Source organism: Anabrus simplex, chromosome 1 (assembly GCF_040414725.1).
Source record: "Anabrus simplex isolate iqAnaSimp1 chromosome 1, ASM4041472v1, whole genome shotgun sequence".
Lineage (NCBI taxonomy): Eukaryota > Metazoa > Arthropoda > Insecta > Orthoptera > Tettigoniidae > Anabrus > Anabrus simplex.
Window position 1 is genome coordinate 1,404,749,403 of NC_090265.1, and position 981,325 is coordinate 1,405,730,727.

At 38.8% G+C, this 981,325-nt stretch overlaps 4 protein-coding genes across 11 annotated transcripts; 2 read left to right on the top strand and 2 right to left on the bottom strand.

Annotated features, from left to right (window-relative positions):
• Positions 1 to 85,080: 85,080 nt before the first annotated feature.
• Positions 85,081 to 125,357, bottom strand: LOC136858368 (stress-associated endoplasmic reticulum protein 2). Its single transcript, XM_067137855.2, has 3 exons — positions 125,157 to 125,357; positions 116,420 to 116,492; positions 85,081 to 85,712 (listed from the first exon to the last, which is right to left on the bottom strand). Exons 1-3 carry the CDS (start codon positions 125,238 to 125,240, stop codon positions 85,675 to 85,677), a joined length of 195 nt encoding a protein of 64 aa, XP_066993956.1. The 5' UTR covers positions 125,241 to 125,357; the 3' UTR covers positions 85,081 to 85,674.
• A 77,458-nt stretch (positions 125,358 to 202,815) lies between these two features.
• LOC136858369 (motile sperm domain-containing protein 1) lies at positions 202,816 to 342,597 on the top strand. Of its 2 annotated transcripts, none has more exons than XM_067137857.2 (6): positions 202,816 to 202,953; positions 220,773 to 220,943; positions 241,718 to 241,881; positions 264,095 to 264,236; positions 324,425 to 324,583; positions 342,210 to 342,597. In XM_067137857.2, exons 2-6 carry the CDS (start codon positions 220,811 to 220,813, stop codon positions 342,242 to 342,244), a joined length of 633 nt encoding a protein of 210 aa, XP_066993958.1. In that variant the 5' UTR covers positions 202,816 to 202,953; positions 220,773 to 220,810; the 3' UTR covers positions 342,245 to 342,597. The 2 variants fall into 2 exon arrangements, with proteins under 2 accessions (XP_066993958.1, XP_066993957.1); XM_067137856.2 differs by having other exon boundaries at positions 202,872 to 203,108.
• Positions 342,598 to 374,426: 31,829 nt separating this feature from the next.
• Positions 374,427 to 523,969, bottom strand: eIF4EHP (eukaryotic translation initiation factor 4E homologous protein). Its single transcript, XM_067137858.2, has 6 exons — positions 523,803 to 523,969; positions 486,630 to 486,705; positions 443,809 to 444,051; positions 422,890 to 423,042; positions 401,069 to 401,205; positions 374,427 to 374,940 (listed from the first exon to the last, which is right to left on the bottom strand). The coding sequence occupies exons 1-6, from the start codon at positions 523,820 to 523,822 to the stop codon at positions 374,910 to 374,912; spliced, it is 660 nt and encodes a 219-aa protein (XP_066993959.1). The 5' UTR covers positions 523,823 to 523,969; the 3' UTR covers positions 374,427 to 374,909.
• A 320-nt stretch (positions 523,970 to 524,289) lies between these two features.
• Positions 524,290 to 917,418, top strand: LOC136858371 (zinc finger protein 594). Of its 7 annotated transcripts, none has more exons than XM_068225531.1 (14): positions 524,290 to 524,516; positions 524,647 to 525,240; positions 583,571 to 584,458; positions 605,660 to 605,733; positions 648,713 to 648,919; positions 657,139 to 657,265; positions 703,239 to 703,499; positions 720,881 to 722,253; positions 731,916 to 732,019; positions 751,758 to 751,884; positions 763,174 to 763,308; positions 776,033 to 776,196; positions 836,192 to 836,340; positions 880,743 to 881,531. In XM_068225531.1, exons 2-14 carry the CDS (start codon positions 524,704 to 524,706, stop codon positions 881,010 to 881,012), a joined length of 4,416 nt encoding a protein of 1,471 aa, XP_068081632.1. In that variant the 5' UTR covers positions 524,290 to 524,516; positions 524,647 to 524,703; the 3' UTR covers positions 881,013 to 881,531. The 7 variants fall into 7 exon arrangements, with proteins under 7 accessions (XP_068081632.1, XP_066993962.2, XP_066993964.2 ...); XM_067137861.2 differs by having other exon boundaries at positions 524,290 to 524,499; XM_067137863.2 differs by lacking the exon at positions 880,743 to 881,531 and adding an exon at positions 917,195 to 917,418 and having other exon boundaries at positions 524,290 to 525,240.
• The last annotated feature ends 63,907 nt before the right edge of the window (positions 917,419 to 981,325 follow it).

The window sequence follows — 981,325 nt, forward strand, 5'->3', positions numbered from 1 at the left end:
TTTCTGAAAGAGGAAGAATTGGGCTATTTTTGTATGAATAAAAAGAAAAACCAAGTTTTTTGCTCAACATACAAAAAATTCAGCCATACCTCCCCTTAAGAATGCATAATTTTGTGGCATACATATATACAATTTACAGCAATGTTTACAGAAACAGTTTTTCACTCATATTGTGTTACCGATCGCTAATTGCATGTATTCAGCACCTAAGTTAATATTTGTCGGCCGTTATTATACACTCATTTTTATTGCTATCCCGGAGATTTACTGACCTCGGAATGACGTGTCAGTGTTCCCAATGTCCTTATGCTTTGAGTGAACATGTCCCTATACTTTTAATTATTCCAAAGCGCCATTAATAGAGATTTAAAATTGATTATATTATCATTGTTTCCCGATAAGGAGAGCTCTAGGATGGGTACACCAACATGGCGGAGCGCGCGCTCAACTTGGCGTACTTTCTCCTACAGCAGAGAGCTGCCATCAGCGATCCATGTATAGAGATCAGTGCTCTAAGTGGATTTTTAACTTTACTCTGCAAGTTTAGCAGTTACAGGAAGTCTGCTTCTGTAGCATAACAGTTAGCATTATTAGCTCCCATCCCTGGTACTGCCAGAGATTTAAGAATGGCAGGAGGGCTGATACATGGTTAAAATGGTACATGCACCTCACGTGCACTGTGAGGGTGTTCCTGAAAAGAGCTGCATGACCTAGGGGCAGGGACATGAGTTTACTTTTTTTAGTTACAGGAACAAATAGGCATTTTAGGAAATATCCTCAACTTCTTCATAAGAAGGAACATGGGTTAGAAATTGTGCACACATATAAAAAAAGAAAGGAAGAATTTACCCAGTGAATACTGCAGAGATGCTCAAACTGTGCAAGGTATTAAAAGCATTTAACCGAGCTCGATAGCTGCAGTCGGTTAAGTGCGGCCAGTATCCAGTATTCGGGAGATAGTAGGTTCGAACCCCACTGTCGGCAGCCCTGAAAATGGTTTTCCGTGGTTTCCCATTTTCACACCAGGCAAATGCTGGGGCTGTGCCTTAATTAAGGCCATGGCCGCTTCCTTCCCACTCCTAGCCATTTCCTGTCCCATCGTCGCCATAAGACCTATCCGTGTCGGTGCGACGTAAAGCAACTAGCAAAAAAAAAAAAAAAAAAAACATTTAGTCCAGTCAAATAAGGATTAAACCTCAGAATGAAAGGTAGAAATCAAATTTTTTGCACAGACCTTTGTTTTGATGTTCTAAAAATGGGCTCAAAAGCCTTAAATGATATAGTGTGTGCAAGTCAAGGTGTCAAAGGTCTTGAAAAATAGTCTTTTGCAAATATTTTGCTTCCCATGTGTTGCACATTATAAAACTTATAGCTCATGAAAATCTCTACAAGTTTTTTAATATACTGTACCCTTTTCGTGGTATCAGTACATCAATAGATCAGAATAATACCGCAACATGACATTGAAATGGAACACCTTGGATGAGACCTCCGACAAAGCCCGGCGTCGAAGACTCATCTTCCCTACTTGGCATAATATGGCGCTAGCTAAGTCGATAGAACATACGAGTCATAGTCTGTCCTTACTGGGCAGTAATCTAATAATCTACAGTAGGGGAATCTTAATAATGAGATAAATACTATCAAACTAAGCAATGAGAAGAATGAATTGATTTTTTTTTCCCCAATGACAATTTAATTACTAATAAAGCACATGTTTAAATCATTTACACAGATATGCCATCACCTCAACACATAAATAACAAAAATTAATATTTCTTGATGTTAGGATGTCTATATAGTCTCATTTCTGTAATCTCATCTGTTCAGAAATATGCAAAAACTTGAGAAGGCGTCCCTTCTCGGACCAATTGATTATTTAAACACTTATCACTTGACACGTATTCCTATATACACAAATAATTTTACAGAGGCATATCATGTGTGTTTCGCATAGCTCAACATATTCATTTACAAAGTAACAAATCGCATCGTTACGCTGTCAAGTTAAATGAGGTTTTGGTCAAGTTATTTGTAAGTACATCCTAAAGTATACAATGGTCGCTTTGTCTCATTTATTTTTAAAACCCTTCCAACTATCCCATGAATGAACAAGTATTTACATGACGCAAATTCCATCGGGATGTTATTTAACACTACTGTACAATTGACATCCAAACGACGTTGTTCCTTGCAACGATGCATTTTAATAAACCAAGGACCCTTATATTACAAGATGAATGTCACTCTTGAAAAATAATCAACAAGCAAATAAAACACTTTACATTCATATAACAGTTGATGGCCAAGGTACTCTATCCACAGTAGGCAGCAATGGATATGACTTTCACTGCTACTGCCTGGCAGCGATCCAGGCCCCTCTGACAGTGTGGGTGTGAACATCTCAGCTGAAAACCCTGAATGGTAAGATTTATGCAAAGAGTGGTGGGAATTCTCTCATCTACAAGTTATTACAAGTTATTACAAGTAAAGCTGTCTCGGAGAAAGCATGCGAACTTGAAAAAAATCTTTAAAACGCAGCAGCGGTATTTCCTTTCTTTCTCTCAGGCTTTCAGCCTTGTTCATGAATGGCCTTGCAAGTTAATGACCTGTCTACCAGAATACAAACTCTCTCTGTCAAGTAATGGGACTTTCCTGGCCTGTCTGCGATCAATATTTCCGCTGCACCATTTATTTCCAATGTGCCACTAACATCATTGACGCAAATCAGCTATCCCTGCTTATCTCTCCAGCAATTTTCGTCACCTTGGTTCTTTAAATCTCCATGATACTCGCTCAGTGTCCCTCCTAGAAATACCTGTCCACTGAACAACCACATACCATCGATCATTTACTATCACCACTTCGGGATGGTGGAACGCTCTTCCCAAGGACATCAAGGATGCTGCATCAAAAAGCATATTTAAATCCAGCAAGGTACGTGTATGAATGGAACGAGTGATTGTGTGTGAAAATGATATGAGATTATTGTACAATAAAATATTCAGTTAATATGATCATTTAAATTAAAATAAAAGCATCCATACTGTATTTACGAAGTAGAAGTAGCCTAAACATAGCTAGTAGTAACTACAGTATTTAACTTAGACTAGTATTGCAAGGATACAAATAGTTAGATTTCATTTAATATTTTTATTAAGCTTACTAGTATTTTTATGTTAGTATTTCTTTCGTTGTGTGTTGAAATGAGTATTTTTTTTCAAATCTGTTTTATCTAGGCAGTTCCTTTTTCTTTCTTTCTTCTTTGCTTGTATATATTCATATTCTTGTCTTAAAAATTAGTGTTATTTGTAGTTCTTAGTATTTTAAGTTAATCAGTGTCCTCATTAACAAATAATAATATGTGTGTGGTTAAGTGTAGGAAAGGGCCAAGAGCCCTAACTTCGCCACAGAAAATAAAGGCTTTTATCTATAATCTAGCCCTTTTATATTCATCACGCGGAATAACCGTCGCGTGTATTATTCAAATCATGGGCAGAATGTTCACACTTTCTTAAGTCGCAGGCTCATCACAGTCATATACTCAAAGCTTTGCCTCCTTCTCTCTCAACTCAGCCATACATGTAAATTACAGAAGAAGCTGTTCTATCGACTGGGGACAAAATATATATTGACACTCGCGATCTTAAGTATAACTCATTTATAATCACACCCACTGCCATATTGTCTTCCTGATACTCATATTATTAACCTTAATTTACATAGGTGGGTATCTCACTGATGTGAAGGGGAAAATAGAAATTTCAGAATGTTTCTGAAGACTCATACTGACTATAATTGATGATAAACTGGAGTGAGTTTACATGAATCCTGAATCCCATTTACACAATTACCCTGCTTCACATTTAATTTAACTAAGGAGTCTTAAACATAACATGCAACCGATCCCATAAAAAATGAAATAAAATACGGCCATACAACCGTGAAGAAAATCTGTTTACTCCTAATAGGTAACTATTTCATCCTTTTGAAATTGCAAATCCTAATCTACAATCTACATCAGCCCTGTCCAACACGTCGCCCGAGGTGCCCTTTTATGGCGTCCTTCGCAATTAATTTCCAAATTAAATTTTACTTAATATTTGAAAACAATACTTTTGCATTTCAATAAATATTCTTACTTTTCTCTTAAAAATACTGTCCTAAAAGTCAGGAAATTTGTTATATCCGTACCTCCAAATACACAAAGAGCTTTGAGTAAGCCATAAATGTGATCTAGGCCTAGCTGACTCGTGTCCGCAATGAATGAAGAGATAGAAGAAAGGTTCAGAAAGAGAGCTATTCGACATGTAAGTAGTTACGACAAAGGGAAATCCTCCACAAACCTCTCACTGTGGGGGGGCTAGCACCAGGTATAAGGCCCTCTCTACTCACGGAGCCAAATATAGCCGCATATTTATTCTGCCAAACAGAACCGCTTCCATGTGATTCACTTGATTGCAATGACATAAACTGCCTACCATGACAGAGTTTCACCAGGACGACAATGGGACACCCAATTTGCCCACAAAGTAACTTTAATCCCAACAAAGCTGTGCCGTAAGCAATGAACAAACGATTTATGAAAGTCTTGCAATTGGAATGTTCCCAGTTCCTAGCTTTCAGGCGAACATTCAGTATTACTTGTGAGCTTATGCAGGGCTTATGGAATACGTTTTGAGTGCCTTGTGTTGTGATAAGTTGTACATTCAACATGTTTCGTGTGCTTTTTTTCATTACTATTTAAACTTTAAATTATTCAGTTTATAATCAGTTATATTTCATTTAAACATAACTCTTCTTAACATGGCTAAAAGGCAAAGAAATTATAACTTTAACAGTGAATGGGAGGACCAGTATTGCTTAATTGAAAACAAAGGAAACTCTGTGTGTTTATTGTGTAATGCTAGTGTGTCTGTTCCTAAAAGAAGTAATGTACAGCAACATTTTTTGACTAATCACAAAAAAATTGACAGTGAATTTCCTGTTAATTCTGAACTAAGAAAACACAAAGTTAAAGACCTAATCTAAATTAGCATTGCAACAGTGTGCATTTAAGAAGCCAGTTCAGCAAACGTGTAACGTGACAATAGCTTCTTACAAAGTTTGTTACGTCCTAGCTAAAAGGAAAAAACCTTTCAGTGAAGGGGAAGTAGTGAAAAAAGCTATGCTAAATGCCGTTGAATCTCACAAAGATAAATCTGAATTGATATCTTCATTCAAAGGACTTCAGTTGTCTCACCAAACTGTTGCTTGGCAGGTTGAACAGATTTCTAATAATATGGAATCTCAATTACATCAGGATTTGAAATCGTGCGAACATTTTTCACTCCAGTTTGATGAAAGTGCTGATATGTCTGACACCGCTGAGTTGTATGTATTTGCTAGAATGGCTTTTAATGATTTTACAGTAAAGGAAGAATTTGTCAAGCTATTGCTACTAGGGGAGAAGACATATTTAATGCTTTCGTTAAATTCACCAAAGAGAGTGAAATTACCACTGCCAAAGCTTGTTGCTATAACAATAGATGGGGCACCGTCTATGACTGGTAGAAATAATGGATTTCTTTCTCTTTGCGCTAAGGATGAATCATTTCCAAAATTTCTTTCTTATCATTGTATTATTCACCAAGAAGCTTTATGCGCAAAGGTTTTAAAGTTCGATCATGTCATGAGAATTGTAACTCATGTCATGAATTATATAAGATCGTCATCTACTCGTCATCGATTGTTCAGAAATATTTTAAGTATGTCAGATTTGGAGTAGGGTGACATCATCCTTCATGCAGACGTAAGGTGGTTTAGTAGGGGAAAAACACTCGAGCGGTTTTGCTGCCTGTTGCATGAGATACGAGACTTTATGAAATCATCTCCTGGGAAATGTTATCACAAACTTGATGATATATCTTGGCTAATCGAATTAGCATTCTTGGCAGACTTCACCTCAAAATTAAATTAGTTAAATCTCAAATTGCAAGGGAAAGATCATAATATTTCAGGTATGGTAAGTATTGTCAATGCATTTGAAAAGAAACTTAAGGTATGGATTGCCCATTTAAATAGAAATTCCCTTTCACATTTTCCAAATTAGAAATCTATGGCAGATACAGTAAATGGCGGCAAGCGTGAATTTTCATCTCTTGCTAAACATCTTGAAACTCTTGGGTCAGAATTTGGTAGCAGATTTAGCCAGTTTTCAATGCTTGAACCAGTGATCATGTTTGTCAATAATCCCTTCGCTTCTGTTGACGTTTCTGAGCTTGGAGGGAGGGTGTGTGAAATATTCTAAAATTATAATCCTGAAGAATTAGAAATGGAAATTTTAAGCCTTCAGTCAGACCTTTCTTTGAAATCCTCCTACGCAACATGTGGCAATTTCTGGACTCTGGTGGACGGTAAATAATATCCCATTACCCACAGTGTTGCTCTGAAGATGCAATCTTGTTTTGGTTCAACCTATCTTTGTGAAGTCACGTTTTCGACTATGAACATAATAAAAAACAAATACCGATCCTGCCTGACAGACTCACACCTGGGTGGCACGTTAAGAGCAGCCTGTTCCAGAAACACACCAGACTTTCCTCAACATGCAGCGAGTATGCAGTGCCAGATTTCACATTAATTATGTGAGTAAATATATTTTCATATAATTTTTAATTCTAGAATTATTATTATTATTATTATTATTATTATTATTATTATTATTATTATTATTATTATTATTATTATTATTATTATTATTATTATTATTATTATTATTATTATTTATCCGGGGTTACCCGTGGAACGCAGAGGTGAAAGAAGGGGGGAGGGGTGAATGGGTCTAACTACAATGTCAAGAAAGAATTTAAAACTGAAATTGAAGGTTATATTTTTGAAAAGCAACAAGTTAACAAATTCTCACTTAGTGACATAACAATGACAAAAATAGAAAAATCCAAAATTTCAGAACTTTAACTCTCTTGGGTTTCAAGCCCCTAGTCTTACAATTCCTCAAGCTCCTAGCTTAAATTTACCAAAACAAAATTTACACAAGGGCAGAAATCGCTCCATACATGGAGCGCTTGCTCCCAACTCACAATAACAAGCCTCCCAGAGGCACTTTTACAACACTAGAAAAGAGCTGTCGTGCTCTCTGTTTTCCAAGCCTATTCAAGGCGATATCAGAAAATAACAATCACTTGCCATCAAGGCACAACTTACAAATTTGAAACAGAGGTATCTAGTACCCAACCTATTGGGCCGTTGCGGAAAAGAACAGTTTAAGTAAATGACCCGAAACACAAATTGAATGGAGGCAAGTACTTGCACTCCAAGATATGCATTCTTAAAATCAAAGGGGCACTAGGCTGATGAAACAGGGGCTATTCCCAAACTATGAAGGTGACTCATATAAGAAAGTAATTTACCACATTACAGAATGGAAAACAGCAATAAACGAGAGGATACATCACTCTATACCCGATTTACAGTAAAAGATTTATGAAATTTTTACATGAGCCGAAAAGAGATTTACATTTTAGAGAAGTTGGTTACATAGTTAAAGTTTCGAACCTTTCCCTCGGGTTAAACTGCGGAGCTAGCAAAAAAGTAAGATGTTAGATGGCCATTATCTTGCTGAAGAACTGCTGCCTGATGAAAGAGGCGCCGCTCGCCTCCTGCTTGACACACACACTTAGTTAGATGACGATCAAATGGCTAAGAGACAAGAAAATCCGCAGTTTATAAACCCTCGGGGAAAGTTCGAGACCTTTATGAATAAACCAGCCACACCCTCTCACTTTATTGGTCATTTTGAAAGGTTACACTCCAAATCGAAGAAGAAGGTTGTGATAGGTTGAAAATTAATTACAGAAATTCGTGATCGGCTAAATTCAAAACTGGCAGAAAGAAAAAATAAATATTTTCAACCCAAAAATAAAGGAACATCAATTAGTAAAAAAAAAATCTTATGAATACAAAACTTCTTCAAATCAAAAGTTCTTCCACTTCGCACCAGGGTGCATGATCGTAGTTTTTAGCAGTGACATCTATGGCAGACTGTTTAACTTCTTGATGAATGGCAAACAAAACAACTAGAAATACACACAGTACAGGAAACTTCACAATAACAAAATTATATCAGATTTTAATGGTGACATCTTCAGAGTAAAGTTCTAACTTGTTGTATTATTGGTTTCACCTTTGGTAGATAGAGTTCTTTTATGCGCTCATTTTGAATGCGCGGTGTAGAGGTGTACCTCCCGGTACAATTATTATTATACATACATACATACATACATACATACATTATCATTATAGACTGTTGTGCCTTTCAGCGTTCAGTCTGCAAGCCTCTGTGAATTTACTAAACGTCGCCACAATCCTCGATTTGCAACTAGTGTTGTGGCCTCATTTAGTTCTATACCTCTTATCTTTAAATCATTAGAAACCGAGTCTAACCATCGTCGTCTTGGTCTACCTCTACTTCTCTTACCCTCCATAGCAGAGTCCATTATTCTCCTAGGTAACCTATCCTCCTCCATTCGCCTCACATGACCCCACCACCGAAGCCGGTTTATGCGTACAGCTTCATCCATCGAGTTCATTCCTAAATTAGCCTTTATCTCCTCATTCCGAGTACCATCCTGCCATTATTCCCACCTGTTTGTACCAGCAATCATTCTTGCTACTTTCATGTCTGTTACTTCTAACTTATGAATAAGATATCCTGAGTCCACCCAGCTTTCGTTGGTCTGAAAACAGACCGATGTAAAGATAGTTTCGTCTGGGAGCTGTCTTCCTTCTTACAGAATACTGTTGATCGCAACTGCGAGCTCACTGCATTAGCTTTACGACACCTTGATTCAATCTCACTTACTATATTACCATCCTGGAAGAACACACAACCTAAATACTTGAAATTATCGACCTGTTCTAGCTTTGTATCACCAATCTGACATTCAATTCTGTTGAATTTCTTACCTATTGTCATCAATTTAGTCTTTGAAAGGCTAATTTTCATAACATACTCATTGCACCTATTTTCAAGTTCCAAGATATTAGACTGCAGGCTTTCGGCACAATCTGCCATTAAGACCAAGTCGTCAGCATAGGCCAGACTGCTTATTACATTTCCACCTAACTGAATCCCACCCTGCCATTTTATACCTTTCAGCAGATGATCCACGTAAACTACCAACAGCAAAGGTGAAAGATTACAGCCTTGTCTAACTCCAGTAAGTACCCTGAACCAAGAACTCATTCTACCATCAATTCTCACTGAAGCCCAATTGTCAACATAAATACCTTTAATTGATTTTAATAATCTACCTTTAATTCCATAGTCCCCCAGTATGGCGAACATCCTTTTCCTCGGTACCCTGTCATATGCTTTCTCTAGATCTACGAAACATAAACACAACTGCCTATTCCTCTCGTAGCATTTTTCAATTATCTGGCGCATACTGAAAATCTGATCCTGACAGCCTCTCTTTGGTCTGAAACCTCACTGGGTTTCATCCAATTTCCTCTCAACGACTGATCACACCCTCCCTTCCAAGATGCCAGTGGATACTTTGCCTGGTATACTAATCAGTGAGATACCTCAATAGTTGTTGCAATCCTTCCTGTTCCCTTGCTTATAGATAGGTGCAATTACTGCTTTTGTCCAATCTGAAGGTACCTTACCAACACTCCATGCTAATTTTACTACTCTATGAAGCCATTTCATCCCTGCCTTCCCACTATACTTCACCATTTCAGGTCTAATTTCATCTATTCCTGCTGCTTTATGACAATGGAGTTTATTTACCATCCTTTCCACTTCCTCAAGCATAATTTCACCAACATCATTTTCCTCCTCCCCATGAGCTTGGCTGTTTGCACCACCACCAGGGTGATTTCCTTTTACATTGAGAAGATGTTCAAAATATTCCCTCCACCTCTCCAGTGATTCCCTGGGATCTATTATGAGTTCACCTGAATTACTCAAAACACTGTTCTTTTCCTTTTTCCCTCCCTTCCTAAGATTTTTTATTACTGTCCAGAAAGGTTTCCCTGCTGCTTGACATAGCCTTTCCAGGTTGTTACCAAAATCTTCCCAAGACATCTTTTTGGATTCAACAACTATTTGTTTTGCTCTGTTTCTTTCATCTACGTACAAATCCCTGTCTGCCTCGGCCCTTGTTTGGAGCCATTTCTGATAAGCCTTCTTTTTACGTTTACAAGCTGCTCTCACTTCATCATTCCACCAAGATGATCGCCTTTTCCCATCTTTACACACAGTTGTTCCTAGGCATTCCTTTGCTGTTTCTACTACAACATCCCTATATGCCACCCACTCACTTTCTATATCCTGAACCTCCTTACTGTCCACTGTTTGAAACTTCTCACTAATCATATCCATGTACTTCTGTCTAATTTCCTCGTCCTGGAGATTTTCTACTCTTATTCATTTGCAGACAGATTTCACTTTCTCTACCCTAGGCCTAGAGATACTTAGTTCACTACAGATCAGATAGTGGTCTGTATCATCAAAAAATCCACGAAAAACTCGTACATTCCTAACAGATTTCCTGAATTCAAAGTCTGTTAAGATATAGTCTATTATGGATCTGGTACCCCTAGCCTCCCATGTGTAGCGGTGAATAGCCTTATGCTTGAAGAATGTATTCTTAACAGCTAAACCCATACTAGCACAGAAGTCCAGCAAACGCTTCCCATTCCCATTAGCTTCCATATCTTCCCCACATTTACCAATCACCTTTTCGTATCCTTCAGTTCTATTCCCAACTCTCGCATTGAAATCACCCATTAGCACTATTCTATCCTTGCTGTTGACCCTGACCACAATGTCACTCAATGCTTCATAAAACTTGTCAACTTCATCCTCATCTGTACCCTCACATGGTGAATACACGGACACAATTCTTGTCCTAATTCCTCCAACTGACAAATCTACCCACATCATTCACTCATTTACATGCCTAACAAAAACTATGTTGCGTGCAATGGTATTCCTGATAAAGAGCCCTACCCCAGACTCTGCTCTTCCCTTTCTAACACCCGTCAAGTACACTTTATAATCTCCTATCTCTTCCTCGTTATCTCCCCTTACCCGAATATCACTTACTCCTAGCACATCCAAATGCATCCTCTTTGCTGACTCAGCCAGTTCTACTTTCTTTCTTCCATAAGCCCCATTAATATTGATAGCTCCCCATCGAATTCCATTTTGTTCGCCAAATTGTTTCCAAGGAGTCCCTCGCCTGTCAAGTGGGAGTGGGACTTCATTACTCCCATAGGTCCGAGGCTTGCTTAAAATGTTCTGAGCTCGGTAAATTCATGAAGCAGGATGCTACCCTACTTGCACATAGTCCAAGTGAGGATCTCTCCTCTAACGGGTTATAGACCACTGGTGAATTGTATAGTCCTAGCCGCCTGAGCACAAGGAGGGCCATGACTCAGAATATGTCCGAGATGCCCACTCCCATTCCATAGCAACTGGTATTCCGACTCTCAGGACCACTTACTAAGCCACTCAGCCGTTGCCCATAGTTCACGAACTAGGACGTGACTACAGTCACCCACAAACATGAACCATATTATTATTATTATTATTGTTATTGTTATTAGTATCATTATTATTATATCGTCCTTGTAGTACTGATAACAGTAGTTGAATTAGTGGAATCGTACCTGGCGCCCGCATACCCTTAGTTATCATGTGAATGTGCTCACGTAGAAACGAACGTTGGACAGCCCTGAACTACATCATTTGCATGCAATTTATATATTTACATTTAAATGAAACTGCGACTCTCTAATACTTCAGAATGGTACTCAACACTTGTCTGGTTCACTCCAACATCTCTCCTCCAGCGGGCACTGCATAGATCCTTAGTGGGACATCACGGCAGCGTCAACAACATGGAGTCTTTAGTTTGATTGTAGATGGGTTGCTCCCATGATGACTTGGATCACGTTCATGCTGAGATGGTCTCGAAGTTCCACGATGCGCCGAATAGATGCACACTCGTACACGTCTTTATGTTCCCAGGGATGACAACGTTGCTGGTACACAACACAAATGAGGGGATTTTACTCAGTACAACCGTGTTAATTTGTGACGCATTATACTACTATACGATGAGAGAAAACTCATGGACTCAAGTTCCCTGATCAAACGATGGTATTGTTCATGCGGCCCATCGCTCTCCCCCATTCATCTCTCGAATCCACTATCAGCAATTAGGCCCTAAGTCACAGACGATCTGAATTTCACTTCACTAGTTACTTAGCAATATCATGACAAGTGCCATTTCAACTCGGCCTATTTCACACTAGTTTCTATGGGATACAGAGTTAGCTACTGCACTACGTGTCTCTCAATTTATCATTTAATATTATACAGCTAACAAAGCTCCTCCACGATTTTACTGACATTGTTAAACACGTATACTGAGTTCTACTGAGGCATCGCCTACTAGCGTTTAAGTCTCGCATGAATCGCTCCCATTTAGTTTATTCTATGGTTTCACACGTCACATCAATATTCACTGTCACATCCTCAGAAAGTACGAATACCTCCACACATTTATGTACAATTATATCAATATTATTATTATTATTATTATTATTATTATTATTATTATTATTATTATTATTATTATTATTATTATTATTTAGCATTTGTCCCGCCTGCTGGCAGGGTCCGCTGTGTGGATTCGTTCTCTCCATTTAATTCGGTCACGAGCCATGTCAGGATGTAGTCTTACAGCTTCCAGGTTGTTGTGCACTGTATCGATCCATCGCTGTCTTGGTCGTCCCTTGGGCCTCTTTTCAGCGACTTCCAATGTATACGCTATTATTATTATTATTATTATTATTATTATTATTATTATTATTATTATTATTATTATTAAACTTGTAGACACCAATGAATAGTTACTGAATTTATTATACTTTATAACAAAGACTTGTTGAAGAGTCACTCACAACATATACGTCACACTGCAGTTGGAAGTATCGAAGTACCGTGTCTTGTCCTGAATCGGTCCCCTTAAGTAGGGAAACCATATTAGACCTGGGGGAGAGGGCAAACTCCACCCCCTTATGAAAATTCACTCTGCTAATCGGCACTTTCCACCGTTAATTGAGATATCAAATTGAAGCTCCCTTCACTCCAGTTTCCACTGATCGATTCTCATTATTGTTGCGTCGTGCATTTTGACATGATCTCCATAGCGTCCTTTGGCTAAATTGGGAGTGGCTGGAACTTGGGAAGCTTGCGAATTTGCTCCCGCCATCCATCAAGCTTGTTAAGCTAGTGCTGCTGGAACAGTCTGACATACTTAACACGCACCGTACGAGTAAAACATGATCATTTCTTTGAATAAATATTTCAACAGAGATAGTAATACCCACTTGACCGTCTTCAGGAACCAATCGATTACCGTAATAACATAACAAAGCATTAACATCAACTAGCTTTGGCACCTCAACATTTTATCATTATCAACGTTCCCTACAAGGAGTTCCATCCTCTTTTCTATGACTTTCTGATATATCAACTGTATATATATTTTAACACACTTGATAGTCACACTTCTGTTTTAAATATATTTGACATTGGTCTTACTATCTTGAACCCATGTTATGGGCGAGGAACAAATATTCCCCTTGGATGAATGTGCTTTCACACTCAAGGCTGTCATAGTCCTAATGGTGTATCAGAAGAGGATCCATTTTGGTTTTAAAAATTCACATATTCGAGATTAACCACATTATAGTATTCCAAACTGTTAATTTTCAGTATCTTAACAAACTTTCTATGCATTGTCCTTATTTTTAGATGTTCTTGTGTAATATCTTATGAGATCATTATTCAACGTTTTATTCTATAGTTTTAAGATTACAAAGGTCCCATATACAATAACAGTATGCACAAGCCATCGTCCTGGTGGGTGTACTATATACCAACTGATGAGCCCAACTTAGCACAGTGGGTTGAATGCTGGCAACCAGGAATAAGTTAGCTGGAAAATTTATAATGTCCAATAACGGACCATTTATATTGGTATTATAAATTTACTCATTCAGAACAAATACATCAGGTTCACTATGGGAATCAATATCTATATCATCTGATGGCCAGGCAGGCATCAATTTTTGGTAATGAGACAAATTCTCTCATAGTGCATTGGCACTGCTCGTCGCTCCAAGTAGCCTACGCAGTGGCCTCCACGGTATGCACTAGCCATGTGTCTTGGTGGGTCTGCTATTTACCAACTGATGAGCCCAATTTAGCACACTGGGACAAAATATTGGCAACCAGCAATGAGTTAGCTGGAAAATATATAATGTCAAAAAACAGACCATTTATATTGGTATTACATTCCACTTAGCCGAGCAGCTCGTCTCCTTTCTCCCAAGTCTTCCCAGTCCAAACTTTGCAACATTTTTGTAACGCTACTCTTTTGTCGGAAATCACCCAGGACAAATCGAGCTGCTTGTCTTTGATTTTTTCCAGTTCTTGAATCAAGTAATCCTGATGAGGGTCCCATACACTGGAACCATACTCTAGTAGGTGTCTTACCAGAGATTCATATGCCCTCTCCTTTACATCGTTACTACGACCCCTAAACACCCTCATAACCACATGCAGAGATCTGTACCCTTTATTTACAATCATATTTATATGATTACCCCAGTGAAGATCTTTCCTTGTATTAACACCTAGGTACTTACATTGATCCCCAAAAGGTACTTTCACCCCATCAGTGCAGTAATTAAAAGTGAGTGGACTTTTCCTATTTGTGAAACTAACAACCTGACTTTTAACCCCATTTATCATCATACCATTATCTACTGTCCATCTCACAACATTATCAAGTTCATTTTGCAGTTCCTCACAATCTTGTAACTTATTTATTACTCTGTACATATTAACACCTCCTCTGCGAACCATGTGACCTTGCCGCGGTGGGGAGGCTTGCGTGTCCCAATGATGCAGATAGCCGAGCCGCAGGTGCAACCATATCGGATGGGTATCTGTTGAGAGACCAGACTAACGAATGGTTCATCGAAAGGGGGGTAGCAGCCATTCGGTAGTTGCAAGGGCGGCAGTCTAGATGATTGAGTGATACGGCCTTGTAATAATACTCAACAAGGCTTAGCTGTGTTGATACTGCTACACGGCTGAAAGCAACGGGAAACTCCAGCCGTAACTACCTCCCGAGGACATGCAGCTCCCTCTGTATGAATGATGTACTGATGATGGCTTCCTCCCGGGTAAAATATTCCGGAGGTAAACTAGTCCCCAATTCGGTCTCCGGGTGGGGACTACACGAGAGGGGGCGATCATCAGGAAGATGGATACTGACATTCTGCGAGTCGGAGCGTGGAATGTTAGAAGTTTGAATTGTTGTGGTAGGTTAGAGAATCTGAAAAGGGAGATGGATAGGCTAAAGTTAGATGTAGTTGGTATAAGTGAAGTACGTTGGCAGGAAGAACAAGATTTTTGGTCAGGCGACTATCGAATTATCAACACAAAATCAAACAGGGGAAATGCAGGAGTTGCTTTAATAATGAATAAGAAAATAGGGCAGCAGGTGAGCTACTACGGCCAGCATAGTGAAAGAATTATTGTCGTCAAGATAGACACCAAACCAATGCCCACCACAGTCATGCAGGTCTATATGCCTACTAGTTCAGCGGATGATGATGAAATCGAAAGAATATATGAGGAGATAGAAGATTTAATACAATATGTAAAAGGTGACGAGAATCTAATTGTGATGGGAGACTGGAATGCAGTGGTAGGCCAAGGAAGAGAAGGTAGTACAGTAGGAGAATTTGGATTGGGACAAAGGAACAAAAGAGGAAGTCGGCTGGTTGAATTCTGCACTGATCATAATTTAGTCCTTGCCAATACTTGGTTCAAACACCACAAACGACGGCTGTATACGTGGACGAGACCTGGAGACACTGGAAGGTATCAAATAGACTTCATTATGATTAGGTAGAGATTCAGAAACCAGGTGTTGGACTGCAAACCTTCCCAGGAGCAGATGTGGACTCAACCACAACTTGTTGGTCATGAAATGCCATCTGAAGTTGAAGAAATTGAAGAAAGGAAAGAATGCAAAAAGATGGGATCTAGACAAGTTGAAAGAAAAGAGTGTGAGGGATTGTTTCAAGGAACATGTTGCACAAGGACTAAATGAAAAGGCTGAAGGAAACACTTTAGAGGAAGAGTGGAGAGTCGTGAAAAATAAAGTCAGCAGGGCTGCTGAAGAAATGTTAGGAAGGAAGAAAAGATCAACTAAGAATCAGTGGATAACTCAGGAGATACTAGACCTGATTGATGAACGACGAAAATACAAGAATGCTAGAAACGAAGAGGACAGAAAAGAATACAGGCGATTAAAGAATCAAGTGGATAGAAAGTGCAAGGTAGCTAAGGAAGAATGTCTGAAGGAGACGTGCAAGGATGTCGAAGGTTGTATGGTCCTGGGAAATGTAGATGCTGCATACAGGAAAATCAAGGAAACCTTTGGAGAAAGGAAATCTAGATGTATGAATATTAAGAGCTCAGATGGAAAGCCACTTCTAGGGAAAGAAGAAAAAGCAGAAAGATGGCAGGAGCATATCCAACAGTTGTATAAAGGTAAAGATGTAGATAATTTGGCTCTAGAACATGAAGAGGCTGTTGATGCTGAAGAAATGGGAGACCCAGTTTTGAGGTCAGAGTTTGACAGAGCTGTGAGTGACCTAAATAGGAACAAGGCACCTGGAATTGATGACATTCCCTCTGAATTACTGACTGCCTTAGGAGAAACCAGCATGGCAAGGTTATTTCATTTAGTGTGCAAGATGTATGAGACAGGAGAAGTCCCATCCGATATTCGGCACAATGTTGTTATACCTATTCCTAAGAAAGCCGGTGCTGACAGGTGTGAAAACTACCGCACCATTAGTTTAGTATCTCATGCCTGCAAAATTTTAACACGTATTATTTACAGAAGAATGGAAAAACAAGTTGAAGCTGAGTTGGGAGAAGATCAATTTGGCTTCAGAAGAAATGTAGGAACACATGAAGCAATCCTGACTTTACGTCTGATCTTAGAGGATCGAATCAAGAAGGACAAGCCCACGTACATGGCATTCATAGATCTAGAAAAGGCATTCGATAATGTTGATTGGACCAAGCTATTTATGATTCTGAAGATGATAGAGATCAGATACCGAGAACGAAGAATTATCTACAATCTGTATAAAAATCAGTCTGCAGTGATAAGAATCGAGGGCTTTGAAAAAGAAGCAGCAATCCAGAAAGGAGTGAGGCAAGGCTGCAGTTTGTCCCCTCTCCTTTTCAATGTTTACATAGAACAGGCAGTAAAGGAAATCAAGGAGAAATTTGGAAAGCGAATCACAGTCCAAGGAGAGGAAATCAAAACCTTGAGATTTGCTGATGATATTGTTATTTTATCTGAGACTGCAGAAGATCTCGAGAAGTTGCTGAATGGTATGGATGAAGTCTTGGGTAAGGAGTACAAGATGAAAATAAACAAGTCCAAATCAAAAGTAATGGAGTGCAGTCGAACGAAGGCAGGTGATGCATGAAATATTAAATTAGGAAATGAAGTCTTAAAGGAAGTAAATGAATATTGTTACTTGGGTAGTAAAATAACTAACGATGGCAGAAGTAAGGAGGACATAAAATGCAGACTAGCACAAGCAAGGAAGAGCTTTCTTAAGAAAAGAAATTTGCTCACTTCAAACATTGATATTGGAATTAGAAAGATGTTTTTGAAGACTTTCATGTGGAGCGTGGCATTGTATGCAAGTGAAACATGGACGATAACTAGCTCAGAAAGAAAGAGAATAGAAGCTTTTGAAATGTTGTGTTACAGAAGAATGCTGAAGGTGAGATGGATAGATCGAATCACGAATGAAGAGATACTGAATCGAATTGGTGAGAGGAGATCGATTTGGCTAACTTTGACGAGAAGAAGAGATAGAATGATAGGTCACATCTTAAGACACCCCGGACTTGTTCAGTTGGTTTTTGAAGGAAGTGTAGGTGGTAAGAACGGTAGGGGTAGACCAAGGTATGAATATGACAAGTAGATTAGAGCAGATGTAGGATGCAATAGTTACGTAGAAATGAAAAGGTTAGCACAGGATAGGGTGGCATGGACGGCTGCATCAAACCAGTCTATGGACTGATGACTCAAACAACAACACATATTAACAACATCGGCATAAATCCTTATCTCTGATTCCACCTCTTTACACATATCATTGATATATATATAAGAAAACATAAACGTCCAATAATACTGCATTGAGGAATTCCCCTCTTAATTATTACAGGGACAGATAAAGCTTTGCTTACTCTAATTCTCTGAGTTCTATTTTCTAGAAACATAGCCACCCATTCATTCACGCTTTTGTCAATACCAATTGCACTCATTTTTGCCAGTAATCTCCCATGATCTACCCTATCAAATGCCTTAGATAGGTCAATCGTGATGCAGACCATTTGACCTCCGGAATCCAGGATATCTGCTATATCTTGCTGGAATCCTACAAGTTGAGCTTCAGTGGAATAACCTTTCCTAAACCCAAATTGCCTTCTATCAAACCATTTATTAATTTAGCAAACATGTCTAGTATAATCAGAAAGAATGCTTTCCCAAAGCTTACATGTAACGCATGTCAAAGTGACTGGCCTATAATTTTCAGCTTTATCCTATCACCTTTTCCTTTATACACGGGGGCTACTATAGCAACTCTCCATTCATTTGGTATAGGTCCTTCATGCAAACAATAATCAAATTTTAATTCTTCTTTAGTGTTAGTCACCTCCCCTATCTGGACATTATCCTTGTAACCAACAATCCTTACATACTGCTGACTTAATACTTCTGCCTTTTGAAGATCCTCACATACACACTCCCCTTGTTTATTAATGATTCCTGGAATGTCCTTCTTGGAACTTGTTTCTGCCTTAAAGTACCTATACATATTCTTCCATTTTTCACTAAAATTTGTATGACCGCCAATTATGCTTGCCATCATGTTATCCTTAGCTTCTTTGTAGATCAATTTTCCTAGTAAGTTCCTTCAATTTCCCATTACTTTCATAGGCATTGCCATTTCTAACTCTAATTCTTTCCAACCTGCACCTCCTTCTTAGTCTCTTTACTTCTCTGTTATAATATAGTGGATCTTTAGCATTCTTTACCACCTTTAAAGGTACAAACCTATTTTCACATTCCTCAACTATTGCTTTAAACCCATCCCACAGTTTGTTTACATTTTTATTTACAGTTTTTCCCCGATCATAGTTACTTTTTAAAAACTCCCTCATGCCTTTTTTACCAGTGATATGGTACTGACTAGTAGTCCTACTTTTAAGACCTTCCTTCCTTTCACATTTATTTTTAACTACCACAAAAACAGCTTGGTGATCACTAATACCATCTAATACTTCGGTTTCTCTATAGAGCTCATCTGGTTTTACCAGCCCCATATCCAGAATATTGTTCCATCACTTTCTGAATCATATTCCCTTCCCATATTTGCCATTTGTTGGTCATGCTTACTGTTGTTTGCATTACCTTCCCAATTGACATTTGGTAAATTGAGATCACAAGTGATAAATATCATTATGGATCCATATTGGAGATACTATACTGTAGGATGCTAATTAGTTTATTAAATGAATAGGTGATGTTATTAATAAACTAATTAGCATCCTACAAATTGAGATCACCCGCTACAATCACGTTCCTTTCCGTATCGTTTTCCACATAGCTGATTATCTTATCAAATAATTCTGAATTAGCTTCTGTACTAACCTTTCCCGGTCTGTATACTCCAAAGCCATCAAGTTGCCTATTATCTCTAGAGATGAGCCTTACACCTAGAATTTCATGTATGTCATCTTTAACTTTTTCGTACCTTACAAATTCTTCTTCCACCAGAAAGAATACTCCCCCTCCTACCATTCCTATCTTAATTCTATGATACACAATCCAGTTCTGTGGGAATCTTTCTGCATCCATTATATCATTTCTCAGCCATGATTCAACTCCTATTACAATATCTGGTAAGTATATGTCTGTTAAATTATTTAATGCTTTTCCTTTCTTTAGCCGGCCCCGTGGTATAGGGGTAGCATGCCTGCCTCTTACCCGGAGGCCCCGGGTTCGATTCCTGATCAGGTTAGGGATTTTTACCTGGACCTGAGGGCTGGTTCAAGGTCCACTCAGCCTACGTGATTAGAATTGAGGAGCTATCTGATGGTGAGATGGTGGCCCCGGTCTAGAAAGCGAAGAATAACGGCCAAGAGGATCCGTCGTGCTGACCACATGACACCTCGTAATCTGCAGGTTTTCGGGCTGAGCAGCGGTCGCTTGGTAGGCCAAGGCCTTTCAAGGGCTGTAGTGCCATGGGGTTTGTTTGTTTTATTCCTTTCTTTACAATACTTCTACAGTTCAGCACTCACATTTTTATGTCAATCCTACTTGACTTCCATTTCCCTGTTTCCTTTTCACCAGTCTCTAGGCCACCCCCATTTCCCTGAATGTACCTTCCTATAACCCTTCTAAACAAATTTCCTAACTTACATGTACCACTGCAGTTTAAGTGAAGGCCATCTGAGGGCAGATCCCTATTTCCTACCCACCCATTAGAATCTAGAAATCTCACTCCCAGTTTCCCACATACCCAGTCCATAGTCCCATTTAAATCTCTAATCACCTTCCAGTCAGTATCCTTCCTACACAGTATTCCACTGATAACAATCTCTGCTTCCTTAAATTTCACCCATGCTGCATTAATCAGGACCCACACATCCCCAAGTATGTTCGTACTTATATCTGCTTGTCTTCTTTTTTTAGTACCAATGTGAAACACTACCACCTTCTTCTTTCCCTCCTCCTCCTCTTCTACTTTCCTCACCATCTGTCTTAACCTAATTTCTGGATAACACTCTACCCTGGTTCCCTTTCCTCCACACACTTTCCTCACATGTTTAACAATGGAATCCCCCATGGCCAGAGCCTCAACTCTACCCACCTCATTTGATCCCCTCCCCCCTCCTGGTCAGTCCTATCTTCCCTGACAGCTGCAGAAGCTACTTCCTCCTCTCTTTTCTCCATCACATGACCCTGTTCCACCTGTGTTTTCCTATCCACTACTCCACATTTCCATTTCCCACCTTTCCCCTTCTTCCTACTTCCACACTTCTCGGCAACAGTTCCCTATTCCTCATCTTCCCTCGGTTGTTCTACCTGCAGTGACTCGTACCAATTTCTCACAGACACCTGTCCTGAGTTCTGGTCCTGAATGGAACCCTTAGCCTGCAATCTCCTTCCCCTTAAAACCTGTCTTCTACAATTCCCCCTTTTCTTCCCATCCCTCTTTTACACCTAGTGTATCCTGTACATTGTTTGAGGGAGGCCTACTTTCCTTCCTGTCCTCTGAGAGAATCCTAATTATCTCCCTCAAACTCTCCAACTCCTCCGTCATACTCCTTAATGCCTGGCCACACCCACAGTTCCTACACTTGCACTCCTGAGCCACTCTTTACTGAATAATGAAAGGAAAAGGAAAAATAAGATAAATTATTCTGTGCAAAATAAAAATGAAAGGATTCAAATATTGTCTAGGATAGTTCACAAAGATCACACGACAATAAGGTAATTAATATAGGCTACTAATACACTACAATACTTCTTAGTTGTATGATTTCTTTCCTACAACAGCATAACAGGATGAAAATTGCTGTTGATTACTGAAAAGAGAAAATAATACACAAGAATTACACAATTCTAAACTGCAGTTAAGTCTACCCTAAATACTACAACAGAATTTTAGTAAGAGAGTTAGGTACTACAGATACCACAGATACAACACTACACAAATATTTCACAGTAATAGAATAAAGACACTAATTTCTAATAAGATACTATAATACACTACAATAATTTTAAGCTATGTTCAGATATACAATACACTACAACAATTTTAAACTACGTTGTGACATATCCTAATTAAAACAGGTTATTACTAACCACAAACAGAAGTGGAAATTACAATTAAAGTTTGAAATTCACAAGACTACTCAAAATAATAGAAAGCACTCTAATTTCTAATAAGTTACTACAATACACTACAATAATTTTTAAACTACGTTCAGACTATCCTAATTACAATAGGTTATTACTTGTGATGGGCTAGCGATGGAATTGAGTAGAATCAAGTAATGTGCTCTTAGAATCGGTATACTCGACTCCAGACTCGAGTTCAAGCATACTAGTGTTGCTATCTGTAGACATATCTTAGAAATATAATCTACTGTACTGGAGTGCATGGCATTCAGGGTCACCCATAGAATATTTTTGTGGTGTGGATTGCAGTTTGTATGTTTGCTGCTGATGATTGGTATTGTTGAGTCATCGGCCGTCAATAATTTGATTGTTACGATAATTATTATCATCATAGGCACTGAAATTTATGACTTACTAACAAACTGTCAACTTGAAAGATAGACAAGTAGGACCTAAGATTAATGTGGGATGGGGAGTTTCCCCAGTGTGCCCCCCACCTTTTCTGATGCCGATAACAGCAGCATTCATTATTATTATTATTATTATTATTATTATTATTATTATTATTATTATTATTATTATTATTATTATTATTATTATTATTATTATTATTATTATTATTATTATTATTATTATTATTCAGCCTGGACTGGAAGTAGCCACCAGGGAATTGTTGATAGTTATGAAATACTATTCCAGTGACATCCTTGTAGGAAAACGTGTAATAATATTGTGCGAAATAATTGCAATATTACTGCCAGAGAAATTTATTGCAAAGATACATGTGTAAAGCATTCAGAAGCATGTACTGTATATGTGCTGTAGTATCACTTTTTGGTATTGTATTCACGCAGTCTGCATAAATAACATGCAAATCTCACCTGATTCCTATTTGATTAAATCACATTAACATTCACTGCCCAGTGGCTAAGTGGGGTGCTCCCTTTAATACCTGTAATTGTATATTTCATCACACAATTAACACACAAAGGATTGGGGTCATATCAACCTTTAAATGACAACATTAGGTTTGTAGGTGTCGAGCATTGTTGCTCTACGTCATGTTTCCTGTGTGAGAGAGAATTGCTGTATTTACAGAACCCTGTTACAACTGTGGGCACTTCGATCACCCTTGACCAGCAACGGAATTGCAGTACATATTTTGTTGCTTTAGGAAGAAAAATATTGATAATCATTCACCTAGAGAAAAGCAGAGCACAAAATATTTATTTTAAGTAGGCTAATAGATTGTTTTATGCTAGTTGCTTTACGTCGCACCGACACAGATAGGTCTTATGGCGACGATAGGATAGGAAAGGCCTAGGAGTTGGAAGGAAGCGGCCGTGGCCTTAATTAAGGTACAGCCCCGGCATTTGCCTGGTGTGAAAATGGGAAACCACGGAAAACCATTTTCAGGGCTGCCGACAGTGGGGTTCGAACCTACTATCTCCCGAATACGGGATACTGGCCGCACTTAAGCGACTGCAGCTATCGAGCTCGGTGATTGTTTTATGTAAGTAATACATTACAAAATTGATTTTTTGTTATTAAATTGCATTTACATTGTTTACATAACTAGGCCTATGTTATGGTATTTACTTGGGTATGTACTATGATCCTCGTCAATCCCACGATGGTAATGTAATTGCTCTTCAGGCATTTTCACACTGATTTCATGTACTGCATTCAGATGTTTTATCATGGTGTTAGTACTTCTGTTGTAACTTGAAGTATTATTACATATGTTGCATACAGCTTTATTGGGAACAGATATCAAAGAAGCCCCATGCAGCCGATCTCTTCCTACTTGACCAAATTGTTGATGTTTACAGTACAGCTTAAATCCCGCAACTATTCTTCAACCTTCGCTCAACTTCTAAAGACTGCAATACACTTAGTTTTGTTCCTTTGCACAGTCATGTGTTGCAATGATAAACGTCAAAACGGAGTGTGTATCTTGTTCATTGCATTCCATCAGCTGTTTAGCTAGAACAGAATGACATTCTGTCTGATGATTTGTTGCATGTACATACATCACATTCTGGACACCTAATCTTAACATCCTACATTATATCTGCCGAAAGTATGATGTAATATAAACTATTCACCTGTTCTCCTGGTCGAGTGTAGGCTTTGGCGCGGTTAGCCATAGGCTAAGGTTACAATAAGTCTGTCATACTACCGATGGTGTTAGCATATCTATGATATAATGGCTAGCTGAGATCTAACTTTCCAGTAGCGAAGCAATTCAATGTGTGCAGAAAGACCGTGTATAAAAATAACATGTGTTTAAAATACACTAAACAATAATTATAATAATTATGTTATGAGTTTTATGACCAATTACGTACATTTTTATGGTTTTTTGAGATGCTGAGTTCTTTTACGTGCCAGTAATTCTACCGACACGAGGCTGACGTATCTGAGCACCTTCAAATACCGCCGGAGTAAACCAGTATCGAACCTGCCAAGTTGGGTTCAGAAGGCCAGATAAGCTATGTTATCAATATTAGAATAAATAGCATATTCAGTGGAGTGGGTGAGAAACGCCGTGAACAGATATTTTCATATTTTATTATGCGTATATAGTTGTAGTATTACCGTTCTCAAGTCATCATCAAATTTATTTTATTCCTTTTGCTCATTCATTATGATTTTTTATATCGTACCACACTATCGCAATCCCTTAAAACCTCAGCGACCACTTGTACGCATGCTTTATCCATCCAAGAGCAGGCGAAAGAGTGAACGCGTGACGTTATGCTGTCATCGAGCCTTCGCAAGCGAAACGAATCTGAGCCTGGACTCGAAAGTGTCAAGTACCGCGATTCCAGGCATCATTCGTGCATATCATTAGTTATTACTAAGCACAAATAGAAATCAAAATTCCAATTAGGCCTAGAGTTAGAAATTCGCAAGAACTACTCAAGGATTACCAACAAAGTTAAACGCGTATATCAAAGGATATATCAAATACCAAAGGTTTCTCGTGAGAACCGTGATTCGGGTTTATGGCACATTAGCGTAGGTTAATACAGTTGGTGGTGGTGGTGATTATTGTTTTAAGAGGAAGTACAACTAGACAACGATCCTCTATATAACACTAATCAGAGGGAAAAATGGAAGGGATCCGACACTTCGAAAAATGAAGATATCGGTCAAAGAAAGACAAGGGCCATGAAGGGTGTGAAAATGAAAGACTCCCTAGCCCTCGCAAACCTAATAGTGTCGGGGTCAGAAAAGAACAAGAGTTGACCAAGAGAGGTCAGATAGGATAGATGAATGTGAGGAGCCTGGCACAAGTAAGTGGAAGCAATGCCAGGACTCAGCTAAGGGCCCCGAGGTTACCAACCCACGCTCCAAAGTTCAGAGACCTTGGGGCCTCTTTTTAGTCGCCTCTTACGACAGACAGAGAATACCGTGGATGTTATTCTACCACCCCCACCCACAGGGGGAGGTTAATACAGACAAAATATAGAATCTGTCATACAAGGATGAGACAAAGAGTTCATTTTAAGCCTCACCACATGAACAACAAAATTCTGTAAGTCCCTATGGGACACCAAAACCATGTTTTAAGATCTAAAACCAACTGTTTGAGAAAATGATACCACTCTTCCCCACTGTAAGAATTGGATCAAGAAATTACCGGCCATAACCATGGCAACGTCAACTCAAGGTTTCTAGAACACAGGCCTAGTGTTTGAAGAACAAAACTTTTTATTTTTATTTTTATTTTGAGAAAAAGTATTTTGCTGTGTTTTGGCACATGGTTTATCCTTGGTCTCTTTCCCATAAACACTACTTGACAGACCATGTTCAAATTTGGCAAGCACATACAACTGCAACCTTTGGCTAACATATAGGTCAATTACCATTACAGTGTATCTTTAGGAGGCTCTGCAGGGAAATAAAATGTGAAACAAATTATAGGAAAATGTATGCTGGGGAGCCTTAAAAGTGAATACCCGGCCTAAACCGTTAGTCTTATTAAATAATGGAATCAGCAAGTGTACTTAAAATTCCATTTCCTAGAAAAAAGTTTGTTGTTGGCATTTCTTTCGTATATTCTAACAGAATTCCAGAGAAAGATGCTTTTGTGTGTTTTACTATCACACTATCTTTTAAGTGGGCCATGTAGCAAACATTAATGTGAAGCAATTCAAGGAAAACGTACACCTGGGACCCTTAAAAGTGAGTAAGCTGCCTGAATGGTTAGTCCTATTCTGGAGCAGAACAGGTGTACTTAAAATATGATTTACCAGAAAAAATGTTCATGTGAATTTTCTTTGTAACTCTTATAATCTATACAGTATATCTATCTATAATTCTATATCTATACTAATATATTAAGAGAGACTATGAGTTTGTTTATATATACGAGGGCTTATCAAAAAGTAAGTTTCACTTCCAAGTTATGGCCATTTATGAAACCAGCTACACATAGGCAACACAGCTATGACAACATACAATGTAAGTTCACTTTGCCAGATATTCCTCAAGAGACTGTAAACATTTCTCGGAACGGTCAACCAACTTGTCGATTCTGGATGCAGAGAAATCACCTCCAGCACTATGTAACCACCTGGAGGTAGCTGCTTTCATCTTCTAAGTCTGGACTGTATGGAGGATGTTGCCATACCTCCCACTTGAATTGCTGCAGCAGTTCAGACGTTTGTTGGGCCAAGTGACGTGTTGGTTATCGTGCAACAAAATCGCACCAGTACTCAATTTTCCTATCTGCTTTTTTTAATTGCCTTACGCAACCGATTCAACGTTTGACAATAGGAAGCTGAGTTGATTATCGTGCCTTTCAGCATGAATTCCACATGCACCACACCCCCCATATCAAAGAACACTGTTGCCATTATCTTTCCGGCTGAGGGTTGTACCTTGGCCTCCTTTCGTAGTGGTGATGTGGTGTGCACCCATTCCATTGATGTTCTCTTTGTTTTGGAGGTGAAGTGGTAGACCCACATTTCATCCTCTGTGATGATTTGCCACAGAAACTCGTTGCCCTCCACAGAATACTGTTGCAATAATGCCAGTGACGAATGGAAACGTTGTCCCTTGTGATTGGTGAGCAGACATGGGACCCATCTATGACACAGTTTATGAAATCCAAGGTGCTGGTGAACAATGGAGAACACACTGCCATACAAAATGTTCAGCAAGCTGGCAGTTTCCTGCAGTGTTATGGACCGATCCTCCCTAATGAACCCATCCACACGGTCAACATTTGCAACGGTACTGGATGTTGCGGGCCAGCCTTCGCAATATTTTTCTGTGAGATCCGTGCGTCCAGCGTCAAATTGCTTACACCACTTTACAATACCTAGGCGAGAAATTGCATGCTCACCATCTACAGCAGTAATTTAACTATGAATGTCTATGCAATTGAGCCGTTTAACCTATAGAAATCTGATCATTGCACCCACCTTCAATTTGGAGTGAACATCCAGTTGTAGCACCACTGAGCCTAGCCCACTCTGCACACACAACATGACAGGATACCACACCAGCCTTCCTATTGGATGTATCAGCAGTTACTGTAGCTTGCTCTGCATTGGCCACAGTCACGACACACAGCATGCTGTCGCGGCGAGCTAGTGTAACTTACCTTTTTATTTGCCTTCATATATAGTGGGTAATCCCGGAATCTGCCAGACCGATTTTGACAATTCTTTCACAATTCGGAAGATAATATCATTCCAGGTAACACAGGCTATGTATCATTCCAGAATATCAAAGGGTTACCACGAGAACAGTTATTTAAAGACAAAATGACAAATGTGTCTTTTCATGTAAAAACGACTTGACTGATGGAGCTCAAATTTGGCAAACTTATAGCTGATACCTTTGGTTAAAAAAAGCACACACATTATAATGCATGTTTTTTAAGTGGGTTATGTACCGAAAGACAATGTGAAGTAAGTCAGAGGAAAATGGACACTTGGGACCCTTATAATTGAATACGCTGCCTGAACGGTTAGTCCTATTGAATAATGGAGCACACCAAGTGTACCTGAAATTCAATTTCCCAGAAAGAAGTATACATGAATGTTCTTTGTATCCCTAATAGTTTTCCAGAAAAAGAAATGTTTTTCTGTGTTTTGACACATGCTTTATTCCTGGACTCTTTATCCTGGTTTTGTGACTGGCAGTAGGCAATGGGTCTGTCATTATAATGAAAATGAATACACCCAAACTCAGTTATGACTGGCAGCAGGCAATGAAAACTCCCCAACTCGATTTTGAGTGGCAGTAGGCAAGGGGACCAGCCAATGTTATTAAAATTCCCCAACTCGGACTTCACATATACAATGTAGAATTCCGCAGCAAAGCACAGGTACGTCAGATAGTTTAATATAAATTAGCACATCTTTCAATCCTTGTTTGGATCACCTTCAGCTAACATTATCATCAAGAATACAAGTTACAATTAACTAAGTACAAAGAAATTTAAATATATGATACAGAGACACATTAATCTTGCTGATTTTGCATCTAAAATGATGATAAAATTCTGACTCTTAATGGTGTTCTCTGAAAAGGTAGTGAATTCAATGACGAAGATTAAAATAAAGGTTAGAATGTTCTCTTAATATACTCCTGAGCACGTAAGCCCATACACTAAGGGTGCAACCTTACTATTTCTCCTCTGTTAATGTTGTAGATAGTGATTTATAGTTACTTTTCTAACTGTTGAGTTCGATTCAGCACCACTAACCGTACAGTTTAGGGACCCTACTTGCTGATATGACATATTACAGTTACTGTTAATCTGGCACGATGGCACTATACAGTCATGATTTATTTTGTGAATTGCCATAATTACGTATTGCCACTGCAGTATTGTTAAAGTCAATAGTCTTACATTTGCGAGTATAATTAAAGCATATTTTCTTTTTCTGTGGGATTGCAAATCTGTTTGGCTAATACCAGGTAAGTAGAATTGTGGCATGTTTGAATAATGCATTTAATAACGTAGTTTGTGTGAAATGATGAGCGCAGAATTTTATTAAGTTTGGTCTTATTTTGCCCAATACTTATATATAGAATTAATTAGGATGTCTAAGAAACAAGAAAAATCATTAAGAACTCCTCCAAAAAGGAAAACGTTATCTTGTTTACAAAAATAAATTCAGTCATTGCTACGAGGTATTGAAAAAGGAAGACGATGATGAACTTATCACTCATAGTGATATGGACCTTATGACAAAAGTTTCACAATTAATTGGGGTAAGTGTTAATTATAATCTTGTTTCTGTGATAAATTTCTGACAGTGAGAATCAGTTGAAATGGAAAAATATTTCGTTATGATCCTAACCTAACCATGTCTTGTCTCGACTTTGATACGGTTTGCAGACCTAGCCTTTGTGTAATCTTACTGACTTACGGCATATGTGTTTGTAATATATTTGCTCATGTGTATTATTACAGCATGATTTCATTTCAGATATCTATTGTTTCTTAAGCACAACAAAACATTGACCATAAGTAACAGTGAGGTCCACAGTTATAATACAAGAATTAGGAACGATTACCATGTGAGTTTCCATCGCACTAAAAAGATTTGACCGTAGCCCATATGAAAAGATTAGGTAACATCTGCCACCTGGGCGACTGTCCTAAATGCAGACCAGTGGTGACTGATTGAAATCGATTGGCACAATGTAGGAAGTGACATTTTAACTTACCGCTTCACTGGGTTCTATCAGTGGTTCTTGACTTTGACTACTCCACTGTTAAGGGGTCTGTTAGTTATTAAAAAGACCTGTAGGTAGTTATTCATTTTAGGCCAATGATTAACTTTAGAAATGCACTTCAATTAAAACTTCTCCAGTGCATTTTCATGTAATATTACTGGATATTGGTATCAGCAAATTACTTGTACTGTAGGGCTATTTATTAGGTTTGTTCTTTATTGAAGTCTCCACCTGAATCAGTCTTTAGCTGACTGTTGGACACCTTCTAAGCTTCTTATTTCTTAGTGTTTGATATAGGTTCGGTGTTCGAAGCAGTTACATTTGTTCTAAGGTATTAAAATTAGTGTTTATAGTTACCGGTATATCATTAATTCAAGTGATCCTGGACTTCTAGTCTAAATATACTAATGGAAGTACATTCATGACAAATTTTAGCATAGAGTAGTATAAGTAGTAATTCATTGAATTCATCATCAGGTGACTGCTGCATTGTAGGCTGGTTACGTGAACAAATTGTATCCATGAAATTTTGCTGTAATTTTTGTCCTAAATGGAGGATAATAATTGCTTTCACACAAATCAACAGTAAAATTTGTGGCAAATTAATAAATACCATTATTACTAGAGAAATATGGATAAGTAACTACGGCGACTATTTTGCTGTAGCCACGACTCTTTTCTGTGGCATTCCGCTTCATCATGCCATTGTTTGTATCCTTCTCGAGGTCCAGGGCTAGCACGGACAAATGGAAGTGCTATGTCTGTGAATTCTCAATATCTTTGTCTATCATGACTAATGCGGGCAGTTCAAACAGAAAAATGGAGGTGAAACATATATCATAACACAAAAGTTTTGTTGAAAGAAAAATAGCATGATCCCTGGATCTATAATTATATTAATTAATGAGTTATGGGCACAAGTCAACTGATGTTGTAGAATTCATAGTCGTAATGTAGCAAAGTATGTATATATATACAGTATATATGTGTGTGTGAGGTGTCTAGTATCAAAACCGGACAAGTCACTGAAGGCATATTTTTCAATATGGATGAAAAACCTGTAGAGACAAAGCAGTGATAGTCACAAAAGATTCCTTTTCATTTTTATATCCTTAATTGTTTAATATTTAAGTTCCGCTGTTTTAAGAAACCTGAATCTTAATAAACCCATCTTTGTTGGTAATATAAATTTTGACTTGGCTGTTTTTGTTGCAGTTTTGTGTGATTTTAGGCTTTTTTCTAAAACTGTATTCAATTTAAATTCCAAACCCTTGTGAAAAAAGGCAATTTAATGAAAATAAATTGACATTGTAATACAGTAACTTTTCTTTATGGCAATTACAAAAAGAAGCATTTCAGCATACATGAGATAATAATGTATGAAGAAGAACATCAGAAAGCTGAGGAGAATATAAAATAGGATTTCTCTCACTAAAAGTTTGTAGTTCACTTAGATCTTGAACACAGTAAAAGAAAATGATCAGCAATAATAGTCACTTATATTAATAGAATCATTATTGAGGTAGGCACTGTTCACACATACTAAATAATATTGTGGTTTTAAGTCTTCAATTTGCTCTTTTTTAATAATTCAATTTTGGGCATTTTATGTGGACTATTGATGCAGACTTTTCAGAGACTGTGTTGAAACTCTCATGAGCAGTGAAAGATGTTTCACTTTCTAATTTTAGTTTTATAAAACTGCAGTGGTGGATGATCCTGCCATGTTGAGCCAAAGTGCTTCTGCAGGAGATTTTTTTAATGTCTTCTGTTTTAGAGACAGGACCACTGTGTGAGGTGTCATTTAAACCAGCGAAATACCTCATCGTTTACATGAACAGAATTTTGTGCAAGAAACTTGGATAATCTGTAGTAAAATAGAATGAAATATTATTCTTACAACTCTTGCTTTCATTGTGATTTCCACTATGATTGATCTCTTGTTTATTTCTTGCACTTGATCTGGGGGTTTCATTTATTGATGTTTTCATGTAGGACAAGGTATGAAAATAAATTTTTCAGTTCACCACTTGGAAAAATATACCAGTTGTACTACACATTAATGACAATGTAGGATCACACAGGAAATCTTTCGAGCAAATGTTGGTAAGAAGCCTGCGAATACGTAAATCATTGTTGCAAAACAAACAAAATACAAAATATGTTATGACTTCAAAGAATGTACAATATAAGGAACGATTTTGCCTACTGATGTTATCACATTGTTGCATAATGTAACAACATAAGATTCCAGACAATAATGCTGCAACATGACATGGCCGGTTATGAATTCACTGCCTGCATGACTTAGCCCATTCTGTTGTACGACCAAGAATTCAGTGCTCTGTAACATGAAAACATGGACGATTTTAAAGCATATTCTTGTTTCACCTGATAGTGCTGTACTTCTACTTCAGATTGATAACCTTAACTCATTTTCGTGACTTGGCCGGTTTTGATACTAGACACCTCATATATATATTTGTCTAGTAATATTGGTATTTATTAATTTACTGCTAATTTTAATCTTGATTTGCATAAAATCAATTATTATCTTCCATTTACGACATAAATTATAATGAAATTTCATGGATACAATTCGTTCGCATACCTGAATGGGGTGTCTCCACCAGAAATGCAACAAAATATGAGCTTCAGAGGTTGTATCATATGAATTGAAGTCACTTGAAAAGGTATAGTAGCATTTAAACAAGTTTAGGTAATGTTGTTTACTTTTATGTATGCATAACAACATTTTTTTTAAGCCAGATATATTGTTGATGAGATGCTACGCAATGAGGGCCGTACTGTCCTACGACTTCCTCCATATCACTCATTTTTCAATGCTATCGAGTTAGTATGGCCTGTGGCAAAGCAGTATTATAACAAAACAGTGGCTTCAAGGCCTGGTCATGGATTGGACCAAGTAGAGATGTATAAAAAGAATCTCTTAAACAGGCAGGCAAAGTGGAAATGTTATTTATTGGATATAGGCAAGTGGAGTTTATCATATACTTGTCAGGTTGTGATACTTAGATATATCCTACCAGTGACAACAGAGATATATAGAGAAATTAAATGAAACATGCTGAGGAGAAGATTGTTGAGTTCTATAGTATAATAATGAGATGCGAGATGTTCCTGAAATGGAAGAACTAGTCATTCATCATGAGAGCACTGAATCGAAGGAGGAAGAAGAGGAAGAACAGAAGAAGCTGAGAAGTTAGCTGTACCACTGGAAGGGCCATTCCATTAGATAAGGGGTTTTCCAACTTTGCCAGGAAATAATACTTTTTTAACTGCCCTGTCTTTTTGGATATAACAATCTTGCATTTGAAAATTGTAGGAAAAAGCTACCTTTTTTCTAAACATAGCTATTTTATGCTAGTACTGCACTCTAGGTGTACTAAGTCTGGTTCTTATCTAGTGTTATGGTACTTTTAGGAGATTTCCACCTTTACAGTACAAATTGACTTCATTCCTTTCAGGATAACATTAAAGCATGGTACATGTTTTGTCCTCATTGGAGAACACCTTCAGCCATCAAAGTTCAAAGAAACAAAAAGATAATGAGGATATATACAGTATTTAAACTTTGGAAGACACTGGATATTCTTGGTATCTGGTCCTGCCTATATGCTCTGATCAAAATTTATCACTTGAAATACAGTTCAAAAAAATTAGGGGAACATGTTTTTTAACATATGCCATGCTCCACAAAACAATACCTCACATCCAGGTATATTACCAACAAAACCTTTATTCTTTACTGTTGAAGTATACAAAAGAACATCGATGGATTCACATTCATTTTCAGAACACAAACAGAAATGTCCAAATAGGAGTGAAAATAAAGTGATAACAGTCCTCCAGGGTGGATTTTTATCAGAGTTGGAAAGCTTCAGTGCGGTGATTGTCCACCACGAGCATTTACTACAGCTTGGCACCTCAGTATAAGTCGACGGAGGTCACGTTGTGGTATCATGTCCCATTCTACAATGAGAGCCTGTTCAACATCTTGGCGAGTCTGTGGTGGAACAGGACGCCCAGGAACACTTCTGTCAAGCCTATTCCACACATGCTCAGTGGGATTAAGGTCAGGATTACTGCTGGCCATTCCATCTCTTGAATGTTCAGTTCTCACAAGACAGCTCTGGTGATGTACACTACATGAGCCCTGGCATTGTCTTGCATGAGTACGAATTCAGGGTCACCACCGTATGCTGCAGCAACCAACACATGTTGTACCAGTATCTGCTCGATGGACTGAGCTGGAAGAAACACATAGACCATAAGGTGGATAAGGCTCGCAAGATTATGTGGGCCTGTCGCAGGGCCGTTGGAAAGACTTGGGGCCTAGGACCTAAGGTGGTCCAGTGGCTCTATATTTCTATTGTACGGCCCACGATCACCTATGCATCTTTAGTCTGGTGGCCAGGCTCGGAGAGTAAAACTGTGACCACCAAGTTAAACAGTGTCCAAAGACTTGCGTGTCTAGGAATAACAGGGGCACTGGATACTACACCATTATGTGCAATGGAGGCCATCCTAGGTCTTCCCCCCTTACATCTATATGTTAAGGAAATAGCGGGAATGAGTGCCTACCGCCTTTGGTCACTCGGAGGATGGTCCTTCAAGAATCCGAATAGAGGTCATGCCTCTATTCTCACAAGGCTTCACCAGACTTGCCCTATGACAATGATGATTGGGGACCTGATGAAGCCTAGCTTTAATTTGAACTATAAATTCACAGTGGTGATACCCACAAGGGAGGAGTGGGCCGCAGATGCTGGGGCCCGTCTTAGGTCTGGGGGCTGTACATGGTACACAGATGGCTCGCGGACAGAGACGGGCACAGGCGCCGGGGTCTGGGGGCCTAAGACAAGGCTCTCCCTACCTATGGGTAAATACGCTACTGTTTTCCAGGCCGAAGTATATGCAATACTGGCCTGTGCTGTATATATACGGAAAATGCCTGGACACAGAAGATGTATCACTATTTGCAGCGATAGCCAGGCAGCGTTAAAAGCACTATGTGCAGTTAAAACAACATCAAAAATGGTATGGGAATGCCAAAGGATGTTAGATCAGCTGTGTGAATTTAGCTCAGTTACCCTATTATGGGTCCCTGGGCACACAGGTATCAGTGGAAATGAAGAAGCTGACAAACTAGCGAAACAAGGCTCAAAAGGTCCTTTTATAGGACCAGAGCCCTTCCTGGGAGTGTCACTCCGAAGCGTGAAACTGGTAATATCCCAGTGGACAAACCAGTCTCACTTAGACATTTGGAAGAGGTTAACTATAGCAAGGCAGGCACGTGAACTTATCAAAGGGCCTAGCCAAAGTTATAAAAAGGTCCTGATAAATTTGAATAGGACCAGAATGCGAATGGTAGTTGGACTGTTGACAGGCCACAATACCTTACAGAGACACCTATACATCATGAAAATCAGTCAGGATCCGATGTGTAGAAGATGCGGTAGGGAGGAGGAGACCTCCGCGCATGTGTTATGTCAGTGTGAGGCTCTTGCAAGCACTAGACATCGATACCTTGGCTCACATTTCGTGAGCCTGGAAGACATCAGGAATGCCAACATCCGGACACTGGTATCCTTCATAGGAGCACTAGGTCTGGACTAGGCAAACCCGTTTAAGGGACACAAAGGGTCTTCACAGACCTACGTGTGGAGCCCTGCGAAAGCAGGGTTCACCCATTCTTTATCTATCTATCTATCTGCTCGATGTACCCTGCAGCGGTAAGATTATCGCGGACGATGACAAAATCCGTACGGCCATCAATACTGATGCCACCCCACACCATCACAGAACCTTATCCGAATCGGTCGAGTTCCTGGACAACATTTGGCATGTACTCCTCAGCACTGTGTCTCCATACACGTTGACGTCCATCACGCTGTGTCAGGGAAATTCTGGGCTCGTCTGTGAACAACACAGATCTCCATTGTCGAAGTTGCCATTTGACATGGGTACGAGCAAGGCAAACAGAAGACGAGCTGCTCGATGTTGATGCGTTAAACGGGGCACTCGAACAGGACGTCTGGGTCATAAGAACACTTCTCTTAACCTGTTCCTTACTGTCTGGTCAGACTTCGTGATTCCAGTGACCCTCCTGAGGTCTTGTTGCAGTTCTCTGGCAGTTGCTGAACGACGCCGCAACCCACAGATGGTCAGATATCGGTCATCCTGTGGAGTTGTCACGACCTTGTCCAACCCTCCTTATGAACTGGCCTGTCTCATTGTAGCGATTCCACTAGCGTTGAATAACTGATGGAGAGACATTGAGATCCACAGCAACATGACGAAAAATCCATCCTTCCTGGATCAAAGTGATGGCCCTTGTAACTTGAACCTCGTTAAGATGTCTCATGGGATGTGCTGGTTTACGTACATGTTCATATGACCGCAGTAGTCTATATACCTCACAACGACACACGGACACACCGCTATTCACTTTGTTTTGAGGGGTCACCTGACTGTTTAATGCATGGCTACGCCTACAGATGGAGTATAACTTCGATTTGGCATACCCTGAGTAGCTAAGGTCTCAGGGTATGCTGTATGACCATTGGAACCCCATCTACCAAATTAACGTTCACATACCCGATGTTACAAAACATGTTCCCCTAATTTTTTTGAACTGTGTATTATCACATTATTACGCATGCATCTAGTTTTTTTTTTTGGTTGTTGTTGTTGTTGTACAAGTTGTTTTACGTTGCACCGACACAGATAGGTCTTATGGGACAGGAAAGGGCTAAGAGTGGGAAGGAAGTGGTCATGCCTTAATTAAGGTACAGCCCTAGCATTTGCTTGGTATGAAAATGGGAAACCACAGAAGGCCAACATCAGGGCTGCCAACAGTGGGGTTCGAACCCACTATCTTGCAAATACTGGATACTGGCCGCACTTAAGCGACTGCAGCTATCGACCTCGGTGCATCTAGAATTTAAAACAATAGAGTCTAGTCAAAAAACACCATTATAAAAATATACAATGTCCATATCACACATTTTACATCTATGAAAATACATTGTGGTTTTAAATTGAGATCTGTCGTTAATGGACTATATTTGAAAAATCTTAATGTTTTATGTACTAACAAATAAAATATAGGTTAGTGTTTGTTAAAATCTTAACGTGTTTTTATACAATTATCTGAAAAAAAAGTCTTTAATAAATGCATTCATGACTTTTGCTGAAGGCTGTGGATCCTATTAGATTGGACTATTTTCGAGGGGGAACTTATCTTAAAAGTTTTGCAAGGTGAATGCCAGGCTTCATTTCATAAAAACGTTAAAAATGAAGAAGTATACTCACTGGTCTTGCATCAGCCTGGTCAGCCTGTGTGCCACCTTGAGTTGAACTGAATGTTGAAAGAAATGTACCATGTGCATGTACCATGATTTAATGTTATGGTATTCTGAAAGGAATAAATTTAATTTGTATTGTAAAGGTAAGCGACTGCAGCTATCGACCTCGGTGCATCTAGAATTTAAAACAATAGAGTCTAGTCAAAAAACACCATTATAAAAATATACAATGTCCATATCACACATTTTACATCTATGAAAATACATTGTGGTTTTAAATTGAGATTAAATTAAATTGTTTTGAACGTAAATCACTCACTTGATTAAATACCATTTATTACACTTACGACACTCATGACACATTATAAATACAGAATATTAGCTACTGGTGGGCAGATGTCCTTGATAAGTCAGTCACATCCTCTCGCTAAAGGCACCCAAGCATAACAGTCGGTCATCCCCTTTCATCCACAAAAAATGGATACACTCTGAAGAGTGCTGCTATCTGTCCTAAAGTGGTAGCGAGCAACTAGGTGGACTAGCCATGACTAGGCCGGAACATGCTTCCCACCATTGAATCACCGTGATTCAATTGAATTAAATTGCCTGATTTGCCCTCATGATAGTTCTGTTCAATTCAAGCACCACACAGGCACTGATGCACAGAGTTCAGGTTCAGTAACCAAAATGAGTTGATCATTAAAAGAATATACATATAAACATAAGCAACACAGAAATACAAGCAACAAAAATATTTACAACACTGTGAACAGAAGGTACTAAATAGTTTGTGTCCTCATCCATATCATGCAATATGAAATTAAGAAAAAATTAACTATTCACACACAATGTAGAGTTCTCAGTTCAAGTCACAAACACAACACCATAATTATACACTCTGAAATTAACAAAAGAAATAAATATTCACATGATACACACACATTGCAGTGTTAGCCACAACGATCCTGTTTAGTGTTCAACAGGTAATGGAATTAACTTCTAAACAGGTTGTTTTAAAAACACCACTCTTCGTTCTGAAGGTAGCCACTTGTGCGAGTCCATCCTTCCCAGGGTGAACAGTCTCCACCACAGCCAACTTCCAGCAAAGAACAACTGTTCCAGTACCTAGGTTCTTCTTGGGACATTTCTGTTTCTTCTCTGCTGAAGTGAATTCAGGTAATGGGCAGGCCACCTCTTCCACAACTGCTGCTGCATTGCCTGGATACGCTGCCATCGAGCAGGGGCAGGTAAGTAATGTCAGGCTTAGGAATGGTTGTAAGGGGGGAACCAATTAGGAAGTGAACAGGTGGTAAATAATTAAGGTCATTAGGGTCATTGGATAATGCAGATAAGGGGTAAGAATTAAAAACACATGCTTCTGGCTATGCAGTAAGGGTACATAGCTCCTCAAATGTCAGTAGCGCATTACCCGCAACTCTTCTCAAGTGGTATTTCATGGACTCGACAGCTGCTTCCCAAAGTCCGCCAAAGTGTGGAGAGCTGGGAGGTTTAAAGTGCCATGTAATGCCTTCCGTCACTAATGAAGTCCTATATAGCTTTTTAAACAACTATGTAGCTTTTTTAAACAGACCACTTATTAAATGGCAACAGTGTATTGAACACAATCAAATTATTTTAGAATTTCATCTTTGAGATCCTTATCTCTTCACAAATACTGGTTGAAAGGAATAGTTTTTGCAGATGCTGCATTCTTCTGTTGGCTCCAATAAAGTTAGTGCCATTATTACTATAGATGATGGAGCATTTCCCACGTCTAGCTATGAATCTCCTCAGGGCTGCCATGAAGGCATCAGTACAGAGGTCACTCACCACCTCCAGGTGAAGAGCCTTGATAGCCAGACAGGTGAACAATGCAGTGTAACTTTTCGTTATCTATTTGCTTCTTATGTTGCCCCTCTTGATGAAGAAAGGACCAGCATACTCAGCTCCTACATTAAGAAATGGGCGAATTTCTTGCACTCTGGTCACAGGGAGCTGTCCCATCAGCTGTTGACACCTTTAATCTAAAACAGGTTAGACATTTGTGGATGACTCTTCGAACAACTGCCCTGGCCGTGGGAATCCAGAATCTTTCTCTTAATGAAGCAAATTACTAATTGAGCACCTGCATGCTAAAGCCTAATGTGTTCTGCCATCACAACAAGGTTTGTGAGAGCAACCTTGGCAGGAAGGATAAACTGGTGCTTAGTATCATAATGTAGATTTGAATTTACATCTTCCTTGAGATGCAGCATTTAGAGTTGATTTTGGCTATCACTTGAGCATAACTTGTGCAATTTTGATACTTGAGTGCAAGGCCATCTGCGGCTCTTGTGCACTTAATATCCCTAACCTCTTGTCTTGAGAATTGACACTATTGTGAATGAATCGTCAACAATATGCAGTAACTCGAGTCAGACGGGACAGTGACGAATACTTCAGCATAAATTCATCCCAATTGATACCTATCAACATGACTACGGGAAGTGTACTTCGTGACTCAGGTAATTCCTCTTCTGCGTGGGACGAGATTGTGTCTGGCCATGATTCATTGGGCTCAGTTAACCAAGATGGCCTGTGCCACCATAGGTTCATACCTCGTAGTTGTCCTGGAGCAAAACCTCTGGATATTAAATCTGCTGGATTGCAACTGGTAGGACCATGTCTCCATTCTGTCTTATGAGAGTATTCTTGAAATGAAGAGACTCAGTTGGCCACAAATGTTTTCCAGCATATAGCAGGAGATGCGATCCAGACTAAGACAATGGAGGAGTCCGTCCACACGTACAGCTTGCTGACTGGGAGAGACAAAACTGAAAGGGTCTTGTGGAGTAGTCGGGCAAGTAGGAAAGCTCCACACAGTTCAAGTCTTGGTAGTGTCAGTTTCTTCACCAGTGCTAATCTGGATTTAGAACATTATACTCTTACACAAGTCAGTCCCCTTTTGTCGACAGACCATACATAAACACAAGCTCCATAAGCTAATTCTGAATATCAGAAAAACCATGAATTAGTACATCAACAGGGGGTTCCTCACATGATACTAACTACTCAATATAAAATTCTCTTACTGCCTGCGGCTGAAAGTGAAGTTCTTCCCATTCTCCGAATAGTTGAGATGGGAGTCTGTCATCTCAGTACAGATTGACTGGCCAAAGTTTCTGCATAAAATTTTTGTAAGATTTGAAAATGAACTGACTAACTCAAGTGGATCAAGTATTGATGCAATGACAGATAAGACCTTTCGTTTAGTTACATGAATATCAGCATGATAGGGACTGTCTGAATACAGATTGCCACAAATGAGAAAATTATCAGACACTGAATGCCATAATAGGCCTAAAGATTTCACGCTAGTGCCTTCATCAAGACTTAAAAGGGAGCTGGGTTTCCCTGTCCTCTTCTGACATTGCTTCCAATAATGCTGGGTGGTTTGTACACCATTTCCTGAGGTGAAATCCTCCACTCTCTAGTAAATTAATACTTTCAGACTACAACTGAAGAGCATCCTGTGTACTGTCACAACTCCTTACTAGGTCATCAATATAAAAATCTCTGCAATCTACTTGTGCTGCTCTGAGGATCCTCAATTCTTCATCTTCAGCAAGTTGTTGCAGGCATCTGGTAGCTAGGAAGGGTGCTGCTGCTGTTGGCCTACCACATGTTACTGTGTAGAGATGAGAAGAATGCAAGAATGAGGAATGTGGCCTGCAAGAACGAACTTCCTGTTCTGCCCAGACAGATTGGCTCTTATCTGTTCTTATCTGCTGCACGAAAACATTGACTCACACTTTGAAGTTTGCTGGATTACAACTGACAAGAGCGAAGAGCTGCCAGTAGAAGATACTATAAACTCGCCTGGGTAGTAGCGGAGTTGCTATGGTAACCATTGCGTCACTGGCTCTGCTGGTGAAAATCCCTTCGCCCCGTGCCTCACCTGGCATGTGCGTTCTTTTGATCTCCCAACAACCGGGCGAGTTGGCCGTGCGCGTAGAGGCGCGCGGCTGTGAGCTTGCATCCGGGAGATAGTAGGTTCGAATCCCACTATCGGCAGCCCTGAAGATGGTTTTCCGTGGTTTCCCATTTTCATACCAGGCAAATGCTGGGGCTGTACCTTAATTAAGGCCACGGCCGCTTCCTTCCAACTCCTAGGCCTTTCCTATCCCATCGTCGCCATAAGACATATCTGTGTCGGTGCGACGTAAAGCCCCTAGCAAAAAAAAAAAAAAAAAGATCTCCCAACAATACACTTGTCAGTTCCTTGTGACATGGTGGGTCCCTACGTGATTCCCTCCAGATAATTCGCTGAACTTTCCTATGATCTGCATGAACTGACTTGCCGATACATTTTAGCAATGTCTGCAGTGAAGGCAAAGGTATGCATTCTAAATCTTAGAATAGAGTAAAGATTCTCTTGTCTTGTCGTTCCAACCATTAATATATCATTCATGAAATATTGTTAAGAAGTTTTAGCAGATGCATCAAATACAACCCTCGTTTTGGTAGTTGAGCTTAGTGGTGGGCAGTCTGAGACTAGGTTTCGAGATTTCTCGGGATTTCTCGAGACTAGCGCAGGCACTATTTCTCGCGAGAAATTTCGAGAGATCTCGAGATCGTTTTTCCCGCATTGTGCGGCGAGCAGCGTGTCGTAGGCCTACAGGTAGTTGGAGCTGAATGTTGTTTATGCCGAGTATGCGAGTAGCCAACCACAAGCCTTCTCCATTTCGTAAATATGTGTCAACAAGCGAATAGGGCGTTCATTTTTACCGACATTTTTAGTGAGGTCTATTTTGACGCAGTATAACATAATTATAAAGGTCACGCATTCTGGCATTGTAGCACTGGGAGGTACACGAATGAGTGGTTTAAGTACAGAACCTGACGGCTACTGTAGGTAGTGATGGCCAACGCTCTCGCTCGAGACTCTCGATACTGACGTCGCAGATCTCGAGACTCTTGCGAGAATCTCGAGACCGATGGTCCTGTAGCGCAAGCTGTGCGACGTACCAGTAACTACGACTGTAAACTTGATAGTATATCACTGGCAGTTATTGCGTGAAATAACGTTCTCATATGAAAACGTGTGAGCCTATACATTTTGTCAAAGCCTGGAAAATTACTGCATGTTCAACTATGAACCATTAACTAAAGTGGAAACAGAATGTTAGTATCTTAAACTGTTCACGACTTATTTGGGGTGGACATCTTAGGTGAATAACAATGCATAGTTTGTGAATAACTGTAGATAGGATGTACACCTACTTGGATACTAGAGGCGTGCATTATTCGAACCTGAGACGGGTAAGATATGCTTTGCTACATACGCAACCCCCATTACACATGAGTGGAACGTGTAATCTAAAATGACCGACTTTGCTCCATTTCTTTCAACAGGAGTGACAGGCAACGCTCTCGAGACCGATTCTCGTGTGCTGCGAGCTGTGCGACGTCCCAGTAACTACGTGTGTAAGTTTGATATTTATCATCAGCAGTTCTCACATAGAAACGTGTGTGACGATAAATTTTGTCAAAATTCTAGGAAAGCACTGTATGTTGAACTAAGAGCTCCTTACTATTAACGAAAGTGAATACAGAATACCAGTATCTTAAACTGTTCACGAGTTATGTCAGGTGGACTTCTTAGCTGAATAACCCGTATAATTTGTTAATAATTGTTATTAGGATGTAAACCTACCTGGATGCCTCACAATCGTTGTCGGCAGGGCAGTTTCTTGTGATTCAGACCGGGCCGGAGGTGTTCTGTGACGATTCCTCTTCATTGATATTATGCGTTTGTAAGTGCCGGATCATCCCAAAAGTATTTCTGCCGATGTATTTTACTTATTTTGAATAAGCAACACAGTGGGCTGTGCTATGTGGCATCTCTTAAAAATAACCGACATCCACGACTTACGTTGCATTTCGGACATCGTCTTCAAGTTGTCGCGTACAATTAGACACAGTTCACATTGCACCGTCATATATCGAAGTACCTACCTCATTATGACGCGAATACTCTATAGCATTGTAAGTAATTATTTCCTTCGCCACCAAAAATATCGGTAAACATAAGTAATGGTCATATGTTCTTGAATGTAGGGTCTGATAGCAATGTACACCTGCCTGTCGAAAGAATTGGAGCAGACTGAAGCAGTTTAGAGTACACATTCCACTCATGCGTAATGGTGGTTGCATATGCAGCAAGGCGCATCTTGCCTCGTCTCGAGTTCGAATAATGCACGCCTCTAGTATCCAGTTACGTGTACCTACAGTAGCCGTCGGGCTCGGTACTTAAACCACTCATTCGTGTACCTACCAGTGCATACAATGCCCGAATGCGTATCCTTTATAATTATGTTATACTACGTCAAAATAGACCTCGGTATAAATGAACGCCCTAGTCGCTTGTTGACACGTATTTACGAAAATGAGAAGTCTCGTGGTTGGCTATTCGCATATTCGGAACAAACAACATTCAGCTCCGACTACCTGTAGGCCTACGACACGCTGCTCGCCGCACAATGTGGGGACAACGCTCTCGAGATTTCTCGAAATTTCTCGCGAGAAATTGCGCTAGTCTCGAGAAATCTCGAGACCTCGTCTCAGACTGCCCATCACTAACTGTAGGTACACGTACCTGGATACAAGATGCGTACATTATTCCAACTCGAGACGAGGCAAGATGCGCCTTGCTGCATATGCAACCACCATTATGCATTAGTGGAATGTGTAATGTAAAATGCCTCAGTTTGCTCCAATTCCTTCGACAGATAGATGCACATCGTTATCAGACCTCACATTCAATATCATATTATGACCACTGCTTGTATTTATCGATAGGAAATAATTCCTACTCTGTTCGCGTCATATGTAAAGTTAGCATAATTACCTAACATAAACAACAAGAGTACAAGCAATTCCATGGAAAGGAAATATTACAAGAAGTACTACTAATTTAACATTCTAAATCCAGCATCATCATAAACAAGTTCAGTATTTCCAGTGCTTAACACTACCGCTTACAATACTATAGGTTGAGCTTTCTACTAGCTTAACATTACAACCGATAATAAAGTGAAGTTAAACCATCATAACCCTACAACTATAACGACAACAACAACAACGAACGAAAATATGACAAGAAATACTATTTTAACTTTCTAAATCCAGCATCATTATACACAGATTCACACACAACTTAAGTATTTCCATTACATAACACTATGGCTTACAATACTATAGGTTGAACTTACTACTAGCTTAACACTACAAGTGATATTAAAGTTAAAACATAACTACCCAACAACTACAAGAACAAGAATATAACAAACAATTCCATGGAGAGAAAATATTATACGAAATACTACTAGTTTATCATTCTAAATCCAGCAGAAAATCACAAATTCAGTGTCCGTCGTTTACAGCTTTTACTTTTCACTTTACACTAGAACTAATCATCATCTTAAACGATTTGATACCGGAAGAGAATCTATCAAAGACTGCTGCAGGCAATTTATTCCAATCCCTTATGGTCCTGTTGACAGGGTGCGAAATCGGAAAGAAATGGTGGGGGCAGAAGGAACATAGGGCTTAAATACTGGTGTTTATTTCAGGTAGCATCCGGCGGGGAGGGGGTATAATATTCTCCTGTAAATAAAATACCCCCTCCCTGAGAAAAATGTAAATTGTAGATCTTTTTGTTTGAATTTTGTTGTAATAACAATAATGATAAACATTAGAAAATTATTCCAACCAGCTGAGAATTTTATGATAGATTGTCCCTTTCTTACGAAAGGCCAGACGAGGCGCGATTTGTCCTGACTTATTGCTTTATTAGCGGAACCTTCGTCTACCAGTTCTAAGTGCTGACGGAACAATTTTTTTCGTTTGTAGACACTCTAAGTGAATATTGTTCTATTGATACCTATCGGAAACACGCCCTCTCCAAGAAGTACAGGAGTGGTGTAAGCTCGAGCTACTTGCAGCAATGACCATGGAGGAGAGCTTCAAGAAATTTACATTTTTGCCCGCATTTCATGGACTTGCCATAATGAAACGTGAACAATGGGCTGCAGGTGCGGATTGCCATTGCTGCGTTGTTTTTTGCTGACGTTTCTATGAAAATATGCACAGTAAAAATCATTAATTTCAGTAATAAACTATACATGTTGTACATTTTCCTCATTATTTTATAATGAAAGAATCCCCCCGGGCAATTTTATTGGGGAGGAACCTTTGAGATAAAATCGTTGGTGGGGAGAAATCCCTCCCCCCTCCCCCGAGATTTCGCACCCTGCTTGTTGACGAAGGAAAACTTGCCCACATCAGTATGCTGGTTATTATTACACTACTGTAAGTGACCATTGCCAACGGGATATTTCCCATTTGCGATGTATTTGTTACTAATAATAATAATTAGGTACTTCGGTATATGACAGTGCAATGTGTAATTGTGTCTAGTTGTACGCGACAACTTGAAGACGATGTCCGAAATGCAACGTAGGTCGTGGATGTCGGTTATTGTGAAGAGTTGCCACATAGCACAGTTCGCTGTGTTGTTTATTCAAAAGAAGTAAAATACATCGGCAGAAATACTTCTGGGATGATCCGACACTTAAAAACACATAATATAAATGGAGAGGAATAGTCACAGAACACCTCCGGCCCGGTCTGAATGACAAGAAGCTACCCTGCCGACAACGATTGTGAGGCATCCAGGTAGGTTTACATCCTAATAACAGTTATTAAAAAATTATACTGGTTGTTCAGCTAAGAAAACCTGACATAACTCGTGAGCAGTTTAAGATACTGGCATTCTGTCTTCGCTTTCGTTAATGGTATTAAGGAGCTCATAGTTCAGCATGCAGTGCTTTCCTAGGCTTTTAACAAAATTTATCGTCACACACGTTTCTATATGAGAACTGCTGATGCCAACTATCAAGCTTACACTCGTAGTTACTGGGACGTCGTGTCGCACAGCTCGCAACACACGAGAATCGTTCTCGAGAGCGTTGCCCATCACCCCTGCTGAAAGAATTGGAACAAAGTCGGGCAGTTTAGATTACACGTTCCACTCGCGTGTAATGAGGGTTACATATAAAGCAAAGTACATCTTCCCCGTCTCAAGTTCGAATAATGCACACCTCTAGTAGCCATGTAGGTGTACATCCTATCTACAGTTATTCACAAATTATGCAGGGTTGTTCAGCTAAGATGTCCATCTCAAATGAGCCGTGAACAGTTTAAGATACTGACATTCGGTTTTCAATTTCGTTAATGGTATTAGGGGTTCAGAGTTGAACATGCAGTACTTTTCCAGGCTTTTGACAAAATGTATTGGTTCACACGTTTTCATATGAGAATTTTATTTCACGAAATAACTGCCAATGATATACTATCAAGTTTACAGCCGTAGTTACTCGTACGCCGCACAGCTTGCACTATAAGAGGATCGGTCTCGGGATCTGCGACGTCAGTCTCGAAAGTCACAAGCGAGAGCGTTGCCCATCACTAGTTGAGCTACTAAGCTTAAAAACTGGATGATGGGGTAGATAATAGATTCCACCTTCATTTCCTGACCTTAACAATATGTCCCATGGCCTCATACTCGTGAAGAAAGTTACAGTAGGCCTACTCGTGCTTAAGTGAGGGATGCCTACTGAAACGCCGTTCTAGTTGAGTTAGTCTTGACATGGCACGATTGAAGGAGTTTCCCAGAACCTCAGGTTTCTGCCTGAGGGGTAAGCGAACTATAAATCTACCTGTAGCATCCCTAGTTGTATTATCTATCAAGTGCCTTTCTGTGGGTCTCACTTCTCTTGTCATGACTGGGGTCGTAAGCCCTTCTATTTCCCAGAACCGTTGTAGCTGGGTGTCTAACCTGTCATCTGACTTCAAGAAACATGCGATTAGAGTAAGACATTTCTCTTACCTCTGATGGTAGTGCCCAGCGATAATCCATCCTAGTTCAGTGTCTTGAAGAATAGGATAATCTGGTGATCGAGTTCTGCAACCAAGTTTCAAAAATGACATGTTCTGCGCCTATTAACAATTCATTGTCACCAGGCTGGAAGAGCTTGGGGTCAGTGAGCAAGTTCCAATGCTCGTGCTGAATGTAACCACTCTACCCCACCAAGTGCCAACATTATGAATAGTGGAAGCATTTACCTTCCACCCTTCCAATGGCGTTCGTGCCTTGTACGGAGATGACTAGTAATCATGTTTACTATGTTTATTCAATCAAATCAATCACTCTGATCTGCATTTAGGGCTATCACCCACGTGGCAGATTCCCTTCCTGTTGTTTTCCTAGCCTTTTCTTAAATGATTTCAAAGAAATTAGAAATGTACTGAACATCTCCCTTGGTAAGTTATTCCAATCCCTTACTCCGCTTCCTATAAACGAATATTTGCCTCAATTTGTATTCTTGAATTAGAACTTTATCTTCATATTGTGATCTTTCCTAATTTTAAAGACACCACTCAAACAGATTCGACTACTAATGTCGTTCCATGCCATCTCTCCACTGATAGCTCGGAATATTCCGCTTAATACCAATATAAATGGTCCGTTATTGGACATTATAAATTTTCCAGCTACTGTAACTCATTCCTGGTTGCCAGCGTTTCTCCCCAGTGTGCTAAGTTCGGCTCATCAGTTGGTAAATATCACACCCACCAAGACGTATGGCTAGTGCATACCGTGAAGTAGTGATGGGCAACGCTCTCACTCGAGACTTTTGAGAATGACGTCGAAGATTTCGAGACTCTCGCGAGAATCTCGAGACCGATCCTCTTGTAATGCAAGCTGTGCGACGTTCCATAACTACGACTGTAAATTTGATAGTATATAACTGTCAGTTATAGCGCGAAATAACGTTCTCATATGCAAACGTGTGAGCCAATACATTTTGTCAAAAGCCTGGAAAAGTGCTGCATGTTCAACTATGCCCTTAATACCATTAACGAAAGTGAAAACAGAATATCAGTATTTTTAATTGTTCACGTCTTATTTGGGGTGGATATCTTAGCTGAATAATCCTGCATAATTTGTGAATAACTGTAGGTAGGGTGTACACCTACTTGGATACTAGAGGCGTGCATTATTCTAACTTGAGACGGGGAAGACGTACTTTGCTACATATGCAACCACCATTGCACATGAGTGGAAGGTGTAATCTAAACTGCCCGACTTTGCTCCAATTCATTCAGCAGAGGTGATGGGCAATGCTCTCGAAACCGATTCTCGTGTGCTGCGAGCTGTACGATGTCCCAGTTACTACGAGTGTAAGCTTGATAGTTATCATCAGCAGTTCTCTGACGATAAATTTTGTCAAAAGCCTAGGAAAGCAGTGCATTTTGAAAAATGATCTCCTCAATGGCATTAATGAAAGTGAAGACAGAATGCCAGTATCTTAAACTGTTCACGAGTTATTTCAGGTGGACTTCTTAGCTGAATAACCCGTGTAATTTGTTAATAACTCTTATTAGGATATAAACCTACCTGGATGCCCCGCAATCGTTGTCAACAGGGTAGCTTCCTGTGATGCAGGCCGGGCCGGAGGTGTTCTGTGACTATTCCTCTTCATTTATATCATGTGTTTTTAAATGCCAGATCATCCCAGAAGTATTTCCGCCGACGTATTTTACTTCTTTTAAACAAGCAACACAGCGGGCTGTGCTATGTGACATCTCTTCAAAATAACCGACATCCGCGACTTACGTTGCGTTTCGGACATCGTCTTCAAGTTGTCACATACAACTAGGCACAATTTGACATTGCACCGTCATATATCGAAGTACATAATTTTGAGACGAATATTCTGTAACATTGTAAGGAATTATTTCCTTCGTCACCAAAATATCGGTAAACATAAGCAGTGGTCACATATTATTGAATGTGGGGTCTGATAACGATGCACGACCTATCGATAGAATTGGAGCAAACTCAAGCATTTTAGACTACACATTCCACTTATACGTAATGGTGGTTGCATATGCAGCAGGGCGCATTTTGCCTCGTCTCGAGTTCGAATAATGCACACCTCTAGTATTCAGGTACGTGTACCTACAGTAGCTGTCAGGTTCTGTACTTAAACCACTTATTCCTGTATCTACCAGTGCATACAATGCCAAAATACTGCGTCAAAATAGGCCTCGGTAGAAATGAACGCCTTAGTCGCTTGTTGATAAGTATTTACGAAATGGAGAAGGTCCGTGGTTGGCTATTCGAATACTCTGCACAAACGACATTCAGCTCCGACTACCTGTAGGCCTACGACACGCTCCTCGCCGCACAAGGCGGGGACAACGCTCTCGAGATCTCTCGAAATTTCTCGCGAGAAATAGTGCCTGCGCTAGTCCAGAGAAATCTCGAGACCTCGTCTCAGACTACCCATCACTACCGTGGAGACTGTCTGTCTGTCTGTCTGTCTGTCTGTCTGTCTGTCTGTCTGTCTGTCTGTCTGTCTGTCTGTCTGTCTGTCTGTCTGTCTGTCTGTCTGTCTGTCTGTCTGTCTGTCTGTCTGTCTGTCTGTCTGTCTGAGAAAGTTTTCATTCCCCACCCTGAAGCGGGTGGGGTGAGCCACCTAGAAGGTTACGCCTTCTCTCTGGCCAGGAGATTGGGCGGGGTTGAGCAGAAGTGTTAGAAGAAGGAGATGGGTAAGTGGCGATGTGAAAAATGAGAGGAGATGGGTAAGGAATTGCCTCTTGGCTAAGGGGGTGTAGGTTATAAAGTGCTGTATGATTAGCTATCTTTAAGCGAGGGTGTGAGGGGAAATGTGGAGTGCAAGGATGTGAAATAAGGATGATATATTCATTAGCGAAATGAGGAGGAGACCGAGGATGTCAAAGTTAGATGGCTGGGATGAAAAGTAACCGGGTGGGGGTGGATAAAGACGGGTATGTAGACGAGGTGTTTGGGGAGGAGGGGCAGGCTGGGGACGTCGTCAATGTGTGGTAGAGCGATTCAAAGATTGAGGAGGAGAGCGGGATGGTATCCATCCATCCATTAACGTTTTCATTCCTCTCGCTGAAGGGGAGGTGCGGGCCACCTAGAGGGTATCGCCCTCTCTCTGGCCAGGAGAGATGGGGGTTAAGGGAGTTGCAAGGGAGGAAGAAGGTGGGTAAAATGGGATTGTGGAATTTGAGGTGGATATGGGAGGGGGCGGCATCTTTGCTAAGGTTGCTTTATTAGGGGATTTAATTATTTTGTTTATTATATTTGATTTCATCAATTTTAGTGGGTCTGAAGGGTGAGCGCTTGTACATAAATTATGCATATATTCTGGTGTAAAAAATACTTAACATGATTTAAAGAAGTGAGTAATACAGAGTAGTTAGAAGATTATGGATGATCCTTCTGGAGAGCGAAGTTTGATTTCAGATTGCCGACGATTTGATGTGGCTTTCTTCCCCCATCAAAGTGCCGTTTGTTGACTGGATGCTTCAATGTAAACTAAAGAGGAAAATCAGTGGTAAGGGCGAGGGATGAGCGACAGGGTTTAGACAAGAGTTTCTAACGGGGTGAAATGGAAATGAGTATTTAGGCCAGAATGTGAAGTCTGAAAGTGGACATTGAGGGTTTGGTTTGCAGCAGCTTGTAGGTGTGTTAGAACTGTGGTAGGGGTGAACATTGTATAGGGCTAGAGTGATGAATTGGATTAAATCCTCGACGGTAGGAGAAGGGAAAAGAAAGTGGCTAGGACTAGTAGGTGAATCAACTATGCGGAGAGGTGCAACGAGTTCGGGATTATCAGGAGGAGGTGCGGGACGAGCTTTACTTCTGCGGGCATAAGTCGGGTGTTCTTCTCTACAGGAGTTACATACAGGGGGTTGGGCAGTGTTAGGGCACTTGTAGGTTAGATATTCTTGTAGACAGTGCCCGCACTTTCGATTCGGAGCTTGACACTGGTTGGTACTGTAAGAGTTGTATATCAAACATCTTTCGCAGCGAGTAGATTGCGGCGGGGGTGCACAGGAAGATTCAACTTTGTAATGGTGGCGGTAGATGGACACACCCGAAGCTAGTACTCTGTCGAGATCTGCGGTGGTAGGCAGTAGAATTCGCACCATGTAAGTCTGGCCCGCTGCTTTGCGTATTCGGAAGGCTTAACGAGCTGGGATACTTTCGGAGTGTAATTCAGTGATGACTTCCTCCTCGGTGATGGCTGGATCTATACCATGTACCACACAGCTGTAAAGACTATGCCTAGGGGGCGGCGACGGAATCTTGAGCACTGGTTGAGAGAGAAGCTTGAATGGAGCGGGGGAACCCAGTCGGGCTGCTCCGATGGACATAGTGAGGCGGCGAGGTCTCCATTCAACTTGATGACAACACCGTTTTTGGTTTGCCGTATGTCTGCTATTTCTTCTTGGCGCATATTGAACTGGAGGAGGGTGCAAAAGATGTTGCGAGGGGAGCTGAATTGCTGAGCTGGATTCTCAAGGAGATAGACGTGGGTACCAGTTGGTAGGGTCTGGAGATAGAGTGAATTGTTGAGAGGACGGGGGGGCTCCTGAGACTGGAAATGATTCACTGGGAGGAGGAAGAGGTCGTTCAGGTGCAGTTCCATGCAGAGGGTTGGAGACTGATCAAGATTAACCTGATGAGTATCTGTTGGACTGACCGCTACGCGCCGGATTTGTTGTGCATCTTCAGGAGGGGTGTTCGGGGCGGACCGTTTATACTGACGGCCGTTGGAGTCCCACGTAGGAGAAGAAACTCGTGGTAGAAATCTTGCCTGGTTGTTGGGATCTGCGAAGGAGGACATGATGGCAGCATGGTAGGCTACGGTGGCGGATGCATAAGAAGTTGTTGATGTAGAGGTGGTGGGGGTGTCGCTGGTGGTGGTGACTGCGCAGTTATACATGACGATCCACGTAGATTAATTAGCTGCTCTACACTATCCGATGGACACCTCTGGTCAATCCTCTCGGTGAGCTGCGAGAAGAAGATACAGTAGTACGATGCTGAACTTGTAGGATGAGTCCTGAGGTGAAACCTCAATTCGAGCACCACTCAGTCCACCTGTCCAGACACGTTTTCAAGCGACTATCAATCGCCGTGTTAGAGTTTGGTGTGCGGATGTCGAGGACCTTGAAAACTGATGCAGTGGTATAAACAGTCGTTAGGTTCACTGCAGTCGACGAAAGATCTCCCGTGGAGGCCACTGCGTAGGCTAATTGGAGCCACCGACAGTGGCAATGCACTGTGAGAGACTTTGTCTCATTACCAAAAATTGATGCGTTCCTGGCCATCAGATGATATAGATATTGATTCCCATAGGGAACCAGAAATATTTGCCCCGAATGAGTAAATTTATAATACCAATATAAATGGTCCGTTATTGCACATTATCAGTTTTCCAGCTAACTCATTCCTGGTTGCCAGCATTTCGCCCCAGTGTGCTAAATCAAACACAGTAGAGACAATATGTGACACTCTGCGAGATATCGAGGGACAGCGATTAAATCCCTGTCTAGCAGAGTGGCCTGGAATTACTGATTCTGTCATAATAGCACGTGTATTTGTTTATGAAATTTTTTTTGCTACTTGTTTTACGTCGCACCGACACAGATAGGTCTGACGGCGACGATGGGACAGGAAAGAGCTAGTAGTGGGAAGGAAGCGGCCGTGGCCTTAATTAAGGTACAACCCCAGCATTTTCCTAGTGTGAAAATGGGAAACCACGGAAAACAATTTTCATGGCTGCCGACAGTGGGGTTCGAACCTACTATCTCCCTAATACTGGATACTGGCCGCACTTAAGCGACTGCAGCTATCGAGCTCGGTATATGAAATTTTTGGCGTTATTTATGCGTTTGCATTAAGTTGACATAAGTAAATAGTAGAGTGTGTCATTCCTTTATCTCTCCTGTCAATATGAATGGAAAGATATGTGCTGCGTTTGGCTACAATAACAATGAAGTGCAGAAGGATTCGCGGTCTTTCTTGTTTCCCATGTTAAAAGAAAAATGTAAGTAAATACTGTGCTTGCATATATACTGTATATTCTTCCAGTTACAAAGAGATTTTCGTAGTACTTCTTAAACCTCTGAAATGCATATGTGCGTGGCTGGTTGTGTTCCAAAGTTACCCCATTTGGAATGCCGTAATGCGTTGTCGAGCACTGAAGAATATATGGGTGATTTAAGAAATGTACATAATTTGTTGAAACGATATGATGATGCAATGCTTTACCCTAATGTAATGGCAAGTATTGCTTATAGGGAAATGTTGACAGTTTTTGCAGCTAAATTTATAGATTTTCTTTCTGTTAGAAGGCTTCTAGTTAAAAGGAAAATTGTCCAGCTCTTAAATGTAAATTCATTGAATCATGTCTGTAAGGAATGTCCCGATATTTTTATTGACAACTGTTCTCATGTGATGATACAATGCTTTTAAGTGAGTAAAAAAAAAGACAAATCTAGCCGTGAAAGTTCAGGCAGGTATGCTAAAGCTAAAAAAGTATTGCATAAATGAAAGATCAAGCCCTTTCACAGCAATGTTATTCAAATTCCCCAACTCAGACTTCACATATACAATGTAGAATTCCGCAGCAAAGCACAGGCACGTCAGCTAGTTTAATATAAATTAGCACATCTTTCAATCCTTGTTTGGATCATCGCCATCGCCACCACCAACAGCACAAGCCAATATGTTCAGCTGCGTCGTCCGTGGAGTCGACCCCGCGTTCCCGAAGAAAAAGTTGTCCGAGGACTCCGCTTGGAGGGCTTCCCCGTCCGAAGAGCATTCCGGATATACATCGCCCACGGACCAACTTACCTCGTGCGCCTGCATCTTCCCCATCCAGAAGACATCCAACATCTCATCGCCCACGGAGCTCACTTCTATGGCCGTCGCTATAAAGTAGAATCTTCTCGCTCCTCTCCCCAACCCATGAACCGACATCCTTCCTACACAACCCGTCGCAGCCCCCGGCCATCCACCTCCATTCCAACCTAACCATCACGTCACTTTTCATCCTCCCCACCAATTTTCTTCCCTCCACCGCCAACACCCGATCTTCTCCAACTCCTCCTAACTTCCATTGCTCATTACGCTTCTACATTTCACATCCTAGCTCTTCATCTTACCCATAACACTCCTGTCTAAATCTCCAACTCCTTCCAATCTCACTAGCAAAGAGACCCATTGCTTCTCCTTTCTTCTGCACTACCTATTCCCCTCTCCTTCATCTTACACATCTTCTGATTTCATACATCGCTCGGCCCGAGAGATCACCTAACGATCTAGGGATCCCGCCCCGCCCATCAGGCGGGGAATGAAAACATCTCCGCCACCGCCGCCTCCACGGCATCTCATCGCACAACACTCGATCCACACATCGCTTCTCGATCTCAACGAGGACAACAACACCGTTAAGACCTCAATCTTATTTTTTTGCCTGGCCGGGTGACGCCTCATCTATATTACGCACCTAGCCGGCCACAACAAAGCATATCGGCCAGACACCAAGAAGGAAATCGGCCTCCCAAACTATGCTCACCTGCATCATTCCCGATATTGAACCTACCATCTCAGAAGACGATGTTTGTCGTGCACTCCGTTCAATCAACTTCGGAGCCCACGATGTTTACCGGCTGTTGGATGGCTCCAGCTTAACACTGTCATCACAGATTTTCCTATACTTACCAACGTGGGATGACTGGAAGCGCCTCCTCGTCACCAGAGTCAGCATACATTACCACTTCTACCTCGTGGAGCCTACTCCTCCACCCATCTTGGCCCAACTCGCTGCAGATCCAACTACTCTGCCCGTTGTAACCTCTACTCAACTTCATACGCCGTCACAAACTTCATCGCCTTCCGTTTCCATTTACCTCACTACTACAACCGCCACCGCCACTACCACCACTGCCACTATGACCTTCCTATATTCTCGTCACTACGATCACGCCTTGCCACCCTTCACCTATAATGTCCTCAGCCCTCCCTCTTTCCTCGACTCCCGCACAACCTAGTCTCCAACAACTCCCCGCCGCCGCATTGGATTCAACCACAGCAGCACTGCCATCGACTCTACCCACGAGACAACGCCGCAGCAGCTGCCGCCACAACGTTGACATCACCGCCGCCACCTATATCTCACCACGGTATGCCTAGCTGCGTGCTCCGTGGCATAGACGCCAGCATCTCTGACCAGGATATACTTCGTGCACTTCGAACAACAGGAATCCCCGCCCGACGTGCGTTCCGGATACAGAACACCTCTGGCCCTACCTACATGGTTCGCCTCCACTTTCCAACGGCAGCAGACGTCCAACACCTGATCGACAACGGCGCCCATATTTACCGCCATAATTACCGAGTGGAACCTTCTCGTTCCCCACCCCGACCTCTTCGCTATCCTTCCACCACTGCCTACTGTCGTCCTCGGCCAGCTCCTCCTACATTTCAACCTCGTCAACCCGTCTGTCCACCCCTTCTCCCAACTATTTTCCCCCCAAATCTTTCCAATGCCAGATCTCTTTCGACTCCTCACCACTTCCCTTTGTAATCTCAGCGCCACCCTCCACCTTCTAACCTTGCATCTCTGCCCTGGAACCCTCAACTAACATTCCCGCTTAGCACACATCTCCTATCATTTCTCACTTCGTTTACCCACATGCCTTCTCCATCACATCTTCTTGACCCGCCTGCACCTCTTGGCCAGAGAGAGGGCGTAACGCTCTAGGTGGCCCGCCCAACCACTTTAGGGGGGAATGAAAACTTTGGATAATAAGGCTCCACGGTATGCACTAGCCATATGTCTTGGTGAGTGTGCTATTTACCAACTGATGAGCCCAACTTGTAACACTGGGGCCAAACGCTGGCAACCAGGAATGAGTTAGCTGGAAAATTTATAATGTCCAATATCGGACCATTTATATTGGCATTATAAATTTACTCATTCGGGACAAATATTTCAGGTTTCCTATGGGAATCAATATATCACATACCGCTTAGTCGAGCAGCTCCTCTCCTTTCTCCTAAGTCCTCCCAGCACAAACTTTGTAACATTTCTGTAATGCTACTCTTTTGTCGGAAATCACTCACATAAAATCGAGCTGCTTTTCTTGGGAATTTTTCCAGTTCTCGAATCAAGTAATCCAGGTGAGGGTCCCATACACTGGAACCGTAATCTATTTGGGTTCTTACCAAAGACGTATATGCCCTCTCCTTTACATCCTTACTACAACCCCTAAACATCCATATTCATACCTCCTGCTTTATAATTCTGTGATCATGGAATGGCTCTTGATGTTGTAAATTATATTTATTTCTTTACTGCATAATTTTTTGTCGTTATTACTACATATCCCTTAAAATGTAAATGAACTAATAAATTATGCTTACGGTATCTCTTAGGATTCATTTATTTCATTCCATATTGTTATTGCATTGTTGGATGCGCTTGTGAACTGTCGGCTGTTGAGAGAACTCTTGCATTATTGTAGTGATAAAGTAGTTAAAACCTATTGTTATTGTTTAAATTTTAGTGTGTGTTCCATTTAGTGCTATTTTTATGTTGGTGTTTAGTGCTTGTTGGTAGAAACTGGTAGTGATATTTCTTTGAATTTTATAACAAGTACCGGTTCGTAATTCAGTTGGTGTCAGTACATTACGTTTCCTAGGTTAAGTAGGCTAGCTAGGTGTCTACCTTGTTTCGAATTTAGGTTTAGGAAATACTTTGGGTAATAATATTAACTTTTAAAACAATATTTTTAAATATCTGTAGGGTCGTTGGTATACTACTTACAAAGGCAGATTATCATAAGGGGTTGTAACTCAAAGTAACTTCCACCGCAACTTTCCCGATATCTCGTACAGATATCCGTTCAAAATATCACGAAGGTAATAATTTATTAAATTAAATAATACAATACGTCTGTAAACTTCGATTTAAAAAGAAGTTAAAGAGAATACACGGTAATTTCACTGGATAATTACGGTACTTAACAGGTTTAATATTGTTGATGATTCTATTAGAATTCTATTAGAATTTTTGACGATTGTTGCTACATGCACATGGTAGTTGTGTAAATAAATACAAAATCAGCTGATTACTTTATTCCGATAATTTGTAGTCTTAGTTCCCTGCATACTTTGTACTTTCCACCTTCGTTTATTCATCGACTAAAAGTTAATAATCAAATTCCTATATCCCAATAATATTGCAGTTCAAGCCCCTGGAGTACTTTTGACAGAAATTATTGTAGACAACCTTTTATTTTTCAGCATTTAAGGACACTTTTATTAATCGTCCCGCGTAGTAGGAAAAACAATAGTAATCCACCAGCTGTGAAAATTCATATAACCACATTTCAGCTGAGATTTGTACTGTAGATACAGTATATTTAGATAATAGGCTACCATATCTTGACTGCTATATTCATGTGTATCTATTAGAGCATTGTACTAATAATAACATGTGAAGCATTTAGCTTTGTTGGTAATCTTTGAGTACAGATACAGTAGTACACGAGTAATATATTACTAGAATTTAACGTGCTTATTTCATTATTGTAAAATATTTGTATAGTACCGGTATAGTAGAGGTATCCATACAAACTCTCACTAAAATTCTGTTGTAATTAGGATAGGCTTAATTGCAGTTTAGAATTGTGTAATACATTCCATATTGTTATTGCATTGTTGGATGCGCTTGTGAACTGTCGGCTGTTGAGAGAGCTCTTGCATTATTGTAGTGATAAAGTACTTAAAACCTATTGTTATTGTTTAAATTTGTGTGTGTGTTCCATTTAGTGCTATTTTTATATTGGTGTTTAGTGCTTCTTGGTAGAAACAGGTAGTGATATTTCTTTGAATTTTATAACAAGTACATAATTCAGTTGGTGTCAGTACATTACGTTGCGGTATTCAGTAATTAATAGCAGTTTTTATCCAGTTAGGGTGTTGTAGGATAAAAGTAGAGTTCGACTAAGTAGCATTGTAGTGTAGTCGTATATTAATTACCTTATTGTCGTGCGATCTTTGAGTACTATCCCAGACAATATATACCTACGTTCATTGTTTTTGCATGTAAGTTATTTTACTTTTATTTTTATTTTCATTTTCTCCATAAAGAATGGCAAAGAAGTGCAAGTGTAGGAACAGTGGGTGTGGCGAGACAGTGAGGGGTATGAGGGAGATAAATAGGATTCTCACAGAAGACAGGAAGGAAGATAGGCCTCCTTCAAACAAAGTACAGGTTCCAGTAGTTGTACAAGAGGAAGATGAAGGAAAGGGGGTGAGTTGTAGAAGACAGGTTGTCTAATGTTCTAAGGGGACGGAGATTGCAGGCTAAGGGATCAGGATCAGAATTCAGGACAGGTGTCTGTGCGAAATCGGTACGAATCACTCCAGATAGAACAACAGAGGGAAGTGAGAAACAGGGAACTGTTGCTGAGATGTGTGGAAGTAGGAGGAAGGGAAAAGGTAGGAAAGGGAAATGTAGAGTAGAGGATAGGAAAAGACAGGTGGAACAGGGTCATGGGAAGGAGAAAAGGGAGGAGGAAGTAGCTTCTGCAGCTATCAGGAAAGATAGGGCTGACCAGGAGGGGAGGGGATCAAATAAGGTGGGCAGGGTTGAGGCTCTGGTCATGGGGGATTCCATCGTTTGACATGTGGGGAAAGTGTGTGGAGGAAACGGAACCAGGGTAAAGTATTATCCAGGAATTAGGTTGAGGTAGATGTTGAGGAAAGTAGAAGAGAGGGAGGAGGGGAAGGAGAAGGTGGTAGTGTTTCACGTTCTTACCAACAAGCTGATATAAGTACCAACATAGATGGGGATATGTGGGATCTGATAAATGCAGCACGGGTGAAGTTTAAGGAAGCGGAGTTTGTTATCAGTGGAATACTGTGCAGGAGAGATTCTGACTGAAGGGTGAGTGGGGATTTAAATGAGACTATGGATTGGGTATGTGGGAAACTGGGAGTGAATTTTCTAGAAGGTGTTCTTTAATCCACCTATTCAATACTTTATTTCCACTTATAGTGGTTACATAAACACAATAACACATATTTGGGACATGTTTCACCCTTTATTATTTTTGAACTGGAGAGTGTATCGTAGAGATAGGATAGGAATGGTGGAAGGGAGAGTATTCATTCTGCTGAAAGAAGAATTTGTAAGCTATGAAAAAGTTAAAGATGAGGAACCTGAAATTCTTGGTGTAAGGCTCATTTCTAAAGATAATATACAACTTGATGTCTTTGGAGTGTACAGACCGGGAAAGGGTAGCACTGACATGGATTCAGAATTATTTGATTCAGCTATGCGGGAAATGACATGGAAAGAAATGTGATTGTAGCGGGAAATCTGAATTTACCAAATGTCATTTGGGAAGGAAATGCGAACGACAGGAACCATGACCAACAAATGGCAAATAAGCTATTATGGGAAGGACAGATGATTCCGAAAGTTATGAAACCAACTAGAGGGAAAAAATATCCTAGATGTGGTGCTGTAAAACCAGATGAGCTCTATAAAGAAACCAAAGTAATAGATGGCATTAGTGATCATGAAGCTGTTTTTGTCGTAGTTAAAAATAAATGTAATAGAAAGGAAGGTTTCAAAAGTAAGACTGTTAGGCAGCACCATATGGCTGATAAAGCAGGCATGAGGCAGTTTCTAAAAAGTAACTATGATCGGTGGAAAACGGTAAATAAAAATGTAAAGAGACTCTGAGATAAGTTTAAAGCAATTGTTGAGGAACGTGAAAGCAGGTTTGTGCCTTTAAAGGTGGTAAGGATTGGTAAAAACACACCTTATTATAATAGAGAAATAAAGAGACTAAGAAGGAGGTGCATATTGGAAAGAAATAGAGTTAGAAATGGTTGTGGAAGTAAGGAGGAATTGAAGGACCTTACTAGGAAATTGAATCTAGCAAAGAAGGCAGCTAAGGAAAACATGATGGCAAGCATAATTGGCAGTCATACAAATATTAGTGAAAAATGGAAGAGAATGTATACTGTAGGTATTGTAAGGCAGAAACAGGTTCCAAGAACGACATTCGTATTTCTTTCTAGTCGCTTTACGTCGCACCGACACAGATAGGTCTTATGGCGACGATGGGATGGGAAAGGTTTAGGAGTGGGAAGGAAGCGGCCGTGGCTTTAATTAAGGTACAGCCCCAGTATTTTCCTGGTATGAAAAATGAGAAACCACGGAAAACCATCTTCAGGGAAGCCGACAGTGGGTTTCGAACCTACTGTCTCCCGAATACTGGATACTGGCCGCACTGAAGCGACTGCAGCTATCGAGCTCGGTAAGATAATTAATGAACAAGGGGAGTGTGTATGTGAGGATCTTCAAAAGACAGAAGTATTCAGTCAGCAGTATGTAAGGATTGTTGGTAACAAGGATAAGGTCCAGAGAGAGGAGGACACTAATGCTAAATAAGTATTAACATTTACATATGATAACAATGACATTTACATTACGATACAAAAGTTGAAAACTTGAAAAGCTGCTGGATTTGATAAGATTTCTGGGGATATACTAAAGACAATGGGTTGGGATATAGTACCTTATCTGAAGTATTTATTTGATTATTGTTTGGATGAAGGAGCTATACCAAATGAATGGAGGGTTGCTATAGTAGACCCTGTGTATAAAGGAAAGGAGATAGACATAAAGCCGAAAATTACAGGCCAGTAAGTTTGACATGCGTTGCATGTAAGCTTTGGGAAGGCATTATTTCCGATTATATTAGACATGTTTGTGAAATTAATAACTGGTTCGATAGTAGGCAGTTTGGTTTTAGGAAAGGTTATTCCACTGAAGCTCAACTTGTAGGATTCCAGCAAGATATAGCAGATATCTTGGATTCAGGAGGTCAATAGGTCTGCATCGTGATTGACCTGTCTAAAGCATTTGATAGGGTGGATCATGGGAGACTACTGGCAAAAATGAGTGCAATTGGACTAGACAACGCCTCTGTGGTGTAGTGGTTAGCGTGATTAGCTGCCACCCCCGGAGGTCCGGGTTCGATTCCCGGCTCTGCCACGAAATTTGAAAAGTGGTACGAGGGCTGGAACGGGGTCCACTCAGCCTCGGGAGGTCAACTGAGTAGAGGTGGGTTCGATTCCCACCTCAGCCATCCTGGAAGTGGTTTTCCGTGGTTTCCCACTTCTCCTCCAGGCGAATGCCGGGATGGTACCTCACTTAAGGCCACGGCTGCTTCCTTCCCTCTTCCTTGCCTATCCCTTCCAATCTTTCCATCCCTCCACAAGACCCTGTTCAGCATAGCAGGTGAGGCCGCCTGGGCTAGGTACTGGTCATACTCCCCAGTTGTATCCCCCGACCAAGAGTCTGAAGCTCCAGGACACTGCCCTTGAGGCGGTAGAGGTGGGATCCCTCGCTAAGTCCGAGGGAAAAACCGAACCTGGAGGGTAAACAGATGATGATGATGATGATGGACTAGACAAAAGAGTGACTGAATGGGTTGCTATATTTCTAGAAAATTAATCTCAGTGAATTAGAGTAGGTGGAGCTTTATCTGACCCTGTACTAATTAAGAGGGGAATTCCTCAAGGCAGTATTATTGGAAGTTTATGTTTTCTTATATATATACAGGTTGAAGCGTAATTCGCGCACTCGGGCGTCGCAGCGCAACTCCTCACATGCCAGCAATAAAAAAATGTCTGTTACAAAATTTTATCTTGCGAGTATATCCGGCAGAAAAACGACGTTGAAGATTAGCAATCTGGCAACACTGTAACCATATGTAGGGTAACTACCTCTGTCAGCAGAAGTTAGCTGTATTGTACAGTTGGTGCAATGGATAGAAGTTTGGGTTAGCATGCAGGAGTTCCAGTGGTCGATCCTGGGTTGAGGCGTATGTTTTTTATTTCGTAAATGTAGTCCGGGTGGTATGGTATCTGGCATCTTAATCGTCAAGAGCGACTGCAGCGGGTCCTCTAGAAACCATTTGCACTTACATACTACGATCCTAGAAATGGACGAACAATCGTTTTCATTGGTCAGCTTTGAAAGGCGTCGTGGGCGTGAATTTATTCGCACCACTTCATTTACTAGATGTGAAACCTGTTTTCTTTGTACCATCCTCCAATGGTCCCATAGATTAGTCATCATCATCATCATCATCATCTGTTTACCCTCCAGGTTCGGCTTTTCCCTCGGACTCAGTGAGGGGTCCCACCTCTACCGCCTCAAGGGCAGTGTCCTGGAGCTTCAGACTCTTGGTCGGGGGATACAACTGGGGAGAATGACCAGTGCCTCGCCCAGGCGGCCTCATCTGCTATGCTTGAACAGGGGCCTTGTGGAGGGATGGGAAGATTGGAAGGGATAGATAAGGAAGAGGGAAGGAAGCGGCCGTGGCCTTAAGTTAGGTACCATCCCGGCATTCGCCTGGAGGAGAAGTGGGAAACCACGGAAAACCACTTCCAGGATGGCTGAGGTGGGAATCGAACCCACCTCTACTCAGTTGACCTCCCGAGGCTGAGTGGACCCCGTTCCAGCCCTCGTACCACTTTTCAAATTTTCGTGGCAGAGCCGGGAATCGAACCCGGACCTCCGGGGATGGCAGCTAATCACACTAACCACTACACCACAGAGGCGGCCCATAGATTAGTACCAACTATTATTCTTGCCTCGATCAGGTCCATTACATTTCGTTAGGGCCTTACGTTATCGGTAGGCCTAGCAACGTGCTCTGCGAATAATGTCCAAACTCGGTTACAATTTGTAGGCCTAGCACCGTGCTCTGCGAATAATGTCCAAACTCGGTTACAATTTGTATGTGTTATCACCATGGTCCCAATAATTCTGCCTTTCAACATTGCGTGTTGTGTCTGGTAACCGCATGCTGTTTAGTACGTATCTCAATGTATTATTATTATTATTATTATTATTATTATTATTATTATTATTATTATTATTATTATTTTGTTGTAAATGTAGGATACATGTGACCTCAGAAACGGTGTCTTACTGTATTACAGTAGGTAATGTCAAATGGAAATTAGCAAATAAAAAATGCGCCTCAACCCAGGATCGAACCATCGACCTCCTGCATGCCAACCAAAAATTCTGCCTACTGCACCAACTTTACAGCACGACGTGGGCGGGCTGACAGCGGTAGTTACCCTACATATGGTTACAGTGTTGCCAGATTGCTACACTTTAACGTCCGTTTTCTACCGGATATACTCGCAAGACGGAATTTTGTAAGAGACATTTTTTTTATTGCTGGCATGTGAGGAGTCGCGCTGCGACGCCCGAGTTCGCGAATTACGCTTCATTCTGTATATATATAAATGATATAAGTAAACAAGTGGAATCAGAGGTAAGTCTTTTTGCAGACGATGTTATTCTGTACAGAGTAATAAATAAGTTACAAGATTGTGAGCAACTGCAACGTGACCTCGATAATATTGTGTGATGGACAGCAGGCAATGGTATGTTGATAAACGTGTTTAAAATTCAGGTTGTGAGTTTCACAAATAGGAAAAGTCATCTCAGTTTTAATTATTGTGTTGATGGGGTGAAAATTCCTTTTGGGGATCATTGTAAGTACCTACGTCTTAATATAAGGAAAGATCTTCATTGGGGTAATCACATAAATGGGATTGTAAATAAAGTGTAAGATCTCTGCACATGATTATGAGGGTGTTTAGGGGTTTAGTAAGGATGTACAGGAGAGGGTATATACGTCTCTGGTAAGACCCCAACTAGAGTATGGTTCCAGTGTATGGGACCCTCACGGGAATTACTTAATTCAAGAACTGGAAAAATCCAAACAAAAGCAGCTCGATTTGTTCTGGGTGATTTCCGGGGGGAAAATCAGTTTGGGCTGAGAAGAACTGAGAGAAAGAAAGAAGGCGAGCTGCTTGACTAAGTGGTATGTTCTGAGCTGTCAGCGGAGAGATGGCGTGGAATGACATTAGTAGACGAATAAGTTTGAGTGGCGTCTTTAAAAGTGGGAAAGATCACAATATGAAGATAAAAGTTGGAATTCAAGAGGACAAAATGGGGCAAATATTTATTTATAGGAAGGGGAGTTAGGGATTGGAAAAACTTACCGAGGGAGATGTTCAATAAATTTCCAATTTCCTTGAAATCATTTAAGAAAAGGCTAGGAAAACAACAGATAGGGAATCTGCCACCTGGGTGACTGCCCTAAATGCAGATCGGTATTGATTGATTAATATGATTTCTTTATGATGTAAATATAAAAGTATTTCTTCCCAAATAGATTTGTTATACCTGCACCAATCAGACAATGGATTAAGGAAATATATTTTATTAAGGTACATAGTTTTCTTACTTATATGTATTATTGAAATACTGAAGATCCATACAGGTAAGTGGGTCGCCCTATGGTAGAAGTCCAAACTGTGTAATTTGGGAGAGAGTTACCCCATGTGGTATTACACGTCACAAGAAACTGGTGAATTGTCTGTGCAGTTTGATGACATTGCTGTGAGTTTGCTTTCGGAAGATGGTGGATTCGAACCCCACAGTTGGCAGATCTGAAGTTTTTTTCCCTCTTCGTGGTTCCCTCATTTTTACTGCACGCTAATGCTGTGGCTGTACCTTTATTAAGACAACAATCGCTTCCTTTCATTTAAGTCCTAGTCTTCTTTCCTATCCCATCCTTGCGATGCAACCTGTCTTCAATCAGTGTGATTTAAGCCAATATATATATATATGTGGTAATGTTGTTTGACTCATTAGTGGTACCCCTGTGCATTTACTGGGTTTCTCTAATGTGGTAAGCTTGAGATACACCAACTTGCACGCTGAAAATAAGTTTAAAATGTCCCCCTTCCCTGCTGCTTACAGAACAAAGAAAACAACATCCAAGCAAAAAGGACAGATAGGCCTTATGTGGTAAGTCCTTGAACTTAATGGAAATTGCAATACATTATACAATCTAGATCTCTTTCTCTCTCTCTCCCCCTCCCGTTAAGAATACGGTTATAGTAATGCATACATCAAAATAAAGGCAGGAAAGTTTTTAAATTACCTAATTTAAGCGAATGAAGGTGAAAATGTGTGATTAGCTCATATGGTAGTGAGCCGTATCATGCCGGCCCAAAAGAGATATTCAGATTATTATTTGACATAATATATAAATTTTATTCATATAAATATCAGTCATATATGGCAGAGTAATGAAACCCAAGATAGCTGAGACCGGAAATCTATGGAGCCATCAAGTCGCTGGATATTGCCCAACACTTCCTCGAGACCGTGAGAATAGCTTAGCGTTACCAAGCGTTGGCACAGATCGGCACGTGTACAAGGTGCTGACCAAGCTAAATATTCAGCCAATGAGAACGTGAGGATATGGCAAACATGGAGTCTACATCGCGGGAATTTATAATCCCAGGTTGACCAACGTGTACAGTTGCTTGAGTTAAATTCTGTCATTTGTCGGATTTCCACAGGTCTATAAGTGAAATATAATCAGGAATACGATATAAAAATTATAGGAAGAGATTTGATATGATTTGAACTGTGTTTTATTAATGTGTTATAATTAATATTGTGTCATTATCAACGGCAAGCATTCTGTTTGGTGGTTTGTCTAGACAAGCGGGAATCCCATAGTTGAAACGGCGTTACCTAAGCGTCCTGAGCACCCCAAGCTCTGGAGAGCATTCATTCTGATCGCGGTAGCCGAGGTGATGTGAAGTTGTTCGGTGTGCTCTGAAAATTATACTTAAAAGTTGCCACGAATATATATCAGTAACAGTATATGGTTTTAAACAGTGTTTCAGTCGTGCAGTTGGATAAAGTAACTGATGCAGAGTTAATTGCAGATCATATTATCGCAAAGTTCACTACCAATATACAGCAGAGACGGTGAAAATTAGCCGCAGTGTAGAAAGTACAGGAGAGACGTGCCATTGTCTCATATTTTCGTGTCGGTCGCGTTTCGCGAGGAACTCTCGATCCGTACCGAGTGCCGTTCTCAATAACTGTGTACATAAACCCTTAAGTGTAAAATGTGTAGTGTATTTATTTTATGTCAGTGTGTTGGCTGAGTGTATAGCCAAGCAAGGGTGGTTCGGCACGTGCAGAATTGAGCAGTGAAGAGATATTCATCCAAAGCCTTCTGGGTTGCAGTGTTAAATAACTTTCCGCAAGAAGATGGCTTCGCCTATGGAAGAAGGAAGTGTATTTCTACGTGTTGAAGCAGTGATCGACATGGAGTAGAAACCCAATAAGGCAGAGATGTGAGCTGCTGCCATGTATCCAGAGAGTCGTCCAAGTTAAGACGCATGTGTTAATTATGGAATGTTATATGGGTTATGTTAAAATACTAGTGCAGTTTAGAATAGGGATTTTATTTGACGTAAAGTAAGCCTGACGGCATGTGTTTATTTCACTTTGATCTTGTATATACGGATAAGAGATAAATGCATGTTCTCTATATTTTTATTTTTATTTATGACTAGATAATTGGGATAATGAGGGATTTGTTAGGATTAATTGTTGTTCATTTATGCATGATAATTTAGTGTAGATTATTCCGATTTTTCCTTGTATATTAGTGCTAGGAGGATTAGATTGACAAGTTCATCCAAGTTCAAAGTTAAATACTTGCTACGTTATTTTATTTTGGTCATTTAGAGAGACAGTAATAGTTAATTGCATGACGCATAGTATTTCAGAAGCTGTACGTAAGGAGCTACATAACGACGTTGAAAGAATAGGATCTTCGAATTTAAGTTGGAATCTGTTTTTGCTCAATGATTTGCACAGGAAACGAACCGGGTCTCATAATGTAAAAGGCTGATGTGATTTGTGAGAGATATGAGAAGTTATGATGCAAGCGGTGTTATAAAGTGATTATGCAGGCCGATTGCATGCCTGATATGTGAAAGAATAATGTGCAGTGGATATGTACATGCTATTGTCTTTTGAGAGAATATTATTATCAGAATTGACGGAATTGATTCCAGACCTATGAGTCTGATGTGTGTTAAATTGTCAAAGCATGCTAGGAAGGAATACGATTATACGTGAGTTTCCGTGTAGCCGACGAAAGATGATGTAATTTCCGTGTTACAATCTTGGGAGACAGAATTCAAGCCTTAGTACAGTGTTGAGTTCAACATTTCCTTTCAGCTCACAGCCCACCAGGAAATACTTGACGGATGACCGCGCTGTTGAGCGCTCAAATGCAGCAGAAGAAGGCAATGTTGCACATTGCTTTCTACATGATATTGATGGAGAATTATATGTTTTCCCTTACAGGATGATGTTTTTTGTTGTTTGAATATCTTGTCTCGTTGTTAATGGGGAACAGCCCGAGTGCTGAGTTATATTGATGGTCAATCGAGTTCTCACTAGATCCTTTGTGGTGAACCGCGGTTCATGTAGAATCGGTGTAGTATGTAAGACACTTTCTCTTTATCCGATGTAAATAGATGTGTTATTTTGCTCATTTTGTTCATTGTAAATATAGCGTACCGGTAGGTGAATGCTACTAGTATTTTTCATAATTCATATCATGTTCCATTGCGTCTTAGTTTTTTTCTTTTCATCGTAACTTTTCTTTATATGGTAATTTTTCCTTTTAACGTTTAATTTTGAGACGGCTCTCACTCTAAATTAAATTCGTATCCCGTATCGTTGTGATGATTTCAAGGGTGACTCCATTCGAAATAACTACGCATCAGTGTATGCGTACATATGTTACAGTAGCGTGCATTGTGGGTATGCAGGCTAAGCCGGGCTTACCCGTTGGACTTGAGAAGCAAATAAGCAGTAATGCAACTGTAAAGTGCAACAATTAGTTTTATCTTATCAGTTGGCAATACTTCTTTTTAAATGACAACAGTTGCTGCAGTATGATGTTCTGCAGTATGCAGTAAGTGTATTCTGCAGTACGAATTTCTGCATTAGCGAGGGTACGCGACACACCTACCGCTTGGTTCGCCCAGCGTTGAGCTCAAGGTGACGCATGCGTAGTAACCGCGCCAGTAAGTGAGCTTGGTAAGGCGACAACTCAACCCTGTCCGGCTTGATCGCATGGTGTAGCAGTGTGAAGCAACTTTGTGCGGGTTTATGATACGTTTATTTATTGTGATTTGGCTTATTGCTGAAACAGCTCTTCCGAATGATAACTGACAGCAGTAAAAAACGTTTTAAAAGTACGGATATCCGGTTCATTTTAGAATTGAAAATTAGCTTTTTCTTAAATGTAACGCTGTGAGAAAAACGTGTCTACTAGTAGCTACCAGCGTTGTTGTGGACCACGAGGCGTGTTTGTAGGAGCGTACGTTCTGATGATTTTCATAATAATAACATGCAACGTGGACAGTGCTGTGTCGTGAGTGCGTAATTGTGTATTTACGTAGAAGTATTTAGTGAAATATACGGTAATTTCTTATTAGTTTCAACTATCGTAATATTTGCGATGTCTGACTCTATTTGTGTGATTGAACAACTGTTGGACAAACCGTTTCGTTTTAGGAGCTTATGTGAGAAACTAGAAATTGTTCAGTCTGGAAAACCTTCTCCAGATATGCCCAACCTTAAAGGGACGCATAAAAACAAAAGTCAAGAGTACGTTCGTCATTTCCAAACTTCACACTACAGTAAAACAGAATGGATTGCTGGAAGTTCCAAATTTAATAAACTGTTTTGCTGGCCATGTTTACTCTTTGCAAGAGACCGAACTGTTTGGTCTGACACTGGTTATGATAATCTGAGTAACTTGCACAATGCCATTCAAAAGCATGAGAAATCGCAGTCACACATTTCTGCACTATTACAGCTGAGAACGTTTGAAAAATCTAGAATTGATATTCAGCTTGATGCTCAATTGCTTGCAAGCCCTGTACAATATAATGAGACCGTTTGGAAAAACAGAGAGGTGCTCAAGCGATTGATTGATGTTATGTGTTTTAGCTACTCACGAATTACCATTCCGAGGACATTCTGAGGGTGATGATTCTTTGAACAGGGGTGCTTATTTGGATGCTTTGAACTTACTCGCCACTTAGGATGCGAAGTTAAGTACACACCTAGAAACATCGACCGTGTTTCGCGGAACTTCAAACAGGATACAAAATGACTTAATAAGGGCTGTCAGTGATGTAGTTTTGGAAAAAAGTGAAGTCAGAAACACAACACGCTAATTTTGTTGCCCTTCTTCTTGACGAGACTTTAGACATTATGAATTTATCTCAGCTATCAACCACTCTGAGGTACGTTGATTCTGAAAGTGGTAAAGTTCACGAAAGGTTCATTTTTTTCACTGATGTTAGCGCAGATCGAACAGCCAGTGGTTTACTTGCACATGTGAAAAACATCGTTACTGAGTTTGACTTAAACTACAGGTTGGTTGCACCTTAGCCTACAAGTAATACAAAGCCTGCTCACTCGCAGTATTCTCTTCAGAAACAGTGTCCGCCTGGCAGTGCGCGTCTTGACCGCTGCAGCGCTAGTATACCACCTCACATCAGCACTCAGTAGCATTGGTAACGGGAGTTAAAACCAGCATAAATTGACCTCTACACTATACTTCCTGTATATTATATACGTACTGAGCAGAATGAAGTAGAAAATAATTAATGTTCACCTTTTACCCCTAAGAGTTCAATTCAGCTGTGGATTTTCATTTCAGATAACACAGATAACTGTCGAAATTTATGTCTGGCATTTAAAGGATGTAAGGTCTGCACTAGATATTTTACTACCGCACCATAGATTTTCAGTGAAAAGGAACGACTTTAACTATTTTCCTTGATGTTTTCTTCTCATAAATAGTTTTTCTTTTCGAGAAGTATTCTCAGCGATACTCATCTGTCATGCCATTAGCGTAGTTAGTGACAGAGAGGTGCAGAAACTTCTGCAGTATTATTCTGCTTTGTTCCTCAGGATGATCACTTTTCCCACACTGTAGAATAGGATTTTTAGCAACACGTGGCAACAGTATTTCGGTTAATGTTTGTGCTGTTTTTGGACTGCCCAGCGTTACCGATAACATTTCGTCCGTTATTTGTCCCAGTTTCATCAGCAGCGAAACAAAACTTGGCTTTGGATACCTGAGACCACTTCTGTCTTTGATTTTTATTAATGACGTTAGTGGAGATGGACTCTGGATACTACTAATTTTATCAACACACTCTTGACATGGCATGCGGTCTTCGACAACTCTTACCAAATACCCTCCAATATATGCCATTGCAGCACTCGACGGAGCGGTCACTAAGGTTCCATAACTTATTCTTGGTACCACCTACACAACAGAATAAGGAAATTATTATCATCAGAATAGGAGCAATAATAATAAGTAACCTAATTTTTGCCTCTCATGGTCTGCGTATTTACTGTACCATACCTGGTCTGTTTATTGCTTTAATCCATAATTCCCTAGTTGGCTCTTAGCAAGGGAATTCATGGAAACTAGTTCCAGGAACTTTATTTCTAGAGCCTTGTTTACAAAACGGAACGCAGCAGTACACCAGCGTAATATGATTGACGTATTTTAACCATATCCTTTTCCCATTTGGCCAGTGTGTGAATTAAGCAGAAGGTGTCAGGTTCCAATTCATCCTCAATTTACAAGAGTTTACCCGTTTCACATAGGATGGTAAAATTATATTCTGCGATGTTTGCAGCAAGAGGTGAGTGAAACTTGTTTTATATTTCTCCATAATGAATTATCACTTTAACAAAATCAACATGGTGTTTTAAATAATGCATATTAAGATACGTAAAACTGCAGCTGCCTAAAAATACTGTAGAGCCTGTTTGAGAGTCTGTTTTAGGCAGTTAAAATAACATTCTAGCACCTAAAAATCCGAGGTCTAGTAATCACTATATCAACAAACACGAACACCAGTCCCTGAGCCAGAAGAATTAATTAGACGTGATTATAATCACCCATCCGGCCGGCAATCGAATCTGGGACCTTCTGAACCGAAGGCCTCAACGCTGATCATTCAGCCAAGGATTCGGACAAAACAAGATCATTATTGAGTTTCATTATTTCTATCGGTATTAACATTCAACTTTCGACACCAGTAAGCATACAGTGTGTAGAAATACCGCCAACCGACGTGTTCATGTGAGGTTGAATTGCAGCGCCTCTAGCGGCAAATACAGCATCCACAGGGAGGACAGCTATGAGTGCCTATTGGGCAGGCTTTGTATTCCTTGTAGGCTAAGGCTCCTTTCACACTACACGGTTTCGACCGTACGGCGACATTCCATTAGTGGCGTGAAGAAGAGCATTAGACCTTTCACATTACACGGCACCGCAGCCGTGCCGTTGCCGTGCCGTGTAGCAGCCGTGTCTTGCCACTGGAATGGACGGCTGCCGTTGACTCAGTGGCGCACACAGCTAAATGCATGCTTTCACACTGCACGGTTTTTTAATCGTACGGCAGCTCTCGAGCAGCTGTAGAGGAGATAACGCGAGGGTATCTAGACACAAGTTATACGTATTGGTATCGTAGTGTTTTATTGTTTTACTGCCTCTGTGGATCCGTGGTAGAGTGTCGGCATCCGGATCCCAAGATAGCGGGTTCAAAGCCGGCAGAGGTAGTCGGATTTTTGAAGGGGGGAAAAAGTCCATTCGATACTCCATGTCGTACGATGTCGGCATGTAAAAGATCTCTGGTGACACATTTGGTGTTTACCCGACAATATTCATTAAATCTCAGCCATAGAAGCACAAGAGAGATCCGGTTTACTCTGTCTGCCATCTAGTGGGCCTAGAGTGAAACAATACTGTGTAGAAGGGATACTGACTGGAGGGTGATTGGGGATTTAAATGAGACTATGGAGTGGGTGTGTGGGAAACTGGGAGTGAAATTTCTAGATCCTAATGGGTGGGTAGGAGATAGGGATCTGCGCTCAGATGGCCTTCATTTAAACCGCAGTGGTACGTATAAGTTAGGAAATTTGTTTGGAAGGGTAATAGGGAGGTACATTCAGGGAAACGGGATGGCCTAGAGAGCGGTGATAAGGGAACAGGGAACTGGAAATCAAGTAGGGATGACATAAAATTGTTAGTGTTGAACTGTAGAAGTATTGTAAGGATAGGAATAGAATTAAGTAATTTAATAGATATATATTTACCAGATATTGTAATAGGAGTTGAATCATGGCTGAGAAATGATATAATGGATGCAGAAATTTTCTCACGGCACTATAGTGTGCATCGTAGAGATAGGATTGGAATTGTGTGAGGGGGAGTGTTCATTCTGGTGAAAGAAGAATTTGTAAGCTACGAAAAAGTTAAAGATGAGACACATGAAATTCTAGGTGTAAGGCTCATTTCTAAAGATAATAGGCAACTTGATATATTTGGAGTGTACAGATCGCGAAAGGGTAGCACTGATGCGGATTCGGAATTATTTGATAGGATAGTCAGCTATGTGGGAAACGACATGGAAAGAAATGTGATTGTAGCGGGAGATCTGAATTTGCCAGATGTAAATTGGGAAGGAAATGCGAACGACAGGAAGCATGACCAACAAATGACAAATAAGTTAATATGGGAAGGACAGCTGATTCAGAAAGTGATGGAACCAACCAGAGGGAAAAATATCCTGGATGTGGTGCTGATAAAACCAGATGAGCTCTATAGGGAAACTGAAGTAATAGATGGTATTAGTGATCATGAAGCTGTTTTTGTGGTAGTTAAAAATAAATGCGATAGAAAGGAAGGTCTTAAAAGTAGGACTGTTAGGCTGTACCATATGGCTGATAAAGCAGGTATGAGGCAGTTTCTAAAAAGTAACTATGATCGGTGGAAAACGGTAAATAAAAATGTAAACAGACTCTGGGATGGGTTTAAAGAAATCGTTGAGGAATGCGAAAACAGGTTTGTACCTTTAAGGGTGGTAAGGAATGGTAAAGACCCACCTTATTATAATAGAGAAATAAAGAGACTAAGAAGGAGGTGCTGACAGGAAAGAAATAGAGTTAGAAATGGCTGTGGAAGTAAGGAGAAATTGAAGGAACTTACTAGAAAATTGAACCTAGCAAAGAAGGCAGCTAAGGATAACATGATGGCAAGCATAATTGGCAGTCATACAAATTTTAGTGAAAAATGGAAGGGTATGTATAGGTATTTTAAGGCAGAAACAGGTTCCAAGAAGGACATTCCAGGAATAATTAATGAACAAGAGGAGTGTGTATGTCAGGATCTTCAAAAGGCAGAAGTATTCAGTCAGCAGTATGTAAAGATTGTTGGTTACAAGGATAATGTCGAGATAGAGGAAGAGACTAAGGCCAAAGGAGTAATAAAATTTACATATGATAACAATGACATTTACAATAAGATACAAAAGTTGAAAACTAGAAAAGCGGCTGGAATTGATCAGATTTCTGGGGATATACTAAAGACAATGGGTTGGAATATAGTACCATATCTGAAGTACTTATTTGATTATTGTTTGGTCGAAGGAGCTATACCAGATGAATGGAGAGTTGCTGCCCCTGTGTATAAAGGAAAGTGTGATAGACATAAAGCTGAAAATTACAGGCCAGTAAGTTTGACATGAATTGTATGTAAGCTTTGGGAAGGCATTCTTTCTGATTATATTAGACATGTTTGTGAAATTAATAACTGGTTCGATAGAAGGCAATTCGGTTTTAGGAAAGGTTATTCCACTGAAGCTCAACTTGTAGGATTCCAGCAAGGTATAGCAGATATCTTGGATTCTGGAGGTCAAATGGACTGTATCGCGATTGACATGTCTAAAGCATTTGATAGGGTGGATCATGGGAGACTACTGGCAAAAATGAGTGCAATTGGACTAGACAAAAGAGTGACTGTATGGGTTGCTATATTTCTAGAAAATAGATCTCAAAGAGTTAGAGTAGGTGAAGCTTTGTTTGACCCTGTAATAGTTGAGAGGGGAGTTCCTCAGGGCAGTGTTATCGGACCTTTATGTTTTCTTATATATATAAATGATATGAGTAAAGGAGTGGAATCGGATGTAAGGCTTTTTGCGGATGATGTTATTCTCTATAGAGTGATAAATAAGTTACAAGATTGTGAGCAACTGCAACGTGACCTCGAAAATGTTGTGAGATGGACAGCAGGCATAAACGGGGCTAAAAGTCAGGTTGTGAGTTTCACAAATAGGAAAAGTCCTCTCAGTTTTAATTACTGCGTTGATGGGGTGAAAGTTCCTTTTGGGGATCATTGTAAGTATCTAGGTGTTAATATAAGGAAAGATCTTCACTGGGGTAATCACATAAATGGGATTGTAAATAAAGGGCACCGATCTCTGCACATGGTTATGAGGGTGTTTAGGGGTTGTAGTAAGGATGTAAAGGAGAGTGCATATAAGTCTCTGGTAAGACCCCAACTAGAGTATGGTTCCAGTGTATGGGACCCTCACCAGGATTACCTGGTTCAAGAACTGGAAAAATCCAAAGAAAAGCAGCTCGATTTGTTCTGGGTGATTTCCGACAAAAGAGTAGCGTTACAAAAATGTTGCAATGTTTGGGTTGGGAAGAATTGAGAGAAAGAAGAAGAGCTGCTCGACTAAGTGGTATGTTCCGAGCTGTCAGCGGAGAGATGGCTTGGAATGACATTAGTAGACGAATAGGTTTGAATGGCGTTTATAAAGGTAGGAAAGATCACGATATGAAGACAAAGTTGGAACTCAAGAGGACAAACTGGGGCAAATATTCATTTACAGGAAGGGGAGTTAGGGATTGGAATAACTTACCAAGTGAGATGTTCAATAAACTTCCAATTTCTTTGAAATCATTTCGGAAAAGGCTAGGAAAGCAACAGATAGGGAATCTGCCACCTGGGCGACTGCCCTAAATGCAGATCAGTATTGATTGATTGATTGATTCCCGCTAATAATTTTATTGATAATTAAAGAAAATAAAAGAAAGATTTATCTGATAAGACAACAGGGCTTGTACAAATTGCTTTTATAAATAATTAAATTAAGTCATATGGACTATGGAATTAAAGATAGATTATTAAAATCAATCAAAGGCATTTATGTTGACAATTGGGCTTCAGTTATTATTATTATTATTATTATTAGCGTATGGTAACGTACACAAAACAATACAAAGATTAAATATAAATGAACAGTAAGCACAAACCATTATATACATAATTATAAGATATACACATAACATTGAAAACAATCATGCAAGCAAAAGGGTCCAAAGATTTAGATCCAAATTCTCTAGCCATTGTATGGTCTCAGCAGAAGCCACCACAAAGTCCTGGCTAGATCCAGCGAATGCCCTTCCAATGCATTCGGTGACGATATGGTCGATAGTCTGTTTAACTGCCCCACAGTCACAGGCTGGGGAAGATCTCATACCCCATTTAAACATCATTGAACCACATCTCCCGTGCTTAGTACGGACTCTGTTGAGGGCTACCCATGTCTTGCGGGGTAAATCAAAGCCAGCTGGAAGATTCTTATAATTGAACAATGCCCGCCATTGAGTCGGAGCTACGCTGTTCCACTCTTGTTGCCAATCTGCTTTTGGATTGAAATCCCTTCTAACAAGTTCCTGTGCTGTTTGAATAGGAGGAGATCTTGATTTGAGGCGGCTGAATCTGACGTTAGCATCTTCATGGATGGGGAGATCAGGATTGGTTAATATCTTGCTGTATTCTCTAAACAAGTTGTTCAATCTTCTAATTCTAGGAGGTTCTATGTGGCTGAGCACTGGCAACCAGAAAAGAGGAGTAGATTTTACTGTGCCACTTACGACACGCATTGTTTCATTCAGGACCGTGTCCACCTTTTTAGCATGAGAGCTGTTGATCCATACGGAAGAACAGTACTCAGCTGTGGAAAGCACCAGCGCCATAGCTGAAGTACGCAAAGTACATGCAGAGGCTCCCCATGTGGAGCCAGCAAGTTTGTGAATGATGATGTTGCGTGACCTTAATTTGGCTGCTAGGTTGGTTAGATGTTTCCTGTATGATAGCGTTCGGTCGAGAGTAACTCCAAGATATTTGGGGTTGGCAATGTGAGGGAGAAGACTTCCATTAAGTGACACTTTCAAGGTGATATTCGCTTGCCGGTTATTTAAATGGAGGAAGCAGGTTTCCGTTTTACTAGGGCTTGGTTTCAAGCACCACGTTTTGAAGTATGTGCACAAAACATCCAGATCTGCATTTAAAGTTCTCTCTATCACATTAGCATCCACATGCTAATTATTGCCAGATCGTCGGCATAAGCAAACTGACGAGAGCTCGTGACAGGTATGTCTGCAATATAAAAGTTAAACAGTAATGGAGAGAGAACAGATCCTTGAGGTAAACCATTGTTAAGTACCTTTATTTTGCTGTGATTTGTATGCATGACTACCTGGATAATTCTGTTTGAGAGCATATTGTTAATCAGACGCGACATTTGACTACACTTTGTCAGTTTAAAGAACTTATACACAATACCTTCTCTCCACACTGTATCATATGCAGCTGTTAGATCAATAAACACTGCACCACTCTTTAATTGCTTTTCAAAACCTGTCTCAATATGTGTTGTCAGTGCAAGCACCTGATCTTCACAACTACGTTGAGGTCTAAAAACAGCCTGTTCGATTGGAATGATTTTAAAAATTAGAGGACTTATTCTATTGTAGATAAGCCGTTCCAAGAGCTTAAAGCAGACACTCATTAAGGCAATTGGTCTATAGCTTTCGACAGAATCCGTAGGTTTACCAGGTTTTAAGATAGCTAGTATCTTAGTTCGTTTAAACTCTGAAGGGAGTTGACTTGTTCGGAGTATGTTTGAAAAAAACTGCACTAGCCAGTTCCTTACATTTTTTCCACAGTGCTTCAAAAATTCTGGGTATATACCATCAAAACCCGGGGATTTTCCATTTTTCAATTCATTTAAGGCAAGCAAAAGCTCTTGCTCAGTAAAAGGAGCAGAAATGTTGGAAGAAGTAGTGTACTCCTTTTTCAAACGGAACAGTTCGTTTTTTATAAACCTTTTGTGTAATTTGTCTGGCTTGGATTTGGACAAACTGGCAATGCGACTAGCAATATGATTAGGTGAAACCTCTGGTTTCAGCTGGGGACTGTAAGGTATTCTTCCCAGCTTCTTTAGAAGACTCCAAGCTTTTCTACTTGAGTGTCTGAAGTCCAGTGTATCTATGGTTTCCTTCCATCTGCTTCGTCTAGCTTCATCTAGTTTATGAAGGAGCTCGTCAGCTACATCTTTTTCACCACTCTCCTGGAAATCCTCATAAAGTACTTCACAAGCCTCATCCCACCCTGGAATAAAGTCCTTTTGTCACTCCGCGGGGAATATGTCTTTTAGCGCATGTTAGAGTAGCTTTCACAAACCTAGAGTAGTTACTAACCTCAGGAGGAATCCATCGTATGGTACTGTCAAGATCAGCTGAATAGCTCTCCCAACTAGCTTTACTAAAGTTCCAACGAGGGAGTGGAGAAGATCTTATAATAGGAATCTGCATTCCAGTTTCCAGAAGGACAGGTCGATGTTGACTATGTGGAAAGTTCATAAGAACTTTACGAAACACAGGTAAGCTGGATCCCTGACAATCACATGAAGCAAAGCACAAGTCAGGATTGGTCTCTGAGTCCCATCTTCCTGACTTGAATGTACGTTTGTCTTTTGGATTGAAAATCAGTTGCATGTTACAAAGCTCTGCCCACTCTATAAGTTTTTCTCCACACTGGTCACTATATCTATAACCCCACAGAGTATGATGACTATTGAAATCACCCACATAGATGGATGGGTGAGAGATTGTTTGAAGAACACTGTTAGGCCACTGAATTCCTGGAGGTTTATAAATATTTATGACTGATACATCATTGACTTTTGTAGTGATGTTGAAAATGCCTGCATCAGAATTAGCTGAGACTAAATAAGAGCTGGCGATGGAATTTCGAACAAAGGTTGCTTCAGTGAGAATTGATGGTAGAATGAGTTCTTGGTTCAGGGTACTTACTGGAGTTAGACAAGGCTGTAATCTTTCACCTTTGCTGTTCGTAGTTTACATGGATCATCTGCTGAAAGGTATAAAATGGCAGGGAGGGATTCAGTTTGGTGGAAATGTAGTAAGCAGTTTGGCCTATGCTGACGACTTGGTCTTAATGGCAGACTGTGCCGAAAGCCTGCAGTCTAATATCTTGGAACTTGAAAATAGGTGCAATGAGTATGGTATGAGAATTAGCCTCTTGAAGACTAAATTGATGTCAGTAGGTAAGAAATTCAACAGAATTGAGTGTCAGATTGGTGATACAAAGCTAGAACAGGTCAATAATTTCAAGTATTTAGGTTGTGTGTTCTCTCAGGATGGTAATATAGTAAGTGAGATCGAATCAATGTGTAGTAAAGCTAATGCAGTGAGCTCACAGTTGCGATCAGCAGTATTCTGTACGAAGGAAGTCAGCTCCCAGACGAAACTACCTTTACATCGGTCTGTTTTCAGACCAACTTTGCTTTACGGGAGCGAAAGCTGGGTGGACTCAGGATATCTTATTCATAAGTTAGAAGTAACAGACATGAAAGTAGCAAGAATGATTGCTGGTACAAACAGGTGGGAACAATGACAGGAGGGTACTCGGAATGAGGAGATAAAGTCTAATTTAGGAATGAATTCGATGGATGAAGCTGTACGCATAAACCGGCTTCGGTGGTGGGGTATTGTGAGGCGAATGGATGAGGATAGGTTACCTAGGAGAATAATGGACTCTGTTATGGAGGGTAAGAGAAGTAGAGGGAGACCAAGACGACGATGGTTAGACTCGGTTTCTAACGATTTAAAGATAAGAGGTATAGAACTAAATAAGGCCACAACACTAGTTGCAAATCGAGGATTGTGGCGACGTTTAGTAAATTCTCAGAGGCTTGCAGACTGAACGCTGAAAGGCATAACAGTCTATAATGATAATGTATGTAAATTAAGTCCTAGTTTCAGCCACCTAAAATGGAATAATAATGTAATGTTTTCTCCACTAAGGGGCTGCCTGGCCGAGGCGGTAAAGGCGTGCTCAGTCCGCCCGGAAGGACGTGGGTTCGAATCCCCGTCAGGAAGTCGTAAAATTTAAGAAACGAGATTTTCACTTCCGGAGGTGCATATGGCCCTGAGGTTCACTCAGCCTACTCCAAAAATGAGTACCAGGTTAATTCCTGGGGGCAAAGGCGGCCGGGCATAGAGCTAACCACTCTACCCCATCACGTGCCATGGTTAACAATGGTGGAAGCCTTTACCTTCCACTCCTCCAAAGGCCTTCAAGGCCTGTACGGAGGTGTCTTTGTCTTTTTCCTCCACAAAGTGGGGCAGGGGCGATCGCACCCCCTCGCCCCCTAATCGCTGCTGCTGCATTTATTCAAGATCGGAATGCGACAAGAAAAGCCTGGAGTGAAGTTTACTTAGAAATAAAACCAGATTTTGATCTAATTTAAGACAAAGAAAAAAGTGTGTTTGGTAACTTAAGTGTATTTTCAGTATATATATAGTGTATATTATTACATAACACAGATTCACAAATATATACTTATGATACAATTTCACAGTTTAATATTCAACTACAAACTACTAATATTAAGAAATCATCCTATTATTAAAATGACTCTCTTGCATGACTAGCATCAAGACATGTACTGAGCTTCCCACAGCAAAAAAAAACATTGCAGTGTGAAAGCAACATCCACGGCAAAAGAGCCGTACGGTTTTTTTGCCGTACGGTCGAAACAGTGTAGTGTGAAAGGAGCCTAAGGTTGCACAAACATTCGACGGAGCAGCTGTGATGGCCGGCAACACAAGTGGACTAAGAACCAAAGTACACGAACTCTTTCCGAAGGCCATATTTATCCATGGCTTTAGTCACAAGCTTAATCTGATTTTGTCACAGTCAGTTTCCTGTATCAAGGAATGTAGAATATTTTTTCAGACCTTAACGGGATTAGGATCATTTTATCACAAGTCCTCTTAAACGATCTCATGGACTGAAAGAATTTACCGCTAAAAGGATGCCTAAATGCTCCAACACGGTGGAATTTTTCATCTCGTCTTGTTCACACAGTGAAAGAACATCGCACTTCATTCCTTGAATTCTTTCAAAATGTTTTAGATGAAAGCTCAAACTGGGACAGTGAAACAGTAGTAGCAGCACAAGGTTTCATGAAATTTCTAACCTGCACCGAAACTTCCTTTTTGTTACTGATTTTTAGCAACACTTTTACCTTCACTGATATCCTTTTCAGTATCCTCCAATCCAAGCATTTAGACGTCCTATATTGCTCCCAGAAAGTTCAGGAAATCAAAAGAGATATTAAACCTCAGGAATAAGTGCGACATAATTTGGGCCGAGACTCTGGTGTATCATGGTGTCGGAGACTCTCTACCAACTAAACGACAATGTCGGGAAGAAGATACAATAATATCAAGGAAATGCCTTTACCACTCTATTTTTGACAACATTATTGTACAATTAGACGAACGATTAGGGTCATTAAACCAATTACAGTTTACTTCCTTGTTGGATCCTCTGAAGTATGAAACGTACAATGCTACTTTTCCTCATTCCGCTTTTGAAATTCTTAAACTGTCCTATAAAGACGTTTGATTTTATCCGATTGAAGAATGAACTTACCGTGCTGTATTCGTTTGATGAATTTTATGGTGAACACCCTCATCAGTTAGTGTGTTCCCTGAAAAGCAAACGATTAGATACAGCCCTGTCCGAAGTGTAAAATTGGGTCTACTTATAGGAACTGTTCCAAGCACTACAGCATCAGTTGAAAGATCATTTTCAGCTCTTAGGAGGATTAAGACTTATCAGAGGTCTACAGAGTCAAGAGCGGCTTTCAGGCTTGGCAGTTCTGTCCATAGAAAAGGAAGTTCTACACCAACTGAAAAGCACACACATTTTATGATAATGTCATCACAACATTCACAAAACAAGAGAGACGACTAGATATCACCTTCGAGTAGACTCAAAGCAACCAAAAATCTTGTGGAGGGACTTAATACATAGTTTTGTCAGTAGTAGAGCATGCAGTGGACAACAGAAGAACTTCTCACAAAAACATAGCAAATAAGTTACTATAATTTTTGATAGGCCTATGTGTACAATGTAATATGTGTGATACTGTTGCAATAGTGTCAGAGGTATTTCAAGTTGGCTTCTATGCTGAAGGGTGAAAAGTGTAACAGGACAGAGATTTTTCTGATACATACATAAGAGATCAAAGAGTTTTCTAACTGAATAGAGACAGGTGATACATGAAATAGACGTGATTTCTACCAATCTATGCACTTTGATGTAGGAAACTGATTAAAATAATTTTTAGACAAAACGCAACAATGTTCGTCTTCCTTTTTTTTTTAATGGATTATGCACTGTCATTGGGAATAAATAAACTATTTCTATACATCTCAATAAGTTAATTGCAGCTTTAAAAATTATATCGATTTTTTAAATCTATAGATGTGATGTCACTAGTTATTTATTGTTTCCTGAAAAGCCAAGGATTTGACATGATACCGTATGCTCTGGTTAGAAGTCCTTCAATTTTCATGAGATTACACATAGGTAATTCTACATGGTTACAGCTTGGTTACATTCCTTTATATAATGATGTACGTTAAATTATACTTCTTACGTCCGATAATTAGTACGTCCTACTTTGGACAGCATACCTTCTTTTCAAAACCACCGCATGCCACTGATATGTTACCATATATCATGAACAATGGACAAATAGAAGAAGATTATTTCTGAAAGCATGCAAGTATTCAATGTTGTGCTTGATACTTCATTCCACTTTTGTTTCTTTGAATAATTAACGTTGTTAATGTCCAGTTATTTCTTTAATTTTGAGATTTTTGTAATGACATTTTATTATTTGATTTATTTGATCTTCGAGTAGTATGATTCAGGGATATTTATGAAAAAACTCATCCTACCCCGTATTATTGTTTCTCATTTGAGTTATACCTCCATTTTCCTGTCATTTACTTATATTTAAGTGTAGAACTTCGACTTTTAGCCTTACCCAATTGACGACCAACCCACTCTCTGCCCAACCCTGAGTTAGTCGGATGTTCATACAGGAATGGAGGCATCATCCTAGAGAGTATTTATCCCTGTGTACGGTACAGTAGAGCTCAGGTTGGTGGATTCGAGCCCAGTGGTATTTGAAGGTACTCAAATACACCAGTCTCATGTCTGCAGATCTAAGATCTCTTTCTCCTTCCCTCCCTCCCACCTCCCTTTAAGAATACGGTTATTGTAATGCATACGTAAAAATAAAGGCAGGAAATGTTTAAAATTAATTTAAGCGAATGAAGGGGAAAATGTGCGACTAGCTCAGATGATAGAGCTCAGGTTGGTGGGTTCAAGTCCGGTGGTATTTGAAGGAGCTCAAATACGCCAATCTCATGTCTGTAGATCTACCGGTACATAAAAGAACTCTTGCGGGGCAAAATTTTGGCACCTCGGCGTCTATGAAAACCATAGAAGAAGTTGGTAGAATTAATAGCATTATTATTCTCAATTCCGCAGAGAGCTTGAAAGCTGGCCTAATTTCTGTTCATGTAGCTGGGCACATTACTGCTCCTATAGGTTTCCTGGATAAGCTTGAAGATATAACTAGCCTACAAGCTGAAAATATGCCCAATAATCTCTCTCCTTCACTGGTTATTGAAAAGAGAAGAAAACGTTTGCGCAAAACAAAGGAAATTAACTTCTGGAACTTTTGAAAATCACACTGCAAAGACATACTAAATAAATGGCATCGTTCAAGACACACCCATCCCCCCCTTTTCAAGAGTATGGTTATAGTACTGTAATGCGTGTATCAAAATAATTTGAGCAAGAGCAAGTGTGTTTATTTCCTTTCCTCGTTGAGCGTGGAAACTGTCTTAGGCTAGAGGAAACTGTACTGGCGATGCTGGCTTTGATCGCTTTGCCGGTTAAGCCGAGTGCTTCTGTACGGACTACTTAGACACTGGTTTGTCAGTAACAAACATCTGCTCTCGTAAACATGTTACTGAAGCGCGTGATGCAAGCGCTCTGCCTGAATAAGACTCTTCCCTAATGCTGACTTACTGAAACATTTCTTCTTCATCCTATTAAAATATAATAGGAAATTAACATACAAGTACACTGGCATTACAAGATATCCCATATTACTAATTAATATTCTTACACTAGCTTATTTCCCTTTGATACCCTGAGATCAACTCCCGGCTGCTGTTTATCTGACAGTCCGCCGGTTCGAGCCTTGGGGAGGTCGGTACACGACAAACTGTCGTACAGAATATTGTTTGCTACATCTTCAACATGGAACATTAATGTGAAAAAAGTTATTTAAAATACCCATTACATTTTTGACAATAATCTGAAAAGATAAGAAAGAAAGAAAGAAAAATAAGGAACAGAAATGTAAGAAGAAACTATAGTACTGAATCAAGTTTCCGCTGTAGAAAATTGTAATATGGAACAATAATGAAATTAATTTGTTGTAATACTTTATTACTTTACACTGAGATTGTTTGTGATGTGGGAAACAATATAGTAGTGTCCGTATGTGAAGCGTTTCTATTATGAAAACCTAATAAGCATTTCAGTAATATTATGAAAGCAAAGATGAGGATAGTTTATTTTTAACTTAGCCTTCATCCACTCATTGCGAGTGCTCCCCTGACAAATTCCCTAACTTTTTGTACATGCATGCACAGAAACGGTGTCCCACCATAAGCAATCAACACTGCCCCACTCCAGTACCGAAAAGGAGGGGAAGGGAGTGAAGGGTAGTGCTGAAGGCACAGAGTGTGTGTGTGTGTGTATACATTCGCTACGGTGCCCACGTGAATCACAGCAAAACTTATAGCAGACTGTCTACCTGCAGCAATGCATGAAGCGAGGAGGTGGGGGATGCCATGCTTTGTTTATATTAGGACACTATCTCTGTGCATGCGTATATCAGCAATCATTCTTGATACTATGATACCTTTTATTTCTGGTTTATGAATAAGCTATTCTGAGTCTACCCACCTTTCTCTCCCATACAGCAAAGTCTTTCAGGAATCTCTAACTTTAAGAAGAAAGTTGTTATTTATGAAGTCACTCCCTTCAAGTAGTATTCTCTTTATCTTTGAAGCTCCCCACAACAATTAAGGAACTTCCATTACAAACATCTACTGGGATGTTTGTAGTGTCTCACCAAACCCGCTGCTTCTTTTAACTTGAAAAATGAAGCTCAGCATATGAACTGGTTTCACCACCATTGTCACTATTATTAATATTATTCATGTGCCCTGGAATCACACAAGTGGAAGGTGGCAACAGTAATACAACTACAAGTCCAATAAATATATATAAGGTAATAGAAAGCATAATTAGCTTAATTTACACCTGAACCTTCTAATCAAGCAGACCAAGCAGTAGAGCACTGGCCTTCTGAGCTAAAGTTGGCACGTTTGATCATGGCTCAGTCCGGTGGTATTTAAAGGTGCTCAAATACACCAATCTTGTGTTGGTAGATTTACTGGCACATTAATAAAGAACCCCTGTGAGACAAAAATTTGGCAGCTCGGCGTCTTTGCAAATCTTAAAAAGTATTTAGTGGGATGTAAAACCAATAACATCAACAAATGAATGGATGAATTAATAAACCTTCAAAATTGTACAGATCAACGAGTTCGTCTCAACATTTGTGGTTCTGATTCTGTACCAACCGTAGGGAAATCAACATACAAACTCGCCTGTTTAAAACCCAAGCTTCTATTGATCATTAAGTTATTTAACATTTCCTCCCATTAAGGATAGATACATACATACATCCACCCATACATTATAGACTGTTATGCCTTTCAATGTTCAGTCTGCAATGTAAATCAAATTCTGTTAGCGCTGGACTTTAGTCTTGAGGGTTTATTCAAAACACTTACTGAACATAAAAATTGTGTTCTAGACTATTACCAAATATATTAGAATAAAAATTATTTCTATAGTAAAACAACTTTATTTTCAATACATACTGATTTTGTAAAAGCCGTCATAATCTGCTCAATAGGATAGTTACAATGGAATGGTAGTTTCTTAGCAGGAATCTGCATATATTATACTCTGGTTGACTATACAAATTCTAGATAACAGATAAATTCATATTTACAGTATTTATAAATACATCCATTAACATTATTACATTTCATGCATTCTCAGTACAAAGGAATTTTTAAATGTACCCTCAAATATTATTAGAAAACAATTCCTTTGATAAATTAAGAAACAAAAAGCACATGGAAAGTCTGAAGTTCTAGATTAAATGCTTTTTCTACAGGAAACATTATCCATCACTCGTTGGATCATGATGACAACCAATACTCCAATTTGAATAAACCAATTGCATAAGAACATTTCATTATAAAACTTCAAAATCTACAGATTCAAACTGCAGTACTGGCTGGCTCAGTTTTTAGTCATACAAGGACCTATATAATTATATGAATCAGAGAGTTTGTGCTTTTCATCTTTGTACACCCAGAATATATATGATCCCAGCCTTTGAAGAACTGTAGAAACGATAACATTATTTAAGCAGCTCTGATGCTTTGGATAATCTGGAAGACAGCTAGAAAAGAAAGAAATAAAGTAAAAATTTAGTTTCACATAAAAAGGGGACATATAAGTAATTAAAAACAATTATTAACGAGATCACTGGCTACATTAATTTATTGTAGTAAAATAACCTTGAAGAAATGAAGACCATTCTAAATGGATAGTAACAGCTGCTTAATGCTACGCCCATTGATACTTTCATTAAGTTTTTCTAAAAAAAAACTTGAGTCCTAATTGCAACCAATAATGAAAGGAACAGTCATTTCAAACTAGCAAGCTATCCTTCACAAGAATATTTTACAATACAAAGGGTCTTCAGCAATCTTCACTAACATTCAGATATTCCTCATATCCAGCAACCATATAACTAGCAATTCCAGAACAAGTTATATAAAACATCTCGCACACTGAGATTCATCTAGTGTCTTCAAACCTGTTTAGTGATGTACTTTGAGCATCTCCTTTAAGGTCAAGGACGTTTTTAGTTTTATCAGAAACAGAATTATTTGAGTATGGGTAGTCATGATCTCTTTAAAGACTTTGTGAATCCCTCTGTTTACTATGTAAAAATTACCCTTTGTCTAATATCTACATTAATCCTATAGCATTCCTGTAGAAAATCAGTACCTATTATAATATTATGAATCAAATGATGGTGGTGTAAACTTATTATTCTGGTTACATTTTATATTATAAAGATCAGTTGCACTAGCATGAGAGTTTTGACATGCCAGAAGTCAGTGAAGGTGCACTTCTTCAGACTTTAACAAATTCTGGAAAACTTTACCCATCAGAGGTATAATAATTAGTATTGCACATATGTTTATTACATTGTAATACTTCTTCGACTTAGAGGCTGCCGAAAAGACAAAGTATACTTTGTGCCACCTAAAAGTAATTGGAAAAATAAATTTTATTTATTACTAGCTGATGTACCCGTGCTTCGCTACGGGATTCTCAGAAAGACTGACTTGGTGGTTTTCCTAACTGAATTCAACATAGATCATCACAAAAAAGTCAGTAGGAATGTAGCGATTGAAAGCAATGTTATCATATAAAATACTCGATCAAATGAAAAACCGCACACTTTTTCACTTTCAACGAACAGTACTACGGTGCCGATCTAAGAGTCCAAAGTTCCAGAGATGGATTAACCAGGTCGCAGACTGCTGTGAACACTCCTCTGTCATTATTCCGTTAAATATGCACACTACTCATTCCAATCAGTGCGTCAGTGTAGGGATTGAAGAGCTCGAATACTATGATGAACCAGTGTGTTACGTACCAGATATATCAGGAAATGTATGAACCAGAGGAATGGCATTCTAAAGAAGAAATGTATCTTAATCCCCAGCTACTTCCCGCCAATATACAGGCAGGCTGTTACAGTCGGTACAACCAGGCGAGTTGCCTGTGTGGTTAGGGGCGCGCAGCTGTGAGCTTGCATCCGGGAGATAGTGGATTCGAACCGCACTGCCGGCAACCCTGAAGATGGTATTCCGTGGTTTCCCATTTTCACACCAGTCACACGAGGTTGTACCTTAAAGCCAAGGCCGCTTCCTTCACACCACTATTCATTTGCTATTCCATCGTCGCCATAAGACCTACCTGTGTCGGTGCGAGGTCAAACAAATTAAAAAAACCTTGGTACGCTGCAGTAATCCTATCTATCGGGGATAAGAAGAAACAGAAGACAAAAAGCACATCACAACAAACAATGGTCAATGGAATGTTATTGTTGATAAAGTTTATGAGCTTTCTATATTGCAGGCCTTCACATTAGTTTTCTTTCGACTCTGTGATATTAGGGTGTCCTACAAAATTATTTATATCGTAGACTGCAGTTCCTTATTCTCAGACTTTACATACCGATTTTCACTAAATTCTGTTCACCCATTTTCTCGTGACTCGGCGCTGATATGGACTTAGTAACAAAAAACCAAATTCATGAATATCTCTGATTATATGCGGTACGGTAACAATGTATAAGACATAAGTGATCGGAAATTTAATAACTTCTTACATAACTACTACTAACTTACGACATAACTAAAGTTATGTTAGTTATGTAGTATTTATCGATACGATCACTAATAACAAATAACTTATTTGAGAATTACATTTCAGGCCTTCCCCTAAACTACCATTTCACTCAACGTGAATAAAATAATGTGTAGCCTAGATTGCAGTGGTTCATCACCCGACATTACATACCGATTTTCATTAAATTCTCTTCAGCCGTTTTCTATTGATGCGTGTACATACATACCTACAGACAGACAGACAGACAGAAATTACGGAAAAGTAAAAAAAAATGCATTTCCTTGTTACTGTGGACATGGCAGATACAGAAACATCATTAATTTCAAATTCTGAGCAATGCACAGGCAAAACACATTTTATATATAGATTACATTTCATGCCTTCCCCTAAACTACCATTTCACTCATTGCGAATAACATTATTGATAGCCTAGATTATAGCGACCTATTCCCCGACTTTGCATACCAATTTTCGTGAAGATACGACCACTAATAAAATAAATATTTGACAATTAAATTTTAGGCCTTCCCCTAAACTACCATTTCACTCAGCGTGATTAAAATAATTTATAGCCTAGATTGTAGCGGTTCATTACCCGACTTTACATTCCAATTTTCATTAAATTCTCTTCAGCTGTTTTCTCGTGATGCATGTACATACATACAGACAGACAGACAGACAGACAGACAGACAGACAGACAGACATTACGGAAAAGTAAAAAATGCATTTTCTTGTTACTGTGGACATGACCGATACAGAAATACCATTCTTTTCAAATTCTGAGCAATGTACAGACAAAACTCTTATTTTATATATATAGATAATATGTTTTACGTCGCAATGACACATACAGATCTTACAGAGACAATGGAAATAGGAGCTAGATGTGTGAAGGAAGCAGCTGTGGCATGGAAATCCATCTTCAGGACTACTGACAGTGATGTTCGAACCCACGATCTCCCGAATGCAAGGTGCCAGCTACATGATCCAAATCACACAGCCATTTGCTTAAAAAACAAAGAGAGAGAGAGAGAGAAGATGATATACTGTATACGATATTGTAAAAAGTAACGGCAAAAAGCATTGCACTATTAAGAAAATCCCTGCAGATGGTTTCTTAATATATGCATTGATGATCTGAAGGCAGAGAGTGCAAGGTCATTCATCAAAGATTTTGATATGCAAAAAGGTTTGAAAAACTCAACAAATTTCTGTCTTGTGCCCCTACTCTCAATCAGCAAGCCTATGAATTCTGTTTTTATTTAGGTTTTATGCTGGCTTGTAGAAAGGAACTGTGGGTTTGTGTGTTCCCTTCTTCTCATGATCAATATCATCCGGTTGACTTGCAGAGGATTCGAAGTGGACGGTTGGATCAATTATACATCCTACATTGTTATCTTTGTAGGCAATCATATTGATCCTTAAGTGCTTGCATTCTCTGCCAAACCATACATCTCTTCATGAACAGTGAATCCAATTCTTCTGAGGGCCTGCAAGATGGAGATTCTTATTTGATGATGCCTAGCAATGTGCAGGGTCTCGCCGTGCGGGTAGGGACAAAGGACATATGCAAGTGTTTCAATCTTGTTGAGGCAGGGCCTACAATGTTGTCTATGGTATTGCCAGACACAGCAACAACTGCTGCTGCTACATTCCCACTCATCTTGAGGCCATCTCTCCACTCGCTGTGTGATAATCCATCATGTTGGCCAACAAATCTATTGGAAGCTGGATGTTCTCCTTTATCTTTGTGAGGGTCACACCACTTTTTAAATTCCAGATCTCTTAGTACCCAACCCCTGATCTTCCGAGAGTCTAAAAATCTATCCTTAGGATTCTCAAGGTTGTCAGCAGGTAAGATAGTCCTGTCAAACAATTCCTTGAAGTTTCTTGTACTGAAGATGCAAGGATTATGATATTTTTTTTCTTTCAGAACCTGCAGACTGTTTATCTGTTGTAAGAATACTTCCTATTGTGCAAAATATATTCCAAGAGCCTTAAATTTCCCGTGACTGAATATCACATCATCTGATACGATCAGCTGATAGCATGAGGATTTCCTTCAAGTTTGATTTTATCAATGTGTGTGTAATGATGACGTATTCCACAAGAATTAAATTTATAGGCTGTAAAGGGTAGATGAGGGCAGGACAGGGATGATAATGCAAAATTTCTGATAAGCATGCAACAGAGGGGGAAGGAGTGAGTAATTCAGTGTTACTATGCAAGTTCAGCATCGTGTTTTGAGGATTAGAGGCGATTACATTCTGAGAGATGACACTCCTGAGATATTTTGTATAATATATATCATATATACTAACAAGAAGAATTTCCTTTTCTTTATTGAATTTATGCCTTAAGTTGAGACTTCATAATTTTTCAATTTCAGACTGTCAAAAGTGTACTTTTCTTTATATATTATAAACAACAATTCAGTTAATTTTGACAATTATTTAGAGATTACTACTGAAATGGAGTATTTTAGATGGAAACCAGCTGAAATATTGGATCATGGGCCCATATAATTGGCACTCAGGGACACAATTTGGATTCAACTGTCATATAAAATATATATATTTAAAAAGAAATAGAGGTGCTGCCTACACAGAGCCATGTATAGGCCGAAATTGATAGTAAGAAGGGTGGGGAGGGCATTATAATAATATACATGGACTATGTACATTATAAAATGTAAATTTTAAAAAATCAAAACAGTGTGATGGCACTCTGTCAGTTTTCTAGAAATAAAAAACCAGCTCCTTGTACCTGCCAAAAACTCACCAACCGGAGCAATACTTGTCTCTCCAAACTTATTCAAACCCACGTACACTCGTCAGATGTCTAGCCTACTGGTTTGCGCTGACATTGTACTTGCGAGCTCACGACGAAGGTAGGATAAGTCTCACATCCAAAACTAGGAGAGCACGCAGAAGGGTCGGCAAGTATACTTGTGGACACGCTGGTGTACATAAACAAGCTCCGACTGATGATCTTTATCATTGAGATTTGGAAATACAGTGTTAGCCTTTGAATGTTTTTACGTTGAAAGTACTCTAAGAATATTAGCTTTAGGTGCAGTTGTATTCTGTAGCTTATCATACACTGTATATCTCACCAGTAACGTCAAAGAAGGCTTTTGTATAACAGTAGTCAGTATACTTGATTACATTCAGGAATGTTTAGGTTTTATTGTTGTTAAGTCCTATAAGGTATTCATTACCAATGTTCAGGCCTACAAATACAGACCAAAGATGATAAATATACGCAAGTAATTAATGTTACCCACTTCATAAAACTGTTTGGCGTCTAGAATGCGATGAGATCTGGGACTGTCAAGGTACTTAGTGTAAAAATGCACTATCATTAAATAATTTCTGAACTCAAAGATGTCAAAGACAAAGACAAGAATTTATACAAGTGCAGGTAAGCATCTCCACTAGAGCTCCGTTATGCCAGTTTATAAAATTCATACAAAATTATCTTTGGGATTGCATGTATAAATGGGGGTGAGGGATGGGGAATCTTTCTTCTGCAGATTATAATAATAAAGACGATGATGCTTGTTGTTCAAAGGGGCCTAACATCTGGGTCATCAGCCCCTAATGGTACGAAATGAGACGAAATGTAATGACAAATTAAAAGTTCAAAATCCTTCACTGACCAGAATTCAAAACGTGAGGATGAAGGAGGAATGGATGGATATGAATTTTAAAAAAATCAGTGGATCCAACCCGCAATGCCTCACATTCACAGAAACTGACGTAAAACAATAGTATTAGTGACTAAGGGACTGCTTCTATAGCATAATACTGAATCGATGATGCTTTCAGTCTACAGGAGTCCAAAATCCAAGTCATTGGCCCCTCATAATGGTACTTATCGCTAGGAAAGTAGAACCATGATATTTGTCATGTTGCAGTACGGTACTAATCAAAAGTAGCGTAGACTCACGGTATTCCACACATTATGTTACTACCCACAGGTAATAAAATTTGCACATGTAATACAAACCTATGGGGTTTCACACATTGCGGCACCATTTACAGGCAACGCAAACCTATGGTGTTCATCACATACGTGTACTAACCACAGGGACTCGCACTATTCTATGGTGTTCCGCATATAGTGGGTACTAACCATACCAAGCCAGAACCATGGTGTCGCTCCTAAAGTGGTACTATTCACAGGTACTGTAAAAGCCGGCAACGCACCCTGTTGCTACTAATCACAAACCTATTTTGTACCTAACATAGTGGTACTAGGCGCAAGTAAAAGCGACTCATGGTGTTCCCCCTGTGGTAGTACTAATCACAAGTAGTTTCATGGTTTAAATCCAAACATCCCTTGGTCACAACTTTTAGTTGCCTCTTACGACAGGCAGGGGATACCGTGGGTGTATTCTTCGTCTGCATCCTCACCCACAGGGGGTTAATAATAAAGAAACGGAATCTTTATTCATTACCAAAAAAAAATAGAGAAGAGAACTGTTTGGGCTACCTTAGGAAGGATTAGCTCTTTAGTTCTCACGTCCTGCTGATGCCAAAAGGAATCCTTGTTGTGGGCGTTCTGGTTTGTGTTTGGAGAGAGTGGGAAATTTTCTACTCTCATCTAAAAAGATGCAAGCGCTGCTCTACCAAATTCCACATGTGACTGGTCGTTAGCTTCCCTTGTTCTTGAATGGGTGCAGTATAGTTTATTCCATCCCCCCCCCCCCCCCAAGCAAATTGTTTCATCATGTTTCATATTACCTCACCCACTGCTTCATCCTTTTATTTTAGGGGCAGGGATGTAGGGATGTTAACACATTACTTGTAAAATAACTCATGTCACTTTGTTTGCTTGTCTCCAGTAGAATGGGACTAGCCCACTGCAATAATGGAATCTTCAATTCAAAAAAAAAAAGGTTTTTAATAACAAGGCCATGTCTTTAGAATCCCTCTGATCTCCGTTAGCTTACTTGTGTTTTCTAATTTGCTACCATCTGGCCTTTGCTTCTGAAATTTTAAATTACTGTGATCTCACTTAAACCTGACTGAGTTTATTTGGTGCACGCAACATCACTTGCGGTCTGAGGGACTACCAACACTAGCGTGCCTGCAAGCATGGCTGTCAATTTGGTCGGCTTCAATTGTTTTTCAGGGTGGAATCATAATGTAATATTCATTGTTTTATAGTCCTACATCTCACGGGTCACCACATTTGTTATGAAGGCTACAATTTAGATTAATAATATAGCTTAAATGATACCTTCAAATCATTTTGCGAGTGTCAAAAAGCACTCTGTAAATGTCTATTATAGTTAAGGTGTGTGTGTGTGTTCTAATATCAATTTTGAAGGTTAAAGTTATTTTCTAAATGAATTTAAAAAGATGTTTAATAAACAGTATTCTAACGAATCTGATAGTCTTATTTGAGAGTTCAAGCTTTACCAAGTTATGTTCTTGGCAGGGTCGTCTAGCACCTTACACATCCTGTTCTCCGTCTGTTCCTATTAACTTTAGTTGTCCTTGAAATGGTGTCTCACCTATGCACTAGCCACCAGTTTTAGAAAGGTGGGGCAAAATCCACCTGATGAACCCACTGCCACACTGGGATAGAACACTGGTAATTTCATGATTGAAAAAGCCAAAAAAGCTTGAATAAATCATTAAAATGGGTTCAATTCAATCTTGCAAAGTTCGTATGCTTCCACCTGAAGCATGGATTATGGCATCAAAGGTTTTCCACATGTCACCTTTTCTCGTTTAGTCCATATTCATAACTGAATATACAGTACATTATTGTGCAATTTGCATGTCGAACCATCCATGGTCTCAGCATTATCCCCACCATGATTGTCTCGCATATTATTACATTGTAAATGTTACACAAGGTTCTGTAATACCTTCTGTACTAAGTCACAACTGAAAGCACGGCCATACTAATGCATACTGGGCACGCCTATCTAGTACAGCAAGAGTAAGGAATACAAGCTCCATCTGCCTCAGACTTGCATACTTGTAGAACTACAGTGTAAACTCATGGCTTCAATGCTCCATTAGACTTACAAGAGATAGATAGATAGATAGATAGATAGATAATGCCTTTATTGGTGGCGAAGTTAGGGCTCAAGGCCCTCTCTTACACTTAACCACTAGATGAGTATACATATACATAACTTATAATTTCGAATACAAATAAAACAAATAATACTAATAATAATAATAATAATAATAATAATGAAAGAATCCTTAATTTTAAAATACACAAAATAACGTACACTTAAATTATTTAACTGCAGTAATCCATTCATTCATCCCATTCATTCCTTCATTCACTCAACAATTATCCAACAAGTCAGCGGGATCTACCCAGCAAATGCTCCCGGCAAGCCACTTTAAACTTGCGATCAGAAGGATTTTCTCTAATGTTCGCAGGTAGCGAATTCCATGACCTAGACACAGAGATTATGAAGGAGCGGTTGTACACAGCAGTACGGTTTATAGGTATGGCAAGAGAGGAACCAGATCTTGTATTGTGTTCATGATAGGACGAGAGGTAAGAAAAAGATGAAGACAGATAGTCGGGAGTATTAGTGGAAAGAACTTTGTGCAGAAGCGATAGCATGTGAAGTTCACGGCGCTGGTGCACTCGAAGCCACGACAGCTCCTTATAATAAGGTGATATATGAGCATCATATCGCAGATTAAAGATATATCTTATGCAGCTGTTCAGGCTCCGGTCCAGTTTCTTGTTACTGTCCCAGGTTATTCCAGTCAACACAGTGTCACAGTAGTCAAATATAGGTAGTATAAGAGAGCGAATTATTTGTACTTTAAGTCGAACAGAGAATATATTAGCGAACCGTTTCAGGGGATATAAGCTTTTATGTACTTTATTGCATGTGCTTATCACCTGTTGAGTCCAATTTAGAGTCTCAGTCATGATAATTCCTAAGTTGGTCACTGAAGTAGAGTAGGGTATGATTTTATTGTTTAAAATTATTGGGGGGATGTTCTGTTGCTTGAGGGAATAAAGGTTTTTACTGGTACCGATAATAATAACTTGAGTCTTATTTGGATTCATTACTAAACTGTTTTTATTTACATAGTCACTAAGATGTTGAAGGTCAGAATTTATTTTATTAATTGCAGTATCAATATCACTCGGTTTTGAATGATAGTAAATCTGTATATCATCCGCGTACACTTGCAATTTGCAGAATTTAAGAGCTGTTGATATATCATTAATTTGGATGATAAATAGCAGTGGTCCAAGAACCGACCCCTGAGGGAAGCCGAGGGCCTTCCTTTGCCATCCTGAAGTCAAATTTCCAACTGTTACACGTTGCCGGCGATTTTCAAGATAAGATAAAAAGAAACGAAGTGATACACTGTTAAAATTTAGCTCTCGAAGTTTCTGCAGTAGTAACTGAGGATTAACAGTGTCGAAGGCACTACTGAGATCTAATAATGTCAATACAGTCACGTCCCGTTGGTCCATTGCACGTCTGATATCATTTATATTATATAGTTCCTCCATGCAAACAGTAATCAGATACGTACTTTGGATATGGTACTATATCCCAACCCATTTATTTTAGTATATCCTCCAGAAATCTTATCAATTTCAGCTGCTTCTCTAGTTTTTTATTTTTATATCTTATCGTAAATATATTTGTTACTGAAGGTAAATTTCAATACTTTTTTGGAATTAGTTACCTTCCCCACCTAGACATCACCCATGGAACCAACAATACATACTGCTCACTGCCTTCTGTAAATCCTGACATACATACTCCCCTTGTTCATTAATGAGTGATGGAAAGTCCTTTTTGGAACCTGTTTCTGATGTTAAAGAACCTATACATAACCCTCCACTTCTCGCTAAAATTTATACGGCTTGCTATTATGTTCTCCTTAGCTGTTTTGCTAGATTCAAATTCCTAGTATGTTTCTTCAATTTCTTATTAATTTCACATCCTTCTCTCATTATTTTTTTCCAACCTGCACCTTCTCCTTAATTTCTTTACTTGTATCTTATAATGTAACAGGTCTTTACCACTCCCTACCTCCTTTATGGGTATGTAACTGCTCTCATATTCCTAATGAATGTTAATGCTGCTTCTTTAATTATCCACATTTTGTAATTATGAAAAGTTTGAGATATAGTTTTTACCGCAAATTACACAAATTCGTGAACTTTAGTTTTGACTTAATAAATTTGTGCTTCCTGCTATTACCACCCGCCCCAAAAATAACTTTCAAACTTGTCTTAAAATCTATTGATGGACACATCCAAAGTATTGAGATAGACTAGATATAAAGGATTCAAACAACAGGAAAGAACCCAGATACAGCAATTGTATGGAGGGAAACTTCTGAGTCAATATGGTGATACAGAAAGCCATGCTGACGCTTGTCACTCTTCTCTTATCTTCATATATCAGTTATTGTCTTTAGCCTCAACAAAACAAAACCTAATCTTTTATGCTTTACTTTGTTCACCATATTAATTACAAAATGTCTTGCTGTTACTGTGCAAGTTCCCTATTATTATGTATAGTTAAAATATCCCTATGTCGGCAATACTCTTCTATGTTAAATGTAACAGTGATAGATTTTTTTTACTTTTTTTACAAGTTGCTTTACGTCGCACCAACAAAAGGTAGGTCTTATGGCGATGACGAGATAGGAAAGGGCTAGGAATGGGAAGGAAGCAGCCGTGGACTTAAGATACAGCCCCAGCATTTGCCTGGTGTGAAAATGGGAAACCACTAAAAAACATCTTCAGGGCTGCTGACAGTGGGGTTCGAACCTACTATCTCCGAAATTCAAGCTCACAGCTGCTCGCCCCTAACAACACGGCCACCTCACTCAGTGCAATTGAAATGTCATCTTGGATTTTATATTTAAGAAGGTATGGTGAAAAGGATGGAAGAGTTAGTCATGAGCATTAAAACAAGACTACTCTCCTAGGTCTCTGTTAAAGTATGTTTTGTATATATTTACCCTTCATCACAAACACTGACTGGTAACGTGTTCTCAGGTGGCCTTCGTTTGAGCTGTAGTGGTACCTATCAGTTATGAGGTTTATTAGAAGGGTACTTATGTAAATATCGTATGGCTTTTACTTGTAGTGCCTGGAAAGTCTAAGGACATGTTTGGCTCACCTAGTGCAGTTCTTTCCATTTGATGCCCTTAGATGACTGCACGTCTGGTTGTACGATGATGATGAGGTACGGAGAGAGTGAAATCCGGTGTTTATTGCAATGATTGAAGCAGATGAGGTTAAAATACGGATAAAAATATATATACGGAAGACGGAGTTGATCATGAAAGAATAGATATTGATCTGCAGGTTGAATTTATTGAAAGATGGGATGAATTATGTGTCAATAAGAGTTTTCTTTTTTTTTTTTTGCTAGGGGCTTTACGTCGCACCGACACAGATAGGTCTTATGGCGACGATGGGATAGGAAAGGCCTAGGAGTTGGAAGGAAGCGGCCATGGCCTTAATTAAGGTACAGCCCCAGCATTTGCCTGGTGTGAAAATGGGAAACTCGTCGCCATAAGACCTATCTGTGTCGGTGCGACGTAAAGCCCCTAGCAAAAAAAAAAAAAAAAAAGGGAAACCACGGAAAACCATCTTCAGGGCTGCCGACAACAAGAGTTAAATAAGATGAATATTTAAATGTGTTTCGTCAGATATATGAAGTGAAATAAGTGAATAGAAATATGCGATGATATTATATGGTGATATGAAGGAAAGGTTGAATAAATAATGATAATGCTGCGATGATATACATAAAATGACGGAAATGGTGATAAAGGAGAATTTATTGATGCAGACACGGACCTATAATATGTTACGGAGGGAACAACGATATTTATGTGGTGAATTATCCATATTATGATAAATGGCAGCATAAATACGATACTTGAGGAACACTGACAGGGCATCTTTCATAACCATCTTCACAATTTTCCTTGTTGATATGGACTTATGACCATGCGGTTTTACACCTTAAAGAATCATGACTAAAACCATTGCCAGATAATGCAATTGAACAATATTTCAATGTTAGCAATGCTCTGCTTTGATATGGATTAAGGGACAATCTAAATTCATGAATTCTATTACCATAGTTAGTGTGTTAAAACTGTAAGACGTATTCTCTATAACTTTTGTTATGTAGTTTTCGATAGGACCAATAACATATTTAGGTATTTACATTTTTGGTGCCTTCCCCCAAACTACAATTTCATCCACCGTGAACAAAATGATTTATAGCCTAGACTGCAGTGTCTTATTCCCTAAATTTATATACCAATTTTCATTAAATCCTGTTTACCTGTTTTGTCGTGGTTCAGTGCTGATATGGACTTAGCAACAAAACTCGAAATTTATTAATACCTCGTATCACAGCCGGTACAGTAAAAATGCAATAGACAAATGATCGGAAATTTAATTCTATGATGGGGTTGAGTGAAGTTAAATGAGAAAGGAAAGAAAAGAAGAGAGGAAAGGACATATAGGGTGCCCGAAACGTCCGAGGTAATAATTGACACATGACTGGCAAGACACAGGTTTTTCTTGACACCAAAATAAATTGCCTCTCAACCTCCAATATTCTGTGAAGTATTGCCTCGTGAAATGTTAACAGACTTTTGGGTCACTCTGTACATTACACTGGAGTGGTGGCAGAGCGACGAAAAATGGAGTGGGCCTGATAATACCAAAACAACTGGAAGAGTACGTGGAATGGTAGGGTACATCAGCAACACTATTATGAAAATTATCCTGAGAAGAGGAACAAAGTGAAGGACTCCATACAAGTGTATGCACCACAGAGAGGGAGCAAAGACGTTATTGAAGAATTCCTAGAGAAACTAGAAAAGGAGATAACTGATTTGGAAGTGATTATCATGGGAGACTTAAATGCACAAGTGGGAAACGAAGGACAAGGAAAGGAAGAAGTAATCGGACCATATGGATATGGGAAAAAGGGATGAAAAAGAGAAACTAGTTGAATTTTGTGAGAGGAATGGAACGATTGTAGGCAACACATGGTTTTGGAATAAAATCAGCGGGATAATTACAAGATATGGCAGGGGTGACAAAAGAATAAAATCAGCAATTAGTGTCCTCTTCTTGAGGTGGTGCAGCTCTTTTCAGGCAAAACCCTCAATGGAGGTGAACTGCATGTGCCATTTATGGAAGTACCAGGAATCGAACCCAGGCCCTTGAGGACAGCAGCTAATACCATTAACCATTACGCTACAAAGGAGGACAAATAAGTAATTGATTACTTTCTGGTGAGAAGGATAGATCCCAGACAGTTGATGGATGTAAAAGCTTTATCAGAAGATGCATTCCATGGAGATCATAGAGTTGTGATAGCAAAATGAGGGAGAAAATGGAAAAATTGAAGGGGATAGTAAAATAAATTTGTGGAAATTTAAAAAAAAAAGAACATACAGAAAGAATTTCTGGAGAGATTGAATCAACTAATTCCAGTTACTGAAGTAGGAAATGTAAAAGATGAATGGTCAAACTTCAAAATAAGTGGGGCAGAATGTGCCTGTGGTAGACGCTACAGCCCCTGTAGGGCCTTGGCCTCCTGGACAATCTCCATCCACTCTTCTCCGTTGACTGTTCTGGTTCTCCATCTTCTAACTCCCATCAGTCTCAAATCCTCCTCCACGCTGTCCAACCATCTGATCCTCGGTCTTCCCCTCATACGACGTCCTTCTGGTGTCCCATCAAAGACTTTCTTTACTGTCCTATTCTCTGTCATTCTCTATATGTCCCAACCATCACAGTCTACTACTATTTATTTCTGCTACTATATCTGGTTTATTATATCCATTACATCCGTCAGGTTTCCTTTGTCCTTTGGTTCCGTAACGAGTCTTTTTTCCAGGGTAGGGTTGTTGACCCCATGCCCAACCCCCAACCTGAAGGACCATCTGACCCATCGCCTTAGACTTGTCCAGCTTGGTGGCAGAATATCAACGAGAATGAAATAAAAGGAGACACCGTGGTGGAATGAGAAAGTGGGAGAAGCAGTGAAAGAAAAGAAGAAACCATGGCAAAAATGGAATAGAGATTTAAAAAAAGAAAGTAAAAGACAGCATCTTAATAATAAAGAGATATGATAAATAGGTAAGAGAGAAAAAGTTTAAAAGAATTTACACAAAAGATGGAAACAGATAGAGCTGACAGTAAAAGAATGCTGTATGGAATTACAAAGTAATAGGAAAGAATGAGTTTATATACGCCTGATGAAAGAGGAAGGCCGAGAGTTGACAACACATCCAGAAGAAATAAAGAGAAGATGGAAGGAGTATTTTGACAAACTGGTGAATGTGAGAAATTGTGCAGAGGACATGGCAGTAATACAGTGTGATGACTCAATAGTAGATGATGATATAACCATATCAGATGTGGAATTGGTAGTCCATAAAATAAAAAGTGGAGAAGTTACCAGGAATGGATGTAATTAGTGTGGAAATGTTAAAGGCTGCTGGACCTATTGGACAACAATGGATGTTCAAATTGTTTTTAAAAAAGTGCATATGGAGACAGAAACGAGTGCCAGAAGACTGGGAAAAGGGAATAATAATAATAGCATTCTTTACGGAGGGGGCAAAAAAGTGTGTGATAACTATAGAGGAATCAAACTCTTATCACAAGTAGCAAAAATACTGGAAAGAATATTAGAGCGGAGACTGAGATGAAGGGTAAGGAGATTTGTAAGAAGTGGAAGATCTACAGTGGATCCAAAGTACTGCATGAGGGAATTCATGATCGTATTCCCAGGGAAGTGTGGGAAACCATGGTTAAAAAGAGACTGGGTACACAATCTGTACAAATGGTGCAAGCAATGTACAACAACTGTGTCAGGAATGTACAGACTCCAGTTGGAAAGACGGAATGGTTTAGAAATGAAACTGGACTAAGACAAGGGAGTGTGTTGTCATCTCTTTTGTTTATAATGGTTATAGATGAAATAGGGATGAAATATGGAAATAGGAAGATGAAGTTATTACTATTTGCAAACGATATTGTGGCCTGTAGAACGAACAGCAAAGATGTGCAAGAACAACTTGATGCACTGAATGAGAAAATTGAAAAGTATGGTTTGAAAATCAGTGCAGAGAGAAGCAAGACCATGGTGATATCAAAAGGAGAAAATAAGGAAAAGGCATTGTCAAAATTGGTCAGAACCTTGAAACTATGGATAGTTTCAAATACCTAGGGAGTGAATTAATGCAGAATACAAGGCTGGACATGAAGATTAGCAAAAAGATGCAACAGGGCAATGCATTCTACCACATTGTATGAAACCTTGTCTGCAATAAGGAAGTAACAAGAAGTGTAGAGAGATAATGTACAAAGAGTATTATGCACCCATATTGACTTATGCAACAGAGACCAGGACAAGGATAAGTAGGGAGGAGAGTAGAATTCAAGCCAGAGAAATGCAATAAAAAGTACGATAGGAAAGACAAGAAAAGACAGATTGAGAAACAATCTGAGAAAGGAGGTAGGAATGGAAAACCTAAATGAGAGAATCTACGAGAGTAAACTAAGATGATAGGGACATATAAAGAGGATGGAGGAGGACAGAATACCAAAACAGATGGAGACGAAGTTCCAGGGAAAGGTCGAGACCAAGAACAAGGTGGATCAATTGAATAAAGAGGAGTGCAGGAAGATGAATCCTGGACAGTAACAAAATGAATGAAAAAGAATGGTGGAAGGAGAGAGAAAGGTGGAGGAGTGCTATAAATGCCCTAATCTGGCAACAGCTGAATAAGGAGAAAGATTATGTTAATTTCCTCAAAATTCACAAATGCTCTGTAATTTAATTTGTAAGAGATTGTATATTGATCCATGAAGGAGCTTGCTAGGAGTGCAGTAGAAATGTGTCCAAATCCGACAATGTTTTGGGTAATATTAAAAAAATAAAACAAAGCCTTAACAACCACATAAACACGTTCATGTGAACAGCATAACACATACCGATACATCAAAACTTAAACTAGTACAAAAGTACACAATAACTTTTACTATCAAAAAGTGTTTGAAAATTATTGTATTTTAAGTATAACACATGAACTACTAAATGAACCACATGCCAAGATTGCTTATAGAAAACTGTTGGTCCAAATTCCTTCATAAGATACAAATGCTATATGAAGGATGCAAAAGCTGGGTGCAAGTGAGTACTAAAAGATCTGATTGGTTCAGGACAGAAAAGTACAACAGGGTATTTCACTTTCCCATTACTTTTTATCACACTTATGGCTGTGAACACAAGAGTAGGAAATGGGGATCTCAATGCTGTGGTATTTGCCGACAATGTAGCTATATGGTGAGACACAGAGATAGAATTACAGAGAAGATTAGGTGAATGGAACTCCAAGTTTAAAGAGTACCAGCTGACAGTAAGAAAAGCGAAGTGTCTGAGGATATGTTTGGCTCACCAGGAACAGGTCTTTTCTGATTTTATGCCCATAGGCGACCTGCGCGTCAGGATGAGGATGAAATGATGATGAAGACAACACAAACACAGCCCCCATGCCAGCGGAATTAACCAATAGCCAGCCATACACGGAAAGGTATTCTGACAGGTGAGGTCTTTTGTAACGCATACCGACAGGCTAGGGCTGCTCGTTAGTGAGCAAGGTCAGTTTGAGGCGTTATCCGCTACAGACCAGATCTGTTGTCAGCACCTCAACGGAAAGACCTCGCTTCACAGATCAAGCCTTTTTTAAGGAAAGCATGGAGTGGACAAAGGCACTGCTAGAAAAATTTATCGAAATGTACAGAGAGCGGCCGTGTCTCTGGCAATTAAAACATGAGGCGTACATGAATAAAAATTTAAGAAGTAGGGCATATAATGATCTAGTTGAATGCGTGCGGGAAACCTTTCCTGACGCAGATCATAGTTTTGTGAAGAAGAAAATTCAGAATTTAAGAAGAAGCTTCCGAAAAGAAACTAAGAAAATCGAATCCTCTGAGAGAAGTGGAGCAGATGACGTCTATGAACCAACATTATGGTGAGTAAAAATTACTGACTGCTACTGTCAAGTACACATGAAACTAAGTATATAGTTCTATAGAAAATAAGAGGCTATGATTTATCGGTTAATAATTAATAATCATTGCACCACGTAGGTATTATGGTCTTCTACTTTTCAAAGATCAAGATCGTCCTCCGAGTAGCCTAAGCAACTTATCTGCTGTCAACGAAAGTCAGGATGCAACGCTCGGGGATCGAACACAAGACGTAGAGGAGCAGGAAGATGAGAGGGAACGAGAACAAGAAAACGACCTGGTGAGTTAACCCTTAACCCTCGAATTAAAGTTCTCTGTGTTGTCTCTAGTACTCGTATTTAAATGTGAATTTTTATCTCATATGACCTGTATTCATCTTTCACGATTTTGGAGATAGCATTTGCTTTTAAATGATGTATTTAGGCTATACACGTTTTAAGCAAGCTATACTATAGCAAATAAAAGCAATATGTGCAACTTAAGACAAATTATTTTTCATTTTTATTATTATTACTATCGTTATCGCATACCGATTGGTTTCGTTAATAGTTTCACTGAACAAATTATTGGTAAAAAGCAATTGAAAAACTCTATTGAGTCTCTGGTTTCATACCTCACGGTAGTTTTTAGGCTAAACGGTGATTTATTGATACCGGGATCAGTTGATTTATAATTGTGCCAGCCGTCAGTATCAGGCACATGTTGGGATACGGTGCATAAGCCGAACATCGCCAGTTCAATTTTAGGGTATAAGGAAGATGAAGAGGTGCGAAAATACTGTGGTTTTGTGTGTTACCCGACATATACAACATTGAACAGTAAACTATATACGACTAGAAGAGCACATGGCGAGCATGTTTGTTTACTACCACTTGACCTTTCACGTGCGTGAGTGGACAGCTGACGGCACACTGCCCACTAAATAATAGATTATTGACTGTCTAATAATATCTGGATTCTACAAAGTTTCACGCTGAACCAAAAGATGGCAGTACAGTATAGCATCGTTTATTTCGTCAGCTAAGAAACGGCAGATGAGCGATGGGCGATACAATGTCATGCCGGGTCTCGCCCGACATGCGACCGGAACGGGAATATCGTAATGTCGGGCCTCACCCGACAGATGAGTGGTAAGGGTTAAAATGTGTTATTTATTCGTTTTCGTGTCGTGTATAAATAAAACACCACCATGAACATTGTAACCATGACGTTAACATATTATATATCGCTTACATATTTTTTATTATCATATACATATTCAAAATTTAAGATAGATTCATGAAAATTAAAATATAACTAAAGACAAAATAGAAATAAACATAAACTTAACTCACTTTACACCACATGTGAGTGACAAGGACCTCACCTTAAAACATGAATGTTACAAAACAAGGAATTTAAGTTAACATTAGCTTACATTTATATCTACATTCCATTTACAAAGAATTGAATGAAGTTTACGTATTGAAATAACCTAAAAATAAACAAAGTAGCAAGATAAAAAGGGAAATTCCTTCCTGGTTGAAAAACAATTCATGAAACATTCTTTTTAACACAGAACTACAGCAGGACAAGCTTTATGGATAATTAAAGATTAAAGTTAAAAATGATTTAAAAGAAAGCTTGCCTCAAGATCAAGTTGAGAGGGGAATAATTTTGAAACAATCCTATTTAAAATTCTTACAGCCTTCTAGGTTAAATAAAATATATTAAATTGTTTAACCTATTAACATAAAATTTCGAGTATACTCAGGAATGTCGCTTTCTGATCGGTACATATTTTAAAAGCCCGTTTCTTGTTGTTTCTTAATATATCCGCTAGATGTTTGTGAAATCACTCTTTTAGGTTCTTGTTTTTGCCAACAGACGTGTGTTAAGACCTTAAGATTGTCCTAAATCTTGTGCCTCTGTCCTACAGCAGTGTGCTTACATTAGGCCTTCCCAGTTATCACTTCATCCTGCCACGAAACTCTCCCTCTATTGTTAAAAAGGTGAAGGTACTCTTCCCTATTTTGTTTTGCCTCTAAAGGTGTGTTCCGGGTGGAGGTGTGCTGTAAAGGAACCATATTAACATTCAAGCTCTCATTTCTCCATAATCCTAATTCTGTTTCATGTGTTACCAGATTTTCTCTATCAATGTTGGAAGGAGTGAAGTAGTTGGAACTTCTGCGCATTAAGAAATTATGAAGTACACACACCGCCAATATAACCTTATTAATCTTTTGTGGCTGCATATTAATAGTTGTGTGTAAAACCCTGAATCTTGAACACATTAAGCCGAATGTATTTTCAACTACATTTCGCGCTCGTGATAGTCTATAGTTAAAGACTCGTTTTTCATATGTTAATTTCTGTTGTGGCTTTAAAATGCGTTTGTGTAATGCAAACGCCTCATCTGCAACGAATATGAAGTTCAGTCCTTCGTCCGTTTCTTTGTTACCTGGTAAACACAATTCTCCATTCTGCAAGCATGTGTGAAACGTTGAACTCTCAATAACGCCCCCATCGGACATTCTACCTTGTTTCCCAATGTCAACATATAGAAATTCATGTCCAGAATTTACAATAGCTAGCAAAACGACACTGTAGAATTTCTTGTAGTTAGAGGGCTCCAGATCCTGGTGGTTTAGTGATTCTAATGTGCTTGCCGTCGATGCTTCCACCACAGTTAATAATTTGCCAATGGTTCTTGAATCCTATTGCCACTTCTTTCCACTCTTCTTCAGTATTTGGCATCTACAACAAGAAAAAGTGCACGGTTGTAGTTGTGTTGAATGATACGTCATACTACAAGGGCTCGGATGTTTAGGACCTAAAAATCATCCAAATATGCATGCAAATATGATCTTGGAATTAACAAAATGTCACTCAAGAATAACAAAATATGGCCTGGTCCATTTAAAATAAAAATTACAACTGCAGAATTTGTGCTAAATTCTTGCATTATTATTATTATTATTATTATTATTATTATTATTTTGCTAATGGCTTTACGTCGCACTGACAACGATGGGATAGGAAAGGGCTAGGAGTTGGAAGGAAGCGGCCATGGCCTTAATTAAAGTACAGCCCCAGCATTTGCCTGGTGTGAAAATGAGAAACCACGGAAAACCATCTTTAGGGCTGCCGACAGTGGGATATGTACCTACTAACTCACGGATGCAAGCTCATAGCTGCGCGCTCCTAACCGCACGGCCAACTCGCCCGGTTTATTATTATTATTATCATTATTAGTATTATTATATCAGACTTCCGATATTTATTTATTTTAGTATGTATTTATTTGAATACTGTTGTGTACATTTACCATCTTTTCTATTGGTCTTAAATCCTCTCTTAGAATTATGTTGTGTTGGTCATCATGTCATGAAAGGTAGACTATTACTTTTTCGGACCTGGACGTATAATTAAATAACGTTGTACAGCGACTATATATGTGGGTTTTTTGGTGTTTTAGTGTTTTACGTCGCACCGACACAGATATGTCTTATGGCGACGATGGAATAGGAAAGGCCTAGGAATTAAGGTAAAGCCCCGGCATTTGCCTGGTGTGAAAATGGGAAACCACGGAGAACCATCTTCAGGGCTGCCGACAGTGGGGCTCGAACCCACTATTTCCCGATTACTGAATACTGGCCGCACTTACGCGACTGCAGCTATCGAGCTCGGTACTATTTATGTTAAAGTAAACGAGCTAGTGACAGGGATCTTCTCTTGTTCTACATACAGCTACCATTAAATATGAATAAAATATGAAGATATTAACAACAACAAAAAAATTCCTAATGGTAAAATAAATAGAAACCACTTATTAGTGATGAGAATGACTGAATTTGCATTAAATATCCTTTAGAAGTGCAAAAGAATGTTGGGAATAAAATATGACTTTCCATATAGGCCTACATCCGAGCCCTGGCCATCACTTAAGAATAGAACTCGTAAATGTAAAATTAAAATCTTACAATAGCCAAATGTTTTTTTTTTTTTTTTTTTTTTTGCAAATTTATGTATTTATTAATGTACTTATTTATTTATTTTATGCCTTACACTTATTACCGAATTTAATCCATAGCTTGTAATTCTTTTTCAATTTTCAACGATATAGAATATTTTATGGCTCATGTAAAACCAGGTTTTAGTTAAATGCGACATTTTCATTCTTAATCCATAATATACTACAGTATAAGATATGGACATCAATTAAAGTAGTCCGCATCATGTGTGGTATTTTTTTCAGTTTTTCAGGGAACCTCCATCTGTACCAAAAAAAAAAAAAAAAAAAAAAATTGAAAACATCTAAGAGGCTGGAGGTTGACATGGCAAGTTTTATTCAATCTTGCAGTGCCGTGCTAAATGAGAAGCCCAAGGAGAGTGATGTCTGTGATGCCCTAGGAAAGTAAGTTTCCCAGAAACTGAGGAAAATGAATGGCACTCAGCAAATTTATGCCGAAGCTCTCATCCAGAAAATAATAACGAAAGGGCTACTGGAGAAACTAAATGAAAATACAGACGTCGTAGATTTACGACCGCAACCTTATTTTCATTCAACCCCAAACAATTCACAACAGGCTACAGATACCTTTATACCAGAGCAGTCTATGTCGTCGCCAAACTCCAGTACATCATCTACAGCTTCAGAATCCCACCCCACTATGTAGAAAAATAAGTGTAGCAACAATGGCATTATATTTTTTGTAAAATATTTCCTGGTGGATTGTGTAATATTTTTTTTCATATTTTAAATATAGTAATTTTGCAATTTCAGTGTTGTCATTCATATTTATTTATTTAAACTTACCTTCATATATTCATCCTTCAGAAGCTCGTATGTGACTTCACACGTTTCCGGTATTATACGCCCCAATGTTTGAGCTGCAATACCTGCGGTAAATTTCAAATCTTCGAAAGACCGCCCGGTAGCTAAAAATCTCAGTGTCGCAATCAAGCGTTCTTCAGGTGATATGCTTTGTCGCATTACAGTGTCCTCCTTCTTCAGCTTAGAAGCTACAATACCTGCAATAAATACAGTGAATATGTTATCAACTAGACTGTTCACCAGTAATAGCTACGAAACGTAAGTCATTATGCATATGTATTACAAATCAAACTTAACGTAATAACAAGAAAAATCCATACATGCTTACCTAACAGCATATCATAATCGCTGTGGTCCATTCGCAAATAATTTTCGTAATCATCCGGTTCATTTTCTCTCAAGTGTTGTATGAGACGCATGTGACTAGAGCTGTCTTGCTGTCTTATCCATGATTTCATCCATTTCGATCGATTTTTCTTTTTGCAAGATTTAACATATAACAAAATGCACATTGCAGCAGCCGCAACAGCAAATTTTCTTTTTCTCTGGACACTGTCTGCTTCGATGTCCATCGCACAGCTCTAAGTACGGCAGATCCGACCGGCAAGGATTTCAAACTAGTTTGAAAGGCCAGCGGATGAGACTTGGCCTGCCGAGAGCTCACAAACCATTCCATTAACGGGAGGGTCTGAAATGTTGACAGATCATGTTGCACAACACGACAGGCCTGGTGTCACAGTTGGTGGCGAGCAGCAGGCCGGGTCTCTGAAGGTCACGCCTGGCAGGTGGTCTGTCGGATCTGGCCCCAAAGGCAAGGCCAGCGAAAAAACCTGTCCGCGTATGGCCAGCTAATGACTGTTAAAATTCCTGACCCTGCCGGGAATTGAACCCGGGACCCCTGTGACCAAATGCCAGCACGTTAACCATTTAGCCATGGAGCCGGACTGACAATAAGAGTATGAGCAGGACACGTACCAAGTGCAACCTTATACTACAGGGAGAAAAAAATTGAATATGTGCAGGCTTTCAATTAACTGGGAAGTACAATATCAATTGATGGAATTACCGAACTACAAGCTCAGAGTAGAGTAAGAAAGGGAACCAAAATTATTTCAGTGTAGGAGAATGAAGTTCCCCTGAAGAGCCAAACGGACCATGTTTAAAACATATCTCCTGTCTATCATGACATACAGCCTGGAGTGCCAAATTAAAACATGTGAATTGAAGTTTCTGCAGTCAGCCATGCAGAATACCAGAGAGGAATTTCGGAATGAGAAAGTTAGAGAAAAGATGCAGGTAGGTCTGTCAGTGGCAGAATGATAGTGATGTATGACTCAAGTGGTTTGGACATGTGAAGAAAATAAGAGAGAGACAAACACCAAGACAATACTTGGACAGGAATGTACAGAGGAAAAGACCAATACGATGACCCACGCGGAGGTGGCTGGATCAGATCAAAGATATAACGATGAGTGAAAACACTGACTGCTCAAGTCCATCTCCCTTAACCAAGTCCAGTGAGGTCCCATGTCCATAATACCAATCATGTGGTCAATGCTTTAATACTGGGTTATGTTTGTTAGGTTTCATGTGTCTACAGATAAACTTAATCGTATTCTACGGTGATATGTGCAAATTGCCCAGTTTGTAATTAGTGATCATAAAAACAGTGTTCTCCACAGGACCTTTTTAATGGGCGCACCGCGATTCCATTTCTACAGACCACCCATCTAACATAACCTAGTGCTAGTTACATAATATTAATACATATGAGTCATCAGATTTCCCAATTAAAATGTTAATACTGTAAAACTGCTTATTTACAGTATATGATAAATATTCATTATTGTCAGTATAACTGCCTTGATTATATCAGAGATTATATGTTTAGCTTGACTATCGCAGAGTGTCATGCGTGAGGGTGTCTGGATTACGGTACCAGGGAATCGCATGCAAGCTCAAGTCTGCATGACTAGAGTTTGAGGTTTTTAGCATTTGAGATAAATATGTTGAAACTTTGTCAGTTTATGTGCCTTCATCTTAAATGACCCCTATGAGTGGTTTTTAGCAATTTCGAATTAGTGATAAAATGGTAAATTGGTTCAAAATGCAAAATTATACAACTGATTTGAAATTCTTGGTTTTATGCAAAATAAATATATTTAAAAACGACGCATTTTTCGTAAAAATAAGATATATATCTAATTTATTTCAGGGGAAAGAATTATTATGGCACCTTAAATCTTTCAATGTGTGGAATATCTTTCAACGGCCAAAGAGCAGTGCAAAGAACAACCAATCAAACAGCTTACTATACTTTCAAGCACACGCGTTCATTTGCTTTGTGTTGACCTTTGATCATAGTCTGTTATTCTTGACATATGTGTTGAGTAGTAATTCTGTTTTAAAGTTGCAACCGCTCCGGGTTAAACATTCTTTGCCCGATACCTCCATTTTCTAACTCGTCGTTGGGCAGCCTAGTTTGACGAAATGGAGTCGCTCAGCGGATACCTCAGGGTTTACTTATGGCAAGTAGGACATGTAATCCTACTGTAGAATTCGCTTTACGTGAATCCAAGAGAATTCCAACTCACGGGTGATACCTATCGTTACTCATGACATAATGATAATCATCTCCGACAACCTAATTAGAATATTGATCTCGAGAGAACTTACCTTGGTTAAATGAACACTTAATTATACGGTACCTTACTTAGCTAGTAGTTAACTTACAATCTAGACAGTAATTAAAGAACTCATGACACCAGCAATTAGAAAAATAACAAAATATTTATTAATAAAATATTAAATAACTAACTTCATATTATGCAACGCATTATTCAAAATAACTGAAAATACGTAATGAAAATGAGTCAGCGCTGGCTCGTATAATAAAATGAAATAATATTCAGTATTTAAATTATTTAAAATGATCAGTTCCTTTGCGAAGTTGAAGTTCAATATTTGCTCATTTACAACAGATCACTGGACACATCTGAGGTCCACCTCGCATTTGAATTATAAGTATAACATCGACACAATTAACTCATTCCGAAAGTTCACTTTCTTTAGTTGTATTTAAACAATCTCACTTGGATACAATATCCAGCCGCAATGCATCACAAACAGATTAATAAATTAAGTGTGAATTAATTGGAATTACGTTTAATTAGATCTGAGTGAATTATAGGAAACCTAAAATAGAACTGAATATATTAAGTTAGGTTTTAATGAAATCCGAAGACATGATTTTGTTGCAACGATCTCGTTGTGCATTGAAACTCCTTACGAACTAAGGCGTTCTTTCCTAATGCCAGATAAATACGGCTCCTACCCTACCCTTTCCCTAGCTGAAGTTCGTTAAAGAAATGTTCGTTCAAACGGAGAAAATTAACCAATCTAGCTATCTATCTATCTAACTTCAGCGTAATCTTTGGTTGTCTCACACATGCCTTAATAGGTTCAATGTCCCTTTTATTAGTTATCTTTCAATAACATTCAACCACAATGCAAGCTACTTTACTCTCTTGCAATTAACATGGAAGCGCTAAGCTGCGAGGTTTGGAAAACACAATCTCACATATATTGGTGTAGTAATGCTTCTGGTTAACTACAGCTATACAAAGTCGTAGTATTCTAATGTTCATAATAAGTCATCTACACAGAAATACAATTACGTCACGAGCATACATCTATACTAATAAATCCAGTTCGTACCTTGGCTTATGTAGCTCCCGCGGTGTGGGCACTCTTACGTAAATAAATCATAAAATTAACTTGTAGTGTGGCATAACTTAACTTGCAGGTACACGATGGTCCTGCATCGCGTAAAACCTTCTCAAATCACAATACATAACTCGAAACTTTCATCTAATTACCATATTCATATTCTCATAACAACATCAATCTTATATAAACACCGTAGCCTCCATAAAAATATATCGCGGTTCCCAACTTGACGACTACGATAAAATACCACACTGATTCTTAATAATAATTACCAGTCGCAGATTCTCATAACCTACAGACGAAGTTCAATGCCCTTTCTATGAACCAAACTAATGCGTAATTCCATGTTTCTTTCTACACCGCGCACAACCATACGTGACGTCAACTTCATGCATTACTTCAATGTCTATAATCTCCCAGTATGTCATTTCAATCAGCTGTTTCATATTTCTCTTCAAACCTCACGCTTCCTAGAAGTAATCTGGTCGATATAGCATAAACTATTGCCATATTACAAAATCGTAACTTCGAACTTAATTATTTCACACTTCGTTGGTAATCATCACTTGCATTGCTATATTATCGGTCTACAATTGCCATCAGCACATACCTAAGGTACATGTGTAAACAAACAAAAAATTATGCAATAAAATGTTATGAATGACTTAGCTCGTTCATGGTTGTCCCTGGTCCAGCTGTTCCGTTCCCATTGGATGTAGATGGGTCTTCGGTTCGGTCACGGGTTAGACATCTGGAACGTCATCCGCTCCTTCGTTCTGGTAGTACTATCTGGTTACCCGTCGCCTTCCTACGTCATGGCTCGGTCGGATGGTTACCCGTCGCCTTCCTCGTCATCTCCTGGTCGTATGGTAAGATGAATTGTTCCCAGGTCGGTCCATCATATGAATTTAGCACATCATCTTGATCATCTTCTTGACAATCTCATTGTTGAAGATAATGTTGCAATATACTGCCATTTTAATATTCTTCTCTGACGTCGTTTATCCTTAATTTAATTTATTTTTATTTTTCTTCGTAGCTCTTCGTCGTATCCGCAATTTTTTACGTAAGGACTTCAGTACGTTTATTTTCGTCTCAACTGATTTTGAATTCTGGCGAAGACTTATATTTTATTCTAATTCAATCGTTGTATTCTTTCTTTTCTCATACGCAATCCTTTGCGTCTTCAAAAGAAATATTCCGATGACGGTAATTGCGTCCGCTCTCGATGACATGAAAATTCAAGATGAAGATTATTTAATAATAATGTTTTTTCTATTTTTTTTTTTTTTTTTTTTGAGAACAATACTGTAGACCGTCCACTGTCCGTTTTATTCGAATACATGACCATACCATGAAGTATATGGCCCTCTGAGACATCATAGCAGGTGACTATTCCTTGCTTATTTTAGATTACAAGGCCCATACCTTCGGTCGGTGCCATTTTGTAATCTGTCGTGGACGTGCGAACGGGCACAAAGTACAGTAGCGATTTATTGTCTGGTAGCTATGGGTAGAAGCAAAGTGACAAACAGTGTGTTGGGAGTTACAAATCGGATCATTTTTTGTGTAAGCAATACAGATTTACTGATGTGCCGACTTTGCAATCAAAGACTAGAATGGAAGAAGAAAGATGTTTTGGATAAACACTGCAAGAGCAGAAACCATGTGCTACTAAAGGAGCGATTACTTCCCAACCAGCATGTGAACAGCATCGCGTCAAGCGGCAAACCACAATAGCAGAGATGGATAGAAAGGCAAAAAGAGCAAAAAGTGAGAAACAAGCGTTCATTGAGAATACTATGAAGATGTGCCTGCAGACTAATATCCCCATCCACAAGTTGAACCATCCTGTTTTCCGAGACTACCTTGACAAGTAAGTGCTGAATTCAGATATATTTTTGAGCGTCATTTATATTTGTGTTTAAAATGAATTTACGCCATCTTGAGAGGTATAGCCTACCTTACTGCAAAAGAACCACGTGGATGGTTGTTCTGAATTATTACAATTGCTATACGGCCTTATTGAATTTTAGGTTAGGTATCTTAAACTTTCAACCATAAACCACATGGATGCACATTTCCTAACATGACTTCGTGGAATTTTAGGTTAGGTTATTCAAATTTTTGACCAAAAAAAGCAAATAAACATGGATGGACATTATTTTAAAACGTTACAATTTAATAGACAATCTTTCTTGCTTTTCATGTTCATAAATGGAAGTTTATAGGGAAAAGCTTCAAAACTCGTTTAGTGATTTGCTAGGCCAGCACTACAAATGTTTTAAGTATTTGTCATTACCTCTATACATATTTATAATTATTAGCATGTTTAACAAAATTTTATTTGTCCCAGGATCAGGAGATCTACCTCAAGGTAGAACCCTTAGCAGATATTACGTTCCACATTGCGGAGTTTCGGCAAAGGCAGAGGTGAATGCTGCATTGGACGGGAAGCCCATTTCAGTAATCGCAGGCGAGGTGTCGGACAACCGAGGCAGATATATCTTTGCTGTTCTATTCAGGACGATCACGCCAACTGCAAAACAAGTTTACTTGGCAAGCTGTCCAGTTTTGGATGCTGCCAACGGGACAACATGCAGCCGAGGCATCACTGATGCTCTCAAAGACTATAATATTGATTATGAAAATGTGCTGGGTTTAGTGTCAGACTCTGCCAGATACACGGGTACACGTTTCCTGGTACAGACGATAATTGGAGACCATCTTCACTTCCAGTGCTTTGCAGATAAGTTGCATCTTGTGGGGGATGTTATTCTCAAGAAACAGTCACAGCTATACAATTTAGTTTCAAAATTTAAGATGGCTTTTCTCCACTGCAGGAAGTTGAAGAACTCCTATCTGAATTTTTTGCAAGATAATTTCTCTGATTTGAATGCACTGTTGTTCCCAGCTCCTGTCATCACCCAACAGAACTCTTGGTTTCCCTCAGTCCAGTATCTTGACAAGTACTTTACAACTCTGGTAGAATTCTTTAGCTCTCTTGATGGGAATTCCCTAAATAGCAGTGGCCATTCAATGTTGGATATGTTTAGAGATCAGGTTCAGATAATGTTTCACGGATATCTGTGAAAATTTATGCAGCACTCACAGTACTGGAGGGATCGGCCTACCCGTATGCTCACAAGTTGTGGGATGATACTTCCACTATTTGTGGAGAATTGAAGAGGTGTGCTGATGGATGGTTTCCATTGGAAACAAGTGACCTGCTGGAGAGTTGCAGAAACAATACGAAGAAAGAGGAAATTAAGGTGCAAGTTAAGCAGTGTATGCTTAAATGCATGACTGAGCTCTCAAAGCACATGAGCGAGTGATACTAACGTATTTTTCAACGACGTGTGCAATTTATTTAATCCTGCAGTTGCAGGGCAAAACAGTGCTTTGGAACCCAAATCACTTGTTTCTTTGAAGCATAAGCTGCAATTTTTAAGACGCGTCACTGTTGATCAGTTTGTCGAGGGCTGCGAGGCATATCACCAACAGATGTTGCAGAACATTAAAACGGAAAGAAACACTGACGCTGTTCAAATGTTGATGGCACTTAGGTCAAATTTGGTCTTGGCAGCACTGCAGTGCATTTGGGCCCCTATGAACAGCGTCGATGTAGAGAGGTTTCTATAGCAAGTATAATATGACTGATAGGCGGTCTCGAATGAAGGACACCATTCAAACAATTGGCATGTTGTACTTCAATTAACATTGAAATTCCTCTTCCTTGTAGGTCTGTTGTACTGTGATAAATGAATACATTCAGAATGTTGAAAGGGAGAGAAAATGTCGAGTGAATGAACTACTGTATAAGTGTAAATAAGTGAATAATAATATATTAACTTAGTAGGTATGTGAAGCAACTAATGTACGTAGGGCTTGCCCTTTTTCGCTAGACCATTCATAAAATGTATGATTTGTGGTAAAAATAAATAAATAAATAAATAAATAAATAAATAAATAAATAAATAAATAAATAAATAAATAAATAATAATAATAATAATAATAATAATAATCCCCACAATTAGAACTGAGGCCTCATCTACACAACCACATGATGTACACAAGGAGAAATGTGATATATATGAACCTACAATCCTATATTTCCTGAGAAATACAATCTTGACTCCATAGATGTATTAGGATTGATGATAGGAGCAAGAGGCAACATTACTCACATATTTCACAACTTTTGTAAGAAATTTAATTTGGATAACCAATTTACTAAGGACATTGAGTTTGCAGCCCTGAAAGACTCTTTAACAATAGTGAGAAATCATTATTTTATACTCTTAGTTATATCTTTGTCTTATAAGGAGTTCCTCATGGATCGCAAAGTTAATTACAGTATTGATGAGATTTTTACTGAGTAATAGGTATAATATGGCATGCCAATCATTTATAGTCATATATTACACAACCTTTGTAGTTGTCAATCCACTTTTTATGTAAGCTCTGTCTTTTTGGCAGCCTCCAAATGAGGGAAGCAGAAATAATATGTTTCACTCTCTCAAGACAAGAGAGAAGGAGGAGGCAAATCATTCATAAACATACAACCCAGCTCGCTGGAAGGATACAAAGTTGATTAAAACTTGTCCACTACTCAAGTTCAAGGAGTAAACAAAAGAATCAAATAAATAAATAATATTGGCATTAATAATAAATGTACCAGTAATATAGCAAAATATATTATGGAATTACCCATCCTGTTCCCACTTTCCTCAAATTTTGTTAATACACAAACATCCTCCCAACACATTTTAAAATTATATCTTAAAATGAGATCATATTTGCATATAATATGTAGTATTTAATAAAGGAATACTGGGCAGCTATACACAACATAGTAACAAAGTCACCTCTAACAACCTCTGAACATAACTAAAAAAGTTCATAAAAGTTTACGAGCTGCCAGCAAATCATTACTTCATTCTTATCGCTGAAATAAAGCAAAAAGATTACACTTTTGTCCTTGACATCAAACTAAAACGTGATTGGAGATAAGACGATAAAAAACCAAGTTTAATAGACAATATACTGCAGGACATGAAAAAGCAATGTAGAAATATTCACCTGAGCCACACACCACAAAGATGAACAGAGCTAAGAGTCCGGGGCCAACAGGATACTTCTCATCCAAGGGTTTCTGTAAATTTAAAATTACATATATAAGTTACAAAAATTTCCTCAAAATGTAAACAAAGTAGTTTTATGCAACTGTTGATATTATGAACATAGCTATTGGACCTTCAGTTTTATTCAGAATCTGAAAGTTTCATTTTTTTAAAAATCCTATGAGCATTGTCCAGAATCTGAACCGCAGCAGCCTTAGCAAGAAGCCAGTGGTTACATTATTCTATTATCGCATCTCTCTCTCTCCATAAAATGCCCTTCCTCTTTCCTCAATAAAATCTTAAAAACTTGCCTTTCCTATTCAACCAAGGACGAAAGACTTACCTTAACACAGCAGGCCTACCCTAAGAGACAAAATTCATTTTGACTGATAACATTTCCTGTACCTGGCCAGTTCTAGAATGAAATAAATATCCATAATAATCAGTGAAATGGAGAGAGCAATATAACAAAGTTTCAGCAACTATTCAAATAAAATACATGCTAAACATTAAAGAAATGGAAAGAAAAAATCCCAAAAAAAGAACCAGCTATCCTGTGAAGATTTTGAATATCAGTCTTTTCCAACCAACAATAGAGGTATATTTGTCAGGGTGTTTCAGATTTAAACTATCACTACTCTAATTACAGTTTTAAGACAAGAAGACTAAAACCCTGATTCAATTTAAGAAACATTCAAAATTTTAACAAATATTAACAAGGGAAAGGAGTTGTTTAGCTGAGGCAGTAAAGGAGAACTCCGTTTACCCAGGAGGATCTTTAGACTTTCCTTTCTTATTCAACCAAAACATTTATAAGAAAGAGTATAATGAGCTTTCAAATTAAGTGAAGTTTACATGGTTATACGGACACTAAAGTCGGTCCATCAGCTAATAATTCCATACAAAAACTTCTGTCCAGTTTATTTTTAATTTTAGAAAAACAGGAATATCAGCAGTTGGAAAAACCGGAAGAAAAGTAGATTTAAGTATCAGGAAAAACCTAGTAATGTGTTGCATAAGGGTAGAAGTACTATTAATTAGAAACATGGAACAAATTTTAAAAAGTTGGGTTGGTACAGCAAACATTATAACAGGGAAAAAAAGTAAAGTAAATATTAATTTAATATTAAAATATTAAATTAATATTAAATTTTTAAAAAATAACTCTACCAAGCTCTGAAGACAAGAAACAGTTATATATCAATTATGTCCCAGGAGAAGAATGATGGCATCACAGAGAGATTGATGGGGAAAAAAAAAAAAAAAAAAATTGGTAAGTTGTTCAACACCAAATATTTGAGTCAAAATAACATTTCTAGTAACCCCTCAAATGAAGAATAAGAGACCTCTCTGGTGTGTAAATAATACAGTCAATTCACTATTCACAGATGTGATCAAAAAAGTAGGAATCCAAAACAGACGTTGCTCCAAGAAGTGAATTGTTTTTAGGAGCATTACAAAATTATACACTTCTGACACATCGGTTGGAAATTATGGAAAGAGATATGAGAAAGTATCATTATTGAAACATAATATGAGGAAGAACGTGGTTTCAGAAACAGAAGAACAGGTATGATTTTTGGTAATAAGTACATTATAGAAAAATATTTGGAGAAGAAACAAGCTACCATATTTGTCCTTTTTAAATACAGATAAAAATTATGACAATGTAGGCCTGAAGTATCATATCTGTGAGAATGCATTGCATGAAGAAAAAAGTTCTTACATCCCCCACAAACAAGATTAAAATTAATTACAAGTACTTCTATCTTAACAGATAAGGAATAAAACAAGGAAGCATGCAATTTAATTAAATATAAATAAATGCCTACTCTCCTCACACTTGGGCATTAAATGAATTCTTATTGTATGTATGTTCAGTCCCCAGCCCTAAGACTGGTTGGATCCTCAACAGCTCTGCCATCAGCTGTCATAGATGGCCTAGGTATCACTGAAGAGGCATACGAGGAAAGTGAGGAGTGATGTACTTTCCCGTAGCTTTCCTCACCGAGCCAGAAGTTACTATTACATATCAGTCTGCCAAGCCCACCGACCATATGAAAAACATTTTTACACTATTCATAGCAGGGACTGGCTGCATAAGGAATGGCATTACTTTTTTTTTTTTTTTTTGCTAGGGGCTTTACGTCGCACCGACACAAAGCCCCTAGCAAAAAAAAAAAAAAAAAAGCCAAGATAGACAGCTCAATGAAATTAACAAAATTGCTCTAGCCTATACCACAAGACATAGTGCGCTGTATACACTAGGTCCTACCACAAAGGCATGAATTCTTATTATAATTACATATAATAAATGTAAAATAAATTTATTTCACGCCTACATCTGTGACAAAGTTAAGGCTTATGGCCCTCTCTTACACTTAACCACGTAATATCTAAAATAAACATCAGAAAACAGAATAACAAAATAAAAATCCTAACCTCATTCATTCTTCCATTAATACTGACATTCACACAAGCTGGTTGCTGGTTATATATTTAATAGGTAATCTCAGCAAAACCACTTGAAAGAAGCTAAAGGGGTGCAATTCCTAACACTAACTGGAAGGTAATTCCATAGCCTTGTACTAGGCACTTGAAAGGAGCAGTTATATGATGATGAGCGATGCACAGAAATTGAGTGTGTAGTAGTTGATTGCGTGTTATGTTCATGAGAGGAGGAGAGTAAATTAAATTTCGATGATAAATACTGGGGTTTATATTCATTCAGACAAAATATGAGAGTTGCTATGTGAAGATATCTAGTCTATCAATTTTTAACTAGGAGAGTATTTTATAATAGGAGGAGAGATGAATAGTTCTTTTCTTCATGGGGCCTCTAAATATTAGTTCCTAATTAGCGTCGACCTCTAAGATCCTTTGCTACCATGTTTTTCCTTCATTCCCACCTAGATAAACCTGCTCCCTTCACAAAGCTGCAGGTTGCTCTTATTGGGTCGTCTTGGATTTTTTCTCTCTTCACTTGGTATTCCTAGAGTGGAGAGTCTGATTCTACCCAGCACCTCACATTCAAAAAGTATGTGTTCAGCTAATTCCTCTGCTTCATTGAATTTCCTACATATGTTGTCTCTTATTACTCCAATTCTATGTAGGTGTTTTTTCAGATGGCAGTGTCCTGTCAACAGTCCTACTACCCATCTTATATTTTCTCTACTGAGTTTCATCAGTTCTTTAGTATGCTTCTTGTTTGGTCTTTTTATCAGTTCCTTTGCAAGCCTGCATCCTGGTGTATTTTTCCAGTTTTCCATTTGTTTCTTTTGTTCCCATTTACCTATGTAGTGTTGGGCTTGTCCATAGGAAATCCCGCATACAGGTTCTGGGCCTACAAAATGTGTTTCTGCCCCATTCCTGGCCAGTTTATCTGCCTTTACATTTCCTTCTATACCTGCATGCCCTGGTACCCATATTATTTTGACAATGTTGTACTTTGAGAGCTTCAGGAGAAGACAGTTCCTTAATGGCCGCTTGGCTGTCCGTAAAAATGAAAACGTTCTTATTCCTATAGTTCATTTTCAGATTTTCTTCACGACATGTTGTGATAGCTATCATTTCAGCTTGAAAGACTGTAGTGTGTCTGCCCAGGCACATCTGGATTGATCTCGCAGGTCTTCCCCCATTGATCCCTCCTCCTGTGCCATCCACAGTCTTTGAGCCATCAGTCCACCACACTATATCTTCTATTTCAGTATTCAATTTGTTGATATCCCAGTCTTCTTTTTTTATTATCTCGGTCTCGAACGGTTTTTCAAAGTTGTACTTTGGTATCATATGATCAGAAGGCATGTGTAGAACTTCCTCTGCTAATTTTACAGTGTCCTAGATTAGGTCTTGTGCAGTCCAGCACTCTGATTGTGCCTATCTATATGAACTCATTCTAGCCTGTCCTTTTATGATACTGCATAGTGATGGGAGGTCTAGTAAAGTATTCAAGGCTTCTGTCGGTGTAGTTCTCATAGCCCCAGTTATGGCTATGCATGCCATTCTCTGTAGGCTATCTAGCACCGACTTTTCCTTGACTTACTTTCTGCCACCAAATGATTGCAGCATAGGCCATCAACGGTCTAATGATCATTGTGTATATCCACATTACCACGGATGGTCTTAGGCCCCATGTCTTCGCAACGGCTCTTTCACATGCATACAGCAAGTTCTTGGCCCGGGTTATGTTCCTTTCTATATGTGGATTCCAGGTTAGATGTTTATCTAACACTACACCTAGGTGCAGTGTCTGTTCTTCCATGTATATATCTTGCTCAAAGAGCTTCAGTGATCTCTTTCCCTCTAATTTTCTCCTTCTTGTAAAAGGGACCAGAGTTATCTTGTTTGGGTTGACTGATAGTCGTTCTTCCCGACACCAGTTCTCCACAAGGTTGAGTGATCTTTGCATAAGGTCCTGGAAAACACTCATCACCTAACCTCGTACCACAATCACTAGGTCATCCGCGTATCCTCATATAGAAACCCTGTTCGTTGAGCATAGCTATGATTTTGTTCCCCACGAGGTTCCACAGCAGAGGTGAAAGAACTCCCTGAGCACAGCCTCGGGTGGCCCTAACAGTCAGCGTTTCTTCAAAGAGGGTTATCTTCCTTCCGTCTAACATGGATTTAATCCATTTGACGACGGATTTACTCACTTTGTTCTTTTCCAATGCTTTGATCAAAGAGTTATAGGTTGTATTCCTGAAGGCTCCTTCTATATCTAGAAATGCCGCCAGTGCAATTTCTTTATATTCGAGGCTTTTCTCTAGTTTACAAACCAATGGTGGAGTGCTACTTCAGTGCATCTGCCAGGTCTATATGCAAACTGATTTTCATGTAATGTTGAGCTCAAATGCACCGTTCTTCTGATATACTTATCCAGAATTTTCTCCATTGCTTTCAGCATGGAGGAGGTTAAACATAATAGTCTGTATGCTTTGGCTTGGGCATAGTTTGCCCTTCCAGGAAGATATGAGTTAAAAATGTAACTGAAAATATAAACATAATGCAGGATTTCATTGCCTTCTGTAATTTCAATGTTTGTTCCATGGTGGCATTTATCATAACAATATTACAATAATTAAATATTGGAAATATGAGGGTCTAGATAAGTTGAATTTTCAAGCTTAGTGAAAGATGTGATTGGCAAGTTTTGAGAGGGTGAAGTGACGAGTGAATTTTCCTACAGATGCTTGTTATGTGCTCACCCCAGTCTAGTGTGTCACTTATGATAATGCAAAGATTTTTTACAAACTTCTGAAATGGTAGGCTATAACTAACACACCAAGCAAAACTGAAGGCAGTAACTTATTATTTAGGATATTTAGCAGTCTCTGTTGCCATATTATAATAGCTTTTCAGGATTAATTAATAAACAGTTTTCATTACAAAAGGAGCTAATCAGGTTTAAAATAGAATTCATCTGATGAATTCCAAACTCAATATCAACAGCTTTATAGTGATAACATTTGTAGATCATATAAATGATACCTACAGTTGCTGAACTGAGAAGACATATCATTGATATATAGAGTAAACAGAAGAGGTCCTAGCACGGATCCCTGTGGGACACCTGTTTGCTTAGTCTTCCAGTCCGTGGTCATACTGTTTATAACAACACGTTGTCGCCGACTGGTGAGGTATGAAGCAAAGAGCTGAACAGCAGATGGACTCAGATTAAATCTTTATAGTTTTGCTAGTAATATGTCAATATTTACTGTGTCAAAAGCACTACTGAGGTCAAGTAAAATAAGTAGTCACTTTCCACTCAACTATAGCTTTTTTAATGTTGTCTGTAATTCTTAGTAGTGCCGCCCCTGTGCTACGTCCTTTTTTGAAACCAGCACTAAATGGATCACACACTCACTAAATTGAACGATTTCAATAGGTTTTTAATTACTTTATAACTACATTAATGCAAAAGCACTCTCAACAGCCGACCATTCACACGCGCATCCAACAATGGAACAGGTACAGCCCCAACATTTGCTTAGTGTGACAATGGGAAATCAAGGAAAACCATCTACAGGGCTGCCGACAGTGGGGTTCGTACCCACTGTCTCCCGATTGCAAAGCCTAACAGTCCTACTTTTACAACCTTCCTTTCTATTATATCTAATTTTAAGTACAACCAACACTACTTCGTGATCACGTATACCATTTATCACCTCAGTTTCTCAACAGACCTCATATGATTTTATGCTTTTTGCAATGGTAAACCACTGAAAGTCTAGAGAAGTAAATGATAAGTTAACGTGTATATGTGATCACTGCAGGTAGAAATTTTTTGGTAAAGTTGTGTTATACAGAAGTAGCCTATAAAGAATAGCGAGACCCCGAACAATATTGAACGCTCTACTCACCTCGACAGTTGTATCTATGTTAATGTACACATTAAATTAAATATCTCTCCTGATGCACTAGTGCAGCACTTTGTTGTCTCCTTAAAAGGGTTTTTGACAACCATGACCTCAGTATCCACAGTATCCAGAACACGCTATATGTTTACAACATAGAGACACCAACAAACACTTAACTTACAGACAAAAGACTTTGTATTCTCACAGAAGACACTCAAAATATTTGTAAAAATACCACCAGCAATGTCTTAGAATAATGAGTAAAATGGCAAGACCATGAAACATCAAATTTGGAAGAGAACTCTACCCCAAGCATAGAAGCAGCGATTATCAAATCGCTAATGATGGCTCAGCCAAGCCACTAGCATGCCATCTAGAGTAGACCTACAGTAAAAATGATAGGCCTACATGGACATTCTTAAAATCTAATATGAAAAGGCAATAAACTGACATTGGCAACTGAATGGATACAGCATCTGTCAGCTGAGGTGGCAACATATCATCCACTATGGCCTAGAACATTTTGAACAATGACGAACGCAGAAGTCTGATAAAAGAGATCGGGGAAAACAACTGGAAATTCACAAAGGGATGCCTTCTAGACTCTACTACAAAAAGAAGCGTTGGTAGATTTGATGAGTCACCATTGCAGCAAGGCTTATAGTTCAAGAAACTGGTCTCGTGTGCCATCAGCAACATTGATGTACTAAGAAAACAATCAGTACATTTGTCAGCAATTTAATGCTTATGATAATGTGACATCATTTCTATCTCATGGCAGTCAGGCAGGTTTCCAGTTGAAAGATTACAACACGATCATCATGAAATGAAAATCCACAGCCTGTTTCCAGTCATTCGACCGGGTCATGAATGAAGCCCCTATCTAGCCGCAAGGATAGGAACTGTGCCGGCTGCCGAAGCCTGCCGTACTCCTCTGCGGCAATGATTAATGAATGACAGATGAAATGAAATGATATTGGAGTGTTGCTGGAATGATATATGACAAGGAAAACTGGAGTACCCGGAGAAAAACCTGTCCCACCTCCGCTTTGGCCAGCACAAATCTCACATGGAGTGACCGGGATTTGAACCATGGAACCCAGCGGTGAGAGGCCGGCGCGCTGCCGTCTGAGCGACGGAGGCTCTACAACAGGATCATCACAAATAATATTCTCATTATTTTTTGCGCAAACTGTGTTCTTAATAAATACTCTTATGGGGCAGTAAAATCTTTAATTTTAATAAAGGACTGTGAACATTTTGCTCATTAGTGATTAGAGTAGAGTTATGCCCTTGCATGTTCTGAAACAACAAATATTTATCTCTATCTGACGGCATAAGTTCAGCTTCTTTATCAGTGTCACCTCCAACCCAGCTTTCTCTCGCCTGATATGAAGTGTTTTTTTTTTTTTTTTTTTTTTTTTTTTACGTCGCACCGACACAGACGGGTCTTATGGCGACGACGGGATGGGAAAGGACTACGGGTAGGAAGCGGCCGTGGCCTTAATTATGGTACAGCCCCAACATTTGCCTGGTGTGAAAATGGAAAACCACGGAAAACCATCTACAGGGCTGTCGACAGTGGGGTTCGAACCCACTGTCTCCCGAATGCAAGCTCACAGCTGCGTCACCCTAACCGCACGGCCACTTGCTCGGTCTGATATGAAATTTAAAAGACCTTATATAGATCCCCAAATTAAAGACAGGCCGTGGATTGTGGTTTTTAAGGTAGGCCTATACAGCACCAAGATTTAATTCAATTTATTTCCGACGATAGCTTGCAGTAGGAAAACCTAGAAAGTATAGGCCTAGAGAAATAAATGTTAAGTTAACCTGTATATGTGATCACTGCAGGTAGATAAATTTTGGTAAAATTGATTTATAGAGAACTAGCCTATAACCTCTACTGAATCTTTAAAACGATATACAACCACAAAAGCTCCAAAATTTCGAACATGTTACACTGCATGGATGTCCGCCAATAGGTCTATGGACTTATGAATAAAACACGGCAGCTCGGTACTAATTCCACATTAAACAAGAACACTTGCTTTAAATTCCTTTTGATTTTTGTGGATTAATTAACCAAATATTCAATTTTCTCGCATCCTTGCAGAACCTTGTACAATGATAGAAATTCAAGATATATAGAGTGACAACTGAAGGGGTTATTTTACCACACAATAATATTTCTATAAGTTGATAAAGTAAGACAATTGATTCTACAAAATAACTAATTACATAAGATGATTTCTAGTTTTACTACATACCCAAGAATGAACATAAACACTTCACTGCATGCAAGTTGACAGCTGCTACTCTCACCACTATACTTACAGATGATTTCGGCACATTTCCTCGCATTGTCACGTTTTTACTGGCTTTCTCGTTTGCGATACGCATTCTCTGCTTCGGTGCCATGTTTTCCTGGTAAATTTCAGTCAGAATAAAATATAATACCGAGACACTAAAGATCTTTCTCTCCCACAGTCGAACGCAACTTGTCCACCTGAGCAATGTTGACGTAAAAAGAACACGCTGAAAAGGAAGGTGTTCGTTACCGGAAGTACGTTGGCATAAAAAGTAGGTCGCTATCCATTCGGTTAAATATCTTACGAGCATTTATGACCAGAATTGCTAATTCGCATTACATTAAAATTCATATATTCTTTTATGAAGCACAGTAGACACGAAATAGCTGGTTAATGGGCAATTATAATTGCCTTTGCCATATTAAACTGGAATGTTTATGTATTATAAAAACTCAAACAAGTGACGTATGCAGATGTAGAAGTATTCGAGTTCCACGCTAACATCTTGGACGACAACGTGTGCATCGTGCGTTGGGCCTGGATCAAAGACGAGAGAGGGTTCTTGGTCTAACATACAAGAACCATATTCTGGGTCAGTGGTTGTTGTGCATGAAGAGGTCGTCAAGTCCAATTGAAGTTTGTCGTATTCACAAACTAACCTGTGAAGTACTCGAACTGCCAACTCTTGCGATTTTTAATATGAAGTCAAGTTCCTTTAAATGGCATTCCACGAAAAGGTGACAGTCTCGTGGCTATGACCACTGTATCAATGGTTTCGTAAAACTGAAAGCTTGCACTCTTTGCTATTACATGATCTAGAATGGAATATTGTTTTGCTTTTAATCGTTAAACTTTCGTCTGTCAGACTACCAACAAGAAAAACACTTAATAAGCATAAACCTAATATTTTACACACAATACAGAATATTATACTTAAAACTATTACACGTATTGATGACAATACACACTGGTCAGTTTTTCTTCAATAAGCATATTCTGTGCACTGTTTCGCCTGATGATCAAGACACGTGGCTTCGACATCTGTTACAAAAGAATTGGGTCATTCCTCTTTGATGGACAAAACGCACAAATTTTTCTCTCTTCAGCAGTACCTGGTTGAGGCTCTTAAGGAATGCCATCTTTTCCAAGAATTTCAATGATGATCCTCTTCAGGCTGTGCCTCAAATTTGGTGTCTGAAGTCTCTCTTGCAGCTTTGGAGCAATTAGCATTTTGGATATATCCTTTGCAAACTCTCGCCTTGAAAGTGGCTTTTGGCCTTTTTGAACCATCATATGCACATAAATAGTGTATCCATTGACAAGTGATGTATTAATCATACTATAAATACACATTGGCCATCTCGTTTCTCTTGAAGAGGACATCACTGTTAAAATTTCATCAAAAGTGTCCACGGCACCAATAGTCCCATTGTAGTCTTCCGCCATATCTGGTTTCCCACTGGCTGCTGTTGTTCCTACTTCATGGCATGTAGAAATGAGGGTTACATTCTTGTTTGGTTTTCCTTTGTAGGATACCATTGTCGAATGTTTTAAGGGGAAGGAGATTGCAGGCTAAGGGCTCTATTCAGGATCAGAATTCAGGACAGGTGTCCGTGAGAAATCAGTACAAGTCACTACAGGTAGAACAACCGAGGGAAGATGAGGAACTGGGAACTGTTGCTGAGAAGTGTGGAAGTAGGAGGAAGGGAAAATGTTGGAAATGTGGAGTAGTGGATAAGAAAAGACAGGTGGAACAGGGTAATGGGAGGGAAAAAAGGGAGGAGGAATTAGCTTCTGCAGCTGTCAGGAAAGATAGGGCTGACCAGGAGGGGATGGGATCAAATGAGGTGGATAGGGTTGAGGCTTTGGTCATGGGGGATTCCATTGTTAAACGTGTGGGGAAAGTGTGTGGAGGAAAGAAACCAGGGTAGAGTGTTATCCAGGAATTAGCTTGAGGCAGATATTGAGAAAAGGAGAAGGTGGTAGAGTTTCATATTCATACTAACAATGTAAGACAAGCAGATATAAGTACTAACAGAGTTGGGGATGTGTGGGATCTGATAAATGCAGCAGGGGTGAAGTTTAAGGAAGCCAAGATTGTATGTACTTACCAGATATTGTAACAGGAGTTGAATCATTGCTGAGAAATGATATAATGGATGTAGAAATATTCTCATGGAACTTGAATGTGTTACATTGTATTGAAAAGGTGGAATAGAAAAATAAAAAATACATATTTGTATGAAAAAAGTCGAGAGTATCGTAGAGATAGGATAGGAATGGTATGAGGGGGAGTATTCATTCTGGTGAAAGAAGAATTTGTAAGCTACGAAAACATTAAAGATGACAAACATGGAATTCTAGGTGTAAGGCTCATCTAAAGATAATAGGCAACTTGATGTCTTTGGAGTGTATGGACCGGAAAAGGGTAGCGTTGGTACTGATTCAGAATTATTTGATAAGATAATCAGCTATGTGGGAAACGATATGGTAAGGAACGTAATACAGTAGTAGCAGGTGATCTCAATTTACCAAATGTCAATTGGGAAGGTAATGTGAACGACAGGAAGCATGACCAACAAGTGCCAAATAAGTTAATATGGGAAAAGCACCTGATTCAGAAAGTGATAGAACCAACTAGAGGGAAGAATATTCTGGATGTGGTGCTGATAAAACCAGATGAGCTCTATAGAGAAACCGAAGTAATAGATGGTATTAGTGATCACAAAGCTGTTTTTGTGGTAATTAAAAATAAATGTGAAACAAAGGAAGAGATTATATTTAGGAATGTTAGGCAGTACCATATGGTTGATAAAACAGGCATGAGGGAGTTTTTAATAACTATGTTCGGTGGAAAACTGTAAATAAAAATGTAAAGAGACTCTGGGGTGGGTTTAAAGCAATTGTTGAGGAATGTGAAAATAAGTTTGTATTTTTAAAGGTGGTAAGGAACGGTAAAGGTCCACTATATTATAACAGGGAAGTAAAGAGACTAAGAAGGAGGTGCAGTTTGTAAAGAAATAGTTAGAAATGGCTGTGGAAGTAAGGAGAAATTGAAGGAACTTACTAGGAAATTGAATCTAGCAAAGAAGTCAGCTACAGATAACATGATGGCAAGCATAATTTTAGTGAAAAATGAAAGAGTATGTATAGGTACTTTAAGGCAGAAACAGGTTCCAAGAAGGACATTACAGGAATGATTAATGAACAAGGGGAGTGTGTATGCGAGGATCTTCAAAATGCAGAAGTATTCAGTCAGCAGTATGTAATGATTGTTGATTACAAGAATAATGTCCAGATAGAGGAGGTGACTAATACTAAAGAAGTATTAAAATTTACCTATGACAGCAATGACATTTACAGTAAGATACAACAGTTGAAAACTAGAAAACCAGCTGGAATTGATAAGGTTTTGTGTGATATAGTACCATATTTCGAGTACTTGTTTGATTATTGTTTGCATGAAGGAACTTTACCAAATGAATGGAGAGTTGCTATAGTAACCCATGTGTATAAAGTAAAGGGTGATAGACATAAAGATGAAAATTACAGGCCAGTCAGTTTGACATGCATTGTATGTAAGCTTTGGGAAAGCATTCTTTCTGATTATATAAGACTTGTTTGCAAAATTAATAACTGGTTTGATAGAAGGCAGTTTGGGTTTAGGAAAGGTTATTCCACTGAAGCCCAACTTGTAGGATTCCAGCAAGATGTAGCAGATATCCTGGATTCAGGAGGTCAATTGGACTGTATTGTGATTGACCTGTTTAAGGCATTTGATAGGGTAGATCATGGGAGAATACTGGCAAAAATGAGTGCAGTTGGACTTGACAAAAGAGTGACTGAATGGGTGGCTCTATTTCTAGAAAATAGAACTCAGAGAATTAGAGTAAGTGAAGCTTTATCTGTCCCTGTAAAAATTAAGAGGGGAATCAATCAATCAATATCAATCAATACTGATCTGCATTTAGGGCAGTCGCCCAGGTGGCAGATTCCCTATCTGTTGCTTTCCTAGCCTTTTCCGAAATGATTCCTCAAGGCAGTATTATTGGACCTTTATGTTTTCTTATATATATCAATGATATGTGTAAAGAAGTGGAATCAGAGATAAGGCTTTTTGCAGATGTTATTCTGTACAGAGTAATAAATAAGTTAAAAGATTGTGAGCAACTGCAAAATGACCTCGATAATGTTGTGAGATGGACAGTAGGCAATGGTATGATGACAAACGGGGATAAAAGTCAGGTTGTGAGTTTCAAAAATAGGAAATGTCCTCTCAGTTTTAATTACTGCGTTGATGGAGTGAAAGTTCCCTTTGGGGATCATTGTAAATACCTAGGTATTAATTATAAGGAAAGATCTCATTGGGGTAACCACATAAATATGATTGTAAATAAAGGGTACAGATCTCTGCACATGGTTATGAGAGTATTTAGGGGTTGTAGTAAGGATGTAAAGGAGAGAGCATATTTGTCACTGGTGAGACCCCAACTAGAGTATGGTTCCAGTGTATGGGACCCTTACCAGGATTACTTGATTCAGGAACTGGAAAAAATCCAAAGAAAAGCAGCTCGATTTGTTCTGGGCGATTTCCGACAGAAGAGTAGCGTTACAAAAATGTTGCAATGTTTGGGCTGGGAAAACTTGGGAGAAAGGAGACGATCTGCTTGACTAAGTGGTATGTTGATATAGATGTTGATTCCAATAGGGAATCTGAAATATTTGTTCCGAACAAGTAAATTTATAATAGCAATATAAATGGTCTGTTATTGGACATTATAAATTTTCCAGCTAACTCATTCCTGGTTGCCAGCGTTTCGCCCCTGTGTGCTAGGCTGGGCTCATCAGTTGGTATCTAACACAACTACCAAGACGCATGGCTAGTGCATACCATGGAGGCCACTGCGTAGGCTAATTGTAGCCACCGGCAGTGCCAATGTACTGTGAGAGAGTTTGTCTCACTACCAAAAATTGATGCCTGCTTGGCCATCGGATGATATAGATGTTGATTCCAATAGGGAATCTGAAATATTTGTTCCGGATGAGTAAATTTATAATACCAATATAAATGGTCCGTTATTGGACATTAAAAATTTTCCAGCTAACTCATTCCTGGTTGCCAGCATTTCACCCCCTGGGGTAGGCTGGACTCATCAGTTGGTACCTAGCACACCTACCAAGACGCATGGCTGGTGCATACCATGGAGGCCACGGCGTAGGCTAATTGTAGCCACCTGCAGTGCCAATGCACTGTGAGAGACTTTGTCTCACTACCAAAAATTGATGCCTGCTTGGCGATCAGATGATATGGATGTTGATTCCAATAGGGAATCTGAAATATTTTTTCCGAAAGAGTAAATTTATAATACCAATATAAATTGTCGGTTATTGGACATTATAAATTTTCCAGCTAACGCATTCCTGGTTGCCAGCGTTTAGCCCCCGTGTGCTAGGCTGGGCTCATCAGTTGGTACCTAGCACACCTACCAAGCCGCATGGCTAGTGCATACAATGGAGGCATCATCATCGCATCAGTAAGTCATTTCATTCCCTCTCCTCATATGAGGAGGGGGCAGGCCATCAGCTAAACACGGAGCTCTTCAGCCATTGAAATGACAAGAAAGTAAAAAGTAATAAATGTGTGTGTGTGTATTGTACATACAAGTAAAGGAGAAAAGAATGGAGTGGCGTGAAGGCACCGCGACAACAAGCCGCACCCCAAGGAAAGACCCACAAAGCATCCTTCCCATGCAGAACCCAACGAACACCATAGGATAAGAGAATTATCGTATCTCGGGCGCACAATATTAAGAAAGAAATATGTTTACATTGATTGTGCAGGTACAGGTTGAGGGCCCAGGACAAGGGAAATGTTGCAAGATGAAATAGTAAAGGGTGGTTGTGATGTTGGTAATGGAAGTGGCAAGTAAGCGAAGAAGTTCTATTATGGTCAGAGGCAGTATTGTGAAGGGAGGTTGGGGAACAGGATGGTAGATGGCTTGCGGTGGTGGGGTGGGGACTAGCTGGTCGAGGCCTAGGAGGAGGGCGATGAGAAGGAGAGCGCACGGTACGGGGTGGGGAGCGAGAAGGCTCCACTCGGTAGGTTCGCCTGTGAAGTTGGACGCCGTTGGAGATCAATTGGTTGACGTCTTCATCGGAGGGAAGTTGGAGGCGAACCATAAACGTTGGACCATGGGCGTTGAATATTCGGTAGGCTCGCCATGCTGGAACACCTGCCGATTGGAGGTCGTTCAGGAGGTCTTGTTCAGTAATGGCAGGGTCAACGCCACGGATGACACAGCTCGGTGATGAGATCTGGTGACTAGCTGGCGTGGAGGAGTCTTCATTGCCATGGGAGTTTGGCGGAGCTGCGACGGTGGCATCCATGAGGTTGGCAGGGGCTGCTGGGGACTGGGTATAGTGGCAGAGAGGGAGGTAGCAGGTGAAGACATGATAGGAAAGGGGTGACAAGACGTAATAGTGAAGGTAGAAGTGGACGGGGAAGGATAGACAGAAGTGGTGATGGTGGTAGTAGTAGTAATAGTAGGTAAGGAATGATGGACGGTAGTAGTGATGGTAGTAGTAGTAGTAGTAGTAGTAGTAGTAGAAGCGATGAGGGGGGACGTGACAGTGATAGGGAAGTCAGGAAGGGAGGCTATTTGCTGTAAAAGATGTTCAGGAGTAGGGACCGCTTCACGGATGTCACCACAGAGTTATATGCCGTTCTTGATGAAGGATGCCAGTGCCTCAGGATAGCGAAAGAACCCCACAATGTCTGGAGAGGGTTGACCAGGGAAGCATCTTGGAGGCGGAGAACTGCGTGAATGGCGATTCCACGTTGGCAAAATTCCTGGTGAATGTCAGATGGGGAATAAGTGGTGTCCACATTCTTGATGAGGCAGGAGTAAGACGGCATGGTGAGGGGAGGCGACAGCCAACTAGGCATCTGCCCATTAGATTATTTTTGGGCCAACTGAGCTGCAGCAGAGAGGAGCGCCAACCAGCTGAAAAAATCGTGGACATGCAACTTATGATGAGGGATGCACACACAGTGGAGGCCACAGCGTAGACTAATTGTAGCCACCAGGAGTGCCAATGCACTGTGAGAGACTTTGTCTCACTACCAAAAATTGATGCCTGCTTGGCCATCAGACGATATAGATGTTGATTCCAATAGGAAATCTGAAATATTTGTTCCGAATGAGTAAATTTATAATACCAAAATAAATGGTCCGTTATTGGACATTATAAATTTTGCAGCTAACTCATTCCTGGTTGCCAGCATTTTGCCCCCGTGTGCTAGGATGGGCTCATCAGTTGGTACCTAGCACACCTACCAAGACACATGGCTAGTGCATACCATGGAGGCCACGGCGTAGGCTAATTGTAGCCACCGACAGTGCCAATGCACTGTGAGAGACTTTGTCTCACTACCAAAAATTGATGCCTGCTTGGCATTCAGATGATATAGATATTGATTCCAATAGGGAATCTGAAATATTTGTTCCGAATTAGTAAATATATAATACCAATGTAAATGGTCTGTTATTGGACATTATAAATTTTCCAGCTAACTCATTCCTGGTTGCCAGCGTTTTGCCCCCTGGGGTAGGCTGGGCTCATCAGTGGGTACCTAGCACACCTACCAAGACGCAAGGCTAGTGCATACCATGGAGGCCACTGCGTAGGCTAAATGTAGCCACCGGCAGTGCCAATGCACTGTGAGAGACTTTGTCTCACTTTGATGCCTGCTTGGCATTCAGATGATATAGATGTCGATTCCAATGGGGAATCTGAAATATTTGTTCCGAATGAGTAAATTTATAATACCAATATACATGGTCCGTTATTGGACATAAAAAATTTTCCAGCTAACTCAATCGTGGTTGCCAGTGTTTCGCCCCCGTGTGGTAGGCTGGGCTCATAATTTGGTACCTAGCACACCTACTAAAACGCATGGCTAGTGCATACCATGGAGGCCACTGTTGTAGACTAATTGTAGCCACCGGCAGGGCCAATGCACTGTGAGAGAGTTTGTCTCACTACCAAAAATTGATGCCCTCTTGGCCATCAGATGATATATATGTCAATTCCAATAGGGAATCCGAAATATTTGTTCCGAATGAGTAAATTTATAATACCAATATATATGGTCCGTTATTGGACATGATGAATTTTCCAGCCGACTCATTCCTGGTTGCCAGCGCTTTGCCCCCGTGTACTAGGATGGGCTCATCAGTTGGTACTTAGCACACCTACCAAGATGCATGGCTAGTGCATACCATGGAGGCCACTGTGTAGGCTAATTGTAGCCACCAGCAGTGCCATTGCACTGTGAGAGACTTTTTCACTCTACCGAAAATTGATGCCTGCTTGGCCATCAGATGATATAGATGTTGATTCCAATAGGGAATCTGAAATATTTGTTCCGAATGTGTAAATTTATAATACCAATATATATATATATATATATATATATATATATATGGTCCGTTATTGGACATTATAAATTTTCAGCTAACTCATTCCTGGTTGCCAGCGTTTTGCCCCCGTGTGGTAGGCTGTGTTCATCAGTTGGTACCTAGCAAACGTACCAAGACGCATGGCTAGTGCATACCATGGAGGCCACTGCGTAGGCTAATTGTAGCCACCGGCAGTGCTGATGCACTGTGAGAGACCTTGTCTTACTACCAACTATTGATGCCTTCTTGGCGATCAAATGATATAGATGTTGATTCGAATAGGGAATCTGAAATATTTGTTCCGAGTGAGTAAATTTATAATACCAATATAAATTTTCCGTTATTGGCCATTATAAATTTTCTAGTTGGGCCGATGACCTTCGATGTTAGGCCCCTTAAAACAATAAGCATCATCATCAGCATCAATTTTCCAGCTAATCATTCCTGGTTGCCAGTGTTTCGCCCCCGTGTGCTAGGCTGGGCTCATCAGTTGGTACCTAGCACACCTACCAAAACGCGGCTTGGTATTATATGTTGGTGAAAGCGATGGGGTACTGCACTTCAGACTTTCCATAATTTATCTTCTGGAACAGCCAGCGTGTGTTGCTCGCGTGAATGTATATTTAAACCAAGTATTAGAGTCAGTGAACACAGTATTATAAAGGTACAGTATCTGTGTGATATAGTAAGTGCCAATTATGAGAATATGTGAGTTGTGTTGATACACAGAGAGGGTGAAGTTTATTCATCCACATACGCTTTGTAATGAACTTTCAACTGACGAACTGCAAATGGTAGCTTGGTCCTCGTTTTTGGTTTCCCACTGTTTTTGTTGTAAAAATGGGGGTATTCCAGCAATATTTTGTGAGTGTATTTTATGTATATTTTGGTGTGTTGATAGATGCATGTGCACGGATATTGTTCAGAATATAGTTAATTATTTTAGAATCAGTTGAGTTATTGATGAACCTAGGTGCAGTTCCTACCTATTTAGTCGTTTTCAGAAGGTTAGGTAAGGCCTGAAGCAGATTTACCAGTACGCAGCTTGATGTACACACCCTGGGAGAGAAAGTATTATTATGCTCTATCAAAATTCGAGGGATCCTCTCTGGCGAACTCTGGTGCTCATACTACGGACATTTTGATTAATTATCCTATTAGTTTATTTTATTTCAATTATGTTATTATTTTTTCAGTTATTTATTCACATAAGTTAGTTTGAATTAGATTACAATTTACGCCCAAGTGTGGGGCAATTATTTTATTAATATTTGATTATTTTAATCGTATTGCAATGGTTAATTTTTATTATTATTTTTATTACAAAGATTATAAGCCATGTGTTACATGTTACCTAGTGAAGCCGGGTGTCATATAAAATTCGTTGGGTTGCATGATTAAATACCCACGGAGGGAGCTGGGAATGAATGTGTTAAAATCAGAGAAGAGATAAATATAGAACACTAGTACAGAAGATACAGAAAGCAAGGCTGAATAGGTTCGGACATTTTAAAAGAATGGGAAAGGAAAGGATAGCAAGAAGGGAATTGGAAAGAGAAGGAAAAGTGGAAGAACAGAAAGGAGTGGAGGAGGCTTGTTAATAACACCCGGACGACTGGAGTGGGACATCGATGATGATGATGATGATGATGATGTATGACTTATAAATCTCAATAGGAAATCCTTTTTTATAAGTTTGTAAAACATGAGTAGCATGCTAATATTGATGTCATTATATGCTCCTTTAACATCTGCAAATGTTGTGAGAACATGGTAATAAAATATCTACCAATAAGGTACTTTTGGCGTCTGCCATTCTATGTCCTTTTAAAAATGCAAATTAATATACTGGTAGTATTTCATGGTATTCAATGACCATATTAATCTACTTAATAAAATATTTTGGAAAATCTTCCTTATGTATTAGCTTACACAAATTCCTCGGTAGCTGTTTGGATCATTGAGAGGTTTTCCTTGCTTCTGAATAAGAACTATTGAAAAAAAAATACCTGTGTATTGTTATATTACCATTTTATATCATATGATTAAAACTTTGTAAACAATTTTTCTCCAAATGGTATTTGTTGAAGCATTTATACGAGATATATTCCATGCCTGGGGAAGTGTTTTTTACTGTTATTTACAATATTTTCTCGTTCAAACTGCTAATTTGCTGGATTAAGATTTGGAATAGTTTGTAATGCCTGTCAGAGGATATTTATCCTGTGGTATTACATAATCTGGTTAGGGTTTCATTATCCCATATGATGCTTTTCTTAATATTTAATCGGGCATTATATATTTTACGAACAGCTGAACAACTTTCTTTAAGGGGAGTTTATCTATTTAGTGATGCAGTGCATTTTTTCATCAAATACTGTAATGTGATTGCAGGGTATATAATGAATACAGAAACTGATGGCATTCTACTTCTAAGATTCGGGAGATAGTAGGTTCGAACCCCACTGTCAGCAGCCCTGAAAATGGTTTTCTGTGGTTTCCCATTTTCACACCAGACAAATGCTGGGGCTGTACCTTAATTAAGGCCACGGCCGCTTCCTTCCCACTCCTAGCCCTTCCCTGTCCCATCGTCGCCATAAGACCTATCTGTGTCGGTGCGACGTAAAGCAACTAGCAAAAAAAAAAAAAAAAAAAAACTACTTCTAAGATTTATTATCTAATTACTAAAACTACACATTAACATGCACAGGAACACCGAGATCACCACCTACACTCATAGATAGGATATGCAATTTATTACACAGTTCGTGCTCTCTCTCTTACTCACACTGTTCATTCACACTACTTCACTCAGTCTTTCTTCACTAGCAATACAGTCTCACTCATTCACTCAGCTACGTAATTGCCGATGTCAAAGTCTATTGTTCACAGTCAGCATATATCACTCTCACACTTCTGGATGGTATCTGCTGTCCACAGTACGGTAGAACTCCGCTCACAGCCCCGTGCTGAAATCCGATGTTCTTTTCCAGCAGCTGGCCAAGAAACACACACACGATGACAGGCATAGAGAAAAAGTCCTCAGCTCCAACAGACGGACACTCCAACAGACTAGTGCATTCAGCTCAGGCTGTACTCGCACCCAACCCCTGACTGACAGAGCTCACATTGAGCTGACCCGCACTGAACCCATTGGCTGTAGCACCATTCGTTCTCCTGCTCACTGGCTGAGCTCCAACTGAACTGAAACAACCTCGCAGTTTTTTTATACAGGGGGCCCCCGTAGCCCGCTCCCCCGCCGTGACCATCGACTCAATCTACATGGCCTCCGACATGCTATTAATTTCTAAGAAGAAAGAGATAGGTGGGTAGAGTGGGAATTGATACAAAGGAGTATCTGCCTGTTTCCATGTCGTACACGTTACCAGGCGAGATTGTGTTGGTTGGATAGTATTAAGGTATGGTATTGAAGGGTCAGGGAAAAACCACATAGGCAGAAAGAAGAAAGAGCCTACATGTAAAACCTGACTTCTTTTGATAGCACATTCAAGGATGTGGGCTGGAGATAGACCAGAGGTTTTGTTAGTTAGGGATATGTGTCATGCAAACATAAGCATTTCCTTGCCATTTTCTGTTATTATGGGGATCAGTCCTTCTTGTCACTGCCTGGTTCGGCTCTTGTTTGCTAGCATCTGGGCTTTGGGTCACAGGTTCGTCCCATTGCCCAGCTGCCAGCAGTCCCTGGTGCCAAGTCTCCTTTTGGAGAGGGGGGAAATTAAAGCCAAGCCTTACATGATGCAAGGGGCTATCTTCTTCCGCCTGTCGATGTCCCTCTGTGCGGTGTTGTTGGAACACACTTGTCTCTGCAACAATTTGTACATATATATACATTTAAAACTTTAGAGTGCGGGCCGCTTTCTTCCGCTCTCATGTCCTGTAAAACAAGTACATCATATAATGAAAAGATATTGAATGGTATTATCAGGGGTGGGTTATCTGTCCACTCCCTTGTTGTTGGCAGGGGGCGGGGGTGGATTGGGTCGTCCCTTATTATGGCTGAGATGCCTTCGTCATGATGTACGGTATTTCATCTCTCAATCCTCCCTCGCTTGATTCCCTGTGGTGGCTATATCTGCAACATAACAACATAACAGCATAACAATAGTAATAGTACGGTTAACATAATCTAGGATAGAGGAAGACATATGTACATATATATACAGTGTTTGCAGTGTGGTTTGTGTGCGTAGTATTCAGTGGAGCGGTGTAGTGGGTTGGTGTCAGCTTAAGAGCGAGGGCGGTTTTGGGCTCCCGGCCTCCTAACCCTGTGGCTGAACAGAATGTGTTTCGGCATGGATATTTTGTGTATAGATCGACATCATAGCGTCCTATTCCACTGACAAGTAGGTTGACCTTACTACCCCATGACTTCGTGTAGATTCGGAGTGTTTGTTTTCGTATGTTGCCTTCTCGAGCTGACTTTCGCAATTGAGCGAAGTTGGCGTATTGGCGTGTCGTACGGGAGTCTAGCCGCTGCTCGCATGCATTTGTTTTGTATTAGTTCCAGCTTATCCAGGTTCGTCATAGCAGTGTAACCCCAGGCGGGGGCTGCGTACGTTATTATTGGCTTAATTAGGGCCTTGTACATGTTGATTGCTACTCTCTTGTTAATACTGGATCTTTTATTCAGTATGGGATGGATCTGTGACAGTCGTGCGTGTGTTTTCCGCTGGATCTCTTTAATGTGATATAGCGTGGTTAGTTTTCTATCTAGGACTACTCCTAGATATTTGACCTTGTCGTGCCATGCTATATCTCGATTGAATAGTTTGAGCGGTTTTATATTGGCTGGCCTGTGTGTGCGTCTGTTCTTCCTAGTAAACATCACAGCTTGGCATTTATCAACGTTGACCTTGATACGCCATTTGGTTAGCCAGGGCTCGAGGGTTCGCAGTGCTACTTGTAGTCTCTTTCGGGTGCATGCTAGCTGAGGGTGTTGTACTGTGATAGCAGTGTCATCCGCGTAGAGGTGCGTGGTAGTGAGTTCCGCTGTCGGCATGTCATTCGTAAATAGGATGAACAGGATCGGCCCTATTAGTGACCCTTGGGCTACGCCCGCCCTGATCGGTCGCGTGCTTGACAGTGTGTTATGAACATCTACTTGGAACTCTCGGCCTTCCACGTATGATTTAATTAATCTTATGTACCCTGGGTGGAATACGAGGTCTGTTAATTTCGCTAATAGGCCTTCGTGCCAGACTTTATCGAATGCCTTCTGGATATCAAGAAATACCGTGCCTGTGTCCCTCCGCTTGTTTAGTCCGATGGTCGCTTGTTCTAGGATCCGGGTAAGCAGTTGCGTTGCGGAGTGGCCGTTCCTGAAACCGAATTGTTCATTTCGAATGATTCCTCTTTCCTTGATATGTGCTATTAGCCTTTTCAGCAGTATTTTCTCGAATACTTTGCTGAGGGCGTCCAGGAGGCTGATGGGCCTGTAATTATTAGGGTTAGATTTGTCCTTGCCTGGTTTGCCAAATACAAGGATTCTCGCCTTTTTCCACTGTTCCGGATAATACTGCAATTGGAACATTGCATTGTATATTTTAGTGAGTAGTGCGAAGTTAGCTTTTTGAGTATTATGTTCTGAATCTCGTCAGGGCCGGGTGCCTTCTTCGGGTTAAGGTGATCTATTATCCACTTAATTTCGTGGATATTAGTCTTCTTAACCTCGAGCTTAGGTGGGTTTCCTAGGAATTCCCCTACCTTGGCCGCTGTTTGCCTAATGAAGGCGGGGTCGGACGGTTCGTCATTGGGCGTAAAGGCCTCTTCCAGTGAGTCGGCTATCACCTCGGCTTTATCTTGGTTTTCGTAAACTGGTCCGTTAGGTCCCTTAATTGTTGGGATCACGTGTGGTTCTCGCGTGAAATATCTCGCTAAGTTCCATACCGGTCTGGTGTTAGTGTCAAACGTACTCAGTTTGTTATTCCAGATCCGCGACCTATACTCCATTAGTTCGGTTTCGATTTCGACTCTGAGTTCATTTTTACGTATCCGGTCTTCATCGCGGTGGTATCGGGCCCATTTACGCATGTGTTGGTTGCGCTGGCGTATTAGATCTTTAATGTGGGTCGGTATTTCGATGTTAGTGTGTTGTTTAGGTTTGTGTACCGGGATACTCGCAGTTGTGGAGGCCTGGATCGCATTTATGAGTGTCTTTAAGGATTCATCCGTTTGGGCTGGGTTTACTATTTGTATGTCGTCAGTCCCTTGTAGTAGTGAATCGAGTTTTCTTTCGAATTTACCCCATTTGGCTGCTTTATAGTTGAGTCTACGCTTGGGGTTATTCTCATATTCCTCTGGGTTCGCGTCCAGTGTAAGTATCACTGGTTGATGTCTTGACCCTAGGTCGTTAATGACCTTTATGCTGTGTATATGAGGAATATGTCGCAGTAGGGCTATGTCAAGAATATGGTCAACCTGTTCGTTTGGCGCTAGGAACGTGGGTTCGCTGGGGGCTGTTACCACATAGTCCTGGGATAGCATGTGGTTGTACAGCCTTGTGCCGTCTGCGTTAGGTTTCAGGCATCTCCAGCTGGCGTGTTTCGAGTTTAGGTCTCCTCTTAGGATCGTGTTTCGATTTAGCCTTAGTACCGATTTGATGTCTTGTGTGTTAAGATGTTTAGGTCTGGAGTATGCCGATATGACATTGACGAGTGTTCCTCGCACTGGCATAGCAATTCCGCATGCTTCCAGCTCGACCAGTTCTGGTAAGTCTATTTCCATGCGTTTAATGTCCTTCCTTACCAGAACTGCCACTCCTCCGACTCTATTAGCCTTGTCGCTTCTGTGTAATTTGTAGCCACTTATGGTGAACTTCTTCCCCGGTGGGAGGGAGGTTTCTGTTAGGAGAGCTACGTGTATAGTGTTCGCGGCTAGGAAGGCTTCGAGTTCGTATTTTCTAGACCTGACGCCCTGGCAGTTCCATATTAGAATTCGAAGCTCCCGCGTGTTATTATTATTATTATTATTATTATTATTATTATTATTATTATAATTTTCATTATCGTCTTCGTTGGTTTGTTCAGTCATCTAGGGTCAGGAGTTCGGAGATCGCGTTCGCCAAGTCCCCTAGCCATGGGAGTGACAGGGTCGCGGCCAGCATTTTGGCTATCATAACTCCAGAGGTTATGATCGTGGTTAATTTCAAGTTCGGAAATACGTTTTTCAGAATTTCGTCTATCTTCTCCTTGAACACCCTCCCTGCCATGTTCCCTTCTGGCTGTTGCACCTGTGTTAGTGCTTCAGGTGTAGGTGGTGGGATGGTAGTGGCTGGTGTAGTGGTGGGGGCGGTAGTGCGGATGCTGGTTTTTTGTCGGCAGGTACCTTGTGTGGGGGGGTGGAGCTGGCCTGGGGCGGTCCCTCAGGTAGCTCGGTGGGATCTTCCGTGGGCTTAACCTGCCTTTCTTTCTTTACATGGGACTGGGCCTTTTAGTTGTTGTTGCCTGAGGTCTTAGCTTGGACGGTGGTGGGGGCTGGTTGGGCTGAGGGCCCTGGGTTTTGTGTACCCTCCGTCCGTGTGGGTTTGAAGTTTAATAGACCTCTACCTGATGGGCGATGGTTGCCTGGAGGGCCTTGTTTTGGCCCTTTGTGCCTGTCGGACCTGCGGGACCTGAGGGGCCTGTGTTCTTTTTGCGTGAAGCGCCTGAGCCTGAAGGGCCTGCTTGGGCTTTAGGGTTGCCACGCTTGTCACCCTTTGGCCCTTTGCCTTGATGTGCGGCTTCGAAGTCCCTGCGGCTGGGAACTCCTTAAAATTAGCCGTGTGTTTCCCCCCCGCAGTTGGCGCACTTAGAGTATGCGGGGTCGTTGCCGTGGGGGCAGTCGCGGGACAAGTGGGAGGCAGCGCATCTGGGCTCTGGTCGGCACGCTGCCCCTGGATGGCCATGCCTCTGGCACACTCCACATTGGGGGCCAGTGGCTGGGGGCGGTATGGCTCGACCGACACCAGCATCCGCATTTTCCTCAGGTTGTCCGCTCCTGGGGTATCCGCCACGGCAACTAGGAATAGGTTGCCCTTGGCTGGCCTATTCCCTGTACGCATCCGCACCACGGAGAATGCGGGGATATCCTGTGCTTTCAATGCAAGCTGGATTTCGTCCGCATTACTTCCGTTGATGGGGTCCTCACTACGAACCGCTTCATAGTGCTGTTGGACAATACTTTTACAAAATTAATATTTAGCCCTTTTAGCACTCCGATAGCAGTTTCGTAGCTCTCAAAGCTAGTCATGTGAAGCCGGATCGCTTCGTGCGCGTCAACTCTCGGCCTAGAGAAGTAGTATTTTCTCTGATCATGTGGTAGCTTTTTGAGGAGCCCCTCTTCAAGTGCTTTAGTGTCTTTGGTGTATACCGTGAGGGTTGGGCCCTTACGGGTGATTGGTTTTGTTGTTTGGGGTGACTGAGGTGGATTCTGAAGTGTCCGCCTCGTGTGTGTAGTTTGTGTTGTTGGTGGTGGCATAATCGTATTAATGGAAGTGTCTGTGGAGCTTTCGGCTCGGGTACTCGGTTTTGGCCCCCGCCTTGCTGAGCCTTACGGTTCAGAGGCTTGGTGTCTTTCCCTTTCTCCTCGCCTATTCTCTTTCTCCCCCTCTTGGCCTCACTGAAACCGTCATCCAGGTTTCCCGGCTGGGTGGCTGGGTCCAAGGTTTCGGTCACCCCGTGCTCGCACAGTTCCTCTCCGTCCGAACCTTCAGAATCGGCATCCGGGGATGTGCTTGATACATCGATCACCAGTTTTGCCTCATCCGGGTCATAGTCCGATTTGCCGGCTTGCTTGGAGGTGGGGGGGGGGGGGGTGAGTAGGACTTTACGTGGCGCCTTCCGCCACGTCCGTTTTTCCTTGCCCTCTTTCCTTCCCTTGGCGCCGCCTCCTCGCTCGGGTTGGCGGAACTGGGTCCCGTTTTCCCGGCGTCCGGCTGGTTTGCCACTAGGTTGGGTTTCGGTACAAGGTTTGTGTTGGGGGGAGGAATTGTCTCCTGTTTATGTATCTCCCCAGTCACTGGCTCAGTGGAATCATGTGGCTGCTCCTTCCCACGAGCGAGTTCCGGCACTTCGGGGGCTAGCTCCGGTTCCCGTTCACTCGCACATAACGTCACGCTCACTGTTTCGCTTCCCCTGTGCCGCGCGCTCCTCTCTAGAGGCTCGGCTAGATGGCCGGCTTGCCAAGTGTGCAGCGTCTGCACTGGTATATGCTTGCCAGTGGCTACTGACGGGGTGGTTATGGGAGTTGTCCTGATGGTGGTGGTGGTGGTGGTGGTGGTGGTGGTGGTTGTGTTAGTGGTGGTGGTGAGCTCAAAGTACTGCATGCCTCGCCACGTTACGTGAGCGTCCTGCGTCTGGTTTACTTGCAGAGAATCAGGGGTGAAGTCTGTTCTCTGTTCCTCTGACGCATTCCGCCCACTGCTCACGGGGGGCATGCTGTGGTGGGTCGCCACCGGTCCCCGCTCGGACGAGTCCTTGGCCGTAGCGCGGGCCGTTAGCGATGGGCTGCGCGCTTGTGGACACCCATCCACGCACTGACCAAGGCCTATGTTGCTTAACTGCGCCGATAGGACTAGTACCGCCGATCTCAGCTCATGGCCGTTGGTAGTTTGTGTAGGGTTCCCTGGGGACATGTTAAGGACTAAGCCCTTAAGGATGTCCTTGACTGGTGATATGGGGCTGATCAGCCCCATCCTACTGGGAGTGGTTGGCGGGGGGTTGCGCTGTGAGAACAGCGATGTACCCTCTGCTGATGGACTGACGGCCTAGAGTGGGCAGGGAGCCGTGACAACGGCATCTCCTCACTCTCCGTCAGCTCTTGAAATTCGTCGCATTTGTCTGTTGTGACCCCAGACTCGCTGACAAATTGCTCTTTCCTAAGCGTAGTTTTGCTGTTTTGGAGATTACGAGTCTGGCGCCGTGTGTTTCTGTGTGGGGACATTCTAAAACGAGCTAGTAGACGCGGGATGATTCGTGTTAAGCGGGTCCCTGGCCTACAGATTCCCTATCTAACCCTAGGAACCGAGAAGCGGTAACCGGCTGGGACAGGTAGTGTAATCTCTCGAAGGTCTCAGAAGGTATCGGTGAGAAGAGAGGAACGGCGGAGCGAGAAGCACATACGTGTTCTCGCTAGCACAGTCAAACTCGTCCTCGACCCCAACCTCGAAGGTCGCACCTAACGTATAAAAACCTGAGTCCACCCCATCTGGATGCTTCTAGAAGATACACGCCTCTGATTCTTCCCAAAGATGAAAACTCTCGGGCCGGGGTGAGTATTTGAAAGTGCGCAAATTTGTCAGTATCGTGTCGGTAGATTTACTGGCATGTAAAAGAACTCCTGCGGGACTAAATTCCGGCATCTCGGCGTCTCCAGAAACCGAAAAAGTAGTTAGTGTGACGTAAAGTCGATGCCTCCATCTCCTGGGATATCGTTAGAGTGCCCTTGAGGTTCTGCTTCCCGCCGAGCATCTTCCCTGGACGGATCTGAACACCGCTGTGCTTACTGCATGTGTCGCCCGCCTCGCGCTTCGTGTAATCTTGGGGCGGCATGTCCATAATCATGTTGCATACTCGCTCAGTCTCGGTCTCGAATGCCGTGGCGTTCTATGGGCACGCTTAGGCCTCTCCTGCAGCTGGACTCAGTAGGCAGCTATCGGTTGGTGGCCATTACAGCGCCCGTTGACTACTACCACAACCCTATCATAGGTCGTACATGGTTGAGGGCTGCATCATACTTCCACCTCCTGTCCACATAGTCCAGCGATCGGGTATTCAGCTCCCTTTTCTGATATCAATCCGGTCTCGAATTAGTTCATCCATGTTCCCCAGGAAGTAATTCCGTTGTACCATGGAGTTTCCACCTTCACGACACCGAAGCCGCCATCACTGCTAGTAGACTCCATTCGTTTCTCCAAGGCCGTTGTACTCTCACGCAGAGCACTCACTTCCTCCGCTGAGCATCGAACTCTGGACGTCACAACCATTATTTCTTGTACAGTTCGTTGCCAACCTGCACGATGACACAATTCAGATCGGTTTTGAGAGAGCGCACTTCGTTTCCTGACTTTAACTTTCCGTTTTGCAGTTCACGTAAGTCTGTTTTAAGTTCGCAATTACGTTCCTCCTGACTCGATACCAGTTCCCTACTGAGTCGGTCGCGGCAGGATTTAAGTTTGCCCGTGTTCTTACGTCCGAGTTTATCATAGCTGGATTTGATTTCACTTGTGATCTCCCTTTGACGTTGCCAGATAAAAGCCTGGAACTGTTCCACGTCCATTTTTTCACTCACTACAGATTTCTGTAAGTTCTGAAATACGCTACCAGCTCTAGAATTTCTGACACCAGTTTTAACGCACTAGCTATCACACTTGTTCATACCCCTGTGGTTGGTTGCGGTGGATTAACACCCATCGTATCCCCTGTATGTCGTAAGAGGCGACTAAAAGAGGCCCCAAGGCCTCTTAACTTTGGATTGTGTGCTGGTGACCACGGGTCCATTAGCTGAGTCCTGGCATTGCTTCCACTTACTACTGCCAGGCTCTTCAATTTCGTCTATCCTATCAGACATCCCTTGGTCAACTCTTGTTCTTTTCTGACCCCGACACTATTAGGTTTCCGAGGGCTAGGGAGTCTTTAATTTTCGCGTCCTTCGTGGCCCTTGTCTTTCTTTGGCCGATACCTTCATTTTTGAAGTGTCGGATCCCTTCCATTTTTTCTCTCTGATTAGTGTTATATAGAGGATGGTTTCCTAGTTGTACTTCCTCTTACAACAATAATCACCACCACCATCACCACCACCACTCTCACTTGTTCATCCCACTTCTGACGCCAGTTGTAATATGTTGGCAGGGTAAATAAATGAATACAGAAACTGGTACCATTCTGCTTCTAAGATTTATTATCTAATTACTAAAACTACTCATTAACATACACAGGCACACCGACATCACCACTCACACTTCTAGTATCGGACACACAATGACACAGTTCGCTCTCTGATTCTTATTGTTCATTCACACTAATTCACTTAGTCTTCCTTCACTAGCACTATTGTTTCACTCATTCACTCAGCTACTTCGTTGCCACTGTCACAGTCTACATTTCACAGTCTGCACACATCAGTCTCGCAGTTCAGTGTGGTATCTGTTGTCCACACATTACGGTAGAACTCCGCTCACAGCCCCATTCCGAAATCCGCTGTTCTCTCCCAGCAGCTGGTCCAAGACAGACACACACACACACACAAACACACACACACCATCAGAAAGCTGTGGGGAAATCTCAAGAAAAGTAAAATAAAAGGCTTATGGAATGTACCCATGATCATCTATGATGCAACTTTCTGGTCTGCATTGCTCATGACATTCAATAGTACAGTGGAACTTCGATTCTCTGTTTTTGGCGGGACCACGGAAAAAACGTAAAACACCGGAAAACGGAAAATCCGGGAATGAATGAACCATCAACAATTTGGCTAAACATCACCGAAATGAAATATGTATACTTATAATCTTACTAAGGCCCCTAAACCAAACCAAAAAATAGCCCCAATGGGCCTTCCGTCTACCAAGCGACTGCCCTCGGTCCGAAGGCCTGCAGATTACGAGGTGAGGCATGGTCAGCGTAACGAATCCTCTCGGCGGTTATTCCTGTCTCTCTAGACCGGGGTCGCCATATGACCATTAAATAGCTCCTCAATAAAAAGTACCGGTAATCGTAGAATGAGTGAAACTGGAACCAGCCTTCGTATCCAGGTAAAAGTGTCTGACCTGGCCGGTAATCGTACCCGGGGCCCTTCGGTTGACAGGCAGGCAAGTTAGACCGCGGGGTTGGCTTCAAACATTCATTACCGGTACGGGACTTAAAAATCTCGAAACTGTACATTCAGTTTTAATGGCGAAACTTCGTCAGTTTCCTCTGAAAACTTCTTTCAGTTCAGCAACTTTGATCAGCCAAACTCTTCAAAAATCTAATACCCGTAACGCCAAGCCAAACAACAATCGGCCACAATCTAATAAAATAAAGCACATTATATACGAAAGCGTCCAACATGATGGCGAAATATTTTTTTCTTTATCTTCCATCGTAATTTGTTCACCAGTATACTATTCGTAGTCAGTTTATGGAAATCTTTTTGCGCGTAAATTAGGTCTACATCGACTTTTAAAGGTTATGTTGAACTCGAGAATATGGTTTCGAATGTAAGTATCGATTCCCATGTTCTCGAATGCATTATATTCAATTCTGCCCGTCATTAATCACAATCAAATTGGAAAGAAAAAATATCATTAACATTTCCGAAATTACGATTATTCGCGAACTTGAGCTCAGCTGGAAAGCGCGCTCGCTGTACAAGTAGGTACGAGTGCGAAGTTGTACAAAGTTTTTAAATGTAATGTTCGCAAATAAAACGGCTGCGGTTTTTATAACATTTTAACACAAAAACGTGAAATTCCCAGTTTTATATTAGGACGAAAGCAGTAATAGGCAATCCCAAAACCTCCCATGGCTTTATGTATGTAAGGTGCAACATCACTTCTGGTCTCGATAACAAAATCGTATAATTACGATAATATTAACATATTAAATTTGTGTTACTTAAGATGGAGGGAAAAGCCGAAAACCTGTTCGGTGATAAACTCGAAAAAAGTAAATAAAAAAATAAACATCAAACCCTGGACATAATGTAGACGTTTTGCAAGTACGAACATTTGATGAAACTCGTTCCGTCTTCATATAGAGCTGTCGAAATGCGCTCTGTCTTCTTCCAGTTGTTGTGGACACTCTCTGATTTAGGATTTCCGATTATTCTCTAAGCAATATCATCCGAATGCGATGCTAGGATAGTCCCTTGTGCAAGATCACCGCCGATTGCTTTTCCAGTACAGTACTTTCTCATATTAGCGCAATGACTGGACGTTAATACCAAGATCCGTAAGTATGCCATAGCCGTCCTTTCGTGAGATACAGTTTCTTGAAAAACGCATGATCGAGGATTTAGGGTTGATGGGGCTGAAATTTCTGGACGTTTGATCGGGGAAATCGTTTCTTCGAGGAACGAATAAGGTGGGATTTTTACAACATGATTTAATTAGGATGCTCGCGGGACCACGTATTTTGAGCGAATAATACGGGAAAACATAGTTACCGCGAACATATAATCGAGTTTCTACTGTGTTCCAGTAATGTAATCCATGAGAGCAAAATACTGAATTTTTTCTTGAAGCACCTTTTGAACAGGCACTCCTCAATTTTATTCAGATAGAGAGCAATGATAAATTACTTGATTAAAACTTGCTCTAACCATTCCTTCTAGCAGAGTGCTTATCTGAAACATATTAAATGCAGCAGTTAAGATGTCTTATCATTACAGCCGTCCCCAGATAAAATCCTGGCTGTGCCACTGTTTTCATAGACCCCAGGTTAGGAACCCTTACTACAAAAATTATCTAACAAAAATACCGCGAAATCTCAATATGTTACTACACTGTCTAGTGAAAAATATTTTTTAGGAAGTTTTCGTTATATTGAAGATTTAGCTGTAATTCACTCTCATTTCAACAGGTGGATAGGTAAACAATTCAGCAGCATATGGTGAGAAACTTGATGTGGGAAAGCAATAAGAAAATGATGTAGCTAAATATGCAAATATGCATATAACAATTGTATTGTATTGTATTTCGTCCAACTGATCATACAGTGATATGGGACACGTCAATAATCATATTTACAGTAACAAAGGATAAAATAGTAATATACATGCCAATATAAATAAAGAGAAAAATACAATGTGGTAAAGAGGCATATATTTAAAAAAATGATACATAAGTTAATTTTCAAGAGCTAAGTTTTCTTCAATAGAACAAAAACAATGGTTAGAAACAAATTTGAATAATTCTTTCTTAAATTTTGAACATGGTTTTATCTGCTTAATGTAGTTTGGTAATTTATTAAATAAATGTACTCCTGCATAACTCAAACTTGATTCATATAGCTTAGTTTTGTGTGGATCTATGTGCAGACTGTTTCTATTTCTAGTATTATACCTATGTACATCAGAGTTTATGGTGTAGCTGTTTACATTCTCCTTCATATATACAAGTGTATGGAAGATATAAAGGCTAGGCAATGGTAAAATAAAATAAAGTTTAAAGTATTTCTTGCAGCTTGTCCTCCTGCCGACACCGGCCATTCCTCTAATTATTTTCTTTTGTAACTTAAAGATGACTTCGCTATATCGTGAATTCTCCCAGTAAATTATTCCATAGGTTAGTATGGGATGGACACATGCAAAATACATAATTTGGCAAGTCTTTAAATTAAAACGATTTTTCAAAGATATTATCATGAAATAAATTCTACTAAGCTTTTCCCCTATAAACTCTGTATGTTTTTCCCAGGTTAATGATTCAACCATCCACAAGCCAAGAAACTTTGTTGATGATGAGTACTCAGTTATGGTCTCTCCAAATGATATTGGACTAATTTCCATATTTAAATTAATCTTATGGTGAAATCTAATCACAGAAGTTTTCTGTTTACTTAAAATTAATTTATTATCTTCAAGCCAGCTCAGGATATTACTCACGATATTGCCTGCCTTCAATTCTAACCCTTCAGAATTTTCATCAGCTACAAAAACAGTAATATCATCTGCAAACAAAGTTAATTGCACTCCTTGAATATCATCGACAATTTGGACGATATCATTAATAAATACTAAAAATAATAATGGTCCTAAAACTGACCCCTATGGAACACCATGATCTATGTATCTGGCACAGGAATACACATTCTTAATTATATTTTTGCTCAAATCAGTACCGGTATATGATATTTCAACAATCTGTCTTCTCTCCCCTAAAATGATTTGAACCAGTCATAGGCCATTCCCCGAACTCCATACATGTATACCTTTTCTAAAAACAAGCTGTGGTCAGTTATATCAAAATCTTTTGTTAAGTCCAAGAAAATACCTAAACATGCACCCTTCCCATCTAGTGTGTCATATATCCGTTCAATAAAGTTAATGAATGCTGTGGTAGTTGATCTATTTTTACGAAAACCATTCTGGCAACCAGCTAATATATTATGCTTCTCTAAGAATGATAACAGTCTATCGTACATAATTCTTTCCAGTGTTTTGGAAATTAATTTTTAACTTCCACTATAACAAATAACAATAATGCGAACATGAACTGAAAACCTCTTTTGCTGGAAGTAACAACTAGTGAAGCAACACATACGTTTGAACATTTTCTTTGTCGCTTCAATTTACATGACTAAACGACTAACTGCCATCAACATCAGTGCACTCACTGGGTTGAGCCACGAACTTGCAGCTATCTTGAAGAGTTGAAACAATCATGGTGTGCAACATCTGGCAATCCTGAATATTATTAGAGAGAACACCGAACAAAACTTCAATGGTTAATTACTCAATTCCTGTGACAGGCACATGCAATTCAATTTTCACTGTAAAAAGAGAAGGTTAATAGTTTATTTACGAGGAAACAAACCTACATTGTGTTAGAACAGCTACATAGGGCTGAAATAATGCAATAGCTTTCTTTAACGTCAGTGGGATATGGAAGCAGAAGGCCTACCAGAAGGCCCGTATTAACACCACAAAACCAGGCACAGACATCTGGGCGCTTGACATTGCTAATTCAACCCTGTACTTAGCTGTTGGTTATGCATCTGTTACCTGCTGCATTGAATGAGGATGTGATTTGAGCCAGTGTGGCTTGTCCGTTACCTCGGACAATTCTAGCCAGACACCGCTAAATCAAAATCATTAATCATAATTCCAATATAAATGAAACTATAAGTTTTCCAGCTAACTCATTCTTGGTTGCAAGTGATCACCAAGCATTTCAGCTGACAAGCTTAAATACCTCGGCTTTCCCACCTATGTGGACGGTGCCACCCTTCCCGATGCCCATGCTCATGTCAACGTGGCCTGGCCAAGTGGAGGCAGGTCACTGGCGTCCTATGCAATCGCAGAATACCCACCCATCTAAATGCCAATTTCCACAAGAGTATCATGCACCCAGTTGCCCTTTATGGATCTGAAAGTTGGTTGGTAACTGTCAAACAAGGACAAGCTCTGCATGTCATGGAAATGGACATGTTCCAATGGTTGTTGAGCCTAACAAGACTATACCATATCAAGAATGAAGATGTCTGGGCCCTTCCTGGAGTGGCACCCATACAAGAGAATATGCTTTTTTTTTTTTTTTTTGCTAGTTGCTTTACGTCGCACCGACACAGATAGGTCTTATGGCGACGATGGGACGGGAAAGGGCTAGGAGTGGGAAGGAAGCGGCCGTGGCCTTAATAAGAGAATACGCAAGAGGCCCGTATCGTTGGTATGGTCATGCTGTACATAGTAATAAAGAGTCAGTGAACCGAAAGACGTTCTACCTCAGCCCAGAAAAAACACTGACCCAAGAAATGATGGCTTGATTGGGTAAAAGGGGACATGAAACTCGTCAGTGTTATCCCAATGATGACCTTGAATGACAGAAGGAGTGATTAGCATGTAAAACAGCGAACGCTGCGCTTAGGCGGGAGAAACGCTAGGAAGAAAAAATACTTGAAGTACAGCTGGATCCACCTTTCTGTTTTTACATTCGGTGCTGTCATAGAACACTTGATGCTGTTCAAGGTTTGTTAGCAGTTGCCTCTCCAGTTCTATTATAGATAGATTGGTAACACTTTTTACCCGTAGGTGTTCCATGCATAGTTTTTAATGTTTTTCAGCTTTGAGAAACTACAGTTCACAGAAGCACTACTTGTCGGAATTGTTGAAGCTAATTCACCCGGCTCCATGGCGAAAAGGTTAGCCTGCTGGCCTTTGAGCATAGGGGTCCAGGGTTCGATTTCTGGCAGGGTCGGGAATTTTAACCATCATTGGTAAAATTCTCTCGCACGGGGACTGGGTGTCTCCAACATCATTTCATCCTCATCACAACGCGTAGATCACCTAAGGGAGTCAAATCGAAAGACCTGCACCTAGCAAGCCGAAATACCCTCTGACACACCCGGCACTAAAACCCATACGCCATTTTATTTTTTCAGTGTACCTTCCATGTTTTGTTGGTGATTCTTGGATTTCACTCATTTTACTCTGTGGATCGCCAAATGTGTCTTTTTTTTCAAAACTGATTGAATATCTCTCCTCTTATGCTCATGTGTTCATCATACAAGGTGAGAATTATAATTCCTGCACATCCACATTTGAAATGAAATGAAATGGCATATGGCCTTTAGTGCCGGGATTATCTGAGGACAAGTTCACATCGCCAGATACAGTTTTTTGATTTGACACCCGTAGACGACCTGCGCGGCGTGATGAGGATGAAATAATGATGAAGACAACACATACACCCAGCCCCGTGCCAGCGGAATTAACCAATTATGGTTAAAATTCCAGACCATACCGGGAATCGAACCCGGGACCCCTGTGGCCAAGGCCAGCACACTAACCATTTAGCGATGGAGCCGGACTGCACATCCACAAAACATGGGACAGCCTCATTTTAATGTTCATCCAGAGCACGGGTTCTTTTTGCAGGTTTAATAACAAATGCAGCAATGCCATTAATAGTCAAGAAATAATTCTGGCATTCTTCTGTTTAAGATGCTGCCTGATAGAGAGATGCATTTAGTCTGTGAGCAAAACAGTATACAAAGAAATCCTGTGGAAATATTTGACTCTAGCTTGCAGACCATTCAATGACATTGCTGCAAATGAAGGTGAGGAACTAATTACGACCCCCAGAGGTAAGATTTCGAAACTACCTGACTCAAAAGTAATTGTAGTTAATGTGCCACCCAGGTATGACCTTATAGAAGACTCGTGTGTGAACAAAGCTGTACATGATGTAAATATAAAAAACAAGAGATTAAGTATGAGTTTTAGAAATGTCTATGTAGTAGATACTTTAGGTCTTGGCAGGCAAATGTTCACTAGGCATGGGTTACATCTGAATGCTAATGGAAAAGCAACTCTCTGTAGACAAATTGCTACAATTATCAACAGAGAATTGCAAACCAATATGCACTTAAGAAAACCCATACCACTAAATTGGCATATACAGGGAAACTTGTCAGAAAACCCACATCCTTAAATCAAGATCTATGTACAAAGATCTGGGTTCCAGGGACGTTCCCAACTCATGTGTCAAATGTTACCCAATTACAACAGTCAAGTTTTAGGTAGGAAGGGGGTCTGAGATTGCTCTTGGTAAACTGTCACAGTGTAGTAAATAAACAAATAAAATTCAGTACATTGATGGATCTTATGAGACTGATGTAGTGATAGGAGTAGAATCATGGTTGAGAAAAGGGGTGGGTAATAGAGAAGTATTTCCAGAAGGGTATACAGTCTATCGTAGAGACCGAGGGGATAAAAAGGGTGGGGGTGTTTATTCTGGTGAAGGAAACTTTTTGTTTACATGAATGGTTTACCGATGAAAGGGATGAAATATTAGGGATAAAATTAGTAAGTGATAATATGAAGGAGGTGGGAATTATAGGAACATATAGGCCTGGAAGAGAGGAAAGGGACATGGAAATCTTTGAGAAAATAATAGATTATACTCATAAAAACAATAATAATGATATAGTAATAATTGGGGGAGATCTAAACTTGCCTGAAGTTGCATGGAATGGAGCTGCAAGTGAAGCCCATGAACAGAAACTGGCAAATAAGTTAATTTGGGAGGGAGGATTTACACAAGTAGTACAAGAACCGACTCGTCTCAACAACTTGCTAGATGTATTCTTGGTTAAACCATGGGAAATTGTTGATAAAACTGAGGTAATTGAAGGAATAGGTAACCATAAGGCTGTAATAATGGATGTAGGACCTGTACCAAAAATGCTTAAGAAGACAAGAAATTATACAGAAAAACTAAAGTTGATGAATTCGGAACTTACCTTAAATCACAATTCAGTTGTTGGATAAGTGAAGGGAGTAATGTGGATACACTTTGGGCTAAATTTAAAGGAATCATTTGGGAAGGAGAGAAGAGATTTGTACCTGTTAAGAAGGGTAAAATGACCTCAGACCCTGTTTATTATACAAGGGAAATAAGGAAATTAAAAAGAAAATGTAGAATAGTAAACAGGAAAATCAAAGATGGTAGGGAGAATAGAGAAATTAGAAAACAGCTAATGAGGGAACTGATTGGAGTGAAAAAAAGGAAGCAAAAGAGAAATATATGAATGGCATACTTCAAGATAGTAATGACCACAAAGGGAAATGAAAAATGATGTATTCATATATTAGGAATCAAAAAGGAAAAGGAATCCAAATTCCTGCAATGGTGGGAGAAGGGGGTGAACACTATTCAACAGATACTGAGAAAGCAAATCTATATAGTAGGGAATTCAAAGATTCAGTAGAAAATTGTCAGGAGTTGGAAAAAGTAACAGAAGATAGAGAGGGAGAGACACATAGGGAAACAAGAAGCTTCTCATTCACAAATGAAGACATTTTCAGAGAAATCCAACTGCATCAGCTAGGAAAAGCAGCAGGGAGAGATCAAATTACTGGGGAGGTATTAAAGGCAATGGGGTGGTACATAGTGCCTTATTTAAAATTTCTCTTTGACTATGTCATAAATAATAGTGTAATACCAAAAGAATGGAATGAATCTATAATAATAACAATTTATAAAATTAGAAGGAATTTTAGCAAAAGCGATTGGGGTAAATTTTCATTCATTGGGAAGGGTGTGAAAGAGTGGAACAGTTTATCAGGGGTAGTGTTTGATCCTTTTCCAGAATGGGTAAAAGAATGAATAAGTAAATTAATGCAATATAAATTTTAATCTTATACCAGTTGCATATTATCATTTGAAGTAATTCCACATACTGTATATCAGTTGACTATATTTGTAAGTAGCACAGGAGATATTATAAGTAGAATTTTGTAAACAATATAAATGTATTAAGGATGAACTGTGTGTTTAATAGAAAAATGTTAGCATAAATTTTATAATATTGTATTTTAGGAAAATTTTCTTCTCTTGTTAATTTAATATCTAGTGCTTGACAATAATGTATTTTAGTGTACCATTTGCCACCGAGGTAGACACCTCATTTGCAAATTAAGAGATTTTGATTTTGATTTGATTTTTGATAACTTAACGCTAAGACGCCACACGCCAACTTACAATAGTACCGGAGGATGCAACTGTTATACTTTACAGAAATCAATAAATGTTACATACCTAGTGATAATCAGAGATTGTTAACTGAAATGGAATTTTCATGCATCAAATTTGATCATTAACCCTCAGAAGTTTATTTATATATTTAACAGAATTATAAATGTTATTTCAAAAAAAGCCTTAAAGTCTGTATATTTCGGCATAGTTCAATCGCAACTACAATATGGAATTAATACATGCCAGAACTACATGCTGAAAGACATGTACAAAAGCTGCTGATTTTTCCAACATACGAACGGTTCCAGCAAAGCATCGTACTTAACACACGGCAGCTATTTGTGCAGTCAGTGACCCTTTATGCCCACAAAAATTTAAGGATCTTATGCAAAGAATGCAAATCACAAATTTGCACTAGACTGCAAGACAGAACTGGAATAAATATTCCACGCCGGAACAATTTACCTGGACAAAGGATTCTAAGTTTTCTATGCTTGCGGATATAAAATACATTACCTGCGGACGTGATCAGTGACAATCAGAATACCGTGAAGGAAAGGCTATTCATACGGCTCTTTAACAATTACTACAAATTAAATCAACTTATAAATTTCCATTATATTGTTTAAATCAACCAGCACACTATTCCTCACTACCAAAAAAACTACCTTCTCCTTCCAGCTTCCTCCTTATACACCAAATGCAGGAAAACTTCATAAAACTAGTCCAATATCACGAAAATGCTAATAGAGTAAATGCTATTCTCTAGATGCCATGAAGCTCACAAGTTTACCTGATGTGGAATTCACACTGTATTTATTACTACCACTATATGTGTATTATTACAAGATATTACAATCATTCCGTTTTGACGGTTTTCACTTTACGACGGAAATTTAATTTGTCCACCTATTCAATAAATACGTATCGCATTCCTTAGATGGAGTAATATTAATCATGCATGTTTCATCTCGTTTGAGCCATCTTCAGTGAAAAAGGTTATTTTTTACATAATTGATGCTAAAAGAATATGTTAAAACATAATGAACACGAGAGTGAAAATGAATGAGACATGATGGAATTAAAACAATAAGTAATTATGGCGATGTTGTGGGACTTCTTAGTCTAGACGTGCAATGTGTTACAAATAAAAAACGAGGACGAATACACAGTCCTAAAATTTTAAATGACAGTCTGTCTTCATTGAGTTAAAATCACAGATAGTCATCAGGGCAGCGAAAAAACTGAAGAGAATGAAACAAATGCCAAAATGTATGCGACTCATTGTGGAAACCACCAATGTCAAATCTGTGAAGGGTGAAGCGGTGGGAGGTGCTGAGTTGGTGGGGAGAGGGGAATGGAAAAGTAGTGTTGAGTTGGAGAGATGGAGGCGGGGTTTGTTTTTATTATAGAAATGCTGACATATATATGGAATGCACATTTCAAGTTGAATGTTCTTTTTCCATTGATTTAATTTAAATTGATAGAGGGGTTTGCTAGGGTTCCTAAACTGATCTATATCGATGTGGATGCTCTCGAGAATGTTGAGCAAGGTGCCTTTATCTATTGTGTAAATTCGTGACTGGATTCTTTATAATGCTCACTCATAGATGAAAAACGATTATATTTGAGAGCGTTGTGATGTTCAGCGTACCTATGATAAAATTGCGGCCTGTTTGACCGATATAGCTGGAATTACAGGATTGGCATTCTAATTTGTAAACTCCGGAGTTCAAGTATCTATTATTATTATTATTATTATTATTATTATTATTATTATTATTATTATTATTATCGACAACGTGCGGATTAAAAATAAGTCTGGATTTGGAGTGCGAGGTTTTAAACGCTATTTTAATTTTGTGATTTTTAATGACATTAGAAATTTGGTAAATGCTACTACTATTGAATGTGAAAGTAGAAAACGTCTCTTTATCACTTTACTGCATGAATTATTTTTCGTTTTCATTTTCTGAAGAAAATTTCAAGCTTTAATATTCAACGTACGTTCAGTGTTTTAGATCTATCAGCAATTTTTAACTGGGGCTAGTAGCTTAACATTCGTATGTGATGTGAATTGCCATAAGGGGTATATATATATATACGATTTTCACGATTTTACGCTAAGATTATAACATTCAAAGACCAAACATTAACGTCTACTGGCCATGGCGCAAGTATACATGCATGACCGTAGGTCGTAATGTCTTTGAGGTTGAGCCAGAGGTACTCCTGAAGACTGTGATGGGGAGGGCCCACGTAAAATAAACGGCGGTTGGTACGCGTGGGTATTGATGGAGTGGAAGGAGTACCTTTGGTGGTAGGTAAGTTGTGTCACATGTTATGTTAAAAACAAGGCATCACTGGTATATGTGTTTAATTGACTGTACAGTTGAAGGTGTGCCGTTAAACTACCTCTGTCTACAGTCGGTATCCATCTGTACAGGTAGACATTTATATGTTTCCTGAGGGCAACAGTATAGAGTATAGGGTTATAAGCGGAATATTTTTCTAGGGTATTCTTGGGACTGCTCTTATATCTATTGATGATTCTGTTAACGAAGTTCCGATTGAAGCCGTTGTATTCTGCAGTATTGTAAAAAATACTTATTCCTTTTTTGTAATTCCTGCGAGATAAAGGAACGGTTAGTGCTCTGAATACCATAGAATTGTAAGCTGCTTTCTTATGTATGCCTAGGTGCAGAGAAGTTTGTTGGATGGTATTGATGGTGTGGGTGTGTTTTCTGTATATATTAAATGATAAAATGTTTTTGTAGTTGCGCATAATGGTGAATTTATATGTGAGTCAATGGAGTTGAAAAGTTCAAGTACCGGTACTGTGTTGCTGTTAGTAATACGATTGTCTAAAATAACAAATGTGTCATGCACATGGAGCGTCCAACGTTGAATGCCGTTAATCTTACCAATGGTGTGAGGATATTCTAACTGATCATTGTAAATATCCGCAAAGATCTCTGAAGCGCTGACCCCACGGTAAGGCCCGTCTATTGGTAAATGACGTTATGGAATGTGAAGAAATTATTAATCAATGTGAATTAAAAATCTGAATAAATTCTTCTATTTCACCTATACTTAATTTACTAGAAAGATTTTTCTTATATAATTGTACGGTTTTGTTAACGGGAACATTAGCATACATGTTAAAAATATCAAATTAATGTTAAAAATATCAAATTAATGAAGTGTGTGGTGTTTGGATTAATTAAAGTAAAATTAAAGAACGGTAAGCAGCTACCAGGACCCCAGGACCTGGTTAAATTCTGCAAAATAACTCCTGTTACACAATGAGATTCAACAGAAACCTGAGACACGTCAATGACTTCATATACCAAGTCAAAGGGTAGAAATACAGCACACCCTTCAGCCTGATTATTTCGGCAAAATATATGAGCTAGAATAAAGCTCAGTAAATTCCACCTCTCTCCTAACCAACCAATGTTCATTAATACAGAGTATACAAAAATTGTAATCCCTTAACGATGAATTTAGCACTAGATTTTTATTTCTTAAGCTACAGATATTAAGGCGAAAAATGTTTAAGCTTATAACTCTTTCACTGTGATTAAATATGTTTCAAATGTTCTACTGGATTCCTCACATATATTTTTGTTTAGATTATTATCGGTATTACTATTATTATTGTACTTAGTATCATAGCAGTTCCCTTATCACAACAGTCGATGTTACATTCTATACTGCTAACACTATAATTATTTGTGTTATAACTATTAGTAGTAGTAGTAGTAGTAGTAGTAGTAGTAGTAGTAGTAGTAGTAGTGGTGTAGGCCGCCCCTAGTGGACTTGACTGAAATAAAAACCGAAAATAAGCGACCTTTTCCGAGAGAGAAAGGCTGAGGAAAAGCAAAGATGGAGTGAACTGCTTTTGTTTATTTGTGAATAACGATAATATTGGTGCAAAATTAAAGTGTAGCTAAGTTTGATTCAGTGTGTTGTGTACTTCACTATGTAATTTGTGTATCTCTACATAATTGGTAACCCCGACGTGATTCAGAGACGGAAGTGCTTATTAAACATGGCGAAGTGCATAAAGTTTAGTGTAAGCGTGAAGAACAATGGATGGAAACAACGCAATGGGTACGCCGACAGCAAATGTATCTTATTCAGAACACATGATGGGTGATGCTAACAAGCTAAGCATCAATATCCTTCTTTTCTGGATGGAAAAAAACTGGAAATATTGTCCTTTCAAGTGGAAGCAAACTTTTCTATCTCACGAATTACCCAAGGGGACACTAAAATTAACTACCTCATGTCTCAGCTGAAATCTAAATATCTTGAAAACATTATTAAAAGTTCAGCGGCTAAGGAACAGTGCCGCACTAGTGTTTTCTATACTTATTTCACAGAATTGGCTTGTTAATATATTCCCTGATATAGAATTCACTTGTCTGCTATTTGATAATAACTTTTCTCTGACTCTTTCACGGTTAGACAGATGGCGCCTCATGTCGCTATGAGTTTCCAAAGTTTCGATCCTAATTTGTTTGATTTGCTTTCTGTAAAAAATGGAAGCATTAGTAAAGAAGGTGGACAGGCTATATTATGAAACGTGTTTCGTTTCATATAAGTGGTATAATAAGAAAGATTAACTATTTAGCATACGTGGCTCTCTGCCTTGAGCTAACGTACATGAGTGATTAATGCATACGGACCTTCTTCCAGGTATTTATTTTTCTACATGCTTTGGGTTGCCACAGCTATGCTAAGCTAGTGTTCATTGTGATCCCGGTTTTGTTCTTGTTCCTTGTTTTGATTGTGGAGAACTTAAATTCACTCTTCCCTTTTCATATTTTACCGGATATATATATTTACGTATCTGTACGGAAAGGTAGCACAAACCCGTTTAATTTACGAGTGTGTGGTGCTGTTTGATAACGATGTATTAGCATTTGAGACCATGTCTTTTTCTTTCCTCCTGCGACTTTTTATTTGAGCTCATATGACGACGTGTATTTAATACGCTACTTAGGAACAATTCATGTTCACTACCGTTTAGCGATATGAATCCATCCCATTGCGTATTTGTGGTTAGACTATTGCTATGATTGTGTGAGCTTTGCCTTGTATTGCGGCCGCCCTGATATTAGCATCTGGAATCTCAGATCGAACTCATGGACCATTGAGTCACTTATCTCGTGCTACTGCGATTTCGTCGCGGCGTGACTTGAATCTGTATTTATATTACCTTATGCATCTGGTCTCTAGGTGTGCTTGTATGAATGCGTTGTATGAATGTCGGGTTTGTGTTATTTTTTGGATACCTTATGTATGTTACTTTCTGTTTTTCTGATATGTTTGTCTATTTGATTGCTTTATCTCTAATCCTGGCTGGTTTAGCCGTTTTATTTTTATATTTTGGGATCTGATATTAATATTTTCCATGTCGTCTTTGACTATGTTTATTTTATGTGTTGTTATGTCAAACCCCTTGCCCTTTCTCCATGTTACCACTTTGGGGATTGTAATAAAAATTTTGGCTGATGTACTTCCTTTTTTCATCTTTAAAACTACCATGAGGGGTTACTCTGTGGGGTTTGTTGTTGGTGGTTATGATTTGAAAAGGACAATATGTCATCAGTGTGGTCTAAGAGGCGTGCACAGTTGCCCCAGATGCAACGGAAATCAAGGAAATTAGCTTAGCACCAACGTGGCGGCCCAATGTTGGCGTCTAGTTGTAACTCAAGTCGCAAAATTAGTGGACTCCCTTCATCTTCGCTTTTGGTCGAAGTTTCTTGTTGTTCGCGCATCATGTACGCCCTTTTAGCTACTGGACCAATTATATCTATGCCGTCCAGTCCCTTGTTGAGGGGATGGTGTTAAAAGACTTCCGTAATTATTTTTTCCTGAATATTATATATATATATGTCAATGGCCATCGTGTACTCCCGGTAACACGTATCAGAACTCGTTTAAAGATCTACAATTTCTCTTGGGAATGGAATTTTTATGTCGTTCCAGTTTTGACCATTCCACTCAACTTAGGCTCCGATTTCATTTTATATACTGGGTTGTCTATTGACTTCATTAGTCGATCCTTCTCTTTCCGTTTCAAATCTAATGAAAATTTACCTTTTGAATATCCTTTCAAAGAATATTGTGTGTCCTATCTGAGTGTAGCCCCCTTTTCAATCAATGTGATTTATCTGAAATTCAAGCTCTCATCCTGTATAACCTTGTTAAAGGATGCCCTGAGGTACTCAGTGCGAACCTAGCGTGCGCTAAAGAATTTTTTTATTGTAACTGAAAGATTGCACGCCAGTCACTCTATTCAGTTGTTATCCTCCCAAACTCACAGCCATGAGGAAGTGTGTTAACGAATTGTTAGAAAAGGGTGTGTTAAACCGATCTAAGCCTGCTTTTAGCAGCCCTGTTTTTCTAATTCCCAAGAAAGACGGTCAACCTCGTCTTGCGGTTGATTACAGATTTTTAAACCACCATATTGTACTTTGCAGCTTCCCTTTCCCTACCATGGTGTGCACCCTGCAGTCCTTGATGCTTGCTTGTTGTTTTAAGGGACCTAACATCGAAGGTCATCGGCCCCCCAACAGTCCTTTGGAAGGGCAAATTTTTATTCCGCTTTCGATTACAACTCTGCTTATTTTCAAATTCCTCTCGATCCTGGTTTCCGTGAATTCACGGCTTTTGCTACACTTTCTATCCTATATCATTTTAATAAGGTGCCCATGGGTATCTCTATTGGTGGTCAGGCACTAAGTCGCATCCTGTATTCAGTTTTTGGTGATCTTAGGTCCACCTGTCTATTTTCGTATCTAGACGATCTTGTTTTGTTGTCTAACACCTTCGAAGAACACGTAGTTCACCTTCGAGAGTTCCTCACTGGACTAAAGGAACACCGTGTTCACGGTCAACCCCGACAAAGTGTCCCTGAGTGCCAAGCGAATCAAATTCTTAGGGCATGTCATCTCCAGCTCTGGAATCTCAGTAAATCCAGAGAGAGTAAATAGTATCAATGAGTTTCAAAGACCTAAGAATCTCCGTGGTGTCCGCATGGTTGGGTTTTATAGCAGATTTATCCCCAATATCTCCGATATTTCTGCTCCGTTGAACGCCTTAAAGAAGAAAATTACTCGTTTCCATTGGAGATGAGAATCAAGGACAGGCCTTTTGCAAACTTAAAAATGCTCTTTGCCAAGCTCCCGTGCTACACAGTCCCGATTTCAATCGCGATTTCGTTCTTCAATGCGATGCCAGCGACATTGCTGTTTCAGCGGTGCTGAACCAGAGATTAGAGAATGACACGTTGGCTCCTATTGCATATTTTAGTAAGATGTCGCACGTGTATGAAATCAGTTATTCCACATATGAGAAGGAATGTCTAGCCGTTGTCATTGGCGTTGAGAAATTCCATTCTTACCTCGAACATCGTCATTTTTAGGTACACCCCGACAATCAGGCGCTATCCTGGATGAATACAAATATGAAGGTGTTAGGAAGAACTGCTCGTTGGGTTCTTCGGCTGTCTTCTTATAAATTTACTGTCGTACATGTAAGGAAGAAAGATAATGTGGTGGCTGACTGTCTGTCACGCATGTTTGAGGGTGTGGAGAGAACCGAACCTAGTCCTGAAGGTATTCTTCCTGTTAACATTCTTCAAAAATCTCCACTGAGTTTTCCCAATCTAACTGAATTTCATAACAACGACCATGAATGCGCGGAGATAATTGAAGGAGTTGCCAATAATGATAAGAATGGTTATACTTTGAGGTTAAAAAAGGGTCTTTTGTATCACAATATCCCCGGAACAAGTCTTCTAAGATATTTGTTCCCCATGATTTGAGGGCCATGATCTTACATTATTATCATGATTCCTGTCTGGGTGCACACCTTGGACAACTGAAAACTTTCCACAAGATTGCTCCCAACTTTTACTGGCCTAAACTTAAAAGGGATGTCTTCGAATACGTTAAGAGTTGTGACGTTTGCCAAAAATGCAAAACCGCTCAAAACACTCAAGTTTGTTTCTACTCCGCTGACATTGCAAACTTTCCTGGGGAGAAAATATTCATTGATTCCTTCGGTCGTCTTGTGAAATCTAAAGATGGGATTATCGACACTATCTGTCAATGATGGTTTTTCTAAGTTTGTCTGGTTGTTCCCTGTTCGAAAAATGAATTCTACTGTCACGGTTATATTACTATCTAGTCATATCTTTGCTAGTGTTGGCCCTCCAAAAGTCTTGGTGTCGGACAACTACTCTCTTTTTACCTGTGCCCATTTTCAGAACTTGTGTTTCTTGTGGAGCATAAAGCATGACCGCCTTAGCCAACACCACCCTCAGCCGTCTCATATCGAGAGATTTCACCTTAATCTTAAGAAGGGTCTAACAGCCTTTCACCACAACAACCAAACTCTTTGGACTCCTGTTTACATTTTTTAGCTTAAGATTCAAAACAGCCGTTCATGAATTGTGCTGTTTTATTCCCGCTGAACTACTTTGAGCACAATACCTAATGGTCCGCTCATGTTACAGTGGAATCTAGAACATTTCTCTACTCCTCGCCACATGACTGTCCAGGAAAAATGGAAAGTTGCTTCGGAACACCTCGTCAAGGCAAAAAACAAGGTAAAGAAGCCCGCCCCGTTCCGAGTTGGAGACCTTGTTCTGGTAAAATGATTCTTCATCAGTTCTGCTATTGACAACGTCAGCGAGAAACTTTCTCGAAAATTGTCAGGACCAAAGAAGATCGTCCAATATCTAGAACCAGTGACTGTCAGATTGGAAGATGTCACAAATCAGGTTTCACCTAAGGCTCATGCTTCCCTGTTAAAAGGATACTATCCAAGGAACCGGTGATGTTTAACTTCAGCCATTAGTTTTAAGTTAGTATCTTCTGTTATTCATATCCCAAGTGATAAATATCTTTAGAATAGACCAACGATTAATTGACCGTGCTCTCAAAATCTTTTGTTTTAGGTTTTTAAAAAATATGAGACTGGTTCTGAAGGGTATGCCAAAATCCGAAAATAAAGAAATGAGGATGAAGAGGGAAAGACTGAAACAAGTCTGGATATAATGTATACGTATTTCGTGATTTACAGCATAACCGTTATATATTTAAACCGAAGACACAACAATTCTCTAAAACTGTATGTGAACCTGTGTGAACGGACGCCTTAACCTACATATCATTTATTGCTCATGTGTATTAGTTTAATTACCTTGATTTATTCATTGTCTTGTTTAGGTTATCCTTTGTTAATAGGTTAGTAATAGTCACGCGCGCACCTTTAGCAGTAATTTATAACCCTTATGGAAAATGCGTTCTCCTTGTCTTATCACCGAGAATATAACTCGTTTTTCAAGGGGTGGCGGGAATACTTGTGCCGCACTTAGTGTTTTCTATTGCGCCATTCCTGAGTCCCGGTCAGGCCGCGAAGAAATGCGGACTACCTCATTTCTGATTAAATTTCTATCTTCATTGCTTCTTGAGGTCGTGGGTCTGGAGAGATAATCAATTAGCTGTGTCTGCCGGCTGAATTCCCTTCAACTAAGTCAATGGACGTCTGCATCTCGCCGATCAATTATTTTCGCATAGTAAAATTCGTAATGCTTAACCTAAAGTTGACTATAACTAACTACCTATCCTTCTATAACATAAAATGCCAATAAGTTTGACTATTATCATTTATTTTAATTGAAAATTTGAAAATAAGAAGAATGAAATATCATTGGAAATAAGCATCTCTGCATTTAAAATTCGTTAATAATTGAAGTAACTCATCAAAGATCTTTGATTAAAACAAAAATAAATTATTTACAATTACAGTATGTATCGAAAAGTAGAAAATCATTCTGAAGTAATTCCTCGAATTCTGTGCCTATAACTAAAAATCACATCTCTGGTTCAATTCTTTTTTGACTGAATGATATTACAATATCTACAGTACATTCGTTAATATATTAACATTTACAGATCTATGTGGAAAATCATTAAGCATCATCTGTTGCCTTGACTTATATATCCTAAGTTTATGTATTCATGTCTTCACATCCCCATAGTTAATTAATAATATTGAGGATATCAATAACACAGTTGCCTTATATGTGGATACGTCAGAAAAAGGTAAGCGATAAGTCATTTACTACGCAATTCTTTCTTCAAAATTACAATCTATCATCTTTACCAATAGCTCTTGTGGATATCACCCCTCTGATAAATTCTATGAATTAATTTAACTGCATAAATGTATCACATACAATATATCAATATGGCATTACTAACTTACAACACCTCATTCATCGCTATTTATGGAAATAAATATCGTATATCATTTATGAAGACTCTAACAACCAATATATTTAGCAACTAACAAATGTACCCGTGCTTCGCTACGTTATTCTACATTGTATTCGAATATCGAAGTAAATACTGTACATACAGTAAATAAGATTGTTCTAAAGGGGCATGTCTCTTAGCGTTATCCGAGAAAGAGCATAGGGAGGTTCCCAATATGGTGTTTCCAATGTAAAGTACTTGCTACGGATTTGTGAGATAACGGCGGCTCACTTGCCTTCATTATAATTGCAGGCCCCATCGCCTACTGCGCGGTCACAATCGATTTGGGAGTTTCCGTTACAATGGCAGGCCCCCTTTCCTACTTCCAGACAGATTACAGTTTTCATTAGAATGTTTGGCAACTTCCCTACTACCAGGTGTTGGAGAAGGACCCCATTCATACTGCCAGTCAAATTCGGTGTGGAGAATACTGATTACAATAACAGACACACCCTTTCTCGATCGCTACAAGACGACATCAGTGAATGTATATAGATCGACATACGAAAGTATATGCATGCTTAAAATATTGCAGACCTTCATTTACAGATTGACTGCTGCAAAACGGTACGTCATACCGACAAAGGATTTTACCATAAGACGTCAGATTTAGTGGCCTAAATGGCTGGTCGTATGATATCTGATCTATTCATGGGTCATATTGAGTTAGAAACGTTGAATAGGGTAAAATTTTTGTAAGATTATCTCACATTGCATTACCTTTCAGATAATTATGTGACACCTACATACATAGCATTTGGCTCATATATGGCTACTGGGTGGGCCAATTTTCGTGTAGGGTTTGATGATTCTGTCTTTCTTATAAGTGATTGAAGGTATGAATTATGCATGTGAAACGTCCAAATTTACTTAACATCGAGAAATAGACAAAAATTAAACGTGAAAGGGATACAGATACAACAAAAAGTAATAAGACCAAGGTTGTAGATCACTCCAAATTGAACGGAGATTGTGCCTTCCCTTATGTGATAGGACTTCGCAAAGATCTGCACCATCATTAAAATTGCCTCCTTATTTCGATATTCTTCGGGGAGAAAAGTGAAAAATTTAAAGTTCTTGGAAATGTCCTGTCCGTTACAGGCTAAAACGTATAATTTTGCCAAATTTCTGTTTTCTTGTTCGTCTGGCAGATTATGCCGCAATGGGGATTTTGGGTGAGGAGGGTTAAAATTAGGACTTTCAGGAAACTAAACCAAAAATTATGCAGATGGTTGTTATTATTACCTCTTAAACGCGTAGCTGTGCGAACATTTCGCCAAAATAGTCAATGTACAGGCACGCAGTCGTTAGGATTTTACTTATATAGATAAATAAGGAATCGGCTACACGTATAACACCTTTTGGTCTATGTCTGCTGGACTTACCCTGCAAAACGGACCATTCATGATAACCCCCTTATTAATATTTCTGTCAAAAAAATACACATGAACAAAAGTTTTAGAAATGGATTTCCAACAAATTTGGTCGATTTCCAGTCAGGTTGGTCATGTACTGTATATATTGTGGAAGAGTAAATTCACCATTTCGGTTCCCTATAAATCGCCAGTCCATTCCAGGAACAGGGAATATAATTGGCCTTTAAAATCTACCTTTGGAAATGTGGATGCTAAATATAAATTCTGGTTCAAATATCTTCAATAGTTTTCAAGTTGTAAGAAATACGCTCAACACGCGCCCGTTCTTAAGTTAAGTCCGGTTAATGATATCTCCCTTATAAATCCTTTTACCGAAATGATGCACATGAGAAAAAAGGTTTAAAAATTAATTTCATTAAGGCAGGTAGATTTCTATTAAGTTTGGTTGTGTATATTTTGTGGGAGTGCAAAATTATGGTTTCGGTTTCATATAAACCCCCCGTCATTTCATGGATTTAGAAACAATATTTGCCCTGAAACCTACCCAAGGACTGGTGGATTCTTAATATGATTTTTAGTGGAAATATATCCAGTAGTTTCCAAGTTATAGACAAACAGACAAACAGAAAAACAGACACCAAAGCTAAAAATATGCAGATGGTCATATTACTCCTGAAACGGATAACTGTACAGAAAAGTCGCCAAAATAGTCAATGTACAGACACACTCTAGATGTGCAGACCTTCGTTTCGAGAGTTACTGCTTTGAAACACTGAGACATATCGGCAAACGGACCTCACCATCAGACGCCTCTTTCAGTGTTCTACATGGTTGGTCCCATGACATCTTCTCGTATCTCCTATATTTATGGGTTAGATTGAGTTAAAATCATTGTGTGTGAAATTTTGTTCAGTTTTCGCATACTACTTTATATTTGTGATGCTCATGTGACAGATAGAATCATAAAATTTGGCTATCACATTGCCACTGGTCATGCGAATGTGCGTGCCGAACGTCATGATTCTATCTTTCCAATAAGTGTGCCAAATTAATGTTAACATATACGTTTGAAAGCAAAAAATTAACTTGAAATCGAGAAATACAGCTCTATTTAACGTATAAGGAATAGAAATACGGTAAAAAGTCATAGGAACAAAGTTGTAGATCTCTCCAAAATGAAAGGCGATTTTGCTTTATGATTTGTGATAAGACTTACAGATTATCCACCAATTATCCCGAAACGAAGGTGTACACCGTCGTTAAAATTGCATCCATATTTCGATATTTTCCGTGGCCGAAAGTTATACATTTGCATAGCTTAGAATATTTCCTCAAAGGAAAGAGTTTCAAGCTTTCGGGATTAGCACTCGCATACATATGATGTATTTAGGGAAGAAAATAATTCAGTAAAAAAAGTTGAAATTAATAGAAAATGGATTAAAATTGAGGACAGCCGGATGACGACAAATATGTAAATAACAAGTGAATGTATTGGAAAATCAAATGCCCCTCAATAAATTATGCTGGTGTGAGTTATGGATATAAGAAAGAGGTAACAGAGGAGAAATTTAGGCGCAGGCATTCTTAGGTCAGCAGATAAGATGACTAATGGTGTTATTACATAAGCTATTCGAGGACGGTTATAAACTCCAACGATATTCCGCCAATACCCCGCAGAATGGCCGATTGTCGACCTCTCTTGCCTTCTACCCACGGAACAACCATGAATTTAAAGGTATGATGAGGAAAATGGCAATACGTTACTTCCCTGCTGGGAAGCAGTCAGAGACGTTGCCATGGTAACCTGTAGGTTCGTTGTCGGTCTGTCGGTCACACACGCAGACCTTGATACCCGCAGAAAATAGTAAATTTCTCCGTAATTTGTATAGTAAGGTAAATTATGAACATAACGAAAGTTGTTTATAATGAAGAGAGACGTTTCACATACGGTCCACGGAGTTTACAGGAAATCAATAGTATAAGAGAAAATAGAGGAAAACCGTTCTGGTTTTCCTATAAACCCCCCGTCTAATCAAAAATTTTAAAACGAAATGCATATAGAAACCTTCCTCGGGGTAAGTATACTCCAAATATGAAGTTTGGTAGAAATCTATCCAGCCGTTTTGCCGTGATGGTGGAACAGACAAACAAACAAACAAACAAACAGAGACGAAAAGTAAAAACCACCGATTCGGTCTCGAGTTGACCTAAAACGGATAAATATCTGAAAAATTGGCAAACAAATGAAATTACAGACAGCGGACCCTCTACAACTTTATTTATAAGATTATGAGGACCGCGGAATTCTAACAGCTGCGGAATTCTGAACAAGTGAAAGTCGCTAACCTCTCACTGCTAGCTCCTTGACAGGGCCCAACCTCTTGCTGCTATTTTAACCACGTAGGGGCGAGGAACTTGATGCTGCTGCCATCATGACAGCGCCCAACCTCAATGCTGCAATCTTAACCATGTAGGGGGCGCGGAATTGGAAATAAGAAACAGCTGTTAAGATGACAGCTGCTGTCTTGACGAGTCCTAACCACGTGGGCGCGGAATTTGAGCAAGTGAACGTCGCTAACCACACTACTTGACAGGTCCTAAACACCTGCACTTGTTTATGGAACGGAATTTTGAACGGGGTTAACCTCAGTGCTGTCATCTTGACGGGACCTAGCAATGTGCAGGCGCGGAATTTTCAAACGAATCCTACTTGGTGAGTTGGCCGTGCTTTTTGTGTCGCGCGGCTCTGAGCTTGCATCCGGGAGATAGTGGGTTCGAATCCCAATGTCGGCAGCCCGGAAAATGTTTTTCCGCTGTTTCCCATTTTCACACCAGGCTAATGCTGGGGCTGTACCTTAATTAAGGTGACGGCCGTTTCGTTCCAACTCGTAATCCCTTCCTATCCCATCGTCGCCATAAGACCTATTGTGTCGGTGCGACGTAAAGAACATAGCAGCGAGTCCTCCAAGATGGTGTCGGGAAGGGTGTATGTCGAGAAGGGCAGCTGGCCTTAAAACTTAAATCCTATAAGTTTAGACCCCCTGAAATATTGTGTAGGGGAAGAGGGATGTCGCGAAGGGGACTTGTTGAAAATCTGCACCAAGCATGTGCACGTGGTTAGGAACTGTCAAGGTGGCAGCTGTCATCTTAACAGCTGTTACGTATTCAAATTCCGCGCCTACGTGGCTTAGATGTAAGCAGTGAGATTAGGACCTGTCAAGATGGCAGCAGTGAGGTTAGCCACGTTCACTTGTTCAACATACGTGACAAGCAAGTGCACGTGGTTAGGACCTGTCAAGATAGAAGCTGTCATCTTAACAGCTGTTTAAATTCCACTTCCTCTACGTAGTTAAGGTGTCAGCAGTGAGGTTAGCAGCGTTCAAAATTCGCGGCAAACAAGTGCACGTGGTTAGGACCTGTTAGGATGGTAGTTGTCATCTCACACCTGTTTCAATTCCATGCGCCCTACGTGGTTAAGACGGGAGCAGCGAGGTTAGGACCTGTCAAGATGGCAGCAGTGAGGTTAGCCACGTACAAATAGGGATGTATAAAACTAGCACCGATAGAGCGCACTGCTGTTTTACTGGGTAAGCGCAATCCGCTCTTCATTTGTCTCCTGTGTACCCATGTCGCTAAATATCCACGAATTTAAGTTGCTTAAATTGTTATTTTCGTACTATGTCGAGTTGTTGCAGTGTTCCTCTTTGAAAATATCAGGGAAGCCCATTTTCGTTTCACCAGTTTCCACAAAATAAAGAAATGAGGAAGAAATGGTCACAAGCTATTAGAAGGAAAAATTTCGGTGAGAAGAATCTGACCGAAAATATTAAAGGGTGTACCCATTATTTTCAACCCAGTGATTTCACGGAAAATTTGTTGGGTAAGTGCGATTTACGAAAAGAAATAGTTCCTATTTTCTACCTATAAACTGATTAGGCATTTTGATAACAACCTCCGAATTCATGCGTTTGTATTTAAAGGTGAGAGAGCAATATTAAAACAGGGCGCTGTTCCATCGCTTTTCCCGTCGACCGCGAACACAACAAAAACAAAGAAGAGGCCATACGCCAGAAATTTGATTGATTACCACGATAAGCCTACAGTATCGGAATATGCAGAAATAACCTCCCTTGAAGTACGGGAAGACATCGTGAATATACCCGAAGAAGTGAATGTTACATTTGTGACTCCCATTTTCAAAGACGTCGGCACTCAAAAATACTGCAGGTAATTTGGTTGTTGAGCAAACAATGCGTAATCGTGATGCCATATTGCTTTATACAGGGTTTGTAGACGTCCAACATTGTAATTTGGTATTTGCTGTTCTGGGAGAAAACAGAAACAATTTACAGGTATTCCCTCTTGAAACCAGACTGTGTTTCTTCTTGACTAAGGACAACAAATCTGACAAAGAACTAGGCCTTAAACTCGGAATCCATAAAACTACTGTTGGGAGAATATTTAATGTTTGGATTAATTTCATGTACTTCCAATTTAAACAGTTGAACATTTGGCCTGATAGAGAAAGTGTCCTTGAAAACAGCCCCCTTGCTTTTAGACAGAAATACCCCTCGACTAGACTTATAACTGGTGCAACTGAGATTATACATAGCAAAACTTTTTCCAAGGGCAAACATTCCACCTTCATAGGGCTAACTGGCCTCAAACGTTTAGTAGGGGGATGCAGAAAAGTTTATAAATTTTGGCTGCATGTTTCTGAACACTAAATAATACCAGTCTTGGGAAGTGGTCTAATGTGTACCTTACAGCAGCAATATGCTTACAACATGCCTTGGGGCCGGCTCCAGCAAAACGTTCACATTCCCCTCCTATAGTATCACCAGGTAATCCTAAAATATGCTTAAGATCATAGGTCTTATGTTTTGTGTACACGGATTTCACAGCACTGCATTTTAGAATTTCACCCGATTGAAATTAACCTTTTATAAACAAAACAAGTTTTTCACTGCAAAGTCTGTATCCAGCATAACACAATGATTTGTAGTTGGAAACAGGTGCTCCATCTATTTCAGATTTTCTAAATGCGAAATAATCCATCAGATGCAAATTTGTGATAGTGATCTTCACCTTATAGCTGATGGTCAAATATTCAAAGAAACCAGCACTGGGAAACTCAAGAATATTCACATGCCTTTGGTGGTGGACAGAGGCTATATCTGCAGTTTCATGTAAGCCATCAACCTTAAAAATTACATGAATCGAAGTGTATAAGCAAGGGGAGCAAGTGCGTGTTTAAATATTTATTTTACCGAGCTCGATAGCTGCAGTCGCTTAAGTGCGGCCAGTATCCAATATTCGGGAGATAGTAGGTTCGAACCCCACTGTCGGCAGCCCTGAAAATGGTTTTCCGTGGTCTCCCATTTTCACACCAGGCAAATGCTGGGGCTGTACCTTAATTAAGGCCGTGGCCGCTTCCTTCCCACTAATAGCCCTTTCCTGTCCCATCGTCGCCATAAGACCTATCTGTGTCAGTGCGACGTAAAACAACTAGAAAAATATTTATTTATGATTGTACCCGATACATTTACTGGACGTATTACAAAATGGCGCCTACGGAAGGTAGAGGCCAGCCAATGCAAAGAAATGTGTAGTAGGATATCGGTACTTATATATGTCAGAAGGCCATGACTAACTTAAACCTACCACTATGAAGGCGGTGTACAATGGTGTAGAATCGATAGAATTGTTTTAAAAAAATTAGAAGGGTCAATCGGATTATTATAAAAACTGACTAAAAAATTGACCTCGTAAGGATAAGACTTCCTGAACATCGCTCTAAAAAAATAAGCAAGATTTGCAGTATCTAACGTGAATTTTAAGCTCAGAGGTCGGTAATGTTGAAGAAAACGAAGAGATAAACGTTGAAATACAGTAAAGAAGAAATAAAATCCAGAAATTTCGAAAAGGTCGTCAAAATACTTAGACGCAAAATCGTTCGGAAACAAGAAGTTGATTGAGTCGCGAGAGCTTGAAATTGAGCTATATTAAGTGGAAATAATAGCAACGATAGCCTAAATAAAGAGGCAATCATTATAAAAAATATTTATATACTTCGCAGAACAATGATGAATTCACATTTTCCAGTATCGATGGATATGGTCTACTGTGTTCCTGAACAGATAATGGCTTGCTAAATCGGCATAGACCAACCTGGAGGGAGATGTCATCCTGGCAGTTGAAACCACCCGACCCGTGTGGAGGAGGTCACTCTAGCCGAGAGACCAGTGATGGAGAACCTGCCCAGTTCTCAATCCAAGGCCTGTGACCAGACCGAAGAGCAACTAAGGCCCGAGATATTGAATGGCGAGCTAAGTAATAGTATTAAGTAGTATAATTTCTTATGTAGAGTATTACCAGTATATGCAATAGATCTGAATAGCCTAAACGTGAGATAATTAAGTGTGCAGTGAATACAAGAAAGTGCAGTGTGAAATATTTAAGACGATATCTCGTGACAGATTGGTAACATATTTACTATATCATCTTATCCAAGGAAGTAAGCATACGATTTAAAAGTGTGACGTAGTGTAACATATGTTTCATAGAATCCCGGTTAGTTAGAATGATCCATGAATGATGTAATACCAGTCAAACCCAGTTTACGTCACAGAGGGACGCATGTTTGAATTGGTTAATTTAAATTACCATACTCTTTGCTGTGTTATTATATTGAAAAAAATAGATATTGAATTTGGGGTTATATGTTAAATTGTATGACAAAATGCTTTTTGAGGAACGAATTCTGCGCTATTGGAGTGATACGTATCATTGCGTTTAATTAATAGTGGAGGTTAAACGCGATAATTATAGATGTTAAATGAATTAAATATGGGTTGAAACGAAGGTTAGTAATGAAATAATGAATTACATATGATACTTTAAATGTATTATTGCGCAGATTAACTGGAAGTAAAACACATATATATATATAATGTGCGATATAGGAGCACAAGTAAAGCGACTAAGGAATATAAGTATGCCCCAGGGAGGAACTATAACAAGGTACGGACAATAAAGTTACGCATATTTTAATGAAGTGTGAAAGTGGTTTGACTGTTATAACAACCGGTGATGGGTATATGAATGCATGACTTTGTCGTATTCTGAATGAATGTTAATGGCGTGGAAGATCGAACTAGGATGTAACTAGTATGGTAATGTAGTGTTGAAATATCTAAATGTAGGCACTTGCACATCCATATATGAAAAATGCTTATTGGCTACGTGCATATTGAACTGGAATACGTTACATAAGAAATTATATAGCTAGAGTAGGGAAATTATTTGAGATTTACGTAGGATATCATCGATGCTTTGTTAATCTCAAATATTATTAGAGCGAATATTTAGCTAGGAGCCATACTTAAGTGGCAATTGGACCGAGAAGCTTAGTGCGTCATTCAATATTTCATTTTCTTCACTGTAGTCTGCACCAACGAACTCAGATAATTTTCAATGTAACTTAGGTCACTGATATTAGTATTCAGAACACTTTTATTCATATTCAGTTCATTTCCACGATAATTTGAACAATGTAATGATTGTATTTTTTATGAGGGTGTATAATTAACACCATGAGTGATGGAATAATTTACTGATATACCGAATTTTGACCGTGATCAGAAGACTATGATATATTGTATACTTAAATCACCAGATGTAAATTTTAATAGGAAGATGAAACAAAGCAACAATTCATTTCAGGAATACGCGACCCAGAATGTTAAGATATGAAAACTTAGTTTAGGAATAAGCCAGCGCTGACTTAGAATATTTGATTTAGGAATTAGAATATTTATTTATTAGGTTGACAATTGGAAGATCATGAGCAATATTTGACATTAACCATTTCTTTCGCAAGTCTTGATAATTTAATAAATGTGTTTCTTGATTGATTTTATAGAATGGAATGAGTTTTCATTTGTAATGGTAGTCGGTAGTTATACTTAGTGAGTAAGGTTCTCGTTTTGCAAATGTGTTTGTCGAAAGGTTGACTGATGTTTTCGTACGCGAAATCCACTACTGAGCGTTGAATTACGTAATGCTAGACCGCACATGGTGTCATTATTTTCTCTTTGAACGCACGTTAAACCAAAACATAGAAAAATTAACCATTTTTCTGGAGGCATGAATACCCTGAGATATGTAACTGACAAGTTGGGAAAAATACTGTGGTCACCCTGACCCGTAGGGTGCAAGATTTAAGTCTTGTGGAGGTACATTTATATATTTATCAATGTACAATACTCAAGTAATTGTAATCTTTAGGAAAAGGCATGCTGACTCCTATTCATTATTTGGATAATAAAGCGTGTTAGAATTTTCTAATTACCGCTGTACTAATTCTTCCTTCCTCCCGCGACTTTTAGCGTTTCTGGTCCGTAGCTCATTTTGCAGCTGTTTAAGGCTTAAACGCTGAAAATCGTCCATGATATACCAGGGGATATACCCATACAATTTATTAATATAGTCTTGGATTACAATTCAGAAGGTACAATCGGCTTTAGCTCAAAAAAGTCGGTCACATTCTATACATTACTCGCAGCAGACTGGGAGAAACATTTGATCGCCTTGCGCTTACCCAGTAGTACACGAGCGCTATCTGGCGCGGACTTTCTCTGCCTACATCCCTATTCCGCGGCAAAGCAGTGCGCGTGTTTAGGACCCGACAAGATGGCAGCTGTCATCTTGACAGCTGTTTAAATTCCGTGGGCTTACGTGGTTAGGATGGCAGCAGTGAGGTTAGGGTCTCTCAAGATGGCAGCAGTAAGTTTAGCGACGTTCTCTTGTGCAAGAAGTGAGGTTAGGGTCTGTACAGATGACTGCTGTCAAAAGAACGCGACTTTGTTTACAAACAATAGCACGTGGCCGGTCACGTTATCATGACGTCATGGGGTCAATGACTTTGGCCAGGGTCAATGACCTCGGGTGCTGACAAAGAAGAAGAATACTGACGCCAGTGATTTAGAACATACATTGCTCTCCTACTAGAGGCCTAATTAAAAAGAAGGTGTAAACAATATATTTTGTAGAATCGAGTGTTCTGAACAGGATTTCTATATAAATTTGATTACCGTATATTATGTTATGTAAAGCAATAAAACATGTGATTACACGTCTTTATGACGGTGAGTTTTAAAATTACACGACTAGAAAACACGTCCATTACCACCATTATACAGATGAAGACAAAAAGTTAACCGCAAAATATCACGGTGATCGCAGCTTCATACACCGCTTGGTACAGCCGTAAAATTTGCGTGGTGTGATCAAGGGAAACCACGGAAAACCACCTTCAGGGCTTCTGGCAGTATGATGCCAAGCCACCATGTCCATGTTCCGAATGCAAGTCCACAGCTGCGGGCCCTAACCGCAAGGGCAACTCACTTGGTCTAAATGTCTAAATATAAAAATACATGTGAACTTCCAGGAGTAAATGCAGGGGAATGTAAAATATTGAAACGTAGCAGCTAATTATTCGCTTTAGAGTATAACGTGTCGGTTTGGTTAGAGTTGTTTTTCAATCTTATGTTATGTCACGAATGTATACGTATATTTTGAAAATACATCGTTATATGCGCATTTGACGTTGGCTACTACACTTCGTTGTAATTGAGAATGAAACTTCATTTTACTAGGGTGGTTCTTTGTGTTTTTTATATAAATATATTTTACGCTGTTATGACAGATACTTTTAAACTTCGCGCTTTTCAACTTTGCTGGTTGTAGCGTTATGTGGGTGGGTTGATTATGTGTTCATTCCTTAAATATTATTTCGTGGATTTTTCCTTTGTAAACGCATTTAATGCTGTATACGGTAGTTTTCCGCTTCGAAATTTATCAGCGTTAATATTCTATCTAGAACCTACGCCTATAGCTGACATCCTGTTTCACAGTATTCGTCAAATTTATGTCAAAGAAAATAGTTCAAGACAACCGTCATGTTGATAATCTACATTTCTGTCTTTTTAGTCGGTCCTTCTTACTTACTTACTTACTTACTTACTTACTTACTTACTCCATGGCTCTACGGTCCTTTAAGGACCTTGGACTCCTTGACCACAGCTCTCCAGTCGTCCCGGTCTTCAGCACGCCTACGCCACCTTCTGACTCCAACGGTCCTCAGATCAGTCTCCGCATCATCCAGCCATCTCATCCGGGGCCGACCTCTCCTTCTCCTGCCCCCAGGGTGTCCTGCCAGTGCTTTCCTTGGAAGTTTTCCCTCATCCATCCGTTGTACATTCCCCAGCCATCCAATTCGTCTCATTTTGATTGATGTCACCAAGTCCGGCTCCTTATTAAATAATCTTATTTCTTCATTTGTTCTGATTCTCCATAAATCTCCCTCCTTCACCGGTCCAAATACCGTAATCAGTACTTTCCTTTCCCACACATTTAATCTCCTCTCTGTGGCCTCAGTCAATACCCATGCCTCACTCCCATACATAAGCACTGGTTTAATTATTGTTTTGTAGAGGGTCAGTTATAATTTCCTGCTTATTCGTTGGCCGTTTTCTAATTGCCTCTAGTCCTAAGTTCAAAGATTTTTAAGCATAGACGATCAATCCTGTTAATCAAGACCGACTCCAACCCTCAGACCGTAGTAGTATAAAACATAAAAAACATGGCGGCAAGAGTAGCCGGATTGCTGGTTTTGGTTAACGTGAAAATATCACGTACAAAGGCGGTAATTTAACATTACAAGTTTAACATCATAGGGAAAAACCAGTGTTGCACGTTCGAAAACACGTCGGCAAACATTGCCCATCACATATAATCATCTAGATATACATATATTCTACAACTATAAATGAACAACCCCAAAATAAAAAAGGAACAACAAGCTGATTATTTAGAAATTTCACTTAGTCAAATAACACTGTCTTTTCAATTTCACTCCACAGGATAATTGGAAAAGATTACAAAATTAGTCAAAAAATTTTATAACATCATTTTGAACATTTAAAAACATTATGGTGTAAATTCTCTCATTTTGTTCCTATGAGTGAGAGCTATAAAAGCATAACATTTGCTCTGAGGGAATCAAATATTTTAACATGAATATTAAAGAGCAGAGTGAATTGGTGAGGAGGTGGGGATGGAATATTCCTGGAATGAATCAAGCTAATGTTTGAAGGTGAGTGGAGATAATCATCCAGCAAGGGAAATGGGTGCAAATGCTACAGAACAATAGATGAATGTAAAATACGCTTTAGGCCTACCTTATTTACTGCAGAATTTTAACGCCTTACGTTTGTTCACTGTAATTCCAAGTTCCATCGTAAGATTCCTTTTATGTTCCTGGTTCTCAGGTTTCCTTGCCAGTTCCCTAGACACGTTTTTATCATGCAGCACTTTTGAATAGTTATTAACAAATGTGTTTGAAAACACTTTCACACATTTCTGAACAATTTTTATGAAAGGCACACCACAACTGCATTCATCACTTAAATTGCTAATATTGCTCTCTATAAACTGAAACCCTAATGTAATCACAGCATATCTCTGGATTTCCAACTTTAAAAATGCAGGTTCAAACCTGCTGCTAATGAGTACCAGAATAAGTCTATAAACGTCACAACAGAAACATATATAAAAAAGTTGAAGGACACTTCAATCCACCCCTGTTGAGTCCACTGAAGTAAGATAGAAGATTCTCCTTGTCACAATTGATGATGAAGTCAAATCAAATCAAATCAAATCAAATCAAATCAAATCAAATCAAATCAAATCAAATCAAATCAAATCAAATCAAATCAAATCAAATCAAATCAAATCAAATCAAATCAAATCAAATCAAATCAAATCAAATCAAATCAAATCAAATCAAATCAAATCAAATCAAATCAAATCAAATCAAATCAAATCAAATCAAATCAAATCCAATCCAATCCAATCCAATCCAATCCAATCCAATCCAATCCAATCCAATCCAATCCAATCCAATCCAATCCAATCCAATCCAATCCAATCCAATCCAATCCAATCCAATCCAATCAAATCAAATCAAATCAAATCAAATCAAATCAAATCAAATCAAATCAAATCAAATCAAATCAAATCAAATCAAATCAAATCAAATCAAATTAAATTAAATTAAATTAAATTAAATTAAATTAAATTAAATTAAATTAAATCAAATCAAATCAAAATCTCAATCTCCTTATTTGCAAATGAGGTGTCTAACTCGGTGGCAAATGTTACACTAAAATACATTATTGTGAAGCACAAAAATTCAAATTAACAAGAGAAGAAGAAAATGTTCCTAGAATACAATATTATACAATTTACGCTAACAATTTTTTCTATTAAACACACAGCTCATCCTTAATAAATTTATATTGTTTACAAAATTCTACTTATATCTCCTGTACTTACAAACATAGACAACACATATACGGTATGTGGAATTACTTCAAATAATACTATACAACTGGTATAAGATTAAAATTTGCATTGCATTTATTTACTTAAAATTGTTTACCCATTTTGGAACGTAAGTAGCATAACGGCCTGCTGCGTCTTAACCATAGCCCCTTTTGCTAACACTCTTCAGAGTTCCTGAAGAGCCTTGACAGCTACCGTAGCGGTCCCAGGGCCCTCGAAGTCCCCACTGTACTTCACCTCTACAGGCAATCCCCTACTTCGGCTGTCCAAACACCATCGACCAGGGGATGGAAATTTATTCACACACATTTTTTATTTATAATAACCTGCACTGGTCGAATGTTCTCTAATATTTCGTTTATTTTCTCTGTTGCTGCTTAATCTCTTCTTGAATATCTGTACAGATTTTGGAAAAGGATCAAACACTACCCCTGGTAAACTGTTCCACTCTTTCACGACCTTCCCAATGAATAAAAATTTACCCCAATAGCTTCTGCAAAAATTCCTTCTAATGTTATACTTGTGGTCAGTTCTGCCGATATAATTATTTTCCAACTGAAGCCTCTCAAGGATTTCTCTCCATGCTTCTTCTCCTGTATAGGCTCTATATAATCCTATAAGTCTATTTTTCTCCCTTCTCTTACTTAAAGTTTCCCACCCAAGTTCCTCTAACATTTCTGACACACTACTTTTTCTCCTGAAATCCCATGTTACAAATCTTGCTGCTTTCCTCTGCACACTATCTATTTCTTTTATTAGGTATTCTTGGTGAGGATCCCAAACACTGTTTGCATATTCCAATAATGGACGAACCAGACTTAAGCAACTTTTTCTTTTAATTCTTTGTTGCATCCTTTAAGTAGCCCCATTATGACATGTAACGATCTGTATGCTTTCCTAACAATGTCACCAACATGACCCTTCCAGTGAAAATTACTTTCAAATCTCACACCTAAGTATTTGCACTTGCAATCTTCTGGGATAACTACCTCATCCGAAGTATATTACAATTCAGTTTTAAACCTCCCCTTTGTAAATGTTGTAACAGTTGATTTGCCTCCATTAACCTTCATATTATTTTCTTCAACCCATTGTTGGATACTCTCAATGTCCCATTGTAATTCTGAACAATCCTCAATGTTTTTTTCCCTATAAACAATTATGTCATCTGCATACAGTCTTTTGATGTTATATTGTTCCCTAAATCATTTGTGTATATTGTGTATATTAAGAAAAGTAACGGACCGATTATACTTCCCTGTGCAATTCCCTCCCATACTTTATCTTCCTGTGATATATTATTTCCTACTTTGACTTTCTGAACCCTTGAATTTAGAAATGTTTTTATCCAACGTATAACCATTACGTCAAATCCTATTCCCTCCAATTTCTTGAATAATATTCCATGTTCCACTCTATCAAAGGCTTTGGAAAGATCTATGGTTATGAAATCTAACTGGCCTCCTGAATCCAACTGATCTGATATGTCCTGCTGAAATCCCACCTGTTGTGCCTCACAAAAAATTTCTTTCTAAATCCATACTGGCTCCCCATGAACCAATTTTTATCATCACAAATCCCTCTGATGTACTTTGCTATTAAACTCCCCAGTATTTTGCAAACTATACTGGTCCGGCTGATTGGTCTGTAGTTCTCTGGTTTCCTTTTATCACCTTTTTCTTTATAAATTGGTATTATTATAGATGCCTTCCTTTCCTTTGGTATTACACTCTTATTTATGACATAGTCAAAGAGAAATTTTAAATAAGGCACTATGTACCACCCCATTGTCTTTAATAACTCCCCAGTAATCTGATGACTTTCTGCAGCTTTTCCTTCATAATGTAATACTTGCTTACACTGTGTGCACTTTGGACTTTTCTTTAACTTTTTCGAAACCTTCATGTTCGTGTAACTTGCAATACATACAATTATTTTTAGCATCTCACGAGAAATCGACACTAAAGGTGTTTGATCCTAGGCAAACTGAAATATATCCAAGTTCTCAACTACTTTATCTGGCTGAAACTGTCAGATTCTTGAGAGTAAATTCCCAAACTTTGCAGAATGAAGTTTTAACAAACTTATCACCTTGAGTCTTCGTTCAGACCCTAGCACTTGTTCTACTGAGACATTATATGTCTTCTGTATGCTCCGAATCTGCCCTCTAGACTCTCTGTGTAGGTTACCTGTCAGAACGTAGGACCATTTATACATATTGAAAATATATCTGCATGACTGACCAACTGCAGTCAATGTGTCTGTAAAAGCTAAGCATTTTTCATTACTAAGTTTACCCTCATTGTTTGAGTTGCTGCTATGCCATATATCAACATATGTCTTGATAGTTTCTAGAAAGACAAGGGCCATTAATTGTATTTATCTTTCATTGGGTGCTGAACATTAGAAATTGTCCACCACTTGGAAACTAATTTAAAAACTGGACAGTCCCATCAGAAATAGCGACACCTTCACTTTTAAGCATATCGAGAGCCACTGTGTTGTTTATATCAAATATACTCATAGCAAGAGAAACATTCTGTCTCTCTATAGCGGTGGGATACATTGCCGTTCTTGATACGTTTGAAGCCTGTTTAATATCATTTTTTTCAGAATATAAAAGTTCAGTAATATCAGATAACTTTGACTCAACATCTGTGTACTGAAAACTAGATTGGTTTGCAGTAGGGTGTAGCATACTTTCTATTTTGGGAAATGCGTGCTCAGTATTAGGAATGACAAAAGTTTGACTGGGTTGATTTAATCAATTGCTTCTTATACATTTCAGCAAATGTACACTGTTGAACAGAATAGATAGTAACCTGAAGGGATTAGCTGGGTTTTCAATGCAGGAATTTAGAGTACCACCACCCAAGATCTCAAACGGCTTGAGAATCATGCTGTGGTTATATGATATCAACAGGCTACACCAAACTGAATCTCGTCCATGTAGGTTAAGACATCAATAGTTAGAATCAATAGAGATTTTGCATTCATGTTTCTCACAGGGAAAATACCTATTACATCTTTAGTGTCTGATGTAAAGAGGACAACATGAAAGCCTTAATGGTAGTGGCAGAGTCTCCTCCTAGGCTATTTTCAGCCATTCCTATTATTTTCCCTGTTGTATAAGTGTATTTGGAATTGACATAAATCTCATCCAGCAAAACAGTGACCACTTTTCATCATCATAAAGGAGCTTATTTTTTTCTCTTAAAATGATTTTTCAAATTGTTTGGACCTATTTCAGACAAGAATTGTCTCAGAGAAAAATGGTGATGTAGTGTCATAACGTTTGTTCTTTTCAAAGATTGAAAACCCTTGGATGTGAGTAAGAAATACTTGCATCCCATATTAAAAGATCTGCTGAATATATAATTTGACAAGAAAGTTCCAACTATTCTAATGCAAACTTTATCTTTCCAGCCCTCTCTACATCCATATCAGCATCGAGTAGCAAGCCCTCCTTTGTAACATTTAACAATGAAGTTACTCTTTCAGAGAAAAATACATTTTCCTCATTATAATTAGAAAGAGAACTCACCAGATTCTCCAGTTTGCTCCATCTATCATACTTGTTGGTTTTGTTTCCATTAGACTCCAAATCCAGGCAAACTTTTCCACAGGCAAGCACACCTTCTTGTAAAATACACTTACATCTAAATCGCTGGACACTTTAAAGCACACAGACACTGATGGAATATCTCGATGCCCATTATCATCTATTTTCATGAAACTAACTGTGTCTTTTTTCACAATCGTTGTGAATGGATTTACCTGGCTATTTTTAATTTCACGTAAAAAAGAATCAAAATTTGCAATAGTATCCTGCTCACACCAATCATTAAAATTCTCCTCATCTCTCTGCAACGTCTTCTGCACACGATCTTCGGTATCTTTTCTTCCTTTACTAAGCTTCACTGTTTAGATATGATGGTTGATTAGGGAAAATGGTGGGGTAAGCTTCATTACCTTGTTTTGGATATTTTCGAGGAACACGAACAGGTTCTCCATTTAGAACTGGAAAAATATCTTCTCTAACCACAAACTTATCCTGAAAATTGTGTATGCACACGACTGTTTTATCACTGACTTCAAAATTGTCAGAGTGTATACTCCTAATCCACTTTTCTCTTAAAGTTTTCTCCTTAGGAAACTTAAAAATAGTAGTACGAGAGGCATTGGTGTAGTTTGATTTACAACACGGCACACAGCATGAGCGACCCATACTAAAATAAACACTTTTTCGTATTACTGCACATAATTACACATCATGAATATCCAATGATTCATATACACACTCTACAAATAACCCAACTTTAATCCTCAACTTTAATAAAAAAACACCGAATGAACTTTGAATCGTGTGAGGCATACATGAAGAGGTGGAAGCATAATGTAGATATGAATAAACCGGAAGGTCTGACTGAGGTAATGGCCGTAGGTCCTTAAATAGTTTGGTAAGAGCGTGTGGACGATTACCTAACTCAAAAACACTGGGATGAATGGAATGTAAAACAGTAGAAGTACGCACCAAAACTTAATGTGATAAAATGACAAAAGACATTAGCAATGGAAAAAAGGGGAAGTTGAATCAGTAGTTAAGAAAAAACAGTCAGAAACAATGCGTGAAACATGAGGTATACCTACTGTGTAGTCTAGAATGTTAGAAGACAATGAACACGATCAAACAAGCCAAAACAAACCCACGTTTCCAACAAATACGGCTACTCGATTCGTCATCTTTGGACGATCGAAAATAGCATTAAGGTCTGAGGGTTGGAGTCGGTCTTGTGTTCTTCTTCTTCTTCTCTTGAAATTTGAATGGGCTTGTTATATCACCCATTTCCAATACTTGAAATAAATCACACTGTAACACTAATTTATCATAATGCACAACTCTGGGGATAATTGTAGATTAACATATCATTAATGTCAACAATTGTCTAAAGATGGATGAACAGATTGTAAGTTATCAACCATCATATTGTTGACGTGGAACACACGAGAGGAGTTTACTTTTGTAGCCTGTATCATCTAAAACTGTAATTGAGAACAACAAGTTATCACGTGTCCTGAATACAAATGTGTAGTATGTAATAAAGACTGAATTCTATGGTAGAAATTCCCTTTCAGTCGGGCAGATTCAGTCCAGAAGTGTTGTCACGTGTTTGTTTGTTACCTTTTTAACTCAGGAAAAAAGTCAGATGCTGGGGCGGCAAAAGTTAAGTGTGGTGTAGAGGAGAGGGAAGCCTCTTTGACCAATCTATCTGCTTTCTCATTTCCAGAATGGTTTTGTAGACTGGGACCCATATTAGCGTTATACGCACCTGATTGATTTAAGTCATATAAGAGGTGTTTAACGTTATGAACGTATCAATTTAGAGTAAAGTTTATGGATTTTGAGGATTGTAGGACGGATAATGTATCTGTAAAGAAATACGTGCTGTGTTTGTTCATAATAGAAAGCAACAACGACACTACAAGCATTCTTAGAATCGTCCGTATAAAAATTATGACCAACATTGGAGTATAAGATGCGACATTTCTTAGAATATGATGGAAAATTGGTAACTCGACAAGGGAGCATATCAAAATAAAAAGGTTTAAATATGATAGTAGGGGGAGAGTATTTTATGACGTCATACGAGACAGAGTAATGTGGTAGGACTTGGCTCCTTATGATATTAGATTTCAGTGGGGAGACGTGCTCATATGCCCAAATTAAGGCTAGGGTTCTGTTATTTTGCATGGAAGGGGAGTGGAACGTGGAAGTTAGGAGCTGAAGTTTGGGTACAAGATTATTGGATACTGTTAGAAGTCGTTTGAGAAGGTACATCGAAGTATAAAATATTGTCTGCGTATCTGCAGGGGAGGTTCTCCCGTTCCAAATTGTAGAGAATTCGTCGGCGTAGTTGACAAGGCACCAAAAGAAATACGGAGCGCTTAATGTTGGATTGTATTTAGCGAGTTAATGTCAATGATGTGGGCACAATAATCTAAACGAGCGCGCATTGTAGATCGATAAACGAACTTTGCTATAGTAGGGGCTGCTCCCCCAAGAACGGCGTGTGATATCTTTTAATAATTTGATGTACATGGTAGCAGTATGTCGTAGGCGGTTCACATGGAGGGGAAAATTTAATTTATCAAGCATAATGCCAAGGTATTTATTTAGTATTTATGATTTGATCGAATAGGAATTTCATACGAGGAGAATGTTAAAGGTTCGGAATTGGATATGCGTTTGCTAGAAAATATTAATGCAGAGCATTTGGAGGGAGATATTGATAAGCCATGGGTATCGAGCCAGTACTGCACTTTGATCATTGTTTGAGTGATGGAGTTACGAGCGATATCAATATCGTTATTGGATGTGTAGATGACAATGTCGTCTGCGTAGATCATGATTCTCGCAGATTGGATGACTGATTTTTCTATTTCTGATAGATATAAGGCGAAGAGTATACCACTAAATATATCACCCTGTAGAAGGCCAACCATAGATTGACGTGTAGCTTGTGTACGGAATGGGGGTTTAATAATGAGGGTGCGATAGCTAAGGAGATTGGGAAAGAGAGTGATAAACGACGTTGGGATACATGTTCGGAATAACAAGTCCCCTAAGAGATGGACGGAATCCAAAGCTCCTTTAATATAGAGGAAGACAGCAACAGTATGTTGTTTTCCTGCTCTAGCTAGTAAGATGTCGGTGATGAGGATATTAATTGCATCTTGAGAGCTTCGGCCTTTAAAATATGCGTATTTAATTTTTGTAACTATGGAATAATACACTAAAACCCAGACAAATTGTTGGAGCATGATTTTAAGAAAGGTTGTACGTATGCAAGAGGCAAGTACTTTCCCCCGAATGTTTTTGGGCGTTTGTCATCGGTAGACGAGATTTTGGGATAGGTACTAAAAAGATAGTATTCCAGTCATCGGGATGGGTGGAGGTACTTAATACAATATTAAAGAATCGAACATCTTCTTATGTGGCTTTAAGCGGTAGTGCTATTAATATATTGTAAGAAACGTAGCCTGGGCCAGAAGTAGATGCGTTACAGCTTTGAAGAGCGACTGTGAACTCACGGAGGGTTATAGAACTTTTGAGTACTGAAGATTGTGGTGCAGAAGAGTGGCAAACTGGAATGTAAGGTGGAGCCACATAATACGGTGTTAATGATAAAAGGAAGTGATCAAAAATGTTGGGCGCTATAGTAGGACGGGGGATTTGATTTGAAACCCTTGTAAGAGCACGTACCGCATTCTAAAGACTTGTTGCAGAAAGATGCTTATTAAATGAAGTGATGAAGAGTTTCCAGGCTTGTCGTCTTTTACGATGGAATGTTTGTCTTTCGTCAGCTATGTGACGTTTAAGACGGAAGTAATTAGCGGGAGTTAGGGATTTTCCGTGTATTTTGAAGAGCCTCTTTCGTTTTTGTAATAACTGATGGCATTCGGAATCCCACCATCGTAGACCAGTGTGCTAATATGTCGATGTGTTCGATAGTGTTTTGAAAGGGTGATACCGTTCATGATACTGGTATATCAAGTGTAAAACTGAAAAATAGCTAATCTCGTCCTCTCGACACATCTCTAATTGTTGTATCATGAATGACGTGAAACACGATGCATCAAAATTATGTAGGGAACGTGTATAACTATCTGCGTGGTGGGACGGAAAGTGGTGAGTTATCGGTTCGAATCTATATGTGATTAGGATGTGATAGGGATCGCTGTTATGAGTATCTCCTAATGTTCTCCATGTAGTTATCGAGGCGATATTATAGCTGCAGAGGGTGATATCTACTGCGCTAGGCGGAGAAGCGGGTTGTGTAAGCCGTGTAAGCCATAATTAAGAATTAATAAATTACGTTGATATATAGCGTTGAGGAACTGAGTTCGTCTTGCGGTATCAAGGAGAAATCCCCATTGAGTGTGATGAATGTTTAGATCGCCGAGAAGAATGGATTGGCTGTCAGGTAGGAATTGTTCCATTTGGCGTAGGTGTTGTAGAACTCCGGAGGACAATATAAATTAGTTGTGAGAACGAATACCCAGAACGAAGGTATTTGGTATTTGATACTGTGGGGTAAAGAGATTGTATAGAACGATTGATGTATCAAAAAGGCTACTCCTTAATATACAATTCCATCATGCCTTTCAATATGAAAATTGGTAAAAGAAAAATTAGATTCTGGTGTGATCCAATTTTCCTGAAGGGCTACTAGTGAGGGTGAAGTGTCCTTCACAAGAATTTGCAGTTCATGATATTTGTTGCGTTTGTTCTCATATTCCATTGAGTGATTCTCATTACCATCCTCAAACATTAGCTTTAGACGTTCACGTAATTGTCCAAGCCCGGGTAGTATATTGAGTTGATCCCGAAGTAACTGAGTGAGCTGAATTATTAGACTATTGAAACATTGTTGGACGTGATAGTTCTGTGTTGTGACTGTTGAATGGGGTGTTGTGCGGGTTGCAGTGATAAGTCTTGCCGAGGCGTAGAGTGTAGGGGCGTTTTTTAAAACCTACATGTTCCGGTCAATGGTTCGGTGTTTCATATTATGTGTAATAGCTTTACTAGTTGCTTCTTACGACCACGCCCTCCAAAGCTCCATGAAAATGTCGTTCCTCAGTTGCTCCTCCCACTTTCCCCTACTTCCCCTCTTCAATCCCAACCAACCTTGGACACTTGATTTTTGCCACAACATTGTTTGCTGTGCTTCATTGCGCTTCGTATGGACAGCGAACTTTTGAAGTGAGTCACGTAAAGCAATTACGTTATAAGACGCAATTTTATATTTGCGTCCTCGGTGAAGTGATTGTTTATTACATTCTTATTATTACAGGTCCGCATTGAACTGGAAATGTTGTTCTTAATAATATCTCAAATGACTTATTGCTCGTTTCCGCCTCTTTATGATTACTGCATTAAAGGGACACTAGTTTTTATTTAATTATTTCTACTACGATACTACGTCAAGTTTTAAGAAGTGCGATAAATTAAGCACATAGTGCTTCAAGACAATTCTATTTTAATTTTTGTTCTTTTAAAGCCACTTTGTATCATAAGTGAGCAAACCGGTTTGCATATGTTTTTATCAGTTTTTGGCGTGAGACTCGCAAGTCTTGGACTTGTAGAAAATATGAAATTGGAGACAGTATATGTTTAACACAGTTTCATGTGGTTATACGGTTTTAAATTGTTATCAATTTGACGTTGATAAATTTATATGTTTGTCAATTTTTCTACAAACTTCTATCAGCTGATGATGACGCAGAGGGGCGCCGAAACTAGTACTGATTGAAATATATGTTGTAATTAAATCAACGCAAGATATTTTATATACTGAATAGGGTGGACCCAAATTGTTATAAAATTTGCAATTTAAACATTGTGTGACGTTGGATGGACAGTCAGATGTGGCATGATTAAGTGCACAGTTACGACATCTAAATACGGAAGATTGGCAATTACGGAGTGTGTGACAGTATCGTTGACGTTTTGAGCAAATGATAGCGTAGAAAATACGGAGTGACTTCTAATAAAACCTGGTATATGGAGAGATATTTTTTGAGGGTTTTAAAACAGAAGACAAGCTTAACTGATCCAGTAGGCAAGTAGACTACTTGGCAATCTTGTATGGTCTTTCTACTTAATCTATGAACGGATTGCACTTTGATGTCACTTTGAGGAGTGTGAGTATATCAGCTTCTGTTAGCTCCTTATCGACACCTCTTATGATACCGATGCGAAATATATTCGAGTGTTGCATAAATGCTTGCAGCTTGTTGGAAGCAAGAAATGAGCTTTACAAAAAGGCATTAGCATGAGAGGCAGAGTGAAAAGTTACCTGAATCCTGTTTCGTTCTTTCGGCTGGATAGATTTGACGGAAACTTTTCTTTCATAAAGGAGTCGACGAAGGGCGATTGGATGTAAATTACCGATGTTGTTAGTACCTTGGGAGGAAATAAAAACAATATAGGGTCCTGGGTGATCTTGTGGATATGTATAGCAATCAACGTTAGTTGTAGTGTTAGTAGGAAGTGCAGAATTAGAGTTACATGGGGTGTATTATTCAGAGAGGAATTCTTCCCGACCCACATTGCTAGTATAGGTCGGATCGGTCTTCTCTTCTCCACCATTGTCAGTGTTCATAATGTCACAACACTTAGTACACGCAGAAGAATCTAGAACAAAGCAGTAATTTAAAGAACCAACACGAGTACGCTACACCTCGCACACCAACTGCATTACTGGAAGGAGTGAACCGACTGAACTGTTCTTGCGTTAATGCATGGCCCAAGGATCATGTAAGAGAAATAGATCCGTCACTCCTGTATAATAAAGTACGCTGAGAAAACAGGTCATCGAAGATATAATGGCCCCTGTTTCTCTGCCAACATGAGGAAATAAATACCTACCACGACAGCACCTCGTAATTAACTTCATGACCGTTGTTACTTTGTTAAAATTGTAATTGTGATACGAGATAATGATTGCATTTCGGTACGAAAGATGTATCACGAGCTTTTGTCGTGTATATTACTTGAAATGTATTTGGCAATTACCGTATTTGTATGTTGGCAATCCTTTTATTACGCTAGCATGTATCGTCGTTTCACCGTTCGCATTTTAATGTAAATTTGCAATTATTAAACAATAAATGCAACATTGATTACTTAAAATGTCAGTGCAATTCATAAAAAAACCTAAAACCACCATACTTACCTAAATCACGACATAACATAACCTCATTGTTTTGCTCGTTTGTTGAACCCTTCCCGCTACTTTTATGTATGGGAATGTAAAACAGGAGAAGGAAAGGAAGTAAAACACAGCATGATGCATACAGTTTATATTTTGATTTTATTTATTCCAAACAACACGTAAGAAGCACAAACACACACACAAGTTTACTCACAACTGCTAGGTAGTTCATTGTTAGGTAAGCTCATGATCATAATACTATTTCTTCCCACTAAAAACGCGTATAATTCAAATTCACTCCATACTGTCAAAAAACAAGTAAAACTTGAAAAAACTAAACCTGGAATGAAATAAATTCATCTTGCACAAGAAGGATACTCACATCGCATAAAATCACAAAAATAACTCAAAATATAACAGCACCAACTGCAAACGTTTGCGCTCTACGAACAAACTACGAGGCGCAACAAACGAGATCAATGAAATGATACTTCAAAACTGAAAATATACAGTGCCAGTATCTAACCTCCATCGAGTAGCCAAATATTGGAACACACGCTAAGACCTGAATTTTTCGGGGAATGTTATGTGGTGTTTTAAGTATTGTGCGGGAGTAGGTGAAAAGGGGGTTCAATTAATTCCTAAACATCATGTGAGCAAAGCAAAAATTCTGGAGTTTGCCCTGTATCAATAACCACACTCCCGGTGACACAAGACACAAGGTGATTAGAAGACTAATCAACGACATCTTCATACAGCAATCATACGATTACAATACTAATCCTCGAGGTATTATTTTCCTTCTCTTCAAGATTTTAAAATCTTTATAACATAGTGCTAATTATAATTTTACATTCCGCAGCCCAGTACTCACTATGTTCAGCAGCGCACGGAATAACTGCCGTTTGTGTACATGCTCAACCACAAAGCGGCCCTAGGCCCCTAGTTTTGTGTGGAAACACGATTGGTCTGGACTGGTTCTTGCCGGATGGTTAGGATAAGACCTGGACAAGACCGGTGCTTGCTGTGCGAACGGTTAGGATAGGATCTGGACAAGACCATTGGTCTGGACAGTTACAAGCCACATTGCTATTTTACATGGTGTTTTTTGTTTGTGGTTTTATACAGCCGGGGTGGGTAACGCAATGTATTTATCAGCACTGATGGCAATGACATCACATTCTGTTCACGTTGACCAATGAGAATACAAGAAGCTACTTTAGCCATGGCCGATGGCAGGTGTTGTTCTGTATTAGGTTATAAAAGTGGATGTACTTCTTGGGGCTAAATGGTGGGTTCCTAGACATCGCAATGAACACATCTCTCCTCTAAAATATATTCCAAGTAAGAATTGCATTATTTTCGCTTCCTTATAATGTTTTAAACTCTGAGCTGCGGAAGGTAAAACTAGTCTACACGAACTTACGTCTGGCAACGATTACAAGATTGATCCTCAAGCTATTTATCCTTCTCCTTTTCAAGATTTAAAAACCTTTAAAAAATAGTGCTAACATTCACATACTCCTCCCCACGAAGTTACGTCTGGTAACGATTCCCAGATTGCTTCCTGGAGATATTTATTCTTCTCTTCAAGACTATAGAAACTTTTATAACACAGTGTCACAGTCACATATGTTATACTGCTGCACACAAACTTACGTCTGGTGAATAAACTATATATTATTGGTTATTAATCTGTGCATTTTTTCTGTTTTTAAGTGATGGGCTGATTATGACCCAGAATTTGGGTCGAAACCAGTACCGTTTATGATCAACTAGTGATGTGACCTTACATTACTAAGCTTACATGTATTGAAAAGGTGGAACCATTACATAATCTTTATTCATTTTAATTCTGCAGCACTGGCCAGACCTTTCTCCGCTTCATCCGCCTCTTGACTTTATCATCTGTAATAGAAACCAAGGAATAAGAATGAATGTTCAGTGTACCAACCCAAAAGACAAGTGTTAAAAAAAAGACATACATTCATTTCGTAGTCATGAAGTGAGCCTAGAAATGTTAGTGCATGGATGATCCTTTGGTTATTCTGTTTAGAATTCGTTAATACACCACTATCTGACCTGTAGTGACCTAAGCATCTGCACACCTAGGACAGCAATATTATACAGAAAGTGACCTCTGGTCTGGAGACAAATAAGAGCACAGAATCTCCCCGTCAAAATCATTATACAGAACATGGATATAATTAAGGAAAGTTCCAAGCAATAGAGAGTAAGAAGTTTTAGGATCATTATACCCAGTAAGATTTTCACAGGCATTTTGGAAGGGAAGGTGCAATCAATGGCTGAGAGTAAGTTAGATAAACTGGCTTCGTTGGTGGGGTCATGTGAGGCGAACGGAGGATAGGTTACACAGGAGAATAATGGTTCAGTCATGGAGAGTAAGAGAACCATCTTTAGGGCTGCCAACAGTGGGATTCAAACCCACTGTCTCCCAGATGCAAGCTCACAGCTGTGCGTCTCTAACCCCACGGCCAACTCGCGCGATGCAGTCAATTTGTAATGATTTATAAGATGCATGGAAGTAAACGAGGCCACAAATAGAGGAATGTGGAGATGTTATAAATTAACTGAGGCTTGCAGAATGAGCACTGAAAGGCATAACAGTCTTCTTTTTATTTGCTAGTGGCTTTACATCACACCCGACACAGATAGGTCTTATGGCGATGATGGGATACGAAAGGCCTAGGGGTTGGAAGGAAGCGGCTTTAATTAAGGTACACCCCAGAATTTGCCTGATGTAAAATGGGAAACCACGGAAAACCATCTTCGAGGCTGCCGACAGTGGGATTTGAACCCACTATCTCCCGGATGCCTAAGTCTATTATAATGAAGATGAATGTAAGCATGAGTTACAGTATTTCTCTCATCGTTGGCCTCCTTCCTTCATGACAACTGTCCTTAAATCTTGGTTACGGTACACAAATCGAACATCGCCAGTTCACTTGTAGGCACTGTCAAATCCTATTAAGACATATTCATTAAGGTACATGGAGGGAGTAGATGGGCGTAAACACTGGGTTTATGTACTATACCTGACATATATATATGACTAGGAGAAAACATGGCAAGCATGTTTACTTAGTGATTGAGGGGTGATGACATCATAGGGGGTTAGAGACAGTGAATTAAAACTAAGTCCAAATTTTTGCTACTGCACATGCGCAAATAAATTATTTAACATTTCATTGTGGACAAGAAAAATGAGTGATGTCATACAGACAGCACGTGGTACACCTGCGAATATGTGATGTAAGCCAGGGCCGCAAATCCTTCCTTGCGGAAGGAAGGGGACGTAACCCCCTCAGTCCTTATGTGCTTGGGGTAATCTAAATATGCAAATATTCGTGGCTTGTAATGGATCATTGAAGAAAAATGCATAACCAAGGCGAATAAACATTGTGAAAATTTTAAGTAAAACTAATCAGGAAAAGGTAATCATATGATCTACTTTCTTTGTCAATAAACAGGTAAGTATTGGCATTAGGGGTTGAAGGGAATCGCCAAGTGGTAACATTCGTTAGGTTGGAACTTTTCGTGCGCATTTAAAAATCGATGTCCAATGCAGTTTCGCTTCCTTTTCCCCATAGCCAGTATTGGACAGCAATTAGCTGTAGGATATATATACAAAGTTTCACAACTTAATAGGATTTTTCTATTTCTAACATGAAATTCTTGCCTTTGCTGGCGGGACCTAGTGTTTACAGTGCACTATGTCTTCTGGTATGGCCTAGAGCAATCTTGTTACTTTCATTGATCTGTCTCAGCTTTATTCTTGGCTTTGAAAAAATGAAAGTGACTGAGGTATGAGTGATGCTAGTAATGCCATTCCTTCTGCAGCCAGTCCCTGCTATGAATGGTGTGAAAACATTGCTCATAGGGTCGGTTGGTGCATGCATTTCAGTGGGCTTGGCAGACTGATATGTAATAGCAACTTCTGGCTCAGCGAGGAAAGCAACGGGAAACTGCCTCACTCCTCATTTCCCTAGTACACCTCTTCAGTGATGCCTAGGCCATCTATGACAGCTGATGGCGGAGCTGTTGAGGATCCAACCAGCCTTCGGCTGAGGACTAAACAACAACATGAAATTCATGAATTAACCCAGATAATTTGCGTAATATGAATTCAAGAGTAGGGTATTGTAATAGCGACAGTGATGTCACGTTATCTTCCCACTGTACCGATTTCCACCCAGGGTGTTAACTGACAATGGTTCAGCATGGTTGGCAGTATAACCAAGTGCAAAATAGCACTAACCATGGTGTAGTCAAATATTACTGTTAAGTCACAATGTCTCCTAGGTGGCCGTAGGCCCCCTAATGCCCTCTCCCATGGTTACTGGTAATGACAGGTAAGATTCTGGTTCATCGGAAATCACTTAATGACAATGTTGGTTTAGGTCATGAGCAGTGTACCCTACTCATTGTCAGTATCAAAATTACTGATAGGGAGGGTTGGATTAATTAATGACAAAATTACCGAGAGTGGCAAGTGCCATTAAAGCACTACAGTCTGGAGCAACTAATGGGTCACATAGGGAGTATCATCACTTGTTGGCAGGACATATGTTCAGTTAATGTGGCCTTTAATTCAGCGCAGTGCCAAATTTTGAACTTGAGAACCGATCGTACAGCAGCGCATTCAATGCTGAACAGCGGTGAAAAGGTGAATTAATTTATCATGCCGGCTAGTGACAAAGCCATTGGTCTGGATTGGTTAGGTCTGACTGGCGACAAAACTACTGGTCTGGATTGGTTAGGTTACTACGTGGGTTGGTAATGGAATGTATTTGACTTGACTGAATGGAATGATGTCATATCCTGTTGTATCTCAGCCAACGAAAATGGTACTGTGTGCTTGAGCTATGGAGAATGGTACATTGTAAATTACATTAGGTATAAAAGTAAATGTACTTAAGGGGGTTGGCAGGGGGCGGATCCCTGGTTGTTGCAGTAAACACATCCCTTCTCTACAAGGTATTCCACATAAAATCAGCAGTACATATTTCAAATACATTATAATGCTATAAAACATAGGCCACACTTATTTTACCATCAGCAGCCCTGACAACACTGTGTGCCAAAGGATACAGCGTGTGATGTCAAGGTAGTTACTGCACCGGTTACCGAGAGCAGTTCCATAATTCTTCAAATAGCATCAAGAACATGACGGGTCAGTGAGCGTTCTATTCAAAAGAGCTCAAGAGGCATTATATGAAATAATGAAACATCTGAGTCATAAAGATGTTCTCTTACAAATAACAAGACTGTCTACTTGACTTTTAATACCTAGACCTGTGCCCTATCTTTAAATTGAGAACCTCTTCAGAGACAGGTTCGTAAACTGATGCAAATGAAAGGTAACCATTCATAATGCTGATTAATTACCTTGCAAATATCCTAATTCATGTATGAAAAACTTGCGAAACCAGTAACCACAGATTTGAAGAGATAGAGGGATATTATAATAATGTTATTGTTTTTACATCCCACTAAGTACTTTTTGGTTTTTGGAGACATTGAGGTGTCAGAATTTTGTCCCACAGGAGATTTTTTACATGCCAGTGACACAAGGCTAACATATTTTAACACCTTGAAATACCAGCAGACTGAGCCAGGATCGAACCTGCCAAGTTGGGCTCAGAAGGCCAGCACTCTACTGTCTGAGCCACTGAGCCCAGCAGGGATATTATATTTTTGCCCTGCAGGAAGGGCTATATAAGTTATACGATTGCCCATTAAGTATTTGAAACCCAGGATTCAATTTTCCTCTTCTGATACAAAATGTTACTCTTAAATACCCCAATGGACCACTGGATGCTGAATTCAATGTTTGACATTAATGCAAGGAACTGAGTGGATTTACTTCAGAGAAAAGCCTATTGCTGCCTCTCTAACAGTTCATTTGAATCAAAAAATACATTCAGGAATGAGAAAACTAATCGTGTTAAAACAAAACATCCAGAGCAGTAACATAAGCATCAATAACCCACTAGTCATCTCAACATTTTTAGACAAGACTACATTACATTCTGTCACCCTTAATAAAATGTTGTCCCTTGAAGTTAATACAGGAAATAGCAGTACGGATAACAATCTAATGACCATAGATCCTGCTCCTCCTGATGTACATTGAAACTTACTCTCAGTGGAAGATAGCTGGGAATCCTCTCCCTGTGTGAAACTGGCATCGAGGACAGCAAATCCAGTAAGATGTTAGGCAGATAGGTCTTATATAAAATAAAGATAACATCACATCAAACGAATTCAATACAAAAATAAAGAATCCAGATGTAATTACACTACTGAATCATACATACCCCGCAGACTTTTCTGCATTTCGGAGGGTCCTGGGGTCGATGAAACCACTTCATTGAATGATTTCTCCCTACATTCAGAAGAATGTTGAAGAAGACAATGTTGTCCTCTGCTTTCCACAGAGATATCTCATATCATAAAGCTTCTTCACAGGGCGCTGCAATAATTCCCTATTTCCACAATTTTGGACCCATGTGCGGCACCTAAGGAAAGTAGACTTCAAGATAGTACATATTGTCTTCAGACAACTTATCAGAATTATTTTCAATTCAATGTACGAAATAATTTGACCCCTGAATATTGTAATCGACTTCAAAATTCTTCTTAAATTGTATCTTAAATAAAACTCGCTTACCTAGCAGAGTCCTTCGGAAATCTAAAAAGCGCTGTAGTTTTTAACCTGTCAGCGTATTCCTGACATCTTGGAGCAACACATCGTTTATGATGTGGCATACTGGATCAAAAATCTCGTTCAATACGAAAGAATCTCAACAATTTCTCGTCTAACAAGCACTGTGAGCACTAATACTTGCCGTACAACCAAGTTCCCAAGGATCTTGTCTTGTCTTGTCTTGCGGATATTTATTTGGGAACCAATATATTCTTTCCCAGTCACGAGCCCAATGAAATATTTCACTTGTATCACAATAGCACACGTTTACATCATTAATAACCAGTTTTAGCACGATTACACTTAGATAGATAAACTGAAAAAAGCACTATGATATCGTGTATATGTAGGGGCATAAAAGTATTAAACTATCTGCACTGGTCGAATACACAGATAACCTATTAATCTTGAGCAATAGAAACGTGTTGCACTGTACAAGATGGGAGAGTAATAAAACTCTTGGTGCAAGATCCACTCACCCGGAACATATAGAAATGCCACTGCACCAACATGTCGGAAAAAACAACTGAAAATCTAGATCGTAATTACAATTTGATGTGAGTGTTATCAAGGTTTTCGTTTAAGATAGCAATGATCTTAGGCGAAGGTTGATACAACAAAGCTGAAAGTCGTGTAGGGAAAGGTACGTGGACATTAATTAATTTCTGCATTAAAATAGCCTGTTGGCGTGCATTTTGGGGGCAATGAAAAAACAAATGGTCACTATCGCCCTGAGGTTCTCCACAGGAACAAGTTGGATCTTTCGTAATTTGAAATCGAGATAAATATACCGGGGTTAAGGCATGATTAAAACGTAGTCTGATGATGTTAGTAATGTGACGTCGTGTATACGTACCATTTGCAAACCACGGAAGTGTGTGAATATTCGGTTTAATTTGATAGTAATAATGGCCTTTCGTACTAGCTGATAAACGCCATTTTGTGCACCATGTGTGTTTAGCTTCATTTTTGATATATGGAAAGAAGTCAGAAATCGGGATTTTGATTTGTAATAAGTTCGCGGTATCTGCACTGGCTTCTTTTGCTGCTATATCGGCCATATCGTTGCCTGCGTGTCGGTTATGCCCTTTAATCCATATTAACGTTATAACAAAACCGGATGTTTCGAGTTGTAAAATAAGGTGTTTAACTTAGTAGACATATGTATTTTGACTATGGGCGAAGGATTGGAGAGCTTGTAATACACTTTTAAGAATCGCTGAATATATTTATTTTTTGGATTGCAACTGTTGGACGTATAAGAGAGCTTGATATATGGCGTATAATTCTGCTGCAAAGATAGTTTCTGTTTGTGGATCATAAAATGCTGCTCCGACTCCAGTAGTCGATTTTGACCCATCAGTAAAAAGGTGATAATCTGGTGAGGTTATTGAACTTTTAAATTTCTTAAGAGCGTATAATTTGGGATGAGGTGAATACATTGATTGTTTTAATGAATCAGAAGGGGCAGTGATAATAGAAGGACGGAATGTTTGAATATCATAGTCATATGAATACAAATTTACGCGTGGTGTGCGGAGTATAGTTTCAGTAAGATGGTGGAGTTCAACATACGCCATATATATGGCGGGGTACTGATGATGAGGTGGAGGACGCTGTTGATAATATTCATATAATAATTTTAATTTGGTACGATAAGGGAGTTCGATCTGCTAATATGTTTAAGTAGGAATTTATTTGAAATTTTTATCCTGCGAATATACAGTGGTTCTTCGGTAGTTTCTACTAGTAAAGCGTTAGTTGGTGTTGTTCGGAGGGCACCCACACTGATACGTAGTGCTGAAAATTGAAGACGATCCAAAGCTAGTAAACTGTGTTTAGCGGTTAAATCAATAATATGGGCGCTATAATCAAGTATGGACCGAATGTTTGCACGATATAGTTGTAATGCTGACAAGGGGTCAGCACCCCATGCACGTTTCGTTACCGTTCGTAAGATAGTAATATAACGATCAGATTTCCGAATTAAATACTGTATTTGGGGTTGCCATGTAAGTCTTTGGTCGATATATATGCCTAAATATAAATGTTGTGGGACAAAGGGGATGCTATAGGTATCAAAGTTGATAGGGCTTTTATCAATGGTTCGTTTATTTGTAAAGATCATCGCTGCACATTTAGCGATTGAGTGAAAGTCCATGGGCTGTTAGCCATCGAAGGGCTAAACTTAAAACGCGAGATATTGTGGTTCTACAATGATCAATGTTGGAGTGAGAACAATAAATAACATAATCATCCACGTAAGCTAAAATTCGAGCGTGTGGAGTCACAATAGATTCGAGATATTTCATATAAAGGGTAAACAAAATTCCACTTAGTATCGAACCCTGTGGTAATCCTTTTGATGTATAGCGGCTTTCAATTGTGTGTTGAGTTGATTTAATGGTTAACCGGCGATTGGTAAATAGTTGATTTAAAATAGAAAGGAATTTGATGGGAAATCCAGAAATAAATAATTTCTCCCAGAGAATATGCAATAACACCGCATCATAGGCACCTTTAATATCCAAAAAGACTGCCACGGTAGATTGTTTCCGCCATTTTGCCAATAAGATGTCGTGTAGTAAAACAATGATAGGTTCTTGTGTACTATTACCACGTCTAAAAGCGAACTGATACTTAGGTAATAGTGAGTGATATTCCAATAATTTCGCCATTCGTTTCATGAGGATTTTACAGAAGACTTTCCGTATACATGATCCCAAAACTATGCCACGAAAATTTTCAGGTTCGGTAGGTCGTTTTGTTGGTTTCAATATAGGAGTTATGAAAAAATCGTTCCATATTGTTGGTACGTGTAATGTCTTAAGAATACTATTATAATGTTGTAGTAAATAAATTTCGGCGTGAGGGGGTAGGGCCCTGAGCATGAGATAAGTAATGGCATCAGTTCCTGGGGACGAGCTATTAACGGTACATAATACAGATTGTAGTTCGTTATATGTAATTGGCTTTAATAACGAAGTAAAAGAACGAGAATTGTCCCGTGAGGTGGGTAGAAATGGCGGGTTTACTGATACTGGGGCGAGGGTATATAAAAAGTCTTCTAAAACTTGTCGCGGATAGGAATAGTAAGTTTGGTATTGGAATGTTCGCGTTATCATGCGGATTACGTTCCAAAATTTCGCTGCTGGTAATTGAGGAGTTAATGTAGAAATAAAAGACTGCCAAGCTTTTCGTTTTTTTGCATTAAAGATAAGCTTTGTTTTTGCAATATGATTTCGCAATTGGAAATAACGCTGATGAGTCATTGATTGGCGGTATTGTTTAAATAATTGTTTTCGCTGTTGAATGAGATCGTAACATTCTTTATCCCACCATTTTATTTCGTATTTCTGTGGGTGGGTCGTCACGTTAAGCGGTCGACACGGATTAAACATATTTAAATATTGGGTTAAATAAGGGAGCAAGTTTGGAATGGTAATAGTTGACTCGTGTTCCTGCTGCAACATATGATTGAGATATAATTGATAGTTTGAAATATTGAAATTTTTATAAGATCGGACATTACGTATACATGAATGTGTCTTAAACTGGGAAATTATTGGGCGATTACCATATGTTATGATGATGGGGAAGTGGTCACTGGTGTAGGTATCAGATAATGTGTGCCAGGTGGTGACAGGGACCAGGGTTGGACGACATAATGTAAGATCAACGGCACTGGGTGGAGATCCAGGCGGAGTTAAACGGGTCGGGGAAACATCGTTTAAAATAAACATATTCTGATGATTTGAGGTAGCAAGTAAATTGGAGCCTTTTATTGTATCTATGATACACCCCCATTCAGTGTGATGGCAATTGAAATCAGCGAGAATGAAAAGGTGTTGGAATGTTGCAAATTGTTGAAAAATTGCGTCCATTGATTCTGAGTAATGTAAATGTGGGGGAGGGGGGAATAGATATTTATAAAACAAGTATTATGGTGTACTATCCCTACTGCATAAGTGTGTGGAATGAAATATTGCAAAGGGAATTGTGTAAAGGGTAATGAAGTTTGTACACATGTGGCGACTCCATCAAAACCGTTACCATCGTATCGGAATTCTTGATAACCTCTTCATCTGAAAATGAAATGTGGTTGAAACCACGTTTCTTGTAAGCAAATAATATTAGCTTGTGTTTCGTTTATTAATATTTGTAATTCATGCCATTTAGAGGTCGCACTTCGACAATTCCATTGGTGTATTGTAATCATGCAAGAATGTTCATGATAGAATCTCGTAGTTTATATAATACATGGTGAATCTGAGGCTCGTGGGTCATACTTTGAATTAACATTACCAGCAATTGCTGGATTTCTTGTTGAAGTCGTTCCTTGGTAGGAGGATAGCTTATGTATTGGGGGTCTGCGGAGGTTGCTGCCCATTAGATGGTGACGAACTTGATGGGTATAATAAGTGCAGAGTTTGTTGCATGGCACTCGTTGACGGGAACGAATTTACTGGAACCGAAGGTTCATTTCGCAGGATGGCCATGTATCCTTGTCGATCAAAGCTTGGCTCGGGTGTAGGAGGGGGAGATTGCATGATGACTTGAGTAAACTTACGTTTACGGGGATTTGGTGTCGGAGGAGATTAGGGATTCGATGGTAGTGGAGCGAACTGCTGTTCTTGTTGTTCGGAATGGTAAATTGGAAGGGCAATTCGAGCTTTAGCCTCGGGAAAAGACAGGTATTCAGTACTCATTAACCTTTTAATGTTAACTTGATACTTGTGTTCAGGACAAGTTGAGGAACCCGTAACATGATTTTTCTTACAGTAGGCGCATTGCGTGAATTGCTCAGTACAGGCCTGGGTTTCATGTTGCTGCGAACATTTGCCACAACGTGCGTTTTTGGCTTGACATTGCCGAATTGTATGTCCATAGCGCTGGCATTTACGACAGCGAATAGGTGAAAAGATGTAAGGTTCCACTGTCATATACACCTTATATAAGGCTACATGGGATGGTAGCGTTTGAGCCCTGAAAACTATTTTTATAGAACCTGTAGGAAGGTATTGGGTTTCTCCATCTTGAATTGCACGACGATTAAGACGTTGCACGCTTTTAACCGGTGCCTCAGATTCCAGATACTGTAAAATTTCATCATTCGATAGGCCTTTTTCAACTCCACGAACAATGCCTACGCGTAACACTTGTGAAGATGGAATATAAGCTTTAATGTTGAGGGTTTCAAGCATAGGGTTACTCAGAAAGGCATTTGCTTGAGAAGCCGTATGGAAAGTGACTTGTAGTCTATTGCGGTCCTTACGTTGGATAGATTTGACGTTGAGCTTAGTTTCATAGAATCGGCGACCAAGTGCCATAGGGTGTAAACTGCCTATGTTTTGATCGTTAATGGATTCAACGAATACAAAGAATGGTCCATGATGAAAGCGATTATAATATTCCGGGGGAGAAGTTGCTGGGGACACCTCGGATTGATTGTTAAGTTCTTCTGGATTAGAACGGTTTGCCACTTCCGTACTACGCCTCTGTACAGTAGTCTCAGATGACTGAGAACCGTGCTGTTGTGTCGTATTACTATGTGAATCAGTTATGGATTCCTCATCCATGGGGACGACAATCTCACGCTCCACTCGTAGATTATGCCCGGCCACTTTCAACGTTCCGCCACTATCGGTCTCCATTACTTCTCACACCTTCACCACACTTAAGCAAAACACAAGTGATTACCACTACCGCGCACCACTGACTCGCACAACTAAGGTAGTGTACCGTACAACGGTCACTGAGTGACTGGACTGAAGTTCCCAAGGATAACGGTGTTATGTTTTATGTTTTGAATTTCCTACCGCGCTCAACTGCATGTGTAGTGCCAATCACTGCCTTCTAAATTAACCCTCCAAAAGGGAATTTTACTTTTCAGTTGTTGGCGGAGATTCAGATGCCCGTCTCGGAACTGCTTTAGACGATCCCTATGAAGTGTCACTCCCCCTGTCATGGCCAGACTACAATGCTAATGATGTAAGATCTAAACACGGCAGACTGGATCCCTCGCTACGCGCCTTGAGCGACGTATCAAGTCACCCGCGATATAAGAAAAATGTGGTGGTAACAGCAAATACAGTTGAGTGTTCTAAATCCACCCCTCCGTCGTTCCACTGCCGTCTCCTGCTTATCCCTTATATGTTGGCCCGGTGTGTATCTTTTGTAGAAGTCGCTGAGATCGGCCACTCTAGCGTGAAGATTAGTATACCTTGTGTCCCTGTGCTTTTCCTATATCTCCTAGTCTTGTATACATATTTCCTCACTCTCAGTTGTCTAGGTGTTACGTCTTTTCATGAACTACTTCAAGTGCTTTGAAACCATTTTGTGTGTCCGCTGCATGGTCTACATCCCTCAATCTTCAAGTACTTCGTACTCAGAACAAATTGTGAACTGCATTGGTGTACTACTTTATTGGAATTGTGTCCGCGTGCAGAACTAGTACAAATATAATACAGTATTGTGACTGGGTGAAATAACGAGCCCAACTCAACTTCACGAACAGAACAGAACAGAACAGAACAGCTGGGTGTTCGTGTCATGACAGATAGTAATTTCAGTGACAACATGGTGAATGCGCAGTGAAGTTCAGTTGAAGGTAATTCGTTAGGATCAGCAGTAGCACATAGTGACTGCCTGTGTTGTTCTGAGAGTGTATTGCCGTTATCGAATTTTGTAAATTCAGGAATATATTAACATCTGATAAATTATATTTTGGTAGGTTATCTACCGAAAGTAAATGAGGATTAAAGCGTAAGTATTTATGTTGAAAATAATGCCTTAATATGAAATGCTTTCATGAGTTTTAAATAGTGGCATTGTTATTGAATGCTTTTATTCGTTACGGTACGTATAATAACTTCATGTAGATTTAACGCCTTTAGGGATTAAGTTAACAGGAATCTTAACGATGTATTATAGAACAGTGTTTCAAATAGTCGAGACGACAGAGGAAGCTTTTTTTCTAATGCAATTGGAACGTCGGTTTGTGTGTTTGTTGTCGTTTTGAGGGGCACAACAACTGTAATAATGGCAGTCATTGTTTAAGTGGACCGTTGTGGTTGCCCATTTTTTAATGCGAATTACTTGAGAAATCAAAAGTAACATTGTAATGGTGATTATTGTATTAATACAGGATCCAAGTTTATTCCAGGTAGTAAGTAAGTTTGTCGCTTAACCTTTCAATGTCTTGGATTTCAGTTATGAAGTTTGCCAGTGAGATTTTTCATCCTTGGATCACAGGTTATTATGATCTCTTCAACATAATTCTATTTACAAATGAAGGCGTAAGTAATGATACCAATCGTACACAGAATTCACTATGATCATATGAAAGAAATACTCCTTTGTAAAAGATTTGAAATATTTAAAGACCATTTAAAGTAAGTATGCCCAACAGCTGGAAGCTGCATATGATGATGATTATGATGATAGTATATAACTAGTGATACATCTCTGGGTAATGGGAGACAGGTGATATTAATAGCAGAGATATTCATTTAGGGGAGAGTTGTGAAAGTTACCAAACGTTGCCCCTCTTTTGGTGAGCCTACCAGATATTTCAGCATTATTTGTCAGCTCTTCATAGTGCTAGGTTCTGTAAGGGTACCGGTATCTGCAAGAACAGATTCCTACTTACTAGATTCACCATGAATTAGAAATAAACTGTTGAACTAAGAGGAAGCTAATGAATATATATTGATACATTTGAAATATTGTATGTGTTTTACCTGCTGTGGGGGCTTTGTGGTGAGAAATGCCTGGAAATATGTTGTTTGGGTCATCAAACATTTTTTTTTTGATGCAGCACTCCATGTCGCCCTGTGCTGTGTATGACTATTATGTTTTCCAGTCTGTCGAAACATGAAATATAGGCTATAGGCCTACCTGAAAAATTTGGGAATCTTGTCGAACGGTATGTGATAGTGTGTGTATATAGTCCTGTTGTATGTGATAAAAGGGCACTGTATACACACAAGTACCGGTAATTCAATTGCTTGTTTACAATACAGCAGATGTCGCTGCGTATGATCTGTGTCGAGTCTGGGGTTAATTATGTCATTTCAGGTGAAGACTGGTAGCATTATATACAGTGCAGTCCGAGCTTCAGCAAGTGTTTACATTGTGCAATGCTTTTTTCTCAGTTCGACCAAGGATAGTGGCAGTGATTCAGGGTGGACATACACCAGCTGCGGTATCACACATCGAAGGGTTTACCGAAGGTGCTAAGTCAGAAATGTGGAAAAGGTACTGAGAGATCAATAATGTGGATCATGGGAGACTACTGGCAAAAATGAGTGCAATTGGACTAGACAAAAGAGTGACTGAATGGGTTGCTATATTTCTAGAAAATAGATCTCAGAGAATTAGAGTAGGCAAAGCTTTATCTGACCCTGTAATAATTAAGAGGGGAATTCCTCAAGGCAGTATTATTGGACCTTTATGTTTTCTTATATATATAAATGATATGAGTAAAGGAGTGGAATCGGAGGTAAGGCTTTTTGCGGATGATGTTATTCTCTATAGAGTGATAAATAAGTTACAAGATTGTGAGCAACTGCAACGTGACCTCGAAAATGTTGTGAGATGGACAGCAGGCAATGGTATGATGATAAACGGGGTTAAAAGTCAGGTTGTGAGTTTCACAAATAGGAAAAGTCCTCTCAGTTTTAATTACTGCGTTGATGGGGTGAAAGTTCCTTTTGAGGATCATTGTAAGTATCTAGGTGTTAATATAAGGAAAGATCTTCATTGGGGTAATCACATAAATGAGATTGTAAATAAAGGGTACAGATCTCTGCACATGGTTATGAGGGTGTTTAGGGGTTGTAGTAAGGATGTAAAGGAGAGTGCATATAAGTCTCTGGTAAGACCCCAACTAGAGTATGGTTCTAGTGTATGGGACCCTCACCAGGATTACCTGATTCAAGAACTGGAAAAAATCCAAAGAAAAGCAGCTCGATTTGTTCTGGGTGATTTCCGACAAAAGAGTAGCGTTACAAAAATGTTGCAATGTTTGGGTTGGGAAGAATTGAGAGAAAGAAGAAGAGCTGCTCGACTAAGTGGTATGTAAACTGTATATAGGATAATATCTTTTGTTTATTTCCACCTATTCAATACATTACAAGAAGTTGGCATTTACTTTAAAACATTATTCAGATGAGACATGTTTCGCCTCTCACTGTGAGGCATCTTCAGTCATTATCAAAAACCTTATTATTTTACCAGGCATCTGGTTAAAGATATTCAAAAAAGTGTTTGATGATTATAAGAGAGGTAAGATTTACGTTAGTTATAAACATGTTCATGAAGTAACTAAAAATCTAATATATTGATAAAAACATATGTAGTTCTTTGTTGAATAGGACTTGTTTGATTGTACTATAGTAAAAGAAGGTGGCTTGAAGCCGTAGTCATTAATAGATGTCTAATACATAGTGGAAGGCATAAAATATCAGTTCTATGAGAATATACATTACATTCAAATGATACTAAAAACTAGTGGATTCAAAGGGAGTGACCATTAGTATCCTAATAGCGCCTCACACAGCTTGTTAAATGGGCCTACAACGCCATAGAACCATTCTATAACAACAATAATTCAACAGCTTCATCAAACTTCCATAATACTCTTCAATAGTATAAATTATTTACAATCAACGTTTTATAAAATATATTGTCATCGAAGAAGAACACAACAGCTCTCCAACCTTCATGACAGAAAACCATACCAATGTTGAGAATTTCCACCCATCATCATCTCTGCAACTTTCGTTTTACAAATTAGGCCAACTATAAACATCCGGTGAACTTCTTGTCAACGCAATCTTGCCGAATAAATCTAAAATAACCTACGAAATGTTGAACAATAAATATCACGGACAAACGCATGCCAACGTCAAGTAACTTTTGTCAAGCAATTGGAATGTTTTTCCTTCATATTTTTTTATACTAAGCTGTATATTTTGACTTATATCTTTTTACCATATATTTAGCAGTTATTTGACCTACATTTCAAACTTTGACTACGGCTTTAAGCCATCAACTGTCTTTTATAGTCACATGACGCCTTCATTTTTAAATGTACCTCTTATGAATCTACCAGTTTTTATGTATCAATTGTTTGTATTATATATTCTCATTGAACTGATTTCATATGCCTTCCACTATGTATTAGACATCTATTAATGTCTACGGCTTTAAGCCGTACAATCTTACGACGTCCTAATTAACAAAGAACTACATATGTGTTTATCATTTTATTAGATCTATAGTTATTTCATTGAACATTTTATATGTACTACCTCTGAATCCACTAGTTTTTAGTATCATTTGAATGTAATGTATATTCTCATAGAACTGATATTTTATGCCTTCCACTATGTATTAGACATCTATTAATGACTACGGCTTCAAGCCACCTTCTTTTACTATAGTACAATCAAACAAGTCCTATTCAACAAAGAACTACATATGTTTTTATCAATATATTAGATTTTTAGTTACTTCATGAACATGTTTATAACTAACGTAAATCTTACCTCTGTTATAATCATCAAACACTTTTTTGAATATCTTTAACCAGATGCCTGGTAAAATAATAAGGTTTTTGATAATGACTGAAGATGCCTCACAGTGAGAGGCGAAACATGTCTCATCTGAATAATGTTTTAAAGTAAATGCCAACTTCTTGTAATGTATTGAATAGGTGGAAATAAACAAAAGATATTATCCTATATACAGTTTATGAAACTTTCAATACGGACGAAAAATGATTTTCATCACTTGTAATAAGTGGTATGTTCCGAGCTGTCAGCGGAGAGATGGCGTGGAATGACATTAGTAGACGAATAAGTTTGAATGGCGTTTATAAAAGTAGGAAAGATTACAATATGAAGATAAAGTTGGAATTCAAGAGGACAAACTGGGGCAAATATTCATTTATAGGAAGGGGAGTTAGGGATTGGAATAACTTACCAAGGGAGATGTTCAATAAATTTCCAATTTCTTTGAAATCATTTAGGAAAAGGCTAGGAAAGCAACAGATAGGGAATCTGCCACCTGGGCGACTGCCCTAAATGCAGATCAGTATTGATTGATTGATTGATTGATTGATTGATTGATTGATTGATGTGACTGACTGAACGAGTGAAGGTCTACCGAGGACGACACCACGTCAAGAGCGGTATGTCTGCACAACAGCTCAGAGGAGACCAACTGCTACTGCCCAACAATTACAAGATGACTTCTTGAGGGTAACCGGTGTCCATGTATCTATACAAACTATGTGCATTCGGCTGCACAGTGCCCAATTAAGGTCGTTTGGACCGATCCAGAGAATTGTCATCATATTAAGAGAAGATGGGCTATCCAATATCTTAATTGCGGGTGGGTTGATTGTCACGTCAAGTCATGTTTGCATATGAAACACAGATATCACTTAGGCCAGATACACAATGACAAAGGGTTTGGAGATGTAACTGATGTAGTGGAAAGTACAAACATGTTCAAGAAGTGCATGCATTTGGAGGTGGTGGTGTAATGTTTTAGGCTGGGATTATGCATTGATACCAATTTGAAGGACGTTAATTGTCCTGCGGTATACCAATTTATACCATTTATATAGTACAAAATGGATTTATTTTGTCTGGCAAGAATAAGGTCAATAGGCCCTCTCATCCATCTAACCAGAAAATACTATATTTACTTGTGTAGTATTAAATTAAAATAAATGGTTGACACAATTGTCATAGCTGTAGTATTCATAAAATATTAACTTAGCTAATTTCTATTATCTTTGGTATTATCTGCGCACTTTTTATCGATAGATTTGTGTAAGGGTTTGAGGAGTAAGGAGGGAGCAATTCCGGTTCCGGTAGTACTGCCAACTGAATGGAAATGAAATCTGAATTGAATCGATAATATGATTGATATGAATTTTGCTAAACCTTTGTTATCTTAAGCCAACAACTGTGTCACACACACATTATATAACATTTCTCGATGCGAATCTTATTCCTAGAGTGAATTCTATAGTTTGGCTTTGCTGTGTAAATAACAACAGTACTAGTACGTAAAGTGTACGCCAGATGTCGCACAGTGATGCATAAGCGATTCATAGTTTGTGTTTCAAAAGGTTGCCAGTATGAATCTCGAAGATTGCCGAGTTTGACCAATTCAGCACTAGGGTGTAAATCTATCCAGAAAAGGTGCGCAGATAATAATACAGTTTGCCTATATATAGACTAGCTTGAAGAAAGGGCCAATATACAAGCAACAGTTTAGGACTTTCTCTATTAGTTAGTAGATATTGGGGGAAAAATTGCCAGAAACTAGCAGTTGAGGCCACTCAGGTAATGTAATCCAATGTCTTGCCAAAGAAATAACAAATGAGTTTTTTGTAGCTTGTGGTTCAGTGAGGTGATATCGATGAGTGTTACCAGATTTTGACTGTGTTCTGTGATTGTAATTGGGTGAGAGGTGGGGAAATTGAATGTATACAAGTAGGGAGATGAGCATGAGAATATTCAGTGAAGAAGGTGTAAAGCATGAAGATAATGGTGTTAATTGAGTTTTAGCTAATGAATTTCATCGTAGGCAAGTGTAACATGGTCATAGTAACATACTGTAGTTCACTTTTGTAGCGACATAGATATTTTGCTTGTGTTTTATGAGTTTATCCACTGAAGACTGTTTGTTGATAAATGGAGATTAGATATTTTTCAAAGTAGCATATCTATGTCAACTGAGTCAATATCCTTAGAGAAGTCAAAAAGAGTTATGATTGTAACTTGTCGTTTGTCGATCACATTGCTAATGTCATCTGTAAGCTTTAGTAATGTGGATATCTAAATTGCTTTTTGTCTTCTTTTCCTTTTTTCTGTTCACATTCTTATTTAAATTTCTCTCTTTCTATCAGCATAGAAAGAACCACAATTCTACTTACTAATGGTAATCAACACATCGAGCATTCCACATTGACATTTATTGGTAGAAGCACTCGGTCTACTTTTAAAAGTCCATCCACTGCAATGAACAAGAGAAGTTTCCCTAAACTAACATGCTAAACTTTATAATCAACTCAAGCTTTTGATTAACGAGAAAGACAAGTTCTATTTCTATTAACCACAATGTTGATTTCAACCAAACTGAAGCATGATGATAACTCTGACAGACAATGCATGATATGTTTTAAAGAACTCTTCATGTATACATATTTTTTATCATTTTACTATTATCCTTGTTCAACACATTTTATAGTAAGATGTAATTTCAATGCTTGTAATTGGGTGAAGGTGACCTAATAGGGTTGAAACGCGTATCAGATTTCTTTTTTATATGACTAAGTTTACCGGGCGAGTTGTCTGTGCGGTTAGGGGTGTGCGGCTGTGAGCTTGCATCCGGGAGATAGTGGGTTCAAATCCCACTGTCGACAGCCCTGAAGATGGTTTTCTGTGGTTTCCCATTTTGTACCTCAATTAAGGCCACGCCCGGTTCCTTCCAACTTCTAAGCCTTTCCTATCACGTCGTCGCCATTAGACCTATCTGTGTCGGTGCGACGTTAAGTTAATCACTTGATTTGAGTGTTAGTCTTTTATGTATTGATAGTTAGACCCATAAACAAGAATTAAAAACCAAGAGCTAGTGTTGTAGTTCCATTGAAAACCAGCCTGGTGTTCCTCAAGAATATTGTGTGTTTGCAAGTGGTTGGAAACTTGTCGGTGTACAATCTATTCTATGGCTCACTATATACTCACTGGTCGATAGTTAGTTTTGTTTTCAGCTGGTGAATTTTTAGGGAGCGGGATGACAATGGCAGCTTTCCATAAGAAGTATGTGCCAGTCATTAGTGAATGATTAAATATGAGAGTCATTGCAGGTAAATTTGTTAGTTATTCTCTTAATGAAATCTATTTCTATGTTGTTTATCTCTTTGAACTTTGATTTTATTCTAGAAATGGCTTATTGAACTTGTGAGAAAGCTGCACGAGGAAAGTGGAATTTTTCCTTGTCAAGTGCAGGGGAGTTGTAATTGCTGTGCACTGTTCCATGTTTCTTTCCTCCATCAGTTGTAAGTTATGTCCTGGAGTGGTAAAATATGTATTAACTCCTTGAGTGCCAACGTTGATTATATCAACGCTTGGAAATTATGCGAGAAGTGTCGGTGTTGATATAATCGCTTCGTTTAACTTGATATTTCCTTCTGTAATTGCTAGATGGCACTAACGTCATGTTTTCTCAAGGGCTTCCTCATTTGGCCACTTGGAAGAGTCTGTAGTTATTTTGCTTTGAAACATTAAATTTTCTTTGGAGTGAGTGACAGCTGACAGACATACAACAAGGGCGTCCAGCAGTAAATGTGCTTAATAGTCTCAGTACTGCAACAGACACAGCCAGGCATTAAAGCGTGAAAAAAAGGGATACATTCATCCACAAATGTTGCAGTAAAATCAATACACCAACAACTAAGCATCATTTATTTAGTGTCCCTTTTAAGTAGAGGTAGACCAAGACGATGATGGTTAGACTCGGTTTCTAACGACTTAAAGATAAGATTTATTGAACTAAATGAGGTCACAACATTAGGAACTAAATGAGGTCACAACACTAGTTGAAAATTGAGGATTGTGGCGACGTTTAGTAAATTCACAGAGGCTTGGAGACTGAACGCTGAAAGGCATAACAGTCTATAATGATGATGTATGTATGTTTGTTTTAACCATGCTTCAATAACAAACATATCAGTGTAAAAATAGGCTGACTCAAATCAAATGAAGATCGGTGAAAACTACTAGTATGACGTATCCAGTAAACCTTCAATGCACAGTCTTTTAAGAATGTTGTGGTTTCTCAACTAAAATGGAAATACAACGAAGGAGAAAAACATTGCAAGTTTAATCTTCTAACATCAATTTCAAATAGGACATTTAACTTAGAAAAAATAACTTAGCACTAAATAGTGTTAGAAAAACTGGGAACCTACAAAAGAAAAAATACTAATAATTTTTAGCCAAATCTTACAGTTGCTTAGAACTTTACTATGACTTGGACATCATTATTTTATGATCAATGTCTAGTCCATCACAGATATATTTTAATTGTTAATTCTTTTTAATTAGGTCTATGTTTTATGGATAAATATAAGAAAGTTCAATGTAAAGACTCAACCTTGGGATAATCATTTAAAAAGGCTGAAGATGCTTGATATAACGAGCGAAACATGTCCCTGTTAATGTATGTATTGTAATAAAATGTCCTTTTAGAGACAATAAACGTTTTTTTGGTATTGAATTTGGTGGAAAATAAAACAAGAATTGTAACTATTAGTAGTAAGTTCAATACGGGTAAAAAACATGAAAATAGTTTTATGCAAGGAATATTAATGCAAACGTCCTATTCATTTCATTTCTGATCTTGTCTCTTCTGGTTTTTGATTCATAGATCTGATGAATCTCATTGAATTAATTGAAATTTGCTCAGATTTTTGTTTTGTATTGCTTAAGATGGAACGACGTGGGATATGTATGTATGTATGTATGTGTGTATGTAGAGTGCATGTCATGAAACCATGGATGAGAGCTAGTACAAAATAGATGCGACAATGGTGCAGAATTATTTCAGTTTTCTGAGATACTTTGCTGCACCAGGATGGGTTTCTGACTTGATTGTAAAGTTTAAATGCTTTTTGGGTCCTGTTGAGTATTTCCTGTTTGACTGTTGTTTTTTTGAGATTGTACTTCAGAGGTACTTGAAGTGGGAAGCTGGTTTTAAATTGGTTCACTCCAACTAGATATTTCAATCTATTCCTCTTCTGTTCATAGGCATTTCTGTGGTCTTTGTTTTGCTCACTTCCAGTTAAAAAATAAAACCTGTTCCAAAGAGCCAGTTCTGCTACTGGTTTTTCCCACATCAACACTTCATGAGAAAATGTCTAGGTGTTTAGTTGTCTATTTCTGTGATAGATTTTACGTCCCAGTTGATTATGATGATGAACGAGAGTGATAAGGTACTTCCTTGCTGGACTCATCTCAAACCATTCAGATATTCCACTGCCTATCCAGACACAGTTGTGACAATAGTAGTAAAGTATATTTTATTTTATCAATCAAAAGACCTTCGAGATATTCACAGATCTTATTTCGAGGAACACTGTCGTAGTCCTTTTAAGTGTCCAAAAATACCATCACAAGGTTCTTTCCATGTTTCTGGTATTTTTCTGTCTGCATTCTCACTGCAGAAATGAGATCCATAGGGCTTCAATTGCATAGCTGTGATCTCTAATGGTTTCGTAAGAAAATATTTTCCACCTAATCGATACCTTTTTATTTTCCTTTTAGTTTCCAGATTTCCTTCTGTTTCCCCTTTTTAAACAGTGACCAATCTTTTGCGAAGAGAACAAGATGCCAAATGTGTGAGAGCACTTTCTATATTCAATTTAGGCCTGGTTGTTCAGCAGCTTTTAACATAACTGAGTTGAGCTCATCATAACCTGAAGACTTCCCATTTCACGAGCTCTTCTAGGCCATCTCCACTTCCAACCATGTTAAAGTGTGTTGGACTTCATGGTTTGCATCTATTCTGCAGTCTTTGGTAGTGTTATCAACCTTTGGCAGTAGTGGCTGGTCGTGTTATCAACCTTTGGCGGTAGTGGCTAATTTCTTTATGGAGCATTTTGAGGAGGAGGCTCTTACTTCAGTGCCCGTCAAACCTATGATTTGGAGGAGGTATGTTAATACACTTGTAGTCTGGACAGAAGGTCCTGAGAAACTTCAATTAAATTCACTATGGAGATAGAGTCGGACGGATGCCTCTCTTTCTTGGATGTTCTAGTAAGGAAGAAACCCACACGAATTGCTATCTTCATGCAGTTTCTCACCACCATCCGGCAGAAAAACAGGGCATTCTCACAACACTCACCAAGAGGGTGATACGAATTTGTGGGCTGTCATTTATCCATGAGGTGATGGCCACACACAAAGTCACGTTCAAAGGTAATGGTTACAGCGATGTACAGATTCATTGAGCCTTGCATCCCAGGGGACAACTAACCGAAGCTCACAGGAAGAAGTAAAGGGAACTGTCTACCTGCCTTACATTAACAATCGAATTGCCAAGGTCCTCCGCAAACACAATATTAAAACAATATTTGGCACCGTCACTAAAATTGCTTACAGTTCAGGTAAAACCAAGGACAAATTGTTCCCACTGTTACACCCTGGGATGTACAAAATTTGCTGTACTTGCAGCAAGGTATACATTGGCCAAACATGCTGGTCCATTGGTACTCGTATCAAGGAACATGAACGAAATATTCATCTCAACCAGCCATACCAATCAGCAATAGGTGAGCATGCCCTATCGTCAGGTCATGATGTTGTGTTCCAAGATGTTGGGGCGCTTACCCACACTAAATACTACAAGTCTAGGATTATACGAGAAGCTGTGGAAATACGTAGAAATGCTAACAATTTCAACAGGGACAGTGGCTATCAAAAGGATTTACGTAGGTGGTTCTCTTCCCTGTCCTTTCCATATTGTTATTTCATTTTGGTGTTTTCTAAATTTGTATGTTCATCACCAGATATTCTATTCCAGGCTTGTGTTAGTGTCATACTTTCAAACCTTCATTATTAGAAAAGTCTTCCTTGTGAACAGTCAAGATTTTCTTCTGAAGACTCGGAGCAAAGTTCTCTGCAAAACGTACAGAATTTCACCTTATTTTCTTGACACAGAAGCCTAAAAAGCCTATATCATGTCTACAACCTCTCCATTTAATAACATGCTGAAGTATTCCTTCTTTTCTTCTGTGATCCTTTCCTCTGTCCCTGCCAAACTGTCATTATTTGTTCCCAGTGAATGGATGTTTCCATATTCACTCTTTTTACCCCTTGCTGCTTTATATAGTGTCAGCTTCATGTTTGGTCGAGTTTTCCTCATCCCAACACTCACACCAGGCAAATGCTGGGGCTGTACCTTAATTAAGGATACGGCCGCTTCCTTCCCATTCCTAGGCCATTCCTGTCCCATCGTCGCCTTAAGACCTATCTGTGTCAGTGCGACGTAAAGCCAGTAGCATCCCAACCCTTTTCTTTTTCGTTCTGAATCAGTTGTTTTACAGCTAGCTTCTAGGTTTGGTGTTCCTGTGCCACATGTTCAATTTCAGCTTCATTTTGTATGTTGTCCACTTTGTGTTTCTCATGATTTAATTTCCTTCACAACAAATCCAAATTATTTCACTGCTGTCACCACCCTCTCTGTCCACCGTGATGTTTACTTCTCTCTGTGGATACTTGTCTTTTGACAGATTTTTTTTTTTTCAGCTCCTGATGTAAGGATTTCTTTGAATAGATTCCATTCCTCTTCTACACCTCTTTTCTCATTCTTGGTAATTTTGGGTATTATCCTTTCATGGTCCTTTTTCTTTTTCTGTGGCTCCTTCAACAGCCAGGTCTTGATCTTTGATATTTTCTTGTGCACGACTTTGGACATGGACATCCTTTTAGATCAGCGAATAATAGCCAATGGTCGCTATGTAGACTTCTACTTTGAGTAACTTGGACACCTGTAACTGAATGACTAGCTTGCTTGTCGGTAATTATGCTGTCTCTCACAGTTTTGAGTTTCTCATCCCAGCTCTTTCATGTTATTTTATGAATCTCCCTTATGATTTTTGTTCCCATAACCATGGGGAACAATGATGTTTTCACCACCTTGTCTGTCTTTTTCAATTTGAGCAATATCACCCATAATGAGAGGATGGTTACCTAGTGAGCCGATACCCGCACTCGTATCTTGGAAAAAGAGGACAAAGGAGAGAATCAATACGGGAAATGCGAGGAAACAAGTGCACAAATAACACGAGGTCCAGTGATCGCGATAGGGAAAGGCGACAACATATCAGCCCCTTAATAGTAGCAATAATGTTAAAGGACTAATGCTACTATGAATTAAAAGCAAATTAGCACACAAATTCCCAGTTTATTGAAAGAGTAAATTAAGAAGAGGTGGTTGATCAATGAAACATGCAAGTAGGATATTGAAAAGAAAATGTTAAAAAGAAATACATACACACTGAGCATAACATCCAAGTTTCTCTCGGCCAAGCTTCCCACCAAATTCCGAACGGTAATAAAGCTCAAATCCAAACGTTCAATTCCACAATACTCGCATGCTTCTCTCTCTATTTTTTTTCCCAAAACGCTCACACAGGTCGATGTTCACTTACATGTCTTTATTACTCCTAGTTCATTATTAGCATTCATTAGATGACCCATCAGAACGGAATAAAAAACATGCGTCAAAAAGGGACAAGGGGGCCGAGAAAATCAGTCATAAACCTCCATGGCTGGAAGCCACGAGATTGCGCACATCAACAGTCAGATATCGCAGAAGAAAAAGAAAACTGGGAATGAGAAATAAAATGACTGCCATAGGAATCAAAAATAGGTCAAATACAAGGCCCAGTCAGGTACGAACAAAAATGAAAGAGCAAATATAAAAACCACATGAATTAATAAGGGCAAAATATACATAATAGAGTGCGGCTTCTGCTCCGTCCAATCCATACATACAACACGCACAACCAACCACCCGAACAGAATAAAAAATATGTGGCGCGAGGCCATCGGTCCGTCCAAAGGGTAATTTCACACACAACGGTCTCCCTATCAAGCCGGGTTACCAAAACAGACTGCCTCAATATAAGGGACACAGTATTCCGTAGAAATGAGAAGCATTGAACACAAGGTTCATGCGATAGACAAACTAAGACACACGAGGTGTACAAGGTCACAGTTTGTACAGATCCAATTTTACAGGCTCTGACACGAATGACCAACACTCATGTAGTCGAAGAATAAATGTAGAGGCACATAAATTCGAAGCAATGGGACCGTACATCAGATAGGCAAATAACACGCCCAACACATCTACACACACACAACCGTGCGTGCGGGGACAGAACAGTATGCACCAAAAGGTAAAATAATGCACGTACCTGAGAAATATAAGAGAACAATAAAATAGTCAGATAGGAATAATCACAGTTTAAATCTGCTAAAAACCTTCTGATAGGTCAGAAAAGCAGTCTCGTTTAGTGTGGAGTCCATCTTGTTGTTTTTACTACTCCGTCCCTTTAAAAAAATAAGGAATAGCCATCATTACCTCATTTCAACAGGAAGCAAGGCCTGGAAATTAAAGATGGCGTGGCATTGCCATCTGACGACAAAACTAGGAAATATTGTGTAGAGTGACTGAATCAAACATAAGACAAACATACAGGTTCGAGTGTATGTGTATGTTGGGTATTCAGCCCGAAGGCTGGTTTGATCCTCTGCAGCTCCACCAACAGCTGGCATAGATAGCCTAGGTGTTACTGAAGAGGCATACTAGGGAAGTGAGGAGTGAGGTGGTTTCCCATTGCTTTCCTCACTGAGGCAGAAGTTGCTATTGCATATCAGTCTGCCAAGCCCACTGAAGTGCATGCACCAACCGACCTTATGAGCGATATTTTCACACCATTCATAACAGGGACTGGCTGCATGAGGAATGGCATTACGGGCATCGCTCATACCTCAGTCACTTTTATATTGTCAAAGCCAAGGATGAGACTGAGACAGACAGGTCAATGAAAGTAACAAATTTATTCTAGCCCATACCAGAAGACATAGTGCACTGTAAACACTACATCCCACCAGCAAAGGCATACAGAGTACGAACCAGAATACAAGTAATGAATAATGTGGCATGAAAAATGGCGCACTAGTTGTACTTCCCCTTAAAACAAAAATCACCACACCCATAACAGTAGTGTTGTACTGTTATGTGGTCTTGGTCCATATCTGTTAAGAATTATTCAATTTCCTCTATGGTATACCCTGCTTGTGGTGCATATACTTGAAAGAAGGTGTGGTGTAAGTTACCAGTATGTAATCTCAATCGAATGATCCTGCTGCTTACGTAGGGACATCTATATAGCCACTCCACAGGAATTTCTTACCAGAACGTTTTTACTTTCTCTCACTCAGCCCTAATATCCCAGTCTTGTGCCTGTCCATAAGGTCTAAGAGTTCTTTGCATTTGTTGGTGAGAGTAAGGGTACTGAGTGTGCCAATTCTCAGTTGCTCTTTCTGTGGTTGTTTTTTATGTCTTCCTGTATCACCAATGAGCTTCAGATTTTTGGCCTGCATATAATCATGAGCAGGGCCGAATTTAACTACTGTAATGCCTCTGGGCCCAAATGATTTTGCGCCCCCTTCCTTTAACTTGATTAGAAAAAATTGCAATTGCTGTTATTTTATATAATGAATAAAGTAATACAGTAGAATGCATCCAAGGTAAAATATCAAACATTTATACCATTAAATAATAATAATCCAGAAAATGAAGAGAGTCCTCGACCGAATGCAAAACATTTACAACAAAAAATGCCTCTCAATCTTAACCAAAATTCGACATTACAACACAGTGATCAAATCTGAAATACTATACACGAATGAAACGCTGGATCTCCACAGAAAAGCAGTACTCGAAGACATCCTGAAAGGGGAACATAAAATGATCAGAAAAATTTTCAGCCCAAAACTGACTGACGAACGATACCGACCCCTTCCTTTAACTTGATAAGAAAAAATTGCAGTTGCTGTTATTTTATATAATGCATAAAGTAATACAATAGAATGCATCCAAGGTAAAATATCAAAACATTTATGTCATTAAATAATAATCCAGAAAATGAAGAGAGCCCTCAGCCGATTGCAAAACATTTACAACAGAAAAAGCCTCACAATCTTAACCAAAATTCGTCATTACAACACCGTGATCCAACCTAAAATACTGTATGCGAGTGAAACACTGGATTTCCACAGAAAACAGTACTCGAAGACATCTTGAAAGAGGAACGTAAATCCATCAGAAAAATTCTCGCTCCAAAACTGACTGGCGAAGGATACCGACTGGGATCTCGTACAAAAACTGAGGAGCTCTCAAACCTTGCGGCTGACATCAGAAAAAGACGCCTGACATTTTACGGACACATCAAACGTCTTCCAGAAAACAGATTGAAAAGAATCTTACAAGAGGCAACAGAACACATCAAAACAAATAGTTGGACATCGGAAATCCGGCAAGAACTGGAAAAGTCGGGAATCAAAGTGGCCGACATTGCAGACCGAAGAATCACGATGAGAGAAAAGTTGAAGGCTGTCTGGCAAAGAAGGGAATGCACAACTTCTAAGTGAGCTTTGCATGATCAGTTTTCTGGTCTTTTTTCCGTATCTAATAATAATAATAATAATAATAATAATAATAATAATAATTCCAGCTGAGAAAGCAGACTGCTGTCAACTCTGCACAATTTACTACCCCGTCTTTAAAAATTACCATGTAATCACAATGAGAGTGGAAATTCTCAAGTTGTTCCGTGCTTCACTTCATGAAGCCAGTTGTTGCGAATTGGGATGTCCCTCCAAAACTTTTACAAAGAGCGCAAAGAAGATCTTTAGCTGCAGGAATAAACCAGATATGTTTCATAATGCCTTTATTTAAAAGATGTCTTTCAAACAGCACTTTTGTCAGAAATTAATTGTCTGGATACATCCCAATAGAATAACAGAAATTGTCTTGATTCTTTTTTGCTCCACTTTTAGCTCAGTACTGTAGTATCTGACTATTTGCATTATTCATAAGCCAAAAATAAGGGTCATAGTTTGCTTTAAAAATACCTTCTCTTGGTACTAGATCGTCTTCACAATTTTCACTTACAATTCCAACAGCAAACCAATGGAAACACAACTAAAAATGGGCATACACTCGTCAAACTTTTCTGTGCTGGTACCATCATTTTTATTTTCATCATTGGATGAGAATTTGAATTATAGATTAGATCCTATGGAAAACAAGTCTAATTTTGGTGTTTGAGAGAACAATTCACTTTCCCTCCTTCTCTTCTGCTAATCTGCGATAATTTGCACCAGTTATCGTAATCGTTTTCGACCATTTATGTTGTGTACGTAACACGAAAAATGCTCAATAAAACTATTGAAAATTGATAAAAATGGGTTTCACAGACTTCTCCAGAACTTCTGGTACCGTGGGTTGTCTCTAGGTGGTGTTGATCTGCCTGCTTGATTAAGTTGCAGCCTGAAGTCATCTTGATACCCGTATGCAGAACCGAGGGTGCTGTATTCCAACTTTGTGGTGTACCGGTATTTAAAATATTATTACAGATTGCTTTCACATAAGCGGAATGAAGATTCCGTTATTCATGTCGGGACTTTCGCTTTTGAATACCGTGAAAGTGCACGCATTCTGAAAACTCGTTTTGAAACTATTAGACCTTTTTCATTTTTTCCTGCCCCATGAATTTGCCACCCTGGTCCCGGCTTCATAAGGCCCATGTCTAAATACAGCTTTGATCATGAGTTACATGAAATATTGTCGTGCCTGGTGCTTATTTTCTTTCTATTCTGAGGCTTGTTTTAGTTCTGGAAGTATGATTCTGTCCAGTTAGGGCCTACGCCTAACAGGCTAATACATTTTTCTCGCATTAAAACATGCCTAGCTGAGCTTGCATCCAGGAGATGGTGGGTTTGTATCCCACTGTCGGCACCCCTGAAGATGGTTTTCCGTGGTTTCCCATTTTCACACCAGGCAAATGCTAGGGCTAGGCCTTTCCTATCCCATCGTCACCATAAGACCTATCGGTGTCGGTGCGACGTAAAGCAAAATAGCAAAACATGCCTAGCAGCGAGGAAGATCAGGTAAGCTAATTTTTTTATATGCACATTTAAGTATAGTGGTCGCAAGGTGTAGGACCTAGAGTGTACCACACAGTATTATCTAATTTCAAAACCTTGCCTGGATTGTCCAGGATTCAAAATTTGAGCCTGGTAGAATAAATCTGCTATTAATATTAGTTCCTTTCTACAGAAACCCCTTTGATAGCTCTAATGTAAAATGGAGAATGAGAAATCCACTTAGGCACTTAAGCTTACTCCTGTGAATGGACTTAGTGCAATAGATGACTTCTTTTGCATCAACCCTATCTGTATTATGCTATACAGTATCAGAATCTAGTAAGTTAGGCATAAATATTTCTGTAGGGCTTGACATGGCAGTTTTCCCTGTTCCTGACAATTTCTGCTATGCTCTTGCATAATTTTATAATCAACTACAACAACCTGAGTGTTTAGGTTACAGTTAAATAGGTTAGTAGGGCTTCATAATGCACTGGAATACAACAGGCAATTTTTCTGCTCGCTGTCAATGAGGCTGTTACACCTCAGTTTACAGTATCTATCTTAGGATATTGTATCATATGGGTGAAATGCCTTCTGTTTCAGTTGCTGTTGACATATCCTTTTCCAAGAGTCTCCATTCATTTGCTTATCTACTGTGTTGTTTCTCATTTTGTTCCAGGTTCGTTTTGTATGTAATCACTTCAACAGGTTTATGGAATGCATTCAGGCATAGTGCAGGTGCCTGTTTTTGTGTATCCAACACCGATTACATTTTATTTGGAGGATCAGACTTCACACAAGCAAGTTCTCACTTTGTATAATCCCTACGAGTTTGCCATTCGCTTTAGAGGTAAGACTATGGCAAATTGCGGCTGATGTTATTCTGTATAGAGTAATAAATAAGTTACAAGATTGTGAGAAACTGCAAAATGACCTTGATAATGTTGTGAGATGGACAGTAGGCAATGGCATGATGGTAAACGGGGTTAAAAGTCAGGTTGTTAGTTTCACAAATAGGAAAAGTCCTCTGTTTTAATTACTGCAATGATGGGGTGGAGGTTCGTTTTGGGTCTCATTGTGGGTATCGGGGTGTTAAGATTTCGTTGGATGACGACCTGAGAGGCCTTGCAGCCATCCCCTCTGCTGCCCAATCTTGGGTTCCGAAGTACCGGTATTTACAGTTTTGCCCAAGCTTCTATACATGACTGCTAATCGTGGGATTTTGCTCGTGCAGTGGTTTCCCGTTGCCTTCTGCACATCAAGTTAACAGCCGCCCCTAACCTGAAGAACAGATGCCCGCAAGCTGCCCACTATGGGTTGGCTAGGTTGTTTCCCACCACCCAACACTCGGCGTTGAGACGCTGGCTGTACGGCCTACTCAATTACCATAGGAGGATGTACCTGGCCAGACAGGCAACACCAGAAGAAGAAGAAGAAAAAGAAAACCTTGCATGATTGATGCCAGGAAGGATATCTACTCATAAAATAAAACAGGGTGAAATAGACATGCATGACACGGATCACAGCACATCCCCACCAAGTTGTAGGAAAAGTAGCAGAGCAGAAAGGAGAAACATTAATGAACAAAAAGAAAGAAAAGCCTAGGATGAATGTTTTAAAGTAATGGTGGTAGTGAATGTATGATTCAGGGGCGTATTCTACGGCCTTAGAAAATTACATTAAAAATAAATAACACTTTGTTACAGTTTCAACAGAGCACTCAAACAATCATGACATTCATGCGCATTCTTCTATATCGAAAGAAATGATAGTTAGTTGGTTACTGAATGCGGCAATACTGTAGAAACAGTGATCGGAGAGCGGCAGCCGTATGCCCCTCCCACTCTCCTCTCACCTTACTAGTTCAGTGCAGGCTGGGAACTGAAAGCGAGCCAGTTGCTGCTGCAGCTAGTGGTTTCTTACCTAGTTAAAAACGTTTAAAGCGACAAGTGGCCTGCAATATATATTGTCGCACACATAGATGTGAATATGTTTTAGAAGTTGTAGTATTTTCGATTTGTGGTTTGTTTAAGTGCCTAACTGCTGAAGAATTTTATAATTTTACTCAGTGTCTTGTTTTAATTGTTACCAGCTTCTGCTTTGTGAGAAGATGATAGAACAAACACCTGTGGTGGCTTTAAATGCCAATGACTCTATAAGAAAGAGTTTAAGTTCCTTTCAGACGTTTTCGCCCATACAGTGACGAATCTCAAATTGTGAATATGACAAGGCCTACACCTGAACTGCAATTGTGTAGTGAAGTGAAGGTAAAACAGCATGAGTATACACATCATATCACATCATCTGCAGTACCATATGATCGATGGAATTGGTTGTCTGATAGTTCTAAGCTGTCTAAACTGTATTGCTGGCCATGTTGTTATTTAGTCGTGAAGCTAATGTATGGTCAAAGGAAAGGTTTTCAAATATGAACTCTTTTTCGCTCGGCAGTTCAAAAATATGATAAATCGAATGCTCGCATTTGCAGCAGCATGCACTTTGCAAATAGATTTACAGCTAGATAAACAATATGCTGTGCATGCAGATCAACATAATGCTCTTGTAAAAAAAAAAAAATCTTGAAATTTTACTACGTATTTTGATTTCCCGAAAAAACAGTCTATGAAATTCTTTACGTCATATATGAAAACAGACTAAAGCAAGTGATTCCCAAAGTACTGGTACTAAAATCGGCAACGTTAATTGTGACAATACCAGTAACCTCAGCGTCTGTGGAAAGAATCTTTTCTGCGCTAAAGAGGAAATAGTGATATTGCCATTCAATGCAGACACAGGAACGTTTATGCAGTTCGGCATTAATGTCAGTTGAAAAGTCCTTTCTTCAAAAATTTCCCAAGTGTCCCGACTGCAACTTCATTGACAACATCTTCAAGGAATTTTCATCCCAAACCAGACTTCACATACAAATAGATAAGATTTAAAAGAAAATGTAATTTAATGTTTTGTGTTTTACGAGGCTGAATGGTAGCCCGGTCTTCAGACCAGTATACGCCACTGGTATTATTATTTTATACAAGTTGCTTGACGTCACACCAACACAGATAGGTCTTATGGTGACGATGGGGATGGAAAGGGCTAGGATTGGGAAGGAAATGGCCGTGGCCGTAACTAAGGTACAGCCCCAGCATTTACCTAGTGTGAAAATGGGAAACCACGGAAAACTATCTTCAGGGCTGCTGACAGTGGGGTTCGAACCCACCATCTCCCGAATGCAAGCTCGGAGCTATGCCCCCCTAACCACACGGTCAACTTGCTCTTGGAGTATTATTTTAAGAAGTAGTACAACAAGTACAACTGGGTAATCACCCCTTCTTAACACTAATCGGAAGGAAAAGAAAGAAGTGGTTTGATTCTTCAAAAAATGAACAAAAGAACAAGGTTTGATTAAGGGAGGCGAGGGCAAATATATAAACTGCGCACTGCAAGCTTTGTAACATTGTAAGGAAGTAGAAATTATGAAAATTTTACGTTTAATTCCTTTCAGAGGAGAGATGTAATAATTGCAATGTCCAGGAACACATCAGCCCACCCCCAGAAGTACATTTACTTTTATAACATAATAAAGGGCAGCACTCAATATTTTCCAGTGCTTTAGAAGCTAGTAGCATTGCTACTGGCCAACGTGAAATGGGGGTGTGATGTCACTCCCAGCAATGATGAGAATTACATTCAGTCACCAACCCCCACAGAATAAAAGTACGAGTAAATAGACCCTGTAAAGGAGCATACTGTTCGCATGCCAAGAAAGAAACGTCATTTAGTAGCTGTAACCTATTTTAGCACATCCAGGCCAATCTCTGTCATGAGAAGAGCGGCTCCTTTGGGGCCGCATTCCCTTCGAGAGGCTTTTTTCTATGGCCGTGGTGGATACTGTCTGCACGGCAAGAAAAATCAAAAATATAATTCTGTGCTTATCTTAGTTCCTAAGTAGACAAGTTAGGAACCTTGTGCACCACCTGATCATGCCGTCCACGAGAGGAAAATGAACAACAGTCATTCTTTGCATAGATGTTTGCGATACAAGTGGTAACCTGTGGCATTAATGTTGAGGTATGCAAGATATAGTTTTAATGAAGTTGGATAGGGAAGGAAATCTGTCGCAAATCCATTTTTTATTTACCTGTTATCTGTGGCGATATTAAAGATGTTAAATCATTAAAAAAACACCATTATCTTTGAAGATACCGACACCATGCAGATGTACCATGTCTGATTATGAGTCCCTTGGTACCATTACTGAAAGTACTTGAAAGAATTCTGTATATTGTGATGTGTTACTTTCACATAATTATGTGCTTTTACCTAAATAACTCTATATAAAATAACATGTCCTGACCGATTCATCTTTGTCGAGCCAAATATTTTTTTTATTTTAATGCTATTATTTACATATAATGGTTCATGGTGTGGGTTACTGTAGTCACGTCCTAGTTCGTGAACCATGGGCAACGGCTGAGTAGCCTAGTAAGTGGTCCTGAGAGTCGGGATACCAGTTGCTATGGAATGGGAGTGGGCATCTCGGACATATTCTGAGTCATGGCCCTCCTTGTGCTCAGGCGGCTAGGACTATACAATTCACCGGTGGTCTATAACCCGTTAGAGGAGAGATCCTCACTTGGACTACGTGCAAGTAGGGTAGCATCCTGCTTCATGAATTTACCGAGCTCAGAACATTTTAAGCAAGCCTCGGACTTATGGGAGTAACAGAATCCCACTCCCGTTTGAGAGGCGAGGGACTCCTTGGAAACAGCTTGGCGAACATAATGGAATTCGATGGGGAGCTATCAGTATTAATGGGGCTTATGGAAGAAAGAAAGTATAGCTGGCTGAGTCAGCAAAGAGGATGCATCTGGATGTGCTAGGCGTAAGTGATATTCGGGTAAGAGGAGATGACGAGGAAGAGATAGGAGATTATAAAGTGTACTTGACGGGTGTTTGAAAGGGAAGGGCAGAGTCTGGGGTAGGGCTCTTTATCAGGAATACCATTGCACGCAACAAGTTTCTGTTAGGCACGTAAATGAGCGAATGATGTGGGTAGATTTGTCAGTTGGAGGAATTAAGACTAGAATTGTGTCTGTGTATTCACCATGTGAGGGTGCAGATGAGGATGAAGTTGACAAGTTTTATGAAGCATTGAGTGACATCGTGGTCAGGGTCAACAGCAAGGATAGAATAGTGCTAATGAGCGATTTCAATGCAAGAGTTGGGAATAGAACTGAAGGATACGAAAGGGTGATTGGTAAATGTGGGGAAGATATGGAAGCTAATGGGAATGGGAAGCATTTGCTGGACTTCTGTGCTAGTATGGGTTTAGCAGTTACGAATACATTCTTCAAGCATAAGGCTATTCACCGCTACACATGGGAGGCTAGGGGTACCAGATCCATAATAGACTACTATATCTAACCGACTTCGAATTCAGGAAATCTGTTAGGAATGTACGAGTTTTCCGGGGATTTTTCAATGATACAGACCACTATCTGATCTGTAGTGAACTAAGTATCTCTAGGCCTAGGGTAGAGAAAGTGAAATCTGTCTGCAAACGAATAAGGGTAGAAAGTCTCCAGGACGAGGAAATTAGACAGAAGTACATTGATATGATTAGTGAGAAGTTTCGAACAGTAGACAGTAAGCAGGTTCAGGATATAGAAAGTGAATGGGTGGCATACAGGGATGCTGTAGTAGAAACAGCAAGGGAATGCCTAGGAACAACTGTGTGTAAAGATGGGAAAAGGCGAACATCTTGGTGGAATGATGAAGTGAGAGCAGCCTGTAAACGTAAAAAGAAGGCTTATCAGAAATGGCTCCAAACAAGGGCCGAGGCAGATAGGGATTTGTACGTAGATGAAAGAAACAGAGCTAAACAAATAGTGTTGAATCCAAAAAGAAGTCATGGGAAGATTTTGGTAATAACCTGGAAAGACTAGGTCAAGCAGCAGGGAAACCTTTCTGGACAGTAATAAAAAATCTTAGGAAGGGAGGGAAAAAGGAAATGAACAGTGTTTTGAGTAATTCAGGTGAACTCATAATAGATCCCAGGGAATCGCTGGAGAGGTGGAGGGAATATTTTGAACATCATCTCAATGTAAAGGGAAATCATCATGGTGGTGTTGCAAACAGCCAAGGTCATGGGGAGGAGGAAAATGATGTTGGTGAAATTACACTTGAGGAGGTGGAAAGGATGGTATTATACCTGAAATGGTGAAGGATAGTGGAAAGGCAGGGATGAAATGGCTTCATAGAGTAGTAAAATCAGCATGGAGTGTTGGTAAGGTACCTTCAGATTGGACAAAAGCAGTAATTGCACCTATCTATAAGCAAAGGAACAGGAAGAATTGCAACAATTATCGAGGTATCCCATTGATTAGTATACCAGGCAAAGTATTCACTGGCATCTTGGAAGGGAGGGTGCGATCAGTCGTTGAGAGGAAGTTGAATGTAAACCAGTGTGGTTTCAGACCACAGAGAGGCTGTCAGGATCAGATTTTCAGTATGCACCAGGTAATTGAAAAATGCTACGAGAGGAATAGGCAGTTGTGTTTGTTTCGTAGATCTAGAGAAAGCATATGACAGGGTACCGAGGGAAAAGATGTTCGCTATACTGGGGGACTATGGAATTAAAGGTAGATTATTAAAATCAATCAAAGGCATTTATGTTGACAATTGGGCTTCAGTGAGAATTGATGGTAGAATGAGTTCTTGGTTCAGGGTACTTACAGGGGTTAGACAAGGCTGTAATCTTTCACCTTTGCTGTTCGTAGTTTACATGGATCATCTGCTGAAGGGTATAAAATGGCAGGGAGGGATTCAGTTAGGTGGAAATGTAGTAAGCAGTCTGGCCTATGGTGACGACTTGGTTTTAATGGCAGATTGTGCCGAAAGCCTGCAGTGTAATATCTTTGAACTTGAAAATAGGTGCAATGAGTATGGTATGAAAATTAACCTCTCAAAGACTAAATTGATATCAGTGGGTAAGAAATTCAACAGTATTGAATGTCAGATTGGTGATACAATGCTAGAACAGGTCGATAATTTCAAGTATTTAGGTTGTGTTTCTCCCAGGATGGTAATATAGTAAGTGAGATTGAATCAAGGTGTAGTAAAGCTAATGCAGTGAGCTCGCAGTTGCGATCAGCAGTATTCTGTAAGAAGGAAGTCAGCTCCCAGACGAAACTATCTTTACATCGGTCTGTTTTCAGACCAACTTTGCTTTACGGGAGCGAAAGCTGGGTGGACTCAGGATATCTTATTCATACGTTAGAAGTAACAGACATAAAAGTAGCAAGAATGATTGCTGGTACAAACAGGTGGGAACAATGGCACGAGGGTACTAGGAATGAAGAGATAAGGGCTAATTTAGGAATGAACTCGATGGATAAAGCTGTACGCGTAAACCGGCTTCGGTGGTGGGGTCATGTGAGGCGAATGGAGGAGGATAGGTTACCTAGGAGAATAATGGACTCTGTTATGGAGGATAAGAGAAGTAGAAGGAGACCAAGACAACGATGGTTAGACTCAGTTTCTAACGATTTAAAGATAAGAGGTATAGAACTAAATGAGGCCACAACGCTAGTTGCCAATCTAGGATTATGGCGATGTTTAGTAAATTCACAGAGGCTTGCAGACTGAACGCTGAAAGGCATAACGGTCTATAATGATAATGTATGTATGTATTTACATATGCATGATCTTTGCTTTGAAGTTAATCTTAACTTCACATTGAGTCTTTTTTCAGAAAGATAGCAATTAAACTTTTCTTTAATCAAATTATTATTTCTGTTATCTATATATGTAAAATAAGAGTTCTGTCTGTACATTGCTCAGTGTCCACAGTAACAAGGAAATGCACTTTTTATTCTTCTGTAATTTCTGTATGTATGTACACGCATCACGAGAAAATGGGAAAGAGAATTTAATGAAAATCGGTATGTAAAGTCGGGGGATGAGCCACTACAATCTAGGCTATAAATTATTTTATTCACGCTGAGTGAAATGGTAGTCATGGGGATGTCCTAAAATTTAATTCTCAAATATTTATATTATTAGGGGTCCTATCGATAAATACTATATAACTAAAGTTATATAGAATTACATTTCCGATCATTTATGTCTTATACATTTTTACCGTACTGGCTATGATAACACAGATATTCATGAATTTGTATTTTTTGTTGCTAAGTCCATATCAACGCCGAGCCACAAGAAAATGGGTTAGCAGAATTTAATGAAAATGTGTATGAAGAGTTGGAGAATAAGAAACTACAGTCTAAGCTATAAAAAATTATATTTACCCTGGATGAAATTGTAGTTTAGGGGAAAGCGCCCTAAAATTTAATTTTTAAATACCTATGTTATTGGTCGTATCGAAAAATACTACATAACAAAAGTTGAGAATGCAATTTCCTATCATTTATGTTTTATTCTGTTTTACAGTACTGACTCTGATACGAGTGGTATTTCAGAGTCAGAAGTAAACTAAATAGGAATGCCTACGATATCGAAATAGATAGATGAGATTACTGCTGTGTACAAAGTACATCAGCCTGACTGAGCATTGGCGGGAAATAGCTGGGAAGTTAGAAAACTTTCTTCTTTAGCATGCCATTCCTCTGGTTCATACATTTTCTGATACTGCTGGTACGTAACACACTGGTTCATCATAGTATTCCAGCTATTCGATCCCTACTCTGACGCGCTGTTTTAAATGAGCAGTCCGCACACTTACGGCAGGGGCTTACGTAGTAGTAGTAGTAGTAGTAATATGACCTGGTCTAAAATTACAAATCAGGCCTATTCCAAATTATAGCACCACATTTCACTAAATAACTCAAAATTCAACCCTGAAAAGAGCTGTTTCTTAAGAAAAGATTCTTCCTCTTCACTTTTATTAAATTTGACATTAATTTTATTCCAAATTAGCAGTGAAAGAGGGGGGGGGGGGGGGTTCTCCTCTGGCTTCAAGTTAGATAGATTTTTCCGCCACCGGTGTAGTGAATTGAGATTTTCCGACTCATTGGGTACTTCTAGGAAGCAGATTAGTAAAAGGGCATAGTTTTTGTCCTGGGACTTTCCACTATTACACCTCCCCGCCACCGAAAAAAGACGAAGAGTATTCACGGATCACATTGTCTGTGGCTTGGTCATTTCAGCTCTGAAACTTTGGACTGCTAGATCGGCAGTGTAGTACTGTTCCTTAAAAGTGAGAAAATGTGCAGTTTTTCATTTGATCGAGTATTTCATATGAAAGCATTGCTTTTAATCACGACATTCCTACTGACATCATTGTAATGACCTATGTTCATTTCAGTTGGGAAAGAAAACCGCTAAGACAGTCTCTTTCAAAAAGGCAGGTGGAGAGCGATTGTCTGCCATTATAATAAAAACTCCCCAACCTATTTGTGACTGGTAGGCAAACGGGCCTACCATTACAATAAAAATTCCCTAACCCAGTCTTAATATGAGAAAAAACGTTTGGTGACTTCCCCGTCGCGTTTCTACAGTAACATTAAGAGGTATGCAATTTAATACAATCTTGCTCACAATGTCTACACTACCTAACCTAGAATTCTGTATACAATGTAGAATTCCTTAAGTACATCATATGTGCAGATTCATTGTGAAAAAAGGAATATAGTATTTTCATACTGCTTCAGAACAGCATTCAGTTTCACTCTTTCCATTTAAGTCTACCAATCTATTTCTACATTCCTCACAAGGCAGTTTTGCACATATCCAGCTGCATACATGTGAATCTGCACATTGTTGAACAGTATTTGTAGGGGTATCATCATTTCCCTGTACTGAAGACTGAATAGCATGGTTTAATTTTTTTTTTTTTTTAATCAATTGTACAACTAAAAACTTACTTGCATCCGTGACGTAGTTGCTGTCCTCAGAAGGTCGCAGTAACTGATTAGTAATGGCAAGTCTAAGACTTTATCTGAATTTTGAGGAATCAGGGGTTACATTGTTTCCACCCTTACTTCTTACAACAGAAAACAAATTTTCCAAACAATCTTGTGCGAGTGTCCTTGTAAGTAGATATCCAAAACCATACTGAGTTTTGAGCTCCTGCCGCAATAATTTTAATGCTGAAATGTTTTCAACCCATCCCTTAATGCAATGAGGTTTCTTATGCTGGCTATTTATTACAGTAATACTTTCCAAGAATTGTGATAATTCATTTAAATACTCAAACTGTTTGCGTTCATCATGTATAGTGCAGCGTAACTCTTTTGAAGAATGTTTTTGAGACGAGTTGAAAATGTCAAATAAAGAGTCCATTTTTTTTCAATGAAATTAGCTGTAGCTAACGTTTCATCAGGCATAGAATTTAAAGCAACATTGTTTTAATTCCACAACTAACAGAATGACTGAAAACACAAACAGCCAAACATACCCTCATCGGATTAAATGGAGGGAGATCAAGAAATTTCCTGGTTAGCCTTGGAGCTAATCAAGGTTTCATGGCACTATTTTTGTTATAAAGTTCTACAATATGGTTCCAAGAAACTCTCCCATCTTCACACATTAAATCATGCCTTTTCAAATTGTTCCTGACTGATTTTGATAGGTGGAGAGCATCATGGAAGAAATACTCCTTATTGTTACATATTTTGAGATATATTTCTGTTACCTTTACTACGATAGTTACACAAAACAAGTAATAAACACAATAAAAGAGGGAAGTAAGAGCAACTACACACTATCAGAAAACACTATACACTGAGTAATATCAGCTGGCCTACGCGGATCTCAGCCAACAAATACATAATACTAAATATCAGTAGGGCCAACTAGTGGATAATAAACCAGGAAAGTGGAAACAGGCAGGACCTACCGAGGGCATGGACATGGCTTAGATTGCAGATTCCAAAATAAATCGCCGTGATCCTTAAATTTGACAAATATTATTTACAAGTGAAATTTTACAAATACATTCCAAACAAAATCCACCAAATTACAACTTACGAACTATAAGCTCCGTGATACACATATCTTAAAGGTTCTTTGATAATGGGCTTCACTACGAGTTTCAAACTTCAAACCAACTTTACAACTAGTTACAAATCCAGTAGTACAATGCAAGTTAGTAGGTTAAAAGCAACGTAAAAACAATTACAACTGAGAGTGAAGTGAATGTACTCTCCTAAACTCCAGCGTATATCAAGTGACACTGAACTATAAGAGGCAAACCCCAAGGTAAATGTATTAAATCTCAATCTACATATTTAGTGAAATAAGAAATGGGAATGCCTCGAAAACAAACAGGGAACCCCAGCAGAAAAGCTAAGGCATCGTAAATAATTAATTTGGCGAATCTAGGTTAGGCTAGGGCAGACTCCTATACGAAATAGCGACCGAACATTTTAGAAATTTTAACTGGAACGGAAAGTAAGAGTGCTTACCCGAGGGTGGCCCATCCCGGAAGCGAGGTGTAGCACACGACGCAGACCAATACAGACTAAAGGCAGATCAGGCCAAAGCAAGACCGAATTATTGCGAACGCAGCCTCGCTCACTATATATAGGAAAACTCTGGCCTTGGAGTAGCCAATCAGAATGCATGAGTCCGCCCATCCCCTCCTAGGTTCACCAATCACAATTCCTACTTCCGTTGCGAACTTTAACTGACATTCTCGAATACACACGTTCGCGAATCTTCCATTTCCAGAATAGTTAGAAAATTCCTTCTAGAAAACATAACCCACAAAAGGCACACACCCTGTTCAACAATTTTCTAGATACTTCCAGTAAGTACAGAATAGAAATCTGCTATTTACAAATATTACACAGTACAGGTTAGGTCATTACAAATAAAATATTATATCATACTTTACAAATAAAGTCTTCAAAAACACTTTCCACTACCACTATATTGTTCACCTGTGACAATTTCCCCAGAGATATTATTTTTGCTAGTTGCTTTACGTCGCACCGACACAGATAGGTCTTATGGCGACGATGGGACAGGAAAGGACTAGGAGTTGGAAGGAAGAGGCCGTGGCCTTAATTAAGGTACAGCCCCAGCATTTGCCTGGTGTTAAAATGGGAAACCGTTTTCAGGGCTGCCGACAGTGGGGTTCGAACCTACTATCTTCTGAATACTGGATACTGGCCGCACTTAAGCGACTGCAGCTATCGAGGTCGGTCAGAGATATTAAGCAGTGATCTCATTTTCAAGTTATTACATCCCTGATCGCACACAATAACCTTAGGAATAAATCCTGTTCGTCACCTTTTTCACAACCTCACCTGACATACCATCTCTAGTAAGGTAATAACAAATTATTTGCTTAAAATTAACTTGAATACCTCTAATTAAAACAACCATGGCCTGATTTGCATGTTCAGGGGCATTGTTTCCTTTGTGACCACCATGATTTACAAAACCATCAAACTCATCCGACCAAGCACTGTAAGTAATATTGTCTTGCAGTGACATTTCATCAAGTATGATGGAGACCACACGCTTTGAAACACTTAATTGTTCAGCCTTTACCTTCATTAATGATGATATATTTTCATTAATACCAGGTGAAATACCTAAATTCTCGAGCCAGCTCCGAAGGGCTCTAACCGACGGCAGACACACGAGTTTCTGCAAGAACTTGTATGCTTTAGGAGAACAATAATATATTGCAAGAGTTTTATCGCTGCCAGTGAATCGCCTTCCTGTGCTCTTACGACCATAGTTTTTTACTTGACTATTAAAATAATCCTCTGAATATGAGCTGGAATTACCAATGTAAAATGGGGTGTTATGTCATTCCCATCAATGATGAGAATTACATTGTCACCAACTCCCGCAGAATAAGAGTACGAGCCAATAGACCCTGTAAAGGAGCATAAGTCAGACTTTGTTTCCACCCTACTTTTCTCTAATCTGCACACCTTCACCCTTCAATTTGGTGATAAGTGCATTCTTTCTGCAGATAGTTTTTTGAGCTTTACACAACCTTTGCGTAATTATATAAGTTTAACTTTATTATTAACACTATTAGGACACCTTGCATCCGGAAGACAGTCTGTTGGCTGCACCTGAGCAGTACTGGTGGATGGAGATGTTCCATTATGTTCCACTTCTTCCTCTTATGTGGATTCCCTCTTTTTTTTAAAAAAAATCCCAAATCGCCTTGTATGCGCTGCTGGGAAGATTCACTGTTGGCAATGAATTGGGTTTTAGCCTTAAAAAAGAGTTTATTGAAGCAAAGTTAATATTCATATTAATTGTACACATTGCTTTTTGAATAAGCCCATGTTCTAGTACTGTGAAATGCAAAACTGGTATTCTTTAATAATACAACATATAAATTACAAGAATGTGATAAACTGTTGTGAAATACCATCCAATTTCATACTAGTTGTGTAACAGCCCAAGATGTATTACTAATTTTTGTGGTTCATGGTGTGGGTTACTGTAGTCACCTCCTAGTTCAAGAACCACGGACAACGGCTGAGTGGCCTATTACATGGTCCTGAGACTTGACATACCAAGGAGTGGGCATCTCTATCATTTTCCGAGTCATGGCCTGCTTTGCGCTCAGGCGGCTAGGACTATACAATCTACCCATGATCCCTAACCCATTATGGGAGAGGTCCTTACTAAGGACTATGTGCAAGTAAGTTAGCATCCTGCTTCACAGAATCGACCAAGCTCGGACCTGTGGAAGTAATGGAGTCCAGGATACAGGCATAGGATGTAGAAAGAGAATGGGTGGCATATAATGATGCAGTAGTAAAAGGAGCAAGGGAATGCCTAGGAACAACTTTCTGTAAAGATAGTAAAAAGCAAAATCTCATTGGAATGATAAAGTGAGGGCAGGTTTTAGCATGTAGTTACCACGATCAAAGTCCCCAGTGTATCTGCGCTCCATGCGGTATAGCACTCTTATCTGTCCTCCGAGAAAAGTATCACTGACATGTTTCTGCGGCAACAAATATTCACTCCCCATTGTGAGTAGTGAAATGTTAAGTTTGGTGTTTTTATTATAATATAATAGTAATTGAAAGATACTATGCTGTAATGTGCAAAATATTCTTGTTCAAATTATGCTCATGTTATTCTAGTGTAACATAAAGGATTTATGAACTGTAATTTAATTGAATCTTATGAACATTGACTGCAATAAAATACTAAGTTGTTGTTGTCATCATTATTATTATTATTATTATTATTATTATTATTATTATTATTAAACTCAGAGGTTTGCAGACTGAATGCTGAAGGGCATAACCGTCTATAATGAAGATGTATGAGCTATGTATGTAGGCATATGTAATATTAATTTTCTCTATTTAAAACATAAAGGGCAGATAAAAGTTTTATACACAAGAACAATTTTTCATAACTTACCCTTGACTATACAGCCGAGGATTCGTAAAATCTGTGGATTGAAAGTGATCTGAGCATATCCTCGTTGTGCTATTTTAGTAGGCAGGTCCTTCTTTCTTGTAGATGTCATCTAAATCACTTCTCGTACATTTGATAACCCACTGATCACACGTACAACGAAAGAAAACAACAAATTAAAATCTAACCTATGAGTGCAAGTTTTAGGGCATTGTCTACTTTTAATTTATGTAATTAATCTAAGAATACTTGTTGACAACTAAATGTTAAACCTAATGTGATGTGTACGCTAATATTTTACAATATTGGAATTTACTTACACTGTCTTGTCTCAAGGAAAGCGGAAGAAAGATTCAATTTATTGGTAAATTTGCTTAGTAATACTGACAAATGAATTTAGACATTTGCAGTACAGTGAAGAGAGATATGATACAAAGTATGTAAAATTAAATAGGACATAAAAAATGTTAATACAAAAAACCAATAATAATATTTCACAAACAGAACTATAGCACTTGGAGGTAAATAAGAATTTTTCACAAACAGAACTACAGCCCTTGGAGATAAATAACTAATAATACTATTTCACAAACAGAACTACAGCCCTTGGAGATAAATAACTAATAATAATATTTCACAAACAGAACTACAGTCCTTGGAGATCAATAACTAATTATAATATTTCACAAACAGAACTAGGCCTACAGCACTTAGAGATAAATAACTAATACTGGTACCTAATAAGATTTCGATAGTTGAACAATTTGAAGTTACTGCAGTCAAAAAACAGCACAAACCTTACCAAACATGGTTCAATGCGTGTATGATTGTGATTTCAAAATATTTTGTCACCTGATAAATTATATTTTTACGAAAATCTTCTTAATGCAAATCCAAGAACAAAATTTCACATACCAGCTGATCAGTATGACATCACAACTACTACTACACTCATTTTAAGGTCGTCTTGCTAGGTGCGCTGGCAATCAGTATCTTGCGATATCTCTCAAAGTATCACGTATTCTCTATAGTGTATTTGTTATCCTTGTTCGATTTCCTGCTGTGGCGTTTCTCTCGTAATTCAGAAATGCCAACCCTTGCTGCGTCACAGTATTCTAAGACTCTTTAATGCTTCCAATTACCTCGATTCACAGTTTAAACCTTTCAAATGGCATGGAAAAAACTATTTCTGAAATGTATCCAACAAGGTGCATTTACATTATTCAACGAAAGAAAAAAAACACGATTGAAATACGAGGACAGATTATGCTGGCTCCCCTGTGCAGATGCTTTATTTTTTGGATTACTGTACTGTTTGGATTTTTTAGATGACTTGTTCTCGCACGGAAAGTGCCCGACGCCCTTAAAACATCGTGGCTTATCGAACTCTCCTGTGAAGAGGAGAGGTAGTCTCTAGCTTCCGCGTGCATTGCAATGCAGTCAATGACCCCCTATACTCATATGATTACCCCGCTGGCATTTCTCTCCTATAAACCATAAGTCCGCTTGGGCTTGGCATTAAAAAATAACAGTAATGTTCAGTGCGTACAAATCGATTATATGAGCCACGCATTTTTGCCAACTGTCAGCATTGCCAGTGTTTGTATTAAATAACACTAGTATGTTTTTATCACGTGTAATTGCCAGTGTTTGCGGATTCTGCTTCTCTGCACACTGCCTGCTATGTGATATTGTGGCGTTCCTTTAAACTTTGAATACTAAAGAATTACGATCTTACTCGAACTTAGTAAATATGAAACACACTGTAGACCCACCGAAGTGAGTGAAAATAAGGAAAGCTATCCCAGCACGTTCTGAAAGACGCATTCTATCATGGCCTGAATAAATTTTGAAGTTGAATTGCTCTGTAAGATACTATTTTTTTTAACGTGAAGGTAGTTTTGAATTAAGAGTCTGAATTTTGTTAATGGGATCGACATGACATGATGAATTATCCGTATTTCGCATTAAACCATTTAAATAACATGCAAAACCATATCTCGTGTTTCCGGGAATGAGAGCTTCTTCGAATTAGGTAGGATTATGAATTAACCGATTTTGAATTATAGAGGTTCTACTGTACTTCTTCAGTTTTCTTGTATTCACTGTCAGGGAGATCCACTATTCATATCCAATAAATTACTTATTGCTTCATGAAGTCCATTATAGCAGTTATTTCGTACTAGCTACCTACTCCAGCTTCGGAGGTGAAGCAGTTTTGAATTTATGCTGCTAGGTCTTGTGGATGGTGTTAATTATTTTCCTCCTGATGCATATACATAGCTCAGTTCAGTGTGTTTTCAAAGGTCCTTCTGGCTGCCTGCCTGCCTGTTAGCCCACTCCTTTTTCCCCTTGCAGAATTTAAACCATTCCTGTACTTTTGCTAAAATTATGATAAATCGAAAACCAATCATGCAAAGTGTACCGTAAAAGATTTATCTTAATGACATTGAGGTAAATTAAGTAATTTATTTAGAACTTCTTAAGCTGAACAATACAAGGGGCGTTTGAAAAGTCCGTGCAAAAATACAAACTACTTACGTGTTTGGGGTAAACCTTTTTTTATTTTTCGACATAGTCTCCTTTTAGGCTTATACACTTCGTCCAATAATGTTCTAGTTTGTTGATCCCCTCCGAATAATAGGATTTGTCCAAGTCTGCAAAATATCCATTAGTGTTTGCAATCCCCTCCTTGTTTGAATAAAATCTTTGTCCCGCCAGCCATTTCTTCAAATTGGGGAACAAATAGCAGTCCTAGGGAGCCAAGTCTGGAGAATAGGGGGGATGTGAAACGAGTTGGAATACTCAAAAATGGCTTTCACGGCCGCAGATCTTACAATCACAGGAATAGAACCAGCTTTTGGGCGAAACTTGGCAAAATGCACACGGCCTAACCACCCAAAAGCTGGTTCTATTCCTGTGATTGTGAGTTGAAATACTATTTCCATTAATTTTGCGACCACAACTGCTGAGGTGTGTGCTCATGCATTGTCGTGATGGGAAAGGACTTTCTTGTGGGCCAATCTTGGGCGTTTTTCTTGCAGCTCAGTTTTCAAATGGTCCAATAACGATAAATAATTTGCATCTATAATAGTTTTACCATTTTCCATATAGTCGATGAGGATTATCCCTTGTGAATCCTGAAAGACAGTCGCCATAACCTTTCCAGCCGAAGGAACGGTCTTTGCCTTTTTTGGTGCAGATACCCCCTTGGTAACCCATTGTTTAGATTGTTGTTTGGTCTCAGGATATAGTAATGTATTCATGTTTCATCCACAGTGACGAAACGATGCTTAAAGTCCTCCTGATTCTTCTGGAACAGCTGCAAACCATCCTTGCAACACTTCACACAATTCCGATTTTGGCCAAGCGTAAGCAATCGTGGCACCCATCTTGCGGATAGCTTTCTCATGTCCAAATGTTTATGCAAAATATTATGTACCAGTTCAGTCGAGATGCCCACAGCACTAGCAATCTCGCGCACCTTAACTCTTCTGTCATCCATCACCATATCATGGATTTGATCAATGATTTCTGGATTCGTAACCTCCACAGGTCGTCCAGAACGTTCAGCCATATGGCCAGTCCGAAAATTTTGAAATCACTTATAAACTGTTCTATTCGAAGGTGCAGAGTTACCATAATGTTTATCAAGCTTCTCTTTAGTCTCCTGAGGCATTTTGCCTTTCATAAAGTAATGTTTAATCACCACACGAAATTCTTTTTCGTCCATTTCTTGAAAGTCACTCGACTTCCTTGATTCACACGAATGCCAAACACAAAGAAGTAGACCAATATGACTGAAACTTGGTGTGCTTTCATTCAAGAGATGCTACTAACTAAACATGACCTCGATACGCGCCGGTGGTGCCATCTCTTGGACTTTACACGGACTTTTCAAACCACCTTCGTATTCTTCCACACCGAGTTGGGGTTTCTTGTTGAGTGTTTAGGCAGTGTAAACCAAGGAAACACTTTGTTGGCTGTTCACTAAAATTGCCACTGTTTGTCTGCCTTTTGTTGAAGATAAAATGTTTCATGCACCTAAACATTCCTCGATAAATGCTCTATACTGTGTTGAAAACCACATCAAAAGCCATTTGATGGTCTCTGATATTAGCCCACACAATCACACACACACACCTATCAGGGACTTCATTTTATAATATGTATATATAGATTTGGACAAAAAGTTCATTAGCGAAGAACTGATCTTTAGTTCCATTTTAATTTGGCATACTTAGCAAGCCTTAGACTTTCCTCTATTTTAAAATATTTATTGAATAACAAACCACATATTTTATTGAGATTTAGAGCATGGCAAGCAGCATGAAATTGATACACTGTTGTGATAATAATTTCAAATACAGTTTAGTAGCTTTCCTAAAATGCAGCATTTTGTCAAACATTGAAGCAATACAACATGCATGTTGTTATATTTTGTATGTTTATTAGTGTATGACAGAATGAAATGCTTTAAAGTTGTACTAACTGAGTTGACACTAATAAATAATGGCTTCCTTCTTAACAAAACACAGAAATCCTTGAAGCAGTATGATCTACTGTAACAATCTATTGTCAAACCAAATTATAAGAGAAAGAAGTAGCAGGCCATTATGAATTGCTACGATGTGGAACATTCAGCATTTGTTTAATTTAAGGCGGTCATGTGTGCATTTTAAAAGTGATTCCCTTGTCCAAACAAGACAGTGAAAAACAAGTGATTATCACAATATATTTAGTGGCAGAATGTTGACCTTAGCATGTATTTCTTTGAGTATTCTGCAGTGAGTTAGGACACTTTCCCTTTGTCAGATGTTTGTGCTGAACTTTTGCCTTCTGTATCTTTATTAGTACATAAGTATGTAGTTCTGCTGTTGAACATTAGATGATTTTCAAATGATATGAATGGCACCAAGTAACACGAGAAAATGCCTTACTCTTGGAAGATCTTTTACTGTGGTTGCTATCATAAAATATTCTTTCCCACTGCTCTTTAGAATTTCTCTTGCTTTTATAATTCAATTTACTGCAGAGGATTTTATAAAATAAAGGTGAATGGTGCTTTATTTTACTAATAATAGATAATACTAGCTGTAGTATCAGTCATTGATGGGACAATCAGTTAGCACATGTATGATAACATTTTGTCCACCAGTCACATTTTTCCCTGGATCCTGAGGCACATAAGTGGGCATGCCTTTCCCTGTCAATGGTTTATCGTGACCTACTTGCTTTCTTGCTCTCTCTGACCCTTATTGATTCATATTCTTTCAGCATTATTGCTGATCATAATTTTATCTCATCCTTCCTGTATAAAAGAGAGTCAGCTATTAAAAAACAATACGGACAGGTATACAAAACCTTTAAAAAGTTGCCACAACGATCTCCATACCACCTCCTTATACAGTCCACAGAGCTAGTTACTGGCTCTTGGACTTAACCTTTCAAATGACTGCCACTGATAATTCCCTTATTTTTCACTGTGTCAGAAAAAGGCATAGCACAAAAATTTGTCATGAGCTATTTTCATGTGTTTCATGTAGAATCAACCATAAAAGAGATACATAGAGTTTTATGGTTTAAGTTCCTTCTGAAGCACCCCCTCCTGGTGAATTTTTTTTGGACGACTTATAGCTAAGGTCCTACTCAAACTTATTCTAAACTGAACTACAAAGTTTCATAAAATCCACCCTCTCATTTTCCAGGCCAACAGACAAATTCAGTATTAACCTGAACTTGACTTGCAGTGACTTCGGTATTCTTTTCAGATAACAATGTTCACCAACTGGAATGTTGCAGTTAAAAGCAGTGCTATCATATGGAATGTTTGATCAATGAAAATGGCAAAGTTTCTCACTTTTTATGAACAGTAGGTACCAGGCTGGTATTCTAAACAGTGCCTAGTTCCATAGCTGGAATGACCCAACCACAGACAGCGATGAAAACTGCTGTTCCTATCAGTGCTTCAGAACAGGGATGAAATAGCTGGAATATCATAATGAGTCGAGTGTGTCGCGTACTTGTAGTTATCAGAACATGTATGAGTCAGAGGAATGAAATGCTAAAAAAGAAAGTTATCCAGCTCCCCAGTTACTTCCCGCAATATTCAGGCAGACTGTTCTACTCAGGGTGCAGCAGCAATCCCATCTATCAGCAATGAGTGGCAGCAAAAGAGAGAAAGCACATCACAACAAACAGTGGTCAATTTAATGTTATTGTTGATAACTTGTGTGATCTTTCGATTTAGTAGGCCTTCACATTTAGTTTTCATCTAACTCTCTGATGTTAGGCATCTAATGTAAAGGGAGTTGTCCTTCCTCCTTTCATGACTCCCTCTAATCTTATTCTTCAAGCGATCGTTCCTTTATGATTTTTCTTATTTTGATAAATCATCTTCACAATTTTCCTTGTCAATGTGGGCTGGTGGCCGCGCAGATTTTTACCTTGATTCACGACAAAAACAACCACCACCATCGCCAGTTAACATGACTGAACAATATTTTCATGTTAACTATGCTTGGCGTTGATGTGGACAAAGCAACAAAGGTCTAAATTCATGAATATCTCTGTTATAGCTGGTACGGAAAAACTGCACAAGACATAAATGATTGGAAATAGTATTCTCTATAACGTTTGTTATGTATTATTTATAGATAGGTCCACTAATTTAAAGAACTTGCACCTTGCTTCATTTAAATGACTGATCTTCGACTTCTTCTGTATTTTATGATCGTACATCACGCAGTGCTAATCCCCATAGTGTTATAATGCTTCTTGAACTGCTTTTAGTAAAAGACTTATCCTTTACTTATTGTTTTTCTTATATTTTTATTTAATCGGCTGACGATGAGCCAGAATAGTGGTCAAAACCGGTCCCGCTTTTAATCAAATAAGAATGTAAAGTTTACATTTATTAGCTCCACTAATAACATAGATATTTGAGAATGAAATTTTAAGCCCTCCCCTAAACTACCATTTCATTTAGCTTGAGTGAAATTATTTATAGTGTCTAATTCTCAACCTTTTCATGTCGATTTAAATTAAATTCTGTTCGGCCAATTTTTTGTGATATGTCTACATACATACATACATACATACATACATACAGATGACAGAAAATTACAAAATACATTTCCTTCATGCTTTGGACATGACCGATACAGAAATAGAATTCTTTTTTAATTCTGACCAATGTACAGACAAAATTCGTATTGCAATTTTATATATTGATGAATTCCCTCTTTTCAGTTTTATGCACAGCTCCAAATAAGTATACTGTTGTTGATCCTGAAGGCTCAATAAGGCCTCGTTGCTGTATTGATATTGTTGTAAGGCATAATGCAGTATCTGCAGCAAATTGTAATGTTACGGATAAATTCAGGATACAGATGCAAAACCATGCTTCGAAACAGGTAAGGTGATACCAATTTTAAATAATCATATTAGTTAATTGTCTTATGGCAACTTATATTGCAGAGTTTGTGTATATTGTGAAGGTTGAAACAACCTGTGATTTCTGTATAGTCATTAGAGAAAGTTAATTTCAAAAGTGAAAGAGCACCCTTCATTTTGTTGAAAATTTGTACACAGCACTTGTTCTCAAAGCACCTCTAAATATTCATAGTCATGCCTGCTAAAACCCTTATTTGAAATAATTCAGCTTCGAACTTGGGCTGGTAAGGTTCTGTCATCTGAGGTTTGAAATTGTACGACTTATACCAGAGTATTCCCGTTCTTAACAATATGTGCTGCAGGTCAGTATTTCTCCAACATCATTACCACATAACGATTTTTGCTGGTCTAACGGCGATATACAGTGTTTGGAAGTGAGCACAAATGTGAAAATATGACTAGTCAAACTTGGCTGTAGTCATTTGTCACGTTTTGCTATTTAATACTTAGAGTTATGTAATATTTGCTGCAAAATTTGTCATATAATATATGCAAGCACTTGGAGTTTAGTTGTTATAAATCTAGTACACAGAGTAGCCATAAAATATAGGTACCTAGGTAGAAAATTTATGTAGCAAGATTTATTGTTCAGTAGGGACCTTAGTACAGTATATATGTTCAAATAAATATTTCTCATAATGACAGTACAGTGCATTTACAGCTACGAAAACTACAATGTCTTTTAGTATGTTGATGATGCTCATGATGCTGATGATTGTGATGATGATACGTAGGTGGTTTGAAAAGTTTTCGGAATGTACTAGAATTAAGTATCTTACTTCGGTGGAACTGCTTTTATTTTTCAACATAGTCTCCCTGTAGACTAATGCATTTGGTCCAGTGATGTTCCAATGCCTTGATCCCATCTCCAGTATCCAGTAATCGGGAGATAGTGGGTTCGAGTCCCACTGTCGGCAGCCTTGAAGATGGTTTTCCGTGGTTTCCCATATTCACACCAGGCAAATGCCGGGGTCCCCCATAAGTCCAACCCCTCGTCCACGTCGTGGGGTCGGGCAACGGTACAAAGTAGGGGATAGCCTGTAAGGGTGAAGTACAGCGGGGACCTTGTGTGCCCCAGGACCGCTACGGTAGCTGTGAAGGCCTTACAGGAACCCTGAAAAGTAATGGCTAACGGGGCTCTGGTGAAGTCCTTAACGGCAACTGAGGCAGAGAAGGAGACCTTTGGTATGGCAAAGTTGGCGGAGGAGGCAACCCTTCCTCTTGGGGTAAAATAAAGAGGAAAACCACTGCCTTGTGGTGAAGAGGGATCTTCAAAGACTAAGGGAGACTACCCCAACAGAAAACAGCAGGCTTGGAGGCGTAGGTGGCAGCCCCACCACCAAGCTTGGGTGCTGTGGGCCAATAACTCTCACAACCTTAAATTACCTTATTACAGAAACAACAATGAGCAACCGGACTGATCCAAAGATGACGACCTTTGGCTTGAAAAGGCTAACGAAAATTGGGCTATGGAATGTGAGGACTCTGCGGGAAAGTGGAAGGCTACGACAGGCAGTGGCATGTATGAGGAGTTATGGCCTGAACATCCTAGGTTTGAGTGAGGTAAGATGGAGTGAGTTTGGGGAATTGGCAACCCATGATGGAGCTACATATGTATACTCTGGAAGACCCAAGGGCGACGGAGCGAGTTATGGAGGTGTGGGTATATTAATGGATAAGGAGGACAAGAGGAGCCTTATGGAGTGGTACCCAGTGACGGAAAGGATAATAGTGGCACGTTTTAAGACCAATATTAGAAACATTGTGTTGATAGTATGCTATGCACCTACGGAGTCGGCGGAGGAGGAAGGCAAACAGGTGTTCTATGGACATCTTAATAGAACGGTTAAGAAACAGAAAAGGAAGGATATCATCCTAGTTGGAGGAGATTTGAATGCAAAAGTTGGACAGGACAACGAAGGACTTGAACATATTATTGGAAGGCATGGTTTAGGGGAACGAAATGAGAATGGACAGCTGTTTGTGGACTTCTGTGCAAGCCACGATTTGGTTGTTGGTGGTACTATATTTCCACATAAAGACTGCCATAAGGTGATACGGGTATCACCGGATCATAGGACAGAAAACCAGATAGATCATGTGGCTATTGGACGAAGGTGGAGGAGTTCATTGTTGGATGTGAGGAATATTGGTAGTGATCACCATCTTGTTGTGGCTACCTTTAGAATGAAGATACAGGCACAAAAGAGAAGGATAGAGCAAATAAGAAAGCGATATGATGTTGGAAAGCTAAGGGATGACAGAAATGTGAAAGATGCCTTCAGGATAGAACTAAAGAATCGATTCCAAGCACTCCCTGAGGTGGAGGATGAAACTATTGAGGTAAAATGGGTGAAGACTAGATCTGTATTTACTGAAGTAAGTGAAAATATCCTGGGTTTTAAGGACAGGAGGAAAAAAGACTGGATGACTGACCAGACATGGGAAATTATCAGATAAAGGAAAGAGATAAAGGAAGTAATGATTGCATGTAAGACACGAGCAAGGAAGGCAGAATTGCAATCCAAATATGCTGCGAGGATAAGGAAGTAAAGAGAAGTGTAAAGAGAGATCAAAGGAAATGGATAGATGACCTATCTCAACAAGCAGAGGAGACAGCCAGAAAGGGAAATCTTAAAGAACTCTATACCATCACCAGAGTTCTGGCAAGGAAGCAGATGCAGAAAAACCGTCCAGTCAGAAACAAAGATGGTGTCCTCCTAACAAACTCCGAGGATCAACTCAAGTGATGGCAGGAACATTTCTCTGCGGTGTTAAACCACTCCTTGGAGGAGCAAGTAGATGCAGGAGAGGGCGAAGAATAAGAGGAAGAAACCCAGCCTGACCCAAGGATTAAAGTCTGCATTCCAACAGTGGAAGAAATCAAGCGGGCATTGAGAGAGTTACATATTGGTAAGGCAGCAGGTGTTGACAATATTCCAGCAGAAGTCATGAAGGTTGATATGGATACCACTGCCAATATGTTGCAGCCGCTATTTGAGAAGATATAGCTTAATGGAGAAATGCCGACAGATTGGAAATGTGGGTTGCTGGTGAAGTTGCCAAAGAAGGGCGATATGTCAAACTGTAACAACTGGAGGGGCATTACGCTTCTTTCAATCCCTAGCATTCACCAGGCTTCTGTTGAACAGAATTAAGGAGTATATCAACTTGAGGCTCCGACGGGAACAGGCAGGCTTTCGATCAAATCGCTCATGTGTAGACCAAATAACACCTTGAGGATAATTCTGGAGCAGTGTGCTGAATGGTCATTTTGCCTCTATGCAGTGTTCATCGATTTCGAAAAAGCTTTTGATTCGATCAACAGAGAAGCTATGTGGAAGGAAGTGAAGCGGTATGGAGTGCCATCATAAATTACCAGCATCATTCAGGAAACATACCGTGATTATACATGCAGAGTCATACATGAGGGCCGTGTATCTGAGCCTATATCTGTAAGTTCAGGAGTACGTCAAGGTTGTATCCTCTTGCCAACCATGTTCCTGGTGGTGATTGATGCAGTAATGCGGAATGTAACGTGAAATGTGAAACATGGTATCCAGTGGGGATTGGTTAATAGGTTAGAAGACCTAGACTTCGCTGACGATGTGTGTCTCCTGTCTGAGGCACATGGTGAACTGCAATCAAAGATTGAAGACTTGGTAAAAGAAGGAAAAAAGGTGGGACTAACAATTAACTCAAAGAAGACCAAGGCCCTAAGGATGAACACCAACAGACTAGACCCATTTGTCTTCAGTGATGAATCTATAGAGGATGTGGATAGTTTCACCTACTTGGGCAGTGTAGTTACCAAAGATGGAGGAGTAGTACTGGATGTTTCTCAACGTATACAAAAAGCAAATGGTGCCTTTGTTCGGCTCTATCTGGTATGGAAGAACAACAAAATATCTATCAGGACCAAACTTTGCATTTTCCGAAGTAATGTCAAGGCTGTTCTACTGTATGGGTCCGAGACCTGGAAAGTGACTAAAGTGATTACCTCCAAGTTGCAGACCTTTGTCAACCGCTGTTTAAGGAAGATTTTAAACATCTACTGGCCGGAAGTAATCTCCAGTCATGAACTATGGAGAAGGATGGGTGAAACCGAGATGGCCATACAGGTAAAGCGGCGGAAATGGAAATGGATAGGGCATATGTTGAGGAAAGGGAATGAAGCCATTGAGAGAGAGGCACTGGATTGGAACCCGCAGGGTAAAAGGAGGAGAGGAAGGCCCAAACAAACGTGGCGAGGATATGTACACATGGAGGCAATGGAAGAAGGCAAGACCTGGAGAGCGGTGAAGAGGTTGGCTGGCAACAGGATCAGATGGAGATGCTTTGTTGATGCCCTATGTTCCACAAGGAACAACAGGAATTAAGTCAAGTCAAATGCCGGGGCTGTACCATAATTAAGGCCACGGCTGCTTCCTTCAAACTCCTAGGCCTTTCCTATACCATCGTCGCCATAAGACCTATGTGTGTCAGTGCAACATAAAGCAAATAGCAAAAAGAAAAAGTGATCCCATCTCGAAAATGAGATTCCTCCAGGCCTGCAAAATACCTCTCGAATTCGGCTGTCAGTTCTTCCCTTGTAGAAAATCTCCGTCCACCGAGGAAAATTTTCAGCTTAGGGAATAGATGAAAGTCTGATGGTGCCGAATAAGGTGGATGTGGCAACAATTCGTACCCCAGTTCATGAAGTTTTGCCATGGTAATAACACTTGTGTGCAGCGGAGCGTTGTCCTGGTGAAAGTTGATATTTTTCCTTGCCAAACCAGACCTTGTTTCGCGTATCTTCTCCTGTAGTTGGTCTAGGAGGTTTGCATAGTATTGCCCCGTAATTGTCTGGCCAGTAGGAAGATAATCTATCAGCAGAATGCTTTTTTGCATCCCAGAAAACTGAGGCCATGAATTTCTGGCCAAACGCACTGCCTTTGCTTTCTTTGGTGGTGGTGAATCAGCATGTTTCCACTGCTTTGACTGCTGTTTTTTCTCTGGGTATAGTAGCGGACCCAAGTTTCATCTGTAGTCACAAACCGGCGCAAAAAATCTTGTTGGTTGCACTGAAAACGGGCCAGACTTTGTTCGGACATATTCAATCTGGTGCGTTTATTGTCCAATGTCAAAAGCAGCGGCACCCATCTTGCGGATAATTTTTTCATACCCAATTCTTCGGTTAAAATATAATATACCCGTTCAGAAGACATCCCTACAGCTTTAGCAATCTCCCGCACTTTCAGTCGATGATCCTCCATGACCATTTTATGCACTTTTGCAATAAATTCTGGGGTCGTAACACTTTTTGGCCGTCCACTACGCGGATCATCATCCAAACTCTCCCGACCAAATTTAAACTCGCTGGTCCACTTGGCAACAGTTGAAAATGAAGGAGCAGAGTCCCCACCTTGTGTTCTGAAAGTCGGCATGAATTTCCTTTGCTTTCATACCTTTCTTTACAAAGTATTTAATCACTGCTCGAATCTCAGTTTTTTCATTGTCACAAATCACTACACGGAAACAACAACAAAGAGTCGTCACTACCACACTCCTGCAGCTAGAGCACTGATGCACCACATGTTCACTCACAAAGGATGTGTGATTATTGCATGGGAACCTCGTTGCTCTAGCACTGACATCTAGCGGTGATTCCGAGAACTTCTCAAACCGTCATCGTATCAAAGAAGGTATCTTTTTATACAGTGAAAAGTTGGTAGCAAAACTAGACATTCCTAAAAAATTTAAATTTAATTTGAAGTATGAAACATTTATTTAATGAGTTCTTGTGCAACTTCATGGTTGTCAAGGTGTCTTTGTTCTAATTACAAGTCTTGAGTCATCACCTTCAGTTTCCTTGTTATTTACACGTTTGGAACAAGTGTATGTCGTGTATTCTTAGCAGATATAATGTTGCATCTGGTCTCACCTTTACAGTTTCTCTTTGTCATTCATGTAACTTCCATGTCAACATAAGTGCCATCTTCATGTGAGGGTTGTGATTGATTTTCTTCTGGTGTACCTCTTGCAGATCCTTGCCCAGAGAATTCATGAATATGATAGAACTGTTTATGCTATATTTAGCTACATATAAAAGATTTTGTAAACAACATATAAAAGGGTTGTTGCTTACTCAATATGTACTGGTATACTCAACTTATCAACTTTAGTGGAATTGTCAAATGTGAGTGTGTTGGGGTAATTATTGTTTTATGGGAAAGTATAACTAGTCAGTCATCTCCTATGAACACTAATTGAGAAAGGAAGAGGTCTAACCCTTCAAGGAATGAAGGTGCTGGTAAAAAGAAAGGGAAGGGCCAGATAGGCGTGGATGTGAGACTACCCAGGCCTTGCAAAACTTATACCGTTGAGGTCGGAAGAAAACTAGAGTTGACCCAGGGAGTTTGGATAGGAAAGATGTGAGGAGCCTGGCTTAAATTGAAGTCATATCAAACTTGGCTAGGGGCCCTGTGGTCGCCAGCATATGCTCCGAATATCAAAGCCCGTATGGATTCCTCTTTGTTGCCTCTTACGACAGGTTGGGGATAACGTCGCTGTATTCTACACTCTTCCCCCTCACCCCACAGGGGGATAAAATATCAGTATCACAGATTTAGGTTTAGTTGCTTCGCCCAAGTGTGGTTCATACCAGAGTAATGGAATGTGGACAGAAGCAAATTAGTCTGTCACCAAGGAAGTTGGCTGCACGGTTCGGGTCATGTAGCTGCGAGCTTGCATCAGGAGTTGGTTTCAAAACCCTCTGTCTGCAGCCCTGAATATGGTTTTCTGTGGTTTATCCCATCTACCAGTTAAATTCTAAGTCTGTAACTTAATTTAGTCTATGGCCAGTTTCTTTCCAATCCTAGCCATTTCCCTTCACTTTGTTGCTGAAAACCTTCCATGTGTTACTATAACATTAAACCTCTTAAAAGAATCTGTTCTTGTTAGGATACTATGAAACCAAAACTGTCTCTTCATTGAACCTGAACATACTGTTATCCAATTCTCATTTTAGGTTGTAGGAAGAAAGGAGTGATTTTTTTTTTCCCCCCATTATGTTCTTACCTACTTCAGCTTCCATTCAATAAGGAGGTCATTTGCAAAGGAACCGAGGAGTAATAGTTTTCTGTAGTCACCGTTTCTATGAGATCTAGTTATGGGCTTAACTAAGTTTTTAACACTTTTGGCAGAATTTTGTGAATAAAATAAAAATGGCTGCTTACCAGCACCATTTTGGCTGTGTATTAGGTTTTGGCACATTGAGTCTGTACTTAGTAGACTTATTTTTTTATATTCTTAGAGGAACTACTATGTGCATAGAATGGTTAGAGTATTTCATCAATATTGTGATGAAACCTCTTAACAGAATCATTTTACTTTTCTACAATAGGGATCATGCATGATCCAGGGTTTTAATTAAAAATATGCTAATCTGATTCAAAATTTCATGCAGAATTCAAAAATGTGATCAGAATGTACAAATAATAACTCCAAACATGATAAAAATCTAAATTAAAGTATGAAAATGTGACGTGACGCAAATACGCGATCTCATTGGTCTGACGTCATCGTACAGGTTGACTGAATTAGCACACGAAAAAACACATAGTGTGCTGTGAGAAGCAGGATACACTCTGCGTATTTCTACTTTATGTTAGTGTCTGGTATAGTTAAATTCGAGGTCTATACATTGGATAATAATCTGAGTGGTATATTTTAGATATAAAATGAATCCTGCGCAGACAGTGAAGCAGAAAACTTTTAAGTGGTGTATAGTTCCGATGTGCAATAGCACATCGCATACCATCCCAAACAAATTGTTTATAAATGTTCCAAAGACGCTAAAACTAGGGAGAAATGGATTTTGGCGAGCCGAAGAAATGCTGGTGATATATCGGAAAAGTCTACAGTTTATTTTTTAGAAGATCATTTTAACGTAATTTGAATTTGTTTGAATTTTAAATCACGTTTCCATGTCAGCTGTTCTAGCGGTAAAACTTTAAATTTTAATGTATGATGCTTTAACTAAATGCTTCAATTACACCTTGGAATATGAAAGTAATAAACATTGCATTAATTAATGCTGATTATTAAAGTATTCTCCAAACCTAACCTATGTTTTGGGTGATCCATGTCAAGGTAATAAATCAAAGGGATTATAAACCATATTGACAGCTCTAATTATACAAGTTTATCTTGGCATGCGACAGTTATTTATGTCTTTATTGAAGAGCTTACATTTCTAAAGAAATTTTCTATAGCGAAATACTCTATAATATAACAAAAATAGACATGTACATCATGAAAGAAAACGTGAATTTAACAAATGTATATCTCTACACAAAACCAATGCTTGTCTGTTGGGGTCTTATAAGTTAACAATGCTCAATTATAATAATTATAAGATTAATGAAATAAATAATATAATTGCACACAGGTGAAAATAGTGAAGTTGGCATTTAAAATATTATCCAACTTAGCCTGAGTTTTAGGTTATACAAGCCAAGTCAATAAACCGAAGGTAAAAATACCGGGCGAGTTGGCCGTGCGGTTAGGAGCGCGCAGCTGTGAGCTCGCAACCGGGAGATAGTGGGTTCGAACCCCACTGTCGGCAGCCCTGAAGATGGTTTTCCGTGGTTTCCCATTTTCACACCAGGCAGATGCTGGGGTTGTACCTTACTTAAGGCCACGGCCGCTTCCTTCCCATTCCTAGGCCTTTCCTGTCCCATCGTCGCCATAAGACCTATCTGTGTCGGTGCGACGTAAAGCCCCAAGCAAAAAAAAAAAATTTCCTGTCCCATCGTCGTCATAAGACCTATCTGTGACGGTGCGACTTAAAGCAAAAAAAAAAGTAAGTCACAGTACCCAAAGACATTCCTGTATTGAACGACTAAAATGTCACCAAGACACTTTTCTTGCTTGATATGCTCAGCTTGTTAAAAGCCAAATGTAATTAATGTTATTGGCTTTACGCCCTGCTAACTACTTCTACGGTTTTCGGAGACGCCGATGTGCAGGAATTTATTCCTGCAGGAGTTCTTTTACGTGTCAGTAAATCTACCGACACGAGGCTGGCGTATTTGAGCACCTTCAACTACCACCGGACTGAACCAGGATTGAGCCTGCCAAGTGTGGGTCAGAAGACCAGCACCTCAACCGTCTGAACCACTCAGCCCGACTTGTGAAAACTAGATGAAGTCATATTTATCTTTATCATGTTTAACTTTTTCCCTCCACCAAGATATTTAATGTTTCTCTTTCATGGGTGCCGAAAGTGGGTAGGCCAATTGCCCCAACCATAAATATATATATTTTTTGGAAATGATAGGTTATAGACCTATAGTACTATGATCTTTCTTTCCTTCTTTCTTCCTTTCTTTCTTAATCAGTTTATCCTTCAGGTTTGGTTTTCCCTCGGACTCAGTGAGGGATTTCACCTCTACCGCTTCAAGGGCAGTGTCCTAGAGCATGAGACTTTGGGTATGATGATACAACTGGTGAGGAGGGCTATTATCTCGCCCAGGCGGTCTCACCTCCTATCCTCAACAGGGGCCTTGTTAGAGGATGGTAAGATCGGAAGGGATAGACAAGGAAGACGGAAGGAAACGGTCGTGGCCTTAGGTGCCTGGAGTAGAAGTGGGAAAATACGAAAAACCACTTTGAGGATGGCTGAGGTGGGATTCAAAACCCCTCTACTCGACCTCCCGAGGCCGAGTAGACCCCGTTCCAGCCCTCGTACTATTTGTTTTCAACTTTCATGCCAGAGCCGGAAATCGAAACCGGGCCTCCGGGATGGCAGCTAATCACATTAACCACTACACCACAGAGGTGGACTAGTACTATAATGCTACCTATATGTTTATGTTAGTGCTGAAATCCGATTTCTTACTTTGCTAATGCTGAAAGCCCAAAAATATAATGTTATTCTTTAATATGGGAATCAGTCTAGAAGGAAATGTTGAAAGTGATGTGATTTCTATCCAGGTTCGTTGTTATCCTAATACTATAAGTTACAGTACATTGCACATATATAAAAGATGCCACTTACAAACTTGCTTTTTATCTGCGAATTTCTGCGGCCACAAAAGTCACTATTTTTCAAGAATGGTGACATCTACACATGGTGATTGGCTGACGTGCTGTTTTGAACCTTTCTTCTGTCATTTTGAAGTTATTCATGATCATGTATAATAAACAATCTGCTTTTAGTAACGGCTGATGCACAGTGGCTGGTAGAGCTGCATGCGGTACTGGATCGTGATGTCACAGCGCGCCGCTTACGTCAGAGCCCGTTTCACTCACCTTGCGGAAAGACACTTTTAAATATTTTTTTAAATGGTAGAAAACAAGGCAACTTGCCACATTGTAATACGTTTACATACTATTTCATTGGTGTACTTTTCAAAATGAATATTTTTGAAAATTATGCATGTTCCCTATTGGCTTTACATCACACCGACACAAACAGGTCTTCTGGTGATGGTGGGATAGGAAAAGGTTAGGAGTGGGAAGGAAGCAGCTGTGGCCTTAAGGTACAGCCCCAGCATTTGCCTGGTGTGAAACAGAATATTTAGCAGTACACTGAGAAACAACCTGTTCAAAGTTAAGTGGGAGCTAACTTGTCCTCTTTCTTATGAGTGCACAATTTGCATTGTCAGTTTTGAGAATTCTAATCAGGGATTATAATTTCTTGTCAGAGCACTGATCTGTTTTGCAACACAGTCAATGATCACACGGTGTCCGCCCTGAAGTGAGCAACGTCAGTTCCCCCATCAGTGGCTCCAGTGAGGTTTTGAAATGTGCAGTTGGCAGGACTTGTGCATATGTGGGATAAATTTTAGTTCTCTTCAGTCACATTCCCTTACACTCCCAAATACCCATTCTTCTCGAGATTGTCCATGAATTTCCAGTGCCACTTCTCAAACAGTTCGGCGATCGCCCATGTTGTCCAGTGCAGCCAAGCGGAGATTCGGAGGACACCATCCACTCAGAGAGATGCTGTGGTCTTCCTGACCGCAGATCCCGACGATCAGTTGTTCTTGGTCATTTATTCGGGGCAGTGGTGATATTGAGGAAACTCTTCCTTGACTTCAGCCTCTTAGGTGGAAGTCAATGTCCAAACAATGGATGGGTCTCATTGTAGTCAACCTTCGTCCTGCAACCTTTGGCCTCATATGAGGTGGAGCGATACCAATTGGGGATTGCTTTCGGGAATCTTGAGTGCTGTATCCACCTTCTTTGTATGGGCTGGGTCGTGTAGCTGCAAGCTTCCATCAGGAGATGGTTTCAAAACCTACTGTCTGCAGCCCTGAAGATGGTTTCCTGTTGTTCATCCCATTTACCAGGTAAATTCTGTGTCTGTAACTTAATTTAGTCTATGGCCAGTTCCTTTCCATTTCCCTTCACTTTGTTGCTTAAACGTTCCTCAGCACAGTTGGCTGGGTACTCCGTTTGCTAGAGCTCAGCTTTTAACCCTTTCCCATCCACATTTTCACTCTGCATATCCCCTGGTTTCATCGTATTATTTAGGAAAAATTGAAGCAGAACACATTGTTTTAGAAAAAGTTATGTATAACAAAAACTATTCATCACAATGTATTCAATATTTTAATAATATTAGAAAACATACCCTAACATTCATTTCTCTATTCTTTGAGTCATTATGTTGTTGGTTCAAACCTCCACACACGCACACACACACATACACACACGCACTACTGGTCATACTCGACACAGAGGTACGCTGTATTTGTCACATTTGCATGATGTCTGAATCCCTGTAAACCAATAACCATGTTATTCTGGAAGTGGGAATGATGCCCATATACTGTATATCAGGTTCAATTTCCTCTGAGCAAATGTCTTCCCATTCCGTATCTGTTACCGGAATGTGCCGGTTTGAATGCTGCATTGATATAAATGAAATTGGCTATGTCACTGAACAGTTTGTTTCCTCCTAACATATGTAAAAAAAATTATATATTTCTCGTAATACTCTTTTGAAATTATGGACAGGTTCAACATCATCCATATAATCATTCAGAGTAACGGAGGAAAATGTTTTTCTTTCCTGAAATGCCGCAGCATCACCATCAGGTCCAATTTCTTGATATCCATTTTCACTTATATCACTGTTATCACTAAAATTATCTTCGTTGATATTTTATTCACTCACTAAAAATTCACCTCCATCCCTACTCAACGATTCTGCGTCACTTTCTTCGCCTATGTTCAGCTCACTTTCAATATCCACAATATTTAATCCCGCCACGTTTACGAACGAAACACCTGACCCGCGCTCTTGGAGTTCAAGACCGTTGCTTAGGCAACGTCAAGACGAATTATCGCTCTTCTCTTAATTCCTAAGGCTTGTAGATCGTACTGCGTATTCATAAATGCCTTATAAACACTTCTGCCAAAAAAACACAAAACTATCGCATAGATCGGAAAAGTATGCGGATAATGCAGCTGGGCGCTAAGGACCGGAAGGCAAAGTGAACAGTCGGGCCCTAAGGGCGGGAAAGGGTTAAAGGACTTTGTTGCCAGTGGAGACCTTCTGCCCAGTGTTGATGATGTACTGCTTGTATGTCAGAGCTCAGTCCAGGGTAACTCCCAAATACTTTGAAGAAAAACAGTCCTCTAATTGTTTACCCTCTACTTTATCATATTCACAAAGACGCACACACGAGATGCTGTCAGTTGTGTACACTGCTTTTTTTTTACAAATTATATACACCTTTATAGTTGCACATCAAATGAACCACCATCTTGAATTCACTCGACTGCTACATTAGCATGTCAACCAGCTACGGAATACTTGTACCAACACAACATAACCACTTCAACGGCAAAGCCACAACGTGAGTTCACATACTTAACGCGACTAACGATTATCACTAACAACTCAACTCTGCCCTTTTATATACCTTGCTTGGCCAGGCTTCCAGAAAATTATGACACAACATGCTTTCTCGTATCTTCTCAAGTCTCCAATAACCTGTGTATAAATGAATAGAACATTCTGTAAAACTCGAGTGACAAAGGTGCGTTGTTCTAGAAACTTACCCTGTGTTGCATAACATTACATCAGTTTTATACATCATATTTACAGGTAATAAAAATTATATAACATTAATCTTTAATTAGTCTCTCACGGAGATTTCCTCTGGGCCGATTACATTTTGCACGGTACTGAGCTTCCCAGTTGAACTGTGGGTCTCGCCATCCCTATATCTTACCCCTTGTTCATTTGGACTCGTCCTGTCAGCATTTTGCTCGAACATGCATCATGTGTGCGAGTGTGGTATCATTGTTGTGATGAGTGACATCGCGTGGACGTTTCCTGTGTGTCCAACTAACAACCGTTCTCGGAATTTTACTTGATGTGTGATCTTGTTTAGTTTGTCAACTGTTGTTATATCTGATTTATCTCTACGAATCGTAGGTAAGGGACTTCCAGATAATATAACTCTTTCAAGTTAATTTTTTCTTATTACTTCGACTTTTAATATCCGGATAAAATCCATGTACGACAAATACAAATTAAAAAATCTACAAATTTGACCATTACCGGTCCTTAATTGGTCTGCATTGACTCATAACATTAATGTACAATGGGGCGGGCTAAACAATCACCAGTTGTACGTTATAAATACAAATTACTCCTTAGTAAAAATGCTATAATATTACATTAAGCTAAATTACAATAACTAGAAATATTTATCTTCATTACGTCGTAACTACGTGTTTTTTAATCTACTTTCTACAGAACAATGGATGCTCGAGAGGAGGAACGTATAAGAAAGTTGCTCGCTGTAATTCCAGAGGAATCAGATGTTGGAGGATCATCAGATGAAGATGACATTGTTGAACAGAGTGACCATCTGTCAGAAAGTGAGCAGTCTGGTGACGAACTAGAGACTGTTCCAAAATTTTTTTTAAAAATATAAACAGGGCTCAAAGGATATTTCTTCTTGGTAGAGATAATGTTACGAAATGGTATACCCACCGAAAAATGTGAGAATCAGAGCTCATAACATAATCAGAAGCCACATTCCTTGTGTTTAGAGGACATGAATCTCACGCAGAAAGTGAGCTAGAAGCCTGGAATCTCTTTTGTTGATTCAGACATGATTGAAGAAATTGTGAGCTGTACTAATATTTGGATCAAGCATAACAGTGGTAATTATACTTGTGAAAGGGGTGCTTCAAAGACTGACGTTATGGAGACGAAGGCTTGTCAGGTCTTCTTTATGTGGCATGCGCTCGTCTCGTCAGAATCTATGTCGATAACACCGTGACATGGAAAGACAGACAGCAGTATGATAAGCTTGCTCCGTTACGATTTATTTTTGATAGACTTAATGCTCATTGTACTGAGCACTACAGCGAAGGCGAATACATAACCATTGATGAAATGTTAGAGCGGTTTAGAGGCAATTGTAGGTTTCGACAGTTCCTGAAATCTAAACCGGCAAAATACGGAATGAAAATATTTGCACTCGCAGATACTCTGACTTGTTATGCTCAAAATATGTAAGTGTACTTTGGAAGTCAACCAGATGGATTTTACCAAGTGAGCAATTCCCCGCATCAAATAGTTCTACAATTGATACGACCAAAATCTGGCTCCGGACGGAATGTCACTGTTGATAACTGGCATTGTTGAATATCGCTGGCAAATGAGCTGTTAGAAGATCATCGTCTGACACTAGTTGGTACTCTAACAAAAAATAAGAGAGAAATTCCAAAGTTATTTACTAAATCCAGAGTACGTGAAGAATTTAGCAGTCTTTTTTGTTTTGGCGACAATAGCACCCTTCCTTCCTTCCTACATGCCCAAGAGAAACAGACTTGTTCTCCTTCTTTCAAGTTTCCACAACTCAGACTCCATTGACGAGGACTCGGGTGATGCTAGGAAACCCGAGATGTTGACGTTCTACAACATGACAAAAGGAGGGGTAGACACTCTGGACAAGTTGAAAGCTACGTACACAGTAATTAGATGAAGTAAAAGATGGCCATTACCACTCTTCTTCGCTCACATGAATATTGGAGGAATACATGCCTAGATAATATTCTTGGCCAACACAAAGCAGGATCTGAACCGGCGCTCATTCCTGCAAACATTGTCTCGAGAGCTCTGCTTGGATTTCCTGAAGAGGAGGCACGCTATAGTGAACATTCCATGCCAACTGAAGATGAAAATAGAGGGACCTGCAGTGATAGTAGAGGAACCACAAATCTGTCGAATGTTTGAGCTATGAAATGGATGCTGTGCGTTTTGTTCTTGGAAACTGAACTGTTCATCCAAGGTCTCATGTGTTTCATGCCACAAATTCCTTTGTCCTGAACACAGACTGACATACTGCCAAGATTGTGTAAGCACTACCTGTGATGAAGACGTCTGTGACAAAGATGTGTGAACTGTGTCTTAATATTTACTCAGATGACATAGTACTAATCTTGTATTCATATCAGAGGAGAAACATTGAATAACATTGCTCTTACTTGAAACTTCAGAGATTTTATAGAATTATTACTCATATGTTAAAATCACACATCATGAATTTACTAATTTTACTTTATCTACAATAGTTTTATTGGCTGATACACGTACTGTAGGTTCATATAATTTTTCAAATTGTCACTACACCAGTATAAACGGTTTTCATCCAAGTTAAGTAAATTATCTTATATTTTAGTGCATACTTTGTGATTTTGTAGGTTGATGACCTTGCTTTGTTCTTCTAAACTTATTTTAGAAAAATATTATTTCATGTGATGTGATCGTCGTAGATAATGACGAGTCTCACGAATGTAATATCGTAAGATCATTCGACATAGTTAAGGTCTACAGTATTCTGCTTTTAGATGAAACAAATTGTGTAAAAAAAATAACCTACAAGTACTTAAAAGGGTTTCTTTTAATTATATTGAAGAATACTGCAAACAAACATGCCAAAACAACATCTCAAACGACAAAAATGATTCGCATTTTTAACTCCGGAGATTACCTCCGTGCGCGACTAGTAATGTAATAATTTTCATACAACTAGACAAGGGTTAATAACGTGTTCTTACATATGAAGTCATATTAATAAACCTACAGGAGAAGTATCGTGACTTAACCTCACTTGTTCTGTTACACAAGATAGATCGTTCAATACACAAATAACAAATGATACCACGATTTATACCAAATAAAGTCCATACATAACTCCATCCATCCATTATCTAAAGGCTAAGCCTTGTCACTGTAGCCACATCCCACGGTCTTCAGCAGTCCTTTTCATTGTGACATAGGAAGCAAAACCCAGCTGAGTGATTATGTTCCTAAGGTATGACAGACGTGGTCTTCCTCTCGACTTCTTCCCTAGGACCTCCCTTCGAAAACATTCTGGAGAAAGGTGTCATGTCATAGGACATGTCCAAGAAATTTATCTTTCCTCTGCTCTATTGAATAAATTAAGGTCCGTTTCTCATTAACGACATTCAAGATTTGGATGATAATAATAGACGTAAACAACTTCATCAATAGAAATACTAGCATATATAGCCACACCTCACGAGTCATACTAATAACACCACCACTACTAATAAAGCTTGATATTTTCACTATTTACCCATGGGTTCAGAGAGTTTTTTCGAAGTTATACTAGTCCATTACACACTTTCATCAATATCCCTCCTATAACTTGAAACCATTTCAACAGTCTATCACACTCATCGACTTTGGCTTGGTCTTAAATTATATCTTCTCTCTTCCTCAACTTTGCTGGATGTGCTCTCCTTCTCTTGACCGGATCGTGCCGTGTTAGGGGCCGGTGTCGCCTCACCGCCAGCCTCCTCCTCGGTGGTAGTCGATGCGGGATTTAAGGTATCCACAAAGACACACACGAAGTGCTGTCAGTTGGTACAGTTACTTATTGACATCTGTTTGCAAATTAACACACACATAACCTTAATCACAGTATCACAAACAAAACACTTCGCTCCGAAAACATCAACAAAGCCGCCGTTCTAGACAACTGCCGATCACTTCAACATGGAGACTGCAACCACTGCATGTCAACACGAGGTCACAAGTATATTCTTGCTACACCATAACTCTACTGAACAATAACTCTTTGTTACCATCAACACCACCTCCTTATATACGTGCCTGGCCAGGCTTCCAGAAAGATACGTTACAAAAAGATACCTTCTCAAAAATTCTAGAGTGCTCAACAACATTGTTATAATGTACAGAATATTCTACCATGATGTAGTGCCATTTTGGAAGTTAGTGTGTTTCAAAATATCGTAGTGGATTACAAATTATATATACAGGCAAGAATAAATTATATAATATTAATTTACAGTATTTACATTAACTGAACTCATAAATATTTATGCACAGCACGTTTCATGACATAACCTCACAAACAACGCGACCGTATAATAATAATAATAATAATAATAATAATAATAATAATAAAAATACTAACTGGATGTAACCCTTCATAATTATGCATTACAATTAATAATAATAATAATAATAACAGTAACCATAATCATAAAATAATAATAATTCAAGGTCGATACTTGCATTATTTACCCATGGGTGTGAGAATATTGTTTTCAAGTTATATCTGTTTATCACACTTGTATCAGATTGTGGCATGTCATCAGTAGCCTCTCCTCCAGGTAGACCCATGGCAGTACCAGGCTTACACACGGTGCGCTGCGGTTGAGTGACTCGCCGCAATTCTGATACGTGGTTCTTGACAGAAGGGTTGGTCTTCAGTAAATAGATACCATGGCCCAGCTGCTTATCGACCTCGACGGGACCAACCCACTTAGGTGCAAGACCTGCGTAATATCGTCCCATTTTATTACTGACTGGGTGTTTACATCGCAGTATGTGTTGGCCTGGCAGGAAAATCTGGGTCTCTCTGACATCTTGAGCCTTGGCCTGGGTAAGGGATTTCTTCTTGGCCAATGCTTGCTTTTCCTTGATGACTTGCTGCTGCTTATGCTGCCACTCTGCTAGGGAAACAGGTGCATCATCTTGACCGGAAGTGGGTGGTGGACGAATCTCCCAATCCCTGGTGCTGTATAGCTGTTGACTGAGGATCAGCTCCGCTGGGGAATAGCGTGACACGGTTAATGCGTCGTCGCAGGGCAAAGAGTGACTGCTGTATCTGACGGTCCCTCAGCCGATGTTTCTTGTCTATTAGGTGGACCTGTAGCATCCTTTTTAGCTCCTGGTTCCGTCGTTCCATTGGATTGACCCTTGGGTTGTAGATAGAGGTGGTCCAGTGTTCCACACCCCATTCAGTCATCAGTTGCTGCCATTTCCTTGACGTGTACCGACTCCCGTTGTCTGATGGAATGCACCGTGGGTAACCATAGCGGCTGAATACCTCATCCTGTAGAAGACTGTTGATGCGTCCCGTTGTGGCTTCTGGTATTGGAAAGGTTTCAATCCATCTTGTAAAGAGGTCGGATATTACTAGGAGTCCCGTTTACCCCTTGTTGTTCTATGGGCAAGGACCCATCAAATCCAGGGCTATGACCTTCCAAGGGCATTGCGGCCATCGTCTTCACTGACTGGAATCTGCCATCCTGTTGCTCGCCTTAGTGCAGGCGCAGATGTAGCACCATTTCACATATTCAAGGATGTCTTTCCGCATGTTAACCCAGAAGAATCTTTGTCGGATAGACTGATGTCTCTTCACTTTGATGCAAGTGTAATGGACTAGTATAACTTGGAAACAGTTCTCTAACCCATGGGAAAATAATGAAAATATCTAGCTTGATTATTATTAGTATTATTGTTATTAGTATAATGATTATTATGGTTATTATTGTTATTTACGTAGTTATATATGGACTTTATTTGGTATAAATCATGGTCGTAACAAAACGTGAGGTTATGTCATGACACGTCTGCTGTAGGTATATTAATATGAGTTTATTTAATGTGAGAACGCGTAGTTAATAGTATATAATTTATTATTACCTGTAAATATGATATATAAATCCAATGTAATGTTGTGCAACATTGTGATTCCAACCACACAAATCTAATTCAAAGATTAAAAACCAAAATCAATGACAATAACGTCATAGTAACTAAAGCAGACAAAGGAAGGACCACAGTTTTATTAGACAGGAATGATTATATTACAAAAACTGAAAACGTTTTTGCAGATGAGACATTTTCAGTAGTCAGTAAGGACCCTACTACTAGAATTCAACAAAATTTAAAAACACTAATAAAGAATTCAATTTTCTTATTCAATGAGCAAGATCAGCAAAATCTAATCCACATGAACCCTAATTCCCCCCCCCCAGGTCAGAGCCTTACCTAAATTACACAAGAAAGACACACCCATGCATTCCAATATCAATTGCAGAAATAGCCTGACTTATAAGACTTCAAAGTACATTCACCATTTTCTCAAAAGACATTACAGATTTAATAACAAATCCCCTTAAAAGAACTCTGTTGACTTTTGTGATATTTTAAAGACATTTACTTTACTACCCAACCACATTATGTGCTCCTATGATATTACGAACGTGTATTCTAACGTGCCGACAAAAGAAACGGTAAACATTATTCAGGTCAACCTTTCCAAACACAGTAATCTAAGCACATTTGAAATAGATGAGTATATTAAGATTCTGAACTTTGTATTAAAGAACAACTATTTCACTTTCAATGGCAAAATTTATCACCACAAAATAACATCAAAAGTAAAGGGACTCAACCTGTGGCTTAGGTACGTTGACTATACTTTTGCAATAATAAATTATAATCTTAACAATAGTAACGAAATTTTACATTTTTTAAACACCCTCGACCAAAATATCAAGTTTACCAAGGAGGACGAGGTCAACGGATTAATCAACTTTTTGGACATCACAGTAACACGCGGTAACAATACATTCGATTTCCAAATTTTTAGAAAACCTACTCATACCCCACTAGCAATTAAAAATTCATCAGTATACCCTAAGTATAAACCTAAGAACCTAAAAACATAAGTAAATTATATAAAAAATTTGGCAAAATTTAACGGGGTTAAAACGGAAATAGTTAACCGAATAATCAACAAGATTAAACTTAAATTAACAACAAACCTCATCCCAGATAAACCCAAAAAATCTAAGTTTGTCACTTTCACCTACAATAAGCCAAGTATTTACCGGTAACAATCCCTTAAAAAAAGCAAAATATCAACATTGCCTTCAGGACAAACACTCTCAGTGACAACACACTCAACTTGATCAGTAGTAGCCTATCTATTCAAGTTCAGGCATATACAGACTCAAATGCATGCAATGTGACGTTTCGTATATTGGGCAAACAGGCCGGAGTTTCTTTGCAAGATATCAATAAACACAAGTTCTCAGCCATGAGTTCCCACATGAAAGATACAGGGCATCATTTTAAAACTATTGGACAGGACCTTACAATTATCAAAAGAGTGGGCAAAGGGAAATTAATGAATGAATTGGAAAGCATTTATATATATGTAGATCAATACAATGACAAAAACCTAAATCTCAACGACTAAATTGAAGTAAAAAATCCCTTATATGAGATTTTACCCAACATGTTACAATCACTAAATTGAAATAAAAATAAAATTCAAACTTGAAGTCTTTTTACCCTCCTCTCATTACAGATTCTTCACCACACATCCCTCAATAGTCGTTCTCAACATTCAAGCTATAGCCAGCATCAAGCATGAGCATTCCCATTTGACTAGTAGTACAAGAGAAAACAATCGCATCAGCTAGTAAAGACACACACGGCAACACTCAGCCGTGAAACTTTTATCACTTTTTCAACAAAAAATACGAAGACTGTGGACTCGCATCACAAATACGGGTTTAATAACAACAACAACTCCATCAGTCACTCAGCTGTATACTCGATATGATAATACTACAAGCTTTCTACAAGAATATTCAATATCTTTAAATGATTTAAGCCACTTAAGGTTCATTGTAACCATTCTACGCCTTCAAATTGGGTTGCCTTTAACCAGATTCCATTCATATTTTGATCTTGTAACTCAAGGCCATAATTTTAGCCATAGACTTTATCATTCATGTAAATAAGGACAGTTTGGCTATTTTAAACATGCTTTAATTGTGTAACTTGTCATTTAGGAACTCACAAGTTTCCTCATTTTTATAACACATGTTTCTCTGTGTAACACTTTGACTAGAGTAATCAGGATCCTGATCTTTATCTTTTAGGCATGAGATTACGGCTGATGATGCCCATACAGTGGACGAAGCATGTCCATGACAAGATGTAAATCTTCATTTTTAAGAACCCAATGTGTATTGAATAGGTGGATCTCAATAAACTTTTGTATCATTGTTGAATTTATGTACATTTCAATATGGACCAGTCATGAGATTTGTAACATGTAAGTGGTATGTTCCGAGTTGTCAGTGGAGAGATGGCGTGGAATGGCATTAGTAGATAAATAAGTTTGAGTGGTGTCTTTAAAAGTATGAAAGATCACAATATGAAGATAAAGTTGGAATTCAAGAGGACATATTGGTGCAAATATTTGTTTATAGGAAGGGGAGTTGGGAATCAGAATAACTTACCAAGGAAGATGTTCAAAAGATTTCCAATTTCTTTGAAATCTTTTAAGAAAAGGCTAGGAAAACAACAGATAGGGAATATGCCACCTGGGCGACTGCCTTAAATTCAGATCAGTAGTCTCTGATTGACTGATTCATTTTTAGGCAAACATTGCATGTAGCTAAGAACATTCCACTACTTGGAAAGGCATGCACTGGAGAATAAACTACTGTATGTCGCTGATTAACAACACTTCACAGTCGCTCAACTGAAGTGACCAGTTGAAAAAAAACAATTGCGTCTGGTGCGTGAACAGTCTAAGCTCAACTCTCGACAATGATTACTACAGAGAGCAGATAAATTCTTTGGAAGTATTGTGGAGGACAATGAGGTGATACATGAAATACCTTTAAGTAGTAGTTGAAAGTATTATATACTTTGGTTGAAAAGACTATGCATGAACCTTCAATGGTTGTGGCATTTCTTATTTTTATTACATATTTGCTGTGGTCTTATTTATTATGCAAAAAAAAAAACCTCTTCAAAGAATATGTAGTAAAAAGATGACTTTATATCAGGTGATAGGCAAGCAAGATGTTGCTGCTACATTATTGCCCGGTAAGCCTTGTGGAACCCTGCCAGACCCTGAAGAGTTCCTGAGGTTACCCACCACTAGCAGTGTCCAGCAGCAATTTGGATTGGTACGAGATCAAAGACAAGGTACTTTCATTAACATATTATGTATTTAAGTTTTTTTTCCATTTTCTGTATACCTACTTTATTCCCTGCAGTTGATGCCTCATAATTGATATACAAGGCTTCTCTTCTTAACCCGTCAACGCCCGTTGCTTGGCTAGAAGCTAATTTTTGCTGATTTTCGTAACTTAAGATCTTTTTCCTGTCTAATGAAGGAATCTTAAAGTCAAACTTCCAAATTCGGCAACAGAAATGATAGAAATGAGGTGTCACCTACAGGTGACACTGGGCATTGCAGATGCTGTTAACAGAACATACACATTTTAGAACAATGGCTTTATTATTGTTATTAGAAATAAAATGATTAAAACATAAGAAAAACAAGATAAATTTGATCAAATATTCACTTTTATTATAATAGCAAATAGAAAATTTACTAATATATTATAATAGAAAACAGAAAATAAATACTAATACAGTGAATTCACTTTCAATATCATGTCCCGCTTCGTATGAGAGGCTATAGTCCTACTGACTGCTTGTGTGAAAGCTGTACCAGCACTGAATATGAAGTCCTACTTGGCACGTCTTGCACACACTTCTCGTTCTTTTGTGGCAGAGGCCGCATCTTCTTTGGGAACATTGAGTTCTTTCATGCTGCCCAGCATCAGGATTCAATCCGACTTCATGTGGAACTCTAATATTTGTAGGAGCGCCACAGACATAGGTTTTCTCTGGCGGTTTTCCATAAAGCCTACAGTATGCCTGGACAAATCTTCGGAACTGGCAGTAAGTCATATCCTTCCCATTCTCACACACTTTTTCTATCTGCCACGCATTTTGGCAAGCTGCATCTAGACCGAATGCAAATAGAAGAAACCACCATTTCTTTCCTCTGAATCCAACCCTAAGGTCATCAACATTTTCATCTGATCGGTCGACGCCTCCCATGTATTTGCTGTATTTTTGAATCATTGACGGACACTCGACTTGAATTCGTTTTCATTTTTCTTCAGTTACTCCAACTGGATCGACCTTCAGCATTGGACTAACTCCATGACAGTTTGAAGCAACAGTGACTACACTGTTGTCATGCCACTTTACAACCATTATGTCCTTATCTGCATTATACGATAATGCTCCCTGTCTTTGCTTTCTGAGCATAGGCGTGCTTGTGAGTGGACATTTTTGAAGACGATTTTCACGGAGTGTACCCGTTCCTCTGCAATTCTTTTCAGATAGTGCATCTAGCAGTGCAAAAGTGGTAAAGAAGTTGTCAAAATACAAGTTATACGGTCCCTTCTCTTGAGGTAGACGTAATAACATATCCAACACCACTGCCGGACCGAGGCCAAACACTTCTTGCTCAGGCAGCTTTGCTGGCTTTGCTCCCTGATAAGGTTCAAATGTTACCAAATAACCTTTTCGCGTTGCAGCAGACCGGAGTTTATATCCAAATCTCAATGGTTTCCCATGGATATGTTACTTAGCACTATGTCTGCCATAGTACGGAACCATTGTCTCAACAGCTACGTGACTCGAGAAAACTTTGTCAAAGTTCAGAATGAAATTGTCACTAAGCATGTCAAAATGTTGTCTCACCTTAGCAAACTTATCATTTTGGGGCAAGCTGGTGTTGTCACAAACATGTAGATAACGGTGAATTTCAAGAAACCTATTTCTTCGAATACTTTGAGAAATCAACTCATTATGGGTATAGTTTCACTTCCCAAAACATGCGTATGTATTGTGGAGTCAAGTACCCTGTCAGCAGCAAAATTGCAATATAGACCTTAACTTCATTCGCTTCTAAATTCAAATTGTGGTTTCTTTGAGGAGCATATAAATTAGACATTGTTGTAATATATTCAATGATTTTGCCACTGAACAACAGCTCAAAACATTCAACAGGAGTAAGGGTGAGTTCTGTCAGTATCTGTCCATTCTTCAGTACCACCTCCTCCCGATTTCTTGGAAAAATATTCTTCATTATTTGACCAATGTCTCATCTTAGGTTGCACCAGTTTCTGTAATTTGCTTCTCTTACCGTAAGGTTGGTGTGGTGGCAATTCTTCTTCATCCCTGTTTGTGGTGGATTCAGAATCAGGACCTACTTCTGACGTAACGTTCATCTCAACAGTTGCTGTCAACATACGGCCACCTAAATGATTCATATCCGTATTTGCCTTGTCACCACTTTCTTCCTCCGTCTGTCCTCTGTCATCGGGAGGAATTAGTGTAAAGTCAGTAATACTGTCCAGTTCATCTAAAGCCTCTATAATCTCGTGAACCTCCAACCTAGAGAAGAAACAAACAGTGTGCCATAACTCTAATACTGCCACAAAGAATCACATATAGAAAATATAATGCCTGGTGTCACCTGTAGGTGACACACTGATTTCGAACATACCCCACCCCTCTAAAACCAATTCTACCACAAGAAAATGTAAACAAATATCAATACTAGCCTATTATCTGCAAGTCATAATACACTCAAATGTTTAGACTCACCGTTTCTTCCAGTTTTTTGACGAAGAATGAGAAGTGGTAGGTTCTCCATCACAAGTACTTGTAGACATCATAGAAAACTAATCCACACAACAAATTCCAACGTTCAATGAAATAACATTCACACAGATTATCTTGTGTAAGTTTCAACAATGACTCGTGAGCAGAAACAAGCTCAATAATACCTTTCAGTTTGTGACTGTTGCCTTTTAAATGCAGTGCACCTGTAGGTGACACTGGGCGTTGACAAAAGTTCAAATTTCATGCCACATTTCCATGTTCTAGCTGAAGTTGTGGCAAATTAAAAGGTTTGTGCCATTTTTTGTTATTGTTATATGGAACATAATAATATTGAACTCTCCCCTGCTCCATGCTTAACTTGAGATCATGAAAGCTATAGAAGGTTTGTGAGGAAGTAATAACTAATAAAAAAACAGTAATCTGCAAATAAGTTGTCTGAATGTACAGATTGAAGGTAAACTCTTTTTGAGATATGATTCTCCAGTACAACAGGCACCAAATGCATCTCTTCTTGGTATCTGGTATGTTCTGTCCTTGTACTCCTGTTACAGGCTCACTAGCAGATATCAAACAGGCTCTAGAAGACATAATTTCAAAACACTCTATATACAAACAAGGGCTTAATACTAACTCGGAAGTAAACACAACTTTCAGTGATTTTTGTGTACAAGGAGTGCAATTGAACTTGCTGGTTTTGTAATATAACAGGAACCTGCTGTAAAGTTTACCCTAAATATCATTGTAGCTGAATTTGAAAGATTCACATGATGCACAGCTGTATGTTCTCCTGGTATGAATGTACTGTACAATGAGAAACAAAAAAAACTGTAAGAAGGAAGGAAGCAAGTTCACAGAAAAATGTATATGTTCTCATTTGAAAGAAACTTTTCTGCAATTGTTCATTCATGTACTATTGACTTCCTTGTACTCTGCTTGTCCTGTGATATGGGAGCAGTCAGCCTGCCTTTTACCTGTAGACCCTAGGTTCAATACCCAGCCAGATGGGAGTTTTACCTGTGTCTGAGGGCTGGTTCAAGGTCTACTCATGACCTACGTGATTACTATTGAGGAGCTAACTACCTGACAGTGAGATAGCAGCCCTGGTCTTGAAAGCCAAGAATAACAGCTAAAAGGATTCATATTGCACTGACCAAGCATCACCTCTTAATCTTCAGGTCTTTGAGATGAGTAACTGTCACTTGGTAGGCTGTAGTGCTGTGGGGTTGTTTTTTGGTTTTTGTACTCTCTTTAGTTTTAAGAATATACAGGTAGAAGTCCGTTATAGCGAGATTTCACAACGGCAAAACATTTACTCGTTATAATGGAATATAGTTATATCCGATTTTTCGTAAAAGTTCGGGAAAACCCCATACACATTAAAATTGGTATGTAATGGCAGTCCGTTTGTTCAAAACTTGCGTTTTCCTGGATGATATCCACACTATGGCTTCATAGTTTGATGATATAGAGTAGATGTTGATTCCCCTAGGCAACCTGAAATATTTGTCCTGAATGAGTAAATTTATAACACCAATATAAATGATCCGTTATTGGATATTATAAATTTGCCAGCGTTTTGCCCCCGTGTGCTAAGTTGGGCTCATCAGTTGGTGCATAACACACCCACCAAGACGCATGGCTAGTGCATACCATGGAGGCCACTGTGTAGGCTACTTGGAGCCACCGGCAGTGCCAATGCACTATGAGAGACTTAGTCTCATTACTAAAAATTGATGCCTGCTTGGCCATCAGATGATATAGATGTTGATTCCCGTAGGCAACCTGAAATACTTCTACCGAATGAGTAAATTTATAATAGCAATATAAATGGTCCGTTATTGGACATTATAAAATTTCCATCTAACTCATTCCTGGTTGCCAGAGTTTCTCCCCATGTGTTAAGTTGGGCTCATCGGTTGGTACATAGCACACCCATCGAGACGCATGGCTAGTGCATACCGTGGAGGTTGCTGCGTAGGCTACGTGGCTGTGCTGTGTACCGACTGATGAGCCCAACTTAGCACACGGGGGCGAAACGCTGGCAACCAGGAATGAGTTAGCTGGAAAATTTATAATGTCCAATAACAGACCATTTATATTGGTATTATAAATTTACTCATTCGGGTCAAATATTTCAGGTTCCCTATGGGAATCAACATCTATATCAAGCAGTGACCAAGCAGGCATCAATTTTTAGTAATAAGACAGTCTCTCATAGTGCATTGGCACTGCCGGTGGCTCCAAGTAGCCTACGCAGTAGCCTCCACAATATGCACTAGCCATGCGTCTTGGTGGGTGTGCTATGTACCAACTGATGGGCCCAACTTACCACACAGGGGAAAAACGCTGGCAACCGGGAATGAGTTAGCTGGAAAATGTATAATGTCCAATAATGGATCATTTATATTTGTATTATGCTACATAGTTGGTGTTATTTTTTGAAATCCAATATACATGAAAGTGAAGGTTTAATCTTATTCTGAAAAAAATTATAATGTGTTTAATTTCATTCTGAAAAAAAAATAGTACCACTCCAGAGGTTTCTGTCAACAACGTTGGCGTTTTCTTCAAACAGCATCGCCTAACCTAACTGTATATGTATCATAAAAACGTATTTCAAGCGCACGTTGAGAAATGATAACCTCCTCGCTGCAAAATTACATTGGAACAGCCTAGCCGAAATTTAACTAGCCACTAGGAAATACAAACTATGCTCTGAATCAGTGATGTACTCTGCCATATCTTGAGGTGTATCACATTCTTACTTAATTTCAGTATATAACATTAAAAATTAAGCGATCGTTTACTTCAGTCTTTATTTCTAACGAGTTAGCAACTGCTATCGGCTATGTTATTTACGCATTTATCACGAAAACGTGTTATCCTTTCATTGCTAATTTTCTTTAGAGAACAGCAGCCGATGGGTATTACTAATCACTGAATAAACGATACCTTAATTTTCATGTTACCGAGCTTGATAGCTGCAGTCGCTTAAGTGCGGCCAGTATCCTGTATTCGGGAGATAGTAGGTTCGAACCCCACTGTCGGCAGCCCTGAAAATGGTTCTCCGTGGTTTCCCATTTTCACACCAGGCAAATGCTGGGGCTGTACCTTAATTAAGGCCACGGCCGCTTCCTTCCCAGTCCTAGCCCTTTCCTGTCCCATCATCGCCGTAAGACCTATCTGTGTCGGTGCGACGTAAAACAACTAGCAAAAAAAAAGTTATATACGGAAATTACGTAAGAATGTCATACACCTCAAGAAATGGCAGAGTACATCACTGATTTCAGAGGATATTTCATATTTTCTCGCGTCTAGTTACGGCTATTTACATGTAAATTTTTCGTGAGGAGGTTATTTCACTACATGCGTTTCAAATATGTTTCCACGATAGGCTACATATACGGTTAGGTTAGGTGACGCTGTTTGAAGAAGAAAACTGAGGTGTTTGCCACAGAAATCTCTGGAGTGATACCGTATTTCTTCGAATCCAAGACTTTTTTTTTTTTTTTTTTTCTCAGAATCTCGTGCGAAAACTCAAGGGTTGTTGCATTCGCAGCCCAACAGTAAGTTAATGGATACCACTGGCAACTACCGCGGTAACCACGCTGCTTCTTTTCACACGCGCACAGAACTCATTGACGACCGCTTCTTTACTACACATCGCTACCGGTTGTACAGTGTACAGTGCCTGTGTGTTACTCAAATGTGCAGAATGGCATCAAAACATGCGACCCTTTGAATTCTTAGAAAAGCCATGGCTACTCAGTGGCAGAATCATAACGCGTCTATTGTACTTGACGCTTAGTAAAATTAAGGTTTATAGACAGCAGAAATATATTTTTGATGGATAGTCGTATTGTAAAGATACGTGGAAAAGGTATTGCCGGCAAATTTTCAACGGGTTCTAGTCGATATTATGGTGCCAAATTTAAGTTAATGTTTATTAAACACTCGGAAATGTAGAATAATTGTGCAGCCGCAAGAAAATACGGCATAGGCCTAACTAAAGCCAACATTTGGCGTTAGCGTGAAGACAAAGAGCTAAAAAAATGCGTACTGTACAAAAAATGCATTCAGTGATCCACAACAAGGACGCTTTAAAGAAGTTGATGATGGAATTGTGAGGTATGTGCACGAAAAACGCAAGGGCGATTGGCCATACCGTGGCGCAATAAACTCGTTCTTTGACTTTCAACGTTCACATTTAGGGCCTATACATCGCTTGCCGTTGAATGTAGCCGCACCCGACAAGCGAGACGTGCGTGTAGTGGTAGCCGGTTATATCTGACGCTGCGTAAAAGTAACAGTTTTATAGACAGCAAGAATAATTTCCAGATGGATTGTTGTATTGTAGAGACGCATGGAATAAGTATTACCGGAAAATTTTCAACGAGTTCTCTTCGGTATTATGATGCCAATGTTAGTTAATGGTCCTTAAACCCGGGGAAATAAAGAATAATTGTGCAACCGCAAAAAAGAATCAAATACGGCGTGACGAAAGTCAATGTTCGGCGTCTAAAAATAGTCCAAAAAAACGTAGGCCTGTACGATTTTACAAACTTCTTTTTGAGCCTGATTTAAATTTTTTGAACGAAAAAGTGGGGTTCATCTTGGATTCGGAGAAATACGGAACTATATTTTTTTTCAGAATGAAATTAAACATACACTTTCACGTAGTATCGGATTACGAAAAATAACAAACAAGTAAGCCGTAATGTGGATATCATCTGCGGAAACGCATGTTTTGAATAAACTGATTTGCCGTTTCATACCGATTTTAAAGTGCATGAAGGGTTTTCAGACTTTTATACATAAATCGGATATAACGACTATCCGTTATAGCGAATAAATTTTTTGTTATTATGAATTCTCGCTATAACGGACTTCTACTGTATACCCGAGCTTGAATATTTATTATTGGTTGAATTGACTGAGTTATGATTCAAAAATAAATTTTGGTTTGTATTCTACGTTGTGTAAGCGATTTTTACCTCATGTTTTCTTAAAGGATTGGTGATTTGATGGCGTTTTGGGTTAGTATATGTGAATTTCGCAAATTTTGGTTTGTTGGGTTTTATTGGAGAAAGGCTTGTGGTTAATTTTAGTCTGACTTTATTAATGATTTTGTTGATCCCATTGAATCTGGCTATTTCTTTTATGGAATCGAATTGTTTTTTTTAGATTAATCAGTGAAAGAGGGAGTTTTAATGCTCTGTATACTAAACTGTAATAAGTGGCTTGTTTATGTGAATTTGGTTGTAGAGATTCGTTTTTTATAGTTATTGGAGTAAATGAAGGCGTGCGGTAAATTTGGAAATCAAATTTGTTCATAACTCGCGTAACGTCCCGTCATTGCGGTAATTTGAGGAAGTACTGTACCGTACTGGAAAAGCGACAGGCGGTGAACTTGCATAAGGGACCATCTTAGCATAGCATTCGGGTGATATTGTTTAGAGAATCCTCGGAAATCATAAAGCAGAGTGTGTCCACAACAATTGGAAGGAGACAAAGCGCATTTCGACAGTTCTATTTGAAGATGGAATGAGTTTTGTCAAATGTTCGCATGTGCAAAACATCTACATTATATCCAGGGTTACATTTATTTTATTATTTTTCGAGTGTATCGCCGAACAGGTTTTCGGCACTTTCCTCAGGGCACTGTATAGTCACTGGGCTTTCAGGCACGAATCCAAACTGCTCCTTATTAAGTAACACAAATTTAGTACTTTAACATTATCGTATACTGTGTTATCGAGACCAGAACAGATCTTGCACCTTAGATACATAAAGCCATGGGAGGTTTCAGGATTGCCTATTACTGTTTTGGTCCTAATATAAGACTAGGAATTTCATGTTTTTGTGTTAAAATGTTATAAAAACTGAAGTCGTTTTATTTGCGCACGTTACATTTAGAAACTATTGTATCATTTCAGAGTCGTACCAACTTGTACAGCGAGCGTGCTCTCCAGCTGAGCTCAAGGTCGCGAATAACCGTATTTTCGGAAGTGTTAATTATAGTTTTTCTCTTTCCAATTTGATTGCGATTAGCGGCGGGCAGAATTGAATATAATGCATTCGAGAACTTGAGGACCGATAATTACATTAGAAACCATATTCTCGAGTTCAACATAACCTTTAAAAGTCGATGCCTAATTTACGCGGTACAAGATTTCCATAAACTGACTACGAATAGTATACCAGTGACCAAATTACAATGGGAGATTAAATAAAGGGATTTCGCCATAATATTGGGCACTTTATTATCGACCACAAGTAGTTTTTAATTCTTAGAATATTATTCTAATGTGCTTTATTTTATTAGATTAAAGAATTAAAAACTACTTGTGGTCAGTTGTTTGGCTTGGCGTTACGGGTATTAGATTCTTCGAAGAATTTGGCTGATCGAAGTTCCTGAACTGAAATAAGTTTTCAGAGGAAACTGACGAAGTTTTCCCGGCAAAATTGAATGTAAAGTTTTTATGTTTTTAAGTCTTGTACCAGTAATTAATGTTTGAAGCCGGCCTCGCAGTCTAACTTGCCTGCCCCTCACCCGGAGGGCCCGGGTTCGATTCCCGGCCAGGTCAGGCATTTTTACCTGGATATGAGGGCTGGTTACAGGTTCCCTCATTCTACGATTTTCTTTAATTGATGAGCTATTTAATGGTGAGATGGTGACCCCAGTCTAGAGAGCCAGGAATAACGGCCGAGAGGATTCGTCATACTGACCATGCGTCACTTCGTAATCTGCAGGCCTTCGGACCGAGCAGCGGTCGCTTGGTAGGCGGAAGACCCATTGAGACTGTAGTTTGGTTTGGTTTAGTTGTGTTTGTAAGATTTAGCCATGTTGTAACATTCCATGTTTTTTCACACTAGTTTTAAGCCTATTTTCATTTTATAAATATAAATGTTGATTCTTAGGGTGCCATATATGTTAAAGACACTAGGTTCAGGGCCCTGATGATGCTTACGACTGTTAAGCGAAACATGTCCCATCTTACAACGCCTGTTGTAATGTTTATTTCCTAAATATAGGAAAGATAAGTATTGGAAAGGTGGTGTTAACTATTATTCTTGTTTTAATGTTCATATCTGATGTCCAATATGGTCTACAATGAGATTTATTACTTGTAATGTAACGGTTATACCGCCGTGACTCTGTCAACAGGGCTGGGAACAGGTTTTTTCATCTCGGGAAGGTGAGGTTGGCCTTTGGGCAGGAGAGGTTATGTCATAATCATCATCATCATCATCATCATCCTTCCAAGTACTGGGCCATGTGGCCTGTTACGGTCTTGCATTTTCTTTCCATCGCTTCATTGGACGTCCTATAGATCTCTGTCCTCTTGGTTGATAGCGTAGGATCTCCTTTGGTAGTCTTCCAGATTCCATCCTTTGAACATGACGTTTCCAGTTTTCTTGGTAATCATAGATGTAATTGATTACTGATTTCACATTCAGTCCCTTAAGCACATCTTCATTTCTTATACGATCCCATTTCGTATAGCCTGCTGTTCTGCGCATGAATGTCATTTCACGTGCTGTAATTCTGGAAATGTCTTGAGTTCTTATTGTCCATGCCTCATTGCCGTAGCAAAACGTTGGTCTGGCTAAAGAGTTATAAAGACGTAAGCGAGTGTGTTTTTGGACAAGAGATGGCTTCATGATATGATTTATGATTCCTGTTGTTCTGGTAAATTTGGTTATTTTTGCAGGGATATCAATTTCCCCTTGGTAAGATAAATTGTATCCCAGATAATTGAATTCATTGACTCTTTCCAAAATTTTATTATCTAAACAGATTTTACTCAGGATAGGGTCCTTCCCCTTAAAGGCCATTATTTTGCTCTTTTGTGGTGAAATGATCATGTCGAATTTTGAAGAGACTTTCTGGAGATTAAATACTGACCACTGAAGATCATCTTCTGATGATGCTACCAATGCAACATCATCAGCAAAGAGTATGACATCTAGATGTGTGAGATATCTGCTGACTGGGATTGATCCATGCCTTTCATGCCTCCATTCCTGTATTATGTTGTTCATGTAGATTATGAACAAAAAGGAGAAAGTCCACAACCTTGTCTCACACCTCTGCTGATCGGTTTCCATTCAGTCTGATGATTACTTAACTTTATTGCAATAAGGTTGTCACTGTACATGCTGTATATGTTATCTATTAACTGTTGTGGGACATTATCTTCTGCTAAGATATTAAGATGTCTGTTCCTATTAACTAGGTCAAAGGCTTTCTTAAAATCAACAAATGTTATGTGAGTTTCCAAGTTAAATTCCCTGCGTTTTTCGACTAAGATTTTCAAGGTAAAGTAAGCATCAGCACATGAGCGTCCCTTTCGAAATCCATGTTGTTCATTTCCAATCACATTTTCATAATACCTGAATAATTTTTCTCTGAAAATATTTGAGTAAATTTTGTAACCTGAGTTGAGTATACTTATCCCTCTGTAATCTCCACAATCTTTCACACTGCCCTTCTTATGAAGAGGAATATAGCTTTTTGCCAATTCTCTGGTGGTCTGTTGCCATTCCAAATTAAATTGATGAATTTGAGAAATCTCTGCTTGAAGATGTCACTGGAATACTTGAATAATTTTGCATTTATTGAATCTTCTCCAGATGCTTTTCCATTTCTAAGTTTTCTGAGTATTAGCTCCAGTTCTTCGAGTGTAATGGTTTCCGAAAACTTGTTAAGAGATGTTGGCAGAAGAAATGGCTCAATATTTGAATCTCTCCAAAGGTTCCAAAAATAAATGAGCCACTCCGTTAGAGGTATTGCATTAATGCGTATGTCTTCTTTTACATCATTATTTAGTTTCTTGAGTATTTTATAGGTCTGTAGTTGTGGTCTTGTTATATCAGTCTCCAGTTGTGAAACGAAGTTTTCCCAACTCTTTCTGTGCTTTTTCTGCACTTCCCTTTTTGCTATTGCTCTCTTGTGGTGATACTCTATTTTATCTTCTAATTTGCCAGTTGACAAAAAATTTTTTATAAGCATTTCTTTTGTCTGAAATAACCTTTTCAATCTCTTCATCCCTGATTCTTAAATCCTCTTTCCTCTGCCATTTTTTCTTAACTCCCAAACTCTCAAAAGCAGACTGCTTTAAAATTGAACACAAATTAGACCACTCCACTTCCACATTGTCACTAACTGGTGTCGTCTGTGTAAGTTCATTAAGTCTGTTCTGGTACAGCCATTTTATACTGGGGTCTCTTAATAGGTTAACCGTATAAGAAGTTTTAATTTCTTGTGTTGTTTGTGTGTTTCTTTTATACCATCTAGGCCTCAGACAAATAGGTGCTACTAATAGATAGTGATCAGTTTCCAATTCAGGGCCTCGATAGGCTCTTGTATCCAAGACTAAATCTGCCAATTTACCATTACAAATTATATAATCTATAATCGATTTTTGATTTCGTGCAGACCACGTATACTTGTGCGTGTCCTTGTGTGGGAACATTGTGTTCATAATCTTTAACTGATTGAAGACAGTGAAATCTATTAATTTCATTCCATTGTTATTACGGGTTGTTTCTCCGTGGATTCCGATGTGATTCTGAATTTTTTCATTACCAACTCTGGCATTGAAGTCTCCCAGTAATAGTAGCATATCTTGTTTGTTAATTTTATTGACTATCTTTTGCAGATCATTATAGAACCCATCACTTTCGTTTGAATTGCCCTCTACTGGAGCGTATACCCCTATAACTGTAAGATAACCCCTGAATAGTTTTAGTCTTAATTGGATAATCCTTTCATTCCAAAAAGTGTCGTTATCAATTGTTGATCTTAATCTTTTGTGTACCATGAGCAGTACACCCGCCTGTGCTCTAGTATCTCTGTCAACCCCACTGTAAAACTGTAAATAATTTACACTGTCTCTTTTGATCCCTGAAGCTTTTTGTTTCTGAAATTGCTGCAATTAAAATGGTTTTTTTTTTTGCGAGAATGTCGTCCAGCTGGTCATCTTTGTGTGAGATACCTTGTACATTCCAGGTAGCACATCTAAAAGTATTTTTCTTCTTCCAATCTTTGTCCATTTCACTGTCCTTTTCAATGCCAGGAGATGTTATGTATTCCACATAAAGTTAATTTTAGATAATATACAGAACAATAACAAATAGGTTAATATGCCATGTTCATGATATAGATATAGATAAAATACATATAAAGTGTATAAAATATCATAATTTTAAAATATTCACCATATAAGGAAACTTCAATCTTCAAAGAATATAAAAGACTTGTTTATAATAACCATAGCAACTGTCACTAATCCTTCACAGCACCATAATTTTCATATTTTCCAAAAAAACTACTATAAAATTCAGGACACCAGTAAGTGTATATTACAAAGATGACTTTTAAGTTTCATAACAACAGCATCAAATCTATATCAATTCAGGAAAAACAGAATTATAAAAGTACTAATACAGAGCTTCTCATATATGTAATGATATAGTCATGGTATACAAATTGTATTTTTGTGATGTTTAGCCAAATTGTTGATGGTTCATTCGTTCCCGGATTTTCTGTTTTCCCGTGTTGTATGTTTTTTTCCCTGTGGTCCCTCCAAAAATGGAGAATCGAGGTTCCATTGTATTTTCAAAATTATAAAATCTATTACAGTATTGGTTTGGAATTAATCTGGTGTTGATTTTTTCGCTCAAATAATTACATTGAGTTGGTGATACTTCTTGTACTGGTCATAGGCCTAATTTTCAGCAATGTTAATCATATGTAGTGTTATTTAATTCTTTAGATGTGTGTGCATAGGTTCCTTAGATCTTTGATTATTTATGTGAGTGCATTGTACATAATTCTTTAATTCAATATTATGGAAAGTTTTTGTAAATTTTGAGGTGATGCATAGAGAGCCATGTGTGATCTGAGGTTAGCGACTTCTTATTGTGTGTGTAGTATTTATCCTGTGTTAACATTGTCCTTCCAGTGTCATTCTTGGTTTGTGTGTGATTTGGGATTGTTTGTGAGGAGAATAGATTTGCACTGAATGCTTGATTAATCTCCGAATAATTTTGCTTGTTTTCGTTCCTCGCTGTCCTGTTTCATTAACGTAAGCCAGGTTCGCTTCCCATCGTGACCTGTATTATTGCATGGACCTTAAGTAGGTTGCACCTAAAAAATCATGCCGGTGGTCAACGTTATCAACCTCTTAATTTTTTTATTGCAACTTAATTTTTTATTCATTCTCAAATTTCTGAAATGGTAAAGTATTATTATAATTACGTGGAAATGGAAGGTTTACTGGACTTTTATTGGCTCATCTTTGATTGTGTATTATTGCGTATTCTCCTGGCCTCATGTAACTAATTTATTTTACTTATTTCACTTTAATTGTACTTGTTTGGACGGCAATGGTTACTGTTAGTGATGGCTTGGCTTAGATTTTGGAGAAGTCTGTCATGACTCTGGGCCAGTATGGATGTTTATTGGGATCCACGTATTTTATCTGATTCATTCTCTGATATGTAATACTAATAATTGTATTTAATTATGTGTACCTGATAAATGGTGAAGTGTTGTGCTGTTATGCCCCGAACCTACCTTGTGTACCTGGCACTTCTTATCACTCTACCTTCTGCCGGCCTTGTTCTCCACTGACTGACCGCCATTTTGAATGATCAGCTGACTCTCCCACCCTCCCTGACGTCGCTCTATGTCTCACAAATTCTAGAATGTACTGTAGACAATATAAATACTCATCATCTGGCCCATCTGGGCAGGTTGAACGAGAGGCCGTTCCCCGCTGGATGTGCGAGCACACAACGCTAGACAGAGGCTGGTTCGCTAGTCCCTTCGACTGCTGCTGTTTTGGTTTCAGGTGAGACATAGAGATCAGGTCATGTAAAACATCGTTGCATTCATCTTTCTAAATAATGACGGAGTTGGGAGAGTCACGCAATTGCACGGCACTAAAATCAATTTGTGTTTTGGCCCCTAAGCCTTCCTTAAAGCAAGCCAGGACTTATGCGCTTCACCGTATTTTGAACTACTTCAATCTTCAAGCACATTCTATCTTCATGTGCCTGTCTTTATTCCTGTTAGAACACTTTTCGCATCTGTCGTGTCTCTTGGTTCCCTCATTCCCGTCTTGTCTCCACCCCTCATCTTGTTTCTCCACCCCTCATCTTGTTTGAAACTTTGTATGATTGTATGAAATAAGGTATTTAAAATTTAGGGCTGACTTGTAAAGAACTTAACTACAGTTTTGATCTATCTCGCTATTGATTCTTTTGAATTGGATTACTTCATCATCATCATCATTTCCCTTTATCCAGCTGTAGCCGGGTAGGGGCAAATATGGTTCCTCTCCACTTTCTTCGGTCTTTCCACCACTCCTCCTCCAACACTGTGTCGCAGTCCAGGTTTCCTTCTATAATGCTGCTTTGGATGGTATCCTTCCCTCTCAATCGTGGTCGTCCATGGCTTCTCCTTCCCTGGATTTGCGTTTCCATCACTTTTTTTTGGCATTCTTTCGTCGCTCATCCGCTTTACGTGCCCAAACCATCTTAGTCGGCTCTTCTCTATTCTATCATTCATTTTTTCCACTCCAATTTCTTCCCGGATTTTCTCATTCCTTATTTTGTCTCTTCTACTCTTCTGTATCATACTCCTCAAGAACGTCAGTTAAATTTATGAGACTTGTTAACGATTTTGGCAAAAGTATTTGCACATCTAAGGATCTGGATTAACTATACAACCTATTTAAATTGAACACACATATCTCTTTCAAAATTTGTCTCAGGTATCCATTGGATTATATTTGTTATGCTTTGTATCCACTAGTCGTTCATGTACACATATGTATATCTATTCAAGTAAAAGGTTATCATTATCAAAATTATCTTTTTGTTTCATTGTAAACCTTGTTACCATCCTTCACGTCCCGGATCCCTCTGGGCTATATTCCAGTGCGCACCAAAGTGTTTAGTTATTATTATTATTATCAGTACTCTGTCATTGAACTATAAGCTCGCCCTAACATACTGTCACCACATGCTGGCAGAGTACTGTAATAACCTAACGGGCGGCAGGAAATGTTCTGCCCCGTGCCTGCGTGCTACTGGGTAAGGTAGCATGAGAAGTTTAGTTGGCAGCACGGTGTCACATCTGTCGCCCACGCTCGCTCGCTGACAGGCCAAGGTCAACAGGGTAGCAGTACAGGAAGAGCCACATGTGTTAGCTCTGGGCTGTCGAAATCGTCTGTGTGTATTGCAGTGAGCGAACTTTCAGATAGATTATTGAAATAGTGCAACAGAATACAGGCGGTAATGTTTACTACTGAAGAGAGAATTTTTTTGGTGGAATACGTTTTTTCGCGGTTTACAGAAAACGTTAAACTAAAATTTCAGGCATGGTTTCCTAATTCAAAGTGTCCAAAGCGGGATACCGTTCGGGATTTGATAAGTAAATTTCGTGTGACTGGCTCAGTCCACAATGTACCGGGAACAGGCAGGCCTACGCTTTTAACAGACGAAAAACTTGATGAAATTTTTGATATAATGCTGCAGATTTCATGTAAATCAGTCCATTACGCAAGAAACTTGAGTGAAAATCTTCGACAATATGTGTAGACGTGTTGAAGTCTGTCTTTGAACACAAGGACAACACTTCCAGCATCTGTTATGAATTGCTGTGGTGAGTACAAAGTTTACTGTTTGTTGTTTGTTATGATACAAGTGGCAGCAGCCATGCTGTCAACTTAACTGCTGATGCAGCCTCGCACAGCGGCGCATAGGCGCTGCGTAGAACATTTCCTGGCGCCCTGTGGTAACAGTTGATAACAACATAGTAACATCGTAACATTATTATTCATGAAGAAGTTATTTTATGGTACTGCGCTGTGCTTATATTGCTGGTTACTTACGTATTCACGGAATGTGGTAACTTATGTGTACTTGTGTGTATCATCTGCTTCGATGATTGATTGATTGATTTCTGGTTGGGTTTCCAAATAACTTTCTGGTGTTTTGCTCCGGGACGGAGACCAAGTGGACACTCTACAAGAGGATGGTTAGATCAGATAAGAGAAGACCAATAGAAGAAAGGAGAAACATGGGATGCTTTAGAGAAAAAAAGAAGCATACCAGGAGGCATAAATGGAGGCACATCATTCTTAAACATCGTAGCTGGCTCGCTGGAAGGAATTCATAATGATGATGATGATGAGAAATTTTGAAATGTGGTGCATTTCAACTAGGCTTGTGGTGAGTTGAGTTGATATTTACCAATAAGTGATTTATATTGAGGAGTTTACTGAAAATTAATGGTGTAAAGACCAAAATCTTCATGTGATAAGGTGATTAACAATTTTATGTTGTCATTTATTTATTTTGTTGGTTCCTGTAATGTCAGATCTTAATTTTCTTGAATTTAATTATAATTGTATCCTCCTTAAGAGTGTCTTTATTCATTTGTGATGATCACTGCTCAACTGATTTCCCTTGAATTCAGTAATTAGCATCCCGAACATTATTATTGTGGAAATATGCTCCATGCTTCCCACTATTTTCATTGTTATTGCTGAGATGCTTGCAGTTATTTATTGGTAGCAGTGAAGTAGTTTATTATATTGGTAGGGTTGGGCATCTCACAATATAGAATGTAGGCCTACATTATTGTAAACTTTATAAAAAATAAACCAAACTCAATTGTGCAACGGCCCTGAAGGGATATGGGCTACCGAGTGACCACTGCGCAGCCCGAAGACCTGCAGATTATGAGGTGTTGTGTGGTTGGCATGACAAAACCTCTTGGCTGTTATTCTTGGCTTTCTAGACAGGGGCCATATCTCACCGTCAAATAGCTCCTCAATTGTAATCACCTAGGTTGAGTGGACCTCAAACCAGCCCTCAGATCCAGGTAAAAATCCCTGACCTGGCCAGGAATCGAACCCAGGGCCTCTCGGTAAAAGGCAGGTATGCTACCTGCTACACTGCAGGAATAGTCCGTGTAAATACATTGTACTGTGCTGTGTATTAATGTCTCAGGTGGTAAGTTAAAATTCAGTTATAAATTCACATTCAAAGTTGCCCTCGTGTGATATAACCATTTTATTTAATCTATTCACCCTCCAGGCTTGGTTTCCCTTCCCCTCTCTGGATTTGGCGAGGAATCCCACCTCTACCACCTCAAGGGCAGTGTCCTGAAGAGTGAGACATACATTTGGTTGGATATACAACTGGGTAGGAGGACCAGTACCTTATCCTGGTGGGCTCACCTGCTATGCTGAACAGGGGCCTTGTGAGCGATGGGAAGATTGGAAGGGATAGGCAAGGAAGAGTGTTGGAATTGGCTGGCCTTTAGTTAAGTACCATCCCAGCATTTTCCTGGAGAAGTGGGAAATGTGGGATGTGACTATGTTAACTTAGTTAACTCAATGTTAAAAACTGGAACGAAGGAATAGTGTGCTGACATTAAACATCCGGTAGATAGTGGGTTTGTACCCCACTGTTGGCAGCCCTGAAGATGGTTTTTCATGGTTTCCCATTTTCACACCAGGCAAATGCCACCTTAATTAAAGCCACGGCTGCTTCCTTCCCATTCCTAAGCTTTTCCTATCCCATCGTTGCCATAAGACCTATCTGTATCAGTGTAACGTAAAGCAAATAGCACCAACAATAAAAATCTTAATAGGGGAAAGTCCATCACTTCCACCAATCTTACATTTACAATCTTAATCATGTTCCAGTATTGCAGTACAAAATTATTAATTTGTGTTCTTTAAAATTTCGTAAACAAAATCAGCATTCTGTGATTTAAAGAGGAATTAAGAAAAGAAAGAAAGAAAGAAAGAAAGAAAGAAAGAAAGGAAAAGTGATATTTATTAAAATTTTAAAATAGTGGGAGAGGGAGATACAGTATTATTAATGTTGTCATACAGTGTTAGAACCTTACAGGAACAGGCTTCAGCTTCCAATTCAAGATCAGTTTATAGCTGGATGAGAATAATAATATGGTAGAATTCCAATTACTTGGAATAATAGGGGAGTGGTATGATCCAGATGTGCAGAAATTCAGATAATTGCATCAGAACTCATCTTTATATAAAGTCTAGCAACATGTGAAATTGCAGGAGGCTACTACTTGTATTAATGAACAGAAGTTTCAAACATCTTAACACAAAAGTATTTCTAAATACAGCATATTGTACAATGAAACATTAAAAGGAACTTGTAATATTGCATTACAAAAAAGAACTTATGTGTACAAATGTTAAAATTACAGGCAATGATACCTGCGCAGCGGTAACAATGCATACGAGACCAACAGCAAGCAAAACAATACCCTATGGGAATTGTTGACAAAAGTGATAAGAAAGCTGTGTAGCAATGTAGAAGGCACGTAGAATGTTATGGAAGTGGAAACTGCAATAATCTTCTGATTACCTATATAAAGAACAAAGCCGGGGAAAAGTTAGTCGTCTTCAGTTTGCTACAAGTGAGTTACGAGATGGTTGCGAGTCATTCGGGAATGCATCAGTTGGATGGTCTTGAAGTGCGGCTAGGTTGCCTGATTTCCAGATGGCATATCAGAACCACTTTGATTTCTTTACTTTACAGTGCAAAAACGAAACCCAAACACAAAAACGATTGAAGGAAAAGGTCAAGGATGATGATAAAAATAATAATAGTAATATAGTATTTCAAAGAGTTGGCCAGTTTTTCCCCACTTTGGTGTTGCAGTAGACCGTATTGTAAGCGACTCAATATTGAGTGCTGAGCAGCGTTAAATAACCAAGACTCCCTAGGGGAGTCAGTGGTTTCGGCCAGATGAACACTTTTAGGTGGGGTGATACCTCCAGCTTTCTCAGTGGAGGAAATGACTCGGGAAGCCATCAAGATCTTTTGCTGGCCCAACAGCAAAGCAGACGGAGGAGGAACGTTCATTATTCAGTTCCCAACGGTCGTGGAGGCGGAGGAGGTCACGCCAGATTGCCTGGCTCTGAAGGTGCATCTCAAGTACACTGGTGATAAATGAAATCCCAACACCAAGAAGACATTAGTTTAGAGGATTGTAATTCAAGCTAAGCAGTTGTCCAGGTAACATATTTACAGTAGAAGTCCATTATAGCAAGAATTCACAACAGTGAAAAATTTACTCGCTATAACGGCTTGTCGTTATATCCAATACACATTAAAATCGATATGAAACTTCAATCAGTTTGTTCAAACCTTGAATTTTCACAGATGATATCCACACTATGGCTTGCTTGTTTGTTATTTTTCGAAATCCGATACTATGTGAAAGCGTATGTTTAATTTCATTCTCAAAAAATTATAGTAGCACTCCAGAGGCCTCTGTGGCAAACGTTCCAGTTTTCTTCCTCAAACAGCGACACCGAACCTAACCATATATGTATCATGAAAATGTATTTCAAGCATATGTGAGAAATGATAACCCTCCTCGCTACAAAATTACATGGGAACAGCCTTTCCGAAATTTAACCAGATGCAAGAAAATATAAACTATCCTCTGAATCAGTGTACTGTGCCATATCTTGAGGTGTATAACATTCTGACTTAATTTAATTATATAACATTAAAAATTAAGCAATTGTTTGTTACGGAGATTATCCGTGGAGCAGAAAGAGGTGAAAGAAGGTGCAGGATTGAATGGGTCTAACTACAATATCAAGAATTGAATTAAAACTGTAAAAGATATTTCTTTTAGATCTTCAAACTTAACAATTTTTCACTGAATGAACATAACAAGGAAACATTAGGTATAATGACAATTTCAAAAATTGGAAAATTCAAGATTCAGACCTTGACAATTCTAGGTTCAAGCCCCTAGGTTACAAATTTACAATTGAAAGTGGTATTTAGTTAAGGGCAGAAATCCCCTAATTCAAGAGCACTTGCTCCCTAAATTACAATATCTAGCCTTCCAGAGGCACTCTTCATTATTATAAAACCTTGAAAAGAGTTAACAGGCTCTCAGTTTCCTCCAGCCTACTCAAGGCAACATTACATGAAAATGTTACAATCTCTGGCCTCTCAAGGCACAATATACCATTTGAAATCATTTTATACAGGGGTATCTAGTACCCAACCTACAGGGCCTTGCAAAAAAGAACAGGTTAAATAAACGGCCCGAACACAAACTGAATGGAGGTGTACACTGCATACCCAGATAATGAAAAATTAAAACCTACAGGGCTCTCAGCCGATGAAACGGGCTAGTCCCAAACTACTGAGATGGCGCGCATGGAAATAACTGCAATACATTACAGGAAAGAAAGTTTGCGAAAACGCAGTCGCCTCGAACCAAGATTAAGGGGAGCTCAAGAGGGTAACTCATTCTCTATCCCCGATTTACAGTTAAAGATTTTATGAAGTTTTACATTAGCCGAAAGAAAATTTACATTTTAGAAAAGTATGTTACTTAGTTAAAGATTCAGACCTTCCCCTCAGATAAAATTGTGGAGACAGCAAGAAAAATAGAATTTTATGTGGCCATTACCTTATATAGATGTTCTGCCTTAACACACACACACACACACACACACACACACTTAGAAAGACTGCGATCAATTGACAAGGAAACCCGAAAACCCGCAAGTTATGTACCCTCAGGGAAGGTTCGAGAGAATTCAAGACTAAACCGGCCACACCATCTCAATTTTTATTGGCTAACACAAAGTGAACAAGAAATGCGGGATGGGTTGAAAATTAATTACAAAAATTCCTGATTGGCTAGATTCAAAACTGGCGGAAAGAAAAAGAAGTGTCAAAATCCCAAAAATAAATGAACATAGATTCAGTTATGAAAACACAGAAATACGAAACTTCTTTAAGTTACAAGTTCTTTCACCTTGTACCAGAGTGCATGATCAGAGTTTTTGGTAGTGTCATCTGTGGAAAAATGTCCATACTTCTTAATGTATAGCAGAACGAAACAAAAAGAAATTCAATCAGTTTAGGAAACTTCACAATAACGCAGTTACTTAGTATTTTAGTAGTGACATCTTCCGATTAAAGTTCCAACTTGTTGTGTTATCAGTTTCAACTTTTGATCGATAGAGGAGTTTATTAAGGCGCTGATTTTGAATGAGTGGGGTAGAGGTGTACCTCCCAGTACAGTTTACTTCAGCCTTTATTTGTAATGAATTACCAACGGCTATCGGCTACGTTATTTACGCATTTATTACGAAAATGTGTTATCCTCTTTCATTTTGAATTTTCGTTTAGAGCATAGCTGTCGATGGGCATTACTAATCGACAAATAAAATTAAAAGTTTAGTTTAACAGTTCCACCTTTTCAGTACAAAAGTTTTGCAATGGGGGTTACATTACAAATGGAACATTTATTTGGAACTTGTTTTGACCAGAGGTCAAGGTCATCATCAGCCAACAACATGAATTGCACAACGTATTGAATAGTTCATAAACAATGTACATATATTGCAGAAACATTGTGGTTTGATGCTATAAATTAGAAGACGAAACAGTCACAATGGGGATAAAAGTTTTAAATTATGCATAAATTGCTTTAAAGTAAGGCACTTAGCTGCCGTTCAAGGATGATTCAATTTGATCAATCTGGATTCCGAAGATTCTTAAAAATTTGTCTATCCTACAAAGTTCTGACAGCTGTAAGTCAACCAGGCGAGTTGGCCGTGCGGTTAGGGGCGCGCAGCTGTGAGCATGCATCTGGGAGATAGTGGGTTTGAACCCCACTGTCGGCAGCCCTGAAGATGGTTTTCCGTGGTTTCCAATTTTCACACTAGGCAAATGCTGGGGCTGTACCTTAAGGCCACGGCCGCTTCCTTCCCACTCCTAGCCCTTTCCTATCCCATCGTCGCCAGAAGACCTGTGTAGGTCGGTGCAATGTAAAGCCACTAGCAAAAAAAGAAAAGTGCCTTACTTTAATGCAATTTATGCAGAATTTAAAACTTTTATCTCCATTGTCTGTTTTGTCTTCAACTTTATAGGATCAAACCACAATGTTTCTGCGATATATGTACATTGTTTATGAACTATTCAATATGTTGTGCAATTCGTGTTGTTGGCTGATGATGACTGACCTTATGTCGAAATTAGTTCCAAATAAATGTTTCATTTGTAATGTAACCTGCATTACAAAAATTTTGTATTATAAAAGTGGAACTGTTAAACTAAACTTTTAATTTTATGTGTAATTACAGTTCAATATGGACCATTCTACATGAAGTTTATATCTCTTAATTACTAATCGACTCCGACATCACCTTCGAATTTCGAGGAAAGAGCTCACAGATGTACGAGGTGTGTTCAAAAAAAGACCGAACTTTGTAAATTGTGCGCAAACCGCAACATTGAGCGAGTTGTGACTGTGGCGGCGCCTAGCGGCAACTTCTGACAACAGACCGCTGCTTTCCGCATTCCATTGCCTGCATTATCAGTTGAGTTAGAGCCTCTGAAGTGATTGCGTGTGTCACATGTTCGTCGAATTCTATAATGAAACAGCTTGAGGAACAACGCGTGTGCGTGAAGTTCTGCTTCAGAGTTGGGAAAACGTTTGTGGAAACACTGGAGATGAGACCAATCATCACAGTGGGTGGGGAAAGGTTCTCCTCGACCGAAAAAAGCACGAATGAGTCGTTCAAACATCAAGGTGATGCTGATTGTGTTTTTTGATTGGAAAGGCATTGTCCATCAGTAGTTTGTACCCCGAGGCCAGACAGTGAACAATGAACTGTACCAGAATGTTTTAACGCATTTGAGAGATGCTATGCGCAGGAAGAGGCCTGAATTGTGGGAAAACAAATCCTGGATGTTGCACCATGACAATGCGCCAGCATATGCCTCTCTCTCGGTCCGCAAAACACCAAATTCCTGTTGTGCCCCATCCGCCCTATTCTCCCGACTTGGCCCCAGCAGACTTTTTCTTATTCCCCAAATTGAAAACCACCTTGAAAGGACATCGTTTCCAAGACATTGAAGAGATCAAGGAGAATGCGACGAGGCAACTTCGCGCCATCAAAGAAAGTGCATTCCAGGAAGCATTCCAAAAGTGGAAGAAACGTAGGCAACACGCTGTTGATAGTGCAGGGGACTATTTTGAAGGGGACAGTCTGTGAAATGATGTAAGCCCATAATAAAGTTTTTCTAGCCACAGTTCGGTCTTTTTTTGAACACACCTCGTACGTTGCAAGAAAGCAATACCGTACCGAAGATGCCCGATTTGCATTTTGTGGCAAATGTTTCAGGTTTCTAATTCAAACAGCGTCACCTAACTTAACCGTACTATATGTCTCATGAAAAAAAGAAATTCCAAGCGCTAGTAGAGAAATGATAACATTCTCACTATAAATTACATTTTCCAAAATTTAAAGACGCAGGGAAAATATAAACTAACCTCTGAAATCAGAGATGCGGTCCACCATATCTTGAGGTGTCTCATTATTACTTAATTTCAGTGTAGAGTATTAAAATTAAGCAATCGTTTGCTTAGCCTTTATTTTTAACGAGTTAACAACTGCTATTGACAATGTTATTTACGTATTTGTTACGAAAAATGTTCTCTTCTTTCATTTCTAATTTTCTTCACGGAACAGTAGTTGACGGGTATTACTAATAGACTCCGACATCGCCTTCAAATGTGGACAAGAGAGCTCGCAAGTGCACATAGCAAGAAAACTATACCATACCACATGTATAGTAAACTCTTCAGTTTAAGTTAACTGTATTATATGTATCAATGAAAACATATTTCATGCACCATTACAGAAATGATAAACTTCTCGCTATAAATTTACATGATAATAGCCTCTCCTAAATTTATCCAGACGTAAGAAAACATAAAACTAACTTCTGAAATCGATGATACACATTGCCATATCTTGAGATGAATCCATTAAGAGTTAACAACTGCTATTGGACACTTATTTACGTATGTCTTATGATACCATGTCCTCTTTTATTTCCATTTTTCTATATAGAATAGCAGTCTATGTCTATTACTAATAGACTCCGACATAGTCTTCGAATTACATAAAATCAGTTTCATGGTCCGTATCGAATTCACAATTAAGTATTTATTATTTTCCACCTAGTCGATACAATGATTGCTTAAGGCAATTTAATGGTTAAAAGTGGTACATGTTTCGTATATTATCAACATCTTCATCCACATAACACTGTTTAGATGAAAAATATATAAATTGACAAAGTAATGCTTAAGAGGAAGTGTCCTTAAAATTAACATAAGATTGACAACATTTTATGTTGACAACATATTATTTCAAACGACTACGATACCATCTCGTTATACTGTATATTTGCCATGAAATAACATTACTACTGTTACTGCTGCTATATTAATAATATGAATTAACTTTTATTTGGAAAGTTTTCTTAACGACTGACTTAATTTAGACGTCGCTTACTACAGCAAATTTTCCAAAATATGATGTAGCTAACATTCCAGACTTCTGTTGTATATAGATGTTCACGATTTTGTAGCTGCATTACCAATTATGCTATAGAATAATTGAATCACACCAGATTAAAGCTCTAAGTAATTCGTCCCTCTTAAGTGCAATATAAAAAGGAAATAAGACTATGAGTAATTGTTCGTTCAAGTGAGGGACTTACAAATACATGGGAGTTGTGGGGATATTCTTTGCATTATTCGGAATATAGTATGATGTGGACTTAGCACTGATTACAGGCGTTGACACTAATTGTTTTCCTTTTCTGATCAAAATATGCAAACGCTAGACCAACGTCAACAACAGCTCACGTACTCTGGCGGTAGCTGCCTGCCGCTCTGGCTCTGCACAGCGAGGTGGGTAGGTGTTGCCTGGGAACTCGGCGGAGAGACTCACACTCAAGCTTCCCATAAAATGCACCCAGAGCTGTTATTTGATTGCGCGGGCTCACAAGAGTTTACCTCCTGAGGGAGCAATAATTTCGTGTTTTGCTGCATAGCGCTGTAAGAAAATAAGCAGAGCCCTTTGGAAAACTTCGGTCAGGGAGCTTTAGTTTCAAATTGTGGCACGTAATGTAGCGAACGCACTGGTGTAGTGTTGTTGTGAACCAGAACGTTGTCTTCGACACCTTCGACATAAGTAAAGGCCTCTGCATGCGCGGTCTTTACAAGTTCAAATTGACAGACAAGCAGCAGTTCAAATAGTGCTGCTAAGCGTCAGGCTTTCCCTCCATTCCTCAGCATGATTCCAATTGGCATTACGAGAATAAGTTGCACATAAAAGCAAATTTTTTCATCATATTTATATCATCATTATCTTCATTACCACCATTTCACTGGATTCTTCGAAGATGCACACAACTCGAAGTGCCTGCGTTGCAGCACATTAGAAAGATAAAATGTTGCGTTTTGAGTAGAAAAGTGATATTTCTGTGACGTTTAATTTTTTTATTTGTTTTGCGTCGCACCGACACAGATAGGTCTTATGGCGACGATGGGATAGGAAAGGCCTAGGAATTGGAAGGAAGCGGCCGTGGTCTTAAGGTACAGCCCCGGCATTTACCTGGTGTGAAAATGGTAAACCATGGAAAACCATCTTCAGGGCTGCCGACAGTGGGGCTCGAACCCACTATCTCCTGTTTAACTTTTAAGAAAGTATCACACAGTAATTCAATAAAAGCTCATACGAGTCAGATCGTTGCAAGTGGAAAGATCACGTGCTAGTAGAAATGAAAATACTCCATAATGTGTATATAAATATATTTACAATTGGCTTTACGTTGCACCGACACAACGATGGGATAGGAAAGGGCTAGGAGTGGGAAAGAAGCGGCCGTGGTCTTAAAGTACAGCCGACAGTGGTATTTGAACTTCCGAATGCAAGCTCACAGCTGCGCGCCCCTACCCTCATTCTCCCTTGTTACATGTACCTTTCCACCGCGCTGCGCGGCGGCAGACTCGCCAAAATTTTCTGAAGTGCTCTGATTATTTTCTTACAGTCCCATGTGGCAAAACACGGAACTTTTGCTCCCTCAGGAGCTAGATTCTTGTTACGGGTTCTACCTGCCTACTTTCCAAAATCAAAAATAGGAAGATTTTTAACTCTTTTTATTTTCTCATGTATATTGCGCCATGGTCTCGTTGAAGAAAGGTCACATCAAAGAAAAGTACAATAAGTTCCACCTTTTCAATACATTATATTATGTGACAGTTTTACGTTACAGTTAAACCTTCACATTTTTATACACTCGGGACCGGTTTCGACAGTGTACCTGTCATCATCAGCCAAGAACAATTGAGGACAATAAACCTTACAATACTTCAGGTATGATATAACAGTGAAATGCAGTCAGTATAAAAGGCATACTTATCTACAGTTACAATGCGAACTGACCATTACATTTAGAAATTTAAACTAAAAAACAAAAATGGTTACAAGAAAATGTACCGAATCATTCTCATTTATGATGGATACATACGAATAATAATATTTATATCACACCAACACGCAGAACAAAGTGCATAATAGTTTACTTTATTAGACTGTAAAATGAATGGAAATTATAGGTATCTCTGAACACTTGGAGATAATGTTTGTTTTATGGCCTACCATGAACAGAAAGTACCAGAAACTGTCACAGACACAACTCTCTCATTAAAATTATGAAGTATGAATGAGCACAAATGCACTGAAATACGAGAAACAACTACAAACAAAACAGATCAATATGTCTCACACATTATTAACACACACGACTTCGACATGGGGAAAAGCTCAGAACTGCAAGATAAAACATGTGGCCTACAATTGAAACGAAATTAAGTGCAGAAACGATAACAGTGCGTGAACTGCACAAGTAACAGACTCTTTCTTTTGTTCCGATTAACATAGTCACTAGCGTGCGCTAGCCTCTCTTGCTTGTAGGATGAAATTCCCAGCTGTAAAGCACACACGCTGCTGAAGTGGGCGGGAAACATGAAGGCGACAGCCATTACACTTGCGATCAAATCAATACGCTTGAAAATGAGGTTGCATAAATTACACAAACACATAAGAATTTATCCTTTACTCTACGGTAGGAGTATTGACTGTACTGGAGGTTATATTGGTCAAAAATAGGAAGAAGTAAAGAAAATTGGAATTTGCCCCGATACATGTTCACAAGGCCTCCTTCAATGCATGACAATTCACAACAAAAGAAAAGAAGAAAAATTCAAGATTCCTTGGGCATGTCATGAGGTCCATTGGATACCCCAGAAATGTGACACTCCCAAGGGAGGGTCACCACAGCAGTCATCCTCAGTCCCTACATGCCATGTCCATCGTCTCCACTTAATATTAAGAAACAAAATAAAATGAAAAATAAAAGATAAGAAAATAAAAGCAAGAAATAATATTAATGACAATCAACTGCTACTGTCCGGCCGTGTCATCACCCCTGGTGAGAAGAAATCCACCCTCCCGATGATGACACGACTGCCCCTATCCTTGGGGCCCTCAAGAAGACCTCAACAACCTTACCAGATGACAGTGCGATTCTCTTACCATTCCATTGCGGCCGGCCACATGAGGCTGGAGCCGCTCTCCTCCCATATCCCGCCTCTCACATGTCTCCCTTCTTTTACATATTTGGGGTAGGCCTGTCCTACCCCGTCCTTTTACGGGTATGCCCTGCTCTCCCTTGCCCATCACTCCTTACCATCCCCTACTATGCGTAAATAGTGAGAAAACAGCACCTGCCCAAATGTATACAACTAAGTGCCATGCTGCTAGCTTACTACAAATAATAATAAAAATACTCATAAACTGCTGAGACTACGTGACAATCAGTATAAGTGTTAACATAAAGTTAGGACAAGAGATAATAAAAGAGCAAGATGGCGCAACCATGTAAAACCCTTCTTCTACATCCTACCCTGTCAGCATGTCTAATGGAATTATTACTACATGCTGACGTTATCCTAACATTTAAAGTGCTGAGTGCCAATCTCCTACTGACCTGTTTATGCTGGCTACTCCACTATTTACATTCCATGTTATTACATCATATACTAGCTCGCATTTCTTTCATACATTGTTTTTTCAGTGCACATAGGAACTTTCAGGCTGCTATCGTTTCTCCACTGTTTCGCTACCCATACAATAATTTTTTGCTCATCTTTTTGTCTACATATTTTTTGTTGCTTAACCCCTCAGCGTCGCAGCCTTTAAAGAGCTTCCTACCCCGCGGCCGGATGAGATTTCAACTACGCGCGACTGAAATATATTGATTCACTTAAAGCGTTACTACTAGTATAAGAGTAGCCCGATATTCACGAAATTTGGAATTCCTTATGGTTGAACTATGTACATGAAGATAATTACATAATTGTTTCACATTTCCTTAGTCATTTAGTTTCGTGTGATAGAGTTCGAAGCATTCTTCGAGACAGAGGCCCAAGGCATACTCCTGGCAGCAGTACACCGATATCTTCTTTTCACCGTGTTTTGAACACACGATACAACGTCTCTGAGGTTTGGATTTCTCACTCTTGGGCGCTAATTTCCTGATAAAACGTATTTCCTGCAACCTTGGAACTGTATTATCTGATGCGCGCCGGCCTTGAATATTTCGTTTCCCGCCCGAGAAGCGTATTTTGTACTACGTAAACAAACCTTCCATCAGCTGAAACTGATAAGATAACTGCTCAGTGTTTGTCTCTGTGACTTGTCTGAATATTATTGGAGAATCTAGGAATCATAATTCACTCTTGAAAACTTCCTCTTGACCTGTATGCGTATCTATAGTCTCCTACACGAAATTTCCAAGTACTGGTTCCTCCTCATCGTCACTCTCATCATTTACCACTGCATCCGCTACAGCCACATCATCTATTTCATTACCACTACTGCTAATACTGCCACTACTACTTCCGACTAAACTTTCATTTGAATTATACAATATTTCAAGCACGTTACTCTGAGCAGGAGCTAGCCATTGAGCGCGGTGCGTCACACAAGCTGATGAAACTGCAGCGGGACCGAAAGCGGCAGGACGAAACTGAATGAGGGGAATAACATTTATGACGAATCAAACCAACTCGATACATATTTCAGATTAAAAGGTCGATACATCGTCTTTCAAACGAGATATATACCATGCACAACTGCTTCTCGTGTCGTATGACAGAAAGCAGCACTAACTGATGCCTACACAGAGCACTCGTGGAGAGGTACGAAAAGACTACAAGCTGAGAAATAAAGACAAATATAATACAGTGGAACCTCGATTCTCCGTTTTTCGAGGGACCATGAAAATAAAACGTACAATACGGGAAAACGGAAAATCCGGGAATTAATGAAAACCATCAACAATTTGGCTAAACATCACAAAAATGAAATATGTATAATTATAATCTTACAAAACTCCTAAACCAAACCAAACTACAGCCGCAGTGGGACTTTGCCTGCCAAGCGACCGCTGCTCAGCCCGAAGGACTCCAGATTACGAGGTGCACATGGTCAGTGCGACGAATCCTCTCGGCCGATATTCCTGGCTCTGTAGATCGGGGTCGCCATCTCACCATTAGATAGCTCCACAATTAAAGGTAATCACGTAGGCTGAGTGGACCTGGAACCAGACTTATATCCAGGTAAAATTGTCTGACCTGGTAGCAATCGAACCCGGCCCTCTGGATGTGAGGCGGGCATGTTAGACCACGAAACCGCATTAATTACAGGTACGTGAGTTCAAAATCTCGATACTTTATATTCAGTTTTACAGGGGAATCTTCGTCAGTTTCCCGTGAAAACTTCTTTCAGTTCAGCGACTTTGATTAGGCTAGCCAAACTCTTCGAAAAATCTAATAACGCCAAGCCAAACGACAATCGACAACAAGTAGTTTTTAATTCTCTCATCCAATAAAATAAAGCACATTAGATACGAAAGCACCCAAAATGAATGCGAAATCCGTTCATTTCTTAATTTTTCATTGTAATTTGGTCTCCGGTATACTGATCGTAGTCAGTTTCTGGAAATCTCGTACCGCGCAAATTAGGCCTACGTCGACTTTTAAAGGTTATGTTGAACTCGAAAACATGGTTTCGAATGTAAGTATCGATTCTTAAAAGTTCTCGAATGCATTATATTCAATTCTGGTTGTCACAAATCCAATCAAATTGGAAAGATAAAAGAAATATCAAAACTTCAGAAATTACGGTTATTCGTGACCTTGAGGTCATCTGGAAAGCGCGCTCGCTGCACATGTCAGTAGGAGTTTGAAATTATACCAACCATTTAAAATGTAACGTGCGCAAATAAATCGACTGCGGTTTTTGGTATTTTAACACGAAAACGTAAAATTCCCAGTCTTACATTAGGACCTAAACAGTAATAGGTAATTCCAAGACCTCCCATGGCTTTCTTTTTTTTAAAATTACATTTAGGTGCAACATGTGTTTTGGTCTCGCTAACATAATCATGTACGATAATATCAAAAATACTGAATTTGTGTTAAGAAGCAGTTTCGATTCCTGCCTGAAAGCCCAGTTACTCTGCAGTGCCCTGAGCAAAGTGCCAAAAACCTCTTCGGCAGTACGATCGAAAAAAGTAAAAATATAAACATCTAACCCTGGACATAATATGGACGTTTTATAAGTGCGAACATTTGACGAAACTCGTTCCGTCTTCAAGCAGAGCTGTCGAAATGCGCCGTGTCTGCTTGCAATTGTTGTCGCCACTCTCTGCTTTATGATTTTCCGAGATTCTCTAAACAATACCACCCGAATGCGATGCTAAGATGGTCTCTTATGCAAGTTCACCGCCGATCGCTTTTCCAGTACCGGTACAGTACTTGCTTTAATTATCGCAGTGACAGGGCGTTAACGCCAAGATCCATAAATATGCCATAGCCGTCCTTTTGTGAGATACAGGTTATTAAAAAACGATTGATCGAGGATTTAGCGTTGATGGGACTGGAATTTCTGGACGGTTGATCCGGGAAATCGTTTCTTCGAGGAACGGATAATGCGGGACTTTTACAACGTGATTTAATTACGATGCTCGCGGGACCACGTAATTTGAACGCATATTCCGGGAAAACGTATTTTCCGGGAACGGATAATCGAGGTTCCACTGTAAATAAACCGCACTCTTAATACAAAATTAGAGCAAAGAACATCACACGAAAAGACAAACTTCTCAGATCATCATTTCTTTATTTTATTCTGTGGGAAAGAATGAAGCAAACGGACTATTAAAAAAGCAGGGATTGGTGCTCAGACATAATTGACAAATACTTATCCTTGCAAAAGCGACTACACTTTAACGATTTTCAGTTCTTATTTAGAACACTGATAAACCCGAAAATGTCTTCTTGGAAACAAAACAATTTGCAAATCCATAACACCAAAACTCTTGGCGCTATAGCCGTAAATGCGAAACCATGTATGGGTCTATACTACGTATAGAGGTCGGCGGCTACGGAAGAAAAGGGGGTCTATACCACGTATAGAGGTCGGCGCTAAGGGTTTAACATTTAGGAATTTTGCCCTTAATTTCTCTGTTCCTATACAATCACAGAGTAAATTTAAATCATCATGCTTAGCCTTACATGTTATGCCCTGAGAGCTCTCTTTGCTCCTCATCCATCCTTTATTTCTATGCAGCCCCATCAGCCACCATAGTAACCCACCCTTCAATCGTCCAACCCCAAATCTTATGCTTAAGTTGGAGATCTGGTAGACCTTATAGAATAGGCTGAGCGAAGGCCTTTCTCTACATTCTTCCAAACAATTCTGCATCTGGATGTCCTTAATTCTCATTGTCAGGGCCCTCTGCATTCTGCTATTATTCCTCTTCCATCCCTCTCGCCAAATATATCCCATACCCAATTTCTCAACACTCATCATACATTCCTTCCAGTTCATATCTATGTACTTCCTGCAGCAGAATACCGCTGCTACCCTGTCTTAGTCTAGACCAATAATTTAGTACCCTTTTAACACAGTCTAACTCGATAAACTCTCTGCATAAGATTAATGCCCCCACATTGGCTGTACATTGCGGTAGTCTCATAATAGTCTTACTGAATTTAAATATTATTTGATTCAGACTGACCCTTTTCTTTTCTAATCAACAATTCAACCAAATATAGAGCTCTGCTTAGGACCAGAGATTTTAGTGCCGGGCTGAGTGGCTCAGACGGTTAAGGCGCTGGCCTTCTAACCCCAACTTGGCAGGTTCGATCCTGGCTCAGTCCAGTGGTATTTGAAGGTGCTCAGATACGACAGCCCCGTGTCGGTATATTTACTGGCACGTAAAAGAACTCCTGCGGGACTATATTCCGGCACCTCGGCGTCTCCGAAGACCTTAAAAAGTACTTAGTGGGACGTAAAGCAAATAACATCATTATTATTGTACCGGGCGGTACACCTCCACGCCGCTAATTTAAAATGTGCGTCAATTGAAACTCCTCTGCTAGAGGAAGTCTGAACTTTATCGACGGTATTAATTTTCAAGTTTCTCGGAAGATGTCACTACGTGGAAAGTTTGGAGTTTTTGAACTGTGCCACTTTTGATGTATTTTTGTTTTACCGGTAGTAAGAAGTGTGAACTTTCTCTTCTAGAGGACACTACTGAAAAACTACAATGGTGCACCCCAGTGCGACGTGAAAGAACTATTTTTTTTTTTGAGAAATGTTTATTTCAAAAGTTTGTTTCTTGTTAAATTTCTTTCTGTTATTGTTTAAGTTGGCTGTATACCCCTCTCTTTCCCCTTGTTTTGTATTTAGCCAATCCCGAATTTCTTTTATTAATTTCTGACCAATCGGATGTATCTTCCCCCAACTTGAATATGTTGCTGTATCCTACCCAATAAAGAGTGTTCTCATTCCCCTAACGCCTCGAACTTTCCGCGAGAGTATATAAACTGCTGATTTTAGGGTCTCCGGGCCACTTCTGTTCCATCTTTTCGTGTGTAAAGTACATAGCAGGGGGCGGGAAGCGCCTCTTTCTTCGGCGGCAGTCAACAACCAGCTAATGGCCGATTAATTACTTCTTTTCTTGCTTGCTCAGCAGTTTAACTCTCGGGGCGTTTCCGAAGTTTTTCCATTATGTAACCTTCCTTAAAATGTAAAGAAACAAGTATCTATTCTATCTTTTAAACTACATATTGGGATAGAGAGTGCTTAACCCTCTCGAGCTCCCACTCATATTGTTTTGAGGTGAACTTATTTTCTCAACCTATTCTTCCTTAACATTATGTAAAATTGTTCTTTTCTAAAGTCACCTCTGTAGTATGGGATTAGCCCTTGCATTAGTGGCCTAGAGCCAGATTAGGTTTTAAAAACAAGTGTATTAGGAGTGCAGATCGCCTCCTCTCAAATTGTTATTTTAGAGGTCATGTAATTACCCCTTTTCATTTAATAGACCTCAGTAGGTTGGGTATGTTACCCCTGTGTCTATGTCCTGAGAGGACAACTTGAAGGTGGAGTTTGGTGTGGCCTTTGAGAGGCTTAAAGTTTGAGAGCGTGTGGCTCTTTCTTGAAAATTAAGTGTTGTATGCCTCGAGGAGCTTTTCTGTGTAATTTGGAGCAAGTGCTCTTGAACATGAATGGGGTTTTCTGCCCCTCTGGTAAAACTTATTTTGGAGTAAAGTTGGGCTAATTGCCCTATAAGTGTGAATTCGGGGCTCGAAGCCCAAATACTGTAAATACTGTAATTTCACCTTTTTTTTGCCTTGCTACTCTGTACCTGCCGTACTTGTTATTTCTTAATTTTGAAAAGAAAATATAACCTTGTTAAATTTTAAATAAATTTTACTTTCGTAGCTTGAGACCTGTTCACCACCCCGCACCTTCTTTCACGCATAACTACTACAAGTGGTAGCGGAGCGTGGTTGAATGGGTCTCAATTTAGCCCCTTTTGACGGCTAAACATTGTTTTGATCCGAACTCTAACCATTTTCTCAGTTGCTGGAATTTTTTGAGTTTTTCAAAATTGTTCTGTCATCATGCCCGGCCCTCGCGATGTTCTCCATCTTAACTATTTGCGCAAGGAGGAGTTGATCTATGAATTGACTATTAGAAATGTGCAATCTGGAGGCACGGTTGCGGTAGACACAAACAAGCTTAGAGAGTCCCTTGATTTGCCCATTTCCATCCCCACCTTGGGAGAGAAAGAAATTGACGACTCTCTTTCCACGATCGTCGAGAATATTACTGGGCTAGCATCTGTAGTTAGTTTTTTTGATGAAAATGATCCTTCTCCTAATCAAATTAAGCGTGTGCAAGCCAGGCTGTTTCATTTTTCAAATAGAGTTAACGATCTGTTGTCTCTAAAGTTGAATGACGTTCAGAAGAAGGAAGCTAGTACGCTACTTGAAAATATTTCTGAGTTATCTAGCAAGGTCACTCAGTTGTTAACGGGGGAAATTCCTCCCAAAATTGATCAACCCACCACGATGAATGCAGGTTCCGAGGAAGAGCCTCCTAAGGGAGAAGTTAATAGGATAACCGTTGCTGCTCAAACTATCTCTGCCCCATTGGACAACGAGTCTGGACGCCGTGCATCGTTGAATAATATACGTTCGGAATTAACTTCCTTGCCATTGAAGCCTTTACCTACTATGTCACCCGGGTTTAGCAGCTTGCCTCATCCATTGGCAATGTTGCTCAGAGGTATCTCTAAGTTTTCCGTTAATACCACCAGTGACGTAATTTCATTTTTAAGATTTTTAGTTGAATTTCAGGATCATGCCCTTGTGTTTTCTCTTTCTCCATGCCAAATTTTGCAAATCATCTATCCTTATGCAATTGGTATTCTCTCTGACAAAATAGTAAGAGCCATAGCCGAACAGTCATCTATTGAAGATTTTCATGCACACTTGCTTGCAAATTTTATTCCCGCCCGCGCGAGGTCATCTCTGATTCAGAAGTACTATTATCGAGTACAGCGTTTGGATGAAAACTTGGCAGACTTTATCCAAGATATTAAATTCTATACTAGGGTGTTTGCTCTTCATTTTCCTGAAGATCAAATTGTACAGGCTATTGTAGAAGGAATTTCACCAGCCTATAGGTCATATTTGTGTTTCGCGGCGTGCCCGCAAACCTTCTCGGAACTTGAAGCATTGGCCGTTTCAGCGGAAGGGGTTAGATACGCCGATTCCTTGCGTGTCGCGAAAGAACCCCCACCTTCCTTTAGTAATACTCGGCCTCCACCTCGCCGACCAGTCACACCCCGTAAATGTTTTGCTTGCGGGTCGCCCGCCCATCTGCGCATTAAGTGTCCACTGATCAATTCGAGTGGGACAAGGAATGGGGCTGGTTCATCACAAGGCTGTTTTAAATGTGGGGCTTTCTCACATATCGCCAAAAATTGCCCAAATTCAAATAGCACTCCCTCCTGCTCAACTTCTGGTGCAAACTCCACCTATGCCAATAATAAAAAATGACGAGTGGCTTCGGCTGAGTCGACTAATCCCTCTTCCCGAGGCTCAGCCCCTGGTAAACAGGTCGAAAATTCAGGGAATGTTCTATCTTCAGATTCATCTTTCGAATGCCCCAAAGAATGTCTTAGGATTGCGGCGGATACCCCCGCACCTGTTCCTTTTCTTAAGATTGAGTTAAATAACGAGCCTATAACCGCTCTATTAGATTCAGGCAGTGTTTGTTCAATTATTTCGGACCAATGGTATTCAAAATTGAAGTCTGTTTGTAAGCTACCTGACTATGACTCATCTCCTGTTCAATATGTTCCGGCTAATTCATCCCCATTGGAAATCCTAGGTTCTGTAAATGCCAAAATTCGTATTTTTAAATTTACATGGAAAATCAAACTGTTTGTGGCTAAGCACTTGTCTTGCCCCATTATATTGGGAGCTGACTTCATTTCTTACACTGGTCTTGTGCTTGATCTCCAGAGTAGGTCGTGCACATTCAAATTTGCGTCCAATTGTAAAATTCCCTTGTTAAGGTGTAATTCTGTATCATGTTCATCTATTTCGCCTACCCAGTATGAGATGTTAGACCTTAGACATCTACCTGAGGAGCAGGCTGATAGTATTCGTAAATTATGTCAGTCATTTCCAGAGGTGTTCTCTAATACTCTTGGTGTTACTGACCTTATTGAATACAAAATTGAGGTCACGGATTTGATTCCTGTCCGTTTTCCACCATATAGGCTATCTCCACCTAAAATGAAGGCTCTGAAAGAAATCATCGATCAAATGTTGAAGGATGGTATTATTAGGCCCTCTAAGTCGGCGTATTCGTCACCTATTTTTCTAGTCCCGAAACCCCAAGGAGGCTTCAGGCCTGTCATTGATTATAGGGCTCTCAATCGGAAGGTGGTGTTGCAATCCGTGCCTCTTCCTGACCTTCATTCTTGTTTTTCATGGTTTCGTAAGGCCAAGTTCTTTACTATCTTGGACTTGAATCAAGCCTACAATCAAATTCCTCTAGCCGAAGAGTCTAAACATCTTACTGCGTTTGCCACGGACTGGAATTTATACGAATACAACCGTGTGCCTTTCGGGCTCCCCACGGGAGCAGCTGTACTCACTAGGCTACTAGATAGGGTCTTCTCCGACATCAAATTTGAGTACTTATATCACTACTTGGATGATGTCGTCGTATTTTCAGTGACTTTTGAAGAACATCTAGATCATCTGCGAGAAGTTCTCGATCGCCTTCGTAAGGCTGGGTTAACTGTCAAGTTGTCCAAGGTTGCCTTTGCTAAGCCCTCTATGTCATTCCTAGGGCATATTGTGTCACCTGATGGTGTAGCAGTCGATCTTTCTAGAACACAGGCCATCCGTGATTTTAAACCTCCCAAGGACATTAAAGGTATCGCCAGGTTCATTGGTATGGTGAATTTCTTCAGGAAGTTTATTCCTAACTTCGCTAATAGAGCGGCGCCCTTAAACCTTCTTCGTAGGAAAGGCATCAAATTCGAGTGGGGACCTTCTCAACAAGCCGCTTTTGAAGATCTTAAATTAGCTCTCTGTAATGCCCCTGTACTTGCTATGCCTGATTTCTCAAAGAAATTCATTGTCCAAACCGACGCGTCGTCGTCAGCAGTAGCTGCAGTCCTTCTTCAAGAGACTGAACTAGGGAGGCGACCCATCGCCTATGCATCTAGGACCTTGTCGGCTCAAGAAGCCAAGTATTCTATCTATGAGCTCGAAGGGTTGGCAGTCTTATTTGCCTTAGAGAAGTTCCGTCTCTATCTGGAACATGTCAAATTCGACCTGGAGACAGATAATCAAGCCTTAAGCTGGGTCTTAGGTAGGCAGCGTCGTACTGGTCGTATAGCCCGTTGGGCCATCCGTATTTCTGCCTTCCAATTTGATGTCCGGCATATCAGAGGTACCGAAAATGTTGTTGCTGATGGACTCAGCCGAATGTTTTCCAACGACGTTGAGAACCATGAACCGGTCGATAATTCATCTCCTCCCGAGTCCATACTATCTGATGTTAATGCCATCTTAACAGATGCTCCCATGCTCTTTAGGGATATCGAGAAATACCAACGTGAAGATCCGACGCTGGCTCCGATAATGGAAACCCTTTCTTCTGGGGAACATGTTGTCCCTTATGTTCTGAGGAATGGTGTTCTATGTTGCCCTTCGAGGCATGATAAGATGATGAAGGTTGTCGTTCCAGCTGTTCTTGTACCTATGATCTTCAAGTACTATCATGAGACCCCATTAGGGGGGCATCTTGGTATCTTTAAAACTCGTGAGAAGATTCGTGAAATGTTCATCTGGAAAGGTATGGACGGTGAAATCCGTGAACTAGGAAAAGCTTGTAAATCTTGTTTGCTCAGTAAACCCACCATGTCCACCAAGGTAGGCCTTTTGTCTTCGCATCAAGCGTCGCGCCCCATGGAACGCCTGTATATTGATTATGTAGGACCCTTCCCCCAGTCAAAGGGAAATGCCAACAAGTTCATCTTTGTATGCGTAGATGGCTTTACTAGATTTTCCTGGTTATTTCCGACTAAGCTGGCTACCGCTCAGTCCACCATTACTTGCCTAAATTCTATTTTTGCTTCTTTTGGTCCGTGCCAATATATTGTGTCTGATAATGCTAAGGCGTTCACATCAAATCTTTTTCGTAAATTCTGTTTTGACTTGTCCATCTCTCATGCAACTACTTCTGCTTATTACCCTCAACCATCTCTGGCTGAACGGGTTAATCGTAATCTCAGGTCCGCGCTCATTGCCTATCATCATGAAGATCATTCCAGGTGGGACACGTCCCTGCATTGGTTAGCTTTTGCTTTGAATTCGGCGGTTCATGAATCTCACAAGTTTACTCCAGCTTCTTTGATGTTCAAGTTCGTTCCCAACACGCCGCTCTCTAACCTCTGGTCTCTGAGTGACATTCTACCCGAGACAATAGATCCGGATAATATTAAAGATCTTTGGAAGAAGGCTAAAGCCAATCTTAAAGTCTCTCATGAAAAGGTTAGGGAAAGATATGATCGTGGACGGAGACCCACCCCTTTAAAGGTAGGTGACCAAGTAATGGTCAAGAATTTTGTTCCCGCGGGCAGGCTTGCCCCCAGATTCCATGGGCCGTGTGTCATTCTCGATTTCCTTACGCCGGTTACGTTGTTATTAAGCAATCCAGCCACCGAGAGGATATTTAGGGTTCACCTGTCCCAGGTGAAACCGGTGTAATTTGTGTGTTAACTTGCTTCATATTATTTTGAAAGGAATATGAAGGTTATTTTTTTTTTTTTTGATTTTTCACTTTTAAGGCATTCTGCCCCTTCTATAAGATTTTGTTTTATATGTAAGCATTTTTGTGAAACCTGCCCCGAACCATTAAACTGCCATCCTGTCCTTGCCACGGCCATTACCACGCTCCCGTCTCCTGCTCCACTATACACAGTGGCTTAATTAATGCCATGGATATCTGCACGCCGCTGGCCCCTCAACCTCTCCACAAGCCTGTGCCCTCAAAAAAAGATGATGGTCCAACAAATTCTGCCGCCTAGTTTTAATGTTTCAGTGCCCCCGCAGCCGCGCGGCGCCGTGCCGCGACTGGGCTAGAGGAAGGGCCCCCTCGACCCCAGCGAGGACAACATGTGCACGGCGAGCCGGAGCTCTCCTCCCGGCCAAGGCTGATGTGCGGCGCACGACCTGCTACTTGCCCGCAGCCTGTATATGTTCACCGCGGACGCGGCGTGCTTCAACACCTCTGCTCCCCTCATAGTGCGGGCGAGCGGTATCTCAGGGTACTTGTGGGGTCCGAGCGGCCGCCTTTGGACGCAAGCTGCAACGGCCGGTCTGGCCATCCAACTTAATCAACATAAACTACATGGACAGTTACTACCAGCAATTACTACACTTGGGAATTCAACTGCAATATTTGGTGGACTTAGAAAATTTTCCTCAACTTTAAAACTAAAGTTTTCCTTCTCAATTCAGCCTTCTACAAACATTAAGACAGTACTTCCGCTGTTACTAAAATAAATTTTGAAACTGAATCAAACTAAATTTCAGCCATTTCGATAAATACTTCGGCAATTAATCTCCATATCAACATCAAAACTTGGACCTTGTTTCCAAACATTGCATGTGTCACCCCTGGAGGAACTTTTGGGGGGGGAGGTCTGTACCGGGCGGTACACCTCCACGCCGCTAATTTAAAATGTGCGCCAATTGAAACTCCTCTGCTGGAGGAAGTCTGAACTTTATCGACGGTATTAATTTTCAAGTTTCTCGGAAGATGTCACTACGTGGAAAGTTTGGAGTTTTTGAACTGTGCCACTTTTGATGTATTTTTGTTTTACCGGTAGTAAGAAGTGTGAACTTTCTCTTCTAGAGGACACTACTGAAAAACTACAATGGTGCACCCTAGTGCGATGTGAAAGAACTATTTTTTTTTTGGAGAAATGTTTATTTCAAAAGTTTGTTTCTTGTTAAATTTCTTTCTGTTATTGTTTAAGTTGGCTGTATACCCCTCTCTTTCCCCTTGTTTTGTATTTAGCCAATCCCGAATTTCTTTTATTAATTTCTGACCAATCGGATGTATCTTCCCCCAACTTGAATATGTTGCTGTATCCTACCCAATAAAGAGTGTTCTCATTCCCCTAACGCCTCGAACTTTCCGCGAGAGTATATAAACTGCTGATTTTAGGGTCTCCGGGCCACTTCTGTTCCATCTTTTCGTGTGTAAAGTACATAGCAGGGGGCGGGAAGCGCCTCTTTCTTCGGCGGCAGTCAACAACCAGGTAATGGCCGATTAATTACTTCTTTTCTTGCTTGCTCAGCAGTTTAACTCTCGGGGCGGGTCCGAAGTTTTTCCATTATGTAACCTTCCTTAAAATGTAAAGAAACATGTATCTATTCTATCTTTTAAACTACATATTGGGATAGAGAGTGCTTAACCCTCTCGAGCTCCCACTCATATTGTTTTGAGGTGAACTTATTTTCTCAACCTATTCTTCCTTAACATTATGTAAAATTGTTCTTTTCTAAAGTCACCTCTGTAGTATGGGATTAGCCCTTGCATTAGTGGCCTAGAGCCAGATTAGGTTTTAAAAACAAGTGTATTAGGAGTGCAGATCGCCTCCTCTCAAATTGTTATTTTAGAGGTCATGTAATTACCCCTTTTCATTTAATAGACCTCAGTAGGTTGGGTATGTTACCCCTGTGTCTATGTCCTGAGAGGACAACTTGAAGGTGGAGTTTGGTGTGGCCTTTGAGAGGCTTAAAGTTTGAGAGCGTGTGGCTCTTTCTTGAAAATTAAGTGTTGTATGCCTCGAGGAGGCTTTTCTGTGTAATTTGGAGCAAGTGCTCTTGAACATGAATGGGGTTTTCTGCCCCTCTGGTAAAACTTATTTTGGAGTAAAGTTGGGCTAATTGCCCTATAAGTGTGAATTCGGGGCTCGAAGCCCAAATACTGTAAATACTGTAATTGCACCTTTTTTTGCCTTGCTACTCTGTACCTGCCGTACTTGTTATTTCTTAATTTTGAAAAGAAAATATAACCTTGTTAAATTTTAAATAAATTTTACTTTCGTAGCTTGAGACCTGTTCACCACCCCGCACCTTCTTTCACGCATAACTACCGCAAAAACACGGTAACAATTATTATTATTATAGAGATTTTAGTAATAGCCTCAGTATTTTATAGCTTACTCCTGGGTACTTAGCGACTAGAATTTTTATTGCTGCGAGGGCTGCAGCCCCTCTTGATTTGCATCTCTGGATGTGGTCATCCTATCCTCCTTTTCTATTCGGTATCATTCCTAGATATTCTAATCTATCTACTTCCTCTATTCTTTCCCCCTGTACCCACCATTCCCTTACTTTTTTTTAACCTAGTTCTCTTACTTATAATCATCACCTTTGATTTATTATAGTTAATTTTCAGCGACCACTTATTCGCATAATCCACTAATTTATCCAAACTTTTCATCAGTCCACACCTAGTCAGCGTCATTAACAGAATATCATCAGCGAAAATCAGGCCTGGGATCTCCATATTGCCCACCGCCGGTACAGCCCACCTAGCCCCTCCGTGCTCATCCAATATATCATTTATAAATAGTATAAATAATATGGGCGATAATTTACATCCTTGTTTAAGACCCTGCTTACATTCTGTCGGTTTGCTTATTACATTGTCCTCTAGTGTGACGCTACTATATACTCTCTGATACAGCGCCTCTACTGCACCTATCATTTTCCTAGAGACTCCCAATTTCCCTAATTTTTCTATTAACGCCCTTCTACTCACCGTGTCCAACGCTTTCTCAGAATTGACCGCTGCAAAAAGTATGCTGCTTCTTTCCCGCACAGTGTATTTCTCCGCTAGCATTTTCACAATCATGATATTATCTATTGTTTGCCACTCCCTCCTGAATCCTCCCTGATATTTAGAGATTATACCGTTATTTTCAGCCCGATCCCTTAGTGTGTTAGCTAAGACTCCTGTGTAAATTTTGCTCAATGAATCTAAAAGTGTTATACCTTGGTAGTTATTAGGTAAATTTCTATTCCCATTCTTTTCATATATTGGACATATTATCCCATATTCCCATTCCTTCGGTACCTTCGCCCCGTTGAAAATCCTGTTGAATAGCTTTACAATTCCTTCTACCATCTGGCTGTATTTACTTACTTGTTTCCAGCATACATTACTAGTACCATTCCTCACCCCCACTGATTTCATCTTCAGTTTCCCAATCACACCCCGTAATTCTTCTATCGTGAAATCCCTATCTAGTTCGTATATACTTACCTCCACGTTAGACCACAAGGCATGCTTTCTTTCCTTATACTCCCAATCATCCCTTCCTCCCAGTAGCTCGCTGAAATATGTCACCCACTTTACATAGTCAATATTCCTTTTCTTCAGTCCCTTCCCTCCTTTATTGATCATATTTATTCTCCCATATTTTTTCAGTTCGATTCACTCTGCATTCCTTGTTTATTAGCTCTGATTGGTCCTTTCAACCACTGCTTCTTCTTCTTCTCCTCTGCAATTTTACTTTTGTACTCTTTCCTCAGCTTGCAAAATGCTTCACCATCTTTGCTCTCTCCTTTTGCTCTATACTCTTAATGCTCCTAATGCTGCTTTCCTGCGGACCTCACATTTCTTGTCATACCAACCATCCCCTTCCGTTTTTTTTTCCTTCTGCTGTGCTCGACTGCCTGTGTCACTCTCCTTACAGGGTATTCTAATAATTCCAGCGCTCTGTCTATATTATTTTCCATTGGCGCCCTTTCCCAGCCAATTGTAATTAATTATATCTCCTTATCCATAAATGTGTCTAGCTCTCCCTTTGAGTTCTCTGTCCGTATATATTTCATATAACCACTACCCCTCTCTATCGTACTTTTTCTCTCTTCCTCTTTGCTTTCCTCTCTCCTCACCAAATTAACCCATACCGGAGCGTGGTGCGATTTGATCCAGTCCTCCACCACTATGCTTTTGATGTTACCTAGCAAGTCCTCTGAACTCGTTACTAAATCAATAACGCTCCCCCCCTTGTTCAGTAATATGGGTCATTTTACCTTCTCTGTCCCCTTCCCAATAGACGTTCGGAATACAGAAATTCCCCGACTGCATAATTCTAAAAGTTTTCTACCGTAGTTATTAATTACCTTACCATTACTACTTCTTCCTGATCCTACTATCATGTCTTCTTCCTTACTATACCTCGGACTTCGCTCGCCTATTCTGGCATTCCAGTCTCCAAATAGCAATATTCTGTCCTCCTCAATACCTCCCTCTAATGATACTAGTTTCTAATAATAATTCCTCAAAGAACTTATCATTTGCATATGGAGATTCCTTGGGATGACAGTAGGCAAAAGCCAAGCATACATGTTTCTCTCTCCCTGCCTCTCTCCCCATGTTAAATCTTATCCACATAACCCCTTCAATGTCACTCTCATTAACCAAATTAACCCATACCGGAGCGTGGTGCGATTTGATCCAGTCCTCCACCACTATACATTCGTTCAACTCTTCTTTGACTAACACTACAATTTCTCCGGGCACGTGGCCCATTTTACTTAATCTCTTCCTTGACTTGTGCCTCATCGTGAATCCTCCCCAAGTTATCTCCCTGCCTGCTTCTAGCCATGTTTTCAAAAGTGCTACAATATCAAAGCTTTCTATTAACTTTTTCACTTTTATATTGCCTATTTTACTCAATACACCTTCAATGTTAACAAAGCCTATCTTCCAGCCTAGTTGCAGCTCTTTTTCCCTACCTTCCAAACCACCATCTTTATTCTTACTCCTCATCACCCTCTCGCTCTCAGCTTCTACCTCACTTCAATCATTCATTGATGCTTTATTGTCATCCTTCCTCTCTTTATCTTCTAAACCTTTATTCCTTTTCCCCTATAGGTCCTTCAGGCTCCTGATTCTCCCCTTGGTCATAAGGTCTCTCTCTCTTGTCCCCTCCCCCCAGGTCTGCAATCAGTGTATCCTCTTTTCCTTTCAGAACACTGTCTGTTAACACTTCCTGAACCTGCACATTTGATGTTTAACTCACACTATCTTGCACTGCACTATTTTCTTGACTCGGCACTTCAGCCATCGTTACCACATTTCCTCCCTCCTCTTGGGCGTACTCTGTCTATCTCTTGGCTGCTTCGATTGTTCCTCTTCTTGTTTCAGCTCTTCTTGCATACCTTTTAGTTTTGTTACAGACCAAACATGCCACCATATACCACTTGTTACCACCAACCTTTGATCCTTAATAAATGCTTTTAAGGCCTTGATGCCTAGCTCTGCCTAAATGTTTTCATAAGATTTTCGTACTCTCAGTCCCTTCTCTTACCAAGTCTTTGTTTATCCATATCCTTTCACTTTTTTAAGTTCCTTGCGGTTTTTTAACCCTATATCCGCCGTTATGGTTGACATCAGTTTCACTTTCACTGGTCTCCTGCCTTTGACTTTTCCTACTCTTTCGACATCGTCCATATCCACTTCACTGAAGTTAAGTTTCAGCTTATTTTGGACTTTTAATGGAATATTACATATTCTCTAATGGATAGCATTACAGTATGTTTAATTTACGATGTCATACGCAGTTTTGAGACTGCAATTCTAATACAGTAGAAGTCCGTTATAGCGAGAATTCACGACAGCGAAAATTTTTACTCGCTATAACGGATTTTCGTTATATCCGATTTTTATATAAAAGTCGGGAAACCCTTCATGCACATCAAAATCAGTATGAAACGGCATCATTTTGTTCAAAACTTGTGTTTCCGCAGATGATATCCACACTATGGCTTACTTGTTTGTTATTTTTCGTAATCCGATACTACGTGAAAGTGTATGTTTAATTTCATTCTGAAACAAATATAGTACCGTATTTCTCCGAATCCAAGATAAACCCCACTTTTCCCTTCAAAAAATTTAAATCAGGCTCAAAAAGAAGTTTGTAAAATCATATGAATGCCTTGTTGTACATTAGGCCTACGCATTTTAGACTATTTTTAGACGCCAGACATAGACTTCCGTCACGCAGTATTTCTTTTTTTTGTGGCTGCACAATTATTCTTTATTTTCGCGGGTTCAAGATCCATTAACTGAACATTGGCATCATAATACCGAAAAGAAAACGTTGAAAATTTTCCGACAATACGTATTCCATGCGTCTCTACTGAAACGGGAACGCCCTACGAGCATTCACGTTTCATTCTCTTATTAAGTGGAGCTCGCTAACACCCGGCCGTAAGCATTTAAAACTTGCGCCGAGCGCACAGGCATAGTGGGAACTGCAAGCAAGCTCGCGATGTTCTAGAACACCGGCCAAGGACAAGCGACGTCACGCAGAAGGTTCTTTCGTGTTCCATAGCATTGCTGCATAAACGAAATGTAATATCAATATTTCAATAACGTCACCTTGCAGGCAGGAATAATGAACGCTGCTAGCCGAAATTTCGTGTCAATCGGTGTAAAGATGGCCAAGATATAAAATTTTCTTGGGGCCCACATGTGTAGCCACGCCCACCGGCCTTCGGCAATATAAGCGAGTCGCCAGCCTGGGGTAAAGCAGAGAGTGTGCGATATGCAGCTGCAGTGTGCCGTAGGCAGAGAGCGAGGGGAGTCGGCAATTAGCCGTGAGTTCAGTGTGTGTGCGAGTAAGCACGTCGCGACATAATTCGTCACTCGGTCCGGCTGTATACTTGAGTTCAGAAACGTTAGTGTTAAAAGCTTTCTCCGTAGCCTTGATTTCATTTAAAGACTGTGTTTCTAGCATGAAGTGTGCCAGCTTTGACTTCATTTAAAGACTGTGTTTCTAGCATTAACTGTGCCAGCTTTGACTAGAGTATGGTTCCAGTGTATGGGACCCTCACCAGGATTACCTGATTCAAGAACTGGAAAAAATCCAAAGAAAAGCAGCTCGATTTGTTCTGGGTGATTTCCGACAAAAGAGTAGCGTTACAAAAATGTTGCAGTGTTTGGGTTGGGAAGAATTGAGAGAAAGAAGACGAGCTGCTCGACTAAGTGGTATGTTCCGAGCTGTCAGCGGAGAGATGGCGTGGAATGACATTAGTAGACGAATAGGTTTGAATGGCGTCTATAAAAGTAGGAAAGATCACAATACGAAGATAAAGTTGGAATTCAAGAGGACAAACTGGGGCAAATATTCATTTATAGGAAGGGGAGTTAGGGATTGGAATAACTTACCAAGGGAGATGTTCAATAAATTTCCAATTTCTTTGAAATCATTTCGGAAAAGGCTAGGAAAGCAACAGATAGGGAATCTGCCACCTGGGCGACTGCCCTAAATGCAGATCAGTATTGATTGTATTTAAAGACTGTGTTTCTAGCATGAACTGTGCCAGCTTTGATTTCATTTAAAGACTGTGTTTCTAGCATGAACTGTGCCAGCTTTGACTTCATTTAAAGACTGTGTTTCTAGCATGAACTGTGCCAGCCTTGACTTCAGTTAAAGACTGTGTTTCTAGCATAAACTGTGCCGGCCTTGATTTCATTTAAAGACTGTGTTTCTAGCATAAACTGTGCCGGCCTTGATTTCATTTAAAGACTGTGTTTCTAGCATAAACTGTGCCAGCCTTGATTTCATTTAAAGACTGTGTTTCTAGCATAGACTGTGTGAAAACAGCGACAGTGTTTCTAGCCAACCTTGATTTCATTTAAAGACTGTGTTTATCCATTTTCGGAACTGTGTTCGTAATAAAACTGTGCCGACCTTCATTTCATTTAAAGACTGTGTCTATCCGTTGAACTGTGTTCGTAATAAACTGTGCCAACATTCCCTCTTAAAGACAGTGGAATGCAGTATCGTGATTTCTTTCCGAGGAACCATGCCAATTCCCATCATAACCTGTTCAGAATCACGTATGATCTTAAGTGCCAGTGATAATCTTCTGAAAATTACGACGTAACAGAACTTGGACAGTCGTTCATTTCAACAAGTGTGTGAATATTGTGCTCATGGAATACAGTGCAGAGACTGTACCCGGTGAATTTAATTTTCTTTATGAAGTGCTTAATCACTGCACATCGGAAGGTCCTAGATTGTTTTCGTTTGTTTATTTATTCCAAATACGATAATTCCTTCCATCTTATCCTCGTGGAACTGTGACTCTAACTTTATCCTTGCTGCTAAAGTGCGTTCAACATCATTGACTGTGGGAACTATTTCGGCGTGCTTCGCCTTAGAGAAGTGTCACACCAGTGTCCCATGACGTCCAATGTGGAAGCTCCACATTTCCCCATTCCTGCCTCAGGTTCGAGTCATCAGCACTAATACAGAGAAAACACCAACGACGGAAGACAACGCCGACGCCGACCGCAAGACGACGCAGCCGCCGCAGGACGACGTCCCCTCCACGCCTTCAGGGACAACTCCACGATTCAGCTGTAAAAGGTGACAATTCTTTGCATATCTATTGAATAAACTGAAGAATCCACTTAATCATGAAAAAAAATTTTTCCTCTCTACCCTTCTCTCTCTTACTCTTTTAGCATGGGCCGTACACGCCTTGTCGTTCCTCATGCTCTCCGATAAACTGAATTACGGGCGTTCCTGTTTCACTACAATACAACAATCCATCTGGAAATTATTCTTGCTGTCTATAAAACTGTTGTCTTTACGCAGAGTCAGATATAACCGGCTACCGCTACACGCACGTCTCGCTTGTCGGGTTCGGCCAAATTCAGCAGCTAGCGATGTATAGGCCTAATCGCGAACGTTGAAAGTCAACGAACGAGTTTATTGCGCCACGGTATGGCCAATCGCCCTTGCGTTTTTCGTGCACATGCCTCACAATTCCGTCATCGACTTCTTTAAAGTGTCCTTGTTGTGGATCACTGAATGCATTTTTTGTACAGTACGCATTTTTTTAGCTCTTTGTCTTCACGCTAACGCCAAATGTTGGCTTTATTTAGGCCTATGCCGTATTTTCTTGCGGCTGCACAATTATTCTACATTTCCGAGTGTTTAATAAACATTAACTTAAAATTGGCATCATAATATCGACTAGAACCCGTTGAAAATTTGCCGGCAATACCTTTTCCACGTATCTTTACAATACGACTATCCATCACGAAAATATTCCTTCTGTCTATAAACCTTAATTTTACTAAGCGTCAAGTACAATAGACGCGTTATGATTCTGCCACTGAGTAGCCATGGCTTTTCTAAGAATTCGAAGGGTCGCATGTTTTGATGCCATTCTGCAGATTTGAGTAACACACAGGCACTGTACACTGTACAACCGGTAGCGATGTGTAGTAAAGAAGCGGTCGTCAATGAGTTCTGTGCGCGTGTGAAAAGAAGCAGCGTGGTTACCGCGGTAGTTGCCAGTGGTATCAATTAACTTACTATTAGGCCACGAATGCAACAACCCTTGAGTTTTCGCATGAGATTCTGAGAAAAAAAAAGTCTTGGATTCGGAAAAATACGGTATCACTCCAGAGATTTCTGTGGCAAACACCTCAGCTTTCTTCTTCAAACAGCGTCACCTAACCTAACCGTATATGTAGCCTATCATGAAAACATATTTGAAACGCATGTAGAGAAATAGCCTCCACGCGAAAAATAAACATGTAAATAGCCGTAACTAGACGCGAGAAGATAATGAAATATCCTCTGAAATCAGTGATGTACTCTGCCATATCTTGAGGTGTATCACATTCTTACTTAATTTCCGTATATTACATTAAAATGAAGATATCGTTTACTTCAGTCTTTATTTTTAACGAGTTAACAGGTGGTATCGGCCACGTTATTTACGCATTTATTACGAAAACGTGTTATCCTCTTTCATTTGGAATTTTCTTTAGAGAACAGCAGTCGATGGGAGTTACTAATCAACTCCAACATCGCCTTAGAATGTCAACGAGAGAGATCGCAAATGCACAAAGTGAGAAAACTATACCGTACCGAAGATGATCGATCGCATTTTGTTGCAAACGTTTCAGTTTTCTTATTCAAACAGCGTCACGTATCCTAACTTAACCGTACTATACGTATGATGAAAACACACTTCAAGGGCCAGTAGAGAAACTATAACTTTCTCGCTATAAATTTTCATAATACCCTTTCCGTAATTTATCCAGACGCGACAAAATATAAACTACCGGTAACCTCTGAAAGCAATTAAGCACTCTGCCATATCACGAGGTTCATCCCATTCTTACTTAATTGCAGTATTTAGCCTCAAAATTAAGCGGTAGTGAGTCAGCCTTAATTTTTAACGAGTTAACAACCGTTATCGGACACGTTATTTATGTATTTATTACGAAAATATGTTCTCTTTCATTTCGAATTTTCTTTACGGAACAGCTGTCGGCGGGTATTACTAATCGACTCCGACATCGCCTTCGAATGTAGACGAGATAAATCGCTAGTGCACATAGCGAGGAAACGATGCCGAAGGTAATCTATCGCATGCAATATCATCGCTGGGGTGTATAAATATTGGTAACGGAAAAAATCGTGCGCGCTTATTCGCTCGTAATAACGGATGCGCCAGTGATAGGGTTCTCGCTGTAACCGAAGAACGATACACAGTTTAATATAGGAATTTGGAAGGGACAGAAAAAGTCGTCGCTATAACGGAGTTATCGTTATATGCCATACTCGCTATAGCGGACTTCTACTGTATTTAGTCAGTCCACCCTTAGCTTTTATGACTGTTTGCACCCTGTGAGGCATACTTGCAATGCAAGATGAAGCTGTTGCTGACAACTTTTCATTATGATTCCAATGAAGTATGATCTTTTCAAGTAGTTGAAGCTTGGTAGTGATACACTCTTTACGAATTTCACGTTTCAGACCTTTTTTCAGACATTGCTGCACATTCTCAATCGGGTTCAAATCAGGTGAATTACCAGGCCAATCCAAAAGAGGAATTTCTTTCTCTTTCAGAAAAGCTTTAATAGAGTTTGCTGTGTGGTATGGAGCCCCATCTTGCATGAAAATCTTGTTTTCACCTTTACTAAACCAATCCTTCAATTGCAGGATCAGTCTCTTTTCAAGTATTTGTGTATACTGATCCCGACGCATAATACCCTCCACAATTTGAAGACGTCCCATTCCCTTTCCAATTATCACTGACCAAATCATGACCTTGGTAGAATGTTTTACTGTTTGCTGGATGCAATTCTTCTCATACTTTTCACTAGACAATCTTCTTGCAAACCGGGATTTCTCGCTTGACACCTCAAAAATAGATTCATCACTGAAGCAAACCTAGAAATTAAGATCTGTGTGAAATTAAAGTCGTAAATACTAGTTGGAATTTTCCTAGCTGAAACATAATTTGTTAAGGAATTTATATAAGGAACTTACCCTTTTCCAGTCTTCTGCTGTGAAATGTTGGTGTTTTCTTGCCCACTGTAGCCTCCCTTTCATCATTCGCTCAGTAAGTTTGGCTTTCTTAGCTTGTCGACGACATTGATACCCCAAGCTGCAAGTACGTCGACGCACTGTTCTCTCAGAAACCTTGATACCACTGTTGTTCAGTTCTTGGGTTATAGTAGCATAAGATGCCCTTCTGTTTCCTTTCACAATTTTGATGAGCAAACGTTCTGCTCTTGGAGTTAGAATTTTCTTCCTACCACATTTCCCTCTTTTGTTCTTCGGGTGATCTCTCCCATTTTATTTGTATTGCTTATACGACGCACAGAAGTCTGCGATATTCCTAAAAGGGCAGAAATTTCTCGTGCCAGATTTCCATGCTGCAGAAGTCCCTTCACAAACTCAGTTTTGCGATGAGAAAGGTCCTGAGACTTCCTCATAACTCTGTTATCAAGAAATTGTTTGATTTCCCAAGTAACAAATTTAAAACCACTGCTACCTCATAAAGTTCCTGTTATCAACACAGAATTAGCGTAAATATCTAAAATACAGCAAGACAAACTGTTAAAGTTAATTATCAGTAAACCAAACACACATCTGACACAAAAACCGCGGGAATTATTACTTCATTTGTTTATGGCAAGGTAGGTACTAAGTTAATAAAGTAAAAAAGGCGGAAATTTGTAAAGATAATAAGTTCCAAAACTCACATTATTATCAAGAATACCATGTCCTACAACGCAAGTATCAACAATGGGTTTGCTGTCACATAAATCCAAGAATTAGGATGTCAGGTGAAAAGAATTGCTAAAAAGGTCCTTGAGTCTTATAATGTGGCCAGGTACATTTCTTCATCCTTTCTAGGTTGACAAGGCTGAGCTCATTCTTCAGAGACGCCACTCCCTTTTCCATATTTTTTACCTGCCCTTTTAGCACTCCCGTTGCTCTCTCATTCTCCTCTATTCTTTTTTCCATAACTCCCCATTCTTCCTTGAACCATGTCTTCATATCTTCAAATCCCTTGGCTTGTTCCTTTCTCAATTCCTTTACCAGTGCATCTCCAGTATATGTTTTTACAGCGTCTCCTATCAGACCCCTGATTCTCTCCCAGTCCTACCAGCTCATGTCAGGGCCTGGATTCATCTCCATGCCCCCTATAATTAATAGCATAGTTATCACCGTCGCTGCCAAGATAGCCTCGCCGATCTTCCCCAGCTCTCCCTTGTTCGCCGCATACCCCTTCGTCTTCTTCTGCCTGCGCTGCCAGCCACCGATCGCCGCACAATATTGCTCAATGCCAATCATACTATACTGCACTCACCTCACCACGCATCCACACTGATCGGTTGCTCAAGTAGTACTGATCCAAACAGTTTCACCTAACCTAACTTAACCCTCCAGTACTAACATCCGGTCTCCGAGACCGACCGCCCAGTTATTCTCCTCTAACTTTAGTGCGTATGCTTCGCTTACGCTTTGCTCAATGATACCTTTAAATTGGTCAGTTTACTTATTGTTGTGTGAATGTTAAGTGCCTGATTCAAGTTCTTAACAAGAATTCCTTTATTTTGGTCTCTCAGACCGAAGTTAGTACTCGTGCTGCTACTTTCTGCTGGAAACGAAACGAAATGAATTACGAGCGTGAAAAAGAGTATGTGCTGAAATTACTACTGGAATCTGAAGAGACTGACGTGGCTGCAGAAGATTTTGAAGATTTTATGGAAGATCACTTTGATTGTCGTGAAGAAGATTCAGAATCGGAACAGAACGTGGAGGAGATACAGGATAAACAAGATATTGATAATGGGACTTCTGCACAAGAAACCTGACAACGTAATGTTCCGTACTTCATTGGAAAAGTCGGTGGCACGAAATGGAAAATGGATATTCCTCCTCAAAATGTGAGAACTCGCTCTTTGTATCTCATAACTCGTTTGCCTGTGGTGAAAGGACCGGCAAGAAATTTCACTTCTATTGTAGATATATGGACCTGCTTTCTTGATGCTAGAATTCTAAACATTATAGTCGATAGTACAAATCTTTCTGTAACCCGTGAGCCTTATGACCAAGAATATAGCACTGCAAGACCTTCTGACTTAGTGGAAATGAAGGCTTCGTTAGGTTTCTTGTACGTTTCTGGTGTACGTAAGACAAACCATTTGAACGCAGTGGACTTATGGAAAACTAACTGTACATCAATTGAGATGTTTTGGCTCACTATGTCACTGGAGAGGTTTAGGTTTCTGCTGATGCATATTTGATTTGACAACAAAAAAACGAGATTGCTCCGACAAGGAACAGATAAATTGGTTGCAATTCAGGATGTATTTGAAGTTTTTGTGGCAAATTGTCAAGCTAACTACACCCCATCTGAATATATGACTTTGACGAAAAACTTGAGAGGCTTTCAGGGGAAGATGTGGCTTCTGCCAGTACATCTGAAGCATACCCAATAAATATGGGATGAAAATCTGTGTTATGTGCTAAAATGTTTTGTATGTCAAACCTTGAGGTATATGTTGGTAAACAGCTCAATGGCCCATATTCTATTGATAAAAGCGCGAAAGCAGTAGTTGAAAGATTAGTGAAACCTACTGCCAATGCAGGTACCAATGTGACCATGGACAATTGGTTCACCAGCATAGAATTATCTGAAAGTTTGTTGAAAAACTGTAAATTGACTTTACTTAGTACTATAAGAAAGAACAAAAGTTAGTTACCTCGTGAACTTCTGGAAGGCAAAAATAGACCCGTCTGTTCCAGCATGTTTGGGTTCCAGGAAAATTCCACCCTAGTATCATACATTCCCAGGAAGGACAAAAATGTGCTACAATACATTGTGACGACAGTTGATCCCAACACTAATAAACCTGAAATGATCGTGTTGTATAATGATACGATGTGGTTGATAAACTTAGTGGAGTATATAACTTGCCGGTGGCCTATGGTAATCTTTTACAGTTTGATGAACATTGCTGCTATAAATGCTTTTGTAATAATGAACAGCAACAATCCTAAAGCTAATATGATGCTAAGAATTTTCTTAGAAACGCTGGCATTTGGTTTAATTGGAGATCATCTATAAAGCTGATCCACAGTCAAGCCAGTTCCGAAACTGACTCGAATGAGAATTCAAGAGATCTGTAACATACCGGCTGAAAACATGCCGGTGCTTGCACAGGAAGAAAAAACGCATGGTCGGTGTGCATACTGTGACTCAAAGAAAAATCATAAAACAAAATACAAGTGTTATTTGTGTGGGGAGTTCATGTACTTGGAGTTTATTGTGGTTCTTTGTCCAACTTGTTCTGAAAAGAAGGAATGAACATGGTGATCGACTGTGACTGTGAATTGTTCATTGCATCTTTGTAAGAATTGTCACTATCCAAGTTTTCTAGTTAATCATTAGGAATGTTTATTTCTGTGTTTTAGAGTTAATCATTATGAGTATTTATTTCTGTCTTTCCTGACAATGGTTAATTTACTTCTTTTTCCTCTTTATTGTTAACAGTAACAATGCAAGGCTTAGTAATCAATTTTTGTAGTATGATTTCTCTTTAATAAATTATTTACTTGCTTTAAAATATAAGAAATATGCATGTTTATAACTTCAGACTCACAGACCGATGTTAGCACTCGCGCTAGGATTTGTCATGTTAGTACTGGCGTATGGCAACTAATTAACATTACAACAGTCTAAAAGATAAATGAAATTACACACAACATATTTTCTTCAACTCGCCTCATCTTTTACAAAATTAACACCACAACTGTCGAAAGGGTAAGTAATTTCACACACATTGTTTTTTTTTTTCTTCATTCTCTCCTGCTCTAATTTTATACTTTAACATTTCACTCTCCTCTTGTTTCAGACATAACACCACAAGCTCTACTCAACCTCGCACATTTTCCTTTCGACTTTATATAAGAAACTACAACCACGTCTACCTGCTAATATAAATATAGCTACGTTTCTGACGAGTACTTGTCCTCGCTCCTTAGTGCCTTAAGAAGTTTGCTGTCTTATCTTTTCCCATAAGATTAACAACTTCAACAGACAAACAACTTTGGATTTTAATTTAACCACCACCAAGAGTGACTTTTATCCTAAATATTAAACTATTATAAGCTCCTTACGCCATCTCCAGAATATCGCACCATATTTACCAGATTTCATTTCAACGCAGTAATTTACGTATTTATTTTGAACTTTTAACTTGCTACTAGTCACCACATTTTTTAAAACAGGACATTCATAAACATCCTAATGAGGATTGATTATAAGACTTTGGCATAAGAGTACTTTACCAAAACTCTACCTACAAAATTCACCCATTGATTTCAGTGAATCTGTCAAAGATCTCGGTGTTATTATAGACAAACATCTTTCCTGGAAGCAGCGGGTTACCAGCATCTCCAGGAAAGTATTTGCGGCACTTAACTCACTTAGAAGATTCCGCAACATATTTTCTTGAGTATTAAAAGAACGCCTCATTGGCACTCTTGCATTACCTCATTTCGACTACTGTGACACCGTGTACGACGACCTGACTACTACTCTTAACGACAAACTACAACGCGTGCAAAACGCCTGTATTCGCTACATATGTGACCTACGTTACTTTGACCATGTTACACCTGCCTACGATGAACTCGGTTGGCTAAAACTCAAACAGCGCTGTAATCTTCATGCTTTATGCCTTCTTCATTGAATACTCTCCTCATGCTCACCTCCCTACTTGTACAGTAAATTTCACCACCTCTCATCCAATCACAGTTTCAGAACACGGTCAAAATCTGATACACTCTTATCTATTCAACCTCACTGCACCATGCGATACACAAACTCATTTGTTATTTCTTCGGCACGACAGTGGAATACACTACCCATCTCTGTTAGAGGAGCCTCACCTGCTAGTTTTAGGCAACTTTGTCACCGGTACGTAGTAAGTAATAGATGAAGTCCTATATTGTTATTTGTATGTTATGGAAATTTTGTAGATTTAGCCTTCCTCAAACTATAGACTTTATATAATCTCACTGTTATTAACAAGGTTAATTGAAATTAGGTAATCATGTCATAATTGTGTAAATAATCATCTTCATCATCATCATTATCATTTTCCTATTTTTCCTATTTTTAATTTTTTGCTTTTCATCATAATATTGCATTGTTTAGTAGTTGCAAGATGTTTCAATTGTAGACCTATGTCTTATTTATTTTTTAATTTGCACATGTATATACTGCATTTTCTGGTTAGATGGAAGAGAGGGCCTAATGGCCTTAATCTTGCCAGACAAAATAAATCCATTGTATTGTATTGTATTGTACTTGAGACTACTGTCTTCCATTTGCTAGTCTGATGATGCGCTCGTTATGGGCAAAGCATGTCCCTGTATCTAATATGTTAAGATCTATTTCTTAAATTTAAATAAAAGACTCTTATGTATGGAATAGGTGGAATTTATAATCTAGTATTATTCTTTGACTGTAACAACTGATATCAGACATGTTATATATGTATTTGTTACAAAAACAGGTTCTCTTTCATTTTTTTTTAATATACGGAAGAGCAGTCGACGGGTATTACTGATCCATGCAGACATTGTCCTTGAATGTCAACGAGAGAGCTCGATAGTGGACACAACAAGGAAACGATACCGAAGATGATCAATCGCCTGCAGTATAATTGCTGGGTGCAGAATTATCGGTAACGGAAAAAATCGTGCAGCTTAATCACTGGAAATAACAAATGTGTCAGTGATAGTGCTCTCACAAGGATAATAGTTCTATATAGAAATATTCAAGGGACAGACGAACGCTCGTTATAACGGGATTCTCATTATATGCCGTACTCACTATAGCAGACTTCTACTGTATTTATCATTGGAGCTTTCTGTGTCATTTAAAACAGCTGGCACTTTATCAAGACAGCATAAGTTTAAACTGCCTGGGATTTGCCGATAGCCTTGCTCTTCTGTCCAATAACATTCAGGAAGTACAGAGTGAGTGGCTACATGGTTTGGGTCACGTAGCTGTAAGCTTGCATTCGGGAGATAGTGGGTTCATTCAGCAGCTCTGAAGATAGTTTTTTACTCCACCATAAAATAGTGGGGTCCGCCAGCAGCCTTCAGGGAAAAAATCAAGAAAAATTGAAATATGGAAATAAATAAGAAGAAAGTTAAATATGTATGTAAGGAGTCACGCTTCGCTTCAAAGTTTCACCTGTACTACGACACATCAGAAAACTGTCACACCATGCAGGCCCATCCATCCTATTGAAATTTTGATGGTTGGCAATGTCTGAATTCCAGAATTAACATAGACAATTTTTCATCCTTATTTATTATTTTGATATTGAGGCTAAAATCTAGCTTGTTTTGAAACTTTATTACTTGCTTATACCTTTCATTTATGATGTTTTATAAAATTTAATTTCACAATCTCATCTTATTTGCAATGTGTAATTAAAAAAATGGTTTATAATCAATTCAAACTGCCTTGATACTTAGCGGGGTACTCATATTTTTTTAAACCTATCATTTATAGGTTTTTTCATGGGGTACATTGCACATTTAGCCATGAGTGAGGGATACAATCTCATAATCATTTGAGAACCTCTGTTTTAGTGCATTGCTGGGTAAACCACAGGAATAGGGCTTCATTTAATTTCTCATATTCAGCATATTTCATAGTTCTTAAATTTTTGACGAGTGTTCCTGAAACTTTGGCTTCATTTTTACCCTGTCAGGTACTGTTGATCTGCTACCACATTTTGTAACAGCCTCCCATTTTCCATCTAACTGCTTCAGTTTTCTGTTCAGTTGTTATCTCAGCACATTTTGTTTTCGCTGATACCTTAAAACGGTACACTTTAAAGCACTTACACTGATCAACATGAAAAGTAAAATACAATAGTACGTAGAACGTGCGGTAGAAGGGGGAAGTCAACAGTATACAGTGTACTGGAATGTGGGATAGGGGTAAGATAATTATGTTGCTTGCTGCAAGCAGCGTTGCCAGCTCGATTTTGAGCACCGCTCCCACAAATAACTCATTTGTAATTTATACCATTGCTTCTGGTTAGCAAAGTTCAGTTAATCAGGGTTGTGCTGTACTAGCACTAACCTGCGGCTTCCTTCATCCGGTCGAAGTGGAGATGTGACGATGGATGGTGAAGGGACCCGATCCCTAGTGAAGGCACGCCCGGCCGGGTGAGAGCCCGTGCTCGGCGGCCTATGAAATTTTAGTTGGCGGCCACTCGGTCGGCCAACGGAGCAAAGCAAGTCTGTGTCCCGCAGGCCGCACTCGTCGGCGGCGGGCTACGACGCTCGGTTTCGGCTCTCGAGCCAGCCAGCTCCCTGGTTGATCCTGCCAGAAGTCATATGCTTGTCTCAAAGATTAAGCCATGCATGTCTCAGTGCAAGCCAAATTAAGGCGAAACCGCGAATGGCTCATTAAATCAGTTATGGTTCCTTAGATCGTACCACTTTACTTGGATAACTGTGGTAATTCTAGAGCTAATACATGCAAACAGAGTCCCGACCAGAAGTGGAAGGGACGCTTTTATTAGATCAAAATCAATCGGTCGGCTCGTCCGGTCCGTTTGCCTTGGTGACTCTGAATAACTTTGGGCTGATCGCACGGTCCTCGTACCGGCGACGCATCTTTCAAATGTCTGCCTTATCAACTGTCGATGGTAGGTTCTGCGCCTACCATGGTTGTAACGGGTAACGGGGAATCAGGGTTCGATTCCGGAGAGGGAGCCTGAGAAACGGCTACCACATCCAAGGAAGGCAGCAGGCGCGCAAATTACCCACTCCCGGCACGGGGAGGTAGTGACGATAAATAACGATACGGGACTCATCCGAGGCCCCCTAATCGGAATGAGTACACTTTAAATCCTTTAACGAGTATCCATTGGAGGGTAAGTCTGGTGCCAGCAGCCGCGGTAATTCCAGCTCCAATAGCGTATATTAAAGTTGTTGCGGTTAAAAAGCTCGTAGTTGGATTTGTATCCCACGCTGTCGGTTCATCGCTCGTCGGTGTCTAACTGGCATGGTTCGTGGGACGTCCTGCCGGTGGTGGCGAGTCGAAAGCGCGCGGCCGCCGTGGTTATCCGCGTGCGGTTCCTGCGCGCCGTAGGCGGACCCCGATGAAATCCTACCGAGGTGCTCTTCATTGAGTGTCGAGGTGGGCCGGCACGTTTACTTTGAACAAATTAGTGCTTAAAGCAGGCCGGCTGCGCCTGAATACTGTGTGCATGGAATAATGGAATAGGACCTCGGTTCTATTTTGTTGGTTTTCGGAACCCGAGGTAATGATTAATAGGGACAGGCGGGGGCATTCGTATTGCGACGTTAGAGGTGAAATTCTTGGATCGTCGCAAGACGGACCGAAGCGAAAGCATTTGCCAAGTATGTTTTCATTAATCAAGAACGAAAGTTAGAGGTTCGAAGGCGATCAGATACCGCCCTAGTTCTAACCATAAACGATGCCAGCTAGCGATCCGCCGAAGTTCCTCCGATGACTCGGCGGGCAGCTCCCGGAAAACCAAAGCTTTTGGGTTCCGGGGGAAGTATGGTTGCAAAGCTGAAACTTAAAGGAATTGACGGAAGGGCACCATCAGGAGTGGAGCCTGCGGCTTAATTTGACTCAACACGGGTTTCGGCTGATAGTAGCTTGTGTCTTTTTTCTTGTGTGCTTCAGCGCTCCATGTTAACAGTATATGAAGCTTGTCAGTGTGAGCATAGCTGATGGTAGTGACATGTATGACAGACCTTCAAGCAGATAGCTGAGGAAGTCTGACCTGATTTCGGAATATGATAACTTAAGTTGCTGTAAAGAGTTTGATTGCACATCTGGAAAAGCATTTGTATGACAGTTATGAGAGTTACACGGAACAGCTAACCTTTCTCTCCTAGAGCACATTACTCTCTCAACATATCGATTATAAAGATACATATGTATGGAATGCCTGTTTACTAGGGAGCCTGTAGTTTAAAGAAGCTGAATGGCATTTATTGTTAAAATAAAACATTCAATACATTCTGTCATACTAAGCATGTTTTTCCATTTGTAAAGACATCAGATTTTTTCATTGTAGATATTTTAATTCAAAAATAATACTCAGTGGAATGTTTAGTTTTCTTATATTTATCTGTTGTTGCAATTGATTCTGTATGATAAAGGTACAATTACTACAGTCATATATGTTCTCCAGTCTAGTTCTTTTATATGGTATAGAGGTATGGTAAGGTGTTGGTGACATTATAGTCTCTTAGCTTTTTATATTTTCTGTTTGGGTATAGTATTATGTGCATCGTGGACATTACTGGTGTTGTTGATTTTGATACAGATTATTTATTAGTTTGTCAGTTGATGGGAATTATCAAGCACTGATTTCATCTCTCTGATTTAGTTACAGGCCGAATACATACCACCAACTATATCGTCGTGGTTGCAGCTTTAGTTTGTATTGGTGCGTTATTACTGCCAACTCATGGAGATCAAGATTCACGGTTTCCTGTATATCTTCACCTTACGACACATCTAAAATTAATATTTGCATATGTCCTAGGTAATGTAAAATATATCCCTTATTTTTAAATATTTAAGAATAGTGTTTCAACATTATAATTCTTAGTGTAGTGGTAGTGATGAGAAAATGAGCCTGTTTCTTTGAGGTGAAAGAATTTCTCTTGTGCTTGCTGTAATATATTTACATTATTTTTTTGACGCACACACTTGCACGTCAGTAAGGAATATGAAATGAACATTTATTCTGATCAGAATTACATTCAGATGGTTGAAGCACTGGCCTTCTGATCCCAACTTGGCATGTTCGATCCTGGCTCAGTCCTGTGGTATTTGAAGGTGCTCAAATACGTCAGCCTCATGTTTGTAGATTTATTGGCATGTAGAACAACTCCTGCGGGACTAAATTCTGGCACCTCAGCGTCTCTGAAAACCCTAACTTGGATGTAAAGCCAATAACATTATTTTTAATAATATTATTATTATTCTTTGTTCTTCTTTGTTCGTACCGGCCTACTAAGGACCACGTTATTTCAGCCGTCTTCTCTGAGCTTTGATCTTTGCCCAGTGCTCCTTCATTAGTTACCTGTGTTGCTTTTTTCTTTCCTCTGTCTACATCTTTCCCGTCTTCAATTTTGGCCTTTCTTGAAAAACCTGGTGGTCTTTTAGTTTCCTCCTGAGTGGGTTACGTTCTTGTATATCTTCATAAGTGATCCCCATCTCTTGTAGGTCCCTTTCCACCTCCTTGAGCCAAGTTGGCTGGGTCTTCTTATCTTTAAAATAGGAAATCTGGTTCGATAATTGTGTGGGTTTCAATCTTAGCAAGTGGCCATAAAATGCAATTCTCCTTCTCCGCATTACATCAGAGATCTTCTGAACTTGAGTATACAGCTTATAGTTATGCCGACGTCTATATTCATCTTTGTCTTTAATTGGGCCAAGAATTTTCCTGAAGATCTTTCTCTTTAATTTCCAATTTTTCTATCAGGCTTTTCTTGTTCATAGTAAGGCATTCCGCTGCATACAAAGCCTCTGGTCTTATGACAGTGCAGTAATGTCTGAGTTTTGCATTCAAGGATATGGACTTTTTGTTGTAAAAATCATTGGTCAGTTGATAAGCCATTTCCACTTTATTCATGCGTGATGCGAAAACGACTCTTTCAGAGATGTTTGGTTTTATCTACTCGCCAAGATATTTAAACTTATCTGTCCGTTTGATTGCCCCCTAGTTTACTTTAAGCTCTCTTCGTGCTGGCTTGATTTTAGTTATGAATTGCGTTTTCTCCAAAGATATCTGGAGGCCTGCTTTTTCGGCCTGTGTCTTGAGGTAATTAATTTGCTTTGTAGCCATGTCTAAAGAATCAGAAAAAATTGCTAGATCATCTGCAAAAACTAAGAATCAGTTGAAAGGTTCATGTCCTTGCAACCCAATCTTGCACTATTTTGGAGCCCATCGTTGTTAATTTCTTTGCGCCACTCACAGATGACTTTTACAAGGACGCAATAATTGAAGAGTAGGGGCGAGAGCCCATCTCCCTCCCTAACTCCTGTCTGTATCTTGAAAGAGTCTGAGATTTCTCCTCTGAACTTAACTCTGGAGGTTGTGTTAGCTAGGGTCTGTTCGATGATTGCCCTGGTTTTGTTAACCAAGCCAGATATGAAAGGATAGATTTCAGATACATAATTTGCTCGGCACATGAGTGCTCTTTCCTGAACCCTTCTTGGTACTCTCACAGTTGTGGATCAAGTTGTCGTTCTGCCCTAATCTGCATAGCTTTTGAGAGAATTTTGTAAGATACCAATAGGAGGGGAATACCACGGTAATTGTTAACAGCCGTTTTGTCCCCTTTCTTATGCAGTGGGTGAATCGAGGCAGAAGTCCAGTTATGGGATCAGTTTCCCAAATCATTTTGATGATGTAAGCCAATTTATCAATCATTTTGTTACCAGCATACTTTCACAATTCAGCAGTTATCGAGTCCTCACCTGGTGCCTTGTTATTCTTAAGGGACTGGATAATCTGTTTGATTTCTTCTTTCGTTGGAAGGGATGAGTCTGGGTGATGTGTATATTATCTTCAAATGAGAAAGTGGATACTGGAATTTCACAATTAAGAAGAGATTCAAAGTACTTTGCTAGAATGTGGCAATTATCTTCGTCATTGTAAGCTAGTTTCCCATCCGAGTTTTTGAACTGTAAGCTTGTTGCATTATACTTGTTTAGATTGAGTTTGAAGGTTCTGTAAAAGTCCCGTGTGTTGTTCCTCTGGAAATCTTGTTCAATCTGTGTTAGTTGATTCTTGGTGTAAGCACGTTTTACATTGCGAATCATTTTTGCCGCACATTGTCTCTCGTTCACAAAGTTTTCCCAGTTATCTTGGTTGTTTTCCTAATTCCATTTTTGCCAGGTGAGTTGTCTTCATTTTATCACTGAGTCACATCCATCATTCCATCAGGCATGTTTCTTTGATTTCATCAGTGGGACTGTTTCCTTTGCTGTTGTAAGCAAGGTCTGTTGTAGCTCTTTCCAGTTCTGGGGATTCAGGGATTCTAATTTCTTCGTAAATTCAGGACGTGGGTGTAGTTTTTCAGTATCAAATCGATTGATCTTCTTCAAGTGGACCTTTGTGGTGTTTCTCGGAATTAGTTTAACTTTGATTTTGGATAAATAGTGTTCCGAATCTAGATTGGCATTCCTTAGAACTTTCACATTCCATATCTCTCTTTGAGCTTTACGGGAGACTGCGACGTGGTCAAATTGGAACTCCTGATGTATCCACAAAGATGCAAAGGAAATGCTCTCAACTTTGGTACGCAGATTTATTTACAAATTAAATACTCATAACCTTAATCACTACCGTCGCAAACAAAACACTTCACTCCAAAAACATCAACAAACCACCATTTTAACAACTGCCTATCACCTAAGCACATGCCACATGGAGATTGCAACCTTAAAACACAGTTGGAACAGTTGAATGCTGACAGCATGTCAGTTCAACAAAACACGAGGTTACAAGTACAATTCCTGTTAAACCATAACTCCAACTAAGCAGTAACTCGTCTCTGCCATCAAGACCACCTGCTTATATATGTGCCTGGCCAGGCTTCTAGAAAGATATGTTACAAAATAACTTCTTGTAAATTCCTAGAGTGCTTAATGCATAGATATAATGTACAGAATATTCTCCATAGTTCTCGTCTGACCTAGTGCCATTCTGGATGTTACAGTGTGTTACACAATACTGTAGTGGATTACAAATCATATATACAGGTAATAATAAATAAATTATATACAGGTTGTTACATTAACTGAACTCATATAAATGTCTATATACAGTACATGTTTCGTGACATAACCTCAGAAACAATGCAATCATCCGACTACGTAAATAATAATAGCGTGTATTCTAGGAAATGCTTCTGTTACATTAGATACAGGACTTGAATGTTTAACGGGAAGCTCTAACTGTTCATAGACAGGGAGTGTGTCAGACAATTTTAGGTTTGAAGAAGTATCCCCGAAGTTAAGGGCATTAAAATTTGGTAGAGACTGAGTCTGTGGCTGAGCAATATTGGAGGTAGACAAATCTAAAAGATGTACAAACTCGTCAGAAATATGTGCCACGATAAATGAATTTAGGATGAAAGAAAAAAAAAACTGCAGTGAGAATAAATATACAAAAAAAAGAAGAAAAAGAACAGATGATAATCATACAAGAAAGTTACAAAAGGGGGTAGAAAGTTGCCGTAAATAGACCAGAGATGTACTCTGCTACCAATTGTTACAAAATTTGTTCGTGATGCTCAGTTACTAATTGTTACGTCACTCTAGGGGTAACGCTAATGTAAACAAATATTAATTATCAGTAAAATCCCAGTAAATGTATATTAGTGCGCAGTGGAATGAAAATAAGAGGGGCCCAACGGTAGAGAAAGAGGACTGTCAGGACCAATGAAATATAAGGGCAAAACAAGATAACGGGATTTCAAATAACCTGTATATTTTTTTCTTTTCAAACCAGTGGAAAGATAATGATATATACTCTAGCAAGAACAATTTAGCAAGATTTTTGAATATAATTAGAAAGACTGTATAGTAAGAAAGGAGTGTACAAATAGATACCAATTCATATTTGGTAAGATTTTTTGAGTACAAATGGTAAAAATGGAGTGTACAAATAGATATACATTAATGTAGAGTATAACAATAACAGAAGATTTGACTACAAATTAATAATAATGTTATTTGTTTTACGTCCCACTAACTACTTTTTAAGGTCTTCGGAGGCGCCGAGGTGCCGGAATTTAGTCCCGTAGGAGTTCTTTTACGTGCCAGTAAATATACCGACACGGGGCTGTCGTATTTGAGCCCCTTCAAATACCACCGGACTGAGCCAGGATCGAACCTGCCAAGTTGGGGTTAGAAGGCCAGCGCCTTAACCATCTGAGCCACTCAGCCTGGCAGACTACAAATTGAAAGACTGTACAGTGAGATTGGAATATAGAAATAGATATCAATAACTTTAGGATATACATTAATTCTCAAAATACGGCTGATAACGAACAGGAATATATTTAAAGCTTGATGATGAATGAATAATAGGTTTTCCAGATATAATAATTAAACCTAACAGCAATGTTAAGCGAAAACAGCTGCTTGATAAATGCTGTGATGGATAAATATGTGATACACACGAAAAGCATTACAAGCAATCAAAGTAAATGTTTAGAAGAAATTACGTTAGCATAAAGATATGATACGTGAAGAAAAAACTGGTTCCAAGGGATCGTAGTACATGTTTAGGATTTGTAGTGATCGTGACAAGTTCCATAATAATAAGAGTATGCGTAAAACGTGAAATATGAAGGGAAATCTTAATACAAGATACAAAGCTAGTACAACCTGTGGTATAAAGGGCCAGGATGGGAGAAATAGGATAGCAAAAGAACATAATGCAAAATGTTCGTCAGACGTATGGAGGTTATGGTAGACGGCCATTCAGTTCCATAATTGCAGTTTAACATGAATAATGTAAGTTCACAGCAAAGGTTATCTTAACTATCCACAACGTGCAGTCCACTCCCCAATTCCCGTCAAGATAACCGTAGAAAGAAAAGTTTACTTAAAATTTAAATAAGGTCTCCATATCTCTCACCTCAAGGTACAGCAGCAAAACGTGGTGCTCAGAGTAAGTTCTCATGCCTCAACAAAGTCCTGTGCTCTTTCGAGTCTCGATTCCACCTGCCACAATAGGCAGGGTGGCGAGAATACATAGACGGAGAGATCATCCTAGAAAATGTATTCATGATAAACAGCTGAGCTGATGACTTATGACGATGGCAAAGGAAACAGATAAACATCAAATATGGCGACCAGTCAAATTTCAGCGGGAGGGAGTGTAGGAATAAACATCGAAACAGGTGCAAAGTAGGGATGAAGAGGTAAGTTCAACAAAACTGTAAAGTCAATATATATATAACACACGAAGTAGGATGGCACAAGAATGACGTGGAGAACAGAATTCGTGCTGCCCGTGTAGCTGTCGAACGTCTTGCTTACACCAAACAGATGATGTACTGAGCAGTCGTCATCTCCACCTTGCTATATGGATGTGAAACCTCTACTCTACATCTTCGTGATATCAAGAAACTAGAACATTTCCACCAACAGAAGCTGAGATTCATTATCAACATCAAATGGGATGACCACATATCAAACACAACAGTTCTTGAGAGGGCAAAGGTGAACAGTATAGCGGCTACCATCGTTGGTCACCAACTCAGATGGATTGGGCATGTCCAATGCATGAGGAATGAGAGACTTCATCAACAAACTCTGTATAGTGAACTTAGTACAGGTAGGAGGGAGATCTCGTGGTGCCCTTCTGAAGCGTTATAAGGGTCAATCAAAGACCTTGATGAGAACAAACATTAATCCGTGTAATTGGTGTGCCATTCCAGGAGATCATACTTATTGGCACACAACCACTTGAGCTGCTGTTGCACAATTTGAACGTTAACATCGAAGACAGGACAAGAGAAACATCAAAGGTGTAAACTGTGCTAGTCGCAGCCACATCCTCTACTGTCCATTAAGTACAATCAGTGTGGTTGCATGTTTGATGTCAGTATTGGTCTGCTATGCCATCAAAGACATCTGCGTAGAGTTCCAAAAAATGGCTTTCACAGCCGCAGATCTAAAAATCTCGAGAATAGAACCAGCTTTTGGGTGGTTAGGCCGTTTAAAGTTAAGAACTTCATTTTGGTCCGTATTGAATCTAGATTTACACTATAAATTGAGGATAGTTATGTCCACCTTTTCAATACAAAAACAATGTGACGTCATTAACACATCACAAATTTATTACCTTTCAAACATTGGGACCGGTTTCGGCACTATTTGTATGCCATCATCAGCCATAGGAAACTTAGTGACAAGGCCTAAGTACAATATTAACATAACTTACAACAAAACATATATATATATAAAATGAACATATTCTTACAATGACTATTAAAATTTTTGGTGTACACCATAAAACCTTAGATTAAAATTGGTAGCATATTTTATGCGACATATTATGACTTTGTACAATTGTTTAATTAAAGTTAAAGCTTTTGTCAGTTTTTATAAATATTACAAAATGTTAATAGAACATCCAGATAACAATTTTCAATCTTTAAAAAACTTTTATATCTACTAGGCGTTAAAGATAATAGTGCATTTGTTTGGTCGATAATACTAAATTGACATGCATTAAAATGAAATCGCCTACTGTCAGATTGGAAAACAGTGACCTATTTGTACTAGGTATGGGGATAAGTTACATTATAAGTCTGTAGTAATTCTATAACTTGCGTTAATATAGTTTGGTTATTTAATAACAAGTCAAATAAAATGATAAATTTGGCTGATATTTTAAACATCTAAAACATTAATTGTCCATTGTAGAGGTCCCTTTTTTTCAGTGAAGATATATAGTGAGCAAAACAGTTCCTCTTAGAATTGATTGCAGGTTCACTCTATTTTAGGTGGATTTCGGATTGAATAAATTTCTTATTTCGTAATGTAATGTCGTTTAGCAATGTTCGTAATGTAATAATCCGTCTTTTATGCTAATGTTCATAAAACGTAGATCGACTTGATAGAAGTGGACTGGTGAACCAAAATTTCTTGGACCATTACATTCAAAGTCTTTGAGGTTCTAGAAATATCTCGATCCAAGACGGACCTAAGAAGAAAGATATATGTACTATGTATTAGCGTAAGAATAACTAAGTTTAATAGGCATTATTTTCGTTTAAGTAGAAACTCACCCTAAGCACTATGTTGTCGAGAATGAAGCTGATGAGGAACTGTCTACCGAAAAGGCAGAAAGCAGACTACGAGTATTGGAAGAGGGGCGGAGCATGTTATGTAGGGGAAGGGGGATCGCGATAATGTGAGGTTATTGGTCGGGAGGACGTGGATTACGGAGGGGATGGTAGATGAGCATATTGCGCAGCATTTTGTGTACTGGTTGATTTATTGGTCTTTTTAGATTGTTGATCACTGAAATGAGAGTGTCAAACAATATCGTGGGTTTTTCGGATACCTCATTCAAATTATAATTCGGGTTAAAATACTGATCTAATGATATGAAACATTGTTCCGTTATGTCAAGTAAGGGCCTTTTTTTCATTATTTCTACGACGTCAATATCATGGTTGATGTCATGAAAACTGTGTTTATAGTCATTAATGTGTTGTCCTATAGCTGAAAATCTCCTGTATTTAATGGCGTTGACGTGCTCATTGTACCTAACCTTAAAGGATCTCCCTGTTTGTCCAATGTATGTTCTATTACAGCTGTTACAGTGAAATCTGTATACGCCCGATTTATCATATGGGTTTGGTACGTTGACTAGTTTAGCGTTATGAAATATGTCAAGATTACTGTTGTTGGTTTTAAAAGAGATGTTGATCTTATTCTTCAAAATGTTTGTGATTCTATAGACATTAGGGTTAAATGTGAATAGATGTTGATCTTATTCTTCAAAATGTTTGTGATTCTATAGACATTAGGGTTAAATGTGAATGTTGAGTAGACTTTTGGTCTAATTATTTCTTTTTGTAAGTTTGATTTCGGTCTGTGCTTAAACTTATAAATTATTCGTTCTATGAAACTACGATTATAGCCGTTATGGGCTGCAATACTACGTATTGTTTTTAGTTCTCTATTTAAGTCTGATTTTGACATGGGAATGCTAAAAGCCCGGTGTATCATACTATTATAGGTTGCTCGCTTTTGGCTGGGTGGGTGTATGGAGTCCTTATGAATGGTTGTAGCGGTGTGTGTTTGTTTTCTATAGATCTTATATTTAAAGGAATGCGGCGAGTGATTGTTAGATCTAAGAAGTTAAGGGCTCTGTTGTCCTCGGATTCTATTGTAAACTTAATATTTGGATCAATATTATTAAGGTGTGCCAGGGTGGTAGGTGCGTCTGAAATGTGCTGGTCCATAACTATAAGCGTATCATCAACAAATCTGGTCCACAAGAGAATGTTATTAAATTTCTTATCATTTTCTATTCTAGTATGTTCAAGGAAATCAAGATATATATCAGCCAAAATACCAGACGCTGGTGACCCCATGGCCAGTCCATCTTGTTTGTATATCACTTTGTCGAATGTAAAGTAATTGCTATTAACCAACAGTTTAAGGATGGTCATAAAATCTGCTATTTCTAATTGACTGAGTTTGCTGTGAGTACGTAAGTTTTTTGAGATTATTGGTAGTACTTTTTATGGTTTTATGTTTGCATACATGTTGATGATATCAAATGAATGCATCGTATAATGGGGTTGCATTTTAAAGTTGTCTAGTTTTTTAACTAATTCTAGAGTGTTCATCACGGATTTGTTTGCTTGAAAAGTATAATGTTTTCTTAGGAACTGTTGTATAAATCGCTCTGTCTTGTAGAGAGGGCTCGGTCTAAAATTTACTATGGGACGTATAGGTACTCCTTCCTTATGGATTTTTGGTTGGGCTTTGACCGTGGGGAGATCAGGGTTCATGTTGATCAGCTTGTTTTTTTTCGCTATCAGTCAACAGGAAGGTTATGTTTTTTAGTGTCTGTTTTAACTGTTTTTGAATAGACTTGGTTGGATCTTTTTCTATTATTGTAAACGAACTGTCAGTAAAAAAGTTTTTGTTCTGGTTATATAATCAGTTTTGTCCATTATAACAGTGGTGTTTCCTTTGTCCGCTTTGGTGATGATGGTTTTTGTATCTTTAATCTTATTCTTAAGCTGTAGGATCTTTTTCCGGTCTTCGTGTTGCGTTGAATTAGTAGTGTAAATTGGTGCATTGAGAATACTGTTTAATTGTTTCTTCGCTTCGTATCTAACCTCATTCTGAGTATCAATAGGTATTTTGTTGATTGCCGCTTCTGTTTTTATTACTAGTTGTTTAGTAATGTTCGCTAAGTTATAGTTAGGCCAATTATACTTGGGGCCTTTGGAGAGAATAGCAATTTCTTCTTCATCAAAGTTAGTGTTGGAGAGATTAATAAGGGGTGGGTGAAATTGAGCTAAAATTTGGCTATGTGCGTTATTAGGGGTAGCGTTCCTGGACGGTCTGTCTTCTGTATTTGATTTATTGATTAGGGTTTGGAATTTATGGTCTATTGTATACTGTTTATGAGAAAGTATAGTGGTTAGCTTGCTGTGCACTTTTTCTTGAAAGATATTCCATTGTGCATTAGTCAGCAACGCAGTGACTTCAAGGTGGGTTTCGTATAGACGATTATTTAAAAAGGATTTTTTCTTGTATAGAAACTTTAGTTCGTTTTGCAGCCAAAGTTTGTTAGTTTTCTGGTGTACTCTTTTCTGATGTGGTAAAATATGTCGTTTGTTATTCTTCAGAAAATTTGGCGTCAGGTTATTTACGATACATTTTTTAATAAAGTTTATGTCCTTGCCTAACTTTCCTATTTTTATTTTTAAGCTCATATAATGTTGAGCTTTAATCTTTGCTTGGTAAGCTGTTCTATTTAAAGTTAAGAACTTCATTTTGGTCCGTATTGAATCTAGATTTACACTATAAATTGAGGATAGTTATGTCCACCTTTTCAATACAAAAACAATGTGACGTCATTAACACATCACAAATTTATTACCTTTCAAACATTGGGACCGGTTTTGGCACTATTTGTATGCCATCATCAGCCATAGGAAACTTAGTGACAAGGCCTAAGTACAATATTAACATAACTTACAACAAAACATATATATATATATATAAAATGAACATATTCTTACAATGACTATTAAAATTTTTGGTGTACACCATAAAACCTTAGATTAAAATTGGTAGCATATTTTATGCGACATATTATGACTTTGTACAATTGTTTAATTAAAGTTAAAGCTTTTGTCAGTTTTTATAAATATTACAAAATGTTAATAGAACATCCAGATAACAATTTTCAATCTTTAAAAAACTTTTATATCTACTAGGCGTTAAAGATAATAGTGCATTTGTTTGGTCGATAATACTAAATTGACATGCATTAAAATGAAATCGCCTACTGTCAGATTGGAAAACAGTGACCTATTTGTACTAGGTATGGGGATAAGTTACATTATAAGTCTGTAGTAATTCTATAACTTGCGTTAATATAGTTTGGTTATTTAATAACAAGTCAAATAAAATGATAAATTTGGCTGATATTTTAAACATCTAAAACATTAATTGTCCATTGTAGAGGTCCCTTTTTTTCAGTGAAGATATATAGTGAGCAAAACAGTTCCTCTTAGAATTGATTGCAGGTTCACTCTATTTTAGGTGGATTTCGGATTGAATAAATTTCTTATTTCGTAATGTAATGTCGTTTAGCAATGTTCGTAATGTAATAATCCGTCTTTTATGCTAATGTTCATAAAACGTAGATCGACTTGATAGAAGTGGACTGGTGAACCAAAATTTCTTGGACCATTACATTCAAAGTCTTTGAGGTTCTAGAAATATCTTGATCCAAGACGGACCTAAGAAGAAAGATATATGTACTACGTATTAGCGTAACGATATTGTTTGACACGCTCATTTCAGTGATCAACAATCTAAAAAGACCAATAAATCAACCAGTACACAAAATGGTGCGCAATATGCTCATCTACTATCCCCTCCGTAATCCACGTCCTCCCGACCAATAACCTCGCATTATCGCGATCCCCCTTCCCCTACATAACATGCTCCGCCCCTCTTCCAATACTCGTAGTCTGCTTTCTGCCTTTTCGGTAGACAGTTCCTCATCAGCTTCATTCTCGACAACATAGTGCTTAGGGTGAGTTTCTACTTAAACGAAAATAATGCCTATTAAACTTAGTTATTCTTACGCTAATACATAGTACATATATCTTTCTTCTTAGGTCCGTCTTGGATCGAGATATTTCTAGAACCTCAAAGACTTTGAATGTAATGGTCCAAGAAATTTTGGTTCACCAGTCCACTTCTATCAAGTCGATCTACGTTTTATGAACATTAGCATAAAAGACGGATTATTACATTACGAACATTGCTAAACGACATTACATTACGAAATAAGAAATTTATTCAATCCGAAATCCACCTAAAATAGAGTGAACCTGCAATCAATTCTAAGAGGAACTGTTTTGCTCACTATATATCTTCACTGAAAAAAAGGGACCTCTACAATGGACAATTAATGTTTTAAATGTTTAAAATATCAGCCAAATTTATCATTTTATTTGACTTGTTATTAAATAACCAAACTATATTAACGCAAGTTATAGAATTACTACAGACTTATAATGTAACTTATCCCCATACCTAGTACAAATAGGTCACTGTTTTCCAATCTGACAGTAGGCGATTTCATTTTAATGCATGTCAATTTAGTATTATCGACCAAACAAATGCACTATTATCTTTAACGCCTAGTAGATATAAAAGTTTTTTAAAGATTGAAAATTGTTATCTGGATGTTCTATTAACATTTTGTAATATTTATAAAAACTGACAAAAGCTTTAACTTTAATTAAACAATTGTACAAAGTCATATGTCGCATAAAATATGCTACCAATTTTAATCTAAGGTTTTATGGTGTACACCAAAAATTTTAATAGTCATTGTAAGAATATGTTCATTTTATATATATATATATATATGTTTTGTTGTAAGTTATGTTAATATTGTACTTAGGCCTTGTCACTAAGTTTCCTATGGCTGATGATGGCATACAAATAGTGCCGAAACCGGTCCCAATGTTTGAAAGGTAATAAATTTGTGATGTGTTAATGACGTCACATTGTTTTTGTATTGAAAAGGTGGACATAACTATCCTCAATTTATAGTGGTTAGGCCGTGTCAGTTTGCAGAGTTTCACCCAGAGGTACCATTTGGACTTGTCAGATAGGAGTGCCTCTCCAAGACTCTGCTTAGCAGTGGCAGACCAACTGCATGGTCCTGCCGTGTTAGCAGATATTGATTACTAACCTGTTAAAGGACAAGTGAATTCTCCATTCAAAAATATGTACTCCCCATGGACATACAATTCCAAAAAAATGGCTTTCACGGCCGCAGATCTAAAAATCTCTGGAATAAAACCAGCTTTTGGGTGGTTAGGCCGTGTGCGTTTGCAGAGGTTCTCCCAGATGTGCCATTCGGGCTCATCAGGTGCATTGGCACGTCAGTCATGTTGTAAATATTTTCCAGGCCAGTTTTATTTTGCCCACCTGGTATACTGCATATATTATTGCGCTTTGACAGCCGCATTAGACCACTGTAGTGAATTTCTGTGCGGTCTTCTATGATATTTTATGGTTTTTTTTCCTTTCTGTTCTCCCAGTATTTCTTCATTCTATCTGATCGTTGTCGTTTTTCTTCTGAAAATACCCTTTTAGTTGTTTCTCTTTTATCAATTTTTGGTAGGAATCTAATTTTACTATTCTTCAATTTATTTACTTTGGTTTTTTCTTTTTCTTTAAATCCTCCAATGTTGTCTAATTCTGTCATGTCTTATTTCTTTTATCCGGACAGGTGGTTGTTTTTGTTTCAAAAGCTTCTCCAAAATTCTGCATATTAACCTGTCTTGAGGTGTTCTCAACAGATGACCAAAGAATGATATTCTCTTCTTTCTTATGAAATCTGTTATAGGTTCTATTTCCTGATAGACTGCTGCATTTGGGATGATATGTCATTCTCCTTCTTTTGGGTACTTTTTATTAATGCATGTTCTTACTATTTTTAAAATTTTGTCTATGCTATTCTTTTGCCTTAGTTCAAATAATGTTTCACTTCAATGAGTTATTTCAGGTTTTAGTCTTATAATGTTTCAATTTTGTATGTATTAACAATTATTTGTTGTCATCATCATCATCATCATTTCCCTTTATCCAGCTGTAGCCGGATAGGGGCAAATATGGTTCTCCTCCACTTTCTTCGGTCTTTCCACCACTCCTCCAACACTGTGTCCCAGTCCAGGTTTCTTTCTATAATGCTGCGTTGGATGGTATCCTTCCATCTCAATCGTGGTCATCCACGGCCTCTCCTTCCTTGGATTTGCATTTCCATCACCTTTCTTGGCATTCTTTCGTCGCTCATTCGCTTGATGTGCCCAAGCCATCTTAGTCGGCTCTTCTCTATTCTATCATTCATTTTTTCCACTCCAATTTCTTCCCGGATTTTCTCATTCCTTATTTTGTCTCTTCTACTCTTCTGTATCATACTCCTCAAGAATTTCATTTCGGCTGCCTGTATTCGACTCTCATCCTTCTTTGTCATTGTCCAAGTTTCTGCTCCGTAAGTTGTTATGGGTACGTAATACATCTTGAACATAGTATCCTTTGCTTCCATTGGCACATCTTTGTCCCATAACATATTTCTTACACTATGATAGAAACAACTTCCAGCTTGAATCCTTTTACTAATCTCAGCATCCAGTCGAGCATTCTCCATTAATTCACTCCCCAGGTATTTAAACGTTTCCACTACTTCCAGGGACTTGTCTGCAAGTCTAATCTGACCTTTCCCTTCTTTCTCCCCTCTAGTCATAACAAGAGTTTTACTCTTTTCTACAGTTATTTTCAATCCACATTCTTCAATCTTCCCATTCACCACATTCAACTGTTCTTGAACCTTCCTGTCGTCTTCTCCCCAAATCACAATATCATCTGCAAATAACATCATGTCCATTTCTCTTCCTCCATATGCTGCTTTTGCTGTTCTCATGATGTCATCCATTACTATTGTAAACAGGATTGGTGATAAAACGCTTCCCTGTCTCAGCCCTGTCTTGTTGTACCGGTATGTATTTCTAGTTACTTTTTGGGCTCTGGATAATTTATTCGTTCTCTCTGTCCAAGAAATATTTTCATTTAAATTGTATGTTATACTTTCTCCAAGGTATTTAAATTGTTTTACAATTTCTGTTTCATTCCCACATATCAGAACACTGCTTATTGAAAGGGGATCTATTGTTATTATTTTAGTTTTTTTCAAATGAAATTGTTAATCCTATTTTTCCAGCAATAGTTTGGAGGCTTGTGATTTTATTCTGAGCTTCATTAAGGTTATTAGCTAGTAGTGCCAGATCATCTGTAAATCCTAAGCAATTTAGTCTAATTTCATCTTTTGTGTATCCAATTTTTATATTATTGTTATACACTTTATACCATTCTCTCTGCAACCTCCCCTTTAGTTACAAGTTACAGAAATAATAAAAAGAAAATATTTGCTACCGTTGTGCATTTACCAAATATGTACTCTACACGAGGCATCTCAACATGTACGAAATTAAATTATAAACACTTCAGTCACAGAAACTAAAACGAACAGGATAACCAACATGACGACTATGAAAGGATAACAGGGAAGCGGCTGGGAACCATATCCAGGGAGTGGAAGGTATTGGTAATACTGAAGAAGCGAAGTCAATGTAATCCTAAACTTTACTTAACAATTTCGATGCAAATTCAAATATAAAGCAATAACAAATACACCATTAAAATTTGACGACATTATTACAGCTGTTATTACAGTATACCATGAGTTTAGATATAGGTTATGTAAATTTCCACCGGAGCACTGCACATGATGTTCCACTGTTTGTGGCGATATTTTTAAAAACCAAAGCAGTTTGAAAGAAGTAAGAGCAGGGTAAATTTACATTAAAGTGAAAACGTACATCTAAGGAAATAACATTTAAAATCTAATCATGGAGCAGAGCGCCTTCAGCGGGGAGCCCCCTCAAAAACACTTCTGAGAAAGGGTACCTGACCTAAAGGGGAATACTCCACGATGAAGCAGAAAGAATGAGACAGTCCCGAGGAGAAATCACATTTAGTGGTTACATAGAACGGCGTATAAAATTTAATTAACCAGAACAACAAACCGGGAACTGTCTCTTTGCAAAGGTGAGGCAACTTACCGAAATGGCTAAGTCATATTAATTAAATTCGGTAGCTAAAGGAAACACAGGTACGCTCCGGCAAAGAAAATTAAACGAAACACTTCATTTGAAACTGAAAAATAATAAAGTGCTTACCGGATGGCGGGGCCAAGAAGACCCATACCTTAGGAGGCAACCGTTCCGTTCACTGGTCAAGCAGAAAAGACCCTTCGCAGAGCCAAGCTCTAGCGACAACGCTTCTCTCCGGAAATTAGGAAATCTTATACAGCCAATGAGCGTCCGATCTTTTCCTTCACCTACCAATCACATTCACTTTTATTTTCTCCACTTGGAGCACAGAAATTAGTGCTGACCAAGAAGATTTGGGAATCCTCGAGAAATTACGAAATTGATGCAACTTTACGAAACCGGAAATCTCCCACGCCGAAGTGGCGCGTGTGGTACCGTATGCACCAGAATTACCATGACGATTGAATAATTTTAAAATCATATTAACATCAAACAAATTAAACAATTCCAAAATTCACATACCGAGAAGAGATAAAAGGGAAAACAAATGAACAAATACATCACATATATACAATTTCATCGCCATTTTCAGAGTCTAAATAATAGAATCCCAATAATCACAACACTCTCATCAAGTATTCCAGAGTACAATTGAACAAAAGTGGTGATAATACATGCCCTGTCTTAGTCCTGTTTTGATTGTGAATGCTTCGGATAGTTCTCCTCTTAACTTCACCTTTGATTTAGTATTTGTTAACGTTAAGATTATCATTTAATAGGATTTAATCCAAAAATTTATAATATTTTGAATGCTGAAGGTAGGTGAGTGCAATCATAAGCTTTACGAAAGTCTACAAAAGTGATTACCGGTATCATTTGTTTCTGTCGTGTTTTGTAGACGTCCATTAATAATTTGTGTTACAATTTGATCTGGACAACTACGCCATGGTCGAAATCCTCCCTGGTACTCCCGTAATTCTTTCTCCAGTTGAAATTTGCAGAGATTGTAAATTATTGTCGAATATTTTATAAGTACAATCCAGGAGTGATATTCCTCTACAGTTATCATATTGCATATATATAAATTTATTTATTTTACATTTTATGGCCGACATAAGACCACTCCAGTCAATTATAAGAAAGAAATTTAGCTTTCCTATGCTTCCAATATTTCTTCATCCTCTCAGATGCTGATATCCTGTCTTCAGTTGCCCTTTTATTAATTTTGGTTCTTAGTCTCACATGTGAGTCATTGAGAAATTTTTTTACCTGGGTACAAACACAGCTTGATGGGTTAGTGTGTCATTTCCTACACCTAAGAGAACTCATCTTCTCAAAGCCATTGGTCCTCTTAGGGAGTAGTTATTTCTTGCTGCCCAACATTTGTCACAGGGGCACTGGCTATATGGTCTACTCTATTACCATAGTGGACTGGACTAGCCAGACAATAATATTTTATTAGTATCTCGAGAAAAGTTACTTTTTCCAAAATTTTCAGTAAAATGGTTGATCAAAATAATTTTTGATAAATCTATGTCCATAATAAGGAATGGGTTAATACTTGAAAAAGAAGTCCAGGAAAATGAGGATGTATGGTAACCCTACCTTAGAGTGTCCAGTTCGATCTTGTCCAGGAAAAAACTTCAAGAATTTATTAACATCACTCCTGAAATAGTCGACTGGCTGCAATACCTGATTGCTAGCTTTAGGAATTGCTGAGCCACTATTTACTTTACATGTACTGTAATTTTAATTTTGAGATTTTATGCTTTGTACATCATTTGCTAAATAAATAAACCAGGAATAATGCACTCAAACATTGTTATAGCTTCTTTGCTCTAATATGCTTCATTTGTCTTCAAATTATTTACTACATTCATGATGACAGCAGACATATTTGTAGACTGCAACCCAAAGAGTTTAAATGCGAAAGTCAAACTGTGTATTTCTGTGCTAACATGTTTCTCTATGTAGGTTATGAATATCTCTGTATTTTATTTATTTTAATACTTGTGTTTATGCACATTTATTATCATTACTTATTTAATTTTATTTGCTAAATAGTCAAATTAAATACTACTCAAGCTCCAGAATCTCTCTTAGATAAAATCTAAAGTTCTTGTTATATAGAACATTTCTCTTTGTTTCAATAAGTCCTCTCCATTGATGAAGTAATTTCTGCATAAGAATTGAAAAGAACAAGCAATTTTTATGTAGTTGATTTGTTCTTTTTTTATTTTCCAGGTATGGTGACCATGGTATTACTGAGACCAGTTTAGGAGGCTGCCAGATACGATTTCAGCCTCCTCTTTTTTTTTTTGTAGAAGTGTGTGGATTACGTTAATGAGATATATTTTGCTGTGTACCTTCTGTTATGAAAGCTGATTGTATTTATCTTTTTATCAATCTTATTAAATGTATGTTTGAGATGGTGGATAATTTAGTTGTGGATCACTGTGAAACTTACTATTATTTTCTCTTTGCTCTTTCTATGATGTACAATGCTGCAATGCCTTATTCATAAAAAAAAAAAAAGACATTAAAGAAAAATATTTTTGTTATTTCTATTACATATATGAGAATTGTCATGCCAACTTAATGAAAGAAATAAAGATGTGGTGTGGATAAATTTGTATCTGCAACTTTTCTTCTCAGTTTGAAACTCCAAGTAGAGTTAAAGATCTCTTCCTACCATGTTTATTATATTTTCCATCATGTAAGTAGAAAAGGGCTGAAGTGAGTTTCTGCAGAATAACTAACTGTCAGAGTAACTTTCTGATATTGTTTTGAAGGGCTAAGAGAAAAGTGTTAATTCAGATATCACTTTTTCAAACATTGAATGGGAGAAATAAGTTGAAGTTCTCCAAATCAAAATTCTTGGACCTTAACAAGATTTTTTTTTTTTTTTTTTTACCTTTATGGCAAGCCTACTGCCTCATTCATATTACTAAGAATTTTTTCATCAGTTATGCAGCAAGTTGATAATAAGTGTTCCTCATATGAAAGAGCATGGAAAATTTTTGCAACCAGTATAAAATGTACAGGGCACGAATCAAGAACTCTTCTGCCATTCTACCGACAACTATATAAAATGTCATTTCTACACATTTTAAGAATGAGGCTTTTTTTAAAGTGATGGATCTCCCCCCTCCTCTTCAATGCGAACCTTGGCCTCTTCTACGACGTAACTCGTAGTCGTGGGCAATGCTCTTGCTTGGGACTGATTCTCCTGTGCTGTGATCTGTGCGAGTCCCAGTAACTACAAGCGTAAGCTTGATTGTGTATTAGCAGCAGTTATTGCATGCAATAACATTCTCGTATGGAAACGCGTATGCCGATAAATTTTGTCCAAAGCCTGGAAAAGTATTGCATGTTCAACTATGAGCCCCTTAATACCATTAACGAAAGTGAAACAGAATGTCAGTATCTTAAACGGTTTATGACTTATTCGAGGTGGACATCTTAGCTGAATAACCCTGTATAATTCGTTAATAACTGTAGATAGGATGTACACCTACATGGATACCTCACAATTGTCAACAGGATAGCTTCTTGTGATGCAGACTGGGCTGGAAGTGTTCTGTTATCATTTCTCTTCAGTGATATTATGTGGTTTTAACTGTTGGATCATCCCAGAAGTATATCTGCTGACGTATTTTACTTCTTTTGAGCAAACAACACAGCGGACTGTGCTATGTGGCATCTCTTCAAAATAATCCCATGTCCATGACTTGCGTTGTGTTTCAGACATCGTCATAATGTTGTCACTTACTATTAGACATAATTGCACATTGCACCATCATGTACCAAAGTACCTAATTTTGATGCAAATACTTCATAACGTTGTGAGGAATTATTTCCTTCATCACCATAATGTCAGTAAACACAAGCTCAGGTCCAATGGATATTGAATGTGGGGTCTGATAAATTATGGGTGATAATGATGTACTTACTTAGCCAACTCATTCTTGTACTTACCGCTGCATACAATGCCAGAATGTGTATCCTTTAAAATTATGTTATACTGCGTCAATAATAAACCTTGGTAGAAACAAACGTCCGAGTTGCTTGTTGACATTTATTTACAGAATGGAGAAGGCCCATGGTTGGCTATTCATATACTTGGCACAAACAACATTCAGTTCCATCTACCTGTAGGCCTACGACACGATGCTCGCCGTACAATGCAGGGATAATGTTCGCGAAAAACAGGTGCTTGAGACCCCATCTCAGACTGCCCATCACTAGTAACTCCATCTTGATTTCAAGTTGACATCCTCCAGCTCAGAGGCACGTTCATTTCTATTCTGTGTACTGCTTACAACTGCTTGGCCAGTTTGTGTTAGAGCATTAGAGCAAGTAAGTTGTTTCAATCCTGGATAGGACTGGAATTCCCATCCAGGCCAAGACAAAATGCAATCACTTAGTACTGTCGTTGACGTAGCAGAGCCTGTAGGCGAGTGTAATTGTAGCTGCTTGTGCTATCATTATTAAATCAATATAGCATGTGTGCTCCTCTCTTTAAAGTAACATCAGTTATCCTGACCATTTATTTTTAATAGTTACTATTAGGGCTCGGAAGTAGACGACCAAAAATACTGATAAATGACCTATAAAACTACCTTAGTTTTATGAAAATCATGATCATCCTCATTTATGGCTCTTCTCCACCTTCCTCTCTCCTTCCACCATTCCTCTTCCATCATTTTGTTCCACTCCAGGTTTCTTCTTCTTGCACTCCTCTTTATTAAATTGATCCACATTGTTCTAGGTCTCATTCTCACTCTCTTTCCCTCTAACTTCTCCATCTGTTTTGGTATTCTTTCCATGCAGCTGTGAACTTGCATCCGGGAGATAGTGGGTTCGAACCCCACTGCCGGCAGCCTTGAAGATGGTTTTCCGTGGTTTCCCATTTTCACACCAGGCAACAGTTGGCTGTTGAGAGAGCTCTTGCATTATTGTAGTGATAAAGTTGTTAAAATCTATTGAAATACCTTAATTTTTTGTATTTGTGATTCATTTAGTGCTATTTATATAGTGGTGTTTAAGTGCTTGTTGGTAGAAATTGGGAGTAGTGATATTTATTTAAATTTTATAACAAGTAATTCAGTTGGTCTTCAGTAAATTACGTTTTCTAGGTTAAGTAGGCTAGCTAGGTGTACCTTGTTTCTAATTTAGGTTTAGGAAATACTTTAGGTAATAATAATATTATCTTTAAAAATATTTGTGAATATATGTAGGTTCGTTGGTATAATACTTACAAAGGCAGATTATCATAAGGAATAGTACCGTAACTTCCGCCAAAATTTCTCCGGTATTTCGTATAGATATCCGTCCAAACTATCGCGAAGGTAATAATTTACTACATTAAAAAACACGATACGCCTGTAAACTTCCATTTAAAAGGTAGTTAAAGAGATTACACGGTAATAGTTAACAGTCGTTGTATTGTTATTGATTATTATCGTTCCTCATATTCAAATATTGCTTTTTTGGCTACAGTCGTGAACAAAGAGAGTAGTGTAGTCAAGTAAATATAAATAAAAATCAGCTGATCTTGTATTCCAATCATTTGTACTTCTGAGTAGGTAGTTAAAGTATCCGTAATTTATATTTTGCTCCCTCGATCTTTCAGTATTTATGAGCGGTTAGCTAATAATAATAAAGTTCATATATCCCAGTAATTGCAGTTCAAGTCCCTGGAGTAGTAGTAGTAGTAGTAGTAGTAGTAGTAGTAGTAGTAGTAGTAGTTTTGATAGAAATATTTGAGAAATTATTGTAGACAACCTTGTATTTTTCAGTAGGCCTAATTAAGGACACTTTTATTCTCCGTCCCGTGGAGTAGGGAAAATAATAGTAATCCACCAGCTGTAATAATCGCATAACCACATTTCAGTAGAATTGTAGTGAAGATAAGGTATAATATATTAGATAGTATCTTGCCAGTTATATTTGTGTTTTTCTTTGTGTACGGCAATCCTTTCGATACTTAAGCATTTAACCAAACGCAGTGTAGTGTAGTGTAGACGTATTGTAGTATAGATACAGTACATTTAGATAGTGCCGTATCTTGCCTGCTATATTTGTGTGCTATCTTTCGTGTGTATCTATTAGACCGTAATACTAATAATAATTTGTCTAAGCATTTAGCTTCGTTGGTAATCTTTGAGTACAGTAGTTCTTGCAAATTTCATTTCTGTTGTGCTTAGTAGTGACATACGGTACCGGTATCGTAATTAGGATACGTCTGAAAGTAGTTTAAAAATTAATGTAGTGTACTGTACAGTAGTATACAAGTAATATCCTATTAGAATTTAGTGTGCTTATTTTATTATTGTAAAATATTTGTATAGTACTGGTGTAGTAGAGGTATCCGTAGAAACTCTTACTAAATACTGTTGTTGTAATTAGGATAGGCTTAATTGCAGTTTACAATTGTGTAGTTCTTGTGTATTACTTTCGATATTCAGTAATCAACAGCAGTTTTTATCCTGTTAGGGGTTGTAGGATAAAAAGTAGAGCACGACTAAGTAGTATTGTAGTGTTGTAGTCGTATATTAATTACCTTATTGTTGTGTGATCTTTGAGTACTACCCCAGACAATATATCCCTCCGTTCATTTATTTTTTGCAAATAAGTTATTTTATTTTTAATTTAATTTTTTTCCTGTAAAGAATGGCTAAGGAGCGCGAGTGTACGAAGTATGGGTGTGGTGAGGCAGTGAGGGGTATGAGGGAGGAGTTGGAAAGTTTGAGGGAGATAATTAGGATTCTCACAGAAGACAGGAAGGAAGATAGGACTCCCTCAAACAATGTACAGGTTACAGTAGGTATATAAGAGGGAGGGGAAGGAAAGGGGGGAGTTGTAGAAGACAGGTGGTCTAATGTTCTAAGGGGAAGGAGATGGCGGGCTAAGGGCTCTATTCAGGATCAGAATTCAGGACAGGTGTCTGTGCGAAATCGGTACGAGTCACTCCAGGTAGAACAACAGAGGGAAGATGAGGGACAGGGAACTGTTGGTGAGATGTGTGGAAGTAGGAGGAAGGGAATAGGTAGGAAAGGGAAATGTAGAGTAGAGGGTATGAAAAGACAGGTGGAACAGGGTCATGGGAAGGAGAAAAGGGAGGAGGAAGTAGCTTCTGCAGCTATCAGGAAAGATAGGACTGACCAGGAGGGGAGGGGATCAAATGAGGTGGATAGGGTTGAGGCTCTGGTCATGGGGGATTCCATCGTTAGACACGTGGGGAAAGTGTGTGGAGGAAAGGGAACCAGGGTAGAATGTTATCCAGGAATTAGGTTGAGGCAGATGTTGAGGAAAGTAGACGAGAGAGAGGAGGGGAAGGAGAAGGTGGTAGTGTTTCACGTTGGTACCAACAACGTAAGGCAAGCTGATATAAGTACCAACATAGTTGGAGATGTGTGGGATCTGGTAAATGCAGTACGGGTGAAGTTTAAGAAAGTGGAGATTGTTATTAGTGGAATACTGTGTAGGAGGGATACTGACTGGAGGGTGGTTGGGGATTTAAATGAGACTATGGAGTGGGTATGTGGGAAACTGGGAGTGAAATTTCTAGATCCTAATGGGTGGGTAGGAGATAGGGATCTGCGCTCGGATGGCCTTCATTTAAACCGCTGTGGTACGTATAAGTTAGGAAATTTGTTTGGAAGGGTAATAGGGAGGTACATTCAGGGAAACGGGATGGCCTAGGGAGCGGTGATAAGGGAACAGGAAACTGGAAATCAAGTAGGAATGACATAAAATTGTTAGTGTTGAACTGTAGAAGTATTGTAAAGAAAGGAATAGAATTAAGTAATTTAATAGATATATATTTACCAGATATTGTAATAGGAGTTGAATCATGGCTGAGAAATGATATAATGGATGCAGAAATTTTCTCACGGCACTGGAGTGTGTATCGTAGAGATAGGATAGGAATGGTGGGAGGGGGAGTGTTCATTCTGGTGAAAGAAGAATTTGTAAGCTACGAAAAAGTTAAAGATGAGACACATGAAATTCTAGGTGTAAGGCTCATTTCTAAAGATAATAGGCAACTTGATATATTTGGAGTGTGCAGAGTGCAGATCGGGAAAGGGTAGCACTGACGCGGATTCGGAATTATTTGATAGGATAGTCGGCTATGTGGGAAACGACATGGAAAGAAATGTGATTGTAGCGGGAGATCTGAATTTGCCAGATGTCAATTGGGAAGGAAATGCGAACGACAGGAAGCATGACCAACAAATGACAAATAAGTGAATATGGGAAGGACAGCTGATTCAGAAAGTGATGGAACCAACCAGAGGGAAAAATATCCTGGATGTGGTGCTGATAAAACCAGATGAGCTCTATAGGGAAACTGAAGTAATAGATGGTATTAGTGATCATGAAGCTGTTTTTGTGGTAGTTAAAAATAAATGTGATAGAAAGGAAGGTCTTAAAAGTAGGACTATTAGGCAGTACCATATGGCTGATAAAGCAGGCATTAGGCAGTTTCTAAAAAGTAACTATGATCGGTGGAAAACGGTAAATAAAAATGTAAACAGACTCTGTAATGGGTTTAAAGAAATTGTTGAGGAATGCGAAAACAGGTTTGTACCTTTAAGGGTGGTAAGGAATGGTAAAGACCCACCTTATTATAATAGAGAAATAAAGAGATTAAGAAGGAGGTGCAGACTTGAAAGAAATAGAAATGTCTGTGGAAGTAAGGAGAAATTGAAGGAACTTACTAGAAAATTGAATCTAGCAAAGAAGGCAGCTAAGGATAACATGATGGCAAGCATAATTGGCAGTCATACAAATTTTAGTTAAAAATGGAAGGGTATGTATAGGTATTTTAAGGCAGAAACAGGTTCCAAGAAGGACATTCCAGAAATAATTAATGAACAAGGGGAGTGTGTACGTGAGGACATTCAAAAGGCAGAAGTATTCAGTCAGCAGTATGTAAAGATTGTTGGTTACAAGGAAAATGTCGAGATAAAGGAGGAGACTAAGGCCAAAGAAGTAATTAAATTTACATATGATAACAATGACATTTATAATAAGTTACAAAAGTTGAAAACTATAAAAGCAGCTGGAATTGATCAGATTTCTGGGGATATACTAAAGACAATGGGTTGGGATATAGTACCATATCTGAAGTACTTATTTGATTATTGTTTGGTCAGAGGAGCTATACCAGATGAAGAGTTGCTGTAGTAGCCCCTGTGTATAAAGGAAAGGGTGATAGACATAAAGCTGAAAATTACAGGCCAGTAAGTTTGACATGCATTATATGTAAGCTTTGGGAAGGCATTCTTTCTGATTATATTAGACATTTTTGTGAAATTAATAACTGGTTTGATAGAACAATTGAAATTGAAATATCAAAGAAGGTTCAACCTTTTCAATACAAAACGTGTTGTATAAGAAGTTCACAACATAATATTTATTGAATAATTAGGACCGGTTTCGACGCTCACTGCGTCATCATCAGCTACAAAGATCAACAAATAGGCAAAGTACATGTCATGAATGATTTACATTAATAACTCTTGTATGGCTGAATACAAATGGTAAACTGCTTTGTCATAAAAGCTAGGAGAAACTTGAGTAAAATATGATAATGTGATGTGACACATAAAACATAGTGGTTTGATGGGTAAAAATTATGCATAAAATTGAACTGATGCTATGAACATGAGAGTCTGAATATGGTGATAAAACTATGTGGTAAAAATAAAATGGTAAAATTGTCCACTCTTCTGTTGTTCACTTCAGGCACATAAGTCCAGGTCCGATGTTATATAGTCAAACCAATAAAAAGATTTTTGTCGAGGCCGGGACACCTGATGTTGGGCGATTGAATAAGGTTGCTCTTCGAATTAGTCTCAGCTCAACAGGGTAGTGAATCTTTAAGAGAGGAAAGAAAAACTAAGTTAGTGAAATGGAAGTCTAAATCGAGTCGCGGTCAAGGGTGATAGAATATGAGACTCACCTTGTTTGGCGTGCTGAGTGTGTGGTGTAAGAAGAGTTCTGGACTAGTGAGAAGGTGTGACTGAGTAGCGAAGTCACACCTTCTCACTAGTCCAGAACTCTTCTTACACCACACACTCAGCACGCCAAACAAGGTGAGTCTCATATTCTATCACCCTTGACCGCGACTCGATTTAGACTTCCATTTCACTAACTTAGTTTTTCTTTCCTCTCTTAAAGATTCACTACCCTGTTGAGCTGAGACTAATTCGAAGAGCAACCTTATTCAATCGCCCAACATCAGGTGTCCCGGCCTCGACAAAAATCTTTTTATTGGTTTGACTATATAACATCGGACCTGGACTTATGTGCCTGAAGTGAACAACAGAAGAGTGGACAATTTTACCATTTTATTTTTACCACATAGTTTTATCACCATATTCAGACTCTCATGTTCATAGCATCAGTTCAATTTTATGCATAATTTTTACCCATCAAACCACTATGTTTTATGTGTCACATCACATTATCATATTTTACTCAAGTTTCTCCTAGCTTTTATGACAAAGCAGTTTACCATTTGTATTCAGCCATACAAGAGTTATTAATGTAAATCATTCATGACATGTACTTTGCCTATTTGTTGATCTTTGTAGCTGATGATGACGCAGTGAGCGTCGAAACCGGTCCTAATTATTCAATAAATATTATGTTGTGAACTTCTTATACAACACGTTTTGTATTGAAAAGGTTGAACCTTCTTTGATATTTCAATTGTGAATCTCAGTTCAATACGGGAAAATGAAGTTTTTAACTTATAATGGTTTGATAGAAGCCAATTTGGTTTTAGGAAAGGTTATTCCACTGAAGCTCAACTTGTAGGATTCCAGCAAGATATAGCAGATATCTTGGATTCTGGAGGTCAATTGGACTGTATAGCGATTGACCTGTCTAAAGCATTTGATAGGGTGGATCATGGGAGACTACTGGCAAAAATGAGTGCAATTGGACTAAACAAGAGAGTAACTGAATGGGTTGCTATATTTCTAGAAAATAGATCTCAGAGAATTAGAGTAGGTGAAGCTCTATCTGACCCTGTAAAAATTAAGAGGGGAATTCCTCAAGGCAGTATTATCGGACCTTTATGTTTTCTTATATATATAAATGATATGAGTAAAGGAGTGGAATCGGAGGTAAGGCTTTTTGCGGATGATGTTATTCTCTATAGAGTGATAAATAAGTTACAAGATTGTGAGCAACTGCAACGTGACCTCGAAAATGTTGTGAGATGGACAGCAGGCAATGGTATGTTGATAAACGGGGTTAAAAGTCAGGTTGTGAGTTTCACAAATAGAAGTCCTCTCAGTTTTAATTACTGCGTTGATGGGGTGAAAGTTCCTTTTGGGGATCATTGTAAGTATCTAGGTGTTAATATAAGGAAAGATCTTCATTGGGGTAATCACATAAATGGGATTGTAAATAAAGGGTACAGATCTCTGCACATGGTTATGAGGGTGTTTAGGGGTTGTAGTAAGGATGTAAAGGAGAGGGCATATAAGTCTCTGGTAAGACCCCAACTAGAGTATGGTCCCTGTGTATGGGACCCTCACCAGGATTACCTGATTCAAGAACTGGAAAAAATCCAAAGAAAAGCAGCTCGATTTGTTCTGGGTGATTTCCGACAAAAGAGTAGCGTTACAAAAATGTTGCAAAGTTTGGGTTGGGAAGAATTGAGAGAAAGAAGAAGAGCTGGTATGTTCCGAGCTGTCAGCGGAGAGATGGCATGGAATGACATTAGTAGACGAATAAGTTTGAATGGCGTTTTTAAAGTAGGAAAGATCACAATATGAAGATAAAGTTGGAATTCAAGAGGACAAAGTGGAGCAAATATTCATTTATAGGAAGGGGAGTTAGGGATTGGAATAACTTACCAAGGAGATGTTCAATAAATTTCCAATTTCTTTGAAATCATTTAGGAAAAGGTTCAGAAAGCAACAGATAGGGAATCTGCCACCTGCGCGACTGCCCTAAATCCAGATCAGTATTGATTGATTGAAATGCTGGGGCTGTACCTTAATTAAGGCCACGGTCCCCAGACCACAATATCTTCTGCAAATACAGTATAACGCCGATTTTGTGTGACCTCGATTTAACGTAAACCCACATTTAACGGAAGAAATTCCAAGTCCCAAAAATTATTCCATGAGAGCAATTTAATTTTATATTCGATTAAATAAACTATCGGGTACTCAGGAACAGAATTAAGCAAGAAATCAGAAATTTAAGTACTTAAACTGTCTTTCAGGTAAACTGAATGCAAGGAATTCCTGGAAAGAACTACACTCACTTGGTATTGTAAAAGGCCAACAACAACAACAACAACCAACTGTTCACCTAGACGAGCTTATTACATATTTCTCTGAAGAACAAATCACGTTTAAACCAATCAATCAGGCAGAATTAAATATGAATCAATCAGCCATCCCTCCACTTAACCATCCTCAATTTTCTTTCCAAGAGGTCACTAGCAACCAAATTAAAAATGTACTATACTCTATTAAATCTAAAGCAGTAGGAGTAGATGACATCCCTATGCATTTCATGCATAATATAATAGGCGCTATCCTCCCAGTTATCACACATATATTAAATTACTGTCTCAGAAATGGAACTTTCCCTGCACTCTGGAAACAAGCTAATGTCATCCCAGTGCCCAAGATAAACGATCCTAAACTGACCTCTGGCTATCACCCAGCTTCTATTCTTCCAGTGCTTTCTAAGGCTTTGGAAAGACTGGTGTATGATCAAGTACTGAAATATTTAAATAACTATTCTCTCCTTGACCTATTGCAATCGGGTTTTAAGAAAGGGTACAGCACTGCCACGTCTCTCCTTAAAGTGACGGAAGACATCAGACTAGCTATGAAACGACAAGTTACAGTACTAACGCTACTGGATTTCAGTGGGGCATTTGATACAATAGACTTACAGCTACTAATTAAGAAAATGGAATCTTACTTGTTTGACCCTTTAGTACTGACGTTTTTTACATCATATTTGAAAGATCGGAGGCAGCAGGTGATAACTCGCGAAAGAAATTCAGAATCGCGTACAAGGAAAGTGGGCACGCCACAAGGTAGTATTTTAGGACCGTTGCTTTTTACATTGTATATCAATGACATTTCATCTTCTCTAAAAACGTGTAATTATCACCTATATGCTGATGATTTCCAAATATATTACCATTGGGTTTAAGCGAATTACCAAACGCAGTAAAATGCATAAAAGATGACATGAAACAACTCAGTGAATATGCTCTCGCAAACAGACTTCTCATAAATCCATCAAAATCGCAAGCTATCATTGTCGGTTCCCAGAAGCTCCTACACAAGATCAATGATTCGATCATTCCTCCTCTACAAATGAATAATAGTTCAATCCCGTACAGTAAAACAGTGGGAAATCTTGGGGTGACTGTGACTGAAACTCTAAATTGGACAGAACTTATCAAAAACGTAGGTCAGAAGGTGTTTGCTACTCTACACCCACTGAAATTAAATGAAGACATTATACCCGTTAAGTATGCGGCAAAGGCTAACACAGACCCTAATTCTTCCTATCCTTGACTACTATGATATAATCTTGGTAGACTCTACTAAAGAACAAACTGGGAAACTGCAGCGTATTATGAATTGTTGCCTTAGATTCATTTTTAACCTAAGGTATGATGTGCATATTACTCCTTACTATCAAGCACTGAACTGGTTAAAACCTGATAAGAGACGTGAATATCATATACTTGTCTTAATACACAAACTTCTGCATAGTTACTCCCCCCAGTATATTTCATCTAAACTTCACTTCCTCTCTTCCTTCCATAACCGTAACACTCGCTCGGGCTCCACTCTAGCTATTCCTCTTCACCACTCTTCTGTGTATAATAATTATTTTATTGTAACTGGTTCCAGGCTTTGGAATTCCCTGCCAGTAAGTGTCAGGGGCATTGACTCTTTCCTCAAATTTAAAATAACTTGCCGAGACTTCCTGTTGAGAGTTATCGATTGAAGTGTGTATATGTGCGTGTGATTGGTAGTTGAAAAATTAAAAATGGTTCTGTTAATTTTATATAATGTAAATGTAAGGGTAGTTGATAAGTGTGTAAATTGTAAGTGTGTGTTCAAGTGTCTGTGTGAGAGAGAGAGAGAAGAGGACTGAATTAATGAGCTAATAAGCTGCATATTGTGTGGGTGTGTAACTTAAGCTTAATTAGGAAATAGCATAAGTAGTATAATTAGTAATAGGCAGCCTCAATATTATTTGTTGTATTGTGGTTGAATGTAAGAGAGGGCCGGGTGTCCTAACTTTGCCACATGAAAGAAGCCATAATAAATAAATAAATAAATAAATAATATACGGAAAAGACTCTAAATTTAACTGTTTCACTGTAAACCTGTTCCTATCTACATCAGAACGGATCCCTTGAGAAATATACTAAATTTAACATCTCCACATGGAAGAAAAAATTACAAAATTTCTGTTCTAACACAGTGACATTTCCAACACTCTCAAACATTGTAAATTACCAATGAATCTTATCAGCACTCAAATAACATAATTGAAATTGGAGTAAGGCTGGCAACGGGTGCTTTCCGTACTAGCCCCATTCCCAGCCTGCTCGCTGAAGCGGGAGTTCCACCTTTACGAATAAGGAGGCAGCAGTTACTCCTAACGTACGCTGCCAAAATTCGTGAAATGCCGCTACATCCAAGCTATCAATGCATCTATCGCACCCAATACTACCAGCGGTGCCAAAACCGGCCGAATGCCACACGGCCGGTTGGGTTTCGGATTGATAGCTTGTGTCATGATTTGAATATTGATATCGGTGGTTGTCTTGAACGAACTCTTAGCGAGGTACCTCCGTGGTTGGTTCCGCGACCGGATATACGTCTAGATCTGCTCCGTGGACCCAGGGTAAACACGGATTCCTCCGTTCATCGGAGGTATTTCCAGGACTTCGTTCACCAATATCCGGCTGCGAGACTTATCTTCACGGACGGTTCTAAAATCGGAGATAATGTTGGTTGCTCTTTCGTCATTGATGATATTAGTACGAAGATCTCGCTCCCTAAAGCATGTAGCGTGTATACTGCAGAGCTTTACGCCATCTTAGAGGCTCTGCAGTTTGCACTGCATGACGAAAGAAGCCACTTTCTTATGTGTACCGATTCGTTAAGCTCTCTGCAGTCTATTGAAACCTGTTTCTCGCAACACCCACTGGTGCAGCAGATACATGACCTTCTAGCCAGGTTAAGCGATGCTAGCACCAGAATTACTTTCGCGTGGCTTCCAAGCCACGTTGGGATTGCGGGAAACGAACTTGCGGATGAAGCAGCAAAGGAAGCTGCACTTTTACCTCCAAGACCCGTCAATGTACCTGCTAAGGATATTTGTTCTCAGCTACGTCGAACCATCTTGGCGTTGTGGGAATCGGAGTGGCTAGATATCCGAACTCCCAACAAGCTGAGAGCAATCAAGAAGACAACTACCGTGTGGCGGTCCTCTTTCCGACCTTCACGGAGAGAGGCCATAGTACTGTGCAGGCTGAGGATAGGTCATTTACGATCCACGCACTCTTATCTCCTAAAGAGGGAAGACCCCCCAGTGTGTTCTTGTGGTGCCGAATTCACCGTGGCCCACATCCTCACAGAGTGCGCCGATCTCTCTGGCCTAAGACGGAGCCTCGGCCTGCAGGAAACACTCGAACGCATACTAGCCGATGACGCGACTACTGCTGATCTCGTCATCCGCTTTATGTGCGACAGTGGACTTATCAAGGGTATGTAAATTACAAGTGTACTGTTACTCAGGGAACGTACGTTCCCTTTTGATACGTTAGTAATCCTTTCGGCCTAGTTTTATAATTATTTTTGTTTTTTTGTTTTATTTTGTACTGCGTTTCCAAAATCCTTTGTTGAATAAATAATTTTGTTTTATATTTTAAATTTCTTTTCCACTTATTTGTTCAGAGAGGTTGATTACCTCGTTGTACTTCCTCTTAAAACAAAAATCACCACCACCACCACCACCACCATCAGCGCTACATGTAACAAAATATTAGCATGGGCAAAATACACAGGACTACATGATAAGTGTGTTAAGGGCTATTAACTTGTTCCATTTCCCATTTCAGCTCGCCAGTGTCCTGTGGTTGTTTAATTATATATCTTGGACGTAATGATTTCCATTACATACATACTGTAATATTCTGCATTTTCATCATTTTTATTTCTTGACAACCTAAGAATCTGAAATATAAAGCACATTAACCCTCTACTGCATGAATTATTTTTCGTTTTCGTTTGGTGAAGAAAATTTCAAGCTTTAATGTTCAACATACGCTCAGTGTATTAGATGTACCAGCAATTCTTAACTGGGGCTAATAGCTTAACACTCATATGTGATGTGGATTGCCATTGCTGAATATATATACGATTTTTCACGATTTTACGCTAAGCTTTTAACATTCAAAGACTGAACATTACTGCCTGCTGGCCATGGGTACGTACTGCAAGGCGCAAGTACAACTTGCAGAACCATAGGTCGGTAATGTCTTTGAGGTTGAGCCAGAGGTACTCCTAAGCCTGTGGTAATGTGATGGGGAGGGCCCACATAAAATCCCCCTGTGAATGACGCTGATGGCCAAAGCAACAATGAGTATTTTGACAAATGCTTCCTGCCGAAAATCTGTTGTTCAATAATTCCAAAAAATTATATTTTCTTGATCTTTGAGTCTCGTTGCCAAGCTGGTAGAAGAATCCGCCCATCACAGATTCAGTCTCCAAATCTCCACCTTGACATGTAAAGTCTTAAGAGTTATGAACACTATATTTTTACCTCTGGCAGTACCAATCCAGTTGGCTTACACATGTAAAGGATCTCACCCACGGGAACAGGGTAAAAACGGTCGCACATGTCGAGAGATCTGACCTGGAGAAGACAACTGAATATATAGCTTTACAATAGAGCTCAAAAATGGTGCTCTACCTCGACTATTACTCAACCTTTTAAAATAATAGATATCTTCTCATCTCTGGGACTTCCAAATGATGAGTTCATGCCTCATTATATCTCCCCTCCTTTATTTATATACCCAAGTACTCCTTTCATCATTCGTCTTTACCCCCAAAAGAATCTGTAAATTTAAGCCATGTTCAAACATATTCTGTGCTCGTTACTTTTTTTTTTTTTTTCCAGTCAATAGTGTCTCTTTATGTGGATGTTCCTGCCTTCAACCCTTGGAAGGGCCCACCAGCACTGATTCTTGTTGCCCTCGGGCATGTAAAAAATTAGATTAGTGAAATTACCAATCTTGTTAATCTATGGTAGTTAATTTGTACACTGTCTTCACATTTTCTAATTCAAAGGCCTATGGTTCATGAGTCTTGTTCTTCCATACTTATTAACATATTGTAAGTTCTTTAATGTGGGATTTTCTTTAAAAACCCTACTTAGAATATTATAGCAAGTTTTGAACAAGCCTATGAGGCCTTGCTAAATCCCGTCACACAAATGTTATTTTTTATTCAGAGATTAGACCTTGCAAGATACATATATATTATGCAATTATTACTGTTAATGTAGATAACTGAAAATATATGTGATGTTAAAATTCCTCCCTTTACTGTAATCTATTCTCTTTTCTTTGATTATATCCTCTTACATGTCTCCTTATGATCCACGGTAAAACTAATGGTGTGTACCTGTCACTGTCTGCGCACCTATTTTCAGGTTAGGTTTCGACCTAGCCTCCTTAGTTGTTTGTATTTTGTAATCGAAACTTACAACTACTTACTATGATCGCTTATACCACTCATACTTCGGTCTCGTATGAATACTGACCTTGCACATTACTGGTATTTTAGGTTAAGGTCTATGGGCTTAGCCCCTGTGAATTTGTGGAGTATTTTGACTAATGCTTTTCTTTAATGTATGTATTTTATTATCCCTTATGGTAGATGTGTAAGAGAAGGGCTCGTCCTCATACTTATTCACCCGGTGACATTATAGTTATGAATCAACCTTGTCACATGGAAGGTGTGCTGTACTGCTACTGTCACACATTGCACTGACAATTCACCACATTTTGATCATTATGTGTTAGTTGAATGAAGAATGCAGCCCATATTAATGCCATTCAACTCCTGTATGTCAATATCATATTTAAAATCGTGGAAAGCTTGATTCTTTTAACTATTTCATATGCTGTTGGAAGAAAATTGACAGTTACTTCCTTTCTTTTTTGAAAGCCTTGGTGCATGCAGTTTCCAAAGATGTTAATCTCTCGTGACGTGCTTTCAGTTCCCAAATCACCAACTTCTTTACAAGTTTTTATTTTTTACCATCAGCCACTCATACTCATTTCAAAACTCATAATTTTTGTCCAAATCCCAGCATTCGGGAATGTCCTCTGTCCCACTGAATCATGCGGTTGTTACTTCATTGTTGGGATTTACTACTTTATCACTACATTACACTGTTGGTGTTTCCTCTTCATTGTTTATGCTTTTATCATTAACGTTTGGCTTTTTCAATACCGAGGGAGATGTAAAATAGTTTATTTTCTTCATCTTGAAAACTAACCATACACACAAAATATAACCTCATTCACTATCAAACACCACATGCATACCTAAGTGCAATTAAAAAATATAGGACTTAATTTTTCATTGATTGTTCATGTATGTAAATGCTAGCTTAGAGCGTCACATCACTTCTGTTCAGGTGTTCAGCTTTCCAACAGTGGAATCTTATTAGCACATTCTCGGTTACCACATTTTCCCGATTAACACGATGATTTTCTCGGGTCCCAGTCCCAGTCCTACTAAATACATGTTAATATATCCCCTTAATACATCCTCTATTCCCGCCTATGACGACCTAATTTTTGTTCTAGGATTTGTTAGGGAGCCAGGTTTTCTTCATATTTCATTATATAAAAAAATTTACAATTGAAATGTCTTTTACGTCCCACACCACTGCCACTCCGCCCTCCTGACCCACCTTAAACTCCGCCTCCCTACCCCTCTCCTCTCCACTTCCCCTCCCCTCTCACTCTAACTTCGCTACTCAGTCACACCTTCTCACTAGTCCAGAACTCTTCTTACACCACACACTCAGCACGCCAAACAAGGTGAGTCTCATATTCTATCACCCTTGACCGAACTCGATTTAGACTTCCATTTCACTAACTTAGTTTTTCTTTCCTCTCTTAAAGATTCACTACCCTGTTGAGCTGAGACTAATTTGAAGAGCAACCTTATTCAATCGCCCAACATCAGGTGTCCCGGCCTCGACAAATTTTTTTTTATTGGTTTGACTATATAACATCGGACCTGGACTTATGTGCCTGAAGTGAACAACAGAAGAGTGGACAATTTTACCATTTTATTTTTACCACATAGTTTTATCACCATATTCAGACTCTCATGCTCATAGCATCAGTTCAATTTTATGCATAATTTTTACCCATCAAACCACTATGTTTTATGTGTCACATCACATCATCATATTTTACTCAAGTTTCTCCTAGCTTATATGACAAAGCAGTTTACCATTTGTATTCAGCCATACAAGAGTTATTAATGTAAATCATTCATGACATGTACTTTGCCTATTTGTTGATCTTTGTTAGCTGATGATGACGCAGTGAGCGTCGAAACCGGTCCTTATTATTCAATAAATATTATGTTGTGAACTTCTTATACAACACGTTTTGTATTGAAAAGGTTGAACCTCTTTGACATTTCAATTGTGAATCTCAGTTCAATACGGGAAAATGAAGTTTTTAACTTATAATAAAAAAATTTTGCATCTAGAAAACACGATGTATTACTGCTTTATATCTCTGATAGTTTCTGACAGTGTAGATGATTTTAGTGTGTTATGACTGTGTAGAACTGGTTTGAGCTATGATGCAACACAGAAGTAATAGTTAACACTTATCTCTCGCTCCCTTTGTTTCTCTCGCAGGCACGTATTCTTGAATTCTGCACAGCGCTATGACCAGTCGTTACGTTATTCGTTGATTACAGGTAGATGAAAGTTTACTTTTGTTTCCGTTTTAAATTAGAAACTTGGGATAGTGGCATATGCAGAACCATCGCGTAAGCAATGACAGTACTTACAGATTAAGTCTATTTTCTTTGTAGATCTACATTTAATCCAGTCACTACATTGTTATTAGTACATACAGTAGATGGAAGTTTTCTGTTCAGTTCAGTGTTTTAAGAAATGCGTCATCTTCTAAGCTAGTGAACAAGTGATTGTTTAGTTCTTGTCAGTGTTGGAATTTTGTTTGCTAGATTTGGTGGCTTTTTATACTCTCTGGTGACTTTTTATACTCTATTCTATTCAGTGTGTTTCATTGGTATGGTGCAAGTTTGCTCACCTGATAGTTCATGCTTGTGTATTTCAGTGGTGTGATAAAAATTTACTCGGTGTGTTGTTATGAGCAATTTTATTGTGTTTTTCATAATGGATAAGAAGAAAGTATGACAGATAACAAACGATAACATTGAAACATATTCAAGGCGTGGGCTGTAATCCTCACATGAATTGTATTGATTCAGTACGAAAGACCATCTACACTGAACATGATTCTCGATAAAAGGAAATAGAACGTGCATTTGAAGAAGGGATGAGTGGCAAAACGAAATGTGTGCCAGAGGGACAGTTTCCTGAATTGGAAAGCGTGTTATTGAGGAGGTTCAAGTAATTACAAGATATTAGAATCATTCCGTATTGACGGTTTTTAATATATCGTCCTATTCAGTACATAATTCCATCATTAGATGGAGTAATAAAATTCAAACATGTTTCGACTCGTTTGAGCCATCTTCAGTGAAATAAGGGGGTTAAAGTTGCCAAGATGTTTTCACGGCCTGTACTTATAGACATGATGTAGGCTTTTGGGCTTATGCCGTGTCAAGAAAATAAGGTGAAATTCTTTACGTTTCGCAGAGAACTGTGCTCTGTGTCATCAGAAGAAAATCTCGACTGTCCACGAGAAAGGCTTCTTAAACAGTTAGTTATTTATATAATACAAGCTAAAAATGTACTAAAAACATAATGAAGGAACAAATTAAAAACAAAAGAGACGTCATCTTCTTCAGGTGCCATATCTGGTTACCCAGACGTCGGCGATTACTCTGGAGAAAGTTTTTCTATCTTCTGCCAGTCGGAAGAGTCTCTCAGTTGTGTCAATACTGGTCCACTGCTTGATGTTGTGTAACCACGTTATCTCTAGTCTGCCAACTTGCCGTTTGCCCTCTGTTTTACCCTGGAGAATGAGTTTTATGAGGCCATATTTGTTTCCTCTTAATATGTGGCCTAGATAAGCTATTTTGCGAACTTTTATAGTTGTTATTAGTTCATGCTTTGTCCTAGCTCTTCTTAGGACTTCAGTGTTTGTTATCATATCTGTCCATGGTATTCTAAGCATTCTTCTGTGCAACCACATTTCAAAGGCGGCAAGTCGTTTGATACTTGTGGCTTTTAAGGTCCATGTTTCTGCTCCATATAACAGTACTGATCAGATGTAGCACTTCATTAATCTCTGTCTGAGCTTCAGATTCAGATGATTATTACAGAACAAAGAGCTCATCCTGCGAAATGCAGCTCTAGCGTTCTCAATTCTGCATCTGATTTCCTTATCTGGATTCATACTGTCTGTTATTATACTGCCAAGGTACTTGAACTGGTGGACTTGTTCTATTTTACAGTTGTTTAATGACAAGGTGACATTTGCATTACTATTTCTGCTAAATACCATTAACTTAGTTTTTGCTACATTTATATTGAGACCATACTGTAAACCTTTGACATGGATTCTGTTCAGGAGTTCTTGAAGGCCTTCTATAGTGTTGCACAGAATCAGTGTCATATGCATATCTAATATTATTGATCAAAACACCATTTACTTTCACTCCCAGTTCAACATCATGCAAAGCTTCTTTAGAAATGATGTCAGAATAGATATTAAAAAGGAGCGGCGAGAGTATACAACTTTGGTGTACCCCCCTTCTGATTTTCACATCTGATTTTTTGGTTTGGTTGATTTTGACTGTTGCTTGTTGGCCCCAGTAGAGATTCTGTATGATGCGTATGTCTTTTCCATCGAGATGTTTTCGTTGGAGAATCTATATCAGTTTTTCATGTTTCACTCTATCAAAAGCTTTCTCATAGTCAATGAAACATGCAAATATATCTTTGTGTAGTTGGCGGCATTTTTGGAGCAGGACATTGACGCTGAATAAGGCTTCTCGTGTGCCAAAGGCATTTCTGAAACCCATTTGGTTGTCATCCAAGTCTATTTCGCACTTCGTTCTAATGCGTGCGTGTATTATATGTGGGAATGCTTTTAGCACATGACTCATAAGACTTATGGACGGTAGTCACTGCATTTCTTTGGATGAGACTTTTTAGGTATTGCGATGAATGTTGATTGCAACCAGTCCTCTGGGATTATTCCAGTATCATAAATTGAATTGAAAGGTTTAGCAATTTGGTCAACATTCTCTTCAGTTATTAGTTTTAGAACCTCAGCTGGTATCTGGTCTGGACCTACTACTTTACCATTAGGTGATATTGTGAGGGAATGTAATACTCCTTCTTTTGTTATTTTTGGACCTTTTGCATTGTGTGAGTACACAATTTCACCTCTGTCATCATTGAACAATTCGTTTATGTATTCTGTCCAAGTTTGTATGATTTTTTGTTCATCTAGGATGGGTTTGCTGGTGTCATCAAAGAGTCATTGGCGTCTGTTTTCTGTACAGCCCAGCTATCTCTTTTACTTTCTTGAACTATCATGGTTTTTATTTAGTTCTCCTATTTCTTCACAGTTCATTGTCATCCATCTTTCCTTGGTTAATCGGATTTTCTTCTTAATCTCCCTTTGTGTCTGTCAGTAGCTGTCTTCTCTGCCCTTTTGTTGTCATCTCCGTTCCATTAGATCAAGTATTTCATCAGTCATCCATCTCTGCTTCTTTTGCCTTGTTGATGTAAGATGATCCGTACAGACTTTTAACAGTGTATTATGTAATATTTTCCATTGATATTCTGTACTGTTGTCATTGTTGTTGCTATTGTTCAGGTCTTGTATTACTGCTTTTTTAATTGTACCATCTCGCAATTTGGTAACATCAAACTTGCTGGACACTGCTTTGATGTGGTGGTTTTCAATTTCAATCTGATATCTGCCACTAATGGCACATGGTCGGACCCAATATCTGCTTCAGGATACGTTGTTGCTCGTTTGACAATATTTCTAAATCTTTTGTTAACCAGAATATAATCAATCTGATTCCTGATTGGTCTTCCTGTTTCCTTTTCTAGTGGTGAAATCCATATGTAGAGGTGCCGTTTATGAAGTTTCAACCAAGTGTTACAAACAACTAGATCTTGCTCTTGGCAGAATAGGAATAGGCTGTCTCCTCTCTGGTTAGCTGAACCCAATCCATATTCTCCCACTAAGTCAGACCTTCTACCTTGCCCAATTTTGGCATTGAAATCTACTGATATTATTATTATGTCAGTGCTGTTGAGTTGTTTACACACCTTATTCAGCATATCATAGAACTTATCAACGTTGCTGTCATGTTTTGTGTCCGCTGTTGGAGCATATACTTGTATAATGCTTACATTAAAGGGCTGACTCTGCATCTGTAACAGCATTATATGGTCAGAGATTGGTATGAAGTTTTTTTACATATCTGACATAGTTCGCCAAAACGAACACACCTACTCCATTCCAGTGATTGCGGTCTTGCAGGTCCCTGCCAGAGTAGTAGAGTGTGCCATGTTCATGGCGACACAATCCAGAACCTGGCCAGCGTAGCTCACTGACTCGTAAGATGTTCATTTTTAACCACCTGGCTTCTTGAATCATGTTGTCCAGCTGCATATAAACTTCTAACGTTCCATGTAGCTATACGTAGTTGATTTTTAATTATGTTAAACCGGGGGATTCTTAGCACTCCTTGTCCACTTAAGGTCTGCCCGGGACTAGGGGCCTTTGATTTATTCTTTCTCTCCATAGTAACTTCCTGGGAATATTGTCACTGGGGTGGTTTCCCGTTGCCTTCCCCTGTATGAATACAGCCGCTCCTAACATGGAGAACAGATGCTGGGTGTAGCCACCCACTCTGGATCAGACGCTACTTGCCGTTTGGTCTGCGGGAGGTATTTCATTTCCCTCCTACCACCCATATCTGGGAGGCATTCCCCTATCCGCCACCTGGGGACGCACCCTCTAGGGGTTACAGGCTCCCCCGAGGGAAAAGAGACATGACGGAAATAAAAACAATACAATATACAACATTTCCATCATTAGATGGAGCAATAAATAAATCGAGACAAATTCAGTGAAAAAAGGGGTTAATATTATACATAATTGAATCTAAAGAGTGTGTTATACCTAGGAAGAAAAGAAGTGAAAACAAGTGATACAGACTGAAACAAACAGTAAGTGCTTATAGTGAGGTTGCGGACCTCTTAGTCTAAAAATTTTGCAGTTTGATACAATTCAAAAACAGGACGAAATCAATGTGTTAAAAATTCAGAATTGACAGTCTGTCTTTGTAGGGTCACCATCACTACAAATGGCTAGGAGGGGAGTGAAAAAGCTTGAGAATCCAATTTCGAGAGGAGACAACGTGCCAGGTGAAATATATGTGACACATGATGGAAAAACGCCAAAGAATTTCAAATTTTAGAATAGCAGCATTCTCAATTTCTTCTCAATTTAGTGGTCCCGTTCTCGGTGATTGTTTCCAATGTTGGCTAGCTGTGTTTGCCTTATTTTAAATGGTTGGGAGGGCAGTGACAATTGAGAAGCTGTGTTAGAGAAGATAACAGGTGCATGGTAAACTGTCTGTGACCATAGTGGAAACCGTCAATGAAGTTCCAATCTGTAATGGAAAAAATGAGGTTGTGTGAGAAACTTGGGCTGATAAGTAAAAAAGTGTAAAATGAGTGTGAAGAAACTATTAAACTCACGGTACTTAATAGGTGGTTGTCATCTCGAAACGGCCTGGCCTTCTCAAAGTTAACAGTCCCGTCGTATTGTTGCAGATTACGCTACGCCTGTAGACTGAAACCTTACAACTGATGAATGGCGACAAATAGTGGACAAAGACGACAACGTAAACTTTGAGGATTATATAGACTGTGCTGTAGTGTGTCAGCTCTGACGATTGATGAAATTCTTGATCAGCACATGGCTGATATGCAACAGGAAGAAAGTAAAAAAGAAGACTAACCAGTACCTACACCAGTGCCTACACTTCTCTGGATATGGTTTTCAAAGATGTGTAATGTGCTGCAGTATTTATGCATTAAATGCATTCTAGTGTACTGTGTAATGTTCAGATACATTACAGTGTAGAGGTAAAGTAATTCATTTTCATTTTACATTGTTATTTATTCCCCGAATAAATTACTAATAACCTATGTTTATGTTGTGACTGTAGTCGTGCATGTAACTAATTATTAAGGTCGGCGATTTAATGCGCACATGTACGTCACGTTCTTTTTTTACACAGTAGTATGTTTCTCGTATTTGATGTCCCAAGTTTTTCAGTCCCTTGAAAAACGTACTAACAAGGTTCCACTGTACTTCCTTTTAAGCTATGTCGTTAACAGATTTAAAATCTGTTCATTAAAGATAACTGATTCTCAATACAGAACAACAAACCACACACCCAACAGCAATTAAAGGCGCACCAGCATGATGTCAGAAAAGTCAGCAACTGTAATTATATTAATTGTATAACCAACATAAAACATTTAAAATCTCTATTTTCATGTAACAGTGTAAAACTTCGTATATGTTTAATCATTTGGCAGCAATTACAAAACTAAACCTACGTTTCTCTTTTTTTTTTTTACAATTGGCTTTACGTTGCACCGACACAGATAGGTCTTATTGCGACGATGGGATAGGACAGACCTAGGAGCAGGAAGGAAGTGGCTGTGGCCTTGCTTAAGGTACAGCCCCAGCATTTGCCAGGTGTGAAAATGGAAAACCATCTTCAGTGCTACCGACAGTGGGGTTCGAACCCACTATCTCCTGGATGCAAGCTCACAGCTGCGCGGCCCTAACCGCACGGCCAACTCACCCGGTCCTATGTTTCTCGTATACAGTTTTTGTTTGATAAGCCTGCACAGATTGTAGCCGGGCCTGTGGGAAGTTAGAAAGAAAAAAACACCACACAAAGCATAAGGAATACATTTTCTGCCATTTAACTGTTTAGTCAGTCATTGCCATCAGATGATTCAGATTCATAGTCACTTATTTCTTGGTCACTGGCTTCATGGAGACAGTGCTAGAATTTGACAAGCTTCATTTTAGCATGGTTTCTGCAGCGATAGCATCCATGAGAAGATTATTTAGTATATCCTTCAACAGAAGAAAGTTACCAGATTATCCATAACTTCTATATGCTGTTTTGCAGCTGTCTTAGGTGCAATAGATACTTATTACACTTGCAAGAATCCCATCTCCTATACGCAACAAAGCTGAAATATGCTGCAATCTGAAGGGATAATATTTTTCTATTAATATTCCAGTGATTAATGATCCTAACCTCCAAATCAGGGAGTAGTTTTGACCAGGTTCTGTAAACGATAGTATAATATTTAATAATTCTCATATCGCAGCATGGTTTGAATGGGGGGGAACAAGTTACTAAGGGATCCTGGACAAGAGAATGGAAAGGATGATAGAAGTCTGTGAAAGACTGTTTATCATTCTTAGCTGGGTATTCCTATTCAAAATGTTCAACTTGTTTGTGTTGACTTCATGAGACATGTTTTACAGCTGTATTCAAAGTCACACAATATCGCATCACGCTCAGAAGCTGCTCTTTTTAATTATTTTTTTATGCCGCACCGACACAGATAGGTCTTATTGCACCGATGGGATAGGAAAGAGCTAGGAGTAGAAAGGAAGTGACTGTGGTCTCAATTAAGGTACAGCCCCAGCATTTGCCTGGTGTGAAAATGAGAAACCACAGAAAACCAGCTTCAGGGCTGCCAACAGTGGGGATCGAACCCACTATCTCCCGAATGCAAGCTGATAGCTATGCCGCCCAAACCGCACAGCCACTGCCTTCTACATTTGCACTATTCCAACCGCTCTCACGAGAGTTAAGGTTTTATACAGCTAACATTTTGCAGGAAATGTTTGGATCTTAAAAGTTAAATTTTTAACACTGTATTAGCTAGTAACTTGTATATATTTAACAACTGTTCATGAAACCGGGCCTGAATCTGCATGATGGTGAAAACTTACTTATGGCTACTTCTGGCATTATTTGTTGGAACTTCTTCTATTGCTTTACCAGCTGTGTTAATGATACTGATTCTAAAAGACATTTTTAAAATCAAGAAGTAAAAAAAAATTAAAAAGGTCAGCTTTTATAAATTTTTATTTGGTATCCTTTTACATACTTCCTCATCAAGGGGAATGATGCGAGTCTCTGGTCACGGGAATCGGCACCACCCATTCCACAGTTGTAGTCAAAGTAATCTGGCCTTCATTTCATCCACAGACACAGGAAACCAGTGTTCCTTTTCATATGACATTACTCTATTTATATCCTCGGCAGCTGATACAAGACATTTACTTGCATAGGCATTTGTCTCTTCGGTTAGATGTTCCCAAAAATCTGTTAGAAATTCGTTCACAACTTGCAGTTCGTTCGGGCATTGTCCTAGGGGCCTTTGAACAACACTATTTATTCCACCAGTTGCAATGCATAAATGATACTCTGGAGTATTACTTATGTACTCCCGGTTCCATTTCCCAACATGTATAATATGATTAGAAGATGTTGGTGTGGCATCAGATGTAGGCCTAAAATTCAGTGACTCATTTGACGGCAATAGAGCACTTTATTCACCCCTACCAGCGCTCAAGTCACTGTTAGACAAACTACTTTCACTTCTACTGAATTATTTGTCACTTATTTCTATATCAATGTCACTCTCTTCTAAAAATTCCCTTATAATTGCTTTGTCACTCAACTTGGAGGCAGCCATGATTTCGCTTAAGAGCTTGCTAAGATACAGGTTATTCTTTCCACAGAATAACTGCACAGAAGTGTTTATCGAATACATCAAAAGAATAAAACAGTGCTTCCATCTATCAAGAGGTTACCTTGCTAATATCAAATCCTTTCACAAAGGAAACAGCCAGCTTGGAATGGGTCCCGAAATAAACACTACCCGCAGACGGAGAGATCCGTCTTTGTACTGGAGCGCAGTCGAGAGCCAGGACGGAGAGATCCGTCAAAGTACGTCAAGTGGTTAGTTACCATTAACTCTCTAAATCAGATATGGCTACATCTGCTAATGGCACTGCAACTGAATGGCACAGATAGACAACAGGTGACATCGCGTCATATTCATTGATCAGTATCAGTTCTGCATTACTAACACTACATTGTGCGAATGTGGCAGCACCAAGGGGAGAAGATATATCCTTCCAATATTCTGAAGAAACATCTGTATTACATCTGGTATCATGGTATGGAGGGGGCCAAGGTGACGTGGGGGACCTGAATGATACAATATGTCTTAACCCTCACAAGAACGTACCCTGTACAGTCTTTTTAATAAGACATGTTCAACCACATATGGTGCATGTGTCTATGGACTGCGTATGTCATGTTGAGGTACTCCTGTGGCCAGCAAGTTCCTCTGAATTATACCCGCTCAAAACAAATGAGACTGATTTCAGACAAAAACTAAAATCCAGGGCCCAGTTACTATAGCCGTGACCTAGTGATGGGCAATGCTCTCGCTCGAGACTGATGTCGCAGACCTCGAGACTCTTGCGAGAATCTCGAGACCGATACTCCTGTAGTGCAAGCTGTGCGACGTACCAGTAACTATGACTGTATAAACTTGATAGTATATCATGGGCAGTTATTGCGCAAAATAACGTTCTCATATGAAAACGTGTGAGCCAATACATTTTGTCAAAAGCCTGGAAAAGTACTGCATGTTCAACTATGAACCCCGTAATACCATTAACGAAAGTGAAAACAGAATGTCAGTATCTTAAACTGTTCACGATTTATTTGGGGTGGACATCTTAGCTGAATTACAAGTGAATAACTGTAGATAGGATGTACATCTACTCGGATACTAGAAGCGTGCATTATTCGAACTTGAGACGGGGAAGATGTACTTTGCTACATATGCAACCCCCATTACACATGATTGGAACGTGTAATCTAAAACTCCCGACTTTGCTCCAATTCTTTCAGCAGATGTGATGGGTAACGCTCTCGAGAATGATTCTCGTGTGCTGCGAGCTGTGCGACGTTCCAGTTACGAGTGTAAGCTTGATAGTTATCATCAGCAGTTCTCATATAGAAACATGTGTGATGACAAATTTGGTCAAAAGCATAGGAAAGCACTGCATGTTGAACTATGAGCGCCTTAATAGCATTAACGAAAGTGAAAACAGAATGCCAGTATCTTAAACTGTTCACGAGTTATTTCAGGTGGACTTCTTAGCTGAATTACCCGTATAATTTGGTAATAACTTATTAGGATGTAAACCTACCTGGGTGCCTCGCAATCTTTGTCGGCAGGGTAGCTTCCTGTGATTCAGACTGGACCGGAGGTATTCTGTGACTATTCCTCTTCATTTATAATATGTGTTTTTAAGTGTCAGATCATCCCAGAAGTATTTCTGCCGACGTATTTTACTTATTTTGAATAAACAACACAGCGGGCTGTGCTATGTGGCATCTCTTCAAAATAACCAACATCCACCAGTTGCTATGGAATGGGAGTGGGCATCTCGGACATATTCTGAGTCGTGGCCCTCCTTGTGCTCAGGCGGCTAGGACTACAAAATTCACCGGTGGTCCATAACCCGTTAGAGGAGAGATCCTCACTTGGACTATGTGCAAGTAGGGCAGCATCCTGCTTCATGAATTTACCGAGCTCAGAACACTTTAAGCAAGCCTCGGACCTATGGGAGTAATGGAGTCCCACTCCCATTTGACAGGCGAGGGACTCCTTGGAAACAACTTGGCGAACGAAATGGAATTCGATGGGGAGCTATCAATATTAATGGGGCTTATGGAAGAAAGAAGGTAGAACTTGCTGAGTCAGCAAAGAGGATGCATCTGGATGTGCTAGGAGTAAGTGATATTCAGGTAAGGGGAGATAATGAGGAAGAGATAGGAGATTATAAAGTGTACTTGACGGGTGTTAGAAAGGGAAGGGCAGAGTCTGGGGTAGGGCTCTTTATCAGGAATACCATTGCACGCAACATAGTTTCTGTTAGGCACGTAAGTGAGCGAATGATGTGGGTAGATTTGTCAGTGGGAGGAATTAGGACAAGAATTGTGTCCGTGTATTCACCATGTGAGGGTGCAGATGAGGATGAAGTTGACAAGTTTTATGAAGCATTGAGTGACATCGTGGTCAGGGTCAACAGCAAGGATAGATTAGTGCTAATGGGCGATTTCAATGCGAGAGTTGGGAATAGAACTGAAGGATACGAAAGGGTGATTGGTAAATGTGGGGAAGATATGGAAGCTAATGGGAATGGGAAGCGTTTGCTGGACTTCTGTGCTAGTATGGGTTTAGCTGTTACGAATACATTCTTCAAGCATAAGGCTATTCACCGCTACACATGGGAGGCTAGGGGTACCAGATCCATAATAGACTATATCTTAACAGACTTTGAATTCAGGAAATCTTTTAGGAATGTACGAGTTTTTCCCGGATTTTTCGATGATACAGACCATTATCTGATCTGTAGTGAACTAAGTATCTCTAGGTCTAGGGTAGAGAAGTGAAATCTGTCTGCAAACGAATAAGGGTAGAAAATCTCCAGGACGAGGAAATTAGACAGAAGTACATGGATATGACTAGTGAGAAGTTTCGAACAGTAGACAGTAAGCAGGTTCAGGATATAGAAAGTGAATGGGTGGCATACAGGGATGCTGTAGTAGAAACAGCAAGGGAATGCCTAGGAACAACTGTGTGTAAAGATAGGAAAAGGCGAACATCTTGGTGGAATGATGAAGTGAGAGCAGCCTGTAAACGTAAAAAGAAGGCTTATCAGAAATGGCTCCAAACAAGGGCCGAGGCAGACAGAGATTTGTACGTAGATGAAAGAAACAGAGCGAAACAAATAGTTGTTGAATCCAAAAATAAGTCATGGGAAGATTTTGGTAATAACCTGGAAAGGCTAGGTCAAGCAGCAGGGAAACCTTTCTGGACAGTAATAAAGAATCTTAGGAAGGGAGGGAAAAAGGAAATGAACAGTGTTTTGAGTAATTAAGGTGAACTCATAACAGATCCCAGGGAATCACTGGAGAGGTGGAGGGAATATTTTGAACGTCTTCTCAATGTAAAAGGAAATCATCATGGTGGTGTTGCAAACAGTCAAGCTCATGGGGAGGAGGAAAATGATGTTGGTGAAATTATGCTTGAGGAAGTGGAAAGGATAGTAAATAAACTCCATTGTCATAAGGCAGCAGGAATAGATGAAATTAGACCTGAAATGGTGAAGTATAGTGGGAAGGCAGGGATGAAATGGCTTCATAGAGTAGTCACATTAGCGTGGAGTGTTGGTAAGGTACCTTCAGATTGGACAAAAGCAGTAATTGCACCTATCTATAAGCAAGGGAACAGGAAGGATTGCAACAACTATCGAGGTATCTCATTGATTAGTATACCAGGCAAAGTATTCACAGGCATCTTGGAAGGGAGGGTGCGATCAGTCGTTGAGAGGAAGTTGGATGAAAACCAGTGTGGTTTCAGACCACAGAGAGGCTGTCAGGATCAGATTTTCAGTATGCGCCAGGTAATTGAAAAATGCTACGAGAGGAATAGGCAGTTGTGTTTATGTTTCGTAGATCTAGAGAAAGCATATGACAGGGTACCGAGGGAAAAGATGTTCGCTATACTGGGGGACTATGGAATTAAAGGTAGATTATTAAAATCAATCAAAGGCATTTATGTTGACAATTGGGCTTCAGTGAGAATTGATGGTAGAATGAGTTCTTGGTTCAGGGTACTTACAGGAGTTAGACAAGGCTGTAATCTTTCACCTTTGCTGTTTGTAGTTTACATGGATCATATGCTGAAAGGTATAAAATGGCAGGGAGGGATTCAGTTAGGTGGAAATGTAGTAAGCAGCCTGGCCTATGCTGACGACTTGGTCTTAATGGCAGACTGTGCCGAAAGCCTGCAGTCTAACATCTTGGAACTTGAAAATAGGTGCAATTAGTATGGTATGAAAATGAGCCTCTCGAAGACTAAATTGATGTCAGTAGGTAAGAAATCCAACAGAATTGAATGTCAGATTGGTGATACAAAGCTAGAACAGGTCGATAATTTCAAGTATTTAGGTTGTGTGTTTTCCCAGGATGGTAATATAGTAAGTGAGATTGAATCAAGGTGTAGTAAAGCTAATGCAGTGAGCTTGCAGTTGCGATCAGCAGTATTCTGTAAGAAAGAAGTCAGCTCCCAGACGAAACTATCTTTACATCGGTCTGTTTTCAGACCAACTTTGCTTTATGGGAGCGAAAGCTGGGAGGAATCAGGATATCTTATTCATACGTTAGAAGTAACAGACATGAAAGTAGCAAGAATGATTGCTGGTACAAACAGGTGGGAACAATGGCAGGAGGGTGCTTGGAATGAGGAGATAAAGGCTAATTTAGGAATGAACTCGATGGATGAAGCTGTACGCATAAACCGGCTTCGATGGTGGGGTCATGTGAGGCGAATGGAGGAGGATAGGTTACCTAGGAGAATAATGGACTTTGTTATGGAGGGTAAGAGAAGTAGAGGGAGACCAAGACGACGATGAGGCCACAACACTACTTGCAAATCGAGGATTGTGGCGACGTTTAGTAAATTCTCAGAGGCTTGCAGACTGAACGCTGAAAGGCATAACAGTCTATAATGATGATGTATGTATGTATGTATGTATGTATGTATGTATGTATTATTATTATTATTAACAAATACATCACAAATGGGAAATATCCCGGTAGCAATGGTCACTTACAGTAGTGTAATAATAACCTTATACTGATGTGGGCAAGTTTTCCTTCGTAAACAGGACCATAAGGGATTGGAACAAAATATCTGCAGCAGTCTTTGATAGATTCTCTTCCGGTGTCATATCGTTTAAGAAGATGATTAGCGCTAGTGTAAAGAGGAATGTAAAAGCTGTAAACGACGGACACTGAATTGGTGATTTTCAGCTGGCTTTAGAGTGTTAAACTAGTAGTATCTCTTCTAATATTTTCTCTCCATGGAATTGCTTGTTGTACTCTTGTTGTTGTTGGGTAATTATGCTAACTTTACATATGACGCGAATACTCCATTATTTCCTTCGTCATCAAAATATTGGTAAATAAAAGCAGTGGTCATAATATGATATTGAATGTGGGATCTGATAACGATAACCTGATAACCTGTCGAAAGAATTGGAGCAAACTCAAGCAATTTAGCCTACACATTCCACTCATACGTAATGGTGGTTGCATAGACAGCAGGGCGCATCTTGTCTCGTCTCGAGTTCGAATAATGCATGCCTCTAGTATCCAGGTCGGTATACCTACAGTAGCCGTCAGTTTCTGTACTTAGCCTATTTATTCGTGTACTTACAATACCACTGCATACAATGCCAGAATGTGTAACCTTTATACTTATGTTATACTGCATCAAAATAGACTTGGATAACAGTGACAGAAATGAACGCCCTAGTCGCTTGTTGACACGTATTTACGAAATGGATTAGGTCAGTGGTTGGCTGTTCGCATACTCGGCACAAACAACATTCAGCTCCGACTACCTGTAGGCTTACGACACGCTGCTTGCTGCACAACGCTCTCGAGATCTCTCGAAATTTCTCGTGAGAAATAGTGCCTGCGCTAGTCTCGAGAAATCTCGAGACCTCGTCTCAGACTGCCCATCACTACCGTGACCCATCTTGCCTCAGGAGAGGATACAATGGATATATAACTCCCTCCATACCAAATCGGCAAGCCAGTGGGAGAGTAGTACCCTTCTGGCATGGTACTAGAACATGACCATATTAACAACTCTGTTGCCTGCTTGATCTGGTATATTAATCGTTACAATATACTAACATGAATTTTCAACATGTGCAGTTCCATTTCTTTTCTAGAATTCCTTCTAGCTGCTTACCTTTTTGACAGAGTGTGTGAAAAATCTTGCAAAATATGAAGAATATGAATTTAAAAAAAATCATTAAAACATATTTTTCTAAAAGAAAATTCTTAAACCTTGTCTGTTTATTGTGAATATGAAGCACATGAAATGTCTTGTTTCTTGCGTACCTTGATTTGGGTGGAATGGGTGGTTCATTTATGGAGCATACAGAAAAGGAAGAAGGAAACTGCAAGGAACTAAAAATATATAAAAGTAAATTATGCGTATAAATCAACAAGTACTTTAATGAACAATATAAATTATGTGTATCCATTTCATTCAACAGAATACTATACTGAACACAGTTGTCAAAATAGTCACTACAGATGAAATTGTTTGTACACAGGATGATTTCAGGTAAGGTTATATATAATTTAAACAGTCAACTATAATATTCACTCCTAAGAAAACTATTCTGACTTATCCATAATGTACAGTACGCAATGTTTATTCCATGGGACAGAATTAGTTCAAAACTAATTTCTGTCACTATTTTATGAAATTTCTAATGAGTTGGAATTTAACTTCAGCAGATTGCTCTATTATGGTAAAGTAAAATTCATTTAACCAAAATCAGTTCAAAAGTTTTCACAATGTTACTGTATAAATCTTGTGTGGCACATCGGAGAGAAAAATAATTTACTAATAAAGCACACGCCGAGACACTTTCAGGCCGATTACCTCTGAGCCAAGGTTTTCTTACTAAAATCATTGCTCCAAATCAATGTTCTTCATTTTTCTGTAAAGAGAAGATAGTATTATGGGTTAGTTAATGGCTGCTTAAGCTATCTTTGAACTGATGTCACATACAGATAAATCATTTTCATTATTTAAGCAAACACTGAACATAATAAACCACGCATTTACAAACAACTGAAAACACTGAAGAGACCTGAGAAAAATGGTTCTATTAACAAAAAATCTTTCTTCAGGGACAAATTCTGACAATTGTCATCCTTTATGAATGAATAAACATACACATCTACTATCCCAAGATCCTTATTTTATTGGAGAGATCTCAATTTATCACTGCAAAAAAGAATTCTCAAAACTGCAAAAACAAAACCACCACCACCACTGCCACCACCAAATAAACAGTCTTTTGCTAGGACAAGCTCAATTTGTAAATAAATACTTGTTTTTGATCCTTTTGGCTACTACCATGATGATACCTGCCAAGTCGTTAGCTTGCTAGCACAATGACAGTTTTAGTTATATTCTGTTTCCTTTTCAATTTCTATTACTATATGAACCAGTGATTACGTGGATATTGTGACCATCATTTTCACTCTAGTGTATACTCAAAATGTCTAAAGAGGAACTTCTGGTCAATCTTTGGATTCTCTCACGAACGTGAACTGGAACTTTATTTAGGGTCGATCTATACATCTCAACTTCAGCATTTCTTCTATAACACCAAAGATAATTGCCCTGTCTGCATCAATTACTGAATTAACTCGCATATTAGACCTCTTTTCTCCCCCACTATTACAGCCAAAAAAAGTAAAGGGGGGTCCAATATGCAATAACCTCAAATTCTGTGCAGTGAACACGACTTCTAGGCTATAAAGAGCTATAAATTGTACATGTAAACATTATTTAAACATAGGAATTTCATTTTGTCCGTATTGAACTGAGAAAGGATGTTAGGAAAAACTTAAAATGGTCCACCTTTTCAATACAAAAATGTTATATTTATTTATAACATGTATTTGCACTTGGAACTAGTTTCGACGCTGTGTTTGCGTCATCATCAGCCAAAATGTGGGAAATAGGCAAGATGTAGGCATTTATATTACACAAGGCGTTACATTAAACAATACACATCTTATAAGGAGATAAAAACAGGGACGAATATAGAAACAAATGAATCGTTGAGAAAACAAAAGTTATACATATTAAAAATAACCTTAACTACATATCTTGCAGTGTGAAAGTGTTCTTCTTGAATGATTCCTGAATATAAAAAAACACACGCGCACACATTTCTGGAGAGCCAGCAGGCAGGACAAAGTAAAGTGAAACCTTAAGAGTTCCTTTTTAAAAAATGAAATTTACCGTGGTCTTTATAGCTATTGTTGAAAGTGAAGGAGGATTTCCTGTTGTGCATGTTTATCAAGAACTCAAGGGAGACTTCATTAGTTAGTCGGAACATAAAAATGATGAACTCTTCTCAGAAGAACTCTTAAGGTTTCACATTACTTTTTCCTGCCTGCTGGCTCTTCAGAAATGTATGCGCGTGTGTTTTGTATTCATGAATCATTCAAGACGAATATTTTCGCACTACAAGATGTGTGGTTAAGGTTATTTTTAATATGTATAACTTTCCCTGTTTTCATCTCCTTGTAAGATGTGTATTGTTTAATTTCCTGTTGTGTATGTTTATCAGGAACTCAAGGGAGACTTCATTAGTTAGTCAGATCATAGAAAGAATGATGATCTCTTCTCAGAAGAACTCTTAAGGTTTCACCTTACTTTTTCCTGCCTGCTGGCTCTTTAGAAGTGTGTGCGCGCGCGTTTTGTATTCAGGAATCATTCAAGGCAAATATTTTCGCACTGCAAGTTATGTGGTTAAGCTTATTTTTAATATGTATAACTTGCCTTCTCACGGATGCATGTGTTTCTACATTCGTCCCTGTTTTCATCTCCTCGTAAGATGTGTATTATTTAATGCAACACCTTGTATTTAAAAAAACTGGGTTATATGAAGGAGTTATATCATGTTCAAAATCATGCTTTCACGTCTCTGCACAATATTTAAAATAAAAATTTTACCGTTGGTCTTTAGAGCTATTGTTGAGAGTGAAGGAGAATTTCCTGTTATGTATGTTTATCAGGAACTCAAGGGAGACTTAATTAGTTAGTTGGAACATAGAAAAAATGAGGAACTCTTCTCAGAAGAACTCTTAAGGTTTCACTTTACTTTGTCCTGCCTGCTGGCTCTCCAGAAATGTGTGCGCGTGTGTTTTTTTATATTCAGGAATCATTCAAGAAGAACACTTTCGCACTGCAAGATATGTAGTTAAGGTTATTTTTAATATGTATAACTTTTGTTTTCTCAACGATTCATTTGTTTCTATATTTGTCCCTGTTTTTATCTCCTTATAAGATGTGTATTGTTTAATGTAACGCCTTGTGTAATATAAATGCCTACATCTTGCCTATTTCCCACATTTTGGCTGATGATGACGCAAACACAGCGTCGAAACTAGTTCCAAGTGCAAATACATGTTATAAATAAATATAACATTTTTGTATTGAAAAGGTGGACCGTTTTAAGTTTTTCCTAACATCCATGTAAACATTATACACTATTCTTTAACAAACTTAGTAATGTATTCCGAATTATACTGGCTATTTTCGTTGGAAGGCTGTATTTCTAAATGTGATGATGATAGCGAACACTCGTAATCGAGTAGGTTTGTTTTCCAGGCAGGATGCCTCTTCATCTATGTGTTCGGAGGTGTTACAGTCCAATGCGGGAGTTACACAATTTGCCACAGTGATGACAGGTAGTCTCAGGTGGAGCAGTCATGTTTTTTCTATGTCTCCTCAGCACTTCTTTTCCTTTCCTACGTTGCCTCTTGTCATTCGCTGTACGTTGGCGGTTTTCTTCAAAAGACAGTGTGCCGTAATGGACTAGTGATCTCCAGGATGAACGGTCAAGGGCTAAGTTCTCCCAGTTGTCAACATCAATGTTACATCTCTTCAAGTTAGCCTTGATTACATCTTTAAATCACTTCTTCTGACAGTCTACACAGCGTTTACCTACTGATAGCTCAGAGTAAAACACTTGTTTGGGAATGCGATTGTTGGGCATGCGAACTGTCCAACGTAGCTGGCGTCTTAAAACCATGAATTCTATACTGGTGGTGTGTGCCTCTTCAAGAACTCTGATATTTGTGCGCCTGTCTTGCCAAGTTATTTGCAATATTCTCCTCAAGCAACGTTGATGATACTGTTCCAGCTTTTTAAGGTGTCAACTGTAGCATGTCCAGGATTCGGATCCGTAGAGTAAGGTTGGAACTACAACAGAATTGTACACAAGAATCTTTGTTGTGATACTGACATCATGATTGTCAAAAACTCGAGATCGTAACTTAGCAAAGGATGCTCCTGCATGGCTAATTCTGTGTTGGATTTCTCAATCTATATTTGCGCTTGATGAGAGGGTGGTGCCAAGGTATGGGAAGGTGTTTACAACTTGAAGGCTCACTCCATCAATTGTGACATTGATATCTCTTTGACCTTCCCCAGGGGCTGGTTGGTATAGGATCTGTGTTTTGCTGGTATTCAGTTTGAGTCCGATCTTGTTGTACGCAGCAGAAAAAGCATTCAGGATTATCACAAGCTCTTCTTGTGTCTGAGCTATGACAGCATTATCATCAGCGTACTGTAACTCAACTAATGGTGCAGGCGATGTCCGAGTTCCTGCCTTTAAACGGCTCAAATTAAAAAGTTTACTATCCATCCTGTAAGTTATATGAATTTCTAAATCTAAAAAGACAATAAATGGTGAACACGACTTTTAGGCCTATATACAAAGGTCACTAGGAAAGTTTTGCAATACGCAAAAACGGTCGGCTGGACAACCCTGTTATGTTGAGGGATGAAAAGAGGGGTGAAAACTGGTCTAGAAGAGAGTAAGGCGCGACCTTCACACCAAGCAGTGGGATTGAAAGTAAGTTAAGATGTCAATATGGTCTAAAGGTGAATTTCGCACAATTATCCGCTACAATTTTGCTCGTGGATTAACTGTTGACCAGTGCCTGGAGGAAATGACTCCTGTGCTGGAGAAAGACTGTTCACATCAGACAACAATTTTCCGCTGGTACAAAGAGTTCCAGAGGGGAAATTTTGGGGTTGAAGACAATCCTCATTCTGGACGATCATATGAATCAATGACTGAGGTAAACATTGTGGGGAAAATGTTGCAGCAAGAGAGGCGGTTCACATATCGGCAGGTAGAAGAGACCCTCCACATCCCTGCACCAACTGTTCATTCAATTCTAGAAAGGTTTCTAGAAAGGTTCGTTCCCTTTGGGTGCTCCATTCACTTTCAGAGGAACGAAGGGCACATTGAGTGAAATGGTGCCGAAAAATGCTGTTTGAAAATGGGACTTCGCGTAATGTCAGTAGCACAATTAGAATTAAGGAAGGTTCAACCTTTTCAATACAAAAAGTGTTGTATAAGATGTTCACAACATATTATTTATTATATTATTAGAACCGGTTTCGACGCTTATTGCGTCATCATCAGCTACAAAAATCACCAATGGGCAAAGTACATATCATAAAAATTACATAAATGACTTTTGCATGGCTAAATACAAATGATGGACTGCTTTTCTCCTTAAAGGCTAGAAGAAAATGAGTAAAATATGATGATGTTATGTGACACATAAAAAGAGTAGTAGTTTGATGAGCGAGTATTGTGCATAAAATTGGTCTGATGCTTTGAACATAAAAGTCTGAATGTAATAATAAAACGATGTAGTAAAAACGATGCAGTAAAATTGTCCACTCTTCTGTTGTTGTTCAATTAAGACACATAAGTCCAGGTCCGATGTTATATGAGGTTGGCAAGACCAACAAAAAGATTTTGTCAAGGTCGGGACACCTGATGTTAAGCGACTGAATAAGGTTGATCTTCAAATTAGTCTCAGCTCAACAAGAGTGGTGAATCTTGTTCAGCGTGTTGTGTGTGTAGTGTTCTAATAATAATATAATAAATAATATGTTGTGAACATCTTATACAACACGTTTTGTATTGATAAGGTTGAACCTTCCTTAATTCTAATTGTGAATCTCAGTTCAATACGGGAAAATGAAGTTTTAAACTTATAATATCAATAGCATCGTTACAGGTGACGAAACTTGGCTTTATTATTACGATGTCCCAACAAAATCCCGGAACAAGGTGTGGATGTTTGAAGATGAGGGTACTCCTGTGACTGTGCAAAAGTCAAGGTCTGTGAAGAAAAGGATGATTGCAGTATTCTTCACTAAACGGGGCATGCTGACTCGGGTTGTGCTAGAAACACAAAGTACAGTTACTGCGAAGTGGTACAGTGAGACTTGTCTGCCTCAGGTCATCCAGGCTCTCAAGCAGCTCCGTCCAAGGTCGCGGCTCAACACTTGGCTCTTGCATCACGACAATGCTCCAGCACATCATGCTAATGTAACAATGGATTTTCTTGCCAGATCAGGGTTGACTGTGCTTGATCACCCTCCATACAGTCCTGATCTTGCCCCATGTGACTTCACACTCTTCCCAGAAGTGAAGATGAAGCTGAAAGGTCAGCGTTTTGCATCCGACGAGGAGCTTCTGGCAGCATGGGATCAAGAGTGTGAAAATGTAACCGAAGAAAAGTGGCAGAGTTGGTTCAGTGACTGGTTTTGAAGTATGGAGAAGTGGTGAAAATTATTTTGAAGATAAAAGCGTTCACTCACATTGCAAAACTTTCCTAGTGCCCTTTGTATTATAAAGTAAATATAGTCAGTTTTAGTTACTCATATCACGTTATTCATTTCATCTTGTTAATTCCTCTGATGAGGTTGACGTCAGGAAGGGCATATGGTTGTAAAAACTCGCTATAAAGATTTGTCTCACTTCCGTAGAAATGAGGGATAAGGGCATCGTATTATCATATTATGCAATACTGATACAAAATAACTTAATGGCCAGTCATTTGTCCCTGTCAGTTGAGCAGTAGGCCTACCACACAGTAAACTTGATCACTACTTTCATTTGAATCATCATCTTGCACCACCAACTTCCCTGCTACCAGCGTGTTGTCATTCCAAGTGACGTCATCTTCACTGCCATCTCGTCAGCCATGCACTGCAGTCGAGAGCATTCGAGGTCCCATCTTTTTAAACCTTTTAAAAATAATTTTGTTCCCGATTATAGAGTCCAAAAAGTGTGAATTTATTCCCAAATGGTTTCTGGATATGGTCTCGGATATTCTCAGTTGGTGTATGTGTAGCAGAAGCCACTCCTTCTGAATAAAGCCGTGCTGTACAAAGTGTGCCAAACCACCAGCTGATAACTAGCGTATGTTACGAATTGGACTTCCGAATGTAATACATAATGACTGGAAGCTTTCTTTTGATAACTGCAGCTGTTGAAAGCCAGACCCTTATTTTTAAGTAAATTTCATGTTTGTTCTCTACATTTATCACATAAGGATGAGATAAGAGAGACCGCATTGTTTAGGTTAGTTATGCTATCACCCAGATAGTGCCAAAAGTTCCATGATGGAAAGAATAAAAATAAATAACAGGAAAATTTGCCGCATTTATGGATATCTACAGGTGTAGCGGTAATGCGCTTTATTATTTATTTACATATTTTACGCTCATATTGGAGCACTTAAATCAATACATTTGAGTTAATTTCTTCTTTTTCTTCTCCCACAACCTTCTCATCCTCTCCGACCTGGAAGCCCTTTGTGTGTCCGATATAGTATATTGTTTCCGTTCAACTGTTTTTAGTTTGAGACTTATGCTTTTGTTCTTCAAAATCCTCTTCTCTTTTATGTCTTTGATTTGTTGCCGAGTTATACCCAATTCTTCCAAATCATTGTGAACTTCTTTGAACCAATTATTATTGATTTTATTTTTCAAAAAGTAATCTAATAGTGGTTTCAATATCCTGGTGTCTGGTAATCTTGATATGTGACAGAAAAAGGAAATTCTTCTTTTACGCATTGTAGATATTATTGATTCACATTCACGATAGACAATGTTGTTAGGCAACAATCTCCACTGTCCATCAACTTGGTGTTTTTTATTAATAATTGTTCTAAGAATTCTTCTATCAGTTTTCTGTAAATTGTCTGTTGTAGATTTTACATTTAATTTGAATAAAGTTTCACTAGCATACGTTGCCTCTGGTTTAACTATGGAATTATAGTGTTTCAGCTTAGCGTTTATCGAAAGAGATTTTTTTATAGGTTGGCCAGGTAAGTCTTTGTGCTTGTTTAAATTTAGTTGTTCTGTGTTCTATTGCTTCTTTTTCATTTGTGTTCCATGTTATTATTTCCCCAAGATATTTGAATTTCTGAACAATTTTAATCTCTTTATTACCGTTCAGTTGAATAACTGGTAAATCAACTTTAAAAGTTGGCATCATTTTTGTTTTTTCAAATGAAATTTGTAATCCCATTTTTTTTGGCTATAATTTCTAGTTGTTCAATTTGAAATTTAGCCTCTTCTATTGTATTTGCAAGTAATGCTAAATCGTCTGCAAAAGCAAGGCAGTTGAGTTTAATACTTCTACCGATCTTGATAGTTAGTTGGCATTTCTTGTTCCATTCACGCATAACCTTCTCCAATGCACAATTAAATAATAATGGTGAGAGTCCGTCTCCTTGTCAAAGTCCAGTTCTTATAGTAATGCGCTTTATTATAATAATGTTTAATGTTGTACGTTCGTTGTCTATTTCTTTTATTAATGCATACCCTAGTATGTTTTGTTTGGCGTCTTTGAATATCGTTAAAAGTATTTGGGGACATAAAATTATTATTATTATTATTATTATTATTATTATTATTATTTGTTACGTGTGTTGGCAAACGAAACAATTGTTATGGTTGGATAGTTTTTGTCATGTTTTAAACTTGCTTCTATCCAAAACATACTTATATTGGCCCGAGTTGCCGTTTTTACCGCACATCAACCTTCTTTTTTGCTAGTGGCTTTACGTCGCACCGACACAGATAGGTCTTATGGCGACGATGGGATGGGAAAGGCCTAGGAGTTGGAAGGAAGCGGCCGTGGCCTTAATTAAGGTACAGCCCCAGCATTTGCCTGGTGTGAAAATGGGAAACCACGGAAAACCATCTTCAGGGCTGCCGATAGTGGGATTTGAACCTACTATCTCCCGGATGCAAGCTCACAGCCGCGCGCCTCTACGCGCACGGCCAACTCGCCCGGTACATCAACCTTCCTGCCATTCGTAAATCTCTAGCAGTACAGTAGCGGGAATCAAACTCAGACTCCCGAGAACGGCAGCTAATTGTGCTAACCATTACGCTGGTGGACATTCTCAACTACAAAACACAGACATATAGCACGACTGATTCATGCTTTCGATACATGGGTCGGTCATAAAACTATTCACCTATTTGTACGACATCATCAGAGCTGCAGTAGGCCTACGCTACAGAGGCAGACATTTCTTAGCTACGAAACACAGAGGTACTGCATGATTTTGATGCATGTTTTCATTGCATGGGTCGTACGGACGAAACTATTGAAACTATTGAAGCAGAATCGTTGTTCTTCTCTGACGAATTACGTTGGGGGGGTCTTGTATGTGTTATTTTTTATTTAGTTTCCTTGTCTCGGAAAGCCAGGGGGCGGTCTAGTATGCGAGGGGGGTCTAATACACGAGTAAATATGTATTATCACTCTTGTTTTACTGCCATCCAATGGCACACATTGAACACTTTTAGAAATAGCTATCTATTTTTTAAACCAATGTTTGCATTCAGAATATCTTTCTTCATCACTCCAGCTTTTCTTATTTTGATTAATTTACATTTTATCATCATTATCATAATTTCTACCAGTCAGATACAATCAGATCTGGGTAAATAAGGTTCCTCTCTGTTTTACTGAATCACTCCAAGACTTTTCATTCATTACTGTGTTCGTGTCATGGAGCCATCCATACTCTTAGTTCCCCTCTAAAGCTCCCATAGTAGGGAAAGACTTATGACCGGTTTCTCGAATGACAGTTAACTGCAGATGTGTAGTTATCAGTGACTTCACATGGCGATATGTTTAAAATGAGTTTCCGAAACAACAGTTATCGGCTTCTTCACAGTTATCTGCACAACGACTGGTAACTGCAACTAAGTGCTCTAGTTACCTATATGTCAGAACTGATTCCAACAAATACCGATATGAGGCGCCACTCCATACTGTTTCATACAAGGTCTTATTAGTTTCGTAAACATTAGTAAGTAATAATGAACTGATTATAATATATTTACAGACATTCATTGTAGTTTTAACGTGCTGGGGTGTGCTGGAGTCGACAATATTTTGGTCAGTACATTTACTTCCACGTTATCACTGGCTTTAGTCACCGATTCCACTTGTATGGTGGGTGTCATCTGTCCCAGCCGTTTCGGTTACAATCTCCTTGGAGCATGATGTCTCTATTGTAGATATATCTTCCAATATGGGAAATGAATCGTCAAATAAAATAGAACTCAAATCAAACAAATTTTTATTACGTTCAAATTGATCTTACAGTGAAGCTATAATGTTAAGATCTCTTTCGTCAGGCTTTGAATCATGAGTTCCACCAACAGTAAGTGAACACCCAATCAGAAATTATGGAGTATTTACCATTAATATAAGCCTGCTTTTTCATTGCTTTTTCTAACATATCATTTAGCTGGTGACGTGAGGTCTCAAGACTCCCAATAAACATAAAACATCTGGACTTCTTTAATTAAAAATCTTGCAGGGAGAGCTGTAGTTTATGTTACCTTCTTATCTGTGTCAACACACTTCACACCCTGAGTCAAGGTTAGCTTGCTACGTTCGATTGAAATTCTCAAGTGGACTTCACATCAGCAGTTACGAGAGTATTTTTGTATGTTGCGTGGTCAGTGTAAGTAAAACACCTCAAATGACTAGTCCATTGCAGTTATTAAGAACTACAAATCCTCAGTTCGAGGAGTACATTAGGGAAATACTAATGAAAACTGTAATGATATGGCTATTTTCTTTTGGCTATTGGAGATCGCAGTTTGTAAGCTTTCGTGTTGTTCAAGTTGTGCCACGAAAGACCAGAAAAAATTGAATTCTCGATGGGTTTGGCATCTGATCAGGTGAAATTACATGCGAAAGAAGAATGATAAATGAGCAAGTTCCCAGAGAGATATAAGCAGGAATAAGAAACATTTTGCACGCAGGAGTCTGCGCCGAGGTACGGAAGAAAAACTGAAGAAACGGCCATCTTACTGTACATGTCCAGCATCCTTGAAGAGAAAAACAGCATATGCGTGTTTTAAGTGGGGAGTTTTCCATTTGTTTGCAGTCTACTAAAGAAAATCTGCAACAGTTGCAGCGAGGATGAATGGATACCACACCATAAGTGCAGAACTTCAGTGCCGGAATGATAGGTTCGAAAGTGTGCTGCACGTTTTCATTTACAGTGAAACTCGGTTAAGAAGGTCCAGCATAAGAAGTTTTCCCGCCTAAGAAGTGTGATATTCTTGGTCCCTTGATCGGTTGCATTAAGATATATGTATATTTTTCCTGTTTAAAGTGTTCTGTTGTAAATATATTTCTCGGTTAAACAGTTCAAATTTTAGAGACCCTTGAGATAGAAAACGTCCGCTCAAAGCAGTCTCCGCACAAGTTGAACCCTAGACCGTTTGCGCCTGTCATGGAGCCTCTCCGGGATTGCAAAGGCCATATGACGTCACGCTATGACAACTCGAACACCAGATGCTCACTCTCACCTTTGTGGAATTGAATCAAACCCATCAGTCGAAATTTCCACTCCACCGTTCACATCAAGCGGAATGGAGTTGGATGGGATTCTACGCGGAAAACACAAAGCAGGCAATGGATGGTTTGATTAAACTTTAATGCAGTAAGTTGCACGCCGCGACAGGGTGAAGTCATTAATTGAAATGGCCTCAACATTAATTAAAAACCGAAAAATGTATTTGTCCACAACACAGCAGCTTCTTATGCATTACTGTACTGTTTGTTAGGAATACATGTATAACAACCGTTGGGAATACCACTTATAAAATTGTTCATGGTAAATACTGTACATTCCATGCCATGTCAATTATCGTACTGACACACCGTACTGGACTCCAACATGATAATACGATTCTAAAATAACATACATACATACATACATACATACATACATTATCATTATAGACTGTTATGCCTTTCAGCGTTCAGTCTGCAAGCCTCTGAGAATTTACTAAACGTCGCCACAATCCTCGATTTGCAACTAGTGTTGTGGCCTCATTTAGTTCTATACCTCTTATCTTTAAATCGGTAGAAACCGAGTCTAACCATCGTCGTCTTGGTCTCCCTCTACTTCTCTTACCCTCCATAACAGAGTCCATTATTCTCCTAGGTAACCTATCCTCCTCCATTCGCCTCATATGACCCCACCACCGAAGCCGGTTTATGCGTACAGCTTCATCCATCGAGTTCATTCCTAAATTAGCCTTTATCTCCTCATTCCGAGTACCCTCCTGCCATTGTTCCCACCTGTTTGTACCAGCAATCATTCTTGCTACTTTCATGTCTGTTACTTCTAACTTATGAATAAGATATCCTGAGTCCACACAGCTTTCGCTCCCGTAAAGCAAAGTTGGTCTGAAAACAGACCGATGTAAAGATAGTTTAGTCAGGGAGCTGACTTCCTTCTTACAGAATACTGCTGATCGCAACTGCGAGCTAACTGCATTAGCTTTACTACACCTTGATTCAATCTCACTTACTATATTACCATCCTGGGAGAACACACAACCTAAATACTTGAAATTATCGACCTGTTCTAGCTTTGTATCACCAATCTGACATTCAATTCTGTTCAATTTCTTACCTACTGACATCAATTTAGTCTTCGAGAGGCTTATTTTCATACCATACTCATTGCACCTGTTTTCAAGTTCCAAGATATTAGACTGCAGGCTTACGGCACAGTCTGCCATTAAGACCAAGTCGTCAGCATAGGCTAAACTGCTTACTACATTTCCACCTAACTGAATCCCTCTCTGCCATTTTATACCTTTCAGCAGATGATCCATGTAAACTACGAACAGCAAAGGTGAAAGATTACAGCCTTGTCTAACTCCTGTAAGTACCCTGAACCAAGAACTCATTCTACCATCAATTCTCACTGAAGCCCAATTGTCAACATAAATGCCTTTGATTGATTTTAATAATCTACCTTTAATTCCATAGTCCCCCAGTATGGCGAACATCTTTTCCCTTGGTACCCTGTCATATGCTTTCTCTAGATCTACAAAACATAAACACAACTGCCTATTCTTCTCGTAGCATTTTTAATTACCTGGCGCATACTGAAAATCTGATCCTGACAGCCCCTCTGTGGTCTGAAACCACACTGGTTTTCATCCAACTACCTCTCAACGACTGATCGCACCCTCCCTTCCAAGATGCCAGTGAATACTTTGCGTGGTATACTAATCAATGAGATACCTCGATAGTTGTTGCAATCCTTCCTGTTCCCTTGCTTATAGATAGGTGCAATTACTGCTTTTGTCCAATCTGAAGGTACCTTACCAACACTCCATGCTAATTTTACTACTCTATGAAGCCATTTCATCCCTGCCTTCCCACTATACTTCACCATTTCAGGTCTAATTTCATCTATTCCTGCTGCCTTATGACAATGGAGTTTATTTACTATCCTTTCCACTTCCTCAAGCATAATTTCACCAACATCATTTTCCTCCTCCCCATGAGCTTGGCCATTTGCAACACCACCAGGATGATTTCCTTTTACATTGAGAAGATGTTCAAAATATTCCCTCCACCTCTCCAGTTGATTCCCTGGGATCTACTATGAGTTCACCTGTATTACTCAAAACACTGTTCATTTCCTTTTTCTCTCCCTTCCTAAGATTCTTTATTACTGTCCAGAAAGGTTTCCCTGCTGCCTGACCTAGCCTTTCCAGGTTATTACCAAAATCTTCCCATGACTTCTTTTTGGATTCAACAACTATTTGCTTCGCTCTGTTTCTTTCATCTACGTACAAATCCCTGTCTGCCTCGGCCCTTGTTTGGAGCCTTTTCTGATAAGCCTTCTTTTTACGTTTACAGGCTCCTCTCACTTCATCATTCCACCAAGATGTTCGCCTTTTCCCATCTTTACACACAGTTGTTCCTAGGCATTCCCTTGCTGTTTCTACTACAGCATCCCTGTATGCCACCCATTCACTTTCTATATCCTGAATCTGCTTACTGTCTACTGTTCGAAACTTCATCATATCCATGTACTTCTGTCTAATTTCCTCATCCTGGAGATTTTCTACTCTTATTCGTTTGCAGACAGATTTCACTTTCTCTACCATAGGCCTAGAGATACTTAGTTCACTACAGATCAGATAGTGGTCTGTATCATCAAAAAATCCACGAAAAACTCGTACATTCCTAACAGATTTCCTGAATTCAAAGTCTGTTAAGATATAGTCTATTATGGATCTGGTACCCCTAGCCTCCGATGTGTAGCGGTGAATAGCCTTATGCTTGAAGAATGTATTCGTAACAGCTAAACTCATACTAGCACAGAAGTCCAGCAAACGCTTTCCATTCCTATTAGCTTCCATATCTTCCCCACATTTACCAATCACCCTTTCGTATCCTTCAGTTCTATTCCCAACTCTCGCATTGAAATCGCCCATTAGCACTATTCTATCCTTGCTGTTCACCCTGACCACGATGTCACTCAATGCTTCATAAAACTTGTCAACTTCATCCTCATCTGCATCCTCACATGGTGAATACACGGACACAATTCTTGTCCTAATTCCTCCCACTGACAAATCTACCCACATCATTCGCTCACTTACGTGCCTAACAGAAACTATGTTGCGTGCAATGGTATTCCTGATAAAGATCCCTACCCCAGACTCGGCCCTTCCCTTTCTAACACCCGTGAAGTACACTTTATAATCTCCTATCTCTTCCTTATTATCTCCCCTTACCCGAATATCACTTACTCCTAGCACATCCAGATGCATCCTCTTTGCTGATTCAGCCAGTTCTACCTTCTTTCTTCCATGAGCCCCATTAATATTGATAGCTCCCCATCGAATTCCATTTCGTTCGCCAAGTTGTTTCCAAGGAGTCCCTCGCCTGTCAAATGGGAGTGGGACTCCATTACTCCCATAGGTCCGAGGCTTGCTTAAAGTGTTCTGAGCTCGGTAAATTCATGAAGCAGGATGCTGCCCTACTTGCACATAGTCCAAGTGAGGATCTCTCCTCTAACGGGTTACGGACCACCGGTGAATTGTATAGTCCTAGCCGCCTGAGCACAAGGAGGGCCACGACTCAGAATATGTCCGAGATGCCCACTCCCATTCCACAGCAACTGGTATCCCGACTCTCAGGACCACTTACTAGGCCACTCAGCCATTGCCCATGGTTCACGAACTAGGACGTGACTACAGTAACCCACAAACATAAGGTCAACAATAATTGCAAAATAAACTAAGTACCATACAAGCCTAATCTACCAAAAACTTGAATATTCTAACCTGTTTGATTTTTCATTCCCTTGCTTATTTCCTTCCAGGCATTCTCTCTTACATTGTTGTTGTTGCAATAATACTTATGAGTCTTGTCGTAGAGGAAATTACGTTTTGGAAATAAACTGATATGATTTTCCGTGTCCATAATTAGTTAGGTGAATAAACTATTACGAAACAAAGAAACTTCCTGACTCTATGCAGGAAACAGCCGACTTGCCAGCTGATACATATTATGCCACCAAACAGCCGGCCGAAAAATCCTGATCGTCTACGAAGTAGAACGAATGTTGATAAACAGCTGGGTGTTGGTGGGATGGGGCCTGACACAGAGGTATTGTGATACCATGTGTTGGCATAAAATTGAAAGTTATTTTTTAATTTTTTCTTTATACGAGCTAATCATTGTATTATCGTGTCACTCGTAATTATTACAGCGCATTATTAGAACGTTGCACAAAGATGAGGAGATATCAAAGAAAATTCTCACGGGGAAAGAAACTGTTTACGTTTAGATGTGCTAGTTTTGCTACTGCGCCTTTATCACTCGCACGTAATGCCCCAATACCTTCCCATGCACTCATTTCTGCAACTTTGAACCTGCGTTTCTTTTCTTCATTACCTATAGCATGAAGAGGATTAAAGCAGGAAAATAAACTCAGTACCAGCTTGTCCATGCGGTACTTGCGAAACAGCCAGAAACTACGCCCGTTGCCGTGACAACCAGTAGGAATGCAGGGGCGATATAGGCCTATGAATAGGTTCTAAGAATCTCTATGAATAAGTTGCTGGATTTCCCATTTGCTGCCGTTAACTTGAAGCAGGTGTCGGGTGTGAGGAAGATTGAAAGCACATGCTAACAAACTGTAGTACACGTCTTGTCTTTTCGTCTTGTAAGCCTAAGCTACGGATTGCCAAGCGTAGTGTAGCGTCGTAATTAGTGTGAATAGGAGTCAGTGAAGTTAGTCGTACGTACTTGTAATATCAACGTACAAACATTTTAAGTGAAAATGAGCGGAACTCGGAGGAAAGTGATAAAGCGAAAGGCACCAACAATTAAAAACAAAGTGGAGATTATAAGGAAAGTGGAGTCATCTACACTTTTCCGTGCTGCTTTGGCAAAGGAGCTGGGGATGCCGCTGTATACTTTGAACGGCATTATAGCGAAGAAAGAAGAGATCTTGGCTTCTGTAGGGAATACTTCAGCAAACTGCAAGAAAGTTAAATCTGGAAAGTACGATGAAGTAGAACAAGCTCTGCTAATATGGTTTAAACAACAGCAAAGTTTAAACATACTTTTAAGTGGGACTATTGTGAAGGAGAAAGCCGAAGAAATTGTGTGCAAATTAAACGTACATTTTACTTAAAAATCGAGCCATAACATTTACAGAACAATTTGTAGCGAAGCAGAGAGTGTAAGTGCGGAGGAAAGGGGAGTGTGGAAGGAAACAGTTCTGCTTGCTAAAATAAGCAGTTACAAACCTTGCAATGTATTAAATCTCGATGAATTCGCACTTTTTTACCAGCTTATCCCGGATAAATCTCTACTTTTGAAGGGAGAATCTTGCCATGGGGCAAAATTAAGTAAACTGCGAGTTACGGTACTGGTTGGTGGTAATATGGAAGAAACCGAAAAACTACCTTTACTGATGATAGGGAAGTCTAGAAAGCCATGTTGTTTCAAAAATATCAGGACTTTACCATGCAAGTACACCAGCAACAAGTCAGCTTGGATGACAAGTTCCCTGTTTGAAGAGTATATGCAGGCATTAGATGCCAAAATGGGGAGCCAGAACAGGAAGATTGTGGTGTTTATGAACCACTGCCCTGCTCATCCCAAGGAGTGGCCCCATTTAAGGAACATCAAGGTAGAATTTTTCCTACCGAATACTAAATCGGTACTACAGCCCATGGACCAAGGAATCGTTAAGATATTGAAGCAGAGGTACCGAAAATCAGTTGCTGCTACACATGGAAGCAGGCAAATCCATCTACAAACCATTTCTTTTGGACACAAAGCATTTCAATGCCTCATCACGGGATTCAGTATAGCCTGTAATAATAGCAAATTGCTTCAAGAAAGCAGGTTTCGGTGGTGGTACCAACAGCATTGTTATGAAAGTTGGTGATGAAGAGCCAGGGCGCTGGAAAACTACACAGGAGAAGATGGAGATCACCAGTAGTTTCGACAACTTCACTGCCATTGATGATATGGTAATCACTTGCAAGGAGCAGACCATCGATGAGATCTGCAAGGAAATTCAGGCAGGAGATGAGGAGACTGAAGGAGAAGAGGAGGAGGAGGTTGAGGAAGAGAATCCCCCAAGACCATCTTGCAGTGAGGCAAGCATCTGCCTTGAAAAACTGAGGCAGTTTATGGAAGGTTCAGTCAGTGTGCCTCAGAACACATGGAAGGCAATGTGGGAAATGGAGATGTTAATACTTCAAGAAAGCAGTAAAAACCTAAAACAGTCAACCCTGGACAATTTCTTTTCCAAGTAGGAGCCTATACTTTTGTGTTTGGAAATGTATTTAATGTCTAAAGGTAGTGTGCAATTTACATACTGTATGGTTAGCATCTACCGTTTTAATGTTCTTAGTAGTTCTTATTTTTTGTGCAAGGTTTTATATACAGTAATATGTTCTCTTCTCTTATCAAGTATTTTTATAATACAGTATGTTCAATTATTTTACTTTCTAAAAATACATGTCATGATAATCTAATATTTATATTGTGGCTTTCTTTTAGCAGCTCTTATATATCAGCTTATTTTGGTATTGTTCACAAACAAGGAAATCTGTTGACTGTGTGTTTCACAAGTATTTCAAAGTACAGAACAAGTTTTCGGGCATTATCCCTTTTAAGAAGTTTCCTGCTTAACACATTTTTTTTTTTTTTTTTTTTTTTTTTTTTTTTTTTTTTTTTTTTTTTTTTTTTTTGTCCCTTGAAAAACTTCTTAACAGAGTTTCACTGTATATGATTATTTTTGTTTACGCTTGTTGTGTTCTGGATCAGTGAAAAGAGATCTGTTTGGTAATTGTGGTGTATTTGTATAATTTTACAAACGACAACGATCAAGGTGAAATTTAAGATGATGTCTGCGTACTGTGAATACAAAAGAAGGGGAAATATATCTAATTTTTGCATTATTAGAACGTACATATATTCGTATTATGAGAGATTACCACATGCTGAATCAAAATTATTGAGATGACATTGTACATGTTTGCCAAACAGTTTTCATTATGGAAAACTTCTGCTAGTAAAAGTAACCAGATATTACCAAGATTAAATGACAATGTTGACATTTAATCTTCTTACACTATTTATAAGGACACTTTCTCTCAAAGCATTGATACTTTGTCTATATATGAATTTTTCATCTAAACAGTGTTATGTGGCTGAAGATGTTAATAATATACGAAACATGTATCACTTTTAACCAATAAGTTGCCAAAAGCAACAAATGTATCGACAAGGTGGAAAATAAAAAATACTTAGTTGTGAATCTGTTAAAGTGCGATACGGACCATGAAGTTGATTTTATGTAAAAGATACTAAATGTGATGATATCTGTACTGTTTACTACCAGAGCTTAAAAATCTGGATTTAAGTTTCTAGAAACTCATTAAAGTTAAGAGCGCATTTAAAGTTACAAGCACAATTAGGTAACTTGTAGGTAACCGTGGTGTATCAGAAACTGGCCATTAGTGGAACTTTAGGTGAGCATTCAGCTTTGGTAGTTCTTCACTCACAGGCCTTAAACATTTGCCTTACCACTGAGTAAATTGGACCTCTCCTAGTGCTTACTAGTGGTTACTTGCATTTTTAAAAAACTAATAGTGAAAATGACTTATTTTGGGTAAATTCGTATCACAATTTTTTATAGTGGAAGTCTTTTCTTTTCAATTTCAACAAAACTATAAAATACATTACAAGAAAACGTAAAATTAATAGCAGAATTTACCTGATAAAATATATTTCATTTTATAACATTATTGATTGAATGTTTTCCTGTCATGAGTATTCCGCTAATTAAATGTATTCTTTTCAGGTAATTTCTAGTTTTATTGCTTGCATTAGTTCTGACACAGTGACAATTTCAAATTTATATATTCTAATCTTAAGACTTTCACGACCACTAAATGACATTTGGGGATGTTACTTCTTGTAATACTACAGTGCGTTTGCTTATGGGTAGGGCAGAGAGAAACCTTGCTAGCCACGGGCGGGCTTGAGAAGCACTAGTCAAGGTCGAGTAGGCGGAAGTTGCAAGCCAGCCAGCAGTGCAGCGTGTGTGTAACGCAGTGGTTAGAAATGCAACAGGCTAAATATCCGCTTGAACAGTTTTTATGTATGATACATATATAAAAACAGTCATGTAGAGAGGTGCACAGACAATTTGCAGTGAAATATCCATGTGCTCCAACTCCGGGTAGAGAAACTGTTAGACAACTTGTTAACAAACTATGGACAAGAGGATCACTAAATGCTTCAATTCCTAAGCGAAAATGAAGAGTATTGACGGAGGACTAAATTGGTGAAATCAGTGCATCATTCACATGCTCTCAGAATAAATATCTAAGACATGATTCACAGAAAGTCAGTGTTTCAAAAACATCCATTTTTATTGCCACTAGACTTCTAAAACTGAAAATCATACAGAGTGCATATCGTGCATCAATTACGGCCTAGGGTAATTGGATGTTACAAAGTATTGTGGATGGTAGTGTGGATCCTCATTTAATAATTTCTTTCTGATGAGGCGTGGTTTCATCTATGAGGACATGTTGCCTCACAGAACAATCTGTTTTGGAGTACACATAATCCCCATTCAATTCATGAGGTTCCATTGCATGATGCAAAAATTGGTGTTTGGTGTGCAGTTACCGCGAAGCAAATTACTGGGCCCATTTTTTAAAGGATACAATAAAGGTACAAAGATATCGCACTTTATTACTCATGCTGTTTTTTCAAATGGTATCAGATGAGGAAAAAATTGATGGGTATTTCCAACAAGATTCCGCACCAGCCCATACAGCTCATGAATCCATGAATGAATTGACTGACGTATTTGGAGAAAGGATAATTTCTCAGGGTTTAAGGCCGCCACGTTCCCCCGACCTCACAGTGTGTGATTTCTATTTGTGGTGAACACTAAGAATAATGTTTACAGGAATAATTCGCACAACATAGGTGAATTGAAGGAGAATATAACAACAGAAATTCGGAAAATTACCATACAAGAACTTACCTGTGTGAACCGTAATTTTATTAAACGATGTCAGAACTGTGTGGCATCAGACGGACATCACTTCAAACATCGCCTATAACAAGGTAAGTACTGCGTAGACTAATTATTTACTTAATGTGTCTTGGTAGCACTGTAATCTAGACAGTGGAAGCACACAGAAAGCTGATTCCCGCCCGACAGCATAGCTAGTGCTGGCACGCGATGCTTCTGACTGGCATGTCTCAAGCCCGCAAGTGGCTAGTGCCTGACAGAGTGTGAAACTGACCCATTTCTCCAATATTCATAAACACTGTGTGATTTCGCCTACTTGTTTTTACGGCTGACGATGACCTGGACTAGGGTCGAAACCGGTCCCATTTAAATAAGAATGTAATTACTACTTTTCTTTCTTTTATGTATTGAATTGGTTGAACTTCAATTATTTAATTTTTAATGTTAAGGTTTCTCCCGGCGCCCGCTGTAATAGAACGCACTGTATAATATGTTGACGTATTTCCAGGTCCATAAAGACTGTGTTCCCCTACATACAGCCTGGCCAAATACATAGGTAATGGGGCATCCATCAGGAATTCATTGCAGTTTATCAAATCTGCATGTCTCTCCTGGTGATATCTTGATTAATTAATTTCATTATGTTCCGTATTGATATCTACCATATATCATAGAAAGAAAAGAAAGATCCACCTGATCAATACTTATTTATTAAATTTCTTAATAACAGAACCGGTTTCGACTCCTCACAAAGTCTTCTTCAGCTGTCTTACACATTTACATTACATTACATATTCTTAAGTGTTGTGCCTTGCTAATAGAATTATTATTTTTTTTTTTTTTTATTTGACTGACATTAAGTAGTCATGTTTCAGAGTGGTTAGTCTAATGTTTATATGTTAAGTTTGTTTGAAGACTTAGTACACATATTAAAATGATAACTATTTAAACACATTAAAAAGATCACAATACATGATAATAAAACACTTTGCTATGTACATATATACTATTACCGTCCAAGTTTAACGGGTAAAACAAGTTCCAAGTAACAACTCTCATTATTGTTCCGTATTGAAGATGACGTTAGGCATAGATATCAAGGATAATTTAATAAAAAAACCACCTATTCAATACTTTCCACGTTTAATGTGGTTATTATCTACATGATTTTATGTAGACTTATTTGGTCAGGTACATGTTTCACCCATTATTTTGGGCATCTTCAGCCTGTAAACAACCTTTAGGTCAAGGTTTGGGACCTTTTTGACCAATATAAACATACCAATATATACACTATATACAATATATACAAACATAAGTTAATACAGTTAAGTTTTTTTGGTCCTAATTTATCTAATATGAAAAATGTCCAAAACTAAAATGGATCTTCTTTTCGGTAAAGAGGATTGCATATCGGGGTTTATGTGACCCCTATATCATATTAAGTTCTTGACGTACCGTGTCTGGTGACAGGATGTGTCGTCAACAATAAGTGGAGATTTGAACTGATTGTTGCTTGTAGGTTGGTCAAGATTGAAAATATAAATTTAAATTAAATGTGTTTTAACTTGGCAGTTCTATTCTGGTTAACTTAAAATGTTCAAAAATAAAAATAAAATGAAACGGATCTTCTCTCTTTTTTTTTTTTTTTAAATCATAAGTCTTGAGAAAGGGTGATATTAAAACTGGGGCTTATTTGACCCACGATTTTCATTTTCATGTTCCTGATGTAACTAATATTTAAATGTGTTGTCATGCACAAGTGGAGATTTAAAAGCCGATTGTTGTAGGTAGACTGGTCAAGAACGTTGTGAATGAAACTGTTAGCGTCTTGACTTTGTGTCTCATGTAACGTCAAGGAATTGACAAGAGTGCAATATTAAGCTGTTTCATAGTTTTAGGCTGCTGCTTAATTGAGAAGAAACTCCTAAGACACTTGATACAGTCTTGTGTGAAAATTGCTCCCGTTGATGTGTTGCTTGGTCTTTGGGAGGGATCTTATGAATATCTGTAATGAAGTAGAAAAATAATTTTGAATTAAAAATTTAGAGCATGCGTTGTGATAAAATGTATTAAATTAACACCTCTTAACTGTAAAATGACTTACTTGTTCAATTAATACTTGATGGACCTGTCTGTTCCGGCAGCGCCTGTCTTATCACCATTTCTACTCCTGGTGTTGTACTGGTGCGGTAATGGAGGGGCGGGGAATGGAGGGAGAGTGGGGGTAGGCTGGTCTATGGGCGTGTGCTGTTGCTAGAGGGGAGTTTCTAGAAGCAATATGGGCGGGTTTAACTTTTGGCATGGTGGATGGAGCATTTGAGTGTGGAGATTTAAATAATTGAGGGATTTTGTTTTGATCTGAATTCACAATATTAATTAATCTAGGTGTTAATTCGTACAAAGGATTTTTAATCTCATTGACGTCGTTGAGATTTTTATTTTTATTGTAGGTTTGGTCTAAAAAGATGTGTAGGTTTTCCAGTACATTCATTAATTTCCCTTTACCTATGCTTCTAATGATGGTAAGATCTTTCTCTATGGATGTAAAGTGATGGCCCATTTCTCTCATATGTTGGCTCATCGCTGAGTACTTATTGTGTTTTTGAGCGTTATAATGTTCCAGATATCTCGTGTTAAAGCTCCGGCCAGTCTGTCCGATATAAGAAAAATCACATTGTTGCTATTGTGATTGACCTTGTTGTGGTTAAAAAATATGTTTCGATTGGTGTTAACTGTCCTGAAGGCTATATTGATATTGTGCTTCTTTAAAGTATTTGCGATCTGATGGACGGCTGGGTTGTTATATGTAAATGTGGCGAAACTAGTTTTTTTTAGGTTTTTCTGGGACGAGGTTAGTGGACAATTTAATTTTGATTTTATTAATCAAACGGTTGACCATATCTATTTTAAACCCGTTGAGTTGAGCAAATTGCCTTATGTACTTCAGTTCAATTTTTAAATTGTTGGGAGAAAGAGGAATTTTTAAAGCTCTATAAATTAAATTATAGAAAGAGGCTTGTTTTTGGGACTTGGGGTGTAGGGATGAATTCATAATAGTTAAGGGAGAGTGTGTAGGTTTCCTGTATATTCGAAAATCGAAGGTATTATGTCCGCGTGTAATAGTCAAGTCCAAAAAGTTTAATGAGTTCCTAACCTCATCCTCTTTAGTAAACTTAACATTGGGGTCAATTTTGTTTAGGGACTCCAAGATCTCGTCACTATTAGTGACATTTTTGTCAAAAATTATGAAAGTATCGTCTACAAATCTCAGCCATAAACATACGCCTTTTATTTGTGTTATAATTTTTGTGTGTTCTGTTGTGTCCATATAAATGTCTGCTAAGATGCCAGAAAGAGGGTCGCCCATCGCTAAGCCTTTTTGTTGGTAAAACTTTCCATTGAAAGAGAAAAAGCTGTTGCTTAAGATAAAATAAGATCCCTCCCAAAGACCAAGCAACACATCAACGGGAGCAATTTTCACACAAGACTGTATCAAGTGTCTAGGAGTTTCTTCTCAATTAAGCAGCAGCCTAAAACTATGAAACAGCTTAGTATTGTACTCTTGTCAATTCCTTGACGTTACATGAGACACAAAGTCAAGACGCTAACAGTTTCATTCACAACGTTCTTGACCAGTCTACCTACAACAATCGGCTTTTAAATCTCCACTTGTGCATGACAACACATTTAAATATTAGTTACGTCAGGAACATGAAAATGAAAATCGTGGGTCAAATAAGCCCCAGTTTTAATATCACCCTTTCTCAAGACTTATGATTTAAAAAAAAAAAAAAAAGAGAGAAGATCCGTTTCATTTTATTTTTATTTTTGAACATTTTAAGTTAACCAGAATAGAACTGCCAAGTTAAAACACATTTAATTTAAATTTATATTTTCAATCTTGACCAACCTACAAGCAACAATCAGTTCAAATCTCCACTTATTGTTGACGACACATCCTGTCACCAGACACGGTACGTCAAGAACTTAATATGATATAGGGGTCACATAAACCCCGATATGCAATCCTCTTTACCGAAAAGAAGATCCATTTTAGTTTTGGACATTTTTCATATTAGATAGATTAGGACCAAAAAACTTAACTGTATTAACTTATGTTTGTATATATTGTATATAGTGTATATATTGGTATGTTTATATTGGTCAAAAAGGTCCCAAACCTTGACCTAAAGGTTGTTTACAGGCTGAAGATGCCCAAAATAATGGGTGAAACATGTACCTGACCAAATAAGTCTACATAAAATCATGTAGATAATAACCACATTAAACGTGGAAAGTATTGGATAGGTGGTTTTTTATTAAATTATCCTTGATATCTATGCCTAAAACAAGTTCTTAAAATAACTTTGTCATTTTTTGTTATTATAATTCGTCAGGCATAAAAAGATGATATGCTTGAGTTCAGCTGTATTATGCTCTTGTAATATTTTGTATTAGGCTTTATATCTTGTCAAATGAAAGAATATGTGTCAGAAGCTGAATTGACATTTTTCAAAGTGAACAGTATTACGTTCATAATGATGGTATATCAGGTAACCTGAAACCTGTATTAAATGACCTATTATTAAGTATAAACTATATAAAGTACATTAAAATAGAACACAAGGTAAAAGTACACTTCAAGATGCAAATGTCTAGTTATAATTCAAGTGAAGGGTATAAAGATTCCTGCAAGTTTATATTGAGTTCGTATGGGACACTTGTATCATTACGCATATATGCTAAGTTCGTATGGGACATTTTGCATCATTACATTATATTTACATAAAGTTCAACCACTATATAGATTGCAAATTTTCTAATATTGTTAATGTGTACAGATTTGAAGATGAGTGTGTGCTGCTGAAGTTGTTGATAATCTTGAAACCGTTAAATGCAGATTACACTAGCGTATAAAAGCAGTTGTTGTTAGTGGCACTTTTCCGGTCTATGACATTTGATAATTATCTGTAAAAAGTAAATTAAATTAATTTATAAGTTTTTTAAAAGGTATTCAGAAAGTGTCTACTTGTGTGTGCATACATAACAGTTACTTACTATTGTTGAATGGTTGAGAAGTGTACAGCTTGGCTGTTTGGCGTGTACTTCTGGTGTTAGTATCTGTTGCTGTGAGGGGGAATGGAGAGGTGGGTAGGGGGAGTTGTCGTGTGTGTAGGGGTGGAGTTAGGCGTGTCCATCACCTGCGCTGTGGTTTGCGTGTGACGTTGTTTGTTGACTGTTCTAAGATAGTAATTTTTTATAATAAGGATAATATCTCCATGGGTCCTCTCATTATCATCATCATCATCATCATCATCATCATCATCATCATCGCCACAAGCGTGCTATGCTTAACACCCTTATCAGCTGAGCAAGGGAGGTTTGTGAGGAGGATAAATTAAAAGTGGCGGTGGTGATTTTTGTTTTAAGAGGAAGTGCATCTAGGTAATCATCCTCCCTGAATAAATTAAGTGGGAAAAATAAAATATCTTCTTGCCATACATACAATTTGTCATGGGTAGGATTGGCAATATTCTCAGAAGACACAATATCAAGACCATCTTTAAGCCTAATATCACCATAGGCAATTACTGTATTTGCGATCTGTTAAAGATCCTATTGGTTTAAACTGTGGTGGAATATATATGATTCCTTGCTCCTGTGGATCGGTTTATGTTGGCTGAACATGTAAGAAGGTAGCAAAAAGGGTTAAGAAACATCGCAGGCACTTATGCCTGCCAGCCAGAGAAGTCTGCTGTGACAGAACATGCCATACATAATGACCATCAAATTATTTTTGATGCAACTTCTGTCATTTGTAAAGGAAAGCATTTTATATCTGGAATCATTCGTGAATCGATAGAAATTGCTAAACACCCGAATAATTTTAACAAAGGGAACGGCTATATACTGAGTATAGTTCATGGCTACTCTCCATAGTTAACTCGTCTACATCTTTCTCCTTGACTCTGGAGGCCCTGGAATGAATTATATTTCTAAGAGGGACTCTCTATCTTGAGTCTGGCCACTATGGAGTGACAGTTGCCAACAAAATCTTTGTTATTGCTCTGATGACGATCCTGGTTCCTGGTTCAAAATGCGTCAATATATTATAGTATTACACAACCTAACATCGCCAAAATTATATATTCTAATCAGAAAGATGACAAGGGTAGCAAAAAACTGTAAGGAGTACTAATTTATTCACACCAGTCTTTTAAATCAATATGAAGCCTTCTGTGGAAAGTTTAAAAACTTAAAAACAATAGAAATATATAAAAGTCAACAAATCATTTTTATTTTATTAATTAATTAAAATTAAAAGAGTAAATCTATACTCACTTTAAGCTGTCAATGTGAGTCTTATAATCCAAGACTGTATTTGGGGGAAGATTCAAAACACGTCGTAACGTATCTCGTATTCTTCCTGTAGTAGAAGTGTCTGATGCTGTCTTATTCCAAACAGAAATTATATCCTCCTGGAAATAAAAGCAAAGGTAAAAAACAAAACACAAACACTAAAGTAGGAAATACACTAAGCCTCTGCCCTCATGAACATTTCCTAACTGTGTTAAATTTTATAAAGCTGCAACAAACAAAGGAACCTTTTTCTAGTTCAGTTCACTCGCTTCGGCTCTCCCTGATCTTCCTGTCATTGAGGCGACTAAAAGGGGCCCCAAAGCTTCTTAACTTGGGAGCGTGGATTGGCGACCATGGGGCCCTTAGCCGAGTCCTGGCACTGCCTTACTTGTGCTAGGTTCCTCATTTTCATCTATTCTATCCAACCTCTCTTGGTCAACTCTTGTCTTTTCTACCCCGACACTATTAGGTATCGAGGCCTAGGGAGTCTTTTATTTTCACGCCCTTCAGGGTCTTTGTCTTTTTTTTTGGCCGATATCTTCATTTTTCAAAGTGTCGGATCCCTTCCATTTTTAAAATCTCTTATTAGTGCTGTATAGAGGATGGTTGCCTAGTTTCACCACCACCACTCCCTGATCTTCCCCGACAATACGGAATCAAGGACAAGTGTGTGCACTACTGGCTGTCATGCTACCATAAACGTGTACAGTAAGTAGCTGCTCTCAGGCTTCTCAATTAATGTTAATACATATATATTTCTAATTTTCTTATTACGGTTTGCTTGATGTCGCACCAACACTGATAGGTCTTGTGGCGATGACGGAATAGGAAAGAAGGGCTAGGAGTGAGAAGGAAATGGCTGTGACCTTAAGGTACAGCTCCAGCATTTGCCGTGTGTGAAAATGGGAAACCATGGAAAACCATCATCAGGGCTGCTGACACTGGGGTTTGAACCCAATACGGTATCTCCCGATTGCAAGCTCACAGCTACGCGACCCTTATCACATGGCCATCTCCCTCGGATGTTAATATCTCGTTACTGTTGTCAATGCACTACAATTTAAAAAAACAAAACAAAGTAAATATGAAGTGACCGAAAGTATAATGCATGGAGGTCAATGGAGCTAGTTACTACTGCCATGCTGTAAACCATATTTTAGAAGAAATATAATGTTTTAATAAAGGTATACCCAGAGGACATAATATGAAAAATATGAAATAATGCATACAAAATACTTACTTATGAAGGATTAAGGATTATCATAAAAGAGGTAGTCTAACATATTGCACATGTCATTCCCATATCTAATCTACCATCTCACTGTCGTCTTCCTGATTACTGCTGTCATCCTTGAATTCAGATTCACAACACTATATGCATAAAAACATTTCCCAATCATGTATACACTACGTAAGAAGGGATTATAGGACTACATTTAAAGAAAGAAAATGTATGTACAGATCTCTTCAAATTATTAGACTCAACAGGCAGATCAAGCACTTTTTTAATTCTCTTCCCAAAATCATGTTGAAAAACATATTTATATTAAAAAAACTAGTATTTTAGGATAACATCAGTCCCTTGCTTAAGTTGTTTGCTGTTTGGAGGTATCTCTAGTTAATCTATCCCACTTTTGTCATTCATCACACCAACTTCTTAACTTCATATGTAAGACTTAATCAACCTACAAAATTACTACTACATCATTACAATTAAATTCCTGAATACAACTGAGCAGTTTAGTACTTTGTGTGGTACCCTTTGTATTGAATGACACTCTTTAGCCGTTTTGGCATGCTTTTCTTAAGATTTACGCACATATCCTTCAGTTCCACATCTGTATACCACAGATTGTTTATTTCTGCAATCAGCTGATGTTTGTTGGTTATGTTCTTTTTCATCATCTTGTGTTTCATGAAGCTCCATACATTTTCCATTGGATTAATGTCCGGACTGTTGCCCGGCCATGGAAGAACGCTGATATCCTTGTCCTTTAAAAATTTTGTGACACGTTTGGCCTTATGACAGGGTGCACTATCGTGCATGAATATGAAAGAGTCAATATAATGGTCCGTTATTGGACATTATAAATTTTCCAGCTAACTCATTCTAGGTTGCCTGCGTTTCGCCCTCGTGTGCTAAGTTAGGCTCGTTAGTTGGGACTTAGCACACCACCCAAGACGCAAGGCTAGTGCATACTGTGGAGGCCACTGCATAGGCTATTTGAAGCCACCAGCAGTGCCAATGCACTATGAGAGCTATGTCTCATTTCCAAAAAATAGATGCCTGCCTGGCCATCAAATGATGTAGATGTTGATTCCCATAGGGAACCTAAAATATTTGTCCTGAATGAGTAAATTTATAATACCAATATAATGGTCCGTTATTGGACATTATAAATTTTCCAGCTAACTCATTCTTGGTTGCCTGCGTTTCGCCCTCGTGTGCTAAGTTAGGCTCGTCAGTTGGGACTTAGCACTCCACCCAAGATGCAAGGCTAGTGCATACTGTGGAGGCCACTGCATAGGCTACTTGAAGCCACCAGCAGTGGCAATGCACTATGAGAGCTATGTCTCATTTCCAAAAATTGATGCCTGCCTGGCCATCAGATAATACAGATGTTGATTCCCATAGGGAATTTAAAATATTTGTCCCGAATGAGTAAATTTATAATACCAATATAATGGTCCGTTATTGGACATTATAAATTTTCCAGCTAACTCATTCTTGGTTGCCTGCGTTTGACCCTCGTGTGCTAAGTTAGGCTCATCAGTTGGGACTTAGCACACCACCCAAGACGCAAGGCTAGTGCATACTGTGGAGGCCACTGCATAGGCTATTTGAAGCCACCAGCAGTGGCAATGCACTATGAGAGCTATGTCTCATTTCCAAAAAATAGATGCCTGCCTGGCCATCAAATAATGTCCAATAACGGACCATTATATTGGTATTATAAATTTACTCACTCAGGACAAATATTTTAGGTTCCCTATGGGAATCAACATCTACATCATATGAAAGAGTCATCGTCAAACCGGCCTGAGGAAGGAGTTGTTCTTCACGAATCCGTTTGTAATTGTCCTGTTTCATTGTCCCCTCCGAAATGTGAATTCGTCCAGGCCCATAGATGGACATCACACCCCACACCATCGTTGCAGTTGGGTGTTTCACAGTCTGTTGTATGCACTCCAACTTGTATTCCTCTCCACGTCGACGACGTACATATCTTGAACATTCTTCAGAAATGCTGAAATACGACTCGTCACTAAAACACACTTTCTCCCATTCATCAGACCAGTGCTGAAGTTCGTTTACCCATTCCAAACGTGAATGTGCCACTGATGAGGTGATCTACGCTTCCTTCCTTGGTCTGCACGATTTGATGTTCTCACTACACAAGATCCTCCGGACACTTTCAGGAGGAACAACTGCTCCATAACCTGCCATTTTAATGCTCAAGTCCTTAGAAGTGCATTTTCTATTGAGAAGAGCCAAATGTTTTAGTGTTCTAATGCCTCGTGGAGAAAGATTTGATTTTCGCTCACACTTTCCCACTCTATTTGGATGATAAGTTGTATTCTGCCTCAATTCTACACTAATTCTATTTACTGATTTTTGACTTAAAGACACTATGTGCAATTTGCCTCTGTGAATACCTTCCTTCACTCAGCAGAGTATTGACAACTGCAATTTTACGTGGGGAAATGTCTTTGCCTTTCCCCATTATCAAAAAACAATCCGATTATACGGTACACAGCACTAGAAGTTGGAAAGAAACAACTGATTGAATAAAACTGTATGAGATCACTTTAAAATTAATGGTTAGGGATAGTTATACTTCCCTAGCAACAGTACAATCCACCAACAATGGCCATAACTACACTTTTTCACTGTTGTCGGAAGCAAGAATCCAAGTGCTACTTGCAGTCATAGAGCAGGGAATGACTATCCCTCCAAAACAAAACTGCTGAAGGTCAAAACAGAGCTGCCAACAGCTTGATGAATTCATAAACTGTGCGGGAAGTGATGTTGCACATGTTCACCAACAATCTGACAAGAAAAGTCCTGTTTATGAAGAGGTATCTTAAATGTATTTCAAAGCATGAATTTATCTTCTGAGTCTAATAATTTGAACAGATCTGTAAAATCAACAAACCAACAAGAGCGTGGAAACAAATACAGAAGTGGCAACGAAACTCTGTGTCTCTGTCTTCACAGTGTGCACAGTATGGTGGCCAGACAGTGAGTGAACCCCTCCACCACTCCTCTATGATGTTGCCCATCCACTTCGAGAGAATATCCGGGGGAATGGCTTTGTGCAGGTTTTTTCGTTCCTTGCATGTTTTTCTTTGGTATGTTGGAATACAGGGTATTTGTACACACATTTGCTCAATTAAAGATGTAATAACTCTGCAGCCCAATTCACAGTTTAGCAACATTTGAAAAAATGTATTTGAATGAAGAATTTTGTAATTGGAACAAAAAGTCAATTTATACAAAAATAATTGAATGTTATTTGGCAAAATTATAATTCAAACCTGTAAATTGAAAGATTTAGTTGCATAAATATAGTAAATATAGAAAACTGAAGATGTAGCAAGGTTTGAAAATAGTTTCTTCTTCTATTGCTTATCCCACACTGGTAGAGTCACACAGGTGAACTTGGCCCGGTTTTATAGCCAGATGCCCTCCCAGGTGCCAAACCTAAGTGGAGGGATGTATTAATTAGTATGTGCTTCTGTGGTGGTTTGTAGTGGAGTGTGTTGTGTGTGCATGAAAATAAAGTGTTGGGACAAACACAAACCCCGATTCAGAGGAATTTATACCAAACGCGATTAAAATCCCCTACCCGGCTAGGAATCGGATCCAGGACCTAAAACATTTGAGAATTTTATGGGACCAAAATAAAAATAAATTGATTTTTTCATCATAAAAGAGTACCCAGTGTCCTTAAGTAAGAATGGGATACACCTCAAGATATGGCAGAGTGCATAATTGATTTCAGAGATTAGTTTATATTTTCTCGCATCTGGTTAAATTTCAGAAAGGCTAATAGCATGTAAATTTAAAGCGAGAAGGTTATTATTTCTCTACTGGTGCTTGAAGTATGTTTTCATCACAGATATAGTACAGTTAAGATAGATTAGGTGACGCTGTTTGAATAAAAAAATGAAACTTTTAACACAAAATGCAACCTTCGGTATTGTTTTCTCGCTATGTGCACTTGCGAACTCTCTCGTCGACATTTGAAGGCGGTGTCGGAGATGATTAGTAATACCCATGAACTGCTGTTCTGTAAAGAAAATTAGGAATGAAAGAAGAGAACATATTTTCGTAATAAATATGTAAGTAACATGGTCGATAGCAGTTGTCAACTCGTTATAAATAAAGGCTAAGTAAGTGATCGCTACACACCGAAATTAAGTAAGAATGCGATACACTTCAAGATATGGCAGAGCACATCACTGAATTCAGAGGTTAGTCGCATATAATGACTAACATAATTGTATAGTAAGAATGTGAAGTGTATGATTATGAAGCAGTAGAGTAGAATATAAGAAAAAATGGAATATTTATGTAATGGTTATTAAGTTATAGGATTATATCTGTCAGAGAGTCAACAGTAATATGTTTGTCCTTAAGAAGACATATACTAGTATAATTCCGGCGTATCTAAAATAAGACCCACTGAAATGATATGTAGTCATATAATAACCTCTATGCTATGAACAAACATTATGATATTAGGTTATGATAGGGTTAATCGACCAAGACAGAGCTACGGTTCCTTGCTGATATGTTTCGTGAACTGAGTATTTGAATTTTAGATATGATAATGTTCTTAATCAATGTCAGGTTAATGATAGCGAATATTGGCTATATAATACAAGAAACTTATTGAGAAGTCCGAAGCTTAAGCAGATATTACCATCCATGATAAAAATCAGATCAAATAAAGAATGTAACAAACATTAGGGTAATCGAAGAAAGTAATTTAGTCATGAGACTGAAATTGAGATGTTTCAAGAGTGAAATACAGTATTAAATTACAGATTTTCTTTTATAAAAAGATGTGAAGATAGGATTTAACCCATTGCAATTAATGACAAGGGGAGAGTGGATAACAAGATCGTACCGCATGAGTACAAGAAATCAGCTGTTTAGCAGCAGTTAATGATGTGAAAGTCTATGTGTGATTTTTTCTCTTCCAATTTTCCCTCAACGACATTGCTTTTATTCTCCTTCATAATTAATGTAGGATCTATCTCTTCTTTCACATTTGCATATACTTCGTCCTGTCTAATACTACATTTCGTAACTGATCTTCATAATATACAACGTATAACCTCTCCAAAACATACAGAATGACATTTACATTATTCTTAAGTACACTGATTTAGCAAATGTCATGGGATAGTCACCTAATAGCGTGTGGGGCTTCCTCTGGCCCTGTGAACTGCAGTGAGACGCCGCGGAAGTGAGTCGACAAGTCCCTGGTAGACCTCTGGACGCAGCTGACACCAAATCGTTTGCAGAGCGGCCACCAATGCTGGTCTGTTCGTGGGTGCAGGATCCATGGCACGGAGCCTGCGTTCCTGGACATCCCAGATATGATCGATAAAGTTCATATCGGGGCTCCTGGGTGGCCATGGCAGTCGTTGAACCTCCGCTGCATGTTCCTGGAACCATTCTTGGGCGACGTGGGAGCGATGTGGCGGCGTGTTATCATTTTGAAACACCGCAGTACAGTCTGGGCGCTGGAAGGCCAAAAATGGGTAGAGATGGTCTCTGAGCAGCTCAACATACCGTGTGCCATTCAAAGTCTCTTCCAGAACAACTAGGGGGCCCATTCCATACCAGGAAAATGCACCCCAGACTATAACAGAGACACCAGCACCCTGGACCACACCTTCGAGGCAGGCGGGATCCATCGCTTCATGTGGTCTGCGCCATACACGGTGCCCCCCCATTGGCATTGTGCAGTTGAAATCGTGATTCGTTCGACCATATCACGTTACGCCACTGTTCCAGTGTCCATCCCTGGTGACTGGCGACAAATGCGCGTCACTGTGCCCGATGCCAGGTTAACAGCGGCACCCGTGTGCGGCGCCGGCTCCCATACTCCACAGAACCCATGTTCCTACGGACTGTCCACTGGGAGACGTGTCTAGCACGGCCTGTGTTGAAATGAACCGTGATATGTTGCAGGGTTGCCCGTCTTGTCACTATTGACAATCCGTCTCAGATGTCGCCGGTCACGGTCATCGAGGGTGGCTGGACGGCCAGTAGTTCGTCTGTTGTGGACGGTGACACCCGCATTCAACCATTCACGATACACTCTGGATACGATTGATCGTGTGAAGCCTAATTCCTGCACCACTTCTGAAATTGCACTTCCCATCCGTCGGGCACCGACCACCATACCCCATTCGAACGGTGTCAGCTCACGACGGCGTTCCATGTTACACCTGTCACATGCACAGCCACCGCTCATAAGGTCTCCTATACAACTGCCGCTGCCACAGGGGACGTGTGGTGCGCAGACAACACACCTGTGCATCAGTGCTCCGCTATCCCATGACATTTGCTCAGTCAGTGTATGATTTAGGGTCTATACATCTTCTCGTAATAAAAATCTTATATGGCATTAAATCCATGGGAAGACTGAGATTCATTTATACCTAGGTCACCTCCTACTATAATATAAGTTGTTCATGAGAGCTTTCCACATCAAAGAGGTTAATTTCAAAAATCACGCCTAGCACATTGCTTGTATTTCACTTGCAGATAACCTATTACATTATTTTCTACCAAATCACATGTAAATTTTAAACGAGCAAGAAACTTATCTTGATTCCTCTGCCTTTTTGGGATGGTCTGGCCTCTCCAGCTACATCATACGATCCTCGCTACTGGTGGTTGAACCCGCGGTCGTCATCCTTGGTCTCGGTCGATCATCTGGGGTTGGATTAAGTAATCTTGAGCAATCTATTCCCTCGTCTTCTTAGAACTCTTCCATGACGTCAAGCTCGTTCATGAAATAATAGCATATAATTAGTACACGAAAATATATTCTGATGGTGTTCATTGAGCCTTAATTGATTTAATATTAGCCTCTATGACTTGCTTTGGTTTCTAACTTTCAGATAATTAACCTTCCAAGTATTTGTAATATATAATGAGGTTTATGCGGATTGAATTTGTCTTCTGGGTTATTGCAAATATTAAGGTGAAATTTAAATCTTTCTCTTCTTTTGGTGAGTTGCCTGACTTTACATGGAGCGCTCTGGTCTTCTCTACGTCTTGTTTAGTAGTTTTTGATGAAAATCAGAGTGGTCTCTACTTATTTTTCTTTATCCTTTGATATATTACAAAAATATTATTATTAATAATCTTTTGGATAAGTCTTCTTCTCTCCTTGCGAAGTTTTATTACGATATTTTTGGCTCTTGGCTTATCTACGTCTATCTCTTGGAATTGCCAATTTAGAAGTCATTTTTGTTTTGTCTCAACAATCCAGGTCCCATTTCATGGTCTTTTACATGGCTATCGCGATTCTATGCATTCTGATATTATGCCAATCTGGATTTCAGTGACGTTATAAGACCATTTAATCTTTTTTAACTTTGCTGCCGGCGCTTGCATTTTACTTCGATCTCACTAAATTTCCATCTTATGGATAGCGTAATGGTACAATATAATACGGTCAAGTTAGGTGATGCCGTTTGAATAAGAAAACTGAAACGTTCGCCACAAAATGCGATCGAACATCTTCGGTATCGTTTTACACTTGCGAGCTATCTCGTCAACATTCGAAGGTGATGTCGCAGACAATTAGTAATACCTATCGACTGCTGTTCTCTAAAGAAAATTCACAATGAAAAAGGAGAACACGTTTTCGTAATTAATGCATAAATAATGTGGCCAATAGAAGTTGTTAACTTGTCAAAAATAAAGGCTAGAGTAAACGATCACTTAATTTTAATGTTATATACCGAAATTGAGTAGATACACCTCAAGATATGGCAGAGTACATCACTGATTTCAAAGAATAGTTTGTTTTCTCGCATCTACTTAAATTTTAAGTGAGGAGGTTCTCATTCTCTGCAGATTCTTGAAATATGTTTTCACGATACATATACGGTTAGGTTAGGTGACCCCGTTTGAAGAAGAAGAATGAAATGTTTGCCACAGAAGCCTCTAGAATGATACTATATTTTTTCATCAGAATTAAATTAAACATACATTTTCACACCAGTATCAGATTTCAAAAAATAACAAATTAGTAAGCCGTAGTGTGGATATCATCCGCGGAAATCCAAGGTTTGAACAAAACCAATTGTCGTTTCATACCGATTTTAATGTGTATGGGTTTTCCCCCGAATTTTACAAGAAATCTGATATAACGACATTCTGCTATCGCGAATAGATTTTTTTGCCGTTATGAATTCTCGCTATAACGGACTTCTACTGTATTTTTAACGTGCACCAGATGAAGTGAAACTCACCTGCCAACAACATTTTATAAAGTGACATGTTTAATTTGATATTTAGAAAGGTAACATGCAGTTCAAAACATAACACGTATTTTGCCCCACTGTGGCAGTTGGACAACACACTTTTTTGGTCATCCTAGCCCGGAAGGGCATGTATAGAGGATATGTAATTATCCCATAGTATATTGGCACTGCATTTATGCTTATCACATGATAGCTTGCAGCGGTGTTGCTACCAGTATACTAGGTGGCCAGTGTCTCGGAAAGGTGAGGTTTCCAACTGATGCGCCTAAGCCCCACTGGGGTGAAACAATGGTAATTTTCGTTTATGAAGTTTCCTGAATTTTATTTAGTTACCTCAATAGGAAGTCATATTTTTGGTAAGGGCTTTTATATCAAGTAGAGATTTAATTCTCTTGTAGTACATTGGCACTACATCACATGATAGCTCCCAGTGGTGTCCGTCAGTTGATGTAGAGTGGGTCTAGTCCTATAAGTGTCCACGGCTTGTCCGTGGTCCGACTGGCCAGCCGAACAGAGGAGCGGTGGCCACGGCTCTATGCCTCTGTATTCGGGAGACAGAATAGAGCTGGTCCCCAACATCGGTTGTCCTGAGAAAGGCTTTCTGTGGTTTTCCATTCTCTTGCGCTAAGCGTTACTGTCTAGGAGGCCAAAAATATGGCTTCTTCAGGGGAGGAACGAAAACATTTAGTAGTAGTAGTAGTAGTAGTAGTAGTAGTAGTAGTAGTAGTAGTAGTAGTAGTAGTAGTAGTAGTGTCACTAGACGGCCGGTGTCTTGCAAAGGTACAGTATCCAACTGATGAGCCCATGCCGCACTGGGGCGAAACACTGGTAATTTTTTATGACTGAGTTTCCTAAATTTCATTTAATTACCTCAAATGGAAGCCATTGGTTATGCTAGCCCAGGGGAGGAATGATAACATTTAGTAGTAGTAGCAGTGGCACTACAGGCGTGCTAGACAGCCAGTGTCTTTTTTTTTGCTAGTGACTTTATGTCGCAATGACACAGATAGGTCTTATGGCGACGATGGGATAGGAAAGGGATAGGAATTGGAAGGAAGCAGCCATGGCTTTAATTAAGGTACAACCCTAGCATTTGCCTGGTGTGAAAATGAGAAACCATGGAAAACCATCTTCAGGGCTGCCAACAGTGGGATTCGAACCCACTATTTCCCAGATGCAAGCTCACAGCTGCGCGCCCCTTACCGCATGGCCAAATTGCCTGGTGGTTGGTGTCTTGGAAAGGTACAGTATCCAACTGATGAGCGAAACACTGGTAATTTTTGATGACTGAGTTTCCTGAATTTTATTTAGTTACCTCAAACAGAAGCCATATTTTTGGTTATGAAGCCCAGAAGGGCATATTTAGGAAGTGGAGATGTAATACTCCCCTAGTATGTCAGAGCTGCATTTGTGCTTAGCACATGACAGCTTGCAGTGGTGTCACTACGAGGGGAAAATTGGCTGTGATAGCGGATGGATGTACATGCCTCCGCTTCGTCCCTCGCCTCGCCAGGGCTTTTCTGTACTTATAAGGACAAACCAGGGCACTTGTACTTGTAAATAAACCTGTCTGTCCCTGTGTACTTTTAAGTACAACCACGTGCTCAGTATTTTATTGCAGATATGCAGGAGAGATGGAAGATAAGAACTGACCCACTGACTTCAACTATGAGGCCGCAGTTGCATAACTCCATAAGAGGAGTTTTAGGGATCCACAAACTTGTGCCTTCTGGTACTGATGGTGTACCATCATTGGGGCACAAGGAGACAATAATTGATTTCCTTGCAGCGCTAATGGAGCGCCTTGGAGGAGTGGAACCCACCAAGCTCATCGATGCACTCCTCTGCTGGGCGATTAATATTTGACCTGAGGAATTGGACTATATCAGCTTCTAAAAGAAGCAGGTCTATCTCTACTTTCAGGCTGTCCAGCTACCAGGTGCCATAGCAAGCTCAACATTACAGGCAGACAGGAGGTTGCCACCCTGACGCTGCAGGAGGAGATGACCACAACTACTACTGCAGCCACACAAGCACAGGCTGCCATGGAGCCCACTAAATACCAGGGACCCCTAGGAGACAGCAGTGCCTAGAAGGACTGATACCCCAAATAACTGGACCGACTTGGAATGGGTTATTGACTTGTGCATATTTGTTCTTAAGTAACATGATCAAATAGCTTATAAAGATAATAACGGAAACTCCTCGCCACAACAAGTGACAGCGCTCCCCAGCACCTCCAGGCAGTCCGAGTTGGCTACGTAGGACCAGCTGATTTATGACTATGAGATCCAACCAAATATTGTAAGAATAATATCGACAAGTAAATGATCTAATTATCCAATTGTAATGGTTTTTACAGGGAGTATTTGTGCCATATATGGCTGTAATAATTATAAACAACAAAGTGACCCAAGTAATAAGTAATAAGGAAATGTAAATATGACTTTATTGTAAACAAGTAGCCTACCATTACACTGATATTTGGTATTCTTTTAATACAGAATGCTTTTACAATATAATTTAGCATATTTTAGCCTATTTTTTACTTATTCATAGATGCACGCAGTGGGTTATTTGAAGCCGAAGAGCTGACTTAGATGACGTATTGAAACTGAATGGCCCAGAACATTTAAACAGAACTCATGTTGTATGCTCAGACCACTTTGTGGAGAAAGATTTCAGGACAAAAAAATTGTTAAGTCAAGGGTAAAATCTGTGTGGTTTGTTGATATTAGACCTAATGTTAACACTGAAATAACAGCATAATTATAAATCATGGTGACTGTACGGTACAGTAGGCCTGGATAGCTGTACTAGAGGGGAATTTCAAAATTTTAAAATATGTAAGTCCATTTTATCCTAAGATAGTGTGGAAATTACGATCAATTTGATGCTGTTACCGTACGGTAACCCTTGTTCTAGGACAGCTATCCTTTGTGGAGATATCTCTCTCTCTCTCTCTCTCTCTCTCTCTCTCTCTCTATATATATATATATATTTTACCTGTATCAATACTGTGATAATTTCATTTTTTAAATGATACAGTCTTTCTATATGTACTTTTATAATGATTCTCTTGCAGGATTATTTAAAAAATGACATTTTATGTCACTTGCATTTGATTAAGTGTCAACTTGAATGTAACTACACTGAATTATCTTTAAATATCAAGTTACATGTCTCATTTTGGAATTCAACTTGGAATTCAATCCACAAGACCATTACTCTAAGTGTTAAATGTTTGAACTTTTTAAATGTGTGTATATGTGTATTTTGTAATCTTAACTTATAAGATTCAACCCCATTTTATTTTAATGATACTGTGTCCTTCTAACTAATTTATGGTGCATAGTAGAACCTCGACGCATCGTTCCCAGAACTGTTGTTTACCCGTATGCATCATTCAATTTATTTAGTCCCGAAAATGTTCCATGTAAACTAATGTTAAATTTCTCCACATCTATCGTTCCTCGAACTATCGTTTTTTCGCAATGATTGTCTAAAAATTACTAGTCCTCGGCCACAATTCTCCCGCAATGATGGTTTATGAGAAGAATATATACAAACGTTTGTTTGAATTTAAAGCGGCATGGAATAACGACAATCTGTTACGCGAGAATGTACGTGCTACGAGCGATTAGGAGTTTCTAGGCTTGAGCAAGGTTCATGTAGGCTGGACTGCAGTGCGCAGATTATTTACGCGCAACCACACTCTATTGGCCTAACCATGCCTACTGCTCAAAGCGCCAAGCCATCATTGTACTGTTTCATTTCATTCTGAGTGGACATGTGCTGTGTCTTGGTTGTGTGCAGCAATTACAATTTTATCTATCGTTCATAATTACACTGTTTTTCTCATTTTAGTTCCTGTGTATTATTGTTGTTGACGACATGTCACGTCCTGTGAACAAAGTAAGAACTCTGGAAGAACAACTGAAAATTATACAAGAAGTTGAATCAAATCCATTCGGAAAATGAATAGATACCGCTAAACGTCTTGGGTTCGAGTCTTCAACTTAAAACTCCGTATTTCCTAAGAAGAATGAGAGCAAATTGATAATTCTTTTTTTTTCTAGGGGCTTTACGTCGCACTGACACAGATAGGTCTTATGGCGACGATGGGATAGGAAAGGCCTAGGAGTTGGAAGGAAGCATCCGTGGCCTTAATTAAGGTACAGCCCCAGCATTTGCCTGGTGTGAAAATGGGAAACCACGGAAAACCATCTTCAGGGCTGCCGATAGTGGGATTCGAACCTACTATCTCCCGGATGCAAGCTCACAGCCACGCGCCTCTACGCGCACGGCCAACTCGCCCGGTAAATTGATAAATGTGGCAGTTCAAGTAAAATCAGAAAAAACGGACAAGAATCTACATTTGCTCAGCTGGAGAACATCCTTTTCACTTGGTACCAGCAAGCAAGGGCTTTCAACATCCCTATAGATGGTACCATATTACGGGAGAAAGCCAAGAAGATAGCAGCAAGATTGAAAATTGATAATTTTTGAATCGCTCAATTTAAAGTGCAGCGTGGACTAGTCTTCAAGAAGGTTTCTGGAGAATGTGCTTCTGTGGACACGGAAGCTATGGAGCTGTGGATCGAGAGACTGCCTTCGCTACTGGAGGGGTATGAGCCACGTGACGTATATAACGCGGACGAGACTGGACTTTTTTACAGTGTCCTTCCAAAGAGAACACTGGTGCTGAAGGGTGAATCTTGCCATGGCAGGAAAAGTTCAAAAGAAAGACTAACCGTTCTGCCGTGTGTGAACAGTGATGGCAGTGATAAAAGTGCCAGTCATAGTGGGAAGTCATTAAAACCACTTTAAGAACACACAAAAACTACCCGTGACGTATCATGCAAACAAAAATGCTTGGATGACCACTGAAATTTATTCACAATTTTTAAAGTCATTTCATGCCTCCATGGGTGCACAAAGTCATGCTCTTTGTGGATAAAGCCACTCATTCACAGGACACATAATTTCTTCGCAATGTGAAAGTTGTGCATTTTCCCCCCAAATCGTACCAGCGTGTTGCAGCCTTTTGATTTTGGGTTAATAAAATACTTCAAGCCTAGTGCAAACTGCTATGTGCTTGTTGGATGCTGGGAAAGAACTTAGCAAGAAAATCAATTTACTACAAGCGATTCATTTCACAGTAGCAGCTTGGTGGCAGGTATCCCCAGCCAAGTGTTGTGAACTGTTTTCGTAACTGTAGTTTCAGCTGTCAGCTGACATGGCCAGCGCGTGCCAACCTCTCAAAGAAATAGAAAATAAGAATTTTATATTGTCTTTGTCAGGGAGAAAATGGTATTTACTTGTAGTTAAGAGATACCATGGATCAGCCAACATGCATGCGCAAGTCATCTGTTCCGTTAAACCTGAATAAATGGTTTTAAAAACTGGCCTTTATGGCATCGGATCTCATTGGATCACAGCAGGTTTATGATTCACAGAGCATTGGCTTACATTGGATCTTGGCAGCCACTGGGTTAATGAAGACTGGGAACAAAGGATGAAAGTGACGCTGTCCCCGTTGATTTTGAAGACTATGTGCTGATCAATTCTCATGTAGTCACATGTGGAGTGGAAACAATTGAAGAGCTGTGCGATGATGGCATGGGGGAGAGAGTGATGAAGGGGAAAAAGATGAGCGTGAGCCCGAAGTCGTCCCGAGTTTCGCCGAAGCGCATGCCGCCTTAGCCAGGGTGAAATCCTTTATGTACTTGCACGATATCAGTGATCGTGAAGAAGGAACATTATGCAAGTACAGAAGACTTTGTTTCATCTGAAACCCAAAGCTTCAACAAAACAAAAAACAATGACTGTTTTACTAAAAGAGAAAGTAATAAAATGACAGAGATATGTAATTACACCATTTATTACAGTGTTCTGTTAAATACAGTAACTAGACCACTAATAGTGTTGATAATGTTGCCAAGAAAAGAAGATCAAATGCTCTAAGTTTTGTTTGTACATTTGAATTAAATAATAAAATTCCACAAATTTCAATAGTTTCTTATGTCACCGAATGTAGTCACATGTGGAGTGAATGAACGTTTGTTTTTAAATTTAACAAATAGCAATTATTGTAAGTCTATTCTAAAAATTGACAAAATATTACAAACATCGCTATTAAAAAAACTTTCGTATTGGTGCATCCCTTCCTTCTTCCCAAGGTAACAAACATCGCCCCGTCCTCTCTACAATGTGCGGATTATGGTTCGTCAGTTGGGAGCTGATTTCATGCTCATGATTACAATTTAAATGTCCATGAGTAAGTGATCTATTTTTCACAAATTGATTGAACAATTCACGCATGGTGAAATGAGAACGTACATCACGTTTCTAACAGAGTTGTATGTGCAGTAAAGAACGAAACAACCGAGTGAGTTGGTTGTGCGTTGAGAGTTGCGCAGCTGTGAGCTTGCCTTCGGAGAGAGTGGGTTTGATTTGCACCGTTGGCAGCCCTAAAGATGGTTTTCCATGGTTTCCCATTTTCACACCAGGTAAATGCTAGGACTGTACCTTAATTAGCAACACGGCCAATACCTTTCTAATCCTAGCCCTTTCCCATTCTTCCATCGCCAAAAATCTCCCGACATGTTTGTGTGACATTAAAAAAAAAAGAGGAACAAAACGAAGTCTACAAACATTCTATTTCAATTCCAAATAATGAAAACTTACACATTCTTTGAAATCGTTCATATTTTGCTGAAAATGCAGGTTATCGCCGTAACATCCACTTATAGCAGTAATTTGCAATAAGAAAACTGACCTTAATGGTTTTCAATTAATCATCATCATCATTTCCCCTCATCCAGCTCCTGCCAGGTCGGGGTATTTATGGCACTTCTCCATCTTCCTCTTTCCTTCCACGATCTTGTCCCAGTTTAAATTTCATCTTCTTATGCTGCTCTTCACTGATTCAATCCACCTTGTTCTAGTCTTTCTCTTGCTCTCTTGTCCTTGTACTTTGCCTCCAGCATCTGTCTTGGAATTCTATTCTCCTCCATCCTCTTTACATGACCAAACAACCTTAGTTTATTCTTTTCAACTCTCTCATTTAGCTTTCATATACCAACTTCCTTCCTAAAATCTTCATTTCTCACTCTGTCTTTCCTTGTCTTTCCTATCATACTTCCTAGGAATTTCATCTCACTGGCTTTAATTCTACTCTCTTGCCTGCTAGTCTAAGTCCAAGTCTCAGCTGCATAAGTCAGTATGGGTACATAGTACATTTTGTACATCATCACTTTACTTTTCCTTGGTACTTCTTCGCTCCAAACAAGTTTTCTTACACTTTGGTAGAATGCATTACTCTGCTGTACCCTCCTGCTAATCTCCCTGCTCACCCTAGCACTTTGCATTAATTCACTTCCTAGGTATTTAAAGCTGTCCACAGTTTCCAGACTCTGACTTCCAATTTCCACAGTACCCTTTCCTTGCCTTTCCCCTCTCGACATCACCATAGTCTTGCTTTTCTCTGTACTGATTTTCATGTCATACTTCTCAATTTTTTCGTTCAGTACATCTAGTTGTTGTTGCACTTCTTTGCTGTTCCTTCCACAGATAACATCAACTGTAAATAGCAGTATCTTCATCTGTTTACCTCCATACACTTCCTTTATTTCCTTTACAATTTCGTCCATGACCATAATAAACAAGAGGTGACAGTACACTCCCCTGTCTTAGTCCAGTCTTATTCCTAAATCATACTGCCTTTCCAACTGGGGTCAGTACTCTGTTAACACAGTTGTTGTACATTGCTTTCATCATTTCTAACATTAATCTTCCAAGTGTCTTTTTAACCATGGTTTCCCAAACCTTCTCTCTGGGTACACTATCATATGCCTTTTCTATATCTATGAAAGACATGACCAGATTCTTTCCATATTCCCAGTTCTTTTCCATCAGCTGTATCTTGCTAAAGATTGGGTCCACTGTACATCTTCCACTCCTGAAGCCATATTGTTCCTCTTGTAGCTCTCCTTCAATCTTTCTTCTCATTCTTCTTTTTAATATTCTTTCCAGTATTTTAACTACCTGCGATATAAGTGTGATTCCTCTACAGTTACCACAAACTTTATTGTCCGGGGGAGCCTGTTAACCCCTAGAGGATGCATTCCTAGGTGGTGGATAGGGGGACCCTACAATTCAGTAGGGCTGGTTGAAATACCCAATACAACCCGCAGACCAACAGGCAGCCCAGTTCCTGGGGGCTTCAAAATACTGGGGCACCTTCTCTCCAGGGGTCACAAATATGGAGGGCCCAAGCCCAGGGTGTGGGTGAAGACCCCAACGGCATCAGTGGTGGAGAAGGTGGACTTCGGTACGGCATCGGTGGTGGAAGAAGGAAACTTGTAGCTCCTGTACTCCAGAGGAGTGGCTACAGAAGGCGTCTGTACTCCAATGGAGCGGCCTAGAATAACACCTGGCAGTAGGTATAAAATGCCTTTGGGAGTGCTGACCCCATCGTAATAATAGCCTATATATGGTATGGTACTAGGTTTTCAATTACTACGCCATGTAACGAAAAGTGAAAAGAAACACCGTAAAAATTATGCTTATTATTTCCATTGTGTATACCGTGGTTGCAATATACTGATGCCGCCTCTATGAGGTTTATATATAGAAATGTGTCTAAATACAGTAACTGTATTTTATTATTTTGCTTTCCCCCAATTTTTTGTGTTACCCGCATTTATCGTTTTCTCTGCATCCATCTTAATTTTCCCTCTACCCTTGAAAAACAATGCATCGAGGTTTTACTGTTCTGATTAGGTGGAAGAGTAAATTAAAATTTGAAAAATAGTAAGTCATATCAATCAATACAGGCCTAGCAATGAAATTTATTGCATACACTTAAAAAAATATATCGAGTTTTGAACAAGCCTATGAGGTCTTGTTAAGCCTTGTCATACAAATGCTATTTTTATTCTCATTTGAGATTAAACCTTACAAGCAATTAGTTACAAAAACTATTACGGTTAATGTTGATAACTGAAAATAATATGTACGATGTTAAAAATTTTCCTTTCACTTTTATCTAATTTCTCCTTTCTCTTTGATTATATCCTCTTACATGCTTTCTTACGATCCACGGTAAAACTAAAATTTTGGGGACCTGTCGCTTCCTGCGCATCTATTTTCAGGGTAGATTTCGACCAAGCCTCCTTAGCGTTTAGAAGAGAAATGAAAACTTAAACTATCTACTAGTTTGATTATACTGTTCATACAACTGTCTCTTATTGATAATGACCTTGTACATTATTGGTATTTATGATTCAGGTTTTTGTACGTAACTCTTTTGGATTTTGGGAGAATTTTGACAAATGCTTTACCTATTGTGTATACCCTGTGAAAGAGTGTAAGTGAAGGGTTCATCCTCATTTCTTTCAGAAAAAAAGAAAACAATTTATCACCCCGAGACACCATACCATAATTAGGTACCACTTGCCACACCACTAGGAAGGGAGAAACACATTATCACAGAATTTACCGACCATATTGCCGCACTGTCACGATTCCTTAAACACCAGCCGTGGGAAGCAATAATAGTACAAAATGGCACCCACATCATAACACCTCTCGTTGGGGCAGTGTGCTGCTCTACAATGAAATGAAGACCACTGCTCTGGACAGGATCTCTCCAGACTTTAATTCAGCGGTTGTCTCTATCCAGACAGAACCATGGTACATCGCTGAACACCACTTCACCAATCTGCAAAAGTTGCCATACTGCCTGTTCCTGGCAGAACTTCACATATGCTTTGCGATGCTCAGGTCTTAATGGTAGATATCACAAGGGACACCGTGTTGATAGATTCTGCTCTTATAAAAGCCCCAAAAGCAAAAGAAATACTCCCTCCCACACACACACACGCGCGCGCACGGTACTGGAAGGCACCGGTGTATCCTCAACTGCCGTGACATGTCTCTGGATGGTGCACAGTGATGCCCATACAGTGCTTACAGCCTGTCATACAGTGAAACAACCCTCTCTGCTTGTGAAGGCTGGGGTCGATCTGAGCCTTCAACAAATTTGTACTTTCCCATTCCTACTGCATCAATGCACAGTGTAGTCAGAACCTATTAAAAACTATTTTAAGTAGTTTTAATAGGTTTAGTCAAGTCAATACAAGAATAAATATAGCACCTATTATGGCCAAGTTTATTAGGTGTTTTTTTAATGCTATTTATTTGGGGCGTCGACCTAAGAAGATCTTTTGCCCCTACTTTGCACCATATGTTGTGAACCTGCGTGTATTTGGAAATGGTGGAAGTGTAAAGTGTTGAATGTGAGGAAAGGAACATTATGGACAACACAAACACCCAGTCCCCAGGCCAGGGATATTAATCATTTACCATTAAATTCCCCTGACCCGGCTGGGAATCGAACCCGGGGCCTCCAGGTGACAGGCGGATGCGTTACCCCCTACACCGTGGGCCCGGACTTATCAACAGTGTAGTCAGAATGGTTCAAGTGGGAAGCAATGCACCAAAATGGCCAACCTACCTCTTAGTCCAATGATGCGGTCTCTCTTCAACTCATCTAGCTGGTCAAAGGCTTGTCGAATGTGCTGTCTGAGCATGCTATATGTTCACTCAACTTAGCTCTGTGGCTTACACTGCTACAAAGGCCTTACTCTATGTCTTGTATCTATGAATGAGGGAGGGACATATACATCCCTTAGTGGTACTTCTTCACAAGCAATCAGAATTAAATGCAATTGGGATACATCAATCTACGATGATGCTGTGTGGCAACCTTCGTTGTACTCATGTGATTCATTCATGGGGCACAGTTTTCAAGTTGTCATTGCAACTGCATAATTCAAAAGCAAAATTTAGACCTTGGAAAAATACGATTTTTAATAACTATGTTATCATAGAAATTTGCATCCTAATTATAGTGATAGAAGTAATCATGATAGGACTATAACTTTCTAGAGTCACCTGGTCACATAGCACAGCCCCTGTTACTATGCCTTTAGGTAAACTGCCACAATCTCAATGCTTTTGCTTGGCATTCAAGTCAACCTAAATGCAAAGGACCCATGTCAGCAGATTTACTGAAAGAAAAAAAAGAGAGAGAACACTTTTCTGTGCAAAATTCTGGCATTGAGTTTTTGTCTTAAAACACTAATGATCATAAAAACGACTTTTATTGAAATTTATCTCAAATAGCAGAATAAAACCTATCATGACTACATACTCAGCAAGAATATAGTGAGGTGGTGGTGATTATTGTTTTAAGAGGAAGTACAACTAGGCAACCATCCTCTATATAACACTAATCAAAGGGAAAAATGGAAGAGATCCGACACTTCGAAAAAAGAAGGTAACGGCCAAAGGAAGACAAGGGCCACGAAGGGCATGAAAATGAAAGACTCCCTAGCCCTCGTAAACCTAATAGCGTCGGGGTCGGAAAAGAACAAGAGTTGACCAAGAGAGGTCGGATAGGATAGATGAAAGTGAGGAGCCTAACACAAGTAAGTGGAAGCAATGCCAGGACTCGGCTGAGGGCCCCGTGGTCGCCAACCCACGCTCCAAAGTTTAGAGCCCCTGAGGCCCCTGTTAGTCGCCTCTTACGACAGGCAGGGGATACCGTGGGTGTTATTCTACCTCCCCCACCCACAGGGGGAAAGAGTGTTGTGAAAATTTCAGCTGGAAGGAAACCCAAGAAATCAGGTAGGAAATACAGAACTGGAACTGGGGATCTGTATTATCGCACTATAGTAGCCTAGATGAAATTGAATCAACATGTACCAAAGCAATACAGTTACTTCACAGGTGAAATTAAGTCTTTCATAAGAAAGAATTGAGTTCTGAAACAAAATTATCTTTACAGCGCTCTTGTTTCCAGACCAACTTTGCTGTAAGAGAGTGACAGCTGGATAGCTTCAGGATAACTTATTCATAAACTGGAAATAAGAGACATGAAAGAAGTAAGAATGATTGCTGATAGCAAACAAGGAGGAGTAATGACATGAGGGCACTCGCCTTGATGAGATAAAGGCTGGATTAGGAATTAACTCACTGGATGAAGGTATTCATGTGAACTGGTGTCAGTGGTGAGGTATTGTGAAGCAAATGGAGGAAGATAGGTTACCTTGGGCAAGGACCTAAAGAGGTGTGGAACTAAGCAAGGCCTCAGAACTAATTGCAAATAAAATATTGTGCAGGTGCATGTTTCATTCCCAGAGGCTTGCCAGCTGAACAGAAAGGCTTAACGGACTGAAATGAAGATGATGTACGTATTCATGATTACATACCTGGAAACGAATGGACACCACTGCACCACATATTTCTTCTCCAACCATAAACTGTTCTCCCAACATCGCCAACACCAAATTTTCCCAACATCTAGATGCAAGGCCTTTCCTCAATCGGACAATCCATTTCCCACCACGCTGGTTTGCTTCATCCTGTAAAATAAGAACTTAAAATTGAATTAACTGATGAATTATTAAAAACCACTGTAGATTACTTTTAAATGCTGTTTAGGCTTCTCAGAATTAGCAATAAAACTTTGCACATAAAGTCTGCTTTATATAGGAAGCATTTTAAAGATTCAGACAGCTTGTCTTTCTGTATAGATAAGATAGTACTGCCAGATAAGGTTACTTAAAAAACTGCATTCTTGTACTTACAAGTATAAAAAGAGATACTTCCAATCTTTGAGAAAAGAAAATATATTCTGAAACATGAAGGTCAAGGAGTGTGTTAAGAAATTGACAAAATTATGGAAGGAAGCAGCTGTGGCCTTATTTAAGGTACAGCCCCAGCATATGCCTGACGTGAAAATGGAAAACCACGGAAAACCCTCTTCAGGGCTGCCGACAGTGGAGTTTGAACCCACTATCTTCCAAATGCAAGCTCACAGCGGAAAGCTCCTAACTGCACGGCCAACTCACTCGGTGAAATGTCTGGTATTTCACCTGGTTTTCCTGACACAGCAAAAGCCATATTAGTAAACCTGCTAACGTTCCAAATGACCTATCAGTAAAATTCCCATGTCAAAATACGCGGAAACCTAATGCACCAAAATACAGTAAAACACATCAAAATTCATGTATTTCCTTCACTTCATATAATTAGGAGTTCAAAACCATAAATATAAAACCCTACATGCAACCAATGACATTATAAGGGACAAAATATTTCACCTCAGTTAAACTAACACAAAAATATTTAAAATGCATCAATGAAATCTACTTACACAACGTAATTTGTTTATGCACGTGACTAATTAAAACTTTGAAGCGAAGAGTATGTTGCTGCACATACACTAATTATATTGTACCATTATGTTACATTCGAGGCGTTTATACAAAAGGAAAAAGGGCAGACAAAACAGCGCGCGGCAACTTCAGGCAGTACAAATCTATAAAAATTGTCACCGAAACTCAGATCAATCTAAGTTTAGAAGGCGCAGAATTATAAAGGCCATGCAAAGAAACTTTAAGACGGAATAGATATTGTTTTAAAAAATAACTGAAACATAATTCATTCTTTACTTGAAGGAAAAAAGATTGCACTGAATAAGTCATCGGAGAAGAAAGACGACGGAATCTGTCGTCGTTGTGGAACAAAATAATAATTTAAATAAGAAGATCAAAGTAAAATTCTGAGCTAGATAGCAGAACAGTAATCAAGATACGAAAAAGATCTGAGATTTTAAAAATATAAATACTGACGAAAGATGATATTGAGACCGCTGAAAAGAAGAGGCGAGAAAGCAAAATTCCGTACTACAGGCAATATAGTACAAGGTGTACAACTTTGCTTCCGCCGTTTGCCGATGGATGGCGACAACGGCATGTGTGGGTCGAACGAAACAGATCGCAGACGTCAGGCAGTTAGCTTGGACCTCGGTCAACATAACCCCATTCAAACTTAGTTGATGTGTGTCTGCATCATAAAGTTGTTCTTGATTGAGCATGGCAGTGTATGAGCCAAATTCTCGGCATTTGCGGGAGGTGTTACTGTTTTGTTTCAATATGAAGAAAACAGCGGCTGAGTCTCATCGAATGCTCTCACGTACGTATGGTGAGGGCGCTATTAGTGGAAGAACGTGTCATGAGTAGTTTCAACGCTTCAAGAACGGTGATTTTAATGTCGAAGACCGGCATAGTGGTCGAAGAGAGAAAGTTTTCGAAGATGCAGAATTGGAGACATTGCTGAGTGAAGACTCGCGTCAAACTCAAGAAGAATTGGCACGATGAGTGGAAGTGACACAGCAAGCCATTTCAAAACGACTATGGGTATGAATCAGAAAGAAGGATTTTGGGTCCCGTATGAGTTGAAACCAAGAGACGTTGAACAGGGACGAAAAATGGGTTCTTTATGATAACCCTAAACGCAAAAAAATCATGGGGATATCCTGGACATGCTTCAACGTCGACGGCAAAACCGAATATTCACGGCTTCGAGATCATGCTCTGTATTTGGTGGGACCTGCTCGGCGTCGTGTACTATGAGGTGTTAAAACCCGGTGAGACAATCACAGGTGCTCGTTATCGAATGCATTTAATGGGTTTGAGCAGAGCATTGAAAGACAAACGGCTGCAATACAGCGAGAGGCACGATAAAGTGATTTTGCAACATGACAACGCTCGACCCCTCGTTGCAAAAGAAGTCAAAACATACCTGGGAATGTTAAAATGGGACGTCCTACCCCACCCGTCATATTCTCCAGACATTGCTCCCTCTGATTATCACCTGTTTCGATCAATGGCGCATGGCCTGGCTGACCGACACTTCCGATCTCCTGAAGAAGTCACAAATTAGATCGATTTGTGGATCGCTTCAAAAGATGAACAATTTTTTTGACACTGGATTCGAACACTGCCCGAAAGATGGGAGCAAGTCGTGGCCAGCGATGGACACTACTTTGAATGATACATGTGTAAGTAATCTGCTTTATTAAAGCCTCCAATGTTGGGGACAAAACGGCGGAAACAAAGTTGTACACCTTCTACACTGAAGAGTGATTTAATTAGCAATTGGAATCCATAATTAGCCTGAGAAAAATATATTTACTAACAAGAAACCATGTCTGCATAGTAATAGAGATGCAATTCTACATAGAGAAAATAAAATATAGATACACTGAGAGGCTAAATGAATATTCCAAATATGGATTCTGCCAATACAACGTTAATTTCTACTTTCATGAGCGACTGTGACATCATGAAACCCGCCTAAGCTGAGGGAGAAGATTACCTGGGATGCCATAATGAGGCTGAGCAGCAGCCATGCATTGGGACCAGAGATGATGTATGGAGAGGTGGAAATCAGCGGCATGGAGCACGCATAACATCCAAGGAGAAGGCAGCAGTCCCAGAGGAGAGAAGAGATATAAGATGAGTTTCCTGTGCAAAGGTATTTATGTCATTTGCTAGAAATAATTTCATTCGGTGAAATATTTAGTTCAGATGTATCCTATGTGCCAAATTCTAACCGTAAGCAGCAGGTCTTGGTCATAATAACCGCGAATATTAATTATTTTAAGTAACATGTATACTGAAATGTGAAGTACATGGTTATTTTGATGTTTGTAGTGAATGTATATTGATTTGTCATACCAATCTACTCGGAAAGGCTATTCAGTTATGAATCTGAAAACATTGGAAAGAATGCATGTTTTATAAAACGTAGATGAGCTTTAGGAGGAAATAATATTGACAAGCATGACCACATCTACGTGAAATAAGGGAAGAAACAGATCCTATTTGGATTATAAGAATATTGCAGAAGTAATATTGTCGAGGGAGATTATTATCGTAACAAATGTGATGTTATAAAGAGGAATGAGATGTTATATGAGAAGAATGATGACTAAGACGAGATGAATTTGAATTGTGTGTTAATAGAAATGTTGAGATTTAATGTTTATTTTTCGAGAGGTTATATGTAAGAAGATGTTACGAAGTTGTATGATACATGTTGAGAAGAATGTATTAGCAAGAGACCAGCTAATTCTATGTCAATTTGAAGACACATTGTGACGGACTATGAGTAGTAGTTAGCCTCTGTATGCTTAACGGTGAAGATATGTGGATTTATGTGAAGAGTAATCGTCATATTTAGGATCATTCTTTCCCAAGCAAACAGTAGATTGAGATATTGAGCTAATTCGAATTAATGGCACAGTGGAATATGAAATGAAGTTAAACTATGACTGATGGTAGAATAATATATTAATATTTGGCACATCCTTTCGTTTACTATATTAGTGGATGATTAATGAAAGGTTAGCTTGTTTATGATTGCTAATATTGCAAATGAGTTTATATAGGAGAAGTAAATAAATATTTCATTTTTAACAACATTTTTAAGGGTACGGCAACAATCTTTGGCCATATTAAGGAAACTTATCAAGTATCTTGGCTCTCATAAGACCAAGTATGAAAAATTTCCCCACAATAAAAAATAATAAAGATGAAGACCTTGTAGAGGGACAACAGGAATATCAAGTATGAATGTGGAAACTAGTCAATTTGCGAGAATTATATTTTCAGTAGGGGATCCTATTTACATCATTAGACTTTTTTTTGACAGAGGAGCTGAATCATGATTTTGGATGTCACAAGATGATGATAAATAATTCAACAAACCGAAGTTCAGTACTGAATGAATGAATGAATGAATGAATGAATGAATTAGTATAAAAGAGGAGACCCCATTTCAATTATGTCATTGCCAGACAGAAATGTAAAGCATGTTTGATTCTTTGTTAAGTTCTTTTCTCATTTTATCACAATTTATTTTCATTTTTATTCAGATTAACATGCTAATAAATTAGTATAATGATAAGTTGGAGTTATTATTTTTGAAAATAGGATAAGGTATGGAGCAATAAAGTCATATAGTCATTTGTGGTAATGATTATTCATATTGAATGTTGAATGGAGACGTCCACTGGCAGAATTGGCTTGGTGAGCGATACTCAGAGGTCTACAATATAAAAATAATATAGAAGCCTCCACCTTATCAATACAATGTTTATTTACAAGATGCAGTAAATTCAGTACCGGTTTCGACCCCTATGGGGTCATCCTCAGCTGTTATACATTAAATCGGTTTCAAAAACATCACATATCACTGACCCAATTTGACAGATCATGAAAAAGTAAAAATGACAGTAGTATAATCGATCTTTTCTCATTGACTAGAAAGTTGCTTATTATGTGAAGCGTCATCTCATTGTAGCCTGAGTCTAGTAAACATCAAATAAAGTTTACAACAATATATGTGGAATTATTACATATTTGCATATATATTATTGGAACATACGTTGTCTATTAAAAACGAATATATACACATAAAATTTGACGCGCTATAACAGGCCGTTTAAAAGTGGATGAAATGATAAAAACAAGATAAAATAGGTCCACATTTAACTCTAGTTTGTACTGGTTTGTTGTTGCTGCATTATTCTTGTAATATGGTAAGTATACAGTGTTTGTATTCTAATGTTTAAACTTGTGATAGTTTTTGTTCATTCCGATGTTTTCTTGATTAATGCTAGTATAATATATTACAGTTGTCTTGATGTACAAAATTATTATGAGAAACTGCGTGCACCTTTGCTAAGTTAAGATAATGCCAATTGTAAACTGGAGTATTAAGTAATGCCGTGCATCTTGGGATTAATACTATGTTGATGTCAACCAATATACACAAGTTCTAGGTGATAACGTGAGGGTTTCCTTTATATTGTAGACTGTAATATTAATTTAGATCAATACGTTAACCCAAAATTTAACCTAAATGAAATCACAGAAAAAAACTAACATTCTTTTCGATACAGTCATTCCCTTTCTAAAAAATTATTATCTGAAAAGAATTAAAAAACAACAGCCTATACATACAAATGAACCGCCTAAAGACCCTCCCTACCCTAGTTCCGCTCTCTCCACAGATGCCCCTCCCATCCCTCCAAACTTCCCCTCCGTATCCGCGAACTACAGCCCCAGAATAACACGTAACAGATCTCGACGTGCAGCCGTGCAGCATACACAGTGCCAACACTCAACGTAAGTATATCATACATATATTACACTTTTCTTAGCCCATTAGACGCCATTTCTTACACAATCTATCTCTAATTTCAGATATTACAGTCTACAATATAAAGGAAGCCCTCACATTATCACCTAGAACTTATGTATATTGGTTGACATCGACATAGTATTAATCCCAAGATGCACGGCATTACTTAATACTCCAGTTTACAATAGGCATTATCTTAACTTAGCAAAGGTGCACGCAATTTCTCATAATAATTTTGTACATCAAGACAACTATAATATATTATACTAGCATTAATCAAGAAAACATCGGAATGAACAAAAACGATCACAAGTTTAAACATTAGAATACAAACACTGTATACTTACCATATTACAAGAATAATGCAGCAACAACAAACCAGTACAAACAAGAGTTAAATGTGAACTCATTTTATCTTGTTTTTATCATTTCATCCACTTTTAAACGGCCTGTTATAGCGCGTCAAATTTTATGTGTATATATTCGTTTTTAATAGACAACGTATGGTCCAATAATATATATGCAAATATGTAATAATTCCACATATATTGTTGTAAACTTTATTTGATGTTTACTAGACTCAGGCTACAATGAGATGACGCTTCACATAATAAGCAACTTTCTAGTCAATGAGAAAAGATCGATTATATTACTGTCATATTTATTTTTTCATGATCTGTCAAATTGGGTCAGTGATATGTGATGTTTTTGAAACCGATTTAATGTATAACAGCTGAGGATGACACCATAGGGGTCGAAACCGGTACTGAATTTACTGCATCTTGTAAATAAACATTGTATTGATAAGGTGGAGGCTTCTATATTATTTTTATATTGTAGTAGCAATCAATACGGAAATGAAGCTCATAGATTATGACTCAGAGGTCTTGCAAGCGATCTTTCTCGGAACCTATGGTGAATGAGTAGAATATTGATGAAATAAATTTCTTCCCTGAAATGCTACCGGGGTTATCTAAACCTCGACTTGGATGCAGGTGGGGTAGATAAGAATTGGCGCCCCATCAATATTCTACTCATTCACCGTAGGTTCCGAGAAAGATCGCTTGCAAGTATCGCTCACTAAACCAATTCTGCCGGTGAACGTCTCCATTCGACATTCAATATGAATGATCATTACCACAAATGACTATATGACTTTATCGCTACATACCTTATCCTATTTTCAAAAATAATAACTCCAACTTATCATTATACTAATTTATTAGCATGCTAATCTGAATAAAAATGAAAATAAATTGTGATAAAATGAGAAAAGAACAAGATGCTTCACAGAGAATCAACACACTTTACATTTCTGTCTGGCAATGACATAATTGAAATGGGGGTCTCCTCTTTTATACTAACTCATTCATTCAATATTGAACTTTGTTTTGTTGAATTATTTAACATCATCTTGTGACATCCAAAATCACAATTCAACTCCTCTGTCAAAAAATTTAAGTCTAATGATGTGAATAGGATGCCCTACTGAAAATATAATTCTCGCAAATTGACTAGTTTCCACATAAATTCATTCATACTTGATATTCCTGTTGTCCCTATACAAGGTCTTCATCTTTATTATTTTTTACTGTGGGGAAAATTTTCATACTTGGTCTCTTATGACTTATTTTGACTTGTGAGAGCCGAGATATTTGATAAGTTTCCTTAATATGGCTAAAGATTATTGCCATACCCTCAAAAATGTTGTTAAAAATGAAATATTTATTTATTTCTCCTATATTAACTCATTTGCAATACTAGCAATCATAAGCACGCTAAATATACCTTTCATTAATCATCCATTAGTATAGTAAACGAAAGGATGTGCCAAATATTCATATATTATTCTACCATCAGTCATAGTTTAACCTCATTTCATATTCCGCAGTGCCATTAATTCAAATTAGCTCAATATCTCAATCTACTGTTTCCTTGGGAAAGAAGATCCTAAATATGACGATTACTCTTGACATAAATCCCTATATCTTCACCATTAAGCATATGGAGGCTAACAACTACTCAGTCTGCCATAATATGTCTCAAATTAACATAGAATTAGCTGGTCTCTTGTTAATACATTCTTCTGAACATGAACCTAACCCTATAATAGTCATTCAAATATGATCCACTATCAACATGTATCATATATCTTCGTAACATCTTCTTACATATAACCTCTCGAAAAGTAAACATTAAATCTCAACATTTCTATTAACACACAATTCAAATTCATCTCTTCTTAGTCATCATTCTTCTCATATAACATCTCATTCCTATTTATAACATCACATTTGTTATGATAATAATCTCCCTCGACAATATTACTTCTGCAATATTCTTATAATCCAAATAGGATCTGTTTCTTCCCTTATTTCACGTAGATGTGGTCATGCTTGTCAATACGATTTCCTCCTAAAGCTCATCTACGTTTTATAAAACATGCATTCTTTCCAATGTTTTCAGATTCATAACTGAATAGCCTTTCCGAGTAGACTGGTATGACAAATCAATGTACATTCACTACAAACATCAAAATAACCATGTACTTCACATTTCAGTATACATGTTACTTAAAATAATTAATATTCGAGGTTATTATGACCAAGACCTGCCGCTAACGGTTAGAATTTGGCACATAGGATACATCTGAACTAAATATTTCACCGAATGAAATTATTTCTAGCAAATGACATAAATACCTTTGCACAGGAAACTCATCTTATATCTCTTCTCTCCTCTGGGACTGCTGCCTTCTCCTTGGATGTTATGCGTGCTCCATGCCGCTGATTTCCACCTCTCCATACGTCATCTCTGGTCCCAATGCATGGCTGCTGCTCAGCCTCATTATGGCATCCCAGGTAATCTTCTCCCTCAGCTTAGGCGGATTTCATGATGTCACAGTCGTTCATGAAAGTAGAAATTAACGTTGTATTGGCAGAATCTACATTTGAAATATTCATTTAGCCTCTCAATCTATATATATAAAATAAGAGTTTTGTCTGTACATTGCTCAGAATTTGAAAATAATGGTATTTCTGTATCAGTCATGTCCATAGTAACAAGAAAATGCACGTTTTACTTTTCCGTAATTTCTGTCTGTCTGTCTGTCTGTCTGTCTGTATGTATGTATGTATGTACACGTATCACGAGAAAACGGTTGAAGAGAATTTAATGAAAATCGGTATGTGAAGTCGGGGGATGAGCCTCTACCATCTAAGCTATAAATAATTTTGCTCACGCTGAGTGAAATGGTAGTTTAGGGGAAGGCCTAAAATTGAATTCTCAACTATTAATGTTATTAGTGGTCTAATGAAAATCAGTATATGAAGTCGGGGGATGAGCCTCTACAATTTAGGCTATAAATCATTTTACTCATGCTGAGTGAATGGTAGTTTAGGGGAAGGCCTAAAATTGAATTCTCAACTATTTATGTTATTAGTGGTCGTATGCAAAGTCAGGAAATAAGTCGCTATAGTCAAGGCTGTACATTATTTTATTCACGCTGAGTGAAATGGTAATTTAGGGGAAGGCCTAAAATGTAATTCTGAAATATTTCTTATTAGAGGTGTAATCGATGAATGCTACATAACTAAGGTTATATAGTATCAAATTTCCTATTATTCATGTCTTATACATTGTTACCGTACTGGCTATGATCACAAAGATATTCATGAATTTGGATTTTTGTTACTAAGTCCATATCAGCGCCGAGTAACGAGAAAATGGGTAAACAGCATTTAATGAAAATCGGTATGTAAAGTAGGATAATAAGAAACTACAATTTATGGTTTACAAATCACAGAGTCGAAAGAAAACTGAATGTGAAGGCCTATAATATAGAAAGCTCATAACATTGATCACCAATAACATTACATTGACCATTGTTTGTCGCGATGTGCTTTGTGTCTTCTGTTGCCCCTCGTCTCCGGTAGATAGGATTACTGCTGCGTACAGAGTATTTTTATTTGATTTACGTTACACCGACATAGATAGGTTTTATGGAGACGATGGGATAGGAGAGGGCTAGGAGTGCCTTAGGCCTTAATTAAGGTACAGGCCCAGCATTTGACTGGTGTGAAAGTGGGAAACTACGGAATACCATCTTCAGCGCTGCCGACAATGGGGTTCGAATTCACTATCTCTCGGATGCAAGCTCACAGCTGCGCACCGCTAACCACACGGTAAACTCGCCCAGTCGTACAGAGTGTAACAGCCTGTCTGAATATTGATGGGAAGTAGCTGGGGAGTTAGATAACTTTCTTCTTTAGCATGCCATTCCCCTGGTTTATAAATTTTCTGATACAACTGGTACGTAACACACTGGATCATCATAGCATTCGGGCTATTCAATCCCTACTCTGAGGCACTGATTGGAATGAACAGTGTGCATATTTAGCGGAATAATGGCAGATGAGTGTTCATGGCAATCTGCGGCCTGGTCATCCCAACTCTGGAACTTTGGACTATTAGTTTGGCACCGCAAGCTAACCGCAGCTCTGTTCGTTAAAAGTAATAAAACGTGCGGCTTTCCATTTGATCGAGTATTTTATATGATAGCATTGCTTTTAATCGCTACATTCATACTTACGTTTTTGTAATGACCTATGTTGATTTCAGGTTAGGAAAACCACAAAGTCAGTCTTTCTGAGAATCCCGTAGCGAAGCACGGGTACATCAGCTAGTATATCTGTATTTTATTGTCTCTATGTAGAATTGCGTCTCTATTACTAAGCAGATATGGTTTCTTGTAAATAAATATATTTTTCTCAGGCTAATTATGGATTCCAATTGCTAATTTAATCACTCTTCAGTGTACAATATTGCCTGTAGTACGGAATTTTGCCTTCTCGCCTCCTCTTTTCAGCGGTCTCAATATCACCTTTCGTCAGTATTTATATTTAAAAATCTCAGATCCTTTTTGATGGTTCATGTTTGTGGGTTACTGTAGTCACGTCCTAGTTCGTGAACCATGGGCAACGGCTGAGTGGCCTAGTAAGTGGTCCTGAGAGTCAGGATACCAGTTGCTATGGAATGGGAGTGGGCATCTCGGACATATTCTGAGTCGTGGCCCTCCTTGTGCTCAGGCGGCTAGGACTATACAATTCACCGGTGGTCCATAACCCATTAGAGGAGAGATCCTCACTTGGACTATGTGCAAGTAGGGCAGCATCCTGCTTCATGAATTTACCGAGCTCAGAACACTTTAAGCAAGCCTCGGACCTATGGGAGTAATGGAGTCCCACTCCCATTTGACAGGCGAGGGACTCCTTGGAAACAACTTGGCGAACGAAATGGAATTCGATGGGGAGCTATCAATATTAATGGGGCTTATGGAAGAAAGAAGGTAGAACTGGCTGAGTCAGCAAAGAGGATGCATCTGGATGTGCTAGGAGTAACTGATATTCGGGTAAGGGGAGATAAGGAGGAAGAGATAGGAGATTATAAAGTGTACTTGACGGGTGTTAGAAAGGGAAGGGCAGAGTCTGGGGTAGGGCTCTTTATCAAGAAGACAATTGCACGCAACATAGTTTCGGTTAGGCACGTAAATGAGCGAATGATGTGGGTAGATTTGTCAGTGGGAGGAATTAGGACAAGAATTGTGTCCGTGTATTCACCATGTGAGGGTGCAGATGAGGATGAAGTTGACTAGTTTTATGAAGCATTGAGTGACATCGTGGTCAGGGTCAACAGCAAGGATAGAATAGTGCTAATGGGTGATTTCAATGCGAGAGTTGGGAATAGAACTGAAGGATACGAAAGGGCGATTGGTAAATGTGGGGAAGATATGGAAGCTAATGGGAATGGGAAGTGTTTGCTGGACTTCTGTGCTAGTATGGGTTTAGCTGTTACGAATACATTCTTCAAGCATAAGGCTATTCACCGCTATACATGGGAGGCTAGGGGTACCAGATCCATAATAGACTATCTTAACAGACTTTGAATTCAGGAAATCTTTTAGGAATATACGAGTTTTTCGGGGATTTTTCGATGATACAGACCACTATCTGATCTGTAATGAACTAAGTATCTCTAGGCCTAGGGTAGAGAAAGTGAAATCTGTCTGCAAACGAATAAGGGTAGAAAATCTCCAGGACGAGGAAATTAGAAGTACATGGATATGATTAGTGAGACGTTTCGAACAGTAGACAGGTTCAGGATATAGAAAGTGAATGGGTGGCATACAGGGATGCTGTAGTAGAAACAGCAAGGGAATGCCTAGGAACAACTGTGTGTAAAGATGGGAAAAGGCAAACATCTTGGTGGAATGATGAAGTGAGAGCAGCCTGTAAACGTAAAAAGAAGGCTTATCAGAAATGGCTCCAAACAAGGGCCGAGGCAGACAGCGATCGGTACGTAGATGAAAGAAACAGAGCGAAACAAATAGTTGTTGAATCCAAAAAGAAGTCATGGGAAGATTTTGGTAATAACCTGGAAAGGCTAGGTCATGCAGCAGGGAAACCTTTCTGGACAGTAATAAAGAATCTTAGGAAGGGAGGGAAAAAGGAAATGAACAGTGTTTTGAGTAATTCGGGTGAACTCATAATAGATCCCAGGGAATCACTGGAGAGGTGGAGGGAATATTTTGAACATCTTCTCAATGTAAAAGGAAATCATCCTGGTGGTGTTGCAAACAGCCAAGCTCATGGAGAGGAGGAAAATGATGTTGGTGAAATAATGCTTGAGGAAGTGGAAAGGATAGTAAATAAACTCCATTGTCATAAGGCAGCAGGAATAGATGAAATTAGACCTGAAATGGTGAAGTATAGTGGGAAGGCAGGGATGAAATAGCTTCATAAGGTAGTAAAATTAGCATGGAGTGTTGGTAAGGTACCTTCAGATTGGACAAAAGCAGTAATTGCACCTATCTATAAGCAAGGGAACAGGAAGGATTGCAATAACTATCGAGGTATCTCATTGATTAGTATACCAGGCAAAGTATTCACTGGCATCTTGGAAAGGAGGGTGCGATCAGTCGTTGAGAGGAAGTTGGATGAAAACCAGTGTGGTTTCAGACCACAGAGAGGCTGTCAGGATCAGATTTTCAGTATGCGCCAGGTAATTGAAAAATGCTACGAGAGGAATAGGCAGTTGTGTTTATGTTTCGTAGATCCAGAGAAAGCATATGACAGGGTACCGAGGGAAAAGATGTTCGCTATACTGGGGGACTATGGAATTAAAGGCAGATTATTAAAATCAATCAAAGGCATTTATGTTGACAATTGGGCTTCAGTGAGAATTGATGGTAGAATGAGTTCTTGGTTCAGGGTACTTACAGAAGTTAGACAAGGCTGTAATCTTTCACCTTTGCTGTTTGTAGTTTACATGGATCATATGCTGAAAGGTATAAAATGGCAGGGAGGGATTCAGTTAGGTGGAAATGTAGTAAGCAGTTTGGCCTATGCTGACGACTTGGTCTTAATGGCAGACTGTGCCGAAAGCCTGCAGTCTAACATCTTGGAACTTGAAAATAGGTGCAATGAGTATGGTATGAAAATTAGCCTCTCAAAGACTAAATTGATGTTGGTAGGTAAGAAATTGAACAGAATTGAATGTCAGATTGGTGATACAAAGCTAGAACAGGTCGATAATTTCAAGTATTTAGGTTGTGTGTTTTCCCAGGATGGTAATATAGTAAGCGAGATTGAATCACGGTGTAGTAAAGCTAATGCAGTGAGCTCGCAGTTGCGATCAGCAGTATTCTGTAAGAAGGCAGTCAGTTCCCAGATGAAACTATCTTTACATCGGTCTGTTTTCAGACCAACTTTGCTTTACGGGAGCAAAAGCTGGGTGGACTCAGGATATCTTATTCATAAGTTAGAAGTAACAGACATGAAAGTAGCAAGAATGATTGCTGGTACAAACAGGTGGGAACAATGGCAGGAGGGTACTCGGAATGAGGATATAAAGGCTAATTTAGGAATGAACTCGATGGATGAAGCTGTACGCATAAACCGGCTTCGGTGGTGGGGTCATGTGAGGCGAATGGAGGAGGATAGGTTACCTAGGAGAATAATGGACTCTGTTATAGAGGGTAAGAGAAGTAGAGAGAGACCAAGACGACGATGGTTAGACTCGGTTTCTACCGATTTAAAGATAAGAGGTATAGAACTAAATGAGGCCACAACACTGGTTGCAAATCGAGGATTGTGGCGACGTTTAGTAAATTCTGAGAGGCTGCAGACTGAACGCTGAAAGGCATAACAGTCTATAATGATAATGTATGTATGTAGATCCTTTTTGTATCTTGATTGCTGTTCTCTGTTATCTAGCTCGCAATTTTGCCTCAATCTTCTTATTTAAATTATTATTTTGTTCCACAACGACGACAGATTCCATCTTCTTTCTTCTACGGTGACTTATTCAGTGCAATTTTTTCCTTCAAGTAAAGAATGAATTATGTTTCAATTATTTTTTAAAACAATATCTGTTCCATCTTAAAGTTCCTTTGCATGGCCTTTGTAATTCTGCGTCTTCTAGACTTAGATTGATCTGAGTTTCGGTGACAATTTTTATATATTTGTACTGCCTGAAGTTGCCATTTTGTCTGCCCCTTTTCCTTTCGTATTTGCGTCTAGAATGTAACGTAATAGTACAATATGCACACAAATTATTTACAATATTTACACCACCACACGCATATCTTCATTCTGATTTAACAGGTAAAGTTATGGCTTGCTTTGCTTTCTTCAGAAAGTCAACAGAATGTGTGTAGTATAACATGCTTCAGAACTTCTGATCTTCAGAATGGAAATGGCTTCCAGAGTTCCATTGGACATCAACGACCTGAATAGTGTCCTGTTCTTCTTAATCAGGCTAAAAATTCATTCACACTACACATTACTATGAGATATAGGTAAGAACAGACAGCATGAATCTAGAGATCCTGTCGTATTTATAATGTCTATCAGCTCCTTGGATATTCAACAACTGTGTCCATTTTGAATCATTTGTAACTTGGTTACTTTCAACTCTAGATAAGTTTTCTGTCTGCAGACTGGCTTTGGAGTTCAGTCACAGCATTGTATCATTTCACTTTCTCTTTTACACAAAATAACAGGCAACTTCTCCAAAAAGAAATTAACAAAAGAAAACCGTGCTTCTTCAATGGCATCAACTTTAGCAAGCTGTGCATATTTTAGCAATTATTCTTCAAAGGGAACTCGTTAACCATGTAGTCACAGGCTGATAGGTCAGGAGGAGGAAGAAGAGGAGATCACAAACTCTCTTCATTTGTTTGTCATCAGATCTACTGTGTCCTGCTTTGGGAATAGTAAATTAAAAAAACAACTTGGTGGAAATATTTGGAGCACACACTACCACCTCATCCTTAAAATATGAAAGAAGTGGATCCCACTGATCTAATAATCTGTCTAAACATTGGCTAGGGATAACCATCTTGTGCACACATGCTTGAACAACTTCTCTGTTTCTTTTCCATGCATACTTTGAAATTTCTGAAGACTTTCTTTTCTTTAGGCACTCTTCTCTAAGTAATAGAAAATATCAACAAGAATTTCATCAATTCTAACTAACAAAGTTGCAGCAGCTTTTTCAGCAGCTAATTGGATGGCAGCTGCAACCAATACCAACGATACTCTGATGAGCTTCTTTCAAAACTGCTCCATTTTTCTGTCCAATCATAACAGGAGCACTGTCTGAACAGAATGCCAGAAGTTCTTAACTGGCACTTTAATTAATTCCAACTGCGATAATAGCAGCTTTCCTATGTTGCGCCCTTTCGAATTTCCTTCCAATGCTGGTATCGATAAAACAGCATTTTTAATACTTTCTCGAGTAGCATCATAAGAAGTAACCACTGTGGAATAAAAAACTTGGAATTGGTATCATTGCTTCCATCTGTCAACTAAGAAAATGAACTATTCTGTGAACAAGTAACAATGTCCTGTGTTGCAGTATGCCCCATTTCGTTTAGGATACACGTTTTTGTGCGACCACAACCAGTGTGTTCGATGCAATGTCTTTTCCTTTAAGCTGACACCATCCGTTCTCTTATTTTCTATTATGGTTGCATATTTTTCTATTAAATCAACAAACAGGTTCCTCTCATACTCGTAGTTACGCGTGCGTTACCTCTTATTGCTCACATTATCTTCGCGGTCTCCACTGGCCATAACCTCTATATTATATCATCTTCCCTGAACTTAACCTCAAAACATACGACCAGAGTAAAAGCACTATTCAAATTAACTGCACTATGCGCAATGTGCGCCGTCATGTAAAGAGGGGAGGGGAACACGAATACTGTCGAGCACGTTCTTGCCTCTAAAATATATTACTTAACAAATGTTAGAAATGCATTCGTGAAACAGGGGACTTTTAACCGAAATGGTAAAATAATACATTTCACATACAGTTGAAGAAACTGGGCCTAAGAAGCATTTATCACAATTCCAATTTTACTCAATGGAATTAGACCAAGTTATAACAGTAAATTAATCACTTTATAGGAGTAACTTCAAACTCTACAATGAGGTAAGTCACTTACCATTATAAATTCCATAGATTATTATCCCTCAACTGGTATCATCAATGTTTGTAACATAACTGGTATCATACGTCTGTCAGACTCCAGATATTTACTTTTAAATTAAACAATGTGTTCATAATTTTTTGTTATTTGTTCAACTTAATTCCTTCAAATATATGTTTTCAAACATGTCAGTGCAAAAGGTAGAAGAAAAAAAATTACAAATCCAGAAAAAAATAATAAAATATTAGAATGATGCTCCAAAAATGTGGATGCTTCTGTTTTTCTTAAATATCTAGAAAAATATGATTATTATGATCATTTCGCTGATATGTCAGTGTTATAAAAAGACCATACAAACAAATAAAACATAAAATTACTGGAAAACTCAAAACATAAATTTCAATTTTAAGGTTCAAAATCACTGTTTGTTAGAAAGCACAATTTTCTTTATCCCAGGATATGTTACCTTATTTTTACATGTATATAAATACAACTCAAAACATTTTGTGTCCAGATATAGCTATGATTTTCAAAATATATAGAAAAACATGTTAGACTTCAAAAATGTTTCACACACCCACATACGTTCATTCATTTATCCGCAAAGCACTCTTGGCAGATATTTTGGCGCACTCCAAGCAGATTGGTTTTTTGTACTTCTGGCATGGGTACTTTGTTCTTCTTTTCAGTTTAGGATCGCAAAAATAGCACGTTTTACGAACCTCGAAGAATTCAGGCAGTTCAGGTTCCTCCTGTTCGTCATCAATCTGAAGAATCCTCCTCATGCAGAATGTCAGTTCACGTGGAAGAATCTTCACCTCAGTAAGCCTCCAATGCATTTGAGGATAGACCAGTGACTTGGCAAGTGTCTTCATAAAATCAAGCCTAGCCATTATCTCAATATCAGGGTAGGCTTGATGAATGAATGCATTGACACCACATCCCACATCAACAATAGTGAAAAATATTGCCATTGGCCATCTACGAGTTCTTCGATTGGATGAGTAGTTCGCAATCTTCTGATCCAGCCCATCGACACCCCCCTTCGTCATAATGTAGAAAGCAATCATCTCAGGCTTTCCAGTGTCAGGATCATCTGCCATGGAGTGATGCATGGAAGATACTAAAATCACTGCTTTTGACTTCTTTGGTGCATAGGAAAGTAATGTCATAGTTTCTGTAAATCCATAAAGAGAAGACTTCTCTACACGTGTCTTGTTAGGCTGAAACTGAGGGGGGATCTCTCTTTCTTTTTTATTTTTTTTTTTATTGTTCCTACAAACGTAAGCTCTCTTATCAGAAGCTCCTTTACAAGTTCAATCGAGGCGAACCAATTATCTGCGGTGATATTTCGGCGTGTCTTCTCAACTGGTTTGACGAGCTTCAATACCGATTGAGTGGGAATGCTCAATTTCTTTTCTTCTGCAGAGAGTCTTTGTCCGTCACTGCCTTTCCCTAAATAAATGTAGGCGTTATACAAATACTAGGTCCTGGCATCTGTCATACACATAATCTTTAAACCGTACTTAGCAGGTTTACTCGGCATAAACATACAAAACCTACATCGGGCGCGGAAAGGCACAAGCATCTCGTCAACACAAATAGTAGAGCCTGGAGAGTAACACTGATGAGAGTTCTCAATAAATCTGTTGAAAATGTTGGATACTGCAGCTGTTATATCCTCCCTTTTTCTTTCTTCCCTGTCATCTGGGTTATCGAATCGCAGAGCTGCCAAAAACAAAAACCTCTTCTTAGTCATAGTGCTGTGAAAAATATCACGCTCCGTTCCATCCGCTGAGAAAAGATTATCTATGGATTCATTGCCAGATTTGAATACTGATGTGAATACTAATAACTCTATGAATGCTTTTTGTTCAAGAACGTCGATATCCTGTACGAATGATTACTTCTTTCGAGAATATTTAGCTTGTATTTAGCAATTTTATTATTTGTCCCCCGTAAAATCTCATCTAAAATGTCTTGAGTAAAAGGTAGAACCCATACTTCTTCAACATCTGGTTTTCTACCTAAGGCATTTGCTCTTAGTCACAGCCCAGGAATCTGCAACACAATGTTATGTTGTCTTGTTCTTACATTAGTAGGCGGTTGTGCCTTTCTCCATTGGAAGCATTTTCCCTTACCATAAAAATAGCAATTATCATGGCGATCTGAATGTCCTGTATTTACGTCCCCTTCACCTCTTTCTGTGTCCTCATCTCCATCATCCATACCCACTGGTTCATTTTCATCCATTTCCTGCTCGGAATCAGTTTCATCATAACTTTCGATCTCGTAATCTGGATCACTATCACTGTCATCCACATCATGGTCTTCCAACACTTCATTTATCATTTCCTCGAAGTCTATTTCAAAGTTTGGTTCATTAGGTCGTAAAACTTGCCGAAATGGTACTGATTGTGGCTCCATTATTATTTATAGGAATTAAATGCACTGTAAGTAACAACAGTGTTATATTAGCTCACAATAATCACAATAAACACCCAATACTGAATAACGTCATTCATGAACAATAGTCACGGAACTGGTATCATACGTCTGTCAGACGGCGCGATAAGTTTACTCAAGGTCAAACAAAGCGAGCTGTACATCACCTTCCCTGCAGGGAAACAACACTCCAACTGAGAGGTACACAAGGGAAGAAAGCAGTAGGCTGAGGAGAGGGGATGGCCTTGGAAAGTTGTTCAATGGACAACATTGAAAAAAAAAATCTGGCCACATTTGGACAAGCTTGGGCAACTCTATGGATTATAGGGCTCATAATCAAATAGCCTGTCTGAAAACCAGAATAATAATATCTGGGAAATTCAGATTTCAACTATATAATTCAAAGAATTGCAGAACCAAGAAAAGAAAAAAATCAACTATCCCACTAAATTTTCTTAGATGTGAGAATTAGGCATTTTAATTACTGCCATTCATAACGGAATACCTATTTACAGATCTCCTGAATGTAATGAATTTTTCAGAAGTAGTTAGTTGTTAAATATGGCCAAATATATTACTTCTATCCTAACTAACAATCCACTTAGAATAGAGTACATTTTAGTACAGGTTTTTCATTAGTATTTTCAGAAGTTATTTGACTAAACTCAAGTATGCCATTAAATATGACCTTTAAATAAGAACTATTACTTTCTATATTTATCAATGCTAAATTAATAAGTTTAGTTTACACATGTACTCATCATCATTTCCCAACTCCAGTTTCCCGGGTGTGGTGTACAAGCGCTCGCCATCTCCTTCTGTCTTCATACATCTTCTGAGCCAGTACATCCTCCCATTTGTATCCTCTCCCCTCCACATCTGATCTTACAGTCTCTATCTAACATTTTCTTGGTCTTCCCTGTGGTCTTCTTCCTACGAGATTAAGGTCAAAAATTTTCTGGCAGGTCTTTCCCTGTTCGTTCTCATTATGTGCCCATACCACTAAAGTCTGCGTTTCTTTATGACACTGATAATAGGAACCTCAATACCAGCTACTTTCCTATTCGCTTCATTTCTGATCTTGTCTTTTCTGGTTGTTTGGTTCATGGTTCTAATGAATCTCATTTCAGTTGCTTGGATTCTACTGAAGTCTTTGTTTAGTAGGGTACATGTCTCTAAACTGTATGTGAGAATTGGTACGAAGTAAGTGTGGTACATGATTGTTTTCGCTTTCTGTGGTATTTTGCAGTCCCAAAGGAGATTTCTGACTTGACTGTAGAAGTTCGATGCTTTCTGTGTCCTGCTGAGTATTTCCTGCCTAACAGTGTTGTCTTTTGATATTGTGCTTCCGAGGTACTTGAAGTGGGAGGCTGATTCGATTTTTTCTCCTTCCAGAAATATATTTGAGCTTGTTCCTTCCCTGTTGATGGTCATTTCCAATGTCTTTGTTTTGTTCATCTTCAGTCCAAAATTTTTGAATGTGTTGTTCCATTCATTAATTTTCTTCTGAACTTCAGCTTCTGTCTCTCCCCATAAAAGCACATCATCAGCAAATACCAGGGCGTTTGGTTCACTGTCCATTTTCTTGATAGATTTGATGACCTTGTCCATTACTATTACGAACAGGAGTGGTGACAGAGCACTTCCTTGTTGGACACCTCTCTTTGTTTCAAACCATTTTGATCGTCCGTTGCCTATCTGGACACAGCTGTAGCATTTCTGGTATAGCATCTTGACTTTGTCAATTAAGTACTTTGGCACCTTTAGGTCTTCCAGACATTCCCATATCTTGTTTCGAGGAACACTATCATATGCTTTTTCAATGTCCACAAATGCAATCACAAGATTTCTTCCGTATTCCCAGTACTTTTCTGTCAGCATCTTTACTGCAAAGATAAGATCCACAGTACATCGACCTTTCCTGAACCCGTGTTGTTCTTCCTCAAGCAAAGTTTCCACTATCTTCCTAAGTCTTGTTTCTATGATCTTTTCCAGCAGCTTCAGTGAGTGTGACAACAGCATGATGCCTCTGTAATTTCCACATTTCCATCGGTTGCCCTTTTTGAACAGTGGGATGATGACTCCTTTACTCCAATCTTCTGGAATTTTGTAGTACACATGCAATGTTCTCTATTATAAGACAACAATATTTTTACAGTACATTTTGTTACTAAGATAAAGTAATTCCACTTACCTCCCACATGGGTTTGATTCCCACTTTAAATAAGTGAAAATCACTGTGGCTCTGCAATTCTGATGGTCTTGCAAGGTGACTGTATAAAGCCCAGAATTGCTCTACCGAAGCAAATCGCCCAATCAATTTGAGATTTTGGTCATAATTTTGAATTGATGCTTGTTTTCCAGGTGTTCGATGGCTGAACCAAAGCCAATATTCATACTGCAATTTGTGATCACCCGGTGGAATTATGAGGGGTGTCTGAAACAAAAATTATACTAGTATAAAATCAACATATACGTGATAAACAAGGAGTTGTTGAGATCACTACTGTGATATGAAAAACCAACAATATGCAATAATATGCATTAGTGATAATATTAGTGATCACAAAGCTGTTTTTGTCATAGTTAAAAATAAATCTGATAGAAAGAAAAGTCATAAAAGTAGGACTATTAGGTAGTGTAACTCTACGAATGTACGATCCCCAAATTTTTAGGTTAGGAAATTTTCGTAATATAGTTCGTAATATTGAAGTCATGTAATTTTGTTTATTTATATGTAAAAACATAATATTATAAGAAGAATTTGTAGTAGGGAATTTTGTATATATGTAACTTTAATTAGTGTAAGTGTCTGCACATGGCATGGCAGTGTAGGTTGCTCAAGAATGGTGCAACACGGAAAACAGTGGCTATATTGGTAAGGACGCTTGAAGTCAGTTGAATGTGCTGCAACAAAGTGGCTTGGAAACCTGGGGTATGGCAGGTAGTATAGGCTGAAGATTGGAGTGGATCAATGTGGATATAAGTGAGTGGACGTTCTATGTCACATCAGATACTCGATGGCCAATACGAGGGCTTTGTTTTAAGCGAGGTTGGGTTGACTGAGTGACGCATCAAGAAGTGCCTGTGAGAGCGTTGCTACCAGTAAACTTTTCGGGATGCTATAACCACGTGTAGCAAGCCTATATAAGGATGTACGCGTCTGCAGCAATTCGTTCTGATTCTGTGTTTTTCTCATTCGGACCAGTGCACGGGAGCTACGTATTTTGCGCAGTTTCCTAGGCGATCTTCAATTGTTCGTGAGTATCTTTTATGGAGTGAACATGGTATAATCACAGATGCTAACGAGTTTCCGGCTTTGTGGTGGACGTTCTGTAAAAGACGCTACTAAGTGTTTGATACTCAAACTCTGTGTAATAATTAGGCCTATACTACAATTATTCTATAAGATAATGTGTACAGTGGATGTGGAGGTGCATACTGAATGTACACTGTAATTGTATGCCCTCGCGGAACATTTTGTAGAGCTTGAACAGTTCTACATTTCTTGATAAATCTAAATCTGGTTTATACAGATTTAAATGCAACAACTGCAGTTCCTCCTACGTCGGACAAACTGGCCGCAACTTCAATATCAGGTACTCTGAACATGTCAACGCCATTAAATACAACAGATTCTCTGCCATAGGACAGCACATACAAGACTCCAAACATAGTTTCACCAGTATTGACAATGACATAAACATACTTAAAATCATTAACAAAGGCCCCCTCTTAAACATTACTGAAAATTGCTTTATCCACCTTGACCAGTACTTCAACCCTAATTTCAATTTAAACGACATTTCTGAAAAACCCAATATCCTTTTTGACTTCCTAATTCTTCTTCTCAAAAATTCCAAATTCCAAAACCCCAATTCTATTTTCCATGTCTTACATAGTTCCCACCCACATTTTCTACCTCCAATAACCCACCCTCCTAACCCACCTTAAACTACCCCTCCTTTATTTCCCTATCTTTCCTCATTACCATCTAACTTCAATTTCTTTTATTCTTTCTCTTATTTCACTATCACTCTTCCTCGTTTAATTTATTCTCCTCTTTCAAAAATTTTTGTCTTGCGCCAACTTCGACTACTTCAATCATAACCTAAAATTTTTTTCTTTTTAAAAAATAGCGCACTGTGCATATAAGTTTTCATTTGTTTTCCGATATTGCGCTTTTTACTACATTTTTTTCTTCTCTCTACAATTGTTTTTTTCAAGTCAACTGTTTACCAAGAACTTAACTGGAGTACGGGTGCTCATTCGGTTGTACTAATTGGCGTCGTATATTTTTATATATATACGTACTTGGCTTCCCGCAGCCGTGACAGGTTCTGGACCTTCGAAACGTTCTCCACTTTACTTTGGTGTTTGGCCGCAGCGCGTGACCTTGAGTGTGCCGCGCTGGTCACCGGGAGCTGGCGGCTTTCTACTACAGATCTGTTCGTCTGCGAATTCAAGCCTTTTTGATCTTCGCATGTTGATTGTTAGTGTTGTGACTTTGTGCAGGACAGAATGTGGTGTCGTGTCTTTGTGCCTAACAGAGTGTGAAACTGACCTCCAACATTCATAAACATGTTTTTTATGGCTGATGATGACCTAGACTAAGGTCGAAACCGGTCCCATTTAAATAGAAATGTGATTGCTACATTTCTTTCTTTTGAGTATTGAATAGGTTGAACCTCCTTTCCAGTTATTTAATTTTTAACATTAAAGGAATTCATCGTCGGCCGAGCATGCTGTTTCAGTTGGAGAAACGTGAGACGTCACACTAACCTGTGTGGCAATCGGAACCGACTCAAGACGTCGAGGAAGTGTGTAGATAAGGTTAGGGATACTCTTCATAAAGAAGGTTGCATCCGTACGTAGAGAAAGTCATCGTACTTTTCTTTACCAGACTAGGATTTTCTTCTGTAACAGTAGAGAGTGCAGTGGGACTCTTACCTGGAGGTATGTTAAGAAATGTATATAGTGAAAATAATGTTGTTGGTGGTTTTCAGTGGTTTGTATAATTGCCCTTTTATAAATGGCAAACACAAGATGGTCTCGTCAACTGATGATTTTTTGTTGGTGGTAGTTGTTTGTAATTTACATTTGTAAACGGCAAACACGAGTAGATCTCGTCAAGTAATGATTTTTTTGTTGGTGGTTTTTTAGTTGTCTGTATATTTGCCCTTTGTAAATGGCGAACAGGAGTTGGTTTCATCAAGTGATGATTATTGTGGTATTTGTTATATATTTTTATTTATTTTGGGAGTAAAGTCATGGAATGAAACTTGCAGTAAATCTTTTATCAGTAGAGTAAGGATGAACCTGGCATGCAACCCAAATTTAATTTCAGGGGTTAAACAGCAACAGGTAAGGTTGTAAAGTAAGTCTGGAGCTTCGTCAGCCTGAAGACCGTCGCGGGAGAGGGAGTTGCTCGTTGCTCTACAGAGTTGATTATTCCTGCAATTGTTTTGCGGGTGTCGCCCAAACTTGTTATTTATACTTATTTTAGTCACCATTTATTCACTTAATAATTTCAATAGCTTGTAGATGTTACAACTGGTGCCACAACGTGAGGCAGAATGATATCCAGACTTGCTATATGACCTTGATAGGCACATTTGGTCCAGTGTTTTAGTGAGCTTGTGTTAGGAGTTATGTATTGGTGTTGTCGTGTTTTGAGTACTGTATTTTATCAGTGGAATATGAATAATAGTAGTGTAATGAATTTGAGAAGGAGAAAAGTGCATAAAGGAAGTATGTCGGTTAATGATGAGGAGAACAGCTTTGACACAAGCACACAAAGTTTGATGAAAGTAGTTTTCAGAGTGATAACATGGAAACAGTGTATGGATTGTGGTAGGGGAAGGTAGTGAGCAAAATCAAAGTAACATGGGGGGTAATAATGAGTTTATGAAGTTGGCCAAATTGATTGATCAAGGGAATAATTTGAGTAGTCAAATTAGTAATCAGGGGAAGGAATTAAGTGATAAAATTAGTAATGTAGGGGAGGAGGTAAGTAATTTAATGGATAAGCATTGCATGGCAGCTAATGATTGGGGTAGTAGTGTGGAGAAAGCAATTGATAATGTAGGGAGGGAAGGTGATGATCTGAGAGATTTTGGAGACAAGGGGTGTGAAGAAGAGGAGGATTTGTCGGAGGACCTACTATGTGCTAAAATTGATGGTGATAACACTGTGGTAATTGATACTCTTTGGGAAGTTGCAGAAATTGAAAAGGAAGTTAGTTGTGAAGGTGATGAAGATTATTTTGTGGAGGAGGAGTCTTTGAGGAAGACGTATCATGTTGTAGATGTTGGTGTAAGTGAGGAGATTATTGTTATGTCGAGAATGTGTCAGAGTAGTGATGATTTTGAGATTAATGAAACTTCCGTTAAGAGGGTCAAGAGCAACAATGTTGATGGCATGAATGATGTGCAAGTGGGAACAACGATGAAAGATATGGAAGATGTAGGAATTATGAGAGAATTTAGTAGTAATGGTGGTCTCGAGGTCATTGATAGTAATGATTTCAGGAAGAGAGAGAGTGTGAGTGAAGGAAAATGTGAGAAGGGTTGTGTGAATGAGATGGAGGTGATTGAAGCTGGTATGTCTGATAAGGATGAGTGGATGAAAACTGTCGATGCTGTGGGTGAAAGTCTTTGTGAAGTGGAGGTTAGGTCACTTTTTGTGCATAATGAAAATCATGAGAGATTGTGAATATTATGGGGATTCTGGGTTTGAAGATTTTATGAGGAGTAATTATGTTGGAAAGCTTTTTGGTATTTGGAGAAAGTTCGAAGAAAGTGAGAATGACAATGTGTATGAGAGAACAGGAAGACGATTCAAACGTATGAGTGGAATATCTGATGCTGAAATTAGTACGAATGATTTCAATGAAGTGTGGAAAAGTACTAATGCAAGAGGTGCGATTGTGGTGCGTTTTCAGAACGGGAGGGGTGTTGTGATTGTGAAATGTATGTGTATTCTGAAGGAAAGTCTGTGTAAGTTGTGTGTGACAGAATGGGAAGAGAGTTTTTGTGTGAGATTGGCAACCATGGTAGATCTATCCTCAGCAGAAGCGGTATCTTCAAAGCTGATTGATTTAGCGAGGCAGAATTTAAGGAAGGCAGCTGATAGCAGGATGATGCACCAGGGGAGGCATCATGGAAATAGTTTTGAAGAAGGGGAGGAGGTGTTACTAAAGGTTCCACACATTTCATCTGCAGACAATAAAGACATTTATAAGTTTTTTAAATTGTATCAGGGACCTTACACAATAGGTAAGAAAGTTGACAAGTGTGCTTATCACCCGTTGAATAACAAAGATGACATGACTGGTACACACAATATTCACAATCTTAAGAGGTATGTAAGGTGAAGTATTTTAAGTTCAGATGTTCTGTGTATGTTAAGAAGAATGTGTGAATTTTCTTTAAATCTTGAGTGAATTTGACAGGCTGTGTAGACTTCTGTACTGAAAAGACTGTGATTTGCTCATATGTATTGCATATAAATCTTCACAAACCAAGGGAAGGACTTAAGACGTCGAGGAAGTGTGTAAATAAGGTTCGGGATGCTCTTCGTAAAGAAGGTTGGATCCGTACGTAGAGAAAGTCGTCATACTTTTCTTTACCAGACTAGGATTTTCTTCTGTAACAGTAGAGAGTGCAGTGGGACTCTTACCTGGAGGTATATTAAGAAATGTATATAGTGAAAATAATGTTGTTGGTGGTTTTCAGTGGTTTGTATAATTGCCCTTTTATAAATGGCAAACACAAGATGATTTCGTCAAGTGATGATTTTTTGTTGGTGGTAGTTGTTTGTTATTTGCCCTTTGTAAACTGCGAACAGGAGTTGGTTTCATCAAGTGATGATTATTGTGGTATTTGTCATATATTTTTATTTATTTTGGGAGTAAAGACATGGAATGAAACTTGCAGTAAATCTTTTATCAGTAGAGTAAGGATGAACCTGGCATGCAACCCAAATTTAATTTCAGGGGTTAAACAGCAACAGGCAAGGTTATAAAGTAAGTCTGGAGCTTCGTCAGCCTGATGACCGTCGCCTTGGGAGAGGGAGTTGCTCGTTGCTCTACAGAATCGATTATTCCTGCAATTGTTTTGCGGGTGGCGCCCAAACTTGTTATTTATACTTATTTTAGTCACCATTTATTCACTTAATAATTTCAATAGCTTGTAGATGTTACAGTAGTACCATATGGTGTTGATGGGGTGAAAGTTCCTTATGGGGATCAGTGTAAGTACCCAGGTGTTAATATATGGAAAGATCTTTATTGGGCTGATAGAGCAGGCATGAGGGAGTTTAAAATAAGTAACTATGATCGGTGGAAAACTATAAATAAAAATGTAAACAGACTCTGGGATGAGTAAAAGCAATTGTTTGAGGAATGTGAAAACAGGTTTGTACCTTTAAAGGTGGTAAGGAATGGTAAAGATGCACTTTATTTTAACAGAAAAATAAAGAGAGGAGGTGCAGATTGGAAAGAAAAGAGTTAGAAATGGCTATGGAAGTAAGGAGAACACAGTCTTGATTAAGTAAGCAGTGTGAGTGGATGTGCTGAGTGAGTGCTGAAGTATGGAGATATCTATCATTGGAGCTTTATTGAATGAGGATTAGAAGTTGGCAGTGCACGAGGAAGAAGAAATTGGAATTGTGTATGAGGATGAAGGGAGAGAAAATAGGGAAGATGGCAGGGTTGCTAGTGGCGGTGGTGCTGGTAGCGTTGCTTATAATAGGTGGGATGGAGATAAACCCAGGGCCTGGTCCAATTGGTGCCCTAGGGTGGGGATAGATTGAGGCGTTTAAAGAAGTGGTGAGGGAGGCGTGTCAGATAAACCAATGAAAAGAAATGATAAGATATCATTCCAAGGACTTAAAGGACTTAAGGCAGTGCGTTAAGAATGAGGTGGAAGAGGTAAAGGAAAACAATGAGAGTAACGAGGAGGAGTTGGAAAAAATGCAAAAAAAAAGTTCAGTTGCTGGAGGGGGAGGTAGCGAAACTGAAGAGAGAAGTAGCGGATGGAAACCAGGAACGAAGGAAGAAGAATATTTTTATATATGCAGTTGAAGAAGCTGCGAAGGAAGAAAAGGTGACGCTAGTTTATAAGGTGGTTAAGATGGTACAGAACAGGATGAAGATAAAATTTAGTGAGGTGGATATCGATGAGGTCCAGAGAGAGGGAAGAGTGAAAGGGAAAGGTGGCAGCCAATTAAGCTTACATTAATATCTACCCAATTGGCTGACACTGTCCTTAGGAACGCAGGGAACTTAAAGGAAGAGAAGATACAGATGAAAGAGTATATAGGCAGTGAAACGAGCCGAGATTTTAAAGTGATGAGAAGACACATGTGGAGAATGAGGCAACAAGGCCGAGAGCGTTCATTAGGGGCCAAAAATTGGGGTGGGAAATGGAAGAATAATTTATTTATTGACCTTAGCAGTGGCGAAGTTAGGGCTCGTGGCCCTCTCTTACACTTAACCACATAATTAATTTACAGATAATACATATATAAAAGAAATGTACTATTCTATTATAAAATCAAAGATAAGCTAAAAATTACAGATTTGGCCAACACATAATGAAGAAAGAAAGAGAGCAGAGTTCAACACCTAAAATAGAATAAAATTTGGAGCGTAAAGATAATAAAAAAGAGACAAAGTCATAATGAAAAAACAAGATACAAACTGAAAAAATAAGCAATGCATAAAGAGAACACAATAAGTAATAAAGTAAATGGAAATATAAGTATGGCCATAAAAGTGATCTATGTACATGAGTAAGAAGCTAAATATTATGTACATTACTCTATAATAATAATAATAATAATAATAATAATAATAATAATAATAATAATAATAATAATGGCTCCAGGAATAAACCTGGGGGGAGTCCATGTGACTCCCGACAAAAGGGAGTGAAATGCGTCGTTGCCAGCCATCTGCAATATAACGTATTGGATTCAGCAAGAGAATCCAACTAGCCTCTTTCACTCCAACTCCAGCCACGTAACCTGCACGAGGTGTCCCTGCTAAACTGAACAACCCAGTGGAGGTTGGGTAACTAATCCCAGCGGAAACTGGGTCAGTGAACCGATCAGTGCTGGGTGCTTCACAGCTTACAACCCTGATAGTTAACAACTCGTTACCTTTGGGTGACCTAACCTAATCACTTGTGTGATAGACTGTATCAAACATGAAGCACAAACTTAATGAACATAATACCTCAGGTGGTAGACAATCCACAAGTAGGTCATCGGATTCTGGGGGACCTACACCTTCATGTGACCCAGTCGGGTCTAAACGAAACTTGAAATAAAATATTACATATCTAGCCACAATCAATATAAACTCCCTGATCAAGACCGGAAAGCTTAAGCATACACTTGATGTACTGAACGACAAGAACATCAGTATAGCAGCTCTCCAAGAGACTAGGTTTTCGGATGAAGAAGCCATAGAGTCTCATGGATATAGAATATGTAAAGGGAAACCTGGTAAGAGTAATGGAAAATGTACCATTCCTTGGGACTGGGTTTGCAGTACACCATCGACTGGTTACAAGCATACTTGACTTTTCATCACCAAATGATAGAACATCGGTGCTTTCCTTCAGATGCAAGAATAGGGGATATTCTATGATTAACTTCCATGCTCCTACCAATGACTTTAACAGGAAAAACCCAGAAATTACAAACTAGAACTGGGATGCCCTTGAGGAAACCCTCGACAAAGTACCAAATCACCATACGACTATATTGTTAGGAGATTTCAATGCCCAGATTGGTAGAGAACAGAAATACCAGAAGATTGTAGGAGATATCCTGCCCATAAGAGAACCAACACCAATGGGGAATGCTTAATCAGTGTCTGCACCAAGTATGGATTACTTTTGATGTCTACAGCTTTCAGATACCTTCCTAAAAAGGCATGGACATGGCGATGCCCAAACAGCATGATGGGTGAATTCCAAATCGACCACATAGCAATAGACAAGCTGCACCACAGGGATATTATGAATGTCAAGGTGATACGAGGAGCCAACATTGACTCTGATCACTCACTACCTGTCTCTGGTTAAAACAAACCTGAAACCACTAATAAAGACCACGGGTATGTTAGCAAAAAACACGAAGATCCCTAGGTTTGATATCATCAAACTCAAAGAAGACAGCACTAGTTACCAAGAGAGACTGATTCATAATACCAACAGGATTAACACATCTACAAAATGGGATCAACTTAGGGATGCCATAACAGTAACGGCTCAGGAAACAATCCCCAATAGGCCTAAAGGGAACAAGCATCCGTGGTGGTCCAGCGAATGTGATAAAGCTATAGAAGTTAGGCGGCTAGCATGGATCAAATGGAATGTACATAAGAACGAAGCTAATTTACAAGCCTTTATTGCACAAAGGAAAACTACGTTGAGCATCATAAGAGGGGCCAAGAGGAAGCATAACCAAGAACTGATCAAGCAAGCAGAGGAGGATTTTGTAAGGAACAACTCTAGAGATCTATACAAGGGCCTCAAGCAACAAACAACCCAATTCACTTCCCCTGCCTTACATCTCCAGAGACCAGATGGATCCCTGTGTCTTAATGACAGCGATTGTACCAAGACCCTAGATAACTACTTCAAAGGACTTTTAAATGCAGAATAACCTATTGAACGTCTCCAAGTTACAGAACCAACTAACCCTAATACTGAGTTTATCCCTCCTCCAACCTATGGAGAAGTCAGAGATATAACTAAACTACTCAAGAATAATAAAGCTTCTGGGGAAGACAGAATAGTAGCAGAAATGCTAAAACATGCCGGAGAACACACCTTCAGGAGCATACATAAAGTATTCTGGACATATGGACTAGTGAGAGGCTCCCAGATGATTGGACGTCAGCCATTATCCATCCAATCCACAAGAAGGGAAGCAAAACAGATCCCAGTAACTACAGAGGAATATCACTCCTTGCTGTTACCTATAAGATATTTTCCAAGATTCTGGAACGCCATGTAACAAGACAGTTGGATAAAGAGTTAGGAGAATATAAAGCAGGGTTCAGAGCATCGAGGTACTGTACCGAGCAGATACAAAATCTGAAGACCAGCCTTCAACACAGCAAGTCAAGAGCCCGACAATGGGTAGCTATATTTGTCGACTTCCAGAAAGCATATGACTCAGTAGTCAGAATTACTCTTTATAAGACATTAAGAGAACTAGGACTTAACAACAAGATCAATAGGCTGGTGCAAGCCACCTTGCACAATACCACAGCCAGAGTAAAGTTAAAGGACTACTCTCGGAGAGTTTCGCCATTAAAACAGGGGTGAGACAAGGAGATGGCATCTCATGCATATTATTTAATTGCATTCTGGAAAAGATCATTAGAGAGTGGATGACATTCCTTCCAGAGAACACTGGATTACGGATGGGGATTAAAGCCGACAACCTAAGGAATACCATGCCTAGTCTTCGCAGACGATCTGACTTTATTGGCAAATAACATACAGGAGGCTACTACTCAGCTTCAAACACTGCACTCAATAGCGGCTAAAACGGGTCTTTTGATCAACATAGGAAAGACCGAGTTTGTTACTAACATCAAAGATGCCCCTGGAATGATGAGAGTCAGTGATAATATCTACATCAAGAGAGTCAAAAGTGTGAAGTACCTTGGGGAATGGTTCTCAGTGGACCTCAGCGAAACAATGGCTCTTGAACACAGGAGACTCAAACTAGATAAGGCTTACCATGCCTGTAGAAAACTATATGCTTCAAAAAATCTGTCGATGAATGTCAAACTAAGACACTACAATGCAGTAATCAGACCTTCAGTCCTCTATGCAGTAGAGTGTCTATATTTAACTAAGAAGACCCCACTAAGAGCACTCGAGGTACAAGAAAGAAAGTTCCTGAGACAGATAGTGGGAGCAAGAATTTTACCAGATGGAAGCCGATGGTATCAACCAAATCATGAGCTATATAAGCACCAAGAAAATCGCATAGATGCCATCAGAAGAAGGCGACTGGCTTTTTACGGACACCTATCCAGAATGGACACAAATAGGTTATCCCATAGGATCTTCAAGGCTGCTAACAAGGGCAAAGCTACTGGATTCGTGTGGATGAAGCAAGTGGAGAAGGACCTTTCGGAACTCCATATAAATCAAAATGACATAGCTGATCGGAGTAACTCTCATACAACTCTTAAAACTAAATCCTTTGTAACATCCCTCACAGAAGTTACCCACAGACCAAAAGACGAGACCAGGAAATGGTCTGAGGAAAGTAAGATTGAATTTAGACAGAAAATGAAGGACTACTGGGCCATCAGAAAAGCTCGAGGTACCAACAAGAAAACAGCTGCCAAACCAACCACTAAGAACTCCAATTGTGGCAAACAACGACGATGACATCAAGAAACAGCTGAAACACAAGCACCGTGGTCCATAGATGGCCCTAAGGAAATAAAATAATAATAATAATAATAATAATAATAATAATAATAATAACAACAACCACAATCACACAATCTATCATACGTCATCACACACATGAAACAATCAGCGGTATTCAACAGGTAAGAAATTATTAACATAATAATTTCTTATTGCGAAATCCAATACGGTTGTAAAATGAGATTTATAACTTGTAATTCAACAGGTAATCTCTACATGCAGTTTAAATTTTGAAATTGAGTTTGAGTCCTGACAGCAGCTGGGAGTGAATTCCAAAATCGTGACCCAGCCACAACGAAGGATCTGTTATATATTGAAGAGTGGTTGATGGGAATAGGGAGGGAAGTGCCAGATCTTGTGTTACAATTATATAATGAGGATAATAAATGGAATTTTGAAGATATGTATTTGGGTAGATTTTCCTTCCGAGTTCGATATATCAACGTAAGTACGTGGAATTTCCATCGGCTCTCAGGTTTCAGCCAGGAAAGAAATGTGTAGCTAGGGGCTATGTGAACATCGTAACTCAAGTTAAAAACAAATCGAAGACCAGAGTTCAATGCTCGTTGAAATTTCATAGTTTATTCAAGGGTCGCATCAACGAGAACAATGTCGCAATAGTCAAGTATTGGTAGTATCAAAGTTTGGAGTAGTTTTATCTTTATGTCTTGTGGCAAAATGTCCTTATGTCGTTTCAGAGGGTGTAGCATCGCGTACATCTTTCTACACGTATTCCTTACGTGTGAAGACCAATCAAGAATTTCAGCCAGGGTCATACCTAGGTTCTTCACTTCCTTACTGAACGGGATTACAGTAGCATTTAATGTCACAGAGGGAATAGCATAATTTTTATACATGATGTTTAATCATTTCTGAGAACCGATAATGATTGAGTTTTTGGGGGTTGAGGAGGAGAGAGTTTTCACTGGCGCACACAATGAGTTGTTGAACGTCGGAGTTAATATCTCTTATTGCATTCGATATATCATTTATATTAACGTGGGAGTAAATTTGGAGGTCATCGGCAAAAGGATGATATCTATTATACTTTATTTTAGAGGAGATGTCATTAATGTAGAGGACAAACAAAAGATGACCAAGAACAGAACCTTGGGGGGTTGTACTATAACACGTTGCATACTGCACCACTCCCGCGTCCAGGTGGGGATACACGAGTTCCAGACTAGCTCTTAATAACAATTCCATCTGCCAAATTTTGCTGGGTTGTGAGTTCCGCGTGAGAAAGTACACCGATGGCCTACGGTAAATCCCAACCTACGTAGATGAACGTCTTCAACACGCTATCAGTCGGTTACCGTACTTGTATGATGCCGAAATTTATCGTAAAATTCAGATTATCATGGCTTGTCAAGAATTCCGTGCATGTCATCATCATAATCGCAATCAGAATTAGTCATTATAAGCTTATATCTAGTACTTATTCTAAGTAGACAATGAAAGAATTTAAATGTTTTCACTACTCAGCTTTTATTAATAAATTGGTCTAAGTATGAGTTGAAATAAAGGTAGAATAACTTGGAAAGAATATTTATATAATGTGGCTGGTTTCCTACGCAATCAGCATCTCTAAGTGCCGTAATTATATTGCATTGGAGAAAACAGGTTTAGAAAAACCTCTAACATAAAAAAGAAATGAAATCAGGCCTCATTCATCTATGTCTTAATCCTGGCCTGTCGAAGAATTGTATCATAATTAAGTAGTATCCAAGGAAATTAAATGAAAAGAAAAAAATAAATAAATTATATAATCAGGTAAAATTATTCAACATAATTATAATAATTGGATGCATCCAAATGATTTAAGTAAAACAAGCTATACTCCCTACTATATACAATGTTCAAATTGAGTTTCAATTGAAAATGTGAAAACGCAAAGAAGGTGGCCAATAATTAATCAATCAGTTAATTAATTAATTAAGATCTGGAATCATTCCATATTAAGCTGAATTGCTCCTTAAAATTACCAAAATTCAATCGTCTGAACCTAAATTCACATGCAATTAAAAAAATGCATATCACTCGGCTGAACACTTCACATCAATGTCCACGCACAGTAGAAAAATCGTGTGAGAAAATAATGTCTGTCCATAAGGGATTTTCACTAGTTGATATTTCAAATTTTTGTATGTTTCATATTTCACATCAACTGACCTCCATATAAGCAAATCTAAGTCCATTTTAAGTCGTAAGTAATCTCAAATTAATTCCATTGTAAGGTTCATGTGGCTAAATCATTCAATTATTATTTTAATTCATGGTTGAAATTCAATTAAAGTGCGTATATAACTTAATATAGCATTACCAAGTGTATTTAATTAATCTCCAACGAAATAATACCATAGGTGGAAGAATTGACACATAGGAAGACTCTATCTTCATCTAAAATCCACATATGAAAGACTAAGTTACCAGTGATGTGTTAAATTGCTCTCATAAAATCAAAAGTTAAGTTGCCGTATGTGAGAATGCATGAAAACAATCGTAGGTATGTCAGTGAAGGCCTAAATATTGACGTACGTGGCCTCTCGGCTCTTCTGATGATCCTACTTACTCAATTAATTCTATACTGATGGCATTGAGATCGTATCCTAATCTGTATTATATATATATTAGGGAATAAAAATAGCGATCGGAAACAGTACGTTTCAATACATATACCTTAGCATGTGCAACCTACACATACTACCATCTCTCGAAGAATACTATGACCAACTTCCTAAATAACAATAACTATCACCATCAAAATATACTATCAACTCATATGCTTATTACATTCACCATTTAACACTTCAATTATCGCGTAGCATTCATAATCAAAGCACTTGTTTCATCAATTACGCAATATATGTGCCATAACCTACACCTATATAAATCATTATCATTACTGTCATAGTATCAAAGAACAGCACATCGTAACCTTAAAACTGTGCCACTATATTTTATTGTAAACATTCCCTAAATACGATCTTACGCTTGTCATTTTGTTAAAGCCATCACGCATGTATATTAGCTTCCTCTTAATACTCTAACACTTCACTGACAACAAATTAAGAAAAATATCAATCACTTCTCCAATACCATATTGACAAACTTACGAACGGCATTCACTGGTATTTTACACCTATGTCTGGGATTTATGGTAACTTCAGATGAATACCTATTTCCTTGTAAGTACACTCGTATATTAACTACGCACACACAATGTCATAATGCACATTATATATTAACCAAAAGAATAAAGGTTTCTACTTACGACACGACTCAAATGGGGACTTAACTTTGCTTATTGGGTAGTGATTTCCATCTCGCTGTTAATCGTCATGGGATGGTAGGCCTCGCTCCATGGTTCGGCTTAGATAATCGGGTCCATCTCGTCCTCACAGCTGATTACCGCCCTCCTGGGTCATCAATCTCGTGAAGCGCCACCATAGCCGGAGTAGTCTCTGCCTCAGCTTCTTAGAACATCATAGTGGTCTTCATTGCGTCAAGGACAGAATAACACAAGGCATTAGTTGATTTATACATGCTGTAATCTGCTTAGTAGTGCTAATGCGAAAAGTATATATGTAATTTGGTCCGTCTAATTTGCTTATAACAGCTCTAAATATCGTCTTATTTCAACTGCCTTGCTCGCCGAAACGGTGTGAATTTTACGTGCTTTTAGAATTGCACTTTTATTTCCGTTTAATTCAGCTCTCTTGAAGTTGTGCAGTATCGGGCAAATACAATGTTCCGAGCCCAACCGTGACGTAGTACAGATCCAACTTGACGTTTCCTAACAGCTGGTCTATAATCTCACGTATATGTGTCAACCACAGCTGATGTTAAGCGTGTTATCGCAGATTTGATCTTTTCTTCAATAATTGATTAAAGAATCCGATAAGTAGCTGGTTTCTTTACTCGACTCCGTCCTTTCTTCGATGCAGTGCTGGATTGAGATTTGTTCTAATGGAAGACTTTTTTTCAATAATCGGTTTAAATAATCCGCTCTCGTCATTCTTTCGCACCGCCTTCTAAAAGTGGTTCTTTTCGTGATTGCCGGTTGAATTTATTGTCTCTTCAGCTCGTACCGCTGCTAATTGCTTTTATTCTGATTCGTTAATAGCCGGAGCGCCATTTTTGTTCCTAATACAGCAACTATAGAACGGTGAAATGGCACATTTACTCCTCCCACGTTGATTTAAATATATGGCTTGCTATATATTTATCTCATATATTTCTAATATCATAATGGGACTTTTCACTGTTCTTAGTCAGAATCTTGAGCGCATTACTGTAAGTTTTTACAGATCAATTGGTTTGTTCTTGTCATAGGCCATTCCAGTTCTCATTCCTTGTTTAACTGTGATATTTAATAGACTCTAATCCCTTTGTTCCTTGAAGTATAACTTAATAATTGCCGCGTTGTGTATTCCTTTACTTTTACCATTCAGGTCGTGAACTTCGTATGCGTTGTTCCCAAATGACCGATGTATAACAAATGGTCCATCGAATAAATGTACAAACTTTGCAAATACTTTAGTGGATACATTCGAGATTGCTGGCTTCTTTACTAATATTAGGTCACCTTTCTTCAATTCAGGATGGAATTTCTTGTGTTGTATCCTCCTCAGTCTCCTCTGGGATTGTTTATACATCCTCTCTCGAACTAGTTGGTTCAGCTTATCTTGGTCTAAGCTTGGTTCGGTAGGTAGTTGAATTATTTTGTCCCATGGTCTCTCAGGTCTAATATTGTAGTGAATAACTTTTGGAATTTGGCCGCTGGATTCGTGGACAGTGTTATTAATGCTTTCTTCAATTTTCTCAAGTACATCTATCCACTTCCAGTGTTGCTTGGAACAGTATATCCGGCAAAATTTAGCTATTTCTTTCATATGTCTTTCGACTGGGTTGGATGCTGGATGTCTTATTGAACATAGAACATGTTTAATTCCCATCTCTTCCATAGCCTCTTTAAATTGAAGTGATGTGAACTGGGTTCCTCTGTCGGATAACAATCTCTCGGGTTTTCCCATGTTAGGCAATATGTGTTTAACTAGACGTCGTATTACTTGTTTTGAATTAGCACACTGTATTGGTTGAAGTGATACGTACTTTGAGAAAACGTCCATAACTACCACGATGAATTTATTTCCTTTTTTAGCCGTAGGAAGCTTACCAAATATATCGATAGCATATAGCTCTCTGGCTTTGTGTGGTAATATGGCCCTTGGTTCATGCCTTATTAGACAATTACCTTGTTTAACTTTCTGGCAAATATCACAAGTTCTTACTATATTCCTTATAGTCCTTCTATTTCCTTTCCAAGTGAACTTTTCTAGGATGACTTGAGTCACTTTCTCCATACCGCCATGTCCTGTGATTCTATGTACGTGCCAGATCACTTCTCTATATAATACTGAAGGTAATACGATGCGTACTCTCTCTTGATCTTTGCCTGTCTTAGCCATGAGTATACCCCGCTCGATGCTGCATACTCTTGATATTTTCGACCTTGCTTCAGAACCACAATCTCTATTTTCTAGTTTGTCTATGATATTCTTCAACTTCTCCTCCTGACGTTGCAACTGTACAATATTCTGTAATTTTTCTAGAATTTCCTCATCTTCTGGAACTAGCTCTATTTTATGGACTTCCTCCATGTTGTCCATGGGGTTTCGACTTAGAGCATCGGCTAGGATATTTTCCTTTCCACTACAGTATTCGATCTTTATCTGGAATTGTTGAGTGAACAACATCCATCTTGTTATCCTTTCGTTCGTCATTGCCGCTTTAAGTCCGAAAGTCAATGCTTTGTGATCCGATCTGACGGTTATCGGATATCCATAGATGGTCTTTTTCCACTGCTGTAAAGCATAGACTATCGCTAGTAGCTCTTGTTCTGTAGTAGTGTAATGAATTTCATGACTCCTCAACTTTCGACTGGTGAAGGCTAAATATATTCTTTTAGGAGGTGTTCCCTCTTCCTCTTGGTACAAACACGCGCCTACACCGACATTCGAGGCATCTGACTGGATAATAAATTCCTTTTCGTAATTAGGATAGCCTAACTTTATACTTCTGGTCAGCAAAGTTTTCAATTCTTGGAATGCCCTTTCTGCTTTTTCATCCCACTTCCATCTGTTATGTCTTCAATAGATCCTGTAGAGGTGCTGCGGTTTGAGTGTAACCTTTACAGTGGTTAGAAAAGAATTGGGCCATTCCGAGGAATTGTCGAACATGTTTAATGCGTTTTGGTCGAGGAAAGTCGCATATCGCCTGGATTTTTACTGGGTTTGGTCGTACCCCTGTGCCATCTATCATGTGACCGACGAATAATACTTCTTCCTGACAAAACTTGGACTTGGCTATGTTGATTTTGAATCCAGCTGTCCTTAGATTCTGAAATAACTTCTCCAGCTTATCACAATGATCATCGAATGTCTTGGTTGCCAAAATGAGGTCGTCTACATAACAAGTTAGAAATTCCTTCACCTCTGGAGTTAAATTCCTATCCAGGGCTCTCACCAAAACGGCACAACTGTTCTTCAGCCCGAAAGGCAACCGACAGTAGACATAAGTCTGACTGTCAAACATGAATCCCGTTAGCAGTCGAGACTTTTCTTCAAGGACAATATGATGATAGGAAGACGTGAAGTCCATCGTCGAAAAATACCTCATGTCTCGGAATTTTTGTACAATATCCTTAATCTTCGGTACAGTATTATATTCAGGAATTAGCCGGGTATTTAAACATCGCGCGTCTAGGCAAATTCTCAGTTTCCCGTTGCTTTTCACTACTATTACTAACGGGTTCAAATATGGACTGGATGTTTTCATGATGATTCCATCATCCTCCATGCCTTTTATAATTTCTTTTACTTCTGAGAAATATTTCTCTGGTACCCCATATAATTTCCCTTTAAAAGGTGTCCAATCATTTACCAACAACTTGTACCTAAAATTGGGAATCTGTCCTGGCTTGTTCCTGAATAGATCTGAATATTCCTGCAAAATTCCGTGAAGTTTGGATTTTTCAACAGGTGAAATTTTGGCATTTGCAACTGCCTCTGAGATGTGTGGTATATTTTCTTCCTCCACTGTAATCATGACCTTCTCAATACTTTCTAGTATATTCTCACATGACATTGACATTTCATTCCCTTCTATCTGCAATTTCGGATTCCTTTCTGAGTGTGGGTCCTCTCCTTCTTCCTCGACTTTCACACTATTAACTACACCAACGCCCTCATTGATCTTAATTCTTTCCTGTTTTTCTTCAGTATTCTCATCGCAAATAGGAAATCTTATCTCTTGTTTCTCCATGTCAATGGTCATTCCTGTGACTGTCATAAAATCTATTCCTAGTATGATGTTATATTTGATTCGGTTCATGACTACGAATGGGTGTTCAAAATTTCTGTTTCCTATATTAATCTCCAGATATGTTTGTACATTACACTCCACTGTCTTGTCAGGTACAATACCCCGTATCTTAATTTTTGACACTGGTATAGTTAGTAGTTTCATTCTTTTATTCATGTCTTGGAAAAGCTCTTTGGATAACACACTAATACTGGCTCCAGAATCCACGAGGCAATGTACTTTAAGTTCTCCTACTCTTGCTACTATAATAGGTAAATTATATCTTTTCTTCATATGATGCTGTGTTAAGTCCTTCACTAATTCTTCAGAATCAATCTCCCACGAATCTACTTGCATTATAAAATAACTGTTAATTTTGAAATTTCCTGCGTTTTCTACATTCTCAATTTCGCCTTCTAATCTGAAATCGGCGTTTTTTTTTTGCTTGTTGGCCTTTCGCTCTCTCTCCTACACTCGAATTCCTTTGTGTTGGGATTGAGCGCCTGTTCTTCCTGTCTTCGTTTCTTAAATCTTTGTAGTTCAAGACTCTCGGCTCCTTCCACGTCAGTGTTTACGTCTTGATCTCTTATAGCCATTTCCCATTTAATTTTATCATTTCGGGCCTCATTCAGTTCCTGAATGTACCTTCGGTTGTAACTTTCCTTTTCTTGGCTATCCCTAACATTCCTTCTTTCGTATCGGGGTCTCTCTCTGAGATTGTTTCTTCCTCTGCCTTCTCGATATTGGTTCCTCAGTTGCATATTGGGCTTGTATCTCCTATTTCCCATATATGTCCCTTGACCATAGGCTCCTCTCCTGCAATGACATTTTTCTTCCTCCTTTCTTCCGTTTTCTGGGTTACCCCATTGTCTTTTTCTGTTTGTGTTCCTACGTTCTTCCAGGGTATTTCTACTCGTGTCATCTTGCGTAAGTATGTTAACAGTTTCTTCACCGTAACCGTTCCTAACTATCCTGTGAGGATGTGGTACCGTAGTCATGTCAATCTGCCTTAGCGTTGTCTCCATCTGTACTGCGGTTACCGGGTTAGCAGTAGCTAATAATCGTCGAACGTCTAATGGAAATTGACGTTGTATAGTCTTAATTGCTTCAAGTTCGCTGGGTGGTGAATCCAGGTCCTGAAAACGATAAAACTGGTGGGCAAAGAAATCGCTGTACCCTGTTTGACCATTTGAAGCATATTTACGGGAATAGAGTTCTAAACGTAGGTTGTGCTGAACGTCTGGATTCCAAAAGCGCTGCAAGAATGCTGTTTTAAAATCGCTGTACTCATGAAAAGTATATTTGAATGCTTGGAACCACAAACTAGGATTTGCGTCCAAGTGTTTTTCTACTACTTTCAGTTTTTTCTTCTCTGGGATACCATGCTCTCTAAAATAGTCATCCATTTCTCGAAGAAAACGTTTTGGTGAAATACTCGTGGTGTTATTAAAATGTTTAGGCCTATCGTCGAATGTCTTTATTACATTTATTATAGTGGGACTCCCACTGCTTCCATTCTCTGTATTCCTTTCCACAATACTGTGATTCGAACTTGTAACCGGTATAGATGTAGCTTCTCTCTCATTCATCTGAAATTCCACGTTCTTACGACACTCGTCGTTGGATATCGTAACGGTTCTTCCCTGTTCTTCATCTCGGATCTCTCGTATTTGAGCTTGTATCTGCCGAAGTCCTTCCTCAGATTTACTCATCCTCTGATTTAGTTCTTCTTTGTTGTGCTCGATCTCGTCTCTTATTTCTGTCATTTTATTCCCGATCTGATCTGCAGCTTGTTCGTATTTCTTTTCCAAATCAGCATTTGTTGTCTGTATTTCGTCGCTTAACTTCCCAATCTTCTCCTCGCATTGTTTCCATTTTTCTTGGGAATCTATATGCAATCTCTCCATATTGTCTGTCAGGTTCTTTATTTCATTCTCCTTTAGAGATTGTAGATAATTATTGCTCCCTATCATCTCTTTCTTGATGTCATTTATTTCCTCTTGTATTTTCTGGTTTTTCTCTTCCATATTTCCGCTAATTTCTGCTTTCCATTCCTCCATGTGGTTCTTGATCTTGCCCATTTCTGATCATATTTTCAAGATCTCTTCTTTCATCTCCGTCATTATTATTTCGTGTCTTTCTTCTTGCTCTCGATGACTTTTCTTCATCTCCTCCTTCATCTGCTTCATCTCCTCCATCATCTGCTTATGTTTCTCTTCCTGTTCTTCCTTCTGTTTCCTCTCTTTCTCTTCCTGTTCTTCCTTCTGTTTCCTCTCTTTCTCTTCCTGTTGTTTTTGGTTTTTTACCATTAATTCCTGCTGCTTATCTATTTTTTCCATCATTTCCTTTAGTCTTTCCTCTTGCTTCCTCATTTCTTCTTGTCTTTCTCTCTTAGTTTCTTGGTCGCGTCTTCTAGTTTCTTCATCACGCTGTTCATCACGTTTTCTAGCTTCTTCATCGCGCTTTCGGTTTTCTTCCATCATTTGCTTTATGGCTTGCAACATTCCCTGTTGTTCTTCTTTCTGTCTCCTCTCCTTCTCTTCTTGTCTTTTCTCCTTCTCTTCTTGCTTCTCCTCCTGTACCTTCTGGTACTCTTCAAATTGTGCTTTTAATTGGCTTAACGTCGACATCTTTACTTTCACGTACTATTTCCGAATTCTCTATTATTTCTGATAATACTCTAATTCTGCCCTAGCTTCTCTATAGTTCAATATTCACAAATATTCTTATTCTTATTCACTCAACTGTACTTGTACTATGCTTAAATATAGGCTTAACTACTCTGACTAGGCTTTGCTTACGAGGTTGACCCAATTACTCCATGAAATATGAAACATTTACCCTAATGACTAAGATTCCAAACCTTAATTCTGGCATGAATATTTAAAAAGGCTCAAATAACTTAATTTCTTACCATCTACTTCCTATATCTAAGTTATTTCATAATAAATTGTGACTAACATATTAACAACATTCCTTAAATTCATTTCCAATTATTTATATTTACAATTATAAAGTCTTCATATTCTACCTCAGCTTCCTCTAGACAGAAATTCGATTATTTCCAGCCGTCCTGAGATATTTTCTTCATCTCATCCATCCGTTTCTCTTCTCTCTTATCTCTGATTATTATTATTATTGGGCATCTACTCGACTTCACAGTCCATTGTCCTCCTGTGCTTTCTTCGATCCCAATATAAACATTTATCTGGTCAAACGACAACTTCTTCTACCGGATATAACTAAGTTTTGCACGATACTTCCATTTTCACTCCATCATCTGGTTCATACGTTCAAAATCCTCTGTCAACCAACTCCTAAAATACCTTCCCTTCTTATCAAGGTTCTCTCAGTAAAATTTTTTTTTTCTCTCAAACTGCCACATGTTTGTGTAATTCTACAAGACTCAACAACTCCATTTCTTGACCTTAATGCCTTTCTCTTCATTATGAATATGACGTAGCATCAAATGTACATGGTCTGATGACCAACGTCTCTCTCCCATGGTGTTTTTTCTCTCTTTGCCACACAGTTGGGCACGAGACCAACGGTTCTTGACCTCGGTGTCTTCCTCCTAAATTGCCACGCGTATGGGCGACAAATAACTACATGCACCACTCCCGCGTCCAGGTGGGGATACACGAGTTCCAGACTAGCTCTTAATAACAATTCCATCTGCCAAATTTTGCTGGGTTGTGAGTTCCGCGTGAGAAAGTACACCGATGGCCTACGGTAAATCCCAACCTACGTAGATGAACGTCTTCAACACGCTATCAGTCGGTTACCGTACTTGTATGATGCCGAAATTTATCGTAAAATTCAGATTATCATGGCTTGTCAAGAATTCCGTGCATGTCATCATCATAATCGCAATCAGAATTAGTCATTATAAGCTTATATCTAGTACTTATTCTAAGTAGACAATGAAAGAATTTAAATGTTTTCACTACTCAGCTTTTATTAATAAATTGGTCTAAGTATGAGTTGAAATAAAGGTAGAATAACTTGGAAAGAATATTTATATAATGTGGCTGGTTTCCTACGCAATCAGCATCTCTAAGTGCCGTAATTATATTGCATTGGAGAAAACAGGTTTAGAAAAACCTCTAACATAAAAAAGAAATGAAATCAGGCCTCATTCATCTATGTCTTAATCCTGGCCTGTCGAAGAATTGTATCATAATTAAGTAGTATCCAAGGAAATTAAATGAAAAGAAAAAAATAAATTATATAATCAGGTAAAATTATTCAACATAATTATAATAATCGGATGCATCCAAATGATTTAAGTAAAACAAGCTATACTCCCTACTATATACAATGTTCAAATTGAGTTTCAATTGAAAATGTGAAAACGCAAAGAAGGTGGCCAATAATTAATCAATCAGTTAATTAATTAATTAATTAAGATCTGGAATCTTTCCATATTAAGCTGAATTGCTCCTTAAAATTACCAAAATTCAATCGTCTGAACCTAAATTCACATGCAATTAAAAAAATGCATATCACTCGGCTGAACACTTCACATCAATGTCCACGCACAGTAGAAAAATCGTGTGAGAAAATAATGTCTGTCCATAAGGGATTTTCACTAGTTGATATTTCAAATTTTTGTATGTTTCATATTTCACATCAACTGACCTCCATATAAGCAAATCTAAGTCCATTTTAAGTCGTAAGTAATCTCAAATTAATTCCATTGTAAGGTTCATGTGGCTAAATCATTCAATTATTATTTTAATTCATGGTTGAAATTCAATTAAAGTGCGTATATAACTTAATATAGCATTACCAAGTGTATTTAATTAATCTCCAACGAAATAATACCATAGGTGGAAGAATTGACACATAGGAAGACTCTATCTTCATCTAAAATCCACATATGAAAGACTAAGTTACCAGTGATGTGTTAAATTGCTCTCATAAAATCAAAAGTTAAGTTGCCGTATGTGAGAAAGCATGAAAACAATCGTAGGTATGTCAGTGAAGGCCTAAATATTGACGTACGTGGCCTCTCGGCTCTTCTGATGATCCTACTTACTCAATTAATTCTATACTGATGGCATTGAGATCGTATCCTAATCTGTATTATATATATATTAGGGAATAAAAATAGCGATCGGAAACAGTACGTTTCAATACATATACCTTAGCATGTGCAACCTACACATACTACCATCTCTCGAAGAATACTATGACCAACTTCCTAAATAACAATAACTATCACCATCAAAATATACTATCAACTCATATGCTTATTACATTCACCATTTAACACTTCAATTATCGCGTAGTATTCATAATCAAAGCACTCGTTTCATCAATTACGCAATATATGTGCCATAACCTACACATATATAAATCATTATCATTACTGTCATAGTATCAAAGAACAGCACATCGTAACCTTAAAACTGTGCCACTATATTTTATTGCAAACATTCCCTAAATACGATCTTACGCTTGTCATTTTGTTAAAGCTATCACGCATGTATATTAGCTTCCTCTTAATACTCTTAACACTTCACTGACAACAAATTAAGAAAAATATCAATCACTTCTCCAATACCATATTGACAAACTTACGAACGGCATTCACTGGTATTTTACACCTATGTCTGGGATTTATGGTAACTTCAGATGAATACCTATTTCCTTGTAAGTACACTCGTATATTAACTACGCACACACAATGTCATAATGCACATTATATATTAACCAAAAGAATAAAGGTTTCTACTTACGACACGACTCAAATGGGGACTTAACTTTGCTTATTGGGTAGTGATTTCCATTTCGCTGTTAATCGTCATGGGATGGTAGGCCTCGCTCCATGGTTCGGCTTAGATAATCGGGTCCATCTCGTCCTCACAGCTGATTACCGCCCTCCTGGGTCATCAATCTCGTGAAGCGCCACCATAGCCGGAGTAGTCTCTGCCTCAGCTTCTTAGAACATCATAGTGGTCTTCATTGCGTCAAGGACAGAATAACACAAGGCATTAGTTGATTTATACATGCTGTAATCTGCTTAGTAGTGCTAATGCGAAAAGTATATATGTAATTTGGTCCGTCTAATTTGCTTATAACAGCTCTAAATATCGTCTTATTTCAACTGCCTTGCTCGCCGAAACGGTGTGAATTTTACGTGCTTTTAGAATTGTACTTTTATTTCCGTTTAATTCAGCTCTCTTGAAGTTGTGCAGTATCGGGCAAATACAATGTTCCAAGCCCAACCGTGACGTAGTACAGATCCAACTTGACGTTTCCTAACAGCTGGTCTATAATCTCACGTATATGTGTCAACCACAGCTGATGTTAAGCGTGTTATCGCAGATTTGATCTTTTCTTCAATAATTGATTAAAGAATCCGATAAGTAGCTGATTTCTTTATTCAACTCCGTCCTTTCTTCGATGCAGTGCTGGATTGAGATTTGTTCTAATGGAAGACTTTTTCTCAATAATCGGTTTAAATAATCCGCTCTCGTCATTCTTTCGCACCGCCTTCTAAAAGTGGTTCTTTTCGTGATTGCCGGTTGAATTTATTGTCTCTTCAGCTCGTACCGCTGCTAATTGCTTTTATTCTGATCCGTTAATAGCCGGAGCGCCATTTTTGTTCCTAATACAGCAACTATAGAACGGTGAAATTGCACAATACGATCTGTAAGATATGCGGTGAAAAATTTTAAAGCAACATTACCGAAAAATAATTTGAGCTTCATCAGCAATGTCTGGATGTTTATCATGTCAAAAGCACTGCTGAAGTCAAGAAGTGTGAGTACTGTCACTTGTCTTTCGTCCATTGCTTTTCTGATGTCCTCAGTCACTTTGAGTAAGGCAGTTGCTGTGCTATGACCCTTCTACAAGCCAGATTAAAGCGGGTTAAGAAGAGAGTGAACCTGAAGGTATTCCAGTATTTGCGCATGTATCAACCGTTCTAATGCTTTGGAGAGAGCAGGGAGAATCAAAATGGGATGGTAATCGGATAAGAGTTTTGAACCTGGGTTTTTAGAAAGTGGAATTACATTGGCGTACTTCCAAATTGTCCGTAATGTACCATTTTGGGGACAATAATTAAAAATATGGGTGAGAATGGGTAGAATAGCGCCAATATTATGTATGAAAGTAATACGAATTTCATTGACACCGCTTGCTTTGGATTTAATAGAATACAAGACTTTCTTACTTCATTAGTGCTGACGATACGGAAGGCAAAGTAGGGGCGATTTTGTGGGACAGGTGCTGGGACGTTATTTACGTGTGGTCTGTTAAGCGGATTAGACTGAGCTCTCTCTTCCGTGAAATACTCATTTAAATCGTCGAGAGGAATGTCAAGTACCTGAAGCTGTTCATGTGTTTTTTCTATGTCCATGGCTCGGAGATGCCTCCAGGCACTAGCCATATTTAGGTTACTTACTGATTCGCGAACATATTTAAAATCAAGATTACGGATGATTCCTAATTATTCTATACTGTTCATAGTCATTTGGTTCCCGAGTACGTTTGTAATGTCGGTAAAGAGCATCACATTGAGGCATCATATTTTTAACTGCAGAGGTTAGCCATGGATTATGTTTGCAGGATATTCTAATCTGTCTTTTTGGTGCATGTTTGTTGTATAGATTCTGTATTAACGAATTAAATGTATTAATTTTTGCATCAATGTCTATCAGATTTAAAATGCTATTCCACGGAAGATTGTAGGCATCGTGTCTTAATTCATACATGTCAATATCTTTTATATTCCTGCACATTATATATCTAGGTTTATATTTTGGAATGCGAAGTGAGTAGGCAAGAAATATAAGATCGTGGGTGGACACGGCCAGTACCAAAATTTGTCTGTGGGCTACCACTTTCTGAGGGTTGTTAGTCACTTTGAGATCTATTAAGGTGTGGGAAATATTGTTGGCAGTATGTACATGGTTAGGAGGGTCAGAGGGAAGGATAGTCAAGTCACATGAGGAAAAACAATTCTTCTAGTTTCTTAGTATCATATTTCTTCATAAGTAGATTTATACTGAAGTCCCCTAATATAATGATATGTTGATAAGCTGGTAGCAGGTTAAGTAGATGCATTTCAAACTTGGTCAAGTAAGATACTTTAAATGGTCGGTAAACCACTCCAATAAGTATTTTCTGTCCACTAGCAACTACTTCAACGAACACAAACTCCATCCTCGGCAATTCACCGGTCGATGAGGTTCAAATGACACGGCTCTTCAGGTCATCTCTACAGTAGAGAACAATACCTCCTCCCCCTCTTATTTGTACGATCATGGAGGTAGAGGTTATAGCCGTCAAGGCGAACCATGTTGTTTGGAATTGATGGCAATAACCAGCTTTCCCTAATACCTATCAAATAGACGCTATTTTTGTTAAATATAGCCTGAACTTCATCAATGTGTGCGGGCAAACTTAGGCTGTTCAAGTGACAACACTGGAGAGTATGAGGATATAGTGAAAGTTCTTGTTTCAAGAGGTTGCTGGCATCTATGTTCTGAGAAGGAGTGCGGGGTGTGCTATTCTTAGAGAGGTCATTGTCATGAGGAATTACCGTAGCTACCTGACTAATGGACATACTTTAACTGAGACCAAAAAAAAAAAAAAAAATCTTACCTGGATTTCCTGAAGAAATGGACTGCTGACTGGTTAAGGTGCGCGCGCGCACACTCACACAAAATAGTAATAATAACAACAACATTTCATGGGCATATCACAATGGTCATATCACTCCGATAATCCACCTAACCGCCTCATATGTAAGCTAAATTCATTAGGTGAGCTAATGTGGAGCTTTTCCCCAGTCTTCTAGATGAATGAAAATCGGCCGTCCTGTGTCGAAACCTGCCACATACCCCAGAAGTCCTGAGCTTTACGCAACACTTCTTTCCATGTCGACATCAGAGATTCGGTGATTAATAATTTGGTACCTTTAAGAGCTCGCTTGGTGCGCTAGATGCGTTCTCTTTCATGGTACCCGAAGAATTTAATGATGATCGGCCTATTTCCTGCGGACACCACCTCAGCTGCTGTCCTCTTCATACGGCCCAGTCTATGACATCGACCTACACTGTCCGTAGACAATTAGATGTTCAGACTGTTTTTTAACGTACCCAGGACCACAGCGTACGTGTCCTTGTCGGGGGTCTCACAGGCACCATGAAGGAGTAGGCAGTTCCTTCTGCTATATTGCTCTGCCTCGTCCATCAGGATGTCCTGCTGGTCGAGACGTTCCTGTAGATGGCTTACCTCCTCCTTCATTTCACTTAATTACTCTGAAATTATTTCCCGAAAGTCCTGGAACTCTGAAGCGAGGCCGGTTAGTGTGTCGCCTGGGTTGGCAGGACTGGTCGCGCCAGCAGCCATGGCTTCCTCCAAGCGTGCTTGGAATTCTACCATTCACTTCTCAAACTTCGAAAGATGTTCATTTACGGCATTCAGCGTCATAGTACTTCGTGGCTATTGAAATTCACACTTAAATAAAACACTAGCACACCCACGAATATTAAAATAATTATTATCTGGCTGATATGGCAGGTGAATTGTCACCAGCCGATGACCACGCCATGATAGGAAAGAGAATGGTCGGCTGATAAATTGCAGGAAATGGACAAGAACTATCTTCAGGCTATTATGCAAAAGGGAACGGGTGGTGTAAGAAGAGAAGAGGAGGGTTTGGCTGGTGATGACGGGGTAATGGCTGATGGTGAGGAGAGGAGTAAAGTCCAGTGTGAAGAGAGAAGAGTCTGCAGTGAAGATCGCCGGGGAGAAGAAGAGACTGATCAATGTGCAGAGAGAGGTGTGTCACCGCCAAGTGCTGTGGAGGTGGAGAGAAGCCGGAGAGAGGTAATGAGAAGGGTTAGAAGTATAAGTCTAAAGGATCTATGGGGTAAAAAAAAAAGGGCAGGAGGAGAGGGGGATCAAAGAATTTGTTAAGACGACCAGAAAGATAGAGAGCAGGGAGGAAAGAGAAGGAATGAGGAAAACTAGAAGCAAAATGACTAATACAGTGGTTAGGTGGTGGAAAGGTGATAGGGAAGGAAAAATAACATATAGGATTACGAATGAGGGAGGAAGTGTTATTGATTTGGTGATTAGTTTGGAAGATATGTTAGATAGAATAAGGGTGAGGAGAAGGGGTCAAATTACAGTAACAGGTAGCTAGGGTGTAAGATGGGCTTTGTAAATATTGAAGGGGTAGGAAGTAAGTTGGGTAATGTAGAAGTAGGTAAGATGGTGGAGAGTTTCAATATAGTGGCCCCCCTAGAGAAGTGGCTTTAAGAAGGGAAAAATCTAATCTGGAAGGGATTCGTGGTAAGGAATAAAATGAGGAAGAAACAGGGAAGGAAGGGAAGAAATCCAGGGAGTATGTTGTTACTAGTTAAGGAAGAGTTAAGTGACCGAATTAAAGAAATAGATAATTAGATTGAAGAGGTTTTGTGGGTTAGGTTTAAGTTGGAGGGAGGTGAGAAGAAGAGTGTGTGCTTGGGTTTTATATACAATCCACCTAGGGGCTCGATATATGCGAATGATTATTTTTTTGATGGATTGATGGAGGAAATAAATATGATTAACAGGAAGTACAAAGACGATGGATTTTGTTAAGGGTTTGGAACACGAGAATTGGGTGTTCCAGCCCAGACTACGGTGAAGAGAAAATGGGAGTAAAGAGGTGATGTAGGAGAAGTGAAGATAAAAGGAGGAACAGCTACAGGCAGAAGTTGCTAGAATTATGTGGGGGTGAGCAACTTTTACATTTTGAATAGGTGGTGGAAAGGTGATAGGGAAGGAAAAATGACATATAGGATTACGAATAAGGGAGGAAGTGTTATTGATTTGGTGATTAGTTCGGAAGATATGTTAGATAGAATAAGCAGGATTGAGGTGGTTGATTGGGTGGAATCACATCATTCCCCAGTATATGTAATCATGAATAGGAGTGAGGTAGTGGGGGGGGGGAGGGGATTAGAAAGAGGGGGGAAGGAAAAATGTCACAGAGTTCCCAAGTATATTTGGACTGAGGAGGGTAAAGCAAAGTCAAACAACCACCTTGAAGATACAGAATTTCAGATTATTAGGGTAGGGATCCATGTAGCAGTTGAGGGCAATAATATTGATAGGGCTTTAGAGTTACTGGAATATCCTAGTAGGAGAGCGACGGTGGGAAAAGCATGCAGGAAGACAATTAGAGAAGAGTGGGAGAGATGGTACAATAAAGAGTGTAAGGAGAAGAGGAAGTTAGTGACGAGAGCGCTGGGTGAGTACAGGAAACAGGGTGGGAGAGGTTTAATGGAACAGTTTTGCAGGTTGAGAAAAGAATTTAAGAAAAAGGTAGCAGAGAGGAAAAAGGCATGGCAGAATGCGCAAACGGAAGCATTAAACAGGGAGTGTAAAGACAGGGAAGGAGATAAGGTGTGGGCAAGGGTTAATAAAATTAACAGTGGTGCAAGTAGAGTGACAAAATCTAAAACTGAGTATGGTACATGAGTGAAGTACTTCCAGGACTATTAGAGGAGAAGGAAGGGTGGGTAAGGACAGAAGGAAGCCATGAGGTTGAAAGGGGGATAGAGAGGGGTAGTCAGGAGTTGGATAAAAGAATAACAGGTGAGAAGGTGATGGGAGTGATAAGTAAATTGAAGAACAGGACTGCGGGAGGGGAAAATGGGATAACAAATGTTTATTGGAAGTAGTAAAAAAATAGACAGATGATGGAGAGTTTGATTACATTTCTAAACAAGGTATTCGAAGAGGTGAAATTCCCGAAAGAATGGCAGAAGGGGATCATATGCCCTATCTATAAAAACAAAGGAGCTAGGGCTAACCCCAGTAACTATAGAAGCATAACCTTGCTGGACTCCCTGAGCAAGGTGTACACAGGTATTTTGGTAAATAGTTTGAGGAAGTGAGCGGAAGACCATTCTATTCTATCGATATTTCAGAGTGGTTTCAGAAAAGGGAAGAGGATGTTGGATAATTTAATGATTGTGAGAAAAATAATAGATAAATTAGTGAGAAAAGAAGGCTTCAAAGTGTTTATAGCGGTTATAGGCTTTTGATACAGTGAGCGGGGAGGCCTTGTTTGAAAGACTGGGGAGGGTAGGTGAGGGGAAGAAGATGGGAAGAGCGATTAAAAGCATTGGGCGAGGGAAATGTATGACCGTTCATGGATGGTTCTGACCAGAAGGTTTGAATAATATTATGGGCATGCCACAGCTGGTGTCAATGGAAATCCATGAAAATCCACTCGCGGGTGTAAGTTCGTTGAATACCGGTCACATGTTACAACGTTTACTATCAGGCTCTTATCGACATCACAAGAATATGTATCTTGTAACTATTTGAGACTATCCTAATTCTTAATCTATAAATAAGAACATCGAAAATGTATTTTGTTTCTTCTAATGAAACATAATTAACAATAATAACTAAAAGTAACGACATGATCGGATAATAAAGAAAACTGAACATGACAATCAATGCAATTGAATAAATATCTGTATGCTTTCGTACGTTGTTATGTTCTTCGCACATAAGGCATTATAATATCGTACAAATAAAGAAATATGTCGATGATCAATTTAACGTTAAATTAATATCTCAAACAATTCATCAAATCCAACATGATAATCTGCTGAAGGCTTAGAATATCTGATTATTAATTTAATTATTTCATTATTCATTTCTGTCTGCCGACAAGAATAAGATAGGAAAACTTTTATTCATTTATATCTGTCATTTGTTGACCAAAATCTTGTCCCCCGGTATTCTATTAATATATCGTGAAAATCATTGCGCAAATTAGTGAAAACCTAATTAACAACTTGAGTGTTCGTCAATAACCTGCATTCAACGTCATGAAACCTAATAACGACATGATCATGGACATCAAAATGAAACACGTAGCTCATCTCCAATAAATAATAACCCAAATTGCAGAACAGGAACAGCATACTCATGGAATCCTAAAAATTGCTGCACCTAAATAAATCAAAATATCTAGCCACACAACATCATCAAAGATAATCACGATTTGGAATTATCATGGTCCCACAGCATCTGGAATAGTCTGTAAATTTTCCTGTTTAGATTTGAGGTTCTAATACTGACTACAAGACATACGTACTACATCAACAACTACTCAATAGGAAGTACTAAGTTATGCATTATATCATACAGCACTAATATTATTTCCAGTTATACGATATTTCGCATTTCTCATTGGTATTACTTGGTGTTGAAGATCTTCCAACCGCAATTATCTACACAAAAATGCATGAAATTTGTTTCGTTACCGTATCACGGGTTAATATTCTGATGACCATTCACAGGTTCAATATGCCAGTATCCTTCGGGAAATATTATTTTGAAAATAAAACTGTCAACCTTTAAAGGCTCATCCTTTTATCAATATCAATCAATATATTCATATGATGAACACCAATTTTATTTCCCTCAACATTAACCCCATTGGGATTCTCGAAGACTACATTACATTGATCGTAATGCTGATTTCCCAACGAACTATTATACCATAATCATCGCGAATATTATAATTTCATTATATCGACGACCCTATCATTCAATACTTCCTATCATTTCGCATATACATCATGCTTACTCTTAATCTTTCATTCAAAACATACAAGCACATTATCATTATCATTATCCCAAATACGTGTGGAACTCGCCATTATGTTATCGCGGTCCAATTCAAATACTGTATTTCTCTTACGAAGATTTACATGCATAACGTAAGCATTACTTTTTAGAAAGATTTCTAATCTCGACATATCAATTGCTTTATGACTGTTCCAATAAGAATTATCTATGCAATAACTGGCATGTAAAAAAAAATTAATAATTATGAAGACGGTACCTCACGAAACATAATGGACGAAACCTTAGTAAAATCCCTGCTCAAAATCAGCTGAATAGTGCATGGAAAACTATGACTTTCAATTACGCCATTATTTAGAAGATTAACGACACTCTACGGATGTCATGAAATATCTAGCGGCGATCATATCATATCACTCAAGTTGTATTCTATGAACATGTCACATTCTAATAACATGAAAGAAAATCTACACTACTGTAATGCATCTACGTAATAGAATAAAGGATGGACAATCTTTTGGGTACTTATCGCGTTGACGGATTCTTGCAGATACAGCTCCATCATTTCGGCTGTTGTAACATCATGGTTTTAATCATCTCAACATATTTCCAGACCCGCCAGGATTCCAACCTGGCTTAGGCCTGCATGTTCATGCTTGTTGATTGCTCACGATAACAATTCTTCATATAGGTAGGCATCATGATACCTGAAACTTGTACAGCAAGATTAGCATATTACACACCAAAAATAAAAATATATTAGTGTTCCTTTGCGACACTCGCCTTATTATCTTTATATTAAACGCTATATATTGTAATTTTATAATTTACTTATCGTATTATTATATGACAACTATTCAGATTCCTACAACTTATGAGTGGCTTCCTTCTTATCGTGTATAATTGTCTTATGCGATGTTCAATCTCCTTCTTTTCAATTACATTGTTTTCCCAAAACCCTATTCTATTATATCAATAATATGTTGGCTCCACTCTTTATAATTCATAATAAATCATTGGCATATAACTTCCTTTCCACATGTTTGTAACATTTGAGGTATAGTCTCCTTGACATAAGACACTCTCGTACTTGGGAGTTCAGATAAAGGAACACGCTTAACAATCCGTGTTGTCTTCTTCATCGATTGCTTCATAACCGACTTCTCGATTACTCGAAAATATCCGTAACAGCTATATAATGCATAACCAGCGCAGATGAAATTGAACTCGAAATGTATCATTCAATCCATTCCATGGCCTTCGTTGTATATATAGTTTTTGAAACTAAACGTCACACATAGAGAATTATTTTACTCTTCTGTCGAAATGTAACATTTTCATTTAACAGTATTTGCTTTTATGCAAATATTACATTCCTAGACACAAATTATTTGAATACCACAGAGTTCTAGCATATGAATTTGTACATACATCCAATTTCCGTTAAACTTATTATTCAACTGAGTGAGTTATCTCGAATTATTAATGTGTCTGGACGTATACCTTCAAATGATTTCCATTAGTTTCTTTACTACCATAAACTTCAATGGTTCATTTTGTCTTTGATCCGGAATCCATTGGAAGGTTATAATATGAAAAAGTCTATTGTAGCAGTAAGGTGGAGGAGGGGGTGGTTAGCGGATTGATTGAATTGAACTTTGGGCTGAAACAGGAGTGCAAATTGTCACCAATTCTTTTCTTATTGTTTATAAACGACTTATTAGGTGGTCATGGGGAGGGAAATTAGGTCTGTCCGATTCTAGGGTCACAAGAAATTCCAGGGTTGAATTTTGCTGATGATGTATTACTGTTGACGTTGACAGCTGGGGACTTGCAAAAGAGCTTAAATGAGGTTTGCAGTTTTGCGAAGAAATGGTCACTGAAGATCAACAGTAACAAGACTAAGGTGATGATCTGTAGGAAAGGGAACAAAAAGAACTGGGGATGAAGTGGACAATAAATGGGGAAGAGATAGAAGTGGTGATAAGCAGAAATGGTAGTTGGGTTCAGCAGATTAAAATAATAATTATTAAATTTATGTTTTATGGTCCACCTTTTTCAATACTGTTTTATGCAATATTATTGAATTACATTACTAAATTAGAGACTAGTTTTGGCCTTGGCTGGCCATCTTCAGCCTTAATGTAATACATCTAATACCTAAACAAATGTAAAAACATAATTGACATGAAAACTAATGTACAAACACACAATTAACATCAAATCTGGGATGAACTAAGAGTAAAATCTGAAAAATAAATTAGGCTCTAACATCTGGATTATGCTCATCATCCAGACTATTTCTTGTATTGATATTAATAGAATTGTTAGTTCTATCACTGCTAATCATTACAATTTAAATTGATGATGATGATGCTTGTTGTTTTAAGGCGCCTAACATCTAGGTCATCGGCCCCTGATGGTACAAAATGAAATGACAAAACAAAAGTTTTAAATCATCCACTGACCAAAATAAAAAATGGCATGAAGAATGAATGGATGGACATGAACCCAAAACAATCAGTGGATCCTACCAAAAAACTACCATAAAGAAACAGCATTACCGACCAAGGAACCACTTCTAAAGCACAATCCTGGTGGTGGTGATGATGATGATACTTGCTGTTATAGGGCGCGAGTCAGTGTTGTTGATATCTGTACTTGTCAAAATCGACTTCAGGGTACTCTGCTATTAAGTGTTGTAGTGTCACTTGCTAGTGTATATAATTGTGTGTTGTGACTTACAGCGACTATAAAGTAATTTATATAAGTAAATGAACGTGTTCTCGTGTGATATTTATTTCCGTCAAATAAAATCGCATTTGAGAACGATGAACTGGCAACCGCGACAGGACAGGACAGGACAGGACAGGACAGGACAGGACAGGACACTTCGAGACTCGGCAATGAAGATCGACCAAATAATCGTGGCGATTTTACAGAAAGCGTTGGCATCTAGAGGTTTACTGACGGCTGGATGAAAAGCGGACCTACAAGAGAGGCTGTGCCAGGATTTGATAGACAATGAGGAGGACCCAGACATTTCGACTTCAAAGTCACCTCGGAGGAAGAAACCAACGACCGGGTAAGTATTATGTTCGCACAACTAACCGCTTTGATACACGCCCAGTCTGAAAAAATCAAGGCCCAGTCTAAAAACATCGAGGCCCAATCAGAAAAACTTGAGTGGAAAATCAAGGCCGTCTCAAGAAATAAAGGGCCGAATCAATTCTTTGGTCAAAGATCTCAAAGAAGGTATTTCAGAAATTAATGACAAAATCAGCAGCTTAGAATTAGACATGGATAAAGTAGTAAGTGATATGCACACCTTGGAGAACAAAGTCGAGGAGGAGAAGATTGGAGAAACTGAGCGGGAATCCAACAATCTTAAAACCGAAGTAGGCCAGAAATTTACGAAGTTTGAATTTGAGGTTAATAGAAAAATTTTATCCCTGAACAAAAACATTTCTATAGGCAGTAGTCAACCTGGCAGAGGTATGGACCTCCCCCTTGGGATATGGGTTGATCCCAGAGTTATCAAAGACAGCCTACTGGAATTTCATGGGAGGCTCAAGGGAGTGTCCTAAAACATTTCAAAAGACATCGGAGTCTTTACTGGTAGGACAAATATACCTAAAGAAATATATTTGCAAATTGTCAGCCAGCAACTAAAAGCGTCAGCAGGGGCTTGGTGGCAGAACATTAAAGTGCTCAGCCTCGACTGGGAAGAATTCAAGAATGAATTTGTCCAGAGATTTGACTCGGAGGCTGTCCAAACTTCAGTACAAAAAAAGTTCCTAACTGAAGCACAACCCAGTGGAATGAGAGCAGGAGCTTTTGTAATTAAAAAACTCCAGCTCTTTAAGAGAGTCCACGAAGGGGAAAATGTTGATACGAGTGTCCCTTATATAATTGAACTGCTACATGATAAGGTTCGATCGCTCGTTAAAGTGGCACAACCAAAAGCATTTGAAGAGCTTAGTCACATTGTAGCAAAATCAGACGAAGAAACAAGTTACCATGCCTCAAAAACAAAAACCCCAACAGCGGAGGAACCCCGGGAATGCTACCGATGTGGGCGGACCGGGCATCTAAAAGACCCCTGCCCGAGAAACTAGATTGGGACCGTTCAAGTCGGGGCAAGGATGGTTCCCGAAGAATGAAGAAGTCCCAGAGACATTACACCTGGCTAGAAGGTGAACATATTGGTCAAATATATAGTGATGATGAACCTAATCCACCCCACCTGGCTATTAACTTGACGATTAATGACAGACCTTCCATCGCTATCCTTGATACTTAAGCTTCAAACTCGTTTGTGAACATGAATGTGGCAAAATTATTAAATCCTGTTCATCCTGCTAAGGTGGCAACAGTCAAGGGGGCAACCTATGAGATACATTACAAGATTGAGGGTTGTACCTTTCTTCAAGCCAAGTGCTTGACTGAAGTAATGGATATACCTGTAAAGGTTGTCAAGGATTTGATACCTGACATAATATTAGGACACAACTTCTTAACTAAATATGGGGCAGTGATAGATTATACCTCTTTGGTAATAAAAACAGAATTAGGTTGGCAAGAGTAGAAAATAAAGCCTTTGAGTCAGAAATTTTAGAAACCAATGTATTGGCCGAACTGAAAACAGGGCTGTTGAGGGTGGAGGAGAAGGAAGACCTTGAGAAGTTGCTGAGTAAGTTCCCTGACGTAATTACTGATAGGATTGGATTTACCACAACGGTAAAACATAAAATAATTTGTAAGGATAATGCCCCAGTTAAACAAAGGCCTTACCCACCTAACCCAGATAAACGAAAATTTGTAATAGAAAAAGTAAAGGAAATGGAGAACCAAAGATTGATTGAACCTTCAGTATCAGAATGGGCTTCTTCAATAGTACTACCTAAGAAGAAAAATGGTGATTACCGACTTTGTGTGGACTTACGTCAGGTAAATAAGACTATATCAGATGCCTACCCCATGCCGGATCTCTGATATCTGATAAAGCAAGTGAGTTGGGCAAAAGTCTTCGGTACCCTCAATTTGAACTCTGGCTACTGGCAAGTGGAAGTCGAAGAAGAGTCTCGACCGATGACTGCTTTTTCCCTCCCAAGAGAACTCTATCAATTCCGAGTTTGCCCTTTGGTCTTAAGAATGCCCTAGCCACCTTAATGCGTCTGATGGACGAAGTCTTGTCCGGATACACAGGCAAATTTTGCCAGGTCTATCTAGACGACATTCTCGTGTACAGCAAGATGTTTTCGGACCATTTGGAACACCTAGCCAGAGTCTTAAGGATTCATGGACTTACCTGCCAAGTCAAGAAATGTCAGTTAGCATCAAACTCAGTTGAGTACCTAGGTCATGCATTGACGGACAAAGGCTTAGAGAGACAAACTGAGAGGAATAGGGCCAACGAGGAACAGGAAAGCCCTCGCACAAAATGCCAGGTAAGTCAATTTTTAGGCCTCTGTGGGTGGTACAGTAGCTTTATACCACACTTTGAAACGAAAGCTGCTCCGCTAACCGACCTCCTCAATAAAAACATACCATTTAAATGGACCCAAAGGGAAGAAACAGCCTTCCAGGAAATATAACGATCTATTCGTGACGCTCCAAGTCTAGCTTATCTGGATGCAAGCAGGGAGGTCTGCTTGCAGACAGATGTGAATTACATTGGTCTTGGGGCTGTACTGTTCCACGAGAGAGAGAGAAGGAGGAGGCAAGGATATAATTGAGTATGCCAGTAGGAAACTCTCTGCTTCTGAGAGAAACTATTGTACAGTCGAGAAGGAGGCATTAACAGTTGTATGTGTGGTCGGGAAGTTCAGAGGATATCTAGAAGGAAGTTCAGACTCTTTACAGACAACTCTGCACTTCAGTGGTTGAATTGAGTTTCTGGAACTAAGTCCAAACTGATGCGATGGACCTTGATCCTTGCAGATTTTGACTTTGAAATATGTCATGTTTCAGGCGTAGTCAACCAAGCTGCTGACAGTCTATCAAGAAATCCTGAGGATGGACAGAAATCAATCACAAACCTACCAGAGAGAGAGATATTCCTGGGCCAACTAAGAAATCTTATACCGACCCTGTGCCTCTCGCTATCCAGCTAGGAAATAATGAGATCGATGTAGATTTAATAAGGAAGTGGCAGACTGAGGACATGTCCTGTAACAGAATGGCATCCTGGATCAGCAAACGCAGCACTGATTGTCGATCTGTCCCAGCTCAGTTTAAGATGTGCTACAACTTTCGACTCATCAAAGACGGTATACTTAAGTATATTTCCCACCTGCCTGGATCTTCCCTGGTCATTGTCATTCCGACGTCGCACACTGCGAGGATTTTAAGAAAATACTACGATAATCCAGGAGCCGGGCATCCTGGTCAAGAGGAAACCTACTCTTCGATTCGGCGAAGTTTCTTCTGGGTACACATGCGTCAGGACATCAAGAACTATGTCCAAGCCTGTGCAATCTGTGCTCGCACTAAGGCAAACAACCAGAAGGCGAGTACCAGCATGAGAAGACGCCAACCGCATCAGACTTGGGAGGTTCTCGTCCTTGACCTTATGGGACCCTATCCTAGGACGGAAAGACGGGGATCCTTGTGGTGACTGACCTATTCACCAGATGGGTGGAAGCATTCGCCATCCCTGAAGTTACATCGGGGCGTATCATACAAATCTTAAGGACGGAAGTCTTCAGTCGGTGTGGGTATCCTCGGTGTCTACTCACAGACAACGGTAGTCCGTTCACCTTGAGACAGTGGTTGCAAGCTCTGTCGGAGTGGGGAACTGAACACTGGTCTACACCGATCTATCGTCTGCAAGCAAATCCCACTGAACGGAGAAACCAGGAGTTAAAGAAGATGCTTCAGATTCACTTGTTCGACAGAGAACATACCAAATGGGACGAACACCTACTGAAGGACAGCGGGTTAAACGCATTACGGGTTTCTCACCTGCAGAACTTTTCCTTGGACGTCCAATAAAGAGAACTGGCGACTGGAATTTTGTCAATAGACAAAGAGAGGGACTGGAGGATCCTGATACCTGGCATATGCGGGACCAGCGGCAGACTCAGCAGGTACACCGCCAGGCCAAAAAGCGCTCAAAGAGAGAAGCCGAGAACAATGCACCAGAAGAAAGGGAGTTCAGACCTGGAACACTAGTTCTTCGTCGAAACTATCCCCTCAGCAACAGGCTTCAGAAGTTCCATGCTGGGATGGCTCCAAACTGGCTTGGACGTTTCGAGGTGGATAAGAAGTTGGGAAATGGTGTGCATCTTCTGAAGACCACACCGCCGACGAAGGTGCATGCATCGGAATTGAAGGCGTTACCTCGACCCCTACAGGAAGTCGGAGAGACCAAGGAGTCGATGCTCTCTGCGGGGACCCAGAAGAATGCAGACTTCATGGAGGATCAACACATACCAATACCTACCTTGGAGGATAAGAAAGATGAAGACATAGATATAATTTAAGACCTAGAGTAAGGAATGTACAGGATAGATATTGAAGATTTTAGGGGGGGGATTGTCGTAGGTATGACATGGTAACTGGTGTAAAACCTTCAATGATGATGTTTGGTATATTTTAGTTATATTTCACTAAATGCTAAATTTTCATTTATTAAATGTTAAATATGCCTAATACATGGTTTCCCTGTAAATATGTATTATAAATTTGTATAACCTCAAATACGTACTGTATAAGTTTAACCTCAAAATCTATATAGTCGAAAACGGTAGAAAACTCCATAATATTCGTATGTTAGATTTATTCTAGTATAATTTGGTATATATGAAGGGTTCTGGAAACTTACTGTAAGGTTTATTATCCAGATACATGTAGAGACATTAGGAATGTTGAAAAAATTTCCATGTGTATTGGTAAACAGTAATGAAGGTTCTAGCTGGATCCATTACTGAGGTACTCCATTCGACTAGCTGGTCGATCGATGTTTCAAGTATGTTCCATTAGAGTGTTGTAAGAACCCTTCCAGAAATTGACAAGTCTAGACAGTGGATCGAACAGTATATATATCGAGCCGTCAGTCAGTGAGGCGGCGAGTTCAAGAGAGTCTATGTTATAGTGCACGAGGTGTTGTTGATATCTGTACTTGTCAGAATCAACTTCAGGGTACTCTGCTATTAAGTGTTCTAGTGTCACTTGCTAGTGTGTATAATTGTGCGATGTGACTTACAGTGACAATAAAGTAATTTATATAAGGAAGTGAAGGTGTTCTCATGTGATATTTACTTCCGTCAAATAAAAATGCATTTGAGAACGATAAATTATTACAGAAATGTGCAATATATTACAGCCTACTATTAAGACAATATATAAATGTTCTGCGCTGAGACAGATCTTCACATGGTAGCTCTCCAGGCATAGAGCCCTGCACGGATGCTGATATCCACAGATTTATCCGAGGATATCTGCAAAGTTACTATCTTGGTAGATGCAAACTGTATGGCAGTGCGGATATTTTGCTGATAATTTCTAAATAATGACATTTATTGATTTTCGCTCAGGTATACTCCGTGGTTCAGGCAACAGCGCGCCAGCCCCCAACGCTGGATACTGTGGTTCAAATCTGGTCACTCCATGTGAGATTTGTGCTGGACAAAGCAGAGGCAGGACAAGTTTTTCTCCAGGTACTCTGGTTTTCCCTGTCATCTTTCATTACAGCAACACTCTCCACTAAGATTTCATTTGTCAGTCATTTATCACTGCCGCAGAGGAGTGTGACAGGCTTTGGCAGCCGGCACATTTCCTAGCCTCACCGCTACACGGGGACTTCATTCATTCCATTCCTGACCCGGTCAGACGACTGGAAACAGTCTGTGGATTTTTCACTTACACTCTTTTTTTTGCTTATGTAGCGACCCTTTACAGAATAGTAATATAGGTAAAGCTACTGGATTCCCTTGGACCAAACAAGTGGACAAAGATCATGCAGAGCTTAATATTAATCAAGCCGCCATTACTGACAGAAATGCATACCATTTAATGGTCAAAACTAAACCTTTCCTAACATCCCTTACATCAGCTAGCCACAAACGAGCCGGGAATTGGTCAGAGGAGCGCAGGAAAGAATTCAGCAATAAAATGAAGGAATACTGGGCCAACAGGAAGGCTCAAGAGGCCACTAAGAACACAATCCAGTATGCTAAAAGGGGCAGACGACGACAAAAACACAGCTAGAACACAAGCACCGTGGTCAACAGATGGCCTAAACGCAAAGAAGAAAAAAAAAAAAGCCTTGAATCCATAAAGCTGTACATCTGACTCAGGCCTAACTGGCTCCTGTCCACTATAACTGAAAGGAAGAAATAAATGTTCTGAAAGAGAACCGCTCAATATTTCAGTAGTTGTCGCAAGAGGAAATCCTTCATAAACCTGTTACTGTAGAGGGGCTGGTGCCAGGTATCAGGTCTATTGTATTATGTTAACAGATCTATCCATTACAATACATTGGGCATAATGTGGTTAAATAGTTGCAATAACCGTCTATAACCATTCGCGGTTCCAGATAATATTTTGTATATATGCGCAGGGCTGTATCCATGCACTCCTGTCCACTGCTACTCTTTATTTTGATGTAGCTTCCTTCTATCCTTACATTATCCACTATCTGATATAGTTTTAGTCCTCTTCCTGTCATCAACTCTTCAAAAACATCCACTAGTGAAGAGTCTTGTCTCATCCAGTGTCCAATCCAATTTCTTTTCTTTTTTCTTATAACCTTGTAGCAGCTATCTGATTTCTCTAGTTCTTTCTAGCACATGTGCATTTCTCACTCTGTCTACCTGAACCAGACAATATTCGATTCCAGGACCAAGGTACAGTCTCTAATACATTCGGAGCACATTCTCCAGGGAATGAACCGATAGCCAAGCGTGCAGGCAGGCAGCCCCATTTCCAAGCATAAGTACAAAGGAAGTTCAGAGTTCAGGCAAAGGTCATCGCGGCTGTAAAAGACTTCTATGCTCGACTGGTAAGTGAAGCAATAGAGATGGAATTGCACCCAAATAACATAAACAGGGAAGATGGCTTCAAGTTATCGAATACATGGAGACCTGTACTGCAGAGATACATGCATAACACCACCATGGAACAGCGGGACGCACTCACGAAACTGTCGAAAGAAGGTGGTGAATTACAGCACGATGATCCTTGAGTCCAATTAGTGGGGTAGGCCGTGCATAGTATGGTCATGACTTCCATGTTCCTTCAAATTTCTTTGCTCACTATCGGAGGCAGAATTTAACATGCCCTGATGATGGCTAATGCAATTTGGCTGAAAGCTCAGCTTCATTAAATAAATACATATAATGGCTTTAATCCAGTATTCATTTATTTCTTTACGTTAAGGATTGATATGATTAAATAACAAGAACCAAGACCGACTACAATATATACATATACAGTATATATAGGTATTGTAGTTGGTCTTGCAAGAACGCTACAACTGAAACCATATCCAGTCTCCATGGAAATGCCTGTACATATTATTCCTTCCTTACACATTCTTAAACATTTTACTTACCAGTCTCTCTTTGTCCATTTTATGCAGATCTTTATTACTATTCTCTTCCTCGCCACTATCGTCACTATTCTTCAGACTGAAATAATTCACACAAACCAATAATTAAGCTGAATGTAATAAGCAATTTCTATCCAACATAATCAACAACTATCAGAAATGCAATAATAATATCTACAAAATGTTTTGAGGTTGCAGAAAAATAGTGTAAATTTTGCTAGTACAGTAGGACATCAATTATCTGAACAGTGGTTATCTGACAAGTCAAATATCCAACCCACATTAACTTGGTATCTTTCCTTGTTTTTTTCATTTTTTTCAATGCATGATTCACTAAGTTTTCTCTCTGTCACCATGTAACAGTTTGGAAAATACCCCAGCTGACAAGTACAATATAACAGTTATGAGATTACAGTACAGTATAACTGTGTGAAAGAGTTTATCTTCTCAGAAATCCCAATCATGTTCTACACTGTTAATCATCTGATGCTAATAATAATAATAATAATAATAATAATAATCATCGTATGGCCTCAGCTGCCGTTTTGCAGACATTTCGATTTGATGCCATCTGGCTGTCTGCTCGTCAATTTCGACGTTCCGGTTTACTCTGTCTGCCATCTAGCGGACCTAGAGTAAACCGGATCTCTTGGGCGTCTATGGCTGAGATTGAATTAATTTTGTCGGGTAAATACCAAATGTATCACCAGAGATCTTTTACATGCCGACATCGTACGACATGGAGTGTCGAATGGACTTTTTTCCGCCCTTCAAAAATCCGACTACCTCTGCCGGGTTCGAACCCGCTATCTTGGGATCCGGAGGCCGACACTCTACCACGGATCCACAGAGGCAGCTATCATCTGATGCTAATTAGCTTTCAGTCCGGTCAAACACCTTTTGTAAGAAAAGTTTAACATCTTTCCATCTGAATGTCTATTATTTGCAGAAAGTCCAATTCCTGTTTCAACCTCTTAGAGCAAGTAGACTACATACAGTTTTAAACCATACACTGACCATTTGACTTCAATAAATTCTTACAAATTTGTCAATTTAAGAAAAGAACAGTAGTTGAAGTGTTGTGCTATGTCATGTTTGTTGTACTGTCTTTTGTGTTTTCTGAACTTGCGATCTCCATGTATTTTATTTCTTCTTCCATTAACTGTAACCATAAATTAATGACGACAGGAACAGTGATTACTTTATAAAATAAAGGTAAGTAAACTGTGTAATTCATACTAATTCAAATTGCATGGTAAAATTATCTTCAGGAATTCATGTTATGCACTGTGAGTTTGGTTACCCGAACAATCTATTATCTGAACTATATCTGGTCTCAATTGGTTCGGGTAAGTGATGCCTACTGCATCGAGATACTTATAAATAAAAGGCAACATTTCAAGATGTTTGAGAAACTGAGATGTAATGTAAATTTTAAAATTTCTCATGCTTTCCTAAGAAAACTTTTACTATGCACTAAAATCATAGGAAATATTCTCAAAGATTGCCAAATGGAATAAACTCAACAATAATTAATAACAGACAACAATAGACCATCCCAAAAGGCAGCTGAAAATTACTGCCAATAAAAAGAATGCAGATCTTCGTTTCCAAATCCTAGTAGTTACCTTCTTGTGTTAGGGAGGGAATTCTCTGATCTACTCGGTGTTAAATAGCATTTGCCAGGAGTGAAAATGCCACTGAGCTCAGAAGATGCCACAAGGGCAGTAGCGTTGGTAGACGATGGATGCAGATTGGGTTACATGCCAGAATTATTACACTGTACTCGATCAACAATTTCATGTACTGTAACGCGCACTTACCGGGCTTACAACAGCGTTCCTTGGTCACCTGTACTCCATTCTACTAATGCCAAGACTCTATCCATTTTCTCGAGCTGAAGCTTCTGCTGAATATATATTTCACCTCCAGCTTAAAATGTCATAATAATATAATAATAATATATCTATCATCATGTGCTGTTACCAATATATTAAATGGAACAAACTGCACTAGCAATCTTTACTACTACCCTCAGTTGTCATCTAAACAGGTGGCCTCTAAGTCATCACACTTCCCTATTCATTCAATGTCTTGTAGCTGATTTATTAGCAGGGAGTACATCCTTGCCATGGATGAAGACACAAACCAGCTGTGGGAAATTCCTCCTCCTTGCAGTGCATTAATGGAATGTGAACAATATCTCCAGTTTTATGTCCCCAATGGATGCAGATTGGGTAATGTGCCAGAGTCTTTATAAGACTGCTGAATTAGCAAATTTCATAATGATACTTTATCCATGACTTACCTGACATGGACCTATAAATTGTAGTTTAGCTCTATTATGGAGTACAGGTGACCAAGGAACGCTGCTGTAAGCCTGGTAAGTGCGCGTTACAGTACGTGAAATTGTTGATCGAGCACAATGTAATAACTCTGGCACATAACCCAATCTGCATCCATCGGGAACATAAAACTGGAGATATTGTTCACATTCCATTAATGCACTGCAAGGAGGAGGAATTTCCCACAGCTGGTTTGTGGCATCATCCATGGCAAGGTTGGTCTTTATAAGACTGCTGAATTAGCAAATTTCATAATGATACTTTATCCATGACTTACCTAACATGGACCTATAAATTGTCGTTTAGCTCTATTATATGGTTAAATATCAACTCTACACGCATGATGACATGATATCGGTTATTTTATTTATTCGTATCAGAGGTACCAATATATAAGAAATCAATTCAAAAAATTAAATAATAAAAATATGAAGCATGTTAATTACACAAAATGAAAGACATATGAACAAATTAATTGTAAGATCAATTTCAATGATATCGGTAAGCATGATATTAGCACAGAGTGGAAGCATGTAATAAATACAATAATAACCCAAACGACAACATTAAGGAAAGGAAGGCCCAGAATAGGTGCCCGATGTCACGTTACAGATTTATTAGCGGGGATCTCTCCCCTATCCTATAAAATGAGACAAAACTGGAGACATTGTTCACTTTTCATTAATGCATTGCAAGAAGGAGGAATTTCCCACAGCTGGTTTGTGTTTTATAATGATACTTTACCCATGACTTGTATAAGATGGGCCTATAAATTGTAGTTTATTTACAAGGCAAATTGGGAATATCTAAGTAGGAAATCAAACCTTAACTCATGAGACTGCCAATCGAAACGTGGTAATGAGTTTCACCCAATAGGAAGTAAAGCAGAATACTGATGAAATTAGAACCCACATTAATTTAATTCCGACCACAGACTGGTTTGATGCAGCGCTGCATGCTACCCTATCACGTGCGAACCTTTTCATTTGATCTACTCTGTTCGTCATATTCATACCTTGGGCTACCCCTACTGTTCTTACCGCCTACACTTCTCTAAAAAAAACAACTGAACAAGTCGTGGGTGTCTTAAGATGTGCCCTATCATTCTATCCCTTCTTCATCAAATTTATCTAAATCGATCTCCTCTCACCAATTTGACCCAGTATCCCTTAATTTGTGATTCGATCTACCCATCTCACATTCAGCTTCTTCTGTAACACCCCATTTCAAAATCATCTATTCTCATTCTTTCTGAGCTAGTTATTGTCCAGAATTATAACTGAAAAAGAAACAATTTAATTAAAATTATTGTGTTACCGTATGTTGATGTATCCACAAAGACGCACACAAATTGCTATCACTTGCGTACAAGTTATTTTCACAAATTCTGTACACACAAACTATTAAAGGCCATTATAAACAAAATACTACTACAAAAAAATCAGAAGACTAAAACTGCCATCTTAAAACAGCTGACTACTACTGCAGCATGTCGGCATAAACACAACATGAGTTCACAAAAACAACTCAGATCTCACTCACAAGTCTGTGTCTCTAATGTTGCCTGGCCAGGCTTCTAGAAAAATATGACAGTATATTTTTCTCGCAAATTCTAGTGTGCCCAGTAGCCTAGTTATAATATAAAGAACTTTCTACAACCATCTACTGCCGAAGATACATTATTCCGGATATTACAGAGTGTTGCACAATATTGTAGTGGATTATACATCCAATATAATTAATTAAAGTTATTTGTTTTACGTCCCACTAACTACTTTTTAAGGTCTTCGGAGACGCCGAGGTGCCGAAATTTAGTCCCACAGGAGTTCTTTTACGTGCCAGTAAATCTACCGACACGGGGCTGTTGTATTTGGGCACCTTCAAATACCACCGGACTGAGCCAGGATCGAACCTGCCAAGTTGGGGTTAGGAGGCCAGCGCCTTAACCGCCTGAGCCACTCAGCCGGCACACCCTATATACAGGTAATAATAAATTATATACACTAGCGTCAGAAAGTTTAGACTCACCCATGAATTTTCACTTACCATGAAAGATAGGGGCTATTTGTTGAAAATCAACAAGGAAATACCCATGTTTTTGGAACTAAACTATTTTTATTACACATTTAACTAGATTTTCCTTTACACTGGTCATTCACAAGCAGCTAGAAACACAATTACAACATCTTAAGCAATCATACTGCCTGTTCATCAATGTGTCAACCTTTTGTTTGATTACTGCCTGACAAATGTGTGGCATTCTAACTGTTAATTTTTCCAAAGTCTCAGTATTCATACATCCCTAGGTTTCTAACAGACATTGCCACAACCCATCCACACTGCCTGGTGCCATTTTTTTCAATTTCCTGTCAAGTTCTTTCCACAAACGTTCAATAAGTGACAGATCGGGTGATTGAGGAGGATTCAGACCATTAATTACAATTTTCCTTCAGCTTGTTTCTTTTCCAGATACTGCTTGCACAAATGAGAGGTGTGTTTAGGATCACTGTCCTGCTGTAGAACAAATCCTTCACCAATCAGCTTCATTCCAGATGGCACGGCATTGCACGAAAGGATACGGTGATATTGTTTCTTTTCCAGTATTCCCTCTACTTTCACCAAATCACCAACCTGATTGTTTCCAAAACATCCCCACACCATCACATTTCCTCCTCCATGCTTCACAGACAGAATTATGCAGGATTCCATAACCCTTTAGCCGGGGCGGCGACGAATGTATTGGCGACGATTGGAACCAAATGTTTCAAATTTAGATTCATCCGTCCAAAGCACCCTTTTCCGTGTCTTGTTTGCCGTAGAATACCAGGTACATGTTGCTACTTTCAACGGCAAGACCAGCCGCCGCTGCCAAAGTCCAGTCGAGGTCGCCCGGACTCCTCAAGTACCCTGAGATACCTCTCTCCCGCACTATGAGAGGGGTAGTCGTGGTGAAGGACGCCGCCGATGTGAAGTTTGTTTACAGTCCCCACATAAGCTTGCAGTTGGTGCACCGCACTTCAGCCTGTGCCGGGAGATAGACTCCGGCGCGCCGTATACAGAAGGTCATCACGGTAGTGGAGTGGGCCCTTACCCCACCACTGTGGCAGTAAGGCGCCGAAGGGCTGCGGGGCACTGAAACAATAAAATCTCGGCGGCAGAATTGTTGTTGACATCTGATTTCTAATTTTAGGGTACGATCTTGTTGGTGAGGCAGAGGAGCCAATGGCGTGGACAAATTTTTTTCTTTAAACCACTGGTATGGTTTAGCAGGAGACAGGAGCTTGGTAATGGCCGTACGGGAAAGGACAGCAGAATAACCGGCGGGTAAGGTTTTACATACATATACAAGGTAGATGAGGGAACAAAGGGCAGAAGGCCTAACATTAATAGAAGATATAACCTTTACACCGTTGGAAGACACAGATGGCAAGTTAACAATTACATTACACCGGTTTCACCTGAGACAGGCGAACCCTAAAGATCCTCTCGGTGGCTGGATTGCTTACTAATAAAGTCACCGGGGTTAAGAAATCCAAAACAGTGCACGGCCCATGAAATCTGGGGGCAAGCTTGCCCGCGGGAACAAAGTTTTTGACCATAATTTGGTCTCCTACCTTTAAATTGGTGGGCCTCCGTCCACGATCATATCTTTCCCTAACCTTTTCATGAGAAATTTAAAGGTTGGCCTTAGCCTTCTTCCAAATATCTCTAATATTATCTGGATCTATTGTCTCAGGTAGAATATCACTAAGAGACCAAAGGTTAGAAAGCGGTGTGTTGGGTACAAACTTAAACATCAAGGAAGCTGGAGTAAACTTATGAGATTCATGAACCGCCGAATTCAAAGCGAAAGCTAACCAATGCAAGGACGTGTCCCACCTAGAATGATCATCATGATGATAGGCAATTAGAGCCGACCTAAGATTACGATTGACCCATTCAGCTAGAGATGGTTGAGGATAGTATGCAGAAGTAGTCACATGAGAGATGGACAGATCAAAACAGAATTTACAGAAGAGATTGGAGGTGAAAGCTTTAGCATTGTCAGAAACAATATATTGACATGGACCAAAAGAAGCGAATATGGAATTTAAACACGAAATGGTGAACTGAGCGGTAGCCAGCTTAGTCGGAAATAACCAGGAAAATCTTGTGAAACCATCTACACACACAAGGATGAATTTGTTGGCGTTCCCCTTAGATTGGGGGAAGGGTCCTACGTAGTCGATGAAAAGATGTTCCATGGGGCGCGATGCTTGGTGAGAAGACAATAAACCTAGCTTAGTGGACACGGTAGGTTTACTCAGCCAACAAGTTTTACAAGCTTTTACCATTTCACGAATTTCACCGTCCATACCATTCCAAATGAACATTTCTCGGATCTTTTCTCGAGTTTTGAAGATGCCTAAATGTCCCCCTAATGGGGTCTCATGGTAGTATTTGAAGATCATAGGTACCAGGACAGCTGCAACCACAACTTTCATATTCTTATCATGCCCCGACGGGCAACATAAAACACCATTCCTCAATACATAAGGGACGACATGTTCCCCAGAAGAAAGGGTTTCCATAATAGGAGCCAGCAGAGGATCTTCACGTTGATATTTTTCAATATCTCTAAATAGCATGGGAGCATCAGTTAGAATGGCATTAACACCAGGAGATATGGACTCGGGAAGTGAAGAACTGTCTTCCTGTTCAAGGGGCTCTACATCCTTAGAAAACATACGGCTTAGTCCGTCAGCAACAACATTTTCAGTTCCTCTTATATGCCTAACATCAAATTGGAAGGCAGAAATTCTGATGGCCCAGCGGGCTATGCGATCAGTGCGACGCAGCCTACCTAAGACCCAACTTAAGGCTTGGTTATCAGTCTCCAAGTCGAACTTGACATGTTTCAAATAGAGGCGGAACTTTTCTAGAGCAAATAAGACTGCCAAATCTTCAAGCTCATAAATGGAATACTTGGCTTCTTGAGCCAATAAAGTCCTAGACGCATAGGCGATGGGTTGCCTCCCTAGTTCAGTCTCTTGAAGAAGGACTGCAGCCACCACCGACGACGACGCGTCGGTTTGGACGATGAATTTCTTCGAGAAATCAGGCATGGCAAGAACAGGGGCATTACACAGAGCTAATTTGAGATCTTCGAAAGCGGCTTGTTGAGAAGGACCCCACTCAAACTTGACGCCTTTCCTACGAAGTAAGTTCAAGGGCGGCGCTCTATTAGCGAAGTTAGGAATAAATTTCCTGAAGAAATTCACTATACCAATGAATCTGACAATTCCTTTGATGTCCTTAGGAGGTTTGAAATCACGGATGGCCTGTGTTCTAGAATGATCTACAGCGACACCATCGGGCGACACAATATGCCCTAGAAATGATATGGAAGGCTTAGCGAAAGCAACCTTGGACAACTTCACCGTTAACCCTGCCTTACAAAGGCGACTCAGGACCTCTTTCAGATGATCTAGATGTTCTTCAAAGGTCTTAGAAAATACGATGACATCATCAAGATAATGGTATAGATACTCAAATTTGATGTCGGAGAAGACCCTGTCTAGCAGTCTCGTAAGTACAGCTGCTCCCGTGGGGAGCCCGAAAGGCACACGGTTGTATTCGTACAAGTTCCAATCCGTGGCAAACGCTGTTGGATTCTTCAGCTAGAGGGATCTGATTATATGCCTGATTGAGGTCTAAGATGGTGAAGAACTTAGCTTTTCGAAACCATGAAAAGCAAGAGTGAAGGTCGGGAAGGGGCACAGATTGTAACATCACCTTCCGATTGAGAGCCCTATAATCAATCACAGGCCTGAAGTCACCTTGGGGTTTCGGAACAAGGAAAATAGGCGATGAATACGCCGACTTAGAGGGCCGAATTATACCATCTTTCAACATCTGATCTATGATTTCTTTCAGAGCCTTCATTTTAGGTGGAGATAACCTATAAGGTGGAAACCTAACAGGGATCGCATCCGTAACCTCAATCTTGTATTCGATAAGGTCAGTAACACCAGGAGTCTTGGAGAAAACTTCTGGAAACGACTGACACAACTTACGAATACTATCGGCCTGCTCCTCAGGTAGATGTCTAAAAGGTCTAACAACATCTCATCCTAGGCGAAACAGATGAACATGACACAGAACTACATTTAAGTAAGGGGGTTTTGACATTACTCGCAAACTTGAAAGTGCACGACTTGCTCTGAATGTCGAGCACTAGACCGGTGTGCGACATAAACTCCGCTCCTAATATAATGGGGCAAGAGAAATGCTTCGCCACAAACAGTTTAACTTTCCAAGTAAATTTAGCAATTCTAATTTTAGCATACAGAAAACCTAAAATTTCTAATGGAGAAGTGTTAGCCGAAATGCATTAAACCGAAGACGAACAAAAATCAGAAAATTCACAAGCAGATTTTAATTTGGAATACCATTTTGCCGAAATAATGGAACACACACTGCCAGAATCTAATAGAGCTGTTACCGGTTCATCCACCGCAATCCTAAGACATTCTTTGGGACCTTCAAAAGATAAATTAGAAGACTGAGTTTTCCCTGAGATTTCGTCGGATTTAACCGGGGCTGAGCCTGAAGAAGGTGGGCACGCCGACTCAGCCAATGCCACTAGTCACTTTTGATTATTGGTGGAGGTTGCACCCGAAGTTCAGCAGGAGGGAGTGCTATTAGAATTCGGGCAATTCTTGGCAAAATGGGAAAAGGCGCCCCATTTGAAACAGCCTCGAGATGACCCTGCTCCATTCTTTGTCCCGTTGGATTTGATCAGAGGGCACTTGTTCCGGAGATGGTCAGGCGACTCACAAGCATAACATTTGTGGGGTGTGAGGGTTCGGCGAGGTGGAGGTCGAACATTACCAGAAAATGGAGGGGGCTCTTTCGCGACACGTAATGTGTCCGCATATCTAACTCCCTCGGCTGAGATAGCCATAGCTTCTAATTAGGCAAAAGTTTGTGGACGCGACGCAAAACACAAGTATGACCTGTAAGATGGTGAAATTCCTTCCACAATAGCCTGTACAATTTGATCTTCAGGGAAATGTAGAGCAAATACCCTAGTGTAAAATTTAATGTCTTGGATGAAGTCTGCCACGTTTTCATCCAATCGCTGTACTCTGTAATAGTATTTCTGTATTAGAGAGGACCTTGCCCTAGCCAGGATGAAGTTAGCTAGCAGGTGGGCATGGAAGTCTTCAATAGATGATTGTTCAGCAATGGCTCTTACTATTTTGTCTGAGAGAACACCAAAGGAATAGGGGTAAATAATCTGTAGGATTTGACATGGAGAAAGAGAAAATACAAGAGCATGATCTTGGAATTCAACTAAAAACCTTAAGAATGTGATGACGTCATTCGTAGAATTAACGGAAAACTTAGAAGTGCCCTAAGCAACATCGCTAAAGGATGAGGCAAACTACTGAACCGGGGTGACATAGTAGGTAAAGGCCTAAGGGGCCGAGAGGCGGTTTCAGAGGGTGCATTATTCAACACAAAGAGTGGAATGGATGTGCGACGAAAGGACTCAGTTTCAAATGGGACAGATGTTTGTTGGACTCCTACCCTTTCTTCCCCCATGGTAGAATGCTCCTCGCTCACTACGTTTACCAGAGTGGGTTAGTCGGTTTTGGGGGGTACTGCCCCAGTTAACAATAGGCTAACTTTACTGGACAATTCGAGAACAGCACTAGTCTCCTTCCCTTGAATGTCATTTAACTTAAGAGACAATAGATCAGTAACCCTATTGTAAAAATGGAACAATCTAGCTTGCACACATTTAAGTTGATTAGGTGATGGATCACCCCCTTCAAAAAACTAACTACTGATGCTAGCTCAGTAGCATTATCAGTGATCGTGGAGAGAACGTCGTCAATATCTTTCTCCCCCAAGATGGGGATACTAATCGGCAAATCAAGAGAATCTTTAAGCTTGGTGGTATCGGCCGCAACTGTGCCTCCAGATTGAACATTTCTAATTGTTCATTCATAAATTAATTCCTCCTTGCGCAAATAGCCGGGATGGAGGACATCGCGAGGGCCAGACATGATGACAAAAGACTGACAGATTTAGAAAATAAGAAAGAAAATTCCAGCGACAGAGAAAATTGTTAGAGTTCAAAACAAAAGCAATGTTTAGCCATCAAAAGGGGCTAAATTGAGACCCATTCAACCATGCTCTGCTACCACTTGTTACCGTGTTTTGGTGGATCAGCAGAGGTGAAAGAAGGTGCGGGCTGGAATGGGTCTAACTACAAGGCCGAAAGATGAATTAAAATTTTAATAAAGGTTATATTTTCAAAACTTAACAATTTTCACATTAAAATTTTTGGATTTTTAACAAATAACAACAAGTCAAATCAGGTACAAGACCAAGAAAGCCGAGATTTAGATAGACTTTAACAATCTGGGCCACAAGCCCTAATTTTTACAATTCCTGAGCTCTCAGCTCACAACCAACATATTACCAAGGGGCAGAAATTCCCTCAATACAATGGAGCGTTTGCTCCCACCTTTAAATCTCAAGCCTCTCTGAGGCACATTACCACAAGTGAAAGAGCTAACCCGCTCTCAATTTTCCGAGCCTATCAAAGGCAACAACCAACATTACTATCAACTGCCCTCAAGGCACACCTACAAAGAAACAGGGGTATCTAGTATCCAATCTACTGGGCCTTCGTGGAAAACGAACAGATTAATTAAATGGCCCCAAAAAAATTACAAGATGAATGGAGGCGTGTACTTGCACTCCTACATGAAAGCTTGTTAAAACCTAAGTGGCGCTAAGCCGATACACAGGGGCTATTCCAAGAAAAATTTTAACACATTAGGGAAAAGTAGAAAATAAGTTACGAAAACATAGTCACCTCAATTCAGAAATGAAGGGGAGCTCGAGAGGGTAAAGCACTCTCTACCCCAGATTTACATTTAAAGATATATGAAGTCTTACAAAGATGGAAAAAAAATGTACATGTTTTAAGTTATAGGTTACATATTAAAGGTTTCGGACCTGCCCTGCGGGTTAAACTGCTGAGCTAGCAACGAAAAAGAAAGATGTTAAACGGCCATTACCTTGTTGAAGAGCTGCTGGCGGATGAAAGAGGCACTTCCCGCCTTCTGCTATACACTAAGCTAGATGTTGTACGAGTGGCGGAGAGCCCGGAATATCAGCAGATTTTATACTCTCGGGGAAGATTTGAGACCTTTCATGAATAATTAAGACACACCCACATGCGTTTATTGGTCGGCTAAAGTTTACACATCAAATATGAAGAAGGACACGATTAGTCCAAAATTAATTAAAGAAATTCGGGATTGGCTAAGTTCAAAACTGGCGGAAAGAAAGATTAATATTGCCAACCTACAAATGAAAGAACAAAATTTAGTTATAGGAAAACTCAAGAGTTTAAAATATCTTCAAGGAAAGTTCCATCACTTCGTACCAGGGTGCATGATCATAGTTTTTGGTAGAGACATCTGTGGGAAAATGTCCACACTTCTTGATAATAAGTAAACAAAAACAATTCAAAATTAACACCGTGACATCTTCAGATAAACGGTTGAATTAATTTGGTTTTAAAGTTCAGAGTTTCAGCTGTAGAGGAGTACTTTAAGGCGGAAAATTCAAATGTGCGGCGTATAGGTGTACCAACCGGTACAATAATCATTAAAAAAAAATATAATAAAAATCCAAACTCAATATTGGCATTATTTACCCACGGGTTAAAGAATATTGTTTTCAAGTGATATCATTATAATACACTTGCGTCAATATTCCCCCTATAACTTGAAACAATTTCAACAGTCTATCACACTTGTCGACTTTGCCTTGGTCGTAGATTGTATCTTCTCTTCCTCGACAACGCTGGATGTGCTCTCATCCTCTTGACCGGTACGTGCCGTGTCGGGGGTCGGGGTTGCCTCGCTGCCAGCCTCTTCCTCAATGATATTCGATGTGTTCTCCTCATGATCAGACTGTGCTGTGTCATTAGTAGCCTCTCCTCCAGGTGGAGCTGTGATAGTACCAGGCTACTCTGTATGCGCAGCGGTTGGGTGACTCGCCGCAACTCCGATGCGTGGACCCTGATAGGAGGGTTAGTCTTTAGTAAGTAGACCCCACGGCCCAGCTGCACCTCGAGCTCGACGAGACCAACCCACTTAGATGCGAGACCTGCGTGAAACCCTCCAATCTTATTACTGACTAGGTGGTTATGTCACAGTACATGTTGGCCTGGTAGGAAAATCTGGGTCTCTTCCGACATCTTGAGCCTTGGCCTTGGCCTCTTCTCAGCCAAAGCTTGCTTCTCCTTGGTAGTGGTCGTTGGTTCTTGAAGTTTCTATTTATATACTTATAAATTTTGAAGAATTTACATTACCTATCACTACTTCAAAGAAGATGGCCTAATGACGTCTACACAAACTTCAATATAGCCTATGGCACCAGCATTTCAACTAATATTATCATCTTAAAAAAAGAACTTCTCTACTCTACAACTGCCAATTCTCAACTTTCTTCAAGTTTTTTAATAACACGCCCTTTGACAATCAAATGGAATGTGCTTTCTGATTTTTATCTTTATTATAATATCTTTTAATATCAGTGTTGTAATCTTCAAATGAATGTCACCCTTTTAGATTCAAATATTAACACAATATTGTTAAGTAATAGTATACCACATTTTATTTTGTATTAGTTGTCTAACGATCTCCAATCCATTTTACAAGATATAGTTTTTAACAGTATCCATAAGTCATTCCCAATCAGGTACCTAATCTATTCATACGGTAAAATATGGCTGATGATGCCTACAATTGATAGGCGAAACATGTACCATCTAATGTATTAATTTTATGCTAATATTTTGATAAAGAAAAGGTCCTAACTTTTAAGATTGTATTGTATTGAATAGGTGGGAGAACAACACAAACATTCTAGTGTTATTTAATACAAATACTTTCAATATGGACCCAAGAATGAATTTTATCACGTGGCTTCTGGTATCGGAAAGGACTTAATCAATCTTGCGAAGAGGTCAATGATTACTAGGAGTCCTGTTTTACGTCGTGGTGTTCTAGGGCAAGGACCCTCGTTGAATGGAAAGTGCCTTCCTCTTGCTCGCCGTGGTGCAGGCACAGATGTAGCACCCCTTCGCAGTCCAGGATGTCTTTTCGCATGTTGACCAGAAGAATATCAGTCGGATAGACTGGTATGTCTCTTCACCTCCTGGATGTCCAGGTTCTGTGCTGTCATGGAACTTCGAGGATGTCCATCGTGTGCTGTCTAAGGATCGCCACTACTGCAGGCATGTTGGAGAGGTGCGATCTGTACATTAAGAGTCCTCCGTCAACTCGGAAGTTCTTGTAGCACATCCTGAATTTCCTCGGGACAAGTCGACTATCCGAGTTCCGTCTCCTAATGCACTACATCATGGTCCTACAGGGCTTTTCTTGTTCTTGCTATTGTTTAATTACTTCCAGATCAAGTTCGTTCTTGATGGTCATACGGACAGGTTCCTTGGGCTCACTCTGGCGTTTTCGTGGGAACTCCCTCTTGATAATGGTGCTTCTAGTTTCACGTTCCATCGCCTGGTGCCTAGATAAACTCTCTGCTCCTATGTCTATCGATCCTGGGACGAGACACACATCAAAATCAAATTCTGCGGCTAATAGAGCCCATCGCACCAATTTAGATTTTGAGCTAGATACCGAGTTCAACCATTTGAGAGTGGCGTTATCAGTGTAGAGCTGGAACTTCCTTCCCTCCAAGTAGCCTCTGAATTTGCCCATGCCCCACACCACGGCTAAAGCTTCCTTCTCGGCAGTGCAGTAGCGCTGTTCGGTGGAAGATAGATTTTTTCTGCTGGCATACTCAATGTCCGTTCCACCGTCACTCCTCTCCTGGAATAACACTGCTCCTAGGCCGGAGTCGCTGGCGTCCATTTGCAGGCACATCTTCCGTTGAGGGTCGGGATGCGCTACATCGGGAGCGTTGCATATTGCAGTTTTAATGCCTTGAAATGCTGCCCATTTCTTGCTGGTCCATCGGAATGGGAGGTTGTTATGAAGTAGATCGGTGAGTGGTATTGCCTTCTCTTCAAAGTGTGGCACGAAGATGCTACACCATCCACACAAGCAAAGGAACTGACATACTTGTCGCTTGGTCTGCGGGCGGTCAGTTTCTGTGATAGTTCGACTCTTCTCCGGTTACCTTTCTAAGCCTTGAGATGTTAGGACATGGCCAAGATATTTGCATGGTACTGGGCGAAGTGGCAGTTGTCCAGTTGGCAAGTCAGTCCATGAATCTTCAGTCGTTCCAACACTTTCCTCAAATGTACAATGTGTTCTTGAAAATTCTTGCTGTGAATTAAAATGTCGTCGAGATACACTTGGCAGAAATCTCCAACATATCCTGACAATACCTTATCCATCAGTTGCATGAAGGTACCAGGAGCATTCTTCAATCCGAAAGGCATTACTCCAAACTGGTACAATCCTCTCGGTGTCATGAAGGCGGTCTGTGCCATCCTACCTTGTGTGCTATATATACTGACTTTACAGTTTTGGTGAACTTACCTTTTCATCTCTACTCTGCATATGTTTTCGCGTTTAATCCTCCACTCCCTCCCGCTGATATTTGTCTGGTCGCCATGTTTGATGCTCATCTGTTTCCTGCGCTGACGTCATACCTGCTCAGCTGTTTGTCACAAGACATTCTCTAGAATGATCTCTCCACCTATATATTCTCGCCACGCTGCCTATTTTGGCAGGTGGAATTGAGAACTGGAAAAGAGCACAAGACCTCGTCAAGGCATGAGATTTTCTCTGCCCATCACTTCGTTGCTGCTACCCTGAGGTGAGAGATGTGGAGACCTTCTTATTCAAATTTTATTGTTAACCTTTCTTTTCTACGGGCATCTAGGCGGGAGTTCGGGGAGTGATCTGCGCTTTCTGCACATTATTATTTAGCGTATGGCTTATACAGACATAATCAGTAATATACATATTTACAGCTGAGAAACAAAGCAACTCGTGCTTCACAACTGAATGTCTAATTCTTCGATCCAGCGTGCAGCATCCAGAGTTAGCAGCAGGAAGTCATCCTCATCACCGTGATAGGCTCGAATCCTACATTCCCTGACGATATGACGAACAGTCTGGTGTGGAGCTCCGCAGTCACAGTCTGGATTAGGTAGCTTTTTCCACTTATGGAGAGCGGCTCTGCACCGACCATGTCCTGTTCTGATTCTATTCAGGGCAGTCCAGGTCTTGCGTGGTAGGTGGGATCCACTTGGAAGTCTGGGACCTGAGAAGAAGGTATGAAGGCGCACATCCGTTGCTGCTTCCCATCTACTTTTCCACTCATCAAGAGATTTAAAATCCTTGGCATCCATGTTAGAGGCATCAAGCAGAGTTGGATGGCGTGATTTTAGTCTGTTAAGATTCAGAAGTGGCAGGTCACTATTCACGGGTAGACTAGGATTTCTTAAGATCTTGTGAAATTCCTTCATAAGGGCATTAGATCGGCGTAGATCAGGTGGCATTATACCAGTTAGCAGTGGAAGCCAATGAACTGGAGTAGATGTGATTGCGCCAGATATGATACGCATTGTGGTATTAAGCTGGGTGTCAACAAGCCTTGTATGATGACTGTTCATCCAAACAGGTGCACAATACTCGGCACTTGAATACACCAAACCCAGGGCTGAAGATCCCCAGGTAGTTCCACACAGTTTATGAAGGATGTTATTTCGAGACTTCAACTTTTGTGCTAAGTTCAGGAGGTGTTGTTTGAAGGATAATGTACGGTCCAAGATGACACCAAGGTATTTTGGGTTCCAGTTATGACGAAGAATTCTCCCTCTGAAACTAACATTAAGTTTCACGTTCGCCAAACGATTATTTAAATGAAAGCAAGACACTTCTGTTTTACTCGCACTGGGTTGGAGTCTCCAGATTTTGAAGTAATCTTCCAGTAAAGACAGGTCTTTGGTCAGAATCTCTTCAGTCGTCTCCATTACCTGATCTTGTACAGCTAGAGCCAAGTCGTCGGCATAGCAGAATTTTCTGGATATAATAATTTCGTGTGGCTATTTCTAGCCGAGTGCAGCCCTTGTAAGGCAGACCCTGCGGTGAGGGTGGGCGGCATCTGCCATGTGTAGGTAACTGCGTGTTATTGTGGTGGAGGATAGTGTTATGTGTGGTGTGTGAGCTGCAGGGATGTTGGGGACAGCACAAACACCCAGCCCCCGCGACATTGTAATTAACCTATGAAGGTTAAAATCCCCGACCCGGCCGGGAATCGAACCCGGGACCCTCTGAACCGAAGGCCAGTACGCTGACCATTCAGCCAACGAGTCGGACATTTTCTGGATGAAGTGTCAGGAAGGTCAGAGAGATATAAGTTGAACAATAATGGTGAGAGAACTGATCCTTGGGGCAATCCGTTGTTTAGCTTCCTCTCCTTGCTTATCTTGCATCCAGTGATTACTTGGAACTTCCGATCACTTAACATGTTGTTAATCAGTTGAGCCATCTCTCTACATGGTATGATACGAAGAAATTTGTAGATAAGGTCTTCCCTCCATACAGTGTCAAAGGCAGCAGTAAGATCAACAAATGCTACAGATGTTTTCAGCTTCATTTGATATCCTGCCTCAATGAAGGATGTAAGAGACAATACTTGGTTACAGCAGCTACGTCCTGGTCTGAAGCCTGCCTGTTCAACTGGAATATGCTCTAGGATTGCGCTACTTATTCTGTTATATATCAACTTTTCAAAAAGTTTGCAGCAGCTACTAAGAAGGGCGATGGGTCAATAGCTTTCTACCTTGTTGCTGGGTTTGCCAGGTTTCAGAATAGAAATTATCTTTGCCTTCTTGAACTCCAATGGAAGTTGACCAGTCAGCAGGATGTCAGTAAAGAACTCTGCCAACCACTTCTTAGCATATCCTCCCAAATGAATAAGAAATTCTGGATGGATGCCATCGAAACCAGGTGACTTAAAAGGTTTGAGGTCCTTCAGATCCATGTCAATGTCTAAAACTGTGAAGGGACGTGCATATTCAGATGAGGGAGATGTTGGCTTTCTGCACAATCAAGACATTTATGCTAAGAACTTACCTTTATTCATGTCAATGTGCAATCATAGAACTGAATGGCCATCTACCATAACCTCTATCTGAAGTACACTTCGCGTTGTGTTCTTTGGTATCCTATTTCTCCCATCCCGACCCTTATTACCATAGGTTGTACTAGCTTTGTATCTCGTATAAGATTTCCTGTCATATTTCACATTTTTATGCGTAATTGTATTATTATGGAACGTGTGATCCTAAGCATGTACTATGATCCCTTGGAACTACTTTCCAATTAATGTTTTACATTTTACGGCACACTCATGTTATTATGGAACTTGTTATAATCATCATACATTCTAAGTATGCGCTATGATCGCTTTGATCAACTCTTTCTCACGTTTTATCTTAATGAATTTTCTTGTAGGCTATTTTTTCTAAAAATGTACTTGGACTTGTTCATAATGTCCTTCCTCTATGTCACGTATTTATCCATCAGTGCATTTATTTAGCAGATGTTCACCCTTAGGGTTGCTGTTAGGCTTGCTTATTATATCTGCAAAATCTATTATTCATTTTTTTTGCTATTTGCTTTACGTCACACCGACACAGATATGTCTTATGGTGACGATGGGATAGGAAATGCCTAGGAAGTGGAAGGAAGCGGCCATGGCCTTAATTAAGGTACAGCCCCGGCATTTGCCTGGTGTGAAAATGGGAAGCCATGGAAAACCATCTTCAGGGTTGCCGGCAGTGGGGCTCGAACACACTATCTCCCGATTACTGGATACTGGCCGCACTTAAGCGACTGCAGCTATCGAGCTCGGTCTATTATTCATCGAAAAGTTTTAAATATATTAACTTACATCAAGTTAATACTCCTGTTAAATAGCAGCCATGTTTTGAGAATTCATGTATATCATAAATTTACTGATATCTATTTCTACATTCCATTCTCATTGTCCAGTTTTTCAATTTGTAGTCTATTCTATTGTTTATGATCTAACAATATACATTTATTTGTACATTCAGTTTTCTCAATCTTGCCAAACATTTATTAATCTCTATTTCTACTGTATAGTTTTTATATTTATGAAAAAATTATAGTCCTGCCAAATTGTTTTTGCTACAGTATATATTGTTATCTTTCTGCTGGTTAGAAAAGAAAAAAAAAAAACCATGTTATTTTGAAAACCCTATTGTCTTCTTTCACCCTTATACTTATCGGTCCTGACGGTCCTCTGTTTCTGAGCCCCTCTTACTATTCCACTGCACACTGATATACATTTACTGGGACTTTACTGATAATTCGTCTTTGTCTACATTAACATCATCTCCTTGGTGACATTACAAATTCATAGCACTATATCGTTTATACATATAAAAAATTACGATGTAACAGGTCAGTGGTCAAGAACTTTCCTCGACCTCCACATGCCAGTATCCAGAGTTGAGATCCAGCGTGCTGAAAATCCTAGACCCACTTAGTTGTTTTAGCGAGACTTTCAGGTCAGGCACGGAGTAGGCGTCACTAACGGTCTTCTCGTTCAACCTGCGGAAGTCCACACACAGTCGATACACCCCATTCTTCTTTTTCGGTAGGACAATAGGTGAAGCCTAACACGATGTAGAATGTTCAATGAGACCTTGCCTTTCCATCTCTTGAATCTTCTGAATGACAAATTTGCGCTTATCCGGGTTGATTGGACATGGACTTTGCTTGATGTGTGAGAAAATGCTGCATTCAATGGTGTGTATTACTGTGGTGGTCCGTCCTATTTTATTGGTGATGACTTCCGGAAAGTCCTTTAAAGCGCGTTTCAGCTCCTCTTTTTCACTTGGTTGAATATGCGTTAACTGGACTTCCGCATCCTTTTGAGTCCAGAGACTTCATCGTGGCAGGTGACCCTCAGACGTCTGTCTTTTCCCAAAAAGACTTCATGAGCTGCATAGTCTATGTTCACCTTGTATTCCACCAGAAAGTCATGACCTAATATGATATCAGGTTTTAGGTTCTGAATCACTGCAACATCAATTACAATATGCAGCTCCATGCATTTAGCGGTTAGTTAGTCTGTCTTTGGATGACATAGGTTACCTCGTCCTTTGCTCCCAATACCCTTCCGAGATGGTGAGACTTCATAGGCAGTAGTAATCTGGCAACAGTCCCACCGACAAATTAATGGCTGTCGTGTATGGCTGAAAAATTCTCGTTGCCTATCCTCAAGATGACAGCTGAGCGAGGTTAACCTGTTCTATCACAATCTGACCAATCCCTCTCCTACTTGACCAGGGTTGCTTGTCTGTTGTGTGGCGCATTCCTGTTCCTGGTCCCATTCCCCCCTCAATCCAGAACGGGCCGGACCTAGTTTTCCAACGTCAAGGTTGGGCACTTGTTCTTCAGGTGTCCCGTTCTTCCACACTGGTAGCACTTCCTAACCGAGCTGGTATCTTCCTTTGCTTTGCTCTTGTGTTCCCTCTTCCAACTGGGCAATGATTCTACATAGATCATCAAAGGATCTCGGTTGTGATACTTTCACTAGGGGTCCAATATTATCGTGGAGTAGTTCTATGATGTGTGGTAAGATCTTGTTCTCGCTTGCCTCCAGGTGCAGCTGCTTGAAGAGCTGGTACTTCTGGAGGACGAACGCACTAGCTCTTATACCAATGGGTTGTGCCTCAGTCAGTAGCTTCCTTTTCACAGAGCTCTTCACCCCTTCGGAATTAAACCTAGCAAGGAATTCGAAGTCCATTCAGTTTAAATTTAAGCCCTTCAAGTTAAGTAGCGGCTTGCCCCTTCAACCGCGGTGTGATGAGTTGAACGAAGATGTCCTCCAGTAGATTGGTCCTCCCTAGCAGACTGACCGATCCCTCGATGAAGCTAGTCGGGTTCTTTTCCATTCGCCCGTGGAATTCGGGATGGCTCTCTATAATCACCTTCAGGTCTAAGTGTCCTGTATTGCCGGGTAGGTTTGAGGGGATTGAAGGTCCTGTTTGAGTTAATCTATCTTCTACCGCGTGAAGGATGCTCTTTCTCATATCTTGCATATCTCCCTTGACGGTCGAAATCTGGTATTCTAACCTACCTTCAAAGGCAGAAATATGGCTCCCAAAATTTCCCTCAACGGTAGAAATTCTCCCCTCAACCCAATTTCTACCAACAAGCACTAAACACCAATATATAAATAGCACTAAATTGATCACACACACACAAAATTAAACAATTTCACGACGTTTTAACTACTTTTTACACTACAATAATGCAAGAGCACTCTCAACAGCCGACCATTCACAAGCGCATCCAACAATGGAATCCAGTTCCACTGTCAGTTATGGAATCTGAAGTTACGTGTTTTGGGTACTAAATATTATTATAATTAAACAGAACAATGACAATTAATGCTTTTTTGTCATTATAATAATCATTTCTAAAGGTAAGTGTACTGTAAGTCTGTAGAAATAAATTGTTGCTAAGGTTGATGTTCAGAATACCCTCTCTCCCTGGTTCCCAAGCAAGTGCTTAGCTTGTCGTTAACGACCCATGTGTTTATATGGGTTGTAAACAAATAAATATGGCTTTGTTCATTTGTACATAAATATTGGGTCATATTAAGTGTTTATATATACAAATTATCAATATCAGAAGAAAAAAATAATTTGGGCATAAATGGGTAAAGGTATAATTTTCTGTAATTGCACAACTAATTTTCAGTAGCTTCCACGACTTTTATTATGAGAACACCTTCCTGCGCCTTGTTCAAATTAATTTGCATATAAGTGATACACAAGATACAATAGTAATGATATCTATTAGCCTGCATCTGCTGTAGGTACTGTATGCTGATTTATTACACAGCTGCGTATCAATCTATCGACTGAAGGTATAGGGGTTAAAGCAGTAAGCCTTTGCATGAGGTTCTTCCCTTTACAAAGGAAAAATTTAATACATAACGTAATTACACCATTAGATGGAGTAATAAAATTCAAATATGTTTTGACTCATTTGAGCCATCTTCAGTGAAATAAGGAGGGTTAAAGTAGTTTACAAAATACAAGCTAAAAATGTGCTAAAAACATAATGAAGGAACAAATGAAAAACAAAAGAGACATGACTGAAATAAAAAACAATATAATATACAGTATAACATTTCCATCATTAGATGGAGCAATAAATAACTCGTTGAGATATAGTCAGTGAAAAAAAAAGGTAAATATTATATATATATATATATATATTTATTTATAAATTGGATGTTTGTATGTTTGAAGCTAATAAACACAAAAACCACTGGACCGATTTTGCTGAAATTTTCACAGTTTGTTCTTACTACATCTGAGAGGGATTATGAAGTGGTTTGAACGAAACGTGATTGGTAATTCGGCACTAAGGGGTGAAAAATAAAATAGGGGAAGATAAGCAAACCGCAAGACAAGTCCGATCAGCAGGTTGCCTACCCAACAGTATGTGAACATTATGATGTGTTCCTTAAAACTTATTTCTGCTTTTATCTGGAAAAATTACTATAGGGGCAAAAAAACCCTTAGCACCCCTAAAGGAAGGGGGTGAAACTTAAAAATCCAAACAATATTAGTGAGAATTCATAGTCTTTGGGGTAGCTGAGATGAACTGTGACACTCTGAATGCCATTTAAGTCAAAGTTTGTTCCCAATCGGTATGGTAAACATATTATGACTTAATGTTTGGAAAAGAAAACTGTAGGGTAAGACACACACATGGGCGGGATCGTACAACTGAAGATGTTACAGATGTTAAAATTGGTACTTGGAATCTTCTTTAAAAATAAACACATTTTTTATTTTTGGAAAATCCATAAACTATATTATCAGCATTAAATGTTCATAAAATTATTGAAACGGGCAGAAAAAACAATATGACTACGACAGGCATATCAAGATGATTTATCTGACATATTTATAAGGAGTGCTGTGGAGCAGCGCATGGATCCACTAGTATTATATACAATTGAATCTAAAAAGTGTGTTAAACCTAAGAAGAAAAGAAATGAAAACAAATTATACAGACGGAAATGAACAATAAGTGCTTAATAGTGAGGTTGCAGACCTCTTATTCTAAAAATTGCAGTTTGATACAATTCAAAAAACAGGACGAAATCACTGTGCTGAAAATTCAGAACTTGCAATCTGCCTTTGTAGAGTCACCCTCCCCACAAATGGCTAGGAGGGGAGCGAAAAAGCTTGAGAATTCAAGTTTGAGAGGAGACAACATGCCAGGTGAAATGTATGTGACAACGTGATGGAAAAACACCAATGAATTTCAAATTTTAGAATAGCAGTGTTCTCAATTTCTTCTCAATATAGCAGTCCCGTTCTCGATGGTTGTTTCCAATGTTGGCTAAGTGTGTTAGCCTTATTTTAAATTTTATTCTTATTACTTTATTATTTTATTATGCAAAACAGTGTTTGAAGTTCCTGAATGTTCTTTTTAGTTCTAGAAGTTGTTATGTCTTATGACTGGTTACGTTATTCCAACGACAGACCTTTTTAACCTATAGTAAAATGTTTTCTTAATATTTGCAACTGTTACTTCAAGACTCAGTGAATGTTCACCAAGATAATCTTTTATACAAATAGGAAATATGCTCTTGGACTTTTGTGATAGTGAGATATTAGTTTTTGTCCTCGGCTCAATTTAATCTGCAGCTATTGAGCTTGCTTAAGTGCGGCCAGTATACAGTAATCGGGAGATAGTGGGTTCGAGTCCCACTGTCGGTAGCCTTGAAGATGGTTTTCCGTGGTTTCCCATTTTCACACCAGGCAAATGCCGGGGCTGTACCATAATTAAGGCCACAGCCGCTTCCTTCCAACTCCTAGGCCTTTCCTATCCCATCGTCACCATAAGACCTATCTGTGTCAGTGCGACGTAAAGCAAATAGTTCAACAATAATAAAGGTGTTTTAATTTGTTCCACCTATTCAATGCTTATATTTTTGCTTATACTGGTTACATAAATAGATTCTTAGTTACATGGGACATGTTTCGCCCTCAATTAAGGGCATCTTCAGCCTAAACACAATCATCAACAATACAACTAAATTAAAAGTGGAAGTTAAAAATTTTGTCAGTTATTAAAATTCGGAACATAAAAATGTGAAAAGTGATACAATATATAAAGATGCTAATGGAAAACTGTCTTCTGATTAAACTATAATCTTGTCGGAGACTAAAACAACTTCTATTAAAATTCTAATTAAAAACAGTTCATATAAAATATTAGTGGAAAACCAAAGTGGTAATAATATAAAGCCAACGACATGAGGGCATGAACACAAGCATAAACTTGATTGTCATGAATACAATCTTTCAAAGGCCGCTGATTAAAATCGTCAGCAAGTGGGACAGAAGCATCTGTTGAAAAATTGTAAGTGGCCCTTAGCAGCGGTAGGTAATAAAAATGGCTGAAACCATGCCAGAAAATGTCAGTAGATGCAGAAATAATGTTTTCTGTAAGAGAAGGAAAAGAAGAAATAAGAAATTGAACGTACGGAGAGAATTCGGTTTACATAAAATTGAAACAGATGAGGACTTACATGTATGTGGAAGTTGTTATTTGTTATCTACTGTTGTGTTGGTTGCTGCCCGTCTGTTGGCTCTGAGTCTGGTGTTATAACTGTGCTGCAGAGGCGGCAGTGAACTCGGAGGGGAAGGAATAGGGGAGTGCGGAAGGGAGGAGAGTATGGGTGGAGTCAATTGTGACGAGGCTGACAAAGGGGCGGAGTCAACCGTATTGCTGGAAGTAGGCCTAATATCTGTGGGTATGGGAGGAGTATTAGAGTTTGAAGAATTAAATATACTAAACTTAGGTATCCTAAATTTATTCGAACTAACTGACTTTAATAATTTCGGCATTAATTCATGTAACATAGTTTTATTATCCGTGGTTTCATTAAGATTCTGTTGCTTATTGTACGTCTGATCTAAATAGATGTATAAATTTTCTAATTCATTCAGCATTCTCCCTTTTTGTATGTTTCTAATTATCGCTAAGTCTTTCTCTATGGATTCAAATCTGTGACCAGTCTCCCTCATATGCAAACTCATCGCTGAGTATTTCCTATGTTTTTCTGCGTAAACATGTTCCATGTATCTTGTCATAAAACTTCTCCCAGTCTGTCAAACATATGAAAAATTACACTGAGTACATTTGAATCTGTATACTCCCGATCCCAAATAACGATTTTTATCATAATTAACTTTTTTATGATTAAAGAATATGGACTGGTTAGTATTAGTAGTTCTAAAAGCTATATTAAAATTATGTTTCTTGAATACGTTAGTAATCTGGTGTATAGTTGGATTATTAAAAGTGAATGTAGCATACTCAGTTTTTTTGGTCTTTTCTGGTATCAGATTTGTAGATAACTTGTTCTTAATTTTATTGATTAATTTGTTAATCATTTCTATTTTGAAACCATTTTGTTTAGCGAGGTATCTAATATAATTTAATTCTTTCTTCAAATTCTTGGGAGATAGAGGGATTCTAAGTGCTCTATAAATCAGACTGTGAAAGGACGCTTGTTTATGTGAACTCAGGTGTAAAGAAGAATTGTTTATAGTTGGAGATGACTGTATCGGTTTTCTAAATACACTGACTGACAGAGCAAATGCAACACCAAGAAGGAGAGGTCAGAACTTTATGCCAATTGCAGGGTAGACTGACGTCACTGAGGTATGCTCATGATGTGAAATGCGCCGCTGTGCTGCGCACGTAGCGAACGATAAATGGAACATGGCGTTGGCGAATGGCCCACTTCGTACTGTGATTTCTCAGCCGACAGTCATTGTAGAACGTGTTGTCGTGTGCCACAGGACACGTGTATAGCTAAGAATGCCAGGCCGCCGTCAACGGAGGCATTTCCAGCAGACATACGACTTTACGAGGGGTATGGTGGACGGGCTGAGAAGGGCAGGTTGGTCGCTTCGTCAAATCGCAGTTGATACCCATAGGGATGTGTCCACGGTGCAGCGCCTGTGGCGAAGATGGTTGGCGCAGGGACATGTGGCACGTGCGAGGGGTCCAGGCGCAGCCCGAGTGACGTCAGCACACGAGGATCGGCGCATCCGCCGCCAAGCGGTGGCAGCCCCGCACGCCACGTCAACCGCCATTCTTCAGCATTTGCAAGACACCCTGGCTGTTCCAATATCGACCAGAACAATTTCCCGTCGATTGATTGAAGGAGGCCTGCACTCCCGGCGTCCGCTCAGAAGACTACCATTGACTCCACAGCATAGACGTGCACGCCTGGCATGGTGCCGGGCTAGAGCGACTTGGATGAGGGAATGGCGGAACGTCGTGTTCTCCGATGAGTCACGCTTCTGTTCTGTCAGTGATAGTCACCGCAGACGAGTGTGGCGTCGGCGTGGAGAAAGGTCAAATCCGGCAGTAACTGTGGAGCGCCCTACCGCTAGACAACGCGGCATCATGGTTTGGGGCGCTATTGCGTATGATTCCACGCCACCTCTGGTGCGTATTCAAGGCACGTTAAATGCCCACCGCTACGTGCAGCATGTGCTGCGGCCGGTGGCACTCCCGTACCTTCAGGGGCTGCCCAATGCTCTGTTTCAGCAGGATAATGCCCGCCCACACACTGCTCGCATCTCCCAACAGGCTCTACGAGGTGTACAGATGCTTCCGTGGCCAGCGTACTCTCCGGATCTCTCACCAATCGAACACGTGTGGGATCTCATTGGACGCCGTTTGCAAACTCTGCCCCAGCCTCGTACGGACGACCAACTGTGGCAAATGGTTGACAGAGAATGGAGAACCATCCCTCAGGACGCCATCCGCACTCTTATTGACTCTGTACCTCGACATGTTTCTGCGTGCATCGCCGCTCGCGGTGGTCCTACATCCTACTGAGTCGATGCCGTGCGCATTGTGTAACCTGCATATCGGTTTGAAATAAACATCAATTATTCGTCCGTGCCGTCTCTGTTTTTTCCCCAACTTTCATCCCTTTCGAACCACTCCTTCTTGGTGTTGCATTTGCTCTGTCAGTCAGTGTATTTGGAAATCAAAAATGTTAACCTTACGCGTAACTGTTATATCTAGAAAATTCAATGAATTATCGACTTCGTCCTCTTTCGTGAATTTCAAATTAGGTTCGATTTCATTAATTTTATTTCTTGACTATTAGTGACAATGGTTCATGTTTGTGGGTTACTGTAGTCACGTCCTAGTTCGTGAACCATGGGCAACGGCTAGGTGGCCTAGTAAGTGGTCCTGAGAGTCGGGATACCAGTTGCTATGGAATGGGAGTGGGCATCTCGGACATATTCTGAGTCGTGGCCCTCCTTGTGCTCAGGCGGCCAGGACTACACAATTCACCGGTGGTCCATAACCCGTTAGAGGAGAGATCCTCACTTGGACTATATGCAAGTAGGGCAGCATCCTGCTTCATGAATTTACCGAGCTCAGAACACTTTAAGCAAGCCTCGGACCTATGGGAGTAATGGAGTTCCACTCCCATCTGACAGGCGGGGGACTCCTTGGAAACAACTTGGCGAACGAAATGGAATTCGATGGGGAGCTATCAATATTAATGGGGCTTATGGAAGAAAGAAGGTAGAACTTGCTGAGTCAGCAAAGAGGATGCATCTGGATGTGCTAGGAGTAAGTGATATTCGGGTAAGGGGAGATAAGGAGGAAGAGATAGGAGATTATAAAGTGTACTTGACGGGTGTTAGAAAGGGAAGGGCAGAGTCTGGGGTAGGGCTCTTTATCAGGAATACCATTGCACGCAACATAGTTTCTGTTAGGCACGTAAGTGAGCGAATGATGTGGGTAGATTTGTCAGTGGGAGGAATTAGGACAAGAATTGTGTCCGTGTATTCACCATGTGAGGGTGCAGATGAGGATGAAGTTGACAAGTTTTATAAAGCATTGAGTGACGTCGTGGTCAGGGTCAACAGCAAGGATAGAATAGTGCTAATGGGCGATTTCAATGCGAGAGTTGGGAATAGAACTGAAGGATACGAAAGGGTGATTGGTAAATGTGGGGAAGATATGGAAGCTAATGGGAATGGGAAGCGTTTGCTGGACTTCTGTGCTAGTATGGGTTTAGCTGTTACAAATACATTCTTCAAGCATAAGGCTATTCACCGCTACACATGGGAGGCTAGGGGTACCAGATCCATAATAGACTATATCTTAACAGACTTTGAATTCAGGAAATCTTTTAGGAATGTACGAGTTTTTCGCGGATTTTTCGATGATACAGACCATTATCTGATCTGTAGTGAACTAAGTACCTCTAGGCCTAGGGTAGAGAAAGTGAAATCTGTCTGCAAACGAATAAGGGTAGAAAATCTCCAGGAAGAGGAAATTAGACAGAAGTACATGGATATGATTAGTGAGAAGTTTCGAACAGTAGACAGTAAGCAGGTTCAGGATATAGAAAGTGAATGGGTGGCATACAGGGATGCTGTAGTAGAAACAACAAGGGAATGCTTAGGAACAACTGTGTGTAAAGATGAGAAAAGGCGAACATCTTGGTGGAATGATGAAGTGAGAGCAGCCTGTAAACGTAAAAAGAAGGCTTATCAGAAATGTCTCCAAACAAGGGCCGAGGCAGACAGGGATGTGTACGCAGATGAAAGAAACAGAGCGAAACAAATAGTTGTTGAATCCAAAAAGAAGTCATGGGAAGATTTTGGGAATAACCTGGAAAGGCTAGGTCAAGCAGCAGGGAAACCTTTCTGGACAGTAATAAAGAATCTTAGGAAGGGAGGGAAAAAGGAAATGAACAGTGTTTTGAGTAATTCAGGTGAACTCATAACAGATCCCAGGGAATCACTGGAGAGGTGGAGGGAATATTTTGAACATCTTCTCAATGTAAAAGGAAATCATCATAGTGGTGTTGCAAACAGTCAAGCTCGTGGGGAGGAGGAAAATGATGTTGGTGAAATTATGCTTGAGGAAGTGGAAAGGATAGTAAATAAACTCCATTGTCATAAGGCAGCAGGAATAGATGAAATTAGACCTGAAATGGTGAAGTATAGTGGGAAGGCAGGGATGAAATGGCTTCATAGAGTAGTCAAATTAGCGTGGAGTGTTGGTAAGGTACCTTCAGATTGGACAAAAGCAGTAATTGCACCTATCTATAAGCAAGGGAACAGGAAGGATTGCAACAACTATCGAGGTATCTCATTGATTAGTATACCAGGCAAAGTATTCACAGGCATCTTGGAAGGGAGGGTGCGATCAGTCGTTGAGAGGAAGTTGGATGAAAACCAGTGTGGTTTCAGACCACAGAGAGGCTGTCAGGATCAGATTTTCAGTATGCGCCAGATAACTGAAAAATGCTACGAGAGGAATAGGCAGTTGTGTTTATGTTTCGTAGATCTAGAGAAAGCATATGACAGGGTACCGAGGGAAAAGATGTTCGCTATACTGGGGGACTATGGAATTAAAGGTAGATTATTAAAAGCAATCAAAGGCATTTATGTTGACAATTGGGCTTCAGTGAGAATTAATGGTAGAATGAGTTCTTGGTTCAGGGTACTTACAGGAGTTAGACAAGGCTGTAATCTTTCACCTTTGCTGTTTGTAGTTTACATGGATCATCTGCTGAAAGTTATAAAATGGCAGGGAGGGATTCAGTTAGGTGGAAATGTAGTAAGCAGCCTGGCCTATGCTGACGACTTGGTCTTAATGGCAGACTGTGCCGAAAGCCTGCAGTCTAACATCTTGGAACTTGAAAATAGATGCAATGAGTATGGTATGAAAATTAGCCTCTCGAAGACTAAATTGATGTCAGTAGGTAAGAAATCCAACAGAATTGAATGTCAGATTGGTGATACAAAGCTAGAACAGGTCGATAATTTCAAGTATTTAGGTTATGTGTTTTCCCAGGATGGTAATATAGTAAGTGAGATTGAATCAAGGTGTAGTAAAGCTAATGCAGTGAGCTCGCAGTTGCGATCAGCAGTATTCTGTAAGAAGGAAGTCAGCTCCCAGACAAAACTATCTTTACATCGGTCTGTTTTCAGACCAACTTTGCTTTATGGGAGCGAAAGCTGGGTGGACTCAGGATATCTTATTCATAAGTTAGAAGTAACAGACATGAAAGTAGCAAGAATGATTGCTGATACGAAGAGGTGGGAACAATGGCAGGAGGGAACTCGGAATGAGGAGATAAGGGCTAATTTAAGAATGAACTCGATGGATGAAGCTGTACGCATAAACTGGCTTCGGTGGTGGGGTCATGTGAGGCGAATGGAGGAGGATAGGTTACCTAGGAGAATAATGGACTCTGTTATGGAGGGTAAGAGAAGTAGAGGGAGACCAAGACGACGATGGTTAGACTCTGTTTCTAACGATTTAAAGATAAGAGGTATAGAACTAAATGAGGCCACAACACTAGTTGCAAATTGAGGATTGTGGCGACGTTTAGTAAATTCTCAGAGGCTTGCAGACTGAACGCTGAAAGGCATAACAGTCTATAATGATAATGTATGTATGTATGTATGTATTAGTGACATCTTTGTTTATGATTACAAATGTATCACCTACATATCTCAACCATAAATCAATTCCTTTAATTTTTGCTATTATTTCATTGTGTTCGATTGAATCCATAAATATGTCAGCAAGGATGCCCGATATTGGGTCACCCATTGCTAATCCATTCTGTTTATAAATATTATTGTTAAATGAGAAGTAATTATTGTCTAATACGAAATTTAACAATCTAGTGAATTCTTCTACTTCCATTTTACTAAGATTACTGTGTTTACAAATATTATCATGAATGATATTAACAGTTTTATCTGTCAGAATATTCGGGAACATATTCACTACGTCATACGAACACATCATCTGGTTTGGACGCACGCCAAATTTAAGCAAAATGTCACACAAGTCAATGGAATTTCTTAATGGTTGTTTATTATTAAAAGTGTAATGTCTTTTCAAAAAATTATGAATGTATTTGGAGACTTTATACATGGGAGAATTTCGGCAATTGATAATCGGACGAATCGGAATATGTTTTTTATGTATTTTGGGCAAAGCTCTAGTTTCCAGTAGCCTAGGATTCATATTGACAAGTTTTAATTGTTCTTGTTCAGTAAAGAGAGATGTGGATCTTTTAAGTAAGGCCTTTAAGTTGCGTTGAATTTTAGCTAACGGATTTTTAGTTACTAATGCGTATTTGTTATTATCAAAAAATTCTTCAGTTTTCTTGATATATGTATCTTTATCCATCAAAACGATCGCACCCCCCCTTGTCAGCCTTGGTTACTATAATATTGTTATCTTCAATTTTCGATTTCATGTTTTTTATTGTTTTCTGTTGTTTGGGATCAAAATTGGTATAAATTTCTTTAGCCAATCTGGGTAACCTCTTCTTTAACTCCATACTTCGTCTTGTACATCATGTGGGAGTTTTGATATGTGTTAATGATGTTTATTTCTCTGTCTTTATTAGGCCAATTGTGTTTTGGACCCCTTTAAAGTAGGTCATTCTCTCCTTCCGTAAATTTTACCTTGGTCAAGTTAACTACCGTGGGAGTAACAGTGTCCGATGGGCCTTTAATTTGTTCTTGTACTTCCACTTTTAATTTAGTTGTATTGTTGACGATTGTGTTTAGGCTGAAGATGCCCTTAATTGAGGGCGAAACATGTCCCATGTAACTAAGAATCTATTTATGTAACCACTATAAGTGAAAATATAAGTATTGAATAGGTGGAACAAATTAAAACACCTTTATTATTGTTGAACTGTAAAATTTTCAATACGGACCTAAAATGAGGTTTATAACATGTAATATAAAGCAAATAGAAAAAAAAAAATAATCTGCTCACATATTATTCAACGCTTTTAGATTCAGAAGACTCTTGTCAAGAGGACGTATATACAAAGTTTTAAGACAATTGGTGCTATATTTTTAGGTTTAGGTTGTAAGTTAATGTTTACGGATCATGTTTTTAATTAAGTCTTGCCTAATTTTGTAAAATTTGTGTACACTTTATGCATTGTTTTTGTAACCTTGTCATTGTATGTTCTAAGAATAATAAAATGTTATAAATTATTTTATAACACTGTATGCTATTCCCATTAGATTATTTTAAATGGTCGGGAGGGCAGCGACAAAATTGAGAAGCTGTGTTAGAGAAGCTAACAGGTGCATGGTAAACTGTCTGTGACGATAGTGGAACTTGTTTCCCGTATGGTCGAGTTTCTACTTCTCAATTTTGTCGCTGCCCTCCCAACCATTTAAAATAAGGCTAACACACCTAGCCAACATTGGAAACAATCATCGAGAATGGGACCGCTAAACTGAGAAGAAATTTAGAACACTGCTATTCTAAAATTTAAAATTCATCAGCGTTTGTATTGTTGTATTGTATTGTTTTTGATTTGTTCCTTCATTATGTTTCAGCACATTTTTAGCTTGTATTATGTAAATAACTTTAACTCCCCTTATTTCACTGAAGATGGCTCAAACGAGTCAAAACATATTTGAATTTTATTACTCCATCTAATGATGGAATTATGTTATGTATTGAATAGGAGGATACATTAAATTTTTACTTTGTAAAGTGAAAACCACCAATACGGAATGATTCTAATATCTTGTAATGAGGTTCTTCCCACCGTATTTACATAATTGTTTTACTTCCCCAGCATATTGTATTAAAATATGTAGGATGACTGTGATGATCGTAGATTTAAGAGTAACTCACAAGGTAATTAGCTCCGGAAAATGTAGGGAATGAACATTTTCTTTTAAGCTTTCATTCCATTCCCTGAAGGGGTACAGCGGGCCTCTTAAGACAGTGACGCCCTCTCTTAGGCCAAGGAGATGTGTAGCGGTGATTTGAAGTGAGGTGAAAATGAGCAGCCATAGCCTATAAAGGGAACTATCCCAGCATTTGCCCTAGTAAGGAGAATGGGAAACCACGGAAAACCATTCTGAGGACAGCTGACTGTGAGACCAGTCCACCATACCCCGAACCATCTTAAATTACAGCAGAGGAAGAAAAATAAGATTGACCTTGAATTCTATCGCACGAGTGAAATGATAGATCGGCAATGGACGAGACTGGGCAAGACCAAAGACATGCGTTAACTAGACTTGCAGTTCATGTCTTTCATCAAAAGATCTGCCTAACATACAGGTTTCATCAACCTAACGAAGACTGTGTATGCTCATTGTGTAATGGGAAGTGTGACCGCTATCACTTAATAACATGTGCGAAAAGAACAAAAACCATCAGAGACTATAGTGAAAATTAATGACATTGTATGACTCAGTTCTATGTATTAGGTTAAATAATGCTCTTTCGAGTGCCTCTTAATTTAATTAATATCCCGAATGCAGAGCTCTCTTTCAAGCTGTAACTACTCGGTGGATGAAAACTGACACCATCATAATTATTATTATTATTATTATTATTAAGGAATAAGTATGCACAATGTGCATTATATAAAGCTATTTACATAGTTGTGTTATCGACGACAACCTCTTAGAACACACAAGAGTGTGATATCTATCACGTCATTTTACATAATTTACAAATGTACTCTGGTGTGGGCACATGGAACACCTCTGTTTCACAAATCCTATGGTGAAAACCGTGCACCACAAAATAGGTCACTGTGTGCCTCAGTTCATAGGCAGTGCCCTTCCATTCTGTTGATGCCATGGCCATTGTGGAGTAGAAATAAATTGGGATCTCCTTTTCTGCTAGTAGTTCTTGTAGTACCTCGTTGTACTGTCTTGTGGACGGTAGCTGGCAATCCAGTCGAAGTTCTTCGATAAAGAAAGGTTCTCCCGCTAGTTCATAAGTCAACCTCGAAGAGGTGTATTATGACAGGCAAAGCAGTTTCTTTAAAAATATAGCTTTCACTTTCTCTAAGTCTTTCAGATTACTTTTGTTTAAATTATCCCATATTATATCAAACCCATATGTTGCGATAGGTGTAATTTTTGCTTTAAAGAGTCTCATTGCCGATTGCAGAGACATGTCCCAGAGATGACTAATGTCATTCACTGACCTGATAGCACATATCACCTTGTTTTTCACGTGATGTGTGAATATTTTCCCTTGCGTCTGAAGAGATATTCCTAGGTATTTGAAGTGACAGGTTTGAATCAATGGCTCATCTCTGAGATAAAGAATGTCATCCTTGGCTGTTCTTCTGCCCTTTCTAAAGATCATTGTCATTGTTTTCTTAAGGTTTATTCAAGATCGTTGTTTTGGGCCCATATTGCTAATTGATTCAAGTTTTCCTGAAGATCCTCTTTTGATTTTGAGGTCAAGACCATATCATCAGCATATAGGATGACTTACTTTCTGAGGATGTAAGACATGTGCTACATCTGCAGTAGCGACGTTAAATAGAAGAGGGCTTAGAGGGTCACCTAGGAGTACTCAGTTTGTTTGATCAATTGGGTCAGATCTGGTTAAGCTGTTACCTATTTCTACCTGGTTGTTATGCAGAATATCCTTAATCAATCTTATGATGCAGTGGTGTTCCAGACCAATCATTTCTGTGAGCTTTCTCACCAGTATGATTCTATTGATTCGGTCAAAAGCTTTAGTGAAGTCTAAGAAGAGACTGCGTATACCTTCTGTTTAGGAAATCTTAAAGTGTCCTGGATTATGTCTAGCAAGTAAGTTTACTTGACAGCTTGCAATGTCTATATCTGCTTACGGAAGCCGAATTGTTCTTCCAGTATTTTCTCGCCTACCAGTTGTGTCAGTCTAGTAGTAAGTATAGTACGCAAACCTTTTCTTGATCCCTGAGCTCCATAGTGCTGAACAGGAAACTTGGGCTTAACAAAAGGTTTGCGTACTATATCTTCATCATAAGTCTGAAGAGAGTATTTTCCAAAGCAATGCCTCTATATGCATTAGGATCACCAGAGTTGCCTTTCCCTTTATAGGCCTACAACATTTTAATTCTTGATCTTCTCCGAGAGTCTGGGATTCTTCCCTGTCACAAGCATTCATTCATCAGAGCGGTCCATGTTTTTACGAGTATCGGTGCTGCATCTTTCAGATATTCATTGTATATTGAGTCAAGTCTTTACTGTTTCTTATTGCAAGTGATATACAGTAACATGTTGTTACTTTATTAGGCCTTAGCAATTCTTATCATAATATAGGTAATGACTTTTAACTGATATTATGCAACACCAAATTTATTTTTTTTTTTCCAATCTTGTCAGCAAGGCTGTATGAACAAAAGTGATGCAAGGTGATGGTAGTACAGTTTTTGGCAAAAAAATTCTGGTCCACCTCATCTCCCTGGTCTGATCCCCCTGTGGGTGGGGGCAGTAGAGTAACACTCACGGTATCCCCTGCCTGTCGTAAGAGGCGACTAAAAGGGGCCTCAGGGGCTCTGAACTTTGGAGCGTGGGTTGGCGACCACGGGGCCCTTAGCTGAGTCCTGGCATTGCTTCCACTTACTTGTGCCAGGCTCCTCACTTTCATCTATCTTATCCGACCTCTCTTGGTCAACTCTTGTTCTTTTCCAACCCCAACGCTATTAGGTATGCGAGGGCTAGGGAGTCTTTCACTTTCACGCCCTTCGTGGCCCTTGCCTTCCTTTGGCCGATATCTTCATTTTTCGAAGTGTCGGACCCCTTTCATTTTTCCCTCTGATTAGTGTTATATAGAGGATGGTTGCCTAGTTGTACTTCCTCTTAAAACAATAATCACCACCACCTCCACCACCATCTCCCTGGTCTGAAACCAAACTCATCTAAATTAATACAATAGGCCTATAAACTAACAGAGTGTCTGTACTAAACACAGTAAGTGCTGGAAATGCCTTCCATTAGCATCCAAACACTTCTTTAATATGTACAAAAGAGGTTTGTATCTGTAGGCCTACGTGTGCTAATTCCATGGTGCTGATCCTACAGATGAAAGTCCTGATTTTACGCTCGAGTTCCTCAATAGTGTGGGGATTCTGTTTGTGCTCTCTACCCTTCAACTATTCCTATAAATAAAATACACATGTTGACAAGTCTGGTGACTGAGGCCGTATGGTTTTCTGCAGATGCCACAAGCATTAGGTCCTATAACCTCAATACTCTGTACGGTAACTCCAAAGTCAACCAACGTCTAATTGGCCTTGAAGGAAATGGCACAAGAACAGAGTTTACTGCTTCTTGTACCTTTTAGACATCGGAGAGATCATAGCTTATGTTCACGAGTTCTCTACCACTGAACAAACAGAGAGCAAAGGTATCTCATTTAATGGTGATTGTTTCTTAAGACAAATAACAGGATTATTACATCTGAGGTAGAAGGTGATTGGGCAGCAATTCTAAGTTGAAGGAAATTATATAGTAGGCCTATACATGTACCACAAAGCCTCCGTGGCTCAGGCAGCAGCGTGTCGGCCTCTCATCACTGGGTTCCGTGGTTCGAATCCCGGTCACTCCATGTGAGATTTGAGCTGGACAAAGAGGAGGCAGGACAGGTTTTTCTCCGGGTACTCCGGTTTTCCCAGTCATCTTGCATTTCAGCAACACTCTCCAATATCATTTCATTTGTCAGTCATTAATCATTGCCCCAGGGGAGTGTGACAGGCTTCGGCAGCCGGCACAATTCCTATCCTCGCCGCTATATCGGGGCTTCATTCCATCCCTGACCAGGTCGAATGACTGGAAATAGGCTATGGGTTTTCATTTTCACATGTATCACAGCGGATACTGTCATTAGCCATGGCGAACACTAACGAACAACAAGATTTGAGGACCTCATAGAGCATGTAACCCTCAGATTTAATCTCGCAAATGTAAAATGTTGCTTCTACATAGCATGTAACAATGAAAATCTGTTTTACTTGGGTCAACGTGGCAGACTGCAGAGCTGATTCGGAATTCAAATGTTCTTATGCTCTACCTGGCTATAGATTGGGATATATTCTTCCTTTCACCAAACATCCACATGCATTGCTACAATAATTAAAAAAACCGGAAGTCCATATAAGCAAGTAATATAGGCCTACCATAGTAACAAGACAAACCATAGACAGAAAATAGGACAATATAGTCTGTCACATTTGCCCAACTCCGACTGATGTGATTAGCCCTCTTCAGGTTTCTAAATTTAACTTAAACGTTCCCCGCCCACTTTCTTTCTTTCTTTATATAATTGGCTTTACGTCGCACCGATACAGATACGTCTTATGGCGACGATGGGATAGGAAAGGCCTAGGATTGGGAAGGAAGCGGCCGTGGCCTTAATTAAGGTACAGCCCCAGCATTTTCCTGGTGTGAGAATGGGAAACCACGGAAAACCATCTTCAGGGCTGCCGACAGTGGGGTTCGAACCCACTATCTCCCGGATGCAAGCTCACAGCTCTGCGGCCCTAACCGGATAGTCAATTCGCCCGGTCCGCCCACTTTCTTAAAATCACAAGTGGGGTAAAATCCTTTCAAATGGAGTCATGGTCTTCATCCTCGAAGATGTTATCAATCAATTTCTCGTACACGACTCCTATCATCAGAATATCGTGGTTGAATTATTTCAATAAGCAATTGTGAACGCGGCTTACAAGCATAAATAATATCGGAGTGCAATCAAGCTAATATTTAACAAGAAAATCAAACACAGCTAAAACTGTGTTCTTCAAAACGTACAGTCACTAGATCAAAAACATTCTCTCCATGCTACGCTGGAACAAAATCGTCGTCAATAACCTAGGATGGAACAAACAGTTACTTGCTCTAAGTCACACTTACGCTTCGAATTTATTTGACATTGTTCATTAAATGATATGGGCAGTGAGCACTATTAATTGGCTACTACAACTCAATCACACACACAAAACACACAACAATTACACCGTCTAGGTATACGACCAAGCATGCAACTAACAGCAGCAAACCAGACTGCGCGACTGCCTAACGTCAAGGATTGTATTACGCAGCAAAGACAAATATCTGGCATGGTTTGTCGTTTGTTCAATGAGGTATTCCAGAGTGACCAACTACCAGCTAACCAAGTTCGTTATGATAACTAAAACTAAAATTTTATAAACATATTAATTTACATACCGTCAATATTGACGTTCAACAAATTTCTATTATGATTATCATTCTTTAGCACTGTATAAAGTATATATTCTTTACAATGTCTCTGAAATACCGTTGGTATTTATCACAATTACTCCGTTTAACTTGGCTACAATGACGACCCAATCCAAAGATCAGCGACGACCGACGAACAGAATGGCTGTCAACAGCTGTCAGATTGTGTAGTTAATTTGTGGAATTGTTGTTTCCGTTTAGAGTTTATTACGTGCAAACTTTCTAAGTGTCAAACAGACGTTTCTCTGTTTCTTCAGAAATCTTGGGAATTTGATTAAGCTTTATATAATTGAAATGTTTATGGCGTACTGCAAACATGAAGTTCCCATGTGTTCCTCACCTTGACTAGGTTATGGAAATTGAAAAGTTAATAATGTTCATTGTTTTCCATTTCGCAATATTCTTTCAACAAAACGTTATTTACATGAAGCCTATTACTCCGATATCTATGATATGGATTTTATAATCTAATTCCTAATCTTGCTCCTGCTTACAGAATTCTTTAGAATCCCATTCTCAGTTCTGTGTGTTCAACATCAGTAGGCCTACGGTAATGGAAAATCAGACAGGATTCATAATGTTAAGCAGTCTTGCTTCAAAGACAGCACCCTCCGTTTTGGAAGATATAGTGGATAAAAGTGACAATATTGCAATTGATAATGTCCAGAAAACAGCAACATTATATCCATTATTATCCCAGAATGTTGTAGTAAATTTACCTGAAGAAAAATATAAGATAACACAGTACATTTCCAACAATGAAATCATTCAACCACCCAGTGTTGAAAAATGTCTTAAAATTAATTCTAATCAAGTTACTCACATAGAAATTATTAAATCAGTGCCTGGGGGTTTCCGTCGTATCACCGGTGCTAATCGTGTAGTTCCACTCTTAACAAGTGTGTGGCAGAATGGCCAAGTTGAGCCAATTGATAATAGTTTGTCATCAATTTATCGAACATTCTTGGCTGATCTACAAAATCTAGATGACAGACAATGTGATATTTGTGACCAGCTACTGTTGTCATCTACTGATGTCGAATATCACGCTAGAGAGGTACATGGAATCAAAGATATTGCTGCTGAACAGGTGAGTGTCCTTTAATAATCATACCAACTTGCACCTTTTCAGAGAGTTCAGAGCTCCACTTGAGTCTGGTACTCCAATAACATTTGCCAGATTTCCTCTCTTTCCTTTACTTAGGATCTCCAACTTTGGTCAGCTACTTATGGGATACGAAAGGCAATGGAAAAAAAAAAGTTGTTGTTGTTGTTGTTTGAACAAATCAATCATTAAACGAACCATAAAAATCATTTCTGTTTAATATCTCACATAGAAATTACCTTAAAATTATCAGGTAGAAGTTGTCCAATCTGTTAATTAATTACTATTACTACACTCAAAACGGTGAGCCATCTGGTGGCCATTATTATTTAGGCATGAAGTATGTATGGTCTGACACCGTGGTTAGCCGGTTCGAGTCCTGGTGGTCAAAAACAATTCACCATCAGAATCTTGTCCGGCAGGGCAGGAGAGGTGCTGGTATGCAATTTCTGTTCACTAGATTGTGTGCTAAAAGCCTGGGTTCAATTCTAGACCTCTCCTCCGTGTTCATACGGAACGAGGGCATATGACATTGATGACGATTCGTCCGTCGGATGGAGACATAAGCCACGAGTAGACCTCTTGGTGCTATTCGAACTGGAGTTGGCTATGTGCTGGCTCCTGGTTTCACCCTCTCCCTTCCTACTATAATATAAATCACATTATTTATTTCATCTCATTAACCCCTCTGATGAGGATGATGTCAGGAAGGGCATCCGGTCTTAAAAACTCGCTACCAAGATTAATCTCACTTCATACCTTACCCATAGAGAAACTGTACAATGGTTGGACATACATGCTACACTCAAACTGGCCCCTTTTTCTTTCCCTTTAGGCACAATCATTGCTGCTGGCGGACTAAAAGATGTTCATAGCTGCCTTAATCTCAGATGGCCTTTCGAATATATGTACTTCTCTTGAGACTTTGCCTTCTTAATTAATAATACTGTGTTTTTTTGCATAATCATAAAATTCAGCACAAAGGCGATTGAGGATTTAAATGAACCGATGGTGTGGGTTTGTGGGAGTGATAAATATTGCCGAAGTACTGAAATTTAAGTTACCTGTGATAACAAAGATAACGTATTTACAAAAGATACAAAAGTTGTTGGTGTTAAACTGTAGGAGTGTTGTAAGGAAAGGAATAGAATTAAGTAGTTTAATATATATACCAGATATTGTAATAGGAGTTGAATTATGGCTATAAAGTTATATTGGGATGCATAAATTTTCTGTCAGAACTGGAGTGTTTATCGTGCAGACAAGATAGGAATGGTTGGAGGGGAAGTATTTATGGTGGTGAAATCCATTGTAGTGTGGCAATGGTGAGAGTAATATAAAACTTTTGTTTCAGCAGTTAGCTTCGCTCAGTATGTTATCATCATCATCATTATCATTTCTTCGCTCCAGCAAGCCGGGTGCAATTGTGTACGAGCCTCCTCCAGTTTGTTCTATCCATCCACAGATGCTGCTCATGTATGCGACACCAGTTTGCATCTCTAATTTCAAGGTCCTTCATTATCTGTTTTTCCCAAACATCACAAGGTCTTCCACTTGGTCTCTTCCCAGGAACATTGTGGTCAGAATATGTTCGAGGAGTCCTGTGAGGTTTCATTCTTTTCATGTGACCATACCATTTCAATCTCTTCACTTCTAGAGTCTCCAGCAAGCTTTTTTCCAATCCAAGCTGTTGTCGGATATCCACATTCCTTATTTTATCCATTTTTGTTTTTTGTAGACAAGAACGGAGGAACTTCATTTCTGTTGCCTAAAGATGACTCTTTGTTGTTCCAGTAAGTTTTGCTGCTTCCAGGCCATACGTCAATACAGGTACTAGATATAATTTGTACAAGCTGATCTTGGAAACTAACGGAAAAATTTCATCCCAAAGTATTTGACATACAGTGTGATAGAATTTGGAAGCTTTCTGTATGTAGGCTATGGTATAGTCTTATGACAGAACACTACCTAAATACTGGAAGTTGTCTACAATATCCATCTCCTCATCTCTAATTCTTAGATGAACAGTTGGAGAGTTTCTACTCATCACCAAGCCAACTCTCTTCCTTTTGCTGATTTTGAGACCTAAGGTTGTAAAAGGTTCATGCCAGAGATCTAGTCTAGTTTGTACTTCAGTATGTTACTCTTATCAAATTGTTAGTTTATCATTTACACCTAAGTGCCCTAAGTGTATTTTCTACATTGTTTGTGCTGTAGTCAGTATACTAAAAGACAATGCCTTAAATGTTAATTAAATTTCCATCTGTAAACAATAACCTACTTGTCCACATGTCCCTTGAGAAAAAATCAAATCTGAATCCTTGTCCTCTTTGTTGAACTTTTGTATTGTTTCTTAGATTTGTTTACCTTCTTTCTCTTGCTTATAAGTTATTCCTTATTATTTTTTCATTTCTGTTTTTTTTCTTTCTTTGTGTACATTTTTTTATTATCTCCTTCCACCTTCTTCAAGTTGATATTTCCTTAATAATTCAGTTTGTTAAGAAAGAAGCTATATTTTCTAGCGGCAACTTAGTTAAATATAACTTAAAAGCTTTCCAGTGTGTTAAACTCTTAATTGCAGTATATAAATTATAACACTGTAAAACATACCTGTAAAAACATAGGCCTACACACTATTAAACAAAGGATAGCTTCGCACCCGCACTCAGTGCACTAGCTTCACACCTTTTTTCCCAAAATCAAACATGTCGGACACACATATTAACTTCAATGCACCTTCTATTTCTAATATTCCACAACCACTCGGCACATTCCTGCAAATCAGGGGCTGATGACCTTAGATGTTAGGCGCCTTTAAACAACAAGCATCATCATCATCACATTCCCGCAAATTCACTTCACCAACTGTACAATAAGCAATCACCTAATCATGTGTATATAAATACAGTATAGTTTACGTTGCGTAAACTTGTCAATGATTGATGGCTTTGGTGATAACATGAACTGTTAACTAATAATGATTGTATTATTATTCAACCTTCAACATATTAACTTAATAAAATACTTCTGTAGTTATCTAATCTGCCGAAGCGTCGTCCATTGTTTTCAAACACTGTTTTCAGACTGTAGTCATGGAGAGGCTAGTGGAAAGTTTTTGTGGCTGTTGCATACTGTTCCGCAGAGAGAGGAGGGGAGGCAGGGGCAGATCGAGGGGAGCATTGAGGGTCCTTCCTTCTATCTATTGGAGAGGGCAGAGAAGGTTATTTACTTCTTCATGTTATAATGTAGCATACTGTTCCACAAAGATTGGAGGGAAGGCAGCAGCAGAGTGAGGGAAGCGTTGTGGATCCTTCCTTCTATCTACTGTAGAGGGGAGAGAAAGTTTTTCACCTTCTTCATGCTATAATATATTTTATGCTCGATGATGCCGAAATATAAATGTTATATGCCAGAAAACTGAATATAGTTCATTATAGTTCTTCATTATGATACAGGTTCTCCACCAGAGTTCAGATTTTCGTTATGATACAACTGTTTGATCACTTAGGTAAAAATAGCATCGCACTAGCTTCACACTTGTTTCCAAAATCAAACATGTCGGACACACATATTAACATCAATGCACCTTCTACTTCCAATATTCCACAACCACATGGCACAATCCCGCAAGTTCGCTTTACCAACTGTACAATAAAATTTGTATTTGAAATAAAGCTAGGCAATGGAATGGAATGGCATATGGCTTTTAGTGCCGGGAGTGTCCGAGGACAAGTTTGGCTCGCCAGATGCAGGTCTTTGATTTGTCGCCCGTAGGCGACCCGTGCGTCGTGATGAGGATGAAATGATGATGAAGATGACACATACACCCAACCCCCATGCCAGCGAAATTAACCAATTATGATTAAAATTCCCGACCCTGCCAGGAATCGAACTTGGGACCACTGTGGCCAAAGGCCAGCACACTAACCATTTAGTCATGGAGCCGGGCAATAGGTTATGATAACCTTCTATCAAAGCTTTGAAAAACATGACATTGTCAAGTTCTCTGATCCACTCACGGAAAATCAATAACTCAGCGCATGCGCTCTGCGCTCTGTTAAGTAAACTCAACTGACAAGCGACATCTCAACAGAAATTTATGAATATTTAGAAAATAGAGTTATAATTATCGTCGAGCATAAACAGTTGTATGAAAATCGAAAAAAATGGAAAAACTCGCTTCGCTCGTTTTATAAACGTACTCGTGTCTTAATTATTGCCATTATAGGCTTGTTGCATAATGTACTACTGTATTATGTATTACGGAGTAATGCAAGTTAATGGTTTGGGTTAAATAAAGTACGAAACTGAATTAGAGAGTATCTTGAAAGATGTTATTTTTAATGATGTACCGAGCTCGATAGTTGCAGTTTCTTAAGTGCGGCCAGTATCCAGCAATCAGGAGATAGTGGGTTCGAGCTCCACTGTCGGCAGCCCTGAAGATGGTTTTCCGTGGTTTCCCATTTTCACACCAGGCCAATGCCGGGGCTGTACCTTAAAACCACGGCTGCTTCCTTCCCATTCCTAGACCTTTCCTGTCCCATCATCGCCGTAAGACATAGCCTATCTGTGTCGTGTGACGTAAAGCAAATAGCAAAAAAAAAAAAAAAAAAATTCCATTTTAATGATAAATCATAGTCGAAAGGTCATTGACCGTTAATTCAATGAGTGTACTATCCACACACTTTATCTTGGTGCATTTACACCCTAGTGCTGAATCGGTCGACCTCGGCGATCTTCGAGATTCGTACTGGCAACCTTTGAAACACAAACTATGAATCGCTTAAACATCGTTGTGCGACATCTGGCGTACACTTTACGTACTAGTACTGTTGTTGTTTACACAACAAAGCCAAAGTATAGAATTCATGCTAGGAACAAGATTTGCATCGAGAAATGTTTTATAATGTTATATAATGTGTATGTGACATAGTTGTTGGCTTAAGATGATAACGGTTTAGAAATTTCATATCGATCGATCAAATTCTCGATTCAATTCAGATTTCATTTTCATTCAGTTGGCAGCACTATCGATACCGGGACAGCTCCCTCCTTACTCCTCATCCCCGTACACAAATGCACCAAGATAAAGTGTGCGGATAATAAATGTTGCCTAGGTGTAAATCAAGTAGGGCAAAAGGGGAGTATTTTGTAGTTGCTTTTATCATCTCTGTTGGCGTGGCTAGTTTTGCTTTGTAAATTTCTATTGATTCCTTTATTATACAAAGATTTTGCTTTTTTGCTATCAACTCTGTTCTGTGTGGAGGGGAAGGGAAATAGGTAAGCTGGAGGAAGTGCTGTGGGCCACGGTTCTGTCTATGTTGCTTCTTCATTTCCTAATGTTTTATTGTATTTTGTGTATTGGGGAGAAATGCGAGCTAATGATTTGACCAAATAAAGTATGGAATTGAATTAGAGTGTTTCTTGTAAGAAGTTATTAGGGCCTATTAGTGATAAATGATAAACTAAAAAGAAATTTACTACAGATAAGAATATTCTAACTCACATTTCTGACATTTAAATCGGAGATTTCCTCTTGTGTGATTCATTAAGCTCTAGGCCTAATGCAAAATGTGTAAATGTCCAGATATTAAATGAGTAGGACGGGGGGGGGGGGGTATATGCACGGTGATTTAGGTCGGTTTCTTTAGCTTTTTTTTTCAATGTAAATTTCAATCATTTCCTTAATATTCGAAGATATCCTTTTATTTTCGAGGTGTAAAATTTTGTGCTGATGTTTGTAAAATGGTGTGAACCGTCGTGTATGTGTTCTCTGAGTCTGAATGCCAATTGTATCTGATCACTTTTTTGTGTTCTTTGTATCTTGTGTGGAAATAACATCTTGTTTGGCCTATATGTGTGGCATTGCAGCTAGGTTCTTGGCACTTGAGCTCATAGACTCCTGACTTGGAGACTGTGTTTAAGTTGCATTTGATGATGTGTGTCTGCAGTGTGTTGCTCGTTCTAAAGGCTACTTTTAGACTTTGTTTTTAGAAAATTTTAGCTACTTTGTATGTGTTTTTGTTAACGTAATTGCTACATTGCCATTTGACTGCATGATTGATAATGATATAATTATGAAAATAGTTGAATATATAAATATTTATATTGGAAAAATAAGGCCTCAGTTTTGAAGAGAGGGAGATGCTAAGTCCACAGAGCTACACTCGACAAAGTACCATATAAATACAGTACACTTGAGACTGGGGGGTTTAGAACACACACAAAATAACACACTATATCATTGATATCTTGTAAAACATAAAATACTGACATTCACAAATGAATTTCAAGTACACAGTGCACTGATAGTTTTCAGAAGTCTCAGAGTCACTTTATTGACAGGCATGGTTATCTTAAGTTGAACTTCCAGTATAGGGCCTATATATAATATACATGTCACTGTACCAAAGGTCTCTTCAGCAACTTGAGGTATTCCAAAGTTTACATATAAACAGAACCTAGATATTTGTCTTTTTATAAAAGGTGATAATCATATAACATTTCAAAAATGTATTTACAGCATTCCAAAATCGCTTCAACCATTTTAGCTATGTCCACCGAAAACTGTGTATTACACATTGCTTCCAAATCTCTCAATAATCCACAGCCATTTCATTTTTTGTAAGAAGGCATCTACTACCTCATTCATGACAAGGTTTGGAATAAGTTGATCTTGCATCAGTTTTCACTCTAGTCACAGGATCAGAGTCGCCCAACTTGACCACTGGTTATTGCTGATGATCGGGCTGCCGACACAGCCGTTTGCCCACAGCCTCCATACAAGTTCAGTCCAAACAATGGCCACCAGGCAAGTTGCAGCGCAGCCCATCAGTATCTTGAACCAATGCGTAACAGGCAGAGAAGAGAGGCGCAGTCTAGCAAGACTACCGCCACCTGGACGTTTGGCCACTGGATGCAGTGGCGTATGGTAGCGTCCAAGTCATACAGTGTGCCCCTCAACTAGGCACGTCAGGCGGAAAGTTATCGCTGCCACTGCAACATAAACCAACATGCAGCAGACAGAGAAATACTTGAGGCAAAGCCACCCTGGCGGACTAGAAGATCTTGAAGCGACCGAAAGAGATCAAGGGACGATTTTCTTTGTTTAATTTGCTGAGTAACTTAGTCACTCAACCAGTGGCTCAAGGACCTTCATGTAGAGACCCCCTCCCACACCAGGGACTTGTGGCACCCAGACCCCAGAGCAAGCATTATTCATACATTTTAGACAAGATAAAGATGGATGAAAGAAAAATATAAATACAGGAGTTTACCCGGATGCAGAACTTTTAGGGTAATAAATTCCAATTAGTGACCCTAGAACTAAAACGTGTCTAACCTTCTTATCATACTAAACCCATTACACTAAAAGAAACAAATGCTTAAGGAGGATACCTTAGTATTTATACACAGCAATTACAATTCCTGTTACTAAATACTTAAGACTAGGGTTCAGAGATGATGAGTATGTGCTGGCCAGCATTTAACATTTAACGCTATCTTACAACTAAATCTATATGGTCACAAGAAACGGAATTTACTCACCAGAACTTACGGTATTTTGACTTGTGAGAGATGCACTTTGCCGATCCTTTTCCTTTCGGAATGACGCGCTAATAATGATACCGGGGTAAGTAATTTTAAGATGGTGCAGGGAACCTAAAATCTCTGGGGGGCCAACTTACTGATAACATAGTCCGCAGCACTACTGATGGGATGCGTTTTAACAAACACCTGGTCACCTACAGCCAGATTGTGCGGCTTTCGCCTGTGATTGTAATTACACTCAACCTTAGCGTAATAAACCTCCAAAATTTTTATGCGTACGGTGCCAGTTAGCGCGGATAGTTTCTGGACTGGCGTCGGCTGGCAGAAGATCGTTAATGGATCACAGATTTGAAAGAGGAGAGTTTGGCGGAAAGCCTAGCATTAATGAAGCAGGAGTTTGCTTATGACCCTCATGGACGGCATTGTTGAAAGCAAATGCCAACCAATTTAGTGATGAATCCCACTTGGAGTGGTTAGCAAACTGATAAGTAGTGAGAGCAGACCGAAGATTTCGATTCACTCTTTCAGCATAATTTGGCCTCGGATAATACGGGGTAGTGGTTACGTGAGAGAGAGATAGATCAAAACAGAAATTACGGAACAGCACAGAGGTAAAAGCCCTTGCAATGTCACTCACCAAAAATTGACAGGGTCCAAATGAAGCAAAGATCCGTTTTAAACGAGAAAGAGTAGTGTTAGCATTAGCCATACGAGTAGGGAACAGCCACGTAAAACGCTAGAATGCGTCAACACACACAAGTATGAAACGATGGCCGGTCCGTGACCTCGGGAAAGGACCAATGTAATCAATGAATAATCTCTCCATAGGGCGAGAAGCTTACTCAGATGACAACAGACCTAGACGAGTATTAGGAGTGGGTTTACTAATATTTCAAGTTTTGAAAGATTTGACAAGTGTACGGATTTCACCGTCCATAGATTTCCAAATGAATTGTTTACGAATTTTCTGTCTAGTTTTGAAAACCAAGGTGACCCCCAACTGGAGATTCATGAAAATATTTGAAGAGAGCCGGAACTAGGTTAGCTGGGACGACAATTTTGGGGTCTCTACGACCGCGAGCAGGACAACACAGAACACCATTCTTAAGAACATAAGGTTTAACATGTTCACCAGATCTAATCCTGTCGATAATAGCCTATAATTCGGCATCATCTTCTGATGTTTAGTGATATCCTTGAAAAGGAAAGGAGAGTTAATGAGGACTATATTCGCAAATGCCGAAACTTGGTCAGGAGAGGGATCTGCAGACTGATTGAGGATCAGAACTGCCTGGGTAGAACATTCTACAAAGGCTATCAGCCACAATGTTTTCGGTGCCACGAATGTGATGAGCTTCAAATTGAAAGGCTCAGATGCGTACTGCCCAACGCGCAAGACAGCCGGTCCTTCTTGACTTGGCCAGTATCCAACTCAATGCCTGATTATCAGTCCAAAGATCAAAAGGGAGATGTTCAAGGTATATTCTGAATCGTTCAATTCATAAATGGAATAGTTTTTTCAACAGGATTCAGGACACAAAAAGCACAAGAAACGGGTCGGCGCCCTCTTCAAATCCCCGTAGGAGAACACCAGATATACCTGTGGAAGAGGCATCAGTCTGAAGGATGATACGTTTCGAAAAGTCTGGCATAGTCAGTACAGGAGCGTTACATAAAGCGGATTTCAAGTCGCCAAAGGCTTTACGTTGGGCATCACCCCACACACATTTAGTATCCTTTCTTCTCAAGGCATTTAATGGAGCTGCCCATTCAGCAAAATTGGGGATTAATTTACGGAAGAAATTGACCATGCCAATAAATCTGGCTACAGCTTTGACATCTTTAAGCGTAGAAAAGTTCTGGATGGCTGCAGTACGAGATTGATCAATAGACACCTTTCTCAGACACAATATGCCCTAAGAAGGATATCTGGGGTTGTGCCAAAGTAACTTTCTAGCCTTAAGGGTTAGTCCATCGAGCTCGATAGCTGCAGTCGCTTAAGTGCGGCCAGTATCCAGTATTCGGGAGTTAGTGGGTTCGAACCCCACTGTCGGCAGCCCTGAAAATGGTTTTCCAATTTTCACACCAGGCAAATGCTGGGGCTGTACCTTAATTAAGGCCACGGCCGCTTCCTTCCCACTCCTAGCCCTTTCCTGTCCCATCGTCGCCGTAAGACCTATCTGTGTCAGTGCGACTTAAAACAACTAGCAAAAAAATGGTTAGTCCTGCTTTACGCAGTCTTCCAAGGACTTCTTTCAGATGGACTAGGTGTTCTTCAAAGGTTTCACTGAAATTTACCAAATCATCAAGGTAATTCTACACAAACTTGAATTTAATGTCTGACAAAACAGTTACTAGTAAACGAGTAAGAACAGCAAGACGTGAACTTAATACGAACGGGACGCGTTCAGATTCGTAGAGGTTCCAATCAACAGGAAAAGCAGTGAGGTGCTTGGATTCCTCAGCAAGAGACATCTGATAATATGCCTGATTCAAAACAAAGGTGATAAAAATTTTGGCATTAGCAAAGCAAGTGTGCAAATAAGGAAGGGGATCAGATTGAAGGACCACTTTACGGTTCAACATCCGATAGTCAACGACAGGACGATAATCACCCGGCGGTTTAGGGACAAACATGGGAGAAGAATAAGCAGATTTAGAAGGACGTATTACGTCATCAAGCATTTGATCAATAATAGCTTTCATTTTGGGAGGCGACAGCCGATATGGAGGAGAGCGAACAGGTACATTATCAATGACTTCAATTTTGTACTCCAAAACATTAGTTGCACCTAACTTGTCTGTAAAGACATCGTGGAATTTATCGCGGAGATTCCTAACTTGGTTGTCCTTATCATCAGGCAAATGACAAAAATCAAAAGCCTTCGGTTCACCCGTATCTTCAGGAACAGCATTAACATAACAAGGAAGAATAGGGGAGCGATTACAGAGGTCAAAATTCCTGTGGAAATTTAAAATGGAAACCATTAAACTGCAGGTTTAGAATCATGCCTGTCTTGGCAATAAAATTTGCACCCAAAATGAAGGGACAAGATAAATCTTTCGCCACTAGTAATGGCATTTTCCATGTGAAATCACGGACTCTTGTCCTGACATGTAGGGATCCTACAATATTCAACGAGTTAGAATTAGCACTATGGCAGGTTAAAGACACTGGCCTTAATGGAGGTAACTTGCAAAGAGTTTTCTTTGAGTTATACCCGTTCTCACTCATCAATGTGATGGTACTTCCTGAAACTATCAATGCACAGACAGGTTATTTACCTTTAAGCATAAGTAAGGTAATTTACAAGGAGGAATGCCGGAAATGCCACAAGATTGTAGTAAATTGACACGAGGTTCAGACGGGGATCTATTATCAGTCACAAAATTAGGTAAATCATCCTTTTGATATACAGCTATGACAAACCAAACATGAAGCCACTCTTTGAGGTTTATCCCCAAAATTGGCAGTTATTCATCTAGAATTACTATTGCCAGGACGTCCAGACCCTGAAGAATTACGTGGGCACTGTCTAGAGAAATGCCTATTCGACCCACAGTATTGACACTAATTATTGGTGATAGAGACTACCCACGTTCGGTCTTGAATTGCCTATTAGGACAATTCCTCTGGAAGTCTTCACTCGAACCACAATTAAAGCATGCACGAGAATTACGTGGCTTTGAAGAAGGTGAAGGGGCGGTTTTTGTAACCCGAGAAGAAGACATGCTCATAGGAAGGGAGCTAACGCAACGTGTAGCAGGTCGGCATATCGAATACATTCGGTAGAAACCGTGATAGCTTCCAACTAAGCGAAAGTTGCTGGTCGCGGTGAAAGAGCAAGGTATAACCTACAGTTAATCCCGTTACTAATTAATTCATTTAATTTATTTATTCATACATTCATGTAGATAATCGTAGGTGTGGCCCTTGCATGTGGAATGGTGATCCGCCTGCGCAAAGAGGCAGGAATTTAGGCAGGGAATCATAGCCAATTAATTCATACACTTATGTAAGGATATAACCGAAGCAGGACGGACCTATCCCATGGAGAGCGGGATTTCCGCTTACGTGTGCCTCGCAGAAATTAGGGAATGGTGAGAAATTAATGTTTGACAGCTATTAGATCAGGTGGGGTCTTCCGTTTGGGCCTCAAGAGAAAGTGCCGGGCGTGTTATCCTTGGGAAGGTGGCTCCTTTTCTCACCAGGGCTGGATAACAAGACCGGGCAGAAGTTATGCATAATCCCATCCATGCATTTATCCTGCGAACCGAATGCTTTCTCCTCAGTTGGTGGCTATCCGTGACTGGGAGAGAAGTGTTCATTCATTTATTCATGCATGTACGACAATTTAATTCGGTCATGGAATCATTCATTAAAAGCAAAAAAACTCATTCAAGCATTTACGTACACCTGTGTATAGTGTCTGTGAAAATGGAAGAGAACTATGTGCAGACTTATGACAAATACATAAATAAACTACAAATATAACCGATAGTTAGGGGCCAGACCTTCAACAATGCTGGCAAAAAATTGAGACTCAGAAAAGTTGAGCATAAAAATTCTAGCATTTAGCTTAATATCCTGAATATACTCAGACAACGATTCATTCAAATGCTGCACTCTGAAATAGTGCTTCTGCACTAACGAAAACAAGGCACCAGAAGGAATGGCAAATTCAAGTACATGTGCATGAAACTGATCTACCATCCATTTTTCAGAAATGGCTCCAATGATATGCTCAGAAAGAGCTCCGGTTACATAAGATTTGAAACACGTGATCGTTACTAAGATCGTACACAATAGCCTGATCCTTAAACTCGATTAAAAACGAAGGAAAGAAATAACCTCATCAATAGAGTTAACAGTAAATTTAGAGACTCCCTTAAATACAGTAGTCAAAGGGTGAGGTAATTTGGAGAAAATCTGGGAGAAAGTAGGTGTAGGAGGTACCTAGGAAGGACTAGAGTGGTCCTGAGGAAATACAGCGGCATAGTAACCTTGATTCGAGCGCCCTTGCAAAAGGATTGGGTACTGAAAGTGAGGTGTTTTTTCTTGCTAGGGGCTTTACGTCGCACCGACACAGATAGGTCTTATGGCGACGATGGGATAGGAAAGGCCTAGGAGTTGGAAGGAAGCGGCCGTGGCCTTAATTAAGGTACAGCCCAAGCATTTCCTGGTGTGAAAATGGGAAACCACGGAAAATCATCTTCAGGGCTGCCGATAGTGGGATTCGAACCTACTATCTCCCGGATGCAAGCTCACTGCCGCGGGATAAAGAAATTTTTATGTTAAAAGTGCATTTAACCAGTATATTTTTACAAGGATCGCAGGCATTCAATGAAAATTTCAGTGAAATTCGATAGAGTTACATTTATTCATGGGAAGTAAAATTTTGGGACATCGTGTATATCAATGATACGAGAAAAATCGCGGTGTGTTCTTGGATTCTCGAGATCCGGAAGTCGTAATAACAGTAAAGTACGAGGTGTGTTTTATAGTGATCGTTGTTTTCACCAGAGGATTGAATTATGAAAAAGGGTCTTGGAAATAATAAAAAAAAAGGAATGAGAGCGAAGAATTTATATGTGGAGATGAGAGGGATAGGAATATTGAAGATGAAATGAAGCCTGGATTTTAAGTGATACCGCTGGGATAAGGCGAGGAGAATGAGTTTGAGACAGGCTATATTTTGCCGAGGAAGTATTTAGGAAACAGGCTGTATTGAGACAGGCTGTAGTGTTTTCCACTACCAATCCGAAATTTGAGACGACTACTGTGTGAAGCACCGTAGATTTCTAGTAAGATCCCAAGTGAAAACGACTCTAGTAAAGGTTAAAAATCATGGTAGTAAACGTCCAGTGACTTGTTACGTAAAGCCCGTATGAATATTAAGATAATGTGACCTCAAGGATAAAAGAGCATTTAGAACACATGGTTGGTGTTGTATTGAATTTCGTTTCATTGGATATGTCATTGATATAAATAGTTGGAACTGACGATAGGTGATTTGAGAGTTTCTAATGCGGTAGTGATGATTATTATTTTGAAGGCATCCACTAAATGGTAGACGTGTGTTGGGAATTATCATTGCTTCCCTAAAATCTTCATTGCACAGGCCGAGATTGTGTTTGAGGTGGAGAATTGTTCGTCACGTATATTTATTTTCGAGTTCACGTATTGTAACGATATAGAGACTTACTGTATTTTTCGACTTGCATTCGTTTAATAGTAAGAGACGTTGTTCCGTTGTGTGTTATTAGTCTGACCAGGTTTAGTATTGAAATGTCAGAGTTTGTTTGAAATTGCTAGTTCGCCTGATATGTTCAGGGATGCGTAGTACGACCTATTTTTGACGCCCGACGATAGATTTAGTACGTCACATGTTATCCTTGGAGTTACTGATGATGAGACGTCCTAGTTCACGCCCGACGATAGAATTTGGAAGGTATCATGTACATAGAGATTAGTGTTAGGATGTACAGATTTTAAGTGAGCCCGACGATAGGTTTGGGATGTCAGCTGTACACACTCAAGTCTCAGATTAGATGTTTCTTTTGTTTTTGCGAAGTGGCCTGGACGAAGGTAGCACCTACAGTAAAATATAAATTATGAAGAGGGTCAGATCGGTAATGATGAGGCCAACTAGTGCGTAGCTCCAACAGCTGTTGGTGTTCCTTAAGATAACGGGGCCGCTATCGGCGAATGAGGGTTGCCCAAATGTTGGATACCGACCTGATGGAGATTAAATATTTTTATTGTAATTCTCCGTGCGTGTTGAGTTTTTATGACTTCGATATGTTATTTTATTTTACGGACTTAATTGTTTTGTCGTTCTGACGTCCGTTTCGTTTTGATAGTGTGCATATTGACACTCAGTGTATTAGTGTGAGACTTGAGTTGCGAATGCGGTTTCGATTCGTCAGCCAGTAACACTATTTTATTTTCAATCTTTGTCTTACTTTCATTTTATTCGTAGTTGAATTTGATTAAGTAATCACTTTATAAGTAATGTGTTGGGACAGACAATAAATAGATAGATCTGTAATGGTAGTCATTGTTTTTCAAGGGAAAGAATTCCTTAAAGTTGTAATATTTGTCAATGTGGATTGGTAATTTTCTTAAGCGTAACAAAACCATTTCTAACCTGAAAATCGGTTCAATAATAATACTTTTCAAGTGACTTTCCACTTTTTAATTAACTTCAGTGTTTGGCATTTCTTCTAAATGCATGATGAATAAGTGTTTCCTGCATTTCGCAGTTTTGTTCCTTTAGAACGACATAACGTAATATCCTCACGGATCATGTTGTTGTTGGTTCCTTCCGAACAGCTGTTTGGCTGATGCACATTTAGCATCGGGATTACCTTATCACTTAAGGATGTCATGAATGACAAATACATGGTGGAATTTTATTTCAATTGTGAATGATGCTGTTAACTCGTAGTGAACACCATGCTTTCCCATAATATTTCGCAACCTATCTAAAGCAACTGATAGTCAATTTGGTTCGATTAAGGGTCCATTCGGCGGGTGTTCCGTATCCGTAAAGGGTATTCGACTGGTGGATAACCTTAATTGAGAGAAAATCAGGCGTTCTACTTGTTGAAAGTCAGATTTTCCACGGATCGTGTGGATTAACTCTCAGTTCTCGTTTGGAATAATAGGTGCCCGGTTTTCAGGTCTTCCCTTTTTCAGCTTTTCAGTTTCGCTGTCCACTAATGTACTAACTTCTCCGAAGCAACTCTTAGATATTGTAAGAAATAAATCAACGCTATGCAATGTGACTGTGTTTGAAACATTCAATAATAAATAATTCATTTTTTATTTCAAGAATGTATATTAAATTAATAATGTTGTCGTGCTATTTCGATTTAATAAAAGTTAGTAAGCACATTTTACTAGAGGATGGGCACTTAGAATAAATGTACAGAAGACACAGATAATGGTATGTAGGAAAAGGAAAGACAAGAAAGAAATGAAATTTTGGATAGTAGAACAGGAAGAAATCACACCAGAAAAAAAATTAGTATTTAGGAGTAATAATTAGTAGCAACGGAATATGGAAGGAACAGATCAAAAGAGCGAAACTAAAAGGGAGAGGAGCACCTGCAGTAGTGGCGGTATTAGAGAATAAATTCCCGGATATTAAATACTAAATTCAGAGAATGGTGTTCCAATCAATGGTTAAAGGAAAAATGTTATATGGGGTAGAAGTGTGGGCATTGGAGGAGAAAAGCAATGAATTAAACCGGGTGGTTGCAAAATTTAGTAAGATTATGATGGGGGTTCCTAAGTGTACTGCTAATGTGGGGACTAGATTAGTATGTAAAGAATCGATAGATATTACTATAGCAAAGAGGATAATGAAGTATTGGATGAGATTGGAAAAAGGAAAGGGAGGGGATTTATTACAAGAGGTGTATAGGTTCCAGAAAAGTATGAAGAACGAAGAGTATTGGGTGAATAAGTGCAAAAATAAACTACGAAAGGTAGGGTTAAGAGAATAGTGTGAAAGATGGGGAGAGAGGAAAGTATGGGTATTGAGAAAGGTGGAAAAGAGAGTAGCTGATAAAGACAGTTTAATAATGGAATATAGGGAAAGAGACTCACTATCAGTATTAAACAAATTAGTAGAAACTACGAACCCGAGAACCGAATTTGAGGGTAGGAGGAGTAAAAGAGGATTTTACTGGTGGGTTATGGGAATTCCAAAAAATATAGGATGGATAGGTCGAGAAAATAAGAATAGATGTATTTGATGTGGAGAGGGATGGTCGGATATGCATATATTTTCTAAATGTAGTGAATTAGAAGAGATGAAAAATAAAGTGTTGAATAAGAAAGTTGTTTCCCCCTCCTGTTCCTTCCCCTTCCCTTCTCAATGTTGAAAGAGAAAATCACATACCATTAAGATACTCTCACATCATAGCACAGGCGCACTTCAAGTGTCTGTAAGCGTCTTTTGAGTCTGAGAGAGAAATTCGAAGTCTCTTGCTATACAATTTTTGAAAATAAATGAAAAACATCTGTCATACAACACAAGAAATGGCCCAATGACACCATAACAAATTCATCAAGATGTCACTAATTTTAAGTTCAATAATTGTTTTTCCTAGAAGTGTGACAAAAAAGTAACTTCTGTCTCTACATGTTGCAAGCTGGAAGAACTAACACAAGAACGTAGTGTATGACTACATATTACGCCAAAACATCATTGCGTTGGAATGTATTTCCTCATTAAGTCTTATAAAATATTTTAACTTGGAGCATTGCTAATCATTGTCATTTTGTACCATTTAATTTTAATTAAGTTATACCTTATATTTTGTGACAGGTTTTGTAGAGAAAGAAAAGAGAAAAAAGTGTTGCATTTGGACATGTAACTACGGCTATATTGTAAAGGATTATCATTATTGTTAGGTGAGATTCTCAAACGTAAAAGGTTATCATTATTGTTTGGTGATATTCTGTAACATTGTGAAAACGTTGTGACATGGACTTTCGGAAAAGAGGGTGTCTGCCCCTGTCGATTATAGAAGCATCTTCTAGTTTACTAATTTTGGAAGATGGAAAGTTCTCGATAAGTATTTCAGGCGGATGAAATAACAGGGATTTCGATTGGTGGATCTGGGTGGCGAGAGGTAAGTTTCTGTGGCCTGATTGGTTACCTGGTGATCGGACTGGAGCCAGCCTCGGCCTCCTTATGAGAGCAAAGCAAAATTTTGTGGTCTTTTCGTTTATCGTCAGTCCAGCGAGCAGATGCACTTAGCGATCCCCCCACCCAGGATGGCCTGCCTTGGGCCAAGCACTGATGGTTTCATTTCCATCTTAATTTAAATTTAATGTTTACCTTCCTTTTCGCATAGCCGTTTACCCCTACCCGCCCTGATTCGCCACGCAATTATTAGTTTTAATATCACGTGGTTCTTATTACCTTTTATCATTGTATTCTGTATGTTACATTTTGTTAAAGTATCTTCTGGTGAACTTCTCTGTCTTAAGGGAATAGCCCTTGGTAAAGTACACCTAAACTAGTATGTCTTAGCCTACGATAATCTGAGTTGCGAATTGATGAATTTTGTTTGTAATGTTTTTTGAAAAATATCACAGATCAAGGAATCACCATTGATTTTTCTTAAAATCCGCCACGTACGTATCCTCATGGCCCTAGGTATGGTTCCCACACCTGCTCCACATCCTTTCTTATAGTCGTCACGTTGTTTTGGTATTGCGTTAAAGGTGTTAAAATTTCGTATAATGTAAGTTTCCTTTACTATGTGTCATGTAACCCGATGCCCGGTTACATATTGGTAGCAGAGCATTGTTGGGGACGAAAGAAATGTTCTCGGTGATCGTCGTAACCAACCTAAAAATCTGAGGTATGAAATCTCCCTCAGTATTAGTTTCAGCCTGTCAGAATGGCTCGTACTGTTCCTAACCCCTTCCATTTGATAAAAGTAGAATTAATTTACAAACTTCGAATTCGTAAATTGAAATTCACAGGAAATGTCGGAGATGACACGAGCCTGTTGAAACAGTCCCTCAGTTTACCGGTAACAATTCCTACGTTAAATACAGACGAATTGCGCGCGAGACTTTGGCAGTGGTTAGAGATAAATTGTCGGAATTTAATGCCATTATTGTCTTTCTGTTCTGAGACCTCGCATGGCCATTTAGCACGGGTTAAAGCACAATTACATTATCGGATCGAATTCGGGATTTGTTGTCTCTTGATTTGCCAGCAGAGCGGCAGGAGTTCGAATCCTTTTTAGAACAATTTTCAAGGATATCTGACAAAATCGTAGGCTTGCTTGAAGGGAATGAGTTGCTCAATTCAACTGCTGAGGTTCAAGTGTCTACCTCTTCTGAATCGTGTGAAATTGTTAACTCTGGTTCTATATCTGTAGCTTCTGAAGCGTGTACTGTTGTCACTAGTGCTAGTGTTATTCAGGAGTCTAATGTGGGCAATGTTTCCCTGGGATCTTCTTCTGCTTTGTTTTCAAATGCTATGACACCTGAAAGTAATTGATGTAATGTATCTTCTACGCATGTTGGTATGTCTTCTACTTTTCCTATGACACCTGCTAATACTACCGTGGCTCAGTGTCAGCCTACTGTTGCTACACAACCTGTTTCTTATGCGAAGGTGGATAACCATCTTCCTGTCCCAGTGCCACATGCATTAAGTGTTCTTTCAGGTTTTATAACCCCTATACAAGTGGTTAATGCACCGATGGTCTCTCAAATTTATGAAATGTTTCGCAGATGAGAATATCTGCACCTGTCACCTTACAGTTTAAAGTTAGTCCTAACCTCACTTTCACCGGACGAGTTGGCCGTGCGCGTAGAGGCGGTAGACATTATGATTATTATTATTATTATTATTATTATTATTATTATTATCGACAAACATTTCCGAATTCAACTGATATTTGAAATTTAGATATTCGCCACGACTAATTTACACTTATAACTTTCCAAAATTCCTCGCTTTGGACAATATCTCATCGAACATTAACACCAAATTTAAACGTCGCATTTTACAGTTTCTTGACGTGAAATTTACACACTGAAAGTTTCACACGCTGACCAAAAATTACAACACCTTTCGCCTGATAATTACAAATATCAACCCGACAATCATCTTGAAAAGTTTGTTGGGACATAACAATAAAATCTAACTACGACATAATACAAATATAGACAGACCTGCACAATGGAGTCATTCCCACTATTCTGGCTACATCGTCGCCAGCTGACCTCGTGCCTTTAGCCGTACATTTGCACAAATAAAATTATCAGTTCCAACATCTCACTCTTACAAACACTGCGTTTTTCGCACGATATTAAATTACCACACAAATCACGCACTTTTCTCTCTAATTTACACCACGAACGTCCCTCGTTGTGCAGTCAACTGCGACTGTCTGGTTCGTTCCCAAAGTTGTCTCTCTCTGTTACTCCAACAAAACAGGTGTTCAACAGATAAAGAAAGCAGAACTACTCTGAATAGCTTCCCCAACTCTCTTACCACTTTCAAACGTACATAAGGTGATATAATAAAATCTGCTGAATATATTTTAACAAACGCCTACACTTTCATAGTTCGTCAGCAAACGTTCAGAACTTTTCAGTCACCTCCTCTTGCTAACCGAGTATGTGGACCTCAGCCACGGAAATGTATTTAGTTGTTTGTAGATCAATCTGGTGCAATTTTCCACTGACGACGGGCGTAAGCTCCCGCTGCTTCAAGATCCAGATCGACACTGAAAAATATACGGTGGGGGTTCCTTTTATAATCTCAGGAGGGACGCTATCCACACTATTAAGCTTGATTGCGTAATCTGCCAATTTTGCGTCCAATAGGCCGATTTTTATGAGACTTGTCCCAGAATTCCGGACAGGCTTGTAATTATTTTAGATGTTAATCTTATAATTTTACCACACTCACAACAGGGGAAGTAAATTATTTCTGCCCGTGCGTTTCGCGCGTTTTCTTCATCCATTGACCTTGGCACGTGGAGCTAGTTCACTGATCTGACGCTGACATGTACTTAGACTTAACTGCATTTATGTTTTTCCCTGGGGACTCTGTCTTTACGTAGGGTTTACTAATAATTTAACTTATTTATTTCTTTATTTACTGTATTGCCAAAATCCCTCGTTATATAGAATTCCGTGAATTTAAAGAATTATCGGGCACTCGAGGTCCGCCGAGGTGTCACGGTATTTCACGAGCTTGCTGCGGGTGAGATATTTCCCACGCGACATCGGGGCTCTTAGGAGCGCAACATTTATTTTATATTACATTCTGGTAATACTTGTATTTCTTTTATATTGCCTGTTGTAATAGATCTTCTGTTCTTTGTTGAATGTACGAGGCCAATAGAAGAATATTGGTTTATTATTGGAAGGGTGCTTCACGTATGATATTGTAAATATTTTGTTACCTTTGAATAAAAGACGGATGAATTTACGGATGGAAAACTCCCCAACTTCGGTCCACCTCGCATCCCCTCTGGGTAGGTTCCTTTTTCCTCGGCCCTATTACTAGCATCTTCTCGGGTGGTATCAGAGCAGTCTTCTCTGCTATTCTTTCTTATTTAAAGTGGTAAATATGACTGTTCATAGTAAAGATGTACAAGGGTCAATTGGACCTGTTAATGAAGATAAGATACGCGATTGTTTCGGTCTCGAATTGCTACGAACCGAGAAGCTGGTATATGAACTGTGTATTAGTGGAGTACCCCCTGCTGGCACACTAGACGATAACATTAGATTACTTCGTTCCTCGTTAAGTAAACCTGTTAGTTTATCGAGCTGTCAACCTTCTATTCTTAAGAGTACGTTAGGTCATATCGGGGTTTCTCTGTCGCAAATAGAGTCTACATTGGACTAGTTTAGCCAACGTCAAGGTTATGTCACAAGAAAGCAGATTCGCCGTATTAAAGCACGTCTGCTTCATTACAGGAACCGTGTGTCTGATCTCCAGGTATTATTTGGTGATAGAAGATACTAGTTCTTCCCTTCACGTCTGTGCGTAATTCATTCACATCAACTCTCGGGTTATCGCGTTTTTGACCAATATCATATTCAATTCTAGTATTCTTCGAAAACCCTATCACAAAATTGCATTCATGCTTAAGTACACAACATTCATTACCACCATTAAATTCACACGCATGACGAACATCAATTCACCTCAATAAATATATCATGGGGATCTTTTCGAATACTGCATCACATTATTCAATGAAAAACCCCAATGAATTACTATACATCAAACAACACATTAATTATTTACTTTATCTCGACGATCCTATACAAAAAACTTATTACTTATATGCGCATCATGCTCCATCAATTCTCAATTCATTTTCCGAATACTGAAGCACGTTATTCTTGAAGACTACCTTATCCATGCATATTCAAAATTCACCATTAATGTGATAATACCGTCATTTTGTCCACAAAAATCACATATATAACGTAAAAATATATCTTGTATTACTCCAGTTTACGCACATCACTTACTTTATGGTCGCCTTCAAATTAAACATATCTACATAATAAATCACACACCGAAATTCGCTTATGATGACCTTATCTTAGCAAGAAAATGTATCAATCATGACTGAGAATCTCCTGCATAATGCCTACTATTAACCGCTTGAACTTAAATACATAACAGACGAAATATTATTTTCGTGGATTATTCACGATGAACACACAATATTTCCTGTTCGTTACGGAGTAATGGTCGACGATTGTACGGTATAATTCAAGTTGTTTTACCTTTTACATGTCACATTTTTTGACACCATGAAATTAATTCCACACTACATTACACATCTGCATAGCAGAATAGGCGAAAGATATTTATTTGGGGTACTTACCGAAATGGTGGCTTCGGGATGATAACGTCTCCCATCTCTCGGATCTTATCTTTATCATTTGGCATCCATCACAACATTTTCCGGCCGTTTTGGGACCACTTATTTTTAGTGCCTCATTATTTGATAGTGTGATGTCATGGAATCAATTCTCTTAATATGTTGTGACATCGTAGTACCGTACCTGAAACTTGTAATGAACAATTAGTACAATATCATACACTTAAATGGCATTTACAACATACTGAATTAACACTCGCCTTATTTTTTAAGAGAGTAGATATATCTTTTCCCGTTTACAGTTAACAATTCGTGCAGTTTGTATAATATTTCTTTACATCTATAATGGACTACGATCTTGCTTCTTTCTAGTCGTGTGCGATACGTCTGATGGCCTTTTTAGAAGAATTTATTGTCCCTATTGTTTTCTCAAGACAAAATAACTTCTACGACACAATAATAAAAGTTGGTTTGCATTTAGTACATCTGCGGAATGGTTCGGCCTGCAATCTCCCTTCCAGATGATTTTGACATTTATTGCATAACTTCCTTAATACATGACGCTCTTGAAATAATTTGATCTTGGCAAAGGAACATGTTTAACAATCCGTCGCCTTCATGACTTAATGTACCAATCGACTATCTCAACATGTGTCTCGATTATCGAATTATATCGTAATAGAGGGACAATGTATGACCAGACCGACTCCAATCCTCAGACCTTAATGCTACTCTCGATCGTTCAAAGACGGCGAATCGAGTAGCCGAAATTGTTGGAAATGTGGGTTTGTTTTGGTTTGTTGTTATCGTATGTAGTCGGTGTAATTTTATTAAATTTGACGATAAATGTTAGTTTCTTTGTAGAATATAAGTGTGCGAGTGTATTTATATGAGTCGGTGGGTACATAGGATCTGTAATTATACGCAGTAATGTGAGAATGTGCTTGTTTTGATCGTATTTTTACTCATTAAAAAACATGAGTGCAGTGGGTGGACCAGTTTTTAGTCTAACTATGGCAATGCCTCTCATACAACTATTCTTAAGTTTCGTACGAAATAGAACATTAGAAGAGAAATCGATTAGGAATATACATCGTGATTATTTTGAAGTCCATGGCAGAACCGTAGCGTGCATACATCATTTTGAGAATAGGTCTGAGGTTAGGAAATCTAGTTCTCTACTTCCAAACTATTCGTGTTCCTCGAAAAATATTAACTTAGATAGAATATAATTGATATTGTGTTATTCCGTCAATGTCTATGTGCTTCAAAGTGTCTAGTGATTTAGGTGCAAGTGTATTTTACAATAATCTGTGCTTTGCCTGCGGAAATGTTTGGCTGGATCTTGGAGTATAACAAAACTTATAAGTGTGACAGATGGAGCAATCTGTATACTGTTACACAAATGAAATAGTGATTTAGAGGGATTAGTTGGGTTTGTAACGTAGGGTTTTACACTACCAACACCTTCCGATTCATGCTGTGGCTATCAATTATCAAGCAGACTGTGCCGAACTGAAGCTCGTGCATGTAGTTAAATATCAATGTTTAGTCAATAGAGTTTTTCCACTCATGTTATTTAATGGGTAAAAACCTATTAGGCTATATCTTTAGTGTCTGAACGTTTCATTACTAAGGTTACTATCATTGCGTGAAGTGCTGTTATGCCATATATCAACATTATATTAACATCATGTTAACAATCATTTCGGGTGTACTTGATCTGAGTGACACCGAGCTCGAAAGCTGCAGTCGCTTAAGTGCGCCAGTGTCCAGTATTCGGGAGATAGTAGGTTCGAACCCCACTGTCGGCAGCCCTGAAAATGGTTTTCCGTGGTTTCCCATTTTCACACCAAGCAAATGCTGGGGCTGTACCTTAATTAAGGCCACGGCCGCTTCCTTCCCACTCCTAGACCTTTCCTGTCCCATCGTCGCCATAAGACCTATCTGTGTCGGTGCGACGTAAAGCAATTAGCAAAAAACTAACAATGATCTGAGTGACTCACACGGTTAAGGAGCTGGCCTTCTGATCCCACGTTGCTGGATTCGATCCTGACTCAGTCCGGTGGTATTTGATGGTGCTCAAATACGTCAGCCTCGTGTCGGTAGATTTACTGGCACGTAAAGGAACTATTGCAGGACTAAATTTCGGCATTTCGACGTTTCCGAAACCCGTAAAAAATGTAGTTAGTAGGACGTAAAACGAATAACATTATGATTTCGGGTGTAATTCCCATTCATTGGGTGGTGAATTTAAGAAATTATCTACCACTTCAAAACTCAGGCAACAAGTTATGTTTGTGTTTCACAATTCTCATGAGAGCGAATAAATCGAGGAATTTTGCACTTTAATTTATTTTGAAACATTCAAAATGATGTTAGAAATATCATTTTAACAGTTTTATCACGTGTTTTCATCTATCCAGCGAAGTGAAATCTAAGAGAAAACGTTATTTGACGAATTGAAATGTCTAAATCAGGGCCTCTCAGGGTGCATGCGCGTGGTGCATGCACTGTGCACGGTGCAAAAGACGACTTCGCTTGGTTGACCAGAGTGCAGACCCCCACTCCTCTCTCCCTACACCTGTCTCCCCGTTCGGCCTGTCTCCGCGTTCCTCACCTTCACTGCTGTTTCTCCCCCACTGCGAAATGTTTACGTGTGGTGAGCGGAGACGCACAGTTGTATGGGACAAGGTTACCAGTGTTATTAAAAAAATTAAAAAAGTGAATTAGAAATACACATACATGTTTGAGAGGAATGTAAACATAATTTTAAAAAAATGCAGAACCCGTAACCAAAATGAAAATGCCACAGTACTGGAACAAAACTCATTTGTGGATATAGAATGCTCTTCTTCAAGCTGTTTCAACTTCCTTAATTCTTTCTCTCTGACGTCTCCTATGATTTCACAATAATTTTCCGAATGTAGTCTGTTGTAGTGTCTTTCAATAGATGATTTTCTTACGCACGTAATTATCGTCCCACAGATTAAGCATTTGGCGTTATCGTCACGACAAACAAACAAAAAAAAATACGAAAGTTCCCAGTTCGATTGAAATGGACTTTCGGAAGTCTTTGCTTTCTTCGAAACAGGTTGCTCCATTATTATGTTGTTGTCGTGCGCTTGTCTATTTCACTGATAAACACGTCGTCTACCACCAAACGCTTCGTCGCTCTCAGCACACTACACCATCTGAGTCAAGCCGAGTTGAGGCGAAGCGTACCGATGCACAGTGCACAGAGCCTATGCACCTCGCTCTGCACGCGTGAGAGTTTGGACGTTTGAGAGGCCCTGGTCTAAATAATCAGCTTGTTGGTCTCTTTTCTAGTAGAATATATGTGATTCTAGTTGATTATATGTGATGCGTACTTGTTGGCGAAGCGATTTCATACGTGTAAAAGTGATTTTCCTTACGATGTTACATTTATCATATTAAATTACGGCCGTTTATATAAAATGCACGTGATATTTTCGTGTTAACCAATACCAGCAATTCGGCTACTTCGGCCGCCATGTTTTTCTTATATTACGGTCTGAGGATTGGAGTCGGTCTTGGTATGACCACCGTATATGAATTTGGTTTGGCCCGTTTGATTCAACACACTTCGTGTTCTCTAATTTTTAAAAGGGGCACTGGAATTATAGTATTTTAGAAACGATACTAATGCTCGCACCAGTGTCCAGTCAACACGTTCCTTGGCCTCCGCTACACATTTCTGTCATTAAAGTTCCATGCTATCTATTGACGTCTGTTTATCTTCCGCTGAAGAAAATACAATATGCATTCAATATTATCTCGTCGTACTATGATATTTTATTACCGACCGTCACCTAATAAAATACCACGGGGTTCTGAGTTCGAATTCACCGGAGCCTTTAATTTGATATTTGTTATTTGTTAAGCTGAGCGAGTTATTATTCCCTTTACTGACCTACTTGGACGTATGACGACTGGGCGTACAATGACCGGACGTATGATTTATTTAATTTTGCGTTATCGTAAGCTTCCAATGTTCTCCTTACTTTAATCCACAGCCAATGGAAGGTTATACTATGTATATAACCTGTTTCATGACATAACCTCACAAACAGCGCGATCATATCGCCCGTACATTTAACTTAACTCACGCACAATACGATCATTCAACTATGTAAAAAATAATAACACTAATACTTAATGACATAATCTCACGCAACGCGATCGTATCGTAATAATAATACAAATACTAACATGATGTAACACTTCACAGCCATATATAGAAATAATAATAATAATAATAATAATCACGATCGAAAAATAATAACCATAATAATTCGAGTTCGATATCTGCATTAGTTATCCATGGGTGAGAGAATATTGTTTTCAAGTTATACCTGTTATCGCACTTGCGTCACTAGAAAACGCTTGTGTTGCTGCAGGAGGAGTGAAGTGTGCGGACTCACTCCGTAATATCGATAGACCGTCATCTAGTAGCGCTTATGTCCCTGTTTCGCCTTCTGTAGACAAAACACGGTGTTGTTTTCTGTGTAAATCGGCGGATCATCTACGAAACGCTTGTCCTCGACGACAGTTTTCTATACGTAGCAGTGGTAACTTTGGTTCTCAGCCCGTAGAACGTAAGTGTTACGAGTGTGGGTATGCCACACATTTACGTCCTCACTGTCCTGTATTTCAACGAAAATGTGCCCAATCATATGGTGTTGATCGCAGCAACAGGAGTTGACTAGGAAAGTTATCATGTAACAGAGTGGCAGGAGGAGTGCCTCACACACTCGACGTCCATCCGCCGTTGTTCATTCCTCAAACTGAAGGTTATTCTGATCTCTCAAGTGTGTTTGAATGCCATCTGTTTGGGTCTCCTAGTAATTTGCGAGATAGGACTCGAGTAAAGGACATTCAGCGACCTCAACTGCCCTATTACCGAGTTCGATAGCTGCAGTTGCTTAAATGCAGCCAGTATCCAGTAATCGGGAGATAGTGGGTTCGAACTCCACTGTCGGCAGCCCTGAAGATGGTTTCCGTGGTTTCCCATTTTCACACCAGGCAAATGTTGGGGCTCTACCTTAATTAAGGTCACGGCCGTTTTCTTCCCATTCCTAGGCCTTTCCCATCCCATCGTCGCCATAGGATATATCTATGTCAGTGCGACGTAAAGCAAATAGCAAAAAAATAGCAACTGCCCTATTTGAATGTTAAAATGAACAAGGTACCCCTCTCTGCCGTAGTTGATTAGGGGAGCGTAGTGTCTTTAATTGATAAGGGACTTTATGAATTGCTAAAGGACTCCAATAAGTTTAATAGACTAGAACCTGTGTCTTCTACTTATGTGACTGCGAATGGCATTAAGCTAGGTATTCTTGGCCGATTTAGATTTTCTGTAAGAATTGCTTCCTTTTCTTGGAAATTCAGCTTTGTGGTTGTCAACGAGTTATCCTGTGCAGTCATACTGGGAGCCGATTTCATTGAACATTCTGGGCTCAGTCTTAATTTGTCTGCAGGATCTATTCATTTTCAGTTTCAGCCCTAGATATTGATCCCTGTGTTTCATCAATATCTTTTGAATGGAAAGGTCAAGTCTATTGAGACTGTTGCAATGAAACAATAAAGTAAATCACCTTTTTTACTTATAATTGCATTAAGCAAATCAATTAATCATACACAGTACATGTTTCATTCCATTTGTTTCATCTTCAGCTGTATTACAATGCTTAAGTGACATGGCAAAGTATTTATCTTCTTAAGAACATCTTAATAAACCGAGCTCGATAGCTGCAGTCGCTTAAGTGCGGCCAGTGTCCAGTATTCGGGAGATAGTGGGTTCGAACCCCACTGTCGGTAGCCCTGAAGATGGTTTTCCGTGGTTTCTCATTTTTACACCAGGCAAATCCTGCGGCTGTACCTTAATTAAGTCCACGGCTACTTCCTTGCCACTCCTAGCACTTCCCTGTCCCATCATCGCCATAAGACCTATCTGTGTCGGTGCGACGTAAAGCATCTTGCAAAAAAAACATCTTAATAAATACCTTGTTTTACTTAAAATCTACGTGAATTTAAAATTAAGATAAATTAAAATCAATGTGCCTGGTTGAATGGGGTGGTGAAATGAGAGGGAAAATGGATTTACTTATATAGCCTGTTTTAAAACTATATCTGTTCATTTGAACAGACGTAAAAATGTTTTGTATCCAGCATTTTTTCACTATGATATATGATGTTCTGCTTGTCTACTAAAAAACGTTTTTGAAAAATAATACTCCTTCGTCACTGTTCTATACTTAACAAGGATGCTCTCTTCATGAAGCTAATTTCTTGCAATTTCTTGCAATTGCAATGAGACTATGTTGATGTTGCCCTACCTGATGTGTTCCAGCTGATGGCCGAGCAAGCAGTGTGTGTTCAGATTTTGTGTAAGGAATTGTCCAATGTCCTTACGGATAAGCTTGGGCTAACAAACGTCCTCGAGTACAAGATCGAACTTACCAATCACACCCCCATATCAGTTTGCACCGCTCAAAATGAAAGTCCTCAAGGATCAAATCCAAGCTATGTTAGATCAAGGTATCATTCGGACTCTACATCTGCCTACTCGTCACCTGTATTTCTGGTTTTGAATAGGAATATTGCTGTTGAATCTTTCCTATTGCTTGATATACAGTCGTGTTTTGCTTGGTTCAGTAAGGCCCATGTCTTCACTTACGTAGATCTGAATCAGACATATTTTCAAATACTGTGCCCCTGGCAGAGAAATCCAAACATTTAACAGCTTTTGCTACCGATTGGAATCGTTTCGAATTCGAGAGAATTACTTTCGTGTGCGCCATGGGTGCTTCAGTTTGTTAGACAATTCTTTCTGACATCAAATTCATATTCGTCATCAATTATTTGGATGATCTGATATATTCAGTGAGGATCTTGATCAACATGTCAGTCACCTTTGGGAAGTTTTTAGCTGTCTAGAGAAACCAGGTTTAACTGTCAAAACTACAAAGGTCTCGTTCGCCAGACCACAGATTTCGTTCTTGGGACATATTGTGTCATTTAGTGGATTAATTATTGATCCTGATCTTACGAAATCTGTAAGTGAGTTACCTCCTCCTCGTAACGTCAGAGCTGTTTCCAGTTTCATCGGAATGTGTAATTTCTTTAGAAAGTTTGTGCCCGATTTTGCTCAGAGGGCTATTCCATTGAACTATCTTCGGAGGAAAGGGGTCAAGTTTGTTTGCGGATCTTAGCAGCAGGTTGCTTTTGAGGATTTAAAATCTGCTATTGCAAACCCTCCCGTCTTACTTATTCCGGATTTCTCCAAGCGATTTATTGTTCAGATGGATGCTTCTAGGAGCGCTATTGATGGGGTTCTCCAAGACACTGATCTTACGAAATCTGTAAGTGAGTTACCTCCTCGTAACGTCAGAGCTGTTTCCAGTTTAATCGGAATGTGTAATTTCTTTAGAAAGTTTGTGCCCGATTTTGCTCAGAGGGCTATTCCATTGAACTATCAACTTACGATCATAACGAGAACCACAAAGCAGCATACCATCCTTGATGACGTATGGCTTGAAGTCTCCCTCAGAAATTCTTCGGATAATGCCAGCTAGAGTTTATGCGTCCAGAACGTTAACCTCTGTGAAAGTAAAATTCTCTGTGTATGAGCTCGAAGCGCTTGCTGTCTTGTTCGCTTTGAAAAAATTCCGTTTTTACCTTGAGCACTCTGTGTTTGACCTTGAGAGTGACAATCAGACTCTCTTGGTTTTCACGGAAACCTCGTTCGACTGGTAGACTCGCTTGCTGGGCCGTCCGTATTTCCGTGTTAAGTTCTCTTTGAAGCATATTAAGGGCTCCGAGAATGTCGTTGCTGACGCTTTGAGTCGTATGTTTTTCCCTGTTGCTGCTGATCTGGTAGAAGAAGAAAAGGTTGGGATTGCTCATTCTGTTCTAGAAATTCCCGAATTGTTTTAGGATTTGCGTGAGCATCAAGGTAATGATGAAACTCTAGCTGGCATTATCCGAAGAATTTCTGAGGGAGACTTCAAGCCATACGTCATCAAGGATGGTATGCTGCTTTGTGGTTCTCGTTATGATCGTAAGTTGAAAGTCGTTCTTCCATCTGCCATGGTCCCTATGATTTTCAAATATTTCCACGTTTCCCCTTTGGGTGGTCATCTTGGCATCTTCAGAACTCGAGTAAAGATTAGAAGTCATTTTATATAGAAGGGTATGGATGGAGATATTCGTAAGTAGGGCAAAGTAAGGTAATTTGGTGATAATTTTCGATTATAGCAACATAAAGAGGGAAAATACATTATTTATTTCCTTTAAATTCCATGTATCATTTAGAACAGAACATTAGCTAAAAGTTTTGATCATGAATATATTCTTGCAATTACTTCATCTTGAACTCTTTATGATTTTATGCAACTCAGTTAAGTTAGGTTATTTGGTGGTAATTTGGTGATAGTTATTTTAGAACCCTTTTTAATTTCAGGAGTTGTATAACTACATTTCACAGGAGTTTTCGTCTTATGATGAGTCTTCAGAACACAAGTGACACATTCACATGATTATGTCATTAGTATCTTGTGATTAGAAATCTTCATCCATAGTATGTGTACAAAAGCTGCACTGAATCCACTTTTCCAAAGTTTTGCGTTTTGAATCATTAGAGTACGATTTTTTGCATAAGGCACATATTCAATCATCATCTAACTTTACACCTGAAGGTCCAGGAATCAGTAAATCAACATGAGCGCTGTTAGGCATCTCTCCTACTACTGTCACTGCTCGGGAAGAGTGTGACACCTCTCGGAAGAGTCTCTTCTGTTTTTTGTGATCACGTCTTGGTTCTATGGGAAGCTGAAGGAAGCGCTCAACATTGGAATTTGAGTCTGCAGATTCACGTATTTCTGTGATAGATCTCTCAGTTATGAAAGATGAGGCAATAGCTACAGAAGAGTTCACATTTTGGTTAAAAGGCACTATTCCAGCTTTCTAAATCCACCTGTTATGTTGGCAAGGTAGAAATTTGAAAGAAATGCAGGATTGCACAATGAATGGAAATTAAACTGGTCTGGTTTATCGTTGGGGTGATTTCGCATGTAATCCAAGTTTGGGTAAGATACCTTCTGCAATATCTCTTTCTTCACTGTTTTGGAGCCATCATTTGAGAGACGACCATGGAAAACCTTTGAATTTTGAGGCTCGGTGCACTGTCATTTTACCATCAGTCACTCATCTAGCCGCCTCCACTAAGCCTGCACTGTTGTACTGCTTGTACACTTAAGGATTATTATCTTGTCGAGGCTTTCGTTTCATGTTGGTTTTATTTTTGCATTTTACCGTAAGCTAATTTGGTGACGGCCTATTTTCTGAAAATGATGATGAAATTTGTTAATTTACACTACCTACAACTGAAATATGTATAAAATTCTCATTCCTTCAGGCATTTAATGAACCAAGCTGGAAATAGAAAATAACATTATTGTGGGTTACCATCAGCTGAGTAGAAACTGCTTAAATATTTCGGTATTTTCTTAAGGTTTGTCCCGAAAATTGTTACGGCATTAAACTTTTCTCTCAATGGAAAAAAGTAACTCACTTTCTTAGGAACAGTTCGACACCAATACTAACTAAAAAAACGGTTTATTGCCACAGTTTATTTCACTTGAATAGCACACTGCATTTAATGTCTGCACTTGCCAAATCACTACAGCTGAGTGTTACAAAATCTCATACCTCAGTAAGTGAAAGAATCCAAGGATTATACCTGAGCGCGAGACAAAGGAAAAACCCAGGACACCCAGCTGACAACAGATGAGCACAAAAACAGAACAGGTTTTGTGGTGGCATTCCTTTAAAACATTATCACCAAATTACCTGTATCACCAAAGAACCTTACTTCACCCTACATTCGATCTTGTACTGCCTTGTCGCAATAAGACATATCTGTGTTGGTGCGATGTAAAGCCATAGCAAAAAAATGTACTGTCACTTCCTTAAGTAAGCCAGCTCAGAATACCGATTAGGTTTCCTTGCCTCTGAACAAGTTAATCGCCCTGTGGCGAAGCTGTTTTTGGACCATTTAGGACCTTTTCCGCGTTCCTGTTTAGGCCGTAGATATGTGCTAGTTTGTGTTGATGCATTTTCCCGTTTCGTTTGGTTATTTCCCACGCATGATGCCACAGCCAAAAGTACTGACTTATGTTTGAAACAGATTGTTGGAATGTTTGGTCCTTGCATGTATCTGATGTCGGACAATACTTCAGTGTTCACTTCTCATGAATTTAAGTAGTTCTGCTTTGGGTTAGAAATAACCCATATTACTACTTCTCCCCACGATCCAAACTCTTCATATCCGAACGTTTTAACTGCAACTTGAGATCAGCCTTGATTGCCTACCACTCAAATGATTACTCTCGTTGGGACTCTAATTTGAAGTGGTTGTCTTTGGCTTTCAACTCAGCTAAGCATGAAACGCATCGGCAAACTCCTATCAAACTCATTATAATCATTATAAAATATCAAAGCCAATCGGCAGCCCACTATCAGGTTTCTTAGCCAATATTTATTTAAATAATCTTGAGAAAACCATTTTGAACACATATCAGAAAGAAATAAAATTATGGGTCCGTTTTGTTGACGACACGGTGGTATTTTTAAATGGAGACCTCATTACTCCCGAAACATTTCTGGGTTGTTTGAATTTGCTTGACAGCAACATTAAATTCACTATGGAGAAAGAAATCGATAAAAAGTTAAATTTCTTGGACCTCACATTAACAAAAACCAACAATAGGATAGATTTCGATATTTTTAGGAAACCCACACAGGCCATCACTACCATCAATAAAGATTCCAACCACCCAGGAACCCACAAACAATCAGCTTACAACAGCTACATTAGTAGATTACTAAAACTTCCCTTGAGTAATGAAAACAAACTGAAAGAAATTAGAATAATAAAACAAATTGCTAAAGCAAATGGCTACAACCCAGAAATGATAGACAATATTATACGTAAGAAAGAAAATGGAGAAAAAAAGAAAAAACATGAGAAAAGAAAGAAAATCCATGAACATAATAAATTTGTGACATTTACATATTTTGGAAGTCAAGTTTTTAAAATCGCGAATATATTTAAGAAATTTCAACTAAAAACAGCTTTCCGAACCACAAATAAAATATCAGAACATATATATAATGCACACAGTGTCAATAAAAAAGATATATATACTAATTCGGGAGTATACAGGCTCACTTGTAACGACTGTAAAAAGTTTTATATAGGTAGAACCGGGCAAACCTTAAATCAAAGATATCAAGAACATTTTAAGGCAATAAAGTACAACAAGTATTCAGCTTTTGCGGAACACATTTATAACAATAACCATAGCTTTTTAGGGATCGAAAAGGACATGAAGTTAATTTTTAAAGGTAATTATGGATTTGAATTAAATACACGTGAAAACATTGAGATTTTTTTAGCGCAGACTAGGGAACCAGATAAAATTTTAAATGAAACAGCCGCAAGCAACATCTTGTTTACAATCTTGAGTTGACGTGAACATCAGGTGCTCACTACGTAACCTTGAGGTGACGAAACATCATGTGCTTGCAGTGCGGTTCCGTAGTTAAAGCTGAACGCTTGTTAGTACTCGACCAACAGCCTGAGCACGAAGGAAAGCCAGCCTTAACATGGTATGTCCATAATTTTTACAACAACATTGTAAGTTTACATGTATTGATTTCATAATTTTAACACTTGGTTTCTTTTTTCTCAATTTACAGTTGATGTCAACAGGGCTACAAATTTAAACTCATTTTTAACTCATTTTGACGACACACTTATGTGAAATTAAATTTAAATATTAACACTGATGATGGACCTTAGTGTCCGAAAACCGGTTATGTTTTAAAAACGTGTGTGCTGATACGACTGTATATATCAATAATAATAATAATAAAATATCAAACTCATGTTTGCGTTCTCTCCTAATTCTCCATTAGCCAATCTCTGGTCAATTAATGACCTTTCGCCGGAGGTTATTGAACCCTCTCCATCCGTGAAAATTGGACTATAGCCCCTCGTAATCTTCTTGCTTCTCACGCTCGTGTGGAGCGTTATTAAATAAGGGTCGCAAAGGTGGTAATTTCAAGGTTGGAGATTCTGTCTTCGTTACGAATTATCCTGTGAGTTCTAAGGCCAGTCGTCAGGCTGCAAAGCTAGATCCTTGATATCGTGGTCCGTGGGAAATTGTGAAGTATTTGATGCCCGTCACTTTTTTGGTTCGGGATAATTCAAACGGAAAACTGACCCTGTACATCTTTCTCAGGTAAAGGCAACTTAATACTTTATTAAGAGAATGTTTTGGTAACTGCTATTCTCGCCAAGTTTCGGTAATTTACTATTCGTCTCTTGGTAAAGTCTAAGTTATGAGGTGTTCTGCCTTTTAATGTAGTAACTTATTCAGAAACTGTTGACCAAGATGGTAAATGTTTGGACCGTTCACTGTATGTCAGGTCAGTATTAGGATATGTATTATTCTGTTTCCCTAAACTTATGCCTGGAGCTATGATTTGTCAGATCACATTTAGGATATTGTAATTTCCAGGCTACTTATTATTGTAAGTTCTTTATATATATTTCTTCTCATTTTGACATGTCAGCTCTTTATTTTGAGACTTCATATTATATTAAGTCTATGTACTGTGTGTGTAATGTCCTGTCATTCACTAGTTTACTGCGTTTGAGAAGTACTCCTTGTTCCTCAATCCTTTTACCTCATTTGGTGCCGCCGTTTTCCTGTGTATTATTTCTGTCGCAGGAATTCCTCTGAGAGTAATCGTGGTGTTAACAAGACTTTGGAGAATCCTGACATCCAATCCTAATGGTTCGAAATGGCCAGTCAATCTACTAGGAGAAATTTGGAGCCTCCCTCTTTGGTGCTTGGTGCTTGCTGCTAGGCTATGTGATGTTGGGGAATCATCATTCTATATCTGTTACCCGCTGCCTCATCGGTGATATGCTGTCCAGCTGTTGGAGACTTAAGTCTCCTCTTCAGAGTGTGCTACCCGCTCTGTTTACGTGACCTTCTATGAACTCGTATCGGCATTTGGCGCACCTGGCGTTGTGTGCATGTTGCGTGCTTTAAAACCGGTTGGGTAAATGGCCGCGTAACTCACTCCCACAAGCCAAGCTACATTTTATATCGACAGCTACACTGTTATGACTATTCAGTGCCACGCACATGTGTATATTGTATCTCCATTGGACCAGGGATAAAACTCTGTAAAGTGAATTGTATGGGCTTGGTCCAGTCTCAGGCGGGTAGGTTAGCACAGATATTTTTTGTTTATTTTCAAAAATTGTATAGCAAGACTTCGAATTACTCTCTCAGGCTCAAAAGGTGCTATGATGTGAGAGTATCTTATTGGTATGCGATTTTCTGTTTCAACATTGGTTGTTCCCCCCTCCTATTCCTTCCCCGTCCCTTCTCAAGCGTAGTCTTGGTGGCTGGTTGTGTCCAAAGTTTGAGTCTCATTACTTGTTTGTCGCTCTATCTGAGCATCTACTTTGGGGTTCCTTTCAAATCCGAGGCTGCTGGGCTGCGAGCACCGGAGCTTAATTCGTCAGTGAATGTTGCTTGTGTATATCGAGTGAAAGGTTAATGCTTGAGGCAGCGAATGGGTGTGTAATTGGGTAAGAGTTGTGCTTCTGTGTGTGCTGTTCTGTGTGGATGTGCCGCATTCGTAGCCGAGGGGCCTATGGGCCAGTTGAAGGCCGTTTAATTTTGTAATATGTATTTCTTTAATGTTACATTCTGGTAATACTTATTACCTGTTGGTAATAGATCTTCTGTTCTCTGTTGAATGCACGAGGCCAATAGAAGTCTATTAGTTTATTATTGGAAGGATGCTTCACTTATGATATTGTAAATATTTTGTTATCTTTGAATAAATGACGGATGAATTTACGGATGGAAAACTCACTAACCTTGTCCACCTCGCTTCCCCTATGGGTAGGTTCCTTTTTCCTCGGCCCTAATGCTAGCACCTTCTCAGTTGTACTCTATTTCTATGTTGTTGATATGCATTGCAGTTGTTATGACAATCTGACGTTAGCTTATTTGTTGAAAGGGGGAATCAGGCTGTGGTGCAAGTTGTAAGTATCATGCTGTCAGATGTGTGTAAGTTCTGTAAATTGGAGAAGTTTAAAGTTAGCGAAATGAAGAAATGAAAGGACACAAGGGGATGATAAACGAGTGAATTAAGTACTGCAGTGTTGACGCTTACCTTTATCTCCGCTGGGAATGTTATCTTGTGTGAAGAGTTTTTAGAGTACTGGCGGTCGCCGACGTTCTGCTTCTCGTATTGTAAGTGTGTAGTCTTAGTGGAGGGGATTGAACTTGAGAAGGCGGGGCTATAGGCCTGCGGGTTGCGCATAGGGAGGAGTTGCTTGACTCTGGCGGGAAGAGGGTGGTGATGAGTTCGTCAGCCTAGTGGGAGTGCTTATTGTTTTTGTCTTAAAAACTATTAAGAATTTATTATCTTGAACATTTAACTTATGGAATAGGGTTAGTATCTGTTCATAAAGGGGGCTTTTATTATCTATTGGATCATTTATGTTTTGACTTGTATTGTGTTTCTGGTCCAAAAATGTAGATGTTTTCGAACTCAGTCATGATTCTACCTTTATAAATTCTTTTTAAAATATTTAAGATTGAGCTCAATCGCAGAGAAACTATGTCCTGATTCTTTAATGTGGTTTTGCTCATTGCTGAGAATTTGTTATGTTTTTGAGTGTTGTAGTGCTCGGCATATCTAGTTAAAAAACTTCTTCCAGTTTGACCCACATATGAAAAACTGCACTTAACACATGTAAGTCTGTAGATGTCAGAACCAGAATATTTGTTGTTGATAGAATTAACTGTGTTATGATTGAAAAACAAATTTCGTTTTGAGTCTTTAAAGCAGTTTTGATTTCATGTTTCTTTAAGCGATTGGTAACTTGGTGTATAATTGGATTAGTGTACGTGAAGGTTGCATATTTTGGTTTACTGGTTATTGGAGAGAGGTTTGTGACTAATTTCAGTTTCACCTTGTTTATTTTGTTGATTATGGGATTGTATCCATTGAAGCTGGCAATTTATTTTATGAGGTTTAATTTTTTCTTTACATTCACAGTCGGAAGAGGAGTTTTTAAAGCCCTATAAACTAAGCTGTGAAATGAGCCCTGTTTATGTGATTGTGGGTGTAAAGAACTATGTTTTATGGTTATTGGGGTTAAACGGCTGTCTATAAATTTGAAAATCAAATTTGTCTGCGATTCTTGTGATTGCGATATCTAAAAAGTTGCTTGAACTATAATTTTCCTCTTCTTTAGCGAACTTGACACAATTATCTAAATTGTTTAAATAAGTTAGGATATTATCACTGTTGTTACATCTATTGTCGATTATTGCCAGCGTCTCATCGACGTAGCGAAGCCAAATTCACAGTCCATTAATTGTTTTTACTATTCTGTTATGTTCAATGTTGCCCATGTAAATAGCGAGTATCCCTGAAATGAGGTCTCCCATGGCTAGACCTTCTTGCTTGTATATCTTGTTGTCTGTCTGTTAGGTCATCAGCTCAGAGGGTGGTTGGATCCTCAAATAGCATCACCAAAGGCTATGCAGTTATAGGGAAACCACAAAAACCAATGGCAGTACCAAAATGAAGCATACTAGGCAAGATGAGGAGTGAGGTGGTTTGCTATTGCTTTCCTCACTGGGCCAGACAGTGCTATTGTAGCACAACTAACCCTATGAGCAACACCTTTCTTGACATTCAGACACACTGTTTGTGCTCTGAATGTCATTAATCAGCACCACCCATACCCCAGCAGCTTCCATTTTGTCACAGCCATGATGAGACTGGGACTTCAGTGGAAGCTACACATTGTTCTGGCCTGTGCCAAGAGATGGATGCAAAAGTACTGTATACATCAAGAAATGACAGCAGGCAGTATTAAAGGTTCAATAGTCATTGTGCAAAACAAAACAGTAATTTTATGAATTCATCTATTTCTATTAAACTTAAGGTACGGTCATTCAAAATATTGTTTTTGTAATTTCTATAGTTTAATTGTCGGGAATGTTCGAGTACATATTAGTGATGTCGAAAGAAACCATTGTGTGATAGGGTTGCAAATTGAATTTACGTAAAGTTTTGCAGAGGTCGATTGAGTTTTTATAGGGTGATCATTGTTGAATTGAAAGTATTTTTGTTACTATTTGCTTTACGTCGCACCGCACAGATAGTTCTTATGGTGACGATGGGATAGGAAAGGCCTAGGAATGGGGAGGAAGCGGTCGTGGCCTTCACTAAGGTACAGCCCCAGCATTTGCCTCGTGTGAAAAGGGGGAACCACAAAAAAAACATTTCAGGGCTGCCGACAGTGGGGTTCGAACTCACTATCTCCCGGATGCAAGCTCACAGCTACGCGCCCCTTGCCGCGCGGCCAACCCGCCCGGTAAGTATTTTTAAAGTAATTTATAAAGGAATTGTGAGGTTTTATAAGTTGGAATGTTTCTGCTGTTGATGATGGGACGAATAGGGACATCTTTTTATGTATCTTTAGCAGAGATCTGGCAGTGGGTAATTTGGGAAGTTTTCAGATTGCATTGGGTTTTCATGATGGGGTCTTTGGCGATCTTAGAGTAAGTTTTATCACAAAGGAACTCTTCTGTTTTTTAATATAATGTATTTTATTTATTAGGACTGTAGTGTTGCCTTTGTCGGATTTTCTTACTATGGCATTGTTATTGTTTACTTTGTTTCATAAATCTTGAATCTGTTTCAAAAGGGTGGAATTATTATTATTAGCTATTTCTTTAACGAGTCTGGGTAGTTTCTTTTTTACTTCGTATCTGACGTCATTTTGTCTTTTTAAAGGAATTCGACTGTGTTCGACTCTACCTCCACGACTATGGTAATTATATCATCCGCTTTGTATGGGTTGGGCCAGTTATACTTTAGGCCTTTGTTAAACAGACGCAGTTCACTATCTGAAAATGTGGTGTCGGAAAGATTGATTGTGGTTGGGGGTGTTGTTCAGAGAGGAAGCGGGTGTCATTGTGTTTCTATTCTGGTCAGATTTAGATTTGGCTTCCTTAGACATGCTAACTTATGGTCCTAAGTTTTTGTTTTTCTAGTATAATCTGTAATTTATAATTAGTGTGTCTTAGATAGGAATTCGATTAAAGAGGTGATAGAAATTGTGAGATGGTAAAAGTTACTCGACCGGGCGAGTTGGCCGTGCGCATAGAGGCGCGCGCGGCTGTGAGCTTGCATCCGGGAGATAGTAGGTTCGAATCCCACTATCGGCAGCCCTGAAGATGGTTTTCCGTGGTTTCCCATTTTCACACCAGGCAAATGCTGGGGCTGTACCTTAATCAAGGCCACGGCCGTTTCCTTCCAACTCCTAGGCCTTTCCTATCCCATCGTCGCCATGAGACCTATCTGTGTCGGTGCGACGTAAAGCCCCTAGCAAAAAAGTTACTCGATAAAGTTACAAGTTTAAGAACGATTTTTTTCTTATATATCATTTTGATTTCATTTGTGAGCAGATATTATTGACCTTATTTTGAGTGTCATTTGACTTGTGGTTTGGAATGTTTTTCCTTTGTAAAGATTTTAGGAATTTTGGTATTAGACCAAGTTTCAAACATTCTTTTAAAATTTTCATGTCTTTTTTAATATTTTGCAGATTTTAGTTCCGAGGTTCTGTTACTTATTCTTATTCAAAATTGCCTGGTTGGCCTTGACATTACAAGTTACCTTTAATAACAAGGTATACAAACAAGAAGGTCTAGCCATGGAAGGCTCCATTTCAGGGATACTCGCTGATATTTACATGGACAACCTTGAACATAACAGAATAGTAAAAAACATTAACGGACTGTGTCTGTGGCTTCGCTACGTTGATGACACACTCGCAATAATCAACAACAGATGTAACAATAGTGGCAATATCCTAACTTATTTAAAAAATTTAGATAATTGTGTCAAGTTCGCTAAAGAAGACGGAGACAATAGTTCTATCAACTTTTAGATATCACAAGAATCGCAGACAAATTTGATTTCCAAATTTATAGAAAGCCGCCCTTTACTCCAATAACCACAAAACATAGTTCTTTACACCCACAATCACATAAACAGGCCTCATTTCATAGCTTAGTTTATAGAGCGTTAAAAATTCCTCTTTCGACTGTGAATTTAAAGAAAGAATTAAACCTCATAAAATAAATTGCCAGCTACAATGGATACAATCCCTTAATCATCAATAAAATATTCAACAATGTGAAACTGAAATTAGTCACAAACCTCTCCAATAACCAGTAAATCAAAATTGCTTTCAAGAATCAGAATTTGTTTTTCAATCATAACAGAGTTAATTCTATCAACAACAAATATCCTGGCTCTGGCATTTACAGACTTACGTGTGCTGAGTGTAATATTTCTTATGTGGGTGAAACCGGGAGAAGTTTTTAACTAGATATACTGAGCACTACAACGCTCAAGAACGTAACAAATTCTCAGCAATGACCAACCACATGAAAGATCCAGGACATAGTTTCAATACGATTGAGCGCGATCTTCAAATTTTAAAAAGAATTGATAAAGGTAGACTTATAACCGAATTCGAAAACCTCTACATTTCTTTGGACCAGAAATACAATACAAGTCAAAATTTAATTGATCCAATAGATAATAAACCCCCTTTATGAACAGATACTAACCTTATTCCATAAGTTAAAACTTCAAGATAATAAATTCTTAAAAGTTTTTAAGACAAAAACAATAAGCACTCCCACTAGGCTGACAAACTAATCACGCCCCTCTTCCCCGCCAGATGCAATCAACCCGCAAGCCCATAGCCCCTCCTTCTCAAGTTCACTCCCCTCCACTAAGACTACACACTTACAATACGAGAAGCAGAACGTCGGGATCTCCAGTACTCTAAAAACTTTTCACACAACTTGATGACATTCCATGCAGAGTCAAAGGTAAGCGTCAACACCGCAGTACTTATTTCACTTGTTTATCATCCCCTCGTTTCCTTTCATCTCTTCATTTATAGATCTTACACACATCTGACTGCGTGATATTTACAACTTGCACCACAGCTTGATTCCCCCTTTCAACCAGTAAGCTAACATCATATTGTCATAACTGCAAGGCACACCAACAACATAGGAATAGAGTACAACACAAGAAGATGGCCCAATGACACCATAACAAATTCATCCAGATGCCACTAATTTAAAATTCAGTAATAGTTTTTACCTAGAACTGTGACCAAAAAGTAACTTGTATCTCTACAAGTTACAAGCTGAAATAATAGAACTTATATTAATTCCTTCGAAATAAGAACTAACACAAGAACGTATTATATGACTAAATATTACGGTAAAACTTCATTGCGTTGGAATGTATGTCTTCATTAAGTGTTATGAAATATTTTTACTTGGAGCATTACTCATCATTGTCATTTTGTACCATTTAGTTTTAATTAAGTTATTTATTTATTTATTTATCGTATGATGTGCACAGATAGATTATATAAATAAGTATACAATATATACACAATATACACATGCAGAAGCCTATAGTTCCAAATCAAGTTCATCGATCCATTTTAAGGCCTCCTCAGTTGCGTTGTGTATGTCCTCCAAAGGACCTTGAAATGCTCTTTTTGGACACTCGGCAATTACGTGGTGAATGGTCTGTGAGGTAGCTCCACAATCACACCCAGAAGACTTCTGCCAGCCCCATTTATAAAGAGTATAGCCGCATCTTCCTTGATTGACTCTTATCCTGTTTAGAGTCCTCCATTGACGTCTGGGTAGATGGAATCCGGGAAGTTGAACATGAGGTAGAGTCACAAGATGTTGATTGGGAACAGAAGACTGCTGCCATTGGTGTAACCAGGTGTTCGTGATGGAGAACCCAGATTCTTCCAATGTAAGTGCAGTGTGTCAGGGTGGAGACCTAGACTTAAGTCATGGAGGGGCAGGTTGAGTAATATCCTGGTGAACGGGGAGGTTGGAGTCCTGGCTGGTCTTCTTCCACAGTTTTAGAAGAGCTTCAGACCTTCTTAAGCAAGGCGGTGGAATATTACTGAGTGTAGGCAGCCAGGCCACGTTAGTAGAACGAATACAACCAGTTATAATGTGCATTGCTTGATTTAGTTTAGCATCAATCTTCGCAGTATGAGCACTGTTCAGCCAAATTGAAGCGCAGTATTCGGCAGCTGAATAGCAAAGAGCTAGAGCAGTAGATCTCAACACTTGGTTGTTTGCGCCCCAGGATGTGCCAGCTAATTTTTGAAGAATATTATTCTGACTTTTAATCTTGGCGGCTGTGTTGTTTATATGATGTTTATATGTTAGGAATCTGTCTAATGTGACACCTAAATATTTTGGGAAGGGACAGTGTTGTAAGGATTGATTTCTGAATATTATTGTAGGCTTGTAGTTGGCAAATTTATTTCTGAGATGAAACACAGATGCAACAGTCTTTTGGAGATTTGGACGGAGACACCACTTTTGGAAGTATGTATCTATGTATGTATGTATGTATGTATGTATGTATGTATGTATGTATGTATGTATGTATGTATTAAGTTATATCTTACATTTTACTGTGCCGGCCCCGTGGTGTAGCGGTAGCGTGCCTGCCTCTTACACGGAGGCCCCGGGTTCGATACCCGGCAACGTCAGGGATTTTCCCTGGACCTGAGGGCATACCACTCAGCATACGTGACGGTGAGATATCGGCCCCGGTCTAGAAAGCCAAGAATAACGGCCGAGAGGATTCGTCGTGCTGACCACACAACACCTGTTAGTCTGCAGGCCTTCGGGCTGAGCAGTGGTCGCTTGGTAGGCTAAGGCCGTTCAAGGGCTGTAGTGCCATGGGGAGTTACATTTGACTATGGCCTTTGCCATCAATATATGAATTCTTCTCGTATCTAATGTACTTCATTACATAATGCCTACATATTAAGTTAAATTCTTAAATGTTCCTAACAATTCTTTTAATAGTCATAAGTCAAATTTTAAACACACACCTGGTTTGGTTTTGATTTGAATATATGGCTTATGATGCCCTTTAAAAGGGGGCAAAACGTGTACCATTTCATATTTTATTGAGAATTAAATCTTGATTTTATGATTGTATTGAATATGTGGAAGAAAAAAATATACTATTTTTATATAAATACCACTTAGTCGAGCAGATCGTCGTCTTTCTCCCAAGTCTTCCCAGTGCAAACTTTGCAACATATTTGTAATGCTACTCTTTTGTAAGAAATCATCCAGAACAAATCGAGCTTCTTTTCTTTGGATTTTTTCCAGTTCTTGAATCAAATAATCCTGGTATGGGTCCCATACACTGGAACCATACTCTATTTGGTGTCTTACCAGAGACTTACATGCCCTCTCCTTTACATCCTTACTGCAACCCCTAAACTAAGATATTCAGCGAGTTATGAAGAGGAAGAGATAAATGGGGGTATAGAGATGGGAGGCAGTTCATATGGAGAAATATAGAAGTATATATGAACTTGATAATAAATTCACAACAGAGGAAGTCCAGGAAGCGATAGGTAAATTGAGGAGTAGATCGGCAGGGCGAAGAAATGGTATCAACGATATATTTCTGCAAGGAAATAAGTAAATATAGTGAGATGGGGGAAGAAATAGTAAAATTATTTAACAGTATTTTTGATAATGGTCAAGTACAAAAAGTGTGGGAATATGAGATTATATGGCCAATCTATAAAAAGAAAGGGAATAAAACCTCCCGAATAACTACCGAGGGATAACTCTCCTAGACTCACTGAGTAAGATCTACACGGGAGTCTTGGCAAATATGGTAAGGATTGGTCAGAAGAGAATTAGGTTTTTATCCATGTTTCAAAGGGGATTCAGGAAAGGGAGGCAAACTGTAGATAACACTATGACAGTAGAGATGACAATACATAAATACTTAAAAAGGGAAAGAGGCAGTTTATTTCTAGCAGCTATTGATTTTGAAAGAAACATTTGACACGGTGAGTAGAAGAGCGTTATTAGAAAAATTAGGGAGGTTGGGAGTTGGAAGCAAGATGATTCGAACGGTTGAGGCGTTATATCAGAATGCATACTGTTGTATCAAAATTGAAAATCTAATTAGTAGATCGATAGAGTGCAAGGTTGGTTTAAAGCAAGGCTGCAAATTATCTCCAATATTATTTTTATTATTCATAAATGACATATTGGATGGGCACGGAGGAGTAAATTGGGCTGAACCGTTAGTGCCAGGGCTGATATTCATGGACGATATAATACTAATGGCTTTAACAGGAGGGGGTTTACAGAAAAGTTTAAATGAGATTTCGGATTATACAAATATGTGGGCATTGAAAATTAATTGTAATAATTCAACGGTATAGTTATACGTAAGAGGAAGAGCATGAAAAATGGAAGGAAATGGCTGATACAGGGAGAGAGTATAGAGAAAGTTGAGAGGCTAGAATATCTAGGAGTACTGATAAATAGAAAAGGAGGATGGGAGGATCACATTAAGAGGGCAAAATTGAGAGGGGTTGAAGCGCTCTCAGCGGTGAAAATTTTAGGTGTTAAATACCCAGGGAAAAATTACAAGGTATTGAGATTAGTGTTGAAGAGATTAGTATTAAGTAGAGTTTTATATGGGGTAGAATTATAGGGACTAGATAAAAATCAGATTATATATAAATTTAGTAAGTCAATCATGAGACTATCACAATGTACATTGAATGTGGGAGTGGCATTAATCTGCGGCGAGTATCGAGAAGTGGAATGCGTTAAAAGAGTATTGAATTATTGGATGCGACTGAAACGAGGAGGGGGGCTGTCGCATGTTAGAAGAAGCACACAAGCAAGAATTGAAAGGTATGTATGCCGATTGTTGGCTGTCAAAAATTAAAACCTATGTCGAAAATCTGGGTATGGGTTATATTTGGTTACAGATATGGAAGGGTAATGATAGTAGAAGCCAGAGGGCTATGATAGCGAGAATCAAGGACATGCAAACGCAAAGACTGATAGAAGAATATAGGGATAGTGCTTCGCTCAGTTTATTCAATAAGGTACTCCAATTCTCCAAGATAAATATAAGATATGGGGGTAGAAGGATGAAAACCGGTTTAACATGGTGGCTTATGGGTTTGTATAGAAACAGAGGATGGATTATGAGTAAAGAGAGCTCTCAGTGAATCTTTTGTGGGGATAAGACTGATAACCTTCATTTAATAGGGTCTTGTCAGGAAACAGAAGTTGAGAGGAATGTTTTTAAGTGCTAAACAACAGGAGTTATGCGGGATTAATGATGAGCGAAAAATTTTAGTGTGGATAGTGAAACAGTGGAATAGTGAAGGAGAATAAATTTTTATGTGCATTCAAAAAATTATGTTTAAGAAAAGTGAACGGTATTGAAGGATAAGAAAAACAAGTGTTGAAACCAATAGGGTTTGGAAGAACAAGAAGTGTTTAAGTAGTCTGGAATTTAACGATTAAGGAGGCCAGCTAGAGAAGAATAGTAAGATGGTTCATATGCACTTGCTTGCTTGCTTTTATGTGATTACCACAATGAAGATCTTTCCTTATATTAACACCTATGTACTTACAGCGATCCCCATAAGGACCTTTTTGCTCACGATCTTGTAACTTATTTATTACTCTATACAGAATAACATCATTCCACTTCTTTATTCATGCAGGATTCCAGCAAGATATAGCAGATATCTTGGATTCTGGAGGCCAAATGGACTTTATCGCGATTGACTTGTCTAAAGCATTTGATAGGATGGATCATGGGAGACTACCGGCAAAAATGAGTGCTATTGAACTATTCTATATTTATAGAAAAAAGATCTCAGAGAATTAGAGTAGGGGAAGCTTTATCTGACCCTGTAATAATTAAGAGGGGAATTCCTCAAGGCAGTATTATTCGACCTTTATGAGTTGAGTTTCAGCGGAATAAACTTTCCTAAATCCGAAATGCCTTCTATCGAAGCAGTTATAAATTGTGCAAAAATGTCTCATATAATCAGAAATAATGCCTTCCCAAAGCTTACATGCAAGGCATGTCAAACTTACTGCCCTGTAATTTTCGGTTTGTTATCTACCACCCTTTCCTTTATACAACTCTCCATTCATTTGGTATAGCTCCTTCATGGAAACAATAATCAAATATGTACTTCAGGTATGGTACTATATCCCATCCCAATTATGTCTCTGAATGTTTATTTAGTTTATTGTCAGTTTCTGTTTATTTTCTTTTTGTTAAATTTCCATGGGTGGGCTTCTAATCCCCTGTACCCCATCCCCCCATGGCTACGCCTCTGACTGAGCATAATGTGATGTCAAATATTTTGTTTTAAAATTTGATGTGATTATCTTCTGCATAATGCCATTCCTTTTGTATGGTTTTTTACCTGTCCATTGTCCGGCTCCATGGCTAAATGGTTAGCATGCTGACCTTTGGTCACAGGGGCCCCGGGTTCGATTCGCGGCAGGGTCGGGAATTTTAACCACCATTGGTTAATTTCTCTGGCACGGGGGATGGGTGTATGTGTCATCTTCATTATCATTTCTTCCTCATCATGACGCGCAGATCGCCTACGGGCATCAAATTGAAATACCTGCACCTGACGAGCCGAACATGTACTCAGACACTCCCGGCACTAAAAGCCATATGCCATTTCATTTCATTACCTGTCCATTTATACCAAGAGATTCCTCATGGCTTAGTGTTACCTGTAGGCATAATACTGTGACGAGTTGACGGGGTTGTAAGGTAAATGAACACTAGACTGGTAGCTTGTATTCTAAATGTATTAATTATTGCTAATTATCACTTAAACCTCGGTACACAGTCAGACTACACACTTCTCTAAATCTCTTTCTTGACGCAATTCTTGTTTACCATCGACGCTACAGGACTTTCTACTGTTCTTTTCGTCTCTGTTTTTCCGGTCACAGATTCTAAGAGTAAACAGGCGGACCAGATGGTGACGTTGCCAGACTCTCAAATTCCAACATGGCGGACATTGTAACCATTACACTGCCCCCTCCTTAAGGCTGCTCGTCCCGAGCTGCTCCACGATACGGTGCCAGGCGATCCAGGTGAACAACCATCATCTTCCCTCGGGGAGGCCGCTGGATCCGGCAGACAACATCGTTGCTCATGGTGACGATTGAATATGGGCCTTCCCATTGTGGCTGCAGTTTCACGAACTTCCTTTTTGTCCGCACTGGACGGTACAGCCACACTCTTGTCACTTAGCAGGAGTACAAGTACTCACTCAATTATTCTGATTTGCGTCGTATATTTTTATATACGTACTTAACTTCCCTCAACCGTGACAAATTCTAGACCTTCAAAACATTCTCCACTCTACTTTGGCGTTCGACCGCAGCGCATGACCATGAATGTGCCGCGCTGATCACCAGGAGCTGGCGGCTTTCTACTACAAATCTATTCGTCTACGAATTCTAGTTATTTTTGATCTTTGTATATCAGTTGATAGTGTTGTGACTTTGTGCATACAGAATGTGGTGTCGTGTCTTTGTACCTATCAAAGTGTGAAACTGACCTCCAATATTCATAAACATTGTACATTTTTTTTACGGCTGATGATGACCTGGACTAAGGTCGAAACCGGTCCCATTTAAATAGGAATGTGATTACTGCATTTCCTTCTTTTAGTATTGAATAGGTTGAACCTCCTTTTCAATTATTTAATTTTAACATCAATAATTTCAATACGGAACAATGAAGTTTTTATCTTTAAATAATCGTGTATGTCGCTGAGCCGATCCACCAACTCCCATACATAATCCGTTGCTGGCTGTTGCTGGTCTGGTGCCGAACCGAACAGTAGATCGCATGGCAGGCGGAGCTCCCTTGCGAAGACCATGTTGGCAGGTGTCATGCCCGTCGTCTAATGGGTGGACACTCGATAGGCCATCAAGAAGAATGGGACACTCTCGTCCCAATCCCTCTAGAGCGCCAAAGCCACCTTCCTGAGATGCTCCTCGACGGTTTTCACAAAACGCTCCACCATGTCACCTGTCTGAGGGTGGATAGTTGTCGTACGGGTCTCTCGCACTCCTAAGCGCTGCAGAACTCCTTGCATCACCGTGTACTCAAAGTTTCTGCCTTAGTCGCTATGAAGCTCCCTCGGGACACCGAATCGGCAGATGAAGTTCTTGACCAAAACGTTGGCCACTGTTGTTGCCTCTTGGTTCGGAATGGTGTAGACCTCCGGCCGCTTTGTGTAGTAGGTAACGGTTCCCAGCATCAGATTTGGGGAAAGGTCTTGCGACATCAACGGCGATCCTTTCGAAAGGTGCTCCAACATTGTACTGCATCATCTAGCCCCTCTCCTGGTACGTGCGCCCTGGCTTGCCGCGCAGGTGTCACACAGCTGGCCCATCCTCTCAACATCGATTCTCAGGTGCACCCAGTAGTAACGCTGTCGGGAACGATCTAGGGTCTTATTCACTCCCAAGTGGCCGGTAGTAATGCCCGCATGAAATCAGTCAGCACTTCTTTTTTCATGCTCCTGGGAATTATCAGCTAGGCAATGTGCTTTTTTCCGTCGGTCGATTCCCATACGCGGGTATGTACCCCGTCACTAACCATGAGAGACGACCACTGAGCCCAGTACGCCTTATAGGTTGGACTGCGTTCGGCGATGTCTTTTCACTCCGGTCTCCGCCCCGACTCTACTTCCCGTAAGATCAGCCCGATGTCGTCATCCTTCAGCTGCTCCCTCCTGAGGGCGTCCCGATCCCATCCTTCAGCGGTGGTGGCCCTCACGGCCCAGACATTCACGAAGCCCGCTTCTCTCCACTTTCTGGCAGTGTGCACAGTTCTCAAGGAACGGCCTTCTGGATAGAGCGTCGGCGTTGCAGTGCTTCCTTCCTTGTCGGTGCTCGGTGGTGAAGTCGTACTCCTGAAGGCGTTGTACCCAGCGATCTGTCTGTCTTTCTAGGTTTCTGAACCTTAGGAGCCAAGTCAATGCGGAGTGGTAAGTGCGCAGATGGAAAGGCTGCCCATACAGATACTTGTGGGAGTGCTCCAAGGTCTTCACGATGGCCAGCAATTCTCGACGCGTCACGCAGTAATTTCTCTCAGCTTTTGACAACATCTTGGCTGAAATAGGCAGTCACCCTCTCCTGGCCGTCTTGCACTTGGGACAACACCCCACCAATTCCCCCGTAGCTGGCGTCGGTGTCTACGATGAACTTCTCCCCAGGCTTGGGGTATCCTAGGATGAGTGCCGTACACAGGGACTCCTTCAGCGTACAGAAGGCATCCTCTGCCTCACTTGACCATAGGAAAGGCCTCCTCTCTTCGGTGACCCGCGTAAGGGGCTTTGAGATATCTGCGTAGCCAGCTATAAATCTGCGGTAGTACGTGCAAAAGCCAAGGAAACTCCTCAGTTATTGTTTGTCCTTCGCCGCCGGCCAGTCCCTGACAGCTCTTAACTTCTCCGGATCCGTGGCTACTCCCTCCGATGACACGATGTGGCCCAGGTAGCGCACCTCCTTCTGGAACAGGTGGCATTTTCAGGGATTTAACTTTTGGGTGAGCCCCACGTAGCCTCTGTAACACTCTCCGTAGGTTCTCAATGTGCTCTCTGAACGTGCGTCCCACAATAATTAAATCGTCCAAATACACGAGGCAGGCGTCGTGAGTTAGCCCCCTCAATACAGACTCCATCAGTCGCTCGAAGGACGCCGGCGCGTTGCAGAGGCCGTAGGGCATCACGGTGAACTGGTAGAGCCCTTAGCCAGTTGAGAACGCGTCTTCTCTTTGTCTTCAGGATGGCACGCCACTTGCCAGTACCCAGACTTCAGATCCAAAGTCGAAAACCACTGGGCTCCAGATAACGTGTTCAGGGTGTCATCTAGCCGAGGTAACGGGAAGCAGTCCTTCGTTACATCGTTCAACCTGCAGAAATCGACGCAGAAGCGGAGCTCACCGTTCTTTTTCTTCACCAGGACCACTGGCGATGACCATGGGCTGTTCGACTCCTCGATGACTCCCCGCTGCTTCATGTCACCCTGCATATGGTCGATTTCCGCCCTTTTTACCAGCGGTACCCTACGAGGTGGCTGTCGGATTGGAGCGGCGTTGCTGGTGTTAATGCGATGGTACACTATCCATCTTTCCGTAGTCGCCTCTGGTAGCAGTGAAGATGTCTCTAAACTAGTGAATTAGTTCCTTAACATCCCTGAGCTGTCTCGCCTCCAAATGTTTCCGGGCATCGGATATAATCTTCCGGAGCTTATCCGATCCTTCGCCTGCTTCCAGGGTCTGTGCGTCATCGTTGTCCACTGGCACGACGCACGTAACTGGTTCACAAGTTCCAAGCTCGGTCCCGCTGTGTATCTTGTGCTCCCGCGACGTCGAATTCAATATGCGTACCGGCACGCAGCTTCGTGCCGGAACGAGCGTCCTGGCCAGGTAGATTTCTTGATCGGCGATCTGGGTTCCTCGAACAGTGCCGTAACCATCATCTCGCTTTTGGCTGGTACCACTTCGTCGCTGGCTAGCGTTAATCGCGCTACTTGAGTTTGCGTCCCTGAGTGTCGGAGCATTATCTCTTGTTTGCCGAGCCACAACACACGTCGTCCCAAGTCGACAGTCGCCTCGTATGCCCGTAGCGCGTCTAGGCCCAAGATGACCTCATACGTGACGGCGGCGACGAAGGCCCAGACTCATAGACGTCTTTGTCCCAGCGTCAGTTGAAGTAGCGCCTCCTTCAGGACATGGATGGTGTCTCCTGATGCCGTTCGCAGCACGTAGGGGCGGTTGGGTTCTCTCTTTGGCTGACCCTCAGCGATGTCAGGCCTAGCGATGATTAATGCCACCCCCGTGTCTATCGTGACCCAGCATGGCCTGTCTCCGAGCCACCCGTCGGCGATCAAGCTATCGTCACTCCGCTCTGTGACCACATTTAGCGTGAAACGAGGGGACGGTAATAACGGTGCCGACGATCCCCTCTCCTTGTCGGTCCTCACTCGTTTCCCCAATCAGGGGCGTCTCCATCTGGCATTTCCTCCGCAGGTGGCCACGCTCGCCGCAGTTCTAACAGGTGATCCCATTGGTGCGTCGGCATCTTGGCGGTGGCGTGCGTCGTTCTCATGTAACGGGGCGGGTCTCTGGTGCGTCCTCGCTTCTCACGGCTCGTATTTTGGTAACGGTGCCGCTGTTCCCTTCACCGCCTCCACCCTCAGGGCCTCTCTGAGGTTATGCTCCCCGCTGAGCGTTAGCTTTTGACTGATCTCAGCATCGCGAAACCCATCAATGAATGTATAGGCTGCCTCCCGCTGAATGTGATTCTGAGGCAGCCCATCCAGACCCCTTGTGGGCTAGCTGCTCCACATCTTGCGCGAATTCCTGCAGCGTCTCATTAGCACGCTGGGTCCTCTTCCTCAGCTGGATTTGGTAGGCGGCTGCCAACTGGTGGTCACCGTATCGGCTGTCAAGCGCTCTAACAATCTCCTCGTAGGTGGCACCTGCCTGGAGGTTGTGTAGCACTCCCACTGCTGTTCCTTGCAGTCCAGCGATAAGGTGCAAGGCCCTTTCTTCTGATGTCCAACCGTTGTGCCCGAACACGGTCTCGAATTGGGTCCGGAAGGTCCTCCAAAATGTGGTCCCGTCAAAGTAGGGGGGTTTTACCTTCCCGTTGCTGGAGCCGCTATTGCGGCTGGTGGTCCTAGCACGAGTCTCCATGGCAGTCACTCTCATACGAAGGGCACTTACTTCCTCTTTCAGGTCTCGAACCCCTGACTCCACAACCTGTGGTATTTCTTTGATCTCTTTTTCAACCAGTTCCTGTACGTCCTGCATAATGTCACTCTTTAATTTTCTTTCGAGAGAGCGCACTTCCTGTTCTAATTTACTTTGTCCACACTTAAGTTCATTCAATTCCAGTTTCAGTTCGCTCTTGATTTCATCCTGTTTGGATGACAGTTTGGTAAACTTATTGAGGAGAGCCTGACAAGTTGGCGGGGTAGTAAGGTAAATAACACTAGAGTGGTAGCCTTTATACTAAAATTTATTAACTACTGCTAATTATCACTTACACCCCAGTATACAGTCAGGATTCCAGACTACACATTTCTATAGATCTCTTTCTTCACGCAGTTCTTTTTTACCCTCGACGCTACGACACTTTCTACTGTTCTTTTTTTCTTCTCTCTGTTTTTCTGATCACAGAGTCTAACTGTAAACGGGCGGACCAAATGGTGACGTTGCCAGACTCTCTCAAATTCCAACATGGCAGACACGGTAACCATTACAATACTTTATGTATTTCATGTCAAATCAAAAAAATCAAATCAAAATCTCTTTATTTGCAAATGAGGTGTCTACCTCGGTGGCAAATGGTACACTAAAATACATTATTGTCAAGCACTAAATATTAAATTAACAAGAGAAGAAAATTTTTCTATAATACAATATTATACAATTTACGCTAACAATGTTTTCTATTAAACACACAACTCATCCTTAATAAATTTATATTCTTTACAAAATTCTAATTATAATATCTCCTGTACTACTTACAAATATAGTCCACTGATATACAGTATGTGGAATTGCTTCAAATGATACTATAAAACTGGTATAACATTAATATTTACATTGCATTTATTTATTTACTATTTTTTTACCCGTTCTGGATCCTAAGTAGCATAACGACCTGCTGCATCTTAACCAGAGCCCCTTTTGCTACCACTTTTCAGAGTTCCTGAAGGGCCTTCACAGCTACCGTAGCAGTCCCAGGGCCCTCGAAGTCCCCACTGTACTTCACCCCTACAGGCAGTCCCCTACTTTGGCTGTCCAAACTCCTTAGACCAGGGGATGGAATTAATTTATTCACACACATTTTTTTAATTTACAATAACCTGCACCGGTCGAATGCCCTCTAACACTTCATTTATTTTCTCTGTTGCTGTTTATTCTCTTCTTGTATATCTGTACAGATTTTGGAAAAGGATCAAACACTACCCCTGGTAAACTGTTCCACTCCTTCACACCCTTCCCAATGAATGAAAATTTACCCCAATCGCTTCTGCTAAAATTCCTTCTAATTTTATATTTGTGGTCAGTCCTGCCGATATAATTATTTTCCAACTGAAGCCTCTCACGGATATCTCCCCATGCTTCTTCTCCTGTATAGGCTCTATATAATCCTGTAAGTCTAGTTTTCTCCCTTCTCTTACTTAAAGTTTCCCACCCAAGTTCCTTTAACATTTCTGATACACTACTCTTTCTCCTGAAATCCCCTGTTACAAATCTTGCTGCTTTCCTCTGCACACTATCTATTTCTTTTATTAGGTATTCTTGGTGAGGATCCCAAACACTGTTTGCATATTCCAATAATGGACGAACCATACTTAAGTAACTTTTCTCTTTTAATTCTTTGTTGCATCCTTTAAGTAGCCTCATTATGATATGTAATGATCTGTGTGCTTTCCCAACAATGTCATCAATATGACCCTTCCAGTGCAAATTACTTTCAAATCTCACACCTAAGTATTTGCACTTGCCATCTTTTGGGATAACTACCTCATCCAAAGTATATTCAAATTCAGTTTTAAAGCTCCTGTTTGTAAAAGTTGTAACAGTTGATTTGCCTCCATTAACCTTCATATTATTTTCTTCAACCCATTGTTGGATACTTTCAAGGTTCCTTTGTAATTCTGAACAATCCTCAATGTTGTTTATTTCTCTATAAACAATTATGTCATCTGCATACAATCTTATTTTTGATGTTATATTGTTCCCTAAATCATTTGCGTATATTAAGAAAAGTAACGGACCGATTATACTACCCTGTGCAATTCCCTTCCAAACTTTCTCTTCCTGAGATACATTATTTCCTACTTTGACTTTCTGAACCCTTGAATTTAGAAATGCTTTTATCCAACGTGTAACCCTTACGTCCAATCCTATTCCCTCCAATTTCTTTAATAATATTCCATGTCCACTCTATCAAAGGCTTTGGAAAGATCTATGGCTATGCAATCTAACTGACCTCCTGAATCCAACTGATCTGATATGTCCTGCTGAAATCCCACCAGTTGTGCCTCACAAGAAAATTTCTTTCTAAATCCATACTGGCTCCTCATGAACCAATTTTTATCATCACATATCCCTCTGATGTACTTCAATATTAAACTCTCCAGAATTTTACAAACTATACTGGTCAGGCTGATTGGTCTGTAGTTCTCTGGTTTCCTTTTATCAGCCTTTCCTTTATAAATTGGTATTATTATAGATTCCTTCCATTCCTTTGGTATTACACTATTATTTATGACATAGTCAAAGAGAAATTTTAAATAAGGCACTATGTACCACCCCATTGTCTTTAATACCTCCCCAGTAACTTGATCACTTCCTGCAGCTTTTCCTTGCTGAAGCAGTTGGATTTCTCTGAAAATATCTTCATTTGTGAATGAGAAGCTTCTTGTTTCCCTCTGTCTCTCTCCCTCTCTATCTTCTGTTTCGGTTTCCAACTTTTGACAGTCATCTACTGAATCTCTAAATTCCCTACTAAATAGGTTTGCTTTCTCAGTATCTGTTAAATAGTGTTCACCCCCTTCTCCCACCATTGTAGGAATTTGGACTCCTTTTCCTTTTTGATTCCTGATATATGAATACAGCTTTTTCCATTTCCCTTTGTGGTCATTACCCTCTTGAAGTATGCCATTCATATAATTCTCTTTTGCTTCCTTTTTCACTCTATTCAGTTCCCTTATTAGCTGTTTTCTAGTTTCTCTACTCTCCCTACCCTCTTTGATTTTCCTGTTTACTATTCTACATTTTCTTTTTAATTTTCTTATTTCCCTTGTATAATAAACAGGGTCTGAGGTCATTTTACCCTTCTTAACAGGTACAAATCTCTTCTCTCCTTCCCAAATAATTCCTTTAAATTTAGCCCAAAGTGTATCCACGTTACTCCCTTCACTTATCCAACAACTGAATTGTGATTTAAGGTAAGTCCCAAATTCATCAACTTTAGTATTTCTGTACAATTTCTTGTCTTGTGTAACCCTCTTATTAAGCCTTTTTGGTACGAGTCCTACATCCATTATTACAGCCTTATGGTCTCCTATTCCTTCAATTACCTCAGTTTTATCAACAATTTCCCATGGTTTAACCAAGAATACATCTAGTAAGTTATTGAGACGAGTCGGTTCTTGTACTACTTGTGTAAATCCTCCCTCCCAAATTAACTTATTTGCCAGTTTCTGTTCATGGGCTTCACTTGCAGCTCCTTTCCATTCAACTTCAGGCAAATTTAGATCTCCCCCAATTATTACCATATCATTATTATTGTTTTTATGAGTATAATCTATTATTTTTTCAAAGATTTCCATGTCTCTTTCCTCTCTTCCAGGCCTGTATGTTCCTATAATTCCCACCTCCTTCATATTATCGCAAACTAATTTTATCCCTAATATTTCATCCCTTTCATCGGTAAACCATTCATGTGAACAGTAAGTTTCCTTCACCAGAATAAACACCCCCCCTCCCTTTTTATCTCCTCGGTCTCTACGATAGACTGTGTACCCTTCTGGAAATACTTCTCTATTACCCACCCCTTCTTTCAACCACGATTCCACTCCTATCACCACATCAGTCTCATAAGATTCCATCAATGTACCGAATTTTAATTGTTTATTTACTACACTTTGACAGTTTACCAAGAGCAATCTCAGACCCCCTTCCTCCCTAAAACTTGACTGTTGCAATTGGGTAACTTGAAATTCCTTACTATCCTGAGTTTCTTTTTCTAGTTGACTGAGCCAGCTTGAAGTACAGCTGGCTCTTTCTACTAGTTTTCCTGGTCAGTATTATAACTCAAGGGAGTTGCCTGTTTTACAGTACATATCTTAAGATTAATAAAATCTAGAACAATATTTGCTATCTTTCGTTTACCTGAATTGTTTAGATGGAGGCCATGTTTTGTATAACAGTATCTCTCAAAACTGCTGCATTCAATAACCTGAGTATTCCGAAAATGTTTACAAATTTTAACAATATCTGTATTGACCTTGTCCACTTCAATGTTCACACACGAGTCTCTACTCAAATCATGCCTGTGGGGCACGTTCACTACAAAAACGTTAGTGTGGGTCAGCTTCCCTAGTGTATGTTTAAGTTTTGATCTTACATTCTTGGCGTCGTCGCGAGCTACGTCGTTCGTCCCACCGATGATAAGCACTGCATCGCCGCTCCCGAAGTTCCTAGTTGCTGCTTCTACGTTTTCCACAACACTGCTGATAGAAGCTCCTGGATATATTTCTCCGGTTGCTGCTATATTATCGTCGTTAATAACTCCCGCAATTCCCCTTCCTTGGCTATCACCAAACACAGCTACCTTCGCTGATTTAGGCCTAACTGGGTCTTGAATCTGAATTCTAGGCCTAAATTTTAAACTCGGCACGGCAACGGATCGCGATGATTTGGTTTCACGCGCGCGATCACTTTCTTCCAGGATTAGATTATTTAGGGCAGAAAACCTATTTCTAATGTTTATTTCCGGAAATTCAGTTGTAGATTTCTTCTTAGCCGGCCATCCACGAACTACTTGACACCACGTGCTCGAGTTTGTTACTTGTACCGGTATATCACTCGAAGAATGGTCAGTCCCAAATTCTAGCGATCGCAGTCTTTCTTTTAATTCTTGATTTTCAACTTTAAGAGTCTCATTGTCCTTTTTTAGAATGTTTATAATTTCTAATGCACTTTTATATTCCTCATCGACTGTTTTCGGTGCTTCGTCAACGCCGTCCCCAACAACAACATTCCGAACACACTGCTCACAAATCCAGTCAACATTTTCATTAGTTTTTACGTCTCTAGGGCAATTTCCGCACTTATAATGCCACCATCGATCACATGAATCACACAACATTCCATTTTTCACTAATTTTCGACATTTTCCGCACTTTTCGTCACATTTTACGGTTAATTTACTGGGAGAATAAAACACTACGTCGTCATTACCGGGCGCCATTTTGAAAAAAAAAAAAAAAGATTGATGTAAGGTTAGATTAAGTAAATTTTAAGACGTCAGACGATTTCAAACACTTTAGAAAGGAAAAAGGAAACATTGATTTGGGCTGATACATACATACATACATACATACATACATACAGTACACCAATGGTTACAAAACGAAGTCCAGGTTTCTTGGTACACTTGCAAACTTATCAAGAACTTCTTCATCACTAACTATAATGTCTCTGTGGATAGAGAGTAAAGCAAGCCCGTTAAGCCTACTTTCAGATGTGCTGTTCCTTAAGTAAGTCTTCAGTCTCCTTAGGCTAGAGAAAGTTCTTTCTACGGTTGCGATAGAAACAGGAAGAACGGCGAGTAATTTGAGAAGGGTATAAATGTTGGGGAAGAAAATCTTGTCACATTTTTCTAGAGAACTTACAGCCATTTTGGGAAGATTTGAAGGATTTTCCTGACTCCACTTTTCTTTCCACAACATAATCTCACTTTGCACAATCTCTTTATGTGACAGATTTCCTTCGTTGAAACTAAAAGTAGCCTCCAATGAACCGAAATCTGTTACGATACACAATTGTGGAAGGATGTTTTGTAAGGATGCAACTATTTCCTTGTGAGATTCAAAGCATTATTTTAGTGAGTTACAAAAATCGTCCAGGTATGTCACATAAACTGCTAACTGTTGGCTCGGAATCTCAACAAGGATCGAAAATTCCCATCATTTTGGTCCGGTTCTTCAAGGCTTATAGATTTTTTTGGGGGGGGGGGGCAGGCCCCCTGGGCCCCCCCTTATATACGCCCCTGTTTGAGGGACTTCAATCACAGAAGAAGAATTGTTTCTCTCTTCACGTAATTTATTTGTTTCCAATAGCGTAAACCATAATTTAAAAATACTGATGAAGATTCCTCAGTGTATGATTATTGTCAGTGTCATTGATTGTAAAACTGATGGGTTTGAATCCCACTGTCAACCATTTCTGAAAGTTTTGTATTATTTCCTCCTTGTCAGCTGCTCAAAAAAGTGTTTGAATACTATTCTTCCGTAGGCTAATCACATTCTCTCTCTTTAAAAAAAAAAATGTTTACCCAATTATGAAACCTATGGCAGTCCTAGACATTTAATAAAAATATGTATTCAGGGATTGGCATATCACTAATATTTCTTTTTTTTATTTGTCTATTTACATTTTTTTTGTATCATTTGTACTTTGCTAAACTAACTCTTATAATAGTTATTTTCTTTGATTTCAGTGTTTTGTATGCAGAAAGAAGTACGTATTCAAATCACAACTGAAATGTCATCTTTCAGTCTTCCATGGGATTCAGTATCCTGAACTCATATGCAAAATTTGCTTCATGGAATTTAATACTGCAATAGAACACAAAGCACACGAGCGGAAACATGACAGTACTTACCTATGTCAAATTTGTTCCGCAAAATTTCGATCTGAGTATTTTCTTCAAGAGCATATTGCAACCCATATTGCTCTGATGAAACCAAATGAGTGCAAAAAATGTGGAAGGAGATTTGGAAATAGCATTTCACTTGTGCTGCATATGAAGCGGCATAAAGAAGTCTTGTGTAATCTGTGTAATACAGCATTTTCAGATGAACTACTGTTGTTATTTCATGTGAAGAACTATAAGCGTGGTGAGAAGCAGAAATTTCTTAGGGGTGTGGAAATAATGGATAAGGAGGAATCTCAGCTGGAAGATGTACTGAATGCATATATTAAAATTAGTTCTTGTAGTAGTGAGAAAGAGAACCAGCAAATATCTGTGCCTCAAACTGTTCATGAGTGCATGGAAGATGTTCTATCTGCAGTTTCTCTGTTACAAAATAAGCGTGCTTCTCAGGAATCAGAAGCAAGTACTGGATTGTGTTGTAAATTGTGTGGTATAGAAGTAGATTGTGATCGAGACCTTTTTGATCATCGTCGTAAGGCTCATCTTCGTAGTCGTACATGTCCTTTTTGTGGAAAACGTAACCGCTCAGTTAGCCAGACTTGGCGCCACATGACTACTCACATCGGTAAGAAAAGTAAAATTAATCAGAATGGGATATTCAAGGATGGTGAAAATCAAGAACAAAATACAAATTCACTACACAATTGTTCTACAAGCAAGGAAAGGAAACGTGTGAGTAAAATGTAATGTGTTTTAAAGCTATTTTATTGCATTCAAACAGCTGGGAAAAAGAAATTACACAACTTCACATAATATTGGTGAGTTTTAGTAAGAATAATTAAATGCATGTATACATGTTCCAAAGTATAATATTTTTCAACATTAACCATACTTCATGTCAATATAATAATAACGATAATCAAGGTGGCAAACATCATTGTGTAATACATTATTTCACACTTGCTGCACCTATTGTAATTTTGTGAAACACTTTTTGGTCTGACAGAAAGATCCAGGCATTGACTTAACTTGTTTCTTTTTTTTTTTTTCAAAGGAGGATAATATCTGGGAATTATAATGGTCAAGGAAGTTGTCAGGGATGAGTCGTTAGTAGCATGTGGGCTGATTCTATCCTTCCAGAACATTGCATCACAACAGGCTAAACAATGTTGTGAACTTACCAGACACTGCTCAATGTTCCCTCCATAAATATGAAGGCAAACGAAAGCTGTAACTTTTGACCCCCAGCTAATATTCTGAGTATTACCTACATCCTTCATCTTAGTACACCAAATCCTTGTAATTGGTGTGGGGACAGGAGTGCTCATTGATTTTGAGGGCAGTGCCAGATAAGGGTCTTACTGGAATGGCCTCAGAGTAGAGTTAGACTAACAGGGTATTCCCTGAGAGGTTTCTGTGCTCTTCATTTCTATATATTTCTATCGTGACTACTTTACACATTTGTTTTTCTTACTTTAAAGCAAGCCTCACACATCTTTTTGTTTTTGTTCATCCTCCTGCCATTCATAAGCATCTGGGTCATGATGAAGTGATGTATGACTACTGGGAGAGTAATCACTAGCAACTCGACTCACCTTCAAGTGTTCTGGTTCTGTTTTTTTTTCTCCCCCTCAAAGTTGCAAATAACATTATAGTCCACTTCATTTGTGTGATTGTTAAAGTGTGAGGTATGGCTACTTTAGTTCCCTGTTGTTTTCAAGGATAATGATCAAAGCTTTTTGCCTGAGAATCTGTTCTTTGTAAGAAACACATTGAAAAAGTTTGACAGCTCCAAAGTTTAGGACATGTTTAATATATGGGATGGAAGTGACAAATACGGTTGAAAGCTCATGGAAGATAAAATATTAGGATGTATTGCTGTTAGTATTCAAAATAGCAAATTTCTGAACGCCTGTAAGAGAATTGTATTCCACAGGGATATCCTCTAATCAAGATCTTATCAAAGGCCTAGTATACTAAGGTGGTGACTGAAGTGGCATATCATAGACAAGATTTGACACAAATGCGTTTTGTTCTTCAGTTTGCTGATATTTTGGTAAAGAAAATTTTCATGTACTTACTGTTTATCCCTATCTGTCGTGTCAGCTGTAACTTGGTCCAAGTATATGTAACTTCTTTCTACATAAGGTCAGCAGATCAACTCTGTTTATGGATGTGTTTGTGATGACTAAACAGACCAATCTTGGCATAAAACATATGCTCACACAAATCACACTGAATGGATGCAAGAGGGCGGGGTTGTAACTGATGGAGCTTTCTTGTTTGTCGCTTGGCCTCTTGATGCCTGCGGCGTTCTCTTTCGAACAAGTTGACAGCAGTGGATGTAGTATTCCACCACAGTGAATGGTCCACAGCACATTCTTCCATGTCTGTATATTTATACCAGTTGTCTTCATGATGTGTTTCAGTTGGTCCTTAAAACACTTAAGAGGGGCTCCACGTGGTCTACTGCCGGAACAAAGTTCACCATAAAGAATTTGGCAGGGAAGCCTGGTATCACTCATCGGGTGAACATGGCTTAACCATCTCAGTTGATGAGCGACGATTATTGCTTCAGTGCTGTTTAGCTGCGCTATGTTGAGAATTGCCATGTTCGTCACATAGTTCTCCCACTTAATATTCAAGATGTATCTCATTTTGTGTTGGTTTAAGCGCTCAAGATTTTTGATATCACAGCAGTAGAGTGTCCAAGTTTCACAGCCATACAGTAGCATGGAAATGACAACAGCTTTTTATACCATGAGTTTGGTATGCAGTTTTAGATTGTTACTTGAAGACACTGCCCATTAACTGTCCAAATGATGCATGAGCAGCCCCAATTCTTTTGTCAACATCTTGTTTGCAGGTACACCGTTTAGACAAGATGCTACCAAGATTTGAAAAGTGATCATCCTGCTCCAGTGTTGTGTCTAAGGTGGAGATACTGAACTCAGGAGAGTCAAACCTGCGGCAGGTTGTGCAAGTATCTTTGTTTTGTTTTTTCTTGCATTAATGGCAAGACCAAAGCGATCACATGCAAAATCTTGCCAGATTGAATAGGCATCCATCAAAATGAAACTTAATCTCCATGCCTAAGTTGTATGCAGATAATTCATGCAGCATGGCAGCCATGTACAGTGCAAAGAGTGTAGGAGCTAGCACACAGCCTTGTTTCAATCCATGAGTGATTGGGAACGAATCTGATACTGAGTTACCATGAAGAACCTGTCCAGATATGCCATCATGAAGAGCTTGAACCAGTTCCACATAACGTTCAGGACATCCAAAATGTCTCAGTACTTTCCACATAGCAGATCTTGGTACTGAATCAGAGGCTTTTTCCAGATCATAGAAAACTAAATACAGAGGCTATTGTCGCTTTTCATTTTTCCTGGAGCTGTCCAGCACAGATAATCATATCTGTTGTGCCTCTGGAGGTTCGGAAACCACATTGAGACTCAGGCAAAATGCTCTCCGAGATAACTTGGAGCCGGTTTAATAGAATTCTTGCGAGAATTTTACCTACATTTGACAAAAACGATATACCACAGTAGTTCCCACGTACGCTACAATCGCCTTTCTTGAAGATAGTGATGATGGTAGCATTCTTCAAGTCATCAGGTACTTCTCAAGTTTCCCAAATCAAGAAGATGAGTGTGAAAAGTCTAGTCTTCAAGGTTATATCTCCATGTTGTATCAGTTCCAGAGGGATGTTATCAGGACCAGGAGCCTTTCTTGGTTTTAGTCGATTGAGTGCTTTGGTGAAGTCTCTGTATGTGGGTGGAACTGCCATCCGTGGTTGTTGGGGCTGCTGAGGGACATTACAAAGAAAGTCCTCGGTGACATTGGAGGCATGATTTATGCCTATATACCAGCACTAATGAGTGGTTAGTGTCAGTTGTCAGTGTAGGGAATGCATCACAAGCATTGAGTGTACATCTCTAAAGAGAATGCATCACAAGCATGAGTGTACATATCCAACAGTGCATGCTAATTGAATGAACAATAATAATAATGTTATTTGTTTTACGTCCCACTAACTACTTTTTAAGGTCTTCGGAGACGCCGAGGTGCCAGAATTTAGTCCCGCAGGAGTTCTTTTACGTGCCAGTAAATCTACCGACACGGGGCTGTCGTATTTGAGCACCTTCAAATACCACCGGACTGAGCCAGGATCGAACCTGCCAAGTTGGGGTTAGAAGGCCAGCGCCTTAACCGTCTGAGCCACTCAGCGCGGCAATTGAATGAACAGCATGTTCTTTAATACAAGGAATGTCCTATTCTTAGAGAAGAGGAAAAGGCTGAGAAGATATACCCTGCAGAAACTACCTTATTCAGAGACCAGTAGAATGTTAAAAAATCTGTGGCTACTCAAAAAAATCTCCTTTGCTGAACATGTCATCAAAGTGAGGAGAGGTTTATTCCAGTCTACATGCCCTTAGGACATTCAGACAACAGTTCAGTTAATGCAACCGGCAAGATACTCCAGGCAAAAACTGAGTGAGTTGGCCATGCGGTTAGGGTCGCGTAGCTATGAGCTTGAATTCAGGAGATGTTGGGTTCGAACCCCACCATCGGCAGTCCAGAAGATGGTATGCATGGTTTTCTATTTTCACACCAGACAAATGCTGGAGGTGTATCTTTATTAAGGCCATGGCTGCTACCTTCCCAATCCTAGTCCTTTCCCATTCTTGCGTTTTCTTTGATGTGTCAGTGCGTTGTTAAAACACTGGCAAAAAATTGTTCCAGGCAAATATCATTGATCCAAAGAAAGAGACTTCTGATGACCCTAGACAATTAACCCTCAGTACAGTGTTGCAGATATCAAGTGGTGAAATTAATTGTCAGTTGTGAAGTCTTCTGCTACCGGTACAGGAACAGGGAAAAAGACTTCTACAAGTAGTGTTGGGAAACAGCCATTCACATTGGAGGTCAAACCCTTTCAAAAAGACTGGGGAGCCATTGCCTAGCCTTCTTCAGAATAAAGCAACATTGATGGAAAAGACCAAGAAGCCCTGCAGTTACTGCTCATTCTCCTTTTGGAGAAGTTAGTTGTTACAAGTTACAAATCTCATCGTTGGGTCCATATTGAACAACATATACCTTTCTGAAAGAATGTTTCTTCAGGGTCCACCTTTTCAACACATTATATGCTTTTATTGATTTACATAAATAATGTTACATCATGCTTTGCCTATTTTGTAACATCTTCAGCCGCTTTCCTATATCTAAGATCAATCAATCAATCAATACTGATCTGCATTTAGGGCAGTCGCCCAGGTGGCAGATTCCCTATCTGTTGCTTTCCTAGCCTTTTCCTAAATGATTTCAAAGAAATTGGAAATTTATTGAACATCTCCCTTGGTAAGTTATTCCAATCCCTAACTCCCCTTCCTATAAATGAATATTTGCCCCAGTTTGTCCTCTTGAATTCCAACTTAATCTTCATATTGTGATCTTTCCTACTTTTATAAATGCCATTCAAACTTATTCGTCTACTAATGTCATTCCACGCCATCTCTCCGCTGACAGCTCGGAACATACCACTTATGGAAAATTCTAAATTCCCATGGAGGGAATTAGATATTTTTCACGAATAGAGCATGTCAAAAACATATCAGATGTAAGGCTTTTCAGGCGTTTGCTCGATTAACCAGCATTTCATCTTAGGTCTGACACTAGACTCGTCAGAGTGGGATGTGTCAGACCCTACCCACTGATGCTGGGTGTATGCAGGTGAGCTTATCAGAAGCCTTATATGAGGCACAGTCTGATAACTGCATACGGAAGATAAATCTCCACAATGGAATTATTGGCCGCCTAGCAATTCCGAAGGGAAAATTCTAAATTCCCATGGAGGGAATTGGATATTTTTCACCAATAGAGCCTGTCAAAAACATATCAGATGTAAAGCTTTTCAGGCGTTTGCTCTATTAACCAGCGTTTCGTCTTAGGTCTGACACTAGACTTGTCAGAGTGGGATGTGTCAGACCGTACCCACTGACACTGGGTGTATGCAGTCTGGGGAGACTCTGCCTCATATAAGGCTTCTGACCAGACTGCATACACCCAGTGTCAGTGGGTAGGGTCTGACACATCCCACTCTGACAAGTCTAGTGTCAGACCTAAGACGAAACGCTGGTTAATAGAGCAAACGCCTGAAAAGCCTTACATCTGATATGTTTTTGACATGCTCTATTAGTGAAAAATATCCAATTCCCTCCATGGGAATTTAGACTTTTCCATTCGGAATTGCTAGGCGGCCAATAATTCCATTGTGGAGATTTATCTCCTGTATGCAGTTATCAGACTGTGCCTCATATAAGGCTTCTGATAAGCTCACCTGCATACACACAGCGTCAGTGGGTAGGGTCTGACACATCCCACTCTGACGAGTCTAGTGTCAGACCTAAGACGAAATGCTGGTTAATAGAGCAAACGCCTGAAAAGCCTTACATCTGATATACATACCACTTGGCGAGCAGTTCTTCTTCTTTCTCTCAATTCTTCCCAACCCAAACATTGCAACATTTTTGTAACGCTACTCTTTTGTTGGAAATCACCCAGAACAAATCGAGCTGCTTTTCTTTGGATTTTTCCAGTTCTTGATTCAGGTAATCCTGGTGAGGGTCCCATACACTGGAACCATACTCTAGTTGGGGTCTTACCAGAGACTTATATGCCCTCTCCTTTACATCCTTACTACAACCCCTAAACACCCTCATAACCATGTGCAGAGATCTGTACCCTTTATTTACAATCCCATTTATGTGATTACCCCAATGAAGATCTTTCCTTATATTAACACCTAGATACTTACAATGATCCCCAAAAGGAACTTTCACCCCATCAACGCAGTAATTAAAACTGAGAGGATTTTTTCCTATTTGTGAAACTCACAACCTGACTTTTAACCATGTTTATCAACATACCATTGCCTGCTGTCCATCTCACAACATTTTCGAGGTCACGTTGCAGTTGCTCACAATCTTGTAACTTATTTATCACTCTATAGAGAATAACATTATCCGCAAAAAGCCTTACCTCCGATTCCACTCCTTTACTCATATCATTTATATATATATAAGAAAACATAAAGGTCCGATAATACTGCCTTGAGGAATTCCCCTCTTAATTATTACAGGGTCAGATAAAGCTTCACCTACTCTAATTCTCTGGGATCCATTTTCTAGAAATATAGCAACCCATTCAGTCACTCTTTTGTCTAGTCCATTTGCACTCATTTTTGCCAGTAGTCTCCCATGATCCACCCTATCAAATGCTTTAGACAGGTCAATCGCGATACAATCCATTTGACCTCCAGAATCCAAGATATCTGCTATATCTTGCTGGAATCCTACAAGTTGAGCTTCAGTGGAATAATCTTTCCTAAAACTGAATTGCCTTCTATCGAACCAGTTATTAATTTCGCAAACATGTCTTAATATAATCAGAAAATTCCTTCCCAAAGCTTACATACAATGCATGCCAAACTGACTGGCCTGTAATTTTCAGCTTTACGTTTATGACCCTTTCCTTTATACACAGGGGCTACTATAGCAACTCTCCATTCATCTGGTATAGCTCCTCCGACCAAACAATAATCAGATAAGTACTTCAGATATGGTACTATATCCCAATCCATTGTCTTTAGTATATCCCCAGAAATCTGATCAATTCCAGCCGATTTTCTACTTTTCAACTTTTGTATCTTATTGTAAATGTCATTGTTATCATATGTAAATTTTATTACTTCTTTGGCCTTAGTCTCCTCCTGTATCTCGACTTATCCTTGTAACCAACAATCTTTACATACTACTGACTGAATACTTCTGCCTTTTGAAGATCCTCACATACACACTCCCCTTGTTCATTAATTGAGGCGCGCGGCTGTGAGCTTGCATCCGGGAGATAGTAGGTTCGAATCCCATTATCGGCAGCCCTGAAGATGGTTTTCCGTGGTTTCCCATTTTCACACCAGGTAAATGCTGGGGCTGTACCTTAATTAAGGCCACGGCCGCTTCCTTCCAACTCCTAGGCCTTTCCTATCCCATCGTCGCCATAAGACCTATCCGTGTCGGTGCGACGTAAAGCCCCTAGCAAAAAAAAATGTTCATTAATTATTCCTGGAATGTCCTTCTTGGAACCTGTTTCTGCCTTAAAATACCTATACATACCCTTCCATTTTTCACTAAAATTTGTATGACTGCCAATTATGCTTGCTATCATGTTATCCTTAGCTGCCTTCTTTGCTAGATTCAATTTTCTAGTAAGTTCCTTCAATTTCTCCTTACTTCCACAGCCATTTCTAACTCTATTTCTTTCCAGTCTGCACCTCCTGCTTAGTCTCTTTATTTCTCTGTTATAATAAGGTGGGTCTTTACCATTCCTTACCACCCTTAAAGGTACAAACCTGTTTTCGCAATCATCAACAATTTCTTTAAACCCATCCCAGAGTCTGTTTACATTTTTATTTACTGTTTTCCACCGATCATAGTTACTTTTTAGAAACTGCCTCATGCCTGCTTTATCAGCCATATGGTACTGCCTAACAGTCCTACTTTTAAGACCTTCCTTTCTATCACATTTATTTTTAACTACCACAAAAACAGCTTCATGATCATTAATGCCATCTATTACTTCAGTTTCCCTATAGAGGTCATCTGGTTTTATGAGCATGACATCCAGGATATTTTTCCCTCTGGTTGGTTTCATCACTTTCTGAATCAGCTGTCCTTCCTATATTAACTTATTTGCCATTTGTTGGTCATGCTTCCTGTCGTTCGCATTTCTTTCCCAATTGTTATCTGGCAAATTCAGATCTCCCGCTACAATCACATTTCTTTCCATGTCGTTTCCCACATAGCTGACTATCCTATCAAATAATTCCAAACCCGCATCAGTGCTACCCTTTCCCGATCTGTACACTCCAAATATATCAAGTTGCCTATTATCTTTAGAAATGAGCCTTACACCTAGAATTTAATGTGTCTCATCTTTAACTTTTTTGTAGCTTACAAATTCTTCTTTCACCAGAATGAACACTATCTCTCCCACCATTCCTATACTATCTCTACGATACGCACTCCAGTGCCGTGAGAAAATTTCTGCATCCATTATATCATTTCTCAGCCATGATTCAACTCCTATTACAATATCTGGTAAATATATATCTATTAAATTACTTAATTCTATTCCTTTCTTTACAATACTTCTACAGTTCAACACTAACAATTTTATGTCATCCCTACTTGATTTCCAGTTCCCTGTTCCCTTATCACCGCTCCCTAGGCCATCCCGTTTCCCTGATTGTACCTCCCTATTACCCTTCCAAACAAATTTCCTAACTTATACGTACCACTGCGGTTTAAATGAAGGCCATCTGAGCGCAGATCCGTATCTCCTACCCACCCATTAGGATCTAGAAATTTCACTCCCAGTTTCCCACATACCCACTCCATAGTCTCATTTAAATCCCCAATCACCCTCCAGTCAGTATCCATCCTACACAGTATTCCACTAATAACAATCTCCGCTTTCTTAAACTTCACCCGTGCTGCATTTACCAGATCCCAAAATTGTTTACTAGGATTCTAGGCTTTATTTACTATATAAATACTTAAAATGGTTTGACTAGCATGAGTTGTACATCTTTAAACATCTTTAAGATGATTGTCACACTTTGAAAAGTTCAAATTATTTACTAGTTCAATCCTTTGTTTTGTTTACTGAAAGATATTACTTATAAGGTCGTTGCAATGGCATGAATTGCTCAGTCTGTAATGTCCACCATGTTGTGCAACCTATAGAAACTTCATTAACTTGATTGTCACTTTTTAATAATGTTTGTTTGGGGTAAAATTTTAACTGTAGTTTTATGAGATGCTGTTGATGTGGTCAGTTTTCTGACTTTTTTCCTCGTTACCTTATGATGATTAAAAGTGAGTAAAATAGGGCTGCCTGCTGTTGTGTAGGTTGGAAGAGGTGGCTTCTTAAGATTGTTCTTTCTGTTGTGGTTGGACCTTATTGCTTTTTAAAGGGTTAAACTGGAAAGGGTTGCTTCTCTTGCAACTGGCTTACTCCTGTGATGCTTCCTGTCTGACTGCCAGTGACAATTAAGTTAACGATGTTTTTATAGGTTGCACAACATGTTGGACATTATAGACTGAGCAATTCATGCCAGCCCAACATCCTTATAAGGAACATATTTTACTTAACAAAAACAACTAAGGTTAGGTTGAAGGAAGAATCCCACCTTCCAATACTTGTTTGTTCTTTACTGCTAGTCTGTGTAATTATAAAACATATTCCAGCATAAAATCTAATTACATTATTTTAAAAAGTACATGTTTCGTTCCTAATGTGGAACGTGTTCAGCAAAAAAAAAAAAAAACATTGGCATTAATTAAATAAAAACACTTACAATGAACCATCATCATCTTGAAATAAAATGTTCCTTCATGTTTATTTATTTATTTATTTATTTATTTATTTATTTATTTATTTATTTATTTATTTATTTATTTATTTATTTATTTATTTATTTATTTATTTATTTATTTATTTATTTATTTATTTATTTATTTATTTATTTATTTATTTATTTATTTATTTATTTATTTATTTATTTATTTATTTATTTATTTATTTATTTATTTATTTATTTATTTATTTATTTATTTATTTATTTATTTATTTATTTATTTATTTATTTATTTATTTATTTATTTATTTATTTATTTATTTATTTATTTATTTATTTATTTATTTATTTATTTATTTATTTATTTATTTATTTATTTATTTATTTATTTATTTATTTATTTATTTATTTATTTATTTATTTATTTATTTATTTATTTATTTATTTATTTATTTATTTATTTATTTATTTATTTATTTATTTATTTATTTATTTATTTATTTATTTATTTATTTATTTATTTATTTATTTATTTATTTATTTATTTATTTATTTATTTATTTATTTATTTATTTATTTATTTATTTATTTATTTATTTATTTATTTATTTATTTATTTATTTATTTATTTATTTATTTATTTATTTATTTATTTATTTATTTATTTATTTATTTATTTATTTATTTATTTATTTATTTATTTATTTATTTATTTATTTATTTATTTATTTATTTATTTATTTATTTATTTATTTATTTATTTATTTATTTATTTATTTATTTATTTATTTATTTATTTATTTATTTATTTATTTATTTATTTATTTATTTATTTATTTATTTATTTATTTATTTATTTATTTATTTATTTATTTATTTATTTATTTATTTATTTATTTATTTATTTATTTATTTATTTATTTATTTATTTATTTATTTATTTATTTATTTATTTATTTATTTATTTATTTATTTATTTATTTATTTATTTATTTATTTATTTATTTATTTATTTATTTATTTATTTATTTATTTATTTATTTATTTATTTATTTATTTATTTATTTATTTATTTATTTATTTATTTATTTATTTATTTATTTATTTATTTATTTATTTATTTATTTATTTATTTATTTATTTATTTATTTATTTATTTATTTATTTATTTATTTATTTATTTATTTATTTATTTATTTATTTATTTATTTATTTATTTATTTATTTATTTATTTATTTATTTATTTATTTATTTATTTATTTATTTATTTATTTATTTATTTATTTATTTATTTATTTATTTATTTATTTATTTATTTATTTATTTATTTATTTATTTATTTATTTATTTATTTATTTATTTATTTATTTATTTATTTATTTATTTATTTATTTATTTATTTATTTATTTATTTATTTATTTATTTATTTATTTATTTATTTATTTATTTATTTATTTATTTATTTATTTATTTATTTATTTATTTATTTATTTATTTATTTATTTATTTATTTATTTATTTATTTATTTATTTATTTATTTATTTATTTATTTATTTATTTATTTATTTATTTATTTATTTATTTATTTATTTATTTATTTATTTATTTATTTATTTATTTATTTATTTATTTATTTATTTATTTATTTATTTATTTATTTATTTATTTATTTATTTATAACTACTAAATCTTACATCTGCTCTAATCTGCTTGTCATATTCATATCTTGGTCTACCCATAACGTTCTTAATGCCTACACTTCCCTCAAGAATCAACTGAACAAGTCCTGGGTGTCTTAAGATTTATTCAGTATCTGTGCAACACCACATTTCAAAAGCTTCTTTCTCTTTCTTTCTGAGCTAGTTATTGTCCATGTTTCACTTCTATACACTGCCACACTTCAGACGGAAGTCTTCAGAAATATCTAATTCCTATACCAATATTCAAAGTGAGCAAATTTCTTTTCATAGGAAAGGCCTTCCTTGCTTGTGCTAGTCTGAATTTTATGTCCTCCTTACTTCTGGCATCATTAGATATTTTACTACCCATGTAAAAATATTCATCTACTCCCTTTAAGACTTAATTTCTGCCAGGTTAAGTGGCTCAGACGGTTGAGGCACTGTCCTTCGGACCCCAACTTGACAGGTTTGATACTGGCTCAGTCTGGTGGTATTTGAAGGTGCTCAAATATGTCAGCCTCGTGTTGATAGATTTACTGGCACGTAAAAAAACTCCTGCGGTACTAAATTCCTATACCTTGGTGTCTCCGAAAACCATGAAAATAGTTAGTGGGAGATAAAAGCCAATAACATTATTATTATTATTATTATTATTATTATTATTATTATTATTATTATTATTATTATTATTATTACCGTGGTTGTTGGATCAGCAGAGGTGAAAAAAGGTGCCGGGGTGAATGGGTCTAACTACCAAATCAAGGTTAATTTTAAAACTGTAACATGGTTATATTTTCTTTCCTTTTTTAGAATTTCAAACTTAACAATCTTTCACTAAGTGAACACAATGATATATCAGGTACAATGACAAACTAGAAACAAGACAAAAAGATCCCAATCTTAGTGATTTTTACACTCTTGGGCTACGCGCCCCTAGTTTTACAATTTTGAGCTCTTAGCTCAATTTTACCAAAGCACTAATTTTAAAGCAAGGGCAGAAATCCCCTAATGCCTGGAGCACATGCTTCCCAAAATGTCAATGTCAAGCCTCCCAGAAGCACCTTTACAACACTTGAAAAGAGCTGACACGCTCTAAGTCTTTCAAGCCTCTTGAAGGCAATACCAGACTTTACAATTAATTGCCATCGAGGCACAACTTACAAAAATGACACAAGGGGTTATCTTGTACCCAACATACTGGGCCTTAGCAGAAAAAGAACAGGTTAAGTAAATGGCCTGAAATACCAAAATGAATGGAGGCGTGTACTTGCACTCCTAAATAATCATTCTAAAACCTAAAAGGCACTAGGCCGATGAAACAGGGGCAATTCCCAAACTATGGAGGTGACTCGTATAAGAATAATTTAAGACATTACAGAAAGGAAGAAAACCAGTTACGAAACGTAGTCACCTCAAACCAATATGAAGGTGAGCTCGAGAGGGTACAGCGCTCTCTGTCCCCGATTTAAGTTAAAGATTTTATGAAGTTTCACATAAGCCGGCCAAAATTACATATTTAGAAAAGTAGGTTACATGGAAAAGTTTCGGACCTATCCCTCAGGTTAAACTGCGGAGCTAGCAAAAGGTGAAGATGTTAAATGGCCATACCTTGTCGAAGTACTGCTGCCTGATGAAAGAGGCACCTCCCGCCTCCTGCTTCACATACACACACTTAGTTAGATGTTGATCAAGTGGCCAAGAGACGTGAAAATCCGCAGTTCATAAACCCTTGAGTAAGTTTTGAGACCTTTCCTGAATAATCAAGACACACCCACGGCGTTTTATTGGTTAACATCAAAAGTTACACTCAAAATCGAAGAAGAAATACGTGATAGGCTGAAAATTAATTACAGAAATTAGGGATTGGCTGAATTATAAACTGGTGGAAAAGATAAAACTTATGAATACAAATTTTCTTCAAGAAAGGTTCTTTCACTTCGCACCGGGATGCATGATCATAGTTTGTGTAGTGACATCTATGAGAGAATGTCCACATTTCTTGATCAATGGAAAACAAAACAAGTTGAAATTCACACAGTACTGGCAACTTCATAATCACAAAATTACGGTAGTGACATCTTCTGAGGAAAAGTTTAAGTAGGTCTAGTTCCAAGTTCAGTGTTTCTCCTGTAGAGGAGTTCTAATTGGCGCAAGATTTAAATGTGCGGCATAGAGGTGTACCTCCCGGTACAATTATTATTAACATCATCATCATCTTCATTGTTATTATTATTATTATTATTATTATTATTATTATTATTATTATTATTATTATTATTATTTAATTTCCTAGGTTACTGTAGTCACGTCCTAGTTCGTGAACTATGGGCAACAGTTGAGTGGCCTAGTAAGTGGTCCTGAGAGTCGGGATACCAGTTACTACGGAATGGGAGTGGGCATCTCGGACATATTCTGAGTCATGGCCCTCCTTGTGCTCAGGCGGCTAGGACTATACAATCAACCAGTGGTCCATAACCTGTTAGAGGAGAGATCCTCACTTGGACTATGTGTAAGTAGGGTAGCATCCTGCTTCACGAATTTACCGAGCTCAGAACATTTTAAGCAAGCCTCGGACGTATGGGAGTAACGGAGACCCACTCCTATTTGACAGGCTAGGGACTCATTGGAAACAAGTTGGCGATCAAATGGAATTCGATGGGGAGCTATCAATATTAATGGGGCTTATGGAAGAAAGAAAGTAGAACTGGCTGAGTCAGCAAAGAGGATGCATCTGGATGTGCTAGAAGTAAGTGATATTCGGGTAAGGCGAGATAACGAGGAAGAGAGAGGAGATTATAAAGTGTACTTGACAGGTGTTAGAAAGGGAAGGGCAGAGTATGGGGTAGGGCTGTTTATTAGGAATACCATTGCACACAACATAATTTCTGTTAGGCACTTAAATGAGCAAATAATGTGGGTAGATTTGGCAGTTGGAGGAATTAGGATGAGAATTGTCTCAGTGTATTCACCATGTGAGGGTGCAGATGAGGATGAAGTTGACAAGTTTTATGAAACATTGAGTGACACCGTGGTCAGGGACAACAACAAGGATAGAATAGTGTTAATGGGTGATTTCCATGCGAGAGTTGGAAATAGAACTGAACGATACGAAAGGGTGATTGGTAAATGTGGGAAAGGTATGGATGCTAATAGGAATGGGAAGAGTTTGCTGGACTTCTGTGCTAGTATGGGTTTAGCAGTTATGAATACATTCTTCAAGCATAAAGCTATCCACCACTACACATGGGAGGCTAGGGTACCAGATTCTATAGACTACATCTTAACCGACTTTGAATTCAGGAAATCTGTTAGGAACGTACGAGTTTTCCTGGGATTTTTCAATGATACAGACCACTATCTGATCTGTAGTGAATCAAGTATCTCTAGACGTAGGATAGAGAAAGTGAAATCTGTCTGCAAACGGATAAGGGTAGAAAATCTCCAGGACAAGGAAATTAGACAGAAGTACACGGATATGATTAGTGAGAAGTTTCGAACAGTAGACAGTAAGCAGGTTCAGGATATAGAAAGAGAATGGGTGGCATACAGGGATGCTGTATTAGAAACATTAGAAACAGCAAGGGAATGCCTAGGAACAACTGTGTGTAAAGATGGGAAAAGGCGAACATCTTGGTGGAATGATGAAGTGACAGCAGCTTGTAAAAGTAAAAATAAGGCTTATCAGAAATGGCTCCAAACAAGGGCCGAGGCAGACAGGGATTTGTACGTAGATGAAAGAAACACAGCGAAACAAATAGTTGTTGAATCCAAAAAGAAGTCTTGGGAAGATTTTGGTAATAACCTGAAAAGGCTAGGTCAAGCAGCAGGGAAACCTTTCTGGACAGTAATAAACAATCTTAGGAAGGGAGGGAAAAAGGAAATGAACAGTGTTTTGAGTGATTCAGGTGAATTTAAAGATAAAAATTTCATTGTTCCGTATTGAAATTATTAACATTAAAAATTAAATAATTGAAGTTCAACCAATTCAATACATAAAAGAAAGAAATGTAGTAATTACATTCTTATTTAAATGGGACCGGTTTCGACCCTAGTCCAGGTCATCGTCAGCCGTAAAAACAAGTAGGCGAAATCACACAATGTTTATGAATATTGGAGAAATGGGTCAGTTTCACACTCTGTCAGGCACAAAGTCACAACACTATCAAATAATATATGAAGATTATAAATAACTTGAAGTTGCAGACGAATAGATTTGTAGAAGCAAACCGCCAGTTCCCGGTGATCAGCGCGGCACATTCAAGGTCATGCGCTGCGGTCTCGAACGCCAAAGTAGAGTGGAGAATGTCGTGAAGGTCCAATATTTGTCTTGGTTGCGGGAAGTTAAGTACGTATATAAAAAATATACGACGCAAATCAGTATAATTGAATGAGTACTCGTGCTCCTGCTAAGTTCTTGGAAAACAGTTGACTTGAAAAAACAATTGTAAAGAGAAAAAAATGTAGTAAAAAGCGCAATATCGGAAAACAAATGAAAACTTATATGCACAGTGCGCTATTTTTTAAATTGAAAAATTTTTTAGGACATGATTGAAGTAGTCGAAGTTGGCGCAAGACAAGAGTTAAAATTTGAAAGAGGAGAACCGAAATGAAGGTCGATTGTTTTTTTTTTTTTTTTTTAATAAATAGAGAAGGTAGAATAAATTAACAGAGGAAGAGTGATAGTGAAAAAAGAGAAAAAATAAAAGAGATCGAAGTTAGATGGTATTGAGGAAGGATAAGATAGGGAAATGAAGGAGGGGTAATTTAGGGTGGGTTATTGGAGGTAGAAAATGTGGGTGGGAACTTCTATTTTCCATGCCTTACAAAGTTCCCACCCACATTTTCTACCTCCAATAACCTACCCTAAATTACCCCTCCTTCATTTCCCTATCTTATCCTTCCTCAATACCATCTAACTTCAATCTCTTTTATTTTTTCTCTTTTTTCACTATCACTCTTCCTCTGTTAATTTATTCTACCTTTTCTATTTATTAAAAAAAAAAAACAATCGACCTTCATTTCGGTTCTCCTCTTTCCAATTTTAACTCTTGTCTTGCGCCAACTTCGACTACTTCAATCATGTCCTAAAAAATTTTTCAATTTAAAAAATAGCGCACTGTGCATATAAGTTTTCATTTGTTTTCCTATATTGTGCTTTTTACTACATTTTTTCCTCTTTACAATTGTTTTTTCAAGTCAACTGTTTTCCAAGAACTTAGCAGGAGCACGAGTACTCATTCAATTATACTGATTTGCGTCGTATATTTTTTATATACATACTTAACTTCCCGCAACCGAGACAAATATTGGACCTTCAAGACATTCTCCGCTCTACTTTGGCGTTCGAGACCGCAGCGCATGACCTTGAATGTGCCGCGCTGATCACCGGGAACTGGCGGTTTGCTTCTACAATTCTATTCGTCTGCGACTTCAAGTTATTTATAATCTTCATATATTATTTGATAGTGTTGTGACTTTGTGCCTGACAGAGTGTGAAACTGACCCATTTCTCCAATATTCATAAACATTGTGTGATTTCGCCTACTTGTTTTTACGGCTGACGATGACCTGGACTAGGGTCGAAACCGGTCCCATTTAAATAAGAATGTAATTACTACATTTCTTTCTTTTATGTATTGAATTGGTTGAACTTCAATTATTTAATTTTTAATGATTCAGGTGAACTCATAATAGATCCCAGCGAATCACTGGAGAGGTGGAGTGAATATTTTGAACATCTTCTGAACGTAAAAGGAAATCTTCCTGGTGGTGTTGCGAACAGCCAAGCTTATGGGGAGGAGGAAAATGATGTTGGTGAAATTATGCTTGAGGAAGTGGAAAGGATGGTAAATAAACTCCATGGTCATAAAGCAGCAGGAACAGATGAAATTAGACCTGAAATGGTGAAATATAGTGGGAAGGCAGGGATGAAATGGCTTCATAGAATAATATTAGCATGGAGTGTTGGTAAAGAAACCTTCAGATTGGACAAAAGCAGTAATTGCACCTATCTATAAGCAAGGGAACAGGAAGGATTGCAATGACTATCGAGGTATCTCATTGAGTAGTATAAAAGACAACATGTTCACTGGCATCTTGGAAGGGAAGGTGCGATCAGTGGTTGAGAGGAAGTTAGATGAAAACTAGTGTGGATTTGGACCACAGAGGGACTGTTAGGATCAGATTTTCAGTATGCTCCAGGAAATTGAAAAATGCTACGAGGAATAGACAGTTATGTGTCGTAGATCTTCAAAAAGCATATGACAGGGTACCGAGGGAAAAGATGTTCGCTATACTGGGGGACTATGGGATTAAGGGCAGATTATTAAAATCAATCAAAGGCATTTATGTTGACAATTGGGCTTCAGTGAGAATTGTTGGTAGAATGAGTTCTTGGTTCAGGGTACTTACAGGGGTTAGACAAGGCTGTAATCTTTTACCTTTGGTGTTCGTAGTTTACATGGATCATCTGCTGAAAGGTATAAAATGGTAGAGTGGGATTCAATTAGGTGGAAATGTAGTAAGCAGTCTAGCCTATGCTGATGACTTGGTCTTATTGGCAGATTGTACTGAAACCCTGCAGTCTAATATCTTGGAACTTGGAAATAGGTGCGATGAGTATGGTATGAAAATTAGCCTTTTGAAGACTAAATTAATGTCAGTAGGTAAGAAATTCAACAGAATTGAATGTCAGATTGGTGATACAAAGGTAGAACAGATAGAAAATTTCAAGTATTTAGGTTGTGTGTTCTCCCAGGATGGTTAATATAGTAAGTAAGATTGAATCAAGGTGTAGTAAAGCTAATGCAGTGAGTTCGCAGTTATCAACAGTATTCTGTAAAAAGGAAGTCAGCTCCCAGACGAAACTATCTTTACATCAGTCTGTTTTCAGACCAACTTTGCTTTACGGGAGCGAAAGCTGGGTGGACTCAGGATATCTTATTCGTAAGTTAGAAGTAACAGACATGAAAGTAGCAAGAATGATTGCTGGTACAAACATGTGGGAACAATGGCAGGAGGGTACTCGGAATGAGGAGATAAAGGCTAAATTAGGATTCAACTTGATGGATGAAGCTGTACACATAAACCGGCTTCAGTAGTGGGGTCATGTGAGGCGAATGGAGGAGGATAGGTTACCTAGGAGAATACTGGACTCTGTTATGGAGGGTAAGAGAAATAGAGGGAGACCAAGATGACGATGGTTAGACTCAGTTTCTAATGATTTAAAGATAAGAGGTATGGAACTAAATGTGACCACAGCACTAGTTGCAAATCGAGGATTGTGGCGACGTTTAGTAAATGCACAGAGGCTTGCAGACTGAACGCTGAAAGGTATAACAGTCTATAATGATAATGTATGTATGTCCTAGTCTAATATTTTCTGTATCATCTGACTTCATTCAACTGCATTCCATTACTTTTGTTTTGGACTTATTTATTTTTATCTTGTCCTCCTTCCCCAAGACTCTGTCCATATCATTCTGCAATTTTTCCAGATCTTCTGCAGTCTCAGACAAAATAAAAATGTTTTTGTTGTTGTTTGGATCATCAGGCCATAGACTGGTTTAATGCAGCTTCCATGCCACCCTATCCTGTGCTAAACTTTTCATTTCTATGTATCTACTACATTCTGCATCTGCTCTAATATGTTTGTCTTATTCATACCTTGGTCTAACCCTGACGTTTTTTTGCCACCTACACTTCTCTCAAAAACTAACTGAACAAGACCTAGGTGTCATAAGATGTGCCCTATCATTCTGTCTCTTCTTCTGGTCAAATTTTGCCAAATCGTTCTCCTCTCACCAATTTGATTCAGTATCTCTTCATTTGGGATTCGATCTACCCATCTCACCTTCAGGATTCTTCTGCAACACCACATTCAAAAGCTTCTATTGTCTTTCTTTCTGAGCTAGTAATCTTCCATGTTTCACTTCCATACAATGCCATGCTCCAGACGAAAATCTACAAAAATGTATTTCTAATTCCTATATCAACATTGGTATTGACCATATTTCTTTTCTTTAGACAGGCTTATCTTGCACTCCTTTTCCAAGACTGTCTATACCATTCAGCAATTTCTTCAGATCTTCTACAGACTAAGATAGAATAACAATATCATTGGCAAATCTCAGAGTTTCGACTTCCTCTAATTGTATTTTGATTCTCTTTCCATATTCCTTGTTGATTTCCCTTATCACCTGTTCTGTGAAAACATTGAACTGCAGCTTTGCCTTACTCCTTTCTGGATTTCTGCTGCTGTTCCATAGCCTTTGATTCTTATCACTGTAGACTGATTTTTCTATAGTTTGTAGATAATTCTTCGCTCTCCGTATCTGATCCCGATCACCTTCAGAATCTCAAATAGCTTGGTCTAATCAACAATATTATATGCCTTTTTCTAGAGGTAGAGCTACAAATCCCTTGGCTTGTCCTTGTTAATTTGGTCCTCTAAGATCAGATGTAAAGTCAGGATTGCCTCATGTGTTCCTACATTTGTTCTGAAGCCAAATTGATCTTCTGCCAACTCGGTTTGAACTTGTTTTTCCATTCTACTATAAATAATACGTGTTAATATTTTGCGGGCATGACATACTAAACTAATGGTGCAGTAGTTTTCACACTTGCCAGCAAATGCTTTCTCGGGAATAGGTATAACAATATTCTGCCAAAAAATGGATGGCACTTCTCCCAAATCATACATCTTATGCACTAAATGGAATAACTGTGCCGTGCTGGTTTCTCCTAAGGCAGTCAGTAATTATGAGGGAATTTCTTCAATTTCAAGTGCCTTGTTCCTATTTAAGTGTTTCAAAGCTCTGTTGATTTCTGACCTCAAAATTGGGTCTCCAATTTCATCAGCATTAACAGCCTCTTCTTGTTCCAGAACCATATCATATACCTTTTTAATTTGATACAACTGTTGGATAAGTTCCTGCTTCCTTCTGCCTTGTCTTCTTTCCCTAGAAGTCGTTTTCCATCTGAGCTCTTAATATTCATACACTGAGTTTTCCTTTCTCCCATGGTTTCCTTGATTTTCCTGTATGCAGCAGGTACCTTTCCTAGGACCATACAACCTCCAGCATCCTTGCACTTCTCTTTCAGGCATTCTTCCTTAGCTGTCCTCCACTTTCCATTTAATTTTGTAATCACCTGTATTTTCTGTCGTCTACAATTTTTGTATTCTTGTATTCTTGTACATTTTACAGTCGTCAGTCAGGTACAGTATATCTTGAGTTATCCATTGATTCTTAGTTGATATTTCCTTTCTTCTCATTCTTCAGCAGCCATAAGGCTGACCTCATTTTTCACAACTGTCCATTCATCCTCTATTGTGTTTCCTTCAGCCGTTTCAATTAGTCCTTGTGCATTATGCTCCGTGAAAAAGTCCCACACACTCTTTTTTTTTCAACTTGTCTGGATCCCATCTCCATGCAGTCCATCCTTTCTTCAATTTATTTCAACTTTAGGTGGAATTTCATGACCAACAAATAGTGGTCAGAGTCCTTATCAGCTCTTGGGAAAGTTTTGCAATCCAACACCTGATTTCTGAATCTCTGCCTAATCATACAGCCATCGTTTGTGGTATTTGAACCAAGTATTGGCAAGGGCTAAACTATGATTGGTGCAGAATTTAACCAGCCAACTTCGTCTTTCTTTCCTTTGTCCCAGTCCAAATTTTCCTACTGTATTATCTTCTCTTTCTTGGCCTACTACTGCACTGTTTTATATCTGTACTATGTATGTTTCTCATTAATTGGTCACTGTGTTATGTATAAGTTTCTCTTCCATGTATTAAAATTATTTATACATTTTCATTTTTCTCTTCAGGTGATGGAAAACTCCCCTTCATATGATTGCAGCATTTGTTCGAGAAAATTCCACTACTCAGGTTCCAGAGACAAGTAATTATTAATAAACATTTCATAATTACAATACTATACTGTAGACTTATTTTGTTTTAGGTCTAAGTATTCAAACTTTGTGAGTAGTGTAACTCCCTCTATGACCTTATATTTTATTAGATTTGCAGCTTCTCACAATCAAATTATTAAATGTAATTTAATCATTATCCGCTAGGTCTACCTCTTACTGTTTTTGTAATCATCATCAGCCCATAGACTAATTTGATGATGGAGCGAGATGTTATGCGGTTTGGGTCACGTAGCTGTCAGCTTGCACTCAATAAAGAGTAGGTTCGAACCCCACTGTCGGCAGCCTTGAAGATGGTTGTGTGTGGTTTTCCATTTTCACACCAGGTAAATGCTGGGGTTGTACCTTAAACAAAACCATTGTCACTTCCTTCCCAGTCCTAGCCTGTTTCTATCCTATTATCACCATGAAACCTATCTGTCTCGGTGTGACATAAAACAGAATTGCAAGCCGTCCACTTCATGACCGTATCAATGAGTACAATCAACAAATTAATTTAAAAACCACCTAATCGATACTTTATTTTTTTGCCCTGGGCAAAATTAACAGGGCCTTTGAAATTCCGCTAACAGAAGCAGAGAGAAAGAAGGAACTATCTTACATTCGCCAACAAGCCCTACATAACGGTTTCAGTTTGAAATTCATCAACAAAATCATTACTAAATGCAAATATCAACAACAAATTAAACTAAAGCAGCAATCGGAGAAGGCAAAGAGGTACGTCATATTAAACCTTTAATAACCCGAGGATTTATGAGATCATGAATATGTTCAAGAAACACAACACCAAAGCAGCTTTCTCAACCAACAACAATATGAAACATAGATTCTTTAATCACAACAGAGTCAATAAACTTAAGATGACGAATTCCAGGAATCTGGCATTTATAGGCTGACATGTACTCGGTGCAAAAAAAACATACATGCGGCAATCAGGAAGGAGCTTTATAATTACATATCAGGAACACGTCAATGCAGAGAAGTACAGAGGATTCTCTGCCACGGGAGCTCATATGAAAGAGGCAACCCACTAATTCACTAATATCAGACAGGATCTTCAAATCATCAGTAGGATCGTAAAGGAAGTCTAATGAACAGCCTAGAAAACATCCACATTATTCTGGATAAAACAGAAAACAGGGAACAGAATCTAAACGAAATTAATGAGCAAAAAACCTCTTATATGAGCATATCAGTAAATACATGGAATGTGTAAGCAGAAAACAAACAAGACGAACAAGTGAAATAATCAAACACGATGTCACTGAAGAACAGCTAGTACTCCCTCCCCCTCACGAGACGTATTAGATGACGACACAACTCTACTTCCCCTTTCTCCGGAGGATTGCACGAACAATCAGACCGTGTCACATTGCTACTACACTAGGTCGTGCACAAAGACAGATCCCCAAGGCAGCGCGGAATAAACATCTTTCCAGATAAGGTGAGTTAAGACAACACAATTTCCAATACATTCCTTTTCCCGTGATCTATTTAAATTCGGAGCTCTTCTATTTTATGCCATATTTTAATATATTACGATCTCCTGCTGGTTGCAGATCATGAGGCAAGCTGCCCCGATCAGAAGACTGCCATTTTATATAACAGAGAAGCTACCATAGGATGTTTGCAAATCAAACAATCAACATATCCTTTTACCACAATCTAAAGAGCAATATCCGCAAGTCAAACAGTCAACACGGCCTTTTACTACAACCTAAAGAGTAACATTTAAGGAAGATACTCAATACAAAATACAAACACCAACTACCCGAGACTGGAATATACTGTACACAGACTTTTCATTCAAGACCAAGTGTTTTGAAAAGTGCCTCACCATAGACGCTTTAAGATATTTTTCAGATATGTTTATTAGTAAATAAGTTTTTTAACATCATGTAGACGTGAATTTTAATTTAAGTACTCTTCTCACAAATGCCTGAAGACTGTTACAAACATTGACTTTTTTATTCATGCCACCTAGTGTTATTACGAAAAGTGTATCACCATAGACACTTTTAAATATTTTAAATATGTATATTAGTTTATAAGTTTTTTAAACACAATTGTAGACACGAACTGTAATTTAAGTATAATCCACATATATTACCTTACCCCCCAATCTCCCCCCCCCCCCCCCCCCCCTCCTTTCTTCTAGAGCACCTAGAGCAATAGTTTTTAGGATCCCATGGGACATAGTTTTAAGGTTTGAATGTGCTTACTGTCTAAATGTTTTCATCTAAGCTATCTTTATACAGCTGAAGATGACCACTATGTTGTCGAAACATGTTCTGTATGTGCTAATGTATTTTTAATTTTGCCCAAGGCAAAAAAATTAAGTATCGATTAGGTGGTTTTTAAATTAATTTGTTGATAGAACAGAATGAAAAAGAAAAATATAATATGTTGCAGCAATCTATACCACCCTGCCCGTTAACTATTGCATCTTAGATCTACCCTAGTCTGTTTGTGATATGCCATCTTCCTGTTTTTCTGGTCAGATTTTACCAAATCTTTCTCCTCTCACCAATTAGACTCAATATCTCTTTGTTTGTGATCTGACCTATCCATTTATGCATGTCTGTGTTTGAGGTGAGCAAATTTGATGTCTCCTTGCTTTATTTTCAATTTGCTTTATGTTGCACCAACACAGATAAATCTTATGGCTTTGATGGGATAGGAAAGCCCTACTGTAGGAGTGGGAAGGAAGGGGCTTTGTCTTTAATTAAGGTACAGCCCCATTTGCCTGGTGTGAAAATCTGAAACCATGGAAACCATCTTCAGGGCTGCCGACAGTGGGGTTCAAATCCACTAACTCCTGCAGGCAAGCTCACAGCTGCGCGCCTCTAACCACACAGCCAACTCATTTGATCTTCCTTGCTTTTGCCATTATTGTCAGTCCGAGTAACATTATTTGTCTGTTTCGTTTAAGACCTCTTTTTATATTTATTATCAGACACATTTTGTACTAAGGATTGCATTACTCTTCAATATGTACAGTATCTATCGTAAAGTTTTCATGTTTGCACACTTAACAACTTAGTAGCAATCACAGTTAACTCTATCCCATATAAGTGAGAATAGTTCCATAGCAAATATAAGAGATAGCCTGGTTATGTACAGCCTTTGTAGCTGCTGCTGCTCTCAATCATCTTTGTATCCCAAACAATTTAATTGTTGTTTGTAAAGTATTTAAACTATCTATACTGTGCACAGCAGTTCATCAATCAATCAATCAATCAATCAATCAATCAATCAATCAATCAATCAATCAATCAATCAATCAATCAATCAATCAATCAGTCAATCAGTCAATCAATCAATCAATACTAATCTGCATTTTGGACAGTTGCCCAGGTGGCAGATTTCCTATCTGTTGCTTTCCCAGCCTTTTCCTAAATGATTTCAAAGAAATTGCAAATTTATTGAACATCTCCCTTGGTAAGTTATTCCAATCCCTAATTCCCCTTCCTGTAAACGAATATTTGCCCCAGTTTGTCCTCTGGAATTCCAACTTTATCTTCATATTGTGATCTTTCCTATTTATATAAACACCACTCAAACTTATTCGTCTACTAATATCATTCCACGCCATCTCTCCGCTGACAGCTCGGAACATACAACTTAATGTATATAGGAAAATATTTTCCTATATACATTTTGTGACACTTTCAATACGGACGAAGAATGAATTTCATCACTTGTAAAACATACCACTTAGTCGAGCAGCTCTTCTTCTTTCTCCCAATTCTTCCCAGCCCAAACTTTGCAACATTTTTGTAATGCTGCTCTTTTGTTGGAAATCACCCAGAACAAATCGAGCTGTTTTTCTTTGGATTTTTTCCAGTTCTTGAATCAGGTAATCCTGGTGAGGGTCCCATACACTGGAGCCATACTCTAGTTGGAGTCTTACCAGAGACTTATATGCCCTCTCCTTTAAATCCTTACTACAACCCCTAAACACCCTCATAACCATGTGCAGAGATCTGTACCCTTTATTTACAATCCCATTTATGTGATTGCCCCAATGAAGATCTTTCCTTATATTAACACCTAGATACTTACAATGATCCCCAAAAGGAACTTTCACCCCATCAACGCAGTAATTAAAACTGAGAGGACTTTTCCTATTTGTGAAACTCACAACCAGACTTTTAATCCCGTTTATCAACATACCCTTGCCTACTGTCCACCTCACAACATTATCGAGGTCACGTTGCAGTCGCTCACAATCTTGTAACTAATTTATTACTCTATAGAGAAAAACATCATCCGCAAAAAGCCTTACCTTTGATTCCACTACTTTACTCATATCATTTATATATATAAGAAAACATAAAGGTCCGATAATACTGCCTTGAGGAATTCCCCTCTTAATTATTACAGCGTCAGATAAAGCTTCACCTACTCTAATTCTCTGGGATCCATTTTCTAGAAATATAGCAACCCATTTAGTCACTCTTTTGTCTAGTCCAATTGCACTCATTTTTGCCAGTAGTCCCCCATGATCCACCCTTTCAAATGCTTTAGACAGGTCAATCACGATAACAGACCATTTAACCTCCTGAATCCAGGATGTCTGCTATATCTTGCTGGAATCCTACAAGTTGAGCTTCAGTGGAATAACCTTTCCTAAAACCGAACTGCCTTCTATCGAACCAGTTATTAATTTTGCAAACATGTCTAATATAATCAGAAAGAATGCTTCCCAAAGCTTACATACAACACATGTCAAACTTACTGGCCTGTAATTTTCAGCTTTATGTCTATCACCCTTTCGTTTATACACAGGGGCTACGATAGAACTCTCCATTCATCTGGTATAGCTCCTCTGACCAAACAATAATCAAAAAGTACTTCAGATATGGTACTATATCCCAACCCATTGTCTTTAGTATATCCCCAGAAATCTTATCAATTCCAGATGCTTTTTTAGTTTTCAAATTTTGTATCTTATTGTAAATGTCATTGTTATCATATGTAAATTTTAATACTTCTTTAGCCTTAGTCTCCTCCTCTATCTGGACATTATCCTTGTAACCAACAATCTTTGCATATTGCTGACTGAATACTTCTGCCTTTTGAAGATCCTCACATACACACTCCCCTTGTTCATTAATTATTCCTGGAATGTCCTTCTTAGAACCTGTTTCTGCCTTAACATACCTATACATACCCTTCCATTTTTCACTAAAATTTGTATGACTGCCAATTATGCTTGCCATCATGTTATCCTTAGCTGCCTTCTTTGCTAGATTCAATTTTCTAGTAAGTTGCTTTTATTTCTCCTTACTTCCACAGCCATTTCTAACTCTATTTCTTTCCAGTCTGCACCTCCTTCTTAGTCTCTTTATTTCTCTATTATAATAAGGTGGGTCTTTACCATTGCTTACCACCCTTAAAGGTACATACCTGTTTTTGCATTCCTCAACAATTGCTGTAAACCCATCCCAGAGTCTGTTTACATTTTTATTTACTGTTTTCCACCGATCATAGTTACTTTTTAGAAACTGCCTCTTGCCTGCTTTATCAGCCATATGGTACTGCCTAATAGTTCTACTTTTAAGACCTTCCTTTCTATCACATTTATTTTTAACTATGACGAAAACAGCTTCATGATCACTAATGCCATCTATTATTTCAGTTTCTCTATAGAGCTCATCTGGTTTTATCAGCACCACATCCAGGATACTTTTCCCTCTGGTTGGTTCCATCACTTTCTGAATCAGGTGTCCTTCCCAATTGACATCTGGTAAATTCAGATCTCCCGCTACAGTCACATTTCTTTCCGTGTCTTTTCCTACATAGCTGATTATCTTATCAAATAATGCTGAATCCGTGTTAGTTCTACCCTTTCCCGGTCTGTACACTCCAAATATATCAAGTTGCCTATTATCTTTAGAAATGAGCCTTACACCTAGAATTTCATGTGTCTCATCTTTAACTTTTTGGTAGCTTACAAATTCTTCTTTCACTAGAATGAATACCCCCCTCCCACCATTCCTATCCTATCTCTACAATACACACTCCATTTCCGTGAGAAAATTTCTGCATCCATTATATCATTTCTCAGCCATGATTCAACTCCTATTACAATATCTGGTAAATATATATCTATTAAATTACTTAATTCTATTCCTTTCTTTACAATACTTCTACAGTTCAACACTAACAATTTTATGTCATCCCTACTTGATTTCCAGTTCCCTGTTCCCTTATCACCGCTCCCTAGGCCACCCTGTTTCCCTGAATGTACCTCCCTATTACCCTTCCAAACAAATTTCCTAACTTATATGTACCACTGCGGTTTAAGTGAAGGCCATCTGAGCGCAGATCCCTATCTCCTACCCATCCATTAGGATCTAGAAATTTCACTCCCAGTTTCCCACATACCCACTCCATAGTCTCATTTAAATCCCCAATCACCCTCCAGTCAGCATCCCTCCTACACAGTATTCCACTAATAACCATCTCCGCTTTCTTAAATTTCACCCGTGCTGCATTTACCAGATCCCACACATCTCCAACTGTGTTGGTACTTATATCAGTTTGCCTTACGTTGTTGGTACCAACGTGAAACCCTACCACCTTCTCCTTCCCCTCCTCCCTCTCTTCTACTTTCCTCAACATCTGCCTCAACCTAATTCCTGGATAACACTCTACCCTGGTTCCCTTTCCTCCATACACTTTCCCCACGTGTCTAACGATGGAATCCTCCATGACCAGAGCCTCAATCCTACCTACCTCATTTGATTCCCTCCCCTCCTGGTCAGCCCTATCTTTCCTGATAGCTGCAGAAGCTACTTCCTCCCTCGTTTTCTCCTTCCCATGACCCTGTTCCACCTGTTTTCCTATCTTTTCCTATGCTCTACTCTATATTTCCCTTTCCTACCTTTTCCCTTCCTCCTATTTCCACACATCTCAGCAACGGTTCCCTGTCCCTCATCTTCCCTCTGTTGTTCTACCTGGAGTGACTCGCAATCTCCTTCTACAACTCCCCCCTTTCCTTCCCCTCCCTCTTGTACACCTACTGTAACCTGTACATTGTTTGAGGGAGTCCTATCTTCCTTCCTGTCTTCTGTGAGAATCCTAATTATCTTCCTCAAACTCTCCCACTCCTTCCTCATACCCCTCAATGCCTCACCACACCCGCAGTTCATACACTCGCGCTCCTTAGCCATTCTTTACGGAAAAAATGAAAATAAAAATAAAATAACTTATTTGCAAAAAAATAAATGAACTGAGGGATATATTGTCTGGGATAGTACTCAAAGATCACACAACAGTAAGGTAATTAATATACAACTACACTACAATACTACTTAGTGGTACTCTATTTTTTATCCTACAACCCCTAACAGGATAAAAACTGCTGTTAATTACTGAATATCAAAAGGAATACACAAGAACTACACAATTCCCAACTGCAATTAAGCCTATCCTAATTACAACAACAGAATATTAGTAAGAGTTTCTGTGGATACCTCTCACTATACCAGTACTACGCAAATATTTTACGATAACAAAATAAGCACACTAAATTCTAATAGGATATTACTCGTATACTACTGTACAGTACACTACAGTAATTTTAAAACTACTTTCAGACGTATCCTAATTACAATACAGGTACCGTATGTCACTACTAAGCACAAACAGAAATGAAATGAAATGCAAGAACTACTGTACTCAAAGATTATCAACAAAGCTAAATGCTTAACAGATTATTATTAGTACTGCGCTCTAATAGATACACACGAAAGATAACACACGAATATAGCAGGCAAGATACGGCACTATCTAAATATACTGTATCTACACTACAATGTATCTACACTACACTACAATTTTCAGCTGAAGTGAACTTTTACCGCTGGTGGATTTGTATTATTTTCACTACTACGCATGACAGAGAATAAAAGTGTCCTTAAATGCTGAGAATAAGCACGAAACTGTAAAGGATTGGAAAGAAGTAAACTCTGCTTTAAGTGCGGGGAAGCTGGTCACAAGGCAGTAGGATGAAAACTCTAATTTACAGCAAGAAAAATCTTGTGATGTCGTAAATATAAAAAATCTCATCTGGGTGATGAGTTGTCTTCAAATTCCATAATGGTTATAATTCTGTACACTCGTAATGTCGGATTCAAATATGATCCTAAAATTGAGGAGTTAAAGTTGAATACAGTCCTTAAATGTTAAAATCTTCATTTCCTATATACATTGTTAGCCATTTGTAGATAAAAACTCGTTGTGTACAATAAAATTGTTGAACTGCTCCGTCTTCTTAGCTTTGTTAATGTGTAGAAATGTAGTTTTTGTGCTGAATATATAATGGTTGGAACTGTGATTTGATTTGCCGTAAAGTTGTTAGGCGGGCATAGCCTCTCAGTTCAATGCAACCCTCTACAGCTGTGTACTTCGCGTGACGACTGCAGCACTATGAGAATCCGAGATTACGAGTGTACAGAATTATAACCATTACGGAATTTGAAGACAACTCATCACCCAGATGAGATTTTTAATATTTATGACATCACAAGATTTTTCTTGCTGTAAATTAGAGTTTTCAAACCTAGCATAAGTTAGTTTTTAAGGAGTTAAGTTCAGCAATACATTGTTATTCATTGTTTATATTGCCAGGTGTTTTTTTTTACATTACTATACAGCCGATGATGGTGTCAAAATGAAACACCGAAACATGTTCTGTAATAAAATAATGTTGTACAGCCGATGATGGTGTCAAAATGAAACACCGAAACATGTTCTGTAATAAAATAATGTTGTAAATACCATCCAACAACATTGTATTTTGTATTGAAAAGGTGGAACCTGCTAGATTTTAATTCAATTGTGATCTCAGTTCAATACGGATAAGAAATATGAAGTTCCTTACGTTTAATAATTATCTATTGACGCAGATGACCTATAAGATAGAAGCAGACATCTTGATTCTTAGTGAACAATACCAAGACAGAGATCAACCAGGTTGGTTTTCAGACAATCTAGGGACAGCTGCTATATGGGTACCAGACCTTGGAAAATATTCAGTTATAAGTCAAGGATGCGGAGATGAGTTTGTCTGGGTCCAAGTTGAGAACGTAATTTTTATCAGCTGTTATTTTACCCCGAATGAGGCTATTTCTGACTTCCAGATGAAACTAGATGGGCTTGAAGATACTCTGCAAGGGATGAACAATAACCTAGTTGTTGCTGGTGACTTTAATGCTCAAGCAGTGGAATGGAACATGCCTCAAACAGATTCTAGAGGGTGGCGTACAATGGAGATGGCCACCAGATTGGGATTAATGGTTATCAATGTTGGTAATGTGACAACCTTTCAGTGACCAGGATGTCAGGGAACTATACCAGATGTAACTTTTGCTTCTGAAGACATTGTGTCTAGGATAACTGAATGGCTAGTGATTGAAGAATATACTGGAAGCGATCATCAGTATATTAATTTTTCGTGTACTTTAAGAGACTCCACATCTAATGATTACCACATTCAAGCCAGAAAGATGGAACATAGCCACTATGGATAGAGAAAAATTTCATGAAATTATACAGAATGGAATGGACTGTATAATGGATACATGTCATGGAGGCAAAAGAAGCACAATTGCTAATAAATGTGTGGAACACACCTTGAGACTCCTCCAGCAAGCATGTGATGCATCAATGACCAGAAACAAACAACGGAGAGGCAAGTGTCCAGCATATTGGTGGAATGAAGAAATTGCTGAGCTGAGGAAACAATGCTTGTGACTCAGACGAAGGACACAGAGAACACGACACAACAATGAAGCTCTCTCAGTAGAGTATAAGGCTATGAAGAGAAGACTGTGAAATACAATTAAAAAGAGTAAAGCCGACAAGTGGTGGGAAATGTCTAAGGAAGTGGATGAAAATCCACGGGGATTAGGGTATAAAATCGTTATGAAGAAATTTGGGATGCTCCCAATCCCGATCATGGATCCACGCACAATAGAAGAAATAGTAGACAGACTATTCCCTGATCTTGCAGAGAGGATTGATAATGAGACCAAGAAAGAATTAGATAATGTACCACCTTTTACAACTGAAGAATTGATAACAGCAATTAATTCCCTTAGAAATAAGAAAGCCCCTGGACCAGATGGTATTCCAGCGGAAGTACTAAAGTTGGCAGCTGAATTATGTCCTCAACTGCTGTTGAGAATGTATAAGCATTGTTTGAAAGTGGGAATCTTTAGTTTTCGTTGGAAGATAGCTAGATTGGTTTTGATCAGTAAAGGGAAAACTGGGGGTTACAGACCTCTATGTGTGCTGGACACTGCCGGGAAAGGTTTAGAGAAGCTGCTACAGCCGAGAATACTCTCAGCAGTTCAGTTAGCTGGTGACCTATCTGACCAACAACATGGATTCCGCAGAGGTCACTCAACGCTAGATGCTGTGAAGGAAGTGGTGAAGACAGCAGAACGAGCTCAAATGGGTAATCATTACTCTAGAAAGCTGACGCTTCTTGTGACACTGGATGTTAAAAATGCTTTCAACTTGGCAAGATGGAGTGATATTTTGGAAGCTCTACAAGAAATGTTCAAGCTACCAGAATATCTCATGTACATACTGCGAGACTATTTGAAAGATCGTACATTGTTATACGACATGGAAGATAGTCAGAGAAGAAAACAGCTGGTGCAGTGCATGGCTCAATTCTAGGACCAAACCTTTGGAATATCATGTATGATGGTTTGTTACGGCTGGAGATGCCAGAAGATGTGAAACTTGTGGGTTATGCTGATGATGTGGCTGCCCTAATAGTAACCCGTAACCTAGAGCTGGCTCAATTTAAACTGAATCAGGTGATGTGACGTGTTAAAGAATGGATGATAAATCACAGGTTAGAACTCGCAGATCATAAAACGGAAATTGTCCTCCTGATGAAGAAAAGGATTAATACTGTTGTACCAATGCAGATCGGGCAGATAGACATCGAAACAACTAGGAGCACAAAATATCTTGGTGTAACGCTTGATACTAAACTTACATATTGGGACCACATCCAACGGGTAACAGATAAGGCAGCGAAAACCATGACTGCACTGAGTAGACTCATGGGAAATATCAAGGGGCTGAAATCTAGTAAAAGGCGGCTTCTCATGTAGACTGTCAAATCGATACTTCTATACAGTTCGGAAATTTTGGCTGAATCGTTAAAAATTGCTAAATATTGGACAAGAATTGCGGCTGTACAATGGAGAGCTGCTTTACGAATTGCATACGCATATCGTACAGTATCAGAACCTGTGATTCTAGTGGTAGCGGCAGTAGCTCCTATTGACTTGTTGGCTTTTGAAAGACAAGAAATTTGGCTCACAGAAGGAGAGCTAGGAAGGAAACAGGCAAAGGCTTTGGGCCTTAGTCACAGAATGCAACGATGGCAAACGAGATGGGAAGATGATTTTAGAGGGAAATGGACAAAAAGACTGATATCTTCTCTGGGCGTATAGATTGGCCGAAATCATGGTGAAGTAAACTACTATCTCACACAGTTCTTGACAGGTCATGGATACTACCAGAAATTTCTTCATAGACTAGGGCTAGCAACTGGTCCGGTATGCATATACTGCGGTAATATCGATGATGTATTACATACTTTCTTTGTGTGTGTTCATTGGCTGCCACTAAGAGGATGCTTACAAGTTATCCAGGGAAAATTGACACCAGAAGGCATTGTGTCAGTAAAGCTACGAAGTCAAGAGTCTTAGGATCACGTGGCAGTTTACGTAGAAAACATTCTGCATTAGAAGAAAAAGACCTGGATAATTACGACAGACAATAAAGCGGAAGAAGAAAGATGAAGCACAAGACGCATTAAGCACGCCATCCGTCCTGAAGTAATGTGAGAGCGGTTTCTGGGGCGGAGATAAACGTCATGGGAAAAGGGAGTGTGGTTTTTAGTGAGTAAGAATCTCCACACATGTTGAGTGCGGCCCTCACAAGCATCTTATGAAAGATTTTCCACACTCCCTTGCAAAAAAAAAATTATTGTTATTATTATTATTATTATTATTATTATTATTATTATTATTATTATTATTATTATTATTATTATTATTATTATTACTTGTGAGGTATGGCTATGAAATGTTTACATCCATTTAGTATTAATATTATTAATATTTACATAGTTATGTCTCGACTTTATTTGGTACAAATCACGGTCGTATAATTTGTGAGGTTATGTATGAAACATGTGCTCCATATATATTAATATGAGTTTAGTTAATGTAAGAATCCGTAATTAATAGTATACTTCCTCTGTCTCAACATAATTGTCGCATTCCGTCAACGAGCTTTCATTGTTAACAGCAGCAACGTAATAGCAATTTAAGCACAGAACAGTGATGTTTGCTCTGTCACAGAGCATATAAACTGGTTTAGCAATCTGGGACATATGCGCCCGACCTTGGTAGGTGGTCGCATGAACTGAGGTGTTCAGATCAACGCAAGCTATCAGTGAATGCAGTGGTAGTGACGTGAGTCAGACGCTTTGTATGTACAATAGATGTCAATATGAAGTATGTACCGTTTACATATTGTACTTGCAGTGACAAAGTGCCATTGAAGAAATGGGAAGAGTGAAAAAATATTGATGATGATCAGAAGAGGGCCATTTATGAGCATTTACTTCGTGTAAGTAATAATGGCAGTCGCTTAATTGCGGCCAATATCCAGTATTCGGGAGATAGTAGGTTCGAACCCCACTCTCGGCAGCCCTGAAAATGGTTTTCCGTGGTTTCCCATTTTCACACCAGGCAAATGCTGGGGCTGTACCTTAATTAAGGCCACGGCCGCTTCCTTCCCACTCCTAGACATTTCCTGTCCCATCGTCGCCATAAGACCTATCTGTGTCGGTGCGACGTAAAGCAACTAGTAAAAAAGTAATAATGGCATCTTGCAAAGAGGTGTAATAAAGGAAGGTGCTGTGAAATTTGCCGTTCATAGACGGTCCATAGTGCGCATATGGAAACAAGGTGAGAACTCCATAGGGAATGACAACATTGTTGCTGATGTCTCCGCTGGAATGAAAGGGAGAGTCAGTAGAAAGAAGAAATGCATAGATCAGGATAGACTAAAAAACATTCCATTGCGTCAAAGAAAGACTATCAGATCTGTAGCTGTCGCTTTGGGTATGGCAAAATCAACAGTGCATCACAGAATCCAAGAAATAGCTGTTCGATGACATTCATCAAGACTAAAACCAGCACTAAACTTCAGAGGAGAACAGAAGCATTTGCAATTTTGTTTGTCAATGTTGGATCCAGCAATTTCAATACACAGAGCAAGATTTCAGGACATGTTCGATCGGATTCATGTTGATGAAAAATGGTTTTAAATGACTGCAGAAAAAGGACGATTTTACCTTGCTGCTGAAGAACCCTATCCACATCGAACCTGTCAGAATAAACGCTTCATTGTGAAGGTGATGTTTCTAGCAGCAGTGGCACGTCCCCGTCCTGATTCAATGCGTAACCAGTACTTTGATGGTAAACTTGGAGTATTTCCATTCATCGTCCAGGAACCAGCAAAACGCAGTGGCAGAAATAGGCCTAGGGGGACACTGGTTACGAAACCTATCCAATCCGTTACACAGGACGAATACAGAAAGATGCTCATCAAGAAAGTTCTTCCTGCTATCCAGTTAAAATGGCCTTCATGGACAGCATCAAAACCCATCTACACCGGGCGAGTTGGCCGTGCGTGTAGAGGCTCGCGGCTGTGAGCTTGCATCCGGGAGATAGTAGGTTCAAATCCCACTATCGGCAGCCCTGAAAATGGTTTTCCGTGGTTTCCCATTTTCACACCAGGCAAATGCTGGGGCTGTACCTTAATTAAGGCCACGGCCGCTTCCTTCCAACTCCTAGGCTTTTCCTATCCCATCGTCGCCATAAAACCTATCTGTGTCGGTGCGACGTAAAGCCCCTAGCAAAAAAAAATCCAGAATGTACGACAAGAACTATGTAGAACCTTCCTTACATTGTAACTAGGCGATTAGGCTCCCGAGAATTTACGAGTAGATATGTTGTGACATATCCTCCTAGAAGCCTGGCTAGGCACATATATAAGAAGGCAGTCTTGATGGTGGAGTTGAGTTATTGTTTAGTTGTTTTCATGAGTTCGTGGTGTGATTCTGACTACATGTTACTGTAACAGTCAAATGTTTTTCAAGATGACAGTCACATTCTTCTTATTCTCCATATTTGTGTTTTGTTTATGATGGCAGTTGATTAGGTTATGTGTATATAATGTGAAATAAGTTGTAAATAAATAAGTGTGCACAACTGACAGCATTTTGTGTGCGTCTTTGTGGATACATCAGTCTTCTCTGTGTTGGTTGATCTTTAGTTTGTTTTTGCATGGATTGCCTTTTGTAGCCATTTAGTGTTGTGAATCTACACTACTATGCCATCTGCATATATGTATATCTTTACCTATTTAGATTCATCTTTTTTTTTTGTTTGAACATCATCACATGTAGAAATATTGAATAATAGGAGTCTGAACAGGGTCACATTGTAGCACACCACTTCTCTGTTGTTTCCCTGCATGTTATGTACGAGGACTGTGAGTTCTTTGTTTTCTTCGACTATCAACTTTAGTAATAATTTATGACTTTCATATCCATGTTGACATTAGACTTATATAATAGGAATCAGTCGAGGGATGTTCCAACATTCAATACTTTATATAATGTGTATCATTTATACCTTTAATAAATGAAGACTAGTTTCAATTCTCTTGAAATCATCATTAGTTCAAACAAGTACATAAATCAGAAAAGGTATCAGGATTAACACACATTTTACATAGAATATGCCAAGTACACTTAAAGTGGTTAACTTGAGTTGTATGTCATAAAAACGTGTTTGATTTTAAATGACTTTCACAATAATTGAGCATGTATACACAATTTTAAGCAAAGTTTTAAAAATGTTATGTAAAAACTTGTGGTTGAGGATCTTATAAATTTCCTGTGATGCTGTGAATGTAATCATATATGTAAAAAATATATGTTAAATATGTGGGCACTTGATTTGGTTCATTTATTCATTGTTGTACCTTCAAATAGGTTAAAAAACATGTGTCAGAATTGTCACTTTAAATGTGGTGAAAAACTTGTAAGAGTACCGATGTTAAAGGCTGACAGATGTTGTACAGTTGGAATGTGCCCAGCTGTTACTTATTAATGAATTGTGTAAAAGGTTGCCAAGGAGTTGGGGGGAACATCCTTCATTGCTTGTAGTGTCACACACCCCCACCCGCCAAAATAACACATCAAAATACACGACATAATCACAAATACCTACCTCACTTACCTTTCTTCATAAATTGCCATGGATGGACTGGAGCAAACTAAGACAGTTCTGAGCTAGACCCACATGTAGATAAAAAGGGGAGAGAAGGACGGAAAGGCAAGAACCCATAATCCCATGAGTAAAATAATGTATAAAAAATGGGGTTTATTATCATCACACAATATTAAAATGAAAACAAGAAAATCTGAAGCTGCTTAAAACGTTACTTACACAACTGCAGTCAAAATGCATATCGAGTAGGTCCATGTTCAATAACACAGTAGGTTGCTATATTTCTCGGTGAGAGTGCACACAGTCGCCCAATTCAATTCAGTACAATCACATACAAATACAAACTTGTTCCGAAAATGCATGAAAATGTGACATAGAACACGTTACTAAAGGAACCAGAAAATGGAACCACCATAAGATAATATAATCATACAAATACAAACCATGCACATATCAAAAGTTAGTATTCCCGTGCTCCAAACGAGTGACAACTCGATGCTAGCGCGTCACAACAACAATGCCAAAAAACACAGTTTCCCAAAGGAGTAGAAGCAATATTCAAGAAGATGTTGCCAGAGTTACAAAAACAGAACACAAGCGCCGACAATAGAGCAGATAACGGCCATGAAATATAAAATAGCACATCACACAGGCCCAAACCGGCCTAATAAAACGAAAACTGAAAAGAAAAAGAAAGAAAAATTAAAATTACGAGATATGGAGAGTACTATGAAGCGTACTTGGGCAGACAGCACAGGCACGCACACATACATACGGACAAGAACAGAGACCCTATATAAAAATCAACCCAGACTAGGTTGGTGTGTCAAGGCACCACACTACGTATATCATGGACTCACGAGCTTGGTTCGAACACCACAGATACAATGCTGGACCGCCGCAAAAATAGGCAAGGCTGATCCAAATATAATCGTAGCAGTCATAACTTTCGTCGACCCGCTACCCAGGACATCCAAATTGCCTCACGTGGACAAACATGGATTAAACCCCGTTGCGTCAAATCATACAATATACCAGTGCTCAACCATGATTCAAAATGATGAGGAAACAGAAGTGCATGGTCTCAAAACCCACGAACACACAGACCCAAACAAACGGATAGGTAGATACCACTCTCCACTCTTGCGCGTGTGCACACAAACAAAAGGAAAATATTAAAACACACACAAAATAAATGAACTAAGAGCCCGCAAAGACAGGTAATAAAAGACTACTGAAATGCAATCACATAGAACAGTTCTTGTAATTATGGCACGTGAAATAAAATAAAATGAAATACCTGGGAGCACCACATCCAGAATCTCAAAATATTTAAGTCATTCAGAATAATGACTCCCAGCAGAGAGCCAAATGTTGAAACAAGTAAATCCAAGATAAGAGCAATTCATAGATCAAAGAGCATATTGTAAATCCCAGTTTGCTCATCATTTTCAATCCCTTAATTGTTGGTTTCACAAGCAGACCAACTTAACACTTGGGGAGCGAGAGACAGACTCAGTCACAACACAGATGGCTAGAGCGCCATCTTCAAGGAGAAACTATAAGTTTTGCGTCACATTTTGGTAATGTTATCACTAATGGTGACAGCAACATTCTAGGAGAAGTAAAAGTAAAGGAAGTGCATCACCAAGGCAGGCTTGTTTTGGCACAAGTGGCTACTGAAATTTGAAAGTAACACTGCTGATGTTGATGTTAAAAGTTATATGACAGTTGTGTGGAACAGTGTAGTCACATAAAGATGATATTACCTTACTCCTCGATCTCGTAATCCTGCCGCTGGGAAAGCTAGGCGCTGGAGGTTGCGACTACATTGTTCCATACAACCAAGGCCGTACCGTCATCTTGGTCTCCCTCTACTTCTCTTATCCTCCATAACAGAATCCATTATTCTCCTAGATAACCTATCATCCTCCATTTGCCTCACATGACCCCGCCACCAAAGCTGGTTTATATGCACAGCTTCATCCATCGAGTTCATTCGTAACTTAGCCTTTATCTCCTCATTCCGAGTACCCTCCTGCCATTATTTCCACCTGTTTGTACCAGCAATCATTCTCACTACTTTCATATCTGTTACTTCTAACTTATGAACAAGATATCCTGAGTCCACCCAGCTTTTGCTCCCGTAAAGCAAGGTTGGTCTGAAAACACACTGATGTAAAGATAGTTTTGTCTGGGAGCTGACTTCTTTCTTACAGAGTACTGTTGATCGCAACTGTCAGCTCACTGCATTAGCTTTACTTCATCTTGATTCAATCTCGCTTCCTGTATTACCATCCTGGGAGAAATATTTGAAATTATCTACCTGTTCCAGCTTTGTATCACCAATCTGACATTCAATTCTCTTGGATTTCCTACCTGCTAACATCAGTTTAGTCTTCGAAAGGCTAATTTTCATACCATACTCATTGCACCTATTTTCAAGTTGCAAGATATTATGCTGCAGCCTTTTGGCACAATCTGCCATTAAGACCAAGTCGTCAGCATAGGTCAGACTACTTACGACATTTCCACCTGCCTTAATCCTTCCCTGCCACTTTATACCTTTCAGCAGATGATCCATGTCAACTACGAACAACAAGGGGGAAAGATTACAGCCTTGTCTAACTCCTGTAAGTACCCTGAACCAAGAACTCACTCTGCCATTAATTCTCACTGCAGCCCAATTCTAATCATGAATGCCTTTGATTGATTTTAATAATCTGCCCTTAATCCCATAGTCCCCCAGTATAGCAAACATCTTTTCCCTCAGTACCCTGTCATATGCTTTCTCAAGATCTACGAAACATAACTGTCTATTCCTCCTCTCGTAGCATTTTTCAATTTCCTGGAGCATACTGAAAATCTGATCCTAACAGTCCCTCTGTGGTCCAAATCCACACTAGTTTTCATCTAACTTCCTCTCAACCACTGATCGCACCTTCCCTTCCAAGATGCCAGTGAACATGTTGTCTTTTATACTACTCAATGAGATACCGCGATAGTCATTGCAATCCTCCCTGTTCCCTTGCTTATAGATAGCTGCAATTACTGCTTTTGTCCAATCTGAAGGTTCCTTACCAACACTCCATGCTAATCTTATTACTCTATGAAATCATTTCATGCCTGCCTTCCCACTATACTTCACCATTTCAGGTCTAATTTCATCTGTTCCTGCTGCTTTATGACAATGGAGTTTATTTACCACCTTTTCCACTTCCTTAAGTGTAATTTCACCAACATCTTTTTCCTCCTCCCCATGAGGTCGGTTGTTTGCGACACCACCAGGAAGATTCCCTTTTACGTCAAGAAGATTTTCAAAATTTTCCCGCCACCTATCCAGTGATACCCTGGAATCTATTAGGAGTTCACGTGAGTTACCCAAAACACTGTTCATTTCCTTTTTCCCTCCATTTATTCTGGTTCTTTATTACTGTCCAGAAAGGTTTCCCTGCTGCTAGACCTAGCCTTTTCAGGTTATTAGCAAAATTTTCCAACAGTTTTTTTTTTTTTTGACTCCCCAACTGTTTGTTTCGCTCTGTTTCTTTCATGTACGTACAGTTCCGTGTCTGCATCATCTGTTGCTTGGAGCCATTTCTGATAAGCCTTCTTTTTACGTTTACAAGCTTCTCTCACTTCATCATTCCACCAAGATGTTTGCTTTTTCCCATCTTTACACACAGTTCTCACTAATCATACCCATGTACTTCTGTCTAACTTCCTTGTCCTGGAGTTTTTCTACCTTTATTCGTTTGCAGTCAGATTTCACTTTATCTGTCCTAGGCCTAGAGATACAGTAATACTAAATGGATGTAAACACTTCATAGCCGTACATTACTAGTAGTAGTATTAGTAGTAGTAGTAGTAGTAGTAGTAGTAGTTTTGTTTGTTTGTTTGTTATGGCAGGGGAAAATCTTTTCAAGACACCACTCTGTGTGGGAGTTGGATTTCCACCAACTAAAAACCCCTGCCCTCTTCACTCAGACCATTCTGGAACTGCTTGTCGGCATGACATCAGAATGTAGTGATGTATATTATTAAGTTCTTCCTTTCTCTTCTTTCTCCTTCATCCCCATAATGCTTGTCGCCATTGCCTTTACTGTGTTCCAGGCAGACGGGCTCTCTAACATAATCTGACCGAGCTCGATAGCTGCAGTCACTTAAGTGCGGCCAGTATCCAGTATTCGGGAGATAGTTGGTTCGAACCCCACTGTCGGCAGCCCCGAAAATGGTTTTCCGTGGTTTCCCATTTTCACATCAGGCAAATGCTGGGGCTGTACCTTAATTAAGGCCACGGCCGCTTCCTTCCCACTCCTAGCCCTTTCCTGTCCCATCGTCGCCATAAGACTTGTCTGTGTCGGTGCGACGTAAAACAACTAGCAAAAAAAAAAAAAAAAACATAATCTGAACCAGATTCCCTGGCGTGAGTTGTCGGCCAGGTTGTTGGCAGGCTTTCCTTCGTTCTTCTTCCCATCGAACACAGTAGAAAAAAGTGTGTTCTACTGTATCCCTTTCAGAACAGTACCAACAACCATCTCCCTGCGTCTTTCCCATCTTCATGGCGTATACGCCGAATCTTCCATGTCCTGTCAGGATCTGCGACAGATAGTAATCTACCTGCCGATGTCTACATTTAAGCCAGTCTCCTATGTTGGGTATTAGCTTTTTTGTCCATTGGCCAACATCGGTTGTGCCATCCCATCGGTCTTGCCAATCTAGTAACAGTTGGTTCTTCGAGGCTTTCTTTTCTTCAGCAGATATAGTTGCACCCCTTTCATGCCAAAGTTTTCTCTCTACCACGAGGAGGTTAATGGGAATACTGGCAGCTACAACTTGTAAAGCTGCTGTCGAAACAGTTCGATATGCACAGGTAACTCTGAGCAGCATTTTCCTCTGTACTCTTTCCATAGCTCTTCGGTGAGTCTTCCTCCTGAGTGCATTGTGCCAGATAGGTGCAGCATAAAGTGAAATGGAATATACTGCAGAGCACATAATCTGTCTCTTAACTGTTCTTGGTCCCCCGATGTTAGGCATAAGTCTGGCTAATGCTGATGCCTTCTTCTCTGCCTTTTGGGTTACTGCCTTCACATGTGCACCAAATGTGCAATTCCTCTCAATAAGAACCCCAAGGTATCGTACAGACTTTCCTGGGATAATCACTGTATCATTTAATAAGAAACGGACATTTTTCCAATTCCTGGTACCTTTCAAAATTACAACCTCAGTCTTATGTGGAGCCAATCTCAACTTATTATGTACCATCCAAAGGTTAACTCGTCTCAGTGATTCATTTACTCGGAAGGTCAGTTCTTCTACATTCTCTGCTATTACCACTATTGCAAGGTCATCTGCATAACCAATAGATGTTGTCCCTTTTGTCAGCTGCAGGCGTAAGACACCATCATATAGAATGTTCCACAAGGTGGGTCCTAGGACAGATCCCTGTAGAACGCCAGCACTCATTTCAAGATCTTCTAAATCATGAAATCGTATTCTTCGTCCTTTGAAGTACTTAACGATTATTTGTTATAGATACTGAGAAATGTTCATCCTACGAAGTTCTCTCAAAATAATGCTCCAAGAAGCAGTGTTAAAAGCATTTTTGACATCTAGCGTTATCAAGGCAGCCCATTTCTCACTGCTTTCTGCCTGTATTTGAATCACCCTCTCAATAGCTTGGGTTGTAGTTCTACCCTTTCTAAATCCAAACTGGTTCGAAGAAAGTCCTCCCTGTTGTTCAAGTTCTTTCTCCAGTCTAGTTTTAATCAATCCTTCGTAAAGTTTGCTCAAGGTGTTTAATAAGCAAAGTGGCCTGTATGCTGATGGATCTAATGATAGTTTCCCTGCCTTCAATAACAGCACTAGCTTGGCTACTTTCCACTCATCGGGGAATTCACGCTTTTTTAATAAATCATTGAAGACTGATAAGATCCAACTAGGTGCCACCTCAACTGCATACTTGATGGCTTCTGGTGGGATTCCATCTACACCTGGTGCCTTACCAGTCTTCATATTGCGTGCTACCTCTTGTAACTCAACCACAGTGAACGGTTCTGCAACACAAAAATGTGATTCCTTTCAAGTCTGTCATTAGTACAAGGGAACAACTCCATTGTTATGGCTTTCCTTCTATCAGCTGGGAGCTGAACTGGTAGTAGTAGTAGTAGTAGTAGTAGTAGTAGTAGTAGTAGTAGTTTCAAGTTATATGTGTTTATCACACTTGTGTCAACTTCCCCAGGTAAACTGTTCCACTCCTTCATGCCCTTCTCAATGAATGAAAATTTACCCCAATCATTTCTGCTAAAATTACAACTAATTTTATACTTTTAATCAGCCCTGCCGATATAATTGTTCTCCAACTGAAGCCTCTCATGGATTTCTGCCATTGCTTCCTCTCCTGTATAGGCTCTATATTATCCTACAAGTCTCGTTTTCTCCCTTCTCTTACTTAAAGCTTCCCACCGAAGTTTTGGTAACATTTTGCATACACTACTTTTTCTTCTGAAATCTCCTGTTACTAATCTTGCTGCTTTCCTCTGCACACCATCTATTTCTTTAATTAGGTATTCCTGGTAAGGATCCGAAGCACTGTTTTCATATTCCAATAATGGACAAGGTATACTTAAGTAACTTTTCTCTTTTAATTCTTTGTTGCATCCTGTAAGTAGCCTCATTATGACATGTAACGATCTGTATGCTTTCCCAACAATGTCATCAACATGACCCTTCCAGTGCAAATTACTTTCAAATCTCATACCTAAGTATTTGCACTTGCCATCTTTTGGGACAGTTACCTCATCCAATGTATATTTAAATTCAGTTTTTAAGCTCCTGTTTGTAAATGTTGTGACAGTTGATTTGCCTCCATTAATCTTCATATTATTCTCTTCGACGCATTGTTGGATACTGTCAAGGTGCCTTTGTAATTCTGTACAATCCTCTTATTTATTTCCCTATAAACAATTTTATCATCTGTATACAATCTTATTTTTGATGTTATTTTGTTCCCTAAATCATTTGCATATATTAAGAATAGTAAAGGGCCAATTTTACTACCCTGTGGAATTCCCTTCCTGTGTTACATGATTTCCTACTTTGACTTTCTGAACCCTAGAATTAAGAAATGTTCTTATCCAACATATGACCCTTATGTCCAATCCTATTACCTCCAGTTTCTTTAATAATATTCAATGTTCAACTCTGTCAAATGCCTTGGAAAGTTCTATGGCTACGCAATCCAACTGGCCTCCCGAATCCAACTGATCTGATATGTCCTGCTGAAATCCCACCAGTTGTTCCTCACAAGATAATTTCTTTATAAATCCATACTGGCTCCTCATGAACCAATTTTTATCTTCACATATCCTTCTAATATATTTTGCTATTAAACTCTCCAGTATTTTACAAACTATACTTGTCAGGCTGACTGATCTGTAGTTCTCAGGTTTCCTTTTATCACCTTTACCTTTATAAATTGGTATTATTCTAGATTCCTTCCATTCCTTTGGTATTAAACTATTATTTATGATCTAGTCAAAGAGAAATTTTGAATAAGGCACTAGGTACCACCCCATTGTCTGTAATAACCAAAACCCATGGCGCAACAGCCCCGAAGGGCCATGGGCTACCAAGTGACCGTTGCTCGGCCCGAAATCCTACAGATCACAAGGTGTCGTATGGTCAGCATGACTTATCATCTCGGCCGTTATTCGTGGCTTTCTAGACCGGGGCCGCTATCTCACCGTCAGATAGTACTTCATTTGTAATTATGTAGGCTGAGTGGACCTCGAACCAGCCCTGAGATGCAGTAAAAATCCCTGACCTGGCTAGGAATCGAACCCGGGACTTCCAGGTAAGATGCAGGCATGCTGCCTCCACACCACGGGACCGACCATTGTCTTTAATACCTCCCCAGTAATTTGATCATTTCCTGCTACTTTTTCTTCCTGAAGCAGTTGGATTTCTCTGAAAATATCCTCATTTGTGAATGAGAAGCTTCTTGTTTCCTTATGTGTCTCTCCTGCTCTATCTTATGTTTTGGTTTTTAACTCCCGACAATCTTCTACTGAATCTGAGAATTCCCTACTAAATAGATTTGCTGAATGTTGATAGACAGGTCAAAATGCTCATAAGCAGTCTTAAAGCAATCAGCTGACAATTGCAAGTCCTCTAGAGAATGAGCTGGAGTAGAGTAGCATTCTCATCTGCATATTGCAGTTCAGTAACGTGGGTGAGATTGGTAAGTCTTTTAGAGCGGAGTCTTGACTGATTAAAAATCCTTCCATCAAGTCTGTAACTAATTTCCACACCTGCATTGTTGCCAGATGTCTCATAAAGTATAGCTGTCAGGGACAAGGTAAACAGTGGAGGTGCGAGCACAGAACCTTGCTTTAGTCCATTAGTAATAGGAAATGCTTCTGACACATTTTGATAGAGAACCTGACCAACCATATCATCATGAAGAGCCCGGGCGAGTCCAACAAAATGTTCGGGGCAGCCAAATAGCCTTAACACCATCCACATAGCATCTCTAGGCACAGTATCGAAGGCCTTTTCCAGGTTATAAAAGACCAAGAACAAGGGTTTCTGTCGTTCTCTGCATTTTTCCTGCAATTGTCTTTCACAGAAGATCATGTCAATGGTGACTATGATAGAGTTCTTCATGTTGGCAGGTACGTATTTGGTTTCCCATATCCTTAGGATCAAAGAGAAGAGCCTCGTTTTGAGAGGTAGGCCTCCTTTAAGAATGAGTTCTAGAGGAATATTGTCCGGTCCAGGAGCATTTCTAGGTTTGAGGCTGAGAAGAGCGTTGTTATATTCATGAAAGGTTGGTGGCACTGACATCCGAGGTTGCATAGGATGTTGTGGGACATACTGAAGAAAATTTTCAGCAGCAGTGGAACTGCGGTTTAAAAGTAAATTGAAGTGTTCTTTCCAGCGTCTCAGAATGTCGTGATTGTCTGTAAGAATGGTGGTGTTGTCAACAGCTTTCAAATTTCCCGATGAAGCTCGGACAGGTCCAAAAATCTGTTTTAGTCCAGCATAGAAATTTCTCAGGTCCCTGGCATCTGACAAGTTTTTTAGTTCTTTGGATTTTTGTTGCCACCGGTTGTTTTTTATTTCCCTAATTTTGGTCTAACATTTATGCTTAAGCTCTTGAAAACGTGATCTCTTCAACTGAGAAGATGGATCTTGTACGGAGCATAAAAAGGTTTGGCATTGGTAATGTTGATTATGGCTTCATTATTATCATCAAACCAGTCTTGTCTTTTCCTTTTCTCAAAGCCAGTAGCACATTCTGCTGATTGCTTGATTTTTTTTTTTTTGGTAGTGTGATCCATTCACAATCTATGTCATTATTGTTGACTGGGTTGTGTGACAAGTGAATTCCGGTATTCAGAGGCAACAGCCTCATTCTGAAGTTTAACAGTGTTGAATTTCCTTCTGGAAGGATGCATGAGATGGACATATGGTTTCTGATGGATAGTAATCCTGAGTTGACTAAGAAGAAGTTTATGGTCTGCCTAACAGTCATCAATGTTTCTAGCAGTCTTTGTAATCAGAATATATGAGGTGCCAGTGCTTGGATCGAGGGTGCATCCATGTAGTTTTGAAGCACGTGGGACGTTGGAATTGTGTATTTGTGATAAACAGTTCATGTTCAGCACACGGGCCAAGTAGTAATAGATCATTTGAATTGCGATTCCCAACGCCTTGATATCCCATGACATCTTCCCATAGCTGGTTATCATTACCCACTCTAGCACTGAAGTTGCCAAGCAATAAGATCTTATCTGTTGCAGGTATCTTGGTGAGAACTGTGTTCAGATATTGGTAGAACTGATTTTTTGTGTCTTCCTCATCTTTTAGAGTAGGAGCGTAGGCAGAAATAAATGTAATGGAACTATGCTTAGAAAGAGGCACATGCAGGATCATAAGCCTTTCATATACTGCAATTGGTGTGAGTTGATGTTCATACACTAACTTTGTCTTGACCACAAAACCAACACCATGAATATGATTTTCTCCTTCCTCCCTTCCTTTCCAAAAGATAGTGTATCTGCTACTTGCTTCACTGATTTGTCCTTCACCTGAAAGTCTTGTTTCGCTCAGAGCAGCGATGTCAATGTTCTGCCTTGCTAATTCGTGGGTAATAAGAACTGTTCTTCTTTCAGGCCTATTATTGTCCTTCAGGTCAAGTAGTGTTCTGACATTCCAAGTGCCTACAGTTCAAATTGTGTTCTTCATTTTCAATTGATTTTGACCGCATGAATTGGGGCGAACCTCTCAGTGTGATTTCCCAGACGGGTTTGAATGTGACTACTGATGTTAAACCTACATTTTCTAGGGCATTCTCCCTTTGGGATGGGCAACTCTGATCCTAAATAGGCCTTCCCAGTCATAGATGCAGGACGGGATCCCTTAGTAGTCACAAGTTCTCAGGAAAGTGACCATCACACATCTATCGCCAACGTGCAGGTCCAGACTAGAAGCTCGTAGTTTCACCCAAAACGTGCTCCCACCATCCTTATACCATCGCCATTGGACTTTTGAATAGCAAGTGAAATTGCCATTGGCACAACTTTGTTTAAGGTGGACTATAACTTGCCAGGAAGTGGCCCATACACTATGATTCCAGAGCCATTCACCATGGCACATATAGCATGAGATGTGCGGAATCAAGCACTGGAACTGCAATGAACTGCCGCAGACTCCACAAAACTTGAGTTGCATCTTTGTAGCCAGTCCATCTGGCATAGCCTCTTCCGCTAGCACAGCCGTTGGGAACCAGGGTTATTATATTGGTTCCTCTTCTGCCTGCTTAACCGTTGGGCGATTTTGTACTTTTATTAATCCCCAGTACCTGGGCTGCCTCTTGTGCCATCTCCACTGTACCAAAGCACATCTTCTCCACCGTAGATGCCGTTGAGGTCTTCACCCATAACCCAGGGCAAGGGCCCTCCATATTTATGACCCCTGGAGAGAGAGTGTCCCAGTACTGTAAAGCCCCCAAGAACTGCGCTACCTGTTGGTCTGTGGGTTGTATTGGGTATTTTAACCAGCCCTACATACTGTAGGGGCCCAAAATAAGGTATAAACTATCTCTTTCCTCTCTTCCAGGCCTATATATTCCTATAATTCCCACCTGTTCCATATTATCACAAACTAATTTTATCCCTAATATTTCATCCATTTCATTGGTAAACCATTCATGAAAGCAATAAGTTTCCTTCACCAGAATAAACACCCCTCCTCCCATTTTATCTCCTCGGTCTCTGCGATAGAATGTATACCCTCCTGGAAATACTTCTCTATTACCCACCCCTTCTATCAACCATGATTCCACTCCTATCACCACATCTATCTCATAAGATTCCATCAATATACCAAATTTTAATTGTTTATTTACTACAGTTTGACAGTTTACCAGGAAAAATCTCAGACCCTCCTTCCTCTCTTTCCAATGATTTACTGTGATCAAGATCCCTCTGCCATACTGGAATTTTCTTTATTATCCAAATGATCATCAAGAGAATTTAAACTATGTTCCTTTACTGTTGTTTTACTTATGGGCTGGGGCTCTATGATGCATTTCCTTAAGTTGCTAATCGATAAATATTTACCTATATCCTTGGATGTTTTTACCTTTTCCTAAAAAGTGTTACCTGTGGGGTTATCTCTAAATTTGATCACCTATCAATCTAGCAAAGTTGATTTTCCCCCTTTCTGATTATTATTCTCTCTAATTCTCAGCGGCATACTCAAATTCTCAATCAACTTTCCTAACCTGTCACACACCTGATTTTTCCCATGCCTGTTCATGTGAAGACCATGCCTTGTAAAATGATGCATAGATAACCTCTCACTTTCAAAGTTAATTACTATTCTTTCCCTGTTTACAATTTCAGATGCATTAACCAATCCTATCATATGTTTTTTAGCTCTCTCAATAGCAGGATTTAGGTTAGGTATATCATATCTGTGTGGTATAGCATGCAAATTTACATTGGTTTTGTGTGTTAATTTTAGCAAATGACTTATGGCATGGGTCCAGTTCCTCAGTAATTACATTTTCATTTAGGCTCACATCATTTGTTACCCCATTATCACTAGCACATCTATCTCTCCTAATTTTTCTGTCGTACTTTCAGTGTTTTTCACAATTTCTCTTAAAGGTGCATTCGGTTTAATAATACTTTGCACTTCGTTGGGATGTACTACCATATCTGAAGTACTTATTTGATTATTGTTTGCATGAAAGAACTTTACCAAATGAATGGAGAGCTGCTATAGTAGCCCCTGTATATAAAGGAAAGGGTGATAGATATAAAGCTGAAAATTACAGGCCAGTCAGTTTGACAGGCATTGTATGCAAGCTTTGGGAAAGCATTCTTTCTGATTATATTAGACATGTTTGCAAAATTAATAACTGGTTTGAGAGAAGGCAGTTTGGGTTTAGGAAATGTTATTTCTCTGAAGCCCAACTTGTAGAATTCCAGCAACATATAGCAGATATCCTGGATTCAGGAGGTCAATTGGACTGTATCACGATTGACCTGTCTAAGGCATTTGATAGGGTAGATCATGGGAGACTACTGGCAAAAATGAGTGCAATTGGACTAGACAAAAGAGTGACTGAATGGGTGGCTCTGTTTCTAGAAAATAGAACTCAGAGAATTAGAGTAGGTGAAGCTTTATCTGTCTCTGTAAAAATTAAGAGGAGAATTCCTCAAGGCAGTATTGTTGGACCTTTATGTTTTCTTATATATATCAATGATATGTGTAAAGAAGTTGAATCAGAGATAAGGCTTTTTGCAGATGGTGTTATTCTGTACAGAGTAATAAATAAGTTACAAGATTGTGAGCAACTGCAACGTGACCTTGATAATGTTGTGAGATGGACAGTAGGCAATGGTATGATCATAAACGGGGATAAAAGTCAGGCTGTGAGTTTCACAAATAGAAAAAGGAAAAAGGCCTCTCAGTTTTAATTACTGCATTCATGGGGTGAAAGTTCCCTTTGGGGATCATTGTAAATACCTAGGTATTAATATAAGGAAAGATCTTCATTGGGGTAATCACATAAATGGAATGGTACATAAAGGGTACAGATCTCTGCACATGGTTATGAGAGTATTTAGGAGTTGTAGTAAGGATGTAAAGGAGAGAGCATATTTGTCTCTGGTGAGACCCCAACTAGAGTATGGTTCCAGTGTATGGGACCCTTACCAGGATTACTTGATTCAGAAATGGAAAAAATCCAAAGAAAAGCAGCTCGATTTGTTCTGGTCGATTTCCGACAAAAGAGTAGCGTTACAAAAATGTTGCTAAGTTTGGGCTTGGAAGACTTGGGAGAAAGGAGACGAGCTGCTCGACTAAGTGGTATGTCACAAAGAGTCACAATAATTGAAAATCTTCCACCTTTTTGATACTTTTTTATTTGCTTTTTATCAAATTATTATTTGTAAACATTACATGTTTCGTTCTCACTTGGGAACATCTTCAGCTGTTGTTAAGCTTAGGTGAATTGCTAAGTCTCTGAACACGTTATTTGCAAGTACATTGATCCTCGTAAAGACTACTTGAATACAAATTAAATTAAAATGATGTTAAAACAATGTGGGGGTTAATGGGTTAATGAAATGAGACTGGATGATTACATAGTTGGTCAGCTTAAAAACTATATCTATTCATTGGAATAGTTGTTAAAAGTTTCACTTTGTTACAATAAAAATGTCTGTTTGTCTTCCGGTTAAAAGGTTTTAAAATTGATTGGCTTCATGACACTGTTCAAATTGTTGTTGAATGTTTTTTCTTTCACTCCTTCCAGGTAGGCTGTTATTTATTATGAGCTTGCTTAATGTGCCCTAAATTGAGTCTAATGCGGAACTTTGGAGCTGATTGCTGGTCAATTTTTGGGAAGGGAGCTTCGTCTCAATTTCTGAAATGAAATGAAATGAGGCAAATAGGAATTTGTTTTTGTAATGAAAATGTGTCTTTACATAATAACTTAATGTATAAAGTGGATCCTTACCTTACTGTTGTTAGACTCCAATTCTACTGTGACCCTGGAGGGGGAACGTTTGATGCTGCTTTACGTCTAGTATAATAATGGTGTGTGTGTTCCGTTGTTTGCTCCTCTTTTTGGGGAGGCAAGGTTGCGGAGAGGGGAGGAGGTGTGTCGCTTACTGTTACGGCTTCGGCTTTAGAAGGGGTGGGGAGAGGGGATGTACAAAATGGCGGAGGCTCGGTCTTGTTTATCCTTTTACTGTCTGTATTGTTTCTTTTGCCGAAAGTTTCAAGACTTGATAGTATCCCTTCGAATATAGGGTTTCTATTGTCAATTGTATCATTCAGGTTATTGTCCTGATTGCTTTTTTGTTCTAAATAAATATATAGATTTTCTAATGTATTTAGAAGAGCTCCTTTGTTTATTTTACGCAGTATAGTTAAATCCTGCTCTATGGTTGTGAACTGATGTCCGGTTGAACCCCTTGGCCCATCGCGGAAATATTTTATGTCTTTCAGCATTGACATGCTCTAGGTATCTTACAGTAAAACTGCGCCCTGTTTGTCTGACATAAGTTTTATAAAAGTTTAATAAAAATATCTTATATAGCTAAAATCGAATGATATGACACTGTATCACAGGTTATTATATCCTTAAAAGTTCAGTAAGTAAAATGAGTAAGTTCATTATATGCACAATTCTAACTCAATGTTTCGAACCCTTTCGACAAGTCAGGTGTATGTAGATTCCACTGTAAGAACTGTGACAGCACGTATATTGGACAGACAGGTAGATCCTTTAAGATCAGATACACCGAACACGTAAATGCAATTAAATATAAGAGATTTTCTGCAACACGTGAATGGCTATAAACATCAATTCCAAGGTATCAATAACGATATAGATATTATCAATGTAATCAATAAGGGCCTAATACTCGATGTAACTGAACAATGTTTCATCCTACTCGATCAGTACTATAATCCAAACCTTAATCTTAATGACCTATCTGAAAAACCCGCAATTCTGTTTGACACACTTATCTCATTAATTAATAATCTGAAATTACCGAAAAATCAATCAATTCACAAAATAATACATAACACGCTTGCTTATTACCCCCACCGCAGTCCCCGCCCTTCCGATTAATGCCCCTCCTCTAGTGCGACCCCCCCTTCCCCGACCTAACACGCCCTGCCTCTCCCCGCTCTCTCTGACGGCCTTCTGTCTGCCACTTAACTTATCAGTTCCTCTCTTACTCTTCAACCTTCAACTTGGCACTCAAGGTGAGTTTCTATTTACATATAATTCCTCCCCGTTATTTGTTTCATACGTCGTGCTAACACGCGGCTCAATTTCTTCTTTTAGGTTCCATCTTTGGTTTGAGATACTTCCAGAGTTTTACAAGATCCACTCGATAATACTACTCTCTCAAATATCTCATCTGACCTTCTATATTAACTCACAATTCTTAAGTTGCTATTTACAGTCACGAAAAAAACCAAGCCATATAATGAACTTACCCATTTTACTTACTGAACTTTTAGGAATATAATAACCTGTGATACAGTGTAATATCATTAGATTTTAGCTATATAAGATATTTTTATTCAAAATCCACACACTGTTATGTCCAAGTTGAATGCCTCAGATAATTTTAATGAGTACTCATTTATGGGGAACTTTTTTTCACTTGAATGACTGGTTGTAGCTGTTATATTCTGAACACTCTGCTAAATATACTTATCCAGTACTTAACATTATTTTATTAGGAAATGCATTTATTGCACAGCATGGCGTAACTATTCATTATAATGAAAGTTCCAATGAGAAGAACAGCTGTTCTCTCCAGGGAGTATACATCTCTGTGTCGTTACACTGTTGTTACTAGCGCACTTACTGTATTATTTTTTTAAATACACTACAGTCTCCCCCACATAGAAATGTGTTATACACTGAATTTTAAATAAACACTTTGAAGCTGTGAACTTATCAGATAAGGAATAGAGACGAATTTAAAAAAAAGAGGGAGAACAGATAATCTATGGAATTTTGAAAAAGGTACTTCACTTCTCACAGAACAGTCCATCTGAGTTGGTTCACAAAACAAAATCACGGAACCGTACAGGTAGTCGAGTATGTCTTGATGATCTACGGACACGTACATTTGTTGGAACATCGGGATTCTGTCGTGGTGTCACTGCCATGTCTGGGGTTGATGGATTTTCTACTGGAACAGCTAGATCTTGGTGTGGTGATACTGTTAAATCAGAATTAACCGAGACATGGCAATCTGGAGCTTTAGGTACGTCGTATGACTGGGCTGCTTCAAATGTAACTGATTTAGGTTGAATCAGTGTCCCACGCATTTGGTCAATATGGCGTTTCAGTGTCCTTCCTGATTCGTCCAAAATAACTAGGTAGTGTTGCTGACCATACTTCTTTACAACCTTTCCAAATTTCCAAGTGTACTTGTTATTGCAGAAGAAGCACTCCTGGATTCTCTCCCCCACTTGAAACAATCGTCCTGGTTTGGCTACGGATAATGAAGGTTGAGGTCGGATAGGGAAGAAAGCATCAAGGCGAATCCTCATTTTTCCGTTCAGGTATAGCTCTGCTGGTGACTTTCCACATGCAAGGGGTGTAGCACGGTATTGAAACAGAATCTTTTGTATTTTCTCGTATATTGGGACATTATCATCTGAGGCAGAATGAAGACGATTCTTCAATATTTGAACATGTCGTTCTGCTAAGCCATTAGTGGCTGCGTGACCAAGTGCAATGAATTTTTGAAAAATTCCATTTGTTTAACAATAGGTGCGAAATTCATTGCTTTGAAAAATGGCTGCATTATCTGAGACAATGCTTGCTGGAAATCCATGATAAGCAAATATACGGTTTAGCAACACGATTGTGGAGGTACTTGTTGGTGTATTACAAACTATCCACTTCATTCCCGTATCGATAATGTAATCCAATCAATAAATGAAAAAAGGTTCCACCTAATCGATACTTTCTCTTTTTTATTTAGCCTTGGGCTATTTATAAAGACATTAATAACCACAGAACATGTTTCGATTGCTTAGCAGTCATCATCAGCTGTTTTACAGGTAGCTTAGGTAAAAACAGCATAAAATCAATCTCATAATTTACATTAAAACATTAAAAACACGTGTTAGTAGAAAGCCTATAGGTGGGAGAGGGGGGTGGGGGGGAGTGCATTGAGGGTAGTTGTTAGTTGGACATTAAACTTAATATTAAAAACACTTATTGGACTAGAATGTCTTAGGTTCACTGTAAGTCCTGAGAGCTTTTCCAATAAAATCACTTGCTGTTAAAAACTTGGAGATTTTTGGTAAAATGCTCCTGTTGAAATGTTTATGAAGTGTTTGTCTTCTTAAAACGGCTTCTGGTTTTCTTCCCCGTCACTTGTCTCTTATTAAGTGGAAAAGTGTGGCCCACTGTTGAATGAAGTCTAATATTTGGTGTTTAAGAACTTGTTAAGTTAGATCGTCTGTATTACGACCTGTAACCGGCAGAAAAAGATTGCGTCAATTAGTTGTGGTTGCCTAGATCGTCTGTATTACGACCTGTAACCGGCAGAAAAAGATTGCGTCAATTAGTTGTGGTTGCCTAGAAAAGTATTGCCTAGGGAGGCTATTTATTGGAAGATGTGGAAATATAAACTTACCCTTGTCCTGTTTGTATTCTTTACTTCCCGTGCTAGGGGTGTGGGTTTGTGCTGCTGTTCTCGACCTTGTGTTGTAGCGGTGTGCTGTGGTCTGTAAGCTAGCTTGGTTCAGAGGGAGGGGGGGCAGCGAGGGCGTATCGTCATTTGCTGTTTCAGGCGGGGAGGTGGCTTCTGTCAGTGACGTAGCGGCCTCGTGATTGCTAAGTGTGTTCGCTGGGCGTATTTGATTCCTTCCTAGAAACTCCGTGTATCTCAATGTGTGTTCGAATAAGGGGTTTCTCTGCTCATTTATTTCATTTAAGTTCTTGTCCCTGTTAATTGACTTGTCTAGAAATATGTGAATACTTTCTAGACTGTTCATTAGTCTTCCCTTGTTCAGTCTATTAAGAATTACCAGGTCTTGTTTAATATCTGTAAATATATGGCCCGATAACAATAGTTATTCTAAATAAAACTGATTATATTGAGAAAACCGAAACCTTTTTCAATAATAACAAGTTCAAAATCGTAAGTAAAGATCCTACCCCACGGATTCAAAGAAATTTGAAAGGAATACTTAAACAAAATACTTTCCTTCTTAGTGAGCAGAAATCACAAAAGTTAGTAAATATGAACCCGGGACTCCCTACGGCAAGAGCCATGCCCAAGTTGCATAAAAAAGATATACCTATCAGACCAGTAATCAATTTCCGTAAGTGCCCCACATATAAAACATCCCAATACATTCACAGGTTCTTAACACAAAACTATGTTTTCTGTTCTAACACAACTGTAAAAAATTCTAGTGATTTCTGCAAGAAGATTAAGGACTTTAAATTTAAATCCTCTCATGTAACATGCTCATTCGATATAAAAGATATGTATATAATATCCCCATAGAGAAGACGATTAAAATCATAAAAACTAATTTATTAGAACACAAACGGAAAAGCATACCCGAAATAGAAGAGTTTACGGCAATCCTTAAATTCGTACTTAGCCAGAACTACTTTTTATTTAACAAGATATATCAACAAGATGGCCTTCCCATGGGTGCTCCAGCCTCAGGCATACTGGCTGATATATATTTGGATCACCTGAAACATTCTTATATCGTAGACCACATCAAAGGGCTTGATTTGTGGGTACGTTATGTGGATGACACATATGCTGTAATTGACAAGTATCTCAATGATAGTCTAAGTATTTTGCACACTTTGAACACCTTAGATCCTAATATACGGTTTACTGTGGAAGAAGAAAAAAAAACGGTTCGATCAATTTTTTAGACGTTACTACAACAAAAAAAGCAACCAATTTCACTTTGGAATTTATAGAAAACCTACATTCACTCCAACTATGATTCATAACAAATCTCTACACACCGTCTCACAGAAAAAATCCACGTATTACAGCTTTATTAATAGAGCCTTCGAAATCCCGTTAACCAATAAAGAGAGGAATAAAGAACTAGCTTTTATCCGACAACAGGCCCTTATTAATGGTTTTAGTTTAAAAACTATTAACGAGTTAATTACCAAACGTAAACGCAAACTACAAACAAATTTATTAAAACAGTCAGAGCAAACAAAAAAGTATGTGAGGTTCACCTTCAACAACCCTAATATTTATGCAGTTAGTAATTTATTTAAAAAACATGACATCAAGGTAGCGTTCTCAACAAACACCAACACGAGACATAAGTTTTTCAACCATAATATGGTTAATAAGAACAGTGAAGAGTGTTTCCAGGATCCAGGTGTTTATAAATTGATATGACACCAGTGCAGGGTCACATACATCGGACAATCAGGACACAATTTCACAATAAGGTACCAAGAACATGTCAATGCAGAGAAACATAGAAGGTTCTCCGCAATGGGAGTACATATGAGCGAGACGGGCCATAGATTTACAGATATTAAACAAGACCTGGTAATTCTTAATAGACTGAACAAGGGAAGACTAATGAACAGTCTAGAAATTATTCACATATTTCTAGACAAGTCAATTAATAGGGACAAGAACTTAAATGAAATAAATGAGCAGAGAAACCCCTTATTCGAACACATATTGAGATAGATTCACAATTAAGTATTTATTTATTTTCCACCTAGTCGATACAATGATTGCTTAAGGCAATTTTTAATGGTCAAAAGTGGTACATGTTTCGTATATTATCAACATCTTCAGCCACATAACACTGTTTAGATGAAAAATATATAAAATTGACAAAGTAATGCTTTAGAGGAAGTGTTAATTTTAAGGACACTTCCTCTAAAGCATTACTTTGTCAATTTTATATATTTTTCATCTAAACAGTGTTATGTGGCTGAAGATGTTGATAATATACGAAACATGTACCACTTTTGACCATTAAAAATTGCCTTAAGCAATCATTGTATCGACTAGGTGGAAAATAAATAAATACTTAATTGTGAATCTATTGAAGTGCGATACGGACCATGAAGCTGATTTTATGTAACATATTGAGATACACGGAGTTACAATGAAGGAATCAAATACGCCCAGCGAACACACTTAGCAATCACGAGGCCGCTACGTCACTGACAGAAGCCACCTCCCCGCCTGAAACAGCAAATGACGACACGCCCTCGCTGCCCACCCTCCCTCCGAACCAAGTTAGCTTACAGACCACAGCACACCGCTACAACACAAGGTCGAGAACAGCAGAAACAAACCCACACCCGTAGCACGGGAAGTAAAGAATACAAACAGGACAAAGGTAAGTTTATATTTCCACATCTTCCAAAACTAAATAGCCTCCCTAGGCAATACGTTTCTAGGCAACCACAACTAATTGACGCAATCTTTTTCTGCCGGTTACAGGTCGTAATACAGACGATCTAACTTAACAAGTTCTTAAACACCAAATAGTAGAATTCATTCAATAGTGGGCCACACTTTTCCACCTAATAAGAGACAAGTGACGGGGAAGAAAACCAGAAGCCGTTTTAAGAAGACATAAACACTTCATAAACATTTCAACAGGAGCATTTTACCAAAAAATCTCCAAGTTTTTAACAGCAAGTGATTTTATTGGAAAAGCTCTCAGGACTTACAGTGAACCTAAGACATTTTAGTCCAATAAGTGTTTTTAATATTAAGTTTAATGTCCAACCAACAACTGCCCTCAATGCACTCTTTCCCCCCTTCTCCCACCTATATGCTTTCTACTAACACCTGTTTTTAATGTTTTAATGTAAATTATGAGATTGATTTTATGCTATTTTTACCTAAGCTACCTGTAAAACAGCTGATGATGATTGCTAAGCAATCGAAACATGTTCTGTGATTATTAATGTCTTTATAAATAGCCCAAGGCTAAATAAAAAAGAGAAAGTATCGATTAGGTGGAACCTTTTTTCATTTATTGATTGGATTGTTGGTGTATCTCGTAAAATTTGCACTTCTGCCCATTTCGATTTGGCGTCCACACAAATCAGAAAGTTGCAGTTCTCGAAAGGTCCTGCATAATCAATATGCACTCTTTCCCAGTAGGCCTACTCTTTTGGTTCGTCCCATGGATGCACTGGTGATTTGGGTGGATTTGCTCTTGTCAATGCACATGTTTGACATCCTTTTACTAGGCGTTCAATGTCTCGATGAATTCCAGGCCAATAGACGTTGCGACGGGCCAGCTGGTTCATCATGATGCCCAAATGAGTTTCGTGAAGTTCATTTAAAACCTGATCTCTTAGTCTGGAAGGGATAACAACTCTATCGTGTCTAAACAGCACACCATCATTCAGAGTATATTCTGAAACCATCCGTTCATTCTGTAAATTAAAAACACGTTTACTCAGTTCATGATCTTTACGTGTTTTATCCTGGATGGTGCGAAATGTGATTCGTTCGCTTGAAATTTGAAAAATTAGGTGCGTAAATAACTGGTTAACTTCATCTCCAATGGAGATATCTGTTGAAGAATAGACTTGCTGTAGGGAAGCCCGCGATAAACAGTCAACATTTTGGTTCTCTACACCCTTCTTAAATTGAACTGTGTAATCGAATCCCGACAAGAACGAAGCATATCGTAGTAGATGAGCAGATGTCATCTGTGGTAGAGCTTTGTTTTGCTGAAAAATATGAGTTAGGGGTTCTTTGTCGGTTACTAGTGTGAAGTGCCTGCCAAAAACATAGGCGTAAAAGTGGTTGACAGCAAACATTATTGCCAAAGCCTAATCTAGTTGGCTATAGTTCTGTTCTGATACAGTCAGTGATCATGATGCATACTCAATCGGCCTTTCTTCTCCATCAATTAGATGGCTAACAGCAGCGGCAACACCTGTTGGACTTGCATCTGACGTCAGAACTATTGGTAATTTTGGATCATAGGGCATTAAGACCCTATCGCTACACAACTCTGCTTTTAACTTGAGGAATGCGGTTTCACATTCTGAAGTCCATATGTAACGTTGGCATTTGCGGAGCAGGAGCCGTAATGGATATGACATGGTGGAGAAATCTGGTATAAACCTGGAGTAGTATGTGATTAGTTCCCAAAATCTGCATAGTTCATCAACATTTGTAGGATGAGGCATGTCATTAACAGCTCTAACTTTTTCTGGGGACTTACTAATGGTATTATGCTGGATAACATGGCCCAAATATTCAATTTTCTCTTCAAAGAAAGAACACTTAGCTCAGTTGATATGCAGATCAAAGTCAGAAAATCTCTTCACACATAACCGCAAATTGTGTGTGCACTTCTCCAGAGTTGATCTGTGTACGATTAAGTCATCAAAATAGGCTTCTGTTTTTGGAAGTCCCCTGAGGATTTGTGAAATGATTCAGTTAAATTCGGATGGCGCTGTTTTAATTCCGAAACTTAGACGATTCATTCTATATGTTCCAAGATGTGTAGATATAGTCTGGATTGTAGCACTTTCATCATCAACTACCAAGTGTAGAAATGCTTTGAACAAGTCCAATTTACGAAAATATTTGGAATCACGTAGGCTGTTCAACACATTATCAATTTGCCTTATGGGGTAATTTGCAGCAACAAGTTTCTCATTTACACCACATTTGTAATCAACACATATTCTAACTCCTCCATCTGGCTTGGGAATGACGACCAACGGTGACCCCCAATCACTTGATGATACAGGGGATATGACCCCAGCTGCTTCTAGTGAGTCCAGTTCTCTTTCAATTCGTTCACGAAGTGCATAGGGAACATCCCGTTCTCGTGTAAGTACTGATTTAGCTCCTTCACGTAACTGTAACTTTACTTCAAATTTTGGAACACATCCAATTCTCTCTTCAAAAACATCAGGAAATTCATTAATTATGTCATCAACTGAAAAGATAGCATTAACTGGATATGACATGAGTGGAGTTTCCTTGCTAGCATCTATTTCCTTTAATTCAAAACCAAGTCTCCTAATCCACAATCTACCAAGTAATGCTGAGTAGCCCTTATGGACAATATATATATCATCTTGGATTTCCTTGTCTTTATATACAGCTGAGACTGTAACCTTTCCCATAGGTGCGATAATATTGCCTGAATATGAACGAAAGGCAATTCCAGATTGTTGTGAGGGTAAACCTAGATCCAATTCATTAAAAGCATCTTTAGGAAGCAGAGTAAAACATGCACCACCGGGCGAGTTGGCCGTGCGCGTAGAGGCGCGCGGCTGTGAGCTTGCATCCGGGAGATAGTAGGTTCGAATCCCACTATCGGCAGCCCTGAAAATGGTTTTCCGTGGTTTCCCATTTTCACACCAGGCAAATGCTGGGGCTGTACCTTAATTAAGGCCACGGCCGCTTCCTTCCAACTTCTAGGCCTTTCCTATCCCATCGTCGCCATAAGACCTATCTGTGTCGGAGCGATGTAGAGCCCCTAGCAAAAAAAAAAAAAAAAACAACATGCACCAGAGTCAACTTCAAAACACTGTGTCTTATTGTTTAGTGATACAGTAACTATATATTTATCAGAGTCGGGAGTAACTTCAAATAATTCTACAGGTGACGGAGAGAAAGTAGGTTCTGCTTTACTCACACCGTATGAATGATCCTGGGCATCACATGGGATAACTAAAATTGATTTAGTTGAGCTGGAACTATCTGCTTTTGATTTGGAATTTTGCATTAGGCTGGTGATACACACCTTTGCGAGATGACCTTCTCTTCCACAAGATTCACATCTAATATCCTAACTACTAACTCGGCATTCTGACACACGATGATTCGGCTTAACACATCGGAAACAGAGGATATCAATTCCTAATCTTCTGAAATCAGGCCTGATTCTTCCACTAGAGAGAGAATGTTGACAATATCGGATACTTTGATTCGGTGAACGTATGTTGCATGGATGGTCAGGGCTCAATGAATGGTTACTCTTGCTATAACTGGGGCTCAAAGAATGATAACGAAAACTGTGATCCCGTCGAGATCGGTGATCTGAGCCAGCAGTAACCGTATATGTATCGCTGTTGTCGAATTCAGATGCCGATGAAAAGGCTTGTCTGGTAAATTCCCTTCTTTCGATTCTAGATGCTTCCAATAATGTTGCCTTAGCTAGGATTTCATCAAAAGTGGTGATATTAGATTGCAGTAACTGTTTACGTAACAATTGTCTCGTAAACCTCTTATGAACTGGGCTCTTAGAAATACATCTGAAATTGATACTGTACGTTGACATTGGCATTTGACTGTGAATTCACACTCAGCTAAATTGCGTTGAAGAGTTGCGAGAAAATCGGCAATAGACTGTCCCTCTTTCTGATATACATTTAAAAAATAATGCTGAGAAATAATAGCACTTTTCTTGGGAACAAGCATTTGGCTGAACAGTTTAACCAGATCTGTAAATGACTGAGTTCTGATCGATTTTTCTGGGCCTAGAAATGCAGATAGACTGTTGTAATGCACAGAACCTATAGAGACGCATAGGAGCTGTGCTTTCTTTTCCTCTTCTGTGATATTTTTCATTGCTACATAATTCTCAAACCTCTCCATATAGCATGCAAATTTTTCCTTCCTAGAATCAAAATTTTCAAATGGTTGTATGCTTGAACAGTTACCGGAAAGCGAGACTTCTCTTCCTGATTCTCTTTGGAATGTTGTTATAAACTGAGTAAGCAGGGTTTGTTGTTGTCGGTTGAATGCATCTAATAGTTTAGCAAATTGTTCTGAATCCATTCTTCTGAGTATAACCTAATTGTGTCAAAACAGCGGTAAATATTTTCGGTGGTCGATTGATAGTACTGTGCAGGATGTTAGCAATACTTATTTATACTTTTACCTCATCGCCAACTGTTATATTCTGAACACTCTACTAAATATACTTATCTAGTACTTAACATTATTTTATTAGGAAATGCATTTGTTGCACAGCATGGCATAATTATTCATTACAATAAAAGTTCCAATGAGAAGAACAGCTGTTCTCTCCAGAGAGTATACATCTCTGTGTCGTTATGTTGTTGTTACTAGCGCACTCACTGTATTATTTTTTTAAATACACTACAGTAGCAATTAGCTCATTGGCATATCTATACCAATTACAAATGTTTAAAAATTGAATCAAGATGTTCAAAAAGATAAACTAAATTTTATATATACCACAAGAACTGGAAAGTAGTTACCAACCTGCGGACACGTAAACCAAGCTATACAGTGGACTTAGCGTGTTTACTTACTGAACTTTTGTGGATATAATAACCTGTACACAGATGCCATACTATATTTTAGCCATATAAGACATTTATTTAAACTTCACACATTGCTATATCCAAGTTGAATATATTAGATTTTAATTAGTGAACATCTATGAGGAACTTTAAGTAAATAACTGATTCATCAGCCTATTTATAATGACTACAAATGTTAATATTGAAATAAGAACCCAATTTCATATATACCACTATGACTACAAAGTAGTTAATGACCTATATTGTTTTTACAATGTGAAAAATGCTAATTCCACTTTTTACCATACACATATTTTGGTTTACACCTTTCTATATTCAATTTTAATGATAAAAAACCTTTTGTATATATGTAAAATAATTCAGTTAAGCACATACATTTTAAAAAGTATTGATATTAATTTTAAGAAATGTCATGTACTCTTTTTCCAATGTCTTTGTCTTACTTCCTAGGCTGATGATGGCATAATGTTAAAAAGAGAGAGGTTCCACCTATTCAATACAATGATAAACTCTTGCACAAAATTTATGTCACAACATGTTTACAAGTAATTTATTTGGGACCAGTTTCGACACATATCTATGTCATCATCAGCCGACAGAAGAAATATGGCAAGAAGTATACAATTATCGACACACAAAAAACACATTCAAGGGTAACTGTAACACATATAACACTTTCTTGAAGAAGTGACCATTTGGAGTTCATGTAGTTTTTACACTCTTGCTGTGAGTGTTAAAAGAACTGAAGGATACCAGTGAAAAGTACCTAACACTTTTCCATGAAGATAAATTTTGTAAAGATCATAATTAGTGTGACGTTCTTGAGCACTCTTGCTACCAATATGTTAGATCTTGAGGTTAAAAAGGTTCTTGAAGGATGCAGCATAATTTACAATTGTTGCTAGGCAACAATATACTCTAGGAGTTTATATATATATATCACTATCCACCTTTAAAAGTACCAAAGACAAAATCATGCTATTTTTTACCTACCAACAAGTGTATTCCTTGCCTAGCAACAATTGTAAATTATGCTGCATCCTTCAAGAACCTTTTTAACCTCAAGACCTAACATATAGGCAGCAAAAGTGCTCAAAAATGTCACACTGCTTATGATCTCTACAAAATTCATCTTCATGGAAAAGTGTGTCTTTTCACTGGTATACTTCAGTTCTTTTAACACTCACAGCAAGAGTGTAAAACCTACATGAACTCCAAATGTTCACTTCTTCAAGAAAGTGTTATATGTGTTACAGTTATCCTTGAATGTGTTTTTTGTGTGTCGATAATTGTATACTTCTTGGCATATTTGTTCTTTCGGCCGATGATGACATAGACATGTGTCGAAACCGGTCCCAAACAAATTTAACATGTTGTGACGTAAATTTTGTGCAATAGTTTATCATTGTATCGAATAGGTGGAACCTCTTTCTTTTTAACATTGTGATTCTCAGTTAAATACAGATCAATTATGAAGTTTTTAACTTTAAATGATGATGGCATACCTTATTGCCGAAACCGGTCCCATTAAATGAATATGTGATGACTTAATAATTATCACTATTTCTTGTATTGAATAGGTGGATCCCCATACGTAACAATTTTGAATGTGTATTTGTGCAGCGTTTCAGTCCTCTTCCATTACCTTGATTGTCGCTGCTTCATTTACACAGTCCAATCGCAATTCATCACACGCTGTACACTCGCCAACATGTCGTCTGATACCTCGTCCACACAGTGTGTACAAATCCATGTGTTACTAATTACACTATCATTATCTACTGAAATGCATTCCAAATGATACCATCTAGAACAAACAATACTCTGTAGACCATTTTTCAGACGCTTTTTGTTCAAACCACACTTTTTTCCACTCATTTTACAAAAAAAATGAAGGACCAACACACTCCCGTGTACATGTTTCCGCCGCCATTATGTGAGTGAACAGCAAAAGCCTTGCCAGAAAATACATTGACGTTACTATCCAGGGAAAAAAGACCAAAGGGAAGGCTAAAGAAATGCAGGACAGAGACAAATAAGATATGCAGGTGAATGGCCTAAGATGGGATGATGTCCTGGAACAGAATATAAATTACCTAATTGTTTTCAGATAGTGTTTAGTTTTTAATTAGTTTTCTATTATTTTGTGTGTATTTTACTGCTGTATAACAATGTTTGTTGCTATCCCAGTCTTTTTAACAGGTCTAAATTATTCCTATTCCTTCTTTGCAGACACATTTTGATGCACAGCAGAGATGAAACAAATGGTTGGAAGTGCATAGTGTGTGGTGAACAGTTTTTTCAACCAAAATTACTGCTTAAGCATATGACTCAGCATGAACCTGAAGTTAAATGCCATTTATGCAATGAAATATTTTCCAAGCAAAGTTTCTTGAAAGCCCACCTGAAATCACACATATCAGAAGAAGGCAGAAAACGGTATGTGCCTTTAACTTATGTTTTCTTAAATATTCCCTGTTTAAATACTATACTTCAATACTAACTAAGGAAGACATTCAACACTAAATTATTAGTAGACATACTGTGACTTTGTGACATTGTACATGTGAATATTTTGCCAGCCTCATTTACGACATTCTGTGGCCATGGGCCAGAGTTTCCCTCTGTACCTCCTTTCTACACGGCTCGCTGTATACTAACCCCTCTCATTCTTGATTTTCTGCTCTCTGACATCATGTTGATGCAGCGCCAACAAGCTTGTGCATCTGTTGTCCAGATTGTTCACAAACTTTTGATCATCATATGTATTGCAGCTCACCCATATGTATCACTTGCTCCTGCAGGTTTGAGCACTCCATTCCATCTATGAGAGAGCTGGGTCTCCTTGCCATATCATCAGTTAAATTACGAGGTGAGAGAGAGACTACATACTGTTTTTCTTGCTAGAACTATTATTCTGGAATTTGTCCCCACTTCCTGTACCTTAAATTCACAGAACTTTGGTAGCCTGTTGACATATCATGTGGTCCTTGTCACTATATCTTTCATGCCAAGCAACCATGAAAACTGTTGTTATGTGCTCAAGCGACCGTCAGCCTTTTCGCAGCTCCTTCGCTATTACCTGATGTCATGGTATAACATATGCTCAATTTGTTTTTGGAATTGATCTGTTACCATACTACTACAAAAGGTAGTTGGAGGCCGTGGAAATGATACAAATAATAATAATAATAATAATAATAATAATAATAATAATAATAATAATAATAATAATAATAATAATAATAATAATAATAATAATAATAACAACAACAACACCACACTGGAAGAGATCATTTGTAGTGGAGCTCCCTTTTCTTGCGTTCTGTGTAGTGTTAGTGGGTATCAGGGAGTATTTGAGCATTTAATTGGTGTGGTGGTTGTGTGAACGTGTTATCTTAAGAGTCTAGAGCTTGTTTTAATTGATTTGAGGGCATTTTTATTTCATTTTATTGCCCTAAGTGCCTCCATACTGGATTTTGCTTCAGTAGCTCCATAGATAAATTACTAAGAGTGTATTTTAATTGCTAACCTTGCCCTAACAACCACCCACACGCTAAATTTTCTTGGTCTCCATAGATACTACCAACTAGATATATAACTCCACTCTTCGATTGAGGCGTTTCTAAGGCAACAGATCTTTGCCTACTGCTGGGAGCCATCTTGGTGGTCTGTGATAATACAATAATAAACTTAAGAAAAAAACGGTCAACGGCTTCTGAGGCGGATGAAGATGGTTTACATCATCCAACGGCAAGGAAGGTGGAAGAACCACTGTGGAGAAGATTGGTCTCCGTTCTAAGCCTGGGAAGGCAACCAGTCTAAGGGAGAAAATCCTAAATAAACCTACTGGAGCTCACAACCTCGGTAGTAACTCGATCAAGGGGTTTAACCTCTGGTCTCCTAATACAATTTTCAACTAAAGCATGGAGGACAAACTCACTGAAGTAACAACCCCAGGTGGTATCAAATCCACCTCCGCCTTACGCGGTGTTAGTAGGCCTTCAGATTCTGGGGAGCCCACACCAGCATGCTTTGAGGACGAATCGGAGCATCCTGGAACTACTAGCAATAAGATCCGATATAAGGAACAGAACTATTTTGCCACATTGAACATCAGCTCACTACTTAAGCTAGGCAAACTGAAGCATTTAACTGACACTTTTCCTCACCACAAGATACTACTCACAGCAATACAGGAAACCAATTATACAGATGAGCATGCCTTTGATTCGCAGGGGTACTGTATTTTTAAGGGAAAAGTAGGGCGCAGGAGAATGAAGAATGTGCCACTCCTGGGGACTGGGTTCATTGTAAGCCATAGGATACTGGACTCGGTAATTGACTTCAACTCGCCCAATAGTCGAGTATCCCTTCTAACCTTCCGGTGCACAAACAAGATATACACTGCAGTAAATGTTCACGCACCTATCAATGAAGACAATAAACATAACCCTGAAAGTACCGACAAATTTTGGGAAGAACTAGAGGACATCATCAGCAAAGTCCCAGAGTGTCATACAATCATTTTACTTCAGGACTTCAACGCACAGTTAGGGAAAGAGCGCAAATTTAGAGACATTGTGGGAGAATACCCAGCTCACTTACGAACAAATAGAAATGGGGAGCGTCTAGTGGGACTCTGCAAAGCCTTCAACCTGGTATTGAAGTCAATGACCTTTAAGAGACTACCAAAGAAACAGAAGACCTGGACGTCACCCAACAACCTCTTAGGAGAATTTCAGATAGATCATGTTGCCATTGCAAGGAAAGCTCATAGAGAGATCCAGAATGTAAGAGTGTTAAGAGAAGCAAATTTGGACTCCGACCACCACCTCTCCAAAAGAAAGCTGAAATTTCTACCTAGGAACACTAAAAGAACCAAGTCAGTTAAACTTACTAAGTTTGATTTAGAAAAACTTGCAACTTGCAAACAGTTTACAGAGAAAATGGAAAGAATAGAATGCAGATACTGGGATGAATTGAGGGAAAATCTAGTTAAAGTAGCAACAGAGACTGCGCCATTACTAAAACAGAAGAAACATGCCTGGTGGACAGCTAGATGTGAAGAAGTGGTAATGCAGAGGCAGATGGCCTGGTTAAAGTGGAACTCACAGAAGACACAAGACAACAGAGTGAAGTTCTTAGAGCAACGGAAGATAACTGCCAATATCATCAGACAAGTGAAACGGCAATTCACAAAAGACCAATTGACACAGTTGGATGATGACTTCAAGAGGAACAACACCAGAAACTTTTACAGAGGCTTTAAACGGAAGCTTAGTCACTACAGTCCACCCAGTCTCCATTTCCGTGGACCAGATGGGAAGATAGCCTATAATGACTCTGACAATTGCCACCTTCTCGCCAAGTACTTCGAGGATCTCCTTAATTGTGAATCACCTGATACCTTTTTTACTTACCAAGACAACATCAAGCAACCAAACTCGCAACCACCATCCAAAGAAGAAGTAATACAAATCATCCAGTCTCTGAAAAACAACAAAGCATCCGGAGAAGATTCAATAGTAGCCGAACTTTGGAAGCAGGCTGGAGACAAGACTGTAAGCAAGTTGACAGAAATTCTACAAAACATCTGGGAGACTGAAACATTACCTAGTGACTGGACCACTGCATTGATTCATCCCTTACACAAGAAAGGAGACTTGATTGACATCAATAATTATCGAGGAATCTCATTGGTACCTGTCACATACAAAATTTTCTCTAAAGCCTTATTAAATAGAGCCGAACCTCAACTAGACCCACAATTAGGAGAGTACCAGGCACGATTTAGAAAAGGACGCTCTTGTACTACAGAACAGATACTCAATCTTCAATCAGTATTACATCAAGCAAAAATGGCCGGTAAGAAATACGTTGTCATTTTCATCGACTTTACAAAGGCGTATGACTCAGTAGACAGACCTACTGTTATGAAGATTTTGCAGGAACTAGGAGTAGATGAGAAGACTCACAACCTAATCAAACAGACTTTAAGCAACACCAGGTCACGAGTAAAGTTCAGAGGAACCATATTAGAAAGTTTTGAAATTAAATCAGGAGTGAGACAGGGGGATGGTTTGTCCCCTCTCCTCTTTAACTGTGCCCTGGAAAAGGTAATAAGAGAGTGGCGAAAGGAATTAGCTAGAAAGGAGATTCCAAGTGGCATTTATCTGGGACATAAGCGCAATGAGCTCAATGTTGACTGTCTGGCGTTTGCCGATGACCTGGCCATTATATCTAATTCAATAGAAACTTCAGTGAAACAACTAAATGTTCTCAGACAACAAGCAGCAAAGGTTGGGCTACATGTGTCTCTTGAAAAAACACAATTCATCATGAACATCGGTGAATCTCCTTGTACGTTGCACCTGGAACAGGGAGAGATCAGGAAAACCAACAGGTTTAAGTACTTGGGAGAATGGTTGGAATCTAATCTCACTGAAGGAACAGCTTTGTCAACTCGAGTTAACAGGCTTGAAATGGCCTACCAACTGACGAAGAATACTTATAATAAAAGTGTCTCTCTCGTAATACTAAGATGAAGCACTACTGGACAGTCATCCACCCTGAAGCCTTATATGCTTCAGAATGTTTAGCACTCAACAGGAAGGGACTAATGAAAAAACTTGAAATCCGGGAAAGAAAGATAATGAGGAAGATTCTGGGTCCAGTCAAGGAAGGTGACAGTTATAGAAGACGGCCTAACCAAGAGCTCTACAAGTACTGTGAAAGAATAACGAATGTAGCAAGGAAGAGACACCTAGCATTCTATGGGCACATCTATAGGATGCATCCGACCAGGTTGACAACCGGATTCTCAGCTACTGGAAAAATAGGAAGATCAAGTCACCATGGTTGATGGAAGTGGAAAAGATCTACAGGAAGGGGGAATAACAGAAGGAAACTTAAAGGATTGGACAACACTCAGGAAGATACTTAAACATAAGGAGTTCCAGGACAGACTACCAACGAAGAAGACTGGCGCCCTTTGGACAAAGGAGAGGAAGGAGCAACACAGCCTGAGGATGTGCAACTACTGGGCAAACATCAAAGCCCATTCCAAACTGTAATAGTTGAATGTCATGGTCCTTAGCTGGCCTATACGAAACAATAATAATAATAATAATAATAATAATAATAATAATAATAATAATAATAACAACAACAACAATATAATATGCACTCCAAAGATTACTCGGATTAAGAGCAGAGCACTGGAAGCAATAAATGAGAACACCAGAATTAAAATTTGTAATGTATGTCAGATCAAATGAGGAGCATAACGGCAACCAAACACGACTCCCTCCCTGTCCAACCACGCAAATCTCTCGCAACCAACAACACATAACCTTAACGCCCCGCCTACCCCCTCCCCTCCACCACACCCTCCTCTGCCGATATCCATCGATACAATACTACAAGCGCAAGTGTCAGTCATTTCAATGCTACCATAGCAACTGATTAACACCATAACAGTCAAGAAGATAAATGAACAAACACATAACGTTGTTTTCTTCAATTAACCTTTCCATAACTGATTTACATCATTACAGATGAACGGATAAGTGATTATAAATTCTCCATTTTTTTAAAAAAAACCGCCTTCTCTTCAAAAATATTTTGCTAAGCATTCACGCTCCTCTTGTTACAGACTTTACACCAAAAAGCTCTAATCAACATCAATATACCTTCAACTTTCGCTCCTTCAAGCAAGATAAATATGAATATAGACAGCCGAATACCTTTCCTTGCTTCTACAGCTACTTAAAGAAGGCTTTCATCTTTTCTTAACACATTTGACTTTCTCTCCTTCAAGTCAGATATATACGACTACAGACAGCTGAACACTCTTCCTTGCTCCACAGCTATTTAAAGAAGACTGTTGTCTTAACATACAAAATTGACATCTTTAACAGTCTAGCAGCTTTAATTTTTTCTTATCCTCCAACAGGAGTATTCAAGGAAACACGTTTCTACTTCATTATAAAGACTGAGCTGTTTGTCGCTCTACCCTCAACAGGTTTTGGGCGCATTGACTCAGTGCTCCGGAGAGTGTAATCTTGTGAACTTGTGACATGCAGCTTGATACTACGGTTTTAACCAAGGACATTCTTATAATTTTATGTTACACAAACACCTACAGTGATATCCTCTTTTTACACGATCCTGATTATTCACCTTATAGGTTTGAGTTTGAGGCTGATGATGATATAAAAATGGGCGAAACGTGTCCCTTGTAACCTTTTATGATAAGATTAATTCTTAATTTACTAGATCTCTTTGTATTGAATAGGTGGATATTAAAATAATACTTGTAACATACTTTGTATTTATCGCTTTTTGTGTCGAGGTTCTTGTTCTTTACCTTAAAAGCTATATAGCCAGTGAAGTCTTCAAGCAGCTCATCACGATCCTTGGTTTCATGAATGTCCTCGAGCTGTTCCACTAGCTCTTCAAGAGCTTTAACAAACCCTTGCTCATCCTCCGGTAAAGAATAAGATGTTGTGGGCTCAACGTTGGCCTTAGACTGGCACACAATATCCGAGTTTTGATCGACCATCGGTAGCATAGAACATATTTGCACGTAATGTTTCATAATCTTCTGGAGAAAGGTTGGAATTTCTTATCACCTCAGAAGCATTGAGTCTGCAAAGCAGTGATTTCACCCTTTGCGTCACAGGTGTCAGAAGAGGATGGTCATAAAATCGTCCAAACCCTTGAAGCTGAGAAAAATAGCTTTCAATAATGTCTTGATTACCTCTTGCTGCCATGGTTCATTTAGGTCAGTGGCTTTAGAGAATAAATGAAAGTGTATGTTTCGTTCATTTGCGTGCCTGCTATGATTTGTGCAGTGGTGCAAAAAACTATACTGAAAAGTGTACACTATTACTGCTTATTACATTTTGTCATATAAAATAAACATACATGGTTTCTTTTACACCACAGATATGATACTATCGTGTATTATTAGCTCCTAGCTTCTGCGTGCACAATGATTCTTATTCGAACTACCTCTGCCTCATTCAGGGCAGCTTCAGCGTGAGGGTCCTGCATGATGTCACACCCCTGCTTTGTTACTGCGCATCTCTCCCGTGATCCCTACCTTCTATTCTGCATACCTTGGCCCTTTCCCATCCCTCCATTGCCAAAAACCTTCAATGTGTTAGTGTGATGTTAAACAAGTAGCCATAAAAAAGGAATATATATATATAGTAGAACCGAGAGAGCACGAGACTGAAGAAACTCCATTTGGTACACCAGTAAAAACACGGAAAGGGAAAAAGCATTTTTAAGATTTTGATGTAAAATCCATGAATTTTACATTCTTCAAAAAAGAACTCTATCAGTATCTAAATTACAATCTGTGTCAGGAGAGAGGATTGGTTTCCATGGTGGTTGTATCAGTTTGTAATAAGTAATAATGTTATTGGCTTTACGTCCCACTAAGTACTTTTTATGGTTTTCGGAGACACCGAGGTGCTGAAATTTAATCCCACAGGAGTTCTTTTATATATGCCGGTATATCTGCCGACATGAGGCTGACGTATTTGAGCACCTTCAAATACCACTGGATTCAGCCAGGATCGAACCTGCCAAGTTGGGGTCAGAAGGCCAGTGCCTCAACTGTTTGAACCATTCAGCCCAGCAAGTGTATCGGTTGGAGAAGTATTGTAAAAGAGTTAGGCTTCAACTGGAGGAAGATTGGAAATAATAGAAGGGTGTTAATCGAGGTCACCTATACGGCGAAAGACCTCACCGGGTCTCTCTGGAGGCCATACGCCATGACATGACAGTAGTTATCTTGTGAATAAATTTGTGAGTAAGCTGCTGCGGAAACTCAGTGTACTTCTGACAACTGATGGGTGATGTCCAACAAGGAGATTAGCAGGTGACACAAGGCGAGTATCTAAACATTACTTATGACTTCAAACACAGTGATCTATTACCACAAACAGACCAGGAGAACTGATAAAAATGTTATTTTCTAAATATTGTACTGTATTGTAATCAGTATAATTTCCACTTTCATTCTCTTATTGTAGTGTAGCAAGTCACTTTTCCTATTTTTTTTTATCTACATTTCTTAATACAATCATTTAAGAAAATCTCTTATTATTCTTATGCCTTATAGTCCTTCAAACCAATCCCTGCAAAATATTGTAACCACTACAAAAGCTATCATTAAAGGACCATTTTGTTAAACAATGCACTCAACAACGACCGGCAAACATTCGTCAGTGACATTCATAACTTTTAAATAAGTTCCTTTTTGCTACGATTGCATAAATACATAACCTAATATTTGACATTAAGATGAAAAATTCATTTCTGAAATAGAATAAGAACAGAAACTGGCTAAACTGTAATTATTCGACTCGCTAATCGTTTTTATCATCTCCTGTCAAATTCAAATTTTGTCGCTTACGATACTTCACCTTTCCAGGGACGATATAGTTTGATCTTAGATTTTTAGAGATTGAACTAAACACCCCTGAGATAAATGCTAGTCTGGGAGTCAGGTGTGAGCGGGTGCAATAGATATTCTACATTTAAAAGGTCTCCATTCCAGCATTTATCAGACCATTTGTAGATTAAGAGCTGTTACCTATATAACATCATTGCCATCTTCAAATTAAAATTTGTATTTTCAGGTTTAAGTGCAATCTTTGCTCTGTGTATTGTTCGACTCCTTCAGGACTGCGAGTTCATCATCGTATTCACACTGGAGAGCGACCCTATTCCTGTGCCTTATGCAGCAAGAAGTTCAAACGACTTCAGGTATATAAAATAACAATGTACTTCTTACAGAACCACTTTTAACTTGACATTTGATCATTACAACATTTTTGTTCTCATTTGAGGAACATTTTTTCAAAACTCGACATTTGCAGCAAACATCATTTTTCAGGAAATTTGTTTTTTTATTTTCACTTAGAAGCATATGCATGAAACATTTCAAATTTTCGTCGATATTAGTTCCAGTAGAGACAAGCTCGGTACCTGAATAGAACTTGTTGAAACTTAAGGTGGATGAGGTAAGATTAGAAGATAATTTTCTGAAGTTTTTTCAAAAGTCGATATATGCAATATATTCTGGTAAAATGGAACTTCACATTAACACTCTAAATGAATGATATACTTTTGTTTATGGAATTATTTACTTATTTTTATTTTTGTTATTTTGTGAATAATATTTTTTGAATATTTATTGATTTTTGAGCTCCATTGTCATACATTTTATAATGCAGGCTACTTGATATTGTAAGATTACATAATATTATTAGATTCTAATCTGCTTAGCATCAAGCAATGTAACATTAAAAAAAAGGAATTAACCTATATTATCAATCCTATTGTAATGAATGAACACATTAATATCACACAGGTTAAATTAAAATTAAGTCTCTACCACCCCCTTCCCTGCTACCATTAAACATCAACACAGTACACGACATATACGCACAGATAGTTACCTCACTTACCTCTCTTCATAAATTGCCGTGGATGGACTGGAACGAACTAAAGCAGTTTGGAGCTGGACCTGTGCGTAGACAAAAGGGGAGCGAAAGGACAGAAAGGCAAGAACCCGTAACCCCCATGAATAAAAGAATGGATCAAAGAAACTGGGGTTTATTATAAACACACATAATATTAAAATGAAAACAAAAATGTTTTCATGAAAACAAAAAAAGCTGCATTAAGAGTTACTTACATAACTGCAGAAAATGGAACATCAGGTAGTATCCCGTTCTATGACATAGTAAGTTTCGTGTAACACGGCAACAGTACACACGATCGCACTACTCACTTCCGTATGATCACATAAAATTACAAATCCATTTCAGAAAAATAATGTGACGTGAAACACGTTACTGAAAGAATCAGAAAATGGAACCACGAAAGGGATAATACAGTTGCGCTAATACGGGCCGCGCACATATCAACAGTTAGCATCCATGCTCCAAGCGAGCGTCCACTCGATGCTAGCGCGTCACAACAACAATGCCAAAGGACAGCCTCCCAAAGGAGCAGAAGCAAAAGAACAAGAAGATGTTGCCACAGTTACAAAAACTAATCGCCGACAACGGAGCAAATAACAGCCTAGAAATATAAAATAGTACACTATACATGGCCCAAACCGGCGAACTAAAACAAAAAAGAAAAGAAAAAGAAAGAATAATTAAAATTAAAATTAAAATTACGAGATACGGAGAGTACTACAAACCGTACACAGGCAGACAGCACAGGCACGCATACACACACGCGCGTATGAACAAGAAGAGAGACCCAATATAAAATCGACCCAGATCAGTCTGGAGTGTAAAGGCACGCGACGTATACTTTCGCACAGGATAGCGACGGATATCATGGGCTCACGAGCTTGATTCGAACACCACAGATACAATGCTGGACCGCCGCAAAAATAGGCAAGGCTGATCCAAATATAATCGTAGCAATCACAACATTCGTCGGCCCGCTACTCGGGACATCCAAATTGCCTCACGTGGACAAACATGGATTAAACCCCGTAGTGTCAAATCACACAATACACCAATGCTCAGCCATGATTCCAAACGATGAGTAAACAAAAGTGCATGGTCTCAAAACCCACAAACACACAGGCCCAAACAAACAGATAGGTAAATACCACTCTCCGTTCTCGCACGTGTGCACACAAAGAAAGAAAAATTTAAAACACACACAAAATTAATTAATTAAGAGCCTGCAAAGACAGATGATAAGACTATCGAAATACAATCACACAGAACTGTTCTTGTAACTGGCATGTAAAATGAAATAAAATGAATGAATACCTGGGAACAGCATCAGGAGTCTCAAAATATTTACCTCAATCAAAATAATAACTCCCAGCAGAGAACTGAGCCTTGAAACAAGTAAATCCATGATAATAACAATTCGTAGATCAAGAAGCACGTTTGAAATCCCAGTTTGTTTATCACTTTTGATCCCTCCATTGTTGGTGTCATGAGCAGACCAACTTAACACTTGGAGAGTGAGAGACAGACTGTGTCAAAGAGACTGTATAAACACAGATGGCTAGAGAGCCATCTTCAATGAGAAACTATAAGTTTCACGTCACATTCGGGTAATGTTATCGCTAATGGTGACAACGACAGTCAAGGAGAAGTAGGAATAAAGGAAGTGCATCACCAAGGCAGGCTTGGTTCGGCACATGTCTTACAAAATAAAGTCTACTTGATTAATATTTAAGAACTCCTCAAAACACATATCCATCAAAAGGCTGTTACTTGTCTTCTAACACGACCTCATAGAAAACCACAGCATCATCCGATACTTAAAAAGATTTCAGCAGAGCTTGAACATCCTTCTTCTTTTCTTTGCTCACCATATTTTTCTTTGGTAAAACAGAGGATTTTAGCAATACTTCATGGTTGGATTTCATTTTCAGAACTTCAACCACTGGGTATGCAAAGTAAGTATCCTGTACTGATACAGAGACTCTATTTTGTCTTTTAATTTATGTGATAACACATTGACTATTCATTTTAAATGGCAACCTAGTTCGTAGTACCTTCTGTGAACTCTCTTTTAGATCTTTGATTTCCCAGTCCCTGCTCAGAATTTTAAGGGTGCCATGCTTCTCTAAGATATCATAGTATTGTTTGGGAGACAGTATGTTTTTGCATCTTCTGTAAGATTTCTCAGTTCTACCGAACACTCTGTCTGGCGCCATGTCGCTGTGTCCCCGAACAGGGAAGAAATGGAGAATATTATTGAATAATGTGCTTTCTCCCAAGAGAGCAGCAGGTGTGGCCAGGATGACACTGTTTTTGTTTTGGCTGCTACAAGAGTCTGAGAATAAATGTATCGTGGTAGGGCCATCTTTGTGCAGTTTCTTTTCTAGGTTAAAAAAAAAGTCCAATAAAGCCGAAGCAACTTGGTTGCAACTTCTTGAGAATTCTGTTTCTAGCCAAGTATAGAGAAATATGTCTTCCTTTCTCTGCTCCTTTAAGTGAATCATGATGCAGAGATTGTATAACCACACTTGTCTAGCATAGAAAACCTCACTCAGATAATTTCTGAATTTTTTGATTCTGTTGCATGTTGAAACATATCTTGATGACACCTGGGTTTTCTTCTTTCATTATTTGATAAAATCGCTTTGCACGAAGTTTATGCAATCTATAACTTGTCCTTACTTCATTCATTCTTCTTCTCTAGGCATGTTTCTGTATTTTCATCAGACTAATTTTACAAGTGGAGTAGGTATCAGTGTGAGGAGTTTTGAATGACATACTGAAGCACTTATAGCATATACACTTGTATTTTGACATTGAGCACAGTTTCAATCCAGAACTTTTTCTTTCTTCACAGGATGTCTTCCACATCTTATTGACTGAGAGATATGACGATAAATATCCTCTCTTAGACTTTCTTCTGCTATGATGGTTCTCTCTGCATTTATACCTTTTGATGTGATTCTTAATGGCAACCGTTATGTTGTTGTGTTCCTTGCCTGTTCTGTCACCACCTCGACTTTCCCTAGGTAACTTCCCAGTATGATAAAACCTACTAGCCAGATAAGATAATCTGTCCTTTGACATGCCAGAAATTCCTTGAAAATTTGCAGCGCAGACAGGAAGTATTTCACCAGTTTTCTTTGTAATGCTGTACTTCACAGAAACAGGTTACTTCTTCCCAGCACTTTCAATGTTCACTACCCTGCGCTGAGGTGTGGAAATGTGCATATACTTCAATAGAAACTTGTCTTGGTCTTGCTTAAAGAAGTCACATGATGATGGAATTCGGTGATATCTTCATAGCAAAGTTCAGCAGCTTTGCATTGTTTCATCCTTTTAGTTTCTGTACTTGTAGGCAAGTCTTTGAGTCCATGAATGCATTTAATATTAGGTTCATTTTTAGTTCTAGCCAGCTTTCCAGGTACTCTCTTCTTGTATCTAGACTTTCTTCCACCGACACATTCCTGAACTGGCACGCCAGTTTCAAAATCTTCAGATTCATTATTCATACTGTTGTAGAGTGAAATAATTCCTCACACAGTAACTTGTTTAAAATTTCTCAAGAAGTGAACTTCAATTTGTTGACGACAATGAGGGCTAATCGTGGGAACGTGTGGCATGCAGTTCGAAGAATACATCCTTTTAATAACGGAGTCAGGTGTTCCATTATTCCACAGAATAATACTTCTGATTATCCATGAGAATGCCACATCATTAATAGTTAACTGCATTTATCGAGTTTTGCTTTAACTTTCCGAGAGCATATAATTATCGACTTTTGCAAAAACCTAGTGATTTCAACCACTTCTCTACACGGCAAATATCGACTTATGCAAAAGATTATTGCACAAGATGGTGAGCAAGGTCAAACTGATAACATTAGCATGCATAACTCAATTTTTAAAAATGTTTGCATTTATCGAGTTTTGAAAAAAACGCTCCTCATTTCACTGACAGGCATTTTGAAATACTATTAGGTGAATTCAGTAGTTATGGGGGATATGTGAGATATGAGACCTTCTGCAACCTTGTTCAATTACAAGAAATACATCATCAGTCAGCCAGTCAGTCAGTCAGTCAGTCAATCAATAAATCAATCAATGAATCATTCAGTCGATCAACACAGATCTGTATTTGGAGCTGTCACCCAGGTGGCAGATTCCCTACTCTGTTTGTTTACCTAGTCTTCTTAAATTATTTCAAAGAAATAGGAAATTTATCTTTGTTGTTTGAGTCATCTGGCCATAGACTGGTTCGATGCAGCTTTCCATGCCACCCTATCCTGTGCTAACCTCTTCATTTCTACGTAACTACTGCATCCTACATCTGCTCTAATCTGCTTGTAATATTCATACCTTGGTCTACCCCTACCGTTCCTACCACCTACACTTCCTTCAAAAACCAAGTGAACAAGTCCTGGGTGTCTTAAGAAGTGTCCTATCATTGTATCTCTTCTTCTCGTCAAATTTAGCCAAATCGTTCTCTCGCCAATTCGATTCAGTATATCTTCATATATATCTTCAGTATATATTCGATCTATCCATCTCACCTTCAGCATTCTTCTGTAACACCACATTTCAACAGCTTCTATTCTCTTTCTTTCTGAGCTAGTCATCGTCTATGTTTCACTTCCATACAATGCCACGCTCCACACGAAAGTCTTCAAAAACCTCTTTCTAATTCCTATATCAATGTTTGAAGTGAGCAAATTCCTTTTCGTAAGAAAGCTCTTCCTTGCTTGTGCTAATCTACATTTTATGTCCTCCTTACTTCTGCCATCATTAGTTATTTTACTACCCAAGTAACAATATTCATCTACTTCCTTTAAGACTTCATTTCCTAATTTAATATTTCCTGCATCACCTGCCTTCTTCGACTGCACACTTTTGTTTTGGACTTCTTTATTTTCATCTTGTACTCCTTACCCAAGACTTCGTCCATACCATTCAGCAGCTTCTCGAGATCTTCTGCAGTCTCAGATAAAATAACAATATCATCGGCAAATCTCAAGGTTTTGATTTCCCCTCCTTGGATTGTGATTCCCTTTCCAAATTCTTCTTTGATTTCCTTTACTGCCTGTTCTGTGTAAACATTGAAAAGGAGGGAGGACAAACTGCAGCCTTGCCTCACTCCTTTCTGGATTCTTTTTCAAAGCCTTGATTCTTATCACTGCATACTGATTTTTATACAGATTGTAGATAATTCTTCATTCTCGGTATTTGATCCCAATCACCTTCAGAATCTTAAATAGCTTGGTCCAATCAACATTGTCGAATGCCTTTTCTAGATCAACGAATGCCATGTACGTGGGCTTGTCCTTCATGATTCGATCCTCTAAGATCAGACGTAAAGTCAGGATTCCTTCACGTGTTCCTACATTTCTTCTGAAGCCAAATTGATCTTCTCCCAACTCAGCTTCAACTTGCTTTTCTGTTCTTCTGTAAATAATACGTCTTAAAATTTTGCAGGCATGAGATACTGAACTAATGGTGCGATAGTTTTCACACCTGTCAGCACTGGCTTTCTTGGGAATAGGTATAACATTCTGCCAAAAATCGGATGGGACTTCTTCTGTCTCATACATCTTACAGACTAAATGGAATAGCCTTGCCATGCTGGTTTCTCCTAAGGCAGTCAGTAAATCAGAGGGAATGCCATCAGTTCCAGGTGCCCTTTTTTTTTTTTTTTTTTTTTTTTTTTTTTTTAGTTCGCTCACAGCTCTGTCAAACTCTGACCTCAAACTGGGTCTCCCATTTCATCAGCATCAACAGCCTCTTCTTGTTCCAGAACCAAATTATCCACATCTTCACCTTGATACAACTGTTGGGTATGTTCCTGCCATCTTTCTGCTTTGTCTTCTTACCCTAGAAGTAACTTTCCATCTGAGGTCTTAATATTCATACACCTAGATTTCCTTGATTTTCCTGTATGCAGCATCTACATTTCCTAGGACCATACAACCTTTGACATCCTTGCACTTCTCCTTCAGCCAGTCTTCCTTAGCTACCTTGCACTTTCTATCCACATCATTCTTTAATTGCCTGTATTCTTTTCTGCCCTCTTCATTTCTAGCATTCTTGTATTTTCATCGTTCATCAATCGGGCCTAGTATCTCCTGAGTTATCCACTGATTCTTAGTTTATCTTTTCTTTCTTCCTAACATTTCTTCAGCAGCCCTGCTGCCTTCATTTTTCATGACTATCCACTCTTCATCTATTGTGTTACCTTCAGCCTTTTCATTTAGTCCTTTTGCGACATGTTCCTTGAAATAATCCCTCATGCTCTTTTCTTTCAAATTTATCTAACATCTCCATTATTCCAGTCCCTAACTTCTTTTCCTATAAATGAGTATTTGCCCAAATTTGTCCCTTGAATTTCAATTTTAATCTTTGTCTTTCCTAGATTTAAAAACTTTGCTCAGTCTTATTTGTTTACTAATGTAATTCCAAGCCATCTCTCCATCAACAGCTCGAAACATTCTGCTTAGTCAAGCTTCATCTTACTCATCTTACTCCCAAGTTTTCCCAGCCCAAAGTTTGCAACCTTTTTTATAACACTGCTCTTTTGTTGGAAATCGCCCACTACAAATCATGCTGCATTCCTTTTGAATGTTTCCAGTTCTTGAATCGAGTAATCATAGTGTGGGTCCCACACTCCTATTGTGGTGTTACCAGTAATCCCCTAAATACCCTCATAACCATATGAAGATATCTGTAAACTTTATTTAAATCCCCTTTATGTGATTATCCAAACGGAGATCTTTCCGTATGATAACACCTAGAAACTTATAGTGATCTCCACGAGTTACTATCACCCCATCAATATAGTCATTAAAACTGAGAGGACTTCTTCTCTTGGTGAAACTTACAGCTTGACTTTTCACCCCATTTACCATAATACCATGGTCTGCTGTCCATCTCACAACTTAGTTGAGGTCTTTTTGCAGTCGCTCACAATACTGTAACTTACCTGTTACTCCATACAGTATAATATCATCTGCATAAATCCGTATCTCTGATTCCATTTCTTTTATATTTATATATAAGAAAACATAGAGGTCCAATAATACCTTGTGGGAAACTCCCCCTCTTAATCAGGATCAGGTAATGCTTCACCTACTTTAATTCTCTGAGTTATGTTTTCTAGAAATTTAGCCAACCATTCAGTCACTCTTTTGTCTACTCCAATAGACCTCATATTTGTCAATAATCTTCCATGATCTATCCTATCAAGGGCCTTGGAGAGGATTTTTAATAATTTAGCCCATTTTATCTCAAGAATCTAAAATATCTGCTGTATCTTGCTGTAATCCTATGAAAAGAGCCTCACTGAACTTTTCCTAAACCTGAACTGCCTTCTATTAAACCAATTAGTACTTTGCAAACATGTCTAATATAATGAAAAATGAAAGCTTTCCCAAAGCTTACATGTTGACAGGCCTGTAATGATCCGCTTTATGTTTATCACCCTTTCCTTTGGACAGTGGGCTACTATAGCAATTCCCATTCATTTGGTAGAACTCCTTTATGAATACAGTAATCAGATATGTGCTTCACACGGGGTACTCCTCCTCGGGCACACGGTTCAAGTAAACTTGTTTTAAATACAATTTTTATATTTTCAGAATGCAAGACATATGAGTTTTAAATAAAAAATATGACATTGAGTTTGAAGCTAGTTTCTGCCCCAGGATCGTACGTAACCTATAGGTTACAGTGGGTCTTAATGTTTATGACAGAAAAGTATGATATTTTCTTTGAAATATTGTTGGTTACCTTAAAACACACTGAAGTTAAACATCAGTTCACTATATTTATACCTCAAAAATAGATTTAAAAACTTACTTTCATACAAAGTTATTACAGATTTAGGTAAAATGAGTTAACAACACGCTAAAAGTACACAAACCTAATACAATAAATCACTCATAGAAAAGTTTGTAGCTGTTCTGATTTGCATTCATACGGAGAAATACCTTACATGTGGAACACATGACCCTGCATTTAGGATTGTCACATCCTGGTAGGTGGCAGCGGGAAGGTTTCACATTTTCGGGGATTTCCAGCTGATGGTCAGCATTCCTTTTTGCGGAGACTGTTGTGATGCAGAGGTATTGTTGCCTTCCTTTTTTTGAGGCAACGCTCCAAGTGTGGTTCTGTTTGTATCGTCATCTTCCTCTTCCATCTCAACTCGTGATTAAGTTCATTAGTAAGTGAAGCAGAGCAGAAAGCCATGATTCTGTATTCAGGAGACATTGAGGGGGCACTCCTGACAGTCGTTTTCCATGGTTTTCCATCTCCTCAGCATAGCCAGTATTGGAATTATTAATACTGGGCTAAATTGCTTGGCTACGGAGAGAAAAGATTTGTAACCTATGTAACCTATAGGGCTCAAGATGGTATCCCAACCCATAGCTTTTAGTATATCCCCAGAATCTTATCAAACCAAACAAGTGACTGCAGGGTTTGGGTCACGTAGCTATCAGCTTGCATTCGGGAGATAGTGGGTTTGACTCCCGCTGTCGGCAGCTCTGTGAAAATGGATTTCCATGGTTTCCCACTTTCAAACCAGGCAAGTGCTGGGGGCTGTACCTTAATTAACACCAAGGCTGCTTCCTTTCTACTCCTAATCTATTCTATTCCATTGTCACTGTAAGACCTATCTGTGTCTGTGTGACTTAAAGCAAATTGTAAGAATGAAATTAAGAAATCTTATCAATTCCAGCTGTTTTTCTAGTTTTCACATATTTGTACCTCTTTGTAAATACTGTATCTTTGTTATAATAGGTAAATTGCAGTAATTCATTAGTATTAGTCACCTTCTCTACCTGGACATTGTTCTTACCGGTATATCTTATCTTCATGTACTGCTAACTGCTGCTTTCTGTAAACCTTCACATTCCCCTCGGTCATTCCTTGAACCTATCTGTGCCTTAAAATACCTAATATCTCCCTCCATTTCTTACTGATTGCCAGTTATGCTTGCTATCATGTTATCATTAGCTGACTTCTTTGTTAAATTCAATTTCCTAGTAAATTCATTCAGTTTCTCTTCACTTCCACGACATTTCCTGACTTCATTTCTCTCCTCACTGCACTTCATTCGTAATCTCTCTTTCTCTGATATATTATGTTTTCGAAGGAGAATGGGAAAAAAGAATGTACAAGCGAGATTAGTTTCAAATGGGTCTTACCTATACAGTAACTTTTATTGTACAGAAATAGCATGGGTTTAGGCCTAAATCAAGGCCATACACTATTATTTAGGCATAAGGAAAGAATCAGTTGTGTTTTTTTTTTTTTTAAGCATTTATCAGAGACTACCATATGCAATTTGTCATCACTCACATTTTTTTAATGTTGTGTAAAATTGTGCTACTTCCAGTTCTATAAGCACTTCTGCCAAGCAGCAAGGTTCCACAGATTCAACAAATGATACGTGAAATTCCTGTGAATCATTGCTTTCAGGTGGCAGTGGTACCATTTCCATAATTAGTTCATCGTCATTCTGCGTGCAGTATATCAGCATCAAAATAAAATAAAATCAATTCTGTCTGTAATATGCACACCCTGTCGATGTCTTCTGGAGCATTGAATAAGACATTGAAGACATCAGTTCTATAAGCACTTCTGCCAAGCAGCGAGGTTCCACAGATTCAACAAATGATACTTGAAATTCTGGTTTGCATAGGTTTTTATCAGTTTATGGCATAAGACTCGCAAGTCTTGGACTTGTAGAAAATAGAAACTTAGAGACAGTATATTTTTAACACAGTTTCATGTAGTTAATATGGTTTCAAATTGTGATCAATTTGACTTTGATAAACTTATATGATTGTCAATTTTTTCTAAACTACTATCAGCTGACGATGACGCAGTGGGGCGTCGAAACCAGTACTGATTGAAATATATGTTGTAATTACATCTACGCAACAATTTTTATGTATTGAATAAGGTGGACCCCAACTATTATAAAAGTTGTATTCCTAAGGAAGCCGGTGTTGACAAGTTTGAAAACTACTGCGCCATTCGTTTAGTATCTCACGCCTGAAAAATTTTAACACATATTATTTAGAGAAGAGTGGAAAGACGAGTTGATACTGAGTTGGGTGAAGATCAGCTTGGCTTCAGAAAAAAATGTAGGGACACATGAAGCAATCCTGACTTTTACGTTTGATCCTAAGAGGACCAAATTAAGAGGAACAAGCCAACGTATGTGGCTTTTGTAGATTTAAAAAAGGCATTTGATAATGTTGACTGGATTGAGTTTCTTAATGTGATTTGGATCAGATATTGGGAAAGAAGTATTATATACAATCTGTATAAAAATCAGTCTGCAGCGATAAGAATTGAGGGTCTGGAAAAGATGCAGCAATTCATAAAGAAGTGAGGCAAGGCTGCAGTTTGTCCTCCCTCCTTTTCCAAGGTTGTATAGAACAAGCAGTAACAAAAATCAAAAAGGAATTTGGAAAGGGAAGCACAATACAAGAAGTGGAAATCAAAACCCTGAAATTTGCTGATGATATTGTTATTTTATCTGAGTCTGCAGAAAATAACAAAGTTTTGAAGGAACTTATTGGTCCACCTTTTTCAATACAAAACAACTAGTTTCAACGCTGTTTGGTGTCATCTTCAGTCAAACATAGATCATAGAAGTGGGCAATCATATAAATCATTACACTTACACAATATAAAATACATTACAACATTACATTTAAAATAATTCCTGAATAAAATTACTAATATTTATCTTCTTTTCAGCAAGTTTAAGACTTGCGGGTTGAATACAATAAGTTAAGAAGACATGTCATCTTCAGTCGAACATAGAATATATTACAACGTTACTTTTAAAATAATTCCTGAATAAATTGACCAGAATATTTATCTTCCTTTTAGCAAGTTTAAGACTTGTGGGTCAAATGCAATAACTTAAGAAGACATATGAGTAAATTTCTGCTAAACTGGGATCTTGAGAGTCCTAGGTTCGACTTTTGTCACACTTAATATCTGAGAAAAACAGTTTGATTTTAAGACATGTTGCACTTTGTACAGAGTAAGGATAGTAGTTCTGTGAGTAATGAAATCAATCTTGAAGGACACAGTTGTGAACAGTTGCTTGTGTCTGGTTTCATTAGCTTATTACTGCAGCATGTGAAATGAGGTGGAAACGTGTTATGAGTGAAGTCCATAAGACTCTAAAAGAACGGTAAGTATGGAGTGAAGATATTAATAATTGAATCATTTATGGAAACTGCTTCTGAATTTTCTGAGATGGAGGGAGGAAATGAAACTAGTAGGCAGATGAAGAATATGTCTCCCAGAGCAGTGTATGGTATTGTTGTGGGTGAAGAAAAAGAAACGAGTACCAGTAGTGAAGAAGACCAAAGCAGTTATGGGGGATGGGTGTAATAATGATAATCTTATGAGACTATTATTAGAATAGATGAAGAAATTAACTTATCAAGGGAAGTAATTAAAAGTGGAGCTAAAGGACGAGATTAAAAATCAAGAGAAGGAATTAAGAAAAAAAAATTGTAAAAGAGTTGAAGGAGTTGCATAATTTGGAGTAATTGCTGACAGAAAATAGAGGAAAACTGAAGGGAGGTTAGGTTATGGAAAGTCTGTGAAATGAGAGTGAGGCAGGGAGCCTTAGAGACAAAAGTAGAATTCCAGACAACTCAGTTCAATGATCATTGTATACTGATGAGAAATGATAAAGTTAACATAACAAATGTAATTGAAGAGAAAGTAGAGAATTTTAAATCCAACTTATGTTGATTTTGAAATTAGGGAAAGTAGGGGGAAAAACAAATAAGCTTGACAGGGAAGTGAATAAATTAAATTCAAATGGGCTTACTGTCATATATGGCTTAACAAATAGAATTTGTGAAAGAAGTTGAACTTCGAAATTTAGCTACAGGTCATTTGGTCCAGTGGAGTTCTTTAACATTATCAAACAAAGTTATGGGAAAGTGTTGGCAGAAGATATGACTGAGGCCAAGGCATCTAATGCCATAATGGGTGCAGTCAAGCTATGGCATGATATTTATAGGGAGGATATCACTTGTGTAAGACAATTTGAGGGAGCTTTCCTTGCTAAACAATGGAACAGTGATATACAAGGGGTATCAAAATGGCACGGTATTTTCTGGAGCATGTGTAAAATTCAAGAAATTCCTGTATCTAATGTATATTGCAGTTGGTAATAAGACTAAAAGAATTAGAAGTCTGATAAATGTTCACATATTATAAGGGGAGTCAGGGGGTTCTGGGCATGGAGCAGATTTGTTTGATTGTGCCAAATCTGATTTATTCCATTATTTTAGGGTCAGATTTTTTTAATGAGAGGAGATGTAAATTAGACTATGGTAATGGTCATGTGATGTTATGGTCTGAAGGTCACTAAATTTGACCATGTTTGGTCTTCAGTTTGTCTGTACTGACTAAGCTCATGAACCCAGCAGAATTATTCGTCTTTTTAAATAACAAGGACAAACACATTAAATTTATGATTGAATCAGAAAAGAACAAGTCTTTAAATTACCTTGACATTACAAGGGGTTAAAACTTATGTTGATTTTGAAATTAGGAAAACTAGGGAAAAACAAATAAGCTTGAAAGAGAAGTGAATAAATTAAATTCAAATGGGCTTAACAAATAAATGGCTTAACAAATAGAATTGGTGAAAGAAGCTGTTCCTAAATTTAGCAACAGGTCATGTGGTCCAGTGGAGTTCTGTAACGTGATCAAAAAAGTTATGTGAAAATAAAATAATGGAATATAATGATCACTTGGAAAATCGAATATATAGAAAACCAATGCAAACTAATACAGCAATTAGAAAGGATTCTAATTACCCAAGAAAACACAAGCGGGCCTTTTTTTAATAGTTTAATCAATAGGGTGGTTAGTACTCCACTTTCGGAAGGAGGATGTGAAAAAAATGAAAATTATTCATGACATAGTAATAAGCAGTAGGTACCGTACTCAAGAAATTATGTTAATAAAATAAAGAATAAAATTATCAGCAAACCAAACTAGTATAGAAATAGAAATATATTTATTTAAAGTTAATTACAAGTAGGACCAGTGGTCCCTTTGGCTGTAACTAACTGCCACTTTATCTTAAATGTATCACCTAACATACAAAATCTAATAAAAGAATACATAAAAAGCGTAAGATACATTTTCCTACTGTGGATATAAGAATAAGATTAAAAACTAAACATCTAGGAGGTTACAATAATACTTTTAACATTTCATAAACATAGACTATACTAATAAGGAAGAGAAGACTTCATAAACATACACTATAATAACAAGGAACAGAAGACGAAAGAGAAACCTAAGAATTTTAAAGCTGAGGATGAATTAAGAGTAAAACTGAGCATCTAAAATGTATCTAGGGGATTATGATATTTCGTACTATTTAATTAATTTGGTGAAAATTCATTTACATGGCTTAATAAGTGGAAAGGTAGTGGTATTTAAGAGATTTTTTCTGAGTTCCAACACTACTTTGCTGAATTTCAAATAGTTTAAGATCGTTGTATAATTGAGAGGCAATGACAATGATCGACTTACTGCACTTTACCGTACGATGCTAAGGAACCTGAAGGGTGTTAGCTGTAAACCTATTGTCCCGGTCGTGCACTTGACTCATCTGAACAAAGGACTTGGTCAAATATAAGGGAGCATTAGATTTTAAAATTCTCAGAAGTAAACAAGCAGCTGAGTATGATCGTCTATCCCTGAGTTTCAACCACTCTTTGGCTTTGTAGTAAGATGTTACGTGACAGTCTTTACGAATATTGAAGACGAATTGAACACAGGCATTCTGAATACGCTGGAGTTTGCTATTATATTTTTCAGAGATATCGCTGTAAATTACAGCGCCGTAATCTAAAATAGGAAATACCATAGTTTGGATCAACATGTTTCTCACCGAGAAAGGAAGATACGGCAAGTTTCGTCGAAACTGATGCAATATGCCAGACACCTTCTTGACCAAGTGCTTGGCATGAAAGGTCCAGGACAGAGTGTTATCCATTAGAATACCTAAATTCTTAACACATTCCTGATACTTGACTACAGAACCGTTTACAATTACTGAAGGAATGTCCCTGTTGAAAAGATTTGATAAGTTTCTTCGATATCCTAGAAAAATAGCTAAGGTTTTGTTTTCATTTAATAGTAAATTATGACTTAGTGCATATTGATGGAGTCTTTCTATATCTAGATTTATTTTACTAATACTTTCGACAACACGATTCACAGGAAAATGGTAATAGATCTGTAAATCATTGGCATACATATGATGTCTCGTGTGGCGTAAAACTCCAGGCAGATTGTTTATATACAGCGAAAACAAAACGGGACCCAACACGGAACCCTGAGGGATGCCAGAATGCACACTAGACCACTTAGAAACTTTTTGTTTGTCAAATACTACATGCTGAGATCTCCCTTTCAAGAACGATTCAAACCAAGAGAGACCTGATAGAGATATGCCCATTGTACGTAATTTAGTCAGAAGGAGGTCATGATGAACTCTATCAAATGCCTTGCTTAAATCGAATAGTACCAGAAGTGTTAGTTCCTTTCTGTCCATTGCAAACTTGATATCATCGGTGACTTTGAGAAGTGCCGTCGTAGTGCTATGGCCTGTTCGAAAACCAGACTGAAATGTGTTAAGAATAGAATGAGTATTTAAATACGAAGTGAGTTGTTGGTAAACAATCCTTTCTAATCCTTTACCTAATATTGACAAAATACTGATTGGCCTGAAATCATCAAATTTTTGAGGAGAAGGAACTTTAGGAACAGGTCTTATATTGGCCATTTTCCATACAGCTGGAAATACTCCTGATTGTAAACAGAAATTATACAGGTGAGCTATAACCGGAGTGATTATATCCAAACAGTTCATTAGGAGGGGATGTGAGATACCATCTGGTCCAACAGCCTTGGTATTCATGCTCTTAAATGCCTTGACTACTTCCTCTGGGTAAATGTATGAAAACATTCTAAAAAAGGACAATGAGACTCTTAAAGTTGAAAATCAAGAATTAAAAGAAAGACTGCGATCGCTAGAATTTGGGACTGACCATTCTTCGAGTGATATACCGGTACAAGTAACAAACTCGAGCACGTGGTGTCAAGTAGTTCGTGGATGGCCGGCTAAGAAGAAATCTACAACTGAATTTCCGGAAATAAACATTAGAAATAGGTTTTCTGCCCTAAATAATTTAATCCTGGAAGAAAGTGATCGCGCGCGTGAAACCAAATCATCGCGATCCGTTGCCGTGCCGAGTTTAAAATTTAGGCCTAGAATTCAGATTCAAGACCCAGTTAGGCCTAAATCAGCGAAGGTAGCTGTGTTTGGTGATAGCCAAGGAAGGGGAATTGCGTGAGTGATTAATGACGAGAATATAGCAGCAACTAGAGAAATATATCCAGGAGCTTCTATCAGCAGTGTTGTGGAAAACGTAGAAGCAGCAACTAGGAACTTCGGGAGTGGCGATGCAGTGCTTATCATCGGTGGGACGAACGACGTAGCTCACGACAACGCCAAGAATGTAAGATCACAACTTAAACATACACTAGGGAAGCTGACCCACACTAACGTTTTTGTAGTGAACGTGCCCCACAGGCATGATTTGAGTAGAGACTCGTGTGTGAACATTGAAGTGGACAAGGTCAATACAGATATTGTTAAAATTTGTAAACATTTTCGGAATACTCAGGTTATTGAATGCAGCAGTTTTGAGAGATACTGTCATACAAAACATGGCCTCCATCTAAACAATTCAGGTAAACGAAAGATAGCAAATATTGTTCTAGATTTTATTAATCTTAAGATATGTACTATAAAACAGGCAACTCCCTTGAGTTATAATACTGACCAGCAAAACTAGTAGAAAGAGCCAGCTGTACTTCAAGCTGGCTCAGTCAACTAGAAAAAGAAACTCAGAATAGTAAGGAATTTCAAGTTACCCAATTGCAACAGTCAAGTTTTAGGGAGGAAGGGGGTCTGAGATTGCTCTTGGTAAACTGTCAAAGTGTAGTAAATAAACAATTAAAATTCGGTACATTGATGGAATCTTATGAGACTGATGTGGTGATAGGAGTGGAATCGTGGTTGAAAGAAGGGGTGGGTAATAGAGAAGTATTTCCAGAAGGGTACACAGTCTATCATAGAGACCGAGGAGATAAAAAGGGAGGGGGGGTGTTTATTCTGGTGAAGGAAACTTACTGTTCACATGAATGGTTTACCGATGAAAGGGATGAAATATTAGGGATAAAATTAGTTTGTGATAATATGAAGGAGGTGGGAATTATAGGAACATATAGGCCTGGAAGAGAGGAAAGAGACATGGAAATCTTTGAGAAAATAATAGATTATACTCGTAAAAACAATAATAATGATATGGTAATAATTGGGGGAGATCTAAATTTGCCTGAAGTTGAATGGAATGGAGCTGCAAGTGAAGCCCATGAACAGAAACTGGCAAATAAGTTAATTTGGGAGGGAGGATTTACACAAGTAGTACAAGAACTGACTCGTCTCAGTAACTTACTAGATGTATTCTTGGTTAAACCATGGGAAATTGTTGATAAAACTGAGGTAATTGAAGGAATAGGAGACCATAAGGCTGTAATAATGGATGTAGGACTCGTATCAAATTATTATAATTAATGAACCACCTTTCCAATACAAAAAATCCTTATATTTAGGATGAAACCATTTAATCACAAATTGGACATGTTTCACTCAACTTTGTGAGCATCATCAGCAATAGTTAACATAAATCATTGGTGGGTCAGGGCCCTGATCCTGGTGTATATCACAAAAGAATATCAAATATACATTGATAAAAATATATAAATTTAACACTTTAAAAATAATCAATAAGAGTAAGCCAGTTACCGTCAAACCTAAGTAAATAATCAAGGGACCAGTTCACACACGGGATACATTTGATCAGTTTCATATAATAGATCAGCATTTTTTTCCGTTAGAAGAACAATTTCAACATATTACTGCATAAAATAATGGCAGAAATTACAACGCAAGGAGTCCCATAAAGGCTAAATTACGCCGATCTAGACGACATTTTATCACCAGTGATATAATAGATCAGCATTTTTTCGTTAGAAGAACAATTTCAACATATTACTGCATAAAATAATGGCAGAAATTACAACGCAAGGAGTCCCATAAAGGCTAAATTACGCCGATCTAGACGACATTTTATCACCAGTGAACTCGTTTTTCAACCATCACGTGCGATTTTAGCGTTTCTCATCATGTTTATTCTTAAAAAACAGCAACATAGTCTATAATAAGAACTCACCCTGATATGAAAAACTGATTTTATCATAAACAGTCTTAATATAATCGAGCGTAGATATGTTGGACAACGATTTTTAAGAACATCTAATTACCATATACTATTTTTAACATTTAAGCCATCCATTCTGTTTTACATTTTAAACAATCTGAATGATTAAAAAAAAAAAAAAATTGTTTTAATAGACATAAATAATCTTATTGATTATTTTGAAAGTGTTAAATTTATATATTTTTATCAATGTATATTAGACATTCTTTTGTGATATACACCAGGATCAGGGCCCTGACCCACCAATGATTTATGTTAACTATTGCTGATGATGCTCACAAAGTTGAGTGAAACATGTCCAATTTGTGATTAAATGGTTTCATCCTAAATATAAGGATTTTGTGTATTGGAAAGGTGGTTCATTAATTATAATAATTTGGTACTCTGAACTCCAATACGGTTGGAAAATGAGATATATAACTTGTAATGTAGGACTCGTACCAAAAAGGCTTAATAAGAGGGTTACACAAGACAAGAAATTGTACAGAAAAACTAAAGTTGATGAATTTGGGACTTATCTTAAATCACAATTCAGTTGTTGGATAAGTGAAGGCAGTAACGTGGATACACTTTGGGCTAAATTTAAAGGAATCATTTGGGAAGGAGAGAAGAGATTTGTACCTGTTAAGAAGGGTAAAATGACCTCAGACCCTGTTTATTATACAAGGGAAATAAGAAAATTAAAAAGAAAATGTAGAATAGTAAAGAGGAAAATCAAAGAGGGTAGGGAGAGTAGAGAAACTAGAAAACAGCTAATGAGGGAACTGAATAGAGTGAAAAAGGAAGCAAAAGAGAATTTTATGAATGGCATACTTCAAGAGGGTAATGACTACAAAGGGAAATGGAAAAAAGCTATATTCATATATCAGGAATCAAAAAGGAAAAGGAATCCAAATTCCTACAAAGGTGGGAGAAGGGGGTGAACACTATTTAACAGATACTGAGAAAGCAAACATATTTAGAAGGGAATTTAGAAATTCAGTAGATGATTGTCAAGAGTTGGAAACAGAAGATAGAGAGGGAGAGAGACAGAGGGAAACAAGAAGCTTCTCATTCACAAACAAAGATATTTTCAGAGAAATCCAACTGCTTCAGCTAGGAAAAGCAGCAGGAAGTGATCAAATTACTGGGGAGGTATTAAAGACAATGGGGTGGTACATAGTGCCTTATTTAAAATTTCTCTTTGACTATGTCATAAATAATAGTGTAATACCAAAGGAATGGAAGGAATCTATAATAATACCAATTTATAAAGGAAAGGGTGATAAAAGGAAACCAGAGAACTACAGACCAATCAGCCTGACCAGTATAGTTTGTAAAATACTGGAGAGTTTAATATCGAAGTACATCAGAGGGATATGTGATGATAAAAATTGGTTCATGAGGAGCCAGTATGGATTTAGAAAGAAATTTTCTTGTGAGGCACAACTGGTGGGATTTCAGCAGGACATATCAGATCAGTTGGATTCAGGAGGTCAGTTAGATTGCATAGCCATAGATCTTTCCAAAGCCTTTGGTAGAGTGGAACATGGAATATTATTAAAGAAATTGGAGGGAATAGGATTGGACGTAAGGGTTACACGTTAGATAAAAACATTTCTAAATTCAAGGGTTCAGAAAGTCAAAGTAGGAAATAAAGTATCTCAGGAAGAGAAAGTTTGGAAGGGAATTGCACAGGGTAGTATAATCGGTCTGTTACTTTTCTTAATATACGCAAATGATTTAGGGAACAATATAACATCAAAAATAAGATTGTATGCAGATGACATAATTGTTTATAGGGAAATAAACAACATTGAGGATTGTTCAGAATTACAAAGGGACCTTGAAAGTATCCAACAATGGGTTGAAGAAAATAATATGAAGGTTAATGGAGGCAAATCAACTGTTACAACTTTTACAAAGAGGAGCTTTAAAACTGAATTTGAATATACTTTGGATGAGGTAGTTATCCCAAAAGATGGCAAGTGCAAATACTTAGGTGTGAGATTTGAAAGTAATTTGCACTGGAAGTGTCATATTGATGACATTGTTGGGAAAACATACAGATCGTTACATGTCATAATGAGGCTACTTAAAGGATGCAACAAAGAATTAAAAGAAAAAAGTTACTTGAGTATGGTTCGTCCATTATTGGAATATGCAAACAGTGTTTGGGATCCTCACCAAGAATACCTCATAAAAGAAATAGATAGTGTACAGAGGAAAGCAGCAAGATTTGTAACAGGGGATTTCAGGAGAAAGAGTAGTGTATCAAAAATGTTAAAGGAACTTGGGTGGGAAACTTTAAGTAAGAGAAGGGAGAAAACTAGACTTATAGGATTATACAGAGCCTATACAGGAGAAGAAGCATGGGGAGATATCCATGAGAGGCTTCAGTTGGAAAATAATTATATCGGCAGGACTGACCACAAATATAAAATTAGAAGGAATTTTAGCAGAAGCGATTGGGGTAAATTTTCATTCATTGGGAAGGGTGTGAAGGAGTGGAACAGTTTACCAGGGGTAGTGTTTGATCCTTTTCCAAAATCTGTACAGATATTCAAGAAGAGAATAAACAGCAACAGAGAAAATAAATGAAGTGTTAGAGGGCATTCGACCAGTGCAGGTTATTGTAAATAAAAAAAATGTGTGTGAATAAATTAATTCCATCCCCTGGTCTAAGGAGTTTGGACAGCCAAAGTAGGGGACTGCCTGTAGGGGTGAAGTACAGTGGGGACTTCGAGGGCCCTGGGACTGCTACGGTAGCTGTGAAGGCCCTTCAGGAACTCTGAAAAGTGGTGGCAAAAGGGGCTCTGGTTAAGACGCAGCAGGTCGTTATGCTACTTAGGATTCAGAATGGGTAAAAAAAATAAAATAGTAAATATATAAATGCAATGTAAATATTAATCTTACACCAGTTGTATAGTATCATTTGTAGTAATTCCACATACTGTATATCAGTTGACTATATTTGTAAGTAGTACAGGAGATATTATAAGTAGAATTTTGTAAACAATATAAATTTATTAAGGATGAGCTGTGTGTTTAATAGAAAACATTGTTAGCGTAAATTGTATAATACTGTATTATAGGAAAATTGTCTTCTCTTGTTAATTTAATATTTAGTGCTTGACAATAATGTATTTTAGTGTACCATTTGCCACCGAGGTAGACACCTCATTTGCAAATAAAGAGATTTTGTTTTGAAGTGAAAGAGATCATGTTGAGGTTCAATTGTGTTCATGTAACTATGAATAATTTTGGATATTCTGTGAGAATTGTTCACTGGTGAGATCATTAAGAAATAATCATTTTGCAATTCTGCAGATATGAATGAGGAAGTATGTTGCGAATTTTTCTTAGCAATACCTAGTGATTTTATAGTTCCCCAGAGAGCAGACAGAGTTGATCTCTTACTGAACAAAGAATGCATGTGTTTGACTTTAGCATCACGGATTACGAGTTTGGTTTTATTACGCAAGATGCGAAAGGTTTTATCAAAGTCTTCAGGTTTCCTGGTTTTGATGTGCTTTCTTTTTGCCTTGTCCCGCGCAGAGATTAATTTCTTTATTGTAGACATCCACGGGTTAGGTGGGTGTTTGGTTCGAATTAGTTTTAATGGGGCATGCTTGTCGTACAACGCGGAAGTTAAACTATTAAATTTGATGACTTTATCATCGATATTATGCTGCGAAAATACTTCATACCAGGGAGCAGAAATTACGTCTTTTCGAAAATCTCCAGGATTAAAACTGCGGAAATCCCTAAATGTTATCCATTTTCTTTCATATTTGGGTGTCGATATAGAGAAGACAGCATATAGCATATCATGTCCAGAAAATCCACTCGCTGGGGTCTGCCCAAATTTAAGAAGGGTATCATTACAATTTGAAGCTATGGTATCGAGATTAGAATGAAAATATGCAGTGTGGTATGTGTCATCAAATGGTATTCTATTTAAATTGCATGAGTCAAGTGCATCATAGATTACTACAGTTTCCGAGGACCCTGATCCAAAATGCCCATTCATATCACCTGCAAGTATAACACATTTATAATGAAAAACGAAATTATACATCGCCTCTACAAACGAATCCATGAAACCAATTTTGGGAGGACGGTAGATGCATGAAAATAATACTTTACCTATAGGTAATTCAAGTTCTAGGAAAATATACTCTGGCTTACGACAATATTCTGCAGGGGAGGTGTGAACTATTTTACATTTTATATTGCTCCTCACGTACACAGCCACCCCTCCTCCTCTCTTGCCCAATCTATCATTTCTATATAGATTAAAGCCAGGAATGTTAATCTCTGAGTCCGGAATGGACCCCTTGAAAAATGTCTCACTTTCAGCAATAACGTTAATATTTGAATCAACAAAGCAGTCAAAAAACTCATCGAAATGTACCTTATCAACTAATGACTGTGCATTTAAGTGAATTATTTTCAAATCAGAGAAATAGGTTTCTGATAGATCTTCAATGATTTTGTGAATTTCAGAACATTTAAGTTTAGAAGACATGCTTGAATTTGGCTGGTTGCAAAATTCCAGAAAATTAATATTCAATTATAGGTCCTAATAAAATTACATACAGTTCAAATCAAAATCTCTTTATTTGCAAATGAGGTATCTACCTCGGTGGCAAATGGTACACTAAAATACATTATTGACAAGCACTAAATATTAAATTAACAAGAGAAGAAAATTTTTCCTATAATACAATACTATACAATTTACGCTAACAATGTTTTCTATTAAACACACAGCTCATCCTTAATAAATTTATATTGTTTACAAAATTCTACTTATAATATCTCCTGTACTACTTACAAATATAGTCAACTGATATACAGTATGTGGAATTACTTCAAATGATACTAAACAACTGGTATAACATCAATATTTACATTGTATTTATTTATTTACCCTTTTTTTTTTTTTTTTTTTTTTTTACCCGTTCTGGATCCTAAGTAGCATAACGACCTGCTGCGTCTTAACCAGAGCCCCTTTTGCCACCACTTTTCAGAGTTCCTGAAGGGCCTTCACAGCTACCGTAGCGGTCCCAGGGCCCTCGAAGTCCCCACTGTACTTCACCCCAACAGGCAGTCCCCTACTTTGGCTGTCCAAACTCCTTAGACCAGGGGATGGAATTAATTTATTCACACACATTTTTTTTTATTTACGATAACCTGCACTGGTCGAATGCCCTCTAACACTTCATTTATTTTCTCTGTTGCTGTTTATTCTCTTCTTGAATATCTGTACAGATTTTGGAAAAGGATCAAACACTACCCCTGGTAAACTGTTCCACTCCTTCACACCCTTCCCAATGAATGAAAATTTACCCCAATCCCTTCTGCTAAAATTCCTTCTAATTTTATATTTGTGGTCAGTCCTGCCGATATAATTATTTTCCAACTGAAGCCTCTCACGGATATCTCCCCATGCTGCTTCTCCTGTATAGGCTCTATATAATCCTGTAAGTCTAGTTTTCTCCCTTCTCTTACTTAAAGTTTCCCACCCAAGTTCCTTTAACATTTCTGATACATTACTCTTTCTCCTGAAATCCCCTGTTACAAATCTTGCTGCTTTCCTCTGCAGACTATCTATTTCTTTTATTAGGTATTCTTGGTGAGGATCCCAAACACTGTTAGCATATTCCAATAATGGACGAACCATACTCAAGTAACTTTTTTCTTTTAATTCTTTGTTGCATCCTTTAAGTAGCCTCATTATGACATGTAATGATCTGTATGCTTTCCCAACAATGTCATCAATATGACCCTTCCAGTGCAAATTACTTTCAAATCTCACACCTAAGTATTTGCACTTGCCATCCTTTGGGATAACTACCTCATCCAAAGTATATTCAAATTCAGTTTTAAAGCTCCTCTTTGTAAAAGTTGTAACAGTTGATTTGCCTCCATTAACCTTCATATTATTTTCTTCAACCCATTGTTGGATACTTTCAAGGTCCCTTTGTAATTCTGAACAATCCTCAATGTTGTTTATTTCTCTATAAACAATTATGTCATCTGCATACAATCTTATTTTTGATGTTATATTGTTCCCTAAATAATTTGCGTATATTAAGAAAAGTAACGGACCGATTATACTACCCTGTGCAATTCCCTTCCAGACTTTCTCTTCCTGAGATACATTATTTCCTACTTTGACTTTCTGAACCCTTGAATTTAGAAATGCTTTTATCCAACGTGTAACCCTTCCGTCCAATCCTATTCCCTCCAATTTCTTTAATAATATTCCATGTTCCACTCTATCAAAGGCTTTGGAAAGATCTATGGCTATGCAATCTAACTGACCTCCTGAATCCAACTGATCTGATATGTCCTGCTGAAATCCCACCAGTTGTGCCTCACAAGAAAATTTCTTTCTAAATCCATACTGGCTCCTCATGAACCAATTTTTATCATCACATATCCCTCTGATGTACTTTGCTATTAAACTTTCCAGAATTTTACAAACTATACTGGTCAGGCTGATTGGTCTGTAGTTCTCTGGTTTCCTTTTATCACCCTTTCCTTTATAAATTGGTATTATTATAGATTCCTTCCATTCCTTTGGTATTACACTATTATTTATGACATAGTCAAAGAGAAATTTTAAATAAGGCACTATGTACCACCCCATTATCTTTAATACCTCCCCAGTAATTTGATCACTTCCTGCAGCTTTTCCTTGCTGAAGCAGTTGGATTTCTCTGAAAATATCTTCGTTTGTGAATGAGAAGCTTCTTGTTTCCCTCTGTCTCTCTCCCTCTCTATCTTCTGTGTCGGTTTCCAACTCTTGACAATCATCTACTGAATCTCTAAATTCCCTACTAAATAGGTTTGCTTTCTCAGTATCTGTTAAATAGTGTTCACCCCCTTCTCCCACCATTGTAGGAATTTGGATTCCTTTTCCTTTTTGATTCCTGATATATGAATACAGCTTTTTCCATTTCCCTTTGTTGTCATTACCCTCTTGAAGTATGCCATTCATATAATTCTCTTTTGCTTCCTTTTTCACTCTATTCAGTTCCCTCATTAGCTGTTTTCTACTTTCTCTACTCTCCCTACCCTCTTTGATTTTCCTGTTTACTATTCTACATTTTCTTTTTAATTTTCTTATTTCCCTTGTATAATAAACAGGGTCTGAGGTCATTTTACCCTTCTTAACAGGTACAAATCTCTTCTCTCCTTCCCAAATGATTCCTTTAAATTTAGCCCAAAGTGTATCCACGTTACTCCCTTCACTTATCCAACAACTGAATTGTGATTTAAGGTAAGTCCCAAATTCATCAACTTTAGTTTTTCTGTACAATTTCTTGTCTTGTGTAACCCTCTTATTAAGCCGTTTTGGTACGAGTCCTACATCCATTATTACAGCCTTATGGTCTCCTATTCCTTCAATTACCTCAGTTTTATCAACAATTTCCCATGGTTTAACCAAGAATACATCTAGTAAGTTACTGAGACGAGTCAGTTCTTGTACTACTTGTGTAAATCCTCCCTCCCAAATTAACTTATTTGCCAGTTTCTGTTCATGGGCTTCACTTGCAGCTCCATTCCATTCAACTTCAGGCAAATTTAGATCTCCCCCAATTATTACCATATCATTATTATTGTTTTTACGAGTATAATCTATTATTTTCTCAAAGATTTCCATGTCTCTTTCCTCTCTTCCAGGCCTATATGTTCCTATAATTGCCACCTCCTTCATATTATCACAAACTAATTTTATCCCTAATATTTCATCCCTTTCATCGGTAAACCATTCATGTGAACAGTAAGTTTCCTTCACCAGAATAAACACCCCCCCTCCCTTTTTATCTCCTCGGTCTCTATGATAGACTGTGTACCCTTCTGGAAATACTTCTCTATTACCCACCCCTTCTTTCAACCACGATTCCACTCCTATCACCACATCAGTCTCATAAGATTCCATCAATGTACCGAATTTTAATTGTTTATTTACTACACTTTGACAGTTTACCAAGAGCAATCTCAGACCCCCTTCCTCCCTAAAACTTGACTGTTGCAATTGGGTAACTTGAAATTCCTTACTATTCTGAGTTTCTTTTTCTAGTTGACTGAGCCAGCTTGAAGTACAGCTGGCTCTTTCTACTAGTTTTGCTGGTCAGTATTATAACTCAAGGGAGTTGCCTGTTTTATAGTACATATCTTAAGATTAATAAAATCTAGAACAATATTTGCTATCTTTCGTTTACCTGAATTGTTTAGATGGAGGCCATGTTTTGTATAACAGTATCTCTCAAAACTGCTGCATTCAATAACCTGAGTATTCCGAAAATGTTTACAAATTTTAACAATATCTGTATTGACCTTGTCCACTTCAATGTTCACACACGAGTCTCTACTCAAATCATGCCTGTGGGGCACGTTCACTACAAAAACGTTAGTGTGGGTCAGCTTCCCTAGTGTATGTTTAAGTTGTGATCTTACATTCTTGGCGTCGTCGCGAGCTACGTCGTTCGTCCCACCGATGATAAGCACAGCATCGCCGCTCCCGAAGTTCCTAGTTGTTGCTTCTACGTTTTCGACAACACTGCTGATAGAAGCTCCTGGATATATTTCTCCGGTTGCTGCTATATTCTCGTCGTTAATCACTCCCGCAATTCCCCTTCCTTGGCTATCACCAAATACAGCTACCTTCGCTGATTTAGGCCTAACTGGGTCTTGAATCTGAATTCTAGGCCTAAATTTTAAACTCGGCACGGCAACGGATCGCGATGATTTGGTTTCACGCGCGCGATCACTTTCTTCCAGGATTAAATTATTTAGGGCAGAAAACCTATTTCTAATGTTTATTTCCGGAAATTCAGTTGTAGATTTCTTCTTAGCCGGCCATCCACGAACTACTTGACACCACGTGCTCGAGTTTGTTACTTGTACCTGTACATCACTCGAAGAATGGTCAGTCCCAAATTCTAGCGATCGCAGTCTTTCTTTTAATTCTTGATTTTCAACTTTGAGAGTCTCATTGTCCTTTTTTAGAATGTTTATAATTTCTAATGCACTTTTATATTCCTCATCGACTGTTTTCGGTGCTTCGTCAACGCCGTCTCCAACAACAACATTCCGAACACACTGCTCACAAATCCAGTCAACATTTTCATTAGTTTTTACGTCTCTAGGGCAATTTCCGCACTTATAATGCCACCATCGATCACATGAATCACACAACATTCCATTTTTCACTAATTTTCGACATTTTCCGCACTTTTCGTCACATTTTACGGTTAATTTACTCGGAGAATAAAACACTACGTCGTCATTACCGGGCGCCATTTTGAAAAAAAAACCTGAAGCAAAGTAGGGAAGAGAATACTGAATAGAACATACTAATTTAACTTCAGCGAGGAGAGATCTTTTTAAGTTCAACAGTATTTCTTACACGGTGTTTAACACCCCCTTGTAGTACGATAATTGTGCCATCAGAAGTCCACACCTGCTTTTCGCCAAAGATGGAAATTGCCTGTTTCAACAGATGATGTCTGGTAGAGGTAAGATCTTCACGAATCGTCACCTTGGATCCACGTAACAGCCTCTTCGCACGGAAAACTGCCGATCTCTTGGTGTAGGAGACAAATTTACATATGATAGCCCTTGACTTCCCAGACCCAGGGGCACCAACCCTATGCGAGCAGTCAATATCTTCAGCGCTTAAGGGGACTTTCAATTTTTGGGCCACATTGAGCACTAAGTTAGTTGTATCCTCACCAGATTCTTTGGGCAACCCAAAAATTCGAATACTGTTTCGCCTTTGGTATTGTTCAATTTCGTCCATTTTATAATTCAATAAAGACTTTAACTCCAGAATTTCATTTTCGCGAGCCTTTAACACATTTCTTAAATCGCTGATAACTTTAGAATTGAAGTCTATTGTTTCTTTTCGTTCTTCACAAACTTTTTGTGCGAGAACTGTTACCAAGGGTTGAAGGAAGTCGCTATTTTGTAATAAGTTCCCCACTATACCTTGCACCAGGGTCACAATCTTGTCTTCAGTTGAATTAGTGTTACATGTGATGTAGGAGGGCTCTGTGTTCGGCATGTTGGTGTTGCCGCTAGTTGGTGTTGTGAGGGAGAGCTGCTCACTTACAGCTGACGATCGTGAGGCCCGGGTCGAGCCAGATTGAAGGGATGGCGCTGCTTCCTGCGAGGTGGTGGTGGTGGTGGTGGTGGTCCCGTCAGTCTCCGAGGGAGAGCGCTTGCGTTAAGCCGAAGGTAGAGTAGCAGAAGGGTGGAGGGTTGACCGTGTTTGTGAACGCTGTCTGCTAACAGTTGACAAGCGTGATGTGGGAGTCATAGCTGCTCCCTGACCCTGGACAGCTGAAGATCGCGCCACATTTCTTCTGTTTTTCTTACTTCCGGCCATACCTAACCTAACTTCAAAACTTATGAATTTAAAAGAAATAAATGCTATATTTCTACAACGAGATACACTGCCCTAACACATTCACAGGTCACTTTCACTTCACTAAATCAATGCTTGCACACAGGACCGTACTAAGAGTATTATACGCCTTCAAAACACCTGGAATTATGAGCTGCAAATTACGCCATCATGACACTATTGACGAGGCACGTCTTCCTTAGTGGGAAGGCAGGGATGAAATGGCTTCATAGAGTAGTAAGATTAGCATGGAGTATTGGTAAGGTACCTTCAGATTGAACAAAAGCAGTAATTGCACCTAATTATAAGCAAGGGAACAGGAAGGATTGCAACAACTATCGAGGTATCTCATTGATTAGTATACCAGGCAAAGTATTCACTGGCATCTTGGAAGGGAAAACCAGTGTGTTTTCAGACCACAGAGATGCTTTCAGGTTCAGATTTTCAGTATGTGCCAGGTAATTGAAAAATGCTACGAGAGGACTAGGCAGTTGTGTTTATCTTTCATAGATGTAGAGAAAGCATATGACAGGGTACCGAGGGAAAAGATGTCCGCCATACTGGGGGACTATGGAATTAAAGGTAGATTATTAAAATCAATCACAGGCATTTATGTTGACAATTGGGTTTCAGTGAGAATTGATGGTAGAATGAGTTCTTGGTTCAGGGTATTGACAGGGGTTAGACAAGGCTGTAATCTTTCACCTTTGCTGTTCGTAGTTTACATGGATCATCTGCCGAAAGGTATAAAATGGCAGGGAGGGATTCAATTAGGTGGAAACGTAGTAAGCAGTCAGGCCTATGCTGACGACTTGGTCTTAATGGCAGATTGTGCTGAAAGCCTGCAGTCTAATATCTTGCAACTTGAAAATAGGTGCAATGAGTATGGTATGAAAATTAGCCTTTGGAAGACTAAATTGATGTCAGTAGGTAAGAAATCCAACAGAATTGAATGTCATATTGGTGATACAAAGCTAGAATAGGTTGATAATTTCAAGTATTTAGGTTGTGTGTTCTCCCAGGATGGTAATATAGTAAGTGAGATTGAATCAAGGTGTAGTAAAGCTAATGCAGTGAGCTCGCAGTTGGGATCAACAGTGCTCTGTAAGAAGAAGTCAGCTCCTGGATGAAACTGTCTTTACATCGGTCTGTTTTTCACAACCACTTTGCTTTACGGGAGTGAATGCTGGGTGGACTCAGGATATCTTATTCATAAGTTAGAAGTAACAGACATGAAAGTATCAAGAATGACTGCTGGTACAAACGGTTGGGAACAATGGAAGGAGGGTACTCGGAATGAGGAGATAAAGGCTAATTTAGGAATGAACTTGATGGATGAAGCTGTATGCATAAACCAGCTTTGGTGGTGGGGTCATGTGAGGCGAATGGAGGAGGATAGGTTACCTAGGAGAATAATGGACTCTGTTATGGAGGGTAAGGGAAGTGGAAGTAGACCAAGACGACGATAGTTAGACTCAGTTTCTAACGATTTAAAGATAAGAGGTATAGAACTAAATGAGGCCACAGCACTGGTTGCAAATAAAGGATTGTGGCGACGTTTAGTAAATTCACAGAGGCTTGCAGACTGAATGCTGAAAGGCATAACAGTTTATAATGAGAGAGAGAGAGAGAGAGAGAGAGTGTGTGTGTGTGTGTGTTTTTTTACATTTAGGAATAGGCATTCTACAAATTGTCCAAACTTTCTTTGACTGGTAGATGCTAGTAGATACGTCAGCGAGAGCGTTCAACCAGTCGACTTTTGGTGATGCTACTGCCACTTGGAGAGAGCCTTAATAAATTTGTGTGAGCAAGTAACAGAGCTCATTCAATCATTGACATAGTCTCATTTGTTTTTAACACATGGACTCTGTGTGTTAACAGTCATGATTAATGAGAGACATAGCTTCTTTAATGCAAGGACTCAGCGTGCAAACAGTCTTCATTTACACTTATTTTGCAGATAGACTTAAGTTTTCATTAACAAAGTTTCTTATATTCAGTGTATCATTTATGGTGACTCAATTGCTCATTGATTCAGTGATGTTCTATGTGCATTATGCTATTGTCTCTGCTGTTGGAATTTTTGTTATGAGTCCGTTTTTGTCATGCCTCTTCTGGACGTGGACTTTTGTCTGTCTACTTTTGATATGTAGCTGTTGAGAACATTTTGACTCTCCACACATAATGATGCAGTCAGTGTGGTTAAGTGGAGCTGTGAGTAGTACTGCCCAGTGTAGGGTAGATTTGACTATCAGACGTCTGCAAACTGAGAGGGGGCAATGGGTCAACTCCAGTAAATACTGGTGGTGAGGTGAAAGATTTTGGCCGGAATACAAATACAAATACAAATAGTGTATTTTTTTATGTAATCTAAAGTGCAATAGGAATAAGATAAGGTGCGTAGTGTAAAGATTTCAATTATGAAGTTTTTTTAAAAGAATTATTATGTATTATGTTTTCTTAAAATATGTGGAGAAAATTTTCCGAAGAAATTGATGGAAGTTGTAAAGGAAAAATAAGATAATATATTTCTAATTGAGAGTTTGTAAATGTCAGTAGGTCTTTCTTTGTTATTAATGAAAATCCACAGCTGTTTCCAGTCATTCGGCCAGGTCAGGAATGGAATGAATGAAGCCCCTATCTGGTGGCAAGGATAAGAATTGTGCCGGCTGCCGAAGCCTGTCACACTCCTCTGGGGCAATGATTAATGACTGACAGATGAAATGAAATGATATTGGAGAGTGTTGCTGGAATGAAAGATGACAGTGAAAACCAGAGTACCCAGAGAAAAACATGCCCCACCTCTGCTTTGTCCAGCACAAATCTCACATGGAGTGACCAGGGTTTGAACCACAGAACTCAGTGGTGAGAGGCTGGCATGGTGCCACCTGAGCCACGGAGGCTTCCTCTTTGTTATTAAATTCATGGTATGCTACCTAGATGTATTTCAGTGAGTTAACATTTTCACTGCTGAATTCTTGGACAGTTGGTGCGACCCCAGTGCTGGATTATTTCCATCAACAACCTCAACATAGATTAGACATATCACCAGTTTGAGCATAAAATACATTCATTAACTACAGAATAAGATTTTAAGACAATATTTTAATTTGCCAGTTTGTTCATACAGTATTGGAGACAGTTCATGTTTTTGATCCAGGGTTTGATTTCAAACGAGGTGGCAAAAATTTTGTATGTTAGGAAGATGCTTAGAAATTTTTTCTAGGCAACTTGGCCTTGCGGTTAGGAGTGCGCAGCAGTGAGCTTGCATCTGGGAGATAGTGGGTCGAACCCCACTGTTGGCAGCTTTGAAGATGGTTTTCTGTGGTTTCCCATTTTCGCTATTTTTTTTTTTTTTTACGTCGCACCGACACAGATAGGTCTTATGGCGACGATGGGACAGGAAAGGCCTAGGAATGGGAAGGAAGCGGCCGTGGCCTTAATTAAGGCACAGCCCCAGCATTTGCCTGGTGTGAAAATGGGAAACCACGGAAAACCATCTTCAGGGCTGCCGACACTGGGGTTCGAACCCACTATCTCCCGGATGCGAGCTCACAGCTGCGCGCCCCTAACTGCACGGCCAACTCGCCTTGTTTTCCATTTTCTCACCAAGCAAATTCTGGGGCTGTACCTTAATTAAGGCCACGGCCTTTTCCTTCCCTCTCCTAGGCCTTTCCTATTCCATCGTCGCCATAAGACCTATCTGTGTCGGTGCTATATACTACATGTATGCACATTACTAATCCATTGAATAGGTGGACCTTTCTCTACCCTTTGATAGTTACCAATCCATACACACGATTAACAGCAGAAAGATTAAATTGAACACACAATATTGATAAAAATAGAGCAGAACTCATTACGAACTTAGCACCAAATGTCTGTTCATAAAATCTGTTTGTTCGTCCACTACCTTTGCCAACACCTCTTTATTCACAAATATCTCAAAATAATCTATTTCAGGGCATTCAGGCATCAAATTATTATTTAACATAGCTAGGTTTGGTGCTTGAAATGCATGCGCCTTAAGCGGAAACTTGTCGTCCAACCACATGGGCAGTCCTAGGTCATTGTAATTTCTTCCTCTCTCTGGCAGCAAATCATCATCACTATTACTCCCTATCACTTCACTAATATCCTCAATATCACTACCGCCACTATCGAAATCCACATCGGACTCAGTCTCCTCTAAAAGTGTCAAATTTCCTCTGGACTCTTCGTACGTTCATACGCAACTGTATGACAAAAGAAAAATGTTTTTCTGTTGAACTACTTGCAAAAATAATATAAACATTGGTTTAAAGTGTGGCTAATAGATTGCAGAAGCATATAACACTGTTATAAGGCAGATCGAGTATATTCGATCGCAGCTGCTTGAGTACTTGATTGCAGCTCTGGTGGGTCATTTCAGGCAGCTCGAGTATATTCAGTCACAGCAGTGAAGTGGTTAAACAAGTGTCAGGTAAGAAAAGTAATTATTCATTCATTCATTCATTCATTCATTCATTCATTCATTCATTCATTCATTCATTTATTGTCAGAGTGTTGATAAAACTTAAAATATTAATAAGGTATTATATACAAACAAAACAAAGTACATCTTATATCACAAACATTTTTCACACATAATCTGCCCAGAAATAGGCAACAGCAATTCCCTCTTCAGTAGCTTGAGGCAAGTCTTGAAGTGTACAACGAACAGGTCAGGACTGACAGTATGTAGGTGTAGATCATTGAAGCCAGAGTAAGGGATATACTAGAGCCTATCTTAGAAGAGGAACAACATGGCTTTAGGACTGGAAGAATCACAACAGATCTGATATTTGCTTTGAGGATGTTGGCAGAGAAACACTGGGAAAAAGGAAAAAACCTAATTATTGTGTTTATGGACCTTGAAAAGGCGTATGATAATGTTCCAAATCAACTATTTGGAAAAGTCTTAGAAAACTTGATGTACCGGAGTACCTTATTAGGAAGATTCAAATGCTATATACTAATTGTAAAAGCTGTGTCAGAATTGGAGATGGTCACTCTGAATGGTTCAATACAACCAAAGAAGTACAACAGGGAAGTGCCTTATCATCTCTTCTGTTCATAGCAGTTATGGATACCATTTTAAAGGAACTAAAAGGAAAAGGTAATAAAGATCTTCAGGCTCTGGTGTTTGCAGATGATGTGGCAATATGGGATGAAACAGAGGAGGGAGTGCATGTGAATGCATGGTGTAAGAAGTTTGATGATTATGGAATGAAATTGAACCCATCAAAAACAGTAGCATTGAAAATCAGCAGACGTAATACAGAATGCAACATAAAAATACAGGACCACCAAGTTGAAGTAGTACACCAATTCAATTATTTAGGAAGTGTAATGGGTAGTAATAACAGAGCTGAGATAGAAATAACAAACAGAGTAACCGAAGGCTCTAACTTTTACAGTATCGTTAGACACCTACTGTGGGATGAGAAGGTCCCACAAAAAAAAAAAAAAAAAAATGACCCTGTACAAGTCATATTTCATTCCATCCGTACATATTCTCTGGAAACCTGCACAATAACATCAAAGGATTGTAGTAGGATTCAAGCCTGTGAAATGAAATTTCTTAGAACTGCCCTCCAAAAGACCCGACTTGATCATGTGAAGAATGATGAGATCCGATCTAACCTAGGTCTAAATGAATCGATGAAGGAAAGACTTAGGTCATCTAGACTTAAATGGTTTGGGCATGTTAAACGAATGAATAGCACAAGATTATCATGTGCTTATTTAGAAAAGAGAATAACAGGTAGAAGACCAGCTGGAAGACCAAGAAGAAGATGGATGGACCAACTGAGGGAAGACGTGGAGAGAAGAGGATGGAATTGGGAATCTGTCTTGGACAACGAAATGTTTTTGAATAGGCAACTTTGTAAGACGCTCGTTTTCAAACACCCTACCTGGCTCACTGGAAGGGCAAACCGATGATGATGATGATGATAAGTAACTAATCTCATTTTGTTCCGTATTGAAGATACAATAAGTAAAATTCTTTCAAGAATAAAATAAGTAGGTGGACAAAATAATTTTATTCTTGAAATAATTTTACTTAGTTTTATTGTTTCCCGCAATCACAGAAGCCTGATTGATCTTTCAAATAATCCATTTTTTTAGGTTATCCTTGGATTTACCTACTCCACTCCTCAAACAATTCAGTGCCTGGCAAGATGTCCATTTCTAATTATGAACGGGGGGTGGAGATTCAGAAGGCACCCTCCAGTCAGAAAGATGCTCCATTTTTGCTCGCCACATATCGTAACGTACTGTTCTGGTTGGTTTATCCAGAGCCTTGGAGACATTGAGGAAACTATTCCTGGACTTCAGTCTTCTGGATGGAGTTTGATGTCCAAATAACGGATGGGTGTTTGTGAGATCCACCTTCAGCCTCTCTTGCCTTGCAAACACTTCTCACGAAATGTCTGGAGGAGCAGTGTCAGCCAAGCAGTAAAGTTTGTCAGTGGGAGTAGGTTTCAGACACCCAATAACTATTCTGCATGTTTCATTAAGGGCTGTATCCATCCTCTTCGTGTGGGCTGAGCTGAACCAGACAGGACAAGCATACTCAGCACAGAGAAACTGAGAACAAGAGCTGAGGTTCTTAACACAGTTGGATGGGCTCCCCATTTACTTGAGCCAAGTTTCCGGAGGATGTTATTTTTGGGGTGATACTTTCTGTCCAGAGTTAACACAGTGTTTCTTGTATGTTAAGGTCCAATCTAAGGTGACACCCAGGTACCTTGGTGTAAAACAATTCTTCAGTTGCTTACCCTCTCATGTCACGCACAGCTGCCTAGTAACTTCTTGATTTCAAAGATGAAATGTACACATATATATATGTATAGTTGTAACGTTCAAACAATGCCTTTATGGGGCAATGTTTAGTAAAGCCTGTTTGTATGAGCATTTATAATTTCAATGATTTCCCTTTGTATCCAGGTGTGGTAAGACACAGTAGTTGACTGTGCTTTGGTGTTGTGGCCTGCTACCAGCTTATCTTCAGCAACTGATGACCTTTCTGCTTTCCCCAACGAGCTATGCTGGTTGTGCTCCTTCAGTTAGATAACGATGCTGTGTTTCATAGTTCCTGTGTACACGTGGCCACAGCTGCATGGAATCTTGTAGACGTCTGCTGTGGTGAGAGATTGGCGCTTGTCATTAACAGACTTTCTTGATGTTCTTCGTTGGTCTATATATGGTTTTTACTCCATGGGATTCCAGTAGCCTACCTATTCTGTCAGTTATTTTCCCTGTGTGTAGCAGAAAGGTTTTAGCTGCTGGACAGTCAACTTCTTTCTCCCTGCCTGTTGAACGCCTGGGAGGGAATGCTTGCTGTATAATATATCTTTACAGCTATACCACGTAGCACATAGGGCCATATTGAGGTGACTAGGCTTCTCATTTCATTGCTGTGGTTCACAAATTTTTCTCTTGTGGTCAGCTACCGTTTTTATCACTCCATATTTTTGTCACAGGTGCTGGTTGGATGTCTTCTGCAGATATCAATCTGTATTGGTTGGCTTGCAATACACTGTGGTGCCAAGTTTAAATCGGCCATCTTCATTACCAGAACATCGAGGAAAGTGGGATTTTGTTCGCTCTCTATCTCCATAGTGAACTGAATATTTTTGCTGATCCTCTTCAGGTTCTGTAGAAACCACGGTAGGTGTTCCTCTCCATGGCCCCAGATTACAAAGGTGTCATTTACGTAGTGAAGCCACACCTCGAGTTTCAGTGGTGCAGTCTCGAGTGTTGTTTGCTCAAACTTTTCCATGAAGAAATTTTGCGGTCACAGGATTCATGCACAGTCAGATAGAGCTTTTATCTCCCATGTTTTATCGCGGATTGTGGTTTGACGTCTTTTACAGATAATGGTCTGTATGGGTTGGCTTGCAGTATACAAAGTGTGTCCTAAGTTTAAATCGGCCATCTTCATTACCAGAACATCAAGGAAAGCAAGTTTTTATTCGCTCACTATCTCCATAGTAAACCGAATATTGGTGTTGATGCCAAGCGAGTTAGCCATGCACTTAGCGATGTGTAGGTGCCAGCTTGCATTTGGAAAATGGTGGGTTCAAATCCCACCTTAGGCAGCCCTGAAGATGGTTTTCTGTAGTTTCCCATTTTCACATCAGACAATTGCTGGGCCTGTACCTTAATTAACCTCTCAGTGACATGGAATATTTGAGTATCACTTTACACAGCAGAGGTGATCCATGTTCGAGCACTAAGAAAATTCAGTGATCTAACAAAAAATTCACTGTTACAACAGTATAGCTCAAATTATTTTTGAGCATTCACAGTAGAGACTCAAAAGAATGTTTATATTCAGTTAATTTGTCTGTCTGTTAGGTAATCAGCCCAGAGGCTGGTTGGATCCTCAAATAGCACCATCAAGGGTTATGCGGTTATAAGGAAACCCCAAAAACCAGTAGTAGTAGGCAAGATGAGGAGTGAGGTAGTTTGCCATTGCTTTCCCCACTGGGTCAGAAAGTACTATTGCAGCACGACTGACCCTATGAGCAACACTTTTCATAACACTCAGATGCACTCGTCATGCTCTGAATGTCAGTACTCAGCACTACCCATACCCCAGCAGCTTCCATATTGTCACAGCCATGGGTGTTGACTGGGACTTCGGTGGAAGCTACACTTTACTCTGGCCTGTGCCAAGAGATGGATGCAAAAGTACTGTATCCATCAAGAAATGACAGCAGGCAGATCCAGTTAATTTATGTATATTTATTTTTTAACCTTATAGTCTACTAATGGAGAAGAGTCCTTCCATTTTTTATATGAAATGAAAGTTACTTTCTTGGATTTGCATGGATTGTTTCACAATGCAATGAAAACTACAGAAATTGTTGGTTTGGAAATTTTGAGCAGAAGTACTAGAAACAAAGATTCATTTAGCACAAATCCCAGGTTGTCAACGATTAGTTCATGTGAAAGAGTGCATGTGCTTTGGCCTGTTTCGTCATCCATTACTTGATCGCACGCACCTTACACTTTCATTCCTTATGTTATGTGTCCACTCTCACTTCACTTATTTTGGTCTGTTGTTTAGTGCTGTTATCATCTGATTTATTGAAACTTAATTACTTCTTCACTTTCATTCAAACAGCACCGTGCCATGCTTCCACATCCCGCAGTATCGTATCTCAAAGTGACAGCAAGCCAAGTAATTACGAGTCATAAGAAGTTTAAGTTTTGAAAGAATTAAAAGAATCCTAACCAGATCATGTCAACATGCATATCAGTGGAGAAATGGTGATTTATACCATCAATCTACATTAGGAAACATTCCTGTTGTGCAATATACACCCACTAGAATGCAGCAGAAATTTAAGACTGTTTGCTCTCGAGCAGAAAGATATCCGACTATTTCAAACTCCATAGAAAAAAAAACACACTGATCTGGGCTGATTCATACATACAAACAAGGCATAAATCTTCAAAAATATATCATTTCCATCTTGACATCTTTAAAACTTTACGGGGTAGAACAAAATGAAGTTAGGCCTACAGGGGTTAATACCACACATGGAGATCAGCAACATACGAAGATAAGGTCAGTATGACGTATGGAGGTTGACACCAAGGGGTTAAGGCCATAGCCATTACCTTCGCAATCCTAGCCCTTTCCCATCCTTGCATCGCTAGAAACCTTCAATTTGTGAGTACTACATTGAACTTGTAGAAAAAAATTTGTTGATGCTATTCAGATGCTGCAGAAGCTGCTGTATTTGTTCCTCTCCATGGTTCCAGATTTCAGAGGTGTCATCTACATATCAAAGCCACACGTTAAGTTTCAATGATGTGGTTTAGAGTGCTGTTTTACTCAAACTTTTCCATGAAGAAATTTGCGACCGCTGGACTCGGAGGATTACCCATGGTGACACTGTCAATTTATTCATTCAAATTGTCATTCTACAGGAAATAACTTGTGGTGAGGCAATTGTTGAACAAGTTTGTTATATCCTCAGGTGAAATATGTGTGATTTGGACCAGGTCCTCCTATACTGGTACTTTAGGGAAAAGCGAGACCTTGTCAAAGCTGACAAGCAGGTCTCCAGCTTCCAACTGGATGTCTTTCAGCTTTTCTATGAAGTAGATTGAATGTGACATACGACTCTGTGCCACTGATGTAAGGTTGTAGTAAGGTGGCCAAATGTTCTGCGATACTGTAAGTTGATGATCTATTAACACTTACAATGGGCCATACGGGTATGTTGTCCTTTGTATCGCAGTTAAGCCATGTAGTTTTGGTGGTAGAGATTCACTTTTGGAGGTTTCTCTCTTCACTTTGTTTGTCACTGAAGGCTGTTGGTGTTTCAAAGAGAGTGGCACTGGGTGGATCATGCAGTTGTAGAAGCACTGTTCGGTGGTAGCGAGTTCCTTGTGTGTGGAGCTTATGCATTCGTGCAGTGGCGAGCGGACCATTTGGTTGTATATCCGGTATAACTGAGCAGAGTTGAAGGGTCACTTCTTTCTCAGGAACTTGGAAATGACCCCCAAGTCTCTGCATTGGAGAAGAAACATGAGTGATGACAATATCTGCACCTTTTTCTTTTGTAGTTTCTCAAAGTGATAAATTGAGTTTGAATTTTCCTTCCCATAGGGGCGATGCAAGTAGCAGTTGAGGCTTTCACTGTCAGCATTACAACCTATATCTATATTGGTTTTGGGTTTATACGCTGTAGTCCAAGAGCTTTGGTAGTCCTAACATTTCACCAAAAACTGCATTGATCATTATCAAGGGTTCCGTTGTCTTTGACTGTTACGAAGCTCTCTAAGTGGAAATGGAGTGATATCACAATTCCACCTCAATATATAGTCCAGGCTGCAGTGCGCTGCTCATGTATTGGTCTGCCATGGTGGTGGTATTGAGGGGAGGAGGGTGTCACTTATTGGCTGTTCTTTGGCCAATGATTGAAACAATGTGGAACCCAGCATTTGCTGACCTGTTTTGTTGGAGACAGGCAACTGATTGTTACAATTCTTGTTTTATTTTCCACCTAATCTATATAAATAAAATCGTAACGACCGTGTGTCTGTATATTGACTATTTTAGCAAAATTTCCGTACAGTTATCCGTTTTGGGTGTAATAATGACCATCTGCATACTTTTTATCTTTGGTGTCTGTTTGTCTGTCCTTCTATAACTTGAAAACTACTGGATATATTTCCACCAAACTTCGTATTTAAAATCCACATGTTCTTGGGTAGGTTTTAGGCTAAATCTTGTTTGTAAATCCCTGAACTGACTGGGGGTTTATACAAAACTGAAACCGTGATTTTGCACTCCCTCAAAATATACACAACCAAACTTAATGGAAATCTACGTGCCTTAATGGAAATTAATTTCTAAACCTTTTTTCTCATGTGCATCATTTTGATACCAGGATTAATAAGGTAGATATCATTAATGGACCATTTTTGGGTTCAAGTCCCACCAGACTTAACGCAAAAGCAGGTGCGTGTAAAGCGTATTTCTTACAACTTGAAAACTATTGAAGATTAGCATCCACTTGCCCAAGGGTAGGTTTTAAGGTCAATACCATTTCAAATTCCCGGAATGGACTGGGGTTTTATAGGGAACCAAAATGGTGATTTTACTCTCCCACAATATTTGTCTTCTATCTTTATAAATAAAATCGTAACTAACATGTGTCTGTACATTGACTATTTTGGTGAAATTTCTGTACAGCTATCCGTTTCAGGTATAATAATGACCATCTACATATTTTTGTAGTTTTGGTGTCTGTTTGTCTATAACTGTAAACCTACTGGATATATTTCTACCAAACTTCATATTTAGAATCCACCTGTCCTTGGGTAGGCTTTAAGGCCAATATTGTGTCTAAATCTCTGAACTGACGAGGGGTTTATACGAAACCGAAACTGTGATTTTGCACTCCCACAAAATATACACAACCAAATTTAATAAAAATCCACCTGCCTTAATAGAAATCAGTTTCCAAACCTTTTTTTATTTTGTGCATCATTTTGATACGAGGATTAATAAGGGATATATCATTAACAGACTAGCTTTTTGGTACAAGTCCCACCAGACTTAACTCAAGAGCGGGTGCGTGTAAAGCGTATTCCTTATAACTTGAAAACTACTGAAGATATTTCAACCAAACATCATATTTAGCATCCACCTGTTGAAATGAATGCTTTTAGGTCCATACCATGTCAAATTCTCGGAATGGACTGGGGGTTTATAGGGAACCGAAACAGTGATTTTACTCTGCCACAATATATATAAGACCAATCTGACTAGAAATCGACCAACCTTAATGGAAATCCATTTCTAAAACTTTTTTCTCATGTACATATTTTCGGTAGGAGGATTAATAATGGAGATGTCATGAACGGTCTGTTTTGCAGGCTAAGTCCAGCGGACATGGCCCAAAACGTGTTTTACGTATAGCAGATTATCTATATAAATAAATTTGTAATGACCATGTATGTCTACTTTGACCTTTTTGCCTAAATTTCCATACATTTATCCGTTTCAAGTGCAATGATGACCATCTGCATATTTGTTAGCTTTAGTTTCCTGATAGCCCTCATTTTTAACCGCCACACCCCCTCCAACAAAGCACGATTGAAGCACATTCTGCCAGATGAGCTAGAAGAATAAAAATTTGGTAAAGTTATGTCTAAGCTTGTAATCGACGGAAAGATTTCAAGATCTTTAAAAATTTAATTTTTTACCCCCGAAAAATATCGGAATATTGAGGCAATTTTAATGACGGTGCAGACCTTTGTTTCGAGGTATTTTGCAGCTGAACGGTGCGTCATATCACAAAATGGATGGCACGATCTGAGTTCAATTTGGAGTGATCTAAAACTTTGGTCCTATGACGTTTCGTTGTATCTCTATTCCGTATATGTTAGATTTGTCTCTATTTCTCGATTATACCTACATTTTGCACTTTGTACACGTATAATTCATAGTTCGAATCACTTATACCAAAGGTAGAATCATCTGATTATATACGAGCATGGCCCATCCAGTATCCATACATGAGCCAAATTCTATGTTTGTAGCTGTCATATTAGCACCCAAAAGTAATGCACTGTGAGAAAACCTTACCCACATTTCACCCTATTCAACCTTTCTAACTCAATTTCGCCCATAAATAGATGAGACAGGAGAAAATATCTTAAGACCAGGAATTTAGACCGCTAAATGGGGCGTCTTATAGTACAATCTGTTTGCCAATATGATGTATCGCTTAGCAGCAATTAATCTGTAAATGAAGATTTGCCAATCTATATATGTTCACTGAAGTCTATTTGTAGTGATGTATAAAGGCTGTGGTTGCCATTATAATTAATATTTTACATCGATAGTGACTCTCAGCAGGAGGGCATCTGCTATTGTAATCATTACGCTCCACATGGACTTTGACTGGCAGTAGGAATGGGATCCTTTACAACTCCTTTGTATCTAGCATTAGTAATGAAGGACTATCATTGTAAATGATTTGACTGCCAGAAGTCAAGGGAGCATGCAATTTTGTTCAAAACTCCCCTAACCGATTGTGTTTGGGAGTAGGCAGGTGTGCCCACCATTATAAACAAATTTACCCATCTAAAGTGTGACTGACATTAGGCATAGTGTTCTTGCTATTATAATGGAAACTCACCAACTCAGTGTGACTGTCATTAAGAAAAAGGGCCTGTCATTATAATGGTAACAGCACAACTGAATTTTGACTAGAAGTAGGGAAAGTGCCTGATTTTATAATAAAAACTACTCAACTGTAATCTGTCTGGAAGTAGGAAAAAGCACCTACCATTGTATTGAAAACTCCCCAAATCGATTGTGACTGCGCAGTCGGTAATGGGGCCTCCCATTATAATGAAAACTTTCTTACTCTCTTGTGAATGACAGTAGGCAAGCGAGTCTGCCATTATCATCACAACTCTGCAATTCACACTTTACATTGGAAACAACGTATGAGAACCTCCCCTTATAAGGGGAATGCAATTTTTAAAAATCTCATTCACTGCATGTACAGTAATTTACTTCTATATTCGTATACAATGTAGAATACCGTAGCTAAGCACGGGTACATTTGCTAGTTCAATACATAAAAATTTTATTGTCTCTAGAAGGACATTTTAGTACAATACAACACTAACAGGGACATGTTTCGCTCATTATATTGAGCAACTTCAGCCTCATTTGAACAAATTTCTCAAGGTTAAGTCTTTACATTGAACTTTCATATAAACAATTTGATCATTAAAATTATTTTACACCATTAAAATATTACTACTAGTTAACAATAATTAAAAAGAATTAACAAATTAAAATATGGCTGTGATGGACTAGACATTGATCACAATTTACTGATGTCCAAGTCATAGTAATGTTGTAAACATCTGTAAAATTGGGCTAAAAATCCCGTTAGTTCCCAGTTTTTACTAACACTATTAATGCTACGTTATTTTTGTAAGTTTAAATATCCTATTTGAAATTAATGATGTTAGAGGATTAAACTTGCAATGTTTTTCTCTTTTGTTGTACTTTCTGTTTAGTTGAGAAACCACTACATTATTAAAAGATTGTGCTTTGAAGGTTTTTGGTCTGTTGGAATCATCATACTAGTAGTGCTTCCCGTTCTTCACCTGGTTTGAGTCAGCCTATTTTAACACTGACCTGTTTGTTATTGAAGCGTGTTTAAAAGGGACACCAATAAATGTTCATCGAGTATGAAAACATTTATATTCATTTGGATCAGTATTTCAATAAAGAAAAAACCTAAATGATGCAATCACCGGGCAAGTTGGCCATGCGGTTAGAAGCGCGCAGCTGTGAGCTTGCATCCGGGAGATAGTGGGTTCGAATACCACTGTCGGCAACCCTGAAGATAGTTTTCCGTGGTTTCCCATTTTCACACCAGGCATATGCTGGGGCTGTACCTTAATTAAGGCCATGGCTGCTTCCTTCCAACTCCTGGGCCTTTCCTATCCCATCGTCACCATAAAACCTATCTGTATCGGTGCGACGTAAATCAACTAGCAAAACAAAAAAAAAAGATGCAGTTGAAATAAAAAGCCTGTTAATAGAGCAATTGCCAAAATTGCTACAAGTTTTCAAATCAGAAAATAGTAAAATCTTTAAAATATTCAATTATAAACCTTCCAACATGTTGACAAACACAAATCCCATTTTGAAAACACAAAGCGACCCTCCACCACAAGCCAAGTCATTATCCAACATCCCACCCACAGTTCCTTCCCGTATGCCCCTTACTCACCATCCACATGTTACACCAGTGCTTAATGTTCCACCCACAGTTCCTTCCCCTACGCCTCCTACTCTCCCTCTACCACACCCGCCCTATGCATATAACACAAGAAGCAGAAACACGATAACAAATAGTCTCAGTACTGCAGAAAGCACAGTTAGGCACTAAAGCATGAATAAAGGGGTAAGTGAAATTCCAACCACAAGAATCTCTCATTACAACTACAAACAACACACTCATAATATTCTTTTGTTACAAACACATTCATCCACAAATGTTGCAGTAAAACAATATATCAGCAACTAAGCAACGTGTTTCCCTTGGTTTCCCTTTTAACCACGCTTCAATAGCAAACAGATCAGTGTTAAAATAGGCTGACTCAAACCAGGTGAAGAACGGGGAGGACTACAAGTATGATGATTCCAACAGACTACAAACCTTCAAAGCACAATCTTTTAATAATGTAGTGTTTTCTCAACTAAACTGAAAGTACAGTGAAAAAGAAAAACATTGCAAGTTTAATCAAATAGGACATTTTAACTTAAAAAATAACTTAGCACTAAATAGTGTTGGTAAAAACTGGGAACTAACAAGATTTTTAGCCAAATCTTCTAGATGTTTAGAACATTACTATGATTTGGACATCAGTAAATTGTGTTCAATGTCTAGTCCATCATAGCCATATTTTAATTTGTTAATTCTTTTTAATTATTGTTAACTAATAGTAATATTTTAATGGTGTAAAATAATTGTAATGATCAAATTGTTTATATGAAAGTTCAATGTAAAGACTTAACCTTGAGAAATTTGTTCAAATGAGGCTGAAGATGCTCGATATAATGAGTGAAACATGTCCCTGTTAGTGTTGTATTGTAATAAAATGTCCTAGAGACATTAAACATTTTTATGTATTGAATTAGGTGGAAAGCAAAACAAGAATTGTAACAATTAGCATTAAGTTCAATACGGGTAAAAAACATGCAAATAGTCTTATGCAGAACGACAGGCAACTGATCGCCCAATACGTTTTTTGGCCCACTGCATCCACCGCGTCCTCTGGGTTTTAAGGTTTTTAGTACTGGAAACAAGGCTTTGTTGACCCATTCAAATTCCTCCTAATAGTTGAAACTGTTGCTGTGCTTTAGAATTTCAGTGGCTTCCCTTTGCAGCCGGGCATGATAAGACACAGTAGTTGGCAGTACTTCGGTATTGCTGTACGTCTGTTATGGCCTACTAGCAATGAATGTACAGTGACTGATGACCTTTCTGTTTGTCCCAGCAAGCAGTGTAGGTACTGTCAACCACTTTTTCTTATCATGCCCAGCTACAAAGCAAAGCCATTGAAATCCTGAAGCACACCATCAGGAATCTGAACGGGTCAACAAAACTAAATACCTTAAAACCTGGAGGACATGGTGGTCGCAGCAGTCCAGGAAAAATAGCGGACGATGTTGTCTGTTCCCGCCAAGGCAGGTCGGCCAGTGCCAGACTCTACATTGCATCAATCATTGGCCAAAGAACAGCCAATCAATATCCCCCCCACCATGGTGGCCCAACAGTGTGCAGTATATATTGAGTTGGAATTGTGAGAGCATCATAACAGTCGAGGATGTCAGAACTACTGAGAATGCCAAACGCAGTTTTCGGTGAAATGTCAAGACTACCATATGCTCTGGGACCACAACCTTTAAGCCCGAAAAATATAGATAAAGGTTATAACACAAGTCATGAAAGCCTCAACTGCTATATAATAGTCTGTGATTTTATTCTATTCACTCTGATCAACAAAATCAATAATATAGGTTGCCAAGATGATAGAAGACAAAAATATGGGAACAAATGAATGAGATGTACTAACAAATGAATATTCTTTCATAAATAAGTACAAAAATACTGGGGTGTCACTTGAAATTTCAAAGAGGGTTTGATCAGGGGGATGAAACCTAAAATGCAGTTAACCCTGATTTTAACTTTTCCATCATTATTTAAGTCAACATGTTTAAAAAATAAGTAAATAAATAAATATTTAGACAGGGAAATTTTGAAATTAAAACCATGTATGTATGTATGTATGTATGTATGTATGTATGTATGTTTTATAGTTATGTGTGTTCATAATTGATTATTCTAGGCTGTCAAGAAACATGTGCTTGTAGTCCATCGTGGATCAGCTTTGGAATACCGTAAATGCTGTGATTGCCCCATGAAGTTCAGCAATGCTGGAAATTTGTTACGTCATTTCCTGCGAATCCATCGTCATGTTCGACGCTATGTCTGTGGTGTTTGTGGCTCTCGATATGGACAAAATCAAGATCTGAGAAGGCATTTTAAAGTCAAACATCAGATGGAGATGCCTGTCATCAGGGGTACTGATAGGAAAGCTCTGAATGAGGTAAGCTTTTACAACAAATTGTATTGTTATTATAATATATAATTTTGGGGATATTAGGTCACGTAATACTTATAATATGCTGGCACATTAAGAACCTAATACCAGGATCGTCGTCAGAGCAATAACAAAGATTTTACTGGCAATTCGTTCTCCATAGTAACCAGGCTTAGATAGAGAGACCCTATTAGAAATGTAGTTTATTCCAGGGCCTCCAGAGTCAAAGAGAAAGATGAAGTTAACTGTGGAGGGTAGCCATGATCTACTCAGTATATAGCCATCAGGTGTTTAGCAATTTGTATTGCCTCATGAATGATTCTAGGTGAGATGCATCAAAAATGATTTCATGTTCATTATATATGGCATGTTCTGCCATAGCAGACTTCTCTGGCTGACAAAGACGGAAGTGCCTGCAATATTCTTTAATCACTTGACAATCTGTCTTAGGATGTAGCACTTCGTCAGTCTATTTCCTTGAGTAGCCATTGCACAGGAATGTTCTGATTAGGAACTCAAGTTCACAGTTCAATTTATCCTCCTCAGAAACCTCCCTTGATCAGCTGATACATGGTGATGAGAGAACCCATGAAGATGTCTATTAGGGTGAGTAGGTTTATGATTAACTGAATGACCTAATGTTCCATCTGAATTCCTAGAAGCCAGAACATCCATTTTCAGTCTCCATGGTAATTTTAATATTTGGATGTATGCTGTTCAAGTGATCCAAAAATATGGATAATTTGTGTTCACTCTGCAGCCAGATAACAAATGTGTCATCAACATACCTCAGCCAGATGGAAGGCTTTCTTTAGGTCGGACATTAGATGTGAACACTTTCAGTCACTTGGACCTTGTGTTTCATATGGCTTCCTTATCACTTTCGTCTTCCTCAAGGGCTAGACATGTATCAAAATTTTCCCATTTATCAATGTGCCAGAGGAAGAATTCAGTTGGGCCAATGACCTTAGATATCAGGCCCCTTTAAACAACAAGCATCATCATCAAGAATTCAATTCCACACTTTAATTTTTCTAAAATAGTGGTTAATCTGACCACCACTAATTTGGATACTTCTTCTATGTCTGTGCTCGATTTGTGATTTCACCTCTTAATCTTCCTGCTGAGGAGATCATCTGTGGTGTTGAGACTTCTTTAAAGTCTTCTTTCAAACCTCCTCATCCTGACTTTACTTCCAAAGAGCGGTATGCTCTAAAACAACTGAAAATGAACAAAGAGTCAGTGGAGTTGAAAGCTGATAAAAGCAAGGCTGCTGGGGTTATGAACACCATTGACTATAGTATCAAGATTGAGGAACTTCTCAGTGTTTCCACCTATAAGATGGTAAAGAACATTCCTACCAATGCTATTGATGCATTGATGCAGAGTGATGTTTCTGGTGGTTCGCAACTGCAGGCTTCCATAAAGACGGAATTCTCCTTAGACCTGTTGTCAATAGTGTAGGTTCCCTTACATATTACCTGGCCAGATCATCATCATCATCATCATCATCATCATCATCAAAAACCCCAGCGTGCCAGGTAGGTGGTATTGAATGAGCCTTCGCCATCGTTGTCTGTCCAGAAATACCTTCTCTCTCACCACTGACTCCCAGTTCCCTTCCTCTTATTCCCACATCATCTTGCAGTTGGTCTTCCCATTGACCTTCTTCCTTCAACTATTCTTACTAGGCATGCATGTGGTGTTCTTCTGCCAGGCAATCGCTTTACATGTCCATACCATGTTAGTCTCGAAGTCCTTAGCCTTTCTCGTCTATTCAAGTCCACTTCCAGTTGCATTCTGATGTCATCGTTCCTTAGATGGTCCTTAAGTGTTTATTGGAGGGTAGTTCGTTTTACATGCTTGCAATTTACTAACCTCTGTCTCTCTCATACAGTGTACATGTTTCTAGTATGACTTATACAGAATCATCTTAGTTCCCATGGGCAATTTGTTATCCCAAAGTAGATGTCTTACGAGGTTGTAGAAGTTGGAACTGCTAGCCACTCTGTTTACTATTTCTTTATCACAGTACCCCTGCTGGAAACCATACTCCCGAGGTATTTGAATACCTGTACACATTGAATGTTTTCACCTTTTAGCTTTATGTGGCAGCCAGCTGAGTGGCTCAGATGGTAGAGGCGCTGGCCTTCTGACCCCAACTTGGCAGGTTCGATTCTGACTCAGTCCGGTGGTATTTGAAGGTGCGCAAACACATCAGCCCACGTCAACAGATTTACTGGCATGTAAAAGAACTCCTGCGAGACAAAATTCTGTCACCTCGGTGTCTCCGAAAACCAAAAATGTAGTTAGTGGAAGTGAAGCCAATAACATTATTATCATTTATGTGGCAGCCAGTATCTTTCCTACTCATTTTCAGTTCAACAGTTTTTGTTGTGCTAACATTTATCTGATACTATTTGAACTTAGCTACCCATTTATCCAGCCTAGTTTGTACCTCTATCTCTGTCTCTCTCCAGATGGCTACATCATCTGCAAACACCAATGTGTGTAGTTCTCAAGCTCGTTCTCTTTCCAGATTTTTAAGAATACTGTCCATGACAGTAGTGAATAGCAATGGTAAGAGTGCGCGCCCTTGTTGGACACCCTGTGCGGTATTAAACCATTCTGAGTGGCCATCCCCAGCACACACACAGCTGCTACAGTTCTGGTACAACATCTTGACCTTGCCTACGACACAGCCAGTTCTCTGAGGCACTTCAATATGACTGGTCTAGGCACTCTGTCCTATTGCTCTCCTAGGTCTAAGAGTACTACAATTAGGGCTCTCCATCTCTCCCAGTGCTGTTCCATTTACATCCTTAGGGTGAAGATCAGGTCTGTTGTTTTTCTATTGGTTCTGAATCCATGCTGTTCTTCCAGGGCAGGTTCTGTCACTGCTCGCACTCTGGTTTCAATAACTTTTTCCATTATTTTCAGAAAAGTGTGATACCACTATAGTTGGCACACTTTCTTCTGCATCCTTTTTTTAAATAAAGGGATAATAATACCTTTTGTCCAGTCATCTGGAACCAGATTTTCACACCATATTGCTCTCAAAGTTCTGTGGTAACTTCATCGATCCCAGGTGACGTACCACTTTTCATCTTTTTTAGAGCAATTTTCACCTCAGACCAAGTAAGTGGAACGTCATCTGTCCTCAGCCTCTCTTCCTCCTCTTCAGCAGTTTCTCCCTCATTCAGGAGTGTATCAAAATAGGTCTTCATTTCATTTCTAATTTCTTGTTCGCTCCTGGCTACATTCCCATTTACTGATTGTAGTGCTGTGATGTCCCCTTTGTCAGATCTCTTGCTTTTAACCAGATTGTACAGCATCTTCATTTTTCCTTTACTATCTTCCTGTAGTTTTTAGGTAAATTCCTCCCCTCTTGCACTTCTCTTTCTCTTCTCTTCTCTCACAATCCTTTTTACTATTTTGGTATTCATGGTCTTACTCTTGTATTTTCTCGTCTCTCAGTTGACTCTTGTCATTGTTTCTAGCTCTTTCAACATCCCTCATGTTTTTGGACTTATTTCGTCTTTCTATCACCTCTTTTACTCTGTCATTCCACCAGAACGTCCTTTTATTAATTTCTTTACTGCTTGTTCTTATGCGCACTTCTTCTGCACTACTGATGAAACTAGTTTTAAAACTATTCCATTCCACATCACTACAGCTGGACTCCAACATTGGTAACCTGCTTTCGATCATTTCTTGGAACTTCTGTTTACAGTCCTCTTCTTTTAGCTTCCAGTCTTTAATTGTTGGTATCCTTTTCCTGGTCTTTGCTTTCTGCACTTGGATTCCTGTCAGGTCAGCCACCAAAGGCTTATGGTCATTATCAAGACATTCACAATGAATAACGTTCACATCTCACACTAATTCTCTACACCTTAGGTCAGTTATCATGTAATCTACTACAGACTTGTAGCTACCATCCCAGCTGTATCGTGTGTTGTTTTATTACTTTCTTTCTTCTGGAACCATAAATGTGGTTAAAAAATAAAATAAGAATCATGAGTACATACCTCCGTTAGATAATCCAGCAGTAGTTTTATATGATTCTGAGTGGTAGTAGATAAAATAATGACACGAGTCACACACTTATATACACTGGTTCATCAGCACTAACACAAATCTGTTCTTACTCAGACCGGGCAAGTTGGCCGTGCGGTTAGGAGCACGCAGCTGTGAGCTCGCATTCAGGAGATAGTGGGTTCGAACCCCACTGTCGGCAGCCCTGAAGATGGTTTTCTGTGGTTTCCCACTTTCACACCAGGCAAATGCTGGGGCTGTATCTTAATTAAAGCCACAGCCGCTTCCTTCCCATTCCTAGGCCTTTCCTGTCCCATCGTCGCCATAAGACCTATTGGTGCCAGTGCAACGTAAAGCAACTAGCAAAAAAAAAAAAAAAAAAAAAAGAAGTTCTTACTTAGAACTTCCTCACAATGTTCAGTAGTACAGTACATACACTTATTTAATATACATTACATGTTTTATAGAAATAAAGATCTTGTTGTAAGTGTTTATAGTTAGTTTACAAGTTCACCTTGTTGATTCTCTAAAACAGTGCTTCTCATTTGACAGACTGTTTTGTATCCACTCTGTCAGATATTTGAACTTCCCCTCTCTCAACTCTTATCTCTCCGGGTGCCGTTTTGATGTTGGTCATGAATTGTGTCTTCTTGAAGGAGATCCATAAGCCTGCCTTACTCGCTTCTCTCTGGAGTTACCCAGTTGGTTCCGTGCACCACAATGTCATCCACAAAGGTTAAACAGTCAACTCCAATTCCTTTGTTCTTTTATCCCATTCATATACTGCCTATTACTTGCATTTTTCCAGCAACACTCTCTAAAATCACTTTATCAAGAATACAGTTGAATAGAAAGGGAGATAGCCCATCTTCCTGTTCAATCCCAGTTTGAATCGTAAAAGATTCTGATAGAATCCCTCTGAACTTGACTTTGTATGTTTCTACATATGATAAATTTCATCTTTGATCAAGGATGTTGTGCCAGTCACTGCCTGTTTAATGAGTTCTCCTGTCTTCCTAACTAGACCTATAACTTCTAGGATATGGATCATTGTTTCCCTGTTACTGAATCATTGACCTTTTGGAATTAATTTGTGCCTTTTTACAGTGGTAAAGTTAGGGCTTGAGGCACACTTAACCACATACTAATTAAAATCTTAAACAAAATACTAAGATACTTAAAATTGTTAAAACTACATAAATCAGTAGAGTTGAACATGAATTTAAATACATTACTAATTAAAATAATATTAAAAGTAATTATTAAAAAACTCTTAAAACTGACTAATCCTCAGGCACGCATACATTCATACTTAACCATTCAGTCAGCTGTTTTCAGCAGGGAATCTGGCAGGTGTCCTTAAATCTTGATAAAGAGCTAGTTTATCTGACCTGAGCTGGGAGGGAATTCCATAATCTGGCGCCGGTCACCACAAATGATCTATTAATTTTATTTGTGTAGTGCACTGAAATAGAAAGAAAGGATCTCGAACATGTATTTAAGTTGTGAAATGATGATAAAAAGGTGAATTTAGAAGAAATCTACAGTGGCTGATTTTCAGCCAACACTCTAAACACCATCGTTAATATGGGGTGATATGAACATTATACCTGATATTACAAATAAATCGCAGGCAGGAATTCAGTGCTCATTGAAGTTTAAGTGTTTATTCTCATGTCAACTAAAACAACGTCACAATAATCAAGAATAGCGAGAACCAGTGTCTGTATTAGTTTGGCCTTTAGCTCAAATGGAAATACATCCCTCTGCCATTTAAGAAGGTGAAGCGCTACAAAAATCTTTTTACGGATTTCTTTCGTGTGATCAGAACAGTTAAGTGTTTCATTCGTAATTACGCTGAGATTTTTTTAAACCGTTTTACTGTAGGGAATAATGTTACTAGTCAGTACGAATGGCAGGATTGCAACCTTGTTTGAGCAGCTCAGTAATTTTCGTGATCTAATTATGACTGTCTCAGATTTTGTGAGTGCATATATACTGAGTCAACCCAGGTCATTGTTAATATCTTGTATTGTTTCACCTAAATCTGAAGTCTTGAAATGTTAATAAATTTGAAGATTGTCTGCATAGAGGTGGAGTGTGTTGTTTCCTATCACAGATGGTATGTCATTGATATAAATGCAGAAAAGTAAGGGCCCTAGAATATTGCCATGTGGGGCACCACTAAGTTTCATTTTCCATTTAAAGGCCTTGTCATTTACTGTTACACGCTGTTGATGGTTACTCATATTAGGACTAAAAAACGTAAGCACAGCCGGGTCGAAATTTAGAAGTTCCATTTCCTTTATCATAGTCTGAATTTCTATAGTGTCAAAGGTGCTACTGAAGTCAAGAAGGATAAGTATAGGGGGCACGTTTGTCCATAGCGTTTCTAATGTCTTCAGTAACCTTCAAAAGTGCTGTCACAGTACTGTGACCCTTCCTAAATCCAGATTGCATAGTGTCCAAAAGAGCATTTTTATTTAGGTATTCCAGAACTTGCTCGTATACTAAATGTTCAAAGGCTTTAGCAAGCGCAGGGTGTATGGATACAGGACAGTAGTCAGAGGGCGACTGTGGGTCTAAACTCTTAGGCACCGGTATTATATTGGCTGTTTTCCAGACATTAGGAAAAGTGCCGTTTAGTAAACAGTAATTAAGTATGTTTGAAGTCTACAAATTTAAGCACGAATTTCTTGTTTTACTGTTTTTGTATGCAATGATCAACTCTAGGTTCAGGATCTATTTTTCACATGATCTGCCCCTTCTAAAACCTCCTTGATACCAATTTGTGGTTCCAATTATTTTTCTCCTCTCTGAAGCAGTGCCTTTGAAAAGATCTTATATGTCTCTGGTAGTAGTGATATTCTCCTGTAATTGTTGACATCTGTCTTGTCTCCTTTCTTGTGACCACTAACATGAACCAGCATGTTTATTTAAACATTCTGGATGATCAGGTGTTGCCTTTCAGTCAATATCTGCATGAGGATTGATACCCCAATTTTTCAAGATGACAACAACAGAGTTCATTGGGCTGGACACATATGTGATTGGTTTTATGAAACACTCCCCCACCTTATTACACCTCAATTGGCCAACAAAATCACCAGACTTGAACCCCCATTGAAAATCTGTGGGACATGTTGAAACAGTGGGTAAAATGCGGGAATCAGCATCCCCGCAATTTGGTGGAATTGCGTGATCAAATCCTCAGTAAGTGGTTTGCTATTTGCTATTATTCTCCAGTGAGGTTTCTGAATCTCCTTTCTTTTCCCACTTGTGCCTTAAAATACTCCAGGAGTATGATCATATTGTTGGTTGATACTGTGGATATTGTTTCCTCCAAATCTTCCCAGAAGCCCTCTGCTTTCTCCGAGTCTGTTTTGTCACTCTCACTGTTTATTTACAAAGGTTTTTTTTATTTATTATTTGGCCCTGAAAAGGATCATTTATATCAGATGTTACATAGCATCACAATTTTGAAACCCTGATTCATCCGAAAATAGAACTATTGATAAAGAGGCTGCATCATTTCCCACTTTGTGTAAAATCCACTGACAGAATGTTCCCAACATGTCAAAATCAGATTGTGGAGTGTAATTACAGTTGGTGCAGATGAAATTTATCAATATGAGGGACTTTCTGGTTGAGTACTATATCTTCTTGTTTGTCACTGGAATATGTCACGAGTGTAGATTAGTAAAAACTATTATGCTCGCTTCCACTACTGGAATGAATTAACAAACTTTGTGTTGCATCCTTTTTTATAGGCGTGGAGTTAAGTCATGTTTGCATGCTTACTTTTTTTAAATGTCCTCCTCAATGTATTCATTGATGGTGACTTCCTGGCATTATTACTTTTTTGAGTGTGCACGGATGGGACCAGCTAATCCAATCTTAGTCTTGAATATTTGTTTACACTGTGCACAGCACAATTGTCCACTGTCATTACAGGAGTATTTATACAGTGACTTTAATCTAGTCTTTTTGAGATGGTGCTTCGCATCAAAAGCTAGAAGATGCATCTGTTCATAGGTTCAGACACCTCCCTCTATCTCTTTACATCACTCTGACCTTAGTTGTGCATGTCTCTCCCAATTAATAACTTTTATGCTATGATGTCACTTTAGGACGTCTTTGTAATGCAGGTACTGATCATTAACCTTATGTTTACCACTCTGAAGTTCTGAGTAAAAACTGATTTTGTAGTCTCGCATCATCCATCATCCATGTGCACCATGTCCACACCACCATCATCAGCAGGGACTCCATGCCATACATGTTCGATCTTTGCAGAATCTCATAGTTGAGTACATGATCTTGCTACTTCACTCACAGAATTATCCTTAGATATTTCATGTGGAAAATGTCTAAACGTTGCAGATCATGTTTATGTAAGAATCAGGTCTCTGGAGCATACAAAACAATAGGCATTACAAACAGCCAACTTGGCTTTTAGATGTAAATCATGCGATTCCCAAACTCATTGGTTGAGCTTACCTAAGGCAGCCGCAACTTTGGCATTATGTGCAGCAGTCTCGGTTTCCAGCCAGTTATTACTGTGAATCATACTTCCCAGGTATTGAAAAGATGTCACTTCTTCAAGTTGTTTTCCAACTAGCTGTAGAGGAGTGTCATTTGTAGATTCATCTCAAGTGTCATTTGTAGATTCATCTCTAGCAGGTTGCTTCAGTACCTGGGTCTTAGACACACTGATTATCAAGCCAAATTTATGATATGAAATATCTTGTTTGTCAAGATAATGCTGTAAATTTTTCATTGTATCAGCAATGACAGAATCAGCGATATAGTATAGCATTAGGCCAGGAAGTACAGCTACACAGACCTCATCTTTCCAGTTAGGATGCTGATGGACAAATACTGGGAGAAGGAGAAGCACTTATATTTAGTATTTTTCAGATCTTGAGAATGACTATGACAGTGTACCGAGGGAAAGAATTTGGTAATGCATGAAAGAACTTCAGGTGTGAGATTGCCTCATAGACAAAACGAAGATGTTGTACAACAGGAACAGAAACTGTGTTCAAGTAAGTGCTGTTTTTTCGGACTGGTGTGGGAAATGGAGAGAGGAGTGCAGCAGGGCAGTTCATTATCACCTCTTCTATTTGTTTATTTATTCTGCTCTGCTAGTGGCTTTACATCGCACCGACACAGATAGGTCTTATGGCAGCGATGGGATAGGAAAGGTGTAGCAATTGGAAGGAAGCGGCCGTGGCCTTAATTAAGGTACAGCCCCAGCATTTGCCTGGTGTGAAAATGGGATACCATGGTAAACTATCTTCAGGGCTGCTGACAGTGGGATTCAAACCCCCTGTCTACTGGATGCAAGCTCACAGCCATGCGCCTCTAACCGCACGGCCAACTCGCCCAGTCGTTTATTTATTATCATGATGGATGACATAATGAAGTCACTTAAAAGAAAAGGTATGGTGACCTATAAGCCTTCATATTCACAGAGATACCATTGTCATCTAGAGTGAATCAAAAGATAAATTTGAGGAGAGACTGCAAAGTTGGAGTAACAAGTTTGAGCTACATCTTAAACATCAGATGGTAGTACAGAAGAAAGGAGACAAACCAGTTGTCTTGTTCAGTGAAGCAAAGCTGGACATCATCCTATATTTCAAGTACTTGGGCAGCATTGTCTCAAAAGACAACCTGGTAAAAAATGGGGTGAACAACCGAATCAGCATTACATTACATTACATAATCATTATAGACTGTTATGCCTTTCAGCATTCAGTCTGCAATTTACTAAATGTCTCCACAATCCTCTATTTGCAATTAGATCTGTGGCCTTAGTTCTATACCTCTTACCTTTAAATTGTTAGAACTGAGTCTAACCATCGTCATCTTGGTCTCCCTCTACTTCTCTTACCCTCCATAACAGAGTCCATTATTCTCCTAGGTAACCTGTATTCCTCCATTTGCCTCACATGACCCCACCACCATAGCCGGTTTATACGTACAGCTTCATCCATCGAGTTCATTCCGAACTTAGCCTCTATCTCTTCATTCTTAGTACCCTCCTGCCATTGTTCCCAACTGTTTGTACCAGCAATCATTCTCGCTACTTTCATGTCTGTTACTTCTAACTTATGAATGACATATCCTGAGTCCACCCAGCTTTCGCTCCCATAAAGGAAAGTTGGTCTGAAAAACAGACCGATGTAAAGATTGTTTCATCCAGGAGCTGACTTCCTTCTTACAGAACACTGTTGATTGCAACTGCAAACTCACTGCTTTAGCTTTACTACACCTTGATGCATAGTGCCTGAAGACAAATTCTGACTTCAGGAGATTCTTGTAGGAAAGTGACAGAACACAGGCCATTGGTAAACATTGTTTTATTATGGTACAGACAGCAAATACACAAGACTACGTACAAAGGACAGGTCTCCACTGGTTACAGACCTTTGAAATAATCACCTAAGGTTTCCACTGTGCATTTGCCAGCGGTGGGGCAGGCACTGAATACAATTCGCTGCATGTGTATCGCTAACGTGTGACACCTCTCTCCGAAATGCTGTTACGATGTCCTCTTTGTTAGCACCCACCTCGCCACTGTTCTATAGGGCATGGCATGCACACCTAATGCCTCCCACAGCTCTGCATGGCATTGGCATGCATTTCTGCTGCAGAGAACTGCTATCGTACGTTTCCAAATGTATCTTATATTTTCCGTGTTTCTCCTGTTCGCGAGAAAAAATATAGTTGCCATGACTTATGACTCGGCCTACATATCTTAGAACCTGAAAATTGGTGCAATGACTATGATGTGAAAGTTACCCTTTCCAAGACCAAAGTGATGTCAGTAGGTAAGAAACCTAATAGAATTGAATGTCAGGTTGGGAGTACAGAACTGGAACAGGTAGATCATTTCAAGTTATTAGGATAGTAGTATAGTAAATGAGATTGATTTAAGGTGTAGCAAAGCTAATGCAGAGAACTCACAGTTGTGATCAGCAGTACTGTATTCTGTGAGAAAGAAATCTGCTCCCATAAGAAACTATCTTTACACTAGTCTGGTTTCAGACCAACTTTGCTTTATGGGAGTGAACGCTGGGTTGACTCAAGATATCTTATTTATAAGTTAGAAGTAACAGACATGACAGTAGCGACAATGACTGCTGGTACAAACAGGTGGGAACAATGGTTAAATGGTACTCAGAATGAGGAAATAAAGGCTAAGTTAGGAATGAACCGTGATTAAGCTGTACGCATTAGCTGGCTTTGGTGGTGGGGTCATGCAAGGCGAATGGAGGAGGAGAGGTTGCCTAGGAGAATAATGGAGAAGTAGAGGGAGACCAAGACGATGATGTTTAGACTCGGTTTCTAATGATTTAATGATATTAAAAGAAATCATTATAATAAATCCGTATTGATCTGTGATTACAATAGTGTTAAAATAATGTATTATTAAGGTCCACCTTTTCAATACAAACTGTACAGAGTTTGAATTACATATATGTTTAGGGACTAGTTTCAACCTACAGTAGGTCATCATCAGCCTAAAGGAAATTAAATACATAAGTATCGAAGAAATTAAACAATGTAAAGACTCCTAAGGTCTCGCGTAATACATTGTTTAAGGAACTCAATATGTTTGCCCAATTTGGCTATTTTAACTTTTAAACCTAAGTATAAATAAGCTTTACGTTTTGCCTGGTTGGCTATGTAACTAAAAGAAATCATTATAATAGATCCGTATTGAACTGTGATTACAACGGAGTTAAAATAATGTATTGTTAAGGTACAGATTGTATTGAAAAGGTGGACCTTAATAAAACATTATTTTAACTCTATTGATTTAACGATAAGAAGTATAGAACTAAATGAGGCCACAGAGCAGTTACGAATAGTGGATTGTGGCAGCACTTTGAAGAATTCACAGAGGTTTGCAGACTCAGTGCTGAAAGGCTTAGTCTATTATGAAGATGTATGTACAGTATATAATATTGTTGACCTTGTAACAATGTCATATTATCATATTGGAGTCCACATAACAACATATCAGTACCATCATTGACATCACTTGGGATGTATGAAAAATGTTTATTATATTTACATTGAACAGTTTCATAAGTGGCCTTCGCTTTGTTTGAAACCGTCTCCTTGATTAATGATTTCATGTGCACAACCTAGTGCATTAAAGTTGGTTTTGAATTGATCATGGACTCCAATTGCATCTGAATTAGTGTTTCCTCCTGTAAAATACAGCTGTACTTGTGTACAAAATCTTGTGAACTCTTATGTTAAATGTGATTCTGTTATCTGAAATAGTTGTTTAAATTTCAATACTTTCATTTTGAAGCACTGTGAAACTTCACTTCATCGTGCAATAAACATTAAAATAATAATCCATATTCTCCTTTCGGCTCTCAAGTTAATTTTTCCAATCTCTTTTCCTCTCACTCACTTCATTTTCTGCCTCTTCACACAAAAGTACTAGCGCTATCAAACTATCCCATTGCATATTTTATGTTTCTCATAGAAGCGTGATAGATACTGGTCTGCTCGATGTGAGTAGAGGAGTGGAAATTTAAACTGTTCAGTTTGATTCAATTCCACTAGTTGGGAGCGAGCACTTCAGCTCTCTTGTTAAGTTAATTTCTCCAATCTCTTTTCATTTTCTGCCTCCTTGCCCAAAATTGCTAGCGCTATCAAACCATCCATGTTTCCTGTAGAATCCTGCTCTGTTCTGTTCTATTCTGCTAGATAGTAGTGGAGGAGTGGAAATTTCAACTGTTTAGTTTGATTTGATTCCACTAGTCAGGAGCGAGCCTTTACACCTGTTGAACAGTCTTCCCTACAGAATTCAAGCTGTAATGAAGGTGAAGAGTGGTAGCCCCACATATCATATTATTTATGTCCACTACTGGACAGTATTTCTGAGGAACACGTAAGGGGGAAGTTTACAGTAAGTATCTGGTTACTTTTGATCAGATAGTGTATATTTTGTTTTTTGTATTTCTGTTGCAAAATTTTTGTTTGATCCGTTGCCTGGAAATACTACTATGTTCACAGATCACACTTTTAACCCTTTGACAGCTGGTTTAGTGGCTCAGACAGTTGAAGCACTGGCCTTCTGACCCCAACTTGGCAGGTTCGATCCTGGCTTAGTCCTGTGGTATTTGAAGGTGCTCAAATACGTCAGCCTTGTGTCGCTAGATTTACTGGCAAGTAAAAAGAACTCCTGCAGGACAAAATTCTGGCACCTCGGCATCTCCAGAAATCATAAAAGTAGTTAGTGAGATGTAAAGCAAATAATAATATTATTATTATATATTATTATATATTATATAATATATTACTATATATTATATAATAATAATAATAATAATAATAATAATTATATATTCTCGTATCAGAAACATACATGTTGTACACAGTTATAATTACTATATTACATTTGCCCAAAACTTGGCCACTTCCAAAGCATTTTTTGATGCTTGATATAGTTCATCTTCTGTGCAGGAGGCTGGACATAGACGACACTGGAGCATATGTTGGACTGTCTGGTCTTCTCCGCAGTCACATTGGATTTTTTCTTGATCTATATAGCCCCATCTTGCCAAATTAACTTTGGATCTGCCAACTCCAGATCTCAGTCTATTCAGGGACTTCCAGGTCATCCATTCTTCATTGTAGCCAGGAGGTAGAGTTTCAGAAAATCTTATCCAGCCAGGAGGAAGGTAGGATGTAGCCCTCCATAATTGCAACCTGGCTTTTTCAGTAGTGGTTCTAAGTTCCTTTGAAGTTCTGAGAAAACTCTTCCTTGACTTTAAACGTTGCAGATGCGGTGCATGCCCATATAGAGGGTGGGTCCTTTCCTGTTCCACTGTCTTTCTTTCCTTGTTCGCAGCTATTTCTCTTCGAACAGAAGGAGGTGCTATTCCTGCAAGGTGGTAGAGCCATTCAACTGGAGTGGATTTCAAACAACCTGTTATAATTCTGCAAGTTTCATTGAGAGCTATATCCACCTGTTTGGCATATGTTGAATTATACCAGACAGGACACGCATACTCTGCTGCAGAATAGCATAGTGCCATTGCAGAAGTTCGGATGGTTTCAGGTTGGCTACCCCACTGTGATCCGGCCAGTTTCCGTAAAAGATTGTTCCTGGTGGAGACTTTTGATTTGCAGTTCATGCAGTGCTTCTTGAAAGTAAGAGATCTATCAAGTGTCACTCCTAGATATTTTGGAGACTCGCAGTGTTCCAGTTCGACTCCTGACCATACTATCTTTAACTTGCGAGTGGCTTCCCTGTTTCTCAGATGAAAAGCACACACTTGTGTCTTTGAGGGGTTCGGTTTAAGCTGGTTTGTGCTGTAATATCTAGAAAGATCATTAAGGGCATCCGTGAGGGTGATCTCCACTGTTTCAAAATCTCTTCTCTGAGTGGCTAGGGCGAGGTCATCAGCATACAAGAAGCTACTGCAATTGGGGGCTATGGGTTGGTCGTTTGTGTATATATTGAACAGAATTGGAGCCAGCACACTTCCTTGCGGAAGACCGTTTTTCTGTAGTCTCCATCGACTACGCTGTTCTTGGAAATCAACAAAGAACCTGCGATTCTGCAAAAGAGTGGCGATGAGTCTTGTTAGGTTAAAGTCCTTGGTTAGATTGTAGACCTTCACTAATAGTAGCTGGTGGTTGACAGTGTCATACGCTGCTGATAAGTCAACAAATACCACTCCTGTCACCTTACGAGCCTCAAACCCATCTTCTATAAACTGTGTAAGGTTTAATAACTGTCCAGTACAGCTTTTACCAGGACGAAATCCAGATTGCTGAGGTATAAGTAATGGGTCAATTACAGGTAATAGGCGATTTAAGATCAATCTTTCCAGCAGTTTGTAAAGGTGACATAGTAGCGCAATTGGTCTAAAATTCTTTGGATCATTCCCTTCTTTACCAGGTTTCAGCAAGGCAATCACTCGGCTCTTCCGCCATATCTTTGGAATTTGGTTTCTGCTCAAACAGTTATTGAAGAGTTGGAGAATCCATTTCTTTGTCATTAAGCCAAAGTGTTTAATTTGCTCAGTTCGTATATCATCCAAGCCAGCTGATTTTCCATTTTTACTCTGTTTGATAGCCTTCTCTAATTCTTCCATGCTGAGTGATGATGTTAGGTCGTCGCTCTCTTCATGCTCTTCTCTTTGCAGTTTCGGTTTTTGTGATTTGTGGTTTGCCTTCCCGTTCAGCAGTAACTGATGTGCTATTTGGTTAGCAGTGATATTATGATGTGCGGTGGTCTTGGTTGGATCATTGCTTAGACGTCTCAGAAGTCTCCAAGCTTTATGACTGTCTCTTTTCAGGTCCAAGTTTTCAATAGTTTGTATCCACTGATCCCTTTTGGTCTCTCTAATAGAGGAAATAAGCTTGTTCCCTGCTTCCACAGTTACTTCATTGAAAGGATTTTCTTCAAATAAGTTTTTGTATTCTGCAAGTAGTGTGGCTTGATCTGAAGTAAGCCCGGGGATATAAGATGTTCGACAGCCACGGGGGATAGACATCCTTGAGCATCTCTTTACAGCTGTGGTGAAGGTGTCATAGTAACTGGGTACTGGTTCTATAGCAGATATTTCAGCGTCCAGTAATTCCGCAAATCTTGACCAGTCTGCCTTCTTAAAATTAAACCTCCTCCGAAAGGATACCATCTGAGGTCTTATAGCAGCAAATACTTGGCACATTATTGGTCTATGCTGTGTATTGGGTATTGGGGAACAGACAGATTTTACACATTGTTGGTTGATATTGCTGCTGCCAAATATGAGGTCAGGATTGTAAGCTCTTCTCCACCTGCCACTGTTAAAGGATCCAGGTAGTTTTGCATCATGGATTAAAGTCAGCTGGCTTATTTCTGCCCATTCTTGTACTGCTGTCCCATTCTCATCTTCATGGTCATAGCCCCAGAGAGGACTATGGCTGTTGAAATCACCGATCACAATTTGCACATGCTTGTTTCCGAAATTGGATGGTAGGTTTACAGTGAATTGAGCACCAGGTGGTTTATAAAGGGATGAAATGGTGCAATTAGCTGTTTCTACAGTAAGGATTTCAATGTTGTTTTCCTCTGTGAATGCTGTGGATGAAATCTGGAAATCTGGATGAACAAAAATAGCACTTCCATATTTATCATGAGGTCTTTCAATGGCGAGACGCATTCCATCTATTTTTGGCCTGCGAATATCACAACCTCTATGTGTCTCCTGTATGCACAGTATGTGGCACTGGTGCTTCCTGCATAGTTCTTGTAGCAGTTCTTCTTTGGCTGGTGTAATGCCTTCTATGTTAACAGAGATAATCGTTAACTGTGGCCCTGAAAAGGGCTCAGGTGTGGATGTTTCTGTTGTGAAAGGATCAGCCGTCAGGTTATTCATTCTCTGACGTTGCCCGGGGTACGCCCGATTGCTTTTATTATCTTGATCACAAATCATCGCAATCTTCGGGGAGGCTCCTTTCGTGTACCCCATAATAATAATAATAATAATAATAATAATAATAATAATAATAATAATAATAATAATAATAATAATAACCCTTGACAGTTCTTTGTTCACCAATAAACCTCCATGGACAGTTGTCACAGCCATGGACTGTAAAGACAGTGATTGAGTGTTTGACCAAGTGTATTGGTGTTGCCAGTCAAGGAAAGGGTGTTTGATGACCAAGGTTTTCAGACCAGCTTAATATAGCATAAGGAATCAACAAAAAGCTGGAAAGCACTGTGGGTTTCAGTAGCACCCTACTGATACTAGACGTTCTACCTGCGTGAACATTGTGGTAATAATTCAACATCTACTCAATATGCATCACTGACGGTAATAGTTTTTACTGAATTTGGGATATTAATGTATATCAGAATGACCTGCATAAGCAGAAACATATCAGGAGGAGGAAGAAGAAGAAGTAGTTTATATCAATGTATAACTTACCCTTTGTATTTGATACAGATGTATATTAGACATAGTAAATGGGACTTTATGGCAATTTTAATCAAAATTCTGAATTACAAATTTTTAGTTTTATGAACGTAACAACATAGTCCCAACTTCTTCATTACAATGACATTTCACTGAATTATTGTAGTAATGTCACAAACTGTTCTCTAGATTCTGAGTCATATATTTTAATTTTCCATATTTCAGTAATTCTGAAACATGGGAAAGAAAACACTAGTGAACACACTGATTTACTGGTCCTTTATCTTTCTGGTAGTAATAGTAGTGCTTTTGATTGAAATGAAAAGTTTAATGAAATTTGTTTGACTCTTACTCGTGAATTAGAATACTTTATTATGCATGACTGATCTTTAATCATTTCAGATCTATGTGATACCCAGCATTGATAATCTGCCGAATTCACATCCTCATGCTCAAAAAATTAATCAAATTGTTGCTGAAGAAAAACAGAAGTTCCTGGGAGTTGAGGAAATACTGAAAAAGAAGGAAAAATTGCAGAATACTGCAGTCATTATTTCTTCTCAAGAGTGTGAGAAAAACTGTAACTCTGAGATTCCAAATGCTACCAACACTGCAGATATTGCTGTTAGTTCTAGTTCACTACTTTTGCATTCTTCTCCTATAATGAGTCCATGTAAAGATGGTGGAAAGGCTACTTTAGAAAACAGTTCCTGTCCAAAATCATGTACATTGCATTTACCTGGTGACCATCGAACCTCCTGCTGTATTTCATATACAGATAATAAGAACTCTAATCTAACACTAAATTCATGTAATTTGTGTCATACAGTGTTTCTTGGAGAAGATGACCGTCAAGCACATTTATCAGAGAGTAAAAATTATAATTGTAAAATATGTAACAAAAATTTCTGTGATCAGGTTAGACTCCAGGATCATTCAGATGCCCATTGTTTGTCACAGTTTCACTGTAATGTCTGCATGATTGATTTTGGGGATAAAGAGACTTACGAGAAGCATATTACTGAGATGAACAGTGTACTTCCTGAGACTAGTGGACTGGTACATGAAAATCTTTCTCACAGATCACTGCATGTGTTGATTAATGAAATTTCTCCCCATGAACAGGAGACAATTTCTGCAATACATAGTTCAGTGAAAGTACCATCTGAAACTTATGCTGTTAAAGACAATAGAGCAGTTGTAAACAGTGCTGTAACAAATTTAGTTACATTGGATACTGGGATGTGTAACACAGGAACAAAGGAACTGATGGATAGTAATAACGATGATTCTGCAGGTATGAATGGCATATTGCCAACCACTATTGGTATTACCGGTATGATTTGTACGAATGCAGACTATCTTGTTCCTAATGTTTTAATACAACCTGTATCAACTATTATACAATCTGTACCTATTACATATTCAAGTCAAAATGAACTTGCTACTATGCCAGTAATTACTCTTCAGCCTGCAACATCACCTACCTGTATATCAGGCGAGCATCACAGTTCACCACTTATGCCAGTAAATGAACTAAGAAATGTAGCATTATTAAATACATTGGAATCTGTCCATCCATCCACAAATGTTGTTAGTGAAAATGAAAATCATGCTCAGAGAACAGTAGTCTCTCAAATAGATATGAATTCCATCATTCCCAGTGAACCTTCTGAAGTTTTGATGAGTTCAAACATGGGAGAGAACCAGAGAGAAGAACAAAATCAAGAGGTGTGTCAAGAAGTTCTTCAGCATCCGGAGGATAATCTTTTAAAGTGAGTATACTACCAGTATTGCTATATTTACAAAAAGAAAAAAAAATTCAGAATGAATTTCTCTCTCAAATACAGGGTGGAAGGAAACTGATGCATCTGAGTAACATACGTAAATTATCTTGTGGAGAGGATCACAATGTGTCACAAGTTTTAGGTCTGTAGCTTACACCATTCTTTAGGAAAGTTGTGTTTTGCGAATTGGAAAATTTGCTGGCGGTAGCTACTGATGAAGTTGCCAGGGTGCATGCACAGGCTTTTAAACCAGTTGCAGCCTGCTATTGTATCTTGAAGGTCAAGCATCTGCTGTCAAAAACAGTGTTAACATGTACTGTATATCCTGTTTCCAGAGGAACAACTAACAGTAGTACATTGACCAAATTTTGCGACAATACAAGGCATAACTTTAAACTTAAGAAACATAATGAAAATTCGGTAATTATTCAACAGTATAACATTAAGCGTAATTTGCCGTACTCCATTGATGATTATTCCTGCCCTTTATTTGTACCCTGAAGGTGAAAATGGGAAACCACGGAACACTATCTCCAAATAACTCGCCATCCGATTGCACCAAACTCACCAGAATAGCGTGCCGCTGTCAGCTGCGCCATGCTGCATAGGTTGGCCAGCCTGTTAATAAATACCATAATGAGAACACAACTGTCTGGCTGCATAGCTGGATGGCTAGTGTACTAGTCTGCCGTCCTTGAGGCCCTGGGTTTGATTCCTGTCCAAGCCAGGAATTATTACATTAACAAGTGTATTCCTGTGGCTCAGGGACTAGGTGTTTCTGTCATCTTCAACACTTGTATGCAGCACTCAAGAAAACATGACACTTACCACCACCATGTACACAAATAAACAAGGGAATTATAAGGTCCACCTATTCAATACTGAAGAAAATTTTGTGATAGATTCTACAAGTCTGTTAAATCTTCACATTTCATTTATTTAGTCATATGGGGCCAGTTTCGACAAAATTGTATATCATCATCAGCCAAGAAAAGAAAAGAAAACAGAGATATAAGAAATAAAAAAGATATAAGAAAATTTACATCTCTAGTAAAAATATACCAATAATTTACAAAATTATTCATATTAGGGCTAAAATCTTTATACAAATGTGAACTGGTAATCGTATTACATCGGTGTGTTTTATATGATGAGGTGTACACCATAATAATTGTAATTGAGAGATATGCTAAAAATCTTTTTACAATACGCCTTGTAGTAAAATGTATACAATTGTCCATTTTCGGTACTAAATAAGTGTAATATTTTTGTTTACACACAATTGAATACATTATTAAAAATAGATGGGTATTGTAATCAAGTTTCATGAAGCATGTTAACACGCAGCATTTCTCCTCAAATGGTTGGCATCAGGAAGGGTATCCGGCCGTAAAATTGTGCCAAATTTCCCAGCAGGAAAAGTGGAATAAAATGGGGTATAAGAGAAATAATCCATTGGCATCGCTGCTCACTAAGGCAGTCCACGTATGATTCCTGGCCAGTGCATGCAAGATTTATGAAAGGAAATATCATGTCCTATGGATCAGATTCTGCATAAAAATGGTGATCCTTGGCCAATGATCACAAAAGTAAAGATCACCTAAAACTCTTATGCATAGTTTACCTTTTTATTAGAAAAAATAAGGACAGAATGGTAAAGCATTTGTGTATCTTTTAGAGAGTAATACTCAGTCACATTGGTCATGTGATATGGTGCACATTATTACAGCAGATGTTTGAAATATCCACATTGGTGGTAAAACATGCTCGACACCTTCGAAGAAAATTCTCTTGAACCTTCCTCTTGGTTTTGACTGATGTCCTGAGCAGCTTCCAAGCTCTTGCAGGGTTTACACTTCTCTGCAATACAACTTAGATCACGTCTAGGCTCACCAGCTTCACGCCTGTGCATGGCATTTCTGTGATCAGCTATTCTCTGTATAGCTGCTAAAATCGTACACTGATATGGAGACCATCTTTGTGAAAATCACTCAGCATACGTCTCCGCAGCTGCAGGAGCATTCTGTCGTACTTTGCCATAAATTAAAATCATGTCCAAATATTCCCTGGATGTGAACTGTCCCATGACTAAGCGGTAGGTGTTCATTAGCTACATACTGGTCACATCTGGGTTGTAAACATTATGTCACAGGTCACTCCTCCCCTCCCAATGAGGCTGCCGACCTTGTGCACCATTTGCTTCATAGTAGCTGCATTGCCACATTTTCTTTGCTACCATTTAATCATAAATTCTTACCGCTAAATGCATCGAGATACAGGATAAATAACCAATAAGTATTTGTTCTGACACTTATTCCTAGGTGTTTGTACCCTCCATCATCTTGGGTTTTGAGCCATTAACCCTTTACATCACATATTTCATTGTGATATAGCATAATGATTTAAGCTACAGACCTGAAACTTGCAATATTGTGATCCTCTCCCTAAGATATATTATTTGTGTTATTTTGGTACATGTCTTACCTTCCACCATGTATACTCCCTTAGGAATATATACTATAAACTTCCAAGATGTCATTCATAAAGTTCTAAAACTAAACCGAAGTATTAGAGTTACCTTGATTTCCAGTTGTTTTATCACGGTTTAGGTAGTTTCCTTATGAGCTTTCATGAGTTCTATCTTCAGAATATCCATCGTTTTTCCCACTATTAAAAGTGATTATATGTAGATTGATGCTTTCATGTCCAGTATTATTAGACATGATAATCTTTTGGGAATTTGCCATGTCAAAGAAATTAAGAGTACATTTCACTAACTTCGCTCCACATGTTCAGAAGAAAAACATATCTGTCTATCACTAAGACTTCTCTAATAATGACAGTTGGAACTTAAAAATACTTAACCGTTGGTATGTTGTAAATGATACATCACCAGATGGCTCACTATGTGCTATAGCCTTCTGAGTGGGAAGTGACAATGCCATCTGAGTTCTAAGTAAGAAGTTTCATGTTCATATGTATGTGTGTTATGGAATAGACAGCAAGGTCATCAGACTAATCAACAATGATTTGGAGGAAGAATATTATAGGGAAAAACTGAATTAAGTGCTATGAATGAAAGATAAATACAAAAGAGTAGAACAGAGATCAAGATGAAAAATAAAGTGAGTAGAAAAAAATGTGTGTGGGCATTCTGCATTCTGAGGGGTGCGGGGGGATGGAAATAGTACAGACAAGTTGAAGAGATGAGAGTAAAAGAAGAAAGGACTCATTTAGTAACAGGTGTACACAGATGATGACTATATGACACATTGAGTGAACCCTGTAGTAAAGAGGAAGATATGAAATTGGACATTACATACATACATTATCATTATAGACTGTTATGCCTTTCAGCGTTCAGTCTGCAAGCCTCTGAGAATTTACTAAACGTCGCCACAATCCTCGATTTGCAACTAGTGTTGTGGCCCCATTTAGTTCTATACCTCTTATCTTTAAATCGTTAGAAACTGAGTCTAACCATCGTCGTCTTGGTCTCCCTCTACTTCTCTTACCCTCCATAACAGAGTCCATTATTCTCCTAGGTAACCTATCCTCCTCCATTCGTCTCACATGACCCCACCACCGAAGCCGGTTTATGCGTACAGCTTCATCCATCGAGTTCATTCCTAAATTAGCCTTTATCTCCTCATTCCGAGTACCCTCCTGCCATTGTTCCCACCTGTTTGTACCAGCAATCATTCTTGCTACTTTCATGTCTGTTACTTCTAACTTATGAATAAGATATCCTGAGTCCACCCAGCTTTCGCTCCCGTAAAGCAAAGTTGGTCTGAAAACAGACCGATGTAAAGATAGTTTCATCTGGGAGCTGACTTCCTTCTTACAGAATACTGCTGATCGCAACTGCGAGCTCACTGCATTAGCTTTACTACACCTTGATTCAATCTCACTTACTATATTACCATCCTGGGAGAACACACAACCTAAATACTTGAAATTATCAACCTGTTCTAGCTTTGTATCACCAATCTGACATTCAATTCTGTTGAATTTCTTACCTACTGACATCAATTTAGTCTTCCAAAGGCTAATTTTCATACCATACTCATTGCACCTATTTTCAAGTTCCAAGATATTAGACTGCAGGCTTTCGGTACAGTCTGCCATTAAGACCAAGTCGTCAGCATAGGCCAAACTGCTTACTACATTTTCACCTAACTGAATCCCTCCCTGCCATTTTATACCTTTCAGCAGATGATCCATGTAAACTATGAACAGCAAAGGTGAAAGATTACAGCCTTGTCTAACTCCTGTAAGTACCCTGAACCAAGAACTCATTCTACCATCAATTCTCACTGAAGCCCAATTGTCAACATAAATGCCTTTGATTAATTTTAATAATCTACCTTTAATTCCATAGTCCCCCAGTATGGCGAACATCTTTTCCCTCGGTACCCTGTCATATGCTTTCTCTAGATCTACGAAACATAAACACAACTGCCTATTCCTCTCGTAGCATTTTTCAGTTACCTGGCGCATACTGAAAATCTGATCCTGACAGCCTCTCTGTGGTCTGAAACCACACTGGTTTTCATCCAGCTTCCTCTCAACGACTGATCGCACCCTCCCTTCCAAGATGCCAGTGAATACTTTGCCTGGTATACTAATCAATGAGATACCTCGATAGTTGTTGCAATCCTTCCTGTTTCCTTGCTTGTAGATAGGTGCAATTACTGCTTTTGTCCAATCTGAAGGTACCTTACCAACACTCCACGCTAATTTTACTACTCTATGAAGCCATTTCATCCCTGCCTTTCCACTATACTTCACCATTTCAGGTCTATTTTCATCTATTCCTGCTGCCTTAAATTGGAAACAGAAAAAAATAAGAAACTATCTATGTATATATTTAGTGGTTGGCAACCACGTATTTTTAAATTGATCAAAATTATTAGGGTTCTGACGTATTTCCATCCCTTCCTGTAAGATTTTAGACCTATGGTGTTTTGTGTGGGTAAGAGCTCTAAGATCTTGAAACATGACTTCATGACGATAGGGTTGAGCTCGTCTATTGCTGACTGGTAGACGGATATTTAATTGGTGTTCCTTGATGCAAATACCAAAGGACTGTCATGTTTGGCCCATGTATACCTTGTTGTAAATACAGGGAACTTCATACACCCCAGAATGTAATAACGGAGACAGTTTGTTCTTGTTTTTACTTAAACTGCAACCAGTTTCTGTGATGGTGCCAAATACCATTTTGATACTTTGCTTAGCATTTTCTGAAAGAATGTTTCTTGAGGGTCAACCTTTTCAGTATCTTATACTGCATGCTCTTTTTGATTTATATAAATAATGTTACATCATTTCCATGTCTTAAGCGGGACATGTTTTGCCTTTTAGGCTTAAGGCATAGTAATGATGTAACATTATTTATGTAAATCAATAAAATCACATAATGTATTGAGAAGGTGGACCCTCAAGAAACATTCTTTCAGAATGTTATTCAATACGAACCAAACAAGTTGGGCTTCAGTGGAATAACCTTTCCTAAACCCAAACTGCCTTCTATCAAACCAATTATTAATTTCACAAACATGTCTTATATAATCAGAAAGAATGCTTTCCTAAAGCTTACATGCAATGCATGTCAAACTGACTGGCCTGTAATTTTCAGCTTTATGTCTATCACCCTTTCCTTTATATACTATATACTATAGCAACTCTCCGTTCATTTGGTAAAGTTCCTTCATGCAAACAATAATCAAACAAGTACTTCAGATATCGTACTATATCCCAACCCATTGTCTTTAGTATATACCCCGAAACCTTATCAATTCCAGCTGCTTTTCTAGTTTCCAACTTTTGTATCTTACTGTAAATGTCTTTGCTGTCATAGGTAAATTTTAATACTTTAATACTTTCCCATTTCTTACTGCAACCATTGATATCCTATCAATATTTTCTGGATTGCTCCCTGTTATGGTGAATTACTGCATCTTAGTTGCTCTTTTATTGTCAGAGAGTCATTTTAATAAAACGTATTTGGGTTCATTCTTAATATATGCCTCTTCCTATTATTGTTTCTGTATTTTTAGATTTGTATATTTATGATACAATTTGTATGAAGATACCCGCAGTAAAGTAAAAACACCTGTAGGAATGACTGAAACCTTTGATATAAAATCTGGGTTAAGACAGGGTGGTGTTTTGTCTCCTCTTTTTCATCACTGTGATGAACGAGATTCAGAGAAAAATACACCAAACAATTGGAGGTAAGAAAATTAAAGTTACCTTGTTTGCTAACGATATATGCTTGTGGGGAGACTCTAAAGAAGACCTTCAAGAACAAATAAATTCCTGGACAGAAGTTGCTAAAGAATATGGACTCATCTTCAGCCAAGAGAAACCAGTTGGAGGGGAAATCAGCTACAGATGAACCATCATTTCAAATATCTTAGGTGTTTTATTTCTGATACTGATTCTATAGACAAGGAAATTTCCCACAGAATTCAGACAGGTAGCAACTTCTGCAAAATAGTTTAAGACTTAACATGGAACACGAAAATACCAACAAAATGTAAGAGAGTCATATATAAAACCTATTACGTACCAATCCCGACCTATGGTTGCGAAACATGGAGCATGAGAAATAAAGATGTCAGTAGAATCCAGACAGCAGAAATGAGATTTGTCTGTAGCATGATCGGTGAAAACAGGGAGGGACAGAGTCCATAATAAGGAAATCTGCAAGCAGGCTCAAGTTGTAAGATTGCAGTACAGAATAAAATCGCAGCGACTGAGACGATATGGACATATGCAACGCATGGGAGATAATAGATTACTGAAACAAATGTATGATCTAAAACTTCAAGACAAAAGACCTAGAAGATGACCAAGACTCAGGTACAAGGACATGATGAAGATTGATATTGAACAGCGAGGACATACTTTGGAAAGCATCGAAGAATGAGAGATGTTCAGAGACCGAACTGGTGGAGAGGCCTCGTTCGTCGACCTATCACATGTATATTTATGATACACTACATAGTTGATTCAAATAATTTTTTTTAAATGTCAATCCAGTTTATTGAAGTTTGTGTAGATCATTTGCCATTTGTAATTATTAGGAAGTGGATTTTTATATTATTACATATTTTTCTTGCATAACTTTTACCACAATTTATAAAGTTTATTATTCCTGTTGTGCATACCCAGGGGTAAAAACCTATCTTATTTCACATAAAAACACATATTTTCACAACATTTTTATGTAAATAAATATTTTAAGAAAATGCACACAAATTGGCAATATTTACTACTCAATAAAATTTAAAATGCTTCTGTGTTATAAAATAATGCTCTTATTCACATTTTTTTATTAGGTTATTATTTTTAAGTGTATCTAATATCATATTTCTGAATGTTGTAGCTATTTATGGACTTCCTTCCTGAAGTTTAAAAACTTGCTGGTCATTGGCTATGTCGTTACCTTTAGACAGTGATTTGATTTGCTACACAGTTTGTTTCCCTCACTGTTTGAGTTAGCTAGCATTCTGATTCACCCCGCTCAGATTTTGTTTATAGAATGTCAGCAAAAGACAATCATGAAGAGATAAGGTGATAGCGAATACCGTAGATTTAGCTACGTACTGAAAGGATATTGCCCCCATTAGAAGTTAGTGGGATTGTGTCACTCAGGTCCACATATAATTCCCATGGCTGCATGATTTTGTTGGAATTTCTAAAATAGAAGAAATATTTCCTTCAGTGTCTAATGCCATTCTTTTCTTATTGAAACAGCAATTCACTGTAAATGCGTGTGTCTTAACCTGCAAAACAGTGACAAAAGTGAAGTCTAGTACAAGATTGCATCTTCAACAATATGTAGAGGAATTTTAAAATAAAGTATTATTTTGTCAACCGTGTGGTAAAACAGTAATTGCAGATCAATGTTCTCAGGTAACTCAGCACTTGTTCCCGTGTTATTTAGATGTATGTGGGGCATTTCTTTGTGCCGACATTCCTCTTGGCAACATAAATAATCTGAGACAGAAAAATTTACTAAAAAAATATGTTAATTGTATACCTCCAGATGAATTCACATCAAGGAAAAGCTATGTCCCAAAATGTTACAAAGAAATTTTACAAAGAATTCAATAGACTATGGGTGAGCATTGTTGAAACCAATTATTCAAGTGGCATAAAAGTAAGAAATGATGTAGTTGATGTGTTGAAGAATGACAAAACTGCTTGTGAAGATCCTTATTTGCTAGCGTGGAAAGAAATGCCTGCTGCAAACCATGTCATTGTAGCTAGGTTGTATAATGAAGTCATGAACTTACTTTGGCCAAAAGGTGAAAAATATGACAATGTATTTTTTCTACTTACTAATAGTGCAGCTTATGTGAGAAAAGCAGCTAAAGTTCTTTCTGTAAGCTGTCCAAAAATGATACAGGTAACTTGCCTTGTTCATGCTCTACACAGGTTATGTGAAATTGTAAGGACTCAGTATCGTGAAGACCGGGCAAGTTGACCATGCGGTTAGGGTCGCGTAGTTGTGAGCTTGCATTCAGGTGATGGTGGGTTCAAGTCCCACTGTCAGCGGCCCTGAAGTTGGTTTTCCATGGTTTCCCATTTTCACACCAGGCAAATGCTGGGGCTGACCCTTAATTAAGGCCACAGCCGTTGCCTTCCCAATCCTAGCCCTTCCCCGTCCTTTTGTTGCCGAAAACCTTCAGTGTGTTAGTGTGACGTTAATCTGCTAGGAAAAAGTATCCTAAAGTGAATAAATTAGTGTCTAATGGCAAAAATGCCTTTGTAAAAAGTACACTAAAAATAGATCTGTTTAAAGAGGAAAAATCCAGGTTTTACGCTTCCTTTTCTGCCTACTGTCATGTGATGGGTACCTGGCTTAAAGCTGCGGTATACAACACAGACAATTTAGAAATTTTTGCAGCTGTTGTGAATGCACTTCTTAAAAACAACAGGTTGTCAATTGGGATTTTTCAAGAGTTACTGAAAGGCAGCTCTTTGAATTTGCATTTATATCTGTCTATCTAAGCTTTTTGTGTAAAACCATAAAGTGCACATGAAAAGTCCTCTAACCTGTTGACAAAAATATTGAAGGAAGTATGTGCTGTTGAAAATAAACTAAATTCACTTTCACATTGTTTTTGCCATTTTTAAACAAAACATTACCTTTTTTTAATACCATATCTACTCTGGCACATGAAACATTAATATACCATACTGTACTTTTGCAAAAAATCAGCTTCATTTTCTGTATCAACTCTTATTTACATTAAATCAATAAATTAATTAATGTGCTTAAAGCAGATGTATAGTATCCAACAGGTAGAAGTTTACTTTTATTAATTTAATGTATACTGTTCTTCTCCATACACAGACATCCATTTGCCTTAAGGAGCATGTTTGGTAGCACCCTATTTTAATACATTACCTTATGCTTATTTACCTCTTGAACATGAGTTGTTAAGTTATATTTAAAGAAGAGTATTTAAAACTTTTTATCAAATATTTTTAGGATTTTTAACACTCAAGAAATAAATATATTTCACATTTTTAGCACATAAAAATCTGCTCCCTAGTAATTATACTGAGTATATTGCAAGCAGGCTTTTTTAATTCTATAGTCTTTTTGCTTTTTGTTTTCTTCTCTTTAGAGATAATGACCTTCTTCATGCTTCTGGAAAATATTTGTGTACATCTTGTGGAGAAGAGTTTCCAAACTCAGATTCTCTATCTCGGCATGTCAAGAGTCATTCAGGTAATTCACATGATATTATTGATATCTCTGAAGTGTGACAAAGTAGTATGTAAATGTACTTCCAACTAGAAATGAAAATTTATATGAGCAATTCTGAATAAATTTTAAGGTAATTGTGGACTGAACGCTGAAAGGCATAACAGTCTATAATGATAATGTATGTATGTATGTATGTATGTATGTATGTATGTATGTATGTATGTATGTATGTATGTATGTTTGTTTGTTTGTTTGTTTGTTTGTTTGTTTGTTTGTATGTTATGTATGTATGTGTGCCATTTCACTGTTCCCAACAAGATCTAATTGGAACGAAAATGGAGTTCAAGTCATCAGAACGTCGATAATAAAGTGTCAGAGTACTACTATCAGCCGAAGGAGTAATGTTTTCGTCAAGTGCTCAACGAGAAAGGAGCATAGAAAGTGGTGGTAAAGAAAGACATGAGAAGATTATTATTTTTTTTTATACTCAACATTCGATTCGCACAGAAGGAGAACATCACGGACATACTCAAGAGGAAGGAAAACATCATTCTCTCAAAATACTGATCATAAAATAGAGAGAAACCTTTGTCCACAAACTGTTTTACAAAGTATTAGCGCTCAAGAATATTTCACTCCGTGAAATTAAATTGTACTTTTGGAATATAAAGACTTCCACATTGCTACGTCATGATATCTACCCAAGATGACGTATTAGTCGATACAATCAATTCCGAGAGGCTACATAGCTGTAATATCGACAGAGAGAGAGAGAGAGAGAGAGGAGAAGAATATATATACACATATATTTCCATAATTCAACTGAAATATTCATTTTTACGCATTGCAAATTTTAGAATACTTCCAAGATCAATCTTCTAAAAAGTAATATTCCTATATCATATTCAGATTGTAGAAAAGCATATCCATAAGATGACGACATTAACCAAACTGACGTCTTGTTTTGTTCCGATTGCTCAAGAGACCAGCAGCAACATGCATTAAGAAAACGAAGGCGAAGCTATCTAGGTTATGGCGACGCGGGATGACGTTTCCAGCCCATAAGGACCGATAACCAGCCGAGACACTCCCAGATGTTCCCGAACAGATGAGGGAAATGCCATGAGCTGTGCCTACATGTCCATCCACCCGGACATGAGATGACAGCGGGGGAATCAAAGCAAAGATAAGTTTCTTTAAGTCAATACTATAAGTGAAAATTTATTTATTTTTCAAAGTGCTATTTTAATTAATGTCAGTGAAATGATAATATATATGGGAAGACGAATACCATGGTTAGGTTAAATGTTAATGGGTATTCATTGGACCTAAACATCAAATCCGTGTATAGGATGTAGTCAACCAGTGATAATAAAGCATCCCGTTCGTAATGCTGTCAATGTAATATGAAAGGAGGTTAAATTTTTTTTTAATCTCTTGGTGAATTTTATACGACGTTGCGATAAACACTAGGCTTATGTGAGAACTTATGACACCAAATAATAGTGGAAATGAGATTGTATGTAGGATATGCTTGATAAATAGAAGGATATGGTAATATTTTACGAAATTATTAAAAGATTGAGACTATGACGGAGTAGTCAGGTAAACGGTCAATGATGACAGATATACGTCGAATTGGAATGAATTAATGAGTTTACTATTATATGAAGTGTTATATGATGAATAATGTGAAGTGATGGTTTATATGTGAATAATGATATGAGGTTGTGATGATTAATATTGGTGATGATTATTGTTCACCGTAAGTGAGGTCATAGTTTATTTTAATGAGAATAGTATTTCAAGTTACATATTGAGATGATGAATGAATATTATTTGTCTTCAATTGACCGTTGATCCTTGAATAAACCATATATTGTGTAGGATACGATCTCAGGGATGTCCGTATGTTGATATTTTAATTGTAGATCGTCAGATAGTTTCTGATGAGAAAGTTGATATGAAATTAGCCTACATCCATGTGTTTCTTCTGATTGTAAGAATTTTCTCACATATTAGGGAAGCTTTGAAGTTTATTCCAATGCATTATCCGATATCACTGGTGACTTATCTTCACAACTGAGGGTTGTTGGTAGTAAGTAGAGTCTTCTCACAAGATATACCACCCAATTACAGTATGATTAGATTGAGTGATGGTCAGATACACTTGATAGCACAATTTTATGACATAGATATGCACTTGAATTAATTAATGCTCTTAAATAAGAGATAATTTTGCATAATTTCTAGATATGATGTTTGATCATGATATTTTAAAGAATATAATGACTTAAAGGGGTTATCTTTGTCTCTGTAAGAAGAGTTACCAAGAAATTTGAGAACGTGTTTGAAAAATGTAATACATATTTTCTGAAGACATTTTCCCATGTTAATCTGGTTGTATATTTGAGCACAAATAGTTGAATCAAGCAAAGTTACTTTATTACAAGGAATGAACGAATATTAGATGAAAGCAAGTAGGATTTTTGGAATAGTTTCACAAGAATTCATAAAATGAAAGATGTGATTCTAATTTAATTTATTTGTAACCAAGTATGGAAGCTGCGTCCAACATTTAACCCCTTCAGTGGCACGCCCGAGAAATTCTCGGGTGGCGCACGCCTGCCCATAACGTCACCGCCCGAGAAATTCTCGTTTAGCTGCAGTGTTCATTTCGCGATCGCCCAATAATTTCTCGGGTGCTCTAATCTCTTTGGAAAATGTTTTCAAGCATTCTCAACAAATGGCGGGAGGATTTCCAGCTGTATTCACGAAGCGTCTGGCCTAAAATATGCCTTATCTTTTCTACTTTACATATACAACCTCTGGCCAGCTGACGAGGTAAACAGAAATGGCGAGCGCGAAACGGAAGAGAAGTTTGTCTGAAGACAAAATAAGGAACTACATCAAAGATGAATCTCTAAGTGACATTAGTATTTCTGATAGTAGCTATAATGGTACTATTGATTCTTCAGATGATGACCTCAGTAATTGTAGTGAAAGTGAAGAAGGTATTACGTCAGAAGCTAAGGTGATGGTAGATGTTGAATATACATTCGTTTGGAAAATGTGTAAGCCTGGGGATAGTGCGCGACCTAATATTATTCCATTTACGGCAAATCCTGGTGTGAGGATAATCAGAGGTGAGTGCGATTGACTGTTTTGAACTGATTGTAACAGATGAAATTGTAAATTTGACAGTGCCCAAAAAAATTTGTTGGCCCTATTCTAAAATTGCATTGAAAAACTTGTAAATAAATATCCGCATGGAAGGGCACAGTTTTGGAAAAAATAAACTCTTACAAAATTTGGCAATTGATTGCGTTAGTGTTGCTGATGGGAATAATACAAAAGCATGAAATAAGAATGTATTGCTCACAGGACAGTATAGGTCCTACTCAAAACACCAGTGTTTTATGATTTTTATGAAACTGTATCACAGGCCTACTGTTAAAAAGTGTTAATAGAGTGTAAAGTAAGATTTTATTAACCTTGAATAATATATGAATGTGTTCCCTTAATAATTGTTACTCATTCCTTGCTTCCTAAAAATAAATAATTTCCTCCGAAAAACCTCACTTTTCTGGCACAGGAGGTCTCCCAAAACCCGCCACCGAAGGGGTTAAAGACTCTCAGTCTACGACAGTGTATATATTGTGATTCGTTTGTAATTTTCATTCATTCAGTTAGATGCATCTAATGTCTTTTTCAATCTAATGTTTTTCAATTAATGTCATTTAATGTAATGTTTTCATTTTAATTATTCCAATTTGAGATTTTGTTTTCAATTTAACATTTCCAACTTAAGATTTCAAGATAATTTCGAGATATCTCAATGCTTCTCACTTACTGTTTCAAAGAGGAATTCATGACAACTTTTTGCGTCAGACCTTTCTTGATTTTCAATAAATAATGCATAGTAAAAACCTAGCCATTCTTTTAATGACTTCTAGAATAGATGCTTAGATGTTAGTGATAACCACTTGATAATTTCGTAAGCCGGAGGTGGAAACTAACTAGGAATGCGGGTAGGAGACGTCCTCTGCGTAAGTTAGGTATTTCCACTAGCATAAATCGGTGATCTTTTCTCTAATGAGGAACCCATACATCATAAACTTTGAAGAGCGAGAAATGGGATTATATTCGAGCTAGCCTGGATCTCATGCGACTCGACCTGGACGCGGGAACAGCGCATACGTGTGTGTGCGTGGTGTGCATGTGCGCCCACCCTATAGTTGTGGTTAGTAGCTTTGAGTGCACCATACAAGAGCATGTTTTTGTTACATAACAGTACATCTGATGTATATTATTTGCATATAAAGTCCTAGACCTCAAATTTATTTTCAAGCATCTATTGAATGATAATTTTTTGAATAAATACCCCCATCCCCTAGTTCTGGATCACCTGAAACTGGGGAGAGAGCATTCATTTATTGCAATTCATTAAATTCAGTACCTGCATTATATTCTCCTCATAAAAATATTTGACTATTACTATACTAAATATAATTTTTTTCTCCTAGATGTTAACAATGTTATATTGTCCAGGACAACATGTATCTTTCCCTTCCTTACCTTATTTAGTGCCTATGTTTGTGCCACAAGTCTTATAGAGTTATCCTACCATTACAACATACATTATGACTGAATTGAATTGAATTGAATGAATGAGTGGATGACTGCATGAATTGGTAAGCGGATGATTTCATGGTTGAATTGTGGTTGTGCATGTATGAATTAATAACACTCTTCTAACCCTGTCATGGTTAGCCACTAACTGAGGAGAGAGCACTGATGAATGAGTGATAAGAGTGAGCAAATGATTTGATGGACTGAATTGAACATTTGATTATGAATGAAATGCTGACTGCCTAAATGAATGAATTCCAAATCATCTCTTCCAGTCGTGGATAACTACCAACTATGGAGAGAGTTTCATGAATTATGAATTGATGATGGATGCTTCCATGACTGAATTGTGTTCATGCCTGAATGTATGAATAAACACTCTTCTCTCCCAGTCAAGGATAGCCACCAGCTGGGGAGAGAGAATTCAGTAATGGATGAGTGCTTAATTGTGAACTGATGAAATAACTTGTTTGTGGATTAATGAAATACTGACTGCCTAAATAAATTCATGAATTGACGGATGGCTGAGTGCATGAATGAATGGACTGGATTCCAAGTCCTCTCTTGCAGTCACAGAAAACCACCAACTTGGGAGAGAGTTTTATGAATAAATGAATGAATGAAGGGATGTTCTTGTTAAATTCACCTGAGCTTTAATAGGTAATTAAATTAATGAAAAAAGATAATTACATGACAGTACAACAATCTACATATATTACTACACTTTATATTTTATTTCACCTATTAGTAATTATATTCATTATTCTAGGACAGGTATGTCTCTTTTCCTTCTTATCCTTATCCTTCATTATTCTTGTTTAGGTTTGATTTGTTTTATCATATTTTCTTGTACCACATACTTTTTGAAATACAAAAAAATTGCTATTTATCCTGGTGTAATCCACTCTTTGCCAGCCCCATGATGTAGGGGTAGCGCACCTGACCTTTACCCAGAGGCCCCGGGTTCGATTCCTGGCCAGGTCAGGGATTTTTACCTGGACCTGAGGGCTGATTCGAGGTCTACTCAGCCTATGTGATTAGAATTGAGGAGCTGTCTGACGGTGAGGTAGCGGACCCGGTCTAGAAAGCCAAGAATAACGGCCGAGAGGATTCATTGTACTGACCACACGACACCTCGTAATCTGCAGGCCTCCGGGCTGAGCAGCTTTCGCTTGGTAGTCTAAGGCCCTTCAAGGGCAGTAGTGCCATGGGGTTTGGTTTGGTTTGGTTTGGTAATCGACCCTTTATTTAATACTTTAACAGTTGTATAAAATTCTCTCTTTCTATTTTTGTTTTATATTCATTACCAAAATATTTAACTCTCAGCCCTTCAGCTCCCCTACTTGCTCTTAATAGATGAACCTCTTCCATTTTTCTCCTCAGAATAATCACTGATTTTTATTCTTTCTCTCTGACCCTTATTTTTTATATATCCCCATTAGCTACTACACCATGCCTCTTACTTCTCTGTTAGGAAGCCTTTCTGTCCTTATTGCCATCATCATCATCATCGATTTTCTGCTCCAGCAAGCCGGGTGCAGGTGTTTACGAGCCTCTTCCAGTTCGTCCTGTCCATCCACAGCTGATGTTCTACCTTTTGCTGCCAATTTACATCATGTTTGGCAAGGTCTTTGAAAATTTGCTTTTCCCAACTATCATGAGGCCTCCCTGTGGCCTCTTACCAACATTTCTTTCTTATTCCCATACTTTGTGTAATTTTATAAAATTCCAGCAATGTTTTTGGTTCCACATTCTGCCATAATCATCTGTTTCTCAATGTCCTTCACTCTAATCATTACTTTCTTTCTGAATTCCTTATCTTTATTCTGAATCTCTTTACCCCAGTAACTTCCCATTCCTATTCTATCGAGCATCCTTTTTACATTCGTTAGCCAGTAATCATCCTTAGAGTGTTTCATCTGTTGTTGTTGTTATACTAAATTCAGAATTTACCCTCCCTTCTCCCCCTCTTAATCTTAACCAATATTTTATTACTTTCCTAGCTATATCTGCTTGAATGTTTATATCTTCACATAGTTTTCTAACTCTGCTATTGGCTGTGCAATATGGATGACCAATAATTATTTTACAGAATTTATTACTTCATCATTATAATCATCATCATTTTTATTTCCATTTTCCCGTGTCCAGCTCCTGCCAGGTCAAGGTGTTGATCGCACTTCTCCACCGTTGCCTCTCCTTCCACCACTCCTCTTTGGTAATTGTATTCCAGTCCAGTCTTCTTTTTCTTATACTGTTTTTGACAGAGTCCATCCATCTTGCTCTGGGCTGCTCTCTTACCCTCTTTCCTTCTATTTTAGCCTTCGACACTTGTTTTGGTATCCTCCCCTCTTCCATCCTCATAACATGTCCAAACCATCTCAATTTATTCTTCTCCATCCTGTTGTTGTTGTTGCTGTTGTTGTATCTTATGGCTAGCCCGGATTCCAATCCATCAGCTTGTTTTGTTTTGGCCTACTGGGAAGTGGAGTGAGAAGAGAGATGAATGTACAGTATTCATGTCCCAATTCTATTTTTCTTGTCCTGTGAGTCATCTGTATATATTTTTAGTCATTGATTAGATGGATATCTTTCTTCTATTGTACAGAGGGCTGGCCGTTTTAGATCATATGGTGAACAATCTTTCTTGCAGTCCTCTTCTAGCAAGGTAAGATCTGCAGTCACTTGTATATATTTACTGGGGTTGACTGGCATATAGAGTGGTTCAAATTTTATTTGCAGATTGCTGTTGTTAATATATTCTTTGGCGAGACTCAAAGTAGCAGGAAATTTGCACAAAATATTAGAAGAATTAAGAGAAAATTTCATAAAGAAATAATAAATTCTGTAGAGGACAATTATCATAAAACAAATTCCAGAAATTATTATAAGATTTTTGGAAGACAATTACAAAATATGATCCTCCTATTTGAATGCCAAAAGATAAAAATCGTAAATTCTTCTTCTTCTGTGGCACTACAGTCCAGCCTGTAATTTGTCCTTTCCAACGAGGTTCTTCCATTCATCACGGTCACATATTGCCCTTCTCCAATTTCTGCATCCGAGCTCTTTCCTGGTTTTGATCCAAATACATTCTTATGTTGTACTAAAATTTCCTTAATTTTCCCACGAGCTTCTTCACTCAATGGTGCCTCAGCTAACTTTTCTGGTAACAATTTTGAAAATTTTTCATCTTCCTTGGCTTCGAAGTTTAACATCATAGCCTCAAAATACTCTGCTAGCTCATCACAATTTTCTACAAAATTTACTGGGAATTCAAATGATTCTTCTTTCCCCTCAGTTACAGATGCTGTCCAAATCCTTTCATCTCCAACATTTTCTTTGACCTGGTCCAATCTCAGCTCTTCTCTAGAATTTTGTGTCCAAAAAATTATGTTATTGTTTCCCATATCTATCAAGGCATTATATTCTCCGAGAAAATCTGCACCAAGAATTAAGTTAAATTCCATCTTTGGTAAAATTACACATGGATGTGACATGACTAAATTTCCAATTTGGATGTCCAAAAGAGCCTGCTCCTTACATACAGCAGTCTTGTCTGGTACAATTCCCCTAACTTTTAGTTTTGATAAAGGAATAGTGAGTACTTTCATCCCTAATTTCAGTTCGTTGATAAGTGCCTGAGACACTACACTAATTGACGCTCCTGTGTCCACCAAAGTCTTCACACGTAAATGACCAGCTCTGGTATATATTACGGGTAAGCGCTTTACAGATTTATAATTTTGTGGCACTTCTTCTTCCAGTAAATCCTCTGGTTTTATAATCCAACTGTCTACGGATACTACAGTCCATCCATTATTATCCCCTTCGGTCAAATTCAGGCTATCATCCTCATTATCTATTGTGCTTTTTTTTTTTTTTTTTGTCCATCTCTCTGCCCTCATAATTAGGTGCATTGGGATTCAACCTATTTTCTTGCTGTCTTACATGGTTTTCCCTTTGAGCAACGCTTTCTGCCCCATGACAGTCTTCATTACTGCTGGCTTGTATGGCTCCTCTCCATCGGTCTTCCTCCTGCCTTTTTCCTCTCAACTCTTCAATATTCCGTCTTGACTCTTCGCTTCTTTGGTCATGGTTCTCCTGGTAATTTCCTCTCCCTGCTCTTGAATGTCGCTCTTTCTCATCCCAGCGATAGTATGGCCTTCTGGGTCCACTATAGTTTCGATACTTGTATCTTTAAGTCCTCCCGTTGTGACCGCTTGGATAACTATATCCTCGCTGATTTGTGCCATTTTTTTAATAGTTATTTCCTCTATATTGATCTCTTCTGTCTCTCCGCTGCCAACTTCCCTCCTGAGGTACAGCATTTCCACTCACGAGGTACTGTCTGAGTCCCTGAGCTCTGCTGATTATTACGCCTCCTTATTTTCGGTGGATTGCTTCCTTCTTCTACCTCTACTGTATGGATAGCCTCAACATGCCTCAACCTTGGCTGATTTTGACTTAACATTAAGTCTAGTTGCCGTAAAGTCACTTCCGCTTCGGCTGCTGTTTTGACATTAGCAGCAATTAGTGTCCTCTGTACTTCGAGGGGTAATTGCAGAGATATCGCGGCTATAATCTCGCTCTCGCTTGGGGGCATGTCTAATTCCCTAAATTTGATCATTTGTGAAATGAAGAACTGAGAGAACTTTGTTGGAGACGTGGCTGGGTACCTGCGCGAATACAGGTCCATTCTCAATTATTGTTGCATCGACACATCCCAGAACTTCTTAAGGAAAGCCTCCTTGAACTCCTCATACGTAGTGAACGTGTATCGAAAAGCATTTGCCCATTCCGCAACTGAGTCACCCAAAAATTTCTCTACCGTTCTCAATTTACACTCCGGTGGCACTCTGTAATCCGATAAAAAATCTTCCATCTCTCTCAAGAAAGCTTTAGATGTTCTTTCATCGTTTTCCGTAAATTTCCGTGGTTTTTCTTCACTACTCCATAAGATATTATAAATAGGAACGTTATGTGTCTCGTTAGGAGTCAAACAGTGAACCTCCTGATGCGGTGATTGTACAAGATCGCTCAGCGCAACGTTATCACTAGTTTGACTCGGTGCCTTTTCCACACTGGTTTGTTGAACAGCACATTTCAATTTACTGAGCTCTTTGTCAGTCCGTAAGTCTAACAATTCTAATTTATCTTTCATGTAAGCAATTTCCTTTTCTACAGCCCCTATCTTAACTTGATTTTTCTGTGAAACTTCCGTCCACGTCTCCAGACTCGAACCAAGTACCTGTAAGTCTTCCTTAGTTCTTTCCCTGTCTGCCATTATCATACTTTTAACTTCTTTGCCAGTCTCTGCAATGTCCTCCTGCATTTCAGAGCAAAGCTGATTTTCCATTTCCTTCAGTCTATCCTCGGTCTCTCTTTGCTTCACCTTAAGCTTCAGGTCAGTCTTATCTTCCGTCTTCTGTTGAGCCTCTGTAATTTGTTTACCAACGTCCACGGTGAACTCTTCCAGTCTCGTCTCCGTGTCAATCCGCAGCTTATCAGTTGCGCCTCACTGAAGTGTAATTTCCGCTGTAGCCTCTTCTAACATATACGATAAATCTCCCAGTCACTTATCTGTGCTAGTCATATGTTCTGTCACCCGATCGGCGATTTCCTCAACAGTGTCTTTAATTTTTTCAGTCTGCGTCTGTGTTTTTATGTTTTACTGTCTCTAGTTGCTTCTCTAATTTTCCCATTCCTTTTAAACAGCACGTACGAACAAAGTCGATTTTTCCCTGTAGTTCAACGGTCGCCACCTTGAATTGCTCGTCAGTTTTCTCTGCCGCATGCTTAAACTGTTCATCAGCCCTTTCCGCGACCTACTTTAACTGTTCGTCAGTCCTATCTGCCACTTGTTTAAACAGCTGTCTAGTCTCTTCCATACGCTCCTGCACCCTTCTGTCCATCTCCGCCAACAACTCTTGCATCGTCATCACCATACCAAAAACGTATATTGAGAAAACGCAGAGATGCTCCCCGCTACCTAGTATCCTATTCCGTATCTTGGGTACTCCATCTGAATAATCTTTACTTTACTGATAAGCTTCTATGATTTACGTTAATCATCATACAAAGAAAGCATGGCCTCCAATTCGCCATATAGAAGCTTCCTATCGATTCGAGATATTTATGTTCTACCGCGAATAACAAACAAACGCGTTGTCCTTAATTTTGAAAAGACTTACTAATATTACAGCCCCAAATTCTTATAATCCAAACATCATTAATTTACCTGTCTTTTGGGCTCTAGGCTAAGTACTAGACAACAGTACTGGGCTATATTTACCATAAATACCTCCGACTCAAGACTAATATTCCAGCATAGGTCTACCAGTCTCGAATCATCACCATTTATTGTAAATATCACCACCATTTTCTTAAGACTGAGGTGATATAAGTCCCTAGCCTTACTCTAAATCAAATAGAATTATAATTACTGGCAATTGAAATTTGCTCTGCACACAAATTCCAGGCTATGTCAAAATCAACACATGTCTGAAGGACACATCATCGACCATTCTACCTCATTAGAGAAATCTTTTTATAGTTCTCAGACTCAAATAGAGTTCCTTTATCACAACGACATGCCTTATTTATCGGCTATGTGTTTCTCATTCGTCCTAACATGGTTTAAATCAAACATTTTTGCCGATATTCCTAACGTTATGCATTTAGATTTTACTCTGTTTTCTAAATACACAATTTCCGATGAAACCTTGCCCTTTCATGTCCGCCTACTATCATTCGTAGTACTGAACATAGGACTCTAGACTCAAGTTGTCTGAATGTTAGGTTGCCAGATTCCTAAGTTGCGCCTTTGGTTCGAAATTACCTATCTATCATTCTTAAATTTAATAATTATCTGGATACCAACTCTCGGTCTCTTCCAGCTTTCGAACCATGATCCTAATCCTATCTAGCCTTCGGAATGGCTCGTCAAACCACATTCACTATCGTAAATCTCAATTTGACCTGCCCAAATTTACAAGTACAATCTAGACATCTTTGGGTATCACAAAAATACTCCCAGCGGGATACGAATATACGCCAAAATGCCTACTTGCCCTAGTTGCGGCGCCAAAGTACTGTACCGTACCCAGGGGTAAATACCCTGTAGGACGATGCCTCCATTCTTGTATGAACATCCGACTAACTCAGGGTTGGGCAGAGAGTGGGTTGGTCGTCAATTGGGTCAGGATAAAAGTCGAATTTCTACACTTAAATATAAGTAAATGACAGGAAAATGGAGGTATAACTCGAATGAGAAACAATCATATGGGGTAGGATGAATTTATTCATAAATATCCCCGAATCATTCTACTTGAAATCAATTAAATCAAATAATAAAATAGCATTATAAAATCTCAAAATAACAGAAATAGCTGGACATTGACAACGTTAATTATTTAAAGAAACAAAGTGAATAAAGTATCAAGCACAACATTGAATACTTGCATACTTTCAGAAATGATCTTCTTCTTTTTTGTCCATAGTTCATGTGATATGGTAATAAGTATACACATACACTGATATGTAGTTATTTCGCATGGAGTCACACTAGAAAATATCGCAACGATACGGGTTACGAATTCAATTTAAATCGAGAGTCGCCAAAATTTTATCGTTAAAGAAAATTACAATATAAAGAAAAGTTACGATGAAAAAGAAAAACTAAGGCGCAATGGGATATGATCTGAATTATGTAAAATACTAGTGGCATTTCCTACGCTATATTTACAACAAATCAAATAAGCAACCCTAAACACATCTATTTACATCGGATAAAGAGAAAAAGTCTTACATATTACACAGATTCTACGTGAATTGCGGTTCACCACAAAGGATCTAGTGAGAACTAGATTGACCATCAATAAAATTCAGCATTCGGGCTGTTCCCCATTAAAACAACGAGACAAGGTATTCAAACAACATGTAACAATATAAAACATCATCCTGTAAGGAAAAAACATGTAAATAACCATCAGTAGTATGTAGAAAGCAATGGGCAACATTGCCTCCTTCTGCTGCATTTGAGCGCTCAACGGCGCGGTCATCCATCATGTATTTCCGGGTGGGCTGTGAGCTGAAAGGAAATGTTGAACTCAACACTGTACTGCAGCTTGGTTTCTGTCTCCCAAGATTGTGACACATAAATATCATCTCATTTGCGCCGTCTAATAAAAACACGGCCAATATATCAGCTTGCAATGAGATAACATCTTTCGTCGACTATACGGAAACTCACGTATAATCATTCCTTCCTAGCATGCTTTTACAAATTAGCACACATCAGACTCCTTGGTCTGGAATCAATTCCGTCAATTCTGATAACAATATACTCTCAGAAGACAATTGGCAGGTACATGTCCACTGCACATTATTCTCTTACATATCAGGCATGCAATCGGCCTGCATAATCACTTTATCATTCCGCATGCAATCTTATTTCTCATATCTCTTATGAATCACATTAGCTTTCTACATTATGAGACCCGGTTCGTTTCCTGTGCAAATCATTGGACAAAAACAGATTCCAACCTAAATTCGAAGATCCTATTCTTTCAATGTCGTTATGCAGCTCCTTACGTACAGCTTCTGAAATACCATACGTCATGCAATTAGCTATAACTGTCTCTCTAAATGATCAAAATGAAATGACGTAGTAAGTATTTAACTTTGAACTTGGATGAACTTGTCAATCTAATCATCCTAGCACTATTTTACAAGGAAAAATCGGAATATTCTACACTAAATAAACATGCATAAATGAACAACAATCTAATCCTAACAAATCCCTCATTATCCTAATTATCTAGTCATAAATCAAAATAAAAATAAAAAGAACATGCATTACTCTCTTATCCGTATATACAACAATATCAAAGTGAATCAAACACATGCCTTCAGGCTTACTTTACATTAAATAAAATCTCTATTCTAAACTGCACTAGTATTTTAACGTAACCCATATAACATTCCATAATTAACACATGCGTCTTATCTTAATTTGTGGCGACTCTCTGGATACATGGTAGCAGCTCACATCTCGGCTATATTAGGGATTTACTCCATGTCGATCACAGCTTCAGCACGTGGAAATGCACTTCCTTCTTCCATAAGCAAAGCCATCTTCTTGCTGAAAAGTTGTTTAACACTGGAACACAGAAAGCTTTGGATGAATATCTCTTCACCGCTCACTTCTATAAGTGCCGAACAACCGTTGTTTACAAAATTCAGCCAAGCACACTGACACATTAATAATGCAAACTTTATATTTGAGGGTATATATACACAGTTTTTGAGAGCGACACGCGGTACGGATCGAGAGTTCCTTGCAAAACGTGACCAACACGAAAATGTGAGACAATAGCACGTCTCTCCTGCACTTGCTACACTGCGGCTAATTATCAACGTCTCTATATGTTGATAGTAAACTTCGCAATAATATAATCTGCAATTAACTCTGGAACAGTTATTTTATCCAACTGCACAACTGAAACACTTGTTTAAAATCATATACTGTTACTGATGTAACACTTCAGTATCCGCGATCACAATGACACTTCTACTCTCTCCAAACTACCCGATCAGAATGACGCTCTCCTGAGCTTGGGGTGCTGAGGAAGCTTCGGTAACGCCGTTTCAACTATGGGGTTCCCGCTTGTCTAGACAAACCACCAATCAGAAAGCTTGCCATGTATAATGTCACAATATTAATTTTAATACATTTATAAAACACAATTCAAACAATGGCAAATCTCTTCCTATAATTTTTAGATCGTATTTCTGATCATATTTCACTTATAGACCTGTGGAAAACCGACAAATGACAGAATTAAACTGAAGCAACTGTACACGTTGGTCAACCTGGGATTATCACTTGGCGCGATGCAGACTCCATGGTTGCCGTATCCTCACGTTCTCATTGGCGAAATATATAGCTTGGTCAGCACCTTGTACACGTGCCGATCTTAACCAATGCTTGGTTACGCTAAGCTATTCTCACGGTCTCGAGGAAATGTTGGGCAATATCCAGCGACTTGATGTCTCCATAGACATCCGGTCTCAACTATCTTGGGATTCAATACTCTACCATTTATGACTGTAATTTATATGAATAAAATTTATATATTATGTCAAATAATACTCTGAATATTTCTTATGGGCCGGCAGGATACGGCTCAGTGTAAAGAGAGCAGAATGGTTTGATGAAGAATGCTTAACACTAATTCAAGAGAGGAATGAGGCTAGGAAAAGAATGCCTCAAAGAAGGACAAGGCAAGCCGTGGAAGAGTATAGAGAGAAGCAGAAAAGAGCTGATAAGATATGTAGATCCAAAAAGAGAGCTTTGGAGAGAAAGAGAATTGAAGAACTGGATGAAATGAAGGATAGAAATGAGGTACGAAAGTTTTATGAGAGAACAAAATATCTTAAGAAAGGATTTCAACCAAGAGCAAAGTGCTTGAAAGATGGCAGGAGTATTTTTACAAGGTATTCAATGGAAATAATGAGGATGATAGAGAAGAGGAAAACATCAGTGATGATGGGGAAGAAGGAGAATTGAATGAAGAGTTAATATAGCAGCCAGATTTAGAAGAGGTCAGGATAGGAATTAACGCATTAAAGAATAACAAAGCCCCAGGTGAAGATGGGATGGAGACAGAACTGTTGAGATATGGGGGAGAAGGAGTAGAGAAGGCTGTTCATTAATTGATAAAGGAGGTTTGGGTGAAGGAGGAAATGCCCAAGGATTGGACATTGGGCATAATATGTCCAGTACATAAAAAAGGAGATAAGGCAGTATGCAGAAATTACGGAGGGATTACTTTGCTGGATGGTTTTCAGTAAGATATTAGCCTCAAGACTGGAACCATGGATGGAAAGGATCCTAGGGTATTACCAAGCAGGTTTTAGAAAAAAATCACTGTACAATGGATCAGATTTTTATATTGTGACAACTACTGCAGAAGTTTTATGAGTATGACAAGCAGCTGCACCAGCTATATGTTGATTTTAAACTGGCATTTGACAGTCTAGATTGAGAATTTATAAAATTATGAGAGAGTTTGGAATCCCAAGGAAATTGGTTAGGTTGACAGAAATGACCTTGAAAACAACAGTATGCAAGGTGAGAGTGGAACAGGATCTATCAGAGGCTGAGACAGGGGGATCTTCTCTCCACACTCCTATTCAATTTAGCACTGGAAAAAGTAATACGCCAACTACCCATCAACCCAGGGAGAACCATCCTGAACAGATTAGCACAAGTGATAGCATATGCTGATGATGTGGCAGTTATTGCACAAAATGAAAGAGCTCTTGAATAGAACTATGCTTTGTTAGAAGAAAAAGCATGGGACTCAGGGCTAGAAGTGAATTTATAAAACTAAATATATGAAGATGGGAGAGGCAGAGGGAGCAAGAGAAAGGACCACAGTGAGAATACATGGGAAGGAATATCAGAGAGGTACAGCTTTCAAATATCTAGGCTCAATAATAACTGTAGACAGTAAAACCTCTGTGGAAATACAGGAAAGGATAACAAGTGGGAACCGATGCTTTTAGCCTTAAAAAATATGTTTAAATCCAAGAATATCGGTAGGAATACTAAAATAAAAATATACACAACAGTACTAAGACCTATAGTGATGTATGGCTCAGAATGCTGGGTGATGACTACTAGAGAAGAACATTAGTTGTTCGATGGGAAAGGAAGATATTGAGAAAGGTATTTGAAGCGGTTAGAAATCAGGATGGATGGAGAATGAGGACAAATGCAGAGCTGCAAGGATTGTTTGGCCAGCCAGATATTGTTGTTAAAATTAAGTCGGGAAGAAATCGGTGGGCTGGTCATGTTCAGAGAATGGCAGAAACCAGTACTGTCAAAATAGTCTTTATATGAAAACCAGAAGGAAGAAGAAGAAGAGAAAGGGCCAGGAAGAAATGGATTGATGATGTTGTGAATGACCTTAGGAAGATGGGAGTTAAATGTTGGAGAAGGAAAGCCGAGGACCGGGACGAATGGAGGCAGGTGATTAAGGAGGCCATGGACCTACATGGACTGTAGCGCGGACCAGTAAGTGAGTACTTTGAATAATGGGGTTTTTTTTTCCTGCCATGTGTTAATTTAAACTAATCGATATTCATGATCTGGTGGTTGTTTTTGTCTTCACACATGGCTGAGTATCTGGCATGTATTCTGGCATTGACATGCTCTTTGTAATGCTCTGCCACGCTTCTCCCTGATCGTCCTATGGACTATTTATTGTACGCCTGACATGTCAACTTGTACAGCCCCAATTTACTATAGGGACCATTCATATTCACGCTGTTAGGTTGAACGGGATTTTGTTGTTGCTGAAAAACACGTTAATATTACATTTAGTGAATCATTTTGCCAGGCCATGTAATTGTTTGTTGATATACGTGAATGTGATAAACTTTTTCTTTTCTTTCTTGTTCTCGAAGAGAGTTTTAGGTCTTTCAATAATCCTACTCTGTATCCTGTATCCATTTCTGTTGGCAATGCCATCTATAATGTTCATCTCTTTGTTGAACTTATTTTTCTTTAATGGAATATTATCGCTCTATTAACTGTACTATAGAATACCGCTTTCTTATGTTGTCCTAGATTTTGAGTACCAAATCTATAAGAAACCCACACTAATAGATGTGGTAATTAATAAAAGTTTGAATCATCCAGGACAACATAAGAAAGCAGTATTCTATAGTTTGGTTAATAGACCGATTAAAATACCATTAAGGAAAAAAAAAAGAGTTCAACAAAGAGATAAACATTATACACGGCATCACCAGAAGAAATGGTTACCCTAAAAATTACGTAAATAGGTTACAGAGTAAGATTATCAACAGACCTAAAACTCTCTTTGTGAACAAGAAAGAAAAGAAAAGGTCTGCCATATTCTCATATGGTGATGTCATCCGTTCAGTCGAATCCAACCATTGATGATTCTACGAATTAACGCTCTCCAAGTTGTCCTGTTCCACACTGCCTCTAGTTGTTTCAGGGTGAGGGTGTGTTTGCTTTAATGGTGTCTAACCAACAAGTCCTCTGGCGACCTGGTCTTCTTGCATTGCTGATCATTCCTAGCATGATTGCTTTTTTCAATGCATCTGATTGAATAACGTGGTCAAAGTATGCTAGTCTCAGCTTCATAATAGTATCAACCAATGACATACGGGGCTTGATGCACTCTAAAACTGCCTTATTGGAGATTTTTGCAGTCCATGGTATTCGTACGAGTCTTCGCCAACACCAGAGCTCAAGAGCATCAATCTTCTTCTTGTCTGCCTGTTTAAGCTTCCAGCTCTCTCATCCATACATGAACAGTGGGAATATAATTGCATTGACTAATCCGTACTTGGTAGCCAAACTGATACCTCTGCTCTTCCAGATAACGATTTGTCCAGGCGAAATCTGCATTTTAATTTCAGGCCCGCAATCTCCACTTTGATTGATTTTGGCTCCCAAGAAGATTAAATCCTCCACACTCTTTATCTACTCCGAATTTACCTTTAGACAAACTGCACCACACTCATCCGTAGTCATAACTTCGGTCGTTTTAATATTGAGATAATGGCCCATTTTTTCACTTTCATCTTTGAGGCAGGAAATTAAAAGCTTTAGATCTTCTAGTTCTGCCAGCAGGATCGTATCATCAGCACATTTCAAATTGTTTATAGTTCTTCCTCTAATCTTCACGTCAGTGCCGAGTTCCTCTAAATTTAACTTCCGTATACAGATTGAAAAGGAATGGTGAAAGAATGCAGCCTCAACAGACACCCTTTTCAATTTTAAACCATTCAGTGTCTCCATATGGTATGCAAACTGCTGCCTTTTGTTCTGTATAAAGCGAACATATCAACTGAGTCAGATGTAAGGGGAACCCCAAAGTCGAGCATGGCTTCCCATAGTCTGTCATGCTCAAAATAGTTAGTTTGTTTGTCCAACCCTTGTCCCATTTCTCTACAGGTCGGGTATGAGGTGAGATGAATCTGGCATGGCGGATTTTTATGATCGGATGCCATTCCTGACATCAACCTCATCAGAGGAGTTAATGAGATGAAATGAATGATGTGATATATGATAGTAGGGAGAGGGTGAAACCTAGTGCCGGCACATAGCTTACTCCTGTCGAATAGCACCAAGGATCTGCTCAACACTTAACGTCTCCATCCGACTGATGAATCACCATCAACAGCATCATATCCCCTCACTATGAGCCCTGCGAAGAGATTTGGAATTTAATCCAGGCTTTTGGCATGCAATTTAGTGATTAGAAATTGTATACCACCACCTCGCCTACCCTGCTGACCAACATTCTGATGGTGAAAATTTTTTCGACCAACAGGACTCAAACTGGCTAATCACGGTGTCAGACCATTTAGACTTCAAACGCCTTAATGATCATGACCACCAGGCGGGCTCATGTTTGAATTTCTAATGTATTTTTAACTGGATATTGTTTGTGGACAGTTTTATGTTAGATTGTACAATTTTTTACATGTCTGATGTGATGATGCTTGTTGTTTTAAGGGGCCTAACAACGAAGATCATCGGCCCTGTCTGATGTGCTTAAGTGATTTTAACCAGAAGCTGAAGAAGAGAATGCTTTTATATTCTCAAAACATATCTTGTATATCAATATGTGTTAGACAATAAACTAGGTATTGTATTGTACTGAGAAGGCAGATCCGTAATACATGCTGCAATAGTGATTAAAGTCAATAGAGACCAATTGTGGCCGTTATGGTCAAAATTATAGATAGAGTTGTATAAATGGAGCAAATGGCTGTGCGGTTTGGGTTATCTAGCTGCCAGCTTGCATTCCAGAGATAGTGGGTTCAAACCCCTCTCTCGGCAGCTCTGAAGATGGTTTTCCATTGTTTCCCATTTTCACTCCAGGCAAATGCTGGAGCTGTAGCTTAATTAAGGCCACACATGCTTCCTTCCCACTCCTAGCCCTTTCCTTTGGCATCATCGCCATAAGACCTGTCTGTGTTGATGTGACGTAAAACAAATTGCAAATAAATTAAATAAATAAATAAATACATAAAAGCAATTGTATAACATGCCATGTTTTACTTGTGTTTCCAGAAGTAAAACCATATTGCTGCTTTCATTGTGGAAAAACCTTTACTGAGAAGTGCAACCTCAAGGTTCATCTCCGGATTCATACTGGAGAGCGCCCTTATTCTTGCGAACAGTGTGGTATGCAACTTAGGTAATGGCTGAAATATTATATGTACCTGATACCAAATATAACATGTCTGTTAAGTAGCATCATACAGCTTTTATTGTTCAAACCATGGTTGTGTCATTTAATTAAGATGAATGCACACAAAAATGTACATAAGGTTGATATAACAACTTATCTTTCTTTGTTATATTCCCTTAGAGTTTTATCCCTCTTCATACATACGGTAAAAATGATACTGTTCACATACTTGGTTACACAATCTAAACTGGGCAAGTTGGCCATGCGGTTAAGGGCATGTAGCTGTGAGCTGCATATGGGAGATAGTGGGTTTCAACTCCACTGTCAGCAGCCTTGAAAATAGTTTTCCATGGTTTTCCCAATTTCACTCCAGACAAATGCTGTAGCTGTATCCTAATAAAGGCCACAGCTGCTTCTTTCCCACTCCTAGGCCTTTCTATTCCATCGTCGCCATGAGACCTATCTGTGTCTGTGCAACATAAAGCAATTGTAAAAAAAACACACACACAAACTTCACTTATTTTGTGGTAATGCGATTTCGTGCACAGTTTATGATAAAATCTGTGGTTGGATAATCTTTGTTTTGGCTCTCCACAGTTCCAGGTTTGGGTCGGTCCATCTTCAGTTCAGCATAGTTTCTATTGAGAAGAACTCTGGCCATATTTCTTCCCATTTTTATCTTCTTTTGAATAGTTCTACTTGCAGTGTAGATGACAGCTGAAGGCTGTACCTCAACTCTTCTGTGAAGAAACACCTTTAGCAAGTACAGTATGTATGCTAGCCTTGATGGTACTGTTTTTCTAATTCTCAGTATTCCTTTCAGGAATTTGGTTTTTTTCTTTTTTTTCTTTTCAAGGTTTATAAGCAAGCGTGAGGGTTTCCAAGATAATTTCAATACTGTAGGTGAGTGTCGGAATGATTTTTGCCTTAAAATAGAACTATTGCCATTTCTAATGAAATCCCAATGGGATTTTGTATATCATAGATACCTCGTATCACTGCTGCTATCCTTTAGCTGATGTGTAATCTGTACGATGTCCCAGGAGATCGAAGGTTTGAAAATTGTCAACAGTTTTGAAAATCTGCCTGGTATATGTCATTTTTTCCTGAGCTGCATTTCTTTCTCCTTTTCAAAAAACCATGTAATCGGTTTTGTCTCTGTTTAGGTGAAGTTCATTTGTGTCCATCCACTTCTGTAACTTGTTCATTGCTTCTTGGAGATCCTCTCTGCTCTGTGAGCTCAGTATCATATCATTAGCATAGGCATACAGAACTACTTGAGAATTATCTGTTGTCTTCGTTATATCCACCATGGCTATATTAAATAGGACTGGGTTTATTGGATTGCTCTGAAGCACTCCGTTAGTCTGTGTGATCGCGGTCGAGGATGTTACAACATTACACCATCCACAATTTCAATTGTGCTATATGCTAGTAGTTTGTTTATTGAGATGGTTAGAGGATTATTTCTTCCATTCATACGCTCCAATTTTTTCTTTTTTTTTTTTTTTTTCTTTTGAGGAGGTCAGAAGTCTTCGTATAGTCAATGGAGACAGCACAAAACTTTCCTCTTTGGTGTCTTTGTGCCTCATGTATGTCATTTAGTAAATATGAAATTCCTTGTAGGCCCCTCTACACTTCTGAAATCCAAACTGCTCCTCAGATATGTGGGTTTCAGTTTCTCTCTCAAGTCTCTGGGTTATAATTCTTGTGTAAACCTTGAAAACTTTATTCTTCAATGCTATTCCTCTATATGAATTTTGGTCATCAGCTCCTCCTTTTCCTTTATAACTTACATAATTTTCACATGTGATTGTCTCCAGCTGTTTGGGATGTTGCTGGTTTGTTGAATAATTTTGTCAATATGGGGTAGAGTGTCTTTTTCAGGTATAATTCTGTTACCATATGTTTCCTTTTTCAAATAGTTTATAAATATATTCATTCGGCAGACTGAAGAACCTAACAGTTATACATTAACCTAGTCAGAACTGAAAATAGACAGCTTCAGATATCACATAAATGGCATTGTCGCTGCTGCTGGTCCAGCAGTAGTACTATCGCTGTATGTGGATGATTTTGCTCTATATTATCTTCTTTCCTACCGTTCAGCACCCCATTGGTGTAGGGTTCGCTTTTAAATATACCGTTCTGCACTTCCTGCAGTCAAGGGTTTCGGTGAGGCCTACAAGATGCATATTTTCCTTGATGCAGTTGAACCATTGCTTCTTGGGATGATCTCGAGGTCGAAAACCTTCAGTATCAAATTGGAGGGCTGTATGTATTATTGAGTTTGCAGGACTTCAGACAACATGACCATACCATCTAAGTTATGGTTCTCATGTTTTCACTGGAATAGGTGCCACTCCCAATCATTTTCGGACATCTTCATTTCTAACACGGTCCAATCTTATTAGGTCCGGTGACCAACATAACATTTTCATCTCCATACCATATAGAACCTGCTCATGATTATTGTTGTGGGCCAACATTCAGATGCATAGGAGTGCAACTGGTTGGATCCTAGATTTGTAATCTTTTCTTTTCAGGCAGGTGGAAGTTTTCTTGTCACATAGCACACCAGTGACCTGATGCCACTTCGGCCATGTAGCATTTATTTATGCTTGGGTGCCTGTCTGAGGTGATAAGCGATACAAGGTATTTATAGGTTAGCTTTAACAAGGTCTTGCGTGTTGATGCTAATGGTACCAGCTCTCTGCAAGCCACACTACGGATACTTGGTTTTCGTGACGTTGAGGCGCAAGCTGTATACTCCTAAATGGTCTTTCCAAATGCAGATTTTCCATATTTGTTTGGGATGGATTCACAAGAAACACATCATCAGCGTATATCACGGGTATGGCGTCTGGATGACAGCTTTGACTGAATCCATACATAGGATAAATAAGAGAGGTGACAGTACTGAACCCTGATGAACCCCAACATTGACAGGAAATGAGTGTGAGATCCCTGCTGTTAGGAGAGTGGAACAGTGGACCTTAGATTATAGCTTTCGGTTTCCCTCTAAATTGGGCTGTAGTAATTCAGTGTCTCGAAGACTTTGAAACACCTACAAAACATCTGGTCACGTGGATGCACTCAATTTGCTAATTGTTATCAGTAAAGCCGTACTGCCTTTCCACTCTCTCATCTTGCTTCAACGTAAATGAATAAAATATTGCCATCTCATGGTTTGAGAAGTCTGCCATTAAAAATGCTCACTGTTTTCGTATCTGACCTGAAGTATTCTGATGATGACAGTGGACTGCTTGGTGCAGGAATGAACGTATGTTAGAATAGAAAATGGTTATGGAACTTGATCAACTACTTACTTTGGACGTAACAGTTGTTGTTGAGAAGAGAGCTCTGTCCACCAAACACTGACCTAGACAGCACATCCAGCTGGAGAGGTAGGCGATGTGGGACAACCAACTGTGTTGTGGAGGGAAATCCAGCTTATCGACTTCTCACAAATATTGACTGAAATTTTGTGATTTAATTTCTCCTACACTAATTAAGAGAGGAGTAAAATTTTTGATTATGTTTGTTTAGAATACCATCGTTCACCACCAATTTAACGGACTTCATGTATTTCATTTACACCTTGTAGAAAATGATGTAATGTAGAATTGCTTAGTTTTTCTAGCAGAATATTTGCACTAACAACCACTTCACATATAGCTGTCACTACATTGAAAGGTTCATTATCATTCAAGCAAAACCACTTATATAGACATTAGTGAGGAATTACCATGATCAGTAATGCTGAAATGATTACTTTCATTTTTGGTCATACTTTGTCAATTGTCGCCTCTGTGATGTAGTGGTTAGTGTGATTAGCTGTCACCCCCTGAGGCCCGGGTTCAATTCCCGGTTCTGCCATGAAATTTAAAACATGGTGCGAGGACTGGAACAGGGTCCACTCAACCTCGGAAGATCAACTGAGTAGGGGGAGGGGGGGTGTTCAGTTCCAACCTCAGCCATCCTTGAAGTGGTTTTCCATGGTTTCCCACTTCTCCTTTATGCAAATGCCGGGATGAGACTTAAGGCCATGGCCACTTCCTTCCCTTTTCCTTGTCTATCCCTACCAATCTCCCCATCTCTCACCTGCACAAAGCCCCTGTTCAGCACAGCAGGTGAGACCCCCTAGGTGAGGTACTGGTCGTTCTTCCTAGTTGTTCCTCGATGCAAAGTCTCACACTCCAGGACACAGCCCTTGAGGCAGTAGATGTGGGATCCCTCGCTGAGTCTGAGGAGAAAACCAACCCTGATTGGTAAACAGATCAGGAAAGAAAGAAAGAAAGAAAGAAAGAAAGAAAAAGAGTAAGTTGAATAAAGTTCCTTCCCCCACAATAAAATCAGCCTTCTGTCTGTACTTTTTGAATATTTATCTGACGCTTGGTTTCTTAGGAATGATATCGTATGTCACATTCAGTTTAATTTTTATCTGTTTTTCTGTTAATGCATCATAGGAAAACAGATAGGGGGATTTTCATGAAACTCTGTATTTAAATTTAAAATTTAGGATAAGGGCAAGTAGGAACTTAACTATATGTTGTTCCAATAATTTCAAAAACAACATGTTCTTCACCTGTTGGTGCATTTTCTCAAATACCAAAGTAATCCACCAACATTTCCACATTTCCCGCCTGTCTCGTCGAGGATGATCATGCTGTATGAACTTACTCATTCTGTAAACACACTTCCACACCACACAGATAATGTGATCCACTCTAGCAGACAACATAAACCTGCCTTTTGAGTTGTGATCACTGTGCTGCTTGGAGGTAGATAGGGGAAACCTATACCCCCACCCCCCCCCCCCACATGTTTCTCTTTCTCCCGTCCACACCGCTGCACCATAGCAGCTAAAATTTGGAAGGAGTTTGTGTTTACGATCATTAACAACACAAGTTTTGTTTATTTTCCAAAACAACTGCCACAACCATTGAAGAGTAATGCAAGAATTTTAAGAGTGTATTTGTTGCCTTTAGAGAACATCGGAAAAGTAAGACAGAAAGAGAAATCATGGTGGAAAGACAAGATTAAAAGAAAAAGGAAGGGAAAAGAGAAAATTGTACATGGAATGATAGATAAAGATTAAAGAAGCAGAGGTGCCAACCATTACAGATTTCACCCCATGATTACGCAATTATGATCAAAGGGAAAATTATTACGGAAAATGTGACATTATCACGAAAAAGTAATTTTCTACGGAAAAAAAGAAAAGAAGGAAAAATGTTCAATACTTTCAAGCCTTTCTTCTAAATCATCCTCGTTTCAATGCTTGTGAGTTGGCAATGATACTTATTCAATCGTGATTTCCTTTTGCTACCCATAAGTGTTGTATAATTCATTGTGAATGAAGGAGCTCAGGTGCTGCCCTTCTCTGCTATAAATCCTTCAGTACCGAGCTCGATAGCTGCAGTCGCTTAAGTGTGGCCAGTATCCAGTATTCGGGAGATAGTAGGTTCGAAGCCCACTGTCGGCAGCCCTGAAAATGGTTTTCCGTGGTTTCTCATTTTCACACCAGGCAAATGCTGGGGCTGTACCTTAATTAAGGCCACGGCCGTTTCCTTCCCACTCCTAGCCCTTCCCTGTCCCATCGTCACCATAAGACCTATCTGAGTCGGTGCAACGTAAAGCAATTAATAAAAAATAAAAAAATTCTTCAGTAATGTTGTATTTGCTGTGTTAAGTGTACCTAACAGTTGGCAGAAATATTGAGAAGGAAGTGTGGCCTACATTAAGCACATCTGCACTGGAATCACTTATAGTTCAGAAGACGAAAATGTAATCACAGTGGGAAGGATGCTTCAAGAAAAACTACACTGGAAAATAGCTGCTGCATGAGAAACAAGCTGCAAGGAATGAGAAGCATTTAAAGTAATATTTTATGTAATAATTGTTGCGGTGTAGCCTATGGAGTTGTACGTGTTTTATCACAGAACTTAAAGGTTGTGTGCAAATTTTATTGTGTAATATGATATACTTTCGAATAGATTGCTAGATGGAAGGGCAAAAGGGGTGTCATCATCGAGAAGGAAGGAGCATGCTTTGGACTTGACTCAAATTTTTCTCGGGGGAGATTACTGATAATCCACTTCAAAGGTTGGCACCTCCGAAGAAGGTAGGGGAAGGTTCACTAAAGCAAAAGAAATATTTCAAGAACTGGAAAATATTTACTCAGAAAATAAGAGAGGAGCTAAACAGTGCACAATTATTTATGGAATTCTAAGAAACAAGAAGAGTGAAAATGTTAAGAATAGATTTGTAAAAGGACATCACCAGCAAAAATAAAAAGTAAGTGAGAGAAATATTTTCATTACTCGTTAATGTAAGAGCATGCATATTGAAAGAAAATATTGAATTAACAGAGGAACAGAGGGGGAACTTGCAATAAAAATGATGAAAATTGGGAAAGCTATAGGAATAGATGAAGTTGCAGTAGAAATGATGAAATGTTCATTTGTTTCCAACATGATGAAAAAAATCTATTTAGTTCATTGGAAATGCCACTTTTCTTGAACATATCAACTCCTTCCCATCAACATCATTCTGTTCATACTTGTTTCGGCTGAACTGAGTTATAGAAGATTCCTCAAGTGCTGATATTATAAGTGCTTCTTCAATGATCCATATTGGAAACAAATGAATATCTCAACACTTTCCCATCAATATCATTCTGTTCACACTAATTTCAGCTGAGCTGAGTTCTAGAAGATTCCTGAAGTGCTTGTATTTTAGTGCTTCACCTGGTCTTCTGTGAGGTGTAGTCTTCAAATTTGAGGGAAGCTAAGAGCTTGCACAGGACATGTGATTGTGATGATTATTTTTCAAATCTCTACTTCTTACATTGAATTTCATGCTTGCTTCATAAATTTTATTTATTTTCATGTCTTGCCTTAACTTTGATTTTGACTAACAACCAAAACTAGTTTAAACAAATATTTATAACTTTTTAAAGATTACAACAAACGGTATTGAATAGGTGGAAACCTTTAGCTTGTGTTTTACACTATATTCCTCTTCAGTACAGATTAATATGAAATTTATTATGTATGATTTTAACATTACATGAGAATTTGCTGAAGATAGGAGCCAGATACCTGAAGTAAATTAGAATACTGTATTAGGGTGAAATCCGTAAAATTGCATATGCTACTATGTATTTCCAAACCAAAATAACCAAACCCCATGGCACTTAACACCCTTGAAAGGATCTTGGCCTGCCCAGCGACCGCTGCTCAGCCCGAAGGCCTGCAGATTATGAGGGCCACATGGTCAGCAGGACGCATCCTCTCGGCCGTTATTCTGGGCTTTCGAGACCGCGGCAGCCATCTCACCATCAGATAACTCCTCAATTCTAATCACGTAGGCTGAGTGGACCTCGAACCAGCCCTCAGGTTGAGAGAAAAATCCCTGACCTGGCCAGGAATCGAACCGGGGGCCTCCAAGCGAGAGGCAGGCACGCTACCCCTACACCATGGGGCTGGCTAATATGTATTTCACTTCAAAGAAATAGACTTACCGTGTCATTCATCGTCGCTTTTTTTCCGAAGTTGTCTGCAATGAATCACTCCCATTCTCTTCCATCTCCCAGATGCAGTCATCTTCAGTTCCATTTATTTTGTTGGAAATGCCAGTTTTCTTGAAACTTTTTCAGAATAATGTCTTGTGAAATCAATCCCCATGCACAAACAATCCACTCACATATTAATTCTAGCAAAGGCCTCTTGATCTTCCCGGTAGGCGTCACAGCATGAGAACCTCCCACCATCCATTCAAAATATACCCCACCGGGCGAGTTGGCCATGCGCGTAGAGGCGCACAGCTGTGAGCTTGCATCCGGGAGATAGTAGGTTCGAATCCCACTATCGGCAGCCCTGAAAATGGTTTTCCGTGGTTTTCCATTTTCACACCAGGCAAATGCTGGGGCTGTACCTTAATTAAGGCCACGGCAGCTTCCTTCCAACTCCTAGGCCTTTCCTATCCCATCGTCGCCATAAGACCTATCTGTGTCGGTGCGACGTAAAGCCCATAGCAAAAATATATATACCCGCCGCACTTTGTCTTTGAATGGCTTGGTGATGCTTACACCAAGAGCCTGAAAGGCTGCTGTCAGGCCACCAGGAATTATTGCAGCATCAGTCTTCTGGTTGACCATTTCTTGACGAGCGTCATCAACAAGATGGCCATGGAAACTGTCCAAAACCAGGAGAGACCTGTGGTTTAAAAGATGACCAGGCCGTCTTCCCCACACAGCACACAACCAATCCCCCATGAGATCTACCACTATCCATCCTTTCTTCTGGACACAAATGTGCACACCGGATGGAAATTTCCCTTTAGGCATTGTTTTTTGCTGAAAATTACATAGGGAGAAAGATTTCGCTCGTCCACAACAACAGCCAGCATAACTGTGCAGCGAAGCTTCTCTGCCTAAGTAGTCCTCATGACTCTGCTGGATGCTCCTTTTCCGGTAATTGTAGTGTTTCTCGGCATATCACAGAAAATCAGAGTTTGAACTGCATTTCCGATTTACGATAGCAGGTAATTGTACTCGCGCCGCTTCCTAATTACAAAATCTATGAAACTGCACAGTTTTTTCACTTTGGTCCTTCGGAAGTCACTGGCATAGAGATGTCCTTCTTCAAAGAGAAAGACTATTCCTTTTTATGAACTGATAAAGCCACCCTCTGCTTGCTTTAAAATGAAGAATTTTGAAGGTTTTTGCCACTTCTAATGCCTTTAACTGGAGCATCTCATGGAAAACTGAAAAGTCATCATTTCTCATTCCATTTACTTAAGGAACAAATTCCCTTTCAATTTCTGGATGCTTCCCAGTTTTTGGTCCTCGAATTGATCAAGTTTTCTTGGTACACTGTAATTCTTCTTTCTTGTTCCACCAGTAATGTACGTGTGATGGTGCTACGTAAAATTCATGAGATGCAGCCCAATTGCCGTTATTTTAGGCAAATTCTATTACAGACAATTTAAATTGTGCTACTGTTTTTCTTTCCCTCATGTCACTAACAAACACTTTGCACAACAATTCACACGTAAGAACACTGTTGAAAGCAATTACTGTATGCGTGCGTATCACAGCTGATAACAAGGGTGAGTTATGGCTAGCAGTCACAGGTATGTTCTGGCCCCGGGCGCTGGAATGTTGCATAATCAGTCTCTTCCTCCTGGAACTGGAATTTCCAAGCTAGTTCCCGATTTCCGTTCGTCGACATGAATCACATAGATGAAATAAGTGTGTGGTTCACAACTAGTGGAAACAGTAGATAAAAGAAGGGGGGAGGGGGGGAATATGAGGGTTTTTTTTTTAAATTTTCATTTTAAAAATCAGGGAAAATTACACGAGGAGGAAAAGGTATGTGAGTAAATACGGTAGAGATTTCAAGTTATTTACTATAAAATATTGTGTTATTCCTTCAGAATCTAACTTTAGTTGTGGAACATCCTCAGAGAGCAAAACATTGGTCACTTTGAAGCCTTGTGCCTTTATGTTTGTGATCTTTATACCACTTTGCCTTCTGCTCACTTGTGTCCAGAGAACTCATTTTCATCATTGGCAAACTGAACAGATGTCTTCAGCTCATTGTAATCAGATTCCATATCATTTAGTTTTTTCAGTATAATGTTCAGCTCAGTCAATTTAGAATTGTCAAACAATTTATCTAATGTCATACTGTCATTGTGATCACTGGAGGGTCAGATATGGCAAACACAGTGCTTTTTTTAGGGAGATTAGAAAGACATACTACCTCAGGTTTGTTTATTTTTAAATAGCCTTACTTGATTTTTTTTACCACGTTAAGTACTTCTTACTCTTGATTTCCATCTGACTTGATTTTGTAATCTCCATCTACTATTTTGGTTGCATGCTTGGTTTTCATGAAATAGTGATTGTGTTCTCACAACCTGTTGTTATACTGATTATCATTCTGTGTAAATAGGTTTCCTGTATCCTGAATGAGATAAACATGACCTCTTCTCCTAACCAGCACTTCCAAGTATGAAAGCTCACCATTTTTCTCTCTTCCCCTGCCCTGTCCTTGTTGGGCATCAAATATTAAGAACACTATTAAGAAGCTGTTATAACCTGATGAGGATTTATATATAAAACCAAAGGACAAATAGGTCACCTGAATTCAACCTGATCTGATATTCCTGATACGTAACAAATGAAGTAAGGATTATGGAAAAAGACAACTCTGGCACTAGGAGCAAATGGAAAATTTTGAGATTCTTAGTTTGTGTGTGGAGGCTCAACTAAGTATTGAAAGGGTTAATAATATATGTTCAAATGGATGGGCAGAGTAATGGTCAGATGTTTATGAATAAATACTATAGATGAAATGCAGATAATGTTTTAGCACTTGTTTGAAATTTCAACCCACTGGGATACAGTGTTATTAATCACAAAATATCTACTGTAGATGGAATTAGATTTCTGTACTATATCATTACAAAAATCTCATTCTCTTGAAGGTATGAAATGACATTGTTTTAATGAGAAGCCAAATACTGTGCCACAATCACTTCTGTTAAGCTCCCAGTAAATAACTTTATATTGGACTGAGTGTTTTAAACAGTAGACCACTGGCCCTCTGACAGTAGAGCCCAAGTTAATGGGTTCAATCTCAGCACAGTCCAGTGGTACTTGAGTATGTTAAAATACACTAGCCCTGTGCTGGTAGATTTTTCAGAGATTTAAAAGAACTTGTGTGGGAGTAAATTCTGTCAACTTGGCATCTCTGAAAAACCACAGCCTGTTTCCAGTCATTCGACCAGGTCAGGAATGGAATGAATGAAGCCTCCACATAGTGGCAAGGATAGGAAATGTGCCGGCTGATGAAGCCTGTCGCACTCCTCTGGCGCAGTAATTAATGAATGACAAATGAAATTATATTGGAGAATGTTGCTAGAATGAAAGATGACAGGGAAAACTGAAGTACCAGGAGAACGACCTGTCCCGCCTCCGCTTTGTCCAGCACATGGAGTGACCGGGATTTGAGCCACGGAACCCAGCGGTGAGAGGCCGATGTACTGCAACCTGAGCCACAGAGGCAATCCTGGGCATCTCTAAAAAACATAAAAGTAGATAGTGGGATGTAAAACCAATACATTTATCTTTTATTATCATTAAATACCATAATGTAGAAAAATGTTGCACATTGTGTTACATGGACATGTTACTTAGATTCTGTGAGAAATAATTTTTGAGTTTAATGTACGTTAGTTAATGTGTGTGCCATTGTGACATCTTTTCTTTTCTTTTTTCAGATATCAGAAGGATGTATCAGATCATAAGAGAATGCATTTGGGAGTTAAGTCATATATCTGTGATGAGTGTGGGCGTGAATTTGTACGAAGAAGAGGCCTTGCTCGGCATAAGTTAACTCACACTGGTGAGAAAAGGTATCCATTTTATCCTCAGAAATGTTAAGTTTAACTAGTTAAATTGAATAGTTTAAGTGAATAGAGTTTATTTCCACTAACATTTTTATTATATATGCTACCTATGATCATTGGACTTGATTTGATTGAAGGCAATATCGAATATGTCCTCAGAAACTTTAAGTATCAGGATAAAGTTAAAAGCATTTATTAAGGATTCTTAGATTTTAATAACTAATTATTAAGTGTTATATGTATAGATTTTTCAATTTTATGGATTTCTATGCTTTATTTTTGCAAGATGATTTTAACTCTTCCACTTTAACGTACCGTACCATATTTTGTCCTCCAGCCATGGTCTCTGTCAGTTATCAAATTGAATAGTAACTCTGCACTGTGGATGCCTATCACATGGAGTGATTTTATGCCCGCTTACATGTTATTGCAAATTTACAATACGTTATACTCAGACACCATCAGCCACCATCAACTGCTCCTATCCAGCTTCCACCCATTTTCTACATCTTTTATCTCCAAGTAAACAAATAACGGACATGAAGTCAGAGCTGGTTTTAAGATAAGTAAGTAATAATTCCACAGATTTACCAAAACGTCAACAATGGACTTCTTCATTCATATAACTTGTCATACTTGTTACGAAGCTGTTTTTGTGGTATTAAAAATAAATGTGAAAGAAAGGAAAGTCTTAAAAGTAGGACTGTTAGGCAGTACCATATGGCTGATAAAACAGGCATGAGGAAGTTTTTAATAAGTAACTATGTTTGGTGGAAAACGGTAAATAAAAACGTAAACAAACTCTGGGATGGGTTTAAAGCAATTGTTGAGGAATGTGAAAATAGGTTTGTACCTTTAAAGGTGGTAAGGAATGATAAAGATCCACTATATTATAACAGGGAAGTAAAGAGACTAAGAAGGAGGTGCAGGTTGGAAAGAAATAGAGTTAGAAATGGCAATGGCTGTGGAAGTAAGGAGAAATTGAAGGAACTTACTAGGAAATTAAATCTAGCAAAGAAGTCAGCTAAGGAAAACATGATGGCAAGCATAATTGGTGGCCACACTAATTTTAGTGAAAAATGGAAGAGTATATTATAGGTACTTTAAGGCAGAAACAGGTTCCAAGGAGGACATTCCAGGAATAATTAATGAACAAGGGGAGTGTGTATGTGAGGATCTTCAAAAGGCAGAAGTATTCAGTCAGCAGTATGTAAAGATTGTTGGTTACAAGGATAATGTCCAGATAGAGGAGGTGACTAATACTAAAGAAGTATTAAAATTGACCTATGACAGCAATGACATTTACAGTAAGATACAAAAGTTGAAAACTAGAAAAGCAGCTGGAATTGATAAGGTTTTGGGGGATATACTAAAGACAGTGGGTTGGGATATAGTACCATATCTGAAGTATTTGTTTGATTATTGTATGCATGAAGGAACTTTGCCAAATGAATGGAGAGTTGCTATAGTAGCCCCTGTATATAAAGGGAAGGGTGATAAACATAAAGCTGAAAATTACAGGCCAGTCAGTTTGACATGCATTGTATGTAAGCTTTGGGAAAGCATTCTTTCTGATTATATTAGACATGTTTGCAAAATTAATAACTGGTTTGATAGAAGGCAGTTTGGGTTTAGGAAAAGTTATTCCACTGAAGCCCAACTTGTAGGATTCCAGTAAGATATAGCAGATATCCTGGATTCAGGAGGTCAATTGGACTGTATTGCGATTGACTTATCTAAGGCATTTGATAGGGTAGATCATGGGAGACTACTGGCAAAAATGAGTGCAATTGGACTTGACAAAAGAGTGACTGAATGGGTGGCTCTGTTTCTAGAAAATAGAACTCAGAGAATTAGAGTAGGTGAGGCTCTATCTGTCCCTGTAAAAATTAAGAGGGGAATTCCTGAAGGCAGTATTATTGGACCTTTATGTTTTCTTATATATATCAATGATATGTGTAAAGAAGTGGAATCAGAGATAAGGCTTTTCGCAGATGATGTTATTCTGTACAGAGTAATAAATAAGTAATTGTGAGCAACTGCAAAATGACCTCAATAATGTTGTGAGATGGACCGTAGGCAATGGTATGATGATAAACGGGGATAAAAGTGAAGTTGTGAGTTTCACAAATAGGAAAAGTCGTCTCAGTTTTAATTACTGCATTGATGGGGGTGAAAGTTCCCTTTGGGGATCATTGTAAATACCTAGGTATTAATATAAAGAAAGATCTTCATTGGGGTAATCACTTAAATATGATTGTAAATAAAGGGTACAGATCTCTGCACATGGTTATGAGAGTATTTAGGGGTTGTAGTAAGGATGTAAAGGAGGGAGCATATTTGTCTCTGGTGAGACCCCAACTAGAGTATGGTTCCAGTGTATGGGACCCTTACCAGGATTACTTGATTCAGGAACTGGAAAAAATCCAAAGAAAAGCAGCTTGATTTGTTCTGGGCGATTTCCAAAAAAAGAGTAGCGTTACAAAAATGTTGCAAAGTTTAGGCTGGGAAGACTTGGGAGAAAGGAGACGAGCTGCTCGACTAAGTGGTATGTTACAAGTTATAAATCTCATGTTTAGGTCCGTATTAAAATGTACAATGAAGTCAAATAAATATTAAAGTTTATTGATTCCACCTGTTCAATACATAAGAAGAGATAATGAATAAAATAAAATAAAAGGAACATGTTTCGCCCTTTAATTAAGGGCATCTTCAGCCTTAAATCTCAAACTGAAACTGAAAGGTGGAATCAATAAACTTTAATATTTATTTGACTTAAGTGGTATGTTCTGAGCTGTCAGTGGAGAGATAGCGTGGGAGGACATCAGTAGACGATAAGTTTGGATGGTGTCTTTAAAAGTAGGAAAGATCACAATATGAAGATAAAGTTGGAATTCAAGAGGACAAATTGGGGCAAATATTTGTTTATAGTAAGGGGAGTTAGGGATTGGAATAACTTACCAAAGGATATGTTCAATAAATTTCCAATTTCTTTGCAATCATTTAAGAAAAGGCTAGGAAAACAATAGATAGGGAATCTGCCACCTGGGCAACTGCCCTAAATGCAGATCGGTAGTGATTGATTGATAATATCAATAATTCACTATCATTGACAAGTTTACACAACGTAAACAACATTGTACATACATACACATGGTTAAATGATTTGATAGAATCAAGATGTTCTTGTAGAATGAACAAACATGGCATTCTGCTACTATAAGGTTTTTATAAAGGTATGTTATGGTGTTTAAGTATTATATTTTGTGTTTCAGCAGACTGAAAAACTTTGTCATATTTTAATATGGGAACTTGGGGGGGGAGGAAACAAAACACCATTCTTACAATTCAGGAATCAATTGATGGTGCAGGGGAAGGTGTTTTTAAAGTTTTAAATGATGAATTGAAGTAGAGGAAAATCTCTTGGGAAAACTGTGTGGGTTTTGCATGTGATGGTGAAAGCACTATGATTGCCAATTCCTAAGGCAGAGAATATAACCTTTCTATATCAATGTCAGTTACATAATAATGAATTATACAACAACAAAAGATAATGACTTCACTACAGTTCTTGTGGTAAACTGGAACACGTTCAAACAATTACTGTATATTCGGCTGTCTTCAATAACTGACTCCTGAAACTAGAACAATTGATGTCTTGTGTCTAATACCAACATCACGATTAGTAAGTCATTTTCGTATGATTTGATTGTAGCCTATATATGTGTGATATGAATTGTGTCTAATCACTAAGAATGTCGGTAATTTCCAAGGCAGAGTTCATTTCTCTGCAAAGAAAATCTAAACTCTTCTTTGCCAGTGTCACTGACATTGTGATGAATTATGCAATAGTGAAAATCATTTCACTACAATTTTTACAGGTTCTTTCAGTGGAGAACTTTCAACTAATTACTGAATATTCAGTTATCTTCAGCAACTACTTGGATGGGAGCACTTGATGTCTTATGCCTATTACCAACATCACAATTAACAATACAGTTTTGTGATGTGATTGTATCCGATATTATGTATGACATGAATTAATTGTGTCAACTCATTGCGAGAACATTGATGCTTTGAGGTGTGGTGTGTTGCTCCAGAGCATGAGTGCTTAACCTGTGAACTCCGAGGGCTAATATTTTCATATGAAAGTTCCCCTTCCCTTATACTAATTAATGAGTTGTTAATGTTGTTATAGTAGTAGTAGTAGTAGTAGTAGTAGTAAGAAAAATAATGTAAATAAATATCTTACAAATTAATGTTTTGCCAGTGACATAATAATTAATAATAAATATAATTTGCATGAACTTCAAATTGTCGCTGAATGTCAGTTTCAATGTTTGACATTATAATGTGCATACTTCATTCCAATTTTTTTGTCACTAAGACGGGATCATCCATTGAAATTTGGTTGTTTTGTCACCAAATACAATTGTTCATGCACGTAGGTGTTGCCAGCTTAAGTTGTAATTATCACCACGTTTTCTCTGGGATGGTCCATTTCTTTAAGAAACAAGAATCTGTAGGAATCAAGGATTGACACATCGCCAGATTTTACTTTTTACTCAGGGTTACTTTGAATATCAATTAATTCCATCTGAAAAATTGCAGACACTGTCTCAAGATCAACATGAAAGGGCAACATAAATAAGTCAAACAATTAAATTTGACTGTACTGAGCTGCGACAATTATAGCTGTGGGTCGCGTGTAGGTCACGGGTTGTTCACAGCTGTTCTAGAGGCTGTGTCCCTTCGAGCTAATTCGAATGAACAATAGGTAGGCCATTCATGGATGTGTAGCTTGTGACGCCATCTGAGCTGAGCTTTGCCGTGACGTCACTGCAAGGACTCCCACATGTAGTGAGCCTTTCAAGTTACCATGTGTTTTATGTTGCTGTTGGCTAACACTGAGGTTCTTATGACATTTGTTTCAGTTATTTGGTCATCTCTGTACAGGGTCTCTCATATCAACTAAGACCGAACGCACGGTGTTTGTACTCTGCGCTACGGCAGCTGCCTGAACTTAAGTCACGCGCGGCCGCCCTGCCTTAAGCGTGTGTACAATCTTATATGAAATCTTGCCTTATAAAAGATGCTGGAAGTGTCGTCCTTCCTGGGTTATATAAGCATTGTATCTGGTAACCACATTCTGGCTGACACGAGTGAGTTCTGGCACTGAAATGTTCCTGATTTAATTCGTATTCCTTCAGTTCCTCCAATGTTTGAGTATTTGTTCGATGCACTTTTTCTTTCAGTTTATCCCACAAGTAAAAGTCACACACTGTTAGATCTGGAGAACAAGGAGAAAATAGACAAGCACGTATCACTCTGTCTACGATTGTAAGAAGGGAATCTTCTGCTGTATGAGCAGGGGCCAGAGTCCTGCACAGTGGTCCATCCACAGCCAGCTCGAAGTTCTGGTCTGCTACACATGACAGTTCCATAGTGATGACGTCAGCCGTTTAGTGCATTGGTATGGAGGTACGAGTCTTGTATTTGTGGTGGTTTGGTAGCACGTTGTCGTTTTCAACGTCATTAGAGGTGTCCGTTCATGTTTCCAAGTGATAACTTTATGAAAATGCATCAGTAAAAGATGAATTTTCAGCAGTAGTATGTGTTAAATATTATAGTATTGCAATTTCAGCAGCCTGGTGTTAGGAAGTATTGCTAGGTTATGTGATAGGTTAATTGAACTCGCTGAGCCTTTATGAATTGTCTAAAGTACTCTAAAGTTTAATATTTAATTATGATTATTATAATAATGTGTTAGTGCAGTGTATGCTTCTTTTTGCAAAACGGGACAAACGTGTAGTATGCCTGGATATACATCCATTTACCGTTCAAATAAGGAGGTAGCTATCTCAACATTCTCATTTCCTAGCAATAAGGAGAAGCGAGCTAAATGAATTTATGCTATACACCGAGCTAATTTTGATCCCTATAGATATGCCTGTGTCTGTAATTAAACATTTTTACGAAAATCACATAATTAGAGTTGACAGTGCAAAAAGAACAGACGGTTCCATTTTAACTCTGCGTATGGTTAAGCCAAAATTAACTGACGATGCTGTGACAACTATATTTCCTGGGCAGCTGTCATATATGTCTCAACCAGCACCTGCCAAATGAAAATCGCTAGAAGAAAGGAGAGAGGATATTTTGCAGAATGACGAACTAACCTTCAAGACTATGTGCTCAAATAAGTGTAATATAATAGCATTTTAGAGACAGCAACAATTTGCCTAGTGACCATTATACTATTTTTGAAATTGTTGTGGAGAGCTACCAGTTAACCGAGACCTTGATACCTGATTCAAAGATGCATTTTTAAACAATAGAAATCGTAGGGATGTTTCTTTCTATGTTTTCATTATGAAAGTTGAAGAACCTGATAATTTCTATGACAAGTGTGGGTGTGTACAGTAGAGTTGATGAGTGTTGTGGGCAAAATCTCTCATATCATTGCAAATATTTTTTCTAACTGTTATTCATAAATAATTAATACCACTATGTGCTCAAGTAAGTGTAATATAATTACATTTTAGAGACAGCAACAGTTTGCCTAGTGACCGTCATACTACTTTTCAAATTGTGGAAAGCTACTCATTAACTCAGACCTTGATACCTGATTCAAAGATGCATTTTTAAACAGTGGAAATTGTAGGGATGTTTCTTTCAATGTTTTGATAATGAAAGTTGAAAAACCTGTGATAAATTTGGGTATGTGCTGCTGAGTTAATGAGTGTTGCAACCAAGATCTGTCATATTTTGGGACATACTTTTTTTTAACAGTTATTCATAAATAATTAACAAAATCATGTGCTCAAACAAGCATACAAGAATGACATTGTTTTGAGAGAAAACAATTCGCCTAGTCGCCATCAGCGTGCAGTCTAGGTGAGTACCCTTCAGTCGAACATTTTACGATATGTAATATAAGTTACTACCTTGAGTGCATATATTTGTGTATTTGTATGTATTCTTTTGACAGTGTTTCTTCAATGTTATGTGTTTATAGGCTTATTATTGCATTTCCTTTGTCACATTGTGAGAAAAAGTATCGTATCAGCAATATAGGAATTGCACGCGACGACTGAGACTGAGCACTATACGCGTGACGTCACAACTATTGGTATATCAAGATGAGCCCATGAGCTGCTTCGGCAATAGATGTCAATGGGCTTTAGAAGACTCGGACATAAGAAGCCTGTGATTTCATCTCACGGGTCGGGCTGGGCAGCGCTATGTTGTTCGTACGCAGTGAGCCAAGGACAGCGCTGTGGTAGTGCTATGGGCTTTCTGCTATACTGCGTGTCAGCAGACTGCGTTGCATTACGGTCAAGTGGAGATGATCAGGTTTGCTGTGGTTTTCTATTTGACTTCCCCATCTATCCTGTTTTCAGAAGTGAATGCGGACTGTGGCTTCAAAAGCAATTTTTCCTTGGCAAGAAAATATGAAGTAAAGGAAAAACTATAAACCAGACAATACCAGACTTCTGAACCAGATCCGAACATCAGAAGTTGTATTTGGTTGGTATTCAAGCCTGTAGTTGACAGTGATGGGAAAGACATTCACTTTGTGTACTGAGTGATCTAAACAAGGCATGTATGAATAACAAACATTCCAATCTTCCTGGATCTTCGAACTCCACAACTATGCCATAATCTCTCGAAGTAATGAATGAAGTTTGCTTCGTGGGCTGATGTTGAAGGTGGTCCTATTCCAACAGATGAGCTGGAAAGATATTTAAATCAAAATTGTGCAATGGAAAAATATACAGCATCCTATAGGAGGACAAATGGACAAAAAACAATCCAAAATTTGCCAGATCGCCAAGAAAGTACTATATATGCAAGCGCCAAGTTCAACTTCAGAGAGAAATTTCAGTTCGGTGGGCTTTGTTCTCAATGCGCAGTGGTCTCTTCTGCACCTAGACCATGTTGATGCTCTTCGTGTTATTCACAGTAATTCCACTACCATTAACCAGTGACCAATAAGCTACACACATCAACTAAGTAAAAGCTGTGTTCAGGTTTTTTCATGTCTTTTTAGTTTATATTCTAGTTCATTTTGAGCTAAACGCGATAGAGGCCCTTTGAATATGCACCCCCTGTGAGTGGGGGCAGTAGAATAACACCCATGGTATCCCCTGCCTGTCTTAAGAGGTGACATAAAGGGGCCCGAGTGATTCTTAACTTGGGAGTGTGAATTGGCTACCATGGGACCCATATCTCCCGGCATTTCTTCCACTACTTGTGCCAGGCTCCTTACTTTCATCTGTTCTATCTGACCTCCCTTGGTCAACTCTTGTTCTTTTCTGACCCCAATGGTATTAGAGCATCCGAGGCCTCGGGAGTCTTTCATTTTCACGCCCTTCATGACTCTTGCCGTTGTTTCTCAAAGTATCAGATCCCTCCCACTTTTTCTCTCTGATTAGTGTTAATAGAGGATGATTGCCTAGTTGTACCTCCTCTTAAAATTATAATCACCACTACCACCTTGAATATGCTTTGTGTTATTTAGATTCATTTTCAGTTAACTTCATGCCAATTGCAGATGGATATTAGAGTTTCTAATGAAGTTTTGTGTTCTATTAATTTTATTTTAGTGCAGGAGAGATCTTTACCACTTTATTTCAAACTGCAATTAGCGTACATTAAAATTTGTCATTAGTGCACGGGAATTCTTATAGCGAGCGATCTGAATAGAAGAGTGAAATGAACACTTTGTTGTAAATGGCGCACGCGTTATTACGAGGAAATAGTCAGGATAGACTACTCAGCCCACCCTGTGCTGTGGACTGCAGTGGGCTGAGTGGGACTAGTGTTGTGGGCCAGAAAGTGGCCGTGTCAGAAGAGGACAACACTGCACAGACTGGGCTGCCGGAGTCCGTGTATTTGCGAGTACTGCGCGGTGGGCCTCACTTAAGGACTCTGGCAGGGTCTGAATCTTGTTGAAACCAACTACACAATTTTTCTTCTTCCATTAAGTGATGGAAGAACAGCGTCAAAAATGTCATCTTGGTACCTCTCTGCATTTACTGTCATCTCAAAAAAAAAAAAAGGGGGGGGGGGGGTCCAGTTATTCGTCTTGCACTAACAGCACATCAAACACCAATCTTCCTATCAAAATGAGGGACTTCATAAACACCATTGGATTTTCTGCACACCTATAGCGAGAGTTATGACTAGGGCTCGGATGTTTAAGACCTATAAGTAGCTCAAATAAGCAAGCAAATATGACCTCAAAAGTGATGAAATATAATGTAAAAATTACAAAATATGACCCAAAAATGATTAATCTAAATAAAGCCATTTTAAAATAAATTTGTAAATCAAAATGGCAATTCCTTTTATACATATTTGTTAACTAAAGTATTTATTCTTACTTTCATATTAATTTTCTGAATATACATGTTTAGCAGTTATTCATGGTCTATTTTCCTTGATTCACTTATCAAACATTTGTGAATACATACCTATAAAGTACTCAGTTTGCCAAGATCATCAAATCACATAGCATTTTACAAGTCAGTACATATTTGCAGCCTGCATTGGTGGCTTAAAAATTTTTTTTTTTAATATTTTAAAAAATATTTTGGAACGCTTAAGCCCAGATTTCATTAATATTACTCAAATGTGTTAATGTTTAAATTGAGCACCACAAAACAAATTAAGTAGATGTGTTTCAATACATTATGGTAGGACAGCAGGGCGGGCTTATAGTGCAAACTCACGTGCCTTTTTAATTTTTGTCTGTGGGTGGATTTGAAGTGTATGACAAGACTCATCTTCAAAGCATCAGGTGCGAAAGATCTCCGATTATCACTTAACACATTCTTGTAAAAAGAGAAGCCCCTTTGTACGTCACAAGATGTTATGGGTGCATATTTAAAATAATGTTTAATCACTGCTGTCGAGTATGCATTCATCTTGAAGTGTAGGTCTCCTGGTACCTTCTCCTCTAAGAACATTTATCTTGCACCGTCATTTTGATTAAGTACATTTTGAAGTTTCCGCTTTACACTGTCGCCAACTATTCCATGTGATTTTTGTAATGAAAGTTCAACCCTTGTTACAATTTCAATACTTGCATGGATTTGTAAGCTAGCACCTTCTAAACTAGTAATTGCACTTAATATAATTCCAATGTTGGACTTAGTATATGCCAGACTGTCTGACAAACTGTTGAAAAACAATTCCTGAACAATCTTGATAGAAGAGGCATCATCTTTGTTGAAGCCGTTAACAATGTTTTTGATAGTGGAGTAGTTTTTGCAATAATACACGGCAGCATCGAGCCACGTCTCCCACTTAGTAAGACCTGGCTGTGGAGGGAGTGTTGTCAAACGAGCTAACTCCTTGAAAGTCGCAACCCACAGTGGTGTGGTGCTTTCAAAAAACATTTTTTGATGTTAGATATCTATTTATCGACTTCAGGAAAATTTTCACGAATTTCTTCTGCCACCCTATGCAGAGCACGTGCAAGGCAAGTGAGGTGAATCATTCTTAAGGCCTTCAGCAGCTATTCCAGGTATCAAGCAGCATCAGTAAAAGAGAGAAGAACATTTTTGCGCTTAATTTCATCCTTCCACAAAATTTTTAGTGCATTATCAAAAAGAATCGTAATTGTTGAATGATTTGCTCCTTCTAAAACTTCTGAGGTTAGTAGAAAAATATCCCCAGGGCAATCAGCACAGAGGGTTCCAATATAAATCTACCTGTAGTGTCCTTCATCTCATCAATAGATATCAAAATCTTATTGTCTGCTACACTGTATTGTATTTGATTTAGAGTATCTTCGTAGCAATGCGTTAACTAGTTTTTTCGCAATGTTGATTCTGTAGGAACAGATTTCTTTGTGTATATCTCCAGGAAATTCTTGAAATGGGGATTGTTAACCTTGTTTAGAGGAATGTTTGTAGACACCATCATCTCACGAAGTTCCTTTGAAAAATCCAAACATCTGGCCATCGCTGAATATGTAATAGCCTTATCGATGTGTTGTTGTTTGACATTGCTGCTGTGTTTTGCCATGTTACAATGTCGTTGCACACTAAAACATTTTTGAGTCACAACTTTCACTTCACACACTTGCAAAATAGAACTAAACCGTCTATACAGAAATATTCTTCTCCATATTCCTTAACACAACTTTATAACTTAACACTCAGAGAAGACTTTTCCTTAGGCAAACTGGAATGTGTGCTGGGATACAATTCACTGTAAACTGACGCTGTGTAAGTGAAAGGAGGTTGAGGTTCTAATATTTGAACAAAGACAAGTGAGCGATTGCCAGAAGTAATTAGCTCACTGCTGGGATGGGTTTTTCAGGATTATTTCTGTCCCTACATGGAAGACTGGGTTTCCGAGTCCAGTGGGTGGGGTAAAAGGTGCAGTGAGGTGAAAGTGGGCACAGGAAAGGAATCAACAGACCAAGAGATTACATGGGACAAATATTGGGAAACAGATACACATCGTTAGTGCTCAGAAGTTGAGGAAAAGTCCTTTTTTCCTTAGTGTCCAAAGATGAGGCCCAACATAATATTTGTTCATTCTGGGTCATTGTAGGCCAGAAAATGGTTGGCATTTTTTTGTTGTCTTTTTTTTTTTTTTTGCCTTTTTCAGCTCTTTTTGATTATGGGTCCTTTTTTAGCCTTTTTATAGGTCTTAACAGCTTTTTTTTTTTGACCTTCTTTTGACTACATTTGTACTGCCCATTCTCAATTTGAATCATCATTAGTTCATCTATTACCTCTTAAACACCTTTTCTGCAGTAAGATAGAAAATGAAATGGAAATGAAATTAAAAAAAATGAAATTAATGCTTGAAAGGAGAAAATTCTGATGTTTCTGACGTGAGTGTTTTTGAAGAGGAAGATCTCACTTGCTTCAAGTATGAATGCTTAACACCCATTAATGTGAAGAGAAGTTTCTCGATGTTTTGCAACGTGCTGTCTGAAAACCAATTCCAATTTCTGTAACCCTCGTGTGGTTAAGCCAAATATGATTCCAGTTACTGTATACTAATGCCCATTGTGGGTTCGCTGAATTCATTCTAGGTGAAAAAAACACTTCATTCTAAATTCTGTAAGTACTTTTTCCTGACAAACGTGGAATTCCTTATTCTAAATTGTTAATCTAAAAATATATAATGTCTGAAAGAAGAATCATTTCACGCAAATATTTTTGCATTGTATGTTGCATACCGCCAGAATTTTTCATTTTGAAACATCATATTCCTTTATTAAATATGTAATTAAAACTAAAATTATGAATGAATTTGTATAGTATTTTTATGCCTTTTTGCCAGTGTTAGGTCCTTTTTTAGATATTTTTAGGTCTTTCTACAGGTCATTTTAGGCAAATTATAGGTCTATGGCTCCTGAGCCCTACACATCACTAATGCACCAGAGAGTGAGAGGTGTCGACTCAGTATTGTCTTCTTATGAACGTGCACCTTGTGAAGCCCTGCCTTAAATCAGTAATCAAGGAAGACTGCAATGATTTCACAGTAATCAATATCATCTCTAGCAACGTTGAAGGGCTACTGCTTCCTTGGAGCCATAAGTAAACCAATAATTTGTTGAATAGCCTGAGCACTGAAATATGATCAGACAACTCTTTTGCCTATTATAAAATATTTCCCTATGAAAACTACAGCAATTAGTTCCTTTCTCTGATGTAATCATCTCATTTTTGTTCTTAGCATTAATTATGTTTTGTTTCAGACACAAATGTCCAATATGTAGCAAAGCGTTTGCTCGTCTGGATCAGTTGAAGTTAGCACACATGCCAACTCATGATATTTCTCAACAGCAGTTTTCTTGCGAAATATGCACCAAGACTTTCAGAGTAAAGTCAAAGTTGAAGCAGCATATGATTCTGCACTCAGGTAAATATGTTGATTTTATCTATCTATCTATCTATCTATCTATCTATCTATCTATCTATCTATCTGTGAAGCAAGTAAGCTAGCTTGTAGTTTTTATATCATTGTTGATATAATGGACATAACCACAGAGCCTGCTGTTTTACGTGGTTCCAAAGCACAAGGACATAACTTTTCAGTTCAGGACTACCATATCCATTGGCCAAGACTTGAACCATCATTCATGAAGTCACTCAGGATTTTAGGTTGGAACTTTGAAATATTTTACCGGTAGTTACACAGCCAAATTTCTTTCATATACTTAAAAAAAATCAGTCATTGTCTTCATTTTTAATTTTTCTGTTTTATAATTACTTGTAATTTGTCAATCTTATTTGAGATGGAATTTATGGAAGAGATAAACACATCGTACCCATGCACATTGACTAAAAATAAAAGTTTTGCATATTTCCTTTGGAGGGAATTAAAATTCCATCTGTTTTGTACTGGACTGAAATGGAGACAAATAAACACCCAAATGCTAATTACAACTTTGAAATAATAAAAAGTTATTTTCTACTTAGAGAATTTTACAGAGATTGAAACAAGGGGAAACTAGATGTCTGGTTAGTCCAGTGAGTGTAATAAAACATTCCAATAAATCTCAAGTAACTTTCCTCATTTGGCTGTAAGCACATCAAGCCTTGCAGTATCTTGGTGGAATACAGTACCCTTTTTGGTCTCTTCTGCTGAATTGCCATATGTACACCTAAGCAGAGCAAATAATTCCTCTACCGAGCTCGATAGCTGCAGTCGCTTAAGTGCTGCCAGTATCCAGTAATCGGGAGATAGTGGGTTCGAGCCCCACTGTCGGCAGCCCTGAAGATGGTTTTCCGTGGTTTCCCATTTTCGCACCAGGCAAATGCTGGGGCTGTACCTTAATTAAGGCCACGGCCGCTTCCTTCCACTTCCTAGACCTTTCCTTTCCCATCGTCGCCATAAGACCTATGTGTCGGAGCGACGTAAAGCAAATAGCAAAAAAAAAAAAAAAAAAAAAAAAAATCCTCTCCTCCATTCCTTCTCTTTCTTTTCATGTCCCCTAAATTTCGCCTAGCTCAGCGGAGAAGCTTCGTGGAGCGTTCGGGTGAAATAAATGGACAAAGAATGATACATGTGTTTTCATTTCCACCTATTCGATACAAAGAGAGATCTTGTAATTAAAAATTAAATCTTGTTATATTAATTACGGGGACATGTTTAATCCCAAACCTGAAAGAGGAATAATCAGGTCCTGATTGCTCTCTTAATCGAAGTTCATAAGAAAAAATACAAATCTTAAAATGAGGTTACTGATGCAGGTGCTTGTTTAACATTAAAGTACTGACATAAGTCTAGAAGATGATAGACTGGGATGACTGTTGTTACAATATTCTTATAATAAAATCTTGTTAAAGCGTTACGATCATGGTTAAAACTGTGGTATCAAGCTGCATGACACAAGTTCTACAAGAAATATATTCCTTGGAGCGTTGAATGGAACCTGGTTAAATGTGCTAATTACTGGTTGAGGGTGTAAGAAGATAATTTGGGACATAAACAGCTTAATCTTTATAATGAAGTAGAAATGTGGTTTTTTGATCACTCCTAGTGGAGGATAAGAAAAAAGTAAAGCTGCTAGACTGTTTAAGTTGTTAAAGATGTTAATTTCGTATGTTAAGATAAGTCAACAGTCTTCTTTAATTATGCTGTAGATTCGAGGAAGGGTATTCGACTGTCTGTAATCGTATTTATCTTAGCTTGAAGGAGCGAAAGTCGAAAAGAATGCGCACATTTTTTGATGTTGATTAGAACAGCGGTGTAATGTCGGAACAAGAGGAGAGTAAGTACTTAGGAATAAGAAAAGAAAAGGTGGGTGTAAAAGAAAAAACTTACCCCATTACAAGTGATTATTTTCATTTTGACCGTATTGAAAATCAATTATTAAATGTTGAACATTAATTTATTGAACAACACTTAATAAAACTTACCCCTTCATCTGTAATGATGTATCAGTTAAAGAAAAGGTTAGTTAAAGAAAAAACAACGTTATGTGTATGTTCACTTTTCTCTTTGACTGTTATGGTGTTAATCAGTTGCTATGGTAGTGTTGGAATGACTGACACTTTAAGGTGGGTTTAAAAGTAAAAACGATGAGTGTATAATAACTTACCCCTTCGTCTGTAATGATGTAAATGATGTATGTTCGTTTATCTCTTTGACTGGTATGATGTTAATCAGTTGCTGTGGTAGCATTGGAATCACTGACACAAGTGTCAGAGACATAACGTCATGTCTCTTTTGCTTTTCTTTTGTTCCTTCATTATGTTTTAAGCACATTTTTAGCTTGTATTATGTAGATTACTTTACCCCCTATTTCACTGAAGTTGGCTCAAACGAGTCGAAACATGTTTGAATTTTATTGCTCCATCTAATGATGGATTTATGTTTTGTATTGAATTAGGAGGATACATTTAATTTTTCCTTTGTAAAGTGAAAACAGAACACATCAATACAGAATGATTCTAATATCTTGTAATAATAACATTAAGTTGCTTGCTTGTCACTGCGTTGGTGCAAATAGTTCTCAATAAATTAAATCAATATGTTTTAGTGTTCAACAAATGAAGTAAGTGGCACTCATATGGAAATAATTTGAAATAGCTTGCTGCCAGACCTGAAGTGCTCATATACAGCTACGTGTAGTTGGCACTACTCGCTTCATGTGACAAATTTAAACCTTTCTGTCACCCTCTCGCGATCTCCTTTCTCTTACCATCCCTGGCATGGTAACGCTATCTACGAGTTCCTCACAAGTAAGTTTGAAATAAAGGCTGCTTCCTGTTCAGGGTCTCCACAAGTAATCACAAGGACTGGAGCTTGCGCTATGGGGTCGCCTCCTCCTAAAGCACGGAGTTCATGCTCTGCATGGTGCTATATTCAAATATTCTGGTTATATAAAATGATGCTATTTGGACCGTGATCTGGTGATAAGGTACGTTCCTCCTGTACTCCGATGGAAAAAAAAAAATATTTTTTTCTCTTTTGAAAAATTGTGAGTAGCCAAAATTTTGTTATTCGTTGTTACGACCAGGTTCCTCCTTCGAGTGCGCTTTCTCTTGAATAAGTCTCTTTTGTATTTCCAGAAGTTCTTCTTTCTCCTTCCTTCCTTCCTTGGTAGTGTATGTCTTACAATGCCATGAATTTTCTCTAGTTGTCACTGCATTCCATACACTCTTTGTCCTTAGGTTTGGCCGTAGTCTCAGATTCGACCAAGTTTACTTCTTCTTCTTCATTCTCTTCATTTCCTGGAACAATAACCTCGTCTTCCTGGTCTTCCTACTCCATGTTGCCCTCATCCTCTTCTTCCAGTGCTTCACCGACCTGTCCTGCATCTCTTCAATCCTGATTTGCCCTGGTTGGTAATTCAACTTCAAATTCGCTGCATTAAATGTCTTCTTCACTGTACCATCCATGCTCCTCACTCCTCCTCCTCTTTTTGTTTTATGACCGTATAGGATCTCTGTAGACAGTTCATCGTTCAGGCCTGTCTCTTTGAAGGGATTGTTCGGGCTTTGCGGTCCTGCCAGTACTTCTTCAGATCCTCCGATCTTCGTGCCCTTTCCTCAGTTGAAAATGTGTGTGTTGTGGGTTTGTTTCGCGAACGGGTAAAGTGGAGGCTTGTATTGTTGAGTTATGTATTCAGTTTTATCTTATTTGTGGTAAGGCCTATTTCCTTCATATCCTCTCTTACTTCTCTGATCCATTTACATCCTATTGTGGTATTTTTTGAGACGAGATTGTGTTGTACTAGTTGTTTCAGAAGTCTTGATTCCTGCATCCTTATGGTATGTCCAAAGAATCCCAGTTTCCTCTTATGCATAATATTTTTAATGGGTTCTAGCTGCTTGTACATGACTTTGTTAGGTATTATATGTCACATCCATCTTTCTGATATTTTTTCTTGATGCAGGACCTTCCAATCCTCCTTTCAATTTTCTGAAGTCTGTCAGTCTTTGATTGTTTATTCAGGTGAAAAATTGTTTTTGATGCATAAGTAGTTTCCAGTTTTATAAATGTGTTGTAGTGTTTTATTTTTGCATTCATTGATGGATATTTCTTTTTGTAGATGTACCATGTTAATTTTTGTACTTTAGTTAATCCATTTGTTCTTGTTTGGATTGAGATTATTTCATTTAGGTTATGTGTTATTACTTCTTCAAGATATTTAAATTCAGTTACTATTTTGATTTTATTACCATTCAAGGTAATTTAGTTTAGTTGTGTTGGTTTTTGGGGCATAATGCTAAATCATCGGCAAAACCCAGGCAATTTGTTTTGATTTTTTGTCCAATCTTTATTTTTGGGGGACATTTCATAAACCTTTCCCTCACTACCATTTCTAGAAAACAATTAAATAATATTGGCGATAAGTTGATAACCCATCTCCCTGCTGTAATCCAGTTTTAATTTCAAATGACTCTGATATTTCAACCCTAAACTTCACTTTTGATTTGGTGTTAGTGAGAGTCAATTTTATCATGTTTATTAATTTGGGGTGTAATCCAAGGTGTCTTCAAATTTTAAACAGAGATTCTCTATGGATGCAATCGTAAGCCTTCTTGAAATCTACAAATGTTATCACCATATCTCTGTTTCTTCTCCTGTTATAGTCCATTATCAACTTAAGACTCATGATCTGATCAGGACAGTTCCTCCAGGGTCTCAAACCTCCTTGATATTCTCCTAGTTCTTTCTTAAGTTGTAAACTTATCGTATTAAAGATGATTATTGAAAATATTTTGTATGTTATGTCCATGAGTGAGATTCCCCTGTCGTTAGTAGGGTTGATTTTGTCTCCTTTTTTGTGCAGTAGGTGAATGAGGGCTGTTGTCCAGTGTTCTAGTAGTTCTTCTTTAATCCAGATAGAGACAAGTTGCTGAAGGAGGGCAACGTTTGCCGATCTTCCTGCATATATACCGATTTCCATGTTTTGAATTTTTGAGGTTTTCTCTTAAAACATAGATTTTGAGATAAGTTATGGTTTCTACACAGGTCAACTAGTCTCTCTCCATTTTAATTTGTAATCTTGTGTGGTGGCCATTTTCCGATGATGTCACAGTATTTTCTTTCTCTGCCTAGTTGAGCGTTGAAGTCGCCTATTAATAATATTACATGGTGTTTGGGGATATCATCTATAGTCTGGTCCAATAGGTCCCAAAATATTTCTGTTTCCTTGTGGTCTTTTGAGGAGTTGTTTTTATCATTAGTGGGATCATGGGCATTTGTTAAAATATAGATTTACCAGGCGAGTTGGCCATGCAGTTAGGAGCGCGTAGCTGTGAGCTCGCATCCGGGAGATAGTGGGTTCGAATCCCAATGTCAGCAGCCCTGAAGATGGTTTTCCGTGGTTTCCCATTTTCACACCAGGCAAATGCTGGGGCTGTACCTTAATTAAGGCCACGGCCACTTCCTTCCCATTCCTAGGCCTTTTCCCATCCCATCGTCGCCATAAGACTGATCTGTGTTGGTGCGACGAAAAGAAAAATAATAATAATAATAAAAAAATATAGATTTTATTAGGTGCCTTTAAGGTGAACGTTGAGTGTCATGCATACTGTGTTTTGAATTCTTGAACTGAGTTTATTATTTTAAGGCTGATCAAAAATCCTGTACCAAATTGTGGGACATTTTTCATCACTCTCTTCCTAGGTATACCTCTTTAAAGTCTGTACCCTTGAGATTCCATGGCATACTGGTCAGTGTTTCTCATTTCCTGTAATCATATGATAAGAACTGTGTGTTGGTCATTTATGTTGGTGATCACTTTTAGTGTATCGGTGTGCATGAGTGAGTTTATATTGTGTGTAGAGAAGTTGATTATATGCTTTGGTTTAATTCTTGATTTTGTCTCGTTCATGTATGTGGTACTAGGGTATTTCTGTGCCTCCGACTTCACGGAATCTTTTAAGTGGCAGCCCACCATATCCAAAGGCTGCCTTCTCTGAACTCTAGGTTCAGCCGGTGGAGTATTCCTTAAAAGACCTTCCATGGTTGACTGTCAAGGTGTCACCTGTGTGGGACTAGGTCCCAAATTACAACTCCTCACTTTATATGGATTGTTATGATACACATGGACAATTCGATGTGGGCCAATATACAATTCCGTAAACTTATGGCAAAAACGAGCAGGAGGATCTGAGCTAGTTGGTCTGTTCACAAGAACAAGTTCTCTGACTCTTAAGGGGAGATGGAAACGTTTGTTTCTCATTCTTTACAGTCGTTCCTGGGCTTGGCCTTAAGATGTTCTGCAGTCGTCCTGATGCATATTTCAGAAGATGGTCTCGGATCACTCGGACAAGGTATTGCTCCATGCCAGCGGCCTCCTCGGATATTCATTGCAATGTAGCACCAAGGGCATTTGTCCAGTGGACTCGTGACGCGTAGCATTAATACAATCCATGATAATAGGGATAACATCTAACCATTTCCAACGTTTGCAGGGAATAAAGATACAACAGTACTTTGCCGCTTCTCTCTTCTGGGTATACCTCTTTAAAGTCTCTACCCTTGAGATTCCAAGGCATACTGGTCAGTGTTTCTCATTTCCTGAAATGAAATGAAATGTCGTATGGCTTTTAGTGCCGGGATATATCCCAGGACGGGTTCGGCTCGCCAGGTGCAGGTCTTTCTAATTGACACCTGTAGGCGACCTGCGCGTCGTGATGAGGATGAAATGATGATGAAGACAACACATACACCCAGCCCCCGCACCATTGGAATTAACCAATTAAGGTTAAAATCCCCGACCCGGCCGGGAATCGAACCCGGGACCCTCTGAACCGAAGGCCAGTACGCTGACCGTTCAGCCAACGAGTCGGACATCGCATGATAAGAACTGTATGTTGGTCATTTATGTTGGTGATCACTTTTAGTGTACTGGTTTGCATGAATGAGTTTATATTGTGTGTAGAGAAGTAGGTTATCTGCTTTGGTTTAATTCTTGATTTTGTCTCGTTCATGTATACGATTGAAAATTGCCGACGAGAATTGCGAACCATGGTCACTCAGGATACTTTTAGGTTTGCCCATTGCTGGTTTGATCTTCAATCAATCAATCAATCAATCAATCAATCAATCAATCAATCAATCAATCAATCAATCAATCAATCACTACTGATCTGCATTTAGGGCAGTCGCGCAGGTGGCAGATTCCCTATCTGATGTTTTCCTAGCCTTTTCTTAAATGATTGCAAAGAAATTGGAAAATGATTGAACATTTCCCTTGGTAAGTTATTCCAATCCCTAACTCCCCTTCCTATAAACAAATATTTTCCCCAATTTGTCCTCTTGAATTCCAACTTTATCTTCATATTGTGATCTTTCCTACTTTTAAAGACACCACTCAAACTTATTCATCTACTGATGTCCTTCCACACTATCTTTCCACTGACAGCTCGGAACATACCACTTATTACATGTTATGAGTCTCATTATGATAGCCGTATTGGAGTACAGAATGTAAAAGTTTCAAACAAATGTATTAAAAAACCACTATTCCAATACTTTACAATCTTTAAGTTTAAGATACAAATATTACATATATGTTAAAATGAGACATGTTTCGCTTAGGCTTTGTAAGCATCTTCAGCCGTACTTAATCTAAAGCTAAGTCAGGGCCCTTAACTGAGTTCCTCATTAAAGTATAATACATGCTTTAATACAAGATAAAACAGTCATAAAAATATAATCTTTGGAGAAAGTGATGCTTAAATGCAACTAAAATTCAATAATGAACTTGTCATAGTATTATATGTACATGGAATGAATACTAGTGTTTGTCAAAAAAAAATACAAGTTGGTTATTTGTAGAACGAGACATAGTCATAATGATCTGACATACATTTGGATTGTACAAATTGTTTGATATTAATGAAGCGTGGAGTAATTAAAATATTGAAAAATAAATCTTCGGACATTGTTGATCAAGAATCAGGTACGTAGAATTACAGTAGAGTTTTTAACTCCAAGTGGTTGCGTGATAAGGTCAAAAGGCGCTTCAGTTGTGGCTGAGATTTGTAAACGACACATTCGTTATCATCGACAAACATCAGAATAACAGTGATAATATATTAATGTACCTCAATGACCTTGACAATAATATCAAATTCACTAAAGAAGACGAATCCAATAATTCTTTGAATTTCTTGGATTTAAATTTAACAAGGGCTAAGGATAAATTTATATTCCAAATTTACAGGAAACCTTCATCCGCTCCGTTGACTATAAAGAATGATTCTTTGCATCCACATTCTCATAAGCAGGCGACTTTTTACAGTTTAATTCACAGGGCTCTAAAAATCCCACTTTCTAATGCTAACAGAAAGAAAGAATTTGGTTACATTAAAGATTTAGCTGAACTCAATGGCTACAAACCAGATATGGTCAATAAAATTATAGGTAAAATCAAATTACAAGCCGCTTCAAAATTAACTCCCGAAAAAACCGAAAAAACAAGTTTTGCTGCTTTTACCTTTACTAACCTGACTGTATACCGTATAACCAATCCGCTAAAGAAATATGATGTCAAAATCGCGTATAAAACTCGTAACACGAATCGTAATATATTTTTTAACTCCAATACCGTAAATTCAATACATAATAAATTTTTGAATTCCGGAATTTATAGACTCAAATGCGCCTAATGTAATTTTACATATATAGGACAAACCGGATGCAGTTTCAAAACCAGATATTTGGAACATTAAAATGCTTCAAAACATAGAAAATATTCCGCTATGAGCAATCATATGAAGGATACCGGCTGTAACTTTACCACGATTGAACAAGACCTTCATATTATAAAACACGTCAACAAGAGTAAACTGATGACCGAGTTTGAAAATGCTTACATTTTTCTAGACCAGCATTATAACATTAATAGTAATCTAAACTATGTTCTTGACACAAATAGCCCATTAATTGAACAAATTCCTAAATTACTCACAGCCTTCAACAAAAATACAAATAATTTCATGAAAATATGTAATTATAAACACGTCAGCAATTTCCCTAATGGAATAGTAGCCACTCCCAAGCCACCGATTCACGCCACACCCCCTCCGCCCACTCCTAATGTCCTTAATACTCCGCCTACCTTCCCTCTCCTGATTCATTCTCCGCCTTCACAGACACACCTCTACAATACACGTAGCAGTAGAATAACAACTGCCAGATCGTCTCAAACAACCAACAAGGCTAGTTACCTCTCTGTCAACACTAAGGGTAAGCGTTGTTAAACTTCCACTCATTAATAGAGTGTTCTCTATATTTCAAAACTTACATTTATTTTCTTACATATTTCAGTTTTCCACACGCGCTACATTGCGAATTCCCCCACATCTAAGGCTTTATTGAACACCCTATTTGTTGAATCTACGCTAGACAGCTCACGACTACAATCTATTACAAAGATTATTCTAGAAGGAGACACAATACTTCTATACTGATGCTTCAAGCACCTTTTGACCTTATCACGCAACCACTTGGAGTTAAAAACTCTACTGTAATTCTACGTACCTGGTTCTCTATCAACAATGTCCGAAGATTTTTTTCGATATTTTAATTAATCCACGCTTCATTAATATCAAATAATTTGTACAATCCAAATGTATGTCAGATCATTATGACTATGTCTTGTTCTACAAATAACCAACTTATACTTTTTTAGACAAACACTAGTATTCATTCCATGTACATATAATACCATGACAAGTTCATTATTGAATTTTAGTTGCATTTAAGCATAGCTTTCTCCACAGACTAGATTTTTATGACTGTTTTATCTTGTATTAAAGCATATATTTACTTTAATGAGGAACCCAGTTCAGGGCCCTGACTTAGCTTTAGATTAAGTATGGCTGAAGATGCTTACAAAGCCTAAGCAAAACATGTCCCATTTTAACATATATGTAATATTTGTGTCTTAAACTTAAAGATTAAACTATTGGAATAGTGGTTTTTTAATAAATTTGTTTGAAACTTTTACATACCACTTAATCGAGCAGCTCGTCTCCTTTTTTTGTAACACTACTCTTTTGTCGGAAATCACCCACAACAAATCAAGCTGCTTTTCTTTGGATTTTTTCCAGTTCTTGAATCAAGTAATCCTGGTGAGGGTCCCATACACTGAAACCATACTCTAGTTGGCGTCTTACCAGAGACTTATATGCCCTCTCCTTTACATCATTACTACAACTCCTAAATACCCTCATAACCATGTGCAGAGATCTGTACCCTTTATTAACAATCGTACTTATGTAATTACCCCAATGAAGGTCTTTTCTTATATTAACACCTAGCTACTTACAATGATCCCCAAAAGGAACTTTCACCCCATCAATGCAGTAATTAAAACTGGGAGGTCTTTTCCTATTTGTTCTTAATCTGGTTGACAACCGCTCTGGTATTTGCCTCCTGGACTGGGCATAGGGTCACAAATTTTGAAAATACGTCCATACAGACTAAAATAAATTTTACACCTCCACGGGCTACTGGAAGACTCCCGTAGAAGTCAGTTGTGAATAACTCCCTTGTTTTGCTGGGTAATAATGCCTTAGGAGCTTGTTTCAACAGGTATGGGTTAGGTTTAATACGTTGGCAAGTGTCACTGTTTTCAGTACCTGTTGCACCATTCTTCGTAGTCTTGGCCACATAAAAGTTTCTTGTAACACAGACGTCATCTTGTCAATGCCTGCATGTCCGGTCGTATGGTGTCCTAACCAATTAAGGTCAATCTGGAATATAGGAGGTACCACAATACTTAATTTGGTGTGTGTGTCGTCTGTGAATTTATGTAAAATGTTATTGAAATAGTGGAAGGATGCTGCCTTCTTCTGTGCTTTGACGAAATTTGGAGTACCAGGTTCGAGTTTCCTCTTAAAATACTCAATCATTAACTGAGTTGGTGGATAGTTAAGTTGTTCTTGGCTGATATCCTGCGATTTCTCGATGATTCGCTGGTCTTCGTCATCCAATATGGTCAGGTTAATGTTTACTTTCTCTGTAATAGGATTCCTGCTTAAGGCATCTACTAGTATATTCAGTTTTCCTGGGCAGTGTTCCCTCGTATAGTCAAACTGTTGCACGTATAGACCCCACCTGCTGACTTTCACTCACCATGTTTGTCTTAAGAATGAAAGTTAGGGCTTTATGATCTGTTCTAATCGTTATGGGAAAACCGTACACATATTTTCACCATTGGCTCAGAGCTGGCATAATAGATAGCATTTCTAATTCAGTCATCGTATACTTCATTTCATGAGCACATAGCTTTCGACTCATGAACGCTAAATATGTTATCTTGTTTTCCTTTGCTGGCGTCTCCTAGTATAACACAGCTCCAATCCCGACATTAGATGCATCTGTTTGAGTAATAAATTTCCTGTCGAACGAAGGGTATCCCAGTTTTATGGATTTTGCTAGTGGTTGCTTGGTCTTATGGAAAGCCTCAGTGTGTTCTGACATCCATTTCCATTGGCTATTAGTCTTCAAAAGTTCCTGCAGTGGTGCTACCGTATCTGTGTTAGCAGGACAATGGTCTGCAAAAAGAATTGACATAGACCTATAAATTGCCTTATGTGCTTTATCCTGGTAGGTGTTGGAAATTGCTAGATAGCTTCTGTTTTAACTGGCTTTGGCCTAATCCCATTTCCATCTATATGTCCGAAAAATAAGGTACTTCTCTGGCAAAAGTGGGATTTTTCCAGGTTTACCTTAAAATTACTGTGGTTCAAATCAGCCACTAATAAATCTAGTTTCATGAAGTGTTCTTCCAGAGTTTTAGAGCTAAAAGTTATATTATGGACGTAGCGAATCATAAAGTCTTTCACCTCCTGGCTTAAATTTCTCTCTAGGGCTTGTATAAGCGTAGAACTAGAGATCATCACACCGAAAAGTAATCTCTGGAAAATGTAGGTTTGGTTGTTGAACTTGAAGCCAGTAAACATGTTTAATCCCTCATGTAAGGCGATGTGGTGAAAAGACGAGATTAGGTCAACGGTCAGATCAAAAATTAGATGGATGGCTTTTCCGGCGTTTGCTCTATTAACCAGCGTTTCGTCTTAGGTCTGACACTAGACTCTTCAGAGTGGGATGTGTCAGACCCTACCCACTGACGCTGGGGTGTATGCAGGTGAACTTATCAGAAGCTTATTTATGAAGCACAGTCTGATAACTGCATACGGGAGATAAAACTCCACAATGGAATTAATGCCCGCCTAGCAATTCCTAGCAATTCCCGTATGCAGTTATCAGACTGTGCTTCATAAATAAGCTTCTGATAAGTTCACCTGCATACACCCCAGCGTCAGTGGGTAGGGTCTGACACATCCCACTCTGAAGAGTCTAGTGTCAGACCTAAGACAAAACGCTGGTTAATAGAGCAAACGCCGGAAAAGCCATCCATCTAATTTTTGATCTGATTTTTGATATGCTCTATTGGTGGAAAAGAATCTAATTCCCTCCATGGGAACTTAGAATTTCCATTAGGTCAACGGTTCCGAAAAATTCTATTCCTCCGAACTTCTTCAATACCTCCTTAATTTAATGTTAAAAACTTCATATATTTGGTCTGTATTGAAAGGAGATTAACACAAAACAAAAGAGAGTATAAATGATCCACCTTATATCAATACAAATTATGTTGTTAATATAAAATCACAACATTTTTATTAGGGACCGGTTTCGATGTCTTTGGACATCATCCTCAGCCATAACAGGTTAAATGAACAAAGATATATATATATCTTACAATACAGAATATAAACCATTAATAATGAGATAATAATATAAAATGGGAGAAATATACAACATGATGCTCAAGAATCATTTTACGAAATGTACAAGTTAAAACTTGATGGTCAGATAATAAAATAGGAATGAAAATGTTATCACTAGTTTAAAAAGTCTTTGCCATTATGTGATGTCTAAAGGTTTTTGAGCATGGCATAAATAGAAATTATTTGACGTCTGAAAGTTGACATAAATTGTTGTTCCTCTGTGGAAAATTTTGTAACTTGGTAATGGCCTGTATCTCAGTTTTCATGAGATAAACATTGAGTCATGAGGTGGTTAAGCAAGTGGATCTTGTTTACAGTGTTGACATAAGTATGTCTAGTAAGACCAAAAAGTTCTCGATCCAATGCGGGACCTGAAGTGTAAGAAATTTTGATTTAAAATAAGTTGATGGAAAAGAGGGCATTACGTTAAAAGAATTTTAAAGTACAGGACTCACCTTGATCGGCTTGTTTGTACGGAGAGCGGAGAGGAACTGAAGGTTGAAGCTTACAGGGAGCATGGCACAGTGTTAAGGGAGGGAGAGGGGCAGGTCAAGAAGGAGGGGGGAGGGGCAATGGAAAGGGCGGAGTCAGGCGGACGTGGTAGGGAAGGATAGCATGATAATTTGTTATGTAAAATCTGATAGAACCAAATGTTTTCAGGGAGCTTGACACTGTTGAATACTGATATGAGGACATCAAATAAAATTCTAGGCTTTTTGGAAATGTCATTGAGATTCAGATTCGGATTGAAATATTGGTCCAAATGTATATAGCAGATCTCCGTAGTATCTAGCAAAGGGCCTTTGCTCAACGTATCTAAAATTGTTAAGTCGTGATCTGTTCCATTAAATTTGTGTTTGTAATCATGAATGTGCTGACCTACTGCAGAAAACCTGTTGTATTTGACAGCATTAAGGTGTTCTGCATATCTAATCTTAAAGTTCCTACCGGTTTGTCCGATATAAGAACTGCGGCAGTCATTACACTTGAACCTGTAAACACCTGACTTCGTGAAAGGGTTGGATTTATTAATTAAATTAGAATTGTGAAAAACATGCATGTTGCTGTTGTTAGTGCGGAAAGCAATGTTAACGTTATGCTTCTTGAAAATGTTGGTAACACTGTAAATGTTACGGTTAAATCCAACCGTTTCACGAAGTCAGGTGTTTACAGTTTTAAGTGTAATGACTGCCGCAGTTCTTATATCGGACAAACCGGTAGGAACTTTAAGATTAGATATGCAGAACACCTTAATGCTGTCAAATACAACAGGTTTTCCGCAGCAGGTCAGCACATTCATGATTACAAACACAAATTTAATGGAATAGATCACGACTTAACAATTTTAGATACGTTGAGCAAAGGCCCTTTGCTAGATACTACGGAGATCTGCTATATACATTTGGACCAATATTTCAATCCGAATCTGAATCTCAATGACATTTCCAAAAAGCCTAGAATTTTATTTGATGTCCTCATATCAGTATTCAACAGTGTCAAGCTCCCTGAAAACATTTGGTTCTATCAGATTTTACATAAGTTATCACGCTATCCTTCCCTACCACGTCCGCCTGACTCCGCCCCTTCCATTGCCCCTCCCCCCTCCCTCTTGACCTGCCCCTCTCCCTCCCTTAACACTGTGCCATGCTCCCTGTAAGCTTCAACCTTCAGTTCCTCTCCGCTCTCCGTACAAACAGGCCAATCAAGGTGAGTCCTGTACTTTAAAATTCTTTTAACGTAATGCCCTCTTTTCCATCAACTTATTTTAATTCAAAATTTCTTACACTTCAGGTCCCGCATTGGATCAAGAACTTTCTGGTCTTACTAGACATACTTATGTCAACACTGTAAACAAGATCCACTTGCTTAACCACCGCATGACTCAATGTTTATCTCATGAAAACTGAGATATAGGCCATTACCAAGTTACAAAATTTTCCATAGAGGAACAACAATTTACGTCAACTTTCAGACGTCAAATAATTTCTATTTATGCCATGCTCAAAAACGTTTAGACATCACATAATGGCAAAGACTTTTTAAACTAGTGATAACATTTTCATTCCTATTTTATTATCTGACCATCAAGTTTTAACTTGTACATTTCGTAAAATGATTCTTGAGCATCATGTTGTATATTTCTCCCATTTTATATTATTATCTCATTATTAATGGTTTATATGCTGTATTGTAAGATATATATCTTTGTTCATTTAATCTGTTATGACTGAGGATGATGTCCAAAGACATCGAAACCGGTCCCTAATAAAAATGTTGTGATTTTATGTTAACAACATAATTTGTATTGATATAAGGTGGATCATTTATACTCTCCTTTGTTTTGTGTTAACCTCCTTCATTGACGGTGCATGGTCGTATTCGAGTACTAGTCTTCTGTTTATGACTGGTGCATTCAGGCATACTTAGACTGAACTCTTGGGCTTAGGCACTGCAAAAATAGCATTCAAATACGGCGTAGCTGATTTAACAATTATGTCATTCCATTCCATTTCTTCAATGATCACCTTAACGTGTGGGAATAGCTTTCCCTGAATGGATACAATTTACTCTTGAATGGTTCCCAGCTGTTGAATACAATTTTATATTCATAATTTGGAATTTTCCCAGGTTTACATCCAATAACTGACTCATGTCGCTCCAATATAGCTCTAAAGTTTCCCACGGTTTTCTTCGTTAATATGAGCTTCTGCTAATTTTCTGGGTAGTAGGTTCCTAAATTTATCCTTTGCCTGGCTTTCTTCTAAGTTGGCTACCATTGCTTCAAAATCTTGAAAAATTTCTGGGTGGTTCTCAAGCCAATTCAAAGTCCAACTCGTTGGCTGAATGGACAGCGTACTGGCCTTCGGTTCACAGGGTCCCAGATTCGATTCCCGATCGGGTCGGGGATTTTAACCTTAATTGATTAATTCCAATGGCTCGGGGACTGGGTGTTGTAGCGTATTCAACATTAGAAATCATCCTAGGTAGGGCCCTCACCTTCACAGACATGCAGGTCACCTAATAGGCCGTCTACTAGAAAAAGACCTACACCAGGCCTCCCCGGAGGCCATACGCCATTATTATTATAAGCCGATTCGAAGAGATGTTGTCCCACTCCTTTTCCCATGCTCAGCTACTGTAGTCCAAATTTTTTCTTCCAGATTATGTGTCTCCGGTGGATTCAATTGAAACTCTTCGCTGACATGAGGTGTCTGAAATTTAATGCAGTTGTTGCCAATATCAGTAATAGCATTATATTCCCTGAGGAAATCCGCTCCTAATATCAGATTGTACTCCATCTTCAGCAGTATTATGCAAGGGTGAGACATCACAGATTCTTCTATTTCTATGTCGAAAAAGCCTGTTCCTTGCATACAGTCATCTTGTCTGGGATTATGCCTAGTACTTTCAATTTCAAAATAGGTATCACCAGGACACGAACTTGGAATTGCAGCTCTGTTAATAATGCTCAAGAAGCTATGCTTACAGTCGCGTCTGTGTCCAAAAGCAAATAAATACAGATATAGTTAATTCTCGTGCATTTTAATGAATCCAGAGAGATGCACACAAATTGCAGTCACTTGTGTACACCGTTTTATTTACAATTATTTACACGTTACACATCAATAAACCACAATTTTTAACAACTGCCAATCACGAAGAATCAGAAGACTAAGACTGTCATTTGAAACAGTTGACTGCTGCTTTAGGATGTCGGCATAAACACGAGTTCACAAAAACAATTCCTGTTAAACAAAAACTCAACTCCACCATCAAAACTGTCTCCTTATATACACTGACTGACAGAGCAAATGCAACACCAAGGAGGAGTGGTTCGAAAGGGATGAAAGTTGGGGAAAAAACAGAGACGGCACGGACGAATAATTGATGTTTATTTCAGACCGATATGCAGGTTACACAATGCGCACGGCATCGACTCAGTAGGATGTAGGACCACCGCGAGCGGCGATGCACGCAGAAACACGTCGAGGTACAGAGTCAATAAGAGTGCGGATGGTGTCCTGAGGGATGGTCCTCCATTCTCTGTCAATCATTTGCCGCAGTTGGTCGTCCGTACGAGGCTGGGGCAGAGTTTGCAAACGGCGTCCAATGAGATCCCACACGTGTTCGATTGGTGAGAGATCCGGAGAGTACGCTGGCCACGGAAGCATCTGTACACCTCGTAGAGCCTGTTGGGAGATGCGAGCAGTGTGTGGGCGGGCATTATCCTGCTGAAACAGAGCATTGGGCAGCTCCTGAAGGTACGGGAGTGCCACCGGCCGCAGCACATGCTGCACGTAGCGGTGGGCATTTAACATGCCTTGAATACGCACTAGAGGTGACGTGGAATCATACGCAATAGCGCCCCAAACCATGATGCCGCGTTGTCTAGCGGTAGGGCGCTCCACAGTTACTGCCGGATTTGACCTTTCTCCACGCCGACGCCACACTCGTCTGCGGTGACTATCACTGACAGAACAGAAGTGTGACTCATCGGAGAACACGACGTTCCGCCATTCCCTCATCCAAGTCGCTCTAGCCCGGCACCATGCCAGGCGTGCACTTCTATGCTGTGGAATCAATGATAGTCTTCTGAGCGGACACCGGGAGTGCAGGCCTCCTTCAACCAATCGTCGGGAAATTGTTCTGGTCGATATTGGAACAGCCAGGGTGTCTTGCACATGCTGAAGAATGGCGGTTGACGTGGCGTGCGGGGCTGCCACCGCTTGGCGGCGGATGCGCCGATCCTCGCGTGCTGACGTCACTCGGGCTGCGCCTGGACCCCTCGCACGTGCCACATGTCCCTGCGCCAACCATCTTCGCCACAGGCGCTGCACCGTGGACACATCCCTATGGGTATCGGCTGCGATTTGACGAAGCGACCAACCTGCCCTTCTCAGCCCGATCACCATACCCCTCGTAAAGTCGTCTGTCTGCTGGAAATGCCTCCGTTGACGGCGGCCTGGCATTCTTAGCTATACACGTGTCCTGTGGCACACAACAACACGTTCTACAATGACTGTCGGCTGAGAAATCACGGTACGAAGTGGGCCATTCGCCAACGCCGTGTCCCATTTATCGTTCGCTACGTGCGCAGCACAGCGGCGCATTTCACATCATGAGCATACCTCAGTGATGTCAGTCTACCCTGCAATTGGCATAAAGTTCTGACCACTCCTTCTTGGTGTTGCATTTGCTCTGTCAGTCAGTGTATGTTGCTTGGCAAGGCTTCTAGAACGATATGTCACAAGTTATCTTCTCGTAAATTCTGGAGTGCCTAATAGCTTAGTTACAATGTAAGGAAGGTTCTACATAGTTCTCATCGTACATCAATCAATACTGATCTGCATTTAGGTCAGTCACCCAGGTGGCAGATTCCCTATCTGTTGATTTCTTAGAATTTTTAAAAATGATTTCAAAGAAATTGGATATTTATTGAAATTCTCCCTTGGTAATTTATACAAATCCCTAACTCCCCTTCCTATAAACAAATATTTGCCCCAATTTGTCCTCTTGAATTCCAACTTTATCTTCATATTGTGATCTTTCCATTCTTTAAAGACACCACTCAAACTTATTTGTCTATTAATGTTATTCCATGCCATCTCTCCACTGACAGCTTGGAACATACCACTTATGATATAAATGTTGATTCCCATAGGGAATCTGAAATATTTGTCCCGAATGAGTAAATTTTTGGTAATGAGACAAAGTCTCTCACAGTGCATTGGCACTGTCGGTGGCTCCAAGTAGCCTACGCAGTGGCCTCCACGGTATGCACTAGCCATGCATCTTGGTAGGTGTGCTAGGTACCAACTGATGAGCCCAACCTAGCACACAGGGGGCAAAACGCTGGCAACCAGGAATGAGTTAGCTGGAAAATTTGTAATGCCCAATAACGGACCATTTATTATACATACCACTTAGACGAGCAGCTCGTCTTCTTTCTCCCAAGTCTTCCCAGCCCAAACTTTGGAACATTTTTGTAACCCTACTCTTTTGTCGGAAATCACCCAGAACAATTCAAGCAGCTTTTCTTTGGATTTTTTCCAGTTCTTGAACCAAGTAATCCTGATGAGGGTCCCATACACTGGAACCATACTCTAGTTGGGGTCTTACCAGAGACTTATATGCCCTCTTCTTTATATCCTTACTACAACCCCTAAACACCCTCATAACCATGTGATCATCGTCATAAGACCTATCTGTGTCAGTGCAAAGTAAAGCCACTAGCAAAAAAAAAAAAAGTAATAACCATGTGCAGAGATCTGTACCCTTTATATACAATCCCATTTATGTGGTTACCCCAATGAAGATCTTCCCTTATATTAACACCTAGATACTTACAGTGATCCCCATAAGGAACTTTCATCCCATCAACGCAGTAATTAACACTGAGAGGACTTTTCCTGTTTGTGAAACTCACAACCTGACTTTTAACCCCATTTATCATAATATCGTTGCCTACTGTCCATCTCACAACATTATTGAGGTCATTTTGCAGTTGCTCACAATCTTGTAACTTATTTATTACTCTATACAGAATAACATCAACTGCAAAAAGCCTTATCTCTGATTCCACTACTTTAGTCATATCATTTACATATATAAGAAAACATAAAGGTCCAATAATACTGCCTTGAGGAATTCCCCTCTTAAGTATAATCATAGTTTTATAGAACGTATAATACATAAGTTTAAACACCGACCTAGAACCAATTTACAGAAAGAAAAAACTAAATCAGAAACATATGCAACCTTTACATTTAACCCTGACATTTACTGAGTAACAAACATATTTAAAAAGAAAAATACTAATATCTCCTTCAAGACCAATAGCAGAAATCTTGATATTTTCCATAACTCTAGCCTTGTCAACGTTTCCAACCCTTTCGATAAGTCAGGCGTTTACAGATTTCACTGCAACGACTGTACCAGCCTATACATTGGGCAAACAGGGAGATCCTTCAAAATCAGATATAACGAACACGTTAATGGTATCAAATACAAAAAGATTCTCAGCAATAGGACAGCATACACACGACTACAAACCAGCTTCTACGGCATCAACGATGATATAGACATCGTCGAAATAATGAATAATGAACTTCTGTTAGACGTAACGGAGCAATATTTCATCCTGTTGGACCAATACTACAACCCTAATTTTAATCTTAATTATATATCTGAAAAGTCTACTATCTTATTTGATATACTTATTTCAGTTATTAACAATCTTAAAATTCCAAAAGATCAATCAATATATAAAACAGTATGCAACACGCTGGCTTACTACCCCTACCGGAATCCCCCCCCCCCCGATTTGTGTTCTCCTGTTACTGCGACCTCCCCTCCCCCTACCTGATGTCCCGATTCGCCGCTGATGCAGTTCCTCTTTAACTCCTCGCCCGTGAACATGGTGCTTCAGGTGAGTTTTCATCTTCTATTTGCCTAGCACTTTTCTTGGTCTCTGTTTTCGTCACACTAACACGAAGTTCAAATTTTTCTTTTAGGTCCGTTTGATTTGAGATCTTTCCAGATTCACGATTATCCACCTGAAAATAGTGTATTTTCACAAAATCTCATCTGTCAACTTACGGCCTCAAGTTTACCTCACATTATTGAATATAATACTGAAATATAGGACTAAAACTATTGAGACACTACTAAGTCAAGCTGTTTCAGTGATTCCACGCAAGATATATGCCATTAAATCTTTTAATCTAACAACAAAATAATCCAAGCAATATAGATGGTTCATTGATCATAATCCATGAGGAACTGTTTTTTATACAAATTGGTCTATAAAATGGTCTTCTACTTATTTACACTGTATAACAATGCTCTAGAACAAAACTAGCTGGTAGTGTATTCTTGTAAAGATCTCTCATAACAGAATGTTTAAAAGGTTTTATATATCGCTTCAAGGCCAGTTATATATTTGTAACACCTATTAAGATATAATTAAAAAAGGAAATTTTATCTGAAAGTTGGTGCTTTAATTAATTTTGTGCATAGTTACAAACACCTAACTATGCTAGGAGATATACATGTACAAGACTGTATATAGAACATTTTATGTCTTTTCTAGAACCTTATAAGGAGGTATTTAGTCTTTGTTTTTCAACTATCCAAATGTTTTATGATATAATGCAATTGTAAATAACAAACTTATTTTAGAAGGTTCTGTGTTTGTACATACATATATTATAAATATTCTAATGAAACTAGTTAAATATCCTTGTTACTTCCTCCTAGGCTGATGATGGCAAATAAAATTGCCAAAACCAGTACCGAAAATGACAATAAAAATGTGACGTTTTAATTGCTTCACATTTTTTATAGTATTGAACTGGTGGAAAACCCTACCCTTATCTTTGATAGTAAATCTTGTTTGAATACAGACCAATAATGAAATTTTTGATGTTAAACTAACTGCTAAATGCATGGACCTGTCTATTGTAGTTAACATTTGCAGTGATTCAGAACCTAATACCTGATATATTTTAGGTCATGTCCTTATTAGTAGAATGCAAGGTAATCCTAGACTTTGCAGCTGATGAAGTCTTTTTGGGAAAAGACAGACATTTGAGCATTGCCTGGCACGACAGAAATCTCCGGACTCACAATGATGTGGAAGTCGATGTAGACCTGGGAGATATCCAGTTAACGCATCTCCAACCTAGTGAAGAAGAGGAGCTGAGACACGCCTTGAAGGACTTTCTACGAGCCGTAGAAGTCATTGCCAGTAAAATAGGATGGACTACCACTGTAACGCACACCATTGAATGCAGCACTTCCTCACCCATCAAGCAACACCCATATCCAATCAACCCGGGTAAGTGCAACTTCTTCAGTCAGAAGATTAAGAGATGGAAGGGCAAGGTCTTATCGAACCCCTTACATCCAGTTGGGCTTCATCTATCGTCCTACCGAAGAAGATGATGATGATGTTGATGAAGAAGAAGAATTGGGAGTATCGACAGTGTGTGGACTTCTACAAGTTGAACGAGAAGACTGTTCGTGACGCCTACCCCATGCCTGGCCTGAAAGACACATTGAAATAAGTAAGTGGATCTAGGATTTTCAGCACACTGGATCTCAACCCCGGATACTGGCAAGTGGAGGTCAAGGAAATTTCTAGGCCACTGACCTCCTTTATGACACGGAGAGGATGAGGAGGAGGGTGATGAATTATTATTAGTATTATTATTTTTCTTAAATTGTACATGTGCAATTTAGGGGTGGTAGATATAGAAAGGGCCAGCCCCACATACACGGAAGTGCCTCCATCCCCACATGTATCTGTACATAAATTCTACTGAATATTTACTGAATATATGGGATTGTACCATTTTACAGTAATGCCTCTTGGATTGAAGAATGCTCCTGCAAACTAGATAAGGTTTTGTCATGATATATTGGATATTTCTGCCAAGTGTATCTCGACGATATCTTAATCTACAGCAAGAATTTTCATGAACATCTTATACATATGAAGAAAGTAGTGGAATGACTTGCCAACTGGAGAAGTGCCACTTTGCCCAGTCTCACGTAGAATATCTTGGCCATGTCCTAGCATCTGATGGCTTAGAAAGGCAATACAACTCACCAATCTACTCCATAACAACCGCTCATTCCGATGGACCAGCAAGGAAGAGGCAGCATTCCAAGGCATTAAGGCTGCGATATGCAATGCTCCCGGTCTAGCCCATCCCAACCCTCAACGGAAGATGTGCCTTCAGACATATGCAGGCGATTCCGGCTTAGGGGCAGTGTTATCCTGGAGAGGAGCAGCGGAAGGGATATCACTGAGCAACTGGAGAAGAATAAAGCTATCGAAGAAGCTAAACGCCAGTTGACCAAGCGACAAGTACATCAGTTTTTTGGCTTGTGTGGATGGTATAGCAGCTTCGTGCCACACTTTAAAGAGAAGACAAAACCACTCACCTATCTACTCCATAACAACTGCTTTTACGATGGACCAGCAAGGAAGGGGTAGCATTCCAAGGCATTAAAGCTGCGATGTGCACCGCTCCCAGTCTACCCCATTCTGACCCTCAGCGGAAGATGTGCCTGCAGACAGATGCCAGCGATTCCAGCTTAGGGGCAGTGTTGTTCCAGGAGAGGAGTGACAGCGGAAGGGACATCATCGAGTATGCCGACAGAAAGCTATCTCCCACTTAACAATGCTAGTGCACTGCCGAGAAGGAAGCCTTAGCCATGGTGTGGGCCATGGGCAAATTTAGGGACTACTTGGAGGGAAGGAAGTTTCAGCTGTACACCGATGATGCAGCTCTCAAACGTTTGAACTCAGTCTCTGGTTCAAAATCTACACTGATGCGATTGGCTCTGTTAATCGCAGAATTTGATTTTGATGTGTGTCACGTCCCACGATCAATAAACATAGGAGCAGACAGTTTATCTAGGCACCCGGCGATGGAACTTGAAGCTAGGAGCACCATTGTCAAGAGGGAGTTCCCACAAAAACACCAGAGCAAACCCAGTGAACCTGTTCTTACGATCATCAAGAAGGAACTTGATCTTCGAGTAATCAAGCAATGGCATAAACAAGACAAGCCCTGTAGAACCGTGACACAGTGGATTAGGAGGCAGAACACCGATAGTCAACTCATCTCGAGGAAATTCAAGATGTGCTACAAGAACTTCCGGGTTGATGGAGGACTCTTAATGTACAGATCTCACCTCTCCGACATGCCTGCAGTAGTGGTGATCCCTAGACAGCACACGACGGACATCCTCGAGAAGTTCCATGACAGCACTGAAGCTGGGCGTCCAGGAGGTGAAGAGACCTATTAGTCTATCCAACGAAGATTCTTCTGGGTCAACATGTGGAAGGAAATAATTGATTATGTGAAAGGGTGCTACATCTGCATATGCACCAAGGCAAGGAACAGGAAGGCAGATTCCAGTCAGTGAGGAAGACGGCCGCAACGCCCTTGGGAGGTCATAGTCCTGGACTTGATGAGTTCTTACCCTAGAACACCACGGGGTAAAACAGGACTCCTAGTAATCACTGACCTCTTCACAAGATGGATTAAAGCCTTTCCGTTACTAGAAGCAATGACGGGACACATTACCAATCTTCTATATGATGAGGTATTTAGCTGCTACGGTTATCAACGGTGCATTCTATCAGACAACTGGATGCACTTCACATCAAGAAAGTGGCAGCAAATGGTGACTGAATGGGGTGTGGAACACTGGACCACCCCTATCTACAACCCAAGGGCCAATTCAACAGAACGAGGGAACCAGGAGCTAAAAAGTATGCTACAGGTCCACCTAATAGACAAGGAACATCAACTGTGGGACTGTCAGATAATGCAGTCACTCTTTGCCCTGCGACAACGCATCAACCATGTCATGGCTATTGCCCAGCGGAGCTGTTCCTTGGTTGACAGCTATACGGCACCAGGGATAGGGAGATTCATCCACCACCCACTTCTGGTCAAGATGATGCAGCTGTTTCCCTAGCAGAGTGACAGCATAAACAGCAGCAGGACATCAAGGAAAAGTAAGCATTGGCCGAGAAGAAATCCCTTACCCAGGCGAAGGCTCAAGATGTCTAAGAGACCCAGATTTTTCTACCAAGCTAACAAGTACTGCGACGTAACCACTCTGTCAGTAATAAGATTGGAGGGTTTTACGCAGGTCTCACACGTAAGAGGGTTGGTCCCGTCGAGGTTGATAAGCAGCTGGACCATGGTGTCTACTTACTAAAACTAACCGTCCTGTCACGGTCCATGTATCAGAATTGCGGTGAGTCAACCCAACCGCTGCACATACAGAGTAAGCCTGGTACTGCCACGGGTCTACCTGGAGGAGAGGCTAATGATGACGGGGCACAATCTGGTCATGAGGAGGAGAACACATCGACTAGCACCAAGGAGGAGGCTGGTGACGAAGCGGCACCGGCCCCCTACATGGCACGGTCCGATCAAGAGGACGAGAGCACATCCGGTGACGTCGAGGAGGAGAGGAGATATATTCTAGGACCAAGGCAAAGTCGACGAGTTTGATAGACTGTTGAAATTGTTTCAAGTTTGTTTGTTTGTCCAGCCCTTGTTCCGTTTTTATGACCGGATGCTCGTCCTGACGTCAACCTTTTAGAGGAGTTAATGAGATGAAATGAATGACGTGATGTATAATAGTAGGAAGGGAGAGGGTGAAACCCGGTGCCGGCACATAGCCTTCTCCTGTTGAATAGCACCAGGGGGTCTGCTCAAGGCTTAACGTCCTAATCCGATGGACGAATCACCATCAACAGCATCATATGCCCTCACTCCATATGAGCACTGCAGGGAGGTTTGGAATTTAATCCAGGCTTTTGGCACACAATCTAGTGATTAGAAATTGTATACCACCACCTCCCCTACCCTGCCAGCCAACATTCTGATGGTGATGGTGAAATTTTTTCGACCAACAGGACTCGAATCGGCTAACCAAGTTGTCAGGCCATTTAGACTTCAACGCCTTAACGATCATGGCCACTAGGCAGACTTTGAAATTGTTTCAAGTTATAGGGGCGATATTGATACAAGTGTGTAATGGACTAGTATAACGTGGAAACAATTCTATAAACCTTTGGGTAAATAGTGAAAATATCAAGCTCGATTGGTAGGTGTTGTTATTATTATTATTACTTGTGAGGTGTGGCTACTATACGCTGGTATTTCGATTTATGAAGTTGTTTACATCTATTATTATTATTATTATTGTTATTGTTGTTATTATTATTATTATTATTATTATTATTATTATTATTATTATTATTATTATTATTATTATCTACGTAGTTATGTATGACAGGTTGTCAGTATGGATTTTATTTGGTACAAATCATGGTTGTATCATTTATTATTGGTATGTTGTATGATCTGTCTCGTTTAACAGAACATGTGGTGTTATGTCACAATACTTCTGCTGTATGTTTATTAATACGACTTTATTTTCGTAAGAACACTTAATTAATAGTACTGTATATAATTTATTATTACATGTAAATATGATGAATATATCTGATGTAATGTTGTGCAACACAGGGTAAGAGTCTAGAACAATGCACCTTTGTTCTGATGTTTTACAGAATGTTCTATTAATTTGTATATTAGTTGTTGGAGACTTGAGAAGATATGAGAAAGCATGTTGTGTCATACTTTTCTGGAAGCCTGGCCAGGCATGGTATATAAGGGACAGTCTTGGATCGTTTAGTCAAGTTGTTAGTGAGAGTCGTTAGTCGAGTTAAGTATGTGAACTCATGTTGCGGTTTTGCTGTTGAAGTGGTTATGTTGTGTGTTCCGTACTTGATTGACATGCTAATGTGGCAGTTGATTGAGTTCAAGATGGTGGTTCATTTGATGTGCAACTATTAATGTGTATGAAAATGAAAATCCACAGCATGTTTCCAGTCATTCAACCGGGTCAGGAATGGAATGAATGAAGCCCCATCTAGCGGTGAGGATAGCAATTGTGCCGGCTGCTGAAGCCTGTCGCACTCCTCTGGAGCAATGATTAATGCATGACAGATGAAATGAAATTATATTGGAGAGTGTTGCCGGAATAAATTATGAAAGGGAAAATCAGAGTACCCGGAGAAAAACCTGCCCCGCCTCTGCTTTGTCCAGCACAAATCTCACATGGAGTGACCGGGATTGAACCACGGAATCCAGCGGTAAGAGGCTGGCACACTGCCGCTTGAGCCACGGAGGATCCATTAATGTGTATATAATTTGTAAATAAAACAGTGAACACAATTGACAACATCTCGTGTGTGCATCTTTCTGAATACGATAGGGTCATGAGGATCCACAGGCGTGGTCTGTTTATGAACCCTATGCTTACAACAGGGATAGGTGCTTGTCATGGATTTGCCCCATGATCTACTACAGGATATGAGGTTTGATGTCAAGAAAACGTTGCCCAGTCTAGCCACTAATATCAATAACAACTTCCCAGCAGGCATTTGTAAACAGGTCAGGGATTTAAAAAGAAAAATAACAGAGAATAATCTTATTATCACTAAGGCGAATAAGGGGTAAAATACTGTAATCATGGATAAAACTGTATATATCACAAAAACAGGAGCCTTTTTTTCTACACAAGTTAACAAAGATCCTACAGTAAACATCCAAAGGAAATTTAAAACTTTACTTAGGAATTCCTCCTTCCTACTTAATGAAAATGAGATCCAAAAACTATTGAATATGAATCCAGGGCTTCCTACCGCTCATGTGTTGCCTAAGATACACAAGGCTGGGGTCCCCATTAGACCTATCATTAATTTCAGAGAAAGTCCTACCTATGGCACTTCAGTATTTATTCATAAGTTTCTTAGTAAATATTATAAGTTTCACAACAATTCTCCCTTGAGAAATTCATCAGATTTTTACAAAAAACTTAAAGACTTCCAAATTTCTTCTGATCATATGATGTGGTCATATGATATTAAGGATATGTATTCTAATATTTTTCTAATATTCCTACCATTGATTCCATTCATATCATATGTAATAACTTACTTAGTCAAAATTGCCTCAGTAAACTAGAAATAGATAATTTCCTCAAAATACTGACTTTCGTTTTAAATAACAAGTTCTTCACTTTTAACATATTTCACTAGGAAGGTCCACCAATGGGTGCCTCAGCCTCAGGTATCTTGGCAAACATTTACTTGAATCATCTAGAGCACTCCAAGATCTTGGGGAAAATACCAGGCCTTAAGATTTGGTATCGTTATGTGGATGTGGCCTAAAATCCCACACAGTGCACCGGCGAAAGTGTTGAACATTCTTATATTTGATGATAGCCAGGTGAGGGGAATTGCAAAGGAAATAAACAGTGAAGATATTGCAGCATCGACCGTCATCTAACCTGAGGCCCCAATGAAGAACGTACTGGAAAACATGGAGCAGGCAGCAAGAAATCTCGGAACTCGTGATGTAGTAGTGATCATCAGCAGGACGAATGACGTAGCTCACAACGACACTAAGAATGTCATTTCTCAACTTAAAGGTACACTAGGTAAGCTGACTCACACTAACATCTTTGTAGTGAACGTGCCCCACAGATATGATTTGATTAGAGACTCGTGTGTGAACATTGAAGTGGACAAAGTTAATACAGATATGGTTAAAACTTGTAAACATTCTCGTAATAGTCAGGTAATTGAATGCAGCAGTTTCGAGAGACACTGTTACACAAAGCATGGCCTCAGTGACATATCCTGGAATCTCCACTGAGGCATGCAACTAGTAACCATGCAGTTAACACAATGTATTAAGTAAATTTCAATTCTACTCACCCTAATTACATGTAAGTGAACTCGAGCCAAACAGTTTTACTGTAAGTTCCTGGATTGAACGTGCGTACACAATTCTTGTTTTCTATTTTTAAATTTACGAGAGTCCGCCTCTGTGGTGTAGTGGTTAGTGTGATTAGCTGCCACCCCCGGAGGTCCGGGTTCGATTCCCGGCTCTGCCACGAAATTTGAAAAGTGGTACGAGGGCTGGAACAGGGTTCACTTAGCCTCGGGAGGTCAACTGAGTAGAGGTGGGTTCGATTCCCACCTCAGCCATTCTGGAAGTGGTTTTCCGTGGTTTCCCACTTCTCCAGGCAAATGCCGGGATGGTACCTAACTTCAGGCCACAGCCGCTTCCTTCCCTCTTCCTTGTCTATCCCTTCCAATATTCCCATCCCCCGCAAGGCCCCTGTTCAGCATACCAGGTGAGGCCGCCTGGGCGAGGTACTGGTCATCCTCCCCAGTTTTGTCCCCGACGCAGAGTCTGAAGCTCCAGGACACTGCCCTTGAGGCGATACAGGTGGGATCCCTCGCTGAGTCCGAAAAGCCGAGGGAAAAGCCAACCCTGGAGGGTAAGCAGATTAAGAAGAAGGAGAAGAAGAAGATTTTTTTTTGCTACGGGCTTTACGTCGCACCAACACAGATAGGTCTTATGGCGACGATGGGATAGGAAAGGCCTAGGAGTTGGAAGGAAGCGGCCGTGGCCTTAATTAAGGTACAGCCCCAGCATTTGCCTGGTGTGAAAATGGGAAACCACGGAAAACCATCTTCAGGGCTGCCGATAGCGGGATTCGAACCTACTATCTCCCGGATGCAAGCTCACACCCGCGCGCCTCTACACGCACGGCCAAATCGCCCAGTAAAGAAGAAATATACGAGGGAAGGTAGAGGTCTCCCGGCTTGAACTATTTGAATCTTTTCATCAAACGAACGGCCAGTAAACTGATTTACAATTATATCTGTTTTAGACTCATCTATCGTTAATACCACAATAAGCGCAAAATATAATAAAAGACCGAAAACGACGAATAGCACAGGAACAGCACACACAGAATGAACTCACTAATCAGCAAAACACACAATGAATTAACTCACTAGTTAGCCACAACTGAAGCACTGGAGTAAAGTCACCTCAGTGGCATTGGTCAGTTTCGTCATGTTGGGTTCTCGCTGGGGGATAATCTGTGGGTCCTGTTCGCTGTAAACATGTCGACTTTCTCCAAGTTGCTAACAGATGGCAGAGGGTAGCACGGGTATGGGGTGACAAATTCTGACCAAGTTTCAATTGCAGCGACATCGTTCGGAGGGTTTCAGAACTACATCTGCCACCGAATGCAGTTTGAAGATTGTATGCCTTGCATCCTATACTCTGCCATGCTGTCTCTTTCTTCCTAGAGAGGAGTAGACGGCGAGACTACACCAGCACCACACGTAGTCAAGCAACGGAACTAGTACAGTTGCGCGGACCTTTTGAACTTCTGAGAGATGAAATCATTAATATTTGACTTAAAACAACCTAAAATCGGACATCAGACAGTTCTTTGTGTTATCATAACGCATGCAGTGAATGCCTTGCATTCAAGGAGAATACGCCCCTGCATGGCCTTCATCTAAACAATTCAGGTAAACGAAAGATTGCAAATATTGTTCTAGATTTTATTAATCATAAGATATGTACCAGTACTGTAAAAAAGGCAACTCCCTTGAGTTATAGTACTGACCAGGAAAACTAGTAGAAAGAGCCAGCTGTAGGCCTACTTCAAGCTGGCTCAGTCAACTAAAAAATGAAACTCAGGAAAGTAAGGAATTTCAAGTTACCCAATTGCAATTGCAACAGTCAAGTTTTAGGGAGGAAGAGGGTCTGAGATTGCTCTTGGTAAACTGTCACATTGTAGTAAATAAGCAATTAAAATTCGGTACATTGATGGAATCTTATGAGACTGATGTGGTGATAGGAGTGGAATCGTGGTTGAGAGAAGGGGTGGGTAATAGAGAAGTTTTCCCAGAAGGGTATACAGTCTATCGTAGAGATCGAGGAGATAAAATGGGAGGGAGGGTGTTTATTCTTGTGAAGGAAACTTATTGTTCACATGAATGGTTTACCGATGAAAGGGATGAAATATTAGGGATAAAATTAGTTTTTGATAATATGAAGGAGGTGGGAATTATAGCAACATATAGGCCTGGAAGAGAGGAAAGAGACATGGAAAAACAGCTTTCCGAACCAGAAATAAAATATCAGAACATATATATAATGCACACAGTGTCAATAAAAAAGATATATATACTAATTCGGGAGTATACAGGCTCACTTGTAACGACTATAAAAAGTTTTATATAGGTAGAACCGGGCGAACCTTAAATCAAAGATATCAAGAACATTTTAAGGCAATAAAGTACAACAAGTATTCAGCTTTTGCGGAACACATTTATAACAATAACCATAGCTTTTTAGGGATCGAAAAGGACATGAAGTTAATTTTTAAAGGTAATTATGGATTTGAATTAAATACACGTGAAAACATTGAGATATTTTTAGCGCAGACTAGGGAACCAGATAAAATTTTAAATGAAACAGCCGCAAGCAACATCTTGTTTACAATCTTGAGTTGACGTAAACATCAGGTGCTCACTACGTAACCTTGAGGTGACGTAACATCATGTGCTTGCAGTGCGGTTCCGTACTAAAGCTGAACGCTCGTTAGTACTCGACCAACAGCCTGAGCATGAAGGAAAGCCAGCCTTAACATGTTGATGTCAACAGGACTACAATTTTATACTCATTTTTAACTCATTGACGACACACTTATGTGAAATTAAATTTAAATATTAACACTGATGATGGACCTTAGTGTCCGAAAACCGGTTATGTTTTAAAAACGTGTGTGCTGATACGACTGTATATATCAATAATAATAATAAAATTCTCTTGTTAATTTAAAATTTAATGCTTGACAATGATATATTTTAGTGTACCATTTGCCACTGAAGTAGATACCTCATTTGCAAATAAAGAGATTTTGATTTGATTTGATTTGATTTGATTTGATTTGATTTGATTTGATTTGATTTGATTTGATTTGATTTGATTTGATTTGATTTGATTTGATTTGATTTGATTTGATTTGATTTGATTTGATTTATCAGAAAGTTAATGATGGGGAGAATGTTCTGAATTATTTAAACTCCCTTAATAGTTCTTTAAATATTCTAGATGTAACAGTAATATAAGGTTGAGTTTAAGATATTTAGAATACTGCCATTTTCACCAGTAACTCTAAAAAGCACTTCAACTCACCCTTACAGTAAAATAAAAAAAGCCACTTACCAAAGTTTGGTACATTGCACTTTTGAAATTCCTCTTTCTAAATTAGAGCAAGATAAGGAACTGTTGTTTTATAAAATAGTTAAATTTAATGGTTATAGTTCCCATGAAAACAAAAATGACATTGTACAAGTCCTATTATAGACCAATTCTTACGTACAGTCTCGAAACCACAACACTGACCAATAGAGATAAATCCAAACTTCAGGCAGCTGAAATGAAATTCCTACGCACTATGATCCAGAAAACCAGGAAAGACAAGCTTAGGAATGAGAAAATTAGAGAAGAAGTAGGAATAGATGATTCTCTCCTCAATAAGATTCAGATATCAAGACTGAAATGGTTTGGTCACATGAAGAGGATGCCAATAAACAGAACTGCAAGGAAGGAATTTGACAGAAAGGTAGAAGGAAGACGACCCGTGGGAAGGCCACGAAGGAAATGGATAGATTTAGTTAAGAGCGATGTGCTGCTGAGAGGTCATGATTGGGACAAGTTGGTGGAGGAAGAATGGTACAAGGACAGGATGAGATGGAGGAGGCTCATATACCACACCCGGGAAACTGGAGATGGTTTAGGATGATGATGATGATGATGATGATGATGATGATGATGATGATGATGATGATGATGATGATGATGATTTCCCATATGATCAATTTTATCATAAAGAAAGTTCAGAAAAAACATTTTTCCAAACTTATTCCCAAGTCCCAAGATAAAATCAAATACACAGCTGAAATGAAATTCCTATGCACTATGATCCAGAAAACCAGGAAAGACAAGATTAGGAATGAGAAAATTAGAGAAGAAGTAGGAATAGATGATTCTCTCCTCAATAAGATTCAGATATCAAGACTGAAGTGGTTTGGTCACATGAAGAGGATGCCAGTAAACAGAACTGCAAGGAAGGAATTTGACAGAAAGGTAGAAGGAAGACGACCCGTGGGAAGGTCACGACGGAAATGGATAGATTTAGTTAAGAGCGATGTGCTGCTGAGAGGTCATGATTGGGACAAGTTGGTGGAGAAAGAATGGTACAAGGACAGGATGAGATGGAGGAGGCTCATGTACCACACCCGGGAAACTGGAGATGGTTTAGGATGATGATGATGATGATGATGATGATGATGATGATGATGATGATGATGATGATGATGATGACACAACTTTTACTTATACTAATCCGGGTATAATGCAAATTGCTAATGTTTTCAAGAAATATAAAATCAAGACAACTTTTTCAACTAAAAATAATAATCAGTCACTTTTATTTAATCACTATGCTATTTGCTTTACGTCGCACCGACACAGATAGGTCTTATGGCGATGATGGGACAGGAAAGGCTTAGGAGTGGGAAGGAAGCGGCCGTGGCCTTAGTTGAGGTACAGCCCTAGCATTTGCCTGGTATGAAAATGGGAAACTGTGGGAAAACCATCTTCAGGGCTGCCGACAGTGGAGTTCGAACCTACTATCTCCCGAATACTGGATACTGGCCGCACTTAAGCAACTGCAGCTATCGAGCTTGGTTTAATCACTATGAAGTGAATAAAAAATCAAATAGCTTTTCTAACTCGGGAGTTTGTAAGTTGGACTGGAGGTACTGTAATGCCTCGTACGTTGGTCAAAGTGGTAGATCATTCGCCATAAGATACACAGAACATACAAACACTAAAAAACATTGAAAGTTCTCAGCCATGAGCCAACACATGGATAGTAGCGGGCATGCTTTCACTGCTATCGAGCAGGATTTGAGTATTCTAAAGAACGTAACCAAAGGGAGTGTAATAAATTCAACAGAAAACTTGTATATCTTTTTGGACCAAGGATGCAACAATAATAATAATCTAAATTACACCATAGAGTTCAAAAATCCCTTGTTTGAGATAATACCCCAACTTCTTAGAATTCTCGGAACGAATAAAGTAAGCGAATTGGCGACAAAGAAACCTCCATTCTCAATCAGATGACAGTCTCTCTTCCTACTAGGTCAACTTCCCCCATCCTTCCTTTCTTACACAATGGAACCCAGCCAGTCACCACTCACAGGTATCTAACCAGATTCAAGGCGCACACATGTAAAAACAAATAGCAGCAAGGACGACCATTGTGGATGGGAGAGGGTGAGTACATGTCTTCTTATAATAATGATTAATATGTTTCTGCTCTCAGTTTCAACTGTTGACCGATATATTTTTTCGTTCTTTACCGACCTTTTTCTGTACGACGCAAGATCTCGCCACATTTGACTTTTTTTGCTGACCGTTTTATTTCAAGCCTTGCCTTAAGAGGTCCCCTCTCTCCCATATAGTTAAAACATCACCTGGATTTTAGCATGAAGAATTTTTAATGCAAGAAGTGCTGTACAATAAGTTTTTACTCTCTTCAACTACAAGATTTTGGAAGAACTTTCTTAAACAGAAAATGGACCAGTTTAAAATCTGACCTGTTTTAAGTGGCCGAATATGATTTTATTGTAGCTATTGAATGATTTTTCTTTCTTAGATTTGTTGATTTTTATCTCTAGCTAGGCTACGGCTAAAGATATCATATACTTAAGGACGAAACGTGTCCCGTGTGTTAAAGTAACTTAATGAACAAATAAATTAATTGTATTTTGTACTGAGTAGGTGGTCTCTTAAAGGCCTTTAAATTCTTCATAACATACCACCTAATCGAAGCAGCTCGTCCTCTTTCTCCCAAGTCTTCCCAGCCCAAACTTTGCAATATTTTTGTACTGCTACTGTTTTGTCAGAAATCGCCCAAAACAAATCGAGCTGCTTTTTTTTTTTGATTTTTTCCAGTTCTTGAATCAAGTAATCCTGCTGAGGGTCCCATACACTGGAACCATACTCTAGCTGGGGTCTTAACGAGAGACTTATATGCCCTCTCCTTCACATCCTTACTACAACCGCTAAATAACTTCATAACCATGTGCAGAGATATGTCCCCTTTATTTACAATCCCATTTTTGTGATAACCCCAATGAAGATCTTTCTTTATATTAACACCTAGGTACTTACAATGATCCCTGTACCTTTTATTTATAATCCCATTCATGTGATAACCCCAATAAAGGTCTTTCCTTATATTAACACTTAGGTACTTACAGTGATAACCATAAGGAACTTTCACCCCATCAGTACAGTAATTAAAACTGAGGGGACTTTTCCTATTAGTGAAACTCACAACCTGGCTTTTAACCTTGTTTATCATCATACCATTGCCTACTGTCCATCTTGCAACATTGTCGAGAGATCTTTTTGCATTTGCCCTCAGTCTTGGAACTTATTTATTTCCCCATACAAAATAACTTCATCCACAAAATGCCTTAGATGATGGTTGCCTAGTTGTACTTCCTCTTAAAACAATAATCACCACCACCACCACCTTATCTCTGATTCCACTTCTTTACTCATATCTAGGGCTCTGATATTTAAGACCTAAAAATAGCCCAAATAAGCAAGCAAATATGACCTCAAAAGTGGCAAAATATGACCCCAAAAGTGACAAAATATGACGTAAAATGACAAAATATAACCCAAAAATGATTAATCTAAATATGGTCATTTTAAAATAAATTATCAATCGAAATGGCAATTCCTTTGATAGATTAATGAACATAATTAATGAATGTAAGTTTTCGTGGCTCATTGTATTAACATAAAGAAATAAATGAACTGGATTAAAGCCACTATATATACACTGACTGACCAAGAAGGAGTGGTTCGAAAGGGATGAAAGTTGGGGAAAAAACAGAGACGGCACGGACGAATAATTGATGTTTATTTCAAACCGATATGCAGGTTACACAATGCGCACGGCATCGACTCAGTAGGATGTAGGACCACCGTGAGCGGCGATGCACGCAGAAACACGTCGAGGTACAGAGTCAATAAGAGTGCGGATGGTGTCCTGAGGGATGGTTCTCCATTCTCTGTCAATCATTTGCCGCAGTTGGTCGTCCGTACGAGGCTGGGGCAGAGTTTGCAAACGGCGTCCAATGAGATCCCACACGTGTTCGATTGGTGAGAGATCCGGAGAGTACGCTGGCCACGGAAGCATCTGTACACCTCGTAGAGCCTGTTGGGAGATGCGAGCAGTGTGTGGGCGGGCATTATCCTGCTGAAACAGAGCATTGGGCAGCCCCTGAAGGTACGGGAGTGCCACCGGCCGCAGCACATGCTGCACGTAGCGGTGGGCATTTAACGTGCCTTGAATACGCACTAGAGGTGACGTGGAATCATACGCAATAGTGCCCCAAACCATGATGCCGCGTTGTCTAGCGGTAGGGCGCTCCACAGTTACTGCCGGATTTGACCTTCCTCCACGCCGACGCCACACTCGTCTGCGGTGACTATCACTGACAGAACAGAAGCGTGACTCATCGGAGAACACGACGTTCCGCCATTCCCTCATCCAAGTCGCTCTAGCCCGGCACCATGCCAGGCGTGCACGTCTATGCTGTGGAGTCAATGGTAGTCTTCTGAGCAGACGCCGGGAGTGCAGGCCTCCTTCAACCAATCGACGGGAAATTGTTCTGGTCGATATTGGAACAGCCAGGGTGTCTTGCACATGCTGAAGAATGGCGGTTGACGTGGCGCGCGGGGCTGCCACCGCTTGGCGGCGGATGCGCCGATCCTCGCGTGCTGACGTCACTCGGGCTGCGCCTGGACCCCTCGCACGTGCCACATGTCCCTGCGCCAACCATCTTCGCCACAGGCGCTGCACCGTGGACACATCCCTATGGGTATCGGCTGCGATTTGACGAAGCGACCAACCTGCCCTTCTCAGCCCGATCACCATACCCCTCGTAAAGTCGTCTGTCTGCTGGAAATGCCTTCGTTGACGGCGGCCTGGCATTCTTAGCTATACACGTGTCCTGTGGCACACGACAACACGTTCTACAATGACTGTCGGCTGAGAAATCACGGTACGAAGTGGGCCATTCGCCAACGCCGTGTCCCATTTATCGTTCGCTACGTGCGCAGCACAGCGGCGCATTTCACATCATGAGCATACCTCAGTGACGTCAGTCTACCCTGCAATTGGCATAAAGTTCTGACCACTCCTTCTTGGTGTTGCATTTGCTCTGTCCCGGGTTCAATTCGCAGCAAGGTCGGGAATTTTAACCACCCATTGGTTAATTTCTCTGGCACGGGGCTGGGTGTATGTTTTGTCCTCATCATGATATGCAGGTCGCCTAAGGGCGTCAAATCGAAAGACCTGCACCTGTATGTAACCAATACGGCTATCATAATGAGACTCATAACATTATTTAATGTCAAGAATTTCATTTTGGTCTATATTGAATCGAAATTTAGAATGTTGATTAAGGATAAAAGGTTTCCAGCTGTTCAGTACATCAACATTTTTCAAAATTTTTTTACTGGTTTCGGCACCTCCTGTGCCATCATCAGTTAAGGAAAAATTGCAAGGTTTTTTTGGTAAATCCATGAAATATTTTTACAGTATAAAAACTTATACAGAGCATGTTGTGAAGTTTTACAATTATGTGTATACATTAAAATCTATGTGATTAAAATACAAAGACCGATTAATCTTTGTGGGTTGTTGGACACGTCATAAAACACAACACTTTCTTGTATGTCCAAAAAAAAGAATTTACAGCTATAATATATGTGAATGGCCATAAAGAGTACAAAGTGTTCCTTTAAAAAAAAAAAAATCTTCTGTCTTTAAACACTTTCTAATGTGCCGTCAGTTTTATGGCATTTCTCCAGTCGCTACTGGTTAAACCTTTGGGTTTTCTTACCCACCGATTGGCTGCTGTGTATTCCTTATACAGTATAACACCCTTACCCTTTTGTGGTAAGCACACCAGGCATCAAATTCTTTCTCACGGAGTTGTTGTCGTAGGAGCGAGACCTTGTCTGATTCGTATTCAGTATTCAGCAGTAGGCCAAGTTTTTGGAAGCACTTCTCTGTTTGTGTATGGAGGTCTCTGGTATGGTTAATGTGTCCCGGGTTCGATTCCTGGCCGGGTCGGGGATTTCTTCCTGGAACTCTCTTGATGCAAGTTCTTCTAAAATGTGGTCAGTTGCAATGTTGTAAAGCGCCGGTGATAAGGGAGAACCCTGCATCATACCTTTATTGAGAACAATTGGTTTGGTCTTCTTGTGATGGGATTCTATTTGAGTAGTATTATTAGTTTGTAGTGCCATTATTAGATCAGACAGTTTTGATGGTAGGGCAAGGGAGGAGAGGGAGTTCTTCAAGTATTTATGCCCTACATTGTCAAAGGCCTTAGTGATAACAAGGAAAACCAGGTTACAGTTGCCCTTTTGGTATTTGGCTGATGTCAGAATAGATTCCAAGATGGAAGTGTTGATATGAGTGCCAGCAGAGTTTGTGAAGCCACGTTTATTTTCATTTAAGCTCACGTAGCTACGAAGTTGTGTACCTAATATGCGCTCTATTACTCTTCTCATTAGTGAATACATGGTTATTGGACTCCTGTTATCTAGATCCATGAGGTCTCCTCCCTTATGGATAAGCACGGTTCTAGCTCTCTTAAGAATCTCAGGCACCATTGTTCTTGTTATCATGGTTGTTGCAATCAGTGCTATAATTTCATAACATGTATCATGTTTAAGTGCCCTCATCAGTATAATGTCTGGGCCAGGGGATGTGTCAACGGCTATTTTCTTGATTGCATACTCTACTCCTTGTTTAGAAATGACAGTATTCATTGTATCTTCTCATTGTACATATTGTGCTTTAGATGTGTGTGAAGTATATGTTGATCTTTCCAAATCATTGGGGACTGAAACACGAGAGGAAAAGTAGTTGTGTATTTTATTTATATCTACCTTACAGACCTCTTTAGTGTCACTGATTGCCGCACGTACTGCTTTTCATCTTTGGTTGTAGTATAGGAATTGAGTATTTTGGTATTCATACTTCTGTCTGTGTTTTGATTTTGTATAAATGTACTGTGATTCGTTATGTCTGGTGTGTTAATATTTTTGTTGATATTACCTGGAAACAAGATATCACTATCATCACTATCATTACTATCTATCTCTCTTGGTCGCCCTTTCTGGATTGCTTGATTACATAAATTTATGTTGTTCATTAAGTAACTTTTTTCTCTACCGTATCTCCTAAAATTTAACTGCCGGGTGTTTTGAACCGGGAAGCTGATGCAAAGCTTTGGATAAGAATTCCGTGAATTCTTTGACGTGATTACAGAAGTCATCGTCATTATGGATATTTTGGAATTTCAACTTACATTTTTCCATTGTTTTTTTGTATGTCTGTGTTTTGATTTTGTATAAATGTACTGTGATTGTTATGTCTGGTATGTTAATATTTTCGTTGATATTACCTGGAAACAAGATATCAATATCATTTGAAAGGAGTGCACGACCACTTCTTGCTGATTTCCATTCGGGCTGTTTAGCTAACAGTGCAGTTCTATGTTCTTGTGGATGGGATCGACTTATGTGGATGCTCACTCCTAGCTTCCCTTTATAGAGTTTACCACAATGTGGACAGGCTGTGGCGTTAACAACTTCATCAGTGATAATCTGAGTCGTCGTGTTAGGTGATTTGTTCAAGGGTTCCATTTCAAGGATGTTATATCACCCTTCTTCACAAGAATGGAATTAATAATGGCACGGCATTTAATGTAGCTGTATATATAATATATTTACTTATGGTGTTATGATCACTAATTACCAACTGGGTAATTTGCACATATCACCGTAGACATAGAACGGTATTAAAGCGTTGACCATATGATAGGTAATACGGACATGGGACCTCGCTGGACTTGGTTAAAGGACATGGACACGTGAATAATCAGATTTTCATTCATAGTTATGTCTTGATGGTGTGACTGAGGATATTAGGCCTTTAATTGAACATGCCAGTGCTTATCAAATAAATATTAAGAAGTAAATTTAAGAAGTCGAAGTCAATTGTGTATCAGAACGTAACCTGTATGCATATTATGTACGGCCATGGCAGCAATAGTTAAACATAAACATGCATATGGTACTCACAAATATAAATAAAAATCCTTCCTGTAAGTCTGTAAAACACTGATAAACTACACAGTACGCTGTCAAAACACTATAAAAACCCAACTAAAACAAGGAGGGAAGTCAACCAAGCCAAATATCTCTAAAAATTATATAAAATATAAGTATCCAAAATTAATCTTGTCTTTCCAAGTCACTGCCTTCTAGACACTCTTACCATGTTGTTGAAGATGCCTTCAAAAACTTGGTAAGTGTCACAGAAAACAGGGATATTTTGTGTAAATACTTGAACGATCTCATCTTGAAGTCCGTGAGTAACCTTGGGAATGCTTTTACTGAATTTAAGGCATGTATAGCTAGTAAAGATGACTAATACAATGAATTGAATGTAAAGGTTATGAAACTGGAAGAAAAGATGATAGACGATTCACACAGAAGTAGGGCAAAGAGGTGGTGTCATCTACTTTTCTGAACTAACCTGAATCTTGCATAGATGTTACAGCTGTAACTAGCAGTCAGCAGAGGAGACATTACTCTGAAGTCGCTGGCTCTGTTGGATCATTTGTGTTCAAAATCGATTAGCAGTACAAACTAACAGTGTCATCTAAAATTAATGAATTTGCAGAAGGGTTTCAACAACAAACCCACAGGAATTTCAACTAATTGTAAAGTATTTTTATCTAGAAACAGAAAATGCAGGGCAGTTATTATCATGCTAAATAAATCAATTGATGCTCTGGCTATTGAACAATTATCTGATTGATATATAACTGTAATTGAAATCAGAAGAGGTTCTTACATTAGACTGCAACAAGTTTTTACTTTGATAATCAGCAAAGTATTGAAACCGATATGATCAAAAAGAAGATTTTTGATTTTGCTTAGGGAAGAGGTGTAGTTCCATCAATAGACAGCAACTTGAGATCATGTCTCAGGTTTAACGTGTTAACAGCAGAGGGAGAACACTAGAGGATTTTCCTGTAGAAAACCAGCAGCTATATATTATGAATGAAGAGAATGGTTCACCAACATTTCAGTCTAGTAGAGGTTTCAGCAAAACAATATGCAATAAACATATTTTGAAAGAAGTGCAGAATTGAGATGGTATCAAAGAAGAGAGCTGCTCTGACCATAGTATCATAACATTCACAATAGGTCCATCAGGAACTAAAACAGACTTCAAACATCAAGGTATCAGGTATGTGGTATGAAAAGATAATTATGAATTTTACAATTAAAATTTTATACTGCAGCAAGAGAACAGAACAACTGCAGAGCCAAAGATTTAGGTTGGTTGGACCAGGAATTATATGCCCTAGTTTTCTAACCATCTGACACAGAAAATACCATTAAAAAATTTCAATTTATCATTACAATAACTTGAAGCCTCTGTGGCTCAGGCGGCAGCGTGGCGGCCTCTCGTGGCTGGATACCGTGGTTCAAATCCCGGTCACTCCATGTGAGATTTGTGCTGGACAAAGCAAAGGCAGGACATGTTTTTCTCCGGATACTCCAGTTTTCCCTGTCATCTTTCATTCCAGCAACACTCTCCAGTATCATTTCATTAATAATTTATTAATCATTGCCCCAGAGGAGTGCAACAGGCTTTGGCAGCCGGCACATTTCCTATCCTCGCCGCTAGATCAAGGCTTCATTCATTCCATTCCTGACCCGGTCGAATGACTGGAAAACAGGCTGTGGATTTTCATTACAACATTTCCTATCCTCACCACTAGATGGAGGTTTCATTAATTCCATTCCTGACCCGGTCGAATGCGAATGACTGGAAACAGGCTGTGGATTTTCATTACAACAACTTGATCTTTTAAAATTTGCATGTCTTCAATGAGAGCAATTTACCACTTCACTGCTGCGATCAAGTATACTTGAGCTGCCTGAAATGGCCCGCCAGTGCTGTGATCGAATATACTCGAGCAGGACTTTGCACCACCACTCCTATGATCGAATGTATTCAGTCTGCCTTATAACTGTGTTATATACTTCTGCAATCTGTTAGTCACACTTTAAACCAATCAGTTTATATTATTTCTGCATGTAGTTCTGCAGGAAAATGTTTTTCTTTTGTCACACACTTGTAAACATCATGTTTGAATTATGGCTGCAGCGTACAAGTGTAAGATGCATCTGGAGGAATCTTACCCTTCTAGAGGAGATTGAGACGATGTGCATTTCGATAGTGGCGGTAGTGATGTTGAGGATATTAGTGAAATGATAGTGGTGATGATTTGCTGCCAGAAAGAGGAAGAAATACAGTAACATTGACTTAGGTAGGCCTGTCCACGTGCTCGGACAACGAGTTTGCGCCGAAGGCGCATGCATTTCAAGCAGCAAACTTGGCTATGGCAAATAATAATTTGACCCCTAAATGTCATAAAATTGATTATTTCAAGGTATTTGTGAATAAAGAGGTGTTGGCAAATGTAGCGGATGTAACGAACAGATTTTATAAACAGACAGTTGATGCTAAGTTCGTGACAAGTTCCACTTTACTTTTATCAGTATTGCCTGCTGAATTTAATCTTTCTGCTGTTAATCATGTGTATGGATTGGTAATGTGCGAACATATAGTAGACACAGCCCATAATGCAAATGAACATTTCTAAGCATCTTCCTAATGGAAAAAATTTTTGCCACCAGAATCGAACCCTGGATCCCAAACATGGACCTTTTCCAACACTGTATGAACAAACTGGCAAGTTAAACTACCGTCTTAAAATATTATTCTGTAGTTAGAGCTTGTATTTTATGTTCAAATGGATGATAATCTGTGTTCAAGGTTTTGGCTGAAATAATCCAGCTCTCGGGTTGCACCAAACTGTCCAAGAATTCAGCAGTGAAAAGGTTAACAGCAATCAGTTTCATGGTGGACTACAGAGCTGACACTAATGAGGGGAAAAGGTTAATCCTCAAAGAAGATGATTCCAGAGAACATCAGGAAATGATGAATTGCACCAGCAGAGGAAATTACAGTACAGTATAATTAAACAAAACAACAATATCAGAATGCCATTAGACAGGAGAAAACAAAATTTTGAAAGGAGTTCTGTAGTATTGCCACATCTTCTAATCCAAGGAATGCTGTGTGCAAATTAGCTGCTGGAAATATCACACACACCTACTCTCTGTCTACCCTTAAGAAAACAGATGAGACCTATACAACAGGTCTAGCCAACACAGTGAATTATATTATGGATTGTTTTCCACCTTCAGATAATGATAAAACCACAAAAGCATCAGAATCAAAATAATGCAACCGTTTAACACAGACAGTGACAGATTATTCACAAAAGAAATAAGGGCATTAATTGAAAGTAAGGATTGCAAAAAATCTCTAGGTGAGGATTGTGTGATAAATGATATACTGTATTGCCACACATTTTCACCATTGTACTCTCGTATATAACTGCACCTTACAACAAATGCCTGGAAACAGGAATATTTCCTAAACATTGGAAAAAAGCCAAAATCATCCCAATAATTAAGCCAGGTAAAGAAAACTCAGCAAATATTGACTACTCAGCTTGTTAAATATAATGGCAAAGGTGCTAGAAACTCTGTTTTAATGCATCACTTAAACTTGAATAATATGCTACACAAGAATCAGTTCGGGTTTAGACCTCAAACCAGCACATTGAATGCAGTTATGGCCATCAAGGACTACACAGAGGAGTCATTGAAAAATAAGGACAGTGTTGCTATGATGAGGACAAATTGGGGCAAATATTAATTTATAGGAAGGGGAGTTAGAGATAGCTTAGCAAGGGAAATGTTCAATAAATTCCCAGTTTCATTGCAATCATTTAAGAAACGGTTAAGAAAGCAACAGATAGGGAAACTGCCACCTGGGCGACTGCCCTAAAAGCAGATCAGTGGTGATTGATTGATTGATTGATTGATTGATTGGTTGGTTGGTTGGTTGATTGATTGATTGATTGATTGATTGATTGATTGATTGATTGATTGATTGATTGATTGATTGATTGATTTGGGCATAGAAGGCATTTTTGATAGTGCCTGGTGAGAGAAGATGCACATATATAAAGTAATTTTTTTGTCTGTACACTGCTCAGAATTTAAAAAGAATGACATTTCTGTATCGGACATGTCCACAGTAACAAGGAAATGCACTTTTTAATTTTTTTGTCTTGTCTGTCTGTCTGTCTGTCTGTCTGTCTGCCGGTATGTATGTACGTAAATACATACGCACATCACGAGAAAACAGCTGAAGAGAATTTAATAAAAATTGGTATGTAAAGTCAGGAAATGACCCACTATTATCTATCACTATCATTCACGCTATGTGAAATGGTAGTTCGGGGGAAGGCCTAAAATTGAATTCTGAAATATTTGTTATTTATGGTCCTATCGATAAATACTATATATCTAAAGTTATATAGGATTATATTTCCGATCATTATGTCTTACGCATTTTTACTGTAAAACCTATGATAACAGAGCTATTCATGAATCGTATTTTTGTTGCTAAGTTCATATCAACACCGAGGCACAAGAAAATGGGTAAACGGAATTGAATGAACATCATATGTAGAGACAGTGATTAAGAAACTACAGTCTAAGCTATAAATAATTTTATTCACCCTGGATGAAACGGTACTTTAGGGGAAGGTGCCTAAAAATTAATTTTTAAATACCTGTGTTATTGGTTCTATCAAAAAGTACAACATAACAAAAGTTTTAGAGAATGCAATTTCTGATCATTTATGTTTTATTGAGATTTACCATACCGATTACGATAAGAGTGGTATTTCAGAGTCGGAAGAAAACTAAATGTGAAGGCCTACAATATTGAGAAGCTCATACAATTGGTCAACAACAACATTACATCGACCGTTGTTTGTTGTGATGTTATTATTTATAAGTTTCATTTTCCGTATTGATTGGATGCACTATACACACAAGAAATGTGTTCCACCTATCAATACTGATGTAAATCCATTTATAATAAAGTATTGATAGGTGGAACACATTTCTGTCTGTATAGTTTGTTGTGATGTTCTTTGTCTCTTATGTTGCCACTCTTCTCCGATAGATGGGATTACTGCTGCATTCCGAGTAAAACAGTCTGCCTGAATATTGGCAGAAAATAGCTGGGGAGTTAGATAACTTTCTTCTTTAGCATGACATTCCTCTGGTTCAAACATTTTGTGATACGTAACACACTGGTTCATCATAGTATTTCAGCTATTCGATCCCTACTCTGATGCTCTGATTGGATTGATCGGTGTGTACAATTAACGGAATAATGGCAGAGGCTCACTCATGACCTGGTCTAGAATATTAGTTTTGGCCTATTCCAAATTATAGCACCACTCTTCATTAAATAACTCAATATTCAACTCTGAAATGAGCCGTTTCTTAAGAAAAGCTTCTTCCTCTTCACTTTTACTAAATTCTACATTCATTTTATTCCAAAGTAGCAGCGAAGAGGGGATGTCTTCTCTGGCTTGGAGAAAAAAATTGTCTTAATGTTAGATAGTTTTTTCCCCTGCCAGTGTGGTAAATTGATGTTTTCCAACTCATCGGGTACTCCTTGGGAACAGATAAGTAAAGGAGCATAGCTTTCACCCTGGAACTCTCCACTATTCACCTCCCCTCTCCCCCAAGAAAAGGGTGTTCACGGCTGTCTGCGGCCTGGTCATTCCAGCTCTGGAACTTTGGACTGTTAGATCAGCAGCGTAGTACTGTTCTTTAAAACTGAGAAAATGTGTGGTGTTTCATTTGATCGAGTATTTCATATGATAGCATTGCTTTTAAATGCAACATTCCTAGTGACATCATTGTAATGAACTGTGTTGAATTCAGTTGGGAACTACAAAGACAGTCTTTCTGAGGATGTAAAAAGGCAGCTGGAGGGTATGTGTCTGCCATTATAATGAAAACTCCCTAACTTGATTGTCAATGATGGTAGGCAAGAGGGCCTAGAATTCTGTACACAGTGTAGAATTCCATAGTGAAGCACAGATACATCAGCTAGTTAACCATTAACAGTGTATAGATAGAAAGGAATATAAGCAGAGGTTGCCCGCAAGGATCTTGCTGCAGTCCCGGTCTGTGAAATGTTCAGTACGACTCATTATTAAAACTAAACTACAAGAAGGGCGCTAAAGTGATTGCCTTTGCAGATGATGTCTTGATCCTGATTAGAAGCGAAAACACACTGCAAATTGAAAACAAGGCCAATATTGAAATGTCGAAAATCTCCAATTGGGCCAAAGAAAATAACTATCTTTTCAAAATAAATTAAACTCCAGTAATGCTGGTATCTAAAAAAAAAAAACCAAAAAAACCCACAGATTTTAAGCATGTATAGTAACAATGGCAAAATAAAACAGACTCATTTAATGAAATATTTGGGGATATTAATAGACAGCAGGTTCAAATTTGATAGTCATATACAACAAATAGCTGAAAAGTCTATGAAACACACACCTTGTCAAAGTCAGCTAAAATTAATTGGGGATTGCATTCCAGTATAATGAGTATCATTTTCAAAGGAACAATACGTCCATTACTCTCATATAGAATTCCTATTTGGGTAGATGCCTTAAATGCAAACCATAATGCCAACAAACTAAAATGAATACAGAGGGTAGTAAATATTAAAATTACAGTCCGACTCGTTAGCTGAACGGTCAGCGTACTGGCCTTCGGTTCAGAGGGTCCCGGGTTCGATTCCCGGCCGGGCCGGGGATTTTAACCTTAATTGGTTAATTCCAGTGGCACGGAGGCTGGGTGTATGTGTTGTCTTCATCATCATTTCATCCTCATCACGATGCGCAGGTCACCTATGGGAGTCAAATAGAAAGACCTGCACCTGGCGAGCCGAACCCGTCCTGGGATATCCTGGCACTAAAAGCCATATGACATTTCATTTCATTAAAATTACAAAAACCGTGCATATGAAGCACTATTCTTACTGGCTGAAATGACTCCAGTTAACATTAAGTTCTTGGAAATAGCAAATTATTACAATATAATTGAAGGAAGAATAAAACACATAAGAGATACCATTGAAATTGACACTATAAAGAATTACAAAAATTGGTCTCACCCAGCTGAAAACAGAATAATACAAGACAAGAAGAAAGAAGAAAGAAGTACTGTACAGTTCAGATGTCCACAGGTGGCAGCAAAACCAAGTTGGGTGGTGGGCCTGGAATAACTATATATAATCTCTGAACTAACTCAACAACTTAGGTACAAATTATACAATAGATGCTCAAACAAGCTGCAATGCTGAAGGCCCTTGAGAAGTTACAAGACATAGACATTTACATGTAAAATCTACAGTAATACACACCGGTAGTAAAATAACTTTGCATCTTTTACGAAACAACCATAAGCACAGTATATTGATAGAAATAAAAAGTATTTTATGACATCTTCATTTAAAAAACTGGACCATACATTTTTACTTGGATCAAGGCTCATGTTGTTAATGAAGGAAACAAACTTGGAGACCAATTGACCAAACAAGCTGTAAACAACCTGGACTTAGAAGTAGTTTACTGAACACCTATCAGTACAATTAAACAAGAACTGAGGGAGGAAACCATTTGATTGTAAGAAAGCGCACGGGGAAATACTACAATATAATATTATTTATTGGTGACAAAAGGTCCCATGAGCTCTGGCTCGTGATAGGGACAATACAGTACATACTTAAGGTGACGCAATAATTACAGGCTCATGTTGTTAATGAAGGAAACAAACTTGGAGACCAATTGACCAAACAAGCTGTAAACAACCTGGACTTAGAAGTAGTTTACTGAACACCTATCAGTACAATTAAACAAGAACTGAGGGAGGAAACCATTTGATTGTAAGAAAGCGCACGGGGAAATACTACAATATAATATTATTTATTGATGACAAAAGGTCCCATGAGCCTCTGGCTCGTGATAGGGACAATACAGTACATACTTAAGGCAACACAATAATTACATTTCATATACAATAGCTTTTTCTGTAAAGTGACAAGTACATTTTTGGATAACTAAGACATTGCTGTTTTTTTTTTTTTAACATGTTAGGATCATAGATTTTCAGAAGTATATTCAGATATTGCATAGCTGTAATATATTAAATCTGGACAATATATATATTATTGTATTAATTAAAGCAAGTTATATAGAGATTATATCAAGATATCTGTAAAAGAGTAATATTTCTTCAGTTTTTTCTTAAAACATATAACCGATTTAGAGTTATTTATAACAGGAGGCAACACATTATAATCCCTAAACATTGATGATTGTATGCCTTTCACTCCATACTTTACTGAATTAGAGTGAGAGGGATATATCCTTAATGATCCTCTAGTTTCATATCCATGAATTTCACTAAAATGGGAGAAGTTAACAGTAGAATGGGTTAATTTCCTGTCTGGCTTATACATAAAGACTGCTGACGAAAATGCAATTTGTTTATGGAATGACAGAATATTTGACTCTGAAAAAACTTCATGTGACGGTTTGAAGAAGGGGAATCCATACATGATTTTGATGGCTTTTTTTTTTGTAGGATTTCTAAATTATTAATATAATCTTTCCTACACCTTCCCCAAATAAAGCTTGTGTATGTTAGATGTGGGTGGATCATTGCATAATATATACACTTCAATTGTTGATGAGAAAAATTACTGTATCTTAATCTGTGCATTATTCCTATCAAAGGGGTAATTTTGCTGATTACATAATATAGCTTTTCCAGGAAAGTGTTGAGTCTAATATTATACCAAGATACATAGCTGAGTTGACTCGCTCTACTACTTGTCCTTTAGGGTAACAGTATTAGCCGCTATGATCTTATGGGCTGTTTTATGAAAGATTGAGTATTTTGTTTTAGTCACATTTATGATCATTTTTTGAGATAAAGCCCAGTCCGATAACTTGCTCAAGTCATAATTTATATCTTCCATAATTCGCGTTTCACATAGGCCTTTGTAAGTTATTAAGATATCGTCAGCAAATACTTTACATTTTCCCTTTAGTGTTGAAGATTGTATGTCATTAATATAAATCAAAAATAGAATAGGACCTAGTACTGAGCCCTGCAGTACTCCCGTTTTTGTTTGCTGCTTAGAACTTTTAGTATCATTAATCATCACATATTGTGTTCGGTTTGATAAATAATTTTGAAACCGTTTGTGTGCTAAACCCCTAATTCCTGCTAATTTCAACTTGTTCAGAAGTATTTTGTGGTCAACCAGGTCAAATGCTTTTTTAAGATCCATGAGTAGCCCTGTTGCTAATTTATTTTCATCTAAGGTCTTTTGAACATCTATTACTGTATCAAATATAGCATTCTCAGTTCCTCTATTTGGGAGAAACCCATATTGATTATTGGAAAAGTAATTAGTTTTACACAGAAAATTTACCAATCTAATTTTTACTACCATTTCTGTGAGTTTTTCAATTACAGATAATACACTAATTGGCCTGTAATTGGATGGATCTGTGTTATCTCCTGATTTGAAGATAGGTACAATTCTGGCACATTTGAGTAATTGGGGTATTTCATTGCAAATTATGAATCTCATTCCATATTGACGGTTATCACTTTACAAAAGAAAATATTTATAAAATCCTCCTATCAATACAAAAAAAGAATTGGGGTATTTCTCCACTGAGAATTGAACGGTTAATAATTTCCATAATATATGGCACTAAACTTTCAACACAGGTTTTTAACATGACATTGGTTATTTTATCTTCTGTTAAATTATTTTTAATTTTTAGAGAAGTGATAATTTTGAGCACTTCACATTCATCAGTTGGAGACATGAAAATACTATTAGTTTGACTTTCAGCTGTTGTGCTGCCATGAACTTGCTCATCTTCAGGAAGACCTTTTCATATATTTTCAGCTACGTCCTCTGTGTTTGTAATGCTGATGTCATTTACCACCAGATGGTTGATTTCATGTTTATGTCCAAGCGTCCTATTTAACACTTCATTGACTACATACCATGTTTCTTTTTGGTTTTTGCAGTTCTGTAATCTGTATTCATAATACCTTTTTTGTAACTCTCTTTTCAATTAACATATTTAACTCTTCCCTTGTAGACAGCACATTTCCCGAAATATGGAAAGCGGGCATTATACGTCCTCTAAAAAAAGTAGCTTCCCCTTCTGAACCATCTGACTACAGAGCCATCTGCATACTTTCTGCTTTATCCAAAGCGCTAGAGTTCATCGCTCATAGACAAATAACAGACTACATGACGACTTACAACTTATTTGACCCACTACAATCTGGTTTTCGTCAAGCACACAGTACTACAACGGCACTACTGAAGGTCACAGAAGACATCCGAGAAGCTATGGACAACAAGGAAGTGACAGTTTTAATACTCTTAGATTTGAGCAAAGCTTTTGACTCTGTTGACATTGACATCTTGCTCTCGAAATTGTACTCCCTCCATTTCTCGGACAGCGCCCTCCTTTGGTTGCATTCCTACCTGCATGGCCGTTGGCAGTGTGTTACAGATAGAATAAACAAATCAACTTGGCGGTCTGTGCAGTGTGGTGTGCCCCAAGGGTCAGTGTTAGGACCCCTTCTTTTTTCCATTTACATTAATGATGTCTCCCAAAACCTAACGCATTGCAAATACCATATTTATGCTGATGATGTACAAATGTACCTCCATACATCTCCAAATCTAATACTTTCCGCCATAGACAAAATCAATCAGGATCTAACATCATTTTCTTCTTGGTCTTTGAGATGTGGGCTTAGGTTAAACCCAGCTAAAACGCAAGCCATCATCCTTGGATACCCAAAACTACTCACGAAGGTCAATCGACCAGAGATTCCATCTATAAGGTTGTGTAATACTAACATACCATTCACGTCATCAGTAAAAGTCCTAGGCATTACTTTCGATGATGACATGTCATGGAAAACGCATATCACGAACATCACCCAGAAAATATTCTCTGCATTGCACATGCTGCGCGGGTATAAATACTTATTTCCTGAAAAACTAAAAAAAATGTTGGTAGAAAGTCTGGTTTTCCCTCATTTCGACTATTGTTACGCGATTTATAGAGACGCTCGAGGCAAGTTATTGAGCAGATTACAACGTGGTCAAAATGCTTGTGTGAGATACGTCTGTAACCTACGGTACTATGACCACGTAACTCCTTCATATAACCATCTATCTTGGCCCCGACTAGAGATCCGTCGCACTGTGCATTCCCTATGCCATCTCCATAAAATCCTTCATTCTTCACAACCATTTTACCTTACTTCATATTTCAAATACTTATCCTCTTATCACAGTCTTAACACCAGATCCACTAATAATTCCATCCTTGCTTTACCTACCCACAGAACTGCCATCTATGATAAATCATTCACAGTAATTGCCTGCCGTGAGTGGAACCTCCTTCCCAAAAATATCAGGGGGTTAAGCGCTATTCACACTTTCAAGGAAGCACTTTGGAGACATTTTATGCACCAGTAAGGATCATCTGTAAACTTGATGCTGCTACCTACAACCATTCTATTGTTATGGATGTCCTGGTAGAGAGTCTAAAATTTTTATCCGATTTGTCTTTAAAATCAAATGTTATGTACTGCCTTTTTTTTTTTTTTTTTTTTTTTTTTTTTTTACATGTAGGATATTAGTTTTAAGAATTTATCCCTTTTTATGTCTGATTTATTTAATCTTAATTTAATCTTAACTTAATCTTAATTTATTAATTTAATCTTAATTCATTTCATCTTAATGTAATCTCACCATTCTTGTATTATTATTAATTTAATTTGTATTAGACGTAGTTATTGTAATACAGTGCAACATATGTATATTTCAGTTCCTGGTTAGATGGAAGAGAAGGCCTGAAGGCCTTAATCTTGCCAGGTAAAATAAAACATTACTAAACTAAACTAAACTAAACTAATTTGGTTATTTTATTACTGATTCTTTTGTATTCTTCAATTACTTCTGCAGGGGTTTTTTTACTTTACTTTACATGCTATATTGGTGAAAAATATCTAATTCCTTCCATGAGAATTTAGAACTTTCCATTCGGAATTGCTAGGCAGGCAATAATTCCATTGTGGAGATTTATCTCCCGTATGCAGTTATCAGACTGTGCCTCTTATAAGGGCTTCTGATAAGTTCACCTGCATACACCCCAGCATCAGTGGGTAGGGTCTGACACATCCCACTGTGATGAGTCTAGTGTCAGACCTAAGACGAAACGCTGGTTAATAGAGTAAACGCCTGAAAAGCCTTACATCTGATATGTTTTTGACCATCATAAATAACCAAAATAGTCCGACATACAAAACTTTGCAATTCCTCCAGAAATTTCTCAAGAAACATTTTACATTCCACAACAAACACCCTATAAAAAAAACTCAATAGAACTATGCGAAACCTTAAATAAATTTAATTTATAACCTAACTACATAATGTGTACTTTCGACATTACCAACATGTACTCGAACATTCCCGCTAAGGAAACTATAGAAATCATACGAAATAATCTTTCCAAACACAGCACTTTAAGTCTATTAGAAATAGAAGAATGCTTAAAATTGCTAAATTTCATTCTTCATAATAATTATTTCACTTTCTACAACAAGATATACAAACAAGAAGGTCTAGACATGGGAGATCCCATCTCGGGAATATTCGCCGAAATTTACATGGATAATCTCGAAAATAGTAAAATAACAAATAGCATTAATGGGTTGCGTCTTTAATTGCTAAATTTCATTCTTCATAATAATTATTTCACTTTCTACAACAAGATATACAAACAAGAAGGTCTAGCCATGGGAGATCCCATCTCTGGAATACTCGCCGAAATATACATGGATAATCTCAAAAATAGTAAAATAACAAATAGCATTAATGGGTTGTGTCTTTGGCTACGCTATGTCGATGACACATTAGCAATAATAGATAAAAGTTGCAACAATGGTGAAGACATACTAACCTACTTAAATAGCCTAGACAACTGCATCAAATTCACCAAAGAGGATGAGGACAATAATTTAATCAATTTTCTCGACATTACAATTACTAGGACCTTAAACAATTTCAATTTCCAAATTTACAGAAAATCTTCGTTCACTCCCACAACCATAAAACAAAATTCTCTTCACCCACAGTCAAAAACAAGCCTCATTTTAAAGTTTAGTGTACAGAGCACTAAAAATTCCCATGTCAACCGCCAACTTGAAAAAAGAAGTAAATACCATAAAAGAAATAGCTAGTTTCAATGGATACAATCCCTCAATCATACATAAAATAATCAATAAAGTGAAATTGTAATTGACCACAAACCTCTCCCCAATGAAAATAAATAAATCAAAGTATGCAACCTTTACCTATACTAATCCCGTCATACATCAAATCGCTATCCCTTTAAGGAAACATGATATTAAGATAGCCTTTCAGACCCAAAATTCAAATCAAAAATTATTCTTCAACCACAACAAGATAAACTCGGACAACAATAAATTTTCAGGTTCTGGCATTTACAGACTGAAATGCACTGAGTGCAATAGTTTGTACATCGGTCAAACAGGAAGAAGCTTCACAACTAGATATGCAGAACATTTTAATGCCCAGAAACACAACTAACACTCAGCAATGAGCATCCATATGAAGGACACAGGACACAGTTTCACCACAATCGAACAAGATCTCCAAATTTTAAAAACACTAGATAAAGGCAGACTCATGACCGAGTTCAAAAATTTGTACATTTTCTTGGACCTAAATTACAACAGTAATAAAAACTTAAATGTTCCAATAGACAACCGAAGCCCTCTTTATGAACAATTAATAATTTTGTTCAATAAGTTAAATCTGAAAGACAAAAGATTTGTTGACGTCCTCAAAACAACCTCTTCAAGTACCCCCACTAAGCCGTTCAACTTATCACGCCCCTGTTCTCCCTCCAATACACACAACTCCTTCCCATGCACCAATCACAGGCCCACAGCCCCCCCTTCTCAGGCCCACTCCCCTCCATCAAGACGTCTCACGTACAACACGAGGAGCAAGACGTTAGTGACAGCCAGTGCTTCACAAACCTCTTATTAATAAGGTAACAGCCCAACAACACTTAAGGTAAGTTTTAACTTTACAGTCTCAATTCTTTAACGCATTCATTCTTTCTCTTTTCCCATCACTTCACTCAACTAATTAAGGACCTTACCCTTCCTTTCAGATTTTCACATACGTAAGACAGCTCAACATTAATTACATTGCACAACGTTTCGACTGTCACCCATTCAACCAATAAACTGACATCCCATATTCCAACAACTGAAACACATGGAGAAACTTAAAAACACTATTCAATTGGGAAGATTTAAAGACATTTCAACCACCCTCATTCAAGCCATTATTTTAACTTGTTTCAACATAGGTTCATTTTTGAAGCAAATATCAACTGTTGTTTACATGCACTAGGCACTCCATCTTCATAGAGAGTGTCCAACGGAGGTGATTAGTCCATGGATACTTTGGTGAACTAATTTGTTTGAGTCTAAAATATAATTAGTCAACATAGACATCCAGGTTGAATTACGACGTAATGCAACATTTTTACATGAGCTGGTCATAATATCACATACAAAATTTCACATCTTGAAGCTAATTCTGATTAAACTACATCAGGAATGTAATACTGAGGTCAAAAAAATTTTTGTTATGGAAATTAATACAAATTTGGAATGCTTTTCCACAACATTTTACACTATTAAATACGTGTACAGCAATTGTAATTATATGTATTCTGCATTCATTCACAATATTTGTATATAAATTTTAAACTGTCTTCGAACTTAGCATCAAATAAGACTTTAAACTACTATTATTGTCAATACTGTACATATGACGGCCTTGTTTTAAGTGAAAATTCATCAACGTGTTCAACGTTTAATCAATTTGATATTTTGTTAATGATAAGATCTTGTAAATGTTTTTTAATATATTCCCTCTTGCAACATATTTTTATAATTTCCAACCGAACGTCTGGTAGAATATTGAGGTATTGATATGACTGTTGATGCCCCACAGAAGGGGCGAAACATGCCTCAACTATTTTAAGGGGGCTCATACACCGCGAGAGTCGGTTTGCGCTTACAGATAAATATTACATTATAGTTTCATTAATATGTAACATAGAATTACAAAAACTGACATACTTACAGTAGACACATACAGCTTTCATTTCATATATGAATGAGAAGAGTATATTAATTATTACATGAGTTTTAAAAAACATATTCATGACTTTTTGAACTTTATAAAGCACAAAAAACACGATTTATCAAAAAATACTGATCTGAACTGATTGATTATTTTTTCCTGTAATGAAGATGCTTAAATCTCAAGGATGAAGCACTGTGAATGTTATTATGGTAATTGTTTTTAAAAAATTAAAAATTTAAATTGTCTCTCAAAAATTCAACAATTTTTTGTTTAATTTTCCAAGTATATCTTAATTATTTTAAAATATAACTTCATGAACGTGCTTCATCCTGTAGAGATCATTAACAGGGATATTAATGCCAAGTTTCATGCAGTTATCTCAAATAGTTCTGGAGATATTGTGTTTTTCCCTCCAAAAAAACAAACTTTCGGGAAAATAACTTTGAAATTTCAACACTTCATATTGACTTGGACTGTGCTGAAAAAGCTCCTGGAGTTCATGTTTCGCCTTCCAACTCAATGTTTTTAGTGTGTTTTTCAAGTATGAGTCTACTCCGGGTTCTCCTTGCCTCCTTCGATGCCTCTCGATGCCTCTTCTCTGCAGATTTCACTTGAAGTATATCTCACTGATTCAGAACAGTTTGTGATATCTTCCCCGCAGTCACTTCCACAAAAATTGCAGACTTCTTAGACCTTAGTCAAGGCACCTCATTAAATAAATTATCCTTCTATTTATTTCAGATACACCATTTTGTCCTGTAACACTGCTGAAGAATGATTTTTACTATTACAAAATTCGCACTGAAAATTGAATTACTGGCCAGATCATGCATGCAGTTTCTGCCAACGTAATGTTGTTAAGGCAGAATTTACAACAGAGATTCTCACTTAAAGCAGTATATAAACTAGGAATATATACAATCCTATAACCAACATTATGTAGACTATGCACAGTTTCTTCACTAGTCGGTGTACTTCGTTTTGGGCTAACCTTCAAATCAAGCCTCCTGGCAGATGCACTATTTTTAGAAGTTCCAGGTGTCTGAAGATCACTGGCTTCATTATTCCTGTTTGTATGTTGATTTCCAAGGAAACGCCTCTTTTTGGACCTCGCCACTACCTTTCTTTCCCATTGTTATTCCGAAATAATATGTAACCACTCACAAAGATAACACACCACAAAGCTGCAGCTCACCACATGAAATACATCGGAACTGGAATACATATCAAAACAAAAGAAGCTTGCAGCTTCCTGTTCATGGTTCCTTGACTACACCCAAAGTCACTCGAACTACAGGCAGCCATTTTTAGTCCACTACAAATCTGCAATTGGTCCGGTGTTATGAAAACAGTAACCGAGAATTTATACAGACACACTTGACAGTTGATGCCACACCCACTCCATTGACAGATGTGCACATGCTCTCACATAATATGCTATATCTCTGACAAAATGCCAAACTTAGCTATGAAACTTAACAGATGTACTAAGAAAGGTATGGTCTTTCATATAAATGCAAAAAAGGAAAAACGGAAATTTTGATATCTCGCGGTGTATGAGCCCCCTTAACGATGTTTAACTAATATGTTAACATCTTGTACAGTATTGAATAGGTTGAAGTTAAAATAAATTTCTTATATTATATTAAGATTCTTTCAATATGGAGAAAATGGTTTTCATTACTTGTAATGAAATACTACATACACGAATGAGACAAAATCAAGAATCAAACCAAAGCAGATAACATACTTCTCTACACACAACATAAACTCACTCATGCTAACCGGTAAACTAAAAGTGATCACCGACATAATGGACCAACACAAAATTCTTATCATGGGATTACAGGAAATTAGAAACACTGACCAGGATGCCTTGGAATCTCAAGGGTACAGACTTTATAAAGGTATACCCGGGAAGAGAGTGATGAAGAATGTCCCACAATTTGGAACAGGATTTTTGGTCAGCCTTAAAATAATAAACTCAGTTCAAGAATTCAGATCACAGTCTCCACGACTCTCAACGCTCACCTTAAAGGCATCTAATAAAATCTATACTATAATAAATGCCCATGCTCCCACTAATGATAAAAACAACTCCTCAAAAGACCAGGAGGAAACAGGAGAATTTTGGGACCTATTGGACCAGACCATAGATAACATCCCCAAACACCATATAAAATTATTAATAGGCGACTTCAACGCTCAACTAGGCAGAGAAAGAAAATACCGTGACATCATCGGAAAATGGCCAGCACACAAGAAAACAAATAAAAATGGAGAGAGACTAGTTGACCTGTGTAGAAACCATAATTTAATCTCAAAATCTACATGTTTTAAGAGGAAACCTCAAAAACTCAAAACATGGAAACACCCTGACTACACTAAAGGAGAATGGCAACTGGACCACGTCTGCATGGACAAATACCACCACAAAGAGATCTATAACGTCAAAGTCCTCCGAGGAATAGACACAGGTTCAGATCACTAAGTAGTTAAAATTAAAATTAAACTCACTCCCCAGAGGAGACAACAAAAGCAAGCCCTTAAAACTAAAAGAAAAATAGATCCTACCCAGCTAATCAACAACAAAAATTACCAGAAAGCAACTGAAAAAATAAAAATCACAGACAAACTTGAAGACTTAGTACACAACCTTAAACAAATTGCAGAAGACCTAGCTCCAATTAAACCACGTAAAAAACACCAATGGTGGAACAGTGAATGTGATGAAACAGTGGAGAAAAGACATCAGGCATGGCTATTACATCAGTCCCAAAAGACAGAAATATCCTATCAAAAGCTAGTAAAACAGAGAAAAGAAACTACCCAAGTCTTAAGAAGAATAAAAAGACAACATCATAAGGACACCCTGCAGTTAATTGAAGAACAGTTCAGTAAAACTAAATCAAGGGACTACTACAAAACCTTCAGAAAGCAGCTCCAAAAATATGAACCCCCGACCCTACTGATGAAGGATGAAGATGGTAAGCTGGCCCATAACAATAAAGACAATGCAGAAATTCTGGCTAAACATTTCAACAAGCTTTTAAATTGTGAGGAACCTACAGAACTCCTTCATTTGGACACCAACACCCCGATAAAAACATCACCAGAAAACATCAATCCCCCCACAATAAAGGAAGTCTACCAAGCTCTGAATAAATTAAAAAACTACAAAGCGCCAGGAGAAGATCAGACCTTTGCGGAAATCTGGAAATATGCAGGAACCTCAGCAAAAGTTGCCCTCCATCAACAACTTGTCTCTATCTGGATTAAAGAAGAACTACCAGAACACTGGACAACAGCCCTCATTCATCCTCTGCACAAAAAAGGGGACAAAACCGACCCTAATAACTACAGGGGAATCTCTCTCCTAGACATAACATACAAAATATTTTTAATAATCATCCTTAATAGGATAAGTTTACAACTTGAGAAAGAACTAGGAGAATATCAAGGAGGTTTCAGACCCTGGAGGAGCTGTCCTGATCAGATCATGAGTCTTAAGTTGATAATGGACTATAACAGGAGAAGAAACAGAGATATGGTGATAACATTTGTAGATTTCAAGAAAGCTTATGATTGCATCCATAGAGAATCTCTGTTTAAAATTTTAAGGCACCTTGGACTACACCCCAAATTAATAAACATGATAAAATTGACTCTCACCAATACCAAGTCAAAAGTGAAGTTTAGGGGGGAAACATCAGAGACATTTGAAATTAAAACTGGACTACGGCAGGGAGATGGGCTCTCACCACTATTATTTAACTGTGCTCTAGAAATGGTAATGAGGGAATGGTTTAGAAAATGTCCCCCCAAAATAAAGATTGGCCGAAAAATCAAAACAAATTGCCTGGGTTTTGCTGACGATTTAGCATTACTAGCAGTGGACATAAAAGAAGCAAAAACCCAGATATCAGAACTTCAAAACATTGCAAATAAAATTGGCCTCAAAATATCATTTGAAAAAACAGAAATTATGCCCCAAAAACCAACACAGCTAAAAGAAGTCACCATAAATGGTAATAAAATCAAAATAGTAACTCAGTTTAAATATCTTGGAGAAGTAATAACACATAACTTAAATGAAAAAATCTCAATCCAAGTAAGAACAAATAGATTAGCTAAAGCACAAAAATTAACATGGGATATCTACAAAAAGAAATGTCTATCAATAAATACAAAAATAAAACACTACAACACAGTTATAAAACCGGAAGCTACATATGCAGCAGAAACACTCTTTTACCTGAATAAACAATCAAAGACTGACAGACTTCAGAAAATTGAAAGGAGGATTGGAAGAACCTGTATCAACAAAAAATATCAGAAAGATGGACAGTGGCGGTTAATACCTAACAAAGTCGTGTACAAAGAGCTAGAACCCATTACAGATACTATGCGTAAGAGGAGACTGGGATTCTTTGGACATATCATGAGGATGCAGGACTCGAGACTTCTGAAACAACTAGTACAACACAATCTCGTCTCAAAAAATACCACAACAGGATGTAAATGGATCAGAGAAGTAAGAGAGGATCTGAAGGAAATAGGCCTTACAACAGAAGACACCAAAAATAAGATAAAATTGAATACAAAACTCAAGAATACAAACCTCCGCTTTACCCTTACACAAAACAAACCAACAACACGCACACTTTCAACTGAGGAAAGGGCACGAAGATCGGAGCGTCTGAAGAAGTACTGGGAGGACCGCAAAGCCCGAACAATCCCTTCAAAGAGACCTGAACGACGGACTGACTAAAGTGATCCTATGTGGTCATAAAAGAAGAAGAAGAAGAAGAAGAAGAAGAAGAAGAAGAAGAAGAAGAAGAAGAAATACTACAAGCTGTACCATAACAAATCATACTTTCCTCATGTATGGAGTAGACTGAAAATTAAACTAAACGTAAGCCATAATATGAGAGCTATGATTACAAGCCATGAGAAATTTGGTGAATACTTCTTTAGGTTCAAAATAACAAGACATCCTACATGTGTGTGTGGTGAAACAAATCATCAGACAATTGACCTCCTTGGGAGTGTAAATTATTCAATTTCAAAAGAGGTGAACTTTGTAGGTGTTATAAACAGTGGATCATTGGCCAGTGGAAAAACAGTTAATAAATGGGCAAAAGACATATGTAATTACTTATATATAGGATATTAATTAGTGCTGACAGTCCAGTAATGACAGTAATGTCTGTAGTTTACTATGTTCTTGTGCTCATCAGTGTTGCTCATTTTTCCAGATCAAAAGGATTATCATTGCCCTACCTGTTGCAAACGTTTTGCTCGAGAGACTTACCTGAAGTCTCACCTCAAGACGCATAAGAAACAGGATGGGTATGTTCAATGCCCTAAATGCCCAAGACGATTTGCATCTAAGGAGACTTTGCAGGTAAATATCTACTATATTAGACCACTTCAGTTTAGTGAAATGTATAAATAGCCTACAAAATTTTTCATACAATATTCCTAGTTTCTCATTTTTGAATCAGCAAATTCTTTCAATACCTATAGCAATGATACTTTGTATATTCAAGTTCTTACCTACCTATTAAACCACAAGTGGTTCTTGATTTCATGAAAACTACAAAAGATGACAGTTGAGACATCAATGTTCATTTGCCTGTCATTCGTTGTATCATAAACTTGAATAACAGTCAGTGGTGGGAATATTTTAGTGAAATAATTGCAAGTGTAAAAGAAATATAATTAACAATAAAATGTAATTTATTATTTGTTTACTGTAGTCGCATGTACATATGAACTGTAATCATTATCTGCCTAAAAATCACCAATTACCAGTACACTTATTGTCCATTTGTGCCTCAGTCTACTGGTTCATTCCAAAAGTGCATGGTTTTATTTGTTTTTATTATTTATTACTATTAGTTAATACTTGTATGTGTTATTTATTATTATCTTTTATGATTTGTATTTATAGTAATTTGTTTGTATAGTTATTTTTCTTCCTTGTGTAATGCCATACGCTACATAAATAAATAAATAAATAAATATGCTTACACTGTAAGTGGCAAGCTCACTATTGAATGCTGTGCAAGTGTTGGGCTTAACTGCCTATCCCACTTGTGTAGGTTGTACGGACATACTCCACGTCCTGTTTAGATGTGATTGGGACTTTTCCACATATGTCTTAGAAGTTCAAGGCCCTTGGGTTTCTGTATGGGTTCAGTAAGGTCACGTTCTTCAGATGGGCACTCTCAGTCCAGAAGTCATGCCACTTAGCATCAATTTTGAAGTCACTATCAGCAAGCAGTTGGACTATTCGTAGGGGTGGATTTCTGGAACAAAGCTTGTTTATTGTCAAATGTGGAATGTCATAATGAATCGGAAGTTTCCAATTTCCTTTATTAGTGTGTCTTGTCTTCTTAATGCAGAGGGGGCTATATGACAGTGCTAGGAGCCAATATAGTGGAGTAGTTCTTATGCATTCAGAAATGGTTTTCATTGTTATATTGAGTTGTGTCGATCTTTAAGTGAGAGCTATTCATCCACATCAGAGCACAATATTCAGCCGCAGAGAACACCACAAAGCTGATCACAGAAGTTTGAAGTGTACCTGCTGTTGCTCCCCAGTTGGTGCTGCAAATTTTCTGAATTAGGTTGTTTCTGAGTGCTTAATTTTCAAGACGTAATTTCAAGATGTGTCTTGAAAGATAATGTCTTATCCAGTGTCACTACAAGATATTTTGAGTAACTCTGGTAGGGAAGCATTACATTGTTCATGTACTTTCACTTCATAATCTGCTTCTCTGGTATTTAAGTGAAAGCAGCTGATCTCTATTTTGAAAGGATTTGGTAAGAGTCTCCATTGGTTAAATATTTACGTAATTTGTTAAGTTAGAGTGTTCTCAACAATTTTGAACACCTTATGTTGAAAAGCCAAGGCCAAGTCATCAGCACAACCAAATTTATTTGCTCTGGTTTCAGGTAAAACCAAAATATATAAAAGTTGAAAAGTGTAGGGGATAGTACTGACCCCTGACCCCTGAGGTAGGCCATTATTTAGTTTTCTTTTGTTTGCTTGTGAGATCATCCTGGGTTACTCTAAAGTACCTGTCTGAGACCATGTTATTGATCAGCCTCAAAGTGATTCAGCGGCAGATGACTCTGAACAATTTACACAGAAGTCCTTTCCATACCATGTCGTACACAGCAGTAATGAGCATAGAGAGGATCGCAAGTGAGGGGGAAGAGGAAATGATCCTTTGCCTACATTTGTTGAAAAGTCAGTCTCCTTTGACAGAATTCTCACCTACATCTCCACATACGACACAGATAGCAGTGAATTACATAATATTTTAAATGTTGGGGGGATCAGTGTACCATGTTAAGACAAAACTTACTGACCATTAAGGAATTTCCGACTAGAAAGTGACTGTTCTGTGGCTGCAGAAATAATGCTGTTTGGTATGTCAGTTTAAGTGATGATTTTGTGAATTTTTTTGTTTTGTATGTACAGTATACATGTGTGATTGTCACAGTTATTTTTTGTGAGCAAGTGGCTATTATTTCTTTTGTGAATTTTGTGTTTTAGTAGTGTCATATTATGCATTCATATGTGGCGATTACTTGTTTATGTGACTGGAACTGTTACAATCTATGCTTATTTGCATATTTTCACTACAGGTAGGTTCAGTTGAATTGCATTAGTAATTATGCTTATCGTGCAAGCCACATTTCAAGCTTGTATATCGGCAAAAAAACATGAATGGAAGGTACTGAGGCCTAAAGTCTCAAACAGGGCATCCTCAAAAGTTAATTGCATTGATAAGAATCAAGAGAGATGAAAGAGAATCAACTAACCAAACAGGAACTAGGCAGGGTTCCAGTTTATGCCCATCAGTTTTAATGCTTATGTAAGCACACCACGCAAATATCAGTCACCACTTGAATAATCACTTTGGAGCCATATATAGTGGTGGTAATTTTTGTTTTAAAAGGAAGTACAACTAGGTAATTATCGTCTCTGAACAAATTAAATGGAAACAAAAATTAAAATAAAATAAATTTATTTATTCATTGTAGGAATTTGAAAATGAATGTATAAATACTGTAAAACAAAAATTAGTTTCTTAAGCTGAGAAGGTCACAAACACATTGAAAGGGAAGATAAGTATCCTGAGTAACAGAACACTTGAAATGTATATGCCCTTGATTAATCCACTCTCCCACATAAATCAAATGACTAGATAAGCAGTATTCCTGTCAGTGACTAATATGATTTCAAACATCCCCTGCAGGGCGAGCTTATATCTTAAGCCAGAGGTATCGATGCACTCTGTGGAGCAATGTACTGTAGATGGTGTTGAACTGGTCCCAGGCGGTCATGTGACCATGACAGTGAAGTTGTTTGTGCCAACCAGTTGTATGGAAATAGCGCATCAAAATGGGTTGAAGCAAAGATGTGACAGACCAGCAAAAGGAGGCTATTGTGTTTGGAGTAGCCCATAACCACAAAGTTAATGAAGTTGCCACATTTGTTGGTGTGTCAATACAGACTGTTCAGCTTGTCTACCATGAAAATCCGCATAAGAACTGTGATCACAAAAGGATCCTAACCATCAGGAAACAAAGAAGAGTGTCACACCCTGTCAATGAAAATCAGTTTCACATCCGACAGGAATTCCTGCTGTCTGTGAATGAAGCTTTCCGACCAGTTTCCAAATGAACATCGCAAAGGGAATGGATGCAATGAACATTTGGAGTCGGGCATCTTGTAAAGGCGCAAGATAAGGCTGTATACTTTCACCGTACTAGTTCAGTCTGTACGCTAAGTACATCATGAGGGCATTTGGATTGGATGAGTCACGTCATAGTTTTAAGATTGGTGGATTGAATACAGACAATTTGAGGTATGCAGATGACACCACTTTGGTTGCTAAAGAGTTTGAGGACATCATAACGAAAGTTAGAGAACAAAGTGACAACATGGCCCTATACTTGAATATCAAGACCAAAATCTTGACATCAGGTTTACCATCAAACATTATGATAAATAATGAGTTAATCAAAGAGGTGAATAGTTTTTGTTTGTTGGGATCAACCATCAGTAGAAGTGGCTCAAATAGTCCAGAAATTCACAGAAGACTTGCCCTTGGAAGAGCAGCATTGAAACATCATCAAGTGTTTAGGTGTATTTTGGCATACCAATGTCAGAATGGTTAAGGCATTAGTCTTTCCCATAGCTACATATGGTTGTGAAAGCTGAACCATAAGGAAGCGAGATAGGAAGCATATTGACACATTTGAGCTCTGGTGTTGGAGAAGGATATTGTGTATCACTTGGACAGCCAATAAGATAAATGCATGGATCATTCAGAAGATCAAACCAGATCTGTCTCTTGAGGCATTCATTACAAGATTATAGCTGTCATATTTTGGACACCTTATGAGATGTTCTGACTCATTGGAAAATACTATTATGCTGGAAAGGCGAAGGGGTAATGAAAATCATTTTTAGTCCGTTTTGAAAGTATCATATAATGTATATACGAAAATATTTATTATTTTACCACCTATTCAATACAATGCAGAATGTTAGCATGTGAGTTAAAACATTGTTGAAATATAATGAGACACATTTTGCCTCTTCTTGTGAGGCATCTTCAGTCAATATCAAAACCTTATTTTCTTACCAGGTACCTGGTTAAAGATTATTCTAAAATGAATTGTAAATTTACGTATGTAGGATAAAATTTACAGTTCATCATAAAAATGTTTCTTGAATAATTTAATACAATGATAAATTTGTGTGTAGTTTCACTTAAAGAAGGAGGCATCATTTGATTAGAAGTAACATGATTGATGGCTTGAACCTGTAGTCAATGTTTGATGTAGAAGGAAATTGACAAGTTAGTACATAGTAAAAAAAAGCATAAAATAGGTTCAATGTTGAGTGTAAAATGGGAAGGAAAAGCATTCCAATTACTGAGTCAATGTCGCTATTTGACGTTGGCGTGTATTACTCGAAACATTTATAAGATATTAGTCAACAGTTCATAAAGTTTGTTTATAATTTAGCCCAGCAAGATTGTGTTGACGTGCAATTCAACAGATACTTGTAGTTACACTAATTTGTTGTGAGTCAACCATGTGAGTTTGCCGAAATAATAATGGGCCGTCACTCGCTACGTTGGTGTGATTTTGACGCGAAGAGGATGATGATATTCATTGCTTCAAATTGGACGTTTTGTAATTGAGTTGATATTGTTAAAAAGATTGTTGAATAGGTAGTTGTTGTTATTTTTTTCATCCAAATGACGAATTTTAATGTTGATTGTGAAACTTATGTTGTTGAAGAATATTGTATTGATTTGATAGTTGAATTGGGGCTGTTGAATTATGCTGCGATTCTTGTTAGTGGTTCTTTGGCGTTGTTAGACTGTTGACTTATTTTATACTCAACATTGAACCTATTTTATACTTTTTTTTACTATGTATTAACTTGTCAATTTCCTTCTACATCAAACATTGACTACGGCTTCAAGCCAACAATCATATTACTTCTAATCAAATGATGCCTCCTTCTTTAAGTGAAACTACACACAAATTAATAGAGTTTTAATTATTTCAGAGACATTTTTATGATGAACTGTCAATTTTATCCTACGTACATCATTTAACAATACATTTTAGAATAATCGTCAACTAGGTACCTGGTAAAAAAATAAGGTTTTGATATTGACTCAAGATGCCTCACAAGAAAAGGCAAAACATGTCTCATTATATTTCAAGAATGTTTAACTAACATGTTAACATTCTACATTGTATTGAATAGGTGGCAAAATAATAAATATTTTCTTACATACATTATAAGGTGGAGGGGTGTCGAAGATGAAGGCGGCCAGCATTGACATGAATAGACTCTATCAAATCCAACAAGAATATGTCACTGAAGGATCTGAAGCATATGATTGAAGACCGAAACATCTGGAGGCAGTCTATCCATGCAGCCGTCAGGAATCGACATCGACTTTGTGGCACCTCATCATCATCATCACCTTATAAGAGGTCATTGCTCACAGTGACACATAAAGTTGATCATTTTTGATGGGTCAAACAACACCGAACTTGGACAGTAGCTGACTGGAGGAATATAGTATGATCCAACATGTTGCAATTTTGTTAGTTTTCAAATTATGCAAGGCATTTAGTGCAACAACAGCTTGGAGAGGCGTTTAAACACATTGTATAGGTGTAGTTCAGACCGGAGGTGTTTTTCCTACAATGACTTGGGCCCAGTCATTCAGGTCGTCGTGAACATGTATGTATATTTCAACAGTCTCTATGACCAAGCGTTGCCCTTCATTCAACATCTTCATGATTAGTGTACTGTGGATACTCCCATTTTCCAGGATGACAACAGTCATGTTGGCAGAGATGCACGTATACGTGGTTGTTTTGCCGAACACACATTGACACCCTATCACAGTATTTGATAAATTAAAATTTATTCCACCCTATCAATACTATATATTCATTGTCTTAAGCAGTTTCTTCAATTTGTAGTGCATGTTTCATTTTTATACAAACATCATTAGCTACAAGTGTCCTTGCTTAGGTGAAAACAAAGCTTATCCAAAATTTTCTAACATGCATACAAACTTAAAATCTATTAGTTATTAAGGTAATGATGAAATGAGCTAAAGAGGAGCAGGGGCAGAGAGGAGTGGAAGGTGGAAAGCGGTTGGTTGTGGGAGAATTTATCGTGTTAGTATCTACCGACTTTAAATGCTTTTTTATAAAAACTGTGACAGTTTGTCATAATGTTCATCAAAAAGTTCTTTGTAAAAACTTATGTTCTGTAATTACTACAGATCAAAGCGTTATATATATTTTCTTGCTGCACTGTGTTGTTGAGAATCTCTTGAATAAATCCTTAAAATGAGTGACTTGTGGTGTTTCTATATACACAGTTCAAAAAAATTAGGGGAACATGTTTTTCAACATATGCCATGCTCCATAAAACAATACTTCACACCCAGGTATATTACCAACTAAACCTTTATTCTTTACCGTTGAAGTGTACAAAAGAATATCGATGGATTCACGTTCTCAGAACACAAACGGAAATGTCCAAATAGGGGAAAACTAATAAAACTGAAACAAACTGATAATAGTCCTCCAAGGTGGATTTTTATCACAGTTGGAGAGCTTCAGTATGGTGTATGTCCCCCACGAGCATTTATCACTGCTTGGCACCTACGTGGCAGGCTCCGTATAAGTCAATGGAGGTCACGTTGCAGTATCAGGTCCCATTCTTCAATGAGAACCTGTTCGAGGTCTTGGAGAGTCTGTGGTGGAACAGGACGCCCACGAACACTTTTGTCAAGCCTATCTCATACATGCTCGATGGGATTAAGGTCGGGACTCACTGTTGGCCATTCCTTTTCTTGAATGTCCAGTTCTCGCAAGACAGCTCTGGTGATGCGTGCTACATGAGCCCTGGCATTGTTGTGCATGAGTACAAATTCAGGGCCAACACCATATGCAGCAACCAACACATATTGTAGCAGTATCTGCTCGATGTACCCTGCAGAGGTAAGATTACCACGGACGACGACAAGATCCATACGGCCATCAATACTGATGCCACCCCACACCATCACAGAATCTTGTCCTAATTGGTCGCCTTACTGGACAACATTTGGCATGTACTGCTCACCACAGCGTCTCCATACACGTTGACATCCATCACACTGTGTCAGGGGAAATTTGGACTCGTCTGTGAACAACACTGTTCTCCATTGGCGAAGTTGCCAGTTGACGTGAGTACGGGCAAACAGAAGGTGAGCTGTGCAATGTTGCTGCGTCAAGCGAGGCACTCGAACAGGACGTCTGGGTCATAAGGACATTTCTCTTAACCTGTTCCTTACTGTCTGGTCAGACACCGTGACTCCAGTGACTCTCCTGAGGTCTTGTTGCAGTTCTCTGGCAGTTGCTGAATGATGCCGCAACACACAGGTGGTCAGATATCGGTCATCTTGTGGGGTTGGCATGCGTCCACGAACTTGTCAAACCCTCCTTGTGAACTGGGCTGTCTCATTGTAGCGATTCCACAAGCAGTGAATAACTGAGGGAGAGACATTGAGATCCACAGCAACACAATGAAAATTCCATCCTTCCTGGATGAAAGTGATGGCCCTTGTGACTTGAACCTCTTTAAGATGTCTCATGCGATGTGCTGGTTGAGGTACAATGTGCTCAAATGACCGCAGTAGTCTGTGTACCTTAGAACGACACACGGGCGTACCGCTATTCACTTTGTTTTGAGGGATCACCTGACAGTTGATGCATGGCTACGCATACAGATGTAGTATAACTTCGATTTGACATACCCTGAGTAGATAAGGTCTCAAGATATGCTGTACAACCATTGGAATCCCATCTATCAAATTAACGTTCACATACCAGACATTACAAAACATGTTCCCCTAACTGTGTATAACATAGAGTTCAATTTTTAATGCTGCTAACAAGAGTATCCTGCAGTTAAATGATCATTGTAAGGATTGCAACAATAATCTGTAATCAAAGGAAGGAAAATAGAAATGTGAATATTTAACTGTTGATCATTTATGTACAAGAAGTTTGTGTCTAAATGAATGTTGACTCACTTCATTAATAAGGCATTCCAAATTATTGCTGGCCTTAGAGCAGTCCCACTACTTTTGATATGGCTTTGCATCTTGTAAAGTAATGGTGGAAACTTGTTGGGGCCTCCTCATTGGTGAGAGGAGGTAGAAAGAGAGGTGGGAGGCATGTCCTTGGCTACCTTGCTATTTGTTACTGCTCTGTGGCATGAAGGGAAATGACTTGGAAATTTGGAGGCTTAATCTTGTTTCTGCTATTCACTGGATTATCATATTTTCTACCTAACAATTTTAAATAAATTAAAATATGTTCAAAGAGAGGATTCTTATATTCAGTTACATCATTAAGATTACTATCCTTATTAATAAGTCGATCCAAGTAGGTGTGTGTATGTTCTGCAAGGTATTCTTTAATCCACCTTTGTTAATTTTGTTTAAAATAGTGAGATCTTGTTCAATTTTTGTGAAGCTATGGCCTGTCATGCTCATGTGTACCCCCATAGCTGAAAACCTTTTATGCTTCTCAGCATTGACATGCTCCTGATATCTTATTACAAAATTGCAACCAGATTACCCCATATATGTCGCTTTGCATTATGAACATGTCAGTTTATATATTCTGGAGTCCAAATACCTATCCTTCCTTGAAATGTTTACATATTCTGATTTTAAAATCTACGCTTCATATTATTAATAGTGGAAAATGCTATTTTATAGTTGTGTTTCTTTAATAAATTTGTCAGTGAATAGATTTTTGGATTATTATACATATATCTAACATATCTGTCTTTCGTTTCTGGTTCTATTAACAAGTTTGATTTCTGTTTGTAAATTTCATAATTATCTTGTTTATGGTGCTCATATTAAAACCATTGTACTGAGCCTGTTTCCGAATGAATACAAGTTATTTTTGATGCTCGGATTTTGAAAGGGATATGTTAAAGGCTCTTAATATAGCTATAATATGCTGATTTTTTTTTTTTTGCCTCTGGATGTATCGAACTGTTATTAATTGTAATTTATGAAAAGATAGATTTTCTGTGTATCTTGTAAGGAAAACCACTCTTTTCCCCTTTCTTAGTGATATCTAAAAAGTTTAATGGTCCCTCTTCATTCTTGAGAGTGAATTTAATTTTAGAATCTGAGATATTTAAAGTGTTCAACATGTTGCTGCTATTATTGCATCTTTGATCCACTGTTACATATGTGTCATCCATGTATCGTACCCGAAGATCTAACGCCTCTATTTGACCGATTAATTTTGTATACATAAAATCAGCTTCATGGTCCGTATCGCACTTCAATAGATTCACAATTAAGTATTTGTTTTCCACCTAGTCGATACAATGATTGCTTAAGGCAATTTTTAATGGTCAAAAGTGGTACATGTTTCGTATATTATCAACATCTTCAGCCACATAACACTGTTTAGATGAAAAATGTATAAAATTGACAAAGTAATGCTTTAGAGGAAGTGTCCTTAAAATTATTAATTTGTATCGACTAGGTGGAAAATAAATACTTAATTGTGAATCTAATTTTGTATATTCGAAGTAATCTAAATATATGTCGGCCAAAACGCCGGAAGCTGTGGGGCTTTCATAGAGAGGCCTATCTGTTGATATATTTTGTTATTGGAAGTGAAGTAATTATGCTTTAGTACAAATTTGAGGATGTTGATGAAATCTTCAATTTCTGGTATGCTTAAACGGTTGTGCATCATTAAATTTTTTTGATAATATTCACTGTCTCCTCTGTTGGAATATTCATGTACATGTCTTTTATGTCAAAGGAACATGTTGTATGAAATGGGGTTAGATTGAAATTTTTTATAATTTTACATAAATCTATCAAGGTTTTTTGGTGTTTTATTATAAAAGATAATTATTTGAAAGAAACCTGTGTATGAATTGAGAAAAAAATAAAACAATACGATATAAATAATCACAAATTGGGATAAAGGGGGAACTGTAGTGATCTTAGATAAGATGATTATGCAAGAAAAACAGAAACATTTTTCTGTAATAATTTGTTTAGGATAGTTGAAAAGGGTCCCATATCATGTACCCAAAAGAATTTTAAAATGTTACTAAAAGAAAAATCATCTTTCATTTGTAACAACCAAGATGGGCAGAAATGAATAAACATGAAACCTAGACTCCCAAAGGCAAGGGCGCTCCCAAAGCTACATAAAGAAGGCATATCGATTAGACCCATTATAAATTTCTGGAACAGCTCGTTTTATAAAACTTCTCAATTCATACACAGGTTTCTTTCAAATAATTATGTCCTTTATAATAAAACACCAATTAAAAACTTGATAGATTTTTGTCAAGTTATGAAAAATTTCAAGCTAGCCCCATTTCATACAACATGTTCCTTTGACATAAAGGACATGTACACGAATATCCCAACAGATGAGACATTTAATATTATCAGAAACAATTTAATGGAGCACAACCGTTTAAACATACCAGAAATTGAAAATTTCATCAGCATCCTCTAATTTGTAGTAGAGCATAATTACTTCACTTTCAATAACAAAATATATTGACAGGTAGGCCTCTCTATGGGATCCCCAGCCTCCGGCATTTTGGCTAACATACTGTATATTTAGATTATCTCGAATATACAAAAATAATTGGTCAAATAGACCTGAATGATGGACTGATTAAGGTGATCCTTTGCAGTCATAAAACAAGGAGAAGAAGAGGGGTTAGATCTTTGGGTACAACACAATAACAGCAGTAACATTTTGAACACTTTAAATAACTTAAATTCTAAAATTAAACCTACTCTCAAGAATGAAGAAGAGAGATCATTGAATGTTTTAGATATCACTGCAAAAGGGAAAAAGAGCGTTTTTTCTCTCAAGATACATAGAAAATCTACCTTTTCATTAACTACAATTAAAAATAGTTTGATACATCTAGAGGCGCAAAAGAAATCAGCATATTATAGCTATATTAACAGAGCCTTTAACATACCCTTTTACCGAGCTCGGTAGCTGCAGTCGTTTAGGTGCAGCCAGTATCCAGTATTCAGGAGATAGTGGGTTTGAACCCTACTGTCTGCAGCCCTGAGGATGGTTTTCCATGGTTTCCCACTTTCATATCAGGCTGTACCTTAATTAAAGCTACAGCTGCTTCCTTCCCACTCCTAGCCCTTTCCTATCCCATTGTCGATATAAGACCTATCTGTGTCGGTGCAATGTAAAACAACTTGAAAAAAACATACTCTTTCAAAATCCCAGTGTCAAAAAGAACTTCTATTCATCCAGAAACAGGCCCAGTACAATGGTTTTAATATGAACTCCATAAATAAGATAATTACAAAATTTACAGACAAAATCAAACTTGTTAACGGAACCAAAAAAGAAAGACAGATATGTTAAGTTTACATATAATAATCCAAAAATCTATTCACTGACAAATTTATTTAAGAAACACAACTAGAAAATTGCATCTTCTACTAATAATAACACAAAGCATAGATTTTTTAATCAGAATATTGCAAACATTTCAAGGAACGATAGGTATTTGGACTCCGGAATATATAAATTGACATGTTCACAATGCAAAGCGACATACAAGGGTCATTCTGGTCGCAATTTCGTGATAACATATTACGCCCTTCCGCGTCCAGTAACATTTCATGTAAATTTGACTACTATTATTAATTCAAAAATAGAAATATTGTTAAAGTAAAACTAAATCGTGAAGTTGAATTTAAAAGAAATTATTAACATTTGACCTGGTAGCTTAAAATACTTTTTAACGATCACTATTATCAAATCTCATCTTTTCATCACAATTGAAATGTGCTATTATCTCATCTTTATGCAACAGTCATAAAGAAAACTGGTAAAAGGTGCAAAATCTTCATGGGAAATCGATGGTTACGTTAATATATTACACTTATTTATACATATCAGTTTCTGTTAATGTTAATATTCTCAGCTGTTCTTAGGACAAGCTATTAAAATAAGATTTATTAATCTTCGGTTGGATTATCTCAAGATATGGTTGGAGTATCTATCAATCAATCAATCAATCAATCAATCAATCAATCAATCAATCAATCAGTCACTACTGATCTGCATTTAGGGCAATTGCCCAGGTGGCAGATTCCCTATCTGTTGTTTTCCTAGCCTTTTCTTAAATGATTTCAAAGAATTTGGATATTTATTGAACATCTCCTGTGGTAAGTTGTTCCAGTCCCTAACTCCCTTTCCTATAAATGAATGTTTGCCCCAATTTGTCCTCTTGAATTCCAACTTTATCTTCATATTGTGATCTTTCCAACTTTTACCACTCAAACTTATTCGTCTACTAATGTCATTCCACGCCATCTCTCCACTGACAGCTCGGAACATACCACTTACTAAAAAAGAATGTTAGGTTTTGGTCCACCCAATCAATACGCATCAGATTCCAACAATGCTTGCAACATTTTCAAGTACGGCCGTTCATCTTTAAACATTGCAGAAAGATTGTTTGCAAGAAGTGTTAAACTACCTCATTAAATATGTCTATATTTGTTCTCCAGTGTTTTCTCAACAGTTCATAAAGGAACTTCCATTTTAAATATGGACAGCAACAATGGACATTGCATTCCGTACGAAACGTTATGGCAGGCATGTCACATTTCAAGTTATATTACAATTTTAACATTGAAGACAACAAAAGTTTTTGCAAGAAGTGAGGTCACTTTATGTAAAATAATATATATATTTTGTACCGGGAAAAGATTAGGGATCTGGGCATGAGAATCTTCACGTAGGGGTGGACGGCTCTTATGGAGCAGGTACAGAGAGGCGTACGCCGAGCAGAATAATAGTTGGGCTTAAAACTCAATTTATTCACCATCATGTATTTATGGGCAATGTTTCCTACTGTATTATTCCTGCTCCTTTTCACGAAATATTTGTTTTGTTGGCAAATTATTTAAACATTAAAGCAAGTTATTTTACAAAATTTTCGTAATGCAATGTTTACCTGATTTAAAAACATGATATCCACAAAAGATTGCCTTTATCTTGAGGTTTTGAAAATAATTTGGTTTTACATAAGTCACTATAAACTAACTGAAATGAATGTCTTTCACCAGAAGATCAAATTCAAAATTCCAAATACTGAATACTAGAATTTAGTAAAAGTCTAGTTTCCAATGAGCAATGTAATAATTGTTCGTAAAGCTGCTAAACGAAGTCACTGATTTTACTATCCCACTTGGCAAGAAGAAAGTTTGTTTTGTGGAATTTTATGCACTTGTTTTGAAAGTGGTTTAAAATACACTTCATATCACCTGGTTTTACTGGAACTCAGGACTGGAATGTAGACAGTTGCTGGTCAGCGAACAGCAAGTTGTCACCATAGGCAGCCGGTGTCGTGATATCATCACCATAGCACCACGCTCCATATCCCTTGTTGACACGTCCCACGTCGACTCGAGATTCAGCTTGTGTAGCGGCAGGCAGATATGATAATTACGAGAAATAGGCATTCGTCAGGATTTCGCGCGTCACTGTGTAGTGTAGCAAACACGAGAAAGTTCAACTGACTGTGATTGCTTGGTAGTGTCCCATTCAAAATAAGTTGTAATTACACTTCATAAATGTATGCGTGGTATTTTTGTTATGTGCACTTGTTCGCTGTTCTTAACACTAGCAGCAAAATTACGAAAGCTCATTTATCAGAATAACTGTTCAGAGGAAAAACACAGTTCTAATATAATCATTCGTATGACACATGAAGAAAAGGTATATTTACAACAGTAGAAGTGTTCTAAACACATGCATGTTTGTATGTTCAAACAGCTATATGTTTTGAAGAAGTCGTCTAATGCGGCACTGTCTTGTTCACCTGAGACGAATGCTTTAATGCTGTTTAGAGTTAATCACTTTTGTATTGAAATGAAATGTCGTATGGCTTTTAGTGGCGGGATATCCCAGGAAGGGTTCGGCTCGCCAGGTGCAGGTCTTTCTATTTGACACCCGTAGGTGACCTGCGCGTCGTGATGAGGATGAAATGATGATGAAGACAACACATACCGGGCAAGTTGGCCGTGCGTGTAGAGGCGCGCGGCTGTGAGCTTGCATCCGGGAGATAGTAGGTTCGAATCCCGCTATCGGCAGCCCTGAAAATGGTTTTCCGTGGTTTCCCATTTTCACACCAGGCAAATGCTGGGGCTGTACCTTAATTAAGGCCACGGCCACTTCCTTCCAACTCCTAGGCCTTTCCTATCCCATCGTCGCCATAAGACCTATCTGTGTCGGTGCGACGTAAAGCCCATAGCAAAAAAAAAAAAAAGACAACACATACACCCAGCCCCCGTGCCATTGGAATTAACCAATTAAGGTTAAAATCCCCGACCCGGCCGGGAATCGAACCCGGGACCCTCTGAACCAAAGGCTAGTACGCTGACCATTCAGCCAACGAGTCGGACACACTTGTATTAAATACCAATCTTTAAACACTTTCATTGCATTACTTGCTTTAAAAGACTAAGTATTTATGTATTTCACTGGAAAATTGCGTTAATATGTACCCGCTTTTAAATTACAAATGTTCCAAGTTAAAGATAAGTCTGGTGTGAGTACAAGTTCTACACACTCGCTTTCGACTGAGTTGAAGTTTAAATTCATTATACCACAATTTAAGTTACTGTCACACATTCTCGAAATAGTCCTAGTAGTTCGTGAAAACTACGTTCGTATTTTAATTTTCGAAAAATTTGTAAGTCCAATAGTAGCACTTTGAATACAAGTCTTTTGACGACAATTACGGCAGAGTTCTTACCGGCGAACCTCACTCATGGCGGCTATGTTCGAACCTCGGCGTAGTCACTCACGTACTTACATCGTGTTGTTCCTTCAGCTGCGAGTTATGAACTGATTTTTACTTGGCGAATCCCTGTCCTTTTATACCATTCCTTTCCATGCAATCACGCGCTGTACACGTGATCGGCACGTCATAGCAATGTCACTTCCTTGCGTGAAGCTCGTGACGTAGTTACTCGCTCTCACTCGAAAGTTCCAGCTATGACTTTGTTTACTTCGCAGTACCTCATGCTGAAATAAATTATGTTCCAGACCGCTGGCGGTTCCTGGTACAATATATATTTATATATCTTTTGCGTTTCTCAAATAATCCCTAAAAAGGCATTAGGTTCTTCCATTTGTTTCAATTCCTGAACAATGAATTTTTCTAATCTACCATGTGACTTTATGGCTGATGAAGTCTCAAATAGAGACGAAATATGTAAAAAAAAATTTAAAAAAAGAAAAAAAGGTGTATTGATTGGGTGGACCAAAACATAACATTGTTTCTGAGTTTGAACTGTATCAATACGGATCTATACGATTATTTATTTATCGTATGATGAAAGGAGGAATATCAGCTATTTACAAAATATGTACAAAAATACACACATATACACACACTCTCAAGTTCATAAAATTATTCACAATACTATGTCCAGATGGTTAATCCACTCATCAGCTTCTTGTGTTAGGTTGTGGAGATCCTTCATTGAGCCTCTAAACGCTCTGAGGGGACATTCGAGCACTATGTGATCCATGGTTTGCTGTTCTTCACCGCAGTCGCAATGAGGAGAGCACTTCCATCCCCACTTGTACAGTATTGCTCCGCATCTTCCTTGACCAGTCCTTATCCTATTCAGTATACACCACTGTCGTTGAGGTGAATGAAAGCCTGCAGGCTGCTCCCAAGGAGTTTTAATTAAGTAATGATGTGTCAGGAAGTTTTGGCTCTGCCACTGATTGTTCCATGATCTATTATTTTGAAGTTATTGTCTTGCAGGTTGATTGCTGTTTGCCACGATGGTTGTCTGGACTTTAATCGCTGCGGTAATGATACTGGACAATCTGAATATATTGGTAGCAGTGGGTTGTTTTCAATTTTCTTCCATGTGTTCAGTAGTGACCGAGATCTTCTTAGGGGTGGGGGTGGAATGTTACTTAGAACCGATAGCCAGTGCTTGTTAGTAGATTGAATACATCCTGTGATGGGGCGCATTGCTTGATTGAGCTGCATGTCAATTATTTTGGTGTGAGCACTGTTTAACCATGTAGAACAGCAGTATTCTGCAACTGAGTACGAAAGAGCCAGAGCTGTTTTTCCGAGGACTGATGCATTGGCACCCCAGGTGGTCCCTGTTAACTTCTGTAAGATGTTGTTCCGAGTTTTAATTTTAGCTGCTACATTCTTGAGATGCATTTTGAATGTCAGTGATATGTCCAGGTCACCCCTAGGTATTTAGGGTTACTGCAGTATTGGAGAATCTCATCTCATCTCATCTCTGAAACTGACTGTAGGATTGTAATTTGCATGTTTGTTCTGCAGGTGGAAAGTTGATACAACTGTCTTTTGAGGATTCGGTCGAAGAGAATTATGTTTGAAATATTCATCCAATATCTTCAGATCTGCTGTTAATGTTGCTTCAGCTTCAGGGAAGCTTTGGTCCTGGGCTATCAAGGCAATATCATCAGCGTAAATAAATTTCTTGGACTTGGTATTTGGAAGATAGTATGTGTACAAATTAAAAAGGAGTGGAACCAGCACAGAGCCCTGTGGGAGCCCCTCATTTATTTTGTGCACCCTACTTGTAGAGTTTTCTGAAAATACTTGGAAATACCTATTGCTCAGCATATTGCCTATTAGAGTGGTTAGTTTCTGACAAGGGATGACACTAATGAATTTGAGCAGCAGTTTGTCATGCCAAACAGTATCATAAGCAGCAGTTAGATCTAAGAAGACACCTGTGCTTATCAGCTTCTTCTCAAAGCCATTTTCGATATGAGTTGCTACTGCTAGCACCTGTTCCTCACGTCCTCTTCCTGGTCTAAATCCAGCTTGTTCTATAGGAACAACCTTGTTGATGGCTGAGGAGCTTCTATTGTGGATCAGTCTCTCTAGCAGCTTGAATGTGATACTAAGGAGTGCAAATGGGCAGTAGTTTTCAACTTTTGAAGGGTCTTTGTTTGGCTTTAGTATAGCAATGACCTTGGTTTTCTTGAATAGTGGAGGCAGATGACCTGTTTCTACAATGTTGGAAAAGAAAGTGTTCAACCATCTGACAGTAGCTGGACCACACAATTTGGGGTAAATGCCATCAGCACCTGCTGCCTTTCCAGGTTTCATGCACTTCATAGCTTCTATAGTATCTTCTGGTTTAAATGGGGCAGACAACTCAGATGATTGTGGAGCTGACCTTTTCCTTTTATTCAATTGATGTCTGACTTCTCTTATGATATGTTTTTCCTTTCTTGACTTGGTGGTAGTGATCATGTGTTTGGCCATATCATCTAAGTTTGTTATTTTTTTGCCTGATAGTATTTTTTGCTGTATCCAGTTTCCGGATTAAGGACCAGGCCTTTCTGCTGGAGTGAGTGTGGTCCAAGGATTCTACAGTTTGTTGCCATTTATATCGTCTGTTTTCATTTAGTGATTGTAGAAGGACAGAGGCAGTTGTTGGGTCACCATTGTCTTCATATTCCTTGAAAAGCTTTTCACTGTCTTCATTCCAGCCAGGGATGTACTCTTTGCGGTAAACTCTTGGTATGCATCGTTTTGCTGCACCTTTTAGTATACCAATAAATCTGCTGTAGTTGTTGAAAGTGGGTTTTATCCATCTTATATTGGAGTCAGTCTGCTTTGAAAATTCTGTCCAATTTGCTTTGTTGAAGTTCCATTGTGGTCTCAGGTAGGACAGGATAATGGGTATGAACAGACCTGTCTGGAGAATTACTGGCCGGTGCTGGCTGTGAGGGAACTTGGCTAGTACTGTGAGATGTACCTCATTGTGAACGTTTGGAGACTGTGTAGTGAAGCACAGGTCAGGTGTATAGCCATGATTCCATCGTGCAGAGATAAAAGTTGCCTTGTCTTTAGCATCATAAACGAGTTTGAGGTTTTCTGTATCCATTCAGTCAACAAGTTTTTGTCCATTTTCATCACACTCCTGGTATCCCCAGAGAGTATGATGGCTATTGAAGTTACCAGCGATGATGCTTGGATGTTGCAGTGAGGGTAGGAGTGGAGAAGGCCAGATAAATCCTGGTGGTTTGTATAAGTTGATTATGATCAGGTTACCCACCTTAACTATTGCTGTAAAGACATTGTCATCTGAAGTTGATGGCAGGACTTCGTAGTTGCTGATGTTATCTATATGTATAAAATAAGAGTTTTGTCTGTGCATTGCTCAGAATTTGAAAAGAATGGTATTTCTGTATCGATCATGTCCACAGTAACAAGAAAATGCAATTTTTACTTTTCCGTAATGTCTGTCTGTCTGTCTGTCTGTCTGTCTGTCTGTCTGTCTGTCTGTCTGTCTGTCTGTCTGTCTGTCTGTCTGTCTGTCTGTCTGTACACGCATCACGAGAAAACGGCTGAAGAGAATTTAATAAAAATCGGTATGTAGAGTTGGGGAGTGAACCGCTACAATCTAGGCTATAAATTATTTTATTCATGCTGAGTGAAATGGTAGTTTAGGGGAAGGCCTAAAATTCAATTCTCAAATATTTATATTATTAGTGGTAATATCGATAAATATTACATTACTAAAGTTATATAAAATTAAATTTCTGATCATTTACGTCTTATGCATTTTTACCGTACCGGCTATGATAGCACAGATATTCATGAATTTGGATTTTTGTTGCTAAGTCCATATCAACGCCGAGCCCCGACAAAATGGGTAAACAAAATTTAATGAAAATCGGTATATAGAGTCGGGGAATAAGAAACTACAGTTTAAGCTATAAACAATGTTATTCACCCTGGGTGAAATGGTAGTTTTGGGGAAGGCACCTAAAATTTAATTTTTAAATACCTATGTTCGTGGTCCTATGGAAAAGTACTACATAACAAAAGTTATAGAGAATATAATTTCCGATCATTTATGTTTTATTCAGTTTTACCGTACCGACTATGATAAGAGTGGTATTTCAGAACCGGAAGACAATTAATAATGTGAAGGCCTACAATATCGAAAGCGCGAAACATAGATCAACAATAACATTACACTGACCGTTGTTTGTTGTAATGTTCTTTGTCTCTTATGCTGACATTCAACTCCGATAGATGGGATTACTGCTGCGTACCGAGTATAACAGCCTAACTGAATATTGGCGGGAAATGGCTGAGGAGTTAGATAACTTTCTTCTTTAGCACGCCAATCCTCTGGTTCATACATTTTCTGATACTGCTCGTACGTAACACACTGGTTCATCATAGTATGCCAGTTATTCGATACCTACTCTGACGGACTGTTTTGAAAGAGCAGTGTGCGCACTTAAGTCAGAGGCTCAGTTAGTAGTAGTAGGAGTAGTAGTATGAACTGGTCTGGAATTACAGTTTAGCCCTATTCCAAATTATAGTACCACAATTCACTAAATAACTCAAAATTCAACCCTGAAAAGAGCCGTTTCTTAAGAAAAGTTTCTTCCTCTTCATTTTCATTAAATCTGCATTAATTTTATTCCAAATTAGCAGCGAAGATGTGGTTTCTTCTCTGGCTTGGAGGAAAAATTGCCTCCACGTCAGACAGTTCTTTCCCCCGCCAGTGTAGTGAATTGAGATTTTCCGACTCATCGGGTACTCCCAGGAAACAGATAAGTAAACAGGCATAGTTTTTGCCCTGGGACTATCCACTATTTTAACCCCCCCCCCCCCTCCGCCAAAAAACGGACGAAGATTGTTCACGGATGTCTGCGTCTTGGTCATTCCTGCACTGTAGCTTTGGACTGTTAGTTCGGCAGCATAGTACTGTTCGTTAAAAGTGAGAAAATGCGTTGTTTTTCATTTGATCGAGCATTTCATATGAAGGCATTGTTTTTAATCGCGCCATTCCTACTGAGGTCATTGTAATGACCAATGTTCATTTCAGTTGGGAAAACCACTAAGAGAGTCTTTCTGAGAATCTATAAAGGCAGGCGGAGAGTGAGTGTCTGCCATTATAATGAAAACTTTCCAACCTGATTGTGACTGACGGTAGGCAAGCTGGCCTACCATTACAATGAAAATTCCCTAACCCAGTCTTCATATGAGAAAAGACGTTGGTGACTTGCCTGTCGTGCTTCTAGGGCAACTTTAAGAGCTATGCAACTTAATACAATCTTGCTCACAAGGTTTATACTACCTAACCTAGAATTCTGCATAAAATTTAGAATTCCATAGCGAAGCACCGGTACATCAGCTAGTTTCTTATATAGGTTGGTAATCCATATTTCGGATGATTGTTCGTAGCCACAAGCTTAAACCCTGGAATCCTTCCTCTGCTGTAAAGCTGTAAGTCATCTTTAGCATGGGTTTCTTGGAGTAAGATGATGTCTGTTTGATGATTCTTCAAGCTTTTGGATAAATATTCACATTTTGCTCTGAGTTGGTAAATTTGTATTGATAGTCCAATCATACGAACTTGAGGGCCCTGGACCTGTTCGGGTATTATTTCTCCTTAATCTTTGACCGAGAGGTTGTTTAAGACAGTTCGGTCTCATCGTGATTATTGTTGCTCGCTTAGCACCACCTGGGAGACACGTGCAGAGTAATGAAGAGGTAAATTCTGCAGACGTGAACAACAGTGGACCCCCATCTATACAATGAAGTTTGTAAATTGTACATACCACTTAGACGAGCAGCTTGTCTTCTTTCTCCCAAGTCTTTCCAGCCCATACTTTGCAACATTTTTGTAACACTACACTTTTGTCAGAAATCACCCAGAACAAATCAAGCTGCTTTTCTTTAAATTTTTTCCAGTTCTTGAATCAAGTAATCCTAGTGAGGGTCCCGTACACTGAAACCATACTCTAGTTGGGGTCTTACCAGAGACTTATATGCCCTCTCCTTTACATCCTTACTACAACCCATAAATACCCTCATAACCATATGCAGAGATCTGTACCCTTTATTTACAATCCCATTTATGTGATTTCTCCAGTGGAGATCTTCCCTTATATTAACACCTAGATACTTACAGTGATCCCCATAAGAAACTTTCACCCCATCAATGCAGTAATTAAAACTGAGAGAACTTTTCTTATTTGTGAAACTCACAACCTGACTTTTAACCTCGTTTATCTTCATACCATTGCCAGCTGTCCATCTCACAACATTATCAAGGTCATTTTGCAGTTTTTCACAATCTTGTAACTTATTTATTACTTTATACAGAATATCATCGTCTGTAAAAAAGCCTTCTCTGATTCCACTTCTTTACTCATATGATATATATATAAGGAAATATAAAGGTCCAATAATACTGCCTTGAGGAATTCCCCCTCATAATTATTACAGGGTCAGATAGAGCTTCGCCTACTCTAATTCTCTGAGATGTGCGGCAACAAAATTGTTATCTAAAGCGCATTGGACAATCTTCTTCCAATCAGTTGAAGATAAATTATTTATAGACTTAACCAAGAAACAACATATTTTGGATAATAAATTGGAGAAATTAAAGAGATCCAAATCGCAAGATTATCAAATTAGATGCAATAGTAGACCAGCAGACGATCGTAACCATTTTCATCCACCCGTAATTAACCTATCCAATACTCCCCTAAATCCAAATGAAGAAGGAATTTTAGCCAAGGGACCCAAACATAACTGGCCCGATTTGAACACAACCAATTCACTTATTACAATGATAACAGAATCGGAATTAGCCATCTCTAAAACGCCTTTAGACACACAAGATGAATTAAGATATGACATCAAAAAGAAACTTAATAACATCCTTTTTCGCAATAATTCACCTAATTTTCCCGCCAATTCTAATAACAGGAATGTACTAACCGATCTGAAGCTCCTGCACACCCTAAACAAAAAAATTAAGGACAACGACCTAATCGTGACCAAGGCCGATAAAGGCAACACGACCGTAATCATTGATAAGAATGAATATATCAGTAAAACATCAGATTTCTTTAAAGATAGTTCCTTTTCCATAATTAAAAAAGACCCCACACAAAAAGTCCAAAGACTCCTTAAACAAACCTTAAAAAACTCCTCCTTCCTACTCACTGAACATGAAAAAAGCCAGCTTATAAGTATGAACCCTGGACTTCCTACGGCCAGAGCTCTTCCAAAAATTCATAAGGCAGGTGCTCCCATTCGTCCAATCACCAATTTTAGACCGAGCCCTTTATATAAAACTGCACAATTTATTCAAAAGTTCCTAAGCAAAAATTACTGTTTTTCATCCAATAAATCGGTTAGAAATACCTTTGAATTAATAGACAAACTTAATAAATTTAACATGCAACCTCATTACTCACTTCACTCCTTTGATATCGTAAACATGTACCCAAGCATTCCAATTTCTAAATTAATTCCCATCATCAAAAGTAACTTATACAAAAACAGTCATTTGAGTAAATTGGAAATTCAAGATTTCATTACATTGTTAAAATTAGTCGTAAATAACAACTTTTTTACGTTTAATGATACCATCTATCAACAAAACGGTCTGGCAATGGGTTCACCTGCATCAGGCATTCTCGCAGAAATCTATCTGGACTTTCTCGAGAACACTAAAATCGACAATAAATTCAACAATATTCTCCTTTGGGCTAGGTACGTCGACGATGTCCTAGTAGTTATCAACGAGAACTTGGAAGATGCTCACACCACACTCCAAACACTTAATAACATCGATCCGCATATTAAATTCACATTGGAGTCAGAAGTAGATCAAAAAATCAATTTTCTGGATATCACAATCACTAGACAACAGGAATCTCTAACCTACAAGATCTACAGAAAGCCCACCCAATCGGCCGTCACAATCCGACAAGACTCAGCTCACCCCCTCCCCCACAAAAAAGCAACATATACATATAACAGTCTTGTACATAGAGCATTCAACGTTCCCATGAATAAAAATGATCTTCATACCGAATTGAATACTATCCGCTACATCGCCAGATTCAATGGCTTCAATAGTCATTTCATAGAAAACATCATTAACAAAAATAAATTTCGCCCCAAAACCACACTTAAAAAAGAACCACCTAAACATGACTCTTTTTCCATCTTCACTTACGTCAATGAAATCCACAAGATCACCAACGTTTTAAAGAAAAAAGGTATGAAAATAGCCTTTAAAACCAACAACAACAATACACAAATCTTACATAACACATCACGTGTTAATAAAATAAATAGGTACACAAAATCAGGCGTCTACAGGATTAAATGTAATACATGCTCTAATATTTCTTATGTGGGGCAAACCGGCCGGAGCTTCAACATTAGATATTTAGAACATTTCAATGCAGTCAGATACAACAAATTTTCAGCTATCGGCCAACATATGGTCGACTATAATCACAAATTCACGAATATTGAAACAGACATGGACATTCTCAAAATAGCTAAGAAAGGACCTCTACTCAATATAATAGAGAACTTTTACATTCATTTAGATCAATACTTTAATGCCAACTATAACCTTAACGAAATAACTGAGAAACCCAATATTTTATTTGACCTTTTCATTACTTATTACAGAAAAAACAAATCGGTCGTTCAAAATTCTTTCTTTAAGTCAATTAAGGGTCCCCCGACAGTACAAACACCTTCACTTCCTCTCCCGTCCACCCCGCCTTGAACCTTCCCATCCCTCCCACCCTCCACCACTTACGTCATTCCTCCCCTCCGTATTCACCTACCCCTTTCCTGCTGATCTACTCCGCGCCATGCTCACTCCGTAAGTTGCATTCAATCCAGCAAGTTTGTTCCACGCAGCGCAAGGTGAGTCATCGTTTATATTTTCTGGTGCCTCGCTTGTTCTCCATTCGATTACCCGCGTTAATACTATCTTCTTTCCCCAGGTTCATTGGGGTCCCGATTGATCTGAGACTTCTGTTCAACACAGAAAGCCTTTAATTCCACCATAGAACAGGTTCAACTTTGTCAATTTTAATCTGGTGCTAGTCTCATTGGACAATTCTTCCCTTTACGCAAAAGTGGAACTTACATCTACAACTTTCTAGAAGCATATACGTAGTTATATATGTCAATCGTGCAACAGAGGAGCAACTGCCAACCTGACTATCTCATCAAGAGTTTTTACTGTGACTTCACAAGATTTTACTTGTCATTGTGAACACTTCTGTTACTTTTATCATTATTCACAAATACGGTTTTTTCACTTTTATCTGTCATTCCACCACCATCCCATCCTTTTAGATCCTCTCATTTCTCCATACTATTTTTATCACTATGTCTTTTACTGTTGTAATTTGGCTAGGCTGATGATGGTCCACAGTGGACCGAAACTAGTACCTTTTAATGTCATTGTAATGTTTTTGTAAAAACATCACATGATTTTTTAGTATTGAGTAGGTGGAATATTAAAATTTTGTATTTACTTTAAGCACAGTATCCAGTAATCGGGAGATAGTGGGTTCGAGTCCCACTGTCGGCAGCCTTGAAAATGGTTTTCCGTGGTTTCCCATTTTCACACCAGGCAAATGCCGGGGCTGTACCATAATTAAGGCCATGGCCGCTTCCTTCCAACTCCTAGGCCTTTTCTATCCCATCATCGCCATAAGACCTATCTGTGTCAGTGCGACGTAAAGCAAATAGCAAAAAAAAAAAAAAAAAAAAATTCTCTGAGATCTGTTTTCTAGAAATATAGCAACCCATTCATTCACGCTTTTGTCTAGTCCAATTGCATCGCCTACTCTAATTCTCTGAGATCTGTTTTCTAGAAATATAGCAATCCACTCATTCACTCTTTTGTCTAGTCCAATTGCACTCATTTTTTACCAGTAGTCGCTCATGATCCACCCTATCAGATGCTTTAGACAGTTCAATCACAATACAGTGCATTTGACCTCCTGAATCCAAGATATCTGCTATATCTTGCTGGAATCTACAAGTTAACCTTACTTTCCTAAACCCGAACTGCCTTCTGTCGAACCAGTTATTAATTTCACAAACATGTCTAATATAATCAGAAAGAATACCTTCCCAAAGCTTACATGCAATGCAATGTTAAACTTACTGGCGTGTAATTTTCAGTTTTATGTCTATCACCCTTTCCTTTATACACAGGGACTACTATAGTAACTCTCTATTCATTTGGTATAGCTCCTTCATGCAAATAATAATCAAATAAGTACTTCACCTAAGGTACTATATCCCAACCCATTGTCTTTAGTATATCTCTAGAAATCTTATCAATTCCAGCCGCTTTTCTGGTTTTCAACTTTTGTCTCTTATTGTAAATGTTATCGTATGTAAATTTGAATACTTCTGCCTTTTGAAGATCCTCACATACACACTCCCCTTGTTCTTTAATGATTCCTGGAATGTCTTTCTTGGAACCTGTTTCTGTCTTTAAGTACCTATACATACACTACAATTTGTATGACTGCCAATTATGTTTGCCATCATGTTATCCTTAGCTGACTTCTTTGCTAGATTTAGTATCTTAGTAAGTTCCTTCAATTTCTCCTTACTTCCACAGCCATTTCTAACTCTATTTCTTTCCAATATGCACCTCCTTCTTAGTCTCTTTATTTCTCTATTATGACAAGGTGGGTCTTTACCATTTCTTACCACCTTTAAAGGTACAAACCTATTTTCACATTCCTCAACAATTGCGTTAAACCCATCCGAGAGTCTGTTTACATTTTTATTTACCGTTTTCCACCGATGATAGTTACTTTTTACTCCCTCGTGCCTGCTTTATCAACCATATGGTACTGCCTAACAGTCCTACTTTTAAGACCTTCCTTTCTATCACATTTATTTTTAACTACAACAGAAACAGCTTCATGATGACTAATACCATCTATTACTTCGGTTTCTCTATAGAGCTTATCTGGATTTACCAGCACCACGTCCAGGATATTCTTTCCTCTAGTTGGTTCCATCACTTTCTGAATCAGCTGTTTTTCCCATATTTGCCATTTGTTGGCCATGCTTCCTGTTCTTCTCATTACCTTCCCAGTTGACATTTGGTAAAATTCAGATCTCCTGCTACAATCACATTCCTTTCTATGTCCTTTCGCACATAGCTGATTATCTTATCAAATAATTCTGAATCACATCAGCACTACCCTCTCTCAGTCTGTACACTCCAAAGACATCAAGTTGCCTATTATCTTTAGAAATGAGCCTTACACCTATAAGCATCCTACACCTATAAGCACTCTATGCATCCGGAAAAGCGATAAGTATCTTATTTATCAGCAAAAGTTTGCTTCTAATCAATTAAATTTACTATATTATCTGGTATCATGTCTTATACGTCCGGCTCCATGGCTAAATGGTTAGCGTGCTGGTCTTTGGTCACGGGGGGTCCCGGGTTCTATTCCCGGCAGGGTCGGGAATTTTAACCATCATTGGTTAATTTCGCTGGCACGGGGGCTGGGTGTATGTGTCGTCTTCATCATCATTTCATCCTCAACACGATGCATAGGTCGCCTACGGGCATCAAATCAAAAGATCTGCACCTGGCGAGCCGAACCTGTCCTTGGACACTCCCGGCACTAAAAGCCATACGCCATTTCATTTCATGTTTTATATTAACTTCCCTTTAAAACATAAATTAATCATTGAGTATAACAATGTATTCAGATCCTTAAGTGAGCCTAAATATCATTATGTGACCTCGTGCGAATCAATTAAAATATCTAGGGAACATCATTCTCAAAGGCATTGTGCGATATCAATTCAGTTACATTTCTATACAAAGTAGCAATCATCAATATTAACCTAATTTTGCCATAATTAATTTGAGAGAATGTGATTTTTCAATAGAAATTCTAAGTTAAAAATGTCCAAGTGAACGAATACTCAATCTTATAGGAGTACCTTTTGATGGTCTTACCCTATAACAATATTCAATGAAAGTCAAAACATGTCATCATTATCATAATATATGGGTTTTCAACAAAGTATAATGTCATTAAATCATGAACATTACATCTTCTTCTTTACTCATATCAAATCTTATATCTTATCATTTCAAATATTTCACATATTTACCTTTCTTGACACACAAATAACCTTCTCCTGGTTTATTCATATCATTGGATCACTATCTTCTTAAATAATATCAACATTTCTTTTGTCTGCTGTTATTTCCATATCTAGTGCTATCCTAACTCATTATGATAATGTATCATACACATCACTTGGTATATTATTAAAATCTTAAAATATTCTCCTCATAAGAACTAAAATACGATATGGCATAATATGTTTGGATTCTTTGCTTTCACTGAAATGCTATTATCACATTACTATATGACATTTCCTAACTGGGGTTAGTTTTGTTTCTTAAGAAGACTACCTATTCCCTTTATATTGACATAATAAATAAATCACTCACGAGAATCTAGCATAATTTAGGTTATATTGAAGACAATAGTGATAAAACGTATTAGGTTTTAATTACAAATCATCAATTCATGTTAATATCTACCAAACTACATACATTTTATTTAAGAAACTTATCTCTTTTTCCTTTGCTTCCGGAATGATATCATTGCTCGTTCATCGTCCGCAGTCATGGGTGATGGTCATCTAGATGTTATATGCAGTGTTGGTCCAGCTCGGGTTTATCCAGATAGCCTTCTTAGAGAGCCATGACGATCTTGACTTGCTCAATTACAAAGATAAAATACATTGTTGAAATCAGCTGTAGCGTATGAATGATATCATTTGTTTTAAGATTGCTTTGCATATTTCTAATTTCTATCAGACCTCCAACATGTCTGCAATTATCTCAGTTTGCTTTATGAATTCATACAGCGATGATATTGTGTTATATCGACCGTTTGCTTCTCTCATCAAGGCCTTTTTCTTGCCGTCTGTAATATAGCTAATAACCAAGTCTTGTCACATATTTTATATATATATATATATAATGCGTTTTATATTAATATTCTTATATGTTTTGCGTTATCTTGTTATTTTATTGATGTTAATAATTTCTTTGTCTTAAATTATCTTCTTTCTCGATATTTTATAAGATTCAGCTCGCTTCTCAATCGCAATACATCTGCTTCCCAAGCTTGCTTTTTCATTTGTCTCTCTTGTACAGTGTTGGTTCTTTTAACAATTCGGATTCTTATTTTGCCTTTATCACTGCTATTACAATCCTATATGTTTCGACACTGCATTATTCTGAACTTCCATGACATTTTATGGAAGATAGGAAACTTATAACATTATTAATTATTTTTAATTTTGTTGTCAGTATTCGCGTTCATTCCAACTCGATTGAGTTTTATTTCTGGAATAGTGGAATCAGGAACATGTCAATGCTGAGAGGCATAAAAGGTTCTCAGTTATGGGGGCACAAATGAGCACGACAGGCCATAGCTTCACAAACATTGAACTATCGTAAACAAAATGAACAAAGGTGGATTAAAGAATACCTTGGAGAACATACACATCCACTTGGATCAACTCATTAATAAGGATAGTAATCTTAATGGCGTAACTGAATATAAGAATCCTCTCTTTGAACGTATTTTAATTTATTTGAAATAGTATTGATTACAGATTATTGTAAGAAAAACAAAAATGGATATCTGGCAACAGCTTGGATTGGAAAGAAGCTTGCTGGAGACTCTGGAAGTGAAGAGATTGCAATGGTATGGTCACATGAAAAGAATGGTGCCTCACAGGCCGTGGCGGCCGGTCAATACGTGCTACCGGGCTCCAGCACGTAGCTTGGAAGTGTAAGGAATTAATTATATTCAGTACAATTATTCTGGTGCCTTTTCTATGTTTTGAGTACAGTATGAATTTGTGTTTTGTGAAAATCAGGGCGAGATCTGTCGAACAACTACCGCCGTTCTCCCGCGGAACCTGGCTCGTGCTCACGAGAAATGAGCTCGGGCGTGTAGCCTGAAGGAAGCAATATGCAGGTGCAGCCAAGTTTGAAACACTCCCCATAGCCGGTGGAGTATACCGTCAACCGGGATCAACTTTCTATGATCCCGTCTATAGTTACTTTTTCTCCTGCAGGGGTTAGAAATGCTCGATGCCTCTTGCTACCGTGATGTTGAACGTGATAAGCGATTCTGCCACCAGAGAGTAGCATCATCTGGGCTCAAAAGGTAAAGCGTAACTGGGGGCAATCTATCGCAGACATAATGTTGTTATTAAGGTAACCAACCAATGCTTATTAAAATATCCATCTTCCTTTTGTGTCAAAAATAAGGAATTCGTACGTAAGTCAAAGAATCTTGGACTGACCCTAAATGTTATCCCGCATTAGAATGTACTTATGCTGGTAATAGAAGAGGTCTCAATGATTCTGTTGGTAGCACTTTCAGTTGCTTTGTGCGGTGTTTGATCTCGCGGTTATATTGTTGGTGCGTGTTTTTCTATCACTGTGTTGGTGCTTAAGTTCATACGGAGATTTATCCAGTTATTTATCCACTACAGTGTATATCAAGTGAAATTAAATTAGTGTTCTTAGTGAGGATTTATATTTCCATCATCCTATTTGGGAAGTGAGTATACAGCATGAATAGTGTGGACAGTTTGATGAAAGAACCATTTTCTAGGAGAACATTAGAAGAAAAAGTGAACATAAAAAGAATAGGTCGTCCCACTCCAGTCTTAAATTTAACTCAGAAGGCTTCGAGAGGGCGAAATTCCAGTTATATCAGGCATTTCAACTGTAAAGTTTACGACAATAACAGTTGGATATGTGGCTGTGATATAAGAAATGCTTTGTTTTGTTTTCCTTGCGTCTTATTTGGAAATAATGATATCTGGAGTACGAAAGGTGTGAAGGATCTGGGGCATTTAAACGAATATATGAAGAAGGATTCGTCGAACAGAAAACACATCAATAATGTAGTGGACCTAAGTGCTCTAGGAAATGTGAATATTGCAACACAGCTTAGTAGGGCAAATCATGACAATTTGCAGAGACATAATGCAGAAATAGAGAAGAATAGGTATATTTTGTCTAAAATCATTGACTGTATAAAATTTTGTGGGGCATTTGAACTAGCTTTACGTGGTCATGATGAGTCTTCCGTATCTGAAAATCCAGGAGTGTTCTTGGGATTAGTTGATTTCATGAGCAGTCTAGATAGTGCCATTAAGGAACACATGGAATCCAATAAGGTATTTAAGAGCACATCAAAAACCATCCAGAATGAATTGCTAGACTGTATGCTGGAAGTCTGCCGTGAAAAGATACTGGAGGAAATACATTACTCTAAGTACACTGCTATTATGGCAGATGAAACTACTGACGTTTCTGAAGAGCTACAGTTAGAATTGTGTTCAGATACGTATTAAATAGACAACCACTTGAAAGATTTTGGGGATTCTTTAATCCAGATGGACAAACTGCAGATGCAATATCTGAGTGCATACTGCAGCAGGTCAATAGCATTATTCGGGTTAATCCAGATAAAATTATCGCCAAAACTTGCGATGGAGCATCTGTGATGAGTGGTGAAAGAGGTGGAGTTCAAAAGAAAATCAAAGCTCACTATCCCCTAGCCAATTACATTCACTGCTACGCCCACCAGCTCAACCTCGTATTAGAACACGCGGCCTCTCAAAATTAAGCTGCGCGCGTATTTTTCTGCAGCCTGTCTGCATTTTCTGCATTCTTTTCCAGATCTCCTCAACGTCTGGCAGCTTTGGAGAAAGTGGTAGCACGAAGAATTCAACGATGTTCATCAACAAGGTGGAACTTCAAGTCTAGAACCGTCAATGTCGTGCATGAAAACAAAGATGCTTTGTTGCAATGCTTTCTGGACCTGGAAAAGTCGAAATCTGTAAGGACAGTTCAAGAAGCACGTGCACTCAGGCACAATTTGGAGGACGAAGAGTTCTTATTTTGGCTGTCCTTCTTTCACAGAATAATGCCTCATGTGGATATTTTGTACTCCCAGCTACAAGCAAGATCGACAGATGCTATAAAAATAGGAAAAGCTGTTGGCATTTTTAAGAAGACTGTTGCTTTAGTCAGGGATTCTGTCGATAAAATAGCAAATGAAGTTTCTTCAGAAATGCCACAAAGCAAAAAACGCAGAACGGAATCCTACAGGACGGCTGATGCTAAGGATGTTTGTGATCGAATCACCGAAGTGTTAGATCGTAGATTTGAGTCTCTTTCCTTATTTAGAGGTTGCAAATTTATTCGATTCGATGAATTTTAGCGAATATTCAAAACAGTTCCCTGTAAAAGCAGTTAATACTGTGTGTGACGTATACAGACTCCCAGACAAGAATAGACTAATGACTAAGCTCAGCGTTCTGTATGAAAGAACTGATTTCAGAGAAATTGACGGTGCAGTTCCTTTACTTCAACTGATCCTGAAGAACAAACTACAGGGTACCTTCGCCCAGATAACAGAATTGCTCAGGATTTTGATTACGATTCCAATGACTACTTCCGAACCGGAAAGATGCTTATCGAGTCTTAAAAGGATTAAAACGTTCCTTCGAAATACTATGTGTCAGGAACTGTTGAATTCATTAGCGATGCTATCAATCGAGAAAAAGCTTATCTCAGAAACAAAGAACTTTAACCAAAAGGTGATCGACAAGTTTTGCAGCAAGAAAGATCGCCGTATGGACTTCATATTTCGCCATTAGGTGAGTAAAAACAATCTTTCTCGAAAAAAATATTTATCTCGTAGACAATTGTCGAAGTATTCATCTGGTTCCAGATTAATGTTTTTGTTTGTTCTGTGTTATAAATTGTGAGAAATTATTATTATTGTTATTATTATTGTTGTTATTATTATTGTTGTTGTTATTGTTGCTATTATTATTATTATTAATATTATTGTTGTTAATATTATTGTTGTTGTTATTGTTGTTGTTATTATTATTGTTGTTATTATTATTGTTATTGTTCTTCTCCTTTCTTCATTTCGGCCTGCTGTGGACCACGTTATTTCAACCGTTTGCATCCGTGAGCTTTAATTCTTCCCCAGTACTCTCGCATTCTCGTTCTGTGAGCCTCCTTCCTTTCATCAGTCCACTTCTTGTCTGTTTTCAACTTTGGCCTTTCTTGGAACCTCTTGTATCCCTGGAGCTTTTTCTGGAGGGGAGCACGTTTCTGGATGTCTTCGAGTATGATTCCTAATTCTTGAAGGTCTTTTTCAACTTCGATAAACCAGGGTCCCTTGGTTTTCTTGTTAAGAAAGTAGGAAAAGATCCTATTGGTCTGTCTCTGTGTGCTCGTGCGTGCTATATGGCCATAAAAATTAATCCTCCTTTTCCGAATCGTGTCCGTTATCCTCTCCATTAATAAGGATAGTAATCTTAATGGCGTAACTGAATATAAGAATCCTCTCTTTGAACGTATTTTAATTTATTTGAAATAGTATTGATTACAGATTATTGTAAGAAAAACAAAAATGGATATCTGGCAACAGCTTGGATTGGAAAGAAGCTTGCTGGAGACTCTGGAAGTGAAGAGATTGCAATGGTATGGTCACATGAAAAGAATGGTGCCTCACAGGCCGTGGCGGCCGGTCAATACGTGCTACCGGGCTCCAGCACGTAGCTTGGAAGTGTAAGGAATTAATTATATTCAGTACAATTATTCTGGTGCCTTTTCTATGTTTTGAGTACAGTATGAATTTGTGTTTTGTGAAAATCAGGGCGAGATCTGTCGAACAACTACCGCCGTTCTCCCGCGGAACCTGGCTCGTGCTCACGAGAAATGAGCTCGGGCGTGTAGCCTGAAGGAAGCAATATGCAGGTGCAGCCAAGTTTGAAACACTCCCCATAGCCGGTGGAGTATACCGTCAACCGGGATCAACTTTCTATGATCCCGTCTATAGTTACTTTTTCTCCTGCAGGGGTTAGAAATGCTCGATGCCTCTTGCTACCGTGATGTTGAACGTGATAAGCGATTCTGCCACCAGAGAGTAGCATCATCTGGGCTCAAAAGGTAAAGCGTAACTGGGGGCAATCTATCGCAGACATAATGTTGTTATTAAGGTAACCAACCAATGCTTATTAAAATATCCATCTTCCTTTTGTGTCAAAAATAAGGAATTCGTACGTAAGTCAAAGAATCTTGGACTGACCCTAAATGTTATCCCGCATTAGAATGTACTTATGCTGGTAATAGAAGAGGTCTCAATGATTCTGTTGGTAGCACTTTCAGTTGCTTTGTGCGGTGTTTGATCTCGCGGTTATATTGTTGGTGCGTGTTTTTCTATCACTGTGTTGGTGCTTAAGTTCATACGGAGATTTATCCAGTTATTTATCCACTACAGTGTATATCAAGTGAAATTAAATTAGTGTTCTTAGTGAGGATTTATATTTCCATCATCCTATTTGGGAAGTGAGTATACAGCATGAATAGTGTGGACAGTTTGATGAAAGAACCATTTTCTAGGAGAACATTAGAAGAAAAAGTGAACATAAAAAGAATAGGTCGTCCCACTCCAGTCTTAAATTTAACTCAGAAGGCTTCGAGAGGGCGAAATTCCAGTTATATCAGGCATTTCAACTGTAAAGTTTACGACAATAACAGTTGGATATGTGGCTGTGATATAAGAAATGCTTTGTTTTGTTTTCCTTGCGTCTTATTTGGAAATAATGATATCTGGAGTACGAAAGGTGTGAAGGATCTGGGGCATTTAAACGAATATATGAAGAAGGATTCGTCGAACAGAAAACACATCAATAATGTAGTGGACCTAAGTGCTCTAGGAAATGTGAATATTGCAACACAGCTTAGTAGGGCAAATCATGACAATTTGCAGAGACATAATGCAGAAATAGAGAAGAATAGGTATATTTTGTCTAAAATCATTGACTGTATAAAATTTTGTGGGGCATTTGAACTAGCTTTACGTGGTCATGATGAGTCTTCCGTATCTGAAAATCCAGGAGTGTTCTTGGGATTAGTTGATTTCATGAGCAGTCTAGATAGTGCCATTAAGGAACACATGGAATCCAATAAGGTATTTAAGAGCACATCAAAAACCATCCAGAATGAATTGCTAGACTGTATGCTGGAAGTCTGCCGTGAAAAGATACTGGAGGAAATACATTACTCTAAGTACACTGCTATTATGGCAGATGAAACTACTGACGTTTCTGAAGAGCTACAGTTAGAATTGTGTTCAGATACGTATTAAATAGACAACCACTTGAAAGATTTTGGGGATTCTTTAATCCAGATGGACAAACTGCAGATGCAATATCTGAGTGCATACTGCAGCAGGTCAATAGCATTATTCGGGTTAATCCAGATAAAATTATCGCCAAAACTTGCGATGGAGCATCTGTGATGAGTGGTGAAAGAGGTGGAGTTCAAAAGAAAATCAAAGCTCACTATCCCCTAGCCAATTACATTCACTGCTACGCCCACCAGCTCAACCTCGTATTAGAACACGCGGCCTCTCAAAATTAAGCTGCGCGCGTATTTTTCTGCAGCCTGTCTGCATTTTCTGCATTCTTTTCCAGATCTCCTCAACGTCTGGCAGCTTTGGAGAAAGTGGTAGCACGAAGAATTCAACGATGTTCATCAACAAGGTGGAACTTCAAGTCTAGAACCGTCAATGTCGTGCATGAAAACAAAGATGCTTTGTTGCAATGCTTTCTGGACCTGGAAAAGTCGAAATCTGTAAGGACAGTTCAAGAAGCACGTGCACTCAGGCACAATTTGGAGGACGAAGAGTTCTTATTTTGGCTGTCCTTCTTTCACAGAATAATGCCTCATGTGGATATTTTGTACTCCCAGCTACAAGCAAGATCGACAGATGCTATAAAAATAGGAAAAGCTGTTGGCATTTTTAAGAAGACTGTTGCTTTAGTCAGGGATTCTGTCGATAAAATAGCAAATGAAGTTTCTTCAGAAATGCCACAAAGCAAAAAACGCAGAACGGAATCCTACAGGACGGCTGATGCTAAGGATGTTTGTGATCGAATCACCGAAGTGTTAGATCGTAGATTTGAGTCTCTTTCCTTATTTAGAGGTTGCAAATTTATTCGATTCGATGAATTTTAGCGAATATTCAAAACAGTTCCCTGTAAAAGCAGTTAATACTGTGTGTGACGTATACAGACTCCCAGACAAGAATAGACTAATGACTAAGCTCAGCGTTCTGTATGAAAGAACTGATTTCAGAGAAATTGACGGTGCAGTTCCTTTACTTCAACTGATCCTGAAGAACAAACTACAGGGTACCTTCGCCCAGATAACAGAATTGCTCAGGATTTTGATTACGATTCCAATGACTACTTCCGAACCGGAAAGATGCTTATCGAGTCTTAAAAGGATTAAAACGTTCCTTCGAAATACTATGTGTCAGGAACTGTTGAATTCATTAGCGATGCTATCAATCGAGAAAAAGCTTATCTCAGAAACAAAGAACTTTAACCAAAAGGTGATCGACAAGTTTTGCAGCAAGAAAGATCGCCGTATGGACTTCATATTTCGCCATTAGGTGAGTAAAAACAATCTTTCTCGAAAAAAATATTTATCTCGTAGACAATTGTCGAAGTATTCATCTGGTTCCAGATTAATGTTTTTGTTTGTTCTGTGTTATAAATTGTGAGAAATTATTATTATTGTTATTATTATTGTTGTTATTATTATTGTTGTTGTTATTGTTGCTATTATTATTATTATTAATATTATTGTTGTTAATATTATTGTTGTTGTTATTGTTGTTGTTATTATTATTGTTGTTATTATTATTGTTATTGTTCTTCTCCTTTCTTCATTTCGGCCTGCTGTGGACCACGTTATTTCAACCGTTTGCATCCGTGAGCTTTAATTCTTCCCCAGTACTCTCGCATTCTCGTTCTGTGAGCCTCCTTCCTTTCATCAGTCCACTTCTTGTCTGTTTTCAACTTTGGCCTTTCTTGGAACCTCTTGTATCCCTGGAGCTTTTTCTGGAGGGGAGCACGTTTCTGGATGTCTTCGAGTATGATTCCTAATTCTTGAAGGTCTTTTTCAACTTCGATAAACCAGGGTCCCTTGGTTTTCTTGTTAAGAAAGTAGGAAAAGATCCTATTGGTCTGTCTCTGTGTGCTCGTGCGTGCTATATGGCCATAAAAATTAATCCTCCTTTTCCGAATCGTGTCCGTTATCCTCTCCATATGCTGGTACAGATCGCTGTTGTGTCGTCTCCTGTACTCACCATTTTCTTTGATTGGTCCAAGAATCTTTCTCAGGATTTTTCTTTCTTTAGCTTCTAGCTTCTCTTCATCTCTTCCCAGGAACATTGTGGTCAAAGTATGTTCAAGGAGTCCTGTGAGCAGTGGCGGCTCATGAAAAAATCGTCCTACGTGCTACAAAAAACCCCAAATACACTGTTTTCAATCTGCATATTGCCATGATGAACAACTCACAAGTTACTTCAAACTTAACAACAACAACAATAATAATAATAATAAAAACAGATATTGAAGGTCCTTGAAATTAGAGATGTGAACTGGCATCACAAATATGAGCAGCATCTGCGGATGGATAGGACAAACTGGAGGCGGCTTGTACACAACCGCACCCGGCTTGCTAGAGCAAAGAAGTGATGTTGATGATGATGATGATGATGATTATTATTATTATTATTATTATTATTATTATTATTATTATTATTGTTGTTGTTGTTGTTGTTGTTGTTATTGTTGTTGTTGTTGTTGTTGTTGTTGTTGTTGTTGTTGTTGTTGTTGTTGTTGTTGTTGTTGTTGTTGTTGTTGTTGTTGTTAAGTTTGAAGTAAGTTGTGAGTTGTTCATCATGGCAATATGCAGATTGAAAACAGCGTATTTAGGGTTTTTTGTAGCACGTAGAACGATTTTTTCATGAGCCGCCACTGCTCACAGGACTCCTTGAACATACTTTGACCACAATGTTCCTGGGAAGAGATGAAGAGGAAGACCTCGTGATGTTTGGGAAAAACAGATATTGAAGGTCCTTGAAATTAGAGATGTGAACTGGCGTCACAAATATGAGCAGCATCTGCAGATGGATAGGACAAACTGGAGGAGGCTTGTACACAACCGCACCCGGCTTGCTAGAGCAAAGAAGTGATGTTGATGATGATGATGATAAGGTAGAAAATATGATAATCCTGTGAATAGCAGAAACAAGATTAAGCCTCCAAATTTCCAAGTCATTTCCCCTTTATCCCACTGAGCAGTAACAAGTAGCAAGGTAGCCAAGGTTATGCCTCCCAACCCTCTTTCTACCTCCTCTCACCAACGAGCTGGCTCCAACAAGTTTGCACCATTACGTTACAAGATACAAAACCGTACCAACGGCAGTGAGACTGCTCTAAAGCCAGCAATAATTCGAGACTCCTTATTAACGAAGTGAGTTAATATTCATTTAGGCACAAAATTATTTTACATAAATGATCAACAGTTAAATATTCACATTCCTATTTTACTTCTTTTGATTACAGATTATTGTTGCAATCTCTACAATGATCATTCAACCATAGGATGTCCCTTGTTAACGAGCATTAAAAATTGAACTTTATGTTATATAAAGAAACACCACAAGTCATTCATTTTAAGGATTTATTCAAGAGATTCTCAACAACACAGTGCAGCAAGAAAATAGATATAATGCCTTGATCTATAGTAATTACCGAACATACACCTGCATATACCCCAGCATCAGTGGATAGGGTCTAACACATCCCACTCTGATGAGTCTACTGTCAAACCTAAGACGAAACGCTGGTTAATAGAGCAAAACGCCTGAAAAGCCTTACATCTGATATGTTTTTGACATGTTCTATTGGTGAAAAATATCTAATTCCCTCCATGGGAATTTAGAATTTTCCATTCGGAATTGCTAGGCGGGCAATATTTCCATTGTGGTGATTTATCTCCCGTATGCAGTTATCAGACTGTGCCTCTTACAAGGGCTTCTGATAAGTTCACCTGCATACACCCCAGCGTCACTGGGTAGGGTCTGATACATCCCACTCTGATGAGTCTAGTGTCAGACCTAAGACGAAACGCTGGTTAATAGAGCAAAATGCCTGAAAAGCCTTACATCTGATATGTTTTTGACATGCTCTATTGGTGAAAAATATATAATTCCCTCCATGGGAATTTAGAATTTTCTATAAGTTTCTATAAAGAACTTTTTGATGAACATTATGACAAACTGTCACAGTTTTTATAAAAAAAACATTTAAAGTCAGTAGATACCAACATGATTAATTCTCCCACAACCAACCCCCTTCTCCCTTCCACTCCTCTGTCCCCCTGCCCCTCTTTAGCTCATTACATCATTACCTTAATAACCAATAGTTTTTAAGATTTTATGCATGTTTTTAGAAAATTGTAGAAAAGCTATGTCTTTAGTACATTTTTGTTGTTTTCACCTAAGCAAGGACAATATTTTAAAGAGGGACTTTTATTTTCACAGATAATTCCTCACATTTGCAGCAAGAATATATATGTGGCCTCCCCAACGTCAAATCAAAATGCTTATGGAAGAGTTTCAAACAGAACTTGTAGTTTACACTCAGATCTGGATGTTTTTCTTTGAAAAGTTGCCACATAATTTTTATGTTGAGGTTTGAGTTTAAGTATTTGTAAGACTTACTAGTGTAATGGGCTTCTTTGTGGGGAAAAGAGTCTATATACAGTAGCTGTCAATAGCCTTTATAATATGTCCCAGTTTAGCATTCCCCAGAGGATTTTACCCTTGTAAGTCTCTTGGTACTTGCCTTGCGACAGTAGTTTACATACTCTTTTGGCACATTCAGGAGATATGCCATGGACAGAAATAAATGCACGTTTACATACTTGTACTTTTCCACTAGATGTAGGCACAGAATATTGTAAAGGAATGCAACTTTGATTTACCACTTGTTGTGTCACCATTGTCCGATTTATGCCTTTTTCTTTCTATTGGCTTGCACTCAATCAGTGACTGAAGATAAGCATCGTGTTCGGTTTTGGTATTGAAATCAATAAACTTGGCATATTTTGCAGTTGTTTTGTCCTCTGTAATCTTCTCCAGGATAAATTTCCATCTGCACCTAAACAGACAAGCAAATTCAGATCAAAATTTCAGCCATCAAAATATTAAAAAGTTTTTGAATGTTCCGGCTTAGGTTAAACAAACCTTCTTCAAAACTATGTTTCAGTGTTTAAAAAGAGGTTACTGTTAATAAACTATTATTATTATTATTATTATTATTATTATTATTATTATTATTATTATTATTATTATTATTATTATTATTATTATTAGCGTATGGTAACGTACACAAAAACAATACAAAGATTAAATATACAGCACAAAATAATTATATACATAATTACAAGATATACACATAACATTGAAAACAATCATGCAAGCAAAAGGGTTCAAAGAGTTAGATCTAAGTTCTCTAGCCATTGTATGGCCTCAGAAGAAGCCACCACAAAGTCCTGGCTGGATCCAGCGAATGCCCTTCCAATGCATTCGGTGACAATATGATTGATAGTCTGCTTAACTGCACCACAGTCGCAGGCTGGAGATGATCTCATTCCCCATTTAAACAACATTGATCCACATCTCCCATGGTTAGTACATACTCTGTTGAGGGCTACCCATGTCTTGCGGGGCAAATCAAAGCCAGCTGGAAGATTCTTATAATTGAACAGTGTCTGCCATTGAATCGGAGCTACACTGTTCCACTCTTGTTGCCAATCAGTTTTTGGATTGAAATCCCTCCTAACAAGTTCCTGTGCTATTCGAATAGGAGGAGATCTTGATTTTAGGCAGCTGAATCTGACGTTAACATCTTCATGGATAAGGAGATCAGGATTGGTTAATATCTTGTTGTATTCTCTGACCAAGTTATTCAATCTTCTAAATTCTAGGAGGTTCTATGTGGCTGAGCACTGGCAACCAGAAAAGAGGAGTAGATTTTACTGTGCCACTTATGACACGCATTGTTTCATTCAGGACCGTGTCCACCTTTTTAGCATGAGAGCTGTTGATCCAAACTGAAGAACAGTACTCAGCTGTGGAAAGCACCAGCGCCATAGCTGAATTGCGCAAAGTAAATGTAGAAGCTCCCGATGTGGAACCAGCAAGTTTGTGGATGATGTTGTTGCGTGACCTTAATTTGGCTGCTAGGTTGGTTAGATGTTTCCTGTATGATGGCGTTTGGTCTAGAGCAACTCCAAGATATTTGGGGTTGGCATTGTGAGGGAGAAGGCTTCCATTAAGTGACACTTTCAAGGTGATATTCGCTTGCTGGTTATTTAAATTGAAGACGCAGGTTTCCATTTTATTAGGGCTTAGTTTCAAGCACCACATTTTGAAGTATGTGCACAGAACATCCAGGTCTACATTTAAAGTTCTCTCTATCACATTAGCATCCACATGCTGACTAATTATTGCCAGATCGTCGGCATAAGCAAATTGACGAGAGCTCGTGACAGGTATGTCTGCAATATACAGGTTAAACAGTAATGGAGAGAGAACAGATGCTTGAGGTAGTCCATTGTTAAGTACCTTTTTTTGCTGTGATTTGTATGCATGACTATCTGGATAATTCTATTTGAGAGCATATTGTTAATCAGACGCAACATTTGACTACTTTGTCAGTTTGAAGAAATATACAATACCTTCTCTCCACACTGTATCATATGCAGCTGTTAGATCAATAACCTGTCTCAATATGTGTTGTCAGAGCAAGCACCTGATCTTCACAACTATGTTGAGGTCTAAAACCAGCTTGTTCGATTGGAATGATTCTAAAAATTAGAGGATTTATTCTATTGTAGATAAGCCGTTAATAAACTAACAACTCTTGACAGGTAGGTTAATCAAGTAGGCCTAGTGTTTATAATAATACTAAATTTTAAGCAAGTTAGTCTTTCTGTTTAATGGCACCAACTATACAAGTATGTGTGAACAACTAAGGCTACACTATGTTTATAGGTTTACCTGCAATTGAATCCGTGTTCTTTTTGTTTCACCACATTTCTTTTCCAGTGTTCGTATTCTTCATTCTTGACTCGTGATTTTTTAAATTATTTCACACTTGTATAGAATTACTAATATCACTTTCACTTGAACTCATTTTTACTCGGAAACAAACATTGACAACAACAAACAACAAACTGAACACATTTACAGCTGTTTTAGGTTGCATTAAAATAAGGAGGAGCAGTACTACCACCAGCTACAAACTTTAAGTCACTTGAGAAACAACACATCTCCAGGACTTGTGGTGTTTCTCAAATGAACGAATGTTTGAACATCTCGTATCACTGTGCTTACTTATTGGAGATGTGGTGTTGAATAGGTATTGGATGTGCCTTGCTTTCACTAACAATTTGGTATGTATAACTCTCTTTCAACAGAAAATGAGGTGTTTCTCAAATGACTAATTCAATTGTACTAACTGAAGAAATTGCTTAAGGTAATAAATATATAGTATCGATAAGGTGGAATAAATAGTTAATTTTAATTTATCAAATACTTCAGACATCGATACTGATCATGAAGTTTATTGCTTGCAACTGTATCAAAAGCTCAACTGGTCCGCTAAATTCTCCTGATGTTATAGAAAATGTGTGGGATTATTTTGAACTGTGGGTAAAACGTGACACAGCATCCCTGCAATTTGGTGGCTCTACGGGACCTCATCATCAGTGAGTTATTACAGCTAGATATGGCATACCTGCAGAAACTTATGGACTCCCTTCCTTGTCGAATCAAGGCAGTTATCATAGCTGGAGGTGGAGTTGAACAGTATTTGAAAAATGTCTCCAGGGGGTAACTAATCTCTTGTCTGGTGAGCTTAGAATAGACAGTAAAGGAAATCAAACAGAAATTTGGAAAAGATAATCAAAGTTATAGGAGAAGAAAATCCAAGTTTTGTAGATTTTACTTAATCTGAGTCTGCAAGATACTTGGAGAAATTGCTGAATGATATGAATGTAGTCTTGGAGCAGGAGCACATGATCAGAATAAATCTAAACTGCAAGTAATGTGATGAGTCGAATGAAGTCAGGGGATGCAGAAAATATGACATTTGGTGATGACAAACAGGAAGTAAATGTACAGTGGTCTGCCAAATTATTATACTCAGATTGAAAATACATGGATTTGCTAACATTTTGGCAAAATAAATATATTTCTGGTAATATTTCATGTATTTTCTTTATTTAATTTGTATTTCGCATTTTCTATATACCATTTTCCACAGAAAAAGCAGTTTCTTAACTACAATTGTATTTGTAATGATCAAACGTTTAGTATTTTGTGAAGCCCCTCTTAGCCGCAATCAGTGCAGAGACCGTTCTTGGCATACTTGTAATGCATTTTCTTACCAGTTCCTCCATATATGGGCTGTTTCTAACCTTATCAAGTCTTTCTAGGAGTATGTTGTTGCTTGTAATGACACCTTGTTTAGTAATTTCTTTTTTCAGTGTCTTCCAAATATTTTCTATTGGATTCATGTCAGGCGAGTTGACTGGCCAGTCCAATATATTAATTTTTTGATTCTGTAGGAATGCTGTTACCGATTTAGCCTTGTGGCATGGTGCTGAATCATGCATGGAGGTAAAATCATTTTTCGGGAACCATTCTGAGACTTGAGGCAAAAGTTCGTTCCTTAGCAACAGCTCGTGCTGATCCTTCCGCATCGTGCCTTGAACAATATACAGAGGGCCATTACCCTTGTTGATCATCACAGATCAAATCATTATGGAGAGAGGTTGTTTCACCCAATCTAGGGTGTACAAAAAATTCTTCATTGAATTTTTCATTGCTGCGGTGTCGAACAAACTCTGTTTTATCATCAAGGATCTGTATCGAAGATTCATCTGAGAAGCAAACCAAAAAAATACAATGCCAGTGTATGAAAGTATTATTCAATATTATCTTATATCATGAGAACACAAGAAATTTCATGTACAATTTTACAAACCTCATTCCTATCTTCCTCTAACTAATTTTTGTGATACTTAGCACACACTGAAGCCTTTTTTGTTTCATAGCAGTTGTCAACTTTGGTTTCCTTAAAGGGCGGTGGCACTTCAGATCCATTTCTTTGAAACGCCGCTCTAACGTTCTTTGCGATAAAGCAATCCCAGCATTCCGAAGTTTATTTATTAACACTTTAGCAGGTGTACGATGAATTTTTGTTGCATAATTGCGAATTATTCTGTCAAGTCTGGACGAAGTTATCCTTTTTCTGCCACACTGACCTATGCGGCATGAGTCAAGAGGTGTGCTTGTTTTGATTTTTTGGCGATATCTCTCACCGATGACTGTGAAACCCCACAATTGATGCAATCTGCCATTGGTTATACTAACAGTGGGGCAATAATGTAGAAATTGTGGCTTTCTTACGAAGTCTTAAGTCACAACGCTTCCCCATCTCAATTTCTAGGTTAGAATCCCTAAACGGAGAATAACAACGGATTTAAAGCGTCGTTCCACATGGCTTACTATTACTAAGTACTCCGCATTCCTTACTGTAAGAGTAACTTGTAATTACTAACCTTAAAATAGAACAGATAAACTACAATAACCAGAGGACATCAACGAGCAATAGTAATACACAACTTACGCGCCAATAGTGCCGAAGTTCCAGGCTGACCAACAATGACACAACACTATTTCAGGACTTGTCAACTTCATGATATATTTAGCAGTCTCCAAAGAATAAATAACTCATGAATGGACAAGCTGTAGGACTAACAATGGAAAATATAACAGCTTTGCCCTTCAAAAAGGCAATAACTTGTTCTGAGTATAATAATTTGGCAGACCACTGTATATAGTTATCTGGATAGAAATAATCAATTATGTTTAAAGTAAAGAGGACATTAGATATTAATATGATTCAAGTGAGTTATTTTGTACTACGTTTATTGACGAGCTTAGCTTATCAAAGTTACTGACCTGAAAGAAGTTTTCACAGAAACTGACTAAGTTTCCTGGTAAAACTGAATTTAAGTATTTGAGTTTTTTAACTCGTGTAATTTATCTTGGAATGTTTGTAAGATATAATTATACATATTCCATTATTGTGATGTCCAGTCAAATTGTTGATGGTTTTAATTGATCCTCAAATTTCCTGTTTTCCTGTATTATATGCTTTCTTTTTTGTGATCCCTCCAAAAACAGAGAATATCTATATATCATTCTCCCTCTAAGATACAGATCACATTTCTGCATATTGTAAAAAATTTCTGAAATTATTTACAGGTTCATGAAACAACTTTTCATGTACGACCTCCAAAATCAGATCTGAAGTTCAGTGAGCAAAAGTTAGAACAAACTACAACATTGAAGTCTAACAAACAAGATGGGCAAGTCTCAGGAGCTGATTCTTCTCATGAAATGGCGGATATAGAAATTCAAGATATCGATTCGGACATTTTAAAAGGGGACCATTGCAATGCTGTGATATATCTCCACATGAGTGGATCAGAGGATCTCAAGTTCACATTAAATAATTCTAAAAACACCTACTAGATCAGTAGTAAAACATGAAAATTTCATTATTCCATATGAAATGATTAAATGTTTAAGTTTTGGACTATCCAAAATTGGTGCATAAAGATAAACTGAATCTCAGAACTTACGCATTGTCAAATAGGAAAACATTCAAAGCAATATGAAGAAAATAAATTATTTACTTTGTGGAAAACCTTCAGTTACTCCAGGCTTTTGCAGTATTTAAGAATAAACATCATGGAATTTTCTTTGTGAAATCTCTAAATTCACAAAACACATATCATCACAAGAATATGCATAAAATACCATAATAATTATGAGAAGATATATTCTGAAAAATTTATAGTTTTTAACCAAATATGCTGGGATTTTATTCTCTGGCTTAGGAATCCCCATCAATTTCTTTGTATTTTTAATATAAAAATATAATGTTTTACAACCTCCTACCAATACCAAAAATGAATGGATCTGAATGACTGTTTCATTCTTTCACTAATTCATCAAGTTTTATGTACATAATATTGTAAATAAAAATAATTCTGTAAGTATTCAAGCTATTTCGCATTTCGTCCCAGTGTGACAATCAAACTGATGAGCTCATTGCCACAACCGGGATGAAATACTGTTAATTTCATGACTGAAAAAACCCTAGAGCTATTTTTTTTGTTTTGGGGGTTAAAATTTTAAAATACTTTGTTGACAGACAAGATCCATAAAAGATCAAGATTCATGGCCAGTGCATACAGTGGAGGCCATTGCGTAGGCTATTTGGAGTCACAGGCAGTGCCAATGAACTATGAGAGACTTGGTCTCTTCTACAAAAACTGATGCCTACTAGGCCATCAGATGATGTTGATATCTATTCCCACAGGGAAGTGAAATATTTGTCCTGAATGAGTAAATTCATAATTTCATTATAAATGCTCCATTATTGGACATTATAAATCTCTAACCAACCAAGCCCCGCGGTGTAGGGGTAGCGTGTTTGCCTTTTACCTGGAGGCCCCGGGTTTGGTTCCCGGTCAGGTCAGATATTTACCTTTGCAACTCTCCTGGACGACAGAGAATAGCCGTAACCCACCAGGTAGCCCACCTCTCCCCTTCAGGGTGGGGAATGAAAGCTTGTAAGTAGTAGTAGCCTCCACTGTATGATGCACAGGCCATGCATATTGGTGAGTATGCTAATTGCCAAATGATGAGCCCAAATTAGCGCACTGGTGCAAAACACTTGCAATTGGGAATGGGTTGGTTGGAAGATTTATAATGTCTAATAATGGACCATTTATATTGGATTTATCAATTTACTCATTCAGGACAAATATTTCAGGTTTACCTGATGTGAAAATGGTAAACCACAGAAAACCATCTTCAGGGCTACCGACAGTGGGGTTCGAACCCACTATCTCCCGGGTGCAAGCTCACAGCTGCGCGCCCCTAACTGCAAGGCCAACTCGTCCAGTAGCTTATTCTATATGGCATGCCGAAGGTTCCTTAAGGTTGCACAGTATGCAGCTGCATTTATTGTTGTCCCTTGTGGCATAAATTTGACTAACAGGACTCCACACCTGTTCCAAAACACAGTTGTCATAATCTTGCGTGTTGATATTTTATGTTTGGCTTTCACTTTGGCTACAGAATTCATGTGTTACCATTCCACTGACTGCCGCTTTGTTTTTAGAATTACATGAGACACCCATGTTTCATCCCCATGACAGTGCGGTCCAAGATTTCATCTCCTTCCTCACTGTATCAGGTCAGAAAGCACTGGCCAACTTTTTTTTTTTCTTTCCTCAGAAAGCAGCTTGGGAACCCATCGCAAATACGATTTTCTGAACTGCAAGTTTTCAGAAACAGTGTTGTACAGAACTGACTTTGAAATTTGGGGAAATTTCAGAGACAAAGTGGAGATCGTGAACCACCTGTCTTCATGAATTTTTGCATCAACTGCGCACACCAAATCATTTTAGGAGGTCAGCCTGATCATGGTTCATCATGAATGTTCTCCTGTGCATCCTTGAATGACCTACCCATTTATCCATTTTGCTGTCACTCATTGCATTGGGGTAAACATCTGCTGCTGACATGTTCCTTCCTGTCAGAAACGGAATCATTGACTGCATTTCACAATCGGCGGGCCATTCGGCTGTCTTTAACATTTTACTCTCTCACTATAGCGTATAGAAGAGGAAGTGTATGCTCTTCTCTTTTCACTCATAAGCTGACTGAAGAAGTTGTGGTCCTTCCATCAGCGGCAGCACAATCACCAGAACCGAAGCAGATGAGACTTGTCATTAGTGTACGTTACATTTTGTATCAAGCTAACAGAACTTATATTGCTTTCCATTGTCACTGTTAAGAGGTTTAGGCAGTTTATATTATTGATGTATTTATTAGTGAATAGTGCAAGTTGTGTTATGTCTTAAAAACAGTAGTGTACATCACTATTGTACTTGAAGACAGGGTGTTTCAGTGTGGGAGTTACTGCTGCAACATGCCCACATGTTTCATACCTGGTTATACATCTGGATATGACAGATCTTCTTCAGTTAGGCACTTCTTTATAACCCCTAAAGGGAGTAGCATCTTCCTGAAATGGGAGAAGGCTGTACGGAGATAACATAGACAGCTGACTCCTCATAATTGTTTCATGTGTGAAATTCATTTTTGAGATAACTTCTTAATAAAAGTAGACTCATTTACAGTGAATGGTGAAAGAGTAGAGATACCGAAACAGTGGTGGAAATTAAAATCGGAAGCATTCCTCCATATATTTCCTATTCTGCCCAAATATCCCTCTATGACAGTTAAGAAATTTAACTTTCATGAAGAGGCAATCGATGTGAACAGATGTCTTTTAAAAGCCCTAATTAGAACATAAAAAAATGTCAGTGATCAGCCCATATGCTTAGCAGTTGAAGATAGCACTGATGCCATAAATGCTAAGAAAGCAATTGCTTTGTTAAAGAGGAGATTGAAGAATCCGATACATAATTTCAATAGTACATAGAATAAACTAAATGTCGCTAAAGCTGAAATCAGTTCCTTGAAAAAATATTTCAGATATAAAATAAAAGAGCAGTTTCAAATAATCAAAACAATTTGCATCTCTCAGCAAAAAAAAAAAATATATATATATATATGTATTTGATACAATGTTAAAGAAATGAGATATAGTGATGAATTACTTTTTTATTCTATTTTGAAAATAAAGTCTCCTGCCGGGAGTTATTGGCATTGCTTAAATCATGACTTGGTGCCTTTGGCTTCTGAAGCTCATTTAAGAAAATGTGTGAAGGGCCTTAAATGTTTGTATACCGGTAGCATAAATTATCATGCTACTGCTGCCATAGCACAATTTTTTAGTGGAAAGAATGAGCATGAACACCTAGGGGATGCTGATATTTAATGAGGTAAAGCTTACAGAAGAAATTCATTTAACTCGGATTCATCATAAGTGAAGGGTTTGTTGAATTGGGAACATTTACTTCAGAGGAATGCAGGGATCAGTTGGCAAATCATGCCCTAGTTTTCATGTTTGTTCCCTTCCAGGATAACTGGATCCAGCCCATAGCAATATACACTAGGTGGAATGCCAGCCCTAGTGACATAATTACAAAAATTTTCATTCAGGTTATCATGCAATTAGACTACTGAATGAGTTGGCCGTGCAGTTTGCATTCGGGAGATAGAGGGTTCAATCCCCACTGTTGGCAGCCCTGAAGATAGTTTTCTGTGGTTTCCCATTTTCACACCAGGTAAATGCTGGGCTGTACCTTGTTATGGCCACAGCCATTTCCTTCCCACTCCTAGCCTTTTCCTATCCCATCAGAGGGTTCAATCCCCACTGTTGGCAGCCCTGAAGATAGTTTTCTGTGGTTTCCCATTTTCACACCAGGTAAATGCTGGGCTGTACCTTGTTATGGCCACAGCCATTTCCTTCCCACTCCTAGCCTTTTCCTATCCCATCATCGCCATAAGACCTACCTGCGTAGGTGTAACATAGTAAAAATTTAAAAAAATAAGAACAATTAGAACAAGTGGGTATAGGAATCCTTTGGTTTCATGTCTGATGGTAGCCAGTTGAATAAAACTGTAAGAAAATGCTTAGGAATATCCGGCAAGAGAAATTTAGATTGTTCAGTTTCCAATCCAGCTGACTCATACAGAAAACTGTGGGTTTTTTAGATGCACCACGTACATTTAAGTGTGTAAGAAATAATTTCCATGACAAAGTACAGATTAAATACAATGGTTGTATTGTTGATTATTCATATTACAGGAAAGTTTGCTATAAACTTACAACTGCCCATTTGAATCCTAATTAATTTCAATGAATGAATGTAAGGTTGCCTTTTCAGCTATTCAGTAGATCTGTTGTTAATGGTATAGAATTCTGTTGGGGTGTTAATTCAGAGGGTTTAGAAGACCGCGAAGCAATGGAAAGTTCACAAGTGATTTAAACTGTCTTATTGATGCATTAAATTTATCCATCCCTACTCGAGCACTGTATTAACACATTCACTCCCGCATCCGACTTAAGTCGGAAAAACTTTCACCAGTGCCTTAAGGTGTTTGGTGAGAAATATTTCAAGCTATGTGTTTAGTGTCTTAGGTTTACTAATAATTCATATTTGATGCTAATACCTTGCCACTCATATGTGATATAGTTTGCCATAATGGAAATATATATGCATTTTTGTGATTACTACTGTAAGCTTTTAACATTCAAAGACCAATCATTACTGTCTACTGGCCATGGGTACATATTGCAAGGTGCAAGTATACTTGCACGACCATAGGTCGGTAATGTCTTTGAAGTTGAGCCAGAGGTACTCCTGAGGCCTGTCGTAACGGGATGGAGAGAGCCCACAGAAAATAAACGATGGTTAGTACGCATTGATGTTGATGGGCTGGAAGGAGGAGTACCTTTGGATGCAGGGCTGTTTTGTTGTCTGTTATAAAAAATAAAAAATAAAGGCATCACTGGTATACGTGTTTGATTGACTGTGTGAACCTTCACAGATGGTATACCACACCCGAAAACATTATGTTCAGGAAATGGCCGGAAGTGAACGTGTTAATCATCACAGGCACGTGACACATTAGTAAAGTGGCAGAATATCTTTAGAGATACTGAAAATACATTCACTTTGCAACACTAGAGTCCTTGAGAGTTACCTTAAAAAGCACTTTAGAAGTGGGAAAACAATTACAGTTATGTTTTGACAGGAAGATGTTATCAAGATACCCTCGAATGCCATTTTTGTATCCTGTGATCACCAAGTTGTGACGATCATCTGTCCACTATTGAATTGCTATATTTACATATGTCACAGTCCATTTACATATCACCTAAACTTGATTTTTCACCGAGCTCGATAGCTGCAGTCGCTTAATTGCGGCCAGTATCCAGTATTCGGGAGATAGTAGGTTCAAATCCCACTGTCGGCAGCCCTGAAGATGGTTTCCCGTGGTTTCCCATTTTCACACCAGGCAAATGCTGGGGCTGTACCTTAATTAAGGCCACGGCCGCTTCCTTCCGACTCCTAGCCCTTTCCTGTCCATCGTCGCCGTAAGACCTATTTGTGTCAGTGCGACGTAATGCAACTTGCAAAAAAACCCTTGATTTATCCTCTGGCAGAAACTGGGAGTACTGAGCTGAATTCCCCTTAATGTCTCTTGTTAATCATACCAATGTCATTGGTCCGTTATTGGTCATTATAAATTTTCCAGCTAACTCATTCCTGGTTGCCAGCGTTTCGCCCCAGTGTGCTAAATTGGACTCATCAGTTGGTAAATAGCACACATACTAAGGTGCATGGCTAATGCATATGTGGAGGCCACTGCATAGGCTATTTGGAGCCACCGGCAGTGCCAATGCACTATGAGAGACTTTGTCCCATTTCCAAAATTTGATGCCTGCCTAGCCATCAGATGATATAGATGTTGATTCCCATAGCGAACCTGAAATATTTGTCCCAAATGAGTAAATTTATAATATAATATAGTATAATTAATGTAATAATTATAATATTAATAACAATATTCATAATTAATATACGAGGGTTGGGGTAAAACTCATGGCAACTATTTTTTTTGTTGAAGATACCAGTCCGGTTGGAAAATGTGACATATACAGACGAAAGGACAAGGTGTTAACTACGTGTGTGGACGATGAATAGCACTGAAATATCGTAACACACTAATTTATTACAGTAATATACAGGGCAATATGGCCTTCCTGGTGCAAAAGAATGACAACACAGTACACATGAAGTTGACATGACAAACCTGGGCCAAAAGACCCTGTGCAAATCGGGTCACCTGTCGGCGCACAGCATTAGCAATGTCCTCTCATGTTGCAAACCGCCTTCCACGTAGTGGTTCCTTAATCTTTCGAATGAGATCAAAGTCACAGGGCGAAATGTCGGGAGAGTACAGTGGGTGCTCCAATTCTTCCCATCCCCAACGTTGCAGTAGCTGCCCCACACACTCTGCTTTAAGTGGTTTTGCATTGTTGTGCAGGATTATTGAACTGTCCACAATATCCGGACGTTTCTCCCCTACACCACGTCGTACCTGTCGTACCAGGAGGAAGTCCCTGAAGTACTGTGCGGTCACTGTTCTGCCATGTGGAACAAAGTGGCAAACAGTGACACCCCTGACGTCATACGTGACGATCACCATCAGTTTGACTGGGGAAGGATTCCGATGGACCTTCTGCCTTCTTGGTGATCCAGCATGTCGCCACTCCGCGGACTGACGTTTCAGTTCTGGTTGATATGCCCTGGCCCAAAATTCATCGATGGTGATTATTCATGACAAGAATTGATCACCGTCCTGTTGCCAGCGTGCAAGGTGGTCAGAGAATATTGCATAGCGCACCCACCTTTGAACTGCCATCAGTGCATGCGGTACCCACCGCGATGCAATTTTGCGCAGTTGCAGCTCATTACGCAATATCCTGTGGACGGTGCCTTTTGCCCTCTCTAACTCCAGTAGCGTCCATTGCCTGTCTTCATCCAGGAGCTGCTCGATGACAGCATGTGCCACGTCGGTCCGTTCACGGACAGGTTGCCCCCAACATTACTCATGACTGGTTGACACATGTCCTTGCTGAAACTTTCCTACCCACCGTGCTACTGTACGGTATGGTAGGACATTATTCCCAAGGGCTTCCACTAATTCACTGTGACATCCATCGCATTTCTCCCTCAGAGAATGGCTATTTTGATGTAAGCGCGCTGCTCAACACAGGTTATTTCCATCTCGCATGACACTCGCCAACTGACTGATTTCACAGCCCTCGCTGCGCTACTACCAGCTATCGCAGAGCCATCTGTTGTTCTGCATACACACTGTGCCTGCAGAACTTCCACACGACACATATACGTTTGTTATCCGTTCACATATCTACAAGAAGGAAAAAAAAATTGTTGCCATGACTTTTGCCCCAATCCTCGTATAATATAATTAATATAATAACTATAAATTTATTCATTTGGGACAAATATTTCAGGTTCCCTGTGGGAATCAACAACTATATCTTGTTAATCATACGTGTATTCTTGGAGGAGCAATTGAGTATACGAATCATGCAGTGAAAACACAAACTGAAGATACAATACAGGGCCGGTAAAACAGTTTCCCTGTCTTAAATGAGCAATGTTTTGACAGAGAATGCTTAGTGTATCATTTAGATGGATACATAGTGCAAAATATTTCAAAAGTGACGCAGTGTAAATTATGCCCACCTTCTCTCCACAGCAAACCAACTGATGATATACCAGTACCTGCTTCACGAACTTTAAGATTATGGGTCTACACAGAGTGGCACATACAGTATCTTACATATGCATCAGAAAGTGTTTATAATGTGCTGTTGTGAGTGGAAAAGGTTGTTGCGGAAAAGCTATTGTATTCTAGTTTGTGGGGGATATATTATTTTAGTGTTTGGATGGTTTAGATGTTATTAAAATGCAGTCATCTCAGTTGGGATACTGTGAAGATCATGTATTGTGTGTGCTACATAAACTTCTATTTCACTACTTGAAGTGTTGATTCTTCTTCTGTACAAATAAGATAATGAAGAAGAAGAGAGCTGGCTACTTCCAAGACAGCTAAATCATCTCAAAAATACTCCAAAGTGTCCAGCTGCTGAAATCATCGTTAAACATGAGTTACGTGTATTATTTTATTATGGAGATGTAAGCAATAGTACTGCACATGCCTCTGTTAATTGCATGGCACAGCACAGGTGTTGCCAGTACCATCTGTGTGACAGTGCATGGTAACTTGTGGAGATCTTACACTTCCTCTTTGATATGCTATGCTCACTGTATAAACTGCATAACATGATGCCGTTAATTAAAGATTACAGGCCTACACAGAGTGGATGTTATCATTCTGCTTATGCACAAGGCACACTGGGAGCCGGTGCACATGCACGTTTCTACAGGTGTACAGTATTTTCGTAGCTGCAGTCAATCGGACCTTACTGCTCTCATATATAAGTTGATAACAGCAGTTAATGAATACTCAAATTACACGCACACACACACACACACACACGCACACACATACATACATACATACATACATACATACATACATACATACATACATACATACATACATACATACATACATACATACATACAATTTCACTATAGACTGATTTTAAGTCTGCAAGCCTCTGTAAATAGGTACTTCTCTGAATATGCTCAGTAAATTTCTGTGATATAGAATGCTGCCCTACTTGCACTAGTCCCAATGAGAATTTCTCCTAGTGGTTAGGCACCACCAATGTATTATGTAGTCTTGCCCGGTTTCTGGAATGATGAGATATCTTTCCGATAACTATTGCTTTGTTACAGCTGTCGACTCGATAAATCTTCGCTGCGTTGCACAGCGGAACAGCAGCTAACTTATCGAACTGTCAACTATTGGCTCGTTGATCAAGTTTCATAAATACACACTAGATGCCACCCCTCGTACTGCTTTGTTTTTTAGCATTAGGTGTGTTCCCTAGATTGTCAGGCGCATGCGCACAAGTAATGCATCGCATTTGAGCTTTCTGTGCAGCTCCTATTATCCCCTCTTTGCCATGCAGGAAGAAATGGATATTCGACTAGTTCTTGCAGAAGTGGGTGTCAGTTTCGTGGTGTTTAAGGACTGTCAGAAGAATTTTATATTGTTTGAGGATTTCGAATGAAATATGCACACGAATGGCACATGTCACGCGCAATCCAGTTTGCACTGAGCCTTATAAGTATACCGTATCTCTTCCCTGTTATTACAAAATATGAACATTGTTTGATCACAGTATAACGACATACATCGTGTAATTAACATAATTATATAACCTGTTAGTTCCTTGTAATGTAATATCGTTAATTAAAAACAATCCCACGATAAAAGTATATGCTCACTGCCAATTCAAGAAGGCCTGCAGTAGGCCTACTACGATAAATGTGTAATTATCTGTTATACTCAGTTACTGGTACCAGTGCTTTTATGGACACGAATGCAGTCACAGATACAAATATGACAAGACGCAGTAGTACTGAATCTTAAAGGTTATCGTAATTAATAATTGATCAACAGGGAACAATGGAAAATTATTTGTCACAGGACGCAAATTGTCGCCTGTAACCTCTACCATACCTACGACAGTATATTTGTTTAGCCTCAGTCTGTCTTTGAATTAATTTTCACTACTGTATAGTTCATTAGAACATTACGCCGACGGAAGAAGATGAAAAAGCCATAGAAAATGTTAACAAACGCAATGTTAGCTGCTGATACTGAAGTACTGCGCACGCGCCCAGCAAGTTAACAAATAGATATCTCCCGCTCAGGGCCCTCTAAGTTAGCAAGCGATTTGTCGAACCGATAGATGTATCTTACGTTCGTGCAACGCCAAAACACAAGTTAACCATTCGATACCGCTATAGGTTCGATATCTCACGTTCCAGAAACCGGGCAATAGCCACCTAAACACAAAGATGGCCACTACTCAGGATATGTTTGACATGCCATCTTCTGTTCCATAGCAAATGGTATCCTGACTCACAGCACTCTTGGCCACTCATCTCTTGCCCCTGCTGTACAAACTAGGATATGACTGCTGTAATCCACACTACAAACCATACATATATAATAATGTCATGATAAACCTTGTAAAATAAAAAGATTTGCTGAGAAGTATTATAGCATTATCAATATTGTATTCCCTTATAAATCTGATAATACAGGAACACTAACAGGTCATGTTGCATTAAACCCTGTATAATGAAAAGATACAGTAACTAACTTTCTTCAGCTTATTCCAGGTATTTTTGGGGTCATTGGAGTGACCAAGGCTCATTTTGGTTCTGGCTTTGGTTTTAGGACCAAATGCTGTCCATAACACCACATGATTTTTGAGATTAAAATCTCATCCCAGGATCGACCTAGATTCAAACCTCAGCCTTCCAGGTTGAAAGCCAGTGGCTATGCCATTGAGCTAATCCATGAAAAGATTCACTGAAAAGTAATATTATGTTATCAATATTGTATTTCTCTTCTTCTTCTGCACCCTCTGTCCAACTCCCTACCAGATGGGATAATGGACCAGTGACCACCCCCTCTTCAGTTCTTCCACCATTCTTCACTGAATACTCTGGGCCATTTCCTGCCTCAACTCTCCATTGCTTTTTCTACTTTGGTTATCCACCTCTTCTGCGGTTTCCTTCTCAGTCTTGTTCCATTCATCTTCCATTCCATCATTAGTCTAGGGGTTCTCATTATTTCCATCCTGCCAACGTGGCCAGATCCAGTAGCGTAGCCAGGATTTCAGTTTGGGAGGGGGGGGCATTTATTTTGATAGGTGACCAAACTTCCAGAGTTTAGGTGGTATAGAATACCTAAAAAGGAAATGAGTGTCCTTGGATCCAAGTAAAAGTGGTGGATTCGTGCGGATTCCGTAAGCTAATAGTAATCATCATCATCATAATCTTCTTCTTCCGTTTTTCCTACATCTGTGGAGTCACGGGTGCGAACTGTGTTGCACATGTGAATTTGGCCCTGTTTTACGGCCAGATGCTCTTCCCGACGCCAACCCTGTATGGAGGGATGTAATCACTGTTGTGTGTTTCTTTGGTGCTTGGTAGTGTACTATATTGTCTGAGTATGAAGAGGAAAATGTTGGGACAAATACCAAGTCCCCAAGCCAGAATATAAATACGGTAATTTTATTATAATAATTGTCATGTGATAAGCTATAAAGAAGTGACATTTTATACGGTTAATGCAGCAAAGAAACACACACATACACATCGAATAAAGGTTTCTCGCCCTTCTCCATGGCTAGATGTAGAAACCAAGAGAATGATGGCCCACCGTGACTCGTTATTTCGACATTATAAACAAACCTTAGATGACAGATTTTGAATCTTACCGCATCTTAAGAAATCGCACAAAGCAGTTAATTAGAAATTAAAAATGTGCATATTTCCAGAATTTAGCTAACAACTTTAATTCCAGTCGCGCATGGGACCAATTTAGATCTCTGAGAATAGGAAAACATCAACAGAGCCAGACAACTCCTGACATTCTACTTGACGAACTGAACGATTACTCTAGTAGAATAAATATTCAACCTACCCCAATTAACTGCACCGAATCACCGCCCTCCCCTCCAGCCAATCCACCATTCACATTTCACAGTGTCACAAAAAATCAGGTTAAAAAGGCTTTGTACTTGATTAAATCAAAGGCCACGCGTGTAGATGATATTCCTATTACTTTTATACATAACATTATTGGTGCTGTCCTGCCTATACTGACGCACATACTGAACTACTGTTTACTAAACGGAATTTTCCCTACTGTCTGGAAAACAGACAGTATTGAATATTATACTGGTACCTAAGAGTTTAGACCCACAATCACTCTGACATTCGTCCTGTGTTCATACTCCCTGCGCTTTCTAAAGCCTTTGAACATTTAGTATATGAGCAAATTCTAGAATACCTAAATAAAAATGCTCCTTAGGACCCTTTGCAATCTGGATTTAAGAAGGGTCACAGTACCGCGACAGCACTTTTGAAGGTAAGAAGAAATCCTATAGACAAACGACTGCTCACCAAACTTATCATTCTTGACTTCAATAGCACCTTTGCCACTATAGAAATTCCGACTATGATAAAGTAAATGGAACTGCTAAATTTCGTCCTGGCTGCACTTAAGTTTTTTAGTTATTATTTGAGCAACCATCAACAGCGTGTAACAGTAAACGACAAGGCCTCTAAATGGAAAATGAAACTTAGTGGTGCCCCGCAGGGCAGTATTATAGGGCCCTTACTTTTCTGTATTTATATCAATGACATACCATCCGTGACAGGAAGTAACATATCGACACTGCAAGACAAGATATTAACAATGGCCTCTGATGACTCAGTATATATGCACAACGAAATTCTCTTATACTAAACTCCACAAAATCTCAGGCAATCATAATTGGACCACGAAAATTACTGAGCTGCTCAAACAATGTCGCAATCCCGCCTATCCTACTGAATGGTAACATTATTCCCCACAGTAAAACGGTTAAAAATCTCGGCTTAATTATGAATGAAACACTTGCTTGTTCCGGTCACACGAAAGAAATACGTAAAAAGACTTTTGGAGTGCTTCACCCTCTTAAACGGCAGAGGGATATATTTCCATTTGAGCTAAAGGCCAAACTAATACAGACACTCATTTTCCCTATTCTTGATTACTGTTACGTTGTTTTAGTTGATATGACGAGAGAAGAAACACTTAAACTTCAACGAGCACTGATTTCCTGCCTGCGATTTATTTACAACATCGGGTACGATGTTCATACCACCCGATACTATCAGGCTGTCTCATGGCTGAAGCCTGATAAACGTCGGCAGCTACACACTTTAACGAGTGTTTAGGAGTGTTAGCTGAAAGTCAGCCACTGTATATTGCTTCTAAATTCACCTTTTTATCATCATTTCATAACTTAAATACACATTCTAGATCCTTTCTTTCTATTCCACTGCACCGCACAAATAAAATTAATAGATTATTTGTGGTAATCGGCGCCACATTATGGAATTCCCTGTCAGCTCAGGTCAGAGAAACTAGCTCTTTATTAAGATTTAAGGTCACCTGCCGAGATTACCTGCTGAGGACAGCTGACTGAATGGTTGAAGTGTGAATATGTGCGTGCCTGAGGATTAGTCATTTTTAAGAGTTTTTAATATTGAAATGAAATGGCGTATGGCTTTTAGTGCCGGGAGTGTCCGAGGACATGTTAGGCTCACCAGGTGCAGGTATTTTTATTTGACGCCTGTAGGCGACCTGCGCGTCGGGATGAGAATGAAATGATGATGAAGACGACACATACACCCAGCCCCCGTGCCAGCGAAATTAACCAATGATGGTTAAAATTCCCTACCCTGCTGGGAATCGAACCCAGGACCCCTGTGACCAAAGGTCAACTCGCTAACCATTTAGCCATGGAGCCGCACTTTTAAATATTAACTAGTTTTTAATATTAATTTAGTTAGTTTTTATTTAAATTTATTTTTAATTCTATTAATTTATGTAGTTTTAACTGTTTTACGTATCTCAGTATTTTATTTAAGATTTTGATTAGTAGGCCTATGTGGTTAAGTATACGAGAGGGCCTCGACCCCTAACTTCGCCACTGTAAAAAAGGCACTAATAAATAAGTAAATATAGAATGTAAGGGGTATGGGTATAGATATTTTCTTAGTTGGTAAAGAAAAATATATGTCACAACATATGCTAGGGAGAGTTTACCTTGTCCTATTAGTTTCCCTAGCGGTTAGGGCAGCGTAGTTGTGAGCTTGCATCCAGGAGCCCGTGGATTCGAACCTTTCTGTCGGCAGCCCTGAAAATGGTTTCCCGTAGTTTCTCATTTTCACACCAGGCAAATGCTGGGGCTGTACCTTAATTAAGGCCACGGCCGCTTCCTTCCCACTCCTACGCCTTTCCTATCCCACCATCACCATAAGGCCTATCAGTGTCGTTGCGACGTAAAGCAAATTGTTAATTCGTTTCCCTTGCAAGCCTGGGGTGCAGAATATAGAAGCATAAAGTTACAGTTTTATGACGCTAATATTCGTATGTATAATTTTTATTAACGTGCCAGAAACCAACAACATGGAGCTGTTGCCATTTCAACACCGTTTTGAGGGCCACCGACCAAAGGGGGGATTTGAACCTGCGAACTCCAACTCAGAAGGACAGCGACTCAACCAACTGAACCACATGAAAAGGAGGCGTTTGTGATTATTTATAAATAGATTCAGTTAGTATGTTTACACAGGTTTTATGAAGAGCATTTATTAAGGCGTACGTTTTCCAACTGTCCTAAATGCACGAGACCGGACGGAAGAACTAGCTGGAAGCTAAAGAGCCTTGCAGGTGTGTCGCTTCCTTCTCTGTACACTTTTCCAAACCAAACTCCATGGCGTAACAGCCCCGAAGGGCCATCGCCTACCAAGCGACCGCTGTTCAGCCCTAAGTCCTGCAAATTACGAGGTGTTCTGTGGTCAGCACGACGAATCCTCTCCGCCATTATTCTAGGCTTTCTAGACCAGGGCCGCCATCTCACTGTCAGATAGCTCCTCAATTATAAGCTCGTGGGCTGAGTGTACCTCGAACTAGTCCTCAGATTCAGGTAAAAACCCTGACCTGGCTGGGAATTAACCCAGGGCCTCCGGTAAGAGGCAGGCAAGCTACCCCTACACCGCGGAGTCGGCTTGTTACTTTTAGGTCTCCTTATTTTATAATTAGACTTAAGGCAGCCTGCATTCGATGCCCGCCACTGACAGAGTTAAGAAAGGCATGGGATCGGGAAGATACAGCCTTGTTTGTGGGTGCAATAGAGTTGGCCATGAGTCTCCCGTGATTGAAATATCTATGACCTGACAGGTAGTCACCTTCACGGGGCGTAGTACCAAAGTGGTTCCTTTTCTTTAGAAAAATAAATAAATAAATGAAGATTCTACTTCCTCACAAACGAAGAATGATATTATCAATTTTACGAACAGTTTCAATAATGCAGCCGGTTTAGAGTACAGAAGCTATGATTTCGATTGTTGGATATAATTACATGGTAACAATCAAAACCATCAATATCTACAGAAGATCAGTCACCGCACTCGGTAGGACCAGCTTTCTTTTCATATCCACCGGGCGAGTTGGCCGTGCGGTTAAGGGCGCATAGCTGTGTGCTTGCATCCACTTCGAACCCCACTGTCGGCAGCCCTAAAGATGGTTTTCCGTGGTTTCCCATTTTCACACCTTAATGACAGCTGATGGCGGAGCTGTTGAGGATCCAACCAGCCTTAGGGCTGAAGACTGAACATTCAACATAGTATTAAGGCTACGGCCGCTTCCTTCCCACTCCTAACCCTTTACTTTCCCATCGTTGCCATAAGACCTATGGTGCGACGTAAAGCAAATTCTAAATACAAAATAAAACATCTTTTCACAACCCCTTCCATGGAAAAGTTGTATCCACGCTACTGGTCTAGACCTGGCCACTGAAATTATTTCGTGGGTACGCCACTGCATCCACTCACCATTGAAGGTACAAGGTAAGCCCGAAGAATGGTTGATACTCAAAATACACAATCATAAATGATGCGGTTATTACTCAAACTTACTAAAGAAAGGTAAGGCACGCGACCTAGTGTTTTAAGTAGAATCTGTATCAATAGAACGTGACTTCCCATTTTAAAAATGTTTCATGCATTGACTGCGACTCAAGCCTCGGCCGTCTTGATGAGAAGATAGAACCATTGGAACTGAGTTATCACGTCCGCTAATTACAAGATAGTTACATGCACTTTTGATGGTGCCATTTAAGGTTCCAATCAGTCCCCGGGCATTTGACAAAATATATAGACCTACCTGTAGGACTAAGGTATGCATCTGCAATCTGTCTTGCTACTGTTAGAATTTAAAAAAAAAAAATCATAACTTACCGAGGATGCACATTTTTTTTGCCTTTAGTGACAAATAAAGTTATTATATGGCACAAAATGAGAAACTAACGTGCAGCTCACAATCCTGTCACAGTCTTCCGAATGCTGCAACTTAAACACAGCACATCTTTCAACCACGGTACAACCCCAGTTTCCTGGAACTGATCTGCAAAAGCTGACACGATGTTGTTCAACTGTTTCTGGCCGTGGACCCTGTTATCTCGATGGTCACGTTCCAGCCCCCTACTGAGTAATCCCTGGCTAATTGTCCCTTTCCTCATCTTTTGGCATTTGTCAACACATTCCCAATACTGAGGCCTCTACAGTGAAATATCCCCGTGCATCACAATCCTAAGTGTCTTCCTTTCATTCAAGCAGTACAAATATGGAGAATTATGAATGGCCATATTGAGCCCTGCTAGTAGATTCTTTGTCGCTACGTTAATTCGTCATTTCGGCGTAAGTTTTAAGTTGTTCGTATCGTACGTAAAACAATGGCTGATCCTCGGGAAACATTTTTGGGGGGGCCTGGCCCCACTGGGTCCCCCCCGCTCCCTTGGCTACGCCAGTGGCCAGATCACATCAGTCTATTGGTCCCTATTCTGTTCTGTAGTTTCTTGATACCCAGTTTTTTCTCTATCTCTGTTTTTCTTATACAGTCCTTCTTCTTAAGTTATTAAGGAATTTTATTTCCACTCCCTGGATCCTGCTTTCCTCACTGAATGTTGATGTCCATGTTTCTCTTCCATATGTTAACACTGGAACAAAATAGGTCTTATATAATACCTACTTGCATGGTTGTAGGAACTTTTCATTCCATACTGTGTCCCTTATGTTCTGGTAAAATCTTCCTGCTATTTGCACCTTGTTATTGATCTCTTGTTTTACAGTCCCATTTTGTGATACTACAAATCAGAATGAATGACACCAAACTGGACATTGTTCCAACGTTTCAGTACTTGGGTAGTATAGTATCAAAAGACAACCTTGCAAAGTATCAGGTGGGCATTCAAATTATCAAGGCAACTCAATTTTACCACCAAGTAAGACAACTGCTGTGGGATAAAAAAGTACCATTAAAAGCAAAGATGACATTATATAAATCATATTATACACCCACGTTAACAAGACAACTCAAAACTCCAAGCTGCAGAAATGAAGTTCCTGTGTACCATGATACAGAAGACCAGGAAGTACAAGTTCAGGAATGAAAAAGTCCAAGAAGAGCTGGGAATAGGAGACTCCCTGCTACAGAAAATTCAGAAAGCAAGACTGAAGTGTTTTGGCCATGTAAGAAGGATGAGTGCAAGCAGGACTGCAAGAAGAGAATATGAAAGAGAAGTAAAAGGAAAAAGACCAGTGGACAGACCCAGCGGAAAATGGACAGATCTGGTGAAGAAAGATGTCGAGGAGAGAGGACAAGATTGGGAGAAGATTATGAGAGAACAGTGGTTCATGGACAGGCAAAGATGGAGGGGGCTTGTACACCACACCCGGGCAACTGGAGATGGTCAACGATGATGATGATGATGATGATGATTTTGTGATATTACATATCTGAACTACTTGAAGGTGTCAACTACTTCCAGGGGCTTGTTGTTTAACTTTATTATCTCTCTTTCAATCCTTCTTATTACCACCGTGGTTTTACTCTTGCCTTTACTTATTTTCATGTCCCAGTCTTCTGTTACTTCACTCCAAGCATCTAACTGAATTTGTACTGAATGTTCATTTTCACTCTATATCAAAATATCATCAGCAAATAACCAAGTTCTAGTATTCTCTAGCTCCATCTTCCTTTTGATTTCCTTCTGTACTTTGTCCAGTACAATAATAAACAAGAGGGGACAACATACTTTCGTGTCTTCACTTCAAACCAATTCTTGTCTTCATTCTGCTTTTGCATTTCCTGTATAGTACCTGGACCATATGTACTATCTCCTCTGCAACTCCTTCATTTCTTAGTGCTCTCCATACTCTTCCATTTTAGCAACATGAGGAATTAACGATTCCTCTTTGTCACCTTTCTTAAATACTGGTAGTATCTCTTCTCTTTCCCATCCCGCAGGTACTTTTTTATCTTTCCAACCTGCTTTGATTATGCTTCCTGTCCAATAGAGTCCAGGACTGCTGACAGCTTTGATCATGTCACTGGTTACTTCACCACATCCAGCTGCTCTTCCAGAATCCATTTTCTTGATTGCCCCTTCAACTTCTCCCAAGAATATCTCCTTTAACCTCAGAGACCCTCAAATCATGTGTGTCTTTTATCACATCCTGTGTCTCTTCATCCCCTATTTTCCACTTGATATTCAGAAGCATTTTCAAATAGCTTTCCACCTCTTCTTTATGCCTTCTCCCTCAACCAACAAATCTTTCTTATTTTTTACTGTTTTTCTCTTCTTTTTCTCTTTTTAACTAGTCTGTAAAATGTTTTTCTATCTGCTCTTACATCCTCCAATTCTCTCATGTAGCTCTCCAAACATTTTTGTTTCTTGTCAAGTCTCTTGACAAGTCTTTCTTGGTTCCTTGTAAATCTGTCTACTTATCTCACTTTTCTTCTGTATCCATATTTCTAATGCTGTCTTCTTTTGTTTTACTGCCTCTCTAAATTTCTCACTCCACCAAGGTGTTTCTTTCTCTTGGCACTAGTCCATCCACAAGTTTCTATAAATGCCTTTTTAAATTCACAAAACTACACCCGGGCAACTAGAGTGGGACATTGATGATGATGATGATGATGATGATGATGATGATGACAATGATAATGAAATTCACACCTTTCTTCTTCCACTCCATTTAATTCCCCATTTGGGACTCTTTTCATGTTTTCCTCTTGAAATTTCTCCTTGGTCTTCATCTCTTTCAATTTCTACTTTTTAATTCTTCCCTGTCTCAAATCCTTGATCCCTGATGATTTCCCTATCCTGAATTGGGCTACAATAAATCTAGGATCCCCATCAAAGGTTTAACTTGGAAATGCTGACACATCTAGAAGTTCTTTCCTTTTACTCCTCTCAGCCAATCATTGCCGCCATCATGTATAGATTTCTAGGATGGATTTTGCATCCTGAAACAGGATCCGATGTTATTTTTCCCTGCATCATATCACATTTCTTTAAAAGTCTTATATCTTTAAGAATGTGATTTCTTCATTTATGCACATACCCCAATGCATATGTTACTTTGTTAGGACAAGTGTTGTCTTGAATACATTTTCTAAATGTATTTATTAAAATAAACTCTTGCAGCCATCTGGCAACCCTGCATAATTACATTTACAGTTTCCAGTTGACAACACTGTACAACACAGCAGGTATTGCTGATTAGCGCTGCCATTCCATTGCAGTGCTTTCTGTGCTTCAGTCTGGGCCGTACTTCACTTGGTAATGATAATAGGTAGTTCTTTTACAACTGGTTTTACGTCATACTGACACACAGAAGTCTTATGGCGACGATGGATTAGGAAATGGCTAGAAGTGATACGGAAGTGTCCGTGGCCTTAATTAAGGTACAGTCCCAGCATTTGCCTGTTGTGAAAATGAGAAACCACAGAAAATCGTCTTTAGGGCTGCCGACAGTGCGTTTGAACCCACTATCTCCCAAATGGAAGCTCACAGCTGTGCACCCCTAACCGCACGGCCAACTCGCTCAGTGATAGTAGATAGTGTCTTCTACTTTTATCACTTTAAGGCAGACCTTGATGTGGGATAGCCTTATTATTATTATTATTATTATTATTATTATTACTATTATTATTATTATTATTACGGGGATACCCGTGGAGCAGAAAGAGGTTGAAGAAGGTGCCAGGTTGAATGGGTCTATCTATATCAAAATCAATTTAACTGACGGTCATATTTTTTCAGAAAAAGACGACTTAACAATTTTCACTTGGTGAACATAAAACATGTCAGGTAATGAAATGAAATGAAATGGCGTATGGCTTTTAGTGCCGGGAGTGTCCGAGGACTAGTTCGGATCGCCAGATGCAGGTCTTTTGATTTGACTCCCGAAGGCGACCTGCGCGTCGTGATGAGGATGAAATGATGATGAAGACAGCACATACACCCAGCCCCCCGTGCCAGCGAAATTAACCAATTAAGGATAAAATTCCCGACCCTGCCGGGAATCGAACCCGGGACCCCTGTGACCAAAGGCCAGCACGCTAACTATTTAGCCGTGGAGCCGGAACATGTCACGTACAAAGTACTCTTGAAACAAGACTAGGAAAGTCCGAGATTAGTGATTTTTACAGATCCTGGGCTTTAAGCCCATAATTTTACAATTCCAGAGATACCGGATCCAGTTTATACCATTTAAGTTAAAAATTAGGAACCATGAAGTCAGGGGCAGAAATGCCCTAATTCAAAGAGCACTTGCTCCTACAATTCCAATATCTAGCCTTCCAGAGGCACTCTTTACAATTACAAAACTTTAAAAAGAGCTAACAGCCTCTGAGTTTCTCAAGCCTACTCAAGGCCACATTGCATGAAAATCTGACAATCTCAGGCCTTACAAAGTGCTATTTACAAATTGAAATATTATTACACAGAGGTATCTCGTACCTAACCTACAGGACCTTTGCGAAAAAGAACAGGTTAAATAAATGCCCGAATACAAACAGAATGGAGGCGTCCACTGCGCTCCAGATAATGAAATATTAAAACCTGTAGGGCTCTCGGCCAAAAAAACAGGGGCTAATCCCAAGCTACTGAGGTGGCGCGGAAAACTTTAATACATTACAGTTGCGAAAACGTCGCCACCTCAAACCAAGATTAAGGGGAGCTCGAGAGGGTAGCTCACTCTCTATCCCCGATTAACAGTCAAAGCGAGTTTACATTAGTCAGAAGAAAATTTACATTTTAGAAAAGTCGGTTACTTCGTTAAGGATTCGGACCTTTCCCCTCGGGTTAAGCTGCGGAGGTAGCTACGACAAGAGAGATATAATTTATGTGGCCATTACCTTATAGATGTTCTGCTGCCGACGAAAGAGGCCGCCCGCCTCTTGCTTACACACACACACTGTAAGACGACGATCAATTGACCAAGAAAAGTGAAAAGCCGCAGTTTATAAACCCTCAGGGAAGGTTCGAGATCATTCAAGACTAAACCAGCCACATCCTCTCAATTTAATTGGTTAATCTCAAAGTTACACTCAGAATCGAACAAGAAGCCTATGATAGGTTGAAAATTAATTACAGAAATTAGTGATTAGCTAGATTCAAAACTGGCGGAAAGAAAAAAGTGTTGCCAATCCAAAAATAAATGAACATAAATCAGTTATGGAAAACCTAGAAATACCAAACTTCTTTAAATTATAACTTCTTACACCTCGCACCAGGGTGCATGATCATAGTTTCTTGGTAGTGTCATCTATGAAAGAATGTCCAAACTTCTTGATGAATGGCAAACAAAACAAGGAGAAATTCACCCAGTTTAGGAAACTGCACAATAACAAAATTACATAATATTTCGGTGGTGACATCATCTGATTAAAGTTCCAACTTGTTGTGTTATTAGTTTCACTTTTGATTGATAGAGGAGTTCATTTAGGCGCGAATTTTGAATGCGCGGCGTTGAGGTGTACCTCCCGGAACAGACCCCCCCCCCCAAATGTCCTTCCTTGGGGTGGCACAGAAGAATTTTGAGAAAATTTTTTCGTTTGAAGAAATTAAAATTTCTAAGTTTTTTTGGTAGATTTGTAGGAAAAATTCTTAAATCCAGTTTTAGAGTGTCCTTGTGGTCGTTGAAAGTTAAATACATGTTGATGGATTTGACGACAAGACCTGCCGCCGCTGCCGATACCCAGTTGAGGTCGCCCGGACCCCTCAAGTACCCTCAGATACACCTCTCCCTCTACTATGATAGGGGTAGTCGTGGTGATGGTCGCCGCAGATTAGAAGTATATGTACAGTCCCCAATTGAGTTGGCGGTAGGGACACCGCACTTCAGACTTTGCCGGGAGATGGACTCCGGCGCGCCGTTCACAAGGAATCTTCACGGGAGTGGAGTGGGCCTTTACCCCACTTCTGTTTCTCTCACCAGGTTTTGCAGTACGGCGGCTAACGGGGCACTGAAACAGTAAGATCTAGGCGACAGAGAAGAGTTGTTGCTAGAGTTAGGAGAGTACGATGTTTATTGGTGATGCAAAGGGGCGGGCGGCGTGGAAGGTATTTGTGTGCAAATAGTGCGTGAATGCAGGAGACGGGGGCTTGGTAATGGCCACCAAGGAATTTGACAGCAGGAAAACCAGAGAGCAAGATCGCACATAACAGGTCATACACATAAATAAATCCATAGGGCAGAAAGCCTTAAATTTTAAAAAAAGATAACCTTCCAATCTCCTGCTAAATTTATTGGCAATACTGCAACTATACGGTACAGGTTTCACCTGGGAGAGGTGCACTCTAAAGATCCTCTCTGTGGCTGGATTGCTTACCAATAATGTAACTGGCGTCAAAAAATCTAATATAATCCACGGTCCATGAAATTTGGGGACAATCTTGCCCGCGGCAACAAAGTTTCTAACCATGACTTGATCTCCGACTTTTAAATTGGTGGGTCTCCGTCCACGATCATATCTTTCCCTAACCTTTTCATGAGAAACCTTCAGGTTGTGCTTAGCCTTCTACCATAGATCCTTAATATTATCGGGATCTATTGTCTCTGGTAAAATATCATTGAATGACCAAAGGTTAGAGAGCGGCGTGTTAGGATCAAATCTAAACATAAGAGAAGTTGGAGTAAACTTATGGGACTCATGAACCACCAAATTTAAAGCAAAGGCCAACCAATGCAGGGACGTATCCCACCTGGAATGAGCTTCATGATGAAATGCGATGAGAGCCGATCGGAGATTATGATTGACCCGCTCAGCCAGAGATGGTTGAGGATAATACGCCGAAGTAGTTACATGTGATATAGAGAGATCAAAACAGAATTTTCGGAAGAGGTTGGATGTAAATGCTTTAGCGTTATCAGAAACAATATATTGACAGGGACCAAAAGAAGCAAATATGGTATTTAAACAAGAAATGGTGGACTGAGCGGTTGCCAGCTTAGTCGGAAATAACCAGGAAAATCTCGTAAAACCATCTACACACACCAGAATGAATTTGTTGGCGTTCCCCTATGATTGGGCGAAGGGTCCGTCATAGTCTATATAGAGGCGTTCCATGGGGCGCGACGCTTGCCGAGATGATAATAGACCTAATTTAGTGGACAAGGGGAGTTTACTAAGCAAGCAAGATTTACAAGCTTTTATAAATTCTCGAATTTCGCCGTCGATACCTTTCCAAATGAACATCTCTCGGATTTTGTCCCGAGTTTTGAAGATACCTAAATGCCCCCTTAATGGGGTCTCATGATAATACTTGAAGATCATAGGCACAAGAATAGCTGGAACGACTACTTTCATCTTTTGATCATGCCTCGACGGGCAACACAAAACCCCGTTCCTCAACACACAACGGACGACATGTTCCCCAGAAGAAAGGGTTTCAATAATAGGGGCCAGCACACGATCTTCACGTTGATATTTTTCAATATTCCTAAACAACATGGGGCATCAGTTAGAATGGCATTAAAACCCAAAGACATGGGCGTGGGAAGAGAACTATCTTCCTGTTCGGTGGTCTCCACATCCTGAGTAAACATGCGGCTTAGTCCATGCCCAACAACATTTTCGGATCCTGTGATATGCCTAACATCAAACTGGAAGGCAGAAATCCGGATGGCCCAACGGGCTATACGACCAGTACGAAGCGGCCTAGCTAAGACCCAACTTAAGGCTTGATTATCTGTTTCCATGTCGAACTTGACGTGTTCCAAACAGAGGCGGAACTTCTCTAATGCAAATAAAACTGCCAAACCCTCAAATTCATAGATGCAATATTTGGCCTTTTGCGCCGATAATGTCCTAGACGCATAAACGATGGGTCGCCTTCCGAGTTCAGTTTCCTGAAGCAGCACAGCAGCCATCGCTGATGACGAGGCGTCTGTTTGAAGGATGAATTTCTTCGAAAAATCACGCATAGCAAGGACAGGGCGTTGTAAATAACTAATTTTAGATCTTCAAAAGCTGCTTGTTGAGAAGGCCCCTATTCAAACTGGACGACTTTCCTACGGAGTAAGTTCAAGGGCGCCGTTCTGTTAGCGAAGTTATGAATACATTTTCGGAAGAAATTCGCCATGCCTATGAACCTGGCAATACCTATGATATCCTTAGGGGGTTTGAAACCACGGATTGCCTGTGTTCTAGAATGATCAGTAGAAACCCCATCGGGCGACACAATATGCCCTAGGAATGACAAGGAAGGCTTACCAAAGGCTACCTCGGATAACTTGACAGTCAACCCGGCCTTACGAAGGCGATTAAGTACCTCCTTTAGATGATCTATGTGTTCTTCAAAGGTCTCAGAAAATACGACGACATCATCAATATAGTGATACAAGTATTCAAACTTGATGTCGGAAACTACCCTATCTAGCAGTCTAGTGAGAACAGCTGCCCCCCCCCCCCCCCGTTGGAAGCACGAAAGGCACGCGGTTGTATTCATACAAGTTCCAATCCGTGGCAAAATCTGTTAGATGTTTCGATTCTTCAGCTAGAATGATCTGATTGTACTCCTGATTGAGATCAAGGATGGTAAAGAGCTTTCCGAAACCATGAAAAACAAGAGTGAAGGTCGGGAAGAGGCACAGATTGTAACACCACCTTCCGATTTAAATCCCTATAGTCAATCACAGGCCTGAAGCCATCTTGGGGTTTCAGCACCAAAAAAAATAGGCGATGAATACGCCGACTTACAGGGTCGAATAATTCCGTCTTTTAACATCTGATCGATGATCTCTTTAAGAGCCTTCATTTTAGGTAGAGACAGTCTATAAGGCGGAAATCTAACTGGGATCGAATCTGTAACCTCAATCGTATATTCAATAAGGTCAGTAACACCAAGAGTATCGGAAAATAAATCTGGAAATCACTGACACAATTTACGAATACTCTCAGCCTGCTCCTCAGGTAGATGTCTAAGGTCTAACAACATCTCATCCTGGGTAGGCGAAACAGATGAACATGACACAGAAGTGCATTTTAGCAAAGGAATTTTACAATCATTAGCGAATTTGAAAGTGCACGCCAGACCAGTGAAAGACATGAAATCCGCCCCTAATATTATGGGGCAAGACAAGTGTTTGGCCACAAACAATTTTAATTTCCAGGTGAATTTAGAGATACGAATTTTGGCAAGGATGAACCCTAAAATTTCTAATGGAGAGGAATTAGTCGAAACGCATTGGACCAAAGTCGAACAATAATCAGAAAATTTACAAGCAGTCTTTAATTTGGAATACCACTCAGCCGAAATTATAGAACACACACTCCCAGAGTCTAATAGAGCGGTAACACGTTCACTATTCCATTCAACTTTAAGAAATGGTACAGGTGCGGGGGTATCCGCCGCAATTCTGAGGCATTCTTTAGGACCTTCAAATGATAGGTTAGAAGAACTTTTACCCGTACCGGAGCTTTCGGTGGGTTTGACAGGGGCTGAGCTTTGGAAAGATGGACCTGCCGACTCAGCCGTTGATACTAGTCACTTTATATTATTTGAGTTCGCGGAGGTAGCACCAGAAGTTGAGCAGGACGGGGTGCTATTGGCATTAGGGCAATTCTTGGCTAGATGAGTAAAAAACCCGCATTTGAAACATCCTTGTGATGACCCTGCTCGATTCTTTGTCCCACTCAATTTTATCACTGGGCACTTGTTACGCAAATGTTCCGTAGATCCACAAGCGTAACACTTACGGGTGGTGAATGTTCGGCGAGGTGAAGGCCGAAAACTACTAGAAGATGGAGGGGGCTCCTTCGCAACTCTAAAGGTGTCGGGATTCCTAACTCCTTCGGCTGAGACTGTCATAGCATCTAATTCTGAAAAGCTTTGAGGGCGTGACGCGAAACACAAATACGACTTGTAGGGCGGGGAAATTCCTTCAACAATCGTCTGAAAAATTTGATCTTCAGGGAAATGAAGAGCGAATACCCTGGTGTAAAACTTAATACTTTGGATGAAGTCTGCCAGCTTTTCATCCAGTCGCTGTACTCTGAAATAAGGATAGGTTGAAAATTAATTACAGAAATTAGTGATTGGCTAGATTCAAAACTGGCGGAAAGAAAAGGAAGTGTTGCCAATCCAAAAATAAATGAACATAAATCAATTATGGAAAACCTAGAAGTACCAAACTTCTTTAAATTATAACTTCTTACACCTCGCACCAGTGTGCATGATCATAGTTTCTTGGTAGTGTCATCTATGGAAGAATGTCCAAACTTCTTGTTGAATGGCAAACAAAACAAGGAGAAATTCACCCAGTTTAGGAAACTGCACAATAACAAAATTACATAATATTTCGGTGGTGACATCTTCTGATTAAAGTTCCAACTTGTGTTATTAGTTTCACTTTTGATTGATAGAGGAGTTCATTTAGGCGCTAATTTTGAATGCGCGGCGTTGAGGTGTACCTCCCGGTACAATTATTATTATTATTATTATTATTATTATTATTATTATTATTATTATTATTATTATTATTATTATTATTATTATTATTATTATTATTATTGGTCGGGGACTTTAATCCTATGTCGGCTGTCAAAGCCTGTCACACTCCTCTGGGGTGATGATTAATGACTGACGGGATAAAAATGGAATGATATTGGAGTGTGTTTGCTATCTGCTTTATGTCGCATCGACACAGAGGGGTCTTATGGAGACGATGGGATTGGAAAGGCATAAGCATGGGAAGGAACCAGCTAAAGTAAATGCCTGGTGTAAAAATGGGAAACGACGGAAAACCATCTTTAGGGCTGTCGACATTGGGGTTCGAAACCACTGTCTTCCGGATGCAAGCTCAGAGCTGCGCGCCCCTTACCGCACGGCCATTTCGTCCGGTATTGGAGTGTGTTAGTAGAATGAATAATGACAGAGAAAACCGGATTACCCGGAGAAAAACCTGTCGTCACCTCCGCGTTGCCCAGCACAAATCTCACGTAGAGTGACCGAGATTTGAACCACGGAACTCAGCGGAAAGAGGTCGACGCGCTGCCGCCTGGGCCATGGACCGAGCTAGTATATGTTAATTATTATTATTAAATTATGAATCCATTTGAACATTAATAAAAAAGGGGGTGGCGTTAGGGAACCGTCATAGCCATACAGCCCGGCTATTATTATCCGTTTCAGAGGGCTATTTAAAAGCAGAATCACCAGTTGACTCATAAATTACTCTTCGGCATATATTGTGCTAGTGCGTAATCTGTTGGCCATTTTTACCAACTAGCTGCTAGGCGCGGCGCAACCTCTGCAAGAGTAGTCTGATATGTCACAAGCGGGATCTGATAGCAAATACAGTAGAGACAATATGCGACACTTCCGGATTTAGCCTTGTTAAAATGGGAGACAATTCGCAAGTGGCGTGACCTGAAAATTCGCGCTAAATTCAATTATCAATGGAAATGTACAGTATATACGGAAATGGATAAATAAATTACGTCTAGAAAGAATGAAAGAAAGTGTTACTAAGATATTAACTTCAAAGTTGCCAAAGCAATTCTGGATAAATGAATGAAGGATTATTTAAGAGGCTATTAATTTGAAGACTGAAAATAGGTATATAACCAAGATGTGAAATGGACTGCTGTGACAGGGCTTGTTCTTTCATTTATGCATTTCTTTTTTAGCTTTAGCATTCCTGCCGGAACGTTCACGGCTAGATTTTACTTTTTTTTCTCATTTAAAAGCATTGTATCATCATATTAAAACACTTGTCAACAAAAACATCGGCACATTCCTTACACATATGACTGAATAAATTTACATTTAAGAGCTGGACAATTTTCATTTCAACTTGAAGCCTACTAACAGAAAGAAAGTCTATAAATTTAGCCTCAAAAACATTCAAACTTTCCCTATAAGCAATACTTGCCATAACGCCATTACATTAGGGTAAAGCAAATTTGCATCATCATATTGTTTCTACAAAATATGTACACTTCTTAAATCACCCATATTTTCTTCAGTGCTTGACAACGCATTACGGCATTCCAAATGGGGTAACTTGGAACACAACCAGCCACACACATATGCATATGTATTTTCCTGAATTAAATCAAACCCACAGATCACACCTACAAAAGCACATCGGTATTGAAGGTTAACTGCTGCACTATACAATAAAATAAGCTATTTATATTTTAAGCCAGTTAAAATGTGGGTCGCGCAGGTCAGAAATTTATGATGTTTTATCAAAAATATTTTTAAAACTGGAAGAATATATGCAAACACAATAATGACTTACGTTTCCTTGTCACGAGGGAAACGGAAGACCGCGAATCCTTCTGCACATCATAGTTATTGCAGCCAAACACAGCACATATCTTTCCACTCATACTGAGAGTAGATGTAATGGAATGACACACGCTACTGTTCACTTATGTCAACTTAATGCAAACGCATAAATAACCGCCAAAAACTTCACAATCAAATACACGTACTCTTATGCCAGCAGCAGTAACTCTCAGGTCACTCCGACAGAGAGAGTTCTAATCGCTGTTCCTCGATATCTCGCAGTGTCGCGTATTGTCTCTACTGTATTCGCTGATAGATTATAGTAGCTCGCAAAGTCGCCGCATAGGTGGGGCGGTGATATGTCCCTTGCGCGATATATACGTCATTTGCTTACAATCACTTACGAAAGTTATCACTCTAGAGCTATATTTGATTTTAGTAACTCACAAAGACGATACAAGCGTGCGCGCGCACACAGATAGTTACTCGCGAAGTCCCCGCGTGGCTGCGCTATTCTCCACTGTGACAAGGCTCGGGTGCGCACGCACACACAGATAGTTTCTTGCAAGTCCCCGCGTGAGTGCGCTGGTCTCCCTCTCCACAATGCGCAGGCACGGTTCCATTCCCTCCACGCCGCGCGGTTCCCTCACCTACAGGACGACAGAATGAAAAGTCGCTGGCGGGCAGCTGTGGACCTCTCCGATTTGGACGACGCTGATCTCCACATCACCTCAAAATTATTTTTGGTCGGTCGGAAGGCACTTCATTTATACTCAAGCTACCTGCCGACCTGAATGAAGCACACGGCTGACTCCGCACTGGACGTCAGCCTCCTCAGATTACATTTCGCTCTACACATTATAGCTAATACCGCCACCACAACTACGACGACCTCTGTCTTTGCCTATCCTTACATTCTTATCACCACTAACATTTTCCCATCCAATACCGATTTTTGCAACGCCACGACCTCTGCCACCATACTCTGCTCCGCCCCCGTACCTTCCCATCCCTCACCGCTACTCCAACCGTTTGCCCATCAACGAAGACGACTCAGCAACACCATCGGTCACGCCACCATCCACCTTGGCAGATATCGCAAGGGAACCATCATCATCACCTCCAGATCGTACCACTACGGAAGCCGCTCGTGAACCGTCATTTCCATTATCGCCACCAGATCACACCACAATGTACAGTTGTGTCCTTCGCGGTGTAGATCCTGACATCTCGGATCAAGACATCCTCAGTGAATTAAATCTGGCAGAGTCCGTCGAGCCTTTCGTATTTGGAATATCTTGGGACCGACCTATTTAGTTCGCCTCCACCTGCCTACTGAGGACGACGTACAACAACTTGTAGCCAGCGGAGCACATCTTTACGGTCAACGCCTGAAAGTAGAACCTTCCCGCTCTCCTCCCCAGATTAAACAACCTCACTTCCTGGGTACGTGTTGGCATGTGTCACCCGATACCTCCTGATCTACTGTAGCATCTATTACATATGCTAATAAGTCTCCCTGTGGTGGCACTCGACAGCACCTCCCTCCCCCTTTCCCCGCTGCTAGTCAGCAGCTAGGAAGGCCAACAACTCCACTGTGCTGATTCACTAGATTTAACACACTGCTTGTGTCATGACATACCACAACACGATCTTCCTCCTCTTGGCACAACTGAGACTCTGCCTTTAAGGCTACTGTACATCTGTTTCTGATTTTTGTCAAAAACCTACACAAATTTCCAGCACTTCTCCATTCCGCCAATAACCACCTCAAAAGCTTATCTTCATTGCACGGATAGGAAATCCACTCCAACTGTTGTTTATTAAACAAACGCCTTTCTGCCAGCGTTTCTTTACATTCTGTCAGCAAATGAAAGTCTTTCCTTTCTTCACCATATAAAACACACAACGCACTTACTTTTAACATCGTCCAGCCTTTATTAACGCATACACCTAGCAACCACCAGATTACCCCTCTTTTCACCCCCCCCCCCGTATTTACATTTGCCACTCTCAAATTTAGAATCTGATTAACCCTCAGAAACATTTTTAGGGTAGCCCTCTTCTGGCATTCGGCCTCAAGTTCTTGTTCAGCAATATCTCTCGCCATCTTAATCACATCTTTCCAATGCGTGTCCCTACTCCCGCCCCATTTAACATTATAAAACTCGCCCAACCCCAGTCTATATAAGGTGTTTTTCAGCTTATCTACCCAGTAATCACCATAATTGTCCTCCATTTGACTTTGGATGGCCGACTGTAGAATCAGGCCCTCTATCCCTTCTCTTAATTTACACCAGTAACCAAGCACTATTTTTAAAATATCAATCTTAATGTACTCTTTACACAACATCTTCGCACCTGCACTCGCGGTGCACAAGGGTACCGGTAGGCTCATAACAATCTTGCAGAACCTATTCTCTACCAGCTCTCGTATCACACACTCCTTTTCTACGCCCCAGACCCTCGAAGCATATAGCATTTTACCCTTCAACACCGCATTAAACACCATACTTTATATAGCATAGCTTGCTCCCCTAAATTTATTTTCCAATATCCTAGTTACTGAGAGTGCCGCTAGGCCTTTCCATTTGGCACGCCTAATCTGCTCCAGCCAGCTGCCATTTCTACTCAGCATCACCCCCAGGTACTCACCCTTTTCCACCACCTCGATCACTTCCCCGTTTATTACCCACTTTACTCCCGCTTTCTTTTTATTCCCTTTCCTGCAAACCATCACCTTAGACTTCTTATTGTTAATCTTCAATGACCATTTCTCCGCAAAACTCCCTACTTTATTCAAACTTCCTTGCAAACCCCCAGCTGTCAACGACAGTAACAACACATCATCCGCAAAGATCCTGGAATGGCTTGTTTGCCTAGTACCGCGTAAGCCCATTTACTCTCTACATGGCCACCTAGTAGTTCGTTAATAAACAATGGGGAAAGGATTGGCGAGAATTTGCATCCCTGTTTCAACCCAACTTTCGACTCAATCACTCCACTCACCACCCCTTCCTCCACCCTCATGCTTCAATAGACGTTATGGTTCTCACGATCATTAAATTATCAGCCGTTATCCTCCCCTTCCTAACTTTATTTTAAAAACACGATAGAATTGAGTAATCCTCTGCCCACTTTTTCAGTCTATTTGCTAGAATACCCGTGTATACATTGCTCAGGGAGTCCAGCAGGGTTATACCTCTATAATTATGGGATTTGTCCTCTCCCAATTATTTTTATAAATAGGTCATATAATCCACTTCTGCCATTCTTTAGGGAATTTCGCCCCTTCAAATATCTTGTTTAGGAATGTTACCAAACTCTCTATCATCTGCTTATTTTTGCTACTTCCTTCCAATACATATTAGTTATCGCACTTTCCCACCAGCAGTCCTGAGCTTCAATTTCTTTATCACTCCCATCACCTCCTCACCTGTTATTCTCTTTTCCAGCACTTGGCGGCCCCTCTCTAGCCCCCTTTCCACTTTATCACCTCCGTCAACCCTTACCCACCCTTCCTGACCAAGCTGCGATTGTAAAGAGAAGTCGCTCCTTGAGCCACTAGCTCACTGGGACATTCTATAACCAATAAGTAAATAAATAACAGTTCCTGGAAATACTCTACCCATGTTCCATATTCGATTTTCGGTTTCATCTCTCTACTCGTCCCCCTATTAAATTTTTAAAACCTTGCCCACACCTTATCTCCTTCCCTGAATGAATGAATGAATACTGATCTGCATTTAGGGCAGTCGCCCAGGTGGCAGATTCCCTCTCTGTTGCTTTCCTAGCTTTTCCCCCAAATTATTTCAAAGAAATTGGAAATTTATTGAACGTCTCCCTTGGTAAGTTATTCCAATCCCTAACTCCCCTTCCTATAAATAAATATTTGCCCCAGTTTGTCCTCTTGAATTCCAACTTTATCTTCATATTTTGATCATTCCTATTTTTATAAACGCCACTCAAATTTATTCGTCTACTAATGTCATTCCACGCCATGTCTCCGCTGACAGCTCGGAACATACCACTTAGTCGAGCAGCTCTTCTTCTTTCTCTCATTTCTTTCCAACCCAAACTCTGCAACATTTTTGTAACGCTACTCTTTTGTCGGAAATCACCCAGAACAAATCGAGCTGCTTTTCTTTGGATTTTTTCCAGTTCTTGAATAAGGTAATCCTGGTGAGGGTCCCATGCACTGGAACCATACTCTAGTTGGGGTCTTACCAGAGACTTATATGCCCTCTCCTTTACATCCTTACTACAACCCCTAAACACCCTCATAACCATGTGGAGAGATCTGTACCCTTTATTTACAATCCCATTTATGTGATTACCCCAATGAAGATCTTTCCGCATATTAACACCCAGATACCTACAATGATCCCCAAAAGGAACTTTCACCCCATCAACGCAGTAATTAAAACTGAGAGAACTTTTCCTATTTGTGAAACTCACAACCTTACTTTTAACCCCGTTTATCAACATACCATTGCCTGCTGTCCATCTCACAACATTTTCGAGGTCACGTTGCGTTCCCTGTCCTTGTACTCCCTATTTAAAGCTTTCGTTTGAACCTCCAAACCTTTTTCTTCTCTCATATCATTTTCTGGAATTCCTTCCTCAGCCTGCAGAATATTTCCTTAACCCCTCCCACCATGTTTCCTGAACTCAGCCAACGCTCTCAACACTGCCTTCCTTTTTGCCTTACATTCCTTATCGAACCAACCCTCTCCCACCTCTCTATTCTTATTCCTGAATGATTTCTCCTCGGCTATTTTCCTCCCTGGATACTCCAGAAGTTCTACTGCCCTGTCGATATTATTCCCTTCTACTGCTACCTCAATCCCCACCCTGATGATCTGGAATTCTTCCTCTTCCAGGTATTTGCTCCTCTGACCAGATATACTTAGGGACTCTGCGACCCCTCACACTCCCCCCTTTTCCTGAACCATTCTCCTCTGCACACCCATCCCTATTTACGATTATATATACCGGAGAGTGGTGGGATTCCACCCAATCAACCACTTTCATCCTGTTAGTTCTGTCCAACATTTCCGAACTCATAATCAGATCAATAACACTACCTCCTTCATTTGTAATATACGTCATTTTTCCTTCCCTATCGCCCTTCCCTTACCCATTAAGAATGTACAAGTCACACGCCCCACATACTTCTAACAACTTCTGACCGTAAACATTTCTCCCTTTATCTTCACTTTTCCTATCTCCCATCTTTACTCTCCTTTCCTCTTTACCATATTCTGGACTACAGCATCCTATTCTTGCATTTAAGTCCCCTAACTAAATCAATCGGTCCTCTTCGTACTTTCCACTAATAATATTTATTTCCTCTATCAGACCATCAAAGCAGTATTCATTCGCATATATTGATCCCCTTGGTGGGTTTATATTAAACCCAAACACACATTCCTTCTTCCCCCCCATTTTAAACCTAACCCATAAAACCTCTTCTAGCTCATTTTCTACATCTGTAACATGATCACTTAGTTCTTCTTTAACTAATAATGAAATTCCGCCAGAATTTCTCCACTTCTTTCACTGTTTTTTCTTCATTTTATTCCTTATCACGAACCCCTTCCAGGTTAGATTTATCCCTCATTTTAGCCATGTCTCTAGGAGGGCCACTATATCAAAACACTCAACCATCCTGCAAACCTCTTCGTTTTTCAACTTACTTCCCACCGCTTCAGTATTTATAACGCCTATCTTACACCCTAGCTACCTACTACCCTCCCCTACTCCCTCCTTATCGCCTTTATTTTATTTACCTCTGCAGCGTTATTTAGATTACTTCTAGTTCTACGCAATCCTTCTGTTTCCTCTCTGCTCTCTCCCTTCTTAGCCGTCCTTCCAGACTCTAAGCTCCCCGTCCCCTTTATTTCTCTTACCCCACAGATCTATCAGTCTTACACTTCTAGTCCTGGTCGTTACCTCTCTCCGGGTACTTGCCACCTCTTCCATTCCAGCACATTCCGGTGGCGCACGACTGCTTACGTCTCACTTCACTCCCTGATTGTCCTCTTCTTCTTCCTGGCCATCTTCACTCTTGCCTCCTCTTCTTTCTTCGCGCTGGACCTCTTTCCCATTCTCGCCAACCGCCATTTCTCCATCATCCACCACCGAGCTCTCCTCCTCTCTTGTCACTCCTATCGCTCTCTTTTCCGTAATCGTCTGTAAGTAATTTTGATCCATATGTTGCAACCTTTCCGTTGACCATTCTCTTACCCAGCGGCCATTTTACACCACCAACTTGTTCCTCCTAATTAACGCTCTCAACCCTTATTTCCTCGCATACCATATGTGTCTTCTTAACACTTTCAACTCTGCTCGCTTCACTACCTATATCCTGTTTAAAACATATCTTCTCTTCCTTTAAATTCCCTGCGTTCCTTAGGATAATGTCCGCCATCAGGGTAGACATCAGCGTGAACTTAATTAGTCTCCCACCTCCGCCTTTCACTCTTCCCAATCTCTGTGCCTCATCAATGTCTAATTCACTAAAATTGATCTTCATTCTGTCCCGTATCAAGTTCACTACCTTACAAACTAATGCCACCTTGTCTTCTTTCGCTGCTTCTTCAACTCCATATATAAAAATATTTTTCCTCATTCGTTTCTGGATCCCATCGAGCATTTCTCTCTTTAGTTTCGCCATCTCCGTCTCCAGCACCTGGACATTCAATCGCATTTTCTCCATATCCACCTCATTTCTCCCCACCTTTTCCTTCAACTCGTCCACCGCACTTTTAACGCACTGTCTCAAGTTATTTCGCTCCTTGGAATGGTCACGTATCATCTCCTTCAGTTGGTCTATCTGACACGTCTCCTTCACTTCTTTCAGTGCCTCTATCTCCTCCCACCCTAGGGCACCAATTGGGCCTGGCCCTGGGTTTAACTCTACTCCACCTGTTATGAGCAGCGCTGATACCACCGCCGCTTCCAGCAGCCCTGCCATAAGCCCTACCTCTTCACCCTTCAGTCCTCTTACTCAAGTCCGTTTTCTTCTTCCTCGTACGTTCCCAACTCCCATTCCTCACTCGATAGAGCTCTAGCGCTATCCCCATATTTCAGCACACACTCAGCACATTCGTCCTCACTGCTTACTCGATTGAAAACTGAACTGTGCTAATAGCGAAACGTAATTCGGTATTTCAAACTGTACAGGTGATTGTATTTTGTGGTAGTGAAACGTCGTAGTGCACCGTTACTCTAACAACGTGTTAGAACATTTCTTCAAATTATTCGTTTATGTTACACAAGTAGTTGAATTTAACAGTGCTATCGAACTTAGGTTTATTTTCCAAGTGACAAGATTCACTATAGAACATAGTCTTAGAACTGTGGTTAAATAAACTGGTACAGTTAACGTTCATTAATTATCCAGATAGGACTTGTGTTGAATCCAGGACGGTTCTAGAAATGAATGATTTTTTTCTTTATTTAATCGTGAACGGGACTAAATTCACAGAGCAAATTCTTTGGTTTCATTTTATTTCAAGTATTAATTCGAACTTGAACTGTGTAAAGTTTGAAAGTGAAATATTCTATTTTCTACGTCATTATTCAGCCGAAGTTCTCATATTTAACTTTGATAAAGTGATTTATTTTGCGTGGCTGATACATCACGGATTTAATTATGAGTTCAATTTAATTTATTACTTGACTAAATCCAATAGTAATGACTATGCACATCAAGTTAAGTGATATTACAGTACATTGCAATTATTCGGTGTCATCAAACTGTGAGGACAGTTTATCGCCACATGTGTTTTGTTTAAAATCGCCATTAACAATAATTTTGTTTGTGCAGATCAAACAATTTACGAGTCCATTTCGAATCCTAGTGCAGTGTTACAACCAATACACGAGTGCTCCTAGATCATCTAGATCTTCTAGATATTCAATACCTTCTAGAAATTCGAGATATTCGAGACCTTCTCGGAAGATGGTGACAATATGAACAAACATTGCGATCCAGCACTGTACCAGGACCAGCTGAATCCCAGGAGAAATGCTCGTTGTAACTGCTGTGCTGAGGTGGTGTTCAATTCTGATTTTATTTTATGAATAAACTTTTGAGCAAAATTAAAAATATTCCATTATACTTATTTTACTTCCCTCGCCTCTGTAACAAATCAGATAGAGACCGGACACCCCTGTGTCGCGTCTCGTGTTCAGATAGCCGACATAATCAACTTTTACTGTTGCAGTATCGTACTGTGCATTCAGTCTTGAAAGAAAACATTTCAAGGGAGAAGAGAATGGGACTTAGAAAAAGTAGAATTATATACCATCATTATTTCTACATATATTCGTTCATATACTTGCTTCACGTCGCACCCACACAGATAGGTCTTATGGCGACGACGGGATAGTCAGAGCTAGGAGTGGGAAGATACAGATAGGCCTTATGGCGACGATGGGATAGTAAGGGCTACGAGTGGGAAGAAAGCGACCGAGGCCTTGATTAAGATACAGCCTCAGCATTTGCCTGTTATGGAAATGGGAAACCACTGAAACTCATCTTCATGGCTGCCGACATTGGGGTTCGAACCCATAATCTCCCGAATGCAAGCTGATAGCTACGTGATCCAAACCACGCGACCACTCGCTCGATGTACATAAAACTATATAATTTAATTAGTAGCCAGTGTTGCCAACAGTGCATGCGTTGGTCGTTCATTCAACTGGACATTCCGTTGCTTTCTGTTGTGGAAAACGTGAACTACCTCGCACTATCTCGTTCGTTTAAATAAGAACGGGGGTCGTGAGTAGTGTCGAAAATATAAAATGACACTATTTTGGGCTTTAACCCTCCGTTGGCCGTAGAGTGGGCGCAACGTTCTATTTCAAAATACTTTTGCTTTGAAGGCCGAAAGCCCCCGATAGTTTGAAGAGGAAACGGACCACGAAGGGAATACGTTTCAAGACAGTATCAGCTTTTCTGATGATTCTGAGGAAGATGCGTTTGGAAATAGTGACCACAACAACGAAAGTGTACAAACCGCTGAAAAAAGGGATGAAGAAGAATCTGCCGTTAATTTATGGCCTTATTACACTGGGCGTGACAAGGAAACGCAATGGAAAGTACACCCACCAAATCAGCGCAGACGCACACCAAGGAGAATAATCGTAATTCACCTTCCAGTAGTAACAGGGGAAGTCAGAAATTCAAAGACAATTACTGAAGTATGGAACCTATTTTTTCCTGTGTCGGTTCTTGTAGAAATAACCCACCGTACAAATGTACGGCTGAGAAAAATTAGAGCAAAGTGCAGGCGTGAATCAGATGTGATTGATAAAAATATAGAAGAAATTAAACCCCTTAATGGGCTGCTTTATCTGGCTGGGGTGATGAAATCTTCCCACGTAAACGTGTTAGATTTGTGGAAAAATGATAAACAGGACCTGAAATATTTTGTCTTGTCGTGAGATACAGACGATTTTAATTATTGCTTAGAGCCCTTCGCCTTGATGTTGGAATCACAAGAAAGCGGATGTAAGCACTTGACAATCTTGCGCCAATAAGCAATGTATTTGATGGATTTGTGCAGAGATGTTTGAATAACTACATCGTAGGAGAATAAATGTTAGAGTATTTTCGAGGAAGGTGTTCTTTCGGCAATACATGCCAAACAAGGCGGCAAAACACGGTTTGAAGGTGTTTCCTGTACTAGATGCCAGAATGTTTTATACACACAATATTGAAGTTTATTTTGGAAATCAACCAGAGGGACTTTTTCAAATGGATAATACACCAAGTGGTGGTGTGGTGATGAGGATGACTACCAATTCAAGGCTATGGTCGGAACGGGACAATGTACAATTGGTTCTCCTCCATGCCTGTTACAAACGAATTGGCTACACAAAGTAATTTGACGGTCGTAGCGACATTGGAGAAAAACAAGAGGGAATTGCCTTTAGAAACTGTAAACACTAGACAAAGGCCTCCTTACAGTAGTCTCTTTGCATTTGGTGAAAACGCAATGGTCGTACGTTATGCTCGTAAGAAATATTGGAATGTCATCTTTTTTATTGACGATTATTGATCCTGATGAGATTGATGAAGCTTCCGGGGACCTACAAACCTATTGTTTGACATTCTATAACCTTACAAAAGGCGAAGTGGATGTCGTCGACGGCTTGAAGGCTGAGTACTCAGTTGCAAGAATCTCATTTCGCTGGCCTCTTAGATTATTCTCTCCTTGACAGTGACGGAATAATTTCACAAATCATTCTGAGTTGTAATACCGGAGAAAATCCCTCAAGAAGAAAATACCTGAAAAACATTGGGACTAGATCTCAAAAAGACACATATACTGCACTCATGGAATTGAGCCTAATTGCGTTATATTTATATTTATATATTTATATCTATTTATTTATTTATTTATTTATTTATTTATATATTTATATATTTATATTATAATGAATATCATAGGTGGAATATTTCCATACAGTGGAAACTCTGTTTCTCACAGTACTGCAGGAAGCAAGACCACACACAAAAGAAGCTTAAGCTGCTGAAGCCTTTCTAAGTCACGTCTTGTTGTCCCCCAATAAAGCAGTTATTTCCGAACAATACAGCGAGAGGACGCGTGGCTACCTAGGAATTGAGGTCATGGAGCTGTACTTTTCCGCTGTTTGCAAGATAGAGAAAACACCCAATAGGAGACAGAGATATCTGCCAAACACCCCTCAAATTCAAATGGGAACAGTCCAATATCCCCGGGAGAAATCCTCCCAACCAATCAGAAGCCTTATTTGAAATATTTCGAAAGGAGCCTCTTAAATATTCAGTCGTTTGACAGAAACTGACAGTAATTCATAAATTTTCAACTGCAGTAACACTTCAATTCATGTATCATAAGTAGTGAGTGAGACAAATCGTGTTAATGTGCAGCAAGTATTAAATGAAGAGAGGACATGTCTGGGAACGAGAGTGAAGGAATATTCCCGCCATAGCCGTCTTACATCCAGTAATACGAACGAAGAAGTATTCCCACCGAAGCCATCTAAATTATTTAAATGTGTGCGATAAATACAGTGATCACAGTGCATTAATGGAACTACCGGAAGTTTATTTATAAATTAGGACAATAATGAAATCGCAGGTAGGGGTGCATCAATCAAAAGACGCTCCCGAAATCATGTTAATATCACTCTGCAGACACACCAAAGGAGGTACAAGCCGTCAGGCAGGGAGATCACTTGATCGTCAACGATTGTGAAGATAGGACGTGTAATCAGAATTCTCTCACTTGAACATTGTAAGATATCGGCTAACATGTAAACTTCTGAGGAACTTATTGGTTTACATAAAGATATTATAACACACTTTACCACGTTATTATATCGAGAACTTTATACTACATTTTGGTGATAATAAGTTAGTCACATTTGCTATTTGCAATGCATATCACTTAGTAACATTTTAACATTACATGGGTGACCGAATGAACTTCCTTCAATGAAAGACAGGCTGTCCTGGAAATACTTCTATTTTGAGTCATTCATAAATAACAAGTAGAGGGAGAGACTATGAATGAGTAATTCCACTACAAACAGGTCATTATCACCACTTCAAAGGCAAGAAACTCGTAAGGGGATCTAAGCAGCTCGGAGATAACAGTCCAGGTGCGGGGAAATACTTTCACTGAGGAGAAGCGAGCCCCGCGCGCACATAATTAGCTCGTAGGAAGCTGCAATTCCGCGTGTGCCGTAAGAAGAGAAATAGTGTATAATAATTGTCTTCATTTTGTGTATATATTTTTAAGTGTCATTGTATTAGAATTAAGGCCGCAAGAATATTAAATGCGTGTGCCTAGTGTAACCAATACCATGGATGGATACGTCGATTTTGTGAAGATGTATAATATCCATACTATCATGTTCTAATTCCAACTCGACGGGCGCCCGATGGCGGGCGAAGCTTCATTGCAAAATGTGAGTAAATGAATTCATATGTATAAATCTAACATGGAATGTACTATTTAATTTAGTTACGCGAGCTACTAATTAGATGTTTAAGTATTGTAATTTCATTCCAGGGTGCAGCACAGAGGATATTTCATAATGACGATTTATTCACGCATGATGTGTTCAATTTCATTTGTTTTCTTCTTCTTCTTCTTCTTCTTCTTCTTCTTCTTATTATTATTATTATTATTATTGTTATTATTATTATTATTAATATTTCTTGCATTGTTGTTGTCAAATTCGACTAATTTGTTTAAATTACGTTTTCTAGGTTAAGTAGGCTAGCTAGGTGCACCTTGTTTCGGATTTAGGTTTAGGTAATACTTTAGGTACCGGTAACAATATTAACTTTAAAAATATTTGTAAATATCTGTAGATTCGTTGAAAGGCAGATTATCAAAAGGAATAGTACCGTAACTTCTGCAGCAACTTCTCCGGTATTTCGTATAGACATTCGTTCAAACTATCGCGAAGGTAATAATTTACTACATTAAAAAACACGATACGCCTGTAAACTTCCATTTAAAAAGAAGTTAAAGAGATTACACGGTAATAGTTAACAGTCGTATTGTTATTGATTATTGCCGCTCCTCATATTCAAATATTGCATTGTTGGCTACAGTCGTGAACAAAGGGTGTAGTGTAGTCAAGTAAATATAAATAAAAATCATCTGACCTTGTATTCCATTCATTTGCACTTCTGAGTAGGTAGTTAGTATCCGTAATTTATATTTCGCTCCCTCGATCTTTCAGTATTTATGAGCGGTTAGCTAATAATAATAAAGTTCATATATCCCAGTAATTGCAGTTCAAGTCCCTGGAGTAGTAGTAGTAGTAGTAGTAGCAGCAGTTTTGACAAATATTTGAGAAATTATTGTAGACAACCTCGTATTTTTCAGTAGGCCTAATTAAGGACACTTTTTTCTCCGTCCCGTGGAGTAGGGAAAATAATAGTAATCCACCAGCTGTAATAATCACATAACCACATTTCAGTAGAATTGTAGTGAAGATAAGGTATAATATATTAGATAGTATCTTGCCAGTTATATTCGTGTTTTTCTTCGTGTACGACAATCCTTTTGATACTTAAGCATTTAACCAAACGCAGTATAGTGTACTGTAGATACATTGTAGTATAGATACAGTACATTTAGATAGTGCCGTATCTTGCCTGCTATATTCGTGTGTTATCTTTCGTGTGTATCTATTAGACCCTAATACTAATAATAATTTGTCTAAGCATTTAGCTTCGTTGGTAATCTTTGAGTACAGTAGTTCTTGCAAATTTCATTTCTGTTGTGCTTAGTAGTGACATATGGTACGGTACCGGTATCGTAATTAGGATACGTCCGTAAGTAGTTTAAAAATTACTGCAGTGTACTGTACAGTAGTATACGACTAATATCCTATTATAATTTAGTGTGCTTATTTTATTATTGTAAAATATTTGTGTAGTACTGGTGTAGTAGAGGTATCCGTAGAAACTCTTACTAAAATATTGTTGAAATTAGGATAGGCTTAATTGCAGTTTGGAATTGTGTAGTTCTTGTGTATTACTTTCGATATTCAGTAATTAACAGCAGTTTTTATCCTGTTAGGGGTTGTAGGATTAAAAAACTAGAGCACAACTAAGTAGCATTGTAGTGTATTCGTATATTAATTACCTTATTGTTGTGTACTATCCCAGACAATATATCCCTCCGTTCATTTATTTTTTGCAAATAAGTTACTTTATTTTGTAATTTAAAATTCCCCCCCCCCCCCCGTAAAGAATGGCTAAGGAGCGCGAGTGTACTTACTGTGGATGTGGCGAGGCATTGAGGGGTATGAGGGAGGAGTTGGAAAGTTTGAGGGAGATAATTAGGATTCTCACAGAAGACAGGAAGGAAGATAGGACTCCCTCAAACAATGTACAGATTACAGTAGGTGTACAAGAGGGAGGGGAAGGAAAGGGAGGAGTTGTAGAAGACAGGTGGTCTAATGTTCTAAGGGGAAGGAGATTGCAGGCCAAGGGCTCTATTCAGGATCAGAATTCAGGACAGGTGTCTGTGCGAAATCGGTACGAGTCACTCCAGGTAGAACAACATAGGGAAGATGAGGGACAGGGAACTGTTGCTGAGATGCATGGAAGTAGGAGGAAGGGAAAAGGTAGGAAAGGGAAATGTAGAGTAGAGGATAGGAAAAGACAGGTGGAACAGGGTCATGGGAAGGAGAAAAGGGAGGAGGAAGTAGCTTCTGCAGCTATCAGGAAAGATAGGGCTGACCAGGAGGGGAGGGGATCAAATGAGGTGGGTAGGTTTGAGGCTCTGGTCATGGGGGATTCCATCGTTAGACACGTGGGGAAAGTGTGTGGAGGAAAGGGAACCAGGGTAGAATGTTATCCAGGAATTAGTTTGAGGCAGATGTTGAGGAAAGTAGAAGAGAGGGAAGAGGGGAAGGAGAAGGTGGTAGTGTTTCACGTTGGTACCAACAACGTAAGGCAAGCTGATATAAGTACCAACATAGTTGGAGATGTGTGGGAACTGGTAAATGCAGCACGGGTGAAGTTTAAGAAAGCGGAGATTGTTATTAGTGGAATACTGTGTAGGAGGGATACTGACTGGAGGGTGATTGGGGATTTGAATGAGACTATGGAGTGGGTATGTGGGAAACTGGGAGTGAAATTTCTAGATCCTAATGGGTGGGTAGGAGATAGGGATCTGCGCTCAGATGGCCTTCATTTAAACCGCAGTGGTACGTATAAGTTAGGAAATAAGTTTGGAAGGGTAATAGGGAGGTACATTCAGGGAAACGGGATGGCCTAGAGAGCGGTGATAAGGGAACAGGGAACTGGAAATCAAGTAGGGATGACATAAAAGTGTTAGTGTTGAACTGTAGAAGTATTGTAAAGAAAGGAATAGAATTAAGTAATTTAATAGATATATATTTACCAGATATTGTAATAGGAGTTGAATCATGGCTGAGAAATGATATAATGGATGCAGAAATTTTCTCACGGCACTGGAGTGTGTATCGTAGAGATAGGATAGGAAAGGTGGGAGGGGGAGTTTTCATTCTGGTGAAAGAAGAATTTATAAGCTACGAAAAAAGTTAAAGATGAGACACATGAAATTCTAGGTGTAAGGCTCATTTCTAAAGATAATAGGCAACTTGATATATTTGGAGTGTACAGATCGGGAAAGGGTAGCACTGATGCGGATTCGGAATTATTTGATAGGATAGTCAGCTATGTGGGAAACGACATGGAAAGAAATGTGATTGTAGCGGGAGATCTGAATTTGCCAGATGTCAATTGGGAAGGAAATGCGAACGACAGGAAGCATGACCAACAAATGGCAAATAAGTTAATATGGAAAGGACAGCTGATTCAGAAAGTGATGGAACCAACCAGAGGGAAAAATATCCTGGATGTGATGCTGATAAAACCAGATGAGCTCTATAGGGAACCTGAAGTAATAGATGGTATTAGTGATCATGAAGCTGTTTTTGTGGTAGTTAAAAATAAATGCGATAGAAAGGAAGGTCTTAAAAGTAGGACTGTTAGGCAGTACCATATGGCTGATAAAGCAGGTATGAGGCAGTTTCTAAAAAGTAACTATGATCGGTGGAAAACGGTAAATAAAAATGTAAACAGACTCTGGGATGGGTTTAAAGAAATTGTTGAGGAATGCGAAAACCGGTTTGTACCTTCAAGGGTGGTAAGGAATGGTAAAGACCCACCTTATTATAATAGAGAAATAAAGAGACTAAGAAGGAGGTGCAGACTGGAAAGAAATAGAGTTAGAAATGGCTGTGGAAGTGGGGAGAAATTGAAGGAACTTACTAGAAAATTGAATCTGGCAAAGAGGGCAGCTAAGGATAACATGATGGCAAGCATAATTGGCAGTCATAAAAATTTTGGTGAAAAATGGAAGGGTATGTATAGGTATTTTAAGGCAGAAACAGGTTCCAAGAAGGACATTCCAGGAATAATTAATGAACAAGGGGAGTGTGTATGTGAGGATCTTCAAAAGGCAGAAGTATTCAGTCAGCAGTATGTAAAGATTGTTGGTTACAAGGATAATGTCGAGATAGAGGAAGTGACTAAGGCCAAAGAAGTAATAAAATTTACATATGATAACAATGACATTTACAATAAGATATAAAAGTTGAAAACTAGAAAAGCGGCTGGAATTGATCAGATTTCTGGGGATATACTAAAGACAATGGGTTGGAATGTAGTACCATATCTGAAGTACTTATTTGATTATTGTTTGGTCGAAGGAGCTATACCAGATGAATGGAGAGTTGCTATAGTAGCCCCTGTGTATAAAGGATAGGGTGATAGACATAAAGCTGAAAATTACAGGCCAGTAAGTTTGACATGCATTGTATGTAAGCTTTGGGAAGGCATTCTTTCTGATTATATTAGACATGTTTGTGAAATTAATAACTGGTTCGATAGAAGACATTTCGGTTTTAGGAAAGGTTATTCCACTGAAGCTCAACTTGTAGGATTCCAGCAAGATATAGCAGATATCTTGGATTCTGGAGGTCAGATGGACTGTATCGCGATTGACATGTCTAAAGCATTTGATAGGGTGGATCATGGGAGACTACTGGCAAAAATGGGTGCAATTGGACTAGACAAAAGAGTGACTGTATGGGTTGCTATATTTCTAGAAAACAGATCTCAGAGAATTAGAGTAGGTGAAGCTTTGTCTGACCCTGTAATAGTTGAGAGTGGTGTTCCTCAGGGCAGTGTTTTCTTATATATATAAATGATATGAGTAAAGGAGTGGAATCGGAGGTAAGGCTTTTTGCGGATGATGTTATTCTCTATAGAGTGATAAATAAGTTACAAGATTGTGAGCAACTGCAACATGACCTCGAAAATGTTGTGAGATGGACAGCAGGCAATGGTATGTTGATAAGCGGGGCTAAAGTCAGGTTGTGAGTTTCACAAATAGGAAAAGTCCTCTCAGTTTTAATTACTGCGTTGATGGGGTGAAAGTTCCTTTTGGGGATCATTGTAAGTATCTAGGTGTTAATATAAGGAAAGATCTTCACTGGGGAAATCACATAAATGGGATTGTAAATAAAGGGTACCGATCTCTGCACATGGTTATGAGGGTGTTTAGGGGTTGTAGTAAGGATGTAAAGGAGAGTGCATATAAGTCTCTGGTAAGACCCCAACTAGAGTATGGTTCCAGTGCATGGGACCCTCACCAGGATTACCTGATTCAAGAACTGGAAAAAATCCAAAGAAAAGCAGCTCGATTTGTTCTGGGTGGTTTCCGACAAAAGAGTAGCGTTACAAAAATGTTGCAATGTTTGGGTTGGGAAAAATTGAGAGAAAGAAGAAGAGCTGCTCGACTAAGTGGTATGTTCCGAGCTGTCAGCGGAGAGATGGCGTGGAATGACATTAGTAGACGAATAGGTTTGAATGGCGTTTATAAAAATAGGAAAGATCACAATATGAAGATAAAGTTGGAATTCAAGAGGACAAACTGGGGCAAATATTCATTTATAGGAAGGGGAGTTAGGGATTGGAATAATTTACCAAGGGAGATGTTCAATAAATTTCCAATTTCTTTGAAATCATTTCGGAAAAGGCTAGGAAAGCAACAGATAGGGAATCTGCCACCTTGGCCACTGCCCTAAATGCAGATCAGTATTGATTGATTGATTGATTAAATGCATAGGCCTACATTTAAACGATATTAGGGATCATTATTATTGTTTTTGGTAAGATTGCACATTATGACGGTTCGATTCGCTTAGTCACATGACGGAATTTTAATAGAGTTTAAATTTATTTATTCATGGTTATTTTGGAATAATTTATATTAGTTTCATATATATTTCACCTGAATAACGATTGTGTTGACAGGTGAAAATCAATTTTATTTGTCAACTGGTCCTAATGGATTTTGATGAAATAATTTAATATAGTTGTGATTTGATAGAGGCATTCAATTGGGAGATAATCATTGAATATTTCGATAGTGGGAAATTTGTACCCAAGTAAGATATGATGTTATGTCATTATGCTCACATGACGATAGAGGTTAATATTATGTGGTAATTGAATATGCACTACAGGCAATTATCTCAAAATATGAGAAGTTATTGATATATTATCAGCCGGGGAGCTGAGAATGAATGAATAAGCCGTTGGGGCTAAATAAATGAGATGATATTCAAGCTGTGAAAGCTAGTATCGCGATGTTGAAAGTATGTGCCGGCCATGAGAATCCGAGGAATGAAAGTGAGCGGGAGGGCCAGTCTCCCAATGAAATTGAAATGCATTAAAAATGGCGATTATCACGATGAATAGAGGAGGAGGCGACATGACATACCATCTTATACCAAATAATTATATGTAAGCGTAGTAGATCGATCCAATGTAAATGACTCATCAGAGTAGCAAAAATCCCACTTAGCATGCCAAGATCGTATTACAATGAGTATTCTGGTAACCTTTTTTGATATGAGTCAGTGTTTTATCACATTTTCCTAAATTTTATCGCCAGCTGATTTTGAATTAATTTATTCTCAATTCTTCCTCGATTTATATTAAATGAATAACATTAGGGAAGCCATGAGAAGCTAATATGGTCATGGTAGAATGATGTCCTTAATCAGAGATTTGGAATTACTGGACTCTCCATAATGTTGCAATCTAAATAATATTATGTTTGATTTATATACGGCTAAATGCGTGAATGAATAATTGTTATATGTGTGTGTATGTTTAGTCCTCAGCCCGAAGGCTGGTTGGATCCTCAACAGCTCAACCATCAGCTGTCATAAATTGCCTAGGCATCACTGAAGAGGCGTACTAGGGAAATTAGGAGTGATGTAGTTTCCCGTTGCTTTCCTCACCGAGCCAGAAGTTGCTATTACATATCAGTCTGCCAAGCCCACTGAAATGCATGCACCAAGTGACCCTATGAGCAACATTTTCACACCATTCATAGCAGGGACTGGCTGCAGAAGGAATGGCATTACTAGGATCACTCATACCTCAGTCACTTTCATCTTGTCAAAGCCAATGATAAAGCGGAGACAGATCAATGAAAGTAACAATATTGCTCTAGCCCATACCAGAAGACATAGTGCACTGTAAACACTACGTCCTGCCAGCAAAGGAATAATTATTATATAAATAATGTAAATATGACATCAGTTCGTGCGTTAGAGAGCATTCAACCCTGACGGGTATATTTTAGTCATGTTATGAGTAGAATTAGGTAATTCCTCTGTGACTACGATGTAATATAGCTATTTTCCGTAATTCTAAGCCTATTTGTCTGATGATTAATGTGTTCATTTAATTGTAAATAGAACAGTAGCTCACGTAAAATAAGTACATGAAGTGGTACATTTGAATTATACTCTCACATAACAAGGCACAACAAAATTGGCAGGAATTACTGAACGATTAATTTGGTTACTAAAATTGTATTTCAACAGTAAATAATATGATGATATTGATGTTTAATAGTCGTGAATGTTATGAAAGAAATAATTTCGTGAAATGAATGTTTACGTATATTTGAGTGTTATTTAAAAGTAAAACTTGGTTTAATTGAAGTTCAGTAATATCCAGAGTCAACAATTATATTTGCAGACTTATTGAGTCGCATTACATCACGTTACACAGTGATTTATGTTAAAATTGCATCGATCCTCAGTATTTAATGAGAGGATTTAAATGTCAAATAATTTATATAGAATGTGGAGACTATGCTCCCAAAAATGATGGAATGTTCTAAATGTTATAAAAGGTTGGTTTAATTTGATAATAACATCGTAAGTTCTTTGTTTTCTATAGTGTGATTTTCTAATTCAGACACACACAACTTAATTGGTTTTATAATAAGACAGGTGATTTTACTGGAGATCATTGTGGTATAGATACTTAATTCAACCAATTTGAGTACTTGATGATGAAATATGATCAAACAATTATACTACGATTCATAATGGATAATTTATCCTATTTTTTATTATTTAATTAATTAATCAATTAATCTTTTTATATATTAATTTAAATTAATTCTGGTTATCCACGATGGTAAATTTGCAGTTATATAAATTTGGATATTAAACTGTGGTCAAAACCTAACCCATGATTATTGATTCTACACATTTGTTAAAGTTTTATTTTATTTAAAATTCAGTCTGTGTCATGACAGTTATTTATTGAGTAGTTATATAGCAACCGATAGCTACGCAATCCCTCAGCGGCACCCTCCAGACGACCATGGACTGAGCACCCCTGAGACAGAATTTCAACAATGCGGTGAGTATATCTTTTTACAGCAGCCGAGGCAAGATAGAAGAAGATGTTCCGCAACTCTACCGACTAAAGGGTGCAATACTCGTAAGAGCCTCATACAACGATCTGGAAAAGATCTGCGACTTAAAATTAGAAAGTGCCTTGGAATTGAAAATGAGGCGCCAGCACAATCGCAGTGCGTGTGAACTGGTGAAATGGAATAATGTGTTTTTCCCAGAGAAAAAATAGATTTTTGACTTTTATATGTGTAAAATGTGTATCGCCCATTTGTGGAGAGCACACAGTAACAATCTGTCATCTGTGCAATCGCAACAAAGGGGCATCCACCGAAAATGAGACAGCTGGGTCGTAGAGAAATAAGACTTTTTGAGACTACTGTTGTGTTGAACTGTTATTTGTTACCTTAGATAAGTTTAATAATTTTTTACATTCTTAAAAATGAACACAGTGTAACAGATCATTTGCTTAAATAATAACACGAAATTACCACTACTAATAATAGACAAATATAACGTTGAAACAGTGGTATGTTTTATTGCTAAATTAGTTTCCCTCTCCGTTCCTTGTATGTTAAAAACTCAATGTAATGGGAAATTGTAAGAAATTAACAGTTACATACTTCCTTAAAAAGGAAAGGGGTATTGTTTTAACACTAAAAAAATAAGTTAAAATAAAATAAAAATGAAATAATAACAAAGCAAAAATAGTTTACAGTTTTTTTCTTAATCACACCATTTACGACAGGTGAGCGCCGCACTCACCCTCGACTATCGGCCTCCGTACGGCAGGCTCGACCAACGGCGTGTTAATGAATAAATAATTCACGCCATACCATAGTAACTTACATCGTATTACATTTTTAAACAATGATGTATTGTACCAGTAAAATAGCCCGACTTTATGAATGAATTTTAAATTTAGCACGAAGTAGATCTCAGGGCAATACTGGATGAATTCTTGCTAGGGCTTGGTACAAGAGGCAAGTTCCTAACTTCAAGTGCACCTCACAGGGGTACATTATTGGTATCGTGCCTTTACTCACGACTACCTCAAACACTCCGGCCAATAATCCATTATCTCATGTTGGGCGGTCAAATAAATGTACTGAATCCCCACAATCAAGTCATCATGCAGATGGGAATGAGACATGGGTACATCATCATAACTCTGCGACCTGATAATAATATAAATATCCAGACTTGACCTATCATTTGAATATTTCATCCCATCCGACATAAGTACTCCTTCGCCTCCACCTACTTTTATTCATTCAATCAAATACCACTTACTTTTCATGTTTTGATGTCAGACATATATATCAATTCGGTACACGATACCTATCAGGGATAAAGATTGTGATAAGAAAAATATTTCCTTTTTTCGTTTTTTAACGTAGACTCAACTAAGGAAAATGCACAGCTTCTTTTCTAAGTTCATTCGCAAACCATCTCCGCTCAACTGTAGTCAATAACTAACAATAACCTTGGATTAATTCACTGTTCAACATGTACGTATTCCTACAAATGCCTCTTCAAACTATGAAGTGAATAAATATATAACAAGAATTCCAATCAAATCCTTATCACCTAGTTTATTGAAAAAAAAATGATTGTACTTAGAATGAAGTTACAAAATTATTTACATGTTCAATCGTATTCACTGAATTCCGAACCCTAATTAAAATATAGTAGATATTTCTTTAAATATTATTTACATTGTCATCGAAAAATATTATTATTTATCATTTAAGTATCTTTCAAATATCATTTAGAATTGATGGATCATCTTGAAGAATTATAAAAATGCCATGAAAGTATTATTTAAATACTAGTTAAATATCAAGAATGTCAATTTCATATCATTCAAATGTCATTTAGAGTCCTTGAAACATCTTGAAAAACTATTAAAATGTCTTCAAAGTATTACTTAAATATCAGTTAACTGTCCTTGATTTTCTCAAGATATCGGTTAAATATCTTTGGTTTCGGTTTTCTCAAGTTTTCTTAACATAACATATCGACGAAAATCAATTTAAAGTTAAGTATTATGTCTACTAAGTAAACTTATATATTCATAATAGGCCTATTCCTTGTAAATGTGTAGGATTAACCTAACGTAGCACTCGTGTGTCAACAAGCAAGTCATTCTCATGGTATTGATATACCTTGATTCAAAAACAATCATCAATCCGCGAAAAATTTCGAAGAAACTTGTATATGAAGGTCACCTATTTACGGACGGTAGTTATCTAAATTATGAAGACGTTTCCTACTTCCAATTATGACTTTGACAGGAAATCAACTTGGAGATAGCCTAACATGTAAAATTTCTCTAGGAAAATGTTGTTTGAACCATAAATGCGTTACTTCTAGGATATAATCTCGATGATCGTACACCAAAAACAGCCTGAAGGTCCAATAAGCTCATACAGTCGTATTCATATTCCATTTAACCCAACATGATACGCTACCGTATATCTCACATGGCAAGAACAACAACTTTAACCTAACATTAGCATTATGCTTCAAAAATATCACCAATTACTCATATAAACTCGTATTTCGCCGTATGCGCACCATACCTAACATAATTGCTCCTACTTCAATATTTCCATATATCCGACCAGTATTCTTGCCCAAAATATCATCATGTCAATGACCATATTAATAATTTCATTCAGTTAATTATTCGTTGCTCTACGAGTAGCGAAATGTACGTCTACTCCATTAAACATAATGTAATAGCATGTTATAGGATTACGATATTAAATAACACAAACAATTATACATCTCCTGTAATAAAGGCATGTATTAAAATCTCAGGCTTTATTACTCACGTTTGGTGACGATTAAACGTTATGTCATGTTGCTATGTCCTAGAGTACGATCTTACTTCTTTCTACATTGCATTGTGGTTGATTTGCACTATGAAATACATATATCTCCATCACAACGTTGAAAATACTGATTTTCAAAGCTTTCTTCAACTAAACAAACATTCCTATACATGGAGTATAAATTTGTGTTATCAAAGACTACCTAGATCCGTATTCCCACATGATTATATGGATTATTTATCAAAGACACTATCCATGGAGTTTAAATCTCGAAGACCACGACATTGACCTAGCTGTACACATACTTCAAATTAGACACACTATTATTCATTCAAATCTAATAATTTAACTACGTAAAATAACTACATGGAACTTCACTTATCTTGCTTTCGCTAACCCGCTGGGTTGGATTTCATCCTGGAACTTCTTCTTTGGCCAGCATCTCGCGTTCAAGTGCACGTCATTACTGGTTACTGGACTTGGGCCTCGGGCGTGCAGTACGGCTGGTCAGGGTACCTCCAGATTGCAATCCCATTTTCTTGATTTACTCTGCCATGGAGTCTCCGGTGATTACATGCGGCATAAACATATTGAAGGACGGCATTAGATGCATATTTCAATTAGGAACTGAATACTCATGGGCATATTCTCTATCTCCCTAGCAAATAATTTTTGAAAATATAATATTTTTACGGTAATTGAAATGTTTTCTGCTTATCGTTAACTTTAAAATTGCTAGCTGGCGATCTGTAATTTTTATATAAGGGCTTCTGATCAACAGTTTCAAGCTTGACTTGGCGACTTCTACTGCGTGATCTGTCCTTCCTTCCTTGCTCTTCTTTCACGCCCAATATTTCCAATTCGTATTTGAGATTTGGCGAAATATTCTTTGCGTTTCATATATAGTCGTAATTGTATTAATAGCAATTCTCTTCTCCAACTATAATCTTTTCTCTTCTTGTATTGAATCTTGTCTGATATTTCGTTCCGATGTTGACTTTCCTTTTTAAAAAATGAATGTCTTTTCAACTCGGGATATTAATACATTTTTTTACTCACGGCCGCATGGATTCTTTAGGTCTGATTACTTCACGGTTCATTTGATTAGTTATGTCGACATATTTTCCTTGTAATATACTCTTTTATCATATAATTTTTGTCATTATACCGCGATGCATGGCAAATGTCAGCGATGTAACTGCCGTTCATGACGCAAACTAGGCAATGAAATGGTACACAAGAAACTTTTTAAATAGATTGAATAATGGTGTTTTATTCAGAAAAAGCATTTTAAAGTGCACATCACTTTACTGTTGATAGTTGCTGTCTTCAACATCGTCTTTTGTTGACCCGTGCTCCCCGTTCACCAGGCTGAACGGTACTGAAACACGTTCAGCAAGTTGCCAATATTACGTTAAGATAAGCCCGGAACACCCTGGTGGGTTTGTTATAGGTTTTAGTCTCGAACTTTCGAAGTTCTGGACGATCTTCGCTGATGTTGCGTGGTAATCACTCGTCACATAACTTATAGGAGTGACCAGTATTACACAGTCCTCCGACACTTTAGTTTAACAGCACTGTTTCCTTAATATGTTTGGGATATGCCGTCGAATTCACATTTAATCTTGTAGATAGAATTTATAAGTTCACTAAAGATGAAGATGCGGGTAGCATCGAGATTGGAAGAAATTAAAGCACGGTTGATGAATAGAAATAATGAAACTGAAAATTGTTCACGCACTTGGCATAGTTGGGCGGTAATTTTGTACGAAATAAAGTAGCACTTGACATCGAAAGAAATGTATGACTGCTTTAGAGTTTATCAAAGACACTGCTGTCAGTCGTGAAATAATACTAAACACTTCGATGAAGAAAGAATGTTGAAATGAAAAGCACAGTTCGTTGTTAGGCGCACTTGACATTAAATAAAATAGGTGACTGTTCGAGAGTTCATCAAAGACACTGCTGTCAGTCACACACAAATAATTTACACACTGTTCAGAAGAAATATTACACATTTTTTTGAATTGGATAAAGAACAAATATTTGAGTTCCGAGTGAAACACTGGTGTCGTAGCACACGATTATAGTAAACACTTGCATTAACATTCATGTGAAAATTCGAACACTTTCATAAACACCCTTGTTTATTTATGAAATTATGCTGACTGAGATTTAAAAAGAAATATCACAGTACCTAGTATATCACAGTAGTGTCACATTGTAATTAATAATGTTTGTTGAGACTAAGCTTCACACAGGTAACGTGGTAATAAACTCAGTTCCACAAGAACGAAATTAAGTTATATCCGGAAGTTAATACATGCGCACAGAATATAAGTTCGACACCTAAGTCCAATACACGACTTGTCATAATCAGAGTTCAAACACGCGCACAGATGATACGTTCAAATTGACGAATATAATCCAAGTCTACGACAAAGACTTTGAAAAATTTGACCTTCAACACGCGCAAAAATTCTATGTTCAACTTCGACTAATAGACTCAATGTCCATCATAAAGACTGTTAGGTTTTGTAGTTAAACACGCGTACAAATTATAAGTTCAACACACCTGTCAGAGTTTAAGTCCCACATGAAGAATTTGAATATTCGAAGATAGCCTCTGGCAGCACTTCGACGAACGCTGCAGCATGGAGAGTCAGGATGGACACCCAGCTATGACTGTCTGAACTAGTGATGGGAAGTGATTTGCAAACCTGCTACTAAATCACTGCTAGTGTGAAATCACAGTTTAACCTGCTAGCGGGTTGGCCAGACTAGCAGGTCTTAACTGCGATTGTGATAATTCGCAGGCGGCAGCGCTGCGCTGCGAGAAATCCTTAAACTAACGTGATCAACCAGCGTGAAAAGCACAGCAAGGCCAATAGTAGCAGCCAGTAGCAGTTAGCAGTTAAGCAAGCAGTAGCAGATAACCTAATCAAGTACCGGCAGCGCTGCGCTGCGAGAAATCGATAAACTAACGTGATCAACCAGCGTGAAATGCACAGCAAGGCCAATAGCAGCCAGTAGCAGTTAGCGGACTAGCAGTTAAGATAGCAGTAGCAACTAATCTAATCAGTAATCACAGCATCACACTCACAAATCCAAGTCTATAACTGTGACCTACACCACAGTCGCAGTTGCGGCTGCGCTGTGATTGTAAACACATATTGTCGACATTGTCATGCGATCACAGGAAGGGGAAGTGAATAGAATCTGGGGCCGTGAAAGCCATCTTGCCCATTTTTGAAAGGAGCTATTGTCGTGTTGTGGGATTTACAACCTCCCAACCTGCGATTTATTTTAGTCTTCTCATTATCTCATTCTCTTTATTGGGGTGTGGCTTGTGGTTGTAGGTCTAAAAGTGAAAAATTGTGATGGTAGCAGTTGAGTTGACTTAAGTATTTTAATCAGTGATTTGCGACGTAGGCATAATATTTTGCCTACCGTTTTTGTGTTTACACTATTGTACAGTAGTATAAGTATTCGGTACTAAAATGAGTGGTATTGCCAACAAGAGAATTGGCAGCAGGCGAACTCTGAGTGAGTTTTGGGCATTTTATCAGAATAGTATTTTCCTCCTGCTGTCCGACTCCTTGGCTGAGTGGTCAGCGTTGAGGCCTTTGGTTCAGAGGGGTCCCGGGTTCGATTCCCGGCCGGTCGAGGATTTTAATCGCGTCATATTAATTCTTCTTGTATCCAGGAGATAGTGGGTTCGAACCCCACTGTCGGCAGCCCTGAAGATGGTTTTCCGTGGTATCCCATTTTCACACCAGGCAAATGCTGGGATTGTACCTCAATTAAGGCCACGGCTGCTTCCTTCCCACTCCTAGGCCTTTCGTGTCCCATTGTCGCCATAAGACTTATCTGTGTCGGTGCGTCGCTACATTCCTACTGACTTTGTTGTAATAACCTATATTGACTTCAGTTAGGAAAACCACAAATTCAGTCTTTCTGAAAATCCCGTAGGGAAGCACGGGTACATCAACTAGCAATTATTAAAAAGTAGTCCTTGTTGATTCGTACGGTGGCGTACTTTTTGAAAAAAAGTAATGTATATAACGTTTTAAAATATGATTCTGGAAAATGAGTATTTGTTTTCAGCGTTAGCGCGAGTTCGCCCGTGTACTGAATGCTGCACGACAACGTACTCCTGTAAGCCGCAGAGTGATGATGGTCATATTTCGAGTGGCATTGTATCCTAGGTGGCGTTGGCTGAATCACAGTTAATCACAGTTAAAAATCACTGCTACTTCAAAATAGCAATCACAGTTTGACCTGTGAGTGTAAAATCACTACTAGTCACATCACTAGTCTGAACAGGGTCCAGTTTGCTCCAGCTTATAGTCAATTTGGGGCTCCTACGTCATCACATAACGTGATATATTCGAATTTGATAATCTCGCGAATCCCTCGACAGATTTTCTTGAGAATCAAAATTTGAGACTTTATGTTATCCTCTTCAAAATGCCGTATCGCTCAAGTCGCTGCGATTACTATTATAGGAGTTTTCAAATTTTTCCACATCGAATGTTCGCGAAAGGGTGACGTCCATATCCAGAGCATACATGTAGGCTACACGTAGCGTCAGGCGGGTAGTCAATCCTGTCCCTGCGACTACGTCACACACACATCTGTCGCCAGCTCGCCTGCTCGCTCCTCCGAACGTAAACAAACTAATTTCGCTCTGAATGTCTTGCTTGATGATGGAATACAATTACTCGTCAAAAATACGGCATGTATAGGTCGTAACCGGTACAGTAATAACGTGTAAGTAGTGCCAATATCTCGACCATACGTCTCGTACGGTGCATCATTTTTGAAAGGCATCATTTTAAGAGAGAGAAAATGGAACTTAGGCAAAGTCATATTAGACGTTGTCCATTAATATTGTATATTTGTGATAAGTTTCTTCGTTTCTGCATATAAAGCTTTCCATTTGATTAATTGCCCATGCTGCCAACAGTGTATAGATTAGTTGTTAATTTGTTTCATTCCAAGAGTAGCGTGCCAAATTCGACATTGTGCTGCCATCCGTTGTGGGAAACATAAGCTATTTGCGATATCTCGTTCGTTGCCGGAAGTCATAAAGAGCGAACGGATGTCATGAAGATTGACTGGAAGTCATAAAGAGCCGTCTGCCCTAAACCAAACGCAGTAGAGAACGAACGAACTTGGAGGCGGGAGAACGGCTTGATTTCCTCGGTTCGCTCCAACATTTCCACTCCAAGGGTTGACTCTTTTGAACGATTCTCAGTTGGGAGCGGGAGCGAATGAGCCAAGACCAACTACAACCTATCAGACCTCAATGCAGAATCCAACATGGCAGAATAATTGGGCCACTGTCTGCTGTGCAATGCAGTTGGGCATTAATTCCAAATAATATAACTAACGCCGATAGCGTTCATAATTTTGGTAAAGAAGATTTAGTATATGAAATATAAATCATATTTCCATAGTTAGAAAACATGAGACGGTTTAAAATAATATTCCAAAATCGAAACAAGTATTCGACCAACTTTTATCGCCCTACACCAGTACATTTGACAATGACAAATTTGAAGTGATTAATATAGGTTGTTAAAACAACACACAGTATGTTACAAGAAAAACACAAATCATACATAATAGTGAAATAACATATCGTACACAGTAAATAACATATTTAGCAAGCAAGACTACTTTAGATATGCACATAACTCGCTAACAGAACCCTACAACCTATGCACTTGAAAATGACAACATTTAACCCAAGTTCGTTGGTAAAACACAACATCGCATACTCAACACATTACAAGAAAAAACAGCCATAGCACTGAAATGGCATACCGTACTCAGTAAATAAGAAAATAAGCCATCTAGACTACTGTACTTTAAATATTCATATGACTCACTAACATAAACCTGCAGCCAGTAAACTTGAAAATGACAATAAAAACAACATTCGTTGGCAAATCACATCAATGCATAATATATTACAAGAAAACAAGTTACGTAGGACAATGGAATAACATTCTCAACAAATGCACATTCACCCCCTAGTCCTACTTGAAATATACAATTAAAAGAAAATCATAATTATTGATAAAAATATTTGCTAACACCTTAATGATTGTTTTCAACTTCACACTGCACTGACACTCATCATTGTCTCATATACTACTCTCAATTAACTGAAAACCTAGGACTACCAGTGCCTCTCTTTGATTCTGTAACTTAAGAAATTTTGGTTTGTAACTGTCACTTATTAACACCTGGAGAAGTCTGAACACGTTAAAACACAAGGGCATAACCATCAATGATGGACACTTCAAATCACATCTCTTCACTAGATTAAAATACATCATCATTTCCCTGCCACTGGTCACAAGCAATTCATTTTCAGCCTGCAACATTTTAATGCAGACATCACACATTTTATTATAATATTTCAATTTCTTGCAAACTGATGTAGCTCACAATGCAGGCCAATATCGACAGTGTTTCAAGAATAGCTGTGATGTGAACTACTACTTCTACTGCATGCTCTAACATATCTAAATTATAAATAAATACACCATAGCTATTGATATAGATATTAACGAGAAAAGTCTTTCAAAGTAAATTAACCAAGTTTTGCACAACTCACCCTCAATACACCTAACATTTTGATCTTCTTTCAGATTCAAGTATTTGTTCCAGAGAAGCATTATAACTGCAACCACTCAATCTACTGTAGACACCAAATCTCCCCTTTAAACTGTCCGTGAAATTTGGCAGTAAGCATATAAGACGAGTGGTACTTATTGAAAATATATTTACACACTTCTATCACTGTGGTAAGTGTGTGTGTGCAAAGCAATGTATATATGACTTTATTCCTTCTGTTTATTACTTGTGCCATAAGTCTATGTATGTTTTAATCATGTAAGGAATGAAAGATTCATGTTCTCAGAACCAGTAATTGAACTAGCATTTTAATTTCATCACAGTCTAATGGGTCTGGGGAGGTAAGGCCCCAGGATAGGATCACGAAGCAGCTTTAGGCCTGTTGACATCAGCGCAATATACACCATACTGAGTCCAGTTTCAGAATTAACATGTTTCCTTTTTGATGGTTGCCTACTTGTACTGCATGTTTAAACAATAATCACCACCACAACCATTGCCCGTAACAAACGTTACTGTCAGATCTGGAGAGTTACAATTGCTACTGCTTGTCCTGTATACATATAATTCTGTTTCCTTTATTTGGGTCGTATGAATTCCAATAATAATAATAACAGTGCCGTCTATGCTTTACAGTGGCGAGATCCGTAAATACTGTATCGCTAGTTCTGTACCATTTCAACATGTTATTATTTGTCTTTGTTGTTGATATTTAACCATAAACGGCGGTTCACGAATTAAAACAACTCTATGCTTTACACTGGCAAGATCCGTAATTACTGTATCGATAGCTTTGAATATTTTAAACATGTTATTATTTAACATTGTTACTGATATTAAATCATGAATGGTGGTGCATGAATGAATGCTTTACAGTGGCGAGATCCGTTATTACAGTATCGCTAGTTCTGAACAATTTAAACATGTTATTATTCGTCTTTGTCATTGGCATTTAGTCATGGCTAGCGGTGGCACGAATGACTAACATTTGCTGAAGATTTGCAAAATGAAACATCACTCCCGTAATTTAAGACAGCGAGATGTTATTATTGTTATTCATTTCATATGCTTATACTTTCCATTCTTCCTCCCGACTACAACGATGATTAGTGTGTCGGTAACATTGCCTCATTATTTTAGGACCTTTTATCAATCAATCAATCAATCAATCAATCAATCAATCAATCAATCAATCAATCAATCAATCAATCAATCAATCAATCAATCAATCACTACTGATTTGCATTTAGGGCAGTCGCCCAGATGGCAGATTCCTTATCTGTTGCTCTCCCAGCTTCCAATATGAAAGAATATTCAGGAAAATTAATTTCATTGAAGACTAGAAACAGGAATATACGAATTACTTCTACGGTGAATGGATGCTTGCTGGCCATTCAGTGTGTTCGAGTGAGTGGTACGTGTAAGATTACAAACCGTTGGAGAAAATGCTGAGAAGGGTGACTAAAGCAGAATTGTATAATCAACCAGCAAGCTCAGGTACCTTTACTTCAGAACGTTTTGCTCCATAGAGGAAGATGATGACGATTTCAAGCTATGAGCAAATACACCATAGACAATACTGGACACTTCCGTGTTCTCCCGTACTAAACTGAGGGGCATGTTGACAGTGGCGCACCTGGCGGTCTGATCTTAGACATCAGGCGGCAAGGCTGAAACAACATAAGTTGCATATTAAAACTGATATAAATAATGAAAATAAACAATTATTTCCGCTTTTTTCTACTACGAATGTTGAATGTTTATACTGATAGAAATTATGAAATTCAATAATGTTTTCGTTTTGTCCTAATCCTTGGCTCAATAGCTCAATTCGGTTCAGAATGTCCCGCATCCGATTCCCGGTGATATAGTGGATTTTAATTGCGTCTAATTAATTCTTCTGGCTCGGGGACTGGGTGTTTGTGTTTGTTCCAACATTTTTCTCTTCCTAGTCAGACAACACGCTACACTTCAAACCACCACAAAAACATGCAATAGTGATTAATAGACCTCGAATTTTTAGGTGTTAAAATGTTATTTAACTGCCTAAAGTAGACTCTCAAATGGGTTCTAAAATATTTTTAGGCAGTTTCAATTTTACGTATTTTCATAGGAATTAATTAATATTGCATGTTTATTTTGCTAAATTGATAATAACTCGTTAGGGGAAAATATAAATCATGTTTCATTCACCTCTTTGCTACAGTAGAAACTTCTCAGAAATTTACCATCCGATGTGAGATGGAGAATCTCCTGTAAATGCTTTTTAATTAAATATGAATTGGTACTTATCACTTTCGGTATAATTCACACACTGAACAAACGGGAATACCAAACTGTTCTCATAGAATGAAATGGTTTTTCTTCAGCAGGTCAATGAATACAGTGACAGACTGGGGGAGTGTTCAATGCAGGAGGTTCTTAAAAGGCGTTCCCAAGAGTGTGGTTGATACAGCTTCTCGATTTTAATATTTTGTTTACGATAGTGAGAACGAGTCAGTAAATATTTTATAACAATATATTAAAAGCACTTTAAGTGAATTAGGGATAATATACAAACTTTAGGAAAATAGAAAATTGTAGGTTCCAACGTCAATTCAGGCAGTTTTAGGCACTATAGGCCCCCATTTCTTACCTTATAAATGCATGAAATATGTAAATACAACCTCATTTTATGTTATATCTCCATGAGCAAACGAGAGTTGTCCCCAAAATCCTAGGTCTAATGATTACATCCCTACATATAGGCTTGGCGTGAGGAAGTGCATCCGGTCATAAAATAGGGACACATTCACTTGTGTGAAACAGCTCGCACCCGCGATACCACAGATGTGGAAAATGTGGTAAAAGTAGAAAACATTTTGTGTACCGGTATGCATTTTTAATTTTCTTCATGTAATTAATCTAAAAATATTTGTTGACATTTTAATGTTAAACGTAATGTGATTTGTACACTAACATTTTACAATATTGGAATCTACTTACACTGTTTTGTCTCGAGGAAAGCGGAAGAAATCTTTTTATTGCTAGATGTACAATTCTGTGTTTGTATTTTTCAAATTGCATTAGTTTAAAAGTGCAGGATGACTGTGTTATTTTATTATAGGTTGGATAATTATGACAACCACGACTAAAGATAGGCTTAATTTTAGATGCCAATGCATTGCTGTTTCACGAGTTTTTGAATTTGAGAAGATGAGAAGAGTGCAGTGTTTACAAGGATTAAGGTCTGAAAAATATAAAGAAATACCTTTAAGCAAGGGCATGTTTGAATTAGATTCCGATTCATTGAACATAACTGACGAAGCAGATGGATGCAGTGAATGTTCCTTTGTCCTAGTTAAATTAAATGAAATAGAAGTAATTTTCGATGACATGGTTTGTGTCATCTACATCTCAGGCTATGTAGCTTTCAAGCTAGCCAGTAAAATTACTTGCGGGTACAGTATCTCAAACATATAAAATGAAACAGTGGAAAATTACATGTTTAATAGCTTTTAAAAAAAGGTGGGTTATCGGTCCCATCAGAATTGCTCTTAAATGTGTGTTCAAGAGTAGATAAGATCATGCAGATTTTAATCTCTGAGGAACATGGAGTACGAAGCAAGAATCCGAAGTGTGTATTGATTCAGCTTACAAGGCAAAGTGTAAGTGATACAAGGGAGTGCTGTTCATGTTGTGAAATACTTCTATATAAAATTCTCTGCCTATCTTTGCCTTATTTTGCAAATATTTTAATCAACAACTGCACAAAATATGTTAATGATGCTGATGCTATGATTAAAAGTTCTGGCAAGGAAAAAAACTGATAACCCTGGGGTGATTATGTTGTAAGGTGATTCCGAATTTTAAAATTGTATTTTGATGGACATAAGATTGTATTGCTTTTCTGGTTGTAGCCATTTGCTTGTTTATTATCATATTTACATTGACGTATTTATTTTAATTTTCACCTTGTTTTATATGTATCCAATGAAATTTGCTCTTCCATCAACGTTTTATTTGAGAAAACGTAAATGAAGGTTAACTTCCAATATGTTGTCTTGTCTTGTCTTGAGGATATTTATTTGGGATTCAATATATTATTTCCCAGTCACAAGTCCAAGGTAATATTTCACTTGTATCACATCAACACACATTTAAATAATTAATTATCGTTTTAGACACAAATACACTTAGATAGACAAACTGAAAAAGGTACTGTTGTGTCTTTTGTGTGTAGATCCATGAAAGTATGACACTATATACACAGTTCGAATACACAGATATTTTATGGTTCTTTAGCAGCATAAACGTTATACACTGTACAAGATTAGGACTAAGGAAAAACTCTTGGGGCGAGATACACTCACCAGGAACGTATAGAAATGCCACTTCGCAAACATGTCGGAAAAAACAACTGAAAATCTAGAGCGTAACTACCATTTGATATGAGTGTTATCAAGGTACTCGTTTAAAATAGCAATGATAATAGGTAAAGGTTGAGACAGCAAGACTGATAGTCGTGTAGGTAAAGGTACGTGTTCTTTAATTAATTTCTGCATTAAAATTGCCTGGTAGTGTGTATATTGGGGGCATTGGAAAAATAAATGGTCGCTGTCGCCATAAGGTTCTCCACAGGAGCAAGTTGGGTCATTCGTAATGTGAAATCGAGATAAGTATACAGGGGTTAATGAATGATTAAAGCGTAATCTAATTATATTAGTGATGTGACGTCGTGTGTACTTACCGTTTGCAAACCACGGGAGTGTGGGAATATTCGGTTGAATTTGGTAATAATATTGGCCTTTCGTACTAACTGACATACGCCATTATGTGTACCATGCGTGTTGAGCTTCATGTTTAATACATGGAAGGAAATCTGATACCGGAATTTTGATTTGTAATAAGTTCGTGGTATCTGCACTAGCCTCTTTGGCTGCTATATCGGCCATGTCGTTGTCTACGTGCTGACTATGTCCTTTAATCCATAATAACGTTATAACAAAAGCCAGATGTTTCGAGTTGATAAAGAGATGTTTACATTCGTAGACATATGTATTGTGACTGTGGGAGAAAGATTGTAGAGCTTGTAGCACACTTTGAGAATCGCTAAATATATTTATTTTTCTGGAATGCAATTGTTGGACATGCAATAGAGCTTGATATATGGCATATAGTTCTGCTGTAAAGATTGTTAAATTATTAGGCAACGGATATTTAAAGCTAGTTTGTGTTTGTGGATAAAAAATGCTGCTCCAACTCCAGTACACGACTATGACCCATCGGTAAAAATGTGATAATCTGGTGAAGTAATTAAACGTTTAAATTTCTTATGAGCGTATGGTATGAGGTTAGGTGCATGCATTGCTTGATTTAAGAATCAAAAGGTACAGTGATAATTGATGGACGGAATGTTTGAATATCGTAGCTATATGAGTACATATTGAAGCGTGGAGTTCGTAATATAATCTCAGCAATATGGTGCATGTCAGCATATGACATATATATGGCGGTGTACTGATGATTAGGTGGAGGTCGCTGTTGATAGTATTCATATATAATTTTAATTTGGGAATGATAAGAGAGTTCGATCTGCTAATATGTTTAAGTAGAAATTTTTTCGAAACTTTTATCCTTCGAATGGGCAGCGGTTCTTCTGTAGTTTCCACTAATAAAGCGTTAGTAGGTGTTGTTCGTAGGGCACCCACGCTGATCCGTAATGCAGACAATTGTAAACGATCCAAGGCTAATAAACTGTTTTAGAGGTTAAATCGATAATATGTGCACTAAAATCAAGTGTGGAACGGATAGTTGCACGATATAATTGTAATGCTGACAAGGGATCAGCTCCCCATGTACGTTTCGTTACCGTTCGTAATATGGTGATATAGCGATCAGATTTCCTAATTAAATACTGTATTTGGGGTTGCCATGTAAGTCTTTGGTCTATATAGACGCCTAAATATAAGTGTTGTGGCACAAAGGGGATGCTATAAGTATCAAAAGTAATAGGACTTCTATCAAAGGTTCGTTTATTAGTAAAAATCGTCGCTGCACACTTAGATAAAGAAAGAGAAAGTCCGTGGGTCGTTAACCATCTAAAAACTAAACTCAAAACATGAGATATTGTGGCTCTACAATTGTCAATGTTTGGGTGGGAATAATAAATGACATAGTCATCCGCAAAGGCTAGAATTCGAGCATGCGGTGTCAGAAGACATTCTAGATCTTTCATATAAAGAGCAAACAAAATTCCACTTAATATCGATCCCTGTGGTAATCCCTGTGATGTATATCGGCTTTCAATTGCGTGTTGAGTTGATTTGGTGGTTAACCGACGGTTGGTGAATAGTTGATTTAAAATAGAAAGAAATCTGATGGGGAATCCATAAATAATTATTTATCCCAGAGAATATGCAATAATACAGCATCATAGATGCCTTTAATATCTAAAAAGACTGCAATGGTAGATTGTTTCCGCCATTTTGCTAATAAAATATCGAGTAGGAAAATAATGATAGTATCCTGAGTACTATGACCACGTCTAAAAGCGAATTGATACTTAGGTAATAACGAGTGATGTTCTAATAACCATGCCATTCGTTTCATGAGGATTTTACAGAAAACTTTTCGTATACATGATCCCAGTACAATGTCACGAAAATTTTCAGGTTCTGTAGGTCGTTTTGTGGGTTTCAAAATAGGGGTTATGAAAAAATCGTTCCATGTTATTGGTACTTGTAACGACTCAAGAATACCATTGTAATATTGTAGTAAATAAAGTTGGACATTGGGGGAAGAGCCTTTAGCGTAAGATAAGTAATGGCGTCAGGTCCTGGTGATGAACTATTAACGGTGCATAATACAGATTGAAGTTCATTATATGTAATTGGGTTTAATAATGAAGTAAATTGACGAGAATTGTCCATTGATTTAGGTAGAAAGGGAGGATTTGCTGATACTGGGGCGAGGGTATAAAGAAAGTCTTCTAAAACTTGTCGCGGATATGAAAAATGAGTTTGGTATTGGAATGTTCTAGTTATCATGCGGATAACGTTCCAGAATTTCGCGGCTGGGGAGTTAGAGTAGAAATAAAGGATTTCCAAGCTTTTCGTTTTTTGGCATTAAAGACAAGCTTTGTTTTTGCTATATGATTTCGTAACTGGAAATAATGATGCTGGGTCATGGATTGGCGATATTGTTTAAATAATTGTTTTCTCTTATGAATGAGATCGTGGCATTCTTTATCCCACCATTTTATTTCGTATTCCTGTGGGGGGTTCGTTACCTTAAGCGGTCTACACGGATGAAACATATTTAAATATTGAGTTAAATAAGGGAGTAATATTGAAAAGGTAATAGGTGACTCGTGTTCCTGCTGTAGAATGTGATTGAGATATGATTGATAATTTAAAATATTGACATTTTTATAGGATCGGACATTACTTGTGAAGGAAGGTGGCGTATACTGGGAAGTTATTGGCCGATTCCCATATGTTATAGCAATTGGGAAGTGGTCATTGGTGTAGGTGTCGGATAATGTGTGCCATGTGGTTATAGGATCCATATTTGTACGGCATAATGTAAGGTCCACGGCACTGGGTGGGGATCCAGGCGGAGTTAAACGGGTTGGGAAACCATAATTTAAAATAAACAGATTCTGATGATTGGAGGTAACTAGTAAATTGGAGCCTTTTATCGTGTCAATTGTACACCCCCACTCGGTGTGGTGGCAATTGAAATCACCGAGAATAAAAAGGTGTTGGAATTGTGCGAATTGGTGGAAAAATTGCGTCCATTGATTTTGAGTAACGTAAATGCGAGGGGGGCAATAAATATTTATAAAACATGTATTATGGTGAATGATCCCTACTGCATACGTATGTGGGATAATATATTGCAAAGATAGTTGTGTGAAGTGTAGTGAATCTTGTACACATGTGGCTACTCCATCAAAACCATTACCATCGTATCGGAATACTTGATAACCTTTTAATCTGAAAGAAAAATGTGGTTGAAACCACGTTTCTTGTAAGAAAATAAGATTAGCTTGCGTTTCATTTATGAGAATTTGTAATTCATGTCGTATAGAGGTGGCACTTCGACAATTCCATTGTAATAATTGAATCATACGAGAATGTTCATTATACGATCTCTTAGTTTATATAGAACATGGTGTATCTGTGGCTGATGGCTCTTACTTTGGAGTAACATTACCAACAATTGCTGGATTTCCTGATGAAGTCGTTCCTTCGTAGGAGGATAGTTTATGTCTTGTGGGGCTGCAGAAAGTGGCTGACCATTAGATTGTGACGAACTTGATGGGTATGGTAATTGCGTAAGTTGCTGCATTGTACTTGTTGATGGGATAGAATTGACTGGAACCAGATGCTCATTTCGCAGTATGGCCAAATATCCCTGCTTATCAAAGCCGGGCTCAGGTGTAGGAGGGGGAGATTGCATGATGACCTGAGTAAACTTACGTTTACGGCGGGGATTAGATGTCGGGGGGGATGGAGGATTCGGTGGGAACGGAGGGAATTGATTTTCCTGTTGCTCTGAATGATAAATTGGAAGGGCGGTTCGAGCTTTAGCTTCTGGAAAAGACAGATATTCGGTGCTTATTAACCGTTTAATTTGAACCTGATACTTGTGTTCAGGACATCGAGGAACCCGTAACAGGATTTTTCTTACAGTAAACACATTGCGTGAATTGCTCAGTACAAGCCTGGGTTTCATGCTGCTGAGAACATTTTCCACAACGTGCATTTTTGGCCTGACATTGTCGTATTACATGTCCATAGCGCTGGCATTTGCGGCAGCGGATTTGTGAAAAAATGTAGGGTTCAACTTCCATATAAACCTTATATAAGGCAACATGGGATGGAAGCGTTTGTGGCCTGAAAACTATTTTAATAGAACCCGTGGGGAGGTATTGGGTTTCTCCATCTTGAATTGCGCGACGATTAAGTCGTTGAACGCTCTTAACTGGTACTTCAGATTCCAAGTATTGTAGAATTTTCTCATTAGTAAACCTTTTTCGACACCCCGAATTATTCCTACTCGCAACACTTGCGAAGATGGAATATAGGCTTTAACTTTTAGGGTTTCAAGAATAGGGCTGCTCAAAAAGGCATTGGCTTGAGAATCCGTATGGAAAGTGACTTGAAGTCTATTTCGTCCCTTACGTTGGATCGTTTTGACGTTTAACTTAGTTTCATAGAATCGACGACCCAAGTGCCATAGGGTGTAAACTACCGATGTTTTGTTCGTTACTGGATTCCACGAATACAACATATGATCCATGGTGAAAGCGATTATAATTTTCCGGGGGGAAACTACTTTTGACACCTTGGTTTGTTTGTTAAGTTGTTCTGTATTAGGACGATCTGACACTTCCGTATTACGGCGCTGTGAATCAGTCTCAGTTCACTGAGAGCCTTGCATTTGTCTCGTATTACTAGGTGAATCAGTTATGGATTCCTCATCCATGGGTATGACTATCTCACGTTCCACTCGTAATTTAGACCCGGACAATACTAACGTTCCTCCACTGTCGGTCTCCATGGTTCACCACTGCTTCACTAGACATAAGCGAACACAATTGATTACCACTGCCGCGCACAACTGACCCGCACAAACAAGGTAGTATACCGCACGACAATTCAAGTAGAACTAGGACTTCCAATATGTTACAAGTAAGACTCCAAGGAGTAACAGTACAGTGTTGCCAAGTTTCAGTGTCACGGCGTTAGTGTAGTCTGGCCTTGGCTTTGAGGTAAGACACATTAGTGTCTTTATATGTAATGTTGACTTCTTCTTTACAAATTATCCTATTCTTCAGTAATCTAAATAACATTTTTCTTTCTGTACCTTGATACTGAATCTTACATATTAAGACAATGACTTTTATTTATTTTCCATCCTAACCTCAGCTTACAGTGTGTTATTTTTAATAGATTAGGTCGAACAAATTAACTACATCGAACTAAATTAACTCTACGTGTGGGGTTCGCATTGTAGACAAAACACAAAGCAGCTTCCTGAGAAACAAACTGCTGGAAGTGAGCTATTGTATCTGCAAAGATAACTTATAGCGAATATTTTAATGGTTATTTTATGCTGTACTATAGAGTGGCTAACATGGCTGCTACAACGTTGTGGGTGGTGCTGAGATAAAATAGCGACGCCATAGTTTAAGCGCCACCCATATACTTCCTCCGCTTTCAGTGCGTTACTTTTAATAGATTAGATCGAACAAATTTACTAAATGAATTATGCTCTCTACGTGTGGGGTATGCAATTGCATAAATTGAAGAGAAAACACAAAAGATATATCATATTTCAAATCAGTTTCTTCTTTAGTAAAGTAGGCCTACACAGTTGGCGATTAGCAGAATTACATTGCCTGTGCTTGTAACACAATCAAATACAGTAGAGACAATACGCGATACTGAGCGAGATATCGAGGGACAGCTATTAGAGCTCTCTCTAGCGGGTAGACCTGAGAACTACTGATTCTTTCATAAGAGCACGTGTATTTGTGTGTGAATTTTTTGGTGTTATTTATGCGTTTTCAGTGAGTTGACATAATTAAATAGTAGCGTGTGTCATTCCTTGATATCTCCTCTCAACATGAGGGGGAGAGGTATGTGCTGTGTATAGCTGCAGTAATTATGAAGTAGAGAAGAATGCGCGGTCGTTCTTCAGGTTCCATCGTGACAAGAAATGTAAATAATATTGTGTTTGCATATATATTCTTCCATGGACAAAGAGATTTTTATAGTACTTCATAATCTTCTCATCTGCTCGACCCATATTTTTACTGGCTTAAAATATAATACGCATGTTCAATCAATCAATCAATCAATACTGATCTGCATTTAGGGCAGTCACCCAGGTGGCAGATTCCCTATCTGTTGCTTTCCTAGTCTTTTCCTAAATGATTTCAAAGAAATTGGAAATTTATTGAACATCTCCCTTGGTAAGTTATTCCAATCGCTAACTCCCCTTCCTATAAATGAATATTTGCCCCAGTTTGTTCTCTTGAATTCCAACCTTATCTTCATATTGTGATCTTTCCTACTTTTATAAACGTCATTCAAACTTATTCGTCTACTAATGTCATTCCACGCCATCTCTCCGCTGACAGCGCGGAACATACTACTTAGTCGAGCAGCTCTTCTTCTTTCTCTCAATTCTTCCCAACCCAAACATTGCAAAATTTTCGTAACGCTACTCTTTTGTCGGAAACCACCCAGAACACATCGAGCTGCATTTCTTTGGATTTTTTCCAGTTCTTAAATCAGGTAATCCTGGTGAGGGTACCATACACTGGAACCATACTCTAGTTGGGGTCTTACCAGAGACTTATATGCACTCTCCTTTACATCCTTACTACAACCCCTAAACACCCTCATAACCATGTGCAGCGATCTGTACCCTTTATTTACAATCCCATTTATGTGATTACCCCAATAAAGATCTTTCCGCATATTAACACCTAGATACTTACAATGATCCCCAAAAGGAACTTTCACCCCATCAACGCAGTAATTAAAACTGAGAGGACTTTTCCTATTTGTGAAACTCACAACCTGACTTTTAACCACGTTTATCAACATACCATTGCCTGCTGTCCATCTCACAACATTTTCGAGGTCACGTTGCAGTTGCTCACAATCTTGTCACTTACTTATCACTCTATAGAGAATAACATCATCCGCAAAAAGCCTTACCTCCGATTCCACTCCTTTACTCATATCATTTATATATAAGGAAACATAAAAGTCCGATAATACTGCCCTGAGGAATTCCCCCGTTAATTATTTCAGGGTGAGATAAAGCTTCACCTACTCCAATTCTCCGAGATCTGTTTTCTAGAAATATAGCAACCCATTCAGTCACTCCTTTGTCTAGTCCAATTGCACCCATTTTTGCCAGTAGTCTCCCATGATCCACCCTATCAAATGCTTTAGACATGTCAATCGCGATACAGTCCATTTGACCTCCAGAATCTAAGATATCTGCTATATCTGGCTGGAATCCTACAAGATGAGCTTCAGTGGAATAACCTTTCCTAAAACTGAATTGCCTTCTATCGAACCAGTTATTAATTTCACAAACATGTCTAATATAATCAGAAAGAATGCATTCCCAAAGGTTACATACAATGCATGTCAAACTTACTGGCCTGTAATTTTCAGCTTTATGTCTATCACCCTTTCCTTTATATACAGGGGCTACTATAGCAACTCTCCATTCATCTGGTATAGCTTCTCCGACAAAACAATAATCAAATAAGTACTTCAGATATGGTACTATATCCCAACCCATTGTCTTTAGTATATCCCCAGAAATCTGATCAATTCCAGCCGCTTTTCTAATATTCAACTTTTGTACCTTATTGTAAATGTCATTGTTATTATATGTAAATTTTATTACTTCTTTGGCCTTAGTCTCTTCCTCTATCTCGACATCATCCTTGTAACCAACAATCTTTACATACTGCTGACTGAATACTTCTGCCTTTTGAAGATCCTCCCATACACACTCCCCTTGTTCATAAATTATTCCTGGAATGTCCTTCTTGGAACCTGTTTCTGCCTTAAAATACCCATACATACCCTTCCATTTTTCACTAAAATTTGTATGACTGCCAATTATGCTTGCCATCATGTTATCCTTAGCTGCCTTCTTTGCTAGAATCAATTTTCTAGTAAGTCCCTTCAATTTCTCCTTACTTCCACAGACAATTCTAACTCTATTTCTTTCCAGTCTGCACCTCCTTCTTAGACTCTTTATTTCTCTATTATAATAAGGTGGGTCTTTACCATTCCTTACCACCCTTAATGGTACAAACCTGTTTTCGCATTCCTCAACAATATCTTTAAACCCATCCCAGAGTCTGTTTACATATTTTATTTACCGTTTTCCACCGATCATAGTTACTTTTTAGAAATGTCCTCATGCCTGTTGTATCAGCCATATGGTACTGTCTAACAGTCCTACTTTTATGACCTTCCTTTCTATCACATTTATTTTTAACTACAACAGAAACAGCTTCATGATCACTAATACCATCTATTACTTCAGTTTCCCTATAGAGCTAATCTGGTTTTATCAGCACCACATCCAGGATATTTTTCCCTCTGGTTGGTTCCATCACTTTCTGAATCAGCTGTCCTTCCCATATTAACTTATTTGCCATTTGTTGGTCATGCTTCCTGTCGTTTGCATTTCCTTCCCAATTGACATCTGACAAATTCAGATCTCCCGCTACAATCACATTCTTTCCATGTCGTTTCCCACATAGCTGACTATCCTATCAAATAATTCCGAATCCGCATCAGTGCTATCCTTTCCCGATCTGTACACTCCAAATATATCAAGTTGCCTATTATCTTTAGAAATGAGCCTTACACCTAGAATTTCATGTGTCTCATCTTTAACTTTTTTCGTAGCTTACAAATTCTTCTTTCACCAGAATGAAAACTCCCCCTCCCACTTATCCTATCTCTACGATACACTCTCCAGTGCCGTGAGAAAATTTCTGCATCCATTATATCATTTCTCAGCCATGATTCAACTCCTATTACAATATCTGGTAATTATATATCTATTAAATTACTTAATTCTATTCCTTTCTTTACAATACTTCTACAGTTCAACACTAACACTTTTATGTCATCCCTACTTGATTTCCAGTTCCCTGTTCGCTTATCACCGCTCCCTGGGCCATCCCGTTTCCCTGAATGTACCTCCCTATTACCCTTCCAAACTTATTTCCTAACTTATACGTACCACTGCGGTTTAAATGAAGGCCATCTGAGCGCAGATCCCTATCTCCTACCCACCCATTAGGATCTAGAAATTTCACTCCCAGTTTCCCACATACCCACTCCATATTCTCATTTAAATCCCCAATCACCCTCCAGTCAGTATCCCTCCTACACAGTATTCCACTAATAACAATCTCCGCTTTCTTAAACTTCACCCGTGCTGCATTTACCAGTTCCCACACATCTCCAACTATGTTGGTACTTATATCAGCTTGCCTTACGTTGTTGGTATCAACGTGAAACACTACCACCTTATCCTTCCCCTCCTCCCTCTCTTCTACTTTCCTCAACATTTGCCTCAATCTAATTCCTGGATAACACTCTACCCTGGTACCCTTTCCTCCACACACTTTCCCCACATGTCTAACGATGGAATCCCCCATGACCAGAGCCTCAACCCTACCCACCTCATTTGATCCCCCCCCTCCTAGTCAGCCCTCTCTTTCCTGATAGCTGCAGAAGCTACTTCCTCCTCCCTTTTCTCCTTCCCATGACCCTGTTACACCTGTCTTTTCCTATCCTCTACTCTACATTTTCCTTTCCTACCTTTTCCCTTCCTCCTACTTCCACACATCTCAGCAACAGTTCCCTGTCCCTCATCTTCCCTCTGTTGTTCTATCTGGAGTGACTCGTACCGATTTCGCACAGACACATGTCCTGAATCCTGATCCTGAATAGAGCCCTTAGCCTGCAATCTCCTTCCCCTTAGAACATTAGACAACCTGTCTTCTACAACTCCTCCCTCTCCTTCCCCTCCCTCTTGTACACCTACTGTAACCTGTACATTGTTTGAGGGAGTCCTATCTTCCTTCCTGTCTTCTGTGAGAATCCTAATTATCTCCCTCAAACTTTCCAACTCCTCCCTCATACCCCTCAATTCCTCGCCACACCCACAGTAAGTACACTCGCGCTCCTTGGCCATTCTTTAGGGGGGAAAAATGAAATTAAAAATAAAATAACTTATTTGCAAAAATAAATGAACGGAGGGATATATTGTCTGGGATAGTACACAACAATAAGGTAATTAATATACGACTACACTACAATACTACTTAGTCGTGCTCTATTTTTTTAAATCCTACTACCCCTGACAGGATAAAAACTGCTTTTAATTACTGAATATCTAAAGTAATAGCCTACACAAGAACTACACAATTCCAAACTGCAATTAAGCCTATTCTAACTACAACAACAGTATTTTAGTAAGAGTTTCTTCGGATACCTCTACTACACCAATACTACACAAATATTTTACAATAATAAAATAATCACACTAAATTCTAATAGGATATTACTCGTACACTACTGTACAGTACACTACAGTAATTTTAAACTACTTTCAGACGTATCGTAATTACGATACCGGTACCGTACCGTATGTCACTAAACTAAGCACAACAGAAATGAAATTTGCAAGAACTACTGTACTCAAAGATTACCAACGAAGCTAACGAAGCTAAATGCTTAGACAAATTATTATTAGTATTACGGTCTAATAGATACACACGAAAAAGGACACACAAATATAGCAGGCAAGATACGGCACTATCTAAATGTACTGTATCTATATTACTACAATGTATCTACACTACACTGCGTTTGGTTAAATGCTTAAGTATTGAAAGGATTGCCGTACACGAAGAAAAACACGAATATAACTGGCAAGATACTATCTAATATATCATACCTTATCTTCACTACAATTCTACTGAAATGTGGTTATGTGATTATTACAGCTGGTGGATTACTATTATTTTCCCTACTCCACGGGACGGAGAATAAAGGTGTCCTTAATTAGGCCTACTTAAAAATACGAGGTTGTCTACAATAATTTCTCAAATATTTCATAGTGTAGCAGTTAACCTTCAATACTGATGTGTGGTTGTAGGTGTGATCTGTGGGTTTTAAAATGTCATAGAAGTGATTTGGACAAGGTGTACAAGAAAGAAGGGATGTTACGCTTATATAAGAATTATAAGATCTGTTCAGATCATTTCCAGGCCAGTGACTTTAGAAATCCTCGACTATACAGCCAAGGGTATGTTACATATATACTCTAATTGTACGTAAATATTCCTCAAACATCACTATCGACAACATTTTCATACTTTTCTTTCTTTTATCCCTCTTCTCAGATTAAAGCCGGGATTTTTTAGATTTTCTTTCTGTTAGTAGGCTTCATGTTAAAAGGAAAATTGTCCAGCTTTTAAATGTTAATTCATTGCATCATGTGTGTAAGGAATGTGCCGATATTTTTATTGACAAGTGTCTTAATGTGATGATACAATGTTTTTAATGAGAAAAAAGACAAATCTAACCGTAAAAGTTCAGGCAGGAATGCCAAAGCAAAAAAAGTAATGCATAAATGAAAGATCAAGCCATTTCACAGCAGTCCATTTCACATCTTGTTTATATGTCTAATTGCAGTCTTCAAATAATAACCTTTTAAATAATTCTACATTCATTTATCCAGAATTGCTTTAACAACTTCGAATTTAATATCTCAATAATACTTTCTTTCTAGACGTAATTTATTTATCCATTTCCGTATATGCATTTCCATTGATATTTGAATTTAGCGCAACATTTTAGGTCAAGTCACTGGGAGCGCCACCGTCGAATTGTCTCCCATTTTAACAAGGCTAAATCAGTAAGTGTCGCTCATTGTCTCTACTGTATTTGACAAAATCCAGCATGTGTACAGTAGGCCTAGGCCTTCTTTTATTTTCTTGTAGGAACTGACCAAACAGCGAAACACAATAAACCGTTTCCTGCCTGGTTGAGTGGCTCAGACGGTAGAGCACTAGCTTTCTTGGGCCAAGTTGGCAGAATTGTTATTTGAAGGTGCTCAATACGTCACCCTCTTGTTACTATATTTACCTGCCCGTAAAGTAACACAGGCAGGACAATATCCGGCACCTCAGCTACTCCCAAAAAGTAAAAAGTACCGTAAAATGTGTGAATAGGAACACGGGGGTGAAAGGGAACACATAGTAGGGAATTTATTCTATGGAAGGTTTGCATCGTATGTAAAGCAGTTCAGTGGAACGTTTTTCACCAATATGTTTCCTATTCTTATTTCCCGCCATTTCAATGTGCTCTGAGAGGATAACAATAACTTGTAGCAACAATTAGTGTGCAATAAGGAACCCTTGTATTTTTTTATAGGCCTAGCTATTAAAGATAAAACCTTCATCTGAATTAGAAAATCACATGGAGGTAAGTGCTTTTAATGTCTAAAATAAGTAACTATGCCATTTTGTGATACAGTTAAATATAGTTTTATCGTGAGATATAACCACACTTTTCTACGTATACACTATGCAGAATTAGTGAACAAAATCATGAAAAATGGGATGAATGGAAATACATAGATGATAACTTATGTAAAATGGAGGCAAAATGTGAATACAGTCTTCATATAAATGCTGTTCGGTAATTCTATCCCTTATTTTATATGTATTCCAGTCGAACAAGAAAGATGCCAAGGCAATACACGCGAGATCGGAGAGGCAAAATCCACAGGAAAAACCCACCAGAAATAATTTCTACTGCATTAGAGGATATTAAAAGAGGGTTATCATACAGAAAATGTTCAGAGAAATATGGCATTCCTACAACGGTGTTATACAGACGTATGAAATGTAATAAAAGTGCAGAAAGAATAGAAATGAAGCCAAAAGGTGGACAGACATTGTTTAGTGTTGATACTGAAAAGCGTTTGGCTGATCAGGTGGTGACGTTCTTCCTCTGGTTATCCATTTGATGCATACGACTTCCGATGTATTGTTAAGGCCAGTGGCGGCCGGTCAATACGTGCTATCGGGCTCCAGCACGTAGCTTGGAACTGTAAGGAATATTCTTTATGTACAGTACAATTATCTTGGTGCCCTTTCTTTGTTTTGAGTACTATATTAATTTGTGTTTTGTGAAAATCAGGACGAGATCTGTCGAAGACCTAGCGCCGTTCTCCCGGGGAACCTGGCTCGTGCTCATATGAAGTGATCCCTTGCCTGTTGCACCAAAGAAGCAATACGCAGGCGCAGCCAAGCTTGCAGCACTCCCCCTAGACGGTGGACTATACCATCAGCCGGGATCAACTTTCACTGATCCCACCTATAGTTACTTCCCCTCCCGCAACTGGGTAGAAGTGCTCGATGCCTCCTGCTACCCTGATGTTGAACGTTGTAAGCGAGTCTGCCACTCGAGAGTAGCATCGTCTGGGCTCGAAAGTAAAGCGTAAGTGGGGGGAAACCTATCTCACACATCTCTTCCTTTGTGTCAAAAATAAGGAATTCGTAGGTGAGTCAAAGAATCTTTGACCGACCCTAAATGTTATCCCGCATTACAATGTAATTTACTCTGGTGACATTAAATGGCGTATGGCTTTTAGTGCCTGAAATATCCGAGGACACGTTCGACTCGCCAGATGCAGGTCTTTTGATTTGACTCCCGTAGGCGACCTGCGAGTCGTGATGAGGATGAAATGATGAAGAAGACAACACATACACCCAATGATGGTTAAAATCCCCGACCTTGCCGGGAATCGAACCCGGGATCCCTGTGACCAAAGGCCAGCATGCTAACCATTTAGCCATGGAGCCGGACATTTACTCTGGTAAAAGGGGAGGTCTCAATGAATCAGTTGGCAGCTCTTCCAGTTGCTTTGTGAGGTTTTTGATCTCACGGTTATATTACTGGTGCGTGTTTTCTGTCATTGTGTTAGTGCTAAAGTTTATACGGATATTTATCAAATCACTTATCCACTGCAGTGTATATAAAGTGAAATTAAATTAGTGTTCTTAGTGAAGATCTATATTCCGCGATTCTATTTGCACTGATGTAAGTTGGGAATAGTGTGGGCAGTTTGATGAAAGGACTACCGGTATTTCCTAGGAGAAGGTTAGAAGAAAATTTGAACATAAAAATTATAGTTCGTCCCATTCCAGTCTGAAATTTAACTCAGAAGGCTTCGCGCGGGAAAAATTCCAGTTATGTCAGGCATTTCAACTGTACAGTTTACGACGATAAATGGTTGTGATGTAAGAAATACTTTGTTTTGTTTTCCTTGCGTCTTCAAAATCAAATCAAATTCTCTTTATTTGCAAATGAGATGTCTACCTCGGTGGCAAATGATACACTAAAATACATTATTGTCAAGCACTAATTTTTAAATTAACAAGAGAAGAAATTTTTTTCTAGAATACAATAATATACAATTTATGGTAACATTTTTTCTATTAAACAAACAGATCATCCTTAATAAATAAATTTTGTTTACAAAATTATACTTATAACATCTCCTATACTTACAAACATAGTCAACTCATATACAGTATGTGGAATTACTTCAAATAATACTATGCAACTGGTATAATATTAAAATTTACATTGCATTTATTTACTTTTTTTATTTTATTTATTTAACCATTTTGGAACCTAAGTAGCATAACGACCTGCTGCGTCTTAACCAGAGCCCCCTTTTGCCAACACTTTTCAGTGTTCCTGAAGGGCCTTCACAGCTACCGTAGCGGTCCCAGGGCCCTCGAAGTAATGATATCTGTAGTACGAAAGCGGTGAACGATCTGAAAATCCAGGCGTGTTCTTGGGATTCGTAGATTTTATGAGCAGTTTATATAGTGTCATTAAGGAACACATGGAAGCCAATAAGGTATTTAAGGGCACATCAAAAACCATCCAGAATGAATTGCTAGGCTATATGCTGCAAGGTTGCCGTGAAAAGATACTGGAGGAAGTACACAACACTAAATACACTACTATCACGGCAGATGAAACTACTGACGCCTCTGAAGAGCCACAGTTGGCATTGTGTTCAGATACGTATTAAATGGCCAACCACTCGAAAGATTTGGGGGATTTTTTAATCCAGACGGACAAACCGCAGTTGCAATATCTGAGTGCACGCTGCAGCAAGTCAATAATAATTTTCGGACCGGGCGAGTTTGTCGTGTGGTTAGGGGCGCGCGGCTGTGAGCTTGCATCCGGGAGATAGTGGGTTCGAACCCCACTGTCGGCAGCCCTGAAAATGGTTTTCCGTGGTTTCCCATTTTCACACCAGGCAAATGAAGGGGCTGTACCTTAATTAAGGCCACAGCAGCTTCCTTCCCACTGCTAGGCCTTTCCTATCCCTTCGTCGCCATAAGACCTGTCTTTGTCGATGCGACGTAAAAAAATAGCCAATAATAGTAATTTTCGTGTTAATCCAGATAAAATTATCGCCCAAACTTACGCTGCAGCATCTGTGATGAGTGGTGAAAGAGGTGGAGTTCGAAGGAAAATCGAAGCTAGGCAATTACATTTACTGCCCACCATCTCAACCTCGTATTTGCACACGCGGCCTCTCAAAATCAAGCTGCGCGCGTATTTTTCTGCAGCCTATCTGCATTTCCTGCATTCTTTTTCAGATCTCCTCAAAGTCTGGCAGCTTTGGTAAAAGTGGTAGTACAACGAATTCAAGGATGTTCATCAACAAGATGGAACTTCAAGACTAGAACCGTCAATGTCGTGTATGAAAACAAAGGTACTTTGTTGCAATGCTTTATGGACCTGGAAAAGTCGAAATTTGTAAAGACAGTTAAAGAAGCACGTGGACTTAGACACAATTTGGAAGATAAAGAATTTTTATTTAGCCTGTCCTCATGTGGATATTTTGTACTCCCAGATACAAGCAAGATCGGCAGATGCAATCAAAATAGGAAATGCTGTTGGCATTGTTACGAAGGCTGTTGCTTTAGTCAGAGATTCTATCGATCAAATAGCAAATGGAGTTTCTTAAGAAATGCCACAAAGCAAAAGACGCAGAACGGAGTCCTACAAGACGGCTGATGCTGAGGATGTTTGTGATTGAATCACTAAAGAGTAAGTTGTAGATTTGAGTCTGTTTATTATTTAGAGGTTGCAAATTTATTCGATTCGATTAATTTTGGCGAATATTCAAAACAGTTCCCTGTAAAAGAGTTAACGCCGTGGGTAATATATACAGACTCCCAGACAAGAATAGACTAATGACTGAGCTTAGCGTTCTGTATGAAAGAACTGATTTCAGAGAAACTGATGGTGCAGTTCCCTTGCTTCAACTGATCTTCAAGAACAAACTGCAAAGTATCTCAGGATTTTGATTACTATTCCAATGACCACTTCAGAACCGGAAAGATGCTTTTCGAGTCTTAAAAGGATTAAAAATTTCCTTCGAAATAGTGTCAGTAACGGTTGAATGCATTAGTGATGCTATCATTCGAGAAAAAGCTTATCTCGGAAATAATGTACTTCAACCTAAATGTGATTGACAAGTTTTGCAGCAAGAAAGATCGCCATATGGACTTCATATTGCGCCATTAGGTTAGTACAAACAATATTTCTCGACTGAATTATTTATCTCGTAGACAGTTGTCGAAGTATTCATCTGCTTCCAAATTAATGTTATTTTTGTTTGTTCTGAGTTATTGTGAGAATGTTTAAAAATTGTTATTATTATTTATACTATTATTATCTATTATTATTATTATTATTATTATTATTATTATTATTATTATTATTATTATTATTATTATTATTATTATTATTATTGTATTTGTTACCAAGTTTGAAGTATGCGTTGTTCATCATGGAAATATGCACATTTAAAACAGCGTATTTAGCTTGTTTTTTGGAGCACGTAGGACGATTTTTTCACGAACCGCTACTGGTTAAGGCTTACCTTGATAGAAGAGAAGTCACTGTGAAGAGGTTCAGAAACAATATGCCAGGTTATGACTTTGCGCTCAGTTTCCTTAACCGACACCGAAATGTTTTATCTCAGCGAATGTGTCAATACAGAACAGAAACCATATTCTAAGTCGCTTGCCCCGTTCATCAGCAGAATAAACAGTGGACGATGTTGAAGGAAGCAATGCTATCACTGATGACTGCATTGTTTCTGTACTCAATGCTGTGAGGTTTAGTTCTGAGACAGTAAGAATTAGAAAGAGAAAGCAAAACATTCCTCCTGGTCAGAGCGTGTAAGCTGACGACTTCGGAAATGATAGCCGAAAAGGACATCTGTCAGATGATTAGCAGCAGCAGAAGGAGATCTCAGAAGAAAAAGAAGTCCCTACTGATAAACATGCCAGTAAAAGAAAGTTGCCCATCCCAACCAATGAATGCCAGAATCAGAACTTTAAATCGCACCTAAGGCTACGGCCACACTTGGTGTTTTCCCGCAGCGGGACTGCGTGTTTTTCACGCAGCAGGACGACCTGTGAGGGGGTGGCCACACTTGCGGTTTGTTCACACTGGATTTTTGCGTGTTTTTCACCAACTTGACGACAACACGTGGCCACTCTTGCGTGTTTGTACGGCGTGATTATATTAGTGTGTTGTATATTGTGATTCCGGCCCCGTGGTGTGGGAGTAGCGTGCCTGCCTCTTACCTGGAGAATCCGGGTTCGATTCCCAGCCAGGCCCCCCTGTGGGTGGGGGCGGTAGAATAACACCCACGGTATCCCTTGCCTGTCGTAAGAGGCGACTAAATGGGGACCCGGGGGGTTTGAACTTGGGAGCGCGGATTGGCGACCACGGGGCCCTTAGCTGAGTCCGAGCATTGCTTCCACTTACTTGTGCCAGGCTCCTGACTTTCATCTATCCTTTCCGACCTCTCTTGGTCAGCTATTGTTCTTTCCCGACCCCGACGCTATTACGTTTGCGAGGGCTAGGGAGTCTTTCATTTTCACGCCCTTCGTGGCCCTTGTCTTCCTTTGGCCGATATCTTAATTTTTCGAAGTGTCAGACCCCTTCAATTTTTTCCCTCTGATAAGTGTTATATAGAGAATGGTTGCTTAGGTGTACTTCCTCTTAAAACATTAATCACCACCACCACAATCCCGGCCAGGTCAGGGATTTTTACCTGGACCTGAGGGCTGGTTCGAGGTCCAGTCAGCCTACGTGATTAGAATTGAGGAGCTATCTGACGGTGAGATAGCGGCCCCGGTCTAGAAAGCCCAGAATAACGGCCGAGAGAAGTCGTCGTACTGACCACACGACACCTCGTAATCTGCAGGCCTTCGGGCTGAACAGCGGGCTGTAGTGCAATGGGGTTTGGTTTTGGTTGTATATTGTGAGTAGCAAAACATCGCCATTGCTCTTCATATGGAAGGCATTCCAACAATGGAATTATTATTTATTGTTGTGTTATGTGCTTGGTTGTTCTTCGTCAGCGTCAAAGAAAACATTGGATCCATCCTGTATTGATAGGTCATCAAATGGACAATTTGTGCTCCTACACAATAAACTAAAAGACAACCAAGATAATTTTTTTGAGTATTACAGAATGTCCGTGACCTCATTTGAACTGCTTTTCTGTATGTTGAAAAATGCTATCAGCAAAAGAAACACAAGGCTGCGGGAATGTATTCCTGAGGAAGAAAAACTCGCATTGACATTAAGGTGTCGTTAAGGCATGGATACCTTTGTACCTCCAAAATTATCAGTTCACTGTATAACATTCTCCTGCGTTTTAAACACGAACAAGAGCACAATAAAACCGCAGCGTCTTCTTCCCGCAAGTGTGGCCAGGCACTGCTGAGCGGGAGAGCGGGAAACACGCAAAGAAAATGGACCCCGGCCACTGATCTCTATACCTGGATGGCTGGTAGCTTGGGTAGCAGTAAGCCGAATAGAAGATGACTGGCGTACTAAGATGGCAGCGAGCGCACGGTGCAATAGACCACGAGGAGCGCGCTTGCTTTGTTTATGCTTAGTTCAGTGACGCCAGGCCTCTTGATTGTAGTTCCAGGAGTGTTCTGTGCTGTGTTATTGCAAAGTAAATAGTAGTGTATTTTACGAATTTAGGTTCGTTGCCTCGTAGTATACTTGTGGATTACAAGATTCAATTTAAATATGTATGTGTTTATCTGAAATATGAATGAAGAAACATTCTACGGGGTATTAACATACCGCAGTGTTCAGCTTATGGATGTACAAACAGAACCGTTCAGTAGAAGGAGAAATCATTTCATCGGGGAGTTTTATACTGTACATAAGAATCTTCCTAGGGTAGTGTTTTGAGTTTTAGGTTTATTGTATCTTATTTCGCATATTCCGGGAGAAAAATGGCAATTAATTTTTGTAGGTTTCCTTTCTCGAGACCCGAACATCTAAGATCATCGATTAGGAGTATCAGGCGGGAGAATTGGGAGCCTTCTAAAACAGCTGTTCTCTGCTCGGATCACTTAGAGGAAGACTGTTTTGATAGAAATGGACAAGCCGGGCTGAGTGGCTCAGACGGTTAAGGCGCTGGACTTCTAACTCCAACTTGGCAGGTTCGATCCTGGCTCAGTCCGGTGGTATTTGAAGGTGCTCAAATATGACAGCCCCGTGTCGGTAGATTTACTGGCACGTAAAAGAACTCCTGCGGGACTAAATTCCGGCACCTCGGCGTCTCCGAAGGCCTTAAAAGTAGTTAGTGGGATGTAAAACAAATAACATTATTATTATTATTATTATTATTATTATTATTATTATTATTATTATTATTATTATTATTATTATTATTATTATTATTATTATTATTAGAAATGGACAAACTGTACACCTTAGAAGTGATGTACAGCCAACTGTTTTCAATTTTACTGAACGTTAACTGCAAGTAAATATTTACTTATATTTTTTTTATTTCTCATAATTAAACTGACAGTTTCGATGAAATAATTGACGTGACCTTATAACAATCTTAGAAAATGAAGTCTGTAGGAATTCTAGACCTTATTTACATCAGGAATAATTATGGGTTTCAGACACTGGAGTGGTGGGAGAAGGGAAAGTGTGGTGGGTGTTTGGGGCTATCCCTTTATACTATTCGTGGTATTTGGGACTCTTTTAACTGGTGTTACATATTTCTGATGATGACTATCAATATCGCTTTGCTAGCTGAATTTAATTAAAGAGTTATGTAATAGTAAATTAAGCTGCAGGTAATGTGATATATTGACAAGTTTTGAATATTTGCTGGTTTTATAAATGTGTACAATTGCTTCAATGATATCTTAATTTGATAATATGCGCGTTATTTCATGGAAACAGGAAACAAAAATTCATTATCAAGCACCGATTACGATATGTCGAATCTAGGCCTGTATAGTGAGCTACGTTTATAGGTACATCATTTTAGGAATGCATAATTTCGTGGCATACATGTATACAATTTACAGCAATGTTTCCAGAAACTGGTTTTCACTCGTATTGCGTTACCGATCGCTAATTGCATCTATTCAGCATCTAAGTTAATATTTGTCGGCCGTTATTATACACTCATGTTTATTGCTATCTCGAAGATTTAGTGACCTCGGAATGACGTGTCAGTGATCCCAATGTCCTTAGGCTTTGAGTGAACATGTCTCTATATTTTTAATTATTCCAATGCGCCAAAAATGCGTCTTAAAATTGACTATATTATCATTGCTTCCCCATAAGGAGAGCTCTAGGTTGGGTACGCCAGCATGGCGAACCGCGCGCTCAACTTGGCGTACTTTCTCCTGCAGCGGAGACCTGCCATCAGCGATCCATGTATAGAGATCAGTGACCCCGGCCCATTCTCGAGCGGGCGACCTTGAAGACGCGCCTTGTCCGTTGTCCCGCAGCGTCTTCTTCCCGCAAGTGTGGCCAGTCCCATTAGGGTCAGTGTTGTGCATTTTTAGCGCGTGATTTCCCGCAGTCACGCTGCGGGGAAACACGCAAGTGTGGTCGTACACTAAGACAGGACTTCATCTGTGAACCATATTCGGATGAAGAAATAATGAGAGGTGTGTGTGTATGTGAAGAAAGCACGAATTGAAGGTGACTCGAATATGGTGGATTTTTCTTCTCCATCCACATCATAATCAAATCATCCAATTTCTTCAAAGCAATCCTATTTAATTGAAACAGTCATCAGTGTTGACAATGAATGCTTCACAGTAAAGTTTCTGAAGTATGTGCCAATTAAAGTTGATAGATGTCAAATTCTTGTGGCTTGAACATGATGTCTGTGAAACTGATAAGTCAAGTGTTTTTGTTGTTGTTTTGGTAAACCACCCTAATCTTTTGAGAAGGGGCTCATGAAATTTAATGTAAATTTCCATGAATGGTAACATTTTGTAACATATTTTAGGATGACAAATACCTTATTGTATTATTTTTTAATATTTATTCATTTGTCAGATCTTAAATAACATTTTTTAAAGGTTTTCAGTGTTCCTTTTCACCCCAGTATGGGTTGAATAGGTTTAGACGGGACACTTATGTATCTGTTCCTATTGGCCCCACATTTGGGGTGATTGGGAACACTAATTTTTCAGTCAATATCACATAACTCTTTGTAACCAAACTGTTCATTTCATGTACCATAACTAGCTATTTGACCTTGTCAACACTGCCACATGCACAAATGTATTAAATTATCTAAATGAAGAAAACAGCGACAGAAAATACTATAAAACCGTTCCCATTCACCCCATTTTACGGTAGTTGGTAGGGCGAAAAACCAGTAACACGATTTACTATCAAATGGTATCCTGCTGAGCACAGTGAACGGCATTTTGAAAGTAAATATAATTGTGAACAACAATGATATAAGACGCTTGTTGTCCAACGCCACACCTACAGTGTTTTGAATTAGTCATAGCATATGCTCTGCTTACAATACGGAGTAATATGAGGACTTTCAGTCCTATATCACCACTACTACTGACGAAGATGGCTACGTTGTTCGCGGCACAAAGCTCTTACCTTGTATTCGGGATATAGTGCGTTCAAATCCCACTGTCGAAAGCCCTGATATCTGATTTTCCGTGGTTGCCATTTTCACATCAGGCAAATGCGGGACCTGGTGTACCCCAAGGCCACTGCCACTTTCTTCTTATTCTTTATTATTATTATTATTATTATTATTATTATTATTATTATTATTATTATTATTATTATTATTATTATTATTATTATTATTATTAATTTAGTTTCCTGCTCCTTGGCTGATTGATCAGCGTGCTGGTCTTTGGTTCAGAGGGCCACGGATTTGACCGCGTCGAGATTTTTAACTGGGTAGTCTATAGTTAATTCTTCCGGATCGGGGAATGAATAACCATCTTCATCTACACACAATAGAATATTCTACAAACCGCCACAAAAACACGCAATAGTGAATACATTATTCCTCCTAAGGTTGGCGTCAGGATGGGCATCCGACCGTAAAAATGGCACAATTAATACAGAATGCCGATTCCTGGTAACTGAGAAGAGACCAGGAAATATTATTATTATTATTATTATTATTATTATTATTATTATTATTATTATTATTATTATTATTATTATTATTATTATTATTCAAGTGAAAGGCTAAACCGTATATCTCTATATTATATTATTTTGTTCAAGGTTTTCTGTTCTATTTTTTAATTATCTCTTAGTATGGCTCAGTTTGTTTAATGGCAATGCATTGTGATTTCTTTTGTAATTACTGGAAATACAATTTTCATTATACAATAAATGTAAGTATGTAGCCTGTGTCTTACAGTTTTATGGCCTTTGAAAAATACATTATGTATGTTTGAGTGCTTTCCTAATTAAGAAAACTGAGAAACGGGATTTTTCCTGCAGCCTGTTTACTTGCTTCATCACCACGCCCATTCGTTTTGATCTCTCAGAATCAAGGTAACTAGAATATAAGGCAGGCTACTCCGGCGGTTGAAGCTTCCATTGGCTGGAGCGCTCTGACGTCACGCGGTATGAACGAAAGCAAGTAAGGTACACAGTAGCAGTACAGCAAGCCTGTGAGTTCTCGTGCCTGTGAAACATCTCCATTTTTCATCAAGTAATAGTCTGGTTTAGTCCGATTCGATAAGTAATGGCACTGCCAATAGATTTAAAAACGTGAAAATGCGTTAAATTTCGTCACATGCTGAGCAGGTAGAACATCAACTATCAAATACATGACATATATTACGATAAGAAATAAAATATTGCCATGCGACTCAAAATAATTTATTTCCTGATGAAGTAAATATTTAGATCAAATGGCATAGGAAAATATGCATCATATCGACATATTTATGGAAGTATATTAAATTATTAAAATATACGTGTCAGGAGACTTAATTACTTGATGAACCAGCCCAAAGCTTAGCCTTCTTATTGGCATATTTTCTCAGTGCTAGCTCCTTACTCTTTGCATTAAAATTCCATATCCTAATAAATGTCCTGGTCCATACGTAGAGACAAATTATTTTGTCATGGAATACTGGAAATTTTGACTTAATAGAATTAAGAGTTTTCACGTTTTTGCATCTGGATACAGTCTTACCTTGAAACACACCAAATTAAATTTCGAACTGGGCTATATTTTTAACCACTCATGACTGGGATGTGTGAGGCCCCCTTTTGAAATAACCGAGATCCAGTAACAGGTCTCTTCTCGAACGACATTTTTGTCTCTTTCTTCGTATTTACTGTATATCGGATCACGAATACTGTATCATTTCACGAGCTTCGAAATATATTCAGAAATATAAGTTATTAGCACATAATAATGTTAATGTTTTTGAATTTTACGTCCCACTATGTTCTTGAGCACCTTCACCACCGGACTGAGACAGGATCGAACCTGCCAAGTTGGGCTAAGAAGGCCAGCGTTCTACCATTGAGTTGCTACTCAGTCCGGCTATTAGCACATAACAATAATTATAGAAAATATGATTTTTATTCAGTCATTTATATCTGACAGCTTTTTACCGTACGGGCTGTAATAATGGAGATATTCAAGAGTTTATTACAAAGTGTTTCAACTACCAAGCATTGCTGACGAGGAAGCATTGTTATGTCATCACAGTAGCAAACTAACTGGCTATGATGGTTGTTTTCGTTATTGTCTTTATAATGTGCAAAATAATAATAATGTGATTTGTGTAACGTCTCACTAACAACATATACGGTTTTCTGAGACTCTAGGTGCCGTAATTTTGTACCACGGGAGTTCTTTTACGTGCCGACAATTTATAGCACCACACACGTTTCCATAATATGTTGACTTTGACTGCATTTTAATCAGTACAGTGGTTCTACTTCAGATACTGACAACACGAACACTGTATTATTATGTATCCGTGATCCGGTATACAGTAAATACGTAGGAAGAGACAAAAATGTCGGTCGGTTACTTGCTATCTTGGCGTACGCTGCGTGAACCATCAAAGATAGACCCCAAGTGTAAGCGTACGAAATGCAGAGCATAGAATCCTCTACAAAAAGTCCGCGATGGCACTTACCTATTTCCAACCGGTTGCCCTCTAGAAGCGATTTTATGCTACAGTCCGCGGTAAAAAATATAACTCCTTAAAATTAAATAAATATTTCGATATTATCCTCGAGTTCCTCATCAAAATAAATTGTTTGACCTTTATTTTATCTTGTTTATTATCTTTATTTTGTCTGGACATTATTTGCATGAATGGTTCAAATGAACAAGGTATTTTATGGGGGTGATGTTATACAATTAGCTCTCGCTGCACTTCGTTCAAATGAACGAGTTAGTTTATTATGAGCACGAGCAGAAAAACAGCTACCGAATGTCGCCACCAGTCTAAGTGGAGAAATAGTATCTACGAGAGACGGAGAGACAGAGCTCTCTAATTTTCTATAACTTCCCCTGCCCCCAGTTGAAAAGTGTGTGAGGAGATGTGATGTCATGTGATTATTAACACGGCAAGCCATTGGTCATGCGCGAGCGAGCTTATTTTGTCGTTCAATGAACGAGGTAGTTCATTCAATCAATCAATCAATCAATTTATCAATTTATCAATTTTTTGATGCCTTCATGAAAAGAGCTCTCGCGGCACATTGTTCAATGAATGAAGACGTTCAAAGAACGAGGTAGTTCATTTGTGCTGTCTTCAAGGGAACACCTCTCGCGGCACTTCGTTCAAATGAACGAGGTAGTTTATTATGAGCTATCTTAGCCAAAGAGCGGCGCGAGTTAGTACGTACATTTTACAATAGATGGTGCTCGCTTAGGTCTTCGTCCTCCCTTAATATGGATGACAAACTGTATAGCCTTCGACCGCATCCCACCTCTTACGTTGTTTAAAGTTCAGCGGTTCGAACGGCGTATGAATCAGCTGTTTGAGAGAGACGAAGAAGCTACTTACCGGTTTTATCCACGGGAAAACATTTCTCTAAGATGATAATTGTCCTTTTTAGTTGCTAAAGAGCTGGGGAACACGAACCCTGTGGAAACGTCCTGTTAATAAGGAATGTTTTTGAATAACTAACTAATATTACAATGTTAGATGTAATTTTTTCAGGCGTTTACTCTATAATACAGCGTTCTTCCTTAGGCCTGACACTACACTCATAAGAGTAGAATGTGTCAAGCCCTACACACTGACGGTAGGATGTATGCAGGTGAATTTATCTGAAGTCAGTTAACTTTTTGATATGTTCTATTGGTGTGTAAAATCTGATTCTCTCAATATTTCCATTAATATTTCAATGTATGAAGGGGAGACATGATTGAAATTATGAATTTCTATAGTTTTCTGTCCACCTCCACCTAATTTTAACCTCCACTACGTACATGTCATTAGACACCATTACACATGGGACAGGACAGATAGTGACCAAGAATAGAAATCGTCTCAAGGAAAAACGGTTGAGCAGCTACTATTTTTGAACAGTAATATCTGAACTGTTTAACGGCTGCCCATTTACTGTTACGGTTTTCAGGTACATCAAGGTGCCGAAATTCTATCCCGCAGGATTTCTCTTATGTACCAGTAAAACTTCTGACAAGAGGCTGACGTATTTGGACACATTGATATTTATGAGCGTTTTTTATGTGATATGAATGATTTAACATATTTTGTTATTTTAGTGGTTTATTCTTCTACGCCAGTACAATTATCTTAAGGGAACATGTACGCGAATTTTTAGAAAAAAAATCGAAAATCTTTTTGATCTCTTATAATATCCCCCTGTCTTTCCTGAATCCAACCATATACAATAGGTACATATTATTAATATTTCAGGACCTTTTACAGCCCTAATCTTAAATATCTGCAGAACTCTGCCACGCCCATTTACATGTCAAATGTATTTAAACTTAATAATATTTCCTAAACAAGTCACTTTCAATCAATCAATCAATCAATCAATCAATCAATCAATCAATCAATCAATCAATCAATCAATCAATCAATCAATCAATCAATCAATCAATCAATCAATCAATCAATCAATCAATCAATCAATCAATCAATCAATCAATCAATCAATCAATCAATCAATCAATCAATCAATCAATCAATCAATCAATCAATCAATCAATCAATCAATCAATCAATCAATCAATCAATCAATCAATCAATCAATCAATCAATCAATCAATCAATCAATCAATCAATCAATCAATCAATCAATCAATCAATCAATCAATCAATCAATCAATCAATCAATCAATCAATCAATCAATCAATCAATCAATCAATCAATCAATCAATCAATCAATCAATCAATCAATACTGATCTTCATTTAGGGCAGTCGCCCAGGTGGCAGATTCCCTATCTTGTTTTCCTAGCCTTTTCCTAAATGATTTCAAAGAAATTGGAAATGTATTGAACATCTCCCTTGGTAAATTATTCCAATCCCTAATTCCCCTTCCTATAAATGAATATTTGCCCCAGTTTGTCCTCTTGAATTCCAACTTTATCTTCATATTGTGATCTTTCCTACTTTTATAAACGCCACTCAGACTTATTGGTTTACCAATGTCATTCCACGCCATCTCTCCGCTGAGAGCTCGGAACATACCACTTAGTCGAGCAGCTCTCCTTCTTTCTCTCAACCCTTCCCAGCCCAAACTTTGCAACATTTTTGTAACGCTACTCTTTTGACGGAAATCGCCCAGAACTTTGGGGAAGCAAAGGTCATTTCTATGCAAAAACAGTAAATTTTACTTTCAAAAATTTGGCTAACCTGCACAATGTTCATCTTTCTCCACATCAGTAATATATGAACAACAGTGTTGATCACAATAGTTTTTCTTAAAAGATAAGTAGTAAATGTTTCCATAGATACGCCGAGGACTAGGAAATTTGGTGCTGGAAGGCGCAAGTTCCACGGAAATAGATTTACATCTAAGGAGCAAGAAACACAAATCAATACCAGTAATGGTTCTGGTGAGAGTGAGGTTAAGGCGCAATCAAGTGCTTCAGAAAAGAAACTGAAATATTTGGCCTATTCATGCAGAAGTACATTTAGTGAAGAAAATAGACAAGAAATGACTCAAGAACCAGAAAAAGGAATATAAATAGGATGAAAGAGGATGAATAACTTCTGAACCAAGATGATTGTGGGGCTGGAATGCATTAAACACATCAGGTTAAGCCACGACTTTCATTAAAAGCAAACTTTATGTCCAGTTTCCCGAAAGTTTAGTTTTCTGACATATTTAATTTGATAGACCAGAAACTGCTTAAGCTAGAAGGCTGAAACTTCATACATATAATCATTGAAGAAAAGTAGACTACAATCATGGACCTACCTTAAAAAATAAGGACTTGACTTCAGCTACGCCCAACAAAAAATTGCTGTAGTTTTATGTACCAAGTTTTAATTAATGCTGTTAATTTCTTTCTGTATGTTCCCATAGTAGTCTACTTTGTGCACACACACATTCTCTGTATACAGTAAAAATTGGCGGATTTTATTGATATGTTTCAAAGATATAGGTACCTAAAGAACTGTCTACCCTCCTAAAAAGTAAATTACTTACGAAGGATAAATTAGGCTAATTACTAAAATACTTGACTAACCAATTTTTCCTTGTTGTTTATGGTTCTAAAAGGATAATTCCACTTGTGCAGTGAATTTCAGGTGTATACGAATCGTACTACTGGTGATATCTTGTGCGTGATTAGTAGTTAAATTTATGGACCTTCACAGACATGTACCCTTAAGTGGAGAAATTATATGTATGAGAGACGGACATACATATGTTTTCTAATTTTCTATAACTCCTCCCTCCCCGTGTTGAGAAATGTGGGTGGAGATGTGCTATCTTGTGACCATTAACACGACACGCCATTGACCATTCGCGTGCGAGCTTATTTTGTCGTTCAAATGAAGAGATAGTTCATTTGTAATGCCTTCATGGAAACAGCTCTCGCGGCAAATCGTTCAATGAACGAAAAAGGAAACACCTCTCGCGGTACTTCGTTCAGGAAACGAAGTCGTTCAAATGAACGAGGTAGTTATTTTTATGAGCTATCTTAGCCAAAAAGCGGCGCGAGTTAAAATGTACATTTTACAATAGTTGGTGCTTGCTTTGGTCTTCGCCCTGTAACATGTTGTATGCCTGTGTGATCGACCCGTTCAAAACATTTGAACGAACTCGTACCAGTTCAAATAAGCGAATCGTTCAAATGAACTAGTTAGTACAAGTAGATTCAAATATGGCGGTCCGAAAGCCACTCTATAGTCAAGACCGACTCCAATCCTCAGACCGTAATATAAGAAAAACTTGGCGGCCGAAGTAGCCGGACTGCTGGTATTGGCCAACACAAATATATCACGTACATATTATATAAACGGCGGTAATTTAAAATGATACGTGAAACATCGTTCGGCGTGCTGGCCTTTGGTCACCTGGGACCCGGGTTCGATTCCCGGCAGGTTCGGGAATTTTAACCATAATTGGTTAATTTCGCTGGCACGGGGGCTGCGTGTACGTATCGTCTTCATCATAATTTCATCCTCATCACGACTCGCAGGTCACCTACGGGCGTCGAATCAAAAGACCTGCGTCTGGTGGGCCGAACTTGTCTTCGGACACTCCCGGCACTATACGCCACTTCATATTTTCAATGTAATATCATAGGTAAAATTACTTTTCCACGTATGAAAACGCTTCGCCAACAAGTATCCACCACATATAATCAACTAGAATTACATATATTCTACTAGAAAACAGAACAACAAGCTGATTATTTACAGTGGCGAAGCTATTCGTTAATTAATGTGTAGGCAGTACTCCTTACAGAGGAAGCCGTGGTCAAGGGAAATGTTTTTTGCTAGCGGCTTTACGCCGCACCGACACAGAAAGGTCTTATGGCTACGATGGGATAGGAAAGGCCTAGGAGTTGGAAGGAAGCGGCAGTGCCTGGTGTGAAAATGGGAAACCACGGAAAACCATCTTCAGGGCTGCCGACATTGGGATTCGAACCCACTATTTCCCGGATATAAACTCACAGCCGCGCGCGCCTAACCGCACGGCCAACTCGCCCGGTACAGAAAATGTTAATATTAAATGAATCAATTTAACACTTCCTCATACACTGGTTCGAGGTCATTGAGGACAATATAATGTAAATTTTTTGAGGGGACAAATGTTTTTCTATATCGGAATAAATGTTAATCAATTCATTTTCCAATCGTTCCCTATTAAAAAGGGATAAATGTTCATAAGACTGCTCAGTTCAATAGCAGGGAAGCTCTCTTTGTAAACTATGAACTGATTTGAATCTAACTACTCAACAAACCGGATGCTTTCAAAATCGTCAAACAGTATTTCCATTTGCATAATTAAGGTGTCACTACAAAACAAAACACACGTATAAGAAAAAAAGGTTCTTGCTTTCGGAACAGGCTGTTAACCACGAATATCGTGTATACCAAGAAAATTGAAATTTTCTCGCTACTTTACCGTCAAAATACCGGTACTTAATAAGTTAACCAAATTAGGCATACATATTTTGTGTTTGGCCATTCTCTTCGTAAGTCCAAGATGAGTCTCGTTTTACGCAACTAACAGTCCATGTCATGGGGGATTCCATCGTTAGACACGTGGGGAAAGTGTGTGGAGGAAAGGGAACCAGGGTAGAATGTTATAAAGGAATTAGGTTGAGGCAGATGTTGAGGAAAGTAGAAGAGAGGGAGGAGGGGAAGGAGAAGGTGGTAGTGTTTCACGTTGGTACCAACAACGTAAGGCAAGCTGATATAAGTACCAACATAGTTGGAGATGTGTGGGATCTGGTAAATGCAGCACGGGTGAAGTTTAAGAAAGCGGAGATTGTTATTAGTGGAATACTGTGTAGGAGGGATACTGACTGGAGGGTGATTGGGGATTTAAATGAGACTATGGAGTGGGTATGTGGGAAACTGGGCGTGAAATTTCTAGATCCTAATGGGTGGGTAGGAGATAGGGATCTGCGCTCAGATGGCCTTCATTTAAACCGCAGTGGTACGTATAAGTTAGGAAATTTGTTTGGAAGGGTAATAGGGAGGTACATTCAGGGAAACGGGATGGCCTAGGGAGCGGTGATAAGGGAACAGGGAACTGGAAATCAAGTAGGGATGACATAAAATTGTTAGTGCTGAACTGTAGAAGTATTGTAAAGAAAGGAATAAAATTAAGTAGTTTAATAGATATATATTTACCAGATATTGTAATAGGAGTTGAATCATGGCTGAGAAATGATATAATGGATGCAGAAATTTTCTCACGGCACTGGAGTGTGTATCGTAGAGATAGGATAGGAAAGGTGGGAGGGGGAATTTTCATTCTGGTGAAAGAAGAATTTGTAAGCTACGAAAAAGTTAAACATGAGACACATGAAATTCTAGGTGTAAGGCTCATTTCTAAAGATAATAGGAAACTTGATATATTTGCACTGACCCGGATTCGGAATTATTTGATAGGATAGTCAGCTATGTGGGAAACGACATGGAAAGAAATGATATTGTAGCGGGAGATCTGAATTTGCCAGATGTCAATTGGGAAGGAAATGCGAACGACAGGAAGCATGACCAACAAATGGCAAATAAGTTAATATGGGAAGGACAGCTGATTCAGAAAGTGATGGAACCAACCAGAGGGAAAAATATCCTTGATGTGGTGCTGATAAAACCAGATGAGCTCTATAGGGAAACTGAAGTAATAGATGGTATTAGTGATCATGAAGCTGTTTTTGTGGTAGTTAAAAATAAATGCGATAGAAAGGAAGGTCTTAAAAGTAGGACTGTTTGGCAGTACCATATGGCTGATAAAGCAGGTATGTGGCAGTTTCTAAAAAGTAACTATGATCGGTGGAAAACGGTAAATAAAAATGTAAACAGACTCTGGGATGGGTTTAAAGTAATTGTTGAGGAATGCGAAAACAGGTTTGTACCTTTAAGGGTGGTAAGGAATGGTAAAGACCCACCTTATTATAATAGAGAAATAAAGAGACTAAGAAGGAGGTGCAGACTGGAAAGAAATAGAGTTAGAAATGTCTGTGGAAGTAAGGAGAAATTGAAGGAACTTACTAGAAAATTGAATCTAGCAAAGAAGACAGCTAAGGATAACATGATGGCAAGCATAATTGGCAGTCATACAAATTTTAGTGAAAAATGGAAGGGTATGTATGGGTATTTTAAGGCAGAAACAGGTTCCAAGAAGGACATTCCAGGAATAATTAATGAACAAGGGGAGTGTGTATGTGAGGATCTTCAAAAGGCAGAAGTATTCAGTCAGCAGTATGTAAAGATTGTTGGTTACAAGGATAATGTCGAGATAGAGGAAGAGACTAAGGCCAAAGAAGTAATAAAATTTACATATGATAACAATGACATATACAATAAGATACAAAAGTTGAAAACTAGAAAAGCGGCTGGAATTGATCAGATTTCTGGGAATATACTAAAGACAATGGATTGGAATGTAGTACCATATCTGAAGTACTTATTTGATTATTGTTTTGTCAAAGGAGCTATACCAGATGAATGGAGAGTTGCTATAGTAGCCCCTGTGTATAAAGGAAAGGGTGACAGATATAAAGCTGAAAATTACAGGCCAGTAAGTTTGACATGCATTGTATGTAAGCTTTGGGAAGGCATTCTTTCTGATTATATTAGACATGTTTGTGAAATTAATAACTGGTTCGATAGAAGCCAATTCGGTTTTAGGAAAGGTTATTCCACTGAAGCTCAACTTGTAGGATTCCAGCCAGATATAGCAGATATCTTGGATTCTGGAGGTCAAATGGACTGTATCGCGATTGACATGTCTAAAGCATTTGATAGGGTGGATCATGGGAGACTACTGGCAAAAATGGGTGCAATTGGACTAGACAAAAGAGTGTCTGAATGGGTTGCTATATTTCTAGAAAATAGATCTCAGAGAGTTAGAGTAGGTGAAACTTTGTCTGACCCTGTAATAGTTGGGAGGGGAGTTCCTCAGGGCAGTGTTATCGGACCTTTATGTTTTCTTATATATATAAATGATATGAGTAAAGTAGTGGAATCGGAGGTAAGGCTTTTTGCGGATGATGTTATTCTCTTTAGAGTGATAAGTAAGTTACAAGATTGTGAGCAACTGCAACGTGACCTCGAAAATGTTGTGAGATGGACAGCAGGCAATGGTATGTTGATAAACGGGGCTAAAAGTCAGGTTGTGAGTTTCACAAATAGGAAAAGTCCTCTCAGTTTTAATTACTGCGTTGATGGGTTGAAAGTTCCTTTTGGGGATCATTGTAAGTATCTAGGTGTTAATATAAGGAAAGATCTTCACTGGGGTAATCACATAAATGGGATTGTAAATAAAGGGTACCGATCTCTACACATGGTTATGAGGGTGTTTAGGGGTTGTAGTAAGGATGTAAAGGAGAGGGCATATAAGTCTCTGGTAAGACCCCAACTAGAGTATGGTTCCAGTTCATGGGACCCTCACCAGGATTACCTTATTCAAGAACTGGAAAAAATCCAAAGAAAAGCAGCTCGATTTGTTCTGGGTGTTTTACGACAAAAGAGTAGCGTTACAAAAATTTTGCAATGTTTGGGTTGGGAAGAATTGAGAGAAAGAAGAAGAGCTGCTCGACTAAGTGGTATGTTCCGAGCTGTCAGCGGAGAGATGGCGTGGAATGACATTAGTAGACGAATAGGTTTGAATGGCGTTTATAAAAGTAGGAAAGATCACGATATGAAGATAAATTTGGAATTCAAGAGGACCAACTGGGGCAAATATTCATTTATAGGAAGGGGAGTTAGGGATTGGAATAACCTACCAAGGGAGATGTTCAATAAATTTCCAATTTCTTTGAAATCATTTCGGAAAAGGCTAGGAAAGCAACAGATAGGGAATCTGCCACCTGGGCGACTGCCCTAAATGCAGATCAGTATTGATTGTTTGATGTCTGAATTGTTACAAATAAAGCCAATAACCTAATGCACAGATTTCCCACTAATTCCAAAGGAAAACGCACGCACTTAACAATGGGTTACCGGTACTTCATTGTCACCTTCGCGCTGGGAGTTACTACGCTCTCAAATAACACAGGAGGCTTGCCTCTCTGGGGTCTAGACCTTTGCGGAGAGCGGAGTGCGGGCGGTAAACCTAACTTCCGTCCACCATCCCGCGACAGTCAACAAGGTGACTGAAGGGAAATAAAATAAAAAATCCTGGGTGAGACAACTTACTGACTGCCTCCCTGTCAGAACAAGTGGTCTGCTGTCGCCATCTAGCGGGGCGATCAGCGAAGCACATCATCTGCTGTCCTCATGTAGCACATATCAAAGAGGTTATTGTTAATTTAACACAATAAAAACAGCAGATGAATTTGTTACGATATTTATGTTTAATCATATCTCTTAGGGTAGGCATTGCCTCAAATGACTCCAAGTAGTGTCGCCACTGATTATTTAGAAATTTCAGTTAGTCAAACAATGTTTTCTCTTATATTTCACTTTGCTGGCTAGATGAAAATACATCTACTGTTAAAATGAAATTTTTAACTTCATTTTGAATGGTTCAAAATAAATAAACGTGCATAATTCCTCAATTAATTCGCTCTCATGAGAACTATGATACATGTTGCCTTAGTTTTGAAGTGGTGGAGAATTTATTATATTCGGTACCCAACGAAAAGGAAGTACGCCCGAAATAATAATGTTATTGGCTTTACGTCCCGCTAACTTCGTTTTTACTGTTTTTGGAGACTCCGAAGTGTCGGAATTTAGTCTCGAAGAAGTTCTTTTACGTGCCAGTAAATCTACCGATTTGAGGCTGACGTATTTGAGCACTTTCAAATACCACCAGACTGAGCCAGGATCGAACTTGCCAACTTGGGGTCAGAAGGGCCAGCGTTTTAACCGTCTGAGCCGATCAGCCCAAGTACACCCGAAATGATTGTTAACCCAGTGAATGGCCCAGTTAATGCTAACATAATGTTGACATATTGCATGGCGGCACTTCACACAATGATGGTAACCTTAGTAATGAAACGTTCAGACACTAAAGATATAATAGGTTTTGCCAATTAAAGAACATGAGTGCAAAAACTCTATTGACTCTAAAAATTGATATTTAACCACGTGTACGAGCTTCAGTTCGGTGTAATCTGCTTGATAACAGATAACCACAGCACGAATCAGAATGTGTTGGTAGTGTAAAACCCTGCTTTACAGACCCAGCTAATCCCTCCAAGTCACTATTTCTTCTGTCTAACAGTATACAGATTGCTCCATCTGTCACACTAATAAGTACTGTTATACTCCAAGATCCAGCCAAACATTTCCGCAGGCAACTATAGATTATTGAAAAATACACTTGCATCTAAATCACTCGAAATTTTGAAGCACATAGACACTTTCCTAGTTTATTTACGTCGCACCGACATAGATAGGTCTTATGGCGACGATGGGACAGGAAAGGGCTAGGAGTGGGAAGGAAGCGGCCGTGGCCTTAATTAAGGTACAGCCCCAGCATTTGCCTGGTGTGAAAATGGGAAACCACGGAAAACCATTTTCAGGGCTGCCGACAGTGGGGTTCGAACCTACTATCTCCCGAATACTGGATACTGGCCGCACTTAAGCGACTGCAGCTGTCGAGCTCGGTCACGTAGACACTGACGGAATATCACCGTATCAATTATATTATATCTAAATGAATATTTTTTCGAGGAACACGAACAGGTTCACCATTTGGAATTAGTTAAAATACTTCCCTAACCTAAGATTTGTTCTCAAAATGATGTATGCACACTACAGTTTTGTCATCGACTTCAAAATAATCACGGTGTGTATTCCTAATCATTTTCTCTCTTAATGTTTTATTCCGTAGAAAACATAAGAATAGTTGTAGGAGACATTGCCATAGATACACTTAAACCGTTATACCTGGTTCATAACAGGATCAAAACAAACACATTCCTGCATTACTGCGTATAATTACAGATCCTAAGATTCCACTGACTCACATAAATACACTCGCACACTTATATTCTACAAATAAACTAACACTTATCGTCAACTTCCACGAAATTACACCGACTACATACGATAATCAAAACATGGCCACATTTCTGACATGTCCGGCTACTCGATTCGCCATCTTTGGACGATCGAGAGTAGCATGAAAGTCTGAGGATTGTAGTCGGTCTTGCCGTTACCTACGACATATATAGAAGTCTATTGGAACTGGGTTTTAGTTAAATACCGAGCCCAATCAGATATCAAGAAAGAAAGAAAGAAAGAAAGAAAGAAAGAAAGAAAGAAAGGAAAAAAGAAAGAAAGAAAGAAATATACAAGGCCGTGATATAGCTACTAATTTGTCTCTGAAAAGCTGGCCCGACCGTGTTCACTGTTTGGCCGCAAGATGTCTGGTTCCGTTCTGTTCTTAGCGGACTTTAACATTGTGATATGCGGAGTAATTGTGATTATGTGTTGATTTTGTGCAATTTATTGTGAATATGGTTTCTGTCGGTGAGTGTCTGTGAGGTTGAGAAGAAGGTGCACTCTTTTGTACCTCTCTGTATTTCGGATGACACTAAAAAGGCATGAAAATTGACGTTCCATAGTTTCCCTTCCAAGTGCGGTTTAAGGGAGAAATGGTAGCAAACTATTTCTAGGCAAGGTGATATAGTAGGATCTCTTTAGGTACCTAGCAATTCTTCTCATAAAACAGATTTCAGTGTAAGCACATCAATCAAAATTCGTTCTATTTTCATCGTGTATCCTGTTTACAAACAAGAAAATGTCAAACGCACGAAGCGTCCAGTTCCCATAAATGATGTATTGCCATTAAAATTTAGTAACAGTTCCGATTCAGATACCGATGAACATACCATATCTTTATATGTCAGCCACAAATGAAAAAGGAATACAAGTCTCGTTTCTATATCAAAGAAAGTCTACGAGTATCTCTGTTAAATCTAAAAAATATACGGATGAGAAAATTAAATACCGGTTTACAGAAAACAACCTTTAAATTGAGAAGTACGATACGGGTAATGAAATCAGTGTCGGTAGATACAGAGTGGGTTGTTGTCCCATATGCTCTGTACTCTGACCGGCCAACCGAGCAGAGGAAAGTTGGCTACGGCTTTACCATAGTTCTATGCCTCTGCATTCGGGAGACGGGTCTGGGGCACAGTGCCGGACTTCACGCGTGGTCACACCCGTCGGCTGTCCTGGGAATTGTTTTCCGTGGTTTTCCATTCTCCTGAACTAAGGTGAATGCCGGAACAGTTCGTAATATAGGCCACGGCCGCCCACCCCCTCACCTTCTCCGCACATCTCCTTCACCGTAATAAATCTCCCGGCCTGAGAGACGGTGTCACCATCTAAGAGGAATGAAAACGTTTAGTAGTTAGTTGAAATCAGAAAAAAAAAAGTCTTACGGTGTCTGAATTTGACCAAAAAGCAAACCAAATTGAAAAGCATGCTAAAACTGGTCGTTTAGGAGTTTTATTCCTGTTAGAACGAATTTAATTTTCTTTTCTTCATCCGTTTACCCTCCAGGGTCGGTTTTTCCCTCGGATTCAGCGGGGGATCAAACCTCTACCGCCTCAAGGGTAGTGTCCTGGAGGTCCAGACTTTGGGTCGGGGAATACAGCTGGGGAGGATAACCAGTACCTCGCCCAGGTAGCCTCACCTGCTGTGCTGAAACGGATCTTGTGGTGGAATGGGAAGATTGGAAAGGAGAGGCAGGGAAGAGGGAAGGAAGCGGCCGTGGCCTTAAGTTAGGTACTATCCCCGCATTTGCCTGGAGGAGAAGTGGGAAACCACGGAAAACCACTTCGAGGTTGGCTGAGGTGGGAATCGAACCCACCTCTACTCAGTTGACCATTCGAGGCTGAGTGGATCCCGTTCCAGCCTCGTACCACTTTTCAAATTTCGTGGCAGAGCCGGAAATCGAACCCGGACCTCCGGGGGTTTCTGTGATCCTTGCACTGCCTAATTCTACCGTATGAGAAGACGCTAAAAAATTATATAGGATTTACTAATGGCGAAACGGGCATAACATCGCTCGCCAAACATGGCTTCAATTCGAATATCAAAACATCAAATGTGCGGAGGAAAAGATTGGA

Excerpts from the sequence above, each read along its gene's own strand:
- LOC136858368 (XM_067137855.2), bottom strand. The coding sequence starts at position 125,240 with ATGGCACCGAAGCAGAGAATGCGTATCGCAAACGAGAAAGCCAGTAAA. Across the intron at positions 116,493-125,156 it reads GAAATGTGCCGAAATCATCT|AAACCCTTGGATGAGAAGTA; the intron begins GTAAGTATAGTG and ends TTAAATTTACAG. Across the intron at positions 85,713-116,419 it reads CTTTGTGGTGTGTGGCTCAG|CTGTCTTCCAGATTATCCAA; the intron begins GTGAATATTTCT and ends TTTCTTTTCTAG.
- LOC136858371 (XM_067137860.2), top strand. The coding sequence starts at position 524,704 with ATGGAAAATCAGACAGGATTCATAATGTTAAGCAGTCTTGCTTCAAAG. Across the intron at positions 657,266-703,238 it reads AGAAGTTCAAACGACTTCAG|GCTGTCAAGAAACATGTGCT; the intron begins GTATATAAAATA and ends TGATTATTCTAG. Across the intron at positions 776,197-836,191 it reads GCATATGATTCTGCACTCAG|ATCAAAAGGATTATCATTGC; the intron begins GTAAATATGTTG and ends TCATTTTTCCAG.
- LOC136858369 (XM_067137857.2), top strand. The coding sequence starts at position 220,811 with ATGCATTCAGGCATAGTGCAGGTGCCTGTTTTTGTGTATCCAACACCG. Across the intron at positions 220,944-241,717 it reads GTTTGCCATTCGCTTTAGAG|TTTTATGCACAGCTCCAAAT; the intron begins GTAAGACTATGG and ends CCCTCTTTTCAG. Across the intron at positions 241,882-264,094 it reads AAAACCATGCTTCGAAACAG|GTGATAGGCAAGCAAGATGT; the intron begins GTAAGGTGATAC and ends ACTTTATATCAG.
- eIF4EHP (XM_067137858.2), bottom strand. The coding sequence starts at position 523,822 with ATGTCAAATAAATTCGAAGC. Across the intron at positions 444,052-486,629 it reads AAATGGACAAAGAGAGACTG|ACACCCCTCATAATTCCACC; the intron begins GTAAGTAAAATG and ends TTTTTGTTTCAG. Across the intron at positions 423,043-443,808 it reads GAATCAAACCCATGTGGGAG|GATGAAGCAAACCAGCGTGG; the intron begins GTAAGTGGAATT and ends CTTATTTTACAG.